The sequence below is a fragment of the Cnephaeus nilssonii genome (assembly GCF_951640355.1).
Source record: "Cnephaeus nilssonii genome assembly, chromosome: 7".
Taxonomy (NCBI): Eukaryota; Metazoa; Chordata; class Mammalia; order Chiroptera; family Vespertilionidae; genus Cnephaeus; species Cnephaeus nilssonii.
In genome coordinates this window covers 9743085-10896517 of record NC_137078.1, presented here as the reverse complement: position 1 = coordinate 10896517, position 1153433 = coordinate 9743085, and the positions used below count along the sequence as shown (strand labels likewise).

Genomic DNA, 1153433 nt, shown 5'->3' with positions numbered 1-1153433 from the left:
AGTCATAGGAAAAGATGCTCGCTGCACTTAGCATAGAGAAATGCAAATAAAAACTATAGTGGAATGCTATTTTTCATCAATAACATTGGCAAACATCCAAACATTGTTACTACTTTCCATTGGTGTAAAGCTTCGGGGAAGCAGGTCCTGTCATGCGTTGCGGCTGGGAGTGCACAGCTCCAGTGATGGTCTGTTTGGACACAGCTATCAACCTTATAATCACGTGTTACCCTTTAACCTAGTAATTTTATTCTGAACTTTATCCTGCAGATATACTTGCACACAGACAAAATGACACATATATAAGGTTTTCCATTGCAGCATTGTTTATAACAAAAGATTGGAAACACCCCCAAATTTCCATTAGTAGGGATTTATTTATTTATTATTATTATTATTATTTAAAATATATTTTATTGATTTTTTTAAAGAGAGGAAGGGAGAGGGACAGAGAGCTAGAAACATCGATAAGAGAGAAACATCGATAAGAGAGAAACATCGATCAGCCGTCTCCTGCACACTCCCCACTGGGGATGTGCCTGCAACCAAGGCACATGCCCTTGACCGGAATTGAACCCGGGACCCTTGAGTCTGCAGGCCGACGCTCTATCCACTGAGCCAAACCGGTTAGGGCTAGGGATTTTTTAAATAAAATATGGAACATGCAGTTATTTGGAACTTCATGAAAAAAATCTCCAAATATATAATTTTGTGAAAAAAGCAAGGTGAAAAAATTGAGTATACAGCATGTTCCTTATGTGTAACAATAAAAGGAAATATTATATATATTTATGTTATATATATATATATATATATATATATATATATATATATTCTGGAAAAATGCACAAGAAACAAATAAAAGTTTTATAGACATGGGGTGGATGACAGGTAGAGTGAGGAGGCAGACATTTTATTGCAAATCTTTTCACTTCTTTATTTTCTCCAAGATTTGGTATATAATTAACATATAACATTGTGTAAGTTTAAGGTGTACAATGTAATAATTTGAAATATGTATATATTGTTAAATGATTGCCAAAATAAGGTTAGTTAAAACAACCATTACCTCACCTGGTTGTAATTTTTTTGTTTTACCTGTGATGAAAACTTTTAAAATCTGTTCCCTTAACAATTTTTAAATATACAATACAGTGTTGTTAACTATAGTCACCATACTGTACATCACATCCTCAGAATTTATTCATCATATTTCATCATATGTCTGGAAATTTGTACCTTTCACCCACTTTTTTCCTAGTACCTTGGCAACCATCAATTTGTTTTCTGATTCTATGAGTTAATTTTTTTTTCATTTAGATTTCACAAAGAAGTGAGATGATACAGTCTTTCTCTGTCTGATTTTTAATAAAGTATAATGTCCTCAAGGCTCATCCATATGGTCACAAATAGTGGGGATATATATATATATATATGGATGAACGGATAAAGAAATGTGGGGGTATATACGGATAAAGAAATGTGGGGGTATATATATATATATATATATATATATATATATATATATATATACCCCCACATTTCTTTATCCGTTCATCCATCAATGGACAATTACATGGCTTCCATGTCTTGACTATCTATACATATAAAACCCTAATATGCAAGTAGACTGAACAGTGGAACAACCGAATAACCAGTAGCTATGACATGCGCTAACCACCAGGGGCGCGTGCAGAACATGGTGGACATTGGCTGCAGGCAGCAGAGCACATAACATGGCGGTGTCGGCCACAACAGGTTGGTGGAGCAGGTGAGCAGGGGCTCCAGACCAAGGCAGGGCTCTGGTCGCTGTCATCGGGGTGAGCCTCTGGTGGTTACTGAAAATTCCTTGCTCCCATGCACTGCAGTCCCAGAGCTCACAGCTGCTGCCCGCGCCAGCCCCTCTTGCACCCACTGCCAGTGTTGGATCCACTGCCCGCACACGGTGCCGGCCCAAATCGCTCGGTGCCATCAGCAGGTGCGAGCGGCGGCTGCCAGCCCTGATTTCCCCTCAGGGCTTTTCCACTTCCCCCTACTCCTGAGGTGTGATTGGGGCCAGCAGCCACCTCTCGCACCCACTGCTGGCGTCGGCCCTGCTCACACCCGCAGCTGGCACCAGAGCCACTGCTTGCACCTGCTGCTGGTGCTGGTCCTGATCATTCGGTGCCATCAGCGGGTGTGAGTGGCAGCTGCCGCATCCAATTGCCCCTGAGGGCTTCTCCACCTCCCCCTGCTCTTGAGGGGCGATTGGGGCAGCAGCCGCCGCTCGCACCCGCTGCTGGCACCAGCCCCAATCGCTCCACCCCATCAGCGGGTGTGAGCAGGGCCAGCACCATTAGCGTGTGGGAGTGGTGGCAGTGGAAGTGGGACTGCTGGCAGATGGGACAGGGGGCTTCAGGGCGAGGGGCTGGGTGGGGGCACAGAGGATGGGCTGAGACCTGTCCCTGTGCCCATCGCAGCCTCGCGGCCCACAGTTCCTTTCAAGGTGCACGAATTTGTGCACTGGGCCCCTAGTTATAAGTAATGCTGCAATAAACATGAGGGTGCAACTTTATTCCTAGTCTAGTGCCAATCACCATCATACATCATATTTAGCGTATATATTTATTCTATTGCCCATGATATAAGCTTCATGATATAAATTTCAAGAGGACAGGAATTCATTCATTTATCTATTTACAGTTTACTGCTGATTCCTTCAACTATACAAATGCACCTAGCCCATATTAGGAGCTTAATAAATATTTGTTGAAACAGTGAATTAATTCATGAATAAAATAAAAACCTTTCAAGATCACAGCAGAGCATGAGTGGTTCAGAATCCAGATCATTAGATTCCTGCACCTACACTTTTATTCCCTTTGCCCCTTTGCTTCCCAAGTGCAGTAGGCAGTTAGGTAGTGGGTTAGGCTCTTCATTCCAGTTGACAAGAGCCATTATCAATAGTATTATTTAGGCAAAAATATTTAACAAATTTTAGAATCATCTATTCTTCCTCATTCAGGTTGGATTTTGACAGCTACCACAAGAGAAAGTTTGAATGTTTTGTGGAAATTTTTATGTGAGATACTTGCTCTGTATCTCCATCTATAAGTTTTTTCTTGCAACTTCAACAGAAGAAGAAGTGATGGGTCTGTCTGTTCTTTCCATGAGTGATCTCTACCAGCCAATATTCATTTGCTTGTCTATTGTAGAAGGTAGCTGGGGATAGATTTCAAGCTTACAGGTTTGTAATTGCCAAAATTCAGCCAGTATGCTTAAACTAGAGGCCCAGTGCACGAAATTTGTGCACAGGGGTGTCCCTCAGCCCAGCCTGGACCCTCTCCAATCTGGGACCCATCGAGGGATGTCCGACTGCCCATTTAGGCCCTATCCCAGCTCCCAACTGATCACCTGCCTGCCTGCCTGATTGCCCCTAACCGCTTCTGCCTGCCAGCCTGATCACCCCCTAACCACTCCCCTGACAGCCTGATCGATGCCTAACTGCTCCCCTGCCAGCCTGATTGCCCCTAACTGCCCTCCCTTGCCAGCCTGGTCACCCCTAACTGCCCTCCCCTGCTGGCCTTGTCCCCCCCAACTGTCCTCCCCTGCAGGCCTGGTCCCCCCAACTGCCCTCCCCTGCAGGCCTGGTCACCCCCAACTGCCCTCCCCTGCAGGCCTGGCCCCCCAACTGCCCTCCCCTGCAGGCCTGGTCACCCCCAACTGCCCTCCCCTGCAGGCCTGGTCCTCCCTAACTGCCCTCCCCTGCAGGCTTGATCACCCCCAACTGCCCTCCCCTGCAGGCCTTGTCCTTCCCAACTGCCCCCCCTGCAGGTCTGGTTGCTCCCAACTGCCCTCCTCTGCAGGCCTGATTACCCCCAACTGCCCTCTTTTGCAGGTCTGGTCCCTCCAAACTGCCTTCTCCTGCTGGCCATCTTGTGGCAGCCATCTTGTGTCCACATGGGGGTGGCCATCTTTGACCACATGGGGGCGGCCATCTTGTGTGTTGGAGTGATGGTGAATTTGCATATCACCTCTTTATTATATAGGATAAGTAAAACAAACAGAACCTTTGCCCACTCTTTTTCTGCTATTACTTTCCATCAAGTAACATGAAATTTTAAAAATAATCTGGATGTTTATCAATTCTTAATTTTATATCTTGCTAAAATTTCTGAAATAAAAATGTTAATATGTAGTACCTCATAATAAAACAGTAAAACATCTACAATTCTCAATTACTTATGGTTGTTTAAAATTATACTATTTTCCTTATCAGCACATTTATAACCAAAAACTGCAACATACTAATTTTGCTCAAAATCCATGGTTACCTGGCCTGATGTGGGTGGGGCAACCCAGAACTATTCTGTGCTCTTGCTCTAATAGTTACATGTCTGGATGAATCCTCACATCTTCTAGAAAACAGAAAGGAAAAAGTAAGACTAGAACCAGCTAGTGGCATCAGGTCCTTCCTGGTCCTCTTATGCACTGTGTAGCTCAGTGTTTTGAGGATCCAGGTTGATACATGCTCACCACAATACAAGAAATTTAACCACCGGGTTCCAATATGTTAACCTAAGTTATATTAACAGTTATGAGACATCACTCTTTATTTCCAAATTTCCCCCATTTGTGCTTTCCAAGGTTGGCTTTGTGACTGTGCATAAATGTCAGGGCCAAAAAGTTGCTCTGAGCTCATCTGATCGGGAGAGCCAGGATGACCCATCAGACTCAGATTTTGTTGCCTTTGCAAAATGAATGTATAGAAATAGGTGGCACACAATAAAAGTAAAAAAAAAAATGAATTTAAATAAAGGAAAACTCTGAAGGGTAAAAAATGGAATGCATGACATGTTTAGAGAGATCATTCTGCTATTTTCCACTTCTGGGGGATCACACTGAATAATCAGTGAGTCCAGGGGCACTTGTGTAACAATGCCCCAAGTTTCAAACGGTCTTGGTTGTGAGAGAGCAGCAGTCAAGGGGAAGTTTCCTCAGAAAGAGCATATTTCTTCAAGGGATATATGTCAAGAGACACAGAGAGAAAGGGTGAGGATTGAGAAAAATGGGGAGGTGATGGTAGAAGGAAAGAAAATTGCAACTGTGGTTTGATTATCAGCTGTGAGTAATGTACTCTTTAAATCCTTTCACTTTATTTTGTTGTATGTATGTGCGTTGTTGAAGGAAGTTCACATATGTACAGATACAATTATTTTTCTAAAAGATAATGCTACATAAACTGAAGTTATTTTTTGAGACCTGGTGAAGCACATTATTTTATAGTAGGAATTTAGTTCTATTATCGTAAACTCAAAAAAAATCAAGACCTTGTTTTTATTTGGCCCTGGATGGTCTGTGATTGCACAACAGCTATGACATAAAAATATGCCCTCAAACACATGTGCTTTAAGTGGTAGTATCATAGAGTTCACAAAGAAACACACTTTAAAATAATTGAGTTTGCAATCCCCAAGAGTTATGAATAAGCACTGTATATAGCATAGAATTAATATTCATAGTGTAAAATCCACAAGAAGTACAAGAAAAAATATGCAAAAATTCACTGATAGTAGAAAACTCAGTTCATATTATATCAAAAAGACACACACACACATACACAGATGAGCTACACAACAAATCATGAGATAATTGCTATATATCAAATTTTATACCCTAAGACCAGAGAATAACTTTTTTAGAGATGACCTAGTAATAGTCACAAAAATTGACTCTAATCATCCAGAAAGTAGATCTCAATACATATTTTATGATAAAAATAAGAAATAATATTTTCAGATCATAATGCAATAAAATGAGAAATTAGTAATAAAAGTAGGTGCTAGGAAAAAAATAAAAACCCTTCCATTTAAAATATTTTAAAAATTTTCTTGAGAAACCAAGATGGCAGCATAAGTAAACACCTGAAATTGCTCCCTCGCACAACCACTTCAAAACTACAACTAAAAGACAAAATCTAAACTTCCCAGAACCACAGGAAGGCTGGCTGAGTGGAAATTCTACAACTAGAAGGAAAGAGAAAAGCACACTGAGACTCAAAGGAGCTGCAGAAGTAAAGTGCAGAGGTACGGAGGCGCGCATGTGGAAAGAGCTGGCAACTGAGTACGCAGCTGTCTTTTTCAGTCCGGAGGGAGACACAAGCTCCTAACTGCTTTGAACTCCAGTTCCGGACAAGACTCTGGGGACTCAGACTCATACAAGGACAAACTGGACTGTCTGGCATGGGCGGAACTCGAGGGTGGCTTTCTCTCAGAGGTATTTGCAGCAATTACCGCGGGACACTGAGACCCAGGGACCTCATAGGGCAGGGCCGAAGGTCAGCCATTGCTGTTTGCTTCGCCCTGAGTCCCCATCCCACCCAAGCTGTGCACAGAGGTTTTTGCATATGAATGGCCTGGTCCTTGGAAATCTAAACTTACCTAACAAACTGCAGCTGAGTCAGAGTGACCCAGAACATCAAAAAGAAGGCCCAAGGCCCCACAGCAGCTTGCATTGCTTCACAGCTGGGCCTCATCTGGGCACCTCCAAACCCCAAACAAAGAAGAGGAATCTGCAGATCTCTCCATAGCTCCTGCTGGGTGGCCTCAAACAGAGGCTAAATTAGCACCTCCTTGGAGATCCAAGGGCAAGTGTACCCAGTGGTCAAGTGGGACCATCCAGATTACAATTCCTCAGATCCATAAGGGACACACTCAGGGAGCAGACTCAGTGAGCACTAAAGCCCCACTGAAGCAAGTCTTGCCTCATAAGGGTGTCTCCAGCACAGAAGTTCTCCCATTGTAGACACAGCTGATCCTCACAGCCAATTGGCCTGGAGGTCAATTCCTCCCAGTGATACCAACAATAATCAAGGCTTAACTACAACAACACTGTGCACACAGCCCACAAAGGGGTGCACCAAGAGGGTCCACCTCAGGTAACTGGGGAGGCTGAGCCACTGGGCCCTATAGGACACTTAGCACACAAAACCACTCTATCAACACAGGGAAGCAGCCAAAATGCGGAGACAAAGAAACATGTCACAAATGAAAGAAATGGAGGAAAGCAAACTACTGGATATAGAGTTCAAAACCACGGTTTTAAGGTTTTTCAAGAATTTTCTAGAAACTGCCGATAAATTTAGTGAGACCCTTGAGGATATGAATAAGGACCAACTAGAAATTAAGCATACACTGAATGAAATAAAGAATAATATACAGAGATCCAACAGCAGACTAGAGGATCGCAAGTATCAAGTCAAATATTTGAAATACAAAGAAGCAAAAAACACCCAACCAGAAAAGCAAAAAGGAAAAAGAATCCAAAAATATGAAGATAGTGTAAGGAGCCTCTGGGACAACTTCACGCATACCAACATCTGAATTATTAGGGTGTCAGAAGAAGAGAGAGAGCAAGATATTGAAAACCTATTTGAGGAAATAATTACAGAAAACTTCCTCCACCTGGTGAAAGAAGTAGACTTACAAGTCCAGGAAGCGCAGAGAACCCCAAACAAAAGGAATCCAAAGAGGACCACACCAAGACACATCATAATTAAAATGCCAAGAGCAAAAGACAAAGAGAGACTATTAAAAGCAGCAAGAGAAAAACAGTTAGTTACCTACAAGGGAGCACCCATATGACTGTCAGCTGATTTCTCAACAGAAACTATGCAGGCCAGACAGGAGTGGCAAGAAATATTCAAAGTGATGAATAGCAAGAACCTACAACCAGGATTACTCTACCCAGCAAAGCTATCATTCAGAATTGAAGGTCAGATAAAGAGCTTAACAGATAAGAAAAAGCTAAAGGAGTTCATCACCGCCAACCCAGTATTATATGAAATGCTGAAAGGTATTCTTTAAGAAGAGGAAGAAGAAGAAAAAGGTAAAGATAAAAATTATGAACAACAGATGCATGTCTATCAACAAGTGAATCTAAAATTCAAGTGAATAAAAAAATCTGATGAACAGAATAAACTGGTGAATATAATAGAATCAGGGGCATGGAAAGGGAGTGGACTGACAATCTTCGGGGGGAAAGGGGTGTGGGGGGTGCAGGAAGAGACTGGATAAGATCGTACATCTATGGATGAGGACAGTGGGAGGGAAGTAAGGGCATAAAGTGGGGTGGGAACTGGGTGGAGGGGAGCTATCGGGGGGAAAAGAGGAACAAATGTTATAATCTGAACAATAAAGATTTATTAAAAAAATTTTTTTCTTGCCCTGGCCAATGTGGCTAAGTGGTTAAAGTATCAGCTGGCACACTGAAGGGTCTCCAGTTTGATTCCCTGGATTGCATATTCAATCCCTGGCCCATTTGAGGCAAGTTCTGGAGGCAACCTATTGATATCTCTCTCTCTCTCCCTCTCTCCCTCTCTTTCTCCCCTTCTTCCCTCCCTGCCACTCTCTCTAAAAAAAAAAAAAAAGAAAAAAAAGAAAGAAAGAAAGAAAAGAAGAAAGAAAATCAATGGAAAAAAATATCCTCAAATATCCTTGGGTGAGGATTAACAACAAAAATTTTTCTTTGAAAACAACAACAAAATCTCTTCATTTTCAGTCACTAAAAATCAAAACCAATATAGTAGAATATTTAGAAGACAACATATATCAAAACCTATGGGTTGCCTTGGCTGGTTATGGCTCAGTTGGCTGGAACATTGTCCCTTGCACCAAAAGGTTATGGGTTCAATTCTGGTCAGGGCCCATAACCAAGTTGTGAGTTTGATCCTTGATCAATGTTCTCTCACATTGATGTTTCTCTCTCCCTTTTCCTTTCTCTCTCTCTGTAAAAAAAAAAAAAAAAAAAAAAAAAAAAAAAAAAAAAAAACTATGGGGAAAAATAAAAGCAGTGTTCAAAGGAAAATAGTAGCATTCGATGCTTATATTGTTAAAAAGAAAACATGAAAAATGAGCATATTAAGCATACAGTTTAAGAATTTGAAAAAACAACAGAATGAACATAAGGAAAGCAGAAAGAAGAAATTACTACAAATAAAGAAGTCAATAAATTACAAAACCAAAAAAATAATAATACCAACAAAGAAATACAAGTGCTGAGTTTAGTAATATTAACATTAAAAAATATTGGAAAGATGAGGAGATACATACAAATATAAAAATTAGAAATGATAATGCAAATTCAGAGTAAATTTTTTAAATTTTATAAGGATAACTTTAAAACTTCATGCAAATAAGTGTGTTGTTAATTATCAAAATTTAGCCCAAAATAGAAAAATACATTCAGATTAATTAACATAGAAGATATAAAAGTATTAAAGATCTGCTTCCTAAAATACACCAAGTCTGGACAATTTCACAGATTTCTATTAAACTTGAAAGAATAGATAATTCCATGCTATTTAATTTGTTTCAGAGTATTCATATTCTCTTTATGCAAGCAGCATAACATTGATAACAAAACTTCCCCAACATCCTATCTAATAATAGACAAATATGCAAATTGACCATACCTCCGACACACCCACAAGCCACGCCCATGAGCCACGCCCACCATCCAATCAGAGCGAGTATGCAAATTAACCCAAACCAAGATGGCTACAGCCACAGAGAGCAAGGTTTCCCAGAAGCCAAGCTTTCTGCCAGCCATTGCAGGCCTAAGCCTCCACTCAAGCTACAAAGTTTCAATTATAGAAGGTAAACAAATTCAAACAAATGGCGGCAGAATGGAGCTTGAGAGAGCAGGCCAGGGTTGCCGGCGGCAACAGGGGAAGCAAAGCTTTCCACACACCCTGGCCGGGCCCACCCGCTTAAGGCAACAAAGTTTCAATTATAACCCCAACACAAATGGCTGTGGACCTCGGAGGGAGCCCCAGGCTTGGCTCTGCTCCAGGCTACAAAGTTTCAATTGTAGAAGGAAAATAAATTCCAGATACCAGGGCCTCCGCTTGGGTTGCCAGGGGGCGTGGCCCGCCTGCAAACCACCACAGGCCCTCGCTCAGGCCGTCTCACGCCCCAAGGGAACCTCACCCTGATCAGGGACACCCTTCAGGGCAAACCATCTGGCCCCCACCCCTGTACCAGGCCTCTATCCTATCTAATAAAAGAGTACTATGCAGATTGATCATCACTGCAACACACAATATAGCTGCCCCCATGTGGTCAAAGATCCTGCCCCCATGTGGACACAAGATGGCCACCACAAGATGGCCAGCAGAAGAGGGCAGTTGGGAGGCACCTGGCCTGCAAGGGAGGGCAGTTGGAGGTGATCAACCCTGGAGGAGAGGGCAGTTAGGGGTAACCAGGCCGGCAGAGGAGGGAAGTTGGGGGCAAACAGGCTGGCAGCAGAGTGGTTAGGGGGTGATCAGGCTGGCAGGCAGAAGCAGTTAGGGGCAATCAGGAAGGCAGGCAGGCAAGCAGTTGGGAGCCAGCAGTCCTGGATTGTGAGAGGGCAGTCAGACATCCCTTGAGGGGTCCCAGATTGGAGAGGGTACAGGCTGGGCTGAGGGACAACCCACCTCCGTGCACGAATTTTGTGCACCGGGCCTCTAGTTATTACATAAAAGAAAACTATAGGCTTATTTCACATGAATACCAACATAGAAAACATACATAAAGTCATGCAAACAGGGAAAATGTCCCTGCTAGGCCAGGATGCACTGGGGCCTCTGAGAGAGTCCAAAGTGAATGTGTGGTCTCTTATTGTCTATCACACTCTAAAGCACTGCCTGGCACTTTGGCAGAGCCTGACATAATACTCCAGAGGAAGGACCCTGACTCCTATGCAGAGGAAGTTTTATGCCACAATACTATAGAGGCACCAAGTCCTTGCCTGATGTGATCAGGGACCAAGAAACAATAATGGTGTAATGGAAACTTGGCTTCAATTCTATTTTGCCAGACCAAGGTTCATGGACTAGGAGGGAAAACATCAGAACCTCCTCTGCTGAGAAAGAAATTGGAACTCAAACCTTGAAGCTGGAGTTATATGAAGGAGCAAGGTAACAGCAGGATTTATCATATTGTTCCAGGCACCTGTCACAAACACCAGAGAGGTGTTATTGGACAGCCCCCTGAGTCAGAGGGAGAGAGTTCTTGTCCCCTCCGCAGTTCTTGTCTTCTCATATGAATGAATTTAAATGAGTGACTCCAGAAAACTGTATTGTATTAAAGTGAATTTATTAAGAAACTAGAGGTCCGGTGCATGAATTTGTGCACAGGTGGGGTCTGTCTGGCCCACCTCAATGGGCCCATTGGGCCGGGCCAACAGGGGGGAGGGGCTGCGGGGTGTTGGGGGCTGATTGGGGGTGGGGCCAGCTGGGGCGAGGGTTCATGAGCAGTTGGCCACCTGCACCGCCCCTGATCAGGGTGTTAGGGGCTGATCGGGGGCCTGGCCAGCCAGGGGGGTGGGTGGGCTGATTGAGGCCCAGATCAGGCTAGTTGGCTGCTGCAATGCACATCATAGGCACCAGTTGTTCTGGTCATTCTGCCATTCTGGTCGCTGGGCATATATATATATATATATATATATATATATATATATATATATATAAATTTATTAAGAAAGTAAAACATGCAAATTTATTAAAGGAGTAAGGAAAGCAAATATATCACCCAGCATAAAACTCATATTGGCTCTCTCAGCATTCCCAGGAGCCAGTGGGTTGGGGCATTTCTACCTTATATATTTTTATGTCTTTAAATCTTAAAACTCCTCTGCCAGATATCTTGGTACAGATTAATTTTCAAGGTCCCCTTTTACTTTGTTGTGGCTTTCCCAGAATTTGTGAGAAGCACTTGGCAATTTTATCTTGTCAAGCCCTGAGACTGCTGGCTTTTCTGTTTAGGGAGTGGGATAAGATAAGACTGCATTCATCCTTCCCCATCCTCCTCTTCTCCTACATTATTAGGAGAGACATTAGCCACTTGCTCTCAAGTGTCCTTGACTGGGGGAAGATAAGGACTTGCTGTAGGCTGTAGGCTGGCAAACTGTTTGGCCCTGTTTAATTTTATTATCTCAGTTTCCCTACACCTACTGCATTGGAATTTTTCCTAGTTTCTTGCTATCTATCCTATATAATAAAGAAATAATATGCAAATTGACCATCACACCCTTGCACAAGATGGCTGCCCCATGTGGTAACAAGATGGCCGCCCCCATGTGGTCACAAGATGACTGACACAAGATGGCCAGCAGGGGAGGGCCATTAGGGGCGACCAGGCCTGCAGGGGAAGGCAGTTGGGGGTGACCGGGTCTGCAGGGGAGGGCAACTGGGGGTGACCGGGCCTGCAGGGGAGGGATGGCAGTTGAGGGTGATGAGGCCTGCAGAGGAGGGCAGTTAGGGGAGACCAGGCTGGCAGGGGAGGACAGTTAGGGGTGACCGGGCCAGCAGGGGAGCAGTTAGGTGTCGATTAGGCTGGCAGGGTAGTGGTTAGGGCAGTGATGGGCAACCTTTTGAGCTTGGTGTGTCAAACTTCGCCAAAAAACTGAGCATAACTCGGGTAGTGTGTCACTTTGAGGAAAAAACTAACTCCAAGACTCTAGTCACAAATGTTTCATCCTCAGGAACAGCAAATGTTTCATCCTCGGCATGCAGCCGCGTGTCATCAGAAATGGGTACGCGTGTCAGTGCTGACACGCGTGTCATAGGTTCGCCATCACTGGGTTAGGGGGTGATCAGTCTGGCATGCAGAAGCAGTTGGGAGCCAGCAGTCCTGGATTGTGAGAGGGATGTCCAACTGCCGGTTTAGGCCCGATCCCTGTGGGGTCCCAGATTGGAGAGGGTGCAGGCTAGGCTGAGGGACACCCTCCCCCCCAGTGCATGAATTTTGTGCACTGGGCCTCTAGTATATACTGTATATACAAGCCTAAGTGACCAAATGACTGGTCGACTGGTTGCTATGATGAGCATTGACCACCAGGGGGCAGATGCTCAATGCAGGAGCTGCCCCCTGGTAATCAGTGTGCTCCCACAGTGGGAGCGCCGCTCAGCTGACTGACCGGTCCCAATGGCCCACCAGCCTGGTGGCAGCCACTCACTCCCTCAGTAGTCCTGCAGGTCCAATCTCTGGAGAATGGGCCAGGCACCGACGGAACAGTAGGCAGGAGCAGCAGGCAGTGTGGAAGTGCTGGTTTCCACCTGATTTCCGCAGGCCACCCCAAGGGACCCCACCATGTACGAATTCGTGCACTGGGCCTCTAGTCTTGTAATAATATCAGCATTTAGTTTAGGGAAAATAGCAGCTCCTATCTTAGTATGATCAGGAGCTTGGATCCAGACCTTGCAGTTGACAAGCATTGATGGAATAAATTTGGACCATAACTACTTTCCAAGTAGCTTGAAAGAATAGCTCCTCTTGAGGAGACCAGGTTTTCATAGAACAGTCTTGTACAGATTAACTCTTACTTTGTAGTCCATAGAGTCTAGGAAAATATTGAAATAATAATATACTATAGCCAAGTGGGCTTATCTCAAGAATTCAAAGATGGTTTAATACTAGGAAATCTATTAATATTATTTACCATATAAAAATATCAAAAGAAAAAAAGTATATGATCTCCACAGATAACTTAAAGTTTTGTAAAATCAAATAACCAAAATCCACTCTTGTATTTAAAAGCAATAATTGATGAGGAGATGAATTCTTTGGTAATAACATTTCTTTTAAATTCAGAAACAAAAAAAAGATGTCCTTGATTTATCATCACTCTTATTTAGAATTGTTCTACAGATACTAGAAATTCAATTAGAGAATAAAAAAATTAAAATTGGAAATTTGAAAATAAAATAATTATTATTTGCAGATGATATTGTTATTTTACCAGGAAATCTAACAATTGATCTAAAGTTATTATAAACAATAGTTTAAAAATGGCTGAGTAGAAATTTCTATAATAAGTACATTTTAAAAAATATGATGAAATAAAAGTTAACATTTGTGGAAGTAATAAAAAATACCAGAAATATAATAAATAAGAAATTTTTAAGATTGGAATGTCACTGACAGATAAAAATAGAGACTCGAACAAAAAAAATATATTTTCCCCTAAATTCATATATCCATTTAACATGACCCAAATAAATACCAACATGATAGTTTGTACTAAATAAATTAATTTTTTTAAATTATTGTGAAAAACAAACATAGCCAAGAATTTTATCAATGAGAACTAGCAATACTTGACATTGAAACTATTATGTGGTTATACTATGGATTATAAATATATAAATTAACAAAACAGAATAGTGTATCCAAAAACAGGCCAAAATAATAACAGGAATATAGTGTTTCAGATCAGTGAAGAAAAGATGAATTATTCATTAGCAAACAACTAGACAATAATTTGTTAAAACAATAAACTTGTATTGCTATCATACATTTTACACCAAAATAATGTCCAGGCAAATTAAAGATTTAAATATGAAAAAAAAATTGAAACCAGAAAACACTAGAAAAAAATCCCACAGGACTTAAAAAAAATAATATCATGGTAAAGAAGTCTGTTTTATGTTTCACATAAACCCAGAGTGACATCAACATCATGGCAGTGTGAGAGGACCTTCATATTCCTCCCTTTAAAATTACAAGTTGGATGGCTATAACTCAACAGTACATTCCCTGTTCAACACACACATAGGTCTGAGAGATCTGTGCATTGAAACATCTGAAGGTGGGCATATCAAAGCGAACAAGGGAGATGGGATGGGGGAAAGGACAGCGATGGGAATCACAATATGATGCTCACTATAGCAAATGTGATAGCAGTGAAAGGTCAGAGTGCAACCCCCACTGGGCAAATGGGAGGGGCAGAGACAGGAATGGGCCTGGGTGGCAGGCATACATTGAGGCTGAGCCCAGGGTAAGGGGCAGAGAAGTGATGCATAGGGTGACAGTATGTCACAAACTACCACCACCAGACAAAGAAATTTTCAAATGAGGGAACCTGCCCCTCTTCCACTCTTTTGTGGTCTGCCCAGCAGTAAAAGCCACACTCAGCAAACTGTGAAAAGTCAGAAAACAACTCTCCAGCCTAAGTGGTATGTACTCAATGCAGCTAAACCCACTAGAAATAACAGAGCTGCAGACGTGCAAGCCTGCTTCCCTGACCTATGCAGCAGAGCCTGGTAAAAGCAACTGGGTCAACATTCAGAGCAGCTCTGCTGGCAGATTCTGGCCAGGAAGGCAGTGCCATGAACACACAGGCCAGGAGACCTATAGCCAAGACCAAGATAATCAGGTGATAACAGGGTCATCCACCTCCTCAGAGAATACCTGGCATTTTCCAAGCCAAGATAACACTGTCCCACAGAGATCCCCAAAGCCCCAGTAGTGCAGGTAAGAAAAAATAAAAACTTGAGCAACATCTACTGGAAAACAAAAGAAAGTCCTCTATTATCAATCTACTAAACAGTGAAGACTCAAATACTACAAATAATAATAATAATAATAATAATAATAATAATAATTCATTCCCACAAATACCCAGGCAGAGAAATAATCCATCAAACACAATGAATAACCAAGGTGACAAGGGGATTCATAATGAAAACAAAACAATCTCCAGAAAATAAAGACATGGAACACTATGATTTAAATGACAGAGAATTCAAGATTGCAGTTCTGAAAATACTCAAGAGGTACAAGAAACATCAGAAAGTAATTTAATAAGCTCAGAAATAAAACCAATAAACAAAAGGGGTACTTCACCAAAGAGGCTAAAACTATACAAAAGAACCAAACAAAAATTCTGGAGCTGAACAACTCAATATATAAAATGAAGAATAAACTAGCGTGTCTAAGAATAAACTAGGAAATAGGGCAGACCAGATGGAGGAAAAAATTAATGACTTTGAAGAATGAAATCTAGAAATGACTTAGTTCTAAGAGAAAAAAATCAAAAGAAAATAAATAAAATGAAGAAATCAATAAGAACTGCCTGACTCTATTATAAAGAGCAATATTAGAGTAGTGGTTATGCCAGAGTAGAAGAGAGGGGAAAGGGAGCAAAGAGAATATTTAAACAAATAATCACCGAGAACTCTCCAAACCTGTGGAAAGAACTGATATCTCGAATCCAAGAATCTAAAATAACACCAAATTATCTTAATCCAAAAATGGCCTTCTCCAAAACATTATATTAAAGGTAAAAAATAAATGACAAAGAAAGAATTCTCAAGGCAGGTAGGGAAAAGAAAATGGCAACTTATAAAGAAAACCCCATTATATCATCATCAGAAAAGAATCAAATATTCAGATTATTGAAAGAGAGAAATCACCAGCCAAGAATAATAAATCCAGCAAAGTTATCCTTTAGATATGAAGAAGAAGAAATAAAGGCGTTTGCAGACATACAGAAGTCAAGGGAATTTACTACCATAAAACCTGCATTACAAGAAATGCTAAAAGGTGTTCTTGCATGTTAAAAAAAAAAAAAGGCAAAAGGATACAGAACTGTGAGTAAAATAACTAACAAACAGACAGCAGCAGGAAATTGCAAACTTTATTCAGAATAGGGTATTAAGCAATAAAGTTTAATATAAAGGTTAAATAAGGTAAAATCATTTTTAAAAAAGACAATAGCTACTGCAATTTGGAAATGAACATACAGCATAAAAAGGGATAATTTATGATAAAAAAAATAAGGGGAGGGGGAAAGTACTGAACTTGCACAGGTGAATGAAGATAAGATGCAATTAGAAGAAAAGGACTATTGTGCATGTAAAAATTGTTTTGCATAAACAAAAGTCTAGAACTGAGACACATAACATAAAATAAAGAGGAAATGGAGGGGGAAATCATAGAATATCACCAAACTAAAATAACAGAAACACAAGGGAAAAGTAATAATGGGAACATATATCTACTAGAAAACAAAAGATAAAGTGGCTATAAGAACTCCTTATACATCCATAATCACCCTAAATGTAAATGGACCGAACTCACTAATTAAAAGGCACAGAGTAGGGGGATGGATTAAGAAACAAAACCCAACTATATACTGCCTTCAGGAGACATATCACAGCTGTAAGACAAACATAAACTCAAAGGAAGGGAGTATATATTAGCCAGAGAAAAGCAGGTGTAGCCATGCTTATATCAGACAAAGGACATCCTAATAAATAAAATCCCAGGGTCAGTAATGTCCAAAACGACCATAGGCTCGACCCACTGGAAGTCAGTCCTGCAGTCAGTGCTGGGGTGCCGTGGCAACCCAGCACTGACTGCCAAGGGGGCTGCGGATCAGGCCCAGAGAGAGGCCCGAAAAGAGAGGCAGGGTGTGATCCGCAGCCTCCGTGGCAACTGTCTCTTTCTCTCCGGGCTTTGCCAGCAGCTGCACCTATGTTTCTCTCTGGGCCTCTGTGGGGGTTGCTGATCAGCCCTGCCTCTCTGATCAGGCCTGGAAATAGATCTGGAGATGCTGACTGGCATAGAAACTGACCAGTCAGAACCAAATCTGGGTGAACTGTGAGGAGTCAATGGCTGCCTAGGAGGTGGAGTTTTTTACACTGACTGGCATAGAAACCGACCAAACAGAACCAAATTGGCCAGCAGGGGAGGGCAGTTGAGGGCGAGATCAGGCTGGCAGGGGAGGGCAATTAGAGGTAATCAGGCAGGCAGAGGCAGTTAGGGGCGATCAGGCAGGCAGGTAGAGGCAGTTAGGGACAATCAGGCAGGCAGGCAGGCCGGTGAGTGGTTAGGAGCCAGCAGTCCCAGATTATGAGACAGGGATCAGGCCTAAACCAGCAGTTGGACATCCCCCAAGGGGTCCCCAATTGAAGAGGGTGTAGGCTGGGCTGAGGGAACGCCCACTCCCTCCATGCATAAATTTTGTGCACTGGGCTACTAGTTTAAAGATAAAAAAGTTAACAAGAGACAAAGACAGACATTTTACAATGATAAAGGGGACAATACATCAAGAAGACATAACACATTAGTATATGGCACTCAACCTTAGAGCACTGAGATACATAAAGCAACTACTAAAAGAACGAAAGCAAGAATATGACAAAAATAAAATTATATTAAGAGATCTACATACCCAATGGACAGGAATGGATATATTATCCAAACAGAAAATCAATCAATGAGGAAATATCAGCCTTAACACATTAGAACAAATAAACATAATTGTTATTATTGTTATTTACAGAGCTTTCCATCCCAAAACACCAGACTATATATTCCTTTCCTGGGCACATGGAATATTCTCAAGGATAAGACATATTTAGTGGAACAAAGCTAGCCTCAAAAAATTTAATTGAAATCATATCAAGAATTTTTCTGAACACAATGCTTTGAAGTTGAAAATCAACAACAAAAAGAAAGCTGGAAAAACCACAAATATGTGGAAATTAAATAACATACTATTAAGGAATTACTGAGTTAAGGAAGAAATAAGAGAACAGATCAAAAGATACATAGAGATAAATGAGAGCATCAATACAAAATATCAAAGTTTTGGGGATACAGCAAAAGTGGTAAAGGAGCCTGCCTCAAGAAATAAGAAAAATCTCAAACAGCTTAACAATTTACCTCAAAGAACTAGAAAAAATAACTCAAAGTCAGTAGAAGGAAGGAAATAATAAAAATTAGAGCAGAAAGTGAAGTCAGAGAAAGACAAATACTGTAGAATTTCACTTATGTATGGAATCTAAAAAACAAAACAAACAAAAGAGTCTCATAGATATAGAAAACAAATAGATGATTAGCAGAGGGAAGAGGAGTTGGGAGGCAGATGAAATAGGTAAAGGGGATTAAGAAGTACAAACTTCCAGTTATAAAGTAAATATATCATTGGGTTGTTATATACAGCATAGGGCATATAGTCAATAACAGTGCATTAACTTTATATTATGACACATGGTAATTATACTTATTGTAGGGATTATTTTGGAATGTAAATAAATATTGAATCACTATAATGTACACCTGGGAAAAGAGTAGAGCAAAATTAAATGAAATAGAGATTTAAAGACAATAAAAAATTAGTATAACAAAGAACTGGTTCTTTGAAAAGATTAATAAAATTGACAAACCTCTGGATAGACTCACTAAGGAAAAAACAGAAAAGACTCAAACAAAATCAGAAATGAAAGAGAAGTTACAACAAACACCACAGAAATACAAAGAACTATACAAGAATACTATGAAAGCTATATGTCACCAAATTTGATAACCTAGAAGAAATGGACAAATCTTTAGAAATATATAACCTTCCTAGATGGAATAATGAATAATTGGAAAATAGATCGATTAACAGTAAGGAAATTGAAATAGTCATTTAAAAACTCCCTAAAAGAGTCCAGAACCAGATGACTTTGCTAGTGAATTCTACCAAACATTCACAGAAGATCTAATACCTATCCTTCTCAAACCCTTTAGAAACATTAAAGAGGAAATACGTCCTAACTGATTTTATAAGGCCAATATTCCCCTGGTACCCAAACCTGGCCAGGACAACTCAAAAAAAGAAAATTACAGACTAATATCTCTAATGTACATAGATGCAAAAATTCTAAATAAAATACTAGCAAATAGAATACAATACATTAAAAAGATAATACATCATGATCAAGTGGGGTTCATTCCAGTGGCACAAGAATGGTTCACTATAGGCAGTTCAATCAATGTGATACACCACATTAACAAAATAAAGAATAAAATTGCATAATTATATCCAATGGATGCAGAAAAACATTTGACAAGATATAACATTCATTTACAATTAATACTCTCAATAAAATAGGAATAGAATAAAAGTACCTCAACATAATAAAGGACATATATAACAAACCCTTAGCTAATAATCATACTCAATGGTGAAAAACAGATGGTGCCCACTCTCACCATTGTTATTCAACATAGATCAAAAGTGCTAGCCAGAGAAATTAGATAAGAAAAATAAATGAAACACATCCAAATTAGAAAGGAAGAAATAAACCGTCATTATGATGACATGATACTCTACATAGAAAATCCTAAAGACTCCACTAAAAGTATTATAAACAAATATAGTAAATTTGCACGATACAAAAATTAATGCATAAAAATCCATTGTGTTGTTATTTACTAAAAAAGAAATATGAGAAAAATATTTAAACAGCAATTCCATTTTCAACTGTAACAAAAAGAATAAAATACCTAGGAATGAACTTATCAAAGAAAGTGAAGGACCTGTACACTGAAAACTGCAAGACATTGTTGAAGTAATTGAAGACAACACAAAGAATTGGAAAGATATTCCGTGTTCATGGGTTGGAAGTATCAACATAGTTAAAATGGCCATATAACCTAAAGCAATACCTCAAAGAACTAGAAAAAATAGCTCATAAATAAAAATATTTAATGCAATCCTAATCAAAATCTCAATGGCACTTTTCACAGATGTTAAATAAGAAAAGAATCAAATTTGTATGAAGCCACAAAAGACCCCAAATAGCCAAAGCAATTCTGAGAAAAACAAAGAAAGCCAGAGGTATCATACTTCCTTACTTCAAATTATGCTTCAAAGCTACAATAATTTACACATTAATGGTATTGACAGATAAACAGACACGCAAACCAATGGAGCAGAATTGAGAGTCCAGAAACAATCTTACATGTATATGGGCAACTAATTTTTGACATTGAAAACATACAATGTAGAAAAGAAAGCCTCTTCAATAAATGGTGTTGAGAAAATTGGAAAGCCTCATGCAAAAGAATGAAATTAGACTTCTACTTGACACCATACACAAAGATTAACTCAAAATGAATTAAAGACTTAAATATTAAACATAGAAGAAACATTAAAGTCTTAAATATAATACATAGAAGAAAATGTAGGTACTAAACTTATAGACATTGGTCTTAGAGTGGATTTTATGGACTTGACCCAAAAGACAAGGGAAGTAAAATAAAAAATAAGTGAATTGGAACTACATCAAACTAAAAAGTTTCTGCACAGCAAAAGAGACCATCAACAAAACAAAAGGCAAGCAACAGAATGGGAGAAGATATTTGCAAATGATACCTCTGATAAGGGCTAATATCAAAAATATATAAAGAACTCATACAACTCTACAACAACAACAAACAACAATCCTATTACAAAGTGGGCAGAGGACCTTAACTTACACTTTTCCCAAGAAGACATACAAATACCCAACAGGTACATGAAAAGATATTCAATTTCACTAGCTATAAGGAAATGCAAATCAAAACTATAAGGAGATAACAACTCACACCTGTTAGAAGGGCTAGTATTAATAATACAAGAAATAAGTGGAGAAAAAGAAACTTCCATTTATTACTGGTAGGATTGTAAGTTGGTAACCACTATGCAAAACAGTATGGTGGTTCCTCAAAAAAGTCAGAATAAAGCTACCATATTATCCAGCAATCCTTCATCTGGGTATGTACCTGAAAAATTTGAAAAGATTTATTCATAAAGATCTATGCACCCCTATTTTGATTGCAGCATTATTCATGGTAACCAAGACATGGAAACAATTTTCAATGGATAATTGGATAAAGAAGATGTGGTACATATATGTAATAGATTACTACTCAGTCATAAAAAAGATGGGATAGACCATACCATCTTGAAGGGGAGAGCGGCAGTGACTTGGAGCCCAGTCTCACCTCCACCCAAGGTGACCTTGGACACCACTGGGGACCCTACAGCCACACTGGTCAGTGACCTGCTGCCTCAGCTGCGAACCTATGAACACAAGACTCCAGCCTCCCCAGCCACAGGCTCCTAAAGTGTTTGTCTGAGTGGAGACAAAATGGCAGCCAAATAGGCGGAAGTGTACTGCACCTTCTCATGGAGCAGATTGAAGAAACAGCTGAATCAAATAACATCCACCCGGAATTGGTGAATTCAGCACATCTGGGGAGACAATCCATGGCCGGAAAGGACGGGGTATGCCTGGAGAATGGTAGGATCAGGGATCTGGGCTGGAGAGAGAGAGACACGCAAATGGGACTAGAGGGTCAGAAGGAAACTGCGCTGTACCAAGTCCACGTCCCATGGGGACATGCGTAACACTCAACTGTGGTAGGGGATCCACAGGGCTGCTGGCAGCTGGAGACTTTAGATCTTAGTCCACAGCCATGGGAGGCTGCACCCTAAAAGGCAGCCTGAAGTTCTGCACCAGCCACTCAGTGCCAGGGACAGAGACACGCAGCAGCACCGTTGCTCTGTCTTTATATTTTCCTTGCTTTTACTCGCTAAACTCAGTGCATAGGATCTTTCAATTACAAACACTCACCAAGGCTGTGATGCAGGGGAAGGGGGTTTTGTGAAAGCTGGGGAACAAAATAGAGAGAAAAGACCAGGAAGCCAGCTCTGGGACAGTCCGGTCCCTCCAACTCTGAACAGAGATTTTTCTCCTGAAGAACGGGTTCCTCCTAGTAGCACAGCCAAACCCAGCCTTGAGCTCGGCAGGGAAATAAGGTTTCTGAATACCCCCAGTAAGCCCTCAGGGACTGAGAGGAGGGGCCATTTGGTCCCCATGTCAGAAATAGACACTTGTGGAAATACAACTGAAAGCAGGCAGAAAAACAACGTGGGCACATTGATCCTGCTTGCCTGAAACCAAGGTTGTGGAGTCTGACACAGAGGAGCAGTGGATTGGTGGGAACTTCAACACAGTGCTGACTACCTAACAGAAAACTGAGACGTGGCAGACAGAACAGTAGAGAGTGGTCTTAAATCAGCTTCCATGGGACATTAAAACTCAGCTGAAGCGAACAACACTTCACTCCTTCATCTTTTTATTTTTTATCTTTTACTTAAGAAATTAATTTTTTTATTTTCATTATTTTATTTTTAAATTATTTATTACTATTATTATTTTATATTATCATTTTTAACCTTTTATTTCTTTGGACTAGTGTTCTTCATTCTATTTTTATTTTGATATTTGTATCATTATTTTACTTTATCTCATTTTTTTCTTTTTTGCCAACCTTTTCTTCCTCACTTCTCCCTTTTTCATCCTGTTTCTCTTCTCATGTTCCTGCTTTAGTTTTTCTCTCTTCTTTCTTTTTACTCCTTGTTAAAAATTGATCTTCTTTATTTGCTTTATTGATTCATCACTATTATAGTAGGCTCTGTTGGCTTATTCATATTTTTAATTTCCTCTCCCCTGCTCCAAGTCCATGCACCCTTTTCTTTTCCTTTTCTGTGCTAGCCAGTTTTTTCTTTTTCTTGTTGTTGTTTGTTTGTTTTTATTTTATGCTTTTGTTTTGCCCATGTTCACTTGCTCTCTTCTACTAATAGAGTAATTAGTTTCACTCATCAAACTCAGGCCTATCTGCTCTCTACTCTATTCTCCTCTTCCAAAAATAGATAAATAGATAGACAGCTAGATAGGTAGATAGATAGACTAAAGAAACGGGAAAACTTTTTTCATATATATTTTTTAATTTTTAATTATTTTTAATTAATTAATTTTTTATTATTTCATTGAGTATTTTGTTTTTTACTATTTTTCATACACTCATTCTTTTCTACCTCCTCTATACTGAATCATGGCAATTCCCCCATTCATTCAATTTCTTTACCTTACCTTCTGGAAATAAGCTCTGCCTCTTGAGATTCAGTCCCCCACCCCCCCTTTTTTTTTCTGGGTGTTTGTTGTTTGCATTATTTGGTTTGTTGGTTTTATGGAGTTTTCTCCCCATATACATATATTTTCTTCTTCTTTTTTTTCCTCTATTACCTTTTTTCTTTTCTCAATATCATTTTTGAGCTGTTTTCTCTTCTTTAATCCTCTTTTTTTCTGGTGGTCACCTTTATTTGGGGTTATTGGTGTTGTGAATATATTTGTGTTATGTTCCCTCTGTGTCATGTCTTGTTGAGTTGTATTATGTGCCTTTTGGTAAAGAGTGAGCCACATAACCAGACATTCTAGAGGAGCAAAAATGGGGAGACACAGTAACAAACCCCATATGAAAGAAAAGGAGGAATCACCAAAAAGGAAATAAATGAAATGGAGGCAAGCAATTTGTCAGAGAAAGAATTCAGAGCAATGATCATAAGGACCCTGAAAAGGATGGAAGACAAATTCAACAACATGTGTAAGAATCAAAAGGAAATGAAGAACCCAAAAGAAATGAAGAATGATATAGTTGCAATAAAGAACACAATAGAAAGCATCAACAGTAGACTAGAAGAAGCTGAGGACCACATCAGCAAGCTAGAAGACAAGGTAGGAAAAAACACCCAGGCAGAGAAGCAACTGAAAAAAAACAAAAGAAACACACACAAAAACATAAAAAGCAGAAGGACAGCCTAAGGGAGCTTTGGGACAGCATGAAATGATGCAACATCTGCATAATAGGGGTGCCAGAAGGAGAGGAAACTGAGCAATGAATAGAAAACCTGTTTGAAGAAATAATGACAGAAAACTTCCCTGATATTGGGAAGAAAAAACTCAGACAAGTCCAAGAAGATCACAGAGTCCCAAACAAGATGAATCCAAAAAGACCAACACCAAGACACATCATAATTAAATTGGCAAACACCAACTACAAAGTAAGAATCTTAAAGGTTGCCAGAGAGAGACAGAAAGTTACCTATAAGGGATCTCCCATTAGACTATCAAATGATTTCTCAACAGAAACACATCAGGCCAGAAGGGAATAGAATAAAATATACAAAGTGATGCAAAGCAAGGGACTGCATCCAAGAATACTATACCCAGCAATGCTATCATTCAAAATTGAAGGTGAAGTCAGGAGCTTCACAGACAAAAAAGGGCTAAGGGAGTTTAGTACTACCAAACCAGCAATGCAAGAAATGCTAAAGGGACTGCTATAGAAAGAATAAATAGGAAGGGAAGAAGAAACACAGGCATAAAGAATAAAAATGGTGACAAACAAGTACTTATCAATAATAACCTTAAACGTAAATAGATTAAATGCTCCAATCAAAATACATAGGATAGTTGAATGGATAAGAAAACATGACCCATATATCTGCTATCTACAAGAGACCCACCTCAGAACAAAGGACTCACACAGACTGATAGTGAAGGGATGGAAAAAATTTTTCATTTTCAAATGGAAATGAGAAAAAAGCTGGGGTAGCAATACTTATATCTAACAAATTAGACCTCCAAGCAAAGGCCATAACAAGAGATAAGGAAGGCCACTTCATAATACTAAAGGGAGCAATTCAACAAGAGGATATAACTCTGGTAAACATATATGCACTCAATACAGGAACACCAAAATACATTAAAAAAACTTCTGGAAGATATCAAGGGAGATATTGAGAACAATAGAGTCATAGTATCACATTGACACCACTGGATATATCCTCTAAACAAAAAATCAGCAAAGAAACATCAATCCTAAACGACTCACTAGATCAGAAGGAATTAATTGACATCTTCAAAATATTTCACCCCAAAGCTATAGAATTCTTCTCAAGTGCACATGGGACATTTTCAAAGATAGACCGCATATTGGGACACAGGCAAAATCTCTTCAAATTCAAGAAGATAGAAATCATACTAAGCATCTTTTCAGATTACAATCACATAAAATTAGAAATCAACTATAATAAATACAACGAAAAAAATCGAACACTTGGAGTCTAAATAGCATGCTATTAAACAATGATTTGGGTTACCAAAGAGATAAAAAAAATAAATAAAAAGCATCCTGGTTACAAACGACAATGAAAACACAACAATCCAAAATCTATGGGACACAGTGAAAGCAGTCCACAGAGGGAAGTTCATAGCTCTATCTATAGGCCTACTAAAAAAAAAAAAAAAAAAAAAAAAAAGAAAGAAAGAAAAATGGTAATAAATTATCTAACAATATAAAGAATTAGAGCAACAAGAAAAGACCAGAGTAAACAGAAGGAAGGAAATAATAAAGATCAGAGTGAAAATAAATGACATAGAGACAAAAAAAAAAGAACAATAGAAAAGATCAATAAAACCAAGAGGTGGTTCTTTGAAAGGATAAACAAAATTGATGAACCTCTAGCCAGGCTCACCAAGAAGCAAAGAGAGAGGACCCAAATAAACAAAAGCAGAAATGAATAGGTGAAGTAACAACTAACCCCACAGAAATACAAAGGATTATGAAAAAATACTATGAACAATTCTATTCAAACAAACTGGAAAACCTAGACAAAATGGACATATTCTTAGAAAAATGCAAGCTTCCAAAACTAAATCAGAAAGAATAAAAAAACCTGAATAGGCTGATAACTACTGAAGAAATTGAAGCAGTAATAAAAAATCTTCCAGCAAACAAAAGCCCTGGTCCAAAGGCTTCACACATTCAAGGAAGAACTAAAATCTATCCTCTTCAGACTACTCCAAAAAATTCAAGAGGAAGACACATTTCCAGGTGCTGTCTATAAATCCAGCATTACACTAATTCCAAAACCAGATAAAGACACTACAGAGAAAGAGACCTACAGGCCAATATCCTTGATGAACATAAATGCTAAAATCCTCAACAAAATTATAGCAAATCGGATCCAGCGTTACATTAGAAAGATCATACATCATGACCAAGTGGGATTTATTCCAGGGATGCAAGGATGGTACAATATCTGCAGATCAATAAATGTGATACATCACATAAACAAACTGAGAGACAAAAATCACATAATCACATCAATCGATGCAGAAAAGGCATTTGACAAAATCCAACACCTTTTCCTTGATAAAAAAAACAAAAATCTCAGCAAAGTGGGACTAGAGGGATCATACCTCAACATAATAAAAGCCTTATATGACAAACCTACAGCCAACATCATACTCAATGGGCAAAAACTAAAACCATTCTCCCTAAGAATAGAAACAAAGAGAGGGATGCTCACTTTCACCACTTCTATTCAACATAGTACTGGAAGTGCTAGCCATAGTGATCAGACAAGAAGAAGAAATAAAAGGCATCCAATTTGGAAATAAAGAAGTAAAACTGTCATTATTTGCAGATGACATGATATTGTACATAGAAAACCCCAAAGACTCCATAAAAAAACTACTAGACTAATAAATGAATTCAGCAATGTAGGAGGATACAAAATCAACACCCAGAATTCTATGGCTTTTTTATACACCAGTAATGAACTCACAGAAAGAGAAACTGAAAAAAAAATCCCATTTACCATTGCACTGAAAAATTTAAGATATCTAGGAATAAACTTAAACAAGAAGGTAAAAGACCTATACTCAGAAACCTACAGGGCATTGAAAAAAGAGATAGAGGAAGACTTAAACAAATGGAAGAACATACCATGTTCATGGATTCGTAGAATCAATATCATTAAATGTCCATACTACCTAAAACAATTTATAGATTCAACGCAATCCCTATTAAAATACCAACAGCATATTTCACAGACCTATAACAAACTCTCCAAAAATTCATCTGGAATAAAAAAAGACCCCAAATAGCCGCAGCAGTCCTAAGAACAAAATTGGAGGGATCACAATACCAGATATCAAGCTATATTACAAAGCCACGATTTTCAAAACTGCCTGGTACTGGCACAAAAACAGACATGTAGACCAATGAAACAGAACAGAGAACCCAGAAATAGACCCTAGCCATTATGCTCAATTAATATTTGATAAAGGAGGCAAAAGCATACAATTGAGTCAAGACAGTCTCTTCAATAAATGGTGCTGGGAAAATTGGTCAGATACATGCAAAAAATGAAACTAGATGACCAACTTACAACATATGCAAAAATAAACTCAAAATGGTTAAAGGATTTAAATGTAAGATGGGAAACCATAAAAATCTTAGAAGAATTAATAGACGGCAAAATAGCACACATATGTCATAGCAATATCTTTATTGATACAGCTCCTAGGGCAATGGAAACAAAGGGGAAAATAAACAAATGAGGTACATCACAATAATAAGCTTCTGCACAGCAAAAGAAACCATCAACAAAACAACAAGAAAGCTCACTGCATGGGAGAACATATTTGCCAATGTTATCTCAGATAAGGGTTTAATCTCCAAAATTTACAGGGACCTCATACAACTTAACAAAAGGAAGCTAAACAATCCAATAAAAAAAAATGGACAAAGGACCTAAATAGACACTTTTCGAAAGAGGACATACCCAAGGCCAAGAGACATATGAAAACATGCTCAAAGTCAATAATCATTCAAGAGATGCAAATCAAAACAACAATGAGGTATCATCTCATACCTGTCAGAATGGCTATCATCAACAAATCAACAAACGACAAATTGTTGGTGAAGATGTGGAGAAAAAGGAACACTCGTGCACTGCTGGTGGGAATGCAGACTGGTGCAGCCACTGTGGAAAACAGTATGGAGTTTCCTCAAAAAGTTAAACGTGGAATTCTCTGTGGGAAACAAGTAATCCCACTTCTAGGACTATATCCCAAGAAACCAGAAACACCAATCAGAAAGGATATATGCACCTCTATGTTCATAACAGCACAATTTATAAAAGCTAATATTTAGAAATAGCCTAAGTGCCCATTAGCAGATGAGTGGATTAGATAACTGTGGTACATCTACACAATGGAATACTATACTGCTATAAAAAGAAGGAACTTTTACCATTTGTAACAGCATGAATGGAACTGGAGAACATTAGCATTATGCTAAGTGAAACAAGCCAGTTGAATAAAGATAAATATCACATGATCTCACTCATATGTGGGATATAATGATCAACATAATCTGATGAACAAAAATATATCCACAGACAAGGTAGCACTGAACAGACCATCTAACCTCAGAGAGAAGGCAGGGGAGAGGGAGTAGAGATCAACCAAAGGACTTGTATGCATGCATATTAGCATAACCAATGGACACACACTGGGGCAGTGGGGGCTTGTCCTGGGGGGTGGGAGTGGCCTGGAGGGAGGTCAATTGGGGAAAAAGGAGACATATGTAATTCTTTAAACAATAAAAAAATATGGAATACTGAAATGTGCAACAACATGAATGGACCTTGAGAATATCATGCTAAACATAAATCAGACAGAAAAGAAAAAAGAACCACATGATTTCACTCATATGTGATATATAAAACAGAAAGCAGGAAACAAAAGAAACAAACTCATAGACACAGACAACAGTAGGGTGGTTACCAGAGAAGTAGAGTTGAGAGGGGTGGGATAAAGAAGGAAGAAGGCCAAATATATGATAACAGAGAGAGACTAAACTGTATGTGACATACAGTTCATGTATCATCTACACTAATAAAAGAGAAATTTGTAAATTGACCATACCTCTGTGATGCCCACCAGCCAATCAGGAGGGAATATGCAAATTAGCAGGACAAAGAAGGCAGCAGCCCCGCCCCCCAGCCACTCCAGGTGCAGAGCTGCAGGGTGTGGGAAGGATGCCTGCTATGAGGGGTAGGGTGGGGGACGGAGGGAGCTACAGGAGTGATGCTCCAGCAGGAGCAAAGCAAAGACTCTGGCCGGAGCGAAGCTAAGCCTGCAGACTCTGGCTGGAGTCACTGAGAAGCCTGCAGACCCTGGCTGGATCAGCGAAGACTCTGGCTGGAGCGAAGACTCTGGCTGGAGTGAAGGCAGAAGGCGGCAGCCAGAGCGAAGGCCTGGGTCCCGGGTGCTGGAGGAAGACCAGTGCTGGCAGCCAGGTGAAGGAAGGCCTCTTGCATGAATCTTCGTGCAATGGGCCTCTAGTAGAATTATACACTTGAAACTTATGTTATTATCCAATGTTCCCCAAATAAGTTTAATTTAAAATTTTTACACAAACCCATAGGCAAAAAAAATATTTTTAAAATGATAAATTTTACTATATACAAAATTTAAAATTATATCCAGGAAAAACTTTCATAAACAAAAATCAAAATGCTGAGCAACAGCCTGGAGGGAAACATTTGCAACTCAGGAAAAATAAAACAAAGGACTAATTTCCCTAATACACAAAGAAAAAAATTACCAAACCAATGGAAAAATAGGCAAAGACTATTAATATAGAATTCACCAATAAAGGTATATAAGTGGTTCTTAAACATACAAAAAGATGCCCAACCTCACTCAAAGTAAGATAAATGAAAATCAAAACTACACTGAGATATGATTTTTCACTGAGGAAGCTGGCAAAGATAAAATATGTGGACAGCCCACTGCATTGGAGAGAATGTGGGTGAAGAGGATTCTCGTGAACTGCAGACAGACCTTTGGAGGGGGAAATTGAGCCATATCTATGAAAATTAAAAATGCACAGTCCTCTTGATTCAGCAATTGCACCTTGGATATTTATTCTACATATAGAGTCGTGCACATGTAAAATTAGGTATGTGCAAAATAATTAATTGCATATTATAATAGAAAAATAATGCAAGCAACTCAATAGAAGGCTGGATAAATTATGATTCATGGTTGCACCCTTAAAATAGGCATCTCTGTGCACTGATATAAACAATCTTAGAGACACATTCTTTGGTTTTAAAAAATAAAGCAATATGCAGACCAATGTGTCTAATGTGCTAACAATTTACCCAAAAAAGAAAAGAGAAATTGCGCTCACCTGTGCTTCCCTGTGAGAGGATGTCTCATCCCCGAGCTTCCACATGGCTGGAGGCAGAGATGGAGAGACTCATGTTTCACTGTAAATGTTTTATAGTTTTAATTTTAACAAATAGATACAAGACATTTCTAAAGAAAGAAAAAGTATGTGTCTGTTTTGTTCTTTGTTCTCAAAGTCAGTGAGGACAAACGCTTTAGCAGGGATGTTGGAGGGGGCTGTGGAGAGAAACCATGGGTGATGGGAAACACTGGAGATGGAAAACACATCTATTAATTTATCCAGATTAATTTATTACCCTACTCCCTCCTGCCAATATTTCATCCACATCATTTCCTTCAGGAGTCACACAGCCCTGTGAGCTCACTATTCATAGCACTTTCATTTCGCGCATAGCAGGGTGTGAGGAGCCCTAGCAGAGATCTGGCAGGTGTCCATGCTGCCGGCCCTGTCTCTCACCCCACCATCCCTTTATGCAGTCATGTGCAGGGGAGGGAATCCAGGAGGAGAGAGACATAAGGGAGGTACACACAATGAGACAAATGGCCTGGTGCCTGTCCCTGTCTGCTAGTTCACCCTCGTGGAAATGGACATTGGAGTACCTGGTACACAGGCAGTGTGGCCCGAGACCTGGGGGACTAGTGACAAGCAGTGGAGGGTGGCTCTTCTCCAGAGCTGAACACTCCACTTGGCCTTGGCACCCTAAGGTCTCAGCCGTGCAGTGCAAGAGCCACAGTGCCCCATGGAACAGCCTTCCCACAGCGGGCACCTCTGGGCTTGGAACAGCAGGTCTCAGTGGGAAGGCCAGAGCAGGGGAACATCCTCTGAACTGAATGTGTGCCCCTATCCCCACCCCCAAAAAATGTATATGTGAAGCCATAACCCCCAGGTTGGCTGTGTTTGAGGATGGACCCTCTAAGGAAGTAGTTCAGGTTGAATGAAGTCATAAAGTGTCCTGAACCACATGGAGTCCCATCCTCATGAGAAGAGACACCAGAGAGCTTTCCCTCTCTCTGAACCTTGTGAGGACATGGGGAGCAGGCCCTGTGTGCAGCCAGAGGTCTCATCAGAAACCAAGTTAGCCACCACCAACTTCACCTTGGACTTCCACCCTGCAGAACTGTGGAAACTAAATTTCTGGAATGTAGACCACCTAGTCTGGGGTATTTTGTTACAGCAGCTTGAGCAGATTAATACAGACACCCTACTGGAATTCACACAAATATAATAGGACAACACTAAAGGGGGACTGAGGTTCTGTAGTGACACAGGCAGAAGATTAAAACCAGAGAAATTCAAGAATTCGTGCTAATTCAATTTATTTATGTTATTTAAAAAATTTATTTATTGTCTAAAGTTTTACGTATGTCTCCTTTTTCCCCAATTGACCCTCCCCAGCCATTCCCACCCTGGGCAAGCCCCCACCACCCAAGTGTCTGTGTCCATTGGTTATGCTAATATGCATGCATATAAGTCCTTTGGTTGCTCTATAACCTCCCCCTGCCACACCATTTGTCTCTGGATCTATTCTTGTTCATCAGTTTATGTTGAGCATTATATCCCATACTAGTGGCCAGTGCACAAAATTTGTGCATGGGGGCGAGGGGGTTGTCCCTCAGCCCAGCCTGCACGCTCTCCAATCTGGGACCCCTCAGGGGATGTCCAACTACTGGCATTTGGACATCCCTCTCACAATCCAGGACTGGTGGTTCCTAACCACTCACCTGCCTGCCTGCCTGATTGCCTCTAACCACTCTACATGTCAGCCTGCTCACCCCCAACTGCCCCCCCGCCAGCCTTCTTGCCTCCAACTTCCCCCCTTGCTGGCCTGATCGTCCCCAACTGCCCCCCCACCAGCCTGCTCGCCTCCCACTGCCCCCCTTCCACTTTGATTGCCCCCAACTGTCCCCCCTGCCAGCGTAATTGCCCCCAACTGCCCCCCCTGCTGGCCTGCTCGCCCCCAACTGCCCTCCCCTCCTGGCCTGATCACCCCTAACTGCCTCTGCCTTGGCCCAGCCACTATGGGTTTGTCTGGAAGGATGTCCGGAAGGTCTCCCGTCTAATTAGGTCTCTCTCTCTCTCTCTCTCTCTCTCTCTCTCTCTCTCTCTCTCTCTCTTTCCTTCTCTTCTTCCCTCTCTCTCACTCTCCTCCTGTGTCTACCCTCCCTCTGAGGCACCTCTTTTCCAGCCCTCCTCCAGCCCATGTACCCTTTTATTAGTATAGATATGAGTGAGATCATGTGATATTTATCTTTCTCCGACTGGCTTATTTCGCTTAGCATAATGCTCTCCAGTTCCATCCATGCTGTTGCAAATGGTAAAAGTTCCTTCTTTTTTATAACAGCGTAGTATTCCATTGTGTAGATGTACCACAGTTTTCTAATCCACTCATCTGCTAATGGGCACTTAGGTTGTTTCCAAATCTTAGCTAATGTAAATTGTGCTTCTATGAACATATGGGTGCATATACCCTTTCTGATTGGTGTTTCTGGTTTCTTGGGATATAGTCCTAGAAGTGGGATTACTTGTTTCCCAGTGAGAATTCCATGTTTAACTTTTTGAGGAAACTTCATACTGTTTTCCACAGTGGCTGCACCAGTCTGCATTCCCACCAGCAGTGCACGAGTGTTCCTTTTCCTCCACATCTTCACCAACACTTGTCGTTTGTTGATTTGTTGATGATAGCTATTCTGATAGGTATGAGATGGTACCTCATTGTTGTTTTTATTTGCATCTCTTGGATGATTATTGACTTTGAGCATGTTTTCATATGTCTCTTGGCCTTGGGTATGTCCTCTTTCGAAAAGTGTCTATTTAAGTCATTTGCCCATTTTTTGATTGGATTGTTTATCTTCCTTTTGTTAAGTTGTATGAGTTCTCTGTACATTTTGGAAATTAAACCCTTATCTGAGATAGCATTGTCAAATATGTTCTCCCATGCAGTGGGCTTTCTTGTTGTTTTGTAAATAGACCCAAGCCATTATTTTCAATTAATACTTGACAAAGGAGGCAAGAGTATACTATGGAGTCAAGACAGTTTCTTCAATAAATGGTGCTGGGAAATTTGGTCAGATACATGCAAAAAAATGAAACTAGATCACCAACTTACACCATATACAAAAACAAACTCAAAATGGATAAAGGACTTAAACGTAAGATGGGAAACCATAAAAATCCTACAAGACTCCATAGGCAGCAAAATAGCAGACATATGTCGTAGCAATATCTTTACTAATACAGCTTCTAGGGCAATGGAGACTAAGGAGAAAATAAACAAATGGGATTCCATCAAAATAAAAATCTTTTGCACAGCAAAAGAAACCATCAACAAAACAACGTGCTAATTCAATTTAATTGGAGACCACAGGCTGGTAAATCCCAAGAGAATATAATGTACTACATAGTAATGTGACATAACAGTGCTTTTGTCAATGCTGACTATATATTCCCTAGTGGTCCCATAAGATCAGAATGGATTATAAGCAAAAGCTGGTTTGCGATGTTGAAAGAAAAGGCTAGATAGAACTATTATGTTGCATTTTCTGCTAGCTCTGGGTGGTTTGAATGAATGAGAAGACTCAGCATGCTGTATACCTGCCGTTCCCCACCCAGGCTGGGGCCAAGAGTTAGCGAGAGACAAGAGGAGCAAGCTGGGAGGAGAGGAGCCCAGGAGCCTGGGTGCCCATACACACCCCTGGCACCCACACACACAATCCTATGCACAAACTCCCTTCCCTTCCCTCCATTTCCTCCATTTCTCTTTCCTCCCAGTCCTCCTGTTCCCCAATCTCTCTCTCTCTCTCTCTCTCTCTCTCTCTCTCTCTTCCTCTTTCTCTTCTTCCCTCTCTCCCTTCCTCCCACTCTCCTCCTGTGTCTACCCTCCCTCTGAGGCACCTCTTTTCCAGCCCTCCTCTGGCCCAGGCAACACATACGTCCTTGCACACACTTTATTTTTCATGTTGAATTTTTATTATACCTTTTCTATGTTTAGATATGTTTAGATACACAAATACCACTGTGTTAATAATTGCCTACAGTATTCATTATAGTAATATGCCATTAAGGCTTGTAACCTAAAAGCAATAAGCTAGAGTATAGAGTCTAGGTGTGTAGTAGACTTTACCATCTAGGTTTGTATAAGTACACTCTGTGATGTATACACAACCCCTAAATAACATAATGATGCATCTCTCAGAACACATCTCCGTTGTTAAGTGACACATGACTATAATCAGGGTTATAAAAAAATAAAGTGAGACTTAAATCTAAGCCTTTGCACTTGAAATTCTGTGCATTTGCTCTGGAAGGGCAGCTAAATTTTTACATTTATATAATAGTATAAACATTTTAAAATTATCTTTCTCAATTTTTAAAATTATAGCTCAAACCTATAGAAAAGTAAGAATAATATAATGAGCACTCATATTTTTCACTCTGATTCTCCAATTTCCTTTTTTTTTCAATTCTTATGCTTTTTATTTATTTTATATGTCTGATTGCTCTAGGTAGGACTTCCAGTACTATGCTGAATAAGAGTTGTGAGAGTGGGCACACTTGTCTCACTCTTGGTCTTAAAGAAAAAAGTTTTCAACATTTTACCATTGGATATGTTGTTCATTGTGGGCTTGTCATATACAGCCCTTAGGTATAGAGGTGTATCCTGTCTATACCTAATTTGGTAAGAGTTTTTTTAATCATGAACAAATGTTGAATTTTGTCGGATGTGTTTTCTATGTCTATTGAAATGATCATATCTTTTTTTCTTCCACTCTTAGTGTGGTATATTACATTGATTGATTTGTGTATGTTGAACCATACTTTCATTCCAGGGATAAATCCCCTTGATCATAGTCAATGATCCTTTTAATAAGCTGCTTAAATTTCTTTGCTAGTATATTATTGAGAATGTTTGCATGTATACCCATCAGAGATATTGGCCTACAGTTTTAGGTGTTTTTCTTTCTTTTTTTTCTTTCTGGCTAGTGTCCTTTTCTGACTTTGGTGTCAGGTCAATGCTGGTCTCATAAAACTAGTTAGGAAATGTTCCCTTCCCTTTAAAATTTTTGAAAGAGTTTTTGAGAAGGACTGACTTTAATTCTTTAAATATTTGGCAAAATTTACCAGTCAAGCCATCCTCCATGGTTTTCAAGTTGTCTTGTAGAATATCTACACTAGTCTTATTGTTTCTTTATTAATAGTGAAAAGTTAATATTTTCTGAAATATAGTAATAGGCTTCCCCCCACCTTTGCACTTTTAGAATCAATCTGTCACAGAAGAATCAGGACTGTTACAGAGGAAATTAAGAAAGAGTTAATATTCTATTTGTGACATCCAAATATTTTTTTTAAGTCCAGAGCAAATTGTAAGCTGGAAATCAGGTTTGTCAGGAGAGATGAGGAATTTCTAAATCCCTTACCTATCCTTTAAATACATTATTGAAGAAACCTCGAAGGCTGAGATCATGGAGTTTTTCAATGGGATTGGGCGGAATCCCATTCTGAACATAAGAAAGAGTCCATGAGGCTAGGAAAAGGAGAAGTAGGCACTTAGAGAAAGTGGCTAGACTGAGAGATTGAAGAAGAAAAAGGCGTCTGGGATGGAGTGATGGAGTCAGCCACCAAAGCCCTTTCCTTCCACTCTGCCTAAGGGCCATATGTTGGGCAAAAGGAAGCATGATGAGACTGGGCTTATAAACATCTGGATAGATGAAGAAAATGTTGAGAATAGAGGAAATCTGTCCCTTCTCTGTCTTTGGGATTTAGAGACCGGTCACCAGAGTCACTTGATATAAATGAAAGTGATACCAACCTGTGTCAGGTAAGATGGATAGACTAAGCCAAGGCCCCCAGTTCTTCTTTGGCTCTCAGTGATATACATGGCCTCCAAGAGTTCCACCTTCCTCACTGAAACTCCATGGAGAGAAGAAGAAAGGGCCTCCGGGTACTGACAAGAGAACTGGCTGAAAGGGGGTTACCACAGTAGAGGTGGAATGGCCTTGGCTGAGGGCTGCAGAGTAGATTGTCTGGAGCTAACCAATAGGGTCTGAAGCCAGAAGGGCCATTTCACACAAAGGGAAGAGGATAATGTTCTCAACACCAGCAACCTTGCTTGGACTGGGACAATGCCATCGCTTCCATAGGCTCTCTTCCCTGAACTTCAGAATTGAAGGCCACTGGTACACCTAGCAACCAGGCAGATAAAGACCACCCTGCAGAGGGGCCAGAGGGCAGGACAAGGATCCCACATGTGGGCCCAATGCCCTCACCTTCTCTGTCATTCTGGGCCATGGAAGTCTCTCCCCAAATCCCCAGACACCATCCTGAAGGGGACCACGTGTAGGAATCAAAAAACCTGAGCATGGACCTGGAAAATGCTCAGTTACCTAAAAATTCTGTTTAACTTATTGAATTCCAATACATTTAAATTGAACAAAAGTTTATTTTTTTCTCTGCTATCTATGAGATGGGGTCTTATAAAGAAGATCAAAGCAGTTATAGAAAAAGAAGAATATTTTTTGTCTATAATTTTGAATTTTTTAAAATACATTTTATTGATTTTTTTACAGAGAGGAAGGAAGAGAGGGATGAGAGTTAGAAACATTGATGAGAGAGAAAAATCAATCAACTGCCTCCTGCACACCCCCTACTAGGGATGTGCCCACAACTAAGGTACATGCCCTTGACTGGAATCGAACCTGGAACCCTTCAGTCTGCAGGCCAATGCTGTATCCACTGAGCCAAACCGATTAGGGCATAATTTTGAATTTTTTTCCCACTAATACATATATATACATATATATACATATATATACATATATATACATATATATACATATATATACATATATACATATATATACATATATATACATATATATACATATATATACATATATACATATATATACATATATATACATATATACATATATACATATATACATATATACATATATACATGTATACATGCATATATACATGTATACATGCATATATACACATATATACATATATACACACATATATACACATATACATATATACATATATTTACATGCATATACATATATATACACACATATGTATACATATATACACATATATTTATATCATATTATATAAATATATGTATATATATTGTATTATATAAATACTAGTGGCCCAATGCATGAATTCGTGCACATTGAAAGGAAATTAATTAGAAGAAGTATTTTAATATCACTATTCGCCCTTTCTTTATAATAGAAGTGTCAACCAAACTCACAATCACCAATGACATATCAAAACACACGCATGTGATTGGCCCCAGAGAGAGCTTTATATGTATCACGCATGCATGAGTCAACTTAGTCTTTTATAGATATAGATAAACTTGCTTAATTAGACCTGCTTTCTGATTTAGCAAAACTTTTCCAGCCCAGTGAAGCACCCCAACTTCTCTTTCAGGTAATTGTCAGCAACACAGCAGTAAATATCAACATGAAGCAGATTATTATTGTAGATCACACATGGAGAACAAAGCGTAAAATATTTAACTCCAGCAGTGTTTGACTATATTCTGCACAGTGGAAAAACCTGAAGTCATTTTCAATGTTCACCATTTCTTACTTCTTTTCAGTCAGGTCAAGTTTCTAAGGCTTTCTAAACCTCCATTTTCCAGCTAATGAAAAGAAAATAGGATTCCACCAAGTCTCCTATCTACCTATTCCAGGATTTCTGTGAGGATCAAATTAGATGAGGCATGGGAAAACACTTCACAGACATTTGGCTAAAGTGTAAAATGTTTTCACCTGGCTATAAAGCAAGTCATGTTCCTGGGCTGAAGCTACTGCAAGAAGGCTAGTTGCTAGGGAGAGGAAGCTGAGCGTTGTTACATGACGTCATTACCCAGTGCCCATAGCCACCATTTTTGGGCTGGGCTGGTCTGTGGGCCACATTTTGTGTCATGCAGTCTCAGCAGCATTGGCTGCGATTTAGTGGGCTGTCACTCCAGGGTGGTGACAGGGCCTGTGTCCCACTTGGGGGAAGCCAAGTGTTGCTTTGTGGGCACCAGGTCTGTGGAGCCATTTCTCTGTAAATGGCCAGTGTGCATCACAGCAGCTCCTGCATTGAGCGTCTGCCCCCTGGTGGTCAGTGCATATCATAGCAACTAGTTGGATGGTCAGACAATAAGCATATTAGCCTTTTATATATATAGATAATATAAACTTACATTAGCCAAATTCTTTCCACCTGAACAAATATATTAATAACTAGAGGCCCGGTGCATGAAATTTGTGCACTTGGGGGGTGGTCCTGCAGCCCAGCCTGCACCCTCTTGCAGTCTGGGAACCCTTGGGGGATTTCCACCTGCTGGTTTAGGCCCGCCCCCCTCTCGCAGTCTGGGACCCCTGCTCTTTACTTAACCCTGAAGTTGGACATCCTTAGCACTACCACAGAGATGTGAAAGGCCCCTGCCACCGCCGCTGTGCTCGCCAGCCATGATCCTAGATTCTGGCTAAGTGGTGCTCCCACTGTGGGAGCACACTGACCACCAGGGGGCAGCTCCTTTGTTGACCATCTGCCCCCTGGTGGTCAGTGCGCATCATAGCAACCAGTTGTTCTGGTCGTTCCACTGTAATGGTTGCTTAGGCTTTTATTATATAGATACTACAATACATTATTATAATATAAAGTTATATAACATTCTATTGTAATATGTATTTTTTTATCTCAAGAAAAACAATTTTCAATATGATAATGTTACATGCTATAAAAATCAATTATTAGAGAAAAATTATCTTACATATAATAATACTAGAGGCCCAGTGCATGAATTCGTGCATGGGTGGGGTCTGGCTGGCCTGGCCCCAATCCGAGGATTGGGGCTGGGCCTGTCAGGAAGAGGAGATGGTGGGAGGTTGGCTGACTGGCCCACCCTGATTGGGGCTGATCAGGGCTGAGCCGGCTGCGGGGAGGGGCTGCGGGAGATTGGCTAGTGGGCCCCACCCCCAATTGGGCTGGGCCAATTGGGGGTGGGACCAGCTGTGGGGAAGGGCTGGGGCAGTGGGCCGGGTGGCCTCACTTCAGAATGGGGTGGGGGGGCGATTGGGGGTCAATGGCCAGAGGAGGGGCCATAGAGGTTGGCTGGCCAGCCCCACCCCTGATTGGTGTTAGGGGGCCAATTGGGGGCAGGGCTGACTGCAGGGAGGGGTCATGGGTCGATCAGGGTGGTGGGGGCCCATCGGGGGTGGGGCTGGCCAGGGGGAGGGGCTGCATGTGGTTGGCCAGCCTGCCCTGCCCCTGATCAGGGGCCAATATGGGGTGGGGCCGTCTGGGGGGAGGGACTTCAGGAGGTAGGCTGGCCAGCACCGCCTCGTATTGGGGTAGGGGGTGACCAGGGGTGGGGCCAGCTGGCGGGAGGGTCTGCAGGTCAATTGGGGTGGGGTGGGCCAATCAGGGGCGGGGCCAGCCAGGGTAAAAGGTCAGGTGGGTTGGCCAGCAGGCCCCACCCCCAGATCAGGCTGGTTTGTTAGCTGCAGTGGCATCATAGTGACTGGTCATACTGTCATTATGCGGTCACTGGCTTTATATATATATATATATATATATATATATATATATATATATATATATATATATATATATATATTACATGCAATAAATATTAATATTTCAAGAATAAAAGGATGTTAAGTATAGTAATATTGCCCAAACTATACTAACATAGTATGATATCACAAAAGTTGTAGGAAATATTAAAAATCTGCAAATAACAGGATTACTTGTATTATATTCTAAAATATTATTTCCCCCCTCTGGATCTATTTTTGTTCATCAGTTTATGTTGTTCATTATATTCCACAAATAAGTGAGATCATATGATATTTATTTTTTTCCGATTGGCTTATTACACTTAGCATAATACTCTCCAGGTTCATCCATGCTTATGCAAATGGTAAGAGTTCCTTCTTTTTACTGCAGTGTAGTATTCCATTGTGTAGATGTACCACAGTTTTCTAACCCACTCATCTGCTAATGGGCACTTAGGCTGTTTCCAAATCTTAGCTATTTTAAATTGTGCTGCTATGAACATAAGGGTGCAAATATCCTTTCTGATTGGTATTTCCAGCTTCTTGGGATATATTCATAGAAGTGGGATTATTGGGTCAAATGCGAGTTCCATTTTTAATTTATTGAGGAAACTCCATACTGTCTTCCACAGTGGTTGCACCAGTCTGCATTCCCACCAGCAGTACATGAGGGTTCCTTTTTCTCCACATCCTTGCCAGCACTTGTCATTTGTTGATTTGTTGATGATAGCCATTCTGACAGGTGTTAGATCATACCTCATTGTCATTTTGATTTGCATCTCTCAGATGATTAGTGACTTTGAGTATGTTTTCATATATCTCTTGGCCTTCTTTATGTCCTCTTTTGAAAAGTGTCTATTCAGGTCCTTTGCCCATTTTCTGACTGGATTGTTTCTCTTCCTTTTGTTAAGTAGTATGAGTTCCCTATAAATACTGGAGATTAAACCCATATTGGAGATATCATTGGCAAATATTTTCTCCCATGCAGTGGGCTTTCTTGTTGTTTTGTCAATGGTTTCTTTTGCTGTGTAGAAGCTTTTTATTTTGATGTAGTTCCATTAGTTTTCTTTTTTTTTCTCTTTAGTTTCCACTGACCTAGGAGCTGTATTGGTAAAGATATTGCTGCAACATTTGTCTGCTATTTTGCTGCCTATGGATTCTTCTAAGATTTTTATGGTTTCCCATCTTACATTTAAGTCCTTTATCCATTTTGAGTTTATTTTTGTGTATGGGGTAAGTTGGTGGTCTAGTTTCATTTTTTTGCATGTATTTGTCCAATTTTCCCAACACCATTTATTGAAGAGACTGTCTTGATTCCACTGTATGCTCTTGTCTCCTTTGTCAAATATTGAACATAATGGCTTGGGTGGGTTTCTGGGTTCTCTGTTTGGTTCCACTGATCTATATTTCTGTTCTTATGCCAAACCCAGGCAGTTTTGAGAACAGTGGCTTTGGAATATAGCTTGATATCTGGTATTGTTATCCCTCCAATTTTCTTCTTCTTTCTCAGGATTGCTGCAGCTATTTGGGGTCTTTTACTATTCCAGATGAATTTTTGGAATTTGTTTTAGGTCTGTGAAATATGCCGTTGGTATCTTAATGGGGATTGCATTGAATCTATACATTGTTTTGGGTAGTATGGACAATTTAATGATGTTGATTCTACCAATCCATGAACACAGTATAGTCTTCCATTTGTTTATGTCTTCCTATATCTCTTTTTTCAACATCCTGTAGTTTTCTGAGTATAGGTCTTTTACCTCGTTGGTTAAGTTTATTCCTAGGTATCTTAAATTTTTCAGTGCAATGGTGAATGGGATTATCTTTTTAGTTTCTCTTTCTGTGAGTTCATTATTAGTGTATAAAAAGACCATAGATTTCTGGGTTTTAATTTTGCATCCTGCTACATTGCCTAATTCATTTATTAAGTCTAGTAGTTTTTTGATGGAGTCTTTGGGGTTCTCTATGTACAATATCATGTCATCTGCAAATGAGAGTTGTACTTCCTCCTTTCCAATTTGGATGCCTTTTATTTGTCTATTTCATCCACATTGTCCAGCTTGTTGGCATATAGTTGTTCATAGTATTTTCTTACAATCCTTTGTATTTCTCTGGTGTCCATGGTTACGTCTCCACTTTCATTTCTGATTTTATTTATTTGGGTCATCTCTCTTTGTTTCTTGATGAGTCTGGCTAATGGTTTATCAATTTTGTTTATCCTTTCAAAGAACCAGCTCTTGGTTTCATTGATTTTTGTATTTTTTTAAATCTCTGTGTTATTTATTTCTACTCTAATCTTTATTATTTCCTTTCTTCTTCTTACTCTGAGCTTTTCTTGTTGTTCTCTTTCTAGTTCTTTAAGTTGTAAGGTTAAAAAGTTTATTAATGATTTTTCTTGTTTTTTTGAGGTATGCCTGTAATGCTATGAACTTCCCTCTCAAGACGGCTTTTGCTGTATCCCAGAGATTTGGGGTTGTTGTGTGTTCATTTTCATTTGTTTCCAGAAAGTTTTTGATTTCTTTCTTAATCTCATTGGTAGCATATTCATTGTTTAATAACATGCTATTTAGCCTCCACGTGTTTGAATGTTTTTGGGTGTTTTTACTGCAGTTGATTTCTAATTTCATTCCACCATGATTTGAGAAGATGCTTGATATGATTTCAATCTTCTTGAACTTGTAGAAACTTGTTTTGTGTCCTAACATGTGGTCTATCTTTGTGAATGATCCATGTGCACTTGAGAAGATTGTGTATTCTGCTGTGTTGGGGTGAAATGTTCTATAAATGTCTATTAAATCCATCTGATCCAGTGTGTCTTTTAGAGTCCCTGTTTCCTTGTTAAGTTTTTGTCTGGAAGATATGTCCAGGGAAGTCAGAGGGGTGTTAAAGTCCCATTCTATGACTGTATTGTTGTCAATCTCTTCGTTAAAGTCCTCTAGAAGTTTTTAAAAAAATATATTTAGGTGCACCTGTATTGGTTGCATAAATGTTTACCAGGGTTATATCCTCTTGTTGATTCAATCCCTTTAGTATTATGTAGTGACCTTTGCTGTCTCTTGTGATGGCCTTCATTTCAAAGTCTATTTTGTCGGATATGAGTATTGCTACTCGAGCTTTTTTTTTCTTTTCCATTTGCATGGAAAAAAATTTTCCATCCTTTCACTTTCATTCTCTGTGTATCTTTTGTTCTGAGGTGGGTCTCTTGTAGACAGCATATAGTTGGGTCATGTTTTTTTTTTTTTTATCCATTCAGCTACCCTACACCTTTTGATTGGGGCATTTAATCTATTTACATTTAGATTCTTATTTATAGCCATTTTAATTCCATATGGCTAGGTTTCTCTTTCTGTTTCTTCTTCTCAGCAATCCCTTACAGCAGACCCTTTGGCATTTTGGCATTTCTTGTAATGCTGGCTTGGTGGTAATGACTTTAGCCTTTTCTTTTTTTTTTTTTTTTTTTTTTTTTTTTGTCTGTGAAGTTCTTTATTTGACCATCTATTTTGAACGATAGCCTTGCTGGATATAGTAATCTTGGTATCAGATCCTTGCTTTCCATTACCTTGAGTACTTCATGCCATTCCCTTCTGGCCTGTAGAGTTTTTGATAAGAAACCAGGTGTCAGCCTTATGGGAACTCCTTTGTAGGTAACAGTTTTCTTTTCTCTTGCTGCCTTTAAGATTCTCCTTTTGTCTTTAATTTTTGGCATTTTAATTATGATGTGTCTGGGTGTGGGCCTGTTTGGGTTCTTCTTGTTTTGGGCTCTCTGTGCCTCCTGAACTTGTGTGACTTTTTCCTTTACCAGGTTAGGGAAGTTTTCTGCCATTATTTCTTAAAAAACCTTTTCTATGCCTTTCTCCCTTTCTGCCTCTTCTGGCATACCTGCTATTCTAATACATTATGTTTTACACTGCCCCACAGCTCCCTTAAGCTGTCCTCATTTTTTTTAATTGTTTTTTTTTTTTTTTTGGTTCTCTAATTGAGTGATATTTTTAACTCTGTCTTCTAATTCACTGATTCGATCCTCAACTTTCCCCAATTTGCTGTATATTCTTTCCAATGTGTTCTTCATTTGTGTTATGTCATTCTTTATCTCAGCCTGTTCTTTTTTCATTCTTACTATATCTTTTTTCATACTGTTGAGTATTTTTACCATCATTACTCTGAACTTTGTTTCAGATAAATTCCTTATCTATGCCTCATTTATCTCTTCTGCTGGAGAATTCTCTAGGTCTTTCTTTTGGGTATTGTTTCTTTGTTTCTTCATTTTGGTTGTCTGTTTGGGTTTGTGTCTATGTATTAGGTAGATCCTCTACACCATTCAATCTCTAGTGCAGGACTGTGTCAAAGGCTGTTTCTGACTAATTGGATCAGGCAAAGACTCAAAACCTCCAAAGATCACCTCTGTCTACAGACTAATAGGATTCCAAGTTGAATTGCCCCCAGGCAATTGTCCTCAGTTGTGGTAAGTGTTTTTTCAACAGGGTGGGGTATTGCTTCTGCCTGGAGGCTAATTGTTACTTTTAATCTCTCAAGTGGCCTCAGGGCAAGGTGTTTTCCAATAGGGTGTGTTGACTGTCTTCCCCCCCAAGCAAGGCAAATGTCTATATGGAAAGATGTCCTCTGCTGCATGAGGGAATGACTCAGCACAGGAAACTTGGGGTGTCTGCCTTCTGAGCTCTATCCCCCAAGTCCCCAGTCCTGGGTTCTGCTCTCACAGCTCCAGCCCACTTCACCCTCCCTCTGCCAGAGCACAAGGTGGGTGGCTCCAAGGGGAATTTTTCTGCATTGGCCCTTCAAGAGGGTGCCCGAACTTTCAGCTGCCACCCCATGACAGACAGCACCCCACTGCTTTTCACAGCTAGATGTTATGTGGGTACCCTCCTCAGTTTGGTGCTTTCTGCTGGGGGGCCCAGCTGTGGGATTAAATTTCAGTGTTCTCAGTGGCAACCCCCACAGCTGAGATATTTCTCCAGGACTTTAGTTGCTGTCTGTGGGTGTGTCCAGCCAGCCCTTTCGCCCCCACCACCCCACCGCACCAGTCTCTATGCAGTCTCTATCTTTGGTCTTTAGGTATCAGGGTTCTCTCCTGTAAGTTTTATGTTGATTATTCAGGACGCCTTTCCGTATTTCAGTTGTAATTCCAGCTTGTTCCTGGGAGCATGTTTGTGCAGCATCTACCTAACCTGCTGCCATTTTTAATCTCTAATGTAATATGTATTAATAAATATACAATATATTTATATTATATGATCTGAAGAAATTCTTCTTTTACTACATAAGTACTTATTAAATGCCTGCCATGGGCTAAGCTTAGGAACACACAAACATGAAAAGTCCCAGCCCTCCCAGAATCTGCACTCCAGTAAGGGCAGGGGCCAGCAACTGTTCCGTGGGCCCAGTCCAGCCCAGCCTTATGCCTGTTCATTTACAGCCTGTGAACTAAGAGACATTTTTACAGTTTTATATGGTTTTTAAAAATCAAAAGAAGAGCAATATGTCATGTAAAAATCATATGAAGTGCAAATTTAATGTCCATAAATAATTTTTCTTGGAACGCAGCCACACCACTTGTTTACATGTTGACTATGGCTGTTTAGCACCATAACCTCAAGTTGAATAGTTGAAACAAAGACTATGAAGCCTGCCAAGTCTACAGTAGTCATTATCTGGCCCTTTACAGAAGAATGTTGCTGAGCCCTGGTCTAGCAGAAGACAGATCTATAAACAAAAAACTGCAGCAACTTCAAGTCAAGTACATATGAGCAAAGTCAGGGCAATACATAGGGAAAGACTATGAATGCCAGAAGGAGGGGAGGGGCAAAGAGCAGGGAGCCAGGGATGCTTGCAGAGGAGGTGGGGCTGTCCGTTTTAAGAGCAAATTGGTAGCACCCAATAATATTGATTAATGTGTGCATCAGCAGGACTTTCTCCAAAAACTGTTTTCCAATGCTGATGGGTTTATACAGTTCTCATCAAATGCCCATCCTTCTCCTGGGTGACAATACCAACCACTCGCTAAACCACCAGAGTAAAGCATGGCTGGGCATTTGAAACATACTCTAGCTGCCTGGTATAATAACTAACTGACTTGCTCAGAAATTGAAGCCATGCCAACCTATAGCCACTAGGCTTCCATCAACTACTAACTAGCCACAGAGAGAAATGGGGAATTTGTGGTTAGCAATGATTCAAAGATGAAAAATAGTAAAAAGAATTGGGTTGAAAGCCAGAAACCATAAGTGGAGGGATAACTTGAAAAAGCACAGCACTAACTGAAGGATGGAGACAAGGAGCTAAAATAAACGATCAAAGGCAGTCAAGAACAATGGGCCCTGATCAACAGCATGCCCCCCAGAGAGCAAGCTGCAAGGGAGCATCTTAGAAAAGTAACACACCAGGGCCCACAGCCTCATGTGCCAGGCCAGCATGGGAAAATCATTTCCTCTTCCCAAACTCCAATAACAAAGTGAAGTGCTGCTTCCGGGCAGGAGCACGAAGGCCACGCCACTGGCTTATTTGAGATTGACTAATTGTTCTGACTAACAAGTTAGTTTATGAGAGTGTTGGATGCTGTTTGAATCTCCCCATCCACATGTTAGCCATAGTCTCTAGCTCACTGTTCACAATGGCAACTGATGCTGGTTAGGGTGAGCATCCCCTGCTGGACTCTGGAAAGAATGCTCAAAGAACAGAAGGAAAGTGAGGTCTTGATGTGCAGACAAGATTGGCAGTAGCCTAAAAGGGGTGTGAGTGGCAGTGCCCTGTGTCTCCCACGGGTCCATTAGAAGAGGCCCTGGGTGTTTGGAAGATGCCTGTCTTCCTCTTGAGCTCTACAGGGCCAGCCCTCCCAGGGCCTGGTTACCTGGTGGTGAACTGAGTGTCTGGCCAGCATTAAAGTAGCCCAGTCACTGCCCCTCCATCCTCTCACCCCTTCCCCATACACACTGATTGTCCGGAGTTTCTTGACCATTTTTTTCAACTCCCAGCATAGCCAAGAGCTAAAGGAATCTGCACAGATCTGACCTTCATTTCTGTTTTCTGGAGGATTTGTTCATTCTCATCCTAAGTGTGTGCTAGGCTCTTTGGGACCCAGAGCACTTTGCTCAGGATTATACAGAAGCCTTCATTCCCCAGATGTGCTTCTTGCTTAAAAGGAGACAGCTACCTGGCAGCAGTGATAACTCTTCTGTGGTGGTTTATAGATTTAAAGTGCCTGTGTCTTATGTGGCCTCACAAAGGTGCTGGGGGTGAATCATTTCATTCCCTCTTTACAGATGAAACAACTGAGACATAAAGAGGCAAAATACTTGCCTGAAATGCTGTAGCTGAAAAGTGCTGGCAATCTTTAGAGGCCAAGGCCTCTGTGTTTTGTTAGCTCTGCTGCCTGGAGGTGCACTGTATCTAAACTCACTGACTAAACCCAACGCCTCTAAAAGAGGTAATATTAGAAGCATTTGCTTAAGCCTCTCCCAAGGGAGGGATGTTCTCCTTTAAGGGGTATGGGCTAGGTAGAAAGTAAGTTAAATATAATGTTGCTCATTGTGAAAGCATGTGCATGTGCATGTGTGTGTGTGCACATAAGGGTTAGATGTGAGATGTATGTGGGTTTCTCTGTAGGGGTATATGTGTGTGTTTGGCATGCCTGTGTGTGCATGTGTATGAGTGCACAAGTGCACAAAGCCACCTAACTCCCAAAAATGGGGGGAGTGGGGAGGAAAACACAAACCACACTAACCACAGAACTTGGAGCTGCCCTAGGAATTCAGAGCAGACGGATCCGGGAGAACTTGTCAGGGAAGAGAGTCTGGAGTCCCAGGGAGGAGACCCCCCTGAGGGGCACATGGCTTGACCTTTCCATTCATCCATGGCAGAAGGCTCGTCCCCATCTCATTGCCAGGCTTTCATGCATGTTCACTCAATCAGGAGGGAGTTTTGAGAAAAAGTTACAGACATGGATATTTGTAAAGATAGAACCGAAGTGAGGGTCCTGCAGGTTACAGCATGAACTTTAGCTACAATTTTCCTGTGACAGTTTTAATCCTATTGGCATTCCTTACATTACTCTTCCGAGAATTTTCATTTGTGAAAAACAGCAAATTGTTCATCTCTGAAACACTAGATAGTTTTGTGACTCTCAGGGTATTATGAAAATTATAAATGATAAGAAAACTTTGGGCCAATTTTTATATGACTCTCCAAGAATTATATAGGATGGGAATCTGACCCTTTGAGAGTTAAAAATGTTGCGAAAGATGGAATAGATGATGTACCAGAGCCAAAGTGCATTAAATCATATCAGTAGTGCAATTATCTCTCAGCAAAGATCCTTGCAGTTGAAGTTCAAGCTGGAGGTCAATAAGATGGTTGGGGGAAACAGGGTCCCCCTTGTTAAAATAAAGCAATTAGTGTAATCTATACTGTAGGGAGAGGAGAGAAGGGAAGGGAAATTCCCCTTGTCAAATGGTGAACATTTAGAGGACCGCTTATAGCAGAAGTAATGAGGCACTCTTTGTGAAAAATATTAGCCATATACCATGTCTAAATGCAAACATATGTGTTCTTTATTTCCTTTAAACTTCTGCTAACTGGGATATTTTTATGTACATTCTCAGCCATTCTTTTCTCCCTTGAACAAAAATGTGTCAGGAGTCAGGAGTGGTGCCCATGGTTGCAAGTACATCCAGATACCACATAACACTGAGCAGCTCCTTTTATTCTGGTTAAGCTTCCCACCTCGAATCGCTAAAGAAACATCAATTTACAATTCATGGGCTTACACATTCAAAGGGCCCTAATATTTTGCTGCACTAATTTATATATCTTAGAGAGACATTACATTTAAAATGAGCCATTTAGAAGTTCCAAACCCACAATTCTTTTTGTGAAATAAAGATCTTTATTTCTAGGAGTTTATATTCTTTGCCAGAGAGAGAAGCAGTGTGGCTTTATCAATTTTAAAGGACTTTGCTCTCCATAGAAATTGTTTAACAATCAGCCTTGAAAATAGGTGATTTTGACCAGGATGGGATTGAGAGTTTGTTAGGTTCTTATAAATAGAAGTAAATAAATATGCTTCTGCAATTATACATGTGACAACCTGAATAATTCTCAAAATATTAGCCTTAGTTTTCACTGACCCTAAGGCTTTGTCCCAAAGGGTATTTAATTATGATTCCATTTATCTGGGGGTTCTAGAACAGGCAACATAATCCATTGAAAAAACCCCCAAACAGTGGTTTTCTGAGGGAGGGATTGACTGAAGGGGAGCACTAGGAAACTTTCTGGGGTGGGTGATAGTAATATTTTATATCTTAACTAGAGGCCTGGTGCATGAATTTGTGCACCAGTGGGGTCCCTCAGCCTGGCCTGCAGGATCAGCCAAAACCAGCTCTCCAACATCCCCCGAGGGGTCCCAGGTTGTGAGAGGGCTCAGGCCAGCCCAAGGGACCCCATTGGTGCACGATTGGGGCGGGGGAGGGATGTGGGAGGTTGGCCAGTGTCCCAAGTAGATCCCGGGAAAGGATCTGGAGTGTTTAAGGTGTTCCTTTTGATAAACTTTAACTATGTAGGTGTTGGAACATTCAAGTAGTTGCTAGTGAAGAGGCTATTCTATGCAACCAGGACCAAGGGCAGGCTTAGGACCGAAAAGACCAGAAGTTTTAATTTTAATTTTAAGCGTACGCAAAATAATTCAATTAACTGTTGGAGGAATTATACCACATGAAACATTTGCAAATCACACAGCACTTTATTACTCACACAAGTTCCTGATGTTGCGGGTACAGGCTTAAATGGGATCCCGGTGGTGTTGTCCTCTGGGGTCCGGCAGCTGGGCTGGTCTGGTCCAGATGCAGTGGGCCGGCATTCCTCACCCAAGAGCTCAGTTGCGTCTCGATGGGGAGGTACTAGCCGTTCTTCTGTTGTCTGTCAGGGAGAGGAGTGTGGAGCTGCGTCGCTTGCCAGACTGACAAAAGGAAGTGTCTTTGTGGCTGTCTCGACAGGCGAGCACCGTTAACTGGCCAGGACCTATTTTTAAAGCCTGTTTCATACCAGCAGCAGTTCAGGTGGCTATCAATAAATTACGTCAATGCACACATCTTAATCTCAAACAGGGCGAGAGGCTACATGTGGTTATTTAGGGAGAGTACATCACTCACACAAATGGTTATCTTAGCAAGTTACTCTGAGTCCGTAACTGAAGTTCAAATCCTTATCTATGGGGTACACACACTTCAGGGAAGTGGGGAATGTGTCCTTAATATCACACTTTAAGTTTCAAGAAAGTTAACTCAAAGATTTTAAAAACTTTTTAGTATTTTAGACATTTTTAAAGCATTTTTACACATTTCTATATATTACTACAACAGCCAGCCAGGGAGGGACCACGGGAGAGCTCCAGGGCATGTCCGGCCTGTCTCACTCAGTCCCGATTGGCCCGGACCTTAGCAGCAAGCTCACCTACTGGTCAGAGCATCTTCCCCCTAGTGGTCAGTGCATGTCATAGCGAGCAGTTGAGCGGCCTTAGCATATCATTAGCATATTACACTTTGATTGGTTGAACGGCTGACCAGCTGACCGGATACTTAGCATATTAGGCTTTTATTATGTAGGATAGGAATTTCAGTTACACATTTGTCCAAATTCAGCAAATATACAGCTAGGATGTACATTTCATTTTATGTTAATTTTACCTCCAAAGAAAAACACATTGTAAAAATATAGAATTCTTGTTAAAGATGTAGTTAAGGAGAACTCTACTGATGTCTGTAATTTACTCTGAAACATACCTCCCCTCCCCCCAAAAAAACCCCACAGATGCAGAGATATGTAATAAGACAAGTGTAGGAAATGTTTGCTAATAGGACCTGGGTAGTGGATATACAGGCATTCCCATAACATCCTTTTGACACTCATAATAGCATGACATTTTTCATAACAAGCAGCTGGGGGGCAGGGGGAGCAGGGGCTGTTAACAATGCAGCTAGGAGCACAGGCGTACAGTGAAGTGTGTCAGACAAGTCTGGACAGGCTGTCACCCCATGGAAAGGGCACCCTGACTCTTCACTTAAACTCTGTGGGGTTCACTTTTATGGAACCAAGATATGTATTTCTTTTGGATTATTTGAGTGTTAAAATCCTCACAAAGCTGGACAGAAGGCTCTCCTTCCTCTAATACAGAAGCTATCGAACTTGAACAGCAAAGGGGAGACCTGAGAGCCAGGCCTGGTCTATGAGACAGTACCCCAGAAAGCTCTTTAAGGAGAAAAGACGCAGAAGGTCTGCCGCTTTCAGCCGTTTGCCCCTTTGTCTTCACTCGTTGACTTTCTTCCTGCCTGGAATATAGCGTCTAGAGGTGCAGCAGCCAGCTTGCCACCACGAGGATGAAAACACACACACGGTAGACAGCAGAGCAGGAAGATGGATGGAGCCTGGATATTAGCCCTGTTTCTGCTACACTAAAGCCTGACACAGATAAATATTACTTGACACAAATAAATTCCTTATTTTTACATTGAGTCAAACACAGATTCAGAGTAACTAGTATTCAGGATATCTTAAATCAGCTCTCAAAAAGATTTCACTTGAAGTCACATTAACTTGAGAAATGAATCTATTGTGTTGAAAATGTTGAATAGGAAGGTAGAAAGGCAAAATGCCACACATTAAAACAAACGGAGAGGCTTATGGAGATCAGGTGTGGGGACGTTAAAAGCAAATCGGTGTGCCTTCCTATACCTGCTCTCCTCTCCATAGCATTTTTATACTGAATCTAGTTTTTAAAAACCCCACAATGGACAGGCTGGAAATGGATTGAGGCTGTCCCAGAGAGCATGGCACAGCAGCCTGGGAGGGGTGGTGGAGAACAGGGACATTGTTGCTGAACAGCTTGCCCTAGGGTTCCAGCAGCTGTGTGTTTGTGTATAGGTGAGGACCCCAGGCAAGTCTTTTTTACTTTATTTTATTTTATTTTTCTTTATTGATTAAGGTATTAATTACATATGTGTCCTTAACCCCCTTCCCCACTGCCTCCCCAACCCCCACTCATGCCCTCACCCCCCTGGTGTTTGTGTGCCCAGGCAAGTCTTTATCCCAACTTCGAACTGCCTCCCTCCATTCCTAGCAGACGGCTCTATCTCACAGCCAAAGCCACTGAGCCTCCAAGTGCCAGGGGTCTGGGGGCCACTACCATGAAATCATGAGTCCAGGGACGTCTTGGTGATGGTGGCAGGAAGTGATCCCCATCTGCTTTGAGCCTGGGTTCACAGTGTATATAGTGAACTAAGGTAACAGCTATTCTATAGGCATTGCTGCTATTTGCCATCCCTCAGCTATCAGACCAGGTTTAAATATAATCATTTGAGCAGAGTGAATTCACACTACATGGAAACATAAAGGAGATACCGATCTGTGTTTTTCTTGTTTCCAGAAATGGCTGGCTCCCTGCCCATGGCAGATGTAAAACTTTTAATCTGCTAAACTTTTAGAAGAAATTATTTGACTTAGATTGGTATATAGGGCACTTTAGAGGAGGTCTCACAGTTCAGCAAACTCACGTTATTTTGAGGTTATTTAAGCCTTCCTCTTTGAGCAAAGCAGCAGCGCTGGGCTGAGTGCAACAGTTACAGCAGGAACACAAGAAGGAAACTGACCAGAGTGTGGCCACTGCTGTCCACATGGGGAGTTTCACTGGACACTCGCTTATTACAAAACGTAAAAAATCTTGTAAACATCTTTCAAAGCCAAACCTTGCCCTATTTCAACAACTAATGTAATGTGAGTGGCCGGTGAGTGTATAAATCTGGAAGTCTCACTCAATCACTAGCAGAAAAGGGAGTTTACTTTCGTGGCCAAACCTGTTTTTTGCTTATGACAGAGTTTGTTAAATTGCGAGTGAAAATTGCTATGGCACAGATGGAAAATTACTAAGCAAACACTGTTCACTTTGTGGTGATTCTTTTGCTCTCCTTTGTGTGTGTGTGGTGTGTGTGTGTGTGTGTGTGTGTGTGTGTGTGTGTGTGTGTGTTTAATAGTGGCCTTTTAAAAAAAATAGAAAAATTGTGTTTTCTAGTGTTAAAGTTCTTGCCCTGCCTTCACTACTCCCCAGTTTAAAACAAGCCATTTTATTTTAAAGAGTGTACCTGTTTGAAACAAGCACACATGAACCTGACCATATTTCTGTCCCTGGTCTGACTATCCCAGCTATTACTGCAGCCTGTGTCTTGCGGTTTGGCACAGAGATACTGAGATATCTATACAACAAACACATCACACTCACTCATGAGAGCCTAGTGTAGCACGATGCAAACATCTGGGCACTGGGGTCTTTGATGTAGTTCCCCCTTAGCACTAATGTTCAGCAACTTGCAGACAAGGCTCCAGGTACCTATGTCATTCACATAAACCCAGACAGTTTGCCACCCATTCTTGACAAGGTGTTAAATACCAAGAAACACTGTCTGGCATCCAAGGTTTTAATTAGAAAAGCATTAAAGTATATTTTACTTGGGTCTGTTTAAAATGTAAAAGGGGATTTTATTAATTAAAAATAAACAAACATAAAAACATATAAAGGACTCCAGAAGTCTTCTTTCCAAGTTGTTCCTTTTCGTTTAATGTCTTGGTCACACCAACTTCTCCTAAAACCTCTCTCCTACTTCTCACCAAGCTCCTCAAAAAGACTCCTTCAAGTCAGTCTAAGTTGAAGCTGGCCTTTCCCCCTGCACCTATCCTTTTGTCTTCTCCTGTAACTTTTGGAAATCGATCAACTCTCCCTGGATTCTCTACCTTTGCCACTCTGTCATTACATTAACCCTGACTAACATAGGCTCAAAGGTGGAATAGGTTAAAATAGAATCTGCCTCATCATATGGAAGGCAAGGGACAAATTCCTACAAACCACTATTTTTTCCCATCACATTCATATGGATGGAGATAAAGAGTCCATAGTTAAAAGGAATATATAAGTATTCAAGATCTTTCTTTAGCCAAATTCCTACCTCTTTTTTAGGTAATCAGAACTAAGTAAATCCCAAGATTGATATATTCCAATTCAGTTCTACTGTGTGTGTGTGTGTGTGTGTGTGTGTATGTGGTGTATAGAATACATAAGATCAACGCAATAGGTTTTACTTAGCAAAGAACTTGGCTAGTCATTTGCTCTTCATCCTGTGCCTGGAACAATGTAGGTACACAATGAAGAAAAGGAATTGAGTTAGAAATATACTTGGAGTGTCACGTTTTTAGTTTTCTAGTTTCTTATGACCAAGACAAATCATTGTACGTGTGTGAGGAGTGCCAGTGTGCAGTGTGAGCATCTGAGACTGAGGCCCCCCAATACTCGAACATGGGCCCTGGGTCAGCTGCCCTCAGTCGACTCCCTCCCATTCTGTCTCATTATGTGCTGTCGGGCAGCCAGCAGATCTCTGCTCTCCTAATCTTTCTGTCATTAATGATTGACCTTCATTCTGGCAGCTCTCGGGCTTGAAACTGAACACTTTTGACAAGTTCTACAAAGACAAGAATTTCGCCAAGGGGCTCTTTAGTCAATTAAAACATTTTATCCCACAATTGCTATCAGGGGCTTTCCAGGGCTCATGAGGTTCCCACTGCTGTCTGGATTTCAAGAATGAAGAGGAAAAGTGTCAGACTTTCTGAGGCCATTCATTCTGTCACAGGAAAGGCAAATTCTTACCCTGGCACTTAAATACATGCACAGAAAGGAGACGGACAGAGGGCATTGCCCCGTTTTCTCCAGAAGCCATTGTCTAGTCAGAGGAAATCATCTGCACAGCCAAGGCAAATAAATCAGATTGAAGACACCACTTAGGGGTTCGAGTTGTCCAAATTGGCTGTCTAAGCAAGCTGCTAATTCAAAATGATTCCAATTCACGGCAAATTTGTTGAAACTTCTGCTTCAGCTGTTGAAAGCAGGCCTCAGGTTTCTGAATACTGGGAGTATTCTATGGAAAATGTACAGACCTGTTTCAGAAGCATAGTGTTCTTATTATTATACTAGAAGCCCAGCTCGCAATTGAAATCAGGTGAGGAGGCACCCCGCCTCCAGCCGTGCGAGGAGGCACCCCACGGCGGGGGGGGGGGGGGGGGGGGGGCCGGGACCCATGCCTGACTCATGCAGTGCCAGCAGCCATGGGAGTCAGGCCAGACCAGCACCGCAGGGGGCCTCGGCCCCCCTGCCTGTGTCCACTCCAGGGCCACACAAGCTGTCACGCCAGCTCGGGCAGGTCCCCTGACTCTGTCTCCGTCTCCACTCCAGGCCTCACCTGCGCGCACAACCTCCTCCTGATACATATGACGATGAATATGTGACTGAGCTCAACAGAAGCCTGGGCATGGTTCTCCTCGGCTTTTGCAGCCTGACTCACAGCTGTTTGGTATAAAACATTGAACTTTGTTCTGACGGTCAATTTTTTTTAAGTACTTGTTTTACTCAGGTCATATTTTCCTTTTTGAGATGATTTCAGAACTTTAATATACTGTAATCTGAACACTCTCAGGAAGTTCTTCCTACTCTTCTGGGAAAAAGACACGTAGGTGAACCCAGGGCTGAGATAGAATTATGCTATGAAAATCAGGGGATCAGGAGGTCCGGGTCATCCTCCGAGCCAGAGTGGCTGACTTACAGCACCACCCAAATCTCTTGTTCCTACTGCCTTCACAAAGTTTGTGTAATTTAAGAATGTTAATGCAGATAGGGCAAGAAGCCCCAGCAAATACTCCCAAATCAAGGAGTTTTACCCAAATTCCAATTTCTACTTGCTAAATGCCTCTAGATGGAGAATAACTTTAATCTCTAGCAAGTTGGGAAATCAAAAGGCTTACTTCATTATAACTCCCCCAGGCCCCTCATCTTAGATAATTTCTTCTAGGAAATTATCTGAATTCTTCTAGGACATTTATTTGATTCCAGGTTTCACCTGTTAGAATGTTTTCTTGGTTCTTGGTTGGAACAATTAGAGTTCTTGAGTTCAGCAAAAGTCCCACTATGTTGATCTCTTCCACAATCTATTGCTAACCCCGCCCCCCCCCCCCCCCCCGCCCCCAGAACTTGAGCTACACTCCATCCAGAGAATTTCTCCTACCTCCCAAAGTACTGGGCACAGGCTGAACAAGAGAAAATTATTTTTAAAAATACAACATTTTGCCCCGGCTGGTGTGGCCCAGTTGGTTGAGCATTGTCCCATGCATGGAATGGTCACTGGTTCAATTCCTGGTCAGGGCACATGCCCAAGTTGTGGGTTCAACCCCTGGTTGGGTATATGCAGGAGGGTATGTATGATCTATGTTTCTCTCTTACATTGATGTCTCTCTCTCTCTCCCTCTCCTTTCCTCTCTCTCTAAAGACAATAAAATCATATCTTTTAAATAATAATTTTCTTTCTCCAATAAAATGGTAGGTTTCTAGGCTTTTGCTTAATTATTCCAACTTTCTTAACCATTCTTCCCCGCCCTGGTGGTCAATAGCTTAGATCTATGTTATGTATTATGTATTTAACATTGCAAAAGTTCAGAGCATCTGAGACTCACACATACTTTATTCTGGAAATATTTGGGCATTTGGAGATCTAAGTTTACCAAAAAAATAATTTCAATTTTTAAAATACATTTTAAAAAGGGTTTTAGACAAATAAACAAAACTATAATTTAACTACTGATGGTTACCTTTTGACCAATCAATTTAAAATGCATTATCCTAATCTACTCAAAAGCAAGTCTTGTTACAGAAAGAACTTAACCATTAGAAGGCCTGGTTCTGGAGTAGCTCTTTCTCTTCCTTCATTATGACCTCACAGAAGTCACTCTGTCTCTTTAGACTGCAGTGTCTTCACATGTAAAATAGGAGTATTAGTATCTGACTTCAAAGGATGGTTTAAAAAACAATATATATCTATATAAACTCTCTTATATTTACACATATAATGTATTATTTTATTACTATATTAATGTAAAATATTGTTAAAACTAACAAAAAAGCTTTTCTTTAATTTTCTTAATGGTCATTTTTTCTTGAAATAGTCAATCTCAAATACTTTCACAATTAGCAGTCTGTGGTTTATGTGTCAACTTGACTGGGCCATGGGGGCCCGGACATTTGGTTAGATAGTATTCTGTGTCTGTGAGGCTGTTTCCAGATTGGATGGACATTGAATTGGTGGACTGAGGCAAGCAGATTGCCTTTTCTAATGTGGGTGGACTTCATCCAGTTCACTGAAGGCCTGAAGAGAACAAAAAAGCAGAGGAAGAGAGAATTTGCTCTCTTTACTTGACCATCTTTGGGCTGGGACATTGGTTTTATTCCTGTCTTCAGACTTGGACTTGGACTAGAATTTACACCATCAGCTCTCCTAACTCTCAGGCTTTTGGACTTGGACTGGGGCTATATCATTGGCTCACCTGTGTCTCCAGCTTGCCAACTATAGCTCTAGGGACTTGTTAGCCTCCCTATGCACACGAGCCAATTCCTTATAGTAGTATCTCTTTTTAAATTGATTGATCGATATGTTTTAGATGGATAGATAGATAGATAGATAGATATAGACAGATATATGTTTCTCCAGAGAAACAGAACCAATAGGATATCTATCTAACTTTCTTATCTATCTATCTATCTATCTATCTATCTATCTATCTATCTATCTACTTTTCTGTCTGATACATTCACACACACATTACAATATATACCTATCCACCTAGCTATATATTATTTAGATATCAATAAATATATAATATCTCTATCAGGTCGATAAATAGATAGATACCCTATTGGTTCTATTTCTCTGGAGAATCCTGACTAATACATACCCCTTCTAGATGGAAGTAGTCAGAGGGCCAGAATATCTTTGCAACACTATGTAATTGAAAGAATTAGGTCTGTGGAGTCCAGGGGATAAAACACTTAGACACACTTCTAAGCTATGTATCTTTCTATTTTTTTAATATATTTTTTATTGATTTCTGAGAGTAAGGGAGAGGGAGAGAAAGATAGATACATCAATGAGGAGAGAGAATCATTGATCGGCTGCCTCCTGCATACCCCCTACTGGGGATTGAGCCTACAACCCATGCATGTGCCCTTGACTGGAATTGAACCCAGGACCCTTCAGTTTTCAGGCCAAAGCTCTATCCATTGAGGAAAACTCGCTAAGGCATAAGCTATGTATCTTTCAACAAGTTATCTAACTTCTCAGAACCACACTATTCTTATAGTAAACTAGTCTCTTAAGACTAAAAATAGAGCAAAGTGGCTGGCATGTAATAGCCTTTCCATTAATGCCAGTGGCTTTTTCCTTTCTCCTTGTCTTCCCAACGTCTTTTGTAACCCGTGTGAACATTCATTTGTTAGGAAGAGCTGTTTCACAATGCTGGGGGCCATGGGGGCAGACAGCAGCCCGTGGTGGGCATGCTGATGTGTAAGCATTCTGACTGTGAACCACAATTTCTACACATAGTGCTGCTAAACGTCCTTAGGGAGTTCACTAGCCCCAAAAGGCTCCCAAGGCAATTCTGGATCATAAATACATGAAACATTAGAGTTATTTTTCAGAAAACAACCTCTAAGTGTTTTTTAACTCCTCAGAAATAATTCACCCTTGCTGTACACCCTCCTCCCTAGTAATTCCAGCAGACGCACGGTGGCTGGGACTGCTGTCATAGACCACCCAGTGCCCAGGCCTGTAGCAGGAGGAAGTGAGAGAGCCAAGGCCATTGGCATGGCTCTCCTTGCATCATCCCTGCCATGGGCTCAGTCACTTGTTTCCTTTCTCCTCTCTGGGAGGTTCCATATTTGCTCCTGGAAGCCTCTTCCAGACAGCAACACAAAAGGCCTCATCCACAAAATGCCCTCTCCACAGTGTTGCTGGCTTAAGTCCTGGCTCTTTATTGCTCTGACCACATGTAAATACATGTGACCCAATGGGCAGGTTGGTTATTTTTGGAAGGGCACTGCTGTTTACTTTGGAGAAAACTCGCCGTTCTAAGAGTGACAACTACTTTCCCCTTTGCTCAATGATAATTTCTCTGGGGCAATTGGGCAATAGCCAAATTTTTAGATGATTTTTTTTAAGTACCAGCACTGAACCATAAATGAGACCTGTGTTGGTATATTCATTCCTGTACTCCCAAGAGGGACTGAGAGATGGGTTGGCTTAGTTGAGTTGTCCCCCTTCACATTGTTGTTGAAGGAAATGCAGAATCAAAGAGAACATAGGTCACACCGGTCCTCTCAATGGGAGGAGGGAGAGACTCTAGTCTGAGCTCCCATCATTTCTTGTCTGGGCCCCCAAATACCCTGCTTTGATGGTTGACCATCCCATGGAGACATGACCCAGATGGCATTCCTCCAGGAGTGTTGTCCATGTATTTCAATATGTAGCTATGATCTGTCTTCTCAATATTCGACCTGCTTTTCAATACAAATGAAAGGTGCTTAATGGGGACAGAGTTTGGGTTTGGGAAGATGAAAAAGTTCTTCAGATATATGGTGGTGATGGTTATACAATAATATGAAGGTACTTAATGCCAGTGAATTGTACACTTAAAAATGGTCAAAACAGTGAAGTTTATGCTACATGTATTTTACCACAATAAAAAGAGAAAGAACAAAAGCTGCATTATCAGATTTGTCAGATTATCGTTTGTCCTTATGCCACCGATTTAGTGTTCTGACTTGATATCATGCACTTTTCTATGCCACATATGCATCCATCAAAACAGATCTCTTTGTGGATCTATCTCTACCTGATTCCTACACATAGAAATATGTACACTACTGTAGTGGTCACTGAGAAGCAGGAACAAGGGCTATCCACAAAGATGAGAGAAATAAGAAGTTAATTACATATACAGAGAAATGGAGCTAGATTTTTCAGACAAATGTAACTAAGCTAAATAAATACTTTGCTCTTGGAGATGGTAGTCATAGTGCTCTCAGATGTTTTAACACTTGTACGTCATTAAAACTTCTCAGGAGTCTGCTTAAACTTATTATTTGCTGCTCTAAATCCTCCAGAAACCATTAGCTTATATTAAATGTAAAGCCAGTAAATTCTTTCCTAATGACAGAGTCACTCAAAGTGGCTGCTTTGAGAGAAGTACAGCTAACTCTACACCAGGGACGTTTTATAGAGAAACTGGACCCGGGCGATGCCTTCTTTAAGTGCCCCTCTCAGTCACCCCAGCAGGAGTTGTCTTGGGGCCATTGGGAAAGAAAATTACACCAGTGAAAGCCAGTGCTTTTCATTTTCCTTTGGCTCCAGAACTTTTAATGGCACACGCAGGACTAGCTGTCTTGCTTTTGAATTGTGGCGGCTTGAGACTGTCAATCACCATAGACAACAACGATCATATATTACATTTATAAATTGCCTTTCATCTCCAAATGCTTGGCAGGCTCAGAGAAATTATATCAACCACTTTTCCTTCATGTGGCATAAGAAATTCTTGAAGAAATGATTGCTTCCTAATAGAGTAACACCAAGTGGGAAATGAATGCAGGTATCATTTTTACCTGTAGAATGAATCACACTTTTACAGGCAATTTTGTTTATACATTCACATCTGAATTACACAAATAAGAGCAGAGAAAATTAGAGACTCAAAAACTGAGGACCTGAAGGATGAGGATTCCAACCTAAATTCCCAACTCTTATCTCAATGTTTATTCAGATATGTGCATTGGTAGGTGCCCTGGAGACTTTATTATCTTGCAACTTGCCAGGGACATTTTGAGTTCCTCTGGGCAACACTTGATTAATTTTCTTATACAAGAAACCAGCCAACATTTAGGTACTGCACGCAGTGACAGGAAAATAGCAGGAGGAAGAGGGCTTAGCTCTTTGATCCAGAGGCAGACAATGCCACTTGTTCTATGAGAAGGAAACGAACAAAGACATACCACTTCCCATGCCTAAAATAGTAGTAAGTACCAGTCTCTAGCAAGCATTTATTATATACTGAGCACTGTTCTAAGGTATTTAACCTGCATTTACTGATTTCATCCTCATGGCCATCCCATGGAATGGATATTATCAGATGGGTACTATTGGAAACAGAGAACAGGAGTTACAGAGAGGCAAGGTGGCTTACATTGTTTAAACTCGGTAGAGCCAGACTTTGACACAGCGTGTATTCTTAACCACTACTAGGCAGCTGTTCCAGAAGCAATCAAAAGCACCTTCTATTCAACCCTCCCCTCTCCACCCTGTCCTTATTCTTTGTCCATCAAGGAAGCAGGATAAGTGGATAAATGTCAAACACACACACACACACACACACACACACACACACACACACACACACAGAGTTTCCTACTCCTGGAAGGATGAAGAAAGAGTGTGTTATGGTCTGTGTTCATATGGATCTGTGTACGGAGCTAAATATGTGAAGACCCGGTGCTCACACCATTTTGCAGATTATTCTACTTTATGGGATGTCTTAACTCTAATCTAGTCATACCAGAGGTAGAGCCAGGCAGAGCCATGAGGACTTTGAAATGCCTGTCACTTGTCGAACCACTGTCCACTCCTCTTCTGTCTTTGTCTGCTAACACCAGCTCACCCTTTGGGTCTTGGATCAAATGTCCCTTCCTCTAAACTTCCAGACTCCCAAGGCCAGGTCAGACCCATCAGTCACAGGTGACAGAAAAGCAGGCTGTTTATAACAAAGATAGTGGTAGAAATGCCTGAGAAGGTTAGAGATGTGTACGAGTATGTACTTGTTCTAATGTGAGAAGTCCCCTAAAGGAGTAGACTAGAACACATGTATCTTTTATTCCCGGTGCCTGATATCTGTAGGGGTGGCAGATGTGAATACAGCTGAGAGGTGCCTATCTCATACGTCTACAGAGTGCATGTCTACATGACTCTAAACTTGGTGCATCAAGAGTCTAGCTTTCTTTATCCCTTACATCAACTTCTGGCCAGAGGAATGAGGGGTGGAGATTGTGTAATTTAGGAGTCAGCTGAACTCACCAGGTCCTCTAGGATTCAAATAGAATTCACTGAGCCTCCTTCCCACATCCTGTGGGAAGGCCCTACCCAATATTTCTGCAAACTCTATGGGATAACATTCCCATGGTCACCTTGTGCCAATTTCCTGTCTTGCTGACCTCTCAGTCTCATTCACAGCTCACCTCCAGTGACTGTTTCTTCCTCTCTGCTTTGTGTCAATCCAAGCCTGGCCCTTTTCTCGATTTCACTAAACTCCACTCATACGAGTGGGTGGGCATATAGGAGAGTTTTACTCAAAATTAAAGAAGATGGAGATGGGTTGTGGATGGACCCGCATGGCAGATGGTTTCAGATGAGAAGTTAGGCATCCCTCTTTCACACCTGCTCCAGTGAACATCTCACTGGATGACTTTTCCCCTATCATCTCTGATTTCCCAACATGGGAGAAATAGTATCTTTCAATTTTTTTCATCTCACCTTTGTGTGTTGTGTTATTCTTGTTGTTGTTGTTGCTCTCAATGCACAATATTCCTGTTCTTTTCTGATACCATGAAGTTTCTCCATCTCTTTGTCATTTGCTGGTCCTTACTGTCCATGACCTCATCTCCATAAACAAACATGCCCATTTACATAGATGATAGGTAGATAGATGATAGATAGATAGATAGATAGATAGATAGATAGATAGATAGATAGATACACAGACACAGACACAGACACAGACACGACATAGACATATAGACATAGACATAGACATAGACATAGACATAGACATAGACATAGACATAGACATAGACATAGACATATTCCCCTCTCCAAGAGAAGAATTCTGCAATTCTTCAGTCAGTTATTAAGTAACAATTCCCCCACAGCCTTTCCTAATGAGAGTTTTAATGACGCTGGAATCAAGAGGGAAAAATGAGTCAGTGGGAAAAGGGTAGATGTATTTTGAGATGTGGCTGGCATTTCGGGCTGTGCACTGACAGGTGGCCCAAATGATAAATAGCAAGACCAGACAGAGACAAAGCCACCTTTGAGATGGTTACATAAAATATCATCAAGCACTTAATATGTGATGACCATGACTAAGTGTTGGTCCCAAAACACAACAAAAATTCATCAAGACACTAGGGGAAGGCATATGTTTGTTTTTTACTTTACTTCCCTTGACAGAGAAGACATATCCAAAAAGGTGTTGTTGAGAACAATGTCAAAGAATTTACTGCCTATGTTTTTATCTAGGACCTTTATCCCTTACATCAACTTCTGGCTTTATGGTTTTAGATCTTACATTTAGGCTTTCAATTCATTTTTAATTTATTTTTTATATGGTGAAAGAAAGTGGTCCAATTATATTTTTCCCATATATTTGTCCAATTTTCTCATTATCATTATTGAAGAGACTGTCTTTACCCCATTGTATATTCTTTCCTTCTTTGTCATAGATTAATTGACCACATAAGTGAGGATTTATTTCTGGGCTATATTTTATTTTGTTACTAGAAGCCCGGTGCACGAAATTGGTGCACAGCGGGGGGTTGTCCCTCAGCCCAGCCTGTACCCTCTCCAATCTGGGACTCCTGGAGGGATGTCCGACTGCCCCTAAATGGGCAGTCGGACATCCAGCTCACAATCCAGGACTGCTGGCTTCCAACTGCTTGCCTGCCTGCCTTCCTGATTGCCCCTAACTGCTTCTGCCTGCCAGCCTGATCACCCCCTAACCACTCCGCTGCCAGCCTGGTTGATGCTTAACTGCTCCCCTGCCAGCCTGTTTGCCCCCAACTTCCCTCCTCTGCCAGCCTGGTCACCCCTAACTGCCCTCTCCTGCAGGGTTGATCACCTCCAACTGCCCTCCCTTGCAAGCCTGGTCCCTCTCAACTGCCCTCTCTTGCAGGCCGGGTGCCTCCCAACTGCCCTCTCCTGCTGGCCATCTTGTGGTGGCCATCTTGTGTCCACATGGGGGCAGGATCTTTGACCACATGGAGGCAGCTATATTGTGTGTTGCAGTGATGATCAATCTGTATCTTACTCTTTTATTAGATAGGATAGAGGCCTGGTGCATGTTTCTCTTTTATTAGTATATATATGTGTGTGTGTATATATATATATATATATATATATATATATATATATATATATATATATATATATATAATTTTAAGCTGATAGTGATTTAAGTTTAAATATATTATAAAGGACTACATTTTTACTTCCCTTTCTATGTTCCATGATTTTAATGTCATATTTTAGGGGTTTTTTTGTGTGTGTATGTGTGTGTGCGTATCTCCTAAGTATCTATTATAGTTTGAGTTGAGTTTGGTACTTTTGTTTTTTGACTTTCTGACTAGCTGTTAAAATGTATGATTGTCTGTATTTATTAAATATTTGGCTCTACCTGTAAGACTTTTTCCCATTCTTATGTTTTCTTATTTCTGATTATGGACTTTCATTTTCTGCTTAAAGTAGACCCTCTAACATTTCTTGTAAATTTAAGATTAATGTTGATGAACTCCTTTAGTTTTTGCTTGTTTGGGAAACTCTTTACCATTCCTTCTATTTTGAATGATAACCTTGCTGTGTAAATTATTATACATTGTAGATTTCTTTTTTAAGCACTTCAAAGTTGTCCTGCCACTCTCTTCTGGCCTGTAAACTTGCTGCTGAGAAATAAGCCAATAGCCTTATGGGATATTCTTTGTATGTAATTCGTTGTTTACTTCTTGCTGCTTTAAAAAATATCTCTTTAATTTTAACTTCTGCCATTTCAATTACAATATGTCTTGCTGTGGGTCTCTTTGGATTTATCTTATTTGTTGTAGAGTTCTCTACTTCTGAGACATGAGTGTCTGTTTCTTTACCCAGGTTAGGAAAGTTTTCAGCCATTATTTCCTTGAAGTTTTTGTTTCTTTCTCTCTTTCTTCTTTTGAGATCCATACAATGCAAATGTGCACTTTATGTTGGTCTCTTGAATAATGCTCATTTTTTAAAATTCTTTTTTTTTTCCTGTTCTGATCGTTTGATTTCCACTAGTCTGTCTTCTAGGTCAGTAGAAACAACCTCTCTGTAGGCTGTGTGTGCCAGTGATTTTGGCAGGCCTGTTGGATCCAAATTGATTCTATGACATCCAGGGCATTGGCCTACAAAGCTGGAGAGATTCTTGGTATGGAGGTAAGGTGCATATAGTAATGTCCACTTGATCATGCTTGCTCTTCCATTTGGAGAAAAAATGGGCCTGGGTGATGTGTGTGGGAGCATACTACAATGACTATGAAGGTATGCCAGAGCTCATGGACAGATCTCCTGCTTGCCCTATTGAGGTGAAAAGGTACCTCTAATCCCAGAGAATCCCAGCAATTACTGGAGAACTCCCACACCTCCCCAGCCTTCTCTATAAAGTCTCTCTCATTTGTTGTACAGAAAGTAGTCTTTTGTAGAAGTGACTTCTGTGCAGGCTGTGTGTGTAGGTAATTTTGACAGTCTGGCTGGAGCTGGTTTGTTGCTTACAGTGCCTGGGTGATGGCTTGCCAGGTTGAAACTACTCTTGGTAAGGAGACTAGGTGTGTGTGGTGACACCCTGTTGATACTGCTTGCTCCTTTTTTTGGAGCTGAAATGTGTTTCAGGCTGTGTGGCTGTGAACATGCTGCAGCAATCCTGTAGGTAGGCCTAAGCACCCAAATAAAGCTCCTGCCTGCCCCATCAAGATAGAAGAGGATATAACTATGGTGCTCATCAGCACCTCCCATCTTGAAGAGGTCCCACAGATCCCAGAGAGCTCCTGCATTTCCCAGCTGTATCTATGTGGTCTCTTTCTCTCTTGTTGCTCAGAAGCTGTAATGGCTCTATAGATAAGTGTATATTTTAGTGAGCTTGTGGGAGGGGGTAAGTTTAGCATTCTCCTGCACCATTGCTACCTTAGACCTCTTTCATTCCCCATTTTATTTAGGCATATGCCTTTATCACAGCAACCTCATCTTTTGCCCCAGAGTAGATTCTAATTTATATTACAATTACAATTACCCCTGCTTCTCCGGAGAGGGAATGATAAGTGAAGGAAGCCTGCAGAGGGAGCATCTTTGAGTTGTTCACTTCTCCTCAGGTGATACCTGTGTCTGAGCAGGTGTCCAGAGTATGCAGCCATCCTACATTCAGCCAGAAGATGGCAGGACAAGCAGGAGGAAGAACCTGGGACTTTCATGACATCGTTGAGCTACTATTCCATGAGATAATGAATTATTGTGTTGTTTAAGCCAGTTTAACTGGGGGCTTATGTTATTTATGAGTAAAAACAACAAATACACCCAGAGTACAAGAACTGTTCCTGCAAAATATGTGTTAGATGGTATCAGTGCTCTCAGTAGGAGCAGTGAGAATTGTCACAATAATTGGCAGGAAGCACTTTCCAGCATTCACTGGAAGGAAACAGGGATGTTAGATGTTCTGCAATTCATAGAAATATTGCACATAATCATTGCCTAAAACCTCACAAGACTAGAATATTCTGTTATGTAGCTATGATGACATTATATATGCTTAAAAACTCACTCCATTCCACATATAAACACAAAGTATTATTGCATAGGCTTAATATACAGCTGCCATGTAAATCTGAGGGTCTTTTTATTTTTCATTTTGTTTGGAATCCATAATGAGACCTGTGCACTGACTTGGAAATTCTTCTCACAGATGGCATTCCTGAGGATTCTCTTTATAAGCATACCCACCTGATTTCCTCACTGTGTTTCCTGATGCATAGCTACCTGGGCATCTAGTAACTGATCACTGTGTTAACTTTTAAATATGTTTGTAGGTGGGTTTTATTATCCATAAATTTCTTCCATGGAGTGTTACAAAATAACTTAATACTTTTAAAAGGAGATGATGGTGGTGATGATTTCACAGTCATGCATATACAAAAGTGGTCAAATTGTACACATAAAATATGTACTGTTTAATGTCCTTCCTATATATCTCCAAGTAGGAGAAAAAGGGGGTCTTGAAAGCAACTAGACCAGAAAATCTATGAGGTCTTTTCCAAATTCTAAAATTTCAAAAAACCACTTTACTCTTATACAAAGAATCTTGGGTCACAAACTCTAAACCAGTAAGCCACTTCCAGAGATGTATATCCATAGAAGGCACAGGTTGGCCCCTCTCAGTTTCCTCTTTTGCTAAAGTATGCCATGTAAGAAGACACTCAATGGCTATTGCCTGATTAGGAGATTCACCATTCTGGTGTGTATCTGATACTACCCAATCATCCTTATTCTGCCAAAGATAACTTTGGAGAAACCTGAATGTGAAAATCACTTTCAGATCCTTTACACCCCACCCCACATTTGATCCATATTACTTCAGAAACTGTTAATTTTCTGTCTAGTTAATTAATAGTTAGAAGCATAATAGACCCAAAGCCAGTGATGGGCTGGAACTGTTGCATACTGGCTTCTGAGAGACAATTATGTGCTTTTCTTCACAACTCACCATTGAGTTCCCTTATATTGGTAGTTTATATCAGCCACTGAGGGAGTATTTACACCATGGAAATAGGCAAATTCTACAGACCAGAGCTGTTTACTCACAGAGAACAGGCTGTTAAACATTTACCAGGGTGTCGCTGCTCAGAGCATGAGCAGACACCCTCTTCACTTAGATGTGTCCAGTATGCATATTGAAGCATATAATATAGCAGATGCTTATTCTTAAACATCATGTAAATTATAGCTTTGTTTTGAATATTAGAATCTGATTTTGTGTTACCAGAAGACTGAGAATGTACAGTAGGACATTAACGTTCTCTAGGAGTAAGTAAAAGATCTCTACATGGTTAGTGAACAGGTGGGTTCATGAATAGGTGGGTGTCAGGGTAATAAAAATGATGCCGTGTGTGTGTGTGTGTGTGTGTGTGTGTGTGTGTGTGTGTGTAAACTGGCTAGAAATCAAAGCTAACTGACTTTGGCTCCAACTAACATAACTGGTATGATTGCTGCAAGTTCATTAGTGTTGAGTGGAGTTAGGCAATGGGCTTGTTTTCCATTGGCACGAAGAAACTGCCAACAAGGCTTTCAGCCAACCACATGATATTTAGCACACTCCACCTGAACTTGGTGCCTACACAGCCATTTCAGTTAACTGGAGATCTCCAGTACTTGGCAGAAAGCAGATGAAAGCATTCAGAAGGAAACTGTGGGAAAGGGCTGGGTCTTGAGCTCACAAACAGAGACTCAGATTGCAGTACTGAGAGGTGAAGCAAATCCGAATGTAGTTAGATTAGAGACATGTGCCTGGCAGCAAATGTCACACTGACAAATAGACTCTCCCTATCCAAGAAGGCTTGAGAACTCTTCATACATTCAGACTGTGATCTGGGTCCCAGGGATGTTGACCCTTGTGGTCACCTTCAGGTTCTCCTCCACACTTATCTCTTCTGTGTGCTGTCTCCTCACCTCCCTCAGACACACTTATTTAGCACAAAGAGGCTCTCTTGCTCTCTCCCAACTACACATTAAAACCCATTCCCAGAATAGGACCTAATGCTAGCCATTTCTTCCTCACCTGCCTCAGCCCAGTAAAAACCAACCAGAAGAGATGTTCATCTTATACCCCTGTGCTGCAGGGACCACAACTCTGGTGCATTTTATCTCCTAGGAGCATATCAGCCTGGGTGAGTTTTGCTTTCTCTGCCTGGCTGTGGAGTTGACACACTGTGAAGAATTTTCTGATGACTTTGTGAATATAATTAAATGGTTCCAGACAAAACCAAATGCTTCCCTGTCTCTGATTTCTTTAAATTATAAGTTTATTATCCTTTTTCTGAGTGGTTAGGGTTGGCAACAAGATCGGGGGGAGGATGGTTATTGGAGAATATGTTTCACTCAAAAGATACTGGAATTATAAAAAGAGAAAAACAGATGGGATCTGGACTATTTCTGCTCAGAAAAATTATTGGTAATATTATTGGTAATAGGAAATCAGAAAGCCATCACTTCAGACATCATGCTTGTGGGAACATTAGGTTCAGGGAGACAGTGGATAGATCTGCGTATCAATGCTAAAAAAAGTCATCTGTGTTTGCAATTAGTCCAAAACAGTGATGGAGGGTGACAACTGGATGGTTCTGAGCAGAGGATCTGTTTGCCAAATTCAAAGTCTAAGACTTCTTCATCTATCTCCACTGCCATACACACCTGCTCAGGTGCCTTTCAGAAACATGTTTTCATCCACACATCTTTTCTTTTCTTGAGGGAGAGTAAGAGAGAGAGAGAGAGAGAGAGAGAGAGAGAGAGAGAGAGAGAGACATTGATCAGTTGCCTCCTATACATGTCCGCCCGGGGATTGAACTCACAACCTAGGTATGTACCCTGATTAGGCATAGAACCCACAACATTTTTGGTGTACTGAGCTACCCAGCCAGGGCCACACAACTTTGAAACTGAAGTTTTTAATCAGGATTTCAATAAAAAATGAAGTAGCAAATCATGTTATTTTCCCTAGATCTTAGAGAAAAATACTATGTTGTGATGGAAAAATTATAACCCTCAAACTGGCCATTTATTAGGCAAAAATAAAATCTCAAAAAATGTCAAAAGTAGGAATTATATAAGTAAGGTTTTCTGTCACATAAATATATTAACAAAATTTGTAAAAGATAAAATCATCATGAATCTCATGCAAAAATATAATGAACACATGTCAGAGATTTTATTTACATCTTTGACTGATGAGGGAACCAATAAGAAGTTAAATATAATGAGTTCAAAATAAAGTTCAGCACATAAACACACACACACGGAGGTAATTAGAAATGTTGAGACGAATTTACAAATAGATGTAAAATTAGTCAATATCCACAGTGCAATAATTAATTGCATCATCACTAGACACAATGCATTTGCACTTCCATGGTCAAGAATCATTTTTTTTTTTTTTACCATGAAGCTTCTTCTATTTGCAGAGTTTGATACCTCAGAAACAATAAGACGGAGATAACCTGAAAGATATGTTACAAAGGACACCCAATCATCTCTGCCCATTTCAAACTTTTCAAAAATTTTTGTGTAAATATGTGAGTCTGTATGTAATTTTTAATTGGATTTATGTATGCATGGAAGACATCTACTTATTGTTTTAATAAGAAACAACACAGCAATATTTTTGCTACTTTTGGTTTGATATATGTAAATATAAAGAAATCCAGGTCATATAAATAAGTAGATAATAAGTGAAGGATTTATTGAGGCAATGTCACTCAATTCTTTGAACTTAAAAATTCACATAATGAGGAGAACCAAGATGGTGGCATAGGTAAACACCCGTACTTGCTGCCTCTCACAACCACATCAAAATTACAACTAAAAGATAGAACAACTATCATCCAGAATCACGGGAAAGCTGGCTGAGTGGAAGTACTACAATCAGAGAGGTGAAGAAAGTGCATTGAGACTGGTAGGAGGTGCGGAGGCACGGAACAGGCTGGCACCCGGGTGCGCTGCCTTTTTAATTGGGCGGGACATACAAGCTCCCACTTGCTCTGAACTCCAGTTCCGGGTGAGATTCTGGGGGACCCAGACACATACAGGGAGAAACTGGACTGTCTGGCATCAGGGCAGGAATGTGAGGGCGGCTTTCTTTCAGACAGAGGTGCTCACCTCGGTCATTGTTCTTGTGCTGGGACCTCCCCAGTGCAGGGCTGACTGGCAGCCATTGCTGTTTGCTCCGCCCTGGTGATTCCCTGAGACCCCGCCCCAACCAATTTACAACCCCACCCAAGCTGTGCACAGCAGCTTTCACATATGAATGGCCTGTTCTTTTTCAGCCTAAAACCTGTCAAACAGGCAGCAGCTGAGTAAGGGAGCCCCAAAGCTATTAAAAGAAGGCCCAAGGCCGGCAGCAGCAGCCTGCCTTGCTTCACAGCTGGGACTCGTCTGGGCACTTCCAAACCCCACACAAAGAGGAGGAATCTGCAGATCTCTCTGTAGCTTCTGCTGGGTGTCCCCAGGCAGTGGCTGACTCTGCACCGCCTTGGAGATCCAAGAGCCAGTGTACCCAGTGGTCAGTGTGAGACCATACCAGATTACAACTCTTCACATCCATAAGTGACACACTCAAGGGGCAGACTCAGTGAGCACCAAAGCCTCACTGAAGCAAGTCCTGCCCCATAAGGGTGTCTCCTGCACAGCAGCTCTTCCATTGTAGACACAGCAGGTCCTCACAGCCAATTGATATGGAGGTCAATTCCTCCCAGTGATACCAACAGTAATCAAGGCTTAACTATAAGACTATGCACACAGCCCACAAAGGGGCGCACCAAGAGTGTCCACCTCAGGTGATTGGGGAGGCAGAGCCACTGGGCCCTATTGGACACCTACCACACAAGGCCACTCTATCAACTCAAGGAGACTTGGCAGCTACCCAATACATAAAAACAAACATAGGGAAGCAGCCAAAATGCAGATTAAAAAAAACATCACAAATGAAAGAAATGTAAGAAAGCAAAATACTGGAAACCACAGTTATAAGGTTACTCAAGACTCTTCTAGAAACCTACGAGGAACTTAGTGAGACCTTCAAGGATCTTAGTGAGAATGCAAAAAAAAAAAAAAAAAAAAAAAGGAAAAGGACCAGTCAAAAATTAAGCATACACTGACTGAAATAAAGAATAATATACAGAGATTCAACAGTAGACTAGAGGATCCCAAGAATCAAGTCAAAAATTTGAAATGCAAAGAAGCAAAAAACACCCAACTGGAAGAGCAAAAAGAAAAAAGAATCCAAAAGTATGAAGATAGTGCAAGGAGTCACTGGGACAACTTCAAGCGTACCAACATCTGAATTATGGGGGTACCAGAAGAAGAGAGAGAGAAAGATATTGAAAACCTATTTGAAGAAATAATGACAGAAAACTTCCCCTACCTGGTGAAAGAAATAGACTTACAAGTCCAGGAAGTGCAGAGAACCCCAAACAAGAGGAATCCAAAGAGGACCATACCGAGACACATCATAATTAAAATGCCAAGGGCAAAAGACAAAAAAAAGAATCTTAAAAGCAGCAAGCAAACAACAGTTAGTTACCTACAAGGGCATACTCATATGACTGTCAGCTGATTTTTCAATAGAAACTATGCAGGCCAGAAGGGAGTGGCGAGAAATATTCAAAATGATGAATAGCAAGAACCTACAACCAAGATTACTCTACCCAGCAAAGCTATCATTCAGAATTGAAGGTCAAATAAAGAGCTTCACTGACAAGAAAAAGCTAAAGGAGCATCACCACCAAACCAGTATTATATGAAATGCTGAAGGATATTCTTTAAGAAGAGGAAGAAGAAGAAAAGGGTAAAGATAAAAAAATTATGAACAACAAAGTGACAACAAATACATATCTATCAACAAGTGAATCTAAAAATCAAATGAATAAAAAATCTGATGAACAGAATAAACTGGTGAATATAAGAGAATCAGGGGCAGACTGACAATTATCGGGGGGAAGGGGGTGTGGGGAGTGCAGGACGAGATTGGACAAAGATCTTACACCTATGGATGAGGACAGTGGGGGGGGGGGAGAGTCTGGGGTCGGGTGGGAACTGGGTAGAGGGGAGCTATGGGGGGAAAAAAAGAGGAACATCTGTAATAATCTGAACAATAAAGATTTAAAATAATAATAAAATAAATTATAATAGGGGGGAGAGAGAGAGAGAGAGAGAGAGAGAGAGAGAGAGAGAGAGAGAATTACATAATAATTAATAATCAAAATTACTTTTAATGACCCAGCAGATGACAATTAGTTCTCCTTTTAACTTAATTGAAAGAAAATTAGAAATAACCTCACTTGTTATCATCATTACAGTCATTTACTTTCTCAACACAGATATTTTGGATAGTCCCTTTATCCTAGAGCAACACATCCCAGCAATACAGGTAAGAGGCATGCCTTTTGTAAAGTGCTGAAGGGCAACTGAGAAGCCAAAGGAAGAAAGAGAGAACAGGCATTAACCACTCATAGTGTTATTTTTCTTGATACTTCCCATAGTAGGATTATTTTTAAATTAATGGCAACCAAAAAATGAGTGAATAAATAGATGTCGATGGCAGATTTATTATAAAACTAACAAAGCTCAAGTTTCAGGGCCTTCGCTGCATTGACCCCTTTCAAGGGCCTGGATGGACACTTCCAGAAAGTATCCACATGAACAATGTTCCTTGAATGGGCCCATAACAGTGTGCTCCTCTGCTCATATGTAATAAAATGTGCAAAAGTAAGATAGTTTAACTGCAACGAATTAATGTCTTTTTTTACCATTCTTATTTGCTGTTAATCATGTTCTCTCCTCTGAAGGGTAAGTTGGAGTGGCTGCAGACCCCTTGGAATCCAGTTACTGGACAGTTGAGTTGAGGATACAGTTAGTTTGGATTTAGTGGGGTTAATGTATGTAATTTCCATGCACTCCCTGTACCATAAGTCATTCTAATTATTTTGATGTAGGGTGGCTTTTAGGAATGTCTATATTACACACTGTGTCTACAGCATCAATATTTGAAGATGCAGGGCCAGAAATAAGAATAAGTCTTACAGCACCCACCTATAGGTGGTGGAAGAAAAACAAGTTTGCTATGAAGATCCAGAAGCTAGTCTGTGAAAAACTCCTCCAATTAGCACTATGCAAAATTACATCAATACCTATCAAAACAAAAATTCACTATGAGAGTGGAATATTTGCTATCATATGAATACATTTTTTCCTGCATTTAGAAAGATGAACATTTAAATAAAACAAATGAGAAAATATAGAGCCTGGATTTTGGATGTATATGAATGTATTCCTATGAATTTATTTGGATTTATATCTTCTACTGATGAGATTAAATTTACTAAATAATTAAGAAAAATTTTACATCGAATGTAATAAAATACAAACAAAAGTGAAAAATATATGCAATGGAATCAATAAGAATTATTGCCATAGACAGAATAGAATTTTAACAAAAATTGTCCATATAATTCCAAAAACAATAATTCATCAAAAAGAGGAGATAAATTCTGAGTAGAAAGTGAATAGGGTAGGATTATAGGAAAATCTCACCAATGAAGATGCAATAACTATATGAACACATTGGGAAAAGATTTTTAAATGTCTTCTTGATTTGAGAGAAAATAATTACATCAGTAAAGATAGCATAAAACTCACAAAAAGTTACTCTAGCCATTGATGAAACTTGATAACATCAATTGAGAGAGGATTTATGATTTGTCATTGTAAAAAAAAATCTCGTGTTCTGAAATTTTACAGTTCATATATGATAAAAGTTTTTCCAAATTTTGATGACAATAACTTTATATAATATGACAAGCAATGAGTATTAAAATAAAATACATTTTTATAAACCTTTAGTAATAAAAACCAAAGTTTAAACAACTATGCTAGTAGAGTGTGAATTATTTTCCTATTCTCATTATAGAAAACTAGGGGCCTAGTGCATGAATTCGTGCACCTTGAAAGGAACTGTGGGCCGCAAAGCTGCTGAAGGCACAGGGAAGGGTCTCAGCCCATCCTCTGTGCCCCCACTGGGCCCCTCCCATGGTGGCCCCTGGTCCCCTGTCCCCTGACTGCCGGCAGCCTTGCTCCCGCTACTGCTGCTCCCATGTGCTGACGGCGTTGGCCCCACTCACACCTGCTGACTGCATGGAACGATTTGGGCCGGTGCCAGCAGCAGGTGCTAGCAGGGCTGGTGCTGTCAGAGGGTGTGAGTGGTGGCTGCTGCCCCAATCGCCCCACAGGAGCAGGGGGAGGTGGAGAAGCCCTCAGGGGCGATTGGGGCTGGCAGCCGCCGCTCGCACCTGCTGACAGTGCCGAGCGATCGGGACCTTGGCAGGTGCCGGCAGCGGGTGTGAGTGGTGGCTCAGGTGCCAGCTGTGGGTGTGAGCAGGGCTGGAATTGGTAGTGGGTGTGAGTGGTGGCTCTGGTGCTGGCAGCCGGTGTGAGTGGAGCCGGCGCTGGCAGCAGGTGCGAGCGCTGGGTGGGACCGCGGCGTGCAGGAGCAAAGCATTTTCAATAACCACCAGAGGCTTGCCCCAATGACAGCAACCAGCGCCTGCCTTGGTCTGGCACCCCCGCTCACCTGCTCCACCATCCCACCGTGGTCGACGCCCACCATGTTCAATGCACACTCCCTGGTGGTCAGCGCACATCATAGCTACTGGTTGTTCAGTTGTTAGGTTGTTTCACCATTCGGTCTATTTGCATATTAGCCTTTTATTATTTAGGATGGTACTACAATACTGTTGTCTTATGAAGAGGTGATCAAAGAGAGTGCAACCAAAACAGTGTTGGAAAGGTGTGTTGGGAAGTTTATGAACAATCATATTATTTTCCTAGATTTTCTGCAGTTTAATGTGTGTTTTTATTTTACATGTTTACAAATTGTTTGGAAAGTTTTCAATCTTATCACTGCCAAAACATCCTTTGCACATTCTCTCCCCTTTTCTGCTGGTGTTAAACTTTAAAACCATATTCTCTCTCTCTTATCAAACTCTTGCATTTTTTCATTATTTGTCTCACCATGCTCTATTCAAATATTTTCTTCTAACTTAACTTCCAACTTGCCAAATCTCTCCTCAGTTGTAATTAATCTGTTATTAAATACTAACATGAGTTCTTCATTTTGGTTATTAAATTTTTCAGTTTTGGAATTTGTTTCTGATTTTGGGGGCATAGTCAATTTTCTGCATAAATATTAATATTGTCTCTTATATCCTTGAACACAGTAAGCATAGTTATACTGAAGTGTGTATTTCTACTATGTTTTTTAATTTCTATTTCTATTAAATTTTGTTTTCCATTTCTATTAAAATTCTACTCTCTGGAATCTCTGTGAGTCTGTTGTTACTGTTAATTGTTTCAGCTGATGTTTGTACACCATATATTTTGTTTCCTAGGAAGCCTGGCTATTTTTTATTGTATACCACATACAGTAACCCAAAATTGTGTATAGAAATATTTTGTTTGTTAGTGTACTTTGTTCATTAGATTCCCACATATAACTGAAGTCACATGTAACTGAAATCACATGGTATTTGTCTTTCTCTGACTGGCTTATTTCACTTAGCATAACAACCTCCATCTCTATCCATGATGTTACAAAAGGTAGGATTTCCTTCCTTTTTTACAGCCGAGTGGTATTCCATCATCTAAACAGATTGACAGCTGTCAGAGGAAAGGAGTTTGGGATGACTAGGTGAGGAATTAAAAAAAAAACAACAACAAAAAAAAAAAACAGACACAGCCTTGGCCATGTGGCTCAGCTGGTTGGAGCATCCCATACACCAAAAGGTTGCAGGTTCCATCCCTGGTCAGGGTGCATACGGGAGGCAATTGAAAAATCTCTCTCTCTGTCTCTCTATTTTTATCTCTCTCTCTCTCCTCTCTCTCTAGAAAATCAATGGAAACATATCCTGTGTGAGGATTAAAAAAGACACAGACAACTGTATAGTGATTGGAGAGGGAAAAACGGGTGGGGGAGGTAGAAGAAGGTAAAGGGGGGGATAAATGGTGATGGAAGGAGACTTGACTTTTGGTGGTAAACACACAATATACAGATGATATATATAGAGAGAGAGTTGTACACTTGAAATCTGTATAATTTTATTAACCAATGTCATCCAAATGAATTAAATTTAAAAAATATTTAAAAGAAATAATTTGTGGCTCGGGTGCTAAGGAAATGGTAAAGAATTACTGAAGACAGAACTGAGCCCAGCATTTGAGGGCTCCTTCTTCTGGAAGCATTTGCCTGTTTCTGAGGGAAGAGCTGAGAGACTGAGAGATAGCATTTACTGACTCTTGGGGCAGAGGACAGCCCTGGAGACCAGGACTTGCCAAGGTGTGTGTGTGTGTGAACCTATGGCATGGCTCACGTTTAGTTTGGGTTTAATGGGTTGTGTTTACATGGATTTACATGGTTTGCCACAACTTCCAGAAACAATTAGGTCATTGTTGCCATCCTGGTGCAGACATGACTCTAAGAATGCTCACAGAGCCCATTCTGCCGATGCACCCAGCGTGGTGACCCAAAAGTGCAGGGTCAGAGGTCATCTCCCAGTCCTAACACGTCCTGCAGCACTTGGCACTGGAAGTACGTGAGGAGAGGAAGAGAAACAAGGTTTGAAAATACATGGAATCAAGAGCCAGTCTGTGGGAAAGTTTTCCAAATCTTACAGCTTACATATGAAAAAGACACTGTCAATAGTAAATTGCAAAACTAAAATAAATTTTTCTAAACGACCCATTAGAAACAAACTTTGATTGGTTGTGCTATAGGAAAGACTCAATTTCTTCATTAGTCTCTCTATAAAAATGATATTACAAGATTGGTGTCATAGGAAAAGACAATCAAAGAGTATGCAGCCAAAAATATAAGGAAATAATTAGAGGTGGGGCAGACAAATGAGTAATAAAGATGCTTTTTTTTTTCTGTTTCAGTGCTGTTTGTGGCATTTCATATGTTTTGAATATTTATAATACATTGTAATTTGTTTGATCTTTCTGAATAATAACAATTTAACATTTAATTTTGTATTTTTTTGAAAGAGGAATCCCAAATTGTGGAGCCTCAGACCCGCTTAGTCCGGGTCTGTCCCACCATGGGTTTATAAAAGCTTCTTTTCATCGTCATTTGAGAAGAGATGTCTGGCTTTTGTCATGCCACTTAAATTCCACAGATTTCAGTTCAGTCGTCTGTGAAATGAAGGAACTGGCCTAACACTTCTAAGGTGTATGCAGCTCTGAAGGCAATGGCACTGTGAGGCTAATTGTAGAGGCAAGAAATTTAGTGACACTGCTCAGTGTGTGACCGTGTAACATTACACATCTCCGTTAGACAGAGGAGAAAAGACCCCCCCAAAAAATAAAATAGCACACCCACAATAGAACTCCTGAAAGGGACACCAGAGAAGAACAGAGGGGTGAGGACAAAACTGCAGTAGCTAGGTTGCCCACATCTCCAGCAAGGTCCCGGGTACCTGGGCAACACCTGCGGGGCAGGTGGCCAGGCTGGCTTTGCAACTCTCAAAAGTTGCAAAAACCAGCACTATCTCCAAAGGCGTGAAATGGTTAGCACTGAATAAAAGAGAAGAGAGAATTTATTGGAAGAGATCTTTTAGAGTCTGTAGCGTTTTTCCTTCATACCCAGAAGTTTGGAATTATTCTCTTTTATTGAGTAGACTTTTTAATGATTAAAATTAAACTATTTGACTCAAAGTGATGAGAGAAGAGTTGTGGTTTTTTGGTTTGTTTTTGTGTGTGTGTTTGTTTTTAACAGTGTCATTTTTAAAATCACAATATTTATCTCAGATTTTACCCAGTGTAAAGAGAAGCCAACATAGCCTGTTCACAGGGCCAGTCATGAAAAAGAATCAGATTATTATACGGTGGCCACTAAGCTCTTTCAACTTATTGCTCTAAAGAGAATAGATTCAGAAGTGTTATGTAAACTATACACTTAATTTAATAGATAAGTAAAATTTAGGAACATTTTGAGAAATTAATATTGGGTTCCCAAACCTTTACTTTCCCAAATAAAAACATTTTTAAATCGCACCATCTAAAATCACAAACTTTTTATAAGAGTAAGAAAAACTTTATACCAAGAAAGTATGAAAAGACATAATAATATATTATCAGAATTTTATAAAAGTACTTGAATTTAATAAGTTTAACTTTATTAATATTTACCTCACATTGTTTTTCTCATTAATAAGTATAGACCTTATAACAGACGTGGGCACAGAAACTTTGAATTAAATGATTATTGAGGCATTGCTTTCATTGAAACATTTCATAAACCAGGAAAACAACACGATATCAGTATTTCAAAACTATTTAAATTGACATGAACCACAAACTGAGGCACAAATCTAGTTAAATCTCTTTGATTTTATCACATAATAAATCAAAATACAAAATTCCAACATTGCTCTCTTAAGAGCCCTCTTCCCAGAATTGTTCATAAACATTTACTGGATTTGCAGGATCTCAGTCCTCTTGCAATGTCAGCTGGAGGGAAAACCGTCATTCGTCACTGCAGTTGCTCCCACTGCCACATGGTGGTGCTGTTGAAGCTTGGTCCTGCACAATACACTGGCCAAGCAGGCTGCCCAGGCCACAAAGGGTCTTCAAGGGAGGACGGGTCCCTTCCTACGTGTTATTTGCCACCTAAAATGTCTTATATTTGAGCCCCAAAGGTGCAGTTCTTAAAGATACATTCTTCCACTTCACCTAGAGAGGCACCTTCCAGAACACCAACCAGCCCAGGCCCAGCTCTAACAGCGAGCAGCTCACTCACAGATCCGGCACCCCTTTCCTTTCCTCCATGCTGGGCCTCCCAAAGGAGGCACAGATTTCCTTTAAACCCCCCCCCCCCCCCCTGGACACAGATATTCAAGCGGTATTTCCTCCCTGGACATCAGATCCTCTTGTAGGAAAACCTCTGAAGACCCCAGTGTCCTCCTTGCCTCCCGTCACATAGAGGCCAGTCTCAGGGATGGCAAGGTGATTCTCCACTGAGGCATCTCCTACTGAAAGGCTGGCAAGTCTCTGGCTAAAGAGAGAACACACATGTAACCTCTGATCGGGCAACCCTCAGCCAGCATGCCCCAGCCCTTGCCACAGAGCCACATAGTGGGCAGTGGAAGCACTATGAGTGAGCGGCATGGCCGTGAGCCTCCAGAGCACAGAGACTGTAAGGGATGCAGGAGTGCAGCCTGAATGGATGGCTAATGACACGCAGGAAGGGGACAGGGGCGCAAAGGCCCAGCCTCCCCTCTGCTCAACCTGGAAGAGCCATCCTAGCCTCTCAGTCCTGATGGGGCAGGCTGTGCTTCTGTGATGTCTGCAACAGCTCAGTTGCTCTCTCCACCAAACCCCAGGCCCCTCTCTCCCACCAAAGAGGCGCCTCTTGAGAAGACTCCCCAGTAAGTGTCCGGCACGCCGACCTCAGGGTCTGCTTCCAGGGATGCCGAACTGAAGCCTTGGCCATTCTCCAGAAGTTCTAGTCCTGCTCGTTGGATTCCTCAAGATCACGACCAGGGACATGAATAACTAACAGGATGGTGAGCAGTTACTGCAGAAGAACGTGCAAATATGCAGCCAGGGTGGTGGCCCCAGCAGCGGCGTGCTGATTCAGTGCCGTTCTGGACTTCTTACATCGCTGGAGAGCAGAGCAGCGCTGCTACAGAGAGCAGGCTCACCTGTCCCGTTGTTCCCCAGGGATTCATTCTTAGTGAAGAGAGAGATCTGTTTGCCCCATCTGGCATCGTTGGGTAGGATGTGTCTCCACCCTGCACCCCTGGATCACGGCCCCTGCGTGGTGACATGGGGTGTGAGCAGCCATTCACTCTGAACCCACGCAGGCCTGGTTCTGCATCTCTGATACGCTTGCTGCCTGAACCACAACCACTCCACGGGGGAAAGGTCAGTGGGGGCACGTTCTCAAAAGGTGGCTGTAGATCAGGCAGCACCAATAACTTCAAACTTCTTTCCATCCCATCCAGCAACCTGAGCAGGCAGCAGAGCAGGGTGGCTGAGAGTAGGGCTCTCAAGGTGGTCCCTGGACAATGGTGAGAAATGCAGATTCCTGGCTTTGCCCCAGAGCCACTGAATCTGACATTCTGGGGTGACGCTGCGTTTTCACAGGCCCCCCGGGATGCTGACACATGCTACCACTCCAGAAACACTGGTGAGAGCGGAGTCTGGTAAAACTTGTCTGTAAAAAGCCAGATGGTGACTATTTTAGCCTTTGCCGGCCATGTGGCCTCCGTCACTGCCTTGCGCTGCTGTGGTCATGTGAAGGCAGCCACGGGCAGTGTGTAGACGGACGATGCGGCTCTACTAGTCCATTAAAACTGTATCTGTGGACACTGAAAACTGAATGTTATGCAATTTTCACGTTCCATGAAATCTTCTCTTACTTTTGTCAACTGTTTAAAAGTGTGTGAAAGAGTGTTGCAAGTGGAAAAGTGGAAAAGCAGGAAACTGGAAATTCCTGAGCTCGACAGCCACCCCACCACCCTGAATGCACTGCCAGGAGGGGAGCTGAGGCGCAGCCTCAGCACCGTGTGATGTGTCAGGTGGCTCAGACATGGAGCCAGGCTCAGACCCAGGCAGGTGAGAAGACAGCCACACTCCTGGGTTGGAGTCTGAGCACCGGTGGCCCTTACACTGTCTTCATTGTGTCCCAGGGGGTGTCTTTCTTCCACGGAGGCATCCTTCCAGAGCCTAAGAAGCATGATCCATGCTCCTCACCTTTCCCTGTCATCCATCTCCTGTCACAGCGTGTGTCACAGTGTAAGCATTCCTCCGCTCCTCCCCTCCAGTCTTGGGCTTACGTCTGCACCCAGCCGTGCCCTTTGGGCGTGATCGTTGCCATCGCTCCTTTCCACCCAATAGCAACCATTTCTGCTGTCTATGACCTCAGATAAGAAACATGCTACTAGGGAAAATGGGAAGGGTTTGCCTCTAGAAATTAAGTGTAAGAGACAGAATGGAATGAAATGGCCTTTCTGGTTTGGCACTTTCCTGTTTCCCTGAATAGAATCTAGTCAGAGTCTGATGCAAAATGCGACATTCAAATGCACACATCTTATCACGATATGATCAGATTTATTTATCACTGAAACTGCAAGGGGTGACTAACATCTTTTCCATTCATAGATGAATCAGCTGAGGCCCCATGGAGCTGGGTAACTTTCCCAACACCCCACAGGTCTGCAGTGGAAGAGCAAAGCTAATAGTCTGCTTTTCAGGGGACCCTGAGCCAGGGAGAAACAGCTCTGAAGCGATCTGCTGAGAGATGCCAGGAAAACGGCCTCCACAGGAGGCAGCCCTGAGGGAAGAGAAGCCCCAACACTGCCAGGAAGTGACTGCATGTGGGTCCCATGTGAATTGTCACTTCTGTGTGACTTTTTCTACAAAATTGATTTTTACTAATTAAGACAACTTTCCAGAACAACACTTTCCTTATTTTTCATTTGTCACTTGTTTAGATCCCCTCTTCTTCTGTGGAGCGAACACTCTGGGTTGACATCTCTAAGCGTTTTATCATGTGAACGCACACAATGGCTTTCCCCAGCCTGGGCTTTTGAGACAAGCATTGTCACTAACATGTTATCTTTTCTTATCTCTTCCTCTTCACTCAGCGGCCACTCTACTAAGTTGACTCTGACCCCCCTTGGGCTGAAGTCAAGCTGAGCTCTCCCCACAGAGTTGAGGGCAGTCACAGCAGGCAGCGTCCTTGGAATATTTCTTGGTTAAAGTCTTCTGACGTGTACCAAGGCTGTCTCTTACCCTGGAGGATTTTTAAATGAATATGTGGTCAAATATGGAAACCTCCAGTAAAAGATGATGAAGAAATCAAACTTGGAGCAACTGGAAAACATTTCTTAAAGGCGAGGTTCAGACACAGACCGTGAGCACAGAAATGTGGCGGGCAGTCTCAGGTAAGGGAGGTGTATCGTTCCCACTTCCCTCAGCAGGGGCCAGTAGTGGGGGGACTCCTGTCTTATATTCAACTAGAAGCCATTATGCAAATTCTTGACCACCTCTCTCTACTCCATATTCTGTCTTTCAAACTCTGCAATCCGATGTGGGATTGTACCCCTAATCAGGGGAAATTCTAGGACTAGGTTAAAGTTGTACTTCTTGCCCATTCTCTTTGGCATCAGATAGTGTTTGTCAATTCTGATGAGCCTTGACATATCAAATTACAACAAAGTTTGCCTGGGCTGATGCTTCTAACCCTTTGAGTGAGCACAAGCGGAGAACACAGCACGTCCTCCCAGGCACTCTCCATGCTATGAACCGTGTGGAAGTTGTTCCCGGAGAAAGTTCCTGGAGAAAGGATGACCAGTGTGGCCGCTCTCAAACCTGCTCCTCCTCCTCATTATTCACTGCCGACTCAATCCTACCAACGCTCTTCACGTATTCTGCTTCAAAGTTTGTCCAAAGGTTGTACATTAAATCTGCGCTTATGCATTTTCCTCACAGGAAGAGAGAAAGAGACAGATGGAGGACACTCGCCCTCGGGTCCTGCCAGGGCCTCAGCCAGGCGTCCCGCTGGCTGGCAGAGGGATGATAGATGGGGCCCTTTCCCGTGTGTACAGGGGAGGCTGCCTTTGCCTGATTCTGTCCAGTTAGCAAAACAGGAGGAGCTGCCAAGAAAAACAGCTGAGGTATGAAAGTTAACAGCTAGCGATCATTGTGGTGTGAAATGGACCCATGAAATGAGACATCAAGGATGCTGCTTGGAATAGCTTGAATGTTGAACATTCTTTCCCAGAGAAAGGAGGGACAACAGCACAACAGCCGTGTGGGAGACACGGGCCGGCTGGCGCACGCACATCCCGAGGGCCAGGGAGGAGATCCTCTCCTGGTACCCAGACCTCAGGCAGCGCGCTGGGCGGTCAGGAGGCAGTGCCCATGTCCTGCCCATCCTTGCCAACAATTCCTGCCACCTCCCTGCCCCCATCCAAAAAAACAGCTATTAATAGGTCATATCAAAAGGACCCTTGTATTTTATAATCGTTTTCATCTGGCTGAGGAAAAAGCAACCATTAAAAGTCTGCTGCAGGATTGCTAGGCCCGCGAGGCAGGTTTCCAGCAGCTCGTACGGAGGACGTGGGCGCAGCTGACAGACGAGGCACGGGATGGTTTATGGTCTTTAATGCCCGTGCTGACATGGAGGATTGGGGGGAGATTTATTCTAGGCCTGGGCCATCCCCGTGCACTGAAAACCGGTCATTACAAGCCAGATGACAACTGGAATGCCGTAATCACTTGAGGAATATTTATTTGGTTTTTAAGTTTTTGGATGAATCTGGGTTTCAGAAAGTGAGGGCCTGCTAGGAAGTTAGACTCTGCCCTTATTACATCCAAACCATGATGCATTTGCTAGCCAATATGTAACCCTATATGGAAAACATAATCAGAAAGTAGGAGCCCCAAGACGAGAAGGCTCATGATTACAGCCCTCACCACCGTACCCCCATTTGCGGTCACTGCACACCCTAACTATCCCAAACGGACCGAAGGAATCCAATGCTTGTAAAGTCTGCTCAGCATCGTCTAGTCCCTGGCCCACCGTGACAGTGAACTCGATGTAGTGGTAATATATACTGGAATACTTTTCTTCTGGCTCATTCTACTGAATTTCAGGTGATAAACAGAATATCAAAAATAGAGCTAGACATTTTTATTAAGCCCAGTGTCAGCCTAAAGATTTCAATTAAGCTTCTATAAACACATCTTCTTTTTACACTAAAGCCATCCCAAATGGTACCATTCGGCTCTCAAGCAAGTCATGCCTTGGTACTAACGACATTTACTTGTGACATTTTAAATGGTTCTCGCTTCTTACAGGAGGAAGTTGGACACAAATGACCGATATGCCACTATTCCTATAAAATATAGCATAACACTTCCTGCACTTACACATCTTGTTTTTCTTTCCCTTCCAGAACTCTAAGCAGGCATTTCTCTCTGATAATTTTTCTCCTCAGCAAATCCATCATCTTCTAAGAGCACAAGAACAAGAGGCCAGTCTGATTTATGGCCCACTCGCCCTCGTGGTAGCTGTCGTGTACCATCTCGCACGTCACTCAGCCTGACTCCACGGCCCAGGGCGCACAGGCCCGATGTCTGTACAGGCAGTGCCCTCGGTATGAAAATTCACTGAGCTATTTGCTTATGTAGGCACATTTCTAAGTCTGTGTCACACTCCAACAAAATAGTTCATGCTTTAAACGTACATAAACCAAGACCATGGAAGTGCTCTCCCGTCTCTTCTGCACTATTAATTCTAAGCTCGGTGAAAGCAAATAAACGGAAGGCCCCAACCGTGCACTGTGACGCTGGAGCTTGGACGGGTTGTGCTGGAGAGGAGCTGCAGAGGAGTTTTAGGGAGGAGGCACGTACTGGGATCCCAATGTCCGGCCACTGTCCCAGTGCCTATGCTGGATTTTGAGAGTTGTCTCTTCGCCCACCCACCCCCAGCTTCCGCAACAACTTCCACTGGCAGGTTCTAGATTTTGTTACATTTGTGTTTAGCAAACTTCAAGATGAGAGGTTTTGGAAAAAGAAAAAAAAATCTTATCACTATGTTTTCTAGCAGGGTAATCGTGTGCAAGGCATTCATTCCGTTTCTCTTAACTTATTTCAGCACCTTTTTTTGACAAGTTGGTAATCAAAACATTTTTTTTCTTTTTTTGAAAATGAATTAAGCAGAAATTTTATTACAAGCTTTTCAGAGATTATTATGAACACAAATAAAGTATCCTTTTAAAAATGTATCAAATTAAATCAAAACACATCAAAGTAAAACACATTAAGAACTCATTTAGGTTGTAAGATTTTCACATGACTTTGTTTTAATCATTGGCAATGCTCTGTAAGTCACATTTGAAACATTTTTTTAAAGACAGGAAATAATGTGGTATTTTTTTAAAGTGCAACCACAATTGTAGAGGAACTTAAGAAGACAAAGTTTACATCTGCTTCATACACAGAATGGGGCAACCTAATACTCAACACATTAATATTTCTAACCTCATTTGCTAAGAAACAGCCTCCATGTTTAGTGTTAAAAATAAAACAATTTTCTCACTTAAAAAAATCAAGACATCATTTGATTAATAAAGCTTATTCCTCCCCCAATTTTACACTGGTTTATCTTCATTTAGAAATTGCAAACTCATGAGAAAAAATAAATTTTGTTATTAACGGTGTAAAAATTTTAGAAACAACGAATTACAAATATTCATTTTTTAATAAACAAAAAATGTTTTCCTTCCCAAAATGCAAACACCCAGTAAATAAAACATACACAGTTTTCAAGGTATAGAAAAACTATCAATTCACCCATGGAAGAGGTGCAGTTTTGTATATTTGATGGCAAGGTTTTTGTTTGTGTTAAGTATAAATAAAGCACTTCAAACAAACTAGGCCATTATTACTTCAGAGTCTACCCCTCCACCCAGTTTCTTTATTTGAGTTGAAATTCATCAATTTCTGTAGAATTTTAGCTATGAGACCAGGTCACAGGAAAGGTCTGAAATATCAAAAAGCCATTGGGACACTTGACGGTATTGGCTCAGTTGGTTGAGCATCCTCCCATGCAGGGATTGAATTCAGGGTCAGGGCATATGCATGGGTTGTGGGCCGGATCCCCAGTGCAGGGCGGGAAGGGGTAGCCGATGGATGATGGATGTTTCTCTCTCTCATCGATGTTTCCCTCTTTCCCTCTCTCTTAAAAAAAAAAAATCCATAAAACATTTTAAATAAAATAAAATAAAAGTCATTTGGTTAGAGGGAAAATGTTCTCGAGACTGGGAGGCAGTCACTCATCAGTTTGCGCTAAAGGCTTTCCTGAGCGCACGGTTTCCTACAGTCTGCAGGAGGAAGCACAGGATCTGGACAGGGGTGGCTTCCTGCTGGAGCTCCGACTTCAGGGCCTCCTGCAGGCATCCTGGGGAAGCTCGGCAGCCGTCTGAGACCTGGATCCTCCACGCGGCCTCAGCTCCAGCTGCTCCACCAGAGGCCGCAGGGCATTCATGTGACCCCAGCAGACACGGTAGAGGTGGGGGATTCAGAGGGCAGGTGCGCCTGGTCGCCCAAGCCAGGAAGAGGTAATCAAAACACGTGTAAAATGGTATTTAAATCTAATGAATTAAGCAAAGAGAAACACATTTTGTTCTGCAATCAAAGCTGTGGGCTTCCAAAGCCGGCCTGAAGGGTGGCTGTAGCCGCCAGTTGCTCTCTGTTCGCGGTCTACGGCTCAGAGAAGCCCTGCTCTCCGTGTGTCCCCCTACATCCACTCTACATCCTTCTCCAACTGCTGTGGGCTTGGGAGGCTCCAGTGGGCCCCCCATCCTCTGATTTCCAGTTGGTTTGTCAATTCAGAGTGAGGTCAGAGTATTTGTCCCCCCAGCAACCTTCCTGAGGTGGTGCTCTGACCAGTGGTGTCCCTGCAACTAAAGTTACAGCTCTTCTCAGGTGGCCCTTTCCATGGATTCCCTGTCACCAGGAGCCACCCTCACCCTGTCATGCTGAGAAGTGGTAATGGCCTGCCTTAGCTGTTATTATTACTTGTCATTTCCCTGTACCCTGATTTCAACTTGCAGATAGTCTCCTCATTAAATCCTCCTTAAAATACTAGTATTGTAAGTTGAAGGTGCCCTATATTTCCTGTGGAGACCCTGACCAACATGGGGTCTGAAGAGCAGCTGTGGCTAAGCACTGAATGGAGCCGCCAGGGTACATTGAACTGCCAGAGGCTGTCATGGCTACAGAGAAGACCTGTGCTGCCCTCCAGCGCAGTCCACCCAGATCTGCACACCCGAGGAATCCCTGACACGCTCTTGTCCAAGTGTCTGGTGGTCCATCGCACCCTTCTTTGTGGTCTGTACTCTATGTTGAGCACTGCACCTCCGGACTGGAGGGTGAGAAGAAGGAGGTGGTACCTGGTAAGTCCAGAATGAATATGGTTGCATATCCACCACTCACAAATGAACCACTTGGAGAATTTTCAAAAAGGGAATACATATCAACAACTCCTAGATCAAGGAACAGATGTCCCCTGCCAAGAACCCTAACGGTAGCCTTTACACTTACTTTAAACACCAGAAATCTGTTTTTCCTATTTTTGAACTTTAGGTAAGTAGAATCATAGAGCATGTCCTTTTTTGTGTCTCACATTATGTTTGTGAGTTTCATCTGTGTTGTTGCAATGTTCCTGCTTATCGCTGTATAGTTTTCCATTTTATACACATATCACTCTGTATTGATCCAGCCTATTCTAGAAAAATATTTGGTTTGTTCCCACATTTGGGATTATTAATAATCATTCTGCCATGAACATACTCACACATGTCTTTTATTAAATACGTTGCATGCATTTGTGCTATGATTTGTACTACTTTCTTGCCACCCTTCCAACTCCTGTCTCCTCCTAATTAGCACTGTTCAGGGAAGACAGAACAAGAGGAAAGTGGGATCTGTGAGGAGAAAGGGCAGTAACATCCAGCAAAGCTGTGGTGTAGATTCCACAGAGCACATCTGAGATTGATCAAAGCTATGGGGCAGAGCCCACCAAACCTTAAGCCATCCTGTTGCTCACAGTGCAGCTTTGTGTGCTGGGAGTGGGGCACGAGGAGCTGTCTCCACATCAAGTAAACCCAGAAGAAAATGCCTCTCACTCTGCATTATCTGACACATAGGAAAATATTGAAATGAAGGGAGAGGAAGATCTTGAAAAATCTCCATCTAACAAGGAATGATAAATGAAAAATAACTGTGAAGTTCCCATGACTACCAGTTTAAGGTGCATTAAGTGCTACTGCCCAGATGGTGTGATTCAGTGGTTGAGCATCAACCTATGAACCAGGAGGTCATGGTTTGATTCCCGGTCAGGGCACATGCTGGGACTGTGGGCTCGATCCCCAGTGGGGGGCATGCAGGAAGCAGCCAATCAATGATTCTATCTCATCATTGATGTTTCTATCTCCCTCTCCCGTCCTCCTGAAATCAATAAAAAATTTTTTTTAAATGCTACTGATAACCTCTCTAACTGGTGTTTTATCTGTTTGTTTGTTTTTTATAGTGTAGACAATTTAATAAGGGCTATTAATAATCTATTCACAGTCCTAACTCTAGTATTAGTTTCCTAAGGCTGCCATAATAAATTATGTCCACCTAAGTGGCTTAAAAAACACAAATTTATTCTCTCAAAGTCCTGGAGGCTAGAAGTGCAACTCCAGGCATGGCAGGGTTGCATCCTTCCAGAGGCTCTGAGGGACAATGTCTGTGCCGCCCTCTGGCTTCACGTGGTTGCTGCAGTCATTGGTGCTCCTCGGCTTGTAGATGCATCGCTCCCATCTCTGCCTCGACCTTTCTGCCTGCGTCTGTTGTGGCAAATTTTCTCCTTTTTGTAAGGACACCAGTCATATTAGAGTAGGGCCCACCCTACTCCAGGATGACTTCATCTTAACCTAATTACATCTTCAGTTACCCTATTTCCAAATTAGGTCACAGTCCCCAGTTCCAAGTAAGCATAAATTTGGGGGGAACACTTTTCAACCAGGACACCCCTTACTTGATTTTTTTCTCCATAATCTAGGGTTAAGTATGATTTTTTTTCTTGCACATTGATGTTCAGCATCATCATTCTTGCTATTGTGTAGGGAACCCAAATATATATGATGAGGCTTGAGTTGGAATAAGAATGCGAGTTGGGAGTAGAGAAGAGGCTCCCAGCCTTTCTATGACACATGTCACACTGTTGTCATAACTAAGAGACAGGAGCATTGGAGGTGGAGGCTCAGAGGACAGTTTCTGGTCATGTTGGCCAAGGTTTTATAGCATAGTGAACGCGCTTATGTAAACCTGGAGTGCAGTGTCCAGAAAAGGGAGAAATGCAGCCTACTCTTAACTATGAAGAGACATATTGTAGGGGCTAATCTAACCAGTGCTTGCCAACAGCCTAGTTCCAGGCAGCCCAGGCACCAACTTCCAGGAGAGGAGAACTTCCATGAAGATACAGAAACACTTCCAGATAAAAGTTGCATACAACTTTTGGCTTTCATCTGTGATGCAAAGTTTATTTCCACTACAAATGTATCTTCTTTGTCGGAGTAGACACAACATAGCCTTACGACAAGATCACAGGGCAGCTTATCAGTGGGCGGTGGGGGAAGGCCATTCTATTCCACAGAGTGACGTTCCCAGTGTTGCTGAGTAGGAACAAATCAGACCAAGGCAACAGCTGGAAAACCTCTGGAGAGCTGGGAAGGGTCTGGCTAGCACGAGACCTCCACCACTGCCACCGCTGCCCCTCTGAGCTCCCCTGTCAGCATGACCTAGCACCCCAGATCTTGCCAGGCCTTGTGATATTAGTGTAAACCTTCTGGTTAATTGTGATGCAAATGGACTTTAGGTTTCAGGTGGCTAATGAATAATAAGCAAAAAAGAGAAAATTAGAGAGTCTCATTCTATCACACAAACATTTATTCCACAAAAAGGCAACTCAGATCATTCAGGCCAAAAAGAATACAATTGTGTGTTTTCAGAGATGCCCAAATTTATTATAATTGTGAATGATCTATTTTTAACATTCATTGCATGACTAAAGAAGCTGAAGAAATTCTGAAGGCTACTAGCTCTATGGCATAGCAGATACAGGTAATGATGAAATTTACATTGCAGTTCAATTCAGGGTAGAGAATATTTTCATAAAATATTTCTTTAAAACCAGAAACTGAAAAGTGGTGGTCAGGTTAGGCCTAAAATTTGACTAGAATATGGCTGCTCCTTAAACACTCTTTTTTATTATTGAATTGATTGGAGTGACACTGGTGACAAAACCATACAGGTTTCAAGTGTACAACTCAACAATACGTCATCTGTACACCACATAGTGTGCCCGTTGCCCAAAGTAAAGTCTCTTTCCAACCCTATTCCCCGCTCTACTTTTCCACCTCCACCTACCCCACCCCTTTCCCTCTGGCTATCACCACACCGTTATCTGTGTCTATGTGTTATATATATACTAGTGGTCTGGTTCACGGATTCGTGCACATTGAAAGGAAATTAATTAGAAGGTGGCCGGCGGGGCGGGACTAGGTGAGATGGCTAGACACGCCCTGGAGCCAACCTCCCTCAGTCTCTCTCCAGCCAGCTGCACCTGGGGCGGTGCTGCAGCTTGAAGGGCATCTGCAGAGTGAGCAGGGATCCCTCTGGCAGGTGGGGTCCCTTGGCCTGGCCTGCGGGGATCCCCTAAAGGGTCCTGGATTGCGAGGGGACAGTTCTCAGGTGACACACTCCAGAATTGGGCTCCCTCCTCTCTGGTTTCCAGGGTGCATCACCCAAGAACCACTGCTGCAAAGTCACCGCAGCTCAGCAGTTCCTGCATTGAGCGTCTGCCCCCTGGTGGTCAGTGTGTGTCATAGCTATCAGGCAGACTGTCAGATGGTCACTTAACCTTTTATATATATACTAGAGGCCTGGTGCATGAAATTTGTGCACGGAGGGGTCCTCTCAGCCCAGGCTGCACCCTCTCCAATCTGGGACCCCTCGGAGGACGTCCAACTATTGGTCTCACAATCCTGGACCGCTGGCTCCTAATCACTCACCTGCCTGCCTGCCTGTTCGCCCCTAACTGCCCCCCTGCCAGCCTGATCACTCTTCACTGCCTCTGCATGCCGGCCTGGTCACTCCTAACTACTCCCCCCCTCTGCCCTGCTCTCCCCCAACTGCCCCTCCACCAGCCTGATCACCCCCAACTGCCCCCCCTGCTGGCCTGATCACCCCAACTGTCCCCCACTGCCAGCCTGCTCGCCCCCAACTGCCCTCTCCTGCTGGCCTGCTCACCCCAACTGGCCCCCCTGCTGGCCTGCTCGCCCCCAACTGCCCTCCCCTTCTGGCTTGATCGCCCCTAATTGCCTCTGCCTCAGCCCCACCACCATGGCTTTGTCCGGAAGGTCTCCTGGTCTAATTAGCATATTACCCTTTTATTAGTATAGAGGCCTGGTGCACGAGTTGGGGCTGGCTGGTCTGCCCTGAAGGGTGTCCCAGATCCAGGTGGGGGTAACCTTGGGGGGTGGGGCTGGCCTGGGGAAGGGGCCTGAGGCGGTTTGCAAGATGACCATTCCCCCACTGGGGTGGGGGTTCCCACTGGGGGCGTGGCCAGCCTGGGCAAGGGGCTGAGGGCTGTTTTCAGGCTGACCACACCCCCATTGGGGTGAGGGTCCCTGCTGGGGGTGGGGTGGGCCTGAGCAAGGGGCTGATGGCTGTTTTCAGGCTGGCCATAACCCCACTGGGGTGAGGGTCCCTGTGGAGGATGTGGCCTGCCTGGGCAAGGCGCTGAGGGCCCCTGCTGGGGGGTGTGGCCTGCCTGGGCGAGGGGCTGAGGGCCATTTGCAGGCTGGCCACACCCCCATCAGGGTGAGGGTCCCCACTGGGGGGCGTGGCCGGCCTGGGCAAGGGGCTGAGGGTCATTTGGGGGCAGTTTGTAGGCCAGCCAAGCCCCCAGCTTTGTCCAGAAGGACGTCCGGAAGGTCTCCGGAAGGTCTCCCAGTCTAATTAGCATATTACCCTTTTATTAGTATAGACTAGTGGCCCGGTGCATGGATTTGTGCACATTGAAAGGAAATTAATTAGAAGAAATATTTTAATATCGCTATTCACCCTTTCTCTATAATAGAAGTGTCATAGATGAAAGAAATATGAAAATAATATATAAATTGATTAACAAATAAACAATAACATAATATAACAACAACAAAGACATAATATATAAAAACAACAAAAACATGATATAAAAGAACATTGATAAAAACAATGACTGATAAATTGATTACACTTTTTCTAATATCTCCCTGTATACCACATTAAGAGTAAAAACACTTTCAGAGTGCTTGACTAATTTCCCTTGTGATGAAGTATTTACAACTTTAACTTTAACATCACACGCTCTTTGAACTTGAGAGAAAGCAACACACACATGTGATTGGCGCCAGCGAGAGCTTCATATGTATTGTGCATGCGTGAGTCAATGTTTATTTTTAAATTGCCAGTGCATGCCATACGTACCGGCCGGTCGGTTGGTTGGTCAGACAGTTGGGCGCACATATGGTCAGTCACTTAGCCTTTTATATATATAGATAGATTTTTTTCTTTTTTTAAATTTATCCCTTTACCTTTTTTCACCTAGCCTCCCCCACCATTACCTCTCTGCTCTGAGAGCTGTGAGTCTGTTCTATGTCATTTGTGAGTCTTTCTATTTTGTTTGTTAAATTATTTTGTTCATTAGATTCCACATATAAATGAGATCATATGGTATTTGTCTTCCTCTGACTGATGTATTTCACTTAGCATAATAGCATAACACTCTCTAGGTTCATCCATTTTGTCACAAATGGTGTAATTTCCTTTTTTTTTTTTTTTTTTTACAGCTGAGTAGTATTTCATGGTGCAAATGTACCACAGTTTTTTTGCCTACTCATCTACTGATGGGCACTTGGGCTGTTTCCAGATCTTGGCTATTGTAAACAATGCTGCAATGAACATAGGGGTGCATATATTCTTTCAAATTAGTGTTTCAGGTTTCTTTGGATATAATATATTATCAGAAGTGAAATCTCTGGGTCATAAAGCAGTTTCATTTTTTATTTTTTGAGGAAACTCCATACTGATTTACACAGTGGCTGCTTCAATCTGCATTCCCACCAATAGTGCATGAGAGTTCCCTTTTCTCCATATCCTCTCCAGCACTTGTCGTTTGTGAATTTATTGATGATAAATCAGGTGTGAGGGTGATATCTCATTGTGGTTTTAATTTACATTTCTCTAATGGTTAGGGATGTTGAGCATATTTTCATATGTTTATTGCCATCTGTGTGTCCTCTTTGGAGAAGTATCTATTCAGACCCTATGCTCATTTTTTAATTAGATTGTTTGTTTTCTTGGTGTTGAGTTGTATAAGTTTTTTATATATTTTGAATATTAACTCCTTATTAGATGTATCATTGGTGAGTATGTTCTCCCATTCACTGGGCTCCCTTTTCATTTTGTGGATTGTTTCTTTTTCTGTGCAAAAGCTTTTCAGTTTGATGTAGTCCCATTTGTTTATTTTTACCTTTGTTTCCCTAGTTCAGGGAGATATATTGGCAAAAATATTGCTATGAGAAATGTCTGAGATTTTACTATGTTTTCTTCTAGGATTTTTATGGTTTTACAATTTACATTTAAATATTTACACCATTTTCAGTTTATTCTTGTTTGTGATATAAGTTGGTGGTCTAGTTTCATTTTTTTTGCATATATCTGTCCAGTTTTCCCAATATGATTTATTATTGAACTAGAGGCCCGTTGCAGGAAGATTCCTGCAAGAATAGGGCTTCCTGCGGCCTTCTCTGCCACCCTGCCTGCTTCCCTCCCATCTCTGCCGCCCCGCCTGCTTCCCTGCCTGCTTCCCGCCCCCACCTGCTTCCCTCCCTTTTCCGCAGCCCCACCTGCTTCCCCGCCGCCCCGCTTGCTTCTCCGCAGCTTAGCTCCCTTCTGCAGCGCTTGGCTTCCTTCTACGCTGTCTTCAGTCTTTGCTCTGTGCCTGGATATGCAAATTAACCGCCATCTTGGTTGGGTTATTTTGCATACTTGCTCCTGATTGGCTGGTGGGCGTGGCTGGTGGGTGTAGCAGAGGTATGGTCAATTTGCATGTTTCTCTTTTATTAGATAGGATAGACTATCTTTACCACATTGCATGTTCTTGCCTCCTTTGTCAAATATTAATTTAGCACATAGGTGTGGATTTATTTCTGGGCTTTCCATACTGTTCCATTGATCTATATGCCTGTTCTTATGCTAGTACCATGTTGATTTGATTACTATGGCTTTGTAATATACACTGAGTGGCCAGATTATTGTGACCACCCCATCAGTACTTGGTTGGGCCACCTTTTGCCTTCAATACTGTGGCAATTCTTCTTGGCATTGACTCCACGAGATGTTGAAAGGTGATGCGAGGAATCTGACACCATGCCTGATGGATAGCACTGTCCAGTTCTGTGAGATTTGATGGTGATGGAACCAGCTGCCTGATGGCTCTTTTAACTTTGTCCCACAAATGCTCAATTGGATTGAGATCTGGTGATTGTGGGGACCACCTAAGCAAGGTAAAGTCTCCCTCATATTCTTGAAACCACCCCTGCACAATACGAGCACCATGGCATGGCACATTGTCTTATTGGAAGAAGCCATCTCCATTGGGATACGCCATCAACATGATAAGATGAACTTGATCAGCAATGATACTTAGGTATGTTGTGCTATTCAGATGTTGTTCCACATGAATTAAAGGGCCCAAATCATGCCAGGAAAACATGCCCCAAACCATAACACTGCCCCCACCAGCTTGAAGGGTTGTACTCATTCATGTGGGGTGCATGCTTTCATGCTGTTTCCACCAAATTCTCACTCTGCCATCTGCATCATGCAACTGGAAACGTGATTAATCAGGCCACATGACTTTTTTCCAATGCTTGACTGTCCAATCCTTGTGTTCCTGTGCGAATTGGAGACGTTTTATCTTGGTAACTGCAGACAGCAAAGGTGTTCGAACAGGCCTTTCGCTTCCGTATCCCATATGATGCAGTGTACGGCTAATTTGCCTACAAACGTCAGGTGGTCATAATAATCTGGCCACTCAGTGTAGTTTTATATGAGGTGGTGTGACACCTTCAGCTTTGTTCCTCTTTCTTAAGATTGCTGAGGTTACTCAGGGTCTTTTGTGGTTCCATATACATTTTTGGAATATTTGTTATAGATCCATGAGATACAACATTGGTATTTTAATAGGAACTGCATTGAATCTATAAATCACTTTGAGTAGTATGGACATTTTAATGATGTTAATTCTTCCTATCCATGAACACAATATTGCTTCCACTTGTTTGTATCTTCCTCATTTGCTTTCTTCAATATCCTATAATTTTCTAACTACAGATATTTTACCTCCTTGGTTAAATTTATTCCTAGGTACCTTTTTCTGTTGTCATTGCTATAGTAAATGGGATTGTTTTCTTAATGTCTCTTGCTGAGAGTTCATTATTGGTGCATAAAAATGACACCTATTTCTGAATATTAATTTTGTATCCTGCTAATTTACCAAATTCATTTATCAGTACTAGTAGTTTTTTTATGGAGTCTTTAGGGTTTTCTATATACAGTATCATGTTATCTTTGAATAATGACAATTTTACTTCCTCCTTTGCAATTTGGATGCCTTTTATTTCTTCTTCTTGTCTGATTGCTATGGCTAGGACTTCTAGTACTATCCTATATAATAAAGAGGTAATATGCAAATTAACCCTCATGCCCTCACAATGACCAGGCCGGCAGGGGGGTGAGTGAGGGATGACCAAACAACTGAACAAGCAGGCTGCGTGAGGCAACCAGGCCAGCGGCGGGGGGTGGGGCCATGAGGGGTGACCAGCATGGCAGAGAGGGCAGTTGCGGGTGACCAGGCCAGCAGGGGGGCAGTTGGGGGTGATTAGGCTGGTGGAGGGGGGCAGTGAGGGGTGACTAGGCCAGCAGAGGGGGCAGTTGGGGGCGACCAGGCCAGCAGAGGGTCAGTAAGGGGTGACCAGGCTGATGGGGGGGTCAGTTAGTAGCAACCAGGCTGGCAGGGAGGGGGCTGTTGGGGGCAACCTGGCTGGCAACAGGGGGCAGTTAGGGGCAATCAGGCCAGCAGGGGAGGCAGTTAGGGGTAACCAGACAGGCAGGCAGGTGAGTTATTAGGAGCCAGTAGTCCAGGATTGTGAGAGGAATGTCCCGATCCCCAGGATAGGGCCTAAACTGGCAGTCAGACATCCCCTGAGGGGTCCCGGATTGGAGAGGGTGCAGGCGGGGCTGAAGGGACCCCCCCCACTCCTGTGCACAAATTTCATGCACCGGGCCTCTAGTGTTGAATAAGAGGGGTGAAAGTGGACATCCCTGTCTCATTCCTGATCTTAAGAGAAATGGTTTTAGTTTTCACTCATTGAGTCTGATGTTGCCTGTGGGTTTGTCATATATGGCCTTTATTATGTTGTGATATGATCCCTCTATTCCCACTATGCTGAGAGTTTTTATCATAAATGGGTGCTGATTTTATCCAATGCTTTTCTGCATCTATTGATATGATCATGTGATTTTTATCCTTCGTTTTGTTTATGTGATGTGTCATGTTTGTTTATGGATTTGTGAATATTGTACCAACCTTGCATCCCCAAAATAAATCCCACATGATTGTGGTGTGTGATCTTTAAAAACTGAAAAGTGGAGGTCAGATTTGACTGGAATGTGGCTGCTCCTTAGAAACTCTTTTCAAAAAAAAGAGGTCCTTTGAGATAGAGGTTCTGTGAGAATTGTACATATAACAGAACTGAATTATTTTCTGCTTCAGAAACTAATTCCCTGAACCACACTTAGATGGACAAACTGCTGACTTTTATCCTGCCTTTGGAATACACTAGCCTCTCCACCTCAGGATTTCTTAGCTGGTGCTGGACACTTGCTCAATGCAGACTGGGTTCATAAAAGGGTCACAGAAACATCACTGGTATAGATGTGAAAGAGAAGCTCACCAGGAAATTCAGATTTGCTGAAAATGCCATCCACCTATCATTAATCTTGTAGTGGAGTTGCATCTCCCCCACAGGTAGCTTTTAAAATCAGTAGCTAAGAGAGAAACAGGGAATCACCTGAAACAATCCTCAGAAATCCCCACATTGGATGTGTCTTCCAGCATTTCCTTCACTGTTGATAGCATGGGCTGCTTCTTTGGTTGAACACCAAGCGAAGTTGTTGCCATAGGTTCAGAAGCCATTTCCCTTTAAGCCCTATAATCACACTCAGCACATGAGATGTTTATACTGTGAGAGACACACATGATCTTACACAAGTAAGGGATGACGCATCCAGAACCACCCATCTTGGATCTGTCTCTCTGGGGTATACATTCATTAGTGGGTGTAATGGAATGGTGATTAATATTCTTTTCTGTTTGCTGAAGTCATAAAGTTGAGTTCATCAAAATGAAGTGTCATTTTAATACCACTGTATTTCAAGCAGACATTCACTCCGACTGGTGATGTGGAAGGCATATGGATCACCAGCCCTCCAGTGTGCTGCGCCAATGGATTTCATCAAAACCAACAAACCAATACAATTATGATTATTGGTTTAAGAAGCTTTTTAGTGGCAGAAACACACCTAGAATTAAAACTAATGAACTTAAATAGATCATGGGTTTTGTGAGGCTCTAAATTTAAAGGCTATAAATTTCTAAAGAAATGTTTTATGAATGATTTTGTTACTGAAAGTTGGAGACAAGTAAGAACTAAATCTAAATAAATGTCATCAGCCTAAAATAATGGAACTAATCAAGTGCTACAGAGGGAGAGAGAGAAAAACAGAGAGAGGGGGGGTAGATATTGATTTTTCTTACTGATACTGGGCTATAAAATAAACTCAAATATAATTTTTTAATAAAGATTATTTTCAGAACCAAATAAATAACAATAAATTATGATCAATGGAGGAAGTACAGCAACTTTTTTTAGCAAATTAAATTAAAAGAATAAAAGGCATAGTGATAAGTAGGGTCATTTATTTTAAAGTATTGCTATCTTAAAGCAAAATGTTATCAAGTCATATATGATTTTAAACAGATTCCTCACCAAAACAAATGAAAAGCTTTGGCAAGCCTCATGACCTTCACAGAATTCTCTGTCTCAATGGCCTCGGGAGAACTAGACGCCTGAGTGGACATTCTCAGAGCCAGTTTTAGCAATCCTTATTTTCTTTCTCCAAGTGAAACTCTGCCCTCCCCTCTTTTTCTCCTGGAGTGGACTACAATAGAAACTTCACTAAAGCTGACAAAATTAGTCTCAAAAGCCAGTTGGAAAAGCTTGTGAAATTTGACAACTGATGTATACAGATAGAAAAGAAAGATTGACACAAGAATTCTTAGTTTGTTAGAGATGCACAAACAGCTATTTGTGCTCCATCATAAAACCACTCATCTCCCTAATCTACACTAATAAAAGGGAAATATGTAAATTGACTGTACCTCTGCGATGCCCACCAGGCAATCAGGAGCGAGTATGCAAATTAACCCAACAAAGATGGTGGGTTAATTTGCATATGCAGGCAAGGAGCAGCTGGGCGGGGTGGGATGTCTGCTATGAGGGGGAGGGCGGGAGGCATAGGGAGCTATAGGAGCAGCGCTCTGGCTGGAGTGGAGAAGATTGATGGCTCCAGCTGGAGTGAACACTGAAGGCTCCGGCCAGAGAGAAGATGGAAGGCGGCGGCCAGAGCGAAGGCCTGGGTCCTGGGTGCCGGAGGAAAACCGGTGCCAGCAGCCAGGGGAAAGAAGGCCCAGTGCACAAATCTTCATGCAATGGGCCTCTAGTATCACCATAATCATCTCACATGTGCACACATGCACATACGCTTATATACACACTAGAGGCCCTATGCACAAAATCCGTGCAAGAGTAGGCCTTCGCAGCCCTGGCTGCCTGATGGCCCTGGCTGCCTTTCGGCCCACAGCCCCACCCCCTGCCCACTGGTCATTCCAGAAGGTCATTCTGCCGTCTGGTCTAATTAGCATATTAGCTCTTTATTATATAGGATAGCTGCACTCACACTGATTCACACACACCCATACACTCACTGCTAGGCACATGAATTCTATTCTTTCCAGTGTACAGAGGGGGTGCTGTATATGCAGCTCATGCATCCCACTGCGTTAATTCCTGCCAGTGTCCTTGGTGCATATGGGTGAGGCATGGTGCAGGGGAGGCTAAAACAACATACTTATCAAGCACAGAGGACTAATTTCCAACTAGAGGCAAGCATGAAGAAAGCAAGGCTACTGCCAGCATCTCCCACACAGCACTTCTTCCATTTCTGCTCTGGGACTTTCCTAGGGGTGTCCACCAACTCCACAGAGTGGTGTGTGTAAGGGTTATGTGGACTGATGCCACAAGAGTTGGGGTCAAGACCACCAGCCTTTTTTCCCCTTCTGAACCAAGCTAGAATTTGAATTCAAGTCTCTAGAGGGGAGAGCCTGCCAAGCCATCATTGTAATAATAAGTGCCACATTCACTGCAGGCAGGAGTTCTGGGAACAGGGGGAAAGCATAGAGAACTGGCCTTGACATTCCCCACAACCCAAACCAACATGTCCCTGAAACTCCAACATGGTCCCCTTGAGGGACACTTGGCAATTTGTTTGTTTTCATCCCTTGGATTCCCACTTTTACACAAAAGCAGAGAACGGGAAAAAGACACTAAAAGCAATGGTACATTCTTACCATATTTCTCATCCATTCAGAACTAAGAAGCATCAAAAATCTTGTGGGAAAACCACTTTTCAGATTTCTAACCCGATTTCTCAACTACAGTGGTCAGCAGTTTTTGCCTCATTTTAGATAAGGTCCTAATTCCTGGTTGCTTGTTTACTCAAATTTCAAATTCTTCTCAGGTTTACATCAATCATTCTGAGACAAGCAAAACATTTCATATAACAAAATGTGTTGGTTTTTAACATATCTTTAGTCTGAATTTATAAGTCTTTCATGTCTTTTAAGAAAAGCATGTATCTCTTGACAAAACCTTCTCTCTCTCTCTCTCTCTCTCTCTCTCTCTCTCTCTCTCTCTCTCATCTCTCACTACCACTTCAGACCCCAACACTGAGCTACTAAACCAAATGTGCTCTAAACCAAATGTATGAGGAAATCACAGAAATGAAGACACTTAGGGTAAATAATACCCAGTGATCAAATATAGCTAATTTGCACCTATAATATTTGTGAGTTATACAGTCTTCTACAATTTTAAAGATATCCTCCATACCACACTGGTTTTTTCCCATGGAGACTTATATTTGGCTTTTAATTATTGAACCCTCTGAATTCTTGCTATAGTTTGGGATTAACTTATAATTCTTGAAAAAGGAAAAAATCTGACCCATAAATCTTTCTGTATCCATTACTTCCAAAATAGACTTCTGTGGCCCAATTCACCATCGATTTACTGTGGGGGTGGGTAAAGGCAGGAGGGAAATTGAAGGAACCAAGTTCAAAGCAAAGCTGGCCTCAAATAACCACAGGGTGACTGCACTATCCTTGGCAAAGAGCCTTGATGAAATAAAATGTATAAGAAATGTCTGAAAAATAGGATATGTAGTGAGGACAAGTGAACTCTAAATTGTAAGATTCCATTTTAAGAGATTTTGAGCATCCCTGTGGTAAATAGTAGTTAGGTGTTTGATAACATTGCCCACATTTTAAGAACTGCATTGTGAGGATCTATCTTATCCATACTAGTGAGCCCTGTATAAAAGGAAGGGCATGCCCTTGGTCCTGCTCAGGGGTGCACAGTGCACAGGATCCCCTACAGTGAGTTGTCATTCGTTCTCCAAACTGAGCCTGCTGTGCAGTGAGGGAAGCCGTCCCACTGGACTCCGGATCATTCTATACGCTCATGCAGTCTTTCAACATGCCATCTATAATGAGCCAGCGACAGGTTGTATTGACCATGCCTTTGATCATCTGTGTTAGGATATCTTTATTATTTTTTAAATATATTTTATTTCAGAGAGGAAGGGAGAGAGAGAGAGATAGAAACATCAATGATCAGAGAGAATCACTGATCGGCTGCCTTCTGCACGTCCCACATTTGGGATCAAGCCTACAACCCAGGATGTGCCCTGACCGGTAACTGAACTTCGACCTTCTGGTTTATAGACTGGCACTCAATCACTGAGCCACGCTGGCCGGGGTGTGTTAAGATATCTTGACATCTTGGGTTCTTGCTGAGCTTGGAGGGCCTGCCCTCGCAGGGTTAGCCAGTTCCTAGAGATACCAAAGGACTGTCCTGTGAGTGGGCCTTGCATTTGCAAACCAGCTGATCCAGAGCTCACACCCCAAACACCTCTGCTGTGGGATCTCACATGGGGCCACTGTCCCTCTGCCTAGTTGCCCCAGGGCCAGATACCTGACAGTGAGAGACAGCCTCTCTGTCCTGATCCCGCTGAAATCATTCAGTCTGGCCAATCTTGACCTGCTTATCCTGCCTCATCTGTTTCTTCCCCCAGAAACCACAGTAAAGGCTCTTCCCACAGTTCCCCTCTGCTCCTGCCAGGCCTTGGTTCCCTGTGGGGCCCTGCGTGGTGTGACCCTCCGCTTGGGAACTGTGAGGAACAACCTATCTGCTTAAAGGCGATTGTCTCCTGATCTGCTGGCCTCACCACGTGTGAATGATACTAAAACCTACATTTAAAACAGGCATTTACAGCAGAGACGTGAAGAACCCGAGGATTCCTTCTTAAAAAAGAGCAAGTTCAATTTTTTAGCAAATGAAACATGAAAAAAAAAAAGTAACAAGGAACAAACGCTTTCCTAATTTTTAAAAATAAAATACTTTCTATGAGTTTAAAATACACGTGTTTGCAAGAGCGAGCTGTAAGAGCGGGCAGTCTCCTGGACCGTTGTGACATTGCCAGGAAGAACAGCTTCTCTGTAAGGCTCTTTGGCAGAAGCATTGAAAGCCTTAGAAATGTGCATACCCTTTGACCTAGAAAGTCTGCTCTGAGAGTTCTATATTAAGGACAAAAAAAGATTGAGTAAAATGGTTTTTAGTAAAATTGCAAGGAGTAGGGGGTGGAGCTGGAAATAAACTACCAAGTAACTATCCAGTCACAGACAACTGGTTAAATACTAAGTAATGATACACGCAGAGCATGGGTTGCCATTCTGCCATTTAAAATGATGGTGTAGCTTATTATGTATGAACATAGAAAAATGTTCACAACATAATTTTAGTAAAAAAAGAAATTTCAAAGTAGTGTGTATAAACTGATAAAAATTTTTAAAACCATAAATACTGCCCTGGCCGGAGTGGCTCAGTTGATTGGGCGTCGTCCCATGCACTAAAAGGTTGCCAGTTTGATTCCTGGTCAGGGCATATGATCGGGTTGCAGGCTCCATCCCCAGTAGGGGGTGTGCAAGAGGCAGCCCTTTCACCTTGATGTTTCTCTGTCTCCCCCCTCTCCTTTTCTCTCTCTAAAAAATCAATTTTAAATATTTTTAAAAATATAAATACAGAGTACCCCAACTAAAGATATGAAGAATTTATCATCATATGTTCTAACAATTAGAAAAACAGATATGAACCAATATTTGCTGGGAATGTCTTAAAATCATAAATCAGTCACCTTTAACACCAATGTGTTATGGAGAAAAATGTCAGTTCCAGGGTAGTCACAGAAAAGTTATTGGAGGCCCAGGGACCCACAAATCCAAGGACTAGAAGGGTATTCTCAAGGTCTAATAATGGTTATCTCCAGATGATGAAATCATGGGTGCTTTTCAATTTCTTTTTGTTTTGCTTATTTGCATATCAAATGTTTCTGTAAACAAAATATCTTTTATGTATTAAGAAAAATGCTATTTAACATAATAACTTTTCTTAAGGTATGAACAGAAAGGTCAACTCAAAAGAGACAGTGACACACCTCCCCCAACAGAACATATTGTCTCGTTTTTTCTGCAGTTGGGATTCCTTTGGGTCTGATGGGTATAATGTGAACTGGAAGGACTGACAACCTGATTTGCTGAGTGACTGTATTTTCTAGGCCAAAGAACTGGGCACATAGCAAATGGACCTGCTTTTGGAAGGAAGACCATCCAGAGCATGGCAATCATGCAGTTGCTGAACTAGTCAGTCTAGCCTTTGAAAACAGCAGAGACCCACAACTTGAAGCTTAAAGGAAAGCAAAGCCAAAGAAAAATCAAACACAGAACAAAACACGAGTGAGCAAATATCATTTCTAAACACGGAAGAACTGCCTGTGTTAGATTGCCACCTGACTCACTTCAACTTGACAACATTAGGGAGGGTTTCATTTCTGCCCTGCAGGGGCTGGCTGCTCAAGGCAGAGTAGGGAATAAGACACTGACTTTGTCCAGTACAGGGTAGTTTACCTTCTTCTCACCTGGTGAGCTGCTCTTTCTAAAACCACCAGGCAAATCTCTGCACACTAGCTCAGAGGAAATGATTTCAAAGTCACTTAGGCACAGGGAGCTCCAGGCAAAACAGCCCTAAAGTCAAATTCCAGTGGCCAGCTGTGTACATTAGCTACCCTGAGCTTCACTTTCCAAATCAGCTATGAGGTGACCAGGGCAGTTCCCCTCTCCCCATTTCTATGATGCGCTCCACACCCACTGAACAAAAGGTGGGCACCCTGGGAGCACCAGTCCTGCTCCTCCGCATTTTCAGTTTATAATTTACAATTGTATTTCAATCAACAACAGTTCCAAAAGCAGCTAGTGGATGTCGAGTACCAGCATCCATACAAAGTTCTCTGGTCTTCACTTGATCACCTAAATTTCCTAAGAACTGCCCCTGCAATGCCTTTCCAAAGTAGAATTGTTAGAGCTGGCTGGAAGAAAACGTTGTGACATGCTTTTCATGTGCCTTAGCCTATTTTTTATTACAGTTTTCTTGTGCACATTTAAGGAACTTTTATTGTCTTGCAAACCTGATTAATTTTTTAGCTGTACAGACATTGGCCATTCATTTCAATTGCTGCCCATGAATGGGAAACAATAAATAATTTTGACTTATTATAGGATTCAAATATTCACACTCTCAGGGTTGGCCCAGAGGGGTCTTCACTGCACCTGCTGGCCCCCTAAATGCAAGGCCAATGGTTAGTCTAAGTCTCAGAGAAGCAGGTGCCAATACAGGATGAAAAGTGCAAGGTTTCTATAGGGGAAATACGTTAAGAATGGAGAGAACCAGGTGAGGCTGGGAGCACTGTCAGGCTGTGAAGCAAGGCTGACCCTTAGGAAAGATGGCACAGAGGTGGGTGGCAGTGTCCTGGACCACTCTGCAATCAAGGGATGTATCTGAAAGGCCATTAGAGAGTCCTCCAGTCAATATTGCCTATCAGAGGGGTCTTAGGTCTCCCGGAAACCAGGCTGTTTCAGTATCCCTGCTGCTTAGTCATTGGCTGAAAGTAGTCTGTGGAAGCGTGGGCTCAGAGGAGAGGTCTATCCCATTAGTGGATCTAATGCAGTGGCTGTCTTGGAGTAAGTCCAGCCCAGCACAGGAAGGAAGAAACGTGTGGCCATCTAGAGAGGGGAGCCATCTAGAAGGGGTCAAAAGAAGCAGACGATGAAAGAAAAACCAAGAGTTTTCAGAGTGTGGATAAAATTAAACTAGAGCATGGAAGTTTATGGAAGTTCAAGTGTTAGATAGGTAGTTAGCTAGTTATTGATAAGAAAGCAAGCAAAGGAAACAAACATTAAGCTTAATAAACTGGAAAGCTGTATCAGATATTAAGACAATATTCCATTTAGTTTACTAAGAAGCTATAGCATAAACAGACTCATTCACACACTCCAGGGGACTGCTGCCAAGGAGACCTAATCCTTGGAGCCAACAGGAAATCACCCCAGGGATGCTGCCCAGCCAGTACTGGAGTGTCTGGATTTTCAAAGAAGGGTGGGAAAATTCCTCTGCTGGGCACATACACAGTAGAAACCAGATGATGTAACAGAACTTTGACATGTGTAATAGGAGTCAAGATAGCACAGGGGGAGGTGTTTCTACTTTTGGACATGCACAGTGAGAGCCAAAATGAGGACATAAAGGGGCAGAGCCTAGCCTGGGGAAAACAGGAAAGGTAATCTGATTGGATAGAGGGCGTGGAACCCCAGTAGGTCCAGGAAAGTGGTTGGTTGGGAGAAGGACCTGAATCAAGCGAGGGAAGAATCAGGAAGTTGGGTTAGATGATTTTAATGTCACCTTGTTCTTTACTCAGAACCAAGAAAGTACATGGAAGATGAACAGGAATCTCATGGAAGTTGCTGCTAGAGCCTGTCCTCCATATTCCTGAGGGTGCATTATTTCCCTTAACTCCAATAAAATGTTGCCATCACGTTTAAACTTCTCCACAGTGTGCCATTTGAAATTCCTCTCTCCTGACACTGCATTGACACTGCAAAAGAACTCATCTTTACTGGCAACAAAAGGGAAAGTGACTGTTGAGGAAAAAGGGTCAACTTGGCAGGCAGATGGAGAAGACTCAAGAACCTGAGTTGTAGACAGAAGATCCCCTTATCAGTGGGGACATGTTCCAAACACACACACCACCCCCCGTCCCTCCGCCCCAGTGGATGCTTGAAACTGCAGATAGTACTGAACCCTGTATGTAATATGTTTTTTTTTCTATACTTATATACACTTTATGGCTTTTCTTTGGCATATCCAAATTGCCAGCAACATGATTCTTGCTCTTTGAGGCCATTATTAAGTAAAATAAGAGTTACTTGAGCACAAGTACTGTGATACCATGACAGCCAATCTGATAATGGAGAGGCTACTAAGTGAGGAGTGTCTACAATGAGGATGTGCTGGACAAAGGGATGATTCACGTCCCCTGTGGGGCAGGGCTAGACAGTGTGAGACTTTATTATGCTACTTAGAACTTTATGCAATTTAAAGTTGTTTTTTACGAATTGTTTATTTTTGGAATTTTCCATTTCATATATTTGGACCACAGAGGACCATGGGTAACTTAAACAGAACGTAAAATCACAGATATCAATGAGACTTGGAAACTTTGAGTGTCTTTGTCAAATGCACACAGGGACAGGACTAGAATCAGTACTAAACCTACTGTCTAAGCATTCCTTATCCCACCCCGTACCTTCATGCAGTCATTGCTGTTATTTTCACAGTGACTCTGTGGTCTTCAGGGTATATTTATCTCTTCCTCAGCTTCCTCACTACTAGGATCTATCCCACACATAAGATGTGCTACTGAGGCTCCATCCAGCTTAATAGCCTTCAATTACACCAAGGGAGACAGACATTGTCATTCAAGGTGGGACCTGTCATGCCCGGTGGCATCCTGTCTGAGTTTTTGTGGTAATGCAAGCAGGTTCAGGAAAGATTCCAGAAGTTACACAATACAAGCTAAGGAATATGTTTCCCTAAAAAACAGCATTTGGCCAAGGGTCAATGAGAGAAGAGATGGTACAAGATCCCTGAACCTCCTGACATCTAACAGAGAGAGGCACTAGAACCAGGGCATGGTCAGGCCTATAGTGTGGGTGCAGAGAGGACCCCTCCACAATGAGGATCTCCCTTTATATGGGTCCATCACAGCAAAACATTCCTGTCAAAGTAAAAGGAAGCAGACTGCTCAGAGCCAGGCAATATGGGTTTGGGGCATCAGCTATTCACAGGAGGAAACACATGTTGTAGAATACCCACCATCCCAAACCTGAAGACTTTGGGGGCCTGTGATAAATTGCACTCTCCCCTGCAAGGGAAGGGAGTCCTAGTCCAAAAGAAAGCAAAGCTGGAGGCAGCACCTCCTGCTGGGAAAATAGAGGTCCCCAGGCACCAAGAACTAACCAATCATGTAACACAAAGTCAGTCCCCATGAACAGTTTCAGACAAGTCCACTCATTGCAACATAGAACTATGGCTAAAATATTACACAAATGATAGATGGCATTAAAACAGGGACAGAGATTCTAAAATGGTGGCATGTAGTAAGTGGAAGCTAAACTGACATGCTCCCAGGAACAAACTGGAATTACAACTAAAATGCAGAAAAACCATTCAGAATAATCAACTGAAGACTAGCTGGAGAGAACCCTGATAACCAAGGATGGAAAGTGGAGAATGCATAGAAATTGGTAGGAAGGGCAGAGGTGAGAAAGGGTTGGTTAGGGTCCGACCATCAACAGCTAAAGTTCCAAAGAGATATCTCAGCTGTGGGGAGTTTCCACTGAGAACTCTGGGGTCTAAACCCCAAGCCAGGCCCCCCAAAAGAGAGCACCAGAACAGAGAAAGGTGCACACATAACATCTGGCTGTGAAAAGCAGCAGGGTGTCCACCTGCCAGGGAGAGATGGCTAGAAATGCAGGTATCTTCTTAAAGGGCCAACACACAAAATTTCATGTGTAGCCACTCACCTTAGGCTCAGGCAGAGGGAGAGCAGAGTGGACTGGAGCTGTGTGAGCAAAATCTAGGATTGGGGGCTCTGGAGTTAAACCTCAAAACTTAGATAACCAGGTTTACTGTGCTGAGTCATTCCCTCATGCTGCAGAGAATATCTTTTCTCCGGTGGACCTTTGCTGTGCAGGTGATTTTTTCCTGGGGGGAAGGCAGTTGCCCCACCCTATCAGAAAACTCCTTGGCCCACCCTGTAGAGTTTCTAAGGGGCATTGAGAGACTGAGAATAACGATGAGAGAAAAAATAGTGTCCGAATAGGTAGACATGTCCCGAGCCTTGTCACGGAGCAGACAGAAGGAGCATCTAAATCAAATAACATCCACCCAGAACTGGTGAAGTAGACACAGCTGGTGAGACAATTTGAAGCTAGGAAGGGCAGATGATACCTGGAGAATGGCAGGATCAGAGATCTTGGCAGGAGAGAGTCGCAAGACCACTAAGCTGAGAGAGTCAAAGGAAGCTGCATGGCACCAAGTCCATGTCCCTTGGGGACAGGTGTAATATCTGACTGTGGAAAGGGAGTCCACTGAGCTGCTGGTGGCAGGGGATTCTAGATCTAAGTCCACAACTACAAGAGGCTGAGCCTAGAGGGGCAGGCTGAAACACTTCCCAAGCCACATGGTACTGAGGGGAGAGAAACTAGCAGTTGCATGGTTGTTTTGCCTTTGTTTGTTCTTTGCTTTTATTCACTAAACCCAGTTCATAGGACCTTTCAAATACAAGCACTCACCCATGGCTGAGGTTCAGGTGAAGGTGCGGACTGGTAGAGTCTGGGGAGAGGCTGTGGAGGAGAGCAGGTCAGGGAGAGGTGACCAGGAGCCCGGCACTAGGACATTCCTGACTTCTCTAGAACTAAGCAGCCATTTTTCTCCTGAATAGCCACCCCCTTCCTGCAGCCTCAAGGCAGCGAATAGAGCCACACCCAGACTACACCCAGAGTGGTACAAAAGACACAAAAAAATTTAACAACACTGAAGAGCCCTTAGGGACTGTGTTGAAGAGAGGCTGTTCAGGCCCAGAAAGTGATACAGCAGCCTCTGTTCCTATAGCCTTGTCAGAAACAACTGCTTGAGAGATTAAGATTGACAGCAGGCAGACAGGCTAAGTGGGCTGATTGGTCCTGCCTACTTGTAGTCAAGGCTGTGGAGATAGACACAAAGAGAGGAGCAGTGGATCACTTGGAATTTCAATAGGGTGCTGACTACCTAATAGGAAACTGAGAAGTGGCAGACAGAAAAGAAGAGTGGGATCTTATACCAGCCCCCATGGGGCATTAAAACTTGGCTGAAACAAGCAACACTTCACTTTTTAATTTAATTTTATTATCTTTTATTTAAAATTTTTTTCTTTATTTTCTTTTTCGAGTTGTCCATTTTCATTTATTTTTTTATTTTTATTTCTTTTACTAATAAATCTTTATTATTCAGATTATTACAGTTGTTCCTCTTTTTTCCCCCATAACTTCCCTCTACCCAGTTCCCACCCCACCCTCTGCCCTTACCCCCCCCCCCACTGTCCTCATCCATAGGTGTACAATTTTTGTCGAGTCTCTGCCCACCCCCCCCCACACACACCCCTTTCCCTGAGAATTGTCAGGCCACTCACTTTCTATGTCCCTGATCCTATTATATTCACCAGTTTATTCTGTTCATCAGATTTTTTATTCACTTGATTTTTAGATTCACTTGTTGATAGATATGTATTTGTTGTCACTTTGTTGTTCATAGTTTTTGTCTTTATCTTTTCTTCTTTTTCCTCTTCTTAAAGAATACCTTTCAGCATTTCATATAATACTGGTTTGATGGTGATGAACTCCTTTAGCTTTTCCTTATCTGTGAAGCTCTTTATCTGACCTTCAATTCTAAATGATAGCTTTCCTGGGTAGAGTAATCTTGGTTGTAGGTTCTTGATATTCATCACTTTGAAATTTCTTGCCACTCCCTTCTGGCCTGCATAATTTCTGTTGAAAAATCAGCTGACAGTCATATGGGTACTCCCTTATAGGTAACTAATTGTTTTTCTATTGCTGCTTTTAATATTCTCTCTTTGTCTTTTGCCCTTGGCATTTTAATTATGATGTGTCTTGGTGTGGTCCTCTTTGGATTCCTTTTTGTTTGGGGTTCTCTGTGCTTCCTGGACTTGTAAGTCTATTTCTTTCACCAGGTAGGGAAAGTTTTCTGTCATTATTTCTTCAAATAGGTTTTCAATATCTTGCTCTCTCTCTTCTTCTGGAATCCCCATAACTCTGATGTTGGTATGCTTAAAGTTGTCCCAGAAGCTCCTTACACTATTTTTATGTTTTTGGATTCTTTTTTCTTTTCTGGTTGGGTGTTTTTTGCTTCTTTGTATTTCAAATATTTGACTTGATTCTTGGGATCCCATAGTCTCCTGTTGGATCTCTGTATATTATTCTTTATTTCAGTCAGAGTATGCTTAATTTCTAGTTGGTCTTTTTTCATATCCTTGAAAAATTTCACTAAATTTATTGGCGGTTTACAGAAGATTTTGAGTAACCTTATAACTGTGGTTTTGAACTCTATATCCAGTAGTTTGCTTTCCTCAATTTCTTTCATTTGTGACCTGTTTCTTTGTCTCCACATTTTGGCTGCTTCCCTGTGTTGATAGCATGGCTTTGTGTGCTAGGTGTCCTATGGGGCCCAGTGGCTCAGCCTCCCTAATTAGCTGAGGTGGACACTCTTGGTGCACCCCTTTGTGGGTTGTGTGCACAGTCTTGTTGTAGCTAAGCCTTGATTGTTGTTGGTATCACTTGGAGGAATTGACCTCCAGGCCAATTGGCTGTGAGGATCAGCTGTGTCTTCCTTTTCTTCTTTTTCCTTTCTCTCTTACCTTTTTTTTCTTTTCTAGATATCACGTTAACTCTCTTTTTTCTCTCCTAATCCTCTTTTCTTTAATGGTCACTTATATTGGGGTTGTCAGTGCCGTGAGTACATTAATGTTTTGTTCCCTTTGTATCATGTCTTGTCTACTTGTATTTTGTGCTGATCTATCAACATGGTAGAGAGCAAGCCACATAACCAGACACCATGAGAGCAGACTCAATCCACTTATGGGACAGTAACACTCAAGACCCAACTATACCAAGAGAACCAAATACCCCAAGTAGGGGTAATCCCTAGATTACCCAGCCCAGAAGACTGCAGAGATTGCACCACTGTTTCCTACAAAACATCTACTATATAAGACAAACTCAAAAATCTGGGTAGCAGAGCACTTTGAACTAATACTGGAAACAATCACAAAGAAACAGAAAATGGGGAGACAAAAAAAACAACTGCCATTTGAAATAAAAGGAGGAATCACCAGAAAAGAAAATAAACAAAATGGAAGCAAGCAATTTGTCAGAGAAAGAATTCAGAGCAATGGTTATAAGAATGCAGGAACTAATGGAAGACAAATTGAACAGCAAGTGTAAGAATCAAGAGGAAATGAAGAAGAATCAAGAGAAAATGAAGAATGACATAGATGCAATAAAGAACACAATGGAAAGTTTCAACAGTAGACTAGAAGAAGCAGAGGAATACATCATCGAGTAAAAGACAAGATAGGAAAAAAAAAAATCCAGGCACAGCATAAACTGGAAAGAAAACTTAAAAAGCAAGAGGAGAGCCTAAAGGAGCTTTGGGAAACCACAAAATGAAACAACATCTTCATAATAGGAGTGCCAGAAGGAGAGGAAGCTGAGCAAGGAATAGAAAACTTGTTTGAAGAGATAATGACAGAAAACTTCCCAGATTTTGGGAAGAAAAAAGCCACACAAGTCCATGAAGCACAAAGAGGCCAAGTCAATAAAAACCCAAAAAGAAACAATCCCAAGACACGTCACAATTAAATTGGCAAACATCAACAAAAAAGTAAGAATCTTGAAGGCTGCCAGAGAGATACAGAAAGTTACCTACAAGGAATCTCCCATTAGATTATCAACTGGTTTCTCAACAGAAACACATCAGGCCAGAAGGGAAGGGAATGAAATATACAAAGTGATGCAAATCAAAGGACTAAGTCCAAGAATACTATACCTAGCAAGGCTATCATTCAAAATTGAAGGTGAAATCAAGAGTTTCACAGACAAAAAGGGACTAAAGGAGTTTATTACCACCAAGGCAGCAATGCAAGAAATGCTAAAGGGACACCTATAAAAAAAGAAGAAATAGAAAGGGAAGAAGGAACACAGGCATAAAGAATAAAAATTGGCGACAAACAAGTACTTATCAATAATAACCTTCAATGTAAATGGATTAAGTTCTCCAATCAAAAGACAAAGGGTAGCTAAACAGATAAGAAAACATGACCCATATATCTGCTGTCTACAAGAGACCACCTCAGAACAAAGGACTCACACAGACTGATAAAGATGGTATGGAAAATTTTTTTTTCAGATGAATGGAAATGAAAAAAAAAGCTGGGGTAGCAATACTTATATCTGACAAAATAGACTTCAAAGTAAAGGCCATAAGAATAGATAAGGAAGGCCAATTCATAATACTAAAGGGAGCAATTCAACAAGAGGATATAACTCTGGTAAACATATATGCACCTGATACAGGAGCACCTAAATACATAAAAAATTTTCCAGAAGATATCAAGGGAGATATCAAGACCAATACAGTCATGGTAGGGGACTTTAATACCCTATTGACACTACTGGATAAATCCTCTAAACAAAAAATCAGCATAGAAACATCAATCCTAAATGACTCACTAGATCAGATGGAATTAATGAATCATGGGGAGGGAAGGTGGGGGCGAGCGGGCCAGCGGGGGGGGGGGGGGAGTTGGGGGTGAGCAGGCTGGCAGGGGAGGCAGTTGGGGGTGAGCACACTGGCACGGAGGGCAGTTGGGGGTGATCAGGCTGGTTTCGGGGGGGCATTTGGGGGCGAGCAGGCTGCCGGCAGGGGGCATTTGGGGGTGAGCAGGCTGGCAGACAGAGTGGTTAGGGCAATCAGGCAGGCAGGCAGGTGAGCGGTTAGGAACCAGCAGTCCTGGATTGCGAGAGGGATGTCCGACTGCCGGTTTAGGCCCGATCCCTGTAAACCGGCAGTAGGACATCCTTCAAGGGGTCCCCGATTGGAGAGGATGCAGGCCGGGCTGAGGGACACCTCCCCCCCACCATGCACGAATTTCGTGCACCGGGCCACTAGTATTCTAAATATATAAGGAACACATACAACTTAACGAAAGGAAGACAAACAATCCAATTAAAAATGGGCAAATAATCTAAATAGATACTTTGCCCAAGGGGACATACAGATGGCCAGGAGACATATGAAAAAATGCTCAAAGTCACTGATCATCAGAGACATGCAAATTAAAATGACAATGAGGTATCACTTCATTCCTATGAGAATGGCTATCATCAACAAATCAACAAATGACAAATGCTGGTGAGGATGTGGAGAAAAATAGAATCCTAGTACACTGCTGGTGGGAATGCAGACTGGTGCAGCCATTATGGAAAACAGTATGGAGTTTCCTCAAAAAATTAAATATGGAACTGCCATTTGACCCAGTGATCCCACTTCTAGGAATCTATCCTAAGAAACCCAAACCACCAATCAGAAAGAATGTATGCACCCCTATGTTCATAGCAGCACAATTTACAATAGCTAAGATCTGGAAACAGCCCAAGTGCCCCTCATTAGATAAAAAAGCTGTGGTACTTTTACTCCATGGAATACTATGCATCAGTAAAAAAGAAGGATCTCTTACCCTTTGAGACAGCGTGGAGGGACCTGGAGAGCCTAGTGGTATGCAAAATAAGGCAGACAGAGAAAGACATCTGTCACATGATCTCACTCATATGTGGAATTTAATGAACAAGATAAACTGATGAACAAAATAGATCTAGAGATATAGAAGCGTGAAACAGACTATCAAAACTCAGAGGGAAGGTGGGGATGGATGGGTGGTTGGGAAGACATTAACCAAAGAACTTGTATGCATATATGCATAACCCATGGGCACAGACAATAGGGTGGTGAAGGCCTGGGGAGTCCTGGGGGTCTAGAAAGGGTCAATGGGGGAGGAAAGGGGATATGTGTAATACTAACAACAATAAAAATTTAATAAATTAATAAATAAAAACAGCAGCAGGCACATTTGATGGCTGCTCAAAATGGAAAGAGAGAGCTTCAGTAAGTGGGATTATGAAACAGGTCTTCAAAAAAGAGAAATAATTTAATCAGGGCCTGAAATGTAGGTAAGGTTAGGCATATAGGGGGGTGGATGTGGCCAACTAAGTTGTACATTGAAACTAATTCACAGAAATCAGAGGGGAGAACACATGTGGTGGCTACACCAGAAATACCTCAATTTAAATTGGAATTAACTGAAATGTTGGGGACCATTTCCGGTTAAAAATTTATTTCAAAACAGAGAGTGAAATGGTAGTTACCAGGGGAGCAGGCAGGAAATAAGATTGATGGTATTTAAGGGTAGAAACCAATAACAAGTATTAGTAAATATACCTTGGAGATCTGATGCACAGAATAATGAACATCTTTCCTAATAATAGAGAAACATGTAAATTGACCGTACCTCTGCTATGCCCACAGCCAATCAGAGTGAGTATGCAAATTAACCCAACAAAGATGGCAGTTAATTGGCATACATACCTGGGTCCCGGGAACCTCCTCAGCACCCAGGTCACTTCCAGCCGGCCATTCAGCGGAGGCTTTAGGCTTGGAGGGTGGGGGGTACCCACTTCCCAAGCCTAAAGTCTGTGGCGGAGGCTGTAGGCTTGGGAAGGGGCTGAGCCTGCAATTGAGGGGCGGGGGTTGCCTGCTTCCCTAGCCTACAGCCTGGGGTGGAGCCTGCCATCAGAGGGGCAGGGTCGGGGGGTGCCCGCTTCCCAAGCCTACAGTCTGTTGCGGAGGCTGTAGGCTTGGGAAGGGGCCGAGCCTGCGATTGGAGGGGAGGGGGAAAATTCAATGGAAGCATATCCTCAGGTGAGGATAAAAAGAAAAATAAAGCAAGAAATGTCATATCCTATGAAAGGCACATCTTGAAAATGCCTAAAGAAAGTTGTCATTTTGTCATGGTGAAGGGACTGGAGTCTGTGTTGATGAAAATACCTTGGCGGCTGCAGTGACTGGCAGTGGCGGCAGCAGCGGGGTGATGGGGCTGGTGCCTTCCCCTGATCAGCCCAGTGGCCTCCCGCAGAGAGAGGCCAGACTGTGGCTTAGGTCCTCTCCCAACAGGGAGCGGGCCTCAGCCATCAGTAGGACACCCCCTGAGGGCTCCCAGTATGTGAAAGGGGGACAGGCTGGGCTGAGGGACCCCTCCCCAGTGCACGAATTTTGTGCACCTGGCCCCTAGTAGACAATAATACTCTACCATAATTCTGTGATGTGATAAATGTCACTACATTGGCAATCATAGCACAATATTGAAATGTACCAAAATAACACATCATGCACCTTTATTTATACAACATTACATATCCAATTTATTCAATTTAAAGTCTCAGAATAGAATTCAGAAATATCATTGTGATCAGGTAAAATATAATACTGCCAATTTAGACTCAGTAAGCACTTGTTGGTGTTTGCTTTGCTTTGCTGATAGTTTTTTTCCCCAACAATATAACATTGGCTTTTTATTGTTCTTTAAATATAAAATTTTGCTACTTAGAATAGAAATCTGCACAATGGAATTCTCTATTCTTCCCAAATATGCTATTATTTTTAGCTCAATCCAGATATTGTAGGTCTGAGTATTTCTTAACATTTTGGGGCAAGCTACCTAGTTGGGAGCTATTGCAGGATAAAGAACTTCTGCAAAAATACATTGGTCTCTGAACCTGATGAGAAATGTATAAGAGTAGGTTTGCAGCAGGGAGAGAGGAGCTGAGGTCGGAGCTGAGGAGGCCTGGCCCCAGCCACTCTTCTAGCAGTATTGCTCCATTGGCTGCCTCTGACATCTGAGCTGTGACGTATTTCCAAATGACCCCAAAATGTTTTCCTCTCCTTTATATTGTTTGTCTTGAGAGATTCGGTGTTAAAGATAAGCCAGGTGTGGAACCAGGTTGGAACCAAGTGTGACTAATCACCAGTCACTCCTGCAAATAATCCTCTCACCTTCCTGCACACTGGAGCACATCCCTCCTCCTCTACACCTGAGCCATCCACCTCCGAGAAAATGCCTCCAGTGGGTAGTATATCAACTAGAGCCACAACAGTGCTCCTCCAGCCCACAATGTGCCATTCCAAAGCCAGGGTTGGGTGGTGTGCACACCCAGGCTGCCTGTTGCTTCCTCTGGCTCCTGTTTCGAGTAAAAACACATGTTTTACTTCAAGCTCTGCAACTAGCTCACAATGGGACTTTTTGTAAGTCAGTGGTTCTGGGTATATATTTCCTTGTCCGTAATAAGAGGAAGGTATTCAATACAAGGCATTGCCAAACCTCCCATTTCCATGTCCATGGCAGACATCATTAACTGATCATGACACTGAGTTCCAACATGAACTCAGAATTCTTAACCCAGGATTCCAGGCAGCCTCTATCAAACAAGTGGTGTTGGATTTTTAAATAAAAATTATTGGTCATCCTGGGACTAAGCTGTCCTCCAGATCTAACACTCTATTATAGCATTAAATAAATGTAATAACAATATAGCACTAAGAACAGTGGGATATCCCAGCCAGTATGGCTCAGTGGTTGATCATCGACCCATGAACCAGGAGGTCACGGTTCAATTCCCAGTCAGGGCACCTGCCCGGGTTGCAGGCTCCATCCCCTGCAACGTGGAGGAGGCAGCTGATCAATGATTCTCTCTCATCAGTGATGTTTCTATCTCTCTCTCCCTCTCCCTTCCTCTCTCTGAAATTAATAAAAATATATATATTTTAAAAGAACAGTGGGATAGACCAACTGGTTCTGGAGCAAATCCATCTAATTTTTGAAACCAGTTTACTAGTATATCTTCATTTGAAGTAAAGTATCTCTAAATTCAATGATGAAACTTGATGCTCTTTGGGTAGGACAAGGGAATTTCTTTGGTATACTTTGAACCCATTCCCAAATAAGAACTAGCTTTTAAAAAATTAATGTCATAGCTCATATATTCAGTTATATGATCTAAATAATTTCTTCTTCTCAATTGGACATTTTACAAAATTTAGAGCATTCAGATAAAGACAAATAACAAATTACAAATTTTTCTTCAGTTAAGTTATTAAGTAGATCTAGTAGCCCACACAGACAAGATAGGAAAATGAAATCCTAGGGGTCAGAAATGATCCAACCTGGTGATAGCAGCTTCCAGGCTGAGGGTCCCCAAAACTTAGGAAGATATGGCCCTGATTGTGCTTCTGCCATGTCCTGCAGTCTTGGTCAGTTTACATACACCTCCCTCTAATGCCTACAAGCTCCCTTAAGGACAGAGATCCTACTTTGTTCATCTCTGAATCCCAAAAGCCTGGACCATCAAACAGCCAATCATGGGAAAATGGTTTTCAAGGGAATCTACCCATTGCTCAAGACTTCCAGGAGCTGACTTGAAAATGCAGGAAGGTTTTAGAAGGCAGCCTTCACTCTGTTTGCACACCTACCCATCACTGCTAGGCAGTGGAGAGATCCCAATAATCCTTTCTTTCTCAGAGCACTGGCCCTGGAAGAGTGAGCGGGAATATTGCTTCCAGACTTGACTACTTTTTTTCTATCAGGTTGATCCGGTTTGTAGCCTCTCCAGCAGGCATTCCATGTCCAGAGGGGAGAAGGGGTCTTCTTTGAAGAATCAATAGCAGATGCTGGGACCGTCCCAACCTTTGGCCCTTGGGCAAAACACATAAACTTCAAATGACAAAACCCCCAAGAAAGTTCATTAGAACATCTGGGCACCTTATCAGGGATTTAATCAAGCTTTCCAAAGTTTATCCAAGCCCTGTTTTCATAAAAAATGCCTGCTCATGAAAAAGTATGCCAAGGATTTTCCCTTTCTTCTCTTCCTTCTCCTTCTGCTTCTCTTTCTTCTTCTCTCCCTCCTTCTCTGGCTTTTATCGCTACAAATGTTGATTCTGTAATAGTGAACAAGCCCCATATTTCCAGGCCTGTTACATACATTGCTACTATCAAATATTTGTGCTTAGGTTAACCACTCTATGCCAAAATAAAATAAGTGCAGTGGATGTCCATCATCACAGTTTGAACTGGGGAATTATATGAGGTTGAATTACCCTCTATTTTTGCATCTGGGTCTCTGGCCAAGACAACATAACCTTTCAGTCCTAATTTGTATAAATAAGAAAGATCTTCATATGTTTTACTAATTTTTAAACTGGTAATTTTATACCAGTCATGTATTTCAATTAACTAATTATTATTCCTCTGTACTTGTGCCTTGAGATGACTTAATCTAAGAAGTTGCAATCATAAAATTAAAATAAATAATGATATTTCAGCAGAGTACTGCCCATTTATACATATCAACAACCTTTGTTCACAGCCTTGGGGGAAAATAACGTTCTTTGAACAATCAGAATTATATTACCATAAAATTACCATAAACTCCTCCTTTATTTCTCTGCTCTACCCTTATTTAGTTGGTATGTTTTCTTTTGTGAGTTTTTTTCATTTACCTGAATAAATTAATTGACAAGCACAGTCAATGAGACAAAGAAAGGGGGTTCAATTGCAGGCTACATGAGGAATAGCAAAGAGTCCTCAGATCCTGGAAATTCTCAAGGGTCTAAAATGAAAACTCCAGAGCTCAGTGGTCTAGAAATCACGAAGGACACCAGGAATGAGAAGTTAAAGCCCAAGGACCTGCAAAACCAAGCGATTAAGTAAATTAAAATGTTCACTGAATTTAAAGATAAGAAGAGTGGAGCTCAGTTGACAACTAGAACTTACAAAGGCCTTCAGGGTGATAAATATCCACTGAAGAAAAATAGTGAGGTTCGAGCTAATCCACCTTCAGCCTGTAATGGATTCAGGGCTCATGGACACAGGTATGGATCAGGAGGGGTATATATGTATATTTATATATATATGTTTTATTTTAAATTGCATTTGAAATATTATGAAGGGTAGTTTTAATACTTTAAAAAATGTTACAAGTCATAGGGTAGGTATGGAATTTCTCATTTCTAACAGAGCACTACTCATACTTGAATTACAGACTGGAATGATCCTCAGTTACAACCCTGGGACCAGATCAGGTTTTTCTCACTTAAAACGTGGGCACCTGGTGTCCTGATAAGGTGATATAATATCCCAGCAGGTCCTCTGGGCACTCCTAAGTTCTCAGGCCTGGCAGCCCTCTTTCCCCACACCCTCCAGCGGGCACAGGAGCTGCACCTTGGTGGATACTGACTGTATGCAATGGGACCCCTATTTCCCAGGGCTTAGCATCTCATTGTCCATCAGGCCTTCCCTTTGAAAGTGAGTTGCCTTAGAAATAAGGCATTTGAATTGGATCAGGACATAGAAATGTGGGGCTTTCCACTAGCTTTTTATTCTCTTCTTCAGCACATCGTCATTGATGCACAAAAGCTGTCATGTACATTTGTCACTTACCTTGAGGTCTTCTCTATTTCTTCCCACCACATCCCTTCCTAAGGGCAGGGTCTGAACACAGCACAGGCCAGGTACTACTACTCAGTCAGCTTTAGGGAGCCATGTGGTAGTGTGATTTGGTGGCCAGGTTGAGGCATTTAAAAGATATTATTTTGCCTGGCTGGTGTAGTTCAGTGGTTGAGTGTCAACCCATGATCCAGGAGGTTGGGGTTTGATTCCTGGTTGGGGCGCATGCCTGGGTTGCAGGCTCAGTCCCCAGAGGGGGGCATGTGGGAGATGGCCGATCAATGATTCTCTTTCATCATTGATGTTTCTCTCCCTCTCCCTTCCTCTTTCTGAAATCAATAAAAATATATTTTAAAAAAATATGTTGTGTTTCCTAGGAAAGGGGAGAGCATTTCCATTTAGTCAAATGAACTACAGAAGCTGCGTCAGAGAGGAGCATTTGTTCCTGACTCCTTAGGTTTTCCTAGAGGGAATGGAATTTCCACACATTCCTCTCCCGGGGAAAACATGAGAAGGCTCTCAGCTCCTCTCCATCCCCCTCACCTCCCTGGAGAATGAGAGTTTATGTGGATATTTGTATAACTGGTTCATTTGGGAGAAGGAAAGATGACCTCTCCTGGGCTCTCCATCTTCAGGTAGGGTTGGTGGTCTCCCGCTCTGAACTCCATCCAGGCGGAGGTCTGAAACTGTTCTTAAAGCTGGTGAGGAAGTATGGCCATTTGAAGGCTTGTTTATTTTAAAAGTCCTGTGGCTACTTGCCCACACTGCACTTTACAATAGAACTGATGCTTTTTCATCTCTGTCTAACTCCCATGTCTCATCTTATGATTGAAGTCAATTTCCAGTGAGGCATGAGGGGGACTGCATACAAAAAAAAAAGAAAAAAGAGTGAAGTAGAGGATTAAAATACATGTTCATGGAATGGCATGCAAACAGGTCTGGCAAGATGGGGTTCATGCTCAAGGACCAAAGAACACCCTGGTCTTCTTCCCTGCTGTCCCTCTAGCCCAAGGAAGGAATGTCGGGTAGTGGAGAAAGCTTCTGGTCCTTTCTCTGCCTAGGGCCTTAGTTTTCTAAGAATTTCTTATGCTCACATCCCTGTCTCCAAACCATGTATCTAGTACTTGCCAAGCTGTCTGATACACTGTCTTCATTTTATCCCTTTTTTTATTTTTAAGATAACTTTTGTATTTTACAAATAATGTTTTATATTCTCATTTAAAACTTTTCAAATGCAGCTTCTGCATTCTTGATAAAAAACAACAACAAAGTTTAAGATATCACACTACCTGATATCAAACTATACCACAAGGCCATAGTAATCAAAACAGCAATGTAATGGCATAAAAACAGATATACAGATCAGTGGAACAGAGTAGAGAGCCCATAAATAAGCCCACAGCTATGTGCTCAATTAATATTTGACAAATGAGGCAAGCACATACAATATGGTAAAGAGTGTCTATTCAATAAATGGTGGCGGGAAAATTGGACAGATACATGCAAAAATATAAAACTAGATCATCTTCTTACACATAAACAAAAATAAACTCAAAATGGATTAAAGACTTAAATGTTAGAATCAAAACCATAAAATTCCTAGAAGAAAACATTGGCAGTAAGATCTCGGACATTTCTAACAATATTTTTTTCTGATATATCTTCTTGAGCAAGAGAAACAAATTAAAAAATAAACACATGGAACTACATCAAATTAAAAAAGTTTTGCACAGTAAAGGAAACCACCAACAAAACAAAAAGACAACATACTTAAAAACAAAAATATTGGCTAATGATACATTTGATAGGATTAATATCCAAAATTTATAAAGAACTTATACAATTCAACATCCCCAAAAGATCCAATTAAAAGTGGGCAAAGGACCTGAATAGACACTTCTCCAAAGAGGACATACATGTGGCCAATAGACATATGAAAAGATGCTCAACATCACTAATCATCAGAGAAATGCAAATTAAAACCACAATGAGATATTACCTCACATTGGTCAGAATGGCTATCATCAATAAAACAACAAACAAGTGCTGGGGAGGATGTGGGGAAAAGGGAATCCCTGTGGACTATTGGTGGGAATGCAAATTGATACAGCCACTATGTAAAAACAGTATGGAGCGTCTTCAAAAAATTAATAATGGAACTGCCTCATGACCCAGAAATTCCACTTCTGGGCATATATCCAAAGAAACCCAAAACACTAATTCAAAATAATATATGCACTTCCATAGTCATTTCAGTGTTATTTACAATAGCCAAGATATAGAAGCTACACAAGGGCTTATCAGTAGACGAGTGGATAAAAAAGTGGTGGTACATATATACGATGGAATATTACTCAGCCATAAAAAAGAATAAATCTTACCATTTGCAACAGCATGGATGGACCTAGAAAGTAGTATGTTAAATGAAATAAGTCAATTAGAGAAAGACAAATACCATATGATTTTTTTAAAATATATTTTTATTGACTTCAGAGAGGAAGGGAGAGAGAGTTAGAAATATCAATAGTAAGAGAGAATCATTGCCTCCTGCACGCCTCCTCCTGGGGATTGATCCTGCAACCCGGGCATGTGTCCTTGACTGGAATCGAACCTGGGATCCTTCAGTCTGCAGACCGACGCTCTATCCACTGAGCCAAACTAGCTAGGGCCATATGATTTCTTATATGTGGAATCTAAAGAACTAAAAAACAAACAAACAAAACTGAAACAGATTCATAGACACAGCAGAATGGTGGTTGCCAGAGAAGAGTGGGGCCGGAGGGCTGGGGAAAAGATGTGAAATACAAATTGGTAGTTACAAAATAGTCACAGGTATGTAAAGTACAACATAGGGAATATAGTACAAAATATTGCAATAACTAAAGATGGTGCCAGGTGGATACTAGAAATATCGAGGGGAACACTTTGTAAAGTATATGATTGTCTAACAACTATGCTATACACATGAAACTAACACAAAATTATATTGAACATAAACTGTAATTAAAAATAAAATTTAAAGTGCTTTAAAAAATGCTACAAAGTGAATATCCTACCTGAACTTCCCTCATACCCCTAATCTCAGCATTCTCCTCTCAGAACCACAATTTTCAAACACTTCCTGAAGACCAGCTTCCAGGCCTCTGCTGCAGTGAGGTCTCCCTCTCCAGAACACTCTCCGTGCCACCCCTCTCCAGAGGACCAGACTTGGTTTATTTAAAACCCAGGGTAGCTGTACCTCAGGGTGTGAACATCCAGATATCTCTATACTTACCAAAAGCACTGGATGGTTCAACCACCAATTTAATAGAGGAACATGTAAACCATTGCAATGCAGTTAACAAAATTAAGGTTAAGGGAAACTCTATGGGACAAACAACTCAGTTTCTTCAACCAGTACATTTCCAGAGGAAAAAAAAGAGAGAAAAAGAGATGGAGGTGGGAAAATCTAATAGACTAAAAGAAACATATTGGCCCTAGCCTGGTTGCCTCAGTGGATAGAACGTCAGCCTGCGGACCCAAGGGTCCTAGGTTCGATTCCAGTCAAGGGCATGTACCTCAGTTGCAGGCTCCTTCCCAGCCTGGGCCCTGGCCTGGACCCTGGTCAGGGCATATGCAGGAGGCAACCAATCAATGTGTTTCTCTCACATTGATATTTCTCTCTGTCTTTCCCTCTCTCTTCCATTCTCTCTAAAAATCAATGGAAAAATATCTTCGGGTGAGGATTTAAAAAAAAAAAGAAACAAACATATTGTCCAATTGTAATGTGTGAACCTTCTTTTTATCTATGACTCAAACAAACAAATAGTAGAATAATTGAAAGACATTGATGAGACTATTATAAATTGATGAGACAAGATATTTGGTGATAAAAAAGAATCACTGTTAATATTGTTAACATGTGATAATAGATTTATATCTTTACATTTATGAGTTCTTATCTTTTAGAGATCTAATATGAAACCTTTATAAATGAAATTATATAAGGCCTGGAATTTGTTCAAAATGGTAGTACAAGGTAGGGTAGAGTGTGTGGGGATAGAATTGAAACAAGACTGGTCATGCTTTGATATTATTGAAGCTGGGTGATGGGTACCTGCAGATTTTCTTTTGCATGTGCTTAGCATTTTCAACAATAAAAGTTAATTTAAAAAAAAAAAAGCACAAAACGTTGGCCAAGTTTCACTGGCACAGTCCTGAGAGAGCAATTTTTTTTTTCTTATGGTCCTCTGAACCTATCAAACTGGGTGCGGCTGATGGAGAGGGTGGGTGGCAGGTGTGGGCATGGAACAAGCTGAGAAATATCTCAGAATTGGAGTGGCTGCTGATAATGAAACCTGACTACTCTGCACAGAATGCCAAGTTCAGTCTTGAACTCAGATGGAAAACACCAACAACCTCCTTCGCAATGACCCCAGCTTTGAGGTTCCTGTCATTATATTGCAGGACTAGGTTCCCACACCCTGACTTAATTTGAAACATTCATGCACATCCCTTCCCTATTATGGAGAAGTGGAGAGATGAAGGTTTAAAAGCAGCATTTCTCTGGGACTGCGTGGGGTGTTTCTGCTGGAATGTGGGCCTCCTGACACATGTGATGCTGAAAGCAGATGCGATGAGCAGGGCTCAGGACTTTGCCCAGGAGTGAGGAGATGGTTGGAATATTTACTTTGAAAAGTAGCCTCCGTCAATGTGAAATGATTAATTCATCATGAGGAATGTTATACTCTATAGGGTAACACTCTCAGGACAGAAAGGGCCTCTGAGAAAACCAGATTGAAGTCTCCACTGGCCCCTTGGCCTCTCACACTCACTGACCATGAGCCTTCACACTCACTGACTGTGTGCCTTCCACACTAACTGACCGTGAGCCTTCCACATTCACTGAACATCATGTGCCTTCCACAATCACTGACTGTGAGCTTTCCACACTCACTGACTGTGTGCCTTCCACACTCACTGACTATGTGCCTTCCACGCTCACTGACTGTGCACTTTCCACACTCACTGACTGTGTGCCTTCCACACTCACTGAATACCATGTGCCTTCCACACTCACTGGCCATGCACCTTACACATTCACTGAACACTGTGAGCCTTCACACTCATGACTGTGCACCTTCACACCCACAACTGTGTGCCTTCAAACTTGCTAACCGTGTGCTTTCACGGAGAAGAGGCAGTGTGGAGACAGAGTATGGGGGAAGGAAGATCTCTTTCCCCCTGAAAAAGTGGTAATCATCTAAAGACATTATCAAGAAAGTGAAAAGAAAACCTACAGAATGGGAAAAATATTTGAAAATCACATATCTGATGAGGGTTTAATATCCAGAATACACAAAGAACTCCTATAACTTAACAACAAGAAGACAAACAATTCAACTTAAAAATGAACAGAAGGCAGGCATTTCTCCAAAGATGTACAAATGGCCAATAAGCATATGAAAAGATGCTTTATATTATCAGTCATTAGGGAAATATAAATCAAAACCACAATGAAATACCACCTCACACAAACTAGGATGACTTTTATAATAATCTTTAAAATAGAAAATGTGTATTGGCAAGCATGTATTGGCAATGTGTACACCAATGTTCATAGCAGCATTATTCACAACTAGAGGCCCAACTGAGGGGGGGCGGCGATGTCCCTCAGCCCAGCCTGCACCCTCTCCAATCTGGGACCCCTCAAGGGATGTCCCACTGGGATGGGGCCTAAACGGGCAGTCAGACATTCCTCTCACAATCCAGGACTGCTGGCTTCCAACCACTCGCCTGACTGCCTGATTGCCCCTAACCGCTTCTGCCTGCCAGCCTGATCACCCCCTAACCACTCCCCTGCCAGCCTGATCAACACCTAACTGCTCCCCTGCTGGCCTGATATCCCCTAACTGCCCTCCCCTGCTGGCCTGGTCACCCCCAAGTGCCCTCCCCTGCAGGCCTGGTCACCCCTAACTGCCCTCCCCTGCTGGCCTGGTCACTCCCAGCTTCCCTCCTCTGCAGGCCTTGTCCCTCCCAACTTCCCTCCCCTGCAGGCCTGATTGCTCCCAACTGCCCTCCCTTGTAGGCCTGGTCCCTCCTAACTGCCTTCCCCTGCCAGCCTGGGTCCCCCTCAACTGCCCTCCTCTGCCAGCCTGGTCACCTCTAACTGCCCTCCCCTGCAGCTGTGATCGCCCCCAACTGCCCTCTCTTGCAGGCCTAGTCCCTCCCAACTGCCCTCCCCTGCCAGCCATCTTGTGGTGGCCATCTTGTGTCCACATGGGGGCAGCCATCTTTGACCACATGGGGACAGCCATCTTGTGTGTTGGAGTGACGGTCAATTTGCATATTACCTCTTTATTAGATAGGATAGACAACTCAAGTGTCCATGAATAAATGAAGTATAAGTTGTGTGGCATATATGTACAATGGAACATTACTCAGCCGTAAAAAGAAAGAAAATTCTGACACATGCTACAACATGGATGAACCTTAAAAACATATACTAAGTGAAATAAGCCAAACACAAAAGGACAAATATTGTATTATTCCACTTATATGAAATAGCTAAATAGGCAAATTCATTGACATAGAAAGTAGATTCAAGGTTACCAGGGGAAGGGGAAGTTATTTATTTCTTAATTACTTCAGCCAAAATTTCTGTTTTTAAGCAGAGTTTCTGTTTGGGGTGATGAAAAAGTTTTAGAAATAAAAGTGGTGAAGGTTGCACAATATTATAAATGTAATTAATGCTATTGAATTATACACTTAAAAATTGTTAAAATGGCAAATTTTATCACAATTTTTAAAAGTTAATAATGTAATATGCCAAAGAACATTGAACTGTGCACTTTATATAGGTGAATATTATAGTATTGTATCTTTGTAAAACCACAAAAAATAAATGTGTGCAAATACACACACACAGGTTGTGACTCCTCACTCATGCTGATGTCCATCAAAGATGTGGCTGCAGAAGACAGAGCCATGAGTGCCGTGTTAAGTGGCATGACCTAAGTCCCAAGGCTGCTGTCCCCAGGCGCACCCAGTGTTGCACAAGCAACTCCCACCCTCTGTGTCAGCCAAAGCAGATCTGGGTCCATCTTGCTGCTGCTGACAGACCTTGACTACAGGTGTAGACTTGTGTCTTCACAACTTCCAGCATTTGAGGGGAAAGGCTCTCCCAGCTTCCACTCAGCCTCTCAGCTAAGGATGGAGAAAATACAGTTTGTGACCCTCTCAGTGAATTTGAATGATTAAGCCATGTCCTTAAACAAGATTCAGCAACTGATGACAGCAGACATCTCCAAAAGTGATTTTGGAGAAGGGTGAGGCTCTGGTCCTCCTTGGCAGTGCAAGCTGAACGGGGGACAAGCCAAGAGCCCCCCCCCCCCCCCCCTGCGAAAGGGACTGTCACCTTCCTAAATAGAGCACAGCTATGCCATGTCCAAATTTCTTAGCCACCATCTCCCTGCCCTCTCTCCCTCCTCCAGCCCACGCTCCAGTGGCACCACCCTGGCCACTCCTCCCTGACCTGGCACTGTGCCTCCTATGCCTCAGGAGTCTTTCTGCCTCCCACGCTCCTGGCTAACTCCTACTTGTGTCTGGGTCTCAGGCCACCATTGCCTCATCTTCGAATCTTTCTAAGACCTTCCACGTTGAGTCAGTGAGCCTTCCTCTGTGCTCCCACTTGTAACACAGAACTTGTTTTGTCCTCATCTATCACTCTTTGAACGATGAAGTACTTAAGGACAGGGGCACGTGTTTATCTCTGTGTCCTCCTCACTTGGCACAGTGGCTGGCACATATGGTAAACACTCATATATTTATTGAATGGATGAGTGAATGAATGGCATGGCTGCTACATTGTATAACCCAGGAGCAACACTCACATTGAAGATGGGAACGGGTATTTGCAACCCCATAGACTATGATGTCAGTGGGCCCTGGAGCTGGGTAGCTGGAGGAGCTCAAATGACTACCGTCTACATTCTTACAAATTTAGCATTCCCCCCAAGTAGACTCACAACCCTCTCAAGACAGTAAGAGAGTCTTTCTCACAATTTTCAGGTGAGAAAGGCACTTGTCCAAGACTCCCAAACATGATTGTTCGTAAGTAACCACCAGTCAGTCTTGGTCACGCCCATCTCCGTGTCTCCTGCTTTGGAGATAACACCCCAGGTGCTGGACTCCAGGAGCCTCAGAAAAGAAGCCTCCTTCACTGTGTGTACATTAGGGGCTTTGGGGGCTGGGGGGCAGCAGTGCTGAGAGAGACTTATCATCCCTTTCCTTTATTATCACACCAGCCTCGCTCAATTGCTTAATTTGTGATTTCAGTCAAAACCACAAAAATAAATTACATTTTATAATTTTCTGTATATCAATTTCTTAGGTGGAAAGCAATACCAGTGGTTGTGGCCCCATTTCCCCCCTGAAATATCTAGGTGTCATTTTCATAGCATATGAGGTTTATATCAATGGTTCCTCCCTCCGTATCAAAGAAGCTTAATAGCAGTGGCTTGTCAACACTAATTCCTACTGCATATTTCTATTCAAACCTGAACTTTTCTCTAATATCTCAGAAACTTTGGCTCACTTCAATTTGTGCCGCTTCGTGCTAATATGGAAACTACAATCAACTGAACATTTATTGTTTTCTTTTTCGTAAATGAGTATGTGCTGGAGATTTTTTTACTGCATAATAAAACCAACATAAAATGAATTTGCCCCAGTGTTTCCTCACTCTTTAAAACTAGCATGCCCCCCCTGCTCGAGATAGCCTTTTGTTGGCATCCTGCCTAGACTGTAACTAGGTTATCAGCCTAGTGACAGCAGCGGCCCAAGCCTCAGAGCTTGTGCAGAGACTGGTGTCCTGCTGTCTGCCCATCAGGGGACCCTACAGCATTGTCAGGGACTGAGATCAGTTTGTACCCCAAGGGGACTTGGCCCCTGTGGACATGCTTTTATAGACTCTGGTGGTTTCTGACCCTATGTTTTTTATTACATTCCTTTGCAATTCTAGCAGCTGTTTTTGTCAAGAGTCTTAATAAAGTTTGAACTGCTAAATGAACTTTATGGAAATTGGTCACAGAAGAAGCCTTTAAGAAAACCAGAGGCTAACATGCCCCTTGGCTACCTTTCCCAGTAACTGGTGACAAAATAAATCCGACAGTGTGGGTGGAGAAGGATGACTTGGCAACGAATTTCTTACTGGATTTCCAGATTAGATTTCTTAGAGGCAACCCTCCACACACAATCAGTTTCTTTAGCTCTCTTTACCATAATTTAGTAAAAACTTTTGGCTGCATGGCCCACATTATAAAGATGCTTGAAGGACCTTTGCCTTTTAAGAGAAGCAACTCAGGTTTGTTTTCTGTTTTGGGGGATTTTTTTATGTTAAAAAAATTAAATTAGAGATTTACTAGAGTTCTTTGGGTCATAAAAATAAATAAATGATGTATCTGAGATACTATTAGCCTATCTCTGTATTGTTTAATTATTAAAAATAACTCCATGTTGTTAAGCATAATAATTTGGACATGAAGTTACCTTGATTCAATAGTATCTTCGTGAACCAGTAAAAAACAGCTAAACTTGTTCTAGACCTGCCTTGAGCACAATGGTTTATCCTCCAGTTCACATAGAGTGTATGGAAGAAAAACTCACTGACAGACCAAAACCAACCACTCATTTGTCTAGGGCATAACTTCATACATTTCCATGAGCAAAACAGACTCTAACACAATAAAACCAAGTGTCTCAGTAGCCTTAGCCTGGAACCTGAGTATCCACCTCCCAAGTTCCAAAACAACAATCAGTCCTTTAACATCTGTTTGAAAATTCATTTTGCCACCAAAACTGAGAAGTTTAGAAACAGAATAAGGTGCCTTGGCCAGGTAGCTCAGTTGGTTAGAGTGTCATCCCCACACACCAAGGTTGTGGGTTCAACCTGGTCTGGGTACACACAGGAAGCAACCAATGAGTGCATAAGTGGAACAACATATCTCTCTCTCTCTCTCTCTCTCTCTCTCTCTCTCAAATCAATTTTTTTAAAAAAGAAAAGAAACAGAATAAGGTATTAGCAATACTGCAGCTAGTTGAAATAAAATATTGATGTGTAGATGACCAGTGACTTTAAACAAGTCACCTCAAACTAAGAGGCTGAACTAGATGATCTGGAAAGTTCCTCACACTTCTCACAACGGAATGTCAAAGATGAGGTGAGAATTCTAGGCTGAGGTGAGAGATGGGCTAGAGCGGTGGTCACATTGGACAGAAGGCACTGCTAACAGGGCGCTCTCAGGTGGAATAAACAGCACTTCATTCCAGGTGGCTGCAACCAGGAACTTGACACTAAGTCCATCCCTCAACTGCAAAGAAAACTGAAGCTCCCAAAGCCTGTAGTTCCAGTCATCATACAGAGCCAGCTTCCTGTTTCATTTTTTGAGAACCGCATCTAATTTTTTTTTGTCTGTCAGAATCTATTCCAATGTAAATGAGAGGGAAAATATAATAACAGTAAAGGGACTTACATGCTTTGCAATGATGTCTTAATGAAATACTTATGGTTTAGAGCTCTATTTTTATTTACCACCAAGAGTTACTTCTTTATATCATTCTTGCTTTAAAGAGAGAGAGAGAGAGAGAGAGAGAGAGAGAGAGAGAGAGAGAGAGACTCAATTCCAGTCACTTACTTGCTCTGATACTTAATGCCTGTGCTTCAAACAGCAATGGAATCAGCCTCTAATTGGAATGACCTTTAACTGGCCTGGTCTTCCCAAAGACATCACAAAGGCACACATTTTCCTGTAATGAACAGTGGAGGGTGCTGTTGTATTTGAGGTGTTTCCACATTACTAGCTCTCGAATTTTTTTCCTAAGGAAAAAGGACTCTTTCCCATAGTAATATGAACATGATGTGCAATAATGAAAAAAAACCAAAAAACTACATCAACATATTTTCCCCAGAAGTTGGTGTGTTTTTTTCCCCTCAGCATGAATGTGGAGCTACTAGTTATAAGATACAAAGATAAATGAATAGACTTTAGAAAAGGGTAGAAGGTATTGAAAAATATTTTCAAGATGAACATGGGCTTCCCAGACCTTGTAATTTGACAATTTTGATTACTGTATATAAGGAATTTTGTTACATATTGTTATTCAGCATTATACAGATAACATAACAGCAATCAGATATAGGGAACAGCGAGAGGAACATCTGGCCACAATCAGACTGGCGTGATAGAATACACTCCCTGACTGAGTTTCACAGGGCATGAGCCTGGCAAGAATGAGAGAAAGAAACACTTTTAAGCCAAGTTGTGATGGCTAAATATTATTTTCAACCACTACACTTAAGATCCATGCTAAGCACTCCACCCTCCCTCCCCATGCCTGAACTCCAAAGACCCACTTTCATATTTGCCTTTCCCCTCCCCCACAACTTAAGTAAACTTTCCTTTCTACATGACAATACCTTTGTGTAGTTTCTCCCTAATCAGATAATAATCAGATACTGCTCCAAGTCACCTAAGTAACTTAATACATCAATTCAACAAGCATAAGCATGGGGAAAGCGTGCTCAAAAGACTCTAGAACTAGTACAAGTAAGGAAACTTTACTTTTAGTGTAAGCAATTGTCATAAACCCCTATGAGGTTTGTCAGATAAACTATAGGACACACAGAAAATTTGAATTTCAGATAAACAACAAATAACTCTTTTAGTTCAAGTACGTCCCATGCAATATTTGAGATATACTTATATAAAAAAGTATTTACTGTTTATCTTAAATTCAAATGTAACTGTGCTTTCTATGATTTTCTTCCCTAAATCTGGTAACCCTTTCTCCTAGATACCTAAACTGAGAACAAGTATACTATATGGTCTCTATGAAACTTCTGTTTTAAAATCCTACTTACCTATGTTGCCTGAAATTATAAAGAAAAGTCTGAACTTACAAACATTTAAAAACTTGACAGGTCTATAGCTTTGGGGAAGATATGAGACAGGTTTTCTCTCCTCTCCTAACCTATTCTGCTGCTGAAAGCCAAATGGAGATAATGTGGCTGATTCGATATTCTGTTTGATGGAAAACTCAGCTTAGGAAATGATGGTTCGGGGAAGCCAGGCTGACAGCAATAACAGTATTCAGCCCAATATCTACTGAATGAGGATCAAAGACTTCACTGCTCTTCTGCCAAACCCAGGTATGAATCTGAGGGTGGAAACTGCCAGCCCACCCAGTGTAACCCTCGATGTGGCAGCTGTTACTCATTGCCTGGGCTCATCTCTATCATCTGAACAAAATACCTAGCTCAAGCCTCTCCCTGTTTTTTTTCCAGGAACAAAACAAGCAGGTGTTATGGAATGCTTTGCAAGTAGGAGTGCCTACAGTGGGAACAGATTATGAGCCAGGCCATTTCCAGCAGCTGAGCCAGTTAGGTGTTTATCTAGGGACTAGTGGCCCAGTGCATGAAATTCATGCACATTAAAAGGGAATTAATTAGGGGAAATATTTTAATATTGCTATTTGCCCTTTCTCTATAATAGAAGTGTCAGAGATGAAAGAAAATTAGTAAAATGTATATGAAAATCTTCCTCCTGTCAGAGTCTGGGGCACGCCGCGGAACCCAGAGTCAAGTCCCCACCCACCCACTTGCACCTTGAAATCCCTCAAGACCCAGATCTGGCAGGCCCCACCCCCATTGGGTGGGATCCAGACCCAGCCATCAAGCCCCGCGGGGGGGGTGGAGGGGAGGGCACAGCCTCAGGTCCCCTGGCTTGGTACTGGGGCGGGGGGCGTGGCCTGAGGTCCCCTGCCCTGGCTCAGCACCAGGCAGCCTCAGGCCCCTGCTGATTGCTCCTTAAGGCTCATTATGGGAACTCGGCCTCCGCTGTGGGTGCAGCCATCTTGTGTTACAGAAACCCCACCTCCGCTCTGGAGTCGCCAGCTTTGTGACTGTGTGATGGTCAATTTGCATATTCCCTCTTTATTAGATAGGATGCTCCATAGGCTTTCAGACAATGGGAAGCAAACAGAAGGCAATCTAAAATGCATCACACTCCCGCAGCTGCTTGCTACCACTACTGCCTTAGAAACCTGTTCAATACCAGAGAAGGAACTCAGGGACTGAGCGGAGTGAAGCCCACTCACTACAATTGCTCGGCAGCAGGTGAAGCAGAAATTGAAGTGCTTGAGCCCATTGTGTGATGATGACCATTAAATTCCCTGAAATATCATCAGTCAATTGGTAATTGAGCAACATTCAGTTTACCCGAGCTCACTGTAGCCAGAGAGAACACCTCCTTGACAGAATCCTAGCCTGTCTCCCAGGAAGTCAGGAGAAGAATTTTCAAGGGGTTTGGACCTTGTACCCAGGTGCTTTAAGGCAGGTCTTCCAGGCAAGGAGCTGAAGCTGCTAGGGATGGGGCCAGTTTGTAATGCATAGTTTAGGAGTGATGGGCAAAGGAAAATGAGTCTGGAAGTAAGTCTTAACAAGTAAACTGTTGCTTTAAAAGCGAGCTGTCTGTCCAGCTGAGCAGACTTTTCTTTGATAAAGTGACTGTAATAACTTCCTGTGGTAAACAGTGAGGTTAATTTTTTATTTATAGTTTTATCTTTCCAGGTATGTTTCCCTGATACAAACAACCAATTACGTTGACAACGGCCATCTCAGATCTGTCTTCACACAGTGACCTTCAGTCTTTATTGAGCCCTGACATATAACTACTACTTAATGAGCACCTAATATGTGTCAAGTACTTTCTATATGTTTTTATATATGAAAGTAGGTTTGATAACCCCATTTATTGACAGGGAAATGAGCCAAAAATATATTAAATTATTTGCAAAATCCTTCTGGACTGATCATTACCTGAAAGAAAAAGATAGCAAAGCAATTCTTATCTGACTAAACAGAAACTGAGGCAAGTTTAAAGGTTTTGACCAAAGTCTGGAGTCATCCCAAATGGTTCTTGGATACTGTTGAGGAAGGTGAAGTTGGTCACCACTGACCTCCATCTAGAATTCTTACTTTCTGAAGCCCCGTCAGATTAGAAAATCACAGCCCACACTGGAGGGAAGTTTATAGTCCGACCTGTTCTTCTAACAAGCTAACTCAATGTCTATTCTCTCTACCTGCAAGGTGGATGCCACCAATGCCTTCAAACCCAACCCCTCAAGCTTGGCTCTGTGCTCAGAGCTGTCCTCCAGCAGTATGGACTCCCCCAAGGCATGAGAAATGATCCTGTTACTTTCCTAAGGAATTAAGTGGGCTGAGCACCATAGCAACTTCTCTCTCCCAGTGTGATCTCTCAAAAACATGGCCTAAATCATGATAACACTAAGTCCCAAATTTTCAAAGTAGGACATGAAATTGTATCTCAGTGACTTCCTTTGACCCACAGAAAAATGCAAAGCTGGTCTAACTTGGTTTATCTTCATGTTAATCATGATGGAGGAGTGTGTTTAAAACACTGAGCAGAATAATGCCATTTCTCAACCTTTTCCTAACAGTGTTAGATGTCTCTTGAACTTCAGTATTTGTTTAAATCATCAACTCCAGTGACCTTGCTCTCTATATTTATTATGCTTTGGATAAAATAATATTGTAGGAGTTCCTATTTTTTAAATTCCATGCTACTATAAAGTATACACTGGACCTATCACTATTTTACCAATCCTTTTGTGACTTTGAAATCACAAAGGGGTAGCTTTCAAACCTTCCCTTTCTGAGAAAAATAAGATAAACTCTTTTTCATTGACCTTGGAAAGTGCTAGTTTCTTTGTTTGAAATACACAGCTCAGGTTTATGTTTTCTTTTCAATAGAATTTTCTGTTTTTCTTCTGCCTCGCCTGGACAGTCCTGTCTCAAAGACAGAACTGTTTTTGGACAGATGCTGACACCACAAAATTAAAAGGGAGTATGATTCTCTAACACACAGAGAGGATTTTTCTTAGCTCTTAACCATAACAACAGCAAAAAAGCAAGAAGCTTTAATAATATACTTCAACGTGATATTTTCATAATAAAGATAATTCCATTTTTAACTACTTACAAATAATGCCTAGGATAAATGGGCTAGGATTTGCCATCTTTCTTTTTTAAAAATATCACACTGATTTTATTCATTTTAGCTATATATTTACTTACATAGCTAATGTATCAATGTAAACATACATGGGGTGTATATTTATAAACTATTAACAACACCAAAGCTAGTTGAAATAAAAAGTTATATTTTGCCCATTAAGATTGGAAAGCAATAAGAATAATTGATATATAGCAGTACCTTCTTATACCAGGTTTCAGTTACCCATGGACAGCTATAGTCTGAAACTATTAAATGGAAAGATCCAGAAATAAACAATTTATATATTTTAAATTGTACACCATTCTGAGTAGTGTGATGAAATCTTGCACCATCTGCTCCATCCCACCGGGACGTGAATCATCCCTTTGCCCTGTGAGTCTGTGCTGTAGATGCTACTTGACTGTTCTCACCTAGTAGCTATCTAGGTTAACACATTGCTTATCAAAATGAGAGAGAGAGAGGGAAGGAGGGAGAGAGAGAGAGAGAAAAGGAGAGAAAGAGAGAGAGACCACACTCATATAACTTTGATTATAATATATTATTGTTCTATTTTATTATTAGCTGTTGTTGTGACTCTCTTACTGTGCCTAATTTATAAATTAAACTTTATCATATATATGTGTGTGTGTATATATATACATATATATACATATATATAATATATGTATATATATGTACATATATATACATATATATAATATATGTATATATATGTACATATATATACATATATATATATATGCAAAACCTGATATATATAGGATTCAGTATTATCCGCAATTTAGGCATCCACTGGGGGTCTTGGAATGCATCCCCAGCAGATAATACCTATTATTTAGAAATTACTATTATTTCATACTACAGGATATCTTTATGAGTAAATGGAGTACAGACTTTGAAACTAATTCATGTTCAAAATAGAAAATTATCAACGTGTGACCACATTTTTGTTTCTTGAGCTTTTTTATAATTATCATCTCTCTAAAGGAGACTTTTTACACATTTTTTCTAATAAATCCCCCATGAAATTTTAATACCATGGATATAGTGTTTATGGATTATATGTGTAGATCTGTGACTTACATATAAAAAGAGAAGGTTTCTTTGCACTTCCCCCAAGAACCAATTTTCACTTATTTGGAGGTATTTTTACCCCTGCTGATTTTGACGGTTTTTCAAATGTAGAGAAGTATAGCAGCCCCAAAATTCTCACTTGGAAAGAAGAAAGTGTATTACTACTTATAGAAAAGAGACATAATATTGAGTGACAAGGATGATGAATCACAGACCAATTACACTGTGTGTGTATAGACAATTTCATTCTTTTGATTAAAAATGCAGTAAGCAAACAGACAGCCTAGTTTTGGCAATCCCTAAGTGTGTTAACAAATCTTCCTTAAAAACCAACATGCCGAAGTTTAAACTGCAACTTTAAGAGCCCATAAAGGAATGGAGAGATGGCGTCTGTGGCAGTCAGCTTCTGCTTTCAATTTAATTATTTCAACCATTTTAACTTTAAATACTGGTTCCCAATAAGAAATAGGCATGTTTTTAATTTCTCAAACCAGTCACCCCCTCCGTTCACTTTCTCTCCGGCCAGCCTTGAGCCTCCGACGCCGCTGCTCTCAGAGTTCTCTGACATCCGTGAGGCAGTGGGAGCCCTTGCAGCTTTGGCAGGCACACGGTTCACTGAAAAGCAGCTTCGCACTAGCACACCATTTATTTTGGAAATGCTGGCAAAATTGAACAAGGCTCTAACTCCACCAGGGGCAACATTTTTCTTTGGGAAAACTGTCAACACAGGTAAAACAGCTGTGTGCAAATGAAGAGAAATTAGCTATTGAGTCAAATTTCTGTAGTTGGGGATGATATTTATTGACATAAACATATTCTAAAGTAATAAAAAGTAGTGTTTTCAAAATGAGATCCAGGGACACTGATGATAACATAACTGTGATCTATTACCCATCTGAGAATAGAGGGGGAATCACATCGTTTCCAACCACTTGGCTCTTCCCTCTCTTGTTAATGAGAGTATGGGCTTTAGCAATGAAATGGTAGGAGGGAAGAGGTCAGCATCCAGGGAGGTGTGAGGATAAATCTGCCCATCAAAAAGGGGACTGATGTCTACCATTATCCCAGAGGGTTGCCTCTCCAAGCTTACAGAACAGCCTCCATCTCTTCTGTGATTTAATAGCTGCAAAGAGTGTGGATATTGTGAGAGACAATTTTGTAAGTCTGGGAAAAAGCAGTGGGAGAAACCTCTTTTAGTTAAGAAAGAAAGTAGACCTTTCCAAAATTTTTACTCGTTAGTCCAGATGTTAAACTTAGTTATTGTCTATGAAAAAGGGGAGGGGGCTTGTTTTGTGCCAAGACATGAGTTGCAGAGGAGGGGTATAGAAATAAGACAAAGACAATGAAAAGATGTGAGGCCTAGAACTAGAGTGAATGTAAAAATATATAGCAAGAGAGATTAAAATGTAGTCAGAAGAATCCGAGCATCTTGGGGGTAAATATTTGTTTAGATGAGCATTTCCCAAAGTATATTCCCTGGGCCACAGATGAACTAAGTTTAGAATTTGTATTCATCTCTTGCTTGCTGTTTCACAGTGCCCATTTCTATATTAAATTCTCTAAGAAACCCTACAGTGTGGGATATCTTACTATTTATTGAAACACACTGTTCATGGTGAATGTCAGTAGTGTTGTGAGCTGGCTTGTACCATGGTGCTCATGAGAGCGGATTCTTAAATTTTCAGCAATTTGTAAATGGGTTTTTAAAAAAAGAGCTATTGTTAAAAATATAATTATATACACTTACAATTAAATACATTATGTTAAAAACAAAAGTAATAAGCCCACCCTGTGAGAGTTTTTTATTTCGGTTATTATATTTTTCAGTTTTATCTTTTCATTTGTTTCAAGTGTGTTCATAATTGCCTTTTGGAACATTTTAATAATAGCTTTTCTAATATCTGTCTATAATTCCAACATCTGGGTGTCATCTTATTAATGTCTGCTGATTGCTTTTTGCCATGAGAGTTCAGATTTTTCTAATTCTTTCTATGCCATGTAATTTTGGGTTGTATCCAAGGTATTTTGACTATTACGTTGTGAGACTCTGGGTCTTGTTTAAATTTATGGAAAATGTTGATATTTTGGTTTTAGCAGATAATCAACCTGGGTAGCTTCAAACTGCAAATTCCCACCCACCATCTTTAGTCTGTGATTTCAAGGTCAGTTCAATTGTTTAAATTTACCCAGTGTTTTTAGATCTGCCCCTTATATGTGCTACACTGATTAGCCTCAGACCTGGATGGTGCTCTATCTGCCCAGGACTTCATAAACAACTTTATAAGGTTGCTTTTCCAAACTCCTGTCTCTTTGTGCTCTTGTGAGTACCTCCTAGTTCCCTGACGCCCACTCTTTTGTCCTCCATCCAGAGAGCTGGGGCCTTAGTTACCCACTCTGCTGAGCCCTCTGCAGCTACACCCACATCCTGGACAGGCAGTGGAGAACTGCAGGGAAAAGGCAGTGATCTTGCTGCCAGTTCCATGGCACTTTGAATTCTGGTCTATTTCTCCAGTCCACCTTCCACTTCTTACCCTTCAGGGCCCTGGAGTACCTGCTCCTCACACTCTGTCCAGGTTCTACAGGTGCATTTGGTGGGAGAGGCAGTGAGAAGTGAACAGCCCACAATTCAACAGTGCACCTGCATTCTGCCTGTGTATTTGCATTCTACCACCCACCTTTATTCTACTCACTCACCTGCATTCTACCCACACACCTACACTCTGCCCATACACCTACCCACACATCTGCATTCTGCCCACACAACTGCATTCTACTCAGATGCCCGCATTCTGCCCATCCACCTGCATTCCACCCACACACCTGCATTCTACCCACACACCTGCATTCTGCCCATCCACCTGCATTCTGCCCATCCACCTGCATTCTGCCCACACACCTGCTTTCTGCCCATCCACCTGCATTCTGACCATCCACCTGCATTCCACCCACACACCTGCATTCTACCCACACACCTGCATTCTGCCCATCCACCTGCATTCTGCCCATCCACCTGCATTCTGCCCACACACCTGCTTTCTGCCCATCCACCTGCATTCTGCCCACACACCTGCTTTCTGCCCATCCACCTGCATTCTGCCCACACACCTGCATTCTGCCCACACACCTGCATTCTGCCCACACACCTGCATTCTACCCACACACCTGCATTCTGCCCACACACCTGCATTCCACCCACAAACCTGCATTCTGCACACACACCTGCATTCTGACCATACACCTGCATTCTACCCACACACTTGCATTCTACCCTTACACCTGCATTCTTCCCATCCACCTGCATTCTGCCCACACACCTGCATTCTACCCACACACCTGCATTCTGCCCACACACCTGCATTCCACCCACAAACCTGCATTCTGCACACACACCTGCATTCTGCCCATCCACCTGCATTCCACCCACACACCTGCATTCTAGCCACACACCTGCATTCTGCCCACACATCTGCATTCTGCCCATCCACCTGCATTCTGCCCATCCACCTGCATTCCGCCCACACACCTGCATTCTGCCCACACACCTGCATTCTACCCACACACCTGCATTCTAGCCACACACCTGCATTCTGCCCACACATCTGCATTCTGCCCATCCACCTGCATTCTGCCCATCCACCTGCATTCTGCCCACACACCTGCATTCCGCCCACACACCTGCATTCTACCCACACACCTGCATTCTGCCTATCCACCTGCATTCTGCCCACACACCTGCATTCTGCCCACACACCTGCATTCTGCCTATCCACCTGCATTCTGCCCACACACCTGCATTCTGCCCACACACCTGCTTTCTGCCCATCCACCTGCATTCTGACCATCCACCTGCATTCCACCCACACACCTGCATTCTACCCACACACCTGCATTCTGCCCATCCACCTGCATTCTGCCCATCCACCTGCATTCTGCCCACACACCTGCTTTCTGCCCATCCACCTGCATTCTGCCCACACACCTGCTTTCTGCCCATCCACCTGCATTCTGCCCACACACCTGCATTCTGCCCACACACCTGCATTCCACCCACAAACCTGCATTCTGCACACACACCTGCATTCTGACCATACACCTGCATTCTACCCACACACTTGCATTCTACCCATACACCTGCATTCTTCCCATCCACCTGCATTCTGCCCACACACCTGCATTCTACCCACACACCTGCATTCTGCCCACACACCTGCATTCCACCCACAAACCTGCATTCTGCACACACACCTGCATTCTGCCCATCCACCTGCATTCCACCCACACACCTGCATTCTAGCCACACACCTGCATTCTGCCCACACATCTGCATTCTGCCCATCCACCTGCATTCTGCCCATCCACCTGCATTCCGCCCACACACCTGCATTCTGCCCACACACCTGCATTCTACCCACACACCTGCATTCTAGCCACACACCTGCATTCTGCCCACACATCTGCATTCTGCCCATCCACCTGCATTCTGCCCATCCACCTGCATTCTGCCCACACACCTGCATTCCGCCCACACACCTGCATTCCACCCACACACCTGCATTCTACCCACACACCTGCATTCCACCCACACACCTGCATTCTGCCCACACATCTGCATTCTGCCCACCCACCTGCATTCTGCCCATCCACCTGCATTCTGCCCACACACCTGCATTCTACCCACACACCTGCATTCTGCCCATCCACCTGCATTCTGCCCACACACCTGCATTCTGCCCACACATCTGCATTCTGCCCATCCACCTGCATTCTGCCTACCCACCTGCATTCTGCCCATCCACCTGCATTCTGCCCACACACTTGCATTCTACCCACACACCTGCATTCTGCCTATCCACCTGCATTCTGCCCACACACCTGCATTCTGCCCACACACCTGCATTCTGCCCATCCACCTGCATTCTGCCCACACACCTGCATTCTACCCACACACCTGCATTCTGCCCATCCACCTGCATTCTGCCCACACACCTGCATTCTGCCCACACACCTGCATTCTGCCCATCCACCTGCATTCTGCCTACCCACCTGCATTCTACCCACACACCTGCATTCTGCCCATCCACCTGCATTCTGCCCATCCACCTGCATTCTGCCCATCCACCTGCATTCTGCCCACACACTTGCATTCTACCCACACACCTGCATTCTGCCCACACACCTGCATTCTGCCCATCCACCTGCATTCTGCCCACACACCTGCGTTCTGCCCACACACCTGCATTCTGCCCATCCACCTGCATTCTGCCCACACACCTGCATTCCACCCACATACCTGCATTCTGCCCATCCACCTGCATTCTGCCCAACCACCTGCATTCTGCCCATCCACCTGCATTCTGCCCATCCACCTGCATTCTGCCCACACACTTGCATTCTACCCACACACCTGCATTATGCCCATCCACCTGCATTTTACCCACACTCCTGCATTCTGCCCTCTGAGAGAAGCCACCATCAATTCCTTGTTTCACTTCAGGAGAAATATCCCTCGTTTTTCTTTTTTTTTTTTCCTCATGATTCCTTATAACTTATTATTTCCAGACTCCATTTCACCTATCTTGCTTGCCTCTGGGTTTCCCCAAATTTGTTAATATCTTTCTTAAAGTGTGCTGCCCGTAATATGGAACTCTTACCTCCCTTGATCTGAATACTGTAAATGTATTTTTGCAGTTTAAAGGGTGTTAGGTTTTTCAGTAATGCATTTTTTGTTGGCTCAGACTAAATTTGGGGAAATCCCAGGCCATTGCATATATATAATGTCAGTTCTTTAATACACCATTGCCACTGGTCCTTTTCACCTAAATGCAGGTATTTAGAACTATTAATATTATATTTTATCTCATTGGCTCTAGTTTGTCATTCTTGCCTATTGAAGTACTTTGAAATGCTAATCCATCCTAGCCTTATATAAAGAGACTAGAAATTAGTTTTTTTATGTTCTGAGAAACCTGGTAAAGTGGAAAGTCTTTCAGAAGTTAAAGTCCATCTCCAAAGTCTGACTTCAATTGGTAATGCCCTCCCCCAACACATCTCATTAGCTTTTTCTTAAAATATCTAATCCCCATCTGTGGAAGAGGTCAAATTCTTTCCCTCAACTTCCTCCACCCCGTGGCAAACAGGGGCTTGTCTACACACCTCTGGGGCAGGTGGACACCACATAGTGACCATGCTCTGGCTCACCTACACTAGAGGCATTCCAATTTTAGAAATAGCAGGACAGCTTTCCCACACACAATATAAGAAAGAGAGTTGAATTGGTACTGAGAGAAAAGAGAAGGGGTGGGGAGAGGAAATAGTAAATGGACATAAAGAAGGGGAAGAGGGGGAAGGGAGGGAAGACAAAGAGGTAAAATTAGACCCAGAAGGGAGGAAGCTTTCTATCCAGCAGAGGCCATCCCTGTTCACTTTAGTCTGTGCTCCTGGGGCCTGATCTGTGACACTCGCCCTGGCAAAACTTAAAGTAAGAACACATACAGGCCAGCCAGTTGTTGATTGAATGTCAACCCATGAACCAGGAGGTCATGGTTCGATTCCTGGTCAGGGCACATGCCTGGGTTTCGGGCTTGATCCCTAGTAGGGGGCATACAGGAGGCAGCTGATTGATGATTCTGTCTCATCATTAACGTTTCTAGTTCTCTCTCCATCTCCCTGAAATCAATAAAAACATATTTAAAAAAAGAACACAGACATACAGCTTAATAAATATTGTCTTATCAAGTTAATATATCTTTGGACAGAGCTTCAAAATTCTCATTGTCAGAGGTAGTGAACTAGGCAAAATGGTGTTTTTTCCAGAGTACACATTTAGGGTCTACAGGAGAAATATATGGACCAATAAACCAGGGTCTAGGAGAAAAGAAAAGTGAGTCCTGGAGAGAACTGAGAAAAACATTTTTTGGTGGAAAATTGCTGTCCCCATACCCCTTTCATCCCCTCACACACCAGGATAAGTTCTACAGAAGAAGCTGCCTATAAACTCCCAGGGAAAGTACAGTTTGAGAACCAAAGAAAAGTCACCAGAGAAAAATGCAAAGAGTCAAGTGGGGAAATGGAAAAAGAAATTCATTCCTAGAAATTAGTCTCAGATTGATAACATTTTACGTTTCAATTAAGAGAATATTCCATTACCACTTGTGTGGGTTTTTTTAAATCAAACACTACAGCCAAAATCAGTTAAATAGAGAAACAAAACTGATATTGGTGGGGAGGGATCTACCCACTTCATATAGTTAAACATAAAAGAAACATATTTGAGCTGCATTGGTCCGTGGTGACAACACTTTTTAAAATATATGGGCCGTGACCATATTTTTTAAAGTTTACATTTATTTTTCTTCATTCCACGAGATATAAACTTGGATATTCAGTTATAAAACAGCATTTTATTGCTTCTGGGTAATTCCCCAAGAGAGGAAAATAACATTTATTTTCCCTAAAAAAAAAAAAGTGATAAATGTTTAATGAAACATCTAGGCCTTTCCCCTTAAAGGTCAGGCATGACTTCTTAGGCTATTTTTGTGTGCATCTGATTTCTTCCACCTGAATTTAGGTAACGAATCGCAGTCCAGGTGTGAGTGTGGAAAAAGGAGGAAAAATGCGTGGCTCTAAAACAGGACAGGGAATTGTCCTGTCAAGTGACAATTCTGTCACTAGGAAGGACCACAGGTCACTGGGGAAAATTCCCACTCAGAAAGTACGGATAAGGGAGAGGAATGTTAAATTTAGCTCAAATTGCTAGCTGCTCAAAAGAAAAAGCATGAATATTTCACACAAAAAGAAACACATTTACACATATACTCCTAACAGCACTTTTAGGCAGCAAGTAGTCTTTAACCCAACTCGTTTCAGAGAAATAAAAACAAACCAGAAACAACCGTAGGAAATGTGTCTTAGAATAAGCAAAGATTTCCAAGCAAAAGAGGGAAAATCTTGACGAGGTCCCCCTGGGGTTTCGCCAAGGCCAAACCTTTCTCAGGGAGTTCTAGAGCCGGTGAGCTATGAGACAGCTCTCTGCACACCCGCCAGCATCCATCCACTGTCACACCACCTTCGTGGCAGATGCGTACATGTGTCGCAAATGTGCGCTCCACTCACAATGCAGCCTTTTCCCCCTCCTCCCCGTATGGTGTTATTTGCTGCCTCATTTTCATGCCTCTGGTTTCCATTAAGGAAAAGTCGGGAGGAGAAGGCTGTAAATCTCCACGTTCCACTTGCTGGGGCAGCCGCAGCGGCCCGAGCTTGGCCCCTGCTGCCAAAGCCCCAGTCCAGCCCCAGGTGACGGCGGTGGGGGAGCAGACCCGCTTGCCTCGGCCTGTTAACCTGAGTACACTTTCCCTTTCTCCGGTTTGTTTTCTCAGCTGCTGGCATGCGCTGGGCTCCAGCACCACGAGGTCGGTGGAAAACAGCTTCCTCCAAGATCTAACGGTCCGTTTTAAAGAAGTGGTTTGGAGCTAAGAAGAAGGGAGCTCAGTTATAGCTCTGTGCCCAGCCTCTCTGTTTTTCTAGTACATGGAAATATGAGCTGTGTAAACAGTTCATATTTCACATTCCACCTGTAGCGAAATCAGCCAAAGCAGACAAGGGAGGCTCTTGTACCTTTCTCCACCTCAATTACTACATTAGGGTCTTCCCACCACTCTCTTTATCTCCCCAACACCCTGTTTTTTGACCAAACACACACACACACACACACACACACACACACACACACACACACACCATTGTCCATATCCCAAGGGAAAAAATATGACTTGCCCAAAATATTTTATCCTTACAACGTTCTATGACTCACTGACTCTCCACCCAGAGGCCCAGCTTCACATAGCAATTGGAGTGTTTTTTGCCCATCAGAACTCAAGTGGGGGTTTTATTTATCTTTTTTTCTCTCTAACCAAATACCAGTGAAAGCTGGATCTTAAGAACCCAGCTAACAGCTTTCAACATGGAGCAGAAGAGGAGAGAATCCTGAGAAGTAACCTTCCTTTCTGTGGGTGACCTACAGCTGGCTTCTTTCATCTCAGCTTGAAAACGGTCCTAGCACTTTGGTTGGCAAAGAGCCCCTGCCTGTCACTTAATACACTTGACCAGGTTTCTTTCATGGGCCAGAGGGGAATAAGTTTGGAGGGAAAATAAATGAATGATTAGAGATGACACACACCAGCATTTGCAAAGCCCTTTATTGTGGAAGGGACTGGAGCCGGTTGCACCTGGCTTCAAGGTCTCCAAGCTGGAAATTACACCTACTCAGAGGTAGGAGCTCAATGGCCTTCAAGGATACCCAGTGGTAAGGTCAAACCTGCCCCATTAACCAGCAGTTCTGGCCTCAGGCTAACCCCAGAGAAAAGGTAGTGGGTATCAACAATGTTGAATTCTAATTCCAGGTGACCTCTTTCTGGATTGGAAAGAGGAGAGGAGGAGGGGAAAGCTTTTCTGTGTTTTACATTCTCAAAGTTCAGTGAAAGGTTGCAAGGAAAGAAGCAAGTGGAAAAGGGGGAATGAAGGGAAAAGGGGAGAGACAATGGAAAAACAGAGGACAGGAGGACTTCCCCTGGGACAGTCACACTGGTCTCACATGTAGCCATAACACCATCTTCTAATTTCAAGTTGTCAAGATTCATCTCCCAGAAAAGTAAGGGCCGAAAAGAACAAGTAATCTTCTTGAAAGAGACCCCACAGTATCTCCAGATGTTTTGGTTTATTCTGTGGGGAGGGGAAAAGGCCTAGGTTGAGAGGAGCAAATATGTTCATTCCCTGTAAGGAGGAAGGTCACCAAGTGGGAACAGCTCATTCGCCTTTGGAAGTATTACATTTCAACAGAAGAAGCCAGAAGTAAGATATCATTTGTTAACTTTGCTAATCCATTAAGTATACGTTGGACAACTGAGCTATTATTTGGAACTCTTTGCTATGTGTCTTCTAACAAGGAAACAACGTCCTGCTGAGTTTAGGTGTGGTGTGTGCTAAAACTACATAAAACTTTCAGCAGCTTTCTACAAAGTTGATTTTTATGTTAGGCAACAGCACATATTGAATCAGTAGAAGAGAGTGAAACCATGGCTTCTCAAGCTGTGTGGATGTGGATGTGAGCAAAAACCATCTCCATCTCTGTGTCCTTTCGTGCCATGACCTATGACCAACCTCACTGTCCTTAGCAAGCATATCAAAACTTCCTAATTGATGATTATCTGTGTCCCTTAAAATGTAGCCATAAGTATTTTTTGTTAGTAACATTTGAAATGGCATGACAACTGAGATTAATATCAACCTGGTGATAGTATCTGCCACCAGGAGAGATGGCCCCTGGCACTACTGCATTCTTTGTCGCTTTTTTCTGTCAATCATTAATACCCGGGTTATATTATAAAAACAGTACAGCAATGGGAGTCTTTAGAGGAGAATAATCTAACTAATCTTCCCATGAGTAAATTGCACTATAATAAATTCTGTTATATTCTATGGAATTGCCTGCTTTATTTCTTGGTCTTAAGGTACCATCTCATTATGGTGGCATTACCAGTATACCTTTTCCCCACCACTTGACATGTGCCCTTATCAGGAAATGTGGGACTAGTAAATTACTGGATAGTTTAAATGATTTAGTGTGATTTTTATCAAATTAACTCCAGCATATAGGATCTGTAGATTATGTGTGTGATGGGTTTCCTTCTAAATGATACATTCCAGAATCATAGAAATAACTTTTTGAGTTAAAAGGAGTGCTTGTGTCCCACCTTCTAATTCTATTGATAGAGATTGAGATCTAGGGAGGGAGTCACTACATGCAGGAGTACACAAGTTAATTTAGTGACAAAGCCAGGACTGGAAACATGGACAATACTCGATATAAGACCAGATACTAACCAATGAGAACAGAGATGAACACAGAGCCAGTGTGGCTGTCCTGGCACATGCCAATTAGACACTCCAGTCAATTGGCCATGCCAGTGCTCTGTGCATTGTATGCGATTCATCTTGGCTTAGGTTTAGAACAGTAGCTCTTTCTTTTCTCTTCTCAAAGCATCCCTTTCATTTGTAGTCTGAGTGATGTTGAAGGGTAAAGGGCAAAGGCGGGAGCCAGAGTCATGCCAGGTACTCCGTGGAATAAGAAAGATGTATGAGCTGCAGTGCTGGGAAATCTGACCACTCAATGGCATTGTTCTGCGTGACTTACAGATGATTCACACAGACTTGCTAGAACTGGCTGGTCACATCCTCCTTCCTCATTCCTGTGACACAGGACAGGGTATGGCAGGTAAAGATAGAGGGCAAATGGAAAATACAGGTTAACATCCCCCTTTCTTCTTTTGTCCATGCCCCTGGCAATGACCCATCCTAGGAAGTGCATAGCCAATAGGAGAGACAAACTAACAGATGGAGTGAGTCAGAAACTAAACCAGAGAGGAGAGCTGACCCAGAGGATTATGGTTTTGTTACCAACCTGGAGCATTGCCCTGAGCCTGTGGAGTCACCAACTCCTCCTCCATAGGACTTATAATGTACAAATATTATTTTTGCCTGGCCAGCATTCCTTCTCTGTTCTGGTAAAAGCACCTCTCTTTTCCTATGGGGGCTACCCTATACCAAACTCAGATCTTTCGATGGTTGGCTCAACCTCCAAACTCCCGAGGTGCACACAGAGCACAGGCCTGCATATTGGAGCACTCCACTTCCCTGACCTCAGTGACTGGCTCAGGTGTGAGTTCATGAGCCAAATCAGGCCAAAGAGACTTTATCTGGGGAAGTTTGTTGAAGAAAGCATTCTATTTCTGTGGGAATTGCTAACCATAAAAGTAATGTAACACCAGATGTTTCACTGACCCACCTGAGAGCAAGCCAATAGGTATGAAAACAGATCTGAGGGCCAGAGAGGAGAAGCAAGGAAAGAGAGAAAATCTAAATGACACCATTGCAGCCCCTGTATTCAATCATGCCCAAGGTCAAATCTCATGCTTTTCAATATTCTGTTTTTGTGAAAAGATTCGAGATACCGGTGTTCACACAGAGCTATGGGAAAGGAAAGGAACACTGTGAAGCAACTGCAAATCCTGTCAAAAAAAGAAAGAATGTTAGGTATGATTGTGTTCCACTAAGCATTAGCCCAAGTGGGCTTCTTGGAGGTGGACACCATATTTTTTTTATTGAGGTATTATATGTGTACATATCTTACCATTACCCCCCCACCCCACACCCATACATGCCCTCACCCCCCAGAGTGGACACCATATTTTTGACTGCTCTGAATTGAGAGTGGACTGTGCTATGGTGCAGATATATGCAAGGTACAATGCAAGCACAGAGAGAAATCATCTAACTGAGCTCAGGAGAAAAAAATAAGACTGTACTCAAGGACTTTTGCTGGATGAGGGAAAATAAAAGAAGAGGCAGGTTGGGGAGAAGAAGGATATGAAAAGTTCAGTTTTGAGAATATTAAGCTTTAGGCTGTGTGCAGGACATCTGAGTGGTGATGAAGAGTTGGCATGTACTATACAACTCTTAAGGTAAGGATAGAAATGTAGGTTGGAAACACCAAATTTGAGGTCAATAGCATGGAAGGGAAGAATAGCTAATACTGTGGGCAAAGATGGATGAGGCTGCCCAGAGTCAAGGAGGAGAGGAGAAAGACGACCATGGGCAAGACCTTGCACAATGAAAACATTTAAAGGGCAAGACCTAGGAGAGGGAATCGGAAAGAAAAATGAAAAGAATGGGCAAAAAGAAGAGAAATTAGTAGTAAGTGTCACCGAAGCTAAGTAAGAGAGTGTTTCTAAAAATGAAAGCAATTGGGAAGACCAAATACCACAGAGAGGTTAAAAAGTAGAAAAAGCTGGGAAACATTCCCCAGATTGGTGGTCTGGAAAGCAGTTTCATGGTGTGACAGTGGCAGAACCACACCAAACACACTTGTGTTGTTCCTCTCCCGACCCTCTTCCGAAATGCCCCTTGCCTCTTCCCAACAGAACCTCTTTCTTCCTAGGCCTCCATTGGTGTCTTTTTGTTATTTCTCTATGGCAGAAGTTAGCACATTGCAGGAAAGTGATTCTTTTTTACATTTTTCTCTCTTACTAGTCTACTAGCTCCTTGAAGCCAGAGACTCTATACTGTTCAACATTTTCTTTTAAGCTATTTAATTGAGGCATAATTTACAATAGCAAAATGCACACATCTGACACATACAGCCCCACCAATTTTTACACATGCTTCCACTTGTGTAATCCCAGACAGATCAAGATAAACACATTGCTAGGACCCCATACCTCTACCTCATACTCCTTCCCAGCCAACACCCCAAATATAAGCACTCTTCTGACCTTTATCACTATAGATTAGTTTTGCCTATTTTGAAATTAATATAAATGGAGTTATAGAATATGTACTCTTTGGAGATGTTTACTTTCATTCAGCATTTTGTCACCCAGGTTGTTACGCATAGTCATAATCTATTCCTTAAGTTGTTGTATATTGAATGTATGTATCCACTTTTCTGTCACCAGACATTTGAATTGTTTCCAGATTGTGGCTATTGAGAACAATACTGCTATGGACACTCTTGCATATATATTGTGGTGGACATATTATTCATTTTTGGAGGTATATGTCCAGGGTTAGAAGTCTGTGTCTGTCCTTTGATCTTTTTTAAATATATTTTTTTTATTTCAGAGAGAAAGGGAGAGGGAGATAGAAAAATCAAGGATGAGAGAGAATCATTGATTGGCTGCCTCCTGAATGCTCCACACTAGGGATCAAGCTTGCAACCAAGGCATGTGCCCTGACCAGGAATCAAATTGCAACCCTCTGGTTCATAGGGTGACACTCAATCACTGAGCCATGACAGCTGAGCTGATCTTTTATTCTCAGTACTTAACACTTCATCCTATATATCAGGCCAATAGAGAAAATACCTAATAAGTACAAATTGCCCTAGAAATTATAGACAATTTTTCAACAAATATCTTGTAAGAAGTTAATGTTAATCTATTGACTTAAGTTATTGGTGGTTTTATCAACAGATACTTTTATGTCAATTTCTAAGTGAATCAAAATCTAAAGAGCTGGCCAAAAGTTTGATTAGCAGAAGACATTAAGCCCCTCTTCCTAAAGAACTCATGATACAAGATCAAACTGTATGTGCTTTAACTATACAATTTCAATAAATAAGATAAACAGCCTTGAAATGAATAGAACAGAATATGAAGAGTTCATTTCAAGGAGTTCAGAGGAAGTCCTGCAATTTTCCAAGGGAAGGGATGACACATGCTTCACTCCAGGCTGGAGGGTGGTCTGAAGCAATGTACACTTTGTGCAAGAGATGTGTTTGGGCAGGAACAGGGCTTCAGCAGGTGCCTCAACAAATGCCCCAGGAATAACAGGACAAGAAAGGAACCTCTCCCATCAAGGTACCAAATTTGTGTGTTCCCTTGCTCCAGTTTTAACTGGTTAGAAGTTAACACTGGGGAAAGCCAAGGAGCCATGAAAAACAGGCTTTCTTTCTGTGGAAAGCCATGCCTGGGAGATGCCAGCATTGGAGATGGCCAGCCACCTCTTTCTCTTCCTGATTCTCTGATTCTCTGATGGACAGAATCCAATCACAAGTTTGGCCTGAGTTTTCCTAAAAAGAAGTAAAGTCCTACCTGAAAGAAAGGATGCGAGGAACTGCAAGATAATGTGACTCCTGACTTGGTTCCAAGCCTTTGTCTTCAAACCATCTCCCTCCATTCCCCCAGCTGGCTCCCCCACCCCAAATCATTACCCGAAGGCATGAATCAAGTTCATACATAAAGCCAATAGAATTTATTGGTGTTTTTCTAGTTCTCCTCCAATCCCCTTGGAAATCTTTCCAAGAAAGGGAAAAAATGACCTCCTGCCTATCTAAGGTTAAATTCTCAATACAAAATGATTAAATAAATAATTTAAGCATATGATGATGATGAGGGAAATTCAAGGCCATTAATCCTCAGTTGCTGGCAGACACTGATAAGTAATAGAGGACAAGTTGAAAAAGGAATGAACACAAGGAGAAGATGGGCCTTTTCCAGCTGGGTCAGCCACGGAGAGAGCCAACAAATGTGTCTTCTCCACGTCTAACTCCTCTCACCCAGTTGTCAGGTTAGCCACAATGATGTATTCATGTGCTGCTCCTTGGCCTCACACATTAACAACATATGACAGTTTGAGTAGAAAATAGCCTGAAAAATCTTTATGGGAAGTAAAGACATTGTTTTCACCTGTGGCACAGGGATCTCTGGAACTGGCAATATTAGGACAGACCAGGGGAGTGAGTGATCTATTTGCTTGTGTAGGGAATGCCAGTTTCCTGTGATGCCTGCCCCTGATTGTACCATGATTGTATTTCTGTATTGAACATTGGCTACATGGTCTGAAATAGCCAGGACACTGTTGAATTTTATATTGGATATGTCATTGTCTTTGTAAATTTACTCAAATATATCAGGGTCACAAGTCCTATGTTTTGAGGGTACACACACACACACACACACACACACACACACACAATGTAAGCATACCAGATGGAGGGCTGGAGGGCATAGCAGTGTGGTGGCTGCAAAAGCTGAGAAACAACCCTATGCCCAAGAAGCAGCACTGATAGAAGGCTTGCTGCTAAAACATCCCTCTTGTCATCCTCCCTCCTCTGTATTATGGTGTAGTTCTTAATTAAAAATTCTTAGAAAATGTGGAAATGGCATGCACACAACAGGGTAAAAAGTAGATAATCAACAAATAATTTTTACCTTACTTGACAGTGTCCCTCTTTCCTTTTATTATCCTCAGTTAGAGACTTTCTGAAGAATTAGCCTAATCTTAAGAAAAATGCAGTTTTCTAAGAACACTAAAAACATTTTTTTATCTGACCACCATTCTTCTTTTTCTTGCTTAACCCCTCTAATTCCCAACTGCAACAATTCTTTCACTCACACATCCTGTCTATTCATCCAGCCGAATCATGGTCCATAATCGGGCAAGACCCTTTCAACTTATTCAGCTTAAATTCAGTAGTGAATCACTTCTTTGCACATGCCTTCAACTCCCTTGCTTCTTTCTGGATTGGTCATACCTCCTTAACAAAAACACAGTCTCAATTTCTTACTCTCAAGAAATTTAATTCTATCTCATTGACTTCATACTCTTGCTAATATCATCCATCAGTTATGCTCCTAGGTATTTATCCAAAGGAGCTAAAGTAGGATCCACACAATTACCTGCAAACAGTAGTTCATAACAGCTTTATTCATAATTGCCAAAACTTGGAAGCAACCAAGATGTCCTTAGTAGGTGAATAAATAAATAAGCTGTAGTATATCCAGACAATGGAATATTATTCAGTGCTTAAAAGAAATGAGCTATCAAGTAACAAAAAGATGTTGTGGAAACTTAAGGGCATATTACTAAGTGAAAGAAGCCAATCTGAAAAGGCTACAAACTGTGTTTTCCATCTATCTGGCATTCTGATAAAAAAAAAAAAGACAAAACTATGGAGATTGTAAAAAGATCAGTGGTTGACAAGGCTTGTCTGGGGAGGGATAAATAGGTGGAGCATGGAGGATTTTTAGCTTAGTGAAACTACATTGTATGATACTATAATGGTAGACATATGCCATTATACATTTGTCTAAACTTATAGAATGTACAACACCAAGAGTGAACTATAATGTAAACTTGAACTCCATATGATTATGATGTGACCATATAGAATTATCAGTTGTAACAAATGTACCACTCTGGTGAAAGATGTGGATAATGGAAAGGTGTGCATGTGTGTGGGCAGAAAGCATAAGGGAAATGAAATTTCTGTGCCTTCCTCTCAATTTTGCTAAGAATCTAAAATTGCTCTGAAAAATATAAAATCTTTAAATATATGTGTGTATAGGTTGTTGAGGCTCACCAGAACTAAGGAAGCAGGCACTCTGAAAGTGACTATGGAGCATCTGCACCTGTAGGAAGTTCTCCAGGTAATTTACACCCATGCCACATATCCACAAGGACCACACTCTAAAGCTCTTAGACTTTAAGACAGTGGTTTTCAATTTTTTAAGCTTTTTAACACTTTCTCCAAATGTTAGCCTACAAGTTTCTAATAGATCAAACAAACAAACCCAAAGGACTCTGATTTAAGCAGAGAGAGGAGGGTTAAAACTTGGAAACACTGTCTCCTTGCAGTGGACTCTGAAGGGACAATAATGGCTTCTCCGAGGCTTCATAAAGTGTATAAAGATCTCTGGTATAAGGAGTAATTCAAGCCCTATTTCTTTCAGGAAGTTTTCATTGACATTCACTTTTTACCAACTCAACTTATTTGTCATTAAATTAGATTCTATAACATTCTAAATGGTCCACCTTAAAGATGCTGAAGCATAAAATTCTCCTCTGTAAACACTTTTTCACCTTCTGAAGCTCCCACTCTCACTTCTATTCAACCTAAGCATGACTTCAGTCCCCCTTTCCCTCTCTCCCAAGGCCTCTGCCTTTCAACTATTCTGGCTGTAAACAGTCTTTTCTAACTCTTGCTACAGTGACCTTCTCTTTCACTGGCCTGTGCTAATTCCATCCCTGAATTATCCTGACTATCTCTTGTTTCCATTCCTCTTCATCAATTTCCCAAATACTGCTAAAGAAAATGACATATGCATGCTGACTGGCTCCACTGCAAATTCATGGTTTTCGATCTTGACCAGAACCACAGTCTTGCCCAGTAATCCACTTACTCATCTTGGGTCAGTTCCTCTTCCTTTCTCTTCTATGAAGGCCATATGCAGCTTTGCCTACAATCTTTAAAGTGACAACTTCTTTGTACATCTTAATACATAATATTCCCTTCTGAGTTGACAGAAGCTATCTGGCACTCCCTTCCTCAATTTTCATCAACCCCTTTATTGGACTTATTAATGTCTTTACAATTGCTATTTCAGAAAAGATGCCATTGCTTCTTTTTAAGATAACTCCCTCCCATTCCCCTTATTCCACCTTTCCTTCTTTTCTAGAATGTTCATCTATTGTACCTTCTACCTCTTTCTTTCCACTGTTCTTATCCTTCACCCAGAAAAGAAATACAAAATTATTTACACAAAGCACCCTCTTGACTCTGTGCTCCCTCAACTTACTTACTGTCTCATCTTTCTCCTTCTAGACAACTCCAAACTTCATGATAATGTTTTAAATAGCTATCACTACATTCTTACCTGCTGTTTACTCCTCAACCAATGTGAACTAGCCATTTCAAGATAATGCTTTCTAAAAAATGAGAAATCCAAGAGAGTTCAAGATAGTGGGGTAGGTAGAAGTGGCAATCACCTCCCACAACCACATCAAAACTACAAATAAGTGATAGAATAATCAATCTGGGTAACCACCTGAATAGTAGCTGAACAGGAATCCTATAACTAAAGATATTAAGGAGAAGCCACATCAAGACTAGTAGGAGGGATAAAGATAAATCTGAAGGAATATCTCAGCTGCAGAGGTTCCCCCTGAAGAGTGAGGGGTCTCAGCCCCATGCAGTGCTCCGAGCCCAAAGCACCAGTGCCAGAGAGAGGAGCCCATATAAGATCTGGTTGTGAAAATCAGTGGAGATTTCATTGGCCAGGTGAGATAGAAGGCTGCTGGAAACCCAGGTGTCCTCTTAAAAAGACAACACACAAACTCTCATTTGCAGGCACTCACCCTGGGCTCTCAAAGAGGGGAGGTAGCTCAGAAGGTGCTAGAGTCATACAGGGAGATACTGAGTTGTGTGGCTTTGGAGTGAGGGCTAAAGGGACAGCCTCCAATGCCCCTGGGTTGATCCCTCTTACCACACAGCGCAGGGGCACCCTCTTTCCTAGATGAGCACTCCCCGCACAGGGCAGTAAGTAGCCTGGGGAGATACCCTAGCTCCACTCTGATAACTCTCTGAGGCTCCACCCTTACCAACACATTTAAGGCCCACCCTACCCAACTTGTAAGAGACCAGATGCTCTGTCATGGGTGGCCATGCTGGGCCCATGTTTCAATCATTTTGAAGGACTCTCTAAGAGTTCTGGTCAAGCTTGGAGGTTGTCAGAGACACATGAGGAGAGACTGAATTGTTTGGCTTCAAGGAAGAGCTGTCTTCCCCTGTGACAGGCTGGTGCCATCTTCCCTGAATTAAGCTCTCCTTCCACATGGCAAAATCTTAATCTTCTATGGCCTGCCTGAAGAACTTTACTAGGTCAACCTAGTTGACTCTACTACATCAATCCAGATGACTCCCTGAAACCCTGCACTACCACAAAAGTCAGCAGGGTGGTAGCTGGCCTTGGTGTATCCTGAGACTTTTGCTGAGTGGCTTCAGACCCAGCACTGGAACTGAGTTTGAATCTCTAGTAACCTGGTGAACATCACTTTCCCCTACCTGGTGACTCCCTGAGAACCTGCATCATGCATCTTGCATACCACACAATGCTTTTACAGTGGCTAAGCCTAATAGGCAAGCAGCAGGCAGTGGCAGGCCTAGAGTGCCTTGGCCTTTTTGCTGACCTGACCCAGGCCTGGTACTGGTGGCAACCATCCTCAGTTCACAGGTTGGCCCCTCCCACGGGCATCCAGGCCCAGCACAGGTAGCTACCAGCCATGAATCACTTTGTAGCTCCTAACAGGTAACCCCAAGTCAGTCACAGGCAGCATCTGACACTGACTGGTACCAGAGTCACTCTTAAGAGGCCCCAGATCCAACAAATCTGGAGACTGGCTTCATACAACAATAGAACACCACCTAATTTGCTCCACAATTGGCATACCCAAAGGGAGGTCTTAGCAGACACTAGACCATGCTGGGGCAAATTCAACTTTGTGGGGTCAGCCCCCATATAGCAGCTTATAAACTACAGTTGTGACCATTCCTCAAAGCCAGCCATCCTGAGACTCAAACCCACCCATGCATATGCCAACAGCAACGAAGGCTCAATCACAACAGGAAAGCACATATAACCCTTAAAAAGGGTCCTGAAGCACTTTGCACAGGTGGTCACGGCCACTGAACCACTAGGCCCCATAGGACACCAACTACATAAGGCCACCATACCAAGACTGAAAGACATAGCAGATCTACCTAATACATAAAAACAAACACAAAGAGGCAGCCAAATTGGGAAACAGAGACACATGTTCCAAATGAAAGAACAGGAGAAATCTCCAGAAAAAAACACACACAAAAAAAAAACAACACAAAAAACTAAATGATATGGAGGTAAGCAAACTACCAGATACAAAGTTAAAAACAATGGTTATAAAGATGCTGAGGAACTTAGTGGAAACTACAACAGAATAGAAAAAACATAGGAACCATAAAAAAAGAATTGGTCAGAAACAAAGAATACAGTAACTGAAGTGAAGAATACTTAAAGGGCCCTTGCCAGTGTGGCTCAGTTGGTTGGGCATTATCCTGTGCATTGAAAGGTTTCTGGTTTGATTCCCAGTCAGGGCACATGCCTTGAATGTGGGTGTGTAGGAGGCAGCTGATCAATGTTTTACTCTCACATTGATGTTTCTCTCTCTACTTCTCCCTTCCTCTCTCTCTAAAAATCAATAAAATATATTTTTAAAAGAATACACTAGAAGGAATCAACAGAAGAATAGGTGAAGCAGTGGATCAAATCAGAGATTTGGAAGACAAGGAAGCAGAAAATTTCCAATCAGAACAGCAAAAAGAAAAAATGTTAAAATCCTGGTACCTCTGGAACAATATGAAGTGTAATAATATGTGTATCATAGGGAATGAGAAAAGAGAGAGCAAATTATTGAGAACCTATTTGAAGAAATAATGACTGAAAACATTCCTACATTGGTGAAAGGAAAAGACACACATGTCTAGGAATCACAGAAAGTCTCAAACAAAATGAACCCGAAGAGACCCACACCATGACAAATCATAATTAAAATGCAAAAGGTTAAAGACAGACAAAAAAATAAGATGGCTGCCAACGGGAAGGCAGACTGCAAGATAGTGTGTGAGTGAGAAAACAAAGGGAGAATGTGTGGTCTCATGGGGAATGTTGGTTGGTGAGTTGAGGGACAGCTATACTCCAGGAGACTGTGGGGGACTGCTGGACAGGGCTCCCCTGACTGGGCAGCCCCCACTGCTGCTGGGTTCCCTACCGGAGCAACCGACTCGAACGCGGAGACCGCACCATCTTGAAGGGATGTTATCAGAAACCTGAAAAGCCCAGGGAATCTACAACTATGGCACCCACCGAACAGCTGCGAACCCGAGAACACCGGTCCCCAAGTGGCACAAGCACACGGATTCAGAGTAGCTCTACACTCCCTCACAGAAAGGTCAGATTCGCCTGGGATAAGGTGAGGTCTGTGGTCCCAGCAGGAGAGAGAAACTTGCGCACGGAGGAAACTGGAGGACCTGGGGAATTCTGCCCCTACAAAAATCTGTGGCTGTTGGGGCTGGCGTGATCCGTGAATGTGGAAGGGGGTCTGCAGAGCTGCTAACAGAAGGGAACTCTAAAAAGCAACCCATTTTGATCTGGGCGCAAAAGGACAGCTAAAAATTTTAAAAGTGTGCCAGCTGCTTAGACCCAAGGGGAAAAAAGACTGCACAGACTTGCACGTAGCCCAGGAGTTCGCACACTTACTCTGGCTCTTTCCTTTTTTTTTTTTTCTTTTTTTTCCCCCTCTTTAAATCCTTGCTTCTAATTACTAAGCCCAATACATAGGATCACCCAATTGGGGATACTCTAAGAGACTGCAGGGGAAAGTTGTTTTTCTGGAACCTGGGGATAAGAGTGGGGAATAACCATCAGAGAACCATCTCTGGGGCAACCCACTGCCCCAAACTGGTATTACGTGCCACAGGGAAAACAAAATCTAAACGCAAGGTAGAGAGGACCTACAGACCCAGAGGTCAATCCAGAAACACTGCCACCCAGGGGTTGAATCACAAATTGACTCTTATGTAAACACAAATAAAGAAATATAACAAATAAAGACGTACTGCCTGCTTAAAAATCAGGACTGGCTTACCACACTGAGGAGCAGTGGAACGCAGGGAACTTCAATACTGTCCTGACTAGGAAACAGGCGTGCCAAACCGTACAGTAGAGAAAGTGAATGACCTTCACTACTCCACATTTTTATTTTTATTTTTTTCATCTTTTACTTAAGAAACTAAATGTTTTTCTTTTTTCCTCACTTCATTTTACCTTTTTAATTATTACATTTTTATTTTCAATCATTATTATTACTACTACTATTTTACCTTTTTTTAAAAAAGTGTCATTTTATTTTCTCTATTTTACTTTGGGATTAGTGTTCTATATTCTATTTTCATCTTTCCTTTAGCATCATTTTACTCTATCTCAACTTTACCTTTATGCCATCACTCTCTTACTCAACAAAAGGGGAACTTTTGTTGTCCTATTTCTCTTACCCTATTCCTGCTTTAGATTTTCCCTATTCCTTCTTTTTACCCCCTGTTAAAATTTCACCCTACTTATATATCTAATTTCCAATCCCCTGCTCCATGTCCATTCTCTTTCTTCACTATCCAAAAAAAAAATTTTCCCTCTGTCCTTTTGTTGTTGTTTACTTGATTGTTAATTATATCAATTTTTTATGTTTGTTTGTGAGATTGTTTTGCTTTTTGTTTTTTTGTTGTTGTTTTGTTTTTGTTTGTTTTTTGCTTCTGTTTTCCCTCACCTCACTTGATATTAGTTGTTGTTTGTAGTTTGCATTCATCTCCAGGTACTTGTGACTGGCAATTGCTGGGATTAGTGGCTGTTCTATTGGAGTTTTCTCCCCATATATATAGTTTGTTCCCCTCTTCTTTATTATTCTCTTTCTTTTCTCTCTTACTTTTTTTTCCTTTCCCAATTTCATTTTTGCACTCCTTTTTTTTTCCTCTTCTTTCTCTCCTATCCTCTAATTTGCCTTTCTCTGGTGGTCACCTTTATTTGGGGTTATTAATATCGTGAATACATTTGTGTTCAGTGCCTTGTGCATTGTACCTGGTTGTGTTGTATTTTGTGCCTTTAAATCAATGCAGGAGAGAGAGAGAACTACATAACCACACACCCGGAGAAGAGAGATCATGGGGAGACAAAGAAACAGCCCGCATATGAAAGAAAAGCAGGCAACACCAGAAAAGAAAGTAAACGAAATGGAGGCAAGCAACCTATCAGAGAAAGAATTCAGAGAAATGGTCATAAGGTGGATGAAAAGAATGGGAGACAAATTCAACAATATGTGTAAGAACCAAGAGGAAATGAAGAAGAAGCAAGAAGAAATGAAAAATGACATCGCTGCTGTCAAGAACTCAATAGAAAGCATCAAGAGTAAACTAGAAGAAGCAGAGGACCGCATCAGTGAGCAAGAAGACAAGGTAGGAAAAAATACACAAGTAGAGCAGCTTCTAGAAAAAAATTAAAAAACAGGAGGAGAGCCTAAGGGAACTTTGAGACAATACAAAACGAAACAACATCCACATAATAGGGGTTCCAGAAGGAGAGGAAACTGAGCAAGGAATAAAAAACCTGTTTGAAGAAATAATGACAGAAAACTTCCATGATATAGGGAAGAAAAAACCAACACAAATCCAAGAAGCTTACAGAGTCCCAAGCAAAATGAGCTCCAAAAGACCAAAACCAATGCACATTATAATTAAATTGGCAAACACCAACTAAAAGGAAGAATCTTAAAAGTGGCCAGAGAGAGACAGAAAGTTACCTACAAAGGATCCCCCATAAGACTAGCAACTGATTTCTCAACAGAAACACATCAGGCCAGAAGGGAATGGAATGAAATATACAAAGTGATGGAAAGCAAGGGTCTGAATCCAAGAATACTGTACCCAGCAAGGCTATCAATCAAAATTGAAGGTGAAACCAAGAGGTTCACAGACAAAAAAGAACTAAGGGAGTTTACTACCACCAAACCAGCAATGCAACAAATGCTAAAAAAAGAAAAAAAAAAGAAAGAAAAAAGAAAAGAAATAGGAAGCAAAGAAGGAACACAGGGGTAAAAAATAAAAATGTTGACAAACAAGTACCTATCAATAATAACTTTAAATGTAAATGGATTAAATGCCCCAAACAAAAGACATAGGGTAAAGGATTGGATAAAAAAAAAAGGATTGGATATATGACCCATATATCTGCTGTCTACAAGAAACCCACCTCAGAAAAAAAAGACACACACAGACTGAAGGTGAAGGGATGAAAAAAGGTTTTTTAGGCAAATGGAAGTGAAAAAAAGCAGGGTAGCAATACTTACATATGACAAATTAGATCTCAAAGTGAAGGACATAACAAGAGATAAGGAAGGCCACTTCATAATACTAAATGGAGCAATCCAACAAGAAGAAATAACTCTGGTAAACATATACACACCCAATACAGGAGCACCCAAATACATAAAAAAAAACTTCTGGAGGATATCAAGGGAGAGATTGACAGTAATACAATCAAAGTAGGAGACTTTAATACCCCACTATCACCATTGGACAAATCCTCTAAACAAAAAATCAGCAAAGAAACATCAATCCTAAATGATTCACTAGACCAGATGGAATTAATTGACATCTTCAGAACATTTCACCCCAAAGCCACAGAATATACATTCTTCTCAAGTGCACATGGGTCATTTTGTTCCATGTTCACTTGAGAAGAATGTACAACCCCAGCTTTTTTCTCCTTTCCATTTTCCTGTAAAATGTTTTTCCATCCCTTCACTCTCATTCCTTTGTTCTGAGGTGGGTCTCTTGCAGACAGCAAATATATAGGTCATATTTTCTTATCCATTCAGCTACCCTGTGTCTTTTGATTGGTGCATTTAATCCATTTATGTTTAATGTTATTATTGATAAGTACTTGTTTGTTGTCATTTTTGTTCTTACTGTTTGTGTTTCTTCTTGCCTTTCTGTTTCTTCTTTTTACAGCAGTCCCTTTAGCATATGTTGCATTGCTGGCTTGGTAGTAATAAACTCTCTTAGCCCTTTTTTGTCTGTGAAGCTCCTGGTTCCACCTTCAATTTTGAATGATAGCCTTGCTTGGTATAGTATTCTTGGATTCAGTCCCTTGCTTTGCATCACTTTGTATATTTCATTCCATTCCCTTCTGGCCTGATGTGTTTCTGTTGAGAAATCAGTTGATATTATAATAGGAGATCCTTTGTAGGTAACTTTCTGTCTCTCTGTGGCAGCCTTTAAGATTCTTACTTTGTCGTTGGTGTTTGCCAATTTAATTATGATGTGTCTTGGTGTCGGTCTTTTGGGGTTCATCTTGCTTGAGACTCTATGTACTTCTTGGACTTGCATAGTTTTTTTCTTGCCAATATCAGGGAAGTTTTCTGTCATTATTTCGTCAAACAGGTTTTCTATTCCTTGCTTCTCTTCCTCTCTTTCTGGTACCCTTACTTTGCGAATGTTGTTTCATTTTGTGTTGTTCCAAAGCTCCCTTATGCTCTCCTCTTGCTTTTTAAGTCTTTCCAGTTGCTTCTGTGTTTTTGTGTTTCTTCCTACCTTGTCTTCTAATTCACTGATGCGGTCCTCAGCCTCTTCTAGTCTACTGTTTAAGCCCTCCATTGTGTTCTTTATTGCAGCTATGTCGTTCTTCATCTCCTCTTGGTTCCTTTTCATGTTGGTGACATTCTCATTCAGTTCCTTATAATTCTCATTGAGTTGTGTGTATTTGTTATCCAGCCATTTGAGCATCCTTATAACCATTACTCTGAATTCTTTCTCTGATATGTTGCTAGCCTCAATTTCATTTAACTCCCTTTCTGGTGATTCCTCTTTTTCTTTCCTTTGAGGATTGCTTTTTTTGTCTTCCCATGTTTTGTTGTAACGTTTTACTTGTAGATCCAATTGCTTTGCTACCCAGGTTCTTTTAGGGATGGTGCTACTGGTGTAATCTCTCAGGTCTCCTGGGCTTGGTATTCTAGTGTAGCTCCCTACTTGAGCTATTTGGGTTCTCTTGATGTAGGCCTGCGAGCTGAAATGGTACAACTGTGGTGTCAAGAAGTCAGCAGCCGTGGAGGGGGGTGTCCCAATTATGGCTGTCTTGCACCCTTGATTGAAATTGTGCGTGCCCAGCGGGGACTCACAGTGGCACCCAGGAACCATTTGTTGGGGTGATGGGGCTCAGGAGGCCTGCGCTCTGGAAAGGCATGACTGTTGTGTCCAGAGTTCTGTAGTTGTGGGGTGGGCAGACTCAGCTTTTTCTGCTGCACCTGTGGTGGATAGGCACATGCTCCCAGTGGCAGCTCACAGGGGCACCCATGGTGTGTTTGCCAGCAAGGGGCACTGAAGCACTCTGAAGGGCCCTGGCACTGAAGCTACATAATTGAGGTGTCTGTGGGCAAGTATCCAGGATGAGTGAATTCAGAATTTCTACTGCCGGGGGGAGTGTGTCCCTGTTTGTCCAAGATCACACCCAGTGAGGACTCACAGCAGCTCCCATGAGTGCCCTGTGGATAGATGGGCTCAGGGTGCCTGCCCATTGGAAATGCACGACTGTGGTGGTGTGTTTGCTGGTGCAGAGCTCTGACGTACTCTGAGGGGCCCTGGCACTGACGTTATGCAGCTGGGGTGTCTGTGGGCAGTTATTCAGGAAGAGGGAATTCAGAATTTCTACTGCAGGGGAACGCGCCCTTGTCTGTACAAAATCACATCCAGCAGGGGCTCCCAGTGGCTCCCAGGTGCTGCCTACAGAGTGGTGTGTCCTGGATGCCTGTGAGCTGGAAATGCACACGCGAATGTGGTGTCCGGAGTTCTGCAGCTGGGGAGGGGGGAAATTGCACTTACTCCTGTGGGAGCAGTGTCCCGTTGGAGGTGGAGGTCCCAGGGTCCATGGGTCTGTGGGTGGGGCAGCAGGATTTTGGCTGTAGTGGCTGCTGGGTCACGGGCAGCGTCAAAGGCCTGTCTGGGTGGTGGTGCTGATGAGTTCCTAGAAAAGGCCACTCTCCCCTTCAAAATGGTGTGGGCTCCGTGCCCAAGTCCCGCAGTCCGCAGTCCGGGGAGTTCCCACAGTGGTGGTAGTCTCTCCTTGTCCAAGAGAGCCTGGTCTGCCAGCCCCTGATGCTCCTGTCGGGATTTAACTCAGGACTCTTTCTTATAAAGACCATGCTACAAACTAATGGTGTCACACTAAGGATATGAAGTAAAGTAAATTTGGAAATGGATGTTTTTGAAGCCTCTTAAGAGGGATTAATACTAGGTATCCAGTACTCTTGTTCCTATGGTGATGGCGTGGTCAAGGGTAAGGGTGGTGGAAGTGATGAGCTGTCACAGGATTCTAGATGTATTTTGAATGTCCAGGCCATTGGTGTTGGTAGATTGGACATGGAATATGAGGGAGAAAATATACAAGATGGCTTTCACTTTGGGGTACAATGGTGGTGCCATTTACTGAGATAAGGAGGAACAGGTTGGGGAAATGAAATCAAGAATTCTGTTTTGGTCACATTTAGTTGTGGACACCTACAAGGTTTCCACGTGAAGCTATCCCCTATGTAGTTGGGGTTAATTGGGAGGATGGAAATGATGATAGATGATAGATAGATAGATAGATAGATAGATAGATAGATAGATAGATGATAAGTAGCATTGGATGACATCTAAAACCACAAAACTGGATGAGATCACCTAGGTAGAAAGTAAATGTAGAGAAATGGAGGGCCCAAGATGAAGACACTGGTGTGCTCCACCATCAGAACACAGGAATAGCAGACAGGAAAGGTTAAAAATGAGTGGTCAGTAAAAAGGAAAGAAAACCAATAGAGTAAGATAGCACATAATTTTTAAAAAGGCTTTAAAATGGAGGAAATTATTAACTATGTCAAATTGTTTAAGTGTTTATCTGTGGTTATTCAAGATTGGGTACTTGGCAGAAATTATTTTGAAATTAAAGCAGTGAGCCTTTCACTACAAGGAAGAAAACTATCAGTGTCATTGTAAATGACAAAATTTGAGCTATCTAGTAAAAAATGGACTTTTGAAAAATTTGTATCTGCCACCATAAGTAGCTTGCCAATACTTAAAGATGTTTTGATGAGTTTGGTGGCAATACTAATGAATGTGATTTTTTAAGTATTATAAATGAAATATGTCAACATTTAGAAAATATAAAAGCTCAATGAACCAACATTTTCAAAGTGATCAATATGTGATGCTACAAACTTATACATGGGTAACATAAAGACAAATACAGACCAATGGAATAGAATAGAGAGGCCAGAAATAAACACTCACATATATGGTCAACTGATCTTCCACAAGGCACCAAGGCATTCAGTGAGAGAAAGGAGAGTCTTTACAACAAATGGTGCTGGGAAACTGAATTTCCACATGAAAAAGTTGGACGCTTATCTTACACATATAAAAATTTACTAGAAATTCATCAAAAACTTAAATGTAAAACCTAAAACTATAAAACTCTTAGAAGAAAACATTGGGGGTTGGGGGGCTTCATGACTTTCCATTTTGCAAGGAGATTCCTAAATATGATACCAAAACCACAGGCCACAAAAGTAAAAAGAGACAAATTGTACTATATCAAAATTTAAAAATTTACCGCACCTTCGCTACCCTCAAGCCACGCCCACCAACCAAGCCACGCCCACCAGGAAACCGTTGCAGGCACGTTGGGGTGTGGCGGAGCCCAAGGCCGGGAAAGACCAGGGGGTCGGCTCCTACGATCCGTAGCAGGGACGCTGGGTGTGGCCGAGCCCAAGGCCGGGAAAGCCGCCCGAGGCTTTCGCGGCCTTGGGCACCAGAGGGGAGCCTGCAAGGATCACAGGAAACCACTGGGGGTCGGCTCCTGCGATCGGTAGCAGGGACGCTGGGTGCCGCCGAGCCCAAGGCCGGAAAAGCCTCGGGCGGAGGCTTTCCCGGCCTTGGGCACCAGCGGGGAGCCTGCAAGGATCACAGGAAACCACTGGGGGTCGGCTCCTGCGATCCTTAGCAGGGATGTTGGGTGCGGCCGAGCCCAAGGCCACTGCCCAGGGCCAAGCCCCAACCCTGAAAAAGGCAGAAGGCGGTGGCCACAGCCAAGGCCTGGGTCCCTGGTGCCGGCAGAAAACTGGTGCAGGCAGCCAGGTGAATGAAGGTCTATTGCACGAATCTTCATGCAAACAGGCTACTAGTATATAATAAAAGCCTAATATGCTAAATGTTCAGTCATCTGGTCGGCCAGTCACCAATCAAAGCGTAATATGCTAATGATATGCTAAGGCTGCTCAACTGCTCGCTATGATGTTCACTGACCAACAGGGGACAGACAGTCAACCAGTCAACCAGTCTATATGAGGTGCACTGACTACCAAGGGGCAGTCGCTCCAACCAGTAGGTTAGCTTGCTGCTGGGATCTGGTCAATTGGGACTGAGCAAGATGGGCTGCACACATCCTGGAGCCCGCCCACAATCCCTCCCCAGCTGGCCAATCTCCCGCATCCCTCCCTGGCCCCAAACATGCACCGCGTCCCTCTTGCAATCTGGACTGAGGGACCGCCCCCTCCAGTGCACAAATTTCATGCACCAGGCCTCTAATATATATATGTATATCTCGATAAATACACATACACATCCTCTCGGTTTTACTTCTCTGGAGAATGGAGAACCCTGAATAATACATATATTATCAAAAACAAAAAATAAGTGTTGGTGAGGATGTGGAGAAATTGGAACCTTTGTACACTTCTGGTGATAATGTAAGATGGTGCACATGCTATGGAAAATAATTCCTCAAAAAATTAAAAATAGAATTATCTCACAATTCTACCTTTGGGTATATAACCAAAACAATTGAAAGTGGGGTTTCAAAAGGTATTTGTCTACTCATGTTCATTAGCAGCATTATTAACAATAACCAAAAGGTGCAAGCAACCCAAACACTCATTAAATGTTGAATGGATGCCAAAACCGGTTTGGCTCAGTGGATAGGGCGTCGGCCTGCGGACTGAAAGGTCCCAGGTTCGATTCCGGTCGGGGGCATGTGCCTTGGTTGCGGGCACATCCCCAGTGGGGGGTGTGCAGGAGGCAGCTGATCGATGTTTCTCTCTCATCGATGTTTCTGACTCTCTATCCCTCTTCCTCTCTGTAAAAAATCAATAAAATATTTTTAAAAAATGTTGAATGGATAAACACAATGTGAGATTATTCAGACCTAAATAGGAAGGAAATTCTGACACATACTATAACATGGATAAACCTTGAGAACATTATGCTCAGTGATATAAGCCAGTACACAAAAGACTAATACTGTATGATCCTGCTTACATTAGGTACCTAAAGTAGTCAAATATATAGAAGTAGAAAGTACTATGGTGGTTGTCTGCAGCTGGAAGGACACGGCATGGGGAATTCTTATTTAATGGGTACAGAGTTTCAGTTTTAAAATATGAAATGAGTTCTGGAGATGGATGGTGGTGATTATTGCACAGTATGAATGTAGTTAACAGAACTAAACAGTGCACTTAAATATAGTTAAGAAGCTTAATTATATGTTACTAGAGGCCCGGTGCATGAAATTCGTCCATGGGGGGTGTGTCCCTCAGCCCAGCCTGCACCCTCTCCAATCTGGGACCCCTCGAGGGATGTCCGACTGCCCGTTTAGGCCCGATCCCAGTAGGATCGGGCCTAAACCGGCAGTTGGACATCCCTCTCACAATCCAGGACTGCTGGCTCCCAACTGCTCGCCTGCTTGCCTTCCTGATTGCCCCTAACCGCTTCTGCCTGCCAGCCTGATCACCCCCTAACCACTCCCCTGCCAGCCTGATTGATGCCTAACTGATCCCCTGCCAGCCTGATTGCCTCTAACTGCCCTCCCCTGCAGGCCTGGTCATGCCTAACTGCACTCCCCTGCAGGCCTGGTCACCCCTAACTGCCCTCCCCTGCAGGCCTGGTCCCTCCCAACTGCCCTCCCCTGCTGGCCTGTTCATCCACAACTGCCCTCCCTTGCAGGCCTAGTCCATCCCAACTGTCCTCCCCTGCCGGCCATCTTGTGGTGGCCATCTTGTGTGTTGGAGTGATGGTCAATTTGCACATGACTCTTTCATTAGATAGGATAGAGGCCTGGTGCATGGATGGGGGCTGGCTGGTTTGCCCTGAAGGGTGTCCCGGATCAGGCTGGGGTTCCCTTGGGGCATGGGGCGGCCTGGGTGAGGGGCCTGTGGTGGTTTGCAGGCCGGCCACGCCCCCCGGTGACCCAAGCGGAGGCCCTGGTATCTGGGATTTATTTATCTTCTATAATTGAAACTTTGTAGCCTTGAGCAGAGGCCAAGGCCATCCAGGAAGCTTGGCTTCCTCCATCGCCAGGGAAACCCAAGCCTCCTGCTCACTCTGTGGCCGCAGCCATCTTGGTTGGGTTAATTTGCATACTTGCTCCCGATTGGCTTGTGGGCGTAGCAGAGGTACGGTCAATTTGCATGTTTCTCTTTTATTAGTGTAGATATATATTTTATCACAATGTAAAGTAAATAAATAAATAAAATAATTCATGGGCAAAATACCCATTCAAAGTACAAAGTATACCAAAAAGGTACCAAAAATTCATTGTTATAGTTTCAAATTCAAGTAACTTTTTAAAATAATCATTTAATTCTTGTAAAGATTCAAAGAAGAATATTCATAATTGCTTAAAAAGCTATTATAATATTCCTTTTTTTTTTCAACTACATACACATGTGAGTCCAGATTTTCTTCCTAAATTTCAACCAAAACAACATATTGCAATAGATTTAGTACAAAGGAAGTAAGAGAATCCAACTGTCTTCTATTAAGCCAGAAAAGGAAGAGATTTGCAAAAATATAAACCAATGCCACTCTACTCACTATTTTTTTTTAATTTGGAAAAGATAACTATTTTCACAAAATTGTGTTATTTATGTCAACATTTTTATTTTTATGTTAATTAATAAATATTTTTAAATTGCTCACTTTTAATTTATAATATGATAAATATCTGTAGATATACCACACATAAATATAAAGTATTTGGGGTCCTCAATAATTTTTAAGAGTGAAATGACCAAAAGGTTTGATAATGCATCACAGACTTAAGGCATTTAATCCTCCTGTTATCACTCCTCTGCACTTGAAATATTACAGCTTTAATTAATAGATAGAATGTAGATAATCACATTCTGGGGTCAGAAGTCTGAAATCAGTATCATTGGGCTGATATCAAGATGTTAATAGGGCTAAATTTCTCCAATAGCTTTAAGGGAGAATCTGTTTCTTGCCTCTTCCAGAATTCCTTTGCTTGTGGCCACATCACTTTAATCTTTGCTTCATCTTCACATGGCCTTCTCCTCTTCTGTTTTCTACCTTCCTCTTCACAGCACCATATCCTCTTTTGTCTGTGTATTCTCTTCTGGCTTTTTCAAGTCTCCTGGTCTTCTCTGTTATAAGGGAACATGTGATTAGATACCAGTTTTTAACTTTATAGTTCAACAATCTCATCATAATCATTTAAATTTTTGTGAAGTCCAAATAGTGTCAATAAAAAAACAAAAGAACACACTTGATTTGTTCACACTGAGCTTTGTGGTTGCTTTTCTAGTCTTTTATTAATCCACAATAAAGACATACTAGTAAGGACATAGGTTCTGGAACCCAACTACCCAGGTTTGAATTTCAGCTCTGTCAGTTCTAAGTTACGTACATCAGGAAAGTGAATCACTCCTTTGGGCTTCAGTTTCTTCATTTATAAAATGGGAAGATAATAAGAATGCCTACTACTTAGGCTTGTGAGGATTAAATGAGTGGATACTTGTGAAGCACTTACAATTTTGCCTAGAACATAGCAAACATTACATAAGCATTAGTTATTATTATTATATGAATAAAGTTAACAGGAAGAATTTGGGAATGGCTTAGAAATTAGATCATTGGAATTGGGATCAATACTATTGATATAATTGATACTGATAACTATCTATTAAATATAGTAAGTCACAAGACACTGGGATGTGGTACCCTGACAAAGCATCACTTTGCATTTCTGCACTAAAAACCATTTGTGTTTTTCGGAGCTCCTGTGACCACGCAGACTGTGCCACCCCCACCCAAGGGCACACCACAGGGAGCTTCTCTTAACAGGTTCCAGGTCAGAGGAGTCACTGGGAGTTCCTGTGTTCAGCTTTAGGCATAGCCTGTTTCTGAAATGAATAGTACATATTTCTAAAGTTAAAAATACATGTTTTCTGTATATTGCTACATCATTTCCATTCCACTTCCTGTTTCCACCATTTGGAGTATTTATAAAGTTTTCCATTTGATCCTTTTTTTGGCGGGGTGGGACAGATTGCTTTTGGGGCGGGTGGGAAATGGAGGGAGGGACAGAACTAAAAAACAAAAAACAACAACAACAACAAAAAAAAAAAACAGAGTGCCGGGCAATGAGGCTATAAACAGCACGGGGGACGCTGCCCCTCCTGCCACAGGTGGAATGGGCAGCATCTGGGCTGGGACTCGAGGTCAGATGTTTTTAAATGTGTTTTTAATTAAATTTATTGGGCTGACATTGGTTAATCAGATCATATAGGTTTCGAATGTACATTGCTATGATACATGATCTGTATACTGCTCTGTATGTGCACCACCCAAAGTCGAATCGCCCTTGGTGAAGGGGCATTGGGAGTGGAGAGTGCAGCGCAGCCAACCTCAGCCCCATGCTGGCTGACAACACCCTTGCGGCCCTACTCTCCCTCAACTCATTTTCAGTCATGATTTGTGTGTGCAAAGAGCTGAGGCAGTTGCCCAGAAAACAGAGGATGGAAAATGAGGGTTATCGCAGACTGCATGAAATAGCTCGTGGTTTCTCTCCCGCAGGAATGCGCAAATGGGAGGCTCTCAAAGAGCTGTTTGCAGACAGTCTGCAAAGAGAAGCTCTTAGCAGTGGAGCCTCAATAACACCAGCAGGGAAGTGACAGGCTGGCAGGAGTCTGGACTTGGGATGTGGGACAGCAAACAGCAGGGGACAGGCTGCAGCGGCTGTGCTGCCGACCTGCTTCTCAGGGAACTGTGACTTTCTGTGCCTGGAACATATGACTCAGGCCTTCTCAGAATGGTTTTTCAAGCTGGCCTCTTTGGTGCATTGGAGACGCAACCTGTCCCTTTATAACACGCTAATTTCAGGGCATAGTGAAAGCCTGGATGCAAAGCTGGCCCTAAACCCTCCTCCTGCAAGGCCCTTTTAATCTGTCCAACCTTTAAAGAGAAATACCTGGAGACTTGCCTCCAACCCTGCCACCACAGGGGAGCAAGGGCTTGGGAAACATTGGTGGCAGTGCCCACGCTAAGGCCAGGCTGTGGCACTTGCTCATCACCATGTTCTCTCCTTTTTAAACACACCTTCAGCCAGGCTTGTGTGCCTCGATGGTTGAGCATAGACCTATGAACCAGGAGGTCAGGGTTCAATTCCAGTCTAGGGCACATGCCCAAGCTTTGGGCTTGATCCCCAGTAGGGGAGGTACAGGAGGCAGCCGATCAATGGTTCTCTCTCATCATTGATGTTTCTATCACTCTTTCCCTCTCCCTTTCTTTCTGAAATCAATAAAAATAAATATAAAATAAAAAACATCTCCATTCCAATAGCTCCAACAAGGGTTTAATTTCCAAAATATATAAAGAACTCATAAAACTCAACACCAAACAAACAAACAACCCAATCAAAAAGTGGGCAGAGGACCTGAAAATACACCTCTCCCAAGAAGACATACAAACAGACAATATTTTCATGAAAAGATGTTCAACCTTACTGCCAATTAGGGAAATGCAAATTAAAACTATGAGATACCATCTCACACCTATTAGAGTGTCCATTATCAACAAGACAAGCAAAAACAAAAGTTGGAGAGGTTATAGAGAAAAAGAAACCCTCATTCACTGCTGGTGGGAATGTAGACTGGTACAGCCACTATATAAAGTAGTCTGGTGATTATTCAAAAAATTAAGAATACGATTCAGCAATCCCTCTCCTGGCTATATACCCGAAAAACTCGAAATCATATATTTGCAAAGATATGTGCACCCCTATGTTCATTGCAGCATTATTCACAGCAGCCAAGACATGGAAACAACCAAAGTGTCCCTGCAATAGTGGACTGGATAAAGAAGATTTGGTACTGGGGGGTGGGGGCATATATGGGAGTGGGGTGTGTGTGGGGGGGGCAATGGTAAGATATGTACACATATAATACCTTAATAAAAAAAATTGAAAAAAAAAGAAGATATGGTACAGATACACAAGCCATAAGAAAGGATGAAATAGTGCCATTTGCGGCAACATGGATGGACCTTGAGATTATGCTAAGTGAAGTAAGTCAGTCAGAAAAAGCTAAGAACCATATGATTTCACTCATATGTGGAATATAAAACTGAAACTCATGAACACAAACAGCAGTGTTGTGGTTGCCACAGAGAAGGGGGTAGCAGGAGAAGGGGGCCCTAATATATGGTGACAGGCAAATATTTGACTTGGGGTGGTATGCAATATACAGATCTTGTAACATAGAAACCCACACCGAAACTATATGATCATGTTGACCAATGTCACCCCAATAAATTTAATAAAAAATAAAACACACTTCCATGGCTTCGAGTAGCCCCTGGGCCACTGGAGGAACTCTGACCTTCCCAGCCAGTTGGGCAAAGGAGCAAGTCCTCATAGGGTTAGAGCCAGAATCTGAGCAGGAGGAACATGGAAGCATTTGCCCTTCCCTTCTTTCCAAGAGGATCAGGAAATGTGTAGAAATTGCCATCGGGATGCATAACTAGAAAAGGTGGCTTTGAGAGGACTTCTGAGGCTGGTAATAAATAGATGTTCTGCATGTGTTCAGGTACTCCACCAGAAAGTACATTTTAAAAAGCACACAAATGATCTTTTTAAGATTTTATTCAGATAAGTATTATGTCATTGCAAACTAGTTAGCCCTATTAAGTAACTGGACCATTTATCATAGTAAGGAAAGGGAATTGGAGGTTAACATGCTTCTAAGCATTTCATTCAAGGGAGAAAGATGAGGGAAAACACATAATATATCTTAGGAACAGTAATGTCCTGTTATTGTTAAAAACTGCTGGGACCTCATTAGAGCCTATGAAAACATCATCTGTAAGTACTGAAAGGCAATAAATCTTTAATAGCCAAAAAAAGAAAGTGAGTAAAAGGAGGGAAAGGCAAGAGAAAAGAAAAAGATGGAGTGGAGAAAAAGAAGAAGAAGAAGAAGAAGAAGAAGAAGAAGAAGAAGAAGAAGAAGAAGAAGAAGAAGAAGAAGAAGAAGAAGGAGAAGAAGGAGGAGAAGAAGAAGAAAATTAGCAACTGCAAGTAGTCCCTTGGTATCCAGAGGGGATTGATTGGTCCATGATCCGCACAAATACCAAAATCTGGTGATACTCAATTCCCTTACATAAAATGGCATATTTGCATATAACCAAGCACATCTTCCTGTATACTTTGAATCATCTCTAGATTAGTTATAGTGCCTAATACGATGTAAATGCTATGTAAATTGTTGTTATACTGTATTGTTTTAGCTAATGACAAAAAAGTCTCTACATGTCCAGTATATACCCAACCATTATAGACCTAACTAATAATACATGTGAGCAACAGCATGACATTTTTTTACCGAATATTTTCAATCACTAGTTGGTTGAATCCAAGGATGTGGATGCGTGGATACAGAGGGCCAAATGTTTCTGTTGATTTTCTCACCAAGCTATGAGCCAGAAATTCCCATGTTTGCCTGCTACCTGTCTTCCCAAAATGATTGTGTGAATTCAGTGGCTTGTTGTGGGTTAATAAGGTAGGAGGGTATATTACATTATGTTAAGTGAAATAAGCCAGTCAGTGAAAGAAAAATACCACATGATCTCACTCATTTATGGAAAATAAAGAACATTATAACCTGATGAACAAAAAGATTGATACAGAGGCAGAGAAGCATCGAACAGACTGTCAAATTACAGTGGGAAGGCTGGGGAGGAGGGAGAGAGGTAAGAGATCAACCGAAGGACTTGTATGCAGGCATATAAGCATAACCAAAGGACACAAGACACTGGAGGGTGAGGGCATGTATGGGAGTGGGGTGGGGGGGGGCAATGGGGAGATATGGACACATGTAATACCTTAATCAATAAAAAATTGAAGAAATATGTTAAATTAATTATGAATAATTAATAAAATCTGTTTAGGATTATTTGTGTGTGTTTTTGTGTGTGTGTGTGGGGGGGGGGGGGGTTCTTTCCAGTTTTCATTCTGTGACCTTTCAGTGATCTTGGTTCCTTTCTTGGACATGGAAATTCCTTTTCATAAACTTCATCCTATGACTAAAGTTGAGCCAATTCTGAATAATTGGGCAGAAATTAAACAAGAAAGGTTCAAGTTGCTCATTTTGGACTAACTAAAGATTGTCCCTACAGTCATTGTTATTGGCACACAGTCAAGGAGCATCTTCCAGGCCAAATGCTTTTACAAGATTACAGGAACTGTGCAGCTTGTTTCTTCTCTTATGGAATTGAAACAATGGTTGCAGAGAATAAGTTGTAATTCTTTTCTTTTTTACAAAAAGAAAAGAATTACAACTTCAGCAGTGAGCTACATGGAAAGTATTAGAAAGGCCAAGCCCTAACCAGCTTGGCTCAGTGGATAGAGCCTCGGCCTGTGGACTGAAAGGTCCCAGGTTCGATTCTGGTCAAGGGCATGTACCTTGGTTGCGGGCACATCCCCAGTAGGGGGTGTGCAGGAGGCAGCTGAATCAATGTTTCTAACTCTCTATCCCTCTCTTTCTCCCTTCCTCTCTGTAAAATATCAATAAAATATATTTAAAAAAAAAAGAAAGAAAGAAAGGCCGAACAGGCAGAGTAACCACAGGAATAAAGATTTGTCAATAAAAAAGAGGAATCTCTTGATAAATAGAGAGCATACTACCGTATATATTTTTTTCTCTATAGAAGAGATTAGTTGCCTCCTCAACTAGCCAATTTGTTTGATGCTAAAACTTATTCAATATCTGAAAGGCTTTTATGTGTGGAGAGGAAAATAATCTCACTATTGTTTAAACTATTTTATTGTCCATTGATTATTTTTTAAACACAGCACTTCTCTAAGTATTTTACACACTACTTTCATAGACTTAACTATTAAATAAAAAGCTAAATTATTAAATAACAATTATTATCTATCTAGCACAAATTTGTTTTTAACTTTTTTCTAAGTAAGACCAAGTCTGATTTATTTAAGTCTTTGCTTGATTTGGGTTACTGAGATGTAACATTTCTTTCTCATTGATCATTGAAATCTAGAATATTGACATACAGACACCAGCAAGAACCTACTAGCCATTCTCCATCTCCCTTTGTGTATAGGACACTGAGATGCATGATTCTGATGGAGTCCTTCACACTTTTGGGCCCCAGATCACCTTGTCTCCTTTGTCTTCCTTTACTTGTAGACTTGATTAAGTAAGTGTAACATAGAACTAAGTGATCAGAAAATTTTTTCAAAGAAACCAAGGAACCCAGAAAAATGACCTTCTGTGAATAGAATTCCTTCTAAACTTGACTTTTAATGCATTTTTTACTTTGTTATCACCTGTCCTGTTATTTCAGCACAGCAGTTTCCTAACTATGGTCCCGGACTATCAGCACCATCTGGAACATGTGAGAAATTTAAATTCTCTGGCTCTATCCCAGACCAGCTAAATAAGAAGTATAAGAGCAGTGCCCAGCACTCTGTGTGCTCACAACCCAATAGCGACACACACACAATTCTGACGCATGCACAAGTTTGCCTTGCCTGGGACATTCACAGGCATTTTTCTCAGCACTTTATTTAGACCTTTTATTTTCTTGCATCCAGTTAACATACAGAACACTCATCTTTGAGGAAGAATCAGCCAGAGTGATTATGTATCTCAGCAGTCCTGTCATGCTCAGAAATAACTCATTCTAAGAAGTGTCATGTGTGTTTATTAGAGATGAAGACTAACAAACATTCCCAATCAAGTCACATGACTGGGAAATTGAGAAAAGCAAATAACTGATTCAATTGAAACAAATCAAGAATAATAAATCTATAAGGAAATTGTGCAGGGAAAGAGGGAAGGAGTAATATCAAATAGAAAATGTATACACTGCCCTCGACCCCCAGTTCCTGACACAATTTCTAAGTCCCTTGGAATTTCCTAGGTAATAGGAGTGAAAGCTGCCCCTTCCTGTCCTACATTTAAGTGGGTTATGCTGCTGCAGGAAATCATGCAACAGTATAGAAGAGTTCCACTATAAAGTCTTGATTTTCAGCCTTGGTTGGGTCAAGAGTGGATTTTACCATCCTCCTATGTGTCCTTAGTCAGACTTGCCTAAAACTCACCACCCCATTACCTGACCCTTCACTCTCTAAAAGCAAGCCTGGGCCCTGGTTGTTGTTGCTCAATGGTTAGAGTGTCTGCCATCTCATCAAAGGGTTGCAGGTTCAATTCCCCATTAAGGGCAGGTACCTGGGTTGCAGGTTCAATCCCTGGCCCAAGTCAGGGCACATGCAGGAGGCAACCAATCGATGTGTCTCTCTCACCTCTCTCTCTCTCTCTCTCTCTCTCTCTCTCTCTCTCTCTTTCCTTGCCTTCCTCCCATCCACTCCCTCTAAAAAAAAATCAATGGAAAAAATATCCTCAGGTAAGGATTAAAATAAATAAATAAAATAAAAGCAAGCTTCAGATTTCTGCCATGAAACATACAGATTTAACCTGCAGGCACACCCATCCTTTCCTCTTTCTTCCTTTTAAAATTAAGCAGTGAGAGTGACTCACTTCTTCATCTAAGGTTGATACATTCAACTGCACACTAGATCCCACCCCTTCTCTATCCTTAGAAATTTCCCTCACTATTACCCCTTTCTCTCTTTTCTCTTCAATACCTCTTTCTGTATAGGTTCATTCCCAACAAGATATAAATGCACTCAGATCCCTCATACCCCAAAAAAACAAATAACAACAAAAAAACTTAACCCCATGTTAACCCTCCAACCGCTTATCTCTCTCCAACTACTCAGTGCCTAGTGAGAATGCTAGGTAGTCTCTATGTTAAAAGAACAGATTCACTAGGTTCAACCAGGAAATATCTTTATCCCCTCCCCCCTCATTCAAAGCTGTTCTGTGGAATTTGTTCTTATCTTCATCTAGATGAAATATTAGGCAGACACCATAGCTTGTCCTCTCACATTGAGTTGCAAGAATAAACAAGAATGGTCTTTTTTTGCAATTGGGTTTTATTTGTTCCACTATAATAATGAAAATTATGAAGTTTATTTAAAGCATCTCCCAGCTTTTTCCTGGAGGCCTTGGGGTAAGGGCCTCCATTCTCTGTTTCTAAGCTTAATGTTCTGCTTCTGTTCCCTCCTTGTAAAGTAGGAAAGAAAGAGGAAAGACGGCCAGAAAAGGTCATATTTGGCAGGAAGTGCCTTCACCTTCTTTTACTACCTATGGTTTGGGGGGACATTCACAAGCATTTTTCTCAGGATGCATTTGTGGATCTTCAGAGGCATTTATTATAACTGTGGAGATCACACAAACAGCTCCCTACTTTATCTGTTTATCTACTTACAACTCCCCCTTGTTTCTGATGATACAGTCAACACAGACTCTCTGTATTGGGTTCCCATTGGCCCTCCTATGTAAGGTCCACTTAAATATTCTGTGACATTTGTCTCCTCAGTATTCTGGACTAGCAATATTAAATGACCCATGCACCTCCACTTCACAATTGGAAAAACAAAGGATGCGTGGACAAATATGAAACAAAAGAAAGAATTCAATGAATCAGAATGAAGGTTATGAAGTAAGGAGCCTATCTTACGTTGAAAACTAGAATCATGAGTTTCCAGTTTCAAAGTGAAACCATAGAAAATAAAAATAAAAAATCTAAAGCTTTCTTCACCCTGAAACTACGTACTGAATTCTGATGACCTTTTGCTTCCATTAGAGAGCTACATGGTGGCATGAGAAATGGGAAATTAAGCCTTCGGCCCATTCAAGATTGGAAAATACTACATAAAGGTGAGATCTATTAGTCTACAGCCTTAATATAATGGTAAATGGGAAACAAACCCAGCACGGAAAGAGAAAATCAGGAACATGCCTATTTTGAGAATTCATAACTACAATCCCCATTCACATGGGTATGTAAACCATACACACTATATTTTTTATTTGAAAAAAATATACAAGTAGCTTAACTTAAACTGGTTCCAAGATGGTTAAAACATTGGGCAACTGATAGAGGAAATCTTATACATTCTCAAAAGGAACCCAACCTCAACATAAATCTCAAAGGATTTGAACAGATAAAGTTTCAAGTAGAGACAGAAGGAAATAAAGTATCATGAGTAAGAAACAGCAGAATACACAACACACACACATACATTGTAGATTGGGTTTTGCAGAACTTTGGTTATAAGATGTGTAAGGATCAGCAACTGTGAAAGGAAGGGAGAGAAAGCAAGATTAAGCAGGAGAAGAAATTTAATTATAGTGTAACTCTGACAAAACCTTGTCCAATCCAGCAAAGAGCACTAGTGAGAATAATGTCCATTAGGGTTGTCCTACACTAGGCCAAAATGGCCCGGCCTTGATACCCTCATTCAGTCTCAACATAGAGGCTGCTTTGGGTAGGGCTTGGCCCCAGGAGAGCCAGCTCTCTGCAGATAGAGGCTACATGATGACCTCATTTCTCCCACAGCTGGCATCAACAGCTAGGCATCAACTCTTTCTTGCAGAAGAATTTAAGTGGTGCATCTCTGTGTTAGATGATAGATAGATAGATAGATAGATAGATAGATAGATAGATAGATGATAAATAGATGATAGATATATAGATAATAGATGATAGATATCAGAATAGGTCAGGTAAAATTTTAAATATGAAAATTATCAAACAGAATATAAAATATTTTAATATTTTAATAAAGATTTTATTTCTTCAGGGTTTTTAAAATAACCAAACATATTTGTAAAGATAATCAAATTTGTAAACTAGAACATCTAGAAATGAAAATTATAATAAAGTTTACATTTTTATTAGACATGTTAAATAGCAGACATGTAAACAGCAGATTAAGCAAAATAAACAAAAATTACTAAATTGGAAGATGGATATGATATGATGAAATTATCCAAAGAGATCAACTAAAGGACTTGTATGCATGCATATGAGCATAATCAATGGACACAGATGAGGGGCAGTGAGGGCATGTGCTGGGGGTTGGGGGTGGCTAGGGAGAAGTCAATGGGGGGAAAAAGGAGACTTATGTAATACATTAAACAATAAAGAATTTAAATTTCAAAAAAGTCAAATACAGCAATAATAAACCTAAACAATAAGATGTTTTAAAAAAATGCAACCCAGAGAAACAAAAAGATGGAAAGGAGAATAAAAATATATAATTTATGTTTAATTGGAGTTTAATAGGAGGAGATAAGAGAGAGTGAAAAAGAGAAAATAGTCAAAAGATAATGAATGAGAAGTTTCCACATTTATTGAAAGACTTAAACCCTCAGATTAAGGAAGCCAAATCAATTTCTTGTGAGAGAAATAAAAAGAAATCTAAGAATAGACACATCATAATAAAACTGTAGAACATTAAAGACAAAGAGATTTTAAATATGAGACAGAGATAAAAGACAAAAACCTTCAAAGGGAAGGAATTATACTGAAGCTTGAATTATCAATAATAATAAACATTTAAAAAAGAGTGAATATTTTTATTTTTTTATTTTTTAAAAATGTTTTTTATTGATTTCAGAAGAAGGGAGAGGAAGAGAAAGATAGAAACATCAGTGATAAGAGAGAATCATTTATCATCTGCCTCCTGCACACACCACACTGGGGATCAAGCCTGCAACCCAGGCATGTGTCCTGGCCAGGAACGGAACTGTGACCTTCAAGTTCATAGGTCAATGCTCAACCACTGAGTCATGCCAGCTGGGCAATTTTTTTCAATATACTGAAATGAAATTACTATCAATTTAAAATTATTTACCTAGTCAAATTATTATTTTTCAAGAATGAAAAGTTTTTTGTTGGATTTTTTTAGGGTTCTCTATATACAGTATCATGTCATCTGCAAATAATGACAATTTTACTTCTTCCTTTCCTATTTGAATGCCTTTTATTTCTTCTTGTTGAATTGCTGTGGCTTGGACTTCCAGTACTATGTTGAATAAGAGTGGTGAAAGTTGATACCCTGTCTTGCTCCCAATCTTAAAGGAAACATTTAGTTTTTGTCCATTGAGGTATGGTTCCTCTATTCCCACTTTACTGAGAGTTTTTATCATCAACTAGAGGCCTGATGCATGAAATTCCTGCAAGAGTAGGCCTTCCTTCCCCTGGCTGCCAGCACCAACTTCCCTCTGGCACCTGGGACCTGGGCTTCCCTTGTAGCCCCGGCTTCGTCTAGAACAGTGGTTCCCAACCTTCCTAATGCCGCGACCCTTTAATACAGTTCCTCATGTTGTGGTGACCCCCAACCATAAAATTATTTTTGTTGCTACTTCATAACTGTAATTTTGCTACTGTTGTTAATTGTAATGTAAATATCTGTGTTTTCCAATGGTCTTAGACTCTACAGCAGCAGTTCTCAACCTGTGGGTTGCGACTCAACCACAGGTTGAGAACCGCTAGCAGGGTCACCTAAGGAGGCAGCTCCTGTGTTGAGCATCTGCCCCCTGGTGGTCAGTGCACATCATAGCTACTGGTCGTTCTAGAATTAACAGTCGTTTAGGCTTTTATATATATACTAGTAGCCCGTTTGCACGAAGATTCGTGCAATAGACCTTCATTCACCTGGCTGCTTGCACCAGTTTTCTGCTGGCACCGGGGACCCAGGCCTTGGCTGTGGCCACCGCCTTCTGCCTTCTTTCAGGGTCCGGGCTTGGCCCCGGGCGGTGGCCTTGGGCTCGGCCGCACCCAGCATCCCTGCTACCGATCACAGGAGCCGACCCCCAGTGGTTTCCTGCGATCCGTGCAGGCTCCCCGCTGGTGCCCAAGGCAGGAAAAGCCTCCGCCCGAGGCTTTCCTGGCCGTGGGCTCGGCCGCACCCAGCGTCCCTGCTACGGATTGTAGGAGTTGACCCCCTGGTCGTTGCCTGTGATCCGTGCAGGCTCCCTGCTGGTGGCTGGTGCCCAAGGCTGGGAAAGCCTCCGCCCAAGGCTTTCCCGGCTTTGGGCTCCGCCACACCCCAACGTCCCTGCAATGGTTTCCTGGTGGGCGTGGTTGGTGGGTGTGGCTTGGTTGGTGGGCGTGGCTTGGGCGTAGCGAAGGTGCGGTCAATTTGCATATTTGTCTATTATAAGGTTAGATAGATGGGTGCCAGATTTTATCAAATGCTTTTTTTGCATCTATTGATATGATTATGTGATTTTTATCCTTCAGTTTGTTATGTGGTGTATCACTTTTATTAATTTGTGGGTATTGTGCCAACCTTGTATCCCCAGGATAAATCCCACTTGATCATGGTGTATGACCTTTCTAATGTATTGCTAAGTCCAGTTTGCTAATATTTTGTTGAAGACTTTAGCATCTATATTCATCAGGAATATTGGCCTATAATTTTCTTTCTTTGTAGTCTCATTTTCAGAAAAACAAAACCTGAGAATGTTAGCTTCAATAGATCTTTATAAGCAGTACTAGAAGTTACTAAAAGAAAGGATAAAATATTTGATAACCTTAAAATTAATTTTTTTTGTTTTCATCAAAAGACATCTAGAAGATTGTGTGAAAACAAGGTAAAAAAAATGAAATAAGATGCTTGCAACACATATAACCCTCAAACACTAGCATCCATAGAATGTAAAGTGTTCCTACTAAAAATTAATAAAAATAAGACAACCCAGTAGAAAATGGACAACCAAATTGAACAGGCATTACACAAAACAAAAAGTCCAAATGAGCAATAAACATATTTTTAATTCCCAAATTTATTAGTAACATAGGAAATGCAAACTAAAATCACAATGAGATACCAGGTTGTCAAAAATTTTTAATTTTTACAATATCAAGTGTTGGCATGGATGTGAAGCAACTAGAACTTTCATAGACTGCTATACGGAGTGTAAACCAAGAACAAGATGTTATGGAAGATAAAAATAGAGGGATGTTTTCAAATTGCAAGAATTGAGATGGCCTTTCTAAAAACTTTTAGCTGAGATTGAAGAATAAGGAATTAGTCAGATCAAGCAATTCCAAGCAAAAAGGACACTCTGTACAAAGACCTTAATTTGGTAGAGGGCTTGTCAAGTTTGAGAAACTGAAAGTGTGGCCGGGGGCAGAAGGAACAAGGGGCACAGGGTCAGAACTGCATTCAGTGATATCCTGTCAGTAGCTCAATATTGGCCATGGTGAGAATATTTACACCGGGGAAATTGGCAAATGCTACAATTCAGAGTGTGTGTTTTTTTCCATTTGTAGAATTGGTTGTTAAACATTTGCCCACACACCACTCTTTGGATCATAGAGGAAAAGTCTGGTATAGAAATAAAATTTAAAAAGTGGGCGTCCTCAGAAGGCAGTTGAAGGTGTTCAGCTGTGCTTTATTAAGCAACAATTCATTCTTCGCACAGAGCTGAAAGTCTTAGCATAGAATTTTCTCATGGTGTCCCATAAAACAGCCTGTTGTTGACACATAAATGGCTGCCAGACTTTTCAGACAGGTTGGGGTCCTAAAAGGAGTGAAAAAGAATGTTTGCCAAAGAAACCCAGTTCTCCTTCTGTTTTTGCCCTTGGCAGTGTGGCAAGGAATGTGAAAGTGGTGTTACAGGTTTGTATGCATGTTCCATTTACTGCCTATGGGACCATCTACACTTGCTTCCCTAGGGCCCTTGTGGACTGGTGCCAACCATGTGTACACACCAGCACCAGGTGGCAAGCTTCGTGCACACCTAGCCCTATCTGACCTTACATCCAGGCAGATGCAAGCAGACATGAGTAAATAACCCTGCCAAAAGCCTAATCTCCACATACAGAACTGTTCACTTCTAGGTAGCACATGAAAGCAGAGCTTAAGAAAACACAGTGGCCAAGGTGTCTGACTGGAGCAAGATTTGTGGCTAACACTCCTCAGAGAAGGGCACCCAGGGGCTGCAGACATGGTTCTGTGAGTGTCAGCAGTGCCCTGTGGAAGGTCTTGATACACTTGAAGAGACAGCAGCTACAATGATGCTGACAATAGCCCCTTCCCCTGGTCCTGGACTTTACATTTTTCCAAACATTTTCACATGAAGTTTCTTATTTTTGTTTTTTACTACAGCTCTATGGAGTTGAAAGCACAAGGTTACTATCTTCCTCTGTTTTACAAATGAAGTAACTACAGTTTCAGCCTCTTTAAATTAACATGGACCACCCAGCAATACTGAACTGGGACTGAGTAAAATTCACTTCAAAATATACATGTGTACATACAATGGAATATATAATCTAATCTAATAATAGACAAATATGCAAATTGACCGCACCTTCGCTACGCCCAAGCCACGCCCACCAACCAATCAGGACAAATATGCAAATTATCCCAACAAAGATGGCGGCTAATTTGCATATCACGACAGTGTAGAAAGAAGCCAAGAGCTGCAGAAGGGAGCAAAGCTGCAGAGAAGCAAGCAAGCCGGGGGGAGGAGAAGGGAGGAGCGGAGGCAGGGCCGCGGGAGAAGGAAGTTGAGCAGGCGGGGCCGGGGGAGAAGGGGCGGGGCCGGGGGAGAAGGGAGGAGCGGAGGCGGGGCCAGGGGAGAAGGGAGGAGCGGAGGCGGGGCCGGGGGAGAAGGGAGGAGCGGAGGCAGGGCCAGGGGAGAAGGAAGGAGAGCGGGCTGGCGGAGAAGGCAGGGCGGGGGAGAAGGGAGGAGCGGAGGCGGGGCCGGGGGAGAAGGAAGGAGAGCGGGCTGGCGGAGAAGGTGGGGCAGGGGAGAAGGGAAAAGTAGGCGGGCTGGCAGAGAAGGCGGGCTGGGGGGAGAAGGGAGGAGCGGAGGCGGGGCCAGGGAAGAAGGAAGGAGAGCGGGCTGGCGGAGATCGCGGGCGGGGGACAAGGGAGGAGAGCAGGCAGGGTGGGGTAGAGTGCAGCAGGAAACCCTATTGCAGGATTTTTCCTGCAATGGGAACGCTAGTCCTATATAATAAAAGCCTAATATGCCAATCGAATGGCAGAACGACTGGTCACTATGACATGAACTGACCACAAGGGGGCAGATGCTCAATGCAGGAGCTTCCCCCAGCCCACAGGCCCCAGGCCAGCCAAGGCAGGTGCCAGCGGGCCCCCCCCATCACCCCCTGGTCACCCCTCAAATGGAGGCAACTGGTGGTGGCAGTGGGGGAAGGGGCCAATGAGTGGGCAGCGCCAGGCTGGCCAAGGAAGGTGCCAGCAGGGGCCCCCTGATCACCCTGCTGGTCACCCCACAGATCATCCCTGATCCCCGGCCAGGCCTAGGGACCCTACCTGTGCATGAATTTCGTGCACCGGGCCTCTAGTCTATATAATAAAAGCCTAAGCGACCATTATAGCAGAAGGACCAGGGAGCAGACGCTCAATGCAGAAGATGCCCCCTGGTGGTCAGTGCACTCCCACAGGGGGAGCACCACTCAGCCAGAAGCCGGACTCACAGCGAGCACAGTAGCCTCTCTCGCCTCTATGGCAGCGCTAAGGAGCAGTGAGCAGACAGGGGTAAGGAGCGAGGAGTCTTGGACTGCAAGAGGGTGCAGGCCAGGCTGAGGGACCCCATCACACAAGTTTCGTGCACCGAGCCTCTAGTTCTATATATATAATTGTGTCTATTATAACAGTATATATTTTGCTTTCTGAAACATTTAAACAGAGATTGCTTTTCTATGAGGTACCAAGAATTCCAAGCAGTACCCATCAAATCTGCATTAACATCTACACTAATAAAAGAGAAAGATGCAAATTGACCATACCTCTGTGACACCCACCAGCCAATCAGAAGTGAGCATGCAAATTAACCTGGCAAATATGGTGGCGGCCCTGCCCCCCAGCCGCTCCGGGCCTGTGGGAGTCAGAGAAGTCAGGGGAGACAGAGAAGTTGGGCTCCAGCGCCTGAGGCTGGCTGCGGCCAGGGAGACCAAGAAGCCGCTTGCCCTGTGATCCCAGGCTGCAGCCAGCCACAGAAGCCACCCACACTGCATCCCAGGGGAGACAGGGAAGCTGGGTGCCAGTGCCTGAGGCTTGCTGCAGCCTGGGAGATGAAGAAGCCACCTGCCCCCTGATCCCAGGCTACTGCCAGCCGCAGGAGCTGCCCGCCCCATGTCCACCTGCCCCACGTCTGCCCACCCCACGTCCTGGGGAAGATGGAGAAACCGGGAGCCAGTGCCTGAGGCTGGCTGCGGCCTGGGAGATGAAGAAGCCACCTGCCCCATGATCCCAGGCTGCAGCCAGCCAGAGTAGCTGCCCACACTGCATCCCAGGGAAGACGGAGAAGCCGCCCGCCTGCGGTCCAGGTGCCAGCACCTGCGGCTGGCTATGGCCTGGTAGATGGAGAAGTCGCCCACCCCAGAGTCCTGGGCACCAGCACCTGCAGCTAGCTGTGGCCCAGGAGACAGAGAAGCCACCCACCCTGTGGTCCCAGGCACCAGCGCTTGTGGCTGCGGCCCAGGTGAAGCCACCTGCCCACCATCCCCTGTGGCTGCAGCCAGCCCAGGCAAAGCTGGCCCGGATCCTGGGTGCCTATGGCTGACCAGAAGGAGGGAAGCCCAGATCCCAGGTGCCTGTGGCCAGCTGAAGGAGGGAATCTTGGGTCCCGGGTGCGGGACCAAGGCAGAGGTGGTTAGGGGCAATCAAGCCAGCAGGGGAACAGTTAGGGATGATCAGGCTGGCAGGCAGAAGCAGTTAGGGGTAATCAGGCAGGCAGGCGAGTGGTTAGGATCCAGCAGTTCTGAATTGTGAGAGGGATGTCTGACTGCCGGTTATCCCCCGAGGGGTCCCAGATTGGAGAGGGTGCAGGCTGAGCTGAGGGACACCTCCCCCCATGCACGAATTTCATGCACCGGGCCACTAGTGTATATATAAAAATGTTTTTGAAACATTTTCTTCTGATTATAAAAATATTTCTGTTGATAATATAACATTTTGAAAATCAGGAATAGTCATTCATAATTAGAATGCAAAACAAAAATATTTGGTGTGTTAGAAACATTATTAGGATAAATAAGTAGCCTACTGAAATAGTGATTATCTTGAAAGTGCACTAATTTCAGTATACAATTAACTTCATTCAATGTGTGTGCTCATATGTAGACATTTTCAATGTCTTGTCCTATAGGCTCTGTTTAAAGGCCCACCTTCCATGGACCCTAAAGGCAGCCATGAATTGTGAAATGCACACTGACCGTGGTGGCCAGCCTTTAGGTGGCCCATGATTCTTGCCTCCTGGTATTCACCCTCTGTATAGTCCCTGGCCACAATGAGCAGGACTGCCCTGGATAACATAATAGCATGTTCCAAAAACAACAACACATAATTCCTAAGGCTAGAAAATAAGAGGCACTGTGGCTTCTTCCTTCCTCTCTTTTTGGTCACTAACTCTGAGGGAAACAGTCACCCTGTCTCCAGGACACTCACACACCCCTACAAACTGTCAACAGCCATGTGAGGGCACCAGGCTGAAGGCAGATCCTCAGCTCCAATCTGCACTGAAATCCAAGAGACCCTGAGCAGGACCACCAGCAAAGATGCTCCTGAACACCAATGCACAGAAACTGTGAATTAATAACCCTTTCTTGTTGGTTTAAGCAGCAAGCTTTGGGGTAATTTATTATGCAGCAATACAGAACTAACATGCTGGCTTTAAACCAGGCAACTCAACTTAAATCCAGGTTCTACCACTTACTATGTCAGTGACCTTGGGAAACTCACAGTATCTCTCACAATTATTTTTAAGTTGAAATAATAGTTATCTACCTCAAAGCAATGCTTTAAAGAGTAAATGTGATCATGTAACATGGAAGTGCTTAGCACAAGCTTGGCATTCTTGGAGTGTCTAATTCTAGTTTACCCAGAACTTTCTTTGTTTTAGCACTGAAAGTCTGGCAGCTGAGAACTTCCTCAAACCCAAGTAAATTGTGATAGTTAGTCATCCTAGCACTCATTGAAAATTGGTTGAAGGTGAAAGATGTCAGTGGTATACATTTAAGAAAGAACATCTAAAAGCATCAGGTAGACAAGCCCACACTCTACTTACCACACATGAAGAGATTGTGGCTAAGATTGCATCAGCATATCTGTGCATCCTGGATTCCCAGACCGTGAAAATAAACTCGGCTACAGTTCTGAGAAGTTCTGCAATGACCTGGAGATGTCTGGTCTGCGATTTCCATCACTCTGGTCTTACCAGGAAGACTCCAGGTCTTCCCTTACTGCTTTTTCTGAAGGCTGGAACAGGGCCTCTTTCTCACCATCAACAAGACTGGTCTAGAACATTTCATTGCATCAGACCCTGAAGTTTGGGGTCACTGAAAGGGAAGTGCAACTCCACTAATGTTGGAGATGGCAATTTTGAAGCCAACCAATAAACCTGACCTCAGAGGCCCTTACCAGGCAGAGTTTTGGGTCAGGCCTGAGTTGGCCACCATGGAAGCCCAAGTATGTCCCAGCCTCCTCAGAGTCCACCACCCTGTAGGGCTCACCTTCTTCCATTCTTCCTGGAGCTCTCACCTGTAGCCTTCCTTGCACTGTGCACATCTCCAACCATCTACCCATAAAGGACCAGCTTTCTCACCATTCAGGTCTATGCCAAGGCACTGCTCCCTCTTGGGAAGTTCCTCCAGCTCCCAGGGAGCCTCTTATGGTCCCTGATGCTTACCTGACATACCACATTACAAGTTACATCACAGTTGCCTCTTTGTTTGTCTCATCCAACACACCCCCAATCTCAATCTGCTTCAGCACAAGGACTGTGTCTTGTTCACCTTTCTTTCCTCAGTTCCCACCACAGTGCCTGGCACATAATGGATACTTGATAAATGGTCATTGATTAAATGCATAAATGTATGAATAAATGTCTTTCACTCTACTTGGCTCAGTTTTCCAAAGACTGATATGTGGGAAGTAGAATAAAATGCTCCTTTTACTCTTAGGAGCCACAGTTTGCTCCAGCTAATGAGCCCACAAGGGGAAGAGGAAGCCAAGCTCACCACTTGTACAGATGCATAGACATGGACACTGACTGACACATTTGACACGCAGGGACTGCCTGTCCCAAGGCAAGGCCAGGCTTGGTAACCACTCCTGCAGAACATCCTGCTCTCTGCCTGCATTGATTACTTAAGAAGTCAAGAATAAAAGTAAAGTCTTGAATGATTTTTCTTTCGTTTCAAAAACAAATGACACAAACCTGGCCTGGCCCACTTGACAAACTCCAGTGCTTTGTGGATTCCCTGTAATTGGGAGCTTCTGCCCTCAGCTACTGAATTACCCACCCGCAGACAGAAGCCAGGAAAGCAGGTAGTCTGGGTAACACACAGAAGAATGATTAGCAGACAGATCCTGAAGTAGCTGGCCCTCTGGACAAAGCGGGAGCATGAGGTCAGTACTGTGAATGGGCATGTGTGCTGCAGCGGAGGTCCGTGGCACCCTGCCAGCGGCGCCACTTCATGCATCACGTGTCTCATTGGAGAAAAGAAGAATGTCTTCCAGAAATCCCAGGCACCTCAACATCTGGTTTAGTGCTTCTTCCAGCAACCTGAATAAAATGATGTGCTGCTTTCAAAATCAGGTCAAAGTAATAGAATAGAAGGATGTTTTGACAAATAGCCTTCATCCATCTGGTAAACAAGAGAAGAAAAAAATAAGTCAAGACAAACCCTTGTAAAGGAAAGCAGCAATGAGTAGGTAGCTCTGGTATTCTTGGGGTGAGTAAAAACCTTGAAATTCAGGATCTACGACAGCTTGTCTACTAGGATGCTAAACCGGGAGGGGGAGCAATTGCATCTCATAGGCTTGTTTTACTAGGAATTTGCTGTTATGTGTCTGCTATTTAGAAGGCAAGTATTATATTATATGTAGTTCTCCAAGTAAGTATAAAGTATCAAGACACATAAAGTGTCAGACTGAACAGCCGCAGCCATCCCTGGTGTTAGGGAAGGGAACAAACATTAATTGAATGTCCTTATGTTCTTACACAATATTCTTTAATGCAATCCTTGCAACAAAGCTGAAAGGACAGTGTTTCCTGCTTTATGACTTAGATTAAGGAGATTAATCAAGCTTACACAACTTAAAACTTTGGAGCTGGATCTGAACTGAAGGACCGAAGTATGTGTGTTCCCATTGTCCTGGAGTGTGCAGTCCCACCTCCAGGCTGTGACGATGACATTGTCATCTTAGGCACTTTCTCTCCTAGTTACTGCAGATCCCTGTGGGTTCCTAGTCACAGCAGGCTCTGGTCAGCTCATTCTCAGCAAGTGTGGACCTGTATAAGCTCTGCTTCTCTCTTGCAATTTTGCCTCCTTCTATTATATTGGAACTTGGTATATTTTCCACAAGATGGAATATCAAGGTATCTGTAAAAAACTCACACTCACTTATGCCTTTTTTTCAATTTGAAAATCCAAATTCTCCATCTGCTCATGAGCCCTGTCTGGAATTAACCAGACAGAGTGATATCCCTACGTTATAGAGTGGGTGCAGAGTTAAGGAAGTGGATTGAATTTACAGCACTTACTCTTTTTTGCCAAGAAACTCATCCAACTGGGGTTGGAAAACCAATCCCCAAATGTTGGGTATTAATTGGACCCTTGGCCAAAGCAATCACTCTATCAGCCAATTAAAGTCCGTGGAGCAAGAGCAGACTGTCATCCAGAGCCAACGCAGACGGCTCGAGGCCTGGTCACACACTATTTCTCTCCCGCTGCCGCCAAACCGTGACTCTGCCCCTTTGTCTCCAGTGACTTGTTTTCCTTCTTCAGTCTGCTGGCAAAACTAGGGGTCTTTTCAAGCTCTCCAGGACCCAGCTACCCATCAATATTAAAAAAGAAGCCACAGGTAGTTATTGAAACTTGTGGAAAGTTTGCAGATTTACAGGGAAGGTTTTAGAGGAGTTTATGTTCTGGAAAGAGACAAAGAGAAGTGGGGAGCCAAGAAGAGCAGGCATTCTGTGGGCCAGCAGATGTGTCAAAGAGCCTAGAAGACAAGCCACTTTCTTATCACCTGCCTTTCCAACATTAAAAGGAATACATAGTCAGGACCCACACTTTTTCCTTTGTTGTTTGCAGCATTGTATTTATTAGTAATAAACATGTTGCCCATCATTATTGGTAAGACACATCAACCAGGAGCTCTGGTACCCACTGGACTTAGATGGAGTCTAGACTCCATCACATTCCAGTTGGAAATCCTGGGTGGGGAACTTAAATTCTTAAGTTTCCACACTGTCAACCTCAAGTTGTCAAGAGGTTAAGTATTTCACAATCAACACAAGGTATGTACTTAATAAATGTTGCTAACTATTGTTATTTTTCTCTGTTGACTATTTTTCCAAATCTTCTCTAACTCAGTTGGTGACTCCCCTCCATACAAAAACAAGTATAAAATTGAACATTAATTGGAGACCCAAATCTGAATAACTATTTCTAACTTAGGACAATGGCACTTTTATATTAGGCCACATGTAGACCAGTTTATGCCCTAGATTTTCTGGTGAATTGCATAATGTGGATGCTTCACCCCATGTATAAGAAGCAGTAAGTCTCTTTCTATATAAGATCAGAAAAATGGAGAACTGAGGAGACTACATTACAATTTTAGCCAAAGAGAGTATTTTCATTTGAAATAGCCAATCATTTCAAGAAAAGCGAAGACTTCTTAGGGACTGAATTATCTAGAAAGTTGCTTCATGCTCCCCAAGCATCTGTAGACAGTGAAGGGACTTTTCTACAACACACAATCTGCATGGCAGCCCACTGGAGCCATATGACTAGTTTATGATCGGTTGAACTGCTGAGAAGCTAGGGAAGCATGCCTGGCTGGCAGTTATTAGTGCACAGGGCTCTCTGGAGTCAGCAGTTGTGATCTGGCTGAGTGCTGTTTCTACAGGGCAGAATTAGTGTGGTCTGACTGGGTGGAACAAAGCTGACTGTGATACTCAAAAATGTAGAAAGATTGCATTCCTTTCTGACAGTTATCTAAGATTCCGGACAGTTGGCTTTGTTCAAGAAAAATGTAGTGGCTACCACATGACAATTCATGGAGTAGTCTTAGAATTCTTTACTTCCAAGCCAAACATGAAAAGTGTTATGGGAAAATATTCATACCTGGCCATCCACCTATGTTCCTTGACTCCCTGCCTTCTTCATTAAATATCCTTGTCATAGTCATAGTTCTTGATATTGTTTCCATCCCCACATCTGCCATGATAACACAAGCATCCATCCAGTATTTCTATTGAGTTTGCTCAATGTAAGCAAAATAAGTGGGCACCAGGGTACTGGGCTAGGACTGAAAGTTGGGAAAACACATCTATCTATCTGATGAGGGTCAAGAGTTCACTGACAAAACAGCATTTCAATGTGCTGAAGGCACTTCTGCCTGCCATGTGCAGCTCCACCCCACAGGAACCCAGTTCTACTGCCATGTCAGTACCTTTTCAATACCTGCTTTGCCCCAACACTGTTAGTTGAACCCTGTTGCCCTGCTATGTCTACTCTGCCCACTTCTAGATACCACATACCTCAGGTGGGATGCAACTCTTGCTTGAGGGGACACTTATTCAGGGGGCCCAGAACTTGGAACCATAACTTTTAAAAACTGCATTTTTAAATAAGTTGCATTTAAAAGTTAAAAACTCATTAATTCCTTTAATAGCATAGGAATAATAGCACTAATAAAAATACCTAAGGAAATAATAAAAGTGGGATATTGCTCAGTCACCCCCATTGCTATCAACATTTATGAGTGAGATGCTCAAACACAAAATCAGTCAGCTTAGTGCTACTTGTCCTGAGGACCAGAAAGTCAGGCTGAAGCTCAAATCCTCCTGCTAAGGGCACTGGCCTGGGCCCCAGGTGCCAGGGTGGTGAAGGAGGGCAAAGGGGAATGATAATCATCTTCATAGTCATCATTCCCTATCACTAGGGACTAAGAGCTTTATGTCCATTTGTTCATTTTATCCCATCAACAACGCTATAGAATAGGTACTTCTGTGCACATGTTACAAATGAGGATTCTGAGACTCAAAGACTCAAGAGTAACTTGCCCCAATTCAATAGTAGGAGGTTGCAGGATTTGGGATCAGAATCAGAGCCAGGACTGTTCGGCATATAACATATGGCATGTATTACAAAGCCCCAACCTTAACTACTATATCAATGCATTTTGAGCTTGAATGTGCATTTGAGTCACCTGAGGAATCTTGTCAAAAAACAAATTCAGATTTTCTGAGGTGGGTGAGGCCTGAGGTCCTGCATCTCAGGGCTTGGATGCCACTCTGAGGAATGAGATGCCAAATAATATCCCCTCCTCTGTCTAAAGGTAGCACCCACACCTGAAAGCGGGAGGGTGCAGAGAAGGGAGAAGTAGAAAGGAATGAAACTTTGCTACTACAAAATGTTATCCCACCCCTAATGTATCTACACTAATAAAAGAGAAACATGCAAATTACCATCACTCTGCTACGCTACCCGCCAATCAGAGTGAGTATGCAAATTAACCTGAAAACATGGTGGCAGCCCGCCCCCCCATCACTCCGGGCCTGTGGGGGTCGGAGAAGTTGGGCACCAGTGCCTGAGGCTGGCTGCAGCCCGAGAGACGAAGAAGCCACTTGCCCCGTGATCCCAGGCCGCAGCCAGCAGCAGAAGCCTCACGTCCACCTGCCCCACATCCTGGGGGAGATGGAGAAACTGGGCCCCAACGCCTGAGGCTAGGTGTGGCCCGGGAGATGAAGAATCCGCCTGCCCCATGATCCCAGGCTGCAGCCAGCAGGAGAAGTCACCCACACTGCATCCCAGGGAAGACGGAGAAGCTGCCCGCCTGCAGTCCAGGTGTCAGCACCTGCGGCTACAGCCTGGTAGATGGACAAGCTGCCCACCCCACAGTCCTGGGCACCAGTACCTATGACTGGCTGTGGCCCGGGAGATGGAGAAGCCACCCACCCCGCGGTCCCAGGCATCAGCACTTGCAACTGCAGCCCAGGTGAAGCCACCTGCCCACCATCCCCTGTGGCTGCAGCTGGCCTGGGTGCCTATGGCTGACCAGAGGGAGGGAATCCCGGATCCCAGATGCCTGTGGTCAGCTGGAGGAGGGAATCCTGGGCCCTGGATGTGGGGCTGAGGCAGAGGTGGTTAGAGGCAATCAAGCCAGCAGGGGAGCAGTTAGGGACAATCAGGCTGGCAGGCAAAATAAGTTAGGGGCAATCAGGCAGGCAGGTGAGCGGTTAGGATCCAGCAGTTCTGGATTGTGAGAGGGATGTCCGACTGCTGGTTATTTCCTGAGGGGTCCCAGATTGGAGAGGGTGCAGGCCGAGCTGAGGGACACCCTTCTCCCCTCCCCCGTGCACAAATTTCGTGCACCGGGCCACTAGTCTATAGTAATAAAAGGCAAATATGCAAATGGTCATGATGCCATAACAACTGATCAGCAGGAGGTGCTGGAGCACCTCTCGGACCCTCCCCCCCCCACCCCCGAGCAGCAGCTCTCACAGTGCGGATTGGAGGCGGGGCGCCTCCTCGTGTGTCTGGCGTGGATGGGAGGCAGTGTGCCTCCTTGCGAGACCGGTGTGGATGGGAGGTGGGAAGGCAGTTGGGGGTCACCAGGTTGGCAGGGGAGGGCAGTTGGGGGCAACCAGGCATGCAGGGGAGGGCAGTTGGGGGAGACCAGGCCAGCAGGGGAGGGCAGTTAGGGGAGGCGCAGCTGGCAGGGGAGGGTGGTTAGGGGCGACCAGGCCGGCAGAGGTGAGCAGATAGGGGCAACCAGGTCGGCTGGGGAGGGTGGTTAGGGGTGATCAGGCCAGCAGGCAGAAGCAGTTAGGGTTGATCAGGCAGGCAGTTAGGGGCATCAGACAGGCAGGCAGGTGAGTGTTTAAGAGCCAGCGGTCCTGGATTGCGAGAGGGATGTCTGACTGCCAGTTTAGGCCTGATCCCACAGCAGTCAGACATCCCCTGAGGGGTCCCGGATTGGAGAGGGTGCAGGCCAGGCTGAGGGACCCCCACCCCCTTGCAAGAATTTTGTGCACCGGGCCTCTATATATGATAATTAAGAAACTCACAAAGTCAAGAATTTTGTCCCATGAACTCTTTTAACTAGGGACTAAATTCAGGCTCTGTGTATCTGTCTCCTATATCTTTTCCTAAACAGTTGGGCCTCAACAGATTGGCCCAATTTTGCATTTTAAGAATCAGCCTCCAGGAATAAGAACTTGTCAAACTCCTTGAATCCAAAGGACATAATAACAGTCACAATTGAGTAAGCCTGAAAGCTTGAATGGGTCCTGCCAAATGCACTGTGAGAATGTGAAAGCTGCTTCCCTTTAGGGACACTGAGTCATTCAAGGTCATACAAGACTGGCTCTCACCTGGGAGTGGCTCCCACTTAATGGTACTTGTTTCCTCATAGAGCTTTATGAGGACACATCATGGAAGATGAGTTTTCTTTTCACTAAGAGCATCAGGGGTAATTCTTGAGAGTGAGGTTAGGATGTGAGGGACACTTTGGAGACATCTGCTGGTATTTGAAACACCAGACCTATACACAGGACTGGAAGTAACTCAGGAAGGTTCAGGGAAAACCCTGCCATCCTCCCTTCCTTTGTCAGGCATGGCTCCTGCTATCACTTATGGGCACTCTCTCTGTCCCTCAACCCCAGAGAGCAGAACCCAGAAGTGTCTGGTATAGACCCATGCCCTTGTTCTTGGCATGAACTCATTCTTCCTGGAGAAAGCACGCATTGCTGTGCTCACCCCTAAAAAGTGTGGAGAGAATTAAGCAAGAAACATAATGTATTTTCATCCTGGTTTTCCTAAGTCTGTGGCTGGAAATTTTAGTGAGAGATTCTTCCATGAAATTGTCATTCATTTATCTATTCATTCAAAAAATATTTACTGAGTACCTACTACGTGCAGGCAGTATGCTAGGGGCTATAGAGATAAATGTAATGCAGTCACTGGGCTTGAAGAAATTACAGTCTAGAGATAGAGACAGGCATGAAAATAAGTAATGATAATAGATCAAGAATAAAGATAAATTAAAAAATAGTAATGATTATGATGATAGATATCACACCCCTGAATTACCTCTAGTCTTGTGTGCAGGGCTGGGCTATCTCACGCTGTTAATATTAAGGCTTGCTCAGAAGTGGGAAGGAACAAGAGGGGAGAGCACCTACATTAACTGAGCACCTACTATGTGCCACATACTTTAAAATATTCCTTCAGTGTCCCCCTATCTTTTCCCATCACTGCTCATTTACAAAAATAAGAATAGTCTGTGACATAGTCAGATAAACTCAGGAGGCTACTCTTAGCTGGAGGCCACCTGCCCAGGCTCCAGTCCTCTCAGCACCACCTAGTCCATTCTTGATACTTCACTGTACTGTAGACCCAGGCAAGATTGCATTGAAATTAACCACTGAAACCTCACAACTCTAGAAAGGAGAAAGTAAGATGTTGCGAGTTTAAATAACTTGTTCAAGGTGAATGAGTAGTTGTTTGGGGAGAAGGGAAGAGAAAAGATTTCCAAGCATAGAAAACAGCAGGTGCAAACACACAGGGACATGAAATAAGTTTTCCCACATCCCAAATTAAGAAATATGTAGTATTCATTCAGATGTGACAAAAATAAAAGGAAATTCATTATTATAGCATAGTTTCCCTCCTCATTGTTTAACCAGAAAGGACACTTTGCTCAGGCAAGTTCAGTTTCTAGATATGTTCCACTGGTTGGGTTGAAGATGGAGAGGAGAAGGTCAGACACAGAAAACAGGCCTGATTTGGTCACCAAGGAAAAGGAGGTGGGGGTGGACGTAGGAAGGAGAGGTGAACCAGCACTGTGGGAAGTGGCTAGCGAGAGCAGAGGAAGAGTGAGAGTGGACGTGGGAGACTGAGAAAGAGAGGGAAAAGCAGCCAGAGAGACTTTAGAAAAGCGATGGGGAAAGGCAACTCTGCAGTGACCTTGGCCAAGGCCTAATATTGCTCCCACTTTTCTAGAAGTCCATGCATATTTCTCTGAGTGATGTCACCATGTCGAGAATGGCCTTGAGGCAACTTGATACATTTGGGTTGCACATTTGACCTACAAATATGTTCTACAGAGCCTCCTGTGCCCAGATGCTGTGCTAAGCAGTGAGAACACAGTGAAGGAAAGCCCACAGCCTGCAGCCCGCAGCTCTGTGCTTGTCAATTGAAGCAGACAGGCCAGCCCGCAGATGAGCTCATGACGGGCAAAGCATTTCCAATGCCAGGGCCAGCGCGTGGAATCATCTCTGACTTCTTTTTTTAAAATATATTTTTAATTAAGTTTATTCAGGTAACATTGGTTAATAACATTAAATAAGTTTCAGGTGTAGAACTTTTAATATGACACCTGAATAATCCATTGTGTGCTCACCGCCTGAAATCTAGTATCCTCCATCACTATGTATTTCACTCCCTTTACTCTCTTTGTCCTCCTCACACACTGTAGGGAGCGGTTATAGGGTTAAGCCTCTGACTGACCTGTGGCAGGGTCACAAACAAGTTCGTTTGGAGGGCAGATCCCTCCCAGCATAATTAAGCCTAATCCTGTAACTGATCCCTAGATCCTTCCTGGGTAGCTAGTGGGCTGTGGGAGGGGCAGCAAGTGCTGCCAAAACAAGTGAAACTTACAAGAACATTGTTAATTGCCTTGTTTGTCCCTGATTATAAATAAAGCCTCAGCTTTGCAGTCTGGATCTGTTCTGTGGCCTCAGCCAGGCACAGAAAGATCCACCCAGCCCCAGCTTTCAAATCTATCTCTGTGTCTCCTCTCTTTATTTCTAATATTTCTCAATCCCTGCCCGCCTCCACTTAGAACCGGTTCGTTCATCTCTCTTTCTGCGCGGGACGCAGAAAAGGGAGATCCCCGCCATGCTTGGCCCCTGCCACATCAGGCCCCCGCAACACACCCCTCCCCTTCCTGGTAACTACCACTGTTGTCTGTATCTATGAGTTTTGGGGTGTTTTTTTTTGTTGTTGTTTACTTGTTTTGTTTTTCATTTATAGCTTTTTGTTTTATATCCCACATATAAGTGAAATGATATGATTCTTGTCCCTTTTATCTGACTTATTTCACTTAGCATGATACTCTCACGATTAATCTAGGTTGTCAAAAATGGCAAAAATTCATCTTTTTATGGCCAAATAGTATTCCATTGTATATATGTACCACCTCTTTTTTATCCATTCTTCCATCAAAGGACATTTGGATTGTTTCCATGTCTTGGCTATTGTGAATAATGCTGCAATGAACATAGGGACACATATAACTTTATAAAATATTTTCAAATTTTTCAGGTACATACCAAGAAAAGGGATTTCTGGGCCATATGGTAGGTCTATTCTTAATTTTTTGAGGAACCTCCATACTGGTTTTCATAGTGGCTGTACCAGTTTACATTCCACCAGCTACATACAAGGGGTGCCCTTTTCTCCATATCTCCTACAACACTTGTTATTTCTTGTCTTATTGATAATAACCAACTAACAGTGTCAGGTGGTACCTCATTGTAGTTTTTATTTGCATTTCCATTATGGTCAATGAAGCCAAACATTTTTTTCATATATCTGTTAGTCATTTGTATGTCTTTATTAGAAAAGTGTCTATTTAGGTCCTCTGCTCATTTTTTAGTCAAACTGTTTTTTTAGTTGTTTTGGTTGTTGAAATGTCTGAGTAATTTATATATTTCAGATATTAGCCCCATATCAAAGGTATCATTTGAAAATATCTTCTCCCATTTGGTTGGTTATTTTTTGTTTTGTTAATAATTTCTCTTGCTGTGCAGAAGCTTTTTAGTCATTTACTTTGGCTTTTACTTCCCTTGCCTTTGGGGTCAAGTTCATAAGACCCCTCTGAGGCCCCTAAGATCCACAAGTATAATATCTATATGTTCTTCTATGCATCTTATTGTTTCGGGTCTTATGTTCAAGTATTTAATACATTTTGAGTCAGATAGCAGAATAGTTTCATTTCTTTGCATGTGGCTTTCCAGTTTTCCCAACACCACTTATTGAAGAGACTTTCCTTTCTCCATTTTATGTATTTGGTTCCATTGTGAAAAATTAGTTGACCAGATATGTTTGAATTTATTTCTGGGCTCTAAATTCTGTTTCATTGCTCTGTGTGTCTTTCTGCCAGTACCATACTGTTTTGATTACTGTAGCTTTAAAGTACTGTAGCTTGATGCTTGAGTTTGAATCAGGGAGTGTGATGCCTCTGGCTCCCCCCGTCCCCCCAGCCCCACTCAGGATCTTTTTGGCTATTGTGATTCCATATAAATTTGATGATTTTTTTTGTTCTATTTCTGTGAAAAATGCTATTGGGATTTTGATGAGAATTGCATTAATTCTTTGTATTGCTTTAGATAATATGTTCATTTTGACAGTGTTAATTTTTCCAATTTATAAACACAAAATATCTTTCCATGTCTTATGTCTTTTTCAATTCTTTTCAACAATGTTTTGTAGTTTTAAGTGTACAGGTTTTTCACTTCCTTTGTTAAGTTTATTCTTAAGTATTTTATTCTTTTTGTTGCAATTGTAAAATGGGATTTCTTTTCTTCATTTATCTTTCTAATAGTTCATGTTGGTGTATAGGAATGCAATGGATTTTTGTATATTGATTTTTCAACTTTACTGTATTAGTTTATTGTTTATAACAGTCTTTTGGTGAAGTCTTTAGGATTATCTACATATAGAAACACTAGAGGCCCAGTGCATGAAATTCATGCACGGGGGTGGGGGCGGAGGGCGGTGTCCCTCAGCCCAGCCTGCACCCTCTCCAATCTGGGACCCCTCGAGGAATGTCTGACTGCCCATTTAGGCCCGATCCTACTGGGATCGGGCCTAAATGGGCAGTCAGACATCCCTCTCACAATCCAGGACTGCTGGCTCCCAACTGCTCGCCTGCCTGCCTTCCTGATTGCCCCTAACTGCTTCTGCCTGCCAGCCTAATCACCCCCTAACCACTCCCCTGCCAGCCTGATTGATGCCTAACTACTCCCCTGCCAGCCTGTTTGCCTCTAACTGCCCTCCCCTGCAGGCCTGGTCACCCCTAACTGCCCTCCCCTGCAGGCCTAGTCCCCTCAACTGCTCTCCCCTGTAGGCTTTATCTCCCCTTGCAGGCCTGGTCTCTCCCAACAGCCCTCCCCTGTTGGCCATCTTGTGACGGCCATCTTGTGTCCACATGGGGGCAGCCATCTTTGACCACATGGGGGCAGCCATCTTGTGTTGGAGTGATGGTCAATTTGCATGTTACTCTTTTATTAGATAGGATGTCATCTGCAAATAGTGACAGTTGTGCTTCTTCATTCCCAATTTAGATGTCTTTTATTTCTTTTTCTTACCTGATTGCTGTGACTAGGACTTCCAGTACTATGTTGAATAGGAGTGGTGAGTGGGCATCTCTGTCTTATTCCTGATCTTAGAATAAAAGTTTTCAGGTTTTCACCATTGAGTATGCTATTAGTATTATATATGGCCTTTAATTATGTTGAGGTAATTTCCTTCTATACCCATTTTATTGTGTTCTATTATAAATCAATGTTGTATTTTGTTAAATGATTTTTCTACATCTATTGATATGATCAGATGATCTTTAGCCTTTATTTGGTTAATGTGGTGTATCCCATTGATTAATTTGCATATGTTGAGCCATCCTTACACCCCTGGACTGAACCCCACTTGATTATTATGTATGACCTTTTTAATGTATTGTTGTATTTGATTGAATAGTATTTTGTTTAGGATTCTTGCATCCATGTTCATCAGAGATACTGGTTTGTAATTTTCTTTTGTGTGTGTGTGTTGTTCTTGCTTGATTTAGATATCAGTTTAATGTTAGCCTCATAAAATGAGTTTGGAAGTATTCCGTCCTCTTCAATTTTTTTGGAAGAGTTTGTGGAGGAGAGTTAATAAATATTCTTTGAATGTTGGGTAGAATTTGCCAATGAAGCCATTTGGTCCTGGACTTCTCTTTGGTGTGCAGATTTTTTATTACTGTTTCAATTTCCTTACTAGTTATTGGTCTATTTAGATTTTCCAATTCAAGGCTCAGTCTAGGAAGGTTATATATTTCTAAGAATCTGTCCATTTTCTATAGGCTATCAAATTTGGTGGCATATTGTCTTTCATAATAATCTTGTATAATCCTTTGTATATCTGTGGTTTCCATTGTACTTTCTCTCCTTTCATCTCTGACTTTATTTATTTGAATCTTTTCTCTTTTTTCCTTAATAAGTCAGCCAGAGATTTGTCAATTTTATTTACCTTTTCAGACAACCAGTTCTTTGTTTCATTAATTTTTTTTATAATCCTCACCCAAAAATATGTCTCTATTGATTTTAAAGAATGAGAGAGGAAGGAATAGAGAAACATTAATATGAGAGAAAAACATTGATTGGTTGCCTCCTGTCTAATCCCAGACCAGGGATAGAACCCACAACCTAGGTACATGCCCTGACCGGGAATCAAACCCACAACCTTTTGGTGTAAGGACAATGCTCCAACCAACTGAACCATCTGGCCAGGGCATTGTTTTTTCTATTATCTTTTTCTTCTCTATTTCATTTATTTCTGCTCTAATTTTTATTATTTTCTTACTTCTACTAAGTTTGGGCTTCATTTACTCTTCTTGTTCTAGTTCTTTAAGATGACATGTTAGATTTTTTTATATTTTTCTTATTTCTGGAGGTAAGCCTGTAATGCTATAAACTTCCCTCTTAGTACAGGTTTGCTATATCCCCCAATTTTGGTATGTCATATTTTTATTTTCATTTGTATCTTTTGATCTTTTGTTTCTTCTTTGACACAATAGTTTTTCAATAGCTTGTTATTTATTCTTCACATATTTGTGGTTTTTCCAGCTTCTTGCAATTAATTTTCAGTTTCATAACATTGTGGTAAAAAAATTATTCTATATAATAAAAAACTAATATGCAAATCAACCGAATGGCAGAACAACCAGTCGCTATGATGTGTACTGACCTCCAGAGGACAGATGCTCAACACAGGAGCTGCCTCCTAGAGGTCAGTGCACTCCCACTGTGAGGAACGCTGCTCAGCCAGAAGCCCTGAGCCAGGCTCATGGCTGGTGAGTGCAGTGGCGGTGGTGGGAGCCTCTCCTGCCTCCATGGCAGCGCTAAGGATGTCCAACTGACGGCTTAGTGGGCCTAAGCCGTCAGTTGGACATCCCCCAAGGGCTCCCAGACTGAGAGAAGGTGCATGCCAGGCTGAGGGACCCCTATCCCCCAAGTGCACAAATTTCGTGCACTGGTCCTCTATTGTTTAGTATAATTTCAATCTTCTTAAATTTATTGAGACTAGTTTTGTGCCCCAACTATGGTATATCCTTGAGAAGAATGTATATTCTATCATTAGGAGATGGAAAGTTCTATAAATATTATGTCCATTTGCTCAATTGTGTCATTTAAGGTCAATATTTCCTTATTGACTTTCTGTTTGGATAATCTATATTGCTGTCAATGGGATATTCAAGTCCCCTAATATAATTGCATTTTTGTCAGTTTCTCCCTCTAGGTGTGTTAGTAATTGCTTTATGTATTTTGGTGTTCCCAGGTTGGGTGCATATATATTGATAAGTATTACATCTTCTTTTTTTTTAATATATTTTTATTGATTTCAGAGAGGAAGGGAGAGGGAGAGAGAGAGATAGAAACATCAATGATGAGAGATAATCATTGATCAGCTGCCTCCTGCATGCCCCCCACTGGGGATCGAGCACACAACCTGGGCATGTGCCCTTAACCAGGAATCGAATCTGGGACTCTTCAGTCTGCAGGCTGATGCTCTATCCACTGAGCCAAATCAGCTAGGGCAATGTGTTACATCTTCTTGATGACTTGTCCCCTTTATCATTATAAAATGTCCATCTTTGTCTCTTATGACATGTGTACAGCCACACCCACTTTTCTCTGGTTGCCACTTGCTTGGAGTATCATCTTCTACCTATTCACATTGAGCCTATTTTTGTCATTGTAACTGAGATATGTCTCCTGAAGGCAACATATAGTTTGGTCTGGTTTTTCAATCCATCTCACTACTCTGTGCCTTTTGATTGGTGAGGTTAGTCCACTAGGGCAGTGGTCGGCAAACTCATTAGTTAACAGAGCCAAAAATCAACAGTACAACGATTGAAATTTCTTTTGAGAGCCGAAAACCGACTTCTGCGCATGGGCCACGAAGTTTCAATCGCACTGTACGTGCGCGCCCGCACGTGGTATTTTGTGGAAGAGCCACACACAAGGGGCCAAAGAGCCGCATGTGGCTCGCAAGCCAAAGTTTGCCAACCACTGCACTAGGGTGATTATTGATATACTAGGGGCCCACTGCACAAATTCGTGCATCTTGAAAGGAACTGTGGGCCGCGAGGCTGCAGTGGGAGTAGGGGCAGGTCTCAACCCATCCTCCGCACCCTGGCCCAGCCCCTCCTGCTGCAGCCCCCGGTCCTCTGTCTGCCGGCAGCCCTTCTCCCACTGCCACCGCTCCCATGTGCTGATGGCACCAGCCCCACTCACACCACTGACTGCACGGAGCAAGTGGGGCCGGCATCAGCAGCAGTTGCAAGTGGGGCTGGTGCCATCAGTGGGTCAGTGGGTGTGAATAGTGGCTGGTGCTCCAATCGCCCCTCAGGAGCAGGGGGAGGTAGAGAAGCCCTCAGAGGCTATTGGGGCCAGCAGCTACCACTTGCACCTGCTGACAGCGCTGAGTGATCGGGGTTTGTGCAGGGCACTGGCAGCAGGTGCAGGCACTGGCAACAGGTGTGAGCACCCAGGGAATTTTCAGTAACCACCAGAGGCTCGCCCCGACGACAGCAACCTGTGCCCCGCCTTGGTCTGGTGCCCCTGCTCACCTGCTCCACCATCCCGCCGCAGCCGATACCCACCATGTTCTGCACTCTGCCACCTGCTGCGATGCCCACCATGTTCCACGTGCGCCCCCTGGTGGTCAGCACACATCATAGCGACTGGTTGTTCGGTTGTTCCACCAATCGGTCTATTTCCATATTAGGGTTTTATATATATTGATGAGGACTTATTTCAGCCATTTTTTATTTCATTTTCTGATTGCTCTGTAACTCCATTCTTTTCCCTGTGCTTCTATCTGCTATTTTAGTGTGGTAGTTTTCTATAATTTTCTCTCTGTTTCTCTTTTTAATGTTGTGTGTCTCAGCTCAGGATTTTTATTTTGTTGTTACCATTAGGTTTAAATTACAGAAATTATAGTCTTTTTAAAAAATGCTTTTTCCACCCTGGCCTGTGTGGCTCAGTTGGTTGAGTGTCACCCCATGCATCAAAAGGTCACCAGTTGTATTTCCTGGGAAGGGCACATGCCCAGGTTGCAGGTTCGATCCCCAATCAGAGTGTGTATGGAAGGCAATGGAAGGCAACAGATCAATGTTTCTCTCTCTCCTTTCCTCACTCTCTAAAAATCAATGAAAACATATTAAAATGGAAAAAAATATTTTTAAATGCTTTTTTTCCTTTAAATTTTTTAATACATATTTTTATTGATTTCAGAGGAAGGGAGAGGGAGGTGGAGATAGAAACATCAATTATGAGAGAGAATCATTGATCGGCTGCCTCCTGCACAGCCCTTACTGTGGATGGAGTCCACAACCTAGGCATGTGCCATTGACCATAATCAAACCTGGGACCCTTCAGTCTTCAGGCTGATGCTCTATCCACTGAGCCAAACCAGCTAGGGCTGCTTTTTTCTTTTTAAACTTTCTGTTACAATTGTTTAATACCATATTTGGAAATACAGTTGCAATTTCCTGTTTCTGTCTGTCTGTCATCTTACTCAAAGTTTTACATACTTTTGCCTTTTGTTTCACCTAAAAGAGCTTCTTTCAGCATTTCTTGTAATACAGGTTTCATGGAGATATATCCAATCTGCTTTTGTTTGTCTGGGAAAACCTTTATTTCTGCTTCATATCTAAAGGATAACTTTTCTGGGTATATTATTCTTGGCTGCTGGTTTTCTCTCAATAATTTGAATATTTCATTCCACTCTCTCTTTGTTTATAACATTTTCTGTTAAAAAAAAAATCTGGTTTCACCGAAACCGGTTTGGCTCAGTGGATAGAGCGTCGGTCTGCGGACTGAAGGGTCCCAGGTTCGATTCCAGTCAAGGGCATGTACATTGGTTGCAGGCACATTCCCATTGGGAGGTGTGCAGGAGGCAGCTGGTCGATGTTTCTCTCTCATCGATGTTTCTAGCTCTCTATCCCTCTCCCTTCCTCTCTGTAAAAATCAATAAAGTATATATTTTTTTAAATCTGGTTTCCTTTGTGGGTTATAGTATTTTTTCCTGTCTTCCCAAGAAATCTTTCTTAGTCACTAACTTTTGACAGTTTGAATAAAATGTACCTTGGAGAAGGTATTTTTGCATTGTTATAATATGGTGTTCTGTTACATTCGTCATTTCTAAAGTCCAGTTCTTGCTTGGGAAGTTCTCCTCAACTACTTTTTGAGTAGCCTTTCTATCTCTTCTCCCCCGCTTCTCCTGCTGGTATAAATATTATCTTTGTGTTGCTCTTTTTAATAGAGTCAGGAAATTCTCATAGAGTTTTTTCTTTTTCTTTTTTTAACTCTTAGTTCTCTCTCTTTCTCCTCGTAGGCCATTTCTATATTCTATCCTCAAGCTCACTAATTATTTCTTCTATCTAACCTGCTGTTTCCAAAGTTTTCTTAAGGCATTCCTTGTCTTATTTATTGAGTTCTTCAGGTCCCGAATTTTCTTGTCTGTTTGTTGTTGTTGTTTTTTGTCTGTTTTGATTTGTTTTTAATATATTTTATTGATTTTTTTACAGAGAGGAAGGGAGAGGAATAGAGAGTTAGAAACATCGATGAGAGAGAAACATCAATCAGCTGCCTCCTGCACACCCCCTACTGGGGATGTGCCCGCAACCAAGGTACATGCCCTTGACCAGAATCGAACCTGGGACCCTTCAGTCTGCAGGCCAAGGCTCTATCCACTGAGCCAAACCGGTTAGGGCATTGTCTGTTTTTTAATATTTCAACATCCTTGGTAAAATGCTTCTTTTGTTTATTAATTTTCTTCCTAAGCTCATTGAACTGCCTTTCTCAGTTCTCTTGTATCTCATCGAGGATCTTCATAACTTCAATTCTAAACTCTCTGTCATTTAAATGACAGTCTTTCATGCCTTTGAGTTTGGTTTCCGGAGACTTACTGTTTTCTTTCTGTGCTCCCATGTTACCCTGGTTGTTCATGGTATTTGTTGGATTATTTCTCTGCCTGTGCATTCAAGATAGTGAGCTCTTTAGTTGTTTAAATACTGTTTTGCTCTCAACAACTTAGCAGGTTTACGTGTAGAGTACATTCTTTTGTTTTCAAGTAGATGGTGTTTTAGCATAGTTTTTGTTTTCTCTTACCTGCACTATTTGTACTTCAGGGGTGCTGGTAATGCAGCATCAATTCAGTTAAGGAAAATGCTGTGTACCCAGCTGGTTAGGGATTGCCCACTCTGTGATTAGCTTGTCTCAATTATGGGGCACTACCACTGTGGTGGGAGTATGTGGTGGGTGTTGGAGAACCAGTTTTGCAAGCTCTCAGCACTACCTCCTTTTTACTAATGGTCACTGGCCCTTTGTGTTTTTAGAGGTGACTCTACCAGACTGCCAAAATGAGTGTGGAAGGGGTGGGGGCAAGTTCATGACTTCACAGCTCAGCTGTAGTATTAAGGCATCTCATTTTTCTCTACCTGGTTCTATTGGGTTGGAAGGGAGACAAGTTAATGATCTCACAGCTCTGCTCCTCTTCCAGTGAGATCATTAAAAGCCATTAAAGCCATGGACACTGCTAATCTTTCTTTACTGGGCTCTGCCAGGATGGGTAAGTTTATAGAGGCGCGCTCACAATCCATGGTTCTGCCCCATGCCAATAATGGCTTTCAGTAGTGTTGTGTTGTTTTAAGCTTCCTAGTCACCTCTGCCCGGGTCTCTTGCAATGGGAGGAGGGAGGAGAAAGGGTGATGCCTTTTCTTGGGAGTCCCTGCTTCTTCCCCTCTTGCAATCCAGGCTATAGTGTAAGGGCTGCATTCTTACTCCTCTCCCACTACCATGCTTGTTGGACCCTTATTAAGTGCCAAACTGGATCTGCAGCAACTGTTCCTGTCCTTCCCCATTCCACTTACCCTACTCATTCCAGTCTGACCACCTTCAGATGTTCAGATGCATGGATCTTTCAGGTGTATCTTGTGTTGAGCAGGGGCTCCTTTGTTGTTATTGTTGTCTCACTTGGGCATTTAAGGATAGAAACGAAGAAGGTTCCTCATTTTTCCATAATGCTGATGTTGACGTCTTTCTTCACTTCCAATTCACATCCAACTCACTGAAAGACCATTGGGTTATTTCATTATTGGCATTTTTTACTAAAACCAATCATGCTGCTATAAACATTCATGCACACATTTTTTAGATACATTTCATTTCTCTTAATATAAATCTAAAAGTTTAATTGCTGGTCACATAGCACATCTATGATTAACTTTATGCATGTACTCTACTTTTTTTATTCTTGTGCTGTATTTTACATTCCCATTACTATTTTGTAACTACCAATTATAATTCTTAATCCCTTCACCATTTTCACCCATTCCCAAACCCCTTTCCTATCTGGCAACTATAAGTTTGTTCTTTGTACCTAGGAGTCTATTTCTGTTTTATTTGTTCACTAGTGGCCCAGTGCACAAATTTGTGCACATTGAAAGGGAATTAATTAGAAGAAATATTTTAATATTACTATTCACCCTTTCTCTGTAATAGAAGTGTCAGAGGTTAAAGAAAATTAGTAAAATGTATATGAAAATAATATATAAATTTATTAATAAATAAACAATAACATGATATAACAACAAAGATATGATATAAAAACATGATTAAAAACAACAACAAAAACATGATATAAAAACAGCATTGATACAAACAATGACTGATAAATTGATTAAACTTATTCTAATATTTCCCTGTATACCACATTAAGAGTAAAAACACTTTCAGAGTGCTTGACTAATTTCCCTTGTGATGAAGTATTAACAACTTTAACTTTTTTAAAAATATATATTTTATTGATTTTTTTCACAGAGAGGAAGGGAGAGGAATAGAGAGTTAGAAAAATTGATGAGAGAGAAACATTGATCAGCTGCCTCCTGCACACCCCCTACTGGGGATGTGCCCGCAACCAAGGTACATGCCCTTGACCGGAATCGAACCTGGGACCCTTCAGTCCGCAGGCCAATGCTCTATCCACTGAGCCGAACCAGTTAGGGCTACAACTTTAACATCACATGCTCTTCAAACTCGAGAGAAAACAACATATAACTGACCATGTCCGAAAACAGGTTCAGGTAGGAATATTCTTACTCTGTCTAGTTTGTCCTTGTGATTTATTAATTGTCATTGCAAATGCTGGCATCACAGGAAACTGTCTTCAAATTAATTTAAATGGGAGGCCAGTGTCAGACAGGGATAAATCAATTCTTGGAATCAGAACAACCTCTCCTTCCACAGATCCTATTAATACTTCAGCTTCGATTATGTTAGGTCGCAATCTTTTGATAATAAATCTGGTACCATTACAAAGACCCCATTTACTATTAAGATTTCTCAGTAGCATGATGATTGCACCTACTTTCAATTTTAATTTATGACACGGCATTCCCAAAGGTGTAATACTATTAAGAAATTCAATAGAAAAATTTTCCTCTTTGGCATCATCCTTGAATCAATAGACTCATCACTCAAATATGTGTGAAAATCTCCATTGAGTATATCCAAAATTTCTTCATTTAATTTATGAATGTGCTCATTTTAGGACAAATAATTGCATGTTTAGATATATTTTTAATATTATCTATAGATATAGTATTTCCAAAGGTAACTTTAATAATAGATCTGTTACAAATCATTTCACAGGGGATTTCAATAATATCCATTCCTAAATGAAAACTGCTATCAAGTTTGCCATCTCCAAATTTTACTAACTATTCACTATAAGCAGAATCCTCTGATCTCATATTTGTTTTAAGAGACAACTTTCTGAAACATCCCCAGACACTACGGTACTTTAAACTTATTTGTACTATGGCTGACCGCATAGCATGCAGTACAATACTGAGACATGGTTGAAAATCCCTCCGAGAAGGAGAACTTTCCCACCAAATGCAACATTCAAATTCATAACATCTCTTAGTAATCCGTCTATGTCATTTATAGCATGACTGGATGACATGGTGCATTCATCAATAATGAGAATTTGGGCCTTTTTAATGGTTTTAGCAACTTCACTCTATATATCAAGTCTAGAAATTGAAGTTTCATTTAATGGAATTGGTAATTTATATTGGGAATGAAAGGTTCTTCCACCAAGAAGTAAATTTGCAGCAATTCCTATAGATGCTGTGGGTAAAACAGTACCACCATGACCTCTAATATAATGTATTAAAACTTGACAAAGATATGTTTTTTCACTACCACCTGGACCATCCAAGAAAAAGCATTTGGGGTGTACAGTTTGATCTTTGATGGCAGAAGTTATAGTCTGAAAGGCTGCCAACTGTTCATCATTCAGAGAATTTATCAAATCCTCTGCCTGTTGTTCATACGATTCATCACATGTAGTTGTATTCGTTAATAAAGGATAGTCTGGAAGTTTGAAATGTGAACATTTCATTCCATGCAATGTAATACTTCTTGAATTTCATTAAGGACATGCATTTCACAGTTCACACAGGCACCTTCTCTTTGGCGTAATTTCCAACAAAAATCTTCAATAAAATGAAATTTATTTTCCTCCCATAATTCGTCTGCATCAGAAGGACATCCAAACATGCAAATGTATGCAAAAAGTTGCCATAGTTGTTTGGGCATATTAAAGATGATTGCATCGTTAATCATACCTTTCCAGATAGTGTCGTCAATTAATAATCCTCTATGTTTAGCAGCTTCACGAAATGTATCATAAATTACACCTCCTGCAGTTTGCAGATCATCAAAACTTATCGCACCTTTTACATGCAAAAGCAAAAGTTTAAGGTAATATCATTCTGGTTCTCTAAAGCTCACAGTGAACAGTCTACCTAATACTTTATTCCTGCCCTTTTGGTGTTTTCTCCACGAAGAATTATTTAAACACATAATGTTGTGGAATCTCCCAATAATAATAATTACATGCATCAGAATCTTCTCTATTCAATAAAACCAAGCCATCAAAGTCGAGTTATGCCTTTTAGCCCTATCTACAACTTCAGCCAAATCATCAGTATGAAAATACAAATTCTGATTATTTGGCAATGAATAGCTTATCTTGTGATTGCATGATATTGGTCATGCATTCGCATTGCAAAAAGTCTACAAACAGCCTCAGGAGCGCTCTCATACCTGGAGTCAATGAAGTCCTGTATTTCATCATGATTGATAATAGTTTTTCCAGAAATTTGAATATTAGCACAACCATGCACTTTATAGACGTATTTAAATAAATATTTGCCACTCTTAATCGATGCTCAGACTTCAACATTTATATGACAGTTATATTTAAGGCACAAATACGGGTTATAAGGGACAATCCAAGTGTTATCAACAACTTTATTTCCAATAGACATCGCACTACCAGATCGATTGTATTTGGGATATCCATCAATATTTCCAATGGTCGCATTTTGAAGTTCTCTTGGATATCCCTTTGAACATTTTTCATTTTCCATACATGAACTATTTGGGTTTTGTATTCCACATGGTCCATGTACCATATTTGATTTTACAATTTGAAAAAGTCGAGGACACTGGTCTTCATACAGAATTTCTGCCTTAACTATACCGTCACTGCCATCTTTCGATCATAATTTGGATTCACTATCTGATATCAATAATATGTGAGTGTGAGGCAGTCCGCATTTCTGAAATTCAATGACATGAATTTTAGCTGTAACTTTGCCAAATAAATCGATTTACATATATCATTTAAAAGAGCATTCAGCTTAATATTAAAAACCCTGGCTACCAAGTCAAGTCTGTTTTCAACTTTTTGCCAGCGTTGTAAATTGTTTGTAATATCTGACCATTTAGGGTTGCACGTCATGGTTGTGAATAAATCGGGCTTGCCATACTTCATTACAATTGCCATAGCATCTTGATATCACTGCTGCATATTTCTGGTACTACCCACGAAAGATGATGGAAGTATTATCATTTTACCAATTGGTACATTGTCATTTTCAGATATAAATGTGAGATAATCCATCAAACCACTATATTTTTTCAACTCTTAACTTAGATTGGTTTGCTTTAATTAAATTTATCCAATTGGCTTCCATTTTTAATATGAATCAACAATATACTGTTGTGTTGAGTTAATTTTCCTGCATTTAAAATAGGATTGAATGTGTCCTGGACAGAGAGATGAAATTCATAATACTGTATTTGTGCCCTTACATTTCATCTAGTATTATTGTCTATTACACTGTCGTCTCTGAGTCTTAATGCAATATCTGTTCCCCAGCCTTTTTCACCACATAGAAAAGGAATAGGATACATCATTGCATCTAATGTAGGAAACAGGACAGTGATTTGTTTCATTTTAGTGGCATTCAGATTATTAGGATCTGGTTTACAATGAATGAGCAAGTCCCTTTCAAAAGGAGGTTCTACATCTTTGTTTTTGAATATGACAGCAACCTTGGTTACACGGGGAGAATTATATCTATATCTACCTGGATCACTGTTACAATTGTATTTAATCACCATTGTTACTTCTGTGGGAACAATACTTTTCGCTGCTGCTGCAGATTGGGCTTCCTGTTCTACCTCATGTAGCATCTTGTACGATTTTGTTAATTCATTTATTTCATGCATGAGATTGTAGATATTGATCATGACTCTTTCTGAGCAACCTTGGTTTTCTGGCATTGCTAATCTTTTACTTGTCACTTCAGCTGTATCTAAAATATAGAGTTGAGCAAACTTCCAAGAAACACCATCCAAAGGATGTAAAGTTCCAGTACGGTGATAAACTTGCCCATGTATTCTAAAACAGTATGGCCCATATCCTGATGGTGATGCAATATTTGCACCCATTGAAGCAAAAGCAAAAGAATTATTTATTGAACAAATATTTTCCATGAAATTTTTACTGTCAGAATCTTCGTTTATCATTAATGTTTTTAAATATGCCACTTATTCTGGAAAATGTACATCATTTGGACAAACTTTACCTTTGTTACAACATCAAGTAAATTTTCCATCAGATGGTTTTTCATTAGAGGAATTTAGTGATAAGCAAAATTGACATGTAACAGTCATTCCACCACAACTATGTTTGATAATTGCATTCTCATTTATTCCATTTTCGCTGTGAAGGCAGTTCCTACCAGTATTGGTAGTACTTGTTGATGACTGATCTTTAGACATATTCTGTCGATGCCGCCACCTTCTTTTAGCTGCAGAGGTACATTGTGCCAATAGTTGGTCTTCAGATACATTCTGTCACCAACACTGGCTTCTTTTGGCTTCAGAGGTACTTTGTGCCAATAGTTGGTCTTTAGACAATACCCTCCTCCCTCCTGCCAGAGTCCAGGGTGTGGGTGAATGGGATTCTGGGCCGTCATGGTGCGGACAGCAAGCTGACCAATGGCCAATTCCACGAGGAATGGGGTTCCTGCCTCCCTGCTGTCAGAATTTGGGGTGCAGGTGAATGGAATTCAGGGCTGTGAGGGCGCCAACAGCAAGCTGACCAAGGCTGATTCCACAAGGAATGGGGCTCCCACCTCTCTGCTGTCAAGATCCAGGGTGCAGGTATCTGACTCCATCCTCACTGCTGTCAGGGTCTGGGGTGCGGGTGAACAGGATTTGGGGCTGTCAGAGTGCCAACAGCAAGGTCTGGGTCAGTGCTCATCATAGCTACCAGCTGGTAGTATGGTCGTTCATTGTTCTGGTCATTATGCCATAACGATTGCTTGGGCTTTTATTATATAGGATTTATTTTGGTCTTTAGATTCAACATATAAGTAAAATCTTATGGTATTTGTCTTTCTCTGTCTGACTTATTTCACTTAGCAGAATACCCTCTAGATCCATCTATGTTGTCACAGGTGGTAAGTTTTATTTTTTATGGCTCAGTAATACTCTCCTGTATACATGTACTACTTCTTCTTTATCCAATCATCTACTGATGGACAATTAGGTTGCTTCCATAGCTTGACTATTGTAAATAATGCTGCAGTGAACTTAGGGGTATATATCTTTTTGAATTAGTGTTTTTGGATTTCTTTGGATAAATACCCAGAGTGGAATTGCTGGGTCATATGTTAATTCTATTTTCAATTTTTTAAAGAACCTCCATACTGCTTTCTACAGTGGCTATACTAATTTGCAATCCCACCAACAGTGCACAAGGGTTCCCTTTTCTCCACATACCTGCCAATACTTGCTCTTTGTTGATTTGTTGTGACAGCCATTCTAACAAGTTGGAGGTGATATCTCATTGTGGTTTAATTTTACATTTCTCTGATGGTTAATGACACTGAGCACCTTCTCATATGCCTACTGGCTATATATATATATATATATATATATATATATATATATATATATATATACTAGAGGCCCGGTGCACAAAAATTCATGCACGGAGGGGGGTTGTCCCTCAGCCCAGCCTGTACCCTCTCCAATCTGGGACCCCTCGAGGGATGTCCGACTTCCTGTTTAGGCCCGATCCCACTGGAAGTCGGACATCCCTCTCACAATCCAGGACTGCTGGCTCCCAACTGCTTGCCTGCCTGCCTTACTGATTGCCCCTAACCATTTCTGCCTGCCAGCCTGATCACCCCCTAACCACTCCGCTGCCAGCCTGTTTGCCCCCAACTTCCCTCCTCTGCTGGCCTGGTCACCCCTAACTGCCCTCTCCTTCAGGGTTGATCACTCTCAACTGCCCTCCCTTGCAGGCCTGGTCCTTCTCAACTGCCCTCCCTTGCAGGCTGGGTGCCTCCCAACTGCCCTCTCCTGCTGGCCATCTTGTGGTGGCCATCTTGTGTCCACATGGGGGCAGGATCTTTGACCACATGGGGGCAGCTATATTGTGTGTTGCAGTGATGATCAATCTGCATATTACTCTTTTATTAGATAGGATAGAGGCCTGGTCCAGGGGTGGGGGCCAGCTGGTTTGTCCTGAAAGGTGTCCCTGATCAGGGTGGGGTTCCCTGGGGACGTGGGGTGGCCTGAGCGAGGGGACTGTGGTGGTTTGCAGGCTGGCCATGCCCCCTGGCAACCCAAGCAGAAGCCCTGGTATCTGGAATTTATTTTCCTTCTACAATTGAAACTTTGTAGCCTGGAGCAGAGCCAAGCCTGGGGCTCCCTCCGCGGCCAGCAGCCATTTCTGTTGGGGTTATAATTAAAACTTTGTTGCCTTAAGCGGGTGGGCCCGGCCAGGATGTGCGGAAAGCTTTGCTTCCCCTGTTGCCGGGGGCAACCCTGGCCTGCTCTCTCAAGCTCCATTCTGCCACCATTTCTATTTGAATTTGTTTACCTTCTATAATTGAAACTTTGTAGCTTGAGTGGAGGCTTAGGCCTGGCAAGGGCAGACGGAAAGCTTGGCTTCCTCTGTTACCTAGGAAACCTTGCTCTCTGTGGCTGTAGCCATCTTGGTTGGGTTAATTTGCATACTCGCTCTGACTGGACCGTGGGCGTGGCTTGTGGGCGTGGCTTATGGGTGTGTCGGAGGTATGGTCAATTTGCATATTTGTCTATTATTAGGTAGGATATATATATAGCCTCTGAAAAAAGTGTCCATTTTTAATTGAATTATTTGTTGTTTTTGGTGTTAAATTGTATGAGTTCTTTATAAATTTTGGATATTAATCCCTTATTGGGTATATCATTTGCAAATATATTTTTCCATTTGTTAGGTCATCTTTTATTGTTGTTATTGTTAATCTTCACCTGAGGATATTTTTTTCCATTGATTTTTAGACAGAGGAGATGGGAGGAGGAGAGACAGCATATGCTTCCATTTATTTGTATTTTCATCAGTTCCTTTCTTTAATATTTTATAAGTTTCCAAGTACAAGTCTTTTACCTCCTTGGTTAAATTTATTTGTAAGACCTTGGTCTAGCAACTCAGTTGGTTGGAGCCGTGGTTAGCAAACTTCTGCTCGCGAGCCACATGCGGCTCTTTGGCCCCTTGAGCGTGGTTCTTCCACAAAATACCATGGCCTGGGCGAGTCTATTTTGAAGAAGTGGTGTTAGAAGAAGTTTAAGTTTAAAAAATTTGGCTCTCAAAAGAAATTTCAATCGTTGTACTGTTGATATTTGGCTCTGTTGACTAATGAGTTTGCCAACCACTGGGTTGGAGCATCATCCCATACACTGAAAGGTTGTGGGTTCAACTCTTAGGGCACATACCTACGTTGTGGGTTTGATCCCCAGTTGGGGCGCATATGGGAAGCAAACAACTGATGTTTCTCTCTCTCTCTCTCTCTCTCTCTCTCTCTCTCTCTCTCTCTCTCTCTTCTCTCTCTCTCTCTCTCTCTCTCTCTCTCTCTTCCCTTCGTCCCTCTCTAAAACCAATAAACATATCCTTGGATGAGGATAAAAAATAATAATTTATTCATAGGGCTTTTAATGCAATTGTAATAATTTTCTTAATTTCTCTTTCTGAAAGCTCATTATTGGTGTATAAAATGCAAACAATTTCTGAATATCAATTTTTTAATCTGTTATTTTACTAAATTTATCATTTCTAACAGTTCTTGGGATTTTTTGTGTGTGGAATCTTTAAGGTTCTTTATACATAGTATCATGTCATCTGCAAATAATGAGTTTTACTTCTTCCTTTTCAATTTGGGTGGCTTTTTTTTTCTTGTCTGATTGCTATGGCAAAGGCCTCTACATATATTCTATATGTTAGTTTTTAACTAAACTCTATCCTCCTCATAACCTCACATAGACTATAAGTCTCATAAAGACAGCAACTTTTGTCTGTTTTGTTTATGTCTATATCACTAATGCCTAGAAAATAAGTGTTTCATAAATATTTCTGGAATAAATAACTGTGCCAAGGTCTGAGAGTGAAACATGTTTTTGTAGTAAGGAAACTGTAAGAACTTGAGTATGGATAAATTGTAGGTAAAAGAGGCTGAAGATTAATTCTGAGGTTAGAGAAGTAAGGCATCAATGTGAAGTACTGGTGGGACTTGCCAAGGAGCTTGGGCCTTTCTCTGGGAACAAAGGGAAATATTTTAAACAGGGCAACAATAACTAGATTTATGTGGACAATTTCAATTGCAAATTATGGAATTCTAGCTCACATCAGCCTAAACACAAAAGGGATTATAGTTATTACCAAACTTGAAGTCCAAGGTAGGAAGCTAGTTTCACTACAGGGTCCAGAGGTTAAGATGATTCTTGCCCCTTCCATAATACCCACCCCAACATTATCTTTTTTGCTCCCTTTCCTGAATTAGCTTTATTTTTGGTCAGGCTCTCTTCTTGCAAAGGTAAAATGGCAATGAAGTTCCAGGCCTTTATCATCCTTTCAGACAGTATGCCCAGAGAAAGGTATTTTTTATGCCTTCCCCACATCCATGGGAATTTCACAGAAGGTCTCTAATGAGACCCAACCACGTTTGAGGCCTCTTTCAGATGAGATCCAGGAATATTATCCAGCCTGCAGTGGCTGGTCTGAGTAATTGAGGGGCCTCCAGCATCACTATAAATGAGTGGGTGGTGTTCATGTGGTGCTCACATCTAGTGTGCATATTTGTGCATGTGTGTGTACATTGGCATGTGTTTACTGGCAGATGAAAGAATGGAAAGAACAGGAAGGCAAGAAGAGAGGGGTTAGAGTAACTGATGGACAAAATATCAACTAAGGGAGATTTAAAATGGTGGCACAGTAAGGGGAAGCTACACTGATACTCTCCCAGGACCAAACTGGAAATACAACTAAAATACAGAGAAACCACCCTGAAAAATCAACTGAAGACTATCTGGAGAGAACCCTAAAAACCAAGGACAAAAAGTGGAGATCACAAAAAGAAACTGGTAGGAACTACAGGGATGTGAAAGGAGTGGCCAGGCTCCCTCAGAGGGATAGCTCAGCTGTGGGGGGTTCCCACTGAGAACCTTGGGGTCTAAACTCCAAGCTGGGCTCCCTATCCCAGAGCATCAAAACTGAGAAAGAGGCCCACATAACACCTGGCTGTGAAAAGAAGCAGGGTTTCTGTCTGTCAGGGAGAGACAGCTGGAAATGCAGGTGCCCTCTTACAAGTCCAATGCACAAAATATCGTGTGCAGCCACTCAGCTTGTGCTCTGGCAGAGGGAGGGCAGAGTGGACTGGAGTGTATGAGAAGAGTCCAGAGTTGGGGGCTCTGGGGTTGGATCTTGGAGAACAGCCACCCCGGTTTCCTGTGCTGAATCATTCCCTCATGGTGTGGAGGACATCTTTCTCATACTGACCATTCCTTTCCAGGTGATTTTGACCTTGGAAAAGTCAGTCACCACACCCTGTTGGAAGAACTCTCACTCCACTATGTGGTGGATACCCTGAGGCCAATAAAGGCTGGTAACGATCAGACTGTAGGCAGAGAAGATCTCCGAAGGCTTTGAGTCTTTGCCTAATCTTCTTCTAGGCCTGGGTCTGGGAAAAGCAGACCCTATTGCACATCTTGATACTCTCCAAAGGCATCTAACTCCAGCAGAGGGAGCCAAAAGTGGTGGATTGCTGATAACCCCAACCAGGGTACTCAAGGCCAATCAGAAACATCATATGACATTGTCTTGCACTAGAGATTGGGTGTCATAGCAGATCTTCATAATACACAGACACAAATCCAAACAGGCATCCAAAATGGGGAGACAAAAAAAAATAAATAACTCCCATATGAAAGAACAAGAGATTTCTATGACACAGAAATAAATGAAATGGAGATAAGAAATTTATCTGATATAGAGTTCAGAATAATGATGGCAAAGATTTTCAACAGCATGAGAATAGATATAGTAACTATGGCCCTGGCTGGGTGGCTCAGTGGATAGAGAATTGGCCTGCAACTGAGGGTTCCAGGTTCAATTCTGGTCAAGGGCATGTACCTTGGTTGCAGGCACATCCTCAGTAGGGGGTGTGCAGGAGGCAGCTGATCAATGTTTCTCTTTCATTGATGTTTCTAATTCTCTATTCCTCTCCCTTCCTCTCTGTAAAAAAATCAATAAAATATATATATTTTAAAAGATATAGTAGCTATGAAAAAGATACATTTGAAATAAAAAATGACATAGCACTAATAAAGAACACATTTGTAGGAATACACAGCAGATTAGGAGAAGCCAAGGATGGAATCAGTGAATTATAAAACAGTGTAGAAAACAATCACTCAATCAGAGAACCAAAAAGAAAAAAAAATTTAAAAATAGGAAGACAGCTTAAAGGAGCAGTGGGACATGAAACATAACAATATCTGCATAATAGGTGTGGCAGAAGGAGAAGAAAGTAAGATATAGTGAACCTGTTTGAAGAAGTAATAGAAAACTTCCCTAACTTGTATGAAGGAAAAAGTCACACAAGTTCAGGAGGCACAGAGATTCCCAAGCAAGAAGAACCCAAACATGCCCACAGCCAGACACATGATAATAAAACACCAAAAATTAAAGACAAAGAGAGAATCTTAAAGGCAGCAACAGAAAAGCAATTTGTTACCTCCCATGAGTCTGTCAGCTGATTTCTCTTTAGAAACTCTATAGGCCAGAAGGAAATGGCATGAACTACTCAAGGTAATGAAAAACAAGAATCTGAAACCAAGATTACTATATCCATCAAGGCTATCATTTGAAATAGATGGTGAAATAAAGAGCTTTTTCCCAGGGGAAAAAAGGCTCAAGGAGTTTATCACCACCAAGCCAGCACTGCAAAAAATGCTAACATAACTGCTGTAATGAGAAAAAATATATAGAGAAAGAGAAATATAGGCATACAGAATTAAAATGGAATTAAATAAGTACCTACCAATAATAACCTTAAATGTAAATAGATGAAATGCTCCAATCAAAAGCCAGGATAGATAGATAGATAAAAAAAATATAACCCAATTACATGCTGTCTATAAGAGATCACCTCAAAACAAAAAACTGACACAGGATGAGAGTGAAGGGATGGAAAAAAATTTTCCAGGCATATGAAAATGAAAAATATATATATATTGGAGTAACAAAACTCAGATATGACAAATTAGACTTCAAAATGAAGGCCAGGCCATCACAAAAGACAACAAAGGTCACTACATAATACTAAAGGGATCAATCCCACAAGAGGATATAACCCTGGTAAAGATATGTGCACCCAATATAGAAGCACCTAAATATATAAAAATACTTTTAGAGAACTTTAAGGGAGAGAACAACAGCAAGATATTCATAGTAGGGGACTTTAACACCCCTCTAACTTCACTGGATAGATTTTCAAGACAAAAACTTAACAAGGAAGCAATGATTATAAAAGATACACTGGATCAGATGGATTTAATTGACATTTATAGAACATTTAACTCTAAAGCTGCAGAATATACATTCTTCTCAAGTGCACATGGGTCATTGTCTAAGATAGACCACATGTTAGGACACAAAACAAATCTCTACAAGTTCAAGAAGTTTGAAATCATATCAAGCATCTTCTCAGAGCACAATGGAATGAAATTAGAAATCAACTACAGTAAAAACACCCAAAAAACATTCAAACACATTGAGGCTAAATATCATGTTATTAAACAACTAGTGGCCCAGTGCACGAAATTAGTGGATGGGGGCGTGGGGGGATGTTCCTCAGCCCGGCCTGCACCCTCTCCATCAAAGGATGTCCTACTGCCGGTTTACAGGGATCGGGCTTAAACCAGCAGTCAGACATCCCTCTCACAATCCGGGACTGCTAGCTCCAACCACTCACCTGCCTGCCTGCCTGCCTTATTGCCCCTAACCACTCTACCTGCTGGCCTGCTCACCCCCAAATGCCCCCCCACCAGCCTGATCACCCCCAACTGACCCCCCTTCTGGCCTGCTCACTCCAAACTGCCCCCCCTGCTGTCCTGATCACCTCCAAAATGGGGAGACAAAAAAAAATAAATAACTCCCATATGAAAGAACAAGAGATTTCTATGACACAGAAATAAATGAAATGGAGATAAGAAATTTACCTCCAACTGACCCCCACTGACGGCCTGCTCACCCCCAACTGGCCTCCCTGCTGGTCTGCTTACCCCCAACAGCCCCTGCCGTCCCATACTGGCCTGATTACCCCCCGCAACCCAAGGTCCTAGCCCCTCCTTTTTTCTTTTTCTTTTTTTTTCAGCATCTCCTTGAGGAGAGGCCAGGGCTGGCTGGAAGCAAGTATCTAGGATTTATTTATCTTCTATAATTGAAAGTTTGTAGCCTTGAGTGGAGGCCAGGGCTGGCCAGGGTGGGCGGGAAGCTTGGCTTCTTCTATCACTGGGAGCAACCCAAGCCTCCTGCTTGCTCCAGCTCTGTGGCTGCCGCCATTTTTGTTGGGATTTATTTGTCTTCTATAATTGAAACTTTGTAGCCTTTACTGGAGGCCAGGGCCAGCCAGGAAGCTTGGCTTCCTCCAACACCGGGGGCAACCCAAGCCTCCTGCTTACTCTAGCTCCATGGCCACTGCCATTTTTGTTGGGATTTATTTGTCTTCTATAATTGAAACTTTGTAGCCTTGAGCGAAGGCCAGGGCTGGCCAGGGTGGGTGGAAAGCTTGGCTTCCTCCATTGCCGGGGCAACTCAAGCCTCATGCTTGCTCCAGCTCCATGGCCAGCCACCATCTTGGTTGGGTTAATTTGCATACTCGCTCCTGATTGGCTCCAGAGCGTGGCTTGGCATAGTGGAGTGATGGTTAATTTGCATGTTTCTCTTTTATTAGTGTAGATGAATGGGTTACCAACAAAATCAAATAAGAAAGAAAAACTTCCTGGAAACAAATTAAAATAAACACACAACTCTGGGACACAGCCAAAGCAGTCCTGAGAGGGAAGTTCATAGCACCACAGGCCTACCTCAAAAAAACAAGAAAAAATAATAATAATCTATTTAACCCTACAACTTAAAGAATTAGAAAGAGAACAAGAAAAATAATCCCAGAGTAAATAGAAGGAAGGAAATAAAGATTAGAGCAGAAATGACATAGAAACTAAAAAAAAAAATTATTAAAGCAAGAGCTGGTTCTTTGAAAGGATAAACAAGATGAACTTCTAGCCAGACTAATCAAAAACAAAGAGAGGGGACCCAAATAAATAAAATCAGAAATGAAAGTAGTGAAGTAACAACTGACACCACAGAAATACAAAGGTTTTTGTAACAAAATATCATAAGCAACTATATGCCTAGAAGCTGGACAACATGGACAAAATGGACATATTGCTAGAAAAATACAATCTCCCAAAACTGAGTCAAGAAGAATCAGAAAACCTTAATAGGCCAATAACAACTTATGAAATAGAAGCAGTAATCAAATAACTCCCAGCAAACAAAAGTCCTGGTCCAGACAGCTTAGCAAACATTCAAAGAAAAACTAAAACCTGTACTCCTCAAACTATTCCAAAAACTCCAAGAGGAAGGAACACTTCCAAGCCCTTTTTATAAAGCCAGTGTTATTCTAATTCCAAAACCAGTTAAAAACAATACAAGGAAAGATAATTACATGCCAATATCCCTGATGAACATAGATATAAGTATTTCTCTCTTTACCATGACCAGCATGGCTAGACAGCAAATGACGAGTCCTGAGTAGGGGGAATGGGAGATTGAGAAAATAAAAGATACAGAAACAGAGAAAGTAGGGAAAGCTGGTACTGGGTGGGACAGCTGGCCCTCTGATGAAGAGACAGTGACCCAGAGCTAGTGCAGTACTTTTATTTTATACAGTGTGATTCCAGGAAGTTTTACTAGAGTTTAAGACAAAGGAAATTATGTGAAGTCATGGTTAAAGATCAAGCTGTAATTCTTCATTCTTGTGGCTTCTGTGTAATTGTCACTCCTGGTTGAGACCGTATAATTGTGTCCGTTCCTTGCACCTGGCTGAACTTAGATAATGAAACCCACACCCTGGCACCTGAGCTAAGGGTCAGGCTGACAAAATACCTGCTTCTGGCATGGTATGTTTCCAGGACATGGCTCTGCCAATGCCACTGGACTCAGCTGACAATAATCCAAGAAAGGCTCATGTGCCTTCCCAGGTGCTCTCTACACATAGATGCTAAAATCCTCAACAAAATATTATCAAATCATATTCAGCAATATATTAAAACTAGAGGCCCGGTGCATGAAAATTCATGCACTGGAGTGGGAGTACCTCAGCCTGGCCTGCCCCCTCTCACAGTCCGGGAGCCCTCAGGGGCAGGAGGCAACCCAGCAATCAGGGGAAGGTGATGTCCCCATCACACCTCTGCTGCTGCCACTGCTGGCAGCACAAGCCTCAGCCAGCCCTGGTTACCTGAGCCTCGGGTGGCCCTGGGTGGCTGGGCAGCTGCCATCTGAGGCTTGCCTGTGCCTTGGGTCAGCCCTGGGCAGCTATTTTGTTACAAAAACCTTTGTATTTCTGTGGTGTCAGTTGTTACTTCACTACTTTCATTTCTGATTTTATTTATTTGGGTCCCCTCTCTTTGTTTCTGAGGGACACCTGAGGCAGGCATGCAGAGCTGCTGGACCCACCTGGGGGCGGGCCTGGTTGTGCCGCAGTGCCTGTCGCCCCAGTGGGGCTGAGGGGACTGGGCACCACCATCTTGTGACTGTGGGCACCACCATCTTTGAGGGTGGGGCAGTCAATTAGCATATTGCCTCCTTATTGGCTGTGGTCACCGCCATTTTGTGAGGGAGTGATGGTCAATTAGCATATTTCCTCTTTATTAGATAGGAAGATCATACACCATGACCAAGTAAGATTTATTCCAGGGCTGCAAGCCTGGTACAATATTCTAAATAAATGTTCTACATCACATAAAAAATTGAAAGACAAAAATCACATGATCATATCAATTGATGCACAAAAAGCATTCAACAAAATCCAACACCAATTTTTGATAAAAACTCTCAGCAAAGTGGGAATAGAGGAATCATATATCAGCATAATAAAGGCCATATATGACAATCCTACAGTAAACCTCATACTCAATGGGCAAAAGCTAAAACCATTTTCCCTAAGAACAGTAATAAGACAGGGATGTCCACTTTCACTACTCTTACTCAACATCATATTGGAAGTCCTAGCCAAAGCAGCAATAAGACAAGAAGAAATAAAGGCATCCAATTTGGAAAGGAAGAAGTAAAATTCTAATTATTCACAGATGACTTGATATTGTACATAGAAAACCCTAAAGATTCCACCAAAAAGCTACAAGATTTAATAAATGAATTTGGCAATGTAGCAGGATACAAAATTAACATCCAGAAATTGATTACATTTTTATACTCTAATAATGGATTCTCAGAAAGAGAAACTAACAAATAATGCTATTTACAATTGCAACAACAACAACAAAAAATAAGATACTTAGGAATAAGCTTAATCAAAGAGGTAATAGATTTGTACTCTGTAAACTATATAAATAAGTGGAAGAATATACCATGTTCATGGGTTGGTAGAATCAACATCATGGCAATGTCCATACTACCCAAAGCAATCTACAGGTTCAATACGATGTCTATTAAAACACCAATGGCATATTTCACAGAGCTAGAACAAATACTCCAAAAATTTATATGGAATCAAAAAAACCCCGAATAGCCACAGCAGTCTTAAGAAAGAAGAACAAAGTTGAAGGGATCACAATACCAGATCTCAAGTTACACTAGAAAGCCACTATAATAAAAATAGCCTGTTATGGGCACAAGAACAGGCGTATAGGTCAATTCAATAGAACAGAGACCCCAGAAATCAACCCACGCCATTACGCTCAATTAATATTTTACAAAGAAGGCAAGAACACACAATGGAGTCAAGACAGTCTCTTCAATAAATGGTGCTGGGAAAACTGGACAGATACATATAAAAAAAATGAAACTAGACCACCAACTTACACCATATACAAGAATAAACTCAAAATAGATAAAAGACTGAAATGTAAGTTGTGAAACCATAAAAATCCTAGCAGAAACCATAGGTGGCAAAATCTCAGGCATCTCTCATAGTAATATGTTTACAGATTCATCTCGTAGGGCAATGGAAGCTAAAGAGAAAATAAACAAATGGGACTACATCAAAATAAAATGCTTTTGCACAGCAAAAGAAACCATCAACAATAAAACAAGAAAGCCCACTGTATGGGAGAACATATTTGCAAATGTTATCACTGATAAAGGTTTAATCTCCAACATCTACAGGGAATGCATACAACTTAATAAAAGGAAGATAAATGATCCAATAAAAAAATGGGCAATGGACCTAAATAGAATCTTTTCGAAAGAAGACAGAAGGAAGGCCAAGAGACATATGAAAACATGCTCAAAGTCACTAATTATCCAAAATATGCAAATCAAAACGACAATGCAGTACCATCTCACACCTGTCAGAATGGCAACCATCAACAAATCAACAAACAACAAGTGCTGGCGAGGACGTGGAGAAAAAGGAACCCTCGTGCACTGCTGATGGGAATGCAGACTGGTGCAGCCACTGTGGAGAACAGTATGGAGTTTCCTCAAAAAACTAAAAATGGAGCTCCCATTTGACCCAGTAATCTCACTTCTAGGATTTTATCCCAAGAAATAGAAACACCAATCAGAAAGGATATATGTACCCGTATGTTCATAGCAGCACAATTCACCATAGCTAAGATTTGGAAACAGCCTAAATGCCCATCAGCAGATGAGTGGATTAGAAAACTATGGTACATCTACACAATGGAATACTACGCTGTGATAAAAAAAGAAGGAATTCTTACCATTTGCAGCAGCATGGATGGACCTGGGGAGCATTATGTTAAATGAAATAAGCCAGGCAATGAAAGAAAAATACCACATGATTTCACTCATTTATGGAAAATAAAGAACATTATAACCTGATGAATAAAAAGATAGATACAGAGGCAGTAAAGCACCAAACAGACTGTCAAATTACAGCGGGAAGGTTGGGGAGTGTTGGGGAGGGAGGGTAATAGATCAACCAAAGGACTTGTATGCATGCATATAAGCACACCAATGGACACAAGACACTTGGGGGGTGGGATGAGGGCATGAGACAGGGGTTAGGGGAGGCTGGGGGAAGGTCAATGGGGAAAAAAAGGAGATATATGTAATAATATATGTAATATTTTAAAAAATTAAAAATTGATTTAAAAAATGGCAATCTATATATATATATATAAAAGGCTAAGTGACCAACCGTCCATCCATCCGACTGTCCCACCGACCAACTGGCCAGTACATATGACACACACTGGCAATTTAAAGATAAAAGTTGACTCGTGCATGCGTGATACATATAAAGCTCTCGCTGGCTCCAATTGCACGCATGTGTTTCGATCTGTCATTGTCAATCGTGACTCTAAATGTGCAATTCTTTGTTAAAAAAATGAGTACATTCATAAATTAAATGAAGAAATTTTGGATATGCTCAATGGAGATTTTCACACATATTTGAATGATGATTCCATCAATTCAATGGATGATGCTGAAAAGGAAAATTTTCCCATTGAATTTCTTAATAGTATTACTCCTTCAGGAATGCCATGTCATAAATTAAAGTTGAAAGTAGGTGCAATCGTCATGCTACTGAGAAATCTTAATAGTAAATGGGGTTTTTGTGATGGTACTAGATTTATTATCAAAAGATTGCGACCTAACATAATTGAAGCTGAAGTATTAACAGGGTCTGTGGAAGGAGAGGTTGTTCTGATTCCAAGAATTGATTTGACCCTGTCTAACACTGGCCTCCCATCTAAATTAATTCAAAGACAGTTTCCCCTGATGCCAGCACTTGCGATGACTGTTAATAAATCATAAGGACAAACTCTAGACAGAGTAGGAATATTCATACCTGAACCCATTTTCGGACATGGTCAGTTATTTGTTGCTATCTCTCTATTTCGAAGAGCGTGTGGCGTTAAAGTTAAAGTTGTAAATACTTCATCACAAGGGAAATTAGTCAAGCACTCTGAAAGTTTTTTTACTCTTAATGGTGTATACAGGGTGATATTAGAATAAGTTTAATCAATTTATCAGTCATTGTTTGTATCAATGTTCTTTTTATATCATGTTTTTGTTGTTTTATATTATGTTTTTATTGTTTTTATGTCATGTCTTTGTTGTTGTTATATCATGTTGTTATTATTTATTTATTAATCAATTTATATATTATTTTCATATAGATTTTACTAATTTTCTTTTATCTCTGACACTTCTATTATAGAGAAAGGGTGAATAGCAATATTAAAATATTTCTTCTAATTAATTTCCTTTCAATGTGCACAAATCCATGCACTGGGCCACGAGTAAATACATGTATGTTGACTATAATTAAAAAATAATAAATAATTTTTAAAAAGAGACATTGTTATCAGAGCTACTAGAAAGGACTCTAAGAAGCATAGTTCCTTTTCTTTGAGGCTTGAGATCTAACACAGGCATCATCAAAAAATACCCTGAGATGTCATAGACACAAAATGTAGCTCATTTTTAACATAGACATATATATATATATTAATATATGTGTATGCATATGTAATAAAGTAGAGTACAGAAACAAATATTCCCTTAAATTGAGAATGGTTAGAATTTAAGATTTTTTTCAGTTAATAAGTATACTATTTTTAGAGTTCATAAGTTAATTAAATACAAAAAATTAAAGCAATAAGAATTGGTTGATAAAAATACAGTGAGAGGATAAGCATTGAGGATATTAAGTGAATGATAGATAGGTAGGTGATAGAGAGGTGATAGATAGATGATTGATTGATAGGTAGATGATAGATGATGATGATGATGATGATGATAGATAGATAGATAGATGATACATGATTGATGATAGATAAATGATGATAGATAGATAGATAGATAGATAGATAGATAGATAGACAATTAGATTTCTGTGGCTACCATAACAAATCATTATAATCTGGTTGCTTAAAACAATCCTACATAATAAAATGGTAATATGTAAATTACCATCACTCCGCTACGCCCACGATTGGGCCAGCAGGAGGCACAGGGGGCGGGACTCAGGGTGGCCGGGGTAGCTGATTGGGCCAGCAGGACGCTGAGCTCGCGACGCCACTGGCGCCGAGCTCAGCGTCTGTGCCATGGCTGCCGGAGGCTTTCGGAAGGCCTGGGGCACCGGCGGACAGCCGGCCAGGTCCCCCGCGATCAAAGGCCAAAGCGGGGGACCTGGCCGGCTGTCTGCTCCAGCGCAAGGCCTTTCGAAAGCCTCCGCAGCGCCGGAGGCTTTCGGAAGGCCTGGGGCACCCGCGGATAGCCAGCCCGCTGGTGCACCAGGTGCATGATTAAATCATGCACTGGGCCTCTAGTAGAAATATATTCTCTCACAGGTCTGAAGGCCAAAAGTCCTAAATCAAGGTTTCAACAGGGCCATGCTCCCTCCAGAGACTCCAGGGGAGAATCCATTCCTCCTCTTTTCCAGCTTCTAGTGGCTCCTAGTGTTCCTTGGCTTATTACTGCATCTCTTGAATTTCTGCTTCCATGGTCGCATGGTTTCCTCCTCTTCTGTCTGTTTCTCTCTTTGTCCTTATAAGGACACTTGTCATTAGATTTAGAATTTACCAAGATAATCCAAAATAATCTCCACATCTCAAGATCCTTAACTGAATCACATCTGCAAACACCCTTTTTTCAAATAAGACCACATTCTCAGGTTCTGAGAGTTAGGACATATACATATCTTTTTGAGGGGGGGTCATCATTTCAGCTCACTGTTAAGTAAATAAATAATAAATAGGACTTCCTTTTTATATATTACATTTGATTACATTTCAACTAGTGTCCAATCTTATTAATTCTCTTCTCTTAGTTACATAACTATTGCAACTTAAGCAAATGTGAGTCACCAGCTTTAGTTTTACCATATAATTTGGGGTCACAAGCTCACAAAAGACTACATTTTTAAAAGATGATTGTCAAACCAGATGCCAGAAGTTCTCCTGAGACACTCTATAATTCAAACCGCAGGCTCCTCGGCTGTGTTGTAAGAAGGACAGTCCTATAATAAAAATACTGTGTGTGCTTCTCCTTGTCCTTCCACAGGCTTAGTCACACAGAAGTCTATCACCTGTGAGCAGGCAAGGTTTTGGAACCTGATGGGTTGACGTAAGCAAGTACTTGCTTGAAATCTGTCTTTCAGCCAGGCAATAAATAGTCATCAGTTACATAAGGCTTGTCTATGGCAAAAATAATAATAATAATAATTAAGCATACCCCACTTGCCCTAGCTGGTTTGGCTCAGTGGATAGAGCATTGGCTGTGGACTGAAGGGTCCTGGGTTCAATTCCAGTCAAGGGTACATGCCCAGGTTGTAGGATTGATTCCCAGTGTGGGGTGTGCAGAAAGCAGCTGATCAATGATTCTCTCATCATTGATGTTTCTATTTTTCTTTCCCTCTCCCTTCCTCTCTGAAATTCATTCTATATAATAAAGAGGTAATATGCAAATTGACCCTCACACCCTCACACAAGATGGCCACCCCCATGTGGTCAAAGATGGCCGCCACAAGATGGCCGTCAAGGAGGGCAGTTAGGGGCAACCAGGCTGTCAGGGGAGGGCAGTTGGGGGTGACCAGGCCAGCAAGGGAGGGCAGTTGGGGGCAATCAGGCCAGCAGGGGAGCAGTTAGGTGACAATCAGGCTGGCAGGGGAGTGGTTAGGGGGTGATCAGGCTGGCAGGCAGGTGAGCGGTTGGGAGCCAGCAGTCCCAGATTGTGAGAGGGATGTCCCAGACTGGAGAGGGTGCAGGCTGGGCTGAGGGACATCCCCCCCCCCCCCCCAGTGTCTGAATTTCGTGCACCAGGTCTCAAGTAGAAATATATTTTTTTTAAAAAGACTATCCATACTTCTTTAACTCTCTATTTCTATTGCTGAAAGAACTAAAAAAAAAAAGTAACTTGCTTGGGCAAGTAGAAGAGGAAGACTTAAGGTGTATTTCTGTTTAATTTCCAAAATGCAAACAACCAAAGGAAAACTTTTGATTTTCTTTGCATTCCAGATTGGTAAGGGTGGAAGTTTGTGGTGTGGTTGTTGATAAAAGTGTATTAAATAGTGAACCAATTGGAATAAGGCAGCATGTCCAGAACCAAGGGCAGGGAGTCAAGGGCGGAGGGGTTAGAGTAACTTTTAGCAGGAAAATATTTAAATACTAAAGGCCTGGTACATGAAATTCATACACATGGGGGGGGGGGGTGGTTCCTCAGCCTGGCCTGCACCCTCTCGCAGTCCAGGAGCCCATGGGGAGCTGGCCTAAGCCATCAGTCAGACATTCTTAGCGCTACTGCGGAGGTGGGAGAGGCTCTCACCACCGCCACTGCGCTCACCAGCCATGAACCCGGCTTCTGGCTTAGCAGTGCTCCCCCTGTGGGAGCACACTGACCACTAGGGGGCAGCTCCTGCATTGAGCATCTGCCCCCTGGTGGTCAGTGCATGTCATAGCAACCCGTTGTTCCTCCATTTGGTCGATTTGCATATTAGCCTTTTATTATATAGGACTAGAGGCCTGGTGCACGAAATTCGTGCACGGGGGGGTGTCCCTCAGCCTAGCCTGCACCCTCTCCAATCTGGGATCCCTCTCACAATCCAGGACTGCTGGTTCCCAACTGCTCACCTCCCTGCCTGCCTGATTTCCCCTAACTGCTTCTGCCTGCCAGCCTGATCACCCCCTAACTACTCCCCTGCCAGCCTGATCGACATCTAACTGCTCCCCTGCTGGCCCGATTGCCACTAACTGCCCTCCCCTGCTGGCCTTATCACCCCTAACTGCACTCCCCTGCTGGCCTGGTTGCCTCCAACTGCCCTCCCCTTCAGGCCTTGTCCCTCCCAAATGCCCTCCCTGCCAGCCTGGTCACTCCCAACTGCCCTCCCCTGTAGGCCTGGTTGCTCCTAACTGCCCTTCCCTGCTTGCCCGGTCACCCCTAACTGCCCTTCCCTGTAGGCCTAGTCCCCCCCAACTGCCCTCCCCTGCAGGCCTGGGTCCCCCACAACTGTCCTCCCCTGAAGGCCTGGTCACCCCCAACTCCCCTCCTCTGCCGGCCCGGTAACCCCTAACTGCCCTTCCCTGCTGGCCATCTTGTGGTGGCCATCTTTGACCACATGGGGTGGCCATCTTTGACCACATGGGGGTGGTCATCTTGTGTGTTGGAGTGATGATCAATTTGCATATTACCTCTTTATTATATAGGATACTGTACTTATAATAAATATATTTTTTCATTTTAAATGGTCAAGTTTTCTCTTCATTTATAACATTTTGTTTATCTTTGTTTCAGTGAAAATTCTGAGTCAGACTATAAAATAGCTAATAGTGTTTTTATTGCCATAAGCTCGCCATGTTTCCATCAATGTGCCAAAATAAAACACAGAGAAATTATTATTGTTATTTATTTTTATATTTTAAAAAATCTTTATTGTTGAAAGTATTAGATATGTCCCCTTTTTCTTCCATTGACCCCTTATACCCCACCCCCAACCCCCACCCCAGGCCGTCACCACCCTATTGTCTGTGTCCACGGGTTATGCATATATGCATTTGGTTGATCTCTTCCCACCCACCCACCCCTGTCTGCAGTCTGTTCCATGCTTTTATGTCTCTGGATCTATTTTCTTCAAACGTTTATTTTGTTCATTAGATTCCACATATGAGTGAGATCATATATTTATCTTTTTCTGTCTGGCTTATTTCATTTAGCATAATACTCTACAGGTCCCTCCATGCTGTCTCAAAGGGTAAGAGATCCTTCTTTTTCACTGCTGCATAGTATTCCATGGTGTAAATGTACCACAGTTTTTTTATCAACTGTTGATGGGCACTTGGGCTGTTTCTAGATCTTAACTATTGTAAATTGTGCTTCTATGAGCATATGGGTGCATACATTCTTTGTGATTGGTGTGTCAGGTTTCTTAGGATAGATTCCTAGAATTGGGATCATTGGGTGAAATGGCAGTTCCATATTTAATTTTTTGAGGAAACTCCATACTGTTCTCCATTATGGCTGTGCCATTCTGCATTCCCGCCAGCAGTATACTAGGGTTCCCTTTTCTCCACATCCTCAGCAGCACTTGTCATTTGTTGATGATAGCCATTCTGACAGCGATGAGGTGATACCTCATTGTAATTTTAATTTGCATCCCTCTGATGATCTGTGACTTTGAGAACTTTTTCATATGTCTCTTGGCCATCTGTGTGTCCTCTTTGGAAAAGTGTCTATTTGGGTCCTTTGCCCATTTTTTAATTGGATCATTTGTCTTTCTTTTGATTGTCTATGGCAATGATAATTGTTATTTTTAAAAGAATTCACTTAAGCTGTTGCATAACTTCTCTTTGGCAACAGAAAAATAACAATTAGCATAGTTAGAAAGGCAAACTCAGGAGCCACTCTTATTCAGACTTTCTAAACATCTGCCTTACTTCTGTTTGGTAGGAAGAGTTATTTTATTTTTCACTTTACACAAAAACTTTTTGGCTTTTCAATGTATTCTTGGATATAGATATCCAAATTGTATCTATCTATCTATCTATCTATCTATCTATCTATACCATAGATCTACCTCTATATCTCTATGTAGGTAGAGATATAAATATACATACATACATACATACATACATACATACATACCTCAGAGATATGGTGGGTTTGGTTCCAGACCACTGCAATAAAACAATTCACATGATTCTTTAGTTTGCCAGTGCATAGAAAAGTTATGTTTACACTTTACTGTAGTCTATTAAGTGTGCAATAGCATTTTGTCTAAAATAACAATGTACATACCTTAATTAACATATACTTTATTGCTAAAAAAAATGCTAACCATCACCATGGCTTTGTGACTCAGTTGGTTAGAACATTGTCCTGTATACCAAAAAAGGTTGCAGATTTGAATTCCAATCAAGGCACACACCCAGGTTGCATATGGGAGGCAACCAATTGATGTTTCTCACTTCTCTCTCCCCCCCCCCCACCCCTTCCTTTCTCTCTAAAATCAATAAACATATAATCGTGTGAGGATTAAAATTAAATGCTAACCATCATCTGAGCTCTCAGCGAGCCACAATCATTTTGCTGGTAGAGGGTCTTGCCTCAGTGTTTATGGCTGCTGACGGATCAGAGTGGTGGTTGCTGAAGGTTGGGGTGACTGTGGCAATTTCTTAAAATAAGGCACTGAAGTTTGCTGCATATATGAACTCTTCCTTTCACAAATCATTTTTCTGTACAGCGTAATACTGTTTAATTCTACCCACAGAACTTATTTCCTAATTGGAGTGAATCCTCTCAAACCCTGCTACTGCTTTATCAACTAAGTTTTTGTGTTATTCTCTATCCTTTGTTGTCATTTCTACAATCTCCACAGCATCTTCACCAGCAGTAGAGTCCATCTCAAGGAACTACTTCTTTTTTTTTTTTTTTTTTTGCTTATTTATGAGAAACAATTCCTCATGTGTTAAAGTTTTATCATGAGGTTGCAACAATTAAGTCACATCTTAAGCTCTAATTCTAATTCTAGTCCTCTTGCTATTTTCACCACATCTGCAGTTACTTTCTCCACTGAAGTCTTGAACCCCTCAAAATCATCCATGAGGTTTGGAATCAACTTCTTCCAAACTTCTATTCATGTTGATATTTTGACCTCTTCCTATGAATCATGAATGTTTTTAATGGCATGTCTAGAAGGTGAATCCTTTCCAGAAGATTTTCAATTTACTTTGCCCAGATCTATCAAAGGAATCAACATCCATGGCAGCTATAGTATTACAAAATGTATTTCTTAAATAATAAGACTTAAAAGTCATAATTACTCCTTGAGCCATGAGTGGTAGAATGGATGTTGTGTTTCAGACATGAAAACAACATTAATCTCTTTTTATATCTCCATCAGAGCTCTTGAGAAGCCAGGTACATTGTAAACGAGCAGTAATATTTTGAAAGAAATATTTTTCTGAGCAGGTCTCAACAGAGTCTTAAAATATTCAGTAGACCATGTTGTAAACAGACATGTTGTCATCCAGGCTTTGTTGTTCCATTTATATAGATCACAGGCAGAGTAGATTTAGTATAATTCTTAAGGGCCCAAGGATTTTTGGAATGGTAATTGAGCATTCAACTTAAAGTCACCAGTTGCCTTAGCCCCTCACAAGAGAGTCAGCCTGTTCTGTGAAGCTTTGAATCCAAGAATTGACTTCTCTCTAGCTACGAAAAGTCCTAAATGGCATCTTCTTCTAATATAAGCCTGTTATATTTACACTAGAGGCCCAGTGCATGAAATTTGTGAATGTGTGGGGTCCCTATGCCTGGCTGGCAATCAGGGCCAATAAGGTTCCCTGCCTCCCCGCCTCCCCACCTCCTCCCCTCCTTCTCCCTTCTCCCCCAACATCTGCCGCCACCCACTCCTGGTTCCCCAGCCCAGCCCAGGGCCCAGCCCCAATCGGGCGATTGAGACCTGCTGGACAGGGGGAGGGACTGGGAGGTTGGTCAGCAGGCCCCAATCAGGTGATTGGGGGGAGGGGCCACCAGCCACCACAGTGGGTAGGCGGTGGGCTGATCGGGGCCTGCAGGCCAGGGGGAGGGAAGGGAGAGAGACCCAGGAGGTAGGCCACTAGCCCCGAGGAGGGAGCCGGCCCTTAGCCCCCCTGGGAAAGGGGCTGAGTCCACCACCACCCACTCCCGGTTCCCTGTCCCAGCCCAGGGGGCCAGCCCCAATCAGGCGATCGGGGCCTGCCAGCAGGAGGAGGGATTGGGAAGTTGACCGGCAGGCCCCATCGGTGATCAGGGCCTGCAAGCTGGGGGCAGCTCCTGTGTTGAGCATCTGCCCCCTGGTGTCAGTGCATGGAATAGAGACCAGTCATTCTGTTCGTTCCAGTCATTTCGGTCGTTCAGTCATGACAGTGGCTTAGGCTTTTATATATATAGATTGAAAATCTGTTGTTCAGTGTAGCCACCTTTACTAATCATTTTAGCTAGATCTTCTAAATAATTTGTTGCAATTTCTACTAGAGTACTTGCTGCTTCACTTTGCACTTTTATATTATGGAAGTGCAAAAACAAACAAACAAACAAACAAACAAACAAAAAACTCATGAAACAACCTCTGCTAGGTTCAAACTTATTTTTACAGCTTTTTCACCTCTCTCGGCCTCCATGGAATTTAAGAGAGTTAAGGCCTTTCTCTAGGTGAGGATTTGGCTTAAGGGAATGTTGGGGCCAGTTTGATCTTCTATCCAGACCACTAAAACTTAATCCATATCAGCAATAAGTTTGTTTTGCTGTCTTATCATTCGTGTTCACTGGAGTGGCACTTTTAATTTCCTTCAAGAACTGTTCTTTTGCATTCACAGTTCAACTATCTGGCACAAAAGGCCAAGCTTTTAGCCTATCTTGGCTTTCAATGTGCCTTCCTCACTAAGCTTAATCATTTCTAGTCTGATTTCATGTGAGAGATATGCGACTCCTCTTTTCACTTGAACACTTAGGGGCCATTGCAGGATTTTTAATTGGCCTAATTTCAATATTGTTGTGTCTCAGGGAATGGAGAGAGACTGAGAAAGGCCAGTCCATGGAGTAGTCAGAACACACACAAGAAATTTATTGATTAAGTTTGTGGTCTTATATGGATATGATTATTGGTGCCCCAAAACAATTACAATAGAAACATCAAATATCACTAATAACAGATTACCATAACATCATACCTAATAATAGACAAACGTAAATTGACCGTACCTCTGCTACACCCACAGCCAATCAGAGTCAACAAAGATGGAGGTTAATTTGCATACATAGGCGCCCAGCATCCTGGGTCCCAGAAACTTTCTCAGCACCCAGGTCACTCCAAGGTAGGCCCCCATGGGTCCTGAGTAACCTGGGAAGGGCCTGAGCCAGGGGGCTCCTGGGCAAGGGTGGAGACCGGTGATCGGAGGGAGCTGGGGGTCCCCAGAGGCTTGGGGCCTGTGCAGGAGCAGAGCCAGAGATCGGAGGGAGCTGGGGGTCCCCTGCCCAGGCCCTGAGGCTTTAGGCCTTGGCAGGGGTGGAGCTGGCGATTGGAGAAAGCTGGGGGACCCCTGCCCAGGCCTGGAGGCTTTAGGCCTTGGCAGGGGCGGAGCCAGAGATCAGAGGCGATCGTTGTGAACTACAGAGGAAATACCTTTTCTGACCACTCATTGGCTAAGCTCCCTGTATGCCACTGGTAATATTCTTAGTGACTTGGGTATAAGAATCCAAAAAGGTGATCTAGGGTTTTTCCACCACACTCCTGGAGGAAAAAACGAAGGTCTGCTGCTGGAGGGCTAAGAAATGTCATATCCTGCCCTAGCCAGTTTGGCTCAGTGGATAATGCCTAGGCTTGCCGACCGAAGGTTCTGGGTTTAATTCTGATCAAGGGCATGTACCTAGGTTGCAGGATCCTCCCTGGCTGGGGCTCAGGTCAGGGCTCATGCAGGAGGCAACCAATCAAAGTGTTCCTCTCACTTTGATGTTTCTCTCTGTCTTTCCCTTTCTCTTCCACATTCTCTAAAAGTCAATGGAAACATATCCTCAGGTGAGAATAAAAAATAAAGAAAGAAATGCATATCCTATGAAAGACACATCTTGAAAATGTGGTGAAGGGACTGGAGTCTGTGTTGATGAAAACACCTTGGTGGCTGCAGTGACTGGCAGTGGCTGCAGCAGCGGGGTGATGGGGCTGGTGCCTTCCCCTGATCAGCCCAGTCGCCTCAGTAGTACATCCCCTGAGGGCTCCCAGTATGTGAGAGGGGGCAGGCTGGGCTGAGGGACCCCCCCCCCAGTGCATGAATTTCATGCACCGGGCCCCTAGAATATAATAATAATGGAAAAGTTTGAAATATTACAAGAATTACCAAAATGTGACACAGAGACGTGAAGTGAGCAAATGTTGTTGGAAAAATGGTGCAGACATACTTGCTTGACACAGTGTTGCCACAAACTTTCAATTTGTAAACATTGCAGTATATATGAATGCAATAAAGCTAAACACAATAAAGTGAGGCATGCCTATAAATATGGAACTTAGTTCTACATTTATTCAAACACCTATTGACATAACCAAATTACATAAAGAATTAAGAAAATGCTCCAAGTAAAAACCACTTTTCTGAGTTTTTTTCTGGATATTTCAGGCTAAGAGAATTCAATTCATTTAAATATTCATGTAAATAACACCAACAATCCATATAAGTATCTCAACATTTATCTTTATTTTCCTTTGTGTTTCTGTTGAAAGATTCTTTACTTTAAAAAATATAGTATAGCAAAAAATAGGAGAACCAAGATGGCGGCAAAGTTAAACAAATGAACTGCGCCGCGCACAGCAATTTCAAAAATACAACTAGAGGACAGAGCGTCTGCCACCCAGAACCACAGGAGAGCTGGCTGAATGGTGGATTTACAACTAAGAGGGAAGAGAAAAGAGAAAACGCAGAGGGGCTGAGGTGCGGAGGCGCGTGGGTCGGGCTGGTGGCGGGCGACGGGACGCGAGGCTTTTTTTCCACCCGAAGGGAGATAAGATCCCGATCACTCTGAAATCCAGTTTCTGGGGACACGCGGGGGACCCAGACACCTAAGGGGAGAAGCTGGACTCTCGGCCATCGTGTCGCAAAGTGAGAGTGACTTTCTTGCAGAGGTGCGCCCAGCAATCAGTGTTTACTGCGCTGGAGCACAGGACGCGGGGAACTTGGAAACACGGAAAGGCAGAAAAGGCAGAAAAGGCAGACTTGCAGCCATTGCTGTTTGCCACGCCCTAGCTTAGTGATACCCTGAGACCCAGCCCCGCCCTGAGACCCGCCCCGCCCTGAGACCCGCCCTGCACATTCTACAAACCCGCCCAGGCTCCAAACATCAGCTTTTGCATATAAATGGCCTGCCCTGTGGCAGCTTAACCAAATAAACTGCAGTTCCAGTCAGACTGCTCCAAAACCACTCAAGCAGGAGGAGAAAACTGCAGTTTTTGCTGTAACTCCTGCTGAGTGGCCTCAGACAGTAGCTGACCTGCACCCCATTGGAGACCCAGAAACGAGGGCGTCTAATGGTCGGTGTGAGACGACACCAGATTTCAACCACTCGCATAAGGGACGCATTCAAGAGGCAGACTCAGTGAGCGCCAAAGCCCTACTGGAACAAGTCCCAGCCCATAAACGTGTCTCCTGCACAGCAATTCTTCCGTTATAGACACAGCGGGTCCTCACAGCCAATTGGCCTGGAGGTCAATTCCTCCCAGTGACACCAACAACAATCAAGACTTAACTACACAAAGGAGGACCAAGATGGAGGCATAGGGCGGACGCCTGATTGTTGCCTACCACAACAATTTTGAAACTACAATGGGAAAACAGAGCAGGCACCATCCAGAACCACCGAAGGGCTGGCTGAGCAGATGCTCTACAACTAGAATAAAAGAGAGGGGTACGCGGGATGATGCTGATGCCGGTGAGCCAAAGATCACGCTTTAAGAACTACGGCTCTGGCGACACAATGGCGGCCTGGGACGTGCTCGGTGCAGTTCCCCCGGCGGTCTCCGGCTGAGGGGACAGCTCCACTCGCTGCCGAGCATGAACAGACGAGCCCCTGGGAGATATGGGGTGGGAGACCCCGTGCTTGCTGACCTCCGAGTCCTTCGAGAATCTCAGCGCCCCAGAAGCGGCCAGGTGCGCACGCTCGGTGACCGGCCACCGCTGCAGACCCGAGCACCGATGCAGCGACCCCGGACCAGCCCGCCACCGCGCACCGGGCGCACCGGAGCTTCGCTGAGCCCGCTGCCCAGCGAGTTCCACGGCAGCCGCCCCGGAGCTTTGAGAAAATGGCCGGAGGAATTGCTGAGAAGGAATTGACTGATGAGAGTTGGGATCAAGAAGACGAGGCCCTGCTGGGTCCTGGATCCAGGAGCGCTCGCCTGGTGACTGGTCGCCACTGCAGACCTGAGTGCCGCCGCACCGGAACTTCGCCGAGCCCACCGCCCAACAAATTCCGCGGCAGCTGCCCCGGAGCTTTGAGAAAATGGCCGAAGGAACTGCTGAGAGGGAATTGACCGACAGGAATTGGGATCAAGAAGATGAAGCCTCGCTGGGTCCCGGGTCCGGGTGAGGCCGCGCGCCCCTGGGTCCGGGCGAGGCTGGGACCCGGGTCAGGGTGAGGCTGAGTCCCGGGTCCAGGTGAAGCTGCGCGCCCCTGGGTCCGGGCGAGGCCATGTGCCCCTGGATCTGGGTGAGGCCGGACGCCCCTGGGTCCGGGTGAGGCTGGGTCCCGGGTCCAGGCGAGGCTGCGTGCCCCTGGGCCCGGGTGAGGCCACACGCCCCTGGGTCCGGGTGAGGCTGGATCTGGGTCCGGGTGAGGCCGCACGCCCCCGGGTCCGGGTGAGGCCGCGCGCCCCTAGGTCTGGGTGAGGCCACGCGCCCCTGGTTCCGGATGAGGCTGGGTCCCGAGCCCGGGTGAGGCCGCACGCCCCCGGATCTGGGTGAAGCCGCGCGCCCCTGGTTCCAGGTGAGACCGCGCACCCCCAGGACCGGGTGAGGCTGCGAGCCCCCGGGTCCAGGTGAGGCCGCGCACCCCTAGGTCTGGGTAAGGCCACGCGCACCTGGGTTCGAGTGAAGCTGGATCCCGGGTCAGGGTGAGGCTGCACGCCCCTGGGTCCGGGTGAGGCTGGGTCCCGGGTCCGGGTGAGGCCTCGCCCCTGGGTCCGGGAGAGGCCACGCGCCCCTGGGTCCGGGTGAGGCCACACGCTCCTGGGTCTGGGTGAAGCTGGATCCTGGGTCCGGGTGAGGCCATGCGCCCCTGGATCCGGGTGAGGCTGGGTCCCGGGTCCGGGTGAGGCCACGCGCCCCCAGGTCCGGGCGAGGCCGTGCACCCCTGGGTCCGGGTGAAGCTGGATCCCGGGTCCGGGTGATGCCGTGCACCCCTGGATCCGGGTGAGGCTGGGTCCTGGGTCCAGGTGAGACCGCGCGCCCCTGAGTCCAGGTGAAGCTGGATCCCAGGTCCGGGTGAGGCCGTGCACCCCTGGATCCGGGTGAGGCTGTGCCCCTGGGTCCGGGAGAGGCCACGTGCCCCTGGGTCCAGGTGAGGCCACATGCCCCTGCGTCCGGGTGAGGCTGGATCCCGGGCCCGGGTGAGGTCGCGCGCCCCTGGGTCCGGGAGAGGCCACGTGCCCCTGGGTCCAGGTGAGGCCACATGCCCCTGCATCCGGGTGAGGCTTGATCCCAGGCCCGGGTGAGGCCGCATGCCCCCAGGTATGGGTGAGGCTGCGCGTTCCTGGGTCAGGGTGAGGCTGGAGCCCGGGTCCGGGTGAGGCTGCGCGCCCCTGGGTCCGGGTGAGGCTGATTCCCGGGACCGGGTGAGGTCGCGCGCACCTGGGTCCAGGTGAGGCCACGTGCCCCCGGGTCCGGGCAAGGCGGCGCGCCCCTGGGTCCGGGTGAAGCTGGATCCTGGGTCCGGGTGAGGCCGTGCGCCCCTGGATCTGGGTGAGGCTGGGTCCCGGGTCCGGGTGAGGCTGCACCCCTGGGTCCGGGAGAGGCCACGCGCCCCTGGGTTCGGGTGAGGCCACGCGTCCCTGGGTCCGGGTGAAGCTGGATCCCAGGTCCGGGTGAGGCCGTGCGCCTCCGGGTACAGGTGAGGCTGCACGCCCCTGGGTCCGGTGGAGGCCGCGCGCCCCTGGGTCAGTGTGATGCTGGAGCCCGGGTCCGGGTGAGGCTGCGCGCCCCTGGGTCCGGGTGAGGCCACGCGCCCCGGGGCCTGGGTGATGCTGGGCCCCAGGTCCAGGTGAGGCCGCGCGCCCCTGAGTCCGGGTGAAGCCGTGCCCCTGGGTCCGGGCGAGACCAAACCAGAGGGAGTCGGACCTGCATTACAACCACTTGTCCACCATCCAGAGCTGAAAAGTCAGTGCCGACATGTACACATAAGGATCTGGTGGACATTGAAATTGGGTCTCAAAAGAACTGTTGGTCCAGAAAGAAACTCACTACAGACTGATTCATTTGCCTGTCAGCATAACTATTATTGCTCGTCTCACATTCAGTTCTTATAAGTATATTTCTAGTAACACATGATCTCACTCATCTAGGGGAAATGATGAACAACATATACTGATGAACAAGAACAGACCCAGAAACAAGGAGGCATCGATCGGACTGTCGGGCCTCAGAGGGAGGATAGGGGAAGGTGGGGGTAGGGGGGAGAGATCAACCAAAGGACTTGTGTGCATGCATACGAGCCTATCCAATGGTTAAGGACAACAGGGGGATGGGGGAATCCGTGGGGAGGGGTGTGGAATGGGAATGGGGGGATGAGGACAAATATGTGACACCTTAATAAATAAAGAAATAAAATAAATAAATAAATAAATAAATAAATAAATAAAATAAATAAAAAAATATATAGTATAATACAGCATTCCTTTGAATAAAAATTTCATTAATAGGCCAGAATTAGGTAGGAAATAAAATGAGCTATGACTAGTTTTATTCACTTATACTTAGTTTAATACCATGTTATTAAATTTTCAGTTCCCATTATTAAAATGACACTTATTTCCTTTTCAACTGCCTGGATTAAAAAATCAGCTCTTGAGAAGCATGAAGCCCAAATGCAGAATAAACTGTAATGCTTAGAATTAATTGCTCCTATTAACAACAACAAAAACGTATAATGTAAGTGGTAAAGTTTGCAGAGATCAGCTGGAAAATAATGGCTCCTGATAGGTTACCTTACTTTTGAAATAATTCCCAAGCTAGGATATTATCATTTAAGGTTGCTTTTCTGTCCCTTGGGCAATATTTTCTTATTCTGTGTCTCACTAATAAAGTTTACCTCAGTTGTTTATTTAGTTATTGTTGTCAGTTTGCAAGCCAATAAAATACATAAACTATATAATTAGCACAAGAAATATGTGTGTTTTATAGACATTTATGGTACATTTTTGGTGCATTTTATAGGTTGTGTAACCAACAGTAAATCTCTAAACATCTAAGACAGCTTCTGCCCTGAAGCCACCATTTCCCAGCTGTTACATGAAACATTAGTCACTACTGATTTTGTAGGATTCTTAAATTAATACATGCTGTTGGCAAGGATGTGGAGAAAAGGGAACCCTCCTACACTGCTGGTGGCAATGCAGACTGGTGCAGCCTCTGTGGAAAACAGTTTGAAGTTTCCTCAGAAAATTAAAAATGGAGTTCCCATTTGACCCAGTGATCCCACTTCTAGAACTATATCCCAAGAAATCAGAAACACTCAACAGGAAGAATATATGCACCCCTGTGTTCATAGCAGCGCAATTTACAATACTAAGATTTGGAAACAACTTAGGTGTACATCAGCAGATGAGTGGCTTAAAAAACTATGGTATATCTATACAATGGAATACTATGCTGCGGTAAAAAAGAAAGAACTCTTACCGTTTGCAACAGCATGGATGGACCTGGAGAGCATTATGCTAAGCGAAATAAGCCAGTCAGAGAAAGACAAGTATCACATGATCTCACTCATATGTGGAATCTAAGAAACAACACAAACTGATGAACAAAAATAGACCCAGAGACACAGATGGATTGAACAGACTGTTAAATCTCAGAGGGGAGGTAGGGGATGAGGGAAAGAGATAAATCAATGAACTCATATGGGTATATGCATAACCCATATATACAGACAATAGGGTGGTGAAGGCCTGGGGTGTGGGGTAGGGGTAGGGTGGGAGAGGTCAATGGGGGAAAAGGGGAACATATGTAACACTTTCAACAATAAATATTTTTAATTAATTAATTAAGGCATGCTATGATTCTACTTTTAATTGGTACTCTATTCATTCAGTCAGGCCTCTCTGGGTGCCACGTGCTATGTCAGGTCTGGGGATAAATAGGTCTGACCACTGAAAAGGGCTGTGTTCCTGATTGTGTAGAGAAAGCAGCTGACTGGACGCTGAAACCCTGAGGAGGGCATGTGAGGGTACCCTCACCAGCGCTTACTTTAATAGTCATTTTAAACACAACCTCTTCACCAGGGATTCATCAGCCAATTGCCAAAACTAAAAATATTGTTATTATTGCAATGATAATAATAATAATAATAATAATAATAATAATAATAATAATAATAAAATTTAAAGAACATCATGGATAATAGTCTGATCTAGGGAATAGAATCAGGTGATGTCTACAATGGATCGAGTGAACAGGTGGCAGGACCTCTACCAGTCTAACCTGCATGATGTGCTCACAGCCAAACATCTTGGGCCAGCTCTCCCAGTGGCTTTCTGTGCTGAAGAATGCAATCAGCACTTCCTGAGTGCTGGTAAGGTGCAGATGAATACATTTATATGTAAATACAGTGGATACTTCTTATTTGCGGTACACCAAATTAGCCGAATTAGCCCAGACTGAGCCCAGGACCCCAGGTGAAGAGCGGGGTTGGCTTCCTCCAAGCCTCTGGCCACACATAACCTTGTTTTATGTGTATTTCTGTTCAAAGACGCCTTTTTAATATATAGTACTGATTGTTGATTTATGAACATTGAACTTGTGGCTGACAGCACTATAACTCATGCCTGAATGAACTTCATTTAACACAGATATTTTCTCCTTGAGGCACATCACAACCTTCTTGCCCTTAGGAACACTAGACAGCACTCAGCTTGGGGCTATATTAAACAGCAAAACACCCATAAAAAGCGCAAAAATGGGCACTAACTAGACCATGAACAGGCCTCTTGTTGACAGTGTGAGAGCTGAACCGAGGAGGCCGAGCATATCTTGCTCAACTCACCTGGGACCACATGCATCAGGTGACAGAGTTTTTGCTGCTCTGTGCCAGTCTATGAATGATCATAGAAGCCCTATGTGTTGATTTGGGGGTTACAAGTAAATTTTAGCAAGTAGATGAATTCACAAATACAGAATAACAAGTAAAAAGGATCAATTGTATATGAAGAAGCCTGTTAAGACATTTTTAAATTATGAAAATGTTTAAGCATATACAAAAGTAGAGAGAACATTAACTTTTTTTTTAATCTGAATCACTTTTTTCTAAATTGCCTCTGTAACCTAAATATTTGAGGAGATGAAAGTTGTGCTTGCCCTTTTCAGATAAGAAAGGTTAGCACATAGCCTGTCTGGCTGATAGGGCTATGGCCTGCTATTTACTCGGTTGAGTTCTTTGATAATCAGTATAAACCAAAACCATAATACACATGTCATAATGAACAATCAGGAGTGATGATGAAGGAGAACTTGCTGTGTCATAAATACATTTAAAAATTAAGTCTTTTATTTGGAAAAACAGGAATTAATGGGTAAAAATAAATTTTACTTATTTTATTTCACACCAATTAGAGTTTTAAATGAGCCTAAAGTGAACAGCATCCAGCAGCTGATGATGAAGCATGTTTGAAAAGTGTTTTGATGGACTCTAGACAATCTAACATACCATGGAAAACTGACCCAAAAAGTTGGCCCAAGTCAGTGTCCTGGTTGGAAATGTCAGATGTGAACCCAAGGATGGGCTAGATGGATATGAAGTTACTGCTTTGAGAAATTTATAATTTTAAACAGACACCTCTTTACCCAGGAGTTCACATTGCCAACTGCCAAAATGAAAAAAAAAAATTATACTAATGATGATTAAATCCAAATTGGTAAGAAAAAAAGAACAAGAAATCCTTCTTTTTGGGCAAATATGTATTCTTTTTCCCTGTTTCACATTTACCTATTTTTAGATGTGACATAAAATGTCACAGAATAGTAAGTACTCCTACCATAATCTCAAAGGTAATTTCTAAACAGTTTTGTTTTTAATCGCACATTCCTGAAATGAATACATCGGCCACATGCATGTGAATTTCAGCCCTGAACATATACCTTAGCAAATTTCAGACGCTAACACATTCTTAACCAAAGACCATGTGGATTATCTTTTCCTCTTCTGTGCATGCCACTCTCCATAGCAAGAAAATGTATCACATAGCATATCATTTGCCCCGAACCAATTTTTCCAAGTTTCATGATTATCATCTCCCTATTTCTGGAACAGAACAGTCATGCAGTTTGCCAACAGTAATTCAGACTTAGGCTGCTAGTCACTTCCTAGACAAGGCTGTCTTGACAACCAATACCTGTTTTCCTGACATTTCAGTCTGTGTAATGAGATGTTGCTGCCCTGTCATGTGGATAGATGTTTCAGTAGGATGCAAGAGAGAATGGTTTATAAGCAGCCTCAATTATCTACTCCTGACTAGTCAGGAAAGACAGAAGTAATTGGGATAATGGTTTTGTGGAGGGGAAAAGTATTAAATTTAGGAAGCCAGGAACTAAATAGGAGACTGACCACATGTTAAAATCCATCTCTCTAAAGCACCAGGATGGGGGACGAGTGGGGAGGATGTTAGGGAGAAGTAGGCCAGGATCAAATGAGGGTGTCTAGCTTTGTCCTTCCTCAGCCCAGTGTTGGCTCACTTCCTGGACCATTCAATCTATCTTCATTTTTCTGGCCATTGACATTTGCCTTCAACAAGGCATTCTTATAATGTTATGATCCAAGAATGTCTTTTATTTACATTACACTATTCAACACAGCACTTATTTCTTAATTCATGTAAGTAAAAACATCTTAAACTTCTCATTTTGGCATACCACAATGTTCTGTGCTCTGATCAAAGACAGTAACTCTTAGGGGGTTTTCCCTGGTTAATTTTAATACAATGTACTCCTTCCGAGAATTAGTAGTTTTGTCTCTAAAAGAAAGAAAAATAAAGTTCAGGCAGTGAGCCTGTGACTTCAGCAAGGAATCGGCTGAAGATTAAATGTCTCTTGTCAAAAAATCAGTAATAGTTAGGTAGTAACAACTTTAGTCATTCAACTGGGTTAATTTGCTTACTGATATTTTTATCTTGGTTTGGGAAACTGCAAGATCCAAAGAATTAGTCCTTTATTTAAAAATTTAATATCAGCTGATAACAACTAATGAAATTGAAGGAGTAATCAAAAAACTTCCAGCAAACAAAAGTCCTAAAGTGGATAGATTTACAGACAAGTTTTACAAAACATTCAAAGAAGAATTGATATCTATCCTCCTCAAACTATTCCAAAAAATTCAAGTGGAGGAAAGACTTCCAAGCTCTTTTTATGAGGCCAGCATTATCTTAATCACAAAACCAGATAAAAACACTACCAAAAAAAGAAAATTACAGGCCAATATCCCCGATAAACATAGATGCTAAAATCCCCAACAAAATATTAGCAAACTGGATCCAGCAATACATTTAAAAGATCATACAACATGACCAAGTAGGATTTATTCTGGGGATGCAAGGCTGGTATCCTATATAATAAAAGCCTAACACGCAAATTGTCCCCTGGACCAGGAGTTCAACTGGGAGTTAGACTCAGAGTTTGACCAGGGGGTGGGGCTGGCCAGCCAACCTCCCACAGCCACTCCCCCTGGCCAGCCCCACCCCAGCCAGTGGCAGCGGCAGGCAGCTGGGGGAAGGGAGGCCCTGGCTGGCAGCTGGCAGCCATTAGGGACCCTACCCATGCATGAATTTATGGACTGGACCTCTAGTAATATTAATAAACTAGAGGCCTGGTGCACAAAGTTCATGCACTGGGGGTGTCCCTCAGCCCAGCCTGCACCCTCTCCAATCTAGGATCAGACCTAAACCAGCAGTCAGACATCCCTCTCACAATCTGGGACTGCTGGCTCCCAATAGCTCGCCTGCCTGCCAGCCTAATCACCCCCTAACCACTCCCCTGCCAGCCCGATTGACGCCTAACTGCTCCCATGCCGGCCCAATCACCCCCAGCTGACCTCCCTGCTGGCCCGATTGCCCCCAACTGCCCTCCCCTGCAGGCCCAGTAACCCCCAACTGCGCTCCCCTGCTTACCTGGTCGCCCACAACTGCCCTCCCCTGCAGGCCCGGTCGCTCCCAATTGCCCTCCCCTGCAGGCCCAGTCGCCCTCAACTGCCTCCCCTGCAGGACTGGTCCCCCCAACTGCCCTCCCCTGCCATCCAGGTCACCCCTAACTGCTCTCACCTGCTGGCCTGGTCGCCCACAACTACCCTCCCCTGCAGGCCATCTTGTGGTGGCCATCTTTGACCACATGGGGGCGGCCATCTTTGTGCAAGGACGTGAGGGTCAATTTGCATATTAACTCTTTATTATATAGGATCAATAAATGTGATACTTCACATAAACAAAATGAAGGGTGAAAGTCACATGGTCATATCAATTGACACAGAAAACGCATTCAACAAAATCCAGCACAGAATTTTTATAAAAACTCTCAGCAAAGTGGGAATAGAGGGATTATACTACAAGAGAATAAAGGCCCTACATGACAAACCTTTAGCCAACATCATACTCAGTGGGCAAAAACTAAAAGCATCTCCCTTAAGAACAGGAATAAGACAGGACGTCCACTTTCACCACCCAGTCAACATAGTACTGTAAGTCCTAGCCACAGTAATCAGACAAGAAGGAAAAATAAAAGACATCCAAATTATAAACAACCAAGTGCCCATCAGTAGATGAGTGGATAGCAAAGCTGTGGTACATTTAAACAATGAAATACTATGCAGCTGTAAAAAAGAAGGATCTTTTATCCTTTGAGTCAGCATGGATAGACCTAGAGATTATTATGCTAAGCAAAATAAGCCAGTTAGAGAAAGACAAATATCACATGATCTCACTTATATGTGGAGTCTAATGAACACAATAAACTGATGAACAAAACAGGTCCAGAGACATGGAAATATGGCACTAACTGACAGATCTCAGAGGGAAAGGGGTCAGAGGGCAGAAAGAGATTAACCAAAGCACTTACTAGTATATGCATATGTGGACGTTTATATCGGGTGAGGATTAACAAGAATATATGCATAGCTAAGATTTGGAAACTGCCTAAGTGCCAATCAGCAGATGAGTGGATTAAAAAAATTGTGGTACATCTACACAATGGAATACCATGCTGTGGTTAAAAAAAAAAAAAAAAGGAATTCTTACCAATTACAACAGCATGGATGGAACTGGAGAGCATCATGCTAAGCAAAATAAGCCAGCCAGAGAAAGATAAATACTGTATCACATGATCTCGTTCATTTATGGAAAATAATGAACAACATAAACTGATGAACAAAACCAGATCCAGAGACAGAGAAGCATCTTTCAGACCATCAAAACTCAGAGGGAAGGTAGGGGATGGTGGGGGTAAGGGGGAGAGATCAACCAACCAAAGGATTTGTATGCATGCATATGAGCCTAACCAATGAACATAGAAACAGGGGGGTGAGGGCATGAGTGGGGGATTTGGGGGGCAATGGGGAGATAAGGACACATATGTAATACCTTAATCAATAAAAAAATAAATTATTTTTAAAATATGAGCTTTTATTATTACTATTATTATTATTATCATCATCATCATTATTTACTGAGGTTACAATGGGTTAGCCCTGAGTGAACTACTTGGAAATGTTATCTGGGGTATATGTTTGAAATACTCTTCTTGGTGGCAAACATTTTTGAACCAACAAGTGAACTGGCTGCTTTTATAGGTGGCTATTTTTGACATTTTTTAAAAGACCTCTCTCACAGTGGGTGGGCAGCTGTTTACAATTACCCATCTACGTGGTTCGCAGGTGAGCCAGGGTGGAGAAATCTGGCTTTTTTCTGTTTTCAAGCAACTTGCTGCCACATTGCACTTAGCAGGCGAACCACACCCAGTGGAAATGTGCTAAAACAGACAGGCCAGAGTCCCTGAGACACAGAAGTGACTCATGCTCAGAAAGGATCACCATGGTGATTCTTTAAACACACTGCCTTGTCTGGCAGAGGGGTGTGGGGGTGCTCTGTGTTAGGGTCACCGAAGGAGGAACGCATGAAGCCAAAAGGGGTAAAGAATTACAAATTTATTAGGTCATCTAGACACCCAGATGGGCTGAGCCCCAAAATGGCGCCAGACCCCAAAGACAGGGAATCAGAGGTTTTTAAAGGACTCTAGGTGGGCTTTTTCTGGGAAGAGAATTCTCTGTGCAGAGAATATATTTGTGGATTCTGGGAAACTCCGGAGGGGAGAGATAATGGTCTTAGCAAGGGGAATGTGGTCTAAGCAAGTGCAATGTTCATTGTGAAGTGGCCTAAAGGTCAGTTCCAAGGGGAGGGGTATTAATTCAATTATATGATCAGAGCTAACACTGGAGGGCATTGCAATGAACTGGCTAGTGGCCTGTGGTTGGGAATGTTGGTTTTCTCACTTGGGCTTCTTTATTCTTTCTTGGCATGGCCAGAAGACAAGTTGGTGCTGAACCAAAAGGCCTTCTCGGCTGGGTAGGGCAGAAAATCTCCTTTCTTGATTGCCACAAACTCAGACACAACTTGTGTCCAACTGCATGGGAGCAGCCATCAGCGAGAGTGTATATGGGGAGGAGGGGTATTTTGCTTAGTTTTAATCATGAGAAATTGAAGCCAAGCAAATTGTTAAATAAAAGATTTCTGGTAAATACGTCTTCTTTTCATCATTTAAAAGCTGTCAAGCTTTAGAATATGGAAAAGACCGTTTTGTAAAACTGTTTGTTTGTAAAGAGCCTCCCACTAGTTAAACCCAGTAGCATTCATGCTGCCTGTGGCCTCCTGGCTGCATCTCTCCAGAGATGCCTGATTTTCCCCATCCAGCTGTGGGTGTGTTCACACAAGTTCATGTTCATGTATGTGCTGTATGTACACATGTGTATATGGGAGGGGAGGGTGTCGGACTGTGTTGCATTGCATTGTATGTAGAGAGGATGTGTGTTGTGTGTGTATGCATTGCATGTATGTACAGGTATATAGTGTGTAGTAGGGTTGTGGGGGTATGTCTTGTGATGTATTGGAGGTTTATGGTGTGTGTTAGGTATGCGTGTACTTAGATATGTGGTGTGTAGTAGGTATGTGGTTGTGTCCATGTGTGTATACATGTGGTGTGTATGTGTGGTGTGTGTGTGTGATAAGGGACAGATGCTCCTGGCACAAACAGGAAAGATTTATACCGCAAACAACAATCTGCTAACTCATTTTTATGCCACCTTCTATGATCAAAGGTTCATACTTACCACACGGCACAAGGAAAAGATAGCCATACAACCTATGTGCACACATCTGGGGAGAGTAAGAAAGTTTACAGATTGACTAAAAGTTGCCAACTAGTTTTTCTGCATTTTATATTATGCTGGCTATGTCGGTGACTGTCAAATATTAAAATAGTACATTTTTTTTTACTATTTCTTTCTAATCTATCCATGTTTATTGCTTTGAAACAAAGGAGGAAAACTTTGAGAAGCAAGGAAAAGTAGGAAAGTAAGGAGATGGGATGGAAAGGGGGAAAGGAAGTATTTAAGGCAGAAGACTGGGAATGGGGCTAAGGAGACGCTTGTTGGCCAACACTGCCTACATGTGCCAAGGAGGAGGGTCACACTCTCACCACCCGGAAACTCAGAACAATTGCCTTAGTGTACCTGGAGATAAATGAATTAATGGCATCAGCACTGTCGTCACCCCCTCACTAGCACGTTCTCACCTGTGGCATGTTGGCCAGCTGGGTTTGCAGGTTCAAAGCTGGTTTTGTGTATCCATTCCCCGGTGAAATGTGTTGAAGTTCCCCCACATGCAAACTTTAACATAATTGCTGCATGTTCTCATGCTTAATGGGAGTAACATGATACTCATGTAAAAAGCCCCAGGTGGTCTGAACAGTGGTCTTGCAGATAAGATCTTTGGGGAGGGGGAGAAATTATGGGATGTAATCTGTTAGATACTACATCCAAATTCACAACCTTCCTTTAATCCCAATTTTCCTTGAAATGAAACCAAATCAAATTATTATTATTACCAAACAGTTGACTTAAATGACAGTAGCCAGCATTCAAGGGCTTTTGTAATTATGCTACTCTCTTCATAAAATGCTGGAATAAATAAAATTCCAACCTCCATTGCCATCTGTCCAGGGATTTGAAACACATTCCATAGATTCATTGACAGAATGTTGCACCAAGAAGGGACTTTAGTGGTCATCTGGTACAAACACCTCATTTTTAGATGAAAAACTAAGGCCCAAATATATAAAATGACTTGCCCAAGGGACCTTGGCAGGTTTGCAGAAAACTACACTGGGACCTGAAAGCATGCTCTCTGCACTCAGCTTCCAAGTGCACTTTCCAGGATGAACGCACAGCGATGTAGAGTGAACGGGCTCAGGACAATCTTATCAAGGGAGAAGAACCTTATATACAGACTTCATTTAAAGAGGTGCTTTTATTTTTATTTTTTAATATATTTTTATTGATTCCAGAGAGGAAAGGAGAGGGAGAGAGAGATAGAAACATCAATGGTGAGAGAATCATCCATCAGCTGCCTCCTGCACGCCCCCTACTGGGGCTCGAGCCCGCAACCCAGGCATGTGCCCTTGACCGGAATCGAACCCGACCCTTCAGTCTGCAAGCTGACACTCTATCTACTGAGCCAAACCAGCTAGGGCTAAGGAGGTGCTTTTAAAGAAACCCATTTGCAAATACCCATCCCTAGCCACCCAACTTCTTATGCCAGCTCCAGGAAAGAGATCACATGTGATTTGTCATGAGTAAAGATGTGCACAGATGTTAAACGGGGTCTGCCCAAACAGATCTCACTCATAATACATTTCCTCTAAAAAAAATGCTTGCAGAATAAAATAACTTTTCCACTCTCATTTGAGGGCATCTGTATCTAATTGATCTGAATTAGGAAAAGGGAAAATGTATAATTAAAGAGCATTCTTGAAATTAAGCATTTTTAAACTCCTATGAAACATGTGTATGCATTTGTCTTGCTCATAGAAAGAAATATGAGAGCAAAGTTTCCTTCTTTGGGGGAAGGAGAAATAGGCCAATATATTACAACTCAGAGTACAAGACAGTTTGGCAAATAACAGACTGGCCTGTCTGCTTTATTACTTTTGAGACTATGTGGAAACTATGTGGGTGGCAAAGGGTAACTTCCTTCTGTGCTGGCTAAAAAAAATAGTGTAAGTTGAATGTCAGTATGCCTCAATGAGCAATGAACTATCAGAGAGACAACATTTAGATATTTTAATGTGGATCCCAGGCCAAAACAGAAAAAGGTAAAAGGCAGAGTTTGCAAGTATCTTAGTGATATATGATCAACATATCCATAGATATCTTTATTTTTTTCATTACTCAAAAGTTTCCAATGAAAAATCATCCCAATGTTAAAAACTAGAATTTTCTACCTGTCCTCTTGGTTTATTTAACCCTACATATACTCAAGATCTTAGCTCAAATATGATTTCATCCAAGATGCTTTTACTGCCCCATGATTTAACCTCAGTTCCCTCTATTGCAAGATCTCATGATGTTCAGGTATATCTCCCCACACTTGCATAAAGCCATCTGCCCTACTAGACTGGAAGTTACCTAAGGGTAGGAAGCATGTGTTTCCCATTCACAATGGTCTCCAATACCTAGCAGAATACTTGGCACGTAGAAAACTCTCAGCACATATTTGTTGAATGGAAAGATGGATACATACTCTCTCTAGTTTCAGAGCCTGTATTTAAAATACCTCTCTTCAAACTACAGAAGGAACCACCTTTTTTCTCAAGCCCTCTTTTCTTTACCACTTTCCTCACTGCAGTAGTTTTCAATAGAAACACGGGAGTGTGGAAGATAAGGCAATCTGGTGCCACATGGGGAATTAGAGACATCTTGAATTCCAAATCTTGGAATAAACTGGACCTACAAATTCTAGCTCCACAAAACTTGGAGTCAAGAGCTATATCTGATCCATTTTTGGATCTCTAGTAGCTTTCCAATAAAAATTTATTAAATAATGTTCATTTTTCTCAGAGACCAAGAAAACAGCTTTATATAACATTAATGAGGAAATTAGATAAACCATAAATTAGCTTGTCTTAACCAATAAATGGTCCCCTCTAATTTTATATCAGTGCTAAACACCTAGCATCTGGTAGTGTAAAGTGGTCTAAATTACTTCAGAAGCAATAGTCCATAATCTGTAAACACATTCCAAATCATCAAACGCCTCCCACAAATGAGCGCCTCATCTTAAAACAACACTCAGTTCTACACAGAGCAGTATGGAGACATTAGTGCCAAAAAGTATTACCTTAATTTAAATGAGCTCATAAAAGAACAGACTGATCATAGAAATGAGGGGCAGGCACACTGTTTCTGTAAAGGACCAGAGAGTGAGTATCTCAGGCTTTGCAGGGCTTTCAGTTTTTGTTGCATACACTCAGCTTGGTCAGTAGTATGAAAGCAGTCATAGACAATGCATAAATAAATGGGTGTGGCCGATTCCAGTGAAATTGTATTTACAAAAACAGACTGAAGGCTATAATGTGTCCATCCCTAAACTAAAGAATGAATTGATACAGGTGAAGCCCAGACAACATAACAGAGTGTTTCAGGGAAATTTTCTAGTAGTTTAAATAGAGAAATGATAGGAGAATAGATTCACTTTTCCAAAGATCATAAAATGGTTATACAGAATTAAAAGTGGAAAAATAAACAACCTTAATTGTCAATACAATATTCACATTGAAAGGATTAATATGTAAATCATTATAAATATAAATTTATACTTATAATGTAAAATTATATAATGTACTCATGCAATTTATATGTAAAGTCCTGGCCCATGTGACTCAGTTGGTTGGGCATCCTCCTGTGCTCTGTAGGTTGCTGATTTGATTCCCAGTCAGGGCATATGCCTGGGTTGTGAACTTGATCTCTGGTAGGGGGCATACCAGAGGCAGCCGATTGATGTGTTGCTCTCATATCCATGCTTTTCTCTCTCTCCCTTCTTTTCTCTCTAAAAATCAATGTTAAAAACTTATAAGTGAGGGGAGTTTATGCACAGTTGTGTGATTGTATATATTTAAGTCTTACAACAATAAGTCATTTAAACTGGGGGATTCTGTGAGAAATTTCTTTTTTCTTTAAAAGAATATTTTTGGATATTTCTTAAGGTTGCAAACAACTGGCCTAGATGAAATTTTTGAGATTTTGATATTGAGGGTAAACTAGCTTCATAAGAAAGAAAAGTGCAAACACTGAGTTTATTCATGCCAGTCTCTCTTCTGGGCACCAGGGAGAAAGGGATGAGTTCTTGCTTTTATAGTCTTAGCTTCTAGAGGAGGAATTCAATGATGAAATTTAATGTATAAACATTAAATGTCTTGATATAGGAGAACCAAGATGGCAGCGTAGGTAAATGCCAGTACTATTTGCCTCCCACAACCATGTCAAAATTACAACTAAAATACAAAACAACCATTATTCAGAACTGCCTGAAAGCTGGCTGAATGAAAGTCCTACAATTAGAGAAGTAAAGAAGAAAGTACACTGAGACAGGTAGGAATGGTAGAGGCGCGGAACAGGCTGGTTCAACACCCACATATTCCTTTTTTTTTTTTTTTAATCGGGAGGGATATCTCAGTTGCAGAGGACTCGCATAAGGAGCAAGGGGACTCAGCCCCACACCAGACCCTTATCCCAAGGTTTCATTGCTGGGAAGAGAAGTCCCCATAACATTGGACTGTAAAAACTAGCTGGGATTGTGGCTGAGTGACACACAGACTATTGGAGCCCCAGGCAGTTCCTCTTAAAGGGCCAGCACATGAACTTACATGGACTCGATCACTTTGAGCTTCAGCACTGGGCTCCTTTGGGGGACCCAGGGACATACAGAGAGGAACTGCATTATCTGGCATCAGGGCAGGAACTCTACGATGGCTTTCTCCCAGATGGGGGTCTTCACAGGCATCATTGTTCCTGAGTTGGAACTCACCCATCACAGAGCTGACTGGCAGCCATATCTGAGTTTCCATCAGCCTGATCCACACTGTTTGCTCCACCCTGGTGATTCCAAGACTCCACCACATCCAATTTGCAGCCCCACCAAAGCTGTTTGCAGCAGCATTTTTATATGAATGGCCTGTCCCAGCTCAGGCTTCAGAATTTGCTAAAATATCTTTAAAAAAAAACAGCAGCTGGCGTCAGCATTCCTCAAACCTATCAATAAGAGGACCAAGACCTGGCAGTAACACCAGCCTGCCTTGTTTCATAGCTTGGCCTCACCTGGGCACTTCTAAGCCCAATACAAGTCCAGCCATCTGCAAATCTCTTTGTAGCTCCTGCCAGGTAGCTCCAGACAGTGGTTTGACTTTGCACCTCCAAAAAGGTCCCAAAGCCAGTGCACCTGGTGGACAGTTTCTATACCAGATTACAACTCTACACATCTACAAGTGACACACTCAAGAGGCAGACTCAGTGAGCATCAACTCCCCACTGAAGCAAGTCCTGCTCCATATGGGTGTCTCCTGCACAGCAGCTCTTCCACTGTAGTTGCAACTGGTCCTCACAACCAATTGGCCTGGAGTTCAATTCCTCCCAGTGGTGCCAACAATAATTAAAGCTAAACTACAATAAGAATATGCAAACAGCCCACACAGTGGTGTACCTAAAGTGTCAAGTTCAGGTGACTGGGGAGGCTGAGCCACTGGACCCTACCGTACACCTACTACACAAGGTCACTCTACAAATTTCAGAAGACATAGCAGCTCTACATAATACATAGAAACAAATACAGGGAGGCAACCAAAATGCAGAAACAAAGAAACATGTCACAAATGAAAGAAATGGAAGAAAGCAAATTACTGGATACAGTGTTCAAAACAATGGTTATAAGGTTTCTCAAGGATTTTAATGAGAGCTTCAGACTTTGAAGGATCTTAGTGAGAATGTCAAAGACATGAAAATGGACCAGTCAGAAATTAAGTGCACACTAACTAAAATAAAGAATTCAACAGTGGAGTAGAGGGTTCTGAGAATCAACTCAACAATTTAAACTATGAGGAAGCAAAAACCACTCATCCAGAAGAGCAAAAAGAAAAAAGAATCGAGATCCAACATGGCAGCTGACAGGACTGCTGGGAGGAAGAGAGTATGACAGAGTAAAGAAGTGATAGGGGCATGTGTGGACATGTGTGGTATGTGTGTGGGTGATTGAGGGACAGATAGATATCTCAATAGTCCCAGGGGCTGGCAGAACTGGCTCTCCAAGGCAGGGAGCCCCTGCTACCGCCATGAGCACCCCCCAGGCCAGCTCGACTTTGGCACAGAACCCACACCATCTTGTAGAGGGGAGCAATGAAGGCCAGAAATGCTGCCACACCAATAAGCAGACCAACCTTGGACAGCACCCCCAGACTTGTTCAGGGAGCCATTTGCCAGCCATAACCCACATGGAACCACCACTGTGCTGCAGCAGTTAGCAGCACGGTACCATGACATGGGCCCCAGACATCTGCAGTGAGTGCGCACCAGACAGACCTCCCGAGCTGTGCCTCCGAGCCGGAGCCCAAACCCAGCATCCCAGAATACCACACTTCAGGTCCCCACACTGTGAGTGCAAGCCCCGGGTACCCCACTCCCCACTCCATCCTGATCCTGATACAGAATCGCAGCTGGGTGTATGCTACACCCCCACCCAGACAAAACCTTTGCCTGATGAGCACCCTGCCCCTGGTACAGACAGAGCACGCTACACCACCAGCACAGACAGACTCTTTGGTTGGTGCACACCCAAACCCCAGCACAGACAGTGCGCTCTGCAACCAGCACAAACAGAACCTTTGCTGGTGCACACCCCGCCCCAGCACAGACAGAGCCACAGCCCAGTGTGTGCTACGCCCCTGAGAGACAGAGCCTTTAGTCTCTGAATGCTTTGCACCCAGCATAGAGATAACTGTCACCCAGCATGTGCCCTACCCACAGACCAGGTCAGAGCTGCTGATGCAACTTGGTGTGCCCAGCCACAGGTCACAGGACTACACTGCAATTGCACTGCCAGAGGGACCTAGGGTACCATCCCGATGTAGGGCCTGGCACCACACAGCAAATTGCATACCAGAGGGCTCTGGGCCCTCACAGAGAGTCACAGACCAGAGGAACTGTGCAGTGCACCCAACCTTGCCAACCCTGAAAACAGATAACTGAGGGATCAAAATCGTGGGAGAAGGGGGTAAAATTCAGAGGAGAGACAATAAAGGTGTGAAACTCAAGAAAGGTGTCTCTTTCTGGCCCTGGGGCTAGCAAGTCCAGTACCATTGGACTGCTATGGGCTTCAACCTCTTGGAACCCAAGCAGGGAGCTCAGGGACAGAAAGAGACAGCAAAAATGGGGAGACAAAGAAGCAACCCCCCAAAAAAAGAAAAGGAGGAATCACCAGAAAAGGAACTAAATGAAATGGAGGCATGAAATATGTCAGAAAAAGAATTCAGCATAATGGTCATACAGTTCATAAACCAGATGGATGAGAAAATCAACAACTATGTAAGAATCAAGAGGAAATAAAAATGATATAGGTACAATAAAAAACATTGTAGACTAGAAGAAGTGGAGGACCGAATTAGTGAGTTAGAAGATAGGGCAGATAAATACACCCAATCTGAATAGCAATTAGAGAAAAAAAAATTACAAAGAGGGAGGAGAGCCTAAGGGAACTTTGGGGCAACATGTAATGAAGTAACATATGTATAGCCAGAACAAGAAGAGAAGCAAGGATTAAAAAACATATTTGAAGAAATAATGAAAGAAAACTTCCCTGATTTGGGGAAGAAAAAAGTCACACAAGCACAGAGAATCCCAAACAAGATGAACACAAAAAGACCCACACCAAGACATGTTGTAATTATAATGACAAAAATTAACAACAAAGATAGAATCTTAAAAGCTGCAAGAGAGAGACAGAGAGTTACTTAAAAAGGATCTCCCATTAGATTATCAAATGAATTCTCAACTGAAACACATCAGTCCAGAAGAGAATGAAATAAAGTACACAAAGTGATGCAAAGAAGGGTCTGAGTCCGAGAATACTCTATCCAGCAAGGCTATCATTGAAAATGGAAGGGGAAATCAGGAGCTTTGCAGATAAAAAAAAAAAAGGCTAAGGGAGTTTATCACTACCAAGCCAGCAATGCAAAAAATGCTAAAGGGAGTGTTGTAAAGAGAAGAAATAGAAAGGGAATAAGGACCATAGAAATAAAGACTAAATATGGCTACAAACAAGTAACTATTAATAATAACCTTAAACATAAATGGACTAAATGCTCCTATCAAAAGACATAGAGTGGCTGAATGGATGAGAAAATATGACCCATATATATGCTGTCTACAAGAGACCCACCTCAGAACAAGGGATTCACAGAGACTGAAAGTGAAATGATGGAAAAATATCTTTAAGGCAAATGGAAATGAAAAAAAAAAAAAAGCTGGGGTAGCAAAACTTATATCTGACAAAATAGACCTCAAAGTGAAGGCCAAAACAAGAAATAAAGAAGGACACTTCATAATAATAAAGGGATCAATACAACAAGAGGATATAACTCTGGTACACATATATGCACCCAATGCAGGAGCACCCATATACAAAAAAAATAAAATAAAAACCTTCTGGAAGATATCAAGGGAGACTTACAGCAATATAATCATAGTAGGGTAATTTAACACCCTACTGACATCACTGGATAAATCCTCTAGACAAAATATCAGCAAAGAAACAGCAATCCCAAACTACTCACTAGGTCAGATGGACTTAATCAACAACTTCAGAACATTTCACCCCAGAGCTACAGAATACACATTCTTCTCAAGTGCACATGGGACATTTGCAAAGATAGACCACATATTGGGACACAGGAAAAGTGTCTTCAAATTCAAGAAGATTGAAATTATACCAAGCATCTTCTCAGATAACATTGGCATAATATCAGAAGTCAACTACAATAAAAACAATAAAAAAATAAACACTTGGAGGCTAAATAGCATGTTATTAAACAACTAAAGGCCCAGTGCACGAATTCGTGCACTGGTGGGGTCCAGCCGGCCTGCCCCAATTGGGGTGGGAGGGGCCGATTGGGGCCAGGCCAGGTGGGGGTAGGGGTCATGGGAAGTTGGCCAGCTGGCCCTGCCCCCATTGGGGTGAGGGGAATGATTGGGGTCGAGGCTGGCTGGGGGGAATGGCCACGGGATGTTGGCCAGCCGCACCCGCCCCCAATCAGGGCAGGGGGGCAATTGTGGGGCAGGACTGGCCAGGCGGGGAGTTATTAATGTCAAAGATCTTTGCAGGGTGTAAACATGTTTGCTGTTGGCTTTTGGATGAGTCAAAGCTTCCAAGGCACATTAGTGTCAGGGGCACTTACAGCTTCTGTTTCTAAGCCTCTTTCTAAACAGGTACTGCAGTTTAGTTCCCTGCTGACAAACCCTCTAGAGAGAGGCCGTGGTGTGATATGGCTGCCCTCTTTGGTAGTAAGCAGTGGAGAGAGAATGCAGGAAGATGGTAGTTGTGCTACCTTTCCTGGACACCTGACTGACAGTCCAGACCATGAGCAGTTTCCCTCCTGATCACTCATCATTCAGGTTCCTGGTCTATGAAGGCTGGAGAACATTTACTTATTTAGAATCACTGAAGATCTCACTTCAGTGATTGAGGTGGCGGGGGGGTGGTGGCTGATAGGGAGCAGAGCCAGCAGGGGGGAGGGGCCATGGGCAGTTGGCTGGCCGCCTCCCCTCCCCCCCCCCCAAAATCAGGCCAGTTGGCTGCCGCAGTGCACATCATAGCTACCATTTGTTCTGGTTGTTCTGGTCATTCTGCTGTTAGGTCATTTGGCTTTTACATATATAGATGATTGGGTTACAAAAGATATCAAAGATGAAATTTAAAAACATCCAGAAAACAAATGACAATGAAAAAACAACAATCCCAAATCTATGGGACACAGTGAAAGCAGTCCTCAGAGGGAAGTTCATAGCATTAACCCTTTGCACTCGCTTGCTTTTTTCTCGATTCCTTTATTCTACTCGGGATTTAATTTTTTAAATACCCCAGATTTTACAAAACGCGGCAATAGAATAAAAAACTGGAGTTTCTTTTCATACAAAGTTATTTATTTGGATTTTTTTATATTTCAAATTATTGATACATTCAATACAATTCGACATACGAGCAGCTACTGATGCTAACCGTGTCGAGTCACACTCGACATCTGAGTGCAAAAGGTTAAAAGCCTACCTCAAAAAAACAAGAAACACTGGTAATAAATTATCTAACTCTACAAATTAAAGAATTAGAAAGAGAGCAATAAGAAAAGCCCAGAGTGAGCATAAGGAAAGAAATAATAAAGATCAGGGTGGAAATAAATGACATAGAGACAAAAACAAATATAAAAGATCAATGAAACCAAGAGCTGGTTATATGAAAGGCTAAACAAGATTGATAGGCAGGCTCACCAAAAAGTAAAGAGACAAATAAACAAAATCAGAAATGAAAGAAGCAAAATAACAACAGACCCCACAGAAATACAAAGGACTGTAAAAAAAATATATACTATAAACAACTCTATTGCAACAAACTGGTCAACCTAGAAGAAATGAACATATTCCAAGAAAAATACGATTTTCCAAAACTCAATCACTAAGAATCAAAAAAATCTGAATAGGTCAATAACTATGGAGGATATTCAAGCAGTAATAAAAAAACTTTCAGCAAACAAAAGCTCAGGACCAAAAGGCTTCACAGGGGAGTTTTACCAAACATTCAAAAAAATAAAACCTATCCTCCTCAGACTATTCCAAAAAATTCAAGAGGAAGGAACACTTCCAATCTCTTTCTAAGAAGCTGGCATTACCCTAATCACAAAACCAAACAACGACACTAAAAAGAAAGAGAATTACAGGCCAATATCTCTGATGAACATAGATGCTAAAATCCTCAACAAAATTCTAGCAAATCAAGTCTAGCATTACTATAGAAAGATCAAACACCTTGACCAAGTGGGATTTATTCTGGGAAACAAGGATGGTACAATATCCCCAAATCAATAAAACGTGACATCACATAAACAAATTGAGAGATAAAAATCACATAGTCATTTCAATTTTTGCAGAAAAAGCATTTGACAAAATAGAGGGATCATACCTCAACATAATAAAAGTCTTATATAACAAGCCTACAGCCAACATCATACTCAATGGACAAAAACTAAAATCATTTCCCCTAAGAACAGGAACAAGAGAAGGATGCCCATTTCCACCACCCTGTTCAACATAGTACTGGAAGTGTTAGCAACAACGATCAGAGAAGAAGAAATAAAAGGCATACAAATTGGAAAAGAAGAAGTAAAATTGTCATTATTCACAGATGACATGATATTGTACATAGAAAACCCTAAAGACTCCATCAAAAAACAACTAGATTTAATAAATGAATTTGGCAATGTAGCAGGATACAAAATTAATGCCAAAAAATCTATGGCATCGTTATACACCAATAATGAACTCACAGAAAGAGAAACAACAAAAACAATCTCATTTACCACTGCACCAAAAAAAATTAAGATACCTAGGAATAAACTTAACTAAGGAGGTAAAAGACCTATACTAGGAAAACTACAAGCCACTGAAAAAAGAGATAGAAGAAGACATAAACAGATGTAAGAATATACTATGTTCATGGATTGGTAGAATCAACATCATTAAAATGTCCATACTACCCAAAGCAATTTATAGATTCAATGCACTATCCATTAAAATACCAACAGCATATTTCACAGACCTAGAAAGAACTCTCCAAAACTTCATCTGGAATAAAAAAAAAAAGACCTCAAATAGCTGCAGCAATCATGAGAAAGAAGAACAAAGTAGGAGGGATCTCAATACCAGATATTAAGCTTTATTACAAAGCCACTGTTCTCAAAACTGCATAGTACTGGCATAAGAACAGACATATAGACCAATGGAATAGAATAGAGAACAAAGAAATCGACCCAAACTACTATGCTCAATTAATATTTGACAAAGCAGGCAAGAGCATACAATGGAGTCAAGACAGTCTCTTCAATAAATGGTATTGGGGAAATTGGACAGATACATACAAAAAAAAATGAAACTAGACCACCAACTTACACCATACACAAAAATAAACTCAAAATGGATAAAGGACTTAAACATAAGATGGGAAACCAAAAAATACTAGAGGAATCCACAGGCAGCAAAATCTTAGACATATGCCAGAGCAATATCTTCACCAATACAGCTCCTAGGGCAATGGAAACTAAAGAGAAATTAAACAAATGGGACTTCATCAAAATCAAAAGCTTCTGCACAGCAAAAGAAACCATCAACAAAACAACAAGAAAGCCCACTACATGGGAGAACATATTTGCCAATGTTATCACCGATAAGGGTTTAATCTCCAACATTTACAGGGAACTCATACAACTTAATAAAGGAAGATAAACAACCCAATCAAAAAATGGGCAACGGACCTAAATAGATACTTTTCAAAAGAGGACATAAGGAAGGCCAACAGACATATGAAAACATGTTCAAAGTCACTAATTATCTGAGAGATGCAAATCAAAACAACAATGAGGTACCATCTCACACCTGTCAGAATGGCAATCATCAACAAATCAACAAATGACAAGTGCTGGCAAGGATGCGAAGAAAAGGAACTCCCGTGCACTGCTGGTGGGAATGCAGACTGGGGCAGCCACTGTGGAGAACAGTATGGAATTTCCTCAAAAAACTAAAAATGGAACTCCTATTTGACCCAGTAATCCCACTTCTAGGACTATATCCCTAGAAACTAGAAACACCAATCAGAAAGGATATATGCACCCCTATGTTCATAGCAGCACAATTTACAATAGCTAAGATTGGGAAACAGCCTAAGTGCCCATCAGCAAATGAGTGGGTTAAAAAATGGTTGTACATCTACACAATGGAATACTATGCTGCTGTAAAAAAAAAAGGATCTCCTACCATTTGCAGTAGAATGGATGGAGCTGGAGAGCATTATGCTAAGGGAAATAAGTCAGTCAGAGGAAGATAAATATCAATGATCTCACTCATTGTGGATTGTAATGAACAACATAAACTGATGAGCAAAAACATATCCAGAGACAGAGAAGCATTGATCAGAGGCTCAAACCTTAGAGGTAAGGTAGGGGAGGGTGGGGGTAAAGAGGAGAGGTCATCCAAAGGACTTGTATGCATGTATATAAGTATAACCAATGGACACAGACACCAGGGGGGTGAAGGCATGAACGGGAGTGGGATGGGGAGGGCAACGGGTAGATAGGGATACATATGTAATACCTTAATCAATAAAAAAGGGGAACATTTTTAAATTATAAATAAAAAAGTAAGAAAACATTCTCTTCCAAGGAAATCAATATATGTAAAAGCCTAAGCAACCATTACAACGGAATGACCTGAACAACCGGTCGCTATGAAGCTCACTGACCACCAGGGGGAAGATGCTCAACACAGGAGCTACCCTCAGCCCACAGGCCCAATCACCGATGAGGCCTGCCAGCCAACCTCCTGGTCCCTCGCCCCCGACAGCAGGCCTCAATTGTCCGATCGCGGCCGGCCCCAGGCTGGGATGGGGAACTGGGGGTGGGTGGTGGCAGACACAGTGGGTGGCAGTGGACACGGGTGGCGAGAGAAGGAGGAGGGGGGAGGCAGGGAACCTGATCAGCCCTGATCTCCGGCCAGGCCTAGGGACCCCACCATGCCCGAATTTTGTGCACCGGGCCTCTAGTAAACCAATAAAAATATATGAGTCAAATTACTACTATATGCAACAGCTCTTGGAATGTGGGTAATTTGTTTCTCCATTTACAATCATTACACATGATCTAACCAGAATTTTATTGGTAACAACTCCACAAATAAAAGTTGGATGGATCAGAATAGGTCAGCATGAAACCTGAGTTAAAAGTGCTCTTTAAGATGGATAAACTTCTAAGGTTTGTCAAAACATATAATGGGTATCTATAGAATAATCATCACTTTCTATCAATAGCTTTCCCTACATTTTGTTTCTTTAACAGAGATTTCTGGAAATAGTAACTTGACTCTCACCAGGTTTCTGAGCAAATAATCTGATGTAGGCTGTAGATGTTGCTGTTAAAGAGAAAGAGGGGTGGGAAGGGCTTGGGAATCCTGCCTTAATTTCTGGGACTCCATTTGCTCTCCCCTGCCTTTTTCTGGCCTCCGCAAGGACCACCTGTGTCCAACATCTGCATTTTCCCTTTGCTTACCCCTTCAGCTAACATTTACTGAAAACTGCTATGTTCCAGATTATGTGACAAGTCATCCTATCTAATAAAAGAGTAATATGCAAATTAACCATCACTCTGCCACACGCACAAACCACGCCCACCAGCCACGCCCACCAGCCAATCAGGAGAGCGTATGCAAATTAACCCAACCAAGATGGCTGTGGCCACGGAGTGCAGGAGGGAGGCTTGGGTTTCCCTGGCAATGGAGGAAGCCAAGCTTTCCGCACACCCTGGCCGGCCCAGGCCTCTGCTTAAGGCTACAAAGTTTCAATTGTAGAAGATAAATAAATCCCAGATACCAGGGCCTCTGCTTGGGTCATCGGGGGGCGTGGCCAGCCTGCAAACCTCCACAGGCCCCTCGCCCAGGCCGCCCCATGCCCCAAGGGAACCCCCACCCTGATCCGGGACACCCTTCAGGGCAAACCAGCTGGCCCCCACCCATGCACCAAGCCTCTATCCTATCTAATAAAAGAGTAATATGCAGATTGACCATCACTCCAACACACAAGATGGCTACCCCCATGTGGTCAAAGATCCTGCCCCCATGTGGGCACAAGATGGCCACCACAAGATGGCCAGCAGGGGAGGGCAGTTGGGAGGGACCAGGCCTGCAAGGGAGGGCAGTTGGGGGCGATCAAGCCTGCAGGGGAGGGCAGTTAGGGGTGACCAGGTTGGCAGAAGATGGAAGTTGGGGGCAAACAGGCTGGCAAGGGAGCAGTTAGACATCAATCAGGCTGGCAGGGGAGTGGTTAGGGGGTGATCAGGCTGGTAGGCAGAAGCGGTTAGGGGCAATCAGGAAGGCAGGCAGGCGAGCGGATGGGAGCCAGCAGTCCGGGATCGGGTCTAAATGGGCAATTGGACATCCCTCGAGGGATCCCAGATTGGAGAGGGTGCAAGCTTGGCTGAGGGACACCGCCCCTCCCCACCCCCCATGCACAAATTTCGTGCACTGGGCCTCTAGTGGAGATATAAAGTAGAATAAAAGTTGGACCCTGCTTTTTAAAGTCAAAATTTGGTAAGAAAATGGAAATTTAAATGAAGGCAGCACACAGGAACTACTCCGCAATGCTTGGCCTACTGCAGGTGCTGCCTCATTTATTCTACTTTTCCAGATTCAATAGAATGAGCTCAAGCTTCCACCTACAGAATGTAAGGAACTCCAGGATCACAACCATGTACTTTCCTGTCCTTTCCTGGATCATCCAGGGATCCTGGAAGGCTCCACCACAGAGCCCTGTCAATGTCCAGCTGGCTATTTCCATTGCTGACCTAGTTCTCACTGCTCCTCACCCCGCACTGTTCTGAGCTGGGTCCTCACCCTGCAGCTGACCCCTGCTGCAGTGAGTAAGGTCCTTCAAGTGAGAGATGCTCTGCAGCTTCCTACACTCCCTCTGTGCTGAATCCACACAGTCCCCATCACCTACTTTCCCAGGGCTGTGGCTCTAAGCACTCAATCCTCCAGATACCCTTCCTGCATTCTCCTGGAGATCTGCTTCCTAGAGGCACAGCTTCGGGCCCTTCATGGGGTCCACCAGGACCCGAGGATCCCTCAATGGCACAACAGCTTTCCTCTTCAGTAATAGAAATACGCTGGCTTTATTTTTTCTCTTCTTCAGGCACTGTTGTGGAATGAACCCAGATCTTTGGAACATCTGTCAGGCAGAAGGACCTCTCCCCAGATAGTCCAGCAGCTCATTGTGTGAGTTTGAATCAGAACCACAGTGCACAGTTGTGAAAGGAGCACATTGCACAACTGCGAGTGGGATGCTTGGTCAGAGGACAGATGCTCACCTAATTTCACAAAGAAACTGAAGGTTTTCCAGAGTGAGTGTACCAGTTAGCCACACCCTGTCTCTCCACATCCTTGTCAACACCTGGGTCATCCATTCTTCTAATTGTTACCATTCTGATGGGTCTGAAGTAGTTTCCATTACTAATATTTCTAGAGTGGGACTGTCCGTGACACTGAGCTCTTGTCATTTATAGTCAGTTTGTCTTAGTCATGAATCTATGCCTTAGATGATTAGTCATTTGGAAATAAGCTTAATTTCTATGGTATATTTTAAAGATGAAAATAATAGATAGCTAACCTTTCCCCTCTTTGCACAAATATTAGTTTTTTGAAGCACCCTAACTGTATCATCTCCTTGGGTCCTCACAGCCACTCTGTATCCAGTGCCTCCCCAGAGCGCACTCCTTGTTGTGGGGCTAACTGGGAGCATTGCGAGACAGATGCTGTGGAGGGGTGGGCTCATGGGTGCATGAAGTTCTAGAAACAGATAGTAATGATGGTTGCAGAATAACATGAATGCACTTAATGCCACTGAACTGCACACTTAGGAAAGATTACAATCATGAATCTTATGTTATGTACATTTTACCACAATTTTAACTACACACTTAAGAATCATTACAGGAGAGGTGGAAGATGGCTGCCAACAGGAAGGCAGACTGCAAGATAGTGCATGAGTGAGAGAATGAAAGGAGAGTGTGTGGTCGCATGGGGAGTGTTTATTTGTGAGTTGAGGGACAGCTATACTCCAAGGGACTGTTGGGGATTGCCAGATGGGGTTTCCCTGAACGAGCAGCTTCCACTGCTCCTGAAATCCCTCCCAGAGCAACCGGCTCTGATGCGGAGAACCCGCCATCTTAAAGGGGAGAGTGGATGTTATTGGAAGTCTAAAAATCCCAGGAATCAACAACAACTCCAAGGGAATAGGTGAGAACCCGGGAACACCAGACCCCAAGCAACACAAATACACGGACTCAGAAGAGCTCTTCACCTTCTCACAGAAAGGTCAGATTTCACCCAGGAAAAGGTGAGGTCTGTGATCCAGGCAGGAGAGAGAAACTCGCACAACAGGAGCCAGAGGATCCGGGGAGTCTGCGCCCAAAAAAAATCTGCAGCCATTGGGGCTAGCGTGATCCGCGAATGTGGAAGGGGATCTGCAAGGCTGCTAACAGAAGGAAACTCTAAAAAGCAACCCATAGCTGAAATGAGCGCAAAAGGGCAGACTAAAAATTTTTAACAGTGTGCCGGCATCTTGGAGCCATGGGGGAAAAGACTGCACAGACTTGTTCACAGCACTGGAGGGTAAAAGTCGTGCACTTACTTTGGCTCTTTTTTCTTTCTTTTTTCTTTTTTTCTAAATCCATGTTTTTGATTACTAAGCCCAGAACATAGGATCACCCAAATGGGGACACTCTAAGAGACTGCAGGGGGAAGTTGTTTTTGTGGAACCTGGGGATCAGAGCCGGGAATAACGATCAGAGAACCAGCTCTGGGTAAGCCCATTCCCCCAAACCAGTATTAAGTGTGACAGGGAAAACAAAACTAAGCACTAGCTAGAGAGGACTTATAGACCTGCAGGTCAATCCAGAAACACTGCCACCCAGGGGTTGAATCACAAATTGACTTTTGTGTAAACACAAATAAAGGAGTATAAGAAACAAAGAAGTACTGTCAGCTTTGAAAATCAAAACTGATACCCCAATGTCACCATTGGACAAATCCTCTAAACAAAAAATCAGCAAAGAAACATCAATCCTAAATGACTCACTAGATCAGATGGACTTAATTGACATCTTCAGAACATTTCACCCCAAAGCCACAGAATATACATTCTTCTCAAGTGCACATGGGTCATTTTCAAAGATAGAGCATATATTGGGTCACAGGCAAAGTCTCTTCAAATTCAAGAAGATAAAAATCATATCAAACATCTTCTCAGATCACAATGGCATAAAACTGGAAATCAACTACAATAAAAACAATCCAAAAAAATCAAACACATGGAGACTAAATAGCATGCTATTAAACAATGACTGGGTTACCAGAGAGATCAAAGAAGAAATAAAAAAACATCATGGCAACAAACGACAATGAAAACACAACAATCCAAAATCTATGGGACACACATAAAGCAGTCTTGAGAGGGAAGTTCATAGCTCTACAAGCCTACTGCAAAAAACAAGAAACAATGGTAATAAATTACCTAACCCTACAACTCAAAGAGTTAGAAAGAGAGCAACAAGAAAAGCCCAGTGTAAGCAGAAGGAAAGAAATAATAAAGAACAGAGTGGAGATAAACAACATAGAGACCAAAAAAAAAAAATATATATATATATATATATACAAAAGATCAACAAAACCAAGAGCTGGTTCTTTGAAAGGATAAACAGGATTGATAAACCTCTAACCAGGCTCACCAAGAAGCAAAGAGAGAGGACTCAAATAAACAAAATCAGAAATGAAAGAGGAGTAATAACAACAGACCCCACAGGAATACAAAGGATTGTTAAAAAATACTATGAACAACTCTATTCCAACAAACTGGACAACCTGGAGGGAATGAACATATTCCTAGAAAAATACAACCTTTCAAAAGTCAATCAGGAAGAATCTAAAAATCTCAATAGGCCAATAACTATGGAAGAAATTGAAGTAGTCATCAAAAAGCTTCCGGCAAACAAAAGCCCAGGGGCCAGACGGCTTCACAGGAGAGTTTTACCAAACATTCAAGGGAGTACTAAAAGCTATCCTCCTCAGACTATTTCAAAAAATTCAAGAGGAAGGAACACTTCCAAGCTCCTTCTATGAAGCCAGCATCACCCTAATACCAAAACCAGATAAAGACAACACAATGAAAGAGAATTACAGGCCAATATCCCTCATGAACATAGATGCCAAAATCCTCAACAAAATTCTAGCAAATCAGATCCAGCATTACATCAGAAAGATCATAAACCATGACCAAGTAGGATTTATCCCAGGGATACAAGGATGGTACAATATCTGCAAATAAATAAACGTGATACATCACATAAACAAATTGAGAGCTAAAAACCACATAGTCATATCAATTGACGCAGAAAAAGCATTTGACAAAATCCAACACCCTTTCTTGATAAAAACTTTCAGCAAGGTAGGAATAGAAGGATCATACCTCAACATCTTAAAAGCCATATATGGCAAACCCACAGCCAACATCATACTCAATGGGCAAAAACTAAAACCATTTCCCCTAAGAACAGGAACAAGACAGGGATGCCCACTCTCACCACTCCAGTTTGACATAGTACTGGAAGTATTAGCCATTGCAATTAGACAAGGAGAAGAAATAAAAGGCATCCAAATTGGAAAAGAAGAAGTAAAACTGTCCTTATTCACAGATGACATGATATTGTACATAAAAAACCCAAAAGACTCCATCAAAAAACTAATAGACTTAATAAATGAACTCAGAAATGTAGCAGGAATTAACGCCAAGAAATCTATGGCATTTCTATACACCAATAGTGAACTTACAGAAAGAGAGACTAAAAAAGCAATCCCATTTACCATCGCACCAAAAAAATTAAGAAACCTAGAAATAAACTTAACTAATGAGGTTAAAGACCTATACGCGGAAAACTATAGGAAATTGAAAAAAGAGACAGAGGAAGACATAAACAGATGGAAGAACATACCATGTTCATGGATTGGTAGAATCAACATCATTAAAATGTCCATACTACCCAAAGCAATCTATAGATTCAATGCACTCCCCATTAAAATACCAACAACATATTTCACAGATCTAGAAAGAACTCTCCAAAACTTCATCTGGAATAAAAAAAGCACCAAATAGCTGCAGCAATCCTGAGAAAGAAGAACAAAGTAGGTGGGATCTCAATACCAGATTTCAAGCTGTATTACAAAGCCACTGTTCTCAAAACAGCCTGGTACTAGCACAAGAACAGACATATAGACCAATGGAATAGAAGAGAGAACCCAGAAATCAACCCAAACCACTATGCCCAATAATATTCGACAAAGGAGGCATGAACATACAATGGAGTCAATACAGTCTCTTCAATAAATGGTGTCGGGAAAATTGGACAGATACATGAAAAAAAATGAAACTAGAACACCAACTTACACTATACACAAAAGTTAACTCAAAATGGATACAGGACTTAAACATAAGATGGGAAACCATAAAAATACTAGAGGAATCCACAGGCAGAGAAATCTCAGACATATGCTGAAGCAATTTCTTCACTGATACTGCTCCTAGGGCAATGGAAATAAAGAGAAAATAAACAAATGGGACTACATCAAAATAAAAAGCTTTTGCACAGCAAAAGAAACCATCAACAATAAAACAAGAAAGCCCACTCTATGGGAGAACGTATTTGCCAATGTATCACTGATAATGTTTTAATCTCCAACATTTACAAGGAACTCATACAACACAACAAAAGGAAAATAAACGATCCAATTAAAAAAAGATGGGCAACGAACCTAAATAGATGCTTTTCAAAAGAAGACAGAAGGAAGGCCAAGAAACATATGAAAACATGCTCAAAGTCACTAATTATCCGAGAGATGCAAATCAAAACGACAATGCAGTACCATCTCACACCTGTCAGAATGGCAACCATCAACAAATCAACAAACAACAAGTGCTGGCGAGGATGTGGAGAAAAAGGAACCCTCGTGCACTGCTGATGGGAATGCAGACTGGTGCAGCCACTGTGGAGAACAGTATGGAGTTTCCTCAAAAAAACTAAAAATGGAACTCCCATTTGACCCAGTAATCCCACTTCTAGGAATATATCCCAAGAAACTAGAAACACCAATCAGAAAGGATATATGCACCCCTATGTTCATAGCAGCACAATTCTCCATAGCTAAGATTTGGAAACAGCCTGAATGCCCATCAGCAGATGAGTGGATTAGAAAACTATGGTACATCTACACAATGGAATACTACGCTGCTATAAAAATAAGGAATTCTTACCATTTGCAGCAGCATGGAGGGAACTGGAAAGCATTAAGCTAAATGAAATAAGCCAGGCAATGAAAGAAAAATACCACATGATCTCACTCATTTATGGAAAATAAAGAACATTATAACCTGTTGAACAAAACGATAGATACAGAGGCAGTGAAGCATTGAACAAACTGTCAAATTACAGCGGGAAGGCTGTTGAGTGTTGGGGAGTGGGGGGAAGAGATCAACTGAAGGACTTGTATGCATGCATATAAGCACAACCAATGGAAACAAGACACTGTGGGGGTGGGATGAGGGCATGCGATAGGGGGTAGGGGAGGCTGGGGGAAGGTCCTTGGGGGGGGGGGGAAATGAGATATATGTACTACTATGTGTAATACTTTAAACAATAAAATTAAATTTTAAAAAAAGACCACCAAAAAAGATGAACAGAGAACTAAGGAATGATGTGAATCATACATCTTCCTCTTTAATCGTGCTGTACCATGATGGGCATGGCTTCCTGAGTATTTTTTCCCACTGACCATCTTAAAAAAAAAAAAAGAATCATTACAGCCCATCTGGTGTGGCTCACTGGTTGAGCATTGACCTATAGACCAGGAGGTTATGGTTCGATTTCCCATCAGGGCACATGCCCAGGTTGTGGGCTCAAACCCCAGTGTGAAGTGTGCAGGAGGCAGCTGATCAATAATTCTCTCTCATCATTGATGTTTCTATCTCTCTCTCCATTTCCTTTCCTCTCTGAAATCAATAAAAATACATTTTAAAAAGGAATCATTACACTCATGAATCTTATGTTATGTATATTTTACCACAATTTTAAAAGTCCCTGTAATTTCTTTATGACAAAGAGTCTGGGAAATCAGTAATGGAAGCAGAAAGACCAGTCAGAAGGTGACTGCAATAGGCTGGGCAAGAAATGTGAGGCACGGGAGAGGAGGTGGCACACCTGCAGAACAGGGGCCTGTTCAGGATGGCCTAGCACCGCCCACTTAACGTCATTACTGTGTTCTCAAAAATCAACTGTTCTGTGCAAAAACACTGAGCCTATTTCCCACTATTAGTAAATAGATTTTAAAAGTTAAACTACATTGCACAGCAACCCTTATAACCCCAACAGTTTTCCTAAAACATAGGTACAACTCAGTGACATCTGTCTATATATGTCTAGATATAAGTAATACATAATGTTAGGATATAAAATGCTTAAAGCATCCTTTTCTGATCTCCGAATAATTAGCATGATTGTTACATGTCATCTGTTAATTTGATCTATAGACAGTCACAGGACCAGCTTGTATTCTGTAACATAAACATTTTGTTTACAGTGTTCCATGGCAAATGCCACTCTGCAATGAATTCATTTGCTTAAAACATGCAGACAAAATTTACAATAAAAAAATAAGGCTACTTCCTGCAATAAATGGCTTCACGTCATAGTCACAGGCTCTAGGAATGAGGATGTGGATATCTTGGGGGATCATTATATTCTATCTCCTACAATGCTGTAGATGGCAGTGGAGAAGACTAGAAAGAACCTGAGTTTTTCACAATGATACTGAATGCCTACCTCTAGATTTCTTACTCTATCCTATCTAATAAAAGAGTAATATGGTAATTGACTGTCACTCCGCGACACCCACAGCCAATCAGGAGGGAATATGCAAATTAGTGGGACAAAGATGGCAGCGGCCACGGAGCCAGCTGGAGCAGGCAGGAGGCTTGGGTCGCCCCTGGTGATGGAGGAAGCCAAGCTTCCCGTCCTCCTGGGCCAGCTGCCAAATGAGGGGCCTGTGGGCGGTGGCCACGGAGCAGGCCGGAGTGTGCGGGAGGCTTGGGTCGCCTGCCCTGGCCGGCCGCTGAAGAAGGGGCCTGTGGGTCGCCTGCCCTGGCCGGCCGCTGAAGAAGGGGCCTGAGCACGCAGGAGGCTTGGGTCACCCGGCCCAGCTGCCAAGGGAGGGGCCTGCAAATAGCCCTCAGCCCCTTACCCAGGCTGGCCACGCCACCATCAGGGTGAGGGTCCCCGCTAGGGGGCATGGCCAGCCTGCAAACAGCCATCAGCCCCTCACCAAGGCTGGCCAGGCACCCCAGCAGGGACCTCCAACCTGAAGGGGGTGTGGCCAGCATGAAAACGGCCCTCAGCCCCTCACCCAGGCTGGCCACGTCCCCCAGCGGGGACCCTCACCCCATGGGGGTGTGGCTGGCCTGCAAACTGCCCCAGCCCCTCACCCAGGCCAACACCATACCCAGTAGGGACCCCAACCCCAATGGGGGTGTGGATGGCCTGCAAACCACCACAGGCCCCTCGCCCAGGCTGCTCTGCCCCCCAAGGGAACCCCCACCCTGATCCGGAACACCCTTCAGGGCAAACCAGCTGGCCCCCACCTGTGTACTAGGCCTCTATCTATACTAATTAAAGGGTAATATGCTAATTAGACTGGGAGACCTTTCAGGAGACCTTCCGGACGTTCCTCTGAACAAAGCCATGGTGGTGAGGCAGCAGTAGAGGCAGTTAGGGGCCAAGAGGGGAGGGCAGTTGTGGGTGATCAGGCTAGGATAAGATGGCAGTTGTGGGTGATCAGGCCAGTGGCAGGGGGTGGTGGGGGTGATCAGGCCGGCGGGGGGGCAGTTGGGGGCAAGCAGGTTGGCGGGGAGTGCAGGTGGGAGCGAGCAGGCCAGCCGGGGGTCAGTTGGGGGTGAGCACACTGACGGGGGGGGGGCAGTTGGGGGTGATCAGGCTGGTGGGGGGGGCAGTTGGGGGTGAGCATGCTGGCAGGCAGAGTGCTTAGGGGCAATCAGGCAGGCAGGCAGGTGAGTGGTTAGGAGCCAGCAGTCCTGGTTTGCGAGAGGGATGTCCCAGATTGGAGAGGGTGCAGGCCAGGCTGAGGGACACACACACCCTCATACACAAATTTCATGCACCAGGCCACTAGTGAGATAATAAATTTCCAATTTGTTTTAAGCAAAATGGTTTTTTTAAGTATTTATATTACTTTGTGGTTTACTTTGTGATATTAACAACATCTTTATGCTGTCTGGTTTTATCACATTGATATTTCTCAACTAAATTTACACTTGTAAACACCAAAGTATAGACAAAAAAATGTAAATGAGTTACAGTAATGATCTCAGATAAACAGGGAGAAATCATGAGTCTATTACAATCTACCAGATTAATTTTTAAATTAATCTATATTACTACAAGACATTTTTGAGAAGGAAAAAAGACTTGCCATATATATTTAAAGGGTTGTGGTAAAAATGCAGCCAGTCACACATGGGCTGATCCATATGAACCTCATATGAAAACATATTATGCCAGCTTTTTCTAAGTTTGCTTTTTCTAAATATGCATCTAAACTAGATGTCTCATGAGTCCCTAATAAAACATTATGTTGCTTCTGAGCAGAAAAGAACTCTAGGGAATGATGCCAAATAGAAGAAAAGGGGCAAGGAAACCTCAGAGTCTGGTCTGCTTGAAAGGCGAGCGGGGGGAGGGGGAGCGGTTAAAAATACACACAAGAAGAAAAATGATAATTTAAAAAATATAAAGCACCTTTTTTCTTTCATCTCTCCTCTTGTCTCTTTCCACATATCATTTAACACAGGTGTTGCCATAATAGGCCCTCAATAAACATAGCAAATACTGAATGGAATGAATGAATGAATAAACAAATGACTAGGAGGGCTTATCACTTGGGACCAGTCCTATGGACAGTAAAGAGAGCAGGGGGTATTACTCAGGAGTATACAGAGATCTCAGGAATTTACCTCCTCTTCCTCACCCAGCAGCAGCACACATCCTCCTCGTCCTTAAGCAGATCTAACTGCTGGAAGGAGCATCAGGGTCTCATTGTGAAGTCATCTTTTAATGTAAGGCTCTCATTTTGAAATCATATGGACTTTATTGTGTTTTTACTTTGTATATTATACATCAACAGAAAATAAAAAAATATATTTATAGACCCAAAAGACTATTTTTATTTATTTACTAGAGGCCCGATGCACAAAATTGTGCAAGAATAGGCCTTCCTTCCCCGGCTGCTGGCACCGGCTTCCCTCTGGCACCCAGGACCCAGGCTTCCCTCGCAGCCCTGGCTTCATCCAGAAGGTCGTCCAGAAGGATGTCCAGTCTAATTAGCATATTAGGATTTTATTATTATAGATTTTTAATATATTTTAATTGATTTCAGAGAGGAAGGGAAAGGGAGAGAGAGATAGAAACATCAATGATGACAGATAATCATTGATTGGCTGCTCCTGCACATCCTTACTGAGGAATGAGTCCACAACCCAGTCATATTCCCTGACCGGGAATCAAACTGTGACCTCCTGGTTCAAGACAGTGACCTCCTGGTTCTGCCAGACAAGACTATTTTTAAATATAGCGGAAACAAAGTGGACCCATTAATATGTGAAAAACAGTGTGAAAAATGTTTTAGTGCTCATTCAGTTAGGAAACCCCCACTGTATTTAACTTTCATCCTAGTCCTGACTCAATTAGAAACATGTTTGGATAATGTAGACTGCTTAACCATTCAGGACCTCCATTTCTGGAACCAAACAAGGTTGGGTCAGGTGGTTCAGGTGGTTGTTACAGTATCTCTCAGCTCAAAAACTGGACATAATCATTTTAGTAAGCAGTAGTTGCAACTAATTTGTAAAGAAGTACAAATGCCAAGCACTCCAACTAGAAGAAACCACTAAGAAACCCTGGGCTTTCTCCGAGATTCTTAAAATGTACTTAGAGTCCAAGGAGACAGCATTGCTAAAAATAAGTTGTGTTGCCTTAGGGATACAAACCAAAAATCTGTTTTTAACCAAAATATTTTATTTGTGTGCTCATATTAGCATACTTTTAGTTATCTACCCCAATTTGCAATATTATAAAAGTTAAAGTCTAAATCTATAATTAATGATTTTGGCAGAGAGTTGTTGGGGTTTTTTCTGTTTGGTTTTCTTTGTTTGTTTGTTTGTTTGTTTTTCAGCTTGAAATTCTAAAATTCCACCTAGGAATACAGACTTACCTGACTTTGGCTAATTATGCTACTCTTCAAATTACACGCATTGGAAATGTTAAGTATGGTATTATAATTTTGTGCGGATTTATATATTTTAACTGATTTAAAAATCATAAAATGTATGCTTTCATGAAGTTTTCCTAACTCAACTTCCCCCCACTTTTAAAAGCATTTGGCTTATTATGACAAACTAGAGGCCCGTTGCAGAATGATTCCTGCAATAGGGCTGCCTGCAGCGGTCTCCACCACCCCGCCTGCTTCCCTCCCTTCTCCCCCGCCCCACCTGCTTCCCTCCCTTCTCCACCACCCTGCTTGCTTGCTTCTCCACAGCTTCTCTCCCTTCTGCAGCGCTTGGCTTCCTTCTATGTGGTCTTCAGTCTTCACTCTGTGTCTGGATATGCAAATTAACCGCCATCTTGGTTGGGTTAATTTGCACACTCATTCCTGATTGGCTGGTGGGTGTGGCTGGTGGGCGTGGCTGGTGGGCGTAGTGGAGGTACGATCAATTTGCATGTTTCTCTTTTATTAGATAGGATGGTGCTTATATGTATTTCTTTCACTTTGCCCTTATTCTTAAAATATTAATGCAGAAGTAATGTCAAATACAGCCATATTCCAGAGACTGTAGTAAAAACATTCAGCTAAATTTATTTTCAAAATCAAACATGTGGTTCCCAGAACATTTATTGGGAAGTAAATGTTTTCTGTAAAGCATACATACAAACATAAACATCAGTACCTTTATGATTAAATCAATGTAACTCCATTAAAATAATAGTGTTCTATGACTATGATGAATAAATTTAAAGTGCAATGAATTGGGCCCTCACTTTAGCCAGCAATATTAAACTTACTTTCCATGAAGCATTTAATGAAAGCTGCCAACAAGTGGCTAAAGTTTCACCTTATTTTTCTTAATTTTTCTCCATTATGGGTATATTTTTAAAATTAAGAGACAAAATGTTGGGACCACATAACACATTATATGAGGCCAACATAACCCTGATACCAAAACTTGACAAGGATAACACAACAAGTAAACTATAGGCGAATACCTCTGATGAATACCAATGCAAAAATCCTAAACAAAATACTAACAAATCGAATACAACAATACAGTAAAAAAAAAATAAGACATCATGGTTAAGTGGGGTTTATTCCAGGGGCACAAGGATGGTTCAACATACACAAATCGATCAATGTAATACACCACATTAACAAAAGAAAGGATAAAAATTATATGGTCTTATCATAGATGCAGAAAAAGCATTTGATAAGATACAACATCCACTTATGATTAAAACACTCAATAAAATATAAATAGAAGACCTCGCCCTAACCAGGTGCTCAGTGGTTAGAGCATCGGCCCTCAGACTGAAGGGTCTTGGGTTCAATTCCCAGTGAAGGGCATGTACCTGGTTGTAGGCTCAATCCCTGGCCCCAGTTGGGGCACGTGTGGTAGGCAACCAATCAATGTGTCTCTTACATTGATGATTTTCTCTCTCTGTCTCTTCCCCCTTCCTTTCACTCTCTCTAAAAATCAATGGAAAAAAATATCCTTGGGTGAGGATTAACAACAACAACAAAAGTACCTTGACAGCCCTAGCCGGTTTGGCTCAGTGGATAGAGCGTCGGCCCGCGGACTGAAGGGTCCTGGGTTCGATTCCGGTCAAGGGCATGTACCTTGGTTGCGGGCACATCCCCAGTAGGGGGTGTGCAGGAGGCAGCGGATTGATGTTTCTCTCTCATCAATGTTTCTAACTCTCTATCCCTCTCCTTTCCTCTCTGCAAAAAATCAATAAAATATATATAAAAAATAAAAAAATAAAAAAGTACCTTGACATAACAAAGGCTATATATGACAAACCTCAGTCAATATATTCAATAGTGAAAAACTGAAAACTTTTCCTCTAATATCAGTAGCAAGACAAGAATGCCCACTCTCATCACTCTTATCCAACATAGTTCTGGAAGTCCAAGACCCTGCAATCAGGCAAGGGAAAGAAATGCATAGAACAGAATTGACATCTCAGAGGAGACCTGAGCGAGGAAATGGGGGTTGGGGGTGAGGGCATGAAGAGATTAACCAAAGAACATATATGTACATATACATAGCCCATGGACACAGATAATAGTGTGGAGAAGGCCTAGGGTTGGGGGGCTGGGTGGAGGAGGGCAATGGAGGACATCTGTAATACTGTCAACAATAAATAAAAATAAAATAAAATAAAATGGCATTGAAATTGGGAACGAAGAAATAAAAGTGTCACTTTTTGTAGGTGACATGATTCTGTATATAGAAAACCCTAAAGAGTCTACTAAAAAAAAAATTATTAGAAACAATAAATGAATACATCAAATTGTAGAATACAAAATCAATGTACAAAAATACATTGCTTTCCTATATACTAAAAATGAAACTTCAGATAAAGAAATGAAAAAAAATTACTTTTGCAATTGCAACCAAAAGAATAAAATACCCAGGAAAAAAATTAACAAAGGATGTGAAGGACCTATATACTGAAAACTAAAAAGCATTGTTAAAAGAGATTGAAAGATTGGAAGAATCAACATAGTTAAAATGGTCATATTACCCAAAGCAATGTACAGATTTCATGCAATCCCCATTAATATCCCAATGTCATTTTTTAAAGAAATAGAACAAAAATAAAATCACCAGATTTGTCTGGAACCACAAAAGATCCCTAATAGCCAAAGCAATCCTGAGAAAAAAAACGAAGCTAGAGGTATCACACTACCTAACTTGAAACTATACTACAGAACTACAATAATCAAAACATTATGGTGTTAGCAGAAAAACAGACACATTGACCAAAGGAATAGAATTAAGATCCCAGAAATAAAACTACATGTGTATGAAAAAATAATTTTTTAAAGGAGACACACAATGGAGAAAAGAAAGTCTCTTCAATAAATGGTGCTGGCAAAATTGAAAAGCCACATGCAAAAGAATGAAACTAGATGATAGTTTGTCCCCAAGTGCAGAAGTTAATTAAAATGGATTAAATACCTAAACATAAGATCTGAAGCAATAAATTACATAGAAGAAAACATAGGTACTAAACTTATGGACCTTGGTCATAGAGAATATTTTATGAATTTGACCCCAAAGACAAGGGAAATAAAGCAAAAATAAATGAATGGGACTATATCAAACTAAAAAGCTTCTGCACAGAAAAAGAAACTGCCAACAAAACAAAAAGGCAAACAAGAGAGTGGGAGAATATATTTGCAAACAACAGCTCTGACAAGGGGTTAATATTCAAAATATATAAAGAGCTCATGCAAATCAACACCAAACAAACAAACAATCCAATTGAAAAATGGGCAAAGGAGAGAAAATGGTGGCTGAATAGTCAGCCTGTCATGCACCTCGTCCCAGGGCCAGACTGGAAATACAACGAAATTGGAGACATTCACCTGGAATTAACAAATGAGACCCAGCTGAGGAGTTGACGTATAGCAAGGAAGGACAGAAAATACCTGGAGACAGGTAGGAAAGGCGGCGAGGTCTCAAGACGCGTGGCAGGCCGCTGGGCCAAGAGGGAAAGAAGGAAGCTGCGTTATGAGAAAATCTGTTCTCTCAGGAAAACAGAAGCCCGGTCCAGGCTGACGTCCAGGTCCAGAGCCACGTCCCTTGGCGGCAGGTGTAACATCCAACTGTGAAAAGGAAAAGTCACAGGGCTGCTCGCTGCCTGGGAGTCTGCACCTGAGACCCCAGCCATGAAAGAAGGCCCCCATGAAAGGTGGCCCCCAAGAAAGGCGGTGCTGCAAAATGAGAAAGCAACATGGTGCTGGCTGCGGGGAGAGAAAGCCGCAGTTTCATTGTTGTTTTTGTTTTGTTTTGTTTTTATTTTTAATCTCTAAACCCAGAACACAGGAGTTTTCCTTTGCAATCACTCACCTGAGGCTTTGGCACAGGGAGAGCATCATGGACTTGAGGTGCCTAAGGAGAGGCAGGGGAGGGAAGAGGCAAGGAAGACGTGGAAAAGCAGTAGCCAGGACTCCTGCATTGGGACAGTCATGTGCTTCCAAACCTAAACAGCCATTTCTTCCCAGAGGAGCTAGCCCCTCCCAGTAGCCTCAGGGCAGGTTGAGCTTTAGTGAGGAAACAAAGGCAGAGGCCTAGTTTATGGGACTGAACAGACTCAAGGAGCCTTCAGTGACTGCATTAGAAGAGGGGCCATCCGCTCCACTATTCTGGGAACCAGGATGATAAAAACTCCAGGGTCCTAGCTGACCCCATTGGTCTTCATATATAGGTCTCTGTCCAGACAAGAACAGAGTAATGTTTTGGGCCACTCACAGGGTAGTAGCTCTGGGATAGGAAAAAACATCCATCATATTCCCTGGAAACGAAACAGCAGTAACCCCACTTAAAGCCCTGTCAGAAACAGACTCCTGAGTGATTATGACTGACAGCTGGCAGACAGGCAAAGAGGTCCAGATTAGCCCCTCTAGCTTGCAGCCAATGCCTGTGGAGACAGACAGAAGCATGGACTAGTGCAGTGGTCGGCAAACTGTGGCTCGCGAGCCACATGCAGCTCTTTGGCCCCTTGAGTGTGGCTCTTCCACAAAATACCACGTGCGGGCGCGCACGTACAGTGCGATTGAAACTTCGTGGCCCATGCGCAGAAGTCAGTTTTCGGCTCTCAAAAGAAATTTCAATCGTTGTACTGTTGATATTTGGCTCTGTTGACTAATGAGTTTGCCGACCACTGGACTAGTGGATCGCTTGCCGCTTCAATCATGGTGCTCAAAGCCAAAAGACAGTGTCTAACAGTGGTTAGCACCTAAGTATCTAACAGGAAGCCCAGAATTTACAGAAAGAAAAGAAGAGTAGGGTCCTAAGCCAGCTCCCATGGGGCATTAAAATTCAGCTGAAGCAAACTACACTTCACTTTTTTTTGCACCTTTTTCTTCCTCTCATCTCTCTTTTTCCTCCTGTTTTTCTTCTCCTTTCTCATTTTTAATTTTTCTTTTTACCTTCTTTTTTCCCTCCTTTTAAAAACTTGATCTTCTCTATCTGCTTTATTGATTTGTTATTATTCCATTCTCTGTTGGTTTGTTCATATATCTAAATTCCTCTTCCCTGCTCCTACTCACTTTCTCTTTCTCTTTTCTTTTTCTTCACTACTCATTTTTTCTCTCTCTCTTCTCTTATTCTTTTCTTCTTCTCCTAATTTTTTAACTTGTTTCACTTCCTAAATTTAGGCCTATCTGATCTCTCCTCTATTCTCCTTTTAAAAAACTTTTTCTTGTCTTCTCATTTCTTTTCTCCCTCCTCTATTTTAAACCATGGTCCTTCCCCAATTCCTCTAATTCTTTAACCTTATTTTCTTTATTTAAGCTCTGCATCTACACATTCTGCACCCCTCCTTTTTCTGGATGTTTTTTGTTTTTTGTGCTTTTTGGTTTATTTGTTTGTTTGTTTGTTCTGTTGTATTTTCCCATATTTTTTCTTTCTTTTCTTTCTATCATTCTTGCTGTATTTTCTCTTTTCTAATTCTCTTTTCTCAGGTGGTGATTTTGTTGGGGCTATGGGGGTCTTGTGTACATTCTTGTTCTACTCTTTCTGTGACATGACTTGTCTTGTATTTTTGCTGTTCCATCAGCACCTCCTCAACAGCTGCCACAATGTGGTAGGTAGTGTGCCACGTAATTAGCCATCCTAAGAGAAGACTCTATCCACAAATGGGACTATAGCATTCAAGACCCAACTACAACAGGAGAACCCAAATATCTCAAGTAGGGGGCCTTCCTAGAACACCCAGCCCTGGAGACCTGAGAGACTGCATGTACCACTGAATCTCACAAAATATCTACTACATAAGACCAACCCAAAAAATCTGAGCATAGCAGTTTGATCTAATACATAGAAACAAATGCAAAGGAACAGCAAAAATGGAGAGGCAAAGAACCCCAAATGAAAGAAAAGGAGAAGCCAACAAAAAAGGAACTAAATGAAATGAAGGGAAATAATTTGTCATAGAAATAATTCAGAGTAATGGTTATCAGGATGCTCAAACATCTGGATGAGAAATGCATGCAACTCAATGAGAATTATAAGGAGCTGAATGAGAAATACACCAACATAAGTAAGAATCAAGAGGAAATAAAGAATGGCATAGCAGCAACAAAGAACACTATGGAAGGTTTCAACAGTAGACTAGAAGAAGCTGAGGACCAAATCAGCGAGTTAGAAGACAAGGTAAAAAAAACAAACACCCAAGCAGAGCAACAACTGGAAAACATTTTAAAAAGCAGGAGGAGAGTTTAAGGGAGCTTTGGGATAACATTAAATGAAACAACATCCTCATAATAGGGTTTCCAGAAGGAGAGGAAGCTGAGCAAGGTATAGAAAACCTGTTTGAAGAAATAACAACAAAAACTTCCCTGACTTAAGGAAGAAAAAAGTCACACAGGTCCAGGAAGCACAGAGAGTCCCAATCAAGATGAACCCAAAAATACCTACATAAAGACACATCATAATTAAATTGGAAAACATAAAAGACAAGGAAAGAATTTTAAGGCTGCAAGAGAGAGACAGAAAGTCACCTACTAGGGATCTCCCATTAGGTTACCAACTGATTTCTTAACAGAAACACATCAGACCAGAAAGGAATGGCATGAATTATACAAAGTGATGAAAAGCAAGGGACTAAATCCAAGAATACTCTATCCAGCAAGGGTATCATTCAACATTGAAAGTGAAATCAGGAGCTTCACAGACAAAACAAAACAAAACAAAACAAAACAAAAAAACTAAAGGAGTTTATTACCACCAAATCAGCAATGCAAGAAATGCTAAAGGGACTGCTGTAAAAAGAAGAAATAGAAAGGGAGGAAGGAACACAGGCACAAAGAATAAAAATGGCAACAAACAAATAACTATCAATAATAACCTTAAATGTAAATGGATTAAATGCTCCAATCAAAAGACATCAGCGTAGCTGAATGGATAAGAAAACATGACACACACACACACACACACACACACACACACACACACACATATATATATATATATATATATATATATATATATATATATATATATATATGCTGTTCATAAGAGACTCACCTCAGAACAAAGACTGAAAGTGAAGGGATGGAAAAAAATTTTAGGCAAATGTAAATGAAAAAAAAAGCTGGGGTAGCAATACTTGTATCTGACAAAATAGGCCTCAAAGTGAAGGCCATAACAAGAGATAAGGAAGGCCAATTCATAATACTAATGGGATAGATACAACAAGAGGATATAACTGGTAAACATATATGCACCCAGTACAGGAGCACCAAAACACATTAAAAAAAATCTTCTGGAAGATATCAAGGGGGAGACTGACAGCAATACAATCATAGTAGGAGACTTTAATACCCCACTGACATCACTGGAAAAATCTTCTAGACAAAAAATCAACAAAGAAACAATAATCCTAAAAGACACAGTAGATCAGATGGAACTAATTGACATCTTCAGAACATTTCACCTCTAAGCTAAGGAATATACATTCTTCTCAAGTACACATGGGGCATTTTCAAAGATAGACCACATAACAGGACACAAGCTAAGTCTCTATAAATTCAAGAAGATTAAAATCATATCAAGCATGTTCTCAACCCACAATGGCATGAAATTAGAAATCAGCTACAATAAAAATGCTCAAAAATAATCAAACACATGGAGGCTAAGTAGGATGCTATTAAACAATGTATGGGTTGTGAATGTCCCACATCCCGCATGGTTCAGGGTTTGGGCTCTGGAAGAGGGGCTGCACACAAATGAAAGAGATGAGACAAGAAACAATAATTTGGAAATATTGGGGGACCAGGTGGGAGCCCAGCTCAAGAGGAAGGACTCTACCGGGGCTCCAGACTCACCATCCTTTTATTCAATTTGGGATACACCTATAGCCCTTAGGCAGGCAATTTCCAGTAACAGGCAGACTGTCTTATCAGTAAGGATTTACATGACTGTCTGGTGGGGAAGTTGCTTCAGCTACCGTTGTCTGGACTAAACAGTGGGTGTACAGCCCTGACCTTTGCCAGAGCTCAAGGGTCGCCAGCCTTCCTGGATCCCTGTCCACACCTCTCTGCTAGTGAAGACAATGGGCAGCTTCCCACAATGGGTTACCAAAGAGATCAAAGAAGAAACAAAAAAACATCCTGGAAACAAATGAAAAAACAATCCAAAATCTATGGGACAGGGCAAGCAGTCCTGAGTGGGAAGTTCGTAGCACTACAGGCCTACCTCAAAAAAAAAAAAACAAGGAAAACTGGTAATAAGTTATCTAACCCTACAACTTAAAGAATAAGAAAGAGCAACAAGAAAAGCCCAGAGTAGGTAGAAGGAAGGCAATAATAAAGATCAGAGTGGAAACAAATGCCAGCTGGTTCTTTGAAAGAATAAACAAGATTGATGAACCTCTAGCCAGGCTCACCAAGAAGCAAAATAGAGGACCCAAATAAACAAAATCAGAAACGAAAGAGGTAAAGAAACAACCTACCCCACAAAAATACAAAGGATCATAAAAGAAATACTATGAAAAACTATATGCCAACAAACTGGACAACCTTGATGAAATGGACATACTCCTAGAAAAATACAATCTTCCAAAACTCAATCAGAAATAATCAGAAAACCTGAATAGGCTGATAACAACTGATGAAATTGAAGCAGGAATACAAAAACTTCCAACAACAAAAAGTCCCGGTCTGGAATGCTTCACAGAGAAGTTTTACCAAACATTCAAAGAAGATCTAAAACTCATCCTCCTCAAACTATTCCAAAAAATTCAAGAGGAAGGAACATTTCCAAGCTCTTTCTATAAGGTCAATATTATCCTAATCCCAAAGCCAGATAAAGACACTACAAAGAAAGGTAATTACAGGCCAATATCCCTGAAGAATACAGATTCTAAAATTTTCAACAAAATATTAGCAAATAAGATCCAGCAATATATTCAAAAGATCATACACCATGACTAAGTGGGATTTATTCCGGGAATGCAAGGCTGATATAGTATCCGCAAATTAATAAATGTGATACATCACATAAAGAGATTGCAAGACAAAAATCACATGATCATATCAATTGATGCAGAAAAAGCATTTGACAAAATCCAACACCTTTTTTTAATAAAAATACTCAGCAAAGTGGAATAGAGGGGTCATACCTCAACATAATAAAAGCCTTACATAACAAACCTACAACCAACATTATAATCAAAGGGCAAAAACTAAAATCATATCCCCTAAGAACAGGAACAAGACAGGGATGCCCACTTTCATCCCTCCTATTTGACATATTATTAGAAGTGCTAGCCATAGTGATCAGACAAGAAGAAGAAATAAAAGGCATCCAAATTGGAGAGGAGGAAGTAAAACTCTCATCATTCGCAGACGACATAATATTGTACCTAGAAAACCCTGAAGACTCCATCAAAAAACTACTAGATTTAATAAATGAATTGGGCAACATAGCAGGATACAAAATTACCACCCAGAAATCTATGGCATTTTTATACACCAATAATAAACTCTCAGAAAGAGAAACTAAAAAAACAATGCCATTTACCATTGTAACAAAAAAATGAAGATATTTAGGAATAAACCTAACCAAGGAGGTAAAATATCTGTACTCAGAAAACTACAGGACATTGAACAGAGAGACTGAGGAAGATTTAAATAAGTGGAAGAATAATCTGTGTTGATGGATGGGTAGAATCAACATCATTAAAATGTCTATTCTACCCAAAGCAATCTACAGATTCAATGCAATCCACATTAAAATACTAAGAGCAGCCCTAACTGGTTTGGCTCAGTGGATAGAGCATCAGCCTGCGGACTGAAGGATCCCAGGTTCGATTCCAGTCAAGGGCATGTACCTTGGTTGTGGGCACATCCCCAGTAGGGGGTGTGCAGGAGGCATCTGATTGATATTTCTCTCTCATCGATGTTTCTAACTCTCTATCCCTCTCCCTTCCTCTCTGTAAAAAATCAATAAAATATATATTTTTTAAAATAAAAAATTAAAATAAAATACTAAGAGCATATTACACAGACCCAGAGCAAACTATCCAAAAATGTATATAGAATTAAAAAAAGACCCCAAATAGTCACAGCAGTCTTGAGAAAGGAGACCAAAGTTGGAGGGATCACAATACCAAATATCAAGTTATACTACAAAGCCACTGTACTCAAAATAGGCTGGTACTGGCATAAGAACAAGTGTATAGATCAATGGAAAAGAACAGAGAACCCAGAAATCGACCCAAACCATTATGCTCAATTAATATTTGGCAAAGGAGGCAAGAGCATACAATGGAGTCAAGACAGTCTCTTCAATAAATGGTTTTGGGAAAATTGGACAGATACATGCAAAAAAAAAATGAAACTAGACCACCAACTTACACCATACACAAAAATAAAATAAAAGACTTCAATGTAAGACATTAAATCATAAAAATCTTATAAGAAACCAGAGGCAGCAAAATCTCAGGCATCTCTAGTAGCAATATGTTTACAGATACAGCTCCTAGGGCAATGGAAACTAAGGAGAAAATAAACAAATGGGACTACATCAAAATAAAAAGCTTCTGCACAGCAAAAGAAACCATCAACAAAATAACAAGAGAGCCCATTTCATGGAAGAACATATTTGCCAATGATACATCCAATAAGGGGTTAATCTCCAATTTTATAGGGAACTCATGCAAATTAACAAAAGGAGCACAAATAATCCAATTTAAAAATGGGCAAAGGGTCTAAATAGGTACTTCTCCAAAGTGGGCATACAGAAGGCCAAGAGGCATATGAAAAAAATGCTCAAAATCACTAATCATCTGAGAGATGCAAATCAAAACAACAATGAGGTACCATCTCACACCTGTCAGAATGGCTATCCTACAAATCAACAAACAAGTGCTGGCGAGGACGTGGAGAAAAGGGAACCCTCTTACACTGCTGGTGGGAATGCAGACTAGTGAAGCTTCTGTGAAAAATATTATTGAGTTTCCTCAAAAAATTAAAAATGGAACTCCCATTTGACCCAGTAATCCCACTTCTAGGAATATATCCCAAGAAATCAGAAACACAAGAAATAATATATGCACCCCTATGTTCATAGCAGCACAATTTACAATAGCTACAATTTGGAAACAACCTAAGTGCCCATTAGCAGATGAGTGGATTAAAAACCTGTGGTACATCTACACACAGCTGTAAAATACTACACAGCTGTAAAAAGGAAAGAACTCTTACTATTCGCTATAGCATGGATGGACCTGGAGAGCATTATGCTATGTGAAATAAGCCAGTCAGAGAAAGACAAATATCACATGATCTCAGTCATATGTGGAATCTATTGAGCAATATAAATTGATGAACAAAAATAGATCCAAAGACATAGAAGCACCGAACAGACTATCAAACATCAGAGGGAAGGCAGGGGAGTGTGGGCAGGTGGGAAGAGATCAACCAATGAACCTGTATGCATATATGCATAACCCAGGAACACAGACAATAGGATGAAGGCCTGGGGTAGGGGATAGGAGCAGGCTGGGAGAGGTCAAGGGGGTGGAAAGGGGACATATATAATACTTGCAACAATAAAGATTTTTTTAAAAGGGGGCATAGGTGCGGCTCCATGGTTGAGCATTGGCCCATGAACCAGAGGTCACGGTTGGATTATTGGTCAGGCACATGCCCAGGTTTTGGGCTCGATCCTCAGGAGGTGGCTTACAGTTGATCAATGTTTCTCTCTCATTGCTATTTCTACCTCTCTATCCCTCTCCCTCCCTTTCTTTCAAATATAAAAAACAACAACATATTTTTTTTTAAATGGACAGAGGACCTGAACAGACTCCTCTCCCAAGAAAACATAAAAATGGCCAACAGATATTTAAAAAGATGTTCAACTTCACTAGAAATCATTGAAATGCAAATCAAAACTATAATGAGATACCATCTCACCCCTGTTAGAGTGGCCATTATCCACAAGACTAGGAAAAACAAGTGTTGAAGAGGTTGTGGAGAAAAAAGAACCCTCATTTACTGCTGGTGGAAATGTAAAATGGTACAGCCACTATTGAAAACAGTATGGAGGCTCCTCATAAAATAAAGAATAGGGTTACCATATGACCCAGCAATCCCTCTCCTGGGTATCTACCTGAAAAACTCATAACATTTATTCGCAAAGATATATGCACCCCTATGTTCATTGCGGCATTATTCATGGTGGCCAAGACATGGAGACAATCAAAGTGTCCTTTGATGGAGGACTGGATAAAGATATGGTACATGTACATAATGGAATACTACTCAGCCACAAGAAAAGATAAAATGCTGCCATTTGCAACAACATGGATGGACTTTGAGAATATTATGCTAAGCAAAATAAATCAAACAGGAAAAGTCAAGAACCATATGATTTCACTCATATGAGGGATATAAAACTGAAACTCATAGACACAGACAACAGTTTGGTGGTTATCAGAGGGAAGGAGGCTTGGGAGTAGTAAAGGGTAAAGGGGGTCAAATATATGGTGTCAGAAGATTATTTGACTTTGGGTGTTGGGAACACAATGCAATATACAGATCATGTATCTTAGAAATATCATATAGGTATCCTTGAAACCTATATGACCCTATTGACAAGTGGCACCCCCATAACTTTAATTTTTTTTAAAAGTTTGGACCAGGAGTATTTACCCAAAAAAAATTATTAGCACCACAATGATTTATTACTCCCATAACTTTCACAAGTATATTGGAAATTATTTGTAGCTATCTGTGATCCCAATACATATCCAGTCATATTTTTTAAAGGGTCACGCATACAGGCACATTTCTGTGTAAGTCATTGGCAAAGAGAAGAACAGACACTGGATTTTTAAATACTGGAACTTTGCACCATCCTGAGAGGTGATTTATTTTTAAGGCATAGTTACTATATAAAGACAATGTTGACCCAAATAGCCTTCCTCAATTATGCCAGCAGGTGGTGGTATTGGCTATACCAGAACAGCCTAAACCTGACTGGCACTTCTGATTGTTTCAGCAGTAATTCACAAGAAATACAAATGAGTTCATCTTATCTGTGTTTTGAAACTTTCAAAGATATTACTCCATCCTAGCAGAGACTACTGTGAACTCCCTTGGAAAACCCTGATGATCCATCTATTTCTCTTGGCTCCATGTATAGTCTTTGATTTCCAACTCTTACCTATACAGTGGATATATACTTTATCTGTCTCCTAGTTAGAAAAGCACCACTTTCTACATTGCCCAGGAAAGAGCTTTGGAACTACATGGGTATTTTCTTACAAACATACAGAGCAAGATATGCACGAAAGAAAAACAAGTCCACATTGGGAGTTAGAAACATTAAAATACTCAGGCTGTCTTTGAATTTTCTCAGTCTTTTTTACTACCAAAGTTTTCAGGTTTGCTGTACATTCTCCTTCCAGTAGGCATTGGTGAAAGGCTAGATTGAGTTCTTTATCCCTGTAAAGTAGAGGAGGGTTGGAAAACTTTTCTTAAAGGGTCAGATGGTAAATATTTTAGGCTGTGAGAGAGCCAAGAGGCAAAACTAAGGATATTATGTGGGTACTTACATAACCATTTCTTAAAATGTAAAAACCATTCTTGACTCAAGAGTAGTACAGTAATGAGTAGCAGGCCAGATTAGGCTGTAGGCTGTAGTTTGCCAACAAGTTGCTAGAGAATAAACTCCATCATGGGATGTATGACACTTAGGAAAAATGCATAAAGACTCTCAGAAAAATAGACTCTAGCCTGTACATTATGTTAAAATTTATCTATTAAAATTATTTTTATGTTTAAAGCTTATCCATTGATTATTTTGCATCTAGATCAACACTCCTTTGAAATACCTCTTTTTCAGACCCCTAGAAGAATAACCACCCTCAAGAGAGCACATAATCTTATTAAATATCTTGTATTCAATCCCTGACTTGCTTTCTCTCTCCATCATGAAATCTTCTTTATGTTCTTTCCTTAATTCCAGATGTATAAAAAAAATTGTGACTGTCCTGGGAAGCATTTTTCTCAGTCTTTTGAAATCTGCTTCTAGGCATGTTTGTCTCAAATAAACTCTTATAAAATTTTTTCTACAGGTTTAGATGGCCTTACTTTAAACTATATAGTAGAATTTATTATCACAGTACATGCCCTTGACTGGAATCAAACTTGTGATCCTTCAGTCTAAAGGCCAAAGCTCTAATCACAGAGCAAAACTGGCCAGGGCTGATATTATATAAATTATTACCAATAGGAAATAAAAATCCTGGACCTAGGATGAGAAAATTTGGACCCAAAGACACTGGTAATGCTGACTAGTGGTGGGCTGGGTGTGGTGAGGGTGAGGCAGGATAGTAAGAAGCCAGGGAAATTCCTTGACAAGTGTAATAAGGGAAACTGACACAAAATAATTAAACAAGACCAAACAATTTGAGCAACTTATAGCAGCTGGTAAATCACAAGTTTTATCCCCCCTAACCAAGGACACTTAGGAGCAAATGGTTAACACATTCCAGACCACCCCAGGGCAGACTGGCCTAGTCCCAGTCCCTCTTCAATGATATTCTTTGGAAAAAAACTAACCATAAAATAATGCCTGACCCCTCTATACACACATTTTAATGAATCAATGTATTGAAGTACACACCTGGAAAGCTAATGAATGTTCTGTTAAGACCCTCCCCTGAGACCTGTCCTAGGATCCTGCCAGCCAAAGAAGGATGAAAGCCTCAAGACAAAGGACCCACAGTGCACTCTCACTAGAGCAGGCCTATGCCTTGTAGCTCTGCTATTTCTCTCCTAAACTCTAAGGGATCCCACGAGACTTACAATCAGGGGAGCAGTGGACAGTGGCAGCTCATCCCAGGCAAACCCCCTGAACCTGTGTCCAAAGCCCCCTTTTTCTCTGACTTCCCAGTGAACTAACAGCAGCCCTACTTTGGCTCACTTCTTTCCTACATCCTTTCCTGGGAGCCAAAGCAGCCCAGCCTAGGCTCTCTCCTGTTGCTTCTTCCGCCTTAAGCCCTTCCTTTGTTTCACTGTCCCCAGCTTTAATAAACATACTCTCAAAATTCACCTGGACTCTTGTGAAATCTTTTTTGCATGAACTCAAGAACCCACACACTTCCAGCTGGCCTGAGGCAGACCTGCTCCAGGCCCAGACCCTGTTAGTAACAACGGGAGTGAGGAACAGTGTGCTGGCGAGAAAACAGCCAGAAACATCGACACAACTTACAAACCACAGCATATGCTTCTCAGTAAAGACCTTAGTTGGAATGTCTTTAAAACCCAGTGTTAATGAGTCTTCACTTAAATTTTTAAAAACTTCCCATTTAAATAAAAATTTATAATTTTTAAAAATCATTAGCACTGTAGGCTTTTAACGGAAAGAATCCCTTTATTTCAGACTTTGAACTGTACAGTGAGCTCCCCCAAGGCCAGGACAAAGGAGCATTAGGAGGTGAGCTCCATGAAGATTTGAGGGACTAATGAACTAATCTGTAGAACTAAGAATGAAATATATATTTCGCTTCATAATTTCTTTTTCTTCCCTTTCACCAGGATCATAGGATATTCCGCAAAGTAGTTAGCTAGTAGGAAAGAAATGACATAAAATAACAAACTCACTCAATAACTATTTTATCTTTGCCTTGGAGATACAGTCAGAAATATTCTCAGAAGCTTGATTTTTAGAAATGAAGAATAAAACTTGAATGAGTATGCCTGTGTGCTGGACCCTGACTTAGAGCTTGGAAGGACTTTCAATATAGTCAAATCCAATCCTCCTTTTTTACAGATGAATAAACTAGAGAACTGATGAGGTTTACCCTGAGTCACTGCGAGCCCTCTGGTGTCTGTTCTTAGGACACTAATCCTATTGGACCAGGGTTCCACCCTTATGACCTCATTAAACCTGAATTACCCCCATTAAGGCCCTTTCTACAAATATAGTCTTATTGGAGGTTGGACCTTCAACATATAGATTTTGGAGGAACATTCATTTCAAAACATTCCCTAGGTGAGGGAAGCACTCCTTCAGAAACATGAAGGCCAGGATGGCAGCAGCTGTAGGGGAGACAACACTGAGATCAGATCAATGGTGTTGAACAACAATCATCAACTTTTTGCTGTATACCAGGACCTGTGCTAGCACCAGGAATTTAAAAATAGATAAGCTACGTGCCCTGCCCTCAAAGAGCTTTCTGACAAATGAGAAATCAGACAGCAAACAGATAGATTCGATGTAATACAAGAAATAATCAGACTGATGAATGTTGGAGGTGCAGTGGGAGTCCAGGGGAGGGCCTTTTACTTATGAGGACCCACAAGCAAGCCTTAAAGGTGAGAGTGGCAGAGGGGAGGAAGTGGCATTCCAGGTGCAGAGATGACATACTGTGTGAGTGTACAAGGTGCTGGCCCCATGAAAATGTATGTCAGGACCCGAAGGATGTCAGGAGGCCAGGTTGGGTGAGAAAGGTGGGGGTCTATCGTGAACTTTTCCCTGTTGGCATTTTGAAGGCTTTCCATGGGGGAGATATGAGTTGGGTTCATGTGACAATTACATCATTGTGGTGGCTGAGTGGAGGACAGACTTGTAAAGAACATGCTCAGACAAGGCTCAGACAAACGATAAAGCTCCTCTTTGGAACTGCAACTGTTGTCCTAGGGATAAAGAGATAGATGTGAAAATATTTGGTCTACAAAATGGGTAAGACTTGGTGACTGATGATGTGAGGAGGAACGTGAAGGAGACTAAGAGGACTGAAGAGTATCCCTGAGTGACTGAGTGGAGGAGGGTGGTGCTGGGAGCTGGGGTGGGGGAGCAGACACAGAGAATACAAAGCAAGAGCAAGTGCAGAGACAGGACTAGCACACAGAAAACACAGCTTGCCTAGAGAAGACTAACTCACGAATATGAACAGTAAGTACAACAGGGAGGAAGGAGAAAAGTGCACCTGGGAAAACTTCCAAGCCTCCAAAAGCTGTGAATACAGCCTGCAAAGTACCTTGGCCCTATGTGTAGGGTGGGCTGGATACTGCCTGCCCCATCCTGTTTTGCCTGCACAGTGTTGCTTTGTTGTTTTGATGAATCAGTTTCCAACATTGACATACCAACTTTTTCTATGCAAAGTCTGGATTCTGGTGTCTCAGGGACAACGTGTGGAAGGCACAGTACTGGGCCTGCCTTCTCCTCAAGCAACAGTCAGCTGGGCTGAGAAGTCAGTGCTGGGCCTTCCAGATGAGGCAGGCCCACCATCTGTCTGAGTGTCTGCAGTAAGTGCTAAGAGCTGGCCATGTTGTCCCACAGCATCACAAAGGAGAAAACCAACCTTGCTGTAACCAACCCTAGTGAGACATTCCCACAGTTATCAGCTAATAAAAATATAAACCTCTCTCTCAAAATGCCAGGTTAGGACATTTTCTCAACTGACTACTAGGCTCTCATGTTTCTTTGTTTTACACTAAATGTAATGATACCAAATATTGACAAATATTTTTATTGGGATGTTGTATACATATTATATTAGCTACTGCTGAAAATATTATATCTATTATTTTTCTCCTAACAGTTCAAAGTGTTCCATTAAGTCATAAAGCAAATTTTCCCTAAACCTGCATGACTTCTGGGCCTTATCTGGAGTCTATGTCAAATGTAATACAGGGGCATAGTTATGGTCAGAGCCAATACAACTTTATCATAATAAATGAGTCCTCTGAGATGTCAAAAAATACTCCCTCTACTTGCAGAGTAAGCCTCTCCATGAAAATTGCAGGGGTTCTATCACAGGGCAGAAAGGACTGCTTTTCAGTTGAGGGCAGGAGGATTACAGCTAAGGGCTTGGAGATAGGGAAAACTATGGGTTATTGGAAATGGCTACCACCTGATAGTCAGTTTACTCTGAGGAAAGATTGACCAAAGGTATCTGGTAGTAAAAGAAACTACCAGAAACTGATAAGGATAACTGTCTATATTTACAGATAATTCACCTTGAGTGTTTAAAGATATGGTAGGCTACTGAGCCCTTTTTCTCATTTTCCCTCTTTGGAGTACCCTCATTTATCTAAATTGGGGAATTTTTCTTTGTCTTTATTTGTGTGTGTGTGTGTGTGTGTGTGTGTGTGAGAGAGAGAGAGAGAGAGAGAGAGAGAGAGAGAGAGAGAGAGAGAGAAACAGAGATAGGTTTTTTTTCCAAGATCTACAGGTGTCCTTGTCAGTGGGTGGTTGGTTGGGGTAGTGGACCCACTCACCCTCCAGTGCCTGTACAGCTTCCTCAAGACTGCTATTCACTAGCTGTGTGATTCGCCAGGCAAGTTTACTTTGGGTCCCGTCTCGTGTTTTATCTAAAGCCCCTTCAGAATGTTCTGGCAGATGCTGTAGTCCAGCTAAAGGGCTAGTTCCCATTCCAATTTCTGTTTGCAGATTAGATTTTCAATTTCAGGCTCAACTCTGTTGACAAAGTGAGATGAGCACTCTGCGGTACTGTCAGCATCTTATTTAACCCCCGAATGTTGTCCAAAGGAATTTTTCAATCTATACAAAAATTCTCCTATAGTTTCATCTTTTTGTTTGTTTGCATAATTAAATTATGGTCCAATCGTTTTGTACTGGAAATGTTTCAGGTATGACTTTTAAGAGACTCTAACATACATATTTGGCCTTTTCTTAACCCTCAAGTTTATTGAGGAAAGAGGAATTCTGTAAGTCCATTTTTTTTCCAGGTCAGTCTATCAGCTTTTATCACCCAGGATTCAGTGTCTGAGATCCTGATCAACATGTGTACAACTTGATATAAGTCAGGTAATCCTAGATCACATACCCCCAAAAGCATTATTCAATCTTCTGCAAATATTTGTTGGTCTTATTGAGTTTAGGAAAATCTTTTATTATAGTTCTTAATTCAGCTCAGTTTTAAGGTTCAAATTCTAACTCATAGGAGGGATGGATATTTAGAGGCAACTGTCATTTTGGATGTTGGTAGAGTTACTTGGAAAAGGTAGGGAGTCTGGACAAGAGGAAGATGAGGGAGGACTTGTTTGAGGCACAAAAGGAGGAAGTCAGAAGGGAAATCAGGGAAGGGAGAGCTGATATCAAAATGAATAGTTTGTTCTTGCTTCATTTTGCCTAATTACTCATTAGCTTTGGTCAAAGAATCTTTAATGAATCCATTTTTTACTCAGAATTTTGTTTGGAGGTTTCTGCATACCAACCAAAAATGCTGTCCATTGAGCCTAAGAAATATTATTCCCTTGTCTTCTTCTCAAAGAAATCATGATGTTCAAAGCAAATGTTCCCCAGAGTGGCCAGTGAAGGTCCAAATCACCTGTGGTGAAGTTATACCACTTAGAAAGATAGGCACAAGAATGAACATTGTAAAGAGAGTATGTATAAGAAGCAGGAGTTTCTCTAGGTAGAGGAGAGGATTTAGACTTAAGATGACCACATAAGAGCTGGCAACAGTCAGTAGGAACATTTTTGTGCACCCCATGTCTTAGACCCCTGCCTGACAGTTGGCTGCCTCCAAATACAGACCCCACATTCTATGTCCCCAGAAGGCAGAAAACAGGGAGAAAACTCTCTCTGAATCAAAGCTAAGTTCTCAGGACACAAAATCAAGTCAGGAGAACCTTATTCAGTTTTATTGGTGACCCACAACAAAGTTGTCCCAGGGTTATGCTGATCTGATGAGAACTGCAAACACACCGCCTGGGAGGTCAACTCCCACAGTAGGCTTATAGGGCACATGTTTTGTTCTACCTTGTGATTCTCCTTATGACAACACAACAACACAAAACATTATCACAAAAGACAGGAAAAAGGGATGACCTGACTATACCAAGGATGCCCCAAAATTGGGAACCAATAACAGAACCTGAGGTTAAACAGCCAAAGAACTTAATGCAGAGAGAGTGAAGTTGAAACCCAGTGCTAATTACCATGCTGTCACTGTGAGCTACAAGGGCAGGGCCCTACACCTGGCTGAACACTGGGCCCATGGCACAGCCAGTGCAGCCATGTCTCAGAGGGACCATCACTGTAACTGTGGAAATAAACAAAGACCAACCTGATAAGACAAACAAAGCCTATTAATTCAGAACTTGCTATAGGAAAGGAGTCATCCTCCACTGCTTGTGTTTGGCAGAGACTCAAAGACAGCCAGAGGAGAGGAAAAACTTTATAGTGGAATAAAGGGAAGTCTTCAGGTGTGCCCTGATCAGCAGCTGTGGGCCTGGAGAAGCTGGAGTTAGGCTAACTACAAGGGGAGCATCCCATGGGATTGATTATAGGTGCAAATATGAATTTCTCTGATTGGTCCTCAATTGGAAGCAGGGGCAAAAGTTAGGGAAGCTGTCAGTTATTCATCAAGTCCTGGCCATTTTTGGTCAATTGCAACAGGGGGTATTGCTAGGCTTCCTGGGCTGGTTGCTGCGTTTGTGGGCCAGAGCTCTACTTTCACATAGACAATGGTTGGGCCATAGTCCGTTGGCATGTTCAGTCTCTCAGCACAGAGCCTTCAACCAGCAAGCAATTCTGCTCCTGGAAATGTGTCCCATGAGGATGAACTATGTACAAAGGTAGCCACGGCAGCACTGTTTTGATAGAAAGAAGCAAAGATTAAAAACAACCAATATATCTTCATAAGGGCACAGGATAAATAAGTGAGGGTACATCCCTATAATCATTATAGTATAATGGAATATTAAATAAATGTCCCCTTATTTGTGTTCCTAAAGTCCATCATATAGCACTCCTCTCAAGCTATCCATTTACATGTCAGACTTTTCTAATGCATTCTTAAGCACTCAAGGCAAACTTAACTTTGTTCAGCTTTGTGTCTTCTCAATAAGTATTTGTCCATTGAGAGTGAAATCCCAGTAGCTGTTCTTCTCCAACCAGAGCATAGGCAGTCTTAAAAGCAGTGCATAGTTTCAATGTCTCTAACAGAAAAACACAGCAAAGCATAGCATTGCTTTTGAGGAAAACATTGATTCTGCCATGGATTTGGATGTAGAATACATTCACAGAAACAATGTGGCTGTTTAAGTTAAATGAATAAGGTTCCTGTGTCATCACTTAAAAGAAGAGGTCAGCAGAGTTTTTCTCTAATGGGCCAGATAGTAAATAGTTTATGTTTTGAGAGCAATACTGTATCTGTCACCTATTCTTTGTTTGTTGTTGTTTATTTTTAACAACCTTTCAGAAATGTAAAACCTTTCTTATTTCTAGGGCTATATAAAAACAAGTCCTAAACTGGATTTGGGGCTTACAGAACCCTGTCTAAAAGCCGAAGTTTATTGACTTCTTTCTATTCTTAAAAGAGGGTTTTGGAGAAACATCTAAGTATGAATATCTAAATATCATTGGAAGGTTATAAAATGAACTTTTTCAGGCAAAGAAACAATACCAAAAAAAGAGATTAAAGTGACAACTGTCAATGAAAGAACACCCAAACTTAAAGAAAAATTTTATAAGAGTTTATTTCAGCCAAATTTTGAGGACATGCCCAGAAGCAAGATCTCAATGAACTGGAAATGTGCTCTGGAGAATAGCAGCTTTAAGTTTATTTTATACATTAGACTCAAAGGAGGAGATGTAAGGAGGATTACATGAAATCCCTTGGTGGTAGATTAACAGGGTGAGAGAAAGCAAAGCTGGGAAATCTCTAGGACTGGATAAAAAGAAAAATGGAGAACCATGCTTTTTTTTTTTTACATTGGTGGGAACAGGGAACAGAGTAGTTAACAATTAACATTTATAGCACATAGCGATGGTATTCAGGGAACAAGATAGCAATGAGGGGTCCTGTGGTTCTGTGTTCTGGTGCCTGCAGTTGGTCCTTTGAGGGGTCTTAAAAAAGAAAATTTTCTCCGAAATTTTAAAAGTATATCATCCTTGATGCATAAGAGCCATGAACAGGGCTCACTTAAAGGAAGATTGGCTTGACCTGTGCTAAGGAAGCTGTAGGCCTAGAATGTGACTCTCCCCCTTCCTTGCCCCCACCCCCTGCTATCACCTGCCTATTAGAAATTTGTAAGCTGACCATCTGTGTGGTTACAGCCCCTTTTTCTTTCACACTATACTGAAACTTTAGAATCTGAATCACCTGGAGGACTTATTACAACCAGATTGCTGTGGGGGCCAGAATCCCTAGTGATGCTAGTGTTTCTTGTCTAGGACCACATTCTGAGAACCACAGCTGAGCAGATGGAATTACCAAGTGAAAGCCTCTGAGGTGCTTACTTTCTGCAATCATTCACTTGCTGCATCTCCTCGGAGTTACCAGTGTACTAGGTACTTCTCAGATGCCCCACTGAACCTCCACAGTCTTACCCAACTCTGAGAACAAAAAGTAGAGAATGATGACAAATAGAAGCAAACCCTGAAGAGCAGCCCTGTAACAAGACTACAGCAAGACTCCAGGAGTGTGGTCCCTTTTCAACTGAGAATCTTTTGTACCCTGTTCTCCCCCTGCACTGCCCCAAGCCCTGGTGCTAAAGGCTGCTGACCTGCGATGAACTAGAATGGGATATGGGGACAGCCTATGTGTATTGTGTGACTAGTTCAGCCAATCTTCAAGGGTCCTAGGCTCCAGAATTGAGTTTTGATCATTTGTTTTATTTATTTTGTTATACTCGTATTGTACAATTGTTATGCAATCTACCAAAAGGACAATAGCCTAATCCTGTGGTCGGCAAACTGTGGCTCGCGAGCCACATGTGGCTCTTTGGCCCCTTGAGTGTGGCTCTTCCACAAAATACCACGGCCTGGGCGAGTCTATTTTGAAGAAGTGGCGTTAGAAGAAGTTTAAGTTTAAAAATTTTGGCTCTCAAAAGAAATTTCAACCGTTGTACTGTTGATATTTGGCTCTGTTGACTAATGAGTTTGCCGACCACTGGCCTAATCCATTCTCTAGGGCCAGTCATAGCCAAGTTGCACAAAAAAAGTGGTACAATCTGTTACAAGAGGAGTTGAGGTGTCCTATACAAGTCACACTGCTGTCACATGATGTATTTAAAGCTGTATGTATTCCCACAGGAGAATCTCTTGTCTTTGCAATGGCCACACAGTTCTGTTATTGGTGGAAGTGAGATATCCCTTTCCCCACTGGGTGCTTGGGGTGAGGCCCTTATATCTCGAGACTTGCACAGGAGGATGTGTGATTTTTATTTGCATGGAATTACATCCTTGAGTTTCCAAAGTCCCATTTCCCTTAATTCAGTCCTGGAAAAGGTACATCTGGGGATTCAGCAGAGCTAAAAGCAAAGCCAGTGTCCAAAATTTCCGTTCCATATTGCAGCCAAGTTCAGTTTAGCATTAAGTTAGTTGCAGTCCATTAGTACATTGTGTGTGCCATCCACATGGCTGTGGGCCACGTGGGTGAATGCAGGAGTGTGAAAGGCCCACAGGCCAGGAGTCAAGCACAAGCAAGCAAGAGCAACAAGAGAAGGAACTCCTTTGTTTAGGAGATTAAATATCTCAAATCTCCCCATGCTTGCAGTGGGCATGACTATTCTGGACAATGACCTGTTCCCAGGTGTGACTGACAAACAAGTACCTTCCCCATGTCACCTGGACTTTACTGGGCATGCATCTATTTTTCCCTTGTCTAGTCCCTTCCTCCAGTGATCTGTGGGAAATGGACAGGTGGCTTCCTGGGGAGTGTTAAGCTGAAGCTTCCTGGCAAAGCTGCGCAGTGGCATGCCTTTGCTCCTTTCCTGTTACTCATAACTACGTTAAATTACAACAGTAGCAGTTCCTGTGAATGAGGCCTCCTTAGTTCAATGTGTCTTCTCTTTGGAGAACAGAGATGCTGAGATTTTTGAACAGGTCTGATATAGATTGCTTTTACTCAACAAGAGCGAAAACTCTTTTTTAGCATTTTCAACAGAGTTGTATGAAATAAACCTTATTAGTGCCAGAAATGCACCACACATATACACTCTCTTATCTGGTCTGACAATCTTGAAACAGTCACAGTTTAAATCTAAAATCTGAGAGTTGGGCTTCCTGTGCGGATTGACACCATCTCCTTGTGCCTGCTTGCTCTTCCTTTCCCGAGGACTCACAGCATCTTCCTCCTGCAACACCACATGCTGCCCTAGTTCCTCCAGACCATGGCCTTGGTAGTGGTTGCTGCTAACTGCCCCTCTGCGGGACCCGAAAGCTCCTTCCTCTCCATGGCCCATCAAGCCATGTGGCCAATCACTGGCGAATAGACTCCCCAGGCTGGCAGGGGTTCCTCCCATGGTACCCCGGGGGGAGCAGCTGCATAAGGTGTCAGACCCCAGTGAGCACTGCACCAACTTGTCCACTCATAGACTCACCTGCATGCCCAACTCCTTGGTGTTATCCTCGAAGAGCCACAGGCTTAAGCTGGGATTCATCTAGAAGAGAATGGCCTTAATCCACCCCCTCTCCTTATGGGTCTAGATTATAGTCAAAGGCATTTCCGGCACCAGGAGCTCCCACCTGGCTAGGAAAGTAAGGTCCTATGGATAATAATAGCAAGTGGTCAGACTTTCTACTTGTATAGCACTAGTTATGTACCAGGTATTGTACTAAGTGTTTAATGTATATTAACTGGGCTTAGTAGGAGATAAATATTTTTAAATTAATGAATAAAAAACAGCATAAATCATGGTTATAAGCCCCCTCCTCCAAGGTTCTTGTAGTTTACCCATTGTCCTTAAAAATACCAACAACACAGGAAAATCCAGTCAATCCACCAAACTAGGCCCTAGGGATCCAAAGATATATCAGATTTGACTGTAACCCAACCTGGAGGATATAACATCTGGCCTTGGTCCTTGATAGGTGAATAAGAGTTACACAGAAAAAGAAAGTTGTCCTTATTCATTCATTCTCTTTCAACAAATAATTATTATGTGTTGGGCACTGTCCTTGGTGCTAGAAACACATAAAGAAACAAGATTGCGTTTCTACCTTCTTGAAGCTTGAATAATGGGAAAGAGACATTAAACATGTGATTAGAGATGTGATGAGTATCTTTTTTCAAAATATATTTTATTGTTGATAGCATTACAGATATCTTCCATTCCCCCCCCTTACTTCCCTTTCCCAGCCCCTATCCACCCACCCCCAGGTCTTCACTACTCTATTGCCCATGTCCATGGGCTATGTATATTCTATATAATAAAAGGGTAATATGCAAAAGGACTGAACAACAGAATGACTGGTCACTATGATGCACACTGACCACCAGGGGGCTGCCCCCAGCCCGCAGGCCAACCTTTCCATCCCTTCCCCCCTTCTGGCAGGCTCCAATGGCCCGATGGTGAATGGGGAACCAGGGGTGGGTGGCGGTGGGGGGCAGGGCCGGTGGCCAGCAGCCAGGGAAGATGGCCCTGATCTCAGGCCAGGCCTAGGGACCATACCTGCAATGAATTTCATGCGCTGAGCCTCTAGTCTATATATATAAAGATCCAGGGTCGTAACATCCATAACAACCAGAGGCTCGACCATTCGCCAGGCTGTGCATGCAGCAGGCAAGTGGGCTGACCTGCTGACCTCTCAGAGAGAGAGGGAGATGGGGCTGATCAGCAGTGGCAGAGGCTGCTGGCAAGGCTGAGAGAGAGAAGCAGGGTGATTAGACCCTTCTTCTCTCTCCCTCACCAGCAGCCAAGCCTCTCTCTCTCTCCCAGAGGTCAGCAATTCAGCTGCACGCCAGCAGCCTGGAGCAAGTGCTGATCAGCCCCGCCTCTATGATCACACCCAGAGATAGGCTCGGAGATGCTGACTGGCATAGAAACCGACCAATCAGAACCAAATCTGGGTGAATTGCGAGGAGTCAATGGCTGCCTAGGAGGCGGGGCTTTTGACGCTGACTGGCATAGAAACGACCGGTCACTATGATGTGCACTGACCATCAGGGGGCAGATGTTCAATCAGAACTAAATCTGGGTGAACTGCCAAGGCAGAACCTAAGGTGGGGGCTGAGGAGGGGTTTTAAGGGCAACAGCTGATTGGTGTAAGATGTAAGAAAGTGATTCAATTTTTTAATGACCAGTTTGGCAGTATAGTGCATATGGCTGACTATCAGTCCAGATATAGGGATTATGTGTTTTTGTCTGCCAAGAGCACCTTCTCCTGCTGAAAAAGGCTCCCCCTCCCCCATTTAAGCAATCTTATCCTATATAATCTATCTATACTAATAAAAGGGCAATTAGACCAGGTCGACCGGCCATCTTCCAGACATCTGACTTCCTTCTGGACAAAGCCATGGTGGTGGGGGCCAAGGCAGAGGCAGTTAGGGGCAATCAGGCCAGCAGGGGAGGGCAGTTGGGGGCGAGATCAGGCCAGCATGGGAGGGAAGTTAAGGGGTTATCAGGCAGGCGGGGGGGGGGGGGGCAAGGTAGGGGCAATCAGGCCAGCAGGGGGACAAGGTAGGGGTGATCAGGCTGGCAGGGGGGCAAAGTAGGGGTGATAAGGCTGGCAGGCAGAGGGGTTAGGGGCAGGCAGGCAGGCAGGCAGGCAAGTGATTAGGAGCCAGTCATCCTGGATTACTAGAGGGATGTCCAACTGCCGGTTTAGGCCCCCTAAACCGGCAGTTGGACATCCTTTGAGGGGTCCCAGATTGGAAAAGGTGCAGGCCAGGCTGAGGAACCCTCTCCATGCATGAATTTTGTGCACCGGGCCTCTAGTATAGATATAAAAGTTACAACCAAACAACCGGAATGACCGGTCACTATGATGTGCACTGACCATCAGGGGGCCGATGTTCAATACAGAAGCTTCCCCCTAGTGGTCAGTGCTCTCCCACAGCCAACCTCCCTCAGCCAGCCAACCTAACCTCAGTCCCTCCCCCCAGCCAGCAGGCCCTGATTGCCTAATTGGAGCCACCCCCAGGCGGGGATGGAGACCTGGGGGTGGGTGGCGGTGGACTCAGCCCCTTTCCCAGGGGGGCCAAGGGCTAGCTCCCTCCTCGGGGCCGGCAGCCAACCTGCTGCACCTTGTCCCTCCCCACAGCCAGCAGGCCACAATCAGCCCACCACCCGCCAGCCGCGGTGATGGCAGCGAGGGAAGGAGGAAGGGGCGAGGTGGGAACCATGTGGTGGCGGTGGAGGCATCAGGTGCCCATTCCTTCTGCGCCTGACCTGGTGACCGTCACCTCCTCACCTGACCCCATTGGGGTCCAAAGGCCCCAATGGCCCAGCCCGGATTGCCGGCCAGGCCTAGGGACCCCACCCGTGCATGAATTTTGTGCAACAGGCCTCTAGTATAATAATAAATGGAAATAGAAAAACTGAATTTTAAAAATTTGTTGGATATATTTAACAAAAGATTCAAATCTATTGCAGAGTAAATTAGTATATTGAAAGATAGGTCAAAATAAAGTATTCAGAATGTAACATGGAGAAACAAAAAAGTGCAAAATATGGAAAAAGTGTTAGAACTGAGCTCTAAGATGTCTAATTGGAGTTCCAAAGAAGCAAAGTGAAAATAAAAGAGAGGAATAACAGAATTTTCTAGAACTAATGAAAGACCACCAATTTACAAATTCAAGAAGCCTGCTAAGTAAAAAGAATTATCATCTAGCTTCAAATAAATCACAAGGAGAAAATAAATCCTAACAAAAATTGTGAAATATAGAGAACATTTTAAAAGCAGCTACATTCAAAATACTTAGTGAAAGCAAACTTCCCAATAGCAACCATGGAAATCAAAAAATAATGTGCTAAAAGAAAATAAATGCCAATCTTGTATTTTCTAAATGTTAATGAATATACTTCAAGCAAAAGAAAATAACCTAATGAAAGATCTGATGTGCAAATAAGAATAAAGAGCAAAGACAGTTATTAATATCTGGTTAGCCTAATCAGTGGTCAGCAAACTGCGGCTCGCGAGCCGCAGTTTGCTGCTCTGTTGACTAATGAGTTTGCCGACCACTGCGTAAGGCATTACCCTTACCCAGAAGTTTTGACTTCAGGTTAAAGACATTAATACATTATTAAAATGTTTTTTAAGTGTTTTTCCCTAAATAAACCATAACCAAATAATGACAATGGATAGGGAGACTGAAAAACAAGATAAAGTTAATACTTGCAACAATAATATATAAATCAGGAAGAAGGCAAATAGAATGATAAAAATATTCCAAAAGAAGGCAAGAGAGGAAAAAGAAACATTAAATAGATGGAACAAATAAAAAGCATAAAATATGAAAGTAGATTAGAGCCCAAGTATAAAATAATTTTACATGAATGCAACTTTAAAATATTTATTTTAAAAAACTTCCAAAACATAGGATATTTTGAGGAACCACCATATTGTTTCCCACAGAAGCTGAGTCAATTTAGATTCTCAATAACAGTGCACCTTTTCTCCACATCCTTGCCAACACTTACTCTCTTGTTTTCATGATGATAAGCATTCTAGTAGGTGTGAATGGGATATTTTTCTTTATTGCTTTTTAAATGTTTACTTATTAGTGTATAGCAGCGATTTTCAACCAGTGTGCAGTGGCACACTGGTGTGCTGCAAGAATTTTTTTTAAACATGCAATACCTGACTATTTAGTCAGGGGCACTGACATCTTTTCCCTTAGATTGTCAAATTAAAAAAAAATAACCAACACCAACACAACAAGTCCAGTGTGAAAGAATCAAAATTTTATTCTATTTTTCTTGTCAAATTGACAAAAAATTCAATATATTTTTTGGTGTGCTGCAGAATTTTTGTAATTAGTTTATGTTGTGCCCTGAGATGTAAAAGGTTGAAAATCACTAGTGATAGAAATACAACAGATTTCTGTATATTGATTTTATATCCTGGAACTTTACCATAATTGTTGGTTAGTTCCAACAGCTTTATGGTTGAGTCTTTGGGATTTTCTATGTATACAATTATATTATTTGCAAATAGCAACAATTTAACTTCTTTCTTTCCAATTTGAATGTTTTTTGTTTCATTGTCTTACCTACTTGTTCAAGCTAAGACTTCCAGTATTACATTGAGTAAGAGTGATGAGGGTGGGCATCCTTTTCTTGTTCCTGATATTAGAGAAAATGCTTTCAGTTTCTCACTATTGAGTATATTGTTAGCTGTGGGATTGTTGTATATGTCTGTTATTATGTTGAGGTATGTTCCTTCTATACCTATGATGGTTTTTATCATGAAAAGATGTTGTATTTTTCAAATGTTTTTACTGCATCTATTACAATAATTATATGATTTTTAACTTTTCATTGTATTAGTGTGATGTATTACATATATTGATTTGTGTATGTTGAGCCATCCTTGCTTCCCAGGGATAAATTCCACTTGGTCATGGTGTATAATTCTTTTAATCTGTTCTTGAATTTGGTTTGCTAATATTTTGTTTATAATTCTCTGCATCTATATTTATCAGGGATATATCAGGGACTATCAAATTATTTTATTGTAGGGTCCTTATCTACCTTTGATACCAAGATAATGCTGGCCTCATAGAATGAATTTGGGGAAGTGTTTTCTCCTCTTCAATTTTTTGGAAGAGTTTGAGAAGGATTAGCATTAATTCTTTCTTCAATGTTTGGTAAAATTTACCGGTGAAGCTATCTGGTCCTGGTGTTTTCTGTGTTGGGAGGCTTTTGATTACTAATTCCATCTCTTTACTTGTCATTGGTCTGTTTAATTTTTTTATTTCTTCCGGATTCAATGTTGGTAGTTTGTGTTGCTAGGAATTTATCCATTTATTCACAGTTATCTAATGTGTTGGGATTAATTGTCATAGTAGTCTCTATGATCCTATGTATTTCTGTAGTATCTTTCTTTTCTAATTGTATTTATGTGAGTCTGCTCTTCCCCCCCCCCCCCTTGGTTATTCTAGAGAAAGACTTGTCTATTTTTTAAAATCTTTTTAAAGATCCAACTCTTAGTTTTATAGATCCTTTCTATCGTTTTTCTTGTTCCTGTATCATTTATTTCCACTCTAATCTTTATTATTTTCTTTTAACTTTGTGCTTAATTTGTTCTTCCTTTTTTACTTCTTTTAGGTGTAAAGTTAGTTTTATTTGAGATGTTTCTAATTTCCTACTGTATGCATTTATTATTATAAACCTTCTTTTCAGAACTGCCTTTACAGCATCCCATAGAATTTGCTATGTTGTGTTTCCATTTTCATTTGTTTTGAGGTCATTTTTCTTTTGAATTCTTCTTTGATTCTTTGGTTGATCAGAAATGTGTTTTTTAGTTTCCACATATTTGTAGATGTTCCAGCTTTGCGTTTGTTTTTGATTTCTAGTTTTATACTAATGTGGCCAGAAAAGATAGTTGTTATGATTTCAGTTTTCTCAAATTTGCTAAGACTTGTTTTGGGTCCTATCATGTATTCTGTGCTGGAGAATATTCCATGTGTTCCTAAGAAGAATGAAGATTCTGCTGCTGATACATGGAATGTTCTATATATGTCTATTAAGACTAAAGTATGCTTCAATTCAAATGTTTCCTTGTTGGTTTTCTGTCTGGAGGATCTATCCATTGTTGATAATGGGGTATTAAAGTTTTCTACTATCATTATATTGTTATCTATCCCTCCCTTCAGATCTGTTATTATTTACTTAATATGTTTTTAGGTGCTTCAATATTGGTTGTATAATGTATTTATCATTGTTATAGCTTATTGTTATTGAAACGTGGAAATTAAACTAAAACACATTAGGTTTCTCCTCTGGGCAGGATGCAAAGGTAATTTCTTTCCAGGGTCCTTGTCCAAGTGGATTTGAAGAATGAAGCCAGGGACAAAAGCTGGTATAGGAAAAGGTGGAAATTTATTGGGAAACAAGCACAGACTCCCACGTGGGGGAGGGGGTTCCAAAGTCCCACTAAGTCCCTCTTTCCTAAGGTTTATAAAGGCTGCAGTTCTTTGTGTCCTGATATTCCCTCTGATTGGTCATTATAGTAGCTTCAGAGCTCAAACCCCACATGGGGTCTCCCTCTTTTTCTCCCCCTCTTGTGGTAGAATTCTCTATTCTCTGCGAAAATCTGTTTTTCTTTTTCTCCCTTTTGTTTTTCTACTCCTTGTGGCTTTCCCCTTATCTTCTGTGAATGAGTGTCTCCCTCTCCCTTTATTCTGTGAATCAGTGTCTTTCTCTACCTTTATTCTGTGAATGTATGCCTTTTGGCAGCTCCCAGCTCCCCACTTTGCAGTCCTCCCCCATGGACCTTCTTTATTTCTAGAACTCCCTAATCCTGCCTATTTTACCCCTAAAAACTCCTTTCAATATGTTGACTTCCTTATCATTATATCATGAACTTCTTTGTCTCCTGTGACCCTATTTGGCTTAAAGTCATAATTTACTGGTCCTAGACTGAAAAACAGTCCTTTCTGCCCTGCGATTTTAACAGAGACATACTCTGCAAAGGAATTGCAATGTTAAATGTGCAAAAGGACTATTTACATCTTTTTATGCTGTGTATTTAACAAATTATAGTAGCTATAGTAATTTTTAATAGTTTTATTTAGACTTTATACTATAAGTGGTTACTGCATCATTCTAACATAGTTACATTTTGCCTATTTTTCATCTTTACCAAAGTATTTGTATTTTCATATGTTTTCATGTCTCTAATTATTGTCTTTTCATTTCAGCTTATAGAACTATTTAAGCATTTCTTGCAAGGCACTTCTAGTGATGGTAAAGTCCCTCAGCTTTTGTTTGTCTAGAAAGGCTTTCATTTCTCTTTCATAGGTGAAGGATACTTTGCCAGGTAAAGTATTCTTGGTTGGCAAGGTTGTTATTGTTTTTTTAATTACAATTGACATTATATTGGTTTAGGTGTACAGTGATTAGACATTACATAACTTACTAAGTGATCATCCTGATAAATCTCATACCCATCTGACCATATATAGTTATTCCAATACTAGATGCCCGGTGCACGAATTTGTTCACCGGTGGGGTCCCTCGGCCTGGCCTGCACCCTCTCGCAATCTAGGACCCCTCAGGGGATGTCAGAGGCCCAGTGTACAGATTCAGCCCGATCCCCACAGGCCAGGCAGACGGACCCCACAGATTTGTGCACTGGGCCTCTAATCCTACCTAATAATAGACAAATATGCAAATTGACCATACCTCCGACACACCCACAAGCCACGCCCACAAGTCATGCCCACCATCCAATCAGAGCGAGCATGCAAATTAACCAAAACCAAGATGGCTACAGCCACAGAGAGCAAGGTTTCCTAGGTAACAGAGGAAGCCAAGCTTTCTGCCTGCCCTTGCCAGGCCTAAGCCTCCACTCAAGCTACAAAGTTTCAATTATAGAAGGTAAACAAATTCAAACAAATGGCGGCAGAATGGAGCTTGAGAGAGCAGGCCAGGGTTGCCACCGGCAACAGGGGAAGCAAAGCTTTCCACACACCCTGGCCGGGCCTACCCCCTTAAGGCAACAAAGTTTCAATTATAACCCCAACAGAAATGGCTGCCGGCCTCAGAGGGAGCCCCAGGCTTGGCTCCACTCCAGGCTACAAAGTTTCAATTGTAGAAGGAAAATAAATTCCAGATACCAGGGCCTCCGCTTGGGTTGCCAGGGGGCGTGGCAGGCCTGCAAACCACCACAGGCTCCTCGCTCAGGCTGCCCCATACCCCAAGGGACCCCCCACCTGATCCGGGACACCCTTCAGGGCAAACCAGCTGGCGCCCACCCCTGTACCAGGCATCTATCCTATCTAATAAAAGAGTAATATGCAGATTGATCATCACTGCAACACACAATATGTCTGCCCCCATGTGGTCAAAGATCCTGCCCCCATGTGGACACAAGATGGCCACCACAAGATGGCCAGCAGGAGAGGGCAGTTGGGAGGCACCCTGCCTGCAAGGGAGGGCAGTTGAGAAGGACTAGGCCTGCAAGGGAGGGCAGTTGAGAGGGACCAGGCCTGCAAGGGAGGGCAGTTGGAGGTGATCAACCCTGCAGGAGAGGGCAGTGAGGGGTGACCAGGCCAGCAGAGGAGGGAAGTTGGGGGCAAACAGGCTGGCATTGGAGTGGTTAGGGGGTGATCAGGCTGGCAGGCAGAAGCGGTTAAGGGCAATCAAGAAGGCAGGCAGGCAAGCAGTTGGGAGCCAGCAGTCCTGGATTGTGAGAGGAATCCCTTGAGGGGTTCCATATTGGAGAGGGTACAGGCTGGGCTGAGGGACAACCCCCCCTCCATGCACGAATTTTGTGCACCAGGCCTCTAGTATGCATATAAGATCTTTGGTTAATCTCTTCCTTCCTTCCCCTTCCCCCCTACCCTCTGAAATTCATCAGTCTATTCCTGTTTCCATGCCTGTGCATTGAGCATCTGCCCCCTGGTGGTCAGTGTGCGTGATAGCTACCAGTTGAAAGGTCGAACCATCACTTAGGTTTTTGTATATATAGATTATTGATTATAGTCCCTATACATTTTTTAAAATATATATTTTTATTGATTTCAGAGAGGAAGGGAGAGGGAGAGAAAGATAGAAACATCAATGATGAGAGAGAATCATTAATTGGCTGCCTCCTGCACATCCCCCCCCCCCCCAATTGGGGATTGATCCTGCAACTTGGTTATGTGCCCTCGACCAGAATCAAAGCCGGGACCCTTCATTCTGCAGGCCGATGCTCTAGCCACTGAGCCAAACCAGCTAGGGCAGTTTTAATTTTTCAACAGTTTGAATATGTCATTCTACTCCCTCCTGGCTTATAGAGTTTCTGCCAAGAAATCTGCTATTGCCTTAATGGGGGATTTCTTTGGGGTTACTTCCTTTTTTTTCCTGTTGGCCTTTAAGATTCTTTCTTTATCACTGATTTTTGACAGTCATTATAATGTGTCTTGGAGAATGTCTATTCGCATTGAGAAAACAGGGTGTTCTATGAGGTTGGTGAACTTGCATGTCAAAGTCCTTCCCCACATTTGAAAAGTTCTCAGCTTTTATTTTTCTAACATAAGCTCTCTCCCCTCTTCTTTCCGTCTTCCCCTTCTCATTACCTATTATCCTTATTTTTGTTCTTCTGATCAAATAGCTCTCATAGTTTCTTCATTATTTTTTCCTGTATGACTCAGATTTCATCTTTATTTTATTTCAAACTATAAGAAATAATTGATTTAGAAAGTCACAGAGGTAGAAGTGAGCTGTAAAATAAATGGGATCAGGAAATAAGTTACAGAGGCAAAAGAAGGATCCTCAAAGCTTAGGGAAAAGAGAGAGACGAGGAAAATTGGTCTTGGGGGAAGAGGATAGGGAAAGGAGTAGAGTGCCCCATAGAGAGAGCTGTGCTGTGTTATTTTAAAGGTGGGAATTTATCGTGGATATCAGTAGAATACTTTTTATTTTATTGTTTAAAGTATTACACATAGTAGTACATATATCTCCTTTTTTCCCCCCAAGGACCTTCCCCCAGCCTCCCCTACCCCTTATCGCATGCGCTCATCCCACCCCGCTCAGTGTCTTGTGTTCATTGGTTGTGCATATATGCATGCATACAAGTCCTTCGGTTGATCTCCTTCCCCCGCTCCCCAACACTCCCCAGCCTTCCTACTATAATTTGATAGCCTGCTCGATGCTTTACTGCCTCTATATCTATCGTTTTATTCATCAGGTTATAATGTTCTTCATTTTCCATAAATGAGTGAGATCATGTGGTATTTTTCTTTCATTACCTGGCTTATTTCACTTAGCATAATGCTCTCCAGTTCCATACATGCTGGTGCAAATGGTAAGAATTCCTTCTTTTTTATAGCAGCATAGTACTCCATTTAGTAGATGTACCATGGTTTTCTAATCCACTCTGCTGATGGACGTTTAGGCTGTTTCCAAATCTTAGCTATGGTGAATTGTGCTGCTATGAACATAGGGGTGCATATATCCTTTCTGATTGGTGTTTCTAGTTTCTTGGGATATATTCCTAGAAGTGAGATTACTGGGTCCAATGGGAGTTACATTTTCAGTTTTTTGAGGAAATTCCATGCTGTTCTCCACAGTGGCTGCACCTGTCTGCATTCCCACCAGCACTGCACGAGGTTTCCTTTTCTCTGCATCACCGCCAGCACTTGTTGTTTGTTGATTTGTTGATGATAGCATTCTGACAGGTGTGAGATGGTACCGAATTGTCGTTTGATTTGCATTTCTCAGATGATTAGTGACTTTGAGCATGTTTTCATATGTCTCTTGGCCTTCCTTCTGTCTTCTTTCAAAAAGTATCTATTTAGGTCCATTGCCCACTTTTTTATTGGATCATTTATATTCCTTTTATTAAGTTGTATGAGTTCCCTGTAAATTTTGGAGATTAAACCTTTATCACTGATAACATTGGCAAATATGTTCTCCCATACACTGGGATTTCTTGTTGTTTTGTTGATGGTTTCTTTTGCTTTGCAAAAGCTTTTTATTTTGATGTAGCCCCATTTATTTTCTCTTTAGTTTCCATTGCCCCAGGAGCAGTATCAGTGAAGAAATTGCTTCGGCATATGTCTGAGATTTCGATGCCTGTGGATTCCGCTAGTATTTTTATGGTTTTCTGTATTATGTTTAAGTCTTTTATCCATTTTGAGTTTATTTTTGTGTATGGTGTAAGTTGGTGGTCTAGTTTCATTTTTTTTGCATGTATCTGTCCAATTTTCCCAACACCATTTATTGAAAAGAATGTCTTGACTCCATTGTATGTTCATGCCTCCTTTGTCAAATATTAATTGAGCATAGTGGTTTGGGTCAATATCTGGGTTCTCTATTCTATTCCATTGGTCTATGTGTCTGTTCTTGTGCCAGTACCAGGCTGTTTTGAGAACAGTGGCTTTGTAAAACAACTTGAAATCTGGCATTGAGATCCCACCTACTTTGTTCTTCTTTCTCAGGATTGCTGTGGCTATTCGGGGTCTTATTTTATTTCAGATGAATTTTTGGAGAGTTCTTTCTAGGTCTGTGAAATATGTCGGTATTTTAATGGGGAGTGCATTGAATCTATAGATTGTTTTGGGTAGTATGGACATTGTAATGATGTTGATTCTACCAATCCATGAACATGGTATGTTCTTCCATCTGTTTATGTCTTCCTCTATCTCTTTTTTCAGTGTCCTGTAGTTTTTTGCATATGGGTCTTTTACCTCCTTAGTTAAGTTTATTCCTAGGTATCTTAATTCTTTTTGGTGCAATGGTAAATGGGATTGCTTTTTTAGTCTCTCTTTTTGTAAGTTCACTATTAGTGTATAGAAATGCCATAGATTTCTTGGCATTAATTTTGTATCCTGCTACATTTCCGAATTCATTTGTTAAGTCTAATAGTTTTTTGATGGAGTCTTTATGGTTTTCTATGTACAGTATCATGTCATCTGCAATAAGGACAGTTTTACTTCTTCTTTCCCAATTTGGATGCCCTTTATTTCTTCTTCTTGTCTAATCGCAATGCCTAATACTTCCAGTACTATGTTGAACAAGAGTGGTGAGAGTGGGCATCCTTGTCTTGTTCCTGTTCTTAGGGGGAATGGTTTTAGTTTTACCCATTGAGTATGATGATGGCTGTGGGTTTGTCATATAAGGCTTTTATGATGTTGAGGTATGATCCTTCTATTCCCACCTTGCTGAGAGTTTTTATCAAGAAAGGGTGTTGGATTTTGTCAAATGCTTTTTCTGTGTCAATTGATATGACTATGAGTGTGGAAGTGTTCCTTCCTCTTGAATTTTTTTGAATAGTCTGAGGAGGATAGGTTTTAGATCTTCCTTGAATGTTTGGCAAAACTCCCCTGTGAAGCCATCTGGCTTTGGACTTTAGTTTGCTGGAAGCTTTTTGATGACTGCTTCAATTTCTTCGAAAGTTATTGGCCTATTGAGATTTTTAGATTCTTCCTGATTGAGTTTTGGAAGGTTGTATTTTTCTAGGAATATGTCCATTTCCTCCAGGTTGTCCAGTTTGTTGGAGTAGAGTTGTTCATAGTATTTTTTAACAATCCTTTGTATTTCTGTGGGGTCTGTTGTTATTTCTCCTCTTTCATTTCTGATTTTGTTTATATGGTTCCTCTGTCTTTGCTTCTTGTTGAGCCTGGCTAGAGGTTCATCAATCTTGTTTATCCTTTCAAAGAACCAGCTCTTGGTTTTGTTAATCTTTTTGTTGTTGTTGTTTGTTTGTTTGGTCTCAATGTCGTTTATCTCCACTCTGATCTTTATTATTTCCTTCCTTCTGCTTACACTGGGCTTTTCTTGTTGCTCTCTTTCTAACTCTTTGAGTTGTATGGTTAGGTAATTTATTACCATTGTTTCTTGGGGTTTTTTTGCAGTAGGCCTGTAGAGCTATGAACTTCTCTCCCAAGACTGCTTTTGCTTTGTCCCATAGATTTTGGATTATTGTGTTTTCATTGTTGTTTATTGCCATGATGTTTTTTTATTTCTTCTTTGATCTCTCTGGTAACCCAGTCATTGTTTAATAGCATGCTATTTAGTCTCCAAGTGTTTGATTTTTTTTGGATTGTTTTTATTGTAGTTGATTTCCAGTTTTATGCCACTATGATCTGAGAAGATGCTTGATATGATTTCTATCTTCTTGAATTTGAAGAGCCTTTGCCTTTGACCTAATATAAGGTCTATCTTTGAAAATGACCCATGTGCACTTGAGAAGAATGTATATTCTGTGGCTTTGGGGTGAAATGTTCTGAAGATGTCAATTAATTCCATCTGGTCTAGTGAATCATTTAGGATTGATGTTTCTTTGCTGATTTTTTTGTTTAGAGGATTTGTCCAATGGTGATAGTGGGGTATTAAAGTCTCCTACTATGATTGTATTGCTGTCTATCTCTCCCTTGATATCCTCAGAAGTTGTTGTTTTTTTAATGTATTTGAGTGCTCCTATATTGGATACATATATGTTTAACAGAGTTATTTCTTCTTGTTGGATTGCTCCCTTTAGTATTATGAAGTGGCCTTCCTTATCTCCTGTTATGTCCTTCACTTTGAGATATAATTTGTCAGATACAAGTATTGCTACCCCAGCATTTTTTTCATTTCCATTCGCCTGAAAAACCTTTTTCCATCCCTTCACTATCAGTCTGTGTGCGTCTTTTTTTCTGAGGTGGGTTTTCTGTAGACAGCAGATATATGGGTCATGTTTTCTTATCCACTCAGTTACACTATGTCTTTTGATTGGGGCTTTAATCCATTTACATTTAAAGTTATTATTGATAGGTGCTTATTTGTTGCCATTTTTATTCTTTACCCCTGTGTTCCTTCTTCGCTTCCTATTTCTTCTTTTTACAGCAGACCCTTTAGCATTTTTTGCATTGCTGGTTTGGTGGTAATAAACTCCCTTAGTCCTTTTTTGTCTGTGAAGCTCCTGATTTCACCCTCAATTTTGATTGAGAGCCTTGCTGGGCACAGTATTCTTGGATTCAGACTCTTCCTTTGCATGACTTTTATATTTCATTCCATTCCTTTCTTGCCTAATGTGTTTCTGTTGAGAAATCAGTCGCTAGTCTGATGGGGGACCCTTTGTAGTTAACTTTCTGTCTCACTCTGGCCGCTTTTAAGATTCTTACTTTGTCGTTGGTGTTTGCCAATTTAATTATAATGTGTCTTGGCATCGGTCTTTTGGGGTTTATTTTGTTTGGGACTCTGTGAGCTTCTTGGATTTGTGTGAGTTTTTCTTCCTTATATCAGAGAAGTTTTCCGTCATTATTTCTTCAAACAGGTTTTCTATTCCTTGCTCAGTTTCCTCTCCTTCTGGCACCCCAATTATGCAGGTGTTTCTTCATTTCGTGTTGTCCCAATGTTCCATTAGGCTCTTTTCCTGTTGTTTAATTTTCTTTTTCTAGATGTTGCTCTGCTTGGGTACTTTTTTCCTACCTTGTCTTCTAGCTCACTGATGCGGTCCTCTGCTTCTTCTAGTCTACTCTTGATGCTTTCTATTGAGTTCTTTATAACAACGATGTCATTTTTCATTTCTTTTTGTTTCTTCTTCATTTCCTCTTGGTTCTTACACATATTGTTGAATTTGTCTTCCATTCTTTTCAGCCACCTTATGACCATTTCTCTGAATTCTTTCTCTGACAGGTAGCTTGCCTCCATTTCGTTTACTTCCTTTTCTGGTGATGCCTCCTTTTCTTTCATATGCGGGCTGTTTCTTTGTCTCCCCATGATCTCTCTTCTCCGGGTATCTGGTTATGTAGTTCTCTCTCTCCTTATCCTAGGCAAAATCTGACCTTTCTGTGAGTAGGTGCAGAGTTCCTCCGAGTCCGCGTATTCGCGTTGCTTGGGGACCGGTGTTCCTGGGTTTGCAGCTGTTCACTGGGAGTTGTTGTAGATTACCTTGATTTTTAGACTTCCAATAACATCTCCTCTCCCCTTCAAGATGGCGCTGTCTCCGTGTCAGAGCCGGTTGCTCCAGGACATATTTCAGCAGCAGTGGAGGCTGCCCGGTCAGGGGAACCCTGTATGGCAATCCCCTACAGTCCCTTGAAGTATAGCTGTCCCACAACTCACAAATAAAGACTCCCCATGCGATCACACACTCTCCTTTAGTTCTCTCACTCATGTACTCTCTTGCAGTCTGCCTTCCCATCAGCAGCCATCTTCAACTCCTCTCTCAGTAAAATATTGATCAGCTTTCCTGGTGAGTTTCTCAGGACCATGGTCTCTACTGATTGCTTGGGGCCAAGGCAGGGAGTCATTAGTCAATGCAGCTGGTCTGAAGGCAGCCATTGTCTGGTTTTGCTTCTTTTCTCAGCCTAGAGCTAAAATAGAACTGAGGCCTCTGAAGGACCAAGGGAAGGATCTATTCTATGCTTCTTGCCTAACTTCTGGTAGCTCCTTAGCTTATGGCACCAAAATTCCAATCTTCACATGGTATTCTCCCTATGTGCTTGTCTTCACTTCATTTACCTTCTGTATGTCTCCATCTTTTTAAAAATATATATTTTTATTGATTTCAGAGAGGAAAGAAGAGGACGAGAGAAATAGAAACATCAATGATGAAAGAGAATCATTGATTGATTGCTTCCTGCACGCCCCCCTATAGGGGACTGAGCCTGCAACCCTGGCATGTGCCCTTGACTGGCATTGAACCTGGGACCCTTCAGTCCACAGGATGACACTCCATCCACTGAGCCAAACCAGCTAGGGCTGTACGTCTCCATCTTTATTTTTTCCCTCTGATCATAATATTTTTTTACATTTATTTATTTATTTATTTGTTTGTTTGTTTATTTATTTATTTATTTATTTATTTATTTATTGTTCTTCCATAATTTTAAAAAATTTACATCCTCTACCCTCTTCCCCTTTGGCAACCATCAGCTTGTTCTTTTTATCTATGGGTTTCAATTTTGTTTTGTTTATTCATTTATTTTGTTTTTTAGATTCCATGTGTAAGTGAAATCATACGATATATGGCTTTCTCTGTCTGACTTATTTCACTTAACATAATATACTTTGGTTCTTCTGTTACCTAACAAGAACCAGGCCTGAAGCAAGTCTACCTTGGGCAGGCCAGTTGTGTGTGGATTCTTAACTTTGTGCAGGAAAAAGTGTATAACCCAAGTCCAGGTGCACATTTATTATAGCTGGGGATACTAAAATGAAGGAAGGGCTTAGGATAGAAGAAGCAACAGGAGAGAGACTAGACAGGGCTGCTTTGGATTTTTAGAATCATTATAAGAAAGAAGTGGGCCAGGCTGGACTACATAAAAACACTGAGAAGTTAAAGTCACTGTGACAGGGGGTTAGCCTGGGACAAGCTACTACTGTCCTGGTTGCAAGTCTTCTGGGGACCCTTAGAGTGTAGGAGAAAGAGAGCAGAGATACAAGGTGTCTGTGTGCTGTAGCAGGAACATTCCATGAATGCTTTGTCTTGAGGCTTTTTTGTTTGTTTTTGGTTTTTCAGTCTTTATTGTTGAAAGTATTACATATGTACCCTTTTTGCCCCATTAACTCCCTCCAGCCTGCCCCCATCCCCTGCCTTAGGCTTTCACCACCTACTTGTCTGTGGCCATGGGTTATGCATATATACATGCAATGTCTTTGATTGATTACCTTCCAAACATCCACCCTCCCCAAAATTCCCTCCAAGATTTCCCACTCTGTTCCATGCTTCCATGTCAATGAATCCCCTCTGTTCATCAGTTTATTTTGTTAATTAGATTCCACATATGAGTGAGATCATGTGATACTTGTCTTTTTCTGACTGACTTATTTCACTTAGCATGATACTTTCCAGGTCCCCCCATACTTTCTCAAAGGGTAAGAGATTCTTCTTTTTTACTGCTGCATAGTATTCCATGGTATAAATGTACCACAGCTTTTTTATTCAATCATCTACTGATGGACACTTGGGCTGTTTTCAGATCTTAGCTGTTGTAAATTATGCTGCTGTGAACATAGGGGTGCATACATTCTTTCTGACTGGTGTTTCAGGTTTCTTAGGATCGATTCCTAGAAGTGGGATAACAGGGTCAAATGGAAGTTCCATATTTAATTTTTTGAGAAAACTCCATACTGTTTTCCATAATAGCTGCACCAGTCTGCCTTCCTACCAGCACTGTACCAGGGTTCCCTTTACTCCATATCTTTGCAAGCATTTGTTGATTTGTTGATTTGTTGATGGTAGCCATTCTGACAGGTGTGAGGTGATACCTCATTGTTGTTTTAATTTGCATCTCTCTGATGATCAGTGACTTTGAGCATTTTTTCATATGTGTCTTGGCTATCTATATGTCCACTTTGGAGAAGTGTTTATTTAGGTCCTTTGCCCATTTTTTAATTGGATTGTTTGTCTTTCTTTTGTTAAGTGGTATGAATTTCTTATATATTTTGGATAGTAACCCTTTATCAGATGTATCATTTCAAAATATGTTCTACCATATCGTGGGTTCCCTTTTCATTTTGTTGATTGTTGCTTTTGCTATGCAGAAGCATTTTACTTTTATGTAGTCCCATTTGTTTATTGTATCCTTAGTTTCCTTTGCCCTAGGAGATGTGTTGGTAAACATATTGCTATGAGAGATGTCTAAGATTTTGCTGCCTATGGTTTCTTCCAGGATTTTTATGCCTTCATGACTTACATTATGTCTTTTATCCATCTTGAGTTTATTCTTGTATATAGTGTAAATTGGTGGTCTAGTTTCATCTTTTTGCATATATCTGTCTAATTTTGCCAACACCATTTATTGAAGAGTCTGTCTTGACTCCATTGTATGCTCTTGCCTCCTTTGTCAAATATTTATTGAGCATAATGTCTTAGGTCGATTTCTGGGTTCTCTGTTCTGTTCCATTGGTCTATATGCTTGTTCTTGTGCCAGTAACAGGCTATTTTGATTATAGTGGCTTTGTAGTATAACTTGCTACCTAGTATTGTGATCCCTCCAACTTTGTTCTTCTTTCTCAAGATTACTGCAGCTATTTGGGGTCTTTTTTGGTTCTATATAAATTTTTGGAGTATTTGTTCTCGATCTGTGAAATATGCTATTGTTATTTTAATAGGGATTGCATTGAATCTGTAGATTGCTTTGGGTAGTATGGTCATTTTAATGATGTTGACTCTACCAATTGATGAACAAGGTATATTCTTCCACTTGTTTATATCTTCTATCTCTTTTTTCAACATCCTGTAGTTTTCTGATTACAGGTCTTTTGCCTCCTTGGTTAAGTTTATTCCTAAGTATTTTAATTTTTTTTCCATGGTAAATGGGATTGCTTGTTTAATTTCTCTTTCTGAGGATTCATTATTGGTGTATAAAAAAGCCACTGCCATAGCCGTAGCCAATTTGGCTCAGTGGATGCAGCATTGGCCTACAGATGGAAGGATTTCTGGTTCAATTCCCGTTAAGGGCATGTACCTCAATTGCAGGCTCAATCCCCAGCCCTGGTCAGGGCGCATGTAGGAGGCAACCAATCAATGTATCTCTCTCACATCAATGTTTCTCTCTGTGTGTCTATACCCCTCCCTTCCATTCTAAAAATCAATGGGAAAAGATCCTCAGGTGAGGATTAAAATAAATAAATAAATAAAATACAAAATGAGTAATTTCAATATATAATTTAATTTTCAGATTGTTGAGTCAATAAATTTTTATATGGAAGGAATTTAAAATAAAAGAGAATTATAGCTATATCTCTTCTTACAGGGTCACCAGCTTCTCTATAGTGTGGCATGCATCTGTCTACTTTCTCTCCTCCCCTCAATCATTAATCCATCTTTATTTCTACAATTAAAGTATTTCCCCATCACCAATGATCAACAAGACAATGTCAATACTGAGACTTCCTAGGAATTAGCCTTCCTAGTGCTGTGAGATCATGAGACAGGCTAGTAAGGCAGGTCAAGTGGAATAGGGAAACTGAGACAGACAGTTAAATGGCCAACCAGTTTACAGTCATCTAGTAAATTGCAAAATCCTATCTTCCCTAACCAAGGACACTTAAGAATAAATTGTTGTACTTCTCCCCAGCCAGGGGATAAATAGCTTAAATCACCCTACTCAAGGAGATAAATAGCAGAAATCCAATTAGTGCCATTTGTACCAACCATACCCAAGGACAGGGAATAAACTCATTTTATCTCATTAGCATAAAGCTGATGAATATTCTATTGACATCCTTCTCTAAGACCGCCCCTAAACTCTCAGCCTTTAAAACCCTCAGGATGAAGGACCCTGGGTGCTCTCTTCTTCCTGGGAGCTTGTGCCCATCCCTTTCTTCCCTCACAGGCAGGCATATTCTGAACTCTAAGTGTCCCCATGAGACTTGAACCAGGAAGCAATGGAAAGTGTCAGCTCATTCTGGGCTAACCCTCTGAACCTGTCTCCAAGGCCCCCTTTTCCCTGACTTTCCAGTGAGCCAAAACAGCCCTGCCTAGGCTCACTCTTGTTGCTTTCTCTAGCCTAAGACCTTCCTTGTTTCACTGTCTCCAGCTTTAATAAATTTACTCTCAAAATCACCTGGACTCGTTTTATGAAATCTTTCCTGCAGGAAGTCAAGAACCCACACACTATAGGCTGGCCTGAGGCAGACCTGCTCCAGGCCCAGTCCTTTCTGGTTAACAATCACACTATTGAATCAAAAGGTTGATCATCAATGCATCCTTTAGTTTGATTTATGACCAAAAGGGGAAAATGTAGACCAAAAAAAAATAAGGGGGTTGGGAGGCGGGAGGAGTGTTCTATGGAAAATAACCTCACATTGTGATCTGGACATAACTTCCTAACTGCACAGGTCATGGTGAGTAGTCGGTGAGTAGTCCTGCCCAGAGCATATAAAAGGTTTATCTTTGCCTTAAGCAAGCCCTGTCCATTGTTTCTATGCATGTAGGTTAAGGCACCTTTGAAATAAACTGTAACCACACTCAAGAGAGCACATAATCTTGTTAACTATTCTGTAATTCAATATCTTCCTTAAGTTTCTTCCTTATATTCTAATGAATAAAAGAAGCTACAATACGTATTTCTGGAACATCTGAGATTTTGCTCCCTGGCACATGACATCAGTTTGTACTAAATAAACTGTATAAAAATCCTCTACATATTTGGATGTTTCTTAATTTCAGCCCACACATGGGGGCAGAAACTTGAATTAGGGACACTAACAATGAGAGTTTGAATCTAGGTAATGCAGTGTGAACTTCCTGGCAAATTTTAAGGAAGGGGAAATGCATATCTTGGTGCAAGAACTTGGTTGGGAAGAGAGGAATTCAATTTTGGTTTTAAATAATTATTTTTAGGCTAGCTCCCAAATTCCTCTCTAGAGACCTCTCCTTTGCTTAGGGGAACACTTCTGTCATTTGGTTACAGATGAGCCCTAGGCGTGATTGGAAAATCAGGGGAGTGGGAAACTGGGAGAGCTAAATGGTTTAGTTTGCATGATAAAGAATCTGGAGTTTCCTAGAAAAGAGAAAAAAGTACAGGATTTTGCAGCCCAGAGGATGGAACCCTCAGTGAAAAAGGGGGTTGGGGAGATGGGAGTTGAGGACTGTTAAAGAACAAAAATTCAACTACAGTAGGTCCTCGGGCTACTTTGGAGATCCGTTCCTACTGCGCGACTTATCACTGTAAGTCAGAACCTACCTACATAAGCACCTACATCACTCACATGGAGCACATACACAGCAGTAATGAAGTGAAACTGAAGCATCCATCTTATATAAAAACTGCTGTTTGAAATTTTAACCCTGCTATTTGGCTTTTGTAAATTCTTGCTTGCTAAGACTACTCCCACTTCAGAGAGGCCATTAAACCTTCCCCAGTCAAGGTTATCAATGCTGGCGCCAGGCCAGGCCTCTGGTTGAGGTCTCAAGGCCCCAGCCCATACGGGCTCTTTAAGAACTTTCAAAAGGGGCTGGAAACACCCCATATTTGGGAGACAAAGAAGGTAAAAACATATAAATAGGGAAAATTCCTGCATGTTGGGGCCCAGAATTTGAGAGACATTTTCCTCTGGACCCGCGCGTAATAAATGTAACTCCATCTCTCTAAGTATTGCTTTGTTCTTCTCCTCTTTTCTGTAACAAAACAGTAAAAAGAATTTAAAATATAACAATTCCTGTCCTTTACTTGTGGTAAATAAATAATAAAAATACATAAAGCACATATGTACATACATCAAAATGACGGAACTTTTTTTTAATAAATACTGTAAATGGGAGATGGTGACGTAACCACGAAATGATGTACATTGAGTCCAACATAACCTGAGGACTGCCTGTATGAGTATATTTAATGTCTAAATATACTTTATTGAACAATTCATGTATCAAGCAGCATGTCTAGTAAATAGAAAGGAACTCCAAGGCACCATGCAAAATGAAAGGCTTTCAGAGGCAGAAACTGGCCAGGACAAGGAAGGTGTTTTTTTAAATAATTAATTAATTTGTTAAATATATCTTATTGATTTCAGAGAGGAAGGGAGAGGGAGAGATAGAAATGTCAATGATGAGAGAGAATCATTGATCAGCTGCCACCAATCAGTACTGAGCCCACAATTAGGGCACATGCCCTGACCAGGAATTGAATCATGACCAATGCTAAACCACTGAGCCATGCCGGCCAGTGTGAGAATAAACAAGTCATTTTTCTGTCAAAGAACAGTTTAGACAGCTGTCAGTTTGGACTGCGTGACTTGGCAGCCGCCATATTGGCCACATGGCTTGCAGCTCCCCTGGGGGCCGCCATCTTGAAACGGCAAAGGCCAACCCCTCCCTTTGAATTAGCCAATTGCAAAAGACTGTGTGCCTGAGCTCCAATCAAGAGCAAGGGACAGGTCACATGCATCAGGGATTAAAACCCGAGCAGACCACCTGCTCGGTGTGCACATGCTTCCAGACCATGTGTGCGCACCATTCTATGTAGAAGTAAAGATATTTGCCTTGCTGCCTGGCTCCCAAGTATGTTTTGTGTTCTACCAGGACCCCTGGATTTGGGGGCTTGCCTTATTTCTAACACCAGGCATGACAACAAAGTTAAAAGAGTGGATTATTTCAGGCAGGGTCACCTTCCCTTAGGAAAAAGCAGTGGGTCTTTTCAGGCAAATTACCTCACTAGTGCTGACCAGTGTTCACATAAAAATATTGAAACCTGTAAAGAATTTTTTGTGAGTTTATTTGAGCCAAACTGTCAACAATTGCCAGGAAGCAGTATTTCAATGGATTGGGATAGTACTCCAGAGAATGGCAGTTTCTCGTCTATTTTTATACATTGCAATCAAAGGAAGGGACATCGGTGGGTTACATGAAATCCATTGGTGATAGATTAGAGAGGCGGGAGAAAGCAAAGGGGGAGGGAATCCCTGGGATTGGATAAAAAGTAAAACGATACTTAGGTGGGTGCAGGATAGTTAACAGTCAACATGTTAACAATTAACATGATAACAATAACAAAGAAGGAATTTGTGGTATCTGTCCTGGCCCCCAGCACATTATGTTGTGCCCCAAGAGGTCTGGAAAAAGGGAAATTACAAGTTACCCAAACATTTCAAGGATGTGTTATCATAGATGCAAAAAGACAGATAGGCTCAGTTAAGGTAAAGGTTGACCTTGTCAGTGAAGATACTGGCCTAGGAGGTGACTACCCACCATAACTGCTTTCAGTTAAAGTTTAATTTCAGACCATCTTTTGTGGTTACTTTAGGTCTTTGAGTTTGCAAGACTGCCATGCAGGCTTCCCTGAGCTTGTCAGGTTAGCATGTGGCCCCTTTCATCCACACCAGGAAACTCCAGGCTAATTGGTTAAAATTCCACTCCTGGGAGCACCTGAAACTGCAATCAGGCTAGGTATTAAAGTCTCGGTTGGGCTTGGCACAAGTGATGCCATTTTGGACCTGTTGTTTCTTTTTAACAGGACTTAGAACAAGGAAGTCTAATAATTTGCACTCATTTATAATTCTCCTGATTACCTCCACCTCCCTCCTCCCAAGGGGGAAAAAAACAACAACTGTGATAAAAGACTTCTCTACACATCTGCCACATGTCAGCAAACATTTGTGTTAAGTTAAAACAACACCCAACACAGCTGTGCTCCACATTGGCTGGGAAGAAGAAGGACGGAGTTAGATGGAGAGTTCAGCAGAAGCAGGATCATTTACAGGAATATGCAGATGAAACTCCATTTAATCGATCTTCTTTCCACATTAAAGTACAGTGTGTGATCACATAAGGGTGGGTGCAGCGAAGGGATTTGAGTCTGAAGCTAGATTACATTAAATGAGGTGATTTTCAAGCCAACTTGAATCCTTGAACTGAATTCCCTTCCATAAGAGACTCCTTTTCCTCACCCTGTCACCCCAGGAACACTTTCTGGGTTCACCATAATCTCCTTTGTTCTCTGTTATTGGAGGACCTTTGCTTTAAAAAAATAATAAAAGAAGATAATTTAGGCGAAACAAACAAATTAACACCTTATGAAGTGGACAGTCTTCTTTTAGATAACTGCAAGTGGGTGGAAGGCAAGAAAGAAACTTAGAAAATATCTGATTGGCTGGGTCACACAGTCTACTTTGTTCAGGGTGGAAAGGCTCAGAGTTGGCTTGGTGTTGGGATTGGCTGACTGAATATACTGCATTTCTAGTCAGGCAAAGCATTTACAGAGACGCAAAAGTTATCTAAGTTTCAGTTTGTTGACATGGCACCCCAAGCAGAAGTAGCTCCATCTTGGTTCTAGAAATTTATTTCAATAGCTTTCAAAGCCAGTTTCACCCTCAGCTTTCATTTGGACTTTTCACTACATTGCATGTATGCCCTTATTGATTTTAGGTATCTTTATATCCATTATAAGTTACACATCCTTTGTCAGGTATGTATTCCACAAATAACTACTTTCTGTGGCTTGCCTCTCACTCTCATAATGTTATCTTTTGAGGAACTGTTGCTCTTAACATTTTATGTATTGATTGATTTTTTTTTAGAGGAGGAGGAAGGGAGAGAGAAAGATCAATTTGTTGATCTACTTATTTATTCATTCATTAGTTAGTTCTTTTTAAAAAATGTTTCTTATTTAATTAAAAAAATGTTTTTATTTCAGAGAAAGGAAGGGAGAGGGAGAAAGAGATAGAAACATCAATGAGCCTGGCCTGTGTGGCTTAGTGGTTGAGCATCAACTCATTAACCAGGAGGTCCCTGGTTCAATTACTGCTCAGGGCGCATGCCCAGGTCTTGGGCTCAATCCCCAGTAGGGGATATATGCAGGAGGCAGCCAATGGAAGTTTCTCTCTCATTGATATTTCTATCTTTCTATCCCACTCTTTCTCCCTTCCTTTCTCTCTAAAATCAATAAAAACATATATAAAAAAAAAAGAAAAACATCGATGAGAGAGAAACCTCAATCAGCTGCCTCCCACACACCCCCTATGGGGGTCGAGCCTGCAAGCCCGGCATGTGCCCAGAACAGGAATTGAACCAACGAACTTCTGGTGCATAGAACAACAACCAACTGAGCTACACCGGCTGGCTGGGCCACTGTTTACTTTTTTTTTTCTCTTTTCTTTCTTTATTTTTTTTTAATCTTTATTGTTGAATGTATTACATATGTCTCCCTTTTTCCCTCATTGACCCCTTCTAGCCTGCCCCTACCCCAACCCCCCAACATTGGTTACTTCTTGTATGTGCCCTGACCAAAGATGTATTGTGACAATGCTCTAACCAACTGAGCTACCTGGCCAGGACAGTCTTAATTTTAACATAGGTCAATTTATCACTTTTCCCTATATGGTTGGTTCTTTTTCATGAGCTCTTTGCCAACCCCAAGGTCATAAAGATATACTTATAAGCCTTTTTCTTAAAGCTTTATTAGGAAACAAAATTACTAACTGGAGAAGGTATCTGCATCCCCATGTTCATAGCAGCTTTATATACAATAGCCAAGGTATGGAAACAATTTATGTGTCCATTAATGTGTGAACAGGTAAAGAAATTTGTGGCATATATACAGTGGACTATTATTCCACCACAGAAAATGAGGAAATTCTGCCATTGGGGACAACATGGCTGAATTTTGAGGGCATTATGCTAGTGAAATTAAATCAGAGAGAGAAAGACAAATACTGTATGATCTCACTTATATGTGAAATCTGAAAAGAAAATCTCATGGAAAAAAGAGATCATATTTGCAGTTGCCAGAGGCAGAGTGGGGGCAGGGGACTTGAGTGAAGATGGTCAAAAGGCACAAACTTCGAGTTATAAGATAAATACGTACTAAAGATGTAATGTACAAAATGATGACTGCAGTAACCACTGTTGCATGATATATATGAAAGTTGTTTGGAGGGTAAAAAATCCTTTGGCCCTAGCCTGTTTGGCTCAGTGGATAGAGCATTGGCTTGGGAACTGAAGGGTCCCAAGTTTGATTCCCATCAAGGGCACGTACCTCGGTTGCAGGCTCGCTTCCCAGACCTTATTGGAGCACATGCAGGAAGCAACCAATCGATGTGTCTCTCTCATCATTAATGTTTCTATCCCTCTCTCTCCCTCTCCCTTCCTCTCAGAAATCAATAAAAATATATTAAAAATCCTATCTAATAAAGAGGGAATATGCTAATTGACCCTCACACTGCTGCAAAGATGGTGGTACCCACAGCAATAAGGAGGGAATATGCTAATTGACTGCCATGCCCTCAAAGACGGCGGCACCCACAGCCATAAGATGGCGGCTCCCAGTCCCCTCAGCCCTGCAGCCGCCCAGGGCCGGCCCGAGACGCAGGCAAGCCTCGGATGGCAGCTGCCCAGCCGATGCCCGAGGCGCAGGCAAGCCTCAGATGGTGGCCGCCCAAGTCTCAGGAAACCAGGGCTGGCTGAGGCTTGTGCTGCTGGCAGTGGCAGCAGCAAAGGTGTGATGGGGTCGTCACCTTCTCCTGATTTCCGGGTCTCCTCCCACCCCTGAGGGCTCCCAGACTGTGAGAGGGGGCAGGCCGGGCTGAGGAACCCCCCTCCAGTGCATGAATTTTCATGCACTGGGCCTCTAGTAAGTAAATAAATGGTTTTGTTTATAAATTCATTTTTTGGGATAGACATATGAATTTTTATTTCTCCTTGTGCTCATCTGGTAAGTTATGTTTTCCTAGGGACTTTTTACTTTCACCAAAGTTGTAAATAGAATATATTTATACATTCTATCCCTTATTATCTTTACTATATCTGTAGAACTTCAGGGATGTCCCATTTTTCCCCTTCATGTTGGAAATTTGTACCTTTGCCTTTCTAAAGGCATACTAAAGGCTCTATCAATTTTATTATTCTTTTCCAATAGTACATTTTTGTTTTCTTATTATTTCTAATGAACATTTGTTTTTATTTTATACATCTCTGCATTTATATTTATTTATTTCAGTCCTTTTAATTCTGCATATTTTAGTTCTCATAAGACATTAAGTTATTGCTTTATATGGCCAATAATTATTAATATTTACCCTTATTATTATTTTTTATTTTTTTAATTATTGTCCTGTGTTTCCATGGTTCTGTATAGTAATATTTTTCTCCTTTCTGCAGAATTCCCTTTAGTATTTCTTTTAGTACACATCTGCTAGTGATGAATATTTTCAGTTTTATTGGTCTGAAAATAACTTAAATTTGCCTTCATTTTTTTAAAATTTACTTTTTGTTAAGCCTCACTCAGGGATATTTTTTCCATTGATTTTTAGAGAGAGTGGAAGAGAGGTTGAGGGAGAGAGAGAGATTGATTGGTTGCCTTCTGCACACACTGGGGGGTGAGGAATGAATCTGCAACCCAGGTATGTGCCCTTGACCAGGAATCGAACCCTCAACTCTTTGGTGTGCAGTCCAATGCTCTACTGCTGAGCCACACTGGCCAGGGCTGCCTTCATTTTTGAAGAATAGTTTTAATTTGTGTAGAGTTCTAGACTGGCAATTATTTTCATTTAGTACTTTTCAAATGTTGTTCTAGAAGTCTTATAACTTCCATTATTTCAGCTAATAACTCAATTATCAGTCTTTTGTTGCTCTTGCAACTATAGTGCCTTTTTAATATAGTTATGCTAAAGATTTTCATTTGGTTTTTTATTTTAACAGTTTGACTATAGTGTGGTTAGGTGTAGTTTTTAAAATTTATCCTGATTTGGGTTTATAGGCTTGGATATAAGATAACAAAGCTTTCTTTGTTATCTTTCACTAGTTTTAAATAACTTACAGTCATTATTTATTAAAATGTTGTTTTTGGAACCATTCTTGTACTTTTCTTTTTTGGATATTTCAAGTTCAAAATACACCCTGGCCAGGTAGCTCAGTTGGTTAGATATGCCAAAGTTTCGGGTTCAATCTCAGGTCAGGGCACATAGAAGTAGCAACCAGTGAATGCATATATAAGTGGAACAACAGCCCTGGCTGGTGTGGTTCAGTTGTTTGGGCATTATTCCATGAACAGAAAGGTTGCTGGTTTGATTCCTGGTCAGGGCACAGTGAGGTGGTACAGGAGACAGCCAATTGATGTTTTGCTCTCACATCAGTGTCTCTCTCTCTCTTTCTCTCTCTCTCTTTCTTTCCCTCTCTTTTTCTCGCTCCCTCGCCCTTCCTCTCTCTCTTAAAAAAAAAAAAGGTTTTTTTAATCTTTAAATAATTGATGGTAGAAATTTTGTGGATATTTGTATCAGGTCTTACACTTAGTAGGTCAGACAACAATTGATTGCCATCTTCATATGCCTTACCTGGCTCCTATCTCTCTATGTCTCCTCCATATCAGCCAAGACTGTTGATCATCATCTTCACATCTTTTCCCTCAGATTGTCGCAATGCACCATTCTGGCACCATCTTACCGCCACTTCTTTTATATGTTAAATATTGTGGGAAGAAAACAGAATTCAAAGTGTAAATGGTCAAAATATGACTGGTTAGGACCAGTTAAGTGATGAGCAATGCCACTACAGTTCTGACTATGAGACAGCAGCAGGGATTGCATCATAGCCTCATACAAAGGTTTGCCGCTAGCCAGTCACAGTCACAGGCACTTTTACCCTGTCCCAGGTCCATAGTCAGGAGTTGGGGCTGAGGTATGAGTACATCAAGTTACTAAGTGAAGATCCCTAGTGTCCATTTTGGAATCATAACATGTAGGACCCAAATTATTGGGAAATGGGGCTAGAAAAGAAAAACAAACAAACAAGTAGAAGAATGAGGGGAGATTTCACTAGGTGATAAGCTAAAATGTAGATGAGTCACAAATCTGAACTGTTCACTGGTCACAATGACCACGCGTATGGTAAGTCAGGAGAGAATAGGAAGAACTGCTCCATCTCATAGTGTGAGACATAAAATTGCCAATTGGAGCTCCTAGTCCTACCCCGTCTATTCCCCCAGCAGAATAGGTACTAGGAAATACTCTGGCCATGTACACTTTTCTAGCTCCCTTCTTCCTATTCCACTTGTGGACATTCTCCCAATTTCTCTATTTTCATCCCTCTCCTCTTTCTATCACCACTGCTCAGAGCTTTATTTGCCTACCTACTTTCAATGATCTCTGCAGATATCTCTGTTTCGCTGGCTTCTGAGAGTCTTTGAGTTTATGAGATCACACAGTCGATATCTCTGGCATATTCTTTGTACCAAGAGTCATACATTTCTAACTTCCTACTAGATATTATCACCTAAATGTCCTCCTTTCATCTCAAAATTATACTCATCATCTTCCTCCTTTAACTCCTTGTAACTTCCCTATTTCTTTCATTACTTAACTAGTCTGAGCATTTGTTTTCTTATCTTTAAAATGAATATAATATTATTTTCCATATAGAGTTGTTATAAAGATGAGAAACAAACTACATAAACACCACAATTTTTGGCACACAGTTGGGGCTCAATAAATGGTTCCTATTAATAAGAGTAGTACATTTATTTTTCTGGTCTCCTGATCATTTAAGTTTATGATAACTTCTTCATATTCCTCGTTTTTTTACATTCAATTTTGTATGCCAAGATCTTTCATGACAAATTATAAAATGCCACTAGCCTCATCCTCTGCTTAGACCCTTTTTTCTCCTACATTTTATTATGAAAAAAATTTAAGCATATGGCAAATTTGAAAGAATTTTATAGCAAATATCCTTATACCCACTACCTAGATTCTACTATGAACATGTTACTACACTTGCTTTAATACATAACTTTCCATCCATCAATTTTTGATACATTTCCAGGTAAATTACAGACATGAGTACACTTCCTTCTAAATATTTTTGTATATGTGCCATTAACTAGTTATTTGCTGGCAGTTTTTCTTCTGTGATAAAAGTTAGATCTGCTTTAACATACAAATCTTATGCATACATTTACTGATATTTACAAATGAATAGATAGACCCTTTAACCCAAATCCCTATCAAGGTATAGCACCCAAAAAAGTTTGCTTATGTTCCTTCCCAGTCACTCCCCACTTTTCTTCCCCAAAGTAACCACTATCCTATTTTTTTTTTTTGTACCAGAGATGAGTTTTGTCCAGCCCTTATTAGTTAGTTCACACCAACCTAGATATTAAGTAGTCTTCTTATTGGTTTTCCTGCCTTGACTATGACTATCCTCTACATAGCATAACTCACCACTCATCCAGGAGGTTGCCCATTTGATTCCTGGTCAAGGTATATGCTCGGGTTGTACCCTGTAGGGGGCATGCAGGAGGCAGTAGAAAAATGTTGCACTCTCACATCGATGTTTCTCTCTCTCCCTCTCCCTTCTTCTCTCTCTAAAAATTGATAAACTATTCTTTAAAAACAAAAACCTGACTGGGATGCAAATGAAAAATGAATTTTGCTAAAGAAAAAAAGGTCCAGTGCACAAATTCATGCACCAGTGGGGTCCCTCGGCCTGGTCCACAGGATTGGGCCAAAACCAGCTCTCCAACATCCCCTGAGGGGTCTCAGACTGTGAGAAGGTGCAGGCCAGGTTGAGGGACCCCATTGGTGCGCGATCGGGGCCAGGGAGGGACGAGGGAGGTTGGCCAGCTGGAAAGGGACCACAGGAGGGCTCCAGGGCATGTCCGGTCTGTTTTGCTCAGTCCCAATTGGCCGGACACCAGCAGCAAGATAACCTAACAGTCAGAGCGTCTGGCCCCTGGTGGTCAGTGCCCATCATAGTGAGCAGTTGAGCGGCCTTAGCATATCATTAGCATATTATACTTTGATTGGTTGAATGGATGACCGGACAACTGGACACTTAGCATATTAGGCTTTTATTATATAGGATTCCACTCTCATTACACTATGCCCTGTCCTTCCCCCATTATCAATCACTTTATTCCTTTTAATGTGTATTGTTTGTGTGTATGTGTTCTTATAAAATGTGCTGTGTTGCTTTAGTTTATGTAAATGAGATTGTTATATATAAAATTCTATTCCTTTGGTTTCAGAAAACACTGTTGTTAAGCCCTATCCACATTGCTATTTTTAATCTAATGCTTCTAATTGCCATGCAGTGCAGCATGGACCTCATGTGCACCTTTCACCTACTGTCCAAATGCTGGATGCACAGGTGGCTTCTTTTTCTGCAGTTGAGGAAATTTTCTTTACTGTCATAAACTAGAATTCAGTACTTTTAAATCATACTTCTTTAAGTCTTAAACATCTATTCCTTTGAGTTTATTGTCAAATCTATTGTTAAAAAACACCTGCCAGAATGGCTACCATCAATAAATCAATAAACAACAAGTGTCGGTGAGGATGTGGAGAAAAGGGAACCCCTGTGTACTGCTGGTGGGAATGTAAACTGGTGCAGCCACTCTGGAAAACAGTGGAGTTTCCTCAAAAATGAAACTGCCACTCTATTGTTTTCAACTAGAAGCCCGATGCACGAAGATTTGTGCTATAATGGGCCTTCCTTTCCCTGGCTTCCGGCACCGCCTTTCCAGTCTGGCCCAGCCCCGGAGCCGCCACTTTCCATTCCGGCCCTGCCTTCCCACACTGCCCAGAGGCCCTGAGAGACCGGGGGTGGAGCGGAAAGCCTGCGTTGTCACCATGGCTACGACACAAGCATCCTGCCCGCCCACGGTTGCTCGGTACATGTGTGCAAATTAACTGCCATATTTGGCGGGTTAATTTGCATACTCACTCTTGATTGGCTGGTGGGCGTAGCGGAGGTATGGTCAATTTACATGTTTGTCTATTATTAGGTAAGATATCATTGAAGGACTCAAATAATAACACAACTAAGCTTACCCAGTGAACTTCATTTTACCTCATTTTCTGAAGATTGAAGTTTTGCTTTGAGTCCTTAAATTTTATCAGTACATGATAATATATATTTTCACAAAGCCCTTAGAATTTTCCTGTCTCAAGTAAAAGCCACAGATTTAAACTGCTTTTGCATGTGATGCCTGATGCTTACCCTCTTTTCCCACCTGTGACAGGTAAAGCCTGTTGCAGGTTGGAAGTCCACCCTTGTAAAAGACAAGAGGCAGTTGGTTTCTTCTCTCCCTTTGTAATTTGACTTCCATCCTTCCTACCCTATTTTGCTGATTATGGTCTGTAACCCCCTCCTTGAAATGAAGAGAGAGGAAATAATAATAAGAAGAACATTCTTTCATTTTGTGCATTATCTTGACATTAAAATAATACAACAAAACTATCTTAGTATAATTTTTCTTATCTAACATGATATTATTCAAAAAGTAAGGAAATTATCATTTACTCAGTATAAATACATGGCAGGTACTCTGATAAGTATTTCAATATATTATCTCAGCATATATGTTAGATTCACAAATATAAGGGTAATCATTTCTTGTTGAGTGTTCTCAATATTTTTGAGAATGCATCCTGTAGTATATGGCCTCCATGATAGTCTCCAGGGATCTCTGCCTCCTGGAATTCATATCCTATGCAGTCCTGTTTCACATTGTATCAGGATTGGTCTAATGACCAATAAGTTATAGTGAAAGTGATGGTATGTCACTTCCAAGTTTATGTTATAAAAGATTGTTTTCTATCTTGGACATTCTCTCTTGCTCACTTTTCTTTGTCTCTCTTGGATCACTCACTCTGGAGAAAGCCAGTTTTCCTGTTATGAGTTGCTTTATGGAGATTCTTTTCACAAGGAACTGAGGAAGGTCTATAGTCAATAGCCAGAGAGGAATTTATTTTTACATATTTTGATCAATTTCTCACCTGTACATGTCTCTAGTACTAGTCAATGGTATTTTTGTAAAGAATTTTCTTGGTCCAGAAATAGATGGCATTTTATACACCAACTAGAGACCCGGTGCATGAATTTATGCACAGGTGGGGTCCTTTGGCCTGGCTGGCAATGGGGGACAATCAGGGCCATCTTGCCCAGTCCAGGGTGGGGAGGGGAGGGACTGTAGGAGATTGGCCCACTGTGGGAGGTTGGCTGTGAGATCGCACTGACCACCTGGGGCAGCTCCTGCATTGAGCGTTGGCCCCCTCGTGGTCAGTGCACGCCATAGTGACTGGTCAACTGGTCATTTGGCTGTAACTGTTGCTTAGGCTTTTATATATATACTAGCAGCCTGGTGCATAAAATTCGTGCACAGGAGGGGTGGGGGGTGGTGTCCCTCAGCCTGGTCTGCACCCTCTCCAATCTGGGACCCCTCAGTAGATGTCTGACTGCCAGTATCAGGCCTAAATCGGCAGTCGGACATCTCTGTCACAATCCAGGACCTCTGGCTCCTAACTGCTCACCTGCCTGCCTGCCTGATTTCCCCTAACTGCTTCTGCCTGCCAGCCTGATCACCCCCTAACAGCTCCCCTGCCAGCCTGATTGCCCCCAACTGCCCTCCCCTGCTGGCCTGATCACCCCTAAGGCTTTTATTAGTATAGATATGACCCTTCACAGAAAATTTCACTAACCCTGCTTTACATAAGGGCTTGATGATTGCATCACTGGGGCCAGACACCAAGATTTCCTTTTTTTGAATAGTGGAGGGAATAATTATCTTGTCTTTAAGTTGCCCTGAACATAAAATGAGATGATGACTTAGAAAAGTATAAAAGCACCATATAAAGACAACTGTCTTTTTCATGTACTTAAAAGACAATAAAGGGGAAAAACCAAGATGGCGGCACAGGAAAACACCTGAACTTGCTGCCTTGCACAACCACTTAAAAACTACAACTAAAAGACAAAATGGACATCATCCAGAACCACAGGAAGGCTGGCTAAATGAAAATTCTACAACTAGAAGGGAAGAGAAAAGCACACTGAGACTCAGAGGAGCTGTGGAAGTAAAGTGCAGAGGTTTGGAGGCGCACACGCCAGCCAAGAGGGCTGGCAACTGAGTAGGCGACTGGCTTCTTCAATCCGGAGGGAGACACAAGCTCACGACTGCTCTGAACTCCAGTTCCGGGCGAGACTCTGAGGACCCAGACTCATTTGGGGAGAAAATGGACTGTCTGGCAGCGGGCGGAACTCAAGGGTGGCTTTCTCTCAGAGGTGCATGCAGAGATTACCAAGGGACACTGAGACCTGGGGGCCTCTTAGGGCAAGGCTGATGGGAAGCCATTGCTGTTTGCTCCACCCTGAGACTCCACCCCATCCAAGCTGTGCGCAGAGGCTTTTGCATATGAATGGCCTGGTCCTTTGAAATCTAAACTTACCTAACAAATCCCAGCTGAGTCAGAGATACCCAGAACATCCAAAAGAAGGACCAAGGCCCCACAGCAGCTTGCATTGCTTCACAGCTGGGCCTCATCTGGGCACCTCCAAAACCCAAACAAAGAAGAGGAATCTACAGATCTCTCTGTAGCTACTGCTGGGTGGTCTCAGGCAGAGGCTAAATTAGCACCTCCTTAGAGATCCAAGAGCCAGTGCATCCAGGGGTCAGAGTAGGACCATCCAGATCACAACTCCTCAGATCCATAAGGGACACACTCAGGGGGCAGACTCAGTGAGCACCAAAGCCCCACTGAAGCAAGTCTTGCCTCATAAGGGTGTCTCCAGAACAGAAGTTCTCCCATCATAGACACAGCTGATCCTCACAGCCAATTGGCCTGGAGGTCAATTCCTCCCAGTGATACCAACAACAATCAAGGCTTAACTACAATAAGACTGTGCACATAGCCCACAAAGGGGTGCACCAAGAGGGTCCACCTCAGGTAACTGGGGAGGCTGAGCCACTGGGCCCTATAGGACACCTAGCACACAAAACCACTCTATCAACACAGGGAAGCAGCCAAAATGTGGAGACAAAGAAAGAGGTCACAAATTAAAGAAATGGAGTAAAGCAAACTACTGGATATAGAGTTCAAAACCAGTTATAAGGTTTTTCAAGAATTTTCTAGAAAAGGCCGATAAATTTAGTGAGACCCTAGAGGATATAAAAAAGGACCAACTAGAAATGAAGCATACACTGACTGAAATAAAAAATAATATATAGCCCTAACCAGTTTGGCTCAGTGGATAGAGCATCAGCCTGTGGACTCAAAGGTCCCAGGTTCGATTCCGGTCAAGGGCATGTACCTTGGTTGCGGGCACATACCCAGTAGGGAGTGTGCAGGAGGCAGCTGATCGATGTTTCTCTCTCATCGATGTTTCTAACTCTCTATCCCTCTCCCTTCCTCTCTATAAAAAAAAATCAATAAAATATATATACATAAAAATAATAATAATATATAGAGATCCAACAGCAGACTAGAGGATCCCAAGAATCAAGTCAAAGATTTGAAATACAAAGAAGCAAAAAACACCCAACTGGAAAAGAAAAAAGAAAAAAGAATCCAAAAATATGAAGATAGTGTAAGAAGCCTCTAGGACAACTTCAAGCATACCAACATTCGAATTATGGGGGTGCCAGAAGAAGAGAGAGAGCAAGATATTGAAAACCTATTTGAAGAAATAATGACTGAAAACTTCCCCCACCTGGTGAAAGAAATAGACTTACATGTCCAGGAAGCGCAGAGAACCCCAAACAAAAGGAATCCAAAGAGGACCACACCAAGACACATCATAATTAAAATGCCAAGAGCAAAAGACAAAGAGAGAATATTAAAAGTAGCAAGAGAAAAACAGTTAGTTACCTACAAGGGAGCACCCATACGATTGTCAGCTGATTTCTCAACAGAAACTATGCAGGCCAGATGGATGTGGCAAGAAATATTCAAAGTGATGAATAGCAAGAACCTACAATCAAGATTACACTATCCAGCAAAGCTATCATTCAGAATTGAAGGTCAGATAAAGAGCTTCACAGATAAGAAAAAGCTAAAGGAGTTCATCACCGCCAAACCAGTATTATATGAAATGCTGAAAGGTATTCTTTAAGAAGAAGAAGAAGAAGAAAAAGGTAAAGATAAAAATTATGAACAACAAATACATATCTATCAAAAAGTGAATCTAAAAATCAAGTGAATAAAAAATCTGATGAACAGAATAATCTGGTGAATATAATAGAGTCAGGGGCATAGAAATGGAGTGGACTGACAATCCTTGGGGGGAAAGGGTTGTGGGGGGTACGGGAAGAGACTGGACAAAAAATCATATACCTATGGATGAGGACAGTGGGGGGGAGGTAAGGACAGAGGGTGGGGTGGGAACCGGGTGGAGGGAAGCTATGGGGGGAACAAAGAGGAACAACTGTAATAATCTGAACAATAAAGATTTAATTTTTAAAAATAAATAAATAAAATAAAAAAAGACAATAAAGTGGTAAAATGAAAAACACTATTTTTATTCTCCCCTTTCATTCCTTTACAGCCTTTATTTAAACTGATATTTATAAAAAATTCACTCCTATTTTCATTTCTATACATTCAATATTATTTTGTATTAATTTCAGGTTTTATATTAGTTACAGAATAGTGGTTAGACAATCATATACTTTACAAGGTGTTCCCTGATATTTCCAGTACCCACCTGGCATCATACCATCATTACAACACTATTGACTATATTCCCTATTTAAGTGACAATAGGTTGACAGGTTCCTTCCAATTTTTCTTTTGTGTTGCTCGTCCTTCCTTTTCTTTTTCATTTATTCCCTCATTTTCTTATATAGTATCTCAATTGGCCCTCAAAACTCAGCGAAGGCACTGGGACATGCTTAATCCATTTTACAGACCAGGAAACTGAGGCCAATTCCAGTTCTCTGCTGAACTTGACTCAGCACACAGGGAGCCCTCACAGCCATGCTACCTCTGCCCTTCCTAAGGGGCAGCCGCGGGGCAAACAGAACAAACCTTTCAGTCAGGCTTCCAAGCCTCATTCTCAAGCACCTCTTCATCAGAGCTCCACATTCTTTCCTCCCACCTGCCCCCACCCCCAACCCCATTCTTTACTGGCCCCCCTTCTCTGGAGCAGGTGGTAGGCTTCACACTCACCACGCAGGCCAGGCGTGTGCGGGCTTGCTTTGGGGCCAAGGTGGGAGCAGGAGCAGCTGCCTCTGAAGTGGGAAGGCCCCCTGGGTGAGGCCTGATTAGCACTGGGAGCTTTCCTGAATCTTGTCAGTCAGTCAGGTATCCTGCAGTGCAGCACCCCTCCACTGAGGTGGCGCCGCCCGTCAATCCCCACCTCAGGGCTGCGGGTCCGTGCCCCTCTGTCCGGGTGTCCTTCCATGCCCCTTGTTCCCCTCCAGGCCGACCCATATCTTGGGGTCACTGCAGAACCTCGCTCTCTGCAGGTGAGGCAGATCCCCGCCTGCCAGCCCCCTGCCCCTGCCTGAGCTCTTCCCGGTGCACCCCGCCTCGCCAGGTTTTTGCCTTTGATCTATGGCATTGGTGACAGCACACTCCTAGCAAGCCTGGTACCCAGAGGGGCACAGGGTCAGGTCTTTGTCCAGAATGTTAGAGGTTGCAGTCACATTTGCAGATGTTGCCCAGAGCCTGCTTGTGAAGGCTGTGCCTGTGTGGGGTGTTCTCATAGAGGGGCGGTGCGGCATCCCTTGGAATGCCTGCCTCCTGGCCACCGCTTCGCCAAAGCCACCATGCTTGCCAGGGAGCTGCCACTCAGGTGGCCTCGCAGTCTGCCTCACGCCTCTGCTAGGTGTCCACCCTCACCTGGGTCACCTCCTTTCTTCCACATTCGGCCTTCATCCATCCCTCTCTCCTGCAGTGCTTGCACTAGAGGCCTGAAGGAAAAGGACCAAGGCCAAGAAGGACAAAGCCCAAAGGAAGTGAGTCTTGAACCCCCACATCCCATTCTCTGGATTTCCTCCTGCACATCCTCTCTGGGTCACATCTTGAACGGGCACCCTGTGGCCAGCCACATGGCCTCCAGGTGGCCCAGTAGAGTTGGTCTCCACAAAGCTGTGGATCTGTGGCCAGAGGCCCGGCCTGGGTCTCAGCAACCCCATGCCTGCTGGAAAGGGCTGTTAGAGGAGGACTGGATCCCATCAGTCATTAGCTCCCCAACTCCAGAGGAAGCACCACAGGCTCATGCCCAGGCCGCAGGCCCCGCTCCCCCCACACACACACACCCCTTGCCCAGCGGTTGTGACCATTATGGAGTCCTGGCCAAATTTGCATATTCCTCTCTTATTATATAGGATAGATCATGAATTCTCAGAAAGAGAAACTAAAAAGCAATTCTATTTACCACTGCAACAAAAAAAATTAAGATACCTAGGTATAAACTTAACCAAGGAGGTAAAAGACCCATACTTTGAAAACAACAGGATATTGAAAAAATAGAAGACATAAACAAATGGAAGAATATACCATGTTCATGGATTAGAAGAATTAACATCATTAAAATGTCTATACTATCCAAATCAATCTATAAATTCAATGCAATCCCTATTAAAATACCAATGCATAATTAAAAAATACTCCAAAAATTTATATGGAACCATAAAAGACCCTGAATAGCTGTAGCAATCTTAAGAAAGAAGAACAAAGTTGGAGGGATCACAATACCAGATATCAAGCTACACTACAAAGCCATTATAACCAAAACAGCCTGGTACTGGCATATGAACAGGCATATATATAGAGAGAGTCTAGTGGATCAGAACAGAGACTCCAGAAATTGACCCAAGCCATTACAGTCAATTAATATTTGACAAAGGAGGCAAGAACCTACAATGGAATAAAGACAGTCTCTTCAACAAATGGTGCTGGGAAAACTGGAAAGACACATGCAAAAAGATGAAACTAGACCACTAATTTACACCATATACAAGAATAAACTCAAGATGAATAAAAGACTTAAATGTAAGTAGTGAAACCATAAAAATCTTAGAGGAGAACATAGGCAGTAAAATCTCAGACATCTCTTGTAGCAATATGTTTATGGATACATCTTCTAAGGCAAGAAAACTAAGGAGAAAATAAATAAATGGGACTATCCTATCTAATAAAAAGGGAATATGCAAATTGATCATCACACCATAACAAGATGGCTGCGCCCACAGTGGAGGCTGAGTTCCTGTAATGAGCCTTAAGGAACAATCAGCAGGGACCTGAGACTGCGTGGTGCTAGGCCAGAGCAGGGGACCTGAGGCTGCGCCCCCTTCCTGGTGGGGCCTGACAGGGGACCTCAGGCCACACCCCCCACCCCAGCTCCAGGCCAGGAGACCTGAGGCCACGTCCCCCACCCAGCAGGGCTTGACAGGGGTGGAGCCGGCCAGGTCTGGATCTAGCCCAATGGGGGTGGGGCTGGCTGGGTCTGGGTCTCTCATGATTTCAAGGCACGCATGGGTGGGCGGGGACTTGACTCTGGTTCCTGTGGCACACCCCAAACTCTAACAGAAGGAAGATTTTCATATACATTTTACTAATTTTCTTTCATCTCTGACACTTCTATTATAGAGAAAGGGCAAATAGCAATATTATAATATTTCCTCTAATTAATTCCCTTTTAATGTGCATGAATTTTGTGCACCGGGTCACTAGTCTATACTAATAAAAGGCCTGTGGCTGTGACACCATAACGCAGAACAACCAAACAACCAGTCACCAGGAGGTCCAGAGACCAGAACACCACGGCCCCAGCAGGGACATGAACCCTGATTGGGGGCATGGCCAGCCTACAAACCACTGGCGCCGCAAGCCCAGGCCGGCCTCGCCCCCAGCGGGGACCTGCACCCTGATCGGGGGGGTGGCAGGCCTGCAAACTGCCGGTGCCCCAAGCCCAGGCTGGCCTCGCTCAGGACCCAGACAGCAGGGTAGCAGGAGCCCCATCCCTCATGGAATCTGCTGTTGGTCAGCTTGCTGTCAGCAGCCTGACAGCCAGGAATTTCATTCACCCACACCCAGGACCCAGACAAGTTGTTATTGTTTATTTATTAATAAATTTATATATTACTTTCATATACATTTTTCTAATTTTCTTTAATCTCTGACACTTCTATTAGAGAGAAAGGGCAAATAGTGATATTAAAATATTTCTTCTAATTAATTCCCTTTCAATGTGCATGAATTCGTGCACTGGGCCACTAGTATTAAAATAAAAATCTTTGCCCTAACTGGTTTGGCTCAGTGGATAGAGCGTCGGCCTAAGGACTAAAGGGTCCCAGGTTCGACTCCAGTCAAGGGCATGTACCTTGGTTGCAGGCACATCCCCAATACGGGGTGTGCAGGAGGCAGCTGATCAATGTTACTGTATCATAGATGTTTCTAACTCTCTATCCTTCTCCGCTCCTCTCTGTAAAAAATCAATAAAATATTTTTTAAAAAACAATAAATAATAATCTTCTGCACAGCAAAAAAAAAAAAAAAAAATCAACAAAATGAAAAGGGAACCCACTGTTTGGGAGAACATATTTGCTAAAGATAAATCTGACAAGGGGTTAATATCCAAAATATATAAAGTAATAATAAAACTCAACAAAAGGAAGACAATCCAATTTAAAAGTGGGCAGAAGACCTGAATAGACATTTCTCCAAAGAGGACATACCAAGAGATCAGAAAAAAAAATGCCAAGAGATATGAAAAAAAAAAATGCTCCAAGTCACTAATCATCAGAGAAATGCAAATTAAAACCATAATGAGATATCACTTCACACCTGTCAGAATGGCTATCATAAAAAAATCAACAAACAACAGGTGCTGGCAAGGATGTGGAGAAAAAGGAATACTAGTTCACTGTTTGTGGGCATGCAGATTGGTGCAACCACTATGGAAAACAGTACAGAGTTTCCTCAAAAAATTAAAAATGGAAATTCCATTTGACCCAGCGATCCCACTTCTGGGAATATATCCTAAAATTCCCAAAACACCAATCAGGAAGAATAGATGCACCCCTATGTCCATAGAAGCATTATTTACAATAGTAAGGTTTAGAAACAGCCCAAGTGCTCATCAGGAGATGAATGGATAAAAAAGCTGTGGGACATTTACACTATGATATATTATACAGTTATAAAAAAAAAAGAGGCATCTTTTACCCTTTGTGGCAGCATGGATGGACCTGGAAAATATTATGCTAAGTGAAATAAGCCAGTCTGAGAAGACAAATATCACATGATCTTACTTATTTGTGGAATCTAATGAACAAAATGAATTGGGCAACAAAATAAGACCCAAACCATGGAAGCATGGAACAAACTAACATACCTCAAGGTGGGGTTGGGGAGAATGAGAAGATACAAACCAAAGGAGTTATACACTAATAAGCATAGCCCATGGACATGGATAATAGGGTAGTGAAGACCTGACAGTGGGGGTTTAGGGGCTGGGAGGAAGGGGGTGTTGGAGTGGAAAATAGGAAATATCTGTAATACTATCAACAACAAAAATATATATATTTAAAAATAAAAAAAGAATTTTCTTTGATAAAAAAAATTATTATTAATTTTATTTCAAAAAAATTGTTTATAATCTTCTTCAAAGTGGTGTTTTGTGGCTAACACCTTTGAGAACTTTTTGACTCCTTATTGACCTTCTCTGTAGATCATATTATTTCAAATTAAGCAAGTGCTGTCCTGGGACCTATGGCACCTGGTTAGCTCCAAGCAAATTCTGTAAATGCTGGGCATTCTCGATTCCAGTTATTTTAGTATTGAAAAGTGGAAATATTTTTAGTTACTTTGGTGTTAAAATGTGTAACTGTTTCCAGGCATTGTGTTTGGCCCCTGAGCCCACCTCTCAGCCTTGGCTTTGCCACGAGCCTCAGGATCAGCGGGTCTAATGTTACCTAGCCTTTTATATGTCAGTGTGACACAGGCCCAGCACTCCTCTGGAATCTGACCTCCATAAGTCTTTACACATTTTTATCTAATTCTCATTCTTTCAAGCTCCTCAGGCCACTCCCATGTTCTCTCTGTGCAAGAGAATGATAATGGAGCCATATATGTAATTCAAAGTTTTCTAGTATCCACATTAAAAACTAAAAACAAAGAGATGAAATTATTTATAATATATTTTAATTTTATGTATCCAAAATATTTTTTCAATATTATTTCAGTATATAATCAGTATACAAATTAGTGAACTGTTTTATATTTCTTTTCTTTTCTTTTCTTTTCTTTTCTTTTCCTTTGTTACAAAGTCCTCAAAATCCATTGTGTATGTTACCCTTATGACACACGTCAAGTACTTAGTAACCATAGTGGGCACACTATTGAACACAAAAGAGCAGCCCTAGAACCGCGGTACGCAAAGTAAAGTTCACAGACTAGCAGCAGCAGCAGCATGTCCGGGGACCTTATTAGAAATACAGAATCCTGAGTTTGCCCAAGATTTCCTGAATCAGAATCTGCATTTCAAGAAGACTCCAGGTAATACGGCTGCATGTTGAAGTTTGAGACGCTCTGGTCTGGAAGAGAGTCAATCCTCAGTAAAATGCCCATTCCCTTTACTCAGCACTGGACCGTACTGAGACTTGGCCTTGACCTGTGGGCACTGCTGCCCTGCAGCTCTCTCAGATGATACCTGTTTTCTCTGCCACACCTTTGTACCAGTAGATCTGTTGGTGGGTGGATTTCTCCTTTCTAACTCCGTGAGTCCTCAAAGCTATGAATCTCATGTTGGCAGACTGTATCTCTCACATGCTCTCATTGTTACTGTTGCTGACTGAAACCCCAAGCCACTCCTCCTCATTTCTCTCTCTGTCACTTCTACATGATTTGGTGATTCCCATATCCAACAATTCATCCAATGCCCTGGGTCCCTAAGTTCCTTCCTCTTCTCCAAAGAGCTTGTCTTCCATTCATCCTCAAACATCTGCTCCCTTGATTAGACCTCATACTTTCTCATCACAAAAACAAAACAAAACAAAAAAAACCTGCTTTCCCACCATAATTTCAATTTCAAGCAAGCACTCTCCAGGCAATGTTTCCTATTCGCTTTCTGTCCTCCTCTAGCAGTCCAACAGTCCTTCTACCTCACCAGGACCCACAATACATTGACTCACCCACCATTTGCTGTGCCTCAGCCTTCATTTACTCACTTCTCTCATTGTCACAGTTAATCCAATGGCTCAGCAGCAACAACATATTCTTCCATACAACCAATCCCCTCTTCTCTAGTTTGGTCATACCCTCTTGCCAAAATCACAGTCCTAGTTAAATCAAACACTCTGCCAAGACCATGAAGTTGAACATAACCCAGGAAAAACTCATAACTCTGCTGACTGGTCTTACTTTAAATACAAAATAACTAACCAAGTGATCCCTTAGTGTTGCCATGCAATTTACCTAGTCTATTCACATTTTTCCTTTCCTGAATGACTCTCTCACACCCTCTCCTCAAGTCTCCAGCATCCCTCCCCCATCCTCACTCTTAAAGACCTTACTGTCTATTTAACCAAGGAAATGGGAGATAATTCCACAAGTGCCCACTGCCACAAACCATCCATGTCAATCTGTGTGCACATCCGGTGTCCTATTGTGTGCGTTAGAGTTCTGAGATCCTAGCTAAGGCTGGCCTATGCCTGTCTGCTCACTAGATGTCATCAGTCTTGTCTACTCAGGAACACCACTCCAGCAGACCTCCCTTCTCTCTCCTACATCACTAGTTTGTTCTATCCTAACTGGATCATTCCCACACACTACAAATTTGCTATTATTTCACATCACCCTGTGTCTCCTAGTCTTTGTTCCATTTCTGCCATTCCCTTTACAGCAAAACTTCTCAAAAACTCCTACCTTTGGTGTGTTCAATGCCTAGCCCCTTGTGTATTCTTTTTTAAAAATATATTTTATTGATTTTTTACAAAGAGGAAGGGAAAGGGATAGAGAGTTAGAAACATTGATGAGAGAGAAACATCAATCATCCGCCTCCTGCACACCCCCTACTGGGGATTGTTTGAGAGTAGGAATTTTTTAGCACTCCGGAGAGGCCATGGACTATGCCCCAGATAGGGTTGTCAGTGCTGACACCAGGCCAGGCCTTGAGGTATGGTCTCATGGCCCCTTCCCCTTGCACCTTACAAAATAGCCTTGCAAGATAGAACACTGTCAGCTTTCTCAAGAACAGGATAACCCTGTAAATAACATGGTCGTCAATAGCACGTCCCTGACATTATTTGGGAAAAACTGTTTTGTCTTGGGTTGCTTACTCTGCAAAAACAGGATGTGGTTAATGTTCTTAAAAGGTGGTCTTGCACAAAGGGTCGGGGCTGCTCTCTGACCTCCCTGTCTGGAAGGCAGAACAGCCGCTGGCCGGCAATAAAGGCTCCCTAAAATTTAATTTGGTTTGGACTCCAGTGGTCTTTACTCTTGTTCGCCCCACAACATTTGGAGGCCCCAGCGAGATAACCAGCCTTTGCCTGGTCCTGTGACCAGAGCCCACCAGGGTCCCTGGACTCTCCGACCCAGGGGGAGATCTCTGAGAGACGTTCCTCAGCCCCAGGACTGGTAGAGGTCAGAGACCCTGCCTGCTAAATTTCCTGATTGACTCTTATCGGAGCCACCTGGATCTGGTTCTTACTGGTAAGAAACTTATTTCTGGTTCTATTCTGTGGGAGCCCATCTGGGGTCTCTGGAAGGCTGGACACAGTGCTACTTCCAAGACCAGATCCCGGCGCATGATGGTGCCCAGCAGTCCTCAGTTGGTTGTCTTTGTCTTTTGTTACTCTGTGTTATTGTGGTCTAACTGTCTCTATCATTAGAATGGGTCAGTCTGCTTCTGTCTGTATTCCCTTGCAATGTTTTTTGAAAATTTTTCAGGAATTCAAACGGTGAGCGGATGACTACAGAGCTTCCGTTAATGCTTTTGATTTACAGAAATTTTGTGAGCGGGAATGGCCGACTTTCCCATATTCCAGTGAGTGGCCCCTGGAGGGGTCCACTGATCTAGGGCTGGCATATAACATCCAATGTGCCGTTTTCGACAATCCTGGTCACCTGGACCAAATTCCTTATATCCAAATTTGGATAGATATTTTGATTGATAATCCCAAGTTGCTCCAGGACTGCAAAAGACCTCCCCAGAATAAGGAAAAATTGGGACAGAGACGGAGAAGGACTATCCTCCTCACTAAACCTCCTCCCAGAGAGACCCAGGGGAAGCCGGGTGCGCCAGCGCTGCGGGGAGGGCGGGAAAGAGCGAGGGGGCGGAGGTGTCAGACGGGAACAGAGAAGTGCTAATGCAGGAATGCAGCCACGAGCTGGCCTGGAAATCCGAGCCACCGCCCTACCCTGAGACTGAGAAACAGCCTCCTGTCCTTCCAGCACCCCTGGAGGACACCCTCTTGACAGAACCTCCCCCATATCCATCTGCCCCAATTGCGGGTCCCCCTGAAGACCCAATGATTCTGCCCCACACCGGCAGCGAGACTGAGTATAGACCCCATCATTCGAACCCTTCCCCTGATTCCTCAGGGGTCCCGATGCTGCCCCTGTGTCAGGTAACTTCAGTAGCAGAGGATGGCAAGCCGTTTATGGTTTATGTCCCTTTCACGACTAGTGACCTGTATAACTGGAAGAATCAGAACCCCTCATTCTCTCAGAATCCCCAGGGATTCATCTCTCTTTTGGAGTCTGTATTTTTTACCCATCAGCCCACTTGGGACGACTGTCAGCAACTCCTCCAGACTCTGTTCACTTCGGAAGAGAGAGAAAGAGTGAAAGCAGAGGGGAGAAAACTGGTCCTCAGACCAGATGGTCAGTCAGTGTCAGACTTGGCACGCCTGGAGGCCATTTTTCCACTCTCCCGACCCCCGTGGGACCCCAACTCAGATCAAGGTAAGGAGGCTCTCGATCGGTATCACCAGACTCTGCTGAGGGGAGTCCGAGCAGCTGCGTGGAAGCCCACCAATCTGTCTAAGGTAACTGAAACTGTGCAGGGACCGAATAAATCCCCGGCCGCTTTTCTAGAGCTCTTGTGTGAAGCCTACAGGCTCTACACCTCCATAGATCCAGAAGCGCCAGAAAACAGGCGGGCAGTTAACATTGCTTTCGTGTCCCAGTCGGCCCCAGACATAAGAAAAAAGTTACAAAAGTTAGAAGGCTTTGAGGGAAAGATGCTGTCGGAATTAGTAGACGTTCAACAATAGAGAAGACCCCGGTGAGCTAACCAAAAAGATGGCACAGGTTTTATTAACCATGAACAGGGAAGAAGGAGACGGGAGGACAGGAAACCAGAAAGGAAGAGGAGCAAGGCCCGGGGATAAGCGCCCTCGGCGATCGGGGCTGGGGAAGAACCAGTGTGCCTGCTGGAAAGGGGAAGGCCACTGGAAGAATGAATGCCCCCAGCGCCCTCAGGGGTGCCCGGCCCCGGTGTTAGTCGAAGAAGTGGACTGAAGGGGCCGGGGCTCCGTCTTTACTAGCCCCCAGGAGCCCAGGGTCACTTTGCAAGTTGGGGGCAAACCAGTAGATTTCCTTATTGATACCAGAGCCACGTTCTCAGTCCTACAACAAGCAGCTAAGGAACGAACCCCTATTCAAGGAGCTACCAGGAAAACAAAATCATATCCGTGGACTCAGGCCCGAATAACCAATTTAGGGGCTGGGACAGTGACCCACTCGTTCCTAGTGATGCCAGAATGTCCTTACCCCTTACTAGGACGGGACCTCCTCACCAAATTACAAGCCACCATCTCATTCCAGGGGGAGGGAGCAAAAGTAGTCCTTAATGCCAGACCTGACACCGGGCTCCTGGCATGTCCGTTAAGCGAGGAATACATCCTCACCGAGGATCCCGGGGAAACTATGTAGGCCCAAAACACCTCACTGCTCCAAGAACTACAGCAAAAGATACCAGGAGTATGGGCTGAAAGCAATCCCCCTGGGTTGGCAACTCACAGGCCCCCGATTGTAGTACAGCTCACTAGTACTGTTGTTCCAATACGGGTTAAGCAATACCCAATAAGCCAGAAGGCCAGAAAGGGCGTCGCAGTACATATAAAAAGACTAAAGGAGGCCGGGATCTTGGTGCACTGTCACTCCCCGTGGAATACACCTTTGTTCCCTGTACAAAAACCTGGGACTGAGGATTTCAGGCCAGTTCAGGATTTAAGAGAAGTCAACAAGAGGGTAGAGACTATACACCCAGCAGTACCGAACCCTTATACCCTCCTGAGCCTCTTACTGCCGAGTCATCAAATATATACAGTCCTAGACTTAAAGAATGCCTTTTTCTCCTTGCCGCTGGCCCCATCCAGCCAGCCCATTTTTGCATTTGAGTGGACGGACCCTGAAGAAGGGGAATCGGGACAGTTGACCTGGACCCGGTTGCCCCAGGGATTTAAAAACTCTCCTAATCTGTTTGATGAGGCTCTCAGCCAGGAGTTAGGCACGTTCCAGAAAGAACATCCAGAGGTCACCCTACCCCAATATGTGGATGACCTCCTCCTTGCCACGGCGACTCAGAGTAAGTGCCGGGAAGCCACTGAGACCCTGTTGAGGACTCTAGACAAATTGGGGTACCGGGTGTCCGCTACGAAAACCCAACTTTGCACCCCGAAAGCCACTTACCTGGGGTATGAACTCAGCGAAGGAAAGAGAACTTTATCTGCTAGCTGAATACAGGCTATTTTGAAAATCCCGGTCCCCAAAACAAAGAAGCAGGTGCGGGAATTCCTAGGGGCAGTAGGATATTGCCACCTTTGGATACTAGGTTTTGCAGAGATGGCAAAACCCCTTTACACCTGCACGGGGGGAAAGATTGAAGAACTAAACTGGACTGAGAATGAGACTAAGGCTTTTCAGGACCTTAAACGAGCCTTAGTCAGTGCCCCAGCATCGGCGCTGCCAGACCTCACTAAGCCATTCCAGCTGCATGTGGCAGAGGCCCGGGGAATCGCGAAGGGAGTACTAACACAGCTCTTAGGGCCATGGAAAAGGCCTGTGGCATATTTATCCAAGAGACTAGATCCTGTAGCTGCAGGATGGCCAGGCTGCCTGAGGGCAGTAGCGGCCACAGCCATACTGGTCAAAGAAGCCTCAAAGCTCACCCTTGGGCAGGACTTACAGGTAGTGGCCCCCCATGCCGTGGAAACCCTTCTGCGAAGCCCGCCTGAGCGTTAGCTTTCAAATGCCCATATTACCCAGTACCAAGTGCTCCTGCTCGACCCTCCGCGGGTGAGTTTTCTTAAGACAGCAGCTCTAAACCCTGCAACCTTGCTGCTGGATGATGATCCCGAACAGCCCCTCCACAACTGCATTGAAACCCTGTCCTCGTTGAAAAATCTTCGAGAGGACCTGACTGACCAACCCCTCTGAGACCCGGATGAGACTTTGTACACGGATGGGAGCAGCTTCGTGGACGGAGGGACCAGGTATGCGGGAGCAGCGGTCGTGACAGCTGACAAGGTACTCTGGGCGCAGGCGTTGGGACACGGGACATCGGCTCAAAAGGCAGAATTAATTGCCCTCACCCAAGCGTTGCGGTGGGCAAAAGGAAAAACAGTAAACATATATACTGACAGCCGATATGCCTTTGCTACGGTTCATGTCCATGGGGCCCTATATTAGGAAAGGGGACTCCTGACATTGGGGTGGGGGGAAGGAATTCAAAAACATCCCGGAGATCCTCGCCCTCCAGGCAGCCCTCTGGCTGCCAAAGGCGGTAAGCAGTCATACACTGCAAGGGACACCAATCAGCTGACACTCCAGAGGCCCAAGAAAATGCATTTGCAGATAAAACAGCGAAAGAGGCAGCCCAAAAACCAGTGGGGCCTCTACATATCCTGCCAGCTCTCCCAACAAAGGTCTTCGAAGAGACCCCCGTCTATTCAGAGATTGGTAACGAACTGGGGAAGAGACTCCAGGTTAAAGAGGTATCTGGAGGATGGAGAGAATTGCCTGACACCAGACTGTTCATTCCGGAGGCCCTGGGAAGTGAACTCATTTCTCAGGTCCATCAGAGCAGCCATCTAGGGGGAACCAAGCTGGTAGAATTGCTTAAATGAGACTATTATATCCCTAAGCTCTTCCAGGTCTCGAAGGACATCGCAAGGACATCTCCACGTCTGTGCACAGGTAAACCCTTGGAGACACTCCCCCTTGGCCCAAGGAACCAGACTCAGAGGAAGAAGTCCTAGAGAACATTGGGAAGTAGACTTTACAGAATTGCCCCCAGGGCAGGGGAGATATTGATACTTGCTGGTTTTTATTGACACGTTCTCCGTGGCCAGAAGCCTATCCTACCAAGTCTGAAGCAGCACAGATAGTAGTTAAGAAATTAGTTTCAGAAATTATCCCCAGGTTTGGCCTACCTGTTGTGATGGGGTCTGACAATGGCCCGGCATTCATTGCCCAGATCACTCAACTATTGGCAAAAATGTTAGGCATAAATTGGAAATTACACTGTATCTATAGACCTCAGAGTTCAGGGCAAGTAGAGAGGATGAATCGGACCCTGAAGGAAACCTTAACAAAATTAAAACTGGAGACTGGCAAAAACTGGGTAAGCCTCCTTCCTTTTGCCCTTCTCCGGGCCCATTGTACCCCTTACGTAAAGGGCCTTACCCCCTTTGAGATTCTGTTTGGCCAACCCGCACCTCTACTTCCCAAGCTAGGGGAAGAAGTGTTGGCATCCCTTTCTAATCACAACCTCCCTACAGGCCTTGCAGTTGAGTTCCAGACTTAACCACCAGCTGGTCCGAGAGGCTCACCGAGACCCATCCCCTGGGACTACACCTGCACCATCTGCATTTCAACCAGGAGACCTACTGTGGGTGCGGGAGCACGAGCCATCATCCCTGGAGGCCAGGTGGACTGGACCCTTTACTGTTGTCCTCAGCATCCCATCAGCGGTGAAGGTTGTGGGAAAAAAGCACTGGATCCATCAAACTCAAATCAAGAAGACGGAATCAGAGGACCAGCCAGAGAGATGGACCATCCAGCGCACCAAGGACCCCCTGAAAATCTGACTCCAAAGGCAGTCCTCCTAATACTGATGTGCCTGTGGCCCGTCAAGGCGAGTAATCCCCACCTGAGGGCTAATTACACATGGGAACTGACCCGGACTGTGGATGGGACTGTTATAGGTCATACCAAAACCCCAGGGCCCCCCTCCATAGAGACTGACTTATGCCGATTATTTGGGGAAACTTGGAGAAAGCTGCCAGAAAGTAAAACACACTACATTTCCCCAGAAGCCCAAGGGGCATATCATGTAGGGAGGACTTTGGCGAACTCAACATTATGTCTGCCCAGCCGAAGGTAGCCCTGAATGTGGAACTGACGGGGACTATTATTGTGCCCAATGGGGTTGTGAGACTATGGCACTGTGGACTAACAGAGATCCCGCCATCCGGTTCAAGAGAATAGTCCGCCCGGGGCCCCTTCCAATAACTGTATGGTAGGAGACTGCAATCCCGTTGTTATCATGCCCCAAAACTGGTGGGAGAAATACTGGGATGCAGGAAAAACTTGGGGACTGAGACTGTATGTAGCTGGAAGAGATCCTGGGGTCCTCTTCACCCTCCAAAGAACCCAGTGGACCCAAAGGAAAAACCCCATCAGGCCTTTAAGACCCTTAGACCAGGGGCTGCCTCCAGTACAGCCACTTAGGCCCCGTCCCACACCACCACCTCCTGCCCGGAATAATACTGAATTAACTCCTCTGACCAAGGTGACGGTGACCCTTGTTCCTAAGACTCATACTACCAAACCAGGTCGGAGACCTATCCTGGACACTCTGGATGCGGTTTTTAACTTTTTAAATCAGACCTCCCCAAATGCCACCAGAGACTGTTGGTTGTGTTTAAACCCAGAACCCCCCTACTACATTGGGATAGGGGCAAATGCTACTGTTGGTTCAAATTCATCAGACATTAGAAATGTTCCAATTACAAACCCCCCACATGGGGTGTGCAGATGGGGGCAAACCCCAAAATTAACCCTTGGGGATTTCCAGGGACGAGGTACTTGTGTTATGTCCTCAGAGTTTGATTTATCAAAATCCCCCTACAGTGAATCCTGTTCCTCAGTACTGAGGTTTGGTCAGGACAATGAAGAGGAGATAGACTGGTACCTAGTGGCCCCTGAAGGCACTGGTTCGCGTGCACCACAGGAATCACCCCTTGTGTCTCTCCTCTGACACTGATGCACCCACGCAAGCCTTCCTTATGCATCTTAGCTCATATCCTACCCCAGGTGTATTACTATTCTGGGGAGGGAGGGCGAGAGCACCTGGGTTTAGCCCCTGGGCGAGTTCGTAGAGCCCCAGTAATTATCCCCCTGCTTGTCGGTCTGGGAATAGCCGGATCAGCTGCAATAGGCACTGCAGCACTGGTCACGGGGGACAAAAACTTTAAGGAACTTAGCAGCCAAGTAGATCTAGACTTAAGTACCCTAGAGGAGAATGTAAACCGCCTAGAGGATTCTCTCAGTTCGCTAGCAGAAAAGTCTTACAAAATAGAAGGGGTTTAGACTTATTATTCATGAAGCAAGGAGGACTCTGTATGGCCTTAGGAGAAACTTGCTGTTTTTATACCAACCATTCCGGGGTCATCAGAGAAAGCCTAAGTCAACTCAGAAAAAGACTCCAAGATAGAGAGGAAAGGCAAAGAACTTAGGGAAACTGGTATGAAAATCTATTCTCTTGGTCCCCATGGCTGACAACACTCCTATCATCTCCAGCAGGACCTTTGATCTTATTGCTAACAGGAGCAACATTTGGACCCTGTCTTATAAATAGCTTCACCAACTATGTACAAAGGCGAATACAGGCAGTAAAGCTGGTGGTCCTGCATACTCACTATCATCATGTCTGCACTGATGATGGAGAAACAATGATTTGATTCTCCCATAAAACCAGTGGGGAATGTAAGAGAGTAGGAATTTTTGAGCACTCCGGAGAGGCCGTGGACTATGCCCCAGATAGGGTTGTCAGTGCTGACACCAGGCCAGGCCTTGAGATATGGTCTCATGGCCCCTTCCCCTTGCACCTCACAAAATAGCCTTGCAAGATAGAACACTGTCAGCTTTCTAAAGAACAGGATAACCCTGTAAATAACATGGTCGTCAGTAGCGTGGCCCTGACATTATTTGGGAAAAACTGTTTTGTCTTGGGTTGCTTACTCTGCAAAAACAGGATGTGGTTAATGTGCTTAAAAGGTGGTATTGCACAAAGGGTCGGGGTTACTCTCTGACCTCCCTGTCTGGAAGGCAGAACAGCAGCCGGCCGGCAATAAAGGCTCCCTAAAATTTAATTTGGTTTGGACTCCAGTGGTCTTTACTCGCGTTCACCCCACAACAGGGATGTGCCTGCAACCAAGGTACATGCTCTTGACCAGAATCAAACCTGGGACCCTTTAGTCCTCAGGCTGACACTCCATCCACTGAGCCAAACCGGTCAGGGCCCCTTGTGTATTCTTGAACTCACTTCAAGCACCACTCCACTGAAACTGTTTACATCAAGGTCACTATTCACCATCTTGTACTAAATCCAATGGTCAGGTCTCTGTCTTTATCTTTCAAACAATTAGGAGCAGTAGATGATTGATTATCCCTTCTTTAAAGTACTTTCTTTTCTTGGATTCCAGGACACCACACTCTCCTGATGTTTCCCTACTGGCTATTCCTCATTTCTCCAACCTATTAATGTTGGAAGACTTCAGGTCTCAGCCTTCAGCCAACTCTTTTCTATCTATACTTGTGGATTGATTGCTCTCATCTTGTACCTCCAGCCAATTCCTCTCTCCTGAACCCCAGACTTAAATATCCTACATCGTGTTCAATAGCTCTATTCAGATGTCTGAAGGGCATCTCAAACATGTCCTAGTTCCCATCCAAACTTGCTCCCTCCCACAGTCTTCTCTAGCTCAATTTATAGCAAGTCCATTCTTCCAGTTGCTCAAGCCAAAACCTTGAAATCATCTTTGACTTCTTTCTTTCTCCCCTCCTTACTCCTAATCCTTTAGGAAGTCTTGATTACTCTTCATTTAAGATACATCCAGGTGTAACTACTTCTCGCCATCTCAACTGATACTATCTGGGTCCAAGTCAACATTATTATGTCTTCCCTGGGTTATTTAAATAGTCTCTTAACTTTTCTTCCTGCTCCCTACTTTCCCCTCAGTATATTCTAAACACAGTAGCCAAAATGATCTTTTAAATATGTAAGGCCAATAATTTACCCTTCTACTCAAACCTTCCAATGGCTTCTTCTCTCACTTAAAGGGCAAACTCACAGAATGGGCTACAGTTCTTTACCTGTCTGTATTAGTTATCTATTGCTGCATAATAGAGTCCCCAAACTTGGCAGTATAAAAAATGTTTCAAATAAATGTCTATTATTTAACAATTTTGTGTGATCAGAATTTGAAAACATCTTAGCTGAGTAATTTTGGCTCAAGGTCTTCCACGAGGTGCAATCAAGTTATTGGCCTGAGCTGCAGTCATCTTTAGCCACTATTAGAGCTGAAGGGTCCACTTCCAAGCCCACTCATGTCATTGTTGGCAGGCTTCGGTTCCTTGCAAGATGCTGGAGGAGCCCCAGCTCCTCATCTTGCTATGTGGTTCTCTGCACAGGGGATGCTCCCACCACAGAAGCTGCCTTCCTACAGTACAAGTGACTCAAAACAGAGAGAGAGAGAGAGAGAGAGAGAGAGAGAGAGAGAGAGAGAGAGAGAGATAGGATGTACAAGATGAAAGCCACAGTCTTAGAAGTCACATCTCAACCCAACCCTGGTGCCATTTTCTGTTTGTTAGAAATGAGTTAATAATTGTAGCTATACTTAAAGGGAATGGTTACACAAAGGTGGGACTCCTAGGAGTCAGGAATCTGTGGCCACCTTGGAGACTGCCCACCACCATGATCTTCATACTTCCCTCTCTGCCTTCTTTTCTGTTTTCTGGGGAAGCCAAATATGCAGTCAGAGCTTTTGCCTTTGTCTTCCCTTTGCCTTGAGCACTTTCAATCCAGATACCCTTATGGCTTATTCCCTTACTTCTTTTAATTTTCTGTTGAAATTTAACCTCCACAGTGAGACCTTCCGTAACCATACAATTTAAAATCATATCCATCCAGTAGCGCAATTGGTTAGCGCGCGGTACTTATAAAATCATATCCATCTACGCTAGCCTCCTGATACCCTCTATCCACTTCTGTGCTCTGTTTTTCTTATTGTTATTTAACATATTATTTTACTTATTTGTTTTGTTTATTTTCTAGCTCCTCTCACTACAGCAACATTCTTTTAACTGGCTCTTAGGCTTTCAATCTTGAATTCCTTTTATAACTAAATAAGTATGCTTGACAATTATTGCTCCATATGCTGAAAATTTTAAGTAACACTTGCTAGCCTGACACCATTGTCTTGTTGGGTGGGATAATAACAAGCTAGGGTTAGTACTGATCTCCAGAAAAACATTTAGAAATACATGTACTATGTAGCAGATAATATTCATTCTCTGCCTATATTCCTATGCTCCAGATATCTCATCTCCATCTGTTTTTGAAGAAATAGTTTACATCCCCAAACATACTACCAATCTTCAAACAAGACTGACAGAAATTGGAGTATAAATACCTCTGCTCCCTTGCCCTGGTAAAATAACTGTGAGGTATTATTCTATATTATTTCCAAGTTTTCCTACATGATTAGGCTCAGTCACCACAGCAGTAGTTAGCTTGTTAACACACCCTTTATTGGTTGCCTTCCATTCTTTGTGTCATTTTCTCACTTCCCTACTGGTATTTTCTGCAATTCCCAAATTAAATACTTGCATTCAAATCCTGTCTCAATATTTGCCAAGGGAAAATCCTAACCAAAACAATCTATTTTTCACTTTCCTCTTCAGTCTCATTTCCAACTTGGCTTGTTAGGTTCAATTCTTTGTTTTATCTTTGGATGTTATTTCGTTTGTTTTTAAATCCTATTGCTGTCATTCCAGATTAAATTCAGAGTGGCAAAAATAATAAAGAATCATTTACACCTACCTAGTATAATTCCTAGATCATTCCTGAGGATGGTCCTCCAGGTCCACCCTGGTGACCCATTATGGGATCTCTGAAAGAATCTAAACATCTAGGGATCCTTAAAGAAGCTATTGGGTCTACCAGTGTCTCTGAACCAGACTTTCATAGTTGCTCTAATTTTTGTTTTTGTTTTTTGTTAATCCTCATCTGAGCACATTTTTTCCATTGCTTTTCCAGAGAGAGTGGAAAGGAGGGAGGTAAGGGGAGAGAGACAGAGGAGAGAAAAAGAGAAACATTGATGTGACAGAGACACATTGATTGATTGCCTCCCACACACACCCCGACGGGGGCCAAGGAATCAAACCTGAGATCCTTCGGTGTGCAGGCTGCTGGTCTAACCACTTAGCAACATGGGCCATAGTTGCTCTACAATGGAACACAACTGATCTAGTTTTATACAACATGGGTTTTTAAGTGGTAGAAAAGTTTCACCATTAGGTTCATCATTATTGTAGAATTACAGCCAATTACTGATTCAATAAATCCAATTATGTTATTCTTCACTAATGTTTAATTGTATTTCAGTTAATTTCACTACTGGAAGGATAGGTAATAGAATAATGTCCATGGCTTTTTCTCACCCAACCAAAATTTATGATCTTTTAACACCTCTTAAGTCAGAATGACTGAGATTTTCCCATCTTGACTTACGATTAGCATGGAGTAAGAATTAGAATGATAGAGAGCACCTTGAGTTTTACCTAGTTCCATTTCCTTTTTTCCTGTCAACCCTTCAGGATAGAGAGTTATCTTACTTTATATCAAAGATCTGTAATGATCTTTATATCAAAGATCTGTAATTACTTTATCTTACTTTACATCAAAGATCTGTAATGATTCATATGAAACTACTTCCTTTAGTAGCTCACTCCTGCAGCTAACCCAGCATTAACAGCTAGTTATTATAGCGTTTGGTATGTAGTAGACACAAATATTTCGTGAGTGAAGGTTGACTAAAGAAAATGTTCAAAGTATAAATATAGGTCCCTTTTATCTTTCTTGGACTTTAGCAAGAAGAAAACTGCTCAGCATTTTTGTCAAAGCTCTTTATTGGGCTTGAAGAGAACACTAACTAAAGGAATCTTTTCTCTTGACAAGATGCCTTTTAAAGACTCTTAGTAGGAGCACTTGTTTTGTTTTAAAATTTTTTATAGCAATTCTGGTTATTAATCTTTGTATTTTATGCTGGGAGGAATATTGAATACAATAAGCTGAAAGTGTTGCCACAAATAGAGTGAGGAAGAAGGAAGAAGGAGAACATTCCTAAACTTAAATGTCATAATCTAACTGGATAAATTTTTAAGCTACCCCCATAAAATAAAACTAATAAGTAGAAGAACAGCACTGTCTGTTTCTCATCAACACTCAATTTAGTCAGCATTTATTGAACATCTTCCCAATGTGTTCTGGGCATGTTCAAAGAAGGAAAATGCACAGTCATGCTTTGGAAGAGCTGGTAGCTTCTAAGGTGCTCTTCTTTCTCAATAATTCCTTAATTCATTAAGAACTCAGTTTTTATTTAGTATAATCCAAGAAGGCTTTTATAGTAAACATTAATTTCCAGAGTTTACATGTCTTAGAGCTTTGAATCAAGAGGCAGAGAAAGACAGGAAGGTGTGAAATGTTTAACTAAGAGTTTCCATTCACTTTAAACTCTTTCCATTTGCTCTTTCATTCTTTTTTCCTAAATACTATCAAAAGTTTATGCTGGATTCCAAAGAAGTTCATATAAACTTTGCATATGTAAGTGGAGTTTCCAGCATAGGGAGTAAATGCTTTATAACTTTTTCCTTTTACTTATTCTTATTGCCCTTTTCTCATCATGAACTAGCCTTTCATGAGACTTTTTTTTTCAGTGATTTTTAAAAAGATAGGCTACAACTTTTTACAAGCTGCAATAACTACTCTTAGATGACATATTAAATGTTCTGAACAATATTCCAGTGTGGTGGTTGTGGGGAGGTAGTTCCAACGCTAGCCAGGTGTCCCTACATTTAACTTAATTCTGATACTAGTCCCAGAGACAACATCAGATTCCACAGGCTACGAGCTCAGTCCCACAAGACCACCCTCCACTTCAGATGCCAAACACAAGCTTAGGTTATTACCTATGATTCTGACTGATTGCTTACAGATTGGAGGTTACCATGTCCCCCTCCTTGGGTTCAATTAATTGGCCAGCATGGCTCACAGAACTCAGGGAACTGGATAAGTAACTGATCACAGTGCAGCTGAAAGTTCACTCATACCATAAATGATGTCAGATAAACTCTAAAAGAGTCTGGGCGCTTAGCTAGAAATAAATTATAATTAAAATGCAGGTTCAGCTACTTGCCACAACAAAAGTCAAACTAATTAGACAGGTGCAAGTGCAAAAGGAAAGAAGTTCATTCAGGTGCCACACCTTAGAGAATGGTGGACTCCTATCTCAAAGACCATCTCCTCTTCCTGCTCAAGCCCATGGTTATTATAGGGATAAGGAGGGAAGGGACCCTCTTTTTTCTCTCAAATTGTGTTGCTAGTTTTTGGAGTGCTCAGGTCCTATCCATTCATCTTTCTAGCCTTCGGCACACTCAATGTAGGAACCTCCCCTTCCACCATCTTGGCCAATGGGGGAATCTCCCCAGTGCTCCCTGACTGTCTACTGGTATCAGGGTCAGTGGGGAGGGAGTGGCTGCAGGTCCTGCTGTCAGGAAGCCTGAAGATGTCGCAGCCCTCAGCCCACCTCCCCACACTGGACATGGCACTGCACATCCAGGTGAGCTAGTTAGAGTCTGTGGGGCACCTGTGCATTCCAGTGTGCCAATGACTTCTGTACAGCCCCCATATGGCCCACCCCTCTGAAGTGGCCAGCCAGGCCCTGCTCACTCTGCCACCAGCTGCCTACACTACAGCTGATTGTCTACAGTATCAAAATGATAAAGACTTATTCAAGGGTCTCTGAGTTTGCAAACTGAAAACACAGCTAGGCAAGACCTCAGAAGTGTTCCACAGGAGAAAGAAAAGTTAAGAGTTCTTATGGTAAAAAGTGCATTCTTGAAAATAATCAGTCCTACTCTATTCCATTTGGCTGTGTGGATAGAGCATCCACCTGCCGGGGCTGTCAGACTTTGAACAATGGATGAATGATTAATTTGACATATGTTTCTGTGAAAGAGAAGCTAAAGGGCTAGTGGCATAAGGAGCCAAAAAGCCTCGAATGCCTGCCTCCTTAGGTTTTTATTATCACAACTAGAGGCCCGGTGCACGAAATTTGTGCATGGGGGTGGGGGTGATGTCCCTCAGCCCAGCCTGCACCCTCTCCAATCTGGGACCCCTCGAGGGATGTCTGATGGGCAGTCGGACATCCCTCTCACAATCCAGGACTACTGGCTCCCAACCGCTCGCCTGCCTGCCTGCCTGATTGCCCCTAATCGCTTCTGCCTGCTAGCCTGATCACCCCCTAACCACTCCCCTGCCAGCCTGATCGATGCCTAACTGCTCCCCTGCCAGCCTGATTGCCCCTAACTACCCTCCCCTGCTGGTCTGGTCACCCCTAACTGTCCTCCCCTGCAGTCCTGGTTGCCCCCAACTGCCCTCCCCTGCAGGCCTGGTTGCCCCCAACTGTCCTCCCCTGCAGGCCTTGTCCCTCCCAACTGCCCTCCCCTGCTGGCCTTGTCCCTCCCAACTGCCCTCTCCTGCTGGCCTGATCGCCCACAACTGCCCTCTCCTGCCAGCCATCTTGTGGTGGCCATCTTGTGTTCACATGGGGGTGGCCATCTTTGACCACATGGGAGCGGCCATCCTGTGTGTTGGAGTGACGGTCAATTTGCATATTACCTCTTTATTATATAGGGTAGCTTGAACTAAAATTAACCTTTAGATACAATCAGCAGGGTAAGCATCCTTGAGAAAGCACATGCTTCTACAAGGTCGGGTCTAAAAGACTAAACAGAGACCCTAGCAAAACACCCAGGGGATCAGACTTGTTTGGGAAAGTCAAGGTAGGGGCTGCTGCCTTTGGCAAGGTCCCCCCAGTGGCCCCCGACCTTTCAAATAATCCTCCTTACAGACATTCCAACCAAGTCCCGTGCTTCTCCTACATCCGCCCACGGACAGAAGGGTTTCAGGTTTGATTCCAGTTAAGGGCATGTACCTCAGTTTCAGGCTTGATCCCCAGCCTGGTTGGGGCACATGCAGGAGGCAACCAATCGATGTATCTCTTTCACATCAATGTCTCTCTCTCTCTCTCTTTGCCTGCTTCTACTCTCTCTAAAAATCAATGGAAAAAAATACCCTTGGGTGAGGATTAACAAAACAAAAAAACACAAAAAAAGGAAGACCATAATCAGTCCTGCATGCTTGACCCTAGGATTGGTCCAGCATGGTTATCAGACAGATATTAGATAGTCTGGATGATGGATGCCAGGTAGATGTCATGTGACTTGGATTCATGAACATTCATACCTTAGTATTTCAGAGAGTAATCAGAGTTTTAGCTGAAAGTTCAATGGATATGCAAGCATTGACACAGGACTGTAAAGTTCAAAAGTTTAGTTCCCAGGCTAATTAAAAGAAGAATAGAATTGTTTCCTCATGGCTAAACCTACTTGATTTTAGATCAGGTTTACTATGATGACTGCACTTTATTTCTTTTAGTATATATATATTTTTTAATTCTCACTCAAGAATTTTTTTCCATTGATTTTTAGAGAGAGTGGAAGGGAGAGAGTAAGGCGGGGGGAGAGAGAGAAACATCGATGTGAAAGAGACACATCAATTGGTGGCCTTCTTCATGTGTTCCAACTGGGGCTGTGGATGGAACCTGCAACCCAGGTACCTGCCCTTGAACAGGAATCGAACCTGAGACCCTTCGATGCTAGTACCAATGCTCAAACTGCTGAGAAACACCGGCCATGGCTGCATTTTATTTCTTTGTGACTAGTAGCCATCCAGGGATCAAAGGTTCTTCATCCCACTCCCTTTTACCCTTAATCTTAATAAGCTCACATTTCTTTGGACCAGGGCTATTCTAACAAATTCCTTTCTCTGACACCAACTAAAGATTCTGGTCACACAATTTCAATGTGTGAAGGAGGGGTTTTCCCACATCACCAAGCAATTTTTGGACACCAGATGGGTGTCCTACAATTCAACTCAATTCTGACATAATCTACCTGGAAGTAGCATCAGATCCCTTAGGTTAAGGGCCTAGTCCTTTACAATTGCTCCTCTTGCCTCAACTTCAGACACCAGTCTGAAGTCCAGGTTGTTACCTGTTCTTCTAACCGACTTGTTACAATGGCCTCTGCCTTAGGTTTGATCATTTTGCTAGAGTAGCTCACAGGAGGCCACATTGGGGCTGCAGCCACATTTGGGATGACAAATTCCAAACTTCCACTCATGGTTGGTTCTCCCGACAGCCAGCACCCATCCTTAAGTGCTTTCCAAAAGTCATCTAATCAACCCAGGTGTGGTGGAAAGAGGTTTATTATATATAATAGAACACCCATTTTATCTTTATAGCTCTGAAGCTATTTCAGGAACAGGGTCAATATACCAAATATTATGAAAAAGGATGCTCCCATTGCTTTTTCTGGTCATAAACTTTCAAGGATTTGGGGAGCTGTGAACCAGAAACCATGGATAAAGACCAAATATATATGAGAAATGTATTTTGGTCATCTGAATGACTATATATTTATTATAAATCATAGTATCATATATTTAATCAGAAACACAAAATAAAAACATGTTAAAGTATTCATTTTCATATTTTAGATCAGATTTATTATTTACTTATATTTTATGCAACAATATTGTTTATTTGAAATTTTGTTGCTTAATTTAAATATATGAGCTTTCCTCTGCAGATGAGTTTTATGGATATTTTCAGGACTGATTTGGAAGATATATAATATTAAAGAGAATTCTCAGTAACATTTTAAAAATATATATATGCTTTTATTGATTTCAGAGATGAAGGGAGAGGGGGAGAGAGAAACATCAATGATGAGAGAATCATTGATCGGCTGCCTCCTGTACGCCCCCTATTGGGGATCAAGCCCACAACCCAGGCATGTGCCCTGACTGGGAATCGAATCATGACTTCCTGGTTCATAAGTAGATAATCAACCACTGAGCACACCAGCTGGGCTCCAGTAAGATTCTTAATTTAGGATATAATAAAACAATAGCAGCCCTAGCAGTTTTGGCTCCATGGTTGGAGCGTTGGCCCAAGGACTGAAGGAATCCGGGTTTGATTCCAGTCCAAAGTACATACCTCAGTGACAGGCTCAGTCCCCACTCACTGGTCCAGGCACATGCAGGAGGCAACCAATCTATGTGTTTCACATCAATGTTTCTCTTTCTCTGTCTCTCCCCCTTCCTTCCACTCTAAAAATCAATGGAAAAAATATCCTTGGGTAAGGATTAACAAAAAACCAAGCAAACAAAACAAAAAGCAATAGTAATGTTTGGTTCAATTTATGTCTTAGTTGATTGATTTATTTTTTTATTTTATTTATTTTTTTTAATTAAGGTATTATATGTGTACATATCTTACCATTGTCCCCCCCCCCACCCCACACCCATACTTGCCCTCACCCCCCAGAGTTTGATTTATTTTTTAAATGTAAACATTCTTGATTTATTAATTTTCAGAGTAATGACACAAATTCTCCTTAGAATGGAAAACTTGCTTGTCTGGGTTATTCATTCTTTTTCTCTTTTTCAAAAGTGCATCTCATAGTGGCAACTGCTTTTCTTGGAAGGAATGCTTATTTTTTGAGTGGACATTATGATTATAGCGCATCGTCATAAAGTTCTTTTTTTTCTTTATTTGTGGAACTGAAAAATTGATTTTCATTTTCTTCCTCACAAATTCTTTTCAGTCTGTTTTTCCAGCCATTGCAGTTGCTAGTCTTATCTCCTTATCAAACTTGCTTTTTATGAAGGTGAAGCGTTCAATGTCCCAAAAGAGAGTAATTCACTCCTGCAATCTTCATCCCTGTCTATTTCAATGTATTTTCTCTTTAGGGCTTTCCCTGGGGCGGAGTTGAGTTCTTTCCTCATTTGGGCCAGATTGTCTGGATATCTTCCTGAGTTAAAACTTGGCTGGTGCTGAGGGCTGCAGCTCTGGTTTCCACTTCTCCGAGGGCATGCTGTTCAGCTTCTTGGAGATTTCCTCCTGTTCTTCATCGCAAGAGTGGTGCATGTCAACTCACTCACCGTCCTCATCAGCCTCTTCACTAAGACTGGCACTTTCCCACCCATGTTCATCGTTTTCAGCATTCTCTTCTTCCTTTTCAGCTTCCAGAATTTCTATTCCTGGAATGTAATTTTTAGCATCTTATTCTCCATATTTTTGTACTATTGCCTCTTCGGAGGACTATAGGCTTACCCCAGAATTTCTTCTGTAACACCTGAGGATTTGGTGTTCGGAAGAACTGAATCAAAGTTCTAGCAAAAATCATAATATTCTTTTTTTTCTTGTTCTTTTATTTTTATTTTTTAAATTTCTTTATTGATTAAGGCAGGCGTCCTCAAACTACGGCCCGTGGGCCACATGCAGGTGTTTTTGCCGTTTTGTTTTTTTACTTCAAAATAAGATATGTGCAGTGTGCATAGGAATTTGTTCATAGTTTTTTTTAAACTCTAGTCCGGCCCTCCAATGGTCTGAGAGACAGTGAACTGGCCCCCTGTTTAAAAAGTCTGAGAACCCCTGGATTAAGGTATTACATATGTGTCCTCATCCCCCATTTCCCCCCAAACCCACCCATGTGCCTTCACCCCCCTGTTGTGTGTGTCAATTGGTTAGGCCTATATGCATGCATACAAGTCCTTTGGTTGATCTCTCCCCCTTACCCCCACCCTCCCCTACCTTCCCTCGGAGGTTTGACGGTCTGAAAGATGCTTCTCTGTCTCTGGTTCTGTTTTTGTTCATCAGTTTATGTTGTACATTATATTACATAAATGAGTGAGATCATGTGATATTTATCTTTCACTGACTGGCTTATTTCACTTAGCATAATGCTCTCCAGTTCCATCCATACTGTTGCAAATGGTAAAAATTCCTTCTTTTTTACTACAGCACTAGTGGCCCGGTGCACGAAATTCGTGCACATTAAAAGGGAATTAATTAGAGGAAATATTTTAACATTGCTATTTGCCCTCTCTCTATAATAAAAGTGTCGAGATAAAAGGAAATGAGTACAGTGTATATGAAAATAATACATAATTTTATTAATAAATAATAACAAAATGATATAACAATAACAAAATCATAATATAAAAACAACATTGATGCAAATAATGACTGATAAAGTGATTAAACTTATTCTAATATCTCCCTGTATACCACATTAAGTGTGAAAACACTTTCAGAGTGCTTGACTAATTTCCCTTGAGATAAAGTATCTACAACTTTAACTTTAACGTCACATGCTCTTCGAACTCGAGAGAAAGCAACATATAACTGACCATGTGTGAAAACGGGTTCAGGTAGGAATATTCCTACTCTGTCTAGAGTTTGTCCTTGTGATTTATTAATAGTCATCGCAAATGCTGGCATCACAGGAAACTGTCGTCGAATCAATTTAAATGGGAGGCCAGTGTCAGATGGGGACAAATCAATTCTTGGAATCAGAACAACCTCTCCCTCTGCAGATCCTGTCAATACTTCAGCTTCAATAATGTTAGGTCGTAATCTTTTGATAATAAATCTGGTACCATTACAAAGACCCCATTTACTATTAAGATTTCTCAATAGCATGATGATTGCACCCACTTTCAATTTTAATTTATGGCATGGCATTCCTGAAGGAGTAATACTATTTAGAAATTCAATGGGAAAATTTTCCTTTTCAGCATCATCTGTTGAGTCAATGGAATCATCACTCAAATATGTGTGAAAATCTCCATCAAGTATATCCAAAATTTCTTCATTTAATTTTTGAACGTGCTCATTTTTTGGACAAAGAATCGCATGTTTAGATATATTTTTAATATTATCTATAGATATACTATTTCCAAAGGTGGCTTCAATAATAGATCCATTACAAATCATTTCATGGGGAATTTCAATAATATCCATTCCTAAATGAAAACTGCTATCAAGTTTGCCATCTCCAAGTTTTACTAACCATTCACTATAAGCAGAATCCTCTGATCTCATATTTGTTGTAAGAGACAACTTTCTGAAACATCCCCAAACATCACAGTACTTTAAACTTGTTTGTACTATGGCTGATCGCATAGCATGCGGCACAATACTGAGACATTGTCGAAAATCTCCCCCAAGAAGGAGAACTTTCCCACCAAATGCAACATTCAAATTCATAATTTCTCTTAGTAATCTGTCTATGGCATTTATAGCATGACTGGATGCCATGGTGCATTCATCAATAATAAGAAGTTGGGCCTTTTTAATGGTTTTAGCAACTTCGCTCTTTATATCGAGTCTAGAAATTGAAGTTCATTTAATGGAATTGGTAATTTATATTGGGAATGAAAGGTTCTTCCACCATTAAGTAAATTTGCAGCAATTCCTGTAGATGCTGTGGGTAAAACAGTACCACCACGACCTCTAATATAATGTATTAAAATTTTATACAGATATGTTTTTCCACTACCACCTGGACCATCCAAGAAAAAGCATTTGGGGTGTACAGTTTGATCTTCAATGGCTGAAGTTATAGTCTGAAAGGCTGCCAACTGTTCATCATTCAGAGAATTTATCAAAACTTCTGCCTGTTGTCGTTCGTACGATTCATCACATGTATTTGCATTCATTAATAAAGGATAGTCCGGAAGTTTGAAATGTGAACATTTCATTCCATGCAATGTGAATACCTCTTGAATTTCTTTAAGGGCATGCATTTCACAATTCACACAGGTACCTTCTCCTCGGTGCAATTTCCAACAGAAATCTTCAATAAAATGAGATTTATTCTCATCCCATAATTTGTCTGCAGCAGCAGGACATCCAAACACACATATGTATGCAAAAAGTTGCCGTAGTTGTTTGGGCATATTAAGGACGATTGCATCTTCAATCATATCTTTCCAGATAGTGTCGTCAAGTAATAATCCTCGGTGTTTAGCAGCTTCATGAAATGTATCGTAAGTTACACCTCCTACAGTTCGCAGATCCTCAAAACTTATTGCACCTTTTACATGCAGAAGCAAAAGTCTAAGGTAATATCGTTCTGGTTCTCTAAAGCTCACAGTGAACAGTCTACCTAATACTTTATTCCCACCCTTTCGGCGTTTTGTCCACAAAGAATTATTAAACACATAATGCTGTGGAATCTCCCAATAATAATAATTACGTGCATCAGAGTCTTCTCTATTCAATAAGAACCAAGCCATCAAAGTTGAGTTATGTCTTTTAGCCCTATCTAAAACTTCAGCAAAATCATCGGCATGAAAATACAAATTCTGATCATTTGGCAAATGAATAGCTAATCTTGTGATTGCATGAGATTGGTCATGCATTCGCATTGCAAAAAGTCTCCAAACAGCCTCAGGAGTGCTCACATACCTGGAGTCAATGAAGTCCTGTACTTCATCATGATTGATAATATTTTTTCAGAAATTTGAATATTTGCACAATCGTGCCCTTTATAGATGTATTTAAATAGATATTTGACACTTTTAATCGATGCACAGACTTCAACATTTATATGACAGTTATATTTAAGGCACAAATATGGATTATAAGGGACAATCCAGGTGTTATCGACAACTTTATTTCCAATAGACATGGTGCTACCAGATCTTCTTTTGTATTTGGGATATCCATCAATATTTCCAATGGTCACATTTTGAAATTCTTTCGGATATCCCTTTGAACATTTTCCATTTTCCATACATGGACTATTTGGATTTTGTATTCCACATGGTCCATGTACCATATTTGATTTTACAATTTGAAAAAGTCGAGGACACTGGTCCTCATCTGGAATTTCTGCCTTAACTATACGGTCAATGTCATCTTCCGTTCGTAATTTGGACTCACTATCTAATATCAATAATATGTGAGCGTGAGGCAGTCCTCGTTTCTGAAATTCAATGACATGAATCTTAGCTATTACTTTGCCAAATAAATGGAATTTGCATACATCATTTAAAAGAGCGTTCAGCTTAATATTAAAAACTCTGGCTACCAAGTCAGGTCTGTTTTCAACTTTTTGCCAGCGTTGTAGATTGTTTGTAATATCTGCCCATTTAGGGTTGCACGTCATGGTTATAAATAAATCGGGCTTGCCATACTTTGTTACAATTGCCATAGCATCCTGATATCGCTGCTGCATATTTCTGGGACTACCCTCATAAGATGATGGGAGTATTATCATTTTACCAATCGGCACATTGTCATTTTCAGATCTAGATTTGAGATAATCCATCAAACCACTATATTTTTCAACTCTCAACTTAGATTGGTTTGCTTTAATGAAATTTATCCGATTTGCTTCCATTTTTGAATATGAATCCACAATAAACTGTTGAGTTAATTTTCCTGCATTTAAAATAGGATTGAACGTGTCCCTCACAGAGAGATGAAATCCATAATACTGCATTTGTGTGACTCGTGTCCTTACATTTTGTCTAGTATTATTGTTGCGTACACTGTTGTCTTTGAGTCTTAATGCAATATCTGTTCCCCATCCTTTTTCACCATGTGGAAAAAGAATAGGATATGTCATTGCATCTAATGTAGGAAACAGGATACTGATTTGTTTCATTTTAGTGGCACTTGGATTATTGGGATCTGGTTTACAATGAATGAGCAAGTCCCTTTCAAAAGGAGGTTCTCCATCTTGGTTTCTGAATATGACAGCAACCTCGGTTACACGGGGAGAATTATATCTACCTGGGTCACTGTTGCGATCATATTTAATTGCCATAGTTACTTCTGTGGGAGCTATACCTTTTGCTGCTGCTTCAGACTGGTCTTCCTTTTCTACCTCATGTAGCATTTTGTACGATTTTGTTAATTCATTTATTTCATGCATGAGGTTACTGATGTTGATCATGAGTCTTTCTGAGCAGCCCTGGTTCTCTGGCATTGCTAATCGTTTACTTGTAGCTTCAGCTGTATCCAAAATATAGAGTTGAGCAAACTTCCGAGAAACACCATCCGAAGGATGTAAAGTTCCAGTACGGTGATAAACTTGTCCGTGTATTCTAAAACAGTATGGCCCATACCCTGATGGCGATGCAATATTTGCACCCATGGAGGCAAAAGCAAAAGAACTATTTATGGATCGAATATTTTCCATGAAATTTTTACTGTCAGAATCTTCGTCTGTCATTAATCTTTTTAAATATGCTGGGTATTCTGGAAAATGTATATCATTTGGACAGACTTTCCCTTTGCTACAACATCGAGTAAATTTCCCATCGGATGGTTTTTCATCAGAGAAATTTAGTGATAGGCAAAATTCACATCTAACAGTCATTCCACCACAACTATGTTCGAGAATTGCATCCTCATATACTCCATTATTGCTGAGAAGGCAGTTCCTACCAATGTTGCTAGTACTTGTTGATGACTGTTCTCTAGACCTCTGTCTTCGCCACCGCCTTCTTTCAACTTCATAGGCGCGTTTGTCTTTAGACATTTTCTGTCGAAGATGCCGGTGTTTTTCGGCTTCAGAGCGACGTTTTTCCAATAGCTGCTCTTCAGATACATTCTGTCGCAGGCGTCGCCTTCTTTCAAGATCAGACGCCCTTTGCTCTTCAGACATTTTCTGTCGATAACGTCGGGATCTTTCTGCTGCAGAGCTACGTTGTATCAACAGTTTTTCTTTGGACATAGTCCCACCTCTCTACGGCCACGGTCTGAGGTACAGGTGAATGAGTCTTAACTGTCAGGCCGTTGAGCTGTGTGACCAACGGCTGATTCTGGCCGTTTCTGTGGGGGTGGGACTTCCTCCTACCATTTGTCAATTTTCACAGCTGAAACGCGGAAGCTGGGGCTCCAGAGGGAGCAATGCCCTCTAAGCTGCCAGCTTTCTCCCTCTGCTCCAGCCCACAGGCGGGCCTTGGCAGAAGTTGCTAGGTCCTCTCGTCTTGGACCCCACCAGCAGTGTGTGGAACTGCCACACGCCGGGGTCTGAGATCCAGGCAAGCACCAGCCTAGGGCTTTGCCCCCGGCTGCTTGCCCCGGCCCCCATTGTAGCTTGGAACAGGCAGGCAGTGTGACGGCGGCTTGGATCAGGGCAGTGGCTAGGGCGCTGACCCATGCTGCCTGCCAGGGTCCCCGATCGCAGCGTGGCTTGGGTTCCGCCTGAGGTGGCGGGAGCTGGAGGGCTTGGCTGGAGCCATCGCCTGCCAGTCTGAGTCCGATCGAGGCGTGGCTTGGGTTCCTCCTGCCTCTGCTGGTTCTGCGGGGCTTGGTTGGAGCCAGTCCTGGTCCCCGATCGCGATGGCGGCGTGGCTTGGGTTCTGCGGCTTGGTCAGCTTGGCTGGAGCCATCGCCTGCCAGTCCGGGTCCGATCGGGGCGTGGCTTGGGTTCCTCCTGCCTCTGCTGGCTCTGCGGGGCTTGACTGGAGCCAGTCCTGGTCCACTATCGCGATGGCGGCGTGGCTTGGGTTCCGCGGCTTGGTCAGCTTGGCTGGAGCCATCGCCTGCCAGTCCGGGTCCGATCGGGGCGTGGCTTGGGTTCCTCCTGCCTCTGCTGGCTCTGCGGGGCTTGGCTGGAGCCAGTCCGGGTCCCCGATCGCGATGGCTGCGTGGCTTGGGTTCCGCGGCTTGGGTTACGCCTGAGGTGGCGGAGCTGGAGGGCTTGGCTGGAGCCATCGCCTGCCAGTCTGAGTCTGATCGGGGCTGGCTTGGGTTCCTCCTGCCTCTGCTGGCTCTGCAGGGCTTGGTTGGAGCCAGTCCGGGTCCCTGATCGCGATGGCTACGTGGCTTGGGTTCCGCCTGAGGCAGTGGGCACTGGAGGGGGTGGCTGAAGCCAGCGCCTGCCAGTCCCAGCTCCCGCCTCAGATGGCAGGGGGTCCGCTCATGCACCAGGCCAAAAGCCCCCGTTGGGGGCTTTTGGCATGGAGCCCAGCGGCTATCCGTGGCAGGGGGTCAGCTCAGGGAGCCTGTGTGTGCAAATTACCCGCCATCTTAGTATGCAAATTACCCGCCATCTTAGTCATGTTCATTTGCATACTCGCTCTGATTGGCTGGTGGGCGTGGCTTGGCTGGTGGGCGTGGCTTAGGTGTAGCGAAGGTGCAGTCAATTTGCATATTACTGCTTTATTATGTAGGATAGTATTCCATTGTGTAGATGTACCACAGTTTTTTAATCCACTCATCTGCTGATGGACACTTAGGCTGTTCCCAAATCTTAGCTATGGTGAATTGTGCTGCTATGAACATAGGGATGCATATATCCTTTCAGATGGATATTTCTAGCTTCTTGGGATATATTCCTAGAAGTGGAATAACTGGGTCAAATGGGAGTTCCATTTTTAGTTTTTTGAGGAAACTCCATACTGTTCTCCACAGTGGCTGCACCAGACTGCATTCCCACCAGCAGTTGCAGTTGCAGTTGCAGTTGCTAGTTTCCCCAAATTCAAGAAGGTTCCTTTTTCTCCAAATCCTCAATAACACTTATCATTTGTTGATTTGTTGAGGATAGCCATTCTGACAGGTGTGACATGATATCGCATTGTCATTTTGATTTGCATCTCTAGGATAATTAGTGACTTTGAGCATGTTTTCATATGTCTCTTGGCCTTCCTTCTGTCTTCTTTCTAAAAGTATCTATTTAGTTCCGTTGCCCATTTTTTGATTGGATTGTTTATCTTCTTTTTGTTAAGTTGTGTGAGTTCCCTGTAAATGTTGGAAATTAAACCCTTATCGGTGATAACATTGGTAAAAATGTTCTCCCATGCAGTGGGCTTTCTCATTGTTTTGTTGATGGTTTCCTTTGCTGTGCAAAAGCTTTTTATTTTGATGTAGTCCCATTTGTTTATTTTCTCTTTCATTTCCATTGCCCTAGGAGCAGTATCAGTGAAGAAGTTCCTTTGGCATATGTCTGAGATTTTGCTGCCTGTGGATTCCTCTGGTATTTTTATGGTTTACCATCTTATGTTTAAGTCCTTTATCCTTTTTTAGTTTATTTTTGTGTATGGTGTAAGTTGGTGGTCTAGTTTTATTTTTTTGCATGTATCTGTCCAATTTTTCCAAAACCATTTATTTTTATTTTTATTTTTTACTTCATACCAACTAGATGGCTATTTTTATTTTTTTATTTTTTTACTTTTTTTAATTTAATAAATCTTTATTGTTCAGATTATTACAGTTGTTCCTCTTTTTTCCCCCCATAGCTTCCCTCCACCTGGTTCCCATCCCACCCTCTTCCCTTACCTCCCCCACACTGTCCTCATCCATAGGTGTACGATTTTTGTCCAGTCTCTTCCCGTACCCCCCCACACCCCTTTACCCCTGAGAGTTGTCAGTCCACTCCCTTTCGATGCCCTGGATTCTATTATATTCACCAGATTATTCTGTACATCAGATTTTTAATTCACTTGATTTTTAGATTCACTTGTTGATAGATATGTATTTGTTGTTCATCATTTTTATCTTTACCTTTTTCTTATTCTTCCTCTTCTTAAAGAATACCTTTCAGCATTTCATATAATACTGGTTTGGTGTTGATGAACTCCTTTAGCTTTTTCTTATCTGTGAAGCTCTTTAGCTGACCTTCAATTCTGAATGTCAGCTTGGCTGGGTAGAGTACCCTTGGTTGTAGGTTCTTGCTATTCATCACATTGACTATTTTCTTGCCACTCCCGTGTGGCCTGCATAGTTTCTGTTGAGAAATCAGCTGACAATCGTATGGGTGCTCCCTTGTAGGTAATTAACTGTTTATCTCTTGCTACTTTTAATATTCTCTCTTTGTCTTTTGCTCTTGGCATTTTAATTATGATGTGTCTTGGTGTGGTCTTCTTTGGATTCTTTTGTTTGGGGTTCTCTGCGCTTCCTGGACTTGTAAGTCTATTTCTTTCACCAGGTGGGGGAAGTTTTCAGTCATTATTTCTTCAAATAGGTTTTCAGTATCTTGCTCTCTCTCTTCTTCTGGCACCCCCATAATTCTGATTTTGGTACACTTGAAGTTGTCCCAGAGGCTTCTTTCACTATCTTCAAATTTTTGGATTCTTTTTTCTTTTAGCTTTTCCAGTTGAGTGATTTTTGCTTCTTTGTATTTCAAATCTTTGACTTGATTCTTGCGTTCCTCTAGTTTGCTGTTGGGTATCTGTATAATATTTTTTATTTCAGTCAGTGTATGTTTAATTTCTAGTTGGTCCTTTTCCATATCATCGAGGGTCTCTCTCATATCCTCGAGGGTCTTGCTAAATTTATCAGCCTTTTCTAGGAAATTCTTGAAAAACCTTATAACCGTGGTTTTGAACTCTATCTCCAGTTGTTTGTTTTCCTCCATTTCTTTGGTTTTTGATCTGCTTCTTTGTCTCCACATTTTCGCTGCTTCCCTGAGTTGGTAGGGTAGTTTGTGTGCTAGTTGTCCTATATGGGCCAATGGCTCGGCCTCCCCAGTTACCTGAGGTGGACACTCTTGGTGCACCCCTTTGTGGACTGTGTGTACAGCATTGTTGTAGTTAAGTCTTGATTGTTGTTGGTATCAGTGGGAGGAGTTGACCTCCAGGCCAATTGGCTGTGAGGATCAGCTGTGTCTACGCCGGGAGACAGCCTTATTCGACTAGACTTTCAAAATTGTAAAAGCCTCTGTGCTCAGCTTGGATGGGGGGGAGTATCAGGGTGGAGCCTACAGCCTTGGCTTTCCATCAGCCCCGCCCAATGAGGTTCCTGAGTCTCAGTGTCCCTCAGTGTCCCTCGGTACTCATTGCAAGCACCTCTGAGAGAAAGGCGCCCTGGAATTTTGCCCGCTGCCAAACAGTCTAGTCTCTCCCCCAATGAATCTGGATTCCCAGATTCTCACCTGGAACTGGGGTTCAGTGCAGTCAGAACTGGGGTTCAGCGCAGTCCGGAGCTTTTGTCTCCTTCCCACTAGGACAATTCAGCAGCACAGTCAACACTCCGTCCTCTGTGCGCATTCACGTGTGTGCCTCGGGAGCTCTGCCTTTCGCCGCTCCTCTGAGTTTCCGCCTTACAGCCCAGATTCCCCCAGTATGAGCCTGGGTCCCCAGGGTCTCGCCCAGAACTGGGGTAGAGTGCAGTCTGAGCTGGGGTTCAGCGCAGTCTAGAGTTTTTATCTCCTTCCCACTAGAGAATGCCAGCCAGGCACTCAGCCGCCCCATCCTCTCCGGCTCCGTCCTCTCCGCACGCGCACGCCCGTGTCTCCATACCTCAGGCTTTTACATCTCCTCTGATTTTCCTTGTGGTTTTCTCTTTTCTTCTAGTTGTAGGATTTCCAGTCAGCCAGCTTTCCTGTGGTTCTGGATGATGTCCGTTTTGTCTTTTAGTTGTATTTTTGAAATTGTTGTGCGATGCTGCAGTTTAGGTGTTTAACTATGCCGCCATCTTCGTTTCTGTTCCAAAACCATTTATTGAAGAGACTGTCTTGACTCCATTGTATGTTCATGCCTCCTTTGTCAAATATTAATTTGGCATAGTGGTTTAGGTCAATTTCTGGGTTCTCTATTCTATTCCACTGATCTATATATCTGCTCTTGTGCCAGTACCAGGCTGTTTTGAGAACAGTGGCTTTGTAATATAGCTTGATATCTGGTATTGAGATCCCACCTACTTTGTTCTTCTTTCTCAGGATTGCTGTGGCTATTCGAGGTCTTTTTTTTATTCCAGATGAATTTTTGGAAAGTTCGTTCTAGGTCTGTGAAATATGCCCTTAGTATTTTAGTAGGCAGTGCATTGAATCTATAGATTGCTTTGGGTAGTATGAACATTTTAATGATGTTGATTCTACCAATCCATGAACATGGTATGTTCTTCCATCTGTTTATGTCTTCCTCTATCTCTTTTTTCAGTGTTCTGTAGTTTTCCGCATATAGGTCTTTTGCCTCCTTAGTTAAGTTTATTCCTAGGTATCTTAATTTTTTTTTTTTTTGAGTGATGGTAAATGGAATTGCTTTTTTAGTCTCTCTTTCTGTAAGTTCACTATTGGTGTATAGAAATGCTATAGATTTCTTGGCATTAATTTTGTATCCTGCTACATTGCCGAATTCATTTATTAAGTCTAATAATTTTTTGATGGAGTCTTTAGGGTTTTCTAGGTACAGTATCATGTCATCTGCGATAAGGACAGTTTTATTTCTTCTTTTCCAATTTGGATGCCTTTTATTTCTTCTTCTTGTCTGATAGCAATGGCTAGTACTTCCAGTACTATGACTAACAGGAGTGGTGAGAGTGGGCATCCCTGTCTTATTCCTGTTCTTAGGGGAAATGGTTTAAGTTTTTGTCCATTGAGTATGATGTTGGCTGTGGGTTTGTCATATATGGCTTTTATGATGTTGAGGTATGATCCGTCTATTCCCATCTTACTGAGAGTTTTTATCAAGAAAGGGTGTTGGATTTTGTCAAATGCTTTTTCTGCATCAATTGATGTAATTATGTGATTTTTATCTCTCAATTTGTTTATGTGATGTATCACGTTTATTGATTTGCAGATATTGTACCATTCTTGCATCCCTGGGATAAATCCTACTTGGTCATGGTGTATGATCTTTCTGATGTACTGCTAGATCCAATTTGCTAGAATTTTGTTGAGGATTTTGGCATCTATGTTCATGAGGAATATTGGCCTACAATTCTCTTTTATTGTGTTGTTTTTATCTGGTTTTGGTATTAGGGTGATGCTGGCTTCATAGAATGAGCTTGGAAGTGTTCCTTCCTCCTGAATTTTCTGGAATAGTCTGAGGAGGATAGGTTTTAGTTCTTCCTTGAATGTTTGGTATAACTCCCTTGTGAATCCATCTGGCCCTGAGCTTTTGTTTGCTGGAAGCTTTTTGATGACTGCTTCAATTTCTTCCATAGTTACTGGCCTATTGAGATTTTTAGAATCTTCCTGATTGAGTTTTGGAAGGTTGTACTTTTCTAGGAATTAGGAATATGTCCATTTCCTCCAGGTTGTCTAGTTTGTTAGAATAGAATTGTTCATAGTATTTTTTAACAATCCTTTGTATTTCTGTAGGGTCTGTTGTTATTTCACATCTATCATTTCTGATTTTGTTTATTTGGGTCCTCTCTTTTTGCTTCTTGGTGAGCCTGGCTGGAGGTTCATCATCTTGTTTATCCTTTCAAAGAACCAGCTGTTGGTTTCATTGACCTTTTGTATTGTTTTTTTGGTCTCTATGTCATTTATTTCTGCTCTGATCTTTATTATCTCCTTCCTTCTGCTCACTCTGGGCTTTTCTTGTTGCTCTCTTTCTAATTATTTTAGTTGTAGAGTTAGATGATTTACTACCATTTTTTCTTGTTTTTTGAAGTAGGCCTATAGAGCTATAAACTTCCCTCTCAGAACTGTTTTCATTGTGTCCCATAGATTTTGGATTGTTGTGTTTTTATTGTCATTAGTTTCCAGGATATTTTTAATTTCTTCTTTGATCTCATTGGTAACCCAATCATTATTTAATAGCATGCTATTGAGCTTACAAGTGTTTAAGTTTTGGGGTTGTTTTTATTGTAGTTTATTTCTAATATTATGCCATTGTGGTCTGAGAAGATGCTTGTTATGATTTCAGTCTTCTTGATTTTGGGGAAACTTTGCTTGTGACCCAATATGTGGTCAATTTTTGAAAATGTCCCATGTGCACTTTAGAAGAATGTATATTGCATGGCTTTGGGAAGAAATGTTCTGAAGATGTCAATTAAGTCCATTTGATCTAGTGAGTCATTTAGGATTGCTGTTTCTTTGCTGATTTTTTTGTCTAGAGCAGGCGTCCTCAAACTATGGCCCACGGGCCACATGAGGGTGTTTTTGCAGTTTTGTTTTTTTACTTCAAAATAAGATATATGCAGTGTGCATAGGAATTTGTTCATAGCTTTTTTTAAACTATAGTCCGGCCCTCCAATGGTCTGAGGGACAGTGAAATGGCCCCCTGTTTAAAAAATTTGAGGACCCCTGGTCTAGAGGATTTATCCAGTGATATCAGTGGGGTATTAATGTCCCCTATTCTGATTGTATTGTTGTCGGTCTCTCCCTTGATATCTTCGAGGAGTTTTTTTTTTAAATGTATTTGGGTGCTCCTGCATTGGGTGCATATATGTTTATCAGGGTTATATCCTCTTGTTGTATTGATCCCTTTAGTATTATGAAGTGGCCTTCCTTATCTCTTGTTATGGCCTTCAATTTGAGGTCTATTTTGTCAGATATAAGTATTGCTATCCCAGCTTTTTTTTCATTTCCATTTGCCTGAAAGATATTTTTCCATCCCTTCACTTTCAGTCTGTGTGAGTCTCTTGTTCTGAAGTGGGTCTCTTATAGACAGCATATATATGGGTCATGTTTTTTTATCCATTCAGACACTCTGTGTCTTTTGATTGGAGCATTTAGTCCATTTACATTTAAAGTTATTATTGAAAGGTACTTGTTTGTAGCCATTTCTATTTTTTGTGCCTGTGTTCCTTCTTACCTTTTTATTTTTTATTTTTACAGCATTCCCTTCTGAATGTCTTGCATTGCTGACTTGATAGGGATAAACTCCTTAGCCTTTTTTTGTTTGTGAAGCTCCTGATTTCCCCTTCAATTTTGATTGATAGTCTTGCTGGATATTGTATTCTTGGATTCAGTCCTTTTCTTTTGCATCACTTTGTATACCTCCTTCCATTTCCTTCTAGCTTGATGTGTTTCTGTTGAGAAATCAATTGATAAGCTGATGGGGGATCCTTTGTAGGTAATTCTCTGTCTCTCTTTTGTAGCCTTTGAGATTCTCTCTTTGTCATTAACATTTGCCATTGTAATTTGATGTGTTTTGGTGTGGGTCTTTTGGGATTCACCTTGTTTGGGACTCTCTGTACTTGTGTAAATTTTTCTTCCCCATATCAGGGAAGTTTTCTGTCATTATTTTCTCAAATAGATTTTCTAATCTTTGCTGCTCTTCTTGTCCTTCTGGCAGTCCTATTATACGTATGTTACTTTATTTTGTGTTGTCCCAAAGCTCTCTTAGGCTCTACTCCTGCTTTTTAATTTTTTTCTCCAGTTGCTGTTCAGATTGGGCTTGTTTCTGTACTTTATCTTCTAACTCACTAATTCGGTCCTCTGCTTTTTCTAGTCTACTGTTGAAACCTTCCATGGTATTTTTGATTGTAGCTATATCACTTTTGATTTCTTCCTGATTTTTGCATAGGTTGTTGATTTTCTCATCCATCGGTATATAAACTGTACGACCATTACTCTGAATTCTTTTTCTGTCATGTTGCATGCTTCAATTTCACTTATTTCCTTTCTTGGCAATTCCTCCTTTTCTTTCCTCTGGGGGTTATTTTGTTGTCTCCCCATTCTGACTATTATCAGAAGGTTCAAATGTCGAGTTGCAGGGGCCTGGGCCATGTGCAGTGGGAGCTTTGCACCCCCGAGTGTCACTGAAGAGCTCTGACACCAAGACATGTGGCCGCTGTGGGTTGGTGGGATCCAGGCTCACTCAGGATCAGAGTCACCGGCCCTTAGTGTGGCCTCGTGTGCTCACCAGAATCAGGGACCATGCCTGCACCATGCAGAAACAGAGACCCCGCTGGTATGTGCCAAAAATCAGAGTCCCCTAGTGCGTGTCAGGAGTCAGGAGACACCCCTGTGTCTGCACCGAGAATCGAGTATCAGAGTCTCTGTTGCTTGGTGCGGTCATATGCCGAGAATCAGGTTCCCTGCGTGTGTGTGCACCAAGAATTGGAGTCACTGGCTCTTAGTGTGAGTGCACTGAGAATCAGGGATCCCAGGCGCATGCGGTGAGAAACAGAGTCAAGTCACTGGTGCTCAGTGCTGCCTCTTGTGTGGAGAATCAGGGTCCCTGGACCAGGTTGCACAGTAGCACTGTGTCAGCAGAAGGTTTACTCCTGCCCTGCGGTAAACAGCCTTCCATGTGCACTTGCCCTGAATCAAAGTCAGGTGGCACTGCCGCCTAGTGTGGGCGTGGGGTCAGGTCACGTGGGCGTGCACTGCGGGAAACAAACTCCCCGCGTCTGTGCACCCAGACTCAAATTTAGCATAGCCTCTCTGCTTGGGTACGGGATTTGGTCGCGGGAAACAAACTCCCCAGGTTCGCGCCCCCAGGCTCAAATTCAGTGCTGTCTCCCTGTGTGGGTGCAGGATCTGGTCATGGAAAACAATCTCCCCAAGGTTGCACACCTAGGCTCAAATTCAGCACAGCCTCCCTGCCTGGGCGCGGAGTCTGTTCACAGGAAACAAACTTCCCATGTCCGCCCACCCAGGCTCAAATTCAGGTAGAGCTGCCGCTGCTGTGTGTGGGCAGTAAGCTTGTTTGTGCGAAGAGGTTCTGGCAGTTCCTATGCCACTGCCGCAGGGCTGGCAGGGAGGGGGCTTGGTTCTGTGACTCATAGAAATCTGCGGCCAGAGTGCTTGGAGTCTTGGTGTCCATGGGTCTGAAGCTGTGATCTCAGGTCTTTTATCCTAGTGGCTGTGGGGTCCCGGTTTGCGACTGAGACCAGATTGGGTGGTGGCGAGGCTAGGATCCTAGTTTCAAGCAGTTCTGTTCTTCAAGATGGAGCAGTCTCTGTGCCGGCAGTGTCCTCCCCGGAGTGTTTGCAGTGGCAGCGGGGTTTCACCGCCTAAGACTGCCCAGTTTGGTAGCCCCTTGGAAGACCTGCAGGATCTAACTATCCCTATTTCACTCACACACACACTCACACACGTCCACACACCCCTCTATCACTCCCTCACTCTCACACACTCTCCCTCCCTACCTTCTTGCCGCTTGCCATCTTTCTCCCATCATAACATTCTTATCTTCGTGTGATTTATACTGAGTCAGGTCTTGGAGAAGTTCTTTAGTCTTGGCTAGAGGACATTGAGCTATTATCTCCTTCATAGAATTGAGTCCCACTGTCATGGTTTCCCCAGAGTTCTTGTGGGTAACAAAATTGTTGGCCACAGCCATAAGCAATGATTGAATACTAAGTGATGTGATGCTTATGCATTAAACAAATGGATCTTTCTTACTTCTCTTTGGTGGGTTGTAGAAAACTTTGCACAAAGAGATAGAGGTTGAAGAGAAAAAGCTTGTGAATTCCCACCAATCTGTAAATGAGGTCCAAGAGCATCATCTTCACTTCAAACCTCTCCTTAGAGCTCTCTAGCTGCTTTAGTAGTTTTTCTGCAAAACCTTGGGGGTCATGAATCAAGTGAATAGTTAAAAAGTTTAACACCTCTTTTTTTCTTCTCCTTTTGTTTCTTGCACACCTTCATGGCTTTTTCCAACCTTTTCTTGTGTTTAAAGCTTTTCTTCCCTGTGGCATACTGCACTAGCAGGTCTCTTGCTGTTGCTTCATCTTCAGATGCTGAGTCGCTGTCCAGTTTCTCCTCTTTATCTTTCCCAAGGAAGAATGTCAAAACAGCAACATGTATCATGGTGACCTTAGACAAACATGCCATTGTGATCAATAGAAAGTCCTGGCATCATTTCCAGATGTTTCTCCTGTAGAGTTCAATTATCATATCCAAAGATATCTTGGTTGTAGTGGCATTGCTGTCTTTTAACATGGTGTATATGAAATTCTGCAACACTACTTTCACTTTATTGTTCTTGTGTTTTGCATTTATATTCTTTTTTTAAAATATATTTTTATTGATTTTAGAGAGGAAGAGAGAGAGAGGAGAAAGAGAGAAAGAGAGAGAGGGAGAGAGAGAGAGAGAGAGAGAGAGAGAGAGAGAGAGAGAGAGAAACATCAAAGATGAGAGCAAATAATTGAAGAGCTGTCTCCTGCATGCCCCTACTCGGGATTGAGCCCACAACCCAGGCATGTGCCCTTGACCAGAATCAAACCTGGGAACCTTCAGTCCACAGACCGACACTCTATCCACTGAGCCAAACTGGCTAGGGCCGCATTTATATGCTTGATATCAGTTCATTTATAAAGTCTTTCACAGAAGCATGGCAATACAGAAATTCGAAGAAGAGTTTTAGCAATTTGATGGATTGATGAGATTCTTATTTCTCAACAAGATCAAAGCTTTCCAAAATGTCATTAGAAGATCTGGATGCAAGACAGTGTGATTGTAGGAGAGAAGATCTTTCAACTCTTGAAGAAAGTTACTTAAATATTCTGGGTAGCAGTGACCAATCTGTTTAATAAACATCACCAGCTATGCCAATTCTTTGCTGGGTTTATTTGGTTGTAATGTGAAATTCTCCACATTGGATTTGTAGTGATTATACTGCTGTAGAAAGTCCTCCACGTAGGCTGGTCCCACTTGATCAGATTCTGTAACTGCTCAGGTTGCTGGGCAGCTTGTTGTTTCTGTTGGACATATTGGCTGCTGACTGGCTCCATGGAGAGAAGTTTTAAAAAACCTACACTGATGGCAACTACCAACCATCCCAGCTGCGGCTGGGAATGGAGTGTGACCAGAAGTCCGCCCCACCTCCCCAATGCTCAGCAGGCGGTGCTATCTTGGCTCTTAAAGCCAGCTAGTGTCTTGGTTGATTTAAATTCATGCTAATTATAACTGAATCCTTTCTTGGTTGATTTAAATTCATGCTAATTATAACTGAACTCTGGTTTCATCAGGAGGCAGACCATACTTTTAATGATCATAGATTTCAAATTTTTAGAAAGAACAGAAAAACAGTAATATTTTTCCAGAACCCTAAGACCTTAGCTCTTTGAGGAGAGGCCTGTGTCTTAGTTTTCATAGGCTCAGAAGCTAGAGAGAGAGGAGCGGAAGTTGAGGGAAAGCATTTGCTCCCCATTTAATTGTGAGATAATTGAGGACAAGGAACTTTAACCAGTCAGGGTCATAACTTCAGATTTTCTGTACCCTATACATTTTGCTCTCCTAAGCTGCTTCCTGATAGACCATGTTTTTTCTGATAGTATTTCTTTTTAGGTAAACTTATTGTTCCACTTTTTTTCTCGGTCCCATGGATGGACAGAACTTTGGTTCAAGCCTCCCCCTTCTTCTTCCTTGGGGAAATTTTTAATGAAACTTCTGACTTCTACCTCTACATCTTTCTTCACTCCAAGAGAGAAAGTCTGATGAAGCTGGCTGTGACTGGTGAGGAGTCACTGAGTTATGGTGTCTAAAATCAGGAAACAGGCTCCTCACTTTTTTTTTTTTTCATTCTGTGCACAGGTTCTGCAAGGTCTCATCTGCCTCAGCTCCCTTGTGATGAACACACCTGGTGAGAAAGATCCCCCACCTTCTCAAGGCAGCTGGCAATCCACCATCATTTCTCTGTTCCAGCTCTGCCACCTCTCACTGCATGAGTAAGTTGGTGGGTGAATCTATTCCAAACCAATGGAGAGGGGAGAGGGAGCATAGGAAACCACTCAGGCTACAAACCTGAGCCAAATTTTTCTAATGTTTCCTAGAACAAGATTGTGTTGTGCCTCGATCCAAATATAATATGCTGCATTAGATGCTCATTCCCTGTTATCCTTGTTTGAGTGCTCTATCAGTAATCAATGCTGGAAGAAAGCAAGTGACCAAAGATAAGCTACTCCAACATAATAGTTATCACTATGTCAGAAGAATTGTTTATTATTGGTGCTGTTCGTAACTTTGTAGTATGGAGAATTTCAGTATCTATAAACAAACAAACAAACAAACAAAAACACACAAAACAAAACACCAAACAGAATACTTCAAGTAAATTCCCATGTACTCCTTCACAAACCCCAGCAACCATTAATTCATGTCCAATGACTCTCCATCTGGACCTTTAAGAAGTTTTTTTAAACCTTTAAATATCTTTTTTTTTTCTAAATGACAAGTGTATCTCTCATTTTCTTAGGCCACACAGCCTAGCATGAATGGTAGTTAAAGCTTGGGGTTAGCAATAACAACAAGAAGACAATAATAATATCAGAGTGACTCTCAATCCAACAGCAGTAATGGGATCTCAAGTCCCACTAACTCCTTTATTTCTCTGAGAGGATTCTAGGAGGTCAATGTATTGTTTTTATTTTTGGCATCCTCTATATTTTTCTTACCACAGCAAAGATGTTCTTTTTTCACTTAGAGACTCTGAGGGACAACTGCCTCTCTGCTGCTGCTGGGATCAGCCTTTTTTTTTTTTTTTAGACTTAGTTTTTTAGGCTCCTCACTTTTTTTGAGAAGAAGATATAGAGATTTCCCATATACCCTCTGCCCCCACCCATGCATAGTTTACCACATTATCAACATCACTCACCAAAGCGATATATTTGTTAAAATTGATGAACTTATATTGACACATCATAATCACACCCAGTCCATAGTTTATATTAGGATTTACTCTTGGTGTTGTACATTCTATGGGTTTGGATAAATGTATAATGATATGCATCCAACATTATAATATCACTAGAGGCCCGGTGCACAAAATTTGTGCACTGGGGGGGGGGTCCCTCAGCCCAGCCTGCACCCTCTTGCAGTCCAGGACCCCTCAGGGGATGTCCGCCTGACAGCTTAGGCCAGTTCCCGCCTAAGCCAACAGTTGGAAATCCCTCTCACAGTCCGGGACCCCTCTGCTCCTTACCACTCAGCTCACTGCTCCTTAGCTCTGCCATGAAGGCAGGAGAGGCTCCTGCCACTGCCACTGCGCTCACCAGCCATGAGCCCTATCTTTCTGTGTAGTTGTCTGTGGGCCAACTGCTCTCTTCCTTCTCACTTAGGGCGAGCAGCATGTGAGGGCAGAGTGCACTGTCGTGGAACACAGAGGGCTGCCCAGAGCTGAAGGGAGTGGCCGGGCCCACAGGGTGAGAGGTGGACACAGAGGATGCTATCACACCCAATTGTGGGGCGGGCTGGCTGGCCTTCATCTGCCTGACCCCACACAGGGAGGGACCAAGCAGGGTGTTCGCTTCTCCATTCTCCATCCTTCCATCTGCGACACCTGTCACCCTTGCCAGGCCTGCCCCAAAGTGAGTTCAGCTCAATCCCTGAATGTAAAAGGGCACAGGGGTGGGGGTGGCTCCACTCCAGTGCCCCCTGATTCCCAGGGGCATGACCTGGTCAACAGGACCTGATCTCAGGACAGTGGCCACAGCTGCAAAACATAGATCTGTTTCAAGAAAAGTTGGGAATGCAGACTTTCGTATGCGCCCCTATTCCAAAAGGTGGCAGCTTATTCACATTGTGGCAAAGACATCCTCAAGAGTAATGTAAGTGGGTAAAGTCAGAGCCAAGCCAGGGCATTTCCTCATCCAATCTCTCTGAAGCAGAACCAAGTATCAGCTCTTCGCAGGACACTTCCGGGGTTTTTTTAAGCCTAAAGGACAGTAGTCTGTCTCCATTCTTGTTCTTTGGGATTTTTTCATCGTCAGATTAAAGGATACGTACATTGGGGCAATCCTCTTGAGATACAATATTCCAGTTGCACCCATGTGACCACGACAGCGCCCCTCAGAGGGAGGGAGCCGACAGATGGGGAGCAGGGAATTCTGAAAACCAAAGTGATGACAGAGATGCTAAGCCTTTACCTCACGTGTCTGACACCCCTCTTCAGGCGGCCTGCAGGCCGGGCATCTGCTGGACCTTTACCTGGCAGGCTGCCCTGGGCCCTGCTAGGCGGTGTGGCAGGGCTGCATGGGTCTGGGTGAGGGTGGGGGAGTCACCCCCACCCTGCCCCAGCCACTCCTGGTACAGCTCCTGCACATGGGCGCTGGTCTCTGCGGGCCACACTGGGATGGCAACGTAGATGCCTTCCATCTGCCGCAGCAGTGCCCTCCCTGTCTGCTCACCTGTTGTCCACCTGGGCCTGGCCCCTGCCGCTTAGGCATACCCGGCGCAGGCCAGGACCTCCACATAATAGCAGGGGAACTTTCCCCTCTACAGCTTCAGGACCACTTCTGGATGTTCTGAAAGCCATAAGCAGCCTCAAAGCGTAGCATAACCTCTCTGTCCCATTCAAGGGTGACCTCCTGGCAGTCTTTGTTCCTCGGAGTGCGGTAGGTGAGCACCCCACGTCCTCGTTGAACAGCTCCTTGGCCATGTGCCTGAAGATGTGTGCCAGGTGCCCGTCAGAGCTGGCACCCTCATGGAGCCTCACCTCCTTCTCCTTCATGTCTCCAAACAGAGTGTCCACTGAGGTGTCATTCAAGGCGAGGTCACTTTGCTCCATTATCTGGACAATTTCACCTGAGGTTAACACACGGTCAGCACCCTGGGAACTATGGAAAGCTGTGGGAACATCTTATCACAGGGCCTCCAGTTTCTTGTCATAACACAGGGCCACAATGACATGGAAAATCTTGTCTGGGGACAGGTTCTGCCGTCTGGTGAAGTAATCCTTCACCAGAGAGCCCATGATCTGCTGGTGAGAATTGGCTGTGCAGAGGTGGGGGTGATGGGGTGACCCAGCACATGCTCTGCATATCGGTCCCAGCCGGGGCAGGCGGAGGTCAGCATGGGTAGCCGGGGCTCTTCCTCACAGAGCTGGCAGTACCGACGCACAAATTCCTTCTGACTCTCCAGGATGCTGAAGTCCTCAGCTATCTTCATGTCAAAGACAGTGAACCCCAAGGCTTTTGAGAAAGCCGCAGAGCCTTCTGGATGCATCTGAGGCTGAATTTAGCAGCAAAATAAGGCAGAGACTAAGGACACACGGACACTGCCAGCACCTTGTGCTGTGAGGTATCACATTTCTTATTAAGGTTCAGAACACGGAAGAAGTCCTTGGTGTTCTGTTGAGAAACTTGGACTCCTTCCTCTGTGGTCACACAACTGTCACAAGCCAGGCAGTCACTCAGAAATATCTTGACATTGGCCAACTTATGGAATTCTCCCTTCTCTTCGTTCTCCTGAGCTGGACTCCAGACGTTGACTGCGGCATTCTCTTGGTCATCAGTTTTGGGTTTTTTTACTACATTCTTTCTGTGTGCAGTGATCACACTTCATCTGGAGTGGGGTGGGCGGGGGCCGGCTCGAGTGGCCTGGAGGAAGCAGAGGGAGAGCAGTCAGTCACCGCTGGTTGCCCCTGGCACTGCTGGCAGTATCCTTTCTTCCTTGTGGAGCATCTAGGGAGGGGAAGCGGCCGCAGTGCCCCAGGCCGAGTTCCAGGAGGCCAGCAGCGCTGTCAGGATCATGCCGGAAGCTCTGATCTGTTGGTGCCTGACCTGTCCTCTGGAGATTTAACCTGCAGGACTACATAGGAATTTGTTCATAGTTGTTTTTTTAAACTATAGTCCGGCCCTCCAAAGGTCTGAGGGACAGTGAACTGGCCCCCTGTTTAAAAAGTTTGAGGACCCCTGCTCTATATAATCCAATTGTTTATGATTATTGACCATGTATAAAATAACTGTTAATACTCTCTTTTTATGGCTTATGTAAATGTTATACTAGATGCAAAATACAAAAAAATGAGATATGGCAAAACTCAGATCATGATGGTTCACAGGATAGAAATCATCCAGAGTATGGAGGATTTTTTATTTTATTTTTTTGTTTTGTTATTTTGTCTTGCAGTGAGGGCCATAAGACCTGACTGCCTTTCATTTACCTGCCCTTCCCTTTTGGAAAAAATTCAGCCTCAAGTTACATTCCATGGTTATGGAATTTCTAAACTCCATGGTCCACTGTTTAAACAACACAACATTGATACTGAGACTTCCTAGGAATGAGCCTTCCTAATGCTGTGAGACCACAAGATCTGACCAAAAGATTGGTCATCAATGCATCCTTTAGTCTGATTTATGACCAAAAAGGGAAATTGTGGACAAAAATGGAGTTCTACGGCAAATAACTTTACAATGTAATCTGATCATAAATTCTTAACTGGGAAGGTCATGAATGCAGCCATGCCCCAGGCATATAACTTCTTAATAAAAGGTTTATTTTTGCTTTAAGCAAGCCCTGTCCATTTTTTGTGTGCATCTAGGTTAATACACCTTTGATCTAAGACATAACCACTGTCAAAAGAGCACATAATATTAACTATCCTATAATGCAATCCTTGTCTTGCTTTTCCCCACCTTCATGTGATATTTCCTTCTTACTCTCAAATGCATAAAAGAAACCGCAAAATTTCTATTCTCCAGAGCATTTGAGATCTTGCTTCCTGTCAATTGTCATCAATTTTGCCTCAAATAAACTCATAAAAAATCCCTACAATTTTAAATGTTTCTTACATTGAAACATGTAATAGGAAACATTTCTATAATCTCTGGAGAATATCTTTCTAAATAAAGTACTAGTGACCTGTTGTCAGCACAAAAGGAAAGAGCCTAAGAGTAGATTTGAGAAGGCTGGATTTAGATAGAGAGGTGATTAGATGATGAGGAAGGAGAATGTAAAAAGAAGTTGCATCAAGTAACTGAAGAAATGGAATTCTCTTGAGTGGCCAGATAAATCATTTGGGAGAGAATAAAGTCATTCTTTTATAACTTGGCAATCACACTGAAATCAAAATGTTTTCTTTAGCTTGACTGGAGCTATGATCAACAGACCTGAGGCTTTGTTCTTAAGACAGTTTGATGCTCACCAGAATCTGATGTTGTAAGTCCTTAATAATCAAGGAAGGGAGTGGACAGACAGAAAGGAGAAAGGGTCATGTTAAAGAAATTGAGTTTTTGTGCCATTACATATTTTCTAGAAAAGAAAGTTGGCTCAAAAGGAAGTTAAGTAAATTGCTTAAAAGTTACTTAGTAAATAATAGCAAGGCCAGGGATAAAATTGAACTCTATCTGACAGTAATGTCTATGCTATTTCCATTCCCTAAAGTAGGGGTGGGGAACCATTTTTCTGCCAAGGGGCATTTGGATATTTATAACATCATTCTCGGGCCATACAAAATTATCAACTTAAAAATTAGCCTGCTATATTTGCTCAAACATTTAATGAACTCACTCCTAATGCCTTGGCAAGGATGAGACCAAATGATTTCATGGGCCTTACATGGCCTGTGGCTAGACATCCCCCACCCCTGTGGGCCTAAAGTAATCCTGTATTAAGTCAACAAACAAATATTGCATGCCTGCAATATGCTAGATACTGGACCAGAGGGTATGTTTCAACAGATGCTGCTAACCTGCCTTAAACAAAGACAATAATAGTTTATATTTTCCCTTATCGTGCATAAAAGTGCCCAAGTCTTCAGCCCATTCTCCAAACTGAGTAGCCAATCTGAAATTCTTCAAAATTTCATGATATAGTAGTATCTTGTTTTAATTTGTATTAAGTTGAGCATTTCTTCAAATGGATGTTTTATTACTTTTTATTTATTTTTCTCTAAACGACCTTGTCATATATTGAATTGGGTCTCAAAACGATGTAGTGAAGTCCTAACTTTGGGCTTCTGTGAATTTGACCTTATTTGAAAATAGGATCTTGGTGGCTGTAATCAAGTTAAGATGAGGTCAAACTAGAATAACGAGGGCCCTAAAGCTAAAGTGACTGGTGTCCTTATACAAAGAGGGGGATTTGGACATAAACACACATAGTGAGAATGCCTCATGATGACAGGCAGAGATTGGAGTGATGCATCTTCAAGCCAAGGAACACCAAGGACTACTGGCAACTACTGGAAGCAAGGGAGAGTCAAGGGAAGAGCCTCTCCTAGAGCCTTCAGAGAGAGCCTGACTCTGAGGACACCTTGATTTCAGACCTCCAGCCTCCTGTGAGAGCATACATTTATTTTAAGCCACCAATTTTGAGGTGCTTTAGTAAGGCAACCCTAAGAGAATAATACGCTATCCCAAGAAAGGTTATTTGACTCTAATTTTGGATTTAGTAACAATCTGTGGAACAGATGGAGGCAACACCAAGTTATTTTTATAACTATTGATAAACTCCCTTAAATATAATCTTAGTTCTCCAAGATAAAGACCACCTTAGAAAAGGAGCAAATATTTAAGGGTTAGATGGGTAAAACAAATTCTAAGGAAACAAAACCACAAACTTGTTTTCTCAGGCTACCTGGACTCAGGAAGAATAGTTAAAAGAGTAGACTCCCAACCATGAGCCCCAAAGGCTCCAACTTTCCTGTCAGTGTGACAGGTGATTACTAGTATATGCTTTTAGTAGCCATTAGTGTTCTGTTGCTACCAGCTTCCTTTACTCTCCACTGCTGGGAGGCCTGGAGATATCCTATCTAATAAAAGCGTAATATGCAGATTGACCATCACTCCAACACACAAGATGGCTGCCCCAATGAGGTCAAAGATGGCTACCACAAGATGGCCAGCAGGAGAGGGCAGTTGGGAGGGACCAGGCCTGCAAGGGAGGGCAGTTGGGGGTGATCAAGCTGGCAGAGGAGGGAAGTTGGGGGAGACCAGGCCTGCAGGAAAGGGCAGTTGGGAGGGAACCAGGCCTGCAGGGGAGGGCAGTTACGGGCAAACAGGCTGGCAGGGGAGCAGTTAGGCATCAATCAGGCTGGCAGGGGAGTGGTTAGGGAGTGATCAAGCTAGCAGACAGAAGCAGTTAGGGGCAATCAGGAAGGCAGGCAGGTGAGCAATTGGGAGCCAACAGTCCTGGATTGTGAGAGGGATGTCCTACCGGGATCGAGCCTAAACAGGCAGTTGGACATCCCTCGAGGGGTCCCAGATTGGAGAGGGTGCAGGCTGGGCTGAGGGACACCCCACGCCCCATGCACGAATTTCGTGCACCAGGCCTCTAGTGTATCAATAAGAGTACACTGAGTTGTAAGTAACAGAATATTCAGTTAGAGTGGTTTAAAATTAAGAAGCTTAATGTCTCACATAAGAAGCTGGAGATAAGAAATTTCTGAACTGGTTGCTATAACTCCTCATTATGTCAAGGTTCTCAGTTGTTTCTCTACAATTTTTTACTTTTTCCTCATACTCACAAGATTCCAGGCATCATACTTTCACATAATAACCAAAAAACAGAAAACTAAGTTTTTCTTTGTCTATTTCTTTTCAGGGAAAAAAAAACCCTTTCCAGAAGTTTTCAGCAGACTCTTTCTTGTGATAGGCTCTGAACTCTTAGGTCTTGAGCTATCAAAGGTAATGTGATGATTAATGTCCATGCTTTGCCATAGTTGTGCAGTTTCAGAGTGAAAATGCATGTTTGGATTTATTAAATAACTAGAGGCCTGGTGCACAAAATTTCTGCATGGGGGGTTGGTGGGTCCCTCAGCCCAGCCTGCACCCTCTCCAATCTGGGACCCCTCAAGGGATGTCCGACTGCCCGTTTAGGCCCGATCACGGTGGGACATCCCTCTCACAATCCAGGACTGCTGGCTCTCAATTGATCGCCTGCCTGCCTTCCTGATTGCCCCTAACCACTCCCCTGCCAGCCTGATTGATGCCTAACTGCTCCCCTGCCAGCCTGTTTGCCCCTAACTGCCCTCCCCTGCAGACCTGGTCACTCCTAACTGCCCTCCTCTGCAGGCCTGGTCCCCCCCAACTGCTCTCCCCTGCAGGCCTGGGTCCCCCCCAACTGTCCTCCCCTGCAGGCCTGGTCCCCCCCAACTGCTCTCCCCTGCAGGCCTGGGTCCCACCCAACTGCCCTTCCCTGTAGGCCCGGTCACCCCAACTTCCCTTCTCTGCCAGCCTGGTCACCCCTAACTGCCCTCCCCTGCTGGCCTGATTGCCCACAACTGCCCTCCCTTGCAGGCCTGGCCCTTCCCCACTGCCCTCCCCTGCTGACCATCTTGTGGTGGCCATCTTGTGTCCAAATGGGGGCAGGATCTTTGACCACATGGGGGCAGCAATATTGTGTGTTGAAGTTATGGTCAATTTGCATATTACTCTTTTATTAGATAGGATAGAGGACTGGTGCATGGGTGGGGGTCAGCTTGTTTGCCCTGAAGGGTGTCCCGGATCAGGGTGGGGGTTCCCTTGGGGCATGGGGCGGTCTGGGCGAGGGGCCTGTGGTGGTTTGCAGGCCGGCCACGCCCCCTGGCGACCCAAGCGAAGGCCCTGGTATCTGGGATTTATTAATCTTCTATAATTGAAACTTTGTAGCCTGGAGTGGAGGCCTAGGCCAGACAGGGCTGCAGAAGTTTGGCTTCCTCCATCAGCTGGGGCAACCCTAGCCTCCTGCTCTCTCCAGCTCCGTGGCTGCCATCATTTTTGTTGGGATTTATTTATCTTCTATCATTGAAACTTTGTAGCATTCAGTGGAGGCCTAGGCCGGCAAAGGCAGGCAGAAAGCTTGGCTTCCTCCATTGCCGGGGAAACCCAAGCCTCCCTCTTGCTCTCCGTGGTCACAGCCATCTTGGTTGGGTTTATTTGCATATTCGCTCCTGATTGGCTGGTGGGTGTGGCTGGTGGGCATGGCTTGTGGGTGTAGTGGAAGTACGGTCAATTTGCACATTATTCTTTTATTAGATAGGATCAGTGGATAATGCACCAACATAGCATTGACTGCCAAGTCAAAATTCCATTTGGAATCTGGATAGCCATCTCAGTAACATGCCTATGAGTGACAGTTTTCTAAATCATATGAAATAATCATGCTAATTTTTGAGGTTAACATATTTTAGGTTTTCATAGTTAGTGTCCACAAATGACTCTCCCAATGAGCCACACCTCTGAATATTCATGCTTTACTTTATCTCCAGTCCTTGAATCTGGGATGTTTGTATGACTTGCTTTTTTAAAATTTAAATATCTATTGATGAAAGCACTATGTATGTCCCACATTTTCCCCATTGACCCCTTCACACCTGCCCCTGTTTCCCAACCCAGGCCTTCACCACTCTATTGTCTGTGTCCATGGGTTATGCATATATGCATACAAGTTCTTTGGTTGATCTCTGCCTACTCACCACCCACCACTGCCTTCCCTCTGAAATTCCGCACTCTGTTCCATGCTTCAATGTCTCTGGATCTATTTTGTACATCAGTTTATTTTGTTCATTAGATTCCACATATGAGTGAGATCATGTGATACTTGCCTTTCTCTGACCGGCTTAGCATAATACTCTCCAGGTCCCTCCATGCTGTCTCAAAGGGTAAAAGATCCCTCTTTTTTACTGCTGCATACTATTCCATGGTATAAATGTACCACAGATTTTTTATTCAATCATCTGCTGATGGGTGCTTGGGCTGTTTCCAGATCTTAGCTATTGTAAATTGTGCTTCTATGAACATAGGGGTGCATACATTCTTTCTGATTGGTGTTTTTGGTTTCTTGGGGTATATTCCTAGAAGTGGGATCACTGTGTCAAATGGAAGTTCCATTCTTAATTTTTTGAGGAAACTCCATGCTGTTTTCCACAGTGGCTGCACCAATCTGCATTCCCATCAGCAGTGTACAAGGGTTCGCTTTTCGCTATATCCTTGCCAGCACTTGGCATTTGTTGATTTGTTAATGATAGCCATTCTGATAGGTGTGAGGGAATACCTCATTGTCATTTTAATTTGCATCCTCTGATGATCAGTGACTTTGAGCATTTTTTCATATGTCAATTGGCTATCTGTTTATCCACTTTGGAAAAGTGTCTATTTAGATACCTTGACCATTTTTTAATTAGATTATTTACCGTACTTTTGTTAGGTTGTATGAGTTCCTTATATATTTTGGATATTAACCCCTTATCAGATGTATCATTGGCAAATATGTTCTCCCGTATAGTGGGTTCTGTTTTCTTTTTTTTTTTTTTTTCATTTTAATTTCTTTATTGATTGAGGTATTACATATTTGTTTTCAATCACCCATTACCTTCCCAAACCCCCCTGCTCACTCATGCCCTCAACCCCCTGTTGTCTGTGTCCACTGGTTAGGCTTATACGCATGCATACAAGTCCTTTGGTTGATCTCTCCCCCTTACCCCACCCTCCCCTATCTTCCCTCTGAGGTTTGACAGTCTGATCAATGCTTCCCTGTCTCTGGATCTGCTTTTGTTCATCAGTTTATGTTGTTTATTATTTCTCATAGATGAGTGAGATCATGTGATATTTATCTTTCACTGACTGGCTTATTTCACTTAGCAAAATGCTCTACAGTTCCATCCATGTTGTTGCAAATGGTAGGAATTCCTTCTTTTTTAGTGCAGCATAGTATTCCATTGTGTAGATGTACCAAAGTTTTTTAAACCACTCATCTGCTGATGGGCACTTAGGCTGTTTCCAAATCTTAGCTATTGTAAATTGTGCTGCTATGAACATAAAAGGGCATATATCCTTTCTGATTGATGTTTCTAGCTTCTTGGGATATATTCCTAAAGGGTGGGATTACTAGGTCAAATGGGAGTTACATTTTTAGTTTTTTGAGGAAACTCCATACTGTTCACAGTGGCTGCACCAGTCTGCATTCCCACCAGCAGTGCTCCAGGGTTCCTTTTTCTCCACATCCTTGCCAACATTTGTTTTTTATTGATTTCTTGATAGCCATTCTGACAGGTGTGAGATGGTACCTCATTGTTGTTTTGATTTGCATCTCTCAGATGATTAGTGACTTTGAGCATGTTTTCATATGTTTCTTGGCCGTCCTGCTGTCTTCTTTCGAAAAGTTTCCATTTAGGTCCGTTGCCCATTTCTTGATTGGATTGTTTATCCTCCTTTTGTTAAGGTGCATGTGTTCCCTGTAAATGTTGGAGATTAAACATTTATCGGTGATAACATTGGCAAATATGTTCTCCCATGTAGTGGTCTTTCTTGTTTTGTTGATGGTTTCTTTTGCTGTGCAAAAGCTTTTTATTTTGATGTAGTCACATTTGTTTATTTTCTCTTTCATTTCCATTGCCCTAGGAGCAGTATCAGTGAAGAAGTTCCTTTGGCATATGTCAGAGATTTTGCTGCCTGTGGATTCCTCTAGTATTTTTATGGTTTCCCATCTTATGTTTAAGTCCTGTATCCATTTTGAGTTTATTTTTGTGTATGGTGTAAGTTGGTGGTCTAGTTTCATTTTTTTGCATGTATCTGTCCAATTTTCCCGACACCATTTATTAAAGAGACTGTATTGACTCCATTGTATGTTCATGCCTCCTTTGTCGAATATTAATTGGGCATAGTGGTTTGGGTCGATGTCTGGGTTCTCTATTCTATTCCAGTGATCTATATGTCTGTTCTTCTGCCAGTACCAGGCTGTTTTGAGAACAGTGGCTTTGTAATATAACTTGATATCTGGTATTGAGATCCCACCTACTTTGTTCTTCTTTCTCAGGATTGCCGTGGCTATTCGGGGTCTTTTTTTTTATTCCAGATGAATTTTTGGAGAGTTCATTCTAGGTCTGTGAAATATGCCATTGGTATTTTAATGGGGATTGCATTGAATCTATAGATTGCTTTGGGTAGTATGGACATTTTACTGATGTTGATTCTACCAATCCATGAACATGGTATGTTCTTCCATCTGTTTACGTCTTCCTCTATCTCTTTTTTCAGTATCCTGTAGTTTTCCGCATATAGGTCTTTTACCTCCTTAGTTAAGTTTATTCCTAGGTATCTTAATTTTTTTGGTGCGATTGTAAATGGGATTGCTTTTTTAGTCTCTCTTTCTGTAAGTTCACTATTGGTGTACAGAAATGCCATAGATTTCTTGGCGTTAATTTTGTATCCTGCTACCTTGCCAAATTCATTTATTAAGTCTAATAATTTTTTATGGAGTCTTTAGGGTTTTCTATGTACAGTATCATGTCATCTGCAAATAAGGACAGTTTTATTTCTTCTTTTCCAATTTGAATGCCCTTTATTTCTTCTTCTTGTCTGATAGCAATGGCTAGTACTTCCAGTGCTATGTCAAACAGGAGTGGCAAGAGTGGGCATCCCTGTCTTGTTCCTGTTCTTAGGGGAAATGGTTTTAGTTTTTGTCCATTGAGTGTGATGCTGGCTGTGGGTTTGTCATATATGGCTTTTATGATGTTGAGGTATGATCCTTCTATTCCCACCTTGCTGAGAGTTTTTATCAAGAAAGGGTATTGGATTTTGTTAAATGATTTTTCTGCATCAATTGATATGACTATTTGATTTTTCTCCCTCAATTTGTTTATGTGATGTATCACGTTTACTGATTTGCGGATATTGTACCATCCTTGCATACCTGGAATAAACCCTGCTTGGTCATGGTGTATGATCTTTCTGATGTACTGTTGGATCCGATTTGCTAGAATTTTGTTGAGGATTTTGGCATCTATGTTCATGAGGGATATTGGCCTGTAATTCTCTTTCATTGTGTTGTCTTTATCTGGTTTTGGTATTAGGGTGGTGCTGACTTCATAGAATGAGCTTGGAAGTGTTCCTTCCTCTTGATTTTTTGGAATATTCTGAGGAGGATAGGTTTTAGTTCTGCCTTGAATGTTTGGTATAACTCCGCTGTGAAGCCCTCTGGCCCTGAGCTTTTGTTTGCTGGAAGCTTTTTGATGACTGCTTCAATTTCTTCCATAGATATCAGCCTATTGAAATTTTTAGAATCTTCCTGATTGAGTTTTAGACGATTGTATTTTTCTAGGAATATGTCTAGTTTGTTGGAATAGAGTGGTTCATAGTATTTTTTAACAATCCTTTGTATTTCTGTGGGGTTTGTTGTTATTTTGCCTCTATCATTTCTGATTTTTTTTATGTGGTTCCTCTCTTTTTGCTTTTTGGTGAGCCTGGCTAGAGGTTCATTAATCTTGTTTATCCTTTCAAAGAACCAGCTCTTGGTTTCATTGACCTTTCGTATTGGTTTCTTTTTTTTTTTTTTTTTTTTGGTCTCTATGTCATTTATTTCTGCTCTACTCTTTATTATCTCCTTCATTCTGCTCACTCTGGGCTTTTCTTGTTGCTCTCTTTCTAATTCTTTTAGTTGTAGCATTAGATGATTTACTACCATTTTTTCTTGTTTTTTGAAGTAGGCCTGTAGAGCTATAAACTTCCTTCTCAGGACTTCTTTCAATGTGTCCCATAGGTTTTGGATTGTTATGTTTTTATTGTCATTAGTTTCCAGGATGTTTTTAATTTCTTCTTTGATCTCATTGGTAACCCAATTATTATTTAATAACATGCTATTCAGCTTCCAAGTGTTTGAGTGTTTTGGATTGTTTTTATTTTTAATATTATGCCATTGTGGTCTTAGAAGATGTTTGGTATGATTTCAATCTTCTTGAATTTGGGGAGACTTTGCTTGTGACCCAGTATGTGGTCTGTTTTTGAAAATGTCCCATGTGCACTTGAGAAGAACGTATATTTCATGGCTTTGGTGTGAAATGTTCTGAAGATGTCAATTAAGTCCATCTGATCTAGTGAGTCATTTAGGATTGCTGTTTCTTTGCTGATTTTTTGTCTAGAGGATTTATCCAGTGATGTCAGTGGTGTATTAAAGTCCCCTACTATGATTGTCTTATTGTCAATCTCTCTCTCTTGATATCTTCGAGGAGTTTTTTTTTTTTTTTTTTTTATGTATTTGGGTGCTCCTGCATTGGGTGCATATATGTTTACCAGGGTTATATCCTCTTGTTGTACTGCTCCCTTTACTATTATGAATTGGCCTTCCTTATCTCTTGTTATGACCTTCACTTTGAAGTCTATTTTATCAGATATAAGTATTGCTACCCCAGCTTTTTTTTCATTTCCATTTGCCTGAAAGATATTTTTCCATCCCTTCCCTTTCAGTCTGTGTGAGTCCCTTGTTCTGAGGTGGGTCTCTTGGAGACAGCATATATATGGGTCATGTTTTTTTATCCATTCAGACACTCTATGTCTTTTAATTGGAGTATTTAGTCCGTTTACATTTAAAGTTATTATTGAAAGGTACTTGTTTGTAGCCATTTTTATTTTTTAAGGCTGTGTTCCTTCTTACCTTTTTGTTTCTTCTTTTTACAGCATTCCCTTCTGCATGTCTTGCATTGCTGACTTGGTATGCATAAACTTCCTTAGCCTTTTTTTGTCTGCAAAGCTCCTGATTTCCCCTTCAATTTTGATTGATAGTCTTGCTGGATGGAGTATTCTTGGATTCAGTCCCTTGCTTTGCATCACTTTGTATACCTCCTTCCATTCTCTTCTAGCTTGATGTGTTTCTGTTGAGGAATCATTTAATAAGCTGATGGGGGATCCTTTGTAGGTAACTCTCTGTCTCTCTTTTGTTGCCTTTGAGATTCTCTCTTTGTCATTAACATTTGCCATTGTAATTATGGTGTGTCTTGGTGTGGGTCTTTTGGGATTCATCTTGCTTGTGACTCTCTGTACTTGTGTAACTTTTTTCTTCCCCATATCAGGGAAGTTTTCTGTCATTATTTCTTCAAATAAATTTTCTAATCATTGCTGCTCTTCTTGTCCTTCTGGCAGCCCTATTATACGTATGTTATTTCACTTTGCATTGTTCCAAAGTTCCCTTAGGCTCTCCTCCCACTTTTTAATTTTTTTCTCTAGTTGCTGTTCAGATTGGGCTTGTTTCTGTACTTTATCTTCTAACTCACTAATTCCTCTGCTTCTTCTAGTCTACTGTTGAAACCTTCCATGGTTTTTTTGATTGTAGCTATATCACTTTTGATTTCTTCCTGATTTTTGCATAGGTTGTTGATTTTCTCATCCATCTGGTGTATGAACTGTATGACCAATACTCTGAATTCTTTTTCTGTCATGTTTCATGCTTCCATTTCACTTATTTCCTTTCCTGGCAATTCCTCCTTTTCTTTCCTCTGGGGATTGTTTCATTGTCTCCCCATTCTGACTATCACCAGAAGATTCAAATGTCTAGTTGCAGGGGCCTGAGTCTTGTGTAGTGGGTGTTTTGCACCCCCCAAGTGTCACTGAACAGCTCTGACACCAATGTGGCTGCTGTCGGTTGGTGGGAGCCACACTTGCTCTGGGTCAGAGTCATAGGCACTTAATGTGGCCTCATGTGAGCACCTAGAATCAGGGACCCTGCCTGCGCCACATTGAAACAGAGAACCCACTGGTGTGTGTCAAAAATCAAAGCCCCCTAGTGCGTGTCAGGAATCAGAGGCTCCCTGTGTTCACACCAAGAATTGAGTATCAGTGTCTCTGTTTCTTGGTGCTACCTCGCACTGAGAATCAGGGTCCCTGTGTGCGCATGTGCCACGAATTGGAGTCACTGGCTCTTAGTGTGAATGTACTGGGAATCAGGGATCCCAGGCACACACAATGAGGAGCAGAGTCTAGTCCAGTGATGGGCAACCTTTTGAGCTTGGTGTGTCAAACTTTGCCCAAAAACTGAGCATAACTCGGGTAGTGTGTCACTTTGAGGAAAAAACATTATTTCATGATATTTATAGTTTAAATAACATAAATGTATAATTGTTATATATAATTGTATTTAATAAACCAAAAACTAAATATTTAACTTACCTGCTTAGTGACTTCTTTGTTCATCCATCAGTTGGTTTCTTTTGTTGGTCTTGATATTATTTAGCTTGTGTGGGGTGCCGTGAACTAAGATAAGTGAGGGGGAGGGGGAATTCTTTAACTAACCTGCCTATTAGTGACTTTTTTGTTGTTGAATTTCATTGGCTAAATCTTCAATTGAAGGTTGGTATTTTGTACACTTCAGGCCCAAGCAAGTGCTACTAACTTCATCTGTCAATCTGTTTCTTTTGTTGGTTTTGATATTATTTAACACTGAGAATAAGGCCTCACAAAAGTATGTAGAGGGAAAAATTGTGAGTAAAGCCATTGCTATATTTTTCAGGGTGTGAAAAATGTCTGGAATTCGGTTCCAGGCACTCCAAATTTCCTGTTTGTAGTGGCACTCCTCTTGATTCTCCAAGCGGCACCTTTCCAGATTCTCAAGCTTTGACCTCAAGTCGACAAACACCTGAGCCCAGATACTGTCTTGAAATTCTGCAAGTTGCATATCCAAATCATCAATTTGCATCCATTGGAAACCATTTAATTCCAAACTACTGTAGACTACTACATCAGGATACTTAATTATTTTCATGGTCTGTTCTAGACTTCTAAATTGACTAAATCTATCACTAAACTGGTCAAGTAACGAGTCTAAAACATGCTGGTACTTCATATGCAAGAGTTCCATTTCATTTTGTACAGCTGCACTGGCCTTCTCAAAATACTTTGTTACTCAAGGAAAATACTTATAAGTTTTAGTTTCTACATTTCGCTTGAAAATTTTAACTTTACTTTCAAAAGCTTTTATGTATCCAAACATAACGTCAATACTTTTGCCAAAACCTTGTAACTTTAAGTTCAGTTCATTAATATGAACAGAGAGATCTGTAAAAAACATCAGGGTGTTGACCCACTTATCATCATTAAGCTGAGGAAAGTTTCCCAGATCCTTATCATCAAGAAATACCTTAATTTCTTCAAAGCACTCCAAGAACTTTGCCTCGGCTCAGCCATCTTACATTATTGTACATCAGCAGTCCACTGTAGGTGGAATCAACCTCCAGTAAAAGAGCCAAAATTCTCGCTTGTGAAGGGGGCGAGCAGCTATTAAATTAACTATTTTTGTAACAACTGACATTAAGTCGTTTAAGTCGGTGAATCCTACCTTGGCACATAAAGCCTCCTGATGGATAATGCAGTGAAAAGGCACAATCGGATGTCCAATACCTTCTGTAAACAATTTGACAAATCTGACGTTTTTCCCCACCATATTTGGTGCCCCATCTGTCATCACTGACACAACTTTAGAGATATCAATGCTTAGGTCACGAAATGTTTGTATAACAACCTTACATATTTCGCTTCCTGATTTACTTGTTGACACTGATACTAACTTTATCAACTCTTCTCTCATTGTGAGACCATAAGAATATCAACCAATATTGGCCAACTGAGCATGTGATGTGACATCAGTAATTTCATCAAGAGAGATCGAAAAATATTTACACTTCCTTATGTCTCTCTTTAATTGATGTTGTACGTTTGTGTTCAGTCTCATTATTCGGTCTTTTATGATATTTCTACTGAGTGGTAACTCAGATATTCTCTTAATAATTGCATCTTTATTCTGCATATCGTGAAATAGAACTGGTGCACATCTTAGGAGAGTTTCTTTAATAAATTCTCCCTCACTGAGCGCTTTTCCATGCTGAGCTATAGAGTGAACAATGCTCAAACTTGCAGATGTTAAATTTGTAGAGCCTTTCATAAATTTAAGGATGGAATTAGATTGGCTCTTATAAAGGTGTAGCTGCCTGGAAATGTATTCCTTCCTTTCATCCTCACTTTTTTCCAAGAGCTGGGAATGATTAGTTTCAAAATGTTTATTTTTATTCCACATTCTGCTTACTACCGTTTCAGTACATAGAACGCAAAATGATCTGCCATTTTCTTCTATAAAGCCATACATCTCAGTCCATGTCTCTTGAAAGGGTCGGCCACTGCTACTACCACTCCCTTTACTTAACCTTAGTTTTTTATTTTTTGGGTTCTCCATCAGGGGGGCAGTGACAGAAGACAGAATTATAGATAGCTTGTTAGGCCTGCAGGCAATTAGGGGTTAACTAGCCTAACTAACCACAAAATGGTGCATATAACTGTCTTTTAGGAAAGGGCAGGGTTAATAAGCAGAAATAGGGTTTAATAAGGATGCACAACAGTAATAGTGGTGAAATGGAGTCTGCACTATGGAGCAAGATGGTGTTCCTTATGTGAATTAAAATGGTTGCCACTATTTCTAATGGCGGGAAACGGCACCCATAGCACGCCACAAACCCTCGCCTCTCCCAGCCTCCCCCTCACTTATCTCAGTAATGATGGATTAGAAATCCATGACACCCCAGAACAGTAGATAATGGTTGCTGTGGTTAACTGTTATTTGGTTACTGGTAATGGCAGGGCCCCCAGAGATGTGTCCCCCACTGCGTTCCACTGCTCCCTGCTCTGCCGGTGGAAGTGAGGGCAAAGATCCCGGCTTAACTGGAAGTCCCAGAACTAGACGCTCTGTGCCAGACTTCTGTTGTTTTGGCCTACAGACCTCCGACACAGAGTGTCTAATAGGGGAGGATGAAACATTTGCGACTAGAGTCTTGGAGTTATAGTCTAACTCCAAGACTCTAGTCGCAAATGTTTCATCCTCAGGAGCAGCAAATGTTTCATCCTCGGCATGCGGCCGCCTCAGCGGCCGCGTGTCATCAGAAATGGCTACGCGTGTCAGTGCTGACATGCGTGTCATAGGTTCGCCATCACTGGTCTAGTCACTGGTGCTCATTGCTGCCTCTTGCGTGGAGTTTCAGGATCCCGGATCTGCTTGGGAGACCGGGTTGCACAGTCGCACTCTGTTGGCAGGAGGTCCACTTCTGCCCTGCAGTAAACAGCCTTCTGTGTACGCTTGCCCTGAATCAAAGTCAGGTGGCACTGCCACTTAGTGTGGGTGTGGGGTCCAGTTACACGGGTGTGCACTGTGGAAAACAAACTCCCCATGTCCCTGCACCCTGGCTCAAATTCAGCATTGCCCTCCTGTGTGGGCACGGGGTCTGGTTTTGGAGAACAAACTCCCTGGATTCGCATGTTCAGGTTTAAATTCAGCACAGTCTCCCTGCTTGGGTGCAGGGTCTGGTCATGAGAAACAAACTCCCTAGGTTCGTGCCCCAGTCTCAAATTCAGCGCTGTCTCCCCACATGGGCGTGGGATTTGGTCATGGAAAACAATCTCCCCAAGGTCGTGTACCTAGGCTCAAATTCAGCACAGCCTCCCTGCCTGGGCGTGGAGCCTGGGCGAGGGAAACAAACTCCCTGGGTTTGCACCCCCAGGCTCAAATTCAGCGCTGTCTCCCTGCGTGGGTGCAGGATCTGGTCGCAGAAAACAATCTCCCCAAAGTCGTGTACCTATGCTCAAATTCAGGAGAGCCTCCCTGCCAGGGTGCGGAGTTTAGTTGCAGGAAACAAATTCCCCGAGTTCTCATGTCCAGGCTCAAATTCAGTGCAGTCTTCCTGCTCTGTGTGGGTGCGGGATCTGGTCGCAGAAAACAATCTTCCCAGGGATGCGCAGCTAGGCTCAAATTCAACTCAGTCTCCCTGCCTGGGCGTGGAGCCTAGTATCGGAGAACAAATTCCCCGAGTTTGCAAGTCCAGGCTCAAATTCAGCGCTGTCTCCCTGCCCTGCGTGGGCACGGGATCTGGTCGCAGAAAACAATCTCCCCAAAGTGCGGAGCCTGGTCGCGGAAAACAAACTTCCCGTGTCCGACACCAAGGCTCAAAGTCAGGTTGAGCTGCAGCTGTTGTGTGTGTGCAGAAAGCCCTATGGTGTGGCCAGAGTCTGGCAAATCCTATGCCACTGCCGTGGGGGTGGCATGGGAGGGAGATTGGCTTTGTGACTCACAGAAATCTGCGGCTGGGGTGCCTGGAGTCTTGGTGTCCCTGGGTCTGCAGCTGTGGTCGCAGGTCTTCTACTAGAGTGGCTGTAGGGTCCTGGTTTGCTACCGAGACCAGACTGGGTGATGGCGAGGCTAGGATCCTAGTCTCAAGCAGTTCTGTTCTTCAAGATGGTGTGGTCTCTGTGCCGCTGGTGTCCTCCCTGGAGTGTTTGCGGTGGCAGCGGGGTTTTGTCATCTAAGAATGCTCGGATTGGCAGCCCCTTGGAAGACCTGCAGGATCTAACTGTCCCTATTTCACTCACACACACACACACACACACACACACACACACACACACACACGTCCACACACTCCTCTATTGCTCCCACACTCTCTCACACACTCTCCCTCCCTACCTTCCTGCCGGTCACCATCTTGCCTCTCCCTTTTTATTTTTAAAAAATAATATATTTGTTATAGGATATTTATTTATTTATTTATTTATAATCCTTACCCAATTATATTTTTCCATTGATTTTTAGAGAGAGTGGAAGATAGAGGAAAAGATAAAGAGAAATATTGATGTGAGAGAAACACATTGATTGGTTGCCTCCTGCATGCTCCCTGACCAGGGCCCAGGCTGGGGAGGAGCCTGCAACCAAGGTACGTGCCCTTTATCAGAACCAAACCTGGGACCCTTCAGTCCCCAGGCTGATGCTCTATCTACTGAGCCAAACTGGCTAGAGACCCTTTTCATTTTGTTCATGGTTTCTTTTGCTGTGCCGAAGGTTTTTTATTTTGATGTAGTCCCATTTGTTTATTTTCTCCTTAGTTTCCTTTGCCCTAGGAGATGTATCCGTAAGCATATTGCTACTAGAGATGTCTGAGATTTTGTTGCCTATAATTTCTTCTAGGATTTTTATGGTTTCAAGACTTACATTTAAGTCTTTTATCCAGTTTGAGTTTATTGTGTATGGTGCAAGTTGGTGGTCGGTCTAATTTCTTTTTTTTTTTTTCATGTATCTGTCCAATTTTCCCAACATCACTTATTGAAGAGACTCTCTTGACTCCATTGTATGTTCTTGCCTCCTTTGTCAAATATTAATTGAGTGTAATGGCTTGGATCGATTTCTGGGATCTCTGTTCTGTTCTATTAATCTTTATGCTATGCCAGTACCGGGCTATTTTGATTACGGTGACATTGTACTATAACTTGAAATCTGGTATTGTGATTCCTCCTCCCTTGTTCTTTTTTATCAAGATTACTGCAGCTATTGGGGTTCTTTTTTGATTCAATATAAATTTTATGAGTATTTGTTCTAGCCCTGTGAAATATGCCATTGGTATTTTAACAAGGATTGCATTGAATCTGTAGATTGCCTTGGGTAGTATGGACATTTTAATGATGTTGATTCTACCAATCAATGAACAAGGTATATTCTTCCACTTGTTTATACTTCTTCTATCTCTTTTTTCAATGTCCTGTAGTTTTCTGATTACAGGTCTTTTGCCTCCTTGGTTAAGTTTATTCCTAAGTATCTTATTTTTTTCGTTGCAATGGTAAATGGGATTATTTATTTAGTTTCTCTTTCTGAGAATTCATTATTGGTATGTAAACAAGCCATTGATTTTTGGGTGTTGATTTTGTATCCTGCTACATTGCTAAATTCATTTATTAAATCTAGTAGTTTTTTGGTGGAGTCTTTAGAGTTTCCTATGTATAATATCATGTCATCTGTAAATAATGAGAGTTTTACTTTCTCCTTTACAATTTGGATGCTTTTTATTTCTTCTTCTTGTCTGGTTGCTGTGGCTAGGACTTCCAGTACTATGTTGAATAAGAGTAGTGAAAGTGGAGATCCCTGACTTGTTCCTGTTCTTAGGGGAAATGCTTTTATTTTCTTCCCATTGTGTATGACGTTGGCTGTAGTTTTGTCGTATATGGCCTTTATAATATTGAGATATGATCCCTCTATTCCCACATTGCTGAGAGCTTTTATAAAAATTGGGTGTTGGATTTTGTTGAAAGCTTTTTCTGCATCTATTGATGGGGCTGTGTGCCTTTTGAATGGATCAAGGTGTGCACCAAGGTCTACTTTTCCTGGGCCCAGGAGGTGATCAAGCAAAGACTCAAAGCCTCCAGAGATCTGCTTGTGCCTGAAGTCTGATTGTTATTCAGTCTCAATTCTCCTCAGGCTCTCAACCACTGCAAGGTATAGACTCCATAGGGTGAGGTAGGAGGTTTTCCAACAGGGTGGAGCAATTGCTATCCCTCTCCAGGCAATAGCTGCCTGGATGGTGAAGGTCAGCTGGAGAAAGATGTCCTCTGCAGGATTAGGGAATGACTCAGCACAGAAAACCGGGGTGCCTTCTGAGCTTTAATCCCAGAGCCCCAAACCCTGGACTTTCCTCACACAGCTCTAAGCCACCCTGCCTTCCATCTGCCAGAGCTCAAGGTGAGTTGCCACACATGAAATTTTGTGCATTAGCTCTTTCAGGGGTGCCTGTATTTCCAGTTGTCTCTCCTTGGCATACAGCAACATTGCCAATTTTCACAGCCAGATGTTATGTGGGCCCCTTTCTCAGTTTTGTGCTCTGGGCTGGGGAGCCCAGCTTGGGGTTTAGACTCCAGAGTTCTCACTGGGAACCCCCCACAGCTGAGATATTATTACAGAAAAAACAGAGAAGAACCAAGCAACACTTCGAGAGATGGAGTTACATTTATTATTATTATTATTATTATTATTATTATTATTATTATTACTATGTGCGGGCCCAGAGAAAAATGTCTCTCAAATTCTGGGCAAAAAAACATGGAGGAAGTTTCCCTATATATATCTTTTTACTCTCTTTGTCTCCCAAATATGGGGTTTTCCAGTCCCCTTTGCAAGTTCTTAAAGAGCCCTATGTGCTGGGGCTTTGAGACCTCAACCAAAGGCCTAGCCTGGCGCCAGCACTGATAACTTCATCCAGGGAAGGTTTATGGCCTCTCTGGAATGGGAGTAGTCTTATTTCCTTATTATTTAAGCAAGCACGCATTTGCAGAAGCCAAAATAGCAGGGTTAAAATTTCAAACAGCAGTTTTTATATAAGATGGGTGCTTCATTCCCCACTGGTTTTATGTACATGAGTCAAATTATTGACTCTTTTGGGTCATTGTTGGGGGGGAGTTATATTGACCCCTGAGGACTATAAGCTTGATAGAATTAAATCTCTGCCAAAAAAAGTCAGTGGGCCTGTTTATAAGGGCCAAGAATGAGGGCCAGGAACAATCTTTAGAGGGTCTGAAGAGTCCTGGACTCTCTATTTTGCCTGGCTGCCTTAAGCCGGGTGTGATGAAGACATGTTGGGATCCCGTCGACCTTGACTGCCGTGGGGTGGTCCTTTCCAGGTAGGAGTCAGTCCTTGGGTGGAAAATTTCTTTACCTAAACAGAGTCACCAGGGTGGAAGGGATGAACCGAATCAGAAGTTGGTAGAGGCAAAGCATCTCAGTCGTGCTTCTGAAATGCTTTATGGGTGGACTTTAAAGCCTGTAAGAAGTTGAGTAAAGATTGGTTATGGATTTCAGCTTTTATTCACTAGAATCTGTGGAGGCCCCACTGGTTTTTAAGGCAGCCTCCTGTGCTGCTTCTTCTGCTTCTACTGCCCAGAAGCAGGAGACACAATGGGGTCAAGTCTTTTGGATAAGTAGGCTACCAGCCCCTTTTTAGGGGCCAAGACTTTGGGTAAGAACCCCTTTGGCTATGCCTCTTGTCCCACACATGTAGAGGTGGAAAGACTTAGTTACATTTGGTAGTACTAGTTGGCCCATCGTCCTTGCTCTGCTCATATCTGTCTAACTGCCTAATATATTACCTCAAGGATCCTGGCTCTGAATTTTTTCAGGGGAAAATGGACCTCAGTGTGGTTCCTCTGACTACTTCCATGCTGAAGGGGGATGGAGTTTTCTTTCAGAGCCAAGAAATCCTTGCTGTCTGTAGAGGGACGATGAGGCCTGGGCACAGAAGGAGGTGGGCTTGTGACTGGCAGAGACAAACTGTAGCAATTAGAATAGCAAGAGTTACAACAAATGATCTGGTGGAAGGGAAAGAAAACATTTCAGTTCTAATAGCTTGTATAAAAATAGAATTTTTCTCCTTAAAATTACCCTTAGGTTTATTAAAAGAGCTAAATTAAGACTAATTTATCTATTGTATTCAATTTGGCCTGATTGTTTGCATAATCACAACAAGAATGGTAATTCACTACCTTTGCCAGAATTTCATGATTAAATCTTAATGTGCCCCGTAGAGCCAGTAAGCCAAGCCATCCAGCTGGCATCAGGCCTGCCTGCAGTATCTGCTGAGTTAGGTGAATTCCTCACTTGTAGTGACTCCACCTGGGCCCGTGCCCTAGGCTTCAAGGCTCATCTCAGCAGCCCTCCTACTTGTTGTGGCCTAGAGTGCATGGGGGTTCCACAGGGACGCAGAGGCGCCCTCATTGCTCCCCTTTTACTCTGACCAACCGCCAGCGATGGTAGGGTATGGGCCTGATGCTCCAGTGCCAGCTATTTTCAGGGCTACTAAGCAGGACACCAGGCTTTTTCCATGGCACTCTTATTGGCTTCAAGTCTTCAGAGTCCAGCCAGGGCTCTTTAAAACATGATACTCCAGTCAAAGTTTTCAGTCAATAAAATCACTATTGGAAACAGGTCTTATTGAATTTATGCAAAGAAATGTATTGCCATGATTTATTAAGCACTGCCAAATTTCAGAGGAATTATATAAGGAGAAAAATATATTGACCTGCTTCAAGATCTTCTGATTTTCCTTGTCAGTCCTTTTCATGGACTCTTCAGAGTAATAAAAGTGTCTTCAAATGGCAAGAAGAAATTCAAAATGTGTCTATATTCAAATAGACAGTTACAGCTGTCCCTGTAGTAGAGTTCCCCCTACTTGACTTGTCCTTAAATTACATATGGTCTCTGGGAGGGGTGACACGCCCTCTCAGAACGGACTAAGGGAGTAGCTCTTCCCCAAGAGCTTTATCCCTTTGCAGGGTTTCACATGTCACAGGACCTCACAGGGTCTGTAATTCCTGTAACAGAGGGCTGGTACTTACCACTCCCCTCCGTTCCATACAGGCATCCCCCACTTTCCTAAAGTTGAGGTTTGTGCCACCCCTGACATGGGCATGGTCACACAGGCCTGCAAGGCAGTATACAGGCTGCCAACTGTCTCTCAATAGAAACCAAAACCTGATGGGTATTTTTCTTTGCCCATTTGGGCACCTGACCTTTTGGCAACTGCATTCAAATCTGCAAGAGAATTAAAGGTTAATAGTATTTACATAATGAAGTATAACATTGGCACTGCGGCCGCTTCTGACAGCTAAATCTTCTGCTACTAAACATGACACATGGTAGGGCTATACAAACATCTCAGGGAGGTGACTAAAGTCCATTTTTGACCTTCTCACACAAAGCAAAACTGTCCTTGTCTCTCTGGAGTCATGTTCATGAAGATGCAGGCATCATCTAAGTCTATTATACAGTTTTCTGCAGGTCACTGTCAGGGCTGTGCATGGCGGCTGGTTCTTTCTAGCCACAAACACAGTCTGTCCAATTTCCCTAAAATGTATTCTGGCACAGAGAAAGTTATTTTGCTCTACACAGGCAGCTTAACCGCTATACAACTGGGCTTGGACCTCTGCCTAGCAAACTGCAGTCTATAAGTTCAATATGCAGCCTCCAGTCCTCCTAACCCAATGGGGTCTCTGCTAGATCCACAGTCAGACTCCTCCTCTTTAGGAGCGTCTAAAATTCGTGAAAGCTCTCTGTTCTATGGAAAGTGCCTTCCATTTACCCTCTCCTGTTAACCCTGTTTATCAGTTACAGGGCCTTGCCATCCCAGCTCTCATCACTGCTTGATTCCTAGTGGCGAGCCAAACATAGCCAGGGCTGCAGGGAGAGACAAATTTGCACATAGCAAAGCACTTTGGTGATGGCTTGGGCATCAGGCCCTTGTTTTCCCACCCTCTTTCCTGGCAGGGACCTTGACCTTTCCCACAGGCTTCTCTGTAAGTAAGTAAGAACAGGGCATCTGCCCCCCCCCCCCCCCCGACTCTCCCAACAGGGTGTCTTGGCTCACCCTTTAGTCTAAGGCAGTGGTCGGCAAACTCATTAGTCAACAGAGCCAAATATCAACAGTATAACGATTGAAATTTCTTTTGAGAGCCAAATTTTTTAAACTTAAACGTCTTCTAACGCCACTTCTTCAAAATAGACTCGCCCAGGCCGTGGTATTTTGTGGAAGAGCCACACTCAAGGGGCCAAAGAGCCGCATGTGGCTCACGAGCCGCAGTTTGCCGACCACGGGCCTAAGGGGTTAAATCTTTTAGCTTCTCTGGGAGAGTTCAAGGCACTGGAAGGGGATATCAGCCCCTCCTCTTCCAGCAGCAACAAGTACTGAACCCTTTCAGTACATTTGCAAATGGGAAACGTTACCAGCTTTACCCCTGGTTACTTTCACAGATCCCAGGACCCATTGCTTGTCTCCCTTTCCTATTGTGAGTTAGAGGAAGACAATTCCTATAGAGGGGAGAAATAGAAACAGCAGGAGTTTTGGAGAAAACTACAGACCACAGCTGTAGCAATCCCCCCTCCCGGAGGCTGGGGTTCGACCTGTGGAGAAAAATGACTCTTAGTCGGCCTGGAAAGAAGGCAGAGGATGACAAGGGTGTGCAGGGAAATTTCTTGTGGACTGAAAGCCTAGAGGGCCTTCTGAAAGAAAAGATCTTTAATCCAGTTACAGATGCTGTCAGGATCAGGAGTGAGGGAGGAAGGGAAAGACTAGGTTATGTCCTCTATGAGGATCCTAATAAATAACTGAAAATGGCAAGTCAAACAAGACATACAAGATATATAACCAGGGTTGACAGGGTTCATGAATAGATGATTATGATAACACTAGTTGGAATTCTTTTTAACATTTTTCTTTTCCTTTTTATTGCATATACAACTTTTATAAATTTTATACTTTCAAATTAGCCTTTAAACCTTCTTTCTATGTCCTTTAAAAATGCATAACCATTAAAAATGCCTTGGACCTTCTACTCAGTATTTTTACTTTAATATATATATATATATATATATATATATATATATATATATATATATATATATTGTCACACTGTCAGCAACTTGTAGACCTTTTTTTTTTCTTTAAGCTGTATTAGAATTCTTTATTCTAGAAACCTCAATCCTTTAATGATTACCAAAAATAATCAGTCAGCATTTCTTAGATTGACATTTATGAACATAATTTAAATGTACTTTTACTTTCAAGAAAATATACCTAGAGCTTCTATGATAAAAAAAAAAAAAAAGAGCATAATTAACTCTCACCCTCCCTTTCTGCATTAACCATTTACTCTGTCCTGAAACAAGGCAAATGGTCTGAGATCCTGTATATTTAGGCTTTTTACATTTAAGGATACATACTTTTTTTTTTCTTTCTGTAACAGTTGCTTTCCCTCATAATTTTTTCCTCTTTACTATAAGCCCCTAGAGGATCTTAAATCCTCCTCCTTTACCACTCTTGATCTCTCCGACCATCCCCCTGTCCTCCAAACCAGGGCTCCTCTATCTCAGCAGGCAGAGAGCCTACCACCCTACCCATCGAATACCATCGCCACTACCCTATCTCACACCCGCTCAGGAGCAGCCCTCAGCTCTCCTCCTCCCCCACTCTGGTACCAGCCTCACTATATACAATTAGGCTTCCCCCTAAAACGGGGGTTGCCCTATCTTTAAACAAATTAAACAATAGAAAGAGATAACAAATACTCTCATGTGTACAGCCAGACGGCACAAAGTAGCTTTCACTTCATACAGACTCTCACACCCACATTTATACACGAGACAGTCCGAGTTTTTTACTTCTATCAGATATTTACTCAGAGTTTAAAAAGTCCACTTGATTCCTGATTAATTGCCTGAGGAAGTCGTTGACTTCTGGGGAGGTGATCAAGCTCCCCCTTCCACTCACTCAGAGTGGACCTGATTGATAAGGGGCCCCTACTTTACCAATTCTGTCAACAGGTCCAGAAATGTCTGTCCACTCTTTTCAGATGCTGTCCGGGTCCTGGGCTGAGGTCCAGGAGCACCCGAAGTCCCCCGGTTCAATTCTGCTAAATCAGCACAGCGCGCCTCCCGGAGGCCTATCTGGTGCCCCTGGGCCTCAAACCTGGCCCACTCACCGGAGGCCAAAAAGGCCAAGTGTGGTTGAGTTCCCGGTGTTTCAGGGAACCATTAATGTTAAGAAAAAATGAAGAAGAACCAAGCAATGCTTAGAGAGATGGAGTTACATTTAATATTATTATTATTATTATTATTACTATGCATGGGGCCAGAGAAAAATGTCTCTCAAATTCTGGGCAAAAAAACATGGAGGAAGTTTCCCTATGTATATCTTTTTACCTTCTTTGTCTTCCAAATATGGGGTTTTCCGGTCCCCTTTGCAAGTTCTTAAAGAGCCCTATGTGCTGGGGCTTTGAGACCTCAACCAAAGGCGTGGCCTGGCACCAGCACTGATAACTTCATCCGGGGAAGGTTTATGGCCTCTCTGGAATGGGAGTAGTCTTATTTCCTTATTATTTAAGCAAGCAAGCATTTGCAGAAGCCAAAATAGCAGGGTTAAAATTTCAAACAGCAGTTTTTATATAAGATGGATGCTTCAATATCCCTCTGGAACTTCAGCTGCTGCCTGTGGGAGCCTGGCCTGCCATGTTGTGCCTCCACAGTTTTCTACCAGTCTATTTGGTCTCCACTTTCCATCCTTGGTTATCAGGTAGTCTTCAGTTGCTTATTCAGGTTTTTCTGTATTTTACTTGTAACTCCAGTTTGGTTCTGGGAGTGTGGCAGTGTAGCTTCCACTTACTCCGCTGTCATTTTTTTCAGTCATGACATGCTTTTGATTAATAGAATGTGACTGAAGTCACACTGTATGACATCTGCATGAACTTGCAGCTTCCATCTGGAACTCTTAGAATGTGTACTCTTGTGAAACCAGCTGCCATTAAATAATTCTAACTATTTTGGGATTCCCACACTGTGAGGAAGTCCAAGGTAGCCACACAGGAGGCTGCGTGGAATGTGAAAAATGCCCAATCAGGCTCAATCATACTAGGTCCATAAACCTAGGCATGAACCATGTGAGTGAAGAAACCTTACTGGATTTATAGCCCAGTCCAGTCTTCAGATGACTCCTACCCCAGATGTCATTTGACTGAAACCATAAGAATGATGTTAAGTGACACCTTCTCATCTGAGCCCAGTCAATCCAAAGAACTATAAGTGAAAATAATATTTTTTTTGTTTAAGTTATGTAATTTTGGGGACTCCAAATATGGGGTGTGGTGGACTGACCCTATGGTCAAAAATTTCTACCTATGATATTTATGCCTTTGTGGGCTTCCTTCTCATTTAGTAAATATGAGACCTATGACTCACTTCTAACCAACAGAATATGGCAAAGATGATGGGATATCACTCCCTTGTTAGGTTATGTTTCATTACACTATTATTAGCATGTTGAAGTGACAGATTCTCCTTACTGGCTTGATGGAGTTGAGGAAGCCCACCAAGCAAGGGACTTCAGGTAGCCTCTAAGACGTGAGGCTGGCTTCTTCTGACAGCCAGTAAAAAGCCAATATCCCCAGTCATACATCCAGAAGGATATGAATTCTGCTATCCACCTAATGAGCTTGGGAGCAGATTCTTTCCCTGTCAGTTCCCCAGATGAGAACACAGTCCAGCTGACATCTTGTTTGCAGTCATCTGAGGCACTGAACATAGGGCCAGTCCAACTGTGCCTAGACTCCTACCCTCAGAAACTATGAGAGAGTAAATATGTGCTGTTTTTAGCTGCTAAATTTGTGGGGATTTGTTTCGCATCAATAGAAAACTGATGCAAGCATTTTGTACGAGGAGAGGATGTGAATTGAATAGCCCAAGGATGGCCTGATGTATATGGTTTCCAAAAAGGGCCACTATCAATTCCTCTCTGCACATTCACTGTGTTCCTCATGTCAAAAGGTGAAATTTAATTCCATGCCCTTGAGTTTGGGCTGGAATTATTCAGTGTTTGCTTTGACCAATAGAATGTGATAGAAATGATGTTCTGAGACTTCAAGGCTATCATAAGGAGTCTTGAAACTTCTTCCTAGGTCTTTTAGAATCCTTACTCTTGGTAGTTCTGACTCAATGTGTAAGCTATCTACCATACTGAAAGGGCCATGTGGAGAGACCACATAGAGAGGACAGATGGAGAGAGCGACCTGGTCGTCTTAGATGCCAGCTGAGCTCAACCTTCTAGCCTTTCCTGCTAAGGCACCAAACTGTGCATGAAGACTTTTTGGACACTTTTAGACCATACTAGCCATCTTCTGAATACTACTGGGTGACTCCAGTTGACTTCACAAATAGCTGAAGAATTGCCCAGCAGAGCCATGCTCTAATTACTGACTCATAGAATCATAAGCAGTTTGTTAGACAATAATCAGGCTGGATATGGTTGGGTGTCTTCTTTGAGAATCAGAGTACCATCAACACTAACCAAGAATATCTCCTATGGTAGTTTAGGAGAGAGGAGGGGACTCAATAGCTGAAAAGTTTCACCTATCACATCTCATTGGCTAGGGTTGCATCACATGTCTATGTCAGTCCTTCACTGACAAGGGGAATAAAATTATCATAAGTTTAGACTAATAAATATTCACCCCTGGCGCTCCTTTCCCTAAATACTTGCTGAACACTCCTTTTGTTTGTAATCAAACCACAGTGTCTACCATAATGACTATCTGCATCCACAGTCATTGTGCCAGGACCACACTTGATACTGTTTTGTCTCAACTATCTTCATTTCTCACTGGCAGCTGAAGGTTCTGTCCCCACCAGTACTCATTACACTTCAGTAAGGTTCCCAGAGGAGCCGCTGCCTTTTTTCAGAGCTTACAGTTTGCTTTTAGAACTTGGGGCAAATTATCTCAGAGGTGCATCTGAGGATTATTTAAGGGCTCCATCTATGTTAGAACGGGACCTCCTTGGAAGCTAGGAACTGGAAGAAGACACGAGCAACCACAGGCAGATGGGACATGCTTTATTGCAAACAAAGCAGCCAGACACCAGCACCTTTTATACTAACTCAAACAAAAGAGGCTTCTTGCCAATTAGTGATATCAGTGTCACATAAAACAGGTGGGTCATGTAAGAGTGCACCTGTACAGTGCGTATACTGATACTGCTGAGGAACCGCCTTCATGCATGCATATGGCAAAAGGGCCTTTAACATTTGGTGTACTCTGGTCAGGGCCCCACAATGATTAAGGCACAATCCAGAACAGAGCCCACATACTCTTCAGTCCTCCTTTTATCCTTAAGTAAATTCCTTAAGGCATGCCTTCCTGAGTTGAAGGAAGCTCTCCTTTGGTGGGAAGGAAGGGGCCATTTAAGAAATTTATTGGTATAAAAGTTCTCTTTACTATTTCTCCTAGGTCTAGCAAATTTTCTAATGCATATAATTTGTGGTTCTTGCCTTTATAATGCTTGTGTGTGTTCCTGTTACCTATATAGATTGGGCCCTTAGCCAATACCTTTACTTGGCATATAAGCACTAGAAGGAAGATTGGAAACCATTACTAGTTGAAGTAGACTCAGCCTGGAGTAGCTTAACATTTATGACAGCATCTTGAATATGTTAAACATGGTAGTACAAAAGGGTCAAGTTTCTCTAGAGTTAGAGTGCTTAGAATTAAAAAATGAGTCTAAGATCTTAACCTTGAGGTAATTTGACATATTATAAGGATCAGACTAGTAGCCAGGAACTGGCAAATTTCCATAGGCTGTCAAGAATGTTTTATTTTCTAATCCAATTTAAAGTAGTATAATGTATTACATTATCTCTAGTGTTTGTGTTATTGGATATTCATTTGCTATTGAGCAAGGCTTTAGGAAATATTGTAAAGAGAGGAGTGAGCATGTATGTGTTCTCAGATCCAGAGAGGACAATGTTGAAAATAGAAGCCAAGGAAGACTTAAAACTTCACACATTCCCCCCCCCCCCCATTTTTGATGCTACTAATAGAAAAACAATGTTGTATGCCTTAAGTGGAGATTGTAATTAGATAGTCCATCAATGATTCCAAGACTCTGCCCCCTGAGACTTTGTGAACTAAGAAACTAAGATTAACATAGTGAAAAACTTCCCAAGGAATGCGTTCTTCTATCTCAACAACTATTATTTCAATTACAGAAATTGAAGATTAAAAAACAAAAGAGGTAGAGGCAACATGATTTTAGGCACACATGCTCTACTAGAGATACAGTGTACACAGGACTCAGAACTCGTATTTCTTATCTTCATTTGCTTGAAGAAAGAGAGCTCTCAGATGGCAAAGTGTAAGTGTGAGAATATAAGAAAGACATGTCTTCAATTATTTTGAATACTTTCCCCCTTTTCTAAAAAACTTGTCATACTGTGATTTCATTAGTGGAATGGTATAACCCGAAGGTGAGGTGGCAAATTTTAGGAAGTCCTTACAGACTTTAGAGCTATTTCATCACTTTCCAATTTTGTTTCTAAAACTCTGCTGTTTCTGCCATAAATTCTGGAAAAGGAGACCCACGCAATTTAATTTTATTCAAAAGAGAAATATACCATATTACCCATGTCCATAGGCTATGCATATAAACATTTAAGTTCTTGGGAGCAGAAAATGGCAGCGGAATAGACAGACGTGTTCCGAGCCTTGTCCCAGAGCAGAAAGAAAGAACAGCTGAGGGTCACATGGGGAGTGTTTGTTGGCAAGTTAAGGGACAGCTAAACTCCAGGAGAAGGTGGGGGACTGCTGGACAGGGTTCCCCTGACTATGAAGCCCCCACTGCTGCTGGGCCCCCGCCCGGAGCTACAGGCTCGGACACAGAGACCATGCCATCTTGAAGGGGAAAGTGGATCTTATCAGAAGCCTGAAAATCCACAACTGCGGCACCCACCGAACAGCTGTGAGCCCCAGAACACCGGTCCCCAATTGGCGCAAACACGCGGATTCAAAGGAGCTCTTCACTCCACCTCGGACAGGTCAGATTTCGCCTGGGATAAGGTGAGGTCTCTGGTCCTAGCGGGAGAGAGAAACGCGCGCTTTGTGGGAGCTGGAGGACCGGGGAAGTCTGTGCCTAGAAAAATCCGTGGCTGTTGGGGCTGGCGTGATTAGTGAATGTGGAAGGGGGTCCTCAGAGCTGCTAACAGAAGGGATCTCTAAAAAGCAACCCATTTTGATCTGAGGTGGAGGGACAGTCTAAGAATTTCAAAGGTGTGCCGGCTGCTTAGACCTGCCTGCAGACCCATTGCTCACAAACGTGGGCTTTTTCCTCTTCAAATCCTTGCTTCTGATTACTAAGCCCAATACAGAGGATCACCCAGTTGGGGACACCCTGAAAGACTGCAGGAGAAAGTTGTTTTTCTGGGACCTGGGGATTGGAGCGGGGAGTGACCATCGGAGAGCCAGCTCTGAGGCAGCCCACTCCCAGAAACCAGTTTGAGTGCCACAGGGAAAGAAGGATCAAAACACAGGCTAGAGAGGCCAAATAGATCCAGAAGTCAATCCAGAAACACTGCCACCCATGGGCTGAATCACAAATTGACTCTTGTATAATCAAAAATAAAGGAATTCCAGAAATTAAGACACAGCCTGCTTAAAAATCAGGACTGGCTTACAACGCTGAGGAGCAGTGGAACACAGGGAACTGCAATACTGTCCAGACTGGGAAGCAGGCATGCCAAACAGAACAATAGAGGAAGTGAATGACCTTCACTACTGCACATTTTTTTTTATTTTCATTTTTTTGCATCTTTAACTTAAGAAACTATTTTTTTATTTTTTTCTCACTTGATTTTACCTTTTTAATTATTACATCTTTATTTTCAATCAGTATTATTACTACTACTATTCTACTTTTTTTTTTAAGTGTCATTTTATTGTCTCTTCATTTTACTTTGGGATTAGTGTTCTACATTCTATTTTCATCTTTCCTTTAGCATCGTTTTACTCTATATCAACTCTACCTTTATGCCATCACTCTCTTCCTAACCTTTCCCCTTTTGGTGTCCTGTTTATCTTACCCCTTTCCTGCTTTAGATTTTCCCTATTCTTTCTGTTTACCCCCTGTTAAAAATTTCACCCTACTTATATATCTAGTTTCCAATCCCCTGCTCCAAGTCCATACACACCTCTCTCTTTGCTGCATTAACTATCCAAAAATTGTTTTTCTCTCTGTCCTTTTGTTGTTGTTTGCTTGAATGTTGATTATATTGAATTTTTATGCTTTTTTGTGAGATTGTTTTGCTTATTCTTTTTTTTGCTTGTTTTTTTTTGTTTGCTTTGTTTTGTTTGTTTTTTGCTTCTGTTTTCCCTCACCTCGCTTGATATTAGTTGGTGTTGTAGTTTGTATTAATCTCCAGGTACTTGTTGCTGGCATTTGCTGGGATTAGTGGTTGTTCTATTGGAGTTTTCTCCCCATATATATAGTTTGTTCCCCTTTTCTTTCTTAGTCTCTTTCTTGTCTCTCTTACTTTTTTTTTTCCATTTCCCAATTTCATTTGGCACTCCTTTTTTTTCTCTTTCTTTTTCCTCTTCTTCTTTCTCTCCTATACCCTAATTTGCCTTTCTCTGGTGGTCACCATTATTGGAGGTTATTAATATCGTGAAGACATTTCTGTTCAGTGCCTTGTATGTTGTACCTGGTTGTGTTGTATTTTGTGCCTTAAAATCAATGCAGGAGAGAGAAAACTACATAACCAAACATCTGGAGAAGATAGATCATGGGGAGACAAAGAAACAGCCCACATATGAAAGAAAAGCAGGCATCACCAGAAAAGGAAGTAAACGAAATAGAGGCAAGCAACCTAACAGAGAAATAATTCAGAGAAATGGTCATAAGGTGGCTGAAAAGAATGGAAGACAAATTCGACAATATGAGTAAGAACCAAGAGGAAAAGAAGAAGAACCAAGAAGAAATGAAAAAAGACATCACTACTGTAAAGAACTCAAGAGAAAGCATCAAGAGTAGACTAGAAGAAGCAGAGGATTGCATCAGTGAGCTAGAAGACAAGGTGAGAAAAAATACCCAATTAGAGCAGCTTCTAGAAAAAAAAATTAAAAGCAGGAAGAGAGCCTAAGGGAACTTTGGGACAACACAAAACAAAACAACATCTGCATAATAGGGGTTCCAGAAGGAGAGGAAACTGAGCAAGGAATAGAAAACCTGTTTGAAGAAATAATGACAGAAAACTTCCCTGATATAGGGAAGAAAAAACCCACACAAATCCAAGAAGCTCACAGAGTCCCAAGCAAAATGAACCTCAAAAGACCGACACCAAGGCACATTATAATTAAATTGGCAAACACCAACGACGAAGTAAGTATCTTAACCCTTTGCATTCGCTTGCTTTTTTCTCGATTCCTTTATTCTAATGCTAACCATGTCGAGTCACACTCGACATCTGAGTGCAAAAAGGTTAAAAGTGGCCAGAGAGAGACAGAAAGTTACATACAAAGGAACCCCATTTAGACTAGCAACTGATTTCTCAACAGAAACTCATCAGGCCAGAAGGGAATGGAATGAAATATACAAAGTCATGCAAAGGAAGGGTCTGAATCCAAGAATACTGTACCCAGCAAGGATATCAATCAAAATTGAAGGTGAAATCAGGAGCTTCACAGACAAAAAAGGACTAAGGGAGTTTATTACCACCAAACCAGCAATGCAAGAAATGCTAAAGGGTCTGCTGTAAAAAAAAAGAAATAGGAAGTGAAGAAGGAACACAGGGGTAAAGAATAAAAATGGCGATAAATATGTACCTATCAATAATAACTTTAAAATGTAAATGGATTAAATGCCCTAATCAAAAGACATAGGGTAATGGATTGGATAAGAAAACAAGACCCATATATCTGCTGTCTACAAGAAACCCACCTCAGAAAAAAAGACACACACAGACCGAGGGTGAAGGGATGGAAAAAGGATTTCCAAGTGAGTGGAAATGAAAAAAAAAAAAGCTGGGGTAGCAATACTTATATCCAACAAATAAGATCCTAAAGTGAAGGACATAACAGGAGATAAGGAAGGCCACTTCATAATACTAAAGGGAGAAATCCAACAAGAAGAAATAACTCTGGTAAACATATACGCACCCAAAACAGGAACACCAAAATACATTAAAAAAACTCCTGGAGGATATCAAGGGACAGATTAACAGCAATACAATCATAGTAGAAGACTTCAATACCCCACTATAACCATTGGACAAATCCTCTAAACAAAAAATCAGCAAAGAAACATCAATCCTAAATGACTCACTAGACCAGATGGAATTAATTGACATTTTTAGAACATTTCACCCCAAAGCCACAGAATATACATTCTTCTCAAGTGCACAGGGGTCATTTTCAAAGATAGACCATATATTGGGTCACAGGCAAAGTCTCTTCAAATTCAAGAATATAGAAATCATATCAAGCATCTTCTCAGACCTCAGTGGCATAAAACTGGAAATCAACTACAATAAAAACAATCCAAAAATATCAAACACATGGAGAATAAACAGCATGCTATTAAACAATGACTGGGTTACCAGAGAGATCAAGGAGGAAATAAAAAACATCATGGCAACAAATGATGATGAAAACACAACAATTTAAAATCTATGGGACACAGCGAAAGCAGTCTTGAGAGGGAAGTTCATAACTCTAAAAGCCTACTGCAAAAAATAAGAAACAATGGTAATAAATTACCTAACACTACGACTCAAAGAGTTAGAAAAAGAGCTACAAGAAAAGCCCAGTGTAAGCAGAAGGAAGGAAATAATAAAGATCAGAGCAGAGATAAATGACATGGAGACCAAAGAAACAATACAAAAGATCAAGAAAACCAAGAGATCGTTCTTAGAAAGGATAAACAAGATTGATGAACCTCTATCCAGGCTCACCAAGAAGCAAAGAGCAAGGACCCATATAAACAAAATCAGAAATAAAAGAGGTGAAATAACAACAGACCCCGCCGAAATACAAAGGATTATTAAAAAATACTATGAACATCTCTATTCTAACAAACTGGACAACCTGGAGGAAATGGAAATATTCCTAGAAAAATATAACCTTCCAAAACTCAATCAGGAAGAATCTAAAAATGTCAATAGGCCAGTAACTATGGAAGAAATTGAAGCAGTCATCAAAAAGCTTCCGGCAAACAAAAGCCCAGGGGCCAGACGGCTTCACAGGAGAGTTTTACCAAACATTCAAGGAAGAACTAAAACATATCCTCCTCAGACTATTCCAAAAAATTCAAGAGGAAGGAACACTTCCAAGCTCCTTCTATGAAACCAGCATCACCCTAATACCAAAACCAGATAAAGAAAACACAATGAAAGAGATTGACAGGCCAATATCCCTCATGAACATAGGTGTCAAAATACTCAACAAAATTCTAGCAAATCAGATCCAGCAGTACATCAGAAAGATCATACACCATGACCAAGTAGGATTTATCCCAGGAATTCAAGGATGGTACAATATCTGCAAATCAATAAACGTGATACATCACATAAACAAATTGAGAGATAAAAATCACATAGTCATATCAATTGATGCAGAAAAAGCATTTGACAAAATCCAACACCTTTCCTGATAAAAACTCTCAACAAGGTGGGAATTAAAGGATCATACCTCAACACCATAAAAGCTATATATGATAAACCCACAGCTAACATGGGAAAAAATAAAACCATTTCCCCTAAGAAAAGGAACAAGACAGGGATGCCCACTCTCACCACTCCTGTTTGACACAGTACTGGAAGTATTAGCCATTGCAATTAGACAAGAAGAAAAAATAAAAGGCATCCAAATGGGAAAAGAAGAAGTAAAGCTGTCCTTATTTGCAGATGACATGATATTGTACATAAAAAACCTGAAAGACTCCATGAAAGAACTAATAGACTTAATAAATGAATTCGGCAATGTAGCAGGATACAAAATTAACGCCAAGAAATCTATGGCATTTCTATACACCAATAGTGAACTTACAGAAAGAGAGACTAAAAAAGCAATCCCATTTACCATCGCACCAAAAAATTAAGATACCTAGGAATAAACTTAACTAAGGAGGTAAAAGACCTATATGCAGAAAACTACAGGATACTGAAAAAAGAGATAGAGGAAGACGTAAACAGATGGAAGAACATACCATGTTCATGGATTGGTAGAATCAACATCAGTTGATTAGTAAAATGTTCATACTACCCAAAGCAATCTACAGATTCAATGCACTCCCCATTAAAATACCAACGGCTTATTTCACAGACATAGAAAGAACTCTCCAAAAATTCATCTGGAATTAAAAAAAGACCCCAAATAGCCACAGAAATCCTGAGAAAGAAGAATAAAGTAGGAGGGATCTCAATACCAGATTTCAAGCTGTATTACAAAGCCACTGTCCTCATAACAGCCTGGTATTGGCACAAGAACAGACATATAGATCAATGGAATAGAATAGAGAATCCAGATATTGACCCAAACCACTATGCTCAATTAATATTTGACAAAGGAGGCATGAACATACAATGGACTCAAGACAGTCTCTTCAATAAATGGTGTTGGGAAAGTTGGACAGATACATGCAAAAAAAAAAAAAAAAAGAAAAGAGAAACTAGATCACCAACTTACACCATACACAAAAATAAACTCAAAATGGATACAGGACTTAAACATAAGACGGGAAACCATAAAAATACTAGAGGAATCCACAGGCAGCAAAATCTCACACATATGCCAAAAGAACTTCTTCACTGATACTGCTCCTAGGGCAATGGAAGCTAAAGAGAAAATAAACAAATGGGACTACATCAAAATAAAAAGCTTTTGCACAGCAAAAGAAACCATCAACAAAACAACAAGAAAGCCCACTGTATGGGAGAACATATTTGCAAATGTTATCACTGATAAAGGTTTAATCTCCAACATCTACAGGCAGCTTATGCAACTTAATAAAAGGAAGATAAATGATCCAATAAAAAAATGGGCAAAGGACCTAAATAGAATCTTTTCTAAAGAAGACAGAAGGAAGGCCAGGAGACACATGAAAACATGCTCAAAGTCACTAATTATCCAAGAGATGCAAATCAAAACGACAATATGGTACCATCTCACACCTGTCAGAATGGCTATCATCAAAAAATCAACAAACGACAAGTATTGGGAGGATGCGGAGAAAAAGGTACCCTCGTGCACTGCTGGTGGGAATGCAGACTGGTGCAGCCACTGTGGAGAACAGTATGGAGTTTCCTCAAAAACTGAAAATGGAACTCCCATTTGACCCAGTAATCCCACTCCTAGGAATATATCCTAAGAAACTAGAAACACCAATCAGAAAGGGTATATGCACCCCTACGTTCATAGCAGCACAATTTACAATAGCTAAGATTTGGAAACAGCCTAGGTGCCCGTCAGCAGATGACTGGATCAGAAAACTGTGGTACATCTACACAATGGAATACTATGCTGTCATAAAAAAGAAGGAATTCTTACCATTTGCAGCAACCTGGATCGAAATGGAGAACATTATGCTAAGTGAAATAAGCCAGTCAATGTAAGAAAAATACCACATGATCTCACTCATTTGTGGATCATAAAAAACATTATAAACTGATGAACAAAAAGATAGATACAGAGGCAGTAAAGCATCAAACAGACTGTCAAATTATAGCAGGAAGGTTAGGGAGAGGTCGGGGAGATAAGAGATCAACCGAAGGACTTGTATGCATGCATATAAGTATAACCAACGGATGCAAAACATTGGGGGGTGAGGGCATGTATGGGACTGGGGTGGGGGGGCATTGGTAAGATATGTACACATATAATACCTTAAAAAATAAAATGTAAAAAAAACAAAAACATTTAAGTTCTTTGGTTTATCTCTTCTCGTCCCCCAAACCCCACATCGAGGTGTGTCAGTCGAAGTAGTAACGACCTGGGGGTGGGGAGTGGGGGTGGATAGAGGCTTGGAGGAGGGGAATAAAGGGGAGAAGGGAATGGGAGATATCTGTATTACCATAAACAATAAAAATATATTTAAAAAGCAAAACAAAACAAAATAAATGAGAAACATAGTGGGAAAGTTGAGACTCGTACTTTTCTCATCACAATTCAGTAGAGTTGGATTTTACTAGTATAAGATTTTACTTGAAAATTTACTACTTCTATCTTGATTATTTCCTGAATTGGAAAAGTGATATAAATTCTGAAGTGGAGGGCAGTCTCTAGTTCTCCACTGTATATTTTACCTGCTATAATGTGTCTCTATTAGTTATACTTACACATACAAGTAACCATTTATTGGTCCTGCAATCTTGGTTAAGAGCCCTGAGTTTGGAGTTTGTGTTTTGTCTGTAGTGCCATGTCAGGTTTTGAGTGGGACACAGAAACCACTGTAGGCATTTCAAATAGAAAGGAATTTAGTGTAAGAAATTCAGTTACAGTTTGGCAGTTTTTTAGAGAACTAAACGTGTAATTACCATACTTTCCAGTGATGGTACTCTTGGCCAAAATGAAAACTACAGTCACACAAAAACCTGTGTATGAATATTCATAGCAGCTTATTTGTAATAGCCCCAAACTGGAAACAGCCCAGAATTTCTTCAATGGGTGAATGGCTAAATAAACTATGGTATGTCCACATCATAAATGTACACTACTCAACAATAAAAATAAACCATACATAGCTTGGATGAATTCCTAGGAAATGTAAGCTGAGTGAAAAAAAAAAAGCCAATCCCAAAAGATTGAAAGCTATGTGATTCCATTTATAATACATTTTGAAGTGACAAAACTTTAGAAGTGAAGGACAGATTGATGTTTTTCAGGGATAAGGAATGGAGTGGTAAAAGAATATCTTGTGTTGTCAGAACTATTTGGTATTTTGACTTTGGTAGATGAACAAACCTACACATATGACAAAACAGTATGGAACTAAACACACTCATGCAGGCACAGATGAGTACAAGTAAAACAGGGGAAATCTGAATATGATTGGTGAATTGTATCAATGCCAATATCCTGCTTTTTATATTGCCCTATAGTTTTTGTGAATGTGACCATGGGGGAAATTGGGTTAAAGGGTCTCAGGATATCATTGTGTTATTTCTTACAATCTACAATGATCTCAATAAAAACTTTGGTTAAAAAAATGTTTGTAAGAAGAGGAGGAGCAGAAGCCTGGTCTATTGATGTCAAAGACATACCTCTAAGCCAGCCATGTAGTTCTAAGCCAGAATTTAGGAAACTGATGATACCACCACCCCTACTGGCTGTGTACTCATGAAACTTGTGACTAGACCCAAACTTGGAGTCTAGTTGCCAAAAACTCTCAGGTCAGTGTGAAAAGATGGCATCCATTCAATTCCACCACCAGATTAATGGGGAACATGTCTGACTGCCAGAACTAAATTTGCTTCCAAAACGCTAGATGCAAAATGATCTGGGAAATGTGGGTTTTAGCACTTCAGCTTTCCCAAATAGAATATGGAACAGGAATTGAAAAAAACAATCATGATATCTACCATAACCAGTCACTAGCAATGTGACCTTGGAAAAGTTTACTAACCTTTTTGATTCTCAATTTCTACAAAATAGGGATTCTTATCATACTTATCTCATAGAATTAAGTAAGATATGGCTCATCTTACATGCTCCCTCAATGCATGCTAACCATTACCATTTGTTTTCCAAACTGAGGTTTGTTGAAAGTTTAGCAAGTGTTCTATAAGAGAAAAGCAAAGAAATATTTAAAAAAATAGAAGAGATGATTCTGAGGGGAAAGCAAAGGCATTATTCTTGAATAATTAGCCTCTACTCAATTCAAGAAATGGGAAACAAAGATGTGAAAAAACTTATTTAATATATTAAGTACTATACCAAATGTTTGATGCTATGGACTGAATTGTGTCATCCCCAAATTCACATGTTGAAGCTCTAACCTGCATTGTGGTTGTATTTGGAGGTGGTGGTCTGGAGGTAATTAGACCATCAGACTGGAGACCTCATGATGGAATTATTGCCCTTATAAGAGGAGATAGGAGAGAGATGTCTATCTCTTCACCAAGTGAGGAGTAGCGAGATGGCCTTTTTGCAAACCAGGAAGAGGATCTCACCAGAAAAATCAGCCCCATTTTCTGTCCACCTCCCCCCCCACAAAAAACACACACAAACAAACAAGAAAAAAATAAAAACCTTTCTTTCCCTCCAGCTGCCTGTTATGGATTGAATTGCCCCTCCTCCCCCCTATTAATATGTCAGAGTCCTAATCCCCAATAACTCAGGATGTGACTATTTGGAAATAGGGTTCTTAAAGTGGTAATTAAGTTAACATGAGGATATTGGGTGGGACCTAATCCAGTATGACTGATGTCCATATAAGAAGAGGAAATTAGACACAGACACATATAGAGACTGCCATCTACACTAATAAAAGAGAAAGATGCAAATTGACTGTACCTCCATGACGCCCACCAGCCAATCAGGAGTGAGTATGCAAATTAACCCAACAAAGATGGCGGGTAAATCACATATGCAGGCGCGGAGCGAAGACTGAAGACTGAAGACTGAAGAGGCTTGGCTTTTCTGCTGTGGCTGGAGCGAAGGCCTGAGTCCCGGGTGCTGAAGGAAAACTGGTGCTGGCAGCCAGGGGAAGGAAGGCCTATTGCACGAATCTTCATGCAATGGGCCTCTAGTGTGAACATAAAGATGGCCACATGTAAGACAAAAAGGGAGGCTGCAGGAGAAACCATACTGATCTTGGACTTTCAGTCTTCAGAACTGAGGAAATAAACTTGAGTAGGTTAAACCACCATGTCTGGGTATTTTATTATGACAACCCTAACAAAACCAACACAGGCAGTCCTCGGGTTACGTCGGAGACCCGTTCCTATGGTGCGACGTAACTTGATTTTCGCCGTAAGTCAGAACCCACCTACATAAGCACCTACGTCACTCACATGGAGCACATACACAGCAGTAATGAAGTGAGAGAGTAAAAAAAATTTAAAAGAATCATAACAATTCCTGATCTTTACTTGTGGTAAATACAGTAAATAATAAAAAACATAAAGCACCTATGTACATACGTCAAAATGATGGAACTTTTTTCTAATAAATACTGTAAATGGGAGATGGCGACGTAACCACGAAATGACGTAAGTCAAGTCCGACGTAACCCAAGGACTGCCTGTATTGTCCTTTTATTTTCTTCATTTTTAGAGAACTTTTTAAGAGAAATATCCCCCTTTTAAAAACCTTCCACCGTATCTCTCAACTACCATTTACCTCAATATTTTGTAATTATTTTATTTGCAGGCCCTATGATATTATCGATTTTCTTTCTATGGGTCTTCAACTGTCATTCTTCTTACTAGGACAGGCAAGTGTCCATGTTCAGTAGCGTGATAGGAAGTCTTACAGCTACAGGATAAACTTGGCATGTCCTCTCTGAGTATCCACTTTTTTTCAGCAATTTTTGGGAAAATGTTAATGATTTATCTGCAAGTTCAAAGCATTTTAATATTAAATAAAAACAAGTTATTAAGGTAATTTAGTAGAGTTCAAAGACATTACTTGCTTACAGTGATTTTCCCTAAATTGAAGTGTGCAGTCTCTACAACAGGGCTTTTTCATTCACCACTCAGAGGTTCCTTGTGCTACTGCAAGTAACACTTATTCAGTCATTCTCTGTATAGGATGGAGAGAGGAGAGGCAAGGTGTGAAATCAAAGACAAGCCTATCTATGAAGCTAAGGAGTATTTCTGAGGCACTTAGGGGATAAAGATTGTTTTTTAAAATTCTCACCTGAGGGTACATTTGAGGATGCTGCAATCAACTGAGCCACCTGGCCAGGGCAGGGGAGAGATTTTTAATTTATTCCTGAAATTTTCTGATTTTGGGATTTGAGGTCTGATTTGTGTGTTAGATTGAGCACTCTCCTAATTACTTAATTTGCGATTTAAAGTGATGATCTTGCCTGCCATAAGTAGAGCAGTAGTGACAAGGAAGTTTCTGCATTCTCCCTGGATTCTAGTGAACTGCTTATGTACACACACCTGCTGTCCTTCCAGTGTCCCAGTCACCTCTGCTCCTTTCCTGGCTCGATGCACAGCTGCCCAGAGAAGCCAAATTAAATAGACGTCAAGCTAGGCCACCACCTTGCATTTGAATTTTTGTTTGAGGTTAGCCACGTTCAGGTTTATTGATCTGACATTCTTTTCAATATTTCCTTATTGTGTGTATTATTATTTTCAACATTTCCTTATTGCGTGTGGGCCAGAGACTTTATTGTGTCTTATCAGTACTCTGAACTCTGGGAAATGAGGAAAGAGCCAGAAAGCCAGGCTAGAGGTGAGGTTAGTTGTTCCCCACCACTGTGATCCCCATTCAGGGGTCTTGTAAAGCTAGTGACCTTCAAGAAACATAAAATCAGACGCATCAAAAAAACATTGCAACAAGTTTCCAGAAATTATTGTCAAAGCCTTTGACCCAGGCCCCGTGACACCCAGATGTGGAATTCAAGGCTTTCTCCTAACAGAAAGGTCTGCCCATAGTTTCTCCCCGCATCCTCGGGTTCTTATTAGGATTCCTAGGAGATTCAGACAGAGAAGGAGAGGACGTGGGGGTTCCACCGAGGGAGAAATGGTGACGTGCGGGCCATAGAAGGATAACCCCGCCCACTCTCGCCCTGGCCCAGGGCCCAGCCAGGAGCTGGACCAGAATCACTTCCTTTCCTGAGGCTGCAGGTTAGCCCCCAACCAGAGGCCGCAGAGCCCAGCGGCAGGCCCCGCCCTCCGGTGCCCCGCCCCGCCCGCTAGGCCGTTGACGGGGGGCGGGGCCTGCCGCTAGCGCCGCGGGAGCGTCGCGGGCCTACGGGATGACGCCACGCCCGCCTGGCTGCCGCCGCGCCGCCGCGTCGCCTCGCCGCTGGGCCCGCCCCCTGCCCTTCCCACCCGCCTCCGAGCTCCCTGTCAGATTGTGGCGGCTGGCCGCGCGGTGCGCTCTTCCCTGCAGCCGGGCGAGGCAACTTGCGCGCGGGTTACACTCCCACATCCCCTGGCGCCGCTGCCTCACCTGCGCTCCGCCCTGCTCTCTGCTGCACGCCTCGCGGGGACATGGCACAAGCTCCGGCACAAGCTCCGGCACGCTTCCCCAGCGCCAGGGGCTCCGGGGATGGCGAGATGGGCAAGCCCAGGAAGGTGGCGCTCATCACTGGCATCACGGGCCAGGTGAGTGCGAGGCGGGGCCGAGCCGGGCCTGCTGCCGCCGGGCACGTGTGCACCTCGCGCTGGCCGGGGCTGCCCGCGTTCCGGGAACGGTTTCCTGGGCGGTTCGGAAGGCGGGTGCTGCCCGAGAGGTCGCGGACAGATGTGGCTGCGGGAGTGTGCTCACGGCATTGAGTGTTTCTGGTCTTCCCGGGGTGTGGGAGCGCGTGTCCTGCACGGGATGTGGTCCTCACACCGGAGCAAGGCGACCCTCTCACCTGTCCACAGGCCACGGGAGCCCGTGTCTTTACAAGCCCTCTAGGATGCACTTAGATTTCAGTTCTCTGCAGACCGGACCCTAGTGCCGGGGGGCGGGAGGGGGGAGATGGGGGGCGGGGCGGGGGACCGTTTATCTATGAATGTGAGCGTGGAGTCACCTAAGGGCCGCTTACCTGCTAATGCTTGGGAAGCAGGGGAGGAAGTTTCTTGCTGTTTTGGTTCTGTCTCACAGATTTCTAGATAGAAAAGAGAAAATGACCAAGTAGTGCTGTGGGTCACAGACCAGGAAATACTTTTTTTTTTTTTAAAGCATATATCACAAAAACTTTTAAAAATTTCATGAACTTCTGAGATTCCTGTTCACACATGCTAGGGTTCTGTTTCCAGAGAAATGAGCTCTGGGCTGAGGTAGTTCAGGAGGAGCAGTCCTGCATGTTGGAGCCTCATGTGCAGGCCAGTTTGTGACAGTCTTCTCTTAAAGGTGTTGCAACAGGTAGGGGCTGACCACAGCGTCTTATCCAGCTGTGCGGTGTGCGATTCAGTGACAATGAAATAGTTTTGCCCGTGTGTTTTTGTTGAAAAAAATGTGATAGTTGTACTCCTGGAGATCTGGTGGTAGCCAATATTACTCTGTAATAAAGATGATAATAATAGCTAATACATATTGTGCTTATTATGTTTTAGTCACTTGATGGATATTAACCATTTAGTTTGCACAACTACTTTCTGACAGCTTATCCCCACTTCACAGATATGCAAATGGAAGCATGTGAGTTTGATTTGCCTGACATCACACAACTAGGAAGTGCCCAGTTGGGATTCAAACTCCTGCTCTCAAAGCTCTAGCATTAGAGAGAAATTGAAATTGGCCAGATGGAGAGTCAAAAAAGATTAGAGAGTTTTAACTACTGGATATCTGATTGATTTCTGGTTATTCATGCATTTTACTATGTTTAAGGAAATTACAATAAACAAGTGTTTGAAAACTGGCAAGAGAGGTGGGTAGATCAAGGATTTGAGATTGAGGATGGGAACCCTTAAATTCAGGCAAGGGCCGGGCCTACTTACTGTCTATCCTTTTCCAATGCTGAGGACTCTTATGCAGGTGGTTCCCCTTTTTCCAATTTCTTAGACTGAATCTGAAGCTCAAATATTTACTAAGCCTACATGTGCTGTTTTAGGTAAATTTTTTTTCTAAGTATTATGAAGACATTAGTTAAGCTGTTAATGTAACCAGTGGTATCGCCTAAATCAATTTGCACTGAGTGGCCAGATTATTATGATCTCTGAACGCATAATAATCTGGCCACTCAGTGTATATCCTATATAATAAAAGGCTAATATGCAAATTGTCCCCACGACTAGGAGTTCGACCAGCAGGCAGGCAGGCCGGCCAACCGCCCATATCCCCTCCCCCTGGCCAGGCTGGCTGGACCCCACCCGTGCACGAATTCATGCATATATATATATATATATATATATATTATATATAATATATAATACCAGGCCTCTCAGTATATATATATATATATATATATATATATATACTGAGAGGCCAGATTATTATGCGTTCAGAGATCATAATAATCTGGCCACTCGGTGTAAGTGACCAGCAGAGTGCAGGTTAGGAATGGAACCTTCTTTAGAGATTTGAGCCCAGTCTCCTGGTTGTTTCTGAGTGGTGAGAGATGTGCCCCCTACTCTAGTTTGCCCTAAAGGCTACCAATGGATAGTCTTCCTTAAGCACATGTTCAGCATGCTACTCCCTGATCAGACCTCTTTGGCTCCCCATAGCATTTCCAACTTTAAACTCCTGCTTGAGTTTCAGTCTCCTTTTAACCTCTGCCACAATCCCATGTCCTTCCAACATCCACCCTCTGTGTTGTCCCCTTACTTGTTGGGTATTGTGTTGGCTTCTGTAGGCCGTGGCACAATGCTGAACATTGTAGCTGTCACATAAATCCTTACTGATGGAATTTACTTCTAAGACAGCAACTCCCAACTTGGGTATGAAGGATTTCCAGAGGACTGTGAAGTAAATACAAGGGGTCTGAAAATCCATACCGTATTGTCCATTTAAAAAATAATATTGGGTGAGAGCTTACTGAACTACTCATTCTGCTAAACATTTTATATATCTATCTAAGAGGAAGGTACAGTTTTTACCTGGCTAAGTAAAGTTAAATATGTTCCCTGAGAGTACACACCTAATAGTGTCAGAGCTGAGATTTGAACCCAGGAGTTGCTCTGAGGCATTTTGTTATACTGTCTCTATGGTAAGCCACACAATTGAAATTACAGCTCTGTGAGTGTGTTTTTGTGTGTGTGTGTGTGTGTGTGTGTGTGAGAGAGAGAGAGAGAGAGAGAGAGAGAGAGAAGAGAGAGATTGTTTTACTCTAAGAAGAGGATTCAGATTCAAGAAGGTGAGGTAGAAACCACTGCTCTGGCCCTTAGGGCTATCGTGGCCATTGTGCCAGATGGGCTCTTAAATGGGTTGTCCTACATACCCACCTGAGAATGAGTGCAGATAGCCAGTACTTGCTGGCATCACTAGTACTTACTGTCAGGCCTCATAGTCTAGCTTTCTTCCTCCTATCAATTGTTGACACAGTAGTTGTGCATCATTTCCAAAGATTTTACCTAATTAAATTACCTTAAAAAACCCCCACGCCCTAGCTTTGCATTGCTGCCTCTAGGCCCTCTGTCAGCTGTCCCCCAAATTCACCTCCATTATTTAATGATGCTTGTCGTTCTTTACTACATCCATGAAAATGTACTTGCTGTTCTTTGAATACTGTCTCCTTGTACATCTTTGGAGTCGTTAAACTGTGACTGAATATCCTCACAGTCTTATTCCTTTTAACTCCACTAAAAGTCTTTGTGAACGCTGACTAATTCTGCCAAAAGTAGCCATTCCAGGAAGTTTATGTGTATTTACATATATGCCATTCCTGTTGGCTACATAGGCAATTTACTATCTTAGTTTTTTGGTTTGTAAATTGCTTTAAGATAGAAACTCCTTTTCAGCCTACTTTCCACATGGTTTCACCCAGTGAGCTTTCAAAAATGCTAACATACCTTTCCCATTAACAGAACATGTCTTTACTGTGTGGCTGCCACGTGTAAGGCTTGTTTTGATGCTGCTGGGAATATAAATATACACTGAGTGGCCAGATTATTATGATCTCTGAAAACATAATAATCTGGCCACTCAGTGTATATCCTATATAATAAAAGGCTAATATGCAAATTGTCCCCTCGACCAGGAGTTTGACCAGCAGGCAGGCCTGCCAACCGCCCATATATATATTAGAGGCCTGGTGCATGAGGGAGGGGACATGGGCGGTTGGCAGGCCTGCCTGCTGGTCAAACTCCTGGTCGAGGGGACAATTTGCATATTAGCCTTTTATTATATAGGATATACACTGAGTGGCCAGTGTATATATATATACACACACACACACACACACACACACACATACACACTGAGTGGCCAGATTATTATGCGTTCAGAGATCATAATAATCTGGCCACTCAGTGTATGTAAGATGTACTCTCTTTCCATTAGGATCTCATAGACTTTGAGGAACTTGAAAAGACAGTGCACATGGAAAAAAAATCAGTATTATAAAAGTATGTTAGGAACCAAATGAATGCTTCGTTCAACCTCAGGAGCCTGGGAGACGTCATTGAATGCTAGAAATAGCAGGGGTTGTGTTTGGGGTAAACAGCATGCACAAGAGTACAGAAAAGGGAGAGTTTTAGGGGACACTGAGGAAAAAAATAAATAGTAATAATGAAGGAAATTAAATTACTAAATTATTTATATCCTTTGCTCATTTCCAAAACAATTCTGAGGTGACTTCAATAAAAAAAGAACAAAACACAGCACTATCATCCCTGGCTGGTGTGCTGAGGAAATAGAGCATTGGCCCATGCACTGAAGGGTCATAGGTTCGATTCCTGGTCAAGGGCATATACCTGGGTTCGTGCACATGCAGGAGGCCACCAAGCGATGTGTCTCTCTCACATTGATGTTTCTCTGTCTCCCTCTCCCCACCTTTCCACTCTCTCTAAAAAAAAAATCAATGGGAAAATATCCTTTGGTGAGGATTAACAAACAAACAAACAATCAAACAAAAACATAGACCATCATAAAAAGAAGAAAAGAAATAGGAATCTGAAGTGAAGGCAATAGAAAGATGGAGGTAGTGTACCAAAATCCAAAGCTGAGGATGTTGTCAGGTGGGCATAAAATTCAGCTTTGACCTTCTTGATAGTAAAGACAAAGTGGATAGGTGAGTGCAACATTTTATTAGTATTAAACTCTCAGCAGGATAACTGTTAAACAACAGACTCAGAATAACATGATGCTCAGTAAGTTCCATTGTAGTTTTTTAAAGAAGAAAGACAGAGTCATCTTCCTAGGACACTTTCATTATTCTTTAATTGACCGTGAAAGCACACTTTTTGGTAGGTGGAGACGTTAGAGAATTGATGGTTAGTGTTTGTGGATTTTCCCTTTTCTAATATTCATTTTAAGTTGGTCTCTGTCAGGAGAGCAAGCAAGTTGGGGGAATTGCAGAATTTTTTGTCAAGTGTGTTTGATAGTAATGTTAATATGGTGTTCTAAATCGGGAAGAATGTGACATGGTGTGGTCCTTTCCACCTGCAGATAGGCCTAGGTTTTCCTTAGGAAGTGGTTTAGATCTGGTCAGCCATTTAAACTAGTACCAATTTGAGGTTCTAGAGTTTTGCACCATGATGCCTGGAGAACAAAGCATTTATCTTTAAATAGTTGAATGTCAGTCATGGTCAAGAAGAGTTAACTTATCTTTGGTGGAAGACAAATTTTTGGCAAGTCTTGTGTTAGATGAAAAAGTTGGACTCTTTAAGTTATTAAGGTTGGATTAGTTAAGCCATATTACTTTAATTTTATAGCCTTTTTTGTTTTTTTAATTTTCCCTAATTTCACTAGTTTCTTTTGAGTTTATTCTAGCTACCATAAAACAATCTTGGCCTTTAAAGGAAGCATATGTAAAATGGATAACCTGATTCCCTAGACTTGGTGGTTCTTAACCGACTTCATCCCCTTTATTTCAGAACTAGAGGCCTGGTGCATGAAACCCGTGCACAGTAGGGTCCCTAGGCCTGGCCAGCGATCAGGGCCGATCGGGGCCTTCTGGCTGCCGGCCAAAGCCTCCCTTCCCTGGCTACCGGCTGCCGGCCAGGGCCTTCCTTCATTCTGCGCTGCCCCCTGGTGGTCAGCACATGTCATAGTGAACAATAGAACTCCTGGTCTCCTGGTTGAACTCCCACAGGGACACTTTGCATATTAGCCTTTTATATATATATAGATAAATTTAGAATGCTAGAAAATGGTAATTGAGAATTGGCAGTAAGTACCATTCCTCCCCCCACCCCCCCCAGTTTTTTAATGCTTCAATCCTATCTAATAAAGAGGGAATATGCTAATTGACTGCCACGCCCTCAAAGATGGTGGTGCCCACAGCCACAAGATGGTGGTGCCCAGTCCCCTCAGCCCTGCCAGGGTGGCAGGCATGTGGCATGACTGGGCCTGCCCCAAGGCAGGTCTGGCCACTTGACGTGCCTGCCTCTGGAGTCCCCCAGTCTCTTCAGCCCCCCAGCCACCCAGGGCTGGCCCGAGGCACAGGCAAGCCTCGTATGGCGGCTGCCTAGCCACCCAGGGCCAGCCCGAGGCACAGGCAAGCCTCAGATGGTGGCTGCCCAGCCATCCGGGGCCGGCTTTGAGGCTCAGGTAACCAGGGCTGGCCGAGACTTGCGCTGCTGGCAGTGGCAGCAGCAGCAGAGGTGTGATGGGGGTGTCTCCTTCCCCTGATTGCTGAGTCGCCTCCCGCCCCTGAGGGCTCCCAGACTGTGAGAGGGACAGGCCAGGCTGAGGGACCCACCCCTCTAGTGCATGAATTTTCATGCACCGGGCCTCTAGTCAAATTATAAAAGACTAGGTGCACAGTACACAAAATTCGTGCAAGAGTTGGCCTTCCTTCCCCTGGCTGCTGGCACTGGCTTCCCTCTGGCACCTGGGACCCGGGCTTGCTTCCCTCTGGCTGCCCGTAGGCATCCAGGACCCAGGCTGGCTTCCCTCTGCTGCCTGGGCTTCCCTCCGGCCCTGGTTTTGTCTGGAAGGAAGTCCAGTCTAATTAACATATTTCCCTTTTATTATTATAGACTAGAGGCCCAGTGCACGAAATTCGTGCACGGGGGCGGGGTGTGTGTCCCTCAGCCCAGCCTACACCCTCTCCAATCTGAGACCCCTCAAGGGATGTCCCAGTGGGATCGGGCCTAAACGGGCAGTCGGACATCCCTCTCACAATCCAGGACTGCTGGCTCCCAACTGCTCGCCTGCCTGCCTTCCTGATTTCCCCTAACCGCTTCTGCCTGCCAGCCTGATCACCCCCTAACCACTCCAATGCCAGCCTGATTGATGTCTAACTGTTCCCCTGCCAGCCTGTTTGCCCCCTCTTCTGCCGGCCTGGTCACCCCTAACTGCCCTCCCCTGCAGGCTTAATAGCCTCCAACTGCCCTCCCCTGCTGGCCATCTTGTGGTGGCCATCTTGTGTCCACATGGGGGCAGGATCTTTGACCACGTGGGGGCATCCATATTGTGTGTTGGAGTGATGGTCAATCTGCATATTACTCTTTTATTAGATAGGATAGAGGCCTGGTGCATGGGTAGGGGCCAGCTGGTTTGCCCTGAAGGATGTCCCGGATCAGGGTGGGGGTTCCCTTGGGGCGTGGGGCAGCCTGAGCGAGGGGCCTGTGGTGGTTTGCAGGCCAGCCACGCCCCCTGGCAACCCAAGCGGAGGCCCTGGTATCTGGAATTTATTTTCCTTCTATAATTGAAACTTTGTAGCCTGGAGTGGAGCCAAGCCTCCTGCTCGCTCCGTGGCTGGCAGCCGTTTCTGTTGGAGTTTGTGTATATCTTCTATAATTGAAACTTTGTAGCCTTAAGCGGAGGCCTGGGCCGGCCAGGGTGCGCAGAAAGCATGGGGCAACCCTAGCCTCCTGCTCTTTCCAGCTTCGTGGCTGCCACCATTTCTGTTTGGATTTGTTTACCTTCCATAATTGAAACTTTGTAGCCTTGAGTGGAGGCTTAGGCCTGCAACGGCATGCGGAAAGTTTGGCTTCCTTTGTTACCAGGGAAACCCAAGCCTCCCTCCCGCTCTCTGTGGCTGTAGCCATCTTGGTTGGGTTTATTTGCATACTCGTTCTGATTGACTGTTGGGCGTGGCTGGTGGGCATGGCTTGTGCATGTAGCGGAGTGATGGTTAATTTGCATATTACTCTTTTATTAGGTAGGATGATAGGAACATTGCCTCTTTTGGTTTTACTTTCTAAGCCATATTCAGCTTCCCACAAATCTCTACATTCAAATATAGGTATCAGAATCATCACTTGTGTAATGGAGATTTAGTGAAATGTGATGGGTCTGTTAAAACCAGCCCATGTGATTGGTAATGGCTACATGGAATCCTGGAGCCAAGACTAGCCAGTTCAAGGGTGAGGCCCATGATTGATTAGTGATGTCTGCCTAGCCCTAGGAGAAGGATTGGAGTGATGGTATCTGTGCGGTGTCCTTAACGGATTGTGATTTCTTGAGGATATGACAAAAAGTGTCTTAATCACTGATTTCTATGTCTATCACAACTGGTACAGGTTGTGCAGCATGTTACTGTACAAAACAACACGGTACTAAATAAAGTTCAAGAAAAATGATGCAATCAAGATATGTATGAGGCTGCTGCTAATGTAACATGGCATCCTGTTTTACAGCAAACTGTTTTTTTCTACAAATCCATTTTATTACCTTTCAGTAAGTTTTAAATCCTTGAGGGGAACTTCACCAGTCTCTTACTCTCTAAGTATGGGTGGAAAGAATATCCTGGCTGTCACTAGTCTCTTAAGTGTGCTTGGAAAGAATATTCAAATTGTTGTTGTGTTGTTATAACTTTAACTTGAACCTGAAACTGAAATCAAGTTTTGGGGATCTTCTGTGTGATTTCAACTTGATTTGTGAAGTTGGTCAATCTGGGTATATATAAGAAAAAAGTATTAATTGGATTTCTCAAGGGCTAATGGAAAGATTTGGGGGGATTGTTTTTGAAGGGATGTGATAATCCATAATGGATTTTCAGAGTTTTGCTTTCTTGCATTTAAATATTTACCTTGAAAAGGAGACATAGGAGTTGGGAACAATTGAATTGCCTCTATTGTTTTTATTTCCTTTCAGCTTTATCATGGACAATAGTATTTTTGTTTTGTTTTTATTTAACCTCATCATCCATTTTGCTGTTTTGACTAATTTAGAAAGTTTTGAATAATTTTTACTTATATAGTATATTCTTTCATTGAGTTGTACTTTCATCTTTACTGATGTTTGAACATGCAGATTTTAAAGTATTTAAGTATGATCCAAAATTTATACTTTTGCCAGACTATTTATTATGTGTGTTTTGATTTTAATTGCTAAAAACAAGGGGATATTTTAAAAGGAATTATTTTATTTAGACCAGGTAAATGGTTGGGAGCCTAGCTGAAAATCTTAGAAGATGCTCTGTGTATAGCACAGTGGTTACTGGAGGGCTTAGAGCTGGGTCCCAGAAACCTGAAGTTACTACTTAGCTCTTTGAACAGCGCAGATCACTTAACCTTTATGGGCTTTGGCTTTTCTTCTCTTTAAATACACATTTTAGGAAATAGATATAAATATACGTATAGAGTAAAGACATCTACATTTTCTTTCATTTTCTGAATTTAAAATTTATAGCATGTATAATGGAAACTGGAATTTAGTAGGATATGGACTGGTGTTTGGATTTGGGAGGGATTTCAGGAGTTAGCCTGCTGTGCAGGACTCTGAAGGGAAGTTGCTGTGGCTCTTGGAGTGTCACAAGGGTGGTCATGGCAGAGGCAAAAGTGTGGTTCTGATAGCACCTTGGCTGATGGCTATGGTAAGTGTAGTAGCAGAGACACATGTAGGCCCTACTGGGTTACAGTTTTGTTTTATCCAGGTAGAGCAACTGAGTATGCTTTGGAAGTTTATTTTATCTCTATAACTTGACAGTTTCCCCTTCTATTTAATTGCAGTAGGGTTGTGTTAATATGCAAATATTTTTGTCAGCAATGATTTTGGCATACTATTCAAATCCCAGCCTTGGAATTGAGAGATATCTGTTCCTAAAGGAAGAGGAGAGCCAGTTATACATGGATTTGAATCCTGACCTCAGTACTTACTGGGGGCCATGGGCAAATTTCTGCATCTCTCTATATCACTCTTATCGATGCTAGGAAGCAATAAACCTACTTCAGAATGCAGTGAGGATACTATATAATAAAAGCCCAGTGACTGAAACGGCGGAACGACCATAATGACCAGAGACTAGAACAACCACAGCCCCTCCCCTTGGCTGGCCCCACCCCCCAGCAAGCAGTTAGGGGCGATGAGGCAGGCTGGTGAGTGTTTAGGGGTGCTGGGGCAGGCAGGCAGGCGAGTGGTTAGGGGTGATGAGGCAGGCAGGCGAGTGGTTAGGGGTGATGAGGCAGGCAGGCAGAGGTGGTTAGGGGCAATCAGGCAGGCAGGCCAGTGGTTAGGGGTGATGAGGCAGGTAGGCACAGGCGGTTAGGGGCAATCAGGCAAACAGGCGAGTGGTTAGGCAGGCAGAGGCGGTTAGGGGTGATCAGGCAGGCAGAGGCAGTTAGGGACGATCAGGCAGGCAGGCGAGTGGTTAGGGGCAATGAGGCAGACAGGCAGAGGCAGTTAGGGGCGATGAGGCAGGCAGGCAGAGTGTTTAGTGGTGATCAGGCAGGCAGGCAGGCAGAGGCGGTTAGGGGCGATCAGGCAGGCAGGGGGCCAGTTAGGAGCCAGAGTATTTTTGGCAGGATTTGTTAAAGCATACACCCCTTTGATCAGTTAGTACCACCATTTCAAAAGCCCGCCAAACAGGTTGAAGCATGACTACCGTTGGGTGGGGAAGGGCTGCTTTTCTTATTGCTGTCTGTAACAAGTGGATCCTTTCTCTTTTTTTTAAAAAAAAAATATTTTTATTGGTTTCAGAGAGGAAGGGAGAAGGAGAGAGATAGAAACATCAATGATGAGAGAGAATCATTGATTGGCTGTCTCCTGCACGCCCCACACTGGGGTTCGAACCTGCAACCCAGATATGTGCCCTGACCAGAATGGAACTGTGACTTCCTAGTTCATAGGTCGATTGTCAACCACTGAGCCATGCCAACTGGGTGCCCTTCCTTTTTCTTTAGGAAAAATGCAGAAGAAGAATTTTCCTAAATTCTCTGCTATTAAGGACGGTGTATTTTATTCAGGTTCAGCACCAGCAGGTATAAGTTGCTGCTTGCTTTCCTTTTGTATTATGCTTCCCAGTGTAGACGCTTCACAGGCCTCACCATGCATTGGAGAGAGGGCCTCTCATGGCAGTGCCATGTGTTGCTTTTTTAATTTTCAATTACAGTTGACATTCAATATCATTATTTTCAGGTGTACACCCAGTGATTAGACATTACATAACTTACTAAGTGATCATCCCAATAAATTTTGCCCCCATCTGATACCCTATATAGTCATTAGAATATTGACTATATTCCCTATCTATACTTTACATTCCCATGACTAATCTATAACAACCAATTTGTACTCTGAATCCCTTTACTTTTTTCACTGATACCTCTTAGCCCCCTCTGTTACTAGAAAGGGGACCTGGCCCTGACAGGTCTGCCTAGGGCCAGCTGATAGTGTGTGGGTTCTTGACTTTGTGTAGGAAAAATTTCACAACACGAGTCCAGGTGAGGGTATGTGTATTAAACCTGGGTCCAGTGAAACAAGGAAGGGCTTAGCATAGAAGAAGCAACAAGAGATACCTGGGCTGGGCTGCTTTAGCTCACTGGGACGTCAGAAAAGGGGCCTTGGAGACAGGTTCAGGGGGTTAGCCTGGGATGAGCTGCCACTGCTCAGTTCTCCCCTATTTGCAAGTCTCATGGGGTCCCTTAGAGTTTATGAGATGCATACCTGTGGGGCAAGAAGAGGGAAAAGGGAATGGTGTTGACATGCTGCCTAGAGGGAGAGAGCATGCCGTGGGACCTTCCTTTTGAGGGTTTTTAAAAGCTGGGAGTTTCAGGGTAGTCTTAGGGCAGGATCTCAATAGAACATTCATCAGTTTTATACTGCTGTGCCAAAATGAGATTTATTCCCTTAACTGAGGGATAGAAACCTTTTTTCTGCCAAGGCCATTTAGATATTTATAACATCATTCGCTTAATATAGTTCACTTAATATAAATTTATGTTGCTATGAAAAAAGCTTCTAGATTTCTTGAATTTTGAGTCCTGCCTGCAGTTGCCATGGCAGGGACAGACAAAATGATTTTATGGGCCTTATACTGCCCGAGGGCCGGACATTCCCCACCCCTGCCTTAACTTCATCTGTTCTTGGGTGTGGTTGGCAAATGGCACTAAATGGATTTCTACTATCTCCTTGAGTAGGGTGATTTAACCTATTTACCCTCTGGTTGGGGAGAAGTGGAAACTACTTACTCTTACGTATCCTTGGTTATAGAAGATAGGATTTTATAATTTAATGGATGGCTATAAACTGCTTGGCCATTTAACTATCTCAGTTTCCCTATTCCACTTGTCCTGGTTTACTAGCCTCTTTCACTCCCATCTGGCAACTGTCAAAACATTCTCTGTATTTGAGTTTGTTTCTGTTCTGCTTGTTCATTTATTTTGACTTTTAGTTTCAGTTATTAATAAATATGTATTTATTGTCATTTTATTGTACATATTTTGATTAATATTTTTTTATTGATTTGAGAGAGAGAAAGAGAGAGAGAGAGAGAGAGAGAGAGAAAGAGAGAGAGAGAGAGAAAGAGAGAAACATTTTTTTGTTGTTCCACTTATTTATGCATTCATTGGTTCTCTTGTATGTGCCCTGACTGGAGATTGAACCCACAACCTTGGCATATCAGGACAATGCTCCTACCAACTGAGCTATCCAGCCAGGGCTGATCTTTTTTTTTCTTCTTCTTAAAGAAGACCCTTTAACATTTCATATAATTCTTTGTTTGGTGGTGATGAACTCCTTTAGTTTTTCCCTTGACTGGGAAACTTTTTATCTGTCCTTTGGTTCTAAATGAAAGTCTTGCTGATTAGAGTAATCTTGGTCGTAGGTCTTTGCTTTTCATCACTTTGAATATTTTCTGCCAATCCCTTCTGGCCTGCAAAGTTTCTGTTGAGAAATAAGCTGCTTATGGGAGCTCCCTTGTATTTAACTAACTGCTCTTCTCTTGCTACTTTTAAGATTCTCTCTGTCTTTAACCTTTTACATTTTAATTATGATGTATCCTGGTGTGGACCTCTTTTGGTTATCTTGTTTGGGACTCTCTGTGCTTCCTGGACTTGTATGTCTATTTCCTTCACCAAGTTAGGGAATTTTTCTGTCATTATTATTTCAAATAGGTTTTTAATTTCTTGCTCTCTCTCTTTTCCTTCTGATGCCCCCATGATGTTAGTACGCTTGAAGTTGTAGAGGCTTCTTACACTATCCTCATTTTCTTAATTCTTTTTTTTTTCTTCCTGTTCTGATGGGTGTTTTTTGCTTCCTTATATTTAAAATTGCTGATTTGCTTCTTGGCTTCATCTACTCTACTGTTGATTCCATGTAAATTATTCTTCAGTTAGTGTATCCTTCATTTCTGACTGGTCCTTTTTTATGCTGTTGAGGTTCTCATTAATTTCATTGAGCATTCTTATAACCAGTGTTTTGAACTCTGCATCTAATGGAATGCTTGTCTCCATTTTGTTTAGTTATTTTTCTGGAGCTTTGTTCTGTTCTTTCATTTGGGACATGTTTTTTTGTCTCCTCATTTTAGGGACCTCCCAAAATGTGTTTGTTTCTATGTATCAGGTAGAGTTGCTACATCTCACAGGTTTCGTAGTGACCTAATGTAGTAGGTGTCCTGTAGGGTCCAGTGTCACAGCCTCCCCTATCACCCAAGCTAGTCACTTTAGGTGTGCTCCCCCAGTGTAGGTTGTGTACACCCTCCTCTTGTGCCGGGGCTGACCAGCAGACCCTGAGTGACGGATGAATGGATTACTCTGACACAATGTTTGCTGTGAAAGAGAGGGCTAAGAATTGCCTGGCTAAAGGAACCAGGTAGCCTCGATTGCCTGCCTCATTAGGCTTTTATTGTAGCAGCTGTTTGAAATAAAATTTATCTTTTAGATACAATCAGTAGGGTAAATAATATTGGGAGGACACATGAGTTTGTAGTGTCCTTTAAGCAAGGATACCCAAAGATTTAAGCTTAAGGATTCCAGTAAACACCCGGGGGTCTGCATGTGCACAGACTTGTTTGGAAAGGTCAAAGAATAATTAGGGGCATTGCCTTCGGCACTCCCCTAAATCGGAATTCTGATAAGCAGCGCAGGTGGCCTTCCACACACTTCCCTTTTCTCGGAATGTCCTCCTTACAAACTTTCCACCCAAGTCTCGTGTGCTCCTCAACATTCTTGTAGTTGAGTCTTGATTGCTGTTGGCATGTCAGTGGCTGGAATTTACCCCTTGATCAGCTGCAGGTGTGGTAGGCAGTTAGCCATGAGCAGAGCAAGGACGATGGGCCAGTTACAGAAGGTCATCAGGGTGGAAAGCCCCAGGTGCCTAGCAATGGACAATATATTATAGGGTGGGACCTTGCCACCTAGGTGACTTTTCTTCCCCTAGCATATGGCTGGTCGTGTGGTTTGGACCCCCTGACCTTTCTTCCCTAGAGATAACATCTATGCCTCAGTTGCATTTCAGCTCCAGGCCTAGATAAGCAACAAAACCAGCTACGCTGACCTCAGGACCAGCTGCAATGAATAATGACCTCCTCCCCTGATGTGGACCAATCAATCAGTAGAGATCACAACCTTGAATGGACACACCTGGAAAACTACTGAATATTCTATTGAGATCTTCCGCTGGGACCTCCCCTAAAGTCTCCAACCTTAAAGCCCTTAGGACAGTGATGGGCAACCTTTTGAGCTTGGTGTGTCAGACTTCGCCAAAAAACTGAGCATAACTCGGGTAGTGTGTCACTTTGAGGAAAAAACTAACTCCAAGACTCTAGTTGCAAATGTTTCATCCTCAGGAGCAGCAAATGTTTCATCCTCGGCATGCGGCCGCATGTCATAGGTTTGCCATCACTGCCTTAGGAGGAGGACCCAGTGAGCTCTCCCTTCTGGGAGCATGCTTGGGCCTTTCCCTATCCTTTCCCCTTCCTCTTACCGCGCCCCTCTCCCCCCCCCCCCCCCCCCCTCAGGGACATTACATTAACCTCCTCATTCCCAAGTTCCAAGGGCCCTTACTTTACCTCTATAACTTGTTTTCTAAACCCATTTCTTCTAGGAATTGCTTAAAAAAATGTTTTTATTGATGTCATAGAGGAAGGGAGAGGGAGAGAGAGATAGAAACATCAGTGATGAGAGAGAATCATTGATTGGGTGCCTCCTGCACACCGCCTACTGGGGATTGAGCCTGCAACCCAGGCATACGCCCTGACCTGGGGAATTGAACCAGCGACCTCTTGGTTCATGGGTTGATGCTCAATCACTGAGCCACACCGATCGGCTAGGAATTACTTTTTTACCTCTGTGATTTACCAAATAAATGTTCTCTTACAGTTTGGGTCTTGGCTTTGAATTCTTTCCTAGCCAGAACTCAAGTACCCAGGTTGCTGAACCCAGGTTTGGTCTGACCCCACTGCTCAGACACATAGTACCATTCCCACTGCCTACAACATTCGGACTGGCTTTGACCACTGACCACTGACCTCTGATCACCTTGGAGCAACAGCTGTTCAGGGGCCCACCCCACAGAGCAGGGCTTACTTCAGCAGGGCTCTGATGGCTGCTGAGTTTGCCCCTTGAGTGTGTCACTTGTGGAGGTGGTGCTTCAATGTTGTCTGAGGCTGTCCCTGGATGTGCTGGCTGTGGGTCCTCCCAGGATGTGTAGGCCAAGATCAGCCCCCCACGTATGTTCTGCCTGGGGCCACCTGGCATGAGCTACAAAGTGATCTGCAGATGGCTGTTTCCTGTGCTCGGGCAAGGCCAAACTATGAACTAAGGCTGACTGCTGCTAGTTCCAGGCCTGGGGCCACTTAATGAGAGGTCTAGGACACACTGGCACCAAATGCTGCTTGTTTGAGAGATTTTAGGAAAGTCTCGAAGCATGAGCCAAGACAGACCATTTGTATGGAATAGCCACGAAACAGCTTGGGTGGGCTGGAAAGTTGGCTGGAGTGGTACCTCAGGGAATCAACAGGATGGGGTAAACAGTGTGAGCCAGGTTGATGGAGTCTCAGATATTGTGCCCTCCTGCTGGCGGTGTGGGGGAAGGGCTTATCAAAGGAACAATGGCCTCTGCCATCACTTCTCTCTAGGAGAAAGCTGCCCCCCAGCTCTTGCCCTGATGCTGGACATTCAGTTCTTCCTCATATGTCTCTAGTGCCTTTCAAGCTGCTGCCCCAGCTCTGGAGCTCAGAAGGAGTGAGTCAGAGTTAGTCCCTGTGCAGAATTGATCCTGGTCAGGGAACATACAAGAATCAACTATTGAATGCATAAGTGGAACAACAAATTGATGTTTCTCTCTCTCTCTCTCTCTCTCTCTCTCTCTCTCTCTCTCTCCTCCACCCTCTCTTCCTCTTCCCCTCTCCTTCTCTCTCTAAAATTAATTTTTAAAAAAAAGAGGAACTGCAACCTGGCCTGTTTTGCTTAGTGGTTAGAGCATTAGCCTGTGAACCTAAGGGTTGAGGGTTTGATTCCCAGTCAAGGGCATGTATGTACCTGGGTTGCAGGTTCAATCCCTGGCCCTCAGGTGAGTGCAGGAAGCAACCAATCCTGTGTCTCTCTCACATTGATGTTTCTCTCTCTATCTCACTGCCTTCCACTCTATAAAAATCAATGGAAAAAAATATCCTTGGGTGAAAAAAAAAAAAAAAAAAAGGAACAGCTTGGGACTCTAGCAGCCTCTGTTTCTCTCAGCCTCCATCCCGCTGATTTTTATAGCCAGAAGTTATGGGAACTTGTCTTTTTGGCACGGGGACCCTGGGCTGGGGGCCCTGGAGTGGGGCTTGGGCCCCTTGCTCCTTAGGGGGGACCTCCACAGCCAAGATATCCCTCCCAATTTTTATCCGTCACATGTGGGTGTGGGACCAGCCTGTTCCACGTCTTTGTCCCTCCTACCAATCTCAATGTGGCTTCTTTTTTAATTCCCTAGTTGTAGGACTGTCATTCAGCTCGATTTCAGGAAGTTCTGAATGATGGTTGCTCTGTAGTTTAGTTGTAATTTTGATGTGGTTGTAGGAGGAGGGGATTACTGTGTTTATCTATGCCAGCATCCTGACTGTAAGTTACAAATTTTAGGAGTGTGCAGATTTCCAGGTCTCCTGAAAATGCTGCCCAGAACTGAGAAGATGGAAACAGGTGTGAGGGCCTGCATTTGGGGAACTGCCAGTGAGTTCACATGTGGCCATGCCCAGAGGAACCTGGCTCTGCCTTTCTCTCACTTACTTGTGTGCCTATTGAGATGCAGCTACCACTGTGACCCAAGCTGTACCTGTGAAAAACAGCCCTTTATTCCAGAATCCCAAGGAAACAAACCTGTCTTTTTCATCCATTCTTCAGCTCCAACCCTGATTAATCTATCACTTCCCTTATTGCATACATCTTGGTGTTTCCTGCTAAGGTTCCTTTTCTCTGTTCACTCTCTAGGAATTAGTGAAATTCTCACCAGAATCCACTGTAACTATAGATTTGGAGTTCAACCAAAAGAATACTTTGTCTTTCTTTTAGGTGTTTTTTTTTTTAAATTTATTTTTAATACGTTTTTATTGATTTCAGAGAGGAAGGGAGAGGGAAATAGAAACAACAATGATGAGAGAGAATCATTGATCAGCTGCCTCCTACACGCCCCCCACTGGGGATTGAGCACCCAACACAGGCATGTGCCCTTGACTGGAATTGAATCCGGGACCCTTCAGTCCGCAGGCCGACGGTCCACCCATTGAGCCAAACCAGCTAGGGCTCTTTTTGGTGTTTTGACCTCTGATTTCAACCCTCTCCAAAGAAACTACCTCCCCCCCGCAAGAAAAAAAAAAAAAAAAAGAAACTCAACTTTGCAGCTGAAATAGGAATCATCCATAAAGCCTAAATAGCTCTCAGTATTGGTTGCATGGTAGAATCACTTGACTAGCTTGGAAAAGTCTTGGTTTTCCCCCTGTATAATTTCGTGGATTTGGAGTGGGCCTTCGACTGACTGTTTTTATAAACGTCCCCAGTAATTCAAAAGTGAGCTCAGGTAGAGAACCACTCATTTAAGGGAACTGTGATAGTGACTTGAAGAAGAAATGATTTTTCCTTAACATTTTCCCAATTATTAAAAATAATAATACATGTTTACTATAGAAAATTGGAAAATAATAGGAGGGTATAAAATGCCAGGGAAGAAAACCTTAACCAACATCCCTCATCACTCCACTCAGAACTAATCACTGGCAGCATTATCTTTTTTTCACTGTTTTAACTAAAGTGTTTCTATTTGCTTTACTGCTTTTCAGCATATGCTATTGGACTGGAAGAGGGTACAGATTTTATAGTGGAATAGAGGCGCGATGCACAAAATTTGTGCAAGAGTAGGCCTTCCTTCCCCTGGCTGCCAGCACCAGCTTCCCTCTGGCATCTGGGACCCGGGCTTCCCTCTGGCCACCGGCAGGCACCCGGGACCCGGGCTTCCCTTGCAGCCCCGGCTTCATCCTAAAGGTTGTCTGGAAGGACATCCGGTCTAATGAGCATATTATGCTTTTATTATTATAGATGTGGAATCTTTCCTGAGAGCTTCTTTAGGAGTCAGCAAGTACTTATTGAGTACAAGGGACTAAGCGAACTGTGGAGCACACCTTTGGGTTCAGGGGTGAGGAAAACCTTATCTTCAAGATTTCTAATCAGGTAGCTCATGTAGTACTTTTTTGGCCTCTATTACTATTATCATAGATATATGCTTGTGTATTTTAGTTTAAATGTTTCTTGTTTTTGTTGGTTTTATATTTTCAGTGAGATGATATAATTTAGGGAAATAAATGCAAATAGAATCAGAGTTCAGTGATTTTTGATATGTAATATGTAAAAACTTAAAAGAATTTCTGTGATGTTGATTGAAGATTGCAATTTTAGATATTCATATTTGTTTACTAGTCATCCTGATTGAGAGGTTGTTGTTTACCTTTGTTGTTGGGAGTATTGCTCTTGGTATATTTTTCAGTTCATTTTTGTTAATGATGTCTCTATGAAATCACTTTATTAACTTGATTTATTAATATTTAAATTTAACTATAAAACAGAGTAAAGGCAAAATTTAGTTGTACTTAACAGATTTAGAACAGGCCTCCCCAAGATGTGCCGCTTTGGTATGTGAATTATTTTGAGCTGAAGGCAATCGAGACCCTGCTGGCTCATAAGAAACTTTTACCTCTCCCTGAAAGAATAGAAATTAGGGGTCTTGATCATAATAAGAGTTATTACCAGAGGTAACTTTTTATGACCTCCCTATAAGGCAGAGCAAACTTCTGACTACTTAACACCTGCTTTTCTTATCATCCTGCAAATGACCTTCCTCCCCTCTTAAGACACAAGGTTCTTTACCTCATCCTCAGCTCAGAATGCTATATGTACACCGTTTTACCTTTCTGTCTCTGAACCTCTTATGTTTGTGGGGTTCCTATATGTACATATGTAATTAATTTTGGTTAATTCCTCTCATTACTCTCATGCTGATTTTATTTTTAGACACTTGCCAAAAGAACATTGATGGGCAAGGGAAAGTTTCTTCCTCTCCCCTCCCCGACTTTTATTCTTATGGACAATTATCATATGAAAACTAACTCCTTAATCCAGCTAGTGATCATGATTTCACAGGTTTCCTTATAGCTCTGACATATTCTTTCAAAGTTTGTGGACTACATTTGGGTAAAAAAGACTCTAACTTCACAGGATTTATATTATTTCTACCCAAGAACCAGGATTCTAAATCCAAGGCCAGGTCTGAGAGAAATCAAGTATGTTGTTGACAAGTACCTAGAAAAGGATTGCTCTCTATCCTAGGTAGGTGGAGATAGAGACTCCTCACCTGCACAAGGGTGAGGTTCTATCTGGATTTCTCAGTTGATTTTCTCTTGAAAGTTGGTGTTGTATTTTGTAGACATGATGAAATGTTAGAAAGCACTAGTAAACAAACAAACAAACAAACAAATAAACACAGGGTATAAATATATTTTTTTTTAATTTATTTTTATTTTTTAAAGTACATTTTATTGATTTTTTACAGAGAGGAAGAGAGAGGGATAGAGAGTTAGAAACATCGATGAGAGAGAAACATCGATCAGCTGCCTCTTGCACACCCCCCACTGGGATGTGCCCGCAACCAAGGTACATGCCCTTGACCGGAATCCAACCTGGGACCCTTGAGTTCGTAGGCTGATGCTCTATCCACTGAGCCAAACCGGTTTCAGCAGGGTATAAATCTTAACTGCTCACCTGGCTGGGGATCATCTTTTAGAAACTGTCCCTTGTATAATTGTTTTCTCTCTTCTTGCTCTTTGTTTTCTCCTCCCCGCTAGTTTTTTCTTTTTACATTTTTTCCCTTTTCTGTCTCCCCTCAGAATTACATATTAACCCCCACCCCTCCACACACACACACACACACACACACACACACACACACACACACACAGTTAGGCCTTCAAAAGGTTGGAGTGGGAATAACTTGTTATCTGAGCTTATTATTAGAGTTCACATGCCAGGAAGGGAGAGGGGCAGGAGAGCTGTAATGGTAGTCCTTGCCCTCCAGTGACTGATTGCCTTGTAGATTGCAGTTGTACCTTAGGAGAGTTTAAAAGCAAACAATGTAATCGCATTTACATAGTTCTGGAAGGAGTATTAATGATATTATAGGTAATGGTCCAGATGAAAACTGTCACTTTCCTGAATCCATCCCTCTCATTTCAACCTTGAAACATTTCCTTATTCTACTTTATGTTTGAATTTCAACAATCATGCCCTTTAGATTCCTAGCGTAATGTGTAAGTAAGGTGTGGTATTGGCCACCTGTGTTGGTCTATAGCAAACACACTGATCCGGATGCAAGCTGGAAAAACCTAATGTAGTACCTTTTTGGCCTCATTAAAACCTAAGGGCTAGCAGATGACATGACACACACAGAGTGGCACGGGACCAGCCAGAATGATCTGCAGAAGGGAGTTCATGCAGGGGCAGGGCCTTCACTAACAGAGGAAGTATACGGTAAAGGGGCTATTTGTTCTGCCCCTCTGTCTGCAATAAAGTCGATATGAGAAAGGCTGAAATTGTATAGAGACACCGATGTTCAGATGGCTTTTCTCCCAATTCTTGGTTCTGTGGCCGTGAGGCAGGTATTCAGTCTCTTTGTGCCTTAGTTTTCTCTTTTGTAAAACGGGGATAATAACACTACCTACCTCATGGGGTGAGGGTGAGATTAATTAATGCATGTTAAGGACACAGTGCCTGGCACATAATAAGTACACATTGAGTTTTTATTATTAACTGTTCTGGACATTAGTCTACCTTGCCCCAGAATTCTTTTCTTGAAGATAGGCTATAATTTTGACAGGAATACTTCACTAATTCTTCTTTCATGTCCAAATAAACATGTTTTATTAAGGTATTTGATGATAGTCCATAAATGCTGGTTTTTTGTTTTTTTTTAAGAGTTTTAAGAGTTTGGGGTTTTGTTTAGTTTTGTTTTATATATATATTTTTATTGATTTTAGAGAGAGAGGAAGGGAGAAAGAAAGAGAAACATTGATGTGCACCCAGACCAGGGATTTAGCCAGCAACCTGGTCATGTGCCCTGACTTCGAATTGAACCAGCAACCTTTCTGTAAACAGGATGATGCTCAACCAATTGAGCCACACCAGCTGGGGCTCATGATATTTTTCTTTATGAGCATTTGTTCTGAGACACAAAACCAAACTTGTATACAAAATGTTTTTGACCACTGATCACTTTTGCTCCTGTAACTAGAATAATATATGTAAAATAGCTAAAACTACTTGATAAACCCTTTGTAGAATAAATGTATTTCTCTTATAAGAAACATTAAATGAAGAAGCAATTGGTTGCCAATTGAAAATACTTTCCTACTTTTTGGAGTATTGCAAGATTTCCAACATCAAACTTCAACTGTGTCAGTAGGGATGGGCAATTTCTAGGGTTCTTCTACAAAGGGCTCTCAAAAAAGCTATTCCTCTAATTATTCCCATTGACCTTGTTTCACAGCCAAGTGTCTTTAGTCAGTGTATCTTCTTTCTTCTCTTAAGTACTCTACTTGATTACTTTTCTATCACATCCTAAAACCTTATTATCTAAGATCATCAAAAACATTTCATTGCTAACCCAGTGTAACTTCAGTCCTTGTCTTGCTTGATTACTTGGCACCTGCTGTCACTGCAAGGCACTTTTTCTTGACTTTCTACCATCTGCTGGTTTATTTTCTTTCTTTCTTTATTTTTTTTTAAATTTCTTTATTGATTAAGGTGTCACATATTTGTCCTCATCCCCCCATTCCCATCCCACACCCCTCCCCATGGATGCCCCAACCCCCTGTTGAACTCAACCATTGGTTAGGCTCATATGCATGCACATAAGACCTTTGGTTGATCTCTCCCTTCTCCCCCCACCCTCCCCTATCCTCCCTCTGAGGCCCGATAGTCCGATCGGTGCCTCCTTGTTTCTGGTTCTGTTCTTGTTCATCAGTCTATGTTGTTCATCATTTCCCCTAGATGAGCGAACTCATGTGTCACTAGAGATATACTTATAAGAATTGAATGTGCGACGAGCAATAATAGTTATGCTGACAGGCAAAGGAATCAGTCTGTAGTGAGTTTCTTTCTGGACCCACAGTTCTTTTGAGACCCAATATCAATGTCCACCAGTTCCTTATGAGTACATGTCGGCACTGACCCCTCAGCTCTGGATGGTGGACAAATGGTGGTAATGCAGGTCCGACTCCCTCTGGTTTGGTCTCGGCCGGACCCAGGGGCACGGCTTCACCCGGGTCCAGGGGCCCACGGCCTCACCCGGACCCGGGGCCAGGCTCACCCGGCTCCAGGGGCCCGCGGCCTCGCCCGGACCCGGGGCCCAGGCTCACCCGGCTCCAGGGGCCCGCGGCCTCGCCCGGACCCGGGGCCCAGGCTCACCCGGCTCCAGGGGCCCGCGGCCTCGCCCGGACCCGGGGCCCAGGCTCACCCGGCTCCAGGGGCCCGCGGCCTCGCCCGGACCCGGGGCCCAGGCTCACCCGGCTCCAGGGGCCCGCGGCCTCGCCCGGACCCGGGGCCCAGGCTCACCCGGCTCCAGGGGCCCGCGGCCTCGCCCGGACCCGGGGCCCAGGCTCACCCGGCTCCAGGGGCCCGCGGCCTCGCCCGGACCCGGGGCCCAGGCTCACCCGGCTCCAGGGGCCCGCGGCCTCGCCCGGACCCGGGGCCCAGGCTCACCCGGCTCCAGGGGCCCGCGGCCTCGCCCGGACCCGGGGCCCAGGCTCACCCGGCTCCAGGGGCCCGCGGCCTCGCCCGGACCCGGGGCCCAGGCTCACCCGGCTCCAGGGGCCCGCGGCCTCGCCCGGACCCGGGGCCCAGGCTCACCCGGCTCCAGGGGCCCGCGGCCTCGCCCGGACCCGGGGCCCAGGCTCACCCGGCTCCAGGGGCCCGCGGCCTCGCCCGGACCCGGGGCCCAGGCTCACCCGGCTCCAGGGGCCCGCGGCCTCGCCCGGACCCGGGGCCCAGGCTCACCCGGATCCAGGGGCCCGCGGCCTCGCCCGGACCCGGGGCCCAGGCTCACCCTGACCCAGTTCCCAGCCTCACCCGGACCCAGGGGCGCGCAGCTTCACCCGGATCCGGGACCCAGCAGGGTTTCGTCTTCTTGATCCCATTTCCTGTTGGTCAATTCCATCTCAGTAATTCCTTCGGCCATTTTCTCAGAGCTCCAGGGCAGCCGCCGCAGAACTCGCTGGGCGGCGGGGTCGGCAAAGCTCCGGTGTGCCCGGTGCGCGGCAGCGGGCTGGTCCGGGGTGGCTGCGTCGGCCCTTGGGTCTGCAGCGGTGGCCAGTCACCGAGCGTGCGCACCTGGCCGCTTCCGGGGCGTTGAGATTCTTGAAGGACTCGGAGGTCAGCAAGCGCGGAGTCTCCCACCCCATGTCTCCCAGGGGCTCGTCTGTCCGTGCTCGGCAGCGAGTGGGGCCTTCCCCTCAGCCGGAGACCGCTGGGGGAACTGCGCCGAGCACGTTCCAGGCCGCCACTGTGTCGTCTGAGCCGTAGTTCTTAAAGTGTGATCTTTGGGTCACCGGCATCAGCATCATCCCGAGTAGCCCTGTCTTTTATTCTAGTTGTAGAGCATCTGCTCAGTCAGCCCTCCGGTGGTTCTGGATGGTGTCTGCTCTGCTCTCCCGTCGTAGACTCAAAATTGTTGTGGTAGGCAGCAATCAGGCTTCTGCCCTATGCCTCCATCTTGGTCTTCCTTTGTATAGTTAAGTCTTGATTGTTGTTGGAGTCGCTGGGAGGAATTGTCCTCCAGGCCAATTGGCCGTGCAGATCTCTGTGTCTATAAAGGAAGAGTTGCTGTGTAGGAGACAGATTTTTGGGCCGGGTCTTGGTGCAGCAAGGCTTTGGCGCTCACTGAGTCTGCCTCTGGAATGTGTCCTTTATGCGAGTGGTTGAAATCTGGTGTCATCTCACACCGACCACTAGATGCCCTCCTTTCTGGGTCTCCAATGGTGTGTAGGTCAGCTACTACCTGAGACCACTCAGCAGGACTTACGGCAAAAACTGCAGTTTCCTCCTCCTGTCTGAGGGTCCCTAGAGCAGTCCGACTAGAACCGCAGTTTATCTGGTCAAGCTGCCATAGGGCAGGCCACCCACATGCAAAAGCCGTTGCTTGGAGCCCAGGTGTGCCTGCAAGACGTGCGGGGCGGACCTGCAAAAGGAGCGGGGCGGGTCCCAGGGCGGAGCGAGTCTCAGGGCGGGGCGGGGCCTCAGGGCGCCACCAGGCCATGGCGTGGCGAACCGCACTGGCTGCAAGTCTGCTGTTTCTGCTTTCCACGTTTCCAAGCCCCCTCATTCCGCACTCCAGCGCAGCAAACACTGATTGCTGGGCGCACCTCCGCAAGGAAGTCACTCCCACTCTCCGACAGGAAGGCCGAGAGTCCAGCCTCTTCCCGCAGGCGTCTGGGGAGCTAATCTCCCCTAGGGTTGGAACAAAAGCCACAAGTCCCTTCCCCCGACCCACGCGCCTCCGCACCTCAGCTCCTCCAGAGTTCGCTCTTTCCTCTTCTCTCTTAGCTGTAAATCCACCATTCAACCAGCTCTCCTGTGGTTCTGGGTGGCAGACGCTCTGTGCGCGGCGAAGTTCCTTTGTTTAACTTTGAAATTGCTGTGTGCGAAGTTCCTTTGTTTGACTTCGCTGCCTTCTTAGTTCTCCTCTCTCAAAATGGCTAGAGGACTTGAGTGTAAGACAGGAAGTCTTAAGAATCCTCTAAGTCGGTGTTGGCGGTCTCCGGGGCCCCCGAGGATCTCAGTGGGGAGCTGGGCCAGGTCGGTGACGCGGGTGGGCCCGTCTCTCAGAAAGATGGTCTCTTCCTTCACCGAGAGCCGCTGCGCCGAGTCCGCGGCCGCCGCCACAGCAGCTGCCGCGGCACCCACGAGCTCATGGCCCCGGCTGCGGTGCTGGCTGAGAGTAGCAGCCGCCCGGCCTGGGGAGACGCGAGCAGGAGTCGCCGCGCTCACCAGTCCATCTTTTAGTTGTTTTTCCGAAACTGCCATGCGAGGCAACAGATCAGCCGTTCACCTCCGCCGCCATCTTGGCTCCTCCCCTGCTGGTTTATTTTCTACCTCACTGTTAGTGCTGCCTCCCCCTCACCTTCTCCTCTTCTTCTTCCCACCTTTGGAAGTTGGTACATCTTAAGATCCCATTCCCAGCTCTCTTTGTTCCCTTACCCACTTTATGTGCCTAGAGCTGTAGGTACTCCACTCTTGTGATTCCCAAAGCACTGTTTCCAGCTCAGATTTGTTTCCTGAGTTCCAGACCCTTAATTCCAAATGCTTCAATATTTCAATGTAGGTATTTCATTGGTATCATTTCTTACTCCACATGTCCAAAGATGAATTTGTGCTCTCACTTCCTCCTACTCATTTATCTGTTGATTCTCATCCTGATTCAGAGCAGCATCACAATATATTAAGGAGTCAAAGTAAAAAACCATGGAGCCATCCTATTCTCTTCTTCCTTTACCCTCCTGTCTTTACTAGCAGGTCCTATTGATTTTATACCCTAACACAGTTTGCATAGCTATTTCTTCTGGTCCTCTTGCTGCCCAACTAGGTCACCTTATCCTACCTGGGCTGTGGCAGTCACCTCCTACCTGGTCTATCTCTAGTCTCTCCATTTTTCATTCATTTGCTGCCAGTGAGTTCTAGCTGAAATGACCATCTGGTAATGTCCCTCTTCTGCTTAAAACCGCCAGTGGCTCCATCTTGTCCCCAAGGGAAGTGTGAACTCCCAGAGTCCAAGCCCTTTGTGACCAGCACTCTCCGCCTTTGTAGCACTGACCCTTGCCCCGTGTGTGCGCCTTGTAATTCAGCCATTTTGTGTTCTGATGTGGGAAATCACCGTATCTGTATTTGTCAGGGTCTCCAGAGAAAGAGAACCAGTTGGCTCTATATTTACAAGAAGAGAGAGATTTTTTTAAGGAATTGGGTGACATGTGATTGTGGAGTGTGATAAATCTGAAATCCATAGGGCTGGTTGCAGGCTGGAGACCCAGGGAAGAGTTGATACTGCAGCTTGAGTCCAAAGGCTATAGGGAGGCAGAATCCCACTCTTCTTCAGGGCTTTCGCCTTTGCCTGAATGAATGTGAGGCAGGATAGAAAGAAGTTAGGGAAAAATTCCAACAAGTGGAATGAAGAAGTAGGAGCCCACATCCTCTCACCAGAGCCCCCACCTCCGGGCAGGATCAAAGAGAAAACAGCTTAGGATGAGAAGAGATAAACCAAATAACTTATATACTTACATGCATAGCCCATTGACATGGGCAATAGGGTGGTGAAGACTTGGGTTGGGGGGTAGGGGCTGGGAGGAGGGAGGTAAAAGGGGGAAGAACGGGAGACATCTGTAATACTATCAACTATATATATATATATATATATATTTTTTTTTTTTTTTTTTTTTAAAGACACAAAACAGCCCTAGCTGGTTTGGCTCAGTGGATAGAACGTGGGCTGCGGACCAAAAGGTCCCAGGTTTAATTTCAGTCAAGGGCAGGTACCTCGGTTGCAGGCTTCTCCTTAGCCAGGGCCCTGGTCAGGGCGCATGCAGGAGGCAACCAATTGATGTTTCTCTCTCAGATCAATATTTCTCTGCCTTTTCGTCTCTCTTCCACTCTCTCTAAAAATCAATGGAAAAATATCCTCAGGTAAGGATTAAAAATAAATAAATAAATAAAAGTTATTAAAAAAAACAGAAAAATCCAGCATAGGGCAAGAAAGCCAGAGCAGTGGTCACAGAAGTCGACACCAGTAAGTACTGGCTAAGAACCTGATCGTTCCAAGATAGAGGAAAAATAGTCCAAGATGGATCCCAGAGTTCATTCTATCATCATCATAATGAAAACTGACACCACAAATGGCAGGGGGTGCTGAGGGAGACAAACACCATGACATTATCAGACAATGTTAGGAATAGGACTCCTCCCAACCAGAAGGTGGAGTCAGAATTTGAGTCCCTAAAGTTTGGAGACAACACCCTTCTCCCCCTTGGAAACACAAAATCCCAAGAATTAACAACTCACCACAGGCAGAGATTCACTCTTAAGTTGGACCTTTTTGCTTCTTTTGTTACTTGTGATTTCAAAGGGCACATACCTGGAAAAGTTTAAACTTGATGGCAAGATTTTATTTGGGGTTAGAGGATTTAATATGCTCTCAGGAATGTAGAGGATGGGCAGTCTCTAGAAGCAACTGCCATGAGGCTCCTGTTAATCCTCCATATATTTTCTTGGTTCATGGTAAAAAACAAAACATCATTCAAGCCATCCCACCCAAGTTTCTGAATTTTCCTAGGCCTGAGTCAGGCCCTCTTCCCAGCAAATCTTATTTCTGGACCTGCTAGGGTTTCATGCCCTCTATCCAATCCTATTATCTTTCCAGTTTTTCCAGGGTTGGTTCTGCCCCTCTATGTCTATGCTCTTATTACCCATCTCCAAAAATTCTGTTATGTCATCTGATATCTCCTGCATATGTGGGCAGCAGAGGAATTTTCCCTCTTCCTCCCTCTAGGAGATATCCTGGTCTTTCTGAGGATTAAGTCTCCCTGGGGGGCAGTCCCCTGTTTACTAGTAATCTGTTTCCCAGTAAACTTGATGGAATGTTGTCCTCATAACTGCTTTAGCTTCTCAGTTTAAGCTTATTATTCAATTTCCTTTTGCTTTCTTCCTTATATAAAACTAGAGGCCCGGTGCACGAAATTCATGCACGGGGGGAGTGTCCCTCAGCCCAGCCTGCACCCTCTCCAATCTGGGACCCCTCGAGGGCAGTCGGACATTCCTCTCACAATCCAGGACTGCTGGCTCCCAACTGGTCGCCTGCCTGCCTTCCTGATTGCCCCTAACCGCTTCTGCCTGCCAGCCTGATCACTGCCTAGCCACTCCACTGCCAGCCTGATTGATGCCTAACTGCTTCCCTCCCAGCCTGTTTGCCCCTAACTGCCCTCCCCTGCAGGCCTGGTCGCCCCTAACTGCCCTCCCCTGCAGGCCTGGTTCCCACCCCCCAACTGCTCTCCCCTGCAGGCCTGGGTCCCGCCCAACTGCCCTTCCCTGTAGGCCCGGTCACCCCCAACTTCCCTCCTCTGCCATCTTGGTCACCCCTAACTGCCCTCCGCTGCGGGCTTGATTGCCCCCAACTGTCCTCCCTTGCAGGCCTGGTCCCTCCCAACTGCCCTCCCCTGCTGGCCTGATTGCCCACAACTGCCCTCCCTTGCAGGCCTGGTGCCTCCCAACTGCCCTCCCCTGCTGGCCATCTTGTGGTGGCCATCTTGTGTCCACATGGGGGCAGCCATCTTGTGTGTTGGAGTGATGGTCAATCTGCATATTACTCTTTTATTAGATAGGATAGAGGCCTGGTGCACGGGTGGGGGCCGGCTGGTTTGCCCTGAAGGGTGTCCCGGATCAGGGTGGGGGTTCCCTTGGGGTGTGGGGTAGCCTGGGTGAAGGGCCTGTGGTGGTTTGCAGGCCGGCCACACCCCCTGGTGACCCAAGCGGAGGCCCTGGTATCTGAGATTTATGTATTTTCTACAATTGAAACTTTGTAGCCTGGAGCGGAGCCAAGCCTCCTGCTTGCTCCGTGGCTGCAGACATTTCTGTTGGAATTTATTTACCTTTTATAATTGAAACTTTGTAGCATTGAGTGGAGGCCTAGGCCGGCAAGGGCAGGCAGAAAGCTTGGCTTCCTCCATTGCCAGGGAAACCCAAGCCTCCCTCCTGCTCTTTGTGGCCGCAGCCATCTTGGTTTGGTTTATTTGCATATTTGCTCCTGATTAGCTGGTGGGCGTGGCTGGTGGGCGTGCCTGGTGGGTGTAGCGGAGGTATGGCCAATTTGCATATTACTCTTTTATTAGATAGGACTAGCTACCTATGCTAACATCTCTCCCCCTAGAGAACAAGAGCCTTATAATCTTACAAGGATAAATGGGTGAAGGTCTCTGTTTTCTGTAATTGTTTTGTGTTGTCAAAGGGGCATAGTCCTGCCTATTTTAAGGCTTAGAGGTTCTCCTTATCTGTCAAAGGAAGAAAGGAACAAAAAGGGAAGGGAAGTCCTCATGAAGGGAAGAGGGATTTTGCAAAGTCCAGGTCAGCCTGCTGGATGTCCAAAGGATGGCACTGAGGATGGTGCTGCTGGACAAGCTGGCATCCTTGTGGTGGGGTCATTTGTAGTGTGACAGCTTCTAGATGGAAGACTTTTTAAAAAATATATATTATTGATTTTTTACAGAGAGGAAGAGAGAGGGATAGAGAGTTAGAAACATCGATCAGCTGCCTCTTGCACACCCCCTACTGGGGATGTGCCCGCAACCAAGGTACATGCCCTTGACCAGAATCGAACCTGGGACCCTTGAGTCCGAAGGCCGATGCTCTATCCACTGAGCCAAACCGGTTTAGGCTGGAAGACTTTTTTTAAAAGCGAAATTTCAAGCCCTCAAGGGGTTGGCAGTCATAGGCGTGCTCATGGGCTCCCTCTTCAGGACTTTCCTAGAAATGCTCAGAAGAAAGGTTTAATTTTGGAAGGGTGGACCCAGCTAGTAATCCCTTGAAGTTTCAGTGCTATGGGAGCAGTTAGGGTCTTTCCACTTAGGTTGATATTGGTCAGTGGGAGAGCCTTCCTTTCAAGTTTTGAGAAAGACTAGGTCACCTGGGCTAATTCGAGTGGGGACAGAACCCTGATTGGGCAGAATTTGATTGGCATATTCAGATAGGTTTTTTTGTAATTTTCCTAAGTTACTTAAGTATTTGACAAGTTCATGAGTTTCAGTGTGTGATAGACAGTCAGAAGTTAGGAAGGGCCTCCCATATAATATTTCAAAGGGGCTGAGATTAAGAATAGCTTTTGGGGCTGCTCTTAGTCTAAGCAGAGAGATAGCTAAGTTCTACTCAGGTCTCTGATGAATGGCTCTTCCAACTTTTCCTGGGGTCTCCAGCTAGTGCGGAGATGATATTGTATACCCAAAGCAGAGGACACTTGTTGAGTAATTTTAGAAACAAAAGAAAGACCATTATCACTCTGGCTGGTTTGGCTTGGTGGATAGAGTGCTGGCCTGCAGACTAAAGGGTCCCGGGTTCGATTCCAGTCAAGGGTTGAAAAAAAAAAAAAGAAAGAAAGACCATCATCACTTTGTAAAGACTTAGAAAGTCCAAATCGGGGAATGATTCTTTTTAGTAAGAAATTAGCAACCTTCTGGGCCTTTTCTGTTCTAGTAGGGTATGCATCTACCTATCCTGTGAAGGTGTCAGTAAACTCTAGTAAGTATTTATTTCCATGACATTTGAGTAAAATCTATTTGGCAGTCTTTTTCTGGGTAGGTCCCCTGTCTTTGGATGAGGGTTAAGAGGGGAGGAGTTCTAATCTTTCCTCCTAGGGTTATTAGTATAGCATAAATTGCAAGCCTTTGTAACTTTCTTTATAGTCTGTGGAGCCCAAGTCCTGTAAAAATTCTATCAACTAGTGAGGTCATCGCATCTCTGCTTAAATGAGAGGAATTAGGAAGCCCCTGAATGATTTCTCATTGAGAGTTTTGAGGGAGGAATAATCAGTAATTTAATTCCCACCATTGCTTAGGACTTAGTTGATATTTTTATTTCTGACCCCAGTAATTTTCTTTTTTGTGTGTATTGTGGCCTCTGTTGGGGGACAGAATTATGTGGAAACTAGAGGCCCGGTGTATGAAATTTGTGCATGGGGGGTGGGGGTGGGGGGGAAATCCCCCAGCCTGGCCTGCACCCTCTCCAATCTGGGACCCTTTGGGGGATGTCTGACAGCCTCTCGAAATCCAGGACCGCTGGCTCCTAACCGCTCACTTGCCTTCCTGCCCGATCATCCCTAACCCCTCTGCCTGCCTGCCTGATCACCCCTAACCACCTCTGCCTGCCTGATTGCCCCCAACCACCTCTGCCTGCCTTCCTGATAGCCCTTAACTGCTCACCTACCGGCCTGATCGCCTCTAATTGCTCCCCTGCTGGCCTGATTGTCCTTAACTGCCTCTGCCTCTGCCTCACCCTGCACCTTTTACCCAGGATTCCCTCCTCTGGCCCGTCGCAGGCACCCAGGACCCAGGCTTCCCTCCCTCTGGCTGGCCACAGGCACCTAGGACCCGGGCCAGCTTCGCTTGGGCCAGCCGCAGCCACAGGGGACCGTGGGCGGGCAGCTTTGCCCAGGCCACAGCTGTAGGTGCTGGCACCTGGGACCACGGGTTGGGCAGCTTGTCCCTCTCCTGGGCTGCAGGCGCAGGCACTGGTGCCTGGGACTGTGGGGAGGGTGGCTTGTCCCTCGCCTGGGCCGAAGCCCCAGCCACTGGTGCCCCGGACTGTGGGGCGTGCTGCTTGTCCCTCTCCTGGGCCGCAGCCTGGCTGGTCCCATTCCTCTCTCACGAGCTCATTTGTGCCTGGCTGGTCCCCATTCCTCTCTCATGAGCTCATTTGTGCCTGGCTGGTCCCCATTCCTCTCTCCCCAGTGTTGAGTGTCTGAGCCATTAGGGCGTGGTGAGGGTATGATGACCATTTGCATATTAGCTCTTTATTATATAGGATAGACCAGTCTGCAGCAGGACCAATTATAAGGCAGCCCTTTTTGCTGCAATATTAAGTAGGTTATTTTCTGTAATATCTGTGTTTCCCCTTTGATGTCCTTTACAGTGAATTACAGCTACTTCTGCAGGTTCTAATACTGCTTGTAGGAAGGCCATGTTGGATAGGGGATTTCTTTGCTGTTAAGATTCCCCATTCTTTCTGTATTGCTGCATGGGCATTCAGGATGGGGAAGGCATACTTAGAGTCTGTGTAAATATTGACTCTTTGTCCCTTTCCCATCTGTAGGGCTTTAGTCAAGGCAATAAGTTTAATCTTCTGGGCCGAGGTTTTAGAAGGCAATGCCTGGACTTCAATGACCTGATAAAGGTCTATTATTGCATATTCAGCTTTAAAAATTTTTTAAAAATAAAACTACTGCCATTAGTGAACTGTACTTTATCTGGATTGCCTAGTGGTTGGTCTTTTAGATCAGGTCTGCTTCAATAAATGTCTTTTATTATTTCTATGTAGGAATGTAAAATTTTCTCTTTTTTCTTCACAGGCAGAGGGATACTAGATTAAGAGTTTGACATACGAGTCATCTCAAGGAAACCTAGGAGTAAGGCCTGCTATCTGTCTAGTGAGGCGCCCTCCTGTTAGCCATTGATGGCCTTTAACTTCTAGGAGCCCTTGAACTTGATGTGGGTTCAGGACCTATAATGGCTGTTCCAGTGTTAATTTTGTGGCCGTTTCTACTAGGAGTGCTGTGGCTGCAATGGCCCTTAAACATGCTGGCCATCCTGTTACCACTGAGTCTAATTGTTTGGAAAAGTAGGCCACTGGTCTTGTTTCTGGCCCTAACCTCTGGATAAAAACTTCTGAGGCCACACTCTGTTTCTCAGCTACATATAAGTCAAATGGCTTTTTGAGATTTGGAATCCCCAGTGATAGGGCTGTTGTGATCAAATACTTAATTTTTTTGAAGGTCTGCTGTTGTGTGTCTGCCCATGCTAGCGGCTCAGTGTCAGAGCCTGTTAGAGTCTCATAGTGGTTTAGCAATGACTCCAAATCCTGGTATTCAGATTCAATAGGAACTTGCCATGCCTAGAAATGTTCTGAGCTGCTTTCTTATTTAGATAAAGATAGCCTCTTTATGTTGGACTGATAACTTTCACTGACCAGGGCTAAGGACATGGCCAAGATAGGTTATTGTTTGTTTAGAAATTTGGGCCTTGGCAGGGTATTTTTGTTCTCCCAAGAAATAGAGGACCTGGATGGTGTTTTTGTTTGATTCGTCCAGGGTGGGGCTACAGATTAGTATGTCATCTACATATTGTAAGAGAGCCCCAGAATTTAAAGTAAGTTCCCTGAGTTCTCTGGCATCAATGTTGCCAAATAAATATGGGCAGTCCTGAAGCCCTGTGGCAGGACTGTCCACGTGAACTGCTGAGTTACATTAGTGGTTCGGTCAGTCCATTCAAAGGCATATAAAAATTGAGACTCTGGGTGTAAATGGATGCAAAAGAAGGCATCGTTAAGGTCAAAGACAGTAAGCCAGGCCGTGTCATCTGATATCTGGGCTAGAATAGTGTATGGGTTAGGTACGACAGGATGCAAGAGAAAGACTGTCTTATTTATGACTCAAAGGTCTTGTATCATTCTATATTCCCTATTAGGTTTTAATACAGGTAAAATAGCGGTATTCCATGGAGAATGGCATGGAACTGACTATAAGGACATGTTTCAAAAATTTATCTATGAAGAGCTGGATGCCTCGCTTGGCCTCTGGTTTGAGAGAGTACTGGCATTTACTAGTACATGGGAATTTAATATGGTTCCTAAGAGAGATTTTTATTTTTTGAGCAGATTTAGCTGTCCCAAACCTGGGGTTCTACTTGGTACCATATCTCAGTGTGGCGGGGACTGTGTAAGGCTGGAATTCTTAAAGGGTATATAGACTAGCCAGAAATAAACCATGGACCCCTGGTAGGTTTAAAATAGCTCCTAGTATAGCCAAAAAATCTCTTCCTAATAATGGACATGGACACTCAGCATAATTAAAAATCTATGATTTACTAACATGTCTCAGAGGAGGGGCTCAGTAAAACATTTAGACCTGACCTTTACCTTTATCCTCACAATGGAGCAGGTTTTTTTTTTTTTTTAAGACAAAGGAACAAAATAAGAAGTTAAAAGAGAGTAAGTGGCTCCCATATCAATTAAAAATTGAATAGGTTACTTGCTACATCAAGGACTGCCTGTGGTTTTTCCCTTTGATCTTGATGTTTCTTTTGGGAGCTCCTGAGAACCATGGACCTCTTCAGCCCTCTAGCACCATTTACTGAAGGATCTCTCTCCCTTTCCCCTTTGGGACAGTGGAGAGTTCCTCTTCCAGTGCCCCTTTCTCTCACTATTGGTCAAGGTGTGTCTGAGCTGGTGTTGGGTCATTGCTCTGGCGGCCCCTTCCAGGACACTGTCCGCCACAGTGATCCAGGCTCCTACAGGAGTAACATACTTCCTCTCCCGGCAACTTCTGGGGAGGGCGACCTTGGGCCTTCCCTGAGGTCAATCTGCCGCTCCCAAGGCAGCTGCCAAAAGGTTGACGTGTGCTTTTGTTCTTTGTTCTCCCCCCCCCCCCCCCCTCAACTTGATCTTGTTTGTGGAAGACAGAGAAAGCCACGTCTATTAATTTCTTTATTGGGGTTTGGGGGCCTAGTGCCTGTCTCTGTATTTTTTTCCTGAATGTCAGAGGCAGATTGATTAACAAAGTGTGTGGCTGTCACTGTTTCCCCTCTGGGCGAGTCTGGATCTATGCTGGTATACTTGCAAATGGCCTCTGTTAGGTGAGAGTGGAATAGCTTTCTCATCTGGGAGCTGAGTAGCTGCTCTTACTTTGTCATAACTGACAGGCCGGCTGTCATGACCGTGGTATACTTTATATCTGTTTTGCTGTATGCCCCCCACAGCAGCTCCATCTGGCAGCTGTAAAAGTAGGGCTGCCCTCTGCATAGTCTGCCCACTCCAGCCCCAGACTAGGTACTTCCTTCCTCCCTACTGCTCCATCCCTGCACTGGTGGTCACCACTAGAGTCACTGTCCCTTCCCTAGCACCCAGGACACCTGCTGCTGCTGTTCCTTCCTGGGGCTTGGAGTCTGTTTATGCTGTAGTTTCCCAGCATGGAATGCTGTCCTGCTTTAGCTTACCAGTTAGTTTATTAAGCTTATTATTTAGTTCCTTTTTGCTTTCTTCCTTATATAAAACTACCTACCTATGGCCAGGCCCTGGCCTTTCTTTTTATCTATCTCAGGGGTGGGGAACCAGCCTGAGGTGAGTTAATTAAATATTTAAAGTACAGAAAATCCAAATAGATGTTCAGGAGTATTTATCTTTACCCCTGCCTTTACCTCCCCATTTCTTCATCTCAGAGGAGTCACCGGAAGCCTGTGACTGTGTTAGCTATATTTGAGTGTCAGAGTGAATGTGTTCCATATGTTTCAGGTAATCCTCTGTGAGAACTTTGTTAGATTTGGATACATATGGGGTAGCAGTGTAGACCCAGAATCAACTTTTCTGTGCGGCTGATTAGATGTGTTTGCAGCGATCTGGGCTCTTGTTTCAACAACCTCTGTTCTAGAGTTTGGCAAACAAAGAATTCAGAGCCAAGAACTCTTAACACAAGAGGAAGTTTATTTAGCATGCAAACAAAAAGTACACTCTAAGATAAGATTCAAACAGGCTGCTCAGAAAGCTGGCTTGGTCTTTCAGAGTGAAAGTCACAGACAGAAGTGAGCCAGCTGGGCTGTGTGGACTCAGAAAGCAAGTTATAAAGGCAAAAGAAGGGCTCTTAGAGCTTAGGAGAAAGAGAGCAGAGATACATGCCTGATGAAGGAAGATGCAGGCATGCTCTAGAGAGAGAGAGAGAGCGCGCGCGAGAGAGCACGAGAGTGTACACTGGGTCCCTTGTCTTAAGGGTTTGTGTCTGTTTTCTAAAGATAGAAATTTCAGGGGAGGATCTCAATAGAATATATATCAGCTTCCCAGGTATGTCCTTTAATATGTTGATTCATCAAAATGAGCTTATAGGTTCAGGGTTGTAGTCTCTACTGACTGGCTGGCACTAGGTAGGGGGGTAGTTGATCAGTGCATCTGGTCCTGATGTCAGCCATGGTGTTGCTTTTCTGGTTTTGCTGCTCTTCTGGGCCTGGAGCTGAAACATAACTGACGCCTAGATGGTATCTCTAGTTTGACCAAAACTCAGTCTGTGTGGTCAACAGACCTGAGACTTTGTTCCTGAGATTATTTGATGCTGTTCAGAACCTCATTGTCCTGAGGGCTTAATGCTTAAGGAGTGGTTGTATAAGGGAAGAGACAAGTGAGGCAGAGTGCTGGATAAGGCCAGTTTGGATTAGCTATCTGTCTCAGTTTCCCTATTCCACTTGACAAGGAATTGGCCTGGTTTCTTACTGTCTTGCCTCAGATGTAGACTATTTTCTTTTGCTTCAAACAAATAATTGTCTTTTAAAATCGATGATGAGAAGACAGTACTGTCTTTTACGTTGACTGAGTTTTCATTGTGGTGAGAGTGATGGACTCTGAAAGCTGACAGACTGACAGGGATGAGCCACAGAGGTAGGAGGGCACCTCTCTCTTGAGTGGAGTTGGACTCACAAGACAGTCAGTCTCACATTCTCAGTGAGTCTTGTTAACGTAAAAAAAAAACCCATTGAAACCTATAAAGAATTTTTGTGAGTTTATTTGAGCCAAACTGTCAGCAGAACCTCAACAAATTGAGATAATGCTCCGGAGAATGGCGGGTTACATTTTTATTTATACACTAGAAGCCAGGTGCACGGATTCGTGCACCAGTGGGGTCCCTCGGCCTGGCTTGCGCCCTCTCGCAATCTGGGACCGCTTGAGGGGATGTCAGACTGCTGGTTTTGGCCCGATCCCTGCAGGCCAGGCCAAGGGACCCCACCGGTGCACGAATTCGTGCACCTCTAGTATGCATATAAGATCTTTGGTTAATCTCTTCCCGCCCTTCCCCCCCTTCCCTCTGAGATTCATCAGTCTGTTCCATGTTTCCATGCCTGTGCGTGGAGTGTCTGCCCCCTGGTGGTCAATGCACATCATAGCTACTGGTCGAAGAGTCGCTTAGGCTTTTATATATATAGATTGCAATCAAAGGAGGGACATAGGTGGGTTACATGAAATTCATTGGTCATAGATTAAGGAGGAGGGATAAAGCAAAGTGGAGGGGGGAGGGGGGGGAAACCCCTGGGATTGGATAAAAAGTAAAATGATGGACACATACTTAGGTGGGTGCAGGAACAATTAACATGATAATGAAGGAATCTGTGGTATCTGTCCTGGCACCCACCACACTTGGTTGTGCCCCAGGGGCTCCAGAAAAAGGAAGTTACAAGTTACCCAGACATTTGAAGGGTATGTTATCATAGATGCAAAAAGACAGATGGGCTCAGTTAAGGTAAAGGTTGACCTTGTCAGTGAAGATACCAGCCTAGGACGTAACTGCCCACCATAACTGCTTTTAGTTAAAGTTTAATTTCAGACCATCCTTTGTGGTTACTTTAGGTCTCTGAGTTTGCAAGACTGCCAAGCAGGCCTCCCCTGAGCTTGTCGGGTCAGCATATGGCCCCTTTCGTCCACAGTCTTCACATGGCAAGTACAAAACCTGTTCTCAAGGGCCCTAAAATTTCCCTCAGAGTGTAGCTGTAGTAATTTTAATCTAGAAGGTTTTTTAAGGGGACTTTACATAATTTTGGCTGTGAAATAATCTCAGTGAAAACCTATGGAACATTTAAGTTTGAGCAATTTAAAAGAATTAAATTGTTAATGTACCCCAAAATGTTCTAAAATGTAGCCTGCATAACCAAAGATGTGGATTGCTAAGTAGGGAAGTTAAATGTTCTCTTTTAACAAGGTAGTGTTTCAGAAGACCAAAGAAATACCAAGCACGCTTCCTAGAGAAAGGGAGTGACCCCGTTTATTAACACTAGTGGACTCCGGGAATAATTTCCAAATCAGAGTGAAGAAACATGCAGAGAGCCTGTCTATATATATCCCGCTGGGGTCTTTGTCTTGCAGATCTGCCCCCTGCCCCCTTCGTGGCCCTGCAGGAAGGCCCCCAGGTGTCAGGCCACATCTGATGGTCTGTCCTGGCACCAGCATAACAATTCTCCTCCCCCCCCCCCTCCCCTCCCCTGCCCAGGGCAGTGCATTGTTCACAGTTCCATGGCCTCTGCATTTAGATAACAAGTTCTGCGAGACCATGTCTCCTCAGTAGTTATTCTAACTGAAACTGGATAACTAGTGGGTCCAGGCTGCCTGTCACTACTTGAGCCAATTAAACAGATACAGGGTTGAATCATATCTGAGCATTTATTCCAATATTGCATACCGCTGGCAGTATGAGAGAGCTGTGTGTGCTGGGGCAGGACTCCATTGTTTGGGCAATAAGGGTGTTAATCTTTCCATATTAGGCAGTTCTTGAATGAGAATGGTATTCCAAGATTGACTTCCAGGTCCAAGGTTGACTGCCAGGTCCTGGGGGGTGTACAACGCCCAGCCAGGTTAGCATGTCCTTTCATATATATATATTTCAGAGAGGAAGGGAGAGGGAGAGAGAATCATTAATTGTCTGCCTTCTGCATGCCCCCTACTGGGGATCGAGCCTGCAATGTGACCTTGACTGGAATAAAAAACCCAGTACCCTTCAGTTTGCCCGTCAACACTCTATCCACTGAGTCAAACCAGCTAGGGCAGAATGCCCTTTCTTTAATCAGAACAAGGCAACCACAGTTAATATTTCTTATAACTATAGCTAGTCCCCAATATTCTATTTTTGCCCATAACATTTCAACTATGAAGGTAATTAACAGGAAGTACATGCTAATGAAGAATGCACAGAATGTGGAAAGTGGAATGGAAAGCAGTGTGGTGTGAGACCAAGAGCTCAAGTTTTAGGTCAGATTTTGGGACCTTGTAACCTTGAATAAACTTTGTCCTCTCTGTACCTCATTGTCTCAATTTATTGAATGAGGATAATTAACACTTAATTGCAGGGTTGTTGGCATATTGCATAGTTTACAGTAAATTGTATGGCATTTTATAATCTGAGACGCTAAAATATACACATGTTAAAATATACAGAAGACCCAAAATTACAGAAGTGTGTATTAAAATATATTGAAGAATTATTACATGGGAAGGATAAAAATAAGATACTATAAATGTCCTGTATTCTCTGAGATAGAGTATAAGAAGTACCTACTTTCCATCCCAGGATGTGTAATTATTTGCAAATGTTAATCATTGATTTCTGGCAAAAATGGGCTCTTAATTCAATAAACAGAATATAACTAAAATATTTTGTAATGTCTCAATGATCTGATCTATCTGGTTTGCCCTCATCTTGCATTTCCTGTGGGCCAAGATGTTTCTCTTCCTTGTTTTCATCATTATAACTAAGCTGAGAGGGAACTTATGTTGTTTGCCTTATAGAAAAATGGGATTTTTGGGTTGTTATTTATCACTTTCCTTTAACCTTCCAATTTCCAGTGGATTGTTCTGAATATTTTGGTATTCAGATGAACTCTTTATAACCCTTTAACTTTTTTCCTTTATCCCCACTGAGGTTTCCATTCCAACCCTTGCAGGTGTTTTTAAAAAAGGGAGAAATGTCCTGGCCAGTGTGGCTTGATTGGAGTATTGGCTGGCACACCAAAAGGTTGAGGGTTCGATCCCCAGTTGGGGCCCATGCAAGAGGCAACCAATCATTTTTCTCTCACATTGATATTTATCTCTCACTCTCTCTCTCCCTCCATTCCTCCCTACCTTGGGTGAGGATTTAAAAAAAAAGGATAAGTGAGAAAATGACTTATCAGGCTTTGGGTGGGGAGATTGTAGTACCAGAGGGAATGTTACCAGTCCAAAGTCCATGTGTCTGGTGCTTCAAAAGGCCAAATCTCAAAACGTCAGAGTTTGGAATAAGGAAACTTACTGATTGAGAAGGCGCCAAATTGAGAAGATGGTGGTGTGTGTGTGGGAGGAGGGGCGAGTTTCAATCCTCAAATCCATTTTAAGAAAGCAGAGAATTTTTATGTCTAGGGAAAAGAAAATGGGAGAGGCCGTTTTTGTAAAAGCTCAAACTCTAAGCAGAGTTCCTCTAAATGATTAGCATATTTAAAGCAGATTTAAAGCAGGAGCAATTAGCCTGAAGGCTATGGGAGCAACACAGCCCCCCCCCCCCCCCCCCAAATGGAGCCAGCTCTAGCCTGTTTTCTCAATGGTTAGAGCATTGGCCAATGGACCAAAGGGTTACGGGTTCGATTCCCAGTCAAGGGCATGTACCTCAGTTGCAGGCTTGATTCCTGGCTGGGGTCAGGATATGTGTTGGAGATGACCAGTTGATGAGTCTCTCTCACATTGATGTTTATCTCTCTCTCTCTTTCCTCCCTTCCACTCTCTCTAAAAATCAATGGAAAAATATCCTCAGGTGAGGATTAAGAAAAAATAAAATCGAGTCAGACTAGCATTTCACTCTGCTTTAGGCAGGGTGCTCTAGTGAAAGGTGTTGAGGAGACTAGGGGCATGCCCACAGGCCATATGTAAATACCGAGTTTTACAAACCATTTCTCAATTTTTTTTTTGGACCTGAGAGTATTTGTTTTCTGTAAGTTTGTCTTTATGTCGCAGCTAGAGTAAGTCCAGAGTCTAAATGAACTTTATTAAAAATATTGCTTGGCTTTTTATTATCCAGAGCAAAGCTAATTTCGTCTTTCCTCTATTCAGAGGAGGATGTACAGGGTTCTTGTTTCTGGGTAGGCTTTGGCTCCATCTGACTCCATTCATTCAGATATTCTGAGCAGCCTGTGTGTACATGGTCCTGGTGGAGCTGGCTTGTTCAGGGAAGAATAAGAGCCACCTTACTTCAGTGAGCTCACTTACTAGTAGTAAATTGCCCTGAAATTTCAGTTATTAACACTGAAAGCCATTTTACTAAAAATTTAACTATTATTAGGATTAATAATGAAATGGAATTTTTGGACTGGAACCGGATTCTTTGTCCGCCGGAGTCGAAGAATGAATCCACGGAATGAATCCTGGGTGGTATAGCAAAGGTGGAGATTTATTGAAGAACAAATACAGACTCCTACGTGGGGAGAGGGAACGAGTCCCACCGAATGGACTTCCACGTGGGGTGGGCAAAAAGGTCCCACTGACTTCCTGTTTCCATGGTTTATAAAGGCTGTAGTTCCTGTGTCCTAATATCCCCTCTGATTGGTCAATATTCCCTTTCAAATTGGTTACTATAGTGACTCCTGTGGCCCTTCTCCCTCATTGTCCTCCTATTCCTTCTGGGATTTCTTCCTTCTTTATTTTATAAATATAGACCTTTTTTGGCTACTTCCAGTTCCCTTGTCTTATGGAAATATACCTGTTGCTGCTTCCTTATTTTGTGGAAATGCAACTGCACATGACTTCCTTGTCTTATGGAGATGTACCTTCTCCCCATCTGTAGCCCTATGTTTTTTTCTGTGGATCCCAATTCTAAAAATTCCCTAAACCTGCCTATATTCCCCTGAAATTCCTGTTTCAATAACAGCAGCTAAAATATACTGAGTGCTTATATGTGCCAAGCCCTGAATGTGCTGAGATCTTTGCATATTTAATCCTTACAAGGGTATCATCATTTTATGAGCCATTTGCAAATTTTAAAAAATTATGTTTTTTATTGATTTTAGAGAGAAAGGGAGAGTGATAGAAAAATGGAAACATTAATGAGAGAGAAACATTGATTGGCTGCTTCCTGCACCCCCTACCAGGGATTTAGCTCACAATCCAGGCATGTGCCCTGACCAGGAATCAAACAGGTGACCTCTTGGTTCACGGGTTGACACTCAACCACTGAACCATACCGGCGGGGCGCCAAATTTTTGTAACAGTAGTTTGGTGTTTACTGTTTAATCCAGGGTTGGGATATCTTTCTCCTGCTTTACCATGGTAAAAGGCTTAGTTAAAAAGCAGGTTGGTATGGGAGGAAAAAAAATGGCGATGGAATAGAGTCGTGTTTGGAGTCTGGTCCTGGGGTGGAGAGTAGGAGCAACAGAGGTTCGCAGGGGGAGTGTATGTTGGCAAGCCAAGGGACAGCTAAACTCCAGGAGAAGGCGGGGGAGTGCTGGCCAGGGTTCCCCTGACCGTGCAGCACCCACAGGGGCTGGGTCTCTTCCCGGAGCTGCGGGCTCACCGGGCGCCTCGCCATCTTGCAAGGAAAGGAGGACTTTATTGGAAACCTGACTTTCCGCGACAACTGCAAACACTGAACAGCTGCGAGTACCAGAACACCGGTCCCCTATCGGCGCAAACATTCGGATTCAAAGGAACTCTTCACTGCACCATGGAAAGGTCAGATTTCGCCTGAAATAAGGTGTGGTTTCTAATCCCCGAGGTGGGAGGGAAGCGCGCGAGCCGTGGGACCAGCGGGAACCGGGAGGTCTGTGCCTAGAAAAATCGGCGGCAGTTGGAACTGCCGTGATCCGTGAATGTGGAAGGGGGTCCTCTGAGCTGCTAACAGAAGTGACCTCTTAAAAACAACTCATTTTAATCTGACGAGGAGGATCAGACTAAGAATTTAAAGGAGTGCAGGCTACTTAGTCTGGCGCACAGACCCACTGTCCGCACACTTGGGCTCTTTCCGACTCTGATTACTAAGCCCAACGCAGAGGAAAACCCAGGTGGAAAAACCCTGAAAGACTGCAGAGGGAAGTTGTTTTTTCGGAACCTGGGAAAAGAGCTGGGTGTGACCATCAGAGAGGCAGCCCTGAGGCGCACACCTCCACAAACCGGTAGTGAGTGCCATAGAGGGGAAAAAAAAAAAAAAAAAAGCTAGAGAGGCCCGGAAGTCAATTCAGAAACACTGCCACCCAGGGGCTGAAACGCTAATTGTCTCTGGTGTAATCAAAAATAAATATGAGAAATTAAGACACGGCCGGCTCAAAAAGCAGGACTGGCTTACAACACTGAGAAGCAGTGGAACGAAGCTGAACTGAAATACCGCCCAGACTGGGAAACAGGCATACCAAACAGAATATTAGAGGAAGTGAATGACAGCCGCTACTGCACATTTTAGTCTTCCTATTTTTTAATTTTTAATTCCTTTTTCAATTAAAAAATTTTTTTTTATTCTAATTTTTTTATTTTCATTTTTTGCATCTTTTACTTAAGAAACTAAATTTTTTTCTTTTTCCGCACTCGATTTTCACCTTAATTATTACATTTTTATTTTCAATCAGCATTATTATTACTATTATTTTACTTTTTTTTTTTTTAATGTCATTTGATTTTCCCTTTCTTGTATTTTGGGATTAGTGTCCTACATTCTATTTGCATCTTTCCCTTACCCTATCTCAACGCTAACATTTTGCCATCACTCTCCTCCTAACCTTTCCCCTTTTGGTCTCCTGTTTTTCTTAACCCTTTCTGGCTATAGATTTTCCCTACTTTTTCAGTTTACCCTCTGCTAAAATTTCACCCTACTTATATATCTAATTCCCAACACCCTGCTCCAAATCCATACATACCTCTCTCTACGCTACCTTAAAAAAATTATTTTTCTCTCTGGCCTTTTGTTGTTGTTTGCTTGAATGTTGATTAGATTGAATTTTTATGCTTTTTTATGAGATTGTTTTGATTATTCTTTTTGTTTGTTTGGTTGGTTCTTTTGTTTGCTTTGTTTTTGTTTGTTTTTTACTTTTGTTTTCCCTTGCCTCACTTGATATTAGTTGGTGTTGCAGTTTGTATTAATCTCCAGGCTCGTGTTGCTGGAATTTGCTGGGATTAGTGGTTGTTCTAGTGGAGTCTACTCCCCATATATATAGTTTGTTCCCCTTTTCTCTCTTAGTATTGTTCTTGTCTCTCTTACTTTTTTTTCTTTTCCTTTTTTTTCTGCTCTTTTCCCAAGTTCAGATTCACACTCTTTTTTTTGGTTTTGTTTTGTTCTTTCTTTTTACTCTCCCTCTTCCACTCCTATACCCTAATTTGTCTTTCTCTGGTGGTTGCCTTTATTGGAGGTTATTAATATCGTGAATACAATTCTGTTCAGTGCCTTGTGTGTTGTGCCTGGTTGTGTTGTATTTTGTACCTTTAAATCAACGCCAGAGAGAGAGAACTATATAACCAGACATCCGGAGAAGAGAGACCATGGGGAGACAAAGAAATAGCCCCCATAGGAAAGAGAAGCAGGCATCACCAGAAAAGGAAGTAAACGAATTAGAGGCAAACAACCTATCAGAGAAAGAATTCAGAGAAATGGTCATAAGGTGGCTGAAAAGGATGGAAGACAAATTCGACAATATGAGTAAGAACCAAGAGGAAATGAAGAAGAACCAAGAAGAAATGAAAATTGACATCACTGCTGTAAAGAACTCAATAGAAAGCATCAAGAGTAGACTAGAAGAAGCAGAGGACCGCATAAGTGAGCTAGAAGACAAGATGGAAAAAAATACCCAATTACAACAGATTCTAGAAACAAAAATTAGAAAGCATGAGGAGAGCCTAAGGGAACTTCGGGACAACACAAAACAAAACAACATCAGGATAATAGGGGTACCAGAAGGAAAGGAAACGGAGCAAGGAATAGAAAAACTGTTAGAAGAAATAATAACAGAAAACTTCCCTGATATAGGGAAGAAAAAACCCACACAAATCCAAGAAGCTCACAGAGTTCCAAGCAAAATGAACCCCAAAAGACCGACACCAAGGCACATTAAAATTAAGTTGGCAAACACCAATGACAAAGTAAGAATCTTAAAAGCGGCCAGAGAGAGACAGACAGTTACATACAAAGGAACCCCCACCAGACTAGCAACTGATTTCTCAACAGAAACTCATCAGGCCAGAAGGGAATGGAATGAAATATACAAAGTCATGCAAAGGAAGGGTCTCAATCCAAGAATACTGTACCCAGCAAGGATATCAATCAAAATTGAAGGTGAAATCAGGAGCTTCACAGACAAAAAAGGGCTAAGGGAGTTTATCACCACCAAACCAGCAATGAAAGAAATGCTAAAGGGTCTGCTGTAAAAAAAAAAAAAAGAAAGAAAGAAAGAAAGAAATAGGAAGCAAAGAAGGAACACAGGGGTATAGAATAAAAATGGCGACAAATAAGTGCCTATCAATAATAACTTTAAATGTAAATGGATTGAATGCCCCAATCAACAGACACAGGGTAACAGATTGGATAAGAAAACAAAACCCATATATCTGCTGTCTACAGGAAACCCACCTCAGAAAAAAGGACGCATACAGACTGAGAGTAAAGGGATGGAAAAAGGTTTTCCAGGCGAATGGAAATGAAAAAAAAAGCTGGAGTAGCAATACTTATATCTGACAAATTAGATCTCAAAGTGAAGGACATAACAAGAGATAATGAAGGCCACTTCATAATACTAAAGGGAGAAATCCAACAAGAAGAAATAACTCTGGTAAACATATATGCACCCAATACAGGAGCACCAAGATACATTAAAAAACTCCTGGAAGATATCAAAGGAGAGATTGACAGCAATACAATCATAGTAGGAGACTTCAATACCCCACTATCACCATTGGACAAATCCTCTAAACAAAAAATCAGCACAGAAACATCAATCCTAAATGATTCACTAGACCAGATGGAATTAATCGACATCTTCAGAACATTTCACCCCAAAGCCACAGAATATACATTCTTCTCAAGTGCACATGGGTCATTTTCAAAGATAGACCATATGTTACGACATAGGCAAAGTCTCTCCAAATTCAAGAAGATAGAAATCATATCAAGTATCCTCTCAGATCACAGTGGCATAAAACTGGAAATCAACTACAATAAAAACAACCCAAAGAAATCAAACACATGGAGACTAAACAGCATGCTATTAAACCCTGACTGGGTTACCAAAGACATCAAGGAAGAAATAAAAAACATCATGGCAACAAATGACAATGAAAACACAACAATCCAAAATCTATGGGACACAGCGAAAGCAGTCCTGAGAGGGAAGTTCATAGCTCTACAAGCCTACGTCAAAAAACAAGAAACAATGGTAATAAATTACCTAACCCAAAAACTCAAAGAGTTAGAGAGAGAGCAACAAGAAAAGCCCAGGGTAAGCAGAAGGAAAGAAATAATAAAGATCAGAGCGGAGATAAACGACATAGAGACTAAAGAAACAATACAAAAGATCAACAAAACCAAGAGCTGGTTCTTTGAAAGGATAAACAAGATTGATGAACCTCTAGCCAGGCTCACCAAGAAGGAAAGACAGAGGACCCAAATAAACAAAATCAGAAATGAAAGAGGTGAAATAACAACAGACCCCGACGAAATACAAAGGATTGTTACAAAATACTACGAACAACTCTATTCCAACAACTGGACAACCTGGAGGAAATGGACATATTCCTAGACAAATACAACCTTCCAAAACTCAATCAGGAAGAATCTAAACAGCTCAACAGGCCAGTAACTATGGAAGAAATTGAAGCAGTCATCAAAAAGCTTCCGGCAAACAAAAGCCCGGGGCCAGACGGCTTCACAGGAGACTTTTACCAAACTTTCAAGGAAGAACTAAAACCTATCCTCCTCAGACTATTCCAAAAAATTCAAGAGGAAGGAACACTTCCAGGCTCCCTCTATGAAGCCAGCATCACCCTAATACCAAAACCAGATAAAGACAACACAATGAAAGAGAATTACAGACCAATATCCCTCATGAACATAGATGCCAAAATCCTCAACAAAATCCTAGCAAATCGGCTCCAGCAAGACATCAGAAAGATCATACATCATGACCAAGTAGGATTTATCCAAGGAATGCAAGGATTGTACAATATCCACAAATCAATAAACATGATACATCACATAAACAAATTGAGAGATAAAAATCACATAGTCATATCAATAGATGCAGAAAAAGCATTTCACAAAATCCAACACCCTTTCTTGATAAAAACTCTCAACAAGGTGGGAATAGAAGGATCATACCTCAACATAATAAAAGCTATATATGATAAACCCACAGCAAACATCATACTCAATGGGCAAAAACTAAAACCTTTTCCCCTAAGAACAGGAACAAGACAGGGATGCCCACTCTCACCACTCCTGTTTGACATAGTACTGGAAGTATTAGCTATCGCAATTAGGCAAGAAGAAGAAATAAAAGGCATCCAAATTGGAAAAGAAGAAGTAAAGCTGTCCTTATTTGCAGATGACATGATACTGTACATAAAAAACCCAAAAGATTCCATCAAAAAACTAATAGACTTAATAAATGAATTTGGCAATGTAGCGGGATACAAAATTAACGCCAAGAAATCTATGGCATTTCTATACACCAATAGTGAACTTACAGAAAGAGAGACTAAAAAAGCAATCCCATTTACCATCACACCAAAAAAATTAAGATACCTAGGAGTAAACTTAACTAAGGAGGTAAAAGACCTATACGCGGAAAACTACAGGACACTGAAAAAAGAGATAGAGGAAGACGTAAACAGATGGAAGAACATACCATGTTCATGGATTGGTAGAATCATCATCAGTAAAATGTCCATACTACCCAAAGCAATCTACAGATTCAATGCACTCCCCATCAAAATGCCAACAGCATATTTCACAGACCTAGAAAGAACTCTCCAAAAATTCATCTGGAATAAAAAAAGACCCCGAATAGCTGCAGCAATCCTGAGAAAGAAGAATAAAGTAGGAGGGATCTCAATACCAGATTTCAAGCTGTATTACAAAGCCACGGTTCTCTAAACAGCCTGGTACTGGCACAAGAACAGACATATAGATCAATGGAACAGAATAGAGAATCCAGATATTGAGCCAAACCACTATGCTCAATTAATATTTGACAAAGGAGGCATGAACATACAATGGAGTCAAGACAGTCTCTTCAATAAATGGTGTTGGGAAAATTGGACAGATACATGCAAAAAAATGAAACTAGATCACCAACTTACACCATACACAAAAATAAACTCAAAATGGATACAGGACTTAAACATAAGACGGGAAACCATAAAAATACTAGAGCAATCCACAGGCAGCAAAATGTCAGACATATGCCAAAAGAAATTCTTCACTGACACTGCCCCTAGGGCAATGGAAGCTAAATAGAAAATTAACAAATGGGAGTACATCAAAATAAAAAGCTTTTTTACAGCAAAAGAAACCATCAACAAAACAGCAAGAAAGCCCACTGCATGGGAGAACATATTTGCAAATGCCATCACTGATAAAGGTTTAATCTCCAACATCTACAGGCAGCTTATGCAACTTAATAAAAGGAAGATAAATGATCCAATTAAAAAATGGGCAACGGACCTAAACAGAATATTTTCAAAAGAAGACAGAAGGAAGGCCAAGAGACACATGAAAACATGCTCAAAGTCACTTATTATCCGAGAGATGCAAATCAAAACAACAATGAGGTACCATCTCACACCTGTCAGAATGGCTATCATCAACAAATCAACAAACGACAAGTGTTGGCGAGGATGCGGAGAAAAAGGAACCCTCGAGCACTGCTGGTGGGAATGCAGACTGGTGCAGCCACTGTGGAGAACAGTATGGAGTTTCCTCAAAAAACTGAAAATGGAACTCCCATTTGACCCAGTAATCCCTCTCCTGGGAATATATCCGAAGAAACTAGAAACACCAATCAGAAAGGATATATGCACCCCTATGTTCATAGCAGCACAATTTACAATAGCTAAGATTTGGAAACAGCCTAGGTGCCCGTCAGCAGATGACTGGATCAGAAAACTGGTACATCTACACAATGGAATACTATGCTGCCATAAAAAAGAAGGAATTCTCATCATTTGCAGCAACCTGGATGGAATTGGAGAATATTATACTAAGTGAAATAAGCCAGTCAATGAAAGAAAAATACCACATGATCTCACTCATTTATGGATAATAAAGAACATTATAAACTGATGAACAAAAAGATAGATACAGAGACAGTAAAGCAACAAACAGACTTTCAAATTACAGGGGGAAAGTTAGGGAGAGGTGGGGGAGATAAGAAATCAAACGAAGGACTTGTATGCATGCATATAAGCATAAACAATGGACACAAAACTCTGGGGGGGGGGAGGGCATGTATGGGTGTGGGGTAGGAGGGTAATGGTAAGATATGTACACATATAATACCTCAAAAAAAAAAAAAAGCAGGTTGGTGAAAATATATATTCCCTTTAAAATTAAACACCAAACCACAAATATAAGTCTTTACCCAACATTAAAATATGGTATTATATGAAATATGCTACTATATTCTATTATATGAATATTATATTATAAGAACATTGCGGTATATTAAAAATATACTGTGGCCTATATTCTGGGGTAACACATGAAACAATTCTCTTTAGCTCTTGGTATAGTTGAGATTAAGGTGTGTGGAAGTAAAAAAAAAATACAGACAGAAGAGAGAACTAAAGGGGAAGAGCATCTTTTGTAATGATGGGGTTGGGATTGTTGGTGAGAACAAGAAAAGTAGGATGAAAGCAAAGGGTAGAGTCAGGTGGGAGGGAGTGAAGCAAAAAGTTTAGGAGGCTTTTAGTGGGTTAGGTGGTGTCACAGCTTGAGCTTCAGAGAAACTGGTTTATAATGATTACTATTTTTTTCTACTGCTGAGCTGCTTACCTACTTAGTCCTTACATCTCATAGGCACCTGCCATGGGGCAGGAGTGGCAGCTCTAATGGACACCTCTCTGCAGGGGGTGGGGAACTGCCTGGCTTTCAGTACCCAGTGAACAGCTAAAGGCAGGTGTGTCCTTTGGGGCTCCCAGGATCCTGGCAGAGACAGACACTACCTGCATAGGTCTCTATGCACAGTAAGAGTGCTGGTCAATACTGACTGAACTTGGGCCCAGGGCCACCGTGGTAGGAGTGGGAGACATCTGGGAGCAGATGATAGCTGAGTGCAGTTTCTTTAAAGAGGAGTAGGAATTGGTTGGCAGAGGGGTCTGGGGAGAGGTCAGGCCAGTGGGGGCACCTGCACAAAGAAAAGAAAGGCAAGGTGATAAACAGACATAGTTCGTTCAGCCCACTGAAAGCAGTTGAGTGTATTTGGAACATGTGTTAAATGTAGTGGGAGAGGGATATGTGTGATTTTAGTGATTCTCTTTTATCTTTAGAGACAAAAATTTCATGTATGAGAATTGACAACAAGCACATCTGAGTTCATTTTTTTTTTTTTTTAACTCTTCTTGGGTTACATACCCTTTTGACTCAAGCCTGGTTCTTTCCCCATAGAAACACATGAATGCAATAAGTGCGCGCAAGTGCATACTCACACACACATGCACAGGTACACATGCACATTCACTTACACACTCTCACACACACACACTTACATACCCCTCCATGTAATCTGAGGTTCACAGGTCTCTGGAGGCACATGCAGGTTGCTCTGATTAAGTTGGAGTCTGTTTCATACTAACTGGAGACAGTGGAGATCATGTTTTTCTTAAAATGTTCAAAAAATTATCATAAATGACAGTAATCACTTTGATAATTTATGATTAATAAATTATCACAAATTTGTGAAATGATTAAAGGGCATTATTCTCTTTAAAGAATTTTAAAACATCCACATTTCTGAACTTTAAATATATGAAATTAGAAATTAAAAATTTTTAATGATGTTTCCTTTTAAGTAGTATATACTTTAAAAATCCTCTAAAATCATTTAAATAATTCCAAATCTTTAAAATTTTTATTTATATTCTGCCTTATTAAAAATGACTTAAGACAGTTTTATTAAAGAAATTTTAAAATATATACTAAAGTAGAAGTTACAGTAGTATAATGAGCTGCTATATATCTATAGCTTATATGCTACAATTATCAACTTGTAGCAAAATTTATTTTATGTGTAGCTCTATAGTTTTCCATGACCCTCTCCCACCATTTTTTTTACAGTAAATTCTGGGCATTATATTATTACAGGTATATATTGGTGTATCTATTTATTGTAGTATACATTAAGTTCTGTGTATTAGTAATGTTATTGATAGCTTTTGCTACTTTTAATGAAGCTGATAACCGGAACGGTGAGCCGAGGTGTTTTCCCCGGGTCATGTCTCGAGACGCCAAAGAATGAGCTTCGAGGACCAGAAGATTTAAGCAAAAGTGTGGAAAATTTATTACAAGCAGATTCAGACTCCCCGAAAGGGGAGGGAGAACCAGTAGTGGGCTGCCCGTTAAAGCCTTGTAGGCCAGGGCTTGCTACAAGCCTGCTCTGTGTCTACCTGTGCCATCACCTGATTGATTCCCTCAATTGAATTGTTTTTGCCCAGCAACGGACCTGAACTTTCTTTTATTTTTTTTTAAATATATATTTTATTGATTTTTACAGAGAGGAAGGGAGAGGGATAGAGAGTTAGAAACATCGATGAGAGAGAAACATAGATCAACTGCCTCCTGCACACTCCCTACTGGGGATGTGCCCACAACCAAGGTACATGCCCTTGACCGGAATCGAACCTGGGACCCTTCAGTCCGCAGGCCGACACTCTATCCACTGAGCCAAACCAGTTAGGGCCGGACCTGAACTTTCCCTGTCTCTATGTGTTGTTTCTCTGTTCCTATGCTGAACTTTTTTTGTTTGTGTTCCTACATCTTGTTGCTGCAGGCCCTCCCTAGTTTCCCATGCCTCCCACTTTGAGTCCAGAAACATTTTATTATTTCAGTATGGTTGGTTCCTGTGGTTAGGCTGCTCAAACTGCCGTGTCTGCCCCTGCCTATGTTCCACCTGCCTTGGTTTTCTACTGGACCCCTGCCCTGTCTGCCTGCATTTCAAGTTAACCCTCTCATGATGAAACCATAGCTTAATTGTTATAAACAAGTTCCCACAGCATCTTACCAACGCTATAACGAAACCACTTTGAATGAAGTGACGTTATTCGAGGACCAGCTGTATATCTTTAAATGATTCTCTTAAACAAACTATTCTGCCCCATAATTTAATAAGTTAATAGCAATCAATATAATCAAATATCTGTCAGTATGTGAATTTCTCCAAATCTCATAATTGTTTTGAATAGTTTTTTTTTTTTTTTTGAATCAGGGTCCAAATAAAGTACATATATTACAATTGATTGATATCTCTGAAGTCTTTTATCTCCTCTTCCCTCCCTCATTTCCCTTCCTTCAGTCCTTATTTCCTATCCCCCTCCCCCTCCCCCTCTCCCTCTCTCTTTCCCTTTCCCTTCCTTCTTCCCTAGCTCTCCCCCCTTCTCCCCCCCCCCCCCCCCCCGCCGCCATTTGCTGTGTCTTGTTTACATAGTTTGACATTGGCTGATTTCATTCCTGTGATGTGTGTTTTTTTTTTATCCCTTGTATTTCCTGTAAATAGGTGTTTAGATTTAAAGGCTTGATCAAGTTTACTCTTGGTTTTTTTTGGAGGGTGGTGACGACAAGAGTACTTCATAGTTTGTCTTGTGTACTTCCATTAAGAGGCATATAATGTTGCCCTGGACAGCCTGACTCAGTTGGTTGGGCATCCTCCCATGCACGAAAGGTTGCCAGTTCAATTCCAGATCACGGCACATGCCTGGGTTGGGGGCTGGATCTCAATCCTAGGTGGGGTGTGTTCAGGATGGGCAGGTTGATGTTTTTGCTCTTGTCAATGTTTCTTTCTCTCCCTCTCCCTTCCTCTCTCTCTAAAAATCAATAAAAAATCTTAAAAAGGGGGGCAACCCAGCAGGTGTGGCTCAGTGGTTGAGTGTTGACCTATGAACCAGGAGGTCATGGTTCGATTCCTGGTCAGGGCATATACCCAGGTTGCGGGCTTGATCCCTGGTGGGGGCATGTAGGAGGCAGCTGATTGATAATTCTCTCTCATCATTGATATGTCTCTCTCTCTTTCCCTCTCCCTTCCTCTCTGAAAAAAAAAAAGTATTTATATATATTTTAAATGGGGGCATATAATGTTTTTGTTTTTTTTTCTAATAGCATTTGAGATCTTCACCAGGAGCTATTATTTTATTAGAGGTTGTAATTTATTAGAGGTGATAATTGAATTCTGTAATTCCTTATTCATTGATTAGCTGAAATGCTTCTAAAAAGAGAAGCTTGTAAATATTTGTTTACCCTGGGGTGTAGGAAAAGGAAAATAAATTACCAGTTCTTTTTCTTTACTAGTTGTAAATGAGTTGGTCTATACCTGTGGTCTGCAAACTCATTAGTCAACAGAGCCAAATATCAACAGTACAACGATTAAAATTTCTTTTGAGAGCCAAATTTTTTAAACTTAAACTTCTTCTAACACCACTTCTTCAAAATAGACTCGCCCAGGCCGTGGTATTTTGTGGAAGAGCCACACTCAAGGGGCCAAAGAGCCGCACGTGGCTCGCAAGCCGCAGTTTGCCGACCATGGGTCTATACCATCTTCCAATTGTGACCATTTTTTTGTGTGTGTGTATCACTGTGAACTCATGGAATTAAATATTTTTGATGTGTTTTGTCCATTGTATCTTGTTCAAATTGCCTAATTTATGGCCAGGAGAACCTGTTTCGTTTGTCCTCTGCGTTCTTTTGATGCAGCTTTGGTAGTCTTCGCTTCACTGCTTTCTGGTGTGACGAGACTATCCATGTATTTTCCAGCTCCAAATCTGGAATCAGTTATTTTTCCAAGGTGCTTGAGGGCAGGTTTATTTTCATTTTGAAAATCTTTTAATAAAAAATTAAGAGTCTATGCTTGATGCTGCTTCTCAGTGTTTTACACATACTAGAAGCTTAATAAATATTTGTCAAATGGTTGTATGGGATGTTTAATTTGACCCAAAACTCTATGAACAGTGGGAGTGCAGTTCTCCCCACCCCTCCCCCGTAAGCTTGAGCTCTGGCCTCACTCAGGTTTATTCTCAGTGATGATCCCCACGCCTTATTGGAGAGAGCTGAGTTAGCTTTCCTTCATCTCAAATGCCTTTGCATCTACATTTTGTACAGCCTTTAACATTATTCCAAAGCTCAGCCTGCCACTCCTTACTCCCTGTCTGAACTGGAGGGTCACCTCCATAGCCTATCGCTGATTGTCCTCCCAGGTTCAGAGGTGATGGGATTGCACACATGTATGAAAACAAAGAGAAGGCCCCTTTGTGTGGCCATCCTGCAGCCTCCAGGAGGCCTCTTTTCTCTTTCCTAGCCTTCTCTGAGCAGTAGTCTCCCAGGTGCTGCCTCCTAGGGTTGCTGAGTAATGATTCTTTCATCGTTGATGTTTCTGTCTCTCTCTCCATTACTCTCTGAAGTCAATACAATTATATTTTAAAAAGAAAAGAACATTCAAGCCATGTAAAGAGTTCGTTAGTTGAGGTTTTACTATTTTATAATTGAATTCAGATGTTAAAAAAGTTCATGTTAAACGTAGTATAACTTACGTTTATTACATCACAAAATATCACATCTTGTTGTGTTTTTAATCAGTTAAATTACAGAGAAATGCAACACATGTTCTCAAAGAAAAACAAGTAGGTACCATAACATTGAAATTCCCTATACAATTCTATTTATTTAATTACATGAACTGTAATTCAAAAGGGAAGGGTTTGTTGACAAAGAAACATGCAAACCTGTAGAAAAGTTTTATGTTTGTTCCAGTCAAATTTTGAGGACATGCCCAGAAGGAAGATCTTAGAGGACTGAGAAAATGCTCCAGAGAATGCAGTTTTATAGCTTATTTTATACATGTAGAATCAAAGGAGAAAATGTAAGGAGGAGGTTACGTGAAATTTGTTGATGGTAGTTTAAGGAGGAGGGAGAAAGCAAAGTGAGAAAATCTCTAGGTTTGGATGAAAAGTGTTGACAAACATATAGAGTTTTTTTGTTTTTGTTTTTTTTTAGATCCTTATTTGAGGATACATTTATTGATTTTAGAGATGGAGGAAGCGGGGAGAGAGAGAAAAACATCCATGTGAGAGAGAAACATCTATTCTCTGCTTCTTGTATAGTCCTGACGGGATTGAAACTGCAGGCAGGTATGTGCCCTGACCAGGAATCAAACCCACAATCTTTTAGCATACGGGAAGGCTGCTCCAACCAACTGAGCTACTCGGCCAGGGCTAGAAAATTATTACGAGTTTATTATATGAGACAAACTGACTGCAGTTGCCCAAGGCAAGATCTCACTCATGCTCCAGAGAAGGACAGTTCGCAGGTTTTTGATGCATTTGGAGTTAAGGAGGGAACTGAGGAAGATTACATCCAGGTGGGAGAAAGCAAGAAGGGGATCAGATAACAGGATGGTCAACAAGATTATGTGCTCTCTTATGGGTGGTCAAGCTTTAAAAAGAGGGGTCTGAAAAGAGGTGTGTTAACCTAGATGCACAGAAACATGGACAGGGCTTGCTGAAGGCAAAAATAAACCTTTTACTAAAGAAGTTATATGCCTTGGGCATGACTACCCACCATGACCTGCCAGTTAGGGATTTATGATCACCTTGTGCGATTGCTTTCTGTGGAAACTCTTTTTTGTCCACAAATGCAAAATGGAGGGATATGTGCTTTTTTTTATATTGGCAAGTACAGCGTAGTTAATACTTAACATTTGCAGTACACAGAGATGGTATTGGCAACAAGATAACAATGAGGAGTCTCATAGTCTGGTGGTCTTGTGCTCTGGTGCCAGCATTTGTGTCTTCAAGGGGTCTGGAAAAGAAAATTACTCTGACATTTCAAAGCTGTATTATCCTTGATGCATAAGAACCGTGGTGGGCAGGACTCACTTAAGGTAAAGGTTGACCTTTGCTATGGCAACTGTAGGCCTAGAATGTGGCTACCTGACCTGACCTGTCCTGTTAGGGATTTGTGATCAGACTGTGCTGTGGTCACGTTGGTCACTGAACTTGCCAGGCCTGCTCTATGGCTCCTCTGAGCTTGTCAGCTTTATTACATAGCCTTTTTGTCATTCATAGGTTAAATGATCAGTCATTGAAAATTTAACTAAATTTTAAGAGGTTGAACTGGGAAAAGTGACAGGAAATTTGTATTTTGGAATGCTTATGTGTTATGTCTTACAAGAGTATGGTACTTGATTTACGTTCCTGCTGTGGCTTACCTAAAAGATTCAAGTTGTTAACTTGGTAGTCTTGTTTTCAAATGGAATGAATATTTTATGGGAATTTAGAATTTTCTAGTAATCTTTTGGACTTATTTTCACTAATGTCTGTTTTATGATCCTATAACACAGATGCTTTTAACATGAAAAATAATTATTTTTTGCCTTGCATATTTTTGGGGAGTTTTAAAAAAATTGCCTATTGCTTTATTGAGAGCATGGGTTTCATTAAAGCCCTATGAGAAAACATGTAGAGCAGATATCACTATTGAATTGGTTTTGTCTGAGGTTTAAAATGCAAATTAGAGGATTGTAGGAGAAAGAGTAATTGATAATGCTATTAGAACAATTTGAAAATCAGATGTTATTTGGAAAACGGATACTTTGTCAAATATTCTTGTCATGAAATAAGATCATTTTAATTACTTCTTCAACCTATATTTGTTGAGCATCCTATATAATCCTATATAATAAAAGGCTAATATGCAAATCGACTGAATAGCAGAACTACCTGTCGCTATGATGCGCACTAACCACCAGGGGGCAGACGTTCAACGCAGGAGCTGCCCCCTGGTGGTCAGTGTGCTCCCACAGGGGGAGTGCCCCTCAGGCAGAAGCCGGGCTCACAGCTGGTGAGCACAGCGGTGGTGGGAGCCTCTCCTGCCTCCCTGGCAGCACTAAGGACCCCTTGGCAGACATCCCCCAAAGAGTCCCGGTCTGCGAGAGGGCACAGGCCAGGCTGAGGGATCCCCCACTCCCAGTGCACGAATGTCGTGCACTGGGCCTCTAGTCTATTATATTCAGGCCCATCCAAAGCCAGAAGGAGCCAGTAGATTCCCTGCTCTCAGTAATTAAGTACTCTGGTGAGGGAAGTTATATGTGCACCCCAAAAGACAACTTTCCTACCACTGGAGTTGAGGGAGGGCAGACATATAATAAATACAGTAAACAAACAATACTATTTTAGGTTGTTATCAATTATTTTGAAAGAGATGAACCACATGTGATATGAGAGGATGCAAGATGGCTGAAGCATTTTCATCAGCTGTTTCCATATATGAAGGTTTAGGAGATGCCTCTGTCCCTGTCTCTTTCTGTTTCTTTCTTTCTTAGGAGTAAGAAAATCTCTTCAGAAAATCCCCAGCTGACTTCCTTTCATATTTCATTGGTTTTCTGTTCACTCCTAAACCATCCATCCATTGGCTCATTCCTGGGGTTGAGCTGCACTGGGGAGGGATGGATAAACACATTTGGGATTTTATTTGGAAACTTGGTAGTTAACAAACAATAACCACTGCACTTTTGTTTAGTAATAGCTAAAATGTATTAAGCATTTACTGTGTGCCAGGCTAAGTGCCACAGTACATTATGTACACTATTTCATTTAGTCCTTTACCAGTATGCTAAGTAAGGTAAGTGGAGAAGCTGAGGGTTATAGAAAAAACTCGGGCAACATTGCACCTTGCGCTAGGAACACTAACCCAGCACTCCCATCCCAGACCTTGCTTTCTCAAAATGCCATCTGTGGAAAATAAGAAATGTATATTTGAAATATTTTATACACATATGTTAATGATAATAAAAAAGGAATTGAGGATCTAAATTTATCCAACTTCAGTAGCTAGAAAATTCATTTATATGAAGCTTCTTGTTTCTTTACAGTGTGGAATGAACAATTATTATTTTTCCCCCCACTAATTATGTATATAACAGAATATGTCACTATTATATATGTTCAGGATACTTTGTATAAGAATCCTTTCATGTATATTAACTAGGTTTTTGGGTCCTGATGGGTAAGGAGCATATGTTCTGTCTGTCTTTATGTGGCTCACAGCAGTAGTGTTGAGACAGGCATTTGGCTCATGGAGCCCTTGTTTTATTGAAATAGCTTAAGAATCTGTCTTAAGCATTGTGTTAGATATTGTGATAAATCATGTATTAAAACCCCCAAGATAGATTTTTTCCTTAATTTATTTATTTTTCTTAATTTTAAAGTTTCTTTATCTTATTTTTCAGAACCACTTACCAATTTATTAAATGCATGTTTGATAATGATAAGTATAAAAGCAGTAGACATTTTTCTCAAATTAATTTTTAGAAAATTGTACATGTTTGTGTATGTGTGTGTTAAAGATATAAATTTGAACATGGCTGTTATTATTTTACTTGACACTTGGGAATCTCAGAATGTATATGCATTGGTACCTGCCTGTTATTGCGGAGGTCTTGGTTAAGCTGGTCTGTTGTGCAGGGACTGCTCCCCCTAGAGGGGGAAGAGGTTCAGGAATTAGTCCCAGAGCTGAGGAGATGAGAAACATCCCATTTGGAAGAGAAGGTTTAGCAGCATCTACCCCTTCCTGCCAAGTATATGTTAATTATTGGTTAACAAAACTGGGCTCTTATTTTGTCACCTAGGGATATTTAAAATAAAACTAAAACCAACCAAACAAAAACGCTGCCATAGACCAATACTAAACATTGCCATCATTAAAAAAAAAAAAAAAAAAAAAAAAGAAGAAGAAGAAGAAAAAAGAAAGGATATTTTAACACCAGAATAGTTAGGAAGTAATCTGAATGGTCGAAGATTTTATAAGATACCTGAGTATTATTGAGCCATGGGCTTATCTGACATTATCTTCTTTTTTTTTTTTTTTTTTTCCTTTTCTGCTTTGCAATGGCCAGGTGAACACTCGGTCAGGGACCTGCACTGTTAAGGAGCAGGTCTGTCACTAACAGCTAGGGAGAAGGAGATTCAAAAGTAGTGATAATCTTTTTTTTTTTTTTTAAATATTTTTATTGATTTCAGAGAGGAAAAGAGAGGGAGAGAGATAGAAACATCAATGATGAGAATCATTGATTGGCTGCCACCTGCACACCCCACACTGGGGATTGAGCCCACAACCTGGCCATGTGCCCTTGACCGGAATCAAAATGGGGACCCTTCAGTTCCCAGGCTGACGCTCTATCCACTGAGCCAAACCAGCTAGGGCAATAGTGGTAATCTTGAAGTGACAGAAGGGGTTTTGAAAACTGAGCTTCAGATTTAGTTTAGTGAGGTCCTTGCTCTGGTCCTTGGACTGCAGGATCAGGTTAGTGTCTGTGCTCAGATTCTATGCTATTGAGAATGTCGGGTCACCTTAACCTAAGACACCTTCTGTTTCTTTAAGTAAGGATGGTGGCAGCAAGTTATTCAAATGCCTGTTTCATAGCTTTTTTAACGTAGTCCACTCTGTAGGGCTTTGAATTCAGTTAGTGATAATAATTTAACAGAAATGTGCACGTTTTACTGAAGAAAATAATAAAAAATGGTTTTTCTAGAAATGTGGTTTCTCAAATGACCATAATTTGGATATGCTATTTTCTAAAGTGCTTACTTCCCTTTGGGTATTTCAGCTTACACTGAGCTCTTCCACAGTTTAAGCTGCTATCAATCTATAGGAAAATGTTTGAGTTTATGTAGACAGTTCCTATAAGCATCTGAGATATGTGGACTGTGATCAGTACCACGTCTTTGTGGCCCTGTAAAGCAGTGAGAAAATTATATATACATCACCTGAATAGCACTCTACGGTAGCTCTCCTGTGACTGTAAGATATGTGGACTGGGGATCAAGAATAGTAGCTTCCTTTTTAATTTTGCTATGGATTTAATATTTATCACTAGGTGAGTTGTTCAGCCTTTCTTTGTGACAATTTTGTCATCCATAAAACTGGGAATAGTAAATGCTGTTAAGCTAGCTAAATGTGATACAGCTGCAGACAGAATAGGTCATTTTTAAGATGATGGATGGTTCTTTCTAATTTGGGGAAGGGAATACTTGTCTACCTTCACCAGCTCACCTCTCCCCACCCAGGTCTTTCACATTCCTGGAAGAAAGCTACTCAGTTGGCAAACTATGTGCTTAACTTCTTGAGTCCCAAGACTTTATTTTAGAGAAATATTCTCAAATGTTTCCTACCTAGAGGAGTTTATCTGTGTAAGTCTTAGTCCTTAAGAAAATTGTTTCCAGCAATGTGAATATTGCAGTCATCCCAGGAGAACCTTCCCAGGCCTCCCGGCACAGAAGAGAAGGAGGGGTCTGATATGAGAATCACTTTTATTTTTATATAATAATGGTATGTAAATTATTCTCATGGGCAGTGTTCATTCCTTCAGCAAATATTTATTGAATACCTGCTAGGAATGAAACAGTTCTAGGAACAATGCAGATAAGCTAATAGGCGATTTGAGTCTGCATACGTTTTGTAAGTTTGATTATAATTCAAAACTCTTAATTATAAGCTCAATATTTTGTTCTCATTGTGGCATAGGCAACCAGTTAGTTGTTTACCATTCTTCTCTTCCTGTTTACAAATACAATCCTTATTTAATTTGGAGTCAGCTTTGTGCTTAAAGGATGCCTTTTTCTCACTTCCTTAGCAGTTACTCTGACTCTATGCCTTAATTCTGAGCAATGAGTATAACTGGAAGTGCTTTGTGTGACTTCTGGAGAGACTGGTTAAAGGGAATTTGGAGAAATGCCTCTTCTAGCCCTTACTTTCCTCTTTCCTGTTACCTAGTATGTGGATGTGATGTCTGGAGCTCCAACAATTTTGGATGATGAGGGAAACTTGAGGATAGAAGCAAGAAAGATAGAAGGAACGTAGGTCCTTGGTTGTTGTTAACCTAGTAATTAATAGCAATACCAGCTGTGGACTGACTACCACCAGACTTACCTTACACTTAGCCCTAACTGTGAGCAACTCATGTCTTCATGGTTGTCTTTGACCTTAGTGCATGATTGTGAACACTGCCACTGAGCAGACTTCTGGCGGCTTATAAATCTTCCCTCATGGCCCCTGCTGACACTCATTCAGATTGCAAGTAAGGAAATCCTCAGATTGAGGAACTTGAGCTGCATTCATCCCAAACAGGTAAGCCTGGAAAAACTTTAAACAGAGATTCTCAAAATATGCTTCCCAGATCAGCAACATAGGTATCAGTCTCACAGTTTGTAGTCTTAGGGCCATATCCTAGACCTTCTGAAGGGAACTCTGAAAAGTGGGGCTCAATAATCTGTGTTTTAACGAGTGATTCAACCGCAGGCTAAAGTTTGAGATCCACACTCTTCTGCATCTTGCAACTTAGATAAACAAGGATGTCTGTGCACATGCGGTGGGCCAGATAATGGTGGGCTGGTTGGGGTTGAAGTTGGTAAAAATGACCATTTGGACTCTCCACAGTTATTTTCCCTTATTTACTATGGAAATGACAAACAAGCACTTTTAAAAAGATGTAGGAATTCATGCAAGAGATAAGATTGTCCCTCAAGGGAATGGGCACAACTTTTGGTGCTGTCTGGTGCTTCTTTAGAGGCATCCCTGGAGTCTGCCAGTCAGTGAAGCCCACCTGAGGTGAGAACCTAGAGCTATCTAATAACAAAAGAAACCACATTTTGAATGGGAAATCTGATTTCAGGGTTGGATATCTGTGCTTTTTATGTTCTGTTCTATCATCAAACTCTTTCAATGAAAAATGGACAAACTTTCTTGAAAAAGAGAATCTGCCAAAACTGATTCATGATGTAACACAGCACATGCATAATATTATATTTCTACTAGAAGCCCGGTGCATGAAATTCATGCACGGAGGGAGTGGTGGCATTCCTTAGCCTGGCCTGCACCCTCTCACAATCCGGGACCCTTCGGGGAGTGTCCGACTGCCAGTTTAGGCCCTATCCAAGTCCCTGTAGGATCGGACCTAAACCAGCAGTCGGACATCCCTCTTGCAATCCGGGACCACTGGCTCCTAACCACTCGCTTGCCTGCCTGCCTGTTCCCCCCTAACCCACTCTGCCTGCCTGCCTGATCACCCCTAACCACTCACCTGCCTGCCTGATCGCCCCTGACCACTCGCCTGCCTGCCTAATCGCTCCTAATTGCCTCTGCCTCAGCCCCCACACCCAGGACCCAGGCTTTCCTCTTCCAGCCAGCCGCAGGCAACCAGGACCCAGGCTTCCCTCTTTCTGGAGGGCCGCAGGCACCCAAGACCCGGGCCGGCTTCACCCAGGCTGGCCACAGGCACTCAGGACCCAGGCCGGCTTCGCCCATGTTGGCCGCAGGCACCCAGGCCCCGGCTTTGTCAAGAAGGACATCCGGAAAGACGTCTGGTCTAATTAGCATATTACCCTTTTATTAGTATAGATTAAGGAAATTGATATTGTTGTAAAAAACCTTCTCTTGCCTGGCCAGTGTGGTTCAGTGGTTGAGTGTTGACCCAGGAACCGAGAGGTCCCTGGTTCGATTCCTGGTCAGGGCACATGTCTGGGTTGTGGACTCAATCCCCTTTTGGGGGCATGTGGGAGGCTGCCTATTGATGTTTCTCTTATCAGTGTTTCTCACCATTGTTTCCATCTCTCTATCCCTCTCCTTTCCTTTCTCTTTAAAAAATCAACTAAAAAAAAAACAAAAAACCTCTCTCTCACACACATGCAAAAGCCCTCCTGAATAAACAAAATCCCCGAAGCCTTAGACTAAATGGAGAGGAATCAGCCATGTAATGATCTAGGGGCTAGGGCACAGGAGGGAACAACAAGCAAAGCCACCACTGTAAGAATACCCTTGGTAAGCTCTCTGATGTGTGCAAGGACCACATCCTTCAGGACTTACAAAAATTTGGCAGATTTGGAATGTATTTTGGAGGCAGAATGTATGGGATTTGCTATAGTATTGATTGGATTTGGGAGATGAACTTTTCAATGAGGGAGTTTTAGATGTAACGGTGGCTTAAGCAGAGGATGAATAATATAGTGTGTCACGCCACAGACCATGCAATGTCTGAGTTGGTTGCTTCAGCTCTGACAATTATTATAAGTGTGACTTTGGCCAAGTTATGCTGTATTTTCAACTTCCTCATTTGCAAAATGGAGATCCAGCCACCTTGGTGATTGCTCGAATTAAATGAGGAAACATATGTTAGTAGTGTTTAGAACAGTACCTAATGGTCAAATAGTAAGTGGTCAATACATACTAATCATTACTATTTTTCTTTACCCATAAAAAAAGTTTAGATTAGAAAAAGTTCTTTGTCAAAACATATATACTGTGGCTTGATTTTTGTTATGGAAACAAATGGTCATTATAGCTTTAGGCCTTGTAGTAACTATGTATAACAGACAGCCCCTGACACAGTGTCAAAACCAGTGATAAAACCAGTTCCTTAGATTGTCTTTCTTTTGATAGGCTCATCATTTTTAGCATTTTTATTTCTTGTACTACTGTGAAAATGTTTCCCCCACTGTGACTCCCAGCCTTCTACCCTACTACCCTCTACCTAAAAGGGCCACTGTGAGGTTTTCTAACGAAGTGTACTTACTATCTAGGAAGGAAACAGGACAGAATCATTGCAATCAACCTACACTACTTATATTTCTTTGGTAGACCAGTTAAATGCTAATTTTAAAAACACAAAACATCCATTATAGAGTCAACCATTTTCTCCAAATCATTACAGAAAATGCTGTAGGGATGTTTTAAAAGTCATTTAAAAAGTCTTGACACATAAAACAAAAATTGCAGCCTAAATGTCACAATAGTGCTCACACAGAGCGTCCACAGTGGGGCCACTGTACTGTGTCTAAAGAGACTTGGCATTTTGTCTAAGAGTAAGTCAATAACAGGAACTCTATAATAAATGCCCTGGTTTCCTGCGAATACAGAACTTTGCACGCCGACTCGCACCACCAGGAGCACACATGTTTAAATAAAAGCTGGCAGCAGAGTCTGACAGGGAAGGCAGTATTATTTTTAAATTGGGGAATTGTTTTTCATGAATTTCTTTTCTTACATATTCTTTTCCAATTTTACCATCATTTTTCATTTCAAAATTGAATAAATGTCCTCAAAGTGACAGTAAAGTCTACATTGAATCAATAAATGTAATTCCCTTCAGTCCCCCAGTGGCCTCAAATAACGTTAGTATATAAGCATCAGCTTTTTATTAATTGGACAAGCCTTCAGAAATGAGGAAAAGTAATTTACATTGGCAACTTGATTAACAGGCTTCCTATGAACACACATTCCTATAAAGTTAACGAGTATGAACCATTCAAGACAAACCAAGAACATTTCTTAGAAACCTTTCAAATTAAAATACAGCAGAATACTTATGGCAAAGGGGGTGCACAGCCCTCATCCAGGGGCCTTTGCTACTCAACTCATGCTGACTCTCTGCAGAGTCTGTCAGGTGTTAGAAGCCAGATTGCTTCTCCAGGCCTGTGCAGATGATTCAGGGACCTTCTTCATTTCATCCTTTGCTCCAACCAGAACCAAGAGCACAGCTTACTCTGATTAGAGTGAGAAGAATTTCAGATCAGAAGCAGTGTATTCTACGGAGATTAACCACAACAGTCTTGGTACCACGTTAAATTCAGTAGCTCCTTCTGTACCTCTCTTCCTTTGTGAAGGATGTGAGTCACAAGTATAATCTCTGAGCCTCTGGGCTGTCATGGCTATTCCTACCATACCTGGTTTTCATCAGTTAACTCTGTTCTCTCAGTACAAGGGTACAGAGAGAATTACAAGGTAGTTAAACAAATATTTGAGTTGCAAACAGACATTCGAGGACTCCGTGTTAGAGAATGTTGTATATATGGGGGTTGGGGGGAGAGGGAGAGAGAAGGAGAGAGTGAGAGAGACAGGGGAGCTGAGAATATAGCAGTAGTCTCATATGACTGTGTGAAGTCCACATCTAAGTTACTGTGAGCCAGCTAGGTGCAACTTGGCACTTTGCCATAATGTAATTATTTACTATAAGGTTATATTAATTAGCAATAATAATGGCTGACTCTAATAGCATTGGAAAGTACCCCATAGTAGATACTGAATTGAGGGCAAACAAATATTACTATTTAAAAATATATTTCCCTCCTAAAACTACTCTATAAGACTTAATTATTGAAAAAGATGATACCTTTTTCATTCTCCGAATACTTATTTTTTGTGCCAATCTGACATTTTTTTCTCATTACCACATGGAACATCTGCATAATGGGTTGAGCTGAGCGTTAAAGAACACATGAAAAAGAGCTTGGACCCAACACACAGTCCGCATGAAGCTAAGGACGTCTCCTGAGGAATAGTTCTATGAGAACAGTGCTGCTGAATTATTGCACCAAAATTCAGGCTGTGGATTATAAGTGCTTGTCTATAGTTAACAAGGAAATCATCACCAATTGAGATGATTTGTGTTGTTCTTTTAAATCTATTAGGTTAAACCACATGAACATACCAATGTTCAAGTAAACCTTTGTTTAAAATTTTAATTTTTTATAATTACATATATTTTTGTTACTAGAAGTTTTATCAGGTTATTGTTCTGATCTGTGCCACCTTTTTTTTTTAGTTTTTTTTTAATACATTTATTGACTAGAAATATATTTACAATTCATATTAAATAAAAAGAGGAAGATTACCACTGCCATATGTATAATATCCAATTGTGGAGAGAAAATTCACACTGATAATTATGAAAAGATTTTTTTTCTATTTGTTTATCTGAATTTTCAAATCCATCTGTGATGAATTTTCTATCTAATAAATATACATATCTAATATATTGTCTACATTATATAGAAATACACAATTTTTGAAGATTGTAGTTTTTTTTTAAATATTTGTTGAAAGTATTACGTATGTCCCCTTTTCCCCCCATTGTTTCCTTCTAGCCTGCCCCCATCCCCCACCCCAGGCTTTCACCACCCTATTGTCTTGTGTCCATGGGTTATGCATATATGCATACAAGTTCTTTGGTTGATTTCTTCCCACCTACCTACCTACCCTCCCCGCCATCCCTCTGAGGTTTGACAGTCTGTTCGATGCTTCTGTGTCTCTGCATCTATTTTGTTCATCAGTTTATTTTGTTCATTAGATTCCATATATGAGTGATATCATGTGATACTTTCTCTGACTGGCTTATTTCCCTCCATGCGGTCTCAAAGGGTAAGAGATCCTTCTTTTTTACTGCTGCATTGTATTCTGTGATGTAAATGTACCACAGCTTTTTTACCCACTCATCTACTGATGGCACTTGGGCTGTTTCTAGATCTTAGCTATTGTAAATTGTGCTGCTGTGAACATAGGGGTGCATACATCCTTTCTGATTGGTATTTCGGGTCTCTTAGGATATATACCTAGAATTGGGTCATATGGCAGTTTCATATTTAATTTTTTGAGGAAACTCCATACTGTTTTCCATAATGGCTGCACAGTCTGCATTCCCACCAGCAGTGTACTTAGGTTCCCTTTCTCCACATCCTCACCAGCACTTGTCATTTGTTGATTTGTTGATGATAGCCACTCTGACAGGTGTGAGATGGTACCTCATTGTAGTTTGGATTTGCATCTCTCGGATGATCTGTGACTTTCAGCATTTTTCATATGTCTCTTGGTTATCTGTATGTCCGCTTTGGAGAAGTGTCTATTTAGGTCCTTTGCCCATTTTTTTTCTAGTTTTTATTTTATTTTATTTTTATTGATTACAGAGAGGAAAGGAGAGGGAGAAAGAGATTGAAACATCAATGATGAGAGGGAATAATTGATTGGTTGCCTCTTGCACGTCCCCTTTTGGGGATTGAGCCTGCAACCCGGGCATGTGCCCCTGACCAGAATCGAACCTGAGATCCTTCAGTCTGCAGGCCAACGCTCTATCCACTGAGCCAAACCGGCTTGGGCCTTTGCCTATTTTTTGATTGGATTGTTTGTCTTTCTTTTGTTAAGAGGTATGAGTTCCTTATATATTTTGGATATTAAACCTTTATCAAATGAATCATTGCCAAATATGTTCTTCCATACAGTTGGCTCACTTTCCCTTTTGTTGATGGTTTCTTTTGATGTGCAGAGTTTTTTTTGTTTTGTTTTGTTTTTTATGTAGTCCCATTTGTTTATTTTCTCCTTAGTTTCCTTTGCTCTAGGACGGTGGTCGGCAAACTGCGGCTCGCGAGCCACATGTGGCTCTTTGGCCCCTTGAGTGTGGCTCTTCCACAAAATACCATAGCTTGGGCGAATCTATTTTGAAGAAGTGGCGTTAGAAGAAGTTTAAGTTTAAAAAATTTGGCTCTCAAAAGAAATTTCAATTGTTGTACTATTGATATTTGGCTCTGTTGACTAATGAGTTTGCCGACCACTGCCCTAGGACATGTGTCCCTAAACCTATTGCTACTAGAGATGTCTGAGATTTTGCTGCCTATGGTTTCTTCTAGGTTTCACAACGTACATTTAAGTCTTTTATCCATTTTGACTTTATTCTTGTGTATGGTGTAAGTTGGTGGTCTAGTTTCATTTTTTTGCATGAATCTGTCCAATTTTCCCAACATCATTTATTGAAGAGACTGTCTTGACTCCATTGTATGTTCTTGCCTCCTTATGTCAAATATTAATAGAGCATAATGGCGTGGGTTGATTTTTGGGTTCTTTGTTCTGTTCCATTGATCTATACGCCTGTTCTTGTGCCACTATCAGGCTGTTTTGATTACAATGGCTTGTAGTATAACTTGATATCTGGTATTGTGAGTCCTCCAACTTTGTTCTTCTTTCTTAAGATTGCTGCAGCTATTGGGGTCTTTGTTAGATCCATATAAATTTTTATAGTGTTTATTCTAGATCTGTGAAATATGCTATTGGTATTTTAATAGGAATTGCATTGACTCTATAGATTGCCTTGGGTAGTATGGACATTTTAATGATATTGATTTTACCAATTCATGAACAAGGTATATTCTTCCACTTGTTTGTATCTTCCTTTATCTATTTTTTCAATGTCCTGTAGTTTCCTGAGTACTGGTCTCTTACCTCTTTGGTTAAGTTTATTCCTAAGTATCTTAATTTTTTTGTTGCAGTGATAAATGGGATTGTTTGTTTAGTTTCTCTTTCTGATAATTCATTATTGGTGTATAAAAAAGCCATCGATTTTTGGGTATTAATTTTGTATCCTGCTCCATTGCCCGATTCATTTATTATATCTAATATTTTTCTGGTGGAGTCTTTAGGGGTTTCTATATACAGTATCATGTCACCTGTAGGTATTTCTCTCTTTCCGCGTCCAGTGCAGCTAGAGAGCGGGTCCAGTTCCTGAGTAGGGGCGGCTGAGGATTGAAAAATAAAAGAAAGAAAGAGACAAGACACAAAATAGAAGGAAAAAGCTGGGAACCGGGTGGGACCACTGCCCTCTTCTGCTGGAGAGACAATGACCCAGAGCCAATCCAGCGAGTTTATTTTATATCCCAAATACCAGGAAGTTTCACCCAAAGGTCAAGACAAAAGGAGATTATTTGCATTCTTGAGTAGGCCCCAGCATTCCTGGTGCTTGACTGTGTTTACATATCAAAACACTCTGGCAAAGGTAAGAGTCAGTGCTGCCTTTTTGATAAGAGTCATCTGCCTTTTTGGTAAATGTGTATCCAAGACTCAGCTTTGCCTGTCGCCTTGGGTTCAGCTGACAATAATTAAAGAAATGCCCATGTGCCTTCCCAGGCGCTGTCTACAGTCACCTGTGAATAACGAGAGTTTTACTTCCTCCTTTCCAATTTGGATGCCTTTTATTTCTTCTTCTTGTCTGGTTGCTGTGGCTAGGACTTCAGTACTATGTTGAATGAGAGTGATGAAAGTGCACATCCTATCTTATTTCTGTTCTTAAGGGAAATGGTTTTAGTTTTTGCCTATTGAGTATGATGTTGGCTGTAGCTTTGTCATATATGGCCTTTATTATGTTGAGATATGCTCCCTCTATTCCCACTTTGCTGAGAGTTTTTATCAAAAATGGGTATTGGATTTTGTCAAATGCTTTTTCTGCATCCATTGATATAATCGTGTGATTTTTGTCTTTCAATTTGTTTATGTGATTTATCATGATTATTGAATTGTGAATATTGCACCAGCCTTGCATCCTGGAATAAATTCCACTGATTATGATCTATAATCTTTTACATATATTGGTGTATCAGATTTGCTAATATTTTGTTGAGGTTTTTATCATCTGTGTTCATCATGGATATTGACCTGTAGTTTGCTTTCGTTGTAGTGTCTTTATCTGGTTTAGGAATTAGGATAATGCTGGCCTCATAGAAGGAGCTTGGAAATGTTCCTTCCTCTTGGATTTTTTGGAATAGTTTGAGGATTATAGGTGTTAGTTCTTATTTGAATGTTTGGTAAAACTTCCTTGTGAAGCCCTGACTGGTTTGGCTTGGTGGATAGAGCGTTGGCCTGCGGATCGAATGGTCCCAGGTTCGATTCTGGTCAAGGGCATGTACCTTGGTTGCAGGCACATCCCCAATAGGAGGTGTGCAGGAGGCAGCTGATCAATGTTTCTCTCTCATTGATGTTTCTAACTCTCTATCCCTCCCCCTTCCTCTCTGTAAAAAATCAATAATATATATTTTAAAAAAACAAAGCAAAACAAAACAAAACAAAACAAAACAAAACTTCCTTGTGAAGCCATTCAGACCAGTGCTTTTTTTTTTCTTTTTTCTGTTTGTATTTCTTCTGTTGTTATTGGCCTATTCAGGTTTTCTGATTCTTCCTGATTCACTTTTAGGAGATTTTATTTTTATAGAAATTTGTCCATTTCATCCACGTTGTCCAGCTTGTTGGCATATAGTTGTTCATAGTATATTCTTACGATCTTTTGTATTTCTGTGGTTTCAGTTGTTACCTCACTGTTTTCATTTATGATTTTATTTATTTGGGTGCTCTCTGTTTATTTCTTGATCAGTCTGGTTAATGGTTTATCAATCTTGTTTATCTTTTCAAATAACCAGCTCATATTTCATTGATCTTTTGTATTGTTTTTTTAGTCCCTATGTCATTTATTTTTGCTCTAATCTTTATTTTTTCCTTTTACTTACTCTGTTTTCTTGTTCTCTTTCTAATTCTTAAGTTGTAGGGTTAAATAGTTTAATATTAATTTTTCTTGTGTGTGTGTTTTTCTTTTCCTAGATATGCCTCTAGTGCTCTGAACTTCCCTTTCAGGACTGCTTTTGTTGTGTGCCAGAGATTTTGGGTTGTTGTGTGTCCATTTTCACTTGCGGGTTGCGGGGGGGAGGGCGGGGGTCCCTCAGCCCGGCCTGTGCCCTCTCACAGTTTGGGAGCCCCACGATTGATCGCCCTAAAGAGGTAGGACCTGCCCACCTGGCTGGGGCTCCACTATGGATTGCCCCCGCAGAGGGAGGCCCTGCCCACCCGCCACAGCACTGCCGCGGGGTAGCCTGGGCCTCCCTCTTTGGGGCAATTGATCACGCCCTGCAGAGGGAGGCCCTGCCCACCTGCCATAGCCTGCCTGTTGGTGTCTTGGGCCTCCATCTGCGGGGTGATCATGGGGCGATGACCGGGCCCCCGACCAATCGCATTGCACCTGTCTTGGCTGGCCTGGCACAAGGGGATGTCATAGCGTGGTTGTCAGGATGGTTGTTCCACTGTTTGGCCGTTCGGTCGATTTTCATATTATGCTTTTATTATCCTACTAGAGGCCCGGTGCATGAAATTCGTGCATGGAAGGGGGGTTCCCTCAACTCAGCCTGCACCCTCTCCAATTGGGGACCCCTTGTGGGATGTCCAACTGCCATTTTAGCGGGCCCTAAACCGGCAGTCAGATATCCCTCTCACAATCTGGGACCACTGGCTCCTAACTGCTCACCTGCCTGCCTGCTTGATTGCCTCTAACTGCCTCTGCCTGCCAGCCTGATCGCCCCTAACTGCCCTCCCCTGCTGGCCTGGTTGCCCCCAACTGCCCTCCCCTGCTGGCATGATCTTGCCCCCAACAGCCCTCCCCTGCAGGCCTGATGTCACCCGCAACTGCCCTCCTCTGCTGGCCAATTTGGTTCTGATTGGTTGGTTCCTATGCCAGCATCCAAAGCTCTGCCTCCTAGTCAGCCATTGGCTCCCCACAGCACCCAAATTTGGTTCTGATTGGTCGGTTTCAATGCCAGTCAGCGTCCAAAGCTCCGTCTCCTAGGCAGCCATTGGCTCCCCACAGCATTCAGATTTGGTTCTGATTGGTCGGTTACTATGCCAGTCAGCGTCCAAAGCTCCACCTCCTAGGCAGCCATTGGCTCCCCATAGCACCCACATTTGGTTGTGATTGGTCAGTGTCTATGCCAGTCAAGGTCAGAACCTCCGCCTCCTAGGCAGCCATTGGCTCCCCACAGCACCCAGATTTTGTTCTGATTGGTCGGTTCCTATGCCAGTCAGCGTCAAAAGCTCTGCTTCCTAGGCAGCCATTGGCTCCCCACAGCACCCAGATTTTATTCTGATTGGTCGATTCCTATGCCGTCAGCATCCAAAGCTCCACCTCCTAGGCAGCCATTGGTTCCCCACAGTACCCACCTTTGGTTCTGATTGGTCGGTTCCTATGCCAGTCAGCATCTCCAGGCCTATCTCTGGGCCTGGTCAGAGGCAGGGCTTAACAGCAGCCCCCACGGAGCCAGGGAGAGAAAGAAAAGCCTGGCTGCTGGCGAAGATCAGAAAGAAAGAGGGAGAGAAAGAGAGAGGTAAGTACACTGATCAACAGCTTCCACTGAGGCTGCAGATCAGACCCTGACTCACTTTCTGGTTCTCAGCCACCTGGGCAGTCAGTGCTGGGTCGCCAGGCTGCAGCTGGGAAACCCAGCGCTGCCTTCCAGATGGTCAGCGTTTGGTTGTGAGTGGTCGTTACAATCCTGGGCTTTTATTATTAAGATTAATAAAAGCCTATGTGGTCATCCTGCCTTCATGCCGTGACGCCCTCATGTCGCAACAAGCGATCAGGAGGCTGCATGTGTGGCAGGTGCACGTGGGTGGGTGGAGATGCGTGTGCGCGTGGGTGGGCGGGGGCTTGATGCTGCGTGTGCAGCGCAGAGGCGGGGACTGTGGCTCCGCGCAGTGCAGTGGGGGGACCCCTGGCTCCGGGCTACCTCTTTGGGGCAATCCATTGAGGAACCCTGGACGGGTGGGCGGGGCCTACCTCTTTGGGGCAATCTATCATGGGGCTCCTGAACTGTGAGGGGGCACAGGCCATTTCGGAGGATCTCCCCGCCCCCATTATTGCACGAATTTTGTGCCCCGGGCCTCTAGTTATAGATAACATGCTGTTTAGCCTCCATGTGTTTGAATGTTTTAGGGTGTTTTTACTGTAGTTGATTTCTAATTTTATTCCCTTGTGATCTGAGAAGATATGATTTCAATCTTATTGAACTTATGCAGACTTGTTTTTTGTTCTAACATCTGGTCTGTCTTTGTGAATGACCCATGTGGACTTGAGAAGAATATATATTCTGCTCCTTTGGGGTGAAATGTTCTATAAATGTCAATTAAATTCATGTGATCTAGCGTATCATTTAGAGTCACTGTTTCCTTGTTAATTTTTTTTCTGGAAGATCTATCCAGTGAACTCAGCTGGGTGTTAAAGTCCCTTACTATGACTTTATTGTTGATCTCTCCATTAAATTCCTCTAGGATTTAAAAAAATATATATTTAGGTTCTCCTATATTGGGTGCATATATGTTTACCAGGTTATATTCTCTTGTTGGATCTATCCCTTTAGTATTATGTAGTGATCTTTGTTTTCTCTTGTGATGGACTTCATTTTGAATTCTACTTTGTCAGGTATGAGTTTTGCTATCCCAGCTTTATTTTCATTTCAATTTGTGTGGGAAAATTTTTCCATCCCTTCACTCTCATCCTTTATGAGTCTTTTGTTCTGAGGTGGGTCTCTTGTAGACAGCATATATTTGAGTCAGGTTTTTTTTTTAATCCATTCAGCTACCCTATATCTTTAGATTGGAGCATTTAATCCATTTACATGTAAGGTTATTATTGATAATTTATTGCCATTTTAATTCTGTATGCCTATGTTTCTCTCTGTTTCTTCTTATTACAGCGGTCCCTCCAGCATTTTCTTGTAGTGTTGGTTTGGTGGTGATAAACTCCTTTATTCATATTTTGTCTGGGAAGCCCTTTATTTCACCATTTATTTTGAATGATAGCCTTGCTGGATATAGTAATCTTGGTTTCAAGTCATTGCTTTTCATTACCTTGAGTACTTCATGCCATTCCCTTCTAGCCTATAGAGTTTCTGATGAGAAATCATCTGACAGCCTTATGGGAGCTCCTTTGTAGGTAACAAATTGCTTTTCTCTTGCTGTTTTTAGGATTCTCTCTTTGTCTTTAATTTGTGGCATTTTAATTATGATGTATCTGGGTGTGGGCCTGTTTGGATTCTTCTTGCTTGGGACTGCTTGTGCTTCCTGGACTTATGTGACATTTTCCTTCACCAGATTAGGGCAGTTTTGTCCCATTATTTCTTCAAACACATTCTCTATCCCTAGCTCACTTTCTTCCCCTTCTGGTATAGTTATTATGTGAATATTGTTACATTTCATGTTGTCCTAGAGCTCCCTTAAGCTCTCATGTTTTTAATGTGTGTGTTTTTTTTTTTCTTTTTGGTTGTCTCATGGTGTAATTTTTTCTGTCCTATCTTCTAATTCAGTGGTCACCAACCGATGGTCCGCAGACCACTGGTGGTTCGTGAGGTCTGAAAGGTTGGTGACTATTGTTCTAATTCACTGATCTGAACCTCAGCTTTCCCTAACCTGCTGTGTATTCCTTCCACTGTGTTCTTTAGTAATGCTATGTCATTCTTTATAGTTTTTAACCCTTTGCACTCGCTTGCTTTTTTCTTGATTCCTTTATTCTAATGCTAACCGTGTCAAGTCACACTCGACATCCGAGTGCAAAAGGTTAAAGCTTTTCTCATTCTGTTGAGCATCTTTGCCATCATTATTCTGAACTCTATGTCTGATAAATTTCTTATGTCTATTTCATTTATCTCTTCTTCTGGGGAATTCTTTTGTTCAGGGGTTGTTTCTTTTGTCTTCCAATTTTGGGTGCCTATTTGGGTTTGTGTCGATGTATTAGGTAGATCTGCCATGCCTCCCAATCTGTAGTGCAGGACAGGTTCAAATGCTGTTTCTGACTAATTAGATCAGGCAAACACTCAAAGCCTCCAGAGACCTGCTTCTACTTGTAGACTAATTGGATTCAGTCTTGAGTAGCCTCAGGCAATCATCCACAGGTGGGGCAACTGGTTTTCCACCAGGCTGTGGCATTTGCTTCTGCCTGGAGGCTAATTGTTATTCTCAGTCTCCTAATGGGCCTCAGAAACTCCACAGGGTGAGGCAAGGGGTTTTACAATAGGGTGGGTCAACTGTCTTCCCCCCAGGCAAAAGCCACCTGCATAGCAAAGGTCTGGCTCTGAAAGATGACCTCCACAGTGTGAGGGAATGACTTAGCACAGGAAACTGTGGTGTTTCACTTCCGAGGTCTAATCCCAGAGCTCCCAACCCTAGATTCTTCTCACCAGCTACAGTCCACTCTGCCCTCTCTCTTCCAGAGTCCAAGGTGAGTGGCTGCACATGACATTTTGTGCATTGGCTGTCTCTCCCTGGCAGACAGCAACCCTGCTGCTTTTCACAGCCATATGTTATGTGGGTACCTTTATCAGTTCTGGTGCTCTCTGCTGAGGGTACCAAGCTTGGGGATTAGACCCCAGATTTCTCAGTGGCAACCCCCCACAGCTGAGATAGCTCTCTGGAACTTCAGCTGCTGTCTGTGGGAGCCTAGCTCATCCTCCCAGGCCTCCACCAATCCTACCAGTCTTTATGTGGTTTCCACTTTCCGTCCTTGGTTATCAGGGTTCTCTCCAGATAGTCTTCTGTTGATTATTCAGGATTTTTTATTTTTATTTTTTGTATTTTAATTGTAATTTGGTCCTGAGAGCATGTCTATCCACTTATTCCTCCGGCATTTTTAATCCTTCAAGTCAACCATTTGACCTATATAAATAACAGCATTGTATGGCTCAAGATAAAATTTAGTTTCAAGATTTCAGGTGGTCACTGTTATGTTCACTCATTTTAGAATTTGCCTAGCTTTAATTTAGTGTGCTGTGGTGGGGAATGGCCAGCCTTGCCACTGACCTGAGGACAAACTAGAAACATAGACACCAAGTTATATAACTGTGGATTCTTGTGGGATCTATAGGGCAGCAGACCCTGGAGCATGGAAGTGCTGCCTCCCCAGCTTAGAATAAAACAGGTGATAGCCTGTGATCTGGGTTCCTCCAATCTGGGGTTCTCAGCCCAAGTAGCTACACTGAAAAGCTGTACAGGTGCTTCTTAGAGGCTGTTCCAACTCCCTCCAGTGTATAATTCATGCATCTTTTTTTTTCACTTAGTGTATGGAAAGCCCTGTCATTGGGCTTGTACTCCATTAAGAAAGATTACTATGTTATTTTGATGAAGTCACCTGCTTATCATTTAAAAATATCTCTATTTATCCCTGATAATATTCCCCCCTTTTTAAAAGAAAACTATTGACAACATACAAATGAAATTAAAAAAATATATGCTTACTGATTTTTAGAGAGAAGAAAAAAGGGAAAGATACATTGATGTTAGATCACATTGATCTGCTGCTTCCTAAACACAGCCCCTACTAGGGATTGAACCTGCAACCTTTCAGTGCACGGGATGACGCCCAACCAACTGAGTCACACTGGCCAAGGCAATATTCCTTGTTTTGAAGTCTACTTTGTTTGATATTAATTAGCCACTCAATTTTTCTTATGATTAGGTTTGCATTGTGTATATAAATTTTTTTTAAGTTTAATAGCACACTAATGGCCTGGAAATCTTAGTTATTTGTAAAATAGCTTTTGTTTTTGTAAAAAACAAAGGTTTCTAAGTCATTAAAGTAAGTACTATGTATCACAAGCACTTAGTCCATAGCAAAGATCCTCACTTCTACTGCAGTGATTCCTAACTAGTTTTCCTGCTCTCACCCTTGATCTCAGTGATGTTTTCTGTGAATTGTAAGGCGGGTCATATCATCCCCTCACCCAAATCCTCCAATGGTTTCTCACCTCACTCAGAAAAAGCAAAAGGCCTTCTATGGCATGCTAAAGCCTTTCAGGAAACAGTTCCTGCTTCTTTGACCTTATTTTCTACCACTTGCCCCCTGCTCGCCTCAGTCACACTGGCCTCCTTGTTATTCTATGGATAGATACATGAGCACACTCCCAGTTTGGGGCCTTTGCATTTGCTGTCCCAAGTGCCTAGATCTTTCTAGCTCAGATACCCACATGGCTTGCTCTCTCTCTTCCTTCATGTCTGATAAGTTGCCATCTTCTCATGAGGCTGTTTCTAAATTCTATTTTAAATACCAATTTCCTCCCATGTACTCCCTTTTCCTGCTTTATTTTTCTTTATAGTACTTTTCATAATCTGACATGTATTTGTTTATTCCATTTCCCTTGTTTAGAGTGTAAACTTTCCAAGTTTAGGGACTTTGATTATACTTCTTGCTGGAAACCCTGCTGCCCTAGAATGCTGTCTGGCACATAGAAGGTGTGCAATAAATATTTGTTTAATAAATGAATGAATGCATTCTAGAGCTATTTGTACCTAGAGTAAGGTACAAATGACAGCATTAATATGTGTAACACAATTATATAATACTAGTAGCCCTGTGCACAAATCCGTGTGCCAGTAGCTTGCCAGTAGCTCGCTGCCTCGCCCTCCTATAGCTCTCCCTGCCGCCCCCCTCCATAGCTTGCTGCCCTACCCCCTCCTGTAGCTCTCTGCCACCTGCTTGTTGCTCGCTGCCCCACCCTCCTGTTGATCTGTGATCCAGTCATTACGCAGTCGTGAGGCGTAACGACCATTTGCATATTACATCTTTATTATATAGGATTTCTAATCTGCTTTGGGCTAAAATAGCATTAACTATATGCTTTCTGATTTTTTTGACCTTTATCTTTTGGAAAGCCTTAATTCTCAGACTTTCCAGCTCATGCTTGCTGAATGTGCTCTGTGCTTGGTATTATTTCTAGGTACTGCTGAAAAGTAGTGAACAGGCAGATTAGAGTCCTACTGTTAAGGATTTTGATATTTGAATGAAAGAGACTGAAATAAATGAAGAAAATTTCAACATATGATAAATACCATGAATAAAATTTTAGGAATAGAGAGTAAATTTGGCTTGGTGTTGGGATACTGCATTAGATTGTTGGTAAGACGGCCTTTTGAGAAGGTATAAGAACTGAAAATGGAGAGAAGGAGCCAATGCCTTGGAGGAGGTGTTAGGGTGAAGGTAGAGAGCGGAGGGGAGAGAAGAGAGCCCTATGAGGGCAAAAAGTAAGCAGGAGATGGATTATGTTGAATTTTGTAGGCCATAATGTCAAGTTTACACTATTCCAGTTGACATGGGAAGCCATTGGAGTGACATCTTCCATAATTTACATTTTACGAAGCTCTCTAGTTGACTTAACGTTGTTTTACCAGGGAGTTAATTTATTTTGGTTTCCTGTTAAAGTCTAATGGAGATATTTTAGTTTAATATTAATTTTTGTTGCTATCCTTAAAACTAGAAATTTTTCATTAAATTGGTTTTAGGAAAATCTCAATTATTAAATAAACAACACCATGTATTGTGGACAGGGAAGTTAAAAACACAAAGTAAATTAGACTAATTATTTACCAGTACGATCAATAAAAAATGAACAGTATTTTATTTTATAAAGTCTTTTATATGATATAGGAAATTTCCTTTTCAAATTGCAGTTTTGAATATTTAAAAAATTGAAATTGAATCTGACATGAATAGATTGTTAGAAATTAGGGATTCAACTTTGTGAATAAGGATATATTTTCTCTCTTTAGGGCAGTAATGGCAAATGTCTACCTGAATTATAGACTCCATAAATGGCTTTTTCTGTCTCTTCCCATTTTTTTTTTCTCTTTGTCTTTATTTTTTTTTATTTTATTATTATTTTTTTTAAATTTCTTTATTGATGAAGGTATCACATATTTGTCCTCGTCCCCCCATTCCCATCCCACACCCCTCCCCACACATGCCCCCACCCCCCTGTTGTCTTTAACCGCTGGTTAGGCTCATATGCCTGCACGCAAGTCCTTTGGTTGGTCTCCCCCTTTACCCCCACCCTTCCCTACCCTCCCCCTGAGGCCCGACAGTCTGATCCATGCCTCCTTGTTTCAGGGTCTGTTCTTGTTCATCAGTCTATGTTGTTCATTATTTCCCCTAGATGAGTGAGATCATGTGCTATTAGAAATACACTTATAAGAACCGAAAATGAGACAAGCAATAATGGTTATGGTGACAGGCAAATGAATCAGTGTGTAGTGAGTTTCTTTCTGGGCCAACAGTTCTTTTGAGACCCAATTTCAATGACCAAAAGTTCCTTATGTGTACATTCAGCACTGACATTTCAGTTCTGGATGGTGGACAAATGGTGGTAATGCAGGTCCGACTCTGTCCGGTTTGGTCCTGGGCAATCTGCAGTGATGCACAGCTGCTAACTGCTAGTATGGGAAGGCCACATCAGCGTCTTCCGTCTCTGGACTGCTTCTCTTCTGTCTTCATGGCTGGAGTAGTCCTGTCGATTCCTCTCTTGCTGGAATCCACATGGTCTCGGAGTTGTTTTCTGAAAATATACAAACATATTCTCGACCAAAGGTTAATAAAGGAATATTTTCTATAAATTTGACTGGGGATCCTTTTTCAATTTTTGCCCAAATGATTTTCCTCTGGCTTGTTTTGTCACCTTGTGTGTTTTTCATGGGTGTCTTGCTTTTAGCCTTACAATTAATTTTCTAACGTATTAATTTTCTAGATGTAATTTACTTACAGGATATTTTTCCTTACATGATATTCCTCTACTATCCCCTCCTTTTTTGATTTAAATGTTAGGAGGCTTTTGAAAATTTTATAATGTATTCTTGGTGGCTTTTAAATTTTAATTTTTTGCACTATAATATAGCTGTTTTAGGTTCATTATATGGTGCACACTTTTATCTTGAGATGAAGTACCAATAAAAATTTTAGTTGACTCTTTAGGAACACCTTTTTGTCTGGTACAATTTTTCTAGAATATTCACTTGTTTCAACTAGCCAATTTAAATTTGTCTGAAAACTTGACTACTATTTTACTGTCAAATTTATTACTCTAACAATAATCTTGTTTTACCCTGTAAATATTGGTGGAAGGGATTATTTGCCTTTTTGAGTAGGTCCTGAGCATTCCTGGTGGTAGGCTGGATTTAGATATCATAAACCCACTTCCCCACACCATGGGTACAGGGCAACTCAAACAATTCTTGTTGGAGTGAGAGGGCAGCTGCTGTCGGCCAAGTCTCTGTCGGTCACATGGGTCCTGATCTGAGCTGGGCATGGGAAGCACAAAGCAGCCATGGGGGCAGGAGACCTCCCTCAGAAGGGGCTAGGATTCAGGCCCCTGCAATGTTGGGGGGGTGAGGGTCTGTGCCCCACCTCTGTTGATCCCCAAATTCTCTCCTGATGGCCCCTCTGTGACTGTGCCTGTCTTAGGTTGTTCCTTCCTTGAGGAATCTTACCCGTCTCTGGCTAACCAGCCATCCTCCGGGGCCAAGCAGGGTGACGTGAGGTTCAGTTTTGTCTCCTTGGTAGCCTATGCCCCCGTGGCCTCCATGCCCAGCACCTGCCTTGGGATCCCCTCGCCTGCTGGCGGGGCCCCAGCACTGATCACATATCTTTTGGAACCCGGGTTTCTTCTCCAGGGAGGGCTCAGTTCGCCCTACAGGGTGATAGACAGATCCATGGCACCAGTCGTCACGAGACTTCAACCTCGACATGAACTGATAGCTCATGCAACAGCTGTGAGCAATTGAATTGTGAGAAGAGGGTCTCTCTTGGCCTAAAGGGTAAGAGGGACCCATATAGAATGCTCAGGTGCCCTCCCAGGAGGCCCTCTACCCAATGAAAGGGGTTAAATCCTTACATGTCCTTTTTAAATTGCTGCCAGACATTCAAAGAATTAGTTTGTATGTTTGCTTGGGATAATTGTATATTATGCTGTAGTAATTCTAAAGTATCAAGAGATGTGTTAAGTTTGTCTCCAAGCACCAAACATATGACTTTTTTTTTTTTTTTATCCCCAAGGGTGCGAGGAACTATTATAAGTACAGGGGGTGTTCCAAATCTGGGAATAATTTTTAATGACAGTGTAGGATAATATCATGTAAGGATATTCTTTGTTCTAGTCCATGGGAATTCCCTTTCAGACTGGCTGTCCATTTCTTTTTATATAGACAAGGTCTTAGTTACATTTTCTGCACCTCCACCGGGGGCACGTAATGATAGTAGTGACACCCTTTCTTTGGTGTCCACACAAGCCAGAAACCTCTCTTTAATTGTACACACAAAGGGGCATTGTTTTGATTTCGTATCATACAAAAGGGAAGCTGGGTGGGGACCCCTATGTATTTATACTTTCTTGCCCCACCCATGGACCTCCTTGATGTCCAGCGTGTTTGGTATTATTGGTACCTACATTAGTCAGAGGATCAGCCCACGTAAGGGGTCTTACCCATGAAGGGTCAGGAGCGTAAGATCAAAATACTTACCCTCTTGTCCCCGGTAAAATTACCGTACATCTGATGATTGCTAGCGTGGCTAGAGAGGCGTTCTCAGGCATTTTTGGGTTTCTGGTTACCTCACAATTTCTTCCCTGCGGTTTGACGTTCTGATTGATGTTTCTCTGTTTCTGGATCTATTTTCCCCCCCATCGGTTTATGTTGTTCATTATATTCCACAAATGAGTGAGATCATGTGATATTTATCTTTCTCTGCCTGGCTTATTTCACTAAGCATAATGTTCTCCATCTCCATCCATATTGTTGCAAATGGTAAGAGCTCCTTCTTTTTTACCGCAGCGTAGTATTCCATTGTGTAGATGTACCAAAGTTTTTTAATCCACTCATCTGCTGATGGGCACTTAGGCTGTTTCCAAATCTTAGCTATGGTGAATTGTGCTGCTATGAACATACGGGTGCATATATCTTTTCTGATTGATGTTTCCAGTTTCTTGGGATATATTCCTAGAAGTGGGATCACTGGGTCAAATGGGAGTTCTATTTTTAGTTTTTTAAGGAAACTCCATACTGTTCTCCACAGTGGTTGCACCAGTCTGCATTCCCACCAGCAGTGCACGAGGGTTCCTTTTTCTCCACATCCTCTCCAGCACTTGTCATTTGTTGACTTGTTGATAATGGCCATTCTGACAGGTGTGAGATGGTACCGCATTGTTGTTTTGATTTGCATCTCTCTAATGATTAGTGATTTAGAGCAGGTTTTCATATGTCTCTTGGCCTTCCTTCTGTCTTCTTTCGAAAAGTGTCTATTTAGATCAGTTGCCCATTTTTTGATTGGGTTGTTTATCTTCTTTTTGTTAAGCTGCATGAGTTCCCTGTAAATGTTGGAGATTAAACCCTTATCGTTGATATCATTGGCAAATATGTTCTCCCATGTAGTGGGCTTTCTTGTTGTTTTATTGATGGTTTCCTTTGCTGTGCAAAAGCTTTTTATTTTGATGTAGTCCCATTTGTTTATTTTCTCTTTAGCTTCCATTGCCCTAGGAGCAGTATCAGCAAAGAAGTTCTTTTGGCATATGTCAGAGATTTTTTTGCCTGTAGATTCCTCTAGTATTTTTATGGTTTCCTGTCTTATGTTTAAGTCCTTGATCCATTTTGAGTTTATTTTTGTGTATGGTGTAAGATGGTGGTCTAGTTTCATTTTTTTGCATGTATCTGTCCAATTTTCCCAACACCATTTGTTGAAGAGACTGTCTTGACTCCATTGTATGTTCATGCCTCCTTTGTCAAATATTAATTGAGCATAGTGATTTGGATCAATTTCTGGGTTCTCTATTCTATTCCATTGATCTATATGTCTGTTCTTGTGCCAATACCAGGCAGTTTTGAGAACAGTGGCTTTGTAATACAGCTTGAAATCTGGTATGGAGATCCCACCTACTTTGTTCTTCTTTCTCAGGATTGCTGTGGCTATTCGGAGTCTTTTTTTATTCCAGATGAATTTTTGGAAAGTTCGTTCTAGGTCTGTGAAGTATGCCGTTGGTATTTTAATGGGAAGTGCATTGAAATTATAGATTGCTTTGGGTAATATGGACATTTTGATGATGTTGATTCTACCAATCCATGAACATGGTATGTTCTTCCATCTGTTTATGTCTTCCTCTATCTCTTTTTTCAGTGTTGTGTAGTTTTCCGCATATAGGTCTTTTACCTCCTTAGTTAAGTTTATTCCTAGGTATCTTAATTTTTTTGGTGCGATGGTAAATGGGATTGCTTTTTTAGTCTCTCTTTCTGTAAGTTCATTATTGGTGTATAGAAATGCCATAGATTTCTTAGCATTTATTTTGTATCCTGCTACTCTGCCAAATTCATTTATTAAGTCTAGTAGTTTTTTGATGGAGTCTTTAGGGTTTTCTATGGACAGTATCATGTCATCTGCAAATAAGGACAGTTTTACTTCTTCTTTTCCAATTTGGATGCCTTTTATTTCTTCTTCTTGTCTGATTGCAATGGCTAGTATTTCCAACACTATGTTGAACAGGAGTGGTGAGAGTGGGCATCCCTGTCTTGTTCCTGTTCTTAGGGGAAATGGTTTTAGTTTTTGCCCATTGAGTATGATGTTGGCTGTGGGTTTGTCATATATGGCTTTTATTATGTTGAGGTATGATCCTTCTATTCCCAGCTTGCTGAGAGTTTTTATCAGGAAAGGGTGTTGGATTTTGTCAAATGCTTTTTCTGCATCAATTGATATGACTATATGGTTTTTATCTCTCAATTTGTTTATGTGATGTATCACGTTTATTGATTTGCGAATATTGTACCATCCTTGCATCCCAGGGATAAATCCTACTGGGTCGTGGTGTATGATCTTTCTGATGTATTGCTGGATTCGATTTGCTAGAATTTTGTTGAGGATTTTGGCATCTATGTTCATGAGGTATATTGGCCTGTAATTCTCCTTCATTGTGTTATCTTTACCTGGTTTTGGTATTAGGGTTATGCTGGCTTCATAGAAGGAGCTTGGAAGTGTCCCTTCTTCTTGAATTTTCTGGAATAGTCTGAGGAGGATAGGTTTTAGCTCTTCCTTGAATGTTTTATAAAACTCCCCTGTGAAGCCGTCTGGCCCCGGGCTTTTGTTTGCTGGAAGCTTTTTGATAACTTCTTCTATTTCTTCCATAGTTATCAGCCTATTGAGATTTTTAGTCTCTTCCTGAGTAAGTTTTGGAAGGTTGTGTTTTTCTAGGAATGAGTCCATTTCCTCCAGGTTGTCTAGTTTGTTGGAGTAGAGTTGTTCATAGTATTTTTTGACAATCCTTTGTATTTCTGTGGGGTCTGTTGTTATTTCACCTCTTTCATTTCTGATTTTGTTTATTTGGGTCCTCTCTCTTTGTTTCTTGGTGAGCCTGGCTAGAGGTTCATCAATCTTGTTTATCCTTTCAAAGAACCAGCTCTTGGTTTTGTTGATCTTGTGTATTGTTTTTTTGGTCTCTATGTCATTTATTTCTGCTCTGATCTTTATTATTTCCTTTCTTCTGCTCACTGTGGGCTTTTCTTGTTGCTCCCTTTCTAATTCTTTGAGTTGTTGAGATAGATGATCTATTACCATTTTTTCTTGTTTTTTGAGGTAGGCCTGTAGAGCTATACATTTGCCTCTCAGGACTGCTTTCATTGTGTCCCATATGATTTGCAATGTTGTGTTTTTATTGTCATTCGTCTCCAGGATGTTTTTAATTTCTTCTTTGATCTCATTGATGACCCAATCATTGTTTAGTAGCATGCTATTCAGTTTCCAAGTGTTTGAGTTTTTTGGAATGTTTTTATTGTAGTTTATTTCTAATATGTCTCTTCCCATTTTAACTGAGAATTATCGTAGACAGGCTAAAGACAACTTATAGACTAGTAATATTTTTTCTGATATGGGATCCATGTCCTTTGCTCTTTGTATTCTAGACACCAAGATGTGTACAATACTTAGTTTGTTTTTTAATACTTAGTTTTTCATGAAATTGATGGGAAGTCTGATGTGGTATAGAAGTTATAATAGTTGTAATATTTTCCAGTTTTACACAGTCAATCATAATTTTCTGATTCTGTAAAATACATTATATCAGTAAAATAAAATGTTCCTTACTTAGTTCTTACCCGAAGCTGTACTTTTCTTTATTGCTTAATTCCCTCATTTTCTTTTTTAATCCTCACCTGAGGATATATTTGTATTGGTTTTTGAGAGAGAGAGAGAAAGGGAGAGAAAGAGAGAGAGAGAGAGAGAGAAACATTGATCGGTTGCCTACCATAGGCATCCTGACCAGGTATGGAACCTGCAACCTAGGTATGTGCCCTGATCAGGAATCAAACCCGCAATCTTTTGGTATATGGGACGATGCTCCAACCAACTGAGCCACCCGGCCAGGGCAGTTCCCTCATTTTTCATATTTCTAATTCAGTGATCTTTGGGGCAGGATTAAAAGTTGATATAACCTTAGACCTTTTAGTCATTGAAGAGTCCTGTCATGCTTTTATATTGTAGAAAGGAAAAATAAACAGATTGAAAATTATGTAATTGAAGCAGAAGTAAAGTATGTTAGTTTATAGCAGGGCCCTCCAAGTTGCTCTTCGCATTCTGGACATATATCATTTCCTAATGTGTATTTTTTTCTGTTATGAGGCAATTAGTTATGAGACATCTATTAACAAGTTAGCCCCCTTTTCAGGAAACATAATCTATTAGGAATTTATATGTATTTGTATATATTTATGTATGTACGTGAGTGTATACATATCCCAATTTCTCATCATGGTCAAGAAATTAATTCTCTAGCTCCAGGTGCAAGTTTTGCATTCTTTGTTCCTCCTTTCCTCAGCCAGTCCTGGTTTCAGCTTCCAGTGGCTGCTAAATTTAGTGTATTTCACCTGCCTCCCCCTCAGCTCTATGGGTGATGAGCATGTGGGGTGATGTGCAATATTTCCTGGTTACAGATGGGCACAGGAAGGTTCTTTCTGATGGTAAATGTCAGAGCTATGATTGGAGCCCAGGCCTCTGACTCTAAAGCTCACATCCTCCCACTAATACTCTTTTAATTTCTTAATAACTTCTTGAAGAAATGATTGACCAATTGAAACTTTTATCTACTTTTAGCCTTGCAGATTGAGGAGAGACTAAGAGAAAGATGACTTCTTTATGGAGTATTTTTTTTGTTTTCCCTACTTTATCATAGAAAAACAGTGCCGATATTGGTATATATTGTGAAATGATCACCACAGTAAGTCTAGTTAACATCCGTCTCCGCACATAGGCACAACATTTTTTTTCTTGTATTGAGAACTTTTAAGATCTATTGGCTTAGCAACTTTCAAATATGTAATACAGTATGGTCAACCACAGTCATTGTGCTGTACGTCCCCATGACTTATTTATTTATAACTAGAAGTTTGCACCTTTTGACTCCCTTCCTTTGTACACCTAAAACTAATATAACTTATTTGTCAATTATATCTCATTAAAAATGGCATTAAGGAGGAAGAAGCAGTGCCATTGCTTCTTTCACAGTACTGATTATTGCATGGTAGCACCTAGAATTAGGAAGTATTGTGTTTTTTTAATATTCATGTATATTTTTATTGATTTCAGAGAGAAAGGGAGAAGGAGAGAGAGATATAAACATCAATGATGAGAGAGAATCATTGATCAGCTGCCTCCTGCACACCCCCTACTGGGGATTGAGGCCGAAACCTGGGCATGTGCCCTAGACTGGAATTGAACCCAGGATCTTTCAGTCCAGAGGCCAATGTTCTATCCACTGAACCAAACCAGCTAGGGATAGAATTAGGAAATTTTGAAAACTAAAGCCATATTGTCCTTTGTTAGAGCACTTCAAGGAAATGGGACACTTTTATTTGTACTGAAGAAATGTTCCATGACATGGTCTTGAGCCCACGTCTCACCTTTTGATGTGTTCACAGCAAAGCCAGAGCGTCTCAAGCTGCTGTGTTCCCCTATGAAGGCAAATGGTGCAGAACCAGGCAGGCCTTTTTACGGGAAATGTAGTCATTTTTATAGACCTGGCCATTGACGTGGTCAGGTTTAGCAGCTTAGCTCAAGACCACACAGGGAGCTGGAGAAACAGCTGGCAATAGAGCCTCTACCTTTCAGCCAAATGGTCTTTTCCCAAAACTATCTACTTTCCTCAGGAAACTAGTCTTTTAATAGCAGCCTAGCCTCCACTAAGAACCTGAGCTAGAAGAGGAATACAGCCATCCTTTGAAACTTCTATTCATTCAGTGTTTCCACTGGGCAAATTGTGCTGCCTTGAATCACTGGGATGAGTCAGCAACATAGAGCACTTTGAGTGAGGATGAGGAGCCTCTGAAGCCCTGCCTAGTACACCGCCCAATAAAATCATTAATGGGGAATAGTGGTTATAATGCATGTGTAAGTTTGTTAATAGCTTTTCTTTTATGCTGAGTTTTATTGGTTCTTCATTGAAGGGATAACTGAAACTTAGAGGGAGGAAGTTGCTTCTCCTAGGAAGGGTGTTGGACTGCTGCTGGACACATTCACCTCCCTGACCCTTTCACTAGTTAAAAGGCTTAAATTGTCACCGACTTTTTGGCAAATATCCATTTAAATTCAAATTTTATATAATTCTTACCATTATCATCATTAGAATTATCATGCCTGTTGTCTAATGTTCTCTAGCTGGTAGGCTATTATATTTTAAGATAAAGATTTGCCTTGGGCATATATCTACTCTTATAAAAACTTGAGCACCTTAAGAATCTCTTTGAGAATTCTTTTAGTTGTCATAATTTAATGTGAAACAGAGAGTCATAAAGATTGATATTCTGTAAGTTTCCTCTTGTTAACAGAATCTACCTCTTTTTAAATTTTCTGTTTTTAAACTGGTATTTCTGAGCATCTATTGCCGACAGGACAGTGTCCTGTTAGAAGTTATATTTGCTCTGTTCTGAACTGCTCAGACCTAGGCAAGATGTAAATAAGCCACAGGCAAGTCTGTTGTGGTCTACAGTTACTTTGAATTTGTTTTGGATTCATCACTTAGTGTAGGTGGCAAGCGCTGTTCAAAAGACAACTGCTAGGGTACATTCTCAGGAGTGAAGTCCAAGTTTAGCATCAGTGAAGTTTTTACAATGCTTCTGAGTGGAGTTGTGCATTGTGACCCGCACTGTTACTAAATTTTGGTAAGTTTAAAGTCTCTTGGGTCTTGTCACCAAAAGTAAAACAATGTAGAATCCAAGATTGTGTGCCTAGTGCAGTGAGGGCAATAAACCACCAGGTGGCTCAAGTACATAGCATCTGCACTTGTTAGTCCTTCATCATTACACTGAAGTTTTGCTGCTTTGCACTTCAGAGAGACCATTTAGTAAAACCCATTGTGAGAACTGTTTATTTTCCCCACACAATCTCAGACTGTTAAAGCAAAAAGTTGCCTGTTTGAATTGTGTCACTGACTAGCATTTATAAATTTTTAGATCCAAATGCTGTGTTTTGCTTAGATTTACACGAAAGCTTGAACATTATTTCTATTTTTGGCTGAAATAAGTGCCCACATTGTTGTTTTAGAATATCATGATAATTTTTAAATCTGTTTATTTTTTCATATACTGTCCACAGTTACAAATAAGATAAATGGGTATTTAATCTCACTTCTGAAATTTAAACTGTCAGCATGATTTATATTTCTTATTTTATGCCTTTATTCTGTAGGAAATTGAGAGACACACAATACCTGAGAAATCAACACATACTTTTTTGTGAATTTATTATTACCCAAGAAGAATTTAAAAGCCTATTTTATTCAGTGAGAAAGAAGTTGTTCAGTAGCTTTCCACTCACATTAGACAAAAGGATTAGAATGCTAAAATATTTGTTTTATTTTAGAATATATGTACAATAAACTTTAAGTAAAAGTAACTCATGGGATACATGCTTTTTTAGCAAATCCAGACACAGCATCACAGCATCTTTTTTATGGGGGGGGGGGGTTCTTGTATTTTTTATTTTTCAATTACAGATTTCCTGAAATTAGGATTTTTTTCCTGATAAGCTTAAGGCATAGTGTAAAATAGAGCACTTCTTCAAATATTTAATGCCCAGTTTTCTTGTTTCAACATTTTTAGACAAAGGTACTATCATTTCTGTTACAGACTAGGAAAAGGAAAAAAAGGTGAAATTCAGTTGAACATATCCTGAAGAAAAGATCAACTAAGTTTTTGAATACATGTTTTAAAATTACTACAATTTTATTTAGTCTTTTTAACTCCAGGTAAGTATAATTACCTCATAAAGGAAATGAAAGTCTTTACTGATATTAGTAAACTTAATATTTTCCTGTCCTTTTTAGTGAAGGCTGATAATTCCAAAGACTGTTTAAGGAATGGTTGTGACTAAAAAGTAACATTTACATGAGCATAATTTCACTGCAGTTGGTCAGAAGCAGTGTTTACTGTGTCTGAAATTTTGATATATGTTCAGTAGACTACACTGAATTTCTCGTTCTGTATATAGTTAACCATGTGGTAACCAAGAGTCTTAAACAATGAATCTTTGTTAAGGTATTAATTTTTGTCAAGGAAATTGATGTGATTAAAAAAAAAACTATTACTGTTTGTGAACAGTGTAAAGGAAGCTGTATGTATGTTTTCCCCTCCTTCATGATTAGGGAATAAAACAACAACAAAGTGTGTGTGTAATACTTCCTAAAAAAAATCCTCACCCAAGGATAGATTTTTATTGATTTTAGAGAGGGAGGGAGGAAGGAGGAAAGTTGAGAGCAAGAGCGAGAGCGAGAGCGAGAGAGAGAGAGAGAGAGAGAGAGAGAGAAACATCTGGGTGAGAGAGAAACATTGATTGGTTGCCTCCCAGATACATCCCAACTTGCAACCTTTTTGTGTACGGGATGATGCTCCAACCAACTAAGCCAACCAGCCGGGGCATGTGTAGTACTTTCTAATTCTAGTTATCTTTTATTTATACTGGTAGCTTGTTATAAAAATAAAATCTTTTTATCATAACGATAAAAAAATTAGAGATACAGAGCAAGTTGGTAATGAAACAAAATTGGTAGAAAATGCTTAAAGATATAGTTTAGTATTATAATACTTTCATATGTAATATTTATTTATTGGATTTAAGCAGTTGTGTGTGTGTTTAAAAAATATCCCATAAGGAATTGACCTTTAAGAATCAGGAAGCACCATGGCTGGTTGCTCAATGGTTAGAGGGTTGGCCTGAGGACAGAAGGGTCATGGGTTCAATTTCCAGTCATGGGCACATAGATCCCCCCTTTGCCCCCCCCCCCCCCCTGTCTTCCCACTCTAAAAGCAATGGGAAACATGCTCAGGGGAGAATTAACAAAACAAAAACAAGAATTGTGAAGCATATTTTCCCCAACTTTATTTTTCATATTTTCTTTAAAAGTTTTTCAAGATTTTTTGCATTGTAAGTATTTTAATGCTATTTCCTTTTGCTTTAAAACTTTTAAAATTAGTTTTGCTTGTTTTTTCAGAAGTTTCCGTGAGTATTTAAATTAAGCTTTTGATATGAAAAGAACTGAAGCATAGAATACACAAGTGCCTTGATCAATAGGTGCCTCCCTTCATATGTACACAGTCCAAACTGCTCACAAAGCGGAGGTGATGTCTGTATAAGGTGAGGAACTACCTACCTACCAACCTACCTACCTACCTACCTACCTACCTAGCTTGCCTTGCATCATGTTGAGAAAAACAAGTAATATTTATGTACTTTTTTTTTTAGTACTTTCACTAAATTTCCACCATTTCAGGGGTCTTTGTGGCCATTTCATGTGTATTTGATGCTTTTACAATCTTAAGATGAAATTCATGGTTAACATCTTAACTGACATGTTATTTTTTTATATCCATATAATGTTTTTACTACAATCAAAAAAAGAAATCAAAGGAAAGTACGTTGTAAGGAGAACGTGTGTTTCTGTATATAAATATGTAGATGCTGCTGCATGAGGACATTGGGGGAAGCACTCATATGGGCACCTAACATAGAATCCCAGACATGAGGGCTACAGATGGCAAAAATCCCTGGGTGGCAGTGCCAACTCAGCATATGCTGTGGGCATGCTATTGGTATCATTTTTTGAAATGGTTCAATTTGGTTAAATTTGGAATAAAATAGCAGTTTTCCTTAACACATACTTTGTAACACATATTTTGTGCTTATGTAAAAACCTGTTAGGGGTTTGGCTCAGTGGATAGAGCGTCGGCCTGCGGACTCAAGGGTCCCAGGTTCGATTCCGGTCAAGGGCATGTACCTTGGTTGCGGGCACATCCCCAGTAGGGGGTGTGCAAGAGGCAGCTGATCGATGTTTCTCTCTCATCGATGTTTCTAACTCTCTATCCCTCTCTCTTCCTCTCTGTAAAAAATCAATAAAATATATTAAAAAAAACAAACCTGTTAGGTTCTATGCTCAGATAATGAGAAAAGGTTCTTTTTTCTTTTTTTTTCTTTTTCTGCACAGAAATATAGAGCAGGACTTTTGAAAGTTATGAGGGACACAAGACTGTCTTTGGCTGTTCATCCCAGGCATTGAAGTACCTCTAGGATTCCACCCTCTAAGCAGCAGCATCTCCCAATGGCTGCGTCAACCAGGATGCCGTCCTAAATTTCCAAAACCCACTTAAGGCTATGGGAATGTAGGCTGTGAGAGCCAGTGGTATGTCCCTAGCAAATTACTTGGCTGTGCTTATTCAAAGCACTGTTAAGAACCTATCTTTCAGGCAGTGATAAGTGCCAGAGAGTGGAGAATGAATGACATGTGTTTCCTTCCTGAGGGAGCTCATTCGTGTGTGTGAGAAAATACAGACAGTACATGTAGTATAAGGGGAGGGGAGGTAATTTGATCACAGATGAGATCGAGAGAAGAAACCATGTATGGATTATTTCAAAGATAAGCTTTATTCCTCCTATCTTTACATTCTGTCCCATGAAGTGCCAGGTCCTTAGGATCACGGCCATCAGGAATCACTGGGTGGGAATTCTAGCTTTGTCCCTTACAGGAAGTGAGAACCCGAACAAAAACTTATTCAAGCATGGGCATTCTCATCTGTAGAAATGAGGGTAATGAGATAATCTACATAATAAGGTAGCTGTAAGAATTAGAAGAGAAATGCTGGAATACTATTCAGTTGTAAAAAAGAAGGAAATCTTATCCTTTGAGACAGTGTGGATGGACCAGGAGAGCATTATGCTAAGTGAAATCAGCCAGGTAGAGAAAGACACGTACCATATGATTTCACTCATCTGTGGAATTTAAAGAACAAACTGAATTAATAAGCAAAATAGACAGACTTGTAGAGCAGAATGACAGCTGTCCAGGGTGGGGATTGGGAGGGCTGGGTGGGGAGGGGTGAAGGGATTGAGAAAAAAAAAAGAAAAAATAAAGCTCATAGACATGGGCAACTGCGTGGTGAATGCCGGGGTTGGTGTGTGTGTGTGTGTGTGTGTGTGTGTGTGTGTGTGTGTGTGTGGAGGCCGGGTCAGGGGTTATGGTAGGGGAGGTAGAGGAGAGTATGGGGGGATAAATTATAAATTGTGATGGATGGAGACTTAACTTAGGGTGGTGAACACACAACACAGTGGAATTGTGCATCTGAAACCTGTGTAATTTTGTTAACCAGTGTCACCCCAACAAATTCAATAAAAAGTAAAACAAAAGAAATGCTGTGTAAAGACAGCACAATGTCTATTTTTATAAATGTGTTTTTATTGATTTCTGAGAGAGGAAGGGAGAGGGAGAGAGGGATAGAAACATCAGTAACGATAGAGAGTCATTGATCGGGTGCCTCCTGCATCCTACCACTGGGGATTGAGCCCGCTCCTGGTTCACAGGTCTATGCTCAACCGCTGAGCCACATCGGCTGGGCAGCACAATGTCTAGAAAGTGAATGTGTAATAGTCTTTTACCTTTTTTTTAATCAAGAGAGAAAACCAGCAATAAATGGTGTTAGAGTTACTCTCGTATTAAACTGTTTGCTTTTTTTTGTTTTTTTTTTTTTAAAGAACAGTTTATTGATTTTTAGAGAAAGAGAGAAACATCAGTATAAGAGCTCAACATCAGTCGGCTGCCTCCAACACGTGATGCTCCCACTTCCCGTTCCCCCGGGATCGAGCTTTCAACTCCGACATGTGCCCTGACCAGGAATCGAACTGGCCAGGTCCTGGTGCATGGTGTGACATCCAACCAACTGAGCCACACCAGCCAGGGCCTAAGTTTGCTTTTTTTAATTACAAATATTTAAGAAGCCCAGCTGGCATGGCTCAGTGGTTGAGTGTTGACTTACGAACCAGGAAGTCACAGTTCGATTCTGGGTCAAGGCATATGCCTGGGTTGTGGGCTTGATCCCCAGTTTGGGATGTGCAGGAGGCAGCTGATCATTGATTCTCTCTCATCATTGATGTTTCTATCTCTCTTTCCCTCTCCCTTCCTCTCTGAAATAAATAAAAATATTTTTAAAAAAGAAATAAAATTCCCATGGCTTGTAATATCAGGGTTTCATTCCATCTTGCTCTTTTTCTCCCTATATGGTTATTATCACTGGGAATAAGATATAAAATAAAAAGCATTTTGTCCTTTTTTTTTTAAAAGGGTACTTTTATTTTATCTTTATTTATTTATTTTTCTTAAATCCTCACCTGAGGATATTTTTCCATTGATTTTTTAGAGAGAGTGGAAGAGAGGGGGAAGGATAGAGAGAAATACTGATGTGAGAGAAACACATTGATTGGTTGCCTCCTACAGGCGCCCTGACCAGGGCCAGGCTCAGGAGGAGCCTGCAACCAAGGCATGTGCCCTTGACCAGAATCGAACTCTTTGGTCCGCAGGCTGACACTCTATCCACTGAGCCAAACTGGCTAGGGCTTTTTAATTAATTTATTTTATTATTTTTATTTTTTAAAATTGATTTCAGAGAGGAAGGGAGAGGGGAGAGAGAGAGAGAACGAGAGAGAGAGATAGAGAGATAGAGAGAGAGAGAGAGATCAATGACAAGAGAGAATCATTGATCCGCTGCCTCCTGCACACCCCCATTAGGGATTGAGCCAGCAACCTGGGCATGTGCCCTGACTGGGAATTGAACCGTAATCTCCTGGTTCCGTGGTCGGCAAACTGCGGCTCACGAGCCACATGCGGCTCTTTGGTCCCTTGAGTGTGGCTCTTCCACAAAATATCACGGCCTGGGTGAGTCTATTTTGAAGAAGTGGCGTTAGAAGAAATTTAAGTTTAAAAAATTTGATTCTCAAAAGAAATTTCAATTGTTGTACTGTTGATATTTGGCTCTGTTGACTAATTAGTTTGTCGACCACTGTCCTGGTTCATAGGTTGACGCAAACCACTGAGAAACACAGCTGGGCGCATTTTATGCTTTTAATAAAAGTTGCCAGTTGAATATTTTCATTTGGCCAAATTGCCTTCCTGAGCTTCATGATCTCCCCTTTGTCTTAAACCTGAGAAGAAATGGAGATTGGAATAGTGGGAAGATTTGGAGAGAAAAAGAAGTATATTGAAATACATATTAAAGTTATTGAAGTTTGTGAAAGATTTACATTTGATTATGTAAGTTATCCCATAATCTCACTGAGCTCCATCATTTAAAAAGAGAACTGCTTGCTACACGCTGTCATCAGCTCAGTAGTAATGGAGTCAAGAGTTAGCTTGGTTACAAAAAGTTTGAGCAGAATTTATCTCTGTGTTGTAGTGGTTGATATTTGTAGACCTAAACCATCACTTATGTAGTAGGATATCAAAGCCATTCCCTGTAACCAGTGGGATACAGACTGAGAAATAATTATTTTCAGATGTGAAAGTGTGTTTCCAGTTCTCCTAAGAAGTGTACTTATTTCATATTCTGCAAATGCCATCAGAGTGAATATGTTCTGGAAGTATATTCAGAACTGTAAAGGCAGAAGATTATGAACTGCAAAGTGAGCAGCATGCCATAGAGCAGTGGCTCCCATTCTTGGTTTCTAAATAACATGCATTTCTGGACCCTGTCCAGGTTTACTTAGTCAGGTTTTCTTAGGGTGGGGCCTGGAGTCTGGTTTGAGTTGGCTCCCCAGTTGATTCTGACAGTCATAAAGATTGGGGAATCACCATTATGAACTGGAAAATTAACCTTCCAAAGATAAGATTTGCTCGCCGTTCTAGTTGTCCACTTGATATTTTCACCTGGGTGTTCTCCCTAAAACTTGGAAGTCAGCACCAGTAAAAGGAAACATCTACACTCTGACCACCCACCCATTCACCCTAACTCCTGTTATTAGCTTGATTTATTCCCTGCTACCCAGACTTAAAACATCGGATCCCTTTGAATGGTTTTATGCTCATTCCCTGCCCCCCCCATCAGACCAGTTTATTGCCGTTTTTTTTCTGAGCAGTCCGTCCTTCTCAGCACTACTGTTTCTGTCCATGTTCTCATTGATCCTCACCTGGGATTTGCAGTCTCACTGATTTTACTGGAATTAGTCTTCTCCACTAGTTTATATAAATACTAGAGACCTGGTGCATGAAATTTGTGCACAGAGGCAGGGGTTCCCTCAGCCCGGCCTGCACCCTCTCCAATCAGGGATCCCTCTCGCAGTCCGGGACTGCTGGATCCTAACCGCTTGCTTGCCTGCATGCCTGATTGCCCCCTAACTGCCCCCTGCCGGCCTGGCTGCCCCCCAACTGCCCCCCCCTGCCAGCCTGCCTAGTTGCCCCCCCAAACTGCCCCCTTGCCAGCTTGCCTGGTTGCCCCCCAACTGCCCCCCTGCTGGCCTGGTCACCCCCCAACTGCCCCCCCGCCGGCCTGGCCACCCCCTAACACCCCCCCCTGCCGGCCTGGTTGCCCCCTAACTGTCCGGAAGGGAGTTGGACGTCCGGAAGATATCTGGTCACCCGGTCTAATTAGCATATTACCCTTTTATTAGTATAGATGAGGGCTGTTTTCTTAGAGCATCGTGCTGACATTGAATAAACGTAAATGCTTTAGCCTGGTATTCAAGCTCTTCTGTAATATCATCACAGTTTTATCACATTCTGTATATCACAGCTTTGTCCATATGGACGATTGACTGTTCTTTCACCCTGCCTCACCTTTCTCACAAACCTACATTGTTCCTCCTGGGAATGGTGTCCTTCTGCTTGGGGCCCCACCCTATTGCTTTCTCAGTTTGTCATGGCCCAGCTCAATGTCAGGTACTTAAGGAAGACTTCCTGGTTCCTCCTTACCAGATGAGCTGCCATCGCCTTAGAATCCCCTGAGGTATGTTCCAGTTACCATAATTTGTTATTGGCTTATCCTTATTATTTGGCATTAAACTTGAGAACCTAGACTAGCTCATCTAGATACCCCTGCATCACGTAGTAAAGAATCTCAACCATTGTAAATAGGGCAATAACTATTTGTTGAATTCTTTATCATTGAGATTACCTGGAAAGTACTTTATTGTTGCAAAGAATAAGAATTGAAACCTCTTACTACCTTTTCCTACCTCAGTAATGAACCCAATTTATATCAAGGTAGAGTATTTATTTTGGAATTAAAGAGACGGTTGATTTTGTGACCTTTATAGAATAGTTTTAGACAGTTCAATGAGGCCTCTGTAGAGACTAAAAGAAGGTTCTTGATATCATTTTTTATAGGTAGCTTTCAATTACTTTTGGTTGGAAGTAAATATTAAATATGGAAAAGCTAAAATTACTTCTGTTTGACTATTGATGAGTTTTAGCTAAACTGGACTTTGTATTTGAGGAGAGAATTCTGAACATTTAGGTAAAATAATCAAATCCATATTCAGCTGTATATAGTGCAGGAGCTCTTGTGCCCCCTTCCACTATGACCCCAATCACTTTTATTTTTATTATTACTTAAAAATATATTTTTATTGATTTCAGAGAGGAAGGGAGAGGGAGAAAGAGAGAGAAACATCAATGATGAGAGATAATTATTGATCAGCTGCTCCTGCATGCCCCCTACTGGTGATTGAGACCGCAACTTGATCATGTGCCCTGACTGGGAATCCCACCGTGACCTCCTGACTCATAGACTGATGCTCAACTACTGAGCACACCAGCCAGGCGACCACCATCACTTTATATCCTCCCTCTTCTTAAGAGATGGGTATGTTGCCTCTGAGAATGGGGCAAACTGTCAGTCTAAGAAAGACCAGCCTGAGTGTATAATGAGTTAATTTGTCAGTTATGAATCGACCAGGATTAGGGTGCTGATTATGTCAATACTAAGCTGAAAGCTCTGCAAGGATCTTGGAGACCTTATTTTTCTGCTTTACTGAGCAAATCCCTTGTGGGCATTGTTTTTAGAGGCAAGAATTGAATTCAGTGACTCTAAAATGAGGGTGCTTGTTTTCAGTCTATAATATTCTGCTCTTTAATAATTGACCATATTGGAAACATTTTATTTTTTTAAATATGTTTTTATTGATTTCATAGAGGAAGGGAGAGAGAGAGAGATAGAAACATCAATGATGAGAGAGTACCATTAATTGGCTGCCTCCTGCATGCCCCACACTAGGGATCGAGCCCTGCAACCCAGGCATGCACCCTGACCAGGAATGGAACTATGACCTCCTGGTTCATATGTTGATGTTCATCCAAGGAGCCACACTGGCTGGGCTTGAGAACATTTAAAAAGAATAATTCCTTTGAATAAAGCAATTTCAGCTTGTTTCCCCTAATGTGGATGTCATTTTATAGAATACTAGTATATGTCCACTAGTGATATCACCAATTACAGTGAAAGAAAGGCAGATAAAAGTCACAGCCCATGGTTTAAATCTTTACTGTCTTACTTGCTTCACATTTCATCATAGGCAAAGGCTTCTTAACTTCATTCTGACCTCAGTGTTCTCTTCTGAACAATGGGAATAATGATGGCACTGTCCTCATAGGCTTGTGAATGGATTAAATGAAGTGATGGATAGCAAGCACATAGCACTGTAGCTCTCATGATACAAAAATGCGAGACAATTTCTGTGTTTTTTCCACTTTGTATTTTGTGTAACAGCTTGGTACCTCTCCAAGGAGTAGCTTAGGTGTACTTGGATGAGAGTCAGGCTTGTGTCTGTGACTAATGGGGCCATAGGTGAGTGAAATCCAAAGAACTATGAATGCTTGTCAAGTGATGAATAAAAAGAATGGAACTTGCTTCACAAGTATTTTATAGGTCTTGCTAGTCACTGTGACTTTGTCTTAGACCAATAGGGTGGAGCTGAAGTAGAATCTGAAAACATGACAGGTCTGTCCTTCGCCCGAGTCAGGAATGCTTTACCCCCTGACCAGCTGCTCTTCTCTCCTGCCCCACTGTGGAGAGAACCAGATGAACCCAACTTCTTCATCTGTTCTTTTGTGAACTTGACTTGGGAACAGATTATGTCATTGCTAAATTAATAAAGCAGACATGATATGTAGTAAGATATAAAGCAGGAATCTAGGATATTTAAATGAGCTGGCAAAGTTTTAAAAATATTTATTGTTTTGGGAGAAGCCACAGTGAGCTGGAGCCTCCAGAGTAATGGAGGGGAAAGTTCCAGTCACAGCGCTAAGTGATCAGCTGAAGAAGCTGCAGACTTCCCAACAAAGCCTACAAAGATCTCCAAGTTTGGATTTGCCATAGGTAGTCAGACGACAAAGAAAGCCTCATCCATATCCATCTAACTTGGATCAAGTAAACCTAAAGAAACTGTTCCAACTCTTGCTCCAAAAACCCTTTCAGTAGCAGCAGCTTTTAATGAAGATGAAGATAGCGAACCAGAGGAAATGCCTCCAGAAACAAGGATGAGGATGAAGAATATTGGAAGGGATACACCAACATCAGTAGGACCAAACTCCTTTAATAAAGGAAAGCATGGGTTTTCTGATATGGGAGCAAAATATAAAATCTCATCTTGGAAATGTCCATGACCAAGACAATTAAATGATATATTTTGAAATTGGGGTGTGGGTGGGTGTAAAGTTAAAAGAAACAGTTTCCTTTTTAAAGAATGATATAAGACTATCTTTGGAGCCGTCCTTTTTTTTTCTTTTTTTTAAGATTGAGTGGTACACTAATAAATGAGAGTTTGAAATTAGACGTAATTTATGTTTTATATACAGATTTCAAGACATTTGCTAATTTTGTAGTTTCGTGTGATTAGTTTCCAAAGGTTACAGATAATTAAAAAAAAAATAAAATGGTACCTTTCTAAGAATTGCATATTTTTTAGACACAACTATTAGCACATTAAGAGGGAAGCAAAAAAGTTATTGTCTGTTTAAACTGCAAGCAATTACTCTAACTTAACTCCCTTATTAACCTAAACTTTCTGGCTCCCAGGAACAGCCTTATAAAGAGGGAGTATTGTATTGGGAGGAAAATGTTACTGGAGTATTGAGTGAAAGTGAATTGGATAAAATTAAAATGTTGCTTTTTTTCCTAATGGGCATTTGTTTTGTTTCAAGTCAAACTAGATATTGCATTACTATCAGTGGATACAGAGGCTTAGCTCTTTAAAAGAAATATTTTTAAATTTTATGTAAACTGTTGAGTATTTGATACAGTCCACTTCACCTTAATGCAGTGGTTCTCAACCTTTTTAATGTCGCGACCCTTTAATACAGTTCCTCATGTTGTGGTGACCCCCAACCATAAAATTATTTTCGTTGCTACTTCATAACTGTAATTTTGCTACTGTTAATGAATCGTAATGTAAATATCTGTGTTTTCCGATGGTCTTAGGCTCTACAGTAGTGATTCTCAACCTGTGGGTCACGACCCACAGGTTGAGAACCGCTAGCAGGGTCGCCTAAGACCATCAGAAAACACAGATATTTACATTACGATTCATTAACAGTAGCAAAATTACAGTTATGAAGTAGCAACGAAAATAATTTTATGGTTGGGGGTCACCACAACATGAGGAACTGTATTAAAGGGTCGCGGCATTAAAAAGGTTGACAACCGATCAGAGCCTGACTTTCCGTGACAACGGCGAACACTGAACAGCTGTGAGCACCAGAACACCGGTCCCCAATCGGCGCAAACACGCGGATTCAAAGGAACTCTTCACTGCATCACGGAAAGGAGAGAGAGAACTACATAACCAGACATCCAGAGAAGAGAGACCATGGGGAGACAAAGAAATAGCCCCCATAGGAAAGAAAAGCAGGCATCACTAGAAAAGGAAGTAAACAAATTAGAGGCAAGCAACCTAACAGATAAATAATTCAGAGAAATGGTCATAAGGTGGCTGAAAAGGATGGAAGACAAATTCGACAATATGAGTAAGAACCAAGAGGAAATGAAGAAGAACCAAGAAGAAATGAAAAATGACATCACTGCTGTAAAGAGCTCAATAGAAAGCATCAAGAGTAGACTAGAAGAAGCAGAGGACCGCATAAGTGAGCTAGAAGATAAGATGGAAAAAAATACCCAAGTACAACAGCTTCTAGAAACAAAAATTAGAAAGCATGAGGAGAGCCTAAGGGAACTTCGGGACAACACGAAACAAAACAACATCAGAATAATAGGGGTACCAGAAGGAAAGGAAACTGAGCAAGGAATAGAAAACCTGTTTGAAGAAATAATAACAGAAAACTTCCCTGATATAGGGAAGAAAAACCCACACAAATCCAAGAAGCTCACAGAGTTCCAAGCAAAATGAACCCCAAAAGACCGACACCAAGGCACATTACAATTAAATTGGCAAACACCAACGACAAAGTAAGAATCTTAAAAGTAGCCAGAGAGAGACAGACAGTTACATACAAAGGAACCCCCATCAGACTAGCAACTGCTTTCTCAACAGAAACTCATCATGCCAGAAGGGAAGGGAATGAAATATACAGTCATGCAAAGGAAGGGTCTCAATCCAAGAATACTGTACCCAGCAAGGCTATCAATCAAAACTGAAGGTGAAATCAGGAGCTTCACAGACAAAAAAGGACTAAGGGAGTTTATCACCACCAAACCAGCAATGCAAGAAATGCTAAAGGGTCTGCTGTAAAAAAAAAGAAATAGGAAGCAAAGAAGGAACACAGGGGTATAGAATAAAAATGGCGACAAATAAGTACCTATCAATAATAACTTTAAATGTAAATGGATTGAATGCCCCAATCAACAGACACAGGGTAACAGATTGGATAAGAAAACAAAACCCATATATCTGCTGTCTACAGGAAACCCACCTCAGAAAAAAGGACGCATACAGACTGAGAGTAAAGGGATGGAATAAGGTTTTCCAGGCGAATGGAAATGAAAAAAAAAGCTGGGGTAGCAATACTTATATCTGACAAATTAGATCTCAAAGTGAAGGACATAACAGAGATAATGAAGGCCACTTCATAATACTAAAGGGAGCAATCCAACAAGAAGAAATAACTCTGGTAAACATATATGAACCCAATACAGGAACACCAAGATACATTAAAAAACTCCTGGAAGATATCAAAGGAGAGATTGACAGCAATACAATCATAGTAGGAGACTTCAATACCCCACTATCACCATTGGACAAATCCTCTAAACAAAAAATCAGCAAAGAAACATCAATCCTAAATGACTCACTAGACCAGATGGAATTAATCGACATCTTCAGAACATTTCACCCCAAAGCCACAGAATATACATTCTTCTCAAGTGCACATGGGTCATTTTCAAAGATAGACCATATGTTAGGACATAGGCAAAGTCTCTCCAAATTCAAGAAGATAGAAATCATATCAAGTATCCTCTCAGATCACAATGGCATAAAACTGGAAATCAACTACAATAAAAACAACCCAAAGAAATCAAACACATGGAGACTAAACAGCATGCTATTAAACAATGACTGGGTTACCAAAGACATCAAGGAAGAAATAAAAAACATCATGGCAACAAATGACAATGAAAACACAACAATCCAAAATCTATGGGACACAGCGAAAGCAGTCCTGAGAGGGAAGTTCATAGCTCTACAAGCCTACTTCAAAAAACAAGAAACAATGGTAATAAATTACCTAACCCAACAACTCAAAGAGTTAGAGAGAGAGGAACAAGAATAGCCCAGTGTAAGCAGAAGGAAAGAAATAATAAAGATCAGAGCGGAGATAAACGACATAGAGACCAAAGAAACATTACAAAAGATCAACAAAACCAAGAGCTGGTTCTTTGAAAGGATAAACAAGATTGATGAACCTCTAGCCAGGCTCACCAAGAAGCAAGAGAGAGGACCCAAATAAACAAAATCAGAAATGAAAGAGGTGAAATAACAACAGACCCCAACGAAATACAAAGGATTGTTACAAAATATTACGAACAACTCTATTCCAACAAACTGGACAACCTGGAGGAAATGGACATATTCCTAGAAAAATACAACCTTCCAAAACTCAATCAGGAAGAATCTAAACAGCTCAACAGGCCAGTAACTATGGAAGAAATTAAAGCAGTCATCAAAAAGCTTCCGGCAAACAAAAGCCCGGGGCCAGATGGCTTCACAGAAGAGTTTTACCAAACTTTCAAGGACGAACTAAAACCTATCCTCCTCAGACTATTCCAAAAAATTCAAGAGGAAGGAACACTTCCAGGCTCCTTCTATGAAGCCAGCATCACCCTAATACCAAAACCAGATAAAGACAACACAATGAAAGAGAATTACAGACCAATATCCCTCATGAACATAGATGCCAAAATCCTCAACAAAATTCTAGCAAATCGGCTCCAGCAATACATCAGAAAGATCATACACTATGACCAAGTAGGATTTATCCCAGGAATGCAAGGATGGTACAATATCTGCAAATCAATAAACGTGATACATCACATAAACAAATTGAGAGATAAAAATCACATAGTCATATCAATAGATGCAGAAAAAGCATTTGACAAAATCCAACACCCTTTCTTGATAAAAACTCTCAACAAGGTGGGAATAGAAGGATCATACCTCAACATAATAAAAGCTATATATGATAAACCCACAGCAAACATCATACTCAATGGGCAAAAGCTAAAACCATTTCCCCTAAGAACAGGAACAAGACAGGGATGCCCACTCTCACCACTCCTGTTTGACATAGTACTGGAAGTATTAGCTATCGCAATCAGGAAAGAAGAAGAAATAAGAGGCATCCAAATTGGAAAAGAAGAAGTGAAGCTGTCCTTCTTTGCATATGACATGATTTTTGTACATAAAAACCCCAAAAGATTCCATCAAAAAACTAATAGACTTAATAAATGAATTCGGCAATGTAGCGGGATACAAAATTAACGCCAAGAAATCTATGGCATTTCTATACACCAATAGTGAACTTACAGAAAGAGAGACTAAAAAAGCAATCCCATTTACCATCGCACCAAAAAAATTAAGATACCTAGGAATAAACTTAACTAAGGAGGTAAAAGACCTATACGCGGAAAACTACAGGACACTGAAAAAAGAGATAGAGGAAGACGTAAACAGATGGAAGAACATACCATGTTCATGGATTGGTAGCATCAACATCATTAAAATGTCCATACTACCCAAAGCAATCTACAGATTCAATGCACTCCCTATCAAAATACCAACAGCATATTTCACAGACCTAGAAAGAACTCTCCAAAAATTCATCTGGAATAAAAAAAGACCCCGAATAGCCACAGCAATCCTGAGAAAGAAGAATAAAGTAGGAGGGATCTGAATACCAGACCTCAAGCTGTATTACAATGCCACGGTTCTCTAAACAGCCTGGTACTGGCACAAGAACAGACATATAGATCAATGGAACAGAATAGAGAATCCAGAGATCGACCCAAACCACTATGCTCAATTAATATTTGACAAAGGAGGCATGAACATACAATGGAGTCAAGACAGTCTCTTCAATAAATGGTGTTGGGAAAATTGGACAGATACATGCAAAAAAATGAAACTAGATCACCAACTTTCACCACACACAAAAATAAACTCAAAATGGATACAGGACTTAAACATAAGACGGGAAACCATAAAAATACTAGAGGAATCCACAGGCAAAAAAATCTCAGACATATGCCAAAAGAACTTCTTTGCTGATACTGCTCCTAGGGCAATGGAAGCTAAAGAGAAAATTAACAAATGGGACTACATCAAAATAAAAAGCTTTTTTACAGCAAAAGAAACCATCAACAGAACAACAAGAAAGCCCACTCTATGGGAGAACATATTTGCAAATGCTATCACTGATAAAGGCTTAATCTCCAACATCTACAGGCAGCTTATGCAACTTAATAAAAGGAAGATAAATGATCCAATAAAAAAATGGGCAACGGTCCTAAATAGAATCTTTTCAAAAGAAGACAGAAGGAAGGCCAAGAGACACATGAAAAGAAGCTCAAAGTCACTAATTATCCGAGAGATGCAAATCAAAACCACAATTCGGTACCATCTCACACCTGTCAGAATGGCTATCATCAAGAAATCAACAAACGACAAGTGTTGGCAAGGATGCGGAGAAAAAGGAACCCTCATGTACTGCTTGTGGGAATGCAGACTGGTGCAGCCACTGTGGAGAACAGTATGGAGTTTTCTGAAAAAACTAAAAATGGAACTCCCATTTGACCCAGTAATCCCACTCCTGGGAATATATCCAAAGAAACTAGAAACACCAATCAGAAAGGATATATGCACCCCCATGTTCATAGCAGCACAATTTACAATAGCTAAGATTTGGAAACAGCCTAGGTGCCTGTCAGCAGATGACTGGATCAGAAAACTGTGGTACATCTACACAATGGAATACTATGCTGCCATAAAAAAGAAGGAATTCTCATCATTTGCAGCAACCTGGATGGAATTGGAGAATATTATACTAAGTGAAATAAGCCAGTCAATGAAAGAAAAATACCACATGATCTCACTCATTTATGGATAATAAAGAACATTATAAACTGATGAACAAAAAGATAGTTACAGAGACATTAAAGCAACAAACAGACTTTCAAATTACACGGGGAAAGTTAGGGAGAGTGGGGGTAGATAAGAAATCAAACGAAGGACTTGTATGCATGCATATAAGCATAAACAATGGACGCAAAACTCGGGGCGGTGAGGGCATGTGTGGGTGTGGGGTGGGGGGGGTAATGGTAAGATATGTACACATATAATACCTCAATAAAAAAAAAATAAAAATGGAACTCCCATTTTACCCAGTAATCCCACTTCTAGGAATATATCCTAAGAAACTGGAAACACCAATCAGAAAGGATATATGCACCCCTAGGTTCATAGCAGCACAATTTACAATAGCTAAGATTTGGAAACAGCCTAGGTGCCCGTCAACAGATGACTGGATCAGAAAACTGTGGTACATCTACACAATGGAATACTATGCTGCCATAAAAAAGAAGGAATTATCATTTGCAGCAACCTGGATGGAATTGGAGAACATTATGCTAAGTGAAATAAGCCAGTCAATGAAAGAAAAATACCACATGATCTCACTCATTTATGGATAGTAAAGAACATTATAAACTGATGAACAAAAAGATAGATACAGAGACAGTAAAGCATCAAACAGACTGTCAAATTACAGGGGGAAGGTTAGGGAGAGGTGGGGGAGATAAGAGATCAATCGAAGGACTTGTATGCATGCATATAAGCATAACCAATGGACGCAAAACTCTGGGGGGTGAGGGCAAGTATGGGTGTGGGGTGGGGGGGACAATGGTAAGATATGTACACATATAATACCTTAATTAAAAAAATAAATTAAAAAAAAAAGGTTGAGAACCACTGCCTTAATGGGTCTTGTCTGCCTTCATTAGTCTACAAAGAACAAATGTTCGCTTCCAAAGTAAATCAGTATTTGGAATGTGCTTCTCTTGGTTTTTATTATTAGCTTAGTTCCTGAAAGCATTTTCACCAGACTTGAGGCAAGTCATAGGAAGCTGTTTCTTTTAAAATACAAACCACCACCAAAAATTTTAAATGTACGTAATACTTAAATATTTGGCTGTTTTTATTTTTTAAAAGGTAACAGACAGCAAAAAAAGCAACATTGTGTCAAATGGAAAATGAGAAAGGTGCACTTTCTGTAATATTGTCATACCATTTAAGTTACTAATTTGTGAATTCCATTTTGATTTGTACTTAACTACAGGAATTCTTATTTAATACAATAAAATGGTTTATTTTAAGTGTATGCATATTAACCAATGGCCTTTCAAAAGCACATTTTCGATACTGAAAATAGAAGGGAAGAAAATACATCTTCAAACATTTTATGGAATCTTTGACCACATATACTTTGTTAGAGCTATGTGTTGTAGGGTTTGTTTTGTTTTTTTGTATTGTATATGAATTCTTTTTTAATGTGATGATTAAAAACACCTTTAAAGGCATAGTCATGGATGAAAGAAAAATGCAATATAATGATTTCCTTGAAAACTTCTACAATGTTAAATTTGCAGGCAGCTTCATACTGTCTTAATGGTGGTAACTAATTCCTCAGCTCTTTTAAAAAGTAGTAACTCCAGATAAGCAGCCTGTATATATTCCTAACACATTGTTCACTTTCATTTATTAGAGTAGGTCCCAAGTAAAACAATGCAAATGTATATAGAACTATTAGTTCTTAACTACTTGATGTAATGATATCAAGATACATGAATTTAACTTGCTTTAAGTAGGCAAACTTTCCATTTTTGTCTATTTTATTGTTAAAATGGACTCCCTCTACTGCATATTCTTTTCTTGACTTAAACGAAATATTAGCCTATGGTCAAGTTGGGAGAGAGAAATAACTGAGATGAATGTCTTTACTAAAATACCAATAAATTTGTCAAACTCAAAAAAAAATTATTGTTTTGAAAGAGTTTTACTAATGTTTAATAACAGACTTCACTTTTAGTTTAAATTATCAAATATATCATATACATAACATTATATATAAATATACATATACAGTACAAGTATATATATTTATTTGTGAATTGTGAAATACCAAAGTAAAGACTTTTTAAATTGCCCATTTGGTTTCAAACACCAGCAACTTGAGTACTAGTACATATTCACTAGTGATTTCACTCCTGCACCTTGATTAGTCAGATCTTGATATACCATCTATGTAGGTGGTTGTGTGGTTTTTAGTTCTTACTTGACAGAATGGATTTTTTCCTTTTAAATTAGTAAACAAAACTAAACAATGGTTTTCAGTGTGTATTATAGAAAATGCTTGAAGGTAGCTGGAGGGGATACCAAATACAGAGCTGAACTTCTCCTCACCTGTTTAATTTATTATAGGAAGGCTGGCTAACACATTGTTTCCATAGAAGTAACTGTAAGGACTTGTTACAGTTCCCCTCTATCCAGGTTGTTTCAGATATTCAGATACTTTAATGGAAATCTTTAAAGTGCCCTTGGCCTGATTTTAGGAATCAGCTAAACTGAATAGGTAGACTTATGCCAGGTTCCATTAATTAGCACGTTTGCTATTCTTAAGGGATAGGCCCAGTCCTACACTGCAATAACATAAGCAAGATTTTTGAATTGCTGAGCAAATGATCCTATCTAATAAAAGGGTAATATGCAAATTAACAATCACTCTGTTACAAATATGGTGGCACCCATAGCCACAAAGATGGCAGCGTGGGCCGGAGCCACGGAGCCAGTGGAGCGGGCGGGAGGCTAGCGACGAAGGAAGACAAGCCTCCTGCACGCCCAGGCCGGCCACTGAGGGAGACATGCAGGGAGTGCAGTGGGGAGACATGCAGGGAGTGCAGTGGGGAGACATGCGGGGAGTGAGCCAGGTTCCCTATCTGGAGGTTCCAAATCTGCCATTGGTTCCTTTCATCACTGATTCCTCTCCTCGCAGGTATCCTCCACGCAAAAGCTGTTCTGTGCAAACATGTCATGTCCTTATGGGTGAATCCTATGCCCTTATGTCACATCTGGGCAACCTAACTCTCGTTAGAAAAAGGACCTGGGAGGAGGGATTTAGGAATCACAAAGCCAACGTGACCTGCTCTGTCTCCGGAACTGCTGTCAAACACAGGCAATCTGAGACCCTCCCAAACACCACCTGAGCTAAACCTGAGAACCAAGATATTTTCAAGGCCCAAAGTTGACAGGGGTAAGGGGGCAGGGGAGCAAAGCAAGCAGAGCAGCCAACTCAACCAAAGACGCAGGAGCCTAAGATAAGGCAGAGAAATGTCCTGGCCACCGATGCTCTCCTACAGATGTGGTGCCCACACCCAGCTGGGGGGAGGGGTGTGTACGTGCAGAATTTAAGGTCACTGGCAGGAGGGAAAGTCGAAGCATGCCTAAGGATTTTTTGTACATGTCCCACAGTTGAGAAGCAGAGTCAGAATCAAGAAGCGAAGTCTTACCTCAGTGCTGGGGTGTTTAAAAGTATCTAAAAATAGCAGTTCCATTGCCTGCAGCACGTCCCCTGACCAAAGAGCTAGCGCTGCAAACCTTGGCCTATCTGGAAGCTCGGTGCTGCTGGAAGTTGCTGGCCCCACCTTCTCCAACTCGGTGTATAAAGGCTGAGAGAGGAGAGGCAGATATGGTGGCTCCAGTGGTCCAAATCCTGTCGTTGTCTCTGTTACCTAGCCTCTGCACCCTCCAAAACAGCCTCAGTACCAGTGCAGAGGAGGCTTCGGAGAGGGTAGTGGTGAGGAGAATGCTTCTGACTCTGGATACCCAGTGAAACCGCTGTCAAGAGCCTTTCTAGGGCTGGCAGGAAAACGCAGCAATGAGGGAAGAATAACGTCTCAAAAGGAAGAGGTTGTTTTTTTTTTTTCTCATCAGCAAAATGTGAATATTACCTAAACCACACACTTTGCGAGAATTAATTGAAATAAAATTCCAGAAATTGTATAACAGCTAGGCTGAAGTGGATAGGTTGGTTGAGCGTGAGTGTGGTCCTGTGCACGGAAAGGTTGCAGGTTCGATTCCAGGTCAGGGAACATACCTGGGCTTCAAGTTGGATCCCTCGTCAGGACTCCTAAGGAAGGCAATTGAAGGGATGTTTCGTACATTGATGTTTCTCTCTCTCTATCCCTCTCCCTTCCACTCTCTCTAAAAATCAATGGAAAAATGAATTAATGCCATATCTACAAATGTGGATAATCTAAAAAGAAAAAAAAAGAAGTGGGGGGCCCCTAACCAGTTTGGCTCAGTGGATAGAGCATTGGCCTGCGGACTGAAGGGTCCCAGATTCGATTCCGGCCAAGGGCATGTACCTTGGTTGTGGGCACATCCCCAGTTGGGGGTGTGCAGGAGGCAGCTGATTGATGTTTCTCTCTCATCGATGTTTCTAACTCTTATTTCTCTCCATGAAAAAAATCAATAAGATATATTTAGAAAAAAACAACAACAGGGTAAAGAGGTTGAATATGTACTGTATAATTTAAAGCATGTAAAATAATATAACTTTTTAAAAAACATATTTTATTGATTATTGATTTTTTACAGAGAGGAAGGGAGAGAGAGAGTTAGAAACATTGATGAGAGAGAAACATCGATCAGCTGCCTCCTGCACACCCCCTACTGGGGTTGTGCCTGCAACCAAGGTACATGCCCTTGACCGGAATCAAACCTGGGACCCTTCAGTCTGTAGGCCGACACTCTATCCAATGAGCCAAACCGGTTAGGGCATAATATAACTTTTTAGGGGCATATATGTTATCTATACTAATAAAAGGGTAATATGCTAATTAGACCAGACATCTTTTGGACATCCATCCAGACGTCCTTCCGGACAAAGCCACGGTGGTGGGGGCCGAGGCAGAGGCTGTTAGGGGCAATCAGGACAGCAGGGGAGGGCACTTAGGGGCGACCAGGTTGGCAGGGGAGCAGTTAGGTGTCAATCAGGCTGGCAGGGGAGTGGTTAGGGGGTGATCAGGCTGGCAGGCAGGCAAGCGGTTGGGAGCCAGCAGTCCCAGATTGTGAGAGGGATCCCAGATTGGAGAGGGTTCAGGTTGGGCTGAGGGACACCCCCTCCCCCATGCACGAATTTCGTGCACCGGGCCTCTAGTATTTTAATATCATACTTAAAACATTACAATGGTTCCCATAAATTCTGTAAATGAGCAGCTTTCATTTTCTTTTTTTTTATATTTTATTGATTTTTTTACAGAGAGGAAGGGAGAGGGATAGAGAGTTAGAAATATCGATGAGAGAAAAACATCGATCAGCTGCCTCCTGCACACTTCCCACTGGGGATGTGCCCACAACCAAGGTATATGCCCTTGACCGGAATCGAACCTGGGACCCTTCAGTCCACAGGCTGACGCTCTATCCACTGAGCCAAACCAGATAGGGCATTTTTCATTTTCTTACATTCCCTTTCTGTTAGTCCATGTTCACACTTGGTTTTACACGGTAGAGTTCAAGGTTCTCAGTGCCAGGCAACTTTGAAAATGGAAGCTTTGATGATTTGAAGCCGAACTAAGTTTGAGAACCATTGGTAAAGATATAAAACTATTTAATAGAATAAAGTTTTAAGAAATATATGCAAATTTATTCATTTTTGACAGATATTTACTAAATCGATCTAATTCTCAGGTTTCTCAACTACACAGAGGGAATAAGAATAATATGGAGAGTTTTGGGAGAGATGTTGAGTTGGTTGAGCATGTGTCGCAAGAATGTGAGGATCTGTGAGACACACCTAGTCTCTACTGGGTGCAGATCTGCTGATGACATAGTTGTGGGCTAATGTGTCCTGAATGGGACTTCATTTTTAATGACAACTGATGAGGACTAAGAAACTTGAGGTATGATTTAATAGGTATAATGTTGTCATGGCCCCAGTTCTCTAAAAATGGCCCGAGGGTATCAGCTGGAGTTTTCTGAGGAGACATTGATTATATCGTGGGAGAAATTCTGAGTGTCTTTACTATTGATCAGGGAAGTAGATAGTATGCATGTAGGGTTGAATAATGATAGCAGGCGAGATTTAATACAAATCTAGGTAGTTTACTTGTGGAAATGAGTAAAATAGCTGTTAAAGTATTATTGTTGGCTCTAGACACAGGTTGAAGTTGTAGTTTAATTCTTCCACCTTGTTGCATCCTCAGAGTTGATATGCGAAAGGCCATATATTTAGGTTATTTGTTTGATAACATCTGATCATTGCATAATATGAAAATATGTAGTTAAAAATACAGTATTTTCAGGAACAAATGATGATGCATATGAACTTCACTGCTTAGCTAAGTCCTGAGCATTTTTAAGAAACCAGGGAAAAGCCTTGGAGTCAGACTCTACAACAGCGGTTCTCAACCTGTGACCGCTAGCAGGGTCGCCTAAGACCATCGGAAAACACAGATATTTACATTACGATTCATAACAGTAGTAAAATTACAGTTATGAAGTAGCAACGAAAATAATTTTATGGTTGGGAGTCACCACAACATGAGGAACTGTATTAAAGGGTCGCGGCATTAGAAAGGTTGAGAACCACTGTCTTAGGGCATCTTGACCTTGATAATGAGGTTGGGTTTTATTCTAAGTGCTAATTGTTGAATAGGTTTTGGTAAGGAAGTTTAAGGAGATCACTTTTGCAACATAGGTAATAGGGACCAAGTGTGGAAGAGAATGTACCAATTAGGAGGCTAGTGTAGTAGCTCAGGGAACAGATGGTGGTGGATTGGACAAGAGTATGGACAGGGGAGATGGAGAAAAGTAGACCAGTCTGTATTTTGAAATTGAATTGATAGGATTTGCTGATAGATTGAATTTGAGGAGTGAAAGGAAGGGGGAGTCAAGGATAAATCCTACTCTTGCTCATTTGGATGAATAAGATGCCACTTACTGAATGGAAAGATACTTTTGGAAGAGAGAGTTTTAAAAACATTGAGAAAGAAATTGTTTTGGTTATCAAATATTTTGGAAACTTCCAGAAAAATTCTTTGGAATTAATGGGAGGATTTGTCCACATTGGCTATTATTCTCTACTAGAGGCCTGGTGCACGAAATTCATGCAAGAGTAGGCCTTCGCAGCCCTGGCTGCCTTGGCCCTCGCAGCCCCAGCTTCATCTGGAAGGTCGTCCGGAAGGTCATCTGGATGGTCATTCCGCTGTTCAGCCGTTCGGTCGATTTGCATATTATGCTTTTATTATTATAGATTCTAAAGTAGCATTCTGCTCTGTATTTATTTAATTGGTACGTGTTTATTTATGTCTCAACTTATTCTGCAAAATTATTCATGTAAGGAAGTATAGATACTGTGGGCAGTCATATAGCTTTATCACCACAGTTGTCATTTTCTTGAGGCAGTAAGAACAAAAGGGAAAAATTCAGCTTTCGTATTAGTTTTATTTTCTTTATTTTCTAAACTATATTTGTTTGCTTATACCTTTTTTCTTTCTAAATTCAAATGATGGAAAGGCCAAGATTAATTATCAAATTTGGGGTTATCAACTAAGACTAGCTCCTAGTTAGGAGGACAACTGAGAAAACAGATTAGCTCCGGTATATATACCTTTCTCTGCAGCTTAACATCCCCAGACAGATCCAGGTGTGTTTTATTTGGTCTGGGCTCGGTAAGGTGAGATCCTGATACTCTTCTTTTATTTCCTTGAGAGAGGTCCTTTGATATTTTGAAATATGCCTGAATTTGCCCAGCCATTGGCCTCTTTGCCTACATTGGTAGTCAGTTTTGACAGTTCTTTGGCTTTCATTGATTCATTCCTGTACCTCTAAACAGTCCTGAAGTGCCCTAGCCACTGTCATTCAGACCTCAGACTGAGAGGCATTGCATAGCTACTTTACCTGCAATTAACCTGTGCTTTATGCTTGTCCTTCGTCAAAAAATTGTGCCACTATTATAGTGTATCTTTCTCATTTTTAAGCATGATCAAAGGGGTGTGTCACCTTAAATTTTATTTTTATTTCTATTTTTTTAAGTGAGAATTTAATTGATTTTATTTACTTGGGCAGTTGATCAAAATTTCGAAGTAGAGAACCTTAAAATATTCCCCCCACCCACTCACCGCCCCCCAAACCCTTTTTTACTCTCTGTGTGCCTTGATACTGCAACTTCTTGAAATCAGATTTTAAAGATACTTTTACATTTCTTGTTATAAAGAACAACTGCCTCTTTTCTGCAAAGGAGTTATCGTGAATTTAAGTTGGAATTTGTGTCATATTTTACCACCTTTATGATGCCTTTCTATGTATACTATGGTGGTTTACATTTCTTTGTCATCCTTTGGACTAGATGGTAGTGTTCTTGAAGGCAGGTAGCATTTTTATTCATGTTATAGTCCACACAGAGAGTGAAATTGTCTCTCGTACAAAGTAATGATTCAATGAAAGAAAGTTTAAAGATTTCACATTTTTCTGTTCTGATACTGGCATCTCTGCTTTTCTATAGCTAGGCATGGCACAGATTATCTTTTTACAAAGAATATATTTCCAAGGATATGTTTTGGTGTCAGAATATTGTTAGTGGAGGAAGTCAGGGCATACAAATGTTCAAACTTTCGAAAGGGGAACTGTAGGAAAATTCTGTTAAATCCTGACTGCCAGTGCCAGCTGTGCTTTCAGCCATATCATTGTCCAGTTGTTTTAGCTTCATAGCCAAAGACCTTCACCTATTCCATTTTCCTGATCTCTCCAGGTTTTTCTACTGACCCATCCCTTTTAGTAGCTTTACCCTGCTTAATTGAGTGCATGCCCGTCCTTAGATGAATTATATCTCATCCATTTAAAACTGTACTGGTTTGATGGTCCCTCTTTTCTTTGGACTCTGAGGGGGAAAATATGCCTCTTTCTTAACCAAGGTTGGACTTCCCTGCTGTGTTCTTTTTACCTCAGATTGTTTTCTTTGGGTTCGGCTCCTTTTTTTAAAAAAAAAAATATATATATTTTATTGATTTTTTACAGAGAGGAAGGCAGAAGGATAGAGAGCTAGAAACATCGATGAGAGAGAAACATTGACCAGCAGCCTCCTTCACACCCCCTACCAGGGATGTGCCCAAAACCAAGGTACATGCCCTTGACTGGAATCGAACCTGGGACCTTTCAGTCTGTAGGCCGACGCTCTATCCACTGAGCCAAACCGGTTTCCGCTCCATTTCTTTTGTATACTTTCCTGTTGCTCTTTCCCCCACTTGCCTACAGACTTTCTGAGATTGTCCATCTTCTAAAATAAAATCTCTCCCTTTGATTCTCCTACCTGCTTAGGTTGATGTCCTACTACTCTGCTTGCCTGATGGTCACACCTTCTTAAGGTGTAGCCTCTGTGCCTGACCTTTCACCTGACCATCCCTGACTCCTGAGCCCTGCACTAGACCCACGTTCAGAGCTGTGTGCAGTCCCCGTACTGGGGGTTACTAGTCCTGGGGAGGGGGCTTCAGCAGTTGCTTCTAGGCCAGCTCCCACTTTAACACTCTGGGGTTGCCAAGGGTGGGCTTCAGAGGAGGGAGTGCGGGAGGAGAAGGATCTCTCCTTACGGTTATCCTCTCCCAACTCTCCTACTCCCATGGGCACTCACGAAGTGCCCTCTCCCCACCCTAAACCAGGCAGATGAGGTTCTCTCTACACTTACTTGGTCCCAAGGTAAGCCATTGTATGGTGTCTGTGAATGTTCCCTGCTTCCTCCTGGTCTGTGCCCTAACCTACTCCCAACCCCCACTCACCTCGATATCCCACAGAGTTGTTTTACCAGACACTGTGTTGGGAAATTCATGCTTCAGGCTTTGCCCCACTCATGAAGTACAGAAAAGGGAAACGACTTAGCTGAAGTCACACAGCCAGTCAGAGCCCAAACCTCTGACTTCAAAGTCTGTTTTTTTAAGCATTGTTGCATTGCCTTTGTAGTTTTAAAGTATGGTCAGATAATATTTTAATACAAAATATTTGGGTAACATGTTTATGAAAACTGCTAATATGTAATTGGTCAACAAATATAGTGAGTCACAATGTATTCTGCTTTGATATTATTTGTTAACTAGAGGCCCGGTGCATGAAAATTCATGTACTAGAGCGGGGGGGGGGGGGGGTCCCTCAGCCTGGCCTTCCCCCTCTCATAGTACGGGAGCCCTCAGGGGCGGGAGGTGATCCGGCGATCAGGGGAAAGCGATGCCTCCATCACACCTCTGCTGCTGCCACTGCCAGAAGTGCAAGCCTCAGCTGGCCCTCGTTACCTGAGCCTCGGGCGGCCCTGAGCGGCTGGGCAGCTGCCATCTGAGGCTTGCCTGCACCTTGGGCCAGTCCGTGGCAGCTAGGCAGCCGCTATACAAGGCTTGCCTGCACCTCGGGCCGGCCCTGGGCGGCTGGGGGGCTGAGGGAACTGGGGGACTCTGGAGGCAGGTGTGCAGAGTGGCTGGACCCGCCTGGGGGTGGGCCCGGCTGTGCCACATGCCTGCCTCCCCGGTGGGGCTGAGAGGACTAGGCGCTGCCATCTTGTGACTGTGAGCTCCGCCATCTTTGAGGGTATGGAAGTCAATTAGCATATTCCCTCCTTATTGGCTGTGGGCACCACCATCTTTTTGAGGGCATGATGGTCAGTTAGCATATTCTCTCTTTATTAGATAGGATTAGCAGAAATAAAATGTTATCCTGGGCTGATGTGGGGAGGTAGGCAGCCTTGGTGGTAGATGCTGTGGCACCAGAATCATAGGTTGCTGAGGATGCATTTTGCTTGGACCCACATCTGTTGCCTCCAGCTGCTTGAGTATAAATCAAAGCATCTTTGCTCCAAGGCACTTGTATATGACCCAGTTGCTAGTATGTACTAGACAGCTTCTTGGGAAGATCGCTGTTGCCTCACCTGTAAAATGGGGATAAAAATAGCACTATATCAGATTGAAATAGTGATACCACAAACCTTGTAGGGTTGTTTATGTGTACTTGTGAGTTAATAAGTATAAAGTGCTTAGTCTTGGCCTGTGTTGCTAAGTGGTTAGAGCATTGGCCCACGCACCAAGGGGTCTTGGGTTAGATTCCCTGTCAAGGACGTGTATCTGGGTTGTGGGTTTGTTCCTCTTCCTCCCCTCCCCCTTCTCCCCCCGCCCCACCCCCCTCCATGGGGCACGTGCAGGAGGCAGCCAGTGGATGTGTCTCTCTCACATAGATGTTTCTCTCTCCCCTCTCCCTCCCTCCTTCCCTCTCTCCTTCACTCCCTCCCTTTCACTCTCTGGAAAAAATATCCTCAGGAGAGGATTAACAACAACAACAAAATAAGTATAAAGTGCTTAGAACATATTTTGAGTTCTATGTGTTAGATATAAAATAATTACTATTATTTTTAATAGAGACTGTTATTGGATATTTTATTTATGGAAATTTGAGAGGGATAGCATGCCTGGCTTTGTGTGTGTGTTGGATAATTGTAGTGTGAATGTGATAGGAACTTCGAATTTGAGTGGGGCAATTCATTGAGTGAGACGATGCAGTCTCTGTCTCTGATTCTTCACAGACCTGGAGTGCAGGAATGCTGCTTTCTTTCCTTCATTCTTCACTAGTTCTCTTAGGAATATTGCAGAGTAGAGGATCTGGTGTCTCTTTACTTAACATTCTTTTTAAAAATTTTATTGGAATAACACTGGTCAGTAGGGTCCTGTAGGTTTCAAGTGCACATTTCTCATATATGATCTGTATATTACATTTTGTGCCCACCACCTAAAGTCAAGTCATCTTTCATCACCAGATATTTGGCCCCTTTACCCTTCACTACCTCCCATCCTCTTCCCTCTGGTAACCACCATACTGTTGTCTGTGTCCACGAACAACAGGGCAGGAAGACATTTCAGTTTTATATCCCACATAAGAGTGAAATCATATGGCTTTTAGCTTTTTCTGACTAACTTATTTCACTTAGCATAACATACTCTTAATATTTTTTTACATGGGAACTTACCTACCTTAGGTGGCATATCTCCTTGGCAGAGAATTTCCTCTGAGTTTAACAAGACTGGGATTTAACTCTGCTTAAATTGGCTGGGCCGTTTTAAAGGTGAATAATATTTTAGTCGTCATAAAGTTGCTATTCTTACATTGGTTCAGATGTGCTGTTCTCTATTTGAGCTAATGCTTTGAAAACTTACGTTAATAACTAAAATATCTTTTCAAGAAGCAACAATGCAGTTATTTATTTCTTGGGTTCCTGAATCTGTCCAACCATGAGAATTCTTGGGGAGGTCTTTGAAATGATGGTATTGTGTTGTGTGCCACATTGGTAGCTTCTAGGTGACCTTGGTAATGAATTGGTTCTCTGGTATGGTCTGGTTGAGTGGAGAGTGTCTTTTCTATTTTACAAGGAAGGACTTGGTAGCTTGCCCACAGGGTCCTATGGTCAGCATAGTTGGAGATCTGGCCCCCAAGCCCTGAAGCTTCTGCCTTCCCTAGCCACAAGTCCTTTGCTATTTCCTATATTTTGCATATGTCATTGAGTCTTTAAAAACTAGACACCTTTCAGTTCTACTCCCAGTAGTTATACTGTTCTTTGACTAACTGAACAATTATATTTAAGGTAAAATATGAAATTAAAAAATTTAGGACAGAGAATCATCTTTAAACTGAAAAATGTGAAATATTCTGCAGGGGTAGTTTAAAAAAAAAATGAAATGGGCCTCGGTCATTGTGACACGGTGATTGGGCATCTCCTTTTAACCAGAAGGTCATGGTTGGATTCCTGGTCGGGGTGCATGCCCAATTATGTGCTTGATCCCTAGTGGTTGGTATGCAGGAGGCAACTGATCGATGATTCTCTCTCATTGATGTTTTTCTCTCTCTCTCTCCCTCTCCCTTCTGAAATAAAAACATATTAAAAGCAAAAAATGAAATGGGTGAGTTTGTACATGGTATTCTAAATTTTTCTATGTAAAACTTGAATATACCTTAATAGGAAAGAATGGGATTTGAGAAAATGCTTTAGCCTTTAAAAAAATACATTTGCAAACATCTACTCATTTAATTCCCCAAACTTTTTTAGGTAGATAGTATATTTGTTCACATTTTTGAGATTCAAGACTTCTGAACTTTCAGTGTCTACTAGTAAGCATAGAACTTGCACAGAGAGATGCTTAATATTTATTGAATGAGTGAGATTATTCAAGGTCATATAATTAGTTAGCTATTAGCCAGGAGTCTATAATTTCTCTGTACTTAATAATTATAATGTATTAAGATCTGGGATTGGAAGCCTGACTTGTACCTTTCCTAGCTATATGGCCTTTGCCCATTATGGAACTCAAATTGTTCCTGGGTAACAGGATGAGAGGAAGTGTTACCCAGTTCCTGACACCCTTAGGTGCTTGAACTAATCTAGTGAAATGTTAGCCTGATACTCACTGGGTGTGGAAACCAGATATTTTATAATCTCAGAATACAAGGTTTATTTCTCTTATGCAAACTGCTACTGCAGAAGTTCACAAACATAGATATTTTCCTTTATTTTTTTATTTTAAGAACTACTAGCAAGCACAACCTTTAGAGACAATCTGGTAAATTCTTTTTCCCTACCTAACTGATGAAAATAGAACTTTCTGTTTGGACTACCTGTCTATATAGCTTCAATCTATGCCCAATCAATTGGAATTAAAGTACTTAAGCTAAGAGAAATGGGTACATATTAAACTTTCTTTTGTGTTGTAAGTCTTTACTTTTTGAACCCTTCAAAATTCATGACTATGTGCAGAGTGGTGCATCTGATGTCTTCCTGCCCTGTTTACCTCCTTGTGCAAACACCTTTAATTTCTTACTGTGAATGAAAAATTTCTATCACCACCTTTTTTTTAAAATCCTCACCTGAGGATATTTTTCCACTGCTTTTTATTTTTATTTTATTATTTAAAGTATTACATATGTCTCCTTTTCCCCCAATTGACCTCCCTGGATCTATTTTTGTTCATCATTATATTCCAAGTATTAGTGAGATCATATGATATTTATCATTCTCTGACTGGCTTATTTGGCTTAGCACAATGCTCTCCAGTTACACCCATGCTGTTGCAAATGGTAAAAGTTCCTTCTTTTTTTATAGCAGCATAGTATTCCGTTGTGTAGATGTACCACAGTTTTCTAATTCACTCATCTGCTGATAGGCACTTAGGCTGTTTCCAAATCTTAGCTATTGTAAATTGTGCTGCTATGAACCTAGGGGTGCATATATACTTTCTGATTGGTATTTCTGATTTCTTAGGATATATTCCTAGAAGTGGGATTATTGGGTCAAATAGGAATTCCATTTTTAACTTTTTGAGGAAACTCCATACTGTTCTCCACAGTGGCTGCACCAGTCTGCATTCCCACCAGCAGTGCACGAGGGTTCCTTTTTCTCCTCATCCTGGCCAGCACTTGTTGGTTGATTTGTTGATAATAGCCATTCTGACAGGTGTGAGGTGATACCTCATTGACGTTTTGATTTGCATCTCTCAGATGATTAGTGACTTTGAGCATGTTTTCATGTTTTCAGGCTTTCTGTATGTCCTCTTTGGAAAAGGGTCTACATAGGTCCTTTGCCCATTTTTTGATTGGATCGTTTATCTTCCTTTTGTTAAGTTTTATGAGTTCCTGTAAATTTTGGAGATTAAACCCTTATCAGAGATAAGGTTCGCAAATATGTTCTCCCATGCAGTGGGCTTTCTTGTTGTTTTGTTGATGGTTTCTTTTGCTGTACAGAAGCTTTTTATTTTGATGAAGTCCCATTTGTTTATTTTCTCCTTAGTTTCCATTGCCCTAGAAGCTGTATTGGTAAAGATATTGCTACGACATATGTCTGATATTTTGCTGCCTATGGAGTTTTCTAAAATTTTTATGATTTCCCACCTTACATTTAAGTCCTTTAACCATTTTGAGTTTGTGTATGGTGTAAGTTGGTGATCTAGTTTCAATTTTTTGCATGTATCTTACCAAATTTCCCAGCACCATTTATTGAAGAGACTCTCTTGACTCCATTGTATACTCTTGCCTCCTTTGTCAAATCTTAATTGAGCATAATGGCTTGGGTCTATTTCTGGGTTCTCTGTTCTGTTCCATTGGTCTTTATGTCTGTTTTTGTGCCAATACCAGGCAGTTTTGAGAACCGTGGCTTTATAATATTGCTTGATGTCTGGTATTATGATTCCTCCAACTTTGCTGTGGCTGTTCAGGGTCTTTTTTAATTCCAGATGAATTTTTGGAGAGTTTGTTCTAGGTCTGTGAAATATGCCGTTGGTATTTTAATGGGGTTTGTATTGAATCTATAAATCTCTTTGGAGAGTACGGACATTTTAATGATGTTGATTCTGCCACTCCATGAACACAGTATGTTCTTCCATTTGTTTATGTCTTCCTCTATCTCTTTTTTCAATGTCCTATAGGTCTTTTACCTCTGAGTATAGGTCTTTTACCTCCGAGTATAGGTCTTTTACCTCTGAGTATAGGTCTTTTACCTCCTTAGTTAAGTTTATTCCTAGGTATCTTAATTTTTTTAGTGCGATGGTAAATGGGATTGCTTTTTTAGTCTCTTTTTGTAAGTTCACTATTGGTATATAGAAATGCCATAGATTTCTTGGTGTTAATTTTGTATCCTGCTACATTGCCAAATTCATTTATTTAGTTTAGTAGTTTTTTGATGGAGTCTTTGGGCTTTTCTATATACAGTATCATGCCATCTGCGAATAAGGATAGTTTTACTTCTTCTTTTCCAATTTGGATGCCTTTTATTTCTTCTGTTTGCTCTGGCTAGAACGTCTAGTACTATTATGAAGAGGAGTGGTGAAAGTGGCCACCCCTGTCTTGTTCCTGTTCTTAGGGGAAATGGATATAGTTTTTGCCCATTGAATATGATGTTGGCTGTAGGTTTGTTATATAAGGCTTTTATTATGTTCAGATATGACCCCTCTATTTCCACTTTGCTGAGAGTATTTATCAAGAAAGGGTGTTGGATTTTGTCAAATGCTTTTTCTGCATCAATTGATATGATTATGTGATTTTTTTCTCTCAATTTGTTTATGTGATGTATCACATTTATTGATTTGCGGATATTGTACCAGCCTTGCATCCCCGGAATAAATCCCACTTGGTCATGGTGTATGAGCTTACTAATGTAATGCTGAAATCAATTTGCTAGAATTTTGTTGAGGATTTTAACATCTATGTTCATTACAGATATTGGCCTGTAATTCTCTTTCTTTGTGGTGTCTTTATCTGGTTTTAGGGTTAGGGTAATGCTGGCTTCATAGAAAGAGCTTGGAAGTGTTCCTTCCTCTTGAATTTTTTGGAATAGTCTGAGGAGGATAGGTTTTATTTCTTCTTTGGATGCTTGGTAGAATTCCCCTGTAAAGCCGTCCAGACCAGGGCTTTTGTTTGCTGGACAATTTTTGATTACTGCTTCAATTTTTTCAGTAGTTATCGGCCTATTCAGGTTTTTTGATACTTCCTGATTGAGTTTTGGAAGCTTGTATTTTTCTAAGAATATGTCCATTTCGTCTAGGTCAGTGGTTGGCAAACTCATTAGTCAACAGAGCCAAATATCAACAGTACAACGATTGAAATTTCTTTTGAGAGCCTAATTTTTTAAACTTAAACTTCTTCTAACACCACTTCTTCAAAATAGACTCGCCCAGGCTGTGGTATTTTGTGGAAGAGCCACACTCAAGGGGCCAAAGAGCTGCATGTGGCTCATGAGCTGCAGTTCGCTGACCACGGGTCTAGGTTGTCCAGTTTGTTGGAATAGAGTTGTTCATAGTATTTTTTCATAATCCTTTGTATTTTTGTGGGGTTGGTTGTTACTTCACCTCTTTCATTTCTGATTTTATTTGGGTCCTTTCTCTTTGCTTTTTGGTGAGCCTGGGTAGAGGTTCATCAATCTTGTTTATCCTTTCTAGGAACCAGCTCTTGGTTTTATCGACCATTGGATTTTTTTTTTCTTTTAGTCTATGTCTTTTATTTCCACTCTGTTCTTTATTATTTCATTCCTTCTGCTTACACTCAGCTTTTCTTGTTTCTCTCTAATTCTTTGAGTTGTAGGGTTAGATAATTTATTACAATTTTTTCTTGTTTTTTGAGTAGGTCTGTAGAGTTATGAACTTCCCTGTCAAAACTGCTTTCACTGTGTCCCATAGATTTTGGATTATTGTATTTTCATTGTCATTTGTTACCAGGATGCTTTTTATCTCTTCTTTGATCTCTTTGTAACCCAATTATTGTTTAATAGCATGCTATTTAGCCTCCAAGTGTTAGATTTTTTTCATTGTTTTTATTTTAGTTGATTTCTAATTTTATGCCATTGTGATCTGAGAAGATGTTTGATATGATTTTAATCTTCTTGAATTTGAAGAGACTTTGCCTGTGTACCAATATGTGGTCTATCTTTGAAAACATCCCATGTGCACTTGACAAGAATGTATATTCTGTAGCTTTGGGGTTAAATGTTCTGAAGATGTCAATTAATTCCATCTGATCTAGTGAGTCATTTAGGATTGATGTTTCTTTGCTGATTTTTTGTTTAGAGGATTTATCCAGTGGTGTCAATGGGGTATTAAAATCCCCTACTATGATTGTATTATTGTTGATCTCTCCCTTGATATCTTCCAAAAGTTTTTTTATGTATTTGGGTGCTCCTGTATTGGGTACATATATATTTACCAGAGATATATCCTCTTGTTGAATTGCTCCCTTTAGTATTATGAAGTGGCTTTCCTTATCTCTTGTTATGTCCTTCACTTTGATGTCTAATTTGTCAGATATAAATATTGCTACCCCAGCTTTTTTTTTTTTTTTCATTTCCATTCACCTGAAAATTTTTTTCCATCTCTTCACTATCAGTCTGTATGAATCCTTTGTTCTGAGGTAGGTCTATTGTAGACAGTAGATATATGGGTCATGTTTTCTTATCCATTTAGTTACCCTATGTCTTTTGATTAGAGCATTTAATCCATTTATATTTACTTTTCAGAGAGATTTGAAGAGAGAGGGAAAGACAGGGAAATATTGATGTGAGAGAAGCACATTAATTGGTCGCCTCCTGCAGGAGCCCTGACCAGGGCCCGGGCCGGGGAGGAGCTGCAACCAACTATGTGCCCTTGACTGGAATCGAACCTGGGACCATTTGGTCTGTAGGCCAACACTCTATCCACTGAGCCAAACCAGCTAGGGCCACCACCCTTTTTAAAGAAAACTATAGGTATCAGCAAGTTGCCATGAAGGTTTTTGTTTGTTTAATAATGAAAGACTTTAAGGCTTTACATTTTCTTTAGAGTGTATCTGATTATATTTCCTAAGTGTTGATAAGTAGTAATCTTGTTATTTTAGAAATAACCTATGATTGCAGATTTGGTTTTCTTTTTTTGTCCCATGAATTACCTAATATAGTATTTTAAAATTTCTAATATTTTTGTTTGTTTAAAATTGGTACTATTTTTATTGCTTTGGAAATTGAGACTGTGTCTTTGTGCTGTTTATATTGGTTATGAATTCTCAGATGTTTGTTGTGAATGACCCACGTCCCACATGGTTTAGGGTTCAGGATCTGGAGAAGGGCCGCACGCAAATGAAAGAGACGAGACAAGAAATAATAACTTGGAAATATTGGGGGACCAGGTGGTAGCCCAACTCAAGAGTAAGGACTCTGCTTGTGCTCAGGCCTTGCCATCTTTTTATTCAGTTTGGGATACGCCTATAGCCCTTAGGCAGGCAATTTCCAGTAGTAGACTATCTTACATATATATATACAAGTCCATTAACTTTATCAATTATGTAATTTCAATCCTCTGAACTTTGTAATTTTTTCCTGTGGATTACTGAGATGTGTATGCTCTTTTAATGTTGTTAGATTTTGTAGGACTACATTTTAATGCACTTCTTATAACTTTTGCTTCTTATTATTTCAGTTCTTTTTATTCTTTCAATGTAGTTATATTTGATACACAGAAAAAAGTTCATGGCCATTGTATCTTTTTTGTTGTTGTTGTTTTTTTCGTTTTCTTTTTTTTATTGAGGTATTATATGTGTACATATCTTACCATTGCCCCACCCCACCCCACACCCATACATGCCCTCACCCCCCAGAGTTTTGCGTCCATTGGATATGCTTATATGCATGCATACAAGTCCTTCGTTTGATTTCTTATCTCCCCCACCTCTCCCTAACCTTCCCCCTGTAATTTGACAGTCTGTTTGATGCTTTACTATCTCTGTATCTATATTTTTGTTTATCAGTTTATAATGTTCTTTATTATCCATAAATGAGTGAGATCATATGGTATTTTTCTTTCATTGACTGGCTTATTTCACTTAGCATAATGTTCTCCAATTCCATCCAGGTTGCTGCAAATGATGAGAATTCCTTCTTTTTTATGGCAGCATAGTATTCCATTGTGTAGATGTACCACAGTTTTCTGATCCAGTCATCTGCTGACAGGCACCTAGGCTGTTTCCAAATCTTAGCTATTGTAAATTGTGCTGCTATGAACATAGGGGTGCATATATCCTTTCTGATTGGTGTTTCCAGTTTCTTAGGATATACTCCTAGAAGTGGGATTACTGGGTCAAATGGGAGTTCCATTTTCAGTTTTTTGAGGAAACTCCTTACTGTTCTCCACAGTGGCTGCACCAGTCTGCATTCCCACCAGCAGTGCACGAGGGTTCCTTTTTCTCCGCATCCTTGCCAACACTTGTCGTTTGTTGATTTGTTGATGATAGCCATTCTGACAGGTGTGAGATGGTCCGCATTGTGGTTTTTATTTGCATCTCTCGGATAATAAGTGACTTTGATCATGTTTTCTTGTGTCTCTTGGCCTTCCTTCTGTCTTCTTTTGAAAATATTCTGTTTAGGTCCGTTGCCCATTTTTTTATTGGATCATTTATCTTCCTTTTATTAAGTTGCATAAGCTGCCTGTAGATGTTGGAGATTAAACCTTTATCAGTGATAGCATTTGCAAATATGTTCTCCCATAGAGTGGGCTTTCTTGTTGTTTTGTTGATGGTTTCTTTTGCTGTAAAAAGGCTTTTTATTTTGATGTAGTCCCTGTATCTTTTTTTTTTTAACCCTTTTTCTTTTTTTAAAATATATTTTATTGTTGCTAGTATTACAGATACCTCCCATTCCTCCCCCCGCCCCTTTACCTCCTTCCTCCAAAGCCCTACCTCCTCCCACCCCAGGTCTTCACTCCCCTAATGCATATGTCCATGGGCTATGCATATAAGTATATAAGTTTTTTTGTTTGTCTCTTCCACTAATATGCTTTGTCTTAAAATCTAATTTGTCCTATATTAACATTTCCTTCCTTCCTTCCTTCCTTCCTTCCTTCCTTCCTTCCTTCCTTCCTTCCTTCCTTCCTTCATCTGCATGATATATAACCGATCTGGTTATTTTGAGAGGCAGTATTTTATTCCCCCCTCCTCTTAATTTGAGAGATTTTTTTTTTATCGTTAATAGAGAGGAGTTAAATTCATTTATACTGATCATTATAACAGGTACGTTTGGAGATGTTTCTTAATTCTTATTTTTTATTTTCAATGTATTCTTGTCTGGTGTGGAGGGTTGGGAAGTTTGTTTTTTGTTATATATATTGTCTTTTCTCTTTTATATTCTACATTGTTTGAAAGATATCTGTTTTTAATTCTACAATCTGAAAAAGCATCTCAAATTTGTCAGCCATTTGAATTATTTTTCTTTTCTTTATTGTGTCAATTTTCCCCTTCAAAGCTTTTAGTGGGAATTTAAATTCTGCTCTTGAAATTTTAGTTTTCCTCCTTATTTCATTCACCTTCCTTTTTACTTTATCCTATTATCTTTTATTTTTACAATACATATTGTTTTTAATAACATACCTTTGCCTGCAAAGTTCTTGTAGATATTTTTTTAAATTTATCTTTATTGTTGAAAGTATTACAGATATCCCTCCTTTTTTTTCCCATTGACCCCTTCCACCCACCACCTGCTCTTTCCAGGCCTTCACCATACCTTTGTCTATGTCCATGGGCTATGCATATATGCATATAAGTTCCCCACCCACTCCCCATCCACCCATCCACCCCTGCCTTCCCTCTGAAATTCATCAGTCTGTTCCATGTTTCTGTGTCTCTGGATATATTTTGTTCATCAGTTAATTTTGTTCATTAGATTCCACAGATGAGTGAGACCATGTGATACTTATCTTTGTCTGACTAGCTCTATTATCTTTCTAAAGAATTTTTATTTTTTAATTCCAGTTGATGTACAATATTATATTAGTTTCAGGTGTACAACACAATGATTAGACATTTATATAACCTATGAAATGACTACCCCAGTAAATTCAGCACCCATATTAAACATATTACTTAAATTCTTTTTCTTTGACTGTTATTTTATTATATTTTGAATGTGTGTAAGACCTCATCACTCCATTTTATTAAGCTCATAAGACCCTTGAAACTTGTATGACAGCATCAGATTAAAAATGCAGATTCCTAAATCAGATTCATGAGTTTTTGAATTCCCTTATCCATGTGTATTTATAATTTTTAATGGTTTATTTTTTAATGATAGATAATAGTAATAATTTTTGTCAGTCTGATAAGTATTGGTCTTTAGAATTTTAAATCTTTGATAAAAAGGTAACTATACAAATGGGTGAGTCTTTACTGTAATTGTGCTTTTTACTTAACTTAGAATACACATTAACAAGGGTAAAGGACTTAAAACAATCTGGAAGTAACAAGATTTTCTTCCAATTACATGGAAAAAATGGTATCCTCTTTTCTATTATACCACTAGATAGCACTTTCTAAACTAGCTCAGGACTCCCCAGGCAGTCATTGGGAGTTGGGCATTGCCAAGTGAAGACAGGGCTCAGCTCTTTCTGAGTTTGTTTCCTGAGTCTGTATTTGAGGTTGGTGTTTGGCTAGAGGGGGTGTGAGTTAAAAATAACAGGTCCTGGCAACTATTTTATGACAGTAAAGGGAAAAATAAGCTACTCTCAGTGGCCTCATTGAGTTGCAATTGTGATCATTAGTTTCTTGGTGCCCAGAAGATTTTAAACTTTTTGTTGTTGTTGTTGCTTGGTTGCTTTAAACTATTGCATGTACTAATGTACTATTGTTGAGTGAGCTATTTCTTGTGAGGTTTTTAATATATATCAACTGGCCTTTTGGGTAACTATTTTTATAGTAATGTTAGTTTCAGTTTCATTCTTCAATTTCTCAAAGTGCCTTACAGTTCTTAACTTGTTCCTAATTTATGTCTGGTAAATGTAACACTGCCTATGTTGAAGTAATCCCAAATATTAAGAAAGTGAATGAAGTTTAGTCTCCCCCACTCCCCCTGGAAATTTGATTCGGAGTCTACAATGAAATCTACTGATTCTCTCTGAATCGCAGCATCTTTTTCAAATACTCTTTCTGTGTCTTAAAACTTTCAGTATTCTCATGCTATAGTCCCTATTTTTTACATTGTGTCTTGTCAATTATCTAGTAGAATTAAAAATACCCATTATTATTTTTGTTCTTTTGTTGACTGTAAAGATTTATAAATCCATGAAAATTGAGAGTGAACCTTTTTCTTCTAAATATTCAGAAATAGTTTATTGAATACTTTTAATCTTGCCTACAGTGGTTGTATTAAATTTATATTTAGAAAGAGTCCTTATTTGGAATCTATATTCCTCCATTTTGAGGGATTATTTTAAAATAAGCAGTTGATGTGTTCTGGCTAGTATTTGAAGAATATAGCTGATTCATTCAATTTCAGAAAGTACAGCAAAGAAAAGAGAAAGCATAATAGAGATTTAAATTTGTAGTATATATGAAATGAGCATAGTTAAGGATTTTTATAGAGTATCTTTCTCTTAACAATATACAAATACAGTGTGCTAGTTATTTCACATTTATTTGTAACTAGCAGCCCATCATGTGATATTGTGCGCAGTAGGTCAGGAGCCACAGCACGCTGCTGGGAGCCGCGCTGCTTCTACGGGAGCCGAGCAGCTTCCACAAGGCGGAAGCGAGCATGGGCGCCGGGGGGAGCCGGGCTGCTTCCGTGGGAGACGGGCCCACCATCTCCTCTCTGGGCCTGCGCTCGGCTGCGGAGGCTATGGGCCAGCCTCCCTGTCCCCCAGAGGCCCTCCACACCAGCACGTCACTGCGGCAATGAAGCAAGCATCCTACCCTGGCCACTCCACACCCGCTGCCCAGAGGCCCTCTGTAGCCATGGTGATGAAGCAAGCATTCCGCCAGGCCACTCACACTGCCTGCTCTCAGCGGCAGTCCCCCCAGGACTGGGGGAGTCCAACGAGGCTGAGGGGGCTGGGTGCCGCCATCTTGTGGCTATGGGCACCGCCATCTTTGTGATGGAGTGACAGTTAATTTGCATATTATCCTTTTATTAGATAGGATTCCATAGCTGACAGCAGGTGAGACAGTTGAGGTCTGATCATCTTTATTTGTAGAAACATTGGGATTTTTTTGGCCCAAGTCAGCTGCTTTGAGTTAGGAACAGAGAATGTAAATTAGAGGCTGAAGAGGAAACCATGGAGTGGTAGGGTTGGAGTTTTACCCAGTAGGTGTAGTAGGCTGGCAAGATGGCAGGGTCTTGGAGAAACTGAGAGAAAGGTCAGTATTGGTCTTGCTTTTGCAGATGAAGAAACTGAGGCCCACTGATAAACGACTTAGCAGAAAAACATTGCTTTGGAATATGATAGTTCTAGATTTGAAACTGCTATTTATTGACTCTGTGACCCATGAAAGTTATTTTAAAATCTTTGTCCACATAAATCTTCTTATTCTCTTGTTCCAGATGAAGAAATTAATAGCAGCTATTTGTGGGAGGTAGATATTATTACTAGTATGAATAAGATTCTAGGATTTACTAGTAGAGTCAGATCTGAATTTGAAATTCAGATGAGGGCCCTTGCATAATTTACTTGAATTCTCTGAGTGTTTCTTCATCTGTAAAATGAGAATATGAGTTATCTGAGAGGCTGTTTTGAAGTTTAAAATTTAAAAAGATAATTATAATTGTAATGTTTCCTTAGCAGAGGACCTGCTACAGAGTAACAGCATAGAAACTGGCAGCTAACAGCAACAATTACCATATCTTCCGGCGTATAAGATGACTGGGCGTATAAGATGACCCCCAAATTTTCCAGTTAAAATACAGAGTTTGGGATATACCCGCCCTATAAGATGACACCCCGGCGTATAAGACGACCCTGACTTTTGAGAAGATTTTCCTGGGTTAAAAAGTCGTCTTATAAGCCGGAAAATACGGTATATTGTTACTAGTGGCCTGGTGCATGAATTTGTGCACATCAAAAGGAAATTAATAAGAAGAAATATTTTAATATTGCTCTTCACCTTTTCACTATAATAGAAGGGTCAACCAAATTACGATTGACAATGACAGATTGAAATACACGTGTGCGATTGGCACCAGTGAGAGCTTTATATGACTCACACATGCGCGAGTCAACTTAGCCTTTTATATATCCTATCTAATAAAAGAGTAATATGCAAATTGACCATCACTCCAAAACACAAGATGGCTGCCCCCATGTGGTCAAAGATGGCTGCACCCATGTGGACACAAAATGGCCACCACAAGATGGCCAGTAGGGGAGGGCAGTTGGGAGGGACCAGGCCTGCAAGGGAGGGCAGTTGTGGGCGATCAGGCCAGCAGGGGAGGGCAGTTGAGAGGGACCAGGCCTTCAAGGGAGGGCAGTTGAGGGCAATCAAGCCTGCAGGGGAGGGCAGTTAGGGGTGATCAGGCTGGCAGAGGAGGGAAGTTGGGGGCGACTGGGCCTGCAGGGAAGGGCAGTTGGGGGAGGGAGGACCCAGGTCTGCAGGGGAGAGCAGTTGGGGGGACCAGGACTGCAGGGGAGGGCAAGTAGGGGGGACCAGGCCTGCAGGGGAGGGCAGTTGGGGGGACCAGGCCTGCAGGGGAGGGCAGTTAGGGGCAATCAGGCTGGCAGGGGAGCAGTTAGGCATCAATCAGGCTGGCAGGGGAGTGGTTAGGGGGTGATCAGGCTGGCAGGCAGAAGTGGTTAGGGGCAATCAGGAAGGCAGGCAGGCGAGCAGTTGGGAGCCAGGAGTTCTGGATTGTGAGAGGGATGTCCGACTGCCCGTTTAGGCCCGATCCCTGATTGCCCCTAACTGCCCTCCCCTGCAGGCCTAAACGGGCAGTCGGACATCCCTCGAGGGGTCCCATATTGGAGAGGTTGCAGGCTGGGCTGAGGGACACACAACCCCGTGCACGAATTTCGTGCACCGGGCCTCTAGTCTATCTAATAATAGAAGAATATGCAAATTGTACAGGACACCGTCACAGTAACAGTAATGACCAGCAGACTGCCTGGGGCGACAAGATTGGCAGGGGGGTTAGTAAGGAACGACCAAATGACTGAACAAGCAGGCTTCGTGGGGTGACCAGACTGGCAGTGGGGGCAGTTGGGGGCGACCAGGCCAGTGGGGAGGGACAGTTGAGGGTGACTAGGCCAGCAGGGGGGGTGGTTAGGGGTGATCAGGCTGGCAGGCAGAGTCGGTTAGGGGTGATCAGGCTCTCGGGGGGGGGGCAGTTAGGGGCGATTAGGCAGGCAGGCAGGCAGGTGAGCAGTTAGGAGCCAGCGGTCCCGGATTGTGAGAGGGATGTCCAACTGCCCATTTAGGCCTGATTCCTGGGATCAGGCCTAAACCGGCAGTCGGATATCCCCCGAGGGGTCCTGGATTGGAGAGGGTGCCGGCTTGACTGAGGGAACTCCCCCCCCTCCAGTGTAAGAATTTTGTGCACCGGGCCTCTAGTATAGAATAAACCTGCTTAATTAGACTTGTTATCTCATGTAGCTAAACTTTTTCCAGCCCATTGAAGCACCCCAACTTCTCTTTCAGGTCAGCAACACAGCAGTAAATATCAACATGAAGCAGATTATTATTGTAGAACATGAAGGGAGAACAAAGGGTAAAATATTTAACTGCAGCAGTGTTTGACTATATTCTGCAGTGAGAAAACCTGAAGTCATTTTCAAGACCCACCATTTCTTACTTCTTTTCAGTCAGGTCAAGTTCCTAAGCTTTCTAAATCTCCATTTTCTGGCTAATGAAAAAAAAAATAGGATTCCACCGAGTCTCCTGTCTACCTACTCCAGGACTTCTGTGAGGATCAAATGAGATGAGGCATGGGAAAACACTTCACAGACATTTGGTTAAAGTGCATAATGTTTGTACCTGGCTATAAAGCAAGTTGTGTTCCTGTGCTGAAGAAACTGCAAGTAGGCTAGTCGCTAGGCAGAGGAAGCTGGGCATTGCTATGTGATGTCATTACCCGGACAGACACTTAGATTTTTACTGTTATTATTTTATTGGGAACAGTTGGGACTTTTCCTTCCTAAGAGTTTGTCATTTTATGGAGTTTCAGTAAGGGGTGGATTTGTTCTTATGAATTCTACTTAATACTTGAAATACTTATTCAGTCTAAGTACTGTCTGTCTTCTTTTCTGGATAATGTTATGCTAGTGTTCATTTGAATACTCATTTCCTCTGTTTTCTCACTTCTATTTCTCAGTGTGACTACATGCATGTTTCTTAACTTGTCTTATGTATTTTCTATCTTTCTCTTTATGAATAATTATGGATGACTTCTACTTTGCTAATTATTATTATTAATCTTTGTCAAGTATACTATTCATCCCATCTTTCAGTATTTACCTTGAATGATTTTATATTTTTACTAGAGGCCTGATGCATGAAAATTCGTGCAAGAGTAGGCCTTCCTTCCCCCAGCTGCTGGCATGCGCTTCCCTCCTCCGGACACCAGCAGGCACCCGGGACCCTGGATGCTTCCCTCCTCGGGCTGCCCACAGGCACTGGGGACCTGGGCTGGCTTCCCTCAGGCTGCCCACAGGCACCCGGGACCTGGGCTGGCTTCCCTCTGACCCCGGCCTCGTCAGGAAGGACATTTGGAATGACGTCTGGTCTAATTAGCATGTTACCCTTTTATTATTATAGATTTCTGGAATTTCTGTTTCTTTTTCAGAACCGCCTGTTTTTATTTTATAATGTCCTATTCTTCACATTATCAATTTGATTCCTTTTTTATCTATCAAACATATTTATTTTAAAACCTTCATTTATTGTTGTGACTCGAGAAGTTAGAAAGGGTTCTTACAGTTTGGTTGGTCAGTTGTCTGAAACAAGGACTGGAAAGTGGCTTACAATGAGTGAGTTAGAAATGTTGGGTTTGCCTTAGTTTAATGTAGAGGAAGGGATTCAAAAAGTTCAGAGAGATTGTATTATTAGAATGGATTTGTCATTTAAGATCTACTTACCCACATTGGGAGGGTTCAGAAGACAGTTCTTTTATCACTACTGTGGGAATAAATTTATGAAGAGGAGTCACATAAGTCTTGAAGAGCTTTGTGATCGCTCTTCTCTGATCTTGCAGTGGACACAGTTGTCACCAAAAAGGGGGACTGAAATGTAGCAGAAGTAATTGGATCCTGGGGTTTCAGGGCAACGTGGCAGCACTCAGTTACCAAAGGCAAGGTAGGCATGGTACTGTAATGGACAGCAGAGTCAGAGCAATCAGAATAGTCTGACTTGTACAAACCTTGGCTAGTTGATCATGGTGTTCCTAAAAGTGAAATAGATAGGAAGCCTACTAAATTCTTACTTGGAATGTATAAGCAGAAATGTTCTAAGTCAAGTGAACAAAAGTCTAATCTGAATTTTAAAAACAGTGAGTCACATGCCCTCCTCAAATTTCCAGATTTGAGCCAGTTTGCAGACCCAGAATCCCTCAAATGAAAAGAGGCCAATTCTTCTTGAGGTAGGACTCCAGTATAGTGTCGACAATATACACTGTTAGTCTTTCTCTCAGCCTTCCTGGAAGGGACCTATAGCCTTCCCCCATCCCCCCACCCCCTTTTAAATTTAAATTCTTTATTGTTTAAAATATTACATAAGTCTCCTTTTTCCCTCATTGACCACTCCCTGGCCTTCCCCACCACCCAGCACATGCCCTCTCCCCTTCCCCCCATCTGTGTCCATTGGTTATGCTCATATGCATGCATACAAGTGCTTTGGTTGATCTCTTACTCCCTCACCCCTCTCCTTCCCTCATAGGTTGGATAGTCTGTTCGATGCTTCTATGACTCTGGGTCTATTTTTGTTCATCAGGTTATGTTGTTCATTATATTCCACAAATACTGAGATTATGTGATATTTATCGTTCTCTGACTGGCTTATTTCACTTAGCATGATGCTCTTTCATTCCATCCATGCAGTTGCAAATGGTGAAAATTCCTTCTTTTTTACAGCAGCATAGTATTCCATTGTGTAGATGTACCACAGTTTTCTAATCCACTCATCTGCTGATGGGCACTTAGGCTGTTTCCAAATCTTACCCATTGTAAATTGTAAATTGTGCTTCTATGAACATAGGGGTGCATATATTCTGATTGTAGTTTGGTGTTTAATTGGTGTTTCTGATTGGTGTTTCTGATTTCTTAGGATATATTCCTAGAAGTGGGATTACTGGGTCAAGTGGAAGTTCCATTATTAATTTTTTGAGGAAATTCCATACTGTTTTCCACAGTGGTTGCACCAGTCTGCATTCCCACCAGCAGTGCATGAGCACTTGTCGCTTGTTGATTTGTTGATGACAGCTACGTATTCTGACAGATGTGAGATGGTATCTCATTGTTGTTTTGATTTGCATCTCTTGGATGATTAGTGACTTTGATATGTCTCATGGCCTTCTGTATGTCTTATTTCAAAAGTATCTATTTAGGTCCTTTGCCCATTTTTTGATTGGATTGTTTATCTTTTTTTGTTGTTGTTGTTAAGTTGTATGAGTTCCCTGTAAATTTTGGAGATTAAACCCTTATCAGAGATAAGGTTCGCAAATATGTTCTCCCATGCAGTGGGCTTTCTTGTTGTTTTGTTGATGGTTTCTTTTGCTGTGCAGAAGCTTTTTATTTTGATGAAGTCCCATTTGTTTATTTTCTCCTTAGTTCCCATTGCCCTAGGAGCTGTATTGGTAAAGACATTGCTATGACATATGTCTGATATATTTTTTTTTCATATGTTTGATATTTTGCTGCCTATGGCTTCTTCTAGGATTTTTATGGTTTCCCGTCTTACATTTAAATCCTTTAACCATTTTGAGTATATTTTTGTGTATGGTATAAGTTGGTGATCTAGTTTCAATTTTTTGCATGTATCTGTCTAATTTTCCCAACACCATTTATTGAAGAGACTGTCTTGACTCCATTGTATGCTCTTGCCTCCTTTGTCAAATATTAATTGAGCATAATGGCTTGGGTCTATTTCGGGTTCTCTGTTCTGTTCCATTGGTCTTTATCTCTGTTCTTGTTCCAGTACCAGGCAATTTTGAGAACAGTGGCTTTGTAGTATAGCTTGATATCTGGTATTGTGATCACCCCAACTTTGTTCTTCTTTCTTAAGATTGCTGCAGCTATTCGGGGTCTTTTTTTCTTACAGATGAATTTTTGGATTGTTTGTTCTAGGTCTGTGAAAAATGCTGTTGGTATTTTAATGGGGATTGCATTGACTATAGATTGCTTTGGGTAGTATGGACATTTTAATGATATTGATTCTTCCAATCTATGAGCAAGTGTATTGTTCCATTTGTTTATGTCTTCCTCTATCTCTTTTTTCAGCATCCTATAATTTTCTCAGTACAGCTCTTTACCTCCTTGGTTAAATTTATTCCTAGGTATTTTAATTTTTTTGTTTCAATGGTAAATGAGATCTTTTTTTTTTTTTTAGTCCTCTTTTTGTGAGTTCATTATTGCCATATATATATATTCCCCATAGGTTTCTGGGTGTTAATTTTGTATCCCACTACATTGCCAAAATTTTTTTTAGTTCTAGTAGTTTATTGATGGAGTCTTCAGGGTTTTCTATGTACAGTATCATGTCATCTGTGAATAATGACAATTTTACTTCTTCATTTCTAATCTGGATGCCTTTTATTTCTTCTTCTTGCCTGATTGCTATGACTAGCACTTCCAGTACTATATCGAACAGGAGTGGTGAAAGTGGGCATCCCTGTCTTGTTCCTGTTCTTAGGGGAAATGGATATAGTTTTTGCCCACTGAGTATGATGTTGGCTGTACGTTTGTCATATAAGGCTTTTATTATGTTGAGGTATGATCCCTCTATTCCCACTTTGCTGAGAGTATTTATCAGAAAAGGGTTTTGGATTTTGTCAAATGCTTTTTCTGTATCAATTGATATGATTATGTGATTTTTGTCTCTCAGTTTGTTTATGTGATGTATCACATTTATTGATTTGTGGATATTGTACCAGCCTTGCATGCCCAGAATAAATCCCACTTGGTCATGGTGTATGATCTTACTAATGTAATGCTGGATCCGATTTGCTAGAATTTTGTTGAGATTTTTTGCATCTATGTTCATCAGGGATATTGGCCTGTAATTCTCTTTCTCTGTGGTGTCTTTATCTGGTTTTAGGGTTAGGGTAATGCTGGCTTCATAGAAAGAGCTTGGAAGTATGCCTTCCTCTTGAATTTTTTGGAATAGTCTGAGAAGAATAGGTTTTAGTTCTTCTTAGAATGTTTGGTAAAACTCTCCTGTGAAGCCATCTGGCCCTGGGCTTTTGTTTGCTGGAAGCTTTTTGATGGCTGCTTTAATTTCCTCCTTAGTTACCGGCCTGTTGAATTTTTTTTATTCTTCTTGATTGAGTTTTAGAAGGTCATATCTTTCTAGGAATATTTCAGTTTCCTCTAGGTTGTTTAGTTAGTTGGAGTAGAGTTGTTCATAGTATTTTTTTTTTTACAATCTTTTGTATTTCTTTGGGGTATGTTGTTATTTCGCCTCTTTCGTTTATTTGGGTCTTCTCTCTTTGCTTCTTGGTGAGCCTGGCTAGAGGTTCATCAATCTTGTTTATCCTTTCAAAGAACCAGCTCTTGGTTTTATTGATCATTTTATTTGTCTTTATGTCATTTATTTCTGATTTTATTATCTCCTTCCTTCCTTCTCACAATGGGCTTTCCTGTTGCTCTCTTTCTAATTATTTAAGTTGTAGAGTTAGATAATTTATCACCAGTTTTTCTTTTCCTTTTTATTTTTTTGTGGTAGGCCTGTAATGCTATGAACTTTCCTCTCTGGACTGCTTTCACTGTGTCTCAGAGGTTTTGGATTGTTGTATTTTCATTGTCATTTGTTTCCAGGATGTTTTTAATTTCCTCTTTGATCTCTTTGTAACCCAGTCATTGTTTAATAACATGCTATTCAGCCTACAAGTGTTTGAATTTTTGTGATTGTTTTTATTGTAGTTGATTTCTAATATTATGCCATTGTGATCTGAGAAGATGCTTGATATGATTTTAATCTTCATGAATTTGAAGAGACTTTGCCTGTGTCCCAATATGTGGTCTGTCTTTGAAAATGTCCTTGTGTACTTGATAAGAACGTATATTCTGTAGATTTGGGGTGAAATTCTGAAGATGTCAATTAATTCCATCTGATCTAGTGAGTCATTTAGGATTGATGTTTCTTTGCCGATTTTTTTTGTCTAGAGGATTTATCCAGTGATGTCAGTGGGGTATTAAAGTCACCTACTATGATTGTATTGCTGTTGAGGTCTCCCTTGATATCTTCAAGAAACTTTTTTATGTATTTGGGTGATCCTACATTGGGTGTATATATGTTTTCTGGAGTTATATCCTCTTCTTGTATTGATCCCTTTAGTATTATGAAGTGGCTTTCCTTATCTCTCGTTTTGGCCTTCACTCTGAGGTCTATTTTGTCAGATATAAGTATTGCTACCCAAGCTTTTTTTTTTTTTCATTTACATTCCCCTGAAAGTTATTTTCCCCTCCCTTCACTTTCAGTCTGTTTGAGTCTGTTATTTTGAGGTAGGTCTCTTGTAGACAGCATATATATGGGTCAAGTTTTCTCATCCATTCAGCTACTTGATGTCTTTTGATTGGAGCATTTAGGGTGTTCACATTTAAAGTTATTATTGATAGGTAATTGCTTGTAGCCATTTTTATTTTTTGTGCCTGTGTTCCTTCTTCCCCTTTTATTTTTCTTCTTTTTACAACAGTTTCTTTAGTATTTCTTGCATTGCTGGCCTGGTAGTGATAAACTCCCTTAGCATTTTTTTTTTTTTTTTTTTTGTCTGTGAAGCTCCTGATTTCTGTTTCAATTTTGAATGATAGCCTTGCTGGATAGAGTACTCTTGGATTCAGTCCTTTGCTTTGCATCACTTTGTATACTTCTTTCCATTCCTTTCTGGCCTGTTGTGTTTCTGTTGAGAAATCATCTGATAAACCAATGGGAGCTCCCTAGTAGGTAAATTTCTGTCTCTCTCTTGCAGCCTTCAAGATTCTCTGTTTGTTGTTAACATTTGCCATTGTAATTATGAAGTGTCTTGGTGTTGGTCTTTTGGGGTTCATCATGTTTGGGACTCTGTTTGCTTGTGTGACTTTTTTCTTCCCCAAATCGGGGACTTTTTCTGACATTATTTCTTCAAATAGGTTTTCTAACCCTTGCTCCTCTTCTTGTTATTCTTGCACCCCTATTATATGTATGTTGATTTGTTTCATGTTTTCCCAAAGCTCTCTTCCTGTCTTTTAATTTTTTTTTAAATTCAATTGCAGTTTAGATTGGATGTGTTTTGCTTCCTTGTCTTCTAATTAGCTTATTCGGTTTTCCACTTCTCCTTGTCTACTGTTGAAAGCTCCCATATTGTTTTTAATTGTAGCTATATCACTCTTTATTTCCTGCTGATTTTTTTAAAAAAATATTTTTTTATTGATTTCAGAGAAGAAGGAAGAGGGAGAGAGATATAGAAACATCCATGATGAGAGAGAATCATTGATCGGCTGCCTCCTGCAAGTCCCCCACTGGGGTTTGAGCCCACAACCCAGGCATGTGCCCTTGACCAGAAGTGAACCTGGGTCCTTTTAGTTCGCAGCCAGCGCTCTATCCACTGAGCCAAACCAGCTAGGGAATATTTCCTTCTGATTCTTACATAGGTGGTTGATTTTCTCATCCATCTGGTTTATGAACTAAAAGACCCTTATTTTGAATCCCTTTCCTGACATAGTTCATCCCTCCATTTCATTTAGTTCCTTTTCTGGTGATTCCTCCTTTTCCTTCCTATGGGGATTGTTCTGTCTTCCAATTTTTGCTCTCACCAAAGGATCTAGGTGTCGAGTTGCGTGGGGCTGCAGCATTTGGCTTGGTGGTGGGCTGCACGTTTACAAGCGGAGGCTGTGCCTCAGGTGGTCCTTGGGTGGTTGCAGGTGGCCACTACTCCTTGTGCAGTCGTGGGGCGGCTGCTTCTTGGATGGTCGCGGGCAGCTCCTCCTCCCGTGGTCATGAGCAGTGGCTATTCCTCCAGTGGTCGTGGGCGGTGGCTGCTTGCATAGCTGCTAGAGCGGTAGCGGTGCCTGAGGCTGCTTCGTAAGGCTAAGTTGTTCGTGCGTGGTCACTGAGCCCGGGGCTGCTGAGTAAGGCTCGGCTGTTCATGCGCTCGTTGGTGGTGGCTGCTCTTCTGGTGGTTGTTTGTGGCGGCTGCTTGCATGGCTGCTGGAGTGGTCCAGAGCCCAGGGCTACTGTGTAAGGCTTGGCTGTTCGAGCGTGAGTGTGTGGTCACATTGCCTGGGGCTAAGGCATTTGGCTGGGGGGAAGGGAGTGCCCTGGGAACTCACAGGAGCCCTCCACTGGGGAGGCTGGAGTCCCATTGTTTATAGGTCAGCAGCCAAGGCAGCAGGTCCCTGTCCAGAGTGGCTGTAGGATCCTGGATGGTGTCTGAGAGTACTCTGGGTGGAGGTGAGGCTGGGCTCCCAGTCACAGCCGCTCTCCCCTTCAAGATGGGGCAGTCTCCCCAATACAGATTACAGTGGTAGCAGAGGCTGTCCGGCTAGGCGAGCCTGGTCCGCCAGCCCCCGAAGGTCCTGCAAGATCTAGCTATCCCTCACTCACACACACCACACGTCCATACACTCCCCTTTTGCTCCCTCACTCACTCACACTCTCTTCCTCACTGCCGTCCTGCTGGCCGCCATCTTGGAATCTGACCTATAGCCTTTTACTATGGTAACTGTGTGTTAGGGAAAGGAAGTAATCAGATTTTTCAGGTTCTGATCTGACACTAATATCAGGGCACCCAAATTGTTACTGTGGTCCACTACTCAAAGTAGGGCCTTATGGAAGTCTGTGATAAATGGAATTTTACCTTAGGTTCAACACACAGTTAGTCCAGTGGACCCCCGAGCCTACCCTGTGTTTATTTCTTCAGTTTTGGAATGCATAATTAAAATAGACATACTCAGCAGCTGGCAGAAGGCCCACATTGGTTCCTTGGCTTGTGGAATGAGGGCTATTAAGGTGGAAAAGGTAAGTGGAAGCCACTAGAACTGCTTCTGCCTAGAAAATAGTAAGCCAAAACCAACACTACATTCCTAGAGGCCTTGTTGAAAGTAGTGCCACTATCAAGAACTGGAAAGATGAAGAGGTGATGGTTGTAGTCTTATCCCCATTCAGCTTGCCTATCTGGTCTGTGGAGAAGACAGATAGATCTTGGAGAATGGCAATTGATTATTGAAAGCTTAGCCATGTAGTAAATCCAGTTGCAGCTGCTGTACAAGGTGTGGTTTCATTACTTGACCAAACCAACACATTCCCTGGTATTCAGCTGGTAATCTGGCCAATGCTTTTTTTCTCTCCTGAACTGTCAGTAAGGATTACCAGAGCAGTTTGTTTTCAGCTGGCCAGACCAGCATACACCTTTAGCCCTTTGCACTCGCTTGCTTTTTTCTCAATTCCTTTATTCTAATGCTAACCGTGTCAAGTCACACTCGACATCCGAGTGCAAAAGGTTAATGTTCTACCTCAGAGGTGTATCAACTGTACAGCCCTACATCATAATTTAGTTGGCAGAGATCTTGATCGCGTTTCCCTTCCATAAGAAGTCACACTGGCCCATTATGTTGATTTCATTATTCTAATTGGATCTAATGGAAAAGTAGCAACTATTCCATTATGACTTACTGGTACAACATTTGGGTGTCAGAAGGTGGGAAATAAATCCAACTAAAATTCAGGCAAAATTTCTAGGGTCCCAGTGGTCTGAGGCATGTCAAGATATTCCTTCTAAGGTGAAGAATTTGTTGCATCTGGATCCTTTTACTACCAATAAAAGGCACAACACCTATTGGGCCTCTTTGGACTTTGGAGATAACATATACTTCACTTGGGTGTATTACTCTGGCCCATTTACTGAGTGACCCAAAAAACTGCTAGTTTTGAGTGGGGCCCAGAACAGAAGGAAGTTCTGCAACAGGTTCAGTCTTCCATGCAAGCTGCTCTACCCCTTGAGCCATGTGATGCACAGGTCCACTGGAACTTGAAACGTCAGTAAAAGATAGGGTGCTATCACCTTTGACAGACCCATATAGATGAATAGGCCTTGAGGATTTTGGAGCAAGGCCTTGCCATCTTCCACAGACAACTCCTCTCCTTTTGAGAAATATGAAAACCAACCCTTAGTCTGCTACTGGACCTTAGTAGAGACTGAACACCTGCCCATAGGCCTACCAAGTTACCATGAAACTTGAGCTGGGTGTTATCTGACCCACCAGGCAGTAGAGTTGGGCATGCACAGAAGCACTCCATCATCCGATGGAAGTGGTAAATGTAAGATTGGCCTGAGATGGCATAGAGGGCATAAAGAAGTTACGTGAAGAAGAAACCCAAATACTTGTGATCCTACTTCTGTGACACTGCCTTCTCTCCCCCAGCTTGCAGAGGAAGACTTTAATCATCATGTGGATAGAATGACCCATTCTGTGAATACTTGTCAGCTTCTTTCTCTGCCACCCCTGTTATTACCCAGTGGGCTCATGAGCAAAGTGACAGTAGGAGTAGGGACAGAGGTTATATATGGCCTCAGCAACATGGATTTTCACTCACCAAGGCTGAACTGGCCATGGCCACCACTAAATGCCTAGTCTTCCAGCATCAGAGACTAACACTGAGCTCCTGGCATGGCACCACTCCCCCGGGTGATCAGCCAGCTACCAGGTGGCAGATTGATTACACTGGACTGCTTCCTTTGTGGAAGGGGCAACATTTACCGGAATATACACTTACTCTGGATTCAGATTTGTCTTTTCTGCACAAAAGGCTTCTGAATTCATGAATTAAGAGTACTGTATCCACTGTCCTGGTATTACACACAGAATTGCTTCTGATCAATGAACTCACTTAACAGCAAAAGAAATGCATCAGTGGGCCAGTCTTCATGGAATTCAATGAATTCTGCTTGTTCCCACTGCTCTGAAGCAGCTGGTTTGCTAGAAAAGCTGGAATGGCCTTCTGAAGACTCAGAGTGCTAGCTAGGTGCCTTGCAGGACTGGGGCCATGTTCTCCAGAATGCTGTGTGCATTCTGATTCAGAGACCACCATGCACTGCCATTTCTTCCATATCCAGGGTTCACAGGTCCAGGAATCAAGCCATGGAAATAGAAGTGGCACCCACTCACTATTAAAATAGTCTAATGACCTACTAGCAACATATTTTATTTCCGTTCTTGTGACTATGCTATGCAGTCTAGAGATCTCAGTTCCAGAGGGAAGAATGCTTCCACCAGGAGTTACAGCAATGATCCCATTGCACTGGAAGTTAAGATAGCCACCTGATCACTTTGGGCTCCTCATGCCTCTGATTCACAGGCAAAGAAGGAGTTAGGTGTTAGCTGGAGTAATTGATCCTGACTACTACGGGAAGAATGTAATACTACTCCACAATGGAGATAAGGAATACAGAAGATCCCTTAGAACATTGCTTAGTATTATCATGCCCTGTATCAAGGTCTATGAAAAACTACAACCCAATCCAGGCAGGACTACAATGGTTCAAGAATGGAGGTTTGGGTCACCCCTCCAGGTAAAGAACCTTGAGGAGCTGAGATGCTTGCCTGTTGTGTAATTGATGGGCTGTTGGTCCTCTAATTTTTTATTCTTAGATGTAGTCATAGAACATATTGGGTGATAGAAATGGGTGGGTACAGGCACAGAATGGCAGGAATGACATGAAATTGCAATGGTCCCAGAACCTAGAGATCAGGAGGGAATTTCAGGCCCCTGAGAAGCAGTGTGAGTTAGGAGGACACATCCATAGTTGCTGGCTCTTCTCAGTTCAGGACTGCTTTTTAGATGTTACTAATCTAGCGAGTCTCAAAGTTGGTCATGTAGCAGAGTATCAGGAAGCTATGTGTGTGTGTGTGTATGGGTGCATGTGCTTGTGTGTGTGTGTGTGTGTTTATGGCAGAACATGAATAACCTGGTGTCTTTGGTTCTGTCATTTGAACCAGGAATAATTTTACTAGCAATAAATATAATTATTTTAAGTGTGAAGTTTAAAATTCCAACCCTAAATACTTGAGGTTGTAATATACAAAACAAACCTATTCTTATTGGTTAGCAATTTCTGCTTGCTCATAGCAACAAATAGTTTCAAGCTCCTGAGGTATAAGAAAAAAAGTTATGGGAAAGGACTTTGAGAACAAATGTCTATTATTTGATTTTAGCTACAGAAAACCAGTCTTTGTGGAAAATTGGTGTTCCACGAGAGGAGAATTTGAGAACCACTGAACTTGTCCAATCAGTTCCTTTTAACCGGTGTGAAACTGGCCTCTCTACACTAACTTGCTTAGGATTCCAAGGTGATACAGCTTAGGCAGAGCCATGACTAAGAGCCCAGACACCCACCGTTAGTTAGGTGTGCTTTCCATCCTTGGAAAATGGATCTCTTTTATTTTTTATAAAATAGAATATATATTGTGTGGTGTGGCTCTAGGGTCAATTTAGTCTCAAGAGATTGTGCCTCTAAAAGCAGTGACCTTATCAGGAATAGACAATTTCCTGTGTCATTAAGATCTTCCTTGGCAGAATATTATTTTTCTAGGTGACTATATTGTGGTATAAAACCCACACACAGAGCCAGCTGACTGATTTTCCTGAGTAAATTAGCTGTCTTATAGCTTATCTGTGGCAAATCTTAGTTTTAAGTTTATTGACAGTGACTCTTGTCATTAGTGACATGCTTGGTGGCGGTCTTGGCTTTCTTTTGATTCTAGCAGCCTGAGTCACAACCAGGAAGTCCTTTGAAACCCAACCCTTAGCCCTTATTTGTGTTTCGGGGAGAGTTTGGGAAATGGTAACTTGGTGTAAAAGGGTTCTTTGGTTTCTCTATTGAGGTGCTTTATCTTTTTGCCAGCTAGCCAACATGGATTCTTTTTCTGTCCTGGAGAATTGGTCCAAGGGTCATGGTGGTAACTGGGGGTCTTTCCAGCCGCCTTTGGGTCAGGGCTTCATAGCACAGCTTTGTTATGATGTTGAAAGTGAATTTCCAGATCCTCAAGTACATCCAAGTGGAAATAAAATCCTAAAGAAACACTTCGAAACTCCCCGAGGGTACTGTTCTAATCTGCCTTGTGTATAAATTGTGTCCCAGTACTCTTAATGTTCAGGATAGTGGATATAGTGAGTGCTTTGTGAATACCTATTGCCTTTCATGTTTTTATTACTATTTAAATAGGTTGTTTCAGTCCATGAGTTGAAACTAACATATACAGAGAATTAAAGATTATATGCTAAAATTATCTTATAATACTTTTGACAAAGTTTATTAAAAATGTCTCAAGGAACAGTGGTCTTCTGTAATTACAGAGTTGGCTCCAGGACACTGTTTCATATCTCTTATTTTTTTATAAGTTCCATTTTCAGCATGTGCCACTGGTGGTGCTGTTTCTGCTTCGGTGCTGACTCACTCCCATTTTGCAGTGGAGACAGACACCATAGGTTAGTGTCTTGTCTTCAGAACACGAGTTGTGCATCACTGCCGTCAGTTCCCTTTGAGGTCTTTTCTTGCAGCTCTGTGAGTCTGAAGGAGTTGATAACAAATCAATTTAAGCTTAAAAAATGTTTCAAAGAGCTGCAAGGTATGGTCTTTGTTTATTCAGGTTGCAAGAACGACTAACAGTACATATTTAGGGAGTGATATTTATTAGACTATCTGTAATCTGTGTTGGTTTAGCAAATGGAGTTGTCTTTAAAGACTTCATTTAAAATGTATAAAATAATAAATTTTGAGTTTGGCATCAGACATGGGTTGACTTCTTTTTACCTGAGATGATTTCTAGCTGGGATCTTAGTGGTGCTCTCTCATCAGGCCCTAGTGAAGATCAGATGAAAGAAGTTGTGTTTCTTATCTGCGTGCACAGCACCTGGATACTCTCCATGAATGTCAGCTGCGGTTGTCATTCTTCTTCTGGTGAAGAGTCACAGTCCAAAATTCTCTCTTCTCGGAGTCCAGATGTAGGATTTTTAAGAATGCTGCAATTTGTAGAGATAAAGCTATTATACCGTTTTTTTTTGGGGGGGGCGGGGGGGAGGGGGAAGGAATACAGTACTTTGCCTTAAAATTTATTTAAAGTTATATTAATACTAGCGTTCCCGTTGCAGGAAAAATCCTGCAATAGGGTTTCCTGCTGCACTCTACCCCACCCTGCCTGCTCTCCTCCCTTGTCCCCCGCCCCGCGATCTCCGCCAGCCCCCCTGCTTTTCTAACTTCTCCACCAGCGCACTCTCCTTCCTTCTCCCCCGGCCCCGCCTCCGCTCCTCCCTTCTCCCCCGGCCCGCCTTCTCTGCCAGCCCGCCTGCTTTTCCCTTCTCCCCCGGCCCCGCCTCCGCTCTTCCCTTCTCCCCCAGCCCCGCCTCCGCTCCTCCCTTCTCCCCCGCCCCGCCTTCTCCGCCAGCCCCCCTGCTTTTCTAACTTCTCCGCCAGCCCGCTCTCCTTCCTTCTTCCCTGGCCCCGCCTCCGCTCCTCCCTTCTCCGCCGGCCCGTGTTCTCCGCCAGCCCCGCGTTCTCCGCCAGCCCCGCCTCCACTACTCCCTTCTCCCCTGGCCCCGCCTCCGCTCCTCCCTTCTCCCCTGGCCCCGCCTCCGCTCCTCCCTTCTCCCCCGGCCCCGCCCCTTCTCCCCCGGCCCCGCCTACTCAACTTCCTTCTCCCCCGGCCCCGCCTGCTCAACTTCCTTCTCCCCCGGCCCCGCCTCCACTCCTCCCTTCTCCTCCCCCCGGGCTTGCTTGCTTCTCTGCAGCTTTGCTCCCTTCTGCAGCTCTTGGCTTCTTTCTACGCTGTTGTGATATGCAAATTAGCCGCCATCTTTGTTGGGATAATTTGCATATTTGTCCTGATTGGTTGGTGGGCGTGGCTTGGGCGTAGCGAAGGTGCGGTCAATTTGCATATTTGTCTATTATTAGATTAGATGTAGTCTTAAGTAGATCATATTTCCTCCTATTAACTGTAAACGGATTAAATTATACTTGTAGTCAAAGAATTTTTTTATTGTCTTTTTTGTTCATTTACACTTCTGTGCATTGTGATGATAAACACATGGTGCTGTAAAAGTGGATATTTGCATATGTGTACAAAGAACTTTTAAACATTTTTTTTGGCTTACATTTAATATATCTGCAAAGTTGGGCTTGGTTTAACTTAACAGGTGGTAGAGAGATTTTGGTTGTATTTTGTAAAATGTCACAATTCTGCACTATTGAGGGAAAATGAATATATATATATTCATTATATATATATATATATACACACACTAAAGGCCCGGTGCACGAAATTCGTGCATGGGGGTGTGTGTCCCTCATCCCAGCCTGCACCCTCTCCAATCTGGGACCCCTCGAGGGATGTCTGGTGGGATTGGGCCTAAACGGGCAGTCAGACATCCCTCTCACAATCCAGGACTGCTGGCTCCCAACTGCCTGCCTGCCTACCTGCCTGATTGCCCCCTAACCACTCCCCTGCCAGCCCGATCGATGCCTAACTGCTCCCCTGCTGGCCCGATTGCCCCTAACTGCCCTCCCCTGCTGGTCTGGTCACCCCTAATTGCCCTCCCTCGTTGGCCTGGTCGCCCCTAACTGTCCTCCCCTGCAGGCCTGGTCGCCTCCAACGTCCCTCCCCTGCTGGCCCAGTCACCCCTAACTTCCCTCTCTTGCCAGCCTGGTTGCCCCTAACTGCCCTCTCCTGCAGGCCTGGTACCCCTAACTGCCCTCCCTTGCCAGCCTGGTCGCCTCTAACTGCCCTCCCCTGCAGGCCTGGTCACCCCTAACTGCCCTCCCCTGCCGGCCCAGTCACCCCTAAGTGCCCTCCCCTGCCAGCTTGGTCACCCCTAACTGCTCTCCCCTGCAGGCCTGGTTGCCCCAACTTCCCTCCCTTGCAGGCCTGGTCCCCCACAACTGTCCTCCCCTGCAGGCCTGGTTGCCCCAACTGCCCTCCCCTGCAGGCCTGGGTTCCCCCCAACTGTCCTCCCCTGCAGGCCTTGTCCCTCCCAACTGCCCTCCCCTGCTGGCCTGATTGCCCACAGCTGCACTCCCCTGCAGGCCATCTTGTGGTGGCCATCTTTGACCACATGGGGGCAGCCATCTTGTGTGTTGGAGTGATGGTCAATTTGCATATTACCTCTTATTATATAGGACTAGTGACCTAGTGCAGGAAATTGCGTGAGACCCGGGACCCCAGACCCCGCCGCATTGCGGAACTCCCCTGAGTCCCACTGGCGCCGAACCAAGGGACCCAGAGTCAAGTCCCCGCCCACCCATGCATGCCTCACCGTGCATTCAGCCCCACCCACCAGCATGCACCTCGCCACACACGCAGCCTCCTGGTGACTGGTCTTTGGTTGCTATGGACTTGTGAAGGACTTTATTACCTCCAGCAGGACAGAGACTTAGTTAAGATGGGCATAGCGAGGGAAAGAAGCATCGTTTATGCCAGTAGGACAAGGAAAAACTGCAGTTAGCTTGTCTGGGTATACTAGTTTGAGTGGAGGTTAAGGGGAGTAATCGGAAGGGATTTTGCTAAGCCCTTATTTCTGCTATTTTCCCCCTTGGTGAAGGAAGGTCAGAGCAATGATCTTAGCAGCAGTCAAATGGTCACAGGCCTCCAATGGAAATTTGTACTGAGGAGGGACATGTGTGATCTGTGATTCTTTCCAAGTGTGGAAGTTCCCACATTAAAGTCTTTTGATGCATTATCATGTGGGAGGTACCATTTTAGTTTTAGTTTAGTTTAGGTACCGTTATAAGTCTAGATGGTATGTATTTGAGGTTGATTGGAAATTTTGCTTCATACTTTCAATTCATTTTTTCAGGAAAACAACCACCACAATTGTCACAGAACACAGTTATACTTCACTTTTGTGTTCTATTCTCATCATACTCCAGGAAGTGTTTTCTTATTGTACACTAAGTACTCCCTCCCAGAGAGCTATTTGAATGTGAACGGAGACAGACTGTTGATTTCTGTGTTTCCACTATGGATACATATAAGTCATTGTGTGCATGTATTTTTTAATATTACTAGTACTGTGAAGGGAAAATAAAATTTGGAACCAGCCAGGTGATAAAAAGGCCACTGTGGGAGCTGAACAAGAAAGAATGGAGCTTTCAAAGAGGAGGGAGATATTGATGTGGTTTGGGGGCTGAGGTTTGTTTTTGTTTCAGCTACCATCTTCAAGACAATAGTGAATCAGAACTGTATCAGCCAGGCAGGTTTTAATGCCCATTTCCAAACGGAGATGTCTCTCTTAGATACACATGGAAAGGCTAACATAGACAGTCTATTTGTTCTGCTTCTCATTTTACCCTTGTGGAATGAAGGAATCCTGCTCAACAGTGCCAGCATTAGTTTAGGCTGAAACACATAATTGTATTGGGTAATAAAGGAATTTAAAAATTCCTGTTTTTTCCCCTTTGTGGCTCTCTCACAAAACAGGCTCATGGTGAAATACTTTTGCAAGTGTTCCCATTCATCTTCGAGTGATGCAAGATGTGTAGTGCATTTTTTTTGGCAAGTTTGTCTTTCCTTTTGGCAGCAAAAATACTCACACGATGAGATGAGCACTGGCATCTCTGGTCAAGACAACATCTGTGTGCTGAGACTTGCTGTGGGATGGGTGATCTTGTAGTCAGAGCACTGTCCTTGGTCAGTGGGCTGAGGCAGCACTCGAGTTTTTACCACTGTCTTGTTTCCTGGGTCACTTACAATGCATCTGAGAGTGGTAGCGCCCATTGTACCACAAAAATGACCACATTTTAATGTCTCCATTCAGAAAGAAGACAAAGAATTTGAATGCACCTGAACACTTTAGCACTTGTCTTAGGGGAGGTCTCTCCAGAACCTTCCTGCCCTAAGTGTGGTTCACAGATGAGCAGTGTCCCTGGAAGCCTGTTAGACATAGAATCTCTGGCTCTTCCCAATCCCCTGAGATCAGAACTTGCATTTTAACAAGACATCACATTGTTTGGATACACAGTAGAGTGTGAGAAGCTCTGCTCTGGAATGGATAGAGGCTACAAAGACAATCTGTGCTGTGCTGCTGTTACAAATAGAGTTGTTAGTGGGTTTATCACTCATTATGGCACTTTCCAAAAAAAATAAATCCCTGTGAAATTAGAAGGGATAAAAATTTATTTATTATATATACCGGTAGAAAAAAACCTGAATTAGTTCTGTGTTTTCCTTTAATAATAATAATTTGGTGATCGTTTGATATTCTCCTCTATAAGGTCAGCAATGTATGCAAAGCTGTGGTATTTAGCTCTGTTATTTAAAACCTTGAGTATTTTTTAATGCTTTCCTGTCATTTTAATAGGACATTGAAGAAGGTAAGAGTTGATATTTGGCATGTGTAAAGAAAATGGAAGCACATTCAGGATAGAAATTAGAAAGCTCTCATGCACAGAGATAAAAATAACATTTACCCCCAAATATATTTTTTTTACAGTGATGCTTTGTAACGTATTTTGTATTCCTTACCTGAGTAGGATAAGAAAAAGTAATTTACTTTGTTGGTCACATTATGAAATTTTTAGTATTTTGTTATTTTAGAAAACTAAAGTGTTAATATAGTCTTATTTTAATAGTTATCAGAGATATGTTCTAAGACTATATTTTAAAAAACCACAGACTTTTTAGTTTATCATGAAAGTCAGTATTTGGTTAAGTGCCAAATTCTCATTTACTTCGCATTTACATTGAGCATATGCTGTGGAACAACACTGCAGAGCTGGGGCCCTCCCTTCTAGGGCTCAGAAATCTTGATTAGCTTTCCTTAATTTAAAAAATGAACATCATTTTTTTTAAAAGTAAGAATATTTTTTTCCAGTTTACAGTAATAGGAACATACATATAATTGAGTTACCTCAAAATATGTTTTTTGAGTGATTGGAAATTTCTCTGCCCCTAATATTTATCTTTCAGATGACACACAACTTGCAAATACATGGGAATCAGTTTTTAAGGTACTGAATACTATATTTAATTTTCTAAGCTCTGGGGCAGAAAGTGCTATTGACTGAAAAGATTTAAAAGGAAGAAAACACTAAATCATTTATTTAGACTTTTCTTAACATTTGGCAATAACTTGTAAGTATCCCACCTTCTTGAATCTTTTTAGCTCAGTTTGATTTTGTTAATAGGTTGGTTTAAAATATTTTTTCAAATTATGGCCGTTGTATTTGGTTTCATATACATAAGTTTCAATTCACATTTATAAAATCTTCACAACCTCATTAAAAAAACCTTTCAGCAGAAACAATGATTCTTACCCTCCATTTCAAGGAAAACAGCTTGCTGAAACTATTGCTGGAGAGGAAATTAGCATTATGGCTATTCTTCTTGCAATGCATTTTTCTTAAGGAAATGGTATCCCCACAAGCTCCATTAATAAGGAACTCCTAGGAAAATGGTGCCTGCATTTGAAAAATTTAAAACAAGTTATGTTCTAATCTGCTGCTTGGGACACACGAATTTTCTCTTGTTAGTCAGATGCAATTAGTTGAAAGGCTGAGAGCTCTCATGTCATGTATTGGTGGTAAGGAGTCAAGCAAGTGCTTCCTTTTAAATAGGGAGACCATTGATGAGAGAGGTCCAAAATAAATTGTGGGTATTTGGTCACAAGGTTTAGCCACAGAAGACATTCACCCAAATGATAATTGCCTTTCAAGTCAGTCTGTGAACCTACTTAATTTTTGGAAACTGACCAATTTTCTGATCTCTTTATTAATTGTCAAATTAAGAGACAAAAAAAATCATTGTCCTTTTGTGCTTTGTTTCCTGTTATGTTTCATCTGCTAAATATAATTACTGGGAAACAGCAAAGATAAACTTAGTTATGCATACATATTTGTTAATTCTCATCCAAGGATATTTTTCCATTGATTTTTAGAGAGAGTGGAAGGGAGGGGAAGAGACAGAGAGAGAAACACGGATGTGAAAGAGTCACATTGATTGGTTGCCTCCCACACAAGGCCCAACCAGGTCCAGGGATTAAGTTTACAATCAAGGTAGGTGCCCTTGATTGGAATTGAACCCCGGACCCTTCAGTCCACAGGCAATGCTCTATCTACTGACCCAAACCGGCTAGGGCTGCATCCTATCTAATAAAAGAGTAATATGCAAATTTACCATCACTCCAACATGCAAATGGCCGCCCCCGTGTGGTCAAAGATGGCTGCCCCCATGTGGACACAAGATGGCCACCACAAGATGGCCTGCAGGGGAGGGCAGTTGTGGGTGATCAGACCAGCAGGGGAGGGCAGTTGGGGGTGACCAGGCCAGCAGAGGAGGGCAGTAGGGGGGATCCATGTCTGCAGGGGTGGGCAGTTGGGGGGGATCAGGCCAGCAGGGGAGGGCTGTTAGGGGTGACCAGGCCAGCAGAGGAGGGCAGTTGGGGGCAACCAGGCCAGCAGGGTAGGGCAGTTGGAGGGAACCAGGCTTGCAGGGGAGGGCAGTTGTGGGGACCCAGGCCTGCAGGGGAGGGCTGTTGGGGGTGACCAGGCCTGTAGGGGAGGGCTGTTAGGGGTGACCAGGCTGGCAAGGGAGGGCAGTTAGGGGTTACCGGGTCAGCAGGGGAGGGCAGTTGGGGCAACCAGGCTGGCTGGAGAGGGCAGTTAGGGTTGACCAGGCTGGCCGGGGAGGGCAGTTAGGGGCAATCAGGCCAGCAGGGGAGCAGTTAAGCGTCGATCAGGCTGGCAGGGGAGTGGTTAGGGGGTAATCAGGCTGGCAGGCAGAAGTGGATAGGGGCTGTTCAGGCAGGCAGGCAGGCGAGCGGTTGGGAGCCAGCAGTCCTGGATTATGAGAGGTCCCAGATTGGAGAGGGTGCAGGCTGGGCTGAGGGACACACCCCCACCATGCACGAATTTCGTGTACCGGGCCTCTAGTTATATTATATTAGGCATATAAAGCCTTACCTAAAGCAGTTAGTTGTTTGTTTGTTTTTTTGTTTGTTTTTTTACATTGACATTTACTGAGTACTTGTGCCTGTATTATGGGAGGACCTGAGACTAAGCATCCCACAAGGAAGAACCTCACCTCTGGTTTGGTTTCAAAAATAAAGTATGATTGCATATATTATGAGTTCAAACAATTGAAAAAATGTGAAAGAATTGATTAAAGTAATCAGCTTTTTTAAGATTTAATATTAGGTTGAGCTATCTGAAATAGGTAAAAAACTGTAGGTAAACTGTTGAATATATTTCATATCATTTAACCTTTCAGCCTATTTCAGTATTCTGGGATTTGACTGGTTTGGTCAATGAGAAGCTTTTATTGAATTCACCTTTAGATAAAATTCACTTTTAACTAGATAAAATTTAGTGTAGGGTTGGATCTGGCCAGAAATTCAGGTCCTTAAGTGATAAATATTTTGAAAAATCCAGGTTTTACTCTGATCATGAATATAATTGTATTTCAGTGCATACATTTATTTATATGTTATAATTATTAGTCTAATAATATAAATTTAGGATTAATCAAGATAAATAATTTTGGGTGGCACCAGACATCAAGTATTTGGAAGTTCAGTAGTCTAAGTTTAGGTGGAAAAAAATATTTTACTGAATCTAAGTTGGTGAAAAAGTTGGTGCATACTTGTTACCATTGACTTTCTTTTCTGTTTTATGGGCCAGAATAAGAATTCTAGATACTTACCACTCCCAGTATTTTAATTTAATGTTGAGTATAGGAGTGCTTTTCAAACATTATTTTTTTTGTGTTAGTTAATGAAAAGTACTAACAACAATCAGAACAGAAAATATAATTAATATGCCATTTTGATATTGAAAAGAATTTCTGAAACAGGTAAAAGATTTCCCAAATAGGATCACTGTATATTCACAAGCCATTTTTTTTCCTTTTAATTCCAGAAAAATGTTAATGGGACCAACATCCCAAGAAGAAAGACTAAATACACTTTGTTTTTTACTACTTTTGTGTCTAAAATTTGTGAAATATTAAATCCTTCTATTTAACTTTTCAGTAAATGTGATTATGACTTGAAGTTGTATGCATCTTTGGGAAGCATAGAGAATACTTACATTAAGAACCATGAAAGCACCCTTAATACTAGTAAATGCTTTCTTACGTTTTATGCAAAACTATTATATAATAGACAAGGCAAAAAGAAAATTGTATAACAAGTCCCTCTCATCACGTTTACTCTAGTGCTGTATTCTCCTTTTAAAGTACACTTTTAGTGCATCTTTTCAGAAATATTCTTATGCATGTACCAGTACATATTCTTTTAAAATTTGCATGAATGTTACACTCACTCTTCATACAATTTTGCCCCTTGCTGGAATAAACATTTTTGTTCACACACATACATGTAACTAGGTAAAAAGCATGATATTGATATCTCATTTTGATTTATGTTTATTTTATTTTGAGTAGGGGTCAATATCTTTGGATATATATTTATTGCCCATTTTACATGTTTTTTTTTTTTGTGTATTGTCTAGTCATAACTATGCCTTTTTTTCCTACTGGACTGTATGTTTTTCTTCTTAGTAATATTCTTTGTATATGAGGACATTAGCTCTTTTTGGTATATAGAAGATTTTCCCCCCATCCATTTCTCATTTGCCTTTTAATTATTTGGTATTTTTGGACTTAGAGAAAATTTTTATTTTTCTGTAGTCCTGTCAAGTAATCAATGTTTGTTTGTTTTTTTTATGATCTGGATTTTGTATTCAGTTTCATCTATTGCTTTTTTTAAAATTTAATAAATCTTTATTGTTCAGATTATTACAGTTGTTCCTCTTTTTTCCCCCAAAGCTCCCCTCCACCTGGTTCCCACCCCACCCTCTGCCCTTACCCCTCTCCCCCACTGTCCTCATCCATAGGTGTACGATTTTTGTCCAGTCTCTTCCTGCACTCCCACACCCCTTTTCCCCCGAGAATTGTCAGTCCACTCCCTTTCTATGCCCCTGATTCTATTATATTCACCAGTTTATTCTGTTCATCAGATTTTTTTATTCACTTGATTTTTAGATTCACTTGTTGATAGATATGTATTTGTTGTTCATAATTTTTATCTTTACCTTTTTCTTCTTCTTCCTCTTCTTAAATAATACCTTTCAGCATTTCATATAATACTGGTTTGGTGGTGATGAACTCCTTTAGCTTTTTCTTGTCTGTGAAGCTCTTTATCTGACCTTCAATTCTGAATGATAGCTTTGCTGGGTAGAGTAATCTTGGTTGTAGGTTCTTGCTATTCATCACTTTGAATATTTCTTGCCACTCCCGTCTGGCCTGCATAGTTTCTGTTGAGAAATCAGCTGACAGTCGTATGGGTGCTCCCTTGTAGGTAACTGTTTTTCTCTTGCTGCTTTTAATATTCTCTCTTTGTCTTTTGCTCTTGGCATTTTAATTATGATGTGTCTTGGTGTGGTCCTCTTTGGATTCCTTTTGTTTGGGGTTCTCTGCACTTCCTGGACTTGTAAGTCTATTTCTTTCACCAGGTGGGGGAAGTTTTCTTCAAATAGGTTTTCAGTGTCTTACTCTCTCTCTTCTTCTGGCACCCCCATAATTCTGATGTTGGTATGCTTGAAGTTGTCCCAGAGGCTCCTTACACTATCTTCATATTTTTGGATTCTTTTTTCTTTTTGCTTTTCCGGTTGAGTGTTTTTTTTTGCTTCTTTGTATTCCAAATCTTTGACTTGATTCTTGCGATCCTCTAGTCTGCTGTTAGATCTCTGTATAATATTTTTTATTTCAGTCAGTGTATGCTTAATTTCTAGTTGGTCCTTTTTCATATCCTTGAAGGTCTTGCTAAATTTATCGGCCTTTTCTAGAAAATTCTTGAAAAACCTTATAACCATGGTTTTGAACTCTATATCCAGTCGTTTGCTTTCCTTCATTTCTTTCATTTGTGATCTGTTTCTTTGTCTCCTCATTTTGGCTGCTTCCCTGTGTTGATAGAGTGGCTTTGTGTGCAAGGTGTCCTATAGGGCCCAGTGGCTTAGCCTCCCCAGTTACCTGAGGTGGACCCTCTTGGTGCACCCCTTTGTGGGCTGTGTGCACAGTCTTGTTGTAGTTAAGCCTTGATTGTTGTTGGTATCACTGGGAGGAATTGACCTCCAGGCCAATTGGCTATGAGGATCAGCTGTGTCTACGCTGGGAGAACTTCTGTGCTGGAGACACCCTTATGAGACAAGACTTGCAAAAGCCTCTGTGCTCAGCTTGGATGGGGCGGAGTCTCAGGGAGGAGCAGACAGCATTGGTTTCCCATCAGCCCCGCCCTAATAGGCCCCTGTGTCAGTGTACCATGCTAATTGCTGCAAGCACCTCTGAGAGAAAGCCGCCCTCGAGTTCCGCCCGCTGCCAGACAGTCCAGTTTCTCCCCGAATGAGTCTGGGTCCCCAGAGTCTCACCCGGAACTGGAGTTCAGCGCAGTCGGGAGCTTTTGTCTCCCTCCCGCTTGAGAAAGGTAGCTGCGCACTCAGTTGCTTGTCCTCTCCGCGCACGTGTCTCAGTACCTCTGCCTCCTGCAGCTCCTCTGAGTCTCAGTTGTTGGAGAGTGGGAATGTTTGAGCATGCTTCCAGAGAGGCCGTGGACTATGCCCCAGATAGAGTTGTCAGTGCTGACACTAGGCCAGGCCTTGAGATAGGGTCTCATGGCCCCTTCCCAGCATGTAGGCCTTCTTTCATAGAACACTGTCAGCTTTCTGGAGAACAGGATGACCTGTGAATAACATGGTTGTCATTGGCATGATCCTGACGTTGCTTAGGAAAAACTGTTTTGTCTTGGGTTACTTGTTCTGCAAAAACCGGATGTGGTTAATGTGCTTAAAAGCGGTCCTACACAAAGGGTCGCTGCTGCTCTCTGGTCTCCCTGCGTGGAGAATGGCAGAGCAGTCGCCGGGTCGCCCGGCCACTCGGCTAATAAAGGCTCCCTAAATTTTAATTTGGTCTGGGCTCCAGTGGTCATTCACTCGCGTCCGCTCCACAACACAGTGTGCTTTTCTCTTTCCTTCTAGTTGTAGAATTTCCACTCAGCCAGCCTTCCTGTGGTTCTGGATGATGTCCGTTTTGTCTTTTAGTTGTAGTTTTGAAATTGTTGTGCTAGGCAGCAGTTTAGGTGTTTACCTATGCCGCCATCTTGGTTTCTCCCCTCATCTATTCCTTGCTCTAAGATTGTAAATACATTTATGCATGCTTTTTCTAGTATTTTTAAGCGTTCATTTTTAACTTTTGTTTGTTGTGCTTGAAATTTATTTTTGTGTAAAGAATGAAGTAGAGCTATAGCTTTAATTTTTCTTAAAATACTATTTCCCAGCATCATTTATTTAATAATCTATATTTTCTTCATTGGTTGAAATATGCTTCATCTTATACTACATTTCTGTGTGCATTTGGGACTATATCTAGGTTTTGATTGTATCATTATTGTCTTTCTACTTGTATTATGTCTTTTCATAATATATAACTTTAATGACAGCATTCCACTCCTTCTACTAATCTTTTTCAGGATTTCCAGGTTATTCTTGCATGCTTATTTGACTCTAGCATATCAATTTGTTGCCTTCTGTCCAAAGCCTATACCCTGGCATTGAATCAAATTTAAGGATAGTTAGGGTACAGATGTCTTCATAATGTTGAATCTTATAATCCAAGAGCAAGGATTGATTGTTTTCAGTATTTAAAAATGCCTTCTGTTTATACATCTTTGAAGAGTTTAAAGCATTTTTATATGGTTCCTATTAATATCTTGTTAACCTTATCTTTAGATTTTCAAATTTTGTTGCTAGTATAAATATGATATTTCCCACAATATAATTTTTCTTACATATTATTTTTTAAATTGGAAAGCACTTGATTTTGAATAATAATTTTATAAACAGGTGACTTAATAATTGAGTCTTGTTTTTTAGTATACAATTATATCATCTGCAAAATAATAATTTTTATCTTTTACTTTCTCATCTAATTATATTCACTAGTAGCAGTTCTTAGTTTTTCAAATTCTTCCCAAATTGACCAATAAAGTATTTTGACTGCCTTAAATTGGTTATAAATAGCTTTTTTTAGGAAGGTATTTCCTAAAATTTAATTTTCTTGAATTTAATTTTCTTTCTAATAAAGGGACTTTAAATACCATTCTTAAAGAAATAAAGCCAAAGTATAAGAAGAGAAAATATTAGATTTAGGTATTTTTTACAACATAATAATATTTTATTATTAGAAAATTTTATTTATGACATTGACCAGTCAGCTTGTGTGTGGACTTTAAATATTGTGGACTTTTTGACAAAAGATGTGAAGTTTAAGTTGGAAATGCCAGTTTAGTTCAGTGTTTTTCAAAACTGTTGGAAGGATAACATAAATATTTTGAGAAGTTCATTTTAAAATAATAGTTACATATTTAATTTATCTTAGGAGAAAATTACTTACCCCATTTCCTGTTTGACATTTGCTTAGAAAAAGGTTAAAGACAAAGCAAAATCACTTTAGAAAGAAAAGTAAAAAATAATGCATAAATTTTAGAATTCTTAAAGAATAAGAGATATTGATTAAAATTTGGAAAATGCAGTTTTAGATTAATGATATTGTACACAATTTTTTCTATGTATTTTAAAGGCAGTGTTTAATAAATAATACTACAGGTAATAATAATAATGATGACTATTGTGAACTAAAGGTTATACTAAGCTTTTTATACATTATCTCACATGCTGATATGATTAATCTTCTGAGTTTTATAGTCTCAAAGAAATTATGCAGCTTACTCACATAAGATTACGTAGCTAGCAGAAGGCTGTCCTACATATACACTGTGAAATTTACTAGTATTCTCAGAATTCACTCTGATTCATTCATACTTACATGACAGTTACTTTTAAAAGTTATATTTCTATTTGTCGCTCTTCAATAAAAATAAAGTTAAATATTTTAAAGTTAATTTTTCCCTATAGACAAAACATTACAAATACATTGTCTCAAAATATCCCAATATATTACTAACTATTCAAGCATCTCTAAGGGAAACTTGGTGTAAAAGCAGCCCAATTATATTCATATTCAAAATTGGTAAATATTCACACTAATTAGAAGCTGCAAACTTTGTGATCTGTATTTTGTGGAATTGAGGTGGCTTATATTAGCTATTACATAATAATTAATGAAAGAGGTATTGATATATTTAGAAATATTAGCTAACCATAGCACTTTAAAATTTGCTGAGTGATCAGACTCAATATATATGGCCAATATACTAAAAGGTTTGCAGAAAGAATCAATCTATTCAATATTTCTTAGTTTCAATTATGAATTGTTAATCTGAAATAATTGCTTTTTATAGGTGAAAATAATTTCAGAGATTATTTTTGTGTTACAGTTCTAATTTTATAGATGGGAAAATTAAAGCCCAAAGTGGCAAGTGATTTTCCCACAGGACAATGTAATCAACTATTAGTAAAGCTAGTTGCATGCTGGAGTTCCCTGGAATTCCCTGGAGATAGTTTTATATTAGTGGGAAAAGTGGAATTCAGAGAGAGGGATTCCACTTGGAGGATCCCTATTAATTTATTTCAAATCTTAGGAAGTTTTTGTAAAAAATTTATTTTTTATTAAATGTATGTTTATTGTTGAAAGTATTACATATGTTCCCTTTCCCCCCCTCCATGGACCCTCTCCACTCCACTCCCTCAGGCAAATCTGCAGGAAGTTTTGAATTCATAGTCAGTTTCTACCTAACACTTAATATTTTTATACCTGTTTCTAAAATAAAATCATTGGACAAATTATTTATTCTTCTTTAGTATTATGTGCGGGTTGGAAACCAGCATTTTTTTGAGAAATAATAAAACACAAACATTACTGTGTTGTGCCAGTGTTTGCCTTGAACACCTGTTGTTATTAATAAAAATAAGTTTCAGGGCTCAACATACATACAAATCTAGATAGGGGGTCTTCTAAGTATTTCTTCTTGTTCTCAGGATATAAGATAATTTTAAGACACTTAAAAAAAAGAAAGAAAGAAAAGAAAACTCCTAAACTAGAAAACCTTGGGACTTAGTTAATGCACACAGCTCTGGCTGGGGTCTGCCTTGTGTGCTCAATCTCCCCACAGCTTGTAAAATTAGTTAAATATAGTCACAGTTGGGTTCTGTGGAACAGCAAATAGGAAAAGGAGAGCTGGAGGCGTGTCGGTGAAAAACACTTTAAAGTAATTTATTTTGACGCTTTTTAAAGGCTTCTTTGTAAATGTACTTTTAAATAGTAATTCTGTTTCCTTGAATCCACGCAAGAGCATAAAATAGACTAGATTCAGGAGAGCTGGCGTGGGAACATTTTCAGCCCTGTTGCTGCTGGTGTTGGGACAGCTGCTGCACTCCACACTGCATTTTTTAATGGGACCAAATTCAGGTGACTGACATAATCCTTATGTACACATCACTGTGTGTGCCTGTTCTTCCAAGATTTGTGGTGGTTATACTGTCTACCTATAGGTTTCCAAACAGCAGGAAACACATAAATGACCCAATATTTGGTAGCAGTTTGGTTAATAAAATGGTAACACATCTTGTTGTCCTTATATTCATTTTAATGAAGTTAACTAAGCAAATTATCTCTTCAAACCAAACTACTGGCTCTTGAGTGATTTTTTTTCCCAGTAAGAAAATAATTACCTATACTTTTTTTATTGTTGTTAATTACTCTAATATAAAGCCTGTAACATCCTTAAACTGAGGCAAGCAAAAGAACAGTTTGTTTTTTTAATCATATATTGTCAAGGTTTTTGTTTCCGCACCAGTGAATTCTAATTTTAGGATTCACAACTGTTGCAATGGTGCTTTGGATGGCCCACCATAGGTGTTACATTTGAGGGGTTCCAGTATAATCTACATGAGCATATTCTACACAAACATGAATTACTCAGCTTTGGGCTTTTCTTGAAGCACAGCTCCCTAAACTTTACCTCTGACAAAACTGATGCAACACACCAGAGTGTGACAGCAAGTCTTTGAGAAACCTTACTGTCATCTACCAACTTCTCAGATGTGAACACAAGCCCAGAGACCAGGGGATGGTTTTAAGTCTTATATTTTTACTGTGCTGCCTACTTATGACTTTGAAGTGCATGTTGAGTCACTGAATAGATCTATTAACTGGAGGTTTTCACACTACAAATCAGAATTTACCACACTCGGCTTAGTCACACAGGATTTAATTTATTTTGGATCACCTCTTTAGCAAAGAACTTAAGGTTTTACTGCTCTAAAAATGCGTTTGAAACATTATTTACCCTGTTGCTCATTCAACATCTGACAAAAATGTGAAAGTGCTTCCAGGAATAGTAAAAATGTGTTTCAAAACACTGGACTGAAACAGGGAGCTTAGTTCTATGGTAGAGGTGCCCCATTTTGAGAATGTCTAATATACAACAGCCTTTATAGAAGCTTTTACACAGGATTCTTTTAAATAGGGAATATTCCTAACATATTTAAAATGTGAGTCAATCTGTAAATATTTTATTAAGACATCTTGTTAGCAACACATCTGTTTCATTATGCATGAAATGTAACTACTTTTAGTTTCTAAGTTGCTGAATTATCTAGTATGCCCGGGGGAGTTTCTCTAAAGCATTTATTTACTAGACATGGTTAGTCTTTATATGTTTTTTAAGCTCTTAGAGAAAAGTTTTGTATTCTGTAGCATGATCTACTTTGTAAGCATCCCTTTAAGAATTATATGTCTGTGAGAAGTACGGGATTGCTATTCTCATTTGATATATGATGATGGCAGGCATATATGTGGGAGAGAGGGATAAATTGATAAATGTAGGGGACTCCAGTGGATTGACCTGGGAATGATGCAGAGGTTTCCGATGTCTTAATGTCGAACTAGAGATAATTAGTTTTAGGGTCTCAAAGTTATAGAAATCTTATGTCTAGGTCTTCTCTTCTTCTTTTGGAATATTTAAAAAATATCTAATACTTTTGGATTAAGTCACTGGAAACTGTAGGTTCAGAATCTCATGCATCTTTTCTGGGCTAGCAACCAATGTTGTGTACCCCAAAATTAGGGACTCTTAGCATACACGTGTGTGAGATTGGTTTTCTAATTCTGGCAGAGCTGCTGTGTCAGAGTTTTAAGGATTATCCTTTTGATTATCTTCATAATTTATTTCAGAGCATTACTTCTGCAATTTGGCCAAGTGGTAACTTATTTTAGATTTCATCAAAACTGAAGAATTTTCTGAATGGCTTTTTACATCATTCCAAAATACTGTCTTTGGTTCTAACATATCAAGGAAACGTAGACATTCTGAATTTAAGAATTAGCTCAATAAGTATAAGGCAAAATGGAACTCTACTTTCTTTTGCATTTGGGTCCATCAGTTTCAGTTAATGGTATACCAGATATACCAGTGACTTTCTCTTTCATGTCTTTATATACTCTACCAAGACTATCTCCTTCTTCTTCTCTGCTAATTAAGTCCCTTTACCCCTTCCAAAGGCTAGCCCAAAAGTCACCTTTGGGAAGGCTTTCTTGGCAGATTCTATATGACATTTAACTCTCTTCCTGATCTAGACTCTACATTTACGAAAAAAATTAATCACTTATTGTATGCATAGCACAGTAGCAAAAGGTATTCTGAGGAAATAAGGTGAGCACCTTTTTATGCCCTTGCAAGAGCCTACTGTCCAGTTGAAGCAGCAAGAGAAAAAAAATCAAACACTCATATTATAAATATAGTTTTTTCACTTTGGGTGGTTAAAAAGTATCATTGAGTGTGCAAGAATGTAAAAGCAAGGGAAGAAGTTAATTACAGTGGAATATTTAAAGGAGCCACAAAGCCCAGTTTTTTCTGATATTATCACAGAATCATAACTCTTTAGAACTACAAGGGTTATTAGAGGTTATATAATGTAATTAATTTCCAATCTTACTAAACCAGATATTCCCACCAAACCAGCCTATCCAAGCTATACTGCTCTAGTCAACTTGACTTTTTCCTTTCTTACACTCTATAACTGTTGACTTTGCCCATCTTTCTATGTTCATCATCACTATTCTTGTTTAGAAACTTAACCTCCTTTTTCTGAACTGGGGTAATTTTCTAAACTCTCCCGATCCCTCTGCCCTTTGCTGGTCTTCTGGCTTTCAGTTCACTGTTCACTAGGCTTCATTTCCTGTTCACTCCCTTAAGCTCTGCTTTGCCACAGGTGTAAAGTTTACTGGTTTTAACTACTATGCAATGCACAGACCTTGGCTGGATCTTAGATTGAAAAGGACAATTTTACGAAAACATTTTGAGGGCAGTTGGGAAACTTGAATATTGAGTATACTAACGGTACTGAGGCCACAAAGGGAACTGCAATATCCTTAGAAGTTGGATGCCAAAGAAGTATCATTAAAGGTGAAGTATCATTATGTCTGCAACTGACATTCAATTCTCCCCCCCCCCCACCCCCCGCAAATGACACCAAGTTAGTGTTTATGTAAATTATGCAGGGAGATTAAAGGGTAAATAATTGGAAGACTATTAATTGGTAAATAATTGTGGAAGACTATTAATTGGTAAATAATTGGTGAATCTAGGCAAAAGAATTATGGTTGTTTACTGTACTATTTCATAAACTTTTATGTAAATCTGATAATTTTCAAGATTAAAAGTTGGGGGAATATTTTAGCAAGGACTAAAAAGGGGATTCAGGTCAAGTGGTAGTGCCTATGTATTGGTAGTGACCACCTAGAACTCTGGAGACAGTCTCTGTGCTCGAGGGCATTGCTGCTGTGTGTGCTCTGGGTGGGTGGAAGATGGCATGTGTCATGCATGCATATACTCCTACCTGTGATAGAATAATTATGTGCCCTTCTTGTCCGTGGAAGGCCTTATCTATACTGTTTCCTCTTGTAATTGTTCTTGAGTCTGATCCATGTTTCTGTGCCTTCAAGTATTCCATTTTCTCCTAGTTTATCATCCTGTCTAGGCTTCATTTCTGCCCTTTCCAGGTCTAAATCCAGTGACCAGCTCCTTGATTATTCTTGGAACAGTACTCTCAACTCCTTGACCATTGTCTTTCTTTTTTATCTCTGCAAGCTCACAATCCTAAATATCTCATTATTCTTTTTTATTTTTTCCTGAATTACTGAGTGTTCTTGGGAGGGGAGGGAAGGAATAACCAAGTATGTATATGGTATCACTATTTACTCATGGTTTCCAGTCTCTTTTGGGCTCTCATTGGCCATCTTTTTTTTTTTTTTTTTTTAATCTTTATTGTTGAAAGTGTTACATAGGTCCTCCTTTTCCCCTATTAAGTGGCCATCTTATATTGATTATTTTTCTTACACATTCCTAACAATAAATATTCTAAGTTTTCCTCTTTCCCCAACCACCCTAGCCAAACTTGAGCTTTTGGCCCTAGGCAAATAAACTTGCTAAAAAGTTCTTGAGACAGCTTCCTTCCCCTTTTCCACTACTGAATTGTCTTCACCTGCACCCATTCTTTCCCAGCTTTGGGAAGCCTTGTCCTTCCTCATTAGATTAGGCCTTCTCCATTTGTTCTTGAGCCTGTCCCTTCCTGGTCCTGTCATTTACTCTTCCCTTCTGTGTGTTTATCCATCTCTCTCCATTGGATCCCTTTCCCAGCCTGTTGACATGTTAATTCCTTCCATTTTAAGGAATAATCTTTACCATCTATTAAGGGTCCATTTTATCTCATATACTTTATTTTTATTTATTTTTAACTAGAAAATATTTGATAAATGAAAATAATATGCACTGTCTATGTAATTTATGAAGAATAATAGTAAAATGAAAACTCAGGCTAATCTACCACCCAACTTAAAAAAACAGGATAATCTTGTTGAAAGCTCCCTGTGTGGTCCTTCCTGCCATGCCCCAGAGGTAACAAGCATCCTATTTGCCTATTCACTTGCTTTTCTTTATAATCTACACTAATAAAAGAGAAACATGCAAATTGACCGTAACTCCGCTAAACCCACCAGCCACGCCCACCATCCAGTCAGGAGTGAGTATGCAAATTAACCCAACAAAGATGGTGGCAGCCACAGAGCTGGAGCGAGCAGGAGGCTTGGGTTGCCCCCGGCGATGGAGGAAGCCAAGCTTCCCACCCGCCCTGGCTGGCCCTGGCCTCTGCTCAAGGCTACAAAGTTTCAATTATAGAAGATAAATAAATCCCAGATACCTGCTTCCAGCCAGCACTGGCCTCTGCTCAAGGCTACAAAGTTTCAATTATAGAAGATAAATAAATCCCAGATACCTGCTTCCAGCCAGCCCTGTCCTCCACTTAAGGAGGTGCTGAAAAAAATAAAATAAAAAAGGAAATAAGAAGGGGCTGGGAGCCTGGATCGCCAGGGGGTGTGGCCAGCCTGAAAATAGCCCTCAGCTCCTCACCCAGGCTGGCCAGGCACCCCAGTGGGAATCCCCACCCTGAAAGGGGTGTGGCCAGCCTGAAAACGGACCTCAGCCCCTCACCCAGGCTGCCCCACACCCAAAGGGAACCCCCACCCTGATCTGGGACACCCTTCAGGGCAAACCAGCCGGCCCCCACCCGTGCACCAGGCCTCTATACTAATAAAAGGCTAATATGCTAATTAGACTGGGAGACCTTCCAGATTTCTTCTGGACAAAGCCATGGTGGCAGGGCCAAGGTAGAGGCAGTTAGAGGCCAAGAGGGGAGGGCAGTTGTGGGTGATCAGGCCAGGATGCGACGGCAGTTGTGAGTGATCAGGCTGGTGGGGGGCGGGGCCGTTGGGGGTAAGCAGACCAGCAGTGGTGCCAGTTGGGGACGAGCAGGATGTCAGTGGGGGTCAGTTGGAGGTGATCAGGATAGCGGCGTTGGGCAGTTTGGAGTGAGCAGGCCAGCAGGGGGGCAGTTGGGGGTGAGCAGGCCAGTGGGAAGGCAAGGTAGGGGTGAGCAGGCCAGCAGGGGATCAGTGGGGGCGAGCACACTGGCACGGGGGGCAGTTGGGGGTGATCAGGCTGGCGGGGGGGGGGGGAATTGGGGGGCGAGCAGGCCAGTGGCAGGGGGGTGCAGTTGGGGGTGAGCAGGCCCGAAGGCAGAGTGGTTAGGGGCAATCAGGCAGGCAGGCAGGAAGGTGAACGGTTAGGAGCCAGCAGTCCCGGATTGCGAGAGGGATGTCCGACTGCCGGTTGAGGACTTATCCCTATAAACCGGCAGTAGGACATCCTTCGAGGTCTCCTAGATTGGAGAAGGTGCAGGCCGGGCTGAGGGGCACCCCCCCCCCCCATGCACGAATTTTGTGCACCGGGCCATTAGTTTTATCATAAGTGAATGGTTACTAAATGCTATAGTGTTTAGTTTTGTGTGGTATTTAGTTTTTAAAAATTATATCATAGTTTATATTGTATATCTTTTTTATTCCACATTGTTTTTTCCAAATTGTAACATTTATAAATTTTGAGGTGAAGGAAATATACTTGCTTCATTTCCACTACTGTATAGTAATCACTTTTCTGAATATACCACAATTTATATATCAGTTTTCCTGTTACTGGACATTGGATTTTTCCAGTTTTTGCTTTTACAAATAATGCTTCTGTGAATATTTTTTGGTGTGTCATGAACAAGTGTCTTCAGAGAGTATATCCTCTTGGAATGTAATTAACTTATCTTGCAAAATGGTTTTACTAAGTTATAATCCCACCAGCAATGCACACAAATATGACTTGCTATCACATCTTTGCTAACAATCGACTTTAGTAGATTTTTAAACTTTGGATAATCTAGTGGGTGTAAAGTGTTATCTCACTGTGGCTTTAGTTTGCATTTTCCTGATTGCTAACAAAGATTACTAGCTATTTGTGTTTCATCTTCTATAATATACCTATCCATGTATTTCTATGGGGTTGTCTTTTCTGAATTGATTTAGGACTTCTGGATATATTCTGGGTACTCAGTTTGTCTGTTACATGTATACTTAGACTATAAACAGTACTTAATAAACTCGAGAAACTGAACTAAAATGCACATCTATTCATATTTCTTGTCATTATACTCCCAATTAGAAATTGAAGATTCTTACCATGGTCTTAGTGGCCTCACCTCCACTCTCACTCTGCTGTGCTCTTCCAGGAGTGAGAGTGGAGGTGTAGCAACCTCCAGGCACCATAGCTGACCCAATTGGCCAGCTTACCTTTTCATGAATCAGTCCTTTTATGGGAAAGGCCATCTTTGATTTTTATTCTTTTTCAAGTTTCTACTCCTTTTTATCTACTTTAAGTTGCTGCTTTTTCTAGAGAGCTTTTTCTGACATTCCAGGTTTGTGGTTGTACCCCCGGTTAGGGCTATACTTTGTCCCTGCTCCTGGTGTTGCACTATTGCTGCACTGGGTCTGCAGGAATTAGGAAAAGTCAGAGAGAGAGAGAGAGAGAGAGAGAGAGAGAGAGAGAGAGAGAGAGAGAGAAATATCCACATGAGAGAAAAACATGCTTTGGTTGCTCAATCAGGGGTCGAACCTGTGACCTAGGTATGTGCCCTGACTAGGAATTAAACCCGCCACCTTTTATTAAATGGGACAACGCTCCAACCAGCTGAGCCACACTGACTAGGGCACGAAGTCACATAGTTGGATGTATTGTTTATATTTTTAATTTTCTGTATATTATGATGTTTTAACAATTAAAAATATTTCTGGCTAGGGAGAGACTGTCCCTTCCCTGGCCAGCCCACTCAGAGAGATAGGAAAAATCCTAACTGGGAGCAGGCCTGTGATATCAAACTAATCCGGAGCCAGACCTCCTGTGTTTGGCCCTGTATAACCACGAGACAGTATTTCTTTGCCTTAGTCAGCCCAGGACCTGGTATAAGGCATCTAGGGTCCACTCCTAAAATTTAGAACCTGCCAAAATTATTCAAAGTAGTCAAACCTAATCTGCCCTACTGCTTTAATAAAGGCTATAGCCTTCATGTTCCCCTTTTGGCTCCTGCTTTTTGTCTCTTGACCACCCCGAGGCTCTGCACGGTGAGCTATGCCTCCTGTTACTGGGACCTGAGAGTATTAAATTTTTTTCTGAGCCTCTCCTGTGGCTACACCTAATTGACCATCACATAAAAGATTATAAGTTTATTGAAATTTAACTGACATACAACATTGTATCAGTTTAAGGTATACAGCATGGTGGCTTGACTTATATACATATAATGTGAAGTGACTACCATACGTTTAGTTAACATCCATCATCTCATATAGATAAAAAAATGTGCTTTTTTTTCTTGTGATGAGAATTCTTAGGATTTATATTCTTAACAACTTTCATATATATCATATAGTAGTGTTAAGTGTAGTCATCACGTTACATCCCTAGTACTTTTTTATCTCATAACTGGACATTTGTATCTTTTTACCACCTTCATCCAATCTTGCTCTCCCCATCCCCTGCCTCCGGTAATCGAAAGTCTAATCTCTTTTTCTATGAATTTGGGTTAGTTTTTTTTTTTTTAAGAGTCCATGTATAAATGAAATCAAACAACATTTATCTTTATCTGATTTATTTGACTTAGCATAATGCCCTCAAGGTCCACCCATGTTGTTATATATGGCAGGGGTTCCTCTTTTTTATGTCTGAATTATTTTCCTGTGTGTGTGTATCATAACTTCCTCATTCATTTATGCATCAATGGGTACTTAGTTTATTTCCATGTCTTGACTTTTTAAAATAATGCAGATACAAAAATGGGGGTATCATACATCTTCAACATAATCAAAACATCTGCTTTTGAATCTATACTTTGCTTTTTTCTAGTTGTGTGAGCTGACTCTGTTTCCTCACTCTTAAAATTGGGATAACAGTCAGACTCTACTGATTGTTAGAGTTGTTCAGAAGGCTGATGCTTATATAATATTTATATCAGTCCTGCCTGTGATAAATATTGCCTGTTATTTTTTTATTATCACTGTTCTTATTACATATATTGACACAGCTCTCCCATTTACTGCATCTTCATTTCTTGAAGAATAAAGTTTATCTCTGTAACCCTATGCCTGGAACATCGACAAGTATTTGACACATGAATGAATGAAAAAATTCATATGGCAGGAAAGATTGGAGTTAGGGTATGAAATGCCCTGATTAAAAATATTAAAAATATTTTTACCTGATTAGGTTTGGGGGAATGGATCTGATAGTTAATTGAGAGTTTTGAGCTCTTTACTAGAAATTTAGCTTTAATCAGATGGGCTAATGATTTCTAAGCTGTTTTGAAGAGCCCCAGGTTTCCAGGAGATGCATCAAGATTTACTGAGGGGTTGAGGGTAGAAGGTATGACACAGAGGAGAGTGGGAGGCCAAGTGCACAGCAGGGACACTCACCTCTCTTAAATCCCTCCACAGCTACCCACACCTTGAAGCCAGACAGTTCTGTGTTAATCCCTTTTATTTGTAGGATTTCTGCTTAAATTTCATTGTAGGAGTTTCATATAGGAGTAGCATAGCCCATTTACCCTTGGGTTCGGGTTGTATGATGATGGTTTAGACACTGGAGCCAGGGAGACCACGGCAGTGTGAGGTGGGTTGAAGGGGACAGCAGCTGCGAATCTGAGAAGCACCCTAAGCGAGAACTCACGAGAAAGCTCTATTGCCCTGGCTAGGTATCTTAGTTGGTTAGAGCATCATTCTGATATGCCAAGGTTGTGGGTTTGATCCCTGGTTAGGGCACATACAAGAGCCAACCAATAAATCCTTTATAATAAATAGGTGATATCCAAATTGACAATCACACCCTCGCACAAGAAGACTGCCCGCATGTGGTCTCAAGATGGCTGCCCCCATGTGGTCACAAGATGGCCGCCACAAGATGGCTAGCAGGGGAGGGCAGTTGGGGGCAACTAGGCTGGCAGGGGAGGGCAATTGGGGGCAACTGGGCCTGCAGGGGAGGGATGGCAGTTGGGGGGACCAGGCCTGCAGGGGAGGGCAGATGGAGGCGACTAGGCCTGCAGGGGAGGGCAGTTGGGGGCAACCAGGCCTGCAGGGGAGGGCAGTTGGGGGGGATCAGGCTGGCAGGGGAGGGCAGTTGGGGGTGATTGGGCCAGCAGGGGAGGGCAGTCGGGGGCAATCGGGCCAGCAGGGGAGCAGTTAGGCATTGATCAGGCTGGCAGGAGAGTGGTTAGGGGGTGATCAGGCTGGCAGGCAGAAGCGGGGGCAATCAGGCAAGCAGGCAGGTGAGTGGTTAGGAGCCAGCAGTCCCGGATTGTGGGAGGGATGTCTGGTTGCCTAAACCGGCAGTCGGACATCCCCCGAGGGGTCCCAGATTGGAGAGGGTGCATGCTGGGATGAGAAACAGCCCCCCCCCCCAGTGCACGAATTTTGTGCACTGCCCTCTAGTGTATAAATAAGTGGAACAACAAATCGAGTTTGTTTGTCTCTCTTGCTTAAAATCAACAACAACAAAGTCTTTAGTGCTCTTTGATTGGCAGTGATTGTATTTTGTGTTTTTAGACAAAGAGGCCAAGTTGATTAATAAGACAGTTTTGACATATAAGTTGCAATCTGTTGGGGTTTAGGACCTGTGAGATTAGAAGCCCAAAGACATTGAGTTTTACTTTGTTGAGCAAATGTGTGCTGCTGTGTTATGATCATGTGAGCATGTTGAGTGTGTGGGTCATGATGAGCAGAGCAGGCATGGTCCTGTCCTCTTGGGCCCTACAGTCCAGTGGGGAAGGCATGTAACAAATTGTCATTGACTCATAATGAGACATGTGACTTAGCTATGCAGGAGAGATCTGTGTGCTTTGAGTGTTTCTGGCATCTGTCTCAGGGTGGAGCAGATCAGGAGGGATTTTCTGAAGAAATGATTGTTGAACTGACATCTAGAGTTATGGGAATTATACTGAGTGGACAAGTGAGAAACAGGGATGGTCAGGAGAATTGAGGAGGAGGGAGCAGCCTGTGTGAACCTCAAGCAGGACGGATTATGGAGCCTAAAGGGCAGTGTGGCCTGCAGGCAGAGCAGGGGAGAAAGGGCTGGGTTGGCCTTGAACCTGGAGTTTCCTGACAGCCAAGTAGAAGTGCAAGGAGCAGAAACTCCTTTCTCTGAACTGTTACACCCCAGGACTGTCTGACCTTTTGTTTGCCACTCCTCATTCTTTTGGGTCTTGTATTAGTTTGCTAGGTCTGCCACAATAGAGTACCACAGGTGAGTTGATTAAACAACAGAAATTTATTTTCTCAAAGTTTTATAAGCTAAAAGTCTGAGATCAAGGGGTCAGCAGGGTTGGTTCCTTCTGAGGGCCATGAGAGAGAATCTGTTCCAGGCCTCACCCCTTACTTTTGGTGGGTTTTTGGGCAATATTTGGTGATTTGGCTTCTGTAAGCATCACCTCAGTGTCTGCCTTCATCTTCACATGATGTTCTCCCTGTATGGATCTGTGTGTGTCCAGATTTCCCCTTTTTATAAGTTACTAGAGGTCCGATGCATGAAAATTCGTGCACTGGACGGGGGGGGGGGGGGGGGGGGGAAGGGTGTCCCTCAGCCCAGCCTGCCCCCTCTCACAGTCCGGGAGCCCTCAGGGGATGTCCTACTGATGGCGGAGGTGACCAGGCGATCAGGGGAAGGTGCTGCCCCCATCCCCAGCCACTGCCGCCACGGCTAGCCTGCCCTCAGCCCTTGCAGCCACCAGGACTTTGTCCAGAAGGACATCTGGAAGGATGTTCGGCTGTCCGGTCTAATTAGATATTATGCTCTTATTATTATAGATAGCAGATTTAGGGCCTATCCTACTCTAATGTGGCTTGATCTTAGCTAATTTCATCTGCAACAATCCTATTTCCAAAGAAGGTCACAATTTGAGGTACTGGGGGTTAGGACTTCAATATACAAATTTGCATGGGGACACAATTCAGCCCATAACAGATCCTATTTTTAGCCTGACATTGTTATGGTTTTAGAAAAAAGCCCTTCAAATATGAACATGTATTTTCCCCTTTTGTGTCTTAAGGCCTAAAAATTAAACCATAAAATTGAAACTTGCTTGTAGTAAACGTGCAATAAAATTTAGATAATAAGGTCTTTGTTTAAGTGCCGTAATTTACCTCCACCTTGTAAGAAAATACAAATGCTCATTGTTGTCCATTAACCTATTAGACAGTTGCTGCCAAATGGATGTTATTAGCCTGAAACCAGTGGAACCCAAATTTATGCTAGGGTAGGAGGATGAGGGGAGAGAAGGAAAAAGGAGAGGGACATAGAGTCAGAGAATAACCAGAAGTAAACACAGACCTTCTGGCATGGATTAGTATTTGCAGAAGTTGCCAAGCAGACACTGGGAGACTATGGGGCCACAGGGTATGGCTGTGGGGCTGGGAATGTAGCTGCTGGTAGGTTGTCAGATGTCTAGTGTATGGAAGTTGACTTCTAGGCTATCTGGTCATTCTTCCTTTCCATCTTGTGGTTTCCTAAGACTGGAGACCTATTGTCAATTCATATGTGCTGTTGATTTTGTCATCCTCCCTCTGTATTCCTGGCTACCCAGAATCCATATTCAACTACAGGTCACTGTTAACAGTCTTATGAAGGCTACAATTTATCTTTTAGGTTTCCACCTGTATGCACATAAGCTGGCAACCATTCTTATGGGTTAGTGCCTGTGCTATAGAGATTATTAAATACTAGTGGCCTGGTGTACAAAATTCATGCATGGGGCAGGGGGGTGGGGTCCCTCAGCCCGGCCTGCACCCTCTCCAATGTCAGACATCCCTCTCGCAATCCAGGACCGCTGGCTCCTAACTGCTCACCTGCCTGCCTGCCTGATCGCCCCCAACTGCCCCCCCTACCGGCCTGCTTGCCCCCAACTGCCACCCCTGCTGGCCTGACCACTCCCAATTGCCTCCCCTGCTGGCCTGCTCGCCTCCAAGTGCCCGCCCCCTGCCAGCCTGTTCGTTCCCAACTGCCCCCCCTGCTGGCCTGCTCACCCCCAACTACCCCCTACTGCCGGCCTGCTCGCCCCCAACTGCCCCCCTGCCGGCCTGATCACCCCCACTGCCCTCCCCTCCCAGCCTGATCATCCCTAACCACCTCTGCCTTGGCCCCGCCACCATGGCTTTTTCTGGAAGGATGTCTGGAAGGTCTCCTGGTCTAATTAGCATATTACCCTTTTATTAGTATAGATTTAGTATTTCACCCCTAGTTTAACATACTATTTATTCAGTTGTTATTCCAGCTATGCATGTGGGTGTGACAAATAGGTCTGTGGCCCATTCTGGGTATGGAATCTTAGAGTTGGAGGAAGCTTATTGGTTTTCTGGACCAGTTTCCTACCCAGTGTAGATTTTCTCCTTCTAACAACTGGTTATCCTGTCTCCCCAAGAATATCTCCTTACTGTAAAATGCCATGGAAGGCTTTGTGTTGAGCCAGTCCCACCCCCTTTAATATTTTATTGTTGTTTTTATTGAATCCTTTGTATTTCATTTTTTTGGTTTCATTTAGCCCTTCAGTTATTTGAAAGTACTGCTATTTTGTTTGACTATTGTTCTCTGGGAACAACACTTCTTTTATTTTTTTTTATGCCACTTCTCATTTGTCACTCTCCAAAGCCACTTCAGCTTGTCAATGTCCCTGAGAAGACTTGAGTACTTTTGGGAGGTTGTGGTTTCATCAGGGCAGAGTCCAGTAAACCTACTGTATTGTTAACTGGGACAGTTAGCGCAGCTGGTTCTTGTTGTATTTCCCAAAGCAGTGTATTCTGTCACTTTGAGTCATCTGGAATCCAGGTTCATAGTGTTTTTGGTCACCTCACTCCAAATGACTACCTTCTTGAAACATTTCTCAAAAATCTTTAGTGGTTCTGTATTGGTTGAATACAGTTTATACTTCTTTGCCTGAATTCCCTGCTTTCCAGAATGTGTTTTAGGTCTGGATTTTCTACATTTTGTTAGAGGAATCCTAGGTCTGCCAGATGTTAACAGACTAGAGGCCCAGTACACGAAATTCGTGAATGGGTAGGGTCACTAGCGACTGCTGGCTGCCTGCCGGGGCCTCCCTTCCCCAGCTGCCAACTGCCAGCCAGGGTCTTCCTTCGTTCCGTGTCACCCCCTGGTGGTCAGCGCATGTCATAGCGAGCAATCAAACTCCAGGTGGGTCCAACTCCCGAGGGTACACTTTGCATATTAGGCTTTTATATCTATAGATGTTGTCTTTTACCACCAGTCCTACCCCTAAGAGGAGTGGGAGATTCTGTCATTAAATAAATTGGGAAATGCTGCTTTCTAGATTCCCCTTTTATTGACTCACAAGGTACATTTGCTTGCTCAAGATTTTGAGAGGTCCTCAGCTTCCTAGGTCTGCTGTACTAAATTGCCACAAACCGGATGGCTTAAAACAACAGATTTATCATCTCATAGTTCTGGGGGCCAGGTGTTGCCAGCACAGTTCTCTCTCTAGAGGCTCTTTCAGTTTCTGGTGGCTGCTGGCATCCCTTGACTTGTGGTAGCATCACTATTACCTGTTTCTGTGGTCACATGGTCTCCTTCTCTCTGTGTGACTTCTCTTTTATCTGTGTAAAATTTCTCTGTGCTTACTTTTATAAGGACACTTGTGATTGGATTCAGGGCCCAGATAATCCAAAATAATACCCCATCTCAAGTTTATTGTTACATTGTTTGCAGACTGTTTTTGATATAAGATAGCATTTACAGATTCCAGTGATTGCAATGTGACTGTGTCTTTGGGAGGGGACGTTATTTAGTCTCCACAATAACTGAACAGCTGATCACTTTGTCCATTCATGCCCAAGTCGCACTCTGCTCGCACTTGTTTCACCCATTCCTCCTTGCCACAAATAGCTTTTCTTTCCATCTATAGCATTTATCTTTAAACTCAAGTCTTTCCACTCTTTCTCAATGCCTTTCTATCAGTCTTGGCTCCCTGCTTTTAAAGTAGTTTGGTTGATATTTTTAACACACCTTGTATCTCTTATGTCATCTCTCATTAAACTCTGTGCCCTGGTTGATCTTTGGACAGAGTGGGAGTGGGCAAGTCTCTGGAGAGAGACTACCTGGTTAATAACTGTGTGATTTTAAAAGAAGTACTCATCACTTAATTGTTTCTGCCTAAGATTCATTGTCTGTAATGGGAGTATAATTAGAGTAAATAAAGAGCTGTTGTGAGTGACACATAAGTTAATAAATGTCACTGCTGTGCCCAAAATTGTAGCCATAGGCCATAGGTAGTTATTGAATGTGTCCCTTATGTCTGAAGAACAGAATTAAAAAAAATTGAAGCAATATAAAATATATTTAAATACAACTTTCTTGTTTTGATATGACTATATTTCAGTTGATATATTTCACACAGTTCTTGCTGTGAAATATATCAACTGAAATATAGTCATTTATTCACTAATTTATTCACCTTGAAATTTTTTCTGTGTTCTAGCTAACAGTGTAATGTACTTACTTGAATATATTATGCATAAAGCATGACTTACAATGATACATAGATATCATTGTTGGTATTTAAGTAAAAATGTTTGTAATTTTAATTACAACATAATTATTTTTCTAGTTAAACATAAGTATAGACCAGTTTTAAAATGTAAAACAAGGGCCCATTACTGCTGCAGAATTGAGTAGATGCAGAAACTAGTACTCTGATCAGAGCAGTGAAGACAAACAGACCAGGAAATTCCAGGATTGGCATTTACAATTTGCTCCACCAGAGCAAAACAGAAAAGCTGTTTGTTGTGTAAATAAAATTTAAAGAAAATAAAGTGGGTAGTACTAAAGGGTATTTTTTACAGATCCATAGGGGACATTTTCTCAATGGTAAAAAAGGAATTGAACCATTTTGATGCCAAAAATCTGAATTAAATATCTAACAAATTTAAAACTTTTAACAGAATGTGAACTTGTAACTTCATCTATCTGTAAAATTGCTTGAATTAATGCACAAAAGAAGTAACCATTTTTATTTTTGAACTAGAGGCCCGGTGCACGAAATTCATGCATGGGGGGGTGTCCCTCAGCCCAGCCTGCACCCTCTCCAATCTGGGACCCCTCGAGGGATGTCCGACTGCCCGTTTAGGCCCGATCCCGATAGGATCGGGCCTAAACGGGCAGTCGGACATCCCTCTCACAATCCAAGTCTGCTGGCTCCCAACTGCTCGCCTGCCTGCCTTCCTGATTGCCCCTAAACACTTCTGCCTGCTAGCCTGATCACCCCCTAACCACTCCCCTGCCAGCCTGATTGATGCCTAACTGCTCCCCTGCTAGCCTGATTGCCCCTAACTGCCCTCCCCTGCAGGCCTGGTCACCACTAACTGCCCTCCCCTGCAGGCCTGATCCCCCACAACTGCTCTCCTCTACAGGCCTGGGTGCCCCCCAACTGCCCTTCCCTGCAGACCCGGTCACCCCCAACTTACCACCTCTCCCGGCCTGGTCACCCCTAACTCCCCTCCACTGCAGGCTTGATCGCCCCCAACTGCCCTCCCTTGCAGGCCTGGTCCCTCTCAACTGCCTTCCCCTGCTGGCCATCTTGTGGTGGCCATCTTGTGTCCACATGGGGGCAGCCATCTTTGACCACATGGGGGCAGCCATCTTGTGTGTTGGAGTGATGGTCAATTTGCATATTACTCCTTTATTAGATAGGATAGAGGCCTGGTACATGGGTGGGGGCCAGCTGGTTTGCCCTGAAGGGTTCCCTTGGGGCGTGGGGCGGCCTGGGTGAGGGGCCTGTGGTGGTTTGCAGGATGGCCATGCCCCCCGGTGACCCAAGCTGAGGCCCTGGTATCTGGGATTTATTTATCTTCTATAATTGAAACTTTGTAGCCTTGAACAGAGCCAAGCCTCCTGCTCGCTCCGTGGCCACAGCCATTTTTGTTGGGATTTATTTATCTTCTATAATTGAAACTTTGTAGCCTTGAGTGGAGGACAAGGCAGACCAGAGTGTGCAGGAAGCTTGGCTTCCTCCATCGCCGGGGATAACTCAAGCCTCCTGCTCTCTCCAGCTCCGTGGCTGCCACCATTTTTGTTAGGATTTATTTATCTTCTATAATTGAAACTTTGTAGCCTTGAGTTAAGTCCAGGGCCAGCCAGGGTGTGCAGGAATCTTGGCTTCCTCCATTGCCGGGGAAACCCAAGCCTCCTGCTCCCTCCGTGGCTGCAGCCATCTTGGTTGGGTTAATTTGCATACTCGCTCCTGATTGTCTGGTGGGTGTAGCAGAGGTACGGTCAATTTGAATATTACTCTTATTAGATAGGATTGATTTGAAGAGAGAGAACAAGGGAGAGAAACATCGATTTGTTGTTCTACTTAATTGGTTGCTTCTTATATGTGCCCTGACTGGGGATCAAACCTGAAACCTTGGAGTATCAGGATGATTCTCTAACCAACTGAGCTACGCCACCAGGGTGATAACCATTTTTACGTGGTGAGATGGCAAAATAAATCATTTTAGTTACTGATGTTTTATTAGAAAATTATGAGAAAACACAAAGATGTTTTACAAAAATCTTAAAGCATATAATTAAATCACCAAACAATTGCCTATAGAATACAAGGTCTTTCTAACAGTATCAAAGATTAATTTATCTGAATTTTGAAGAATTTCAAGTACTTTCCTTTAGCTGTACACTAGTTGTGTGACCTATGAGTTGCTGCCAGGTACACACATGAGATGCCCTTATCTCAAAAGATTAAAACATTTACAAAGAAATGTTGTAAATTTGTGGCCTAAACTACCAGATTTGTACCATAGATGTCTTTGAATGTCTTACATATGTCAAAGAAGAATTTTAGAGGTATAGGAATAAGACAATTTCTGTCACAACAAGTAACACTGCAGCTATGTTGGTTTAACTATCCACACTTACTAGAATTTGAAATGCACCAGGGAATGGATAAGTGACATTTCCGATATAGTGTTCACATATATATATATTTTTTATTGATTTTTTACAGAGAGGAAGGGAGAGGGATAGAGAGTTAGAAACATCAATCAGCTGCCTCTTGCACACCCCCTACTGGGGATGTGCCCGAAACCAAGGTACATGCCCTTGATCGGAATCGAACCCGGGACCCTTCAGTCCGCACGCTGACGCTCTATCCACTGAGCCAAACCGGTTTCGGCATGTGTTCACATATTTTAAGAACAATCTGAACTGGATTGTGCCAATTAATTAGATCCTTGAATGAAATTGGGGTAAAAAGAGTGAGGACATTTGTAAATAGTTAAACTGTGTGTGTCATCAACAGTGACATTTTAGTAGCAACCTGTTAAATGAATGTACATTGAAATGGGAAAAGATATGTCATCAGTTTTTGTTATTCATATGACCTTTCTAAAACTAAACAAAAGGACATTTGTTTTATCTTCCTCCCTGAATCAGGACATAAATCATAAAACAAAATGCACAAGGAAATGTTATTAAATCAGGTAAAGAATAAAATTTCATAATTCTTCTAATTCTTCTCTTTTCAGTCCAAAGTTTTTTTCTTCCAAAGTTAAGGTGTGTTTTTTTTTTAACTAATCTTGTCCTTGAACACTGGACAAAACGCTGCTCTGTTTTAGTGTAAGTACCTACAAAAAATCATTTCCTCTATAAATCAAATGGATGATTACAACTACATAAGCATGCACTTTGCAAAGAAATAGCCTTTAATTGTATGGTATGTCACTTTGAGAGATAATGAGAAAGGGAAAAGGAAAGAGAGAGGATACCCATTTTCTTTCTTTTTAAAAAAATATATTTTATTGATTTTTTACAGAGAGGAAGGGAGAGGGATAGAGAGTTAGAAATATCAATGAGAGAGAAACATCGATCAGCTGCCTCCTGCACACTTCCTACTGGGTATGTGCCCGCAACCAAGGTACATGCTCTTGACTGGAATCGAACCTGGGACCTTTCAGTCCACAGGCTGATGCTCTATCCAGTGAGCCATACCAGTTAGGGCAGGATATCCATTTTCAAAATTTGTACAATCATAATTTATATATGCACATATATATACACCTATGTGTATTTACTACAAATAAATTATTTAATTGTTTAAAAAATATTACAATTGATATACAATATTATATTAGTTTCAGGCCTACAACATAGCAATTAGACATTTATATAACTTACAAAGTGATCACCCAGATATATCTAGTACCCACCTGGCACCATACACAGTTATTACAGTACTAGAGGCCTCATGGATGAAATTCATGCAAGGGGCTTGGCCCTGGCAGCCCCAGCTTTGTCCAGAATGTTGTCCAGAAGGACATCTGGAAGGTCGTTTGGCTGCCGGTCTAATTAGCATATTACACTTTTATTATTATAGACTAGAGGCCCGGTGCATGAAAATTTGTGCACTGGGGGTGGGAGTCCTTCAGCCCAGCCTGCCCCTTCTCATAGTCCGGGAGCCCTCAGGGGATGTCCTACTGAAGTCCACAGTCTGGCCTCCCTCTGCAGGAGATGACCTGGCTGATCAGGGGAAGGCACTGCCCCCATCACCCTGCTGCAGCTGCCACTGCTGGCTGTGGCAGCTGTGAGGCCTGAGCCCCGGGCCTTGCAGCCGCTGGGGATCAAGGCTGCCTGAGCTCACGGCTGCCTGAGCCCCGGGCTTCGCAGCCGCTGTGGCTTTGTCCGGATGGACATCCAGAAGACGTCTGCCCTAATTAGCATATTACTCTTTTATTAGTATAGATTATTGACTATATAACCCATGCTGTACTTTATATCCCCATAACTAGTTATACAAGTTTTAGTTGTGTAACTAAATATTAGTAGTTCTTAATCCCTTCCTTCTTTTCACCCATCAGCTCAATCCTCCCTCCCATCTGGCAACCATCAGTTTGTTCTCTGTATCTTGGAGTTTGTTTCTGTTTTGTTTGTATATTTATTTTGTTTTTTAGATTCCACATGTAAGTGAAATCATATGGCATTTGTCTTTCTCTGACTTATTTCACTTGGCACAGTATCTTATAAGTCCATCCATGTCACAAATGGCAAGATTTGTTTCTTTTTTTTTTTATGGCTGGGTAATATTTCATTGTATATATGTACCACTTCTTCTTTATACAAATTGACTATTGATGGACACATAGGTTGCTTTCATATCTTGGCTATTGTAAATAATGCTGCATTGAAAATAGGGGTACACATATAATTTTTTAAAAATATATTTTTATTGATTTCAGAAAGGAAGGGAGAAGGAGAGATAGATAGAAACATCAATGATGAGAGAGAATCATTGATTGGCTGCCTCCTGTACAACCCCTACTGAGGATCAAGCCAGCAACCTGGACATGTGCCATGATGGGGAATTGAACTGTGACCTCCTGGTTCATAGGTCCATGATCAACCACTGAGCCACGCTGGCTGGGTGGTACTTTTATCTATTTGAATGAGTGTTTTGGATTTCTTTGGGTAAATACCCAGAAGTAGAATTACAGGGTCACAAGGCAGTTGTAGTTTTAAATTTTTGAGGAAACTCCATACTGCTTTTCACAGTAGTTTCACCAGTTTGCATTCCTGCCAGTGGTGCACTAGGGTCTCCTTCCTCTACATCCTCCCCAATACTTGTAGGTTGATTTAATGATGATAACCATTTTGATAGATGTGAGGTAATACCTCATTGTGGTTTTAATTTGCATCTCTCTGATGATTAGTGACATTGAGCATCTTTTTAAATGTATACTAGAGGCCCGGTGCATGAATTTCTGCACGGGTGGGGTTCCAAGGGTGGTGGGGGAGAGGATGGGATGTGATCGGCCCTCCGGGTGGGCGATGGAACAACACCCTTGCAGTCCCAGGATCCGGGTCTGTTCTGCTGACATTCCTGCTGGTTGTCGGGAGCCACCTGGCGGCTGCTTTTATATCCTTCCTTGCAGAGTGTCTAGGGAAGGGAAGAGGCTGCGTTGCCTGAGGCCAAATTCCAGGAGGCCAGCGGCACTATCTGGATCGTTATGGTGTCACTGGTCCATCAGAGCCTGGCCTGTTCTCCGGAGATTGGACCTGCAGGACTACTGAGGGAGTGAGTGGCTGCTGCCAGGCTGGTGGACTGCCAGGACGGGTCTGTCAGCTGAGCTGTTGTTCCAGTTGTTCTGGTTGTTCCGGTTGTTTGGTCATAATGGTCGCTTAGGCTTTTATATATGTAGATTGGCCATCTGTTTGTCCTCTTTGGAGAAGGTTCTAGTCAGGCCCTCTGCCCATTTTTAATTGGATTGTATGTCTTTTGGTATTACATTTTGTTGTTTTTGTGTTGTTTTTTTTTGTATATTTTGCATAATAACCTTTTGCCAGGTCTGTCATTGGTGAATATCTTCTCCCAATTAGTCAGTTGTCTTTTTGTTTTGTTGATGGTTTCCTTTGCTGTCCACTTTTCAGTTTGATAAAGTACCATTTGTTTTTTTGTTTGTTTCCCTTGCCTGAGGAGATATAGTCAGAAAAAGTGTTATTAAGAACAGTGTCAGAGAGTTTACCGTCTATGTTTTCTTCTAGGAGTTTTATGGTTTCAGGTCTTCCATTTAAGTCTTTAATTCATTTTGAGTGTATTCTGCATATGGTATAAGAAAGTGGTCTAGTTTCATTTTACTTTATGCATTTGTCAGTTTTCCTAACACCATTTATTGAAGATACTGTCTTTACTCCACTGTATATTCTCACCTTCTTTGTAAGAAATTAATTGACCATATAGGTGTGGGATTATTTCTGGCCTCTCTGTTCTTTTCCATTGATCTGTGTGTCTGTTTTAATGCCAGTACCATGCTGTTTTGATTACTCTAGCCTTGTAGTACAGTTTGATATCAGGTGATGTGATACCTCCAACTTTATTTTTCTTCCTCAAGATTGCTGTGACTATTTGGTGTCTTTTGTGGAACCATTTTAGGATTATTTGTTCTAGTTCTATGAAAAATGCCATGGGTATTTTTGTAGGTATTTCATTGAATCTATAGATTGCTTTGGGTATGGTATATGAGCATGGTGTATTCTTCCATTTATTTGTGTTTTCAATTTTTTCTTCTACTGTATTATAGTTTTCCAAGTATAGGTATTTTACCTTCTTGGTTAAGTTTATTTATAGATATTTTTTCTTTGATACAATTGTAGATGGGATTGTTTTCTAAATTTTTTTTCCTGATAGTTCATTATCTATATACTAGAGGCCTGGTGCGTGGAAATTCATGCACTGGAGGGGGTGTCCCTCAACCCAGCCTGCCCCCTCTCACAGTCCGGGAGCCCTCAGGGGCGGGAGGCAACCCAGTGATCAGGGGAAGGCGATACCCCATCACACCTCTGCTGCTGCCACTGCAGCAGCGCAAGCCTCGGCTGGCCCTGTTTACCTGAGCCTTGGGTGGTCCTGGGCCGCTGGGCAGCCGTCATCCAAGGCTTGCCTGCACCTCGGGCTGGCCCTGGGTGGCTGGGGGGCTGAGGGGCCTGGGGGACTCTGGAGGCAGGGCTGAGGGGACTGGGCGCCGCCATCTTTGAGGGCGGGGCAGTCAATTAGCATATTCCTTCCTTATTGGCTGTGGGCACCACCATCTTTGAGGGTGGGACAGTCAATTAGCATATTCCCTCCTTATTGGCTGTGGGCGTCGCCATATTTGAGGGCGAGGCAGTCAATTAGCATATTCCCTCCTTATCGGCTATGGGCCCCGCCATCTTTGCAGCAGCGTGAGTGTCAATTAGCATATTTTCTCTTTATTAGATATAGGATATAAAAGGTTAAGCGACCATCCGACTGTGCAACCGGCCAGTAGGTGTGACACGCACTAACCACCAGGGGGCAGATGCTCAACAGAGGAACTGCCAAGCAGTGGTGACTTGGCAGTGGCGGTTCTTGGTTATGCACCCTGGAACCAGAGAGGAGGGAGCCTGATTCCTCATGGGGCCACGCGATTCCACCTTTGGCAGTGGGTTATGTTGTTGCTTGGGGCACTGTCACCCCGAATCTGGTTTACTGCCCAGCTGTGGTGACTGCAGACGCCCTTCGAGCCACAGGGCCACCCCAGGTATAGTTGGCCAGGGAGGGACTACAGGAGGTTGGCTCCAGGGCATATCCAGCTGTCTTACCCAGTCCCGCCCCGCCGGCTACCCTCTAATTAATTTCCTTTCAATGTGCATGAATCCGTGCACTTGGCCACTAGTTGGTTGATAAAAATTCAACTGACCTCTAACTATTAATTTTGTATCCTGCTACTTTACTGAATTAATTTATCATTTCTAAAAGTTTTTTGGTGGAGCCAAGAAATTATTTTTAAGCATAAATTTTATCAGTAATTTATTATTAACTTCTCTGTAGCTCTATATAAATCTATGTCAATGTATTTGAAGCCCTGAGTTTAAAAACTTTCAGTTAGTATATTATTTTAAATATGAAAGGAGTTATTCACACCAGCACTTATCTGGCCAGTGGGCGGATCTTTTGGAGGATTTCCACAGGATTGTGCTTCTTGTATTTTTAGTGTTTTTCCCACCTTGATTTCATGCTCACCTGTGGTGGTTTATTTTCCAGGGCACTGTGCCTTCTAGTAGATAAGTATAGTAGTATTTCATAGCTTTTTCTTATGCACATAGCCTCACTACTCTCTGTCCATGGCTAATGCATCTACTGATATTCTTGATAGTACAACATCTTGATTAGCTATACAGGTTAATATTCTCATCCTGTCCTTCTGTGGGTTGGCTAATGCTTGTGAAATAACTATCAAGGCTAGGAAATGCCTGCCTTCCCAGAAACTTCTTAGAGCAATAGGGCAGGGACTAAATCTCTTATTTCCTTCCTGTCCTCTGTTCTATAACACCTGTGACCCAAGGGAGTGTTTGATATTCATTAATCTGGGACACTTTGCATTGTTAATAAATTCTATAGAGACCACATTTTATGTTAAAACACCTATAGGCCCATCATTATGGAGTGATTGATCCCATTAGTGAAGCAAATTGCCATAGAAATAATTCTCACACACACACACACACACACACACACACACACACACACAATTTCAAGTCCTTGGGGAGTTTCTTGGTCTCAGTTCACCTCTGGTTGTTCATTTGTAAAGTGGAGATAATAAAGCATTTGGAACATGCCTGGTGTATCCTCAATGCTGCACAAGTGTTTACCTTTATTATTATTACTTTTATCACCATATTTTGTACTAATAATAGGTCATTTTAGGACTTATTTTTCCTCTGAGGGATAAACATTTCAGCATGAGTGTCAAAAATGGCAGAGTGGGAGAGAGAAAAACATGTGAGGTTCAGGCTAAGGGAGCTTACATTTAAATAAGAAAGTAAGTCAGTGGGATGCAGTATTCTTTAAGCATGCTTTTATTTATGTGGAGATGAACAGGTTAGCTCACCCTTGATGTGTCTTTGTATTATGTACACCCAGCACACATGCAGACTGTTAAATGTCTCTGGACTTACTTTTGAGGTTTTTAAAAAAATTTTGGGACTGTTTGGAATATATGTTTGTATATTGTCCTCCTAATCATACAATTAAAAAATTATCTTTCTATACCTTATTAAAAATTGTTTACTTTCTGCTCTGTTATTTTAACCTTTAAGCCTATTTTCTTTATTGCATTTGCCTAAACTACAGAAATTTGTTTTACTATGTGGAAATGAATGGTGTTAAGAATGCTGGGTTGTACAAACGTACCTGGAGCTTACTGTATTTTCCGGTGTATAAGACGACTGGGCGTATAAGACGACCCCCAACTTTTCCAGTTAAAATATAGAGTTTGGGATATACTTGCCATATAAGACTACCCCTCTTCCAATGCACACCAAATAAAAAGTAAAAAAATATCAGATTTGATTTCAATATAGTAATTTTAATTCAAATGCTTATGACATGCAGGTACTTAGCAGGAAAACTGTCACTGATAAATATAAGGCTGTTTGTCATCAAACCTGTAAACATAAAACAGTGCAAGTGGATTAAACTTTTCCTAATTCACTCTAAAGTTGAAAGGAAGGATAAATAAATAAACCCATGGAGCTGCCCATAAGATAAATAAACCCATAAGACAATAAACCCATGGGAGCTGCCATGCTGTTTGTTTTCTAAGCTGCCAACCAAACTGGAACTGATGATGACAGGAGGAAGATAACAAACAATAGAGAGAGAGCAAGTGCCAGGCAAATCCCTGGCGAGTTAGCAACGCCCATCATAACTGCAAGCTATGGTATTTTTACAGGTTTTGCTGGCGTGACAGTTTCCCTTTAAAAGCCTTCAAAATCCTCCTGTTCGTCATCTGATATCATAAGTACATCAATGACCTCTTGTGATACATTTGTAAGGCAGTCATCATATGGATTGAATTCCGTATCAGATGGTGTGGTCTCAGCTTCGGCTTCCTCTTCATCTTGCCACAAGTCATCGTCCTCCATACCATCTAATGAATTTGATATGCCACACTTCTTGAAAGACTTGATTACTGTTTCTGCATCAATATCATTCCAGGCTTTTATGACAAACTTGCACAAAACATCCAACTGTGGAGCACGCATGTTTCCCCCTTTTGTGAATGACTTTTCGCCGCTAACCATCCATTCATTCCACTGTTCTTGAATGCGATCTTTAAATGTGTTTTTCTGGGCACAGCACGGCTCTATCTCTTTTTTTCATACCCCGGTTGTCCCTGACGCCTGCAGCTTGCTCTGCCCTTCACTTACACCTTCCCGGTGAGGCTCCCCCTCACCTTGTCATCTGGACCGCGTTAAGTGTTAAGTCACTTCTTTCCACGAATCCTGGTGAGTGGATTTTCTTCTACCATACTTGTACAGCGCACCCTTGCTGCTTTCATAAGGTCGCCGCATGCGGTGGGGGGGGGGAGCTCAAAAATGGCCGCAGCCACTCCTGTGGTATGCGGCAAGCACCCGGCCGCACTCCATTCATTTCAATGGAGCCGGATGGAGACCGTATGCAGCACAAAAAGGAGCCGACCAGAGACACTTGTGGTCTCCGTCCGGCTCCATTGAAATGAATGGAGTGCGGCCGTTTTTGAGCTCCCCCCACCATATGTGGTGACTGCAGATTCTCCAGTCCGGCTGGGAAGTTTCAGCACCTGCCCTATAAGACGACACCCAGCGTATAAGATGACCCCCGACTTTTGAGAAGATTTTTCTGGGTTAAAAAGTCGTCTTATACGCCGGAAAATACGGTACATTGTGGTGCTTGCCCTCTTCCTTCCATTTAAACTCAGATTTCACAATGACCATTTGCAAACTGAAGGAAATGTGCATTTTAAACCAGGTTATTATGAAAGTTCTTCCACTGAACATCTGCTAACCTGTTTCAAAATATTTGTGAGTGGCTTTTATTGGAGATAAAAATTAGTCAATTTTACATATGTTCTAGATACTTATAAGAACAAATCAATTAGCAAAATACAGCTACTAGAAAACTGTATAAAATATAAGAATAAATACTTTTCAGAAGGAATATGGTCACAAATATAAAAAAATACTTATAAGAACAAATCAATTAGCAAAATACAGCTACTAGAAAACTGTATAAAATATAAGAATAAATACTTTTCAGAAGGAATATGGTCACAAATATAAAAAAATACTTTTCATTCTCAATACTAATCCCAAACTGAAAGAAAAACATCATTTTTTAAACATCAAATTGGGGAAAAATGTTTTCTAAAATTAAACGTGGATCATTTCTTTCCTCTGTGAGATTTTTCACATGTAAATCTTTTACAGTTTTTTTTCTTTTCTTTTTAAAATCTTCACCCAAGCACATTTTCATTGATGTTTAGAGAGAGGGGATGGGAGAGAGGGGGAAGGGAAAAAAGTGGGAGGAGAGAGAGAGGGGGGGGGGAGGGAGAGAGAGAGAGATATGGGAGAAAAGGAGGGAGGGAAAAAGAGACATCAATGTGAGAGAAACATCAATCAGTTGCCTCCTTCACGTGCCCCAATCGAATCTACAACTTAGGCATGTGCCATGACGTTTTGATGTGTAGGATGACACTCCTACCAACTGAGCCACACTGGCCAGGCTACAGTCTTGTGAAATTGAGCATGTTTGTGGGGGAACATTCAGGGCAATGGTATACCAGTCTGTAAGATGACCTTCCAGCTCATCATGATTTACTGGCAGGTCTAGCGTTTGGCAGCAGAGCCGCTCTGTCTTCCTGCTGTGTGCAGAAAAGGTGTGTGTGCCACCACTGAGCACCCGCTTGAAGGGCTCTGTCCCTAGCAGACACTCAGAGCGAAGGGGTGGTTACAGAAAGAGTGTCTCAGCTGTTGGACACCATCAATTCTTTATTGTTTTGAGCTTGTTGATCATGTTTCTGAATTGCTGTGCTTCTGTCTACTAGGAGGCTAATCCAAGGAAGTAGAAGTCAGTTTTTTGTTGACGGCAGCTTTTATGAGAAAATAATCTTCAACTTTGAAGAATACAGGAGATAGGAGTTATATGTATGTTTTAAATATTGATGGTGTTCTTGTCTTTCAGTCAATCAGTTAATTATCACTCTCCTGATAATTGGTGGCTGTGTTCTTTTTCTTCACTTGGTAATGCAAGGTATGTTTTACTTGGTTCTGAACTGTAGACATTCAACCAGTGTCTTCATCTTAGATCTTTTTTCTGTATATTTAGTGAAAAATTCTGAAGTCTGGGAATCCGGAGACCTGCTTTTTGTTATTGTTCCTTTTTGTTCTTTGTGGGGGTACCGTGTGTGCTGCTTTCTAACTGTGACTGTACACTAAACATTACGCTGTTTTGAATCTCAATTTCCTGATCTGTAAAATGAGAGAGTTGGATTAATTAATCCCTATGGTCTTTTGAATTCTGTGAGTCTGACAGAAATTTTATTCAATGATTTGTGTTACAAACATGAGCCAGGTTAAAACACTTTTCAAATATAGTCTGCCTCTGGGCTTTTCGCACTACAGTGGCTAATCTTCCCTTTGGAAACTTTATTTTTAAATCAAAACAGCATCCTCTGTTATTATTTAGGTGTTTGCATTTTTCTTATTGGAGATATAGGTTGCTTTTATACTGTAATTGCAATTAGCTGTAAAGATGCTTATTTTAGATTAATTAGAATGCATGGACTTAGAGAGCATAAAAGGTGGTGTAAGCTAGTGCTTTCTCTTCTTACAGAAGAATATTCTATTTCCTTATGCTTGAGATGAACTAAACAAAGAAATTCATTTTATTATGGCATGATTTCTTTAGCCCAATACTTATCTTATTCTATTCAAAGAAGCTGCCAAAAGGTGCTTAGGCAGAAACATACAGTATAATTTAGTATGCAGTTCAGAGGGACCACAGTCTCAAATTGCATAGAAGGAAGTATCCTTTTCATTTGTCCTTCTGGGCTGTAAGTTCACCCATGTTTGATGAGAGAGGAGAAATGCTAGTCTTTCTTCTCTGCAGGAAGGTAGTCTCCCCGGCCTACGCATGTTTGGACGTGGATTTGAGATGAGGGTTGTTTATGCTTTTTCAGTTTTCTGTGGCCATTGGGAGAAGGGGAAAACTTCTGTCCTTCATCAGCATTTTATAGATGTGAAGTCTAAGGTAATTTTCATACTGCAGCCAAGATATGATTTAGCTAATTTCTAGAATTACTCCCCCCCTTTTTAAAATTTTGTCTTTATTGTTGAAAGTATTACAGATGTCCCTTTTTCCCTCCACATTGACCCCCTCCACCTTGCTTACCCCCCCTCTTCCGTAGGCCTTGGCTATACTATTGTCTGTGTCCTTGAGTTATGCATATATGATATAAGTTCTTTGGTTAATCTTTTCCTATGCCCCCCCACTTCCCTCTGAAATACATCAGTCTGTTGCATGCTTCAGTGTCTCTGGATCTATTTTGTTCATCAGTTTCTTTTGTTCATTAGATTCCACATATATAACTGAGATCATGTGCCATTATGCTGTTAATATTTGACAAAGGAGGTAAGAGCATACATTGGAATAAAGACAGTCTCCAATAAATGGTGTTGGGAAAATTCTATAGGTACATGCAAAAAAAATGAAACTAGACCACCAGTTTACACCATACATAAGAATAATCTCAAAATGGATAAGAGACTTATATGTAAGCTGTGAAACCATAAAAATCCGTGAAGGAACCGTAGGCAGCAAAATATCAGACATCTCATGTAGCAGAATTTTCACTGATACAATGCGTATGGCAAGAGAAACAAAGGAAAAAATAAACAAATGGGACTATATCAAACTACAAAGCTTCTGCACAACAAAAGAAACCAGCATCAAAATGAAAAGGGAATTTACTGTATGGGAGAACATATTTGCCAATGATATACCTGATAAGGGGTTAATTTCCAAAATATATAAAGAGCTTATACAACTCAATACCAAGAAAACAGACAATCCAATTAATTGCTGGAATTACTCTTAATTTTTATGGCTGTTTATCTGGAACATTTCTGAGTACTTGTGAAAGGTGAGGAACAGAGATACCTAAGTATAGGGACTGGAGATACCAGGCACACCTAAATTTGGTCCTTTTGAAACTTGGGCAGTGGCCCTGCTCCCTGGGCTCTAGAGGCCAAAACATACACCCACCACCAGTTCAAGTTCACCTGCAAACAACACTACACTGCTCCCTAAGTAGTGCATGTGCCTAAATGAGACCTGAGAAATCTCAGACGCTGTGCCCTATCTTCCTCTTTTGAACTCTGGAGTGTTCCAAAATTACAAGACGTCTCTGAGTTTGGGTCACCTGATTAAAACTAGAAGCACTGTTTTATCCAGGCGTCCTCAAACTACGGCCCGCGGGCCACATGCGGGTATTTTTGCCGTTTTGTTTTTTTACTTCAAAATAAGATATGTGCAGTGTGCACAGGAATTTGTTCATAGTTTTTTTTAAACTATAGTCCGGCCCTCCAACGGTCTGAGGGACAGTGAACTGGCCCCCTGTTTAAAAAGTTTGGGGACCCCTGGTTTAATCCATAGAAATACTTTGTAATGGAAAATGACTAAATCAATTTGGTTTAAAATGAATACACTTATTTTATTATTTTGTTGGGTTCAAATGTGTTTTGGTATGTCCCAGTAGAGAAGAAGGTGAGGAAGGAGGCTGTTTCCTAGGTCAGAGTAATGGGAGATGTGGATTCCCGTCCTGGCTTCGTCTCTAGTGTGATGTTAGGCAAGTTGGCTAACCTCCATGTGCCTTAGTTATCTCAGATGCCAAATGGCAGCTTGCCTTCTAGGCCGAGTTCTTGTAAAAATGAGAAAATATTTCTGTCTTGAAAATGTTAAAGCCATGGTGATTACTTAAAACTATGTAGCATTTAATATGAAATGGATACTCTTAATAACCACGTGCAAAATTAAATTTAAGAGTCACAATTGGGTCATTATTTCTCCAATTAAAGTTTTCTGTAACAGGGATTGAACCCAGGCTGGAATTTGTATCAGACTAATTGTGTTCATAGTGAATGAGTTAGAAATTTAGTCCATGAGTTCCTTGCCTTCTGAGGAGTTGGATGTGAGAGTTTAGTGTTGGTTGCAGGTTCTCAGTTACCATGACATTAGTCATTAGTCTGACAACCCTGTTCTTCTAGAGGAGTTAGAAACAGTAATCCCTCTGCCTTGGGGGACGCTTGTCTGTTTAGATTCCCTGTCTCCAAGCGGAGTCCCCTCAGGGACCTGGGGAAAGGACGAAGGGAGGCCCACTGGGCTCCCTGGGACAGAGACCAGGAGACCTCGCTGTGTTCTACTTCCCACTCATTGTGCTGCCCAGGGCCTATCACTTGGGAGGCCTGCCAAGGAAGTGAGGAGGAAGCGCATGCCACTACTGGTTCAGAATGTTCCAGCGCAGTTGGAAAGTCTGAGATGTGGCCTGGGTGAGAAGAACAAGACCTTATTGACAGGGTTCAGTCTTGTCAGGTCTGTTTCACATCAGCCTTCTACATAATCAGAGCTCTCCTGCCCCCATGGGCCTCTAGCACTTTCACCTCTGCCTCAAAAAAGACAAGAAAACCAACACTTTCTGTGCAACTGTGTTAGAACATAAAGCATTTTAACTTTTTATTCCAAGAGAAATTATAAAATGTGAAAAGTTTGGTGGTGTTGTTTGCTTCAAAATGATAACACCAACAAGATAAAACAAAAATACATACTTCTTAGGCTTTCCCACTTACCGTAAAAGTAGACATCTTACTGCAAATGCTTTTTCTATTAAGCTGTTTTCTTATTGATAACTTTGTAAGAGTACTGACTATTCTCACATTTCCGACGATCATGGAGAATGACCCGGCTTGTCCTGGTCAGAATTATTTAACCCCCTCATCTGATTTAGTTTGCATATTGGAAATTATGAAATTGTGTATATTTTAAGATTGAAAGGAAAAGGAATATGCCAAACTGCTTTTCTTTTTTCTCCACTTGAGTCTGCCAACCAGAATATTTATGTCAAAAAGTCAGAAGAAAATCTGCTGGAAGTTTTAGTGAGCCACAGAGTATGTCCCCTGTATGCCTTGCCTGGTCATCTTGCTTAAATTTATGCATGACTTCTGAATTAAGTAGTAAACATCCTCTGGGCAGTTCTGTCATTTTCCAGAACTTGTAGGTGTCTCCAAGTCAAATAATGGTAATAATAAGGACCTTTCTTTTTCCTGGTGTATTAGATAGGAACTTTTGAAGTTAAATGGATTATTTTAAGCTTTTTGTTGTTGTTGTTTATTGTTTGTTTGTTTTTAATCCTTACTCGAGGATATTTTTCCCATTGCTTTTCTGAGAGAGTGGAAGCGGGGAGAGGAAAGAGAGAGAGACACTGATGTGAGAGAGACACATCCATTGGTTGCCTCTCACAAGAGGGATTGAACCTGCAACCCAGGTACATGCCCTTGACCATGAATCAAACCTACGACCCTTCAGTACACAGGCCAATGCTCCAACCACTGAGCCACACAGACCAGGGCTAAGCTTTTTTAAACAGAAAAAATCAAAGAAAACCTGAATATTACCAGCTATTTTTGAGTAAACAAATTTCTAGTAGTTGGAGCCTCCCATTTTTCTGTGCATCTGGATGGGATGGAGAGGACCTACCAGGACTAAAAACAGAAGAGCAGTTGCAGGATTGCTTTCAAAATGTCTATGCAATTCATTTTCTGAGCAAGGCTGGTGACTTTTTGTAATACCTCTAGAACAGCGATTTCTCATACTTTCTGTACCTGCCAGTGGCACATGGAATATATTAGTTTAAATGGACCATTCTTACCTAGAAAATTTTAAATGAATTATAAAAAACTGGTTGAAATCCCTGTGTTTAGTCAAACAACCTTAGGTACTTTTTTTTTTAATCCTTACCAGAGGACATGCTTAGAAAGACAAAGGGCAAGAGTGAGAGAGGGAGAGAGAGAGAGAGAGAGAGAGAGAGAGAGAGAGAGAGAGAGAGAGAAAGAGAGATCCATTGGTTGCCTTTTGTACATGCCCCAACCTGGGTTCGAACCTGCGACCCAGGTATGTGCCCTGGATGGGAATCAAAGTGGCAACCTTTTGGTGCATAGGACAGCATTCAACCTACTGAGCTACATCGCTGGGCTAGACACCCTCATTTAATGTAGAGATTAACTGCATGATTTAAGATGCATACAAATTAAGTATTTATTATTTTATAAAAAAGATAAACAACTTTCTTTTAAGACACAACCAATGGATGTGTCTCTCTCACATCAACACATATATTTAGTGATAATAATACGAATCTGATCATGTCTGCCACCTTCCCTCCCTGATCCCCACCTCAAAATCCTTTCTTTAGTGACTTTACAGAATCCTTAGATTAGAAGCAACCTCTCACCACGCCTGGAAGGCCTCCCTACAAAGGCGCTCTCCTTCCTCCTCTCCACCAAGGTGTCTTTTCTATGATGTCAGCACCCTGGTGTTCTCTGCCTCCTCCTCACACTCACCCTGCTCTCTCCCCAAACCTCTATAACTACTTTCTCATCCCTTCCCCAATGATACCTTTTTGCAACTCTCAGAATTAGAGTTTTGTTTTACCAAGGCCTTCTTCTTTGCCTCACATATTTTGTATATTTTACATGCGTGATTTTCAAGCTTTTTTATCTCATGGCATATAAACAAATTGTTGAAATTCTGTGGCAAAAATACTTTTGCTGATGTGTCAAAAAATAGGTATAATTTTGATTCATTCATACAGGATGGCTATTGTGTTGGCTGTTGCCATTTTTTTATTTGACAATCTAAGGGAAAAGAGTTTAGTGACCCAGACTAAATAGTTAGGTGTTGCATGTTTTAAAAATTATTGGAGCACATTAGTTGAAATTTGCTGTTTTAAACGCTAGCGTGGCCAAACCTAACTCTAAATCCATCTGCTTCTGAAGCGTCATGTTCTTCCTTTAGTCCCATGTTAACCCCCTGGATTTTAGCTTCTTTCTCTGTATGACAATGATAACACTTTACTGTGCATTCAGATGAAATAACGTCTATGAAAATGTATAGTCACCAGTGGGACACCTTTTAGTGTTTACCATCTTCATCTGTATTACTTTTATTTTATTTGCCATGATTCATAATTTAAGTTTATAGAGCCTCTTAAATGCTTTCCTCAAAACTCCAAGTCTTGGCTGCCTTCTTGACTAGCCATGATGGGCCTGATGTTTTCCAATTTTCCTTCTCTTCCCAGGATGGTTCATACTTGGCTGAGTTCCTGCTGGAGAAAGGCTATGAGGTGAGTGACTCAGTGAGCAAGCACAGGCTGGTGGAGTCACTCGGACACAGTGGCCTCCCGCTTCCTCTGCTGCCGTCCTCCTGTGCGTGTTTTCCATTGAAACCCTGATAACAAATCATAATCAGGGGAAGAATGTGCCTTTTGGCTTGTAACCATGCCAGCTCATTGTGCTGTTTATCTGCTAGTGAGCACTGGTGGCTTCCCCTGTTCCTTAGTGTTTAACTGCTCTGCACGCTTCCCACATTCTCAGATAAAGCAGCAACCTGTGTAAGCTAACAGCTATAACATCATTAGGGTTAATTTATGATGTGATGTGTTACATAAAAAAGTTCCACTCACAGTGAAGTCACTTAATTCGGAAATTACACAGAGCAATAAAAACCAAGTTGATCTCAGGCAAGCTTAAATGAAAAATTAACACTTACAGATTTTGCTTTCTGAAAGGTGGCCATATAATTTATGGAAGCTGGAACTTTGGGGTTCGCTACTATCATCATCATTATTGCTGTCTTCTTTTTCTCCTCCTTCTTCTCCTTCAACACTTCCTGCTTTCTTTAAAAGAAGCAAGGGTACTGTATTTTAAATTTGATACAGCTTTGTGTGTACGCCTTACCTTTTTAAAAACCAGTTTTCAGATATGTATATCTATATAAATTCATGTTATACAGAGAATAAAAACCTGCACAGTGATCCATATGCCCTGGCCTGATTTGGGAGTTTTTACATTAATCATTTTGGATTCTCTGTTTATCCCAATTGGAGGTGCATCGCACTATAGGTAAATGGGCAAACACCAGCAAGGAATTTGGCATCTAACCACCAAAAGGATTTGAAGGAAACGTATTTTATTACTTTAACTCATAATCCTTTCTGAGAGCCTTGACTTTTAGACTTTAAGAAGTCAGTGGTGGGGGTGTGTGAGGAGACATATGTACTACTATTTGTAATACCTTAAACAATAAAATAAAATAAAATTTAAAAAAAAGAAAAAAAAGAAGAAATAGCAGATATGTTTAGTACCTTTTGTACCCTTATCTAATAGCTATTTCTGTATCTTGTAATAATATGAAAATAAGGCCATGTAATTATTTTATGTAATTATGTGTATGTATTACACATGTAATTACGTGTACGTATTATACATGTACACATATATTTATATACGTAGATTCCTACTATAATTGAGTGATAGACACATATTCTAAAGAGCAACAGATTTTAGAATAGATTATATGTCATGTAGAAGAGTTTTTTTTAGGTGCAGACTTTTTTAAAAAATATATACTTTTATTGATTTTAGAGAGAGAGGAAAAGAGAGTGAGAGATAGAAACAAAAATGAGAGAGAAATATCAACATTGATCCATCGGCTGCCTCCTGCACATTCCTTACTGGGGATTTATCCTGCAACCTACGCATATACCCTGACCAGGAATCTAACCAGTGACCTCTTAGTGCACGGGTTGACACTCAACCACTGAACCACACCAGCCAGACCAGACTGGTTTTTATTCAGGCTAGATTAACATAATCTTTCAGTAAATCTAAAAGGAAAGGTGTGGCAGAGAGACCTTGGACAAACAAGAGGTCTTTGGTAGCTAGAGAGGAGTTAGTGATTGGGTTGTGTATTGAGTAAAAGAGAAGGCGCTGAGTAATAATTCATGAGTTCAGAAGATGCTACTCGAAAATCTGGCACCTTGACATAATGGATATTTTAGATGAAGGAGTCTGAGAAAATGGCAGAAGTTTCTCCTGTAAATCTGTCTTTATCAGTTTAATGTAGAGGAGGGAAAATTTTTCTTTGACCCTCCTAGGGTCCCTGCCTGGGTCTGAAAATTAAATTGAAAAGCATACAAATTTATTTAATAAAAGTTTTACATGACAGGAAGCTTTCATGAGGAACTGAAGATATGAAGAAACAATGAAACCTAAGTATTTTTATATTAGGTTTGATGGAGAGGGGACAGTCATGGAGAAGTATGGTAGTTCGAGGATTGCAAGGTAAGTGTAGTACACTGGGGGAAACCTAGCAAGGTCTATTTGTTAGGATTCTTATAGATGTCCTCTTGTTTTTGGAGATAAGGATGCTCCTCTTCTCTGCGTGTAGAGAGATCACCTCTTACGTGAGGGCTCTATGACTGCTTCAAGGGAAAGGGCAGGGGGAAGGTCAGAGTGGCCATCCTGCTTCTGCCATTTCCTACAACTCCTTCAGCCTAAATTATTCAATATGCCAAGATGCCGTATTTCAAGGTAGTGTTCCCTGAACCACATTGTAGTCATCACAGTTATGGAAGAGAGAGGTGGTACATCAGAAGGAATGCTCGGACTGCATAGGTGTTAGGGTCTACTTACAAGGTGGACACAGGGGACTGAGACTTGAGATGAGGATGGTGGGAACAGGGAGTGTCTGTAGCTAGTCCAGAGAAAAGGGAATGGCCTTGTGAGGTATGGTGGGCTCTGTGACAAGTGGTGGACTAATGATAGGGTCTGGTGTCTCTGATAGCTGGTGGACAAGTGATGGGCCTAGTGTCTGTGATAGATGGTGGGCTAGAGACGGGGCCTGGTGTCTGCGATAGATGGTGGACTAGTGATGGGGCCTGGTGTCTCTGATAGCTGGTGGACTAGAGACGGGGTCTGGTGTCTGTGATAGCTGGTGGATTAGTGATGTGGCCTGGTGTCTGTGATAGCTGGTGGATTAGTGATGGGGCCTGGTGTCTGTGATAGCTGGTGGATTAGTGATGGGGCCTGGTGTCTGTGATAGCTGGTGGATGATGATGGTCTGGTGATGGGGCCTGGTGTCTGTGATTGATGGTGGACTAGTGACGGGGCCTGGTGTCGGTGATAGCTGGTGGACTAGTGATAGGGCCTGGTCTGTGACAGGTGGTGGACAGTGATGGGGCCTGGTGTCTGTGATAGCTGGTGGACTAGTGATGGGACCTGGTGTCTGTGATAGCTGGTGGACTAGTGATGGGGCCTGGTGTCTGTGACAGGTGGTGGACTAGTGATGGGACCTGGTGTCTGTGATAGCTGGTGGACTAGTGACAGGGCCTGGTGTCTGTGACAGGTGGTGGACTAGTGATGGGACCTGGTGTCTGTGATAGCTGGTGGACTAGTGATGGGGCCTGGTGTCTGTGACAGGTGGTGGACTAGTGATGGGACCTGGTGTCTGTGATAGCTGGTGGACTAGTGATAGGGCCTGGTCTGTGACAGGTGGTGGACAGTGATGGGGCCTGGTGTCTGTGATAGCTGGTGGACTAGTGACGGGGCCTGGTGTCTGTGATAGCTGGTGGACTAGTGATGGGACCTGGTGTCTGTGATAGCTGGTGGACTAGTGATGGGGCCTGGTCTGTGACAGGTGGTGGACAGTGATGAGGCCTGGTGTCTGTGATAGCTGGTGGACTAGTGACAGGACCTGGTGTCTGTGATAGCTGGTGGACTAGTGATGGGACCTGGTGTCTGTGATAGGTGGTGGACAAGTGATGGGGCCTAGTGTCTGTGATAGATGGTGGACTAATATTCAGACCTGTGGACTAGTGATCAGTCATGTGGTTCCTCTGGATGTGGTGGATGGTAAACATTCTCAAATATTTGTCTTCCACTGGCATTTGAAATTTTAAGAGCAGATCTGATTCTGATAAAGATAGACAATAGAAGGCCCAGTTGGCAAGTCACAGTCAATGGGTGGCATGAATCATTGGAACAATGATTGGCAAGAGAAGAGAGGTTGAGGAGTGAGATTACCTAATGTGATATAAAGAAGTACTATAGACAATACAGAGGTACAAAGCATAACCAGAAATGATTCCTCCTTATAGCACAGGGAAAATGTGAGTTATGTAGAAATGAGGTGGAGTAAAAAGGTGTTTACCTGAAATGTATTCAATTTTAATAGGCTGCTGTCTGTAGTTTTAAGAGATTGATAAAATTGGAGAATAAGAAAGGAATAAGTATTGCTGGTAGCACAGGCTTTATCTTTCTGTCTTAGGTCAAAGTAAATATGAGAGTGATTTTTTGAAGAGGCTACATTGGAAAATTTCCAGAATTATCAGCCAGAAGTCCCTGGTTGCTCAAGACCATGAGCAAAATAACAGGTTTATTAAATAGCATGTCGTAGAATAAGAGTGGGATACATACCTGCATTGACAGGGTCAACATCAGCAATTTTGGGTGGGCATAGACTTCTAATTCAGCATGTGCTCAATCTTCAATGTGCATCAGAATCTTCCAGAGCCCATTGTAACACAGATGGCTGACTCAAAGGTCTGGAATCTACCTTTCTAACGAGCCCCTAGTTGTAACTGATGCTGCCCTCCTGGGTACTACAGTTTGAGAACCAGTGCAAACTAAAGATTCAGATGAGATAATTAAATAATAAGATAATTTGTGGGGACTTGCTTCTCTGAGCTTTCATATGATTTTGAATCTGAACTTTGTATAAGGAATATCACTAGACTCAGAAGTAACTGCAAACAACATACTTTGGGGCAGCAATGTATAAGCAAGAGCAAATAAACACTGAGAAGAAGAGCTACAAATTCTATGAATAGACAATACTGAGGCTGAGTTCTTCTTAGAAAACAGAGGGGCAGACTTTAACTAGCTAGCATAGCAAGGTCAGTCTTTTATTGTGAAAATGGGAAGCAACAGTCAGCTGGAGGGAGGCAAGTTGGAGTAGATGGGTGGTTGGGTAGGGATGATGGGCCTGCATGGGCAAGAATAAACTCTATAGAAAGTTAACATAACACAATTAAATATAACCCTTTACTCCTTTTTAGTAAAAAAGAAAACAACAACCAACAGAGTAAAGGTATAAAAAGGTTGGCTAATCTTAAAGTAAAAACATACATTGGCAAACAACTTGAAAAGGAATGTCATGTATTAATAGATTGATTAGTCTATATTAAATACCTGTACGACTTCACACAGTAGATACGAAACTGTTGGACATAATCACCTAATTTGGCCCCTGAAATCCTCCCATCTAGTCATGTTTTGAATGAACTATTTTCACGTGAAAAAGTGAAGGAATGCTTTATCCCTGGTCTAGTTCTTATTGAGAAGAGACTCTATTTGAAGGTTTAAAGTTACAGTTTTAAATCTTGATTGTTTCTTGAATTTTGATCAAGATTAAACATTAAGGAGAGCATAAGGAGAATGGGTCTAACCCTAGTTCATTATTTATACAATATCTATAGGTGCCACTCATGATGAGGAAAACACTAAGAATTGTCAGGTTTTATAGAATATCACCCTTTAAAATGTTATATATTTGCTCCTTTAAAAAGACAAAGAAAAGAGGAACAAAATTATAAAGAATAGAATGGCAATAACTACATACCTATAATAATCATTTTAAATGTAAATGTATTAAAGGCTCTAATTAAAAGACATGGTATAGCTGCATGGATAAGAAAACAAGACCCACCCTGGCCAGGTTGGAGCGTGGTCCCATATACCAAAAGGTTGCGGGTTTGATTTCCGGTCAGAGCACATACCTAGGTTGTGGGTTTGATCCCCGGTCAGGGTGAGTATGGGGCAACCAATCAATGTTTCTCTCTCACATCGATGTTTTTCTCTCTTCCTTCCTCTTTAAAATCAATTTGAAAAAACCTCACATATCCTTGGGTGAGGATTAAAATAAAGAAAAGACCTATTTATATGCTGTCTACAAGAGACCTACCTCAAAACGAAAGACACACAGATGAAGTAAAAGAATGGAAAAAGATATTTCACGGAAATGGCAACAACAAAAAAAGCTGTGGTAGATATATTTGTATCAGGCAAAACAGACTTTCAAACAAAGGATATAATAAAAGAAAAAAAAGAACAATACATAACGATTGAGGGATCAATCCAACAAGAGGATATAACTCTTGTAGACATTTTTCATCCAACGTAGGGTCATCTAAATATACAAAGCAAATTTTGATGGACATAAAGGGTGAGATAGAAAGTTATACAGTCATAGTAGGGGATGTGAACACCCCATTGACATCAATGGATAGATTTTCTAGACAGAAAACCAACAAGGATACAGTGGCCTTAAATGATATACTAAATCAGGTGGATTTAATTGATAGTTTGAGAGCATTTCACCCCAAAAAACAGAATATACATTCTTTTCAAGGGCCATTTTCCAGGATGGATCACATGTTAGAATACAAAACAAGTCTCAATAAATTTAAGAAGATTGAAATCATACCAAGCATCTTCTCTGACCATCTTCACATGGTATGAAACCAGAAATCAATTAAGAGAAAAAAGCTGAAAAGCACACACGGAGGCAAAATAACATGTTAATAACAATGAATGTGTTAACAACAAGAACAAGGAAGAAATCAAAAGATACCTTGATACAAATGAAAATGAGAACACAACAACCCAAAATCTATGGGACACCAGTGAAAGCAGTCCTAGTAGGGAAATTCATAGTATTACATGACTATCTCAGGAAACAAGAAAAATCTCAAATGGACAATATAACTTTACACTTAAAAGAACTTGAAAAAGAAAAATCACAAAGTGAATAGAAGGAAGGAAATAATAAAGATGAGAGTGGAAATAAAATAGAGTCTAAAATATAATACAAAAGGTCAATGAAACCAAGAACTAGTTCTTTGAAAAGATAAACAAGATTGATGAAACTTTAACTAGACTCATCAAGAAAAAGAGAGAGAAGACCCAAACAAAATCAGAAATCAAAGAGAAGTAACAAATGACACCACAGAAATACAAAGAATTATAAAAAAATATTACAACTTTATGCCAACAAATTGGATATTCAGGAAAAAATGGATCAAGTCCTAGAAACATACAATCTTCCAAAACTGAATTAAGACAAAACAAAAAATCTGACCAGACTGATTGCAACTAAGGAAATTGAAGCAGTAATAATAATAAAAAAAAGTGCCTACAAAAAAAGTCCTAGACCAGATGGCTTCATGGGTGAATTTTACCAAACATTAAAAGAAGAACTAACACCTGTCCTCAAACTATTCCAAAAAATTCAAGAGGAGGGAAGACTCCCAAGCTCATTTTACAAGGAGACCTGCATTATCCTAATTTTAAAACCAAATTAAGAAACTACAAAGAAAGAACATTATAGGCCAATGTCCCTGACGAACATAGATGCAAAAACCCTCAACAAAATATTAGCAAATTGAATTCAGCAATACATTAAAAAGAAGATCACACATTATGATCAAGTGGGATTTATTCCTGGTACACAAAGTTGGTACAATATCTGCCAATCAGTTAACATGATACAACACATACCCAAAATGAAGGATAGAAATCATATGATCATATCAGTAGATGCAGAAGAAGCATTTGATAAAATGTAGCACCCATTTATAATGAAATTTCTCAGCAAAGTGGGAATAGAGAGAATATATTTCAATATAATAAAGACCACATATGACAAACCCATAGCTAACATCATACTCAATGGGCAAAAACTACAAGTATTTCTCTTAAGATCGGGAACAAGACAGGAATGTCTACTTTCACTATTATTATTTCACAAAGTAGTGTAAGTCATAGCCACAACAGTCAGACAACAAGAAGAAATAACAGGCATCCAAATTAGAAAGGAGGAAGTAACAGTCATTATTTTCCTATGACATGATACTGTATATATAGAACTATTAGAACTTATAAAGGAATTTAATAAAGTAGCAGGATACAAAAGAAATATTTTGAAATTGGCTGCATTTTTATATATCAACTAGAGGCCCGGTGCATGAAATTCGTGCACTGGGGAAGGGGTGTCCCTCAGCCCAGCCTGCACCCTTTCCAATCCGGGACTCCTCGGGGGATGTCCGACTGCCTGCAGTCAGACATCCCTCTCACAATCCGGGACTGCTGTCTCCCAACTGATTGCCTGCCTGCCTGATTGCCCCTAACTGCTTCTGCCTGCCAGCCTGATCACCCCCTAACCACTCCTCTGCCAGCCTGATTGATGCCTAACTGCTCCCCTGCCAGCCTGATTGCCCCCAACTGCCCTCTCCTGCCAGCCCAGTCGCCCCCAACTTCCCTCCCCTGCCGCCCTTGTCGCCCCTAACTGCGCTCCCCTGCCGCCCTGGTCACCCCTAACTGCCCTCCCCTGCCAGCCCGGTCGTCCTCATCTGCCCTCCCCTGCAGGCCTTGTCACCCCTAACTGCCCTTTCCTGCAGGCCTGGTCCCTCCCAACTGCCCTCCCCTGCTGGCCTGATCGCCCACAACTACCCTTCCCTGCCAGCCATCTTGTGGCGGCCATATTTGACCACATGGGGGTGGCCATCTTGTGTGATGATGTGAGGGTCAATTTGCATATTACCTCTTTATTATATAGGCTAATTAATCATTAGAAAGGGAAATTAAGTACACAAACTATTCAATTACAATTAAATGAAAAAAAAAACAACAACATAGGAATACATTTAGCCAAGTAGATAAAAAGACTTGTACTTGGGCAATTATAAAATAATGGAGAAAAAAATTGAAGAAGATAGAAATATATGGAAGCATATACCATTCTCATGGGTAGAAAGAATTAACATTATTAAAATGTCCATACTACCCAAAGCAATCTATAGTTCAATGCAATCCTTATCAAAATACCAAAGGCATATTTCACAGAACTATAGCATAATTAAAAAATTTATATGGAACCACAAAAGATACCCAATAGCTACAATAATCTTGAGAAAGAACAAAATCAGAGGTATCACACTACCTGATACCAAAATGTACTAGAAGGATATAGTAATCAAAATAGCATGGTACTGGCATAAAAACATACATAGATCAATGGAACAGAATAGAGAACCCAGAAATAAAGCCATGCCTATATGATCAATTAATACTTGACAAAGGAGGTGAGAACATACAATGGGATAAAGACAGTCTATTCAATAAATGGTGTTGGGAAAATTGGACAGATATATGCAAAAAAGTGAAACTAGACCACCTTCTTACAGAACATACAAGAATAAACTTGGAATGGATTAAAGACTTAATCCATTAAAGACTTAAATGTAAGACTTGAAATCATAAAACCCCTAGAAGAATACATAGGCAGTAAAATTTCTGACATTTCTAATAGCAATAATTTTTCTGATTTATCTCATCTAGTAAGGGAAACAAAAAGGAAAATAAAAAAATGGGACTACATCCTACTAAAATTGTTTTGCATAGCGAAGGAAACCATCAACAAGACAAAAAGACATCCAATTGAGTGGGAAAAGATATTCACCAATGATATGTCTGATAAGAGGTAAATATCCAAAATTTATAAAGAACACATGCAACTCAACACCAAAAAAAACCCCAAATAGTCCAATTAAAAAATGTGCAGAGGACCTAAATAGACATTTCTCCAAAGAGAACATATAAATGAACAATAGACATATGAAAAGCTGCTGAACATCACTAATCATCAGAGAAATGCAAATGAAAACCATAATGAGATATCACCTCACACATGTCAGAATGGCTACCATCAATAAATCAACAAAGAACAAGTGTTGGCGAGGATGTGGAGAAAAGGGAACCCTAATGCACTGTTGGTGGGAATGCAGACTGGTACAGCCACTGTGGAAAACAATATGAAGAGTCCTCAAAAATTAAAAATGGAACTGATATATGTCCCCATGTTTCTACTTCTGGGTATATATTAGAAGAAACCCAAAACACTAATGCAAAAGAATAGATGCACCCTTATTTTTATTGTAGTGTTATTTACATAGCGAAGGTATGGAAGCCACCCAAGGGCTTATCAGTAGATGAGAGTTTAAAGAAGTGGTGATTATATATATACTAGAGGCCCAGTGCATGATTGAATCATGCACGTGTAGGGTCCCCTACACACTTTTGCTTTCGATCGCGGGGGAGCTGGGTGCCTGTCTGCTGGTGCACCAGGCCTTTCAGAAGCCTCTGGCGCGGCGAAGGCTTCTGAAAGGCCTGGTGCCTGAGCGGACAGGCACCCAGCTCCCCCGCTTTTGATGGTCTGCGGTGGGATGTGAGCTCGCTGCCTCAGAGGCCCATTCTGTGCCGCAGCACAGCCATGGCACAGATGCTGAGCTCGAGCTGCCGCTGGCGATGCGAGCTCAGCATCCCGCCGGCCCAATTGGCCACCCTGGCCCCCCCAAGTCCCGCCCCCCCGCGCCTCCTGGCCAGTCGCGGGCATAGTGAAGGTAGGTCAATTTGCATATTTATCTATTATTAGGTAGGATATATATATGTATGTATGTATATTTACAATGCAGTATTACTTGGCCATAGAAAAGAATGAACCCTAGTTGGTTTGGCTCAGTGCCTAGAGCATCGTCCCTCAGACTGAAGGGTTCCTGGTTTGATTCTTGTCAAGGGCACGTACTTCGGTTACAGGCTCCATCATGGCCCCAGTTGGGTGTGTGCAGGAGGCAAGTAAAAAATGTGTTTCTCTCATATCAATGTTTTTCTCTCTCTGTCTCTCCTCTTCCCTTCTACTCTCTCTAAAAATCAATGGAAAAATATCCTCCAGTGAGGATTACCCCCCAAAAAAAGAAAGAAAAAAAGAATGAAATCTTACCATTTGTGATAACATGGATGGACCTAGAGCGTATTATGCTGAGTGAAATAAGACAATCAGAGAAAGAGAAATACTATATGATTTCATTTATATGTGGAATCTAAAGAACAAAATAAACAAACATACAAAATTGAAACAGACACATAGATACAGAAAACAGACTGATGTTTGCCATGGAGGAAAGTGGTTGGGTGACAGGGTGAAAAATGTGAAGGGATTAAGAAGTACAAATGGGTAGCTGCAAAATAGGCACATGGATTTAAAATACAGCATAGAGAATATAGTCAATAATCTATAATAATAGAGGAATATGCAAATCGGCCAGGACACCATCACCTAATGACCAATCAGGACGGGGGCGGGGCCATGGCAGAGAGCTCTCAGCACGCCTGTGCCGGGGTCCAAAGGGCGCGGAGAGGAAGGGAAAGCAGATAGGCAGTTAGGGGGATCAGGCCAGGAGGGGAGAGCAGATAGGCAGTTAGGGGGATCAGGCCAGGAGGGGAGCGCAGATAGGCAGTTAGGGGGATCAAGCCAGGAGGGGAGAGCAGATAGGCAGTTAGGGGGATCAAGCCAGGAGGGGAGAGCAGATAGGCAGTTAGGGGGATCAGGCCAGGAGGGGAATGTAGATAGCCAGTTAGGGGGATCAGGCCAGGAGGGGAGAGCAGATATCAGTTAGGGAAATCAGGCCAGGAGGGGAGCGCAGATAGGCAGTTAGGGGGATCAGGCCGGCAGCTGAGAGCTGTTAGGTAGTTAGGGGGATCGGGCCAGGAGGGGAGAGAAGTTAGGCAGTTAGGGGGATCAGGCCAGGAGGGGAGAGCAGTTAGGGGGAGCAGGCCAGCAGGGGAGAGCAGTTGGGGGTGACCAGGCCTGCCGGGGAGGGCAGTTGGGGGCGATCGGGCCGGCAGGGGTCGGCAGTTAGGGGCGATTGGGCCAGCAGTAGAGGGCACTTGGGGGTGATCAGGCCAGCAGGGGAGCAGTTAGGCATCAATCAGGCTGGCAGGGGAGCGTTTAGGGGGTGATCAGGATTGCAGGCAGAAGCAGTTAGAGGCAATCAGGCAGGCAAGCAGGCGAGCAGTTAGGAGCCAGCAGTCCCAGATTGTGAGAGGGATGTCTGATTGCTGGTTTAGGCCCGATCCAGTCAGACATCCCCCAAGGTGTCCCACATTGGAGGGGGTGCAGGCCGGGCTGAGGGACCCCCCCCCCCCCATGCATGAATTTCATGCAGTGGGCCTCTAGTATTATATGATTGTCTAACCACTTTTGTACATCTGAAACTATACAAAATAATACTGAATGTAGTCCTTATTTGCAAAATAAAATTTTAAAAATATGCAACAGGGGCCAGTAAACAAAACAAGAAAAAAAAAACTTTGTGTTTATTTCTACACATTATTGAAGGGCAAAGGGTAATTCTGTTTTATACTCTGTCAACTAGCTCAGAGTGAAGGATGGAAATGAGGTTGCTCAGCTTCCTGTGGAGAGGAAGCCAGTTGACCCTGGTGCTGGACAGCCTGTGTCCTAACCCTCCTCTGCCACTTGTTGGCTCTGTGGCTTTGGGCAAGTCATTGGACCTTCTAAGGCTTAGTCCCTTCCATGGATGGGGCTGTTAGGCACTCTTTTCCCCAAGGTTATCATGAAGATTCAGTGTGCACCACTCAGCCAGAAGAGCAGGCCTAAGCCATCAGTCGGACAGTCTGTGGTAGACAGTCCAGAGGAGCTCTGTGGGGGTCTACAGGGCTTATGATTATGGGAGTATAGAGTCACACAGTGCCTGGTGCTATAGGTTTTGTAGAAGGCTCCTTAGTCCAGTTCACTACTTATACTTAGCATTAGTGGAAGGCAGGATATTACATGTCCTAGGATCCTAGCCCTGTGCACATTATATTCCTTCCATCGTAAGGGAACAAGGAATACTGACATAAGTGAAGCTTCTTATGAAACTGCATTCTAGTTTCCAGTGCTTTTCCTAGAGTCATTGTTTGCAATGAGCCAGCAGCATATTTTTGTACACCTGAAACTAATGCCAAATAATATTGAATGTAAACTGCACAAATACAGAGAGAAACCAGATAAACGAAGGACAGAATTAAACCCTTTAAAAGCTAAAATTTATCTTGGAATATGTGAAAAACCTATATTAAATAACTGGATGACAACTACATCAACACATATAAGAAGTTAAAGAATAGGTGAATTGTGGGTTTCACTTCCAGGAAAGGTATCATAACTAGGAAGATCAGGAGAACAAAAATGGGATATAAAATATTGTGTAATTGTTATCTCAGAAATTATTTGTTAGGATATGGAGTTTCTGCTATTCCATTCTTGATCTGTGACAATCTCTGAAATACTTTTCTGGGTTGTTGGATATCCTAGAATCTATGGTGAAAAAAAGCTTTTTATGGTTTCATTTTGAAACCATAATGAGTGTTAGCATGATGGACCATGTCCATCCTTTCTTCTTTTTTTAAATTCTCACCAGAGGATACATATGTTTATTGATTTTAGAGAGAGACAAAGGGAGGGAGGGAGAGAGAGAGAAACATCGGTAGGTTGCTTCCCATGCGCACTTCAACCAGGGATCAAACCCACAACTTAGGTATGTGCCCTGACCAGGAATTGAACTCACAACCTTTTTGTATGCAGGATGATGCTCCAACCAACTGAGCCTCCCAGCCAGAGCCCCGCCCACCCTTTAACATGACTGCTTATAAGCTGCGTGGTCACAGGCAGCAGCCTCTGTAGAACTGGAGTAGTAATAGGAAGGTTGTGAAGATCAGGTATTTTAATATCTATAAACAACAGTGTCAGACACATAGTCATTGCCATGTACATGTTAGCTATTGATGTTACCCACACAACTTATACTTTTACAAAGAAAAACCAAACAAGTGGCATTAAACATACCCGGAAGGCATTATTGCATCCAAGAAAAATCTAGATACTGAAGAATTTGAAATCTAGTGGTAAAATTTTTCTATATTTTTCACTATATGAAATACTAAGTAAATAAACAAACAAATGGATTTCTTGCTTGGAAGAAGAGAGAAATGGAGGGAAGGCTGGAAGGTAAGAAGAAAGGAAGGATTTCTGTAAGTATTGCCTAATCAGACTAGGTTTTTAAGTCAAACCAACTTTGTTTTGACACAGAGAGCTTGGAATTTTCTTTTTCATCTCTTAGTTAAATGGGACATGAAATTAATTTGTCAAAATAATCACTTCCATTTATTTTAAGACCTCAGTTTTTCAGAATTATATTTTTTTGAATTGCCATAATTTAATAATGACTTTGATTAAGTTTATAGGGAGTCACATGCAGCTCATTTTTCTTTTCACTTTGGTTTTCTAACTCATCTATTTTCCCCCCAAATCCTTATAAAAACAAACAAACAAAAAAACCCTACTTAAATCCCTTCTGTAAAGAGAAAGCCACTAATCTCAAATTCTTAACTAGATTATCCAGTTTGCACACATTTTGGCTTGTCTTGAAGTTTGCATTTCACCTGTTTCAGAAGTGGACAGATTTAGCTTTCATAGTTCTTAGAACAATTGCTATCATGGAATAAGCATTTGGCCAGTCTTTTCTTTCCCTGTATACATGCACCAAAATTTGGGACTGAGGGAAAATTAAAACACATTATTTGGTATTAAAAAAAGGACACACAAAAAACACTAGTGCTTAATGCTCTATTGTCACCCTTGTATTATTTACATGCTGTAACTTTGTGCAGTTGTCTGATTTTCATACTGAATCCATCAATATTATTATTTTTTTTAAAAAATCAGAGCTTATATGTTTATATACAATGTATTTGTATATGGCATTTCTCTTGGAGTTATTCCAATATGTGACTTACCCAGAATTAAGCAATCAAGAGAAAAAATAGACTAAACCATATTTTTATTGTGTTTTTCATTGTCAAGTTTAAATTATCTGTTTTTAGAACAAATAAATTATTCTCTATCCAATGAAATAAAACTGAAAAATCTGTATTTCAGAAATAATTTTGGTGGTAAACACAAATTTTTCTATATATAAGTACATTTGTGAACTTGCTTTCTATTAAACATTTATTAAATTTGTAAAGCAGTTCAACTTTGCAATCCTATATAATAAAAGGCTAATGTGCAAATTGACCTAACGGTGGAACGACTGGTCGCTATGATGTGCACTGACCACCAGAGGGCAGATGCTCAATGCAGGAGCTGCCCCCTGGTGGTCAGTGCACTCCCACAGGGGGAGCACTGCTCAGCCAGAAGAGTGGGCCTAAGCCATCAGTCAGACATCCCCCATGGGCTCCCGGACTGCGAGTGTGCAGGCCAGGCTGAGGGATCGCCCCGAGTGCACAAATTTCATTCACCGGGCTCTAGTCTATATCTATATATAAAAGCCAGCGCCTGGAATAGCGGAACGACCAGAACGACTGGTCACTATGACGTGCACTGCAGCGGCCAATTGGCCCTATAAGGGCTCCTATTGCCCCCCCCCCCCCAAACCTCCCGTGGCCCCTCTGCCCAGCTGGCCCAGTTTCCAATTGGCCCCAACACCCTGATCGGGGTGGGGCCATCTGATCGACCAGCCGTGGCCTCTCCCCCTGCTGTCCCTGCCCCTAATTGCCCCCCCAATCGGGGGTGGGGCCGGCCGACCTCCCATGAGCTCCCCCACTGGCCTGGCACTGGTTGGGCCCCGATTGGGGGGGCGGGGCCGGCAGCCAACCTCCCACAGTCCCTCTCCCCCACCGTCCTGGCCCCAGTTGGCCCCCCAACCCATTGGGGGCGGGCCAGCTGGCAAACCTCCTGCATCCCCTCCCCGCCACTGGCCCAGCCCAGATGGCCCCGTTCGGGGTGGGCCGGCCGGACCCCACCCGTGCACGAATTCATGCACTGGGCCTCTAGTTAATAATAATTGGAAAAATTGGAGACCTTCAAGTAGAATAAACCCCAAGTTTACTATAAATGTTATTTTCTTCACTTTTAAATTAAGAAATAGATATGTATACCCACATCTCAGTTTAATATTTTCTAAATTCTACCACTTTGTCAACCAAGGTTGTGATATTTCCTTTTTAAAATATTTTCAGGTTTACCAAATTTTTTTGTGTAGTTCTTTTGGCAAATAGGTGCATGGATGCTTTTCTCTTTGACTACAAAGCAACTAACCAACAGAATTATTGATTGTGGGAGTGTGGTATCCTTTTGTAGATGTCATTTTCTCGTGTATGCCATGTAAAATGATGATGGCATTTCTTTCTATTTGAAAGAAGTCTTATGTGCTTATAATTTCCCGCTGCACTTGGGATATTTGAGTCATGCCAAGGATTAGTTTTTGTTTGGAATAGACAGAAAACAATTAAGTTAAAATATAGAAGTGTATTCAGCTACAAATGATACTACCCAGCATTAGAAGGAACACTTCTGAAATAAGTGAAGGAATTAAACTGCCACCAGTGGAACTGAAACTTGCACAGGTAGTGACATAGCTGGTGTTAGCATTGGCAACACAAAGGGAGCAATCCTGACACAAGAAGGAAGGGTACCAGAACTTGAACAATTTATCTTATGTATCAGATACAAATAGTCTTTTCCTCAGTATTAGACAGGTATGCATTTTTATTCCAGTGACTTTTTCCCCCTCACACTTATCATGGTTAAGCCAATGATAAAATTTTTTAAAAGTCCTCTCTTTATTTTAATTTTCTGTATGTCTTTAGTAGTACATAAGTTTTTCCCCCAATCTATTAGCTTTTTTACTTTTCCACACAGCAACTGCTCTCTGGTTATATTTGTGGACCCAGATATATATACTCATGTGTATGTGTGTGTGTGTGTGTATGTGTGTGTGCGTATGTATGTATGTATGTATGTATGTATGTATATATATAATAGGTATAAGATACAAAGGTCCAAGAACACTGAACAGATGTGATGGTATTTGGAGCCATTTGGCCTCCTGTTCTGTGTTAAAGAGGTTGCAAGGCTGTTTTACTGATATGGACTCACATGGTCTGTCTTCAGTTTCAAATGTAAGAGATATTTTTGTCAACAGTAAGGCTGTATGTGTGTGTTTATAAAAGACATTTGAGTATCTACCACTGAGCACTTGCTATGAAATCACGTAACTATCTGATTACTTTTTTTGAGATTGGCAGTGAAAACAGTGATGAAGATGGAGGTAGAGCACCATGGCTGGAGTACAGTGGTTGGGGAAGTGGAAGCAGTGGGACTTTTTTAATAATGCAAAAATAATTTATATATATATATATACTGCAAAGCTAAACATTAGCGAAAGAACTCTGAGTTGCTCATTAATCTTCATTGCACATTTGTAATCTATTCGTATCTTCCCACACTATGAAAATGCAGGTTCATGGAATTGTACGGAGATCCAGTTCGTTCAATACTGGCCGAATTGAACATCTGTATAAGAACCCCCAGGCTCACATTGAAGGAAGTAAGTAATTGTCTTTTCTAAAATCTCTTTATATAACATCCTGTATTATGAGGTATTTTCTAAAGTCCTTTTTCTCAAAGCCCATGAAGTTGTAGTTATTGATCGTAAATTACCTGTGTTGAATGCTATCTGCAATTTTTGAAAACCCTTTGTTGCTTGCTGGCCCCAGGTCACAGTGTCATCTTGGTGAGTCTGTTACAGGATGTTAGTCAGGTCTTGCCACTCTAGAGACCAAGAGAAGACATACCTTTGATCACCCTGCTTCAGGTGTTCTTATCCCCTCAAGTAAGATCAGCTCCATAGTTTTAGAATATTCTTGCTTTTTATGTTTGTTCTAATGTAATTAAGTTAAACAATCTTTGTACATTTATTTAATTTTAAAGACAGGTCCCAAACCAAATGGCAGTAAAAACTGTATTTAATTGCTGTGTAGATCATTGTCACTATTTACTGTTGTTTGTTATTTTTGTTACTAAAATTGCCAGTATGTATCTGTAGGATTTACATGGCACAGTCACTGTGTTTTCTCATGTGATCTTTCCAGCAGCTCCCAAGATGGTGAATGAGACCATTTTACAGATGAGGAAATGGAGGCAGAGAGATGTTGTCACTTTATCAAGGCCACATACCATGTAAAAGACAGAGCTGGGACTAGGACATAGCATTTTTTAGCTTCCTAGTTTACCCTATTTTACTCGTCCAGTTTTTCCAGCTAGCGGGGATAATCCAGTCAGCTTTAAACTATAAGTGATTTCATATTTACCTCAGAGCCTGGAATATTTGAAGGTTTGGGTTACTTGTACGGGTAGTGACACCATCAGGACGATGACCTCATTGTCCTTAGTAAATCTTAATATTTAGGTTATTTATTAATCCTTCTTAAAATTGTTATCATTTTTATGCACTGTTATCACAGAATGGCACTGCCATTGGATCCAGACATAAATCAATATTGTGTAAAAATAATGAAAAGGTCAAGTTAGCAAATCATCCATATATGTGTGTCCTTGACTAATGAAGTCAATGTAAGGATATGCTTAGATTTAGGGTTAGAGTAGGCTAGTTGTCCTTTAATCACTTATGTCCCTACTTCACACATTTCATGGATGGCTAAAGGATTGATGCTTATGAAGTACCGGAAAATTGCTAGATAACAGTATAAGAACATAGCTGTCTTCACTTTTATTAGTGTGTTCGATTTTTTTTAGAGAGTATCCACATTAGGGCGAGATTTTTTTTTGTCTGAATCTCACTCTTAGGTAACATACCTTCAACCACCTGGAAGCTGTAGTTAATTGTATAACATCTGTCATAATTTTTCTTTTTTTAAAATTAATCTGAGTTTTTATAAATCCTGTAGGGACACAAGCAACAAATACAAATATTTCACTTCTTAAAGTCTTTGTTGATCTGGAACCAGTCTGGTTTACAGACTTTAAGAATATGCATTTCAATTTTGATATTTTAAAAAATTGGGCTTATGTCATTTTCTTCTATCTAATGCTATGTTTTTGAACCCTAAAGACATGAAGTTACACTACGGTGATCTCACTGACAGCACCTGCCTTGTAAAGATCATCAATGAAGTAAAGCCCACCGAGATCTACAACCTTGGCGCCCAGAGCCATGTTAAAGTAAGCCCTTTGCGTTGTCGTGGTTTTGCTGGCTGTGCTCTTGAATTAGTCTATGTTTTATTTTTTGTTTGTTGTTTCTAATGCAGTAATATAACCATAGTCCTAAGTTTTATCATTAATGTTAGTTTAAGTATTAATCCTAATAGAAATGTTAATATATTTTAAGTACATTCTCTGTTATTGAACAATATAATACAACCTTACTGCTAACATTAAAACAGCAATACTCATTTATTTTGGGTTGGTCTTGTGGTTATAAGCCCCTCTTGGATGGATTTTCTGCCATTTGAAATTACATTGTAGATGAAGTGTTGTTGTTTTTTAAAGGTTGGAAAAACTTAATAAAACTTCTATTTTAATATTAATTTTTGGTAGTGGTTATATCATTGGCTGAGAAAATACTATTTTTGAGTTTTGATAATATATTAAATTGATGAAATTAAATTTTTTATAAGTAGTAAAAATCATTGGAAGAAAATCTTATTAGCTTCTTGTCACCCCAGTATGATGCAGCTAATGTTGATTTATTTTCTCTGGTAGTCTACCTACCTCTGTTTAGGTTTTTTATTATGGAACAAATTGCAGTAAACCTGAGCAGCCCACCCCTAGGGTTCTAGCAGGTTGTTTCAGTCAAGTTTTTGTTGCTGAACTCTCGTGCTCACTTGAGTGAGTGAAATCTGGACCCAGGGATGATATGATGTCTATTTAGATACTTATTTAATCAGGATAGTTATTGGAACTTTGAAATAAAAGCGAATTAACTCTAACTTAAAACATCCCAGAAACTCTATCAGCATTTTTTGCTGTTTGATGAATGAATTCAGCAGTCTTGTTTCAGAAAGTATTTATGGTAATTTGTTACTTATTTGCTATTTCTCCATATCCCAATTTGGGACAGAATGGAAGCTGTATGCATGTTTTATATCTCTGCTATTTTAAGGGAGAAATTATGAATTAGATAAAATGAAACCAGGTGTAGAACATAGAGAAACATAGTGGTAAGCCCTGTGTTTTGTAATTGATATCAAATTTAAAACTTGAGTGTAAATCCTTATATTTTTTCTCTAAAATACTGACCTTGAAGGGTGGCTACATGCCAATCAATAAAAACACTTCTTGTCTGTGCTGTCTTAGGGGAAAAAAAAATTAACCCCTTTCTTAATCTCTAATGATTCTGTACTGTATCCAGGCTTAAGCTTTGATTTGTGAAAGGTATCAAGGTTAGAACAGAGCAATTGTTCTAAATGATTCTAAACATATCCTCTCATTTTCAAAGAGTATCCTGCACACCATGTGTTGAGAGATTATCACCCCTGTGTCCCTAGAGAAGCAGTGACTCTTTATCACTCCAGGAATGAATTACTTCTAACTGAAGCAATCAATTCATCTTTCACATTATAATTTATCTAGCTGCTCTGCCTTCCTGATCAAACATGAGAGTATCTTCCAGACAAAATAGAATGTTTTGGAATGAATGCTCTGTTATTTAACTTCTTCAGATCAAGAAGTTTCCTTTGGGATTGCAGATAGTTTATCACCTCTGAAAACTGTAAACTGACATGGTGTGAGATGCAGGAAATTTTATAAAGATTTATTTATAGAAAGCCTCCCTTCTTCCATTTTGGTAATAAGTGAGCCGATCTTTTTCTAAAATGTTTTTGTAGTTCAAAAAATATGACATACGTTCCTTACTTTGAAGTGAGCCTAATACTGCAGTAAGTATAGAAAGCATAGGAGACTGAGTTGATTCCTCCTAAGTTGCTATGTATGTGAAGTTTATCTGTTTGTACTGTGTTTCACCTACTCCCAAAGGCTGGTTAAGTGGCAGAAATGGTACTTGAGTATGAACTTTGGCTTTAAGATCATTTAACCCTTGAACAAATATTTGCATGCATGGTCAAGTGGAGTACACAAAGATCTGTAAAACCCACTTTTGTTGTGGAGGGTCTCACCTTTTGTAGGGGTGCATGGTGGCAAGTGACAGAGGCTGGCAATATATATTTGGGTCTATAGAGACAGGTGAAAGAGAACTTCAGTTTGACGGAATTATGCATGTTGTTAAGGAGGAGTTGGGGAGTGAAATTTATAGACATAGTCAGTGAAAACAGATATTTAAAATGGAGGTAGTAATATAAGGCCAAGAGTCAGAAGTGAGGAAACTTGGGACATGTTTATAACATGATGAGCATTCTAGATTAGCTGAGCAAAAAGTTTGTTGAGGAGAAATGTGAGGTAAGGCTAGGTAGAAAGTTGGGCTGCATTTGGGCAATCTCCACATGTTTTTGAACAGGGGAAAAATAGAATCAGAGGTGAGTTTTATAGGTAAGTCTTGTGGTAGGGTGTAAATATTTCTCTCTTTTCCACGTCCAGCGTGGCTAGAGAGTGGTCCAGTTCCTGAGTAGGGGCTGCTGGGGATTGAGAAAATGAAGGAAACAGACAGACACAGAGATAGAAGGAAAAAGCTGGGGCCGGGTGGGACAGCTGTCCTCTGATGGAGAGACAGTAACCCAGAGCCCATACATCCAGTTTATTTTATACAGCAAAACCCAGGAAGTTTTACTAAAGCCCAAGACAAAAGAGATTATGTGCATTCTTATGGCTTCTTTGTAATCATCACTTCTGGGTGGGCCCAGATAATCGTGTTTGTTCCTGGTGCTTGGCTGGATTTAGATAATGAAGCCCAATCCCTGGTGCCTGAGCTGAAGGTCAAGCTGACAACACACCTGCCTCTGGCAAGGTGTCTTTCCAGAACATGGCTCTGCCAACGCCACTGGATTCAGCTGACAATAATTAAAGAAATGCTCATGTGCCTTTCCAGGCACTCTCTACAGTAGGGCTTCAGAAGACAAAGGAAGCTGTTGGATGAAGATGGTGGCATGAGAAATGGGAATGATGAAGGTGTCAGGGAGGAACTGTTGGAATCTGATAGTGGAAATGAGAAGTTCCCTCTTGGATACATTCCATTGGAAGTACTGGAAGGACATTCAGGGGAAACAGGTCATGAGGTCATTTAGAGTAATTTGAGAGAGATTTGGGGTACAGAGATGTAAATTCATTTCTGGATGTTCTTGAGATGCCAAAGCAGCAGCCGAAAAAAGAGGAATAGAAGACTGAAGATTGAACCTTTGAGACACGCATGTATTTGTATTGTGGAAGGAGCAAGAGTAGTTCCCAATGATAGCAAGTGGGAGATAGAGAGGCAGGAAGGTGGAATTGTGTCACAGAAGTAAAAGAATTAGGACATTTCACGCAGGAGGGAATGTCCACAGTGCTAGGTAATTCATATATGTCTAGGAGAGGGAGGCCCAGGGAATAGACATTGTTTTGAGATGATTGGCGACTTTTAAAAGGAACATTTTAGCAATACCCTGGAAGAGGAGCCAGAATACAGAGGGTCTAGAAGTTATGGGGTTGTGAGGGAAATATAAATTGAGTAGAGTCTTTTCTAGAAATTTCTTGGGAAAGGAAGGGAGAATATGATGAAGCTCACTTTCCCTGAGCTTCTGATTCAGTAGGTCTGGAGTGGGGTCTGAGGACTTTCCTTTCTAGGACCCGCCCAGGTGAGGCTGCTCCTGGTCTGGGACTTCACTTTGAGAACTACTGCTCCAACGTTCAGGTTTCTTGGTTTCTCCACATGTAATATCTGCATTAAATGCATTCTTCTTAGGCCTTTTTCCTTTTATGTCTCAGCTTTGGAATTTGACATGGTAAAACCCTGTTTCTTATCAGTTAATGACTCTGTGAGCTTTTAAAGCCTAAAACTGTACCCATACAATCAGGATGATGAGAAAAGAAAGAAACTAAGTAGAATCCAATATCCTATTTAATAAAGAGATAATATGCAAACTGACCGTCACTCCAATACACAAGATGGCCGCCCCCATGTGGACACAAGATGGCCACCACAAGATGGCCAGCAGGGGAGGGCACTTGTGGGCGATCAGGCCAGCAGGGGAGGGCAGTTGGGGGCGATCAGGCCTGCAGGGGAAGGCAGTTGGGGGGGACAGGCCTGCAGGGGAGGGCAGTTGGGAGGGACCAGGCCTCCAGGGGAGGGCAGTTGGGGGCGATCAGGCCTGCAGGGGAAGGCAGTTGGGAGGGACCAGGCCTACAGGGGAGGGCAGTTAGGGGCAATCGGGCCAGCAGGGGTACAGTTAGGCGTCGATCAGGCTGGCAGGGGAGTGGTTAGGGGGTGATCAGGCTGGCAGGCAGAAGCAGCTAGGGGCAATCAGGTAGGCAGGCAGGGGAGCGGTTGGGAGCCAGCAGTCCTGGATTGTGAGAGGGATGTCCAACTGCCCGTTTGGGATCGGGCCTAAACAGGCAGTCAGACATCCCTCGAGGGGTCCCAGATTGGAGAGGGTGTAGGCTGGCCTGAGGGACACCCCCCACCCCCGTGCACAAATTTCATGCACTGGGCCTGTAGAATATTTATATCCAAATTCTTCCCATTCAGAATCTTTTTCTGAGCAGTATGTAGTCCATGAGAGTAAATACTACTCGGGCACTCCTAGTGTTTTAGGAAAATAGCATGAATACAAGCCACTGTCAGAGGTCCTTTAAAAGTCCATGTTCCTGCCACTATTTTTGCTGTGGTGTAAAATCAGATTGATCCTTAGTCATGGAGGAGTGGATGTGGGCAGGGGCTGGCATGGGCAGCTGGAGAAGACAGACTGACTGCCAGGATGCTCTGGAGACGTCTCTCTGTCCCCACAACTCCCAGGCTCTATGCACTGGGCTGTGTCTGCCTGTTCTCCTGGTAGCTTGTTAGGGAATAGGATAGAAAATACATATTTTGTTTTTTATAATTAATTTCTGTACATTAGTCAGCTTTGTTGGATTTACTGCATTCATAGACAATAGTTTTTAAACAAAAGTTCTTTCTGAAAGTGAAATGCTTGTAAAAAGGTTAATTAAAATATATTTCTTATTATTTAGTTTGGAACTCTTTTGAAAGAAGGTTCTAATATTAGCACATTTTTTGTTTATTTTTGAATCTGTGACTTCTAGACTGGGCATTGTTTATGTTGGCTTCTCTTTGCACAGAATGAAGTCTTCTATCACTCTCACTTCCAGTTAATTTGATGTGGGCTATGGTATGCTAAAAGTAAGGAAAATAAAATAATAGGAAGTTGGTCTGGTTTCCTGTAGGAAACCAATGGAGATGAAATTGGTTCTTGGAATAAACTCACAGCAGTCTGGGAAATACTGACTGAAGACATTTTGTGAATCATAAACAGAAAAATTATGACTCATGAAGTATAGGCCATTGAGAGGCTGATTCGATCTTATGTGGGAAAAAGTGAGGGGTGACTGAAATGCACTCATTATTAAAAGTAGTTAAACCTCGCATGATGACATCATGCAAGTAGGAACAAATTATCCAGTGTATAGTGTTGTTCATTTTGATGGGGAAATGTTTTGGAGCCTACTTTATTGTTCTTTTTTTTCCCTATATAAATTAAAGTTTTTAAAATAGTTTCTATCTTAAATTTCTTATTTCTTTAGCATTCCTCACTGTCATGGTTTTTATGTGTCCACCATCCCTCACAACTTCTTTGATCATCTTACATCACTCTTGAAGTCCTAGTGTTGAACAAGGTCTTTTCCACAGTAAATGTGGTTCCATGTTATTCCCTATTTTCTCATAACGCCATGTTGGAATTGCCTTTATTTTTTTCAACGAACGAAATTTATGCAATCATGAAATGTTAGAGTTAAAAGGAACTTGAGACAGAATTTAATAAAATTTTTGTTCTATAAATGAAATTGCCTGATCAAAGTCACAAACTGGTTACTGTCCAATTTTGGACTGGTAATTTCTTTCTTTGCATATCTAAGTTTCTTCTTAAGCTTATGCTTCCTCTGGTGTCTTTTATAGAGAGAGAAAGTTATTTACTCCTCTGATTTTCCAATTCCTTCTCAGTGTTGAAAACCATTATTCAGTCTTCCTTTAACTTTCTCTTATTCAAATTGAATAATTCTATACTTTTCTTTCATTTTTCTAACTATCTATCTTTTTTACTTTCCTTGTCAATTCTATGTAAATTATCTGTTTAATTTTGTTTCATGATAGCGAGGAGGCATAAGTGCCCAGAAGGTAAATTGGGGCATAGCTGAGTGAGTGGACGCGGGATTTTCTACTCTAGTTGTATGGGTCCATTTAGCCAATTCTGAACATGGAAGCAGAAAGGAGCCCAATCTTAATTGTCTTCATAGTGGTATTTCCAGCTTAGAAAACTAGGCAAGAAGCAGAGCTGATTATGAGCCAAGTAGTGGTCAGGCAAAATCAGAACCAGGCAGAGATGAGGCAGAAAAGCCAGACCAGGAATGAAGCTGGGAATAAAAAGAGGCATGAGAATTGAAGAGTAGCCCCTGGGAAGGGGACTGAACAGTTATAACCTTAGTTACAAAGTTGTCATCTCCAGTGACCTTTTCCTGGTTGGTCCTGAGAGATGAAATTTATAGCTGGAGCGCTTATCCCATATTTATCTCCAGGAAGCCTAAACCTCTTGTGGCTGCTGTAATTGAAGGGAGGAGGGCAGGTGACTAAATGTATTGGGAGAATTGCTTATGGTTGGGAAGGGCAGGTGCCTAGGTTGAACATCTGGTTAGTGCCTGAATAACCCAGTTATAGAACAAAACAAAATTGCAACAATGTGACCCTTTACTGTGTAATTATAGCAAGGGGGTGGCCTATTAAAAACCTAGAGCAGTGGTCGGCAAACTCATTAGTCAACAAAGCCAAATATCAACAGTACAACGATTGAAATTTCTTTTGAGAGCCAAATTTTTTAAACTTAAACTTCTAACGCCACTTCTTCAAAATAGACTCGCCCAGGCCGTGGTATTTTGTGGAAGAGCCACACTCAAGGGGCCAAAGAGCCGCATGTGGCTCGCGAGCCGCAGTTTGCCGACCACTGACCTAGAGCAAACAGCAGAGAGGACTGTTCTTCTGTGTCCTTGCTTATTCCCGTATTTATTTTGGATCCTGGGGAGCCTGGCAGGGAGGTGTGAGTAGAGTAGGAAAACGAGGACTAGGCAGGGGCATAGTTGTTGCTGTTAGAAAGGGAACTGTCAGAGCATTCTTAAATCTGGGTGAGACTCTCGCCCCACAGCCCACACAATTGCATGTTAGAGTTCATTTAGTCAAGTTGTGTAAGTACACCTATCTTCTCATCCACTCTGGCTGCTACCTTTCACCAGGGCCTGATGCACAGACACTCACAGATGCAGAACGCTGGGATGAGTGTTGGAGTAGGTGACTCTGTCATGGGCAGAAGGGAGGACAGTTTTCATGAGGCACTGTCGTACAGGACAGAGTTCTCTTATCAGGGGTGCACATTGGAATTCCCAGAACACATCCTAAAACTTCAGACCTGGCCCTGTCACTATGCTAGGCTTTGGCAGAGTGCTCAGCCTTCTTAAGCTTCCATCTTTTCATCTGTAAAATGAGCACCCACCTTCCATTGTGGGTCTTGTGGGCCTTTGTACTTGCTTTTGGTGGTAATTCTCTTCCCTCGGTATCCACTTGCTTCTCTTAATTTTTTTGAATTTCCCTTAAATGTCAGCTTCCCAGCAAGGCTGTCCTGACCATCCTTTTTACAACAGCAGTTCTCCTGGGAGTTGCTGACAATCCATCCCAAGGGAGTAAAGTAGGCTAGCAAAGAAATGTCCTAGGAGCTGGGGCTGAAGGGTGCAGGAAATGCAAATTGGCTACTCTGCTGCCCCACCTACCTCTCCCCAAACTCTGTGTGCTCTCAGCTCCTAATTTAGGCTAATATGAGGAAATTATCTGGAGAAATGAATGTGCTAAGGTAACACAGTGAGTCAAAGTGCAGAGGCCTGCCCTTCGCAGCATCTGCTGTTTGAAATTTTATGCAAGAATATTTTTCTCATTCAAATGCCTGTAATTCCTGCCACTGAAAGTTTAACTTGTTATGACATACTATGAAGGGGAAAAGGATGTTTTGGAGCCTTGGTTTTTTATTAAATGGGCCATAGAATTCTGAGGTGAAGGAAATCTTGGCGGTGAGCCAGCTCAGGCCCTTTTACTTCACAAAGGATGCCTGGAACTCCACTGATGAGCCGCAGAGCCCACTATCTAGGCTGGAACCCACATCTGAGGCTGCTTGGTTTTCTTGTCATACTGCTAATCAGAGAAGACTGGAGTGGGGGCAGTATGTCATTGAAATATGAGGGAAGGTAACACAGACTCCCATGTTTGAGGTTTTACCTCTCTTGTCATTCCCACTACTTATTACATACAGTGAGGTAATGTTTAGGTTTGAGTTAAAAACATTGTTCTTTCCTTGCTGGAGTGAACTGGTTATAATTAATACCATATGAATAGTGTTTGCATAGCTAGGAAGATCCCCAAATACATCAGTGCAAGGTGTAATGTTAACATGTCAGTAATACTAAACTATAATTAGTATATAGGGAGCATCAAAATCCATAGTATTAACTCATCAGGAAAAATCACAATCTTTTTGTTAGATAGTTCAATTCAATTCAATATACAGTATTTATAATGAGCCTCTATACTGTCCTGGTATATAAGTAAGTTTCCCTAAAAGCTGTGGGAGGCAAATAATTGCTATGTATGTAATCAGAAGAATCAATAGCTTAATAACCAAAATGAGTAATTTGTTCCTATTTATATACTTACTTTTTAAAAAGAAATTGCCAAGACTGTTTTATGATTATACTGTCAGTTAACCTGTTTAAGATTTAAAAATATTTTTGTTGTAATATTGCAAATAAATTTTTGTCCACATATTAGTATATATCCATTATAACTTCATGTTGGGTCTCTGAAGATAACTTATTTTTCTTAGTTATATATATGAATTAATACAAGCTTATGTATTTTATGAAGTTTAAAATTAATTTTTATATTTTCATAGGTAATTCTTAAATGTGCTCAGAGCAACATAAAATCACTCTAATTTGTTAGCAAATTATTAATGTTGAAATTATGCAGGTACTTATGGGTGGAAGGCTTTACTTGGTAAAGAACAGTGAGTATAACTTTGAGAACCTGACTATTAATAAGGAGTGTTTGCATTTAGACCTAATATCCATGTATGCAGTAATGTGTTTGTTTCTGGGAAAATTAGCTCTCTTACAGATGAAGTGGATAAGGTGAATAGAGCAAATATTGGGTATTTTCACTCTCCATAGATAGACAGCTTGGATGACATGTTTTTGCTTGTTTTTGTTCTCCAAACTGCCATTTCTTTCTGATTGACCGTGCAGGCACAATACCTACGATATTTAATAAAATTGGTGACTACTTTAGTTTATTACAAGGCAAACAATACAGAACCTTTTTGTTTAATAATTTGATGTTTGTGCTTACAATGCATAAGCTGCACTAATGTAAATATGGCTCATCCATGCCTATGGTTCTTAGTAAGAAATTTAGCATTTTTAGTCTTATATCCATGAGGGTGAAGTGGGACTGTACAGGGCTGGTGGGTCCCATGTGTCATCTGGCCCAAATTCTTCTTGGAAGTCTGTTATGGATTGGAGCAATTGAATTCAAATCTAAAACCACTTTAAAAGTTCTTTATAGTCCATTAAGAATTTATGTGAGAGAGAACACTCTATGAAAGTTCTCCTCTCCCTGTTCAAACAGATTGCTTGGTTTTATTAGATCTAGGTGGTATTGTAATTTTGATAACAGCTAATAATGTCTGGAATTGTACTTATAATTAGTAGACCACACAAAGGTATGTTTGTTAGGTTTTGTACTTTTAATCCACTTACAATAGTGACTTGTTTACTAAATAAAATCCAAAGTATTATTTTAGCTTTGCAACAATTAAGCTAAAATTAATGCAAATAGCTAAATATACATGTTTATCTTTATATCAATTTCTAGGTATGTTTATGAACACAAATAGTAAGTTAATGAAGGTATTGTGAGTGAAACTATTTGTCTTGGACTTTTAGTGATGAATTGAAAGTGTTTTTGGATTCCCAATTAGATTAGAATATGATATAACTTGCAAACATTAAATTGTAGACATAAATAATAACTTGTTTAGTTATTAGCTCTCTTACAAGGTCCTCTAGTGTTCCAATATAGTTCTCATCTTCCCTGGAAAAGAAGCACTTGAGTGTTTGTGGAGATTAATTGACTATCCCCCTCCCAACAACAACAACAAAACAAACAAACCACACAGCCACACAAGAAATAACAACAACTCGTATGCATATTTAAGAATTTAAAATTAACAGCTCTTTTAAAACACCTAATAAATTTGGTCTCAAATATGATCCTTTTTCCTCTTAATACAAGTGGAATTTATAAAATTCTTATTGTTAAAGTTGGATCCTTAAAGTTGATATAATGAGATAAAATGAAACCTTTTCTATTTCAAAGAAATTTAATACATAATTTTTATTAACTTACATTATTCATCATTGATTGGATACCTTACCAGTACCAACAAGAAATAAATTGTAAGAAAATTGCCTTAATTTATTTGTTCATATTTTGAAAAATTTCTAGCAGATTTCATTATGTTACTCTTTGTTGTAATATTCACATGTGTACATTATTTAGGGATGTTAATAAAAAATCATTTATGAAGTATTTAAATTTGCTTTATTTACAAGTAAATATGCATGCAGGCTTGGTTTTGCTTGTTATAATAGGTTAAGTACATAGTGTTGATAGTAATTATGTAGTTATTGTAAATGGTGAACTGGTAGAGGGAAGGCAGCCAGTGAGCTTTTCATTTTGTTTGTTATGCCAGAGTAAAACCTTTTCCTAAGTCTCCTTTCCACTCCCACTCCTATATATTTTATTGGTGCCAGTTTATTTAATAGTAAAAAGTGTTTTAGAAATCAGTAGTATTGACAAAATGATCCTTTAAGGGGCATTCTTTAGGACTGTTAACACATCATTAGTCCTGATTGGAAATATCAATCTTTACCTTTACTATGTAATTAATTATTAAATGGTTTAGTAGAAGAAGGTTTTTTTGTTTGTTTGTTTTGCTTAAGGTTCCCAGTGGAATGTTTTTCTTGTTTGTTTGTTTGTTTGTTTGACACCTACATTTGTGAGGAAGGGTGGTTGAAAGGCTCTCTAGTGTTCCAATATAGTTCTCATCTTCCTTGGAAAAGAAGCACTTGAGTGTTTATAGAGATTAGTTGACTATTAGGTCATAATAGTTGAGTTATTGTACTTTAAATAATGTAAGTAAATGTTTTCTATCTGGGTGCTTTACATTTACTTTATATTAAATATTATGAAAGTGTTTTGGCTTAGTGATCATTTCATCAAATCATTTAGCAAGATATTTAGGTTGTAATTTTGCAGAAATTCACTTTATTGTAATTATTTAAGTGGCTTAAAACTTCCACTTTTCTTGTTACCTTTTTTTTCAATTATAACTGTAGAAGTTGCCATATTAGCTAAACTTTATAAGAAAATTTATATAATGATAATAATAGAAAAAGTATTGGTTTGCCTTTATGTTAAATAATGCATCTCAGTACTCTTTCCATTTTAAAAAGTTGCTTCACAGAGAAATAAATAGAAATTTCTGGTAAGCTTCTACATTTTTGTGGGGAAGCAAATTATTCCTGAAGCTCCCCTTGTTAGAGACATGATTCTTTTTGGAATGAGGAAGTTTCTGGTGCTTAGAAGAGTGTTATGCTCTTTTCTACACGTAGATGGCAGCAAAGTGTTACAAGACAGCGGAAGTCAACCTTGTAGTTGTAATGAAAGATGAGTGACAATATAAACTGACTTCTATTAACAGAGTTGCCTGTGTTCTGTGGCTAAACATAAAATAAGAAAGCCACTATTGATAACACAAGAGTATAGGAGAATGAAGAAGGCTACAAGAAGCTATAATTTCTGGACAAATCCCAGGTGGGGAAGCTTAATCTTTTAAGGTATGTCATCCACTCCTGTAAGATGATAGAAATCAGCCAAGATAATATGCATGTCAAAATAAAGAGCCAGCAAAGAGCTGGCAGCGGGTGGGAAAGGGGGAAGTAAAAGAGAAACCTTGCACAAGCGGCAGCAGCAAGTAATGGCCTACTGCCTGTGGGGAGGGGAGAGCTTGGCCTGCACGTCTCCTTGTTAAGCAAGTTACAAAGAGGAAATGTCAGTCCCCAAAGCAGGCAAACATTCCATGGGAACATTTGCTCGAATGTCAGCATTTTAGAAAATAGAACTGCAGTCTATTATGGTCTGGTCTCCTCTCCGGATTTGCTCTTAAGCACACGTATAAATGTATTTCTTTAGTTACATTTGCAATTAACAAGTCATGTTGTGCCTTAATTACCATTCCTAAATAATGACATAAGCACTATAAAATATGACAGTCATTGTAGTTAACATTTAATGTATGTCTGTTTCCGAGGATCTTTCTCTGGCTTCCCACAAATTTCCAAGGTAATTTTCAAGTTTTAGAATTGAATTTGGTAGAATCGCATACATGAGGATCTAATAAAGTGAAATCATATGTATCAGAAATCTGAGATATGGGAGCATGTTATAAAGAAGCAACTTCTAACGTGTTCTGAACTATCGAATCATGTCAGAATCTTATACTTGGAAGCATAAGAACTCCTTAATACCTCTAGAGTAATGGTAATAGAGTTCAGGAAAACATTTCCCTTACCCTCTAGTTTTTTTCTGATCGACTCTCTGGTGATATAGTTCCACAGGCTAATCTCTGTGTCACAGAATTGATTCCAAAGGTGTGTATAACAACTTGCTCAAGTGCAATGTCTGGCAAGTCTCTCTGTGACAGCAACTTATTTCTCACATAATTATTTTTTTAGTAAATTTGATATCTTAACAACCTTTTCCCTCATTTCTGGGTTCAAAAAATAACACTTAATATAATTTATTTCTCATACTTAATAAAGGCTTACTTGAGAGCATATTGCTGTGCACTCTCTAGCTGCTCCCAGCAAATGAGGTTAGGGGGGAATGTGGTTTGCCAGGGGTGCGGCGGTTTCCAGCCCCATTTGCTGTTCACTGTAATGGGCCTCAATGTTGTTTTAATGAAGCATAAAACATATTTCGGCTGCTGCTTGTTACTTATTAATGATTGAATGATTATACTCTGTTACATATCGGTAGAAAAAAAAGATACACACATATATAGGTTCTGTTTTTCTTTTTGAAATAATCTATTGTATTGACTTCAGTTTGTATGCACACACAGGCCTGTGTTACTCTAATATTTTTTGGAGTATGAGCTGTGTAAACATAAGAACTGAGAAAAATTTGAACTAATCAAAATTTGAATTTTATTTAAATATGTAGCTATCTTTAATTGTGTGGACTTTCAATTTCATTAATTAAATGGAATTTTATAAGATAAACTTTCAACATCATGTAATTCTTCAAACCAAGACCTAATGTTTGTGAATTAGTTACAGTTATATATAAATTTCTTTATAGATCATTTAAAATATCAAATATATTTGTTTTAGAAATAAATATTAATATATATAATTTGTTTTACATTAACATATGTTCTTTGAAAACAACTTTTAACCAGAATACAATATGTTTTGCAGGTGAAGCATACTTTTTCTCTTACACTTTTTGTTCCTCTTTGGCAGTCATTAGATTTAGACTCTGCACTTTTTCTTAATAGGATAGTACCATGCAGATTATTTATGTGACCTTTTCACTACCAAACATTTTATAAAAAGGACAGTATTGCAACACCACTTCCTCCAATAGCTTGGTTTCAAAGAATCATGTCTAAAGCAGGCAAATTCAATAGAAGAACATTGTTTAAAACTTTTTTTTAAATATTATTAGCACTGGCATATCAATTTTCCTTGTGAAAATGCTGTAAATATTTTATGTAAACAATTAAATGTTTAATAATTAAATTATTTTCAATTTGCTTATAATCTTTTAGATGGATTTTAGAAAGAATTGCACTCTGCAAATAATTTTAGATGCACTTTTTAAACTAGAAAAGTAGAATTTATATCAGTTATTTTATTGGCATCTTATAACCAATTTTAACTTGTGATGGCTTTACATTGGTAAAATGACTAAATCTTAGGTATTTGAAAATTTCCACAATAATATAATGATATCTTGCATCTTGGGTATTTTTCCTAATTGTGTTAACTTTCATGTAATTAATTAAGGAGCTTTCCAGTTGATGAGTAAAATAGAGTGCACTCTCTTCTTTGGAACTATACTGTTAAAGTGTTTGTGCTTGTAATTCTTAGCTTTTCTTTCTTATTTTGCCCAAATTTTGCTCTTTATAGTAATCTGATAAAAATATTTTAAAATATATAAATACTTTTAAATTATTTAAACTAATAGATGAGAGAGACTGTAATCCCAAAGCATATTTTCTGACCATTGTTTTTTATGAAGTTTAATAATCAGTGGAAACATTAATTTACTAGTAATATAAATGTCCTGATATCCAATTTTGGCCTTAGATTTGTTCTTTAAAAAATTTCTTTTTCTTTTTTACAGGTCACATTTTTATTTTTGGATTGAACACTTGAGGGATTATTTTATATACATTTGATGTGCTCTCTTATTTTGTGGGAGATTCTTTTGTATCTAGTTCCTGGATCCCTTGTTAACCTCTCAGTTTCTTTTTGAGGATTCCACTTATGAAACTGAACATCTTTTATGGTGATGAGTCTTGGTGATGCAGCTTGATTGGAATAGGATCCAGAGACAATCCATAAAACACAAAAGTCTCCAATGTATGAAAGATTAGCTTGTCATTTTTTTCTGGAGTTTTCTTTTTTGACAAGGTTCATAGAATTTCGTGTGTGTGTGTGTGTGTGTGTGTGTGTGTGTGTGTGTGTGTGTGATGTGCATGTGAGTGTCTGTCACACTAATTCTGAAAGAATTTATAGGTAAATCATTTGTGAAAAGATGTATTTTCACTGACAACATAAACATCCTAGTTACACAGTTATCTGGTCAGAGATTTTTAAATTGCAAATCAGGATAAACTCATTAATTATGATGTAGCATACATTTCATTTAGCATTTTCGACAAAAACCTCTTAGTAAAGTTTTACTTCTGAACACTCACATTTCTTTAGTTGAGAAGTGTCAATCTCAACTTATTAGCTCATTAAATATTTAATAGAAACATTACAGGTTATTTATATATTTTTATAATAAAATAGAAGTTTACAAAGAGTTTTGACTCATCTTACGCATTTTCATACATTCTTAAAATACTAATACAATTGAAAATTTTTAGTGAAATCAGTTCTCTGGATAACAATTACATTTCTATGTTTACAACAACAACAATCAAGTTCAGAGATTTAATGCTTGCCTTTGCTTTTCAGGAATATTTCGCTTGTTTTTTGTTGTTGTTTTCTTTTAGGGACATTTCACTTTCTTCACTCTAGTAATCTTAGTTCCAGATATTAGCACATGACAATTGTGTAGTGTTCTAGTCACATGCTTTTTGGGGGTGTTTTAAAAAAATATCTCTGCGACCTGAAGCTTGATTTTTCAGTTTTATAGATTTTGTTGCTGTCATTTACTTTTTAATGGCAGTCTTCAATCTGTATTAAATACATATTTGTGGCCACATATCAGATCCCTTACTGAATAATTTATAGTTTGTTTAAATTGTATTGTGGACTTTAGACCTTTATGAATAGAAGTTCATAAAATTAAATAAAATAGTTTGTAGCATATACAGGTATTTTAATGAAATATCACTATAATGATGAAAATACTGATTGTCAGAACAATTTAATTCATTAAGAAAACATGCTTAAACATGGCTGATGTCTGAAAAATTTCAAATTATTTATCTCTTAGAAATTTGTATTAAATCTAAATGATAACTACATGGTTGACTCATAAGCAAAGTTTTAATTTTCAAGACATTTTTGTTAATTTATTATTTGAATAACTATATTGACAACTTATATGTATTATTTATTTAGCTTAGTTTTAATTATATAATCTACTATTTCAACCTCATTGACTTTATATCTGTTATCCATATATTGAAATGTAAAACACTGTAAATACCAGTACAGGTATTTCTTTATGATAAGAAAGAAAAGGAATTAGACTTATCAGAGTTCTGATCTTCTTAGTCATGTAAAGCAAAACTTACAAAAAAAAAAAAAAAAAAAAAAAGACTTGACTTCTCTGGGCCCAGTTTCCTTATCACTAAAATAGTGTGTGAGACTTTGGGAAGTAGGGAGGAGTTAGGTTATATGTTCTCTAAAATCTCTTTCAACCCTAAAATTCTATGCTTTGCTTTTGCAATGGTATTATACTTATCAATATATATTATGCATTTTGTCAAATCTAAACGTATTAATAAAAACTAAGGTTGAGAAGTTCAAACAATTTATCTTAAAAAGCAAACTTTTGGGGAAGAATCAATGGAAAGATTTTAGTACATAATGGTTTTCTCAAGAAATATTTGAAATCATTTAAATTAGGCTTATACCTTTTTAAAATTTTCATACAGAATAGTGGAAACTCTGGGATGGAAAAAGCATTCAATCCCATTTTTGTCAGAAAATACAGACTAAAGTTTTGTGTAGGGATTACTTATAAGTGTAGCTCAAGCAATCACACTCTAGCCATGGGAATGTCATAATGTCATATCTAGAGAAAATTGGTATGTTAATATTTTCTGTGAAATAAGAAATTTGGATGAATAAAGTAAGTTGGTTTTCTGAATAATTCCTGCTAGTTTTTTATATATGTGCATTTTATAAGATAATTCTGAGGTATATAAGAAAATATAGGTGTCAATTTTAGTTTGTTTCTACATTTCATTTTAGTAGTTTATCTTTATTTCTTAAAACTTTTAGACAATTGCAATTGAGTCTTATGTGCCCCAAATATGTTCATCAGGGAAAAGTAATCAAACCTATTTTATGCCCGGACTATATTGAATATACAGTTTGTAATTATGGAAACTAAGCTTCTAAATATTGTAAGTAACTTTCATTACAGTACAACTTGCCATAAATTTCTATTTAATGAATTGTTGTTGCTTTTGCAAGGCCAGGGGTTGGGGAAGGGGTTTGTTAAGTTTAAAGTGTATGTTTGATTTGTAGGATAATAATAGAGTTTGTCACTTATCAGTATTGGCTGCTCTACTAAGTGCTAAATGGGACTTTATAATATGAAATGTAGTGATTACATATAGTCAATGATTTCAGAAAACAAAGAGTGAAACTTTAAAAAAATAACATTATAATTGCACTAGTACAACCCTAATTAATCATCTGACAGAAAAAAAAACCCAAAGTTTTAATTTTCAAGACATTTTTGTTAATTTATTATTTGAATAAAGAATTGCCATTTATTTATAGAGTTTATAAAAGTCAGAGAAAAATACTACATACTAATAAAACCATGTCTTTTCTTTTAGATTTCATAGTATTTATTTTTTATAATATTTAAATATTATATTCCCAAGTGAAAGTTTCCTCCAACATCATGTTATAATAAATAGCATAGATTCAGTTATTTTTAACTCATCTAGATTTGTTTTCTATTTAGTGACATTTCATGCATTTAAGGTAGCAAATGTGTTTTTAGGTTGGTTTTTAGAACTTACTATCAGCCTTGCCCCAAAAGTTTTCTTATATGACTTGTGGAAATCTTAAAAGTTTTGTTCAGGGATTGCTATAAGTGTAATTCAAGCAATCATGTAAAAATTAGAATTTTCTCCACCTTTCTTATATGCAGTTATCTTAAGAGTTTCAGAATTTGTTCCCAAATGAAGTTATAAAGCCCTAGCCAGTTTGGCTCAGTGGATGGAGCAGCAGCTCTTGGACTGAAGGGGTTCGATTCTAGTCAAGGGCATGTACCTTGGTTGCAGACTTGATCCCCCACCCTGGTTGGGGCTCATGTGGGAAGCAACCAATTGATGTGTCTCCCTCAGATAGATGTTTCTCTCTGCCTCTGTCTCCACCCCTCCCTTTCATTCTCTCTAAAAATCAATGGAAAAATATCCTTGAATGAGGATTAACACAAAAACAAACAAAGTTATAAATTACATATGAATTCTTACATTGTTTTTTAACTTTTGCCATTCTCAATGAAAGCTAAGAATTTTTCAGATAGATTACTTTTTTGTGACAAAATTTTTGTTATCTAAGCAGCAGTTATAAAAATAACGTGTAATTTTCTTAATATAATCCTAGCTTATTTGTTTTTGCTAATATAAAAAAGTATTTAATCAGCTTTATATTGTTTTCTTATGCTTTTGGTAGCTTATTGAAGTTTTTTGTTTAGTTAGTTTGTTTGTTTTTTCTTAAGCTATGGTAGTAAATTTAGAAAATGCCTGAAAATTAATTATAGGCTATAACTGATGACAACAACTTATTTATTTGAATTTCTTTTGTTGTCCCAATTTTAACCGGGTAGACTGGTGACTACCTTCTTATAACTGAAAGATCTAATTCCTTCATTTTACATAATGGATAACTAACTCTCAAGAACATAAGCTCCTTGCTTTGGGTTGTCCAGGGTCAGAGCTAAGTTATGTAGGGCAGAATTGGAACTGAAGTTAAAACTTTCTTATTCTTTATTCAGAGCTAAATCTTCTCTACCCATTGCATCTCGTTTGCTTTGTCAAAGTATGATATATGAATGGATTGCTTGAAATTCTTTCAGAGCCTTTCCTGTGTAACAATGATGTCAGAGATTTTAAGAATTTGTCAGGGGCCACCAATACATGTTGTGACAGCAGTTTAGAGGGGGAAGGTAGATTTATTACTAATAAAACATTAAAACTCTTACATTAAAACCAAACATAATTTACGTTTAGTTTCACCCCTCACTGCTCTACCTGTCCATTTTTTATTTAAAACTACCACCCTCTTTCTCTTTTCTGCAGCATACATACTCTTAGCCATCCCTCATGCCGCCACCCCCTTCAGTAGATAGGTGTAAACACAGAGAGTTATTAAAGAGTGTGACTGGAACCATCTGTTTTGTTCTCTCTCAAAAACAATAAACCAGGCATTATTCCAATGGAGGTTTATGTATATACCTTCCAGTAATAATAGAATATAAAAATACAGAGTTTTGAGATTTCAAAAATTTAATGATCTGTAGAAACCTCTTGGACTTCTAGGTATTCTTGCAATTTTTTTTTTCATTTATTACCTGGAACTTGCAAAGTTGTATAGTTTACATTTTTTCCCTCTCAAATAGCATTATTTCCTTTGTATTTTAAACAGCATACTAACATTAAGATGAAACCTTAAATAGATTCACTTGTCCATCAATATGTATACACTATGTGTTTGTCTTTAGTAACTACCTTTCGTTAAAAAGATAAAAAAAACTTAAAACTTATTTTTTGACTCTTAAGTATGTGGACATTTTAAAATATAAAACTTGCAATCACTAACTTAAATGGGTTCTAGATATCTATGCACACAATTAAGTATAAAATTGATGTTGGCTTTGTATGGCATATATTCATTGTGACTTGATTGGGCTTTTCGTGAGATAACTGTAGTACTTTAGAACTGTTATACATCTGTCTGAGTTGGGAACCTCCCTCTTTTGACACAGATCAAATAGGTTTCTACTATTCCCAGGCTAGTGGAACCCTCCCACCGCTCCCCGCTTTTGATTAGTCCTAGAATTATTGAACAACATGTGAACTTTACAGCTATCAAGCCTGTTGAAATATTTATTAGAAATAACTATACATTGCTATTAATGATTTTGAATTGCACTTGATCTAGTAATATCTGTTACCCAACTTGCCATTGGCAAACCATTGATGGTAGTGGTTTCTACATCATTAACATTAAATTTTTTGTTTCTGAAACAGACACAGTGAGTGTTACCCTTACTGGGTTGTGCTTAAACTTTGCCAAAGTTTACAGGTGTGTTGTGTTTTTTTAAAACATAAACAAGTTCTGGTAAGGAAAGAAAAATGAGTTAAATATATGTATTTTTATCTGGAAATTATAAAATATACTTTATTTCTCTGGACAGATATTATGCTACTTCATAACAACCTGATGTATAAAAACCTTAATTTAAAAAACAAATCAACTTGATTATTTTTAACTGTAAAAATGAATATTTACCTTATAAAATAATTTATTTGGGGGTTCTTTTTGATAAACTTTCTGTGCTACTTTACTAAATATTAAAATCTATTCTATAGAGAACAATTTTACAATATCATAGCTACATATATCTCTGATTAATAATAGGGTCAAACTTGCTTTAAATGGTTATTAGATATTCTGGTGTTCTAGATTTCTTTCTGTGAAATACCTTTTCTTATCATTTGTTTATTCAATTCTTCTGCCATTTTTATTGCTGATTTATAGGAATTACTATAAATCGTATCACTTATATATGTTGCAAATACATTCTTCTAGTTTGTCACTGCTATGCTAATTTTGTCTGCGGTGTCTTTCTCTGAACATAAATCTTAAATTATTTTTGAGGTCGAACCCTTTGGGGGGGGTGCTTTGTGAGAAATTCTCTTTTGGGTAGCATATTTTCTCTATTAGGTTCCACAGTTGCTAGGAATCTTTTACGTACTTTAAAAGTAGTCATCCAGTACATTAGGTATATTGTTGAAATAATTCATACATTTGGTTGAGTTAAGCAAATGAACATAAAGTCATCCAGTACATGAGGTATATTGTTGAAATCATTCATACATTTGGTTGATAGACCAGATGAATGCAAAGTCATGCAGTACATTAGGTTTATTGTTGAAATCATTCATACATTTGGTTGAGTTAGACCAAATAAACTCAAACTTTCCTTCCAACTCTACAATTCTGAGATTTCACTAAATGACAGATAAATTAAAAATAAAGGGCTGTGTGGTATAAAGTATGCACCAAATTTGCAAGAAACACATTGTATGTTTTGGAATCTAAGACACCACTATTTTTTCAGATATGTCATTATTTTATGTATCATTGAGAAAGGATAAGCTTTTCTGTTAAACTATGATATAATTCTTATCACTTTAAATACTTTTGCACTTATTGAAAAATTAGATATTGAGACATATATTTATACATATTTTACTCTTGTGCACATATCACAGATAAACTGTATACAAAATAAATTGGTTACTTTGTAAGAAGATATGGAATTGTAGACATTCTTCCAATGACAAATATCTGCTTAAGTTAATACTAAAGTTGTGCCCAGTGTGTATTTTATTTCCTTTGGTGTACAGTCACTTTTTGTTTTATTGCTAAGTGAGAATATACTTACAGGTACAGTGTGCACTACCTACTGTGACAGCATGGCAGTGATAACCAGTTGTGCGCATGCTTAGGCATTGGCAGCTACACTGCACACCATCCTCTGGCTGCCCGCAGCTGTGTGATATCATGGATTGTAAGGCGCAGACTGACTTCAGAGATACTAACCTGTGAACAAGTGTCTCCTGTAGAATGTCTGACCTTCTGTGCTGTGTTGTAAAGCGAGATGCATGTGCTTAGTGTTTTGAGGGAGTGTGCCATTTGCTCTGCAGTTTCCAAATTACTAAAGGAAATAACCATTTTTCTTATTTTAAGAGAAAATTTCATAGAGAATCTACTTTATTTTCAGTGTTTATATAGTTGTGCCTGTACTATACCTAGTTGGCTTAACAAATCATGAATTTAGCATTTGGAAGAAATTTTACAGGGAATCTAATTTTATCTTTTATGTGGTGCAAGAATCTTTTTTATAGTTTCCCTGACTATAAGTTCATTTATGCTTCTGTCTGAAAACTCACAGGCATGGAGCTACCTACTTTTTACTATCAGCCTGCTCTTTATTTGGACTGCTTTCTTGTCAGAAAGGTCTCTAGTAAATTCACATCTGCTTGTTTTCTATCTCCATCCATGATTCTAGCTCTCCCAGACCACCAAACTACCCCAAAGTGCCTATCCCTCTTTTTATATAATTTCCAATTAAGATTATGAATATAGCCTAAATCTCCTGTTTCTTCTGAGTGCTCAGTGTACTAATGTCCCTTGTAGAATGTGAGTTGAGTAAACCATGTGCCACTCTAAGGCTACCATCTTCTCCTTTTGTGCAGTCTGGAATCATATTTGCTTTATTGGTAGTCATTCCATGCTATTGAGTGACAATAAAATACCCAAGTTTTTCTCAGCTATTTGGCCCATTAGCTGTGTTTTCTGCTGCTCTACTTTTATAGTTCAATATTTGGACATAGTGGAGGATTTCAGATTTACCTTTTATAAGTTGCCATCTTATAGATCTAAATGAAGTTTTTCCCATTGTAGTGATTATACAGATTTAAAAGCTTTATTCTGTTTCATAGTGTCCAGTATAGTTGCAATCATTTCCAGCATTATCCATTTCTAATGTGCTCAGCATGTTTTCTAAACATGCTTCCACTTTGCGGACATGTATGAATAGAACAGGCCTGAGCAGGGAGCCTTGGATGTTATTTTTAAGGCAAATCCATGTTTTGTTTTTTTCTCATCATTTATTCTTTCTTATTTTATAAAAAATAGTACATAATGCAAAAAGAAAAATACACCAAACAGTTTTGTATAATTTCCATGTTTTTGTTGGTTTTCTTTTTGGTCATCTTTTACATATGAAAGAATGTTTTGTGGTCTTGTAGACTTCTTTTTCTTTTAGCATAGAGATTTCTGAAGGCCTGATGGAGTAGCATAGGCTAAATATGTTTGAATTTGATTCTGAGTCCATTTAGTTACATCTGGAAGACTGGTCACATTGGAAAAGAGTTGGTGGTGAGATTATGGGTTTCCTGTTTTGCCTTACTTTTGTAGTTTTGGCATATTTAATGAGCAGGTTCATATATAGCCCTGAAAATAGGATAATGAAGAATTTTTGTTCTATAAATTTGTATAGTCTGATAATACACATGTTTTTCTGAAAACCTTTCAGTATCTTTCTTTATCCATCAAGCAGTTTGATATACATATATATATAATTTATCTTTATTGTTGAAAGTATTACGGGTGTCCCCTTAAATATATATTTTATTTTAGAGAGAGAAGGGAGAGGGAGAGAGAAACATCCATGTGAGAAACATTGATTGGCTGCCTCCTACATGACCACTAATGGGGATTGAGCCGAAACCCGGGCATGTGTCCTAACCAGGAATTTCACCTGTGACCCTTCAGTACATAGGATGATGCCCTACCAACTGAGCCACACCAGCCAAGGCCAAACATTCTGCTCTATTTAGAATATCATTTATATCTATATTAAATTGGTTGAGCGTCGACCCAGGAACCAAGAAGTCACCAGTTCGATTCCCGGTCAGGGCATATGCCTAGGTTACGGGTTGATCCCTAGTGGGGGGCGTGCAGGAGGCAGATAATCAACGATTCTCTCTTATCATTGATGTTTCTATCTCTCTCTCCCTCTCCCTTCCTCTCTGAAATCAATAAAAAAAATATATTTTAAAAGTTGGTCTTATTGCTAGGATGTGTAAATGCCCAGCTTCTACCTGTGGTGTTCTGGATGAACTCTTTGTTTTTACTATTTGGAGAAATGCACTGGATTCTGAGTCTTTCTGTTTCATCTTAGGGTGTGTTTGTAGTATTTTTTTCTTTAATGCTCACCAGGAGGGTATCAGTGGTAGAACTGGTAAGAGGCCTTAGAAATGTCTGTACATTTCCCAGAACTATAGACTCTCAGTGTCTTAAAGTCATCCAGCCTGACTCCGCATCTGGTATTTGACTATTATACACATTTCAAAACACATCTGTTGCCTATAACATGACAAGCATTAGACCAGGCATTATGTAGGTGCGAGAAAAAAAAAATCTCCTATTACCACACTTTAGTGTCAGTAAATATTGCAGTAGTAGCACACAAAAAGTGCTGCATGATCTTGGATGAGGAAATGATTACTTCTAAGGATGGGAGGGGTTTGGAGGAACGGGTAGTATCACGGAAAATTGCAGAAAGGGAGTGTGTCTGAGCTAGAATGATAGAAACTATGTTTTGCAAGCTGGTCAAAGAAGAGAAATGGTTCACAGAGAACAGCAGAGTCTTAGTTGTATAGAGGTGCATGGGACACTCAGTAAGAATGAACAAGTCCACCCTGAGAGAGCAGACTAAGCCACTGCTACTGGTCGTCATGGCAATCCCTTTCATCCTCAGACATTTCTGTTTGAAACACTGTCTCCTGTAGTTTGTTTTGCATCCATTGTTTCTGGTGTTTGCCTTAGGAATTTACGTAAAACAAAACCAATTATTTTGTTACATTTCTACTCTCTTAATTTGGAAAGGATTGTTATTCCCATGCAAACACCCTCCTCCCTGCCTCAGCCATGACCCTCTCCTCATGGGCACACCACCCCGTTTTCTGTAGTTGTCCTACCCAATGTGTGGATTTCAGATCCTGTAGCATCCTGATTCTTGTCTGCCCACACAGACCATCTATCTGCATCCTCCTTCAGGTGTAATTAAACATCTTACACGAAGTTGTGGCCTGACTGGTGTGGAAAGAAATAAGACTATCATTTTCTTTGTTTGATTGACTAAAGTTCTGGTTTTCAGACCAGTAATGTGAAAGCCTATTTTGGTAACCATATCTAACTGTCCCATTGGCCAGTCATATTAAACGTACTTAAACTGTATTTGTAGCTCATTATCACCTGACACTTATGGAGATCCTGATATTAGTAAAGAGAAAGAAGGCGGGGGTTGGAGTGAGGGAGGAGGGGAGAGGAAGAGAGGCAGGGAAAGACAGAGAGAGTCAAAGAAAGACTGGATATAATTTGAGTACCTGGCAATAGAAAATGTAAGAACTAAGTTTAGTTTCCCTGAAAATGCTGTAATGTGCTCTCATTACTTGAACTTGTTAAATGTATGAGGCTATGTATCATACAGCTAATGGTATTTTGGATCTCCTTTTGATATGTGTTGGTTTCACATCCATCCAAACATCTGGTGAGGATATTTCAGACCACATTGGGTTTTCTATCAGCATACTTTAAAAGTAAGCAATTCCAGCTAAACATTATGAAGTCTTCTATACTATAAACCAAGAAGCAATTTAGTTGGCAACTCAAAAGTGGAATGTAGAATGAAAATGAAATGAGATAAATTTCCCCCAGAGGGAGCCCACATTGTACACCCTAAAGGGATGAATGCTGATATTGTACATAAAATGTGCTTTTATAAAAGCTTGGAATTTCCAAATATTTATCATGGCAGTGTTTTGTACTTAAATTACATAATGAATATAGTGTCATTTTTCCTTTTAGTTCTGTTAGGCTGATAGTTTGAACTAATAACTGATGAGACCTTGAAACTTCAGCTAAATCTTTCTTGGATAGTCTAAAGCACATATTCCACTTCAGTTTTGGAGGATTGTTCAAATTATTTTATGCCATTATAAACATAGTAAGAGTTCAGACATTTTAAAATATTTGTTTTAATTTGAACTAGTGTCAGTATAAATCAAAATACCATTCCAAAAAATTTGTTTCTTATACCATTATAATTACTATTGAGAAACAGGTTTTTATTTGTTTTTTTTTAATTTGTTGTTCTAGCTTGTGATTGAAATCCTAGAAAACAATGTAAAACAGGTCATTTTCTGAACTTAAGATTTTTAAAAAAATCTGTTCTTGTTTGTTCAGGTTGAATGTTGTTTTGGAAATTTAAGAGATTTGTTGGTGTTTGTGATGTACATTATTAGGAGTATTATCTGTGTAGTCATTGCTTGATGGCCTAATAAATAAGTTGTTTTTGGTGGTAAATAACTTTATTTATAACTATCAAATTGTTACCGGACAGGGGACCTGGCCTTTGGCAGGTCAGCCTAGGGCCAGCTGGTAGTGTGTGGGTTCTTGACTTCGGGTAGGTAAAATTTCACAACACGAGTCCAGGTGACTATGAGGCTATGTTTATTAAAGCTGGGGACAGTGAAACAAGGAAGGGCTTAGGGTAGAAGAAGCAACAGAAGAGCCTAGGCTGGGCTGCCTTAGCTCTCTGGGAATTCAGAGAAAAGGGGCCCTTGGAGACAGGTTCAGGGGATTAACCTGGGAGGAGCTGCAGCTGCCCATTGCTCCCCTGGTTACAAGTCTCAGGGGACTCTCAGAGTTTAGGAGATGCATGCCTGTGGGGGCAGGGGGCCAGGGAATGGTGAGGGCTGTTTCCCAGAGGGAGAGAGCAGGCTGGGTCCTTTGTCTTGAGGTTTTTATCTCTCTCTTGTAGGAGGGAATCTTAGAAGGGATGTCTCAGGGGAGTATTTTGGCAGAATATTCATCAGTTTTCCAGGTGAGCTGTTTCAGGATCCTGGGCTCCACAGATTGGTCAGTGCTAGGGCTGGGGGTTGTTAAGTCATTGCATCTGGTCCTCCGGTCTTTGCCCTCCTCCGGTCTTTGCCCACCTGGTTTTGCTGCTTTTCTGAGCCTGGAGCTGAAATACAACTGAGGTCTAGATGCTATCTCTAGGCAGGCGTCCTCAAACTACAGCCCGCGGGCCACATGCGGGTGTTTTTGCCGTTTTGTTTTTTTACTTCAAAATAAGATATGTGCAGTGTGCATAGGAATTTGTTCATAGTTTTTTTTAAACTATAGTCCGGCCCTCCAACGGTCTGAGGGACAGTGAACTGGCCCCCTGTTTAAAAAGTTTGAGGACCCCTGCTCTAGGGAGATGATCTTTTGTATCTGGCTATAAATTGCTCGGCCATTTTATTCAGCTGTTTGTCTCAGTTTCCCTATTCCACTTGTCCTGATTTACTGGCCTGTCTCAAAATGAATATGTTACTTTTAGCTTTTCAAATACTTATTTTTTTCTAAATGTAGGAATTTTTAATACTTTTTTCCTTGTTATTGCCAGCAGATTTGGACCAGATATTTCCTCAATTTACCATAATACTTTTTGTGTATAGAGATTTGAATGCAATGAGCAGCACAGAGTAAAAAATAAGCAGGCACTCAAGGAAAAAAGTAATTTTTACTGAAACCTCTCTTCTCACATCTTTTTTTCTGCTTCATGTACTGCTTCTCTTTTTCTTTCTTCTCTCCTTTTTGCTATCTACTTTCCCTTCTTCAGTTTAGAGTGTTTTCACTGAAAGTGATCCCCTGCTCGCATTTGTTTTTTATTCCTGGTGCTATTGCTTTGGTTAAGGTCTTCCTCCCTGTCTCACGAATGGACTGTTGTTAGAGCCTTCTGGTTGACTTTAATTTCATTTTTTTCTTCCCAAATTCAATAGCAATGCAGGTTCAAGCTAATTAGTCCCTTCTCACAGTCTTGTAGCAGTGTCTCTATGAAAATTTCATTGGTTTCCCTGTGATCCTGACACAGCTAACCTTCCTTCATTATATGAAGGTAGGGCTAAGGCATTAGGAACTGGAAATGGTTGAGAGCCATTTATTCATATGCTTGATCTCCGTACTAGATTACTATATTAGAAATTTACCTATAAGCTCTTTGAAGAATGAGAGTTCTTTTATCTTGTTTTAATATTGGTACTGGCTCTTCATATAGTGATTTACACATAATAGGTGTCTAATAAAAGATGTTCTTTGAGTGAATTAATGGTTAAAAGAAAGCAGATAACTTTGCTGAAAGTGTAATTAGGCAAATTAAGGTTGGTAGGCGGAACACTACATTTACAGGTGTTTTATGGTTTATAGAACATTTTCCCAGGTGCTATCTATCTCCTTTTATCTTTATGCCAAGGTTATGATACAGGCAAAGCAGATTCCTGTTATTGCCACTTTACAGGCCAGTTAACTTCTCACCATCCTTTATTTTTGAAAATGAGTCACTTAGTTCACTTCCAGAAACATTAACTAAATAACAGATCATCCACAAACTGCTCTTGACTGCATTCCCCGCCCCCCACCCCACCCCCGCACCTCCTCAATCCTTGCTATTATGACTAATTTAGCCTTGTAACCTTGGCAAGACACTTGACTTTTTTCTTCTATAGCATTCTCATTTATAAAATTAAGGTTTCATATCACAGCATTTTATTATAACTACTAAAGGCCTGGTGCACGAAATTCATGCACAGGGGGAGGTGTCCCTCAGTCCGGCCTGTACCCTCTTCAATCTGGGATCCCTCTTGCAATCCAGGACCACTGGCTCCTAACCACTCACCTGCCTGCTGCCTAATGCCACCAACTTACCTCCCCTGTCGGCCTGGTTACCCCCAACTGCCCTCCCCAGCCGGCCTGGTCGCCCCCAACTGCCCTCCCCTGCTGGCCTGATTGCCCCTAATCCCCCGCCAGCCTGATCTCGCCCCTTACTGCCTCTGCCTTGGCTTCCACCACCATGGCTTTGTCCAGAAGATGGCCGGTTGACCTGGTCTAATTAGCATATTACCCTTTTATTAGTATAGATTTTTTATTTTGATCTTATTTCTAACCACCTCTCTTTGCTCCCCTCCAGTGTATAAATATATTATATTACTTTGCAGGCAAGTAAAATAGATAAACTGACTTAATTGTTAAGTGAAAAACTCCTTTTTCAGTTCTTTTGGACTTAGGAAAAACAAAAACCTTACTTGTATAAACAAAATATGTCAACAGAGTATATACATTAATATCAATAAGAATCTTAGGATACAAAGCTCGGGTGATCTAGATAACTTCACTCAATCTAAAATTCTGGCAAAAAAAAAAAATGTCTTTGATGTTGGCAATATTTAAGAACAGTCAGGTTGTGTTAGGTCTTGGGATCATTGAAAGTTCCAGATACATGACTTATTTCCAGGTCCATAGGAAAGGCAATGGCACTCAGGGGACACTGCAATGTCCCATTGAGTTAGCATAGCATTTACTGAGTGTGCAGTTTCCATGCATTGTGGATCAGTATAGCAACCTGCCCTTAAGTTTGAAAAGTGAAGGTGAAATAAAGGGCCTGAATACAAATTCAATCTCTTCTGTTGAAGGTTTTCTTAGTGAGAAGATTTGCATTAAGATTGGAGAGAATTCATGGATACTAAAAGATTATTTATTTTACCAATGTTGAGCTAACTCTACAAGTTTCTACTACTGGTAACGTATTGCAGTTATAAGGCCAAATCCTTCCATTAGGAATCAGTCTATAATTAGGAGGATAGAAAGAAGGAAAATGTACCTTCATTTTTCATACACAAAAGAGAAATACTTTTAATTTCTTTAAATAAAATTCTAAGGGCTGGATATAGTTTTATTATATGTACTTCCTACAGGATTGACTCATAGAGTGCTCTTTCCTTGTCATTCTCATCTGTTCTGTCCGAACTCTGAGCATCCCCCAAACCAATTCATTCTGGTTGGTGGCATTAATGTTGTATGAAGAACAATAGCAAGTGGGAATGGGAAAGCCTTTATGAGGCCAAGGCACTCAGACCCTCATAAATTACATCTGTGTAATAATTCTTTAGTATTTTAGCTCAACATTTCAACAAGTTTTTTATGTTAATATTTTATTTGGAGCAATATTGTGATTTTCCAAGTTATTTCTCATATGGAAACTCTTGAGTCCATGAAGGACACAGGCAGATATTTCAGAGCTTTTTTATTAATCCAGACAGCAGCAAACACATGGCAACAATAATGTATTAAAATGAAAACTATTATCATCAGCCTAAACATTCTCCAGTCAAAGTCCTTCTTTCATAATCTTGACCATAAAGGGCCTGGAAATGTATACCACTACCTCTTCATTGTCTTATTCTCTGCCAGCACACAGCCCAGAAGGGAAATAAAACACATTTAACTGATGTGCATCAGCAGAATAAAGTCTATCAACACTGTCTTTAACATGCCTATTATATGAATTGAAAAGTATGTAAATGCTGGGAAACAGCTCTCCTTACTACTGGGAGTCATTTTTGGAGCCCTTGAAGTCGCTGCAGGATAGCAGCTTTGAGGAAGAACCTATTACGCTGGTTGCTCTTGATTTTTTATCATCTCGTGACATAAATGGATATATTGCATTGCTAGTGTTCCTTGAAGGGCCTGGAGCTTAGTGAAGTGTCTCCATTGTATTAGAATGATGGGAACCCTAGATATGTGGGCATAATTTTCTATTGTGGAAGACCAGATGCTTTTCTGAATTGTGTCTTAGAGCAAAAGCAGTGTTGTTTCTAGTAGAGGAAGGGAAAGAGGAAAGGGAGCTCAGGTAGGGTTTTCATGGATTCTGCTAGCAGGCAGAAAGTCAATGCTCATATGGAGTTATTTGTGCCTCAAGATGCACATGGCTGGGTGAGTGGTCTTACACAGAGAGTTTTAGACTCTTCTTAGTGGAATGTTCTTCTAGGTGTCAACTCTAGAAGAAAAGGAAGCATGTTTATGGGACAATGTCTGTTTTCCCCTGGGTGGATCAACCAAAGCCTGCTAAGTAGGGGAGATCCTGGATTTGAATACAGGCCTGTTTGACTTAAAAATGTCTACATTTCATGGTAGGTTTTGTCCCTCTTCTGATGAGATGGACATGTGAGAAAGAGAAGTTAGAAGAATCTATGACTGCTAAAATTGTCGGTGTATAGGCATTTAAAGGAAAGGTGATGTGATGATTTCTTCTTGAATTAAGAGCATTATGTTTTACTCATTTTCTTGATTAAGTGAGAAAACAACCTTGATTGATTTGCCTGCCTAAAAATCTATAGGTGAAAGAAAAAAAAAAGTGAGAGAGAAATGAAATAGTATGACCCCTGTTACAGATTCTTGGGGAGATGGATAGAAGGGAAAGAGAAAAAGATGGGGTTAGATGTGGAAGTGGAATTGGGATTGTCTTAAAGATTTCTAAGATAAGAAAACATTTTTTTTTTTGCTTCTTTAAAGGAAGAGTGAATACTTTCATCACATAGAACTAAAAAAAGAAAAAAAGGATTCAATGACATTGTTTAAACATTGTTGTAGAAGAGGCAAACTTTTCTAAAAGTGAGCATGTTAGTTGAGAATATTTTCCTAAGCTTTATTTGCTTTGCCTAGTAAAAACTTATAACCTTGAAAAACTGATAAGGTTGCTAGATTCATACTGACTGATGAGTTTGGTTGTGGTTCTTTATGACTAACTGCAAGGCTGATTCTTTCCCTGTGAGAGTGTTAGGAAGTCTCTGATGAAAGGGATGCCCTCTCTGGTTCACTCCAACTGTGCGAGAACCAGCCTTCTTAGGGAAAGTTTAATTTTTTAATTCAGGAATTTTATTTGGATTATTTTATTGTAGCTACTTGCAATGAAATGAAGGGTAATTGACTAATCTAGGATATGGTAGCAATTTTAGAGATTGGAAAATTGGATCTCATCTGCCACTTGAGCAAATAAGCAGCTTCTCAAAGTATATCCATTCAGTTTATTCAAAACAGTGTATTGACAGGGCTGCCTCTTATCCACTACTTTATGATTTAGAAATTGTTCTGTCTGTATGATTTAGAAATTGTTCTTCTCACTCAAACTTCCCAAACCCAGAAATGCAGGTACCTCTTGTGGAGAGGTACTAGGAATACATAGGCTTACATGAAAAGTATCCAAGAGGATGATTGAAAAGGTCAAGGTTACACAATCAAGTATAACTTCTATCATCTGATCTGAGATTTTACTCAGGAAAAAGAACTTACCTGACTTAGAATATAGAGTCTAGGAGAGTAATTTACATATTGAGGGCATTTGATAAAATACTTGTTAATTTGGTTTTCTTTACCCACAACTGTTCTTGAGACATAATTTTGACTGACTTGCTTATTATTTATTATATCTTAAATATTGTTTGTTTTAGCATTAGCTATTATTTTTCTGTTCAAGTTGAAATAATTTCTTTTAATGTGGGACGTTAGAATGCCTTATCCCTCCCCACTCCCCAATTAACTGGAATGTTTTGGTAAAAATGGACCTCCATTTGAGTATATCTGTTAGGAATCACCAGTAAATGATAAATATACCATAAATTAAAACTTATTTGGTGATGGACTTGCTCAATAAACTGCAGTTATATTTAACTAGGGGCCCGGTGCAGGAAATTCATGCACTGGGGGTCGGGGGTCCCTCAGCCCAACCTGCCCCCTCTCACATACTGGGTGCCCTCAGGGGATGTCCTACTGATGGCTTAGGCCCGGCTCCCTAAGCCGCAGTCTGGCCTCCCTTTGTGGGAGGCAACTGGGCTGATCAGGGCAAGGCACCAGCCCCATCACCCTGCTGCTGCAGCCACTGCCAGTCACCACAGCCACCAGGTGTTTTCATCAACACGGACTCCAGTCCCTTCACCAAGAAAAAATGACAACTTTCTTTAGGCATTTTCAAGATGTGTCTTTCATAGGATATGCATTTCTTTTTTTTTTTTTTTTAATCCTCACCTGAGGATATGTTCCCATTGATTTTTAGAGAGTGTGGAAGAGAGAGGGAGAGGCAGAGAAACATCAATGTGAGAGGGACACTTTGATTGGTTGCCTCCTGTATGACCCCTGACCATGGGCACCAGGCTGGGGGTGCATGCAGGGAACCCTGGGCCGCACACAGCAGTGGCTGCCAGGGTCTCCACACACCCCAGAGGCCAGCAGCCAGCCCCCCATCGTGTGCGCCAGGCTGGGGGCGTGGACCCAAACTGCCTCTTGGTGCTGGAGCATTCCCAAGCAGCTGGGGGCACTATGGTGACACGGGATGTTCCCGCCCTGCCCTGCCCCCAGCCCCTTGGTGCCTGCACCTATAGGCTCAAAGTGGTCAGGAGGCGTTCTGGGGCCCCTGCTGCTCAGGACCTAAGCGCGGACCTACAGGCTCGGACTGGCCTGGGTCCTGAGGATGTTTGCGGGACCCAGCCCCTTGGGGCCTGTACCCTTAGGCTCTGAGTGGCCAGGGGGCGTTCTGGGACCCCTGCCACTCAGGGTCTAAGCGCTGGACTACAGTCTTGGAATGGCCTGGGTCTGGAGGATGTTTACGGGACCCAGGCCAAGTTCTGGGGCCCCTGCCGCTCAGGACCTAAGCGCGGGCCTACAGTCTCTGAGCGGCTTGGGTCCAGAGGATGTTTCCCAGACCCAGACCCCAGACCGCTGCAAGTGTTTGGGGGCGGGAATGTTCCTGCCCCACCAAGGCTCCCAGTGGCCAGGGGGCATTCTGGGACACCTGCCGCCCATGACCTAAGCGCGAGCCTACAGACTCTGAGCGGCTTGGGTCCGGAGGATGTTTCCCGGACCCAGACCCCAGACCACTGCAAGTGTTTGGGGGTGGGAACATTCCCGCGTCGTTCCCGCCCCGCCAAGGCTCCCAGTGGCCAGGGGGCATTCTGGGACCCCTGCCGCCCAGGACCTAAGCGCGGGCCTACAGGCTCTGAGCGGCCTAGGTCCGGAGGATGTTTACGGGACCCAGGCCGCGTTCTGGGGCCCCTGCCGCTCAGGACCTAAGTGCGGGCCTACAGGCTCTGAGCGGCTTGGGTCGGGAGGATGTTTCCCAGACCCAGACCGCAAGTGTTTGGGGGCGGGAACATTCCCACGTTGCTATGGTGACGTGGGAATGTTCCCGCCCCGCCAAGGCTCCCAGTGGCCCGGGGGCATTCTGGGACCCCTGCCACCCAGGACCTAAGCGCGGGCCTACAGGCTCTGAGCGGCCTAGGTCCGGAGGATGTTTACGGGACCCAGGCCGGTCAGCTCCCGCATATGCAAATTAACCACCACCTTGTTTGCTCTGATTGGCTGTGGGTGTAGCGAAGGTGCGGTCAATTTGCATGTTTGTCTATTATTAGGTAAGATAATACTCAGAATGACATGAAAACTTATGAGAAATCTGAGAACTTATTGTAAAATCAAAACAAAATCAGCTTTCTGAGACATGATCTTCAGCTCCCAACTCTAGAAAGTGTTGAGGCCATTTAAAAAACCACACCAAAAAACCCCACAAAAAAAACCCAGAATTAACTCAAGTGTCAGAAGAGATAGGTAGTTAATACTCTGAAATGACACTTCAGTTTGAATAGATCTGATTTGATTTCTAAATCGTTGTTTTAGATCCTGTTTTTCATTCTGCATATTTCATTTAATTTTATAACTCATTGGAATAACTCAAGGTGTGTTTTTTTTGTGTGTGTTTTCTTTGGGCTGTTATAGATACTTTAAGAATTACAGGTGATCTAATAAGGCTAGATATGGCTTTGGGGCAGTTAGCTTAGTTGTGGTAGGAGATTTTCTATAGTTTTGGGTGATCTGAAGTCAATCTTGACTCAGGCTACATGATGGAAAAGTAAGGGAGTTATGACAAAGGAAGATATTGGCATTTATTAAGTGCCTGACATTGTATCAAAGTCTTATATGTTAAGTGTTAAATGTAGTCTTGTGTTGATTAAGAACCACAGTATCTGGTTTCTAATCTCAGTTTGATGTTGCTGTTAGAGTCAGGATTTGCCAAGAGATTGGTTTTAATTTTTTTTTTTATGTTCAGTTCTCTAAAAAAGTTGTGAAATACCTGAATTTTGTATTTCAGACAAATGCTGATATTTAATAGAACTTTAAGAGAAAGAATTACAGACAATAGGATTGTGTGTTTTTTTAAAAAGACATCTTACAAAGAATACTTATGTTGAGTACCTGCCAGTATCAAATTGTGTAATTGTAGATGTTTCAACCATTTTGGGCCTCAATTTTATTTTTTTTCCAAATAAGGATATTGGGTTAGATTGATGTTTACAAACCCACAGAAATAAGTATATTTTGTAAACTATTCAGTAAATAAGTATGTATTTTAAGAACAACAGAGTCCTCACTGTGTACAATATATAGTTCATTTTATATATTTTTTATTTTTTTTAATTTCTTTATTAAGGTATTACATATGTGTCCTTATCCCCTTATTGCCCCCCACCCACCCACCCACTCATGACCTCACCCCTCTGTTGTCTGTGTCCATTGGTTAGGCCAGTGATAGCGAACCTAAGACACGCGTGTCAGCACTGACACGCGTAGCCATTTCTGATGACATGCGGCCAATTAAACGGCCGCATGCTGAGGATGAAACATTTGCTGCTCCAGAGGATGAAACGTTTGTGAAATAATGTTTTTTCCTCAAAGTGACACACTACCCTGAGTTATGCTCAATTTTTTGGCGAAGTTTGACACACCAAGCTCAAAAGGTTGCCCATCACTGGTAGGCTTATATACAAGTCTTTGGTTGATCTCTCCCCTTTACCTCTGCCATCCCCTACCCTCCCTCTGAGGTTTGACTGTCTGATTGATGCTTCTCTGTCTCTGGATCTGTTTTTTTTCATCAGTTGATGTTGTTCATTATATTCCACAAATGAGTGAGATCATGTGATATTTATCTTTCTCTGACTGGCTTATTTTGCTTAGTATAATGCTCTCTAGCTCCATCCATGCTGTTGCAAATGGTAAGAATTCCTTCTTTTTTACAGCAGCATAGTATTCCATTGTGTAGATGTACCACTGTTTTTTAATCCACTCATCTACTGTTGGGCACTTAGGCTGTTTCCAAATCTTAGCTATTGTAAATTGTGTGCTGCTATGAACATAGGGGTGCTTATATTCTTTCTGATTGGTGTTTCTAGTTTCTTGGAACATATTCCTAAAAGTGGGATTACTGGGTCAAATGGGATTTCCATTTTTAGTTTTTTGAGGAAACTCCATACCGTTCTCCATAGTGGCTACACCAGTGTGCATTCCCACCAGCAGTGCACGAGGGTTCCTTTTTCTCCACATCTTCGCCAGCACTTGTCCTTTGTTGATTTGTTGATGATAGCCATTCTGACAGGTGTGAGATGGTACCGCATTGTTGTTTTGATTTGCATCTCTCAGATGATTAGTGACTTTGAACATGTTTTCATATGACTCTTGGCCTTCTGTATGTCGTCTTTGGAAAAGGGTCTACTTAGGTCCTTTGCCCATTTTTTGATTGGATCGTTTATCTTCCTTTTGTTAAGTTGTATGAGTTCCCTGTAAATGTTGGAGATTAAACCCTTATCAGTGATAACATTGGCAAATATGTTCTCCCATGCAGTGGGCTTTCTTGTTGTTTTGTTGATGGTTTCCTTTGCTGTGCAAAAGCTTTTTATTTTGATGTAGTCCCATTTGTTTATTTTCTCTTTCGTTTTCATTGCCCTAGGAGCAGTATCAGTGAAGAAATTGCTTCGGCATATGTCTGAGATTTTTCTGCCTGTGGATTCCTCTAGTATTTTTATGGTTTCCCGTCTTATGTTTAAGTCCTTTATCCATTTTGAGTTTATTTTTGTGTATGGTGTAAGTTGGCGGTCTAGTTTCATTTTTTTTTGCATGTATCTGTCCAATTTTCCCAACAACATTTATTGAAGAGACTGTCTTGACGCCATTGTATGTTCTTGCCTCCTTTGTCAAATATTAATTGAGCATAGTGGTTTGGATCGATTTCTGGGTTCTCTATTCTATTCCATTGATCTATATGTCTGTCCTTGTGCCAGTACCAGGCTGTTTTGAAAACAGTGGCTTTGTAATACAGCTTGATATCTGGTATTGAGATCCCACCTACTTTATTTTTCTTTCTCAGGATTGCTGTGGCTATTCGGGGTCTTTTTTTAATTGAGATGAATTTTTGGAAAGTTCGTTCTATGTCTGTGAAATATGCCGTTGGTATTTTAATGGTGAGTGCATTGACTCTATAGATTGCTTTGGGTAGTATGGACATTTTAATGATGTTGATTCTACCAATCCATGAACATGGTATGTTCTTCTATCTGTTTACGTCTTCCTCTATCTCTTTTTTCAGTGTCCTGTAGTTTTCTGCGTATAGGTCTTTTACCTCCTTAGTTAAGTTTATTCCTAGGTATCTTAATTTTTTTGGTGCGATGGTAAATGGGATTGCTTTTTTAGTCTCTCTTTCTGTAAGTTCACTATTGGTGTATAGAAATGCCATAGATGTCTTGGCATTAATTTTGAATCCTGCTACATTGCGGAATTCATTTATTAAGTCTATTAGTTATTTGATGGAGTCTTTCGGGTTTTTTTATATACAATATCATGTCATCTGCAAATAAGGACAGCTTTACTTCTTCTTTTCCAATTTGGATGCCTTTTATTTCTTCTTTTTGTCTAATCTAAATGGCTAATACTTCCAGTACTATGTCAAACAGGAGTGGTGAGAGTGGGCATCCCTGTCTTGTTCCTGTTCTTAGGGGAAATGGATATAGTTTTTGCCAATTGAGAATAATGTTGGCTGTGGGTTTGTCATATATGGCTTTTATTATGTTGAGGTATGATCCTTCTCTTCCCACCTTGCTGAGAGTTTTTATCAAGAAAGGGTGTTGGATTTTGTGAAATGCTTTTTCTGCATCAATTGATATGACTATGTGATTTTTATCTCTCAATTTGTTTATGTGATGTATCACATTTATTGATTTGCGGTTATTGTACCATCCTTGCATCCCTGGGATAAATCCTATTTGGTCATGGTGCATGATCTTTCTAATGTACTGCTGGATCCGATTTGCTAGAATTTTGTTGAGGATTTTGGCATCTATGTTCATGAGGTATATTGGCCTGTAATTCTCTTTCATTGTGTTGTCTTTATCTGGTTTTGGTATTAGGGTGATGCTGGCTTCATAGAATGAGCTTGGAAGTGTTCCTTCCTCTTGAATTTTTTGGAATAGTCTGAGGAGGATAGGTTTTAGCTCTTCCTTGAATGTTTGGTAAAACTCCCCCATGAAGCCCTCTGGCCCTGGGCTTTTGTTTGCTGGAAGCTTTTTGATGACTGCTTCAATTTTTCTATAGTTATCAGCCTAATGAGATTTTTTCGATTCTTCCTATTTGAGTTTTGGAATGTTGTATTTTTCTAGGAATATGTCCATTTCCTCCATGTTATCTAGTTTGTTGGAATAGAGTTGTTCATAGTATTTTTTAACAATCCCTTTTATTTCTGTGGGGTCTGTTGTTATTTCGCCTGTTTCCTTTCTGATTTTGTTTACTTGGGTCCTCTCTCTTTGCTTCTTCGTGAGCCTGGCTAGAGGTTCATCATTCTTGTTTATCCTTTCAAAGAACCAGCTCTTGGTTTCATTGATCTTTGGTGTTTTTTTTTGTTTGTTTTTTGTTTTTTGTCTCTATGTCATTTATTTCTCCTCTGATCTTTATTACCTCCTTCCTTCTGGTCATTCTGGGCTTTTCTTGTTGCTCTCTTTCTAATTCTTTAAGTTGTAGATTTAGATGATTTACTACCATTTTTTCTTGTTTTTTGTGGTAGGCCTGTAGAGCTATAAACTTCCCTCTCAGGACTGCTTTCATTGTGTCCCATTGGTTTTCCAATGTTGGTTTTTTTTATTGTCATTAGTTTCCAGGATGTTTTTAACTTCTTCTTTGATCTCTTTGGTAACCCAATCATTGTTTAATAGCGTGCTATTCAGCTTCCGAGTGTTTGAGTTTTTTGGGTTGTTTTTATTGTAGTTTATTTCTAATACTAGAAGCCCGGTGCACAAAACTCGTGCACGGAGGGGGGTTGTCCCTCAGCCCAGCCTGTACCCTCTCCAATCTGGGACCCCTGGAGGAATGTCCGACGGCCCGTTGATCGGGCCTAAACGGGCGGTCGGACATCCCTCTCACAATCCAGGACTGCTGGCTCCCAACTGCTTGCCTGCCTGCCTTCCTGATTGCCCCTAACCGCTTCTGCCTGCCAGCCTGATCAACCCCTAACCACTCTGTTGCCAGCCTGGTTGATGCTTAACTGCTCCCCTGCCAGCCTGTTTGCCCCCAACTTCCCTCCTCTGCCGGCCTGGTCACCCCTAACTGCCCTCTCCTGCAAGGTTGATCACCTCCAACGGCCCTCCCTTGCAGGCCTGGTCCCTCTCAACTGCCCTCCCCTGCAGACCTGGTTCCTCTCAACTGCCCTCCCTTGCAGGCCAGGTGCCTCCCAACTGCCCTCTCCTGCTGGCCATCTTGTGGTGGCCATCTTTTGTCCACATGGGGGCAGGATCTTTTACCACATGGGGGCAGCCATATTGTGTGTTGGAGTGATGGTCAATCTGCATATTACTCTTTTATTAGATAGGATAGAGGCCTGGTGCAGTAGTGGGGGCCAGCTGGTTTGCCCTGAAGGGTGTCCCAGATCAGGGTGGGGGTTCCCTTGGGGCATGGGGCGTCCTGAGCGAGGGGCCTGTGGTGGTTTGCATGCCAGCCACACCCCCTGGCAACCTAAGCAGAGGCCCTGGTATCTGGAATTTATTTTCCTTCTACAATTGAAACTTTGTAGCCTGGAGCGGAGCCAAGCCTGCTGCTCCCTCCACGGCCGGCAGCCATTTTTGTGACAGTTAATTCACCTTCTTTAATTGAAACTTTGTAGCCTTAAGCGGAGGCTGGGCCCGCACAGTGTGTGCGGAAAGCTTTGCTTCCCTTGTTGCCGCCGGCAACCCTGGCTTGCTCTCTCAAGCTCCGTTCTGCTGCCATTTCTGTTTGAATTTGTTTACTTTCTATAATTGTAACTTTTTAGCTTGAGTGGAGGCTTAGGCCGGCAACAGCTCGCGGAAAGCTTGGCTTGCTCTATTACCTGCGAAACCTTGCTCTCTGTGGCTGTAGCCATCTTGGTTGGGTTAATTTGCATACTTGCTCTGATTGGCTTGTGGGCGTGGCTTGTGGGTGTGTCGATGGTACAGTCAATTTGCATATTACCTTTTTATGAGGTAGGATTATGCCATTATGGTCTGAGAAGATGCTTGATAGGATTTCAATCTTCTTGAATTTGGGGAGACTTTGCTTGTGACCCAATATGTGGTCTATTTTTTAAAATGTCCCATGTGCACTTGAGAAGAACGTATATTCCGTGGCTTTGGGGTAAAATGTTCTGAAGATGTCAAGTCCATCTGATCTAGGGAGTCGTTTAGGATTGCTGTTTCTTTGCTGATCCTTTGTTTAGAGGATTTATCCATTGATGTCAGTGGTATATTAAAGTATCCTAGTATGATTGTATTGTTGTTGATGTCTCCCTTAATATCTTCCAGGAGTTTTTTATGTATTTGAGTGCTCCTGTATTGGTTGCATATATGTTTACCAGGGTTATATCCTCTTGTTCCCTTTAGTATTGTGAAGTGGCCTTTCTTATCTATTGTTATGGTCTTCACTTTAAGGTCTGTTTTGTCAGATATAAGTATTGCTACCCCAGCTTTCTTTTTCATTTCTATTTGTCTAAAGATATTTTTCCATCCCTTCACTTTCAGTCTGTGTAAGTCCCTTGTTGTAGTGGGTCTTTTGTAGACAGCATTTATATGGGTCATTTTTTTTATCCATTCAGCCATTCAATGTCTTTTGATTGGAGCACTTAGTCTGTTTACGTTTAACATTATTATTGAATGGTACCTGTGTGTAGTCATTTTTATTTTTTGGGCCTGTGTTCTTCTTACCTTTTTATTTCTTCTTTTTACACTAGTCCCTTTAGCATTTCTTGCATTGCTGGCTTGGTAGGGATAAACTCCCTTAGCCTTTTGTTTGTCTGTGAAGCTCCTTATTTACCCTTCAATTTTGAATGATAGCCTTGCTAGATAGAGTATTCTTGGATTCAGTCCCTTGCTTTGCATTACTTTGTAAATTTCCTTCCATTCTTTTCTGGCCTGATGTGTTTCTGTTGAGAAGTAATTTTATAATCTAATGGGAGTTTCCTTGTATGTAACTTTTTGTCTCTCTCTTGCAATCTTTAAGATTCTCTCTTTGTCCTGAACATTTGCTATCATAATTATGATGTGTCTTGGTGTGGGTCTTTTTGAGTTCATCTTGATTGGGACTCTCTGTGCTTGTGTGACCTTTTTCTTCTCTGTATCAGGGAAGTTTTTTTGACATTATTTCTTCAAATAGATTATGTAACCCCTGTTCCTCTTCCTGTTTTTCTAGCACCCCTATTATTCATATGTTGCTTCGTTTCATGTTGTTACATAGCTCCCTTAGGCCTTTCTCCTGTCTTTTAATTTTTTTTTCCAATTGCATTTCATTTTGGGTGTGTTTTGCTTCCCTGTCTTCTAATTCGCTAATTCGGTCCTCCGCTTCTCCTAGCCTACTGTTGAAACTTTCCACGGTATTTTTTTACTGCAGCTATATCACTCTTCAATTTTTCTTGATTCTTACATTAGTTGTTGTTTTTTTCATCCATCTTGTTTATGAACTGTATGACCCTTATTCTGAATTCTTTTTCTGACATATTGAATGCCTCTGTTTCATTTAACTGCTTTTCTGGCAATTCCTCCTTTTCTTTCCTTTGGGGTTTCTTTGTCTACCCATTTTTGATCTCACCAAAGGCTCTAGATATTGAGTCGTGGCCACGGCTGTTCCTCAGTTGGCTGTGGCTCCTCTGGTGGGCCACGAGCAGTTGGGATCCAGCAGTCCTGGATTGTGAGAGGGATCGGGTCTAAAGGGGCAGTCGGACATCCCTCGAGGGGTCCCAGATTGGAGAAGGTGCAGGCTGCGCTGAGCGACACCCCGCCATGTATGAATTTCGTGCACTGGGCCTCTAGTAGAAAATAAAGCAACAAACAAAAATAGGAAAATAAAGAAAAAAAGAAGAAAAAAAGATTACAAAATAATAAAATAAATAAAAATAAAAATGAAAAAGTGAAGTGTTATTCCTTTGGCTGGCTTAAGATCCCAGTCTTCTGTACTGTCTGTGTGGTTTCTAAGTTTCCTGTTGCTGGGACTGAAGGCCTCTCTTTAGGACAGTCCCTGTGGACTCTCAAGGCCTATTCAGAATTTTTTTTTAATCCTTTGTACCATTCAGGGTGTATTCTGAGTGTGGCTGTATTGGTTGCCTGGAGCCTGGAGGGAGGGGCTATCTCTTCAGGAGAAAATGGCTGCCCAGGTCCCGGGCTCAGGTATGACTCAGCGCCAGACTCACTGCCACTTCTGCTGGACCCTCTCCTCTCCCCAGCCTCTCCCCAGACTCCACAAGTCCGCACCTTCTCCTGCACCTCAGCCACCGGTGAGTGTCCGTATCTGAAAGGTCCTATGAACTAGGTTCAGTGAAGAAAATCACAGGCAACAGAGAGGGGAAAGATTGTGCCTCTGTGAACTTCTCTTCTGCTGGCACTGCGCGTTCTGGTCAGCCCTTTAGGCTGCCCCCACTGGGCTCGGTCTTTCGTGACTGTGGACACGGATCTAGAATCCCTTGCCACCAGCAGTCCTGTGGACCTCCTTTCCACAGTCAGACTCTGTGCCTGTCCCAAGAGATGCGGCTCGGTGCCATGTGATTTCCCTCTGATGCTCTGGGCTCAGAGGTCTGGCAGATCTCTCCTGCTCAGAACCTTGATTTTACCTTTCTCCAGGGGTCCTCTGCCCTTCCTGGCTGCAAATTGTCTCACCAGCTGAGTCTCCTTTGGCAATTTGGGGTGGATGTTATTTGTTTCAGCTGCTCATTTTATCTGCTCCAGGACAAGGCTCGGGACACTTCCATCTATTTTGCCGCCATTTTTCCTAGACTCTCATTTTATTTTTTAATGCCATTTTCAAAATCAACTTTATGACCCACAACTGTCACTTTCAATTTGGAAAACACTGAATTTGATGCTCTTAGCCATTTCATTTTTCAGGATTTTAGATTAAATTTTAGGAATCAATTTTAAGATTTTTTGGACCAAAATGTGAGTCAAATTTTGGCAATGGCAAACTGTAACCCTCATCCTAACATGGAGGGATGCAGTGGGGGAAACTGCACCTATGATTGTGGGCAGTGTAGCACATAGCAGCAGCTCTCTGGTTGGCCGTGGTCCCCATCATGCCAGGCTGCTGGACACTGATCGGGCCAGCAGCAGTCACCTCTGCTGTCTGTCCTCTGCTGGCTGTGCCTCACCCTGTCCTTCCTCAGAGCAGAAGCCAGTAGAATTCAGGAGTGGAAATTAGACAAGTAGACTGACCAGACAGAATTTGATGTAATGCAGCGTTTACATTTGTACTACCTTTCTTTATCTGATTGTAAAGGAACATATTTGAAGTGTATCAGGAGAGTGGCAAGTGAATGAAACCTATGATAAATGCTCTTCAAGCAGTGGATCCTTGGAAAAATACATGTATTTTCCATGTGGGAGACTCTGTGTATAAAGTAGGGAACACATTGTATATGTCTTTTCATCTTTTTTTTCATTGAAACTTATTGCTATGCATATAACTTTTTAATAGATGGGATGAATGGTATAAATAGTTTTCAATTATGTTAGAAAAATAAGGCAGTTCCCCATTGTAGCTAACTTTCCTTAAATTTGTGGTAGTGGTGAGGTTGAGCTGGACTCTGGGTTAATAGTTATATCATACTAGAGGCCTGGTGCACAAAATTTGTACTTGGGGGTGTGTGTCCCTCAACTTGGCCTGTACCCTATCCAATCTGGGATTCCCTTGGGGGAGTTGGAAATCTCTCTCACAATCTGGGACCTCTGGCTCCTAACCACTCACCTGCCTGCCTGCCTGATTGCTCCTAACCGCTGCTGCCTGCCAGCCTAATTGCCCCCTAACTGCTCCCCTGCCAGCCTGATTGACACCTAACTGCTCCCCTGCTGGCCTGATCGCCCCCAACTGCCCTCCCCTGCCGGCCTGATTCCCCCCAACTGCCCTCCCCTGCCATGACCTGCCTTCTCAGCTGGGACCAGCCTCCACTGTGCCACGTGGAGCCACGGGACCCCCAGGACTCACGGTGTGGAGCGGCAACCAGGCCCCGTCTCCGGTGTGCGCGCAGCCATCTTATGATGACGTCACGCGAGGGCATGATGCCACCTAGGCTTTTATTATATAGGATTCTGCTCACTTGTCCCACCTCTAGGTGTGAGACACTTTTGAAGTGGGTAGTATGTTTGAGAGACCTCCTTTGTGGATATGTGGATATTATTTTGTTTGGGAGAAGGAAGATCTCAGGCATAAGCCCATCAATTCTGGACTTACTAGTACAAAGACCTTATGAGAACAGATGGAAATGGGGGATCATAATCCTGACCTAAATTTTATATGGTGAATATTCTCTAAAAAGAGAAGAAGACTCCAATTTAAAACAGTACTCTTAAGAGATTTATGAGAGCATATAGGTACATCATGGCCCCTGCTCCCTCATATGGAGTCTGGCCTGTTCCCTGTGCTCTTTGAGATTGTGGTTAGTCTTATTATTTAACATATATATATGTGTGTGTGTGTGTATATATATATATATATATATATATATATATATATATATATATATATACATATATATATATACACACACACACATATATATATACATATATGTGTGTGTGTGTGTGTATATATATATATATCTACACTAATAAAAGAGAAAGATGCAAATCGACTGTCACTTTGCAACACCCACTAGCCAATCAGGAGTGAGTATGCAAATTAACCCAACAAAGATGGCGGATAATTTGCATACACAGGCACCAAGCGGCCAGGGTCAGGGCAGCCGCTTGCCGTGTGCTGGCACCAAGCAGCCTGGGTCCCAGGGACAGGCATTCCTGGGAGCCAGGCCACTCTGAGCCTGTAGGCCCACGCATAGGCCCGGAGCAGCCAGGGGCGGGAACAACCCTGGGACCCAGGTGCTCCAAGCCAACGCACGCGCACAAGCAGCCAGGGGCAGGGCGGGAATGTCCCCTGCAGCGAGCAAGCAGACAGCTGGTCCCTGCTTGCCCTTGGCCCCGGCAGTGAAGGGTAAGCAGGCCCAGACAGAGAGTAGACACCAGGGCCTGCAGTGGCGACAAGCGGGTAGGTCCACAGAGAACAGAGAACCATGGGAGCAGGCCTAAGCCATCAGTAGGACATCCCCTGAGGGCTTCCAGATTGGAGAGGGTGCAGGTCGCTGAGGGACCCATCCTCCCCACCCCCCATGCACGAATTTTGTGCACCGGGCCCCTAGTATATATATATACACACATATATCTTGATTTCAGAGAGGAAGGGAGAGGGAGCGAAAGATAGAAACATCAGTGATGAGAGAGAATCATTGATCGGATGCCTCCTGCATATCCCCTACTGGGGATAGAGCCCACAACCTGGGCATGTGACTTTGACCAGAATCGAACCTGGGACCTTTCAGTCTGCAGACCAATGCTCTATCCACTGAGCCAAACCAGCTAGGGCTGTGATTAGCCTTATTAACGAAAGACAAATGCTAGTATTTTCGGCCTTTGAGGGCTACCAATATCAGAGGAGTAAGCTGCAGAACTAGTTGATGAATCCAAATGATTAGGTGAGGGGAGGGCTGAAGGCTGAGGATAGTCCAGGTCAGGAAGATGGAAATGGACCAACAAGCAACACTTCTTGAAGAAGTGTTGCTTGTTGGTCCAAAAGGGAGGTGCTGAAGACTGTGATGGCTTTTTGTAGAATCTTTGCTAAGGTTGTCTGTGCTTTCTACTGAGCTTCTCAGAGAAGGCACTTAGCAGCCCATGGGCACTAAGCCCTCACTAATATGCAAAGTCTGCATTGTGAATCCTGAGAAAGAAGACACCTATTAAATGTGGCTTCTGGTGGCTAACTGGGTAAAAGCAAAAACAAACAAAAACACACCAGAAAAAACACAGATCCTAGCAGCCATTTCTATATAGCAGCCTCTCATGCAAACCACACTTCAAGGAGAAGCCTGTACTGAACTGTCTCCTGTACTGTGTTCCTGCCATCTGAACCAGCCTTTATAAATGAGTTCCTGGAATCCTATTTCAACCAATAGGATTTAAGCTTTCCCCATCCAATTGGAGCTGCACAGCCTCAACCAACCAGAGCAGCTCTATTCTGACCAATCAGGACAGTGCCTCTGGACCAATCAAACTGTGAGGATTTGGAGTCCTCATTTGCATGAGGACACACCAACGAGGGACAGGAACTTCTGTCCATATAAACCAGCTCTCCTTTGGCTTTGAGAGTGCACATTCCCTTTTCACTGAAGACTGAAGTTTGCATCTCCCTGGCTGAGCTCAAACATCAAAGATGTCTCGCCAGAGCAGAGAGGAGCAGATGTGTGCAGGCCAGAGTGGACTGGCACAGAACGGAGCAGATCAGAGCAGAGCAGACCAGTGCAGTGCAAATCATACTGGCAAGGAGTAGACCTTTGAGGAGCAGAGCAGAGAAGAGCTGTCTAATGGAAGAGGGGCCTCTCCCCAGGGCTGCCTCCTAGCCAACCTGTTTTCACAGACATGCTGTAACACCGTTGAGATATTCCATGGCCCTGCTCTTTCCAGATTGCTATATCACAGTTGAGCTGTTCCATGGCCCTGCTTGTTCCACAGAGTGCTGTATCACAGTTGAGCTGTTGTGCACTGAATAAAGTTTCCTTCTTCACTGCACCCCAAACGGGGATTCTTGTTGGCATTGAACTGGCACCAATGATTGTCAGTTGACAGTGTGTAGCCAGAGACAGATAGCCTTTATGTAGGGTTCATTACTCTGTCCTGAGTGGTTTTTTTTCTTCTTTATGCAAAGTCCTGATTTTATCTTGATCTCTTTTCATCTTTAAGAATTTTAAAAATAGGATATGGGCTTGTGACATTTACTAATATACCTTATAAGCAAAGCTTTAGTAAAAAATGTTGAAATAATTGTGATACTGCTATATGCATCCCCATTCAATAGCTATAATGAGAAAGAGATATCTCAGTTTCAAAGAAGATCAAGGCTTCTATTAATTATTCAATTGAGACATAGGAAATTGTCATTTTGTAGCCCCCAAATAGTTGAATATCAGTAGTATTAGATTGTTCAACCTAATAACTAACCAAAGACTACTCAGGAAGCCTACCTTCTTCTCTTTATTTATTTATTTTTTTACTATTTTTTATTGCTTTCTGTATGGAATTTACCATATTTTAAAAACTTACTAAATGAATAGTGTGAAAGCCAAAAGGTGTTCCATCATGATGCAAAAGCCCGAGAGCACATTCTGTGTTGACACCAGAAAATGGGAAAGTGAGGATCAACAAGGACATCTTGTCCAATGTTGTTTTGAGTAAGTGACTATTAAGGATTACGGAGGGGAGAGTGATTTCAGGGTTCCCAATATAATTATTTCTAAGTTTACTTATTTATCGAAGATCATATAGGATTGGTATCTGAAGCTAAACACCATTTCTTCAATACTAAATATGTTACTTTCCCACGTGTCTGCTGAGTGACTTTTCCACATCCTGGAGATTGGTGCTCTGCCCTCCCAGGATGCCATGATGATGAAGTGTAACCAGATATGTTTAGAAAAGATGCCTCCCCAAGCCCAGGGCTATTCCCGAGATGCTCTTGTGTGCTCAGCACAGGAGTGGCATGTGTAGAATTTAACATGAGTTGTGGCAGGTGGGAGCTATATTAATTTTCCTTGTGCACTGACTGTCTAATCTAAACATTCCAATGTTGAAAACAAAACCGATAGTTGATATTTCCAGGGAAGGGTCACTGAGCCTCAGATGGATAAAAAGAATATATGGAAAAAGAAAACAGTATGTTAATGCAGAATATCTGAACCCAAGATAGAGAAAGGTTACACACTCATCTAATTTAAGGGGATAGAAAGTCACAGATGTGTTTGTGATTTTACCAGCTACAGAGATTTCAAATATTGAAATGGCATTTGAAACAGGAAGATAGGGTTCAGATTGGAGTACAGTGAATAACAAAGTGGAAATGTTATTCTAGCAGCTTACAGATACTTCATTGTGTTTGCCTCTGCTAAGTCCTGATGAAATGATCTTGAAAGAGTGGTGCCTGTTGTTTTTGGCTTTTATTGATTTTGTTCCATGCAGTGTGAAGGATCTGCTGCTTGTCCCAAAATAATGAAATTGAGAGAAGATTGATCTTGGATGACTTCCAGTATCTTTCCTTTAACTTTACTTTGCAGAAATTGGTCACTCAAAAATAAAACATAACTCCCACAATTCACTCCCTACTGCTATGAAATCAGAATTTACAGTCCATGTACCTAATAGCTTTAAGAGATTTGGAAAGTACAGCCTATTTTGGAGCAATGATAATTCCATGATGAATCGGTTATATTTAAAACAACAACAAAAACACAGGTCTTTAGACATTGCAAAGCTTTCTAGATGCCTTTTCTTCAAATGTATCTTGAAGAGCAACTGATGGAATTTTGGAGAACGGAATTGAGGGTTGTGAGCAGAGGAGGTTTTCCCCCACTTAAATTTTAAATGTCTTAGGGCCGTGGTCGGCAACTGCGGCTCGTGAGCCACATGCGGCTCTTTGGCCCCTTGATTGTGGCTCTTCCACAAAATACCACGGCCTGGGCGAGTCTATTTTGAAGAAGTGGCTTTAGAAGAAGTTTAAGTTTAAAAAATTTGGCTCTCAAAAGAAATTTCAATCGTTGTACTGTTGATATTTGGCTCTGTTGACTAATGAGTTTGCCGACCACGGCCTAAGACTTTTTAAACTTAAACTTCTTCTAATGCCACTTCTTCAAAATAGACTCGCCCAGGCCGTGGTATTTTGTGGAAGAGCCACACTCAAGGGGCCAAAAAGCCGCATGTGGCTTGCGAGCTGCAGTTTGCCGACCACGGTCTTAGGGGATCTATGCTATAGAAACTAAATAAGTTGCCTTTTTAAATAAATGAATGTCATCTTTGTCCTTTGGCATGCATTTTCTATTGTTGAAAGGAAAAGTTAAATGCAAGAATGTATCCCTGGCCAAACATACACAGACACACTACCATCCCTTCTCTACACTGCCCCCCCCCACACACACACACACATATAACACACACACACACACACCATCCTGCCTGGCATGAACTTCTGGTCCATTATGTTGATTTCTTCATTAATAAAGAATTGTGTGGAGAGTAGTTACAGCATTTGGACTGGTTCAAGTCTCGGACTGATGAAGGGGCACAGTCCTCTTGTGGCAAAGCCACATACAAGTCCCAGCTTGGAGGGCAAAGCCCTCCCAGCACAATTATAGCCAAAGGCTATGGTTGTAAGCTTGACCTTATGGTCCGACCCTGTGGTCCTAGGTGGCTGAAGGATGTGGGCTGCAGGGGGTGCACCTGAGAACTCTATCAAACAGAGCTTGATAGAGTTCTCAGGTGCATGTAATTAAGTAGATTTGAAACTGGAAAGAGCATTGTAAACATCTCGACCACTCCCTTGTTTTGCTCTGACTATAAGATACTAGTAAAGACTCGGCTTACAGGCTGTGTCACTATTTCCTCATCCAGTGATCCACCTGGCTCCAGCTATATTCTCTTGTCTGTTTTCTTTAATCCTTCACTGCCCCCCTCCCCCCATGCAGGTTCATCATTGGCCGTGCTGGACACGGTTCAGAATTGTTTTACACAGTGACAGGAAGCTTTACTATAATTTTTACTCATTTTCCCCTTGAGTCCTTAATGGTGATAACGAAAATGAGGCCTGGATATGTAGTGTGAACTACCCAAGATCACATTAAAAATACAACATATAGTCATGGACAGCTTGATTGGACCATCTTGGGGGGTTGATATTCAGTCTTTATCTCAGCACTTGTCATTTGCCATCTTGGAAATTTCAAATATGGTGGTACGGTGATGGGGGTTTGGAGTTTGAAGGTTTAGAGTTTTAGTTAGTTTCCTCTTTTTTTTTTTTTAAGTATTCCATATGTTATTGTTTTTCATAGCTTCTTAGTCTTCAATTGAATGGTTAAGGAATGTGGGATGCATCTTCTTTGTTCAAGTCCAGCCTCTGGCACATCTTCAGTTTCCTGTATTCACTTTATGGTTCTTTATTCACTTAATATTTACTGAGTTCCTGTTTTGTACAAGGCAGCTATGTGGGATATATATTTAATATACTAGAGGCCTGGTGCACGAAATTCCCCTTGGGTCCTTAATGGTGATAACGAAATGGTGTCCCTCAGCCCGGCCTGCACCCTTTCCAATCTGGGACATCCCTCTCACTATCTGGGACTCCTGGCTCCTAACCGCTCACCAGCCTGCCTGCCTGATTGCCCCAACTGCCCTCCCCTGCCAGCCTGATCGCCCCAACTGCCCTCCCCTGCCGGCCTGATCACCCTCCATTGCCGGCCTGATTGCCCCCAACTGCCCTCCTCTACTGGTCTGATCGGCCCACAACTGCCCTCCCCTGCCAGCCTGATCGCCCCCAACTGCCCTCCCCTGCTGGCCTGATCATCCCCTACTGCCCTCCCCTACTATCCTGATGGCCCCCTGACGCTTGCTCCTCCGCACTGGCCTGATTCCCCCTAACCGCCTCTGCCTTGGCCCCCGCTACCATGGCTTTGTCCAGAAGGAAGTTGGACGTCAGGAAGATGTCCAGTAGACCCATTCTAATTAGCATATTACCCTTTTATTAGTATAGATGATTTTTGACCTCAAGGAATTCATTGTCTATTAGGGTAGGTGGGTTCAGGGAAAGGAACTATGGAGTGCCTCACTCAGGCCTGACTCTCCTTGCACTTTCACTAAAGGAATAAAACAAGTCCTTGGATATCTGAGTTAACTCAGAATAAGAAAGATTAGAGGGGGGAGGGTGTACTATTAACACTCCCTGTGCACTATATTGAGAAATTTCTAATTTGGCTATTGTATGCAATTGAGTGGGAGTTTAGGATTTGTGGGTTTTTTTTTCTGGTTTTGGCTAAATTAACATCTGGGATATGAGGTTGTTGGGGTCCATTTGCTGGAAAATCAGACTTTTAAGAAAATCTGTGCATATGTGGACAATGAACAGAAGAAGGCATTGGGAAAAGAGTAAGTGATCTTTGCGTCTACTTGGTGGCAATCTGTTGTTTTGGGGCTGAGGGAGTCATTTCTGAAGCAAGGGCATGGCTCTGTGGGTAGACAGGAGTGAGGAAGCATGATATAAGAGTAACGTGGTATGTTGTGGTTGGAGGTAAATACCAGGAGAGCCAATGCAGAATTTACCAAGCAGTGTTCCATGGGATACTGGTTCTATGATGAATACTCTGATAAGAAACCATTGGACATGTTTGTGCTCAGAAATTGGAAATAATTAATGGAAGAAGCAGAGATAGGAGCACTAGGAAAGTTAGGAGATACAGATAAATATGGAAGTCTTAGAAGCCCAGGGTCAGGGAGTTCTGGGGGTCCAAGGGTGACCGTGAGGTCAAGTGAATTGGGACAGGAAAAAGTGGGTTCGAGGGCCACCAGTGCACTTAGAATTGTTTTTTGAGATCATCTGACTTCTGTCATATGGTGTTTTCTTCCTTTTTTATCTATTTTAAAAGATATTTAGTATTAATAATGTCTGTAAACATATATAAAAACATATTTTGGATAGTATATTTATAAAAAATATGTTTTTATTGATTTTTAGACAAAGAGGAAGGGAAAGGGATAGAGAGATAGAAACACTGATGAGAGAGAAACATCATCGATTGGCTGCCTCCTGCATGCCTCTTACTGGGGATTGAGTCCACAACTCGGGCATGTGTCCTGACTGGGATTCGAACCAGTAACCTTTTGGTTCATGGGTTGATGCTCAACCACTTAGCCACACTGGCTGGGCAGTTAGTATATTTTATTACTACTAGAGACCTAGTACATGAAAATTCATGCACTGGAAGTGGGGGGGGGGCGCGGTCCCTCAGCCCATCCTGTCCCCTCTCACAGTCCGGGAGCCCTCAGGGGCGGAAGGCGACCCAGGCAATCAGGGGAAGGCGATGCCCCTATTATACCTCTGCTGCTGCCACTGCTGGCAGTGCAAGACTTGGCTGGACCTGGTTACCTGAGCCTTGGGCTGGCCCTGGACAGTTGGGCAGCCGCCATCCAAGGCTTGCCTGCATCTCGGCTGGCCTTGCTTGCCTGAGCCTCAGTCAGTGGGGGGTGCAGGAGGACCCAAGGCCCCTGGCGGGGCTGAGGGAACTCCTGCCCCCACTATGGCCGCTGCCAGCTTGTGATGGCGTGATGGTCAATTTGCATATTGCCTCTTTATTATGTAGGATTCCAGCCTCAGCTGTTTTGTCTTCCTCCATCAAATTGCTAGACTTTAAATAAAGGTCATGTATTGTTATATCATAAATGTGCCTTTCAAAATATTTTGATAATGGTACTTCAATATAATTTGCTTCCTTTGTAAGTTTATGTATTTTATTTTGTATCTTTAAAAACATTCTTCTGAGAAAGCATCATAGGCTTCACAGATTGCCAAAGGTCCATGGCACAAAAACGGTGTCCCCAGCACAGTGGTTTTATATAGGTACTAAGTAGACATCTGATTAATGACTAAGAGATGGCATATGAATGAACACAGAGAGCTTTCCTCTGCAACAGGAAAGATATAATACAATTAAGTTTCAGCTCTCTTAGTTACAATCAGATTTTAATAACGACTAGATAGTCTGAACTGTAGTCCCCAAGAATCTCCTTAGGGAGGCTCCTTTTATCATTGAGAAACAGTATGTGGTTGGGTAAGAGCATGACCTCTAGCAAGACGGTCTGACTTTAGCGCCGAACCCTGTTAACTCCTAGATGAGTGTACCTGGACGAGACATTTAACATTTTGGACTTCTGTAAAATGGATGATAATAGAGAAGGATATAAAAATTGAAGACACATTATGATTATGATATATGTTTATGCAAAAATAACTATAAGTAATATTCTTGGAGTGGTAAGAATTTGTATTAATACTTCTTTTACATTCCATTTTCTCTATAAAAATCTCTGTTTTTGCCGAAACCGGTTTGGCTCAGTGGATAGAGCGTCGGCCTCTGGACTCAAGGGTCCCAGGTTCGATTCCGGTCAAGGGCATGTACCTTGGTTGCGGGCACATCCCCAGTAGGTGGTGTGCAAGAGGCAGCTGATCGATGTTTCTCGCTCATCAATGTTTCTAACTCTCTATCCCTCTCTCTTCCTCTCTGTAAAAAATCAATAAAATATGTTTAAAAAAAATCTCTGTTTTCTAGCATTTAAAATATATATCAGATATAAAAAACTGCCTGTTGTAAAATTGTTGGCAATAGAGTTAAAGCCATAACTTTCATGGATTAACTTGCTAAGATATGAGCTTATTTTGAAAAAGTGAGTTGATAACCTGGGAACGGTTTTCTGACACCTGTTGAAATATGAGTGTACTTCACTGTGATAATAATCTTTCTTCTTCAGTGTTTATGTAATTGAAAGGGCCCTTTCATATAACTCCAGCCACCTAGTTCCAGCTACATCATAATATATCAGTGCCTCTGTACAAGTATTGCTTGGAGTACCTGTAACACTTCCTTTATACCATGATTATAGCAATTACAATGGTATATTGTGATTGTTTTTAAATTATGTATTTTTTTACTGCTTTTTGTTTTGTTTTGTTTTGTTTTGTTTTGTTTTGTTTTGTTTTGTTAATCCTTACCCCAGGATATTTTCTCCATTGATTTTTAGAGCATGGAAGGAAGGGAGGGGGAGAGTGATGTGCAAGAGACACATTGATTGGTTGCCTCCCACTCACACCCTGACTGTCTGGGGATGAACTTGCAACCAATCATGGTACGTGCCCTTGACTGGGAATCAAAGTTGAGACCCTTAATTGCTTGGCCAATGCTCTAACAACTGAGCACAACAGCCAGGGCAAAATTATGTATTTTTATTTATTTTTTATTTTATTTATTTTTTTCCTTTATCGATTAAGGTATTACATATGTGTCCCCAGTGTCCCCCCACCCCCCACTCATGCCCTCATCGCCCTGTTGTTTGTGTCCATTGGTTAGGATTATATGCATGCATACAAGTCCTTTGGTTGATCTCTCCCCTTTACCCCTGCCATCCCCTCCCCTCCCTCTGAGGTTTGACGGTCTGATAGATGCTTCTCTGTCTCTGGATCTGTTTTTGTTCATCAGTTTATGTTGTTCACTATATTCCACAAATGAGTGAGATCATGTGATATTTATCTTTCTCTGACTGGCTTATTTCGCTTAGTGTAATGCTCTCCAGTTCCATTCATGCTGTTGCAAATGGTAAGAATTCCTTCCTTTTTACAGCAGCATAGTATTCCATTGTGTAGATGTACCACTGTTTTTTAATCCACTCATCTGCTGATGGGCACGTAGGCTGTTTCCAAATCTTAGCTATTGTAAATTGTGCTGCTATGAACATAGGGGTGCATAAATCCTTTCTGATTGGTGTTTCTAGTTTCTTGGGATATATTCCTAGAAGTGGGATCACTGGGTCAAATGGGAGTTCCATTTTTAGTTTTTTGAAGAAACTCCATACTGTTCTCCATAGTGGCTGCACCAGTGTGCATTCCCACCAGCAGTGCACGAGGGCTCCTTTTTCTCCACATCTTCGCCAGCACTTGTCATTTGTTGTTATTTTTTTTATTTTTTTAAATATATATTTTATTTCTTTTAGAGAGGAAGGGAGAGGGAGAGAGAGACAGAAACATCAATGATGAGAGAGAATCACCAATTGGCTGCCTCCCGAACGCCCCACACGGGGGCCTGAGCCCACAACCCTGGCATGTATCCTGACCGGGAATTGAACCAATGACCACCTCATTCATAGGTCAACGCTCAACCACTGTGCAACACTGGCCTAGTATATGGTGGGCATTTGGGAACTTTTGACTGAATTATTTTTATCTACAATATGATAGAATAGTTTTAGTTACAGGCTTTCTAGTTTACATGCAGCCTTTGATATTACTAGGCATTTCTTATTTTTTAAAATATTTGCCTGGGACATATTTATTCATAGTCATAATTTTGGAATAACACAAAATAGATTTTCTCCTTTTAATATAAATCTTTCTTCCTTTCATATGTAAATATACCTCTGCCTTTCATCTGTTTCTGACAGTCACTCAACAACTGCTCACTGGGCATACTCCCCAGTGCATCTTGCCATGCGCATATACTTCGGCTTAGGTAGGATGGGTCAGTGCAGATGCCTCCCCTAATCCAGCAAGTGTTTCTGCTTGTGTGGTCTGACATCTTTCTAGCTTTGAAACATTTCTGTACCACCCTGAAAAGACTGAAGTTCTGTGGTCTGTAACATGTTAACTGCATAAATGCTATCAAATTATGTCTCTCTTTTCCTAGATGTGGAAATTTATATAATTATGAATGTCATATGTTATATTTTTTCTTCCTTGTTTTGATCTAAAGCCATTTAAAATTGTTTGATTGATTGGTTTTGCTGCCTACTCTGAAACCCAGAGAGGTGTAAAACATTACAACCATCTTCTCTTCAAGAGACTGGATTTTTCGTGAATTTATTGTTTTATTTTGATTTGTTTTGCTTTCCTTTCATCTATTTCTTATGAGATTTGTATTGTATGGAAGGCACAACTTGACTCTTTTATGGTCTCTGGCTGGGCCTGAGAATTACATGGCCATAAGACAGATTAACAGGAGAAAAGTATACAGATTTTACATGTTCACGGAAGACCCCTTGGGAAAACAAAGACTCAAAAAAGTGGCTAGGCCTATGTGTTTATATACTAGGTTGAACAAAGAGAGGCAATGCAGAAAAGTAGCTAATGTATAAGGAAGATGAAAGTTACTTTAACATTAAGGTGCTTGTGCAGATGTTCCTTCTCCTTCACTCTCCATCTCTGGTGATGAGAGTGTTTCTTTCCGCCTGATAACCAGAGGGCATCTTTTTCATGGGAGTTTTCCTCCTGCTTTCAGATTAAAAGGAGGTTGGAGTGCTCTTCCTGCATCTGATGTTTTTCAAGTACCTTTAGCTCAAAATTATTCTTATTCCCAATTGTTGTATTTTGGGGTAGAATATTTTGCCACCTTTCAATATCTATCTGTAATAAGTAAATATCTTAAGAATTTTAATAGTAAGAATTTAAACCCAAATTTTATTTTTTATATTTCCTTATTTGATTTGCTTCTATGCACTCTAAAAAGAGTTTCAGAGAAGAGAGTGTTAGGATAGTGGGGTGTAGTGGTGCAGAGCATAGGTTCTGAAGCCAGAAGGCCTGGGCTGAAACCCTGCCTCTGTAACTGTCTGGCTTTCATGACCTAGGACCAGTCACAACCTTTCTGTGCCCCAGTTTCCTTATCTATAGCAAAGAGGTAATAATGGTGTTTACTTCATAGGATTATTGTGTTGTTTATCCTATATAATAAAAAGCTAATATGCAAATTGTCCCTTCGGGAGTTCGACCGACAGGGAGTTTGACTGCTCACTATTATGTGCACTGACTACCAGGGGGCGGCGACGAATGAAGGAAGGCCCTGGCCAGCAGCTGGAAGGCCCCGATTGGCCCTGATCACCGGCCAGGCCTAAGGGACCCGACCCATGCACGAATTTTGTGCACCAGGTCTCTAGTAGGAATATAAGTGATGCTTAGAATGCCTCCCCCTCCATAAAATACACTCTATCAGAGGAATTACATGAAATTCCTAAAGAATTACCTGGTGTGAAATCAGCCTAGCTTTTCTGAAAGCCAGTGAGGCAAGACTACTTGTTTTCCTCCCACACCAGCTGAGCTGACCAGCCCAGTGCTCCTTAACTCACTACTGGAACTTGTGTCTGGAGGTGGAAATGCAGCCAGGCAGGATGGAAGGACTTGAGAGACCTGCCCTGCCTCAGGTGGATGGAGAGCAGGATGGGCTATAAAGCCAGAGAAATTGTTTGTGGGGACTAGAGGGCTGGGGCGGGAAGAGGGGGGGTGGAAGGGGTGGGACTCAGAGCCTTAGGAAAGGGGAAAAAACAGACTTTCCTCACTCATGGACAAAGTATCTGTCAGCCCGCCCCAGGGAGGAAGATAATGGGAAAGTACTCAGTAAAGATCTTATTTGCTGGAGGTAAGATTAGTTGGTCAAAATGCATTATTTTCTCTCTCTCTCTTTGTCTTGCCCCCATCTACCCCCACCTCTGGTTCTTTCTTCTTTTCTTCCTTCCTTCCCTCAAACTCCCCTATCTTAGGTGTTTGATTTTTTTAAAACATTTGATCAGCCTTGGTATGTCTTAGCCTCATTTTTAAAATACTTTGACTAAATTGTAACAAACTGAAGAAATGAAGTAATTACATTTATACAATTTTGATGAACTAATAATAGTTTAATTTTTAAATGTAGAATACTAAAGAAGCTCCCTAAGCTTGAATTACCCTTTTAGTATCAGTTTGATGTATGAAAACATAATTTATGACAAGATCTGTGTTTCAGGTGATGGAAAATATGAGATCTGCTCTTTGTATTATGAACCATTTCATTAGGTGCCATTTGTTGATGCGTTAAATTTGCGAGATATCTTTTCCACATAGTTTATAATTAATTATTTATTCTTGAGCTCTTTATTTGCAGGTCACCTATTTATATAACTCAATTTGTTTATTACCTGGGCATGTAGTTATACTAGTAACATCTGTTAATTCATGACTATTTTAACCAGTAATGTTAAGGGCATTAAGGAGTTTTATTTATTGATATTCTGCTTAAACTGGTCAGAGTATTTCTAACCTTCAAACAGCCTTTCCCCGCTCATTCTCTCAGCACATTGGACTTGCAACAAAAGTGACTTTTGTGTTGTCATGGAAGTGGGCCAAATCATTTGACATAATGACAGGTGGGACTTTATTTAGAGCTGCTGAAATACTGGGTTCCATGGGTCTTTGTTCCCACTTAGCTGCATTGTGACTTGTACGTTTCTGACAGCCATTGTGGCATCAGCTTCCTTTATTGAACTTAGAACATGCCTAGCAGAACCAGCCTTAGAAGGGTTTTAGCTACAGAGTTAGAGTTTTCTCAAACATTTTATATATTAACTAGAGGCTTGTAGGGTCCCTAGCGGCTGCTGGCTGCTGGCCGGGGCCTCATTCCCTTCCCCCGGCTTGCCCGCCCCCTGGTTGAACTGGAAGAACTCCAGTTGAGGAGACAATTTGCATATTATGCTTTTATTATATAGGATATTTATTATAGTTGGTTTTATGAGCAGTACTAGAATTATATGTAGCATTTGTTATGGTTTTTAAAAATATATATATTTTTATTGATTTCAGAGAGGAAGGGAGAGAGGTAGAAACATCAGTGATGAGAGAGAATCATTGATCGGCTTCCTCCTGCACATCCCCTACTGGGGATGAGCCCCCAACCTGGACATGTGCCCTTGACTGGAATTGAACCCAGGGCCCTTCACTGCAGGCTGACACTCTATCTACTGAGCCAAGCCAGCTAGGGCTGTTTTGGGTGTGTTTTTTAAGCATAGTTTTCTATTATGGGGGAAAAACCATTGTTTATAATTGTGAATATTTGTGCTTTTTGACTCCTTGGCCTTTTAAATCTCAAAGTATGAATGTCTTGACATATATTTATTTGCAGATTGTAAAACATGAAGAAATATTTACCATTTTAGACAATTCCTTAAGAAATTAAAGATCTTCCTTTTGCTTATTGGATATCTTTACTATCAGAAGTATCAGAGTCTATTATTAGAGCAGGAAATGATGCAAAAGATTAGGCTGATCCAGCTTTGAGGGATATTAAAATACTCTTCTTCCTTCTAGTCAAAAAGATATACATATTCAGAACTATTTAAATTCCAGGTACTGTGTTATGCATGGACAAGGTAACAGTGAATCAGACAAACTCTCTACCCTCCTGAAACTTTGGTCCTGGGCTTGTGTAGCAGCTTGTATCCTTGGCTCATTGGGGCCAAGCACCGTGTTTATAAGTTCTGACAAAAAAAAATTATAGAGCAAACTTGTAGTAATAATACCTATAGTTTATTTAGAGCTACAGGCTTTGTGTATATACAATTAAGTGAACTAAGACTCAGAAAAATTAATTTACTCCACATCACAGAGCCAGTGTTGAGAATTTAAAATCTCCAGTCTATTTGTTGCTAGTTGATCATTTCCATTGTGACTCATCTCTAAATATAGGTTTTAGACTAATAATGCTAATAACTTGTTTTTAAGAAGAAATCAATGCATTGTAATTTCAAACTTGATGATTTGTATTATTAACAAAGAAGTTATTATATTTGTAATTTGACTTGTTCATTTTTAGATGCATTAAGAATGGCCTTATAATTTTATTTATTTTTCAATTACAGTTGACATACAGTATAATATTAGTTTCAGGTGTACAACATAATGATTGGACATTTATGAAGTGATCACCCAGATAAATCAAGTACCCATCTGCACCATACATAGTTATTGCAATATTATTGACTGTATTCCATACACTGTACTTTACTTCCCCATAGCTAGCAATGTGTGGCTATTAGGCAGCAATAATATAGAAAATTTCTATCATTGCAGCAAGTTTTACTGAATGGTGTCTCTCTACTTGGATATTCAACCATTAGTTAGCACCATAAAACATAAAAAGAATGCCATAAATTGTTTTTCCATATTTCTTCACACTGATGCCGTTACTCTTACTCTAGGAGATTATTAAAGTGATACATTTTGTGTGAGGAGATCAGGCAGGTTTTAATGGAAGGGATGTGATTAAATTTATGTTTTGAAGCAATATAATTTTGAGAGTAGGAATTAGTGGCGTTATTAATTTCTTGGGAAAACTGGGTAATACAAATAGACATGAGTGATTCAACATTAGTGGGGATTAAGGTATGTGAGGTTTTGTAGTTAGAGATTTATCTGGAAAAGGAGTGCAGGCATGATTAGCCTGTATTAAAAATATATAATTTACATATTTATCTCTATAATAAAGAGCCAGGGTGTAACGACCGATCACGACCAAAGGCTGACCAACCGAAAGTCAGCGCTGGGTTGCCATGGTGACCCAGCGCTGACTACTGTGGCTGCAGGCCCGGTGACCCAGCAGTGACTGCTGAGGGGGCTTTGAATCAGGCCCGGAAAGAGACCTGAAGAGAGAAGCAGGGGCTGATCTGTAGCATCTGAGGCAGCTTTTGACCAGCACTTGCCTCTCTCTTTCCCTTCGAGCCTGGCCAGCAGCCCTGCGTCCATTTCTCTCGAGGCCTCCACTGGGGCTGCTGATCAGCCCTGCCTTTCTGATCAGGCCCTGTTGATAGGCCCAGAGATGCTGACTGGCATAGAAACTGGCCAATCAGAACCAAATCTCGGTCAACTGTGAGGAGCCAATGGCTGCCTAGGAGGCGGAGCTTTTGATGCTGACTGGCATAGAAACTGACCAATTAGAACCAAATCTGGGTCAACTGTGAGGAGCCAATAGCTGCCTAAGAGGTGGAGTTTTTGACACTGACTGGCATAGAAACTGACCAATTAGAACCAAATTGGCCAGCAAAGGAGGGCAATTGGGGGCCAGATCAGGCTGGCAGGGGAGGGCAGTTGGGGGCAACCAGGCCAGCAAGGGGAGGGCAGTTAGGGACGAGATCAGGCCAGCAGGGGGAAGGCAGTTGGGGGCAACCAGGCCGGCAAGGGGAGGGAAGTTGGGGGCGAGATCAGACCAGCAGGTGAGGGCCGTTGGGGGCAAGATCAGGCCTCCAGGGGAGGGCCTTTGGGAGCGAGATCAGGCCGGCAGGGGAGGGCATTGGGGGCAACCAGGCTAGCAGGGGAGGGCAGTTGGGGGCGAGATCAGGCTGGCAGGGGAGGGCAGTTGGGGGCAACCCGGCTGGCAGGGGAGGGCAGTTGGGGGTGAGATCAGGCGGCAGGAGAGGGCAGTTGGGGGTGAGATCAGGCCGGCAAGGGAGGGCAGTTGGGGGTGATCAGGCAGGCAGAGGCAGTTAGGGGCGATTAGGCAAGCAGGCAGGTGAGCAGTTAGGAGCCAGCAGTCCCAGATTGTGACAGGGATGTCCGACTGCCGGTTTAGGCTTGATCGATTGGGCCTAAACTGGCAGTCAGACATCCCCCAAGGGGTCCCCGATTGGAAAGGGTGCAGGCTGGGCTGAGGGAACCGCCTCTTCCGTGCACAAATTTCGTGCACTGGGCCACTAGTATATTATATGAATTGTATTCAAATATATATAAAACTAGAAGCCCGGTGCATGAAATTCATGCACGGTGGGGGGTTGTCCCTCAGCCCATCCTGTACCCTCTCCAATCTGGGACTCCTGGAGGGATGTCCGACTGCCCGTTTAGGCCCGATCCCACCAGGATCGGGCCTAAACGGGCAGTCGGACATCCCTCTCACAATCCAGGACTGCTGGCTCCCAACTGCTTGCCTGCCTGCCTTCCTGATTGCCCCTAACCGCTTCTGCCTGCCAGCCTGATCACCCCCTAACCACTCCACTGCCAGCCTGGTTGATTCTTAACTGCCCCCCTGCCAGCCTGTTTGCCCCCAACTTCCCTCCTCTGCCAGCCTGGTCACCCCTAACTGCCCTCTCCTGCAGGGTGGATCACCTCCAACTGCCTTCCCTTGCAAGCCTGGACCCTCACAACTGCCCTCCCTTGCAGGCCGGGTGCCTCCCAACTGCCCTCTCCTGCTGGCCATCTTGTAGTGGCCATCTTGTGTCCACATGGGGGCAGGATCTTTGACCACATGGGGACAGCTATATTGTGTGTTGCAGTGATGATCAATCTGCATATTACTCTTTTATTAGATAGGAAGAGGTCTGGTGCACGGGTGGGGGCCAGCTGGTTTGCCCTGAAGGGTGTCCTGGATCAGGGTGGGGTTCCCTTGGGGCGTGGGGCGGCCTGAGCGAGGGGCCTGTGGTGGTTTGCAGGCCAGCCACGCACCCTGGCGACCCAAGCAGAGGCCCTGGTACCTGGAATTTATTTTCCTTCTACAATTGAAACTTTGTAGCCTGGAGCGGAGCCAAGCCTGCTGCTCCCTCCGGGGCGGCAGCCATTTCCGTGGCAGTTAATTCACCTTCTACAATTGAAACTTTGTAGCCTGAAGCGGGTGGGCCCAGCCAGGGTGTGCGGAAAGCTTTGCTTCCCCTGTTGCCGCCGGCAGCTCTGGCCTGCTCTCTCAAGCTCCATTCTGCCACCATTTGTTTGAATTTGTTTACCTTCTATAATTGAAACTTTGTAGCTTGAGTGGAGGCTTAGGCCAGCAACAGCTCGCGGAAAGCTTGGCTTGCTCTGTTACCTGGGAAACCTTGCTCTCTGTGGCTGTAGCCATCTTGAATGGGATTAATTTGCATACTTGCCCTGATTGGCTGGTGGGCGTGGCTTGGCTGGTGGGCGTGGCTTGTGTAGCGGAGGGGTGGTTAATTTGCATATTACCATTTTATTAGAGAGGATTATATATATACTAGAGGCCCATTGCACGATATTCGTGCAAGAATAGGCCCCTGGCTTCACTCCCAGCCGCCCGGGAGCCAGCAAGTCCCCGCTCCTACCGGGAGCCGGCAAGTCCCCGCTCCTGCCGGGAGCCGGCAAGTCCCCGCTCCTACCGGGAGCCGGCAAGTCCCCGCTTCTGCCAGGAGCCGGCAAGTCCCCGCTCCCCTGCTCCCGGGCTGCCTGGAACCGGCAAGTCCCCGCTTGCCGGCAGCCCGGGAGCCGGCACGTCCCCGCTCCCAGGCCACCCGGAGCTGGCACATCCTCGCTTCTGTCTGGAGCACCACTCCAGTAGCTCCTTCCACCACCCCCCTTCCCCTCATAGCAGGCTTCACTCCACTCTGCGCCTGCATATGCAAATTAACCGCCATCTTTGTTTGGGTTAATTTGCATATTCGCTCTGATTGGCTGTGGGCATAGCGAAGGTACGGTCAATTTGCATGTTTCTCTTTTATTAGGTAAGATATATATACACACACACACACACACACTAATATAACAGGAAGATGCAAATTGACCATACCTCCACGATGCCCACCAGCCAATCAGGAGGGAATATGCAGATTAAATGGACAAAGATGGGGGTGGCCCCACCGCCCAGCTGCTCCAGGCGCAGAGCAGCTGGACGGGGCAGGACACTTGCTATGAGAGTGAGGGCAGGGGGTGAAGGGATCTACAGGAGTGGCACTCTGGCTGCAGCGAAGACAAAGATGGCAGACTCCGGCTGGAGTCTGCAGGAAAGACAAAGACGGCAGACTCCGGCCAGAGTTAGCAGCGAAGATGAAGACAGCAGACTCCTGCCAGAGTCAGCAGCAAAGGCGCCAGACTCTGGCCGTAGCGAAGGCAGAAGGCGGCGGCCAGAGCAAAGGCCTGGGTCCCGGGTGCCGGAGGAAAACCGGTGCTGGAAGGCAGGGGAAGGAAGGCCTATTGCATGAATCTTCATGCAGTGGGCCTCTAGAATGTGTGTGTGTGTGTGTGTGTGTGTGTGTGTGTGTGTGTGTGTATTATTGGCCAGATTATTATGACCACCTCATGTTTGTAGGCAAATTAGCCGTACACTGCATCATATGGGATATGGAAGCCAAAGGCCTGTTCGAACACCTTTGCTGTGTGCAGTTACCAAGATAAAACGTCTCCAATTCGCACAGGAACACAAGGATTGGATAGTCGAGCATTGGAAAAAAGTCATGTGGTCCGATGAATCACGTTTCCAGTTGCATCATGCAGATGGCAGAGTGAGAATTTGGCGGAAACAACATGAAAGCATGCACCCCACATGCATGAGTACAACCCTTCAAGCTGGTGGGGGCAGTGTTATGGTTTGGGGCATGTTTTCCTGGCATGATTTGGGCCCTTTAATTCGTGTGGAACAACATCTGAATAGCACAACATACCTAAGTATCATTGCTGATCAAGTTCATCTTATCATGTTGATGGTGTATCCCAATGGAGATGGCTTCTTCCAACAAGACAATGTGCCATGCCACGGTGCTCGTATTGTGCAGGAGTGGTTTTAAGAACATGAGGGAGACTTTACCTTGCTTAGGTTGGCCCACACAATCACCAGATCTCAATCCAATTAAGCATTTGTGGGACGAAGTTAAAAGAGCCATCAGGCAGCTGGTTCCACAACCATCAAATCTCACAGAACTGGACAGTGCTATTCATCAGGCATGGTGTCAGATTCCTCGCACCACCTTTCAACATCTTGTGGAGTCAATGCCAAGAAGAATCGCTGCAGTGTTGAAGGCAAAAGGTGGCCCAACAAAGTACTGATGTGGTGGTCATAATAATCTGGCCACTCAGTGTATGTGTGTGTGTGTGTGTGTGTGTAGTCTGTAGTAGTATGAAATATGCCATAGTAGTAAAAGAGCATTCATCTGTTCACTCCTCATTCAGCACGTATTTGTTGAGTTCCTCCTCTGTCCTGGCACTGACCTATCTGGAGAAGATTGTCATCTTGGGGTTTCTCCCCTGAAGAGGCTCAGATCAGAAGACAGAGACAGAGCAGGTCATTGCAATCACTGTGTGGTGTGGTTGGGACAGGAATGATGTCCTCAGGAAGCAGGAACACTGGCACAGGAAGGCATTATCCTGTGGGTAGTTTCAATATTTGTCAATTTAGGTGGAAGCTTGACAAAGACACTGATGTCATTTTCTTCAAAGGCACTGTTTCATTTCCCCAGTCATGGTGGGCCCGGCTGTGTTTCTGTCATTATAACATGCACCAAATGTTCTGTGGCCATGTCTCATTTATGCAAAAGTGGAGATTCCCATTCTCAGCAGTCCCAAATGCTCGTGGAATGCATTCTAAAATTTAAAAATAAGATTAAATCAAGATTATAGTAGTACCAGAATGTTTTCGCTTGGTGTACGGTCACTATTTTATTACCTGAGTGCAGATCACTGGTGGTAAAAGTGATAGAAAGTGCATTGGTGGAAAAATCTATAATAATAAAAGTGTAATATGCAAATCGACTGAACGGATGAACAGTGGTATGACCGTCCGGACAGGACAACCTTCAGGACAAAGCCAGGGCTATGAGGGCAGGCCGAAGCAGTTGGGGCTGCGAAGTCCTACTCTTACACGAATTTTGAGCATTGGGCTTCTAGTTAAATAATAAAAAATAAGGTGCATTGGTCCTCAGGGCTGGATATATAGCAGAGTCACTTTTGAAGCATTAAAGGGAATGCAGGTCCCTGTCTTCTGCTCCTAGATTCTGGGGTTATTCTTGGTGAATATGGCTTTGTAAGCACTTGAATTTATTCTGTGGGCAGCCAGGATTGGAAACCACCGGTCTCTTGTGTAGAATTTTGTCTTCCTGTGACATGGAATGGCCTCTTTTTTCCACCAATAATAACCTGACATTCTTGCAGAATCGAGCCCTGTTATACTATTGAAAATTTAAGGTTAATAAAATGATGTCCTGGCCATTATGGCTCAGTTGGTTGAGCATCTTCTCACACACTGAAAGACCACCTGTTTAATTCCCAGTAAGGGTGCATACCTAGGTTTGATCCCTGGCCAGCGTGTGTACGGGAGGCAACTGATCAATATTTCTCTCTCCCTTTTCCCTTCCCCTCTCTCTAAAAAAAATCAATACAAGCATATTAAAGTTAATAATATGATAGAACCCAAGAAAAACAGGCGTTTAGTATACAGTGGCTAATAGCAAGAATTATGAAACAGCTTTCCTATCTTTGAATCTTGCCTCACTTTACCTACTCTGACTTCAGGCACATGACTTCAAATGGGGATGCTAGCATTTATCTTGTAAGGCTTTATGAGGTTTACACAAGTTAATATGCGTTCCTTATTTCATTGATTCTAAGATGTACACATTATGTCTCTGGAATCATATGAACAAGACAATGTCTGTGTGCAACATAAAATAAGAGTATCTTACAGTTTATGATGTCTTAGATTCGTATATTTTATGAAATACAAATGATTAGAAGCACTAATTTTTGTTTTAATAAAGTAGGATAGCTTGGTGTTTTTCTAAAACTTAATTGTGACAATTATAATTTGAGTTAATTATCAGACATTTTCTGTGTGCCAGGGATGGTGCTAGGCACTTAATCTTCACAACAAATCAATAATTATGGATATTTTTAGGTGATTATTTTGAGACAGTTAGAAGGTCCCAGAATTAAGAATCAAATACATTGTGCTCCAAAGCCCAGCTTGTTAACTTAACCACTGTTCTCTTTCAACTATTCTTATATTTAATCTACAGATGTGTGTGTAATGCTCAGAGTTGGTTAGTTCTTTTTTTAAAAAAATTTATTGATTTCAGAGAGGAAGGGAGAGGGAGAGAGAGATAGAAACACCAATGATGAAAGAGAATCATTGATTTGCTGCGTCCTGCACACCCCCCACTGGGGATTGAGCCTGCAGCCCTGGCATGTACCCTGACCAGGAATTGAACCATGACCTCCTGGTTCATAGGTCGATGCCCAACCATTGAACAACACTGGCCAGACTATCCTATTTCTTTTTTTATTTCTTTCTCTCTGGGAGTCCGGTTACAAGGATGTTTTAATATGGTGCTACAAGTTTCTAAGCTCTTTTCCTTTTGTTAAATATTTATTTGCTCCATTCCTCAGATTCCATAGTTTCTTTTCTTTAACTCTTGCTTCCAACTTTACCTTCTCTTCCTTCTGTCATCTCCCATCTGCTACCAAGTATATTTGCTGCGAAATAAAGCCCATTTTATTTCAATATGATGTTTTATATTTCTAGAACTTATATTTGATTTTTAATAGGGCTGTTTCTTTGTTATTTCTTTTAATTCATAATATTAAGATTCCTTTTAGTGTATTCATCCTTGATCAAAGTCACAGTAGCTGCTTCAGCCCTGGCCACGTAGCTCAGTTGGTTGGAGTATCATCCTGACACTCCAAGGTTGTGGGTTTGATCCCTGGTCAGGGAACATAGAAAAATCAACCAATGAATGTATGAATCAGTGGAACAACAAATCGATATTTCTCTCTCTCATCAATAAATAAAAATTAGAATACAATCTATGCTAATTTCAATATCTGGGATCATCTCAGAGTCAATCTTTCTTGATTATCTTATCTTTAGATAATGGATCCTGCATGTAGGATGACTATGAGTTTCACATAGATATTTTTAAAAAATATATCTATTGATTTTCCTTTTTTGATTGTTACATTCCTCCTAATAGTGTTGATTTTTTGTTTTGTTTTTGTAAAAAAATTAATTTGAATGACTCAAACTGCAAACTCTGTCTTCAAATCACAGTTCATGGTTTACATGTCAGCCAGAGATTTGAGCAGTGTTTAGACACAGAAGTGTGTATTGTCTTCTCTGTCTCTCTCTTTACTGGGATTCCTGTCCCTGCCAACCTCATATCCAGTAGCTATTGTTGCCCTAAACTCTGGTCTTTGGTTCTTCAAGCCAGCGAGAAGTGGGTTTTCTGTGGGAGGTTTTGCTGCTTCTGCATGGTACAAATTGGAGCTTGCCTTTAGACTAAAATTCATGAAAAATAGGAAATTCACTTAGTCATGCCTTTATTTTTATTTCAGGTGTCATCTCCCATCCAGAATCTCCTTGCTTTTAGAAATACTCTCAAATACCTTTAAGTACTTGGTTTTTCTGCCTTTTTGTTTTGTTGATGTTGTCCATGATTGATGTTTAGTTATTATCTGCCAGTTTAAAAAATAGGTATATCTTTCTCCCTTCAGAAGAGGGTTCTTCTGGGCTGCTTAAGTTTTAATAACTGCAAATGTTTCTAGTAATGGAGACATGTATAAAGCTTACATTTTATGTTGAAAGAACAATGACATTTCTATTTTCCAATAAACTAAAATTGGAGGTCGCAGCTTTTTTCCATTTTCCATGAGAACTGAAAGTACTCTTTAACACTTGGGTGCCTTTCATGAGTGTAACTTATTCTGAATTCTGAATAAGCACATTTGATGTCTTTCTTGTAGAAATTAAAATCTTTTATTTACTATATGGAAATATTTGTTTTGCTAATAAATGTTATTAGCTTTGTCCTGGCAGGGTGGCTCAGTTGATTGTAGTATCATCCTGTACACCAAAAGGTTGCAAGTTCAATCCCTGGTTGGGATGCCTGTGGGAGGCAACCAGTTGTCTTTCTCTCTCATGTTGATGTTATCTGTCTGTCTGTCTCTCTCTCTCTCTTACTTTTTCTCTTCCTCTCTCTGAAAAATCAATGAAAACATATCCTTGGTGAGGATTAAAAGAAAATGATATTAGGTTTTCAAATCAAATGTGAGAAACTTTGACTATTCAAGTAATTCCATAAAGGGGATATATATATATCCCCTTTGTGCAAGAGTAGGTCTTCCTTCCCCCGGCTGCCTACACTGGCTTCCTTCTGGCACCCGGGACCCAGGCTTCCCTAGCAGAGAGAGGCCCCACCCACCTGCCACAGCCCACCGGTCCCTGGCCTGAGCCTCCCTCCTTGGGGCAATCGTGGAACCCCCCAACTGATCACCCTGCCAGCCATTGGCCTGGGCTTTCCTCTGCGGGGTGATCATGGGGCAATGGCCGGGCCCCCTGACCAATCGCATTGCACCCGCCTTGGCTGACCTGGTGCCAGTGGGTGATATAGCGTGGTCCCGGATGGTCATCTGAATGGTCATCTGGAAGGTCGTCTGGATGGTTGTTCCACTGTTTGGCCATCTGGTCTATTAGCATGTTACGCTTTTATTATTATAGATATATCCTATCTAATAAAGATAGAATATGCAAATTGACCATCACTCCATCACAAAGCTGGTGGCACCAATAGCCACAAGATGGCTGCGCCCAGTCCCCTCAGGCCTGCCGGAGTCCCCAGTCCTTTCAGCCTGAACTGATTACTATGGCAAGTGGACCAAGAAGGTTTTCAGCAAGTGTGAGAAGCAAGCCTTGGCGGGATTGAGGGAGAGCCAGGGTCGCTGCCACCTGAGGAGGCCCTCAGAGTTCGGTTCTGAAATCACAAGGACCCGCTCCAGCACAGGCTGGGGAGGAAGCACCGCTGCCGCCTGCCCAGCGCCAGGTCCCTGGTTAAAGAAGCGGGTCCAAGTCGCAGCCATGAGGCCTGGCGGGGCTGGCTCACCCCGGACCATCGTGGCTGAGCTTTGGTGGGGGCGGCAAGCGCCTCTGGGATCACTGTCTGTCCCCGGACCACCTGTGGACACCGGTGGAGCGGGCGCGGGTTGAACATTTTAATGAAAATGGGATGTCTGCGCCCCGCGCCACCGCACCCTGGTTCCCGGCGAGGAGAGGGCAGCGGGATCAGGGGTGCAGCCTCAGGACCCCGTTAGGAGGCACCAGGGCTCGGGAGGGGCTTGGAGCAGAGGGCCCAGGTTGCGGGCCTGACAGCAGGAGGGACCCGAGGTGCCTCCAGTCGCTGTCACCCACTCAGCGCTGGGCCGCAGGTCCTCACTCCAGAGCTCAGCCATCGGAGGCGCTGGCCCAGGGATGTTTTTCCTGTTATCTGGCTGGAAGTACAGGAGGCAGTTGAATTAAAGTCATGATTGTAATTTAATTTCTCCAAACTCAGAGCTATTTTCTTTCCAAATACATCAGGGGAAGCAGGCGCTGCAGGGCAAGCAAGAGGGCCTGGAGGAGACTCTGAGCAACCTGCAGGCACACTATGAGGAAGAGGTGCTGAACCTCCAGGATGCCAAGGGCTGGCTGATGGAGGCACGCAAAGGTGCAGACGAGGCGGATCTCGCCCGCGCTGAGCTCGAAAAGCGCATCAACAGCCTGATGGACAAAATCGCCTTTCTGAAGAAGGTGCACAAAGAGGAGATCACCGAGCTGCAGGCGCAGATCCAGTACACACAGATCTCCATGGAGATGGACATGTTCTCCAAGCCCAACCTCTCCTCTGGGCTCATGGACATCTGCGCCCAGTACAAGAAGCTGGCTGCCAAGAACATGCAGAATGCCGAAGAATGGTACAAGAGCTGCTTCACTGTGCTGTCCGAGAGTGCTGCCAAGAACACCCAAGCAGTGCGCGCCACCAAGGACGAGGTGTCCGAGAGCCGCCGCCTGCTTAAGGCCAAGACCCTGGAGATCAAAGCATGCTGGGGCATGAACGAAGCGCTGGAAAAGCAGCTGCAAGAGCTGGAGGATAAGCAGAACGCCGACATTAGTGCTATGCAGGTCACAATCAACAAATTAAAAAATGAGTTTAGAACTACAAAGAGTGAAATGACATGATATTTAAAAGAATACAAGGACGTCCTCAATGTGAAGATGGCTTTGGACATTGACATTGCAGCTTACAGGAAACTCTTGGAAGGTGAGGAGACCTGGCTCAGTTTTACCAGTGTCATAAGCATAGCCAGCGGCTACTCCCAGAGTTCCCAGGTCTTTTGCCGATTTGCCTTTGGTGGTTTACAGTCCAGCTCCTACTTGATGTCCGCTCGCTCCTTCCCTTCTTAATATACCAGCCTCATACCGGAGGAGCAGATCGAGGTGGAAGAGACCATTGAGGCTGCAAAAGCTGAGGAAGCTAAGTATGAACCCCCCTCTGAAGGAGAAGCTGAAGAGGAGGAGAAGGAGAAGGAAGAGGCTGAGGAAGAGGAAGGAGAGGAAGAGGAAGAAGGTGCCAAGGAAAAATTTGAGGACGCAAAGGAAGAAGAAGGAGGTGAAGGTGAAGGAGAAGATGCTCAAGAAGCTGAGGAGAAGATGCCCAAGAAGCTGAGAAGAAAGATGAAGGTGCTGGGGAGGAGCAAGCAAAAAAGAAGAAAGATTGAGCCCCCCTTTCCTTAATTATTTCAGGACTAATCCTCTCAAAACCAGGTCAACCCTGTCACCAACCAAACAGTTGAGTTCCCAATACTATATGAATTAAGAAGTCAATATATGTAACATTCTGAGGTGACTCAGGTTGGACATTAAATGTTGTGCTATGACTTTTCTCCTTATGCAGAGTATCTGTTTGTTTGCAGAGTGGCTTCCTGGCTTGCTGCCAGTCTGTGCATGGTCCACGCTTACGAGTTCAGGATCTATGGCAATGTGAATAATTCAGACGTTTACAATAAACACACATGAATACATGAATTCACTAATGTTAATGTTAAACTTCATGGAAAAAATAGTCCTTTGAAACTTGGGTGGTTAGAAATTAAAGACCTCAAATCATGTGCAATAAACAGTAAATAAAGTTACACTGAATGACAAAAAAAAAAAAAAATACATTAGGGGCCAGGAAACGTTCAAAGAACTGGGGAACCATTCCCAAATAAGGAAGGGAAGTCACAGGGTGTATATTATTGCTACGAATACAGTATTTCCTACTACTTAGAACATGTATAATGTAATGTATTAGATGCCTTCCTATCGCATGAAGTACGTATTCTCATAGAGTAATACTGGTAGATATGTTATAGTTATGGCGGTATGTCATATCCTGTCTATACTAGTAAAAGGGTAATATGCTAATTAGACTGTGAGACCTTCCAGATGTCCTTCTGGACAAAGCCATTGTGGTGGGGCCAAGGCAGAAGAGTTTAGGGGTGATCAGGCCAGGAGGGGAGAGCAGTTGGGGGTGATCAGGCTGGCGGGGGTGGCAGTTGGGGGCGAGCAGGCCAGCAAAGGGGACCAGTTGGGGGTGAGCAGGCTGTCAGGGGGACCAGTTGGGGGTGAGCAGGCCGGCAGGGAGGGCAGTTGAGGGTGAGCAGGTTGGTAGTGGAGGGCAGTTGGGGGCCAGCAGGGGGGCAGTTGGGGGTGAGCAGGCTGGTGGGCGGGCAGTTAGGGGAGAGCAGGCTGGCAGGAAGAGTGGTTAGGGGCAATCAAGCAGGCAGTCAGGTGAGTGGTTAGGAAACAGCGTTCCCAGATTGCGAGGGTGTTGTCCGACTGCAGATTTAGGCCTGATCCCTCTGGACAGTCGGACAGTCAGCAGTTGGACATCCCCCGAGGGGTCCCAGATTGGAGAAGGTGCAGGCTGGGCTGAGGGACACCCTGCCCCCATGCACGAATTTCATGCACCGGGCCACTAGTGTGTGTGTGTGTGTGTGTGTGTGTGTGTGTGTGTGTGTATGTATATATATATGTATATATGAAAAATAAACTCTAATTAACTTCCATTGATAATTGCCCAATTATTTACTTGATCTATATAATAGCTACATAATTAGCAAGGTATTTTTTAAATATAAATATTTTATTTTGAGTTATTCTGTGATTGTGGTTACAAAATCAAGCTTTTTTTTCACTTGATCATGTTGGACCTGAAAAAATAAAATTTATCAGTGTGTTTAACCTCTTCTCAAAATTATGTTCTGTGAAATTTTAATACATTATTGGATTAGAAATATGTGCCTTGCTCTCCTATAATTTTTGCAAGTTTGAAATATTATATAATTACATTATAAATTATATAACTACTAGAGGCCCGGTGCATGAAAATTCATGCACTGGCGAGGGGGTCCCTCAGCCCGGCCTGGCCCCTCTCACAGTCCTGGAGCCCTCAGGTGTGGGAGGTGACCCAGTGATCAGGGGAAGGCAATGCCCCATCACACTTCTGCTGCTGCCACTGCCGGAAGTGCAGGCCTTGGCCGGCCCTGGTTACCTGAGCCTCAGGTGGCCCTGGGTGGCTGGGCAGCTGCCATCTGAGGCTTGCCTGCGCCTCGGGCTAGCCCTGGGTGGCTGGGGGGCTGATGAGACTGGGGAACTCCAGAGGCAGGCACGTGGAGTGGCCGGGCCTGCCTGCCACCCGGCAGGGCTGAGGGAACTGGGTGCTGCCATCTTGTGGCTGTGGGTACCACCATCTTTGAGGGCATGGCAGTCAATTAGCATATTCCCTCCTTATTGGCTGTGGGCACTGCCATCTTTGAGGGCTGGACAGTCAATTAGCATATTCCCTTCTTATTGGCTGTGGGTGCCACCATATTTGAGGGCAGGGCAGTCAATTAGCATATTCCCTCTTTATTAGATAGGATTATATAATTTACAGTTGCCATGGCAACTATAAAAAGTTAATAGGTATAAGTGAGAGTGTGGGAAATTATGAAAAATGAAAAATTTTATATTTGTTTTTGTACTTGCTAATTTATTGAATATTAAGGAACCCTAATTCTTATGAAATGCTTTCCTGCTGACTTATATCGTGTGTGTGTGTGTTTTCCTGGGATTTAATTATATTCAGTTTTATGTAATATTAGAGGCCTGGTGCACGAAATTCATGCACTCAGGGGGTCCCTTAGCCCGGCCCACACCCTCTTGCAGTCCAGGAGCCCTCAGGGGTTGTTTGACTGATGGTTTAGGCCTGCTTTCCGTGGGGAGTAGGCCTAAGCTGGCAGTTGGACATCCTTAGCGCTGCCGCGGAAGTGGGAGAGTCTCCTGCCCCCACTGCTGCGCTTGCCAGCCATGAGCCTGGCTCAGGGTTTCTGGCAGAGCTGCGCTCCTCCTGTGGGAGTTCACTGACCACCAGGGGCAGCTCCTGCATTTAGTGTCTGACCCCTAGTGATCAGTGTGCGCCATAGTGATTGGTCATTCCGCTGTTCAGTCGATTTGCATATTAGCCTTTTATTATATAGGATATATATGTTGATTGATTAATTGATTGATTTCAGAGAGGGCGAGAGAAATAGAAACATCAATGATGAGAGAGAATCATTGATCAGCTGCCTCCTACATGCCTCCTACTAGGGGTCGAGCCCGCATCCTGGGAATGTGCCCTGACCAGGAATCGAACTATGACCTCCTGGTTCATAGGTCAATGCTCAACCACTGAACCATGCCAGTCGGGCTTATGTATTATTTGTATTTATTTGTATTTCCTCTTCATCATGACCAGCCATGGAAACTTTATTTTAAAAAAGGATTCCTATAAAACCATTATTTAAAAAAATATATTTATTGTTGAAAATTTCCCCCCCATTGTAAAACCATTATTTTTAAGGATTATAGATTAGTAGTATATTTTTATGATAATGTTCTAAAAGTTAAATTTCTTAATATTTTCAACTATAGTGAAATGCCTATATATAATAATATTTTGAGAGAAAGTAAAAATATTTTTTTGCAAAGATTGTTTTATTTTGGAAATTAAGTGTTCTTCAGCAATCTCTTATTTAAAACTGGGAATAAAAAAAATCTAGAAGTGGTATAACAGGATGCATCAGCGTTGAGGAGCAGAATACTCAACCTAAAAGCCCTCTGAACAATGAAAAGTTTATAAGCTTGCATAACAGGAAATCTGGGCACAGGGCCATGTCAGCAATGTCAGTGTGGACAGAGGCTCCTTCCATCTTTTTGGCCTGGAAACCTTATCATGCTAGGTTACTCTTAGGGCTAGTTCCCTCATTATCACAAAATGGTTGCTATAGCTCCAGACATCCAGGTTTTCTTCCATGAATGTATTATTAGAGGGGAAAACCTTTTCCTGGTGTTTCCTCACGTCTCCTTGGCCAGGGAAATAGAATTGTCATAACTGGCTTGCAGCAATTATGATTTACCTTCTCGAACTAGACCATGTGTTTCCTGACTACACAGCAGAATAAATACCAGAACAAATTTAGGACCCTGGTGGTAAGCAAGGGAGGGATGTCGGGTAGAGGCTGTAGTTGATACAAATTTTTGATAGCAAAGATATTTTAGTTCCACGAAAGCACTATATTCTCTCTTGCTTCTAGGACCTTCTCATGCCTATCAGTTTTCTCCATATCCTTTAACTACCAGCTTAGATGTAATTTATTTGGGTAAGTCTGTTTGAATATAAGAAAGAAAGGAGTCTTTAAGGCAAAAATCACTGCTACAGGTATACTACCTTTACAGTGATAAAAGTTTAGTTCCTAGGAAGAGACAATTCTAAATATGTCTGCACTTCGCAACCTAACATCAAACTACAAAGCGGAAGTTGACGGAACTAAAAGGGGAAGTAGACAAATTGCAGTGAACATGAAAGGAGGGAATACTCCCAACTCCTTTTATGAAGTGACATCACTTCTATAGTATCAGTTAACAAGAATATTGAAGAGAAAGGAACATTACAGACCAATCTCACTTGTGAACTTTCATACAAAAAATCTATAAACAAAGTAACTGCCAACCAAAGCCCACAATATATAATAAGGATAATATACTATTAGCCAATTGAGTTTATTTCAGGAATGTATTTAACATTTTAAAATCAATTAGTGTATTTCAGCACATTATTTAAATAAAGGAGATAAATTATATATTTTCTTACCGGAAGCAGATAGTTATTTGATAATAATGGAACTTACAAAATCTACTGTAGTGTATAAGTTTCCTACTACTGTTTTAACAAATTCTTATAAATTTAATGGCTTAAAACAACACAAACTTATTATCTTACAGCTCAGGAGGTCAGAAGTCCAAAATGAGTGAGCAGAGTATTGTTTATTCTAGAGGCTCTAGGGGAGAATTGTGTTCTTGCTCCCCAGCTTCTAAAGGCTGCTGTGGCTTATGGTCTAGCCTCAGCTTTTGTGGTCACATTTTCTCCACCTGGATAATCCAGGACACTCTCACCATTTCCTGATCCTTAAATTAATCACACATGCAAATACCCTTTTGCTATAAGTTGTAACATATCCATAGGTTTCTAATCCTAGGACATGGACATCATTTTTTAGGAGTTGGGGTGAGGGTTGTCTCCCTAGCAGAGGGTAGCTAAAATAAAGCTAAAAAGGTTTACAAAGAAATGATACTTAATTATGAAAACCTTTCTGACATAGGAAGTGAGACCAGGCTGCCTATTAGCATCATGTCTATTTGACCTTGTGAGGCAGGACATGTCCAGTGCAGTTAGGCAAACAGTTAAAATGTAAGTTTGGAAAGGATGAAATCTCCCTTATTATTTGCAGATGAATATGATTGTGGATAAAGGAAAATGAAAAATAATTTGTAGATAAATTATTGGAATTAATAAGTAATTTTAGGAATTGACTTAACTTGGCCTCATATAACAAAATACCATAGTCAGGTGGCGTAAACAACAGAAATTTATTTTCTCAAAGTTATGAAAGCTATAAATCCAAGATAAGGTGCCACACAGTCAGTTTCTGGTTTGAGCCCTCGTTCTGGCTTGTACAGGGTGATTTCTCACTTGGAGTGGAGTGAGAGAGCAAGCTGTGTAAAGGCATTAATCCCATCATGAGGGCTCCACAGTCATGGCCTCATCTAACCAGAATTAATTACCTCCCAAAGGCTTCATCTCCAAATACCATCACATTGGGGGTTAGTGCTTCATTCAACACAGGAGTTTTGGGAGGATACAAACATTTAGTTCATTACATTTCTAAATATCATCTAAATCAGGTATGAGTGAGACTCAAGGTGTGATTCATCCTGTGGCAAAATTCAAGACAAGTTATATTCTTCCACAATACTGTGGTGGAAGAGGCATGGCATAGACATTCCAACTAAGAAAGGGAGAGACTGGAAGAAGAAAGAGGTGATGATGGTTCAAAACCTAGAGAGGCAAATTCCATTCGATCTTAAGCCTTAAGAATAATTGGTTTGAACTGTGCCTTCCAGGTCTACTGGTGAGGCAGCATCACCCCCCTCCATAGGTTCTAGGGGGAGCTTTTCCCATTTGCTGGGCCAGTCTCTGCCCCCAAGGCTCCAGGTGGCTCCATTCCCATGGTTCTGCAGAGTGGCCCTGCCCACCCCACCTCCACCCCCCAGGCTTTGGGCAGAGGCTCCCTGGACTGCTGAAAACCAGATGGTGTCCCGATGATCTCTGAAACTCCTTTGCTTTCATTTTCCTGCTTTTTGAAGAGTAGTGGATGTTCACAGCCAGTACCATCATCTTTACCTCCTGTCAAATCTAAGAAGTCCTCCAGCCTTTTTATTTTAATTTAAATTCTTTATTGTTTAAAGTATTACGTCTATCTCCTTTTTCTCCCATTGACCTCTCCCTGGCCGTTCCCTCCCCACCAGTACATGTCCTTACCCCGCCCCCCACCTACTATCTGTGCCCATGGTTATGCTTATATGCATGCATACAAGTCGTTTAGTTGATCTCTTACCACCACCATCCCCTGCTTTCCCTCTGAGTTTGGGAGGTCTGTTCGATACTGTTATGTCTCTGGATCTATTTTTGTTATCAGTTTATGTTGTTCATTACATTCCACAAATGAGTGAGATCATGTGATGTTTATCTTTCTCTGACTGGCTTATTTCACTTAGCATAATACTCTCCAGGTCCATCCATGCTGTTGCAAATGGTAAGAGTTTCTTCTTTTTTACAGCACAGTAGTATTCCATTGTGCAGATGTACCACCGGTTTTTAATTTATTCATCTGATGATGGGCACTTAGCTATTGTAAATTGTGCTGCTATGAACATAGGGGTGCATATATACTTTCTGACTAGTGTTTCTGATTTCTTGAAATATGTTCCTAGAAGTGGGGTTACTAGGTCAAATGGTATTACAAAGCCACTGTTCTCAAAACTGCCTGGTAATGGCACAAGAACAGACATATAGACCAATGAAACAGAACAGAGAACCCAGAAATCGACCCAAATCAGTATGCTCAATTAATATTTGACAAAGGAAGGCAAGAAGAGCATCAGCCTTCAGACTGAAAAGTCCGGTTTCGATTCCAGTCAAGGGCACATGCCAGGGTCACGTGCTCGATCCCCAGTAGGGGGCATGCAGGAGGCAGCCGATCAATGATTCTCTTTCATCATTGGTGTTTCCATCTCTCTCTCCATCTCCCTTCCTCTCTGAAATCAATAAAAATATATTTTATTAAAAAAAAAAGAAGAAGAAGAAGGGCATACAGTGGAGTCAAGACGGTCTCTTCAAATAATGGTGCTGGGAAAATTGGACAGATTCATGCAAAAAAATGAAACTAGACCACCAACCTATACCATACACAAAAATAAACTCAAAATGGATAAAGGACTTAAACGTAAGATGGGAAACCATAAAAATCTTAGAAGAAACCATAGGCAGCAAAATATCTGACATATGTCGTAGCAATATCTTTACCAATACAGCTCTTAGGATGATGGAAACTAAGGAGAAAATAAAGAAATGGGACTACATCAAAATAAAAAGCTTTTGCACAGCAAAGGAAACAATCAACAAAACAACAAGAGAGCCTACTGCATAGGAGAACATATTTGCCAATGTTATGTACGTTAAGGGTTTAATCTCCAAAATTTATAGGGAAATCATACAACTTAAAAAAAGAAAGATAAACAATCCAATCAAAAACTAGGCAATGGACATAAATAGACACTTTTCGAAAGAGGGACATACAGAAGGCCAAGAGTCATATGAAAACAAGCTTAAGTCACTAATCATCTGAAAGATGCAGATCAAAACAACAAGGAGGTACCATCTCACACCTGTCAGAATGGTTATCAACAAATCAACAAATGACAAGTGCTGGCGAGGATGTGGAGAAAAAGGAACCCTCCTGCACTGCTGGTGGGAATGCAGACTGGTGCAGCCACTATGGAAAACAGTATGGAGTTTCTTCTAGCCTTTTTCTATTTTGTTCCATCTCCATCCCCTTCAGGTCAAACAGTCATCATTTGTGTGCATAAAATCCTGTCAGCTCTTTATCTGCTCTTTAGAACATACTAAGGATATGTAACATGGATAGGCTGATAATTTTCCAAATATTCAAGTTTTGAGTTCTTTTTACAATTTCTTTTTCAGTACATCCTTCTCTTCTTGCATATTTTATAAGCAGTCAGGAGGAACTATGTTGCTCCTTCAGATTTTGCTTTTACTTAGCTAAAAATTTAATTTCTTTGTTGGCAAACTCTGCCTTCCACAAAACACTAAAATACTTTTCCTCCAAGTTCTTTGTCACTTTACAATAAGGTTTATCTTTCCTTCATTTTCCAATAACGTGATCCTCACTCTCACCAGATTCACCCCTAATGTCCGTATTTCTGGCACGCGCTTTAAACTCTTCCAGCCTGTACTCATGACCCATTTAAAAAGCCACTACCACCTTTTGAGATATTTGTTAGAGCAACACGCCACTCTCAGCACCATATGTCTTATCCACCTCAGGCTGCTTAACCAAAACAGTGCTGACTAGGTGGGTAAACGACAGAATGGGATTTTCTGCCAGTTCTGGAGGCTGAAAGGTAAGCTCAGGGCAATTCCGTTTCTGTCTTGCAGATGGTTGCCTTCTCACCATGTCCTCACGTGGCAGGGAGAAAGACAGAAAGCAAGCTCTGTGGTGCCTCTTCTCAGGGCACTAATGTCATCATGAGGACCCCACATGAGGAAGCTCATGACCTCATCTTACCCTACTTGCCTCTGTGGGGGGGAGAATAAGAAACTTTACCCATCACTGTTCTAATAAATCCATATACATGAGACAGGTTAACAAGAGAAAACAACCATACTTAATTACATTTGTGATCTGGGAACCTCAAATATATGAGAGCCAGAGACCTCACGTACACAAGGGGTCCTGGAAGAGAAAGTTAAAAGGAGGTATATGTGGCATTCTGTGAGCTGAGGGTGAGGTAAGGTGCCTTAGGTTTCAGAGGAGAGGAAGGTCATTTCAGGATGATGAAAATAGCAGATATTCAACTATTATAGTTTACCCTGTCCTATAGATAAGCCATAGAAAGTTATTTCTGGTGATAACTTACTGTGGGCTAGGCCACTGATTTAAATTCTTCCAGTAGACAGTCAAAGGGAAGGGCAGAAGGTTCTCTTGTGCCCCCAGGATTTCAGTGGCCTTTAGCTCAAAATAATGTGTCTACCACAGAGGCACATCTCGGGGTGACTTGTTCTGAACCCAAACACCTCCTAAATGTTTCACCTCCGAAATAGCATATTGGAGGTTAGGGCTTCAACATTCGGAATTTGGGGGTGGGGCACAAACAGTCAGTTCATTCATAACAGGATGTTGCTGGATACAAAGTCAATATTGTGGATAAGGTCAGTTGTATTTCTATACAACAGCAATGGGCAGATATCAGAATATTAAAAAGATATTGTTTATAGTAGCAGAAAAAAACACCAAATGTAGTAAAAATATGTAATATCACAACAGAAAAAATGTTATTGGTAGAAAATACAGAAGGCCAAAATAAAAGGAAATAACTGTACCTCCCACCAGACGTGGGAAGATGCAGTATGTTTACAATGTAAATTCCACCCCCTCCCAATTCATGTATAGATTTATGTGCAATCCCAGCAGATGTATGTGTGTGTAAAACTGATAAGATAATTCTAAAATTTATATGGTAATTCAAAGGGACAAGAATAGCCAATCCAACAAACAAAAAAGAAAAAGAAAACAAGCAAAACAAAATAGCCAACATACTCTTGGAAGAAAGCACAGCATGGTGGGAGGAATGGCTCAGTTGGTTATTAAGATTTATTTTAGGTCATATAAATTAAAACACTGAGGCTTTGTCCTGAGAGTAACAAATAGACTAATGGAACACAGTATTGAGAAATGTGGGGAAAGACTCAGCTTTTCACTAAATGGTATTTTGTCAACTGCCTGGCCATATGGAAGATAATCTTTCATCATATACAACAATTGTAGGTTGATCGTAGATCTGAATGCAAAAGGCAAAAGAAGTATCTTCTAGAACATCATATAGTGGAATATTTTCATAACCTCAAGGTAGGGAAAGATTTTTTATACAGAATATAAGGAGCTTACCAGATGAGTTCTTTGGTCTTAACAGTTTGAATTTGTTTTTGACTATTGGCTCTCATAGAATATTAGTAAACTAGAGGCCCAGTGCACGGAATTTGTGCACAGGAGGTGGGGATCCCTCAGCCTGGCCTGCACCCTCTCCAATCTGGGACCCCTCAGGGGATGTCCGACTGTGGGTTTAGGCCCAATCTGTGGAATCAGGCCTAAACTGGTAGTCGGACATCCCTCTTGCAATCTGGGACTGCTGGCTCCTAACTGCTCACCTGCCTGCCTGCCTGATTACCCCTAACTACTTGCCTGCCTGGTTGATCGCCCCTAACTGTCTTTGCCTCGGCCCACGCACCCAGGACCCAGGCTTCCCTCCTCCGGCTGGCTGCAGCCACCCAGGACCTGGGCTTCCCTCCCTCTGGCCAGCCTTAGGCACCCGGGACCTGGTGGGGTGGGGATCTCTCAGCCCAGCCTCCCCCCTCTCACAGTCCAGGAGCCCTCAGGGGATGTCTTACTGATGGCTTAAGGGAGCGGGCCTAAGCCACAGTCTGGCCTCCCTCTGCAAGAGGTGACCAGGTGATCAGGGGAAGGTGCGCCCCCATCACCCTGATGCTGCTGCCACTGCCGGCCTTCACGGTGGCCTGCCTCATGACAGCGACCTGCCCTTGGCACTCGCAGCCTCCACCATGGCTGCCTGCCTTTGGCCCTTGCAGCCACCACGGCTTAGTCCGGAAGGACGTCCAGAAGATGTCTGGTCTAATTAGCATATTACCCTTTTATTAGTATAGATGAGAATGTGTAAACCTGAGGAATGATCATTGACTTACTGGACACTAAGAATTTTTGTACCATACAATTGTATTGTTGTTATTCAGTATAAACACAATGATATAAGCATTTAGCAAACATTGATATCGCTTTATCTAAAACTATCTGGAATGGAAGTTCAGTTTTCAGATTTTGATACCCAGTTTTCTAAAACTAGAGGTAGTTTGCTAGAAAGAATGTTCTTTATAGGGTAACAATCAATTTTAAAAATATTCAGTGTATATAATCTTACTTTATATGATTTTACTCTTAAATGTTATGTCAATGACTTGGATCTAATTGAGTTTAAATAAAATGATGCCAGATTACTTGCTATTTAAGAGGAACTGCATGCAAATCTGTTTTACAAAGGCAGAGATACCTTTGGGACCCCAGGAACATGCCCTTTCACCCATTCTTCCAGTTCCTTCTTTCATAAAATTAGATTGAGCTTACAAGGCTACTCCAAGAGCTTTGCTAAAATTTTAATACAGCTCAAACTGATCAAGATCATCTAAGGAGAATTGCCAGAGATTTGAGTTCTGGTGGATAATATCAAATGTCCATTACGAGGGGGCTATAATCTAGGGTGTGAATTGGGTATTGATTTTAGTATATATTCAGGCTGCTTCTGATTTTTTAGTGTTGGAATTTATCCAAACATGACTAAAAGATGAAATTCGTACTTCAGATTGTCAGAGTTTCTAGTAATTCTAATTTGTTTGCAAACATCCTTATGTGTGACACACACTTCTGAGTACGTACAAGTAGAAAGCATATTTTTGCTCATTGTAAAACTAATTCCTCAAGCCAACATTTAATGTAAAGAATATGATTAATTTTGAGGGGATAATTTTAGTGTTGTAATTATTGCAGTATTTCTTTATTGTTCTCCGCACCAAGTATGAAAAAATCTATCAGGTAATGAGCAAGATAGTGCTACTTTATTCAACTAGTTTATTACATGTAATATAAAAGAATATATGGAAAATATGATAGAAGATATAAAAAATTAGTGAAATGAATTTCAGGAAAATACAAATTATATAAAATATTAAAATTGATTCAAGAAAACCCAAGTAGACTATTTACACAAGACCTAGTAACAATGATAAGTATATATCTAAAAGCTCTTTTTCTAGGTGTTTTTATAAATTTTGGGTTTTTTGCCCTATAAACAAGAGAAATTTCTTTTTATTTAAATCTTTATTGTTGAGATTATTACAGATGTCCCTCTTTTTTCCACCCATAGCTCCCATCCACCTGGTTCCCACCCCACCCCAGACCATCGCCACCCTATTGTCTGTGTCCATAGGTACTGCATACATGCATATAAAATCTTTGTCTAATCTCTTCTCGCACCCCCCGCCCCTGCCACACCACACCTCCTTTCCTCTGGGAGTCATCAGTCTGTTCCATTCCCATGCCCCTGATTCTATTCTATTCACCAGTTTATTCTGTTCATCAGATATTTTATTCATTTGATTTTTAGATTCACTTGTTGATAGATATGTATTTGTTGTCACTTTGTTGTTCATAATTTTTTATCTTTACCTTTTTCTTCTTCTTAAAGAATACCCTTTAGCATTTCATATAATGCTGGTTTGGTTGTGATTAACTCCTTTAGCTTTTTCTTGTCTGCGAAGCTCTTTGTCTGACCTTCAATTATAAATGATAGCTTTGCTGGGTAGAGTAATCTTGGTTGTAGGTTTTTACTATTCATCACTTTGAATATTTCTTGCCACTGCCTTCTGGCCTGCATAGTTTCTGTTGAGAAATCAGCTGACAGTAGTATGGGCACTCCCTTGTAGGTAACTAATTGTTTTTCTCTTGCTGCTTTTAAGATTCTCTTTTTGTCTTTTGCCTTTGGCATTTTAATTATGATGTGTCTTGGTGTGGTCCTCTTTGGATTCCTCTTGTTTGGGGTTCTCTGTGCTTCCTGGACTTGTGAGTCTATTTCTTTGACCAGGTAGGGGAAGTTTTCTGTCATTATTTCTTCAGATAGGTTTTCAATATCTTGCTCTCTCTCTTCTTCTGGCACCCCCATAATTCTGGTGTTGGTACGCTTGAAGTTGTCCCAGAGGCTCCTTACACTACCTTCATATTTTTGGATTCTTTTTTCCTTTTGCTCTTCCAGTTGTGTGTTTTTTTGCTTCCTCGTATTTCAAATCATTTACTTGATTCTTGGGATCCTCTAGTCTACTCTTGAGTCCCTGTATATTATTCTTTATTTCAGTTTGTGTATGCTTAATTTCTGAATGGTCCTTTTCCTTTTTTTTTTTTTTTTTTTTTTGCATTCTCACTAAGATCCTTGAAGGTCTCACTAAGTTCCTCAGAGGTTTCTAGAAGATTCTTGAGTAATCTTATAACTGTGGTTTTGAACTCTATATCCAATAGTTTGCTTTCTTCAGTTTCTTTCATTTGTGACTTGTTTCTTTGTCTCTGCATTTTGACTGCTTCCCTGTGTTTGTTTCTGTGTATTGGGTAGCTGCTAAGTCTCCTTGAGTTGATAGAGTGGCCTTGTGTAGTAGGTGCCCTATAGGGCCCAGTGGCTCAGCCTCCCCAATCACTTGAGGTGGATACTCTTGGTGCACCCCTTTGTGGGCTGTGTGCACAGTCTTGTAGTTGAGCCTTGATTGCTGTTGGTGTCACTGGGAGGAATTGACCTCCAGGCCAATTGGCTGTGGGGACCAGCTGCGACTACAGTGGGAGAGCTGCTGTGCAGGAGACACCCATACTGAGCAGGGCTTGCTTCATTGGGGCTTTGGTGCTCAGTGAGTCTGCCCCTTGGGTGTGTCACTTATGGATGTGAAGAGTTGTAATCTGGTATGGTCTCACACTGACCACTGCGTACACTGGCTCTTGGGTCTCCAGGGAGGTGCAGAGTCAGCCACTGCCTAGGGCTATCCAGCAGGAACTACAGAGAGATCTGCAGATTCCTCCTCTTTGTATCGGGTTTGGAAGTCCCTAGACGAGTCCCAGCTGTGAAACAAGGCAGGCTGGTGCTGGCCTTGGACCTTTTATTGATAGTTTTTGGGCTCCCTGACCCAGCTGCAGCTTGTGTGACAGGTTTTAGGCTGAGAAAGGACAGGACATTCATATGCTAAAGCTACTGCACACAGTTTGGGTGGGGTTGTAAATTGGGTGGGGCGGAGTCTCAGGGAATCTCCAGGATGGAGCAAATAGAAATGGCTGTCAGTCAGCCCTGCACCAGGGAGGTTCCAGCATGAGATCAATGACCGCTGCAAGCACCTCAGTCTGGAAGAAAGCCGCCCCCACATTCCTGCCCCCATGCCAGACAGTCCAGTTTCTTCCCGAATGTGTTTGGGTCCCCAAGAGCCTCACCTGGCACTGGAGCTCAGAGCAAGCGGGAGCTTGTAAATTCAGTTCGTGGTGCTGGCCTTTTAAGAGGAGCAGCTGGGTCTCCGGCAGCCTGTGTGTCTGTCACTCAGGCCCCAATCCACACTGTTTTTTACAGTCCGTAGTTCTTACGGCCCCTTAGGGACTTCTTTCCCCAGCCCTGAAACCCTGGGATGGGGTCTGGTGTGGGCCTGGGACCCTTTGCTCCTCTGTGCGGCCTCTGCACAGGCAGTCTCCCCCCGATTAATAAAGCTGCACACCCGGGTGCCAGACCAGCCTGTTCTGTGCCTCCGCACCTCCTACCAGTTTCAATGTGCTTTCTTCTTTACCTCTCTAGGCATAGTACTTCTACTCATCCAGTTTTCCCGTGCTTCTGGATGATGGTTGTTATGTATTTTAGTTGTAATTTTGGTGTGGTGGTGGGAGGCATTAAATACAGGTGTTTACCTATGCCACCATATTGGTTTGCCTTTTATAAGTCTTTATTCCTTTCTCTCTTCTTTTAAAATATATTTTTATTTATTTCAGAGAGAAAGGGAGAGAGATAGAGAGAGAAACATCAATGATGAGGGAGAATCATTGATTGGCTGTCTCCTTTATTCCCCATATTGGGGACCGAGCCTGCAACCCAGGCATGTGCCCTGACCTCAATCAAACTGTGACCTCCTGGTTCATAGGTCCACGCTGAGCCACACTGGCTGAGCAGGGCATGAATAGATGATTCTTAAGCCATTTAACTTTTGTGGGGCACCAAAAATCTTGAGATGGTTCCTAATTGAATTGTGAAGCTAGCAAAGGCACAAAACAGATAAATAATATATATATAGGCTATAAAAGTCTCAAACTTAAATGAAAAAAAAAACTATATGAAATTATTAACAGACATACTTAGCCAGGAAACACTTGAAGTGTTCCTATTAAAAATGATCTTTCCTGTAGTTGCTTTGACAATGTATGTTTTACATAAAGACAGGTTTTTTTTAATCTCAGATGTAAGTGACTAAACTAAAAATGTAATGTGAGCAGCATATATAATTTAAAATTTTCTAGTAGCCACATAAAAGCAAAAAGAAATAGGAAAATTAATCTTAATGGAACATTTAATTTAATCCAGAATATCCAAAATTCTGTGTAACATATGGCAGTAGCCACATATCAGGTGTTCATTTGCCTCAAGTGGCTTGTGGCTTTCATTTTGGACAGCTCAGGTGTAGGCTATATACTACTTACCCTGTCTGTCTCTAGCTCTCTGTCCCTCCCAATGTCTGGCTTTGTTTTTTCTTAGCTCTATCCATCTTATCAAGGTGTTGAGATTGTTGAGAGAAAAATGGGGAGAGGAACTTTAAGAATTTATGAGGTATACTCAGATACTTATTTTGGTAAGATTTCTTGAATTAACCAAGATTTGTAGGAGCCCTGATAAGTCACAGAAAGGGCTGGTTGGATATTGGACAGTAAGAAGGTCCAACTTGTGAAACCAGGTTAGCCAACCATGAAGTAGGACAGCTGTGCCTGTGGGCCAAGTTCTCTCTGCCTCCATGGACTCATATGTTGAGTAATGGCTGTAAATTTGTGCGTGTGCAATAACCCTTGGTCCTCAGGCCACTCTTTCTGACCCGTGAGAGTTGATCAAACCACAGAGAATTCCACAAATTCTATCCAAGCTATAATGCTGTTTTTATTATTATTGTACTTTAGTGAACCAAGGGAACTTAATAGAAAGTGGTATATTATATGAGTGATGATTTAGCAAAGTGAAGGGTAATTATAATCTAAATGTTTTGTTGTATGTATGTCTATGTGTGTTTGTGTGAAAAGCAAATCATTAAAATCGCTTTTAAAAATGGCTCTGGCTCTTTTCAAATATTAAATTCCCTATGTTTATATCTTGTTTTGAAAATGATAGGGTTCAAATCTCTTAGGCCAGCACTTCTCAGAATAGTTCCTGAAGACCACCTACTTTAGAATCATCTGGGGTTCATATTCAAAACTCAGGTTCATATATTCTACACTGGACTTTTTCCAATTACAATCTCATCTGACAAAACACATAAATCTGTTTTAGAGAAAATTTCCCATGTAATTTGTATGGTGTAAGCTATGGAGAAGAGATGTATATCTTATCAGTGTAACTGGCTACCTTGTGGAGGATGGGAGAACACCTGTTTACTGTAGGTCTGGTGGAGGAAAGAGTGGATTTGTGTGATACTGGGAGATGTAACAGAGGATTGAGGACACACCAACAAAGGACACACTAAGAGGAAGAAAAGGGGCCAGGATGATTCCCTCTCCATGTGGGTGCTTCCTAGCAGGCTAATCTTTTTCTTACTGTCGAATACTTTAAGAACGTTTACTAGTCTAAGTCATGATTGTTAGAGTTATAGAATAAATGTAAGCACATGTGACATTCAAGCGAGTTAACTTTTGATTTTTCTTTTACCACCTCTTCTAAAATTTGAATTCATTCTGTAATGATTTTTCCTGTTATTTCATATTATGTCCTTCAGAAAAAAGATTTCACTAGTTGATCAGGGTATTTTACGCAAATTTTAAGTAATGCCCTTCTGTTTATGTTCTGTTGGGTGGGATAGAACATTACACCTTCACTACTGGAAGTGCCACGTGGTCAAGTTGATCACATTCATGAGTAATATTGTCCCCTCTACTGGGGCACACTTTCATTTTCTAAAGGCATTCCTCACTGTCCTTGCCCTCACTCTGTCCACACTGCTAACCTTCTTACCTGGAACTTTTCTAATAGTTTCCCAATCTGTTTTTACAAAGTCATATTAAAATTTAAAATTGATGTTTAAAAAATATATTAAGCAATATGTTCAGTATTGGTCCCTACTTGTACACTTGATCCCCACCTCTCTCTGCTCCCCTATCTCTCCTTCAGGCCCAAGGATGGGAAGGTGAGGATCAGGGATAGGATCAACTCTCTGTAGCACATGTTAATGTATAATGTTTTAAAAGTTGACATTTCAATGGTTTATTTCTCTTTATACCCAATTCAAATGGCCTCGGTGTCAAAATGGCTCTGTAAAAATGTTTCAGGCAAGATAGCTAAGTTAAATGGTCCAAGATCAATGTCATGGGTGCTGTTATTATTACCTGTGGTCCTTTACTTAATGCACCAAACTCTCGAGGCAACTAAAATAGTCATACTTTCTTGTGTTTCATTTTTTTTTCCATTCATTACTTTTTTATGGCCCACATATTATAGTAGTCTTTTAGGCATTTGATTTCTCTATTTTTTTTCATCTTTTATAGCAGGCTTTGCAGTTACTAGAAATTCTGTTTATACAGGCATACATGTATGTGTACATTTTTGTATATAAGTGCATTTGTATATAAGTACCTTTTGCCATATCCTTTTGAGCATTTGTCAGCTCTCTGCCTTAGGGGCAGGGAGTCAGAATTCTGCAAGCAAAGTAGCCTTCCATCACCATTGATTCCACCACACGGAGTTCTCCACAGCTCTAACAAGCTGATATATTTTACTTTAAAAATCAATGTATATCTCTGGAAGTAAAGAACATACAAATAAATGAATGCAAAGATGATATTATTAACTTGTTTGTTATAGAGAACAATCTTTGCTGAGAGATACGTGAAATAGATCACATAACTTTTCTAACACCTATTCTGAGTAGTAACCAGTCTCTGTTTTCACACAGTCACTGACTCTGTCTTTAAATGGCATGCTTATAGAATTATATTCACTTGAGTAGGATTTCACCCCAATGGGCACTGTGCATGCGACTTGCTACTAGTTATTTTGTTAAATACTCACATTAGACTAGATCATCATTGAGCCTTTGATTTAATTAGTCTTGTGGATGTGACACCCAGGCCTTGCTGTCAACCTCATTTTTTCTTTTTCCCTATAAAGAGAGGAAAATGTGGTCTGATGTGTCCTCTTACTCAGGTAGTGAGAAACCATTTAACTTACATACTTGCCCCCAGCCTAGAAATTTAAATGAGGGACATGTTCTTGAAGGAAGTATTCATTAAGGTTAGTGAGGGATCTGTCTCCCTGCCTTCTGCACTTAATTGGCAACTCTATGTCCAGAGGTACTTCAGAGGTGAAACTCCAAATTAATCACATTTTTGAACTTCAGATTTTATTTTGTTAAAAAAAATTGGAGAAAAATCTGTGTCCCCGTGATACTGAGTAGTCATTGATCCAATAAGCATATTTCTGTATTTATGTGGGAGTGTTTTCTTTAATGTTGTCTGTGCTTATAAGTAGGAGTTTGAATTAGGGAGAATACTTTTGAGAAAAAGCTATATGAAGAGAAATTTCCTTGCAGGGTATATATATATATATATATATATATATATATATATATATATATATGTGTGTGTGTGTGTGTGTGTGTGTGTGTGTGTGTGTGTTTCTCCCCCATGTGAACAGGATATTGCTCTGACATATCAAAGACTTGCTCTTGCGTCAAGCTTAGAGAATGCTGAAGCACACTGGCCCGGTGGAAGTTGGAGACCATGAGTGAATGCTAAGGACAGGAAAGCATCAGCGTCTACCAAACAAGTCTGCATTTATTCCCGAGAGTGGCTGTTCTGGCAGTCCTTCTAGCTTTTGCCAGTGTAGCTTGCTTATCAAAGCACTTTATCAGTGGGGAAGGGATGTGGGTTAACCACTTCACTTAACTTCAGCTTCCCAGCTCAGTCTGTCAGCAAACAGCTGCTTTTCAGCATGCTCGCCCTGTGCTATGCAGCCTGTGTAGGAATGGGGACAAAAACAGCATTGTGTCAGGAGGAAGGGGCTGGTCTTCAGTAAAAAGTGCCTGAGCCCAACTGCAGGATTTCATTTATAAGGAGTTCTTCGGTGAGCCAGGCTTCCCCACCCCCCTTCATTTCAAGGTTCAAAGTTAACTTTAAAGGAATGGCTCACCAGGCAGGTAAACTGGATCTATTGTGGCAAGGAGTGCTTAAAGCACTTATTTCTGTAAATCACTGTTGTACTGCTCAGGTAGCTTTTTTCTGCCACTTTTTTTTTTCCTTCTTCTATCTTTCCCTGCTTTCCTGTCTTCATTTACTTGTTATCTTTCTGTCTTCACTTTAAGCTACTTTAGAAATATTGTGCAGGTGAGCAGCTTGCAGACCATAGTGGAGAGGGACACCAGCATCCATGTTTGTAAACACTAGAGAGCAGCAGAACCAAGTCCCAGGACAGTCAGATCCTCCTCACCAGGAAATGCAGCCACCCTGTCACATCACAATTTAACTTGTAGAAATTTCTTTACAATGTAGTTGAGCAGTGATACTGTCTCAGATGTTCAGTTTTTTTGTTCTCGATACAAGGTGGAATCCAGCCTCTCAGCACATTTGTGCTCTGGCTTTCCTAAAGCCAGTTTCCGGTGCTGCCCATCCTGCCATGTTAGGGAGGTGCCTGTCAGGACGCAGCCCCTGTGCAGAGGTCTGGGATGAGTACAGACCGAACTGTGAGGGGCCTGCGAACGAAGGAGCGTGTTTCCGTGGGAATGTGTGATTTAAGGCTTTTGTCACAGCAGCATAGCATAGTTTTTTGACTAATGACACAGAGTAGGAAGTTAATCTGGCTTGCTTACTTTTTGGATCATTTGTAAATTTCCAATCGGATTTTTATCTGTTTCCTACCTTTTTTTCTTTTTCCCCCCAAAAAACAGCCCTCAGAATGTGTGTGCTGTGAGCAGTTGAGCGTGGCACACCGCCTGATGTGAGAGCTCCATCAGTGGGGGTACCTTTATTAGATAAATGTTGTTGATGATCATGATGGGTCCATTTTTTAAATCTCAAGGGTGCATGTTTTTACCTCAGTATCTTTCTGCCTCAAGAAAATTATTTTAGGTAGACCAGAAGTAAAAATTGAGGCATCTAGTGAGTATTTATTTTATACCTTACTTCTGAAAGTGTATTTGATGGCTCAAGAGGCCATAAAGTGATCTGTGGTGATATTGATTTGGGGGAACGCTGCTTATCTGGCCAGTTTCACAGGCTTTGAAATCTTTTCCTAAAGCAACTTTTAAAAAAAAATTACTGATAGTATTACAGATATCTCCCATTTTCCCCTCCTTACGCCCCTCCTCCAAGTCCCTACCCACCCCTCCAGGTCTTCGCTATAAAGCACCTTTTTTAAAATCTTTTTTTTTTACCACTTATTTTTCCTCTAGAATACTCTTTATGAGGTTAACTCCTTATCCTCAGTATATCCTATATTTACTTCCTACCATTTATAGGAAAAGAATTATCATTAATCAGCATATATGATTTTATTGTTTTAAGCTCTCTTGGCATTTTGCCTAGAATGCTGCTTATTTGGAATAGGCAAATGGATAATGCCAGGAATATCTATATGCCTAGTATAGACAGCTGCAGCCCAGAAGATAGGAAGTACTGAGGGATCCCTGAGACAGACCTTTTCATGTTGGACATAGCTTGGATTTATAGGTGTCAGTAGCTAGTCAACCTGATTGATGTTCAGCCATAAGGCACTGAAAGCAGTGATTTTGTTCCTAGTTAGCAAACATTAAAGACTGGGGATGTGCACTTATAAAAATACAACTTCATAATCAGTTACATGCATATGTTTAGATTTTAATCTATCCAAAACCTAATTTGTCAACATCTTGTTATCTAAAATACTTTATGCAGAAGGGTAATAAGTCCTTCTTAAAAAGGCTTTATTTAACCATTTAATTAAGTCTCCATGATTTCCTTCACTGACTTTATTTTTTTAACTTTTTTTATTGTTTAAAGTATTATATATGTCTCCTTTTTCCCCTGATTGACACCCGCCTGCCACTCCCCCCCACCCCAGGAAAAGCCCCCACTGCCCCAGGGAGTTAAGGTTCCCTTGATTTTCATTAGTCACACAAATACTTATATTAAGTTCAAATTGGGTAAAAGGAGAATACTGTCCTTTTAATAGCACAACAAATTGAAGGCTGAGACACTTTATTAGACCAAACTGGCCTAAGATGTGAAATTACTCATGGAGAGGTGATGATTCATTTTACAGAGAGAGGGAAAGGGAGAGATTGTGTGTGTGTGTGTGTGTGTGTGTGTGAGAGAGAGAGAGAGAGAGAGAGAGAGAGAGAGAGAGAGAGAGAGAGAGAGAAAGAGAGAGAGAGAGAGAGAGAGAGATTGGTTGCCTCCTGCACATGCCCAGACTGGGGATTGAACTCACAACCTGGGTATGTGTTCTGACCAGGAATTAAACTCTCCAAGATGCTCCAACCAACTGAGCACATGGCCAGGGCTGGAGAGGAGATCTTTGAGTACTCGTTAGCTTTATCCTGTGATGTTTGCTATTTCCTACGAACTTGAGTATGAGTAGTAATATTGCTATCATTGACAAATTTTAGCTTTGTTTAATTCCAAGTCCTGTGGTAAGTATGACAGAGAATGAATAAAATGTAACACCGTTTGAGGCACAGATGTGGGAGGTAAGATGTGAGTTGGGATTCTGTGGGAAATAAAGGAAGACATACTTTTGAGAAGGTGATTCTTTACTTAGGTTGGCCTTGAAGAATGTTTAAGCTTTGAACTTTGGAAGGTGGGGTAAAGGCACCCATGCAGATCAACACAGCATTCAGAAGCACCAAGGGAGGAAAGCTTGGGTATAGGGGAGAACAGTTGACTGACCTCTCAGCTGTTTTTCAATGAGGCTAACCCTCCACAGTGAGTCACCTCCTTGAGGCTAGCTGAGAATTGACAGTGTTCTATATATGAATTTTTGAGAGATGGAATACTGTAGACATACATAATTTAATCAGCTTCAAGTTATGGAAGCCTGGAAAACAGCCTAAATCAGTGATGGGGAACCTAAGACACATGTGTCAGCACTGACACGCGTAGCCATTTCTGATGACACGCGGCCGCTAAGGCGGCCGCATGCCGAGGATGAAACATTTGCTGCTCCTGAGGATGAAACATTTGCGAAATAATGTTTTTTCCTCAAAGTGACACACTACCCAAGTTATGCTCAGTTTTTTGGTGAAGTTTGACACACCAAGCTCAAAAGGTTGCCCATCACTGGCCTAAATGAATTTCTTTTTCTCCTGTGGCAGGAAGCTTAGAGGAGGAGACTAGAGATGAGACGGCCACTCCACAGTGCTCTCAGCGGTGGTAGCTTCCACTGTTTTCCTCTCCACTGTTAGCCTGGCCTTCTTCCACATGGTCTCACAGTGGCTGCTTCACCACCATATGGTCAGGCAGGAAGAAAGCTTGCTTGGATTCTCACATCTGCTTCTGCATTTGGTCTGTTTCAGTACCACCTGTCATTAACCTCTGGAAAACTTCACTGTATATATTTGAGAATATAAGAAAACTTTACTGTATACATGTGAGAATATAAGAATGAAAAAGACAAATAACATCTTAGTATTAATGATAAGAATTTTGACTTTGCAGCCCCCTCCAAGTGTCTTGGGCACCCTCAGAGGTTCCCAGACCACACTTTGGGAACAGCTGCTATAGATAGTAGTTAACCAGCTATGGCCTGTGAGCCAAATGCCACCCTGAGATTAGAATGGTTGTTATACTTTTAATAACAGTTTTATTGAGATACTAGAGGCCCAGTGCATGAAATTTGTGCACTGGTAGGTTCCCTAGTGGCTGCCAGCCAGGGCCTCCCTCCCTTCCCCCGGCTGGCCCCACCCCCTGGTTGAACACCCGGACGAACTCCGGGTTGAGGGGACAATTTGCATACTACACTTTTATTATATAGGATAATTAAAATACCATGTAGTTTACCCATTTAAAGTGTAAAATTTTATGGTTTTTAGTATATTCACAGTTTTGCAACCATAACCTCAGTCAATTTTAGAACATTGTCATCACCCCCAAAAGTAAACCCATACATCTTCATTTCTCTCCTAACCCCTCTAACCCCTGACAATTGCTGATGTATTTTCTGTCTTTGTAGTTTTGCCTGCTTTGGACATTTTGAATAAATTAATTATACATATGATAATTTTTGAGGGAAGTAAATATTGTTCTAGTTTATCAGTTTAAAAGCAGTATAACGTGATACTTTGGGAACTTCTCATTGAATTCTTTACTGTTAACCACATAATTGGGTTTATGGTTTCTTTTCTGTAGTTATTATTCATTGATTAATGAATCATTGATTGAATGATTTTGTATATATGGTTTGGCTCAAATTACAAATGAAGAAAATATCAGTTAAACAATCTAGGATAAGGAATAACTTGTTGCAAAACCATTGATCTTCTTTTCCTACCTGATTATTCATTAAATTGACTGCAGGATTTAATATATTATTTCCTTTTAATTAATACCAGCAACTTAGTTTAATCACCTTACATGGGTTTTATTTATTTTACTTTCATTTTTATGACTTTTACTTTAGAATTTTTGAAAATGAAATTTGAAAACATCTCAAATTGGTGTTAAAATTTTTCTCTGTATTCTCTTCTAGGAGTCAGTGAGTTGTGTAGTAAATCAGTAAGAGGAAATATTTTGTGTCTGTCAAGATTGGTTCTATTCCAGATGTTTGTACTGTTTTTACTGTGACCTTGAAGAAGACATTTTCACTGGCAGTGAATTAGCAGTTTTATAGTGATGAGTGGAAATCTTGCTACTAATTATGTGGTTGGTTAAATCTGACTTTTTGTGAACTAGTTACTTTTATCTTGTTTGCCTGTATATGTATTTTTACTTTCTCCCTAAGGGCAGGGATCTTTTTCTGTTCTGTTCTCTGATATATGCAGAGCCCCTAAAATAACATCTAGTACTCAATAAAAATTTAATGAATGGGTGGATTCTAGAACTTCTGAAAAGTATCTAAGGAAACTTAAGGAATGTGATCATATATACATCATGCCAAGAGAAAATTAAGTATTAGTAAGAAGGAACAGAGACTGTTGGAACATATAGGTAGCAAAATAAGCTAGTACCAAGAATGAATTAGAGGGAGAAACCAAGATGGCGGCAAAGGTAAACAACTGACGCCTCGCACAACAATTTCAAAACTACACCTAAAACACAAAACATCTATCACCCAGAACCATGGGAAAGCTGGCTGAGTGGAAGTTTTACAACTAAAAGGAAAGAGAAAGGAGCACAAACACTGAAAAGCTGAGGTACGGAGGAACCCGAATCAGGTGGTGACGGGCAACTGGGCACGCGGCTTTTTTTTCAACCCGCAGGGAGACAAGTTTCCGATCACTCTGAAATCCAGTTTATGGGGACACGCGGGGGACCCAGACGCCTACAGGGAGAAGCTGGACTGTCTGCCATCGGGTCGGAAAGTGAGGGTGACTTTTTTGCAGAGGTGCACCCAGAATTCATTGTTTACTGTGCTGGAGCGCGGGACGCAGGAACTTGGAAGCTCAGAAAGGCAGAGAAGGCTGGCTGGTAGCCATCGCTGTTTGCCACGCCCTAGCCTAGTGACGCCCTGAGACCCTGCCCCACCCTGAGACCCCGCCCCGCACATTCTACAAACCCGCCCAGGCTCCACACAGCGGCTTTTGCATATAAATGGCCATTTGCAGCAACCTGGATGGAACTGTGGCAGCTTAACCAAATAAACTGCAGCTTCAGTCAGACTGCTCCAAAACCGCCAAATCCCAAGCAAAGAGGAGAAAACTGTAGTTCTTGCTGTAGATCCTGCTGGGTGGCCTCAGATAGTAGCTGACCTGCACCCTATTGGAGATCCAGCAGCTAGTGTATCTAGTGGTCAGTGTGAGACGACACCAGATTTCAACTACTCACATCCATAAGTGACACATTCAAGAGGCAGACTCAGTGAGCACCAAAGCCCTACTGGAACAAGTCCTGCCCTATAAACATGTCTCCAGCACAGCAATTCTTCTGTTATAGAACAGCAGGTCCTCACAGCCAATTGGCCTGGAGGTCAATTCCTCCCAGTGACACCAACAACAATCAAGACTTAACTACAACAAGGCTGTACACACAGTCCACAAAGGGGTGCACCAAGAGTGTCTGCCTCAGGTAACTGGGAGGCTGACCCATTGATCCATATAGGACACCTAGCACACAAAGCTACCCTACCAACTCAGGGAAGCAGCGAAAATGGGGAGAAAAGGAAACAGATCACAAATGAAAGAAATGTTGAAGAACAAACAACTGGACATAGAATTCAAAACCACAGTTATAAGGTTTTTCAAGAATTTCCTAGAAAAGGCCAATAAATTTAACGAGACCCTTGAGGATATGAAAAAGGACCAACTAGAAATTAAACATACACTGTCTGAAATAAAAAATATTATACAGAGACCCAACAGCAGATTAGAGGGACACAAGAATCAAGTCAAATATTTGGAATACAAAGAGGCAAAGGGCACTCCTCCAGAGAAGCAAGAAGAGAAGAGAATCCAGAAAGTTGAAGATAGTGTTAAGAAGCCTCTGGGACAACTTCAAGCGTACCAACATCAGAATTATAGGGGTGCCAGAAGAAGAGAGAGAGCAAGATACTGAAAACCTATTTGAAGAAATAATGACAGAAAACTTCCCCCACCTGGTGAAAGAAATAGACTTACAAGTCCAGGAAGTGCAGAGAACCCCAAACAAAAGGAATCCAAAGAGGACCACACCAAGACACATCATAATTAAAATGCCAAGGGCTAAAGACAAAGAGAGAATCTTACAAGCAGCAAGAGAAAAACAGTTAGTTACCTATAATGGAGCACCCATACGATTATCAGCTGATTTCTCAACAGAAACTATGCAGGCCAGATGGCAGTGGCAAGAAATATTCAAAGTGATGAATAGCAAGAACCTACAACCAAGATTACTCTACCCAGCAAAGTTATCATTCAGAATTGAAGGGCAGATAAAGAGCTTCACAGATAAGAAAAAGCTAAAGGAGTTCATCACCACCAAACCAGTATTATATGAAATGCTGAAAGGTATTCTTTAAAAAGAGGAAAAAGGAGAAAAAAGTAAAGATAAAAATTATGAACAACAAATACATATCTATCAACAAGTGAATCTAAAACTCAAGTGAATTAAAAATCTGAGGAACAGAATAAACTGGTGAATATAATAGAATCAGGGGCATAGAATGGGAGTGGACTGATAATTCTCAGGGGGGAAGGAGTATCTGTGTGGGGGGTGCGGGAAGAGACTGGACAAAAATCATACACCTATGGATGAGGACAGTGTGGGGGGGAGGTAAGGGCAGAGGGTGGGGTGGGAACTGGGTGGAGGAGAGCTATGGGGGGAAAAAGGAGAAACAATGGTAATAATCTGAACAATAAAGATTTATTGGGTACATCTACACAATGGAATACTATGCTGCCATAAAAAAGAAGGAATTCTCATCATTTGCAGCAACCTGGATGGAACTGGAGAACATTATGCTAAGTGAAATAAGCCAGTCAATGAAAGAAAAATACCACATGATCTCACTCATTTATGGATAATAAAGAACATTATAAACTGTTGAACAAAAAGATAGAAACAGAGACAGTAAAGCATCAAACAGACTGTCAAATTACAGGGAAGGTTAGGGAGAGGTGGGGGAGATAAGAGATCAACCGAAGGACTTGTATGCATGCATATAAGCATAACCAGTGGACGCAAAACTCTGGCGGGTGAGGGCATGTATGGGTATGGGGTGGGGGAAACAATGGTAAGATATGTACACATATAATACCTTAATAAAAAAATTAAAAAAAATAAAAAATTACAATATTAAAGTTATATTAATGATTAATTAAAAGGTAATTATTAATACCTATTAATAGGTAATAATAAAGTTAAGGCATTTGATCATTCTTCAGCAAAAAATTATTTTTCTTTTTTTCCCCTTGCTTAATTCCTACTAAATTATTTTAAATCATCAAATGACTAAAATTAGCTACTGTTATCAAATGACTAATACAATGTTTTCTATAAAAAATACATTGAATTTCATATCTAAAAAAAAAAAAGAATGAATTAGAATATAGATTACATACCTGAAATTCTATATAATTCCCAGAGAAGGGTGGCAGATTTGGCTCTGTGATTTCCAATTGTACAAGATTCTGTATCCAAAAGATAAGAGGCAGATTCGATTTACTGTCTCTTAATGCATCCTTGGTCTGGCCACTCTCCTTTCAAATGCCTCACATTGGTTACAAAGAGACGGAGGACTAGATGTATGCTTCCCGTACAAACTATCATCACCACCAGAAAAGCAGCTCACAGTGTACTTCTTCCAGATAATAAACCAGAGTTAGCAAACTCATAGATGAAAGACAACTGAATATTATCTTTTGCTGGGATTTTATTCCATCCATTGATCATGAAAGATTAAAACTTCTGCACCTATTCTTGGTGGATATTTGCATTCACACGTTTTCAATAATAAGTTCTGATTGTAAAATTACATATTTTCAATATAATTGAAGAGTTTAGAAGAAATTAGGTAATGATAAAAAATAGCTGACTTTTTTCATTTTATTAAAAAGTTAATTGTATTTTCAAAGTCTTAAAGTGATTATCAGAGGCCTACTATTTTCTCAGTATATGACTAGTGTTTTAGTATTTAAAAATCTGAAGATAACATATACTAGTAAAGTATTTAGATTTTAAGATCACCTACCAGTCTTTCCCATACTCACTTTGCTTTTTAGCCACCTGGCCTCCACACCAGTTCAGTTTAATATGCCAGGAATGCTCTAAGTCCATTGTTCACAACTCAGGTTTGTTCTTACCCCAGATGTCCTCTTAACTTTCTTCTGTCTTCTTCAAGGGACTCAGATGTCAGGTTCTCTGATTGAGATCATCCCTAGTCATCCCATCTGAAACTGCACACACACTCATCCCTGAACAAACACATCATCCCTCTCTCACTTTATCTTTCTTCCTAAGTACTTGCCACTAGCTTATACATTTTACTTATTTATCTTTTTTTTTCATGTTTTTATTGATTTGACAGAGAGAGAGGAAGGGAGAGAAACATTGATTGGATGCCTCCTGCATGCCCCCTACTGGAGATTGAGCCCACAACCCAGGCATGTACCCTGACCTGGAATCAACCCTGTGATCTCTTGGTGCACAGGACAACAGTCAACCAACTGAGCCACACCAGCCAGGGTCTACTTATTTATCTTGATAGTTGTCTCTCTCCTTTGTTATTAACTATGAAGGTGTGCATCTGTGTCTGTCTGGCTCACTAACTTAAGTGACTAAAATACCTGGAACATAAACAAGGTTGGCATATTGTTGAATGAATGAATTTTCAGCTTCTTTTAAGAAATTGGTCAGCACTGAGCTTGGCTGCATTCCTGTGTGGGGACTGTATCTATATATATAAAAGCCTAATATGCAAACTGTCCCCTCAGGAGTTCCACCGACAGGGAATTCGATCACTTGCTATGATGTGCGCTGACCACCAGAGGGCGGTGCGGAACGAAGGAAGGCCCCAGCCGGCAGCCAGGGAAGGGAGGCCCTGGCCAGCAGCCGGCAGCTGCTAGGGACCCTACCCGTGCACGAATTTCATGCACCAGGCCTCTAGTTCTGAGATAAAGTAACAGAAATGGAAAAGAAGTCTCTAGTTCATTGCTTTCCAAAGAGATTCTCCGAAATGCAGAATCTTGGGTGACCATGCCTGGCTGCCTTACTTTATTTATATTACTCCCTTGCCTCTGTGAGCATTTGAATGTGTGACCCCAGGATAGAAAGTCATATGATCAATTTTCCGTGTGAGAGAGTTGATGTAGCAATAATTCATTTTGTTTATATTAAAGGAATTGGAATAAAGCCTTGTTATTACGTTGATATTAAGTCACAAGGATAATGCTCATGTTCTAGGCTTTTTTCATTGAAGGGAAATGTGGGCTGTTTTCAAGCAATGCATTTTGACCAGAAGTATATCCACATTTTAGTGAAGCACTTTCCTGCAATTTTACTATATTTGTATAATGCACACTGCCTTGTTTGGCACCAGTACATATTTGGCAAGTATGCTGGTTTAAAAAATATCTATTACTTTCCCCATCAGAAAGGAATAGTTCCAAGGGAACAGCTACAGTGAGTGTTATCAGTACTTCTCTGCACACATGTCTTTGATCCCTGGGAGCATTAGAACCTTTGAGATTCATTGTGATCAAGTCTATTGTACAAACTCTGCTCACTTTAAATCCTTGGGGGGAATTTTAGATAAGAAAGTATTCTTTTTATATTTTATATGTGGAGCAAGGTCCACATAAAGAAATTGGGTCATGGCCAGTGGGGCTCAGTGGTTAGAGAGTTGGCTCACTCACTGAATGGTCTCAGGTTCGATTCCTGGTCAAGGATACATACCTGGGTTGCAGGTTCAATCCCTGGTCCTGGTCAGAGTGCATGCAAGAGGCAACCAATGTGTCTCTCTCACATTGATGTTTCTCTCCTCCCCCTCAACCTCTCCTCCCGACCCGCAGTCTTCCACTCTTGCTAAAAATAATCAATGGAAAAGATGTCCTCGGGTGAGGATTAATAAAAAAACAGAAAGAAAGAAATTGGGGCAACATTTGAAGTTGTGTGTCCTCTCTTATCCTCTCCTTACAAATTCTCAGATACTGAAATAAGAACAGTAAAGGGTCAAGGCAGTGGGGTGATTAACTGCTGTGCTCACCTCTTCCCATAACCACATCAGAATTGCAACTGAATTATAGAACAACCATCACTGAGAACCGCCTGAAGACTAGCTGAACAGAACCCCCATAACTATGAATACAAAGAAGCGACATCGAGACTGTTCTATCCATTTTTCCATCTGTCTATTATTCCATGAACCCACCTTACTTTTTATGAATTTCAAAGTAAGTTTCTAACACCAGTGTAATTCACTATATACATCATGTGTTTCTTTATAAATTTAAAACATTTTAGATCAAACTTACATACAGTGAAATGCACAAATATTAAACAATACCCTTGAATAGTTTGATAGATATGAACACATATAACCCAGCCTCTATGGAGATGCATATCATCACTGCACTCTTTTTTAGTAAGTCCTGTTCCAGAACTTCACATAGATGGAGTGAGATAGTTTGTATTCTTTTCTGTCTGACTTCCCTTACTTGTAACATAATGTTAGGGGATTTGTTTATGTTGTTGCATGTATCAGTAGTGGTCCCTTTTTACTGTTGAGCAATAGTCCATTGTATAGGATACCAGGTTGTTTCAGTCTTTCTTCTGTGATGGACACCTGAACTATTTTCAGTTTTTGTTTATTATAGCAAAACTAGAGGCCCGGTGCACGATATTCGTGAACCGGGGGGGTGGGGGGGAGGTGTCCCTCAGCCCAGCCTGCACCCTCTCCAATCTGGGACCCCTCGGGGGATGTCTGACTGCCGGTTTAGGCCCAATCTCACAGACATCCCTCTCCCAATCCGGAACTGCTGGCTCCCAACCGCTCGCCTGCCTGCCTGATTATTCCTAACTGCTTTTGCCTGCCAGCCTGAGAGCCCCCTAACCATTCCACTGCCAGCCTGATTGATGCCTAACTGCTCCCCTGCCAGCCCAATTGCCCCTAACTGCTCTCCCCTGCTGGCCCAATCGCCCCCAACTGCCCTCCCCTGCTGGCTAGGTCGCCCCCAACTGCCCTCCCCTGCTGGCCCAGTTGCCCCCAACTGCCCTCCCCTGCAGGCCTGGTTTCCCCTAACTGCCCTCTCCTGCAGGCCTGGTCCCCCCCAACTGCCCTCCCCTGACAGCCCGGTCGCCCCTAACTGCCCTCTCCTACAGGCCTGGTTCGCCCCAACTGCCCTCCCCTGCTGGGCTGGTTGCTCCTAACTCCCTCCCCTGCTGACCTGATTGCCCACAACTACCTTCCCCTGCCGGCCATCTTGTGGCAGCCATCTTTGACCACATGGGGGCAGCCATCTGGTGCAAGGGCATGAAGGTCAATTTGCATATTACCTCTTTATTATATAGGATGTCATTGAGGTACTTTGCAAGCACCAAATTCAAGTGCCTCAGTAATATTTTTCTCAGCTTTCTAACTTCACACATTCGACATGAGTATTCCCATGTACAATTTTACAAATACTTTAAGAAAATGTGGGTATATGTTTATTCTTGTTCACTCTCTGTGATGAAATCATCTGTTAAGGAAATCTGGACAACAAGAACAGACTCTTATGGCACAGTAGCCAGCAGTAAGGGAGCTGGTGCATGGTGTGCAGACTGTGCTGTAAGAGTGACTTGGAGTTTGTCACAGTCCCTGTGTAAGCATCCCATTTCCCTTCTTCTTCAACCTGTCCACCTGTCTGGACAGTCCTTTTGGTGCTCTTTATCTCATGGTGAGAAATACAGCTCAACAGTGAGATAAAATGCATGCAATCTGTTTTATACTAGAGGTTTTCCCAGGACCAGGTTAAAATCTTGAAGGGACCTAGAACATGGAAATAATATTTTATGCTGCCTCCTTACACCCCAGTATGTAATAAAAATGACACAAAATTTAAAATCATGCACATATTAAAGTGACTTCTTTGAAATATTTTGATGTTAAAATTCCAGATAACTTTCTTACAGATAAACTTTTTTTCTTTTGAGGAAACAAGTGAAACTCCAAACATATACTTATTCAGCCTGTTATATGATCGAGCAGGAGTCAACCCCAGATCCACCAGAATACAATTCAGTAATATTTCATAATAGAAGTGATGCTTGACACAAGTCTTATACAATGAGCAAATGTTTTTCAGTTTTAGAAAATTTGCAACTTACATGGTGTAGAAAGATTGTGAGGAATTGAAGGTGTAGTTTGTAATCTGATCTCCCTGCCTCATTGAGGCAGTTCTTGGAAATTACCATTATTATGGATAACTTGTAGTAGATTTGCTAGGTAAGTAATTTATCTGCTTTTGCATACCTCTCAGTTGAGGTGCTAAGAACCCCAAGGGTTTTCAGTAGATGGTGAGAAGGAATATCTGATTAGGGTCATATGTGGGGAGAGGTGAGACAGAAACAGAGAGAGAAGGAAGAATCCAAAAGGTGATGGTCAAATTAAGTTTAAATTAATATTTATTAAAATATGGATTAGATTTATTTTGTGTCTTGAAGGAGATCAAACTTTACATGTCTTAAACATCCACAATAAAATATTTTTTAAAAAGTTATGGTAAAGGTCTCAAGAAATCTCTGCCTTATTTCCATTGGTTTAAAAAAAAAAAAAATCCCATAGCAAAACCATCTATGTTGTGTAATTATCCTCATAAACCTATGAAGTGCGCCTCTCTTCCCAACATTATTGGCGTTGATCCTGGTGTACAGTCATCACACCAGTAATTATAGCTGTTAACTGGAATATAGTCATCAGTGTTTAGCCTCTATTAGAATGCATAAATCATTTAATAAAATGGTGCCTGGACATATTACTTGTCGTTTTGTTTATATTAGTCATTCTCTGCAGGTATTCTACATGAAAGCTAAAGCAGTATGAGACTGGTTTTGTAGACTGTGCTTCTCATTAATAGAAAGCAGCATGTGTGCATCCTGCAAACCCATTTCCTTATTTAAAGTGGGCATCCTTCCTTTGCTGAGATGTGCTTCCTCTTTATTACAGGACTGCAGACCAAGCCTTTGTAAACCCTTAAAGGCACATCCCTTCCAAATGACCTTTTGTCCTAAGCTGCTAAGATGTATTGTTTAGTCCACTCTGACTTACATGGGGTGTCCTAGGAATTTTTGTTGCAATTACTTAAATTTAGAAATGTGTCATTTATTTCCCTATTTAAAGCATAAATAAAAGTCCAGTCAAATTGATTTGGGAGTTCTGTAGATGAGATAATTTCAAAGGATAAATGATTTAGGATTTAAAAACACATGTACCTTTTCTCCATTAAGAACTTGAAACATATTTAATTTCAATTAAGTTACCCCTTATCTGTGCTTCTTTCCACTTTCAAGGGTGTTTTATATCTATGTCACATCCTGAACAAGTTTATACAAACTAATTATACTAAACAGAATGAGTCCTTGCTTGAATAAATGTAATCATTTTATATTTAAAGATATCTGTTAAAGGAAGCTAAAATAGAGATCTGCAGCAGAACTTATTAAACTGTGTAAGATATTGTTTTATCAGTCAGACCTCTTTCTACGTCCATTTTAGGAGCTATCTTTAAGAGTGTGTTTTTTCCCCAAAAAATTATTTGTTTTTCCTGAAATATTAAAAGTTTTTTTTTAAACCTTTGTTCATAGAAGTACAGACACCAGAGATTTTCCTAGTGTGAAAGTTAGAACCAAAGGACTCTGTTATGGCATAAGTTCATTAGTTGTATCACTGTAGAAAGCTAATTTGATTATGCAGATAATTTCCTGAAGTTTCTGCTTTTCATGTATAAACCCACTTTTAATAAAAAGGGCTTTTGTAAACTTTATGAAGCATACATTTATGGCTTATTAAGTCTGTATTATGACATGTCATTTACTGATTTTCCAATAACTATTATGTGCTCTGCTGTCCTCTGGTTTCCTTATATTTGTTTCCAGAAGAATTCTGTCTTGTAGTTGTCATTGGGATATCAGTAAATTCTGTTTTTGTTCATATGAATATGCCAAATATCCCTATTATGTTCATCATTCCTATTCTTATTTCAGACCCTAATAGTTTTCTCCTGGGTTTTATTTTCTTATAAGAATAACCCTCTCACCCTGTCAGCATGGCTTAGTGGTTGAGTGTGTTGACCTATGAACCAGGAGTTCGATTCCTGGTCAGGGCATATGCCTGGTTGCAGGCTCAATCCCCAGTGTGGGGCATGCAGGAGGCAGCCTCTTTCATTATTGATGTTTCTGTCTCTCTCTCCCTCTTCCTTCCTCTCTGAAATCAATAAAAATATATACTAAAAATAAAAGAATAACCCTCTCTATGTCTGCACATCTTATATTTCCAAATAAATCATCTTTCTTAATCTCCAACTTTAAGGAAAAAAATCACCTAAGCTTCCTTCCAAGCATACTACAAATCCAAGGAGAAGAAAACAGAACAAATTATGCCCATCACAGCTTTTTGCTTGCTCATCTCTTCATATTAGATTGCCTTTTCCCTCCCTGCACCTTCACTTGCTCTTGTCACACAGCCGGGCTGACCTGGATAAACACTTTGCTCAATACCTACCAACTCCTGCCCAGCCTTGTCCAGTACCCTGTGTCTTCCTCACGAGCACTGCCCTTCTTCTCTTCATTCAGTCAGAATGCCTCAACTCTAAAAGGACCAACAGGTCACCTCGTGTAGTCATTTTAGACTAAATCATCTTAATTCATACTGTATTCTCTGGTGTCAGCTCCTAGTTTACCATGGTATTTTAGCTTATATTCATGTTAATGTGCATTCCATAGTTCCTGAGATTATATAATTTTAGTCTGTTTTTCTTTCATCTTATTATTATCTTATTTATTATATAGTCCGTACTTTTCATTGGAAATATTTATGGACTCATTTCCTATTTCTTGATTATATCTCAGTATTAGTAAAAAGCTTGTCCATAGACCACATCCAATAAACAAATGAAGATTTAACAGACATTTTATAAAGTAGCTAATTTAGAGTTGATCAATATGCATTAACATCTCACTTAATCTGGTGGCCAGGTGGTTGACTGCCTCAGCCACCAACACTGGGTTCTGTGAGGTTCACTCTGCAATGCATTCATAGGCAACGTTAAAACCAGTCCTTCTGAAACATTCCTAGGGAATACTGAGAGTGGTTGTGAGCAGTATAGGAAATGTTAATGTTAAAATTAAACATTTTTCTGATAACATGTACAAAGGACAAAACCAACTTTCACAATAAGTTTGCACCTATAGCAAGCAAAGTAGAAAATAAAAATGACTATTCCAGATGCTGGTGGCTTTGAATAGTATATTCTCATTTACCAAGCAAAATAGACTATGTATTAGTATTAAACCTCCTTTTTATGTTTCACGTATAAATTGCAAAGGTCTTTTTGCATGACGTTTTATTTGAAAAAATTCCTTATTATCCATATTTTCCACTTCATAAACCCATGTTGCATACTGATGATGTTTGTATTTGGGATAGATAAGCTTTGCCAGCAATCAGCAAAGGAACAGATAGAGCCTAGTGAATGTGGAGTGAAGGTGTGTTCTTGGGAACCAAGGCCTTCTGAGTTTGAAATGAGAGAAGTAGGGAGCGATTTTCTATACCCTCAGAGAGAGAGAGCCACAACCAGAAAGCGAAAGGGTGTAATGGCCCAGGGCCATTTGGTGGTCCACTTCCCTATGCCTTTTGAGCACTGTTTTTGTTTGGCAGCCTAGTAGTGCTAATTGAAGTTAAAGTGATTGTTCTGAGGGTTATACCTTTTACATTAAAAAATTAAAAAAGGAAAACTTGAGCATTTGCGCAACATGTGCGAAGCGGTTTTAAAGTTAATTTTGGGCGTATTTATGTACCAAAATTTTGAGGACCGTGTAGTAACTTAAAATCTTTTTTTAATTGTTTTTAAAGACAACATCTTTGAGCAAGGGAAACTTGATAATTTAACATGTGACTGGTGAAATCATCTTCTCTACAGAGCCAATTATTCATTTAAACAAACATATTTTCTATGTCGCTTTGTTAGAATTAAGACGAACCTTCCCATTTTTTCATTTTTCATTTTCCAAATACTTAAGTTTGAAAAGTGGTTTTATATTGCCAGAGAACATCTTGACCTGGCTACTGGCTATGGAGTACACCTTTATTCATCCTGAACTAGAGGCCCAGTGCACGAAATTCGTGCTTGGGGGGGTGGTCCCTCAGCTCAGCCTGCAACAACACCAGCGTCCCGTGTGCCCTGGCCAGCTTCTGGCCAGAGGCCCACCCGCCCACCCTCCGTCTCTCCCTCTGTGGGCCAGGGCATGCGGGATGCTGGGACTTGTCACTGGGGTGACACCGCCAACATCCAGCACCCCGACTGCTATGGGTGCTGCCATCTTTGTGACAGAGTGACAGTTAATTTGCATATTACCCTTTTATTAGAGAGGATGATCATTCACTTATTCATTTATAGATCCACAGTTTAAAGTACAAGGTAGAAAGTACTGTCTTTTGAGCCAGCAGACTAATTATTCATGTAATATGTTAGTTGAATTTATTGGGCTAATAACAGCATGTGTAATATTAAGTAAGCACTTGGTTGAAAAATTTTTCAAGTACAAAAAGAAATCCTTGTGTGTGTGTGTGTGTGTGTGTGTGTGTGTGTGTGTGTGTGCCTGCCTGTGTGTATATAAACTTTAAGAGTTCTACATATTTATTTTCAGTAGGCTCTAAGCTCCATTTTTTTCTGGGCCATTTTATACCAGCCATTTAATAGGCACTCATTAAATATTTATATCACACACACACATATACACACACATATATCCTCATCATATTTACAGAACTAATAGTTAGCTATTAATTCTTCCAGTAAATGGAAACAAATTAGATTTCTTTTCAAAACCAAAACAAAAAATCAATTTTAATATCTTTTTCAGTTTCTTCTTCCATTAAATTGTTAGGCTCACTTATTTCTTTTTGTCCTATGATTACATTGAAGATTATAATAATCCCACAAACTATTAAAATCTCTCACTATTGTTGTGGACTTACCTCTTTTTCCTTGTTCATGATTATCATATCTTTTGGTGAATAGTGTTACCAGTACATACTGTACCTCATCATTTTTGATGGAAAACAAAAAAAAGGGGGGGCTAATATCACTGAATCAACTTTCTTTTTGTAAGTAGCTGTCTGGGATTTCTGTTTCTATTCTTTACATTTTCAACCATACAGTGTCCTTTCGGTTTCAGTATTTATAAAAAATAATTAGGCATTGCTTTCTCTTTGAACTTCAATTGTATTGTTCATCACTTTTATAGATGATTAAATTTTTACATTTATTGTTATTACTGATATACATGTGCTTATTTCTATCTTGTTAATATGTTTTCTACTCTTTTTTTGCTTGTCTTTTTTTCTTTTTCCTTGCTTTGTTTAGTTTGAATTTTTTATTTCCTTTTCCTCAGCTACTGGTTCAGAAGTCATACTTGCCACTTACATCCTTTTTGCTGTTAGGCTTAATTTTAAGACTTACACTTTATGAAGTCTAAGTGTAATTAATGGTTCTCACTGCCTACTCAGAACTCTAATGCTGATCTGCTGTCCCCATGCTCCATGTATTATCCTGTCATTTAATTCTACCCTGTTTGCATATTCTTCAAATTAGTCATTATTATTGTTGTTTTAAACCTAGATTGTAACTGTTTAGACTTATTTGTGTCAATCAATTTATTTACTCTTATTTCTTCCATCCTGTTCCTGCTTTTTGAACTTAGTTTCCTTCTTGTTAAAATAGGTCCTTTAGTAGTAGTTTCAGTGATATTGTGTGAATTATAAATTGCATACCTTTCTGAAAGTATCTTAATTTTGCCTATACTATTGAATGGTAGTTTAGCTAGTTTTTGAATAGTTTTGTCTACTATTCAAGCTATTTATTCATGCCTTTTGCTTACTGACTATATGGACTTTTAGTTTAGTGCTTTCTTCAAATCCACCTTTTCTTTGTGTCTTTACTTCCTTATTTTATGTCTGAATATTTCAAATATGCTTATTTGAGAGAGTCTTTCACACTGTCTATTTCTCACTCCTGGAGTGAAATTATTGTGTTGCAGCTCTGCTTCCTGGGTTATCTGTGTAGCCTGAGTTATCCAAGGCTCTCTGAGGAGGCCTGCACATCTGCTTCTGCCAGGGTCCACAAAGTTTTTACCTTTTGAAATCTAAAAATTACAACACAGAAGTCTGTTTACCCAACAAATAGTTATCATGAGGATGAGGCAGAAGTCCTGTCCTCTTGTAGCTTATAACAATCCTAATTAATGGCACTTAAAATAAGTTCAAATTTATGTAAAAACTAGGGGGCCAGTGCATGAATTTGTGCACCTTGAAAGGAATTGTGGGCTGCGAGGCTATAGTGGGCACAGGGGCAGGTCTTGGCCCATCCTCTGTGTCCCTGCCTGGCCACTCCCACCGTGGCCCCTGTCTGCTGGCAGCCTTGCTCCCACCACCGCCGCTCCCACATGCTGATGGTGTCGGCCCCACTCACACCCAAGATAGCATGGAGTGATTGGGGCCGGCACCAGCAGTGGGTACAAGCGGGGTCGGCACTGTCAGCAGGTGCGAGCGGTGGCTGCTGCCCGGTCACCCCTCAGTAGCAGGGGGAGGTGGAGAAGCCCTCAGGGGTGATTGGAGCCGGCAGCAGATGCGAGTGGGGCCGTTGCCAGTAGCGGGTGTGAGAGGCAGCTGCTGGCCCCGATCGCCCCTCAGGAGCAGGGGGAGGTAGAGAAGTCCTGAAGGGTGATCGGGACTGGCAGCCACTGCTTGCACCTGCTGACGGTGCTTAGTGATTGGGGCCAGAGCCGGGAGCCGGCAGCAGGTGTGAGCACTGAGCGAGACAATGGGGCGCAGGAGCGAAGAATTTTCAGTAACCATCAGAGGCTCTTCTCGACAGTGACTGGTGCCCCGCCTTGGTCTGGCACCTCTACTCACCTGCTCCACCATCCCACCACAACTGATGCCCGCCATGTTCTGTGTGTGCCCCCTTGTGGTCAGTGCATGTTATAGTGACTGGTTGTTCCACCGTTCGAGCTATTTACATATTAGCCTTTTATTATATAGGACTAGTGGCCCGGTGCACAAAATTCGTGCACGGGGGAGGGGGAGGGTGTTCCTCAGCCAGGCCTGCACCCTCTCCAATCTGGGACCCCTCGAAGGATGTCCTACTGCTGGTTTACAGGGATCAGGCCTAAACCGGCCGTCGGACATCCCTCTCACAATCAGGGACTGCTGGCTCCAGCTCCTCACCTGCCTCCCTGCCTGCCTGATTGCCCCTAACCACTCTGCCTGCTGGCCTGCTTGCCCCCAACTGCCCCCCGCCACCAGCCTGCTCGCCCCCAAATGCCCCTCCCCCGCCAGCCAGATCACCCCAAATGCCCCCCTGCCAGCCTGCTCACCCCAACTACCCCCCCTGCAGGGCTGGCCTGCTCACTCCAAACTGCCCCCCCCCCTGCTGTCCTGATCAGCTCCAACTTCCCCCTGACACTGGCCTACTCACCCCCAAATGCCCCCCCACCGGCCTGATCACCCCTAACTGACCCCATGCCAGTGTGCTCGCCCCCACTGACCCCCCTGCCGGCCTTCTCACCCCCAACTGCCCCCCCTGCTGGGCTGCTCGCCCCCACCTTCCCTCCCCACTGGCCTGCTCACTCCCAACTGCCCCCCTGCTGGCCTGCTCACTCCAAACTGCCCCCCCTTGCTGTCCTGATCACCTCCAACTGACCCCCACTGATCGCCTGCTCACCCCCAACTGGCCCCCCTGCTGGTCTGCTTACCCCCAACGGCCCCTGCCGTCTCCTGGCCTGATCACCTCCCCTTAACCACCCCCCGGCGACCTAAGGTTCCAGCCCCTCCTTTTTTTCTTTTTCTTTTTTTTTTTTTTTTCAGCGCCTCCTTGAGCGGAGGCCAGGGCCAATTGGAAGCAAGTATCTAGGATTTATTTATCTTCTATATTTGTAGCCTTGAGCGGAAGCCAGGGCCAGCTTGTTGGAGTTTGAGAATTCTTTTAGTGTGTTCTAAAGCTGCAAAATTATTTGTCTGAGAGTCTAACTGACTGATTCCCAAATTATTTATGTATGAAATAAAATATTACCTTTTTTTTGGAATGTTTTTCTCATGGATAATCAAATACATGGTGAAATTCAAAAATACCTGTATCACTCTAAAGTGTTTCTATGCACCAGGACCTATGGTAGATACATGATAACAAATATTGTGTAGCTATGAAGCTTGGTTTTATACAGAGATAAATGTGATTGTGACTTTCATTTTGTAATCTGCATAATTGTTAGCAGATTTAACAAGTAATCTCATTTGTGATTTCCCCCTTCCTTTTAAAATTTAAATTTTAAAAATGATTGAATCTCTGTATTATTTTAACTAATAATGGCATCACTATACTTCTTTTTATATTATGAATCTCAAAAAATACAAAAGAATACCAGAAAATTTCATAAAAATGCTCTCTTGGCTTTCAGAATATGAGTTTCTGCTGGTTATGGGGTTGGTCGAGAGCTACTCTTTTTAAAAAAATATTTTTATTGATTTAAGAGAGGAAGGTAGAGGGAGAGAGAGACAGAAACATCAATGATGAGAGAGAATCGTTGATCGGCTACCTCCAGCACACCCGAGCCCACAACCCGATTCATAGGTTGATGCTCAACCACTAATCCATGCCATCTGCGCGGGAGCTACTCCTTTTATCCACCTGTTTACATTTAGGATCTAGAAGGCTTGCTGATTCTGGCTGATCTATTTGCTTCCTATTTTTCTTCAGCCATACCCCTGCCCCTTGATATATATATATATGTAAAAGCCTAAAATGCAAACTGTCCCCTTGGGAGTTTGACCAACTGTGAGTTCTATTGCTTGCTATGATGTGCGCTGACCACCAGGGGGTGGCGTGGAACAAAGGAAGGCTGCTGCTAGGGACCCTACCTGTTCACGAATTTTGTGCACTGGGCCTCTAAATTTGGTTCCACTTTGGTTTCTTTAGACCCAGTCCCTGTCCTTTTGGCATTGCATCTCCTGGCTGGATACAGCTTACACGTGTCATCTGTGCCATCTTTCCACACTCTGCTACCTTGCTATGCTTAGAGAGCCTGTCAGGCCATAAAACAGATATGGAACTCAAGCGTTCCCTCATCCTCAAGTCCAACTTTCCTCCTCCTTTGGCTTAATAGGATTACATAAAGGCCATTTGATTTTGGGCTGGCTATGTTTGCAATGTAATGTTGTTGAGAAAGAGACAGTGGCCAAGTCTTAATGAGACTTTGTCATTTCACAATCTCTAAATCAAGGTAGTACAGCTGAGTAAGTCTGGCTCCTTGCCACCCTATTGGCTGGGTGGTATATGCATTGTTCTTATCACCTTGCAGCCTTGCTGGGCTCCAGAATGAGGCGGTGTATTGTGGTATGGTATGGTGTGGTGTGGTGGGATGTGGTGTGGTGGGGTGGGGTGGGGTGGGGTGGGGTGGGGTGTAGTGGGGTGTGGTGGGGTGGGGTGTAGTGGGGTGCGGTGTGATGTGTAGAGCTGTGTCCTGAATGGGTGGGAATGGCAATTTACTTGGGGCATCATCACTAGTGGGTGTAATTATGTTCTGTACCTCCAAGATATTGGTAACTTCAGTAGCTTATATGTGCGACTAGAGTTTTAAGAATTGAAGTTAAGGCAAGGCCTGGAGTCCAAGGGAGTCATAAATATTTCACTAATTATATTAATTTGGGGCTTTTTTCCCTCTTTATATCTCTAATTCTATACTTACTGTTTCTAGAGACTGAGTTATTGAGTTTTTGGACTCAGCCTTTAAATTCTCACTGTATGTCTCTTAGTTTTTAGGAAAAGAGTACCTTGGTCGCTTAGCCTGCTGATTTAATATTTTAATGATCTTTAGACTTCTACAATTAGCATGATAGCCATTGATCACTACTGTTATTATTTAGATATTAGGTAGTTATCCATTCTTTTTTGCTGTATTCCTAAATTTTCAATATTTGGGTCCTTGGAGGGGCTGATTATAAATAGATCGGGAAATAGCCATAGGCTAGGATGCTGCTTTAGGTCCCTCTCAAATACTTAAAAGCAACTGATTCATCACTAACAGGAGAAACTTGCCAATTTGTAGAAATTGACTCCTCCTAATCAGAGTAAGGCAACAGGATGTTGAGTTCCTGCTCTGCACCTGATTAAAGCCAAATGCACAAGGAACAGCTGGGCGAAGGAGGAAGCACAAGACCATCTCAGCTGGGGGTAGAAGAGCTAAGTGATTTTTAAAAAACCTTCCACGTTTGTTTTATTTTTCCAGATATGCTTAGTAGATAAACACATATTCAGTCTCAGGCCTTTACATTTGTTAAAGTAACATTCCATCTGTGATTTAAGGAAAACAAATATATCTATGTATGGTTTAAACAAAATTTCCTCCTGTGTGAACAGATGTATTTTCAGATAATTTTATTTTTTGAATTTGCAAAACTTCTCTTTAGACATTTATGCAGCTTTTAAAAGACTCACTTTTTATTTTTATTTTATAAAGTGTTTTTCCCATTAAAGGGCTTTCTGATGATTTTGATTTTTAAATAATATATTCATCTGAATTCATTGTAGTATTTTTCATTATTAAAGCATTGAAAAATGTATTATCTATAATTACTTTAATATTTCTGCAAAGTTAAGCTGAGATTCTGCTTTTATATATATATATATATATATATATATATATATATATATATATATATATATATGTATTTAAATTGGAAGCAGTCTGCTTACCCTAATTTAAATAGTAGAATTGAGAAAGTTTATAAAATTAAGACTATTTTCATATTATTTTAGTTTCTAAATCTTGCTGTTTAGTATTCTGTATTTTATCTCTGATAATTGATATATAAATGTGTGTACATATTTGTTATTTATTACCCCTAAATTATAACCTTGAGGCATATATATTAAGTATTGACATGTATAAATTTTGCCTGTAAAACCTGACAAATAATGTACTTATATTATTCCCAAGGGTAACTTCTCAAAATATCATTTTCTTGGGATAAATATCCTGAGTGTGTATAGCGTTGGTCAAATAAACGCCTGAGCTCAGCAGTGTTTTAGACTGTGGCCAGCTTAAGATTTAGGTGAAACTTAGAATTTAAAGTATCAAGAAGCAGATAAAGATGTCACAGGAAAAACAACAGATAAAAAAATCTTGAACAAAATATTCACAGACTAAATCCAGCAAATATAAAGAGGATTATACACTGTGACCAAGTGGGATTTAGTGCAGGAATGCAAAGTTAGTTTAATTCACAAAATGTGATTGTTATACAGTATAGCAATAGAATAAAGGACAACTGCCACATAATCTATTAACAGACAAACAGAAAACTTGACATTTGAAAAAATCCAACTCTTTTTCATGATGAAAACACTCAACAAACTAGGAATATAAGAGAACTTAAACTGAAAAAGGTCATCCTATATAATAAAAGGCTAATATGCAAATAGAACTTACTGTGGGACAACCGGTTGCTATGATGTGTGCTGACCACCATGGGGTGCACACGGAACATGGTGGGTGTCGGCTGCAGCGGGATGGTGAAGCAGGTGAGCGGGGGTGCCAGACGAAGTCGGGGTACTGGTCACTGTCATCGGGACAAGCGTCTGGTGGTTACTGAAAATTCTTTGCTCCCGCAAAATGTGGTCCTGTGGTCCTGCCCGGTGCTCAGCCCCAATTGCTCCTCAGGGCTTCTCCACTTCCCCCTGCTCCTGAGGGGCTATCGGGGCTGGCAGCCACCTCTCGCACCTGCTGCCGGCGCCAGAGTCACCGCTTGCACCCACTGCCAGTGCCCAGCACCGGTCCCGATATCTTAGCACTGTCAGCAGATGCAAGTGGCAACTGCTGGCCCTGATCACCCCTGAGGGCTTCTCCATCTCCCCCAGCTCCTGAGGGGCTGATGGCATGGAGAGATTGGGGCCGGCGCCGTCAGCGGCAAGAGCAGTGGCAGCGGGAGCAGGGCTGCTGGCAGACAGGGGACCCAGTGCCTTGGCAGGAGGGGCCAGGCTGTGGCGCGGAGGATGGGCTGAGACCCACCCCTGTGCCCACCACAGCCTCATGGCCCACAGTTCCTTTTAAGGTGCATGAATTCGTGCACTGGGCCCCTAGTCTACAATAAACGTACAGCTAACATTATATTTGACTAGGGGCCTGGTGCACGAAATTCATGCATGGGGGTGTGTGTTCCAATCTGGGACCCCTCGAGGGATGTCCGACTGCCCGTTTAGGCCCGATCCTATCGGGATCGGGCCTAAACGGGCAGTCGGACGTCTCTCTCACAATCCAGGACTGCTGGTTCCCAATTGCTCGCCTGCCTGCCTTCCTGATTGCCCCTAACTGCTTCTGCCTGATCACCCCCTAACCACTCCCCTGCCAGCCTGATTGATGCCTAACTGCCCTCCCCTGCAGGCCTGGTCCCTCCCAACTGCCCTCCCCTGCTTGTCTGATCGCCCACAACTGCCCTCCCTTGCAGACCTGGCCCCTCCCAACTGCCTTTGCCTGCTGGCCATCTTGTGGCGGCCATCTTGTGTCCACATGGGGGCAGCCATCTTTGACCACATGAGGGCAGCCATCTTGTGTGTTAGAGTGATGGTGAATTTGCATATTACTCTTTTATTAGTTAGTATAGTGAAAGAATGGATGCTTTCCCGCTAAAGTAAGGAATAAGAAAAGGTTGTGGGCTCTCTCCGCTTCTATTCAACCTTGTGCTGGAGGTTCAAGCAGAGTAATTAGGCAAGAAAAAGAAAGAAAATTTTAGAAATGAAGAAGTAAAATTGTCTCTTTTATCAGATATGATTTTACATTGTCTATAGATAATTCTAAAGAATACAATAAAAATTATTAGAGCTAATAAATGAGTTCAGTGAACATTCAGGTTATAAGATGAACATACAGAAATCATTGGTATTTTTTATATATTGTTAGTGGCCATTAGGCACATGAAAACATAATTATCCATCAGGGTAATGCAAATCAAAACCTTAATGAAATGCCACTTTGAACCCACTTATCCTATCTAATAAAATAGTAATATGCAAATTGACCGTACCTTTGCTACACTCACCAGCCATGCCCACCAGCCATGCCCACCAGCCAATCAGGAGCGAATATGCAAATAAACCCAACCAAGATGGCTGGAGCCACAGAGAGCAGGAGGGAGGCTTGGGTTTCCCCAGTGATGGAGGAAGCCAAGCTTTCTGCCTGCCCTTGTTGGCCTAGGCCTCCACTCAAGGCTACAAAGTTTCAATGATAGAAGATAAAAACAATTCAAACAGAAAAGGCGGCAGCCTCGGAGCTGGAATGAGCAGGAGGCTAGGGTTGCCCCCAGCGATGGAGGAAGCCAAGCTTCTGAAACCCTGGCTGGCCTAGGCCTCCGCTCCAGGCTACAAAGTTTCAATTATAGAAGCTACATAAATCCCAACAAAAATAGCTGCCACCACAGAGCAAGCAGAAAGCTTGGCTCCACTCCAGGCTACAAAGTTTCAATTATAGAAGATAAATAAATCCCAGATACCAGGGCCTCCGCTTGGGTCGCCGGGGGGCATGGCAGGCCTGCAAACCACCACAGGCCTCTCACCCTGGCTGCCCCACACCCTAAGGGAACCCCCACCCTGATCCGGGACACCCTTCAGGGCAAACCAGCTGGCCCCCACCCATGCACCAGGCCTCTATCCTATCTAATAAAAGAGTAATATGCAGATTGACCATCACTCCAACACACAAGATGGCTGGCCCCTTGTGGTCAAAGATCCTGCCCCCATGTGGACACAAGATGGCCACCACAAGATGGCCAGCAGGGGAGGGCAGTTGGGAGGGACGAGGCCTGCAAGGGAGGGCAGTTGGGGGCGATCAAGCCTGCAGGGGAGGTCAGTTAGGGGTGACCAGGCCAGCAGAGGCGGGAAGTTGGGGATGACCGGGCCTGCAGGGAAGGGCAGTTGGGGGGGACCCAGGCCTGCAGTGGAGAGCAGTTGGGGGGACCAGGCCTGCAGGGGAGGGCAGTTAGGGGTGACCAGGCCTGCAGGGGAGGGCAGTTAGGGGCAAACAGGCTGGCAAGGAAGAAGTTAGGCATCAATCAGGCTAGCAGGGGAGTGGTTAGGGGGTGATCAGGCTGGCAGGCAGAAGTGGTTAGGGGCAATCAGGACGGCAGGCAGACGAGTAGTTGGGAGCCAGCAGTCCTGGATTGTGAGAGGGATCCCAGATTGGAGAGGGTGCAGGCTGGGCTGAGGGACACCCCCGTCCCCATGCACGAATTTCGTGCACCGGGCCTCTAGTCTCTAATAAAAAGGATGGATAATACCAAGTACTGGCAAGGATGTAGAGAAATTCGAACACTTATATACTGTTCATGGTAACGTATAGTGCAGCATTTCCACTTTGCTTTTTTTTTTTAATTTTTGGGTGACAGTATTTAGCATTTTTCAATTTTCTCTTAGTATGTTTTATTTATACAATAAATACAGTAGAACCACCATGCTATATACTAAATCTTCCGACCTTATTCATTTTATATCTGAAAGTTCGTACCTTTTACTAACTTCTCCCTATTTTCCTCATTCCCCCTGCTCCTGGCAACCACTTTTACTCTCTGTTTCTACAAGTTTGAATTTTATTCAGGTTCCCCATATAGGGTGATAGCATGCATTATTTGTCTTTCTCTGTCTGACTTATCTCACTTAGCATAATGCCCTCAAATTCCATCCATGTTGAAAACAGCAGGATTTCCTTCTTTCTCGTGGCTGAATAATGTTCCATTATGTTTTTCTATTGAGTTGTGTGAGTTCTTTGTATGGATCTATCTCACATCTGCTTTATCCATTCATCTATTGACAGATTTTTAGGTTATTTCTGTATCTTGAATAATGCTGCAGGGAACATGAGAATGCAGATATCACTTTGAGATGCTGTTTCATTTTCTTTGGATATATTCACAAAAGTGTGCTTGCTGGATCATGTGGTAGTTTATTTTTAATTTTTTGAGGGACTTCCATGCCATTTTCCATAGTGGCTGCACCAGTTTACATTCTCACCAGCAGTGCACAGGGCTGCCTTCCTCCACATGCTCACCAGCACTTGTTCTCTCTTGTCTTTTGATGGTAGCTATTTTAATATATGTGAGGTGATAGCTTACAGTGGTTTTGATTTTGTTTTGTTTTTTTGATGACTTGTGACGTTGATTACCTTTTGTGTACCTGTGGGCCATTTGTATATCTTCTTTGGAAAAATGTCTATTAGTTCCTCTATCCACTTTTTAATTGCATTGTTTGTTTGTTTGTGTTTCTGTTGAGTGTGTGAGTTCTTTATATATTTTGGGTATTAAATACTTGTCAGATAAATGATTTGCAAATATTTTCTCTAGTTCTGTAAGTTTCTGTTGCATTTTGTTGATGGTTTCCTTTGCTGTGTGGATGCTTTTTAGTTGGATACAATCTCACTTGTTTATTTTTGCTTTTGTTGTCCTGCTTATCAGATCAAACAGTGCCAAGAATGATGTCAAGCGTATTACCCCTATGTTTTCTTTAAAGAATTTTATAGTTTCAGGTCTTAAATTTAAGTCTTTAATCCATTTTAAGTTTATTTTCATGTACGGTGTAAGATAGGGTTCCAATTTTAATCTTTTGCATTTGGATGGTTCCCTTTGGGCTCTATATTTTGTTCCATTGATCTGTGTGTCTGTTTTTATGCCAGTACCATACCTCTTTGGTTACTGTAGTTTTGTAATATAGTCTGAAATCAGGCAGTGTGATGCCTTCAGCTTTGTTCTTGAGGGTGAGGTTTTATGGAATAACTGCACCCCTGAAGGAATCTGAGACATTCATTTTATACTGCATTTCATACCTTGAAACTATTAAAGGATGAGATTGTTGCACAATTACTTCACCTCATCAAAATTTGCTCAAATTTATTGTGGTGTTTTTAAAGTAAATTGTCATTTTTTATTATGTTTTTAAGAGTACGAGGACTACCCTATATGAAACTTTCTTTTATCTCCTGTCACTTTTTTCCTACTCCTAAATTATAAAACAGCAGATTGGTATTTTCCTCTTACATAGAACTTACACTAAGAATATAGCTCAAAACACTTCTACATTTGAGGGCAAAATATTTGCAGTGTGCCCTGGAAATGGCTCTTTAACTGCTTTGAACTCTGTGACTGAAAACTGTGTGCACTTTGGATTCATGTAAATTAATTTAAAGGTCAAAGTGATATAATTTGTGATGATTGATTTATTTTGGGGGAAAGTTAAATACCTTTCCTAACTTTTTGGCTACAGAATGGAAAAGGTAGTGGAAAATTATTGGTGGGCAGACAGTAGAATGATGTTTAAAAGTATGTTTTCAGTTATAGAGAATATCTATACTAATAAAAAGGTAATATGCTAATTAGACCAGACACCTTCCGGACATCCATCCAGATGTCCTTCCTGACAAAGCCACCATGGCGGGGGCTGAGGCAGAGGTGGTTAGGGGCAATCAGGCCGGTAGGGGAGGGCAGTTAGGGGTGACCAGGCCAGCAGGGAAGCAGTTAAGGGCATCAGGTAGAGTAGTTAGGGGAGATCAGGCAGGCAGGTGAGCAGTTAGGAGAGCCAGCGGTCCCAGATTGTGAGAGGGGGTGTCTGACTGCCGGTTTAGGGATCAGGCCTAAACCTGCAGTCGGACATCCCCCGAGGGGTCCTGGATTAGAGAGGGTGCCGGCTGGGCTGACCCCCCTCCATGAACAAATTTTGTGCACCGGGCCTCTAGTACATAAAAAAAACAGAATAAAAATACAATATTAAAATATTCATTTTTTATTTTGCCTGTAAAAATATCTGTTTTGTGGGAATTGTTATTAAATGTATTGCTGTGAGCAGAGATTTAGAACCCAATTCTCCTTCACCCCCTGGAGCCAATGGATTTGATAATTTCTATATTTCTGTAAATTTAACTGAGTGAATGATGGGAGAAGTTCAGGCAGTGCTATTCCACTGGCAGGTAAACATGCTTGTCTGGAGCTCAGAAGATGATTCAATTAGAGATGAGGATTTGGAGGTTATTAGTGTATTAAGTGGTAACAATGTGAAGAATTCAGTCTGATTGAGCGAAATCTGTTGGGAAGATAAAGGTGGCATTGGGGATACCAAGAGTTAAAGGTACGAGCCCAGCTAAGAGTGATGAGAGAAGCAGGAAGAGAGGAATTGGAGGTGTTCAGAAACCAAGGGAAGGAGTATTTAAAGAAGTGTGGTACAGTCTTTTTGAGTGCAGTGCCTTCCAAAGGATTTCCCAATCATGGAGAACCAGCTGAGTTTGCAGCCGGCTGAGTTTGGTAACCGTACATTCATTGGAAGTGTGTGCCAATTGCTATTATCTCTGGTTTTCTCAATGATCTTGAACACAATTTAGGAACAGAGAAAACGAATGGTAAGATTTTAATTGGATTCATGAAAAATCAAGAAAGTAAAGTATTGGTACTGATAAGGAGAGTAAAGTGATAGGCAGTGTCACGTAGGCTTTCCTAATCTGACCAAAATTTATGAGAGATAACAGGCCTACAAAACTGTTAAATTTGATTTTACATATCAAAATGCCAGTGGATTTAGGATTTTAACTTCCATCTCTGTCCACTCCAGGCTACATAAATTTACCTCTCCTCTTTCTTTTAAAAAGTTGCAGCCATAGAAGGGTAAGTTGTTTCCTGTGGGGTTAATGGCCTAGTAGACGGACTCTGACGAGAATTTTCTTGCCTCTATCTAGCTTGAACCATGTGGTTGAACTCCCTAATACTTAACATCTTGCACAAGGCCTTGTGTTTGAGAGAATTTAAAACCTTATTAATCCAGTCCCCACTGAGTCAAGATTTGAGCAATTCCAGAACAGGGCTTATTAAAACTCACCATAACAGTCTCTGAAAAACCACTAAGCAAACTAATATTGCAAACAAGATTTTAGCAAGAATGTTCAAACTACTTAAAGCAGGACTTTGTTTATAAGCACCCGAAAGTACTTCTTAAGTACTTAGAAGCTCTCACTTATAAACTATCTATACACTCATTGCAAATCACCCTTATCTAATTATTAAATCTATGGATTGAGCCGAAACTGGTTTGGCTCAGTGAATAGAGCGTCGGTCTGCGGACTGGAAGGTCCCGGGTTCGATTCCGGTCAATGGCATGTACATTGGTTGCGGGCACATCCCCCGGTGGGGGGTGTGCAGGAGGCAGCTGGTCGATGTCTCTCTCTCATCGATGTTTCTAGCTCTCTGTCCCTCTCCCTTCCTCTCTGTGAAGAATCAATAAAATATATTTTAAAAAAATCTATGGATTGAAATGGTGTAAGATTTTATTAGTTTAATTCCAATTGCTTTATGTTATAGACAGTTTTCAGCAGCTAATGCCAAACATTAGCTCAAATAATTTTCTAAAGAGCAGAAATCCAAACACCAGAAACCCATTTAAAGCTTGCTTCAAATTAGGGTCTATTTTTGTATTCCTTGCTATTTTCCCCACAGTCCTTATTTCCATCACTTCAATACTTTCCCCACACAATTTTATGAAATGTCAGTGGATGAAGAGTTCAGGATTTCTTTTCCTGTTCCCTGAGTGACAGTGCCAAAGTCTAGAACTTTGGTATCAGCCATGAGGCCCAGTGATATTTTAGAAAGCTTTTAGTCAATAACAATCTTGGGTCAAATCCAGAGTGGGGAGTCTTAAATGAAGTCCCCTGTGTCTGACAGCTCATGGGAAGTCAGAGTTGCCTGGTATAACCTCTTATCCCTGGGAAGGACTTAAGATAAGAAAAACTTTAATTTTTAAATTAGTTAATATTATAGTCACTATGTTACTTTAAAAATTTAAAAAATAGCTAAATTCTGTTCTCACACTTGGAGTTGCTTTGAAGTTTTAGCCGGTAGATATCTGGGTGGGGGATAATGAACAGTGGCTTCTGGCCGGCCTCCATGGCTTCTGATCTCCGCTGAGGCTGACACATAGAGAAGTGCTTTGGAAATTTTGCTATTTAAATCTACATCTATCCTTTTAGGGTATAGGTGTGATATGACTAACAAAAACTTTCTAAATTGTTGGTCTCCTGGAAGGAGTTTACCCCGTAGCCTTTGGGCAATGGACATTCTCTTAAAAGGTTAATAAATTTAAAGTGTAGAGACATACATCTAGATTAATTTGAATTTCAGTCACCTCTGAATGTTTTATACTCTTTTAAAGAAAAGAGCTTTTTTGGGCACACACTAATTTGTAGCCAAAGGATACTTAATCGTGTAGTATATAGTGCAGGGTATTGTGTGACCATACCGTGTGGTCTTACTTTTGCATGGGGTAGAGGTCTACATGTCAAAATAAAAATACCTACATTGGATCTTTATCAGGAATTTAGGGTAAAATCACCTTCTTGGACAAACATGGCTTTGGAAAAGGGGTCATAATACATAGGATTTGGTTGCAATAGCAGTTTAAATAATGGGATCCGGCACTAATCCTGGGCAGTGATTTCCCTTACCTTTGAAAGGTGTCAGTTTTGTCCTGAGATGACTTTATCCCTCCCTATTGCAAGGCAGGTTTCAAAATTTAAGAACTTGGTAAATTCTGTTGTATTGCAGTTTAACTAGTATTCTGAGATTGTAAGGCAAATATTTTATGACCAAAGTCCTGTGTGGCTCCTCATTTCTGGCAAGTCTTGTTCTAAGAAATGCCCTTGGAATTTGCTGCTGCTGCCATTTGAAATTTTTGCTGTCGTTTTTGTCACAGATTCTTTAGGGGAGTGGGTGGGATGAAAATGACAAGTGCTTTGTGGATTTAAAGTCTAATGGACAGGTTCTTCCTGGGCAGATAACTGGGCTGTGCTTTGACTTTGTGAAATTTTAACTAAATTATTTTATTCTTGATTTCCCATTTGCAGAACTAAAAGAATATATGTTCTCTCATTGTCTCAAGGAATGTAAGGGATGTTCATAAGATAACATCTAAAAACGTTAGTGGGGTCCAGATGCCACAAAAATATGTGTCATCATCATCATAATTATCTAGCAACAACATTATCTTCATGTTTTCTCTACACCTAGATTTATTGTGACTAAGCAGTAAATCATCCTGTTTATAGACTCTGATTTTCATTCTGAAACTCCTTTCCAAGTATGTTAGCTTGGAAGCATGTGCTTTGTTATCAAGCAATTTTCTGAAATATGGTCTTGTGTTAGCCAAAATTCTACAGATTTAGACAGGGACCCTTCATATTAATATTATTTTCATGACTCGTTAGTTGGAAAATAGGTTGAAAAAATTCCAACTTTTCAAAATAACCTGTACACGAAGAACTTTTCCACACCAAGTAAGATTAATAGATATTTTAGGCATTATTTTAAAGTACCGTCTCATTCGTGAAGACGAAGATACTGTATTGAGTTTGGATTCCTTTTTAGGAACAGTGTTTTGAAGGTGCTAGACACTTAACAAGTTAGCTGTTGAATTTGATTGTATTCTCTAAGTGTTTTTAAAAAATCTCTTGTATGGTCTTTGAGATAAGAAGTCTTTGATGTTTTTTTCAGATGTACTTGAAATTATGATGAAATAGAGATATACTGCCTAGAACCTTTTTCAACATTTAATCCTTCACATTATAGGGTAGGATTTCATGACAAGATATTTTAGATTTGTAAATAAAATAGTGACTGAAAGAACTGTTCATCTTCAGGTTAATGCTTTTCCATTGTAATCAACCTCAGTTCCTAAAAATACCCTGAAAGTTAAACAAACATAAAAACATTGAAGTGAAAATATTTTTGACAGTATTTTTCCATTTTCAATTGAATCTCTAAATATATCCCTCCTCCACCCTTCATTATTTCCATAATAGTTGTCACCAACTGATTTTTGTTGATAGCTTATCTCTCTCCACTAGGCTAGAAGACCCATGAGGACAGGGACATGGTCTCCTTTACCCACTACTGTTTAACATATGATAGGCACTCAACAATACATGTTAAATGAATAAATCAAAAATCCCTTGGCTCTGGAAGAGAGTAGAGCAAAAAAAAACATGTGGTTCAGGAACTTTATATAATCCAATATTCCCTGCAAGACCATTTTAAAACAAAATTAGAAACAAATTTTACATGGGTTATACAGCACCTAGGCACTCCTTTTGGAAAACCAAAGTTTAGCCAGCATATTGATGAATCAAAATAAAGAATGTAAGGCTGAACAACTGTGTAAAATAAGGCCACAGAACAGAATGTTAGTGTTAACTATATTAAAAGAAAGTAATATCTATCTACACTAATAAAAGAGAAACATGAAAATTAACCATCACTTCGCTACACCCACAAGCCACACCCACCAGCCAATCAGGAGTGAGTATGCAAATTAACCCAACCAAGATGGCAGCTGGCCACAGAGCTGGAGCAAGCAGGAGGCTTGGGTTGCTCCGACAATGGAGGAAGCCAAGCTTCCCGCCCTGGCCGGCTCTGGCCTCTGCTCAAGGCTACAAAGTTTCAATTATAGAAGATAAATAAATCCCAACAAAAATGGCGGCAGCCACGGAGCTGGAGCTGGGCAGGAGGCTTGGGTTGCCCCCGGCGATGGAGGAAGCCAAGCTTCCCGCCCTGGCTGGCCCTGGCCTCCGCTCAAGGCTACAAAGTTTCAATTATAGAAGATAAATAAATCCTAGATACTTGCTTCCAGCCGGCCCTGGCCTCTGCTCAAGGAGGTGCTGAAAAATAAAAAATTAAAAAATAAAAAGGAGGGGCTGGGACCTTGGGTCACCTGGGAGTGATCAGGCCAGGATGGGACGACAGGGGCCATTGGGGGTAAGCAGACCAGCAGGGGGGCCATTTGGGGGTGAGCAGGCCGTCAGTGGGGGTCAGTTAGAGGTGATCAGGACAGTGGGGGGGGGGCAGTTTGGAGTGAGCAGGCCAGCAGGGGCCAGTTGGGGGCAAGCAGGCCAGTGGGGAGGGAGAGTGGGGGCGAGCAGGCCAGCAGGGGAGGCAGTTAGGGCTGAGCACTCTGGCACAGGGGGCAGTCGGGGTGATCAGGCTGGCAGGGGGGCATTTGGGGGTGAGCAGGCTGGCGGTGGGGGCAGTTGGGGAGGAGCAGGCCGGCAGGCAGAGTATTTAGGGGCAATCAGGCTGGTAGGCAGGTGAGCAGTTAGGACCCAGCAGTCCCGGATTGCGAGAGGGATGTCTGACTGCTGGTTTAGGCCTGATCCCGATAAACTGGCAGTAGGACATCCTTCGAGGGGTCCCAGATTGGAGACGATGCAGGCCGGGCTGTGGGACAGCCCCCAAACCCCCATGCACGAATTTCGTGCACCAGGCCACTAGTCATCTATAATTATCAGCATTTCTTGTTTTATGTATCATCAGTTTCTTCTTGGACACTTGCATGAAAGCTTCTAGGTCCATCTTCTTCAGCCTCTAGTGGGAGTATAGACTTCAATGGTGGTTACGTTCATAGGTTTTCCTGGAAGTCTGATGTATTATTCGGTCAGACCTCGCATTGCAGTTCCTAACTACTGTGCTACATCTTGCCATTTTATTTCTTTTGACATAATTTTGTCTTTCTTTAAATTCATCCATGTATTTTTCTTTTTTGTTTCAACTGAAATGCCTGAAAGAAGTTAGGCTTTATTCATCAATTTCTTATGAAATTTTTTCTGCTGTGTTTGAATTATTCTTTACTCAAATTTTTATTCAAATACTTTTTCAAATTTATTTATGCTTTAGAAGATAGTTCTATTAACAGTTGTAGGAGAGTTAAATGTATGTTTTATTTAATTCATAATAAATAAATAGATATAAATACAACTTTTCTTCAAATGAATTTTCATTTTTAAATTCCATGTACATTTGATGTCATTCTAGGGAATTTAATGGTGAGCAGAAATAGTCAAGGCTCCTGCCCTTATGAAGCTTATACCCTAGTATGAATGGGGGGGAGGGTATTTTTGTGTATTTGTTTGTTTGTTTAACGTTTGCCTTATAGGTTTCAGATTTTTTTAAATGTGCATTCTTTTTTTTAGTCTGTATTTTGAGGTTATGAGTACAGTAGGTAAAGAGAACGTAGGAGGGAGAATTGGTGGGGTAGTCATGACTGCTTGCACTGTTGGTGAGAAAGTGAACTGGTGAGCCACTATGGAAAACATCATGGAGGTTTCTAAAAAAGTTAAAGTAGAACTACCAAATCATTCAGCAATTCCATCTCTGTGGATTTATCCAGACAAAATGAAAATACTGAGAGATATCTGCACCCCTATGTTCTTGCAACATTATTGATAATAGCCAAGATATGGAAACAACCTAATTGTCCATCGATGGAAAAAGAAAAAAATCCTGCCATGTGCAATAGCATGGAAGGATTTGAGGACATTATGCTAAGTGAAATAAGTCAGACAGAGAAAGGCAAATACTTTAAGATCTCACCTATTTGTGGAATTAAAAAAAGAAAAAAATGACTCATAGATACAGAGAACACTTTGGTGGCTGCCAGAGCAGGGTAGGGGTGGTGGGCACTGTGAAAAAATGGGTGAAAGTGATCAAAAGACAAAAAATTTCTGTTATAAAATAAATAAGTCATAAGGATGTAATGTATAGCATGGTGACTATCCTATACTAGAAGCCCGGTGCACGAAATTCGTGCATGGAGGGGGGTTGTCCCTCAGCCCAGCCTGTACCCTCTCCAATCTGGGACCCCACCGGGATCGGGCCTAAACAGGCAGTTGGACATCCCTCTCACAATCCAGGACTGCTGGCTCCCAACTGCTTGCCTGCCTGCCTTCCTGATTGCCCCTAACCACTTATGCCTGCCAGCCTGATCACCCCCTAACCACTCCACTGCCAGCCTGGTTGATGCTTAACTGCTCCCCTGCCAGCCTGTTTGCCCCCAACTTCCCTCTTCTGCTGGCCTGGTCACCCCTAACTGCCCTTTCCTGCAGGGTTGATCACCTCCAACTGCCCTCACTTGCAAGCCTGGTCCCTCTCAAATGCCCTCCCCTGCAGGCCTGGTTCCTCTCAACTGCCCTCCCTTGCAGGCCAGGTGCCTCCCAACTGCCCTCTCCTGCTGGCCATCTTGTGGTGGCCATCTTGTTTCCACATGGGGGCAGGATCTTTGACCACATGGGGGAAACCATATTGTGTGTTGGAGTGGTGGTCAATCTGCATATTACTCTTTTATTAGATAGGCTGGAGGCCTGGTGCAGGAGTGGGGGCCAGCTGGTTTGCCATGAAGGGTGTCCCTGATTAGGGTGGGGTTCCCTTGGGGCGTGGGGTGGCCTGAGCGAGGGGCTTGTGGTGGTTTGCAGGCTGACCACGCCCCATGGCAACCCAAGCGGAGGCCCTGGTATCTGGAATTTATTTTCCTTCTACAATTGAAACTTTGTAGCCTGGAGCGGAGCCAAGCCTGCTGCTCCCTCCGCGGCTGGCAGCCATTTCTGTTGCAGTTAATTCACCTTCTATAATTGAAACTTTGTACCCTTAAGCGGGTGAGCCTGGCCAGGGTGTGCGGAAAGCTTTGCTTCCCCTGTTGCCTGGGGCAACCCTGGCCTGCTCTCTCAAGCTCCGTTCTGCCGCCATTTCTGTTTGAATTTGTTTACCTTCTATAATTGAAACTTTGTAGCTTGTGTTGAGGCTTAGGCCTGGCAAGAGCAGGCAGAAAGCTTGGCTTGCTCTGTTACCTGGGAAACCTTGCTCTCTGTGGCTGTAGCCATCTTGGTTGGGTTAATTTACATACTTGCTCTGATTGGCTTGTGGGCGTGGCTTGTGGGCGTGTCGAAGGTATGGTCCATTTGCATATTGCCTTTTTATTAGGTAGGATAATAAATGCCTAATATGCAAATTGACTGAACGGTGGAATGACCGGTGGAACAAACAGTTGTTATGATGTGCACTGACCACCAGGGGGCATATGCTCAACACAGGAGCTACCCCCCGCCCGCAGGCCCCAGACCAGCCAAGGCGGGTGCCAACGGGGGCCCCCGATCGCCCCACCAGTCACCCCGCAGATGGAGGCGACCAGCATCAGTGGCGGGGGGTGGGACAGGCCAGAGATTGGGCTGTTGCCACCCCCCCGATCGTCCCGCCAGTCGCCTCCAAGGCAGGTGCCAGTGGGAGCCTCCCAATCACCCTGCCATTTGCCCCTCAGATCGGCCCTGATCGCCCACCAGGCCAAGGGACCCTACCCATGCACAAATTTTGTGCACCGGGCCTCTAGTCGGTAATAATACTCTATTGTATATTTGAAAGTTACTAAGAGAGTAGATCTTAAAAGTTCTCATCACAAGAAAAATATTTATAACTATGTGTGGTGATGATTGTTAACTAGACTTATTTTGGTGATCATTTCATAATACTAGTATATACACTTATCAAATCTTTATATTGTATATCTGAAGCTAATATAATGTTATAGATCAATTATATCTTAATTTAAAAAAACACACAAGATACCACACTCAGTATGATGCCTATAATCAAAGAAATAGACTACTGGGTAAGGTGTAGAGCAATTAGAGACCTCATTAACTGCTAGTGAGAATGTGAAATGGTGCAGCCACATTGAAAAACAATCTGGCAATTCCTCAAAATGTCAAACATAGTGTTACCAAATGACCCTACTCCTAAGTACATATTCAAGAGAAATGAAAATATGGTATGTGAAAGAAGCCAGTCACAAAAGGACACATAGTGTATGATTCTGTCAATATTAAATGTCTGGATTAGGTAAATGCATATTGACAGAAAGTTGATTAGTGGTTGTCAGGGTGGGAATGGGAAGGTGAAAAGTGATTGCTGATAGGTACAGAGTTTCTTTTGGGGATGATGAAATGTTCTGGATTAGATGGTGATGATTACATAAAGCTGCAAATATACTAAAAATCACTGTTGTAAAGTTCAAAAGGGTAAGTTTATGGTATGTAAATTTTACCACAATAAATTATTTAAAAAAAAGAAGAAAATAGTCCCAAATTGTGCTTCCTTGGCTTTGAAAGTTTATGGGTGAAACATGTTTCTCTTTTATCTCATGGCTACCCTGTGAGCTGTATTACAGGCCTACATAACATGAGTGTAGTGATCTGAGTTAGGGCCCTGATTAACCATTGCTTACATTCCCTAGGTACTCTATGCATAGAGTACTGCTTGGGGGACACCAGGACTGGGCAGTGATGAAGGCTGGTAACCTCTCACCCAGAGAAGGCTTCTTCCAGGTGAACACCAAAGGTTGTTCACCAGGCAGCAGGAAGCAGGTCTGCATAGTGCCTGGCTGTGTTTGGCCAGTAAATAAACCAGTGACAAGGATTTTCAGCCTTATTATTTTACACGATTTGAATATTAGTTAAATTGGTTTATTGTGCTTATAAGAAAAAAGCATATGTCATTTATTTTTAAAGATTATGTTAAAACTGCTGAATATTGAATTATCCCTTTACACCCTGTGGTTAGAAATCATTTAGTTCAATATACGTTTACGACTTGAAGTATTCAGTATGCCTCATAAGTAAAAGATTATTTATATATCCCAATTACTAAAAAGTCATTGTTGTACCTTAAATAAAAAATAAAACAATCATTTTTAATCAGCTGTTCTTAAGCTCATGTTCTCACACTTCTCTGTGGGTAAAATCAGCTGGGACTCATTACAGATATGCATTCCTCAGCCCTCCCCCCAGAGACTGGGCCAATCTTTATTTTCCAGGAGCACCCCAGGTGATGTCGAGGAGCTGGGCTCTGCACTTTGAGAAACACTGCCCTGGGGACTGCAGCCTAGAATTAAGACGTGAGGGGTGTGATTCTAGTGTCATTTTACAACAGATACTTATTTCTTAAGGTATTTCCATCCACTTGGTGTTAGAAATAGATGATATCCACACTTTTATTCTATTAGGAAATATTTTCTCACAAGCATAACTTTTCTATGTGTGTGATATTGTAAAAAAAAAATCGTTGTTAGCCATCAGCATCTTTGTTGCTGTTTCCCTTACTGTACCCACTGCTTTCTGCTGTCTCCAGATTTCTTTTGACCTGGCTGAATACACTGCGGATGTTGACGGAGTTGGCACTTTAAGGCTCTTGGATGCAATTAAGACCTGTGGCCTTATCAACTCTGTGAAGTTCTATCAAGCCTCAACAAGTGAACTTTACGGGAAAGTGCAAGAAATACCCCAGAAGGAGACCACTCCCTTTTACCCTCGATCACCATATGGTAAGAATGCCTACATACCACTTGCACATGCTCTGTGCTCTCTATGGGTGTCGGCATGTGTGTTTCTCCTTTAATTCTGTTCATGTCTCATGGCTGAAGTCATTTGGGTGTGAGGTTCACATTAAGATAGAATAAAGTGACTAGACTTGTTGAGAAGCATACCTTTATACATTGCTAACTACAGTGTTTGCTGCCATTGCCTCCAGGGTGAAATTATCACCTCACCTCACCAATTCATGTTCATTCAACCCTTTCACACAGATCACTCAAAGAAAAATTGGACCAGACATGATTCCTTTTTCTGAACTGTTGTGCTGAAGTGATATGGTTTCATGTTTTTTATCTCCTGATGAAAGTCTTCCTGAGTTCAAACCTTTAAAAAGCAAAAACAAAACAAACAAAAAATAGAATTCGGTGATAAAATTTCTAAGCAGCTAGAATATTAAGATCCCATATTTTTCACTTTCTAATTCCTTAGTACTAAGAAAAAGGGAATAAAATCTAAGAAGGTCCACTTGATAGATGGCACACACTATAGTTGAAATCAGTTAGATTGTGAAAGGAAGAACCATGGATATTACAGAATTAAGCAATTCTTAAATATTTCCTTGTACACCTGACTAACTGGCAAAGGAACCTTTATTTTGTCTTTGGCATTTGACCCATTTTTTTTCTATCTTGGTAATTACAGATTGTAATTCTTGCAAGTTGTTACTTGTTTAAGATGAGTAAAAATCACTGTTTTTTAATAATATGATACTGTCTTTTGTAATGATCACTGTCTTTTATTTGCTTTTCAAAAATTATTCCAACAGGGGCAGCGAAACTATATGCCTACTGGATTGTGGTGAACTTCCGTGAGGCATATAATCTCTTCGCTGTGAACGGTATTCTCTTCAATCATGAGAGTCCTCGAAGAGGTTAGTAAATATATCAATGGAAAAGAGAACATAAGATTTTAATGAAACAACAAAAAATTGCATGCATATTTTGCCTTTGTAATATATCAATTGTGGAAAATGTCTCATTTGAACTATTATGGGTGTCAGAAGTGGTAAATGAGGAAAATCTAGCCTTAATTACTTATTACATTTTTTAGGTGGTATTTTTTTTCTGATGAGGAAAACTGAACATTGTTCCAATTTTACCATGTTCATTGATAGGTCTTATCAAGCATATTTTCAACCTAAATATTAGGAAGTTTTTGTGTGAATGAAAAGAAATAAATAGTAAATGAATACTTGTGTCTGGAAGTCACTGTTATTTATGTACACTCAACTTGTGGAATCTACACATATTTTTACTTTGAATCAGTTGGATATTCAATAGTTTTTGTAAATATTCCATTTAGACAGGCATCCAGAAATTACTATCTTCCTAGAGTATATTTTAAAATATACTGAAGTCACTTTTTTAGAAAGAGTGCGTTCTAAAATATTGATAAAATGTACATAGTAAATATATAAATAAGTAGCACAGTCATTTATTTTCATTATCAAGTATTATGTACTGTACATATTGTATGTGGTATAGTTTTATATGACTGTCTGTGCAGTGGGCTTGCTTACCCTAGTCTCATCCACCACAGACACTTGAGTAATGTCTTGTGCTACAACACCAGTAGGTGATGGGAAATTTTTGGCTCCATTTCAGTCCTATGGGACCACTGTATATGTGGTCCATCATTGACTGAAATGACTACAGTGTCTTGTGAAAAAGTCACTTTGATGATTTAGTACCATGATTATAAAGACATCTTCTATGAGTTCTAAGAACATTGTATCATCAGTCCACTCAAGTGAGAGAGGAAAGAGCTCTGGAGAATAGGAAAACCTGGATGCTCCAATGGGCACTGTCATTAGCTGTGTGATCTGGACTGGGTCCACAACCACACTGGGTCCACAACCTCCCTCACAGCAGTATTACACCAAACTCAAACTCTGCTTGTCATCTATTACCACAGTTCAGATAAGAAGTGTTGGAGCATTTCGATTGACTCATTATCAACCATCACAGCAAGAAACTATTAGTAAATTTATATTAATGCAGCCCAAAGATTTATATTTTCCCAGGAGAACAGGAGAGGGCTACAGTCTCCTCCTCCAGTCAGTCTAGTCAGTGATGGCGAACCTATGACACGCGTGTCAGCACTGACACGCGTAGCCATTTCTGATGACACGCAGCCGCTGAGGCGGCCGCATGCCGAGGATGAAACATTTGCTGCTCCTGAGGATGAAACATTTGCGAAATAATGTTTTTTCCTCAAAGTGACACACTACCCGAGTTATGCTCAGTTTTTTGGTGAAGTTTGACACACCAAGCTCAAAAGGTTGCCCATCACTGGTCTAGATCTAGACTCCTGGCTTAATTATGAATGTCACATTTCATAGATTATTTTGAAAAATTGGAATATATTCATAGGAAGTCAATCAGAAAGGTGACCTATCTTATGAAGAATGCTAGCCAGACCTGGAAGAGTTTAGCTTAGAAAATAAAAGACTACATGAGTGTTCCCAAAGCAGATAGTTCTGGCAGCTGCTCCAGGAAAGAGACAACAGGGTGGGAGGCAGATGTCTGCTCACCTTTGAGTTTCAAACAGTAGAACAGCTGCCTTCTGAGGGGTGAGGGGACTAAAAGTTTCCAGAATGACTGAGTACAGCAATATTGAAAATAATAAAAAAGGAATTCCTGTTGTAAAAGATTTGACCACAAAGTCCTTTCAATTCCATGTCAGGAAACTAGTCATTCTGTGCATTTCAAGAACACATACTCTGAAATAAAATAAGGGGCTCTACAAATATAAGGAAGTAAAATGAACAGAATTGTAGTAGTAACAATATAACATAAATGGGAAGAGTTATCTCTGCTTTGGATGGCTGATGAACTCTAATTATGGCAGGTCAATTGGGCAAACATATGGAATAAAACATTAGGGGCCCAGTAATGCAGTGGGAAAGCAGAACATACTGAAGTGAGGGTACAGGGTGGGGAAAAAGTAGGCACATAGCTATGAGTACACGAAACACAGTTCATTCTTGTATGATTATTTATTTATTACTAAAGGCCCTGTGTATGAAATTCGTGCACTGGGGAGGGGGGTGTTCCTCAGCCCAGCCTGCACCCTCCAATCTGGGACCCCTTGGGATCCTTGTGGGATGGGGCTTAAACCGGCAGTTGGACATCCCTCTCATAATCCGGGACTGCTGGCTCCTAACCATTTGCCTGCCTGGCTGCCTGATTGCTCCTAACCACTCTGCCTGCCAGCCTGAGAGCCCCCTAACTGCTCCCCTGCCAGCCTGATTGACACCTATCCACTCCCCTGTGGACATGATTGACACCTAGCTGCTCCACTGCCAGACCAATCACCCCCAACTGCCCTCCCCTGCAGTCCTGGTCTCCCCCAACTGCCCTCCCCTGCAGGCCTGGTTGCCCCCAACTGCCTGCCCCTGCCGGCCATCTTATGACATGGGGGTGGCCATCTTGTGAAATGAGGGCATGAGGGTCAATTTGCATATTACCTCTTCATTATATAGGATTGTATTATTTTTCATATAGACAACTGTAAATTCAGTTTGCCCCACCCTGCATATTGATCTTCAGTATGCTTAACGAAGATTGGTAGTACATAGTTAAACTAAATTCAGCCAGACACTAAGTAGTTCATACAGTTATGTTAATATATTCTCAGTAACTTCTCAGCAAATATAGTTAGAGGCACAGCTATTCTTAGCTAGTAAGGGTTACTAATCAGAGAAGTTTCTGGGTGCTAGGATTTCCCTCTGCTCTTTCCCTCTCTGCTGTTAGGTTTAAGGCATTCTCTAAAAAGATCACATAATTCTAAGTACTCTTGATATTGCTTTGCTATAGAAGGTTAATTCCCTTTTTAACTACAAAGGGCATATTTTTTAAGGCTAGGTCATCGATCATGAAGCATTTTATTCTCTAGTTCTGGGAAAACAGGGGACTGAATTAATTTCCATCATCTTTGACCATAGGTACCCCTCCTCTGGCTTCCAATATCTTATACTTAGAATCATTATCAGGTTTTTTTCAAAAAGACATATTTGTTAGTATTGTCTTGCTGTTTTTTCATAGTTTTCTTTGAGACTGTAAGCAATATGATAGGTCTGCTGTTCCAAATATTGGGTTTTTTATTCCTATACTATTCTGATTTACTGAATCATGAGAAATGTTTAGGGGGAAGGAAGATGGCAACCGGCAGGAAGGTAGGGAGGGAGAGAGTGTGAGAGGGTGAGGGAGCGATAGAGGAGTGTGTGGACGTGTATATGAGCTAGGAGTGTGTGGTGTATGTGTGTATGACCTAGGGAAAGTTAGATTCTGCAGGTCTTCCAAGGGGCTGCCAAACCAGGCAGTCTTAATCGGTGGAGCCCCGCTCCCACCACAGACACTCCAGGAGGCCAGCGCAGACACAGAGACCATGCCATCTTGAGAAACAGAGCTGCTTGAGACTAGGATCCTGGCCTCAGCACCACCCAGTCTGGTCTCAGATGCAAACCAGGACCCTGGAGCCACTGGGGACAGAGACCTGCGACCACAGCTGCAGACCCACAGACACCAAGAATCCACATATTCTGGCCACAGATTTCTGTGAGTCACATGGCCTATCCCTCTCCCCGCAGGCTCGTGGGCAGCGCCATAGTAACTGATAGACCCACCCCTCACATGGGCCACAGTGCCGCTACAGGAATTTGAACCTGGGAGCGCGTAGACACTGGGGATCTGTTTCCCCACAACGCAATCAGGCAACCAAACGCGAAGCCCACTGAGGGCGGCAGTGCCACCTGACTTCGATTCTGGGCAAGAGCACACGGAAGTCTGTTTTCCACAGTGCAGGAGTGGACGTCCTGCCGACATAGTGCTACTGTGCAACCCAGTCCCCCAAGCTGACCAGGACCCTGATTCTCCGGGCGGGAGCCAGCACTGAGCACCAGTGACTTGACTCTGTTTCATATCGCGTACGCCTGGGATCCCTGACTCCCAGTGCATTCACACTAAGAGCCAGTGACTAATTCTTGGTGCATGCGCACACAGGAATCCTGATTCTCAACAAGAGGCTGCACAAATCAATAGAGACTCTGATACTTGATTCTTGGTGCAGGCACAGGGGAACTCCTGGAATGCACTAGGGGACTCTGATTTTCGGCACAGACCAGCAGGGTCTCTGTTTCAGTGCGGTGCAGGCAGGGTCCCTGATTCTAGGTGAGCACACAAGGCCACACTGAGCGCAGGTAATGCTGACCCTGAGCAAGCCTGGTTCCCACCAGCCCACAGCAGCCATACGTCTTGGTGTCGGGGATCTTCAGTAACTCGGGTAGTGCAAAGCTTCCACTGCACACGGCCCAGGCCCACACAACTCAATGTTTGAACCTTCTGGTGATAGTCAGAATGGGGAGATGACACAATCCTCAGAGAAAAGAAAATGAGGAGTCACCAAGAAAGGAAATTATTGAAATTGAAGTCTGCAACATGACAGAAAATGAATTCAGAGTAATGGTCGTACAATTCATACAACGGATGGATGAGAAAATCAACAACCTATGCAAGAATCAGGAAGAAATCAAAAGTGATATACCTACAATCAAAAACACCATGGAAGGTTTCAACAGTAGACTAGAACCGTGGTCAGCAAACTGCGGTTCGCAAGCCACATGCGTCTCTTTGGCCCCATGAGTGTGGCTCTTCCACAAAATACCACAGCGTGGATGAGTCTATTTTGAAGAAGTGGTGTTAGAAGAAGTGGTGTTAGAAGAAGTTTAAGTTTAAAAAATTTGGCTCTCAAAAGAAATTTCAATCGTTGTACTGTTGATATTTGGCTCTGTTGACTAATGAGTTTGCCGACCACTGGACTAGAAGAAGCAGAGGACCGGATTAGTGAGTTAGAAGATAAGGTAGAGAAACAAGCTCAATCTGAACAGCAACTGGAGAAAAAAATTAAAAAGCAGGAGTACAGCCTAAGGGAGCTTTGGGACAACACGAAACAAAGTCACATACATATAATAGGGCTGCCAGAAGGACAAGAAGAGCAGCAAGGATTAGAAAATCTATTTGAAGAAATAAAGACAGAAAACTTCCTGGATATGAAGGAGAAAAAAGTTACACAAATACAGAGAGGCCCAAGCAAGATGAATCCCAAAAGACCCACACCAAGTCACGTCATAATTACAATGACAAATGTTAATGACAGAGAATCTTAAAGGCTGCAAGAGAGAGACACCGTTACCTACAAGGGATCCCCCATCAGATTATCAAATGATTTCTCAACAGAAACACATCAAGCTAGAAGGGAATGGAAGGATGTATACAAAATGTTGCAAACCAAAGGACTGAATCCAAGAATACTCTATCTAGCAAGACTATCAAACAGAATTGAAGGGGAAATCAGGAGCTTCACAGACAAAAAAAAAAGGCTAAGGGAGTTTATCACTACCAAGCCAGCAATGCAAGAAATGCTAAATGGAATACTATAAAAAGAAGAAATAAAAAGGTAAGAAGGAACACAGGCACAAAAATAGAAATGACTACAAACAAGTACCTTTCAATAATAACTGTAAATGTTAACAGACTAAATGCTCCAATCAAAAGACATCGAGTGGCTGAATGTATAAAAAAACAAAACCCATATATATGCTGTCTACAAGAGACCCAGCTCAGAACGTGGGACTCACACAGACTGAAAGTGAAGGGATGGAAAAATATCTTTCAGGCAAACAGAAATGAAAAAAAAAAAAAAAGCTGGGGTAGCAATACTTATATCTGACAAAATAGACCTCAAAGTGAAGGCCATAACAAGAGATAAAGGAAGGCCACTTCATAATATTAAAGGGATCGATACAACAAGAGGATATAACCCTGATAAACATATATGCACCCAATGCAGGAGCACCCAAATACATATAAAAACTCCTTGAAGATATCAAGGGAGAGATCGACAACAATACAGACTACGGGACTTTAATACACCACTGACATCACTGGATAAATTCTCTAGACAAAAAAATCAGCAAAAACAGCAATTCTAAATGACTCACTAGATTAGTTGGACTTAATTGACATCTTCAGAATATTTCACCCCAAAGCCGCGGTATATACGTTTTTCTCAAGTGCACATGGGTCATTTTCAAAAATAGACCACATATTGGGTAACAAGCAAAGTCTCCCCAAATTCAAGAAGATTGAAATCGTACCAAGCATCTTCTCAGACCACAATGGCATAATATTAGAAATAAACTATAATAAAAACAATCCAAAAAACTCAAACACTTGGAAGCTGAATAGCATGCTATTAAATAATGATTGGGTTACCAATGAGATCAAAGAAGAAATTAAAAACATCCTGGAAACTAATGACAATAAAAACACAACAACCCAAAATCGATGGGACACAATGAAAGCAGTCCTGAGAGGGAAGTTTATAGTTCTACAGGCCTACCTCAAAAAACAAGAAAAAATGGTAGTAAATCATCTAACTCTACAACTTAAAGAATTAGAAAGAGAGCAACAAGAAAAGCTCAGAGTGAGCAGAAGGAATGATGTAATAAAGATTGGAGCAGAAATAAATGACATAGAGACCAAAAAACAAAACAAAAAAAAATATCAATGAAATCAAGAGCTGGTTCTTTGAAAGGATAAACAAGATTGATGAACCTCTAGCCAGGCTCACCAAGAAGCAAAGAGAGAGTACCCAAATAAACAAAATTAGAAAGGAAAGAGGTGAAATAACAACAGACCCCACAGAAATACAAAGGATTGTTAAAAAATACTATGAACACCTCTACTCCAACAAACTAGACAACCTGGAGGAAATGGACATATTCCTGGAAAAATACAACCTTCCAAAACTCAATCAGGAAGATTCTAAAAACCTCAATAGGCTGATAACTATGGAAGAAAGTGAAGCAGTCATCAAAAAGCTCCCAGCAAGCAAAGCCCGGGTCCAGATGGCTTCACAGGGGAGTTATACCAAACATTCAAGGAAGAACTAAAACCTATCCTCCTCAGACTATTCCAAAAAATTCAAGAGGAAGGAACACTTCCAACCTCATTCTATGAAGCTAGCATCACCCTAATACTAAAACCAGATAAAGACAACACAATGAAAGAGGATTATAGGCCAATATCCCCCATAAACATAGATGCCAAAATCCTCAACAAAATTCTAGCAAATCAGATCCAGAAGTACTTCAGAAAGATCATACAACATGACCAAGTAGGTTTTATCCCAGGGATGCAAGGATGGTACAATATCCGCAAATCCAAAAACGTGATACATCACATAAACAAATTGAGAGATAAAAATCACATAGTCATATCAATTGACACAGAAAAAGCATTTGACAAAATCCAACACCCTTTCTTGATAAAAACTCTCAGCAAAATTGACAAACGACAAGTGCTGGCGAGGATGCAGAGAAAAAGGAATCCTCATGTACTGCTTGTGGGAATGCAGACGGGTACAGCCACTGTGGAGAACAGTATGGAGTTTCCTCAAAAAACTAAAAAGTGGAACTCCCATTTGACCCAGTGATTCCACTTTTAGGAATATATCCCAAGAAGCTAGAAACACCAATCAGAAAGGATATATGCACCCCTATGTTCATAGCGGCACAATTCACCATAGCTAAGATTTGGAAACAGCCTAAGTGCCCATCTGCAGATGAGTGGATTAAAAAACTGTGGTACATCTACACAATGGAATAGTATGCTGAAGTAAGAAAGAAGGAATTTTTACCATTTGCAACAGCTTGGATGGAACTGGAGAGCATTATGCTAAGTGAAATAAGCCAGTTGGAGAAAGATAAATATCATATGATCTCGTTCCCTGGAAACTGCATTCTGATTCTCCAGGCCTCCTGGCAAATCCACCTGCACAGCACCCATCCAGAGAACCATGGGAAAACTGGCTGAGTGGAAGTTCTACAACTAGAAGGAAAGAGAAAAGAGCATTGAGACGTGCACAAGCACTGAAGAACTCAGGTACTGAGGCGCGTGAATCGGGCTGCCAGTGGTTGTCTGAGTGTGCTGCTTCTTTCAACCTGAAGGGAGACAAGCTCCCAATTACTCTGAAATCCAATTTCTGGGGATATGCTGGGGACCCAAACTTTTACAGGGAAAAGCTGGACTGTCTGCCATTGGGTCGGAAAGTGAGGGTGACTTTCTTGCAGAGGTGTGCCCAGCAATCATTGTTTACTGTGCTGGGGCGCGTGACGCAGGGTCTTGGAAACGCAGAGATGGCTGACTGGCAGCCATCACTGTTTGCCACACCCTAGCCTAGTGACTCCCTGAGTCCCCGCCCCTCACAATCTACAAACCCACCCAAGTTCCACGTAGTGGCTTTTACATATAAATGGCCTGCCCAATTGCAGCATAACCAAACAAACTGCAGCTCTGGTCAGACAGCTCCAAAACCTCCTAACCCCAAGCAAAGAGGAGAAAACTCTAGTTCTCGCTGTAACTCCTGTTGGGTGGCCTCAGACAGTAGCTGACCTGCACCCCATTGGAGATCCAGCGGCTAGTGTATCTAGTGGTCAGTGTGAGATGACACCAGATTTCAACTACTCACATCCATAAGTGACACATTCAAGAGGAAGACTCAGTGAGCATCAAAGCCCCACTGAAGCAAGTCCTGCCTCATAAGCGTGTCTCCAGCACAGCAGTTCTTCCATTATAGACACAGCGGGTCCTCACAGCCAATTGGCCTGGAGGTCAATTCCTCCCAGTGACACCAACAACAATCAAGACTTAACTACAACAAGGCTGTACACACAGTCCACAAAGGGGTGCACCAAGAGTGTCCACCTCAGGTAACTGGGAGGCCGACCCACTGGCCCATATAGGACACCTAGCACACAAAGACACCATACCAACTCAGGGAAGCAGTGAAAATGCGGAGACAATGAAACAGATCACAAATGAAAGAAATGGAGGAAAACAAATGACTGGATATAGAATTCAAAACCACGGTTATAAGGTTTTTCAAGAATTTCCTAAAAAAGGCCGATAAATTAAACAAGACCCTCGAGGATATGAAAAGGACCAACTAGAAATTTAACATACACTGACTGAAATAAAAAATATTATACAGAGATCCAACAGCAGACTAGAGGATCGCAAGAATCAAGTCAAAGATTTGAAATACAAAGAAGCAAAAAAACACTCAACCAGAAAAGCACTCTCTCGCAATCCAGGACCCCTTGGAGGATGTCTGACTGCCAGTTTAAACTGGCAGTTGTACATCCCTCTCGCAATCCAGGACTGCTGCCTCCTAACCACTCACCTGCCTTCCTGCTTGATCGCACCTAACCACTCTGCCTGCCTGCCTGATTGCCCCTAACTGCTCTGCTGCCTGCCTGATGACCCCTAACCACCTCTGCCTCTGCCCCTGCTGCCACGGCTTCGTCCAGAATAACATCTGGAAGGTTGTTCGGCTATCTGGTCTAATTAGCATATTATGCTTTTATTATTATAGATTGTACTAGAGGCCCAATGTATGTAGATTCATGCAAGAATGGGCCTTCCTTCCCCTGGCTGCCGGCACTGCCTTTGCTCCAGCTGGAAGCCCCTTTTCTGCTTTTGCTCTGGCCCAGAGCTGCCTTTCTGCCTTCCCATGCTGCCCAGAGGCCCGGAGAGACTGGGTCGGTGCGGAACACCTGCATCATCGCCATGGCGATGACACAAGTGTCCCCCCCTTGGCCGCTCAGCACCTGTGTATGCAAATTAACCCGCCATCTTTGTTGGGTTAATTTGCATACTCTTGATTGGCTGGTGGGTGTCGCAAATATATTGTCAATTTGCATATTTCTCTTTTATTAGTGTAGATAGGTAAAAAATTACCAGGGTGGGCTGTGAAAGCTTAAAGGCCCAGTTTGTCATCTCTTTTTCTCAAAAGGAAAACAATGAACAAGCAGCTAGAATCATTTTAACTTAATTTTGTGCTTCTGGAAGTCCTTAGAGGAAAAAGGAAGAGGAAGGACATGGTGATTCTTGCTTATAGCATGTGGTATGCGGGATGCTTAAGAAATCTGTTTAGGTGGTCCCTGCCTTGTTAGCCACAAACTTGTCTATACACACAGTTTGGGTTTCCATATTTTTTCTCCCTTTAACCTTTCTACCTGCAAAAATAACTAAAATTCAGTAGTTTTTAGGGTAGGGAAAGGTATTCTTAGTTGTACAATGAAAAGATAAATTTAAAAATACCCCTCAAAATCTTCTACTTGTATATCTGATAAGAACTATTTGTTATCTTTGTTGATGATAATCACTTTGTTTTTTAAAAATTCATTTTAAAATTAAAACTTCTTGCCCGGGCCTGTGCGGCTAAATGATTAGAGCATCAACCCTCGCACTGAAGGGTCCGTGGTTTGGTTCTTAGTCAAGTTCAGATACCTGGGTTGCAGGTCCCATCCCTGCCCACCGGTGGAGGCAATCAATCAATGTCTCTCTCACATCCATATCTCTCTCTTTCTCTCTCTCCCTCCCTCCCTTCTTGTTTTCTCCTTATCCCCTCTCCCTCCTTTCCACTCTCTCAAAAAAAAAAAATCCATGGAATAAATATCCTCTGGTGAGGATTAGCAAATAAATAAATAAAATCAGGAGTTCTTTGTTATTTAAAAGAAAAATGAACAGTGAAGGAGGATGTAAGGAAAGAAGTGCAAGTTCTTTCCCTCTTACTGACTCCCAGCTCTGTTTTCAGCCCACTGATAGAAGGCTTTCAGAAATGTCCCAGGTATCTTTATATAAGTATGGTTATTCTATACATAACCTTTTGCTTTTAGGGCTTTTGTTAAATGTTTATTACATATTTAACCTTGTAGCATATACCACTTTGTTTTGTTTTATTATCTATCTTGAAATCAATGATATTTTTATTTCATTTATTTAACTAAATAATGAAAAATCATAGAGGTGTATGTGGAAATGATATAATACTTAGTTGATATCTGATATTGTAGCATTTCCTGAAACTTGAAAATTAATTTTAATATTAGATTAATTTGACAATAATATTGTTGTTTTATCAATATTAATTATTTTCTAAGCAGATTATTTGTCAGACTGAGAATTCTCTAATTGTAGGACTGTATTGGTTTCTTAAGTCTTCCACATGTAACACATTTGTCTGCTAATAAGCATTCAATAAATACTTATAAATGAATGAATGAATGAATGAATGATTGAATATTTCATGTTTCAGTAAAACTTGACTGACTCGAAAGCTAGATAGTCTGAATTAGAGAACAGTAGGGATTTTTACTATAGTTTGAAATATATGTGGTTTTATTGATTTCCCACATATAGTAATTGGAGGTAGCCTCTTTTTAAGTAAAGATTCAGTCTGATGTACTTTAATAAATAGATAAATTTATACTGATACCTGCCATAGTGCGTTAAGTGAGTTTATTTTCTTAAGTAGGTTGAGCAGCAGTCCCCTTCTGCCCTGGTATCACAGGAAGCAGACATCCTTTTTATAGAGGGTGCAGTCAGTGGTCAGCCTCAATGGAGTTTAAAGTATGTCATCTCAAACGCCCCATTAGAAGGGCCCAAATTGATGCAGCTCTTTTGGGACATATACTTTTTCTCTAATGAAAAATAGTTGGCAATGCCCCCTTTGACTGCGTGAATAACATTCCATGAGAATTTCTGACTTTAAAAAATATGGAAGAAGTATTTTTTAATATAAATATATTTTAAAGCAGAAGTTGGGAAACTATGGCTCATGGGCCAAATCCCGCCCAACAGCCTATTTTTGTAAATAAAGTTTTATTGGAGCACAGCCACACCCAGTTGTTTACAAAGTATCTGCAGCTGCTTTCACAGTGGAGTCCTGGGCCTGCAAAGACCTAACATTCACTATCTGGCCCTTTAAGAAAACATTTTCTAGCCCCAGCTTTAGAATAGTTAGATCCTCAAAAAAAAACACACAAAAAACAAAACAAACAAACAAAAACAACAACTTTCAATTGGGCTTAACATGGGTTTCTCCCAAGCTAGCAAGATAGTCTTACAGAAAGATTTTCAATAAATATTAAAGTAAAAGAGAGTCAATAGTTAACCCATTCATAAACAGAATTCCTGAGCATTTTGGTCAGTCTGTTGTGCTTATTGAAGTATGAGGTGTGGAAACAGATAAACTAGGTACTGACCACCGACCTGTAGCAGACTTCAGCACAAGCCTCTCTAGCTCCTCAGTTTGACTTCTCTCCATTCCAGTCCTTTGTAGTTTTCTTTTTAAGGTACTTGTTTTGTTAAAAGAAGTTTACAATACTTCTAAAGGTAGTCTGGATCGTCTGCTGTTGGCACAGAATTAACGTTCGGAAATCATTGACCTGGGAAAAATATCCATTGATCTAGGACAGTGGTCGGCAAACTCATTAGTGAACAGAGCCAAGTATCAACAGTACAACGATTGAAATTTCTTTTGAGAGCCAAGTTTTTTAAACTTAAACTTCTTCTAACACCACTTCCTCAAAATAGACTCACCCAGGCCGTGGTATTTTGTGGAAGAGCCACACTCAAGGGGCCAAGGAGCCACCTGTGGCTCGCGAGCCGCAGTTTGCCGACCACAGATCTAGTGACTTGGTCTCAATTCCCCTCGGTCAGCCATCTATCTGGCCATTCTTTCAAACAAGGCAGAAGGATGCTTATGCTTTAGGTTTGCTTTTTATAAAATGGAGGCACTTCAGTAATATTGACTATCCTCCTAAATAATAAAGAGATAATATGCAAATTGACCATCACTCCAACACAAAGATGGCCGCCCCCATGTGGTCAAAGATGGCTGCTCCCATGTGGACACAAGATGGTCAACACAATATGGCCAGCAGGGGAGGGCAGTTATGGGCGATCAGGCCAGCAGGGGAGGGCAGTTAGGGATGACCGGACCAGTAGAGGAGGGCAGTTGGGGGTGACCAGGCCTGCAGGGGAGGACAGTTGTGGGCGACCAGACCAGCAGGGGAGGGCAGTTAGGGGTGACCAGGCCGGCAGAGGAGGGCATTTAGGGGCAATTGGGCCAGCAGGGGAGCAGTTAGGTGTCGATCAGGCTGGCAGGGGAGTGGTTAGGGGGTGATCAGGCTGGCAGGCAGAAGCGGTTAGGGGCAATTAGGAAGGCAGGCAATCGGTTTGGAGCCAGCCGTCCTGGATTGTGAGAGGGATGTCCGACTGCCCATTTAGGCCTGATCCCTAAATGGGCAGTTGGACATCCCTCGAAGGGTCCCAGATTGGAGAGGGTGCAGGCTGGGCTGAGGGACACACACTCCCTCCCCCATGCACGAATTTCATGCACTGGGCCTCTAGTGAATTAATAACAAATGATAGGTAAAATTCTAGAATGATATCTCCATAAAATGCATGAATATGTATGTATCATATGTTCTGTGAATAACTGCTGCTATAAATTATATAGTATTTATAGATATTAACAAGGTACTTTTATTCATAAGCACTAAACTTTAAAATAAAGAATGTACTATTCTTTTTTTAATTCAAAGAGTAGTTGCTTTATGAATAAATTGCACAAACTGTACATGTATCTGAGAAACGTTTCCTCATGTGGTTTTTCAAATTTCAAATTATTTTATCTGACTCATTCATTTACATATTTCTGTACATATGTAAATACAGTTTTCTATTTGCCACAAGTGTGACTATCGTAACATCTTTCTGTTGGAAATATAGATTTACTTACATATTCCCCATTTAGGAAATAAAGTTTGTATTTGTTGTCTAGAAATATTACATTTCTTTGAAGAAAATGTCATATACAAAATGCTTTTGTTGCTAAGTTTCTTTGAAAGGCTGTCAAAGCTGTAATGGCATAAAGCTGTTAATTGTATAAATTGAACTCTGGGAAAATACTGAGAAAATTTTAAATTACTTTTAAGTAGCTTGTAAATCAGGATAGTAGAGTTTCTTTTCAAATATATTGTTTATCAGTAATAAAATCCCTTAAATTTAAAATCTTTCTACAAAACTAGTATACAAAAAGCAAGCCTATTGCTAACAGTGATTTCTAATTCTGACTTTTTTATTACTTTAGAAGATAATATAACAGGAATACCTACTATTAATCACCTAGACAATTAAACCATTTTGCTAATTATATTGTATTCTTATATCAGTAGTCTACTTTGGCATGTCACAAATACAAGTTTGCTAACCTTTAACCCTTTGCACTCACTTGCTTTTTTCTCGATTCCTTTATTCTACTCAGGATTTAATTTTTTAAGTACCCCAGATTTTACAAAGCACAGCAGTAGAATAAAAAACTGCAGTTTCTTTTCATACAAATTTATTTATTTGGATTTTTTTATATTTCAAATTATTGATACATTCAATACAATTCGACATACAAGCTACTACCGATGCTAACTGTGTTGAGTTACACTCAACATCCGAGTGCAAAAGGTTAAAAAACTATAAGTAACATCAATATATTGTAAATAAAATAATATTGCAATTAAAAAACATTTTGTCTGATCATTAAGAATGAACAAAAAAAGAGAGATCCCATCTTCAAGTTTCAGCTGATCCTATTTAATAAAGAGGGAATATGCTAATTGACCCTCACCCAGTCACAAAGATGGAGGCGCCCACAACCAATAAGGAGGGAATATGCTAATTGAATGCCCTGCCCTCAAAGATGGCGGCACCCATAGCCAATAACGAGGGTATATGCTAATTGACTGCCACGCCCTCAAATAAGGCGGCTCCCATAGCCACAAGATGGCGGTGCCTAGTCCCCTCAGCCCTGCCGGGGCAGCAGGCGTGCAGCAAGGCTGAGCCTGCCCCCAGGTGGGCCCGGCTGCTCCATGCGCCTGCCTCCAGAGTCCCCCAGTCCCCCCAGCCACCTAGGGTCAGCCTGAGCGCAGGCAAACCTCAGATGGCAGCTGCCCAGCCGCCCAGGGCTGCCTGAGGCTCAGGTAACCAGGGCCGGCTGAGGCTTGCGCTGCCGGCACTGGCAGCAGCAGAGGTGTGATGGGGTGTCGCCTTCCCCTGATCGCCAGGTCACCTCCTGCCCCTGAGGGCTCCCGGACTGTGAGAGGGGGCAGGCCAAGCTGAGGGACCAACCCCACTCCAGTGCATGAATTTTCATGCACCGGGCCTCTAGTAGAAAAATTAAAAAAATAAACTTGACTTAATTTCCTCACTTTGATGACAATAGCACATAACAGTGAGCTTTTTTAAAAATTTATAATGTGACTTTGTCATTTTCAAAATGAGTGCAGAATGCGTCTTAGGTTCCTACAGATAGAGAGTGGTGTAGGTTTCTGAGAATCTTCCCAATGTCTGTGTCTTGAGGAGAACGCCCATACCAGGGGTCTACTTGGTGAAAGTTCTCCACTACCTGGTGTTGCAGGTGGGGCACCAGTGTCTGCTGGTTCACAATAGTGGGGCCGGTTTACTTTGACTCTCACATGGATGCCACTGGTATTGGAGAAGAAGGCCAATTTAAGAGTTCCAATCTTTTTATGAGGATACTTTTCTTTTGTTGACTTATCTTAATGTGTAAGTCATTAGGTAAGTCTGGACAATATAGTGGCTACTACTTCCAGAATCAACTGAAGAAGTAAAGTTTGGCTAAGTGAGCCTACTCATTTTCCTTAGTGTACTAGCAGTGAGTCACATGCCATGGTTGGCTTCATCCTTTGAATATCTTTAGTCTGAGTAAGAAATCACAGGTGTGCTAGCAGTATTTTTTCTTCTAGTCTACTCCCCCTGTTTCCCTCCTGCTCCCTCTCCCTGTAATCATTGTCCTCCTCCTGCTCCCCACCCTCCTGCTCCCCACCCTCCTCCTCCTCCTCCTCCTACTCCTCTTCCTCCTCCTCCTCCTCCTCCTCCTCCTCCTCCTCCTCCTCCTCCTCCTCCTCCTCCTCCTGTGTTTAAGAATGGAACATTTACACAGTTCTGGATAAAGTATTATCTCATTGCAGTTGGTTTTTTTCTTTTTCATTCTTCTTCAATCTTTGACTCCTAAATGATGTTTCTTCCATATGTGATATGTCACTATGCTACCTTCTCTGTGACCATGGAGCCTTATAAAGAGACTTCATCACTGCCTTCTTCCTTCAGGCGCTCATCGGTTGCTGTACTCCCTGTTTTCTTTTGAAATCTAAGAAAGCCTAATGAATACCACTAAGAGGCTGATGCATGTATGTGTTTATTTTATTTTGTATTTCTTCCTTAGTCAAGAGAAACTTTTTATCATTTTCTAGCTGAGGGAATAATGGTAGTTTGGCCATTATTATTATCAACATTATCATCATCATCATCATCATTATGACGATAGTGAAAAATACACCCATGACTTGTTTTTGTTGCATCTGACATAGGTATTTAATACTCTAAAGGTACTTTTATTATTTTGTTGTTGTTAATCCTCACCCGAGGAAATTTTTCCATTGATTTTTAGGAAGAGTGGAAGACAGAGGGAAAGACAGAGAGAAACATTGATGTGAGAGGAATACATTGACTGGTTGCCTCCTGCATGAGCCCTGATCAGGGCCTGGGCCTGGGAAGAACCTGCAACCAAAGTGCATGCTCTTGACCGGAATTGAACCTGGGACCCTTTGATCTGCAAGCCAACACTCTACCCACTGAACTAAACCAGTTAGGGCTCTGAAGATACTTTTAGAGGCATTTGACTAACTTGTTTCACTTATACACTTCTTTTATGTGTATATAAAAATTTATATATACTTGATTTTTCTAATTTTTTAAAAGGCATATTTTAAAAAATGTATACTTTATATTCTTCATTTGAAAGAGATTTGAGGGAATAGACAGCATCTACCTGTATGTTTTTTCCCTAAGTAACCTCAGAATTTATAAGATAGAAAGGAATTTAAAGATCATTCTATGCCACTTATTTCATCAATGAAGAAATGATGCAATTGAGTTGTCCAAGATCACAAAACTAACAGTTGTCCACACTGAGACTAGAAATAATTTTGGGGAAGGAAAGAATAACATTAATATTCATATTTGTAGAAATAGCAACTGGAACAACTAAACCCCCTTGAGGCAGCACAGGTTACTCATAACACGTAATGAAGCAGGGTGGAAAAGTTGGAAATATGTCGCAATTGTTCTTATCTTTTCTAAAAGACATTACTTAGTTTGATTAAAGACCATATTTTCAGATGTTTAACATAAATAATTAAACAGTTTTATAATATTAAAATGTAAATATGGTATGAAACAACTTCTCTTGTTTATGACCAAGAAGTTGACAATGAAGAGAAATAGAAGTAATAAAAAATACATTGAAAATAATGTGACAATAAGAAGTTATAAAGTACTTTACATGTTCCCATAATTAACAGTTTGACTGCCACAAATGGATGGTGTACTGCTGTTGTTTAGAAATTGAGCTATTTTAGATAACACAGCACATTCCTCTAAATATGGGCTTCATACGAAATCATATATATCAGTCTAAATACAGTATTCACCTGGCTGAGAGAATCTGACATCTTAAAGTTCATGAACTTAGGGTTTTGAGTTTTAGACTTAAACTTTTTTTTCTAGCTGCCAATTGTTTTACTTCTTAAAATGTTTAACTTTATTTATTTATTTATTATTTTTAATCCTCACCCAAAGAGTGAGAATATTTTTTCCATTGATTTTTAGAGAGAGAATGGAGAGAGAGTGGAAGGGTGGGTGGAAGTGGAGAGACACACATCGATTGATTGCATCCACACAGACCCAGACCTGGGCCAGGGATCGAACCTGCAACCCAGATACCTGCCCTTGACTGGGATTGGAATCCACAACCCTCTGGTGCACAGGCCGATGCTCTAACCATTGTGAAACACTGTCCAGGTATATTTATTTTGTAAACATCTATGGCCACCTAATTTTCTTTTCTTTTTTTTTAAAGAAATATTTTTATTGATTTTAACGAGAGAGGAGGGCAGAGGGAGAGAGAGAAACATCTCTATGAGAGACAAACATCAGTGGGTTGTCTTGCACCCCAATAGGGGACCAAACCCACAACCTGGGCATATGCCCTGACTGGGAATTTAACCCGTGACCTTTTGGTGCATGGAACGACACTCAACTAACTAAGCCACACTGTCTAGGGCTAACTATATTTATTATCATAAATTAATCTTCACAATTTTAAAAACATAATTTATGTAAAAGTTAATTACTTAAGTCATAGTAAAATTTTGAATCATTTTCTTCATTTTTAATACAAATTGTTCTTTATTCATTGCTTTAAAGATAAGATTATATTGAAGAATAGTAGCACTCAATGGGGGGTTGAGAAATGAGGATGGAAGAGTGTGATTTTTGCTCCCCTGAGGACATATGAGAATATCAGGAGATATTTTTAGTTATCACAACTGGAGATGAGGGATGGTAGCAGCGTGTACAGGACAGCCCCAATAGCAAAGAATTACCCAGCCCCAAATGTCAGTATGCTGAGGATGAGAAACACTGCTCTGATGTTACCACCAAATTAGACAGATGTCATCAGTGAGACCAGGATCTTTTCTTTCTTTGCGTATCTCTTCACTTTGCAATGAATCCTTCCTAGAATTTTAGCAAACACTCACTGAAACAGGGAGGAAAACATCCTAATTTAAATACCTCCATGTGAAACTCTTCAGGCCTTAAATATTGTGGTCAACGGCAGGTCTTGTCCATGTTGGGGAGCCTGGGTAACAGTCATCGTCTCAGGGCTCTCCTCATCATTTGGACAAGTCTCACTTCAGTTACTCACTGGTCTACAGAATGTCCAGGTGGGTCCATGACTCCCTTCACCTCCAGAATAAATGAGCATGATCAGCTTTTGTTATAAATTATAACAAGAACAAAGCTTTCCTTTGGGAATAAGTTATAGCGACCATGTTCTGGCTTTGCTATAAGACAACCATTAAAATGGATTCAAGATCACCTGTCATATGTATAGCATTACAGTAATATTAATGTTAGAAGGTCACTTTATTGGATAATTTTTCTTTAAAATTATTCAGCCCTAGCCGGTTTGGCTCAGTGGATAGAGCATCAGCCTGTGGACCCAAGGGTCCCAGGTTAGATTCTGGTCAAGGATATATACCTTGGTTGCAGACTCCTCCCCAGCCTGGGCCCTGGTTGGGGCTCCTGCCGGAGGCAACCAATCGAAAACACATCAATGTTTCTCTCTGTCTTTCCCTCTCTCTTCCACTCTCCCTAAAAAAAATCAATGGAGAAATATCCTCGGGTGAAGATTAACAAAAAAATAATAAATAAAATTATTCCGATTCATAGAGATTTTAGTACTTTAGAAGATAATAGAATTCATGACATAAATTAAATGACTGGAACTTGTTTTTATTTAATAACAATAGGCAAAAAGTACTCTTCTTCCCCCAACTCTTCCTGTCTCCCTCTCTCTCCATCTCTTTCTCTATGTATGGGCATATAAATAATCTTTTTACAAATTACTAAGTTAGTATTTGCTAGTCTGAGTAGCAAAGTCAAATCATATTGCTGTACTAATATGAAGAAACAAGCAAACCAGTATCTAACAGCCCAAGATTTTATTTGTATTTCTAGCTATTAAAGGTATCTTGTGGTTTTTTAGGTGAGCATCATAGCCTTAATTTGAAAAAAAAAAAAATTTAGCTGCCATTGTGAAATCAAGGGATGAAGAAATTTCATGTCTAAGTTCAGCAGAGCATTGTAGGTTTTGCACAACACCATTTGGTCTGTGTATCAATGGTTAAGTTATTGGCCACTCACCTGGGACCCGCCGGGTTCTAGGTGGCCTTTCTGGTTGGGTACAAAATGACATCATCTGGTGTGTAGACTGTGTGCTTCACGGATGACATTCACACTTCGAGAGCACAGAACTGCAGGCCTGTATTATTCTTTGCCCAGAGCTGAGGTGTAACTGCTCAAACATGAAAGATTGTTGAAGCAATCTTTGGTCTCATTGAGGTGGTTATTACCACTAAACAAAGTTTTTCCCCACCTACTAAGGTGAGGCTTCTGGGATTGTTAAATTGATTTTTTTAATGTTTTGTAATCTCTGTGATATTTACATTTGAAACCAAACTGATGACTGTCTGGTCTCACAGAACACAGCTCCCACAATGCTGTATGAGCAGGCAGGGCACATAGTGGTTAAGAGTGTGTTAAGCCACTCAGATCCAGGCCTGAATGGATTCAGCTTGGCCATGTTACTTACTCAGGCCTCAGTTTCCTCTTCTGCATTGATAATAATGACTACCTGCCAGATGCATGGTTAGGATCAGAGCCAGTACACTTACCTATGGGTTCTTTGTGAAGGGAATACAAGAGAGCATATGTGACAAAAGATGAAAATAGTACCTGGTGGGTTTTGATCATTTGTTGGTTTCCTTTTCCCTCCTCTTGTCTTCCCTCTTCCTGTATTTTCAGTGCTGAGTCCTAGAGCATTAATTTCATTACTTCTCCCCTTCGTAAAAGACGCTTTTGGAATCCTATTTGTGGGATTCTGGTGGCCACTGGCATGAGAGTAGGACGGTGAGAAATGTGGATCCAGGCAGGCCTGCCAAGTACTGATGTCTCTAAACCGAAATTGAGAATATATTAATGATGTTTACAGATGAATTAGAGTAGTCACTGAGACATCCATGAGCTGCAAAAAGAAAAACTGTAAGTAGTATTGGAGAATTGCTGGACTCACAGGAAGAACCGTTTACAAACAAGGTTCTGGCAATTAAACCAGGGAACGTGTTTAAATTAGGGAAGTCCACAAGGATGATGATGAATATGGAAGGATGTGGCTAAACACCAGAGGCCTTTGAAACACCCTTGGGGAAATTAATGAAACCTCCAAGTATTTTTTAAAATGATTCAGACATTTTTATTAATGGTCTTATAAAAATCTTATGTGAAGTACAAAATGTTGTCTTATCAAAATAATTACAAACCAGAAAAAAACCACTTTTTTGATTTACTCAGAAAAAACTTAAGTACAATTATAATTTAAATTTTTTAAATTATAAGATAAATTGCAATTTTTTTTCCAAAATGGCATTTTCCTCCCAAAATTTAGTTTGAGTCACAACTTTCTTTTTACTATTTATTATGGAATTTTGTTTCCCCTTTTAATTGTTTTGGTTCAGAAGTCAACAACTTGGGTTCAGTCCAGGTTCTATCACTTATTAAATGAGTGGCTTTTGCCAAGTTTCTCAGTCTCTATGAGCCTCAGTTTTCTCATCTGTAAAATAGGATAATAGTCTTCACTTTGCACATTACTGGAAATAATGTAAGGGAGGTCTTTAGCACAATGTTATTATTACAGCCACTGCTACTACTAATGTACCTGGAAGAGGAGCATTAATTTGTGCCACCGCACAATTTAAAATGTAATAATTATAAAAAGGACTAATAAAAGGGAAAAATAATAAATGGTCAAGTTGACACAAATTATCTTTCCTGAACAAGTTAAGAAGTTGAGCTTTCAGAGCTTGGAAACTGGTAATTAAGGTAGATAAGATGTGCTAAAGAAATTCACACTATACTGCACACAGAGTATCTGCAGAAATAATGGTCTACATTTCTGTTGTTTATGGGATGTTTAATTTACAGAGTTAATTTAAATACTAAAATCTGAGCAGAAAAATTGTTCTAGATCAGAGGTGGGGAACCTTTTTTCTGCCAAGGGCCATTTGGATATTTATAACATTACTAGAGGCCTAGTGCATGAATTAGTGTGTGGCTGGGGTCCCTTGGCCTGGCCAGCGATCAGGCTGATCCGGGCTGGCCGGCCAGGTGGAGGGACCGCAGGAGGTTAGCCAGCCAGGGGAGATTGGCTGTGGGAGCGCACTGACCACCAGGGGGCAGCTCCCATGTTCAGCATCTGCCCCCTGGTGGTCAGTACGCATCATAGCTACCAGCTGGTCATTGGATTGTCTAGGCTTTTATATATACTAGTATAGATTTACTTAATATAATTCACTTAATAAAAATTTACGTTGCTATGAAGAAAAGCTCCTAGATTTATTGAATTTCTAGTATTGCCTGCAGCTGCCGTGGCAGGGCCAGACCAAGTGATTTCTCAGGCCTTCTACAGCCCAAAGGCTGGATGTTCCCTATCCCTGTTCTAGATGGAAGACTTAAAAGTCATACCAATCTGTTACACTCATCCTATGTAGAAAAAAACCTTATTTTGTAAGAAAATACTGGTTATAAAGAAAGAAAAAGAAGCTCACAAATGAGCCACAGCACTCCAGACCCACAGGCAGCAGCATTCTGGAAGCTAGGAAGGCACCAAAGCCATACATAAAACCAGCTAACAATGGCTTAGTGCTTGAGGAATGGGTTTGGCCAGTGAGTAAGCCTAGACCAAAATGTAATGGTGCACTTCTGGGAGCAAAATCATGGGGCAGAACAACCTGCAAGGGTCACAGTGAAGAGAATAGGCTAAGATCATTGTGTGGTTGTATGTGTGTTGTTTTTTTTTTTTTTGGGGGGGGGGGGGCGGCTGGAGCAGGGGGTGGTAAGAGGGCATTGGACATTTTTACCAGAATCCCAAACACACTTACAGCAAGTACAGACTAAGTGTAGCCTGAAGAGCACGATTGGCCACCTTTTGATGTTGAGTCACATACCAGGTATAAGAAAGGAGAGATGGTGCAAAGTGAGAATAATATAGGTGTATAGACTTTTTTTAAAAAAAGAAATTTGTGAGATTAGGGATTCAGGGATGCAAGAGATACTCCTTTAAGGATCACATTACAAATGAGACCCAAGTTAGGAAGGGGCATCTCCCCCACTTTTTTTTGTGAAACCCAATTCATTGAGGAAAGTGCATTGCCCCTTAGACCCCCAGGTCCTGTGCAACTCAGAGCAGCTCCTATGGGCATTAGAGTTCCCATGGAGAATGCTGTTGTCTGTGTTCCTCCCTGAAGTAGTTTAATGCTAGGAGGGTGAGAATTTGAGACCACTGCTCTTAAGAATATTTAACATTTCCCATGAACTCCAAATTTGTTTGGAAATCAGCAGGTAGGGGTCCAAAATTGGACCCCAATGCTGCTTCTGGTCTTTATAGTTCCAGGCTGCTGGATCCTGGGGTATCGAGTTATCTAAATAAATTTGATGAGTTGTACTTGGATCTTATTAGAATTGGGGCTCAACCACTCTCAACAGTTTCTTTTGCCATCTTCATACTATCCTGGTTTAATGAGCACTTCCAGGTACTGTTATACAGACATTCTAGGTCTGGGCACCTAATAATGGTAGAGTACAAATTCCCAGAGTGACCAAAATTTATGTTAAAGCTGGCTCATTACTGCCAGAATCGTAGATCATTACAGTAAAACTTCTTATATGTTGAGTAAGTTTTAGATTTCTTAAAAAAGCACTGAAGCAGGATGTGCATGAGGATAAGTAGCCCGTAATGGGATGCAATTAAGGAAGTGAAACTACAATCTGATCACAAAGAAACACTTCCTGGCCGTGAAAAAGGTGGGTATGCAGGAGAGTTTTATCAATGAAATAGGGGAAGCCCCAGTGCCCACAAGATATTAAAGAAGGCTGTATTGAAGTACATAGGAAACAACTCAGCCCTGGCCCAGGTGCCTCTTAAAATCTTAATAATGAATTTGCACAAAGGAGCAAAACTTTTTATTAAGGAAGAGGAAGGAGTTTCTCAGAGGAGCATTGATGAATTTTATTGAAGAAAGACAAAATGAATATTGTTGAGAACCTTAGTACTGGTGTATGTTCTTGGAGATAGCCGTCAGACTATATGCTCTTAAGTTTGTGACAGGCATTTAATCTGAAGTGCTATACATTTGGGAATGTTTCCTAAACCTTCAAAGGGAATGATTTCTTATCGGAGGCAAATATAAGGCAGAGCAATGGAAGATATAAAAAATGAATATAAGTTACACATCTATACTCAGCACTACAATGAGCTAATATTCCATATACAAAAAAAAAACTGAAGAATAAACAGGAGGACTTGTAGACACATATCATCATAGTGACCAAATGCTTTTTAAAAAGTAATTCCCTAGTCCAGACAGTTTGGCTAGTGATAGCCAATGAACCAAAAAGTTACCAGTTTGATTCCCGATCAGGGCACATGCCCAGGTTGCAGGCTCCATCCCTAGTAGGGAACATGTGTTTATCTCTCATCTATGTTTCTATCTCTCTATCCCTCTCTCTTCCTCTCTCTCTAAAATCAATAAAAACATTTTTTTAAAATTATTCCCTAAATTTCCTGAAAATGAGCTTGTGCTTTGCTTCCTATTGTAGTACAGACATAGTCTCTGTCCCTGCTCTAGTGTGCCTCAGAGATGGCTCTTACCATGTTGTGTGCTTACCAGGTTCCCTGGGCTGCTCCAATTAGATAAGGGGTCCCAAGAAGGTATAGATAGTGGTAGAGGAGAGAAACTAACAAATAAGGAAGTCATATTTTACCTTCCTTGTGTTTTTCCATTCCTTAACATTATGCATATATTCCACATCAACAATTAAGGTGGTATTTACTGACTGGCAATCAATACTTAGAAGTCATCCTTTATTTCTAGTTTTTCTTGCCCTTGGATTCTGACCCTTCTTGAAAAATGTTACATAAACTGAAGTCAAAGTCAAGTATTAGCAACAGTTATTACAGAAGAGGCAACTTGCTTTCCTTGGGTGAAAGAAATATTATTTGTTCTCTCTCTCTCTCTCTTTTTTTTTTTAGGATATTATGAATATTTACTTTTCTATGATAGGAGAGAATAAGAAAAACTCTATCATGAGAGCCAAGTAAGATTTTTAGGGAAGGAGATACAGTTGCCTCATTTTATAGACATATGTCTTGTCCCCATTTTCTATCAGGTGAACAATATGAATCAAAAGCCTTTTAAAGATGTTCTTTACACGGGGACGGCAATAAACCAATATTGTTGTTTTTGTTAAGTCACTATGACAATGAAATTTATCTGAAGTGGCCCTGCTTTACTTCTGAAATGTTGATATGCTTCTGAGTCCAGTGGGAGCTAAAGAAGAAACGTAATTTAAGAAGTTTAAGTGTGAGCATTGGCAAATAGAAGTACAGACGTTGTCATTTTGCTAAATCACTCTATATAAATTCTGAAATAGAGCCCAAGCATAATATAGAATGATGTGGAATAAGTCCTTTTTAATATTACTTAGTAATTTCTATAAAAAAGAGTTGATTTCAAAAGATGATATACTTATCTCTTTATTATTTCCATGTGGTGTTCATTCTTATATAAATTGAATATATTTTTTCATGTTAGAAAGTTTGATTCTTCTGCATTATATTTCTTTTCTTTCCCTTTCCTCTCCTCACCCCCATCTCTTACTATGGAGGTAAAACTAGTTTACAGAGGTCCTGACAAACATGGAGTCCATGGAGAAATTCTGAGTAAGATGTGTCAGAAGAAAGACAAACTGTCAAGTATGATCAGATAATCTTTTTGTCATTTACTAATATCTGTGATGTTATTGTTATGCTTACTGGTCAGTATGTGCTTGTAAAACAAACATACCAGTTTAAGAGTTTAATCATTACTAAGAATCTGGAATTCTGGTAAAAGAATAAAAGAACTAAGTTTATTATGTACTAAAAGACCAATGAAAAGATATCTTACTCTTTAAATTGTTGAATACCCCTACCTTCTTTTTTCCCTATCAGAAAATGTGAATTGAAATTCTATCATATGATAGGCACTGTACTAGACACTGGTGAACGAGATGAAGAATATAATGCTTGGCTTTAAATTTTTCACAGTTGAGATAAGTAAACTAAAAATTACAATGCAATATAATAAAAACATGTACACATATGCAAAAGGTGATGGAGGAGCATAGAGAAGAGACGGCTCACCCTTTGGTAAGGGGAGGTCTCGAGGAAATCCTTTCATTGAGGTGAAACTTGAAGTGGAACAGTAGGTAGCAACATGTGGATTACAGATGTTTCTCAGAGAGGAGAGGCTGTACCAAGAAGGGACTCAGCCTTGCTGAGGGACCTTCATACATTGGATGGGGCTGGAGAGAATGCTGAGGTGTGAAAGAAGCAGGAGGGAAAGCTAGAAGGTGGCAGATGACAGAAAACACAGAAATATTGTTACCACTGAAGAAAGAGGGTTGTGATGAGGTTTGCATTTGGGAACTATAGGTTTAGAACAGATTGGAGGGAAAAGAGACTCAAGACTGGAAGAGCATCTGATAGGGATGGCAGTGATCCCAACAAGAGGAGTTTTCCACTGAGTTTGGGCTTATATATCTGAGGAATCTGGGTTTACAAATGACCAAACTTACATTAGGCATAAGTAGGATAATTAAAGGTAGAGGATTGGGTGGATATTACCCACATGTGGAAGTGGCAGGGATATATCTAGTCTGACCTCAGGGGCAACAAGTCAGAAACTCAGATATCTTCAGAGTGCTCTCTCTTTGTCTCTTGTCTCCACTTTTCTTCTTGTCTTGGCTTCATCTTTTTATTCCACTCTTTTCCATACAGTCAGAACTAGGGTCACTGTCAGCTCAATCTCACTACTCTGAAGGAAATAAATTTTCTCCCTCAACTCTGTTTGGAAAAGGTCTGGGGAAAGGCTCTAAGGTCTGCCTTGATCCAGTGTCCATCCCTCAACCAGCCACTAAAGTGAGGAGAGCGTGGATCTTGGGATCAGCTTGGGTTAGGCTCATGGTCCTGAATAAATCAGTGTAGTTAAAGAGATGAATTGGGCTGTTGCCATTAGGATCATGCAAAGAAGGAAAGCACAAGAATGCCCTTGAGGGAATCTGTAAATTGGGCAGTCACCAATCATAGTCTGCTAGAGGCTGGATTGGGGATTTCTGGAGGAATGTCTGAGTAGAATCAGTAGGACCTGAGCAGTTGACTGGAGGATGTGAATGAGAAAAGAGTCAAAGGGAACTTAAAGGCAGCTGGATAGATTATGAGCCTATTCACCAAGCGGTGATATCCAAAAAATCATGTCACCTGAGGTAAAGGAGACTTGAATGAGGTGAAGGTTCTATCCCCTGAGGTACAGGAGGGAAACCTGACTGGGAACTGGCAGGTCACGTAAAATAGTTACCAGGCAGCAAGAGCTTAGCTGGAGTTGGAGAGCATCACAGGTATGTTGTTTTCCTCCCATAGTCAGAGGCTACCTCATGGAAGGAAAGACCATGAGAGAAGTTGATTTGAGGTTTTGCAGAGTATGTAAAGTGGAACAGCAAGGATAGCAAAGGGCTTATGGGCATTAGCAACCCAATGGCCGAGGTGATGGATCATAATATGAAAAGGAAGGGACTAAAGACTGCGGACAGAATGATAGTGACTTGGAATTAGTGTGCTTGGCTGACGGGTGAGGATGGACGTGATGGACCTGGAGAATACGTTGTGGAATGTTTAAGATTTGAGGGAAGAAGGGAACCCTCAGATGGAACATCTGCATTCTTTATCTGCATCTGTGCTCTCTTATGCCTATGGATGAGCTGATTATGGAGCCCACCATTCAACCACTAGCTCCTGTCTAATCACTTTCTCAAAGATGCAACACCAGCAGTTCTCACCTCTGCTGGGTCAGTTTCTCTCCATCACTAGGTCTTTCCTTTAGCATGCAAAGGTGCTGCTTTTTCTCCTGTTTTAAAATAAATCCTCTCAACCTCGCCTCCTTCTCTACCATATAGCAAAAGTCCTAAAAAGAGTTGTGTAGGCTTCTCTCTACATTATCTCTTGAACCCTCTCACCCATCAGACGTTTTGTTCACATTTCTCTGAAGCACTCTGAACAAAGTCACTAGTCACCTCGATGCTGCCAGAACCAGTGGTCATTTTCCATCTTCCTCTGTCTTCCTCCCTGACTTGCGGGTGTGGTGGTTAACAACCTCCATCACGTAGTTCCCAGACATTCAGGATTCCTCTGTGCTCTTGTGTCCCGTCAGCCTCACTGCTTTCTCCTCTGTGGGTCTTCATTCTCTGCTTCCTCATCTGTTTGTCCTCCAAACGTTGTAGTGTCAGTGGGTTAGTTCTTAGACCATTTCTGTTTTCTCACTCACTTCCCTCTCTTGGTGGTCTCGGCCAGTTTCAGGACTCGAATTACCATCTATACATCAATGTTTCCGAAATGTGTGCTTTTCACCTGGATCCTCCTGGGGAGGCCAGGCTCATACATTCCCCTTGACTTAATAGGAACACTCACCTTGTCTCAGCCTGACTTCAGTATTTCATGTTTGTTACTTCCCTGGTATTTGATCATCATATCAAATGAATAGAAAGACTTAAAATATCACAGTGCATCTTTAGGTAAGGGTAGCACTTACTATATATTTGTTTTAATTTGATGAGGTTTTATCTTTGTCAGGGATGATTGGTGTGACTGAGGCAGTGGTTCTCAAGGAGGGCAGCATTTCTCCCCAGTAAAGTTTAACAATGGCTGGTTGTCATGATGGAGTGGGGGATGCTCTTAGCATCTAGTGGGTAAAACCAAGGATGCTTGTAAACACTACAATGCACAGGACAGTCCCCAGCAAAAAAGGGATTATCCAGCTCTAAATGTCAACAATGCCAGAGTTGAGAAACCCTAGAATGAGGATTTATTAATTTGAATGATCTCAGTGGAAAAGGAATCGAGCATTTGATGCAGATAACAAAGTAATTTGAACCTTTCTCTTTAAAACACATTTATGAATAGTTGTCAAAAGGTGGTAGCTATTCCAACAAATGCACATTGTGAGTGGTGCTCTCTAAGCCCGAGGTTCCTTGCAGCATGCCTGCAGTTATGGCGTGTTGCTCTTGGCAGGACTTGGTGAACAAACGAGGTATGAGCTCTTTGATCTTGGTCGTCTGCTCAGTCAGCTGTGACCTTCCCAGTGTCTATTCTTTCTACACTCTGTCCACACTAAGCCATGGCCCAGGCAGTTCTCAGTGGGTTGACCAGAGATCACCACAGGGGGGAAATATAGGGCTCCAATGCAGAGGTTCATGTGAGGTTCAGGATAAATTGGAATGATTTCTGTTTTCCAGTGAATATTGTCCAAACTGTCATTGTACTTTAACTCCAAAAAACATTTAAATCAAAAGCTTTTGGATGAAGTACTGTGCAAGGGAATAGAATTTTCATTTGATAAATTGTGGTTACTTCACTACTATTTGGGTGCTGACAAGGATATATTTTACCTATATGTATGTGCTCATACACAATTGTGTGTCCATGTATACACATTCACATAATACAATTTGCCACATGTCAGAGCTTCTTATGGGCCATAATGAAATAAATATATGTTTGAAAAAGAAGTCCTTTTGTTCAATGTGATAAGTAGGATAATTGTCCCTAGTTGGACCTACTCTATCTCCCTCAGTGTTTCTTTCTTTATTTCCACTTGATCATCATAAGATGTCCAGTGGTGCGTTTTGTATTTAAACAGTAAAACTCTGCAGAATTATAATGCATTGTGGTAAAGGTTATGATTTACCAGATGAGCTAATTCTTTAATTTCCATAAATGTGCTACTATTCCTGTCCTCAAGTTCAATGCTGATCATTTACAGAATGAGTTTTATAAGATTTGTCAGTTCTCCTTTTCCTTCAGTTTTTGGTTTAGAAGAAATATGACTTTGGGAATATTATGTTGGTATATTTCATGATATTACAGTAGAAAGTTTAAATCACAAGGAATATATGTGTGAGAGCACGCACACACACATATTGATGTAAGGATTTGACACAAGAACAAAGACAGGACATTAGAAATTTGGCTTTAGTTTTGTATCTGAGCCGCCTCCTGGGTTTTGGTGCTGGGATGGTCTCACAGCAGGACTTTGTTGTCTGTCCTTACAGGTAGTGAGGCCCTAGGAAGAACCAGAGACAAGGTGATCTTGTGTTCCATAATTTCATAAGAAAGAGAAGTATAGTTTTCCTCATATGCGAAAAAAATTATTACAAATAATTGTACTTGAGCCAGAGAAATAGTGTGAGCAAACAGTGAGACAAATTTCAGGTATATTCATACACTTTTATAAGTACATATTCATTATACAGATACACTCCATAGAAAACATACTAGTAAAAATCAAAACTTTCTGAATGTTTAACATGAAAATAAAAACAAATATGTGAAGTGTATCATAGTTGTTCATATTATATCCAGATGTGCAGAGCAAAACATTTATTTGTCTAAATCTGTCTTCATCTTCCCACCCCTTTAATTAGAAGGCTTAGGTTTGGCCATAGCAACAGCATAGAAGAACATAACTGTATTCACCTGGAAACTGTGGAAGGGGTGAAATGTCACCAGGGTTAGTGTCTCCTGGCTGACATCATTACCACTGCAGACCCTTTCAGGAGGAAGTCACTCTCCTCAGAGCTGTCCTCTGGTCTCTAGCAGATTCAGATTAGTAAACATGAACTCTTAGTGTCACCAAATGCACAAGGGAACAAACATCAAAGTAGCAGCATAACAAAAACTTAGTCCCTCAAGAACTTTAAATACTGGAATTGTCAAATTCAGAATATAAAATTAGTAAGACATGTTTAAATTTAAAAAATGGTACATCATAATAAGTAAGGAACAACAAAATGTAAAAATGTCTAGGCAGATTTGAAAAAGAAAGAATTTTAGATATAAAAATAATTATTTAAATAAATAAGTAAATAGCTATCTTAAATATTAGACTACTGAGAAAAAATTAGATGGACCTAAGTAAGTTACCTAGAATATTGGGAGGCAGCCAATCAATGTTTCTCACATCAATTATTTCTCTCTCCCTCTTCCTTCCTCTCTCTAAAACCAATAAAATAAAAAATAAAACATATTCTAGGGTGAGGATTTAAAAAAAAAAAAAAGACCCCCAGGGATTTGTTTGTTTGTTTTTACCATTTTATTTTATATATGTATTTTTTTTTTTTTTTTTTTGCTTTCAGGGACGTTCTTTTATTTATTTTTCATCACTATTTATCCCTGCTACACCATCTTCTACCTCCACCATCCCCTTCCTCCCTGCAATCCAGAGAGCTATTTTTATTAACTGAGACAAAGTTGCAGCGTTTAAATAGAGAGGAAACTTATTTTATCACCTTTAAATTAATCTTTTACAATTGGAGACTGTATTTGCCTACTGTGCTCATAAAAGATAAAGTAGCCTTAAGATGATCCTATATAATAAAAGCCCAGTGACCAAATGGCAGAACGACCAGTCGACCAGTCGCTATGATGTGCACTGACCACCAGGGGGCAGACACTCAGCTCAGGAGCTGCCCCCTAGTGGTCAGTGTGCTACCACAGTGGGAGCGCCACTTGGCTGACTGGGATGAGCAGCTGCTCCCGCTGCGAACCCAGGGCCGACGTGCAGGACCCAGGTTGCGATCATCACCTCCTCGCCCCAGGTTCCTCCTCCTCACTCTCTGCCGCCTCCTCCAGACACCCACAGGCCACGCAGTGCTGCCTCCAGGCTCACAGAGATGACACCAGAGGCTGGGAGGCAGGTTGGTAGCTGCCATAGGACTGAGGCCTACTCCGCCGCCTCTCAGTGTTATTGTACCTAGACCCGGCCCTGACTGGGTCCCCTGGAAAGGCGAATGCTCCGGCTTCACAGAAGATGCTGGACCAGGGAGCAGCCGCTCAGAGGGCAGGTCCACAGCCGCTCGGCTGACCATTATGAGCTGTGCTCCCACAGTGGACCGATCCCTGCAGGCCATGCCCCCCACCAGTGCACGAATCCCATGCACCGGGCCTCTAGTATTAAAATAATATAACAATGCTTGATTCATGTTTTATCATATTTTCTCAACTATTCTTTGATCCTCAGAGTGGGTTGTATGGTAGCCCCAAAATGATAATATGTCCACATCCTATTTCCCAGAATTTGTGAATGTGACCTTATTTGGAAAAAGGGTCTTTGCAGATGTAATTACTCACACCCTGGGGACAAAGAGATAATCCTGGATTACCAGGGGGTATTCTAAATCCAGTGACAAGTGTTCTTATAAGAAACACAGGAGGTCAAAACATAGACACAAAGGAGAAGGTGATGTAAAGTTGGAGGCAGAGGTTGGAGTGATACCACCATAAGCCAAATATGCATGAAGCTGTACTACCCAGTGAGAGGCAAGGAGAGGGTTCTTCCCTGGAGTTCCCAGAGGAACGTGGTGCTGCTGAATCAGACCTGCAGCTTCCAGACTACAGAGTAAATTCCAGTTGTTTTAGGTTGCCCAGTTGTAGTAATTTGTAATGGCAGCCACAGGAGATTAATGTCGTCCAAAAAATTAAATTTATACTTTCCTCAAAAAGAACAAGTTCTATTTAAAAATGTAATCTGTTGTCTACTATAATATAATGTTGAAGTCAATTTATTTTTTAACTGCAGTTTATATTCAATACTAGTGGCCCGGTGCACAAAATTCGTGCACGGGAGGTGTCCCTTAGCCTGGCCTGCACCCTCTCCAATCTGGGACCCCTCGAAGGATGTCCTACTGCCGGTTTACAGGGATCGGACCTAAACCAACAGTTGGACATCCCTCTCGCAATCCGGGACTGCTGGCTCCTAACCGTTCACCTGCCTGCCTTCCTGATTGCCCCTAACCACTCTGCCTGCCGGCCTGCTCACCCCAACTGCCCCCCCGCTGCCGGCATGCACTCCCCCAAATGACCCCCCACCAGCCTGATCACACCCAACTGCCCCCCCCCGCTGGCCTGCTCGCCCCCACCTTCCCTCCCCACTGGCCTGCTTGCCCCACCACTGTCCTGATCACCCCCTACTGACCCCCACTGATGGCGTACTTGCCCCAACTGGCCCCCCTACTGGTCTGCTCAGCCCCAGCTGCCCCCCCTCCCCACTGGCCTGATCACCCCCAATGCCCCCCCCCCCCCACCAGCCTGAGCACTCACAACTGCCGTCTGATCCGGGCCTGATCACCCACAGCTGCCCTCCCCTCTTGGCCTCTAACCACCTCTACCTCGGCCCCACCACCATGTCTTTATCCAAAAGAACATCCGGAAGGTCTCCTGGAAGGTCTCCAAGTCTAATTACCATATTACCCTTTTATTAGTATAGATAGAGGCCTGGTGCACTGTTGGGGGCCAGCTGGTTTGCCCTGAAGGGTGTCCCGGATCAGGATGGGGGTTCCCTTGGGGAATGGGATGGCCTGGGCGAGGAGCCTGTGGTGGTTTACAGGGCGGCCACGCCCCCATGGGGTGAGGGTCCCCACTGGGGGGGGTGTGGCCAGCCTGGGTGAGGGGCTGAGGGCTGATTTCAGGCTGGCCACACCCCCTTTAGAGTGGGGGTCCCCGCTGTGGTGCCTGGCCAGCCTGGGTGAGGGACTGATGGCTGTTTGCAAGCTGGCCAAGCCCCCCAGCAGGCACCCTCACCCCATAGGGGCATGGCCAGCCTGGGTGAAGGGCTGAGGGCCATTTTCAGGCTGGCCATGCCCCCCGGCGACCCAAGCCCCCAGCCCCTCCTTGAGCAGAGGCCAGGGCAGGCTGGAAGCCTGGGTTGTCCCCAACGACCCAGGCCCTGCGCCACTTCTTGAGCGGAGGCCAGGGCGGGCTGGAAACCTGGGTTGCCCCCGGCGACCCAGTCTCCCAGCCACTCCTTTCATGGCAGCCAGGGCGGGTGGGAAGCTTGGCTTCCTCCATCGCCAGGGGCAACCCAAGCCTCCTGCTCACTCCAGCTCCATGGCTGCCGTCATCTTTGTTGGGTTAATTTGCATACTCACTCCTGATTGGCTTGTGGATGTAGTGGAGGGATGGTCAATTTGCATGTTTATCTTTTATTATTGTAGATTATTTTGTTTCAGTTTCAGCATAGTGGTTAGAAAATCATATACTTTACAAAGAGATCCCCCAGCACCATATGTAGTTATTAGAATATTATTGACTCTGTATGCTGTGCTGTACTTGACATCCCATGACTATCCCTTAACTTCTAGTCTACTTCTCAGTCCCTTCACCTTTCTCCCTCAGGTCCCAACACTGCTGCCTATGTCAACCATCAGTATGCTCTCTGTGGCTAAGAGTCTGTTTCTGTTTTGTTTGTTCATTTATTTTGTTCTTTAGATTCCACATATAAGTGAAATCATGGTATTTGTCTTTATCTGAAGTCTGTTTTTCTAGTTTTGTCATCTTCCCTTATTTCTCTTCAAGATGATATCTGGGTGTTTGGGACACAGATGTTGATAGGGGGGCAGTTGGCATCCTCAGGCTCATGGTACACTCTATGGGCCTGCTGCTCTCCGCTGCAGAGTTGCAGGTAAGCTACTCCCTTGCCTGGTGGCCAAGAAGGAGGTACTGGCCCCAGGTTTGGCTCTTCCTGGTGTCTACTACTGATAAAACTCAGGGGTTTCTCTTTCCATAGGACCCTGGGAAGAGTCAGCCACTCCATTCCCTCACTGGCATATGGACTATATGCCCACCCACTGCCTCATCTCACATGTGGTCCCTGGCGTAGGTGGTCTTACCTCTAAACCTTAACTACAAGGCCCCCCTCTCCTTTCCACCTCAGGCCTCCTCAGTCCCCAGTGGGCCTACTGGCTCTCATGCCACTGCTCACACCTTTAGGAGAGCCTGGCATCACTGCTCAGCATGTGCTGAGGCAGCTACCCCAGATTAGCCTGGCTGGCATCCTCAGAAAATATCTCCAGATTCCCAACATGTAATAGCACAAAGCTCCTTCTCTCAGTGATACCGCCAGTCTACTTTACTTGTTATCTCATCCCCAAAAGGCTAGATTAAAATACTGAAGATTCACTTCTGCTTCTCCTCATGTCTTTCTCCACTGGTTCAGAAGGGGTGGAGACCGAGAACCTCTGCTTCTACTCCTTCTTGTCCTTCTGAAAGGACCCCAGTCTGCATGCCTGCCATCAGTACCTGCACGGGCATCGCTGTGGGAGAAACTTGGGACTACAAGTTTGGTGTTTGCTACACTACAATTATTTAGAAACTTACTTTTTCATGAAGGCTTGCTTTCATACTTACCATCTTTTTACAGAATCCTATTTTGAATGATAGGGATGAATATTAATTGTTTCTTTTTGACTGCTTCATGTAGCTCTTCTAATCTTTTTCCAGCCTTGGGCTAACTTTGGAGATGATCACGTAAAGAGAAATGCAAAAGAAAAAAGCCTTCCTATTTTAAAAGATTTATCACAGTAAAAATGTCCAAGCGCATTTATAACTAATAGAGGTACTTGGCATTGATATAGTACTCTGCAGCCTTTGAATTATATCCTCAGTATGGATTATTATCCTATCTTATAGACAAGGCAACTACAAAATTAAAATACTTGTTTAAGATAATAGCACTGATAACAGTAACAGAATGATCAGTAACTCACATGGTGTGTAGCTGTTTCCATTGTTCTATCTGGAAGACCTCATCTTCGAGTCCTCGGATTGGATATCAGAAACTGAAACCTGTGTTCAGGTCCTGAAAGGGGCTTTCGGTTCTGCTCCCAGCATAGACCCTCGGTGTGAACCATGATGGATGCTCTGGAGCTCTCCTTCACCTGGGCACATCTTGGTATTTTTATAATGTGGCAGTTTTTCCTATTTGCTGTATTGGGAAAGTACTGTTCATTCTGTCAACGATACTAAAATTCACGATCTCAATCTTAGAACTAATATTCCAGCCAAAACTCTATTTTTAAAAAAATATATTTTTTATTGCTTTTTGGATAGAGAGGAAGGGAGAAACAGAAATCTCAAAGATGAGAGAGAATCATTGATTGGCTGCCTCCTGCATGTCCTCCATTGGGCATCAAGCCCGAAACCTGGGCATGTGCTCTGACAGAGAATCGAATCTGAGATCACTTGTTTCATGGGACGATGCTCAATCCCCTGAGCCACATCAGCTGGGCTAAACTTTTTAATTGATTTCTTTCTTATGTATATACATTTATGTGGGTACTTTATTTTTCCTAGGCTAATGAGTTTACATTGAAAAAGTAACCTATGGTATATGCATCTGCATGCCTGCCTTTGGCTGTTTATTTAGATCTGTTCTCAATCTCAGAAATTTAAAATCAGAGAATTAAGAGACTTAGTCATAAAAGAACTAAGAAACTTGAACTTTTCATTGAGGCTTAATTATAGACACCATTAACACTGTAACATAATAATTATAATAATAGCTAACATTTATTGAGGACTTTCTAATCACATTACCCACATATTCTCACTTAAATATCAAACCTACATGGTAAGTACTATTATTATTTTACAAACAAGGACATGTTGGTATTAATTCTTTACAAGTCTATAGTGATTTATGTTCTATAATGTGGTTTCATCTACATTAGTGTGCCTTTGAATTTGGTGTGGTGAGTATAACAGAAATGGTAGCTTATAGAGGAAACTATAACTCCAGAGTTATTAAATGATTTATGCTGATAACTGACTGTTGGCCTTCGGTCAGCTCATTGGCTAGCTTTTCGTTTCTTGGTCTTCTTCCCAGTGGGGTCTTCTACTTTGAGGCTCTTAGAAACCAAACATGTATTTAAAGTAATTATGGGAGTTCCATTGCCCACATGTGTTACAGTGCACAGCCACTTGAGTTATCTAATCTAGGAAGGATGCCTCCTGCATTGCACTATGGGTTAGTGGAAGCAGCTCCAGGTGTGCAAGCCGAGGCCAGGCTTGGCTACTTGTCCTGACGGTTACTCAGCTTCTCTTTCTCTCTCTTTCTTCACCTGCACATTTGCAATAGTTGAACAAGGTGACTTCTAAGATGTTAGCCCTCATGTATAATAATCCTATGTAATAAAGAGGTAATGTGCAAATTGACCATCATGACCTCACACAAGATGGCCACCCCATGTGGTCACAAGATGGCTGGCAAGGGAGGGCAGTTGGGGGCGAACAGGCCAGCAGGGGAGGGCAGTTGGGGGCGACCGGGTCTGCAAGGGAGGGCAGTTGGGGGGAACCAGGCCTACAGGGGAGGGCAGTTGGGGGCAGCCAGGCCTGCAGGGGAGGGCAGTTGGGGGCGACCAGGCTGGATGGGGAGGGCAGTTGGGGGTGACTGGGCTGGCAGGGGAGGGCAGTTGGGGGCAATCAGGCTGGCAGGGGAGTGGTTAGGAGGTGATCACACTGACAGGCAAAAGCGGTTAGGGGCAATCAGGCAGGCGAGAGGTTGGGAGTCAGCAGTCCTAGATTGTGAGAGGGATGTCCGACTGTGGTTTAGGCCCGAACCCATAGGGGTCCCAGATTGGAGAAGGTGTAGGCTGGGCTGAGGGACACATCCCCCCCCCCTCCCAGTGCACAAATTTTGTGTACCAGTTCTCTAGTTTTATATAATTCTCTCCTAAAATCAGCAGTCTTGTATGATAAAGAGAGTACATTTTTAAATTTTCCTTTTAATCCTCTCCTAAGAATTAACTAGTAAAACATATGGTAGCAACAATAATTTTTAAAATTAATCTAAAAATGAAATTAAGAAAAGTTACATTATGAGATTAAAGAGAATAATATTAGGAACAAATTTAACAAACGGAGTACAAAACTTACTCTCTGGAAACTACTGAACATTGCCGAAAGAAAAAAAAAAATTTAATTGGTTTCAGAGAGGAAGGTAGAGGGAGAGAGATAGAAACATCAATGATGAGAGGGAATCATTGATAGGCTGCCTCCTGCACACCCCCAACTTGGGTTTGAGCATGCAACCTGGGCATGTGTCCCGACTGGAATCAAACTGTGACCTCCTGGTTCATAGGTCAATCAATTCTCAACCACTGATCCATGCCAGCCTGAAAGAAATTTTAAAAGAATTAAATTAATGGAAAGATGCCCTGTGTTCATTAATTGGAAGATATAATGTTGTTAAAGCAGCAGTATTCCCCAGATCTACAGATTTAACACAATTCCTATAAAAAATATCCCAGTTGACTTTCTTGCAGAAATTAACAATCTGATCATAAACTTCATATGGAAATTTAAGGGACTGAAAATAGTTAAAGGAGGCTTAAAGAAGGACAAAGTCAGAAGATTCACACTTCTTGATTTTAAAACTTATGTGGAGCTGTAGTAACCAAGCATTTGTGGCTCTGTCATTAGGACATAGATATACATAGATCGACAGAATAGAATTAAAGTAAGAAATAAACTCACACATTTACAGTTGATTGAATTTTGACAAAAGATGTCAAGACAGTCAAAGAAAGAAAGAATAACCTTTATAGCAGTGTTAAGACAGCTATGTTCACACATGCAAATGAAGTAGGCCCTTTCATCATACCATACATTAATGAAAAATGGGTGAAAGACCTAAATGTAAGAATAAAATCAATGAAATTTATTTTAAAATATAGCAGAAAATCTTCATGATCTTGGGCTAGGCAAAACCCTTTGGATATGACACCAAAAGTTCATACTACTAAAAACAAAAATTAGATAAATCCAACTTCATTATAATATTAAAAATCTCCCACACTTTTGTACATCAGAGACACCATCAAGAAAATGAAAGTATAACTAATACAATGAGAAGTTATTTGTAAATTATATATCTGATAAAGGACTTGCGTCCAGAATATGTAAAGAACTCCTACAACTCAAATAATAAAAAGTCAGGTAATACAATTTTAAAATGGGCAAAGGATCTGAATAGATATTTTTCCAAAGAAGTCAAACTAGTGGCCAATAAGCACATGAACATACAGATACTCAATATCATTAGCCATCAGAGAAAAAAAATAAAAAATCACAATGAGATAACACTCAGTATCCCCTAGGATGAGTATCATCAATAAGAGAAACCAGCCCTGCTTGTTTCGTCCAGAAGGTCAAGGTTCTATTCCTGGTCAGGGCACATGCCTGGGTTGTGGACTCCATTCCCAGTAGGGAGACTGCAGGAGACAGCCACTTGATTATTCTCTCTCATCATTGGTGTTTCTATCTCTCCCTCTCCTTTCCTATCTCTGAAATAATAAACACATTAAAAACAAAAATATAAACCATGCTCAGTCTAAAATCAATAAAAACATTTAAAAAGAAAAGATAAACCATAACAAATGTTAGGGAGGATGTGAAGAGATGAAAACCTCAGTCACTGTAAAATGTTGTAGTTGCATTGGAGAAGAGTGTGGCAGTTCCTCAGTAATCCCAGATTTGCCCTGTGATCCAGTAATTCCACCTGTACCCAAGAGAAATTAAAACATAATATCCAAACAAAAGCTTGTGCATGAATGTTTATACAGCATTATTCACAATAGCCAAAAGATCTACTGATGAACAAATAAATGAAATGTGTCATATCCACATGTTCAGCCATAAAGGAGGAATGAAGTAGTGATTTATCCTATATAATAATCCTATATAATAAGAGAGGAATATGCTAATTAGCCATTATGAGGCCTAAGGACCAACCGCATAACAACTGGATCACGGATCTGCAGGAGGGTGGGGCAGCGAACTACAAGCAGGCAGAGGAGAGCTACAGGAGGGGGCAGGGCAGGGCAGCAAGCTATGAGGGGGGAGGGGAGCTACAGGAGGGCGGGGCAGCGGGCAGAGAGCTACTGGAGGGTGGCAGCGAGCTACTGGTAAGCTACCGGCGCACGGATTTGTGTGCAGGGCTACTAGTATTGTAATATAGCTAAACCATGAAAATATTATGCTAAGGAAGAGAAGCCAGTTACAAAATACCACATATATGATTCCATTCATATGAAGTATTCCTTATAGGCAAATTTATAGTGACAAAACATAGATTAGTGCTTGCCTAAGGCCAGAAGGGTTGGGGGAAAATGAGGAGAGACTGCTAAATGATTTGGGGTTTCTTTTGTAGTGACAAAAATGTTCTAAAATTGATTGTAGTGATGGCTACACAATTTCTAAGTATACTAAAGCCATTGACTTAGATACTTTAAGTGGATGAAATGCATGGTATGTGAGTTATATCTCAATACAGCTGTTAAAAATGAAATTTAAAAAACTAGAAACTTTAAATAAATCTGACTATGTATGCAAGATAGAGTTTGTATCCAGGTAAGAAAGGCTCCCTGACTCCTAGTATGCCATTCTGAGTCCAGGTAAGTAGAGAGCCTTGGCTTGATGGTCACACAGACACTGATCTGAATTCTCCTCTAGAATGGCCAATTCACATAGCTTCACTGAATCTCAGCTTCTTTATCTAAACACTAGAGGCCCAATGCACGAAATTCATTCACAGTGGGGGGGGGGGGGGTATCCCTCAACCCAGCCTGCACCCTCTCCAATCTGGGACCCCTTAGGGATCAGGCCTAAACCGGCAGTCAGGTATCCCTCTCACAACCTGGGACCGCTGGCTCCTAACCGTTCACCTGCCTGCCTGCCTGATTGCCCCTAACCACTTCTGACTGCCAACCTGATCACCCCCTATCCGCTCCCTTTCCAGCCTGATTGCCCACAACTGCCCTCCCTTGCTGGCCTGATCACCCCCAACTGCCCTCCTCTGCCACCCTGATCACCCACAACTGTCCTCCCCAGCTGACCTGATCATCCCCAACTGCCCTCCCCTGCCGACCTGATGGCCCATAACTGCCCTCTCCTGCCACAACCCACCTCCTCCATGCGAGGCAGTGGAGACACTGGGACTGGCCTCCTCTGCGCCACACAGAGCCACGGGACCCCCAGGCCTCCCCGCATGGAGCTGCCACTGGGTCCCACCTCTGCTGTGCATGCAGCCATCTTGTGGCGATCATCTTGTGGCGACATCACGCGAGGGCGTGACACCACCTAGGCTTTTATTATATAGGACTAGTGGCCCGGTGCATGAAATTCATGCACATTAAAAGGGAATTAATTAGAGGGAATATTTAAATATTGCTATTTGCCCTTTTTTTATAATATAAGTGTCATAGATGAAAGAAAATTAGTAAAATGTATATGAAAATCTTTCTCCTTTCAGAGTCTGGAGCGCACCATGGGACCTAGAGTCAAGTCCCCGCCCACCACCTGCATGCACTCCAAAAACGCAGGAGACCCAGACCTGGCCGGCCACACCTCCACTGGGTGAGACCCAGACCTGGCCGGCCCCTCCCCTGTCAAGCCCCTCCAGGCAGGGGGTGCAGCCTCAGGTCCCCCAGCTCAGCGCCATGTTGGGGGCGTAGTCTCAGGTCCCCCGTCAAGCCCCATCAGGCAGGGGGCGCAGTCTGAGTTCCCCAGTCAATCCCTGCAGGGCAGGGGGCGTGGCCTGGGGTCCATCGCCCCGGCCAGGCACCATTCAGCCTCAGGTCCCCACTGTTCGGTCATGACGTTACGGCTTCCAGGCTAATTTGCATATTCCTCTATTATATAGATAGATGGGGATAATAATCATTCTTAGCTGTGGGTTGCTCTGAAAATTACATGAGTTTCTGCATCTACATAGGTTAGTACAGTGCTAATAGCAACAGCCATCATTCGAGATGTCATGGTTGTGGTCATTGCCAGGCTATGGCAAGAGCTTAAAGAGTAAGGTGCCTCCCTGTGTTTGCACGTGCTGTTCCTTCTGCCTGGATCACTGCCTTGTAGCACAACTTCTTTAGTCCCTTTATGAGCTCACTAGGAGCCTCATTTCAGGCTCCTTTTCTGGTAGGTGTCTCCTGACCATACAGCCTCAGGGTCACAGGCCCTGACCTTGCAAAGCTGCTATTTAATTTTGGCAGTATGGATTTATTTGTCTCTCTTACACTCCCTGTGCTATTTGAGAGCAGTGGCTGCTGCTTCACTCCCGGACCCCCTAGCCTGGTACTTCAGTCTTTGGTAGGTGCCCCATTAAAACATGTTGAAAGAATGGACATGAGATTAGGGCCTAAGTAGATTGTTTGAACTTCTCATGCTTCCATTGGACTCCTAAACAGTAGTTTACTGGCCGATAGAATAATCTGAACTACTTTGGGAACTTCCTCTAATGGTTGGGGATCACAAGTTTATCTAGTACTAGAGGCCCGGTGCATGAAATTTGTGCACAGGCCGGAGTGGGGGGGTTGGTGTCCCTCAGCCCAGCCTGCACCCTCTCCAATCTGGGACCCCTCGAGGGATGTCCAACTGCCCATTTAGGCCCGATCCTAAATGGGCAGTCGGACATCCCTCTCACAATCCAGGACTGCTGGCTCCCAACTACTCGCCTGCCTGCTTTACTGATTGCCCCTAATCGCTTCTGCCTGCCAGCCTGATCACCCCCTAACCACTCCCCTGCCAGCCTGATTGATGCCTAACTGCTCCCCTGCCAGCCTGATTGCCCCTAACTGCCCTCCCCTGCTGGCCTGGTCACCCCTAACTGCCCTCCCCTGAAGGCCTGGTCACCCCTAACTGCCCTCCCCTGAAGGCATGGTCACCCCTAACTGCTCTCACCTGCAGGCCTGGTCCCCCCAACTGCCCTCCCCTGTTGGCCTATTTGCCCACAACTGCCCTCCCTTGCAGGCCTGGTCCCTCCCAACTGCCCTCCCCTGCTGGCCATCTTGTGTCCACATAGGGGCAGCCATCTTTGACCACATGGGGGCAGCCATCTTGTGTGTTGGAGTAATGGTCAATTTGCATATTACTCTTTTATTAGATAGGATAGTCCTACCATTAAAATAGAAATACATAAAGAAACCGGCATTTAATTATCAATGTAATTGTTACTGTCAATAGAAAATAAATAGTGCTAATCAGTAATAGATTGCAAAGGATTGTACCTAATATTTCTTCATTTTGAAAGGCTTTTTTGAACTAGGTCTGGTGTTTTATAAACTGCTGTGGGAAGGTGAAACTTTGGATTTCTTAAGGTGCTCTGTAAACTGCTAAGAGAAACTGAAAATGTGGATTTCCGTTGTCATTTTTTTTTTCATTGTTGACTCTATTACTGATGTCTCTCTTTTTCTCCCCCTTTGCCTTTCTCCAGCCTGCCCCTGCCCCCAGGCCTTCATCACACTAGTGTCTGTGTCCATGGGTTATGCATATATGCATATAAGTTCTTTGGTTGATCTCTTCCTGTCATTTTTAAGGACATGGCATTGGTTTAAATATATATACCGAGTTTGTGTAGTAAGTGAATCCAGTATAGGTTTGAACTTGCACTAGGCCATATTCTTGCCAAAATTTATAAAACCTATTTAGAAAAATTCCCCTTATTCCTGTGCCAATTTCTCTAGAAGCCAAAAGTTTTCATCATAACATTCACCTTCCTGCTTCATCTGCAAAAGAACAAAGCTGAAGTTATTGAAATGTGATAAATTATGATAGTAATCTATCTAAACTGTGGGAAGCCATTATTGACTAGCTCATATGTGTGTTAGTACCTGGAGAACTTGGCATTACTTGGTGTTTTGAGATAACTTCACCTAGATACAGGGGCATTGATAAAATTGTCTCAGCAGTGTCTTTTAATTGTGTCCCTTTTGTGATCTTTTAAAAGTAGGTAGAAACTTTCATTAAAAACCCTAGAACATTAAAACAATTTCATTACTTTCTTAAATTTATGAACCGTTTTATTCATTCATTTCAAAATATTTATAAAGAATTTGGGAGCCTATTCCTATATATAACACTTAAGTGAAACTGGAAGGTAGCATTGCAGTAAGTGCAGTACAGAGAAACTTGGATTTAGAATTGGAGCATAATTTATAATTGGATGGCTATGCAAGTTTCTAAATAAAAGTGATCATCATTTATTGACAACCTAAATGCATTCCTTGTTTGTTTCTTTTAACCAGATATACACCCTGTGGGCTAAGTTACACTCTTCTCCCTCTCCCCATGAACCCAGAATAGTTTTATTAATAGGAATATATGATGTTTATGTTCTTAAAAAATCAGGGTGGTCTTAGATGTCTGTCTTCCATTCTGGCATTTCCCTTTATACAACCCTTTTGAATTTTCTGTTTAAAAACTGGCATTGGGATAGCTTTTCTTTGGCCTAATGCCTGGGTCGCATATTGCAGCAATGTATTAGGAATGTTAAGACATAAGTCCCCCAAAGAAAAATGTTTGTTATGAAAATAGAGCTGAGGTGACACTTAGAATTAGAGCTTCTTAACTTGTCTAAATGACAGTTAATGATCTTTTTCTTTCTTTTTATTATTTTAAGTGGGGGAAGAGGGGAGGAATGAAAGGAATGCCCAGAGGCTGAGGTTGCATTTGGTTCACCAAACTGTTAGATGTCAAATGCACTCTACTGATAATACATCTTTTGTCTCTTTTTAGGAGCTAATTTTGTTACTCGAAAAATTAGCCGGTCAGTAGCTAAGATTTACCTTGGACAGCTGGAACGTTTCAGTTTGGGAAATCTGGATGCCAAACGAGACTGGGGCCACGCCAAGGACTATGTAGAGGTAGGAACTAACTCATGTTCTTAAAAATACCTGTATCAGTTGGTGCTTTAATGCCAGGCCTCCAGTGGTAGAGGTAGTAGCACATAAAATTTTGCTAATGAGATATGTTTAAGCTCATACTACTTTCAATTTAAGGCTCTTTCGTTCAGCAGTACATATAGATTATACTGAATATTGCTTGAATGAGGACATTTTTTTTAAATGTGTTGGTCATTGTTTTAGATGATAGATGAAAAAATGTTTCATTGGTGTTCTTCACTTCCAAAGATTTTTTACAGGTCCCCACTTTTTGCACCTTCTCTTTCCTCTCTGCCCAATACACATATAACGGTGAAATAATTTTTTGGTGTAAAGGTACTGTTATCAGAGAATTAAACTCCCCTGTCACTCATGGGAGCAAGGTGCAGGTTCTTGGGGCATCACTGAAAGAAGTATTTTCAGAGGCCCCCACAGGAGGATGGGATATGGATGGAAGCTTTATTTGGCTGGAGTTAAATTCCTCTGGTTCCTAAGTCCCCTGCCCCTAATCCAGTCCTGGAAAAAGTGCAGCTGGGGTTCCAGCAAAGCCAAAATAGGCCAGTGTCCAGAGCTTCTATTCCATGTTTCAACCGGGTGTGGCTCAGTATCCAAGCTAATTAAAGTCTATTAGTCCATGTGTGGAGTCCAACAAGGCTGTGCACTATGTGGGCACAGGGGAAAGTATCCCCCTGCCAAAGGAGAGCCAGGAACCAGGTGTGCCTGAGGGAGAAGAAAGAAGGGGAACTTCTTTTGGTTGGAAGCTTTAAATATTCAGGTTTCGTCTGCTTGCATTGGCCTCACCCATCTTGGCCACTGACTTGCTTTCAGGTGTGATTGACAGACAAGCACCTTCCCACATCACTCAGACCTTACTGGGCATTCATCTAAACTGTCTTTGTCCATCCCCTTCCCGCATCCATCAGCAGGGAACAGACGTGGATAATGTTATATACAGCTTTTTGGCAAAGCTGTATAAATGGCACACCTATATCCAGTCTTCCCTTTCATCCTTTCCTGTTAAATAATAACCAGGTTATTATAATGGCATTATTATTAGTTCTCAGATGTTCAAGAAATACTATCTAATTTCAATTTGTATAATCTAAGACATTCAGATTTACATTGTTCTACTAAATTACTCTAAGAGTAATATTCTTACAAAGCTTTTGGTTTCTGCTGCTTATGAGTCTGTTTATTGCTCTATACACTTCCTAAAGTGTATAGAGCAATAAACTGACTTTGCATGCCAGTGTACTTTGTCCATTACATAAAGAGAGACACAGAGAGATGTTGAAGATGCTACTGCAGAATAATGGATATAGTTAAAGAGAAATTTAAATATTCGCTCCTAAGATTTATATACTACACATTAAATTTTGGGTTGAGTTACATATGTAAGGAGAGTGATTTTTCTTGGAAGGAACATTTTATCTTTCCCTAACTAGTATGCTTTTAGATATCACTGGTGGTTCTGTGGCCAGACCTGAATGAGCATGGTAGTGACATTTTTATTTCCCCTGGAGCCCACTTGTCCTTGTTGAGGTACATACAGATTTCCTGTGCTCAGGAGACTATTTCTGTCCTTAGTGATTCGTCTCTGGGAAACCGGATCTGACTTCCTTGTTCATTGATGTGATTCCGAGAGAAACTGAACATACAAAAGAAAGCAAACAGTAGTTCACTGGCTAACACAGAGGTTAGCTTCGCATTTGTGACTGTCTTTGTTTATAACAATTAAAAATGTGTATTTGAACACCTATTACTGATTTATATTATGGACAAAAAATAGTTCTGATTTTAAATTTTGAATAGCACAACATTAAATATGTTTAATATTTAATGTTTACATTTAAAATATGTTTTTCTGAGCTGTAATTACAAAGAAGCATTTTATGACATTAGTCAGATATATTTTAAGAGCATCACATTAAAAAATATATAAGACAACAGTTTCAGAAATTATAAGAAAGTGGAGAAAGGAGATGTTAACAGGAGAAGTTGAAAATGTCTTTTGTTTAACCTATATGACCTTACCTATGCACAAATATGAGGAAGATTTTGTAAAAATAAATACATATTTCTTCAATAATAGCATTTGGATGTGTAGCCTTCTAGCTACCTGACTATACTTAGGGCTACATAGAAGACTATATTGGCATCCTTCTTTATTCAAACTCTGGTTCTCTAAATTCAGGAACCAAATAGGTCAAGTTTTATTTTATTTTATACTTTTGCACTGGGGTAAAGTAACAGGTTGTATGGAACTCAGAAATATATTTTGATAGAGAAACAGCAAAACGTTAATAATGCTTATTACCAGTTATGTTTATTGTTTTCCTATACTTCTATATTTTCCATATATGTGAAATGAATATGTATAAAGTTTCTAAATCAGGAAACAAAAAAAGTGACATTTTTAAAAATAGGCTAAAATATCTACAAAAAAAAAAATGCCTGAGCCTGTTAAATAAATATGTAAGTAATGAGAAAATCTGTTGTGAGCTTAGTGGATCTGGAAGAAGGATTCTGCTCTCATTTGACTCCCAAAATGCGGAGACTACCACTGCTTCTGGGTGTAGCTCAAACTTGGGTACAAAGGGCCCACATCTGTATTCATTTGAAATAAAGGTATTTTATAAATATTTAGGCTCAAAGACTTCAAAAAGGTCTTCCCAAATGATGTCATTTGAAGATTCCTTGACAAGATCATGTCAATGCAGCATACCCAGAAGCCAAATTTAAGAGCAAGATATTCTGGTCTTTTGGTAAAGTAAAACATTGTCAAATTTTACAGAGAGACATACAAAATTAAGTTGCTCTCATGGGCATTCAAGACCTGATTTGTTCCACAGTCCAAGTGGGCTTTTTGTATTAGTGATCTCCTTGGGGTTCTGACAATGACACATGTTGATGATGTCAGAGTATATTTATAGTTCTCATTGATGGATTCTTGATTTCTAAAAACTATCATTAAGTAAAAATTCATAGTTTGCTATCTCCATTTTAAGAAATAATATCATCCCTTGCATTTTTAAATGTAGTAAAATGTTGCTAGAATTAAAATAAAAAAGCATAAGAATAAAAAAAGAGAAGCATTGTTTGTTTACCAAAGCTGACTACTGCATTCTGGCACTGTAGTCAGCTTTGAATGGGCCGCCTTGGCGAGCTCAAGTCCAGCAGCTCTTATGGTGTCTCCTCTGCGCATGTTGCAATACTACACTCCCTCTCTTTACACACAGGCAGATTGTACTGGTGTCTTTAGATTAAGCACCTTACACGTTGTTACTTATGAGTGAATTTCCGTGATGAAGAGTAGAGCATTTGACACAGGGGGTGGAAGTGACCTAGCTGTCAGCAATTTGCTCCTCCGCCTTAGCCAGGTTTTATATCTCAATTCGCACATCTGTGGAAAGGACATAATAACAGCCCTGTAAAAAATTAGCATTAATGTGCTGTACATTACATGATTAAAATCTACCTTCACCTTGTAAACATTTTTGCAACAATTTATACAAAACCACTTCCTGTTGCTGAGTCAGAATCATCAACATCTATTTATACCCTTGTTCCCTAGATCAAAATGATTTTTAAAATATTTGAATTAGAGGTATTTTAATTTGAAATGAAGAATATAAAAACTATATTAAATTATATAATATTTAATAATTAAGTGATATGCAGTTACATCTTTTCCAATATTTTAATATAAACATTTTAAACAGAGTAATTGAATGCCTTTTACCATACAGTAAACTCCCAGATTCTATAATGAACATTTTTATTGCATTCTGAGAAACAAATATTAGTATTTAAAAATCGCTGTGGTAGAGCTATAAATACTCAATTTACACAAACATAGGTTATAAAAATTTTACATTTTTATGGGATATAGTCAGTTGGCAATTCAAACTTTTAAAATATTTTTATCTTTTTAAATTATTGTGATAGCACACAACCTGTTGTCATGCCTGCCTCCCTCATTCTGCATGTTCAGAAAAAACAGTGGGGGCTGTATACCAGATCCAAGCCCATTCATATGGTCAGTATTGCTTGAGCAGCACCCAAAAACTGCCAACCAGAGAACCTCTAACTTCCCTGAGTGACACGGTTCCTTCAGGGAGTCTTCTATTGAGTACTAATCATGGTCATTGTTTTAGTGGCTGCAAATGGCAGTCTAGAAGCCAAGCAATCCTGCAAAATGCTATATTGCACAAAGGTAAGCATGTGTCTTTTATGCAAGACTGACTTCTCAAAACCTAAGATATGTGAATCTGCACTACCACCTGCTCTGGTTAATAGAAGTTTTCTCAAAGTTATCTAACCTTCCTACCATTTTAATAAAAAATAAGTATTAACATCTAGCGGGACAGAGCTGGGAAATGGCACCATGTGTTTAAATAAATCAACAGGAGCAGTTTGGTTAGCAAGGCCCCATCATGATCCCACCTTGATAAAACTAGCTGATAGAACACAACTGGAGCCAGAAAATACTTGTAAGAACTGGACTGGAAGTGCCTTTAAGCTTTTACCTACTAATAAGATGGTCCCTTGTACTTGGAATGTGCAGATAATCAAGTGACCTAAGTCTGAGCTCTTTCCAGCACTCAGTAAAAAGCCATACTGCCAACAGCTGACCATGCAGGTGCTCCTGAAGAGATGTGATGGTCTAGGGGCTGTCAGGGGACCCTCAGATCATTGGGTGAGGATGGAGAATCATCTGAATTTTAATATTGCTTTCCCCCACACACCTTTTTCTTTCTTCCTCTCTTTTTTCTTTATTTCTTTTTATGGGTGGCAGAATGGCGGGGAACACAGATTAATTTTTTAAACGCTACCATTAGAAATAAAAATAATAGTTGTCAAATGTTGAGTATTGGGAATTTATTATAGGCCAGAAACTTTACTAAGGACTTTATATACATTATAAGTACGTATAATAATATGTACAACAATCCTGAAAGGTAGAGAGTACGTCCTGTGTTATGGAAGAAGGAACTGAGGGTTAGAATGTTCAGATAACATATTCACCCAAAACCATGACCAGTAGTGGTGAATGTGTCCCTAACTCCAGCCCTCGCCTGATACCTGAGCCACATTCATAACCACTAATTTATAGTGAAGTGAGGGGAATACGTATATTAGCAGTGGGATCTGGGTAACTTCCCATTTTGCACAGAGACAGAAAATTAAGCTTCTCTCACTTTTCGCTTTCTACCATACATAGTCCAAGGGGAAGACAAGTATCTGTAAGACAGCTATCAGATCTCTCTGAAGCTGTTACATTGGCTGTATGAAGCAGCAACACAAAGGGTGTGTTGAGGAAAATGGGTGGTTAGGTGTCTATCTCTCTCTGTCTGTTAGCTTCTAAATGAGTTAACCTTTATTACAGCTCTCAGTTCTCAGCTGATAACAGAGACCCGGAAAGCTGGGAGCCTCTGGTAGCAGGGAAGGAGACTGTTGACAGATCTGGGAAGAACTGACCAGTGTTTCCCAATCCTTTCATTCTCATCAAGTTTCATTTGGTTTGCTGCTAACATTTTACATCTTTTTTAATTCACACTGATCTGGAGGTAAAAGATGCCACTTAAACAGTTTGAGATATTATTTAAGGAAAAGCTTGCTTATTGCAACATCATCAACAAACCTCTTTTTCATATTCAGGAGACCAGCTTGATTTCTTAATGTGTTTGAGTAATGGTACCAGAATCCAATCTTCAGAAAGGCCTCACTTAACAGAAATGCAGAAAGTCATGGTGCCTGACTTCCTCTGGCCAGGGCGGGTTCACAGGAGTACTCAGGCCCCCAGGACTGCTCACCCCCTAGGAGTGCTCACACCCAGGAGTGCTCACCCCTCCAGTAGTGCTCACTCCCTAGGAGTGCTCACACCAAGGAGTGCTCACACCCAGGAGTGCTCACCCCCTAGGAGTGCTCACACCCAGGAGTGCTCACACACCCAGGAGTGCTCACACCCAGGAGTGCTCACACACCCAGGAGTGCTCACCCCCTAGGAGTGCTCACCCCCTAGGAGTGCTCACCCCTCCAGGAGTGCTCACACCCAGGAGTGCTCACACACCCAGGAGTGCTCACCCCCTAGGAGTGCTCACACCCAGGAGTGCTCACACACCCAGGAGTGCCCACATATCCAGGAGTGCTCACCCTCCAGGAGTGCTCACACCCAGGAGTGCTCACATATCCAGGAGTGCTCACCCCCTAGGAATGCTCACCCCCTAGGAATGCTCACACCCAGGAGTGCTCACCCCCTAGGAGTGCTCACACCCAGGAGTGCTCACACACCCAGGAGTGCTCACATATCCAGGAGTGCTCACCCTCCAGGAGTGCTCACACCCAGGAGTGCTCACACCCAGGAGTGCTCACACACCCAGGAGTGCTCACCCCCTAGGAGTGCTCACACCCAGGAGTGCTCACACACCCAGGAGTGCTCACACCCAGGAGTGCTCACACCCAGGAGTGCTCACACACCCAGGAGTGCCCACATATCCAGGAGTGCTCACCCTCCAGGAGTGCTCACACCCAGGAGTGCTCACATATCCAGGAGTGCTCACCCCCTAGGAATGCTCACCCCCTAGGAATGCTCACACCCAGGAGTGCTCACCCCCTAGGAGTGCTCACACCCAGGAGTGCTCACCCCCTAGGAGTGCTCACACCCAGGAGTACTCAGGCCCCCAGGAGTGCTCACACCCAGGAGTGCTCACACCCAGGAGTGCTCACACCCAGGAGTGCTCTCACCCAGGAGTGCTCACACCCAGGAGTGCTCACACACCCAGGAGTGCTCACACCCAGGAGTGCTCACACCCAGGAGTGCTCACACCCTCAGTTCCCAGAAAGCATAGGGACCTGTTTAAATTGTTGTTTTAATAAATAAAGCCAGCATCATCCATATTTCTGGTATGGACTATTCATCAAATTTCCATCCACAGATCATTTAGAAACATGGAGGTGGGTGCATTTTTAGATCATACTTTCAGTTGAATTTTAAAAATACAAAACTGAGCATCTGAGATTAAGTTGGAAAAGTGGTTCTAGGCGAAGGTATGAAGTGCATGTATGTGGAAAGACAATGAAAATAAACTGAGTGGAGTTGCACGTTCAGTAGATATAACGCCTGTGGAAGCAGACTATGAAATTTTGTGTAAATGACATTTGTTTTCTAATGGGTGGCAATTAACCACATTAAGGTAGAAGTGTGTACTCCACCCTGTACTCATTCCCTTTGACACTAAGTGTCATCACCCTGTTGTGGATCAGTAAATGACTGCTTGTATTTAAGAAAACATGGTTCCATTCCTGAAAATAAAAGTCCTTGGAAACAGTATAAGAAACTTCTTTTTCCTCTTAGATGCTGGTGCTCGTTCATATACATATGGAGGGTATCATGCGATTCCACTCCCAACTAAACTGGCTATTTAACTTTAATAACAACACTCTATGTGTGAAATAGATGTAATTGCCTCTTGTAAAATATGACATCACCTAAATTTATTATGATTTTGCCTGTACAAGTTATATATACTTAATATTAAATTCTTCATTTTTACACCAGTGCACTCTGAAAAGGACACACAAAAAAGTATTTGCAATCAAGGTAGTCTTTCTCTTACTTTCATTTAACCCATGCCTATGAACACCCAGAAAATAGTAACTCTCTCGTCAAAATCCTCATTTTTAAGTTCATTCTAAAGTACTTTTTGGCTTTATCCTACTTCTCAGTGCTTTGTTGCAATAAACCATTTACGAAAATTCTGTGATTTTGTCCTCACAGGGCCCTGCTCTGTAACTTTCTCAGACCTTTCCAGTGCTACTTGCTGCTGTCTCAGGAGCCCAGGCTTCAGGTCCCAGGCGTGGCCCCAGGGCCCCTGTAATACAAACATGTGTTAATGTTGCCTTTGCATCCAAAGCAACAAAGCAAAAAACCTTTCCCAAATAGAATGCTCCTTAGGCCAAATAAACACTTGCATTGAATGGAGTCTCCTTATCTGAGCATTTCCTTATAAAATTTTAAAAAATGAATATGTATACATGAAATGTGTTTTGTTGCTCTTATCATCAAAAGATTGTTTTCTTACCTAAGACATTTCCCAGTGAATATGATCTTACTGATTTTGGTATTAGTTGAAATGGATTGACTTGATTGCAGCAACATGTTTTCAAGCATTGTTCTCTCTTGTTGCATGCAGCCCACAAAGGAAAACTGAAAAGTGCCATTATATTTTCATGCCGTGGTAAGTTACCCATATCTCTAGATTCTGCTGTGAGTAGACTTTATTCCTATTTTTTACAGGAAGCTAACCGAGCACATGGAAAAAAATAGAAAGAATGATACAATTGCCCTGATATATAAAATAAACATTTTAAAATCACAAAAGTAACATTAGTTTCCAAGATCAAATGTCCCTCAGTGTGACTTATAATATTGCCATCTGCTCATTCAAAATCTCTTATTTGTGTGATTATCACTTCTTCTCAGTTTTCCAGAGTCTCCTTTAATAGAGGATTCTTCTAGACATTTTCATCACAGATTTATCATTCTGAAAAACTTTCCCTCAACCATGTCTTCCCACTTCTCCATCCTCCTCCCAGTCCATTCTCCCTGCTACCAAACACACACACACACACACACACACACACACACACACACACACACACACACACTAGGAGCAGATCATTTTCTAATAGTAATGGTGTTTTTTTCTTAATTATGTGTAAAAGTGAACTTAAAGTTTCCCAGAGTTATTTGGTAGTAGCTGTAGAAAATCTATGCAAACTGTACAGTTAGAAGACAAGAGAAACACTGCAGGATCATTGGGCTCTGAGTGTGCCATTCCATTCCTCCCTCGCTACGCAGTACCCACAGGTCCCAGCACAGCTCCCTGTTCCTCGGCTGCCCCCGCTCTGACTCTGAAGGAGTGCTGTGTGTCAGCCCCACGGTGGTGTGTGGTTACCTGGGTGGAGCCTAGGGGAGGCAGATTGCATTCCTAGAAGGTGACAGTGGCCCTTGCCTCTTAGTCATTTTGTAACTACATCCACACAATACAAATACTCACCTAGGTGTGGCCACTGCACCTTCCTCCTTTTCATCAGTGCAAAGGCAAAGATCCGGATAGGGGGCTTTATAGTTTCCTGTGTTTTTTCTCATAGCGTCTCTTTTAGGTTCAGAACTACTTGCTGATTTTCATTGGATCTTAAATGTCCAGTTTGAAAACAATACAAAGCTTTGATCAGACCTCTTTTTAAAGCATTAAAGGTTATCCTCTTGTATTTGTGTTTGCTTTGTCATTTACTTCTTTGGATTTGATTCTCCCAACCAATTTCAGACTCTGGTTAGGAGAGCAGAAATTAATATTTGCATTTCCCATATGAAAAAGCTAGCTTTCAAAAGAGAAGCCCAAAGTCCTGGCCTCATAGTGAACAGTGGTTCCAGCCCTGCCTACTTACTCTTCCATACAGCCCCTCCTGGATTGATTGTTGGTATATTTAGTCATTCCTGTAAGATTTTAAAGCCTTTATTACCCCTCACTAGGAATTACAAATAAACTAGCATTTTTACTAATGACTTCCTAGAATCTCTATTCATCTGGTGAAACAAAGAACATAAATATTAGAAATTGAATTAGAAAGAAGCTGTAAAACATTTGAAGAGCCAGAAGTTAAAAGTCCAGTTCTACATCCTAAGTAGAAAACTTCCTCTGAAGTTTAATAGTTGTACAATCATATAATTTGAGGAAGATACCAACTCTGTACAGGAAGTACAGGTTTAATACACACATAATTTCATTTGATCCTTATCTTCATAAAAACTAAAGAAGTTTGAAGAAGTGGCGCAGGTGATTTGAATTCCACTGCCTTTGTCAGTGGCAGCTGAGAGCTTCACGTAGTTAACTATCTGCAAGAGCCTTTGTGAAACCAAAGCATCATTGTCCAGGCCAATGAGTCATCTATTAAATTAGCCCTAATGAATTACCGGTTTGCTTGTTTAATTACGCATGATATAGGTCTCTGGATGTTAGAAGTCTAGTGAAGCTCAAAGGAATTGGATTGGCTTAGTTAAGCATTTCAGTAGGATCTTTCCTAACTCACCATGCACTGTCCCACCCACATTTGCACTGTGGAGAAACACATTAATTGGATGTACAAGAACTCAGAGTGGCTATAGTTACTTTGGACTCTGTATTTAAAGGTTCATTTTAAAAAAGTTTTTAGGATAACTCATAGGTGCTCTGTTTTACATAAATCATGTGCTATTGGTTTTTAAAATGTTGCCTCCATAACTAATTAAGGATTGCTAATAGCTCTTCTCCCTATTGAGAAAATTGTTCAGATCCAGTAGAAATCTACTGTTTTATTTTGCCTTCCTTTTTCCCCTATACCCATTTACTGGTATAGATGCAAACAATGCAAAATTATGCTTGTCTCATTTATACAACTCTCCCTGTTAGCTTTCCATTTTACCATATCTACATTTTTGTGTTTGACCTATTAGGGCTTTTTTTGTTTTTATAAAGAAAAAAAGTGCTTCCCTCAGCAGAACCATCTGGCCTGTTGCCTGCTCCTCAGCCAGTCTGTTCTCCAGCATGGCCAGGCGTGCGGTTTTCTGAGTGGTGCTGTTACACTGGTGGTCTCAGAATTCAGCGGGAGTCATGGAAAAGTTATACTGTGGGCTGCTTTCAAGTCTAAGGTTTCCAAGGTGAAAAAAAATGCATATTGTTGTCATTTTTGACATAGCGTTTTTTTCCTCTAACTGGAATTTAGGCTTTTAAAAAGAATTACAGCATTTAATTCTTTGATGAAGAAAAGCTACTTTAAAAATATGTTAGATCCTGGGCTACCAATTTTGCATGCCAGCAAGCTGAGGTGACTGAGAAAATAATCAACACATATTTACAATACACATTTTCTTAAAGGGTTGATTTGTAATAACTATTTTTTTTCTTTTTTAAAATTGAGATACAGTTTCATGTGTATGGCATAATACTTGACATTTCTATATACCATTGCAGAATGGCCACCACAACAAGTCTAGTTAGCATCCATCACCATAAATAGTCACCAAATGTTTTTCTTGTGATGAGAACTTTTAAGATTTATTCGCTTAGCAACTTTCAAATATACAACACAATTTTATTTATTATGGCCACCATGCTGTACATCACATCCCAGAACCTTTTTAGTTTATAACAGGAAGTTTGTACCTTTTGACCACTTTCACCCATTTCATCCACCCTTCACTCCCTCCCTCCTTCTGCATCCACCAAGTCTGTTTTCCGTATCTGGGAGCTAGGGAAGGAGGTTAGTTATTGTTTTAGATTCTACACATAAGAGAGAACATACACTATCTGCCTTTCTGTCTCACTTACTAGTATTTCTCTTAGCATAATTTCCTCACGGCCCATCGATGTTGCAAATGGAAAGATTTCCTTCTTTTTATGGCTGAATAATATTCCATTGTGCGTATATAATAATTAGTTTTCTTACACAATCAGATAACAATTAACTGTAAAGGATGAAATTGACAATAAATAATCACAGTAAGCAAATTTTATAACCGAAGGCTCTCTGTGCTCCTTTCCTACCTGGTGTGACAAAGGTGAGGTGCACCTGCTTTGTTGTTCTTTTTATTAATCCTCACCTGAGGATATTTTCCCCATTGATTTATAGAGAGAGTGGAAGGGAGGGGGAGATACAGAGAGAGAAAAATTCTATGTGAGAGACACATCGGTTGGTTGCCTCCCGCACACACGCTGACCTAGGCCAGGGATCTAACCTGCAACCGAAGTACATGCCCTTGATTGGAATTGAACCCACGACCCTTCAGTCTGAGGGCCTTACACTCTTACCATTGAGCCACACTGTCTAGAGCAGTAGGGCCTCTGCTTTTGACAGGTGGTTTGTGATGCTGTCTTGGCCTTTCTGTGCCCTCAGAGATTACCTGGGCATTGGCTATTGTTCCTTTGTGTATGAGGAGATTCACTTCTGCATTTTTATAACATTACGCAAATTTTGGAAATTTTCCATACCAAATGTGCACTTATATTCTATTTCTAAAATGCTACTTTTTAATGTAACATCACTTTAGAAACAAAACAAATCAATGTTTTTGGAACATTTGTTGTGTGCCCCCACCCTTTGCCTTCCTTCCACACACATCATCAATCACATGGCAGATCAGATGCGCAGACAAGCTATGGGGTAGGAAGACTCCATGGTAGTTGTTTTTCCTTTTTTTTTTTTTTTTTTTAGGTATCCTGTTGATTAATGTGTAGGCACAACAGTTAACAAATTTTACAATAATAAATTTAAAGTGCTTCACCTACTGCCTAAGCACTGTAGGAAGGACTAAAAGAAGAAAGAGCCCCCCCCCCCCCCCAAAAAAAAAATCTTAATTAGGTGCTTTTTAGTGGTGAGGAATTATAAGTACTAAGATGACAGGACTGTGAAATCTCTGATTCTCATAAGTTTAAAAGTGTAACCTGACTTACTGGTTTTTATGGAGGGTGTAGAGACATTGAAAGTCACTGCATTGGGTATTCAGTTATGGATGCTATTTTTCCCCTCACTAGTCTGTGACCCCTCCAAGACCCTGCTTAGCCTGAATGCTGCTGGAAGGTGTGCAAAGTTGAAGGGAATGCTTATTTTTTTATTTTAAGAGGAAGAGAAAAAGTTAAAAATTTAGACTAATAAAAGTTAATGAGGAACATTTAAATACTTAATGGTTCAGTTTATGTTGCCAGTCATTATGGTCTTTAAGGTCAGCCATTAGTCTGGGACAGATCTGGGACTTTAACCCAGGACCCCTGAGTCTTGAATTTCTGCTCTTACCTTTATTATTTATGAATATGGAGAATCAGGATACTACACATCATCGCCACACATGTGCACCTGCTTGTGAGGAAATGCCCATGGCAAAATGCAAACTTCTCCCTGTCTAGGTTGTCATCTTTCAGCCCAGGAGCAGACAACATGTGCTTGAGGTTACGAGGGTCTGACGTAGGATCCAAGTGGTGATCAGAGGAAGAGAGAAATAGGGCTGAACATTCCATGACCTCTTTGCTCCTTTCTGGATATTTCTGTTAGCTGGAATGATTACATTAAAATGATAAAGTATTTATTAAGTTTATTTCATAACCCAATTGCATGCATCTCAAAGAAAGTTTGTTGTTTTAATACATATTTTTTACCAAAAGAAATTCAGCGCAAAACTGGTCAATACTTGTAAACTACATGGCAAAGAGAAGTCGTGGGTGGAACTTTAAATATAAGAAAAATATAAGAAAAGGTATATCTCACTTATTGACCAGCTCTTATGTCTAATATAGGCATACAGCATGTTACTTACAACCCCATATTCATTTGAAATTTTGTTTATTTGTGTTTTTATAAAATGTGCATCCCCACAGAGGCCAGCTGGCTCACAGGGAAGAAGTCAGTCCTGTGAGTGCTGACCACCTGGCCTGGCGATGGTGAACAAGTCCCTGACATTCACTGCATGAAATTATTGGCCTGTTCATTGGGAACATAAATACACTGTGTTCTATAGGAAAAGGGTTTGCCTATTTTAGTTAAAAGACCCCTTTCAAGGTAGAACATTCCTAGGAGAGTTCATATTACTTCCCTCATTTTATCACTGTACGGGTCTAGAGCAGGTATCCAGTCTTCGATTTCTGAAACAAAACTTACCTTTAAAATACTTTTAGAAAATGACCTCTATTCGTAGGTCACAATATGTTGCTTTGTGCCAGGTTTGTTTTTATTTGTTTGTTTAAATTCCACTTGAAAGTTGGTATCCAGTACTGTGTGGGCATGGATTTGTAAGAACTCATGTACAAGTTTGTGTGGGAGCGGTTGGTGTTAATGTAGATGCCCACGTGGATGCAGAAGCACATGTACACGTGCAATAGCCTACACATTGTCGTCTTCCCTTAGGAGCCAGCAGTCAAATGGGAGAGAAACCACATAGGTAAAACAGAAAATAGAGGTAAAGGTGAGCATGCAGGTATAAGTGTATGGACATATTACCCTCAACCTCATCTGCATGTTCACAGATTGACAGAGAAAATGATGGCTTCTGGCAGCATGTAACCCAGTGGTTTTCCCATGTGTCTAAGCACTCACACTCCATGGTCAGGCAAAGGGACACATGCCATCCTGCCTGACTCCCACATTCTCAAGGAATCTGGGTCTGCAGTGCATGGAGAGAGCCCTGCAGGAGGTCCCCTGCCCCTTCCTGCTGTGTCAGACTTTATTGGGCTGATGAGTGGCTAATGAGAAGGGCCTTGCAGTCTGTGCTGTAGGTAGCCTTGGACCCACAGGAAACAGGAAACATTCTTTTCAGACCTCTTCAGCCCTGCTAGTTTCCTGTGTGCCCCAAGGACAGAACTCTTCTCCTGCTCCCAGCCCAGGACGCTGCAGGGATCCCCTGGTGTGCAGGTCCAGGATGTCTATATCGAACAGGTCTTGTATGTGTACAGCATCTCTCACCTGAGCCTCCACTACCTCCCAACAGCTTCAAAATCTCTTGGAGAAACTAGAATATCATAGAGCATAAAAATTTTGATTTTCAAAATCAATGAATAGATGCATTCAAATAACTTTGACTTTAGGTTTTAAAAAAAGACCATACAAATTAAAATATGCTGGCTTCAGTGACCAAAAGGATCTCAACTGTGGTCATTTAATTTACAGAAATTAGTGTTATCCTGTGGCCTAAGTCTTACCTAAGAATCTCAAGGATTCTGTGGATTTCAAAGTGAAAGGCTCACCCCATGCTTGGAAGTTGCCTGCTGAATTCTCACACACTACCCCTCAAAGCTGGCCATCAACCATTACTGGAGACCCACCAGATGGTTTCCCTGCATGGCCTGTTGTCATGAAGCCAGCACTGATAGACGGTGTACTTCTGTAAGGTGCTGCTTACCTAGCTTTGCTATTTGTCACTTACTTCAAGTCTGACAGTTATACCAATTCTTGTCACAGTGTCACACAGTCACTGTAGGTAATTATTGTGTCTTAGGGACAGCTCTCCATGTGGCTCTGTGAAGAAAGAGGCAGTGAGTACTGTCCTTTTCCATGTATGATGGGTGGCCCTTGCAGACCCTGGCATGACCTCTCAGAGCCTCCTGCACACATGCTCACGGGCACCCTTTAGGGCAGGGGTGGGGAGCGTCCAGCTCACAGGCCATATAAGGCCCGGGAAATCATTTGGTCTGGCCCTGCCAAGGCATTAGGGGTGAGTTCATTAAATATTTGACCAAATATAGCAGGCTAACTTTTAAGTTGATAATTTTATATGGTCTGAGAATGATGTTATAAATATCCAAATGGCCCTGCCAGGAAAAAGGATTCCCACCCCTGCTTTAGGGCCATCGTCACTTACCATCACCTGTAGTGTACATCGGTGCTGTACCACACAGGTGAACGTGAAGACCTTCTATCCTGTGCCCCATCTCCGCATCTGTGTCTTCAGCACCAGGGCCCCCTGTCTGATGTGGTGAGAGCTTTGCCCATGTTTCCTTGGCTCCTGAAACAGCCCTGCAGAAGGAGCGTTTCTCTCCCCATTTTGCCACTCAAAGGAGGCTCGGCTTGGCAGCTCACCCAGAGCACGCACGCTCGTGTCAGCCACTTCCAGGCCCCTCTGTCTGCCTCTGATGGCTTTATTCCCTCCCTCTCCCTTCTTTTGGAACCCATTTTTCCTACCATCCTCTCTTCAGGGAGCTTAGCTTTGCCTCTAATGACTTTTGACAGTTTTCCTTTGTCACCCATGTGCTCCTGACACTGGGCAGATCCCTGCACTCAGGCTGTCGCCCTCCAAAGGGAGGCGGGCTCTGTCTGCAGTCGCAGACCCTGTGGCAGAAGCTCCTGCTGTCTGTCTGGGCACTGCGTCATTGAGGGGAAGCTGCGGAGAAGCATCACTGGACTTTCACCTGCGCACCCTCCACTGGCTCTGGGGTCACTCTGGATGTGGTGTGCAGAAGAAGGTGGCAGCACCATGTCAGAGCCTCAGCCTGGAGAGGGTATTGCTGACCGCCTTCCAATGACGGGACAAGCTAGTTCATTGTCACGTTGACTAACTTTTTTCATCTTTCTTTAATCAAATAACTTTCCCTTCTTTTGACTTACTCTGTCTGCCTGAAAAAATAAGCATGGGAAATCTACCCTATTTAATCAGTTGAGGAGGGAAGACATCCTGGGAGATTTCCTCCCAGTCAGAAAAGAAGGTGGACTGGACCCCACTCCCTGCATGCAAATGAGGCTCCAATTAACACTGATGCCCCCCTGGGAACTGCCCCCAGACTTAAGGCTTTGGTTCCCCACCTTGCTCCAGTCAGCCAGCTAGTTCAGGAACCATTCTCTCTCAGGATAACGTTTGTTTAGTTTTGTACAATTTTATGTTATTTAAATCTTATATATATATATTTTTTAAATGGCTTTCTCAGAGCTGCTCTTAACCATTTGTCCTGCCGCCCTCAGAAGTCTGGAGGTCCTGTCCTGACATCACGTGCTCTGCATTCAACAGCGCTTTTCTGTTCTGAGCTTGCCCTCCTCCCCAGCACTGAAATAAATCAATGTTGGTTGAGACTCAGTCGCAATAAATCAAGACCTGTCCGGGACTGGAGCCTACCCAGTCAAAATGTCACAGCTTGGCTTTCACTGAGGATTAATTAAAGGCCTGATATAAAGCCCAGATGTGCTTCAGGAGAGTAGCAGGCTGCCTAGTGGCTGTGTCTCCCAGGTTTCTGCCCACCCAAGAATATGTTGGAGGAGGACAGGAAAGGCATCCAAGGTTGGGAGGACATAGCGGGGGAGGAGGCGCCCGTCAGTGCATTCGAGGGGTTTTATCTAGTGTGAAGGGAGTAGAGCAAGCTTTGCAACGAGGAAAAATTCTATCTATCAGGCGATGTGTGTACAGTGTTTAAATGGACGGAAAACACAATAGCCCAAACGTTTTTATTTAATTGAGGAGACAAAAAAAGAAAATGAACCCAGTAAAGGAGCTTTCATTGTAAAACATATCATAATAAAATTAATGCCTGGTTCACACTGAGCTTATAAACTTTTTAGACCAAAGAAGCTGTGCAGATAAAACATATTCAGGGTGTTTTATTCACAGAAAGCTGAATTAGACGGGATAGCTTTTGGACTCTCCTGGGTTCTTCCTTTAGTTCTGCATGATTCCATATAACCACCCCAAAACAGGCACTTGATTAAAATTACCATTGAGCAGATCCTGTGGAATAGAATATGCGACATGAACTAACTTTCCATATGTACAAACAAAGCACTGCATTTGAAATGGAAAACAAGATATGATATCACTTAAAACCACACATAGTTGCCATGTTTTTCTAGGACTTTAAACTTAACATTTACCACTGTGGTGATTTGATTCTAAATTTGGAAAAGAGAAAAGGCACCATCAAAGACTAATAATTCATAAATCTTTTTCCTGTGGTAATATGTATACTTTCTTTACTGGATATCTGAAAATCAGCTATTTAGATACTCAATAAGCAAAACATAGTGAATCTTTTGATTGCTGTACAATCTAAAATAGATAATTGGTGTGAATAATTGGGATACTTTAATAGGAAAAAATGTGGTTCTTTGTGAGAGCTTGCTATTTTATATAGCATATCTTTATATTAACATTGAACTTTTATCAATGGAAAGTTTAGCTTTTCCAAGGATGGTAGACTTCCTGACAATGCTATATTGATGTTTACATTCTAGACCTGAAAATTTTGTTTTTTATGAACTTGAGTAATGAAACAGTATATCTATGAAAGAGATTTTTGAGTTTTGGTTTCAACTGAAGTAATCTGATTGTTTTTATATCTATTATTTTACCCAGGTATTTAAATATATAACCATACCAGGTATAAGGATTTTTTAAATCTACTAAACTCTTTTAATATTGTAAGTGATCATATATAGCTTCTTAGTTTATTTTTTTAATCCTTACCTGAGGATATGTTCTTTTATTGATTTTAGAGTGGAAGGGAGAGAAAGAGAGAGAAACATCAATGTGAAAGAGAGAAACGTTTATGTGACAGAAATCGATCGGTTGCCTCCTTTATTGGTCCCGACTGGGATTGAACCTGCAACTCAGATATGTGCCCTGACTAGGAGTCTAATCTGCAACCTTTTGGTGTACAGGATGACACTCAACTAACTAAGCCACACTGGCCTGGGCACTTCTTAGTATTCTTTACCCTATAATCTGAAGCAGAAATTTAAATGGACTTTTAGCATACCTATGCAATTTCTCAGAAATAAAAATTTCAGCTGTTTTCCAGATGATGAAGTTACATATTTCTATTGAGATTACTTAGGACTAGTAGATCAGTTGGAGTTCTTAAGGACCTAGCAATATGATATTGGTGTTTTAAAGGCCTTCCTCAAAGACCTTTACTTATTTAGTTGGTTATCTGGAAAAAAATAATTTACCTCAAACTTACATTTTTATTAGTTCAGATAATTGATCTCAGAAAGATTGCTATTTCATGCTTTATTGCTTAGTCCATACATGACCTTTCTATTTATCATTGCTTTTTATTATGTACTTAAATTTAACTAATACTGTATGAGGGTGGAAGACCCAGGTCCATGTATCTCTAGAGTGAAGGCTGGGTTATAAGAATTGAGACATTTAGAGAAACAAACCTTTTCTAGTGCCTATTTTAAATACTCTTGTACTCAGCTCTCAGTACACAGATTTTAATTACACACTTTGAGCCCACTGGCAATTGTTACATGACATAGCATGTGATATTTTAAAGAAACCTCTCCCGCCACCACCGCCCCCCCCCCCCCCGCCACCCAATTTTCCAAACCTAATCTTTGATATTTCTTCAGTTTTCATCATTAAATAAAATTGTACTCTTTTATCTTTGGACTGTAATCTTCTCAGCACCCACAGCAAGCCTCCTCCTCAATTTAGCTTCTCAGTTCATGCAGCCTCCATAGTAATGATTTATTACTTAGTTGTTTATGTGTCTGTCGGTCCAGACAGATTGCAAATTCCTCAAGGGCAAGTACTAGTATGTTGTGTTTCATTTAGTTTCTTCAGTGTCTAGCTCAGTAATAAGCACATAAGGTGAGGGAAATGCACAGAGAGGAAAAAAGGTTCCAGCATAACCTAACGTTCTTTCTATTATAGCAGCGTGTTATTACAGCATATTGGTCTAAATGAGTCGTCTGAAGCACTCTCCAAGTGATATCATCCAGAAGCATTTTCTTGAAGTTAGGCAGCCTACATTTCAGTGGATAACATTTTAGTCTGGAAAGTACACTTAGAAATTGTCCACTCCAATTAGACGTGGAAATGAACACCAAAGACGTCAATGATTTATCCAAAGTTGTACAGCCAGAACTAAAATTTTAAAAAATTACCTCTTCAGCTACTGTTTTTTTCTTTCCACTGTTGTCTCATTTTGTCACATAATTTTAAAGATTGTTGACCATAAAACTTCACGATTACTTTCTGAAAATACAAATCTAGCCATGTTTATAATATGTGTACTTTTTTTATGTGTACTTTTTTATTTGTATATCATACTTCAGTATATGTTATTTTTAAAACACCGTGATTTATGAAATTTGACATTATACTAGCATGAATTCTTTATGAACATATTTTTAATGATAATACATGCTTAGCATTTAAAGTTGAGGGGGCTGTTATAAAGAGATGGCTTTGACTGCTGCTCTGTGCTATGTGCTAAGATGCCAGACAGTTTTTCCCTTTTGTATTGTTGGCAGTGCTCATTGCAGACTCCACATGACACAAGTATTAGATTGTTAAATTGTAGCAGTTATCTACTGCATCTGCTCAGGAACTGCCTCCACTCGGGTGGTCATCCTCCCCATGTTATATACCCCAGGGGGAGGTCACCCCCCACCCCCGTCACCCAGTGGAAGGCTCTGACTGTTGAGAGGACTTGGGCCACTACTTGGGCACAAATAGGGCTCCATGCTCCTCAGAGCTGTCTTTCCTAGGGACAGTTCATCTATATATATAAAAGCCCAGCAACCGAATGGCGAAACGACCAGAATGACCCATCGCTATGATGGGCACTGACCACCCCGATCACCTGATCAGGGCCTGCCGGCCAACCTCCCCCCAACCGCAGGCGCCAATCGCCCGATGGGGAATGGAGAACCGGGGGTAGGAGGCGGTGGACACAGGCAGTGCCAGGCCAATGTGGGTGCGGGCAGAGGGCAAGGCCAGCTGCTGGCAGTCAGGGAAAAGAAGTCCCTGGCGTGCCAACCTCCCAGTCCCTACCCCCCACCGGCAGGCCCCAATCACCCGATGGGGATCAGAGAACCAGGAGTGGGAGGTGGCGGACGTGGGCGGTGTCAGCCCAAGGTGGGTGTGGGCAGGGGGGTGGGACTGGGTGCTGGTAGCCAGGGGAAGGAAGGCCCTGGCTGGCAGCCGGCAGCCGAGGAAAGGAAGGCCCAGGCCGTCCCTGCTCGCCAGCCAGTCCTAGGGACCCTGCCTGTGCAAAATTTTGTTCACCGGGCCTCTAGTTAATAAATAAAGTGACCTAAACCTTCCACATTAGCTAAAAATGTGTGGGTAGCTGTGTGAACTCTCTGGGGACTAACCATAGGGCATCCTGTCACAGGTGACTATTTTCTTTTCTCAGCTTCCCGCTGCTGCCAGGTCCCAGCTGATGCTGTTTCCAATAAAGGTTAGGTCATATTTACTCAATAGTCTGTGCTAAGGTTCTACTGAAGCCCTTGGAGGTAGCTATTTGACTTTGAAATTAATATATTTTATAGTAAACTTACTAAAACTCCTGCTTTTTCCCATAATTTTCTGGAATGGCCCAAGCATTTTCTCTCTCTCGGTTTTATACAGCCTTAGTACTATTGAGCTTTCTTGGTGAAGGTCTTCTCTCTTTAATGGTGGCTACTCTTTAGAAATCTCTTGGATCACCTTTATCCCATGTTGCCACATTGAGAATGTAACCACCACTCACTTCACCTGCTCTCCATGAGTCATGAGGCACAGAAACAGTGCTTTAAATTTCCCCCTGGTCAGAAAGTCAGATATTGTTCATTATCCCAGTTCATTAGTATTGGATCAGAGCATTCAGGGGGGGAAAATGACACTGGTCACATTGAAATCCAACACTGTGAGTTTTGCTCATAATAAATGTCTCTCCAGCTCTGTAGACAGGGAGAGAGAAGGACGGGAGAGAGAAAGGAGGAAGGAAGGAAGCTTTCCCTCTACTTATGTTCTTCCATCACCACTTCAAGTCAACAAAAAGGAGCATTTGCAAAGAATGTGAACAAAGCGTTTTTTATGCATTATCTCAGTTCTTTTCCTTCATGGCACTTGTCACAATTGTAATTCAGTCATTAACTGTGTAATCCCTGGTGATCTCCCTCCTCCACTGCATTGCAAGTTTGTCTGGGCAGGGCCCAGTTGTCCTATTCGCTTCTAAATCCCCAGCCACTGGTCACTTTCTAGTTCATGATAGGCTAGCCATAGTGTTTACTAAATGGGTAGATGAAGAGATTTGATTCTCACAGCACTCTCACCTTAAGTGTGAATCTCCTAGGAGGTTATTCTGACCCCCCAATGTAAGAATCTATTTGCAAGATCCCATTGCATCTTGTTCTTTATTTTGAAACTCACAGAACACTTGCTTTAGTTATCAGAATCATGTTGATGCTTAGTTAATGTTTGTTGAATGAACAGACAAGTAAACACTCTCCAGACACTATTGTTTTGCCCGATTTATAGAAAAGGGAGTCAGAATCTGAGAGAGTGAATGTCACTTGGTGTGGGGAGCCACTAGCTGTTCTTGTGACTTTTTGTCTTGTGCTTTTCCATTGTGTCACCCTGACTCAGTGTGAAGTGCACTTCATGACTGCCCTCGGAAGAAGACAGTTCCCAGGTCTCCAGGGGCACAGCTGCAGCCTAGAGGAAGGGGTTCTGAAAACAAGGTTTAGTAGTAATGGTTGATGTTTTCCTCGTGACCTTCGGGGAGAGGCAAGTCCACGCTTGCCTGATGAGGCTGACATGCTGTTCTGAATTGTCTCCAAGAGGACTGAGGTGCTTCACCTGAGAACTTCTGGGGTCTCCGGATTGCCCAGGGGAATTCCTGAAGGAGATTTAGGGCAGTCACTTTTTTTCTCCCCAGGGTGAAGATATTATGTGTAATTGTAACATTTAGACACACATGCCACACCCCCAAATCCATCCATCTTAGGAAAAAAGATTCCTTCTTCAAGTTTCTGAAGTGGTTCTGCTTCATGATCAATAAATGTCACCTGCTGAAAACAGTGACAGGATGAGTGGGCTTCCTGGGGAGTGAGGAGACTTGTTAACCTGTTGTGGGCCACACCCTGCCTCTGCTGCTGGAGCCTTCAGGCAGAAGTCATCCATCCATTCACTCACTTACCCAACACTTACTGCCCATCTATTCTGAAAAAAATGACCCTTAGCATCAGTTCAGAAACTGAACCAGCTAAGTTTCTAAAGTAGCTTATAATTCTAATTGTAAAAAAATAATTCAGAAGTTTTCTCTGTAAGTTTGTTTTGGACAGAAGCAAGGGAAGGGCCTTGAGGATCTTCCTGTGGGGCAGGGTATGCTGTCCACTGTGAACCTTGAGCAGAAATCAGACAGCAGGGGGCACGGTGTCTTGGGTGGGCAGGGGACCTTGGTATAAATCCAGCCTGAACAGGGTCTCAGACACCTTTGTGTTTTAAGGGGCTTCTTTTTTGGTGAAAGAAATCACTCAGTATTGGGTCCAGAATGCTGGTGCTGAGCCTGTCCCCAGCTGGTGCATTGGATCAGTGCTTTTTCAGAGGAATCTCAAGATTGTCCTATGCCAGCACTGTCTCTCCACATATGAATCAGAACTTCAAAACATCTTTCCCTTTAGGCAATGAGAGTTACTTGTATAGACTCAGAACTGTGTCCTGGGGGAGGGGGTAGAAAAATCGCAACAGGTTGATTTACAAAAAGGTGTACTTCTAAACTTAGGGAGCAGAAGATCATTTTACAAAAGCGCTCACCACCGGGTAATGTGAAATGGTGAGATGGCCCAGTACAGTAAAAATTTAAAGCAATGCCTTTTTTATTTATACCCATTTTGAAAGCATACATCCTTGGCTCCTTCTCTCACTGTGCTTCATACAATGTGTCAGACTTTCCTGGAATTTAAATGGCCACGTTCTGATGTATAAACATCCAGTTGCCTAAGAAAGCAGCATGTCATAAGAATTGCTTACCAAACGTGCTTGCAATGTAGTAGTTGGCAAAAGGCATCCCACTTCAGCAATTAGGGGCACACTGCCCTGAAGACATCCTGTCCCTCCGATCGAGCCTTCTATGAACCTGTAACTCATCCACACATTTCACCAGGCTGACACCATGTGCTGCACCGGCTTGGTGCCCCAGTGTGTGATGTGGTCCTGCTGCTGAAATTCAGCTGTCCTCCCCAGCCTTTGCCTCTCACAATTGCCATCTACCAGCAACCTGCTCCTTGTTTACTTGTTTGTAGCATTTGTCACTTAATTAATCAATTCAATTTAATTAATCTATTTATTTATTTATTTTTAATCCTCACCCAATGGTATTTTTTCCATTGATTTTTAGAGAGATTGGAAGGGAGGGAGGAAATGGGAGAGACACAGAGAGTAACATTAATGCAAGAGAGACACACGAATTGATTGCCTCCCACACATGCCCTGACCATGGCAGGGATTGAACCTGCAACCCTTGACTAGAAAGTGAACCTGCCATTCTTCAGTGCAAGGGCTGATGCTCTAACCTGTGAGCAACACCAGCCAGACCTATATGCAATTTTTTAGATGAGTGATTTTTGATAAATCACAATATTGAAAAATTAGAAGTCCACACATACACACTCACTTCTTTTACAAAATGTAGTAACACAGGTTCATTATAAATTCATGTTTGTGCGTTTACAAGGTAGTGTTTTCTAAGACTTTAATACTGGTATTTGGTTTTACCTTTTTTTTTTAACTAGTGCACATTTTATTCATAGTGTTTTGAATACAATACAATTCCCCTTTGAGCTTTGTTTCTAGCACTTTAATCAGACCTATAATTCCCAAACCTCTTATGTGGATGAGTATGCCTGAAGTCAGGCAATGTTAAAGCCACAAGCCATTTTAAACAAAATGTAAAATGCATGTAACTTGTGAGAATTCTAAACATGAAGCAGTCAAGCCAAAGAGAAAAATTTCTTTACGAAATCACTTTCTTGGTGTTTTCAAAAATTAAGCTACTTGTCAACTATTTGTATTTTTATATTAATCCTTATAATACCTTTTTATGTATACCTTTTTGTTCAAGAGAAAATATTTATGGCATTATCGCATAAATATTTTCTCTTGAACAAAAAAATAATCCAAGCTCAATTTAAAAATGAAGCCCAGAAAACAATTTCTTAGTTTCTGTTTTCTTTTGGTACTTGAATTCATATGAAAAAGCTTTGAAATTTTAATATAGGCATGTTGTAGAAGGAGGTAGAGAAAATATGCTGCATTTTTCCTGCCAGATTACTTTCATGAGCATTTTAAATGCAATAATATTTTTTAAAACATTACTAAAATGGACTTAAAATTCTTCTCAATATATAAAAGCATCTGTTCTGTGGTCAGAATTGTTTAGTGACTTTGATACAATGTTGTTTTAATTTGTAATTATAATTATGGACCTTTAGGCAGGCTTAGTAAGAATTGAAAAAAAGAAAAGAAATTGTTTAAAAGCAATATTCTGGAGTTTCCCTTTCTTAATGGCTCATCTCCTTCACAGACATGTCTGTCTTCTGAGTTCTCTGATAAACTGGAAAAGGTCTCAGAGCAGGGTTCTTATGGAATCTGCACCGGAGTCCTGGCCTGTCTATACCTCCTCCACACCCAGGGAGTTCTCACCCTAAGATTCGGGGCCTACATACTTTCATGGGGTGCATGTTCAAATAGACCTTGTATTCCTGGCATATCTATGATTTGTGACCAAATAATCTAAGACTTTCAATGGAGAACTGTGCACACAGACCTCTGGGGTATATCAGACTTGTAAGGTGGGTTCGGGTAGGCTAGCTTTGTCAAGTTGGGACATTAGTAGTTCCAGTGAAACTGCTCAATACAGAACCCCTCCTCAGGGCCCTGGCTGGGGGTTCTGTAGAATGAAGCCCCCATGCTTGGCCTGACAGTCCAGGCCGTGTGTGACCTGCCCTCGCTCCACCATCCATCCAGCCTTCCATCAGGTTCTCAGTGGGGCCTGACCAGGAAAGCATCTGTCCCCAGGGTGGAGGGGCTTTCTCCTCTTTCTGATTGTGTGGCAAGTTACCAGCACCACTTTCTCCTCTGTAATACTCATTTTTGCTTTTGTGCTTCATCTACCTCCCTGGGCTTTGTTCTAAAGGCAAGGATCATGTGCCTATATCGTGCCTGTCAGGGTTTTGTGCACAGTTGATCCTGAGTCATGTTGGATGAGTGAATATGTGTGTTCTTGTGTAGCTTTAATTAATCACCTGTTGATGGTAAGTGATCAGAATTGCCCTCAAGTGTTTATGAAATGATAAGCAGTCCTTTTGTGGTACGGCTGCCAGATTTAACAAATAGAATTATTGGAACCCAGTTAGTTTAATTGTAGGTAAATTGCAAATAATTGTTAGTATAAATGTGTTCCAAATACTGCATGAGAATAGTTATACTAAGAAATTATTCATTGTTTGTATGAAATTCAAATTTTACTGGGCACCTTGCATTCACCTGGCACTTCCACTTTGTGACCTTGGCTAATGCAATGCCAGGGCTAATTTTGCTCTCCATAAATGCCACCCCCCTGTCTGGTCATCGACTTCAGATGTGTGACATTCCTTAAGTTGTACATAATCATGGCAGAAGCCAAACCTTTTCATTCACAGATAACAAAAATGAATGACTGGGAATCCCTACCCATCAACTACTCTGTACTGTCTGCTATGCCAATCACCTGACCTTTTGGTGAAAGGGTACTTTCTAGGGAAGGTTAGTCAGTGGACAACAGAGTCAGAGTGATGAGCACAGTGAGTAACTTAAGGGAAGGTGTGGCCTGTCCCTGGGCAGCTTGGTCCAGCCTTTGGATACCCGAGTGGTGTTTGAGTGTGTCTTTGAGGCACAGCCTTGTGTCCTGAGGCCTTGGGTATAGCTCATCTGATAAAGTAGACAGAATCCATTGCAGCTCATATAAAAAAGGCTGATGACAGCCCAAGGGGAGTCAAGAGACAAAGATTTGTGGATCATTCCAGTGGGAATGGAGTTAAAATCCAGAATTGTTGCAGTGATTCAAAGTAAGTTTCTTTGAACCTAATTCTTCTGTTATTCTGAGTTACTCCTTTTCTTCACTGCCGTGTTGCTGCTCATTCCCTTTCACCAGCCACCAGTATTTCCCGACCACAGCTCAGATTAATACCACCAGCAGAATCTACCACCTTTATTCATGTGACTACCACATACATAGCCACGTTTACCCAGAACTGGGAAATCATCCTAGAGGCCTTTCCTCATATTCCGCCCCTAGTCCCACAGTGAGTCTCAGAGCCATGTTTGTTCCACTTCCAAAGATATCAATCAAATTCCTGTCTCCATATTCATTCCCACTAGTGCCCCCTATGATTTGGAACCATGTTGTCTTTACCTAGAAAAGGGTCATAACCTGCTGTGTGTAGGTATCTGATGGCACTTGTGGTTGTAGATCACACTTTGATGGCATAGTCTACACTGCCATCCAAAATATCTGAATCCTGTTGTTACCTTGTTCAGGTCTTCATAATGAAATCCAAATTTGATACAATTACATAAAACATACCAACACCTTCACAATCTCAGCCTGCCTCCCTATCTCAGTTTCTCTTGCCATTCACACCCTCTCTCCTCACAGTATCAACCCATGTACCAGTCTGTAAAGTTCTCATGTTTTCCATCCCTCTATACTTTTATACATGCTGTTCCCCCATTTGAAATTCCCCTCACTTTCACCCCACCTAGTCACTCGAATTTCTACTAGAATGTTAAGCTATTTAACATGAGGATCTCACCCTTTCATCTTGTTATCCACACCAATTAGCTTTCAGTAGGTGTCCCATGAATTTTGTTGAGTAAATAAAGGAATGTGTCCTAATAGCCTTTTTGCTCAGTGGTTTTTGAAAGGGATCATTGTGTCCCCCAGAGGTTATTTGGCAATGTCTGGAGACATTTTTGATTATCATTTTTAGTGGGTCAAAGCCAGGGATTCTGCTAAACATTTCACCATGCACAGGATGACAAAGAATTATCCGGCTCCAAATGCCCATAGTGTTGATTCTGAGGAGCTCTGCCGCAGCTCCTGTCCCTCAGGGAGCTGTCCTTCCAAGCCCAGCCCCTTGCTCTCACGGTTCTGCTATACCTTTTTTGTGGTTCTAGGACATTACTCCGGGGTCATGGCTTTGCTCCGCATACCCTGGACTGTGCTCCTTGAGGTTGGGCATCGTTGAGCCTTTAGTTCCTGACCTGTGGCTCAGTAAATGATAATTGAGTAGAAGGATGAATAGAGAAAGAAATGAATGGTAGAAAATGCTAATGCAAATTCTGCCTCTGTGTTTTAAAGCTAGGTCAGTTCTGCATCTCTGTATCTGGTGGTTGTGATTGGAAGTGCGTAGAGAAACAAGGTGGAGCATAAACAGAGAGCTGTGCAAGAGCCCATTGGCCAGGACACTAGTGCTAAACAGACTCTTGATCATCAGCATGCACGTTCATTTTGTTGTTCATTTCTGCCGTGTAGGAGCTAGAATTCATGTCAGAGAAGGTGAGAGGAATAATTATTCCAGCACTGCTGCCATCTTAGAAATGCTCCGTATCTGCACTGTGTGAACAATGGCCACCAGCCATGCTTGGCTTGAGCTCGAAGTGTGGCTGGTGCAACTGAGAAGCTCGATTTTCAATTTTATTCACTTTAATTAAAGTAAACTTGTGGTTACTAATGGGCTGTACAGACCTGGGGTCTGCTTTTAGGCTGCCTCACCCCACACGGCAGTCTTAGGAATGTTTTCTCAACCTTATCATGGCCATCTTAGGCAGGGAAGAATGATAAGTAACACAAAGTTCTAAAAAATAAAAAGCAATGTAGTTGGGAAACAGTCTTTTTTTTCCTGAGACCCAATGTTCTAGGTTACTTCTTCAGTGTATGGCTAATGGAAGACTCACCTACTCACCTGGGAAGAAGTCAGAAAAAAATGGCCGGCAAGCCAGGTAGCCCCTTCAGACACTTCACACTCATAGCCCATGGAATAGAATTACTCCCAATACCAGACCCTAACAATGTGCTGTAAGAACTCCTAGAACCTCTCTGACCTTTGAACAGATTCGGAATGTGCCACTTTCAAATGGGGATGCATGTCAATCAATTCTAGGAAATATCAAATTAGTTTATTATAGAGCCTAATGGAGAGGAAAGAATGTCTTTGTTTGGTATTTACTTTGAGGGGATTCGATCTTTTTTAAATTTTTTAATTGCTAATAAGTAAAATAAGCCCAATCAACAAATACTAGTATATTTTGAATACCTATTGCTATGACCCCAGTATCAGTAGGCATTGAGGGCATATTTGAGAGGACTGTAAGATTTAATCCCCAAACTCCATGGAGCTCAGAATCTTTTGCATAGAAATTTTATCTTTTAAAATACTTTTTTTTTAAATTTCTATACTATTTCTCTTTAATGTTTTTGGCACAATAGCCTTTGGTACTTGGTATATGTTTATGTCCTTGCTAGTGTCGACAAAAGTTTGGCATCACCAATTCATTGCTGACAGTTGTCCCCAATTTGGGGACTTTACTCAATCTAAATAGCTCAATCATTATACAGCTCAACTGTAGACCATCATGGCTATGAGATAGCTCCCGGGAAGGCTGCCTGGGGAAGGAGAACTGGGTGTTTACTGCTCCAGGGTTATAGTTCAGCTCCAGTGTTGCAGCCCCAGGTAATGTTGCACCTCCAGCAGGGGAAACACTCTCTGATGGAAACTGAATGAGAGCCTCATGGAGATAGAATTAAAGCTGGCTTATATAGAGAAGAGCCTTTCCTGGCCCCACTCCCAGCCCTAATTGGTTTGTTCTCATGCATATGAGGACTCCAAATTCTCACAGTTTGATTGGTTCAAAAAGCAGTGTCCTGATTGGTTGGAATGGAACCACTCTGATTGGTTGGCCAAGATGTAAATAAGGCTATACTAGTAGCTGCATATCTTTAATTGGAGGGCAAAGTCTCAGTCCTATTGCTTAAATTTCTATCCTAGAAGCTCTCTTACAAGGGTCCTTTTTGGCAGGTATATTCTTCTTGGGATTAATAGATATCTCCTTATGGAAGTAAAACAATAGGTGTAACATCTTACTTTCTACATAATAAGAGAAAGATTAGTTGAAAATTAGATCAATGTGTTCCCACTTTGAAACTAAAGAGAGCACTCATCAGCATTTAAGCTATTTACTATGTTATTCTGTCCCATTTTATTAATATTTTAATATTAAAATTAGATGGTTATTTAAGGCGGAAAAATTTTTCAAACCAGATAATTGTAATAGGACAATATTGATACATGTCTGTAAAACCCTTTTGCTTATAACTACTCTCATTCTTTCAGTTGGACTTCCCATGGCTTTTCTCAGCGTGGCAGTAGGATCAGATTAGAAGTGTGAGTAAAATACTATTGCAGTCAATTAAAGCATTAGGCTTATAAATCGATCGATAATTTTTCAAGAACATGATAGGTCATGATTTCTTTTCATTTCATTGAAGAAAAATGTGATAGCTAAGATGAAAAGACATGTTTATTTTTGTGTCAGGTATTATGTGATTAGTTAATTAAATATTTTCATCAGTTAGGGTGACCTCTTGTCTCTTGGCTACATACTGATTTTCACAACTGTGCTTCCATCCTGATGGCAGTCAGGAGAAACCAGATTCTTCTCAGCCACTTTCAGGCTCCGCCGTATCTAATTCAAGGGCCCCTTCCTTCCAGAGGGCTCCCTTTGGAGAGGGATATCAGTGAGCTTCCGTGGTCTGAACCCAGAGGTCTCAGGTTTATACAAAGATTCATGAGGTCAACTGTTTTTCAGTATATTTTTTAAAGGGTTGTTTGAGCTAATTTAATTTTTTATATTCATTAATTCCTCTTCTTCCATCTCCACTCCCCTCTGAATAAATGGCCCTTCACATGAATCCAATTTAGCTTCAATGCACCTTATTCACACTGCCTTTTATTGCAAGCCACATTCCAGCCAGCTGTATGAGTGCCCGCTGCCTCAGGTTTCCCGATTTAGCTCTGGAAATGACTTCAACATGGCAAAAACTTTTCTCTGGCCAATTTGGAAAACAGGACTCAATTTGTGAAGAAAGCCCAAAATGGCAACTGAAAATGAAAAAGAGGATGGAGAAGGTTGGGACAGGGAAACAATCAAAGAAAGAAGAGAATCCTTTATAATCCTCTTCCTGGTTCTCTTTCCTTCTCCCCTGCCTGGGCCTGCTTCCATTTTCTAATTGAGGTAGGATGGGGAGGGTTTGGTGGATGGGGTGGGGAGGCTGAAGCTGAAAATCCGTGTTCAGCCTTGTACTTTTGTCACTCTCCTTGGGGCTTCTCTTCTTGGCTTGGCTTTCATTGCAGCACTGTTGTAAACAAGGGGCCAGTGTGGAACTCCAGCAGCTGGAGGAAAATGGCAGCAGTGGCCTGGAGGAGGTTTGGAGCCCAGGCAGAATCGCATGTCCTATCCAGGAGTGGCCTGCAGGAAGGGCAGAGAGTTTGCAGCTGTGAGTGGGAGTGCATGTCTAATCAAAGTAGGCCAAGGCATCATATGTTCACATTTACACGACAGGGGGCAAAGAAATAGTAACACTTCCCTTTTACAAACACCACTGAACTTAAAGCCACCCTGCTCAGTTTGAGTCTATCTGTCAGATCCAAAAGTTATTTTTAAGCAATAGGGGGTTAGAAGGTTAATTAAAAGTGGAGTGTTTGTGGGCTTTGGTAAAAAGATGTGTTATGGAAATGCACTCAGGAGGATTCTAGATACCAAAGGCTGACTGATTTAAAAGTCTAGGGAAGACATACTTCTAGGTAAAAGTTGCGTGTGTGTTCTTGCTTTTCTCTTTGGGTATATACTTCAGTCTCTCTCAAGAGAAAAGAAGTATAATATTTAAATCTAAGCATAGTTTAATTATAGTTGTTATTTATACCTCTACAATGTTGCTTCTATTATGTGGAATTTGCGATATCAAAATAAGCAAGTTTATTATTTGTAGTTTGTGGGTTTGTTTGTTTCTTTTGGCAGAGAACACTAAATTTTGAATTGTTTCAAAAACCTAATACCTTCAGAAGTTAACCATTGACTCCAACAACTTATGTATGTAGCTATATCATTTAGACACAGCTCCTGAATGTTGATAGTCAGTTGAGTGTGTGAAGTTCCTTGGGTTCACTACATTCCAGCATCTAGAAGAGGTATGGAGGTAGTTGTGTAACCTCTGACACAGATGCCATTTCCCAGCTTCCAGGATACTCGTCACTGTCATCCTGGACCAGAGTTTTCAGACTTCTAGCATGTACAAAAATGACCTGGAAGTTTTGTTAAAACAGATTTTCAGGCCCAAACCCCCAGAGTTTCTCACATAGTAGGTTTGAGAGGATCCCTAGGATGTACATTTTAACAACTTCCCAGGTAATTGCATTGCTGCTGCTCTTGGTACCACAACGGCAGAGTTACAATCCTAGTCTTTAACCCACATCCTGGCCCCAAAATAGCGAAGTGTTTTTTAAAATGTGGAGTTCTAGAGATCTAATGTATGGCACAGTGACTGTAGTTAACACTGCACTGTAGCCTTGAAATTGGCTAAGAGGGGAGGTCTTAAGTGTTCTCACCATGAAAATACTAAAATACAGAATAATAAAATCTAAACTGTGAGGTGATGGATATGTTAATTAGCTTGTTTATGGTGATCATTTCATCATATAAAGATATAGAAAAATATTTTTTGTCATTTACTCCTCAATAAAGTTAAAAAAAATTAGCCCATCTGACTAAATTAGGAGTTAAACTATTTATACCAAATTGATCATTTCTTTTAAATAATTTGGAGGTTTTCTAATCATCCAGGACTGCTCTTAACATATTTTTCAAATTAATATAATCCATTCTAGAAATTCAGGTATTAGGATAAGCATAAGAGTGGGCCCCTGCTCTATCTAGCACAGCCATTCACAGCACCAGTTTATTACATATTCCAGCACATCAGACTCCTCTACTTTGAACATGACAGCTATGTTAGCTTGCTCTAAGAACAGTTTGGTTTGCGAGGTAAGAGATGGATTTATATCTCACTGTCCTGAAATCAACAGAAGTAAGCATTCGATTGAAGGCAATGCCATTGAGAATTTAAAAGAAAGAATAGATGAAAACCATTTGTAGATGTGGAAACCACATATCTTGACACGTGTTTGTGCATAGGAGGCAAAGGAAAGACTCAAAGGTGACTTCACATATCAGACCAGGAGGCCTGGTGGCAGTGCCATATTTCTTAAATATCAGAGATTGGCTTGGGGAAAGGAAGTAAGGCTTGGTTTCTAAAATATTACCCCATACAGTTATAGTCATTGGTTTTCAACAGGGCACCAAGGCAATTCAATGGGGAAAGAACCTCCCATACACAAAAACTAATTAACTCAAAATGGATTGTAGACATAAATGTAACACAACTATAACATTTTCAGGAGAAAACATGGGAGAAAAATCTTCCTGACCTTAAGTCAGGCAACGCCTTCTTAGATATGACACCTAAAACACAAGCAACAAAAGAAAAAATTAGATAAATTGGACATTTTCAAAATTAAAACGTTTATGTTTTATAGTACACTGTCATCAAAAAGCCACCCAAAAAAATGAGAGAAAAACATTTCCAAATCATATATCTGATAAGGAATCAGAATCCTATCTAATAAAAGGCTAATGTGCAAATCGACCAAATGGCAGAACGACTGGTCACTATGACGTGCACTGACCACCAGGGGGCAGGCACTCAACGCAGGAGGTGCCCCCTGGTGGTCAGTGCGCTCCTACAGGGGGAGCACCGCTCAACCAGAAGCCCTGAGCCGGGCTCATGGCTGGGGAGCGCAGAGGCGGTGTTGGGAGCCTCTCCCGTCTTCACAGCAGTTAGACATCCCCCGAGGGCTCCCGCACTGCAAATTTCATGCATTGGGCCTCTAGTATATAAATAACTCTTACAACTCAATAAAAACAAGTAACTCAATTAGAAATAGACAAAGGATTAAAATAGATATTTCTCCAAAGGTGTTCCTCTGACCAACAAGCACATAACATGATGCATCCTTTATCATTGAAGATATGCAAATCAAAACCACCAGGATGGCTGTAAGCAAAAAGTCAGCTCCATAACAAGTGTTGGTGAGGATGTGAAGAAATTGGGACCCTCATTCTTCACTAGTGGGAATGTAAAATGTCTCAGCTATTGAACCTGAGTTTGGCAATTTCTCAAAATGTTAAATACAGGTATATATCTCAAAGAAATGAAAACAAATGTCCACACAATCATCTGTACATGCATATTTACGGCAGTACTATTCTTAACAGCCAAAAAGTAGAAACAACCCAAAAATCCATACAGATAATATGTGGCATATCCATACAATGGCATTTTACTCATTGTACATGCACGGAGCAACATGGATGAATGAAGTACACACATGGAAAAACATGGATGAATCTTACAAAACATTATGCTAAGTGAAAGAAGACAAACCTAAAAGGCAGCATCTTATAGGATTCCATTTATATAAAATGTCCAGAATAGGACGTCTGTTGCAACATAGAGTAGAGTAGTAGGCTGCCTGGGACTGGGGACCAAGGGTAGAGAATGATTGCTAATGGGTATGTGGAGTTTCTTTGGGGGATAATAAATGTTCTAAACTTAGATTGTGGTGATGGTGCTACAACTCTGTGAATATACTAAAATCCACTGAAATGTGCAGTTTAACTGGGTGAATTGTATGGTATGAAAATTATGTATCAATGAAGATGATTTTTTAAATATATATTTATCTCAAGACACTGAGAGTACATAGAAAGGCAAAGTCCAGTGGGTGTTTGAAACCTGGGAGAGAGGACTGGGCCACAGGGAAACATCTGATGCTCAGCATAGAGCTGTGGGTGAAGCTGTGGAAGTGAATCCCATATTCAGGAGAGTACAGAGTAAAAGTAGTGAAACTGTCTGAGTGCAGAACCTGGGGACACAGCTTTGTTTTTTTTTAAGGACCAGGAAAAGCTCAGATGAAGAATGGTCTAAGAGATAATGAGGGAAGAGATAGTGGTGCAGAGAAATGGAAGGAGGGGGCAATTCACAGAGGAGGTGAGTGGTTAACAAAGTAATGCTATGGAAAGACAAGTATGTGATTGACTGATGTTTGGGGGATTTCATTTTTCAATTAAGTGCAATGGATGTGAAAGCCAGATACAAAGTTTAAATGAGTGGGGCTTATGGAAGGTAGTGTAGACTAGTTTTTCAAGGAATGGGTGAAAAAATGAAAGAAGAAATTACTGAGGGGTGGAGGAAGTTTTCAATGTTGTTTAGAAAGAAAAATCTTAAGAAAATTTAGAAGCAGAGGGAACGGAACCAGGAGAAAGGAATGACTAATAATGAGAGCAAAGCAAAGAAAACTAAATTAAATAAAACTCTGGATCTAGGCATTATAGATACTCAGTACCACCTCCACTGTCCCAGCCCTTCTCAGTTTGGAGAGGCAGACATAAACCACAATATAAAAGTTTTTATTTTTTTACCTAATGAACATATATAGAGATATAGCAGTTGGTAACTGGTCATTCTATAACATGTTTAACCCGGGGCCTCCTCCCCTGTGATCACCTCAGGTTCTAGCACTGCTGCTCACAAGCTTCAGCACAGTTTTACAAACCTCTCCAAGTATGTGATCTCAGCTCTAAAACCGTCATAATAGTATTCACTTGCAAGGTTTCTGTTAGGATGATTGAAAAAGTTTTATTGAAAAAATGTAGCTGCTAACTAATTGGTAAAAAGTAATAATAATTTTAATAATATAAAAATAATAATGAAGAAGCCTAGAATAGACTGCCATGGGTTCTGACCCAGAGGAATGGCATCACTACCCTCTCTGTGCCTGTGTTCTCACTGGTAACAGGGGTGGATGGAAGTACTTACTTCATGTGACTGTTATGATAAGAAAATGAGAAAGTGCGTGTAAGTGCAGAGCCTGGAACATAGTAAGTGCTCAATAATTTAAGGTGATACCACAACTCAGAGTAAAAATCTAAGAACAAATAGTAAAAAAGAAGAAAAACTTTCTCCAGTTGTTAATGAGAGCTAACCAATAAGAATGAGCTCCACTGATTTAATCATTTATTCACATTAAAGCCAAAAGCTGATGTGATCAGGTTTGCCTTATGCTGAAAGATTCAATCTAATCTCTTATTACAGCACTTAAACGGTACTACCTCTGACTTGCAAAATTTAATTTTTTCCCTCAGTAATTGGCATTGACAAATGTGATAAAATAAATATTATTTATGTTCTTGATTTTGATTTTTTTAAAGTGCAATTAATTGAAATGAAGTAGCCAAAGCACAACTCAAAGTGGTCACTGTTCACTGCACAACTCCATGGTCAGAGTGAGATGGGCTAGCGAGTAATCCTAACAGCACGTTTCTTATTTAGGACATTGTTAACAAAGCAGCTATCAGATTTGGAGGCCACTGTAAATGAACTGTCTTAATTATAAAAAGCCTGCTTGCATTCGTAACAGGGTCTCTAGTTTATCTTTACCTTCCCATCTCTGATTTGTGATGAAATTATTTGATTTACTAAAGAATAAAGTCTGTGCCGTTTCTGGTCATCCTTTTGTCATTGATATTTTAGTGCTTGTTACAGACAAATTCCAACAGAACTACACAACTGGGGGAAAATGGTTTGATAGTTCTTAAAAGCATAGTCCCTGATGGATTTCTGATTGAGATCAAACTTGATGGTAGTATGTTAAGTTCTTATAGTTGAAAATTAATGTTTTAGTTTTAGGGGACATTCTTGGCATTGGTTTTACTTTTTAGGAGGAGGGAAGGAGGACTATTATAATTTTTCTTTTCTCAGACAAATGACCAAGCAGGAAATTTTTTATAAATTACAAAAACATTCATTTTGAGTAGCATGCTGTGATTCCCGGATAAGTCACTTTGGTTCATCCTGTCCTTCTCATTTCTGCAGACAGCAGTAATCAAAGCAGTCTGGGAACCAGGCGCAGTCTGGTTTGTCAGTGGGGCCCAGTGAGTTCAGCACTCTGCTCTGTGTTGGCAAAGCTGGTCCCTCCCCCTGAGGCTGGATGGCATGCTGGCGCAGTGCCCCAGGCTGGCCTGCCAATGGAGTGGTTTAAACAAAATCTGTGGGCTTCCTTCTCCAGACCCGAGGACACATGCCTTAGGGAATGGCCGGTGAGTGGTAGCACTGGAGGGTGGAGACGATGGAAACAGGCAGCCCACAAACCCGTGAGATGGGATGTATTCGCCCTTCTGATGCCTAGGGAGCCTCTGAGGCCAAGAAACAATCATGATATTGCCTCATCGCTTTTCACTGTGACCTTTTTAAACTAGGAACACTAGGGTGTTTTTAACAGATGAAAACACCGCTTTGTTCCATTGCCTTTGTAGTCTCCAGCCAGTGTCAGTTTAGATATAGTCCACCATTTCTCCTCCGCTTCCTTGGTATGAGAAAGTGACATAAAGTTAGATTAAACACTTGACTTCTCTACTTGGATTTGCAGACACATTAATGTGATATATGACTAAGATAAACAAGTAGAAAGAGAATGAGTGGGAGAATCCACTTATTCTAAGATAGCTTTTCTTTTTCAACTTCAACATGAAAAATAATTATATTTATCTCTGTAGCATGGAGATAACTGGGCTGTAAATTAATTTCCATGCAGGATTTTCTAATAAATTACAGAGCTTCACTCTCTTCTAGAATCAGAAGTCCAATGTGGTGTTTCTGGGTCAAGTACTCTGTGCCTTTTGACCCTGTTTCTTTATAACAAGGGCTTTATCCTCTCAAATACATAAATAATTTGAAACATCCTTTTACTTTCTCAGAGGAGAGGTGCTAGCTTGCTTCAATATTTTCTGTTTTATCAGAGTTCTATATTCATTTTTCACTTATTTCCAACAGAGTTTCCTTCTGTTAAATATGCATTTCAAAATTTCACATTGAGTAGGGAGCTTAGAGATAAATGATAGAACTCTCTGGCTTGAATAGATAAATCTTGGGCCACTACCAGTAGGTGAGTAACTTCTATTAAATAAGTTGAGAAGTGATCAGCTACGAGGTGGAGCAGCACAATACACTGTAGCCTAATCTACGTTTTTTAATGAGTGAATCATGACTAACTGGTGCTCTCACATTTTAACTCCTTTTTAAAAACATACCGCTGATGAGTCATGCCCCTAAAAAGCAAGTGAGGTACCCTTAGGGCCAGAAGGGGACTGGGAACATTTACAAATGAGCGTGACACTAATGTCTACCACTGGATTATTTGCATTCCACGGCTTCAGTTATCACTTCGTGGTGCAGGCTGATGGCAGCCTGTGGACTGCATTGTGTTAGCCTCAGATATAAATGCTAATGTCTGTGACTTTTTCACATTCTCCACACCATATTTGGTAAATTATATTTGTTTAGCCCCCCTAAAGGCTGCCAAGAGTCTAGTTGGCAAAAATGCCACTCTGGCAAAGACATAACTGCCCACCAGTCCTATTTGTAGGCTTTCCCTCTTTTATGCTGCATCATTTCCTCCCCAGGCTCTGGGATTTGTATATTTTATTAAATTTGGTGATTTAAGTTACATATACATTTTTTCCTATGCTATGTTTTGCTTTGCTGGCAGTGTTTTGATCTTTGGATGCTTCTCATAAAGGAAGTTGTCAACTGTATGAGCTTAATGAATTATTGTATTGATCTGATTTTCATGTAGATATTCGATTGGGTTCTTGGTACCAGTTGGTGAGTAAAGAAGAGACAAGTGGTAGGACAATGACAGCAATCCAGGTTCCCACATGTAGGTTGATCATGACTTCTTTCTTAAATTGAAGCTCTTGCTCTAGTTATAATTCCATTATATCAAAAAGTCTTTGCTCACTGAAGATTGTATGCTAGATTTTATGGAGGGGACCATGTTCCATCCATTAATTCTAAATGAAATGGAAGTAGAATTAGGAAATAAATTTTGATATAATTGAAACATATTTTGTTGTTTATTTTTTTTACCCTCACCTGAGGATATGTTTATTGATTGTAGAGGGAGAGAGAGAAGAGAGAGAGAGATCGATGTGAGAGAGAAACATGGATTGGGTGCCTCTTTATGAACCCCAAGAGGGGATCAAAGTTGCAATCTAGGTATATGCCCTGATCAGGAATCAAACTTGCAACCTTTTGGTGTAAGGGTACGATGTTCCAACCAACTGATCCACCCAGTCAGAGTTTGCTTTGATTAAATGGGTATATAATAATGTGCTTGAGTCTTAATTTTTATTTGACTAATGAGAAAACATGGTCAAAATTTCTTTTCAGTATATTTTATATTTAAATTAGATTAACAATAAAATTTAAATCTTAATTTAAATGTTGAAATTTTTAAAATCATTTGGCTTGGTATACAAAATTATTTGTACATATTTAGGTAGGAGGAAAAGTCTCTAGGTACCATGGTACTGACTTGCGGTCCCAGATCTGATCCTTAATCTGCTTGTGTCTATGCAAACTAAAGACACACCTACATTTTTCAGTTAAGACAGGGTTTCAGATTTCAGACTAGATAGATAAAATCTATTTTAAAATATATGTGCAAATATCTTTTTATTATTGAATTAGTCTTCAAAATATTTAATTTGTTTTTAATTTTTCTTATTTTTTATTACTAACTTCTAAAATCCATTGATCAATATGTAAAAAAATAGACCGATGTACTATTGTAATTAATTCCATATATTTTTAATAAAGGTATGATGTATGCATTTACTTATTTATTTAAATATTTTTATTGCTATTTAGAGAGAGAGGAAGGGAGAGGGAGAGAGAGAAAGAGAATCATCGATGTGAAAGGGGAACATTGATCGGCTGCCTCCTGCATATCACCTACCAAGGGATCAAGCCCGCAACCTCGGCATGTGCCCTGACCATGAATCAAACCAGGAACCTTTTGGTATACAGGATGATGCCCAACCAACTGAACCACATGGGCCAGGGCTGCATTTATTTTTAATGTCACAAATTGTCTAGTGTAAAAAGAGTGATCCTTTTCTCTAGGTAATGGATTCTACTACTACTGCCAGCATAGTTACCATTTTATGAGTTACTATGAACCAGGCTAAATGACATACACTATTTCATCTAATCCTCACAATAATATGCTTGATAGATATTATTAGCTGTATTTTACAGATGAAAAACCTGGAGCGAAGCCCAAAGGTATATAAGTCTAAAGACAGGGGACTCTGAGTTGGTTAATCCATGCTTTTTCCTATTATTTCAAGTTACCCTACCCTTATAAATCCATTCTTGAGCATTATCAGATAATGAATTCAAGAGCAAACAAATTTAAAGATCCTATCTGTAGTCATATTAGTGCTTATCTTAAGAATCAGCAATAAAAATTGTGTTATGATTCTCTCTCTCTCTGTTAATCTTCACGAGAGGATATATTTTCCATTGATTTTTTGTTTTTTGTTTTTTAGAGAGAGAGTGAAAGGAAGGGAAAGAGACAGAGAAAAATACATCGATGTGAGAGAGACCTATTGATTGGTTGCCTCCTGCATGTGCCCCAACTGGGGCCAGGGATCGAGCCTGCAACCAAGCATGTGCCCTTGACCAAAATCAAACCTGAGACCCTTCAGTCTTCGAGCCAATGCTCTAACCACAGAGCAAACTGGCTAGGGCATGTTAGGATTCTCTTGATCACTAACTCTCTATGACTGTGGGTTACTTGCCAGATATTGCTAGTGGTGTTGAGTTGAAGGCTGAATTTTAGATTTTTTCCTCCTCCTAAGTCTTTATGTAGAATTTCTTCATTTCATTATTTTTCTCTCTTCTTTTTAAGTGTTCCTAAGTCATGACCATTCTAATTGCTAAATATGGAATTTTTTAGTCTAATTGTCATTCTGTTTTAAGAGCACCCAAAGAGCATTTCTGTTTATACTGTGGTTTATTTCATCCCAGCCTTTTAGTTATATCTTAGTATATGTATATATGCTCATGTATTCACACATATGTGTATGTTCAACTAAACAGAATAATTTTAATTGTAACTAGTATTTGTATTTCTGGGTAATGACATATATCCATTTGAAAAAAAGCCATTTGAATAACTCTTTGGTCAGCCTCACAGAGAATATCGTGCATACATTTTCTCTGCCTCCAGCTCTGAGGGATTAAGGCCTGTGAAGGGTTCTCAGACCCTGCTGCCAAGCTGCTATGCCTAATTTCGACAGCAAAAATTGTATGCTACAGTTTGAAAATGCAGCACTGTGTTTTTAAGCCAGTGCCTCTCTTGGTTGATTTAGAAAAGAAGTTCTAAGTGTAAAATAACATAAATAAACCTAATTACATTCATGTTTGAAAAAATTAATCATTTTGAGTGACTTTTGTGGGTGAAGGTTCCTTTATCTGGGAAAAGACTTGAACTTTTTGTGTAGCTGCAAGAGTTGGAATCACACACCTCTTTCTGTCCCCTTTCTCGAAAGTTATGTCGGCCTCCTCCTACTTGTAATTCGTGCCAGATCTCTTTCTGACTGTCGGTCAACTTGCCAGATCTTAAGTGATGTCTTTTGCTTCATCCCACTGTGCATCTTGCAGGGAAGCAGATGCTCTTGATCACTGGAGTAATCTGAATCCTGTTATTTCCAGAAACTCAGTAGGATTCCAGGGATGGAAGTTGGAGCAGTCCAAATGAAACAATGAGAAAGAGAGATGAGAGGGTCACTGGAAAACAGAACAGGCATTTTGGGATAGGTACATTTGTCTCATTTGTGTGGCTCTTATTTTAATCAGATCTTTGCAGGTTAAGATGAACTCATTATTTCTTCAGATTCCCTTCTTTGGGCCATATCAATATTGCCCTTGCAAGGTTACATGGCAGAGATTACAATGATGTATTTTGGGTTTTGTACAGAACCTCTTTACTTCAACTTGTATTCAGACTTCTTTTCCTAGAAAGTAAGCCATTTTATTTTCACTCTTGGTTGTTTGGTTTTTTAAAATTACTTAATGAGTATTTTAAATGTTTGGTCTTGTAAGTTTGATTTTCAAGACAAGGGCTTGGCTTCAGATGGGTTAAATGTAGTGCAGAATGTTGTCACTTCTCCTTTTGTTTCATCCTATTCATTTCCTCTGTGTTCTGAATATACATCTAAGTTAATCATCTGGGTCCATTTCTGCAGGAAAGACTGCTTTTCTCATGTGTTTGGTCTGTTTGGTTTCTCTGTACTACCTTTTCCTCTTAGCTGTTTTATTTGTTTGTTTGTTTGTTTGTTTAATAGATGGTTGCCTTCTTTACTGAGAACAGAAAAAAATCTATTTCTAAAATTTTCTCTTCCCATCTATGAAATATACTTCATGAATTATTTTACTTTTGGTTCAGTCTAATATTTCCAAGATAATGAGATGTTCTTTTATTATTTCTTTATTCTTGATTTCTACAGTTATATCTCATCAACAATTTATACCCTTCTTTCCAGTTCAATTTTTCTACTGTCTATCACTGTCTAACAAGGATACATATTTATTTATTCACTAGAGGCCCGGTGCACGAAATTCATGCATGGGAGGGGGGGTGTATGTCCCTCAGCCGAGCCTGCACCCTCTCTAATTTGGGACCCCTTGAGGGATGTCCTGGGATCGGGCCTAAATGGGCAGTCAGACATCCCTCTCACAATCCAGGACTGCTGGCTCCCAACCGCTCGCCTGCCTGCCTGCCTGATTGACCCTAACCGCTTCTGCCTGCCAGCCTGATCACGCCCTAACCACTCCCTTGCCAGCCTGATTGACACCTAACTGCTCCCCTGCTGGCCCGATTGCCCCTAACTGCCCTCCCCTGTTGGCCCGGTCACCCCTAACTTCCCTCCCTTGCCAGCCTGGTTGCCCCTAACTGCCCTCTCCTGCTGGCCCGATTGCCCCTAACTGCCCTCCCCTGCAGGCCTGGTTGCCCCTAACTGTCCTCCCCTACAGACCTGGTCACCCCCAACATCCCTCCCCTGCTGGCCTGGTCATCCCTAACTGCCCTCCCTTGCCAGCCTGGTTACCCCTAACTGCCCTCCCCTGCCAGCCTGGTTGCCCCCAACTACCCTCCCCTGCAGGCCTGGTCCCCCCAACTTCCCTCCCCTGCAGGCCTGGTCACCCCCAACTGCCCTCCTCTGCTGGCCCAGTCACCCCTAACTGCATTCCCCTGCAGGCCTGATTATCCCCAACTGCCCTCCCTTGCAGGCCTGGTCCCTCCCAACTGTCCTCCCCTGCAGGCCTGGTCGCCCCTAACTGCCCTCCCCTACTAGCCTGGTCACCCCTAACTGCCCTCCCCTGCAGGCCTGGTTCCCCCCCACTGCCCTCCCATGCAGACCTGGTTGCCCCCAACTGCCCTCCCCTGCTGACCCAATTGCCCCTAACTGCCCTCCCCTGCTGGCCCGATTGCCCCCAACTGCCCTCCCTTGCAGGCCTGGTCCCTCCCAACTGTCCTCCCCTGCAGGCCTGGTCACCCCTAACTGCCCTCCCCTGCAGGCCTGGTTCCCCCCCACTGCCCTCCCATGCAGACCTGGTTGCCCCCAACTGCCCTCCCCTGCTGGCCCGATTGCCCCCAACTGCCCTCCCTTGCAGGCCTGGTCCCTCCCAACTGTCCTCCCCTGCAGGCCTGGTCACCCCTAACTGCCCTCCCCTGCAGTCCTGGTTCCCCCCCACTGCCCTCCCATGCAGACCTGGTTGCCCCCAACTGCCCTCCCCTGCTGGCCCGATTGCCCCTAACTGCCCTCCCCTGCTGGCCCAATTGCCCCCAACTGCCCTCCCTTGCAGGCCTGGTCCCTCCCAACTGCCCTCCCCTGCTGGCCATCTTGTGATGGCCATCTTGTGTCCACATGGGGGAGGCCATCTTTGACCACATGGGGGCAGCCATCTTGTGTGTTGGGAGTGACAGTCAATTTGCATATTACCTCTTTATTAGATAGGATTTCAATGTCCCCCAAATACATGAAGACCTGTCATAGGTAGTGTCTGAGATTCCAAATGGATGTGGTACGTGGTCTCTACTGCTGGAAGTCACCTTTATTGCTGATGGTTATCTAAGTATATTAATGGAACATGGCTGGAATTGGGAAAATACTGAAACCACCATATTGTTGCCCACCTCTGCCTTGAAAGATACCGTGGAAGATACCATGGATAACCTTCTGGTTAGCCTGGCAGAAATAACTCTAGCAGCTGTTTGGACATTGATCAGAATAGCCAGTATCCAAAGCAATGCAGTTGTGGTATGAGGTGAAGCAATGTTGTCAAGTGGTCCTTCTCACATACCTAAATATTTTTCTGTTTTGTACCTAATACCTATTTAAATAGAAAATAACTAGTTAATTTTCTTTTCTGTGTTTATAACTAAAGTTTAGAAACATTCTTGAATTCCTTTTAACCCTTTTTCTTCATTCACAACTTTTTATAATTATTTAGCAAATATTTCTTGAATACCAGCCATTTATAGAGAATTTATTGATTTGCACAAAAGATGGGTGACAAGATGAATACAACACAAACTCTGGCCTCCAAGATCCACTGTGTGACAACGAAACATGCTCACATGCCTAGGTTGCAGGTTTGATCCTGGGCACGTACAGGCAAATTGATGTCTCTCTCTCTCTCTCTCTCTCTCTCTCTCTCTCTCTCTCTCTCTCTCTTTCATCAATCAATAAACATATCCTCAGGTAAAGACAAAAAATATATTAAAAAATTAAAGAAACATGCTCACTGAGGTCAATTACAATAAGTGGTGATGAATATGATGATATCTCTGGGCCCAAATATAATTAGAAAGAGAGTTGGGGCTGTTTCAAACCTGCATGTGCTCTTTTGATTTTATATCTATTGGGGAAATATTCACCCTTTAAGAATCTTTTAAATTTTATTCAGACATTTTTGAGGGTTAACCCATCACAGGGCCCCTTAGAATATGTATGGTTATAAAAACAAAAGGATGTCCCTGAGGAATAAGCTAATGTAGACTGTTTTGCATAGCTAACCTAAGGACTTTTTCTCTTTTTATAGTTTGTATTGATTTTTAGAGAGAAGAAGGGGGAGGGGAAGAAAGAGAAAAATATTGATGTGAGAATGAAACATCTATTGGCTGCCCCCTACAAGTCCCCTACTGGGGATTGATCCCACAACCCAGGCATCTGCCTTTACTGGGAATTGAACCAGCAACCTTTTGGTTGAAGGGACAATGCCCAACCAACTGAGCCACACAGCAGGACTTTTTAAAGAGATAATATTTCTGCAGTTTTGTGTTACAGTTACTGGGAACTGGATATAGACATGGTCAGGTGAACTGGAATGTGCAAATAGGTGTGGCTGACCTCTAAATTATGAAAGCTTGCTCCATAAAGCAAAAGTATTTTGTTTATAAATCTTATAACTTGTGTAATTTACTCCCCAAATGAAGCATCCCTCAAAAAATGTGAAATTCCTCTAACCTCACAACCTGGGACAAACATGGTGAAGTTCTGTCATGCCAAGTGACCTGTGAAACAGTGTCCCTAAGACCAGTTTAGTCTTTAAATCTCTCTCAGTGTATTACTAATGACCCATCCTGGATGTGTCTTAATTGCATTTCCCTCCAAAATGTGCTTTTATGTAGAGTTCAAGTCTAAAGAGGATAATGGGGTCCCGATGAAAGAACGTGACCCTTTTGTTAGGCCCCTGAATTCTATCAGTAATTCTACTGAACAGCTGGGACCTGCTGCACAAGGAGACTACTTGCCTGTGGGTCTGCATGCAGGCTTGAGAAAAGTCACGTGAATGCAGTTTCTCCCACTCGGTTCCCACAGGGTGACTTTTCTGGGGTGACCCTGAAGGGAAAAGAAAGATCAGCATGTTAGAAACCAGAGCTTTCTGTTGCTCTGAGAAGGACCAGGTTCTAATACAAAGTAGTAGCAGGAGGTTGTCTTACTCTAGCATTTTAGCCATAACTCTTGCATTTTGGCGACCCTGCTAGCGGTTCTCAACCTGTGGGTCGTGACCCACAGGTTGAGAACTGCTGCTGTAGAGCCTAAGACCATCGGAAAGCACAGATATTTACATTACAATTCATAACAGTAGCAAAATTACAGTTATGAAGTAGCAACGAAAATAATTTTATGGTTGGGGGTCACCACAAATGAGGAACTGTATTAAAGGGTCACGCATTAGAAAGGTTGAGAACCACTGCTCTAGTTAGTGCTATTGTCCCCACATTCAGTGAAGGAGATCAAGATCACAGGGGTTCAGGAGAGGCCCAAAAGCTGGGCAGGATCCGGGTCTTCACTCCTAACTGCGTCCACTTTCTCCCAGCCCAACATCACACACACCTCCCAGTAGCCTGGCCATAGGTTTAACTGATCCTCACATTTATGTTCAGAGTCTGCTTATTACATCATGAGGATTACATTTTTAGGTTAAAGATTTATAAATCAATAAAAGATCTTTTATGTTTCACTTCAAAAACCTTCTTTTTTCTTATCACCTTCAGTTCCTGAGCATAACAAAACACAGATCATACCTTTAGTCTTACATTGAATTAATCTTTATTTTTTAATTAAGATATAATAGAAGACTGCTTAAGGTTTTGCATACGTATTTTAAAACATGAAATTAACAATTCTTATTTCGAGCAAATTTTACTTTGTCAAAAGCTCACTTTGGTACATTTGGTAAATAGAAATTGTGAAAGTAGTTGACAGTACTATAAGAAAAAAACTATTTAGGACATCTTGAGATATAATACAGTGATTTTAATAATAGGAGTAAAGATTCTATACTCTGAAAATTTCTTAAGATTTCTTATTCATTTATGTAATTCTGGTGTTTAGCGGTTTTGAGAGAGTAATAGAGACCCATGGGTTTTATTTTGTGGATGTGTGTCTGTGTGTTAATTAAATGTCTAAAATCTTTATAATATATCTTGTAGCATTTTTAGACATTTAAAAACCTTCTTAATTCTGACACTCAAAAATTGTGTTGATACAGATCCTTCCAGTCTATGTGTGTGTGTGTATTTATGTATATGTATATAAATAGAAAAAAGACTACAAATAAAATATATTTAAAGATATTCACATATTTTCTATAACTAAAATCTGAATCATAAACATCAAAATTAATGCTCTCGTAAATTAGGTCAAATTCATTAGTTTGAAATAATTTTTTGAATAGAACTTTTTTTGGACATTCATACACTATTTTACAATTTTGTATTTTTATTTTAAGTTACATGTGCCCAAGAATAGGTGACCTCAAATATGAGACAGTTCCATATTTTCCAAAGAGAAGAAATTTAAAAAAAATGTTCTAAGCCAACTAAATACGTAAACATTTAGGAATGTGCACAAATGGTCAAATTACTAAAAATGTTTAATTACTAAATTAAGTGCATATACATATTTTAAATAGCATGGGGAAATTTAGAAATACATTTTTATTCTATTCATATTTTGTAAAACAATTTTATTCAATATTCTCAAACACATATTTGACACCTTTTTGAGTCATCTGTTTTCCAGAGCACGTCATTTTCGTGCAGGGCTATGGAGCCCATTGCTGATGCTGACACAGAAAGTCTAGTCCAAGCCACAGTCTCCAGTGAACAGCTTTTTTACCTCTCTTTTTAAATAGATTTTTTTTCACATGACTCCTTGAACCATACAAAGTAGGATTGATTGGTGTTATTTGAAATTAATACGTTTTTCCTCTCGCTCTGCCACCCCAACACAGCACTTAGTTGTTCAAAATAATATAGTGGAGAGACTGCCCCATAATACGCAGGATATTGTTAGGACTCAGATATAAGGTGATTCCAGTTTTGCTGGAGGTATTGGAAAGGAGATTTGAAAGTTTAAAGCATAATTATAAATAAAAAAGTCTACCTCTCCACTGTTTTTTCTATATTACCTCTTGAATTTCTTCTATCAAGCTTTTCTATATAACCAAAATAACAAACTTGAAATTCCATCAGGCCAATGTGAGCAACTAGAGTCAATAACAGAGTAACGCGCAGCACCCAGACCTGGGTGGTGTCCCCTGTGGGGTCGCACAAGTCCGTGCCCTGTGGAAGACAGTGGTTCCCTCTCCTTGTTTGTCCGCCTGCCTCCTTGGAGCTGAAATTATAGCATGGCTCTCATACATCAGGGACCTTTGTGGGAACACAAGAGCATAGTCCATTGATTGTTTCATGTGAGTAAGCAAGTGTACGGTGCAAGAGGATCTAATGAATCCTTGTGGCTGCTGGTACTGGCAGAGGTTGACACTTGCCTTTTCTTAGTAAACTGTGGCCCCTCCAAACAAGTCAGGGTGTTGTGTTTTCCTATTGTCCCCAGCTCTTTTATCAGTTCAGTTAGTCTATTACCTGGCTGACCTAACTGAGGTACTTGAAACCACATGTAAAGAGGTAGGACCTTTTTCACTTAAAAATCAGCTTGCTGCTTTGGTGTTCAGGCCTCTCAGCTTTTTACATAGTAAACTTCTCCAGCCTCTATCTCTAAGTCCTTCTTCCTCCGTGCTTCTTTCTTCAGTGCTGCCTGAAGATGAGGTGCAGCAGCTGACACTTCACTTCCAAGTGTCTCACTCGTCTGCTGTGTTTCCAGGGGAAAGTGGCCCCTGTTTAGGTGTCCCTCTGGGCAGCCCTGGCTCAGAACTTCCCCACTGAGCAGTGGAGTTGTGGGCCACGTTCTTCTTCCGCAGGTGGGCAGGCGGCTGGCAGTGGAACTAAAGATGTGGATATTGGTTCAGCCCAAGTGAAAACTGTCTTAACGAAAAGTAGTGGGAGGAAGTCAAAATGCAGAACAGCCTCTGACATGCACAGATAATGTTGTCATAAATAATAAGCATCGTCAGGATTTATAGATAACCCTTTTCTTCTCCAAGGAACCTAACTAACATTGAGTTAGTTGATTTTCCCAACACCTCTTTAAGATAGGCTATCTTTATTTTTCCTATAAGAAAGTGAGACAGTTGGAATATGTGACTTGCCTAAGTTACCAGGGCTGCCCCTCACTGTCTAAGCGTCTCTCTGTCTTTCCCCTCCTGTGAAATAACTCACCCAGACCCATAAAATGATGGGGATTTCAGCAGTTCCCAGAAACCTGCGTGATGCAAGAATGTGAAGGCACGTGTTGCTCTTGGACACACTGTGCAGCCTGATCCTGCAGCGCTGTGCCGCACACAACAGCAGAGCCCAGACTGAAACAGGCAAACAGCTGCCGGGGCCCGTGCAGGCCGGAGAGGCTGAAACAGAATCGGCTGCCACATTCTTGGCTGCCATATGTGCTGTGTAATACTTGTCATCCCGAGTGAGTCATTAAAAGGTTTCCCCTTAATGGGGCTTTGAAGTGCCGGGACAGCTTGAGCGCATCTATAAATTGCCACAAACAGCCCTCTGACTGAGTTAGCTAATTGCTTGCTCTTTGACTTATTAGGATCAACTGAGTTAAATAATTTGTCACATGTGTGGCTCATAATAAATAATGTGACTAGCCAGTTTCTGAGCTGCTTGGGTGATATATTGTACCCCTTTTGGATGTTGTCGCATGTAGCTAGCAAATGGGGGCTGTTTTATTCATAGGACTATCATGTCCCTGCAGAAAGAGTTCTGACAGAGCAGTTGGGGAGAAACTTTTTAAAGAGTCTTCTTACAAACAAATATGTTTCTTCTTCAACCTTTCAGTTTTTCTTGGTTATTACTCAGATATATCACACACATGCAAGTCATAGGCAAAAGAATATAAATAATAAGTATTGGATTATTATCAATAATATGGATTGAATTATTACAGTTACAATTTTTGTTCCCTTTGTGAAAAGTAAGATATCCCTGCCTGCAGCCTGGTGGATGTCCTCAGTTAGCTCAGCACTGCATCTAGGCCAGCGGGCATGCTGTGGCCCTCCCAGGGAATTGTTTTCACTGTTAGAAGACAGTGTATAAGGGGAAGATAGGACTAAGGGCAAGAGAGAGATTAGTTTGTAAAAGGGGCTCTGCGAAGATAATTGTCCTATCACAGTGGAGGGTGTGTGATTTGCTAGCTACTTATACTTAAACACTTCATTTGCTCAAGGAGTGATCTGGTGCCTGAAGGTGCTCCCTGTGTTTGGTGTGGAACAGGTAAACCTGAGATGAGGGTAGTTGTGCTCTTCTTCTGTAAAATCCGTAGGTTAATTCTCTCACAGTTTCATGAAGCAGTTCTATAACAGAGAAGAATAGGAAATGTCCACCTTACCGAAGTTTTCTTTTAGCATGCATTTCATGAAATGTCACTTATAATTCATTTATCTGTCTGTACTCCCCAAAGCACTCAATTGATATAATAATAGCCTTAGTTAACACTTTTGTGGCAATTTTTAAGATTAAAATTTTGCATTCTCTTTACGTGTTACTTCAAAATTAATGTTCTTCTGCCATTTTTTTCTAATGATTTATTCCTTGTCTTTGTTTGAATATATTTACTTAGGGTCTTACTATCTCTGTGCTTGCACATTATCACTGAGACAACAGGCAATAAAAATGCCAGAGAGTCTCAAACAGTGAGGCCAAGAAGTCACCAACAAGCCCCAGCTGGAGGGTTCTCCTGGCCCCTCATTTCCTCTTCCCCTTCCCTGGCCACCCTTTCTTAATTCGGGGGACTTGGTAGCTCTCCTCTGGGGTGCTTGCAGTGTCCTTAGAGAATGGTTTAGATGTGCGTTTCAGGGTTATAAGGGATAAAGAAGTGGATGGCTGTGTTCCGTTTGGAGAAAATAGGAGTTTACTTGCTCATGGGGAAGCCACCCAAACCTGGGATTGTTTTGTATTCAAGGCAGTAAATTCCGTGCCAACTCAACGTCGATTCATCCAGCATGTGCAACAGGAGACATTTCCGGTTCCCTGGGCCCCGTTCATGCTTATGTTTGCTTACAAAAAATTTACTGGTTGGTGTCATCTCTGAATATATCATGTCTGCCTGCTATGAGAAGTGATATAAAGAAAAAGAAAACTTTTAATCTGGGTTAATTGAACTAATAGTATGTGTTTTACGTCTGTTTTGAATACTATTCCTAAATGACTTCTTCAACTCCACAGCATGTCTTAGGTGTAATGAGAGTAATGATTCCGTGGAACGGAGTTTGTGTCAGGAGGCGTGCAGTTAACGGTGCTTAACTCCAGGTAGCTGGCACGGGAGCCATTTCCCCTCTGAAAGGACAGCGCAGAGCTTGTGCACACAAAGACACGCCAAGGCTGCCTGGGCCACACAGAGAGCCGTAGTTTTGACTGGGCTGGGTGGGTTTGCGGCTGTGCTGTGTGTATGTGTGTGTATGTGTGTGTTGGGACAGGAGAGAGATTGAGATTAGGGTGACACAAGTGTATTTGTTGAGAGAGCACACTGGGGAAGTGTGCGTCCTGAGTTCTCCGTCTTGGGCACTGGTAGGTGTGTCCTGCTTTCCTAGTCACTGTCCACCAACTGTCCAAATGCCCCTCTGTTCACAGGCCTGTCCTCTGAGGGACGGGGCTGTCACCTGCCACTGAGGAGCAGGAGGGACTGAAGGAAACCAGCACTGACGTCGCTGCTCATTCCTGAAGAAACACCACTAGGAAGTGGCCACTGAGTTAAATCTTTCAAGTGCCAAATAGGGCACGTTGGCAGAAACACAAAGGAGTGACTGCTTTCCCTGGGCCTGTTCTCCCCTCTGCCTGGCAAACACCCCTTACTCAGGGGCACCTGGTGGCAGACATGTAATCGGGGACCACCTCACCCCGCAGCATGACCTTGTGGCAGAGGAGCCTTTCCTGGGCACACGAGTCAGGTGGCTGCCTCCCCTTGCAGAGGGGTTGACAGCAGCATGGGGGCAGGGAGGGGGGTAAACAGGCAGCAGTGGGGGAAGACAGAGGCCCAGTCCTGAGCAGGTGCCCTCCAGAGTGTGAGGGGAAATGGCCCACTGAATGCTAGTGCGCAGTCTCTTTCCTGCAGTGTGCTTCCAAACAGTGTTTTCTGCACTCCTCGGCCTTTTATTGTTGCAACATTAAATTTTATTTTCTGCCTGTAAGCATTTTTGCTACCTACTTTCCTCCCCTGCTGAGAAGCAGGAGCAAGGTGGCCGCAGATTCTTCAGTGTGCCTCACCACGTCAGAAGTGTTACTGCTTGGCTGTCTACATGCTGTGGCTCACACTGATCCACAGTTCAGAACACGCACATACCAGGCGTTACCAGGGAGCCAGGTCTCGAAAGTCCTCCAGCTTCTACCACGAGTCTGCAGTTACTGTTGTTCAGAGAAGGACACCATGCTGACCTCTCCACTTGTAAATCAGTATTGGCCTCAGAAGAAACTGCATTACAGTCTCCTCACCCGAATGGCCTGCTGTGTAGGATTCATGTGTGCCTTTGCCGTCTATTTAGGGGTGCTACTTAAAAAAACAGAAGACAAAAAACAAAGAAACACTTTAGCTTCTATAAAGACACCTTGAAAAACATTCCACTTGTGTAACTCAGTGTGCATGTATGAGAATTCCTGGACTCGTGCCAGAGAAAAGCATCCCTGAAGATGAGTGTTTTCCTTGTATTCAAACAGCATGAGCTATACAATCCAGCAGCCGCCTTTCTTGCTTCAGTTCATCTGCAAGAGACTGAGAGAAGCTTGGTGTTTATGTGCTTCCCTCCCACTATCACAATATGGTTTCAAGTCCCTATTCTGACATTTCCTTTTATCTAGAGGCCCGGTGCACAAAATTCATGCACGGGTGTGTCCCTAGGCCTGGCCTGTGCTTGAAGTATGAGCATCTGGCATGGAAGGGCAGGTTGCCCGGACCCCCATGCGCCTCCCTCCACCTGAGTCATTGGGCCCCACCTGGCTCCCTCCCTCAGTGCCTGTGAGCTAGGTAGCAGCCCCGCCCGCCACGGCCCCTTCCCTCTCCGCCCCCCCCCCCCTCCCCCCCGCTGGTCATTGTCTGTGAGGTGATTGGCAGGGCAATCGGGCCCTGCTTGCACCAATCTTGGCCTGATGCTGCCCGCTCACCTGCTCCACCATCCTGCTGTGATCCCGCTCTCATCAGGGCCCATTGGGGCCGGCAGCACCTCCACTGCTGCCTGCTGCCAGCACCATGTCACCAACACCCGCCTTGTTCTGCACCGCCCCCTGGTGGTCAGCACACATCATAGCAAGTAGTCGAACTCCCGGTCAAATTCCCAGTCAAGGGGACAATTTGCATATTAGGCTTTTATTATATAGGATGTTATTTCAATTGTAGGTGTTCATGTTGTAAGCTATCTTAAATCATTTCAGAAGGAAAGTAGATATGGAGTAATTAATTTAAATGAACATTTTAAACTTAAAATGTACTTAAATAATCTACTCCTGATTTTTTTCTGTTTTATTGAGATTTAATTGATATATAGTAATGTATAAGTTTAAGATGTGCAGCATAATGACTTGACTCAGATATTGGAAAATGATTACCACAATACTTTTAGTTAAAATTTATTATCTCATATAGATACAAAAAAAGAAAATTTTTTTTCACTTGTGATAAGAACTTTTAGGACCTATCTATATTACCTATAGTCATGTTCCATATTACTTTCTCAGTACTGATTTCTCCTGGACATGTGTACCTTTGTAACATACAAATACTGCTTTATGAGACTCTCAGTTATGGAGCCACATTACCTGGGTATTAAGTATCTGGACACAATCATATGTACCGAATTCTGTACATTCTACAGGTACTCAACATTTATATGTAGCACTTGCAGCAGAGTGTAAGGAAAAAGCCCTCAACTTAACTCACAGATTTAGGGATGAATCCCAGCTCTGCCACTTTTAACACCTCTGAGATAAATTCCATCATCTGTAAAATTCTTTAACTCAGAGTCTTAAAAATTACTAAATGAGGTAAGGAATGTAAAAATGCACAGCTCAGTGCTCTGCACAATAGTGTTCTTAGGTTCCTTCCATCATTTTCTATTGCCTGGGTTTGAGGTAATCTTGAGATGACGTGTGCTCAGTTTATGAAGCTAAGGGCATTCAACTCAGATCACTGCTGTCTCCTTCAGTCCTCTGTATATTCTCCCCACAGTCACTTTGTCAGTATAGAAAACTATTTCAGGTTACCTGATCACCCAGTTAGAATTGGCTGATGAATAAATTTGTGGCAAACATCTACTGATAACAGAAGAGCCTTTGGAGATAAAATTAACATTTAGAACCCTGTCCTCCAAGAACTGTCTCATGGGGAAAAAACACCTCCCCCAGGCCTGCAGGGATACCTGCAGTTACAGCAGCTAGTTTGTGAGTGTTTCTTCCATCTCCAGACACTCTTTTATCAGTATTTCTTGAAGATGTGTTTTCTCCATAGTTTCTTCTCTCAGTGAGTTTTATTCCAATTTGTTTTGTTTAGAATTTTCTTTTTATTTACTGACTCATTTTTACTAAACATCTTACTTACTAATAATTCAAAATTACTCAAGCAGTAGAAGGACATTTCCCCTTGCATCTGTATTCTTCGATGCATGTCCACTTAATCTAGAGATCTCCATGGTGGGACCTGCGTGATGCCTAGGGGAGGCTGGCAGGTTTCTCCTGTGGGCTGCTGGGTATCAGTGACTTAGCTGGGTGTTGGAGGTAAAGTGCCCCGGTGGTCTGAATGCACAGTGTTATAAAATCCAGGGATTTGTCAAAATTACTTCCCTGTATTTTGGCCCACAAACTGTATCACATCTCTCAGATATAACCTTATTATCTTTTAAAACTTGTGTCTGCTTGTATTACTCAATAATAGTATAAATAAATTTGTCATTACATTTAAGAAAAGAAAAAAACCTTTTCTTTATAGAAAAAATGTAAAGATTATTTCATGAGACTTATTTAACCACTTTTTAAAGTAATCCTTATTTTTACTCTATTAGCATACTCTTTTTGAAAATGCAATATGTGAATATTTTAATTTTAAAATTTGGTCACAATTTACAACTCAAAGTAGGTTTTCTATGTATTAAAGAATTCACCAGAATGAATATCATCAGAAAGGAAGGACTATATAGAATCTCTATAAGTAAATTGAGAAATATGGCTGAATATATCCACACAATGTGTCAGAGGCATGATTTTGCATAAACTGAAACATAACACTTACTCTTTGTGAATTTATTTGGTGTTAATGAAAAAGTTAATAAACTATCAATGTATTATAAACTGAAAAATATATTCATGTTATCCTTCAGTGAGTGTGATGGGCTGGGTGTCTTTCTTCCTGAAAAGGACACTGGCACACCATATTCACCATGCAGCAAACTCTGCTCACAGGGACTTAGGGCTGCCCTGCGGGCTCCTGGACAGAGTGTCTGCCACATAGTGGGCTCCGCTCTTTCCTGAGGATGGCAATGAACCAAATACAGCTCATTGCTCTACCTTTTCAAAACGTAAGAACAAAACCTGTATCTATTATAGTCAGTAATTTAATAGATCAGCAAATGTTTTCTTTGCTGCAGCCTCGGCAGGTTTTGGTTTTTGAACTTCAGTAAGCAAGTCAGAGGGACCCATTGAACTGACTACTGGGCAGGAGGAGACTGAGGCCTGCCCTTTAATAACTAGAAAACCAAACGATTAGCAGCAGAATTAGCTCATACTCACTGCTAACTACCTGCTTGCTATATGGCACTCAGTAGTTCCAACCACTTAACATTTTTAAGCCTTTTTTCTCCTCAGTAATATAAACTCTGTGAAGTTCGGGCTTCTTTAAAGCCTATACCCTTCACTAGGAAAGCGCCACACAATAAAAGCTTTGTTCTCTGCAGCGTTGCAGATTCATGCCTGTATATACACATGCACTGTCTAATATTTATCTGGTCTGGAATAAGCATTAATCTTTAATTACTGTATAAACATCTTAAACAGGTGTGGAATAACTGCACTCTCAGAAATGCAGTGTTTATCTCCTCCCTGCCCGATGGCATCAGCCCCACTGCCTGATGGCTCTCACCTCCCTGGGCTTGAGGTGGAAATGGAGAGGCAGTGGGTAAAAGGCAAAGAAATGCCCCAAATCCCACATGAATCAGGAATGTCCAGTTATAAATTATGCACCACCATAACATCCTTTACCACAGTTTGGGAGCCAGGAATTGAGTTGGAGGTACTTTATAGCAGAAAATGTGTTTTTCTGTATGGCGAAGGGGGAATGGGGGGGGGGGGGGGGCGGGGTGGTGGTGGTGAGGGGTGAGGAGTTGTGTATATACCCATGCATTTTTTTCTTCCTGTGGACTGTACACTCTCGGCCGCCTTTTCTCAGGGCTGCGCACGGAGCCTGTGGTGTGAGGAGATATAAAGCAGCATTTTTCTAACTGCCTTTGAAAACAATGAGGGCTCTGTTAACAAGAGCCCAAACCTCTGCAGACAGCCTCACTGGTTGGAATGACTGGTGGAGACCAGGTTCAAAGCCATTGGTCTCCAAGTGCTTTAATGCAGCATTATTTTTGCTTCTCTAACCTCTTTTTTTTTTTTTTTTTTTTTTTACTTAAATCTTCTGAGGTCTCCTTGTTTGGTAGGGAACTGAGCAGTGACTTTTTATAATTAGATTAAAGTTAATCAAATGAAGACTGGGATATTTTTAAATGTCATTTAATCTCCTCCTCTTCCCCCATGGATTTTATCACCTTAAGCTGAATTTGTTGTAAAGTTTTACCTAATTTTTGCCTAGTTCCAGGTTTTCCAGTTTGAAAAATTAAAGGAAAACAGGTATTTTCAGTCATCTTTGTTTTTCTTTGAAATAAATACAACCCAATTGTGTCTTAGACATTATGCCAAATAGTTGTGATCTTCCTACTACTTTTGCTACTATTACAAATAAACCAGATTGGAGAGTAGAAAAGGAGATTTAAAAGAAAAGACTCTGCAGTCAAGGACAAACCCAGGAAGAAAAGTTATAGGGAAACCCTCAGCTGAGAAATATTTCTTGAGAATGCAGTTTCTGTCTGTGGTGAGTGCAGACTGGTTAATTTAGGATGTCTTGGTTGATTTAACGTGGTAATACTTTGAAGAGAGGTATTGAAGAGAGGAGCCGATGAGCACAGATGGTAGAGTTTCTGTTATTCTCTCTTGTTCAGAATTTACATCCTCTATATTGTGTTTGGCAAATGGAATTTGAAAACAAGGCAAAGGAAATAGTTCAGAAATATTTCTTACATCCAACATTGTTGTAAATTCAAAATACCATAAGAAATTTGACTTCATTGGAACCCTTTTGTGTATTTGGTCTGGAGGGAGTAGGCCACAGAGAGAGAGAGACACCAGGAGTTTGCCTCTTAGCAAGTGTACTCTGCTCAGAGGACTCAGAGATCAGGTTTCCAATTTGTTAGGCTGACGGCAGTGGGCTAGTGTGCTGATGGGTCTGGTTCTGATTTTTAAGTGGTGTTAAAAAGGTCAAGGTTCACATTTTTTCCATTTTATCCTGAGTTCATCACCAGCCAGTCTACCTTTGCCACATTTAGTAAACACTACTAAATGAATGAAGACCAGGGATGGGGATCATAAATTTGTTTCCAACCCTGGGTATTTGCTACAAAGAAAAATTTAATGGCATTGTAGATTGATCCATTGCTTTGTAAACTTGACTAGTAGTCTGATAATTAAAATGTTTATTTAAAGTAAAAGTAAATAATTTACTATTTCTAATCTTTGAAAACAATTGAATGCTGTTTTATCAATTCATCACTTTTCTTTGTCATGATTCTTTAAATATATACTTCTATTTTTAAGAGTGCTATTAGGAACTACATTATGTAAAATTATATGGTATTGAAATTCCTATCTTTTCCTCTCACACAGAAGTTAACAATATCTTCCCAAATCCCTGCTTTGAAAGATTAATCAAATATTGTTCTGATGTAGTGATACCATAAATAATAAGAAAAGTTTATATAAATAACTCTGATATCTATATGTTTTATCTTCTAGGAATTGTTTTTGAACTGTTATTTAACTAGAAAATAGCATATTTCTAATTTTTTAAAAAAGTGACTTAAAATTTTATAAATAAAATATTATGACCTACCCCTCTTAGATAATTTAATTTTTTTACTTGAACATGACCACATTTTTTCCTGTTGGTTTATTGGCTTTGTTTGAAAATGGGTAATGTCTTTTTAAAGGCTGTACACAAACTAGAAAATGTTATCAAACCTATTCTTTTACTTTGTGGGTAACTTTAAAGGTTAGTGATTTATGTTGCTAAAATGCACCAGAGTAAAGGAATACACATGTATGTGAAGTGTTTGCACTGTAATGATAAATATAGGGGTGGGACAAAGTAGGTTTACAGTTGTGACTACATGAAACACAGTTTATTCTTGTTTTTATTAATTATTGTATTATTTAATTGCATTATTTCCATACAAACAATTGTAAGTGTAGTTTTGCCCACTTCTGTGTATATTTTACAGTAGTGGCAAAGAAAAAGTAATTTATAGATTATGAAACTACTGCATTTTTTAGACATATATATTAAGACTAGAGGCCTGTTGCATGAAGATTCGTGCAATAGGCCTTCCTTCACCTGGCTGCCGGCACCAGATTTCCTCCGGCACCCGGGACTCAGGCCTTAGCTCCGGCCGCAGGGGAGAAGCCAAGCCTCGAGGATAGGCTTCTCGGTTAGGTTGCAGCGGAGAATCGAAACCTCAAGTCTTCTCCGCTCTGGCCGCAGCAAAGAAGCCAACCCTCTTCAGTCTTCAGTCTTGGCTCCATGCCTGTGTATGCAGATTAACCCTACATCTTTGTTGGGTTAATTTGCATACTCACTCCTGATTGGTTGGTGGGCATCACGGAGATATGGTCAATTTGCATCTTTCTCTCTTATTAGTGTAGATGTTCTTATTTTATGAACTGAAGCAACCATATGAACAAGTCTAACTCTGCAGCTGATCAGTGTTGCACTTTCACATTGATGTTTCTCTCTCCTTCTCCTTTTCTCTCTCTCTCTAAAATTCAGTAAACTATTCTTAAAAAAAAAAAAGATAATGAATCTTACTAGCAGTTAAGGAAAGGCAGTTGAAAATAACAGTGAGATGCCATTCTTTTTCATTAGATTGGCAATAATAATATGCCTGAAAAATGTTGACATAGAATAAACTGTTCTTATTTTGGAGAACATTTTTGGCAATATCTAGTAAAGTTGAAGATGTGCATTATCTGTGACGCAGCAAGCCCACCTTTAGATTTATACCCAAGGAACTCAGAGGTCATATAAAATACTCTGTTCCACATAAAATGGGACTCCCATAGATTTAGCATCAGTTGATGATTTATGTTAAATACATAAAAATATTAATTATATCATTCATAAAAATGTTACATATGCCATTGTTTCTAATTAGTAAAATCTTGAAAACAATGCATATAGCTATCAGTAGGGAAATGGTTGAATAATTTGTGGTATGTTCTTATGGTCCAATCCTTTACAGCAGAGAAAGTGATCGCTGAGGCACCTGATGCCTGTTCCTAAACTGCTTTGTAGAACATGAGCCTGTTTACATTCCTAACAGCTAGTAATGAAGTGCCTGTCTTATTGCAGCCCTGTGGTTCCTCCAAAATGGTCTTTTAATGATAGACCAAAACAGGTGCCTCATTGTTATGATAATTTACATATTTAGATATTCAGCTCTTTCCTTATATTCAAAATGTGTACAGAAGATAAAATCAGCTCATTTGAATTTGATAAGGCCAAATAGTAAATAGTTTAAGCTTTCAGGCCATACAATCTTTGTTGCAACTATCTGAAGTTGTAGGATAAAAGCAGTCATGGGTAATACATAAACAAATGGATATGTCTGTGTTCTAATAAAACTTTATTTATTGACAATGAAAAACAAAAATGAATTTAATTTATAAAATTTAAAAGAAGCGGTATCAGAATCTTTAAATTACTACTAATAAAACAGCCCATTTCATGCTGTTTAAAAGTTTTTCTTTAAAAAAAAAAGGCTATTCAGATACTTTATGTAAATTTAGAGGTATTGAATATAATGCTTTCCCTCCTTCGCCTATTTATATTGCAAAATACACACACACAATAATATCCTGTGTTTGGAGGTCCTATATTAGGAATTAATATTTGGACACATTACATAATACTTCAAAGTTTTACAGCCAAGCATTTGTGAGTGCTGTTTCTCCCTATACACAAAAATGTGCTAAAACAAATAGGAAAAATGTACCCTCTAAGGTGAAATCCTGAAACATTTTCTTTTTTACTTGTTAGAATTTTTCCTATGGGGAGTTTTCCTCAATATAATACTAAAAGAAACTAATGGTTATATATGATTGTAACACCTCTTAAGAGCCCATTGATACATTGAATTCATTGTCCAGATCGCTGCCACCTCTTTTACAGTCACACAGGTAGTAAAGGTCATTGAAGCAACAGGTAACAGGAGAACCTTATGAACTTAATGTCTAAAATCAGATTCTCTAAACAATATTTCTTTCTGTTCTACAGAGTAAAAATATAAGCATCATTTCTTACATGTTAAAAAGTAGAATGATGTCATTAGTCTAGCTTCTAAGCAGCTACTGCTCATAATAAATTATCTATAACTTCAACATTTCACTTCTCTAACTTCAGGGATGTTTTTTTCTTTTCAGTGCTTTGTGTAAGTTGTTCATGCAAGTTTATATTTGAAAGAGAGAATGTAGCTTGAAAAGACTTTTTCTTAATGTTATAACATTGTGATCTCTTCCCCAATAGATTTTATATTGTGCCCATTATTTTAGCCTAAAGATTTCTGCTTTAGGTCGCAGTGGTGCGAAGCAATAAATCCACAATTTTTTTACCTAGGAAAATATTATGTGAATAAAATGTTTGAAGTTTTCAAAGTATCTGATGTTGTCAAATCCAGGATCTTGTTGGGTGTGGCTGATAGAGGCTAATCAGCACACCCTCTCGCTGGTTGTAGAAATATAAAAATCACATACTTCTTTTATGAAAGGTTATTGTGTCTGCTAGCCTTGTTCTGGCTAACACAGGGGACTCTGTAGAGATACACATTTGGCATGCTCAGCGAATTCTCAGTACTGGGTGTGCTGTGCTCAGCACTTCACGCTGCAGCGGTGTGTCGCTAATATAATTTTGTGATGCTCTACTGGAAGCCTGAAGCGGTAACAGCAGGGTACTCTGCCTTTCCCTATTGTCTCCTGTTCAAGGTGTGTTTGTGCAAAGGGAGAACCACTGTTTTAGTTTGAAATATTAAACAAAATAATTTTTATTTCTCTTTCGGTACTGGTGGATCACCCACAGCCTCTAAAATAAATAAATGAGCTTACCTCATCAAACAGAACTTTGTTTTCATTGGTCTGTTTTAAGCAGAATAAGAATTCTTAGTGTGGAAGTATCTGTTCTTTCCTGTTCAAGTTACTTTCAATAAATTACAGTGAAATACTCAGAGGTGTAAAGTATAACAAACTTAGATGGCCGGGAAAGTGGTTGAAGCAAATGTTCTCTCTGAAACTCTCATAATTTTAAGGTTTGTGTAATTTCTTTGTTCTGTTCTTATACTTATTGAATAATGCCTGCTTTTCTGTTTGAATGTTAACAAAAATAATATTCACTATAATATATAAAATGCATTTTGTCTTTGTCATCTAGACTAACTTTTCAAAAGACAAACCCCATGGGACCAAGTGTGTTTCCCAGCCTCTAGACTCACTTGGGACCAGACTGAAGTGCACCTGTCCAGCCTCACGCACTGGCCTCCTGTTGCAGAGGCTGGGACAGTGCCTCGGGGCAAACGGAGGGCAATGACTCCCAGCCAGATGGGCACCTTCCCCGGGACTTGTAGACACCTCTTCATTTTCTCACTACTTTAGAGGAGAAATTCTACCTTTAGCCACTGGTTTCTGCTTTAGGTCCTGAAATCAGAGGAATCCAGCCCTATATGCTGCTATTTTCCCAAGAATCAGGCTCTCTTGATTTCCCTCTGAAAAGTATGACAGGCCCAGGATGCTTACCCCACTGTCTGTGTCACCACGATGTACTAAGCTGGCCTTTCCTGGATCCTGCTCCCTGCTCCCCGTGACTACAGCGATATCATTGCTTGGATAACATTCTGAGCCTTCTTGGCATCAGTTTTGGCGATTATTCAACCTTTCAACTGCTAGGTTCTAAGTGACACAGAGGTGAACAGAGAATGACCCTTTTGGTGACTGAGTTAAGGAATGAACATCATTCGGTGGTCATTTTAAATATTTCTTAGTAACTACTTTACTATATGTTTTGACCTAAAGCAGAAACTTGAAAGCTACATTTTCACATGTGAGAGACTATTATTTAATAGAGGAAATAGAAAGCATCTATATTGTTGCAGAGGTCAAAATAACATCATACTGCCCTGGAATTCTCAGTCCTATTTGTTCATTATGCAACTTTTTTGTTGTTGTTGTTTTCTTTAAGTATGTTTTATCATTTCCCATGTTTAGAAATACTGTTTCCTCCTAGAATGTGCATTAACTCAATGAATGAATGCTGAGCCCAGAACCTCCAAGATGTCAGTCTAGTATTAGGGTCCTTCCAATACCAAGGGTGCCTTATTTTGTGTGCGTTTTACTTGCAGGCATTGGTAAAATGCTTCACTAGTGGTCTGCTTATAGCAGACATTCTACCTAGGTTAGCAGTACACCAACTAGAAGGCAGAAAGAGATCTTGGTTTAAGTTATGTTTTTGGTGTTTCATCGTCCTGATGGTGGGCTCTGGGCAAGGATCTGTAACTGAGTACCGCTAAATGACCAGCAGCCAATACAGCAGGACGAGGAAAGGCACCTTGCCCAGGCGGTACAGTTGTGATAAAGGCTGAAATGTTCCTGTTCCTATCCTTCCCATCTGTGTTTGCTGGCTGTGTGGCTCAGCAAGTTGGAGAACTTAACTTACTTAACCTTCTGAAAATATCATTTGATTTTACTTTCTTAATTAAGTCCTAAAAATCCAAACCTGTGGATCAGGCCTTCTTGTTCACAGATGACAACACTAGAACTTAGACTTTTCTCATCCTTTTTGTGGACAGTATACACATATTAGTGAAAAATTAGTGCTCTTTTTTGGTCAGATTATTGAGGTATAACCTACATACAGTTAAGTTCACCCTTTTTGGTGTATAGTTCTTTATTTTTTAAAACTACATTAATCATGTGATCATCACCATAATTAAGATACAGAACAGTCCGTCACTCCAATAGTTCCCATTTCTCATTATAGTTCACTTCCTCTCCTTTCCTCAATCCTAACCCCTTGTCATCACTATGTTTTCTGCCACATAGTTTCTTCTTGTACAGAATGCCATGTAAATGTAATTATACAGCAGGTAGATTTCAGAGTCTACTTTCTTTTACTTAGCATATGCATTTGAGACTCATTCCTATTGTTACATGTATCAGTAGTTTATTCCCTTTTATTGCTGAGCAGTAGTTTGTTATATGGATCAACTTTTTTGTGTGATAAGAATTTAAAAATTTTTTTATTAAAGTGTAGTTGGCATACTGTCTTATATTAGTTTCAGCATAGTGATTCCACATTTATGTATCTTATAATGTGGTCACCATGATTAGTCTAGTGACCATCTGTCACTGGGCAAAGTTTTCACAATATTATTGACTGCATTCCCTTTGCAGTACACTACATCTCCGGGGCTTATTTATTTTATAACTGGAAGTTTGCCCCTCTTATTCCCCTTCATCCTTTCAACCATGTCCTTCTCTTTTCCCTCTGTACCTAAAAGTCTGTTTGTATTGTTTTGCATTTTTAAATTCCACATATAAGTGAAATCATACAGTATTTGTCTGTCTCCATCTGACTTATTTCACTTAGAAAATGATACCTCTCGGTCCATTCATGTTGTCACAAATGGCAAGATTTCATTTCTTTATACATACAACACATCTTTATCCAATCACTTATTGATGGACACCTAGGTTGCTTCCATATCTTGATTATTGTAAATAATGCTGCAATGAATGTAGAATATATTTCTTATGATAAATAGCCAGATGTGGGTTTGCTGGATCATATGGTAGTTCTCTTTTTAATTTTTTGAGGAATTGCCCTACTATTTCCATAGAAGCTACACCAATTTGCAACCCTACCAACAGTGTACCAAGGTTCCCCCGTTTTCCACATCCTCAACACTAGTTATTTGTTGACTATTTGATAATAACCATTCTGACAAGTAGAAGTTGATTTTGATTTACATTCCTCTGATGATTAGTGATTTTGAGCAACTTTTCATATTTCTGTTGGCCATCTATATGTCCTCTTTGGAGAAGTGTCTGTTCAGCTCCTCTGCTCATTTTTTAATCAGATTGTTTTATATTGAGTTCCTTATTTTATACAAGTTCCTTATATATTTTGTATATTAACCCTTTAGTGGATATATCATTTACAAATATCTTCTCCCATTCAGTAAGTTGTCTTTTCATTTTGTTGATGGTTTCCTTTGCTGTTCAGAATTTTTTTAGTTTGACTTAATCCCATTTGTTTATTTTTACTTTTGTTGCCCTTACCTGAGGAGACATATCCAAAAAAATATTGCAAAGATAGATGTCAGGGTTTACTGCCTATGTTTTCTTCTAGCAATTTTATAGTTGAAGGCTTTTAATCCATTTATTAAAGTTTATTTTTGTATATGATGTAGAAAGTGATATAGCTTCTTCTTCTTCTTCTTCTTTTTTTTTTTTTTTTGCATGTATCTGTCCAGTTTTCCCAATACCATTTATTGGAGTGACTGCTTTACCCCATTGTATATTCTTGCCTTCTTTGTTGTAGATTAATTGGCAGTATAACCTAGGGTTTAATTTGGGGCTCTTTATTGTGTTCCATTAATCTACCTATCTGTTTTTGTGCCAGTTGATGACTATAGCCTTGTAGTATAGTTTGAAATCAGGGAACATGAGACCTCCAACTTTGTTCTTTCTCAAGATTGCTTTGGCTATTTTTTTTTAATTTAAAAAATTATAGAACTTATAACATTTTCTTTATATATCAAATTTACATTATATGTATTCCTATTATTTTCAATTATATACAGTTAACGTCTGAGGTCAGTGATTTGGTTTTAATTCATGTATTTCTTTTTGTAACATTAATATGTAGTGTTTTTATTTTGGGGTGTTTTCTTTTTTTAAATTGTTGCTTGCTTTACTATTCTCTCTTCCTCACTAGAATATGAGGTCTGGATGACCCAGTGGGGAGCACAACAGTCTTCTGGTCCACATGGGTCAATCTGCATCCTAGGCTTATAGAACAATGATATTAAACAAAATTTTCTAATCTCTTAAAATGTGTACTTAAGTGCTACTTAACTTAAAATGAGGATTGAATATATTAGAAGTCATTTAATAAGTAAATTACGATGTTTATTCTTTGGATACAATGAAGTGTTATAATTCATAATTCCAGTATGACCTTTTTATAATATAAGGGCTGTAGAAATCATCTGAGCAGTCCCCTCTATTTTGCAGAAGAGAATTTGAGAGGGTACAGGGGCACGCCGCCATCCACGTAGTAAGAGGGCAGGGATGGTGAACTCTAAGCACTTACCCAGCCTTCACTCTGAGGAGTGTGGCCATTGACAGTCCCTTCAGAAACAAAGCTTTAGGATCCTTTTTTTCTTATATAAAAAGCAAAAACAAAAAAAATGTAAGGATTTGAAGTTCAGTATCATGATGAAGCATAAAGTAGTTAAGGCAATTAAACTCATTTCATTGCACTTTTGGTGGCCATTACAGATAAAATTTTATAATTTTATATCAGATTGAATCAAATTTGTTGTATTAATTTTTTTATACAACATATTAAAGCCTAGCCTAATTTGACCTTCTGCCTAAGAAAATTTTCATTTTATTTTTTCTCTTCCATGAGAAGTATTTTAGTAATCAGTTGATTGATTGCCTTCCTGTTAGCAGGGGCGTGTGAAGAAAGCATTTTCATCCCCAGAACTGAACCACACAAGGGATTCTAATTGAAGTTCTGTTCTCTGATTAGGTATATCAGTATCCACTGTTGATCTCCTAGGTAAGTGCTGTGTCTGGATGTAAAAAACAAAAATAAAACAAACAAACAAAAAAACACCCACATACACTATGCTAGTCAGTTAATCACTGCCAGGGCTCAACTGAGTTGCCTTGTTTGTACAGGTCTGAGTGTCACATGCATCAAGCATAAACCAGGAGGACAAAGTATGTCTCCTCAGACCTGAGACTCTGACCACAGTGTGAATTTCATCTTAGTTTTATGTTTAAAAAGAAATGCACTGAAATGTGGCTGACATTTTCTCTTTTAATGTAGTCTGCCAATGCTTGTAAATGATCTAAAGCCATTAAAATTCTCTTTTAAAAAGTTGAATAGATTTTAACCTCCCATGTAGACAATAAGAAAAAAATCTTCATTTTCATTGAATTCTCCTAAGATCAATTGATAATCTTTAATATTAACGACACCAGGAAGGTCTACAGAAATGTTAAAACATGTTTCTTTCAACTTTGTGTGAGAGGGAAAGTGGAAGGTGAGAAAGCATTGACCTGGGTGTTTGAAATAAACATTTGCATTTACTCTTCTTCTCTCCATAGTGTTTCTTTTTCTGTTTTTATTTTTTTAATTTCTATTCAGTAATATATAATGCATTCCTCAGCAAAAATAACAACCAAAGAAAGTAATTGGAATAAGTAAAATGTAAACCAAATACTAGTGTGAAGTAGTAGAAAAAAAGAAATGGAAATCTAGTGACAAGCAAAGCATTGTTATTGAAAGGTTTTGGAAAAAAGCCTCTTTCACGTTGCTGGCCCAGTGAGGAAGTTTGGTCCCTGGTACAAAGCCATACAGCTGCACACAATATAAAGGAAGGTTAACAGCATACTTGGTGCGTTTATAACTTCCCTGGGGCATTTTAACAGTAAAAATAGTGATTGTTAACCTGGTCCATCTAAACTTAAATATGAGCTTACTTTGCAAGAAATGAGGGGTAACATCTAAACACTTTTCTCTAGATTTCATTATTGTTTGAAGATTTTTACATTAGGTTCTTTTTGTCTATTTTTATATGTTTTGTTCAATATGATGAGATATTTGGAGTCATAGGCTAATAAGATACAAGACTCCCAACTCTCAGCTGTATACCTTTACTCGTATGTAGTGTGACATCGATCTTCATAAATATACACACTTTACTGTTACGTGGTCTGACATGTTCATAAATACAGCACAAGCTTGTGAGGGATGTGGCAGGAGTTTCTCTTAAAATCGATCTGGTGAATTTTCCAAGGTGATGATTAGAGATGGACACCTCAGTGTATTTTGCTTGCAATCACAGAAATCACCGTGACAACTTGTAGATTGTCAAAGTGGTTGCAGCCATATTTATAACCACGAATAAACAAACCCAGAAGTCTGCACGTGGACCACAGCTCAGTTGTGCTGTAAAACATGATGAGTAATTGAAATACATGTTTTATATCCCCAGTAATGCAAAAAGAAGTGGAGACATCTGTCTTCTCAAGGCTTCCAGACATTGTGTTCTGCGAGGTGGTGCTCAGACTCACAAATAGGAAGCCATGTAATCAACCTCATGAGGCCATTCCTGATAAAAAGAAGTTTAGGAACACTTTCCAAATTAGCCCTACTGTGACTCTGACTCAAGCCACAGTTAGCCAGCGCCAGACAGCCGTTTTCACAGTGCTGCCTGAAGACACTGGAGTGGACGCCCCTCCCCAGCCCAAGTCCGGCCTCAGCACTCTGAGGTCCCTGTCTCCGTGGCCCAGCCTCACTCGTTGTTCATGGGCATTGGCAGCTGGGTGAGTAATCGCGTTCTCCCCACAGTGATGTTGTGAGGACATTCAGCATGTAGGACTGTCCAGGGATGTTTTTGAAATGTGCAGGCCGCAGTACCCAGTTACATTCACTACAGTGAATGCTGTGTGCATGTTGTCCTCCATCCCATTTCCAGGTTCTGGTCCTTTTCATACTTCATAACCTGGCAACGAAGTCGGTCTTTTATAACACACAGCCTCGGCAGTGTCTCAAGGAGAAATCCACACTCCGAGCGCTGGGGCTGCCGGGTGAGGAGCCAGCATGTTCACTCCATCTGGGAAGCACCCTGAACTCAGAAGGGTCAGAAATCCATTAGCAGGTGCTACAGCTGTGTGCATTGTGGGGCTGATTTCACCTGCTGATGGCCTAGACCAGCGGTCGCCAACCTCTCAGACCTCATGGACCACCAGGGGTCCGCAGACCACTGGTTGACGACCGCTGTGTTAGACTGTGATGTCCCTTGCCTCCAGGATGACCTAAGAAATGAGTCTATCCACTTCAGGGTGGCTGTGCCAGCAGTGAGGTAGTTGGTCACAGGGGTGAGACATATAGGAAGAAAATCAAAACCACTCAGCCTAACAAAAAGCTCATCTAAGTTAAGCTCTTCTAGGCAAGCTGTTGGATCCAGGGTGGAGCCCCTCCACAGTGACCCTGTTGTGAATAAGTGATGGTTCTCTGTTGCATTTTGTACAGATGAGCTACAGCTGTCATGCTCCGGGCAGCATGCCAGGGTCCCCTGTCCTGAGCAAAGCTGGGGCCCCCCTGACATGGACTGAGTGTAGTCCAATACCAATGCAGAATGGTAAAATGCAATCTGTGCAAGTAGGTTAGCTCTCAGCCAAGTGAAGAGCCGATATCTACATCAGCAGTGAAGTTGGGCATTCCATATGGTAGCTAATAATGTTTTTAAGGGACAGAAGAATTTCCTGATTTGTGGAAGTTAAAGGAGAGGGTGTAGGTGCTGAGTTGTAAGGAGGGATAGATAGAAGCCATCACTAGCAGGTAGATTGTTAGAGTGCAGTTTTCTGTAATGTGGCATCAGGACCAGGTGAACTATAAAGAAGATTGTCATTTTCAGCACCTTGTTCATCCAAATCAGGAGATGACAATAGTTAAGGCATTTTAAACACACACCCACTACCATTATCACTATCACCACCAACAAGGATCATATCTGATGCCCCCTCGCTACACTCTAAAATACAAGCCTTATCCCCTAAGGCAGGCAGACTGTGCACCTACAGGGAGTTTTGGATTCCCAGAAATGTTCCCGTGTTCATTGTTCAGCAGCTTCAAATTCAGGACGTTGAAACTATTGTGGAGAGATTTTGGAGTTGAGAGATAGATACACAGACACATTCTGTATGAATGTTTGTTTATAAACCTAATCCTGCAACTCCCAAATCCCCTTATAATATACATGCACTCATCTATGAACACATATGTAGGAGTGTGTGCATGTATGTTATAGTAACAGTAGTAGTAATAGCAGAGTGAAAAAAGAATATGTTGGAAAGGTAAATTTAAATACCATTTTAAGTGTTTAAAATTCTGAAAGGGTGAATTTTTGTAAATTTTTACCTGAAAATACTGTTTGCCCATCAGTCTGCTGGTTGGCCTCCCGCTATCACACTGTATTTTGGTTAACAGAAGTATTCTTTTTCTAGCTTGTTCTAATTGCATATTTTGCTTAACGTTATTGTTCAGTTCTTTTTCCTCCAACATTTAACATTATTTGTCACTTCTTCATGACAACTATAAAGATAATAAAGAAAATCATAGCAGTGTTCTGACCATGGCATTTTAGGGGAATGGTGTCAACCATGTCTGAACTTGTATATTCTAGATTCTCCAGTGTTCTGTCTCTGTCCTGAATAGAAGTCTATTATGTTGTATTAACTGCTACATCTGTCCAGCCTCCAGCTTTTTTACTCTTTAGTTACTAAATAGACCTTCCCCTCATGGTAGAAACAAGGAAGTACTAGAAGTTGAAATTTGAATTACCAAAATATGTTACTTGATATTGATAGTTTTAGCAAACGGATGGCACCTGGAGAAGATATTGACACTAATTGCTAAACATCGGGGATTTCCTTCGAATGTACATGGTCTGTGCTTGCCTTGCTCAGTTCCCGTGGTGGATCATCAAAGCATATAGAGCCTCCTAACATCTGCCTTGACACAAGATAACAGATAAAATAGGGGCATTAGTATCTGTCATAGGTAAATTAAGTGAGTGGTTTTTAAATGCCAGGGGAGTACCTACTATAAACTAGACACTCTTGGGTTTTTTAGACAGCTATGCACTCTGGCCCAACAGTACTTCGTCCTCTCTAATGAAAACATAAAAAATAAGCACCAGTTTCTGGCACAGAGCCACTTATTTCTCATCTCTCTCTTTCCTTTCTTTTATTCTGATTATCTGTGGGTTTGTAAATACTCACTCTTAGTAAGACAGTGTAATAATAAAGGAAGTAGTCCAGCATAATTAACCTGAGATCTTGAAGTGTCTCCTCTTCTGTAAACTTAGAAGTAAAACACAGAAATGAACATTTCAGGACAGTGGAGATAAGGTTGTTTGTGAATGAGGCCTACTCCCTACTTGATTGTGAATTTCCTAGGAGCATGGAAACCAAGCTGTGGACAGCTTTCAAATACCTAATATACTCACACTGAATGAGGATGGCTCTGCAATGGGGTTCTCAGAAGTAACTTCCAGAATAGTTTCTCAACTGCACACTGTTGACATTCTGGGCCATATAACTTAATCTTTTCTGTTTAGTAGTATCCCTTGCTTCCACTTTCCTGTAGCACACACACAACCCCAGTGTGACAACAGCAAATGTTTCTAGACATTGACAAATGCCCCTGGGGGGACAAATTCTCCCCCAGTGGAGAGCCACTGTTCTAGAAGGATGGGTGGAGGTTAGAGCGTGCTGGAGGATGGTATTAACAGAAGATATTGGAAGATTGTCATGAGACTTACAACAACAAAATCTGAGTTTTTTAAACTGAAATTCCAATTTGGTGCATGATGTTTTTGCCCTTGATTTTGTAAAATATAGCCATGAAGGAACACCTCAAGGTCAGTGGCCTCATCCATACATACTCATCTTCTCTAAGTTGTGAGTTTTGTTTTGTTTTTAAAAATCGGTGTACATTAAAAATAAGATTTTTTGAACAAGCACATTTTCCAGTTTTACAGAATGAAACTATTCCTGCTACCCTAAGTTTACCTGGGCGTGAACTTTTACAACTGAGATATTAATCCTTGAAAAGAGATTTTTATAATGGAAATGCTGACACAACCTTAGCTGCCCTGCTTCAAATGGCATCATTATATTATTCCACTCTTGACCGTGTCTGTGTTCTGAGAACAGTGGTGGCATTGTATGCCTCTGAATGGTCCGAAAGGACTGAGTTGGGGAAGGATTTGGCACTGATATCAGAGTGGGGGAAATAATTTTTTAAAATGGACCTACGTGCATGACTCATTCATTCAGCTCAGGGGATTTTCTGAAATGAGTAGCTAGGTTTGATCCACATAAGATTTGTATTTTCACCACCTGTAGTACATCTAACTTGATAATGCTTCCGGTTCCATCCCAGATTCTCTGAGTCTTGAACTGCTAAAATGATTGCCCAATTATGAGTATTCTCTTTAGTAAATTTATCACCTCAATGTAATCTGAGTTAAGGTTTTAATATCCTGGTAGGCTCCGTAGCTATAAGTACAGCAGATATGGTCAGCCTGAAATAATCTTTTTGTCCTAGGTCATGTATGTGGTGAGCACACTCGCACACATACATGCACCTGTTATCTCCTTGGGTAATCTTGAGACATCTTTTCCGAAAAGACACTATGCTGTGTGCTTGGTGTTGGCAGTATTGCATGTCTTGCATACTGTTCAGAAGTTTCCTATTGTACTTGGTAAGTAGGAAAGAATCCTAGCAAGGCCCACCTGCAGGTGCCCTTCCTGCCAATGAGGACATTCTCTATAGGATAAACATTCTGGAAGACTGGTGCCACTTCCTACAGTTCTCTCCCATCTTCCGGAACAGAAAAAGTAGTTGAGGGTAGTTAATAATGAAAGTCAAGAGTAAAACTGAGAGTAAGAAAGATAAAATGCTAAATTATCAAAGCATGAATTACAAGGAAAAAAAATCTGTAATGAAAGGAAAACCTTGTGTATAACAATAGTGAAATATTGCCTTTAAACTGGTTTGCTATCGAGCATAGGATGTATTGCTGATTTTAGAATGAAAAGGACACTAAAATATTTCCATTTCTTAGTTTATTCATTAAGCAAAAGGCTTCTGTTACAGAAAATGTACTTGAAATATGTTTGACCAAAAGGAGTTTTAATATGTTGTTTTGTTTTAAATTATTGGCACACATACTACACGCCCATGCCTTCACTCATGGGCATTGTGACACTCGCACCGCGTGCCCGCCGTCTTCATCGACTGCCTCTGCTGCGGCGTGTGACTTATGTGAGGGACAGGGGACGTATCTCAGGGCCGCACTGTGCCACGGAAGACAGCACATTGTGCGCCCAGAAACATGCTTTCCACACCCCTCCTTCCAAAGGGTCTGCAAGACTGTCAGCAGGCTTCCCTGCCAGTCTTGTCTGCTGTGATGGGGGTGGGCGTGGGACAAGCTGTCACAGACACAGTGCAGGTGGCGATTAAGCATGCAAGTGGGGCGTGTTCTGCACGGTCTGCGGAGTGCCTACCATTCTGTTCTCATTTGAAAGTGTTAATCTCCCCAAATGAAAGATGATTGTTCTCAATAAGAAACAGAAGCGGCACTTGATAGAGGGATATCCATGTGTTACAAAAATGACAAAATACAGTCACCCTGGACTGTCACTAAAATGATTGCATTAAAAGGATACAATGCCTAGATAGCTCTCAAGTGCAGCTTTTCTTTTTTTAATTATTATTTTCAAAAAATATGGTGTTTTGTGGTAAACACCAAGGTAAGGAAAAGCTCCATAGCACTTTAATATCGGTGACCACTTTCTTATTAGTTGTCTTGTATTTATAGCCCTACAAAGGCATTCTCCTTATTAAATGCCTACATTCTGCCATTCATTGTGGGTTCTGCTTTACAATGTGTGTGTTTTCAAACAATTAGATAGCAGCACAGGCAATAAGCGAATTCCTGCCTCGAAGCTCCTAACTTTAATACAGTATGTTATTTCCAGTAAACCCCTTAACATGAGTATAGTATTATTGATTGTTTAACTAACCTTGTTTAAATATTTAAATGTTTAAATGATACCAGCAGACACTTAAAACTTATTTTCTTATGCAATAAAATATATGTATTTTCTCAGTCTTTTAACAGTCCATATTAATAATAATTGAAAGGTCAGAAGACAGGCCTTAATTATAGCTAATCATTCAGCCTTTCCCCTCATTTTTTGGAACAAATGTGTTTTCTAAATATCTTAGCTAGGCTGTTTTATGTTCCATGATTCTGTTTTGTCTTTAACATGTAAGGAGCATTGGATTGAGGATACACCCCCTCCCACAACCCCTTCAGTAAATCAGAGTCCTTAACCTTGGACAGCCTGCCTGATAGAGCCTTTGCTGTTTATAGTCTGTGATCCCTGGGATTGGCTTTCCATGTAATAATAAAGTTCTAAAAATCTCTGCGAGGAGGATCCACTTGGGTGTTCTGCGGTTTGCACGGTGCTTGTTAGCCTCATTCCCACAGTGGAGAAGGGAGCTGGAGGGAGCATCATAAAGAGCACGTTAGAGGGTTGCCAGCTGAGTAAAGCCTCCCTGCGAACAGGTTTGTGTAACAGCAATATTTCTCAAAGGGCAGGCAGTGACACTTAGTGAGGTTGGTCCTAGGAAGCAGTCGCAGGTCTGGATCCAATAATATATCATTGGCTGCGTCTGGAATAGATCGCCGGATAAATTGAGTGAACTCTTACCCTGCTGGGAGCTTTTTAGCTGTGTGCTCTGTGCTTATTAGCCTCCTAGCCCCTAGTTTGACCCTGTTCCCTTTTTAAATTAATGCATCTCCAATTCCCTAATCTAGACATTTTTTAAAAATCTCATGTTTCTTTGTTTTCACCCAATTTGAGGAAATAGCTGAGGAGTTTTCAACTGTTTACCCAGAGGCAAAATTAACAGGTGCACTCAGGGTTATTGTGAGACTCATCAAATATACTGAGGGCCTGGCCCAGTTCCAGTTCTGATAAACAAGCCAGCATTGTAAATTAATTGAAAACGGACAAAGATAAAAAGCACACTTAGAGGCCTAGATAAAAGTTTGGCTGTGTGCTGACCACAATGCGTATTTTGACACTTCTGTCCACTGTAATGAGTTTCTAATGAACAGAACTTGGGTAATAGAAACCTCAGCTGAACCAGAAAGGGCCCCATTTTTAACACAGTCTTGGAATGAATTTACATTCAATAGCAGCTTGGAACAAGTATTTAGAAGTTTGTCATCCATTTGCTGCCAGCTTATACCTTCATTTGGGGCAGAAGGCCCATGTGTATGAATGAGGAAAAGTGGGAAGAAATAAGGCACCTTTGGTATTCTACATTGGATCCATATGGACCATTTGCAGGGCAACAAATAGTATTGGACACACAGCAAGTGCCTTCGTGTACAATAGTTCTCTGAGACTTAACTTCCTTCTTGTGAAAAACAAACTTTATATTTTGCAAAGAACCCACCCACTTTTTCTGAGCAATTCTGGCTCCCAAAGCAGGGTTTGAAAAGTTCTTTGTTAGGTGGAGAAAAGGGATTTGCAAAATTATGTCATCATGATGCTGATAGTGTTGCTGTTTTATATAATGTGGTCCAGGAACTTCAAATGGAACTGTCGATTCTGTAGACATAGTAGGATTCTAATGGTGTACTTTTTTTAGAATGAGGAGATTGTAATAAAAATTTAAGAAAGTCATATTCAGGGAAAAGCTACAGCAACAGCAATTCTGGGATTTGTTTTTATAATAACAAAAGTATCTATGTTTAAGCTGAGAATATTTACTGGATATTCACAAGTTATTCACAAATAAGCAGCATGAATGGTCTTGTGCTTACTAACAAGTGAACCAACTTTTCTGCATATGGAGAGTAAAGGAAATAACAGTGTTATTGCTTCTTTACCCTATGTTATCTGCTTTGAGACAGATCATCATACATCAGGTCGCTATATTACTACTGCCTAGCGTTGTTTATTCATCGACACATGTGGCCTGTGGATGCATGAATGTGAAACTTTGATCTGCACATTTTCAGTGATTATATTCCTTTATGAACACCTATTACCAGTTTTTTCCCCTGAAATGTAACATTTCCCATGTATTTAGTAAAGATCAGCCTTTAGTGCTATCGCAATGCCTTATACACAACAGATGCTTACCAAGTATTTGCTCAGTGATTAATTTAATCAACAAGTGGCTAAATCCCAGGAAGAAAGAAACATACCTAGAAACTGCACTTAACAGGTCTGAGCCAGTAGTTCTCAGCCATTGGTGCTTGCGCCCCCACAGGACATACAGCAGCGTCTGGAGACAGTTGTTGTTGGGCGATGAAGTCTAGTGGGTTGAGGCTACACACCCTACAGTGCACAGGACAGCACCACAAGAAAAACTATCCAGCCCACAATTTCAGTAACGCCACTGCTGAAAAACTGCTCTAGTATAAGAGAAACCGTGTCCACACCCATCCCCCCTACCAACTCTCTTGGCTAAACTTTACAGTTTCTCCCTGGGGCCTTGCTTCCCTCTTGGGGTTTCTACAGCCATGTATATTGTAGTTCCACTTTTTGTCTCCAGTCCAGACCTCTTCCTGCATCCAGACCTGAACAGCCTGCCCTCTAGACAGTCCCATTCTACCCAGTAGCTCAAAATCTACCTCAAAATGTAATTCACCATCTTTCCTCCAAACATTTGCTTATAGCACTCTGCTAGGCACATGATTGGCACTCAAAAAAATAAAATGTTTGGTAAGTCAAAATGCATAAATAACCTAAGGCAGAGAGTAGTAAATGTTAAGAGAGGGTACCAGTACCGATGGGAGCTCACTTTCAAGGCAAGTGAAAAATTGCAATGGGGTGGTAGTGGCAGAGCTCTATGGATATTTTTTTAGGGAAGGTGCCATTTGAGCTGGGCGTTGAAAGATACGTAGCAATTAGACACTTGGGATTCCAGGTGAGTGAAACAGATGAGCAAATGCATAGAATCTATGTGATCAGGATATAGGTGGTGGAGTGCTCTGTTTGAGCAGTGCATTCTGAAAGGAAGTAGAAGATGGAAATGGAAAGATAAGTTGGTGCCCAATCAAGGAGAATTTAAATGCAAAGGTAAAAATGCTGCACTTCACTCTGTAGGCTGTTGGGAGCCATGGATATTGGAAATTGATAAGATTTGATATGGAGTGCAGTGAAATTGAACTAGCAGTACATGGACCACCCACTGCTTTTCACCTTGCATCCTGGAAGTCTCCATTTCAATGTCACTTCCTCAGAGAGTTTCCCAACTCCCAAGGCTTGTCTTGACGCTCATGCTATACACTCCTATAGTATCTTCTACTTGTCTGCCATAAATCTTGTCACACTCTTTTCTCCTTTCATAGTGCTTATCTTCCCCTTCCACTGTAAACTCTCAAATCAGGGGCTATGTCTGCCTTGGTCCACCAGAACACTCAGACCAGCACAAATCAGAATATCAGCCCTGGTTGGCAGAGATGTTTGTTACCTAGGCAAACACTGTAGAATTAACAACCTGTTAATATCAGGACAAAGAAGACTAATGAAGACTAATCAAGAATGACTCCAGTTCTAAGACCTAATAGGGAATTGATGGTTCATAAGTTGTCATAGTAAACAAATAGGTTGATGTATGTCCAGCCACAAAGAAGCAGAGTTTCATGCACAGCCAGCGTGGTTCAGTGATTGAACGTTGACCTATGAACCAGGAGGTCATGGTTTGATTCCTGGTCAGGGCACATGCCTGGGTTGGGGGCTCAATCCCCAGTGGGGTTCGTGCAGAAGGCAGCAATCAATGATTCTCTCTCATCATTGATGTTTCTGTCTCTTGCTCCCTCTCTCTTCTTCTCTGAAATCAATAAAAAAAATATATTTAAAAAAAAAGAAGAAACTGCGTTTCATCTTGCACATGCAGGGATGGAGAGCTGGCAAGTGTTAGTGTGGAGAGATTTAGCAGGCATGGGAAGTGTGGATGAGAACTAGGGATGTAGATGTAGATGCAAAAGTTAATTGTAGTGGTATTTAAATACATGAGGCAGACTGGATACACTTCTGCTATTTTGATCTTTTGAACATTGCCAAGAATGGAAATTTCATCGCTGCTCCCATTTTCATTTTGGCCATCTTCTAGATTTCTTCGAGAACATTTACAATCTTTCCAATGATGCTTATTAAACAATTAAACATATCCAAAGAGTCAAGAATGATGTCAGCTGCTTTTCCTCCCTTAGAGTGTGTGTGTGTGTGTGTGTGTGTGTGTGTGTGTGTGTGTGTGTGTATAATTTGTTTTACCAGAGCTCTTGCTTTCTTGGATTAGTAGAATCAAAATTGATAAATTTGCTACATCCTAAAATGGGTTATACCAGTAAATGTTCTAAATTTTAAAACATATCTGCTCAGATGCAATCCTTGGGCTTTGCTTTGCTGCAGGTATGACCTTGTTTCTGGACACATCTCTAATGTTCATGTACTCTCTTCATCCTTGTGCTCTGACTTGCCAAGCCCTATTTTTCTAAAATACAAGTTGCAAATTTAACAATTCAGTGGAGGAAATCAGCGCTTATAGCCTAGAATTTCAAGAGAGGTTGAGAATTTTTTCTCTCTCTGGATTCCCCTATGCCTTGTAATCTCTTTTTTATCACTCCTTCCAGACTCATAGTTTTCCCATCTTTTATATTCTTTATGGAGAGAACCTTATTCATCATGATTTTATAAACTATGTTTCACTTTAACCCTGTGTTGGAGTAGTTTTTTTATTTTTATTTTTATTGATTTTAAGAATTTTCGAGATAAAAGGACAATAGAAGTAATGGTATGTAGGCCCTCCTTCAACTCCCCGTTCATATTATTAAGGAAGCCACAGTGTGAGTGGCTGTCCCAGAAGCCCCACTGCAGGCCTGGGGTCCAAGCCTGCACCACCGTGGCATCATGCATAAATATTGCTGAGAGTTCTTAGAAGGTACCCTGTGATCAGATAGTTTACAGTCTAAGGAGAATATAATAAAGACCCATCTGAAAAGGTATCAGTTATGTTAAATATCCATTTAATATTCATAAGCAATGAAATGGCTGGCTCAATAAATATAATTATAAGCCAGCATATTATTGGGCTATAGCCTATTTACATTTTTATGAGAATTATCTTTATATATGTACTAGAGGCCCGGTACACGAAATTCGTGCACGGGGGCGGGGGGGTGTCCCTCAGCCCAGCCTGCACCCTCACCAATCTGGGACCCCTCAAGGGATGTCCGACTGCCCGATTAGGCCTGATCCTAAATGGGCAGTCGGACATCCCTCTCACAATCCAGGACTGCTGGCTCCCAACTGCTCACCTGCCTGCCTTCCTGATTGCCCCTAACCGCTTCTGCCTGCCAGCCTGATTGATGCCTAACTGCTCCCCTGCCAGCCTGTTTGCCCCTAACTTCCCTCCCCTGCTGGCCTGATCACCCCTAACCGCCCTCCCCTGAAGGCCTGGTCACCCCTAACTGCCCTCCCCTGCAGGCATGGTCATCCCCAACTGCCCTCCCCTGCAGGCCTAGTCCCCCCAACTGCCCTCCCTTTCAGGCCTGGTCCCCCCCAACTGCTCTCCCCTCCTGGCCTGATTGCCCACAACTGCCCACTCTTGCAGGCCTGGTCCCTCCCAACTGCCATCCCCTGCTAGCCTGATCGTACACAACTGCCCTTCCTTGCAGGCCTGGTCCCTCCCAACTGCCCTCCCCTGCTGGCCATCTTGTGGTGGCCATCTTGTGTCCACATGGGGCAGCCATCTTTGACCACATGGGGGCAGCCATTTTGTGTGTTGGAGTGATGGTCAATTTGCGTATTACTCTTTTATTAGATAGGATAGAGGCCTGGTGCATGGGTGGGGGCCAGCTGGTTTGCCCTGAAGGGTATCCCGGATCAGGTTGGGAGTTCCCTTGGGGTGTGGGGCAGCCTGGGTGAAGGGCCTGTGGTGGTTTGCAGGCCGGCCACGCCCCCTGGCAACCCAATCGGAGGCCCTGGTATCTGGGATTTATTTATCTTCTATAATTGAAACTTTGTAGCCTTGAGCGGAGGCCAGGGCAGGCCAGGGTGGGCAGAAAGCTTGGCTTCCTCCATCGCCGGGGGCAACCCAAGCCTCCTGCTCTCTCTAGCTCTGTGGCTGACTCCATATTTGTTGGGTTAATTTGCATACTCACTCCTGATTGGCTGGTGGGCGTGGCTTTTGGGCATAGCGGAGGTATGGTCAATTTGCATGTTTCTCTTTTATTAGATAGGATTATGTGTGTACATGTGTGTATACTTATGTTCATCTTTGATAGATGTTATAAAGAGAATCTAACTATAGTTTTCTTCCACTAAAAGTATGAATAGGAAACTTCTGTTCAAGTTGGCAGAGTAGATAAATGCTATGCTTGCTTCCACCCATGACCGCATCAAAACAACAAATGAATTATAAAACTACCACTCTTCAGAACCATCTGAAGACTAGTTGAACATATCTCATAACTAAGATATAAAGAAAAAGCTAGAAGGGGTTGGCATGGAATATTTAAATTGATAAGAAGGAAGGACCTACAACCAAGGCTGTCATTTAGAATTGTCAGATAAGGAGCTTTGCAGACAAGAAAAAGCTCAAGGACTTCATCATCACCAAACCAGTATTACAAGAAATGTTAAAGGACTTCTTGAAGAAGAAAGATGGAAGAGGAGAGGAAGAGGAGAGGAAGAGGGGCAGGAGAAGGATGAGGAGGAGAAGAGGAAGAAATGAATAATAAGATGGCAGTAAACTAAGTACCTATCACTAATCACTTTAAATATATATATGGAGCAAAATACATAGGGTGCCTGAATGGATAAGAAAACAAGTCCCATACATATGCTGACTACAAGAGACTCATTTCATACTGAAAGACATACACAAACTGAAAGTAAAGGGATGGAAAAATATTTTATGGAAACAAACAAAAATAAGCTGAGCTAGCAATACTTTATATCAGACAAACTAGGATTGAAAACAAAAGCTATAACAACATAAAAAGAAGTACATTTCATAATGATAAAGGAATCAACCCAACAAGAGGATATAACCCTTGTAAACATTTACATACCCAACATAAGAGTACCTAAATATATAAAGCAAATATCGATGGGCATAAAAGGAGAGGGACAGTAATAGTAGGGAACATTGGGACCCCATTGATATCAATGGGTAGATCCTATAGACAGAAAATCAACAAGGAAACAGCAGCCTTACATAACACACTAGATCAGATGGATTGAATTGATACTTTAGAGCATTACACACCAAAGCAGCAATATATATATATATAATTTTCAATGCACATGAAATATTTTCCAGGATAGACCATACGTTAGGACACAAAAAAAGTCTCAAGGAATTTAAGATCATGTGAAGCATCATCTCTGATCACAATACTATGAAATAAGAACTAAATTACAAGCAAAATGAAAACAAACATGTGGAGGCTGAATAGCATGCTATTAAACAATGAATGAGTTAACAATAAGATCAAGGAAGAAATTTAAAAATACATTTAGAGAATTGAAAATGAAAACACAACGACCCAAATATATGGGGCATAGCCAAAACAGTTCTAAGAGGGAAATTCATAGCCTCCTCAAGAAACAAGAAAAATCTCAAATAAATGATCTAACGTTATACCTAAAGAAACTAGAAAAAGAAGAACAAACGAAGCCCAAAGTCAGTAGAATGAAGGAAATAATAAACATTAGGTTGGAAATAAATGAAATCGAGTCTCAAAATCCAATTCAAAAGATCATTGAAAACAAAAGCAGTTTTTCTGAAAACATAAAAAAATTGACAAACCTTTAACCAGACTCATCAAGATAAAAAGAGAGAAGGTCTGCATGAATAAAACCAGAAATGAAAGAGAGAAGTTTCATCTGACACCACAGATATGCAAAGGATGATGAGAACATACTACAAAATGATATGCCAACAAATTGGACAACCTGGAGGAAATTGATAAATTCCTAGAAACATATAATCTTTCAAAAATGAATTAAGAAGAAACAGAAAATCTGAACAAATCAATTATTACTAACAAAACCAAGTAAGTTATCAAAAAACTCCCAACAGCCCTAGCTGGTTTGGCTCAGAGCATTGGTCTGCAGACCAAAATGTCCCAGGTTCGATTCTGGTCAAGAGTAGGTACCTTGGTTGCAGGCTCTCCCCAGCCTGAGCCCTCATCGGGGTGCATGCAGGAGGCAACCAACTGATGTGTTTCTCTCACATTGATGTTTCTCTCTGTCTTTCCCTCTGTCTTTCACTCTCTCTAAAAATAAAAAGAAATCATTGGAAAAATATTCTTGGGTGAGGATTAACAAAACAAACAAAGAAAACCTCCCAACAAACAAAGTCCTGGACCAGATGGCTTCATAGATGAATTTTATCAAACATTCAAAGAAGAATTAATGCCTATTATTCTCAAACTATTCCAAAAAATTCAAGAGGGAGGAAGGAAGGCTCTCGAGTACATTTTACAAAGCCAACATTACCCTGATTTTAAAGCCAGACACACACATTATAAAAAAAAGAAAATTATAGATTAATATCCATGATGAACATAAAAATACTCAACAAAATATTAGCAAACTGAATTCATCAATACATTAAAAACATCATACACCATGATCAAGTGGGATTTATTCCTGGGATGCAAGGTTGCTTCATTATCCACAAATCAATTAACATGATACACCACATAAACAAAATGAACATAAAACTTATATATCATATCAATAGATGCAGAAAATCGTTTGAAAAAACTTGGCATCAATTTATGATCTAAAAAAACACACTCAGAAGAGTGGGAATAGAAGGACATTTAAATATCATAAAGGCCATGTATGACAAAGCCACAACTAACATCATACTCAACTGTGAAAAGTTAAAACTGTTTTCCTTAAGATCAGTAAAAGAGAGGGATGTCCACTTTCATGTTATTCAACATAGTATTGGAAGACCTAGCCACAGCAATCAGACAAGAAAATACCAGTGTCTTTTTCACAGAACTAGAACAAATGATCCTGACATTTATATGGAACCACAGAAGACCCTGTATAGACAGAGCATTCTTGGGAAAGAAATACAAAGTTAGAAGTATCACACTACCTGATATCAAACTATACTACAAGGCCATAGCTAGCAAAATGGCATGGCACTGGCATAAAAGCAGACACATAGATTAACCGAAGAGAATAAAGGACCTAGAACTAAGCCCCTGCCAGTTTGATCAATTAATCTATGACAAAGGAGGCAAGAATCTGCAGTGAGGTAAATGCAGTCTCTTCAATAAACACTGTTGGGAAAACGGGACAGATACATGAAAAAAAATTAAATGAAACCACTTTCTTACACCATATACAAGAATAAATTCAAAATGGATTAAAGACTTAAACATAAGACCCAAAACCATAAAGTTCCTAGAAAAAAACATAAGCAGTAAACTCATTAATAAACTAGAGGTCTAGTGCATGAAATTCATGAACGGAGGAGGGTCCCTCAGCCCGGCCTGCAACCTCTCGCAATCTGGGACCCCTCAGGGGATGTCTGACTGCCAGTTTAGGCCTGATCCCTGCAGTCGGACATACGTCAGTCGGACATCCCTCTCGCAATCCGGGACCCCTCCTAACCACTTGGTGCTCGCTCCTAACTGCCCACCTGCTCGCTCCTTACCTCCTGCCTGCTTACTCCTTACAGCTTGGCTTGCTGCTCCTTAACACTGCTATGGAGGTTGGAGAGTCTCCCGCCACCGTCGCTGCACTCGCCAGCCGTGAGCCCGGCTCCTGGCTGAGCAGCGCTCCCACTGTGGGAGTGCTCTGACCACCAGGGGGCAATTCCTGCATTGAGTGTCTGCTCCCTGGTGGTCAGTGCGCATCATAGTGATTGGTCGTTCTGGTTGTTCCGTTGTAATGGTCACTTAGGCTTTTATATATAGAGATTTGCTCTTAGTAACAAATTTCTTAGATATATCTTCTTGTGCAAGGGAAGTAATAGAAAATATAAACAAATGGGACTGCATCAAACTAAAAGAAATGATCAACAAATCAAAAAAACAACTTATTGAATAGGAGAAGTTATTCACCAATGATACATCCAATAAGGAATTAATATCCAAAAGATATAATGAACCCATACGATTTACTACTAAAAAGACAATCTAAGTTTAAAACGGGCAGAGGACCTGAATAGGCACTTCTCCAAAGAGGACATACAGATGGCCAATAAACATATTAAAAAATGCTCAATTTCCATAATCATCAGAGAGATTCAAAATAAAACTATGAGATATCACCTCACACCTGTTAGAATAGCTATCAAAAAAAAAATCAACAGACATGTTTTTGGCCTGTATTTGGAGAAAAGGAAACCCTTATGCACTGTTGGTAAGGTTGCAAGTTGGTTCAGCCACTGTGGAAAACAGTATAGGGTTCCTTAATAAATTAAAAAATAAAGCTACCATATGACCCAGCATTCCCACTTTTGGATATTTATCCAAAGAAATTCAAAACACTAATTCGAAAGATATATTCATCCTTATTTTTACTGCAGCATTATTTACAGTAGCCAAGATACGGAGGCAACCTATGTGTTCATTGACAGATGATTGGGAAAAGAAATGGTACATACTGTATATGCAATGGAATATCAATCAGTCATAAAAAATGAAATCTTACAATTTGAGACAACATGGATGGATCTAGAAGGTATTGTGCTGAGTGAAATAAAGTCAGACAGAGAAAGACAAATACCACTTGATTGCACTTATATGTGAAATCTGAAAAATGAAGTAAAATGAACAAAAAAAAACATAATGAGGGTGCCAGAGGGTGAAATCCAACACTCTTTCTGCCACTAACTCGGTCTGTGGAATTTATATTAAGCCACTGTTCAAATGTATATTATAGAAATTACCAGAGTCAGATGACACATATTACCTCAATTTCAGATGTAAAATTCTGTGTGATGTGAAATAATTTGTCTTGCCATTATTTCAAATGTTTGTACTTTTCCTTAGTAACCAGTCACATTCATATTTAATTTGAATTAGAGAAAAATATTAAGAATACATTATTCAAATGCATTGAGCTTTAACAGTATTTACTAAGTAGTACTGTAAAACCTAAAGATTTCTTCTGAGGCCAAATTTTCACTTTATTAAAAGAGAGCCAGTTAATTTAGTCATTATCTAGTCACATTAAGAAATATTTACCTTAAGATTACAAATGCAATTATCTGTTATTAATATCTTCTACTCAAATGAAGTTACCTGAGAGTAGTTAATTTGTTCATTAAAAAAGTATCTATGTGGACTTGGGCTGAAAGTCATTTGGAAATGTAATTTCATTTGGTAATGCTACTGTGAGTTGGTAGGTAGTATAGGCAGCTTGTACATCCATTATCAATAATTGCCATGTTTCTCAACCAAGATAGAGTGGAACTTCAGTTCTCGAACTTAATTCATTCCAAACAACTGTTCGAGAAGCAATTTGTTCGAAAACTGAATCATTTTTCCCATTAGAGATAAAGTAAACTTAGTTAATCTGTTCCAGACCCCCAAATGATTCCCTGTTTTAACCTTTCTCATATTCCAGTACATGTCTAATGTACTATCCTATCTAATAAACAGGGAATATGCTAATTGACCATCATGCCCTCACAAAGACAGTGGCACCCACAGCCAATAAGGAGGGAATATGCTAATTGACTGCCATACCCTCAAAGATGGCGGCACTCACAGCCACAAGATGGCAGCGCCCAGTCCCGTCAGCCCCACCGGGGCGGCAGGCGCAGCAGGCGCACAGCACGGCCAGGCCCACCCCCAGGCGGGTCCAGCCACTTTACACACCTGCCTCCGGAGTCCCCCAGTCTCCTCAGCCCCGCAGCCTCTCAGGGCCAGCCGAGGTGCAGGCAAGCCTCGGATGGCGGCTGCCCAGCCGCCTAGGGCCGGCCCAAGGCGCAGTCAAGCCTCGGATGGCGGCTGCCCAGCCGACGCCCAATGCACAGGCAAGCCTCGGATGGCGGCTGCCCAGCCGACGCCCAATGCACAGGCAAGCCTCGGATGGCGGCTGCCCAGCTGCCCAGGGCCGCCCAAGGCTCAGGTAACCAGGGCTGGCTGAGGCTTGTGCTGCTGGCAGTAGCAGCAGCAGAGGTGTGATGGGGGCGTCACCTTCCCCTGATTACCAGGTCGCTTCCCGCCCCTGAGGGCTCCCAGACTGTGAGAGGGGGCAGGTGGGGCTGAGGAACCCTCCCCTCCAGTGCATGAATTGTCATGCACCAGGCCTCTAGTTTAATCTATAAATAAACATTTCTTAAGTTTATGGAACCACCTCCTACTAGCCTTAAATGAATCACTTTCAGCACTCATTCCAGGGATGCATCATTTTTGCTTGTTCATATATCACTGCCTCCAAAATGGAAATGTTGTCACTGGCTAACTGCTTTTCATTTATTCAAATCAGTAGCCATTTTCTACCTCTTCAGTTTCCTGAGATCATTGTTTCTTTCACATACTTAGCAACATCAGCACTCTTGATGGTCTCTTTATGTTTTAAAATTGTTCTAATTGTTGATTTGGCAACAACAAAAGCAGTTTCTCCTTTGTTGCCTGAGAGATGCTTTTTGTCCTGCTGAGTATCCCCATGAAATGTGGTCAGGTCATAAACTGAAGTTTGGTTCCACAATGGAGACGTTTTTTTCTGTGAACAACTTGGTAGAGAACAGAATTGTTCAAGATGGGAGACATTCCAGAAAAGAAGCTTGACAGTATTTTATACAACAAAAAAATCTGATCTTTCTTCAAATCCCTCTAGAAAAAAAAAAAGTGTAAGTTGTTATATTCTTGGTACAATGTTGATAAAGTTTCTGATAATAAACATTATCTGTCAATGAATTTTAGAAAATTCAAGCCAAATATAAAAAACTAGAGGCCCGATTTACAAAATTCATGCACTCGGGAGGGGGGCCCTCGGCCCAGCCTACTCCCTCTCGCAGTCCGTGAGCCCTCTGGGGATGTCCGACTGCCGTGGAGGCAGGAGAGACTCCTGCCACCACCACTGCACTCGCCAGCCATGAGCCCGGCTGGGAGTGCACTGACCACCAGGGGGCAGCTCCTGTGTTAAACAGGATCAGGCCGAAAATGGCTCTCCGACATCCCCTGAGGTGTCCCGGATTGCAAGAGGGCACAGGCCAGGGTGAGGAACCCCACCGGTGCACGACTGGGGACACAGGAGGTTGGCCAGCCAGGGAGGGATTGTGGGAGGGCTCCAGGTCATGTCTGGCCTGTCTCGCTCAGTCCTGATCAGCTGGACTCCAGCAGCAAGCTAACCTACCAGTTGGAGTGTCTGCCCCCGGGTGGTCAGTTCACATCATAGGGACTGGTCAACCGATCAACTGTTTTCGCCCTGGTGGTCAGTGCACGTCATAGCGACTGGTCGACCAGTCAACTGTCTGGCCCTTATGGTCAGTGCATATCATAGCAAGCGGTTTAGCAGCCTTAGCATATCATTAGCATATTACGCTTTGATTAGTTGAACGGAGGACAAGATGACCAGGCACTTAGCATATTAGGCTTTTATTATATAGGATAAGCATGTTTAACTTTCAAAATTTGCGTTAAATATAGGAAGTATGATATAATAAGAATTTTACTTTTTATTCTGAAATAGGTAAAAACTGTTTGAGGTAGGTTTGCTGTAAGAGTAGCTGTTTTTAAAGACCAAATTGGACTGTTAAGCATGTGACGGAAGTACATGCCAATTCATCAGCCTTCCACAAAAACTAAGCCTCATCTTTTGATTTGAGAAAACTTCATTCTGCTTGCTGGTGGTTGCTTTGTTTTGTTTTGTTGTTAGACTCTTTTTACTTAGGCAATATACCAGACTTGAAAAAATATAAGGTTTAGAGACAAACTTGCATTTAAATCCAGCTCTGCCACTTAACAAGTTGTGGACTTTGTGGGCAATAACCCATGTAAGCAGGATTAGTGTGAGAATTAAATCTGTGGTACCCAGTGCATGGTAGATATTCAAAATCATAGTTGTTGCTGTTGGGATCACCTCTGTAGTCCTATTGAAAGTAAAACCTACAAACAGTGAGAAGAAAGTGCTGAGGGTGAAAGTCTAAACAGAAAGCTGACATTATAGCTCACCAGCATTTGAGACAAGCTGGGATCCTGCTCCCCATTCACCGTTTGGAAGGGCCCTGTGTGGTGGGCACAGCAGTGTCACTGGCTGCCTCATTCTCGCCGGGGCAGGCTTTACCCCCGTGCATTGGAGAGAGCTACTGTAGAGCCCTGGTCATTGTGATTCCGTTGCTTTCCCACCTTAATTGTACATTAATGTAGGTTTTTGTTTTGTTTTGTTTTGTTTTTTTCTAACATTGGAGTCAGGAGACTCAGAAGTGTTGACAGATGTCTCCTTTTGGCCCACGTGATCATAGTCTGCTATGAACGTGAATAGACCTGCCACTCCGAGGGCTGCCCACTTGGCTGTGGCATTGATACTGACACATGGGCATGTGGTTCATAATCTATATTGTCCAGTATCTGCCACCCAGGCAGAATGCAACCATCCTGGAGAGCTAGATATTTTCTTATTAAAAATATACAATTTGAGCTTCTGTACCTCATTGCAAACTTTGAAGACAAGGATCATTAGCTAGTTTACCACCTCCCCAACCATACCCCTCAAATTAGGATATTTTTAGCTTCAATTGTCATAAAATTTGAATCAAATTAGCTTTAACTGAAAGGAAACATATTATTGCACATGACTTGATATTCAAAGGTGGCTGGGCTTGACTGTTGGCTTATCCGGAGTTGTCCAGGGCCCAGGCTGTGCCCTCTCTGCTGTGCACAGTGTACAACTTGACCCCTAGGCTGCTCTCTGAGATGTGTGTAGGCCTGCTGCCAAGAGCAGTTAGGACCACATTCTTCTCCTTCTAGAGAAACAAGTGATGCCCCATGGTTTACCAGAAGTCCCCAGCACACCTGTCCCATCGCACTGGTTAGTGTTAAGTTTTATGCCATTCCTGGGCCCTGTGCTAGTCCAGTGAGCAGGATTGCTCTGATTGTGTTAGACTTGAGCTGTGGTCAGCCTCCCTGAGGCAGAAGGTGAGGATAAACACACACACCATAAGGGGTTTCTCTTAGGAAGGGAGAAGGTAGGAAAACACTCAGGCCACTACAGCAAAGCCACCACAGGAGACTGCCTAGATGTGCAGATCTTCCTCCTGAGTTTTAATGAATAAGTAGAGTTAGAAGGTAAGGAAGACATTTTACATAGATGGAACAGCAGGTACAGGAATTTCAGAAGTCTGAAATAACATGTTCTTTTGAAGGGAGCCATAAATACATGAATTTAGAGAATGAGAGTAATAAGGTATGAGCTTGAGAAGGAGGTCTTTCTATGTCACCCAAGCTTGAATGCCATTCTGAATTATAGGAGTATCTAGACCAGATTGAGAAAGGCTCTGAATTCACACAATGAATGGTAGGGAAAATGAAGAGGAAGTGATCTTTAGAGAAATACTTAAGAGGTTAGGGCTGCAGAACTTCCTGGGCAAGGGGCTATGAGGGAGTGATGGACCTATCCTAGGTCCTCCGGCCTCTGTAACCACCCGTGTGAGCATAATTTCTCATAGTGTGCGCCTCTCTCTCTCTCTCTCTCTCTCTCTCTCTCTCTCTCTCTCTCTCTCACATACACACACACACACACACACACACACACACACATACACACACACAGGCAGACATTTCTATGGCAGTGACATTGCAGCAAAACTAGGGACATTAATTTTTCATTTGTTCTCTTCGCCATTCTAATATTAACAGTTTCCACAATCCCAGTTTTGTTTGAGAAATGAAAGTGACATTGTAATAAAAGATTTGGTGATTTCTAATTAGCTGTTACACTGGTCTTTAGAAAGACTCAATAATTGCAAAAATCTCAGTATTTGGTTATCAGCTAATTGTGAATTTGTTGAGCTTCATGTAAGTTTCATTTTGTAGTTAGAGTTTGGGAGAGGGAACATAAGATTTTCAGTATCATGTTGCTTACAAGTGGCGAAATGTGCTTCGTCAGCCTCCTCCCTGCATACAGTTCATCTTTGAACTAAGACCAAACTAAAAACAAGGAACACCTTGAAATATTCCAGGATGTTCTGAAAGCAAGGGATTATATGGGAGGGAGTCCGTTTTATTTTAGCACATCCAGCCCTTTAGCACTCCCTAAAGGTAAGTGCCCCAAGACTTATCAACCTTATTATTTTACTCTTTAAGATTTGTGTGTTTTTTTACTTCACCAAAACACTAGTTAACAAAACTTGAAAAAAATTCCAGATTAATATTGCTTGTTTAGTTTCTGATACCAAAATTCTGTATACTGTCTGTCCGTGTATCAACCTTGGAGAAATACAAAAGACGTTTGACTCATCAGTTTCAGTCTGCACTATTTACTTTTAATTTGTATTATGCACTGTGTATTTTTAATTTGTATTATGCAAATATAAATTAAAACTGCATAGTGTAGCTGCATCCTGTGGCAGTTGCTGCCCGCACAAAGGCAGTGGCTGCTGATCCCATCCCGTCAGCACCAAAGTGCCACTGAGGCCTTCTCCCCAGACCAAGCCTGTGGAGACTGCGTGGAGACCACACATTGTGGTTGTTGCACAGACTTTCTGTAAGTCCGGCTGACTCCCAGGCCTGTGCTGGCTCCTTACAGAAGAACACAGGCTCTGGATCAGCTGGACATCAGAGCCTCCACTCAGTGCTCCAGTTGGAAGTGCAGCTGCCCCAGACTCTGGTTTCTTAAAGTAGCCAAAAGCGAGCATCTGGCCCTAATTTAGACTCAGCTCTTGGACTCCCCACGAGCAGCAAACAGTTCTCTCACTCTTCTTCCTCTCTGGCAGAGGGAGGGATGTGGGAGGAGCTCTGTGATAGGTGCTCTGTTTTCCTGTCTCTGACTCTATCGCTTCCAGTAACATTCTTCCTAAGTGCACAAACCTGTCTGACGTCCGGGGCTGGCACGTCTGCCTGGCAGAACTGTCATTAGGACTGCCATCTTTATTTCATACCCATTCAAAGTAGTCGTTGAGAGCTCAGTACGTGCCAGGCACATGGCGTGTGCAGGGAAGTGTGGCCGAGCAGGTAGAGCATGTGGGCAGTGTTGCCAATCCCCGAAGTGAAGGCCTGGCTGCACCTTGCAGTTGTGAGGTTGGGAAATGTCTCAATAGAACAACATCTGCTTTATCTTTTAACATTTGTTTTTTGCCTCGTGAGGGCTTTTTCTTCCCAATCCTTTGGGTTAGAATCTATTTCTGAAAGCCTGACGTCTAAGGAGTACTTGTTTTGTATGTTACATGCTGTGGGAATTTTAAATGAAAGTAGAAAAATTCAGTCCCTGCCTCTAGGGTGCTGTTTTCATCTAGGTGTCTGCTGCATAGGAGACTTGAGAGGAGTTTTTAAAATATGCTTCCCAAATCATACCTCAGTAAAGTTGATTTCAAACTAAGGACTGAAAACAGTTCCCAAAATATTCCTTTCATTGTGAGCTAAAGATGAGATTGGTTCTAAACGGCTCAGAGCTCACTAGAGCCACACACACACAAAAGCAACACACAGCCACTCAACCTGCTGCCTGCTTGTCACACTCATCATTGTGACTCATGACTAGTCGCCCACCCTGTTCCTTCCATAGGTAGGTTCTAGCGGCAAGTGCTTTCAGCTTTTCCTGTCAGAGCTCATTGTGAAACAACATGGTTTTATTTCCAGTCTCTGGGTGAAAATCACAACATCGGTTAGAACAGTATACTTGACTTGGAATTGACTAGAGTGGTTGAAATGATGGATCTGAGATATACTTGAAGGGATAATTGTACACAACCAGTTTAAAAGCTGGTAAATATTTGAGGGTCAGGGGTTAAATGTCAAAGCCACAGTGCTTGGGCTCAGCTCCATAAAGTATCAAGAATGACTGCTAATTAAATCCAGGGTATATTTCACCAAAGGGAAATAAATTTGACAGCTAACAAGCAATACTGGATTACCACCTTACAAAGGTTAGGGATCATGCTAGTAATTGTAGATGGTTTACAGTGTCTAACCCAGTAGTAATCTGGAAGAAGATTGCTTACAGTTACAGATTACCACACTAAACAAGGTTAAGTCTTGTGAGTCAAAAATAAGTATTACCAAAAGGCTTATATATCTGGGTCCCCTGGCTCACTCTTTGTTTAAAAACAAATGTCCTGTGGCTGTTGCAAAGCAAATCTTAAAATAAATGTACTCAAAAGACATGCTCACTTTTTTTTCTGAACTGAACATTTTTTTCTGTGATTAATAATTACCAACCAGTGTAACAACCAACTATAAAATTAGATAAATTTGATTCCCAAACCAGTACAGCGAATTGAAAGCAGAAAAATGTCAGCTACAGGTAGAAAAGTCCCTTTCCTTAGTCATGCGTTTGTTGTTCTACTTAAATGATACGATATTTTGCTTCAGTTCAGCATTCTTAAGTGGCCATGTAATTGGGATGCTACTTCAGACGCCCCACCTTGGAAAAAGCTGTTTACCTTAAGATGAGATATACCTTATGAGCACTAAGCAAACAGTGTAATTGTAATATTTTAATAGCTGTGTTTACATGCAGATCTTGAGATTATTTCTGCATTAGGTGATTTATGGGCTATATTAAGTCAATCACTCTTGGAATGCTGCTAAGAGGATGAGTCACAGAATACTGCCACTTCCTCTTTCTCCTTTCAGAGGAGCTCAGAGGAAAGAGGCAGAAAAGGAATTTCTCCATGCCCCGTACTAACCTTAACACTAATCAAGAAATCATCCCATGACAGTTAGCATTTCAGCTATTTTTTATTTTGATTTCTATTAATGTGTCTGTTTAAGGTAAGACTGTTCAACCTGAAATTTCACAGAGATCAATTTATGTATAAAATAAAAGTTGCCAAAGCCATTATAGAAAACCTCCTCATCTCTAGTACTCTAACTTCTGCAGGCTGAACTAATTACTGCCTAATCTTTACTTGATATTTTGGTTAAATCAATTAAGTCGTTAGGAGCAATTTCAATAATGCTAGTGTTTGAGAGAACTGCATAGCAAACATGATTCGCCTTAATTAGACTTTTAAATTCAGAGCCCTATCTGAGTCTGGAGCCAAGTACTCTATTTTTAATCTTTCTGTATTCACTTAGTTGTATGGGTAAATTTTTTAATATGTCTGGCTCTAAGTAATTAGTTTGCAAATTTGTAATGTGAGATGTTGTAGGAGCAGAGTTTGGGAAGAAAGGCAAAGCCTCCTCCTTTTCCATTTTATTAGCTTTTCCTGTATCTGGAGACTTCCTGAAAGGATGGAACATGCCTCTAAGTTCAGCTCGTGGGAGGTTTGCACCAATAGCATAAAAAAGCCTCCAGACAGGTACCTGCCCCTGACCTTCATGCACCTTTAGCCCTTACAGAAAAAAGCAATGCTGTTTTTGATCAAGCCTCTCGGAGCCATCTGTGGATGGCCACAAAGCCCTGTGGGACAGCCTGAGTTATATCTCTGCAGTCCTCTCTCCTTCCCCAGGGGGCCTGGGCTGCCCTCCATGTACGTCTTCCTCTCTGAGAGGTAGAGGGTGAGCTGGAGATCCTGTTCAGACCTGTGGGAAAGTGCACGGAGCACCAGCTATTCAGACCGTGCCTTTCCCACTCACTGGGAAAGGAACTCCAGACAGGAAGGTTTAATAAGCTTGAAAGAACATCTCTCCTTCGTTTTAACTCTTTGGCTCCCATTGAAAGCAGTATTCACATTTCAGATCTTGTAGTTCTTTCTTTAAAGAGTCATAATTGCTTTGCTTCCACCAATAATTTTTTAGTAACTTTCTTTATTACCCAAAGATTAATCATAATGCATTTCTTCCCTTACAAAGTTCAGCACTTTGAACAATGCCATTAAACATCATCTATGCAAATAACAGATTAGAAAGTTAAAATAGTATTGGAATTGGAATTCTCAGTGAAATGTAATTTGTTTAGGTTTTTCCATTCTTCAGAGATTGTATTTATCTAATTTTATGGTAACTTAATGTGTTATGTAGAAATGACTGTGTCCCTCTGACCACCACCTACCCTTTTGAAAGTACAGAGAAATCACCCCAATAATGGCATACACTGATAGTAAACATTTAACAATCTGTGCTTTCCCAGGTTTATCTTATCATCTAAGCATGTGGTGAGCCCAAAGAGGTTAAGTGTCTTTCCCTAAGGTGCAATATTTCTACACTTTTGAATTCCATTTAAATTTTATTTTTAAAGTCTTACAATGACACATTTGAACATTCTGAAAATTATGCCTTGTATGAACATAATTGCAAGAGTTAGGGGAAATTGAACAAATGAAATATAAAGACTTCCACTTCCTGTATATGAATTTTTAGCTTTTTCCCAAACTTTCTCTATTGTAAACTTAAAACAAAGTCTTATCAGCAAGTAACATAGAGTAGCAGCTGGATATCATTAAATCCCTCTGTCTACGCTATTCTTCTTCATTACCTTTTTCCTGTCAAGCTCTTGCTCTGCACAGAAAATGTAACTTTGTGATCGAGATTTATGTAATTCAGGTGTCCTCTGTTTTGAATGAGAACTTGGCGGCAGAAGAAAGGGATTTGCAAGAGTCCATAGAATTTTATAAGAAGAAAAGGGAGAACTCAACAAAATTCAGTGAAGAAACAATGAATTTTATATCTCCAGTTCATCAACCATTTTACCCAATCTTCCCTTTATAGGTTTTCATAATAAGAATATTTTTCTGTAAACTAAAATAGCTAGATTTTATTCTACGAATGCAAGAAAATTAGTTACTCTGTCATAGAATACACAGCAGCACTCTCCAAGTGCTTTCAGATTCAATGAAATGTGTTTACTTAACAATGTAATAGAAAATACTGATAGACCTGTTATATATTAACACAAATTAGAGCAAGCAATGAAGATTTCTTCCTGAGTTTAGTGAAATGGCACAAAAATTAAGTGGGTGGTGTCGTTGTAACATATACACACCAAGCTGAGCATTTAATTTGATCTCTACTGGTTTTCATATGTCAAAATCTAAATTCAGTTTTAAGCATTTTTCTTTCAATGATACAAGAGAACCACTGAGAAAAGAGATTACCTATTAAAGATGGTAAGACACAGGACAACGATTTTCAACCGTGTGCTGTGACACACTGGTGTGTTGTGAGACTTTTTAAAATACACAATACCTGACTATTTACTCAGGGGCACTGACCTCTTTTCCCTTAGATTGTCCAAAAAAAAAAAAAAAATGATAATCAACACAACAATAGATGTCTGGTGTGAGTGGATCAAAATTTTATTCATTTTTTGTCAGATCAGTCAAAAGTATATTTTTTGGTATGCCACAGAATTTTAGTAATTAGTTTATGTGTTGTATGAGATGAAAAATGTTGAAAACTGCTGCAGTAGGGAATAAAAAATATATATTAAAAAATAAAGCAAATGAAAGAATCCCTAATGACCCTCAAGAACATTAAATTTTTAGCCTTTTCTGTCCTTGATATAATACTTTTATACTGTATTACCAAAATGATATATTTAAGAATCATTGTAATAAAAAATCACTGACTATATGTAATTTGATTCATGATTCCTCACAATTCAATCGACATTAATGCCCCCTTAATATTTGATTTTAAAAAAACAAAAGTGTAAGAACTTATAAAATACATTCATCAAACCTAAAAAGACATAAATCTAATTTAGTGATTTAAATGTGAATATTACTCAGATTATTATGTGACAGTGACATATCTCATTTTAGTTCACCTTTGTTTCACATTATTTTCTGTAAAAGCAAGATAAAAATTCTCAGACCTTAACAACTACCCCCAAAGAATGCAACTGAAGTTCCAGTTAGGAGTCTGTCCACTACTGCAAGGACATAGTAGAATGCTGCTCCAGACGCAGCAAAGTTCAGGATGGACACTTCCAGCCTTGCCCCAGCTGTTGGCCCTTAGGTGCTCTTCACCTGGCTGACTCCTCATATCCTTCAGCTGATTTAGACATCATATCCTCAAGTGAAATATCCCTGGCAGTAGTCCCCTACCCTATACTGGGTTCTGTGCCCATATCACATCTCATTTCATCTCAGCACTTAACACCTGCTATGATCCTATTTCTCTATCTATCTATCTATATATCATCTATATCTTTGAAAGATAATATGGGAAAAGAACTTCCATCCCATCAGGGGTCATCTATCTACCAGAGTTCAGGAAGAGCTCTGTCAAGTATTGAGGCCCCATTCACTCCTCATAGTAATTGTGTGAAATAGAAGAAGACCTGATTCATATACACAAAGAAACTGAGTAAAGTTGAAAAGAACTTGACGAGATCATACAGGTAGTAAATGCCAGAGTCGACAGTTGAACTCAAATATATGACTAAATCATATGCTATCTTAAACAAATAAAAAAAATCAACTAACTTACCTAAGAACATCTAAACCCATGCAACTGTTATTTTGACACCTGGTCATGGACTGCTTTGAACCCATGTTGAGCTGTCTTGTATGGCTTGCCTTTTTAATGGCATTATAAGCTCCTAATGAACAATGGTGATTTTTAGAAATTGCCTCCACCTGCCCCTGCTCCTACCTCCACTTGATACCTAGAGGGTACCAAGACCTAGACATATAATAGTAGATACTTAGTAAATACTTGTTGAAAATATAAAAATAAAAAATAGGATATAGTATTGTTTATAATAGGTAGATGACAGATTTCAATTTTGGCTTCAACTCAAGGGCCAAAAAATTAAACCCAAGTGATTAGATAAACAGTACTTAGCGCCATGGAACAATATTTTAAAATCCAAAAACACTTTTTCTTTATTATTATTTGACTAGTGGCCTGGTGCACAAAATTCGTGCACGGGGGGGGGGGTGTCCCTCAGCCTGGCCTGCACCCTCTCCAATTTGGGATCCCTCTCACAATCCAGGACCGCAGGCTCCTAACCGCTCACCTGCCTGCTTGCCTGATCGTCCCTAACCACTTTGCCCGCTGGCCTGATCACCCCTAACTGCCCGCCCCAGCCAGACTGATTGTCCCCAACTGCCCCCCCTGCCGGCCTGATCGCCCCCAACTGCCCCCCCCTGCCAGCCTGCTTGCTCCCAACTGCCCTCCCCTGCTGGCCTGATCGCCCCTGATCTGCCTTGGCCCCACCACCATGGCTTTGTCTGGAAGGACGTCTGGAAGGTCTCCTGGTCTAATTAGCATATTACCCTTTTATTAGTATAGATTGTAATTATTTTTAAGGAGCAGGGGAGAGGAATCCTATGTCCATCAATAGAGAACTTATTAATGTCTAAATTAAAGCAGTTAAATAAATTACGATAAATCTATAATATCGTTTGCAGCTGTAGAAAATAACAAGAACATTCTCTGTGAAACAGAAATACATCTAAGTTGTCTTAAGGTAAAAAAGAAGGATCTGAATAGCAGCATGTATAGTGTAGCATTATAAAGGTGGGTGAGGAGAATAAGAATGTTACTGTGGTTGCCTGGTTGGGGAAAGCAAGGGGACTGGTCAGGGGGAGCGTTTAGGTACTGGTGAAGACAGCTCAGTGTATGCCTTGTAATTTTTGAGATTTTAACTATATGAATGCAATATCTGATTTTTAAAATTCAGGAATTATTGCATATGACATAGCTTAATAAGAAATTGCTTTTCAATCCATTCTCTGTAAGAACAGAGTGATCTTGTATTCAAATTTGAAGTATGTTACAAATGAATTCTGATGCTTAAACTAAATCTCACAAAAGCACTATAAATGAAGGATTTTGTTGTGTTTTATTATTAAATGAAAGAGGGAGTTGCTGACTCTCCACACAGATGTCATGCACTCAGAAAAGATGGATCCCAACTGGGGCCATCGGACAGAAGATGTATCATGGTGCCTGTGACCCTCAGTCACCCCAGGAGCCCTGGGACCCCAGAGCAATCGCTCAGGGCCATACTGCACTGCAGGTCTGGGTCTGTCCTACCAGATGGAAATCAGGAACTTAAAACAACCCAGCTTTTTTCCCACCACTGAGAACATTTTAAATGAAATATCTTTTCCATTTAAATGTTTTTAAATCTTCAAACCTGCAAATCTTTGACATTCCCCTTTTCAGTTTTAACTACTAGATTTCCAAATATTGACTGTTAATAATTTTTTTAACCTTTTAAATAAACTTTAGCTAAAACCTAACCTCTTTCTTGATTCAGTTGTGTTTGTAGGTACAAATCTTCAGTTTTTAATGAGCAGGGATACTACAATTGTTCTAAGATCTGAATGAATGTACTGTGATTTTTAAGAGGAACATATTTTCTGTTTAGACATTGACTAGAAATCAAGAGAAGCTAACCAACTACCTCTTACTTTACTTTATTCAATGAGCAGCTTGGGTTGGTATTCATTTCTGCCTCCAAAAATTACCTCACTTTTGAATAATGAAGATTTTTCAACCCACTTCCCTTTCATATGAAAATTGATCTTTAAACAACTTTGGTTATAGTTTTCTACTTTGCTGGGAGAACTTGGTTATCCAGAATGTGAGTGGGCTGTGAAGTTTTGTTTTTGCACACAGATTTGTCATGAATCTAAACATTTCTCTCTCAAGTAATTTACTGTTTAATTACAGCAGTGTGTTATGCTCCCTGAGGAAGGGGAGGAGAAGAGAAAGGAAGAAAACTAAAAAAAAATAAATAAATAAATAAGTTTTAAAAATGTGTACTGCATTCAGGATTTAGATTTCACCTTATAAAGTTTTTATTACAGTGTCCTCCTCCTCTCATTGTGTGAAACAGTGAATCACTCATGGTTGTCTCTGAGGACAAATGCTGCTCTCATGTTTTATCCTGACACCTCTGAGATGAGCTTTCCATATGAAGAGAAGGGAGGACATCCGATGCTCCCAGTGTTATTATGGGGCCTGCCCTTCCCTGAGAGTCGCTGACACTTGTAGTCTGGGCCTTCAAGCCCAGAGGGAGGTGACACTGGGCTGATTCCCCTGCTGACTGATGTGTCTGAGGGTCCCTGCCACCCTCTACCCATTCCGGTTTGCAGGTTTGAAAGAAGGAGCCTTTCACATGCTGCACCACTGCCTGTGCCGGGCAGAGATTCAGTGGCGCCAATGATTTTCCGCCCTTTGTGTGAGTGCTTGGAGGCCAACCTGACACTGACAGAGATTCCTCTCAGTGCTGCTAATGGTCTTCAGTAGCTGAGGGTTTCCTTCCTGTGTGGCCCGCACGTTTTGCTGGTTGAGGGTGTGATTTGGAAAGAGGCCACAGAGATGTGGCCTCTGAAGCTCACTGCAGGCATCGTATGTCTGTGGCTGACCTTTCCATTGAGCTTGCAGGGTCTGCACTAGAGGAAGCTTTCCTGAAAAAAGAAGTGGAAATTAACTTTTGCTTTAAAGGGTTTTTGCAACTGTGCTTTCTACAGTGTGAAGGCTCCCTTTCTTACTGGATGTTCACAGTTCAGGTGGTGCACTATTTTTAAGGCCAGAGAATCTTTGGCTCTCTCTTCCCTTACCTTTCTTTTCCACTGTTCTGCTTTTTCATCCTGAACGTCCAGTGAGTCCTGGCAACCAGGATAGGCATTGGTCGCTTGAGTACAAAAAAGTCGTCACTTCAACTCCGGGTCAAAATGCCACACAAAAAAATTAACCTCTAAGGAGTTTTTCTCTTCTGCACTCCAGTCTTCATTTAGCTCTAGCCCAACCACGTAACATGGTAGTTTTCACAGATTTATTACATATCTGAAGTTAGTTTCAAAATCTACTTCTGGCTATATCTTCTAGGACCCAGACTATAAAGAAGCTCTTTGTTAGAATTGTTTATTTAAAAAACTCTCAGCAGAGATAGAAATGGTGCAAGTCAGAGTCACCAGAACTGACCTGTGGCCCTTGCACCCTGGCTGCGTGGAGACCCTGCAATTGATGGTTAGTCTGGGCCTGAACAGCTTCCACACATCACATATCTCATTTTCAATATGCTAGTTTGCCCTCACAAATACCTCTGCAAGTGAAGTCTAACTCCTCAAATAAATAATCCCTGCAGGTCCTTACAGAGCTTTCAGGATTTCACCAAAATCCTGAGAAGGGCCCCAATGTCTTTGTTCAGGTGAATCCTCAGGAAGCTGAAATGAAAGACTGACTCTCCCTAGCGACATGGTATTCCACCATGTTTATTTCTGTTTTATTAAATTACTAGAGGCCTGGTGCATGAAATTCATGCACAGGGGTAGGGGGTTGTCCCTCAGCCCAGCCTGCACCCTCTCCAATCTGGGACCACTCGAGGGATGTCCGATTGCCCGTTTAGGCCCGATCCCTAAACGGGCAATCAGACATCCCTCTCACAATCCAGGACTGCTGGCTCCCAACTACTCGCCTGCCTGCCTTCCTGATTGCCCCTAACCACTTCTGCCTGCCAGCCTGATTGATGCCTAACTGCTCCCCTGCCAGCCTGTTTGCCCCTAACCGCTGTCCCCTGCAGGCCTGGTCACCCCTAACTGCCCTCCCCTGCAGGCCTGGTCCCCCCCAACTTCCCTCCTCTGCCGGCCTGGTGACCCCTAACTGCCCTCCACTGCAGGCCTGGGTCCCCCCAAACTGCACTTCCCTGCATGCCCAGCCACCCCCAACTTCCCTCCCCTGCCGGCCTGGTCCCTCCCAACTGCCCTCCCCTGCTGGCCATCTTGTGGTGGCCATCTTGTGTCCACATGGGGACAGGATCTTTGACCACCTGGGGGCAGCAATCTTGTGTGTTGGAGTGATGGTCAATCTGCATATTACTCTTTTATTAGATAGGACTAGAGGCCCATTGCATGAAAATTCATGCACTGGAGGGGGGGGGGTCCCTCAGCCCGGCCTGCCCCCTCTCACAGTCCGGGAGCCCTCAGGGGCGGGAGGTGACCGGTGATCAGGGGAAGGCAACGCCCCCATCACACCTCTGCTGCTGCCACTGCCAGCAGCGTAAGCCTCAGCCAGCCCTGGGCAGCTGAGCAGCCACCATCCAAGGCTTGCCTGTGCCTTGGGCTTGCCCTGGGCGGCTGGGGGGCTGAGGGGACTGGGGGACTCTGGAGGCAGGCGTGCGGAGCAGCCGGGCCTGCCTGGGGGTGGCCCCAGCCTTGCCGCACCTCTGCCGCCCCGGAGGGGCTAAGGGCACTGGGCGCCACCATCTTGTGGCTATGGGTGCTGCCATCTTTGAGGGCATGGCAGTCAATTAGCATATTCCCTTCTTATTGGCTGTGGGTGCCGCCATCTCTGAGGGCAGGGCAGCAATTAACATATTCCCTCCTTATTGGCTGTGGACGCCACCATCTTAATGATGGTGTGACGGTCAATTAGCATATTCCCTCTTTATTAGATTATTAGATAGGATGCCTACCTAAACATCAATGTGTGCTCTTCCCTAATCTTTTGGCTAAAAACTTTATAACTGTATCGAAAATACTTATATAAAGTGAAACTGGCATCTGTTTAGTGTTTACCAGTTTATAGACTTTCCCTTCACTCACCCCCATAAAGCAGGAATTATTATAATGATTCCTCATTTTACTGAGAAAACAGCTAAGTGGCACTGGTAAGTGGCACCCAGAGTAAAGGCTGTCTTGCGTATGTTTCCTGTCAAAGGTGGCAGAAGGGACACAACCACTGGCTTCTCCTTTAGTTTCAGAACAAGAGGGCTTTGGCCTAAGGTCATGGTGGCAGCATGACCAGTGGGATGATTCAGAGTGAAGAAAGCCCTCTGGCTTCCTCCAGCACTGCAATGTTGGCCGTGTATTTGTAGCCAATCAGGAAATAGTTTTTAAAAGGCCTTAACAGAACAACTCTGCTGGTTCCTTCTGACTTGGAAATATTAAACTGTATCTATATTAGCAACATGATCACCACAGTGATGTTTATGGAATTGTGTTTGAAGGATGACTTTAAAAATTATAATACCTTGGCAAATAATTTTCTAGATATGAGTGATTGGGTAAATGTTCACATATCAGTGTAAAAATTGGAATATTCTCAGAGAATCTAATCATTATCTCCACTTGTTATTTTTTAGATGCCTTGGTATAGGGCAGGGATTCGATTTTATATAAATTATAAAAATATATAAATATATTGTTAATAATAATTGTGAAGGATTTATTTCTGAATAGATATCAGGTATAGTTTATCATTCACTTATCTTCTATGCAAAAAAAGCTATCAAAATATATGAATACTGTATATATGTAAATACATATATACAGTATATATATATACATATATATATACATATATATGTATATATATATATATATATATATATATGTATATATATATATATTTTTTTTACTAGAGAAGAGTTAGAGTGAAAAAAATACTCATTTCTTAGGCTTTTCTTCCCTTTTTTCCCCTCATTCCTAAACACGCATTAAGCCCTGTGGTACACAAAGCACTCTACGTGGTTATATGGAATACAAAGCTGAATAAACCTATTCCTGATTATCGAGATGTCTAAGGTCTAGAATATTGTTTCTCAATCAGGAGTAATGTTTGGAGACATTTTTGGTTATCACACGGGGGGTTACTATTGACACTTAGTAGGTAGAACTGTTAAGCATCCTGTATTGCAGGACAAAGTGTTATCTGACACAACATGTCATTAGAGCCCAGGTTGAGAAATCCTGGATAAGAGCATGTCTCTTCAATAGGCCTTTCTCTGCTGATGAGTTTATCTCCACAAGTCCCAGGTGGCAGCCACTAGACACAGGTGGATTTGGAGTACTTGGAATGTGGCTAATTGTGACTAACTGGATTTTTAATTTTATACAACTTAAATTTAAATTACAAAGCTACTTGTGACTGGTGGCTACTGTACTGTACAGTGCAAGTCTGAAAGAAGACACTAATGGGTGAGCCAGCAATACAGCTCCACGTAAGACAGCTCTTAAAACCAAGGGTCCCAGGAGGTGCTGTGGGAACACATAACAAGGAAACCTGAATTAGGCCAAGGCAGGAGGCGCTTTCCAGGAACACAGCACACAGGAGGTGCCTTGAGCTGAGTGTTAAAGAATTAAAAAGTACCACATGCCCACAGATACAGTAACTGGAATATAAGATGGTTCTCCCATCTACCTCATGAGACAAATCACAGAAAAAATGGGTTAGGGTGATAAATAATTTTTAGGGAAAAATACCTACTTGCAATATTTAATTTTTTTCTATTTAGTTATAAAATAATATAAATCATATATATATATATATGTATGTATACACACACACACATACATACATATATGTACATATTTGCATACATACAGGGTGTCCCCAAAAATGTATATACACTTTAACAGCTGATAGATCAGTTTTGTTTTTTGTTTGTTTATTTTTTATTTATTAAATTGATGGGGGTGACTTGGTAAACATGAACATATAGGTTTCAGGTGTGGGTTTCTGTGTTACAAGATCTGCATATTGCATCATGTGTCCACCACCAGAGTCAAATCTTCTCTTGTCACCTTATATTAGGACTCCCATCTTCCCACACCCCCTTCCCTCTGGCAGCCACCACACTGCTATTTGTGTTCATGAGTTTCAGTTTTATATCCCACTTATGAGTGATAGCATGTTTCTTAGCTTTTTCTGTCTGATTTGTTTCTCATAGCATAATTTCTCAAGGTTTATACATGTTGTTGCAGATGGTGCTATTTCATCCTTTCTTATGGCTGAGTAGTATTTCATTGTGTATGTATACCACATCATTATCTTCAGGAATTGTCACCCCTTGACTTGTGCGACAGTGGCTGTCCTGGGTATGGAGACAGTTAGGAGGCAAAGTCATCACATAATTCAAGGGTCGTGGCCTAACAAGGTGATGGTGGGACAGAGGAGAGCATTACATAGAAGTTTCTGGACTCACAGCTATTGAAGTTGTTGGATAACAGCGAGGAGGAATGTCTCAGAGGGGTGGAATTCGGAAATATTTTAACCAAAAAGGGGACAGAGGAGAAGCAGCTCTCTCAGGATATGGCAGATAACTAGATGGACTTGCCTTCGAGTGATTGGTGACACTGTGCTATTAGGCATGGTGAGGAGAGGAGGTTTTTAGTTTTTGTTTTGCCTTCTTTTTTAGTCATGGACAACTTTCAATGAGCATTTTAAGATTCTTAACAAAACACACATAATTATTCATACATTCTAACATAATTTCAGGAGTTTAACAGACCCCTGAAGTCCACCCATGGGTCTTCTCTATCCATATTAAAATTCCTTACACCAGAAACATAGATATTTGAAGCCATATTAGAGGTTGAATTTACTAAAAAACAGTATGGAAAAGGACAAGAAGGAAGATAAGGTCATAAGTTTAGGAACTGTCTAAATTCAGGTGTCAGGAAGAAGAGGAGGAGGAGGGAGCTGGCAAGAGAGGGAGGGAAGAGAACCTGGCAACAGCAGTTCTTAGAAACCCTAGGATCTCTTCAGAGCAGATGCACGCAGCTATTTCAAGGTGATACAATTAGGGAGATAGTACTGAAAAACTTCAGACTTGGGGAATAGACCGTTTGATGTCACTATTCCCCTGTGTTAAAATAACTGTCTGAGAAGAGGGGTGCTGAGAAATTAGAGATTATATAGAATTTCATAAATTTGATGTCAAAATATATAATAAGTAGTTTTTCCAGTAATATCTGATCAAATAGACAAAGAATAACTTTGTAGGTAATTACCATTCATTTTATGTTAAGTTTTAGAGGGTATTTAAATATAAAAACCAGGTAATTTTACATATATTTTACAAATAAGTAAATTTTCTATAGGAATATGTTTTGCCAAATATTTTACATACTTCTAGTATGCATACCAAATCTTTTTAACTAGCTTTAAATTTAAAAAGTACAAAAAGTCACTGAGATGGAGGGTCTGTCTAGAAAACAGGAAATCCTGTGGTAATTTTGACCCAAATATAATATTTCACATTGGAATAACTAGGTTGAAATCTTTTCCTATCACATAATGTATTTTGGGGAAAACTTGTTTATTTTTTTCTCTCAGACTTTTCTTTACCAGGGAAATATTACATTATCAATTATTTTAAACTATATTTATTACATTATAGATAATTGTAAAAGTTAACAATAGTTAAGCAGCTAAAATAGTAAGGAGGCATTTTACTGAAGTAAAAATAGATCATTGTAATTTAACTTACTATCTAATATAAGAAACAGCAAATTTCTGAGAATGGAAGTAAGTCTCTAGCATGCTTCTGCTTTGGGTTGATTTGCGCATTCACCACAAAGCCTTAAGCATAACAGATAATTCTGTTCCTCCTTTCTTCTCTCTCATCTATCCAACTGTTAAATAATTTTCTAAGTAATTTTGCTTATCTATAAGCTAATTGATATTTTTCTTGAATTAGCACATCACTGCATATTTTGTTTCTATGATTTCTTTTTGCTCTTAGAGTTTGTCAAATTATTACTGGCTTGGAGTTTTTATATGACTTTCCCGCCCTATTTTCAGTCATAAGGAAATCTCTTCCTCTGAAAATAATCAGAGCACTGTCATGAAACCAGGAATATATGACCGAAAACTTACCCCAATACTTCCCAGAATGATGAGTTTCTTAATAGGTTTGGGCTTTGCCAAACCATCACATACTTGAAAACACAGCTATGGTTTTGCATTTCCAAATGCACTCACTTTAAATAATTTTGTAATGTTAATAAATGGGAAAATGGGAATTGGGGCACATGTGTGCTTTTTCCATGCCTCCTTCAGCTCAGGTAACGTGTTGCATCATTTCATTATACAGAATGCAATGAACAAGAAACCACTTGTCATAGACCTGTTTCCTGGTAGTTTACACACCAGAAACTGAAATCTGAGAACAGAACTTAAAGGAAAACAAAGAGCTTTACAGTATTTTTTTCTTTTCAGGAAAACACACAGAAGCTAATTTTAGCTTCTTGATCAAATTGACCCAGTCTTTAACCCTGGCAAATGCTACCACTGCACACTTCCAGTAGACAATAGTTTGCATACCAGCACCACACTGGAAACAGATGTGCACGCAGAGCTGGCCTCTCCCTGCAGACTAAGCCTGCCCTGTAGTGAAAGCTAAAATGTGGTCCTTTCTAATTGGGGTAAACACTGGCTCTTCTTTCAAATTTCAGACTACAAGCTTCCCTGAATTCTTAAATTTATTATGTCACAGTTATGTTCTGATCAGAATTTCAAACTATCATTCACTAGAGAAACATCTCTTGGCTTCAGCATGATTTTTATCCTGAGGAAAGAAAAAAAAAATTGTTAGCAGCTGCGCTGTTCATGAGTGATGGTTACACAGTTTATATATTAAAACATTTGGAATGCGAACAATTACCTCTTTTACTTTCTCACCAAGTCTCCTATACTTTATATAAATTGATTTTTTATTACCAAAGAAATGTCAGTCTCTCCCTCCTCACTCCTGCTGGTCTTGGCTTTGCCAGGCTTGCTCCCAAAGTGCCGCCCACCTGCCGCCAGCTGCGCCTGTCCACTGTCCACCATCCCAGGCTCTGGCAGCCCCACAGCCAGGGCTAAGTGGAGCCTCCCAGCTAGGAAGAAACCAGGTTAGAAGTATTGAGCACAGACTCTTCTTGGAACCTCTAATTCCAAAATGCTAGAGACTTTCCTGTTTCTACCAGGAGATAAGAAACAAATATCTATGTTTCCTGGAGAAATGAAAAAGAACGTTTCCTGTCTTGTTTGCTATAGTAATTGCCTCTCTCAGGACATCCTTTCACTTTGGGATAGCTATAATTGGGTGTAATGTGTGTGTCCATATGTATGTAACACACATAGGTTACATTCCTTCAGTACTTTCCATAACTCTTTTTGTAAATTCCTGTTTGAAACATACTGACTATGCAACTTCACCAAAGTCGCAAAGTAAGTTTATGTTAAGGGTCTGAGCTAGAAGCCCAGGGCCGGGTTCATAGCTGAGCCCTTACCCAGGTGTGCAGGAGAACCTAGTGACCAGCCAGAGTGTTCTAAGGATCACAGGCAGAGAAATCCTAATGGATAACTTGTGTCTGTAAAATGTAAATTTAGAGGAATGCATTATTTTTTTTAAAAAAGCTGCAGACTTTATGTTATAGAGCATTATGGAAATTATACAGTTCTTGTCAGAAATTTAGAAATTAAATGAATTTATTTAGTGCATAAGTAACGTATCCCTGTCTTAAAACATTATTCTCTCTTAAAAATAATTGTGAATACCACTTATCTCTCTTGGTGATTTGTTTACATTAAAACTTAAATAGAATTCTATGAGATTGTAATTCATCTGTATGGAATTACATTTAGTAAATAGATGTTAGACTGCGATAACAATAATTGAATATCCAACACATTAAATGCAAAAAAAAAATGCTAACTTTTATAGGGTACATAAGTAATTATTGGTTAGATATCTATACCAAAATAGTGTTTCTTATTTTGCAAGTTAATAACCAATAGCTACATTTGAACTTTGTGAAGGGAATTTAAACTATTTTGTTGGAATTTTTGTTTGACTGCCAAAGAAGAAACATTTTCATTGCATTTCGATTGTGAAATCCAATACTTTTATGTGTATGTTTTTATTACCAAGGCATTCTTTATCCACATTTTATTTTTTATAATAAAATTCATGCCTCTTCTTTCAGTATCACATGAATAGTAGATAACTACCCTGAATTATTTTTTTCCCATTTATAATTTGTTTTCAAGCTCTAAGTTTCATTTCATTAACGCTGTCAAAGATAATATAATTTATAAACTGTATCATCGGGTTGGGAAATATGTAGTTTCATTAAGGAATGGTTATAGTACCTGAGGGCTTCTCTATTAGCAGCAGACAGACATTTTGTGTGCTCTATGTACTTATTGTTGTGCACATTACTAAAATACACAAAATCACAGAGGTGGTTCCTGCTTAGCATGAAGATTTCTAATTTGTAGCATGCTATTTTCTTTTATTTAATGTTTTCATTATTACAGTGAAACAATAAGATTAACATTACCCCCAAAGTTTCTACCTGCCATATCTTATCTCTATGAGAAACCTAACCCAAAGTACCGATTTTAAAATGGTTGTAAAGAAATGTCTATCAAAGGAGCAGGCCTGATCCATGAAAACTGCCTGCTGTGACAGGGTACAGCCAGTACTTTTTACATGAAATAATGAAATCCATTAAATACATCTACCTTTAACTTATTAGAATGAGTATCTACTGCATGCAGGGTAAGACACTACGGCCTTGCCTGCATTGGTTTTTTTATATCTCTCAGTGAAAACCCAGGAAGGTGAGGTGTTCTCCCAGTTTGAGACAGGAAGAGTGAAGTGACTTACCCATCGGTGTAAATAGTGGATCTGGGATTGAAAGCCAGGCTTTCCCACCTGAGTCCTTAATGCACTCATTTTGAGGATCTAGTGTATGTGTGCTGGATATCTGATATGTGTAATATACATGACATAAATGTATGTATGTATATAATAACATGTGTGCATGCTTGTACTAGTTTCCCCACCACCACCCACCCAGAGAAACCTAACTTTCAATCATTACAACAAACTGTCCTTGATACTCTGATTTTTAAAATTCATTAGCCATGCCTTCTCTTAGCTAATACATTTTAATTTACCCAGTTATGTTTCCAGAAATGTAACAGATTCAGTAGATGCAGTCAGTTTTGGTAATAGTGATATCCATTATTATATTGACACCCAAAGCATGTACTAATGCATTACTGTGCATTCAGAGGCTGTATTTATATTTTCTAATCTTCTGTCATTTCTATCGTTTTCTGATGGGCTAATGACTCTGATGGATATTTTAAGACCAACTCTATATTTTAGCAAAGGAAATAGTGGATTCATTTTTTCCCCTTTTGTTAGCTATTTATTTATTTTTAATTGATTTCAGAGAGGAAGGGAGAGGGAGAGAGAGACAAAAATATCAATGATGAAAGAGAATCATCAATTGGCCTTCTCCCGCACACCCCACACTGGGGACCAAGCCCACAACATAGGCCTGTGCCCTGACCAGGAATTGAACCTCCTGTTCATAAGTTGATACTCAACTACTGAGCCACACCATCCTGGCATTGTAGCTTTTTACAGCATTATAGTTTTTCTTTCCTTTGCAGTGAGAGGGAGAGAGAGAAAGCGTCCATTGTTTTATTATAACCTCCTTTAGGATTTAGGGCATAGGTGGCCTTTTATCCTGTTATGAGGCTTCTCCCTTCTCTCCAAGGTACAGTTCCTTTAATGTCTAAAGAGAGTTGGGGTGAACGGCCTCAGGTTGTAAGCACCCCAGAAATCCAAGGCATCCTCCCTACCTGGCTCCATCAGGAGCCGTTTGCCCTCGCAAGGACAGAGCAATTAAATTGTTTGTTCTGCTACAAAGTAAATGGCCTACTGAGAACATGTTTGTATTTTTATATGTTTTTACTGTTAATGTTTTCAGTGACCTATGTTATAAAGTAAACCATAACTACTTCTGTAAGCATATTACAGTAGTAAAGCAAAACTGTATATCCCTAGATATTTATATCACTTCACTCAAAGCCTTGGAGTGAAACTTAAAAAAAAATTTTCTTCCCAAACATTTCAGTTAGAAACTCAATTTCAGATCCTTGGCAGTCTTATGTATAGGCTTTCTTACATGATTGTTGAATAACATGTTATTATATGTGGGGGAAGAATAGTTCTTTTGTTAGCTGCATTACATTTTGTGGTGAAATTGGAGAAAACAAATCATTAAGGAAGTCTATTTTGGTTCAAGACATTACACACTTATGACGAGTCTGTTTTTTAACCTTGCCAAGTTAAAAGAAAATGCAGACCCATTTGTATTGGAACAGGAAGGCATGTTCTAGATTGTAATCTATCAGTAGCATCGTGTGTGTGTGTGTGTGTGTGTGTGTGTGTGTGTGTGTGTACACATATGTGAAGGACAGAATGGATTAAATATGTGTACACACAAGCTTATATATTTAGTCATGCTGCTATTCTTATGTATGGTCACTGCTAATTTACAAATGACTAATTTTCTAGACACTGCGTTAGAAGAAAAGGGAAAAATTGTTGGTCAGATGTTAAACTCTAATAACGCCCCCAGACCTGCTTTCCTCTGGCAGTTTCCGCGGACTTCCAACACTCTGTCACTGCCCTTCCATTGAGACTCCCATCGAAGCAGCGTCCTAATGTCAAAAGCAAAATGAAAAACGTTAACAACTTAAAGATGTCTGTGTGCAACTATTTGGTGTAGTTAGCATGATCAGAGAAAAGGGTATGAAGAGAAAAAACGCAAACTTTAAATCTTCTTTGACAACTTGACCAATTTTTTAAGTGATGTTTGAAGGCATATGAACCATCACAAAGGAGAAAAACAGACAAAAATTCAGGCTGTTTTTATCTTAGTTTTCTAATAAATGACCTTATTTACCTAGTGGAGTGAATGTTCCCTTCCAAGTACAGTGTAAAGGTGTTGCCTGTGCCAGATACCTTTTCAAGTGTGATCAGTAAGGCTGGGTCCACAAGTAGCCTTCATTTAGAATTTAACAGCAAAAACAAAGGCATTGAATTCTTCCACTACAACTATTTTTTTCCAAATATAAAGAAGTTATCTAATATTTATTTTATTTTATACATGATTGCATATGATAACTTGTTGGGTTAAAAATGTTATTTATAGGGTGACTAATACTCTACACTCCCTTCCTACCAAACATGAATTGCTGAATTTTTTAATTAAATGAATTGCTCTTTTATTGCAGGCAATGCATGCATTGGAAAAAAATCATCTTAAATGATCTAAAGCAGTGGTCGGCAAACTCATTAGTCAACAGAGCCAAATATCAACAGTACAACGATTGAAATTTCTTTTGACAGCCAAATTTTTTAAACTTAAACTTCTTCTAACACCACTTCTTCAAAATAGACTCGCCCAGGCCATGGTATTTTGTGGAAGAGCCACACTCAAGGGGCCAAAGAGCCGCATGTGGCTCGAGAGCCCCAGTTTGCCAACCACGGATCTAAAGCATTAGCATGCATAAAAGCCCTGGTTTTTTACTTGAAAGAGATGTGCTGTGTACATGAGGGTTTAACCCACAGTAGAATGCATTTCATCTTAGAGAGGAACATTTCATAACGTGATTATGTATATTTTGTCTTAGAATTTATGATATCTTATTGCATGCTTGCTATTATTTCTGAACTTGACCCGATTTTTCACACTTAATTTAAAATAAATACCTTTTTCTTAGTATAAGTCAACAAAGTACAGAACTGTTCATCCTATCATTTTAATTGGAAACTGAAATACCAGAAACTGAAGTAAGTATCAGGAAATTTTACAAAATCATAAAATTAATGCCAGTAGTTTAGTTTGTTTTTGTATGAGAAGTTTAAAGACAATTATAAAGCAGAACTGTTTCATATACATGAACTTTGAGTACACACACACACACACACACACACACACACACACTCATGATTTTTTATAAAATGCCTTCAAAATTAAATCTCATCATCCACTGGAGAGTCTTTAAAACTACAGGCACGACAGGCTCTTAATTTATATCAGTGACTCTTACACTATTTAAGTCTTCAAAGTATCTGCCTGGTTATTTCCTCTTCCACCTCGAGTAACCATTGATAGACTTATAGATACAGCCTGGGTGGTCCCCAAATGTTCCAAAGGCAGCTGCGCTTTTCACCCCTCTGGGCACCCTTATCTTGGGTATTAATGTTGAAAACATTTCATAATGCTCCGATAGTCTTTCTGGTCCCAAAATGTGTACTTTTTTTTAGAAAGAAAAGAAGGGCCCTTCTAGTCACAGTCCTTTGAAATTGGGATGCTTTTTGCTTTTGTGAAAAAGTCCCAGAGTCTGCTCTTGGCAGTTCTGTGAATGTGTAGAATGAAAACCCATCTTAATGCCACCTGGAAACCTTGGCAGCCTAGGCAGATGTAACCAGACCAAGAGTCTGATTAGCTTCCTAATGCCAGAATTTTAAAATTTGCTAATGGGAAACAGTTATATTTTATAATTTACACTAGAGGCCTGATGCATGAAATTCGTGCATGGGTAGGGTCCCTAGGCCTGGCCAGTGATCAGGGCAGATCTGTGGGGCAACCAATGGGGTTATCAAGGGCCCCTGCTGGCACCTGCCTTGTCTGGCCTGGCATCGCCCACTCGCCAGCCCCACCCCCTGCCACCGCCCGCTCACCAGCCGGCCCCGCCCCCTGCAGCTGCCGCCGGTCACCTCCCTCTGCGGGGTGACCAGCGGGGTGATCCGGGGGACCCCCCCTGGCACCCACCTAGGCTGGCCTGGGGCTGCGGGCTGGGGGCAGCTCTTGCATTGAGCGTCTGCCCCCTGGTGGTCAGTGTGCATCATAGCGACTGGTCGTTCCATGGGTCGTTCTGCCATTCGGTCAATTTGCATATTAGGCTTTTATTATATAGTATACTAGAGGCCTGGTGCATGAATTCATGCACAGGTAGGGTCCCTCGACCTGGCTGGTGATGGGGGCCAATCGGGGCTGGCCAGCTGGGGGAGGGACCGTGAGAGGTTGGCTGTGGGAGCGCACTGACCACCAGGCGGCAGCTCCTGCTTTGAGCGTCTGCCCCCTGGTGGTTAGTGTGCATCATAGCTACCAGCCGGTCGTCTGGTCATAACGGTCACTTAGGCTTTTATATATATAGATTTTATACATTTCTTTATATATGATACCAAATATTACTGTTTATATTAAACAATACATGGAATTTATTCTATTTTTATAATTTAGTTTTCAATGATAAAACAATAGGCTGAAGAATTTTGTATTTAGTTGACTTGTGCTAAGAAAAATGTAAACGTTTTTGTTTTAAATCATACATGAGAGCATGAGTTAGTAGAGATATCATTACTAAGGAAGTCAGCACATTGCTTCTCCTTTGAACATCTTAGGTCTAATGGGGATGTGTGATCCTTGGAAAGACGCTCCTATGGAAGCCTCTGGAGCTCTCTGTTCTCGCAGCCGTGCATTACTAGCTACCAAGAACTGATTACTCCCAGGCACTCCTTAGGGACTTGATGGCTCCCTCTGTAACCTCGGGCATCATGTGAAGGTTTCAGATGAAGAAGTCCTTCTTTTTCCCAAGTGAAGGGAAGTTAGAGATGGCATGGGCATAATAGTTCCTAAAATAACTTCACACTGGCTGTGGAGCTCTGGGTTTCCCTTCTGAGCTTTCATCTAAAGAAACTTTCAAAATGATTAGTTTATTTATTAGTTGCTAGTTTCATTCTTTTCCCAGATTCTTGAAAACATATATCGATACTTAACATCTCATTTTAGAAGCATACAGTTACTGTGAAGCTCTAGCAAAACAGTTATCTTCCCAATGTGAATTATTTGTGCGCTTGAGTCTAAGAACTTTACATCAAACTGGAACTTTTTGTTTGTTTCAAAAACAGATAAAAAACAGTCTATCTCCTTCCTGGTGAGTCTGAGAATTCACACCCCAATGAGCCCAGACCTGGCTGCTCACTCACATTAGCTCTGCAGGGCCCTATCCTCTCACTTGTAGCTTTTGTGTCAGCCACCTGGGTTTGGGGACTGGAACTCTAGTTGTCATCCTCCCTGTTTAATGCCTCTGACCTGTCTTCCCTTCTTTATCCTCTCTTCTCCTTTCTTCCTCTCTCTGTCGTTTCTTTACTCCCCTTCTTTCTCTCCTCTCCTCTCCTCTCCTCTCCTCTCCTCTCCTCTCCTCTCCTCTCCTCTCCTCTCCTCTCCTCTCCTCTCCTCTCCTCTTCTCTCCTCTCCTCTCCTCTCCTCTCCCTCTCCTCCTTTCCTTCCCCTTCCTCTGCCCTTTCTTCTTTTTCTCCCTCATACCTCCCTACTGAATCTCTTGGAGGATTCTATATCTGCTAACACTGGGAACCCTTGGTTTTCTGTACCTTTCTCAACTCAGCATTAGCTATAGAAACTCTAAAGTCCTCAATAAGTTATCATCCGGTCTCAATTTATTAACTCAAATCTCCCTGTTCACAGTCTCTTCATATGAATGGCCAGGAGTACTGAGCACTCCCTCACCTTACTCTGTGCTTTCAGTTGTGTTCCTTGCTCTTCCCACTCATCTTGCCTGGGTAATGCCTCTCCATTCTCTTAGGTTCTCAACTAAGTTTTACCTCTGTGAGTTTTGCACACAGATCCATAGCATTGCACACAGATCCATGTTTTACCATTTTCATATATTAATTATAATTCTCTTCTACTTGACTGGTTTTCACAACAGTAAGAAGATATCATTATTTTTATATATCCAGCATGTACCTGGAACATAGTTGCTCAGTAATCATTGGTTAGATGAATAAAATGATGAATATCAGAGCTTCTAATTCTAAAATTATGGAAGCAAAGCATTTTAAAATTAAGTACTTAATTTCAAATCAGTTTGTGTTATACATCCAAAGAGAATTCTCTGGACACATCGAACTTATTCAGAGAATTAACAGATAGCAGAACAGGAACATAAGCCAGTGTGCCGCAGTCCTCAGACATTGAGCCCCTACGGTACACAGCATCAGAAGAGGGCTAGCTATACTGCATCTGCCAACAAGGCACGGAGGTAGTGCCTGTGGATGTTCCTATGCTGTCTATAACTGGAGGCAAGGTATTTCTCTTCATTAAGTGCCCATAAGCAGTATTGAGCTATTTAGTTAAAAAAATCTGGTCAATCTAAATATTTGTAGTTATTGTACATATAAAATTTTATATGTTAAAGACTTTTTAAAATGTAACTAAAAGCAATACTCATTTCTTTCATTTACTTAAGGTATATTTAACCATCTACTATGTGTAGAATACCACTGGGAGCTGTAAGGAACACAAACATGAGTAATACCTGATAATACCTACATGACTTGTTTGTCAACATGTCTGTTCAGGGCATTTCAAACTTCATAGCATTGCACTGACTATTAGACACGACCTCAAGACTGTGTTCTTAGATGACTTTTATGAAATGGGATGTATTTTTCTTTGACAAAGGTAAGATTTTTAAATAATTATTTTTCATTTCAAACTCAGGGGGACCTGAGATTTTGCCCAGTGGAGCTCTGTCTCTGCAGTCAGTCCAAATAACCAGGAAACCAAATAGTTTTAAATCTGCCCGGGTAACATGGGACAACCCACCAGCAAGATTCTGTCTCATGTTGTCAAGTCTTCCCAACACCATCCCAGATGACTCTAGAATCCTGGAAGGGGAGGAACCATAATGAAAGGGGAGGGGCATCAGTACACATGAAGAGCAATAAATCTTCAGTGTGCGCCTGGCTGTCATTGTGAGGTGGACACCTTCCATGTCCAAGAAAATAACTGTACATGTAAGAAGGATATGCCAAGTCTGTTCTAGTTTCATAATGAATTAACATAAAGATACATTTTTAGTTTTTAAGAAGTATTCTGTTAAAAACTAAATGCTTGATTTTGATCATTAAATGGTATACTGAAATTAGTCACAGTGATGAAAGAATCATCTTCCAAATGCCAATCTGATCTTGTCATCGCCCTGCTTGCTTCCAAGGTAATGTCCATCCTTCTCGTTGGCAGTGGAAATCCCTCGTGTTCACTACTTCTTACCTTCGCCCCATACCTCTCCCTGTCTGTTCCCTGGACAGACCAGGCTTTTTATGCCTCTTTATTCACCTCGTTTCATGTGCCAGGGAAACTGTTTCTCCATCTTTTTTTTAAAAAAATATATATTTTATTGATTTTTTTACAGAGAGGAAGAGAGAGGGATAGAGAGTTAGAAACATCGATGAGAGAGAAACATCGACCAGCTGCCTCTTGCACACCCCCTACTGGGGATGTGCCCGCAACCAAGGTACATGCCCTTGACCGAAATCGAACCTGGGACCCTTCAGTCCGCAGGCCGACACTCTATCCACTGAGCCAAACCGGTTTTGGCTGTTTCTCCATCTTGACTCTTCCTTTGCTCCCAGCTGTGAGTGTCTGCTGGACTGGGAGCTTCTCCAGTGGAAGGTCTCATTGTTTTCAACACCCAGCCCCTGGCCTAGAGCAAGCAAACAGCAACTGCTCAGTATGATGTGTTAGTTGCATAAATGAAAGAACTATTAACCACACTTGAAAATTGATATTAATTATTAAAAATTAACTGTACAAGATTTATCTCTGTGCCACATGTTAGATATTCGGATTTGCCCTTTGTTGCAGTCAAATAAGATGGTGAATATAAAATATATTTCAAGGTTAGCCTGTGTCTCACCCTTCAAAGTCACAGGTGATGGTTCAATTAGTTCAGTACACTGCCCCCAACAGCATAATCGTTCTGTGAATGGTTTCTGCATCACTTTCCTTCCGTCCCCCTCTTCTTTTTGTGTGGTTAACCAGGACCTTTTCTCCGGGTTTCAGTGTTCTTTCTCTCGCCCTCTCCTTTGTCACGAGTTTTTTAATTTACACATTTGGCTGGCTGGTCCCTGTTACTTGCCTACAAATCTGTCCGATGTCATCTCCTGTGAGTAATTTATAACCTCCATAAAATGCCACGGAGAGGCACTTTTTTGCGTTTTTGAGTAATGGCGAGAAAGAATTGCCCTGGGAATCAGAACTCCAATGAGTCATAGATTATTTTGTTATTTATGACCAGAGAGTGGTCATTGACAATATTTGGCGATTTTACAGCTATGAACCTAGGCTATTGTGCTTTAGAATGTAATTTATTAAGCAAATAAAACTCTTAACTGGTAATGGGTCCTGTTAAATCTGAGGGACCACGTGAGTGCCAGGCCAGTACAGCTGTGGACGTTTCATAGTAGCCGCATACATCTCGGATGTCTGGACACTGATATTTTACACTTACTTCATGGCTTTATTTATTCAGTTGCCTTTATATTCTTGATTGGATTCTGACCAACCATTTTGGTTTAAGAAGTCACCAGCTTTGAGTAGAGAGGGAGGAGCGTGGAGGAAATAAATTGAATTTATGTTGAAAAAGCATAAGTCCTTCCTTCATTAGCTACAACATTTAGTAAATTCAGGCTGTAAAGAAACACCAGATGTGTTCATGGAAAATACTGGTGTAAAATCATCTTTGAAAAAGAAAAAGACAAGGACCTAACCCTCAATTATATGTACCTGAAGGAGAGGTAATATAGATACAGAAGTAGGTAGATGTAGTTTGTAATGTTTTCTTCAATTTAACTCCAGCTATTCTTACTTTTTAATGTTTGGAGAAAACTATGATCTTGAAGTTCTCAACAAAGTAAGTTGATTTTTTTTCTAGATCCGTCCTATGCGGCTTAACGATGGGGAGACATTCTGAGGAATGTATCATTATGCAATTTCATCCCTCATCACTGTGAACATCACAAGGGCACTTATACACCTGGATGAGACAGCTCACTACACCCCACAATGTAGTGTACTGCTCCTGAGCTACACACCTTCAGATAATGTTGCTGGACTGAACACTGTAGCGGTTGTAGCACAGTATATTTGTGTATATAAACAGTTCTAAACATAGAAAAGGTACAGTAAGAATATGGTAAAAGGTAAATAATGGTCCTCTTCTATGGGGCACTTATCATGCCTGGAGTTTGCAGACTGGAAGCTGCTCTGGGTGAGTCAGTGAGTGAATGGTGAGTGAATGTGAAGGGCTAAGACATTACTGTACACTACTGTAGACTTCATAAACACTATACACATAGGCTACTAAATTTATAAAACAGCACAAGATTAAATCAAGCACAAAAGTGTTGCAATCAAGAGACAGGGTTAAGCCCGAACAGCATGGATCAATGGTTGAGCATCAACCTATGAACCAAGAAGTCACAGTTTGATTCCAGGTCAGGGCTATGTCCAGGTTGTGGACTCGATCTCCAGTGTGGGGTGTGCAGGAGGCAGCCGATCAACGATTATCTCTCATCATTGATGTTTCTGTCTCTCTCTCCCTCTCCCTTCCTCTCTGAAATCAACAAAAATATTTTTTTAAAAAGAGAGACGTGGTTAAACAGATGTATGAGACTGTGGCAGGCATAATGCGGCATCTTTTCAGCAATTTTTTTTTTAATAAATAGAAAGAGTACCCTCTAAAATAATGGTAAAAAGTATATAAACCATAACACAGTCATTATTATCAAGTACTATGTACTGTACACAGATGTGCATGCTGTACTTTTACACAACTGACAGCGCAGTGAGCTTGTTTACACCAGCCTCATCACACACACACACACACACACACACACACACACACACACACATGGGTGGAATGACTTGAGCTAGGACCTTCCAAAGGCTGACGACTTCACTGGGCAGCGGGAGTTTCAGCTTAATTATGATGTCACGGGCCCCTCCTCCCCCCGTCACATACATGGTCCTACACTGACCATCTTCCTTCCATTCCCCTCTTCTTTTTGTGTGGTTAACCAGGACCTTTTCTGGTTAACCACACAAACATCATGTGGCAGATGACAATAGCCAGTAGCGACATTAGTCAGTACTTACTTGTTGTTTTTAAAGCCAGAAATGTACCTTCTTTGGTGTAATTATTATCCCATGTATATCTAGGATTAGAGAAATTAAATTATATACTTAACAGAATGAAACACTGTCAAGAAGTTGGGTCTAAAGCCAAACTCCAAATAATGATCAACAAGGAAATCCTAAGAATATTTCTTCCATTTGAAAGTAAGTTCCTGATGTTACATGTAGCCATCCATTTTACAAGCGATCAATTAAACCTCACCATGGTCATTACTTCATATCTCTGTATAAAACAGACATGGGCAAGAGAGACTTAGGTAAGTATGGTAGAGGTGGCACTAATGAGAGTACGAGTGAAGGAAATGAAATCAGTTCTGTAACCTTCGGATGCCCTTGAATTTAGCCACCCTGGTCCAGGTTCTCACTGCCCTTTCCCACTATGTTATAATTGCACGTTTACTTCTCTGCCTCCCTGATTAAACTGAAAGCTTTTTGCCATTTATTTTATCAACTGTGTGTGCACAGTTCCTAACACAGGATCCAGTAGCAGGAACAGGCTTGAATAAATGCACAAGTTACCTCCCTGCTACTTGTTTTGATCCTGCTTCTAGGACAAGTGATGGTTTTAGTCAGAAAAGTACTGGGAGGGAGAAACCAAGATGGCGGCATAAGGTATACACCTGTATGTGCTGCCTCTTACAACCACACCAAAACGACAACTAAAAGACAAAACATCTATCACCCAGAACCACAGGAAGGCTGGCTGAGTAGAAGTTCTACAACTAGAAGGAAAGAGAAAAGCACATTGAGACTGGGTAGGACGTGCACAGGCGCGGAAAAGCAGAGATACGGAGGCACGCGAATCGGGCTGGCGACTGGGTGCGCTGTTTTTTTTCAATCCGAAGGGAGACACAAGCTCCCTGCTGCTCTGAACTCCAGTTTCCAGTGAGACTCTGGGGACCCAGACTCCTACAGGGAGAAACTGGACTGTCTGCCATCGAGTCGGAAAGTGAGGGTGGCTTTCTTGCAGAGGTGCACGCAGGAATCATTGTTTACTGCGCTGGGGCGTGGGACGTGGGGAAACAGAAACACGGAGATGCAGAGAGGGCTGACTGGCAGCCATCGCTGTTTGCCACACCCTAGTGATTCCCTGAGATCCCACCCCACCCAATTTACAAACCCACCCAAACTGTGTGCAGCGGCTTTTGCATATGAATGGCCTGCCCTATCGCAGCTTAACCTAACAAACTGCAGCTGGGTCAGCTCCAAAACTTCCAAACCCCAAGCAAAGAGGAGAAATCTGCAGATCTTGCTGTAGCTCCTACTGGGTGGCCTCAGACAGTAGCTTACCTGCACCTCCTTGGAGATCCAGGAGCCAGTGTACCTAGTGGTCAGTGTGAGATGACACCAGATTTCAACTCCTCACATCCATAAGTGACACACTCAAGAGGCAGACTCAGTGATCACCAAAGCCCCACTGAAGCAAGTCCTGCCCCATAAGGGTGTCTCCAGCACAGCAGTTCTTCCATTATAGACACAGCGGGTCTTCACAGCCAACTGGCCTAGAGGTCAATTCCTCCCAGTGTGCCAACAGCAATCAAGGCTTAACTACAACAAGACTGTGCACTCAGCCCATGAAGGGGTGCACCAAGAGTGTCCACCTCAGGTGATTGGGGAGGCTGAACCACTGGGCCCTATAGGTCACCTACCACACAAAGCCACTCCATCAACACAGGGAAGCAGCCAAAATGCGGAGACAAAGAAAAATGTCACGAATGAAAGAAATGGAGGAAAGCAAACTACTGGATATAGAGTTCAAAACCACAGTTATAAGGTTACTCAATAATCTTCTAGAAACCTCCGAGGAACTTAGTGAGAACTTTAAGGATATTAATGAGAATGCCCCAAAAATGGAAAAGGACCAGTCAGAAATTAAACATACACTGTCTAAAATAAAGAATAATGTACAGAAATTCAACAGTAGACCAAAGGACCCCAAGAATCAAACCAAAGATTTGAAATATGAGGAAGCAAAAAACACCCAACCAGAAAAACAAAAAGAAAAAATAATCCAAAAATATGAAGATAGTGTAAGGAGCCTCTGGGACAACTTCAAGCATACCAACATCCAAATTATGGGGGTGCCAGAAAAAGAGAGAGAGCAAAATATTGAAAACCTATTAGAAGAAATAATGACAGAAAACATTCCCTACCTGGTGAAAGAAATAGACTTACAAGTCCAGGAAGCGCAGAGAACCCCAAACAAGAGGAATCCAAAGAGGACCACACCAAGACACATCATAATTAAAATGCCAAGGGCAAAAGACAAAGAGAGAATCTTGAAAGCAGCAAGAGAAAAACAGTTAGTTATCTACAAGGGAGTACCCATGCGATTGTCAGCTGATTTCTCAACAGAAACTATGCAGGCCAGAAGGGAGTGGCAAGAAATATTCAAAGTGATGAACAGCAAGAACCTACAACCAAGATTACTCTACCCAGCAAAGCTATGATTTAGAATCGAAGGTCAGATGAAGACCTTCACAGACAAGAAAAAGCTAAAGGAGTTCATCACCACCAAACCAGGATTATATGAAATGCTGAAGGGTATTCTTTAAGAAGAGAAAGAAGAAGAAAAAGGTAAAGATAAAAATTATGAACAACAAAGTGACAACAAATACATATCTATCAACAAGTGAATCTAAAAATCAAGTGAATAAAAAAAATCTGATGAACAGAATAAACTGGTGAATATAATAGAATCAGGGGCATAGAAAGGGAGTGGACTGACAATTCTCAAGTGGAAGGGGGTGTGGGGGGTGCGGGAAGAGATTGGACAAAAATCTTACACCTATCGAGGACAGTGGCAGGGGGTAAGGGCATGGGGTAGGGGGAGGAATCGGGTGGAGGGGAGCTATGGCGGGGGAGAAAGAGGAACATCTATAATAATCTGAACAATAAAGATTTATTTAAAAAAAAGAAAAGAAAAGAAAAGTACTGGGCTCCTGGTTTGTCTTTAGTAATCTTGGGAGCTCTTTGTATAGTCTAGAAATAAAGTCCTCTGTCCATTATATATAATGTATTTTCTCCCAGTCTGTGGGTTGAGTTTTCACTTTCTTAGTGACTTCTTTTGGTGAGCATTTTTTAATTGTCATCAAGTCCATTTCATCATTTCTTTTTCTTTTACGGATACTGTTTTTTCTGTCTTAATAAATCTTTGCTTTTCTCAGTAGTCATGAAGATATTCTTCTTTAGTGAGCTTTAAGAGTTTTAGTTTTCATATTTGGGTCTATGATCAACCTAAAATGTTTGTGTGTAGTGTGGGGTAGGGGTGGAGGTTTCTTCTTTTCTGTATGGATATACAGTAACTCCAGAACTTGGAAAGGCGGGGGGAGGGAACTTACTGAAAAAAAAAAAAAAAAAAAAAAACTTCCTTTCCTCCATTGAATTGCTTTGGTGACTTTGCTAAAAATTTGTTTTTGTGTCTTTGTTAAAAATTAGAATAACATGAGTGTTTTTTTTAATTCATTATTTGATCCATAAATTATTCGAGTGAATCTTAACTGAGTTCATTTATGGTCATGTCGAAAACAGGAGTGAAGAACAGACACTGTTTCTGCTCCCATCATGCTCACAGACCAGGGTTCCACCTTTGACTTAAACTGAAGAGGAGAGGGGAGCACAGGAGAGAAAAAAATCTGTCATGACAAGCATGAGATCTCTGCTACAAATCTCACTTCCGACAGTCTGTTCTTTGAGTTTTAAAAATAAATATATTGTAAGTGAAACGAAACAATTACAGGACTGAAAATACTTTTCCAAAGCATACAGGCCCTCACCCAGTATCAAGACTCACGGGTCTCAATGAAGACCAAATATGCAGATTGTATTTGTTCGTCATGACTGAGTATATAGGAATTGACAAGGCTTGAGGGGCCGAACAATGAGATTTCTTTTGTTCTAAGTTTGACAGCTACATAGAGACTAAACAGTGTTTCTCAGCTCTAAGGGAGAACTATTAGCTGATTTGTGAATCTGAGTGGTATTTATTGTTCTATTTTTTAAAGATAACTACTGTTTAAAGAAAATCTTATGCTTCGACTATAGGTATCAGTGTGTGAAAATATCAACAGAGTCTCTTTCCAGTTTTGAAGTGTAAGAATCCTAAACTTATTACGTAGACAAATTCAAATCCTTTATGTCATTGACAAACACTAATGGCTGTAATACCTAAATAGGCTTTAGAACCAAAAAATAAAATGGTTAGAGTTGGAAATAATGTTTCCAAAGCCCTAATTTGTTAAATTTCAAATGGACTTCCCAGATTTATGTCTCAATTAAGGTGATATGTGCATTCACAGTTTCTTTGCATCAGGGATGGAGCACCCATTCCTGTATTCAGAGACTTTTTTCTAAATTAATGATATTGACAATATATCACTAATCCAAAAGAATTGGCTTCTTGGATCCAAAACTATGGTCTCAATTTATAAGAACAGAGTTCTAAATTTATAAGAACTTTTGTTGGTCTTTGATATTTTAAGTAGCATATAATAAGCAAATACTAAGACCTATTTTATTAATGGGAACAACTCTCTTCCAAGCTTCAAAGGTTGATCTTTGAATAGCTAAATACTTTTTCAAAAGTAACAGATGAATTTGGACCTGGAGCAGAGTTGGTTATCGAGATACATTTTTGTACACAGACCCCAATTACATATGTCTACATTTTCCTATAAAGTGAAGCTGCACCATTGATTAGCCCCAAAGTGAACACACTCTAAATACCCTAGATTAGAGTTTCTTCTCAAACTACTTTTGTCTCAGAACCTTGCCCCACCCCCTTCACAGTCTTAAAAATTTTTGAGGATCTCAAACTACTTTTGCTTATGTGGTTTATATCTATCAACATTTACCATATTATAAAATAAAGCTGTTATTTGACAGATATTTATTAATTCTTTAAAAATAACATTGTAACATAAGTAACTCATTTTTATGAAAAATAACTATTTTACACACACACACACAAAAAAAAAAATACTGACAAGAGGGACCTGTTTTCACATTTTAAAAATCTCATTCATGTCTCGATGAATAGGAGACAATTGGGTTCTCTTATCTGCTTCAACAGCCTCTTGCAGTATAAGTCAGGTAGTGTCTAGAGAATTATATGCTTGTGAAAGAATGGTGGCAAAGGCATAATGTTTTCATATTATTAGAAAAACAGTTTTGCCCTCAAGACTACATTAAAGGGACCTCCCGGGTTTCCAGTTCATCCTTGGAGCACTCTTGGAATGCATATGCGACAGCATAGAACAGTATAAAACGGCATGTACGTAGATCCCATAATACAAAGGGATGTAATTTTAATAATATATGCTCCCCTTACTTAGAAAACCGTGTATCTTATAAAATTCAGGTGCATATAGAATCCAACAGGAACATTAAAGCATCACTTCAGACCACCTCTTATGTCAGCACTTACTAGTAATCAAATCAAACAGCTGAACTTTGAACCATCTCAAAGAGTTACACCAGTAAGTTTCATTATGAAAATCTAGAACTATGTAGAGAGAGCTGTAAGTCCCATATGTCAGAAAAGAGACTGTCATTTCCAAAACTGAGATAAAACAGGAGAGTATACACTCTTATGACAGGGAGGTGCCTGTCTTCATTTCTCCTTGAGCAGAAAGCCACCCCACTTCTTCAGGTTGGCTACAGGATTCTTGTGGATCACTATTTTCTCAAACATTGTTGAAGCCTTGGAAAACTTTTTCATTGAGATCCTAGAGTTCTCTGCCTCAAAGTTTGGCAGAGATGACTTTAACCTAGAAAATATTAAGGCAATATATTTCAGCTGCCAATGGAAACGAGCAAATGATGTTAAAGAGTTTTAGAAAAATGAAAAATAGAATCAGCACATTTCTGCCATGTAAACAATGTCTATGGATAAGGATTGGGAGTGAATTTCTAGTAGGTTTTCATAATTTTCTTTTTATTGAGTTTTTTTCTGTTAAGGTTAGTATATTAATGAATTTTTATCAGTTCAAATGCAAGTATACAATTCATGATAAATAATAGATAAATGTGTTCTCTGGTAGCAGGGTAACTAGTCAGCAAGGATAATCAATCACCTGAAGTTGTGACTCATTGGAGGAATTCATAAAGCAGCTCTTTCAGCATAAAATCCCAGGCATCCTGGAGAGAAAAGCAGAGTAGCAGCGAAGTGGAGGTGGCAGGGCCACGGTTGCTGGTGGTAAGAGGAGCAGTCTCAGAGATGGTTGGGGTGGTCCGGGTGCAGCAAGCCATAGGCCCCATGCAGCCATGACCCATTGGGCCATGATTTAAGACCGAAGGGAAGGAAGGTCATGGGGTTAGAGAAAGGCTTGTATTAGAACCAAGTGAGTGTGGGAAACTAAACCTCCAATAGCCAGCCCGCACTGGGGAGCTAAATAAAGGTTCTTATTGTTCCTGCTTCTCTAGAGAAGATGATTTTACTAATCGACTGACCATAAAACACTTAAAGAATGAAGACAGTGAAGGAAATGGTTGACAAGGTAATGGTTCAGGTTCCGTCTCAGACCTGTGTAGTGGTTGCATTCTTGTCTGTTTTGTTCTCCTAATGAATGGTGGAGTTACATCTTTCCTTTTATTGAAACCTTCGGATTGTAGTCACTCTTTCAAAATATGAAGCACAAATCAGACACTAAATTACACCTGAGCTTAAAGCAGCAAAAATAATTCACTGACCTTATTCACCCCTTCAGCTGCAACAAACTCCTTATATGTCTACCTCTGGTGCAGAGAGGTGGTGTTTTACTTCTGAGCCGCTCCGCTCTCTCCACCTCATTTCCCCTCCCTGTAACCAAATACTTTTCAGCAACTGGAGGCCTAAACAATCTTGTTAACTTAAAAGTTTTCCTGCAGATTTATTGACCTAGCAGAGTTAAACGGGGTAAGTGTTGATCAACACCTCATAGGTATTTCTTTAATTACTGTGCTGGCATCTCTGGGGCCTCATAAAAGTTTGCAATGTGAGTTAGAAATAAAGTGACTATTTATTTACCTATCTACCAATTTGTTTGTTTGTTTGTTTGTTCAGGGGAGGAGGGATGTTAGGTTCTCTAAGAGGTGCCTTACTTGTGCCAGAACTTGCAGCCTTCGCCTTGATAATGCTGTGGTTGAAGAATAAGGTCTCCCGAGCAGCTTGCTGAAAGAGATTAAACTGTAATTAAACTACACTCTGAGTGAGGAGGGATGGAGAAGAGGAAAAAATTGCAATTTTCATAAAGCAGAAAAGAAATACATTTTCTGGTGTTTACAGTTCAGAGACTTTTTTGCCTTCTCAACTACAAAACAGTCTTATTTTTAGCCAGCCAAGGTTTTGCAAGAACGCCGTATCAATCCCACAGTACTGTTCTTTGAAATAATTGCACCAAGCTGGTCCCAGATCAGCAGTAACTAACTGAAAAGCAGGAGGGAAACATTTCTCAAACATACAGTGCTGATGAAATTTGCCATAACACTATGAATTATGTCTGCTGCTGCCTGTATGAAGTTGCACATAATGGGAAAAAAGAGTTTAACTAGGTCTTAATTGAACATACAGCTACATAATATCCTTTTGTTTAGGCTCAAAAATGGATTTTTTTAACCCTCCTTATCAGTGCAGCTATTAAATATTGTGGCTCTCCAGCTATCAGTCTCCGATCAGCAGTTAGTGTGTTTTACCTTCCAAGGAAGTGCACTTTGAGCCAGCTGGAGCAGGAGCGATGTAGGAGCTGGAGAAAGACGTAATTGAAACAGGCGACTGCTTCGGCACAGACAGGAAATAAAAGGAAGACTGGCCCTCCAACGGATTAAATTAGATGTTTCAAATTCAGACAGTATCAGGAAAAAGAAGACTTATGTTAGGGGGGAAAAAGGTAACAGTAAGTTCATTCAGCCGAGTACCCCCCTTCATAACACATGTTTTTGCTGGAATCTCACCACGCTGCCTGTAGGGCAGAATCGCCAGGCCTCTCTTTTGGCCAAACAACAGAGTAGCAGGTCCCTGTGTTAATGTCACACTATCCCTTCCCTCCTGCCTTCCCTCTCCCGTTCAGAGCCCTTTGGTATTCTATTTCCATAAATTAGGCGTGAAATTATGTTGGGCTGAGGATACACGATTTCAGCTGTTTTATAGTTGAAAAGGAAAATCTTTAGACCTGAAGCAAAAATGTTTTTTTAAATATACTTCCTGCCTATTAGTTTGAGATATGCCTATGATAGAAAATGCTTGCTTTGTAGAAACTTTCTTTTTTCTTCTTCATCTCACCTAATTCTGTCTTGTCCTTCAGTTTAAGTCAGGTAACATTTATTGAGTACCAACTGTATACAAGGCCCTGGGCTAAGGATATTTATACATTCATTAAGGTACGTACAATTCAGATTCTCAAATGAAGACTTGTATCTTTGTTGAAATATTTTAGGAAGTAGATTTTAATTTGCATTGGAACGATCAACTGAAACTGCTGTAGCCTTTTTTCCCTGTGTGACTCCACATTTCGGTTCCTCCAGCTAAACAGATACAAGCCTTTGTTTCACATCGTTGGTTGAAATGTCCAAATCCAAAGCTTGTTGTTAGCAAGGTCAGTGCCTTGCTTTTTAAGGCCGGTGCCTACTTGAGCATTCTAGTATCCAATGTCATTTACATGTGGGGGAGGGGCTGAGACACACACATACTCACAGAAAACTCCAGCTGAAAACGCCATAGCTCTTCATTGTCACCTCTTGAAAGCTGATAAAGTTGAACCTTACCAGTGGATAGAATCCCAACTTTAAAGATTGGCAATGCCTTTGTTTTCCCTACTCTCTGACCCTCTGTGCTTGTAAACCAGTCTCACAGAAATGTGGGGATGCCCGCCTTGTCCAGGCCTCACTTGCTCAGGTGTGCTCACTGCTTTAGCTCCTTGAACTAAGCCCTGGGAAAATTCCCATGCAGACATCTGCTTCTTGCCCTGCCTCTCCAGCAGGAGGGAGGTCGGGTGAGGAATGCATCATGTGAGTGGGTTTTGCATGGAAAATGTTGTGGGTTGTTTCCCGTCCAGCTGGACAGGCTTGTGTAGCTATAAACCTTTACTGCTGTATTAAGGTTCTGTTCAGAGGCTATGAATCTCTGATATCCATGGACCAACAAAACTGTTACTAATTACTTATCTACCAAATAGCTACCAGAATTGGCAACTTGAGCAACAATAATCTATGTGCTTAGTGTTCTCTAACAAGGGACCATTCTCATTCATATAAATAGTATAGATTTCATTTTTAAAACTCAAAGGAACAAACTAGAAATGTGTACTGTGTCCCCCATAAAGGGCACTGTGCTTAGCTTCTTCACTGAAAGCCTATTTCTCCCTCCCTGGACGGTCATTTTAACATGGGTCTGGAGGAATGGGGATGCTTCACAGAGAACTTTGCTTTCTAAGCTTTGGGACAGACTGTGCTGACCACTGGGGCTCGTAGTCAGGCTGAGGATTCCAAAGAGTGCTTGCAAGTAGGCTGGGAACATACCTTTCTTGGAGCAGAAAGGAAGTGGTGGCTGCCTGTTGCGGAGATCTGTGAAGTCCTTAGCCCTAAACCAGGACATGCTCTTCCAGGAATTACCAGTCTCCGGAGCTTCTGCCTAGGAGGCTCTCCCTCGGAAGTTCGTTCCCATTCCTCAGCAGCCTGTGGCATGACTGTTCTTGGAGGCCCAGCCTTATGTCTGTGCACTCAGCAAAGTTACATGTCTGTTCGGAGTGGCTGTGTCTGTGCCGCCAGGTCCCGGCAGCCGGAGGTTACTGTGCAGTGCATGCTACACAGGAGTGCACATCGGCAGGAACCATAAGCACACTGTGCTAACCTTTTACAGGCGTCCCCTCCTTTGGACTTCAGAGTGACCCTTCTGAGACAGACTGATGTTATTATCCACTTTTTAGAAATGAGTAAACTGAACCCTAGGCAGTTCAAGGAATTCACCAAATCAGTACAATTGGTATGTGCAATTGCCCGGTTCATGCCAATGGTTCTCTGGAGCAGAAACTCCTTATTTTCCTATATCACATTACTTAGACCAGGGGTCCTCAAACTTTTTAAACAGGGGGCCAGTTCACTGTCCCTCAGACCGTTGGAGGGCCGGACTATACTTTAAAAAAAAAACCTATGAACAGTTTCCTATGCACACTGCACATATCTTATTTTGAAGTAAAAAAAAAACAAAACGGCAAAAACACCCGCATGTGGCCCGCGGGCCGTAGTTTGAGGACGCCTGACTTAGACTATTCCTGACTTACTCTGAAAACCTAGTCTGGAGACCTTGTTGTTCAAAAGGAATGGTTTCCAGAAGCCAGCCACCAGTCCAAAGGGCCCTAGTTAAGATGGAAGGGAGGGCAGGCTGGGGAAAGAGGTAAAGGTCAGCCCTGAGCAGGTGCATGTGAGACCATTTTACTCCATTCTTCTGGCCTCCTGCTCTCTGTCCCTCCAGCAAAGTTCTGAGTTACTGAGACTCTCCACAGGTTGTGATTTTAATTATATTTTAAAAAGAATTGGCAAGAAGGTGTGAGTGACCTAATAGCCTAAACCTTGGATGGTTTGTTCATTTAAACGAATGTCTGTTATAAATGTGGGGGGTGGGAGGTGCTGGAAGTAGTGGACTGGTTTTCTTCTCTGTTCAAAGAGGGAGTCCCCAAACTAGTGAATCTAGGCAAGAAGTCCTTGGGGTCTGTCTAGTAGGATGTAACTCTGAAATCAGCGATTGTGTGTTCATAATAACACATAGCATTAAATGAATAGCATATACATGTATGCAAGAATTATTTTTCTGGAATCTGTCTCCAAGTTTTACTCTTCCCCCCACCCAACCCCTTAGTCAAAATCTCTTGACTTGCTCCCTTTGCTTTCCTTTTCCTTTCCAAGTTAGGGTCATGTGACATCTCTTTATTCTAGAATGTGACTAAGGAAGGAGAATCAAAGTTTTATATTTTTGCCTTCCTTAGTCTATTTTGACAATAAAGAAGACCTGCAGCCAAGAGTCCTGTGTGACCCTCATCTCTGGTTAAAAGGCACTCCCTTGCTCAAGGTTAGGGCCTTTTCAGTCTACAGTCTGAGCCAACACATCCAGGTCACACACCTTTATCATTAGGGATTAAATCCTGAGAAATCTTTTTCATTACCTGAACATTGAGGGCAAGAAGGTGGGGACAGCTCCTTCTGCCTGCGGGGAGCTCTGGCCTGGACCGAGTGTAAGGACCCACTGTCAGCTCCCCACCCTCCTCACTTCTACTTCCCCTTCATTCTCCTTCTCCGGCTCCAGCTCCTTGGTTGTACATCCCTTCCCTCGCTCATCTTTGAGCTGAACAATGACCTGAGGATTGTTAGGTATGAAGGTGTGAAAGTTCATATTTAAAAATAAGCCTTGGCAACTAAAACACCTCTTTCCCAGCTCATGAAGTACTGCCTGGCCCAGAACACCACACAAGACAGAAGTAAAATTGGGGGTTTCTAAGTTATTTGCATCCAGCTTCCTGCCTTACTAAATTCATACAGCTGCTCCCTATAGTTAGAAGCATGTTTTTCAACAGGCAAAATGCAGGCTTGTGTTGCTGCCGATGTGTCATAGCCTGCAGTTCCCACCCCCAGTGTAGGTGTCCACAAAGCTGTCTCTTACTCTTGGAGGCACGGTGCCAAAACCAGAAAGTGGGATCTGATTGTGTGGAGGCCGGGCAAAGCAGAACCTGATAGTGCCTGGTGCTGTTTGGCATTTAGGGACGTCCACTTGGAGAACCCCCAGACACGTAGCATGCCAAGAGGAGGTGTACTTTCCCTTGAAGATTCGTGGGTGTCTGGCTGCGGGGAGAATTATAAAGCCCTTCTGATCAGAGAGAGACTCCTGCTCCTCCCTGTGCACATGTCCCTCATCCACACCCCAGCTTCCAGAAACCCTGGTGCTGCTCCAGAGCCACCCACACGAAGGGTTTGCACAAGCTCAGTGGTTCTACAGGTTCTTTCTTTACCTGAAGAACTAAGTGCAGGAGGATTTAATCCTACGTCCCCAAAGATCTGGTTTCTTTCAAATGATATTTTACCGTCACGTATTGGAAAATCAGAACAGTGGTGTGGAATTGCATTTTACAATAATAGCTTTTTAAATCCTTAAACCTTTTCCCTTAAAGTAAGTGTGTATGGGTGTGAGAGAGAGAGAGATTGCTGAGTAATTAGAAGTAAACCCATATATCTGAAGGTAGGCAAGACTAGCCTCCTTCCATGTGCAGTCACACTTAATGATATTCTTAGACTATGGAAGGTGTATTTTCTGAAGCTGGTACAAATTGAGATTGAAATCAGAACAGGTAAAATGTGACAACTGGTGTCCTTTGACTGCTTTGCAAAAGAATTGCAGGAGGGCATTTTCTAAGAGCACTTTTGGGTATATAAATCCAGGAAATAACTGCGACATTCTTAGTGTTAATATCCCAAAACGAGTCAGAGATGAAGCTGAGCCAGAAAATTAGTGCCCTGCCTGACATGGGGGACAAGTGTTTCACACGTTACCAATCTGCACTGGTAGACGCAAAGGCACAAGGTCCGATAAGTAAAAAGGGGCCTGAAGGCAGTGCCCATTGGTGCCCCCAAGTGCACAGCTTGTCTTGTATTCCATGTGAATGATGTCCAGCGGAGCACAATTCAAGAGCACATGCTTGGGAGCCAGAGGCCCTGAGACCAGGCACCAGGTTTACCACTTCCCATTGGTGAAAAGCTGGGGCTCCGCTTTCATTCTTTGTGTTTCAGTTTCTCCATTTGCCAAGTGAGCATGATAATAGTACTTACCTCATAGGATTTCAAGGGGTGATTGAATGCAATGTGTGTTAAGTGCATGACACTGTGACTGTGTTCAATGTTAGTAACTAGGAAGATGCCAGTGGTGGCGATGGTGTTAACACACACTCACCACCTTCTTTTACGTCAGAGCATCCCAGAATACTTTTTGAGGAAGAGCTCTCAGTCTCTTAAAAAGTCAGCACAGATACTAACAAGTGTGCATCAAATGTTCTTTACCTAAATTGCAGAGGGGAGTGAGAGGATTTCTCTTACCAGGTACACATTTATCGTGCCCGCTCTACAGTTTAGATCACCTTTCCACACAGCAGAATTTGAGCTAGTGGTGATTAGATGTGGATATAATAACACAATGCTTCCTACTTCCTGGAGCCATCTGTGAGGATTAGTAGAGGAGTGTGCACACCCCACTGTGAGGATTAGTAGAGGAGTGTGCACACACTACTGTGATGATTGGTAGAGGAGTGTGCACACACCACTGTGAGGATTGGTAGAGGAGTGTGCACACACCACTATGATGATTAGTGGAGGAGCGTGCACACACCACTGTGATGATTAGTGGAGGAGCGTGCACACAGCACTGTGATGATAGTAGAGGAGTGTGCACACACCACTGTGATGATTAGTGGAGGAGCGTGCACACAGCACTGTGATGATAGTAGAGGAGTGTGCACACACCACTGTGATGATTAGTGGAGGAGCGTGCACACAGCACTGTGATGATTAGTGGAGGAGCGTGCACACAGCACTGTGCGCATGCTCAGAGAGGAACATTTTCTGACTGAGGTCATAGCTCTGTCGCCTCTTTCTGTTCAGCTGACTTGGCATAGAAAGAAGGGGACTGGCCAGGCTCTGCCTTTCTCCCACCCTTGGCTCCACTGGTATAGAAACTAGGGTACTGTAAATGCAGACTGTGTACCTGTGATAAACTCTCAGCATGTGGCTGAGTGCTTCTGTAATGTCACATTGTAAATATTTCTTGCCTGTTTAAATCAGTGCTGCTTAAATTGAGTTATAACATGTGAATGAATGAACAGCTTTCAGAGGAAGAACATCTATTGGCATTTTCTTTATATTGCAGAGCTCCTCCCGATATTGGAACATTTATGTGGACTTCATGTTTAGACATAACTGATCTTCAGATGTTTTTTAATTTTATCACTGCGTGATTATTATTTTGAAATCTAAAAGTTTTCTTTCAGATTTTAAATGTTTCTCCAATGAGGAAATATAGTATCTAGATCGTCTAATAGTTTATTTTAAAGATATATATGTGTGTAAAGATACATATGTTTATGTGTGTTTGTGTGTGTGTGTGTGTATGGAAATATACAGTATATATGGAAAAAGAGATTGGAACACTCAGAGGGAAACTCAGTTGTTAGATTCCACACCGCCATGTAAGCATTTAGCCTGGCATTGTGTGCAGTAATGTAATTCTGAAACCTCCTAAGTTTTAGCTATAACTGAGAATTCCTTAAAAAACAAAGAAATCACTACATCAAAGTGTTTAATAGCATATAGAAATCCTATATAATAAAAGGCAAATATGCATATCGACTGACCATCGCTATGACACACACTGACCACTAGGGGACGGATGCTCAACACAGGAGCTGCCCCCTGGTCGTCAGTGCGCTCCCACAGGGAGAGTACTGCTCAGCCAGAAGCCGGGCTCATGGCTGGCGAGGGCAATGGTGGTGGCAGGAGCCTCTCCCACCTCCGTGGCAGTGCTAAGGATGTCTGACTAACAGCTTAGGCCTGCTCCTTGCTGTCAGTTGGATGTCCCCCGAGGGCTCCCAGACTGTGAGAGGGTGATGGTTGGGCTGAGGGACCCCTCCTGAGTGCATGAATTTCGTGCACTGGGCATCTAGTCTTTATATAAAAGTACATTGATTTATATAATTTAGAAGATTTAGTATATTATTAACACCTGATCACATTTAGCCTGGAATGGGACATTTCTATCTCCCTTTCAAAGGTTCCAAAGGAATGTTATGTACTCGGGGTAAGGATGACAAGTGTGTCCTATTGTGGTACATGTGTGAACATCCTTTCACTAAATACATAGAGCTGTTCTTCAATATATAAAATGATTTGGGGACTATTGTTAATACTTTAGAGTTCATAGGAAACTTTGAAAATGTTATTTGATATGTTAAACAAACAACAAACAAAACCCACAGTTGAAAGCTTTTCTAAAGACAGGGTTTATTGAGCCAAATGCTAGCCAGAAGAGGACAGGGCCTGGGGCATGGAGTCTAACCAGCAGCAGGGCCGGGTGCAGAAGACAAATGTGTCCACTCTCCTGCGGTTGATGGACTCTTTATACATCATATTTTGGGGAATAACATGTCAATTGTCTTGAAAGAATTTACATTGGTTACAGATAAGGGGGAGGGAAAGGGTGATGCAGGGGGCATTTTTATGATGGGTGCACATTCTGTAAGTAAGAAATATTTACTACTTTCGATTGGTCACAGACAGCAATCCTGAAGGTGCACACATGTACAAGATGCAGTGCATTTGGTAGTCCTTCAGGAGTGAACCAAGCTCCAACTTACTTTCAGGAACGTGAGCAGTCTATTAGTTGGCCCACAGCTATTAACTGGGTAACTACTCAAGCCTCTTTCTTTCACTCTCAGGACCACTGTAATTAATGTAGAACAGCTCAGAATTCCTCTCTTGTCAAACCTAAGACAACAGTATTAACCCTACTCTTATGAAATCAAACTAAGGCCAAATTCTTTCCAGGCACATATATTTTCAGTAGCTTTCCTCTAATTTTTAGACATGGAATAATCATAGGTGTGTACTTCATGTTTTCAGCTTCCTAACACAGAGCCATCCCTGCAATGCCACCGCCTTTCCCCATGATTTTGGCTGATAGACATGTGTCTGTTCATCCAGATGCTGGCGCCACCTCAGGTTTCCCAGTGTTTCTCCCAATGAACTGGCATCCTAGGGAGTATCTTAGATTGAGAAATCCTTAGAGTAGAGTAGCTATAAATATAAAGAAATGGGATTTAAAATGTAATTATTTAATTGTTGGAACCCCCATGGGTTTATCCTTTAAAAAAAAAAAAGAGGAAACTCACTAGATGTGGTTATGACATTTAAAAGTGGTTTGTCAGTTCACTTCAGAACATTAGGATAAACTTATATAGATCTAAATGCTGTCTTTTGTTGTTTTGTCTCATTTTACTTCTGTTTAAAACATGCCCTCCTGGCATTATTGTTCACTTCCCCACCTTTTGTTAAGAAGTATCTATTTCATCTCCTGTCCCTTAAAAACTAAGCCATTCCCACATAGCCTATTAAGCTCTTTCTATGATTCTACTTTCTGTCATCCTCAGAGATCCCTTATCCTGCCAGACCCAGGCAGGTTATGCTTTAAGTTGAGTAGAAACACCTCTGAGCTGTCAGACGCTGTTACTTTAAGTCTTGAGCATTTGGGAGAAATTCTGAGACTTGAGGCAGGGAATTCATGTGCATTTAAGAATACTAAGGCCTGGCCAGCGTGGCTCAGAGGTTGAGCGTCAACCTATGAACCAGGAGGTTATGGTTTGATTCCAGATCAGGGCACACACCTGGGTTGTGGGCTCAATCCCCAGTGTAGGAGGTGCAGGAGGCAGCCAATCAATGATTCTCTCTCATCATTGATGTTTCTATCTCCCTTCCTCTCTGAAATCAATAAAAATATATTAATTTAAAAAAAAGAATACTAAGCAAAAGGAGAGATCCAGAATTCCAGATGACCATAAAATTGCAGAGCAGGAGGGGAAAGGATAGTAATTACCCCCCAGAGTAGGTTTTAACTTCCTTTGGCATTTTAAAGTAAAAAGATTAGCTGCCTTCAAGATAATTCTGTATCCATCACCACTGCATGTAGGGTACCCACAACCTTCACCTGGGTGGTTCAGATGCCTTCCTGGAGTTGATTAATTCACTTGGCATAAGGGCAGACTCATTGAGTCTGTGGACATCCTACAGACATACATCAGGTTTTCATTTCATGAATTTCTGGAAAGAGGTCATTTATGGTGTCCCACACTGATTCAGACCTACTTTAAAGAAACATAAGAATTTCAGTTTACCTGAATTTCTTGTAACTGTTCCAAAGACAGCAGGAACTCTTAGGCTCACCTTAACCCATGCCTGTGCCCCTGGAGCACCCTCCTAGTTTCTTAAACCATTCTAGGGTAGAGAAGTTCATCACAAATGCATAGTCATTTTATCATGGGTTCTGAAACTACCAAAGAACATGGAACATCTGAGAATTTATGACCCAGGAAAATGCCTCCCAGTGCCCCAAGAGGAAACCTCAAGAGGTTGAGACTGCAAGAGATCGTTATCAGAGTGAGTGTAGCTAGAGAAAGGGGATCAAGAACTAAGCCCTGGAGCATACCCAACAGGAAGATTAAATGTACAAGAACTAGAGGATATATTGAAAATAAAAGCATCTAATAAGAATTTCATAATGAGAGAAAATGGAAAATAGAAGAAAATTATCAAATTACTATTTGAAGAAAATTTTCCAGAACTGAAGAATATGAATCTTGAGATTGGAAAAACTGTATGACTGTACAGCTCAATGGATTAACAAAGGCCCACACCAAAGACCATTACTGTGATCTTGGGATTAACATTGCAATTAAAAAGAAGATCCTAAAACTTTCAGGAGTATGAACATGAAAATAACCAAGAATAAAATCAAGAGTAAAAATGGCATTGTGTATGTATGCTCCAACATTAGAATGAGAAGCCAATAAAGCAAAGCCTCCTAATTTTTTAAAATGATTTTCAATCTGAAATTTTAAACACAGTCAAAATATTACAGACATTTGCAAACATGAATCATATTTAAAGAAATTTTCCTTCACACAGTTTTCTGAGCAAGCTCCTGAAGTATATGGTCCACCCAAACAAGGGAGTAAACCAAGAAAGATGAAAGCATAGGATTCAGGAAGTAGGGATCCAACACAAACAGAGGGGAAAGGAATTCTCAGTATTACAGCAAAGGAAGTTCCAGGAAGACAACAGCAATGGTCTAGAGCAAAGTAATTGAAGATGGAGAGCTTTAGGAGTATGTCTCCAGGAGAAAAATTCAAAACAACCAATAAGTACTCTGGCAGGTTTGAGGGCATGGACAATTAAATTGAAATGTTTTATAGGAATTGAAAGGTGTAGGGAGATTCAGATATACAAGGAAAACTAATTAAATGACAAAAACCCAATAGTTTTTTAAGTATGGTGGTAAGAGGAAAAGGATTTTTAAGAAAGGAACTGACATCATGATCCACTAGTTGATTTGGGAGTGAATAATATTTATTTATAAATTAATGGTATTATGAATATAGATTTAACCAAAAATTAAAAAGTTATTACTTTGGAAAGTAGGGTGGAAAAGTGTATAAATATACTAAAAATCCCCTGCAGCTGTAAGGAAGTCTATAGTTAATGCCCAAAATGGATTCATCAGGAGATAGACACATCATTTAGCAAACTATTATAATTGTAGAGAGGGGCTCTGGAGGGTCTGACTGGTGGGAGGAGCAGGGAACTGGGAGTCTGTTTTATACTATACATCTTTAGCACTATTTAATTTCTATATTATCTACATGTAATCTTTTATAAGTTTAAAAATTAATTTAGAAATATATTTTGACAATATGTTATACACAATATTAAAGTTAAAAATATATTTGGTTTTCATCTGAATGCATACTATGTTCTAGGAACAGGAAGTAAGATTTTTTTATTTTGTTTTTACTTAGATATGATTGCTAATAACATTAGCTTCAAGTGTACAACATAATGATTCAATATTTGTATACAGGGTGGGGCAAAAGTAGATTTACAGTAATGATTACTCAAAACAATTTATTCTTATATTATTTTTATTTATTAATTATTATTTTCCATACAAACAACTTTAAACCTAATTTGCCCCACTCTGTATATTGTGAAATCACAAAAAGTCTAGTTAACATCCATTACCATACAGTTATGAATTTTCCTTATGAGAACTTTTAAGATTTACTTTCTTTTTTTTTTAATATATTTTATTGATTTTTTACAGAGAGGAAGAGAGAGGAATAGAGAGTTAGAAACATCAATGAGAGAGAAACATCGATCAGCTGCCTCCTGCACACCCCCTACTGGGGATGTGCCCGCAACCAAGGTACATGCCCTTGACCGGAATCGAACCCGGGACCCTTGAGTCCGCAGGCCGACGCTCTATCCACTGAGCCAAACCGGTTTCGGCTAAGATTTACTTTCTTAGCAACCTTCAAGTATACAAGAGAGTAATATTAACTACTAGAGGCCCAATGCATGAAATTCATGCAAGGGGCTGGACCCTCACAGCCCCGGCTTCATCCTGAAGGTCATACGGAAGGATGTCCAGAAGGTCGTTTGGCTGTCCGGTCTAATTAGCATATTATGCTTTTATTATTATAGGTAGTATGGTAAGCTGTTAACTTCATTTATCTAGAGAAAGAAGGTGGGAAAGAAATATATTAATTTTTATTGTTGTTACTAATTACCACAAACTTAGTGGCTTAGAGCAACACAGCTGTGGACTGAATTGTGTCTCCCAAAGTTTGTGTTGAAACCCTAACCCCAATGTGATGATATTTGGAAATGGGCCCTTTGGGAGATAAATAGATTTAGATACATGCACAAAGGTGGGGCCCTCGTGATGGGATTAGTGTCCTCCAGAAGAAGAAGGGACAGCAGTGCAGTTTGCTTTCTGCACCATAGAAAATCATGGTGAGCAGGCTGCCATCTACTGGCCAAGAAGAGCCCTACCCAGGAACTGAACATGCTGCACCCTGATCTCAGACTTCTATCCTGCAGAACTGCACAAAAATAAATGTCTATTGGTTAAGCCACCAAATCTATGCTGTTTTGTTACGGCAGCCCAAGCTGACTAAGGCAAACACACATTTTTTATCATACAGTTCTAAAGGTCAAAAGTCTGAACGGGTCTTATAAACTAAACTCAAGGTGTCAGCAGATAAGTTCCTTCTGGAAGCTCCTTTCCTTTTCTAGCTTCTGGAGACTGCCTGTATTCCTTGGCTTGTGGCCCCTTTCCCCAAAATTTACAGCACAACTCCAACCTCGGTATTGTCCTCACATCACTGTCTCCCCTATAAGGACTTGCAATGACATTTGGCTCACCCAGGTAACCAGGATAATGTCCCTTTCCGAAGATCCTTAATCACATCTGCAAATCACTTTTGCCATATAAAGTATCATATTCACAGGTTAGGGGATTAGGGCAAGGACGTCTTTGAGGGACCATTATTCAACCTACCACAAGAGGTAAAGGGAGCCAGCAGGTGTGAACAAATAGAACTTCTATACAATAAATCCCCAAGTATCAGGATTATTGTCAATGAATGGAAATATGTTAAAACCACATGTTTCTCATAATATACAGATATAGGTGAAAATTCAAATTTAATTTTAGTTATAACTACAGTTATTGAAAACCTTGATATAGATAATTTGCCTTGTCAAATCATCTTCATTAAAACAAATAGAATATAATTGAGTTAAGAGTTTAGATGCTTGAGTCAGACAACTGAGTTTAAAACCCAACTCTACAATGATAGTATCTATCTCATTGACTTGTTGTAAGACTGTGCCTCCTAACACATTGAAGATATTTAGTAAATATGAGCTCTTGTTCATTATTATTATTATTATTATTAATTATTGATTTATATTCTAGTTGACAAAAGGGGCTTGAATAAATCCTGAAAGTTTATTCCTGAGCTGTCATACTAGAGTGACAGTTTTATGTCTTGTTTTATCAACAAGTATGTAGGATTGATAAGATTGTTGGCAGAAAGAGTGAGATTATCAGGGTGACCTTGAAAATGGGAGAAACATTTCATAAAAAATAATAGAATTTTCAGTAGCAATGAATGCAATGTTGTGTATTTAAGAATGAAAAAATGTATCTTTATGGATACAAGATAGGGGAAAATAATAAATTATATCAGAGTAGATCACAAATAACTTTAAGTATAGAAACTACTAAATATAAGTATATTATTTCAACAGGAATAAGATTAAATGCTAGCATAATATTTACCTATGCCTGCCCGGTATGGCTCAGTGGTTGAGCATTGACCCAAGCACCAAGAGGTCAGCAGTTCGATTCCCAGTCAGGGCATATACCCAGGTTTCAGGCTCAATCCCCAATAGGGGGCGTGCAGGAGGTAACTGATGGATGTTTCTCTTTCATTGATGTTTCTATCTCTCGCCCTTTTCCTTCTTCTCTCTAAAAATCAATAAAAACATATTTTTTAAAAAAATACTTAGCTATGTTACCAGCAGCAAGATGCAATAAGAAAATGGCCCCCTGGACCATACCTCAGTTTATGTTAATGAGGTAACTCCTGATGGGTCCGAGATAGCCTCTTAATGGGGGTTTCCCACCTGCTAGAAAGATAAACCACATGATTGAGGCTCAGAGCTCTGAGCCATGTGAGGTCAGCCCAACCTCCTGGCCTCTGGGGAGAAGGCAGTGGGAGATTAAATTCAACCATATAGCTGATACTCCAATCAATCATGTACATAGTGAACCCCCAGTAAAAACTCTGGCACCAAGTCTCAGTGGAGCTTCCTGGTTGGTGACATATAGATGTGCCAGGAGGGTTTTGTATCCTGAAGACACAGAAGCTTTGAGTTTGGAACTCTCCCAGACCATATCCATGCCCCTTCATGTGGCTGATTCTGTTTTGTATCTGTTAACATGTATGCTTTCCTGAGTTCTGTGATTAAGTCTAATAAATTATCAAACCTGAAAGGGGATCATGGAGACCCCCTCGATTTCTGGATGATTAGTTAGAAGTACAGTGGCTATGGGACCCCCAAACTTGTAGCTGGCGTCAGAAGTGAGGACAGTCTTTTGGGGGCTGTGCCCCTTAATCTATAGAGTCTATCTCTGGGTGGTTAGCATCAGAATTGCATTCTATTAACTAACAAATCCAAGAAGATGAAAGAAAATCCAGAAATCTAAGGCAGCTTATTAAAAATCAAACGTGTGGTTTTTGAAAGTGAAAATTATTTGCCCTAAAATATGGAGTGCCAAGTTGTACCAACAGCGTTTGAGGCAAATGGAGCTTTGATGCTCCTTGAAGAGCTAGATTGAGATTTGGCCCCAGTGACAGGTGTGTATCATTCTGACAGAGCTCTTCTCCTGGTCCCTAAAGTGATGTCAGCCCTGCAGCCCTTGTTTCTCTCTCCATCGCTGGTGAAGTATCAGAAATTGCCTCTTTCTTCCTTCTCTCACTCCCATGAAATCTTTTGAGATGTTGCCCCCACATAGTTAGCCATGCCTGTGAATGAACTGGCCAAGGCCTCTTAGGAACCAGCAAAAAAAGCCCCAAATGTGCTTTAATTTGGAAGACACTGAGAAATCTAATGGAGTAAACAGTGTGAAGGAGGCACTCTTTACCTGTGTGGTTTCTCTCTGGATCCTCTGAGCCTCTCCCCCATCCCTGCATCCTCTGCTCTGACCTCCGGTCATCCTCCTGACTATGACCTTGGTAGTAGTCGCCTGGTCCCTGCCTCCTGGTCATGGTGTCCTCTCCATGCCTGCTGTTGGCTAGCTTGCCATGCCTTTACTTGTTGCTTGTTCTAACCTCTGGGGACTCATATTCCAATTTGACATCTGGGTAACTGAGACTTAGAGAGGGTAAGTAACCTGCCAAGGTTGCAAGGTGAGCAGGTGGCAGGGCTGGGCTCCCAACCTGTCTGCGAAGAGGCTGTGTTCTCTCCTCTGTCCCACGCTGCCTTCCCCCAGTTGAGCTTTTGGTACCAAGTAGAAGAAGTCTGTATTTCAGTCCTGTACACATTCCACTTTTAAATGGTGTCAGCCACTAAAACTTTGGATTTAACAAGTTTAACCCTGGCCAGGTAGGGCTCAGTTGGTTGGAGTGTCTTTCCCATATGCCCCGGGTGTGGGTTCAATTCCTGGTCAGGGCACATATAGGAATCAACCAACGAATGCATAAATAAGTGGAACAACAAGTCTATGTTTCTCTCTCTCTCTCTCTCTCTCTCTCTCTCTCTCTCTCTCTCTCTCTTTCTCTCCCCCCCCCCTCCTTTTTGTAAAATCAATAAATTTTTTAAAAAGAACTTTACTAAAGTATGTGTCCTATTAAAAATATTCCAAAGAAATCTTTTCTCTATCTACTCATTACAGATTGCTTATGAAATTTATTTAGACTTTATTTTTGCTTTAGAGTCTAAATTCTCTTTGGTAATTCAGGAAAATGTCTTTACACCATCATCTCATTAAAAATATTTCAAGTAACCAGGGCTTGCTCTCCTTTCTTTTTCCTGTGTTTGGGTCTCAAGACTTTACACATTAATTTTGTTGCAAAATCTAGTCAAACCAGTTAATGTGTGAACTTAAACACACACACACACACACACACACACACACACACACACACACACACAAAGAAAAAACGTAAATACAAAGGAACATCTCAAGATCTGTTTTTCCCCCAATTGTAAGTGAAATCCCCGTTAGTGGCAGCCAGGCCGGAATGCCGATAGAGCCGGGGCCTCTCCTTGCAGAGATGGACTTATCACATGGTTAGCAGCTGGGATTTATGTGTAAACTCATTAAATAAAACAGCAGTGGCAGCTACCTCCTGCCGGAATACACTTGGAGGTACATGCCTGAATCTCTCCAGTCCGAGCTAGTATTTATACTGTATTATGTCTCTCTCATCTTTCTGACTGTTCTTGACATTTTCTGACCTCCAAGTACTTTTATTATTTTTTTTATTGCTACTGCAACAATGATAACTTAAGGGCCTGATTTATATGATGGCACCTGAGCCAAGGAGAGATTATGGCATACCTAGAAAACATGTTCGAGTCTATAGGCCTTTCATTATATTAAGTGGGAACTTTTGTTTTAACACAGAAGAGTTTGGAGAGTCAGGAATAACTCTGTGGGATTGTGTTTGCTGGGGGCACATTGCTGGGGGTCTGGAGCAGATGAAATAATGGAAGACACTTTAGTGTAACTAAAGCTGATACATCATAACATAACACTCAACTTACATTTTTTCTTGTTTTAATTAATCCATAGTCATTTTTGTTCTTTCTTACTTTCTAAAGTAATTATAATTTTCAGAAGATAAAAATGCCACAAATTATTGACATATTTTCTCAATTGTAATGATTGCAATATGTAACTGTCTTGTTGGGAGATGCCAGACCTCCTGCATTCACAACAGAACAATCTCTGGTTAGAGGGTAGCATGCTCTTAGTGCCTGGCCCAGTTCTTCCAGCAGTCAGCACCTGAGCAGTCAGAGCCACCACAGGCAAGGGCTAAGGCTCGGTTTGCTGGCCAAAACCAATGTGTGGGCCAGGAACATGAGATGCCAAGGTCACCCTCCTGCCCATGGAGCAGGGCCTTCCTCAGGGCTCTGTAGTGCTTGCCCAAGCTTGGTGACAGCACCTCTGTCTGGAGTTTTTGCTCTTCAGTTCCCAGAGCCCGAGCCCTGCTCTTGGGTTCTTATTGGTGCTGCCCACCACGGTCTCCACTTCCTCTCTTCCTCACCCTTAGCTGAGGTTCTGTGCCAAGTGGATGCTATCTGTCCAGGCCGCACCGGGTCCATCTGTCTGAACCATAGTTACCAACCTCATGGACGGCCGTATTTAACGAATTTAGCTGTACTAATGCTTCATTATTTTACCAGTTCTGTAGAGTCATTAACATAGCATCGTTCTGTTTGGGATAAATAGTATGACTTTGAACATCATTAAACAGACTGTGCAAAACCTTCACAGTGTCCACATTCTCGGCCAGCACTGTAACATCATGCTGCAATAGTGGCACACCTGTTTCAGGTGGAGTTTTCTCCTTGACCAATGTCATATTCAGCAGCTCCTCCTTTATCTAATACTTCAGCTTTTCAGCTAAGAACCACTGCTGCTGGGCCTTTCCCCATCCTTTGTCCATCACTTGCATTTGGGTTTATTTCTAGGAGCATTTGTCACAAAGTAAGTCTTCACCTGTTCATGGGAGTACCTGGGTGTTGAGTGGTGTGCAGAGACTAGAGCTCTTCTGAAACCCAGAGGTGATCCACGTGGTCACTGGTGTGGCACATCATATTTTTAGACTGGTCACAGCAATGTCTGCAGTCCCACATGCTCTTGCAGACCTTGTCACTTATTTGTCAAGAGGTGGGCCCTCTTGTCCCTTCCCTGGAAGTTAGGTGAGCCTTTGTGACTGCCTCCATGAATAGAATGTGGCAGAGATGGGACACAGGCCCACCTCACCCTCAGGATCCACTTGTCACCCTGTGAGAAGGCCCGAGTTAGCCCGCATAGAGAGGCCCTGGGCTCACAGACGACAGTTGGCATTGACCTTCAGATACAGGAATGAACTACCTCTAGCATGAGTCCAGCCCCAGCCTGTGTCTTCCAGCGCAGGCCCCACACCACACAGCAGCTATGTCCGGATTGCTGACCCACAGAATTCATGAGCATAATAAATGACCACTGAGTTTTGGGGAAATCTGTTACTCAGCCAGAGTGACCGTAACAATCACCGGGCAACTAGTTCAGACAAACCAGCTCACAGTTTGGATTCATACCTTAGCACACGTAATGTGGCAGCACCAACCATGCTTGCCCACCAGCTGTGGAACTGCCGGCCTCTGTGCCCACCACCCCACTTCTCGCCCTCAGCCATGCAAACACTATACCAGTGTGGGATTTACTTTTCCCTTGTGATAAAGCCAGGCAGTCTTGAAATGTTATAAAATGAAGAAACTTCAAAATGAGAGTATGGTGTGCCCTGCTTGAGAGAAAATGGAGGTTTGGATCTCCATTTTTATGCAGGTCCTGCCCTCCTCACGGTTATTGCTGGGGAACAGTGTGCTTCCTAACTGGTTGCGTCTCCTCCTGCCTCTGCACCGGTGCCTACTTCCCAGCAGAATGGCACCACTCTGGACCTTTTTTCCTGTTTGCCACTGCAAGTGAAGGTCTCTGCATCCCTAGGGAATAGAAATATCCCAAAGATGGAAGAACCCTATTCCCTGAAAGGTCCTTCCAAGGAAAACTGTCTTTAAATATGGAGTTGAATCAAGGAAAGCAACAGTAGAGAGGGAACTCAGCTGTGTTAAACGTTACCCACTAGCTACAATGTGGCTGTGAGCACCTGAACTGAGGCAAGACTAGTCTGAACTGAGAGTGTTGTAAATGTAAATTAGGCACTAGATTTCCGGGTACAAAAACTGTCAAATGTCTCAATAATTTTCATCTAAATTGCAAGTTGAAATGGTAATATTTTGGATATTAGATTAAGAAACATGTTATTAAAATTCATTTCACCTGTTTCTTTTTATTGGGGTACTAGGAAATTTTAAATGACTCTGGGGGGACAGTATTTCTGGTAGGCCTGGTGGTGCTAAGACATGGCATTTCAGGGCCTGTCTGTTATGGGAGCACACAGTACCTAAGCAAGTACAATGGCACCCTTTCAAAGTGGCCTGTTGCATAGTCTCCCAGACCAACAGCAGGCCTCACCCCTACAATCAAGCTGTGCCATTTTCTTAGAAACTGATTCATCCAGAATAAGATGTTATCCACATTGTTAAAACTTAAAACATTTTTTAGTATAGTTTTTCGATGCTGTCCTCATGAACAAGAAAGTCCTACAGACCAAGTCCTCAGAATATCTCCATGGCAGCCACAGTTGTGGTTGAATTACTCTCTTTAAGGACAGGAGGCCTAATGATACAGCCTATCACAATTGTATTTAACATTATGACTTTCATCTGATAAAACTATCTTTTCTTGCTACTTACTAGAATTTTTCTCATCCCACCACCTATATAGCTTTGCTTTTATTCTATTTTTATACTTCATACTGAAGATTTATTAAGAGTACAAATAAAAACATTATTCTAATCCACTTTTCCAATTATAAACCATCTGGATTTCTTATGGCCACACAAAGAACTTCATGAGTTATATCCCTAACCCTGTTTGGCTAATATAAGACTGCTGGAAAATAATGGGTCAAATTCTTAGGATTTTGAGTATTAATGCAGCTTTATTCAGCACATTTTAAAATTTTGATCCTTACCTTATTAGACTAAAATGTCATTCTTTATGCTTTTTTAGAGAAAAGTGTATGCTGTAACACAGAATATTTGGATATTAAAACTGCTCTGGAAAACTCTTTTTCTTTCTGAATGGTAACATTAAAAGTAGAGTTGCACAGTTTTAATTGGTGTCGGTAGATGCAGTGATTCATTTTTCAGATCTGCAAAGGCAAAGTTGAAACAGAGAATGGAGTCTGTTTTACACGTAACGCAAAGGAAACTAGGCTGAGTGCAGTCACACATCTAAAAGAAGCACAACTCCAACCCCACACACACACTGGAAAAAGTGATTTTATTCATTTCTGCATCTTCAGAGGAGGTGGCCCAGGGTACAATCATGTGTCAAAGCAGTGAGCCCTAAAATCCCTCTTCACCTGTCTACCCAGTGCCACCAGAGTCTCCTGCCCCAGTCCAAACTCCCTGCTCTAACCCACCCCCCCAACTCCCATGTCTGACTCCCCCTCCTTCCTCTGTCTCCGGCCTCTGCCCTCCTTGTCAGCAAGCATTCCTTGCAGTGAGTTCACATAGTCCTAGGACCAGGTCACCGGGCATCCTCAGGCAGGTGAAGGGGAAGGAGGGCTGGGAAACTTACAAATGCACTTTTCTGGTCTCGGTCATATATCATTATGCTTAGAAATGCGGTGGGTGTGGTCGGGGTTTTAAATGGCAATCATAAGTTGCCCACTTGTAACATGCAAATTATAACTTTTGTTACAGCACATTTAATACCCTAATATTTTTTAAATATATTTTTAGTGATTTCAGAGAGGAAGGGAAAGGAAAAGAGAATTAGAAACATCAATGATGAGAGAGAATCACTGATCAGCTACCTCCTGCATGTCCCCCACTGGGGATTGAGCCCACAACCCGGGCATGTGCCCTTGACTAGAATCGAACCTGGGATCCTTCAATCCTCAGGCCAACACTCTATCCACTGAGCCAAACCAGCTAGGGCAACACCCTAATATTTGGTGTCAGGACCCTAACTACAGTTGAGAAGTTTTTGTGTTTTTGTTCTTTTAATAAGACCAGCGCATCCAGCCTACCACCTACCCAGTTATTACAAATCCAGGCTGGTCATAGACCCAGGAGGAAGGGGAAAGAAGTAAACCACCCAAGCTAACGAACATGCTCACAACTTTCTGTCACTAAGCACCGAAGAGCCCTGTGTTTTTGTTGTGTGTGTATCTGTAGCTCATTAATATGAGTGGCGTTGTCAGAGAGCTTGTTTTCACTCATCTCTCTTTTGTGTATTTACAGTTAATATGAGTGAAAGAGCTGCAGTGTCTGAGCGCTTGTACTGATGTTTTCACTTTTCCCTCTTTGGGGAACTTTCAGTGGAATACGGTTGCTACCTCTTAAGATGGCTGTTTATTTCAGCAGGCTTATCATTATCTGTGTAAAACATCATGGCTCTTCTTAAGGAAAAATGAATTTTATTATTTTTATTCACAACGTTATTCAGATTTTGTATTCCAAAGAGTAAGAGAATGGCACCCTGCCTTTCAGATGCTTTTAGACATATGGGTCCTGACCTCCATAGTTAGCGTTCGTCTGCCATTTACTATGACAGGCCCTGAGGATGTGGTGGTGAGAGAGGCACCTGCCACCCTCAGAACATGTACAGTAAACAATTAACATTTCAGCAAGGTGCTATACTCATACACTAGCACCCATAACCTCAGGGACAAGACTCCACAAAGAAGGGGCATTAGAGGTGTCTGAGCTCATGTGCTTTAATTTGAGAGACCAAGTCCTCAGTTACTCCCCCAGTCAAGCGTCTCTGATCCCACCTTTCTGACAGGAAAATGATGGCGCCTCCTTTTCATTGTTGTTCTGGGAATTAGACAAGTTAAAATACAGGAGTGCCTGGTGCCTAGAACATTGTAGGTCTTTAGTAAAGTTATTTTATAAACATTTCCTTTTAATCTGCATTGTTATTTTGCCCCTCTTCATTACTTCCTAGTAATTTCTCATATTCTCATATTCTAGTAATTTCTCATATTCTCTTTGCCAAGATCGAATTAAAGTCAGTAAACTTTAAGAATCGGACATTTAACCATGAGGCATTTTTATCCAAAGTCTCTCCATACAGAGCATTCATTCCTTGATGGGTGATACAAAATGTGTGTTAGATAATGGTCCCATTTTCTCTAAATTTGTTTTTATTGGTTCTAACAAAGTTGGTCTTAAAGCTTGGACTTGAAGATTAAGGTTTTAGAGCATTATTAGAAGATTAAGGTTTTAGAGCATTTTGTGGCCTCTGATGAGATTTTAAAAAAGTTATCCAATTGTTCTTACTAAAGATAAGTAAAACAGCCAATGTTCACAAAGCTGGATTGAAGATTCGTGTTTGTTTGGTTATGTGTATCTAGAAACAGTGACTGAGAACATATCTAGGTTTGGGGTGTTTTGGTTTTCCTTCTTGCTTTTTAAATACATGTAAGTAGGTCTTTTGCTAGAAATTTCTTTTGGGCTAAGTTGGAATAAGGAAATAAATGAAAAAATTGGACTGAGTCAGGCCAAATTCTCTTCCCCCCATGCAGTTTCAATAGAATTCCATTGAATTAATTTTACTCATAATAAAATCACTTGTCTTTCCAGCCTGCCTCCAGACTCTCAGTCCTGTTGGTCCAAGCACAACAGCCTGTTGCTGTGCAGCCTGTTGAATTTGGCAGTGAGGGTGGTGACAGGGGTTGGTGTTTGAAGTTAGCCCATTCCGCCCCTGCTCATCAATATTTTAGTACAGCTGGGGTTCTCTGAAAATCAACTTTTGTCAGAAAAAGAAAAACAGTTGTTCTGAGAAGATTGTGCTACTCCTAAATCATTATTCTTGCAATACGATAAAATTGTAAAAGGCTCCACAACCAGCAAGAAGGTTGGAACCCAGTGACTCATCTTTCAGCATAAGTTGAAAGGAAAGGTTGTTCTGTGGGTTTTATTCTCTGAAAGGAGAGGGCAGTCGGTTCAAGTCCACAAGGAAGAGTTGCCAGCACATCTCTCAGGAGATGACCCGGCCTGGGAATGAGGGTTGCAGGAGACAGCAGAGGGAAGCAGGCCCGAGGGCTTGGGCCCACACTTGAAAACTCAGACCCACCTGAGGTCGATTCGGAGCCCAGCCACAAGGAAGCTATGAGGAGGCTGTGCAGTTAGCCCTAGGAGCAAAGGGTCAGGAACCCACGCCCAGGCGTGGTACCACAATGGCAAAATCCACGCCAGAGCGAATCAGCAGCGAGACGCCAGACTGGGCACCTGGCTGGATAACAAGCCAAGACCACTAGTCACAGAAGTAGCCCCCCTGAGCTTCCTGTCTCCCACAGGGGACCTGAGTAGACAGCAGTGACACCGGGAGGAAGGCCAGGGAGGCAGGGACTCCTTTGTGAGGTTCTGTTTCATGTCCCTTGGGGTCGTTTTCTCACTGTTGGTTAGCAAGGAGCTTTTTGAACCAGCAAGCTGTCATGTGCCTTTTCTGATTTCCGCCTCTTCATGAATCAGGGCTTTTCCGAGTGAGATCAATTATGAACTTGATCTCAGAACATGGACCAGTTTGGCCAACTGCTGGAGTTACAGGGAAAACCTCACTTCCTGCAGGTAATTCTGCAAAATCAGATTGTATGTGCAATGAGATATGGGGGAAAAAAAAAAAGGAAAAGAAAAATCTGGTTCTAGGTTTTTGAAATTTGAAGTTTGGTTTCTTGATATAATTGTTTAAAATTTATACATTAAAAAACAAGCTATGGAGAAATGAGGCTGCATTGTGTCTACCCCAGGTCAGATGTCTCCATCACTGTATACTCATAAGTCTGAGGTTGCAGTTTGGTCTCTGATTAAAAAGGAAAACCATCTGGATGTATAATAATGCAGAACAGGACAGCCTGGCCTTGAATGTGACATCCTGTCAGGCCCTGGAGCTGCTGGAGTCATATGGCTGAGCTGTGCAATGTGGGGAAATGACAGGGAGATGTGTCGAGCTGGTCCTCATGGGAGAACGGGTCCTCACAGGGAGAACGGGCAGAGCAGTGAGGGGTTCCTTGTCCCCGGCCTGGTGTCCTGCACAGCCCATTCTTGCCAAGCAGGGCCCCTGCCAGGACAGGACTCCACAGCTGGGGAGAGGGGAGGGAAAGGAGATTGTATCTGATGGCTGAAGAGTATACAGGGAGCTTTAAGGCAGAGGTGTAGACCTTTCTATCCCTCCCCTCGCACAGGCCGATGGAGACAATGCCCAGGAAGCTTCCAGCCGCCTCTGCCACTATGTAAGCTTTTCAGATAATAGCAGTTGTCTTTCATGAAATATATTCAGTGCCTCTCACTGTGCTAAGTACGGTAATTTAATCCTAACAAGAACCTCTGTGCTACCACATATTATCCTCATTTTTCAGATGAAGATGTGATTCAGAGAAGTAATGATTTGCCCAAATGCAAATATTTCCAAACAACTAGAAATAATTATTGAGAAAATAAAATTTTTACTCATATATCCTCAAATGCAATTACTAAACTATCTTTTCAGATATGTCAACAACAGGCTGCAGGTGGAGGGAGTATATTAAATATGCTTCTCTCTTTATATTCTCAAAGCCCATCACCAGCTCCTCTGAAGTTGTGGTTATTTGTGTGTAGCCTGAGGGAGCTACTTGGTGGGATGTGTTCTCAAAAGATGAAACTCAGAATTAGAATCAGCAACGGAGACAGGACTTGTAAAGTGATTCTTTCCAGGTGGTTCAGTAATTGCCTGCTTGAACCTGTTGCTCAGGAATACGTACCTAAGACCACAGTTGTAGGGCTGGCTCCTTTTAGGATGCTGAGCAATTAAAACAGACACTTAGCTTAAGTCATCTGTGACCCTCAATAAATTAAACAAGAAATTGAATTTGACCAGTCATGTTTTTATTTTACCACTATCAATTAGAGGAACAGATTAGCACACAATATTGAATTATGCTTGGCCAGCTGCTTATACACTGTTCTTCAGGGTGGAAGGGGAGCAACAAAGGACCATTTTGAGGACATTTCCTGTCCGAGGACTTTCCTATTTACATAGACATGTGCTCATCAAGGACAAGACGGATGTCTCCACGGGGGTCAGATGCACTGTCTCCCACTGGAAAAATGTGGGCTGGGTCAAAAGTTTCCTTCCACAATTACAGTCTCTAGAAGCTTCTCAAGCTACTCAGGGTTCTTTGGTTGCCTTTGGAGAGAATGTTGAGGAAGAGGGCCTGGTGGAATCCCAGACTGTTACCTCACCAGATATGTGACCTTGGGCCTCGGGGACTTCCTCCAGAAACAAAGGGAGTCCTCCTGGCTCCAAAAGCTTTGGTCAGGAGGCTGTCGTCAGGGGTCAGGGCCGTCAGAGACAGATGGGGATGGGGCCCACAAGTGAGAGGGAAACACTGAGGAGGAGTGACCTATTTCTGGAGTTTCCCATCAAGTGGATCTTGGGTCTGGGACAGCCTGGCTCCCAGCCTTGACTGCTAGAGAGACCTGCCAGGGAAGAGCCGCCCCTGGACCTGAGAAGGCTTGTGGATCGTAGTATCCCACCTCTGACCAACTTGTAAACAGACCAGAGCTTTTTTCCACGAGGCCCTGGCCAGGCCTGTCTGGGGAGCAGCTTGGGAGGCCACGCCAGCCTACAAGGTGACAGGACAGGCCCTTTGAAGGGCCAGGCACAGCAATAAGAAACCTGAACCAGGAGGGCAACGGGGGTGTTGGGGTTGGAAAAACATTCTCAGGCATTTTTCTGCCTTACAGGGGGAAAAAGAAAATCCAAAGGGCCAAGTTCTGCCTGTGGAGCTGGTACAGCCCTGGCCCACACTGGCCAGGCCACTACTGTCGACGCACTTTGAGGTCTGAACTGCGAACGTCAGCAGGCTTTTTCCTGGCTGGCAGGAAGGGAAAGTTCCCTCCAGTGACAGACAGAAATAATGGATTTGGGGCAAGTCTGTGCCTTCAGAGGTTACCGTGAAAATTAATGGAGGGCTACGTTAAGTAATGTTACTCTAATCCTGCAGTTTGGGGCAGGGGCTGAATTTCTGTTTTATGGCATGTTTTACAAACTAACCTATTTTCGATGTTGGAACACCACGCTGTAGCAAGTTCCAGGTCAGGAAACCTGCCCCTCTGGAATGCCACGGTCCTTGGCCACTCCTGGGCGGCCTGGTCCACTTGCCTGCTATCTCCCCTGAACCTTTAACATCGGCTCATTTATCTTTCAGGTGTTATAATCATCGGCTTCCATCAGTATGCCATTATCCTAAATGGGCAATTATCTACATTGTCACTTTTGCTTTTGCTCTTTTGACCTAGAGGTCACAGAGCCCTGAGTGTAACTGAATCCAGCAATATTATTCCCTTACCTGTCATATAAATAGTCATCCCGGCAAAATGAGACCCAAGGGGGCTTTTCGCGAGGTGTTGAGAAGGCCAGTCTCACTCAATCCTTTATTCGGCTCTTTAAGGAATGCAGTACTGTTTTGGCACGCTATCAAAATAAAACAAAGTTCCATTTTTCAGCTTCTTTATTTAAAGTGTGCACCCCTGAGCTTACAAATGCTTCTTTGTGGCCTTCTTTATTGAAATTTCCATTCAGCTCTTCCATCTGTTAGCTATGTTTACCAGTATTTCCAGGGAAAGAATTCAGTATTTCACCTTTATTTGGGGTGTAAGGTCATAAAACTGTCTGGATTATTTCAGCTATATTTATACCAAACTTAATATTGCTTCTTTAACAGGTTTAAAGCTTTTAATTCCCTGGTTCATTATTCACAGGGAACAGTCTGAAGAGAACTGTGTTTTAAAATGAGGAAGGCATTTTATACCTTCTTGCTATCCCTTCACCATCCCCCAAAGAGAAAGTGTTCTATAAATGTGGATTTCATCCAAAGAACATCCAATTAAACTCCCGTCCGTCCCCTGTGATGGCTGTCGACTGCACATTATTGCATTTCAGGAGCAGAGACTTGCTCCAAGTTCTCTTTTTTCCTAGAAATATTAATGTCATTATGATCTTAGAATATTCTTTTGACTCATGGTGTAGCACCCAAGGTTGAAGCAAGATCTCACATACAGAGATGATACATACGTGTGTGGATAGATAGATATGTATGTATGTACATATGTGTGGATATGTGCCTGTATATGGATATGTGTATGTGTACATGTATATTTGTGTATATGTGAATATGTATATTTGCATATGTGTATGTATTTTTTAAATAAATATGTATTATATATTTAAATTTCTCAAAGCAAAGTGCCTCAGCCTTCAGCAGTAAGTTTGGAACTACATCCAAAAAAATAATAAGACAATAAAAATGCAAAGATTATTTTTCTTTGTAGAATTGACACATCAAAATTAAAAAAACAAAAACTTTTCACACATTCCCCATAGCAGCATAAACTTGAAGGAAGCAGTGTGGAGTCATGAAAAGAACGTCACCTTTGAAGTGGGCATATAGTGGACACGCTTCCAGGCTCATTGGGAGTGGTAGGACATGAGGGCAGTAATGCATCTGATCTCCATCTCTTCCGCTGCCCGATAGGAGCAACGCAGCCTATTAAAGTGGTTGTGTGAGGACTGAGGCAGATGTGCCATGCCTGCATGGTGCCGGGCTGGTAGGTGTTCATTAGCAATGGGCTTTGTTATCATTACACCAGATTTCCCAGGCTAAGAGGTGACTAGAGTTTGTGTCTAAACCATTTGTTTTCACACTGTTAATGGTCTGACACCTGCCATCTGTGACCTTTTGCCAGATGACCACCTACGAATGTTCCCTGTTGTTGTTTCCTCGTTGATGAGTCCTGACCACATCCCCCCAGGAGTTTGCAGCGCTTGCCGGGGAAGAGTGTCAATCTTCACCCCTATATTTATTTCCTGTGGTAACGGGCTCCCCATAGGCAGGTTCAGTGGCCTGATAGAAAGAGGTAAGGCCGTGCTTCTGGGATTTGATTAAATGCAGATTTTAATCCCATAAGTTTGAGGTAGAACCTGAGATTCCACACATGGACTCTCAGGTAATCCCAGTGCTGCTTGTCCACAGGCCATTCTTTGAGTTTCAAGGACCTAAGGTTCCTCAAATACTGTGGAACGTAAGGCTTTGTAACAACAGGAATACCTTCAATTTCAACGGAAATCTATATAACACAATTTGTTTTTTTTTAAAAATGGCAACACCTGTCCCATGACTTTTCAAACTCAAAGGAAATAAATAAATAGATGGTATGTTTTTCCTGCCCTCCTGTGAATGGTTTAGGAAAGGTAGTCTCTTCTTGACAAATGTGTGTTGTCTGCTGCAGATCATGCACGGGTCGGTTCACAGACTGAGGGAGATGCTTTCTTGAGGCGAGCTGGTTTGCTTCCCTGCTACCCTGGGATCCCAGGATGGTGGCAGTGGGAAGGCCAGGGAACAGCAAGACATGCCCTGAATGCTCAGTAGAACACTGGCCACAATACTCCATGGACCTTCAGCTAGGCAGGAGCTTGCTAGCAGAATTCTCCACCCCTCGAAGAATTGGTATTTCTGAAGAACCTCACTCCTGGGTCCCTGAGTTGTTTTATTTATTTATTTTTAATGATCATGTTAGGTGTTGTGGATTTTAATTCAGTAGTTGTCTTTTATTGACTTGTTCTTTGGAAGAAGCCAAAGACAACTGGTCTCAAAGACATTTCTCTGAGTCCCTCCTGGCTTTGCCTGAGGCCAGCTGCTCTGCCTTCATCTCTCTGAAACTCAGTCCCCTTTTCTTAACCCAAAGGTCACTAAGGTTTTCTGATTCTCTAAAATCATACACACCTGTGATTTAGTCAGAGCTGCTGGTAAAGATGACTGCAGGAATGCAGTGTGGAAATTTGCTTCTTTGTGAGCACAAAGAAAACTTTGGAAGCTATTTCTTTTTTTGTTTGGGTCAAGTAATTTCTACCCTGCCCTGAGTTACCATGCTTTTCAGAACCATCACTTGCTGTACATGTGTTTTCAATGTGAGCCACAGCTTAAAATACCTTTCCTCGATTTCTGTGAGACAGAGGACAGTGTGTGTGTTCAGGCCTGTGTTTGTCTGTGTCTGCACGTTTCCACTCGGCCATCATTTGGGGATGCTGATGGGCCCTAATCCACTTTTAATAGCCTAGTGAGAGATCGCATAGTGCTTTGTTTTACAAAATATGAAAACTATCTGCAGCTGTGAAGGAATAACCCTTGTAATTCATCGGAGAGCCTGCCTCTCTTACTTGTGGGATCTACTCCATATCTCACATCAGCTCATTATTCTGTCCGCCCCCATGGATGCAGAGAGCCCACAGGATCGATGCTATAAAACAAGATGCTATTTCCACAGGCCGGGAAGGGGAAGCCGTGACAGGAGTGATGAGGCACAAGTGAGTTAAGAAGACAGTATATCTCTCCACACCAGATGATATACTGTCCTTTATTCTGCAGCTATATTTATATTAACAGTGCTGCTAAGAGAAGAGAAAAGTAGAATTCTTTATGTTTTTGATTCATTTATTTACAAGGCCTTGTCTTCAACATTTTCGGTGTTCTTTGGAAATTTTGCAAGAAGCAACAATGGCCATGGCCTTCTTCTTTCAAGATTTCCTTTAATTAATTTTTATATATCATTCTAATGTCTACTTTTGAATAGATGTAGTCATTTCTGTGCTTTAAATTAAAGCTACTATTCAAAAATTCAGTCTAGTTCTACTTTTCAAAAATGTATCACGTATAGTCGTTTTAATTTTCACCCAATAGTAAATAAATGAACTCTAAGATACTCATAACCTGATAATGGATTTGATTTTTCTTACAAACAGGCTGTCCCCGTTCATGTTAAAAACTTCTCTATCTTTTCCAAGGAGAATAAAGTCTTAATTAACTCATTCTTGGAATAAGACATGACTCCTTCAGTTGAGTTTCTTCTCCACATACTCTCAAGAGGAACTGACCACTTAGAATGCATGTGTAGACATTCCTGAGAGCTGGGCCAGCACACCCAGTAGCTCTGAGTCAACAGCTGACTGACTTCAGAGTGAACTGCTCACTTCCCCTGCCCATCCACGTACACTCAGATATTCCTCTGGTGTCATACATACCCTTCCAGGGGTCAGCCCTCTTACTTCACTGGTATGACTCTGCTTCGAGATGTGGTCCTGAGGTGCCCAGAACCCTTCTGTGAAATGGGTGAGTGTAAATGAGCCTTTCATGTCCAACGTTTGACACTGTGCAGCACTAAACCATTCTGAGCAATGGACAGGGCTTTCATTACCATCTCGATAAAAGAATAGAGCAGTATTTGAGGCATGATTACTTCAGTAGATGCTAATACCTTCCAAGGAATATCATGACTATTGAGAGAGACCTTGGTTAACCAAATAACAGCTGTTTCCCTCATAGTGCACTTAAAGTTAAAGTAGTGGGCCCTCGCTGCGTTTCCTAACTGCCCTGAATAAAGTATAGAGCTCATGCTCTATTTTTCCCTTGACCTTCCCCTGCATTTTTTCATCATCCATTGAGCCATTTGCTTTAACCCCTGCTGTTTGAGCCCAGTGTTTGCCGTTAGGGATTGGCAGAGAAAGAAGATGTAGTTTTCCAGTATTAATCCCACCTAGTGATCATCACAAGCTTCCTTAAGGGACCTTTTTACCTGCATTTTGCTCTGAAACGTATCTCCCAGCTTAAACATGAGAAATATTGAACAGGAACATAGTGGTAATCTTTTCAATAAAACCCTCCTTCCATAAACTAGTTGTTACTGACAAACTGCCACTTGAAGAGGAGTTGAGAGGAAAAGAAGAATATTTGCATCTATTTTCACATTTAGTTTTATCTTAGGCAGCTAATAGACCTCTAACAGTTCCTCCCCCATTAGCCATTTCCAATAGTCACCAGCCTATTTTCAAAGTTCTTATAAACGAGTGCCCAGTGGTGTATAATGCTTCGTGTTCTGCTCAACAGATAATCTAGTACATGATAGTGGGTGACGCTGCACCCCAATCAGCGTCTCTGTCCTCTGAATCTCTGCACAGGCTACTTTCATTTCAAGAGCTGAATATATTTCTAAAATGTTTAACTGCTTCTGAGGGTACAGTCCCAATACTCATCCACATTCTTTAAGGGCCCCTTCTGTATTTGAAAGGGGCCTTTTCTTAGTGACACAGAAATTCCAAATATCAACTTAGAGAATTGTTATTTTCACTGAATACAGAATGAAAGGACTCAGGAAATTGTGTACAAGAATTTCTCTACATAGACACAAGAACTTCCCAATTATAAAGAACATATTTTACTTTTTCCTTGGCATATTCCTTTTTTGTTCTAGCATCAAAGATTTTTTAAAAAATAAGGTTTGTGTTTTGATTATGGTCTTCAATTCATTTTCTCCTTCTGCAACTGAAAATAGCATGAGATTCTGGAGGTGATTGAAGGGCAGTGTGTACTTGAACACACTGTTGCGCTGTTTTCATCAACACCACTCGCTCTCCAGGACACATACAACTAATCTTTACTAAGACTAGGTGTCTGCTTGCAAGGCTGTCCTTTCTGTTGCTGTTGGAAGTCCACAAAGCTTCTTTGCTTGTCCTCTGTTCTTTCTTGTACTCTTCAGTTTCTCTTGAGACTGATTGTTGTCTCTCCATTATGTGTTCACACTTCCAAGCTAGCTCTTCTAGTATTTATAGTGTTAGAGCTGGCTCAGACATCACCGAATACTGGCTGTTGGTGCCTTAGGTACGCTCCTTGCTGGGCATTCTAGATGTTAGAAAACTGTTCCTTTTTCATGGCACCGCTTCTTACTCCTACCACTGCAGAACTTTGGCAAATCAGCTAACATCTCCCATCCACTGTTTTCTCAAGAGTAGAAACAATAGTTCCTGGCTTTTTTTAAACTCAAAGTTGTTGTGAGATCAAATGACATATTATGAGGGTGTTTTAGAAAACATAGTGCTGTATAACCTTAGGATGCTTGCGCCTGATTTACTCAGACAGAATGGCATCATTAATGCAAAGTAATGTTACTACTATTTTGTTGATCTGCTTTGTGACGGCCATTGTTGCAACTACTTTACACTCATTTTCTCCCTTATTTCTTGTTATCTTGTATTTATAGTTGAAGTGACTTGCCCAGCATTCTGGGGCACTGAGCAGCAGGGCTGGGCTTCTACCGAGGGTCTGTCCCATGCCCAGGCTCTCCTTGTGGTTTCTCTCTGAACCCTAAATTAGGAGAAAGAGAAGACAGAGGAAGACACAGTTGAAAATGAATATAGTGTGTTTAAAGTCTTGTTGCTGACATGTTCCAGATTCATCCTGTTTTCCAGCTTAACTCTCTGAGCTCCAAAGGGATACAGTCCTGGGTGCCAGGGCGGGGTAGGGGTGCCAGGGCGGGGCAGCGGTGCCAGGGCAGGGCAGGGTTCCAGGGTGTACAGAGTGAGGAATGAGTAAGGATCAAAGTGACTGTGTCTTATAAGCCTTTTACTTATTCTATTATTTCATTTAGTTTAATCGTTTTATTTATGTGTCCTGTGAACCAAATAAAGAGTGCATTAAACCATTCAGAGCCTTACCTCACACTCTAGCAAATGCTTCTTCATTTATTACCTTGGCAGCTTTATTTATTAAAAGATCACCATTTTAAAAATCTTTTCAAAACAGTTGTTTGGAAGCTTTTGGTAAAATGATCTTCTATCCTCATTAGGAATACCATTATGGATGCTTCTCATTAATTTTCTTCCTCCTGATTTTCACTTTCCTGGTATAAACTTTCACTTTACTACTCAATGGTTGGCTCTCAGAACAGGAAGGCAAGTTTGACTTCATAAAATCAACAACTAGCATTTGCACAGTGTTTTACCATTTACAAAGACCGCACTGTTTGCTGCCATTGTCTGGCTCCCAGTGCGGAGGGTCCCTGTTGCAGGACTCAGACACCAGTGAGAAGGCTGCCGCCCAGGAGCACTCCGCAGAGTCATGTGGGTGTCCACAGTCTCAGCCCACATCTGCTTCATGCTGACACCTTCCCTGCAAGGACCGGGGCCCATCTCTCTCGTGTTCCACACTATGCCTGAAGCTTGATCCTCAGTAAATATGTGCTGGGTGGAAGCATGAATGAGAGAAAATTAGTGGAAATTGTAGTGTTACCTCTGTAAATCAAAATTTTGGAGCCTCATGTCCGAAGATAGCGTGTAGGTGATATCTGCGAATCACCTAAAATTTTAGGCCAAATTGTGCCCCTGTGCAGCCTCACACGTACATTTTTCAGTGAAGAGGTATCCTCCTTATTGTTCACCAGATTCTCAAAAGGGTCCGTGACCCAAATAAAGTGAATAATGACTGCTTTAAAAACTGAAACAACTAGGCACAAAATATTTTAAGATTTTATTCAGCATTCAACACAAAAGATAGAAATCATCAGAAAGTTAGATTTATCCTCTGTGTTCCCTAAATGGTATCTGCATTTCATGTCTAAGCTAATCTACTTTGGATTTCTAAAGCTTAAAACTCACCAGGTGGAAGCTTGGGCTTGTGTTCCTGCCGGCTAATTAATAGCACAGTTCTGTGACCTGGGGTTTCACGGACTCCCACAGCCATCCCAAAATGCCCCTGAAGGGTTAAAAAAGGGCAGGGAGTAATAGTATGCCAATCAATTTCTTCACTGTGTTTCCCGTGTTGTTTGAATGTTCATAGATTCAGTTTAAATATTGCTTGTGCTTCAGCTGAGAGTATATAATACATGTTTCATTTCCCCGAAGTCTGAAAGTTTCTTAACCGACCTTTGACACTCAGGAATGTATCTCTTCATGAGTTACATTAGATACTTTCTGCTGCCTTGGTGCTCTTTAAGAGAGAGTCTGTTTCCTTTCCTCTCTGTGACACACGAGTATATATGGAGCTGTTGTATAGGATGTGTTCATTTAGGATGGTAGTGAAGTAGCTGAGGGCCTATTACACAGAATCCCCAAGGCCAACAGAGGACTTTCCTAGGCACTAATTACATCAGATCCCCTAATGTACAGTATAATGCACTAGCAAATAATTTTTATCACTGGGTACTTTACAGTTTATCGTAGAATGTATTGTAATTAAAGTAAGCCATTACTCCTCATCTAGCCATATTATTTCATACCTTTTATATCTTACAATAGTCAAGGAATAGCAAAAGGAATCCAAAGGAAAAAAATGTATTAAAGTGCACAAAAATGTTTAAAAGTGCATAGCTTAGCTTTTAGTCTACAAAATATTCAATAGGTGAATACTGGTTTATAATAGTTATGAAGGCCAGTTTTCACAAATTGTGAATATTAAAAAGAAACAAGGTATTTTTTAAATCAAAACAAAGCATAGTATACATTATAGTGAAGTAGCTAATAAGAAACATTTATCCATCAAAGAGTTAGTAAACATAGTCTTTCCTTGGTTGAAGCAGAAGAACTCCAAGATAAGCATCCGAGTTTGAATTCTTTAATACTTTATGAGTCATATTTTATAGACAGGCTACATTGACACCTTTCCCAAAGCTATCCTTCCAATTAAAATTTTAAAAACAAATGATGAAATGGTCATTGTTGTACTTTTTGAACATATCTCATTAATTAAACTATCACTAAATATTTACAATGTGTCCTCTCAAACATTGCAGATGTAATAGAAAGCCTGTCTCTAGGACATTATATGCTTTGCTAAATTAGATATCCCAGTGTTTACACACATACGTATGGTTAATGATTCATGTTACCTACTAAAGTTTCCTCTTTCCTAATTTAAAAGATATTTAAAGGCTGAATACTGAAATGTTTATTTTTGACCTCGGAATCTTACTGCTTTATATAGTAACACATAAACAAGCTAAATACTTATTTTAATACCACCAAACCCACTTTTTACCTTCATTGCGAAAGAAAGGTCCGGTCAGCTGAGGTCAACCTGGACACTCCCAGCTTCGCGGGCACAGAGCTGGTGAACTCTGTCACAGTGTGGAGCGTCAGATGCAAACTGAACATACTTCTCAGCAGCTTAGAGCTGGGATTAACTTGGATCCCCTCGTCTTCTACTTTTAATGAAATTCCCTCCCTGTGTTTTCATGTTTGGAAGAGAGTCCAAAGTTATCTCATGCTAATTCAGTCCGGCAGTGCCCTCCGGGGATGTCACAGGCTTCCCTGACCTCTCCAGAGAGAGATTCAGCAAAGGGATGAGGAGAATGAAACATTCCTGAGAAATTGGAAAGCAGCAGCCCCCAGAGAATTTGCAGAGAAACTCGCTCCAGACTCAGCTGCCAGATACTCAAGTCACCTTTTCAGCACTTGCTTGATGTCTCTCTCAGTCCATCTGGCTTGGCTCAGAGGTCAGTCTGGTGACTGGGAAAGGTGGCAGCTCCGAGAAGAATCAGGGGAGGTCCGGCAGCAGCACTTTCTGTCTTTCGCATTTGTTATTGGAAATACACTCAAAAGCGGGGACAGGACGTGGGGTGGAAATAGTACTGGGTTTGCTGGGCTGTCTTTTTTTTTTTAAAAAAAAACTAAAATTTACGTTAAATGAACTGGCATTTTTATTTCCCAAATAATGAGTTCCCTGATTTTTGATAACTGAAATTTAAGGGTTGCTGTTATTTTTATCATGTAGAACCTCTGCAACTAATTATTTTGTAATTATATTTGTTATTTTACAAAGGATGTTTTCTCTTGTGTCTTTAATGAAATTTGGGGCGGCGCGGGGGAGGGGGGAAGGGGGAGAGGTGGTTACAAAATATGGTTCCAGTTTTAAAATTATATTCTCTTTGTGGTTTACATTTCTTATATGAAGAATTTCAGAAAAGTAGAAAAACATGAGTATTCTAAAATATGATATCTATATTGTAAACTAGCAAAAAAACTACATTTTCTAGTTTGAATATTTACTTTTCCAGTGAATTGAATCAAGGTCAGTATGCCCTGCAGTGATGGTATGAGAAGAAGGTTTGAAGATTCTTACTCACTTCTACACTTCTGTCAGATTCCTAGGGAAACACCCCTCTATCAGCCCTCGGTTAGGCTGGATCGCTAAACAGGCAGACCTCACTGGACCAGATCCGGCTGGCTACTTGCCATGCAGTGTTTAGTCCAGGCAAAGTTTTACATTTTTTAAAGCTAACAGCCAAAATTTGGGTGTTTTTTTTAGCATAGCACTTGGTTTTCCAGCATTTCAGATGGGAACCGTCTGCTGGAGTGAAGTGTACATTGCCTTTCTAGAAATGGGTATTCTCTGTGTCAGCCACCAGGGTGAGCCCACTGGGTGCCATGCAGGCCTTGTATTTGGAAACCCTTTGCCAGTGCCTTGTTAAAAAAGAGAAATCACAAAATGAATTGCACAACAACCTAAAATCTCTGGGACACAGCAAAAGCAGCCCTGAGAGGGAAGTTCATAGCATTACAGGCATACCTAAAAAAAAAAAAAAAAAAAAAAACACAAGAAAAATAAAAAATAAACTATTTAATCCTACAAGCTAAAGAATTAGAAGGAGAACAAGAAACTACCAGAGTAAGTAGAAGGAAGGAAATAAAGATTAGAGCAGAAATAAATGGCATAGAGACTAAAAAAAATACAAAAGATCAATGAAACCAAGAGCTGGTTCTTTGAAAAGATAAACAAGATTGATGAACATTTAGCCAGAGTCATCAAGAAACAAAGAGAGAGGACCCATATAATTACAATCAAAAATGAAATCAGTGAAGTAACAACCGACATCACAGAAATACAAAGAATTGTAAGAAAATACTATGAGCAACTATATGCCAACAAGCTGGACAATGTGGATGAAATGGACAAAGTCCTAGAAAAATACAATCTCCTAAAATTGAATCAGGAAGAATCAGAAAACCTGAATAGGCCAATAACAATTGAGGAAATTGAAGCAGTACAAAATAAAATAAAATAAAATAAAACCTCCCAGCAAAGAAAAGCCCTGGTCCAGAGGGCTTCACAGGGAAGTATTACCAAATAGTCAAAGAAGAACTAACACCTGTCCTTCTCAAACTATTCCAAAAAAATCCAAGAGGAAAGAACACTTCCAAGCTCTTTTTATGATGCCAACATTATCCTAATTCCAAAACCAGATAAAGACACTGCAAAGAAATATAACTACAGGCCAATATCCCTGATGAACATGGATGCTAAAATCCTCAACAAAATATTAGCAAGTTGGATCTAGCAATATATTTAAAAGATCATCACCACGATCAAGTGGGATTTATTCCAGGGATGCAAGGCTGGTACAATATTCACAAATCAATAAATGTGATACATCACATAAACAAATTGAAAGACAAAAATCACATGATTGTATCAATATATGCAGAAAAAGCATTTGACGAAAACCAACACCCATTCCTGATAAAAACTCTCAGCAAAGTGGGAATAGAGGGGTCATTCCTCAACATAATAAAGGCCATATATGACAAACCTAGAGCAAACATCATACTCAATGGGCAAAAACTAAAACTATTTTCCCTAAGAACAGGAACAATGCAGGGATGTCCGCTTTCACTACTGTTACTCAACATGGTACTGGAAGTGCTAGCCATACTGATCAGACATGAAGAAATAAAAAGCATCCAAATTGGAAAGGAGAAAGTAAAACTGTCATTATTCGCAGATGGCATGATATTATACATAGAAAACACTAAAGAATCCACCAAAAACCTACTAGATTTAATAAAAGAATTCAGCAATGTAGCAGAATACAAAATTAACACCCCAAAATCAGTGGCATTTTATATACCAATAATGAAGTCTCAGAAAGAGAAAGTAAAAAATAAAAATCCCATTTACCATAGCAATAAAAAAAATTAAGATACCAACAGAAACCACGTCATCTTAAAGTGGGGAGCTGCTGTGACTAGGAGCCCAGCCTCACTACCTCCCAGACGGGCCTCAGACACCATACCAGACCCTACAGCCATTCCGGCCAAAGACCTGCTACCTGACCTGCAGACCCAGCCTGCCAGCCACAGGCTCCTGTGAGCCAAGGAATGCGCGACCCTCCAAGCCCGCCTCTTCAGCCACAGGCCCCTCACTACCTGGTGCCTGGGCCCTCCAGTGAGTCTCAGAGTGTGTGGTGTGTGACCCTCCCACCAAGCCTGCCGCTGCAGCCAAAGGCACCACACGACTTGGCCCCTGGACCCTCTGGTGAGAGCAAAAAAAGGGGAGACAATGAAACAACCCACAAAGGAAAGAAAAGGAGAAATCATCAGAAAAGGGATGAAATTAAATGGAGGCATGCAATATGTCAGAAAAAGAATTTAGAGTCAGGGTCATACAGTTTCTAAACTGGCTGGATGAGAAAATCAACAACTTATGTAAGAATCGAGAGGAAATGAAGAATGATATAGCAACAATAAAAAACACAATGGAAGATTTCAACAGTAGACTAGAAGAACCTGAGGACCAAATTAGCAAGTTAGAATACAAGGTAGATAAATATACCCAATCTGAACAGCAATTGGAGAAAAAAATTAGAAAGCAGCAGGAGAGTCTAAGGGAGCTTTTGGACAACATGAAATAAAGTAACATCCATGTAATATGAGTGCCAGAAGGACAAGAAGAGGAGCAAGGATTAGAAAATCTATTTGAAGAAATAATGACAGAAAACTTCCCTGATTTGGGAAAGAAAAAAGTCATACAAGCACAGAGAGTCCCAAACAAGAAGAACGCAAAAAAGATCCACACCAAGACACTTCCTAATTGCAATGGCAATCATTAACGACAAAGAGTCTTAAAGATTGCAAGAGAGAAACAGAGAATTACATACAAGAGATCCCATTAGATTATAAAATAATTTCTCAACAGAAAAACATCAAGCCAGAGGGCTATGGAATGAAATATACAAAGTGATGTAAAGCAAGGTTCTGAATCCAAGAATACTCTATCCAGCAAGGCTATCATTCATAATTGAAAGGGAAATCAAGAGCTTCACAGACAAAAAAATAGGTGAAGGGAGTTTATCACTACCAAGGCAGCACAGCAAGAAATGCTAAAGGAAAAACAAAAGAAAGAAATGCTAAAGGGACTGTTGTAAAAGGAAGAAATAGAAATGGAAGAAGGAACACAGGCATAAAGAACAAATACGGTAACAAAAAAGTACCTATCAATAATAACCTTAAACGTAAATGATTTAAATGCTCCAATCAAAAGACATTGAGTGGCTGAAATGGATAAGAAAACATGACCTGTAAATATGCTGTCTACAAGAGACCAACCTTAGAACAAAGGATTCACACAGACTGAAAGTGAACGGATGGAAAAATATTTTTCAAGCAAATGGAAATGAAAAAAAAAAAAAAGCTGGGGTAGCAATACTTATATCTGACAAAATAGACCTTAAAGTGAAGGCCATAACAAGAGATAAGGAAGGCCAATTCATAATAGTAAAGGGATCAACACAACAAGAGGATATAACTCTGGAAAACATATGTGCACCCAATGCAGGAGCACCCAAATATGTAAAAAAAAAATTACTGGAAGATATCAAGGGAGAAATCAACAGCAACACAATCATATTAGGGGACTTTAGTGCCCCACTGACACTGGATAAATCCTCTGAGAAAAAATCAACAAAGAAACAGCAATCCTAAATGACTCACTAGATCAGATGGACTTAACCCTTTGCACTCGCTTGCTTTTTTCTCGATTCCTTTATTCTAATGCTAACCGTGTCGAGTCACACTCGACATCTGAGTGCAAAAGGTTAATTGACATCTTCAGAATATTTCACCCCAAAGCTATTGCATGTACATTCTTCTCAAGTGCACATGGGACATTTTCAAAGATATACCACATATTGAGACACAGGCAAAGTCTTTTCAAATTCAAGAATATTGAAATCATATCTTCTCAGATCACAATGGCATAATATTAGAAATCAACTACAATAAAAATTATTTTAAAAATTCAAACACTTGGAAGCTAAATAGCATGTTTTCAAACAATTACTGAGTTACCAAAGAGATCAGAGAAGAAATAAAAAACATCCTGGAAACAAATGAAAATGAAAACAACAATCCAAAATCTATGGGACAAAGTGAAAGCAGTCCTCAGAGGGAAGTTCATAGTATTACAAGCCTACCTCAAAAAACAAGAAAAACTGGTAATAAATTATCTAACTCTATGACTTAAAGAATTAGAAAAAGAGCAACAAGAAAAGCCCAGTGTGCACCGAAGGAAGGAAATAATAAAGATCTGAGTGGAAATAAATCCCAGAGAGACCAAAAAAATCAATACAAAAGGTCAGTAAAACCAAGACCTGGTTCTTTGAAAGGATAAACAAGATCGATGAACTTCTAGCCAGCCTTACCAAGAAACAAAATCAGAAATGAAAGAGGCAAAATAACAACAGACCCCACAGAAATACAAAGGATTGTAAAAAAGATACTAGGAACAACTCTATTCCAACAAACTGGTCAACCAAGAAGAAATGGACATATTCCTAGAAAAATAAGACCTTCCAAAACTCAATCAGGAAGAATAAAAAAATCTGAATAGGCCGATAACTATGGAGGAAATTGAATCAATAATAATAATAAAAAAACTTCCAGCAAACAAAATCCTGGGCCAGATGGCTCCCAGAGGGGAGTTTTACCAAAGATTGAAAGAAGAACTAAAACCTATACTCCTCAGACTATTCCAAAAAATTCAAAACAAAGGAACACTTCCCAGCTCTTTCTATGAAGCCAGTATTGACCTAATCCCAAATCCAGATAAAGACACTACAAAGAAAGAGAATTGCAGGCCAATATCCTCTATGAACATAGATGCTAAAATCCTCAACAAAATTTTAGCAGATGAGATCCAGCATTACATTAGAAAGATCATACACCATGACCAAGTGGGATTTATTCCAGGGATGCAAGGATGGTGCAATATCCGCAGATCAATAAATGTGATATATCACATAAACAAACTGAGAGACAAAAATCACATAGTCATGTCAATTGATGCAGAAAAAGCATTTGACAAAATCCAACACCCTTTTTTGATAAGAACACTCAGCAGAGTGGGAATAAAGAGATCATACCTCAACATAATAAAAGCCTTATATGACAAACCTACAGCCAACATCATATTCAATGGCTAAAAACCATTCCCCCTAAAAACATGAACAAGACAGGGATACCCACTTTCACCACTCCTGTTCCACATAGTACTGGAAGTGCTAGACATAGCGATCAAACAAGAAGAAATAAAAGGCATTCAAATTGAAAAAGAAGAAGTAAAACTGTCATTATTCGCGGATGACATGATATTGTATATAGAAATACCTAAAGACACCATCAAAAAACCATTAGACTTAATCAATGAATTCAGCAATGTAGCAGGATACATAATTAACACCAAAAATCTATGGCTTTTTTATACACCAATAATGAACTCACAGAAAGAGAAACTAAAAAAACAATCCCATTTACCATTGCAACAAAAAAATACGATACCTAGGAATAAACTTAACTAAGGAGGTAAAAGACCTGTACTTGGAAAACTGCAGAACATTGAAAAAAGACATAGAGGAAGACATAAATAAATGGAAGATTATACCATGTTCATAGATTGGTAGAATCAACATCATTAAAATGTCCATGCTACCAAAAGTAACCTATAGATTCAATGCAAGCTCCATTAAAATACCAATGACATATTTCACAGACCTAGGACAGTCTCCAAAAATTAATATGGAATAAAAAAAGACCCCAAATATCTGCAGCAATCCTGACAAAGAAGAACAAAGTTGGAGGAATCACAATTCCAGATATTAAGCTATATTACAAAGCCACTGTTCTCAAAACTTCCTGGTACTGGCACAAGAACAGACATATAGACCAATGGAACAGAAAAGATATCCCAGAAATTGAACCAAACCATTATGCTCAATTAATAATTGACAAAGGAGGAAAGAGAATACAATGGAGTCAAGACAGTCTCTTCAATAAATGGTGTTGGAGAAATTGGACAGGTACATGCAGAAAAAATGAAACTAGACCACCAACTTACAACATACAGAAACATTAACTAAATATGGATAAAGGAATTAAACATAAGATGGGAAACCATAAAAAATATTAAAAGAATTTACAAGCAGCAAAATATTAGACATAAGTTGTAGCAATATCTTTACAGATATAGTTCCTAGGGCAATGGAAACTACGGAGAAAATAAATAGATGGGACTACATCAAAATAAAAAAGCTTCTGCACAGCAAAAGAAATCATCAACAAAACAACAAGAAAGCCCACTGCATGGGAGATCATATTTGCCAATGTTATCACCCATAAGGGTCTAATCTCCAAAATTTACAGACTCATACAACTTAACAAAGGAAGATAAACAATCCAATCAAAAAAATGGGCAAAGGACCTAAATAGACACTTTTTGAAAGAGAACATGCAGAAGGCCAAGAGACATATGAAAACATGCTCAAAGTCATTAGTCATCACAGAGATGCAAATCCAAATGACAATGAGGTACCATCTCACACCTGTCAGAATGGCTATCATCAACAAACGACAAGTGCTGGTGAGGATGTGGAGAAAAACAAATCCTCATGCACTGCTGGTGGGAATGCAGACTGGTGCATCCACAATGGAAAACATAAAAGTTCCTCAAAAAATTAAAAATGAAACTCCCATTTGACCCAGTAATCCCACTTCTAGGAATATATCCCAAGAAATCAGAAATACCAAGCAGAAAGGATATATGGACCCCTATGTTCATAGCAGCACAATTTACAATAGCTAAGATTTAGAAACAGCCTAAGTGCCCATCAGCAGATGAGTGGATTAAAAAATATTGGCACATCTACACAATGGAATACTATGCTGCTGTAAAAAAGAAGGAAGTCTTACCTTTCACAACAGCATTGATAGACATGGAAGCATTATGCTAAGTGACGTAAGCATTATGCTAAGTGAAATAATTTATCAGAGAAAGATAAATATCAGATGATCTCACTCATTTGTGGAATATAAGGAACAACATAAACTGATGAACAAAAATAGAGCCAGAGACAGAGAAGCATTGAACAGACCATCAAACCTCATAGGGAAGGCAGGGGAGGGTGGGAAAGGGGTTAAGAGATCAACCAAAGGACTTGTATGCAGGCATATAAGCATAACCAATGGACACAGACACTAGGGGGGTGAGGGCATGTGCTGGGGAGTGGGAGTAGCCAGGGAGAGGTCAATGGGGGGGGGGGGGGGAAGGAGACATATGTAATACTTTAAACAATAAATATCAATATATATATATATATATCCTTAGGTAAAGATTAAAAAAGATAAAATAATTTAAAAAAAATTTAAGATATCTAGGAATAAACTTAATCAAGGAGGTAAAAGACTTGTACTCGAAAAACTATAGGACATTGAAAAAAGAGATTGAAGAAGATACAAACATGTGGAAGAATATACCATGTTCATGGATTGGTAGAATTAACATCATTAAAATGTCCATACTACCCAAAGCAATCTATAGATTCAGTGCAATGCTTATTAAAGTGCCAATAGCATATTTCACAGATCTAGAACAAATACTCCAAAAATGTATATGGAACCAAAACAAAGTCTGAATGGCCACAGCAATCTTGAGAAAGAAGAAGGAAGTTGGAGGGATCAAAATACTAGATATGAAGTTATACCACAAAGCCACTGTACTCAAAACAGCCTAATACTGGCACAAGAACAGGCATATAAATCAATGTAACAGTACAGAGACCCCAGAAATCGACCCAAGTCCTATGCTCCTTTAATATTTGACAAAGGATACAAGAACACAGAATGGAGTCAAGACAGTCTCTTCAATAAATGGTGTTGGGAAAATTGGATAGGTACTTGCATAAAAATGAAACTAGACCACCAACTTACACCATACACAAGTATAAATTCAAAATAGATAAAAGACAAATGTAAGTCGTGAAGCCATAAAAATCCTAGAAGAAACCATAAGCAGCAAAATCTCTGACATCTCTCATAGCAATATGTTTACGGATACATCTCCTAGGGCAAATGAAGCTAAGGAGAAAATAAACAAATGGGACTACATCAAAATAAAAAGCTTCTGCACAGCATTAGAAACTATGAACAAAATGAAAAGGGAACCCCCTGTATGGAAGAACATATTTGGCAATGATACATCTGTAAAGGGTTAATATCCAAAATATATAAGGAACTCATACAACTTAACAAAAGGAAGACAAACAATCCAATTCAAAAAAGGACAAAGGACCTGAGTAGATAATTCTCTAAAGAGGACATACAGATAGCCAAGAGACATGAACAAATGCTCAAAGTCACTGATCATCAGAGAGATACAGATTAAAATGACAATGAGATTTCACCTCATACCTGTCAGAATGGCTGCCATCTATAAATCAAGAAATGGTAAGTGCTGGCCAGGATGTGGAGAAAAGGAAATCCTAGTACACTGCTGGTGGGAATGAAAACTGCTGCAGCCATTATAGAAAACAGTATGGAGTTTCCTCAAAAAATTAATTATGGAACTTGCGTTTTACCCAGTGATCCCACTTCTAGAAATATATCCTAAGAAACCTGTAACACCAATCAAAAATAATGTATAATATCTAAGGTCTGGGAACAGCCCAACTGCCCATCAGTGGACGTGTGGATACAGAAGCTGTGGTACATCTACACCATGGAATACTATGCAGAAGTCAAAAAGAAGGATATCTTACCCTTTGAGACAGCATGGAGGAACCTGGAGAGTATTATGCTAAGCGAAATAAGCCAGTCAGAAAAAGACAAGTATCACATGATCTCACTCATATGTGGAATGTAATGAACACAATAAACTGAACAAAATAGATCCAGAGACATAGAAGCATGGAACAGACTGTAAAATCTCATAGGGAAGGTGAGGATGGGTGGGTGGGAAAAGATCAGCCAAAGAACTTGTATGCATATATGCATAACTCATGGACATAGAAAATAGGGTGGTGGAGGCCTGGGGTAGGGTTCAGGCTGTAAGGTGTCAATGGGAAAAAAAAGGGGACATATCATAAAGAGGTAATATGCAAATTGACCATCACACCCTCGCATAGGATGGCCACCCCCATGTGGTCACAAGATGGATGGCCAGGGAGGGCTGTTGTGGGAAATCAGGCCAGCAGGGGAGGGCAGTTGGGGCGATCGGGCCAGCAAGGGAGCAGTAAGGCATCGATCAGGCTGGCAGGGGAGTAGTTAGGGGGTGATCAGGCTGGCAAGCAGAAGTGGTTAGGGGCAATCAGGCAGGCAGGCAGGCAAGTGGTTGGGAGCCAGCAGTCCTGGATTGGGAGAGGGATGTCCAACTGCCAGTTTGGGATCGGGCCTAAACCAGCAGTCAGACATCCCCTGAGGGTTCCCAGATTGGAGAGGGTGCAGGCTGGGCTGAGGGACACCCCTAGTGAATGAATTTCGTGCACCGGGCCTCTAGTACTTTCAATAATAAAAGATTTTTTAAAAAGATAAATCACTTTTCAAAATACTTTTGTTCACTAGAAAGTTATTCCTAATTCTTTTGTAAAAGCAGATATACAAATATTACATCATTTCTTTATTGGCTTACATTATGATTCTCAAGATATTTCTGTCTTCTACATAGTGAGCTAGAAAGAGGGTTGGCCTGGACAATGGAAGGTGTGGGCTCTTATGCTGGGTGTGTCTCTAGCCACCTGGAACATCTTGTTTGACCCCCATTTTCTTATCCTTAAAAAACAGATGAACCTGCTCTCAAAAAGTTCTCTGATCTTTGTTACTGTGCACTTTCTAGTAAGTCAATACACAAAAGCTTAGGTTTTCTAACTCCCCTAATTTCTCTGTCCAAAAAAAAATCACAGAATCAAACATGTTGATGCACTGAGAGATATTGTCTGTAACAAACATGTATTGTCCTTTGTAATGGTGAGGACTGCTCACGTAGGCCTTCCCCCCGCCCCCGCCTTTCATCTCCACAGTTCTCATGAGATGGCTCAGGCTGAGCAGTTAGAGTGGACATCTGCACTGGACTTTTGAGTAGAGTCGTTGATGAGGGATCCGGGGATGTTTCAAAGGACTCAGGCTACAGGCTTAAAAATCCTCAGCTCTGGGTGTGAAGGCTGAAAGTGGGACAGGGAGGAAGGACCTGTGCTGAGTCCTGGAAGTATCTGCCCAAGGCTCTGGTTTTGTGGCTGCATCTAAGTCAGTGTGCGCTGAAGGAGTTAAAGGGCCCCAGTCCCAGCTCCCCATAGGGGAGTGTCTTGGGCACTGGAGAGAACCTGGCACAAAGTGTGTTTTCATGGAACTGCTTATCAAAACTAAGCCTCTGCCGGTTCATTTAGATGGGCGGGCTGGGTGGAAAACTGGCAGAGGGATCAGGAAATCTGCCTTCTGTTCCTCATTCTGCTGCCGCCTGACCCCTTCGCAGGTCATTCCCTCTAGCATTCTCAGTTTCTCCATCTGTAAAATAAGACAAGGACATAACGTTCTTTATAAGACATGTTAGAGAAAGTTTTCTGATTATTTTCATCAAAACTATGGCAAATGAATATTTCCATGGGGGCTCTGCCTTGATCCAGTCTTTGATTTACTCTTGTTAGTGCCTTATCAGTTTGGAGGTACTTTTCAGACCACAGCCTTCTTGCTGCCTATTAGTGGTTGTGTTCCCACCTAACCTGCATGTCAACACCATCCCCCACTCTAGGAAGGGAGACAGTGGAGGTGGGAGCTCTTTATGCCAACATAAACAATAAAGTTTGGAAACACTTAGACCAAGATAATTAGGAAAATGATGTTGAATAAAAGATGGCATTCGACTTCTTATTATGCTTAAGTTAGAATCCAGTTCCAAACATCACTCTCCAGTTAACCAATGTGTTTATAAAGGTTTGTTTGCTTTTGTTGGTTTAGTTGTTTTCTTTTAAATATTTTATTTGTTTAAATCTGCTTATTATTCCCCAGTTCAGGCTCCACTTAGGAATTTTTCTTCTTCATTGAGAAATCATGTTGGAAAAATACCGCTATCAACAGCTGTTTACTATTTAGGAACACTATTAAACAAAGGAACACTATCTAACAATGATTAATGAAGCTAACTATTAAGAAAAAAAGACTTAAAGTTCCTCTGAAATATCTACTTGTATAATGCAAATTTATTTTTTTGAAATAGCAGAACCCCACATTAAGACAAACATATAAATTATCAGAATTTTTATGCTCTTTTAAAACTCGAATATAATTGATCTGTTTTGGGCAAGGAATCAGAAATTCCTAAGGATGGAAATGCTGAAACCCTGATTCCATCCTAAAACACTTAAAAATAAAAAGAATTAGTGCTCTGAAAAATGCTGTGTTTTTATGCTGAGTATGAGAATGCTCTGTGGAATTGTCACATCATATCTCAGTGATCGTTAGGAAGCACTGATCTCTTAGGCATTAACCCTGGAATTTTCTCCAATAATATTATCTTTTATAATGGCAATAATATTTAATAGATCACAAAGTGCTTTGAGAATGTCATCTAGTGCAATGAGGTGAGTGACTGGCGTTAGGACTTCCATCTGTGTCCTTTTCACTGCATAACAATGAGACTGTGCTCTATGGCTGCCTATATTCCTTTAAAAACACTTCGTTTGGAAAGAAGAATAAACACACAAGGCCTTCATGTCTTGGTGCTGTGATCCTCTCAGCTCTCACATTCTGCATACGGTTTGGGTTTTTGTTGTATGTGTTTTTGTATCCAGTCTCACACCACAGGCTCCCATTACATAAAAGTACACAAGTGATCACAGAAGGGGTTCCTACCAGCACTGTGTTTACTGCTGGGAACAAGATCTTTTAAAAATATATAACAAAACATTTTTTCTTCACTCGTAGCTCCCACCTCCATTAGTGGTGAATCAGATGAGAAACCAGCAGTTCTGTGATGCGTGGCTCTGTTCTCCTCCAGAGCCTCCAAACTGGGGGACAGGGGCTGGGGGATACGCTCAGCTAAAGAGATGGGAGTTTCAGCAGGTGGCACTGTTTCCTCCAAGTGATCAGGACATCTATGCCCCCCAGTTGGGGGGCACTGTTCACTCTTAAGAGCAAATGTCTAATGGTTGTCCTTTTACTCAGTAGTTCTAGAAAAGTTTCAAACTAACACTGATTTGGAGACAAAGGTGAGTCCTGAAAACTAAGAAATGGGCTCTCATTGCTTTGTAGATCACCAGGCTTCATGATGACTGAGCTATTCCATTGTCCCCGCTAGAGCAGACCTGCAGTCCATGTCACTTTTAGAAATACAATACTTGATTTTTTTTTTCATCTGTGTTTGTCCTGGAGTCAATCACACCCTCTATGGGAAAGGAAAAAGAAAGGCAGGAGCAATTGTGTGACTGTCATTCCCTCACTGACCCAGCTCTGTGATGTCTGTGGACACACGCGTCTGGAGCCTAACCAGATAGCAAGGACAGCGCATGGGGAGTTGAGGGTTTATCACTTGGCAGCTGGTTTACTCATGGGGAGACACTAGGACTATATCTCCATGCCCGTAGAGAATCGATTGACTGAATGTTTTTCTTAAAGACTTAATTCTCTGACTCCTCAGCTCACTTCATAGTCCTCTCCCTGGGCTCTGTACTGAATTTGTTCTTTTTCATTTCGCTTAAGAGGATTCATTCTGGAGGAAAACTACCTCTGAATAATGGGGCTGGCTTAGTGGGAGAGGAATCATTGTGTATTGTCGCACCTGTGGATGGCCCACATTTAGCAGCATCTTAGAATATGTCCTAAAGCTCCAACAGCACAAGCCACCCTCACCCACTTTGCTTTTCTCACTGTCGTTTTAGAAAGATATAGTAGAATTAGAAACTGAAGATTTGGTGCAGAGTGAGCAGAAAATGTGATTAATACATGGCTCATTCTCAAGAGCAGAAATGTACACTATATGTTCCACCTGCACAATTTAAAATGGCCAGCTTCTTCACTTAGGACTTTTGGAGCAAATGTTCAATAACTATCCTTTAAATCAATAATATTGATTTAAAAATAAAAGTATCAACACTATGTAGTATCTGACGGTGAAGAAAAAAATTTGAGGGACAATTAAAATTTATTTTTAAAATATTATTAGTTTGAAGTTTTCTAAATACCCTTTTACTCTTAATAAATGCAATAAGAACACCATCATGTTCTTTGACAAAATGAATAGGTATGTGATTGCGATGGGTTTCGTGGACTTCACTTTGGAGACTCCGCACATTGCATATCTTCCCAGGAAGGTTCCAGTCCTGAAGTGAACACCCGCCTGACTAAACACCCCTCAAGGTGCTCTCTTTCTCTGAGAGTCGGAGGCCGAAAGAATGGAGCCAAGATTGCGTCATGAGCCCTTTGTGATCAATAAGAACATTGTGGTGCTTATTTCATGGCTGATTAACTTATATGTCTACAAGCCAACACTTGACTTGAAAGGCTGGTCTGGCTTCTCGCGGTTCGAGCGTGGCCTTTACTAGCCTGTCCTGGCACCGAGCTCTGGGACTGCTCTTTCCTCACCACAGCCAGGGACCAGCCCTTCAGTTTCGTAGTGAGTAACCGTCAGCTGGAGCCTGCTGTTTCTTTGTGAGAGGGCATTTTGTCTTTTAGGGCACCACCACAACGGCAGGATCATTGGTGTTAGGGAGGGAAAAAAAGGAACTCAAAACCGCATCAGATACCTGCTTGTGTACTGTTCAACTTCGGAGAGGCAGAAAATGTGGTGGCTTTATTTTCCTTAATAACTGGGGTAAATGCAAACAGTTACAGGCAATTGAGCGTTTAATGATGAGATGATGCAGGAAAGCATAACAACAAAAGTGGCCCATATGTTTCTCAGTTCCCTGTTGAAGCGCTGTGTTTCTTGGCTTTTCTGTAATCAGTTCCCATGGTATTGTATTTTAATTCATGTCAGGACCCTAGAACTTCCTTTTAGTGTTTGCATTTCTCCTTGAAAACTTTCTGTTTCATTTTTAGGGAAATGGAATCCTTGTGTCTTATAGTTGAAGTGGCGTCTGACACTGCTTTTAATTTCACCAATTGTGGGGTCAATAACCCATTGTGTACTTGGAGAGAAAAATTGGCAGAAAAGCAGAATATGTTCAAGACTCTTGCCTTTCATTGCTAGTGAGATTTCCCAACTGGAGCTTCTCTGTGTTATTTTGCCTCTGGCTAACATCTAAAGATCAGTAATAAAGCTCTATGCAAATACTTCCATGTATTAAAAGAACAATATTTTGACACTCATTGACACAAGCAAAAAAATACAACACTAAATTAGTGTTCGGGACAACAATGAAGACATTGTCAGTTATGTGAAATGAATGTGAGGAATGTTGTGCTATAGTACAGAAAAGCCTGCTCCTCCGTCTCGACCTTTAGCATTTGCTAGTTGACATTACTCATGGGGTTGTATAGTAATAGACAATTGTTTATTGTTAATAATGGACCTCAAGCAGTCATTGATACTTGTCAGACTTCTGAAAATTTTAATAACCGAAAAATAAATATTTGTTCTCCAGACTCTCGTAATTTCAGTTTAGCTTCTCTAAAAAAATTTTTTTTGGACATTTTAGAATTTTCAAATACTGATAAGTTAAATATCTAGAAAGTGATTAAATGTATCTATAGCTTATTTTTCTAGATTTCATCTAGAGTTATATAGACCCAGAAAAAAAACTCCCATCACCATCTATTTGTTTTTTAAATAATTGAATGTTTAGGCACTCTCTTGATTTTCTTTTTAATTTGGTAGATATAAAGGAGCTCTTTGTTTAATTTCCAGTAGCTCGGAGGAGTCCTTATTGGAGGTGAAGTTGTCTCTAAATTATTATTTTTATATACAGTGGAATTCTTTCCTCCTATATCACTAGGTGCAAATATTACTGTTATAATAAGTGTTTTCTTAAATATAACTGGCTTCCTTTTTCATATCTTCCAATCAAAGACATTACAGAGTAAGCATCTAAGAAATACTTGAAACAGAAACATTATGCTCATGGGTAAGACCAAGTCAATAAGACAAATTTGAACTCACAGAAGAACAAAGCTTATGCACTGTTTAGATTGGGGTAGTTTATATTTAGCAACCAAAAATTAAAGGCAGAACAATTAAATCTCAAACTGTTCAAACCTTGTTTTAAGATCTTGAGTGGAGAATGACTGTTATTGAAATACTGAGTTTTGTGAATGAGTACATTCTGGGGAAACACATTGGAAATGAGTTGAACAGGACACCAATTCCCAGTTACAGAGAAGGGGCATGTGTCCCAGCCTGCAGGCTTCAGGGGGCTAAACAGTGGGCAGCATCAGCGCGCTTTGGGATTCAGAACAGATCGATAGGCTTCCGAAGCTCTCCCACTCCACTGGTGTGTTGTCTTCCTCGGTGCTCCCATGCCTCCTTTACTGCTAGCATTCACCCCCATCAGCCTTGTGTTGTTGTAGTTGTGGTTGAGAACATGGCAGCCTTCCTGTGGGTTCTGGGGAACCAGGTGGTGTCTTGCCCCTTGGAACTGCCTTCTCAGCTCCAAGTACAGAGCCTGGAACATGATTGGCTCCACACATGCAGACTCTGTGAAGTTCTAGAAGTATTGCTTTATCTCCAGGTGTCTTTATCTGACCTTTTTGGTTCAAGGAGCAGAAACCGACTGAAATTCAAGTAAGAGGGGATTTATAAAAGGAGTGTAGGGATCCTTCCCAGGAACTGGGAGATGAAACCAGCTTTCCTGTGTGTTTGCGCATCTCTCCCCTCACACCCGCCTCAAGCCTTGTAGTATCCCCTCTCCTGCTCCATACCCAGATGGGTCTTTGCCGGCACAGCTCTGTAGTGCTGCTTCTGCAGGCCTGCCCTGGCTTTAGCAGGGCGCGCTGACCGCCTGTGGTGCAATATAGCTCCAAGGCTCAGTGCTGTCCTACTCATTCAGGTTCTAGGTCTCATAACACAGACTTTTTTAAGACTCTGATGGGCCCAGAATATGTCAGGTGTCCATCCACATTAAGGGAGTCGAGCAGGAGCAGTGGGCAGGGATAATCTTGCTCAGGAGGGGGGTTTTGGAAAGCTTCCATGCCTGATGTCTTCTGGATACTACCTGGAGTTTACGTCTCAGAAGTTCTCACTTCTGTCAAACGTCAGACTTTTAAAATCCTTTTCCTGTATAAATGTTGGAAGTCCATAACCCAAGTAGGCACAGCGTTTACTTACTTATTTCCACCTGATGTATTTGCAGACTCTAGTGCAGGGCCTGGCACCATCAGACATTCCATATATAGTTATTGACAGACAGATCAGGTCCCCAGTTAGTCCACAGAAGTCCATGCAGCTATTCCTAACAACCACTTATAGCAGAACTTCTACAAGAAAATGCATTCCTAGTCACAGCCATTGGGAAAATGTATGTTAGTGTGATGCAATAGAAAGAATACTGAAAGGGAAATGAAGGCTCTGGTCCAGCTCAGGCTCTAAATAGGTGTATGACCTTAGGTGAGTCATGAAATCTCTCTGGTTTCAGTTGCTTTGTCTTTAAAGTGAACTGAATGAGAACATCTCTGAGGCCCTTCCAGCTATAAAACTCTGTGGCTCCGACAGAATGCGGATTAAACAGACTCCACCCTTTCAGTCGCCCTCCCAGTGCAGTACACATTGCCAGAGCTTGGTCACGGAGATGAACTGGATCCTCAGGCACCACTAACCCTCTCAAGCTATATAATCACCATTGTCATCATCATGATAAATAATAGTCCTTGAACACTTACTATGTGTCAGGCACTGCTCCAGGCACTTTACATATATTAACTAATTTAGTCCATAAGCAATCCTGTAGGGACTATTATTGCTCTCATTTTTCCGAGGCACTGGAGAATTAAGAGATGTGCCAGAAGTTACCCAGGAAATTCCAGAGCTGAGGTTTAAACACAGGTGGTCTAATCTGAGTCTGAGCTCCTACCACAACAAGTCGTTGTCAGTGGAGTCCCCCAACCAGCATCAGCTTCCCTGAGCAGCTGGTTAGAAATTCAGAGGTTCAGGCCCCAGCCCAAATCTGCTGAATCGGATCCTGGGCTGGAGGAGCAGTGTCTGCTGTGGCCTTTCAGATGGCTGCCCACTGCAGTCTAGATTCTGCCCCTCTCCTCAGCACTGCATTCCCGCACGCCCCTGGGAGGTTCTTGGGGTTTCTGCCCCCCAGGTATTCCAGTTGGGAGGTTGGGGGTGTGGTATCATGCCCATTTAGACATGAACAAGGCAAGCATTCAAATGTCATAAATGATCATAAATTAGGAGCTAGTTATGCTACTTTCCAAGCCCTCTTTCTCCTAGTTGGCATCACTGATGAAATCACTACCGGAAGAGGCAGGAGGTGGAGACAATTACACAGGAGGGAGTGGGAGGATTCCTCCAGCTGTGCCCCGCGAGGAGGAGGCCTCCTCCAGGAAGCCCAGCACTGTCTTGGCAGGTTAAGCAGACAGGATTCAGGCGGTGCCTTACATGACAGGCCCGCCTCGCCTTTCTTCCACGAGGCTGACTCTAGCTGGACTCCCACGCAGGGTCCACGAGCACAAGCAGTTACTGAGCACTTGAAGGGGGCCCCGTCTGAACTGGGATGTGCTGCAAACATCTAATACACACTGGATGTTGAATCCTTAGTACATGAGGAAATACTGTAAAATGTCTTGATAACATTTTATATTGAAATGATAACGTATATATTGAGTTAAGTAAAACATTAGATTGAACTTCACATTTTTTTTTTTACTCTTTTAATGTGCTAATAGAATATTAACACTGTCGTCCATGGCTGCATCATACTTCTGTTGGCAGCATAGTTTAGACTAAGCTTGAGAAGTGCTGTCATTGTCTCTCTTCAAGCACATGATATGGTGTGTAGATCTTATTTACTGGTAGTGATGGTGATCAACACCGAATCTGAGATCTATGGCAAGGCCAGGACCTGTTGTTCAAGGGAGCCCTGAGCCAGCTCAGAAGTTGGATTCCAGAGATGAGAGTCAGACCGAGAGGCAGAGCCAGGTGGTCAGGACCAGCTGGAGGGGTCACAGAGGAGGCAGAGCTGGCTTCCAAGAGCATGTTTAGGCAGCATAGTGGGACCCATGAGTCGGGAGATGGACGGTCAGGCGGTCATGAGTGTAAAGTAACTTCCTGCTGCACACCCAGAGCTGCTGGGCCAGGACCTAATTCTGGAATGGCTTACCTGGGTGTGCGAGTGGGTGCAGGTAATGGGAAACACCTGGCTTAGGTAGGTGGCTGGGCATGCTCCAGGAAACAAGCACTTCTGGGAAGTATGTTGTGGCAGAGATGATGCTGGGGCCAAGTTAGAACATCTGTCCAAGTCTAGTGACCTGAAAGTGAGTTTCCATATTCCAGGTGTTAGTCTGAATTACTGTTGCCCCCATATAAACCTATCACTGCATGGTGGTAAAGGTAGGCAGAGCCTTACATGAAACTACAAGCTGAAGCAATGTTTGTTTAAGTTAAAGGCAAAATTATTCATTAATATACTGAATCAATCAACTGTTGTTCTAGTCATCACAAGATGGTGGGTTTTTCCAGCGATGGCTGCAGAACCCCCTCCTATCCCGCACACCTCTTGCAATGTGACTCTACCATTTCCTCATAAAGGGGTGAGTCTGTGCCCATTTCTAGAATTTGACCCTCTCACCAGTAGCATGCAGAGGAAGCAATTTCCTCATAAAGGGGTGAGTCTGTGCCCATTTCTAGAATTTGACCCTCTCACCAGTAGCTTGCAGAGGAAGCAATATCAGGTCACCTCAGACTGACGCCTTCCGAAGCCATGCAGCTTCTGTTTTGTAGAAAGCTTGGTCTGCACAAGGGAGCAGTGAGAGACCATGGGGATGGAGGTATGTGAAAACTGAAGTGCATCCACCACCCAGGGCCCAGACCTGTGAGGGAAGCCATCTGGGTCCTGCAGCTCCAACCAGGTCACCTCGATCAGCTCCACAGGGAGCACAGAGGAGCCACCATGCCTCTCTCCTCCACACCCCCATGCCTGCTAAACTAACTCCCAGAATCCTGAGCAATAAAACGGCTTAGTAAGCAGCACTGACCAAATGAACCATCCGTTATCTGTATGCGCATTTTTCACTGAGGTTCTTTCACACAGTGTTTATGTGATCACTTAACTTTGGGACACATATAACTGCTTAAAATAATTCCTTGTACACTCACTCAGAATATATTATGCTGAGCATGCATACATGCATGTAGTCTATAGATTTTGCTCAACTGAATGTGGAGTAATAAGAGGCCCACAAAATGACATTACACAGGAATGGAGACTATGTTTATGGATAACCACTCTCATACAGTACTGCCTTATGGCAGGAACACGCTACTGAAGGAGAAACCAGTTGTCCTGCCTGTGTCACAGCCTCCTGGCTGAGGGCAGTGGAGAGTACGATCTGAGGGGAAGGCGGAGGTGAGGCGGTCATTGCCAGATGGCTCCATAGTGGCCATGTGACTATGGCTGTTCTGTGAGCCATGTTAACCATCCACTGAGTACTGAGAGCTGAGGACAGCTGTGTCCTGGGCCAGAAGGTATAGCATTTGGTAAGAAGGTTCTGAGAGCAGTTTGAACGCAAGCTGCAGGCTACCTCTGTGCACTTCCCTGCTCTTTCTCATGTGATTTCTCCAGCAATTATTAGTAGTGTTTAAGCAGGAATAGTAACTGGAAAGGTACTACCCATGGTCTGTGTCTGAGGTGGGAGTGGGGAAGCGGGTCCCAAGAAGAAGAAAAGGAACACTTAGTAAAACAGATGAATAGCACATATTACAGGAAGTATTTGTCAGAGAAAAAATATGTAGCTTGTGCTCAGATAACTAACTGTTCTCCATAGATTCAAATAAATTACAGGCAACGTGTTTTGGTTCATATTGCTAAAAGAAAGGTGGGCAAATTGCAGGCCATGCGCCAGTTGCCTGTTTTTGTAAATGACATTTTATTGGCGCACAGCCATGTCTGCTTATTTCTATGTTGTCTGTGGCCATATTTGCAGCATAGTGCTGCATAGTTGTGTTAAACATTGTATGGCTCACAAGTCTAAAATATCTAATATCTGGCCCTGTAAGAAAAAATTTGCTCTCCCCTACCTTAAAGAAAATAAATGAAAGCCTTAAGCTGGAAGTAATCAGGAAAGATATGGAAGAGAAAAAAAATTATTTCAGAGATTGAAGCCACATTAGCAACGAATTTAAAATACATGTTACTAAAATAATCAGGTCAACAACAGGAGGAAATCACGTAAAATAATATCCATAAGAGCAAACATTAAAATGAGTACATAGGGTATAATAGATATAGAACGGAGAAGAAAAGAGATATATGCATAATTGGTGTTCCTGAAAAAGAAATGGAACAAATAGAAAAGATAAAATACACTCAAAGATTAATAGAAGAAATAAATAGAAAACTTGAATCTGCATATCGAAAAGCAGATGGTAACCCAGGAAAAATTATTCAGAATTATTAACACAAGACTAAGAGCCGTTAGGTTTATAGTGTTTCTGGGATGAGATGGGTGTGCCTGGCTACAATAAAAGGGTAGGGGCCAGGCAGATTTTGAAGTAGCCTCTTTCTTTTAGTACATATGATATCAATGCAGATGATACATTAACAGCAAAAGCAAGAAGCAAGAGCTACATAGCTTTCTAAATCGTGTTTTATTATTTTTGGTGTTTTTATTTGTTATCTAACAATTTTTCCCATTCAGTACCTTTGTATCTTTAAAATGTCCGAAGAACCCTTCATCAGAGGAATCCACAAACCACAGTATTTTTGCCCTTGAAGAAAATAAATGGATTGAGAGGGCCTATTTTATGCTAGATGGTTTTCTTGATACAGTTTTATTTGTTGGTCATTTTGTACCTGTTGCCCAACTGTGGTATAGTATAGGGTACTCTCCCAGGCTGACGCTCAGACCTGCCTATGTGGTGCCACAGAACAGAACTGCTGGTGCAAACTGTACATGTCAGGCTGTCGTCTTCATTACTGAGCGAAGCTTACAGATAAAATGTATTTAAGCGGACCCACACCTGGCCTCCTTTATGGGAATTTTAATTTCCATTGTTCAAGTTTCTATGATTCTTACTAAAATTATTTCATAGATATTCTCCCCTGAAATATTTCTCCTTTAAGATAATTCTTCTGACAGTAGCCCATGCAGCACAAAAGCGCAGGGCTAAAAAAGCAGCAGTCAAATAACATGGTTAAACATAACCTTGATTAACAAATCTTGTTATTCATGGATGACAGCTCAGTTAATCAGTGTTTGCGGCTTGGATACTAAACTGGAAGTTAATGGTGAGGTGGAAGCAATTGTAGAATACAGACTTTTAAGACAAACACACATCACACCCCAAAAGGCATGCATGGAATCAGGTGTGGTTAGTGGGCTGTGTGATATACTCTGGGTGTTCTCCTTCACTGGTCCAGCTGCAAGCAGCCTCCATAGCTACCAAGTCAAGGAAAAAGGAGTGACCCTCACTGCCCACTTCCGCATTCATGGTTTCAATAGCCAAGGAGTAGCTTGTGGGAGAGGAGTATTTTTATTTGAAATTTCTTAACTCAAAACTTTATTTTGACTTCTCTAAATTAGATTTGTAGAATGGATAGGTTAATTATGTAGTTACAAGAGAGCACATGTCCAAAGTTAACTAATATTTATACGTATCTATTTTGGCTGTCAAGCCAATGGTATGGAGTCAGATTTCCCCCAAACTTCACAGGCCTTAAAAGCAAAATGAATGTGAGACATGATTTGAAAACTGTGCTGTTCATTTGACATGAAGTGACATTCTGTGTTGAAGAATCTGAAGCATTGGTAAATTGCTTAACTAATTGTTTTTCCTCCCTGTGAGATGGATTAAGAAGCAGGAGATGTTTTTCTTTTGCTGATGATCAGTGCAGGGCTGAAAGTAAAAAAGCATGTGAGGAAATGGATAAGTTCATCATACCCTTAAAGGCTCTAAAAGAATATGGAAAGACTGTCTTTCTCCTCCTTCATTTCTGGAGAGACAAAGAGAGAGAATTAACGTCTAAAACATGCAACCTCAAAAATCCTTTCTGCAGCCAAAGCTGGGTGGCAATTTGATCACAGATTGTGCCCTGGCGGTGTTATGGGTCATGTGCGCAGCATGTGAACAGGAAGGTGAGAAGTGGTGAACTTTTGCCTCAGTTGTGCCATTCATCAGAGAATAAGTAGACCAGATCACCGTGTGCAGCTGTATAAGGAGGGGATGGCTGAGTGCTCCTCACACAGAGGCCTTTGTGTCCTGGACATGACCCAGCATTATGATGGGATGCACTGGGCCTGGGCTTTGTGGCAAATTACTAACCCATTATCACACCAGAACACAAGATCATTTATCTTCCAATCTGGAGTGTCACCTGTTCTTCATTTACCAGTCAATAACCATTAATTATGCTCAATGGAAATTTAAACAAAGCCCTTTCCCTCTGCACAACCAGTAAACTATTTAGTAATAACAAATAAATCTGGAGTTGTATATCCTTTCCCTTTCCATTCCCAGACTGGAGTCTGGTACAATATAGACTTCAGAGGAAATGCCTAGAAATTGATAGGTCAGAGGCTGCAGATAGTTTTCTGGAAAAGAAAAGAGCAGATGCTTGGCACTCACCCTAGTGAAAGTGAGGCCCCAACTGATCCCCAGGCTCCTGCTGAGGAACAAAGTGATCCACTACACAAAGGAATCTACTATTAACCAGTAATCATATCTTCTCCTTTTATTTTTAGCAAGCTGTTATTTTTTTCACATGCCTAAAAATATGATTTTTAAAAAGTATTCTAGCATAACATCGCATTTTAGAAGAAATAAAATAAAGCTGAGCTGTCCTAAAAGACCTATTTGAAATGTTATTTTTAGAATGGAAATTTGAGTAAAACACATTCAAGTGTATACATTAATCCCTCAGAAAAATGTTCAAATAGAAATTCTAGCCAGAAGCATAATTTAATTTTTCCTAAAAACTTTGAAAGCATTTTGAAGAAAGCCAAAGCTAGCGTGTGTGTGTGTGCGTGGACATGGGTGCACTGGAGAGAGGTGGGGGAGGGTGGCCGAATGCAGGCTGCGTCCCAGTGCACCCATCTGCGCCGTGTGCCATGGGTGGCAGAGAAACTCAGGGGCATCACAGGAACTCACGTCCAGGACTAGACTTGGGACTTTTGTTCACGGTCTAGAAGGAGAGGTCAGAGTTTCCACACAGCCGAGGGAAGGGGCCTTCTAGACCCCAGGAACTGCACGTACAGATCACAGATACGAGGAGCAGGCCCCTGCCCGTCGGGCCTCTGCTGGAGCCAGTGCCCATTACAGAGACACCTCTCCCAGGAGCCTAACAAAGGAGGGTGCCAGGCACAAGGCTTGGCGGCAGAGCCGGGCTGCATTTCAGACCACAGCCCTCGTCTTAATCTTAGCCTGGAGCAGATAAGAGTGTGCAGCGGCCTTGGAGGTTTGGGAGCTACGAAACTTTTGTAGACTGTGTGATGTGTGGACTACTCAGATAGAGAGAACATCTACTCTGTGCCTTTAAAAAACTAATCGAGCCCTAGCTGGTTTGGCTCACTGGATAGAACATTGGCCCGTGGACTGAAGGTTCTCAGTTCGATTCTGGTCAAGGGCATGTACTTCTGTTGCAGGCTTCATCCCCAGTGCCAGTTGGGAAGTATGGGGAAGGCAACCAATTGATTTCTCTGTCTCGCCCCCTCCCTTCCACTCTCTCTAAAAATCAATAGAGCCCTGACTGGTTTGATTCAGTGGATAGAGTGTTGGCCTGAGGACTAAAGGGTCCCAGGTTCGATTCTGGTCAAGGGCATGTACCTTCGTTGCAGGCACATCCCCAGTAGGGGGTGTGCAGGAGGCAGCTGATAGATGTTTCTCTCTCATCGATGTTTCTAACTCTCTATCCCTCTCCCTTCCTCTCTGTAAAAAAAATCAATAAAATATTTTTTTAAAAATCAATGGAAAAATATCCTCGGATGAAGATCAACAAAAATCTTATCTAATAAAGCGGGAATATGCTAATTGACCATCACACCCTCACAAAGATGGCGGTGCCCAAAGCCAATAAGGAGGGAATATGCTAATTGACTGCCATGCCCTCAAAGATGGTGGCACCCAGAGCCACAAGATGGCGTCACCCAGTCCCCTCAGCCCCGCCGGGGCTCCTGCCTCCAGAGTCCCCCAGTCCCCTCAGCCCCCCAGCCACCCAGGACCAGCCCGAGACACAGGCAAGCCTCGGATGGCAGCTGCCCAGCCGCCCAGGGCCGGCCCAAGGGATGACCAAACAACTGAACCAGCAGGCTGTGTGAGGCAACCAGGCCGGCAGGGGGTTAGTGAGGGACGACCAAATGACTGAACATCAGGCTGCATGGGGCAACCAGGCCAGTGGGGGGGCCGTGAGGGGCGACCAGGCCAGCAGGGGGGGCAGTAAGAGGTGACCAGGCTGGTGGAGAGTGTGCAGTTGGGGGCAACCAGGCTGGCAGGAGGGGCAGTTGGGATCGATTAGGCTGGCAGGGGGAGCAGGGAGGGTTGACTAGGCCAGCAGGGTGGTGGCAGTTAGGGGCAACCAGGCCAGCAGGGGGGGCAGTAAGAGGTGACCAGGCTGGTGGAGAGTGTGCAGTTGGGGGCAACCAGGCTGGCAGGAGGGGCAGTTGGGATCAATTAGGCTGTCAGGGGGAGCAGGGAGGGTTGACTAGGCCAGCAGGGTGGTGGCAGTTAGGGGTGACCAGGCCTGCAGGGAGGGGGCAGTTGGGGGCAACCTGGCCGGCAGCAGGGGGCAGTTAGGGGCAATCAGGCTGGCGGGGGGGTCAGTTAGGGGCAACTAGGCAGGCAGGCAGGTGAGTGGTTAGGAGCCAGAGGTCCAGGATTGTGAGAGGGATGTCCGACTGCCGGTCTAGACTGGCAGTCGGACATCCCCTAAGGGGTCCCAGATTAGAGAGGGTGCAGGCTGGGCTGGGGGGATCCCCCACCCGTGCATAAATTTCATGCACCGGGCCTCTAGTAATAATAATAAACCGATCGAACTTTGTTATTATTATTAATCTAATTTGTATAAAACTTAAAAAGTACTGTGATTAGCCTTGGTCAGGTAGCTCATTTGATTGGAGCATAGTCCTGTACACCAACAAAGGTTTCCGGTTCCAGTCCTGGTCGAGGCTGGTAAGGGGGATAAACTATGAATCTCTCTCTCTCTCTCTCTCTCTCTCTCTCTCTCTCTCTCCTACCCCCTCCTAAAAATCAATATGCATATCCTCGGGTAAGGATTTTTTTTTTAAGTATTGTGATTAAATTCATTAGTTATGACCTAGTGCAGAATGAAACCTGATATTTCATTAATGTGGACAGAACTATCTCCTAGCCAAGACAATTTTATCAGTTACTTTTAGTATATCACTGACATGAATCTGTTGCCATTGATTCATCCAGTTGCCACATCTCCAAGGCATGTAAAACTGCCCAAAGTCTCATCTTTTATAAAACAGAAATATGATTTAAAGTTATCATGTAATAGGCCAAAAATACAAAAGTCACAAGAAGTAACTTCAAGTAAAAGAGAAATATTTACATATTTTTAGAAGTTTACCACAAATTCAAAAGAATAAAGAAGAATTAATTTTTTAAGAGAAAATAAGCTACCATGTTGAATTCAGCAAGCTAACTTTCAGCTTATACAATAGTAGCTAGGGAAACACCAACCAAAATAGTTTTCTTTAAATGTTAGAACAAGAGTTCATCTTTAATACTGTGCACTGCGTTATAATGAACTGCCTGTTATCTTTACCTATTATATTTTGAAAAGTGAGTAGAAGTGATTAACACACACACACACACACACACACACACACACACACACACACACATTTATTTGTGTCCTGCTTGGATTTTTCTTAAAGAGACATGCCGTTGTCAGATAACAACTGTACTTATTTTAAATCTGTATCTTCCATCTGTGTAAACAAAACCTATAAACTTAACTGCTGTTCCAAGCTATAGAAACTCAAGGCCATTATGTCGTTGATAAAAGCTGATATAACTGAATGGAGCCAAGCTGTGATGGTGGCCACAGTTTGTGTCTTAAATATGTGACTACATTGCTGCCCCACTGGCCTTCTCATTCCTGTTGAAAAAGTGCGCCTATAGAAGGTCCCATTGAGCACCTGACCTTGAAATGCTGCCTGGTGAAAGAAAACCTAAGCTGGTACACACCTTCTCATTGCCTCCCAGAGAACTCTATAAAAGTGGTAGTATTCTTCATTCCATGATTGTTTTTGCATTAATAATTATTTTTAATTTAGTAGAGATTTATTTTATAGGGTTTTGCTGTACTTTCTTTTTGTTGGAATGTGGGATTGGTAACCAGTGAAGCCTCTAGAAAAAATATTTACAAATAGATACAGAAGAGCAGTACATGAATTATTAGCTGTTGCTCTTAGAAGGGTAGCTGTACTACTCATAGAAGTTGGGGATCTTTAAAATATTTGAGCAACTGGAAATCAGGATCCATTGTGTAACACGGTAGACTTAGTTACGTTTATGAAAAAGGACAGTGGTAGAGTTCTTGAGGTCTTGAAATACTTGTGAAGTCCAACATTATGTTTAGGTTTCAGTATTCCCTGCTTGAGATCATTTCCTTTGTGCTGAATCACGAATCATCTCTTTACAATTAATAATAATCTTTTGAGTATGTGGCATTCTTTCAGTTTTACAGATAAAGAAATGGATTTATAGATCAATTGTTGAATCTCAGGTTTTGGAATCCAATTTAAACAATATCAGTATATAAATGGTAGTAGATTTTTTAAAAATTCCCCTTGGGACTTAATTTTTTAAAAATCATTATTTCAAATTACAGTTGACATACAATATTATATTAGTTTCAGTTTTAAACCCCAGTGATTAGACATTATATAACTTACTAAGTGATCATCCTCATAAATTTAGTACTCATTTGACACAAAATTTGTGCACTGGGGCGGGGGGTGTCCCTCATTCCAGCCTGCACCCTCTCCAATCTGGGAACCCTCAGGGGATGTCTGACTGCCGGTTTAGGCCCGATCCCACAACCTAGGACTGCTGGCTCCCAACTGCCTGCCTGCCTGATTGCCCCTAACTGCTGCTGCTTGCCAGCCTCATCACGCCCTAACCACTCCCCTGCCAGCCTGATTGATGCCTAACTGCTCCCCTGCTGGCCCGGTCGCCCCCAACTGCCCTCACCTGCTGGCCTGATCACCCCCACTGCCCTCCCCTGCTGGCCCAGTTGCCCCAAAATGCCCTCTCCTGCAGTCCTGGTCACCTCCAACTGCCTCCCCTGCTGGCCTGATTGCCCACAACTGCCCTTCCCTGTTGGCCATCTTGTGGTGGCCATCTTGTGACCACATGGGTCGGCCATCTTGTGGCCACATGGGGTGGCCATCTTGTGTGAGGGCATGATGGTAAATTTGCATATTACCTCTTTATTATATAGGATTATTGACTATACTAGAGGCCCAGTGCCCTCTCGCAGTCCGGGACCCCTCGGGGGATGTCTCCCTGCTGGCTTGTGGCTGGATGGCCTTCTGCTGCTGCACAGCCTGCTGCTTGAGTTTCAGCAGCTGCTGCATGTGCATGGGCTGGGCCACCACGGTCTGTCCTGTGAACACCATCAAGTGGGTGAGTCAAACGTGGAGGCAGGCTCACCCTGAGTTCCCTGTGCTTCCCTGAGTCACTGAGTTGTTCAGACTGACTGCTTTCTACAGAGAATGGCACCGGGATCAGGCCTAAACCAGCAGTTGGACATCCCCCAAGTGATGTAGCAGTGTGCCAAGTGGCAGGCAGCCAGGGAGAAGCCCGAATCAGGGCTGGGCGCCATGCCACTCATGCTCATCACGGCCTGCTGCGCCTGTTGCCGCCGCTTGGTAGTGCTGCCACAGAGTCAGGAGAGGCTCCTGCCATGGCAGCTGCGCTCGCCAGCCATGAGCCCAGCTCCTGGCTGAGCGGTGCTCCCCCTGTGGGAGTGCACTGACCACCAGGGGGAAGCTTCTGCATTGAGTGTCTGCCCCCTGGTGGTCAGTGTGCATCATAGTGACCAGTCATTCCAGTCGTTCCAGTCGTTCCGCCATAATGGTCACTTAGGCTTTTATTATATAGATTCCCTGTGCTGTATTTTATATCCCTACTAGAGGCCCAATGCACGAATTTGTGCACGGGTGGGGTCCCTCAGCCTGGCCAGTGATCAGGGCTGATTGGGGCTGTCTTGCCCAGTCCTGATCGGGGCTGGCCGACCGGGGAGAGGGCCCGTGGGAGGTTGTCTAGCTGTGGGAGGTTGGCTGTGGGAGCGCACTGACCACCAGGGGGTAGCTCCTGCATTGAGCCTGTGCCCCCTGGTGTGGTCAGTGTGAGTCATAGCTACCAGCCAGTCATCCAGTCATAAAGGTTGCTTAGGCTTTTATATATATAAATGAATATTCTGTAAGCACCAATTTGTGCTTCTTAATCCCCTTCACCTTTTTCACCCACCCCCAGAATCCCCCCTCCCATCTGGCAATGGTCAAAATAGTCTCTGTATCTATGAATATGTTTCTGTTCTGCTTCTTCATTGATTTTGTTTTTTAAATTCATTTGTTGATAGATAATGTATTTATTGCCATTTTATTGTTCATATTTTATCTCTTCTCCTCTGTCGTCTTCTTCAAGAAGACACTTTAACATTTCATATAATCCTGGTTTGGTGGTAATGACCTCCTTTAGCTTTTCTTGTCTGGGAGGTTCTTTATATGTCCTGCAATTGTAAATTATAGTTTTGCTGGGTAAAGTAATCTTGGTTGTAGGTCCTTGCTTTTCATCACTTTGAATATTTCTTGTCAATTCCTTCTGGCCTGCAAAGTTTCTGTTAAGAAATCAGCTTGACAGTCCTATGGGAGTTCCCTTATAAGTAATTAGCTGCTTTTTTCCTCTTGCTGTTTTTAAGATTCTCTCTTTGTCTTTAACCTTTTTCATTTTAATTATGATTTATTCTGGTGTGGGCCTCTTTGTGTTTATCTTGTTTGGGACTTTCTGCACTTCCTGGACCTGTATGTCTATTTCCTTCACCAAGTTAGGGAAGTTTTTCATCATTATTTTTTCAAATACATTTTCAATTTCTTGCTCTCTTTCTTCTCCCTTCAGCACCTCCATTATGTGAATGTTGGTACCCTTGAAGTTATCCCAGAGGCTCCTTACACTATCTTTATTGTTTTGGAATCTTTTTTTCTTTTTGTTGTTCTGTTTGGGTGTTTTTGCTTTGTTATGTTCCAAATCGGTGATTTGATTTTCAGCTTTACTCAATTGTTGATTCCCCATAATATTAGTCTTCATATTAGTTAGTGTATCCTTCAGTCCTGACTGTATTTTTTTAATGGTTTCCATGTCCTTCTTTATGGTGTCCATGTCCTTATTTATGCTGTCGAAATTCTCTCTACTTTTAATTACTCTTCCTTTAAATTCATTGAACATCTTTATAAACAGTGTTTTGAATTCTGCATCTAGTAGATTGCTTATCTCCTTATGTTTAGTTCTTTTCTGGAGGTCTGTTCTGTTCTTTCATTTGAGAGGTGTTTCTCCTTTTTTGGCAGCCTCCCTGTGTTTGCTTTTATGTATCAGGTAGATCTGTTTCATCTCCTGTGCTTGGTAGAGTGGCCTAATGTAGTAGTTTTCCTGTAGGGTCCAGTGGCACAGCCTTAATCACCCAAGTGGGGTACTCCAGGTGCTTCCCCCCACCATGTGGCACATCGATGAGAAGGATTTACCCATAGGCCAATCAGCTACAAGGACTAGCTGTGACCGCCAACCACTGTGGAGGATCCGCTGTGCAAGGGCCAACCCCACAGAGAAGGACTTACTTCAGCAGGGCTCTGGTGCCCACAAAGTCCACCCCTTGAGTGTGTCACTATGAAGTTGGTTGGGTGATGGTGCTTTGACATGGTCTGAAACTGCGCACTGGGTGTGCTGGCTCTTGGGCCTCCCGGGAGTTGCAACCTAAGGTCAGCCACCACCTGTGTAATACCTGGGGCCACAAAGTGATCTTGAGCTACAAAGTGATCTTCAGATGGCTGCCACTTGTACTGGGCTTGGAGGTGCCCAGGAGAGGCCAAGCTGTGAACCCTAGCCAGCCACTGTAGTGCCAGGCCTGGGGCCACTTATCAAGAGGTACAGGGCTTCCTGTGGCCAGATGCTGCTTTTAGGAGAAATTTTGGGAAAGTCTAAAGCATGAGCCAAGACCATTCTTGTGGAAAAGCTACTGGAAACATCTTGGGTTGGCTTAGAAGTTGGGTTGGGTGGTGTCTCATGGAATTACCAGGGAGGCCAAACTGTGATAGCCAGGTTTGATGGAGACTCAGATATGGTGCCCACCTTCTTGCTCTGTGGGGGAAGGACTCATTCAAAGGAACAATGACTTCTGTCTGGGAGAAAGCTGTCCCCTAGTTCTCACCCTGATGCCAAACAACTTAGTTCCTTCTCAAATGTCCCTGATGCCTTTTGAGCTGCTACCCCAGTTCTGGATCTGGAGCTCAGAGGGAGTGAGTCAAAGTAAATTCACATGTGGGCCCTTTAAGAGGATCTGCCTAGGACTCCAAGAGCCCTCTGTCTCACTCAGTCATTATCTTTTTTAATGTTTGTTGTTATGTTTTGTTGTTAATCCTCACCCGAGGATAGTTTTCCATTGATTTTTAGAGAGAGTGAAAGGGAGGAAGACATAAAGAGAAACATCAATGTGAGAGAGACATCAATTGGTTCCCTCCCACATGCACCCTGACTGGGGCTGGGGATTGAGCCTGCAACTGAGGTACGTGCCCTTGACCAGAATTGAACCCCCTTCAATCTGTGAGCTGCAGTGCTATCCACTGGTTTTTACAGCCAGAGTTGTAGGGATTTCTCTTCCTGGTACTGGAACCCTTGGCTGGAGGTCCTAGTGTGGGCCTGATACCCTTCACACCTCAGGAGGGACCTCCACAGCCTAGTTACCCCTCTGAATTTTTATCCACCACACATGGGTGTGGGGCCAGCCCATTCTGCATATCTGGCCCTCCTACCAGTCCTGATGTGGCTTCTTCTTTAAATCCCTAGTTGTATGACTTTCATTCAGCTAGATTTCAAGTGTTTTTCTGAATGATGGTTGTTCTTTAATTTAGTTGTAATTTTGATGTGGTTGTGGGAGGAGACAAGTACCATATTTACCTATGCTGCCATCTTGACCTGAAATCCATTAATAATTCTTGATTATTTTGCTTTTTGATATCACCACATTGATACCTTTATTGTTAAGAAATTTTGTTCTATTTTGGGGATAAACATCTATCTTTAAAATACTTTTCTTTTCATTCCATCCATGATATGAAGGTAAATTAGACAATGCTTTCAAATTCTTCTTAAGAAAGAAGAATTGCCACAGATACTCTTCAATATCTTGTTCCTCTAAATTGTTGTCCAAGGAGCTGCTGCATGAGAATCACCTTGGATGTTAAAGACAAAAATGCCTAAAGCATGTTCTCTACTAAGCCCACTTCAGCAACAGTGGCCCAGACATCTTATACTGAAACTAGAGGCCTGATGCACAAAATTCATGTACTGGAGGGTGCGGGGAGTGGGGGCTCAGCCTAGCCTATGCCCTCTCACAGTCTGGGAGCTCTTGGGGAATGTCCAACTGCTGGCTTAGGTCCATGGAGTGGGCCTAAGCCAGCAGGCAGACATTCTTAGCGCTGCCAACAGGTGGGAGAGGCTTCCACCACCACGGCTATGCTCACCAGCCATAGCCCAGCTTCTGGCTGAGCAGCGCTCCCCCTGTGGGAGCACACTGACCACCAGGGAGCAGCTCCTGCATTGAGCATCTGCCCTCTGTGGTCAGTGTGCATCATAGTGACGGGTCATTCTGCTGTTCAATCAATTTGCATATTAGCCTTTTATTATATAGGATGTTTCCCACATGATGCACATTATGGCTTGAGAACCACTACTCTAGTGGTGAGAATATTGTATTATATTCTAGTTGTAGGTTAAAGTATTTAAACCTGGAGACTATTAGACTAAGGCAGGCCACATGAGCTAACCTAAGCCTGGGTCACTTCACTCAAATCCATGAAAATGAAGCTTAAGACCAACCAATCAAAAAGAGCTAACTTGCCTTTCCCAAATAAGGCAACTGCATGAGCTATAGCCAGTCAAATAATTGCTTTGCATTGCTTTCTTCACTTCAGTGTCTACTCTATAAAATCCTTGCCACTAGCTCTTGTTGGTGAAGCACTCCTAACCACTTCTGTATTCAAATTGAGGTATGATCAAAGAAAATCTTAAAAAATATATCAATGTGCTTCAGTTCACCTTTTAACAATGTCCATACACAATTATGTGTGTTTGATAGCATTATATTTTCCAAGCGGTAGCTGGCTGCAACTTTAACAGGAATTTGCCTGTCTCTCTCTAGGCTATGTGGCTGATGTTGCAGAATGACGAGCCAGAGGATTTTGTCATAGCTACTGGAGAAGTCCATAGTGTCCGGGAATTTGTAGAGAAGTCATTTTTGCACATTGGAAAAACCATTGTGTAAGTATACCTGAGGCTGATTTTAGCTCATTCATCAAACATTTGCTGGCAGGTTTGTATATATGCTTGCTATTCTACCTTGGTTTTGTGTTTTTCCCTTTTCACTCTCTTGTAAAGCAATGTAGGGATTTTCAGCATGGAGCAGGGACTTTGTTATTCATCACACATCCAACTCTACTTATGTAAAGTGTTTGTCACTATCTGAACAGTCTTTTCAAAATTTCTTTTATCTTTTTTATATTTTAAATATTTTTACTTTTGAAAGGTTTTAATTTTTTATTATAGTTTATATATGGTATACTATGATATTACTGTAGCTAATTGTACTCTTACCAGTCAATATGATAATATTACATAATCTTTTTTAATGCTTTCAATTTACATTTTAAAACTAGAGGCCCGGTGCACGAATTCAGTGCTGGCAATCAGGGCCAATTGGAGCTGGCCAGCTGGGGGGATGGACTGCAGGAGGTTAGCCAGCTGTGGGAGGTTGGCTATGGGAGCGCACTGACCACCAGGGGGCAGGTCCTGCATTGAGCATCTGCCCCCTGGTGGTCAGTGCATTGTCATAGTGACTGATTGACCAGTAGAGCAGTCGACCAGTCGTAATGGTCGCTTACACTTTCATATATATAGATTTTTAAACCCATTGAAAACTTACAGAAAAGTTTCAATGCATTACAAACAATCTTCTTTTCTCTGAACTATTGAGAGTAGGTTGCCAGTCTGGTGCCCCATCACCTGGGACTTTTGTGTGTATTTCCCATAAACACAGGCATTTTCTCACATAAATGTAATACAAACATTAAAATCAGGAAATTCACCATGATAAACTGCTACCAACTAACCATCAGATCTGATTGGAGTTTTGCCAATTGAGTGAATCCTACACTGTACAGGGTTGGGCAAAAGTGGGTTTACAGTTGTGAATACACGAAACAGAGTTTATTCTTGTATTATTATTTCTTAGTTATTGTATTATTGTACATACGAACAACTATAAACCTATTTTTGCAACACCTGCATATGAAAATGGTCTAGTTTATACTTATGCACTACATTCACTTGTTGCATTAGAAAATTTTGAAGGCAGATTTCTGTTGGAATAGTTGAAAAATTTGTGGGAAACAGTATACATGGAAGATTGGAAGATTCTTTTCTGGCAAATTTTTTACTATGGTAAAAAATATATATATAACAAAATTTATCATTTTAAACATTTTTATTTTATTTTTTAATAAATGTTTTTATTTTTTAATTACACTTAAAATTCAATATTATATTAGTGTCAGGTGTACAACATAATGATTAGACATTTATATAATTTTATGAAGTTATTCCCTGATAAGTTTAGTGCATGTCTGACACAATATATTGTTACTACAATATTATTGACTAAATTTCCTATACTGTATTTTACATCCCCATGACTGTTTTTATAACTAACAATTTGTACTTCTTAATCCCCTTCACCTTTTCCACCCAGCTCTCCAACCTCTTCCCATCTGGCAACCATCACTTTGTTCTCTGTAATTATGAGTTGGTTTTTTTGTTTATTCATTTATTTTGTTTTTTAGGTTTCACATAAGTGAACTTATATGGTATTTGTCTTTCTCTGTCTGACTTATTTCATTTAACATAATACCCTCTAGGTTCTCCATCCATGTTGTCACAAATGGTAATATTACATTGTTTATGGCTGACTCATATTCCATTTTATATGTGTACCACTTCTTTATTCAGTGCTCTCTCAGTGGGTACTTAAGTTGTTCCCATATCTTGGCTCGTGTAAATAATACTACAGTGAACATAGGGATACATATCTCTTTTCACATTAGTGTTTTGGATGTCTTTAGATAAATACCCAGAATTGGAATTGCTGGGTCATATGTTAGTTCTATTGTTAATTTTTTTAGGAACCTCTGTGGTGTTTTCCATACCACTGCACCAATTTACAATCCCACCAACAGTGCATGAAACTTCCCTTTTCTCCACTTCCTAACCAACACTTAATGTTTGATGGTTTATTGATAATAGCCATTCTGACAGATGTGAGGTGGTTTTAGTATACATTTCTTTGATGATTAGTAAAGTTGAGCATCTTTTCAAATATAGGCCCTCTTTGGAGAAGTGTCTATTCAGGTCCTCTGCCCATTTTTAAATCAGATTGTGGGGGTTTTTGGTGTTGAGTTGTATGAGTTCCTTATATATATTATATCCTTATCAGATGTATCATTGGCAAATATCTTCTCCCACTCAGTAGGTTATCTTTGTGTTTTGTTGATGGTTTCATTTCCTTCCATATACAAAAAGGTTTTAATGTGATGTAATTCCATTTGGATTTTTTGTGTTTGTTTTTGTTTTTGTTTTGTTGTTTCCCTTGCCTGAGGAGAGTTATCCAAAAAAATATTGCTAAGAGCAATGTTAAAAGAGTTTATTGACTTTGTTTTCTTCTAGGAGTTTTATGGTTTCAGGCCTTCTATTTAAATCTTTAATCCATTGTGAGTTTATTCTTATATATCTTGTGAGAAAGTTTTATTTTATTACATGTATCTGTCTAATTTTCCCAGTACCTTTTATTGAATAGACTGTCCTTACCCTGTTGTATATTCTTGCCTCCTTTGTCATAGATTAATTGATCATGTAGGCATGGGTTTATTTCTACACTGCCTATTCTGTTCCAGTGTCTATTCTGTGCCTGTTTTTATGTTAGTATCATACTGTTTTGATTACTGTAGTATAGTTTGATATCAGGTAGTGTGATGCCTCCAACTTTGTTCTTCTTTCTCAAGATTGCTGTGGGTATTCAGGGTCTTTTGTGGTTCCCTGTGAATTTTAGGATTATTAGCTCTAGTTCTGAGGAAAGTGTCATTGGTATTTTGATAGGGATTACATTGAATCTATAGATTGATTTCAGTTTTGTGGACATTTTAATGGTGTCATTCTTCTAATTCATGAGCATGGTTTATTCTTCAATTTATTTGTATCTCCTTCAGTTTCTTCTTCATTGTCTTATAATTTTCCAAAGGTCATTTTCTCATCAGTTAAACTCATTCTTAGGTATTTTTTATGCAATTTTAAATGGGATTGTTTTCTTAATTTTTCTTTCTGATAGTTCCTTATTGTTTTTATAAAATGCAATCAATTTATGGATATTAATTATGTATCCTGCTACTTTACTGAATTCATTTATTAGTTCTAATAGGTTTTTTTTTTTTGTGGAGTCGTTAGGGTTGTCTCTGTGTAGTATTATGTCATTTGCAAAAAAAAAACAATGACAGATTTACTTCTTATCCAGTTTGGATGAATTTTCTTTATTTTCTTCTCTGATTGCTGTGACAAGGACTTCCAATACTACGTTAAATATAAGTGGTAAAAGTCGACATTCTTAACTTGTTATTGATCATTAAAAAAAAATGCTCTTAACTTTTCACCATAGAGTATGAAGTTAGTTGTGGCTTTGACATACGTTACATTTATTATGTTGAGGTACATTCCCTCTATTCCCACGTTGCTGAGATTTTTTATCATAAATTAATAATTTGAGTATAAGTGTTAGTTCTTCTTTGAATGTTTGGTGAAATTCACCTGTAAAGACTAGGACTTTTGTTTCTTGGGAGATTTTTGATTACTGACTGAAATTTATTAATAATTATTGATCTGCTCATATTTTCTTCTTCATTCAGCCTTAGGAGATTATATATTTATAGGAATTTATCTGTTTTTTCCATGTTCCATTTGTTAGCATATAATTGTTCGTAGTATTTCCTTATAATTTTTATATTTCTGTGGTGTCAGTTGTCACTTATGCTCTTTCACTTGTGTCCTTTCTCTGTATATTTTTTTGATGAGTCTGGTTAAATGCTTATCAATTACACTCATCTTTTCAAAGAACCAGCTGTTTGTTTCATTCATCTTTTGTATTGTTTTTTTAGGTCTATTTTGTTTCTTTCTGCTCTGACCTGTAGTATTTTCTACCTTCTACTCACTCTCGGCTTTTCTTTTTTAAAAAATTTTAAGTGTAAGACTAGATTATTTGAGATATTTGTTGTTTCTTCCGATACACCTGTATTGCTATTAATTTTTCTCTTAGAACTCCATTGGCTGTGTCCCATAGATTAGGGGTCCTTGTGTTTTAATTTTCACTTGTCTCAAGGGATCATTTGATTTCTTCCTTGAACTCATTGTTAATCCATTCATTGTTGAATAGTGTGTTATTTATCTTTTTGTGTTTGTGTGTTTTTTAGTTTTGTTATTGATATTGATTTCTAGCATCATACCATTGTGTTTGGAGAAGATGCTTGAAATTATTTCAATCTTCTTAAATTTGTTGAGAGTTGCTTTGTGGCCTTACACATGGTGTATCCTGGAAAACATTCAGTGTGTGCTTGAAAAGAATGCATGTTCTGCTGCTGTGGGGTGAAATGTTCTAAAAATATTGATTAAATCTTTCTGGTCTAAAATGTCATTTAAGGCTATTATTTACTTACTAGAGGCCTGGTGCACAAATTCATGCATGGGTAGGGTCCAGCCAGCCCCCCACCTTTGGGGCAGATTGGGCCTGGCCGGCTGGGGGGAGGGGCTGCAGGTGGTTGGACGGCTGGCCCCAGCCCCTGTCAAACTCCTGGTAGAGGGGACAATTTGCATATTAGCCTGTTATTATACAGGATTGATTTTTTTGGTCTGTATGATCTATATATTGATGTCAATGGGTGTTAAAGTCTCTTACTATTACTGTGTTACTGTGGATCCCTCCCTTTACTGTTGTCAATATTTGCTTTATATATTTACATACACTTATATTGGATTTATAAATGTTTACAATGGTTATATCCTCTTTTGAGATAGATGACTTTATCATTAAAAAATGTCCTCCTATGTATCCTATTATAACCTTTGTTTTAAAGTCTATTTTATCTGATATAAGTATTGCTACCCCAGCTTTCTTTCCTTTCCATTTGCATGAGATATCTTTTTTTATCCCTTTATTTTCAGCCTGTGTGTATCTTTCTATCTGAAGTTAGTCTCTTATAGGCAGCATATGTATGGGTCTTATTTTCTTATCCATTCAGCCACCTATGTTTTTTGATTGGAGCATTTAATTCACTTATTTAAAGTAATTATTGATAGGTATGTAGCAATTGCCATTTTATCATTTATATTTTTACCTTTCTTCTTCATAAAGATACCTTTAACATTTCTTGTAGTACTGGTTTGATGTTGATGAACTCCCTTAGCTTTTTCTTATCTTGGAAGCTCTTTTATCTCTCCATCAATTCTAAATGACAGCCTTACTGAATAGAGTAGTCTTGGTTGTGTAGGTCCTTGATTTTTACCAATTTGAATGTTTTGTGTAAATCCTTTCTGGCCTGCAAAGTTTCTGTTGAGAAACCAGCTTACAGTCATATGGAAGTAGGTAACTAACTGCTTTTTTCTTACTGCTTTTAAGATTCTTTCTTTGTCTTTAACATTTTGATTATGATGTGTTTTATGTGAGACTCTTTGGGTTCATCTTGTTTGGGACTCTGTACTTTCTGGTGTTGTATGTTTACTTCCTTCATCAAGTTAGGAAACTTTTCAGTTACTATTTCTTCAAATGAGTTTTCAATCTCTTTCTTTCTTCTTCTTCTTCTGGTACCTCTGTGATGTACATGTTGTTATGCTTGATGTTGCCCCAGAGGTCCCTTAGACTATCCTCACTTTTTAATTTGTTTTTCTTTTTGCTGCCTTGTCTTCCAAATCACTGAGTCAATCCTCTTCTTTAACTAATTTTCTTTTGGTTCCCTCTAATGTATTCTTCATTTCAGTTATTGTATTCTTCATTTCTGACTGGTTCTTTTTTATGGTTTCTATCTCTTTGTTGAAGTTTTCGAGGACATCATCTCCTCTTCCCTTAAATTCAGTGAGCATTCTCTGTATCTGGTAGATTGCTTGCCTCCATTTTGTTTCATTATTTTTCTGGTGTTTTGTCCTGTTCTGTGGGGCCCAGTGGCACAGTCTCCCTAGTCACCTGAGCCAGGTGCTCCAGGGGTGTCCCTTGTGTGGGTTTTTGTGACTTCTTGTTTTATTTGAGTCTTGGTTGCTGTTGGCACATCAGTGGGTGAGATTCACTAACCAGCTGTGAGGATTTGCTGTGACTACAGCAGACAAGCTGTTAGGCAGGGGCTGACACCATAGAGTGTGATTCACTTTGCAGGACTCTGGTGTTTGCTAAGTCCATCCTTTGGCTGTGTTGTGTGTGCCATTAATTGGGTGATGCTCTGGTGTGATCTGAGCCTGGCCATTGAGTTTGTTGTTTTTGGGGTCTCTTGGGATCCACTGCACTGCAGGTCAAGGTCAGTTCCTGCCAGGGCCTGGCTCAGGACCACCTGGTGGGACCTACAAAGTGTTGGGCTGGCTTGGAGCTGCCTTCTAGAGACTGTGCTTCAAACTGAGTCCAGCTACCCATGATTATGGGGGCTTACGGCTGCTTAGCAAAGTATGCATGGCACACGGAGGCCAGCCACTGCTTTTTAAGGGCTGCGGACCTTTGAGAATTTTAAGGAAGTCCACAGTACAGGGTGAAGCTAACTGTTTGTGTGTAACAGACCCTGAAAGAGTTGGGTGGGACAGGGTCTCAAGAAATCACCAGGGTGGGCAAGCAGTGTGATCCAGGTTATTGGAAACTGTTATATATTCATCCATCCAAAAATTGTGATGGATGAATATATAAATTCTTATTTCTTAATGAAATACTTGTGCTAATAAAACAAAGACTTTAGCATAATGAAAGTATTTACTGGTATATTAGGAAGGAGAGAAAAGTATTTACTGGTATATTAGGAAGGAGAGAAAAGTGGATGAGCATTTTTTCTCGTCAGAATTCTTTTGTTCTTAAGGGACTGAAATTGGATTCCCCGTGGCCTCAGGGACACTTGGGACTGGGATCTGGAACTCTGTCATTCTTCCCTACCTTTTGGCTCTACTGCTCTTGCAATGCGATCTACATTCCTTTAGCATGTCCCTGTGACAGAGGATGTCATTGATAGTGTTTCTGAGGACACACCTAACACAGTCAAAGAGGACTAGAACCCTTTTTGATAGCTATCCACTTAAGAGAAATCCTAAGGAAGGATCCTAGCTGTCCCCACTGGGTCCCGTGATCACCTCTAGACCAATCACTGAAGCCAGGGCATGGGGCATGTTTTGAGGCATTGTCCTGTTGTCAGGGAGAGAGAATTCTATGTATGGAAGAAGCAGGGGCCTCCACCAACATGGGAATGTTATTTCTCTAATAAAGGCAAAAAAGTGGTACTAGGTAGACAAAACAATATGTTCATTATAGCCAAGAGTATGCCAAGTGCTGCACACCCATTCATTTCCATTTCAGGGCAGGGGATACTGTTCACGGAGGAGGAAGGAGGTATAGTGAAGTACCCTCCAAGGTTGCTCAGCAGTGAGTGGTAGAGCCAGGGTCTACGACTGCATTTCTCTGAAACAAAAGGCCTTTTATATTGTACTTCTCATCCTTCAAAAGCTTTGCAAGGTGATGGCGTGCATGCAAACAGTGAAGACACCTTATAAGCAAACAACTTGCCCAATTAACCCTGGGCCTGCATGCCTCGGGAAGGAGAAGCCCCAACATAATGCAAAGAGAGACCAAGATTCTTATCCTCGGCTTTTGAACATCCGAGGCCCAAGTTCTGATGAAAACATGAGATCAGAAGGATCTGTGAAGGATAATTTTCACTACGTGTTGTTTTGGTCTGTCACTGGAAGCATATCCCATCCTGCCCAGTGGCACTACTCCTAGTTCCAGGAGCCCATCCCATCCAGGAGCCTTTAGCTATAAGGAAAGGAGGTAGGACTGGTGTCCACTAATTCACCAGCGTGTCCTCAGTGCTGACAGTAGCTGGCTTGCAGTGGGTGCTCTATAATATCTATTCACTGAGCCCCAATGGAGACTGAAAGGCCACTTGTCAGAATGTCCTTCCACGAGTGTCCAATGTCAACCTAATTTCCCCATGTTAGGTGAGCAGGAACTCCTCCAGCATGGTTCCCTCTCACATGGTGGTGACAGCTCTGGGAAGCCACCATGCTTCCTATCCCAGGAGCTACTGAGGAGGGATGATAAGGACCTGAGTTGACACAAAGGCTTGGAAATGGAGAGGATAGACTGACCCAAGGAAGACAGAACAGGACTTGGTGAACAGTTGGATATAGAGAGTGAAGGAGAACTTGATTAGTAGAGCCATCAAGTGAGACAGAAAACTTGCTTCCCTGCCATCATTTTCACCTGCTGTGTTGTGTGTGCTTCAAGGAAGATGAGAGATACTTTCTCTGAATTTGTGGACTTGCACTAACCTCGTATTGCATGCCTTTCATATAGACACACTGGTCAATACCTGAACATGCTCACTTTAGCTGTTTTCAGATCTGTTGTCACTTCTCATTCCTGCTACTGTTTTGAAAATATCTGTTGTAATTTTCATTGGAAAAGCTTATAAAATGTGTTACCATCTATATACTTAGAATTGGCACAAATATTTGCTCTTGAAGTCTTTGACACCATTTAAGTGATTTTTACTTTGAATTTTTCAGAGGATAGCACATTCATTTGAATTTGGGTTAGTGGAAGATACTCAGCCCCACATGCAATCCTGGTGAAAGTTAAGGTCATGTTTGACAATTAAATTCCCAATTGATCATTAGTATTGAGAAGGTGCCTTCATGACCACAGATGTTTTCTTCTAAGAACATTGCAGGGTGTGTGTTTGTTTGTTCAAAGGAGGATGCATTGTTGATTTTTTCCATTAGTGTTTTGATTTGCTTTTCTCGTTCTCATTAATTAATTACTAAGTCATGTTAAAAGGAAGCACTTTTACAATTAAAGTGATAGTAGCATAAACTAAGCAGGCGAATTCTTGTCTTGACTAATTTTCTGTCATTCATCTTATTAGATTTTGAAAAGAGAGTTGTAAGAGTAGCCTGCAACCATGTAAGAACCACTGTCTACTGCATGGGGTGGAGCCAGACAGGGAAATACTGATCATAGTTTACGGTACTGTATCTACATTTTCAGTAAAAGCAACAAGGGTAACAATTATTATATATATTAAAAGAAACACATTAGTGTTTCTAAAGTCCTCCTGGCTGGCATAATGACATTTGTGTTCATTGTATTCTTTCCCTGATAGGGAAATGTTTTGTGATGGGTGGGATTTCTGAGCCTTGGACCTTGAGGCTCAGAAGAGGGCTGTGAGAAGAGGAAGCGGTGTGTGGAGGTTTGCTGTGGATTCTGCATTCCTATGGCTGGGCTCAAGGCTGTGCTGGATTTGGATTGCACATGGGAAAAGCACATCCTTCTAGTCAGGCATTTCTGAGGAACAGATTTTCCCATGATGCACATCTCAGGGTCCTTAGCAGGTAGTTAGGAGAAGGAAATCATGTGGCCATGCATCTCTCCTCTGGGGATTTCACACCTGAAGGTGTGCACAGGTGAACCCAGCGTCCCTTCCTCGACAGAGGATCACAGCATCTGTTCTCCGGCCTGGGAGCCCCTGATAGCTCCACCTCCCGCCTTACCAGCTTGCTACCTGTTTCCTTTATGTCCCTACCAAGTGAGTGAAATCTAAGCTGCCAAGTGGCTCCCAGACAGTCATCCGCCACGTAGATCTGTCACTGGAGCTAGAAAATCACACTGTGAGAAGCCTGCAGAGAGCCTATTCCTGAATATAGGTACCATGAGAACTTTCTGGAGATACTCTTCGAAAGTATACACTTAACATCTAGTAATAAAAAGATTTGGTGTTTTCATATAAGCTTCAATTTGCCATTGAAAGAGTTTCCCCCCTCCTCACTCCATCCTTTCTTTCTTCCTTGTGTTGTGCCCTCCCCGCTCTCTCTGGAAATTTAAGCCATACTATCATTTTATATTTATAACTTCTAAGATACTTGGGGTTTTCACCCATTAAAAAAAAACCACACAAACTATAATGGCCTACAGTGATGTGGCCCTTTCCTGAGGCAGTGGGTTTTGAATCAGGTGCAGGATCTAATTTGAGCCCTGACGTCTTCCGTGTCTTAGAGGCTGAGGTAGCCCTCACTGTGTGTCATGTACAATTGATGCTCTCTGCCCACTTCATTTTTCTCTCAAAGCCAAACTCATCTAAGGGAATGGAAGGGCATTCTCTTGTCCTTGAGAAGTGTGGGCTCTAACTGGGTGACGATAAGAACACATTCTTTACAAATATATACAAATAGATTGTGTATTGTGCAACTCTTTTATATCAGTACTGAGGCAATAGCACCATAATCAAGACTGGAGTGGTATCCGTAGAAAGGTAGACTTAAACAAGCCACAGTGGGAGTTATGAATGGTAGTTAAGAAGAAGGAAAGCATTCCAACTGGGTGGAATGGCATGAGAAGAGGCATGGAGGCAGGAGTTATTAAACTGTATGTGGGCAGCAGGCAAGCAAGTAAGCTGGGTTGGACCAGCCTGACCACATTGGTGTGCATGAAGAGATACCTACACCTACTGTACCCTCTGCTTCCCCACACTTATTGTCTAGGTCTTAGCTTAGGCATCCTCCTCTGGCTCACACCCCACCTTCAGCCAAGTCCTGCTGAGTGCCCTCGCTGGTCCTCTAATAGCACCCTGTCTGCCTTCTGCTATCATTAATACATTCCATCATGGTGGCCACTAGTCTCTAAGCCTCTAAGGACAAAGACCATGTCTTGCTTACTCATGCCTGTGTCATTGGCTACTGGCTTAGCTTAGTGCCTAGCACTTAGTAGGTACTCAGTACAGATTTGTGAGGGAGAAGGAAGGGGGTGCATAGATAAAGTTGGCCAAATGGGGAGGTACGGACAACAGAAAGCCCTGAACTATGGCTGAGACTCTCATACAGAACTGGAGCACTAGTCCTGGAATTTCCACCTTCCCACCAGAGCCCCTTGTAAGACCTCAATGTATTTTACTCCCGTAAAGCAAGAGAAACTCCACTTACATTCTTGGGAGTGGGACATCTTAGCTGAGTTAAAATCAATCAAAATACAGCAGTTGCATAAACACACACCTCTTTGCACCAGTGCTGTCTTTTAGAAAGAATGGTAGGTTTTGTGGATAGAGCACGGTTATGGGTCCATGAAAAACACAGCACAGAAACACTAGGGCTCGTGCAGAAGCCACTGTGTGTTGAATCCCTTCCACTGCCATTCTTTGCAGAAGAGAACAACCTCTGGTCTTCTTTCCTTTTTTCTACCATTGAGTTAATTATACGAGTCCTGTTTCCTAACAATCCTACCTAATAATAGACAAATATGCAAATTGACCATACCTCCAACACACCCACAAGCCATACCCACAAGCCACGCCCACTATCCAATCAGAGCGAGTATGCAAATTAACCCAACCAAGATGGCTACAGCCACAGAGAGCAAGGTTTCCTAGGTAACAGAGGAAGCCAAGCTTTCCGCCTGCCCTTGCCAGGCCTAAGCCTCCACTCAAGCTACAAATTTTCAATTATAGAAGGTAAACAAATTCAAACAGAAATGGCGGCATAATGGAGCTTGAGAGAGCAGGCCAGGGTTGCCCCTGGCAACAGGGGAAGCAAAGCTTTCCGCACACCCTGGCCGGGCCCACCCGCTTAAGGCAACAAAGTTTCAATTATAACCCCAACAGAAATGGCTGCCGGCCGAGGAGGGAGCCCCAGGCTTGGCTCCGCTCCAGGCTACAAAGTTTCAATTGTAGAAGGAAAATAAATTCCAGATACCAGGGGCTCCACTTGGGTTTCCAGGGGGCGTGGCCGGCCTGCAAACCACCACAGGCCCCTCGCTCAGGCCGCCCCATGCCCCAAGGAAACCCCACCCTGATCAGGGACACCCTTCAGGGCAAACCAGCTGGCCCCCACCCCTGTACCAGACCTCTAACCTATCTAATAAAAGAGTAATATACAGATTGATCATCACTGCAACACACAATATAGCTGTCCCCATGTGGTCAAAGATCCTGCCCCCATATGGACACAAGATGGCCACCACAAGATGGCCAGCAGGAGAGGGCAGTTGGGAGGCACCCGGCCTGCAAGAAAGGGCAGTTGAGAAGGACCAGGCCTGCAAGGGAGGGCAGTTGAGAGGGACCAGGCCTGCAAGGGAGGGCAGTTGGAGGTGATCAACCCTGTAGGAGAGGGCAGTTAGAGATGACCAGGCTGGCAGAGGAGGGAAGTTGGGGGCAAACAGGCTGGCAGTGGAGTGGTTTGGGGGTGATCAGGCTGGCAGGCAGAAGCGGTTAGGGACAATCAGGAAGGCAGGCAGGCAGGCAAGCAGTTGGGAGCCAGCAGTCCTGGATTGTGAGAGGGATGTCCGACTGCCCGTTTAGGCCCGATCCCACCAGGCAGTTGGACATCCCTCGAGGGGTCAAAGATTGGAGAGGGTACAGGCTGGGCTGAGGGACAACCCCCCTCCATGCACGAATTTCGTGCACCGGGCCTCTAGTAAAACATAAGTAGAGACCACCTGAAAGTAGAACCTCTCTAATAGTTTCTCAGTGATCCTGATAGAAAGAAGAAAGCAAGGGAAATATTGACCAATGGACAACTCTTACAGAAGATGTTTGGGAGGCCTCCCCATAAAATTGACTGTGTCCTCCCCACCCATTCTGCTCATTTCCACCTTGTGAGAGATGGGTGTCATCTGAACCCTTCTCCATGAGACCTTTTGTAAATTGTTCAAAAACAAAAAACTCCTTTTCCCCCCACATAGGAACTACAGATTGGACTACTCACCTGACTCTGAGTTTGGGGATTTGTCAGCTGACATTTACAAAGGGCCCATTGTATGGAAAGCACAGAAGAAAAGTCCCTATTACTCTAACAAGTAACATGAACAGTCTTCTACATGAACAGTGTATAATAGATTTAAATTTTAGATTTTTTGTTATAGTTGACTAGAGGCCCAGTGCATGAAATTCATGCACAGGAGGGGAGTGTCCCTCAGCCCAGCCTGCACCTTCTCCGATCTGGGACCCCTTGAGGGATGAACGGGCTGTCGGACATCCCTCTCACAATCCAGGACTGCTGGCTCCCAACTGCTTGCTTGCCTGCCTTCCTGATTGCCCCTAACTGCTTCTGCCTGCCGGCCAGATCACCCCCTAACCACTGCCATGCCAGCCTGATTGATGTCTAACTGCTCCCCTGCCAGCCTGTTTGCCCCCAACTTCCCTTCTCTGCCAGCCTGGTCACCCCTAACTGCCCTCCCCTGCAGGCTTGATCACCCCCAACTTCCCTCCCTGGCAGGCCTGGTCCCTCCCAACTGCCCTCCCCTGCTGGCCATCTTGTGGTGGTCATCTTGTGTCCACATGGGGGCAGGATCTTTGACCACATGGGGGCAGCAATCTTGTGTTGTTGGAGTGCTGGTCAATCTGCATATTACTCTTTTATTAGGTAGGATAGAGGCCTGGTGCATGGGTGGGGGCTGGCTGGTTTGCCCTGAAGGGTGTCCCAGATCAGGGTGGGGGTTCCCTTGGGGCATGGGGTGACCTGGGCGAGGGGCCTGTGGTGGTTTGCAGGCCGGCCACGCCCCCCGGTGATCCAAGCGGAGGCGCTGATATCTGGGATTTATATATCTTCTACAATCGAAACTTTGTAGCCTGGAGTGAAGCCAAGCCTTCTGCTCGCTCAGTGGAAGCAGCCATTTCTGTTGGGACTTATGTATCTTCTATAATTGAAACTTTGTAGCCTTAAGTGGAGGCCTGGGCTGGCCAGCGTGTGCAGAAAGCTTGGCTTCCTCCATCGCCGGGGGCAACCCAGGCCTCAAGCTCTCTGAAGCTCCGTGGCTACCGCCATTTCTGTTGGGATTTCTTTATCTTCTATAATTGAAACTTTGTAGCCTTAAGCGGAGGCCTGGGCTGGCCAGGGTGTGTGGAAAGCTTGGCTTCCTCCATCGCCAGGGAAACCCAAGCCTTCCTCCTGCTCTCTCAGTGGCTGCAGCCATCTTGGCTGGGTTAATTTGCATACTCGCTCCTGATTGGCTGGTGGGTGTGGTGGAGTGATGGTTAATTTGCATATTACTCTTTTATTAGATAGGATTATTTATTAACTGCAATGTAAGAGCTGAAACCCATCATTTAAAAACAGTTGTCATTAAATAAATAAATAAATAAATAAATAAATAAATAAAAACAGTTATCATTATTAATATGAATGAAATGGAGCAAGACTGGGAGCAAATGGAGACAAAGGAGTTTCCATTTCAGTAGTGATCCAAAAGACCTGTACACACCTAAGTTCCATACACACACACACCTTTGCACAATGCTGACTTTTAGAAATTAAGGTTGGTCTTATGATTCAAATAGTGCTCCCTGAACCTAAAAATTATATCCTGTCTCTCTTTCTAAGAGCAGAAACTCCTGCCTTCTCAGGAAACTCTGGATCATCCCTCTCTCCTCTGCCATCAGTCCTTCTTTACAGCTCCTTCCCATCAGCATCTTGACACTTTCAAATTCAACCATCTTTTTTAAATGTACCCCTCCCAAACACTCATTCCCTCCAGACCCTGCCCTTCCTCTTGTGCCAGAATGTACAAAGAGCTGCCTCTCCTCACTGTCTCCCCACTCACCTCCTTTCCTCTTCCCCTCAGGCCAGTCTGTCTCTGCCCCAAGGCCTCCATCAAAGCCACTCTCTAACATCTCCAGGGGCCAAAACCCGAGGGTCCTGTTTCAGTTCTCCCCAGCCCCTGGTAGTGAAGACCCTTCTCCCTTGGCACACACCTCTCCCCCATTCTCCTGCAGTCTGCAGTGTGCCTGGCTCTTCCCAGTCAGCTCCTCAGTCTGCCCGGAGGGTGGCTTCCTCTATGGAGGGTATGGCAGCAGGCATGTCTGTGGTTGTTCAGAAGGCAGAGTGGAAGAAGGAGATGGGGGGCAGGAAGTACTGGGTATTCAGGGCAGGTGGGCAGATTAGAAACCCTGAGGCAGAGCTAGGGCTTGGTGGACAGAGCCCTAGCAGGCAATGTGGAGGGAGCAATTGGGGAGGGCCTTGGTCAGTCAGCCTGCGGTTTGTAATGCTCTGTAATGTTCTTGATGGTAATGAGTTTCTCCTTCATTGTTAGTTTTGTTTTCCCAGTTAATTTAGCACATAATTTAAATTCCAATCCTTCTACAAGGAATTGTCAGAGAACCCAGCAATTTCCTCCCTTCCACCCTCCCTTCCCCTCCATTTTCACATCCTCTCTGCTACTTGAGAAATTCTGTGGCCCTCTCCACCTGCAAATGTATGTATGCTCTTCTGCTTGGTCAGTTGTCCTTGTTTACCTCAAGCTAAGTATTTGCTCTACTCTGTTTTTCTGTTCTCTCTGGAAACCCCATTGCACTCTGTTACACTGGCATTTAGCTCCATGTTTCTAAATAAGATTTTTATTGCAGCCTCTTGATTTTTTTTTCTTCTAGACATTATCTATTGGCCTCCTCTTATTCAAGACAAGGGTATTTGTTTGTTTTCTTTTCCTTCTCTTGCCCCATTCCTCCTTTCCCTTAATATTCTATTGTTATATTATTTTTTTCTATTGTTATATTTAAATTTAGGTTAGCTTAGTGTTACATTATCATGACTGATCAATGTTATTCATTCTAGTAAATCCACAATTACATTTTCTTTTCTGCACAGTTGTCATTTTTTTACCAAAGAGCTAACAATTGTCATCTTACTTCATTTGCCTTATCTTCTATATATTTATCACTAACTACCCCAAACTCTGCTCCACTTGTGAGTTATTCTATCAGTCATGTCTTTCTGTAGCGGCCCTTCTGGAACCTTTTGGCCTGACCTGCCTTCATGTTTGTCTGGAGGGTTCTCTTAGCCACTCTCCTGAGTTGTATCCCGTATTTTCTGGCATCTTTTTAAAAATTCCTTTGTTGAAGCAAAATCTTAATGAAGTTCAAGTCTAGTCCCATCCATTATTTTGAGGGGGCTCCCTTTTTGTCTGAAAATGCCCATTCTTTTGCTCTGATCAATTTTCTTCATTTATTTTTAGGTAATTATTTGCTCTGCTCTGTTTTTTCTACACTCTCTGGAAAGCCCATTATACTGACCTCTTGAGGCCATCTTCTGATTTTTTATCTTCCTTCTGTTTTTTTCATATCTACAGGTTTTTTTTCTACTTTCTGGGACATTTCCTCAACTATTTCCTTAAAATCTTCTCTTGAACTTTTAATTTCTGAATTGTGTTTAATTTCTAAAATCTTTTTAAATTGTTTTTTGTTATATAATATCTTGTTTTTGTTTCTTTGATATCTTTCATTATGTCTCTGAACATATTAATGGTGGTGCATGTGAGTTTATGGTTTTGTTTTGTTTTAAATTATCTTTCTTGATTGTTCTATTTCCTTCAAGTTGCTGTTTTTCAATTTCTTTGTTGTGATTTATGTCTTTCATATCTGTGGTTTTGCTCACATGTCTGTCTGGTAATCTTGGTTTTCTCTCATGTTTAAAAACTGAATTGGGAATTCCTGAAAACATGGAGATTGTTGACTGTGTCACTATAGGGAGACTTGGACATTTAGGTGGAGAACCTCTGACAACTGGAAAAGCGTTCCCAGTCTCCTCCCTGCAAGGAGACAAGCCTGCCAGCCAGCACCCTAGGTTGCTAGGCAACCCCAACATATAGTTTACATACTTAATCCTTCCCTGATTTCAGCACAGTGATCCCACCCTTCAATCCTGGGACCTTCTTCTCCAGAAAGGGTGAGGCAGCTGCCAAGTACTGTGGTATCTCAGAGGTAACTGGGCATCAGACTATGTCTCCAGTAGAGCTGTATTCAGCTCACACTTCCTAAAAATTTGGGGGCTCCTGCAGGTGTAAATTGGGTTAATTCTTGGCTTTACCACCACTGGCTTTGGAGTCTGTTTTCTGGGGCTCCTGCTAAGTTCTTGAACACTCATTCAGCTGCTGTCCACCTTCTGGGATTTGGTTCCTCTTTTCTCTCCTGTTCTTTTAGCCCTTAAGGGTTTATTCCTTTTTTGAAAGGAATCTTGGAAGGAGCAAAAGTGTGTGCAAATGGCCATCTTTATCCAGAACCTAATAATTCTCCAGGACTAGTTATGTCATTTGCTAAATTTTAGCCTCTGGTAATCTATCTCTATATCTGTGTCCTAATGAAATAGTGTTTCTTAAAATAATTTCTGAGAGCTTTGTGATATTCCGGTTGCTATACGTAGCTGTGTCTTTTCAACTGGATGTACCCAGTGACTGGTGTTCCTTAAAGGGGTTCCTAGTTGGAAATCTTAATAGCATCCAATCTTGCCTTAATGTGCTTAAGTCTGCTATTCTTCAGTGCTTTTTAATGCTTATTAGAAGCCAACAATTTATTTTAAAAATTGAATTATACAGGATTCCTGCTCAGTGAGCTGTTGATCTAAATTAGTGGTTAGCAATCCCTGTTAATTAGTTATATCCTTTACTCCCTGTCAAGGTATCATCATTTCATGAACATGGAGCTCTGCTTTGAGTCATAACATTACTTGTTAGGACAAGTTAGCTGTTACCTTCTACTTGTTAATACAAGTGCTTCATATATTGTTGTAACTGAATGGTTTTTGGCCTTTAGCCGAAACTTTTGCTTACTGCCCTCATATAGATCTAGTAGAAATTAGAAAGTGGTTTTTGCCAACTCAGTCCTGCTATGAGCCATTTCCTGGTTGCAGTTGATTATTCAGTGCAACTATATTATTCATTGAGGCAGTGCCATGCCCTTAGAGATGGTTGGACTGTACATAGCCTTTGCAAAGTGGCAGCCCAGCAGGCAGCATTCAGACAGAGAAGGCCTGCATGCCGGGAGCTCATGTGCCCAGGAAGCCTCAAACTCAGGTCTAACTTGCAGATTACTTCTTTCATCTTTTCCATTTCAGTTACTGTTACAAATTTTACATGTTAGCATATGACTGTGGAGCAATCAAAGAGAATCAGCAGTAGACAGGAAAATTAATGCTGGTCCAAAGATGCAAGCTGTTGGTGTGAAAGGAGATTTAGTTGAGGGGGAGGCTATACCATTAACTCACCCCCTAAAGCAGGATGGGCAACCTGTGGCCTCCAGGCCAAACCCCACCTGAGGCCTGATTTTTACTGTCCTCTAAGGAGATTTTTTATAGTTCTAGGGTAGTTTAAAAAAAAAAAAAGATGCTGCGAAGTAAGAAGAAAGAAAAGGAGGAAGAAGGAGAGAAAGGAAGAAAGTTCAATAGAGGCTATATGTATGTGATCTATAAAGCCTCAAATATTGACTTTTTGGCTCTTTACAGAAACAGTATGCCCACCCCTGGTCTAGACACCATGGCTTAGCCTCATCCCTTTCCTGTCCACACACTCCTTCCCCAGTCATGGAATGTTCTCCAAGTTTTCCTAAGGCTTTAGCAACTTAAATATGAATGTGTGTTCATGTGTGGTTTCCAAAAAATGTAATTATAGATAGATCTGAGTCATCAGTTCTCAAGTGTGTGACATCTAAGCAGATTTACCAACAGAAAGGCTGGCATTAGATATATGAGTACACATAAATCAGCATGGTAGACTACGTGCCTAGCTACAATGGGGAAAAAAATAGCAAAATTATGAGCAGTATTTTTATAAACCCTTTGGGCTTAGTTGGAAATACTTTCAGAAAGGTAGATGTTGAACTTGTTTCTCTTTGTAAGTATAAAATGTAAACAAAAATAAAATTAAAGTATGCTTTTACGAGTATGATACAAATATCCTCTTATTTACTGAAAGCCTAACCAAAGAAAAAGTTTCACTTAAACAATTACCTTTGGAATTAGATAGGTAATTTTTTAAAATTATGGCTTTACCAATTATTCTTCCTCACTATGGATATTAGCCAAAATGTGGTCTTTGTCCATCAGAGATGTGCAGGTTCCTCATCACTGTAGGCTTTCTCACTTCACAGCATTTTCCTTGACATGCTCTAAGTTTAAGGCATCCACATACCATTTCCAGGTGAATTTTCCAAAACCTTAGCTCTGATCCTGCCAAATCAGTCCGATCAACAGTAAGAGATGAAACCAAAGAAGTAAGTTATCAAACATTCCTTTTTTAGTCAATTAATATGAAAGTCCTGGGAAATGCAGGTGGCCCAGTGTTGCTGGGCTCGACACATTGTGCTATAACTCTGTGCTGTGGGATGTTCTCATGGTTGCCTTGAGTGCATTGAAATTTAGCATACTCGTAACCTTATTACTTCTCCAATGATGAAATGGTATCCCTGTGCTGCCAAAGAGTTAATTGAGAATAGAACATTCAGATGGATGCTCAGAAATGAAGCTGTGAGGCCAGCTTCTGTCTCTAATACCCAACCTGTGTCCAAAATGGCCAACATGGAACATTCTGTGGCCAACATGGAACATTCATCTTCAATAGCACTTGTGGGTCACATCAATGAGTAATTCATTTAAAGCTCTATTCTTTTCTTTACTCCCCACTGTGACTCTGATCCAGGCCCACTGAATCCTTTTATCATAGGATTTATCTTCAGCTGATAAAGCAAACTAGCTCTGGGAATAAGCATTAAAGTCAAACATTACTTTGTAATTTCTTTCCCTTCTTTGCCAAATGTTTCATTTATAAGGATAATTCAAATTATATAGTATTTTCTGTTTGGGTATTAGATTTTTGAAATCCAGAGGTCAACAGTAAGCCAGTAGCTTTATTTCTTTAAAAATCGGGTACCTAGCATGGAATTCCAGTGAAAAGCTGGTTTTCAAGCTCATAAGCACATCCTGTGTAGTGCGCAGTGTAGACCTGAGGGGCCATTGTCGGGATCCTTAACTGTGGCAACTTAGATGTTTAAGGAAGGAATAACAGCATAGGCTGAATTAAAGGAGACAGAGAGATGCTAATATACCCTCTCTTAGCAGGAAGTAAACCAATTAGTTGTGCATTTTTTGGAGATTTAATCATTTGAGATGTATTGAGGCCTGCTGCTGACTGTGTAGAGCAAGGGAATTCATATTTAATACAAAGGTGAAAGGAATGGTTAATTAAGTAACCATTATTCCATACTGGAGTGCATTGAATTTATAATAAATATCCATAAAACTACAAAAATTTAAAAAGAGGAAGGGGGAGACAGGAGAAATTAATTAATTCATAATAATTGACTTAATCAGGAATAGTCTAAAGAAGTTAAAACTATTTAAATTCCCTGAAAGTTGCCCAGTTCCTTATTTTGAATAGTCTGGTCATTTCTGAAGTCTTGCTTCTGAACCCATCATGATTTTCTTAAAAAGAAAGGGGGAGGGAGGAAGCCCTACCCTTTCCAAAGAGATCTGGAAAGGCTCTGAAAGTCACTGTTCCCTAATAACATGGTTAACTGCAGCCTGGGCTCCTGTCATTAACGAGCTTACCTACTGCTGCAAGGAAAAGGCTGGGCTGGCCTGAGGGATCACACTGTGGCCAAATGCTCCCAAGCAATTAAAGGCTGATTAAGTGTTTATCTTCTTTACAGGTGGGAAGGAAAGAATGAAAATGAAGTGGGCAGATGTAAAGAGACCGGCAAAGTTCATGTGACTGTGGACCTCAAATACTACCGACCAACTGAAGTGGTAAGGTTTCCCGGCCACCCGGTGTGTGGCCACACTTGGCCGCTGTCTGGGAAAATGCTCACGGGATGCCAAAGCCAACCTTCAAGCTCCCCATCAGGCTATTCTGGTGTCTTTTAGTGGGCTTGTTCCAAACCAGAGCCCAGTGAATTGAATTTGAGATGTTGTTCTCATCACAAAATCCATTGCTTTAAAAAGGAAAGCAGGGGTAAAACACACCCAAGGAAGTGGTGAGTCTATGGAAACAGAGACTCATATCATATGGCAGCTGTCATTGTGTTAGTCCCCTGCTTTGGTGGCTGACCCCAGGTACCTACAGGATGTCTGACTTACAGGGCCCTCCATGGTCTGCAGGGTCTCAAGGTCTGGAAGGCTGCCTGCCTCCTCAGTGCACACAGGCACATGTGCACACACAAACTGAGCCCTAAGTGAACATTAACACGCAGCTCAAGTACTGTCTTTCTTTGATTTGTTTTCTAGACAATATACTACACTGCTGATGTCTCTACTCCTTCCTTCTTATTGATAGTATATGCGATCCATAATTATATTATAACATCTATTATAACTTATTATACTCATTTGTTTACATGTTTTTTCCCTTTACAAAGCTGCAAACTCAGGATAAGGACTTTTTAAAATATTTTCCACTGTAACAAAGTAGGTGCTTAATAAATGTTGATTGATGGGTAGATGGATGGATGAATTTCTAAATATAGAGATTTCTGTGTTAAGAAATGACCTGTAGATTGTTAGATCATCCTCCTTTCCTAGATTTATAGAACCTTATAGTGTGGCATTGTCGCTTTAACACTTTAATATGGTCCACCTTCCATGGTGACCAAAACTCAACATGTTACATATACCTAAAGATAACAGAAATGGCATCTTCAGAGAGAAATGCTCAGGCGTGATGGTTACCTAGTGACATACCAATTAACTGAAAATGGAATCCTGTGAACCTGTTTTACCTGTGTTTTGAACCAAATTCCTGTGTGTTGGACAACCCCTTAGAGATTAGGAAAACCCCAGTGAAGAAAGACTGAAAGTGCCTGTGTCATCAGTAACCACCCTTTAAAACGTCTTGTTTCAAACAAAGGAAAAAACGTCATGCGCTCTGCACCCAGGAGGAAGTGAAAAGGAAAGATGAAGTAAGCAGTGGGCAAAGAGGGCTGTAGAGTGGAAGCTTTGTCCTGGCAGGGCGTGGCGGGGCCTCTGGCACTAGGAACAAAGGCTCCCTGTGCTGATGCGGGCGGGTCTGCGGAGGAGAGGACAGAGGACTGGCTCTGTCTTTGGGAGGAAGATCCTAGCACACCCTGCTGACATAGCACTGAGGTCCCTGCGGAGCCCCCAGCCGCACTGGCGTTGTTTCCAGTCCTAAGAGGTGCCGCAAGGTGTCAGTTTTCTGGAACTTTGCACAGATAACATAAACAGGCAAAGCTGTTTCTATGCTAACAGAATTTGTCATCTCAGAGTGGAAAATTTACTGAGCCAACAGAAAGCTCAATCCTTATAACAATTTTATATATGGCTCTTTCTCTTCTCTGACACCAAAATAGTTTCAGAAGCTCAGAAGTCATTAAGAATGGCCTGTCTGTCATTCTCACTTGGCAAGGCGTGGGATTGATAAGTACACATAACAAAAGAATTTGCTGAACAGGAAAAGGACCCTTGGACTAACAAGACAGTTCTTGAAGTCTATCCTGTCAACCCCTCTTTCCTGTCCTGATGCTACATCCCTCCCCCTTTCTTTGTTCATTCAAATGTCATTATCATACCTGTTCTGCAACTCCATTCACACTAATGCTGTTTGAGCATAAGAGTGGTGTCTTATTTCCTATGCTCTCTTTGCTTGTTGATCTAGCTCCCATCCCAATGCTCTCATTTACTGCTTAAATTTGGATGTTAACCTGCATGTCATCTTTCTAAGCCTTTAGGATGCATTAATTTTGTTCCCTCTACTTCAACTAGGTATTCTATTGAGCAAGCTTCTCTTGTACAGGGAGACTAAACTTTTAACTTCATTCCTCAGAACAAGGAGTTTTCCTAAAACTGGGATCAGTTCTACAGCCTTTTGTTGAATTGCCTTGGGGGTAATCGGGCTCCTCCAGTGGAAAGGTGACCAAAACTGAGCACTGCTTGTAAATGAGCTCTCGCCTAGGTGTGGGCCTTAATAGCCAGCACATTTAGAGAGTCACTGGGCATGAGTCCTGGAAAGTGCCGAGCTCCTCTGAGGAGCAGCAGCACTTGGTGTGGTGCAGGATGGAGTTCTCCCACATCTGCACTGTGTCCTTCCTGCTCAGTGTCGGAGTTCTTCCCACCAGTCCCAAGGCTCCATGCATTCATCCTTCGATTCTGTAAAAGTGTGTTCTCCTGATGAGTTTAATCGTGTGTATCCCAAGATCTTCAGCACACAAAGAACTCCAAAGCCCAGGGTATAAACGTGATCTCCTTAGCATCCAAAGGTTCCAAAATAACTGATAGATAAAAAGAGAGAGAGAGAGAGAGAGAGAGAGAGAGAGAGAGAGAGAGAGAGAGAGAGAGAGAGAGAACATTTGAAAAGAAAAAAGTGAGGGACATATCAGGTCTCAGAACACCAGTACCCTAAAGCAAGACTAAAGGGACATAGTGCTTTAGGTTGTTTTTTGAACAAGATGCAGACTAGTCTTCGGCAAGGCTCTTTTCCTCCTGGAGGCCAGCAGAGAGTCTATAGAGCATGTTCGCACAGCACCAGGAATGTCTGTCCTCATTGGTGCCTCTACAGAACCTTCAATCCTGCTTACGTACCAATATGAAATGAAGGCTTTTGTTCTGAGCTAAGGACTCTGGCATCCAATTAGAACTGAACAGAGTCACGTTTTTTGCTTCTTTACCTATAAACCTCTGGGCTTCCTTTGAACATTTAGGAATATTGCTACTGTGGAGAGCTTAATCCTGAAAACTAGACTTTAAATTTCCCATTGCCCTGAATTGCAGTATTTGGTGATGGCATTATCAATATTTAAGTTCTGTCCTCTTAAAACGCCTGTCTCTTACATAGTTTTCTATATGTGCATTCATCTATACCTAGATTCATTGCATTGTGCATTTATTTGTAGAGAAGTAGGGTTGTGCTTATGTGCAGGCCCCAGGGCCAATTGTAGGAGTTCAGAAACTGTCACTCACTAGCTGTGTACCCTTAGGCAAGTCACTTCTCAGTGCTTCTGTATCTTTAAAAATGGGTTTGATAATAGAACTTTCAAAGAGTTGTTTAAAATTAATATACCAATATACAAAATGCTCATTAGAACAGTATCTGGCACACAGTAAAATACCCAATATAGATGTATTTTTTTAATTTATTGATTTGAGAGAGCGGGGGAGAGAAAGAGAGAACATTGACTTGTTGTTCCACCCATCTATACATTTATTGGTTGATTCTTATATGTGCTCTGACCTGTGATTGAACCTATAACCTTTGGGTATTGGGATGATGCTCTAACCACCTGCGCTACCCAGCCAGGGCCGATGCTGTTATTGTTATTCATTCATTCATTAATTCATTCGTTATTTACCAAACACTGTGTTAGACCCTGGGAATACAGTATGAATAAGGTAGACACATCCCCTGCTCTTGTTGAGACTGTAGATATAGAGGTCTCTATCAGTTACTTAAACCTAAGATCTTTTGAAAACTAGAATGGCATCATTCGTGAATTATATAGATTAACCAATAAAAGGTACTATCAAAGCTACTAGAAAATGTTAATAAGTACTTTGATTTTTTTTATTTTTTTTTATCTTGATTTCTGTCCTTTCTGATCCTCTTTCAGAAAATTAAGTAGATGTTCAGTAGTATGGAAGTAATGAAAATATAAAAACATTGATATTGACCTATTACTTACTTTAACTGCAAAGGTATCTTCCTTTTATTTGAGAATGTTTAACTTGGAGAATTTAAAAGGTTGAGTTAGTGAAGTATTCAGCCTAAGGTGCCAAATTTGTAACCACATCAAATGCTCAATCCACTTTTTAAAAAAAAATCTCTTTTTTCCTACAGAGCATTTTAGGAAATGGCATGGGGGACACAGTCACAGACTAAAAATATTGCATATTTTTTCATTGAAAGTATCTTAACTGAAATTCTAGTAGATGATGCGAACTACATTTTTTCTTACTATATTGTTTGCCTTCCACATTCATTTTTCTTGCCGTTGTATTTCTAATGTCCTCAATTGTGATTGGTTTTATTTTATTTACTTAGATGCTTCCTGTTTATTCCCTTTATAGATATTAGAAAAAATCATGAATTCAAATCTAGACTTGAGAAAACAATAACTTTAAGGGAGTTTAACAAGCTAGTTAGAGTAGCACCTTCCTTCAGTAAAAACTTGTGTCCTGTTTCTAATCAAATTACCATATGCTTGTCCATTTGTCCCCTCTGCATACTTTTCCTAATATTTTTCTGTAAATGATGTTAAGTTCACTGGCCCATAGTTGCTCGCTTTGTCTCATAGCCCTGGTTAGAATAATGTCACATAACACTTTCCAGACCTCAGGAACCTGATCTGTCATCAGAGGACCTGTATAAATACCAGTGAGAACTTCCTTCAGTTCCATCGCTGTGTATTGGGGTCCTGATACTGTCCCCTTTGACTCCCTGTTCTCACCACATTCTCACACTTCCCCACATGTAGCAAGAAATTAGATCCTCTCTACTCCATCCTTCGACTTCCCCAGTTCTGTGAGAAGCCAGCTGATCTCTCCCTGTCCTGATTCTTCTGACCTCTAAGACTCTAGTCCTACCCTTTACCCCCACTTGTCTTTGTTCTTTGTGTGACTGGTGGGAGCCTGGATAAGAGGACACAGAGAGAGCAAATGAGGGGCGGGTCCTTCTTCCTGCATTCCTTGAGGTGGAAACAGAGAGGCTGGACTGCTCCTTCTGGGAGGTCCCTTCCAATTTTCACATCCCTGCATTTCTGCTTTTGTAACGGTCAGACCACAGCATGTGCAGTGTTGTCACCAAGGCCCCCATCAGAGTGTTTCCTCTTTTATAAGTAATCTCCGAACTTCTTACTACTTGTATTTTATGAGTAGTTTTGTTTGTTTTTTCTATGAATCACTGTTTATAGATTTTGAGCCTCCCTCTTAGGCTCCTCCTTCCTTAATCACATTGGCCTTTCTTGCCCTTTCCTTCCTGGGACTTAACCAAGAGAGCTTTAAGTTTCACTCTCTTTGGTTTTCCATATACTTCATAGGGTCCAGTACAAAACCCCCAGGCATGAATAGCATTCCTCCTCAAGCCTGTGTTCTTTCCTCAGTGGCTGTCCCCTCAAGAGCATTTCATAGCTACTGAAATAGTGATTGTGTGCTGACTATCATGCCCCCAACTTCCTTCTAGTTTTCCTTGAAGTTTCTTATTATTAGATCCAGATTAGAGGCATGTCTTTAATGACTAAAAAATCTTTATGAGTATACATAACTACATGCATTCTCTTATTTTAAAATACCTTTTGTATGTTTCCTAAAATCTTGCTGGTGTCCTTAATATAGATGATTTCATTCCTTGTGCCAATAGGGAATTCCTACAAAATCTGTACCTTCTTTCTTTAAAAAAGCTGTGCAGGTAATGACCAGCCTCATTTGTAATTGTATTGTTGGCCTCTTGACATCTGCAAAATAAATTCCAAAGTCTCAGAAATTTGTTTCAGCCTCTGTAGCTGCTTTCCTTAGGAATGCTAGTAAGTTAGTACTTGAGCTCAGCTTCTACATTAACTAGCTCTTATGTAAGTCACTGAATGAATAGAAGTGCTTATGGGAGATTGTCCATCACCAACGTGACCACCTGCCCCCTCTTCATTTCTTCCAACCAGTGAGATATGTGTGCTGGAATTTTAGAAATCCCTATTTGCTGCTTGTTTTTTAAACAACTCAGCGATGCTTTTCTGTTCTATCAAGTCATATTTACATTCTCAACTAATTATAATTTAAAAATATGCAAGGAGATTTCATAGATAATACTATCCATGGTGTTCTTCCTCCACCCTATTCCAATAAAGTTAACTATTCCTGTCCAAGTTTGATTTTTTCCTCCTAGCACATTATTCACTTGTGGACACCAAATATTCTGAGTCTACTAAAATGTAATCCATGTATACCAACTTTGGGCTCCTATCTGTCTTTGTCCCACCCTAGAGGCTTCCTCTTGCCTCACTCTCCTCACCCTTGGCTCATGGCAAACTGATTTCTTCATTCATTGTTATGCCCACCACCAAAGTGGAGAGTCCACTTGACTGCTTTGTCAGACCCCTCAGGTGGATATCCACAGAGGAGGTCCACTTCCTGGCCTGGGCGCTCAGATCACCTCCTCAACAATCACACTTCATGTGCAAGGCCTGCCAGTTAATACCCAGTTTCATTCAGCTGCTGTTAAAAATAGGTCCTGTGCTTAATAGCAAAATCAAGTTTGTACATTTTGTAATGCTGTGATCAATTTGCCAGTTTCTCGGATAAGTCGGTGGTGAAAACCTGGTGCAAGGATATCTAAACTAAGACATGAGCAGATGTCTAGATACTAAGATTCTCTAATTTTTAGGATTTACTAAAAAAAAGTCCTTTAGATAGTACATTCGTCATGTACATTTAAAATATAATATTTAGTCACATACAGGTATAACAGGGAGCTAACTGAACCAGAACAGTGGAGCGAGAAAAACAACGACAGACATCGGGACATTGTAGAGATGGCAACCACAGGATTGGGGATCCAATTGGATGCTCATATGTGAAAGGCAGGAACGGAAAGTAACCCCTGGAGTAGAGGCTGAAGAATGAAGGGTGGTGGGCCAACAGTGATGGCATGACCCATAGGAGAGATGGAGGGAGAGGACACAGTTTGCAGGGGAAGGCACTGGGGTCTGTTAAACTCATGTGCCTCAGGGATAGCCATGTAGCAACGTCAAGCAGGAGTGGGGGCTGGAGGCCTGGTGTAGAAGGAAGAGGTCAGGTGTCGGGGCTAGGTGTGCAGGTGCTGAGAGTTGAAGCGCTGAGATGAGTACCCCAAAAGAGAATGTTTGGGTAGGGGCAAAGAGGAAAGAAGATCATGAAGCCTAGTCACAAAGCTAGGCAAGTTTGAATTCCAGGAGGTTGGTTTCAGAAACACATTTTGAAAAAGTGGGTTAAGAATTCAGAGTTCACAAATTAAGGATTTGTAATCCAGGGTCTAGGGCCAGACTAAAGTATCTCTTACCCTAGGATAATTATTCCCTGCCTTCAAGATTTAAAGGGGGAATACCAAAGAGTTTATATTAACTGACAAATGATTACTCCATTTCAATCCAGGCAAGACTGAATTTCAGAGGTAAGTAGAGGCCTGATTCCAAATGGATGTGTCCTGGAAGTCAAGGTGCAAAGTATTTTAGGGTTCCTAAAGATCAAATGGCTTATGTAAATACAAGGTACTCTGCCCTGCATCTTATCATTTTTATTGCTGTCATCATCATTAATTACTGTCATCATCATTACACCTCTGTGGTTATCAAGAGGCATCTGAAAGGATACTTGAGCTCTTCCACTCCTGAGGTTTTCTTTTATTTAAGTACTTTTTTTTTTTTTTTCGAGAGAGAGAGGAAGGGAAAGGGATAAAGAGATAGAAACATCATCAATGAGAGAGAAATGTCATCAATTGGCTGCCTCTTGCATGTCCCCTTCAGGAGATAGAACCCACAACCCGGGCATGTGCCCTGACCTGGAATTGAACCAGCAACCTCTTGGTTCATGGGCTGATGCTCAATCACTGAGCCACATCGCCTGGCTTAAATACTTCTTTTGCTTTGTATTTATATTACTTCATTGCACACACAGCTATTCTTCTTGACCTGATGATAGAAATGATGATCATGGTGGAAGATGGGGAGTTGAACTGGTGACCTTCTGTTTTGATTCGGCCTGCACTGTATGTCCCTAGCAGATGTAGCAGGCCCTGATATCCAGCAAATTCTGTGGCTGCCCCGGTGCCTAAGTATCCATAACAGGCCAGAGAGCAGCCATGTCCAAGTTCACTGTCAGCCAAACCCTTCACAACTCCCTCAGAAACCTGGATGAAAAACCTACCTTTGTTCTTACTTCTGGGAGCCTGGATGGCACTTGTACCATCTAAAACCTGTGTTGGTCTCCTAGTGCTGCAATAACAAATTATCATAAATGTAGCAGCATAACACTGCACAGATGCATCATCTTACAATTCCAGGGGTCGGAAGTCTGAATCAAGTTGCACTGACAGAACGAAGGGACGGCGGAGCTGGGTGCCTGGGGAGGCTGGAGCGTTCTCGGAGCGCAGGGTGTTCTGTTGGCAGGGAACACTGGGTTAACCACTTTGAGCCGTTGCCAGCTCAGTGCTTTTTCTCTTGTTTGGAGAGCACATTATTAATCACTTGGAGGAGAAATAAGAAATGGAGGACTCTAGTTAATTGTCAGTTTAACGTTTCATAATATACACACTCAAAAAAAAATACCATTAACATGCACTTGGGCAGCTATAAATGAGAACACACCATTCTTAAGTCTGAGGGGACACCGGGCAAAGAGACAAGAAAGGCGTCCTGAAGAAAGGGAGATTTAGAGTAGGGTTTTAGAAAGATTTGTGGTTTGAGAGAGAGCATTCCAGGTCAGGGCAGGAGGTGTCCTGGGAATGAACCTTCATGCAGGGACCCCTTCCTGTGGAGAGAGGGAGCTCAGCAGGGGAGTAATGAGAAGCAAGGCTCCTCACCACACATGTTCCTGCCAGCCCATCCCTTCGCCCGAGATAGCAGTACTCAGGCCCCACCTCCACACCCCCGGCCTGTCTGCAGCCAGCCAGCTGCTCCTCCTCCTTTATTTTCTTCTTCTTTTTCTTCCTGTGTTTTTACCTTCTCTTTCCTTGCTGTCTTAAGTCTTAAAAACCAGCCACATGTTATCCTTATGCTCCATGTAGCCACTGTTCTTTCTGAGATAACCGATCTGTCTTATGGTACATGTCATTAACCTCTAACTGGTTCAAATTCTGGAATTGTCCCCTCACCTATTCTATTAAGTTAAAGTTTCGTGTTTGATTTGAATTTTTAAACAGTTCACAGTTGTTTTAGAGATTAAAAGGTAAAATCGAGAATAGGGAAGAGCTTACTTTCGTAAGAGAGATTTGTTTATTTCATAAACATGGGTCCTTAACAGTCATTCCAAGATCAATCTAAATGTGTGTTTTTAAAACATATTCTTCTCTTCTCAGTGGCACCTATTCTTCTCAAACTCTTCCAAAAAATTGAAGAAGAGACAATACTTCCTAACATATTTTATGAGGCCAACATAACCCTGATACCAAAACATGGCAAGGACAGCAAAAAACAAACAAACAAAAAAAACAAAACTACAGACCACTATCTCTTATAAATACTGGTACAGATGCAAAAATCCTAAACAAAATACTATCAAATCGAATATAAAAATATATTTTAAAAAATGCATCAGCTCTAGCTGGTTTGGCTCAATGGATAGAGTGTCAGCCTGTGGACTGAAGGATCCCAGGTTCGATTCCAGTCAAGGGCACATGCCTGAGTTGCAGGCTCAATCCCCAGTAGGGGGCGTGCAGAAGGCAGCTGATCAATGATTCTCTCTCATCATTGATGTTTGTATCTCTCTCTCCCTCTCCCTTCCTCTCTGAAATCAATAAAAAATAAATTAAAATTAAAAAATACATCACAATCAAATGGGGTTCATTCCAGGGACACAAGGATGGTTCAACATATGCAAATCCATCAATGTAATACACCACATTAACAAAACAAAGGATAAAAATCATATGATCTTAAAATAAATGCAGAAAAAGCATTTGATAAGATACAACATCCATTTATGATTAAAAACTCACTAAAATGGGTATAGAAGGAAATTACCTCTACATAATAAAGGCTATACATGACAAACTCCTAGCTAATATCATACTCAATGGTGAAAAACTGAAAGCTTTTCCTCTAAGATCAGGAACAAGACAATGATGTCCACTATCACCACTCTTATTCAACATTGTGCTGGAAGCCCTACCTAGAGCAATCAGGCAAGAGAAAGAAATAAAAGGCATCCAAATTGGGAACAATGAAGTAAAAGTGTCAGTTTTTGCAGGTGACATGATTCTTTATACAGAAAACTCTAAAGACTCCACCAAAATACTATTAGAAACAATAAACAAATACAGTAAAGTTGCAAGATATGACGTCAATGTACAAAAATCTTACAATGTACAAAAATCTGCATTCCTATATACTAACAATGAAATTTCAGAAAAAGAAATAAAAAAACACACAATTTCTTTTGCAATTGAAACCAAAAGAATAAAATACCTATGAATAAACTTAAGTATATAACAGCTCCAACAAGGGGTTAATATCCAAAATATATAAAAACCTATATACTGAAAACTACAAAGCATTATTAAAATAGATGGGAAAAGACACAATGAAATGAGAAGATACTTTGTGTTCATGGATTGAAAGCATCAACATAGTTAAAATGTCCATATTACCCAAAGCAGTATACAGATTTAATGCAATCCCAATCAAAATCCCAATGACATTTTGAAATAGAACAAACAAATTATCAGCCGTGGCCATTGTGGCTCAGTTGATTGGGCGTCATCCTTAGCACCAAAAGGTTGCAGGTTCCATTCCTGGTCAGGGCATATGTCCAGGTTGTGGGCTTGATCCCTGGTAGGGGGTGTGCAGGAGGCAGCCAGTAATTTGTTTTGCTCTCACATTGATGTTCCTCACTCTCTCCCTCTCCCTTTCACTCTCTCTAAAAATCAATAAAATAAAAGAAAAATATTTTTAAATCATTAGATTTATATGGAAACACAAAAGGCCCTGACTAGCCAAAGCAATCCCCAGAAAAATGAACAAAGCTGCAGCTGTCACACTACCTGACTTTAGATTATACTACAGAGCCACGATAATCAAGACATCATGGTTTTGGCAGAAAAACAGACACATAGACTATTGGAACATAATTGAGAGTCCAGAAATAAAACCACATGTATATAGGCAAATAATTTTTGACAATGAAGTAAAGAATATACAATGAAGAAAAGAAAGCCTCTTCAATAAATGGTGCTGGGAAAATTGGAAAGCCACATGCAAAAGAATAAAATCAGACTTCAGTCTGTCCCCATGTACCAAAAATTAATCCAAAATGGATCAAAGACCTAAATATAAGGTCTGAAACAATAAATTATATAGAAGAAAACATAGGTACTAAACTTATGGACCTTGGTCGTAGAGAACTTTTTATGAATTTGACCCCAAAGGCAAGGGAAGTAAAGACAAAAATAAATGAATGGGACTATATCAAACTAAAATGCTTCTGCACAGCAAAAGAAACTGCCAACTAAACAAAAAGGCATCCAACCAAATGGGAGAAGGCATTTGCAAACAACAGCTCCAACAAAGGGTTAATATCAAAAATATATAAAGAACTCATGCAGTCTTTGTCCTGCGGAGTTGGGTGGGCAGAACCAAGGCTACTTTGTAGTGGTTTAGAGTTCCAGTTCCACCTTATCTGTGGGGTTTCTCTACAGAGCAAAGCTATCATTTAGAATGGAGGGACATAAAGAACTTCCCAGACAAAGGAAAGCTAGAAGAGTTCACCACCAAATAAGTATTATAAGAAATGTTAAAGAGTCCTTAAGAAAAAAAAAAGATAAAAATTATGAACCTTATCATTGATGTTTCTATCTCTCCCTCTCCATTCCTCTGAAATAAAAAATAAATTAAAAAAAGGAAAAAAATGGGCAGAGAATCTAAACAGACACTTCTCCCAAGAAGACATATAAATGGCCAACAGATATTTAAAAAGATGCTCAACTTCACTAGCATTTAGGGAAATGTAAATCAAAACTACAAAGAGCTCTAGCCAGTTTGGCTCAGTGGTTGGAGCGTTGGTCCTTGGACTGAACAGCTCGGGTTCAATTCTGGTCAAGGGGATGTATCTTGGTTGCAGGCTCTATCTCCAGCCCCCAGTAGGGCACCTGTTGGAGGCAACCAATCGATGTGTCTCTCTCACATCAATATTTCTCGCTGTCTCTCCCCCTCCCTTCTACTCTCTCTAAAAATCAATGGAAAAAATATCCTCTGGTGAGGATTAACAACAACAACAAAAATACAAAAAAAAACTATAATGAGATACCACCTCACACCTGTTAGAATGACTGTTGTCAACAAGACAAGTAATAAATGTTGGAGAGGTTTGCAGAAAAAGGAACCCTCATTTACTGCTGGTGGAAATGTAAACTCATACAGCCACTATGGAAAATAGTATGGTGGTTCCTCAAAAAATAGAGTTACCATATGACCCAGCAATCCCTCTTCTGGGTATCTACCCGAAAATTTTGAAAACATTTATTCACAAAGATATATGCTCCCCTATGTTCATTATAGCATTACTAGAGGCCCAGTGCACGAAATTCATGCACCGGGGGATGTGGGGGTGGTGGTCCCTCAGCCTGACCTGTACCCTCTGCAATCTGGGATCCCTCTCACAATCCGGGACTGCTGGGTCCTAACCACTCACCTGTCTGCCTGCCTGATTGCCCCTAACCACTCCCCTGCCAGCCTGATTGACACCTAACTGCTCTCCTGCCAGCACAATCACCCCCAATGGCCCTCCCCTGCTGGCCCGATCGCCCTAACTGCCCTCCCCTGCCAGCCTGATGGCTCCCAACTGCCCTCCCCTGCTGGCCTGGTCGCCCCCAACTGCCCTCCCCTGCTGGCCATTTGTGGCAGCCATCTTGTGGTGGCCATCTTGAGACACTGTGAGGGTGGCCATCTTGTGATGATGTGAGGGTGTTGCGCCAGGGCGTGAGGACTACCTAGGTTTTTATTAGTATAGATTCACGGCCAAGACATGGAAACAACCAAAGTATCCTTCGATGGAGGATTAGATAAAGAAGACATGCTACATATTAAAAATGGAATACTACTCAGCCATAAGAAAAAATGAAATACTGCCATTTGCGACAACATGGGTGGACCTTGAGAATGTTATGCTAAGGGAAATAAGTCAAACAGAAAAAGCCAAGAAACATATGACTTCACTCATATGTAGGATATAAAACTGAAACTCATAGACGTAGACAACAGTGTGGTGGTTACCAGAGGGAACGAGGGTTAGGGGAGTAGTAAGGGTAAATGGGGCCAAATATATGGTGACAGAGGATGACTTGACTTTGAGTGGTGAACACACATGCAATATACAGATGATGTATCAGAGAAATATACACTTGAAACATACTGAGAATGAAATGAATGCTGTGCAGTAGTGCCGTTAGAAAGATGCTGCCTTTTAAGTCCTGTTTTTTTTCTATTATTTTTGGAAAATAGATTAGTAGAGAAAATGTCCCTAACGAGATCATCTAAAACCACTTGGTGAACTTTTGGGAATATGTCAAATTTTCTCTAAGGTAAGTTAAGAGGCTGTTGAAAAGAAATATCTGTTTGTGAATTAGTTTTGTTTTTGGAAGATTAGAGAGTGCCAAATTCCCTTATTGAAATTCTAAAATTTAAAAGAAGGTATAGTGACAATTTGGATATATCCTACTGGCTTGCACTATAAATTTAAAAGATATAAGTCTCAACACTTTTTGCTTCCAGTGCTGTTTTAAATCTTCTTAAAGCTCTGAAGCTCTCTGTGTTTCCACTGTAACATAACAATGAATATTTTCCACTAACCTCAATAGACATATTGAAAAAACACACAAATGAATTGTGAGTCTAAAGGCCCTCTACACATGTCAGCCCACTGGTGAACCTTCTCCTACTTCCTCAGGCAGTTAGACCTCTTGAAGTTCTGGCCCCATGTACTGTGATGTGCTGTCCCCACCTGGGACCCTGCGAGCAGGAGTGGCATCTGCTGGCCTTGGATGGCACCTGGCACGCAGTAGAGGATAAGTTAATGAACGCGTGTATGCCACATCAAAGAACCATCCTTATGCTTCCAACCATCTCCAGTGTGAACAAAATTAATTAAACCCATGTGATACACTTTAAATTCTAAATAGCAAGAAAGGTATAAAATATTTTTTCTCTTTTTCTTTCTAGATGAGATTCTATGGCAAGATGAGTGTTGAGTTTATAGTTCACATCTATGCATTCAATCTTTAAACAAAATTCATATTTCGTATCTATCCCTTTTTCTGTATATTCCCTTTTTATAAGTTCTTTTCTGCCCCTTATCTTCTCCTGTTTTTGTGGATGTTCCATTCTTTTTGCTCTTCATCTTTTCTAATATTCTTTTTTTCATAAGTTCTGACTGTCCCCCCCCCCCGCCCCCCCCCTCCCCCTGCCACCCTGCAACTTCCTTTTTACTCTATCCCAAGCATCTTAAATGAGCTAACACACCGGAGCTGTTTCCTGGTGCCTCTCTAGGAAGCACTGGTAACAGAGATGTTACAGTCTGACTCTAGAGCCAGATGCCCGTGGTGTGTTGTGGGTACACTGTTGTACACCCCCATAGGAGACTCGCATGTCGGAAGTCTTGAAAGCACGGCACAGTAACAGCATGCATGCAGAATGCATCCCAGGCTGCTTTGTCTGGGGAAGTACACCTGCCAAATGGGGATATTTTAAACTTTGAGCTGCTAATGAGAAATGCCCCCGTCAGTAGCTGCCATCCTTCTTTTACCTCCTCTGAGACTGCACTAGTGTATTTGAAGTGTCACACAGCAAAGAGACACTTCATTGTTGCTTCAATGTTGCCCGTCTCACATGTTCCTCTGCTGCTCCACCTCCAAAACTTAGTGAACAACAAGGTGAGAAGTGTAGATCAGTGAGTCACTACAGTGACTGATATTTGGAGCCTAAGTCTGCCAGAAATTAATGGCATGCTCTCTGTTCCTTTCTTCACTGGAATCTTCAGTATTTTTCTTCTAAGTACAGCCTAAAATTCTAATATATGATTGTATGAGATAAGTGACTGACATTTAGAACAGTTTTGTTTAAATTTCTGAAGTGTGTGGGGGTTACAGAGAAGATTTTCCTAGTAGGGCTTGCAATGTCGTCCTCTTTGTGAACTTGTGTCCGTGAAAAATTCAGTCCAACGCCCTGGAGTAGGCTCTGGGCATGCTTTCTAAAACAGGCATCTAAAATAATCTTCTTTACCGTCACAGTTCTCAGATGAAGAGAAGCGGCCTGGTTGAGTATGGCTCTCTTGCTAAAAATGTTAACATCTAGTAAGTATATGAAGAACTCTAAGGGGTCCATGGGTCAGATGAATAGGAAAGGAAAAGAGAAGGAATGTGGATCAAAACAGTTCCTTTCAAGTCTTAATGCTGTGAGCTGCCAAACTGAGATGATGAGAAGCCGTTTTCACACAATTGACACATCTGTTAAGCACAGTGTGTGTGTTAGGGTGGGGGCGGGGAAGCCTGCTGATGGGAAATATTCTCTCTATGAATCAGCACCTCCCACTTACCCCAGAGGTAGACGGCTGTTAACAGGTGCATTGTCTCCTGTTCAGCTGGTGAAGGAGGGCAGTGGGCAGCAGCAGTCAAAGGAAGGAGACACTGAACAAACAGTGGTGAGCACCTGATCCCAGGTGGGCGGTGGGAGGGGCCCAATCATGCACCCAGTGCTGAGCAACCACCAACTGATCCCAGAAAGGAAGTGCAAAGATAACCCAACCCACACTGGGGTCCATCAGCAAAGCCAGGACATTCCAAACGCAGCATTAGCTATGCCATGGGAATGGTTTTCATCGAGGCTCTCTTTACCATGTTCATGAGAAGGCCAGCACTTAGGCTCCTGTCATCTTGGTTTGTCTGACAAACATAAAACAATCCACCGTTTGTCCCATTGAAGCACACACAGCATCACATTTCTTCTGACGTCCCAGTCTCACATGGATGACTGGTCCATGAAGTCTTGTGTTCACAGTTTAATTGCTCTCTGGCTTTCTCCAGGGAAACAACTTGGTATACCTGCTCCACTATCCCCATCGTCACTGTGTGTTTGTCAACCCTTTGATTCCCCTGGCCTCTCCTCAGCCCTCCCCCAGCTAACTAACCTTGTATTGATTGTTCTACCAGCCTCTACTACAATCCAAACCAAACAACTCACTGCTCCCTAGAAATGAGCTCTTCTTTTCTTTTCTGCATTTTTCATGATGTTACTCTTTTTTAAAATAACTCAACCTATTTTCTTTTTTCTTTCCTCCATCTTTATAATTTTTCCAGGCAGATGAACTTCATTTCTGGCACCCTTATGCTTTGTGGTCTGCATGAAGAATTAAAGGAAAGCATGTATTTGTTTTGAAATATTGAGTGGATGACAAGTCCTATATCTTCTGCATCTTCTATCTGTGACATTCTGTACCCTGGCTCTCACTGTGGGTAGTAGATTAGGGGTGGGTATTTGTAGTTATGGTTGTTTATGTAAACCATTGGTGATTATATTAGTGCCTTCATCCAAAATAAACCTCAAGGAAGAACATTTTGGTCAGTAATTAGGAGTTAAGATAGACTGAAGCATCAGAAAGTTGTGTGCTTAGACATCTACATCTTCATCTTCACACATCATCTCAGTTTCCTGTCTTCTAAAAGGAGAATGATTGTGCCAAACTTCACCCGAGCACTAGGAGGTTGAATCATTGTCTGTGAAACACGGTGAGATCTATGATCAAACATACCATATTAGTATAAATTGATGTGATTATTATCAAGGAAACCTCCTCAAACAAGGAGTTGGGATTAATCTGAATTAATCAACATCCTCCATGCTGTGATGCCCCAAACCTCTGAACTCTTAGGGCTTCCTATCAGTCCTTGAGTCTGTTTCTCGATGCTGGAGAGGATTAAGGAGTAGGTCATGGTCATGGAATTACAAACAGTAGAAGTGAGTCGGTATTAGCAAACACTCAGGTGAGGGGTTGCACCAGGTTTGCAGGGCATATTCTGTGGGTGACTGTCCAGCAGAGCCATCCAGCAGACACCTGCTGTCTAGCATGTCATGTCAGCCTAATGGTCACAGTGGCATTTATGATGCCATATTAACAGGCCCTTTCCCCCACTCATCCCATATGGCTAACAGGGCCTTTGGTCCATACTGCCTGGAAACTGACTGAAAAGATGGCTTTCCTTCCCAAAGATTCTCAAGTCACTTAAGGGGTGGGGGACATAGGTGGCCAGGAGTCTCATAGATGAAGGCAGACTGACAGCACAGAGGTAAGCAAAGTAGGTCAAAACATTGTACTTCTATTTAACGTGTTAAGATGGTAGAGGAACCCTCACAGCTGCAGGCTGTGTGTGCAGCGGCTGTAGTGCAAACCGTGGCAAATGGTTTTCCCCACTTATTCCCACTTGCTGCACTTCCCTTGTGATTGGAAAGGCCAGCACTGGTGTGGATGCACCAGTTCCTGTTCTTAGAGCAGTGTCCAGAGACCCACTTCTACCCAGGCAGTAAGCAGAATGACAGGCATATTGAATTACAGTGGCCACCCCAGCTATGGTTCTCAAGCCTGGTGCAACTAAAATAAGGAAACTAAAATAGACATTTTTCCAGGGCTTATTCTAAAACCAGCTGAGCCACCATGTCCTCTGGGAGTTAGGAATCTTTATGGGCCCACGGAGGCCAGGCCGGGTCCACAGGTGAAATAGCCACATCCTTGGTCTGCAGTCACGGGGACACAGATAGCTTAGTGGGCCCTGACATTTTTGGTTTCATTAACCTCTTCAAGAATCAGATGAAAGCTGATTTTTCCCAGGGGGGAAAAATGCTGAGAACCCAGCATTTCTTATATAATTACAGGGAGCATCATTCCTTCCCAGTCACCGATGCTGAGAAAACCAAAATTGAAGTGGGAAGTCTAGCCCCATCCTTCTCTGGTCCCAAGTTCCAGCTGCGCTGAGTATCTCTGTATAGGCTGTTTTATTTTCTAAAAGCTCATGTTGAGTGATTAACATTTTATCTGTATCCTCTGATGATGTGTGCTCAGCCCGTCACAGGTCTGTAGTTGAGCCCTTCACAAACTCACCTGGGCACTTCGGGAAAGCTCGACTCCTTCCCCAGCACAGCACAACAGGACGGTCTTTGTCCCTTGGAAGGTAGATGTTCTTAGGACGTGAACTTGGCAGCTTTAGAAGACAGCTTACTCATTAAAGCTAAATTAATGGTAGAAATTTAGAAATCAAGATTTTGTGTGCAGACAGCCTTAGTTCCCCCAGCCCCATGTTCCAGGAGCTCCAGCTCAAAGTGAGCCACATCCCAGAACTTCCAGGGCTTACTTCCACATGTCTATGCAGACGTGTGTTTTGCGTGCTTTGTGGTGAGGCCTCATCTGTCCTGCGCTGCCCTCCATGGTTCTCTGATACTGTAGGCTGGCGCTCTGTGTGGTCTGATCCAGTGACCTGTTTATCCTGTGGCAGGCACAGAGCCCGTGGCCACTGAGTGCTGATGACTGAGTGAATGCTGCAGATATGATTGATTTTCAGTTTGATTGATTTTCTTTACCCAGTTGATGACTAGATCTGCTGCATTCTCAGCTATGACAGTTAAGCATATCAGGAATATGCACATGTACAGAAGCTTCTCGCTGTCCAGTGGAGGGTGGGGACATAATCATATTTCAGAGACAGAGTCCGCTCGATGGGCATGGAGGGTGCAGCCTGAGTCCCACAGCTGTTCTGGCCATCAGAGGCTCTGTGGCCTCAGCGACAGCACGGGCTCGGACTTTGGGGTTCGGGCAATATGAAAACAACTTTTTAAAATCTCAAGTCATTTACACGAAGTGAGCTTGTATAGGTTGGGGTTTTGTTGTCCTTTTATATGCGTGTGCACTTTTTCTTGGCTCTTTCCAGAAATAATTGTGCCGTTAAGCCCAAAGCCATTGCTTGGGGTGCTCTGCTCAGGTGAGCCAGGCAGGTTTCCAACCGAAAGATCATTTTCATTCACAGAAGAAATAGTTTTCTTCCCCAAAATATAACTCTCAGTCCCAACTCTCAAGGGGAATTATAGCATAAATTCCTGGTGATTTCCTTTTCCCCCTTTATTCTCTGGCATAAGCAGGGTCTCAAAGCTGTGCAAGGGCAGCTCGGAAAATCGAGTTCTTACCATAGGAAGCAGGGCGGAGCCGAGGCCTCAACCCACAGCACTTGGCCATGTCTGGGTGCTCCTGTGGAGGTCAGCTTAAAGCTCCACGCGCTTTTCCCCGGCTCGAGGGACAGGCAGCAATGCCCTTGCTGAGGTGCTGGCCTCTGTTGCCCTGTCGCAGGCATGGGGCTGGCCTCTCCAGCACAGAGCCTTGTTGTCACTTCCCACAGCCACCGGAGCCCTATCTTCCCCATCGTTTCAGATGGGGAAACTGGGGTGGCAAAGGCCGAGTGACTTGCCTGAGATCACACACAGTGCACTGTAGGGTGGTGGCCCAGGTGTCCTCTAGGCTGTGGTTCCCCAGTAAGCCTTCCTCTCTTTCCTCCAGGGTCCTGTGTCCAAGTCACCTGAAAATTTTGCCTCCTGCCCCTTGGCCTTCAGGGACACCTGCTGTCCATGTCTCAGCGAGTCCCCTCGGCTGCGGTACCGAAGGCCGGCTGACCATCTGATTCTGTGAATGTCTTCCCTGGCCCTTTCTCGGTGCAGCTTTCTTTGTTGCAGTGGGTGTGTTTGCACCCACAATGGCCGAACACTGTAAACTCAGAGCACATCAGTGATGCATGCACAGGACACAGCCTGCCCTGTTCCCCTGCGGAGTTGAGGTGCTGTGAGTGTGCACAGGCCATCGGAGGGGTTGTCCAGGTGGCCCAACTCTCCCCGTGGCCTGGAGATGTATCCTCATGTGGCAGGGTCCTGCGCTCACCACCACATCACCTGGCAGTGAGCCTTTGTCTTTTCAGCATGTGCTGCCACACATTTTACCACAGGAAGAAGTCTTCTCGAGCAGGTTTATGTGAAAACAAAGAATTAAAGCTGTGAGGTGCAGCGTAGTTAGATGTGACTGTTGGTGGCAACGATGCTCTTGCCCTGGGCTTGAGGGCATATTAACAAGGCCCGTAGGCCTCCCTAGCAGTCCTTGTCCTCCCTTCAGTGTGCCTGGGACTCTCAGAGCTGACCACCAGCATTTCGTGTAAAAGGAAACTCCTATTGAGGACTTTATAACAGGCACAGTTTGCGGAACAGCCAAACCTGTTTTTCCCATGATCTAAGCCACTTTATGGACCGACCACTTGTCTGATGCAATGGGACTTCCTCCCCAATACCTTTTCATACCTGAACCGTAATGTTGTTAATACTGGGCTTCACTGCACATGTATTTATCCCCAAGCTGTTCGGCTTGGACCCGGCCCCAGTGGCCTGTTTTTCCCTTGTTGCTGTCACTGTGCTGACAGTTCCCGGAGGGTCCGACTGCAGGCCGGATCCTCAGCCCTCCCTCTCCTGCCTTTCCTTCGCTGGGCAGGCCTGCAGCTGGGCATGCTGACTCCCAGACTGGCATGCCCAGTGCTGCAGAGCTACAGCCTTCCCACCTGTGCAGTGGTGCGGCTGCCCCATTTGCTCCCACGTTTCCTGCCCTAGTAGGGGTCTTTCCTACTGGGCACTTCTGGGCAGTTCCTCAGTAAAATTGGATAGACAATATACTTGTTTATTCTTATTTCATTTTTATACCTGCTTCAGAAAATGTGTAAGAAACTGGAATTGCCGTGTGTATAGGAAAGGCTCAGCCTGTTTTGTGAGTTCTTTAGTGCAGTAACAGAGGTGGCACCTGAAGACATTTTTCTCCCTTAGGACATATTTTAAACTAGAAGCCCCATGCACAAAATTCATGCATGGCGGGGGTGGTGGGGGGGGAGTTCCCCTCAGCCCAGCCTGCACCCTCTCCAATCCAGGAACCCTTGAGGGATGTCCAACTGCCAGTTTAGGCCCAATCCTGGACCACTGGCTCCTAATTGCTCACCTGCCTGCCTGCCTGGTCGCCCCTAACTGCCCCCCCCCACCAGCCTGATCACCCCTAACTGCCCCCCTCCCTGCCAGCTTGGTCACCCCTAACTGCCCCCTCCTTGCCAGCCTGGTTGCCCCTAACTGCCCCCCCTGCCAGTCTGGTTGCCCCCAACTGTTCCCCCCCCTTGCTGGCCTAGGTGCCCCTCACTGCCCACCCTGCCAGCCTAATTGCCCCCAACTGCCCCACCTGCCAGCCTGGTCACCCCACACAGCCTGCTGTTCAGTCATTTGGTCATCCCTCACTAACCCCACTGCCGACCTGGTCGTAGGCAGCCATCTTGTGAGGGTGTGAGGGTCAATTTGCATATTACCTCTTCATTATATAGGATGATATTAGGTCCCCAGCCCTACCCAACAAAAGCCTATGTTCTCAGTAATGTATCTAAAATACTAATAAAAATAGTTTAACCACACCTAGTTACAAAGCTACACATAGTTATAAAATCATTTTTCTATTAAAGCACATGTTCTGAGTTCCCGTCTGCATGCTAACAACATGTGCCTTTCCAGAAGAGTGGGGTGCGTGGGAAGGACAGGGGACCCAGCTCAGGTTCCCCACGCCGAGCTCTGTGTGGACAGGGGACCCGGCTCAGGTTCCCCACCCCGAGCTCTGTGTGGACAGGGGACCCGGCTCAGGTTCCCCACCCCGAGCTCTGTGTGGACAGTCTGAGCCCCCACGCAGGTCCCCCACGCAGAGCCTTATGTGGTCAGTCTGTGCCAGGGCCACCCTGGGGGACACAGAGGCCACTTCCTGTGGTGCCTCTCCCCCGGACCAGGTAGAAGGCTCTGAGACACAGCCTTTGAGCAAGCTGTCCTCTCGTTACTCCTCTCATCTGTGTGGCTATTCAATTGATCCTTAAAGTCTTTCTTCCCCCTTCTATGAGACCTAGACCTATTTTTAATAGATAGATAAATGGAAAGATAGATATTTTATAAAATCACAATCTTGTCAGTCTATATTTTGACCTTGAAACCTTGTGACTTGATTTTGCTTTTTTAAAGTCACATAAAAAGTATGGTTAGCAGAGACATGGTTCTGGTGGGCACAATGGAGATGTAATTTTAATTCCTTCTATTCCCAACCAGTAATACTATTGAAATTTTGGGTAAACAACATTTGAGAGGTACTGAAACTTGAGATTCACTTAACTGCTAAAATACTACCCTGTTCTCCACAAACCACCAGTTATAACTGTTTCCATGCCTCGTCCGGTAGGCAGCAAGGTTGATTTGGGAGGGTCTGATCCAGGAACCAGTGAGAGATGCCAAGTGCCTCTTTACTTCCCTAAAATGCTGGCACTAGCGTTTGCCTTTAAAATAACTTTCTTGGCTTAGAGATCTGTTGGACAACATAATGTCCAATCACCAAAGATAATTGTGCATGATACTTCAAACTGACACAATACAAAGAAATCACTAAAATTGCATTCATTCATACCATGAAATAACTCAGAAAAATGTTTGAGATAAAATGTTGAGTGAAAAAATCAGTATTAAGAAATGTACAAACAGTGTGATTATAACCATGTAAGAGAACCTACTCACGGGTAAGAAGAAGTAGGAAGGAAATCTCTCCTGTATTCCGGGTCTCAATCCAGAACAAATGTTAACATTGAGTTTTGCTGACGGGCCTCTAAGGGGCTTTCCTAATGTCCTACATAGTCCATATGTTCTCTACTAGTAATGAACCTGTATTGCCTTAAAGTGAAAATGTGGGCAAGAAAATATCTTAGTCACAGACCTCAGCCTTGTTCTCATCAGTTAAAATAAAGAAAAGCATGGGGGCCCTGCCGACAGTGCTCAATGGTTAGAGAGTGGCCCCACACACCACAGGGTTGCGAGTTCAATTCCTAGTAACAGGCATGTACTTTGATTGTAGGTTCAATCCTGCCCTGGTTGGGTCAGGTTCAGGAGACAAGCAGTCCATGTGTCTCTGTCACATCAATGTCTGTCACATCAATGTCTCTGTTTCCCCGCTCCCCTCTCTTCTCTCTCTCTTTCTTTCCCTTCCCGACCCTTCCACTTCCTCTAAAAAGCAATGGGCAAAAAATATCCTCAGGTGAGGATTAACAAAAAAAAAGAAGAAAGAAAGGCATGAGAAAAGAGACAAGCATTTCCCCAGGGCCTCAGGTTAGAACAAACAGGCAGGAAAACCTGGATGTTCCCTGCATTCACTCTGTCCCTCACGCCTCCCACATCTGCTCAGTCCCCAAGCTTTGGACACTGCCTCCTGAGCACCCCTCGAGGGCATCACCCCTGCAACGTGCCACCCCCTTGTGTCCCTGGCCCCTCCCCAGAGTCAACAGCTTCAGAGTGGCCAGAACACTTCCTTTTAAAGCACAAATCTTGCCATGTTCCTCTGGCTAACGCTCATAAGGGCCTTCCTGTCCGGTCTGACTCTGTCTGACATCTCTCAGGACTTGGATGGGACAGCCTTTCCCTCTACCCAGTTCCTAGCCTTACCCAGTTCCTAAAGTCTCCTTGAGCGAAGTTCTCCTCTGCCTAGTGTCAGCTCTCAGGGTGCTGGTTTCTCTTCTGGGCATCTCCATCACTTCTCTTGGTTGAGCAAGGTGTCTCTCTTCCATTCTTCTGTGACACCTGCACTTCACCAGGTGGTACTTACCACCCTGCACAGTCCACTCCCTTACTCAGGGTTTCAAATTTAAGAAAGCTCTAGAAAATCAGAACTTGTTTTACGAGCCGTCTGGTAGCAGACTCTGGCCTGAGCGGACACAAGGCTCTTTATAATGTCTTTACGGTATTTATTGTTTCGCCCGTTCATGCTGAAGACACTAATTTTTCTGAAAAGATGTGAATGTATTTGGTCATGGGGTGCTACCGGACACTGCTGGGGTATTCAGAAAGACAGGCTAGAGTAACATGTATTCACCACCCAGATTCTAAGAGGAGAAGGTCAGGCGTAACACCAAGACTGGTGTAAGCGAGGTCATTCCCGGACAGGCCAGAGCAGACACTAAGCTGTGGGTTACACAGGTCACACTGTCTCCTAAAAGCTGAAAATGTAAGTCCCAAGGTTCTCCCAGAAGTTCTCCCAGAAGGGATGGTGCACCTGTGTCCCAATCGCTAGTCTTGGGTCTCTCCGCAGCTCTGTAAGCTCCTGAAGTCCAGGAGGTGTGTTGTTTCACTCGTACCCCCAGGGCTTTGCTAGACAAAGAGTCAGCCACCAGTATATCCTGCTTGAATAGAATTTAAATATTCATCACTTTCCCTTTTAGTAATAGTTAAGAATTGTCTGTAGAATTAGTGTCTCCTCCTCAAAGGTCATTGAGCTATAGATGTAAAGACTTCTGCCTGGGCTTAGTCTAGCATTGGAACAGTGTGTGCTATCAGTAAATGCTTTAATACCAAAGCCATTTTTACTCGACCCCTCAAATGATAGAATTGCTCTCATGGCTGGATGGCTCTAATATCAATCCAGAAAGCCAACTTCCTGCAGGCAGAGGCTGTTTAGCTAACTTTCTATTAGTTTATTTCCTTTCTCATACATGGAGACCATAACAAGAGTGATGGTTCTATTAGGCAGTGTTTACTGGGCACCTGTTATAGACGAGGCACAGTGCTGAGCACTGGTATTTTCTCATCAGCAGCACCATGAAGCAGGTATTTTTATTCTCATCCGCCAAGCCCTCTTCCTTTCTGAACGTTCATTTGATTTCCTGAGTTTCTTTCTAGCTGCTCGCAGTGCCTCAGTCCCCTTCCATCAGCAAGCCATCTGAAAGAACTAGTGCACTCGCCTTCCTCTTTCCCAAACACTTACTTGCCTGGTACTTGCAGTGACCCCCACGGCCCACCCCACACAGCCACACTGCTCTGCCCCGCCTCCGGAGCACACCAACACGCCATTGCCCCGGTCACACACACATCCCCTGGACCGGGCAGGGTTGTCCCCTCTCCACCCGGACAGCTGTCCCTCCTGGAGACTTCCTGCCTTCGCTCAGACAGCCCTCCCTGTAAGGCTCCGCCCCCGCCGTGGCCCTGTTGTACTTAGAGCCAGCAGCTCAAATTCAACCTGTAGACAACCTTTCGGTTTGGGCTGGTTGAAGCATCAGTCCCTTAGCAAACACGTTCACTTGTTGGAGTTCAGAACCTTGTCTTGTCTCGCTGTTATATCTTCCACAGTGCCCGTCACTGTAACAGACAAACAGCAGGTGATTGATGGGCTATAGAAGGTCAGGTGCACCGCCGTTCAGAAACATTTCTCCCACGGAAGACTCGGTCTTCCACGAATTTCTACAAGAACCCGTGTCAAAGGTGGGAGAAAAGGGGAAGAGAAACACGATGACTTCAAGTCCTGAACCTGGATCTAAAAGTGAAATCACAGAAGGAACACAACCTAACAGCACCTCGCTTGGAAAAAGCCTTAGCGTTGTAGCTTCTGTAAGCTCAGGGGGAGCCGAAGGAGTGCTCGGAGATGCAGTTCTGTCCCCAGTGGGCCACTTGAGTAGCGGTGCCATGCTCAGGAGCTCCTGCTCCACACCCCGCCTCCTCGCTCAGGGGCAGGCAAGCAGCGTGGGTGTAGGGAAGAGGGTTGTATTTATTTATACAGAACAGTTTCTAATAGGCTTCCACCCAATACAGAAAATGTTGTATACAAAAGCAACTTTTAAAAACTATTTTGAGTGAAAGTTTTTAAATATTTGAGCTACAGGTTCCTCTTTGGTATGACAAGACATGTTTGGATATGTTCCGTTATGACTAGGGTGGGACTGGAGATAAGAAAGGTGAACTCAGGTAGCAACTGCCTGCCTGCAGAATATTTACAAACTAGCAGTTAACACACCTGTTCTGGGAGGAAGAGGACAGGGGGAGGGAGGGAGAGGGAAGGAGAGAGAAGAAAGCCTTGGGCAGACTCTGTACCTGCTCGCATTCCCCACACCAATCCCTGCGCCCTGCAGGCCACCCTCTCTCTCAGTCAGGAGCTGCTATCACAGAAAGAACTCATGCATTGGCTTTATTTTGCTTAGGAAAGATTTCAGCTTTCTCAACTCAACCATCCCGCTGCCGCTGTCACTCAGGGCATGCATTCAGTTTAACCCTCCCCTTGCCTTGGTGTGTGTGGGCTCTGGTCCCCCTGCACCAGGAAAGTCTCCGAGGATAGCAGTCTGGACCACGAAAACCAGCACTCACGGTCCACACAACTGACTGTCTCTCCTCATTGTGGCCTGAGTCAGAGACAAACTAATCTTTCAGGGGAAGGGATCCCCAGGGTCAACACAAGGGCAGCGAGGCTGTGTGTCTGTCTGCAATCCAGTGTTCTTGAGCTCACTATAGGACTATGCTCACAGCTTAAGGGCACCAGCCCGAAACATCCAGGGACCGCCTGGGAAGCTCAGAAAGCCATCACCCCCCCCACCCCCCCCAAGGCCACCCTGATGGACAATGCTATTCCCTCCAGGGCTGGCTTCTCTCAAGGAGTCTTTTCTCTTCCTCCCTAGGGAACGAGGCTCAGTAACATCAAGTGTAGCCCTCCTAGTGCCCTTTTCCCGACTCTCCTACCTGTTCCATCCCACAGCAAAATTACAGAACATGACCAGGATCTATGTTGTTAGGAAGTGGTTCAGCACAGTAGCCTCTTGAGTGGACAAGCCATCAGCAAGCCATTTGAAAGAACTAGTGCACTCGCCTTCTTTGTGATGACAAAATTAAGTGTAGATGTGGATCTTACACTTGATAACCTGTTTTAATGAAGATTGTGGATAACCGAGTGGAAGGCACTGTAATATTCCAGGCCTGGCTCTGCCACCAGCTCAGTGTGCTTGTCCAGCTTTGCTGCCTGGGTCTCCTCATCTATAAAACCAGGAGCCAGACCCGGAGTTCCTACTGCTCTGAATGTCTGATTCTCTCACAGGTTTTTCAGCGGTGCCTGGGTTAAGGGATACCTTTACAGGCTCCTCTTGTTAAAAACCTGAGACTGTCAGGCATCACTGAGAAAACAGCACTGACCATATTGCATTGTGGCGCCTTCCTTAGAATCTCGCTGCTGTTAGAGCAGGATCCCAGTTTCAAGGTCGCCGATACTCCAGAGAGCTGTAATTTAAGAAGAGTCTCTCACCACCACCCCCCCTCCTCAAAATTCTTGGACATCTGATAGTTCATAACAGCATGTCTCCATATAGAAGATAAACTCCTGTGTTGTAAATCAGCTTTCAGCCACTTTGGGAGAACTGTTCTCATTGAATCAGAACATGTTTTTGCTCCAAATAAAATTATTGATCATAACCATCATCAGTAAACAACATCATTTATTTTATAGGAATATATGCTAACAGAAATGGAAGAAACATTCTAGAGGTCTGAAAAGGAAGAAATTTATAAGTAAACGTATTTGTTACTTATCTACACTAATAAAAGAGTAAGATGCAAATTGACCGTACCTTTGCGCTGCTCACCAGCCAATCAGGAGTGAGTACGCAAATTAACCCAACAAAGATGGCAGGTTAATTGCATACACAGTCGCCAAGCGGTCGGGGGCAGGGTGGGACATTTGCCATGGTGATGACACAGGCGTTCCGCACCACCCCAGCCGCTTCGGGCCTCACGGCAGCTTGGGAAGGCGGAAAGGCGGTTCCGGCCGGAGCAAAGGCGGTGCCTGCAGCCAGGGGAAGGAAGGCCCATTCTTGCACAAATCTTTGTACATTGGCCTTTAGTAATTAATATTTACATAAAAATTAAAAGTAATAAGACTTCTGCCCCCATGACCTTAGATTTGATGGCCTAATATATGGAAAAGGAATGGAATAAGTTGTTTTTTTAATTTTGTCATCACAAAGAACATAAGAGAACATAAGATATTACTAATTTCTCATACATTTGAGTATATATCCTTTGAATTGTAAAGACTTGTCTTTAAGTTCAAAAATTGCCTTAGGTGGGAATGAAGCTGCTCTGTGGAAGACTGAGAGAGGCTAGCAAAGTAGATGTGGATCTTACACTTGATAACCTGTCAGCAAGCAGTATTTAATCTATAGGAAAAGAGTGCTTTATAGAGAAGCAGGAATTGAAGGACAAGGCTTTTATTTTTTGTTCCCCATGGGAAGAAAACACCTGGAATGTTCACAATGAAAGAGGGTTACCTGTGGTTTTGAATAATAAATAAGATTCATGTGAAGACTTGGGGTCTGCTGGTTAATTATAAACCACAGCTTAGTAAACAGAATAAACAGAGTTCATTCCTTTAACAGAATGATGCAGTCTACTCTGCCCTCCCCCAGGTGCCCTACTCTGAGGGTAATGCCAGGTACCCTGGCAGTGTCCCCAGAGATTCTCCCCAGAATTCTGTACTTTGCTGTCCTGTTTTATGAGTAGGATATGGTGCACTAATCCCTCTCCTTGACTCCTGCCTCTGTCAGTTATCATAAAGGACAGTAACAGTCTCAGATTTCAAGAACCGGAAGGGGTGGACTTTGTGTCTCGGGCACACATGTGCCTGGAGTCTGGCTACAGGCAGTAAGGCCTGCAGGGGGCTGTGCAGGTGGAGAGGAGGGGCCTCCGGGTTTGTGCTAGCACCTCTGTCTGTCGTATAGAGCATTTCTCATACAAGATTTCAAAACACCAGACATAGGGACGGGTGCCCTGTCTCCTCCTCAAATCAGAATATTCGGGCAGTCTTCAATTAAATATTTTGGCCTCCCATGAGAATTTTTCCCCCATTTATTTAGAGGTCTTTAATTCATTTTTATAAAATCTGAGCTGGCTGTGAGCATCAGGGTTACAGCAACAGCTCAAGGAAGGGGTAGGATTATCTGCTGGCCCTCGCCTTCCCCGGGTCAGGGCGAAGGAGGTTTCATGGCAACAGCTGCAACTTCTCTCAGCTCCCAATCAATGCTCATGGCTCAAGCAGGGGCGGGGTGAAAATAGAGCGGAGGGAAGCTTCTGAGGACCAGACACTGCTTGCTTCTCCCTTCTCCCCATTCCCTTCACTTCTCAGAGCCCCGCTGGCCTGGGACAGAGCAGAGTCCAGGAGCAGTTGGAAGAAGGTGGATGGGACAGAGCACCAAGGGAAGGGGCCCTCGGCCCAAGGAGCTGGGGTAACCTAGCCCTCCCCCGCACAGCTCCCCACTGATTCACAGCACAGAAAACACCTCTAGTCCAACAACTCCATGTGGAGGTATACCAGGGTCCAAAGGGGCAGGCGGGTGAGAGACAGGCAGGGGCAGTGAAGACAACAGCAGGCTCAGGAGGGATGGTGGCAAAAACTTCCTTCTACCCATGGGAGGAGACGATGGGGCGACTGATACTGCTGTTGGTGGTCATGGCATTCAGCTCCCACCTGATGTCATGGGGCAAACAGGACTGGTCCAGGTTATACTGAATTACAGCCAGTTTGCAAAGAGTCTTCAGACTAGGGCTAAAGTCCAAAATCTGTAAGTCAGAATGATCTATGAGGTCAAACTCATCTCCCAGGCCTTCCTCAGGAGATGGACTGGTACCCCCAAAGAGGACAATTTTGTCACCAACAATACAGCAGCACTGGCGCCGGCGTGGACATGGCCCCTTTCCTTTCGGTTCAATCTTTTTCCAGGTAAAGGACACAGGGTTAAATTTCCACAGGTCATGGAAGTGCCGGTTCAGCCTTGCATTATAGCCACCAAAAATGTACAGCTCCCCATTGTAGCCAAAGGCTGAGTGGCTCCGGCGCCCCTCGGGCAGCACCGGAGTGGCTGGACAGTCCAGCCGGGCCTCAGTCCTGGTGTCAAAGACTCGGATGCAGTTGCAGTAAATCTCATTGTTGGAATGGAATGGCCCAAATCGGTCAGCGCGACCCCCAAAGACATACATGTGACTGCCCAGCATTGTGGCTGAATGGAAGTCCCTCCAGCGGGCAGGATTGCCCTTTGTACAGATAAGGGTCCATGTCATGGTGCTGGTATCCAGCTTGTGAATGTCATTGGAAAAGCAGTCCACCAGTTGCTCGTAGCCCCCAAAAATGTACGTGGTGTTGCCCAAGACACAAGCCGAATGTCTGTCCCGGGCCCCAGGAATTGTTAACACTCGGCCGTGGACCACTTGTGAGGATTGACGTCAAAGGCGTAGAGCACATTGCAGGCTCCTTCCGTGTCATTCCGCCCGCCCCAAAGGAAGACGGTGTCATCGATGAGGACGGTTGAGTGTCCATACCGCATGTATGGTACCACAGGAGGCTGCCCGCGGATGGTGGGTCTCACGGGGGCAGCTTTGTCCAGCGCAAGGACACTGCATTGAAAATGTGCACATCAATCTGACGCAGCGTTTCGTAGTCTTCACCAGAGCAGTAACCCCGAAGGAGAATACCCGGTGCCCAACAGCCACTGCAGCATGGTTCACCCTGCGGGGCCGCCCTCCAGGTGCACTGTCCACGGTAACATCCCCTGGGCCACTGGTTACAGCAACCTGCCCCCCCCCGCCCCCCTCCCCCCCCTCCCCCCCCTCCCCCCCCCCCCCCCCCCCCCCCCCCCGCACAGCCTGCTGCCTCTGCTACCTTGTCAGGCCGGGCCGGGCCGGGGCTGCGGGCAGCCTGGAACCCGTTGAGCGCCAACCGACGACTCGGTCTCCAACGAGATAAACCCTCCCATGAGAATTTAAAATTTGATGTAGAATCCTTCCTGTACAGCCTCGGACTCCTTTCACAGCGACAAGGAGCCAGAAGACTCTAGATTCTACTTTTTCCTTCCCCACAAAGGAAAAACGAATAATTTGGAATTTATGGAACTCACCTCATGCTCTTCCTCCCTGGAGCTCCATTTGATCTGAACATCAAATTTTCAGTTTTTAATTTTCTTCTTTCATGACTACATGAAAATGAAATTAAATGGCTGCTGATTTTTTCCAGGAAGCATAATAATAAAATTCAGAATAAAAATAAAACCTTTCAGAGTAGTTTAGAATAAAAGTGAGTTTTCTAGAATAATAAATCAAACATTTCATACTCAGATATATTAGTAGGAGCATGAAGATTCTTCCTTAAAGAATTATTCCTTTTCCTGCATTTCTATTCATTGTAATAATTCTGTCACATCCTTAAATACAAAGTATTTCAAATTAAACAGTAGCTTCCGATGGAGAGGTTTTTTAAATAGATGGACAAATAGTTTTTGTGGGAGTTTTTATATTCGGGGGCCTCTCTTATAGAAAAGAATGCAAAAATACCTAACTTTGGGAAGTTTTTTCCAGAAGCATTGCACCATGTGAACTGTTGCTGGGCCCACCTGAGCCTCTTCAGTGCAGATAAGGGTGCCGGAGCCTGGTGACATGGGCCGGCCTCGCCTATGTGGAGGCTGTGCACCCACCCTCCTCAGCTGTTCCCTGGTGCAGGGCACTGGCCAGTGCACAGGGAGGTGGAGGCTCAGCCACACAAGAAAATGTGATAACAAGCAGGAGTTGCGGTGGGGGAGGGGCCACAAGCCAAGGCATGCTGGGGCCTCTAGAAGCCAGAAAAGGTGAGGGAATGAATTCTCTCCCCTGCAACCTCCAGCAGGAACCGGCCCTGCCCACAGCCAGAATGATAACAGGACAAGCCCTGAAACCTGGGGACTCGTTAGGCAGCCCCAGGAAGGGCCAGGAATTCCCTGGCCGTGGCTTTCCCTTTCTGGCCATGCCACCAGGCTTCTCGCCGTGTAGCCTTTTCTGCAGACCCTACTGGCTGCCCCAGGCCCTGGATTCTGTTGTCCCGTCCTCAGCCTCTCACCTCTGGCTTCTTTTCCTTCTCCCTACTCCCATCTTGTTCTTTCCATCCGCAAAGCATCAACCAGGGGGCTCATTTTTCCAGCCTGATGCAGTTTTTCTTTTCTCTCTCCTATTTCTTCCCTGACCAGTTCCTTAATGAAGAACAACACAGTGTTACCTCTGTGACACCTCAGATAACTTCTCTAGCAGCCTGGGCGCTTTCTGATAGTACACAGACACGAAGATGGATGAGAGGGAGCCCGCAGAGCACGTGGACTAACGCTTCTTAAACTCTGAGCTACCCTTGATTTCACATGAAGCCGAGATTGGGAGTTTCTGTCACTCCGTGATCCCAGGCACGTGTGCCCGTGAATCCCAGCACCACTGTCTATTCAGAGGGCTTTTGGAATGTCCATTAGGCCAGGTGACAAGAAAGCATTCACAATGCTGAGGAGAAGCGTACCTGCTTTTCCTGAGGAAGTATGCACCCACCACAGAGCAGAGCAAGCCGGGCCCGAGTGCCCCAGGCAGCCCTCGTCCGGTGATCCCATGTCCCAGGCCCTCACACGGAGCAGGGGGCCGGCAGGACCAGTGCTGGGCACTGTCACACAAACTGCTTTCCCACCTCAGTTCCAACTCTGTCCACGAGACTTAGAGCAGCAACTCTGACTCACCTCATCTCCTGACCATCGCATTTCCTTCTTCAGGAAACCTGTCATTTTGTGAATATTTCTTGTAAGCAGAGTCCCAGAGATGAAAGAAGCTACCACAGAGTGCGCCACTCTTCCTGGAAGCAGAGGAAAGGCTCGCTGCCTGGTTTGCAGGGAGGGTTCCTCCTGGTACTCCGCCTGTGCTTTTCTACCTCCCCCGCCAGGGCAGTGCGGGAAACCAGATGAGTTCAGAGAGCTCGGTTCTAACTTCCGGGGCATTGCCACCCGTTCCCGGCCTCGTGGGCAGGAATGCTTCACACATCTCTCATCGCTGCCTGCTGCAGTGTACACATTCACATGCACACAGCGCTCAAGTGTGCACAACCAGGGTGAACTGCGGCCTTTCATCTCCTCGGGAGGCCGTGGCGCTGGACACAGCCCAGAGCCCCCGCTGAGGGAGGAAGCTAGGGTCTGGTGTGTGGCTCTGGGAGCAAGTCTTTGTCCCCCTTTTCTCTTCAGAACAGATGCATAAACAGCATTTGCATGTGGCTCCGAACAAAGCAGTGTATCTGTCTGTCCCTGATGCCTCTCTCCTAAGTGTGCTGCTTTCTGGGGATACTTCCTACTGGGCATCTCTGTTTATGCTGCGTTACCATGGAGCAAGGGTGCAGGATGGCTTTCATAGGACGGCCCAGTTTAATTGGAGGAGTCAAAATGGCAGTAAATGGTAATGTTCGAAGAAAAAGCAGTCAGGCAAACTGGGATGGCTGGTCACCTTTCAGTCCTAGAGACTAAACAAGTAATAAAACAAAAACCTAAAAACAACTTTTTATAAATTAATCCTAAACAGAAAATAATGCAAAAACCACAGACCTCTGCAACCCCATGCTGCGAACATGGTAGAGAAGCTCGCTCGGGGCTCAGGGCACGATGCCCGCTCCGTAAGTCAGGACCTTTGGGGGTGAAGCCCAGGAGCCTGTGTTTAACAAGCCTTGGGATGATTTTGAGGTTCTCTCACACTTGGAAACCTTTGGTCTAGACCCTAAGTTAAACTGGATGCCAAGGGAAATGAAAAACTCCCAACGGGAACCCTTTTCCAGATTGGCCCAGTACAGGTGCTCCCACAGAAAGGCCCCTCCCACGCGCCTTCCTCGCTGACACAGCTGTGAATGTGCTGCCGTGGATTATAGGCCAAGTCGTAGAAGTGGTGCCATGTAGAACTCGTGTGAGACCTGCCATCAAAGCCTAGGGGGCGGGGGATCTTCAGAGATGTAATTAACCCTAATGAGGAGTGTGTGGGGATCTCCGCCACGAACACCTGCTGGCTGGTGGCGTGAGGCTCACATAGCAAAGCGGCTGTCCTAGTCCTCAGTGACATACCTGTTATTGGGCACCTGCTGTGTGGCAGACACACTACCATGCATTTTCCACGCAGCAGCTTGTTTCAGTCTTACTGCACCCCTCCCAGGCAGCTATCATTACTTCTGTCTTTCCAAAGTGGTTGCTTAAAAGGAACCCCAGGGCCGCAGGTTCACCACATGACCCTAATGAACATTATATCTGAGTCTTCTTACGGTAACCACTGTTATAACTGCTCACATTCTTTCACTTTATTGGAGTGAAGCCCTTTCTGGAGTAGAGGGCAGTGGACTACGCAGCAAGGTGCCTGGACGTTCGCCCTGCTTCCTTCAGCTACTAGCTCTATAGCTTGGGTTGAGTCACCTCTTTAACACCTCTGAGCCTCACTTTCCTCATCTGTGAAATGGGGATAATAACTCCTCCCCACCCCCCGCCTTCCACTTCAGCTCATCTTAAAGAGCAATAGCAATACTGCTGGTGAAGCGGGTGATAAGCCAACGTGCTGATACTCATCACGCCTCTGTTATTAAAAAGGAAGATTTGGCGCATCAACTTGAGGAATGTTTACTTAAGTGGAGAAGAAAGAAAGCAAATTAAAGGAACCATTATTAGCAAAGAACACAAGAAAATCCTCAGGGGGAAATGGTTCTTCAGTTGGTTTTACAAGGATTAGCAACTTCTGTGGCCCATCCCTGAGCAGCCAGCCAGGGGAACGGCGGCCAGTGTGACGGGCAGGCGGGGCAGGAGTGGCAGGCTGCCTCCTTGTGAAATGCTCTTGTTCGAGACAAACTCCAGGTGTGCGTTAGTAGGCCAGGCCCGGGCTGTCACTCTTCAGTGTAAAAGGGTCTTGTTACATTTCATTTCAGTTCTTTTCTTTTTGCTTAAAACATTAGGATTTCTCAGCACTGAACCAAGAGAATTCAAATCATCCTTTTGTGAAATGTGTTTACTTCTGCCCGTCTTACTTTCCTGTTCTTCTTCCCTTTTCTCTGTGTGCATAGACTTTTTTTTAATATTTTATTTTAATTTTATTTTTTTATTAAGGTATTATATGTGTACATATCTTACCATTGCCCCCCCACCCCACTCCCATATATGCCCTCACCCCCCCCCCAGAGTTTTGCATCCATTGGTTATGCTTATATGCATGCATACAAGTCCTTTGATTGATCTCTTATCTCCCCCACCTCTCCCTAACCTTCCCCCTGTAATTTGACAGTCTGTTTGATGCTTTACTGTCTCTGTATCTATCTTTTTGTTCAAGTTTATAATGTTCTTTATTATCCATAAATGAGTGAGATCATGTGGTATTTTTCTTTCATTGACTGACTTATTTCACTTAACATAATGTTCTCCAATTCCATCCAGGTTGCTGCAAATGATGAGAATTCCTTCTTTTTTATGGCAGCATAGTATTCCATTGTGTAGATGTACCACAGTTTTCTGATCCAGTCATCTGCTGACGGGCACCTAGGCTGTTTCCAAATCTTAGCTATGGTGAATTGTGCTGCTATGAACATAGGGGTGCATATATCCTTTGACTGCCTGTAGCTCCAACGTCTAACTTAAATCATGTCCTCTCATTTCCTCTAGCGTTGTTTTTCTTATCAAAGCTCCAATTCCCAAAAAAAAAGTATACACTTGTCTTTCTTTTGGGTCCAGCTTGCTGATGGAACCACAGGCTCTCCTCAGCCTGTTCTCGGGCTGAGTCCCTGGGTCCAGGTGCTAGATTTGAGCCAGGAGAAAAGCACATGGGACTCAGGGTGACAGGGCAGGAAGACCCCAAAGGACACTGTTTTCAAGTAAGTTAATTGTGTCCCAGAACAAAGTCCAAGCATTCTTACTAGTGGGAGAATACAAAGATGTCTACCACCACACAAGGTCAGTTTCACAATGGTATCCAATCAAAATTACCAAGTTTGCAAAGAAGCAGAAAAATATGTCCCATAATAAAGAGAAAAAGAACCAATCAAAATCAACATAGAACTGACACAGGTGTTAATGTTAGAGGCAGGGACATTAAACCAACTTTTAGAGCCCTGTTCCGTATGTCTAAAACGTTAGGTAGAAGAAGATATTAAGAAGACACCTAAAGTGAACTTGTAAAGATGAAATCTGCACTGTCTTACATGAAAATTATATTGCATAGAACTCATGGTAACTAGATATTGCAAAAGAAAAGATTAGAGACCTTGAAGACATAGTAATAATGAACTATCCAAAATGAAACACAGAAAGAAAAAGGATTTTCAAAAAAGGAACAGAGTGAAAATTTTATAGGACAACTTCAAGTGCCTTAATGGACATGTCATTAGAGTCCCTGAAAAGAGGGGAGAACAAAAGAGATAGCTGAAGAAACAATGACTAAAAATTTTCCAAATTTCATGAAAACTGTAAATACACACACCCAAGAAGCTCAACAAATCCCAGACACACAAAACAGGAAGAAAACTGAGCTGAAATGCCTCATAATCAAATTGCACAAAACCAGTGACAAAGAAAAAATGTGGAAGGACACATGACACACAGGAAGAAAGATAGGGATGACAGCTCCTTATTGTATGTCAATTATGAACTTCAATAAAGTGGAACAAGTTGAAAATCCTGTATGGCCCTGACTGATGTTCTCAGTGGTTTGAGTGTCAGCCCATGCACCAAAGGATCATGGATTCGATTCCAGGTCAAGGATATGTACCTGGGTTGCACCTTTGATCCCCGACCCTAGTCGGAGCCCACGCAGGAGGCAACCAATCGATGTGTCTCTCTCATTTCTCTCTCTCTCTCTCTCTCTCTCTCTCTCTCTCTCTCTCTCTCTCTCTTTCTCTCTCACTCTCTCTTGCTCTCTAAAAAAATCAATAGGAGCCCTGACCGGTTTGGCTCAGTGGGTAGAGCGTTGGCCTGTGGACTGAAAGGTCCCAGGTTCGATTCCAGTCAAGGGCATGTACCTTGGTTGCAGGCACATCCCCAGTGTGGGGTGTGCAGGAGGCAGCTGATCGATGTTTCTCTCTCATCGATGTTTCTAACTCTCTATCCCTCTCCCTTCCTCTCTGTAAAAAATCAATAAAATATATATATTTAAAAATCAATAGGAAAAAAATATCCTCGGGTGAGGATTAACAATAACAAAAATGCTGCATGCTCTAGAACTGATCCAGTGTAGAGTGGAATGTGATGTGTAGACTCACTGTTGAGGAATTCTCCAAGGGACACTCCAGAAATATTTTGAGCTAAGACTAGTATAAGTAATATTAGACTCCAAGATGATTTCTTTAGAAGAAACTGCTTGGTTCATTTGCATATGTGAAAATCAACAATTTCATTTCATTTTAAAAAGCAACCTTACTACTTGGTCATGTTCTGTGTATAACTGAACTCCAGGTCTTTCAGTCTGCTCTGTGGGCTTTCAGAAGCCAATTTGAATATTCATTTAAGATTGGGTCAGATCCACTTGACTTAAGAAAATCATGACTCTCTTTTGATTATTGCATTTCTCAGAAGGCATTTGGAGGGCCCCACCTGCATGACACTATGGTATATAAATCCCCTGCTCCAGTGGTTTTCGATCTAAGACAGCCCTCCAGTCAGTCTCATAGGCAATGGAAAGGCAACCTGGACAAAACCCTGGGAATGTGGAGTAGTGGAGACGGGCAGAAGAAAAGGAAGATCTGTGTGTCCACGAGTGACAGGATCCACACTGGAGTTACCAGTTTGCCTGTGCAGGGTTGCCAGGGACTTGTTTACTACTGTTATCCAATGTCTATATCAGAAGATACAAATGTATCTGATTCAAAGATGTGGGTGTAGTTTTTAAATTATACCTCTATTCACTTCTGCACTATTTGTGACTCAGGAGGAGGGGCCCTTGATTGCTACATTGCTGGATGACATTAGTCATTAGACAGTTCATTCAGAGAGTAAAAAGTTACTTTATAATAGCTAGTGAAAGCTTTTAAGTACTCATTGCAACTTAGTTTTAAAGGCCTGCACTTAAGTGATTTTATGGGCTCTCTTGGCTCATGTTTGCAGTCATTGGGCGTGGAGCAGAGTCAAATGAAGAGGAGAGGGAAGTAAGTGGTAGACAAATCCTTCTGTGATGTATCCAGCTCAGCTCAGCATGAAATATGGGCTCCCACACAATTCATTCCTCCTGTATCTCTTTAGTGGTTAGAACATATGTATCTGACACAGTTCACAGCTCGGCTTAATAAAACCAAATACTTGTCTGTCTGTGTAATAGGCTGTTAGTATTGATAATGGTATAAAGTAAAGTTGCAGAGTGTCATTTTTCAATGCACCATTTATAAGAAAGTTATCTTTACAGCAATGACCATACAAATACGCATTCTCTAACATTGGTTTTGGGTGATGTCCAGTGCAAATGACAGCGTGTTGAAGTCCTATCACTTATTTACCTTCCAAAGCTTGTGTGTATATATGGAGAGCTGACTTTTTTTTTTATAAACTCATGTTCCTCGACTAGATGCCAAAAATTGGAAAAAGCACTACCCCGAAAATCTGTATATACCTCAAAAGTGTTCATTTCTTAACTTTATAGAATCACAATGTTACTTGATACTGATTCCCTAATGAAGACTCTTACAGCAGTATCTCAGAAATATCTAAGCTCTGCATAGGAGTATACAGTCCATGGACAGACTCTCCCAGTCGGGCTGGTATCTAAAATAGAGACCTGGTAAGTGCTGTGGTGGGTTTATGACTGAGCCACTACAGATGTGTGTGAAGATGCTAGAGAGGTTTCAGAAAATCATCACTGAGAGGCCTGAAAGTGGAAACACATGCAGGATTTCAGAAGGTAGGAGGGACTGGAAGCAGAGGCTGATCCCAGTGGGAGAAAGAAAGAGAGCTTTGCAGTAAGACCTGTATTCTCCTCAGCACTTCCCACCTGTGACCTTAGACAGCTACAAATTACTCTAAGCCTTTTTTTTTTTCATCTGCCTAGTGGGAGTAATTCCTACCTTTCAGAGTGTCTGAGACTAGTAGAAATAATATCCTCATACATAGTTAGAACTCAACAAATGTAGTGATTATTTTTGCTGAACCCCAGAACCTCGTAGTCACCTTTGACTCCCCTCTTTCTCTCACATGCAATCAGCAAACTCTGTTCATTCTCTTTGGAAATACACACCCAGAATCCAGCCATGGCTCATGACCTCCCTACCTCTCCGTAGATGAAGCCACCCTTCTCTGCTGGAATTCTTCCAACAGGATCCCCACAGTTCTTAGTCTTGCCCCTACAGCTCACTCTCAAGACAACAGCCGGAGTGACACTTAAAATCAAGTAAGGTCTTGTTACTTCTCCCTCAAACCCCTCCCTGCAGCTTTCCATCTCACTCAGAATGAAACCCCAGGTCGTCCCACAGCCAACTAGGCTCCCCATGGTCTGCCCCTCTCCCCTGCCTCAATGAGTTTAGCCCCTGCCCTCTCACCTCCACTCCCCTCTTCAACCACACTGGCCCTTCAGACTCCCCACCTGGCTCCCTCACTCCTCCAGCTCTGTGTAAATGTCACAGTCAGTGGAGCTTCTGTAAAAGGGCAACCCCATCATGGCCTCCCCTCCACCTCCTTGCATGTCTTCCCCGCTAGAATCTCAGATCCGTAGGGCTGAGTATCTGCTCAGCGTGCTCACTGCTGGCTCCCTGTCGCCTGGAAGAGCACCCAGGACAGGGCTGCGTGATAACTGTTGGATGGATGAGTTAGTATTGGCCTCACACCACTGAGGGAGAGGTCTGGAATGAAATGAAGAGAGCTCCGTGCTGAAACTCAGAGCACCAAGGTCCTGACCTGGGTGCCCACCACCTGTCTGACCTTGGGCAAGATCTGAACCTAGAACCTGGGCCTCGTTCTGCTTCCCTGTGGAATGGAAGACTGGACCACTGTCGGCTCTGGGACACTGATGCTGACGTGTGAGGGAGACTGTGTGAGGTGTGTAGTATGTGCTGTGCGGTGGTTCTCACCGTCACGTCCTGGCAGTAAAGCCTCGGGAAATGCATCAACGTTGAGGCCTGAGCTTTCTGTTCATGGAAAAGTTCTGCCCATGATATGCTTAGTAAACCCTGGGAGGTTCTGGTGTAGGTAAGGGCTTTACAAATAGCTCTTTTCCTCTTGTCTTGGAAAATATAGTCGTGATTTTTCTTAAAACTAGGGATGGACAAAAACCCTATAAAATTCTAGTTTTACCTGTGACTTCCAACTGTTTTTATGTTGCCTTACTTAAAGTAAACTTTATTTGGGATTAGGAAGTGAAGTTTTGTGATATTTCAACAGATGGCGCTGCTGGTAGCTATTATCTGACTATAAAAAATGAATTTCAGCTTTACTCAATCTCATTTTAAAAAAAAATTGCATCCTAGAATGATACATTAATTTGTTTAGTCCTTTATCTTACCAATACCTCAGAAAGTGAATGTGTTTTTTTTTGTTTTTATTGATTTAAGAGAGAGAGGAAGAAGGGAGAGAGAAAGAAACACTGATTTGTTGTTCTACATATTTATACAATTCATTGGTTGATTCTTGTTTGTGCCCTGACCAGGGATGGAGCCTGCAACCACGGCATATCAGGATGACACACCAACTGAGCTACCCAGCCAGGGCAGAAAGTGAGTGGTTTTAACCATTTTGTATAGTGAGGGCAGCCCTGAAACATGGAGCAGCTCAATCCAAAAGTTGCCTACGTTATTATATCATGCACTTTTACTCAGTGTTGTCATAAAAACTGACACAACACTTACCTTAGAAGAAAGATCATTTGCACAGAAGTGCCATCCATTTGGGCTTATGACATAAATGCAAATCAGTCAGTAAGATCTATTTATTTAGATGCCTTAAATAGATGCAGATACTGCCTTAAATGACCACACATACAAAGAGAAATGCTGTGATCAATCAGGGGCCTAGAGTCTCACTTTGCTCCAGGAGTCTGAGGAGAAAATGTTGTGCAGAGAATGATAGCCAAAGCATTCGAACTGTTTACGCCCCTTCATTAGCTTCTCCCACCCCTGACCATGTTTCCATCTCATCTGCAGGCGAGATCATTTTAATTATTCAGCCTTGCACTTGCTTCTGGGTGTGGTTTCCCTGATTGCATACTTCAGCGCAGATTACACACATTTGGCAGGATTCCTCCTTCTGTGGGAACCAGACAAGTCATAACACCACCAACTGAGCTCTCTGTGCTGTTGTACAGGAAAGGAGCCGGCATCTCGGGTTTCAGAGTGCAGAGGCTGGGAATCGCTGGTTCTCCTCTCCCCTCGGGTTTGAGTGTGAGCTGCCCGCTCCTATTGTACTGACACCTCCGGGCAAGACCCATGGTCATCAGGAACTGGCCCGGAGTCCCCAGCTGGGAGCCACATCTTGTCTCAGAAAATGATCACCCGGAGTTGGAAAGAGAAATTAAGATTGGAGTATGTGCCCAAGAAAGTCTTCATTGTGGGTGTTTAAGAGCTTACTGATAAGATTAAGAAGGTTGTCATAAATTGTTAGCTTTAAAAACTTAAGAACATTACTATTTAGTAAAGCTAAGAAATGTTGAGTGAAACAGCCATAGGTTTTCCATCAACCTGAGCCTAAAATGCCCACTTCCATGCCCCTTCGTTCCCTTTTCCCTCCTTCACCCCAGTCTTCCTGTCCAATGTTCACTCCCTCACACCTGTCCCAGCCCACTGGTGAGACTCACACTCCAGGAAGGAGAGTGGAGCATCACTGGGCCTCGTGCTCTCAGAATGTAGGCCCGTGGCAGAAGCCTGGAAATGTGAGCATGGGTATTCTGACACATAATTGGAGATGAGGCGTTTATCATCAAATGGCCTTTTAATTGCCTTTTAAGAATAAACAGGTGTTTTTTTTTTTTCTTGATTACTAAAGTCAATTAGCAGACAAAGAGCCTTACTATTTGTATACTTGAAAAGAGTAGTAACAACACCTGGCACCCTGTTTCACTTTGTATCCAAGTGTCCCAAGGCACTTTACAGGCTTCAGTACAAGTCTCACTGCCTTTTGTTTTTTTGAGGTAGGTAAATAAAGAGAAATACCAGGGGCAGGGCCACAGGTTTGTGTCAGACTTTCTGGAAGAAGAGAGGCAGTGTTAGCACAGGTAGGTACAGGGCTGTGAGTGTACTGTAAGTGACAAATGAACAGGAGGATTAATGTTTACCCAGTGCGTTCACGCGGTGCCAGGTACTGCACTTAGCTTTTTCATCCCCCCCCCCCCTCAGCCCAGCTTTAATGAGGTATCCTATCTAATAAAAGAGTAATATGCAAATTGACCATCACTCCACTACACCCACAAGCCACACCCACCAGCCAATCAGGAGTGAGCATGCAAATTAACCCAACCAAGATGGCTGCAGTCACAGAGCAAGCAGGAGGCTTGGGTTTCCCCGGCAATGGAGGAAGCCAAGCTTTCTGCACACCCTGGCAGGCCCAGGCCTCCACTCAAGGCTACAAAGTTTCAATTATAGAAGATAAATAAATCCCAACAAAAATGGTGGCAGCCACGGAGCTGGAGAGAGCAGGAGGCTTGAGTTGCCCCCGGCGACGGAGGAAGCCAAGCTTCAGCAGCCCTGGCCAGCCTTGGTCTCCATTCAAGGCTACAAAGTTTCAATTATAGAAGATAAATAAATCCCAGATACCAGGGCCTCTGCTTGGGTCACTGGGGGTGTGTGGCTGGCCTGCAAACCACCACAGGCCCCACGCAAAGGCCGCCCCACACCCCAAGGGAACCCCCACCCTGATCCGGGACATCCTTCAGGGCAAACCAACTGGCCCCCACCCGTGCAGCACACCTCTATCCTATCTAATAAAAGAGTAATGTGCAAATTGACCATCACTCCAACACACAAGATGGCTGCCCTCATGTGGTCAAAGATGGTTGCCCCCATGTGGACACAAGATGGCCACCACAAGATGGCCAGCAGGGGAGGGCAGTTGGGTGGGACCAGGTCTGCAAGGGAGGACAGTTGTGGGAGGCCAGGCCTGCAAGGAAGGGCAGTTGGGGGCGATCAAGCCTGCAGGGGAGGGCAGTTAGGGGTGATCAAGCCTGCAGGGGAGGGCAGTTAGGGGTGACCAGGAAGAGGAGGGAAGTTGGGGGAAACTGGGCCTGCAGGGAAGGACACTTGGGGGGGGGGACCCAGGCCTGCTGGGGAGAGCAGTTAGGGGCAAACAGGCTGGCAGGGGAGCAGTTAGGCATCAATCAGGCTGGCAGGGGAGTGGTTAGGGGGTGATCAGGCTGGCAGGCAGAAGCGGTTAGGGGCAATCAGGAAGGCAGGCAGGCAAGCAGTTGGGATCCAGCAGTCCTGGATTGTGAGAGGGATGTCCCAGATTGGAGAGGGTGCAGGCTGGGTTGAGGGACCGCCTCCCCAAGTGTACGAATTTCATGCACCAGGCCTCTAGTAATGTACATAAAAGTCACCACACTCAGTGCAGATTGATGACTGTGGCAGTTGTGTAGCTGTTACCATAAACCAAGCAGAGAACACTTCCCTCTCCTCAGGGAGTTCTTTGCTGATCCCTCTGCAGATAGTACATACAATTGGGGTTATTACTCCACATTTTCTTTTTTTGTCGCTGTACCTTTTTCTTTTCTAAAATGTCATATACATTGAATCAGTCATTTTTAGTCTTTTGTATCTGACTTCTTTTTCCTAACATCATGGCTGTGAGACCATGTTCTTCCACATGTCAATAGGTCGTTCCTTTACTGCTGAGTGGTAACCCACTGTGTGAGTGTATTCAGCTCACCCATTCAGCAGCCCAAGGGCGCCAGGCTGTTTCCTTGTGGAATGATAGAACATTGCTGCTGTGAACATTCATGTATGTCTTGTGCAGACAGACCTATGATTATATTTCTCCTGGGTAATAAATACTTGTGAATGGGGTTGCCATGTGAATGGGAAGTGTACTTTTAACTTAAGTCAAAGCCACACAGTTTTCCAAATTTGTTCTGCCCTGTATCCTGTGAGTTCCAGTTGCTCCACATCCTGATATTTGGATATCATTTCAGTTCATCCTCACAACAACACTGTGAAATTAGGTATTATTGTTATTACTCCCATTTTACAAGTGAGGAAACTGAAGTCTAAAGAGATCAAGTGACTTGTGTAAAGTGCACTGCTATTAGATGGCATATTCAGCCCTAGCCGGTTTGGCTCAGTGGGTAGAGCATCGGCCTGTGGACTGAAGGGAGCTGGTTAGATTCCTGGTCAAAGGCACGTACCTTGGTTGTGGGCTCGATCCCCACTAGGAGGCGTGCAGAAGGCAGCCGATCGATGATTCTCTTTTATAAGTGATGTTTCTATCTCTCTCTTTCTCTCCCTTCCTCTCTGAAATCAATAAATATATATATATATATTTTTTAAAAGATGGCGAATTCAAGTTATACTAAACCAGGTCTATTGATGCCAAAACCCCACTCTCTTCCTATTATAAAATGTCCTGTGTTTAGCCTGGCCGGCATGGCTCAGTGGTTGAGCATCGACCTAAGAACCAGGAGGTTACGGTTCGATTCCCAGTCAGGGCACATGTCTGGGTTGCAGGCTTGATACCCAGTGGGGGGAATGCAGGAAGCAGCCAATCAATGAGTCTCTCTCATCATTGATGTTTCTATCTCTCTCTCCCTCTCTCTTTCTCTCTGAAATCAATAAAAATATATTTTAAAAATAAATAAAAAATAAAATGTCCTGTACTTAAAATTAGGAAAACTTCCATTGATAATCTAGAGGATTTTAAGGCAAATGAAATATGATTAGTTACATGCCAAAAGCCTACTTCAATCTCATGAAATGGAAATACAAAGTTGAACGTGTACAAAGGAATTTATTAATTAACTAAAAATAAATTTAGGGAAAACAGGAGCAAAATACTTTAAGTTGAAAGCTTTTATTCCCCCAAATCAGCATATCATGGCACTTGTATATACTACGCACCCCCTCTCCTTGAGACCCATGGGGTTACATTCTATCAGCTAAAGTTAGGAAGAAAGCCAGCAATGGAACCAGGATTCCTGGGCCTCCAACATGAGCTTTTCGGCCACAGTTTCTAGGGTTAACTTTAAAGGTAGAGCCACCAGTGGGGTAAATGTTTATTATAGGAACCAAACAGAAAGGAACTTGATGGAATGAGCACAGTGAGGTTTGTGTGCATTCGCCATGCTATCTTTTCCTTCCCTCCTCTATGTTGTCCATCTGAGGTCTCAACTCAGGAACCTCTGGGGACAACTGGGCCGATAGAGGTGCTTTTTTAATTGAATTTAAATACCAGAAGATTTCACAGAAAAGTCCAGATTCCTCTTTCTGAGAAACCAGGAGACCTGCAACACGGGAGCATTGTCTGCTTGCTTGCCTGCACCAGGGGATGTGTTATGGCCCTGGTCCACACAACGGGCGAAGGTGGCAGAGTGGACAACAGCCAAACACCTGGATCACTCTCATCAGCGAGTCTCTGTGAACCTGCCCAGAAATGCCCACATTGGCTTTCAGTTTGGTGGAGGTGGAGGGCTGGGGAGTGGAGCCAAGGAGAACTTTTCTAAGCTCTAATAGAATGCTGGCTTGTTCCCATCTAAAAATGGTGACATGTTGCAAAAAGTGCAAAGATGTTTTTGGACATAGACTCTTTTTTTCTTAGAATAAATTATACAATAAAATAAATGAATCCCATTGAATAACTTACCATTGTGTCTGCTTTGGAAGGAAAAATGTAGGTGTTTAGCAAGTGTCAACATTTCGGAAGCAAAGAGCATTTCATAAACCTAAAACATACCAAATCGTGAAGGCTGGAAGGTTTGCAAGTGCATGGTCCGTAATTTGTAGCCAGGTCTTCTAAGTCTAAATCCCATCATCTTTCCATTTGAAAAGGAGACATTTCTATGTGGATATGCTAAATACTATTTTGACAGCCAAATTCACAGCATTCTCTTTATTCAACCTCCTGCACTTTCTTGAGGCGTTCAAGATCAGAAGGACCGTGGGGTTCGACTGGTCCCCTTGGAGGCCTCATGAGCACCTCTGTTGGAAGCCCTCTCTGTCAGTCAGACAGCCCCTCCGCGTATCTGGGTGGCCACCTCTTGCTCCTCATGAGACCCACACTGGGTCCTGAGTGAGGAGCCTTTTGTGATTTCTCCTAAGGTCAGATGCTGACTGCCACAGTGCTCGTTTTCTGTGCCGTTTTGGAACCCTGCATGCTAGGACACAGCCGACTGGAATGTGAGTGACTTATCCAACAATGTGACGGAATTTGCGGCGTGATGTCACGCATGTGAGTCAGGCAGAGCTTCTGTCATGAATACCAGCATGTCCAGGTGGCAGGACTCCGCCATGAAGCAGATGTGCCGGCACATTCCTTTCTCTGTGCCCATCACCTCTTTAGTGGAGGAGTGTGTGTGTCTGTGCGTGTGTGGATGTGTTTGCATTTTGCTTTTTGCTTTTTTAGCCTTCCTCCTACAGAGGCAGCAGTAAATGTGAGCTGGCAGAGAGAGCAGACCAAGAGCTAAGCGATCTCTGTCCACTTTTGTGATTTTTCTTTAGGAACCATCATGCAGAGTGGTTTGTCATGAAAAGCAGCCTTTAGGTTACTTCCATTAGCTTCAGAAAGGATGAGCACACTTGAGCACTTGCCCTGGGTAGACCTCTTTGCAGGCTTATTTCTGTAGTTTGCCTGTTAGGAAACAAAAGGTGATTACGGGGAAATGGTTCTGTGATGCTGACAGTGCAGATGTTGCATCTAGAATATGTGGCATCAATGATACTTTGCCTGTGTAAGTCTCTTTAATATGAGAATCTCAAAGGACCTCATCAATGTGAAATGTCACATTATAATGTAATGGAACACAGATTCAGGACAGTTCCCAGGGAGGAGGGCCTGAGACAGGCACCATTTCTGATATCATAAATTGAGCCACAGTAAAGAATCAAAGAGCCAAAATGTGATCTGAGCCTTAGGCCGTTCAGTACTTCAGAAGACAGAAAGTGTGAAAAGAGAAATAGCTATCACAGGCAAAGGGATTCTGATATTTGGGATTGGGACCCCCCAAACAGTTCATTCCTAATATGGATCAAACCCCCATTTATTCCCTGTAGCTCACCTACCTGTCTTATTCACCAACCTGACTGTTCAGAATTAGGTCTTGTCCCTTTGAAGGATGCCAGAAGAAGTCAGTTGGCGAAGAGCCCACATGTTAGGAATTTGTGTTCACCACAGAAAATGCTTCGCATGTGAAGGTCACCTCAGAGGCTTGCTGATGATGGTCTGTCGAACAGCTGGATGTTAAACACAATAGATTCTCTTAGGCAGTAGAATCTTCTCTCTGTAACCAACTAAAAATATAATCTACAAAGTGAGTATAATTTAGTTTATGACACCTAGCTTAGTTTGTAAAATTACCAGCTAGTTGAAATTAATGATCAATTTGGCACAGGTATTTGTGCAATATGACTATCCATGCTACAATATCCAAGAACAGTATATTCCATTGTCAATCTTTTGTTTTCTTTCCTCCCCCCCCTCCCCATGTCTCCAGGAGACCAATTAATTGTTCAGAGGTAATATATAGAGGAGATTTCAAAAGCATTTACTTTGGCACAGTCCCTGCCCTTTGTGGTCTGGCTAACAATAAAGCTAAAATTTGTTTTGTAATGATGGTTCTAGTTGCACTGGAATTCCTTTGAAGTTCCTGTAGTTTGCTGTTGTGAGAGCTCAAGATATTATTTGACTGCAATAAAACACTCTCTGTACATTATCAAAATATGGTGCACACTGAATTATAGCAACTTACAGTGGCCAAACTCCCTCTTGGAGGTGTTCACATGAGTGAAGCATATAGCACATCAAGATGAGCCTTTGTTATATCCATTAATGTTCAGTCATTACTTCATGGACAATCCATATGATCAAGTATGGGGAGCAAAGAGCAAATCTGAACAAATAGACAACCTTAACCAGGGCACACTGGCCTGTTCTGATAAGATAGAGGACCATGCCAACTGGTGGAAACACTCAGCTTCTCAGCTCTTGCATCAGTTGACCTGAATTATTCAATGCTGTTGTCATCTCTAAATAAATATAGTTATTGTCCTGGTCTCTACTTCTCCTCTAAAACTCTTCCCTGCCCGCCCCCACGGGCTGGAGCAGTCCACATGTTTCTGTGGAAGAGGGCATCACAGGCTCCTTGCACAGGCTCACATCCAGTGGAAAGACCGGCTTCATGAAGGCACTGCGTCTCTGAGGTGTGGCTCTCCAGGGCAGCAGTGCAGGCTTGTTTGATAACCACTGTCTGTCTGCTCTTGACACAGGACACATACGCAGAAATTGTGTCATTCTTTGTTTTCATAGTGAGTGTGTTCATGTGTATTCTACAAAGAGTATTGTGTGTTTGTGTGTGAGAGAGAGAGAGAGTGTGTACACACAATTGGGGTTATATAAATCATTTGAAAAGCCGTTTTTTTATTTTTGTCTAGGGCTGTTTTGGTAAACAGCACTCATATAGAAAATGTGTTGCTTTGCTATCAGAATTAGAATGGGTATGAGACTATGCTGTGGAAGCTGCTTGTTTTAAGCAAATAATGAAATCCTTGTAGTGTTAATTGACAATGCTGACTGGACCATGTTTCATTGCTTATGTAAAAAAATAGTTAAGTAATTTTTTATGATATGTTTAAGTAATGAAAACAAATGCCTGGAAATATATTTTGGCACAGGGAAATCATGTAGAAAAATAATTTCAAAAATCTATTTTAATTGCTTACCTTTGACTGAGTCTTAAGCTAAAATGTTCTGCCTGGATTTTTACCACTGTGCCTGCCTTATGTGTTTTTCTTTCCATGTTTGATCTGAGTCACATTTAGTTGAAGTGAACAATAATTAAAAGTCCACTGATAAGGGGGACAAGGGCAGGGTAGAGGGAGTCAATGGGGGGGGATTAGGGGAAATCTTTAATATGTTCAATAATAAAGATAATTTTTTTAAAAATCCATTGAACTCACTTCCAGTTTCCACTCCAGCATGTAAGTAATGAAAAGTCTTCACAAGAAGCAAGCGGGACAAGCTAAAAATCAACAATTCTTCTTAAATTCATCAGAGAATTGAGGTCAGTGGGCAAAATGCTGCCCTCAGAATTTTGAGAGAGATATGAATAGAGAGAATCAGAGATTATTGAGAGCAGAAACTTCCACTGGACCAGCATCAGGTGGCAACACAGAAGGGTGGTTGACTCATTGCTAAAGATTAAGCGAGGACTAGCCTGAGAGATCAGAACACTTGGGGACTCAGCATTAGGAGGACCCCATACTCTCATGAGTTTTACCTTCAGGAGTCCTAGATCCTCGGGGTGAAGATCAAAGAAAAATAACCTCATGCTCTTGTCAGGGGGAGAAGAAAAGTAACCATTTTGGAATATGTTCAGAGCTCTCTGCTTTCCTTAAGAAAGTTCTTCCTTCAAGGGAAACGACTTGCCAGCGTCTAACTGATGTGAGGGAAGGTAACTACTCAACTCCAGCCCCCTTCAGTCCTCTTGTTTTACTTAAGATGGTGAGGAGGAAAGCTGAAAAGCACCTGTGAAAAGTCATAGACCAGGGACACAGACCCAGGAAAAGAATTAAGAACTAATTATAGGACGATAGAATGTTTTCCCTTCCTTCACACTTTAACACCACATCAACAGGTTCTTGTATTATTATGGGGATTTCATCTGAAAGAATTGCAAGATTCAGACTAAGAAGGATTCTATAGGGAAACCCATGGCCAAAAGGGGAAACAAAAACAAGGCAATTGGAGAAAATTTTAGCCTCTGGTACTTACAGAAAATGATAAACATGGTTAACTAAACATAAAACCTCACATTTAAGGCCTATTGACCTCAGTTCTTTTTATCTGCTACATCAAGTCTGGCTTTCAACTTTAAGGCATGCTGAAAGGCAAAAAACAGTCTGAAGACACAAAGCAAGCATCAGAATCAGATATAGAAAAGAGTTTGAAATTATTCATCTTTAACTTAAGATAGCTATGATGAATATATTAAGTAATCTAATGGAAAAAGTGGTCAACATGCCAGAACAGATGGGAAATATAAGCAGACAGATGGAAACTCTAAGAAAGAATCAAAAGGAATTGCTAGAAATTAAAAGCAATGTAACAGAAATGAAGAGTGCCTTTGATGGGCTCATCAGTAGACTGGACATGGTGAAGGAAAGAATGAATGAGCTTGAAGATATGTTAATAGAAACTTCCAAAACTGAAAAGCAAAGAGAAAAAGGAATGGAAAAAACTGAAACTAAACTATCCAAGAACTGTAGGACAATTATAAAAGGTGTAACATACACATGATGGGAGTAGCAAAATGAGAAAAAAGGAAGAAAGGAATAGAAAAAAATATTTAAATTACAACTAGCTGCAGTTTCTCCAAAATTAATGACAGACACCAAACCACAGATTCAGGAAGTTCAGAGAACTCCAAGTACAATAAATACCAAAATTTACAAGTAGATATGTCATATTCAAACCGCGGATAACAAAAGACAAAGAAAACATCTCAAAATAATCTAGAGGGGGGAAAAACACTTTTAGAGGGACAAGAGTAAGAATTAAGTCAGACTTCTTTTCAGAAACCAGGCAAGCAAGAAGAGAGTGAAGTGAAATATTTAAAGTGTTAAAAAAAAAAAACTAGAAAAAAACCCACCAACCTGGAATTCTGTATCTAGTGAAATTATCCATCAAAAATGAAGGAAAAACACATTTTCTCAAACAAATAGAAATTAAGGAAATGTGTCTCCAGTAGACTTACCTTGCAAGAATTGAAATTTAAAGTCCTTCTTCATAAAGAAGGAACATAGTATAGGATATTTTTGTGGATATAGACAAACTAATTCTAAAGTTTATATGGAAAGGTAAAACACCTGAAATAGCCAACACAGTACTGAAGATCAGAGTTAGAGAACTGACACTACCTGATTACAAGACTTACCATAAAGCTGTAATAATCAAGATAACATGGCATTGTCAAACAATAGATCAGTAGTACAGAATAGAGAACAAGAAATAGTCCCCCCCCCCCCCCACTGCCAAACGTAGTCAACTGGTCTTTGACAAAAGAGCAAAGGCATTTCAATGGATGAAGAATAGTCTTTTCAACAAATGGCACTGGGATAACTGGATATCCACATGCAAAAAGAAAAAGAAACAAATCTACACACAGACCTTGTCCCCTTCACAAAAATTAACTCAATATGTATCATAGAGCTAAGTGTGAAATTCAAAACCAAAAAACTTCTAGAAGATAGCATGGGAGAAAATCTTGATCATCTACTGAAAAGCACAGTTAATAGAACTAAAAATCAAGCCACAAACTTGGAGAAAAACCTTAGCAAAACACATATCTGATAAAGGATGGTATCCAAATATACAAAGAACTATTAAAATTAAACAATAAGAAAATCAACAATCCAATTAAAAATGGGCAAAGTATCTAAACAGACATCTCACCAAAGAAGATACACAAATGGCAAATAAGCCTATGAAAAGATGCTCAATGTTACATGTCATTGGGGAAATGCAAATTAAAATTATGACAAAATACCATTGTATACCAAGTAGAACAATGAAAATCAAAAGCACTCAATGCTGGCAAGGATGTCTGGAACAGAAGGGACTCACTGCTGGTAGGAATGCAAAATGCTGCCTCCTCTTTGGAGGAATGTTTGCAGTTTCATAAAAAGCCAAACATAGTCTCATTACATGGTCCAAAGGAGTTGAAAACTATGTCCACATAAAAGCTGCACAGGAGTGTTTCTAACAACTTCATTTGCAATCTTCACAAACTGGAAGCAAGCAAGATATCCTTCAGTAGGAGAATGGATAAACTGTGGAACATCTACACAATGCAATATTATCTAGCACAAAAAGGAATGAGCTGCCAAACTACATAAAATGCATGTCACCAATATGAAAAGGCTACATATGGTATGAGTCCAACTGTATGACATTCTGGAAAAGGCAGAAATAGAGATAGCAAAAAGATCGGTGGTTGGCAAGTGTTCAGCAGCAGACAGGGAGGGTTAAATAGGTGGAGCATAGGGTTTTTTAAGGCAGAAAAATTCTTCTGTACAATACTGTGGTGGTGGATACATGACATTATACATTTGTCAGTACCCACAGAATTGTACAAATTAAAGAGTGAACTCAATGTAAACTATGGACGTTAGTTAAAAATGCATCAGTATTGGTTTATCAATTGTTTATCAAATATACCACTCTAATGCAAGATAATAATAGGGGAAAGTATGCAGGGAATGGGGGAAGAAGAGGTATATGAGGACTCTGTACTTCGTGTGTAACTTTTTTGTATAGCTAAAGTTGTTCTAAAAATTAAAGTTCATTAAAAAGAAGAAGAAGAAGAAGAAGAAGAAGAAGAAGAAGAAGAAGAAGAAGAAGAAGAAGAAGAAGAAGAAGAAGAAGAAGAAGAAGAAGAAGAAAGGTCCTTTGACACCCTAACTGAAGAGAAGTCACAATGAGAAACTTGTAGTCTTCGGCCAAACAAAGTGGTGGGAGGAGCGGAGGGAGATGGCAGTGCCCTGACTCTTGGCCCTGTCATTCCTGGGAAGCCAGCAACCTGCGTTTTGTGTGGCATTTGTCTTCCTGGCAGCCTGAGATGTTAGAGAGAAAATCAGTATTAGTGATGGCCTGAAACTGGAGAGGTTCTCTGAAACCCTAACCCTCATTTGTTTTCACCAAAGTTCAAGCCACGGTGGGCCCGCTTGATCCTCTGCCAGCTGCTGTTGGCTGATCGATGGTTTGTTTCATGCTGTGTTTAAAAATATGGAATTAGGAATTAGGTGGTCCGTCCTGAATCCCCGCTGAGATGTCTGGTTGGGCGTGGTGGGGATTGTGGACCCAGCAGGAAGTTGTTTCCCAGTGTGCCCAGAAAGGACTCGGAGGGACCTCCAGCTTCTAACCAGCAGTGCTCAGAACGCCCCCGAGAAAGGGCCAGAGGAATCCAACACGGGACAGGCACACACCCAGAAAGAAATTCGCCCCCGACATTTGGGTCACCACTGTCTCATGGCCGGGTGAGGTGTTTCAGGCCTCTTGAGGCCCTTTTTACCTTCTGGAAGATACTCAGTCTGGTAGCATAGGTCTCCCTACATTCCCATGTGAAACCTCTACAGTCTGTCCTTTTCTGAGACCTTTTAACCGCTTCAGTTCTCTTTCAGCATCTGATTTTGCTTACTAAGGAAACCAAGAATTGTGAAATGCCTCTTTTTACTCTACTCTAAAAGATTTAGATAATTACAATCTTACACATAAAACTGGAAATTTCACAGATGCTTCTGTTTCTAAGAATGATTACTGTATTTCAAGAATTATTCAAAACTCCAGATCACTTTATATTATACATGCCTGTGCCTGCATGCATGGACATGGAGGCCACCAAATCAACTCTCCTGGACTCAGCTGCCCACTTTCCTTCTGCTTTTGCCTCTTCTTCTCTTCATTTTTATCCTGCCTCCCACCATCCTCTGCCCTCCAGTTCCTTCTCATTCTCTTTTCATTCCATCTTCTCTCATTTATTCATCATGACTTGGGCACCAGACCACCTTTATCATTGCAGACAACATAACTTGGCAATGGCTTCAAATTTGCCAGTACCTCTCAATTACCCACACCTGTCCTCTCCGGGGCCAGGCCTGAGTGTGGCTGTACTGTGAGACTAGTGGGCGTTGTCTAATCCAGGAAAACACGCAGTCAGGGAGTATGTGGTTGTACTGGAACTGTGATTTTACCCACTTTTAATTTATATTGTACATATTTAGAAATTAACAGAATGCTTGCTTCTAAAATATCGTCAGAATGATGTCATTCATTCAGTGTTTCTATTTGTTTATTTAGTGGTTTACATACATATACATGTGTGCCTTTAAGGCTAGAAGATAAAGATGCCCTTTATTAGGAGTAGTCTTTGGTGGTGGTTGGGGTGTTGGTGGTGCTGTTGCTTTTGGCCTCATCCCAGCAGCATGCCATTCATTTTCCTCCTCACTCTGGTGTTTCACAGAAAAGCAGCCCAAGAGGAAAGCTGTCCTTACTTTGAGCAGGGCATAGAGTGAGAGGCAGCCTCTGAGCACAAGCACGAACATGAATGTGCCTGAAAACTTGTAAATGAGAGCGATATGCCTGCCACCAGGCTCCCCGGATGGCATCTCTAGGTCACAGGTTGCTTAGAGAGGGTAAACGCAGTGCACCTAATTGACGCCTCAGAGCAGTTGCCTGTGCTGGGCCTTTGTCAGTCACTGTGGTTTGCAGGATGCTGCCATCCCATCCCTACCCCCAGCTCAGAGACCGAAGCCTTTGGAAGGCCCCAGAGTTGCTGGGAGGTGAGTAACATTGAAATGAGCCTCATTGTCTAGAATTTCAAAAGGCCCTGCAGCTATGTGGTGACAGCAGAGCAGCCCTGAGAGCGAGGAAAGATGAGCAACTTGTACAGAGGAGTGGTTCACTGAGCCCAGCCTCAAAGCAAGAGTTCTCATGTTTTCAGCAAAGATGCGTTTTTGTAAGAAGTACAAGGTACCCACCCCAGGCCATGGTTTGACCTGTAGATGACTTCAGCTTTCAGAACCATGGAATGTAGAATGAACACTAAAAATATAGCTGACGACAAAACTCTCTCTAGTCCTACTGAACCTTAGGGAAATTATGTTTAGAAAATGTACATAGTTCATTTTCCTCATTTTAAATGTTCTTTTTAATTATAAAACCAACTTTAAAAATATTCCAGTTTTTCACCTTAATGTACTTTTTTTCTCCGTCCTATCCCAATATGGATAAATTAATTTCATTTAAATATCTTAGCTGCTGATTAAGAAAAACTAGGGATAAATTACCAGTCATGATACCTCAGAAATTTGCAAATCTGACATTCCGGCATGTGTTACAGCAGGTGGAAAAGGGCTGTCTAAGTACCCGAACCTTTCCCAAAGTATTCTCCTCTCACTTTTAGTTTAGGTGGAAAAGCAAACAAACAGAGCTCTTCATATTGATATAGCCTTTTCAAGTCAAAGCAAAAAAAGGATTGCTCTGGAGAGTTATGCACAACACCTGTGCACACAGCATCCCCTTCTTGTCTTTGGTCCTCCTTGCAAACATAGAGCACCCTCTCCTTTCCAGACCATCGCCCTCTTGCCCTGTAATCCCAGAAGGCCACCCAGCGCCCAGGGAGGCCTCCTCAGTCTCATTGTGTCTAATGCCATGCATTTATTCTTCCCTAGAGATTTGATGGGTCTAAAAAACACCATTTAACCTTTCCCCTCCTTTCTAATGCTGAGCAGATACTCCTGAGCAGCTCACTAAACCAGTGTGGGCAGAAGGCAGGGGAACTTCTGTGGTCTTTGCAGTCACTGGGCCATCATCTCACAGGCCCTGACATCTCTGACTTCTAAGTGCAGGCTTCATAAACCCACTGTGAAATGCTATGGAATGTGATGACGTCATTTCAATACGCCCATTGAAATAGCAAAACACAATGCATGTTGTTTCATTTTATTTAAGTAACAGGGGAAGGTGGGATTCAGAAGTACATCTTTCTCTCTAAACAAATGTTTCCTACATTTATTGAATCCTAAAGATGGGAAGAGCCTTAAGGTCACAGACTCTGAATTGCATCCCAGAGGGAAGGCGTACCTTGGAAGTGCAGAGCCTGAAAGAAGATTAGATGCCACCCCTCTGAGCACACTTTCCCAGGTGTGGCCACACCCAAGAGAGGCTCGTGACTGTCAAAAACTGACAGTCTTCCCAAGAAACTATTTCAGTGCTTGCTCTTTATCTCCTTCTGAAGAAAATTTAAAAAATATAATATTTTAAATCAGGGAGCAAGACACTGGACAAAGTTTAGTTAGGCCTCAGTAGATTTTAAGGTTATAGAGTGTTCTTCCTTCACTAGCTAATTTCTTCAGTGTTGATTTGAGTCACACACATATCCCCTTAGTCTGTGGCTCTTCACCAGTCCCAGTGCATGTGAGGTTTACATGAAAATCCCTTCTGATAGTTGGCTGATTTTGTTGGCCTGAGCTGATACTTTGGCACTTGTCAGATTTGGCAAAAATCAGATGATATATTGCTAGAAGCAACACAAATTTAAAAAACAAACAAACAATCAAAACAACTATTTCTAAGTTGATGGCATTATTCCCTGAATGGAGAATATTCTGTTTTGATGTTTGCATTCATTCCCCCCCCCCCATGTCACTTAAAATATTTATATTTTCTGCCTATTTTAAGATTTATAATTCAAAATGTTTTATCTTATTAAGCTATTTTTCAGAGTAACTTGTATTAGAATTTATCAATCTTCTATTCATACTTATTTGCTTACCAGTGTGCTATTTTAACAGAAAGTGACAATATCTAACTTATTTGGAGGCTGAGCTACAAAGTGATTAAAAACTCTTTTTTATATAATAAATAAATAAATAAATGCTTCCAAATTGGTCTTCTCTTTTTAAATAGCCTTACATTGAAGTATATTTATTTGCAAATCATAAATGTATTCTTATATTTTATCATAGCATTATCTAAGATGTTTGAATGGAGATAGGGCCCCAATCTTCATTAGAAAGAAATTTAACCAGGACAATAAGTATGTTCAATTTCTCTTAAAATATTGAAGGTACTGATAAGTGGCACACATTTTTTAAATTTTTTATTGGAATGGCCACCTCCGTGTAAAGAGTTGAGAAAAAAGGAAAAAACAATAAAAATATGTCACTTAAAAAATGCAAAAGTGTTTCAGACCAACTCTCCTACCCATTCCTATGCTGCCATTATACCAACTGGTCTCCAGAAAGGACTGTCACCATCAATTTTTCATTTTTAAAGGATTTTAATTCTTTCAGCATGTTCATATGGTTTTATAAAGCCCCAGATACCCAGTAAATCCCCTTGGTGTTGTAAGACAAGATTGCTGTTAAAAAATGTTTAGGCTTAGTCAGCTTCTTCTCACCGCCGACTTCATGAGGGGCTCTGGGAAATGGTGTTTATACTAAGCTTAAATTGATAGGGCAAGTTTAATGCAGTGGGGTCAAAGGTACAACTGCTTAGCTGGTCTCATCAACCACTCAAATTTCAGCATTGGTTTATAAAGAAAGGTCTGTAATGATAACATCTGGCTGCTTGAGCGTGACTGCATTTTGCCTACTATGATTGAATGGAATTTAATGGTGGGGAGGAGAAAACCTAGGGCAATTTCATTCTTGAATTATGGTTGTAAATAGATAAGGCAAAATGGCAGACTTTGATCAATCTGGGTCTGGCCATCTAGCAGCTTGTTGAGCAAACTTGCTTTTCATCTCTACCATCCCCCACACACCCTGTAAGATGCCCATCCTGGCTGAGTCAATGGCAGGGGCCAGGGTGGGCATGGCTGCAACTAGGCTCATGTTAATGTGTGTTCAAGGCCTACTCGTTGGTGTTGCTCATCTAGCTAGTTCCAGTGTGTTGTTCTGTGAGGAATCCAAGGGCACTTGTGCTCAGCAGAAAACACAATGCCCTTCCCTTAGAGGGTGCTCCATCAATGGCTGTTGACCAGCTGGGAAAGTTGATGACATCAACGGCTAGACAGAAGGTGCACAGCTGAGTTTATGTTGTCAGAGAAAGGAGATGAAGTCAGTTCCTGATCTCTACCATCATTGCAGATGGTAACTTCGTGCCAAGGTTACAAGGACACTGTGATCTTAGTGACCCAGAATGTAAATGTGTCATAAATCAGCTATAGACATTACAGAAGATGCCTATCAAACAATTCCTCCAGCAAGGGACCAATTCAAAGTATACCCCAGGATCCTATGGTTCCTGTGCATTCTGTGGATACTCAATAAATTCCATTAATGATCACAACACCATAAATAAAAGCTGATTGTGTAATTATAAATTCATGTTGCTTAAGGTTTTTTAAAGATTTCTTGACTTTACCTTTGGATCGTTTTTAAATTTGCAAGAACTTTTTATAATTTAAACAAATAGGTAGACAAAAACTTAAGTAAATCATGGCAGAGATTTACCTTCCTGTTACAATAAGGCAGAGAGAATGGGAAGAAAGGGCAGTTCTCCAATGCTTCACATTCATCATATTTGTCTCACAATGTTCTTGGACTTGGTGCATCTTCAGGACCAATCGGAGAGGAGCCCTAGCCCACCTGATCCATAGTGTAGAACAAAGGGGGTGTAAAAGGAGAACCAATCACTGTGGCACAGGTCAGAGGACCTTGGGATACAAATCTGATTTCCAGTTCTAGGACCTCATAGCTGTCCACTGGAGGATTCTCCCAAAGCCTTTGTTTCTTTATCCATAACATGGGACAGACGTCTAGTCTACTTACCTACTACATATCTACCACCTGTGGCTTAGGAGAATCATAGCAGTGCATGTGAAATCCCTCTGTCGAGTCCCATCCTACCTGAATAGAAGTGTCATTATCACTCCTCCATTGATAGTCTATTTGGCTGACTCCCCAGATGGCAAGTTTAATCCTGTAGGTCACTGAAAGTAGAAATAAGGTCCTCAGAAGGAAATAATCTACCAGTTGTCTAACTCAACTTGATATAACAAACCCAAACATACAATTGAAGAGGATATTTAGAAAGTAGTCCTATTTTAGCTCAGTGGGATTTATTTTAGAGAGCAAGCTTCCTCGTGACATTTCAGACATGATTGTGTGTATAAAAGTTCTGTTTTTCTAGAGCTATAGCTATGTATGAAGCAAGGCAGGTATGTGTCTTCCCCTCCCTTCTCCTTCAACCTGCATTATCTTGTTCACTTGCCTCTACTCCATTCTTCACTCAGCAGCCACTGAGCAAAGCACATGTCCAGACAAAATGCAGACCAGGAAGATATGGTCACCAAAAAGGGGACGGAGGCCCTCTGCCTGAGTTGCAGTACAAGAGGAAAACCAAGGCACCAAAAACAATAGCATACTTTGCACCCTGTGCTTCCCTACCAGATAATCGCTCCTACCCTAGAAGAAACATGAGGGAAAGTAATACAAAGTGAGTCTAAGATAAGTCTGATTCTTTGCACTAAAAGTCAAGGGTCTACCCCCCCTTTCCCTTTTATATTCATACTAGAGGCGCAGCACACAAAATCGTACGTGGATAGGGTCCCTAGACTTAGCCTGTGATCAGGGCCATCTTCTGCCCACTCGCCAGTCCCCAGTCCCGCCCCGCGGCCACCCACCCGGTTCCCCGTGGTTCCCCATTCACCATGCTGCGATTGGAGCCTGCAGGCCGGAGGGAGAGACCAAGAGATCAGCCGTTCCACCTGCTCTCCAGTCCCCAGTCCCATCCTGCCACCACCCACCCAGTTACCCATGGTTCCCCATTTGCCATGCTGCGATCGGAGCCTACGAGGGTGGGGGGCGGGGGGAGAGATGGTCAATGCACCTCATAGCGACTGGTTGAGCAGCCATTTCGGTCGTTATGCCGTTATGGTCGCTGGGCTTTTATTATATAGAATTTCATGATCACTTTCCATTTCTAGTCTGGCCCATGGTCTCTGTAGGACATGGAATTGAAACCCTTTAAAGTAATTGTGATTATACACTTTGTGCCCTTGGAAGTCTAAGCCACCTTTGAATACAGTGGTAAAAACAACCAACCAACTGCCAATTCCATGAATCCTCCCCCATCCACAGGAGTTATGGATGAGGAAAGCTGACAGGGTATGTAGAAGGATGTACATATTTACACAGCACATATGTCGTGTATAAGCAGTTATGATGAACACTATTGAAGTAAAGCATGTTAGTCCTACAGTTAGGACTGTTTTAACTTCAATTTCACAATGTTTGTACTGCCCTATACCTTTGATATCAGTGAGCTAAAGAAATCTCCACCCATGTATGCAGTCTCTGTACTGCGATACGGGGATTTGCTAAATTAAGTATTATGCGTAAATATTAGTATTTTTCTTCAAATTGTTAGGCCAGAGCTGCAGCTGATCAGGGAATAGTTTACATGAGGCACTAACCCTTCAATACTGGTTTGTAAATGAAGAGTTGAGCTGATTCAGTGGAATGAGAGCTGTCAGATGGACACTATTCATCCAAGGTCCCTCCAAGGAGAAAGGATTCCTTTCCCTGGTGGGAGGGGGAAGGGAGACCTCAGTCCTCTGAGCAGTGAAGTCAAAAGAACACACCTGGCCATCATCCTTGGTGACATAAGTCAGTGATTGAGGGGGGACTGACAGATGAGGCGGGGTCATGGGGATAAAGGACATGCATGCATGGTTCAGAGGTCTTTGTGGCCAACAGGTCAGCCCCAGCTCTCATTGGTTTTGACCGAAGGCCAATAAGGTTCAAGTAAGAAAAAGCAGTTTCTTGATCTAAAAAAACAATTATTAAGATCCAAAGTAGGTCTTATGGAGTAAGAATGTGTAACATTTCAGGATTCATTTGATAAAAATAATGGCCAAAGTGAAAAACTGCTGGACTACTTTTTGTGTAAGCAACAGTTAGCCTAATTATTGTAAAGAAACTATGATAGGTGGTACATGCAAGTATGAACCATTTGTCCAACACGTTCTTACTGGTGTTCATTGTGTGCCAAGCACTGCTCTTGGCCTTGGGGGTGCAGAGTCCTTACTTGTAGGGTGCTTACCTCCTAATGGGAGGACACGGAAACAATAAACAAATGACTATATTAGGGGGGATATGTGCTATGAGGAAAAAGGAAGTAGGCAAAAGGTGATCAGGAAGGCCGCTCTGAGAACAAGACCTTTGAACATAGCGCTGAGGAGGTGAGGGGCAGGCCGTGTAGATGTTCGGAGGGGTTGCTCTATGAGTGCTTTGTTCGGTGGGGGGTACTTTGCTGGTTGAAGAACAGCAAAGGGGCCAGTGCGCCTGGTACAGAGTAAGCAAGAGCCGGAGGTAGAGAGGTGTGTAGGGAAAATAGACCGTTGGTATCTCAATTTCCCATTCCTAACGTGAAGATAAAAATAACGTGATATTCACCTGGTAGAGTTGATTTGAGGACTAAATGAATGAATTTTGTGAACCTCTGGATACTCAGAAGGAGTTCAAGATAGTGCTGGCTCTCCTCTCTCCTTTGCCTTTCCTGTCTGCCACCAGCTTCCTCCCCTGTGCCCACCTCCAGGTGCTAGGGTAGTTCTTCCCTGGTCTCAGTCTCCCTTCTGTGGTGTTTCTCTTGGCTCTCAATTTTCTCCCCCATTTCCTAGTGCAGTTCCCAAAGTGTTGTCCTTGTTCTCAATGACTCTCAGACACCGGGCCCCCCCTGCCCATGCTTGCTCTTTTCTTCCATCTTCTCCTCCCTCCACCTCCCACTCTTTAGATGTGACACTTGGCTAAGGGAGGGTGGCTACCTGCTCACCTTCCCTTAGCCAGACCTGTCAGTGTGTTTCCCCTATGACGAAGGAATATGAAGCCAGACTGGCCTCCACCACCCACTGCATCAGACCCTGTGATGAGTTAACCAGAGTACAGCTGGCTCTTCCGCTCTCCCAGTCAAACCCTTACTATTCTGATATAAAAATAAGGAGTGGCATCGCCATTGCCTGGGGGACAGGGTCTGACAGCCAGTGAGCTAGTCACCGCACCACTGGCACACCTGGGTGCGGTGCGGGCCAGGCTTCTAATGTAAGTTCCCAGCCCCACTCGGGGCTTGTGTGTGGCCTCAAACAAGCCACTTAACCTGTTTCCTTATATGTCAGATGGAGATAATAATACTTAACGACATCACAGGGGTGTAGTGTACATTAATTAATTAATGTTTGTAATGTGCTTTGAAGATGCATAGCTGGGTAAGTGTTTGAGTACCCTGATGACAGTTCTCACTTATTATTAGAGCCTTCCCAGGTCCCCGGATCATTGCTCACTGAAGACTGTAAGGTCTTAACAGTACTGCTGTGCCCTCCACTTGGGGGTCCAAAAACAGCCCTTAAGAAGTTATCCCCACTGAAAGATGTCAGTGAGGCCTGTGCGCAAACATGGGGCCAGTTACCGGATCCCTAGTAATGTTCCAGAAGTCTAGGGGCTGCATCGCGGCGTTTGCTGCAGATGATGCCTGTTGGAATTGCTTTCATCTTTTATGTGGCACTGCTCAAGTGCAGACTGAAAGCTGCTTGCTGGGACTTGTGGTCTCCTCAGGCCATATCTCAAGGTCAAGATGGGAGAAAAGGGAGGCTGTCTGGTGTGACCAGCACCGATTTATTTACAGATCCATGGAGCTGTGCTGAAGGAATGAGAGGTCCTGATGTGCTTGTCTTCCTGCAGCTCTCAGAACGATTCCACGTGCTGTGCACGGATATTTTTTCCCACCCCGCTTTTGTAGTTGTGTCTATTTTTAAAAGACTCTAGCAGGATTTGGATTTTAGATTTGCTCTCCTCCTATATAATGTCATATTGCCAACATCTTACAAAATAAGTAGGTAATTTGAATTCAGGAACCAGTCAGCTAATAATCAGAATAGATAGAATTCATTGCCAGCCTGGTTAGAGGTCGTTCTTATCCAGTTGACTGAAGAGGTGAACAGAGCAGAGTATATCCCCACAATTTACAGCCTTGAGAGAACATGCATCTTCATCTTCTCCGGCTAGAAGTGCCACTCGGGTCCCCTGACATTCTCTTCCCCTCAGCTTTTCTGGAGACTTACATGCTGAGTTATAATATTTTCAGGTTCAGAGAACTGGAATGGCTTTCTTAGGTTTTCCAGGTAGTTTGTGTTGTTTTTCTTTCAGATGTTAGGTGCTAGAAGCCCCATGACTCTGAGCCCACTCTTCCAAGTTTTCTATAAAGAATCAATTCTCAAGTAAGATGGTCACATTCTTGTAGCTGAAGTCTGAGGCATAACCTTAAAAAAATATATTACCATCCCATGAATGGCCCTTGGATTTTGATTGGCACGTGGATTGGTGGCTTCACCTCACCCTTTCAATGATTGTGCAGGTGTGATTAGCTGGGGCTTCCCAGGCACGCCGAAGCCAGGAAGTGTGAGCGTGTCCACAAAACAGCACGCACGTAGTTTTCCTCATGGTGTTACTTACCAGCCTGCCTTAAGAGCACGAGCAGGGTGGCTACTGGGAATATCAGGGGAGCACTTGTAAAGTACATGATTGTCTAACCACTGTGATCTACACCTGAAACTAATACAGGATAACATTGACTGTCAACTGTAATCGAAAATAACAAAACATAAAATGAAATAAAGAGCACACAGGTCTTTGGGGTCAGCAGCAGTGTGATGCATGTTCAGGGTACAGAGCCAGAACATGCCCACAGAATGCCCACAGAGTGTCCACAAGAAGGCCACTGACAATGCCTTTCGAAAAACACCACAGGAGCCCAGGCTTGGTAAGGACTCCCTTTTTCTGATGATTTTAACAAGTTAAAAGTGGGTTTAAAATGGGTATTACTATTTTTTTAAATGGACATTACAATTATGATCATTTTATTGCTAGCTTTAGTTTCCTGAATGACTGTCTTTTTCAAGTGACCGAGTATTCTTAAAGGCCCCCTAAAGTGCACTATATCAAGCTGTAAGAATGTGTGTCCACTGCCTTAAACAGATTTATTATAGCTGGAACCTTATATAGAGCTGAGGACCAATGAAAAAGGAGTATACTCTTTTCTTGTTGCCGCCTCAATGAACCTAGCCCTTTGGTTCACTCATGGGCTTTCTGTCACCCATCTGCCAATCTCTTCCTCTTCATCCAGCCCCTTCTCACCCTTGTTTTTTTGTTTGTTTGGTTGGTTGGTTGGTTTTTTTTGAGCAGCACCCAATACACCTGCTGTGAGGCACTCGGGCTGTGATGCACACCATCATGATTTGGTGGGCATGATACTGGCACCTCACTAGACAACCTTGACCCTAGAGATGAGCTTTAGTTAAAATGACTGCCCCTATAGGATCCTACTGGGGCAAATTGTTAAAACTGATGTTTGGTGATGGTTGTAAACTTGGTAGAGCAACTAAAGATCATTGAATCGTACTGTTGAAATGGGTGAATTATAAGCAACAGTGAAGTTGTAAAAGAAAGAAAAAGGAAGGGGGGTGTGTGGAGAGACAGAAACCTTCCTTAAAGGTACTCCCAGCATGCAATCCCCATTTTCCTGCCCAGCTGAGCAGTGGGATCTGTTGGTCTCCTGCCAATGCCCATGTCCTCACAGGTCCTCACAGGTCCTCACAGAGCCTCCCAGGTCCTCACAGAGCCTCCCAGGTCCTCACAGAGCCTCCCAGGTCCTCACAGAGCCTCCCAGGTCCTTACGGAGCCTCCCAGGTCCCCACAGAGCTTCATGGAGCCTCACAGGTCCTCACAGAGCCTTGCAGAGGCCACGCAGGGTCTGTTTGCTCCTGATGAAGACTTGGTCACCAGCTCACAAGGAAGTTCATCCCGCTGTCAGAAAACTGATGTTATTAGAATGTTATATTTTTCTATTAAAACCAAAGCTGCCTCCATGAAACTTCTAAATTTATTTCCTCTAACAATTCCAAACCCTCACCCCTGTGAGTCATTAGATGTCAGAGAAAGACTCTCAGGCCCCACCCAGACCAAAGCTCTCTTCCCTAAGCAAGCCTAACTGTGCCTCCCCATCCTCGGTCCTTGGACATCTTTAACAGCGGGCTGGGCCGGATGGCAGCACCGTGCTGCCAAGGGGATTTGGGTCAGGACAGTGACCTCCCCGGGGTGGGTGCCCCACTTTCTGATCTATAAGAGGAACATCAATCTGAAGAATCTCTCAGATGCTTTAAATATTCCAGATTCTATGGTTTTGAGATGATAAATTATGAACAAGGTTTTTGTTTGTTTATTTGTTTGTTTTTTAGTCCTGCGCTTTTATTCTTTAAAAACTAATTTAAGCCCTAATTGGTTTGGCTCAGTGGATAGAGCATCAGCCTCAGAACAAAGGGTCCCAGGTTCAATTCTGTTCAAGGGCAGGTACCTTGGTTGCAGGATCCTCCCGGGCCCCGGCCCTGGTTAGGGCTCATGCAGGAGGCAACGAATCAATGTGTTTCTCTCACATCGATGTTTCTCTCTGTCTTTCCCTCTCTCTTCCACTCTTCCTAAAAATCAATGGAAAAAATATCCTTGGGTGAGGATTAAAAAAATAAAATAAAATAATAAAAACTAATTTAATTAATCTTTCAAAGAAATTGCCTTTTTCATCATGATCAGCATGCTGACACGATTGAGTGTGCCATAAAGTAGATGAGGCACTGGGTGAGTGAGAGCAGATCTGCTGCCTGTGACAGGCCCCCCTCATGCAGGTGACCCTATCTCTACCCTCTCCCTGAGGCGGGGCATGCACGGCCAGCGCTCAGCGAAGCCACTGTCCTTCTGCGGTGGAAAAGCTAAATGAAACGAGATTTCACACATTGTGGCTTCAGCTTTGAAACAGTGAATGAATTGGAAGTGTGCTCATTAGAGAAGCAGCTGCTGGGTAATAACTGACATTTCTCCTAAATCCCCATAAGAGAAACCACCATGTGCACCTTTAATATGAAGGACAGCAATATTTACAAAATCAGTTCATGACGAACTACGGAATCAAAGGGAAGACAGCCCTCAAAATAATGTCTTTCATTTTAGAATTCAGGGGCACATGTTCTAGACCATGATATGGATATTTATTTGCAAACACACACCCTTTGAAATCCCAGCCTCTGAACTGTTTCACCAGAATTATCCAGAAATGCTGGGCTTGGCTCGGGGCATCTGCCCTGTGCAAGGCACGGATTAAGCGAGCCCTGTGTCCTGGCCCTGGGCAGGCATGCCACTGTCCACAGAGCTCACCTCACACTTTTAAAAAGGCAGCAGGGGGCACTCTAATTATTATGTGAGTTGTTTGCTTGGACGTGGGTCTTTGTTACAAGAATATTTTTAAGGAACAAAGAATAAAATTAATGAAAGAGAATTTTGCTTAACTCTCAAGGGACAGAGAAAGTGGTGGGACAGGAATAAGTGAACGCGAGTGCCTGCCCTCAACTGTCACTCTTGATGGAAACACTTTGCAGCACCCTGTGGTTGCTGCTCCTGAAGGAGTACTAAGGACAGGAAATGCGGTCTCATTTCACACACTCAGGGAGTGAAAGGGCCGTGTGAATACCAGTTCATAAATGCCTTGGTCTGTTTTCAGCAATGCAGAGTATCCATGTCCTGCTTGAAAGCATTCCTAAACAAGTCGATGCTGTAAAATAATACAGAAAACTGATGTTTTTACTGTGCACGAGTCACCATGTAGCGCTTATCCGCTGGCTCATCTGGTTGTTAGGATTCCCATTGTAGCCTTCATCTGGAGGCTCCACCAGCATCTTGGAGCTCAGCCCGTCTCATTTCAGCACCTGCCCAAGTGCATGAGTGCGCCTGCCAGTGGGGGCCTGGTGGGCCCTATCTGCCCACCTGTGCCAGGCAAGCCAGCCCCACTCGGCCTCCCGTGCCACCTCACCATGAAGCAGAGATCTCCATGCCCGCGGGCATGTCACCCAGCCTCCAGGCTCTTGGCAGGAATCTGATGGTGTCCTGGTCAGATACCTCTGAGTCAGCCCAGAGAACCAGGCCCTGGGAGCCAATGCCTCTCCTGTGGCCACGCCACCCCCTTCAGTGTCCCTGTCACCAGAGGAGCTCCATGTGGTTGGACAGTTCACATCCCGTGGATGAGCCACTTTACCACAACCGATGGGATAGATGAAGGGCCAGCTGGAGCAGTTCCCACCTGCTCCACAGGGAGGAGGGTGTGCCTGCCATCCACCATCACCCTGACACGTGACCATTGCATGAAAGAATTAACTCAGGATTTGTAATTATTCGAGTCTCTGACAGTGTCATGATGGTTTTTCACCCCCCAAAACAAGTTTCTTCTCTGTGGTCAGCCTGGTATAGAATGTAAGTATGACTTCAGTGAGATCGGGTGCTGGATGGAGCAGAGAGCCCCGGTGAGCTGTCTCCTGTGTCACTCCCTGGTCCCAGCACTGCTCACCCGCACCTCTTTCCCTGTGCCTGTTGCCCCCTGAGGAAGCCTCCAGCATGTCCCCTGAGGAGCCAGACTTCAGTCTGTTCTTGTGCCTTGTAAACGTAATTGTGAGACTGTTTCCTGGTGAGGAGCCACATAAAGGACCACTCAGCCCAGTGTACTGTACCCTGTAGCCCTCAGCCCTTCCCTCAGTAGTATCTCAGTTACATGGAGAGAAAGGGCCACAGTGTGTAGCCAGGAGCCAAACCCAGATCAGAAAGGATGTTTTCTAATAAGCCAATCAGTCTGCTTTACCGTATGTACTGATTCACTATCTACAAAGCCCTTTGCATATGTTACCTCATTTGAGTCTGAACTTGTGATTAGTGGTTGTAAATCTGCCTGGAGAACAGGGTAAAAGATAAGAGATGTACAGGTTGCAGGTTCAATCCCTGGTAGGGCCGAATGCAAGAGGCAACTGATTGATGTTCCTCTCTCACATTGATGTTTCTCTTTCTTTCTCTCACTCTCCCTCCCCCTTTCCTCCCTTCCTCTTTCAAAAATAATTTTTTTAAATAACTATAGAGTTTCAACCTAAAAAAAGTATATTTTATATAAACAGAAAAATTCTTCACTGAAAAAAGAAATAAAGCCCTGGCTCATGTGGCTCAGTTGGTTGGACACCATCCTGTGCACCCAACGGTCTCTGGTTTGATTCCCAGTCAGAGCACATACCCAGGTTGTGTCTGGGGGTGCACAGGAGGCCACAGATCTATCTTTCATTCTCTCCCCTTCCTCTCTCTCTCAAATCAATAAAGTGTAGTGAAGGCCTGGGATGGGGGCAGGCTAGAAGGGGTCAATGAGGATTAGGGGACATATGTAATACTTTCAACAATATTTTTTTAAATAAAAATAAAAGTAAAATCAATTAAAAATCTTTTTTAAAAAAGAAATATATATATATATGCATACATATACACATATGTCAGTTTGAACATGAAGTAGTTGAATGAGTAGCTCTAGAAATTTAAGAAAAGATTAATCAGAATCTTTATATTCACTTCTGCACTCTTTTAACTCATTGTTGAGTCCCATGGTATAGCTAGCACTGTGCTAAGTGTTATACTATAAAAATTAGGGCTCAGATACCAACTGAGACACCCAGCCAGGGCCAGAGCAGGAGTCACTTTAACGGGGGTCTGGTGACAGCTGTGGTTGCACTTTAGGTATGTCGGGTGTGGAGCTGTTTGGGTGGGGCTCAGGTGTGGTCTAAAGCTGGCCATGGGTGTGTCTGTTGGGCATGGAGCAAGTCAGCCATTGCATGTTCCAGGCTTTGGTCCACTTGGAGGTGCTACAAAGAGATAGGCGGTTGGTTGCTGTATGTGCTGGGCTTGGAGTCACTTGGGAGAGACTAACCTGTGAGTGAAGGCTGGCTGCTTCTTATGTGGGTTTGTGGACTTGTGAAAGATTCTGCTGAATTGTGGGCCTTGTGGATTTGGGAGAAAGTCTGCACCATGAGCCAAGGCAGGTTGCTTGTGTGGAAAAGCCCCCAGAAGAAACTCTGCTGGGGAGAGAATTGAGTGGCGTGCTATCTTAGGAAATCACGGGAGCAAGATGAATGGTGTTAGCCAGGTTAATGGAGAGCACAGATTTGGCGTCCACCTGCACTGGGCCAGCTTGGGGAGAGGAGAGCTTCACGAAGGAACAATGGAACCTGCCAGTGATTTCGTCCCCTGAGAGAGTTACCCTGATCTCTATCTTCCCAGTCCTCACCCTGAAATTAATCAACTTAGCTCCTTCCTGTACATTCCTGGCATTTTTTGAGCTGTTGCCCCTGTGCTGGAGCGAGTGCATTTGTGTGCAGGCCCTTTAAGAGCAGCATTCTCACTCTCACACAGTCTGTTGTCTCTCTGGGATGCAAGCTCCCCTGCTCTTCACAGCCAGATGTTATGGGGACTCCTCTTCCTGGCACTGGTGCATCGGAATGCGGAGCCCAGTTCGGGGCTCTGACCCCTCACTCCTCAGGGGGGACTTCCACAACCAATATAACCCACCCATTTCTTAATTGTCACACCATGGGTATAGACCTGCCTGGTCTGTGTCACCGCCCCTCCTACAGTCCCAATGGGCTTCTTTATATCTTCAGTTATAGAAATTCTGTTCAGCTAGTCTTCAGGTACTTCTCATTGATGGTTATAATCTTGATGTGCCCTTGGGAGAAGGTGAGCTCCGAGTTTACCTGCTCACCCTCCAGGTCTGACCTATTTTGAGTTGATTATGTATATGGTGTAAAGTAAGGGTCCAACTCCATTCTTCTGTGTGTGGATATACAGCTTTCCCAACATCATTTATTCAAAAGACTGTCTTTTCTTCATTGAATGGTCTTGGTACCCTTGTCAAAATCATTTGACCATATATGTGAAGATTTATTTCTAGGATCTCTATTCTATTTCATCGATCTGTTCATCAGCCTCTATGCCAATACCACACTGCTTTGATTACAATAGCTTCGCAATAAGTTTTGAAATCAAAAAGTGTGAGAATTACAACTTTGTGCTTTTTGTTTCCAAGATTCTTCCGTCTATTCCTAATCCCTTGAAATTCCATGTGAACTTTAAAATGGGTTTCTATTCCTATAGAAAACGCCATTGGGATTTTAGTAGGCATTGCATTGGATGCTACATTTTTTATAGTATTGTCATCTTAGCAATATTAAGTCTTCTAATTCATGAACATAGGATCTGTCATTCCACTTATCTGTCTTTGGCACTTGTTTTTGAAGGCCCATTATAAGCACAGCACCGTAGTTGATCACAGAAAAAAGAAAATTTTAATCTTTCCCTAGAGCAACGTAAAGTCCAATAAGAATGATATGACAAATTAAACAAATATGTCAAGAGCATAAATGAGAATTGACACCAGGTGAGTGCATCAGGGGTGAAACCATGAGGGTCACAGGAAGAGAGCATATCTGACCAGCATGAGGACCCAGGTGAGACCAATATGAGTGGCATGAACTAAGAAATGAGGCCAGAAAGCCAAGAATCCTATGGATTGGTGATCTGAATGACTGCAAGTGAACCAGAAGGCTCAAAGCAAAGTCAGGCAAACCTGAGAGATAAAAGGGGGAGCTTAAATAGAAATGGGTAACCTAGCAAAGGGCGGATCAAGGCCAAAGCAGTTCCCATGTGTGTATGTAGCAACCTATACACTTTCAAAAACAGTATATAGACAGACCGAAGGAGACCTTGAACAATGTCTGCATAGTCCAAAAACACCAACACCCCATGCCTGCATCCACTTTCTCCAAGGTCAGGGATTGGGAGGGGTAGCAAGTCTGGCCTCAACTAAATCCAGCTTCAGATCCAAGTCTGTTCTAAGCCCAGACATCCACAACTGCTCTTTCTTAAAGGAAGTTGTGCACATCGCATAGTTGGAGCCTTGGTGACTCAGGACCCAGAAATTGAGGCTCACAGAGCATCTTAGAAGGGAGTTCTTCCCTGTCTGTCCCTTGCTGAGAAATGCAAATTAAAGAGCATGTGCAAAGGATAGCGCACAAGAACACCATTCTGGGCCTTAGCTCCTCGGTCCAGCATGGTCTCTTAGATCAGTCTGGCTTTGTGACCTTGTCTTTGAGTGTTTCTAACCTGTATGACAGGTGTGAGATAAACACGGTGAGAACAAGCCATGGGGTGAGTGTGGGTTGCTGCTTACGTGCCATAGCAGGCTCAAGGCCACCAGACCCAAAGTGGCTCCCTGCCCAATTAAACCTTAGGGGAGTGTACATGCTGCTAATGGTGGTGAAACCAGCATGGCCATCATTAGTTAGATAAGGTACTCAAAGTGGAACGTGCACCTGTTGAATGCGAAGCCTAGTTTTCATCCCATGAAGAGTCTGAGAAAGCTACTCATCTGTCTTCATGTTGATCTGATTCTGTCACAGGACAGGGAGCTGGTCCTGCCTCCCCAGAAGGGATGACAGGATTGCAGAATATTTTTCTGTTTCATTCATTTGTTCACGTTTTTCTAACTAAGAAGATGGCTATAATTTTTTAAAAACCATTTAATCAGTAGACAACAGAGTTAAGATGGGTTTTCCTCCCTGTACTTGTAATTTATTCTAATTGGTAATAGAAATGAAATCAGAATTGGTAAGAGAATCCTTTGAGTGTTTCCGGTTTGGCCTGGTTACTAATGGACTGTAGCATACCTCACAGGTTCTTAAGTAGGTGCCACTGTCATGAGTCATCTGATGGGACACTCTGAGAGAGTGTCACAGCACTTAAAGGAGCTTCTTCCAAGTTTTTTTAAAAAATAATGTATAATTATGGGTTATTTCTTCTTGGCATGGAGTTTGACCCTTAAGAATGCTGCCAAGGAGAGTGTTAGAGCCATGTGCATAGGTGATCCTTTCCATCTCTGCTGGGCCTCTGCTGCCTTGGTGATTGCCATTCTTTGTGCTGCAAGTGCAGGCATGGACATTATTGACACTAGTCTTCACAGAATGAGATGAAGGAGGAAAAGGCTGCAGTCTCAGAGCTACAGAGCCAGGAGAGGCCTCGGCCATTACATCCAACTCCGCCGCCACTTCACATGAAAACAGTGAGGCCACAGAAGGTGTTACTGTCCAAGGTCAGACAGCTGGGTGGGTACTGTTGATCTTTTTTCAGAAGGTAAAGTACAGATTTACCATGCTGGAAAGTTCCAGTCTGTTCTTTTCAGGGCTCCCTAAGGGATGCATTGGGAAAACTATGAGACCAGGAACTGGTCACCCACACAGAGAAGTTAGACATGTGAGGAGTATTTCATTAAAGAGCCATTAGGACCAGAATACCTAAGCAATATTCTTGGCACATGGTAAACGTGTCCTTATTAGAGAAGGATGCAATAAAGTTGTCTTCAAAACAAAGAAGGAATGGTTTGGAGAGGAAAAACCTGGGGTTACTGGCTGTTGTCTGGAAGCAAGGTGGACTGCAGCAGAAGGAGACTGCCCTTTGGCCTGCACCTAGAGGAGGTGTAGTAATCAGGGCAAGAACATCTGGACCTGTAGCCTCCGTACCTTGTGTAACTCGCTTTCATGTGACAAGGTGCAATCATAGAGGATTTCTGCTCCTCTGGGATCTCAGTTTAATTATTATTAGGAAAATTAAAATATATTACTTAATGTGCTCTGAAAAGGGCTAGATGCATGGTGTTTCAAACATATGTAATGTTGTGACATAAGTATGTGTTAAATTTAAAGATAGGGAACTGATCAGATGTTCTGACCTCCGAATTGACCTCTGAGACTGAGATTTCCTGTCTGTTAAGAGTGGATGACACATACCTGTTGTAGCAAGACCATATAAAACCCCACAGAGCAACAACCTCATTTCCTCCTGGTGCCCAGGTCTATGTCCTGAGAGTGCACCACAATTTCATCCTAAAACAGGACCTGTAGCTAGAAAGGGTTAATGTGCCCCGCCCACACCTGTGAGACCAACCTCCTGGCCAGTGAGTTTCAGAGTAATCTGAAACTTTGCATGTGAATAGCACTTTGTAGACAGTATTATAAGTTAACACTTTTTGACAATAAAAATTGTTACTACATTTGTGTATTTTAAAAGGTTGTCATAAAATAAGCTTGTGTTCTTTTTATTTTTGATTCTGCATAGTGTTGCCTGTACAGCAATTAGTATATGTAGAAATTTAGAGCAATGAATTCAAAGAAGAGCTCTGAGGAGACTGTCCAGGTTGTAGAACTTTTGTCAAGAGGTCTCTGCTCCAGCCAGCAGGAAAACTAAACGGGGGTAACAGGTCACGACCACCGTAGTGCTTTTACACTTAGACCAATAAAATGCAGCTGTTTTGCAAAAATGATTTCATTTAAAATTGTTAATAGGTATAGTGTTTTGTTATTTGGGAGTGGTAACTAGCTAGACTAACTAGGAATTAAAGTATTATGAAACTAACAGATCTGAAAATTCTCTATGCAAAGTAACTGCATTTTTACTGAGGAGGCAATGGCCATACTTTTCCTTGTATAAAGGGAAATGTAATTGTATATTTTTAACATGTGTTCAAAACGATTTCTTACTACAATAACAAGGAACAGGGGTTTAGCAGAAGTGGTTCTTGTTCTATGTTTTTCTCCCATAGATTCAGTAACATTGTGTTGCTAGTTGTGAGATGACGCTGTGCCCAAGGGAGCAGCCCTCACTAGTCATGCAAGAACGGCCCTTAGAGCCTCCGCACTGCCACGCAGCCCCACCGCAGCTCTCAGCAGTGCTTGAGGCAGGAAGTGTGACCCTATAATGTGCACACCTGTTAGAGATCCAGTCCAAAAGAACTCCCTATGATTCTCTTACGTTCAGAATAACCACACTGTGTTTACCGTCACTTCCACAGAATGGTAGTGGAAACATTTTGAAAAGAGATGAACCCGATCTGTTCTCATCAAATCAAGGAAGAGGGCTTGAAACAAGGAATGTGGTCACTCTTTCAATAAATACGTCTTCAGCAGTCACTATAGGCAAAACACGTACTAAGAGTGAATGGGGTGGATAACGATGAATTCCTCTCCCCTCGGGAAGGTGCTGTAAGGGCCGAGGGTCTGTGCATCAAGGCTGGGGGAAGGAGCTGTGTTGGTGAGGAGCAGAGCTGCCCGAGTTCACAGGAAAACCAGGTCACTTGGGGTCAGCAAGCTCTGGAGGAGACACTTCCCAGCTGGTTCTTGAGGAGGTAGGTCAGGTGCAGAGAAGGGTGTTACAAGAAGGAGTGGCTTATGCTTCCCACGCTGATGCGAGGTTTCCAGAACTCCTTGGGACCCAGCCCAGGTACCATCTCCTGTGCAGAGCTGGTGCCTGCCTCTCTCCCCTTCCACCCTGCCTAATGATGCCTGTTGGTGTTCTTGTCACACTGATCACAGTGATTGACTCATGTGCCCAATATCCCTGCAAATCACCTGGCTTCCGGGAGTTTCCAGCTTCCACTGAACTCTGCACTCTTGCTCAGGACCTCCTTCTTCCACCTCCCATATCACATAACAAATAAGACCTCCTGTAATTGTAAGGATTTGGTAGAGAGGTTATACATTAGTGAGTAGAGCCAGTTAAAGTCGCCCATTACATGGGCCCATTCTCCAAAGTCCCTGGTCCTTATTCCTGTAGAGCACTGGGCTGCTTAGAGGAGGGGTCAGGCTTCTCTCCCTCTGGCACCTGCCCAGCTCCCCGACCAGCTTGTCACCTTTATGCAAAGCCCTTTCCTACTCAAATCCCCTCTGCCCAGCCAGGCCAGGGGCGCAGCAGGCATGACCTCCCACACCCAAGGGAGCCAGCAGGTGGTCTGCTTAAGGGATGGACTGACAAGTTCTCCCTGACCTGACTTGTGCAGTGACCTCCCCACTCCAGACCCATGACCTTTAGCTGTGTGTGTGTGTCCAGCATCTAGTACCTGGACTGTATAGGCATCGGATTGAGCCTCTTCATTGAGTCTAGATATGGGAAGGGAGAATCTTCAGCACCTGTGAGCTTCCTCGTTACTCCCACTTGCCCTGGGTGCAAGGTGTGGCTGGAACCTGGAGAAGTAAGTGGAGATCAAATTGTAAAAGATGTTGAAAGTGTGGGTGAGAGTTTGGATTTATTTGGCCTGTAATGGAGGCTTCTGACTGGAGGAATGTCACATGGGGCTCCAGGATGAGCAAGCAGCATCCCAACAGAGAAGGGGCCATGGAGCAGGGAAGGGGTGGTTTATGAAAAAGGAGAGTACCGTCATCAGCCAAGTACGTGTGAGCTAAAGGCCAGGAAAGGAAAGGCTGGGAGCAAATGGTTTTGGAAAAGATTTGGGAATGAATAATGTGGGCAAAATATGGAAGGAGCTAAAGGTGACCATGATTTCCAGATGGAGTGTGGAAGGGGAGGATAATAGAAACAATGCAGTAGGTAGGGGAATAGGTATATATAGTGGGGGGTGGGGAATGTTTTAACTTCAGGTTTACGCATTCCTTTATCCATTCAACAAAGACTTATTGGATGCCTGCTGTGTTCCAGGCAGTACTAGACCCTGAAGAGAGAGGTAAATAAGACAGGTGATTCCGGCCCTTCACGGAGTTTCCATTCCAGGGAGGCAGACAAGAGAGCAATAAACTAATGGACAACTAGAGAAAAGGTCTAGAAGGGCACATTGAGAGGACACTGGCAGAGCAAAGCAGGGCTGTCCACGGAGAGGCTTGAGGGAATGGCCCTCATAGTGCAGTGTGCAGTGCACAGCGCGTTGGCTGAGCTGCCTGTGGGCGCTGGGCTGCAGCTGCCAAGCAAGCAGGGACAATGCAGACTGAAACCTGGGACAAAGGTGAGGGTGGAGCGATTTCAAAACTGGAACCAATGAAATGACAGAAAAATAAGGAAAAGCTCTGTGTGAGGGAAGGGTGAGAATTGAAGGTAAGGAATGCGTTTGGCCAGCCGTTCCTTGTTCCTTGAGCATTAGCACAGGAGACCAGCGTCCCTTCCCCCGCTCCACTCCCAGCCCTCTGAGCACTGCCACGTCCCCTGACTTCCTGGTGGACTCTGAGGAACAGACCTTGTTGGTCCCAGCCCCTCACTCCCAGTGCAGCGGCACAGCTGGCCCCTACATCTTCTACGTGGATGCGGTAAACATCATGAAGGCAGGTTTATCAAGTCAAAACATTACACTGTGTTTCTATTCATAAGGATGAACACAGACTTTATTTCTAGCTCAAGATTGGTCACCACGAAGACCAGTCCTCTAGCCTAGAGGACAGGGCTAGACTGGCCTTAACCCTAGGAGAGGGGAGTACCTTGAAGGTATAAAAGGAAGAAATCATTTTCTACCCCCAAAACCGAAACTGTCAGGCAGAACTGTTGTTGTACAGGTGACTTTGGGTTGAGTTTAAAGGCTGACACTAGTCAGGTTTCCACAGAAATGAAGCTTGTTACTGCCCACCAATATCAGGAACAAGCAGAGAGGATAAGGCCAGAGGGAAAGAAGAGTGCAGGGGTCTGAGGTGCCAGGGCACAGAGACCGGTGAGAAAGGAAATGGAGATCCCAGAGGCAGGTGAGGCAGGTCCTCATCCTGGTTCTCAGGACTTTCTAGCGTGTGCACCGTTGGGTGAGGAGAGTGTGCTGCATTGCTGACAGCATCTCTTTCCCTTTCATGACAGTGAGCCTCCAGAGACGCATGCAGAATATTAAACAGAAGGTGGGCCAATAGTCCAAATCCTTTACTTAAACACGAATCCTTCAGGAGAGGAGGAGAAAAAAAAGGAGGCAGAAGAGAGAAGCTGTGCAAGGTGCATTGCTGCAGTGCAAGGCGGGGTCTTTTCCATCTCTAGCCTCCGTGCTCCAGGATCCTGCGCCCTTTCCCTGAGCTCCAGGCAGAGATGTGGTGCAAGGGCTGAGTCACCTGGTGAAGATCAAAGTGGGCCTTCGGTTCCCACAGGCCGGGGTCCGGCAGGCCCGTGCTGGGTGAGGAGATGCCCCAGCTGTCTGTCAGCTGAGGCGTCCACCTCCTCGGACAGGAGGAACGTCAGTCATTCTCCAGAAAGCCTCCATTTGTGACCCAGCAGAGCCTCCAGCGGTGCTCCATGTGCCGTCAGTGGGCAGAGCATATTCCCCTCCATCTATTTCTGCTAACATGTGACAGTGACTTGTTATCCCTGATGAACTTAATATGTCAGACCCCACCCCTCCTCCAGGAACTCCGGGTGGTGCTGAGCATTGTAAGGGGATCCGAGTGAGCTTCCTCTAGGCCTCCAGCCCTTTCCCAAGATGTCCTGAAATCAGGCAATCCAATCACCAGCCCCTGCACAGCCAACAGGTTCCCAAGGGCACCCCAAGGACACCTGTGAGCCGAGGGTCTGATGAGTACCCAGAGGAAGCAAGGTCTCCTGGGATCCTTCTTGGTGAAGCATCTTAAATTCACCCCACCTGAAGCAGCTTTCCTGGGCCCTTCCTCGGGGATGACTGAAATTCCGGGGTTTTTGGCCAGCCATCCCTCTGTCACCGAGGGTCAGCCCAGCTGCCTCCTCCCCCCCCCCATCCCCCCACCCCCCCCACCCTCCCCACCCCCACCGCCAACACATTCCCTGGGTCGCGGCCTATAGCTGGCTCCTCCTTGTCAATCATGGCTGCTTAACCACTACCTCGTCAACATTCTTGACCTCCTTTACGCGATTCTATTTTCACTGTGGCTCTTATCACGACCTGGCTTCTTCCCAGCTGGCGGGTCTACTGCCAGCACCCAGAGTAGGCATGAGCTGCCTGACCATTGGTCTCCTTGACAGCTGTGCTGGCAGGTTTGCCGGTGCTGTGGGGATGCAAAGGGAGAGTAGCTATCACCAAGAAGAAGGTTGGAATAAGTTCAGGGTGTAGGGAGAGGGCTGAGACTTGAAGAGGGATGTGAGGGGGGAGGATAATGAGCATATGTGGAGGCCTTAGTGACAACCACTCAACACACCATATCCTTGCCACAGCTCCGGGTTGTGGTACAAATGAGGTGACTGAGACTCATCTAGCCAGTGGTGAATCTAGAATTTCAGCCTAAGTTTCTGTGACCCCCAAACCCTATGTGCTTTTATAGGGGTATAGTTTAAGTAAAGAAAGAGGAGGAACAAGAATATTGCAGGCTACGGGAACAGACAGTGTGTGAAAGACGCTGCCGGTTGCTCTCGTTGGAGGTTTCTGTGCGGGGATGGTGGGCAGTGGCATTGGAGAACTGGCACAAAGGCTTCCAGTATCCACCTGAGGGATCCTGCTTGATCCTCAGGCCCTGATTGAGCCGTAACATATGTTGAGCCATACCTGCTCAAAATCAGGCACTGTTCTAAGCACTTATATTATTGCTAATCTGTATTGTCAGTAGATAAAATTGAACAAGTTTATAAATGAGGAAACTGAACCCCAGCTAATAAATAATGGAATGGGGACTCAGCTAGGTTCACTCCAAATTTCAGGCTAACCTCTGACTGCTGGGCGCCTGGGGGTCTGCACCCAGCACAGGGGGAAATTTTACTCCACCTGCCCCCAGCCATCCCGAACTGCAATTCTGGAAGATTTTCTAACATCTCTATGCCCTTCACTTTGCCTTCCTACCTCTCACTCATGCTTCATGACCCAGGTTAAGGAGCATCTGCTCTGGACCCTGCTGGGCTGCGGTTCCCTCCTCTGTGCCACTGTGAGTGGTCTCCTTCATGCCGAGGCCCTGGGACTGAAAGCTACGCCCCTGAGGAATGGTGTCTTTCTATTTTCTGTTAGTAGCGGTCATAGCAGTGGCATAAATAAGACCAGACAGCTCTTTTGAATTCTGTGAGTGCTAGCTTAGTCCTAGCACTTGGGGGAAGAGGCAGTTGTAGATAAGTCCTTCCATTATTTATTTATGCAAGCACTTCAGTGACATGCTTGGCTCAGGACACTTGTAAGTACCACCACAGAGCTCATTCTCCTCCCCTCTCCTGTCCCCTTCAGGTCTCAACCTTCTCCATGGTCCCTACACTCAATTTGACCCCCTTCTCTGTTCACCTGCTCTCTGTCACTTACCCTGCACTGTGACCTGCATCAGATATTGCCATTGGCTTGTCAGTCTCCACTGCTGGACCTTGAACTGGAGGACCCGGTGACTGTAGCTATTGGGTGCATGAATGACTGAACGTTGCCAGGATTGCATGAGAATATAGGTTGGAGGGTCCTTTTTAAATAGTAAGTGCTACATGGCTGTTGTTTTAGTGATAACTGTTACGATCATTACTACTATTACTACTATGGTGGTCGTTCGAGGCATCCCCTTCTGAACTCTCACTATCACACTCAGGAACTCCGTAGATTTGGGTAAAGTCTTTAGATGCCCATGTTCCCAGACTCTCTCCTCACATCCAGGTCCAGAGTGGTCTCCTTCATGCCGAGGCTGGAACTGAAAGCTGTGCCGCTGAGGAGCAGTGTCTTTCTATTTTCTGTTAGTAGTGGTCATGGCAGTGGCATAAATAAAACCAGGCGGCTCTTTGGAATTCTGTGAGTTGAAGTCTTTTCATAGAAAAGGGTGTTCTGAGCAAAAGTCCTTTGGAAGTTTCCCAAGCTCACAAAATTCCCACTGCGGGGGTCTCTTGGTGTTCCTTGCCATCCTAGAAAGCGGTGGTTCCTGGAAGAATCCTCCCGAAGCCCGGATCTGCCGGGGAAGTGTCCTGGGCATCTCCTGGGCTCGTGGTTTTGAAGGCAACAGAGGACAGAATCCTTTCTGAGTAGGTGGGCCCTGTTTGGTGTGTCAGCTGCTCATAAATACAAAGGTGTCGTGATGGCCATTCCTCGTGGCACTGGAAGCCTAGAAAATAGCCTGAGATTCTCCTGGTCTGGCTGCTCCCAGGTGTCCAGATGAGAGCTCGAGCTGCAGAGCCACAGTGAGGCTTCACCTCCTGTCACTCCTGTTCCCTGGACATAATCCAGGGGAGATCAGGCACAGGCAGGCTTTTCCAGTTAAGAAATCAAACTTGGGCCCTAGCTGGTTTGGCTCAGTGGATAAAGTGGCAGCCTGCGGACTGAAGGGTTCCAGGTTCGATTCCAGTCAAGGGCACATGCCCGGGTGGCGAGCTCCTACATCTATGCTAACGGGCCTTTGTTGGAGTGGTGTGGCCAGAATTCTAGAACCATCCAAGGCTCCGGTCTGCCTTTGTCTCTCTTTCCTGTGTTTATTTGCAAAGCACATCACACACATCAAAGAAGACAAAGTTCCTGCCTGGTGGTTTTATCAAATTACTGAGCAAGATGAACAATGCAGAGATGCAAGTATTTCTGGGCCAGTTCCCTGTGGCAGAAAGAGTTCACCCTTGTATTTCCTCTGACACTTTGGGGTGACTCTTCTCTGTCAACTCTTATTCCCCGTAGTTACTAAGAGTGACTCGCAGCGGCGTACTGCTAACTGCTGAGCAGTGTCCTGAGCACAGTCCCAGGAGTGGGCAGACCCGAGCAAATCCAGGGTGCCTGGCATTACCTCTGTGGTGGTGGGTTACGGAACAAGTGATTTGTATATTCTGCCATCAATTATTTCTCATATCTGGACAGAGCTGTGACTTCCAAAGCATCCTCATACACACCGAAGTGTCTTTTTGGCAAGCCAGAGAGTGTGGGTCGGGCTTTGCTTTATCTGCGGACATGAGGCCACACTTCATTCTGGGCAACTGTGGAGCTGGGCCTCTTGGCCTCGTCAGCGCAGGCTGCCCTGAGAGCTGGCAGGGCACCTGCCCAGGGTCACTGTGCACAGTGTCACACTTGGGAGTCCCCACCAGAGCTTTCATCAAAGCCAGCCTGATTATTTTCCACTGTGTTTTCCTGAAAGGATGTTATGATTTTCTAGATGTTTGGTGGCTGGTGATAAATCAGGCTTTTATGATGTCATGTGAAAGGCTGCCTCTCGGACTTCCTCCCACAGCAGTCATAGATTAAAAGCAGAGTGGACCCAGTGTGACTTAACCCTTCCCTTGCTTGTCCTAAGACATGGTCAAGGCTGTCTACTGGCGAGGGTCAGGGAACCGGTGACTTCCTTTCCTGCAGCTGCCTTTCCCACACCTGCCTTTCCCACACCTGCCTTTCCCACACCTGCCTTTCCCACACCTGCCTTTCCCAAGAATAACGCTGGGCTGTGGACACTGGGTGGCTTTCTCTGAGTTATGGGACTTCCTCATCTAAGTAGCTTTGGCATCAAGCCAAGATTCAAAACCAGACAGTGTGGTCTGTGAAGTGGTATAAGAGATCATAGGTAATGTTATAAAAGGAATCTTTTCAAAGAGTCTCTTTCATAATCATAAAAATGAAAGGTTTCCTTAGAAAGAAGATAGCATCAAATGCCAGTGGGCTGTGATAGAATGTTATACTCATACTTTGCTGGTACATTGTAAATTCATACAGTGTATTTGAAAACAATAAAAAGGTTCTCATTCAAGCCAAAATCCGATTAGTTCTCTGTGAATTCTCTTTCCCTCACCCCATATCTAGTCCTCTTTCCACTGGGCCTCCAAATAGGTTCCGAGTTTATCCATTTCTTTCCATCTTCCCATTCTCACCACTCCCACTGCCACCATCCCTCCCCTCCTCTATGACCATTGTCTCCTCTGGTCCCCTGTCCTCCACATCCCATCTCTCACCCAGCACAGCACCCGGAGTGAGTCTGATAGTGGCTAGCAGGTGTATGCCTGCAGTTCTCAGAGCCCTCCAGTGGCAAAGAACCCAGTCCAACTCCATACTCTGTAGTGGGCTGAGAGAGGACTGAGTGTTGAGGTAAAGCAGGTCTTTCTCTGTAGATGAGTAGATCTTTATACAACACACACTGAGAGAGTGAGATAATTTGCTTAAAAACTTTTCAAACACCCAAACAAGTGTCAGTGCAGTGTCTATTCTTTTGAGAGCTAGTGGAGAAGAGAGAGGCTCCTTTGTCAGCAAGTTTGTGGTTACCATTTTACTTCAGCCAGGATTCTGCTAATGCAGGAGGAGGTGCAGGGTGGGACACAGTCTCAGGATCCCTCAGGAGGCTCAATGTGTCCCCATTTGGCCATATGAGGAATAGTGCTTCCACCTCACACCCCAGGAGGTGCCAGAGCAGCAGGACAGGCCCCTGACCTCTGGCCCCAGAATCTTGAGCTCTGTGTCCCAGACCTCAGCCCTTCAAGAGTAACAGATGTTTCTAGGTTGGACAGCCCAGACACATCAAAGAGTGGCAGGTTTTCGGGAAGGAAAGAATTGTGCATTAGAGGTGGAGCATGTTGGGCAAAAGTAACTAATCCACCCTTTTTAAAACATAGCTAGAAGTCAGTCCCATACTTACTTTCAAAATCTACATTAGGGTAAAAAAAATCAGACTTTTGAGCTCCATCAAGTTGACTTATATCTGCCCTACCAGCCACAGGTGCTCAAGGGCAGTTGGTAACTAGAGAATAAAGTCTTATGACAGCCTGGCTTGCTTCGACCCCCCTCGATCACTGTGCCCAGACACAGTGGCCTTCTCTCTGCTCCTCAGATGAGTAAATTGCTCCCTAAGGTTTTTGCACCAAAGACCCTCCTACCCCAGGTCTTTTTCTTGTCATTCAAATCTGTGATCAAATGTTACCTCTTTAGGAAGGCCTCCCGCCCCCCCCAACCCTCCTACTCTTCATCGAGCTCACTTCCTCTGGTCTTCTACCTGGCACTCCTCCATCGCTGAAATGGTCTTATTCGCGCGTCCTGTGCTCTTGGCTGTCTCTCCCTACTGGAACGCAAACTCACAAGAATGGCCTCATCTTGTCCACGGTGGCTTCCCCAGCATCTAAAGCAGTAAATGTTTGGCAACAACCAAGAGCATGCGTAATGATTACAATAATTGAAGGAAAGCAGAATACAAAATCCTGTATACTCTGTTTACCATTATTCAAAAAATGATGATCTGAAATAGAGTTGGTTTGGAGTACAGGGTGAAAGTAACATATAACTAGGCAAGAAAAAAGATAAGACAACCCACTTAAAATATTACATTTTCACTCATATTGTTACTACAAGAAATTAAAGTAATAGCTTTTCCTGCAACTTAATGAGCAAAGCACCAATTGCTAGCCTTAACAGAAAGCCTGCATGCAGCGACAGTGATCTGCTGCTAGCTACTCTCTGGGGAACCTTGAGTTCTCACAGCATCCCTACAAGAGGATGCCAAGGTCACACAGCGAGTGGTGGAGCCACGACATAAAGCCAGATCTCTCCAGTGATGTCTCTGTGTTCTTAGTGTTGACTCACCTTTTGTTATTGACATGTAATTGATGTGAAGTAAAATGCACAGATCTTAACTGTATAGTTTGATCCGCTTTGACAAATACATACACTCATGAACCCTACACGCCTATCAGTATAAAAACATCACCCAAAAGTTCCTTCCTGCACCTTCCCTGTTGATCCTCTTCCCCAACCAAATTTCTATCACCATCAATTTGACTGCCTGTCTTAGAACTTCCCACACTCGAATCATGCAGTGTATGCTCTTTTCTGTCCATCCCTTTCATTCAGCATTGGAGCATGTTGATGTTTCTACATGTCTATATTAAGTATAAATCTGTTTGCTACTCATTAATGTAGCATAGAGTATATTGTTTAAGTACTTTCTAGGGAGGGTTTGTCCTATTGAGCATTGGGCATGCTGGACTAAGCACCAGAAATCCTGGCTTTCAGCCCAAAACCCTACTTTATGACATTAATCAAATTATTTAATTTAAATGTCTCTATTAGATAGGTATAGGGTTATGTTTCTCTTAACAAAAATATGAAAGAAAGAATGCCAGGTAGACATGTAGCACAGATACCCAACAGCCTGGTAAAACTCTCTATTAACCATGATAATAGGAAACCAGCTGAATGAATAAATAAGATAATAGAAAACCCAAAAATTCATCTCAATACTCACCTTTTCTCCTTGATTTTCAAAAGCCTTACTAACAAATGTCATAGTAGCTGTCTTAATTTTCCCTCAAATATGAAAGTGCCCAGAGAAACAACCTAAAATCAAGAATTTGAATGTGATGCATTGTCTGGTTAGTCCTACAGTTTAAGAAGTTACTGAGGGAATGAGTGCTGAGTGAACATACGGATGTACATGTGAATGACCCTGTCGTGTCATTTCTGTTTTGGGGAGAAGGATGGTGAATGGCAGGATGAGAGGTAGGAGGGAGGATTACTGAAGTGCAGTTTCTTGAATTTGAATGGCCTAATTTATTATATAAATTGAAGGAAACCCCAAAGGGAAAAAATAACCCATCTATATTACGGAAGCACTCATATTATTTACAATATTCTTTTGAACTAATGTTCAAAAGGAGTGGGAAAGCTTTTCTAAAGGATGGGCAGATTTCCTAAGCAACTGGAAGGGAACAAGCTTAAGGAAACTCGCCTTCACCTTATGGTCTGCGGGTGGCCTGTGGCCCCAGCTGGCCTTCCCTCTGGTGCAGGCTCCAGGTAAGCCAAGGACAGCGTGGCTGTCACCCCTCAGTCACTTTGTGCCGTGCTTTCACCCTACAGAGAGGCCACCTGAGCCTGCAGAACTCCTGAGTTGCAGTGTGAGTGTGACTGGAGGTCAATTAGCTGATGTATGTGAAATGCTCTGAGGATAAAAAGCACTAAGTGGCAAAAGAGGAGCAGCCTGCCTCTCAGGCTCCAGATTGCCACTTGCCAATTATGTCACAATGATCTCAATCAGTCCACTTAAAGGTGCTTTATCTCCTTTCCTCAGGGTTTGTGCCACCTCCTACCAGCAAGGCAGAGCTTTACACCCTGATCCAGTCATTAACATAACCAGTAATTTCCGACAAAGATGGTGCTGGCTTTGAAGCCTGGAACACTGAGGTCACTAACAATCTTATCTCCCCTCATTAGCTGGCCCTGCTCTGCGGCTGTGAGTCAGCGCCTCGTCAGCTGGGCAGGGTGAAGATCAGGGGAGAAACAGAATCGAGGGGCCTTGGTCACCACGGTACTTAACTTAGCTTTCCCCAGGCTGATACTCCCGTGAGCACCAGGGACCAAGAAATTCAACTCTACAATTATAATTATAGGTGCAGAGTAGGTACAGAAAGATCTAGCACCTTTATTAAAATATTACAGAATGCACAGATCTTAACTGTAAAGTTTGATCCGCTTTGACAAATACATACACTCATGAATGTGTATGACGCAAGACTACATCCCCCCAATCTCATTTGCTTATTTTATTTAAAGCAACCTATTAAACACCACCTATGAGTAGAGAGCTCCCCCAAAGCTACGAGGTACAGCTTCTGAGAGATGCTCTTCTCTGCTCAGCTCTTGGGCCCAAAGCTGGTGGACAGGACAGGCCCCAAGGTCCACAGGCCAGAAGGCGCCCTCGGCCAGTGTATTCCTGGGATCCTGCTCCAGGGATGCCCTGCTCCTTTGTCCCGTCGGGGACAGATGCTGGGCTGTAGTGGCATCTGTATGCAGCCTGTGTGTCCACAGAAAGGAACGGACCCCTGTCCTCATCTCTGCACATCTCAGGCGTGTCTGCTCAGAAGGACTTTCTCTGGAATATTTTCAAAAGGAAGTTAATGTGTTTGTGTCCTACATTTCCCCTATATACTTGTGTTGTCTGTATGTATTATAGAGCCCTCTTTGCCTAATTATATTTCCCTTCTTATGCTAACCACATTTTAAAAATACAAGTGAATGAAAGATTATCTACAAGGAGGCTGCACTGAACATGTCATTCACCAGGTTCTCCCTTTATAAAGTAAATACTTTTTTTAAGCCACATTAGGCTTTAAAGTGGACACATGAGGAAGATAATGTTCTCATTCACTTTCCAAGAACACTCTACCGTGCTAGGCAGGCCTTTACATCAGTGTCCGGGGTGCACATGTGCATGGATTTCTATCCCTTTGTTTGGTAGCTCTTAATAGCTACCAATTCCAAATGACAAATTCTACCAATTGTAAATATGTGGTTCCCAGCAAAGAAAAATGAGATCAAGCGAGGGGGTCGCAGGATCTAGAGACCCCCTCAAGCACTCCTGGGAGGTCAGGACAGCACATCCTGAGTTCTAACTGATGGGGCTCATGTGTGAGGCCACCAGCAGAGGTGACCGTGTTGCTACGTGAGGGCTCAGCCAGGGTTTCGGTCCAGGGCACCCCTCTGAAGCCCTGTGCCCTGGCTCCCAGTGGCCACGGGGACGATGCAGGGCCTGCACACTCCGCTTTCCTCCCTGTGCCACTTTATCTGCACTGTCGGATTGCTGTTGGAGCCGGTGCTGACTGACTCCATTTCCCTCAGGTTGAGCCCACATTGTTCGTGCTCCGATGGCATTCTGTCAGCCCTGCTGATGGCCAGTCCCACTGAGTCCGGCTTCCTGAGCAGGCCAGACAGGCCCGCTGTTTTCTCCTTGTCTCTTATTGCCCCTTGTCATTAAAGGAGATGCCTGGCTTCAACTTCAATTTGTGCAGAAATACAGCAGTAAAGGGAGAAAGAAGGGAAGTGCTCATCACTGTTGTTAACGCCACTGTGCTTCTCACTGCTCCAAGACTCGCCCCCTCTAGGAAGGTTTCAATCAAAGGATACATTTGTGAGCAACGGAGTTTAAGCTGCGCAATGAGACATTATATAGCAAACTTTCTTAGGGAACTTTCCGACTCTCCCCCCCCCCCCCCCGCCCCCGCCCCCCGCCATTATTACTCTCAGCTGCATGTCTTGAATGTTGAGTGGGTGGGATGTGCTTTGAAACTTTCTATTTTACTGAAGTGTTGGGGGTATGGGTTGTTGTTGTTTAGCAGTTTTGTCTATCTAAAAAGAAGCATTTCACCAAAGTAAATCTTTCCTGCTCACTCTCCATTAGCATAAAGTTAGATCAAGAACCAAATTCATTGGCATTCTTTTATTCCCTTGGAGCCTGAGCTAGTCCGCAATTTTGCTTTTTTAAGAAAAGTGGCAGGAAAGAAATGAATGCGAAGTGCTGCTCCTGCTGAAGAGCTTGGCTTCTTGACAGTGTTTAAGCAGGGCTCTCCCCAGTCTTAATCTTCCTCATTAACATCCTGCCTGGGCATCTCCTTGTTTACAGCATGGAGTCAGTCTCTCTCAGTGTGCACATTAGAAATTTAACATCCTGCCGAAAGAGCTCACACTCTTAAAATGTTTCTTCACCTAAACAGATGTCCTTTGCAAACTTTACAAGAAGACCTGTAGGAAATGTGGTATCCCACACATAATTTGAAATAAATATTAAAATTTTCCCAATGCAACCTCAGCGAAAGAGGGAGAAAAAAATGAGACTGTGAACTTTGAAAAGATATGTGATATAATCTATTTAATAACATTCCCTACAATGATTTTAGAAGTGGGTGAGTTTCAAAGGGATTAAATGTGTTAAATAATAATCAAAATAAAATAAGATTGAAGGAAGGAAAGAAAACTAGCCAGCATCATTTAAAGATGTGTTGTTATCTTGATGGAGGTGAAAAGGTGTCCGGACGTGAGGAGAGGAAATTATAGTCAGAGGAGAAGATAGTGGCACGGCATGCTCTCTCCTTTTCTGGACTTTGTGTTAACTACGTGGGCTCAGAAACTGGCTTAATGATTTTTCCAGGATTCAGTCTGGCCCTTTATCAGTTCACTGAAACAAGAACATAAGCCAGGAGAGCCTGAAAAATTGCTGCAGCAAAACATTTCCTTCTGCTGAGCTGCTGTTCACTGCTTTGACCACTGGCCTTGGCCTTTGGGGTTTATGCCTGGACAAAGAGTTAAAGGACAATTCCTAAAGGTCAAACAAGTCGACAGTAGTCAGGGACTCTGAGAAAAAAGAGGGGGCTCTGGGCATCTGGACACATCCATTTTCTCTTGCTCATGCTGTTTGGCTGCTATGAAATGCTCAGCTAACCCTAATTGAATTTGACAATAATAAATCACATGTTGAAACTGTATAGCTCACCTAAGGCATAGCAATGGAAATGGTGAAGACACCAGAAGCTGGAGTTCAGGAAATGTCATATTCACATAGAAATGCTTTAAATTTTTCCCAGAGCTTTATTGTCTTTTCTACAGAAAGGTTCCAGACCACCCAGTGCACAGGTCCACTTTGGAAACTGCACATAAAATCATCACTTTAATTCAGCTCTGCCTCTGTTGTCATCCTGTAGCTTTAAGCCCATAAACAAAAAGGAACTGAACTTTCAGAAAAGGAGACAAGAGCACAGCAGATGAGTTCACTCTTCCCTCATCCTCAGGAGCTGATCACACCCTAGCGGAGAGGGTTTGTGAAATCTAAAAGTAAAACATGTTTCAGCCTTATTTTCCTCTCCCCTCCCCCTTGCTCCACACAGTCCTATAAGGAGAGCAGTTCCTGGTGTCATTGTAATAACACAGCTTCCAAATCTCAATCTCTGGGGCTAGCAGAAGACTTATGTAAAGGAGCGTCTCCACACCCACCCTGTCAATCAGAGCCACGTGCACTCCCACGCCTGGCCTTTCCCAGGCCCCCTTTGAGGACCCCCTGTGCCCCAAACCTCGCAGACTAAATCATTTATTTATATTTTCTTTGAAGGATGCCACAGGAAGAAGTAAAGTCCTTCGGGAGGAGTGCAGTGTCCTTAGTCTTCCCCTATGCTGACTGGGCACAAGCGCATGGATGCTCTAGATGTCAGCTCAGTTGCATCTGGCACAGTGAGCCGCTGTTTTGTTTTGATGGAACCTCATCCTTTTCCTTCACAAGGTCTTTTGGTCTAATTAAATTTCAGGGAGACAGAGCCTTGGCAGGAGGTTAAAGTAAGCTGCTAGACTGGAATGTAGGAGTTGGGCTCAAAACTAAATTGGGAAGTTTAACTGGGTGCGTCTCCGGTTTCAATGAAATACTTTTACAGTGCATGGTAGCAATGTCTGTTTCTAAGCTTTTGAAAACCATTTTTCTTTTTTCCTTAATTGTAGTTCCCTAGTTGTTTTTATATTATGAGCTACTTGTAGAAAAATACAGGAAACATAATTACAATACAAAGCTCCCTTTCCCAAGCCTACTGAGATTACTTGAAGCCAGAGTTGGTTTTAAGGTTTTGCTAACTATAAGTTCAGAGTCATGAATTGCATCCTATGCAGCGCTAGTTGATTTACAACAAGTGTTGCGTGATTAAACAATAACGGTGTTTCTTCAGGCTGTGTAGCTGCTGTAGAATTCGAGGGCCATGTTGCCGCTCACAGCTCCCTCTGGGGAACAAGAATGAACATCATTGTGTCTCTCACAGGAAAGCAGAAGTATTGTAGAAGTACAGACAAGCTTATTTAGGGAAGGGAAAGAGAAATAAATTGATTTGTTTTTTCCACTTATATTTCCAGTTCCATGTAGCACTGTGTTAAATTGCTAAGTATTAATTTTTGTACCCTACTTTTCCTGAAGAATCTGTATATGGACGCCTGGGCCAGCAGAAATAACTTGTTTTACTATTATTAATACCCCGGAGAGGAAATCGGTACTTCAGTGTATTATAAAATGGAAAGCCTTTGGGAGTTTGATTTATTCAACCCTAAGTAATGATGGATGGTTGAGAATGAGAGTTGTTGAATGTACCCTGTTAGCATACCATTTCAAGCAAACAGTATAGATATTCAGAAGTAGCTTTCTAGTGAAGGTGAGTGCGCAGTGTGCCCTGTAGGAGGGCCTGCCCAGCTCCCGGGGGCCTGCCCACTGTGGGTCTACAACACACCCCAGGCCTGCTCCTCTCAGGGGACTCCCAGGAAAATCTGTGGGGAGGCTCTCAGTTGTAGCTCCATTATCTGTTACTTTCACTTGATATAACTGGTTTTACGTTGTTCTTTAATATCATGTGTAGGGAAAATGGTGTCTTCATGAGATACTTATCTTGTTTAAAGTTGGACTGTTTTCATACTGCCTTCACATTCTCCTATTTTGAGTACTCATCTTGTAATTTGATGAATACATTTGTATATGTAAAAGCTAAATGTTTATCTTACCCCCAAAATGGCCAAGTACTTTTCTTCCTTTTTTCTTCTTTCCTTCTCATTCTTTCTTTCCTTCCGCCCTCCCTTTTTTGCAAATCATCTTGAAATTCTCATCTCCATTTTCTTTAGAGAGTTGTAATAAGAAATTGGTGAGTGAGGGCCGAGATGCAGGATTAATTTATTCTCCTCTGGTTTTCCTTTAGCAAGCTTTCCTTCCAAGGAAGTGTTTGAAATGGATGGAAACTCTCAGCGGCCCTGGTGTGCTTGGTTTCCGCTCTGCCCTGGTGGCTGAGGGAGCAGACTGCCAGAGCCGTGGGCACACTGTTTCATACTTTTTAGTATTTTGATAAGGGCCCCGTCCGATGGGAGGAGAAACTTAAGTATCGAGCAAATGGCGGCCCCGGCCTCTGGCACTGGAGCTGGAAGTTGTTTGAAAATTAACTTGATCCTGCAGCGGCGTGGTTAGGTGACACTGCAGAGGGAGGCGAGCAGGGCAGCGTTTGCAAGCCGCCCGGTGCGCATCATTAGTGGGTGGAGAGGAGCCGTTCTACGGAGCGTACAGAACCCACGGGAGAGGAAACGCTGCGTCTAATGCCCCTGGAAGGCAGGGCTGCTGCGGGAAGCTTCGGTTTCGTTTTATGTGCCTGTGGGTGTGCCGGGTGGCAGTGAGAACCGCGGGCTCCAGAGAGTCCGAGAGGCTGGGAGCCGCCGCCGGGAAGGACCGCCTGGCCGGAGTGGCCGTGGCCCCGGTAGGAGAGGGGCGCCCGCCCGCCTGGAGCGACGTCCCCAGGCCCATCCCCACGCTGCGCAGCGCGGCTGGTGGCGGGGCGGGCGCGCGGCGTCCCGGCCCCGGGAGGAGCTGGGGGACGGTGACAGTCACCTCTCCCTCTTCCTGCCTGAGAATCGTAGTATTTCCAAACAGGTCACACAGTAGCGTCCCTGTCAACCTCCTGTATCCACCGTGAAGTCACGGAGCGTCTGCGGACGGCGGACGCGAGGGCTGCGCGGGCTGCGCACGGACGGCGGCCGCCCTCCCCCGCGGTGCAGCGCAGGCTTAGCCGCGACCGTCGCAAGGTTCACGGCTCCCAGAGCCAAGGCGATGTGCCCCGCGGGGACCTGGCGGGGGAAAGCCGGAGCCTGGAACGCCGACGGCTTCGGGACCGCCACCCTGACCCCGCCCGTCTCTCTCCCTCCACCCTAGGACTTTCTGCAAGGAGACTGCACCAAAGCGAAACAGAAGCTCAACTGGAAGCCCCGGGTCGCTTTTGATGTAAGTGTCCCCTGCGCGCTGGGACCCGTGGGCGCCCTGGCCGCAGGACTAGTCCGGATGGGCCCCGCGGGAGGGTGGCCGCCTGGCGGGCAGCTGGGCGCCCGGTGGTGCCCAGGTCGGAGGGCGAGGGGGCAGGGGGAGGCCGCCACAAGGGTGGAGGTGTCGCCAGGAGAGAGTGACGGAAACCCCACCCTCAGCGCCCACCCTTTGTCTCGATCCCAGGAGCTGGTGCGGGAGATGGTAGACGCCGACGTGGAGCTCATGCGGAACAACCCCAACGCCTGAGCGTGGCCGCCCAGCGCCCGGCCGCCCCACCGGCCTCCGTCCCGGCAGAATCAGCTCTTGGGGGGCCGCACCAGCGGTCCAGGGAGGAGCGGGGGGCGCGCCCTTCCGAGAGCTGCCGGAGACCCCGCAGCCACTGCGCAGTGGTCTTGCCAGCAGGCCTGCGGCCCATGGGGTTTGCAGCAGCCGGGACAGGACGCGGCGCTCCGGTTTGGCCCACTTTCCCTTTGTCGAGGCCTTCTCTGAATGGTTTTACGAAATCAAAAAGATGTTTTAATCACATGTTCACTTTACTTGAAATCATGTCATTAGACAGCTGAAATTGTGAGGCTTTCAACTGGTTTTTCTTTTTTCTGATTAAAAATGGCCTTTCTATAAACCAGCAGGAGGAGTTGATGTCCATGTTTTCTGCAAGTTATAAAAGCAGCTATAAGGGCCACAAAACCAAACAGAAAACCTCCATCCATGGCTTGGAGTGAAATATCTCCCTGCAGGCCTGCTGGCTTTTGAGAGAGCCCCTGCAGGCAGCCCCTGCCGGGCCCAGGCTGACTTTGCCGGTGTGTCCTCCTAAGTCTCTGCCGGGACATTTGTCTCCCTCCCAGTGACAATAAGCCAGTCTCTCCAGCCCATTTGGAAACCCAGTTCCTGCAGAAAGGAGGCATTCACACCGCTCTGGTCTCTGCTGACTATAATTAGAACCCACGGGGCTCCAGTCATCTCAAAGGAAGGCTTCAGAAATAGAGGGGGGTTAGGAGAAGAAACTTGAAGGTAAGTAAATATTGTTGGAACATTCCACGCTGAAGCCCCTGGGTTACCCAGAGGTCTCTGAGCCCATGCTTTCCCTTGTGGTCTAGAATCTTACACAATACGCACTTCCAACCTCTCCTCAGTGCTAGATCACTTTTTAAATCTAATTTTGATTTAGTCATTCAACCAATTTACATTAAGTGCCTAATATATGCCAAGTCCTGTGCCCTTCAACTATATCAGCATTAATTAGAAATTATAATTAGGAGGTTTTAAGTCTGGGCCTGGGATCACTGACCAGTTTCACTGAGTGCATCGTCTAGGTGGCCTGGCTTGCACCACAGGCATGGGCTCCTGAGCCATGGTCAGTGTGAACACAGCCATGGCAGGTGAACACACAAACATATGGAATCTGCAGCAGCAAACAAGGATCTGCATACAGGTGGATACCTGTGCATGAAATGCCATATTTTGCTGCAGAACAAATTAAATCAGGGCTCTTCTTCCCCTCACTTTCCCTCCAAGGAAAATAAAATAAAACTTTATAGCAAATGGACTTCCAGCCTTGCCCATCTCCTGTGAGTGCAGGCGAACTGTTTCTGAATGTATTCTCTAGCAGGTTTATGGTCTGGGGAGGACCCAGGCTCCGAAGGCTGGCGGCAGGAAAGAGGATTCTTTGTGTGGCTGCCCAGAGTTGCTGTGACAGCATACTAGCCAGGGCCAGCCTCAGCTTTGATGGAGCAGAACTAGGGTGGCCTGAGCTAGCTAGCGGCCCCCTTCTCAGAAGCTGCCCCAGGATGGGGCCTTCTCCCAATCGGGATGCTGCTAATTGGAAACAGATGGTCCCTGGCAGACTGGGCCTCCAGGATGAGGCAGGCTGGTGGGCACACATACACACACACTCACACTTACATGCTCACACAATGTCACTCACAGACTTCAATACACACACCCAAACACTCACAAACACAAATACACACCTACTAACACGCCATCTCACACACATTCACTCACTTGCAAACATAACTCACGAACCTGCTATCACACTGTCACACACATACTCACAGATAAACACATTCACACACATTCCCCTTAGCCTTGACCTGACAGACAGGCACCTCCTTTTCTCCTCTGACCCCCTGAACCCTCCATCTCATCCCAGACCCAGGCACAGAGACCATTCTAGGGCTTGCAGTGACCCCATTCAATTCAGTGTTTTGTGACTTGTTAGCCTAAAGGCCTACTAAGCTCTTCAGTGAAGACCAGGACAGATCCTAGGTAGGGGTTTAATGGGAGTCCAGTGGAGCCATAACGTTAAACTGTTCTTCCCAAAATGGTCTGGAGAATCAGTTTCTGAAAGACACAAAGAGTATTTTCAGTTGCAACCTTCTCTCTATTCCTGCACCCTCAATGGGGAGGTGGGGGTCCACTTGGTTTCTAAACCTCAAGGAGAAAAAGAGAACAAATCTGAGTCTTTTTGTGCTGTGAGTTTCATTTGGACATCCTTCAAGACAATTTTATCTTAAATATCAATTCAATTTCAGTGAACTTATTTTCCCCTTTTTTCTGCTCTGCCAGCTTTGGCTATTCATTTTAGATGTGATAAACTATGTTCCATCTCCATTTGGTTTTAAGTTAAAAACTAAGAAACTTACAATGTTAGTACACTCAAATATAACAGCAAAGCAGTCCAACCCCGCATTAGTGCCCCAGATGAGCAACAAGGTGCATGGATGCATGGGCCACCCAGCAGCCTCACTTTCCATCAGATTTGCCTGCCAGACTGTCATGGGCTTTGTCTGCTGCCCTTTGTCATTAGGAAATTAGAAGGGAGCTAGGTCAGGCATAATAAGCCTGACACACCTCCACAGCTATGTAGAACCAAAGCCGGCAGCAGACTGCAGGACCCTTAGTGGGGGAGCTGGGGAGATAGTGCTCCCTGTAAGGGGGCTCCTCAGGACATTGATTTCAGGCTGTGGAATTGCTTCAGGCTCCTCTTGTCTCCTTTAATCACCAACACCAACCACCAAGATTCCCTACAGCCTTGGCCACATTGGTTGGCTGCTGGCAAATGAGACCTTCCCTGTGTTCTTAAAGGTTGTAGCAGGAGACAGCACTTTGAAATTTCATTTCAAAATAACCTTAAACTTTACAAATAAATGTGTAAGCCCCCCAAAAAGGCTCAAAGCACCTCCAGCATCTTGTTTGTTGTGGGGATTCCAATCAGGTATTCTCATATGTGTGTGTGTGAGTGTGTGTGTGTGTGTGTGTGTATGTGTTTAATTAAATCTTTATTGTTGAAAGTATTACGGTATTCTCAGTTTTAAGATATATCCCAAAAGTCTAAGTTCACACTCATCTATTTTTCACGACCTACACTGCAGCCTTCAGTACACTGGGTTCTAAAAAATATCGTGTGTCTCTGTGTGCACATGTGTTACAAACATAGTCCAACACGCCACCGACATCTCCAGAAACTGTGGGTTTTAGTCGCTGGGAATTTTCACAAACAGCAGCGACAACTGGGACACGAAGCCTCTCTGGAGGCTAGCCCACCCTCCGCAGCCGGAGGTTCGCCACAGTCCACAGTGTCCTTTCCAACCCACAGGGTCTGGGCCGGATTTCTTCCAGGAGCCCTGGGGGTGCTGCTGCCCTGCCCCAAGCAGGCTCCAGGCCAAGACCTCCCTGTGACCTCCTTGCTCCCTCGGGTGCACACTCAGAAAGCGGGAAGCACATTTTGAGGGTGTGTGCCATCAGGATTATTACCGAGACTGGCCCTCCGGCCATTTCATGTCCCAGGCCTATGTGGCCATCGCTCCCTCCCCCAGGCCCAAGCTGCGGGCCTGCCTGCCTGCAGGCAGCCAGGGTGCACCTTCGCCACTCCAGCGTGCGCTCCATCCCCAAGGCCTTCCAAGGCCTCCTTAGGAATACGATGGCTGGGCCCCACTCCACCCTCCCGGGTTTCCTCTGCCAGAGTCTCTGCTGGGAGGCCGAAGACCGCGGGCTGACCCCAGGTCCAAAGCCCGCGCCTACTCCCCGTCTCCCGCCCTTCCTCCCCCTTCCTCCGGGGTCAGGGGTCACACACAACTGACGCCCCGGACGCCAGGTTCTCAGCTGCCCCTTTTGATCTTTAAACTCGGGAACTGAGGCGCCTGCCTGTGTGCAAGCCCCTGGAGTCAGGCCACGTTCACTGGGACCGCTTTGCTGTGGTGCTGCAGGGCCCCTAAGGCGACTGCGGAGGCCCCGGTGACCCCCGTACCCCCTCCCTAGCTCTGAGCCCTGGGCGGGCCTCCCGGTCTCCGGACTGGCAAACTGCAGCCCCCACTGCGCGCCCCTCCGCCCCGGCCGGCCGGGCGGTGAGCCCCGCACGCGTGTAGGGGCGCGGGCAGCTCGCTCTCCCCACCAGGCGCACCTGCGGGGAGCTGAGGAGGTGATGGGCAGGTGTCAGGTGTCCTTAAGAAAAACAAAACAAAAACACCTTCCACAGCCAGAGTCCTGGCCTCGCCAATGCTCCGGGGCACGCAGGGTGCGCGCGGGGATGGACGCTTAGAAAAGCTGAAGGTCCAAAACACAAGAGCTTTGGTGACCTGGGGGCGACAACTGAAATCGGGGCTCCCCGACTCCCACCACTCTGACGGGAGGCCCTGAGGCCGGCCAACCTGCGAGGAAGCCGCACCGCCCGAGGCCCAGGCTGGAGTGGCAGCCGAGGGCGCGGGAATATATATTTGGAAGGGGTCAGGACCTCGGCTGGAGCCTGGCTTTTTATGGCGAGGAAGCCGCCAGGGACGGGCCTTCTGGCGAGGCTTTCCTGTTGTGCCACTTCTCCCCGCAGCAGCGCCAGGAAGAAAGGTTGGTGTGATCCAGGCGGCACCCTAAGGCGCCTGGCTCCCCCGACTCTTTCCTGGGGACTGAGTGGATCATAGGCCGCCCGAGAAGCCGGGTGGCAAACGCAGAGCAATGTCGCCTTATTTCCCGGTCACCAAACACTTACTGTGCATCGTTGCCCTGCACTCCCGGATATTCCGTGGAACCAGAGCGGGAGTGGGAGTGGGAGTGGGAGTGGGAGTGGGCGTGCAGGACGGGGGTGGGGGGGAGACCGGGGACTGACGACCCAGGGCGGCACCCCACCGAGGTCTATCTGGGAATTTCTAGCACTTAGCCAGCCCTTGGCTGTGGGATCAGCGGTGGGGCCAAATTCCCCGGCTCTCCCCGGGACACAGGACTGAGGCTCTGGTGGCACCTCCACCCCGTTAACCCACACTCTTCCCCTGGGCGCGCCCGAAAGGCGGGTGTCCTCCGTGCATAGTTGTAGGGATCCTCATTAGAAATGCAAGGAAGCTCGGCCGGCGGGCACAGGCTCCGGAAAGGCCCCCTACCGCTGCGGGCTATACGCCCCCAGGAAGGCCGCCCCAAAGCCTGGGGCAAAAGCTTGCGCAGCCTCCAGGGCTCTTCCCGTGCACCACCCGGGATGCCGATTTTGCTCTACTCGGAGGACAAAGTTTTCGCTTTTCCTCTCCTGGCAGATTTTTAGGAATCCCATGGCCGCCTAAATACGTGCTCCCCACCCACCACCCATGTCCGGTTTCACATCTATAGCCATTAACAAGACCCCGACCCAGCACTTGTACCGATGACCTACTTTTATGCTGAAGGAGATGCAGAGGCCTTAAGGGTTAATGGCGCTAAATGTGTTGGTTTTCCTGCTTTTTCCCTGGGGTAGGTAATGGGGGAAGAAGTTCTCTCTCTCTCTCTCTCTCTCTCTCTCTCTCTCTCTCTCTCTCTCCTTAAAGCCCTAGAGCAAACCCCTTCATTCCTCACTCTCCAGTTCTGAGTCCCAGAAGAGCCCCTCCGGGTCCCTAGGCCCCAATGTCCTGTGTGCTGGGGCGCCTCCGTGTTCCTAGGCTTGCCTGGGGTTCCCCCATCCAGGCCGCACTGCCTGGCCCTGGCTGCCCACCCACTGCTCTAAACCTGGGCTCCCAGATTGCACTCCCACGCCCACCCAAGTAGCACCAAGCTGTGTTGACTTAGTGGGCAAATGGGCAGCTCACCGAGTCTCCCTAGGAGCCACTTGCAGAGACAGCTAGAAGAGGGTGGGCAGTTTTGTTCAAATGACCAACAGTGCTAACTGGTGGGCTTCGAGGAACCTAAAGACGGACCAGAGAAAGATGATGCTCATTGGGAGAACAGAGGGAGGTACCATCTGGGAGAGCAAGAGTCCTGGGGAAGCAACCCTGGGGCTTGTGGGGTCACCCAGCAGACCTGGGTGGGGAGGTTATGAGCTGTAAGCCATGCTAGGCCCTGTCAGGACCACGCAGAACCCACCTCTCCTCTTGTGCTGTGCTTGTGTGGATGCCCCACCCTTCTCTCCTGTCTGGAGGACCAGGGCCTATATGCAAAGAAATTCCAGATCATACTGCATCTCCTATAATATGCTCAATATGCTGCAAATTAAAAATCAGTGAGGGGAAAAATAAAGTAAACAACAAAAAAATTAATATAAAACAGAGGGTTTCTTTGGAGCCAGGGTTTGATGGGAAAGGGGCACAACAAAGGTCCTAAGTCCAGCCTTCTGCTCTCTACACCATATTTTGGTTTTCAATAATGTGGACATGGTACATTTTGCTCAATTTTCCACTCCTAATCACTTTTAGAGCATCGTCGTGGAGAAGCTGTTTTGATTCTCCTGAATGGATTTTGGAGTTGGAATTCATTTAATTAAGTATTGCTCCTTTCCCAGCCTGACTCAGACCTGGAACCTGCCAGTCCTGCTCCCTGAGGGCACCAAGTCTTTCTGAGGACTGGGAATAAGCTCTGGTCAGCTGCATCCAGCCCAACGCCCAAAGGTCTCAGTGCCTGGGCCTGCAGGCCAGGGCTCAACTGGAGGGGGACACAGGGAGAAACTTCAGGGCCTCAAGGCCTATGTGGGGACCTGGGAGAAAGAGTGGTGAGCGAAAGTGACAGAGAGAAAGAGGAGGACAGAGGAACAGAGACACAAAGAGACACAGAACTTAATGATTATATTGGATTCACACTCAGAAAGGGGAGATGGAGTGAGGTATCAGGCCACAAAAGTTCTGGCTATGAATATAGAGCCCAAATACCAAAGGGAAGGCATTAATAAAAGCTGTTTGCAAGGCACCTCTTGGCTTCATTATAAATTGAAACAGGAGCTTTCAGAAAAGTGGGGTTTCTGAAGCTGGATTTAGGGTCCATGGCAAATCTGGGGCGGAGGGCAGGGTAGGCGGTTCATGCCAGTGGCCACTGTTTGAATAAATTAGGCTTTGCTGGTTGGGAGCTCTCTTGAGCTGAGGGCTCGCCTGCTCTCTGCCCCCTACAACTTGGTGGGGTGAGCACTCTGACAAGATCTCTTGATCCCTTTTCTCCCTGCCTCCCCCCAGAGCTCTCTGCTTGCTGAGGAATGACTGCCCTTGCAGAATGTATTCTGCCTGGCCAGCTTTATTACATGGCCACCATCAATCTTGCCCCTAAAGTGACATTTGTTTATGACTGGGTGGGAAGGGCTAATGGCTTCATCAACCAGCTCTGAAATGAGTCTAGAGGAGTCTAAAGAGAACACTCTGCGACACCAGACAGGATCCAGTGGTGGGAATTGGTCTCCGAAGGAAATGGGATCCCTCCCCAGGAACTCCGGGATGTGGCATGGAGGTAGAAAGCAACTGTCACTTCAACCAGCATTGCTTCAGGTGCCACTAACAGTGAGGAAGACGCTGGTATCCAAAGCCTGGAGCCCCTGTGGATGCCTCTGGGCCCTCTTGGACCGTCTGTCCAGGCAGCCTGAACCAGTAGAGAGGTCAGGACCTCTGTGGAGTTTTGCACCATTAAGAACAAAACAAATGGCCTCCCACCTTAAAAACCGACTCTCCTCTCTGGGGAGCTGAGTGGGAGAGAAAAGGTCTTATGTCCCTTCTTTACCTATCAAAGTTCAGGGGAGCCCAGCAGGGCTATAAGGCATTCTTGTTTCCTGACCCCTGTTTCTGACCCCACAGGAAACAGCCAAGAGCTTATGGGCCACCAGCACAATTGAGCCTTATTCCTCTGCAAACATTGATTATTAATGACACAAACTGTGTGGAATGATAAATAGTAGAATGCATGCTTGTTTGCATGCAATCTCATGAAGAAAGGACGGCTAACTACACAACTTTGGAAGCAGCAAGCATTCCTACCAGACATGCAATATGCCAAATGCGAACTTTCAGATGCACGTATCACGCTGGCATTTGCTAAGAAAATAAATGTGCCCACGGCCACATAAATGACAAAATGCTATCCTAAAGCCACCTACAGAAGTTAATTTCAAAATTAGCCAAGTCCCCATTGCTGGGTCTTACTCGTTTCGTGTTGCCAGCTAATTTCAAAATGGACTATTTGTTAGTTAAAATATCAAGGAGTTTTCTTCCAATACTTTACAGGAAAAATATATCCTTATTACTGAAAAAGTACGGATCAAACATGCAAACCACTAAGGAATCAGTAGTTCTTCCAGATTAAATAAGGCTGGCAGGAGTTGGTTTTTCTTAAATGGGACATAAGAATCCAAGTGCAAATATAGTGATAGTAGAAACCATTACATTGTGGTTTCAGAAGTCAGAATAATGAGTAGAACGTTTGACCTTCCACTCAAACATAGCAATTCCTGTAGAAATTACTACCTTTGCTATATAGGTATAACACAAACACCTTCCTGGACACGTATGTCTTCATGCCTAATTTTCAAACGCTGGAAACCAAGAGGGCAAAACTGGTTGCTAAGAAGCCTTCCCCATGCAAGCACTTAAACGCTGCTCTTGGTCCACTAATGCCAGAATACTCCTACCGGTTTCCTCTCCAGCCACAGGGACCAGAGACCCAGAAAGGAGGACCAAGGGGCGCCCGAAGCCCACTCCACATCCTGGCGGGACCAGGAAGAACTCACCCAGCGCTCCCTGGGGCGCCAAGGCCGACCTTCCCGGCGAGCCCGCCTCTGTGTCCCGCGACCCAAGGCTCTGGGCAGCAGGGTCGAGCATTCAAGGGCCAGACTGGATCTAGGCCCCAGGCTGACTGCAGCCGCGATGCCCTGGGGCCACAAACCCCAGGTCGGGGCTGCAGAGGGTCCTGATGCCGAGGGTCGCGGGCACATGGACCGGGGGCACTCGGAACCCGGGGCCCGCCTGCACGCCTCTCGTCCTTTCGGCCAAGCGACTCCCTCGCCTGCCACTGCGAAGTGATTTGTGGCCTCTGTCAACTGACTTCACACTCCGAGGGGACGCAGCCCTGACCGGGAGGCTCGCCTGGAGCCCCAGCGCTGAACCGGGCAGGTCGGCGCGGCCAGGCCGAGGGGCCGGGGCCGGGGTCCTCCTGCAAGCCTGTGGCTGCCTATGTTGCGGGCTGGCGCGGGGCGCCCTGTCGCGGGGGAGCCACGGAGTGCCTGTGACCTTCCCCCCCTGGATGAGCCCCCAATCACACGTGTGTCTTCACAACAAAGGCGGCGAGCAGTGCCCACGGGAAGCGCCGTGTCCGGTGGCGAGAGGGTGAGCGGCTCCCCAGCCGGGCGACGAGGGCCGTCCGCTCCACACACACCCCTGCCCGGTGCCACCGCGCCCCGGCGTGGTCTTCCCGGCGCCCACGCTCCCACCCGCACACCCCGCCGAGGTCTCCGTGGGCTCTATTTTCTCCCCCAACAGCAGGTTTCAGGAGGAGGCGGTGAGGAGCCAGGGAAGGGGCGGGGCGGGGGCGAGGTGGGAGAGGAAGGAGCTCCAAACACAAACCAGCGGCCGGGCCGCGGCGGTAATTACAGCTAATTAGCCGGAGGGCCTGCCGAGGGGAGCGCGTCCGGAGGCCGGCGTCGGGCCGCGGGCGACGCCCCTCGGAAAGCCCGCCGAGAGCCGCAGGCCTGCACGCCGTCCCCCGGTTCCAAAAAGCTGAACCAGGCGTGTCAGAGAAGGGACCGTCTGCGGCTGTTCGAACTGCCCAGACTGCAGATGGGTCACCCGGTCACCGGGGACGGGTGGCCGTGTGGTCACCTGCTGCCGCTTTCCTTCCGGGCCTGGACAGCCCAGCTCCGGCCACCAGACCCTTTGTCCTCACACCCCGGCTCCACGCCCGGCTCGCAAGTGGACCAACGCGCAGACTCTGCGAGCTTTGTCAGTGGGCTCTTGCCTCTCATCATCCACGCAAAGCGGGGTACCCGAGGGAGCTCGTGGCCGCCCGAGGACCTGGCGCTGCGGCGGCCGCGCGGAGGCTCACACGCAGCCCTGCGGCCAGTCCCAGCCAACCTGACCGAGACACCGCGCCCCGCGCCGCAGCAGTCTTCCCTGGCTATTCAGTTACCACTCTGAGCAAAAAAGACCCGAGTAAATCAGAGGCCACGGAAAGCACTTTTTGACTGAAATTAGAGTGTTTTTATTTGCAGCAATCCTTTAACAATGATCAAATTTTGACAACAAGCAACAGCAATTACTGCTAAGTGTTGCCTCTAGATAGGAGCGGCAGATAGCAGGAAACTGTATTATCTCGAAAACAAACTGAAAGGCCCTGAATGTCTGTAATCAAATCACCATCTCCCTAAAGTCTGATTGACAGGGCTGATCACCCTGAGATAATGAATTTATTACATTTCCTGGGTTATTTACAAAGGGGGAGGGCCAATCCGATTGCCCCTACGTTTAACTGTAAATTAGCAAGAAAAATTGGATTGAAAAAAATACAACACCCTAGACTAAAATACACTGCCCCTCTCTCCTTTCTTGTTATTGCTTTATAGCCTTTTCAAAAAATAATTGCTCTACGAACGTATCTTCTAAAATAGTTTCCCAAAGATTAAATTCCCCTTTCCAACACACAGTACATTTTTTAAAAAATAATCCTTCGTCATAACACATGGAGGATTGTAAATGTGGATGTCTTATATACATACATTTAAAAATGGTTTATTTTTTTCCTCTAATAAAGGAGTGAAAAATAGGGGAAAAAATCTATCTTGCATTTGGTTCACAGGGATGTATAATACACATCCTAATTTTTTATGTGCTGCACAAGCCAAATATGTGTGTCTCTATCTGGAGGCACATTCACCTCTCTGGACACACAGGTATCACTGTGGTAAAGACTGCTGATTCATGGGCATACAATTTCCAAATCATGTTCTGTCATTACTGAGAAAATGTATTTGTGTATATGCCAACTCAGATCTATTTAGGGAAATACGTTTTAACTAGCCACAAAGCAAGCTAACTATATAGTACATTTTGCAGATGCTGTAAGGGGAAAAGTAAACCAAAAGAGACTTCTATGTGAAATTTGATAGGAAATAGTGTTTCTCCATTTTTTTCAGAAATTTAGGAGGAGAACAGGTAATTCCTAGTGTTTTAAGCTCTGAAATATTTTTCTTATGATAATTAAGGCTGTATTAAAATATCCAGACAATAGGTGTCATTCAAACTGAATGGTAATTTATTAATAAACAAACAATGGATATGTTCAACAAAAAGAAAAAGATGATAGAATAAGATTAATACAGTTTCCCTTTTTATAATGAAAAAAAGGCACAAAGTAAGTTTCAGGAAATTTAACGTCAGGTTTTGGAAACACTTTCTGGCGTTTGGTCCACGACATCCAACTACAAATTAAAAATAAATTACTATGTTGAAATTTACATTTAAAAACAAGTCCATGAATAAAAAGAAAGCGATTTTCATATACGGGGACTTTTCCCCTCCTTTCAACATAGGATAAAACAGTATCTTACAGGTGAGAGGTGAGGGAAGGAAAAGGGCAAGAGCATGGGGGAGAGGAGGAGAAGGAAAGCGTGCTCTCTTAAAAGCAAGAAGAAACTTACGTGTTATCTGCAGTAACACTGTCCTTTAATAAACCATGATTTTGCTGTCTCTGTGTAAAATGGTTTATGGTTTTGTTTATTTAGATAAGGCAAAGTGGAGGTGGCTCTCAATTAATCTTTTAAGAAAATAGTTTTTTGTGTGCTGGTGAGTTGAACTTTTGGAGGGATTCTGTTCGCTGGTTTGGTGAATATTTTTCAAGTTTTTTTAAATTGGAATTTTTTTTTTTTTGGTTTCGATTTTGCATTGATGGTTCTTTTGGTTGTTCTGGCGCTGGGGTTCGATTCAGTTCGGTTTTGAGGCGGTGGGGGTGTCAAAACTTGCTACAGTCATAGACGAAAGCCCCGGATGTGCGGTACAGAGACTGGCTGGAAGGAAAGGCCATCTGACAGCTACTGTTCCCGTTCACCGGAGAGTTGTTCAAGCCGATCCTCTGCGACTCGAACATCTCCCGCACCGAGTGGAAGTTCTGCTGCTGGCTGGGGTAGCCTGCCGCCGCCGCCGCCGCCGCCGCGCTGGCCAGGTGGCCCAGGTCTCCGCCCGCCTGGTTCAGGTACCACGAGGTGAGGCGGCCTTGGTGGGCTGCAGGGTGGTGGCCGGCCTCCTGACCGCTGCCGTGACTCAGGGAGGAGGCGCTGCTGCTAGTGACCGGGGGCAGAGAGTAGTCGGGCAGGGGGTCGTCCACGGCTGATCCGCCGGCGCCCCCAGGCGCGCCCTGCAAGTGGCCGCCGCGTTCCCCGGCCGCGTACAGGCTCATGGCCTGCAGGTTGCAGTGGTAGGTCCCGGCGCCCCCGGCGCCGCCGCCCCCGCCGCCGCCGCCCCCGCCCGAGCTCCCGGCGCTGGAGCTCTGGCTGCAGGGGGAGCTGTAGAGGGAGCTCTGGCCCGGCGAGTAGGCGCCGAGCGCCAGCGGGGGTGCGATGCCCGCGCGCGAGGACGCGGCCGCCGAGGCCAGGAGGCCCGAGCCGAGCTCCCCGGCCGCGCCCTGCGGCGATCCCCGCAGCGACGTCATGATGTTGTCCACGCTGAAGCCCTGGCTGTGGTGCGGCGGCGGCGCGGGCTGCGCAGGCGGCGGCTGCGGCGCGGGGTCCGCGCCATCCAAGCTCAGAGGCCGCGTGGACGGCAGGCTGCCCGGGGGGCTGCTCCCGCTGGACAGGCTGCTGCTGCTGCTGTCGGGGCTTTCGATTTTGGGCACCGCGGCGGCGCTGCCGCTGCCCAGGGCGGCGGCCGGGGACAGGGGCTGGGGCGGCGAGGGGCACGTACCGTTCTCGGTTTTGATGTCCTGGATGCGCACCGGCGGCGGCTGCGGTCCGGGCACCGGGCCGTCGGGCTGCTCCGGCGGCGCGGGCGGCGGCTGGCGGCCGGGGGGCGGCGGCGGCGGCTCCTTGAGGTGCAGCCGGTCCTTCTCCTCCTTGTCCTTCACGGCGTCCTTCTTCTTGAAGCGCCGCCGCCGCCGTAGGAAGCTGCCGTTCTCGAACATGTTGTACGAGTCCGGGTCCAGCGTCCAGTAGCTGCCCTTGCCCGGTTTCTTGTCGTCGCGGGGCACCTTGACGAAGCACTCGTTGAGCGAGAGGTTGTGGCGGATGCTGTTCTGCCAGCCCTGCTTATTGTCCCGGTAGAAAGGGAAGCGGTCCATGATGAACTGGTAGATGCCGTTGAGGGTGATCTTCTTGTCCGGGGCGTTCTGGATGGCCATGGTGATGAGCGCGATGTAACTGTAGGGCGGCTTCACCATGTCCTTGGGCTGCGGCTGCGGCGTGTAGGGCCCGTAGGCGCGGGCCATGCCCCCCGGATACTGCTCGGCGTGCGCTGGGTGCGAGTACACGCTCATGGGGGCCGGCATGGCGGTGTAGCCGCCCCCGGCCGCCGCCGCCGCCGCGCGGTAGTAGCTCTGCTCGCCGCCGAGGTAGGGCACCACTCCCAGGGAGTTGGGGCTGGACACGGAGTAGCGCGCCTGCATGGCCCCCGCTCGCCGCCGCCCCGCGCCGCCCGCCGCCCCCCACCCTCGCTCAGGTCGGCCGCGCCGCGCCGGCCGCCCAGTCCGAGTCCGGGCCTCGCGGAGCTGGTGTCGGGCCGCCGCCGCCTCCCGGAGCCGCCAGCTGCGCGCGGCCTCTCCCGGCGCTCGCTCGGGCTCCCGGGGCGCCTCCAGCCGCTTCAGGGCCGGCGCCGGCCGCGAAGGAGGGTCGCTGCTAGGGGCGCGGGCCGGACCGGGACGCGGCAAACGGCCTGGAAGGAACTCGCGGAGCCACTTCCAGGCGAGAACGGAAAAAAGAGCCCAAACTGAAAAAAACAAGAAGGCGCCCTTCTCGCCACACCGCCTGCTCCTTCCAGGAGACTGCCCCGGCCGCCGGCGAAGGCGGCCAAATCACCAGGGCGGGGGGCCGCGCGCCGGCCGCCTTCCCGGGCCCCGCGTCACCTTTTTTTTTTCAGTCTCTCGCGCGCGGGCCGCTTAAGGAAGCATTGGAAAACTTCTGAACTTTTGAGCATCCGTCACCCAGGCGAGGACTTTTTTACGCAGTTACATTTTTTCCGGGCCGCGGAGCCCCGCCCTCCGGCTGCAGCCGCAGCCAATGGGGGCCGAGAACCGCCTCTGAGTGAGCGGGAGGCCGGGCCCTGCCGGGCCGCGCGGGGCCGCGGGAGCACCGCCGCGCTGACCACACGCACGCCGACCGGCGGGGTCCCCAGCCCAAGTCCCTGCCCAGGGCCGGCCTGCGCTCGCACCCCTCCGCCGCCGGCGCCGGCGCCGGGCACTGTCTCTCACCCCGAGCCCTCCGCACGGACGCCCATTGTTTGCGCAGATTTCCTGAGCCCTCCCGGGCCCCACACAGACCCTTCCTCCGTCCGCTGCTCACAGATGTCACCGCCGAGTCCTGGAGTTCCAGCTCGCGCTGGCTGTCCCTCATTTCTTGGCCCAACTGGCCGGCTCCAGCTTCGGGATTTCCCGGCCCCTCCTCCTTTCCCCCCTCACCTTTCCTCTCTCCCCACTTTCCTCCTCTCCCGATCGCCCAGTGGACTCACTGAGTTCACAGACGTCTCCAGTTTTCCCCCACCTGGAGGTCTTGTCCTGAGCTGGGTGACAGAGCTGTATGGGCTCAGTCACCGTCGTGCTCTGTGCAGGGTGGGGAAGGAGTTGTCTTCCCCACAACGCCGTCCCCGAGACCCCTCCCCATACAAATAGGAGGAAGGGGGCTTTGCCGGGAGCTTCGGCGCTGGCTCGCCCAGGTAGGCTGTGGCCGCCGCAGTGCGGGACGCCCCGCTCCTCGGCCCACTAGAACCTTTGGCTGCCCGAGGGCGCTTGCGGGCTGCTGAAGCCGGGAGGCTTCCCAGCGCTGCCTTTCGGGGAGCGTGCGGGGTCCCTCAGGTTCGCAGCGCGCCATCCTCTCTTGCCCTGCCCAGCTCAGAGGAGGGGTCGTCACGCTTTGGGCTCAGTGACATTAGCAAGTGTAATAACAAGGAGCAAATAAATAAATCCAAGAACTTAACGCGTCCCGGTCCAGTCTCCATCTGCACACGCGCGGGGCTGCGGGCTCGCAGAGATAACGGATGCTTGGGAGGAATGCTCAGAATCGCCCCTGAAGGGCGGCTCAAGGATTGGGGGGAGGGGGGGAGGGATAATAAGCACAGAAGGCGCATCCTTGTGCACATGCCTGAGATGTGAAGTTTCTGCTGAGTGGGATGGGATGGGAAGAGAGAAATGAGAGGGAAAGGAAGGAAGGGGCAGGAAAGACGTGGGCCTTGCTCTGCCGGCAGCGCGACTCTGTATTTGGGCAACCCCAGAAAAGGCCCTCCTGGAGACTGCGCGCTAACTGGGTCCTTGACCAGAAGCTGGAGAAACTGGCGAGTGTAGGAGACTGTGAAGACAAGTACCAGGACGCTACAGCTCCACTCGCCGGGTTTCTGACCACCTTTAACTGCAAGGACGTGTTGGGAGTCCCTTTGGCCTCCCGGCTGGAATCTCAGCTTCCTCTGCACAAAATGTCTGATTGCAGCTTCAGTTGGTTGATGCCAAGAGGGCTGACTTGAGTCGCAGGCACAGCTCCGTGTCTCTTGAACATTAAACAATATATATTGTCTTCTATAATGGACGTTTAGTGGAGAGAAGAGAAGGACCTGCTACTTCTAGAAGAAGCCTGGAGGGAGGTTGTCCAGAAATTCCGATTCCCGAGGCCACTGCCTCCTGACCTGCTTTGCACTTTGGGCCACTTAAACTACTTTTCCAGGGTGTTCCCAAGGCCGAGTTGCTGACGGGTTGGAAGAAACACTTGATTTACCAGCAGGAGGCTCAGTACTTGGTGATTCCTAAACACTTGCGGGGAGAGTAAGGGAGGAGAAACCCCCAGACTTGTAAAATGAATTCGTGTCCAACTCGAGCCCAATACCCTGACTTAGTCAGCTCCTTTGGCCGGTCTGTATGGGGCTCTCTATCCTCAGCATGGAGGCCAGTTAAGTAAGTGTTCTCCCCAAACACCTCAGCATTTGGTGAATTTGGTCTTTAAAATACTTTTCCGGTGCTTGCGGTGTTCAGGGGCAAACAGCGACAGCGACTCGCTCATTTTCCGAATGTGGGAAATGCCTAAGGGGCAGGCTTTGCAATAGACAGTCGTGCTCTGTAGCATCTCCCCTCTCCTCTCCCGGAGCGGGAAAGGGCAGACAGCCTGTTATGTAAATTGCAAATCGAATAGCAGTGGGGCTCTGGGCTCCTGCTTCAGATGTAAAAGCTGCAGTTGTGCAATCAGTCTCTGGCGCGCGGGAAGAAATAGAGGGGTGCAGTTTTATAAAGATCAGCTCTCCACTGGTTTAGCTCTGGACATTCGCCAGGAAAAGATATTTGCATTTGTATTTATAAGCTTACTCGGAAGCAAACCTCCAGTAAACGGTTTGATTGTATTTCAAGTAATTATTGTTGCTAGAGGCGTTGTCTGAACATCAAGGCGTGGATATGAAGTTTTTGGGGGTATGAGTTAAAATTTTTATTTCCAGGTTAAAGTTTTTGATGCCCTTTTCCTACTCCACGGGTTAGTTCAGTCACTCGTTTCCCCCACAACCCTTGACTTCACTGGCAGAAATGCCCCGCAGGCGACAGCGGTAATAGATGTTTGGTGGGACTGTCGCTTGGCCAATCCCCGACCCCCATTCCCTCCCTGACCGGCCTGGCGGGGTTAAAATCCCAGGGGCCCCACGTAGGGTTCTTTGCTCTGAGGAGGGGCGTGACGTCACAGCGATATTTAAGACAAGGCTTTCCAGGGCCCCGACAGCAGGAAAACACGGGGAGGGGGACATGTTGAGCACGCCAGGACGGCCCCGATTCGGGAACTTGGTGAACTCAGTGTGTGTGTGTGGTGTGTGTGGTGTGTGTGCGGGGGTGGGGAGGGGGGTGGGTGGGGGTGGAGATGGTGCCCTAACGCAGGTCGCCGGGAGGCAGGCGCTCCTTTTCTTTTCCATTCAAGCAGAGAGCAGAAGGAGGGGGCGGGGGTCAGTCCAGGAAATGACTCTCCTGGGGCGTTCGCCCAGTCCAGAGTGCACAGACCCCTCGGGGAACTTTTCCCAGCGTGTCCCTCAGCCCTGGCCGGCCAAATCGCCCCCCTGGCGAGCCCAGACCCCCTTCCGCCGCCCGCGGCCAGCTTGTGCGCGCTCTTGGCTCTGAGTTGTGTATGCCCAGGCAGCCAGCCCGGGGCGGGGGCGCCCAGGACGCGCTGGTGCCGCTTAGGGGTGAGAGGCGCTGGACCCAGGAGCTCCGGGAAAAGGAACCTCAGGCAAAGAAGATGAGGGAAGGGCTTCTCCGACTCCAGATGGTGCAGCGAGCTCGGGGGCTCTGCCCGCCCAGGAGGAGGCTGCGAGTCCACAGCAGTCTGGCACATCCTTTCCTGCCCCGCGAGGAACGGGAAGGTTGAGGCAATTGCCGGGACAATGCGACTGGAAAACTCCTCACTAGACTGAAATCACAGACAATTGGGGCAAGTCGTTTGGGGTCGTGTGTGAGTTTTTCAGAGAAGCGCCCCAGTTTTCCCTGCGGCCTCGTTTCTGTGGACCAGAACCCCAGGGGTAGGGGGGCAGTCCTGGTGCCAGTAACCGTTCTTGGTTATCAAGCTGTCAGCCTGGGCGGCAGCGTTTGTCATCAGCCTGACTCCAGCTAAGGGAGGAGGCGGGAACAAAAGTCTGGGTGACCCCATCCGGATGGATTTCCTTCTTCTCTCCTAGTTGGGGGTTTCTGAGTCCCTCTGATTCAGCCCCCTCCTTCGCAGAAAAACAATTCCTACAATAAATAAAAAGAGCGTTTATTGTTTGATCATGTTTTAAAGACAAAGTGATCCACGTTGCCTGTCTCCATGATTTAACTAGCTGGGTAGCTGGCCTCGTAGGGAACCCTCCCCGGGAAGTTTGTAAGATGGGATTAATTGATGACATCCCCCAAGTCCCCAACACGGGCCGTCCCACTGGTTACGAGGGAGAGAATGTGCCAACATCTGCTCGTGGTTATCCCCTCGGGTCGGCCCACCTGTTGACTCTGCAGGAAAGCCCCGTCTCCCAGAGCTTCCTGGGGGTCAGAGCCGAGCTGAGTAGCAAGAAAGAGCCACGGGGCTTGCGGGAAGTAAATCTTTCAAGTTTGGTGCCTGGCTAGAAAGACTGGGGTGTGTTTTTTTATACAGGTATCAGTAAAAGGCGATCTGAACTGTCTCTATTCATTAACAACCAGGGAGAAGCGTACAATTTGTAAAGGGGCGGGGTGATCGGAACAGATTGGTTGTGTGCGTGTGTGCTCACGCGCGCCGCGGTTTATTCCCACCCAGGCCTCCGGCTGACTCCGGGCCCAGCCGAAAGCCGGGGCCTTGAAAGGCAGAGGCGCCGCCGCCTCCCAGCCCCGGGACTTGGACTCCTGAGCGGCACGCGCCGCCGGGGCCGGCCTTCCTCAAGCCGCACACGCTGCTAGCGCGGCGCAGAGGCTGCGCGTGCGGAGCAGAGGCTGCGGGTGCGGGTGCGGGCGGGTGTGGGCGGTCGAGGACAGAGGGGCCGACGCGCCTTCCCGGGCCTGGGGCAGAGCGCACGCTCCCGCACACAAGCGCCTTGGCTAACGCGCCTTAGCTCTGACCAGCGGACAGACCCGCGCGCAGTTTGGAACCGCGGGCGGCATGAGGCCGGCTGCACCTTGCTGGTTACCGGGCACGTGCCCTCCCGGCGGGGGGCCCTTCCCCGGGATCCAGTCTCCTCTCACCTGGCCCGCACGCCGGAGCTGCCGCCGGTCCTTTCTCCCACCCCGGAGCGATCTTGGCTGAGCCTGAGCCTCGACGTCCTGGGCCCGCTTCGCGCCCGGGGAACCTGAGCTCTGGGAGGCTCCTCTCGAAGTCCCTCATCCCCCCTCGGGGCGTCCCCGGACGCGGACGCGCGGCCGAGCCTGTGTGCGTAAGGTGCGGGCACCCGGGCCTGGTGAGAATCAGCCGCACCTTCGAGGGAGCCAGGGGTCGGCACCGCTCGGGACCGGGACAAAGTCGGCCAACCGGCTCCGTGCAACAGGTCTCCCCGGAGGGCGGTTTGTCCTCGGTGCGCTGGCAGCCCGGTGCCCGAGGCCCCTTCTGCCCTCCACAGGCTTCCTGCTTCTTCCCTGCGAGCTCAGGGCAGAGAAGGGCAGGTGTGGGAAGTCCCGAGGCCGCTCCACAGCCCGGGGATGGGGGCGCAGGTTCCTGGCCAGTCCCACACCTCTGGGGTCGCGAGTCCGCCAGTCGTTTTGAACACCCTCACCCGGCCCTGCTCGGGCTCCGAGCGCCCCCTGCCGACCGCAGCTTCATCTCGTTGCGCCTCCGCCGTTGGCGGGAGACCCCCAGCACGCCCTAGGCCTTCCCTGAGAAAAGGGCTCTGAGAGAGAGATCCCCGGGGACCGCCGTGCTGCTGGAGTGGGACCCCGCAGGGGCTGACTCCTGCTCTCACACCCTGGAACCTACCAGGGCCCAGGCGGGAACAGTGGTCTTGAAATCCCATAGGGAGACCAGCTCGGACTCCTGGGCACAGACCAGGGACGTTTTGGTGCCTGGAGCCAGAGGTGACCCGGTACTGAAAGCCAGCCACCGACTACATTCCTTCCAGGCGACCCCTTTTAATTGATGTGCACATTACAGAAAAAGCAGGGCTGCTCCATCAAGTGAATTACATTCTGGGAGATGCCAAGGAATGTATTTACTGGCAGCCAGATTTGCCAATAAAAGTTGCAAATGAAAACTGCTGGTTTCCAGGAAAATGTACTTCTGTTTTTTAACCACTCCTTAGTCTTAATTATGAAAAACTGAACCCCCAAAGAACTGGTTTAGAGAAGAGGACTATTGAGTGGTAGTGATGGCGGCTGCTAGTGCGGTCTCACACCCCCACACACATTTACACACCCCAGAGACACCGTAGGACAACACCAACAGTGCACACTGTGGCTTTGCCCACGGAGCGACTTGCCAATATTTACATACACTGTAGACACAGACACAGGCTAGACGTTGGCCTGCAAAGGTATGCATTCGGATTAGTGCTATTTAGTTTGGAAGCAAAGATATAAGAAAAGATAAACTATGGCAAATAGGGAGGCAAATTTCCACAGAATGTTAAATAGAAATGTATGAAAGGAAAAGGGGTATTTGCTCTGTAGTACGTAGTTCTGGTTGCCCTCATATTTTTTAAGGCCAATAGTTGAGTAGAATTAAACTATAAATTAAGGGTAACAGACAGACCAACCCAGAATCGACTTTTATTGAGGTCCCCTTTTGCTTGGGGTCACAAATACCCCAGTTGGAATTAGAACATCTCTCCACTCACCAAGTGGGACAACTCTTGGTTCTCCCCAAAGTTTGACTCCCCCTGTAGACACTTGGTTTGGGGCAGAGTGTGAATACTCAACAAGGGCGCATTTGTTTGATATGACATTTCTCTCATCTTAACTACAGACCCTTAAACAACAATAATGAGGTGCATGGAACACTTATGTTGTCATTAAGTAATGATTTTATTCAGTCCTCGCAAGGTCCCTGATATGGATACTATTATCTGCATCTTATATAGGAGGGGAGGTCAAAGGGTGGGTAGCTTAAAGAGAATAAGTAGCTTGCCCAAGATTGCATAGCCTTCACAATTTTAGTTCTGCTGTGTCACATTGGATCATTGATGTGCCACTAAGAGAAGGAAAAAATTAAACTATTAAGCACCATCAGGAGTCTCATCTCTATTTCGATGTTAAAATATGAATTTCAGATCAATTGTACATTGACTAATCCATTTAATCAACAACTGCATGGAGGCTGTCTTTATGTTCAACATTATTCTAACAGCTGCATGTAGAGCAGCATACACTTTGCTGGACATCTTTGTGAAGTAAATACTAATAGCCACCTCCATCAGTGCTTGGAGCTACTGCCTGTGTGTAAACATACCTGACTTGCACTGGGCTGGTATATTAACACACATATTTCTAGAGATGCTGGCAGTAGTGATAGCAGGGGAAACAACATGAGTTCATGGACAGGAAAATGCTATATATGTGGGCACGGGCATTTCTATGCAAACAAGTAGAGATCCTGCCAGCTGATGTGCTTGCTCTCATCTTGAATGACATCTGAGGGCTCCTCTCCGGGGCTTCCCTTCTATTGAGCTGTCCCAAGGAAGGTTCTCCAGGAAATACAGGCCAGGGGAGAAGAGATGCTCTTCCTGCCCCCACCTGCATGCTGGACCTGGCCCCGCAGCCCCTGTCGCTGCTTTCAAAGGGACTAGACAGATAGGACGTGGCAGGCTAGGACAGCTTAGGGCACTGTGAGGAAACAAACATTCCACTGCCTCCCCGTCACCAGATGCTGGGTGGGACTGGGCAGCAGAGTTGGGTTTCGGGCTTGGTAATCTGCAGGATCCTCTGAGGGGACTGTTTGGCAGTCAAGCTTTCCATGTCACAGAGGGAAACTGAGGCTCTCTTGAAGAGAGATAGTATGAGGGCTTCCTTCTCAAGTAGAGGCTCCCACCCAGGAATCACCAAGTCTGGGCCAGCCTTCCCTCCGCAGGTCACCCTGGCTCCTCAACCTGAAGTCCTATGGAGGCCCTGGTATCCAATGCAGTGGAGGCATTTAGCCATGTGTCCTGTGTGTGTGTGTGTGTGGGGGGGGGCAGGTAGGAGGGAGTAGGATCAGGGCAAAGACGGGAGGTCAAAGGGTGGAGCTACCTCTCAGGCCCCAAGGGCTCTGCTCTCCCAGGGGACAGGACAACATTGTATCCTAGACCCCTCAGTGGTGCCCAGAGGACCCTCTGTGCCAGGACTTCCCGAATCTTCCCAGGCAGTGCCTGGTGTGTCCAGTCCTGGCCAGTGGGTCCCATCAGCCGGTGGCCACAGCAGGCAGTGGGCTCCGCGGGCCAGACTCCCCCAGGACTGCCCAGCCCCCGCAGGCTATCACGGCGACAGTCTGGGACTGTCCTGCTTCTCTTCAAGACCAGCCGTTGTGGGCGTCTGGTCTGCCTTTGTCTGTCCCCGCAGCGTGCCCAGGAAGGCTCTCTTAAAGGCTCGGCTGCTGTGTTCACACACGGAATCCCGACCCGGGGCCTTGTTTAGTCTATCTCGCTGACGTCCTTCCTGAACAGATGGGAAAAGGAAACTATTCTCTTAGCCATTTTTGCCTTCACTGTACCCCAGCCCATCCATCATTTTCTCACCCACTGTCCCTGGGACTGCGAGGTCTGCGTTGACTGCTGGGCAGCAGAAAGTCCCGAGGCAGCTACAGCAGAGGCAGGGCACGCCCACCGCCCCCGTGCTTCCTTCTCCAACACAAAGGTTCGCATTGTGGCTATGCCAATGATGAAACAGGCTCCAGATTAGATAAGGTTAAATGACACTTTTATAAGGTGTTGGTATCGACTGAGGAGACCTTCTCTTTTTATTTGTGAGTGTGCTTGTAATCATAGTTTGGTTTTCTACCTCTCTGTCTTCTAAAGTAGACAACATATACATACACTGTGACTTATTAGGGAGAGGACCACTCATTTGCACCCAAAGGGGGCAAAATTAGTCACGTGCCAAGAAAGATCAAGTTTCTAAAAGTTGCTGACTTCTGGCCCAGTCATCGAGGCAGACTATTTTGCTTTTGTGTGTGGTAATTCCACAGAGTGCCTGGTGCTAAGAAACACCCCGTCATAGTCTTCTTTGTTGCCTTTATGAGCACTTGCTACCAAAGATTATTGTTAGGTGTGTTTGTTTTAGTAAGGTGCCCATCCAAAGACAGGCAAAGGTGTCACTGGGAAAATGTTTTGGGAGGAGTCGGGCAGGGGTTCTACATAACAGGAAAACTGACGGGCTCCACCCTCTTCATATGGAGGCAAACTCAGTCCCACGTTTTGTTTAATGCCAACACCTTGTCTACTGTCTGCTGGATGTAGGTTAGATTTCTAGTAAACATCCCTGTCATCAATGTCAACTGTTTTTTCTGGAATTATCTCAGACTTAGATCCCAACACTTTGCCCACTTTAGTTTGTCTTTGGATATGTTAAAACAGAGGGCTAATGCATTGCAGGAACATTTTCTTTTAGTTTTAAATGAATTTAGAAAAATATGTGTTTTATATTTCCCCTAAGTTTGGCATGTTTGACTTTCTCTTGACTATGCATTAACTGGAAAAAACAAACATACTTTCCTTGCTCTTATTTCCCTTCTCTTGCTGGTCTGTACATCAGCTTTCCTGATGATATCTATACAGCGTTGCTGATAGCAGGCAGATTCAATTATCGGATGGTGTTGACAGTGAATCTCACACAAAGAGAGTTTTTCTTTGTTTTCTGACTGTGCCAAACATTTTCTAAGTAGGTATTTAGAATCCAGAAAGTGTCCCCTAGCAGATCAGAGAAAGATTAAATACAGGTCAAGCACCGGATTCAAAGTTTTTGGCCATGTCCCTTCAATATCTCTGATGTACCCAGATCTGCTTTTCCAATATTAGCATAGCTTTCAGTGTTATCCACCAAAGACAGTTAAGTGTCCATATTCAATGGAGTAAGAAAATGACGGATGCATAATTTGTCCTTTCTCTTAGGGAAAGATTGAATGTTGAATAATTCACTGTAATGTAAGTCTTGATAGATTCAATTCATCTTCCCCCACTGTGCCCCACTTCTGGCTGTTTAATGTTTGAGTTAAAGTTTGAAGTGTGGGGCATGGGAGAGAGAATGGAGCTGGGCTCAGGAAAGAGATCAAACCCAGGGCCAAATCTTTGAAGAAAAAGTTTGATGGGTCTTTTATTGATACCACTTTCTCTTAGAAGCATGATTGTGGGTATAAATTATTTCACACGTTGAAGGGCTTATTAATGATTATACGGAGCAAAGAGGCCACAGGATACTGCAGGAAAGCTTCCCTGGCCACTTGGCTGGGTTCAGTCTGAAACGCTGCTGGAAGCCCAGGGCTGTGCCGGGAGGCAGAGACAGAGCTTCTGTCTGCTGGCTGTGTGTGTGTGTGTGTGTGTGTGTGTGCGCGCGTGTGTGCGCGTGTGTGTGTGTGTGTGTTGAAGGAGAAGGTTGTTTTTGTTCAAGTATGTGTCCTCTTTTTAAAAATTTTTAAAGGTAAGTGAGCTTTGTAACACTTCAGTGCAAATCGCTTCTATAGCACCCATTTTCCTCCATTAGAGACACTGTGCCGCTGGAGAGGGGAAGGAAGATGGGGGGCAAAGAGAAGGTCACAGATGGAGGAAGAGCATGGAAGAGGTCGCACCCCTCACCCTCTCCTACAGCAGGCCAGTGTGGGGCCCAGCCAGCTCAGGGCCATGGTGTGGATGCCACGGAAACCTTGTGTGTGGAGAAGTGGCCTATGGCACCAAGCCTCCTCCGGGGCAGAGGGGAAGGAGAGGATGAGGCCTCTGTGTCCAGCTTCCCCCCAAACACAGGCACAGGGGTTGTCCCAGCCGGCAGCGGCAGTATCCATCCTGTTTGGGAACCTCTGGGACCTTCTCATCTCGGCCACCAAAGTGGGGTAAAGCCTGTGGGAAAGGCGGTCCTGAGAGGAGAAGCCATCACACCTGCCTGGCCTGGGTCTGGCCCCTTCCTGGTGGGCGGCTCTCTCTGGGGAGGAGGGCCACTTGACTGCACCCGGTTGCTGTCCTCCCCTCTCGGAGCTGAGAGTGGGTGTTCTCCATGAACATTTCCATCTCCATGCCGAGGACATGCCCCTCTGGTCTAGTTTCTGCCCACGTACAGCACACACTCTGAAAGGCCATAGTTCTTTTGGAAGTGGAGCCCAAGTGATACCCAGGGGGTAAAAGTAACCTTCTCCCAATTACTTCAATGGAACAAAATGGCTAGGTTCTGCAAGCGAAATCTGACAGAAATGAACCTTCCTCCATGCCTGGTGGAGGCATCAGGCGCACAGCGGGGCCGAGGGGCTCTGGCCGCACACTGCCAGGCCCATGGCGCTAAGCATCCTCGGGACGTCTAGCACCAGGTGCTGAGCCGTGCCTCAGTTTACCTTGTTTTCAAAGGAGAGAATAATATCTATTAACTTGAAAGTTAAAAGAGGGATTTTTATGAGCTGATCTCAGTGAAGAACCTTGGGAATGCTTTTGGAAAAGGAATCTGTAGATCCAGGAACTTGAGGAACGAAGATTATAAATAGCAAGTGAAAGAGCATGCTGGTGCTCCGAAGTGCCAGGGAGGGCCACGTCACTGGCGTTCCACCCTGACCAGCACACGCTGACAGGAGTTAGGAGTTAACGTCTGATTCTGCTGAGAAAGGAAGCTGCAAATAAAGACTTACAGCATCACCGAGACATGGGTAGGGCTGGAAGGGCCCAAGGAAACGCTGTTCTCAGAGCCCTGGCCCGCACCTCATTGTTGGCAGCCGTTTGTGTATGAACCGGCTCCCTGAGCTTTAGAAGAAATTGTGTTACCGTGGGAAACAAAGGGAGCTATGAAGTCTGGGAAAAAAGCCCTTTACGAACTGCATTGCAATTAAGATTTTGACTTGTACATATACATAAATTATACAGTCTACTCCAGTGTAAACTGGGTTTTATACACAAAAGAGGTTTTTAATAGTGCAAACTTCAAAGCAGAAACTTCCTGAAGATACTTTTTGAAGCAAATTTGATGTCCATTAATGAGAAGATCGATTAATAGGATCACGAAGAGTCATAATCACGAGGCCCTTGCGGCGCGTGACGAACCCACTGCTGGACCCTTTCACACAAAGAACATCAAAGAAAATAAAAAATGTAAATGACTGTTAAGGTGGGGGATGACTCTTATCTAACCGTTTCTTTAATGCATGGTTAGACAGGTTTTTAAGTTATAAAGTGGGAAAACAGAATTTGGAAAAGCCCATTTTCAATTTGAGGTCCATGATCACGTCATGAGCAGCCTCTCTAAAAAGTCCAACTGGCAGCCAGGCCTGGAAATTCCAACGCAGAGTGTGGGGCAGGCAGAGGACTCCTGGGGAGGCTGGGAAGAGAAAGAGGTGGGAAGGAAAAGAAGTGGGGTCAGTGGGAGAAGAGGTATAAATGGCTTGAAGTAATTTGGTGAGAGGAAGAGATAAACAAGGGGTCTAAAGCCTCTGAGAAGGCAAAGAAGCACAGGCTCAGCTACTCCCAGGACCATGGCATTGAGTTTCACATAAAGCCCTTTATCTCTCTCTGCTCTGATGTTATCACACCTTTAAAATGGTAAATCGTTTACATAACGTTTGCTGATTCACAAAATGAAGGTGCTGCAAATTGACATGAAGATGGAGTGGAGCAGCTCAGGGGAACAAGCTTTTCCAGAGTGGCCATACAGAAGGCCAAGAGACATGAAAAAATGCCCAAAGCCACTGATCATCAGAGACACAAATTAAAACGACAATGAGGTATCACCTCACACCTGTCAGAATGGCTAACATCAACAAATCAACAAACAAGTGTTGGCCAGGATATGGAGAAAAGGGAACCCTCATGCACTGCTGGTGGGAATGCAGACTGGTGCAGCCACTGTGGAAGACAGTATGAAGTGTCCTCAAAAAATTAAAAATGGAACTGCCATTTGACCCAGTGATCCCACTTCTAGAAATATATCCTAAGAAACCCAAAACACCAGTCAGAAAGAATATATGCACTCCTATGTTCATAGCATCCTTATTTATAATAGCTAAGATCTAGAAACAGCCCAAGTGCCCATCAGTAGATGAGTGGATAAAAAAGCTGTAGGTACATTTACACCATGGAATACTATGCAGCTGTAAAAGAAGAAAGAACTTTTATTCTTTGAGATAGGATGGAGAGACATGAAGAGTATTATGCTAAGTGAAATAAGCCAGAAAAAGACAAGTTTCACATGATCTCACTCATATATGGAATCTAATGAACAAAATAAACTGATGAACAAAATAGATCTAGAGACATAGAAGAATGGAACAGACTGATGAATCTCAGAGAGAAGGTGGTGGTCAGGGGGAGATTAACAAAGAATTTATATGCATGTATGCATAACCCATGGACACAGACAATAGTGTGGTGAAAGCTGGAGGGTGCTGGTGTGGGGTTAAGGGGTCACTGGGGGAAAAAGGGGGGTATATGTAATACTTTCAACAATAAATATAAATTTAAGAAAAGAAAATGATAGATGGATAATGGAAAAAGAGCTTTGGAAAGTATTGATTTCCCTCTCATTTTGCATGAATCTTATCTGTTGGGCTTGGGTGTGGGGGAGGTGTGGGAAGGGGAGAAGGCTGGGTGCTGTGAAAGAAGGGCAGGTGAAGGAGATAGCTGAGATGATTGCGGATGGGCTGTTCTTGGCTGGTGTGTATGTGAGTGTGAGTGTGAGTGTGTGTGTGTGTGAGTGTGAGTGTGTGTGTGTGTGTGTGTGTGTGTGTGTGTGTGTGTTTGGGCGCCTGGGCAGCTCCAGGGCAAATGGCTGTCTCCCCGGTGAGAGATGAAGAGATGAATTTTCATGAGGATGCAGTCTCTTGGCTTCTGTTACCTGGGGAAGAAGAGCCGAGTTCTTAGGTGATGTCAGCCTCAAACAGAAGAGAGGTTCTGAGAATAGGAAAGGGTGAGAAGGATTAAGAAGTTTGCTATGTTCAATAACAGCCAAGACAAGTCCTGTTGCACTTTAGCATTTACGAAAAAGAAATTATTAAAATGTCCACAATCAGCTTGTTTCAGACATACTTAATGTGTTCAATGATTTTTAATATGGAGTTAAAAATTAAAGGTAGATTTAATATTTTGTACTTATTTGTTGCAACTTCAGTTACGAGTTTTTATGGATTGATGCTAAGTGTTCTCTCCTGAGTCCCAGTAAACTCGAATGGAACCTCAGTTCTGAAGATGGAAATTACTTCTTGACTCCATAAGAATATATTTCCGAATTTCCCCCTACCCTCCTTCCCACTTCCTACCCTCATCTGGTTTTTTATTTTTCTTTTTTCCTCTAGGAATCCAGACTGTGGGTCCTTGAATACAACAGTCTGCAGGGACTGTGATGGATCTCTATTGCCATCCCGTGGCAACAATGAGAAGTGCACAAAGGGGCTTCAAAGACGCCACGGGAGGTTCACACCAGCAAGGGGAGAAGCGTTTGCCAAGTGTAGGTCCTTGAGCTTTATGACTAAACATTCGCCAGACAAGAGCTTCCCAGTGGATTTGGATGGCAGTGTAACCACATGGGTTTTACTGCTGCCTTCTTAGACGGACTCCAGCTCATTAAAGGAGCAGCTGAACCTCACTGTCAAATTCGGGTCTGTTTGGTGGGTCTGTTTCCCCATGGAGCGCAAAAATCCATAAGTGAACTTGAATTGTCTTGCTTTTTACGTTGGCCCATCCATCTCCAAACCCAAATGTACGTATGAGAGGCAAAAGAGAACACGTCCAGGATGCGTGGTGGCTTCCCCAGCTCTGCGTGGGGTGAGGGCTGCACCTCCTGCACTTCGGCCCACGTGTTCCTTTACCTGGTCACTCCTGAGGAAGGCTGTCCCGCTTGTGTTTGGGGGAGGGGACTGTGGCACCCCGAGGAGCGGCCCAGGCAGATGTAGTGAAGGGAAGGAGTCAGACGCCGTGTTCCCTAAAACTCTCCACCTCTGGCACCTGCTAGAAAGTCTCTGTCGGTGGCGGCCCTCACCGCACTGAGCATCTGAATTCAGAGCAGGCGGCAGAGGCTGCTGGCCTCACCCTGCCAGGCCGCCCCAGCAGGGGCTGCCCCAAGGCATTCCAGGGAATGAAGCGCAGCTGGAGAGCAGACACTCCTTGGGAGACCCCACCCCCACCCAGCTAGCTGATATTTCCTAACTGTCCTGAGGGTTTGGATTCGTTACCTTAAGGTCTGGCCCTTGGAAATACCTCACCTATGAGAGGTTTGAATCACCTTGTTTTCTATGTTGAGAGGTTCAAAGGAGAGGCCAGGGGTGGCCAGATGAGTTCATTTAAATAATTCACGAATAGAGTGATTAATATTTGAGAATAATATTGATGTGTTAATGAAATAACGTAAATAAAACACAACATCATGACTGTGTTGAATAGTTCCCTGGGATGGGGGGAGGTTCGCGCTCACCTATGAGTGCCTTAACTTGGTCTTGGTCATCGGTTCAGTGGACTCAGCGTCCTCAGTGATGCTGCTCCCGGGCCTCCTTCCCAGGCCTGGCCCCACGCCGCTGTGCTGGGGGTGGGACGCGCAGACGCTTCCAGCGGGTGGGATGGTAGTGCTTGCAGCCGCTGCTGGTGGTGGTGCGTGTGGCCGATTTAATCTCCCCTGTGAGAAGGCTGGGCTTCTGTTGGGAGGTTTTCGAGGTGTATTTTGAACTTTTACCTCTAAGTCCCGTGCTTTCTTCGGTAGTCAGACGGACTCCCTAGGGAGCGAGGCGTCTGGTGGACCCTGTGGCATTATGGTCCGCTCCCGGGTGGGGAGCAGGGCCCCGAGGTGGGGTCTGTTGGGATGCAGGAGCGCCTGGTGCCAGGTGGAGACACTCCTGGGTACTGTGCGGTGGCCGCACCCGGGCAGTTGCCATCCCAGGCTTGTGGTTATCTCTCCGCAGACCCTCCCTGCCCAAGTGTTGCCTGAGTGAAGCTACATAAAGTCTTTATGAACTGGGAAAAGTTGTGATTTGTTCTGGAAGAACATAAAGCCCGTTGTTTTTCTTTGGTTGTGGGTTACTCTCAGCTCGGTTGTCTGTTGAGAGCGCTCAGCACCTTGTCTTATTTCCACCGGCAGATTTTCCATGGTCTTCAGGGAGGCAGTTTTTAGACAACAGAATTCCAGTCCTTTCGTAAAGAAAGAGAAAATAGGGCTCTCTCTCCCCCCACAATTTTTAAAAAGGGGTTTTATAAAGGACTAACCCTTGACGAGTTTCCTTGTTTCCTATAATTTTTGAATCATAGAGAATTCATAATACAACCTGCAAGTTTATTTTTTAATCAGAAGTGTCCAGTTATGTTCAAAGGGAGACTGTAAATGCAGGCACTCTTTCAGCTTCATTCTCTTGATTTTCACGTTGATAGACTTGTAACTTGCGGTGAGGGGGCGGGGGGGGGGGGGGGACGGGGGAGGAATATGGGGCTGACTCAGCAGACGTATTCCCGGGAGAGTCCCAGCCAGAAGGCAAGTTCCCCTGGTGGCCTGGCGAGGTGCTCTGCAGACAGGCGAGCTGCTGCAAGGAAGCTGCTATCTAGGTTAATAACCCTCTGCTTGTCAACAATTTCTTCCTTGGCCAGACAGTCATTTTTTGTGCCTTTGTCTGTTTTTTTTTCTTTTCCTTTTTTTTCTCTTCTAAAAAAGCAAAACAAAAATATTAAAAAGAAATCAGATCTCACACACACACACACACACACACACACACACACACACACACACGCACACACAGGTCTGCAGTCACCTATGGAAGCCTTACCACCTTCGTGGCCCTCAGAGACCAAGCAGGTTCAAGTGACAGCAAAATGAATACCAATCAGGTGAGGAATGCTTCCTTTCCTATGATGGTACCCCAGTACCCAAGGAATCTGCTTTTGTTAAAACTCCAAAGGAAGAAAGGAAAGCCATTTCATTTTCTTTGTCATGTGCCCCTTTTCCCTCTGGAGGAACGGCCAGGACCGGGCAGGCAAGGAGGGGCTAACCAGGACTGGTTAAGGCACCTACCTGGGACTTCTTCCCATGATGCAGGGCTCCAGTCTGCCGTTCCCTCAGGGGCCAGCTCCTCTGGACATGGACGGCAGGGCCTGGCTAACTTTGGCTTGGTGTTTACAAACACGGCAGGTTACCACAGGCAACCCATTCTTTGGGGGTGTTCATGGGTTGAAAGCAGCCTTGTCGGGGGGCTTCCAGAACGTTCACCCAGGCAGGAGAAGCTCCTCTGGAGTCAGATGGAGCTGAGGAGATGGTGTTCATGCCTGTTTTTCTTGTGCCAATGTGTGTTTGCACAAGCCAAGCAAAATCCCTTGTGAATCACTTTGCTCCTTGCATATATTCGGCACAGTTCTCAAAATCGCCCAAGGATCTTGTCATCAGTTCAAAGGAAAAATGTGCTATTCCAGCCTGTAAACATATCTCTTTTTAGCTATAGAATGATCGCGTCATGGAGTAAGCATGCTGCACTGGGGCGGGCGCCTGACCGTAAGGCTGCTTTAGGCATGCATTTTCCACTGGACACACTGTAAAATCAGTTATTTGCCTGTAACCTTCTATTCATGGGCTGACTCCAGAAGCATGTACCTTTTCAAGGACTGAATGAAATTAATCTTGCTGAAGGCATTGTGTGTGTCGTTGATGTGGAGGGGCCCAGCATGTGGGCTGGAGAAGAAGGAGGAGGAGTACAGATGCTGAACTCTTCTCTCTTCAGAGCGGAACGCGGGCCACTTTGGCTGCTGTGAAACTGCACGATGGTTGAACTGCAGCAACTGACGTTGTCCGTGAGCTTTGTCCTGGGGACCAGGCAGCTCCTACATGGTGGCGAGCTCTCTTTGACGCCAGCAGAAGCAGTATGCCAGACCAACCACGCAGGCTACGGGTGACACAGCTGGGGACAAGAGCCAATCAGGCCTCATCCATTCCTGGCATTCTTCAGAGAAAAGGGTGACACTATAATGTCCGAAAAAATGTATGATCACATCAGTAGATTTTTATGAGGTTATAACAGTTGCACTTATCATGGTATTTTATACACAGTAGGTCTCAACTGTAAATGAGCTCAGATAAGAATTACGTTCAGAGCAGCAGAGTCAAGCTGTGAATAAATTCTCCCTTCTAGGGCAAAGTTGGTTGTTTCAACCAGGAATTGAAAGAAAACTTTGCTGAGGGCAGGAGTAAGTAAAAGGATTCACGCATAGTGCTGAGTCAGCAAACGGCTGCAGAGGCCACGTTTTCCTGTGCGCTCATTTTTCCTGGCACTGCTGCCTCGCTCTAGTGGTGCAGTTTCCCACCGTGCAGCACGGACTCGGGCAGCCTGTCACCCTCCTGCGATCATCCTGTTCTATCCACTAAGCCTTTCTCAAAGGAAACTTTGCTCGTCCTCCCCAAATATACTACAGTTCATTCTCATTATCCGTGGATGCTAAGCTCTATAAGGTTACCATGAACTCTGAATTAGCAAATATGGGACCATTGCTCCTGGAGGAAGTGCAGGGTTGGGTTCCTGTGAGCCTCTGGTTACATTCTCCTTAACGGATCAGAACATAACCTTGCTCTATGCGTGTTTCTGTTCAAAGACACCTCATATACTACATAGCTGAACTCATGGCTGGGGCGCTAACTGGACTGTGAATAGGACACTTGTTTGCAGTGTGAGAGCTGAACGAGGAGGCAGAGCCCTGCTCATCCTCAGCTGGGAAGGTGTGGGGCGGCTTAAACTTTTCACTGCTCTGCACATGTCCTTGAATAACCATAGAAACAATGAGACTATTGATTTTGGGTTACAAATAACTTCTAGCCAGTAGGAGAATTTGCAAGTATGGAATTTGTGAGTAATGGTTATTGACTATATATTGATAAATTCAATGTATATTTTTAAGATCTGTTGATTCCAGCTAATGATTGTTATATTATCTAGGAATTTAATTTTTGGTCATATCTAATGTCAAAACAAATTAATTCACATAAAAATTAACTGCATTTATACAGTCTTATCAATAAAGACTCATTATTTTGAAAATCACTCTTTACCCTTCTCTCCATTAGAAGTTAATGATTTCTTTCTGTCTCATCTTTCTGCACCAGGCCAAGGAAGGTCAATCATCAAACACCGGCTGCATTTCTGGATCTGACTGGCCCTGGTAATAGCCTTCTCTGCCAGGCCCCAGTGATAGGGTTTGGGGATATTCTAAAGACCAGAATTCTATCATTGTTGAACTATTGAAGATGAGTGCATTCTATATAGTAGGATAGATTATTTTGTTTGGAGCTGGTGATTTTGACCTTTGGAGCTCTATTGGGGAAAAAAAAATATTTCAAGTAAAGGATCACTTTCAAATGTCCTTTTTATATTTTCATGATAAAGAAGGCTTCCAAAGTGAGATTATGAAGCTGTCTCTCTAGGGCACATTTCCTCAAGTAAGTGCCACAGAACAGTAGTGACGTGGATTATGCATTGCATACATTTTGGAAATTCTGAGCAAAGTCAAACTTGTTCCTCTACCACAGGCCTTCTTAAAGCCTTTAGGTGCTAAAGTACATTTTAAAATTCCACATTGTGGACCAAGGAATTATCTCCCAGGCCATTGTTGTCTGGCCGCCCTATTGGGAAACACCTACTGTGGAGACTGGAGGTGCACAGAATATGCAGGCATCTCTGCAGCCCAGGAGCTGAGCTGGCGTGTGGGGTCACAGCTGCTCCCGTGGGGGGCAGACGGAAGCAGTGGGGACCAGGCCTCAGTGGGGACTGACTCAGTCTTTCCATTGTGTTGGGTAAATGAAATGATGCTCTCCCTCCTTTTCTCTCAGTACTACTGGGGATTTGTCTCCTGGCTTTTAGGTACTGACATGGACATGCTGCTCTCTGTATGTGATTGTGTGAGAAGCATTTATTGAGCACCCACCGTGAGAGAGGCTGCAATAAGGGTGGGTAATGCAAAGATGAATGGGACTTTTTAAAAATATATATTTTATTGATTTTTTATAGAGAGGGAGGGAGAGGGAGAGACTGTCAGAAACATCGATGAGAGAGAAACATCAATAAGCTGCCTCCTGTACACCCCCTACTGGGGATGTGCCCGCAACCAAAGTAGATGCCCTTGACCGGAATCAAACCTGAGAACTTTGAGTCCGCAGACCGACTCTCTATCCACTGAGCCAAACAGGTCAGGGCGATGACTGGGACTTTGAGTTGCCAAAAGAAAAGAGAAACTATAGTGACTTCTCTTGGATCTTGTTTTTTATGCTGCATCAATAATCATCTCAACCAAGCATGTCAAACTCGCAGCCCGTGGGCTGCATGCGGCCCACAACGAATATTTTTGCAGCCCAGACAATATAATGGTATGTAAGAAAATTTTTAATAAAATTTTCATAACTTAATTTTTATAATATCCTGTTATTACATAATTATTAATAATGAACTACAACGTTTGCTAATGACTGATTACCATAATCGTGTTGCATTCATTTCCCTTACACGCCTTAAGCACAGGTGCACCATTTCTCTCCACTAATACTAGCAGTGAATATTTTAGCAGCCGATTGCCACGTCATTAGTCTTGTACTGACTTGTTTGGTGTGCCCAACAGGAAATATTTCGCTTTCGGAGAACAAGAAAAATAGGTTTATTTGCATTACGCTTATTAATTTGTGCAGTTATTCAGTGTCTGGTAAGTTAATGTTCAAGAAAAAATATTAATTTTTATTAAAATGTTCTATTATTTTATGTTAAGGGTTACTCATTTATTTCAGCCCTTTGTATTCTGCATGTCTCTATCGAAATAAACCTATGTTTCTATGAAAATTGAAGCTTTTGTTTTTTTGCGGCCCACATAAACTTAAACCTTGTTTATTTGGCCCATGTTCACCTTTGAGTTTGACATGCTTGATCTCAACCTTAGTTACCAAGTACATATATTTCAGGCAGTGCTTTCCAGACGCACACTGCTCTTTGAACCCAGCTAACCACGGGGGAGCTGATAGCCATCGTGTACTATTATTGTTGGAATACTGTGACTTTTCCTTTATTTTTGCATTTCTTATGGAGACAGCACAACAACTGAATAATGACAATAGCTTTTAAAAATTCTCAACATCTCTTTTACTTTGTTTAGTTTGAAGCTCGGTATTGATCATCTCTATACATGAGAAAAGCATGAAATCATTATTATTAAACATCTAATATGTGCCAAGCATGTACTAGGCACTAGGCAATAGCCGTCAATGAGATTTGGTTCCTGATTCTGTTGAAAGAGGATCTTGCATTTATAATTAAACTAGAGGCCTGGTGCACAAGATTTGTGCACTTGAGGTGGGGGGGCGGTGGGGCCCTCAGCCTGGCCTGCACCATCTCGCAGTCTGGGAGCCCTGGGGGGATTCTGACTGATGGCTTAGGCCCACTAATCCATCAGTCGGACATCCTTAGCATTGCCACAGAGGCGGGAGAGGTTCCCACGACTGCCGCTGTGCTCACCAGCCGTGAGCCCGGCTTCTGGCTGAGCGGCGCTCCCCCTGTGGGAGCACACTGACCACCAGGGGGCAGCTCCTGCATTGGGTGTCTGCCCCCTGGTGGTCAGTGTGCATCATAGTGACCGGTCATTCCACCATTTGGTCATTTGCATATTAGCCTTTTATTATACAGGATACACTGTAGATGAGGCCCCCTAGAACCATAAGAAATGCAAAAAATTCACTGTTAACTCATTCTCGAATTGCCCCCACTTAAAATCAAATTGCCCCCCTGTGGGGCGTGTGCTGCACCTTGGGAACCACTGGGCTTGACACTTGTCCTCTCTGAGCTTCATTTCTGAATACATATGCATATACCATGGGAATTGTAATCTCTTCTCTGCCTACATCACTGGGTTGTCATGAGGAGGTTCTGAGCTAATAAACCTAGAAATGTTTCTTCAAGTAAGTGATGTCTAAACGGGAAGGGATTGTTATTTTTAAGCTCACAGGTACCCTCACAGGTAGCAGGTGCTGATTAGGGGAGGAGGGCATGATTGTTTCCTGGCACTGTAGCTATGGAAACTTTGCAGAGGGTTCTGCAGGCCTCGGAGGGGCGGGCTCTGGTCAGCAGCCCTGTAGCGGTGATCCTCCCTGGAGGCGCTGGCCGGGGGGTGGGATGGTGGTAGGGGTCACTAGGGAGGTGGCAAGGCCGAAGGGGGAGTAGCTGTCAAACCTCCCCGCTTGGTTCCATTCTTTAAATTGTACGTGGCCATTTCGCAGCTGTACGTGCTCAGGGCAGGGCCCCAATCTCCTGGAGCAGGGCAGGGGCCGGGGAGGTGAAGGGGGAGTGGGGCTGGGCCAGGGCAGGGCAACGACAGCGGGTTTGGCCACGGCCCCTGGCAAGGTTCAGTGCGCTTCCGCTGCTATGGGGCGGGGAGATGGGTCTGACGCTGGGGGGCCGCTTGGGCCTGTCTCCACCTGGGTCTGGAGTTGTAGGGAGGAGAGGCATGCCCGGCCCCAGTGGAGGGGGCCTGGCAGTGGCGGGCTGTGGGTCCCGGGTGCCTTGGGGCGCTGATGGGTCGTCGCTAGTGTGCTATTATCGTGGGCGCCCCTGGCGGGGGTGGCCGGGTAAGAGATTGGGAGTCGGAGGTGCAGGCTGTGCTACACCCGAGGCTGGGTCTTCTCCCTGTGGGGTCAGCCTCCCCGTCCCCCCGGGGGTGTGGAGGTTGAAGTAGGGTGTCCGTGCAGGGGGATTGGAAGAGCTCTCCGTGGCCGCTTTCTCTTCCTTCTTTGCAGTCCGGGCTCCTGTCAGGCGCTCTCCTCAGACCCCCAGGAACTTGGCTCTGGCCTCTCCGCCCCTCCTTGGCTCCCTCCTGCCCCGCCCCACTTGGCTGCCGGGGTGCCCTGCTGTGGGAAGCGCGGTCCTGGGTCAAGGGGTGGGAGTGTGGGGAGCAGCTCCAGTAAAGTTTAGTAAACCCTGGTCTGCATCAGGATTTGGCTGTGGGGCCGCGGGGGGAGCATGCCTGGGTGGGACAAAATTGCACCAGACCCAGAGTCCCGCCCACCCTGCTGAACGGTCATGATGTTACGGCCTCCTGGCTAATTTGCATACTCCTCTATTATTAGTATAAATAGGAACAATTACAGCCACCAGTTCTCAAATACTCACTCCGTGCCCAACGCTGGAACTTTCTTTGTTGGCTGAAACCTCTTGATGTTGCTGGCACATTCAGTTCAGAAGGTTGTTAATGGAGCTGACTGTACTTGTTGGGGCTGAAATGAAAGCGCCCAGGACAGTGCCTGGCGATGCTGGGACGGTGGGAAAAGTAGTCTTTATTGCTCACTATGATTGTCGCACAGGGCAGCGTCTGTGTCTTACCCACCTTTGTCTCCTCAGAACAGATGCTCGATAAACGTTTGTTAAATGGTGATGAAGATTTAAAGAAATGACAGTTGACAACTCCATAAAACAGAGTAGATATGAGGTCACTTTTATACTCTTCGTTTTTAGAATCATTTTTTTTTTTTTTTTATCATTTGGGGAACTAATGGCACATGCACATCGAAGTGAAGAATTGGTCAGGCTGGAAGTCAGGGGCATGTACTGCTGTGCTTCACCCACATCATTCAGCTGCCAGCATTTTGGGGTCACATATTATCTGGACAGGGCCTCACTTTCCATTTATTTCATGTTATGCATTGGCAAAAGTTCTGGAACATTACAAATTCCTACCATGAATTTAATGACAAAAATGCTCTTATATGTGTGTAGTTTATTGGAAGGATTACCATGGTATTTTAGGCATGTAAGGTTCTATATAGAGGAGATAGCTTTAGGACATGTATATAGACTTTTCTATCAGGCCTACAATCTATGCTATTTCCACTATTTCCATAAAGGTTGATTAACACAGGCTCACGAACACCTTTATGGGACTTGATTCTGCAGCCACCAAGCCCGGCCGCTGCACTTGGACAGAGGCCACAGAGGTGGCCTCCCATGGTCAGCAAGAGTGAGCAGGCTAGTGAGAGGGAGCAGTGGAGTTGCATTTCACAGCTGCTTTATTCACTTGCTCATAACTTTCCGCCAAATTCTTTGGGGCTGAAACCTCTTGTCTGGTGCTGGGCCATGTATGCCCAAAGGTAAATTTTTTTGGAGAGTTTCTATCAGAGCTATTAAGCCTTTCTTGAGTCAATGAAAAAAATTCTTCACTTGAATTGGTTGGCTCCAGTTCACCAGTAATTCAAAATGTAACCCAGTCACACAAGAGATGTTCTCGCTCTGTCTCTTTCTCTCTCACTCACACATGCACACACTCACTCCCAACACACACTCACACACCACATGCTTGCACACACTGACACACACCAGCATCCACTCAACACACACACTCACACACATTCCCTTGACACACCCAGCACACACTCACACCAAATATACACTCACACCACACAGTTGCACACTCAGAAGCTCATTCAACACATAGCCCCACCTTGACACACTCACACATACACTCACACAGGGGCCTGCACTCCCAGTCTGGCTGATACAAACCCTGAATCAAGAGGTCATTTTTCCCTGGAGAAAGCCTCTCCGTGCGTGGTTGTATGTGTGTGACTAAGGCGAGACAAACTTCTCAGGCCTCGGTGATTTTTTTTTCTTTATTTTTTATTATTATTTTTTAATTTAATAAATCTTTATTGTTCAGATTATTACAATTGTTTCTCCTTTTTCCCCCCATAACTCCCCTCCACCTGGTTCCCACCCCACCCTCTGTCCTTACCTCCCTCCCACTGTCCTCATCCATAGGTGTACGATTTTTGTTCAGTCTCTTCCTGCACCCCCCATATCCCTTTCCCCCTGAGAATTATCAGTCCACTCCCTTTCTATGCCCCTGATCCTATTATACTCACCAGTTTATTCTGTTCCTCAGATTTTTAATTCACTTGATTTTTAGGTTCACTTGTTGATAGATATGTATTTGTTGTTCATAATTTTTTTTTAAATTTCTTTATTGATTAAGGTGTCACATATTTGTCCTCACGCCCCCATTCCCATCCCACACCCCTCCCCACAGATGCCCCAACCCCCTGTTGTCCTTAACCATTGGTTAGGCTCATATGCGTGCACACAAGACCTTTGGTTGATCTCTCCCCCCTCCCCCCACCCTCCCCTATCCTCCCTCTGAGACCCGATAGTCCGATCGATGCCTCCTTGCTTCTGGTTCTGTTCTTGTTCATCAGTCTATGTTGTTCATCATTTCCCCTAGATGAGCGAGGTCATGTGTCACTAGAGATATACTTATATGAACTGAATGTGAGACGAGCAATAATAGTTATGCTGACAGGCAAATGAATCAGTCTGTAGTGAGTTTCTTTCTGGACCAACAGTTCTTTTGAGACCCAATATCAATGTCCACCAGTTCCTTATGTGTACATGTCGGCACTGACCCCTCAGCTCTGGATGGTGGACAAATGGTGGTAATGCAGGTTCGATTCCCTCTGGTTGGGTCTCGGCCGGACCCAGGGGCATGGCTTCATCCGGACCCAGGGGCACGTGGCCTAACCCAGACCCAGGGGGTGTGTGGCCTCACCTGGACCCAGGTGCGCGCGGCTTACCCCGGACCCGGGACACAGACTCACCCAGATCCAGGGGCACAAGGGCCTCGCCCTGACCCAGGATTCAGCTTCACCCGGACCCAGGGGCACATGGCCTCACCCTGACCCAGGGGCGCGTGGCCTCACCTGGGCCCGGGACCCAGCCTCACCCAGATCCAGGGGCACACGGCCTCGCCCCGACCCGGGATCTAGCTTCCCACGGACCCAGGGTCGCGTGGCCTCACCCGGACCCAGGGGTGCGTGGCCTCTCCCAGACCCAGGGTCGCGTGGCCTCACCCGGATCCAGGGGCGCACGGCCTCACCCGGACCCGGGACCCAGCCTCACCCGGATCCAGGGGCACACGGCCTCACCCGGACCCGGGATCCAGCCTCACCCGGACCCAGGGGCGCGTGGCCTTACCCGGACCCAGGGGCGCGTGGCCTCACCCGGGCCCGGGACCCAGCCTCACCCGGATCCAGGGGCACACGGCCTCACCCAGACCCGGGATCTAGCTTCCCCCGGACCCAGGGGCGCATGGCCTCACCCGGACCCAGGGGCGCGTGGCCTCACCCTGACCCAGGGGCGCGTGGCCTCACCCGGGCCCGGGACCCAGCCTTACCCGGATCCAGGGGCACACGGCCTCGCCCGGATCCGGGATCTAGCTTCCCCCGGACCCAGGGGCGCGTGGCCTCACCCGGACCCAGGGGCGCGTGGCCTCACCCGGATCCAGGGGCGCACGGCCTCACCTGGACCCAGGACCCAGTCTCACCTGGATCCAGGGGCACATGGCCTCACCCGCATAATTTTTATCTTTACTTTTTTCTTCTTCCACTTCTTAAAGAATACCTTTCAGCATTTCATATAATACTGGTTTGATGGTGATGAACTCCTTTAGCTTTTTCTTATCTGTGAAGCTCTTTATCTGACCTTTCATTCTGAATAATAACTTTGCTGGGTAGAGTAATCTTGGTTGTAGGTTCTTGCTATTCATCACTTTGAATATTTCTTGCCACTCCCATCTGGCCTGCATAGTTTCTGTTGAGAAATCAGCTGACAATCGTATGGGTGCTCCCTTGTAGGTAATTAACTGTTTTTCTCTTGCTGCTTTTAATATTCTCTCTTTGTCTTTTGCTCTTGGCATTTTAATTATGATGTGTCTTGGTGTGGTCCTCTTTGGATTCCTTTTGTTTGGGGTTCTGTGTACTTCCTGGACTTGTAAGTCTATTTCTTTCATCAGGTGGGGGAAGTTTCAGTCATTATTTCTTCAAATAGGTTTTCAGTATCTTGCTCTCTCTCTTCTTCTGGCACCCCCATAATTCTGATGTTGGTACGCTTGAAATTGTCCCAGAGGCTTCTTACACTATTTTCAACTTTTTGGATTCTTTTTTCTTTTTGCTTTTCTGGTTGAGTGTTTTTTGCTTCTTTGTATTTCAAATCTTTGACTTGTGTCTTGCGTTCCTCTAGTCTGCTGTTGGGTCTCTGTATAATATTTTTTATTTCAGTCAGTGTATGTTTAATTTCTAGTTGGTCCTTTGTCATATACTCGAGGGTCTCGCTAAATTTATCGGCCTTTTCTAGGAAATTCTTGAAAAACCTTATAACTGTGGTTTTGAATTCTATATCCAGTCGTTTGTTTTCCTCCGTTTCTTTCGTTTGTGATCTGTTACCTTGTCTCCGCATTTTCTCTGCTTCCCTGAGTTGGTAGGGTAGCTTTGTGTGCTAGGTTTCCTATATGGCCCAGTGGGTTGGCCTCCCCAGCTACCTGAGGTGGACACTCTTGGTGCACCCCTTTGTGGTCTGTGTGTTCAGCCTTGATTGTTGTTGGTATCACTGGGAGGAATTGACCTCCAGGCCAATTGGCTGTATCAGCTGTGTCTACGCTGGGAGACCTGTGCTGGAGACAGCCTTATAGGACCAGACTTGCAAAATTGCAAAAGCCTCTGTGCTCAGCTTGGATGGGGTGGAGTCTCAGGGCTGAGCAGACAGTCTTGGCTTCCCATCAGCCCTGACCTTGCGCGTGCACCTCCAGACCTCTACCTTCCGTGGCTCCCCTGAGTTTACGCCTGACAGTCCAGATTCCCCCCGTAAGAACGTGGGTCCCCAGGGCTTCGCCCGGAACTGGGGTTCAGTGCAGTCGGAACTGGAGTTCAGTGCAGTCAGGAGCTTCCAACTCCCTTTCACTAGGGAGAGCTGGTGGCAACCTCTGCAGTCAGTCTTCTCTGTGCACACTCGCGCTCGTGCCTCCAGACCCCTGCCTGCCGCAGCTTCCCCGAGTCTCCGAGTCTCTGTGTGCCTTTCTCTCTACCTGACAATCCAGACTCCCCCCGTATGAGCCTGGGTCCATGGGGTTTCGCCTGGAACTGGGGTTCAGTGAAGTCTGAACTGGGGTTCAGTACAGTTGGGGGCTTCCTTCCCCCTCCCGCCAGAGAAAGCCAGCCAGGCACTCAGCCGCCCTTCCTCTCTGCGCATGTGTCTCCGTACCTCAGCCCTTTGCAGCTCCTCTGATTCTCCATGAGCTTTTGTCTTTCCTTCTAGTTGTAGAATTTCCACTCAGCCAGCTTTCCTGTGGTTCTGGATGATGTCCGTTCTGTCTTTTAGTTGTAGTTTTGACATTGTTGTGCGAGGCATCAGTTTAGATGCTTACCTATGTTGCCATCTTGGTTTCTCCCCAGGCCTTGGTGATTTTTAAGCATAAACAAAGGCAATCATATGCCACTACTTCAAAACCAGAAATATGAACCAAATCAGAAAGGGCCCTTTGAAGGCCTTGCTCAGGCAACTGCAGGAGTGAAGGTTGACCTCTCAGTCATGTTTGTCTTAACTCAGATGTTTTTGTCTTAGCTGGAGAGAAGGGAGCTCCTGCGGGGCTTGATCTCTTTTCATGAATGATGTAACTCAGGGGTCTCCCATTCTGACCTCTGCCTCACCTTCTCTAGTCACAGAGAACCTGCATGTAGTGCTCTGGAGAAAGGACTCGCTCTTGGAAACAAGAGGATGGAAACAGATCCTTATGGCCAGACAGAGTCAGAGGTAGGTGACAGCCTGCCTGGTCGCTGTTCTCGATGTCCACACAGGGGCATTGTTCTCCGTGTGCCCATGCAGGGGCACTGTTCTCGGTGTCCCCACCCCTCCCACAGTCCACTGATCTGTGCCACCAGTCAGCAGGGGTGCTGGTTCTGCAGAGCGAGAATGGACTAAGCCGTTCTCACAGCCCTTTCACAACACAGAGCTTTCCTCAGAAAGACTCTGAATGGAAATTTGGCACTAACATTGCCTGATTTGGGGAACACTGAAGTCTCACTTTCTGTATTTAAATATCTTATTGCCTTGTGTCATTTTATTTTGTAAGAGCAAAACAGAAGAAGCCAAAAACACAAGAGGGAAAGGCCAAAGGACTTAGGAGGATATATTGAAGAAGAAAAATTGTTGATACTGGTGTGTTGCTGGGACAGATAGCCTATTGCCTGTTCTGGAAACAGAATGCCGGGAATGGTTCACCCTGAGCTGGTGACCAACTGTGGTGATGTTCCAGACCACAGCTCAGAGGCCCCATGTGCTGCCACTGAGCTGGGGAACCCCCGCCCTGGGTGCACGGATTTTTCTCTTCTGAGCTGATTTCACCTGCACAAAAGCACACAGTAGGGCCCTACCTGCGTGGCTCAGTGGTTGAGTGCCCATCTATGAACCAGGAGGTTCCCCGTCAAGGCACATGACTGGGTTGTAGGCTTGATCCCCAGTGTGGGGCGTGCGAAAGCAGCCGATCAATTCTCTGTCATCATTGATGTTTCTATCTCTCCCTCTCTCTTCCTCTCTGAAATCAATAATATATATATATATATATATATATATATATATATATATATATATATAGTCAGGATGTGGGGAGACTGGGAGACACTCAGCAGGATTGCCTGAGCCCCCTTCCCCACAGCACCTCCCTAGGAGGAATAGCAGTGTGGAATGTCCACCCAACCCTGGCTGCATCTGCAAAGTACTGTTTCCATGCTGAGCAACTAGCTTCTGGGAGAGGGTGGTGGGTTTCAAATGGTTCAGAGTTTCCTGGACATAGTGCAGTCATTTCAAACACGCTGGCTGGTCTCCCCTATGAATAGACCAGAATGAATAGTCAGCACGTGTGGCCTCTGGCATCTGGGCGGCTCAGAGGGTGGGGTGTGTTTTGGGTTGGGTTTTGGGTGAGACACATGTGGAGCAATGCTGAGTTCCACTGTCTGGAACAACAGCCAGCCTCTTGCACAGCGCGTTTTCTCACCTTTGTGTTTGTTTATGAATTATCTGGAGAGGGGAATTTATGAGCTTACTGAGATGGGTAGCACCCAGAGGCATCTGGGAGAAGCCAGGCTGTGTCTGCACAAGCAGAACCACGTGGGAGAGCTGCTGGGATCACTTAGAGCAAGTCCACATTGCTAGCATCTGAAGAAATGATTTGTTGTTGTTATTCTGAATTATTGAGCTTAGCTCTGCACAGGGATGGCACCCACCAGGTAAGTAGTTGGCTCTTAACTGGTACAATTTAAAAGAGATGACCGAGGTCATGGAGAATGTTGGGAATCAAGTTGTTGACCAGACAAGTCATAAAATAATCTATAAAACAAGTATCATCATCATTTAAGAAATCTTTATTTGAAACTCTGAAGTTCTTGAGGACTTTTAAAAATTAACTTTTATTGTTTGAATAGGCAGTACATGAACATGGCTACATAGAGAAAAGGCAGGAAAAGGCTGACACCGGGAAGTCTTCCTCCCTCCCGGGTCGCCGTCCAACTGTTCCCCAAACACAACCGAAATGGAACCACTTTAATTAGTTTGTGTGTGTGTGTGTGGGGGGGGGGGGAGGGTAAGAGGAGAAGGGGGAGGGGAGGAGGTATGTTGTGTCCCTCTAGTGTTTCATTGTAGAAAAAGAAATAAGAAATATATATTCTTATCTTTCTCCTTTTTATAAACAAAAGCACCTTATATTTTTCACTTAACATTGTATCCTGTTGATGTGTCCTTAGTCCAAAGGGAGCTTCTTTTAG

The 1153433-nt window shown here is 42.2% G+C and overlaps 2 protein-coding genes and 5 pseudogenes across 7 annotated transcripts; 3 read left to right on the top strand and 4 right to left on the bottom strand.

Moving 5' to 3' along the window:
- Nucleotides 1–358010: 358010 nt before the first annotated feature.
- Nucleotides 358011–375781, bottom strand: LOC307102736 (protein SDA1 homolog; annotated as a pseudogene). The gene is made up of 3 exons: nt 375398–375781; nt 374217–375075; nt 358011–358819 (listed from the first exon to the last, which is right to left on the bottom strand). The product of its transcript is annotated as a protein SDA1 homolog (transcript).
- A 3176-nt stretch (nt 375782–378957) lies between these two features.
- LOC307102735 (nuclear prelamin A recognition factor-like) lies at nt 378958–380352 on the bottom strand (annotated as a pseudogene). The gene has a single exon. The product of its transcript is annotated as a nuclear prelamin A recognition factor-like (transcript).
- Nucleotides 380353–421621: 41269 nt separating this feature from the next.
- On the top strand, nt 421622–1109589 carry GMDS (GDP-mannose 4,6-dehydratase). The gene is made up of 11 exons (XM_079777570.1): nt 421622–421909; nt 612534–612578; nt 629492–629579; nt 631104–631213; nt 760023–760215; nt 761031–761135; nt 805307–805434; nt 997925–998043; nt 1018515–1018611; nt 1108839–1108907; nt 1109130–1109589. The coding sequence occupies exons 1-11, from the start codon at nt 421796–421798 to the stop codon at nt 1109190–1109192; spliced, it is 1131 nt and encodes a 376-aa protein (XP_079633696.1). The 5' UTR covers nt 421622–421795; the 3' UTR covers nt 1109193–1109589.
- On the top strand, nt 515189–519644 carry LOC307102678 (PEST proteolytic signal-containing nuclear protein-like; annotated as a pseudogene). Its single transcript has 2 exons — nt 515189–515287; nt 519311–519644. The product of its transcript is annotated as a PEST proteolytic signal-containing nuclear protein-like (transcript).
- LOC307102677 (neurofilament light polypeptide-like) lies at nt 699723–701398 on the top strand (annotated as a pseudogene). The gene is made up of 2 exons: nt 699723–699772; nt 700163–701398. The product of its transcript is annotated as a neurofilament light polypeptide-like (transcript).
- On the bottom strand, nt 1045476–1048951 carry LOC307102985 (kelch domain-containing protein 3-like; annotated as a pseudogene). Its single transcript, XR_013815260.1, has 2 exons — nt 1047114–1048951; nt 1045476–1046947 (listed from the first exon to the last, which is right to left on the bottom strand). The product of XR_013815260.1 is annotated as a kelch domain-containing protein 3-like (transcript).
- Nucleotides 1109590–1119343: 9754 nt separating the features above from the next.
- On the bottom strand, nt 1119344–1123234 carry FOXC1 (forkhead box C1). Its single transcript, XM_079776137.1, has one exon. The coding sequence runs from the start codon at nt 1122726–1122728 to the stop codon at nt 1121085–1121087; it is 1644 nt and encodes a 547-aa protein (XP_079632263.1). The 5' UTR covers nt 1122729–1123234; the 3' UTR covers nt 1119344–1121084.
- Nucleotides 1123235–1153433: the final 30199 nt, after the last annotated feature.

What these genes read in the sequence shown, in the direction of transcription:
- GMDS (XM_079777570.1), top strand. Translation starts at nt 421,796, where the DNA reads ATGGCACAAGCTCCGGCACAAGCTCCGGCACGCTTCCCCAGCGCCAGG. An exon ending in TCACTGGCATCACGGGCCAG is followed by an intron (nt 421,910 to 612,533) that starts GTGAGTGCGAGG and finishes TTCTCTTCCCAG; the next exon opens with GATGGTTCATACTTGGCTGA. An exon ending in TTACCCTCGATCACCATATG is followed by an intron (nt 760,216 to 761,030) that starts GTAAGAATGCCT and finishes TTATTCCAACAG; the next exon opens with GGGCAGCGAAACTATATGCC.
- FOXC1 (XM_079776137.1), bottom strand. Translation starts at nt 1,122,728, where the DNA reads ATGCAGGCGCGCTACTCCGTGTCCAGCCCCAACTCCCTGGGAGTGGTG.